The 1,144,532-nt window shown below is 50.0% G+C and overlaps 11 protein-coding genes and 1 long non-coding RNA gene across 43 annotated transcripts; 7 read left to right on the top strand and 5 right to left on the bottom strand.

The window, feature by feature from the left end:
- The first annotated feature begins 98,645 nt into the window (after positions 1–98,645).
- On the top strand, positions 98,646–123,979 carry B3GAT1 (beta-1,3-glucuronyltransferase 1). 8 transcript variants are annotated; one of them, XM_061368618.1, is made up of 7 exons: positions 98,646–98,804; positions 113,631–113,749; positions 113,903–114,049; positions 116,093–116,565; positions 118,404–118,700; positions 120,718–120,833; positions 123,037–123,979. In XM_061368618.1, exons 2-6 carry the CDS (start codon positions 113,746–113,748, stop codon positions 120,802–120,804), a joined length of 1,008 nt encoding a protein of 335 aa, XP_061224602.1. In that variant the 5' UTR covers positions 98,646–98,804; positions 113,631–113,745; the 3' UTR covers positions 120,805–120,833; positions 123,037–123,979. The 8 variants fall into 8 exon arrangements, with proteins under 8 accessions (XP_061224602.1, XP_061224600.1, XP_061224603.1 ...); XM_061368616.1 differs by having other exon boundaries at positions 116,057–116,565; XM_061368619.1 differs by having other exon boundaries at positions 113,631–113,766; positions 116,057–116,565.
- A 2,168-nt stretch (positions 123,980–126,147) lies between these two features.
- LOC133220453 (beta-galactosidase-1-like protein 2) lies at positions 126,148–144,684 on the bottom strand. Its single transcript, XM_061368585.1, has 19 exons — positions 144,560–144,684; positions 141,404–141,601; positions 141,193–141,261; positions 140,894–140,989; positions 139,875–139,983; positions 139,563–139,655; positions 137,066–137,147; positions 135,079–135,143; positions 134,057–134,141; positions 133,311–133,448; positions 132,910–132,990; positions 132,621–132,727; positions 132,134–132,280; positions 131,747–131,818; positions 130,858–130,936; positions 130,017–130,104; positions 127,900–128,014; positions 127,138–127,254; positions 126,148–126,731 (listed from the first exon to the last, which is right to left on the bottom strand). The coding sequence occupies exons 1-19, from the start codon at positions 144,640–144,642 to the stop codon at positions 126,645–126,647; spliced, it is 1,911 nt and encodes a 636-aa protein (XP_061224569.1). The 5' UTR covers positions 144,643–144,684; the 3' UTR covers positions 126,148–126,644.
- A 669-nt stretch (positions 144,685–145,353) lies between these two features.
- Positions 145,354–150,065, bottom strand: ACAD8 (acyl-CoA dehydrogenase family member 8). Its single transcript, XM_061368582.1, has 11 exons — positions 149,959–150,065; positions 149,386–149,486; positions 148,826–148,995; positions 148,538–148,647; positions 148,266–148,342; positions 147,925–148,062; positions 147,443–147,578; positions 147,245–147,342; positions 147,006–147,158; positions 146,190–146,292; positions 145,354–145,768 (listed from the first exon to the last, which is right to left on the bottom strand). Exons 1-11 carry the CDS (start codon positions 150,050–150,052, stop codon positions 145,716–145,718), a joined length of 1,233 nt encoding a protein of 410 aa, XP_061224566.1. The 5' UTR covers positions 150,053–150,065; the 3' UTR covers positions 145,354–145,715.
- Positions 150,066–150,700: 635 nt separating this feature from the next.
- On the top strand, positions 150,701–154,027 carry THYN1 (thymocyte nuclear protein 1). Its single transcript, XM_061368583.1, has 7 exons — positions 150,701–150,787; positions 151,254–151,483; positions 151,637–151,705; positions 152,166–152,258; positions 152,846–152,941; positions 153,534–153,684; positions 153,799–154,027. Exons 1-7 carry the CDS (start codon positions 150,745–150,747, stop codon positions 153,843–153,845), a joined length of 729 nt encoding a protein of 242 aa, XP_061224567.1. The 5' UTR covers positions 150,701–150,744; the 3' UTR covers positions 153,846–154,027.
- Positions 154,028–154,463: 436 nt separating this feature from the next.
- On the bottom strand, positions 154,464–163,649 carry VPS26B (VPS26 retromer complex component B). Its single transcript, XM_061368581.1, has 6 exons — positions 163,385–163,649; positions 159,992–160,148; positions 159,309–159,473; positions 158,593–158,768; positions 157,856–157,998; positions 154,464–157,355 (listed from the first exon to the last, which is right to left on the bottom strand). The coding sequence occupies exons 1-6, from the start codon at positions 163,605–163,607 to the stop codon at positions 157,209–157,211; spliced, it is 1,011 nt and encodes a 336-aa protein (XP_061224565.1). The 5' UTR covers positions 163,608–163,649; the 3' UTR covers positions 154,464–157,208.
- A 2,246-nt stretch (positions 163,650–165,895) lies between these two features.
- NCAPD3 (non-SMC condensin II complex subunit D3) lies at positions 165,896–190,161 on the top strand. 3 transcript variants are annotated; one of them, XM_061368579.1, is made up of 33 exons: positions 165,896–166,058; positions 166,617–166,801; positions 167,340–167,525; positions 168,080–168,141; positions 168,381–168,468; positions 169,613–169,746; positions 170,335–170,407; positions 170,997–171,122; positions 171,283–171,535; positions 172,048–172,095; positions 172,270–172,353; positions 174,551–174,624; positions 175,385–175,519; positions 176,202–176,422; positions 177,501–177,692; positions 178,014–178,111; positions 178,236–178,351; positions 179,352–179,459; positions 179,852–179,966; positions 180,062–180,169; positions 181,139–181,377; positions 181,984–182,063; positions 183,254–183,391; positions 183,784–183,917; positions 184,048–184,247; positions 184,468–184,578; positions 184,986–185,141; positions 185,876–186,036; positions 186,351–186,490; positions 186,611–186,688; positions 189,119–189,193; positions 189,293–189,353; positions 189,442–190,161. In XM_061368579.1, exons 2-33 carry the CDS (start codon positions 166,649–166,651, stop codon positions 189,551–189,553), a joined length of 4,059 nt encoding a protein of 1,352 aa, XP_061224563.1. In that variant the 5' UTR covers positions 165,896–166,058; positions 166,617–166,648; the 3' UTR covers positions 189,554–190,161. The 3 variants fall into 3 exon arrangements, 1 of the variants encoding a protein (XP_061224563.1); XR_009727729.1 differs by having other exon boundaries at positions 172,048–172,116; positions 189,119–189,353; XR_009727728.1 differs by lacking the exon at positions 165,896–166,058 and having other exon boundaries at positions 166,671–166,808; positions 167,362–167,525; positions 172,048–172,116; positions 189,119–189,353.
- A 948-nt stretch (positions 190,162–191,109) lies between these two features.
- On the bottom strand, positions 191,110–217,153 carry JAM3 (junctional adhesion molecule 3). The gene is made up of 9 exons (XM_061368580.1): positions 217,059–217,153; positions 197,769–197,834; positions 196,860–196,973; positions 196,131–196,283; positions 195,763–195,965; positions 195,382–195,481; positions 194,974–195,103; positions 194,182–194,236; positions 191,110–193,597 (listed from the first exon to the last, which is right to left on the bottom strand). Exons 1-9 carry the CDS (start codon positions 217,090–217,092, stop codon positions 193,562–193,564), a joined length of 891 nt encoding a protein of 296 aa, XP_061224564.1. The 5' UTR covers positions 217,093–217,153; the 3' UTR covers positions 191,110–193,561.
- A 27,756-nt stretch (positions 217,154–244,909) lies between these two features.
- IGSF9B (immunoglobulin superfamily member 9B) lies at positions 244,910–317,722 on the top strand. 10 transcript variants are annotated; one of them, XR_009727732.1, is made up of 22 exons: positions 246,863–247,133; positions 252,406–252,603; positions 253,276–253,422; positions 255,248–255,399; positions 256,426–256,543; positions 257,509–257,650; positions 257,745–257,890; positions 260,187–260,329; positions 261,057–261,197; positions 262,996–263,112; positions 264,539–264,631; positions 264,726–264,876; positions 265,291–265,414; positions 267,924–268,099; positions 268,639–268,865; positions 269,015–269,099; positions 270,518–270,679; positions 271,406–271,451; positions 272,847–274,478; positions 274,873–275,197; positions 275,998–276,043; positions 282,524–282,614. XR_009727732.1 is itself a non-coding variant. In XM_061368597.1 (21 exons), the coding sequence occupies exons 1-21, from the start codon at positions 245,043–245,045 to the stop codon at positions 283,388–283,390; spliced, it is 4,410 nt and encodes a 1,469-aa protein (XP_061224581.1). In that variant the 5' UTR covers positions 244,910–245,042; the 3' UTR covers positions 283,391–284,204. The 10 variants fall into 10 exon arrangements, 7 of the variants coding, with proteins under 7 accessions (XP_061224581.1, XP_061224585.1, XP_061224584.1 ...); XR_009727731.1 differs by lacking the exon at positions 274,873–275,197 and adding an exon at positions 283,167–283,181 and having other exon boundaries at positions 246,864–247,133; positions 282,524–282,645; XR_009727730.1 differs by lacking the exons at positions 274,873–275,197; positions 275,998–276,043 and adding exons at positions 283,167–284,015; positions 317,708–317,722 and having other exon boundaries at positions 246,935–247,133; positions 282,524–282,645.
- LOC133220461 (opioid-binding protein/cell adhesion molecule homolog) lies at positions 299,162–631,901 on the top strand. Of its 6 annotated transcripts, XM_061368627.1 has the most exons (9): positions 299,162–299,226; positions 350,723–350,914; positions 535,369–535,453; positions 613,040–613,272; positions 625,631–625,756; positions 626,375–626,509; positions 626,587–626,707; positions 627,001–627,152; positions 630,572–631,901. In XM_061368627.1, the coding sequence occupies exons 2-9, from the start codon at positions 350,854–350,856 to the stop codon at positions 630,670–630,672; spliced, it is 1,014 nt and encodes a 337-aa protein (XP_061224611.1). In that variant the 5' UTR covers positions 299,162–299,226; positions 350,723–350,853; the 3' UTR covers positions 630,673–631,901. The 6 variants fall into 6 exon arrangements, with proteins under 6 accessions (XP_061224611.1, XP_061224610.1, XP_061224614.1 ...); XM_061368626.1 differs by lacking the exon at positions 299,162–299,226 and having other exon boundaries at positions 350,605–350,914; XM_061368630.1 differs by lacking the exons at positions 299,162–299,226; positions 350,723–350,914 and adding an exon at positions 368,754–368,895.
- A 4,577-nt stretch (positions 631,902–636,478) lies between these two features.
- On the bottom strand, positions 636,479–970,346 carry LOC133220459 (protein CEPU-1). Of its 6 annotated transcripts, none has more exons than XM_061368613.1 (9): positions 970,292–970,346; positions 769,719–769,803; positions 686,858–687,090; positions 665,881–666,006; positions 644,741–644,875; positions 644,008–644,128; positions 642,380–642,531; positions 639,844–639,876; positions 636,479–638,001 (listed from the first exon to the last, which is right to left on the bottom strand). In XM_061368613.1, exons 1-9 carry the CDS (start codon positions 970,329–970,331, stop codon positions 637,901–637,903), a joined length of 1,026 nt encoding a protein of 341 aa, XP_061224597.1. In that variant the 5' UTR covers positions 970,332–970,346; the 3' UTR covers positions 636,479–637,900. The 6 variants fall into 6 exon arrangements, with proteins under 6 accessions (XP_061224597.1, XP_061224594.1, XP_061224598.1 ...); XM_061368610.1 differs by lacking the exon at positions 970,292–970,346 and adding an exon at positions 961,985–962,211; XM_061368614.1 differs by lacking the exon at positions 970,292–970,346 and adding an exon at positions 770,864–771,135.
- Positions 970,347–1,052,267: 81,921 nt separating this feature from the next.
- SNX19 (sorting nexin 19) lies at positions 1,052,268–1,070,818 on the top strand. 2 transcript variants are annotated; one of them, XM_061368577.1, is made up of 11 exons: positions 1,052,269–1,053,843; positions 1,054,221–1,054,362; positions 1,054,916–1,055,016; positions 1,055,174–1,055,293; positions 1,055,545–1,055,675; positions 1,056,713–1,056,809; positions 1,057,054–1,057,240; positions 1,059,065–1,059,194; positions 1,068,295–1,068,479; positions 1,069,173–1,069,260; positions 1,069,825–1,070,818. In XM_061368577.1, the coding sequence occupies exons 1-11, from the start codon at positions 1,052,332–1,052,334 to the stop codon at positions 1,069,946–1,069,948; spliced, it is 2,817 nt and encodes a 938-aa protein (XP_061224561.1). In that variant the 5' UTR covers positions 1,052,269–1,052,331; the 3' UTR covers positions 1,069,949–1,070,818. The 2 variants fall into 2 exon arrangements, 1 of the variants encoding a protein (XP_061224561.1); XR_009727727.1 differs by lacking the exons at positions 1,069,173–1,069,260; positions 1,069,825–1,070,818 and adding an exon at positions 1,064,603–1,064,656 and having other exon boundaries at positions 1,052,268–1,053,843; positions 1,068,295–1,068,430.
- Positions 1,070,819–1,085,855: 15,037 nt separating this feature from the next.
- Positions 1,085,856–1,139,017, top strand: LOC133220462 (uncharacterized). Of its 3 annotated transcripts, none has more exons than XR_009727737.1 (5): positions 1,085,856–1,085,933; positions 1,114,752–1,115,002; positions 1,116,335–1,116,521; positions 1,136,352–1,136,494; positions 1,138,795–1,139,017. It is a non-coding gene; the product is annotated as an uncharacterized LOC133220462 (long non-coding RNA). The 3 variants fall into 3 exon arrangements; XR_009727736.1 differs by lacking the exon at positions 1,085,856–1,085,933 and adding an exon at positions 1,110,735–1,110,747; XR_009727735.1 differs by lacking the exon at positions 1,085,856–1,085,933 and adding an exon at positions 1,114,459–1,114,562.
- Positions 1,139,018–1,144,532: the final 5,515 nt, after the last annotated feature.

The following is a 1,144,532-nucleotide window of genomic DNA, read 5'->3' as shown; positions in this document are numbered from 1 at the left end:
CACTGTATGACACAAGTTTGGGTGTCTTCAATTTGTATTTGTGGGATGTTTGCTCTCTGTCTTCTTGGGGTCCTAACTGGCTTCTCCACTGAGATGGAACTCTTGTCTTTAGACCAAATCTCAGCCAGTGGCAAGAGTATGGGTGAACAGCAAAGCAAAGAAACATTCACAGTGTGAAATGGCTAAATGAGGATGAGGAAGGGAAACACTTTTACTGCCTATAAGAAAAATAACGGGTGCCTTTGTACTCAGGGCAATGAGTATCTACATCTTTATGCCTATCCTTATAAATAAAATGTCTCTTGAGATAATGGCAGTGGAATCTGTCAATTGTCATATTTTGAATCACTTCTGTGTCTGATGCTGTATCTGTTTACTGTTCTGATGACAGTATCTAACAAATAGAAATATACTAGAGAATAAACTATTATTTCACTTTCCTCTCCTCCTATTACACTGCCCTACCAAAATCCTGGTGTGATCAAGATGAAACATTTCCCTGCTATGCTCATTTCAACCAAATGATTGCTTACTCTGGGAAGTCAACCTGGCAAAACACAGATTTATTTCTAAGCTGTCCTCTTTCTAGCTCTGGTATCAAGTAACGTCTGTCTGCAGTCTGGTTTCTCTCCCCCAGCAGAGGTGGCTGTGTTAGTCTTTCCTGCCTTCTCTTCTTACAACTATATAGTTTTAAGTGATTAAATCCATGCAGTGTTGTGAGCGAGTGCCTAACCAGCATGGAATCACCCATTTTTACACATTCCACCCATAAAAGCAGCTCAAACAGTGCAGCAAAACTGTTCAGGATCCATTAGCTTCACGTTAAAAACTGTAATTCCTAAATTATGGATGTTTTCCTCTGGTTCCCCTTACTCTGTGCTGTGCCAGTTCAGCTTTCTGTGGAACTAGCCGTGTCCCATAGTGTTGCATGGCACTTCTATGTGACTTTCAGTACTTCACTATGAAAACCAGCACAGGATTTGTAGTGGAACAGCACTTTGAAGGGAACTAATGAAGTGGGACTTGTAGGGAAATGATGTGGTGTCACTAGCTACCCTACTTAGGAGAAATACCTCATCGCCCCGAGTAAGAAGTACCGAGACGTGCTGCTGGCAATGGTTTAAGTCATGTTTACTGCGGAGTCTGTCTGCCAGAAACAGGGCACTTGTCTTGCTTGTTTAATTACATTCTGAGTTTAAAGTGTGTTTTCTTCATTCTAGCAATGGCAGTTCGTCTGCACGACACAGATTTCAAAAGGAATCCATAGACAGATCTGTATGGGGGTCCCTCTTTTCTGAGAGAGTTTTCCCCTGCTCTTTCTCTGCAAGGTACTTAATCTAATGATGCTATAGATTGAACATTCCACTCTGGAGTAACTTGAGGTAAGTGTTTTCTCTGCATTCAAAATATACTGTCCCTTATTACTTGAGCTTCAAGGGATGGCATCGCTGTGGTTTCTAAAACCTGAATAAATGACTGATAGAACAGGGCCTGAAATCCACGTGTTTCTCATCTCTCAGTAAGGTGACATTTTGCCTTCCCTATCTCCCCCCTTCCATCTCTCACTTTGCCTGTGACTGACTAACCTGGCTAAATGTGAACTTCTTTCTCCAATTAATAAATGGCCTAGGAAATAAGAGGAGACCTAAACAGTATTTACTTTGGTGCTATAAACTAATAACTGTAAAGTGCAGTATTGGCTGAGAGTCATGGTGAGCAACTGACTTCCTACATGCTCTCAGTGATATCAAAAGACTGTGCCTTGAACTGGCTTAAAATCAATAAATCCTGCAACTTACGTCCAACCTGCTCTGAAAGGTGAAGCTGATCTTCTTTTCGGGGAGGCACATTGGTGGTCACAATAACAAGGAGATGTAACAGTCTTTAGCCCCAGGAGGATGCAAAGTTCCTGCTCCAGATGTAGATAATAACGAATCCACACGATGAAGCTTCCTGACAGGCTGGGGGAATGGGAAAAAAAAACACATCAAACCTTAAACTCTTTCTTATCTCTATGGTCCTCAGAAAGCTGGGCCAGAGCAGCAAATGAGCTCTTCCCCAGGGTTAGGGTGTGGGTGCTAATGAATTTCTTACCACCTTGCAGGTGTGATGGGCTCTATCAGCTAGTAACAAGGATTTAAATTGTCTTGCTTTTAAGGAAAGGCTCTATTGGTGCCAGCATCCCAAAGGCTCGAGGTCTCTTAGAGAAGGCTGCTGCTACACAGCTTGATCATGGGGAATGAAAACAGCCACAAGAAGTATTGCTGTGGAACGCCTGGGCCAGCAGCTGAGCAAAGCCATCCAGCCCTGCACCTCCCTGTGGCACAGACCACCCCAGGGGCTGTGCTGAGGTGCACTGCGAGCTGTCCTGTGAAGGAGAGATCCCAAAGCACTGCTGCAGGGATGCAGGACAAGGATGTGGGAAGAGGAAGTGAAATAGCCTCATGTTCTCAGCCTGCTGCACGGGTCATGGAAAGAACCACTGAGCTGCAAGACCTTGGTGAGGGCCAAGCTTGTGCAGAGAAGGCAGAGGAGGCTGCAAACAAGCCGGCTACAATGGTAACTGCAGACAGGCAAACTTGTGCTCCAGCTCAGGAAAGACCTGCAACAGCTCAGCAAGCCGGAGGAGACAGAGGAGTGATGACAACTGACTTGTCCCTGCAAGCTGCTATAGAGGAAGGAGCTAGAGATGGAGATGTGGTGACTGACCAGGCAAGGATGGAAAGGAGCTCCATGGTAAGCAAGAGGCTGTGCAAGCCAAGCCCTCTCTGCAGGTGGCTGAAGAAGCTCAAGTCCCCAGCAGGAAAAGCTCAAGTGAAGCCCAATGCTACCAACAGCCAAGAGTGAGGCTTCCTGTGGACTGCACAAGTGGCAGTAAGGTACCCTCCAAAAGAGACTGATAAGTGTGACTGCTCTGTCCTATTTGAACTGCTGGGTAGTTGTGCCTGTCTGTACATATAGGGTAGTATATAGAGTGCATCCTGTGATAGAAAGGGGAAATGAAATGTCTCTGTGCCCTTAGCAAGCAGCGTGTGAGGTTTGTTTGGCTTGTCTTTCTCTGCTGCTCACTGGGGGATTGTCTATAATAGCCTCCTATTGGAAACTCTGCAAGGACACAGGTTCCTGCATCTTCCTTATGCTTCCTACCATCGTTTGATTTCCTTTCCCCTGCTTTTAATAACTCGCTCTGCCTCACAGACCAAGATAAGTGCATTAGTATTAGCAAACTAAATAAATACATGGAAAACCCACGAGCTGCCTCTAAATGCATAATGGTAATAGCGAGGGTTGTGTGGGAGGGTTGGTAAACAAGGGGCTCTTGTTTTGCTGTTCAAAGTGATTGCTCTGTGTATGTTTCTGTAAGTCAATAAAAGCTAGTTTCATTGCCTCAAATGAAGCATTGAATACAGCTGAAAGGGGGATAAGGGAGAGAAGAAGCTGATGCTACCTACCCATAGATGAAGGGAATGCTACTGAGAACTTGGAGTTCTCTACAATTAGGAAGGCTACTGAGTGCTGCAGGACAGGAAAAGCCAATGTTGGCTCCAGGACAGGGAAGTCCAGCCTAAGAAGATGTGTAGAATGGTCTTTGGTTTGATGACTGTAGCTGTGGCCATCCTCCTGGCCCCTATACACGCCTTAGAACTGACCCCATGAGGTGTGTGTGGTGTCCCTGCCTGTGGCAGGGGTTAGGAACTGGATGACCTTAAGGTCCTTTCCAACTCAACGCATTCCAGTGTTCTGTGCCAGGCAGCTCAGAACGCTGAGCCTTGCTCTGCTGCAGAAACCAGCTCACAGCCACAGCTCTGGGAGTAAAAAGAACAACATGGGGAGCTGACTTGTAGGCAAAGGTGAGGAGTGGGGTGCAGAGGCTGTGCCAGAAGCATCCCAACCCATGTGAGGCCAGCCTGCCCTTGAGAAGCAGGGGGCTGAGCTGGTCTGCCAGGAAAGCTAAGCCAAGGGCCTGAGCTGCTCAAGCTAGCCATGGGCTTCTCCAGAATGCCTGGGGAAGCTGTGCTGCTCCCCTTGCTGCTAACAGAAAACACACTGCTTTAAGGCATTGAGGGGAAGCTTCATCCTACTCCCAGCTGGGCCACAGTGAATGGAAAGAAGAAATGTGCCAGTCTCAGTTTTGTCTTTCAGCTCTTTCCTTCACAGAAGCCACAGTTTAGAGTTCTTGCCTTGATGTTTTACAAGTCAATAAGCTCATCCCCAGCTCACATACAGGGTGAGCAGGGACAGCAACATGCTTTAGCATTGTTCTTGCTAAGCCCATGTTTAATGAGCTCAAGGTGCACCTTAGAGCTCCTCTTGGGACAGAATTAAACCTAAAAAATAGCTGCAGCATCTCTTTCCATTCCTCCACCTTAATCAAAAGCAGGTAGCTATGTAAGCAAAGATAGAAGTAGGAAAGCAGCTGGTTCTGGCTGTGTGCTCAGAAGCACCATCTGGTGCACTGCTTCTCCTCATGCAAAAATAGCTCCTTGGTTGCTAATGACCTATAAGGATAATGTTTGCTTTGTGTCATCTTCAGGTCACCCCAGAAAGTTACAGGAAGTTTTTAGAATAAAGACTGCCCTATTTATGGTTATAGGTATGGAACCTACCCCCTAGCACCATGACTGCAATAACCACTTGGGAAGGTGAGCTACACCAGCCACTCTTGGCAATTGGGATGAGATCTTGTGTGGCTGGATTTATGTCCACACACACTTGTTAAGGCATGGAGTTGTCTTTTAGTTTGCTTGTACAGAGCGGTCCAATTTCCTGTGGATCAGGTCTCTCCCATACAGTAGAACAGTCTGTGCCAGGATTACTGCCCTGCTCAATTAGGCTGTGATGTGTACTCCCTGCACTGGAGTACTTTTGGAACCATGTCTTTTACCTGAAGGTCTTCCCAATCAATCTCACTGCACAGTTCAGTGCTGTAGCACTGTGGGGATGTTTGAATAGTGTGTAGAGAAAACATCATGAGGTGGACCTCACTGTGAGGTGGCAAAGATGCTAAAGGTGGCTACTAAGCTCTATTCACAAACAGCATGAAGCTGCACAGGATTTTATGCACAATTGATGAGCGTTGAACAGTTTTCCCTGTCTGCTGGTGACAAAATGCTTTTGCTTTTCCTCCTTCTTCTTCCTCCTCCTCCTCCTTTATTGAGAAGGGCATCTCCTGCAGTCACTTGTTTCTTTGTTGGTTCTTCAAATGCAGGTTGATTGTTTATTTTGAAGGGGGTGCATTGGCAGCTATGTGCTGCAGTGCTTAGTGCTCCCTGGAGAGATCCATTTGGAAAACCAGGTTTGGAAAGAGGGGCACTCTGGTTTGGATTTGTTGGAAATCCTTTTGTTTATATGCTCTCTGTAAGAAGCAGCCACACAGGTTATATTACAGCTAGACTATATTACAGCTAGAGCTCCATAGCAGTAGGGAAAAGCTTTGATTCAAGAGCATCAGTGAAAAATAAAGCTTGAGCCTTTGGTAAACTGATATAAAATGTGTTATCTGCTCCATGTTGCAGCTAATCCAAAGATAATGTTATTGCTTCTTTCTTGGGCATATCACAGCAACTTGGCTTTGATCCATTCACTACCAAATGTAAAGCCTGCCCTGCATTAGGTGCACTGGCAATAGGTGTGAGGCAAATGTTTTAGCTTCTCAGTGCAAGGCAAATAACCCAGCATAGATTTGTTCTGGGTCCTGCCTTCTCAACTGGCCTGAAGCTAACGATGTGAGCACTCCCTCAGCTGTGTTTGAGCCTCTTGCCTTTACCTATGCTTTCATAAAACCCCCAGTTGTGCTCAAGAACACTTTGCTACCGTTTGGATCAGAATGCACCCAAACTTACCTGATTTGAAGACAATGTCAGTTTATTTTCAGCATCAGCATACTAAAAGCAAAGCCACTGTGTATCTGACACATTAATCACAAGCTGCTGGAGGCTGAGGAGCTGTTTGGTAGGATTCATTCCTGTGAAAAGGCACCACCCCTTAAACTGATGAGTAATACAGAAAGTGCATTTGCAGTGCAAGAGCCATCTCCCCAGCACTGCTCCTGCCCACCTGCTGCAGCAAGAAGCTAAACTCCTTACCATTTACCTAACTGGATGAAAATACCCTGACAGAAAGACACAGCATGAGCCCTTGCTTGTGTGGGAGCTCGTAGCACACGCCAGCCACCTTGCTGCTTTGTGAGCAGCATCTCTGAGAATAAGCCCCATTCCTGGCAGTGCCTGCTTAAACCAGAACTGTTTAAGATCAGATGATGATGGCTGCAGAAAGCTAATGGTTCTGAACACCACATACGTATTTACCTGAGCTCTGCTGTACTGCAACTGCAAAGTACCTGATGACTTTAGGTTTAGATTCAATTAGGCAGCATATGCACCAGGGTTTCCTGCTCTTCTGCATCCCCTTCTGAAAGCACCAGAAAGTCTCAGCCACAAGAAAGGAATCTGTTGCTGAGAAACCTGAAGCAGCCATCACTGAGCAGAAAGACCCTGCTGAGTAAATAGGGAGCCAGTTGCAGAGGGCACAGAACCAAGAATGTGAGAAATGGGGGGACAAGAAGCAAGAGGAAAAAGCCCAGGCAATTTTGGCCTGTGGAAATCTGAGTACAGATAGCAACTGCCAGAAAGACTGGGCACAGGACACTGCTCCCATCCGGAATTTCAGGGCAAACTAACATAATAAGTCTCCTAAAAGCTAACTGGTAGGCAAAAGATGGTTTTTATACCACCAAAAACCAGTGAAGCTTACCCCCGAGTATGGCTAATGTGGAGTTTCTAAAGCATTAAGCAAAACACATGCTTCCATTCTCTTATTTTCCTAGTTAGACAGGCCAACTACCCACAGTAACTTGCTCTATAGGTCTGTGAATTGGCAAAGAGAAAACCTGCATGGAAACACAAAAGGCCATTTATTTCACCTAGCTTTTCACGGTTAAGAGTCTGTTCCTGCCTCTGCTCAAGGTCCTGGTCCATCAGAGCCCTTTGGCACAGCCAGCCAGGCAGAACACAGGCTTTATAAATAGGTCTGTGAGAGTGCAAGAGTAATACCAGGGTTCATACAATACGATACAAGCTAAGAATGAAGTACAGCAACTGGAACTCAGGTGCTCTGCACTACAAGCCCAGTGAGTAAACTCCCTGGCATTCACACCCATCAATAAGCAACTCCTTATGGCTCCCAAACCATGCATTTTATTCCATTCTCTTTGCCTTTATGACAAATCCTGCTTTCTGACCATGGCCCTGTCTCAGTGTTACTGGGCAAGGCACTTGCTTTGCTGTTTAGGTTTAACATTAACAAGTCACCCTAGAGGAAGCTCGGTAAGTGGCCACATCTGCAGTCAGGTAAGTGCTTGTCTGGGGCAATGGCCTGGACACTGAATACTCACAGATAACCGTCCGTGTACATGAGCCCTTGATATTAAGCATGCAGGTGGAAAAGAGAGGTCACTATGCTCCTGCCTGTGCTTTTAGCAAGCCGTGGTTTCTGCTGTGCTTCTGAATCAGTGGAATAACCACCGAGTTCTCCCAGAAGCACTTGTGACTGCAAACCAGCTTCTTGTGCCTGGAGGTGCAGATCCTTGTGCAATACAGGAGACAAGAATGAGGGCAGGAACCAATCAAGTGTCTCATCTAAAAGAAGCCTTGCTCTGGATGTCTGTTGACTCCAGCCTACATGATACTGCACCACCTCCTGGTGCACAACTGAAGTCAAGGTATAATCACAGAATGTGTGTAAAGGGATGTGGTATCATCTCTAACTCAACAAACTCATAACACACGAACAAGTGGCAGCAGAAATGCTCCTTTAGACAATGAGGGAGTTGTCAATTATAAGTTGTGCACAGTTAACAGAAGTGTAACACACTGACAGGCTTATCTTCTTCTGCCAAAGCTCCCAGTGAAACCAGGCCCTGTGAAGGAGATGCATTGGTATCACTTGCTTACATTAGCTCTTAGCTGCCTTGGAGAAGTGGCACCAGTGGTGGTGTCACAATAGACGGGATGATCTTAAGACAGTTCCAGCTGGCAAAGAAGGGATTTGTCTCCAGCCCTTCCTGAATCTGTGGGGAGCTGGCCTGCTGAGTACCTGCTGCTGTGGCAGTAATACCTGCAGCTTAACCCAGATCCTTCTACTGAGCCTCAGCCACCTCCCCCTCTCCCTTATATTTAGTGTTACACAGGCTACAGAGCCCCTGCTGCAGTCATCTCCTTCAGCAGAAGCAACTCGAGTTGTTACAATCCTCCTTGACTCGTGAGAACAGCCAATGAATCAGGATTGCGTCTTCAGAAGAGGATGATAAAGAGGGCTCTTCTGTAGCTGGAGTTTCCAAGTAAAGACAAAATTATCAGTTATACCTTTTAGAGTGAAAAGGACATTGAAAAGCTGAGGCAAATAATGTCTAGCACCTAGACAGAAAAAAATCTTTTGACACTTACTCATACCCATCAACTCAGTTATTCATTCCAGTCTTCCTGGCTTAATCATGCTGTTGGCTGAACGTGTGACTTATAACTCCCTTCTTCCCTTCCCACAGCCTAATTCTGGAACCTGAGCTAGCTTCAAAAGGAAAAAGCTGCTCATCACTCTAAATGGAAGGCTCCCTCTACTTATCTCCTTGGAACAGAAAATGTCTGTTGAGAAGTTTCAGAATTGAAAAGGTACAAATCTTGACTTCCCGCACTCCTTCAGCTTCCCTGGTAGAAGAATGTTCCTACTCACTCTCTGAAACCTAAGCACCTGCCAAATATGCCCTGAGATGTCAGAAGAGTGCCAGGGGAACTGCAGGCTATGTATGAAACAGCAGATGAAGTATCTCTGCCCAGAATAAGCATCTCTCCGTGGGGGCACACAAACAGTATCATCCCTACGTCAGTCTGCAGCCTCCTCCTTATCCTACTGGCCAGTGAGTCCTCTTCAGTGAGAGAAGGACCCGTCATGAACAGCCATGCAGACTGGGCTGTGGTGGTCAGGCATTCAGCATTCCTTGTCAAACCAGTTGAAATGTAAGTTCTATCTGTGCAAAGACACATGGCTCAGATTGCTGCTGCCTCTGTTCTTCTTTCCCTGCGTGATCACTTCTCTGATGGCATTTAACGCTTCCAGTCATCACTCAGCTGCAGCTCGTGCTGAGCATCTCCCCAGGCTGGCTTCCCCCAACTAAACTGAAACCTGTGACCCCATCAGTGAAGGGGAACAGAGATATAAACAAAGGTCATAAACTGAATTTATTTCACTTCTGATAAAACTTCCTGTGACAGGTTTGTTGGGGGCTTTTTTTAGCTGGCAATTTGTGTTCCGGCGCTGAGGCTGCTTCAGGCTTGTTGCCTGTGGTGCACATCTATTAGAAATACATCACTTTCTGGCATCAAACCAGAGGTGTGAGCAGTAATTAATGGCATGTTCTATAAATTTCACTCTTTTCTCCTTTTTCTTTCTGCTACTAAATATGCAAGAGACGACTGGAGAGGCGTCTGAAAACGCTATGAGAAAAGAGTGTGTCCATTACTTACCTCCATAGAGAGGAACCTGCAAATGAAACAACTGTTTTCCGTCACCTTATTGGTTTAGTTTTTTCTTCTCCTCATATTAATCAAGCTTATGAGTTTAATTTGATCTTTCTGTTACCCTCTAAGTGCTGAACCCCTCCCAGACCCTTTCTTTGTTCTGGCTTTGCTTTCCAAATTAACTTTCCTGTTTTCTTGGAACTGAGAAAGCCATTACAGAAAAGACCAAACCAATTTTTCTTTCTAGTAGATGTGATTGTTTTCTGCTTCCCTAAAAGGTTAATGTTTAACATGAATAATGGGCACTGGGGAAGAGGAGAAAAGAAAGCTTTTCCTTCTTGCCTTTCTCTCAGCTCACACAGCATGGAGGTATGGCTGTTTCCTCGCACCACGGGCGCTTTTGCAGCCCACAGAGCTGTTTGCCCTTGGGTGGTGGCCTCCAAACCAGATCCAGGCTAATGACAGAGATGCTTACAGAGGGAATTATTTTGCCCTCCTCTTTTCCCCTCTTAATCAACGGCCTCTTGTTGCTGCTGCTGCATCCAAGGGTTGCAGTTTCCTGCCAGCAGATAGTTATCAAGTTCCCCGTACAGACTAGCACTGTGAATCCACAGCAGTGTTGCCACCCAGTGATCTGTGCAAAGAATTCTCCTGTTGCCACTTTACCACTGGGCTTAATGGAATGAAGTAAAGAGAACTGAGAGTGTGCTAAAAGAAGAGCTGAAAGAGTCACCGAAACTGTGAAGTTAAGAAGAGCAGCATGAAATATATCCATCAGCAGCGCTGGTCACCTACTGCTTGTGCTCCTAACTTCAGGGTGGCAGCGGGAAGAGAACTGGGTTCTTCTTGCTTCCAAAGGGTGACTCTGAGCTGGAAAATGATCTGAGATCTATAGGACAAAACAGTAGGATTCCAGCCAACAGGAGGGCATCAGTGGAAGGCAGGGAAGCCCTGCTGTATCAGGGCCATATGGAAATAGTGTGGTTCCATTTTGAAGAGCCACTGGATTATCCTGGAATAAATTCACATTGGAAAACACTATTACTCCCTATTAAATCAAAACCTGCTTGCTTGGAGAAAAAAATCAGTAGTGCTGTAGGGTTGTTCAGTTCAGCTCAGCAGTCCAAGGCTCCTGGACGCTCCAAAGCTGAGGCTTGCCTTTCCACATACCCACCTAATTCTTCCCCTTACATTTCATCCTCCTGGAGTTTCATAGGTAAAACCACACAACTCCTGACTGGTTCCAGACTAAAGGGTGTGCAACCCCCCAGATTTCAGTTATGCTGCAAACCCAGGTTTTCCTGAGCCCGTGTCTGAATCCTAGGATAATTTTCCACTCTCCAGCCACGGACTCTCAAAACTGCACATTCTGCATCTCAGGCTTTTTCTCTGTGTGTCCTCATGGTACAGAAACAGAGATGAATGGATGTATTCCTGAAATGTGAAGGCTGTGGCTTTGAGGATTAATCTGCCACACCACCTTCTAATTGTAAGGCAAACATTAAATCATGGGCCTCAGATTCCTGCAAAGGCCTTTCCTTTAGATTTTCTGACATATGAATAGGAAGCAACAGCATTTTATTGAGTCCAGCCTTGTATTTCTCTCACTAGGATGACTTTCTATTTTGCTGTTCATCTCATACACTCTACATGCAATCAGTGCAGATTCATTCACTTTCATAATAGGAAATACTGGACAAAGTGTGATCTCGTGGTCACAGAAGCCCCCATAATAAAACATCCAGGCTTGCTTTTATTCCTCTGTTGTTGTGTAGAATAACTTCATCTTTGCATTCCTTAGTTCAGTCTGTTTAACTCACCACCTCCTGCAGGCAAACACTACACTGTGTGTGTATGCAATTATGAGGAGAGAAGAAACCTGCACCTTTGTGAAGGCCTGTGGGCACTGATGGAATACTGAGGATAAACCCAGAGAGGCTGCCTGGCTCCATATGGCTGTAAAAAACCCCATGGAGGAGGACTGCATGTCGTGGTGGAAACAGCAACAAGAGTTCAAAGAATTACCTGTGTGGATGGCAGAGCTGAGTTGCACTTCATTATATTGCACTGGTGTCACAGAGTGTGATAAACTGTGGAGGCACAAGAATGAAACTGGTGTCACAGGCAGCATAAGGAAGTACATTGCTATGGGTGCATTAAACTTTGATGGCTCCCTTTATACATTATACATGTGCAAGTCAGCAAAGCTGTACTGGTGGTAATTTTCCAGAGGATTCAGCTAATAATGTTATGGCACGTGTTGGAACAAATCATTGCACAGGTTGTTGCTGCTTTTTTTCTGGGTTTCTTTTGCTTACTAGCACACAAAATATGTAATGCTTCACACTGTTCTGTGCCCCAGGGGACTTGTCCAGAGAGCAGAGCAAAGGGGAGTTGTAAGAAAGATTGCTAGAGAGACACTTTCTGTCTATAAATAGCATACTGATGAGCAGGAGAGGAGACTAATGTTGGAAGCCCCTTACATGTGAGTCACCCACACCTCTGAACCTTAAGAAAAAGCCCACTGCACAAATTATGCCACCAATACCACAAGAAGCAGGAGCAATTTTAGGAGAGGCTGGACTCCTTCCAAGCCTCAGGTGTTCAGAAACCATGCTGACAAAGAGCAGCAACAAGCCTGACAGCAAAGAAACCAGCTGATCCTCCCCTAGTTTTCTCCTTCAAAGCATAACCCCAGCTGATGACATGGCTGGAACATGAAGAAAGCCAAAAGGATGGTGTGAGTTTTGTCCACACCGTACCATTAAGGCTGAGACCAGTCAGGGAAAGGCAGCAGGCCTGGCAAGGCAGCACAGGGTAAGAGCAAATCTCAGAGGTTTTCTCTTAGCCTCCCCTCAATAGAAGAGTCTGACATCAAAGTGTCAACTAGTCCTGGCCTGACGTGCTCCAATGATTCCTATGAGACAGACCAGCAGGAGAGGAGTGGGTAACTTCAGTTCCACAACAGCAGGTGAAAAGGCATCATCTGTCTCTATCCCTTGCTGAAGAACCCCAAAACCTCGTAACGTTTTCTAGGCTCTGAAGAAAGTGTAAGACTCACCCTGTGACAAATGAATTAATATCCTCCCTACCCAACATATGCTGACCTCAGAGATGAGGCTGATGCATTCTGAGGCTCAGGAGCAATACACTAACCTGAAAACAGGTAGTTCTGAGCCTTGAAAGAGTCACCTGAAGTGATAAAATGGTCCCACAACAGCAGGATCATGCTCTCTTCATCCAGTGTGAACTGACAGGAACACCCAGTAACTCGTGCAAGTCTCTATTCCATGCCAGTAACTTACTTTCAGGACCCACCTACTGAGAACCTGCACCCCGAATTTAGGTGCTTCTGCATAATCTGCCTATTTCCAAATGTCAAAAGCAGCTTTGTACTTGTTGTGGGATGAACCTCTACTGACTGCTGCCACTACAGACAAAGGGATACAGAAGAGGATGCTTCTCTCTTTGGAAGCCCCCAGGTGCTATCTCAGTAGCACATAACTATCACAAGTACTGCTTGCATTTGCCAGATAGAGAATTGAAATTCCATCAACAATGTCAGCAGCATAAAGAACAAGCCCTGGAATTGCTTGTTCTTCACAGACATTTCCTAACAGGAGCTTATCTCCACCGGTACAACGTTGTTATTCCGGTAAACACTGTGGGGGGGGTTTATTATGGTTAATGAAATGCAGTCCTAACAACTCCTGAGATACAGGAGGACTGGGAGAGCTCCTTGCAGGGACTGCATAATTCAGTGTGCTGTGCTTAATAAGAAGCAAAATGTAGGAAAAAGATGATTAGTGCAAGCAAAGCAAATGAGAGGAATGTGATTGACCACGGGAACTTTTGATGACATTCAGGTCTCAATTATCAGAGACACAACTGGGCTCACCAACAGCATTTCTCCCTGGCGGAGGTTAGGATGCTTTATTGCAGACCTTGGAATGAGGGAATGTTCTGATAATGAAGCTAAAGCAAAAGCAGTACTTCCCAATTCGGGAGTAGCCTTTTCTTGCTTGTGATGCTAGCACTGTGCTAGGTCAAAGTAAATCAATAGTGCAGCCCCCGGGAAGCTCTAGTTATGAGAAATCCTGTAAACCGATGCTTATGTGCTACTGCCAAAGAATAATGTTTTCTTTAAGGGGCCCAGATCTCTGGAGATAAAGAGCGTTTGCATGAAAGGCAAGTTCTGTTGATACACCTCCTGTATAAACACACACTCATTAAAAGACAGAAGATCCCCTTCAATGCTGGTGAAAGGAAAGCATGTGTGTGTGCACACCAGCAAAGGGGTTTTTGTTCTAATTCAAGGGCTAAAGGAAGCTTTCAAACCCCCAGGTTTAGGCTGGTTACCACTCAGCTCTCACCATGTGCAGTACAAACTGTATGCAATTGCCCTTGTGTCACTGAAGATCATCTTCCTCCAGTATTTCCTCCCTGTGACAAGTAGGTGTCTCTGAAGGTGATGTGACCCTTCCATTAATAGCATGTGCTGCTTCCTAACTCATGCACATATTCTCTTCCCAGGCATTTTGCATTGGCTTCTAACAGTCACTTGCCTTTTCCAAAGTGATTACAAAAAAGAAAAAGCCCTTTATTTTATAGGTATTGCCTTACATTTATCATTCCTTAGCTTCAGCAGTTCCCTGAGGTGACCACATTAGCATCTTAAATACTCCAGGCTCCTTCCATAACCAAAGTAGAGACTTCAAATAGAATGAGTTGTGCTCTGCACTTCTCTCTTTCCTTCCACTGAGTTCAGAGAAAGCTCAAGGCATCAAATTCCTACTCTACGTGCTTCACTTTACTACAGTGTGGGACAAAGTTAGACAGTCGCAGTTTTGATTACATCTTCTCAAGCCATAGTGCAAATCTCTTCTTGTCAATATCATCTTCTCAAACCATACTGCATGGTCAAACCTTTGCAAGTGAAACTGGCCAGACACAAGTAAGTCCATTATTAGCCTAAGAAACCACTTCATCATTTTACTAACCATTCCTACCCTCTGTGTAAGACTCAGGAATAAGCTTAACATGAACTACATGTTTTCCCATTAAATGCTTAAATATGTGTATTATTAAACCTTTAGATTATAAACTCACATGGGTTCCTGGGTTTGTGCCACACCATGTTCATAACAGAGCAGCACCAGAATGTTGGAAAGTTGCTCCCACAACTGCTTTCAACCATCTGATTTATTCCTCAGTGTAGCTCCCTCTGAGGAAAAATATCATTATCTCGATTTTACCAACAAAGCATAAACTCAAGTAACTGTGTTACTCATAGGTCACACAGGGAATAAGGGGTAAACTTGCAAATGGAACCCAGGAGCCTTTCCCTACTAGCTCCCTGCTCTAATTTACATTAAGCATAGGAGAAAAAGCCTGTCCATCTGCACATGCACACGATGGGGAGCTTGTATTGTACAAGTCTCTCTCATTGCTGCTGCAGCAGGTCTGGAATTACAGATTGAGTGGAAAGTTTCTTGCCTTGGCTGAAATTAGCTTCCAAGCATCTGCTTTTCTCTTACTACAAATCTGTAGGAACAGAAATTCAGGACCGAACTGTGTCAGTAGAGAGAACTTTCTCATTTGTAGCACGGATGCTTTAGCTGTTCACTGCAAGAGGCCACCCCATTGCTGCAGGAGTGCCCCCGGGAAGGGACTTGGCCTTTTCCTTTTGTATTCTAGCTTGTGCAGGGCTCACACACTGCTAATCCTTTGCCCTGCACTGACTACAGGCATTTTCCTTCTTACTACTCATAATGTAGACAGGAATCGACACTGTGGTTTGGAGGATGGGTTTTGTTAAAAGGATCAGCTGGGTGGGCACACAGCTTGTACCTAAACCCAGGACAGGGGCAGCTGTCTAATGGCAATGCTCTGGCTCAAGAATCAGCACACTTACTTAGGCTTGTTTCCTTGCTCTGCCCCTAGTGTGCTCAAATGCTCTCCCTGTTTTCCCTTCATTACAGATTAAAGTACAAGCGTGCTTGTGTCCAAGTACAGCAGCATGAAGATGCACCACACTGTGGCACACGGAGGCAATCAATCAATCAATATACTGATCTACAAAACAGTCCCTTGGCAGTGCTGCTTTAAGAAGCCCAGACCTTTCCCCCCGGCCCACTGCTTCCCTGTCAGCATGGACTGGGGAAAGCCTTTACTGAGCCCTATTCAATGGTCAGTACAGAGCAGGTCAAGCACCAGTGGCAGTGAGTTGCTGTAGTGTGACCTCCTTGTTGCTCAAGACATTGCTCAAGTAAAACAATCTCTCCAAAGTCAGCCCTATCCTCCAAAAGCCAGATCAAAGAGCAAAGCCAAGAGGTAAGGAAGGGTCAGTGGCTCTGAGAAGTGGCTATCTGGTATGGTGATCATGCCATTGCAGGTAGAGGGACCTGGAAATCATCCCTCCTGTCCCCGGGTTATCATCACTGATAACACGATCCATTAGCCTGTGTCCAGGAACACTGGGAGTAAGTAATTACTAAAGCTTTGAGGGCAATGGTTGTGCTGGAGTCACTCCAGGCAGAGCCAGGGATAAAGGAACTGTGGCTCAATCAATACACAACAGGATTATTTTGTTATCCTGCCCATTCCCAAGTGCACCTTATGTTTGGAAACCAAGAGAATCAGGCCCCAGATCAGTTTAGCCACAGAAAATGTGTGAGGGAAAAGAAAAACAAGGAAACAAGTCAATGTGGCTCCAACTTCCCCTGATGACACCCGGGACAGCTGGAAGGAGTGTTCCTGGTAGTCACGCTTTTGTGGTGTTCAAACAGTTTAGAAACAAGTGTTCAGAAGCTGGCAGGAGAAAACGCTGAGCTGCTGTGGAAGCCAGGAAGGCTCCAGCTTGAGAGCTGTAGGAAGGGAAGAAGTCTGTAAGTTAGAGCAGCCCACGGCCTCTGCTACTGCAATACAGCAGCCAGGGCTCCTGGGACCCACAAAGCAAGTTGCCTGCTCCCCCTGTGTTGGCAAGCAGAAGCCATGTCTCAGTGCTTGCCTGTCAGAGGACAGTGACAGAAGGGTCTGAAGAAACCTGCAGAAGCAGTGTAGAAGCCTTTTCAAAGTGTCATAAATCACAACCCCATGTGAAAGCATCTGAGGGATCAGAAATTCAGGCTGTGTTTCTGTGCACGCTATCAGAAGTTAACACCCTGCACTATCAGCTTGCAGTGTCAGGTCTCTCCTATTAGCTCAGATACAACAACCTTTTGCTTTTCATGCCTGAGTGCTTCCAAAATACTATTTTTCCCCATAGTATTCTGTATGTGCAGAATGAGGACATCAAACCTTGGACTGACAGCCCTCTCACAGCCTGACTGAGGCTAAATCTGAAAGGCTTAGCCCTTCCAATGCTGCATGTGCCCTGTCTGATCTGCTGGGCTTCAACACCAGCACAAACACAACCCCCACCATGGGCAGTCTTTGGGAACCAAGGGAAGCCTGTCCATGTAGTTAAGGCACACAAGGAGCTCCCTCCATGTTCCCATCAGTTCCAGTCTGTAGGATGCACAGACATCATTCTCCAGCAGGTTCCCAAAAGGGAACACAACCCTGTTTATCCTCAGGAAGGCATCACGAAGGTTTCAGAGGGCATGATCACCGTGATCTCACAGGTGCTGCAGTCAATAAGCCATGATGATGAGTCCATAGGAAGCCATGATTGAACACTTGCAGTGTTCAAAGGCCCTCTGCCTCCAAGGTGTAAGGCACCGTTATCACAAAGTTTAGTCAGGAGTCTTGTGGAGCAGTGAGAAAAACAAAAGGGCAAAATGAAAGTTACACTGGACCCTATTTCATAACCATATAATCACTCTGTAATCACCCAGCAATTACAGTCCAACTGCAGTTGTGTGAGCCTTTTGGAAAGCCCCACTAATTCCTGTAACTGGAAATGCACCAATCAAGTCACAATAATTACAACATAAATATGATGTACTTAAATATCTGGAGTTTAATAGCACATCATTAAGAATAATATCCAAGGCTATCATGTTGTCACAAAGTTAACCTTCTAGTCACAAGAAGGAACATTATTTGCATACTTGAAAACAAAACTGGAATGGAATTCCACTGTCAGTACACGCAGGAAGCCATACAAGCATGTTAGCCGCTATTACAGAAAGCTGCTTTACACCCTTGAGTCATTCACACACTCAAACATGTGGAAGCTTCAACGTGCTGCAAAGCTGAAGAGAGAAGAATGTCTATGAGATGGTGTTCCTCTTGCTGCCACAGAACTCTGCCATTTTTCAGTTATTTCCCCTGATATTTTCCCCTTAAGGCTTAAACTGAGACCTCAACCATTCCAGCTTCCTGGAACCACAATGTGAAGCTGAGGCTCCTTTGCAGGATCCCAGCAGGATTCTACTGCCATCTCCCAGCCGTCGCCCTGTACCCAGCCCACCAGTACACAACCAGAAAGAAGCTAGTTGTCCCAGGGCTGGCATGAAGTTCAGACTACTATGAACTCATCCAGTGCTACAGCAGTTTCCTTCAGCCCATGCTCCCATGAGGTCCCTCCTCCCCCTTGTCTGCTCTGGTTTGGGCAAAGCCATCCAGAAGCTTAGCACAGAAGGCAGAGCATGGCAGGCAGCTAACGGGGCACTTGCACCTGATGGTACTGGACAGAAACAGCCTGGGCCAGTTGAGCTCAGAGGAGAGAAACAGCGGCAGGACCTCATCATCACAACCCCGCTCCTGGACTCAATACAAGGGTTGTAATTCAATTGCAGAGTTCTGCTTCAGTGCATCTCTTATGATGTTAGCAGAGAATCTCTCATCCCCGCTCAAGACTGGTATCAATCAGCAGACAGACACAATCTGATAGGGAGACAAAGCAAGAGAAAGGCAGTTTGCATGTGTGCGCCTGCATCAGGTTCCGATGTAATCACTTCTAATTTCAAGGTAGTGGGATGTGAAACTCTAATTGAAAACTTTGGGTGCTTACGTCTCAAAGGCTGAGGAGAATCTGTGTGCCCATCTGCTTAATTGGAAAAGGATTTTACTTTCTAGATCATTGATTTATCATCATTAAGCCCCCAAATAGAGAGTTCTGTAAGTCAACTTCAGGAATATGTTTTTTCCATTACATTTACACTCTGTCTAAAATTGCCTCTGGTGCTGTGAATGTTAAAATTGACTGAATTCAATTTAGTGAGATGGCCTCCTTGCTCTGGCAGGGGTTATTCATCTCATTTAGCTCGTGGAATGGAAGGGGTTTGCTTGGGTTTGTTTTAAAAATAAAGATCCACCTAATTATTCTTTTTTATTACTAAAACACAAGCCCAAACCTGGATTGATTTCAAATGGGAACAATGTCTTGATGGCACCTTTAGTATAAATACACTCACTCTTGCCAAACCCAATCCCAGTCATCAGAAGAGAGGCGGTTGTTTTATTACAGGTTACACAAGAACAAATCCCCTTTAGCAACCTGGAATTCCTTCCCCATCCAGTGCAGAGGTCCACGGGGCACTCCAGAACATGACATGAATTAAGAGCCAAAGCTATCACATCTTACATCAACTCTGTTTACCACCCAGGCTCGTCACAGTTTGTAGGAGAGTGGCTGCTTCTAAAAGAAAACAGAGAAAGCCCTGGAGGAGCCCTCCTACCTCCAGGAAACCTAGAAACAGCAGCAGTAGTAACTTGGGAAGTTCCTTCCTTGCTCTTTCTTTGTGCAGATGCAAGAAGCGGTTAGGAAGAAGATCCAAGGTCTCCAAACAGGTTATTCCTACATCTTATTACTCCTTCCAAAGACCTTGCTGAAGCCACACTCTTGCTCAGCTGAGCCTCCCCAACAGCTTTCAAACCAATGTAGCAACACTACATGAGGTGGCTGAAAACCTCTGGTTACAGTTTTGAGCCATCATGGGAATACCCAGAACACTGCAGAACACCAGATTTCTGTTCAGCTTCCAGTTCCACAGGTGCCAGCTGAGGATGCTGCTTTTCACATTGACAGGATGCATACATGACCAAACAAGGAACACCAGTCTCTGGGGAGGGAAGGTGGCCAGCATCATTTACAGCTTTCTGAAGACATGAATAATGCAACAGTAACATTAATATTAATATAAAACTACATAAAGACCGTGTGGTAGTTCAGCATCTGCCCCACTCTCAGGCAGATGGGTAAAAATGGTGTAAAAAGAGGCATTGTGTTTAATTTTCCTGAGCCTATGTCAAACATCTGCTGCACTTTCTGTATGGTGCTTATTACAACACATGAGTTATTAAGAACTATTACATCTATGTAATCCTAGTGTTAGCAAGACACACGCAAGTATGAATGCTGCCTACCCAGCAAGAGCAGAGTGAGATGCCTCGTGCTCAGTCACCCTGCAGGCAAGCAGCTTTGCATCAAGCCAAACTGCTCCCTCTGGTATCAGTAACAGCAACAGAACCTAGATAGAACTACCACAGCCTTTACTAGTGTGAGGAAACAGTCTTAATCCTCCTAATGATTTATTTATTCAGCAACTCCTACAGGAGCAGCAATCCATTCACCCTCCTGCCCTCCCCCAGCACTAAAGCACTTCATTTTTTCCCCTTGCTTTCCTTTTCCTGTGTTTTTCCCCCTTTCACTCAATGCCTTTTGCCCAATAAGAGGCTTTTAATTAGATTTCTTCAAGGTTACAATTTCAGAACAAAAAAGCACAAGGATTTGCAGCCAAAGCCTTCATTTTCACAAAGACATACTGTCAAAGGGCCATTTGCTGTAAAGTACAACTCTTATCTGCTATAAGCATATGTCTTTTTCCTGGTACAACATACCTATTTATTCCCCTTCCTTTTATACAGGAGGATTTGGAGGAATTTTTCTGTGGGGCCAGTGGGCATCTCCCCCCTGGAAAATTTCCTCTTAGGTAAAGAGTCTCAGTGTAAAGTACCTGATATCCTGTGATAGGAATGCTTCCCTCCAGTTTGGTTTGAACACTTCCATTGAACTAGTACTCAAAAAACAGCTTACAGCATTTGCTAAGAGATCTGTAATGGAATACATGCCTCTGGCCATGTTCAGCTCCTGGTATAAGAAAAATCCCTGTACCTGCTATGGAGCATCAAAGGATTTTGTTCTCTTTAACAGCTTACTGGGCACCTACACAGGGCTGGGAGTGTGTGCTTCATCCACAACAGGGGTAATGGACATACATCCTGCTTTTCCAGAGAACACTCCAAAAGCAACCTGGCTGCCATTGCTGAGATAAGACTTGGCTGCCTACCATCCTTCAGCACATCCTCTGGCAGCTCACCCCAATGAATGAGCATGGAGAAAGGAACACAAGGCATACAACAGAGGACACCAGCTGTCAGTCCAAGCGTGCCCAGAGAGGGCCTATGTGGAGCAGGGCTGCCAAAATCAACACTGAAAGAGGCCTTCCCTTCCCTGGGCAGTGGACAAGAAGCCCACTCTACACCAAAGAGAGTTTAGTGCAGCTGAGCAGACCACAGCCTTTCCCATGAGCGCAGTGAGGATGACAGCAACTTGTTCCTCCTCCTGCTGAGCCCTTCTCCCAGCTCTTTTCTTTCTCTCACCTCCCACCAGCACACCCAGTTACGTCCTTACCTGCCCTTTTGCTCCTGTAAGCTTTGCATGAATTTGCTATCTGATTTCCTTCAGCAGGAGCCCTGTGAAAGCTCAGATTGGCTCCCTGTCGAGGAGAGAATACTAGTCTATAAACACCAGGCTGGTGGGAATCAAATTTGCTGTTATGGTTCTTGAAAGAGAACTGTTTTTTTCTGTAGCATTAGCTCCAGTACAGGTCTATCTTCCCAGCTGGGCTACAGCACTGAGGATACTGATTGCTGAACACTCCCAATGAGCACACATTGGAATTCAGACATTTACAGTCATCCAAACCAATCTGTGGAAATCCAGTGACAAGATGCTCTTGCATTTACAGCCCAGCTATTAAACTTCCTTCCTCGCCGCCTGCAGCTCTCCATCCCCAGGCACACATTCATGCACTGACAGGGTTACAAAGGAGAACAGGAGCTCAAAAGTGATACTAAAATGTACTTATTTATTTTTACTCCTCAGCTATACCCATGATTTCATGGGGGCCTTCTGGTTATTCTCATATACATTTGTAACTGCCTGAAATAACCATGCTTCCAAGCCACTCTAGAAACCTCTATAATGGAAAACTCAAGTACCAAAACACAACCAGATGAACCTTGGATAGGACCCTTCCCCACCCCTCCAAAAAAAATCACATGCAAAAGTGAACCTTCAGATCTGAGCTGGTGTTTAAAGCCCTGAGCTTACACTTGCAAGATCTCAGTTGTGGTCCTACAGACCTTAGGCCCTAATTCTCTATCTGAAATGAAGGAATAACAGCTGCTTTTAACAGAAGGAATTATAAGGGAGGGGAAAGAGAGAAGCTGAATCAGTTGGTACTTAGGCTGGGCTTAAACATGGTCTTGGGAATTACAGTGGCACACTGACAACTAGCTCCATACCCACATGCCCGAGGGGAAAATGCCCCACATTTCCCACATTTAATGCAGGAAAGCCTCACTCTGAGCACCTGGAATAGCAAAAAGTTCCTGTTTTCAGGGAACCACTCCTTCAATTTTAAGTTTTTTGTATAGACCATGAACAGATAATGCAGGAAGGGGGGGGAATGGGAGAAGGACAAATTCTCTCAAATTGTCCATGTTTCCCTATAAAAAAGGGATCCCTCATAAGCATCATCCCAAGAGCTACAGTTTCTGCAGCCTGAAGCTTATTGTTGAGAAGCAGAATAAGCTGCACATGTCCAGTGACCATGCACAGGTGCATGGGTGTGCGTGTGTGAGTGCATATGTGACAGGCATACACATTCCCTGCCTATTCCAATGGGGGTATGTGTGCTGACACACGTGTCATGGCAGGTGGGTCATTTGACAAGTGATGCTACAGGGCTACTGCTGTAAGCTGTCTCGTGTTTTGAGGTAATAAAGCAGTCAGCCTTCATACTAGGAAGTCACGAGTCTTAGAGTGATTGCACCTCTATCTAACAAATTCCCCCTGATACCTCCTTTTCTTCTACTACCAAATTAGCATGGGCTCTAAACTTCATCTGTAATGTGCTCACATCTCAATATGGTAACAGGAAGCCAGGGAAAGGCAGGGAGGGTGAAGATCTATATGCACCGAAGCTTTATTATGAAGCTTCTCATTAATGAGCAAGGCTTGTTTAAAACAAATCAATCCTCACCCACCTGCCCCTTGGGAGCTGTTTGCCTGATGGGTACAGATGGTTCTGTGCTCCGTTTGGTAACACCGATACCTCTTACTATCAAATACCACAAACGTGGGTTTAACTTAAAGCCTGATATTAAACGTCAGATGCAAAATCCACACACTAAGTATAGCGTGAAGCCTGTACAGGACACGATACAGTAGGTTGGAACAATATATTCCCAATTCACAGTGACAAACAGACTGATGCAATGCTTCACTTCCAAAGTATAACGCGTGTTCGTTATCCATATGAGTGGGCAAGACATTCTGTATTCCTTCTCAGCACTGTAGCAGTGCAATTTGCATCCAGATCTGGAAGAGCAGTTGGGTTTCCAGAGATGTTTTTAAGAGGTGCCTGAGAAAAACTGACTCCTACCAGGAACCAGGTAACGGATGGATGATACATACACGCATTTGCTAAATGCCACTTGAAAAATCACAGGCAGCATAATTGACTTTTACAGCTTGGATAATGTAGGTCAGTGCGTTAGTGCAACGAGAAAATGAATGTGTGTTGGAGTGCAAGACAGAAGGGAAGTAATTACAAACTATAGATTAAATAACCATCAGATAACAGGCATAATAAGAACAACCAGGGTGAAGATAGAGGAGAAACAATTTGTTAAACGGATTGTAGCAGGGTTCTAAAGCTTCTGGGCTTGGATGCTAAGCTTGGCTTTTTTCTCCTTCACTACAAACTCAACAGAATAAATTATTCCTTCCCTTTCTGGGGCTGATATCCTACTTCTTGTGGTATCAGCTTACAGCTAGCTCAGCCTCGAGGGCTATTAAGTTAGAACCTGATTCTATTAACACACACTTCTTAACTCCTGCAGAAACAGGAAGCCATATAATCTCCAACAAGTAAGGGCTCACAGCCCAATCCTGCAAAGCTCTGAATTGTGGCACAGGCTTACTCAAAGCTTTGCATTCTCAGTGCTTCTGTGTTTGGCTCAAAGATGTTAAAAAAACTCCAAACCCATAACCAAAAAACATCTGCTCTTCCCCTAAACAAATGAACCACCCTGAGAAATCCCCCAAAATGACAAATATGGCAGGGAGACTATGCAAAAATGCACATATGATTGTTTTTTCCCCTCCACATTGAACAACTGCAGCCCAGCCTGGCCCCATAGTGCTCTAAACTCACTAGGAACAGAGAGCTGTTTAGTGAGCTCTGAAAGGAACATTTGGAGGCTGCCTGGCTGCAGTTAGGTTTTCACATCCCATCAAATCACCATCACAACTACCACCCCTTTGGGAAGGGCACATGGCAGCAGATAAACACACAGAGCTGAACTTCTATCTGCTAGAAAAGGGTCTGTGCAAGCATACTGTGAGCAACACCCGAGGTGACCAAGGGTGAAAAGGACAAGGCAGAAGGGATACAACTTGAGATCAGTTGCACAACAGCCACGTATGAACCTCTTAAAGTGGGAATCCAGAATGAGCCTTATGTTCTGTACACGTATGCTCCCTGGAAAGGCCCAGAACATCATTATGCATAACACAGGAGGCTACCACAGTGAGGAAATGGGAAAGAAGTTCATCTCCTAAGACCCAGTTCTTGCCTTTTCCCACCTCATTGGGTGATTTGCAATGAAGAGCCTAATACACCTTTCCCTGAAGCATTACTGCTGCTATGTGCAGCTCGTAGCCTGTGGCTGCATTGGCTCATCCCTGTCCTCTGTTGCTGTGTTCATTAATCAGCAGCTCCCCTGAATACAAATGAGTTCTATAAGGAGGCAGGTGAAAAGAACAGCAATTTGCTCACAGCTTGATAATTACACATTCTTCCAAATAAATTAAAGCCCCAGCTAACAGCAGCACACTGTTTCCACAGGTCCTGTTCACACAGGAAAATTAACTGGGAAGTACAGTGATTGGAGGGGCTGCTGAATTCCAGCATGGGATGTGTTTCACCACTGTCACCAAAAAGAACCTCTCACTTCTGCTCAAACCAAGAGGGAGCATAAAAGGAAGCACTTGAGAAGCCTCACTTCCTTGCAGGATGAAGTGGTGTTAGGGAGAGAAAGGAGGCACAGCCTTCAGCGAATCTTTGCTTTTTGATTACCCAAGACAGCAAAGCCTCAAGATCAGTTAAAACAAGGGCCATGGCCATCAGTAATTTTATGATTGAAGCACTTCAAACTAGCTCTTTCATGCCAAGACACACAGATCAGAGGTTTGCTTGACCAAGCAGCAGATGAACACCACATGGACAATTCAGGTTATTGAGATCTTCATGAAGAAACCCCACAAACAAGCAAAACAGAAACTCATCTACCTCTCCAGAACTCCAGGCTCTTGGTTACTCGCTGTGAAGAGTTACCTAAACTCTAGTGCAAATCCTCTGGCAACTTGCCACTCTATTTGAGGTATGGCAAAGAGAGAACTGCAGAGAGCTCTGGATTACAGAGCACACCATAAGAACCCCCATTTTGAAGATAATCCATTCTCTTGAGTGTGCTAAGCATACTGACAGCAAGGCCAGGGCAGCTCAATGGCTCCAGTAGGTGCCAGAAGGTGGTTGCTTTCTTGCAGCACAAACCTTGGGTGGTTCCTCTGTTCTGTTCATTCTTTGCTTGCCTCAGCAACTCGCACGTGTTTGAAGGGGCAGCTCTGCATCACCAATTGAGTTTGTGTAATCGAGTGGTTTAGATGATGAGATTAGTTTTAATTTTGTTGTTCTCACTATTCCTCCCCCACTCTTCATAAAGCTGCACCCAGTGCAGCAGGAATTCACCTTAACCAGGGCCTTGTGGGTCTAATCAGGCAATTATTGCAAATAAGTAAAAGACAGAATCCACAAGAGAATTACACCTACTTGGATCCACTTCATAACATTCAATTCAATACCAGAAACATTAAGTGGCAAGGAGGCAATTGCTTCTTTCTTCCTACGAGCAGGGCACTGGAATGCTCAGGAAACAGCAAGAAAATGCTCCCGTTCCAGCTGTAGATAAATGACACACCTTCAGCAACATCTCTTGTTGCCAACAGCGAGAGCTCAGGATTAGACATGCAACATCTGACACAAAAGGCTAAAATCTGATCCCATTCTTAGAGTCGCCCAAATGTGCTTATCTGAGACTCTTAATCTGCCCCGTTAGGAAATGAAGGCTGCAGGCGCAATTTCCACGGAGGCTGCATGTGACTACACTTGTGGGTTTGATTCACACCTTTCCTCTCTATCTTTTGGGTTTGATTCATACCCTTTCTCTCTATCTTTTTCATTTGATTCATACCCTTTCTCTCCATCTTTTGGGTTTAATTCATACCCTTTCTCTCCATCTTTTGGGTTTGATTCATACCCTTTCCCTCTATCTTTGGGCTTCATCTTGCCACACATCACTGCAGTGTCTGAGTATTTGCACAAAACAAATAAAGATCAGAGTAACAGCAGGTACCTTTCCCTCTATTCAATGCCAGGGTGAAATGGATTCTCTTCTGCTCCAGCTGAAATTGCCTCTCTTGGCTAAGCTAGGAGACATTCGCATGAATTATTCCCAAGATCCTTGTGATCCATGTTCAGGGAAGAGGGGTATGAAATGGAAAGAGAGGAACAGCTGCAGCCCACTTCTCATTGCCTAAGCAAGACATTTTCACACTAAAAAATGAAATATAACAAAGCCAGCATTGGCCAAAAGCAGAATCCACATTCTTAAGTATCACCTGTATTACCCTTTCCTAGGTATCTCTCTTATGAATAAGCAACGTGTTGGTTTTACATAGAAGGCAGAGAGGCATGGGGGCAGTTGGCTGGGATACAGACTGCAGTGGCACCAGGCCAGGGTGGTTTTCTGCTCAGCCATACACCTTTCCTCTGGTACAAGTAATAGTGCTGTGTGCTGCAGGGAAAAGAGCTAAAGAGCAATATGGCAGGGGTAATAAAAGGCGCGTTTCAGAGAGCTTTTATAGCCCCCTAAGTGACACCTACAGTGCAGCTGAAGCATGGTTTTAACCACACTCCTCACCTACGTAAGTTATTCATATCTAGGCTATGCACACTTCAGGAGTGAAATACTACTGAACTCAGTGACAGTTTGATGATTAATGCCATGGGAAGCGTCTCCAACTCTGAACTTGCTCACTGCTGCACATACAGTCCCCTGAAATACTGACAACACAGTCTCATGTACAGCAGAACATATAAATTACCTGTAGACCCCTATGCCCTCCGTCAGTAGTCCCTTGACACAACACCATTAATTCCTTATCAATTCACCAGTTCAACACCATCCATCAATTCTTTATGTTAATAATAAAGCTTCTCAGAGTCTCAGTGCCCAGCAATATGACAGATCTCATGGATCAGGGATACCTGAGCCATCACTTGCACATTTCAAACTACTTGCAAGTGGAAAACCACAACCAATCAAACAACCAGGATGCCCAAAGAAATAGTGAGGGGGGGAAACCCCAAAGCATAGTGCAGGTTGCATATGAATGGGTGATAACACAAACTTTAAGCTGCTTGAAGTCTGCTGAACCTCACAGGCTGTATTTTTAAAGCAAGCTACAAAGGTTTTTTTTCATGATTCTTTTTACATTTTCATCGCTTCCTCAGCTGAGGACATGTGGAAAAACATCTCTGTCTTCTCCAGCACCAGACTAACTCTACCAGTTGGTATGCAGGGTATGAGCCAGCCTGTAGGAGTACCTACTCACTCCCCACTTCACTTGCTTCAGTTGTGCAAATGGGGATTTTGCTGCCAAAGCCATGTAGAAAGCTGTGGTGAAGGACTGTGTTTCAGGAAGGAAAGGCATAGACTTCACATGTGCCAAAATTACAAAGAAACACCTAAGAAGTGTTTGCCTGCAACTTCCAGACACGCTGACTTCTTATTTACGGTTCTGAAGCCCAAGTCACACATCCAAAATATACCTCCACTATTGAAGCAGCTGAATCCTTTCCAGGGCAATTTGTAAGATTTACACTTGCTATATTTAACAGGGCTATTAAACACATGGACAAAGTGGATTCGGTGATTGACAGTAACAGACTTTTTCCATTCCTCAACTCTTTGCGATTCCCCTGAGCAGGCTGAACTTATTTACAGCAGCCTCTCATTTGCACTGACCTGGAACACTGATGCTTTTGCAGTTCCACACACATGCAACCACACGGTGGAGTAGCACCGAGGGACAGATCCAGCTCTCCCTCCATGCAAGCGGGTAAAAACCAAGACAAACCAACGCAACAAACCCCCAGCACTAAAAGAGCAGCCCTTCTGCCTCACTGCTCCTCTGGAAAAACCTTATGGCTTTATTTCCTATAGCTGCCTGCCTTCCAGTGGGCATTGCTACCACCAGCCCTACAACTAACTAGGATTACTGTGGAAAGTCTCCCTGGTCCAGTGGTCTAGACAATCTCCAGGAAATCCTAGGTTCTCCTCCCAGAAGAGATGCCTGAGGTGGTTTTTATCCCCAGTTACTGTGCATAATAACAACTTAGCATTTGTTCAGTAAATACTTGTGCCCTAACAGATACCACCACTGGTGTTAGCCAAATACTCCAGCCATGAAAGCGAGTGGAGAGGCACCCTCTGCCTTTGGCAAGTGCTGCACTACAATCCTAAGTACATCAGCCCTTCAGAACAAGCGATGATGGGAATGGATACAGCTACAGAGCTCAGCAAAAGGGTCAGCATGTGAGGGCTGTGACCCTGCAAACCCCATGGAAACACCAGTTCAGGGTTGTCCTCTGGTACCTGGGAGCCCTGCCCAGTGCTGTGACAGGGGAGCACCCTGAGGGTTCCCAAGTCTTGCTTCATTAACTCCTCCGGGGTGCTGCAGTGCAGAGACAGGCAGAGCATCAATGGCTCCTTCATGAACATTTCAAACAACAGAGCTGGGAAGGACTGGGGAGGCAGCAGCAAATTAAAGAACCATCAAACTTCTCCTCCAAACCTCCCTCAATGAACGCTCCCCCTCCTGCCTCCAGCCAACATGGTAATTGTGCCTAATTTCTCAATTTTCATGCAGTTGCTGCATTTGCCTCCCTTTAATGAGCTGGAAATGTGTTGCCAGTTTGTGGATTTGTTTAATTGCAGGGTAGCTACACTGTGATTGGCCACAAGGTTCATTTTTACATTTATTTATTTAGCACACATGCAAGGCATTTGCAAGAGTCTTTTCTCCAGCTCAAAGAGAAAGGGGAACACATTCCATTCGCCACTTATGTTCAGGGTGCTGTCACAGAGGAACCAGCTGGTTTTCCATGTGTTTGCTAGTGAGCTTTTAATCATAGAATCCCAGACTGGTTTGGGTGGGAAAGGACCTTAAGATCATGCAGTTCCAACCCCTGCAATGGAAAGGGACACCCTGCACTAGGCCATGTCACCCAAGGCTCTGTCCAAGACTTCTACCATGTTCCAAGTGTCTGAAGTAAACTCCTGTTTACCTTGGGTTCCCAAACTGGACTTTGATGCTCAGGGATCTTTGGTTATCAGTGGGCACAAGAAACACACTAAAAGCATTTTAAGTGGCTTTGCTATGCAACAATACTCACTCATTGGGCTTTTCCTCACCCGCCTCCCATAAAGGCATTTAAAAGATAGAAGGAAAGACTTAGGTCCTAAACTGGATTAAGGAGTTATCATTACCTAGCCTCTCTTCAAGTAAGATCCACTAAAGCTTGAAGGAAATACTAACTGATTTTGGTACCTTTAACTTACTGCCACTTCAGAGTTTGTTCAAGATTAGGGGAGCAGGAAGAAATCTCCCAAATCTCCACAAAACTTTTCAAGTGCAGATAAACCCCCAATTCACCTTGCAAGAACTTTTACCACCAAGGATGATGATATAGAAAAGGCCTGGTTTGATCTGCAGGTTTCAAAACACCTGGAAGTGAGAAAATCACCTTCTGGGATTAAGAATGGGAACAGAACCACAGGGCCACTTCTGCAGGGGCAGCTTTCAAACAGACCCCCAACAGTTCTGGTTTTGCTGCTCTGTGATCCAGAGTTCTCCCATTCTGCTGCTACCTAACAACAATTAGTATGCTGGTAAAGTGTAGCTCTTCCAATAGCAAGACCACTGTGTAGATAATATGCTCATTTTCAGGATTTCTTTAACATTCTGCTTTCAATCAGTTTTACAGCACCTAATACTGCTTTTACCACTCACCTTTATGTCATGACTCACCCATGCAAGTCATTGAGATTTGCACCCATAGATTTCCCTTCAACCTCCCAGTAAAATTCTGAAGCAGCAGTATTTACCCCAGCACATTGTAATTCAGCACCTAGCACAACAGATTCCAGTTACCACCATCTATAAGCCCCAACATCCAGTCTTCAAGAAGTTAAGGGTCCCTTTCCCATTCTGATGTCCGACAGGAATATTGCTACAGGATGAATCTTGTCCCCAAAATACTCCTCCTACAGGAGCAGTAGACCTATGCAGAGCCATATTTAGACCTATAGGTTTCTTTTTGGTCTAGAAGAAACCAGAAAAAACCACACTCAGGAAAGGTTTGTCTCCTGGTAAATCTGTCTAGGAGAAACCCCAAGTATCCGAATGCTAGTGAAGGACACCACCACATAAGAGGTGAATATCCCACTGTTCAAGTAACTTCTGTGTATCCTAGAGAGAAGAATGGAAGTTGATTTCAGCTCCATCTGCCTGTTATTCTCCCATAAACAGATAGCCACAAAGGTAATCAGGATGTCCCAGGGCCAAGGGCATCACTTCTCTCCACGACTGTCAGTAACAGCCAGTAACACAAGCCAGCAAAGTAAAGGGAAGTGACAGCAGGGAAATAATTTAGCCTTTAACTGACACGTTATCCAGTTAAAAGCCATTTACCTTCTGCTGCTCGGTGTGTCATTGCTCATTTTAGTTTTGAAGTGACATCTCCCCAAATGCCATTAACATGCCAGCAGTGAAAGGGAATTTATAGAGTATGCACCCTGGAGAATTATAGCCTGGGTGGTTTGGTGAAGCAAAGTACTTTGTGCACTCTGTTTATCCTTACAGCTCCTAGCCTGTTCAATTCAGAGCATCCAGGAGGCAAAGTATCAGGCAGCTCCACTGTTGTCTCCCTGCAGCACAGGATGACCTGATACTGCATTTCAGCAGCAGTTATTGTCTGGGAGGATCACCTGGCATTCAACAAAGCACAGCACTCAAATTCCCTTTTCTGGGGGAAGAAAGGAAGAAGGGATCCATTCTTCACCACCAGCAGGTCACTACTGCTGAGAGGGGCACACAACAACTAGTCAGTAAAGGTTATAGTCCCGGATAAATCATAAGGAATGACAGTGTACATCTGTGTGATAGCATGACTAGATACCTGCCATTACAAAGCTGCTACCTGCAACTGGATATCCACCTAGCACGTGAAGAGTATTCAGCTCATAGCTACTTCTTTGCCTGCATTCAGAACTACTACAGGCCCTTCTAATTACCCATGCTAGCAGAGAACATGTGGGCCCTAAAACAATCAAGTCAAGGTAAGGATAAAAGATGCCATTTATCATAAGCCAAGGAGCCTCAACAGGAGCCCAAGTTATCTCAGAATCCAGACTTACCAGTGTCTCGATACCTACAAGATAAAATGTGATGCAACAAACAGCTAAAGGCTGCTTCCACTGGGATTCACCCCACACCAAAGGGAAGCTGTGCCCCTAATAGGAGAGGGGCAAACAGTCACTAGTTTAATTCGCAGTTGCCCTTTACCCGGCCACATTCACCTAACAGATGAATTTCCACGAGTTTAATGTGAATCACCGTGGATAATGGCAAACAACACTTATGTTAATGAGAGAGCGGAGCAAAAGCTTTGCAAATGAGGTGCCATTGGCTTCTGCTGATAAGAAACAGCCCCGTGACTGACAGCTCCATCCCTCCCTGCCTCCAGCACACCGCCTTCACCGCGCACCCCGCAGCACCCTGACACCCATGGTGCTCCCTGGAGGTGCAAACCAGGACGCATTTGGGAGCAGACCAAGGTGTGAGCTGGCCCAAAGGAGGAGGAAACCCAGCGCTGGCTTCATACCGTGAAGGCACACGGGCTCCTGCCGCCGTCGGTGGGCCGCGCCGGGGCTCCCTCCTGGACCCTGCAGCCGGCCGCCATCTTGTGCCCTTACCACAGCGGGGACCCGTGGTGGAGGGAAGGGCGGGCAGGCTGTGAGGGGCTGCCCCTGCTCCTGCATCCCACGGGAAGCCGTTCCGCTTGGGAAGGGCGAGGTGCTGCCGGTGGAGAAAAGAATCCAGACGTGGAAAAGCCCCCCTGGAGCTCGGGGGTGTTTCATCTGCGGGGCTCCCCTCGGGGCCTGTCTGCTGCTGGAAGCTGCTGTCCCTGAGGAGGGGAGGGAGGGTGCTTGGTCCCCCGGTGCTGGCAGCATGGTGGTGCTGCTGAGGAGGCTGCTGAGGGCTTGGGGGTGCTGGAGGGCAGTGATCCCACCCCAGGAGCCTTCCCCGATCCGGTTTGGTGCTAGAGGAGACACGGCGGTGGGGTTCTGGAGATAGTGATGGGCGGAGAGACTCCACAGCTCGTTAAAGCTGTAAAGCAGGGATGCTTTATTCAGCTGAGGGACATGGGGGATCGCTCCTCCGAAGGCATGCCCAGTAGATGCTTACACCGGCTCAACTGGTTTGTTAACGCCGCAGACATAACAATCCTCCTGTCCTCCTACTTACCAGTTAAACTGCAGCCCATCCTGGACACCTGCCGTCCCAGATACTCCTTATCCTTGCATCCTGTTCTTCTGGAGTGTTTGTCTTAAAACTACATCTTGTGCAAGAATACTCAGTATGTTCTCTAGCTGTACTCTATTTTTTTTTTTCTATGTATGATAGAATCATAGAACAGTTAGGGTTGGAAAGGACCTTAAGACCAGTTCCAACCCCCCTGCCATGGGCAGGGACACCTCACTCTAAACCATCTCACCCAAGGCCTCGTCCAACCTGGCCTTGAACACTGCCAGGGATGGAGCATTCACAACCTCCTTGGGCAACCCATTCCGGTGCCTCACCACCCTAACAGGAAAGAATTTCCTCCTTATATCCAATCTAAACTTCCCCTGTTTCAGTTTTAACCCATTACCCCTTGTCCTGTCACTACAGTCCCTAATGAAGAGTCCCTCCCCAGCATCCCTATAGGCCCCCTTCAGATACAGGAAGGCTGCTGTGAGGTCTCCACGCAGCCTTCTCTTCTCCAGGCTGAACAGCCCCAACTTTCTCATCCTGTCTTCATACAGGAGGTGCTCCAGTCCCTGATCATTCTCGTGGCCTCCTCTGGACTTGTTCCAACAGCTCCATGTCCTTTTTATGTTGAGGACACCAGAACTGCACACAATACTCCAGGTGAGGTCTCACGAGAGCAGAATAAAGGGGCAGGATCACCTCCTTCAACCTGCTGGTCACGCTCCTTTCGATGCAGCCCAGGCACCTCAGTAATTTTTCATTGCTATTGTCACAAAGCCATCAAACTCAACCTTACTTAGAACTGATTCTAAAGGTTTATATATTCCATTTTGTAATGTTATGCCCCCCTCCCCCCGTCTCAATAGCACCATTTGTTCCTTTGGGTGCTGTCTAATGGCATCAGCTGATGTATGCAAGCCAGTGACCAGAAGCATTTCAAGGCACGAATTCACTGCTTGCCCCCCAGGAGTGCTTGCAGCAATGGGACAGGGCGAGCTTTGTTGGTTGGCACCCAAGGGCCCAGTCCTGGAGGAGCCGCTTTCATGGGTGACTTGCCTCGTGCCATGGAACGGGTGCATGGAGGAGGCTGCCTGCCATCTGTGTGAGGGGAGCTCCTGCACACAGGAAACCTGGCCAACGCTGCTGGGCATCCACTGGGTATTTTGTGCTAGGAGAGGCTGGGAAACACGAGGGAGAGGAAGGAGGCATGGAGGGCTGAGGGGAATGCTGCACAAGAAGCTGCGCCAGTAGACCTGGATGGGAGCCCGGACATCCGGACTCTTATCAGCCACACACCTTGGAAGAAGTGAATGGGACAAGTCAGGAAGAACCAGAGAAAGAGCATCAGGATAATGTCTGAGGCTGTAAATTTGGAAACGGGGATGCTTAAGACAAGGTAAAGAATGTGTAGTCAAGGGGAAGTGACGATGTAACGAGTAGTGATAGCAAAGAACTATGTTTGGAAAGAATTACTCAAGCAAAGGTGAGTGGACAGCAATGTGACTGGCTGAAAGACTGCGTGATCAATAAGATTGTTTTGTGATGGAAAAGTACCAAAGGAACTAACCCCTACTAACCGCTAGGCAGAATGCTATAAAAGCTCACCCAATAAGGGATTTCGTTTGTAGCCAGGAACGGAGTCCGTGCCTTCCATCCTCACAGAGGGTGACTCCATTAGCGAGGAGAGAGGCGGTATGCACATCGCAAGGCACATAGAACACTGGGGTGAAGGTGCAGGTTACCTGCAGGCTTAATGTATAGCATGTGGGGCAAAGCTTTGTGGAATACCCATTCTGTGGCAGGGTATGAGTCACAGGCACTGTCACAGCCGTATAGGCATTTATAGCCTTTCATACTAAACAGCTATAAGGGTGTTGAGTTGCATGGTAGGGGTTTACTCTGCCTGTGTGAGCTTGGGAAATGCATTAATTCCTTAATTCTGCCCCCCTCTAAGGAAGATCTAAACTAGTTCTGCTCTTAGGAAGGGAATAAGGAAGCGGGGGTACAATGGCATTGCTTTGCTTACTGTATCCAGCACTGTACTTCCATCATTTCTTGCAAAGTTATTGGCCTTTAATATGTTATTATACAAATACTCATCAAATACAATAGCACCCCGACCCAGAACAATGGAAATCAGCATCTCCTGGAGGAGGACTGAGGTAGGGTGCTGCATTATCTTGGGATTTCCGTGACTATTTCCATTCAATTCCTGCAATCTCTGAATAGCTCCAGACACAGGGCAGTCCAGGAGCAGAATCTGTTCTTCTGCTCATCGTTATTCCAGCAGGGCAAAGATCTGCATTGAATAAATGAGTGCTTAAGGAATGTCTGAACTAGGGAGGCTTGTCCTGCTGAGGGATGCTGACCCAACTCTTTTTAAGTCATGTTTCCAAGGGCAGAGGGGATAACTGCTCAGCAGGGAGACTGAGGATGCTGGGAAGGCTTGTCCTGGTTTGCCCCTTTTTTTCTAACTCTCCCCTCATCCTGTGATCCATCACACAGGTTTAGGACAACTCGTGATCCTCAAAGCAAGCAAATGGAACAGCTTTTCTGGCTTCAGCTCTCTGTGACTTCTTGTCCTGCAGTAATAGAGTCTGGCTGGTGTTGTGGCCTTGTGTGGGGCGCTTGAGAAGCTTTCTGATGTTGATGGTTTGTGGATCAATTGCTCTTGTAGCACTGTTTTGGCAGAGGCAGCAGTTCCGGAGGAATGCAGTGGGGTTTGCATAACTTGCTCACTGGTGTTCACACCAAGTGGAGCTCTGTTGGCATTCCCAGCCTGACACCAAAGTTCCTGCTGCTGCTTGGAGCCCATGAGCAGTGGTGAGGATATGCTGCGTTCATGAGCTCTGTTGCATTTGGTTCATCTCGCATCTACTACAAACATCTGCACCAGAATCCAGATCACAAATGCTAAACTTCAGTTCAGGGACGATGGAATGAACCGCAGCCTCAACCGTCACAAGAACTCCTACTGTTTAACTTGCTGAATCTGAATTCCCAACAGCATTTTCTCCATTGTCTTGCTCCCATGTTCTTCCATAGCATATCCCCTTAGAGCTGGACAGAGCTATTCCCCTGAACCCCTTTCCTTTTCCAAGGAGAAGTTATACTAGAATGGAGTTTGCCATCCACTCTCTATGTTCCCTAGGACTCTCCTGGGACCTTCCTCTCTGTTGAACCCATCATTCATCCATCAAAAAGCATTACTTCTCCCTTTTGCATTGCTCTCTGCCTGATTTTCTTTTTTTCATTATCTTTTCAAGCACTGAGGAGCCCCATCCTCTTCTGCTCAAGCCACAAGATGATAAAGTTGTTTTTCCCTCTGGCTCTTTTCAATGCATCATTTAGCAGACCTCCTCTAACATGTTCTGAAAAGCCTCTCTTATCCCAGGTGGAGGGCGGGAAGGAGGAACTGTAGGCTGGTGGGACTCTGGAGCTGAAATCCATCTAGGTTTAAATAGCTCAAGGTCAACTCAGGATGGAAACACAACAGCACATTTCTGGAGACTTCATTCAATGAATTGTTGATTGGAAAAGCTCTTTCAGATCCCTGTGGAGCAGAATCTGGAAGAAATGTGTTTTCCAAAAGGAGGACAGCAGGTTAGTTGTTAATGATTTCAATAAAGCAAGAGAAGGCACATTAGGAGGTTGGCCATAAGGGTAAAAAAAGGAGGCTGGTGTATTGCTCATTAGTGGTTTGCTAAAATTAACTCCATTACCATGTTTGCTTTCAGTGCAAACCTTCCATTTAATTGCAATTACCAGTGAACTGCAGAGAGGGGACCCTGCTTTGTGCTACAGGTTTCCAGGAGCAGGAGAGAACACAGAGCTGAGGTATGGGAGCTGTCTCTGGGGTATGGCTGGGCCTGTTCAGCCTGGGTTTGCTATGGGAGGAAAGTGGGGATTTACCCTTGTTCCTTTCCAAAGGTGTCACCTGTATGAGCAGGAAGCTTGAATAAAACCGGAGGACCTGGTCCAAAGGCTGCTGAAATCACTGCCAGCTGTGCCATAGCTTGCTTTCAGCCTTGGGTTAAGCCCAGACCCCTGAAAATGTACTTTCTGTGGGGAAAAAAAGTGGTTTGAGGTTTTTTTATACCTTTTTCCTCTCTGTATTCTGGCATTTCCTTTGATGTTCCTCTTCTCTTCCGCAAACTATTGATGCCCGTCTTGTCTTTTATTTACTGCCAGTTATCTCATTATGTCAGGAATCCTATATTGAAATGCTGTTGTGTTTTCTGCACGCACCAGTCTGGTTTCTGCATTTCCAACCTTTAAATAAAGAAAAGGCTTTGCTGTTCTCTGTGAAGGTGGCTGCCAGTTGGCTAGTGAGTATTTGAGTTTATAATGCAGAATGGAAAGACAGAATGCCTGGAATGCTTTCCCAGCACTGGGAGGTGCTTTGCTTTCATCATACAGATATGATGTCTGTTCAGAAAATGAGGACAGGGACAGTTTTGGCTAAAGACACCAGGATATATTGGGCAGCTTCTTTCTTTCCAGTGAGATCCATAAGGATTTCAGGCATCTATTCGCAGCGTGAGGACAGGGAGGAGGTTAGCCCTGTGTTCTTCAGGGCTTCTCTGAAACCCCTGAGGAGCTCTGCTGCTCCTTTGAGCAAGTTCAGAAGAGAGAAGGGCATAGATTGAAACCTTTGGCTTAATGGTGTGAGGTTACTGCTGTTCCTTCAGCCTTCAGGTAAGTCGGTCACGGGTAAGTGTAGGTCCATGTGGTGGACAGAAGCCACATTGGGAAGGGAAGGCTGCAAGTGGCAAAGGGAATGGAAGGAAACAAAAAGAAAAGGAGATGACAGTTCTCTGATGGAAGTAGGTCATTGTTTAATGCTGTGGCCGGTCTCTTTGGGCTACTTAGGAACAGTTTTAACATCATGGAGATGGCACTGCAGACTGAATGGAGATGTTCTCTGAAGGCAGTTATCGACCAGCAATAGAATTCTAAGTGTCTGGGAAATGCAGCAGTTCAGTCCTGTGATTTTTATTCCTGTACTTTGCTCACTGACCCTGCAATAGCACTGAGAAATAGGAGTGGATGCTATTGAGGAAGAAAATGGAAGATGGCTGTCAAACAAATAAATCAAATAAAGTTGCTAAGCCCATTTTAATTACATCTCAGGGTGAAGCAGTTATCTCGTTCTTGTGGATGGTTCCAAAGCTTTGCTTCTCACTTTATGTCCATGTTTTGCGTCTGTGGGTCTGGTGCAGATAATATGATACAAACATGAGGCTACTTCTGGTAACATACTCTAATCAGCAGAACTGCCTGCCAGGAATTATGCTGTTTCTCCTCCCGATTAGTGCTAACACGTGGGGTAGTCATAAATATAACATGAATTGAGGGATTTTGATTACCTGATTGTAGAGGAATGTGCTCAGGTAGAGTGGAGCTAGGAGAGCATTAGAAATGCCTTGACAGATCTCTGCCATAGGTTCAGAGGGGCATTGATCAGTTGGAATAGCTCACTAGGTAGAAAAACTAAGGAATGGGTCAAAAGGGAATGACTGTGAGTCTTCTTTGCTTAGCCAGAGGTGGAAATATCAGTGTAAAGACATTGTGGTTTTAGCTCTAACCTTGTCAGACCACAGATACCCATTTTCAGCTATGAAAGCTCAGCTTGTCCGCTTGTGCCCTGAGAACACTGAGCATGTTACCCCATGCTCGCAGGGCTCTGCAAGTGAGCCACGAGTGGGCTTCAAAACTAGGGTGTTGTGGCAAGTGGGTAAGAGGGAGAGGTAAAGGCAGGGAACAGAAAGCTGCCATTAGAGAGGGGTGAAGGAGCTTGCTGAGCAGCTCTTTCTTAACTGTGCAACAGGTTCGCATTGCTGCCCATTGCTTTCCCTAGTGAAAAAAGGTAATAAATGGAGCTGTATAAGTAATGAGTGTTTCTATTCAGCAATGTGCTGAAAAGCAAAAAGCATACTTTGAGGGAAAAAAGCATTTGTTACTTTCCCGGGGGTGGAGGGAAAATGAAGAAGGAAATATGTGTTTCAGGTTGAATGAATCATCGATTTGCTCTGGAGAAAGGGGGTGAGGTTATCCATTCTATTAAAGTTTGGCATATTTGTAAGAGAAAAGATCTTGGTGATGGAAAAGGGTTAGTTTAAAAAAGAAAAATGCTGAAAATATGGTTCAGATTTTCTTATTTGTTTTCTTTAGTTGAAAGAATGTATAAATCTGCATCACGTGTGTCGGTCCCTCTGCATGTGCCTGTTATGAAAGTCTTTACTAAAATCACCTCCCCTTGTCTATTAAGCAGGTTTTCTCCGAGGAGCAGTGGTTATTTAGTGCCAGCAGAGGTTATTCAGTTAATTCCTGTGTGTGTGCAAAGTGAAGAGGCTCTGAGGTTTTGAGAGCACTGCCACAGACTCAGCCAGAATCAAAAGGTACAAACAATATCCGTCCCTGCTGCGCTTATCCCTGTGAGACCTGATAGGTGCTGGAGCTGACAATAGCTGTATGGTTATTAATGCTGAAGGGGACTCTGTTATGTTGATATGCAGGTCCAGATACCACTTATTTTCTGTGCTTTCTGGATGCTGCTCTTGAAGGACAAGTAGCTTTTGAAGCAGATCAAGGTTAGATCCCCATCCTCCGCCCCCTCTTCCTCCTTTTATTTGCCTCGGTTCTGTGTTGGAGACACGTTGTGGGTTGAGCAAATCTCTGGGTAATTCTTCCTCAGCTGGGGAAGAATAAGCAAGGGCTCCACATGTGTCAGGAGCATGAGATTGGCTGGGAGATACCATAGATTAGCTAAGACACTTGGAATTGTTTTCAGCAGCACTCAGACATCCAAGGAGAGAACAGGTTTAAGTATTGACCCCATGCGGGTGATAAAACACAGGGTCCTGTATCAGAAGCAGGTAAGTGAGCTGTAAGTCCTGCAGTTAATAGGAAGGGGAGAAGATGAAATCAGCTGTGTGAAGTTCAGTTGCATCCCTCTGCGTTTGCCTGTTCATATGGAGGAGATGGAGAAGGGGATGGGGAGGGCAGCAGACTTCAGGCAGGATGGATACAAATACAGGAATATGGTGGAACAGTGTATGTGTGTGTGTGTGTGTGTGTGTGTGTGTGTGTTCATGATTAGGTCTGGAAGTGCTCTGCATGAAGCCCAGCAGAGAGACAAGACATAGAAGGTCCAATTAGAGTCAAAACCAGCGGAGAAAGAGTAAGGAGCTGTCAGCTGTTGAGGTCAGTGATGGGTAATGTTGACTGTTCACTGGTTAGCATCTTGAGCTGGAGGAGTCTGTAGCACTGACAGGGTATGCTAACATTTTATGGCCTCTTAAACATGTGAGGAGCTGAGACTGTCTTGTGATTCTCTGTGCAGAGGAAGGAAAACGAGCCAGTTAGGAGACTGTAAGTAAGTTTGTCATTTGGAGCTGTCTGTAAATTTGCTACTACCTCATTTAATGGGAGGAGAGAGGATGAAGTAAGCAGATGGTTTCAAATTAAAACAACAGAAGAAAGGAGTCACCTTTAATAAACACAGGTGAAAAGAGTGACAAAAAGTGACTGGCAGGTTCTTAGCTTTGCCTAAGCTACAGCCAGGTCCTCTCCAGCTCAGCTCAACCACCAGACAGCTGCTGATTCCCTGGGAGCTTTAGCTCTCTGAGTGTTACTGCAAATAAATGTCTGTAGTCCAGAGCCAATTTTAAGAAAAACATGCAGTGACAAAGGTAAAATAATAGAAAGGAAGAATGGGTCCTGGCAGAGAGAATTAATGGTCCTCCAGCCTGGTCTCCAGTGAGCTCTGAGCCCTGCTTTGTGAGAGAGCAAGTGGAGCCTGTGCAGAGCAGGAAGGGACTTGGGGAAGGATGGATATGTGTTGTGTGGGGGTGACAGGACAGAGGGATGAACATAAGGAGTTAAACGCAGCTGGGGGAGTTGAACAGGGTCAGCATTCAGAGAATGAAAATGAACATTCAGGGAGGAGTGAACTGTGGAGATTTCACATATGGGAAGTGAACATACAACTGTGGTCTGTAGGAATGGGTTGGGGGATATTGTACCAAGGCTGAGCCTGTGTTCTTTCACTTCCCGATGGCAGCCAAGCCCGGCAGGCTGTCAAAGTTGGTGCCATCCCATGCCCCAGACTGAAGTAAGTCAGGAGGTGGTGCTCACGTCCCCCAGATTAGTTCTGCTGGGTGGTGTGCGTTTTAGCCTTAGGGTTAAATAAGCCTGATGCAGTCTATGTCACTATGGAGATTAGTGCTGAAGGACAACATTGGGTCAGAAAGGCACTGGAAGGCAGAGAGCTGCTGTGTCAGGTCCTGGCTGAAAGAGGTTCTAAGACTCAAGTCTGGCATTCCCCACCTTTGTGGCTGGTTTAAACAAATATCTCTTGTGGGGGTGACCAGTCAGTCAGCCAGCAGGAGAATGGGCAGGAGAGAGTGGTGTGCTGTGCTGAAGGCAACAGCAGAGGAGCTAATCCAGCCCCTCTGGTACCCACTGGCTTTGATGTGGCTCTGAAATCAGCTCTCACTGGGTCTCTGAAGCACGACATTGCTTCAGCAGTGCAAACTGCTGCTCCCTGCAGAAAATTAATAAGGAGACGTTTAATTTCGCCCTGCATCTGACCTAAGCAGCTAAATAGGTTACACTCAGGTTTAAGAATTGCCCCAGTTTTCCTTTTAATAGGCGATTTTTCTGCTTAATTTGCAGAACAAGCAAAAAAAGCTATTATGTAAAATTTATCAGCGACAATTGACTCTCATTAGAGATGGGAGCAGGAGGCTTTGTTGTGAGGGGGAAGGAGCCTCCACAGTTTCACTTACCAGTGTTCGTGCTGACCCATGCCCTGAACAACCTCAGCCACTGAACCATCAACATTTCTATTCTCACAAGTGCTGTTCTCACCTTCCTTCAGTCTGGTTTTAGAAGTCCTTAAGCAGTCAGCAAGCAGTTCTGTTTGGAGCGCATGATCCAGCTGAATGAAGTGCCTGCAAATTGCATTGCTATTATTGCAGGGTGTGAGGAGGGAATTTTGCCATGTTGAGCAAGCTCAACCCGAATAGAATACTCTGTTTCAAGAGTGTCAGAGTGCAGTTGTATGCAGAGCAACTTGCTGGGCTGACAAGTTGGACCATAGGTGTCCAGTTGTGCCTCATGGCCACATGGACTTGGGTCTGGAAACTCATTCCTTAGTCTAACACAAGAGCTCTGGCTGCTGAGACCCACAAGCCTGCCTTTTCTCCTCCTAGGTCCTGTGTTGGATATAGAAGACATAGAAGGAGCTGCTGTCCATGTTTCTGGAGACCAGAACACAGCGTGGTCTGAAATTGCTCATGTTTTCTTCATGCTGCAGCAACATTTCTTGGCTCCAGCTGAAGGCAGCTGTGACTTGTGTCGTGCAGGGGGACAGGTAAACTGTAATATACTTTCCTATGAGAGACATAAAGGAAGAGGAAATTATTACTGACATTGAAACATTCAGATGGGGATTTTTCCTTTCCCTTTCCCCATACAGTAAATGTTAATTATACATGAAGGTTCACTACAGCAGAAGGGATTATAATTAATTTATATTTGAACTATAATAGATTTCACTACGAGCTGCATTTCATTGCAACAAAGTGGATTATGACTGTTGTTTGCTGCCAGCAATTTACATAAACCAACCACAAAGCATTGCATCCATTAATCCTGCATTAAGGACAGCAGCAGGCAGAGGAAACTGTGGAAAAAAAGAATGGAAGTCTGTTTAACTTGTGAACAGAGCCCTTGTACTTGTGGCAGACCCTCTGTAATCTAACCTGGGAAATGCAAGCAGGGTTTTCCATTCTTGACCCGATGAAAAATCATTTACTTTCCACCTCTCTTCCCTTTTCTGACATTACCTGCCTAGCTTTATGGCATGGGAGTTTCTCTAGGGCAGGGGTTAGCTTACAAAGGTAGTCTGGAGCAACTCCCAGAGTCCCTGTCATAGTGTAAGTATTAAACCAAACATACCAGATGTTACATTAAAAGCATAGGATGGCACACTGATAACTTTGAATTGGTGCTTCCTAATTTATTACTGCTAACACACTAACCTCACAGCTCTCTCTCCTCCTCCCCCTTTTGTGATGTCTCAGTGATGGCAAGTCTTGGGCCTTGGTTTCTTTGCTATCAAGCATACCCTGACACCTTACAGCCCTTCACTAGGGGTTGTATGAGACTCTGCTGATGCTTTCTGTTGCACTGCATGCTGTCTCTGGCCATAGCATTATGAGCTGTAGTCCGCAGACAGGAGCTTCATCCCTGATGACCCAATATTAGACTGTAGAAAAGGGCAGGATGGCTTGTCAGGGACTTCAACAAACAGCTCGACAGGAAAGGTCAGAGTCAGCCCTCCTCTGGCACTGATAAATATTTCCTCTCCTGCACTGCCAAGGTTTGGCCAAGCAAAGGGAACTGCAGCAGGAAGCACCAGGGGAGGGAGAGCTGGGAACAAGCAGCTCAAAAATTGCCAGTTTCCCAGCAAAGAGGATTTGGAGATGGGAACTGTGGCCAGACTCAGCCACAGGCTGAGGCTGTCTCTCAAAACAGTGAAAACTCTTTCTAATGGCCAGGTGACTGATTTGCCTTTGTCGTTTACCTTCACAAAGTGCCTTGGGATACGTGTAGTTAGAACCAGTACTCTGTAGGATTCCCACTTCTTTTCCTGCTTCTTTTGGAGTGTTACAGGACACTTTGCTTGGGGAACACAGGGCATGAATGGCTTCTGCCATCTTGGTAACTTGGGTGCCATCTCTTTAAGCCAGGCACTCTGTCCTTGTTGGGCACCCAGTGCATGCCCGGGAGCAAGGAGTTTCATGCCTGCCATTGCTGTGCTAATGTAGAAGCACATGGATATATGGTTGATCTCATGTGGCATGGCTGGGAGCAGCACTTCAGGTAGCCTGAGACATGAACCTGTGTCAGGCTCTGGAGGTGCAAGTCACCTTCACCCAGAGGACTCAGATGATCGAGGGAGTTCCATGTCAGCACTTCTCTCTTCCACAGAGGGCTATTAAAAGCCATGCTGATATTGCAGCTGGGGTCTGTGGATGAGGCACATCTGGATGTACTCGAGCTATCTTTATGCTGGAGAGCTTGGGCACCAACAAATCAGAACTGCAGCAGCAGAGCCCTCAGTAGAGTCAGCACAAGCCTGCCTGAGACCCTGGAAAATGAGCTGCTGGCTGAAGTGGTGTTGTCCTTAGCTCCTGAGCACTCCAATCTACCTAGATTAAGCAAGCCTGGGTGGCTGTTGTCTTGTGGCAGTGCTGAAGCACTATCTCCACTGGGCATTCTTTGCCCAATTTGCACTTGCTTTGCTTTCTGGCTATTTCATGGCTGTGCTGCAGGCACTCATGGCCACTTCAGTGATATCTGGTTGGCTTCCAAGAGCTTTCCTATGAAATTTATGTATATACTCTAGCTGTAAAATTAACACTCTTTTATTACACAGGCTTTGCTATTCAGGGGGACCCATCTAAAAGCTTAGAGGGGTTTTAATCCCAGCAGAGTGACCTTGGCACTAAAACAGTTTTGATATATTGAGATATTGTTGGAGGTGTTTGCTGAGAAAAGGTGAGAAGTCCCGCCAGGCTCCTTGGGCTCCACAGGAAGATGCAGGATGGGGTGTCCGAGTTTTGGAGCAGCACAGAGCAACGGTGGTGCTAGTCCCTTCCCAGGTGATGCTGTGGGAAACAGGAACGGGGCTCTGGTGACAGCCTTGAGTGCCTACCTCAGGGAGTGGCATGACACTGCAGGTATTACAGACCTGGCACCATCTCCTTCCCACACACCCCACGTTGGGACTTTGGTGTAGTGAGAAATCCCCAGAGAAACCACTTTTCCTGTGCTCCCTGAGCATGTACCTTGTCCTACAATGACAACTGCTGCAGTCTGAGGTGGGGAGGCCCAGAAATGCCTCCTGTCCCACAATAGCAGGGGAAGTGGGGTGAGTCCTCTGCCCCCTTTTCTTGCCTCTGACTCAGCCTCTCAGATAAGACCATCTCCAGAAAGCTCTCGGGGTGAAACTGTTCCACTTTGCTGCTGTTTGCAGTTGCCAGTCTCACAAATCCCTGCTCTGATGTCACCAGCAGTGGCCCCATTAATGTTATTTATAGTGTTTGTGCCGTGGGCTTTGCTTGTGCTCAAGGCTCTGTTGCTGGTCTGCAGGAAGGGAGGAGCAGCTCTGGTGCTTTCAGTGACAAATCTTCCAGCCTGGAGAGTATTCCAGATCCTTCGTGTCCCACCCGGGCTGCTGGATCTATCCCACACTCCTGGATTAGCTCCAACAACCTGAGCCATCCTGGGGCTTATTTTAGTTCTAGAGAACTTAGTTCTAAACATGCAGTAAGTCATGAGACCAAGCAAAGCCGATAAAGATGCTCCAGGGGAAGGCAGTCTGCAAAAACAGATGCAAATGCAGCCAACCAGAAACCAGAAATATATTAGTGCTGAGAGAACAGGCAATCTCTCTCCTATCAGAGTTGCAGGCAGTGTGTGACTTCAGGACAGTCAGGAGAAGAAAAGGAGAAGAGCCATGGTTGCTTCAAAGCCCATGTCTGTCCCTGCGCTTCACCCATGAACTGCAGTTGATGGATGCACTGAAGGCATGTGCCAGTCTATGTGAGAAGGACCTTTGCTAACCTCAGGTGTTGCAAAAGCATGAGTCAGGCTTTTTATCTGATCCCACTAATCCTAAACATTAACAAGGGAAGATGAAGAAGCAGCAGGGCTTCTGTATTTACCTTCATTTACCTTCAGTATTTACCTGCAGAGGTTTAAATCTCTGGAGTTTGTGTCTAAGTGTGCACTGGTGTCAAGTGCAGAGGAGCGAGACTTGGGCAGATAACACGTGTCTACAGAAGAGGGTGTTGTGTCTTTAAAAGCATCCCATAAACCACTTGGCCTGGGATCAGTCCCTGCGTGACAAATTTATTTACAGTGAACCTGTGCCCTGTTCTTCCTGCATTTCACTTTTTCCTGCAATATTTCAGCTTGTGAGCAGCCACTCAATGTGTTAATGATCAAGAAATAATCATGTTCTCAACCCACGGCCAAGTAGCCTCCGTCTCCTGCCATCTGTAATAACAGCCTGTTGTATGAGTGTCCCTCAGGAGCCCCTGGAGGCACAGAGCTCCACCCAAGGCACAGTTGCTCATGTGCTGCTGGAGAATCGAAGGCTCTTTCCCGTGTTTCAGTGCCAGTTTGGTGACTTTCCCAGTGACATCAGTCTCAGTTACCTGCAGCAGGCTCCTGTCTGACCTGGGTGCAGAGCTCTCCATCAGCACAAGGATCTTCTGCGTGTGCTGTGAGCATCCTGTGGTAGAGATTGATGGCAGGCAGCAAGAACCACATGGCTGCAGAGTCTCGCAGCAGTTGCCATGCATGATGGAGGAGGCTGTCAATCAGCAGGCAGCAGCATCAGTGCTCTGTTAAATCAAATCTACCAGAGTGGCTGCCTAGGCTTGTGAATTGCCACTGGGTATCAATTACAGTTTGCCAGATCACTCTCTAGCAGCCCTGCTCCACACAGCTGTTATTACATTCTCCATGCTGTGTGCCTTCTGTGGGTTTAAAGGCAATGTATGGTATTGCCTCTCAACCCAAGAGAAATCCCGTTTTGAGGGATGCTATTCAGAGTGATTGGTCACAACCATTAGACCTAACACATGGCTTGTTCTGCCACCTAATTCATCTTTAGCTCTTCGAGAGACTGGCGCTAAGGAAAGCACAATTACTGGGCTTGATCTGGCCGCTGCAGACTTAGAGCTGATGGCCTTTGTTAAGTGGTATGAACATAATGGCCTCCACTGGGCATTAATAGCTGGAAGACTTTGAACACAAGACCTTGGGCAATTTTTTGCAACCCTGTCAACTGTGAGCTATGTGTCTTTGGGCAAGTCTTGCCTTCTCCCTGTGGCCCAGCTGAACAAAGCATGTAATAACACTGCAGTGCCTCTGAAGACTGGGTCATTGCTGACTGAATTCTTACTGCGCTTTGGTTTTGAGAGAGGTTTGGATGCCAACTGCGATTTTAGTGTGAAGTAGTATTGATTATCATCATGGATCTATAGTACAGTAAATTGTTATTCATTTCCTTATTGCTTCTCTTCTCTGACATGATCCTTATGAGGTACCTCAGGGGGCAGGTTAATAAAACTCTGTCTATTAACATTAAATTCTAAGGGAAGCGTTAACTTTAGTCCAATCCTGCTCACTGCCCCAGCACAGTCCATCCGTTTGGCACAAGGCTCCAAGGCACCGTTCCAGCATGTTTCCCAGTGTCAGGATGACATTGTGCAGTGATCTGTGTTTCCTTGCATGTTCCCCTGCTGCATTTTGTGACTGCTCGTCTGACCTGGCTTTGCTGCCTGCCATAGGAAGAGGCTGCTTTTCCATGAGTAATCTCACAGGGCTTATTTTTATAGGTATATTGAAGATAATGATCCTCCTTCTGAGTGGGAGATAAGAGGGAGACAAAGACAGAGCTGCTGGCTTTAACTCGCCTGAAAAGCTTCAGATATGTCTGGAGTGAGGACCATAGATGAAGACAGAGCAGTGTAGCAACCTTCTCAGCATTATGCATATTGCAATATATTGCAGCAATAAGGCATAAGACCCCAGACTCCCAAAGGTGACAAAGTGATGCTGAATCCAGCAGCGTTTGAGCACCTAAATACTTTTGTAGGTATGGCCATAAATGCCTTAGTTAATCTGAATGAACATGACTGGAAAAGCGAAGCGTTAGCAAGTGGAACATGCTCTGTCTGCGGTTCTGTCTCCCCTCTCCACTGTAACTGCCATTTTGTATTATGGGCTGCACATGTTGCCAGCCTTGCCCCAGGCAAGGTTAATGAGTTGTGTTCCCTGGCTTTGGGAGAGTCACACCATAGCTGGTGGAAGGATCAGCACTGGGGAGCTAACACAAGGCAAGCTGGAGCCAGTGGCTGTGATTGATTCTCAGTGGTTGGCCAAATGCCACAATCAACAGCTCTGCAGCACGGTGATCCCTCTTCCTTCTAGTTTCCAATGTTGCCTGGTTCCCATCTCCTACAAAAACCATGTTGGGAGAGCTGGGAAACCTCTTCTCTCCTCCCCACACCACTGGTCAGGTTGTGTCTGAAATCTCGAGCTAAGGAGCAATTCCACCAGCATTTCACCTGCCTTATGCCAACCGCGGTGTGCAAAGGACTTATTCTATGTCTCTGCTATCCTTACCCATACAGAGAGGGAGAAGCATCCTCATTCAATATTAATCTCCCCTCCATGGATTCAGGCTGCTTCTGACAGTGTATCAATTATTTAAACCTGTTTAAAAAAGTTTCCAGGATTAAAGAGATTAGTTTCTTGTTGATTTTGGTAATTCCTCCTGCTTTTGCATCTCTGAGGCTGAATGCAGAGCCACTACTGAGCTGTGCTTCAAGTTCCCCTATCCAGGGGCAAAACGGGTATTTTGTTTCCATTTGTAATTGCCAAGTGGTAAAAGCAGCTCCTGCAAAGTGGGTATGAGTAAAGCAATTGCAGATTTCCCTTGTGATGATTTGTATTTGAAGGTGACATTTGAAAGTGATTTGAGAGCTGTAGCCCCTTCCAGCTGTCCAGGTGACTCCAAGCATCAGACCAAAGAACCTCATGTGCTACTGTCCCAAGCTTAATGTCTAAACATCATCTCTTGTCCCCTGCAGAATGGGTCTGTGTGAGCTGTGAAGGAGCAGCTCACCTGCAAGTTGAAATGGGGGCTGCAGCTGGCACTTAGGAAAATCGAGATAAAAGGATTAAAAAAGAATAATCAAAGAGGTTTAAACATCAAAAAGAAAACAGGTCCATGAAATATACATGAAAACACACTAAAACCTCAAGCCCAGCATTATCTGTCTCCCATCCGATCATTAATTCATGGGGTTGTGCTGCCAGGGAAAGTGAACTCCTTAAATGGGTTCTGACTGGGTCTTCCCTTTGCTAAGCAAGACTGAACAGTCCAGCTCAGCACTCCAGCAGAAGGGAACGTTTGTGGCTTCCTGTGATATCCCATAGACGTACCTGGTCAGACAATCTTCACTTAACAGAGGGAAGACCCAATTTGCTATAATTACAGATAAATCAGGAAACCCCCTCAGTAAGCTTTTCCCACTAAATAGTCACTATTAGAAAGAATCAGATGGCCCAATCTTTTCCTCCCCATTCGTTTCGTGCTGCATGATAGACTTATCCATCAGGCCCAGAAACCATTCTTGTCCCAGGCTCCAGCACAGTCATCATCAATCACACGTGTGAGCCATGGCACTAGAGCCTCATCTCAACCTTTCCTCTGCTCACAGGCACTGCAGCTCGGAGGCAGAGAGGGAGATGCACATTGCAAATATCCGTCATTGTCTCCTGCAGGGAAAGGATGTTGGGAGGGGAGAAGAGAGAGATCCTGTGTCTTAAACTGTTTTCTTTTTGTTGTCAATATCTCTAGCTGGCAAGTGATCAGCTGCAGGAGCTGAGAGCATAGAGAATGTGGCATGAATGGTGTGTGGGAGGAAGGTCAGGAAAGGAGGAACACAAAATGTATTCTTGCTGCTACCATTATTTGTATTATAGTGGTACTACAAAGCTTTTAGCTTGCAGCATCTGTCCACCTACTGCAAACACCTTTATGAAGGTCAAGGGCATCATCTTCTTTTTCTAAATGAAGAAACTGAGGAAGGTTTTGCTTGCACAAGGCAGAGGTGTGGAACTGTATGGCTGTAAATCATGCCTGTAATGACAGAGAACAGGGTGTTTCTTATGCCCTGTAACACTGCTGATTCTGATTCCACTGAGAATTTAATCTCTGAGTGCTCCTAGTTGCCTGCATTAACTACTCCAAGAACTCAGGCTAAGGCTGATATCCACAGCCACTTGGAATGTGGCTCCTTGTCAGCTTTAAGGAGGCTGAGCATTGTGGAGCACACATTCACCATCGGCAGCATGACCAGGCTGATGCGACCTGATTGCATGGAGCTATACTGGATGCTGCACTAGGATCTGAGTTCTGCTTCAGGAACTTTCTGGAGAATGAGTGCAGCTGCCTGGATTTGCTGTCAGAAATGACAGACAGCTCGGAGCAGGAGTAGAGGCTTTGAATGATGATTTAGAGCTCTAGGCTTCTGCCTTTGTCCCTCTGAATTACAGATGCTACATTAGCTCAAAAGAAACAGTTTGTATGAGTACCTCTGTGGTTTAAAGTTACATGTATCACACATCTTGAGCTGGAGATCCATCACAAAAGGATTTATCAGTCTTGTCCACACTTGTGCTTTGAGCAGTCCCATGTGCAATATAAAAGCAAGATATTTCATAAGGCTTTTCTTTTTTGCATTGGTCAAATATTTGACACTTCTTATCCAACTGTTTGTCTCCCATCTGTATTAGTCTGGTTTGCTGCTGATCTCAGTTCCGCAGAACCACACCAAACCCCATCACTTCTCTTGTTATGCTTCTTAAATACAAAGAATGTGTATTTATTTTGTCCAAGATCAGTTGTGGAATTAGTAGACAATCTTCACAGACCTCCCAGTTCCTGCTTCTCCCAGGTACCTGAGTGCAATGCTTTCTGAATCGCATCCTCTTCCTTCAGCATCTAAGCAGAAGCAGCTTTCTGTGGGACCAGTGAAAAGCAACATCAAGTATCCAGGCAAGGGATGGATGGATGGATGGATGGATGGATGGATGGATGGATGGATGGATGGATGGAAACACAATGGTAATGAAGCTGGCAAAGAAAGTTGTATGGAATCAAAACACCTCATGCTTCCATGCCTTTCTGTCCTTAAAAACTACTCTGGATGCTGGTTACCCTGACTGGCTCAAGCCAGAGAGAGATCAACTCCTTCTTCACTGCTTTTGTGTCCCTGCTTCCCATCCTGGCCTAGTGTAGTCTTCTGTGAAATTGTTTTCTCTGCAGAGACGGAGCTGCCTTGTCTCTTGTAATTCCACTAGGATAATCCTTGGCTGTATGCTAGGGAAGCACGGAGCGTGGTCACTGAACCCAGGGGAACGCTGGGGAAACACAGGCATCCGCACACATCCACCTCAGTGCTAGGGGAGTTCAGGCAAGGAGTTGCAAATAGCTCTTTCTTTCCTTTAGTGCTTGCTCTATGGTAAAGTAGAAAAGGCTCAGGGAGCAGCCAGGTGGGAGGCTGTGTCAGTGAGCAGGAATAGTGGGGCACTGGAGGCAAATGCAGGGGGAACAAATGCTTTGTACAGGACCTCCCCACATCAGGAGCAGAGCGATTTACAGGCAGTGCACGTAGAGACCTGGGGCTGCTCAGCATTGGAGCTGAACACAGGGCCAGGCCCTCAGCATGGTAACTCCGCTGACCTTCCTGCCATTAGTACAAGAGGTTTTGTCCCCAGGTGCTTGTGATCTCAAGTGATGAAAATGAAGACCTGGAACCTACCTGTCAGTGTAACTGTGATGTAGGAGGGAAAGACCTAGGCCTAATTACTTAGTTAAGTAGAGCATCCTCCTGTGGCCAAGACAAGTGCTGCCCTCATTGTTATATAGAGCTATGCACATTTGCTTTAATATATCTGACAATTCCCAACTCAGCGTCTGGAGCCCAAACCACGAGGTGCCAAACCCAAAGGAGGCATAACTATTCCATGTGTGTGATCTCCAGCCAGAAGGGAACACTGTGGTAAGCCTCCCTCACACACAGCAGTTCTTTTCCTTTGCTAGATAAATGATGACAGTAATACTGGCCTGAACAATCCCCAGTTCCACCAGAGAGCATCTCTTCCTGAGAGGTAGCCAATAGCCATGTTCAGATGCTATCGACAGAGCCTGCAGTTGAGCTGCATCACACCGGAGCCCTGGCACAGGGCTCATTGCTCCCTGTGGAGACAACAGGGCTTCTTTGAGAGCTTATTGTCACCGTATCAGTGCTGCAGCTCAGGTTATCAGCCAGCATCCCAATGGCAGTGCTGAGGAAGATGCTTATCTGATGGGCTGATTAGTCAGTAATTTCCTTTCCTTTTTCTCTTGTATTTGCTCTGAATCCTGGCTGTTGCCAATAAGGAGATTTGTGCTAGTTAGGCATGTTCCAGTTAGTCCAGAATCGCCTGGTTGTGACCCGTGATGCTCTGAGCTCCAGTGAGGTCTGACAGGCAGCTGACAATATTCTGTAGTTCCATCAGGCAGAGCAGATTTAAACCTGAAGTCAATCTGTAGACATGTCATTGACATGCGTCAAGCCAGGCCCAGGAACAGGGAGACAGCAATTGGCGTGGAGCTTTGGGGTCTGTCACTTAACGTTTACATGTGATGGGTGTCCTGGAAGATGAGGGGTTGTCATTCCCATTCTGGATATGCTAATTTGTCAGGCTGACAGACAACAGCATCCCAGCTCCCACAGGCATTGTGAGTAATTAAACAGGCAAACCGACCAACAGAGATGGCAGATGAGCAAGTTTCACGGGAAGAATGAGATGTATAGAGTGACCTTGCGAGGGGATTTGGTGTGGTTTTGTTTAATACCACAGTATTACATTTCTAGCACATAAAGTGTGACGAGGCAGTGATGACAATGCTGACAGGGTTCCACAGCATTCATCTGGAGGGATCTCAAAGCATTTCCTCAGCTGGCTAGATTCACCTCATGTAGCATGAGGATTTACTTCTTAGCTTTGCAGCTTTAAATGTGGCGAACTGGGCAATCCATTTCCTGTCTTTCTCATTCATAAAGCCATCTGGGTACATCAGCTGTGATGGATCATTTCAATATCATGCCTTCTGTCCTGGAAATGGAGCTTTCCCTCCCCTTCTAGATAAAAGCTGCTAATATGTGAGCCCTTATTCTAGTCAGCCAGGCCATCAGGCTTCCTAACAGCATATATGTGTCATGAGTATGTGACACTGCTCCTTGCTTCACTAGCCCAGACAATAAATATTGTGGAGCCAGAGCAAGAAATGAGAAGGGGGATTTACAGTGCACAAGCATCATATGGCTTATAGGCTGGGTTCATCCCTGGGTTAGAGCTGCTCAATTCAGGGGAATTATCCCAAGCAGTGAATCTTCTCCAGTGGCAGACATGCAAGACTGGGATTTCAGCTCTGTTATTTTAACTCACTCTTGTCCAAAACACCTCACAGAAGGCTTAGCACAGGGTCTGGGATTAACACTGAGCTTGCTTAATCCATTGCAGAGGCTGGGGAGAACTCTGAGGCTGGGATTTAATTTAAGCTGAGTTTCTAAAGCTAGCCAACTTCCAGAAGGATCCAGGGCGCTGCTAGGATGAGAACATTGCCAAAGGTAAAGGCTGAGGGAAGGCCGTCAGCAGCATTTGGTGAGTGGGCAGATTGATTTCTTTGTTGAGAGATTCAAGGTACATCCCTTCAAAAGAAGTCCCGGTTCTATATGCAAACCTCTCTCAAATGAAAGTCAATTTGTTATTAGGGGGCTCAACAGAAAGCTCTCTGAGCATTTGGAGCAGTCAGCCAGCCAACAACCCTATGAGGCCTGAGGGCTAGCAAGAGAAAACAGTGCTGGCAGTACCATAAGTCATTACACCCCTCAGCAAAGCATCTCTTTTGGTTCAGGAAGTATTGCAGCTGGAAGGGGTTAAATGTTCATGCCTTCTAATCAGCCAGGGGTTGAGAACAAAGAGTTTGATGTGAGCTCTGCTCTCCTTTTGTAGTCAAGTTCTGCTTTCTTTGCAGGCATTCTTCCAATCCTCTGTGTACATAAAAGCAACGAAAGCATTTAAGGTCTGTGTGTGTGTTTTATATGGGATGAGAGGTGTTCATGCATACAGGAACTGTGCAGTGAGCTCCCAGGGGAATCCCAGGCTACATGGAATTTACCCATTAGGTTGCATTCTGAAGAACATCTGTTCACATGGAAATCACTGAATTTTTCAGCTTGTCAGTTTGCTTGTTTAGGAGAAAATGAACCCTTAGGATGTTTGTGATTTGGATGCGCAATCTTATAGTAACACACATCCCCCTGTAACATAAAAACATGTGGACTTAAAATTGGGGTTTCCTGGCATCCAAATTCAAAGGCTGAATGAAGTGTATGGAATGGGGCATGAATAGAGAATGACAGCTATCATATCTGGGAATACCTCTGTGGCCTCTGTTACCATAGCATCTGAGCTCTTCTGAATCACCAACCAATTCTGCCTGCACACCCTCCTGTCCAGGAGCAGTTCCACTACCTTAAATTCATCCTTCCTGTGGAGAGTTAAATGGAGAGGAGAGGAGGGGAGGGAGCGAGGTCTGGAGAGACCAAATAAATCAGCACCATTTACAAAAGGGTGGAAAATTAAAAGAGAAGGAGGGGGAAGAGGCAAGTACTGACAGTAAAAGGAAAGATGAAGAAGTGCCACGATAAAGATGATACAGTGCCCAGCCTTGAAACCCCCACCAGTAAAACACTGCTCAGTGAAGATGGATTGTTTCAGTTAACCTTGTTCACAGCAGCGTCTCTGCAGGTCAGAAAATGAGTCCTTTCCCACGTTCCATCTCTCAAGTGTGTTCCTGAATATCTCTGCATATGGATAGGTAGATTGCATAGGCTTAGGCTGAATGAATTGGAAGCCAGATTCCCTAAATCTGGGAATATTGTGCACTATCGTTCTTTTCCAATGAGGAAAAAAGCCTCCTGAAACAAAGGGCCCACAATATGTTGCCATCGGGCTTGTTTGTAGCCACTGACCAGGCTGAAATAGCTGCACTGCAGCAAAAGTGCCTGGAAAAATGATGAGGACTTCAGAACTGCAGGAGCAAGTTGCTTGTGAGAGCCTCTCCATTCCCAAAGGATTCAGGCACCTTCCTTTGTAGCTTACCCCTGAATGTGCTTTTGGCTCTGTGATGCAGCTGTGCAGTGTGGAAACTCTCCTCTTCCCCTTCTCCACTTTTACTGAGCAGTTGAAGCGTTTTGCTGAGGTTCTCATCTAGGAAAGGTCCTTTAGGATCCTAGACAGAATTCAGAGCTCTAGGCATTTTCATGCCACTGGTGTCACCAAACAGTGTGGCTGTGGTACAGCCATGACTTACTTAGGGATGTCCCCCCATCACTAAGCAAACACAATCAAGGGAAGTGCTCCACACTCCCCATTTTCCCTCCAAGCCACCTAGTTTCTTCTTCTCATAACATCCTGCCACTTCTCCCATCCCCAGGCACAGAAGGTATGGGGATAATGGTGTGTCATGTTTGTCTAATGCTCTTACTGCTACTGACCCATGCAGTTTCATCAGCAAAAGCAGGCACAAGTTGATAAAGAGACAGTGAACAGAGCTGCTTAGTGCTTGCCCACTGAATACTTCTGGTTCTGAGGCAAACATGAGAGCCAGAACGTCCTTAGGCAATTGCTTTGGGCAGATCCACAGCAGCATACTGGGAAATAAGGAATTACAGCTGTTCTAAACACTGAGCACTCGTTTCAGATAATAAGAGCAACTGGGCAGACCCTGCAGGTCATAGATCCTTAGATTTCACTATACTGGGTTTAAAATGGGAGCAGTTGTTCAAGTCTCAGGAAGTTAGATGGTCCCTTGACATAGGAAACACGAACAAGCAAAGAACCTTGTGTGCCACCAGTGCCCAAGGTGAAACCTGACAAGAAAATCCTGTCTGAAGGCAGCAAGAAGCACGAGAAATTCTCCCTGATCCTTTAGGATCAGGTTCTTCTGCAGAAGAATACAGTGATGGATTGTAGAGCCGTATCAGATCACTGGGATAAAAGCTCGATAGAGAAGCAGCAATGTATGGCAATGGGAAAACCTGCCTTCAGACATGGGAAACAGATCTGGTTTGGTCTGGTTAGACCTGGCCCAGCACCTGAAGGAGCGGAGTGTTGCTTCCACTTACAAGAAGACCAGGTCTGGCCTTCTGATAGCAGTCTACGTAAATGTTCCATTATCTCTTACAACTATCTTTCCGATACGTTACCTGACCTGAGGTTTATTCATTCACAGATTTGGTCATCTTTTATAGCAGAAGCTGGGCTTTTCCTTTTATCCAGGAGTTTCAAAGTGCTCCACACGTAGCAGTGATTTCAGCTTGTTAAACAGGACCGAAACGGGAGCTGAGGCATGGAGAAAATGGAATAAATGAATCCAAACTCATGCTGTGAGTTAGAAACAGCCAGGAATAGTCTGGCTATGAGCAGATGAGAAATGATGAAAGGTCAGGACAAAACCCAGTCTTGCTAGTTAGATGAAGCTGCCTCTTTACAAGGTGAGACACTCACTAGAGCTAAGATTCACTGTGTGCATGAGGAAAAGCTGATAATACATGTGTTCTTATACTGTTCTTGCCTATTCTTTTCTCTGATTTCCTAGACTATGAGTTTGTGTCTTGCCCCTCACCAGAAGGTGTCTAGCACTCTGTAGTAAGTACAGCTTTGGAACAGTGTTGATTTTAACCTTCCAAGACCTGTCATTCAAGTGAAGAAATGGGATGCCTCAGATGGTCCTTTCACTTTATTTTCCTTGCAGAGGGTTGTATCCTGGTTAAGCACATTACATAAAAGAGTCACTGCTTGATGCAATTTGTGATGGTTCATTAAGCACAAGATATGATTAACATGAACACTTCTTTAATCAGCCAAAGATGCTGTTACAGACACTTAAAAGCTCTGTGCACTTGTAGTTGTTCTTGTCTCCACGTTGCTGCTCTGCCCAGGTTGGTAGGAGAGCAGTTCACAGTCTCTACACGCCAGCATAGGGCAATTTCGAGCCATGGTAACTGTTTCAGTACTGGATCAAGTGCAAAAGACTCCCCTGCAAATAATTCCCCAGGTTTTTGCACTTAACCCATGTGTGTAAAGAATATGGACAGACACGGTTCTCTCCTGCACCTCACCCTGTGTCAGCTTGTCTGTATTTCAGTTCTCTTTGTGACCAGGCTGGTTATTTAAATAAGGAATGGTTATTTCCTCACCCTTTCATTCTTCCTTTCCTAGGCTTAGGCTAGCTGAGGCCAACTTTGCCCTGGCTGCAGTGACTTTGTGTCCTTGCCTTGGAGTCACTTCGTGTCTCTTGCCCATCTGGTATTAGCAGACCCCAGACAAGCTAAACAGAAACAGACACTGCTTACAATTCACTTTGGCTACTCACTGCAGTCTGATGCTTCTCCATTACATCTCTCCTCATTATGAATACAGATAACAGACTATCATGAGCTGAGTAGCCTTATCCTTAAGAGATAAAACTAATCTGGGTGCTTAGATCAGCAGCCTTGTTCTTGCCTAATCTCACCTTGGAAAGCACAGTAATTGCAGAAACATAGAAAATAAGTAGAGTAAGGGGGTGAGAGAGCCAGTGAATGCATCCCTCTGACTACCTTCTGAGCCTGTGGGCTTGCCCTGGTTCCCAGCCACATCTTTCCTCAGTATTGTGCATTTACACCATGCATCATAAGGAAACAGTCTGTTACAAGAACTCTTTTGTTCACATGAAAACAGAACTAAACCTTATGCGTGGCCTCAAGAATAATGCTGGGCAAAAGAACCCCTTGTACTCAAAGCTGAACTGGTACAACGGACACAATGTGCAGCACACTTTCCTTTTATACTGCATTTCCTCTCTTGTCCTTGTTTTGGCTTTCTTTTGTTTTTCTCTCAGAACAAAAGCACCATCAGTATGCTCCAATGGCCCCAGTGTCAGATGGCTTCTTTTGACCCTGCCCTAACACGAACAATGGAAGCAATAAAAACAAGGTAGTTCAAGTTGGAGTTCAAGCTCTACACCAACAAGGTTCAAGCAGGGGCACAGTCCTGCTAATGCTACTTGGAGCTTGTAATACTAATGCTCAATAGCCTGTCTGCCCCAAAGGTCTGCTTCAGCTACAGCAGACACGTTTCCTAGATAGGTTTCCATTCTTCCAGTGGCCCAGGCCAAGCCTTTTAATCTTACTTTGTGCTTGGGTTTGGAGATAAATCCAGTATGACTTACAATCCACATCCAGATATCCTAAAATGCCAGTGATGTGGCTATTCCCAAACCCAATGCCAAGAACCATCTTCTTGTCCTTGGTGAAACCTTATACCAAAGCTTTTGAGGCACAGTTTCTCCATTCAGTTCCTGCCATTTCAGCCTCTGAATGTGAGCAGGGTTAGAAAGCAAAAACAAACCCACAAAGGCATCATCCAGTTTGCAAAATCTATGACTTCATATTGATTTTGGGCATCCCAGGAATTGAAACAAGCCTTCAGCGCAGAACTCCTCCGAAGATGTCATGTTCACCTCTCCTCTGACACAACATTTCATTGATGCCCGTCTTTGTGCCACATGAATGACGAATCATCGTGTATCAAACCTCAGTGTTCACTTAGTGCCTGTGAATAAAACATTGCTCACAGATTAACTGGGCAGTTTGAAGTGGTTTCAATTTTCATGGGTACTTCTCTGGAGAAGGAGGACACTGTTAGTAATTGAGGGGAATGAGACCTTGCTGATCCCTTTGGATTTAATAAAGTCCTGTTGCACCCCATTCATTTCTCTTTCAAATATCAGCATTTATACCAGTTCATTACACTTACCTCCCTCTCTCTGAAATGAATGATCCTGACATTACTGAAAGGAAGGGATTCTTTATGTACCAGGAAACTGGATTTTCATTGTGTCCAGATCTCTCTAAATGTGGCTTGTGGTGGACTTGAATGGATGAGAGGAGGGAAAAACAGTTCCCAGTGGAAGCAGAGGTGCAGAGAGCAAAGTTAGGAAGAGAGGAAAGTATAGAGAGGAAGAATCAGGGGCTAGAGGAGTAAGAATAGGGATGGAGTTTGGTCATATAAAACCAAGGTGAAGTGTGTATATGTATCAATATGTGCACACGGATGAATGAATACATCTCTAGTATGTTTGTTCTGTTGTTCTGTCCTTTCATCCCTCTGCCTATGGTGTTATTTCAGTGATCTCTGCAACTCTTTCCCAGTCCTTGCCTGCTTCAGACTCCAATTCAGATCTCTGCTCGTGCCCAGAGCTTCTCAGAGCTTGACTTTACACGGTCCCATTTCTCATTTGTCAAATGCAATTACTGCTTTACACACAGCCCCAGGATTAAGTTTCAAAGGAGAAAACTCAATATGTACATGATTTCCTTTATTATTATCAAGACAGTGTCAACCTGCAGAATGCTGGTCTCACACACATTTCATTCCAGCAAGTTTCATTAGATTTGGTGATCAGATACAGTGTGTTTGGTACAGGGATCTGATAAAGAGAGTCCTGAACACTCCCAAAGGTGCTGTACATCAGTCATCCATGGTCAGAGCAGCGAGTGAGTGGAGAGGCTTTGGCAGCAGGAGTGAAATAAACCCAACTAAATGCATCAGGTGCCCTCCTCAAAGGCTGTTTGTGCACACAGAGGGAAGGATCAGTTCCCTAACTCTACATTAGTACACATTGTTACTGACTCAAACCACTTCTGAGCTATTCACATTCAGTTCTATGCCTAGTGATTGGATTTTGACTTGAAGGGGCTATGATGAGAGGGTGGTAACCAAACACTCAGCCAGCAACAGAGGTCTCCTGCAAGAATCTCTTTGAAACGTTGCCTGTAAATTGCTTGTTGATATTTGACCGTGAGTCACCTCTGCATAGATCTTTGCCTGTTGTTGCATCCATTGAAAAGGTGCTGGAGTGCTGCGTTGTGTTAGTGGGAGAACAGGAATGGGACTGGGCAGCACAGCTTGCCTTTAGATACACATCCTTCTGCATGAGTGACTGCAGGCAATGAGTGTGAAAGCCTGTTGTGGGAAGGAGCTCAAAGCAGCTCTGCAGAGGAGAACACCTTCTTTTGTCGTGCTTTGAACCAAGTTTCTTACTGGTGAGCTCATGGAGGGGGCTGGCAAACAGATTCTTAATGGAGCTGCTGTTATGGAGCCAAGCAGGTGGAGTTTGGTTAGTACTGGGGGTGGGACTTGTCCAAGCAAACACTTCTGTGATGCAGAAAGGGTATTGTTCAACAAGAGCATCAGTGTGGTACTTGAATTGGGTCCTTGGCAAAGGTGTCTGGTCACAGAGGGTGGTATCAGTCACTGCCACTTAGTTGGATATAAAATGGAATGTCTGAGCAGCAGTGATCTGGGATGCCTTCCCATTTGCAGACTAATATCCTTCCTATCTGTATTCCCTTTGGATGTGCACAAGTTACAGTTCCTTTCACTTCCTATCTCAGGCTGTATAGCATCATCCTTAACCAGCTGTCATATTCCACCCAAGGTGGGATTTGCTCTGTTTCAGTGGTAGATAAAGCAATTTCAGTTTTCCTGTAGGATAGAGATCACATGGAGACCGGGCTGAGCTCTGGGCCATGCCCAGATCTACACCACTTCTGAGGCACAAAGCAGTTGGAAATGTGGTTATCCATTTGCAGGCAGGTACCCAGAAGCACATGCAGCTGACACAGCTCACTCCATCACCCCATCCATGCCCTGCAGGTTCACAGCCTTGAGATTCCTTCTCAAAGAGTTCCTGGCTGCTGGAGTGCTTCTGGGTCCTTCTCATTTGTGCCACGGGCTGCAAACCAGTGGCACCAGTCAGAAAGCAAAGGCTGGGCCTTCAGTTGGAGTTTTATCCTGATCCTGTGTATTAACTGCACAGCACTGGGGTGTAAGCTTCCCTGAACAGCCAGGGAAGAAGGATACAAGAGCTATGAACTGATGGAATAGTTCACACATGCTCCAGTTCTGCTGTATGGTAAAGGACAGCCAGGCAGCACTGAATGCTTGAGGAAATGCCACCTCATTTGCATGTGTTATTCTTGCTCTGTCTCCAGTTATGGTTTTGGCTCATGCATTTGCAGACAGTGAGGAAGGAGGGTCTATCTTAGGACAGAAAATAGCTGGCTTGTCCTCTTCTCACAAGTGAAACAGGGGCCAGTTTTCATCTTCCCATTATGCATTTGTGTAGAGCACTGCCTTTCTGCCAGGTCAGCAGTTCATCCCTATGTACCTGCTGGCACTGAGAGCCTGGAACTGTCTCTTTCCTGCAGGCCAGGCCCAGTTGACTGTGACTGATGGCTTTGCTTCGACCTTGGGAACTTGAGGCCATTGGCACAGCTCAGTGGAAATAAGGATTTAGCCCTTTTAGAAAACAAATGGCTTGTCTGGAGTTCAGTGTGTCTCTGGGGTACAACACAATCAGTGCTCACGCGCCTGCTGCACACACTGCCTGGGACCACAGGCAGGGCAGGAATGCAAGCCAGGGCTCAGCTGCAGACTCACTGCTTCTGTGACATGGGCTTATTTGAGCTGCAAGTGATGTCAATGCTCTGACCTTCTGATGGTCCTGTTCTTGCAACTGGCTTGTCCCAGAGTGACCTCCTGTAGCTGCTGCTCAGCAAATGGAGTCACACACTGAGTGCAACCACACAATCCCAAATCCATGTGAGCCAGCTCGTCCCATCTCGTTGCACCCTGGGTCTCAGCTTCCCACTACCAGTCTCACAAGCCCTCAGGCATTGTCAGCCTTGCAGACAATCAGTAGATTTGTGTGAACACCGGTGCATAATATGCACAGTGTGTGGCAGGTAGAGTTATTTATCCAGGCCATGCTCTGCATCACACATCCCCTGTCAGTGCAGAGATCACATGGGGTTTACTTTGACTTCACTTAGGATGGACAACATTAATGAACTTCACTCCAGGCCCAGGGAAAGAGCTGTGGGAATGTGCTGAAATCCTGCTCCACTGAAGGGTTGTTACTGTTTAATATCCACAAACCTCCAGGTGTGTTTCCAAATAGGATCTATGGGTGAGTACTGAGCGAGCTGTAACCCTGACAACAGTGACCCAGATGGCAATCAGCACAATGGACTAATTGAATAATGTTGAGGTAGAGCCAGTGCTTGCAGAAAACTCTTAGACCCTGCAGTATCTCAGTATCATTTGAAGATGTGGAATGAATTTCACCTTCTTCATTGCTTTCCCATACCTGGAGATGCTGGAAGGGACTTGTGTATGGACAGCTCAGACAGGGTAAGGGAAACAGCCAGTGCAGCAGTGTGCGGGTGGGGAGAGCTTTCTGGAATTCAAAGAGCTGGATTTATTTATCCACATAGAGCTCTTTGAGGCCCTTGAATAACCTTGAGACACAACTATTCATTACCAGGCCAGCACAGCCAGGAACAGATCTACTGTATCCCTTAGTAGAGCTGGAATACCACGGTGGGGTTCCTGCGGAGCTGAGCACATTTGTATTGTATTTGTACTACCATTACCTTTGGTAGGACACAAGCAAGAGAAGAGGGATTAAATGAGAAATATGACAGATATCTGGAGGGAAATAGGAGTTGGTAGAAACAGGGATGAGGAGTTCATTCAGTCCTTCCCACTGCTGAGGGGATGGGGAGCACCCAGGACTGGGAGGCTGGGCCCAGCCTGGGGAGCAGAGAGTGCTGGCTGGGAAGCCTGGGCTTACAGTGGTGAGTGTGGGAGGCTGTGATTCAGCCCCCCCTCAGGGCCTCTGAATCAGCCTGGCTGCAGCAACAGAGAGGGGTGTTTGGAAGCACAAAACAAACCAGCTGTGAACCGGAAAGGGCAAGGACTTTCTGTCATTAACCTCTGAGACTCTCGTTGGCAGCCCTGGCAAAGAGAAGAATAATGAGCAATGGCCAGTGTTGTTGCTGTGCAGAGACCACTGCAGCCAACTGATTTATAGGGCAATGAAATCATTCAGCCCACCCCTGCAATGCTGTATTAGTTCTTGTTCTGTCACCAGGGCCTGGGGCATATGGGCTTAGAGTGATTGCTTGACAAGCTCCTCTTCCTCGCCAGACCCAGGACACCAGGGCTGAGCTGAGACAGCAGGGTGCAAAAGAAGGGAGCAACTGGAGCAGCAGCAGAAAGAGGAGGCTGGTGGGGAGTGTTGGGAATAGTTCTTGGGTGAAGGGGAGCCCAGAGCAATGTAAGATAATTACCAAGAACAAGAGCAGGTCAGTCCAAGCCCAGAGCATCCATCAGTTCAGCCATGGTAATTCCAGCAGACATGCACAACTTTGTCCCTGCTTGAGATTGGAGACCAAGGGAACCTCTTGGCTGCAAAGGTCTGAAGAGCTTTGGCCTGTGCACAGTCACTCTATGGTGATTGTCTGTGTGCTGCTAACTCTGTTACCTGCCAAAACTCCAGGAATGCTGCAGCTGTAAGGATGTGTTACCCCTAATAGTGAGTCCATTCGTGAGAACTGCAGTCCCCAGCATGGAAAATGGATTGGGACTGCATTCAAAGGTCTGCCAGTGGAGATGGGCTTGGAGTGAAGAGTCAGGAGAGGCATGCAGGCACCCAGCTATAAGGGGTGGGTGAATGATGTGCTTTTGCCAACATAGTGCTGGTGGCATCTGACATTTCGGGAAGCTGGAAAATTCCAGAGAGTATACAAGACTCATAAATTCCAGCAAAGGGCAATGGGAGCTGCTTCTGCTCTTTGCTTTAGCTTCCCCCTTAGTGTCTGAGGGCTTCATTATCACAAACAGATTCACAAATTGCATAACAAATAGAGCTTTAAAATATTTAAAGAACAGTTGAATAGTAGATAACTCGTATCCCATGGAATGAGCCTTTTCTCTCCTTCCTTCTTTCCACTGCCATAGATCCCTCCTTTTCTCTTTTTCCCACTTCACCTTGTGCCTCTGTTCCCTTGGTATCATCCTAGATCTCTGCTTCTGCCCCTCTTTCTGTATCTCTCCTCCTCTCTCAGCTTCTCACTGTGCCAGACAGCACATGTGTTCCCAGTGCCTCTGGTGTTACTTTCCTAGCTGCTGGGAAGGAAGGGATTTGGGGTGGAAAATTTAATGAGCTGATCCATAAGGCAGTTGTTTCCCATTTGTGTTTGTGTCTTGCTGCAACGAGATCATTTGTACATCCACAAACTGAGGGACAGGCTTCTGCTCCTGTAGGGTTTGGGGGGTGCAGAGCTGTAGCCTGGGGTCACAGCTAAACTCAGGCTGAGCTGCACCCCCGGCTATGCCCAGCATAAAGCTCCACGAGCAATGCGAGCAGCTGCCATGGAAGAGCACACAGCAGTGACAAGGCATGGGTTGCAGAGGTGGCACATCATTTCTGCAGGCTCAGGCACAGGGGAGTGACAACACATTCCCTCACAATAACCTGGAGCTGAGGAGCACCTGGGTATGGGTGGCAATTCATCCGTATGGCTCTCCCTCTCTTCCCTTAGAGGAACTCATCACACTAGAAGATTGCTGTATTGTTAGATATGAAGCATCATATCCAGGTATGAATTTATGTTCAAAAGCAAAGCTCTGCAGTCTGTTCCTGTTTGTGGAAAGGTCCCTTTTTGAACAGCCTGAAGCAAGAAAGATGCAGACTTACCTGTGGCTACTAGAGACAAGTCTCCCACTTGGGAGACCTTGGTGGCTTTCTTGCTGCTCAAGGCTGTGAAATTCTCCCTGTGAAAGTGCACATGGATTGCTTTATTATTTAACAAGCCTACCCAGAGTTATCATCAAAGTGAAGAGCAACTTGGGAGTCTGTGTTTAACATCACGCTCCAGGATTGTGTCACGCTGTGTCTTAAGGCTACGATGTGATGCTGGGGATGTGGTTACTCCGTATGCACTGAGGTAGGAGTTCAGACTCAGGATGATCAAAGAGGCAAATGACAGTGTTACCTCGTGGCTATTGGCCTCCTGCATGAAGGAAAGGAGGTGCAGCAGGCTGGCTGTTCTCATGTTAAACTAAACCAGAGCAGGGATGTGGAATGAGAGCCCTGACTCCTTCCCAGAACTTCAGGAACACTCTTCTCTGTGGCCTGCTTGCCTGGGCTCTCTGTTCCTGCTCTTTTCATGTCAGCCTTTGGCACTGAGGCTGTGCAGCATAAAGAAACTCCTTCTTAGGTCCAAGAAGCAGCCCAAAAGCAATCTCGTCTCTCCTGTGGCTCCCCTGCTGCTGCTGCTGCTTCATAAGTTGCCTGTTCCAGGAGCCTGGAATTCATTCTGTGCCCCCATGATGTGTGGTTAATAGCACTGCTAACTTGAGTGGCACTGGGCTCTTTGCTCCAGTGGGAGAATCACCATGGAGACCCTGCTGTGCCTGTGCACCCAGCACACCTCTTGGCCCTGGCATTAATCCTTTTGCAGTGTACCACAAAGTCAGTGTTAGCTTGGAGGAGTGATCAAATCAATAGGAAAACTGCTCCCAGAGGAGGTAAATATTCGCCAGACAAGCAGAAAGGAAAGCAATAATATACCATGTAAGCTACTGCCTTTTATTAGCTCAGCTCCCTTTCCTCCCCTTGTAAAGGATTGCTGCGCTGTTGTATTCATCCTTACTCTGAAGCAAATTAAAGCGGGGACAGTTGTCAGAGTATTATGAGGAACATCTGTTTAATTAGGGCTGCCTTTGCATCCATTGGAGACAGGAATGTAACACCCCTGTTCATCCACTCCCGCTGCCTCACTCCCCCTTCCTGCCCTTCCCCAGCCTTGCTGCATGCCAAGGGAAGAACGTGGAATGAATACAGGAGCACCTGAGGCCTTTATTACCTTCCAGTGCTTGGAAGGAATGTCAGTGCTTCCCATTAATGCTGGAGAAAGAGGTGGGGCAGGCAGGGTGGGGGGGTAGAGGTGCTGGGGTGGGGGGTTAGTGAGTTCTGTCTTGGGAGCCTCTCTCCCTACGTTCTTCCGCTCAGAAAATCACTTGGAATTCGGGAACAACTCTTAATTACCATTAGCAGTTTGCCATTCCAGGCCAGCCTTTCAGCTGGGAACCTCAGAGCCGTTTTACACATGCTAATTAATTGAGACTACTCCATGAGGTAGGCGGCTAAACTCGTTTTACAGGGGTGTATCAAGGCTAAGAGATAGGAGGCAACTCGCTGCTGCTGCCAATAGAACCCATGCTTCCCAGCTACAAACTGCCTGTTGCAACCATCCCACAAGTGAGGTTCTCAAGCTCTCCCACTTTCCCTACAATGGCCCAGCTGGATGATGGCATTCCCGCTGACACTTCCACAAAGCAACACCACGAGGTGATAAAAATGGTCACTAAAGCGCTGATCTGGTCCATTTCTTCATCTTCATGAGATGCTTTACGAAACACAGGTTCACTATTAATAAAATACAATGATTTAAACTAAAACAGGGGTAGTTCAGGTTGGAGATAAGGCAGCAGCTCTTCCCTGTGAGGGTGCTGAGGCGCTGGCACAGGGTGCCCAGAGAAGCTGTGGCTGCCCCATCCCTGGCAGTGCTGAAGGCCAGGTTGGACACAGGGGCTTGGAGCAAGCTGCTCCAGTGGAAGGGGTCGTTGCCCATGGCAGGGGGTTGGAGCTGGATGAGCTTTAAGGTCCCTTCAACCCAAACCACTCTATGATTCTATGGTCTAACTGCAGTCAGAATCTGAAGGGAGTTACAGTCCCTGCTGGTCTTTCTCAGGGCTGTGATCTAGCAAGGACTTTTGCTGTGACCCATTCCAAACAGTTCTCACAGTTTTATGCCCATCAGTCTCACCTTCTCCACGGATTCTGCATGTCTGCATCTGTTCACATTGCAGCATCTCATTGCCCAGGCAGCAGTTCTTCTGCATTTGGGTATCCATTTACCTAGGCAGCCAGCAGTGAATTAATCATTATGTCTACAGTCTCAGCTGGGAGATGTATTGACTCACAGATTCAAGTCCAGGAGACCAAGAGCTTGTTTGTTACCTGCTGAGATGAAACTTCCATCTGGGGCTGCTCAAGGTGTCACGGGTGCTTTAATGAGCTAACTTCATGAAGCGGGAAGGCTGGAGCTCAGCTCTGCACCACTGCCCAGGAAACACAGTTTGTGCATCTGATTGCTCCCAGTCTGTGTGCAGCTTGGCATGCTGCACATCACAGCACTGCAGGGAAGGGCTTGCAGCAAAGAGCAGTCTCCAGTTCACAGCGGTTGAGAGAGACAGAACTAACTTCTCCCCTGCAGCCCTTTGTCTTCTTCATGCCCTATCCATCCCATGGTATGGTTTGGAAATGAGGAATTCCAAATGAGGCAAGCCTTTTCCTCCATTTAGCACATCCCATTATCCTCTTAGAGTGCTTTCCCTGAGGGTTTTTCCCTATTCACTCCTATACATGACCCACAGACTGAGGTTGTCTGGTGAGTTCATCAGGTTCAGAGCTATGTCAGGGTACTCGAAGTTCAAAGCAATCCAGCCCTGTGTGTGAATCCAAACCCCAGTGAGCAGCCTGAGATGCTGCAGCAAGAGCTGCATGTAGAAATAGTCAACATCCCATAAATCCCAGCTCAGTTTACATGTTCTTGGAAGTATGTAGGATTCTGGGATGGTCTAATGAATCTGGACTCTGAATGTCTGAGGCTTTCCCATCATTAGAAGTATTACCCATCTAATTGGGTATTATGTGAGAATTATCCATAAATACTCATCACAGCATGATATTTGCTAAGCAGTAATTAGGCTGTGGAAGGAACTCAAATAATACTTTTGTCTAGAAAATGAAAGGTCCTGTGTTGATTTCTACAGCACCATGCTGAGGGGTAATAGGGTTTTGAAACTGCAGTGAATCACAGTTAGACCAGATCTCAGCACCCTTGAGTGGGAAGAAGCCTAAGAGCAGGATAGAATGAGGCCTCCAAAGGGATTCTGGAGAAAGCTATGTGTATTACAGTTCTTTACAGCAAGTTTGGAACCCAGGCACTGAAAGATGTGAACATGATGCTGTGCTTTCCACATGGCTCTTGTTGACGCATCTCTGATACCAGCTTTGGCGTGGTTGTCCTGCTGTACCCAGCTCCTGGGCACTGCATAGTCTTAATTCTAGCCTCCCTCTGGCCAATGAGCTTCAGGAGATACACGTCCTGCCCTGGTCATTTAGTAAGAGAGAGGCTGTGATGTTTCTATACCATTAGGGTCTAACAGAGCTGAGGGAAGAAGCCAAGTCTGTGTTTGAGGGCATCAGCGGTACTTACATGCGTGCAGGAAGTGCAGTGGCTGTGCAGGAGGCTATGCCATTGACATCTCCAGCAGGTTTGGAAATGGGTTTATTCAAGTTTCCCTTTCAGCCTTTTTATTGTAGGTTTTAAAGTCTAATGTGCAGAGAGGACAAAGTAGTCTTAAACCTGCCTCTGCCTGCTGAACTCTGGTGGTTTATAGCAGGAGTCTCTGCACAGGAGCCTTTGAAAAGGAGATGGGTTTGTGTGCTCTGATCCAGGAAGGGTCTGTGCTGTGTTTGTTCACTTCCAGAGGTAAAAACCTGCCTGTGGAGGACAAGAAAATTAAGGACAATGCCACGCTGTTAACATTAACAATGGCTTAAAACTCCTGTGTGCTGAGATGCTTACAAAGCCCAGTCCTCATTCAGTGTCCACAGCTGCCTCCTGCCTGAGTTCTGGATGGGAGTTAAAACATACATACAGTAGCACCCTTCAGTTGTTAGGTGCTCCTAAGTGTCTGATGTGAAGGGCCTCATGCTGGGAAGCCTGTGGGCATGGTTATTTAGCGGAACTCTCTAGGTTTGAATGCTGCAGCACGGCTATCTGCAACGCCTGACTCCTCTCAACTGCACCAAAAGAGAAGACAAAGCAGTTCTCATCCTTTTCATGCTCTTTCTATCTCCTTCTTTGTTTTATCTTCAATGTGTGCGTGGCTTCATTTCTGTTCTGATAAAAGCAAATGCCATTTGACGTGTTACAGCATCATTTACTGTCATTTGGGTTTTAATTAATGAAAAATAACTGAAAAGAAAGAGCTTTCTCCCTGCCTGGCATTCTCCATAGCTATGAGTCTGTAGGTATTTCAGACCCAAGCAGGGAAGGGACAGGGCATTTGCTGCTGCTGCTTCTGTGCCTGATTGTTTCTTGCTGGCGGAAGGAAGATGTGGAAAGAAGCATCACCTGATGGCCATGGCAGACATCAGAATGAAGTGTCAAGGAGTATAGCCGGTGTTCACTCTACTTCTGTGCTCCACTGCACGCTTCCTCTGTCGCTTTCTGGCATGACCACTCTGATCATCGCTCCATCCAAAAGGTCTAGTTGATCTTGGCACGTACAAAGATATCCTCACCTGCCCACTGGGGGCTGCACTTCTCCATTTCCACTCGCTGACACATCCCCAAGGCTGCAGAGTGCCAGGGCAGAGAAGACAAGAGCATTCACTGAGCTGGGCTGGCTGACAAGGGGCATGGATTCTGGTAGCAAGTTTCTGTGCTTTAAACATCTTGAAGTAAACTGCTGCCAACAGCATCTTCTCCTTCCCTCGCCCTGTGGGGTCTCTGAGCACAGCCCGGGTGAAGGAGAGCAGGAGCAGATGTCTGCATCTCACTCTGCACCTCTCCTCCCTGCCCATCTGCCAGCCTGGAGGAAGATTTTGCACCACTAAGTGCAATGGGGATTCGCAATGAACACCCTCTGCTAAGCCAGGAAAGTGTCCTGCAAGCGTCCAGGGCAGCTGATGGATGTGTGTTAGTGGTAAGGGCAGGATGCTGGAGAGCCCCACGGATTTCTTGCTTGGACAGGATGATTCTGAGTGCCTCCAGCCTTGTCTTTAGCAGAGGGGGCACAGCAAGGACCACTGGAGCAGAGCTTTGCCTGTTCCATGAATGTTAACATGATGGCCTGTCTGTGGTGGGAAGCACAGGCCTGGTGCCTCATTGTCTGCAGTCTCCCAGTATCAGAGGCCAAGAGAAAGAAGCTTTTGGTTTCCTTTCTGAAATGCCCATGTCCTTGTGTATCAGGAGTGGAAATCCCAGTCCTGCTGTCCCGACATGGCATTTACATACAGTGCAGGGAAGGAAGGAAGTGAAATCCTCACCTATAGAAGCAGGCTTCTAAAGTGCAGTTGGAGCAATGCAACACAATATCCTTGCAATAAATAAGCACCCCCCGTGCTTTGCATAGGTGAGGAATGGGGTGACAAACGAGCCACTGAGATAGCCTGAGATCCCCAGGGGAAATGCAGCTCCTAAAATGGGGTCTGAAAATGGAGGGCAGTTTTCCAGCTAGCACGTAGCACGGTGATGCCATGGGCATCTGTCAGTCTGGGCTTGTGTTCCCTATGGAAGGATTCTCCCCCTTTGGAAACATTCTGATTGTGATTCCTCTCCACAGTTCCTCTCTGACCTTTGAGTCTGGAAAGTCCTGAAGTACCAGGAGGAGGGGAAGCAAGCTATTTGTAGTGATAACTGGCAAGTCGGCATTAGTCCTGTTGTGTGCCACTGTCGGGCTCTGATGGATTGACCCTGGTTGTTTCCAGTAGCTGTGACTCCTGAAGCAGGAACGTGTGCAACACCTCACAGAGTTTACCAGGTTCCTTCCCTCGGTTTGGCTCAGTCCCGCATCCCCAGACAGATGTGGTGTGTTCCTGTGTCTCTGGCAGTGGCTGCTGGAGCTCTGCTGCCCGTGCTGGCTGTGCCTCAGTGACAGATGACATTTACCTGCTGTCTGCAGGGTTTATTACCAGCTTTGATTCATGACTTCTCCTTCAGCTCTTAGGGGGAGAGACTGGCAACGGGTTCAGGGGTCTTCGATGCCACGCTGTTGATGGACCAAGATGGACCAAAAGCAGAGCACATCAGGAGTCACAGGACAGGAAATAGCCCCTTTCCTTGCACCTTTGGCTCTCTCTCAGCCAGCACATGGCCCAAAGATTCCCCTTCACTGTCTTTCACTGATACTCTGCTATTTGTGTACAGCTCCTTTGCCTCCTTGCTACTCTCGCCGCCATGCAAACCACCGCCAGGAAGAGCCAGCTGCTTGTCTTCCTCTGGGAGTCCCTTGCTTGTGCAGCAAGGTTTTGGGCTGACTGATGAAACAGTCACAGTTTGATTCCCTGATTCCATATATCTGCACATGGATGGGAAGGGAGGTGTGGCACAGGAACATATGCAGCGCTTGGGTTGTGAAGGAGTGTGGATGTGGATATACATTACGTTTTATGCATGCAGGCACATATCTTCAGATGCCTCAGCCTGTGCCAGGTGCAGGATAAGGCACTACAATGACTTTTTACATATTTGATGCATTTCTGTGCAGTGTCAGTGTGGTTTAGTCCTGGTTTCAACAACCTTCCTTTCCTTCAAGCAACTCCCTGCTTTAAGCTCTGCCTCTCTGTGAACTCTGGAGAGGTAAAGAGGGAGCCAGAGAATGGAGAGAGGCAGCTGGGAGATTATTAATACTGAAAGTACCAGCGAGCATCAGCCCTTTGATCACAGGCGTGTCTGCAGAGGGACCTTTCCACTGCATGAAGACTAGTTGGCATTCAGTACATGCCACAGCATCTGGTTCTGTCTCTTGTTCTGTGCCCATCCAGAGAGAGGTTGTGAAGTAAGTCGACAGGTAGATAAATAAAGGGAGAAAACTGGGCTGTCCTCAGAGACCAACGCAGGTTTATGGAGATGCAACTGGACGGGAGGTGGTGAGGGATAGGTCATGTTTGCAGCCTGAGTGTGGAGGTGCTGCAATTGCACTGGAGCCTGTGGGCCAAAGGGAGCTGGCTGGGAAAGGAGGGGAAGGAGGTGGGATGAGCACAGTGGGGTACCTGGATCTGGGGTCCACTTCCAGCCTTTGCCACAGTTCATGATCTGATCATGTTGATGCTGATTGTGGCCTCTGGGCTCTTCCAAGACAGAAATAGTACACAGCACCAGTCTGCTCTGTGCTGCACCTCACCTGGGTACTGACCTGAACCAGCTTCTTGGCAGATGGTTTGAATTGCTGCAAATCAAGAGCAGAGCTGTATGATCACCTACTCCTCTCAGCCCCAGTTTAATAGTCATGAAATCCGACATTAATCCAGTTCCTGCTGGTTGGGTTTGTGGTTTTGCCACAGGAAACTAGTGGATGGCTCTCACGGCTTTTTTCCTTTCTTCTTTTTAAAGCAGGAATCAGCAATATCCACCAGGACAGTGCATCCACTTCAGCATCTCCTTACCCCAGCTATGTTGTGACTGGTCGAAAACAACCTGTAGCAGGAGATGGCCCAGTGGAACCTCCATTCCCTGGCTAAGACTGCTGGATACCAATGACAATGTAAATACTAGTACTGAATAGTAATGGCTGAGAAGCTCTCTGAGACTCTGCCTTGCTCAGTGCCATCCCCAATGACAGGCAGTGCCAGGAGATGGCTCAGTATTTCCTAAACAGCATTTGCAGGCTTTTGTCCAGGCTTTGCAAAAGAAGACCCTTAGTCCCTTGCCAGAGTGTTCCTCAGTGTGTCTGCTGTGCAGGGCTCTATACTGCAAGCTCCTGAATTCCCTGCTCATTAAACCAGGTTTGGAAATCAGTGAATTTCTATGCCACCAGGGTAAAACCATCTCAGATTTACCCTAAAATGATGGAAGCAGAAAGTAAGGAGGAGGAGCAATTCACCTGTCTCAGGGGCTGCTCATTCCCAGCTCTCTCCTATGGCACACAGAAGGTTCTGTGGTTTTACTTCTGAATCTATCCCCCTCTTATTCACACACAGTATTTCCTATAGCCTTAAACCTGCCTTCCCTTGTCTGCTCCTCACACACACCCCCTTTATAGGTTTAAGTTCTGTATCTTTCTCACCATGCAAATACCCATATACAGGAATGCACACACAAGCTGTTTTAGTAGCTGTAGCTCTGCGTGTATCTGCCTTAGCATGGAGAAGGTTCCTGCAGCTTTAGTTTGCACGTCTATAAATAGTCTCTCACAGACACACATACATGAAAGCATGTTTCTGGAGCTTTAGTCACACAGAAGCAGGTTTTGCTCCTTTTGAAAGGTAAGAAATGGGAGGGGGGGGGGGGTTTGCCTGTTTATGTTACTGGAACTCACATTACAAGATCTGCTCTACCAAACCACCGTTGACCCCTAGAATATGGAAATGCTTTACTGTAGCTGAAATGACTGGGTTCCATAGAGGTAAACATGTCATGGGGAATGTAACTTCCCATCCCTGGCAGTGTTCAAGGCCAGGTTGGACGAGGCCTTGGGTGATATGGTTTAGAGCAAGGAGTCCCTGCCCATGGCAGGGGGGGTTGGAACTTGATGATCTTAAGGTCCTTTCCAACCCTAACTATGATTCTATGATTCTGTGATATACAAGAGACCATCCTCAATAACCAACTGGCTCCTGCTTCCCTTCCTAGAAAGCTTGTGTTGCCAAAGCAATAGAGGAATGTATGGTTATAGGATTTGTTCCTCTGCTTTCCAGAAGCAGACAATGGAGCTGGAAGCCAAATGGTATCAAAAGCAAAGAAAGGCTCATTTTGAATAGCAGATAACTTAGCTATTTGCAGAATTTGCAGACACTTTGCTCTCCTCAGGGCTTTCAGTTATCATTAGCCCCAAAGAAACAAAGCAGTGAGCAAACAAGTGCAGGACGTATTCCAAGGAAATGTGCATCCACAAACAGTGTGAGTGCCTTCTCCACAGAGCATTGCACCCTTATGCCAGCACAGGAAAAGGAGCCTTTCATGGGAGATGCATTGAAGGGCAGATAGCTGCTGGTGTGTGGAGGGACAGGAATTAGCTACAATCTCCATTACTCCAGCAGCAGCTTTAGCATCTTTGCCTGGGAGAGAAAAGGGAGCTGAAGAAGCGGTGATATCCTGACATCATCTGAAATGTTCCTGGGGCTATCTCTGGTCACACTGTTTATACAGTTCAAGGTCTGAAATGTAACAGTTCCTGTTAGCCCAAGATAAGACACAATGAAATGGTGTCTGTAGCTGGGGAGGGTTATTTCTGTGTATCAAATTATTTCATGCTAGTGGGTTTTCAAATGGACTCTAATTAAATTAAACAGCTCTTTTTTTCCCCCTTTATCACCACAGGCACATCGAGATTGTGTTGCAATTATGGGGGAAGATCTGTATTTATAGCGTGGAAAGGATTTGTACAGGAGCCACAGTCCTCTCTCTGCCTGGCATGACATTTCCATTCTGCACTAATGTTGTGGAACCTTCTGGTAAGTAAAACAGGCACAAAGTATTTACCAGTGTTGTCAAGACAAAAGCTGTCTTCTTTCGTGCTTCAAATATGATAGCAGATGCTCAAATCCTGTTTCTAATATGTTGGTGGCTAGAAGTTGAAAGCCTAATTCACACTTACTGACATGAATGCAGGAGCTGGGGCTTCAAGAGAAATAGCAGCTATCCTTGATTGCACCAGAAGAAATGCAGTACTGGTAATATTTGCTGTGGAATTCCAATCACACTTTAGCTTTCGTTTGCTCTCCTATATGTTGTATCTGAGCATCTTTCCTGTATCTGTCCTCAGAACATCCCAATGGAAAGCTGCTGACCTATTTTCCCAGGAGTGACTATTAATAGAGATTGGCAAAAGAAGTTCATAACTTTTCCAATATCAACCCCTCATCAATTCACTGCTGACAAAGGTTACACTGGGAAATCGGTTTCCCCCAGCAGGGATACAATGTGATTGGAGGCATTCAGTATTATCAGAGACGCCCTTTTTGTAACAGGCCTTGACGAGGGAGCTGTAAAACCCGAGTTCAGTTTGTAAAACCTGTTGTAAAATGTGAGTTCGGTCTGGGCTCTGCCACACACATCCTTAGCGTGTTCTTGGACAAAGCAGGTCCTCCTCTGCTTCAGCTTTTCCATGTGTGAAGTGCAGAGCTCTATCTGATTAAGCACCCTGATTAGTGGTTCAGATGTACTGGGATATTCAGGGGTGAAAATGGCATCAGTTCCATCAGTTGTGTGAATTCCAGCAGTGCTTTGCACCCAGCATTCAGGCATGCAGATGCTGGCCTGGGAAGCTTGCCTCTCACAGCGCTTGTCACTCGGCTTTCTCATTACCATAATCAATGTGATTTACACCCAAAATGATCAATGAATAAGCATCAGGAGCACTGAGAGCTGTGTAGCTACTCTTCTGCTCCAGTTCTGCTCACTCCCTTCTCTACACTGTTATGAGTGTCTGGAAGTTGAGCATAATAATATGAAAGCACAGATTCTGTTTCTGAGTTGAAGGTGCAGCTCCCTTTAAAGTTCCCAGGATAGCTGAGCTTGTACAGGCTCTTGGTGTCAGCTTCTGTGGCCCGTGCTGTTCTTGCAAACATATTTTGTAATACATTTCTTTAATCCATCCAAAAAGAAGACAAGTACAAACGCAGAACCCAGGTTCTCTGGTGATAACCATGCAGGTTAAGGAGAAATGAGAATTAGCCACTGAATCTGCAGCAGCAAACAAATGGCAGTATTCAAAGGGGCTCTTTTTTGCTGTCAGTGTTCTTGTAACACTCTGTGGGGGGGTTCAGCCTTCTGCCAGTGCTCCACAGCTTCCCAGCCACTGCTCAGGGGTCACCTCTCAGCTCATCCTTGGACAGCAGGAGAGCAGCATCCACCGGAGCTCTGCAGAGTGCATGGGCCATGCTGTGTGCACGCAGAGGTCTGATGCATCCCCCCAGTGCCACGTCTGTGTGTGCACGAATCAACTCAACTGGCCACATGCAGTGGAAAAGCTTCCTCCTGCTGCCTGCTTGGATTCAAGGAGCACTGTGCAGAACAAGGCTTGTTCATCTGAACACACACACGCACTGCTTGTGCAGTAGGAAGGGGAGGTTGTGGCTCTCCATGACAGCTCATTTACTCTGCCACCAGAGGGACCATTGCAAAGAGGGACAACAGAAGCAGGCTTTGCCCAGAACCCTGTCTCTCTGTGATCCATGGCCTGCACTCACAAGTGAGGCAGCTCTGCCTCGGGGAAGGGATACCTTTGAAGAAGAAAAGGACTGTAGTTTAAAACCACTTTAGGCTTGGCCCACAAAAACACATAGGGATCACTCATGTGATCTTCATGCAATGATCAGATCTTTGGGAGCCCTTGTTCTTCTAAGTGTCTTGCCTGAAGCCTCATAACAACTGAAATCAGTGCTGGAAGTAGGAGCTGTAACTCTGAACAGTTTGATAAAACCAGAGATGCTCAGCACTGTGCTCCTGAGGCAGCTTCTCCCTGTGTTTTCTATCTGGATCTGTGGGCAGAGTCGTAAGAGACTGGCTGGGTAAGAAGGTGAAGCACAGGCTCTCCTTTGAACATCTGGAGATGAGGATACTTCCAGATGGCTCAATGAGCTTTCAAATAGAAGATTCCCAGTCATATTTGACTGATTATTTGCATCTTTCAAATGCTGCCTACATAAGCAGTAAGTAAAAAACCAGTCAAGATAGAGGAGAGAGGGAAATGATGCCAGATGTGGAAAGTTCTGTTTAAACTTTACACTGTCACACTGGATGTGATTGCCAGCTGCAGGAACAGTGTGCTTGTGCTCAGGGGCCTCAAGGTAGCAGCACTGTTGCATGTCTGAAGCAAGCGGACACCTGAGCACTTGCAGGCAAAGGACTTCTTGAGGAACATCTCTCCTGTCTTGTATATTCATCACAGAGCCAGTTCTGCCCTCCCTTTTAGCATCACTTGCTGTGCAGCACAGTTATTTCCTAATCTAGCCAAGTCACTGGTGTCAAACCCAGCCTCATCACTATTAGTGTTTTTCAGTGTGATATTCTTTATCGAAGTTGTGCTTTGAAGCCACTCTCAAATTCCTGCTTTTGTTCTGCATATCCAGAAGATAACAGCACCTTTCCAAAGAACAAACACCCTGAGCCATCCAGATGCAGCAGTTTGCACCCTGTTGTACTGTGGTCCATGTAAGTGATTTCTCATGTCAAGTCCTGGCCCCATTGCAGTCAGCAGAAACTCAGCCACAGGCATCAACTGGACAAGGATTTCCTCTCTAATGTAGTGAACTTGGTCCAGGGTAGTTAGACACTTGGGCTTTGCTAAGGAAGGGGTGGTCCCTGATTCCTGACTCCCTGTTGTAATGAAGCCATTTACAAACATGCTGCAGAACTGTTCACTGAAGAGTTTTCCAAGCTTTGGGAAGGAAATCTGCTGAAGATGTCCAAGAGCTGGGGCTGGTGATGTGCCTCACGTGGTCTGGTTTCAGTAATGGATTGTCATTCCAAACACGACACTCCTTATTCCACTCTGTGGAGTCTAATTAACTGTCAGGAATGCACTGTTGAAGGGATGATGGATTATACCATGGGAAACATTAATGAAGCTCATTCCAGGCAGCCCACATGAAGACCACAGCTGATGCCACTGCCTGCGTGGAGAGCCCATTCCTTTTGGTTTCCAAAGCCTCAAGCAGGGAGAACCTTACCCACCTGTCAATCCCACCCAATTAAGAGCCCATTAGATGCACCTTTTCCTTTCACTGTCATGATCAAGGTGATTCTTGGCTTTGCAAGTAGCTCTGGCTTTACCACAGAGACAGAGACTGTGGAGAGTAAGCAATGATTATCTACGACTCAATGTATGACTTCATTATGCCTGACCTGACAGTGCTGCCTACTAATAAGGTAGCCAAGGTGAGAGAATAAACTGCTTGGCAATGCACACTTCCTAAAAGGTGAGGACCTGCCTCCTGCTATGGAGTTGGGACAGAGGAACACCCAGAGCATGCACGTCCTCAGGTGGGTGCTGTGCCACACCATCACATCCAGCTCTGAAACTGCCATTCTGATCTGAGTGGTCCTTTCCAGACCATGGCTGGAAGACACCTACCTCCAGTCTGGGAGCTGATGCTGGTGTCTCCTCCCTACCTCTGTGCACAAGTCTTGCAGGATCAGCTTTTCTCTGCCTCTCTTCCTACTGCATCATCAGTAGCAGAATGAGTACAGAGCTGGTAGTGCCCTGCTGTGCTTCCTCACACACACTGGGAAGCTGTTTGTTTCGAGATCATACTGGAAAGCAGTCTTCCCAGTGCTGAGAGCTCCACAGCCCCAGACAGCCTGCAATGCCTGATCCTCTCAGAAGGGAAGTGCTGGAAGCAGGGCAGAGAGCATCCCTTCAACACTCACCACAACTTATCTCTCCTGCTGGCCAGGGCTGTGCCATCTGCTGAAGGGAGAAGAGCATTGCTCTCCAGCCACGCTCCAGCCTTTGGGTGCCAGTTCAGAGGCACCAGCAGTAAGTGTGACAGCATGCAATTAAGTGGGGGTGGAATGGGTACCAGTGTGTGCCCAGCAGGCAGGGGTGAACATAAGATGCTGGCAGAGTTCTTCTCACCTCATCCTGAGCAGATGGCACCAGATTAGTCCTCTCTTTTTGTAACCTTTTAAGTAACGAAGCAGCAACCTGGCTAAAATAGCCCCATCTGGATCATATAATCCTAATCCTCCTCAGTGGTATGTGCACCATGGGCTGATGGTCACTGGCACAGAAATTGCGCTGCTGGAAGATGACTCCGTTAAGTGCCTTCATTTCCACCCATGGTAAATCCAGAATTAGAAACCCTCCCTTCTGGCTGAAGGTCTCTAACCAGAAACCTGAACTAGTGGATACCCCACTGCTGCCTTTTTCTACCATTAACAGTTTTCAGTCATGCAATCTACAAGGGGTTGTTGGGATAACAACAGGGAGCCTTACTCTAAATGTAGCTGAAATCCTATTTGCCAGACCTCAGAGCTGGCCTGGGGCTTGTAAGAGGCTGGGACAGTGAGTAAGTTGTTGACTGTTCTCTGTTTCTACTCAATGGCTTGTCCAGCTACTGAATTTGGTGTAGTGGGATGCCCTGGGGATTGAGAGTAGGGCTTGAGCCTTCCAGTTCCTCCATCCAGTCTCTGCAGGAGCAGCCTGGGAAAGGCTGTGAGTACCAAGATAGGAAGGTTTAAGGGTGATGCAGCTCAGTCAGAATAAAACTAGTGGGATTAAATGAAGCACAGAGAGGTTTACACACACAGGAATTATATCCTATTAGACTAAAGGATAATCCCAAGAGAGGTGGCAGAATGTGGCAGACAGTTTAAACCATATTGCCTGTACCAGCTTGTGAATACTGCAAGATAACAGGCAGGCAATACATGAATGAAAAATCCATAGTTCAGACATGATACGCCTCTTACTGTCCCTGGAATGCATGAGGAGAGAGAACAGTACAGGGGGAATACACAAGGGCCAGGCTCCTGATTATGTCAGTTAATTTAAGCCAGAGACACTGCAACACAGAAACCAGTGCAGCAAACAGAGGTCTTACCTGAACAAGTCATTTGCCATGTTCTTTATGACTGTATTTATCAGAGCATCTCTAAAACAAAGTTCACCTCTTTAGATCTCATCATGAAGACTCGGTGTCTGCTGCACTGAGCACAATTAACTGAGGTCCTTTACAGAGAGTTACTTTCCCTCATGCATCATCCAGTTAATTATTTAATGGCATATAAATCCTCATGGCTCACAAGGTCTGGGCTGTGCTGCAACCACACTGCAAAGCTCTTTCATCTGCCTCTCCTCGCACAAGAGCAACTTCCACTTCATTGGGAAGAAGGAGCTCTCTCTTTGAAATCTTGTTGTGGCAGCCATCAAAAGGTGTGATAGGAAATGTTTATTCACACTCGGATACCAGCTATTAAATGGAATGAAACATATGTGCTTCCCTGGTTGTTTGCTATTCCCCTGTTACACCCTAAAGACATTTTCCTGTCACTCTCTGGGTTGGGATTAGCTGTGGGATAGCACGTGTCTGTTTGATGGTGGGTGTTCGCTTCATTAGATGATAGTTCTCATTAAGGAAACATGACAAATTAATGAATTTGTAAACAGACATCCTTTGTTAATGGTGCTTTGGGTTTAGTTGGTACCTTTTCAGGAGGAATCTTGGAATCAACTGCATTAGTGAATGATGCAGGTGTGTTTCCCACCTTGCACCTTTGGGAGGACAGCTTTTTGTCTGTGCTTTGAGCAGCGAATTTGGAGCTACCCCTGGGGACCTTCATCACTGAGTGCCACAGGAACTCACTGACTCTTCCGTGGCCTTGGCTTTCATCCCAGTGTAAGTGCACTGACCCTTGTCTTGCAGGATCTTTCAAAGCATGGAAGAGCACCCACAGCCACTCTGAGTGTCTCTGAGATGGTTTCCTTCCAGCTGACACTGGCTTCTTCTCACCTGTAGCCATTCTGTGAATGGGAATGAGTGCCTGTCTTCCACAGAAGAGAAATTGCTGTTTCTCAAACCCTTACTCCAAAGGCTGGAAACAATCATTCCTCATTGCAGCCCAACCTTTCTAATGGATACATTATCATGTGCCCATGGCAATCAGTTTAAAATCTAGATGGATTTAACCACTGTGGCTAGGGAAATCCAAATGCAGTTGCAAACATCCTTTGTCTGCCACAGAAACAATGGGCAAACATCCACAGGTTTGTGTGAGGAGAATAAATACCCTCTGCATTCACCTCCCATAGAAAGACAGGCTGAGAAAGTTGGGGCTGTTCAGCCTGGAGGAGAGAAGGCTGCGTGGAGACCTCAGAGCAGCTTCCAGTATCTGAAGGGGGCCTATAGGGATGCTGGGGAGGGACTCTTCATTAGGGACTGTAGTGACAGGACAAGGGGTAATGGGTTAAAACTGAAACAGGGGAAGTTTAGATTGGATCTAAGGAGGAAATTCTTTCCTGTGAGGGTGGTGAGGCACTGGAATAGGCTGCCCAGGGAGGTTGTGAATGCTTCATCCCTGGCAGTGTTCAAGGCCAGGTTGGACAAGGCCTTGGGTGAGATGGTTTAGTGTGAGGTGTCCCTGCCCATGGCAGGGGGGTTGGAACTGGATGATCTTAAGGTCCTTTCCAACCCAAACTATTCTATGATTCTATGAAACGGTGCCTGAAAACCTTTAGCTGCTACTCTAGGCCTTCACCAAAGAGTTAAATATGTTGTGGAGATCTGTTGAGGCCACATTGTTCAGCCTTACCTCATCTTTGTGGCTCCTCTGCTTTGAAGTTGCAGAGGTGCTTTAACACACAGGTGTTTTGGCAATGGCAACTGAAGATGAGCTGGGAAATCAGCCAAAAAGCACAAATGCCCACCAGAGCAAGAACAAGTGCCAGTGAGGGTGGAATAATGAGAGCAATGGGGCTTGGAAGGGGCTGGCTCTCATTCTCCCCTGCCTTGTGCACAGCAGTATTGCCCTGGGAAGGGTAGGTCCAGCCACACTGCCCCGTGTCAGTGTGTCTCCAAGTGCAGGGCTCAGCTCAGCACCATTTCTGCAGTGCCTTTTGCTACCAGAGCTGTCACAGCCTAAGGGGGAGCTCTGAAAAGCTGCTATTTAGGGACCGCTCTGCATGCACGTCAGCTGGCATTTCTGTTCCCTTTGCTAACCCTGCTGCAGGGCCTCCAATGAGAACAGGAGCTGTGTTTCTCCAGTGTTCATAACCCTGCAACATCTATTCCCTTCTCCCTTCCCTCCCCACCTAAAATGAGGGCTCTCTGCAGCAGTGGAAATCAGAAGGTGCTGGAGAAGGGTCTCACTTGTCTGAAGTGTGTCACTCAGGGCCAGACTTGGAAGAGGCAGTGAGAATCCAGGAAGGAAATCCGGATTTTTCTAGGTCATTTGACAAAACACACAGGTATGCCTGCACAAAATGATGGGGAAAAGCATCCTTCATGGCCTGTTGGATGACAAAGATGCTACCTGTGCATCACAGCATCTCTGGAAGCTGTGAGGTTGTGCTGGGTGGGAGTGATGTGCCCTCTGCTCACACTCCTTCCTGTTTGGCTCTACCCGCTCTGACAGAAAGCATCTTTGTCAGGGTGGATATGCAGGGGGGTTTGGTAAGGCTCTGCAGACAAATGGAACCCTTCTCCTTGCACTGAGCATGCTAAGCAAATCTCTTGTGCTCTTCAGCCTTTGCTTTAACCCTTGCTCAGGAAGCTGCGAGGCAGTGGTTGCCAAACCAGCACTGGTTTCAGAACAGAACATTTTCCAGGGCATGCTTTTAATACAAACCCATTGCCAAGGGCCCCTGCGACAAAAGAGATCAAAGAAACAGCTTGGCTGATACAAAGGCAGTTGAAGACGTCCATAGCAAAATGAATATGAACAGAAATTAGCAAGGAGAAGGAGAACTACACTGAAAGTAAGTCATATCCCTCATGTAGCTGTGCACGTTTAGCCATTATTCCTAAAAGGAAATACCCTTTCTCACCTGCTGCTTCCTGTTTCAGCCCCAGCTAGCAGGTTCTCTTTGGTTTCCTCTCCTCAAGGGCTGGAACTGAAAGAAAGAGGAGAATGAATTAACCAGCCCCATTTGGAGATGAACTGTAGTGTTGCAGGTTGCCACACTCACACCGGCTGCCTAGGAGATAAAGCTTATGCCTCTGTAAGGGAGAAGGAACTGGGTGGCCAGGCCAGCAGAGCCCCTTCCAATGCATTCCCATGCTTCCTAAATGAAGTGTCTGAAAGCTTCCATTTAGATCCCGTCAGGCAGTTTCTGGGTGTTAATTATGGAAAACATATTTATGGGGATACCAGACCTGCGGTTGCCTCCAGGAGTGTTTTGTAACACATCCTACTTAGAAATACTTCTTTTGCATTGATTTTTCTGGACTCTATTTTTCACTTCCTCTAAGAATATTATCATGAAAAGAAAGCTGTTTCTCTCCTAAAAGTTTTCCTGCCATAACTTCTTCATTTTCTCTGCTTCTTAGTGGAGGAGAGGAGACACAGGCAGTAAGTCATAAACTCTAGTTAGAAATATTGAGACTGTGGACATGTAGCAAAAAGGAGACATCTGAACCTTTCCTTCTCTTCTGGTTTCGGGGGCTAGACCCACATTTTGCTATGAAGCCATGTTATCCTTGTGAACTAATACTGATTTCTGTCTAAATAATACTGTGTAATGTACCATCAAAGGACCCCTAGATTTGACTCATCCATAGGAAGTCCAACAGAGCACAAAACTTAGCTTGATGTGATTAAAACTGAGGTTAGGAAAACACTCCAAAAGAAAAGGGATGGCAAATGGATGTGAGCAAGGCTCAAATAGATCCAGTACAACTCTTCTAGGCTGGCTTTTGCCTAGGAAGGCTGGATGAACAACATGACTCTCCTGAATGCCTTGAAGGACATCAGAAACATGGTTCAGTATTACCTCAGAGGAAGCACCACCTCTTCCATAAGCACAGGTTCCTTCAGCATCACGTTGCACTGCAGATGGCATGGATCTGGGTCCACATGAGCAACGCAACCAGCTGAATCACAGAGACAACTTGATATATCATCATTTGGCTTTTATTTAATACACAATAACATTGCACAGTGGTACATATGAGTCACTTCAGTCTAATTGTTATTCCCTTCATCTCTGCAATCACAGTGGGTGAGCAGTGGTACTCCATTTCCCAAGTGATGTGGCTTACGTGGACAGCATGTTTTCTTTCTACCTTGTGCTATGTTTCTCATAGCAATCCTGTGTAAATCACAGCAGAGGATTCTGAAGCACTGTAACACATCACAATATTCAGGATTGCCCCTTCAGCTCTTTGGTGACTGATTATCACCAACCTGCTTGGCTAGGTGACATCTTCAGCCAGGAGCTGAGGAGCCAGTGTCCAGCTTACACTCTCTGCTCTTCTTTTAGTAGATGTATGCTTATAAATGCATTGTGCCATCAGATTTACAGCTTCTCCAGACATTGTCCTGGCACTTTTCCACTTTGGTAAATATGTCACATCTATTCTGTAGACATCCTAGGGTCAGTTCTAGGAGATGCTGGAGCCAGGAGCTCTGTTTCCTCATCACTGAATGGGACAGTGTCTTTCCAGCAGCAAAGCTCTAGAGATGCATTGCATGCAGATCTAGGAGAGGAGAGTTCACTGATAAACTGAGTTTCTGCACTCCCTCTTCAAGCTACAACCACTTTAATTCCAGGCCTGGACCATTTCTCAGTAGTTCTCACTTCTCAGCACACAGTCTGGCTAATAGAAGCTGTATTGATGGAGCCATCTACCCGAGCAAAGAAAAAACCAAAGCTCATGGATTGAAAATGAATGGAGTGTTTACCTGTACATCATTTTAATGGATGGGGAAATTCATTCTCATGATAGAGCCATAAATGTCACTTTCTGTCTGCCACAGCAAAATACTCGTGTAACAGATAGCATGCTGCATTCATACCCAACAAGAGGACGTTCAGAGCAGCTTGACTTGCATCACACACACGAAGAAAGGTTCAACCTGGGTTTTTTATTCATTCCATTGGCTCAGGGAGCAGCAGAAACACATGAGTGGAGGTACAGCAACAGGGAAGATGAATGATAGGAGGACAAATCAACCAGTCTGGCTTCCCAGAAACGATTCTCTTTGTTGAGCTTGGGTTTATTCCAGATGCTACGGTAGGAAACAAGTCCTTTTCTCTTTACCTAGAGCTCCCTCTTCCATTATACACAACCCACTGGCAGGTTGCTCAACTCCAAGAAAACTCTGGGGCTGAGCAGTGGAAAGAGAGATTCACAGCTCTGGAATCCCAGTGCCCAGGAAGGGGATGAAATCATAGCCCTCAACCTGACATAGGTGTGCACAGAAGAAGGAACACAGCACTTTGTTTCTTCCCATATCTGTAAATCATCCTCTAGACTGCCCCATCCACTGCCAATGGTCTGTTATACCTTTGGGTTGGTCTTTCCTCTTACTTTCCTGGATCTACACTTTGAAAGTGAAGACTCCCTGCTATTAAAGCTCCCTTTCCAAGACCAGCTCAGCTCTGCCATGTGGTTAAACTGGGCCTGGCTGGGCTGTTTGCTAATGACAATTTTCTGTGTTAGAGAAATGTTTGTTCACTTGCATCTTCCAATATAAATATCTCCTGGGTACCAGAGCTTAAGGCTCCAAACCCTTTCACAAGGAATGCAGCACGGTTTTCCTCTGCTTGCCAATTGCCCTGCTCCATGGCCAGCTGGCCCTGCACCATCCGAAGGGCAGGGCTGGTTTGGATGGAGTCGTATCTTCAAGTCTCAATCAGAAAGCCAAGAGCATCCTTTACACTCTTGAGCACTGTCATTGCATCAGGCCATGTGGCAATCGCCAGGCCCTCAGTGGAGATGAGATCTGAAGGGTTCAGCTGCTGCTGCTATTTCCTCTTGCTGAGCTGGGCTGTGAATGTGTTTAAGGCATCCACTCTGATGGCCTCTCCAGCTTTTTATTTGGGGAGAGCGGTAATTCCATAGTGCTATCTCAAGAAAGCTGGTTCTTGGCATTCAAGTGCTTTGAATCGTGAAGAGAAAGGGAAAATATAATCTTCTTACATTATCATGAAAGGCATCAACTAATCCTGCTGCAAAAGGTGTGATTTGCTGATGGGAAGGAACAAATTTCTGCTGCATGGGAATACATATCACCAGCTAATGAACACTTCTTCCCTGGTTCCTTGAGTGCTTATCTGTGTCTGATAAATTCCATATCCCTACTTAGTTAATGCAGAATCCCACATAGCATATGCTACATCCCTTGCTCTAAATATTTGCTTTCTCTCACTGCTCTATCAGTTCAGCCTGTGTAAGCCCAACAAAGTGGTGGTGCTGGCTTAGAGATGTGCTGCACATCAGGCAAGAGGGGCCATGGCCTGGTTGGCTCAGCATCACTCCATCAGGGGTCACCCATGCCTTAGGCAAATCACTGCACCTCTTTCAGCTTGGTGTTATACCCACAGGGAAACGAAATGCCACTGTATCCAGCTTTGCCCTACTCCTGTTAAAACAGAGAAGATCTGGGAAGAAGCATCTAAGCATGTGTGTTGGTAGGATTTACCCTGCTGCTGGGTCTTTACAACAGCTCCATCCACAGACGTGCAGCAAACTGACTCTCCCTTTCCTCATGTTCCAGAGCTTTGTACAGAGATCAGTCATTCCCTGCCCCTTGAGTTCTGCAGTGGCCTCAAAAAGTGTTCCATGGTATGGATGGGCTTTGCATAAGGAAAAAAACTGAGCTAAAATGTTGGGGAATGGCTAAAATGGGATTAATAGCAGTGGAGTTTGATGCAGGTTGTGCCTGTGGAGTGTGTGGGCTGGGGACAAGAACAGGATTCAGTGCCAGGGAAAGGAGGCTTCACAAATAGAAAGGACTTGCTTAGAAGGCTGGAGGAGTTGAAGCATCTAACACATGAATGAGAACTATAACATTAAGAGGCTCACAGGGAACAGCAGCTCTGCAATAGCTTGGACCTGTGGGTTGACCATCACCAAGTGCTAAGGTACTGCCAGCTCCTGACATTGCTGTCAGCACGCTTGAGTCTGGCTGGCAGCAGAGGGGGAGTCTCTTCTTGCAACATTGCTTCTCTGCCAGTGCATTGACGGATTGCAGCACTGTTCAAAAAGGAACAAAATCCTCTGGGATTTCCCCTTTCTTATCTTTGCTTTTTGGTTGTTGTTTCCTTAATGACCTGCTTTTCGTTAATGAAACATCCTGTTTCTTGGGAAAGAAAAGAATAGACCCTGATTTGCAGCCAAATGTCTATGTGTCTGCCAGCGCCTGTCAGCATCATACCCTTGTTCAAGTTTGTGTGTGCATCTGAGGCAGGAAGGTGGGTGCAGAACCAGGATCTGAGACTCTTCACTTGTCCTGCCTTTCTCCTGTGTGATCTGGACTTTGAATCTGGGTGAACACGCCAGGAACTGAAGCAGGAACACACAGAAAGGAAATCCAGCATTCTGTGGCTTGGGCTCCGTACCTTCTGTGGGTTGGATACAGATGACTTGTATAATCCTGGCTGCAAAGTGGGCATCAGTTGTGATTTCAAAAGCAAACATCCTTTGTGGGGGGTTTAAAAGCTTTTTTATCCCCTAAGTGGGATAAAAAGGGAAGGATGCCTTTGAATAGCAACTCTGCCTTGGAAACATGTTTAAGATCCCTTTAAGTATAAGCTACAGCGTATTTCTAGGCAGTGTGAGCTGCTGTTATATTAAACATCTAGCAGTGGTGGTTTATGAAGGGGAAATATTTTTAATGCCAAAGTAGTGCTATTTTAAAACAAGTTGCTTTTATGGAACGAATGAGGTGGTTCTATTAAAAAGGACCATTTGGGAGGGACGACTGTGGCTGTATTTCTGTCCCACAGTAGGAGGTAAATCTGCCTGGTTTCCCCCATCCCTGTTTTGGGAAGCAGCGGCTGGCTGTGATCATTTGGGTTTGTGTGGGGGCAGCTGAGGCTCTGTCTGCACACAGATGCTCTGCAGTGGTACCCGAAGGGGAGAGTCAGGTTGGATATAAAGCAGTTCTTCCCTGCGAGGGAAGCCAGAGGTGTGCTTTTGCTCCGGGGAAGCAGCATCCGTGCGGCTCCACGACAGGCTTGGCACATCAACGCTGTAATTCGGTTAAGTGGGAAGAGAAGGCAAGCTCATCATAATAGCTCCAAATGAGAACCCCAACCCCAACAACCACCCGAGAACAACAAATAACAGCTGCTTGCTGCAGCAGCACCAGCGGCCCATTTTCCTGCTCATAAAAGGCAGCAGTGATGTGTGGCTGGGAGCGTGCTGCAGCTGCAGCATCCCTCCAGCTCCAACCCGCTCTCCACAACAATGTGAGAGATTGTATCTGCATAAGCAGAAGAATACAGGAACCAAACCAAGCCACACTGCTAAGGGGCATTAAAGCCAGAGCACTGGCTTGCAGTCCTGTCTCAGGTACTTCACCCTGCCCCGGTGCCTTATTGTCTCATCAAACACTGCAAGGGTCACACAGAATCTCCTTTCCCTCCACACATCTCCAGTCTCCAGCACTGCACAGGGTGTGAAGAACTCAGCTCTCCGTTCAAATTAAGAGCATGGTTATGGAGAGCAACTGGTTGCAGATGGAGCATGCTTCAGGTTAAGTTGCTATAATTGCTGGAGTTGAAAGGCAAAGGCAAACCCCAGCTCCTAGTGTTTGTTTTGTCTTTAATCATGCCTTTACAAAGTCACTCTTGTGACTCCCTGGGGTTTAGCTGCCTGGTTTTGCATATCTAAGAGAGGCGGTGCTGCTTTCTCCCTTCCCTCTCCATTACTTGCCTGTTCCTTTGTACCAGGTTCAGCTTCAGTCGGGAGCATTCTCTGGGCTGTGCTGATAATTACATTTAGTCCTCTGAGATGCTTTCCACTGGGTTTGCAAACAGGAGATCCTGCTGTCCCTGGCCCTCGGATGGCTCTGGAACAAGAAGACTGTGTCAGTCTCAAGGAGAGCTCAAAGAGGATGTTACTTGTGTTACCCAGAAGGACTGGCAGAGCCCTGTATGTCTATAGGCTTTGGAAAAGTGGACAGAGAAAAGACTCTTCATCCCACTGCACTGTAAGGTCACCCTAATAGGAAACCAGGATCTGGGTGGGAGATGTTGCAACTGTCCCAAGAACAGGAATAAAGCTGCTTGTGAGCGTGCATCTCACTGACCAGCAGTGCCTAAACCTCAATCCATTGCCATAGGAGAGACAGAGTTCTCCAGTTCCACTGCTCACCAGGTGACCTGGGTACTACAGGCTTGCACATGTAGCTTTCCTTTCACTGTTTAACAACACAACAGACATCTACCACACCACTTGTCCTCCCCAACCCTGAGGAAGGGTTAGGGTTAGGGTTAGGGTTAGGGTTAGGGTTAGGGTTAGGGAAGGAGCATCTGAGGACTGGAAGTAGTATAAATTGTGCTGTACTTCAGATAAACACACCTTGTGTCTGGCATTCAGTGCTTAACACCCTGATCCCTTCCCTTCCTGCAGACAGAGATGCTCCTTGGACGCATGATTCAAGTTAATGATTGAACATCTTTCCCATCTAAAGGAGCTGGTACAGCATTCCCTCCGGGATTCGCACAGATGACCTCATGTCTGGAAGAGCACAGTGCTTCCAGCAGGAACAAAGGCACTTTCTGGATGTTCTGAGACTTGCTTTTCAGTGGTGCAGTACTGAGCATCTTCAGACCAAGCCGTCCAGATTCCAAGGGATCTGGAGAGCCTCGGTTTTCTGGTCTGGGTATAGAACAATTAAACTGACATACTGTGTTCCTTTCAGATGTGCATCTAAAGCAGGGAAATACCTCCATGGAATGCTCATTTAATCTCCTTCCCCACATTACAGTAAAATCCAAGAGCAGACAAAAGGTCTCTTGCAGTGTGAGCTAGGAAGGGACCGGCACCCTTCCGCTCACAACACAAGGACAGTCATTGCTCTTCTCTGTCAGAAGCTCCTATTCCTACTTCAGGAGGTAATTCCAGTGCCAATTAGTGCTCCTTGCAGATGGAATTAGAGTCTGTGTGATCATTTGGAAAATACAGTCAGTATACTCCAATCTGTACATGTCCCATCTCTCCAGTAATGAAGAATTCCTCCTCCTGCATGAATACAAATAATGAGCCGTTAGCCATGAGATGAGGGAGCCTGTCAGGAACAGCACCCCAAGATGGGATGTGCTACATGTGAACACCAGCAAGTGTTCACCTCCAGGGCTAGGAGGATAAATAGGTGATGTACAACCTCATTCTTGTCGTGTTGTACCAAACTGCTCACTGCTTCCTGCATCCCTTGCTGTTTGTTTCCAGAAGGGCCACTTGGCACACAGGTTCTTCTTTGGGTCATATGAGAAGATAAAGGTGGATTTAAGGTCTCCATGGTACTTTTAATGCACTCAACCTTCCTCCTATTTAGAGACAGGGCTGAGGAATCTTGGCTGTGCCAGGGAAAGGCCATTCCCAGTTAAAGGTTCCCTTTAATCCCTATGATGCCTACTGGAAAAGGTAGCTGCTTTATCAGGGGCTTCTGGAGTCAGGATGCAGAGCTCACCCCTGTGCTGAATCCAGGTAGGAGATTCCTATGGCATGCAGATGTTTAAGCATATGTATCCTATCACTGGGGCCAGCTTTAATGCTGTGGGAAATGTAGGAGATGGTAAAACCTGCATTATCTGGGATTTAGGATGTTTGCTTTGCAGAACAAGGGATTAGAGAACAGAAAGCTGAAATGACCATCTGTCTGCAGGAAAAGGATCCTGTGAATTACTGTTTCCATGGTCATCTTCCCTAATCTCCTTGACTTTATTCGATACCTTCTATGAGAGCTGATGTCCTTGTGCCCTGAACAGGAACACAGTTCACTTTCCACACATGGAGTAGTTTTCTTCTTCCGTCTTCCTACAGGGAATTGCAAGGTACCCATAGGAAGCATTTACTTACCTGTTCCTCTTGGAGTTTCCCATTGTTTGCAGCCATGTGCAGTCACCATCCTTCCAGCATCTTCTAGCTCAAAGAACGACCGCTCTTGAGTGTGCATGTGTATTGCTCCTACACTTAGTGGTACAAGGCAATTGCTCCTGGGTGGAACAACTCATGCTGCTGACCTGTATCACTGTTCAGGAAGTCAGCAGTAATACTGTGAGCTTATGTACTCACCTTGTCAATTTTTGTGGTGTGACTGTGGATCTAATGCTATTTGATGTTTCTCTGTAGAGCTTCTGGTCCTGAAACACAGGAAGCTGAAGCTTTTGCTTTGAAATAAGCTCCTAGAGCTGGTGGCTATAGGAAGCAATGCAGCAGTGTGTAACGAGTGCAGGCTGCGGAGCCCCAGTCCAGAGAGCTGAAAGCCCCAAGCTTATTAATTTTAAATCTCATTATTTTTAAGAGCAAATTCTATTTCCTTTAAAATAGCAGAGGTGTAATACCTGCAAAGAGCCCGCAGAGCCTTGCTGCTTCAGATAGAGATGCTGACACACACAAGCTTAGAGTCAGTATGAATAAAGTTCTTTCTTTGGTTTTAAACCGTTCCTTGCTCTCATCCCTTGTGGATGGCATTCTGATGATGACAGAGATCCTGCCTGTGCAAGCTTAACTCTGGGTATCTTCAGCAAGGAAAAGAGCTTGCTGAGCCCTGCTCAGTGCTGGTGAGATGGGTTGGGGTTGTGCTGCTGGTAGCAGGAGGGTAACACACAAAATAGATAGATGGGGGTCCTCACTTTTGGAGCATGGCAGTGGGAGGGTTCTTTGTTGCACTGGGTGACTTGCTTTGATGTAAGCACCGTGCAGCCCTGCCACTTGGCATTGCCTTGTTCCCAGCCAGGCGAGAGCTGGGATGTGTTCAGGAGCTGCTTTCTGCTTCTTCCCCACCTCAGAACACCATCAGCAGGCAGAGCATGTGAGGAACAGAATGTGCTGGGGGGCTCTTCACCCAGCTGTGCCCAAGCAAACGCTGCCTGCCAGTGCCTGCCAGTGATGACAGCCCTGCCACCAGCTAGAGCCAAGGGCTGACTGACTGGGCAGCACGGGAGAGGAGAAAAGAGCCACAGGAGCACAGAGGGTGCTGCAGGACACTGTCCTGGGACAAAGAGTGGCAGGTAGGAGCGTGCAGTGTAGAGCTGGGTCCTTCCTCTTTCCATATAAGCTGATGTGTTGCACACACAGACTTCCCCTTCTCAGGACCAGCAGCTCCTGAGCTGTCACCATAGTAGAAAGGAAGAACAGAGGGAAAAACTTCTCTGTTGGCTGCTGCTGCTTGAGCTGCAGCCTGATCCAGCGTGATGTTGTTTGAAGCAGGGGAGAGCTGAAAGATGCAGGGCAACAGAGTTGTTTCTCATGGACATTTAGAGAGCAATCATCTACAAATCTCAGTTAATATTTTACTTCAGTTGCATGAGACATTTCAGTGCCCTTGGAATCACTGTGCTGAGTTGGGATGCGGGATTCAATCAGGGAAGTGTGAAGCAGAGGGATTTTAGGCTGCTTTAAGTGCAAATGTCTGTGCGAACCTGAACATGGAGCTGCTACAGACTATTCCATTATTCATATAGTGGATGTCTTGCTCCAAGCATGGAGAGGAGAGGCAGGAGAAAAGAGGAGAGGAGAGGACAGGAGATGCCTCTATGTTCAATGCCTTATGCTGGCACTGAACAGCTACAGATATGAGAGGAGAAAGCAGGTCAGCATCAAGCACAGCGTTAAGCTGGGCACTGGCATACCCAGGTTTAAGCAGTTCTAGGCACACTTTGGGCCAGTTTGAAAGCATCCTCTGTGCAAATGGAGCCCCCGTGCAGGATGCAGATCCCGTTCCTGTCTCTGCCTGTGCGAGAGAGCACTGCAGCAGCTGTGCCAAAGGCTTTGAGATTCAGCAACAAAGGGGTTATTTAGCAGGGAGATGGTTGTTGTTTTCCTCCTGGTGCGTTCCTTCGCTCAGCCCCTTGGCAGAGAGTGCTGCTGGGGGTCAGTGCCATGCACAGCCCACACGTCCACAGGCAGAGGTGCTCCATGTGCTGGACACAGCCCAGCTTGCACGGCTCAGGTCTGTGTTCCTGCAGGAGGAGAGCACGGCTGCGCTCTGTGCTCATGTCCCAGTGCCTTTTCCTGCCTGTGTCATCAGTGTGTGCTGTGGGTAAGATTGCTTTAGAGGGTGATGCTGTCAGAACAAGCTTTGGTTTGCTTTGTGCTCCCAGCTTCTTCCTCCTGCCCAAGTGCCTGAGCTGCAAGCGTCGCTCTGAGGAGCATGAGATGGTCAAAAGCCAGGCCCTGTCCTCACCTCCCAGCTCATCCTGACTGGTGCTGCATGTGTTTGGCTGCGTGCGATGGCTGGAGCAGCAATGAGGGCTGCAGAGGTGCTGCTGCTTGAAGCTCCATAGAGAATCAAAGCCTGATTCCTGTCTTGAGCTGGGAATTAGTCTGGCGAGTGACTCACTGCTGTCAGAATAGCTGATGCTGCCTGCAGGATTATCCCAGCCACTGCAGCCTGGCCTCACACTGGTGTTGCCCCTCAAGTGACACTGGAGTTGCTTCTTTGCTGCTTACCTGGAGTTGCTTCTTTGCTGCTTACCAAGCTGGTGAGTTGGTCAACAAGAGAGGGAGGATCCACTGGGGAGCATCAGAGATCTTTCATGGCATTGCCACAATGCCAGAGCTCAACCTGGCCCTGCTTGTGGCATCAACTCTTCCCAGGAGAGATCAAACACCATGAGCTCTGCATCTGCTGTCTGTGGGAGATGAAGGTTGCTGTTCCAATGGAGCCTATGGCTCAGAAACAATGACCTGGTGAGAGGCACACCAAAACAGAGCGTGGAAAGGTCATGGGAACAGTTACAGGAGAGTAATAAAAGTGCTTAAGTATTCACAGCAGCTTATTCCTTGGTGAGGGTGGAGATATCCCATTCTGGAGAGGAGCAGAGGTCACACTATAGAAGGATGATGAGCACATTTGATGTGGCAGGTGATGGATTCCCTGACTCGAGCAGGGTGAGTGTCCTTTCTGTCTGTGTGCAGGGCAGTGCAGGAGCAGGCATCAGCACAGATGATGGAGAAGCCTTTCAGCTCCCTTAGTGTGAAGATGCACATCCTCTGTGGCTTCAGCATCTAATTCTGCTGCTGGGATGCCTCTGATGCCTGAAGCTAGTAGGTGCCAGCCCCTCAGCACCCTCACAGGGAAGAACTTCCTTATCTCCAACCTGAACTTGCCCTGTTTCAGTTTGAACCCATCACCCCTTATCCTATCAGTACAGCCCCTGATGAAGAGTCCCTCTCCAGCATCCTTGCAGCCCCCTTCATACACTGGAAGCTGCTCTGAGGTCTCCACACAGCTTCTCTTCTCCAGGCTGAGCAGCCCCAATGTTCTCAGCCTGACTCCATATAGGAGCTGCTCCAGCCCCTGAGCATCCTCATGGCCTCCAACTTGCTCCAGCACCTCCATATCCTTCATCCAGGATGCTGTGGGGATGCTGCCCTCGCTGAGCTGGAGGGACTGGCGTAACCTGCCGTTAACCCCAGCCTGCTTTGCTTAGTTCTCCGGCTCTATCAGCCCAGGTTTGCTGTCAGTGGTGCTGGGGTTGTGTTCAGCAGCAGCTTTGCCTTTGTTGCCAAAGCTGCGAGGAGGGCTGGAAGAGCTGGAGTGTAATCACAGCGTGCTCAGACAAAGGTGTTTGGTGAGGAGCTGCAGTGTTGCTGAATCCACAAGGGGCACAATTAACTGATAAGAGTAAACTAATTGTTATTCAGATTAAATTAGGGCACAGGTGATTTGGAAAATCTATAGACACTCCCATATGCTTTTCCATTTTGCATTGCAGATTATGGTTTTATAAGGCCCTTCTGGGATTCAGATTATAGAGGCAGAGCGTGGAGCTGTGGCTAAACTGAACATACTCCTTCCTGATTAACTACATGATAAAACCAGAAATATGCACAGCAGAGGATTTATCGCTCTGGTTGCATCCTCATTTTGCCTTCCCAGGCATGAGCACAACAGCTCTTTACAGATCCAATTGATGCTGGTTGGGAAACCCAGGCGAGGTGACGTGATTCCCACATCCTAGTTTACAGGTGGAGGTTAATAGCAGGGAATGGGCATTTGGCAGGGGCACGACTGAGATTTGCTGCTGCTTCTTTTGTGCTGGGTTATCATGACCTGTGAACACCTACAGGCAAGAGGCAGCAGGACCATGCCGACCTGTGGGGTGAGGTGGGGCTGCCATCAGGTGTGGTTTGCTTTGCTTTTGGGGCTCTGCTGGTTTGAAACATTGGAAATGAACAGGACAGGACAAGAGTCTCGATTGCTTGTGTGATCCTGGCTCTCTCTGTAAGGTCCAAAGCTGCCTGGTGAAGCAGTGGTAGGAAATGTGGGGACAGCAGAGTTGGAAATGGGGCAGAGCATGTGTCAACGGCGCAGCTGAAGGATTAAGGCAGAGAGAAATGCAGGTCTTTGCCTTGGACACACTGGGGAGTCTCCTGAGCCCTGAAACCCAAAAAGGCCTGTGCTTCTGTAGTGGGGTTGTCTCAACACCCTGAGAGACCCAGCAACAACCCCAGCATGGTTTTGCTTCCTCTCCTCTCTTCTGGCCTCAAGTGATGGCATCCAGAGCCAAGACAAGAGTTTCTGACCTGTGTTGATGGAGGGTTTGGAACCAGAGCTTGATTACAAAGCCATGCAGGGAGAGCTGGATCGCTGCTGCTGTTTGTTTGCTAAGAGGGTGCTTCCCAATGAATTGCAATCCCTCCGGGAGCACTTGGGATGTGTGTGATTTAGCACTGTGCCGGTCTCTGATCACTCTCCACCTTGGATTCCGGCCAGGGCATCGATCGGAGCAGGGCTGTAGCTGGACAAGGAGGTGAGGGGTTATTGAATCACTGCTGCCAGCTCCCAGCAGTGTGCTAAAGCATCCCCTGGGTGAGGTTACCTGCGATGGGGCTTTCGCCTGCCAAGATGTTCAGAAGCATCACTGCACTGCTGCCAGAGAAGAGAGGATCTCCCTGCCCTGGCTGCAAGGGAAAGATGGGCTCTGCTCAGGGAGTGCTTTTCCTCCAAAGGTCCTTTTGGACATCATTGCATCAAGTGGAGCTGCACAAGTGGAGCTGTGATGAGGAAGCATCTCTGATGGCTCATGCAGGTGAAGCCCATGGGATGGACTCATTGAGCGGATCATAAAGAGAATTCAGATGGGATCTTTGTGACCAGTACGTACACATAGGAGCAAGGATCCATGCCAGAGGGTGGGATGGACCATGGTGCTTAAAGGGAGCACCAGGGCTGAGAGGTTTTGTTGCATGGAGAGCTATCACAGGTGTAGTTTAAGTTGTGGTTACACGCTCAGCCTCCTGTGGGAAGAACGGGAATTGTCTTAGTTTGGCAAAGGGGACAAACTTGGAGGGTTTTTCCTCCCTGGCCTCTCCCATTGCATGGGGACTATCTGGGAAATGGGATATCAGGTGAGGCTCTCCCTTCCTAGCACTCAGCTTGGCTCTGACATTGCACAAACTGTGCCCTTGTGGCCAAGAAGGCCAATGGCATCCTGGGGTGTATTAGAAGGGGGGTGGTTCGTAGGTCGAGAGAGGTCCTCCTTCCCCTCTACTCTGCCCTGGTGAGACCTCATCTGGAATACTGTGTCCAGTTCTGGGCCCCTCAGTTTAAGAAGGACAGGGACCTGCTGGAGAGAGTCCAGCGCAGGGCAACTAAGATGATGAAGGGAGTGGAGCATCTACCTTATGAGGAAAGACTGAGGGAGCTGGGTCTCTATAGTTTGGAGAAGAGGAGATTGAGGGGTGACCTTATTAGTGTATATAAATATATAAAGGGGGAGTGTCACGAGGATGGAGCCAGGCTCTTCTCAGTGGCAAACAATGATAGGACAAGGGGCAGTGGGTACAAACTGGAACACAAGAGGTTCCACTTAAACCTGAGAAGAAACTTCTTCTCAGTGAGGGTGACGGAACACTGGAACAGGCTGCCCAGGGAGGTTGTGGAGTCTCCTTCTCTGGAGACATTCAAAACCCGCCTGGACACGTTCCTGTGTAACCTTATCTAGGTGTTCCTGCTCCGGCAGGGGGATTGGACTGGATGAGCTTTTGAGGTCCCTTCCAATCTCTAACCTACTGTGATACTGTGATACTGTGAAACTGGCCCATCTCTTCCCTCATCCTGTTCCTGTGGATAGCTGTGCCCCCTGCAGCCCCATGCTCATGTGTGCACATGGAAGCACACCTTCTCCACGGCGAGCCCTCGTGCTCTGCCCTTGCTGTGCTGCCTCAGCTGCTGCCTGGCTGCAGCGTGATTCCAGGCAGGGATCCTCCTGGCAGTGCCACATGGTGGGAAAGGAGCTGCAGCTCTGCCTCCTCCTGGTGACACGGCCGGGAGGCTCTGCTGCTGCGGGGCTTGGGATGGGGAGTCTGGGATGGGGATGGAGCGTGGGCAAGGAGCAGGCTTGGGGCGGGCTAGGTCAGGTTCTCCCATGTCCCCACACGTGTGGCAGCATCCCTGAGAGGGGCACAGCACTCGTGGTTGGAGATGGCATTCCAGGTACTGAACGTGCGCTGCGCTCTCCAGAAGAGCATCTAGGGGTGAGTGTGCCTGCACCTGGGGCTTTGGTTTCCATGCATAGGGGGTGTTGTGGTTGTGTGTTTTACTCGGGGGTGGTTCGTGCTGCAGTAAGGAGGGGGAGGGAGCAGGGAAATGCTGCTCTGTTTACACACACTGCTGACAACAGTGAGGCTGCTGCTTTGGGGCCTGTAGGGATGCTGGGGATGGACTCTTCATTAGGGACTGTAGTGATAGGACAAGGGGTAACAGGTTAAAACTGAAACAGGGGAAGTTTAGATTGGATATAAGGAGGAAATTCTTTCCTGTTAGGGCGGTGAGGCACTGGAATGGGTGCCCAGGGAGGCTGTGAATGCTCCATCCCTGGTGGTGTCCAGTACCAGGTTGGACGAGGCCTTGGGTGGTATGGTTTAGTGTGAGGTGTCCCTGCCCATGGCAGGGGGTTGGAACTGGATGATCTCAAGGTCCTTTCCCACCCTAACTATTCTATGATTCCCAGGTGCATCCTCTGGGAAGCAGACCGGATCCGGGGCAAACAACACCCTTCCCTTCCCTCCTTGGTCCCACATCCTTTGGGTGCATTGCCTGAGCCTCTCCTCCATCCCTCTCTGCTGGAACGTGGCCCTGGGGCATGTGGCACACTCCATCTCCAGCATTGCTAACACGAAGTGTCAGAGCAGGGCTCTGCAGCAGTGTTCTGGGGCAGGCGGGCTGTGGTGTGCAGCCGGGGAGGGACACAGCACTGCCTCACTCTGTGTCCCTCCAGAGCCTCTGATGCTTTCCCCAATGCCTTCCACCTTTGTGAGCCTCCAGAGGCACCGAGGAGGGGCTGAGCCTCGAGTGTTCCCCATCTCAGGTGTAGCAGATCCCCCTTCCCTCCTCCCTGGGTTTGGATGGGCTCAGGTTCTGTGGCAAGAGCATCCTCATGTCTCTTCTCCCTTGTTTTCTCAGCCAGCCCTGAAATAGACAAAGAAGAGGCCCTTTCTTTCCTGCTCATAGAGGCCTCAAGGGACAGTTCCTTCCTATCCGTCTCCTCAGTAACAGCAGGTAGCCTGGGACATACTGGAGAAGCGCTTGGTCTGAACCCCCCCCTTCTGATGTAAGTGGGCATTGTGCATTTTTAACAGGCAGGGGGTTCAGTGAAACCTTTAATACACGACATTCCCAGGCTTTGGAGCTGAGCTCTCCCTCTGTGCCTTGCAGGCAATGAGACCAAGGACAAAAAGGCCACATTCCCTTTGACTGCAAGAACTGCCTTGCTCTGCAGCAGGAACTGGCCTGGCTGTGCAGGAAGGATTCTGGCTTGGGCAGCCGATGCTCGTCCATCCACAGGCTTGTAAAGCACCTCCTTCAAGCATCACCCTCTGTGGATGGAGGCATCACCTCCCTGGTTTGTGCAGTGCAGACCTGAAGCAGTGGCTTGGGGCCACACGTGGGGTCCCCCAGCTTCCTTCACTGGAAGAGCATGGGAGCTGCTGGCCCTGGCAACGATGGGAATCACTGCGGAATATCCCTGGGAAGGCTCCCCAACAGGGACCTCAGCTCCCCGCGTGCTGAAGCTTGTCACAGTAACTGGAAGGTTGTGGTTTTCCTTTGCTGCTCCTTTTTTGGGTAAAGCATAAGTAAACGTGTGTATACCTGCAGGTTACCATGGCACTGTCACCTTACCCGCTCTGGAGGAGAGGGAGGAACGGCTGTGGATCCGTGCATGTCCTCTGTGGAACACGCAGCCAGGAGGAGATGGTGGGATACGGAGGGGCCGATGGGGTTGGAAGGCAGCAGGAGCAGGACAGGTGAAAGGTAACTCACCCCCAACCCCAGCACTGGCTTCTGGCTCATGTTAGACTGTCCAGATGGGAGTGTGGCCTTCAGGGACACAGGGACGGTGGTGCTGGGGCAGCCTGGAGAGCTGTGCTGATGATGAGCAGGAGGCAGTGCCAGGAGGTGAGCTCTTCCCTGCATCCTCCAAGAGGGGGTACACGGGGTCCTGCTGCACTGTTAGAGCTCCAGGGGTCCTGTCTGCAGTGGTCCCCGGTTGAGGGACAGCCCTTGGCACATCCAGAATCATGTTCCTGCTGTCCTTTCCTAGTGCCAGGGCCCTCAGTCAGCTGCCGGGGCTCACTGTTGGGGTTGGGATGGCTGAGGGGGGCCATGGAAAGGCACGATGCTAGACAAGGGGGTCTCACCAAGCCCAGGTGGGGAATGGAGGCGCACACCAAGAGCGGTGTGTGTGCAGAAGGTGGAGCAGCGGGGCTGGAGCAGAGCCTGGCTCTCCACCCCTCATCCAGGCACCGCTTTCCCTCTGCAGCCCCTTCCCCTCTGCCTGCTGACGGAGGGTGATGGTTGGGGTGCGGAGGGCAGGAAGCAGCTCCCGAAGGGGCCCGCTCGGAGCCATCCCTGCCTTCCCCTTCTCCCGCCGCCCCTGCCGGAGCGGAATCAATTGGTACAGACCATCAGCGGCACAGGTCCTCCTCTGGCAGGGGGGAGGGCACTGCTCTGGATACAAAGCAGCCACGCTCCGGCTCCTTCCTCCTCCTCCTCCTCCTCCTCCTCCCTGTTTGCACGTCCCCCCCCTCTCCCCTTCTCTTCCGTACGCTGCAGACCTGGGGAGCGGAGGTGCCCGGAGGAGGAGGAAGGAGCTCTCCAGCGCTGCTGCTGCTGCTCTGCGAGCGGAACGGGAGGCAGAGGCAGCGGAGGGAAGGACTTGGTGCTGCCTGGATTGAGAGGAGCGCGTACCCGGGAGAACAAGGCAGGAAGGAGAGGAGGAGGAGGAGGAGGCTGCGGGGAGCCCGCTCCGGTGGGCGAAGAGCGGCTTTGAATCGTGCCTCTGTTCCCAGGGATTAAAGCATGAATGGGAGCAGCTTCCCAGCCACGATGGAGCGAGGAGGAGGAGGAGGCTCAGGCTGTGGGAATAAGGTAACTCCTTGCCTCTTGCAGGCATCGCATGGCTGCGCTGGGCAGGACAGAGCTCCTTTATGCACAGGGTGTGTGTGGCTGTGTGCATGCAGCGGGCAGGGGCTGGGAGGAAGCAGGGAACACTCATTCCTCTCCCCCTCCCCGTGTGTTGAAAGGATGCACAACGGGTTCCGGGGGCTGATGGAAATCACTTTGCCCCCCCCCCTTTTTCAGGCTGGGGTATGGATAATGCACACTGTGCTCCCAGACCTGCACTCGCTCCCTGGGCTTCCTCCCATGGGGGGGGATACAATGGCCCCGCGCCCTTCCAGCTCTCCAGTGCCTCCGTGCAGGAGGATGAGAGGTGAGGAGCCACAGGGAGAGTTGCTTCTCCCTCCCCTTGGTCATCCTCTGCCTTTTCTCCTCAGCAGAAAGGGATGGGTTTGGGAGGAGGGAGAACTGAAATCCCTTTCATTCGTGCCAGTGGTGGCGAGAGCCAACTTTGAGGCTGCTTAAAGGGAAAAGCTTTCCGAGTGCTGTCTTGGGGAGGAATAGGAGATGGCTGGGCAATGCCGTGCCAGCTGAGGGGTCATCTCTGTGTCGCCTTGTGCTGTGGGAGTGAAAAACAGGGATTGTGGGCGAGGAAGCCCATGGTGACCAATGAAGCCCTCACCAAATGTTGCTTCCCTTTTCCCGGCTGGGCCTGTGTCGGGCTCAGTTCTAGGCTCTGTGCCCCCGAGAGCCCTGATTCCTCTCCCAGAGCAGAAACGGGTCCAGCTCCTCCCGGGAGGGGGTTTGGATGTGCCCAGATGTTTGGGAAAGCACTGAAGGACAGCCTGATGCTGACAGCTGTGGAGCCCAGACCCGCTCAATCCCAGCCAGTGGGGGTCCTGGCTGGGTGTCCCTCTGTCACTGCTGCAATAGCCGTTTGTTCTGCGCTGTCCATCCTCCCCTTGCCTTCAGGGGCTTCTTCACAGCTCTTGGCATGAGCTTAGGAAGCATTTGCTTTGGGGTTTAGTGACGCATCACACAAGCACCCACTTGGGTGCACCCAGTGCGGGAAGTCAGGAGCCATCCCTTGGCGTCTCTGCACACTGATGGTCCAGTGCTGGGACTGGAGGAGCCTTTGCAATGTGTTGGATGGCTCTGCCCGTGCTTGTCTGAACTGCAGGCAACTTGTGTAAATGAGGGAGGGTGGGGGTGTGCCCATGGAGGTGGAAGAAGGGCTGTGGAGCTCCAAGGCATTCCTTTGTTTCCTTGCTCATAGCAGGGAATCCTGCTCACCCAGGCTCTTGCTTGCCCTGGCCATGTGCTTCTCTGGACACAGCTCGCCAATGCCAATCGCAGCCTTATGGTGGTTGGGATTTGGGGCTCACCTGGCAGCACTGGGATCAGAAAGGTGTGGGGAAATGGAGGCACTTGGGGAAAAGAGAGTGAAAGGTGTTGCTGTATGGAGCACCAGCTCAGTGTCAGCTTCAGAGCACTGGGGATAGAGGAGGTGTTCTGGGCAAGGAATTAGAAGGAGATTTTACCCTGGCAGGGAACAAGGCTCTGGGAATGGCCAGAGCCAGCAGGACAGTGGATGCTATCTGCATGGGAAGGAAGCGGAGCAGTAGTGTCATTCTCCTGCTTCAATATGAAAGACAGAGGAAGAGAAGTGCCTGGATCCATCCAGCAGCCAGGCCTGGATTTGCTCTTCCCTTCCCCGACCTGCATCTTCCCGGTCTTCACTCTGCAGCTGGGCACATCCCAAGGCAAGAAGAGCAGCTTGGCTTTGCCTGCAGCCAGGAGAACCATGCTGAGCTGCCCAAGGAAGCTCCCAGTGTGAGCACACGCTGCCCTGAGCTGATGCTTCCCAGGAGGAAAGCTGTGTGTGCCCTGCTCATCTCCTCCAGCACCCTCGTGCTGCACCAGCAGAAGCCTTGGGAAACGAGCACCAGGGCAAGCGTTGCACTTGATGCTTTGGTGTTCCTTGGACACTTGCCTTTTGCTCTCTCTCGCCCTTGTTGTGTTTCTGTCAGCTCAAACCCAGCAGGTCTGGGGTCTTCGAAGCAAACCCAGTGGGCAGATGTGAGCCCATGGGCAGGCAGGAGATGGTCCTTTCTCGCTTCCCTCTGCGTTTTGCCTTGCAGGGATGAGCAGCGCCTGCTTTCCAGGGGCTCACCAGCAACACCTCTGAGTCCTGGGAACACACCAGGCCTTGGGCAGCATCTTTCCCTGTGCCTGATGCCCTCTGTGGCTTTCTCACCCTCCATTGCATGCAGCAGCCTGGGAAAGGGAAGGGGGCTGTAGCTCCAGGTCTCATTTGAGGACATGGCTGGAGGTGCACTTAGTGTGGCTCCCACCACCCCAAAGGCAAAGCAGCTCTGGAAGCAGTGACACCTGCAGTGTCTTTTTCACAAGTCCATGTTCTCTGTATCGTGTTGTCTGCTAAGCTTTGCTCATGGAGATCCTGAACCGGTTACCGGCCTTCTCTGGTGGCAGGGGAGTGATCTGTGCCAAGCACAAGGGCTGAAGAGCGAGGACAGAGTCTCCTTTCCCTCCTGTGAGCCCCAACTGGTTGCGTGTGGGTTGCCTGGATTCACCTCCAGGAGGTAAGAAGGGCTTTGCTGAGTGGAGACCTCAGGGTGAATGAAGCTTCATACCCTCACCTAGACACGGGGACACCCCCAAGAGCCCCAAGTGATACAGCACTGTTGACTATATCCTCCCACATCCTTTAATGGGGACTGCACAGCTCCAGGGAGCTGAGGCACTGGGATCCTGAAGGACTCACTGGAACGCTTCCCTGTGCTCTGTAGCAGTGCTGCTGGCTTTGTCCCACTTTAGTCCTTCCCTCCTGCTCTCTCAGCCTGTACCAGGTCCCATTCCCAAGGCAGGCTGTGCACAGGCGCACCTCCGTTACCCATGTGTGTGTCCTTCCCCGGTACAGCTGTGTGCAGATGTGCACACATCCCCTGGGCTGCCCTCTGTCCTGCCCAAGCAGCGCATGCCTTCAAGCGCTTTGCCAGCTCACAGACCCCTCTACAGCTATCCCATCCAGCTGACCACGGGCTGATGTGCCTGCCAGCGACAGCGGAATAAAGAGAGGAAGGCTCCAAATCCCCTTCCTGCCTGGATCTGAGCTGTTCTCCTCAAGAGCTCATCCTCTGTGCGAGGCTGGTCTTTAAGAGCAGGTGATGTATTCGCTCTCCAAGGGTGTGCTAATGCATTGGTCACTGCTGGCCCAGCTCCAGCCTCTACACTGCCCTGGAATGCTCTTTATTGTTAGATCCGGAGATGTGGTTTGATGCTGCAGAGTCCTTGGTGCTGGGAACGCTGGAGGGAAGCTAAAGTGGGACTGACCTCAGAGAGGAGTTTAAACCCTGCCTTTGAAACCTCCAGGGAGGGGATTTCCATCTTCACGTCACGATTGAGAACTCCCTTGTTCAGCTTGCGAAGCACGGAAGGGAGATGTCCTCCGAGCCCCACATTCCTTCCACTGTGCCTGCTGGAGCCTGGATGTCCTCCCTCAAACAACAGCAGCTTGTGCCTCATGATGCACCGTGGAGAGCCTCTGCCTCCCTTCCTGCCTGGTGCACGCCATGGTGCATTGCTGGAGGTACTGAAGATGTGGCTCTCCGTTCGGTAAAGAGAAATGGGCATCTCCAGGGTGCAGCTCAGTTCACGTGAAGGCATTCTCCCAATGGGAATTGGAATTGTCCCTGTTGGTTGCAGGCAGAACCCATCAGCGAGCTCTGCTGTGGGGATGCCCAGCCATGGCACTGCAGGAGGCAGGGGTGGGTGTCTCCTACCCTGATCCCTGCAGATGGGCACTGGGAGGCCAGTGCAGCTCCCATCCCACCTTTGGGGAGTGGGAATTGACCTGGTGTGCACGGCTGCTCCAGCCTGGTGAATGACAAGAGGAGGCTAATCCAGAAGAACCACCTTGACCCCCCAGCTGGGAAGAGCCAAGGAGCAAAAGGATGGATGCTGAGGCTCTGCTCTGGACTCCATGACTGCAGAGATGCGAGTGGGGCTTGGAGGGGATTTGGAAGCCTGCTCCAGGATTTGTCTGGCATGCAAAGCATTTATAATACCTCCAGCATTATCATACCATAATGCCAGTGTGACTCGGGGCCCACTCCAGCCCTCAGTAAAGCAAAAGCCTCACTCCTCTCCCCATCACTTGGATAAGGCGCAGTTTTGCACATCCCATACTCTTGTCCTGGAGGCCCGCAGTGAGGGTGAAGGTGATCCTGTGCTCCGTTGGGAATGAGTGGCTCTGGGTGCATATGTGTGTGGGTGCTGAGCGCGCTGCAGTGTGACAGTGGAGTGGGTGCTGGGGTACCTCCCCCTGGGCTCCTCTATAAATACCACCATGGTGCTGAAGCGTTCTGGCTCGGCGCCTTAGAGCCCATCCTTTGTTTGTCCATCTGTTTAGCAGCTTCTAAAGCTAAAGAAGAAATGTGTCTCCATGGATTTCTCCCGGAGGCCTGGGAGGGCCAGGCCTGTGCTTCCCAGCTTCCCAGTGTGCAAAATCCATCTGAATCCCATAGCCCGGGGCATGGAGAGGAAACCTGGAGCTGCGCTGAGACACCGACACCCTGCAGTGCATCCAAGCGGGCTGTCTCCAGCTCCTGTCTTCCAGCCTCGGGCTGGTGCAGTTCCAATGGCAGGAATTAGTTCTGTGGGAAGTGCCTTTCTCGTGCTCTGCTCGTTGTTAGAAGCCATCATTCCCAGTGCTTCCTTGCTGGAGGAGCCATCACCCATCCACTGCCACGGCCAGGCGGAAGGGAGCAAACCTGGCTGCTGGGTGTGAGCCCTGCACACTCGATGCCACCCTGCAATGGCAATAACTCTGCAGGGCCCTAGGAGAACGTGTCCCTATGGGCACCGTGTCCCTCCCTGTGCCCTCCTTGTCCTGCCACCCTCCAGCCTGTGGGCTGCTGTCAGTGCGAGCCCCAGGCGAGGCTGGGGTTGATGGAGCACCCAGGAGGTGAGCAGTGCTGGCTGCAGGTCCATGGAGCAGAGCCTGAACTCCTGTCCCTCCCAGTAACACTTCTGGAGCAGCCTCCGCAGGGATCACAGGATGGGAGCAGCTCTGCTCTCTTCCCACTGAGGCCAGGCTGAGAGGGGAGCTGTGATTAACCCCTAGCACAGCGACCCATGCCATGTGTGTGCCAGGGCAGTGGGCAGCACCCTGCGGGCTGGGGATGCTTTAAGGTGCTGCTTCACGCAATGATGCTGAGGAGCAGAATTCTGCTTTCACCTGACTTTGTAGCAGCACGTTTTGCTTCTGATCTGGGAGAGAGCAGTGGAATGTGGCACGGGCCTGCCACCCCTGCAGCAGGAATACTGTGTCCTTCCCAGCCTCCTGCAGGGATGCAGTGCTCCAGGCGGGGCTGGCTTTGCCTGGGCGCTGTGGGGTTGTGTGGGCATGCAAAGGTGGGTTCATCCATTGGGATGAATGGGAGCATGGAGGTGTAAAGAGTCTGTCTCATAACACATCCACAAGGCATGACTCTAGCACGCTCCTTTCCAGTGAGATTGCTGGGATGACCTTCTGCAAGGGTTTGGGAGGAGCTGTTGCTGGGTTTCGGTTAGATGAGCATCATTCCTGGCATGCTTCTTATCAGGAAGTGCTAAAACTGAAGAGTCTGGGTGGAATGTGAGGGGTAAGGGTGAGGCCAGGACAACGGTACCTGTGTGGGAAGCTGGTGGTGTGCCCATGGAAGGATGCTGATGGGTTTCTATGTGCTAGCCTGGCCGGAGCGGCAGGATTCAGGCATGGCAGGAGATGGTTAAAAGAGGATGTGGTGTGGTGAGAGTTCAGCTGTGGCTCAGGCTTGTACCTTATGGTTATTCTATCAGTTACTTTAGCCTGAAATTCTCCAAGTGCAAGCAGCCAAGAGTATGGAGAAGGGGCCTGGCAGGCATAACTGTGAATAACAGCACTCCAAGATGAATCCATTGGCAGCAAGGTGGAGCTGTCTGGATGCTGGAGGTGTAGATCCTGTCTCTGCCTCCGGCCTGGCACAGCAGCCTCAGGAAGCAACACAAACGGCAATAAAAGGTGCCTTTCCATAGATAAAGCCCAAAGGATGGTAGGAGGGGAGCTGCCAATCCCTGCCTTTTGTGGAGGAGTAATTGTCCATGGCACTGTGAGGATGCTGGGATTATTGTCACTGTTACCAGGTGAAGAAGTGATGGGCTCAGGCCAGCGCTGCAAGGCCAGGTTGGACACAGGGGCTTGGAGCATCCTGCTCTAGTGGAAGGGGTCCCTGCCAATGGCAGAGGCTGGAACTGGATGGGAAGCAACACATCCAGAGGGACTGAAAGAGGAAATTCTCTTGGATGCCGATGGGACCCAGGGAAGGTGTGCCAGGGTGTCCTCCCAGATGTGCTGCACAGCCTGCAGTCTGCATTGGGCAGCAAGCCCCAGTCCCCTGCTCTGCTTTAGGGCCCCCTGCAGCACTGAGCCCCTCTGGAACCAGGCAGCACTGATTCTCCCCCCCATCCCAGCCTCATCATCAGCTGACTCCAAGAGCTCAGTAACTCTTGTTTCTAAAGCTCACTCCTCTGCAGGAATGCCATTGGAAACACTGACAGCTCCAATCAAACACCCAGGGCTGCTCTGGTGCTTGCAGGTATTTGTTCCATCGCATAAAGGTAAAACCAACCTGACTGATGCAGTGTTGTACCTTGAGATGCAGCAGCAAAGCACAGATGTGCTCCTGCTCACTCGAGGAAGCCACTCCCATGGCCTGGAGTGTGATGGGGCTGTGCGGAGAGTCTCCTAGCCCTGTCCCCTCCTTGCGCAAGGGGGTGGCCTGCCTCTGTGTCCCTGCCACACAAGGTAGGTGACAGGCATAATAAGGCTGCAATTTATGTGGCTGATTTGAGATGCACTGTAATTACTGCATGATTACAGTATTCTTAGAGCAGCCATTACAAACCCCTCCAGGTTCTCCCCAAGGGCTCGTCTCGCTGCTCCCCTTGCAAGTAAAGCACTGCACGGGAGTCTGTGTGTCCATCAGCTGGGCACGCTCCGTGTGCCTCTTGCAGGTTGGAGTTCCCTGTGTCCATGTATCCCAGCACTTTGGTGGTGAAGGTGCTCTTGGAAAGGGCAGGAGCTGGTCCTGGGGAGCTGGGCTCCACCGGTGAGGGTGGCTTCTTCACTGCTCCATCCTGCCTGCAGGAGAGCCGGCCCTTGGCTGCGCCTGAACTGAGGAGCAGTGACCTTGGGGCAGTGGGAGCTGTGCTCTGCAGCACCCCCAGCACTGGTGCTTGGGCCATTTCTGTATTTAGCCTGCTGGAGCCCTGTGATCCCTGCCCAATGGCAGCAGCTATTTTCATCTCCCCCTAGAGCAAGCGGAGGTGCAGGTGAGCCAAAGGCACCGAGCCACAGGGGAGGATGGAGCTGGGTCCAGGCTTCCATTGGAAGCTGCTGACACGGGTGGAATTAGCCTGTCCCACCCAGAGACAGACCCAGAGCCACATCCCACCTCCCTGCAGGGCTGGAATAGCCCTGGATTGGTTGCATTGGCACAGGGGGGCATGGCAAAGGAAAGGCACTCGTTTCCTTCCAAATGCCTCTCAGGTGGGAGATGGGTCCATGTTATCCTGACCTGTCAAAGGGTCCCGTGTGCCCTGTGGAGACAGGAGGTGAGGCAAGAAGGATGAGTGCATCCTGGGGACCCTGCCCAAACCCACCAGGAGATCCCTTCCAAGTGACCTTCCTGCTCCCATGGGGCAGGGCTCTGGCTGTGACAGGGACACCGTGCACTGAGCAGCGTTTGGATTTGAGGCTCATCTCTTTAAAGAAGCCATCTAGCAGGGAACAGGAGCTGGGGTTTTCCATGGTGCTCTTGGCTGTGGTGTTTTGGCTGACCAAGGAGCTGAGTGAGCTCCAAGGGCTGCATCTTTGCTGGCTCTATCCAAGGAGAGGAGAGGAAACCGCAGGAGAGAGCTGCTTCGAGTCAGCCCTGTCCCTGCAAGCACAGGCACAGGACTCCATCCTGCAGCACTGAGGGATGCTGAGGTGCTGGTGCTGAGGGGTTGCTGCTCAGGCAGCAGCTAACACAGACTCTGCTGAGTGTGGAGGGGATGCATTGACAACACATTGCATCCCCAAGCACGAGCACCAGGGCAGTGGATGCTCCTCTCAGCCTGGACATGCGCACCCCATCAGGCAACTCAGCGACAGCAGTTCTCCTTCAGGGCCTGATGCTTGCAGTGTTTGCAGCACTCGGGGGGAAGCTGGATGCCAGCAGGTTGGCTTTGCCTCCAGCCTTCAAAACCCAACCTTGAAGAGCCTGGATTCTGCTCTAGAAAAGAAAGGAATTGATGCTTTCCCAAACTAAAGCCCTTTTTAAGGTGTCAAGGTGCCCGGTGGTGGCTTGCTGCGCTGGAGAGGGCCAGCTTGCTCACTCAGTGCCAGCCTTCTTCTTGCATGCATTGGAATCAGGTTATTAATAACTCTTTTTAAATAGAGCAGGGTTTAATTCCTTTCAGGGCTAGGGAAGAGCTCAGTGATTCAAAGGGAGTGCAGGAGGCTGCGGAGGCGCTGAGCTCTGTGCCACTGTGTGCCCTGACCCACAGCCAGGCAGTGGGTCCTGCCCCAGCCCCATCTCCACAGCGGGTCAGGAGGCAGCAGTGTGTGGGGTGAGCAGCCTCAGCTCCAGCTCTGGAACTGGGAACACGGTGCGGAGCCAGCAGGGAGTCAATGAGGGCTTGTGGCTTGCTGGGCACAGCTCCTCATGGGTGATGGTCGCAGGGGCCAGTGCCATAGGCAGCCCCCAGGGTACCCCACCACCTGGACTGAGCCACAGGATCCTACAGCCCTCATTCAGGCAGTGCCAAAGCCTGGGGCTTCTCTCCACCACTAACAAGAGAAGGGAACAATGACAACAGATTGGGGCATTGCAGCTTCTGAGACAGTGGCCTTCTGCCTGCAGGTTGGCGAGGTGAGGCTTGGTCCTTAGGTCCCGCTGCCACCCTTACATGGGGGGTATCATGGAACTGTTGGAACAAGTCCAGAGGAGGGCCATGAGGATGATCAGGGGCTGGAGCACCTCTGGTATGGAGATAGGCTGAGAAAGTTGGGGCTGTTCAGCCTGGAGAAGAGAAGCTGCGTGGAGACCTCAGAGCAGCTTCCAGTATCTGAAGGGGCCTATAAGGATGCTGGGGAAGGACTCTTCATTAGGGACTGTAGTGATAGGAGAAGGGGTAATGGGTTAAAACTGAAACAGGGGAAGTTTAGATTGGATCTAAGGAGGAAATTCTTTCCTGTTAGGGTGGTGAGGCACTGGAATGGGTTGTCCAGGGAGGTTGTGAATGCTCCATCCCTGGTGGTGTTCAAGACCCAGTTGGACGAGGCCTTGGGTGAGATGGTTTAGTGTGAGGTGTCCCTGCCCATGGCAGGGGGTTGGAACTGGATGATCTTAAGGCCCTTTCCAACCCTAACTATTCTATGATTCTGTGATTCTAAGTCTTCCAACCCTTTGGACAAAGCATATGCAAAGCCTATTATGGAGCTATGGAATCTAGTCCAATCCTGTTGAAATTGGGTCATCCTTTGTTAATGTCACTTTTTAACATCTATGGAAGGTAGCAGTGAGCAAAATACTCGGTGCAATGCAAACCATAGGGGTGGAAAGAGAGGCTCTGAGTGGTTCTGACAGCATGGATGTGGTCTGAGCTGAGCAAAGGTATGACTCAAGGTATCGTGGTGTCACCAGCTTGAGGAGGCCTGATGGAGAAGCCCTTGAAGGAGCTACTTGCTGGAGCACTCACTGAGCATCCAACCTTAAAGTCAAACAGCTTCTCATGGGTGTCATCAGCATTTCCCTGGAGAAAACAACTCCCATTTGTCTTTCCCTTTGGAAGTGGGCTGTAAATCCAACAGCTTTCCATCGTGATGGAGATGCTTTCTAAAACCCCTGTGTGAAGTGCAGCCGTTGATGAAGAAGCATGGAGTGCTCGGAATGCTTTCTCAGCCAAGACCTATCACCCACAGCTCGCCTGGCTGGGGAGGGAGCCTGGAGCAAGCATTGCCATTGTGGATTGACAACCAGAGCATCCCCTGAGAGCATCACATCTCCTGTCCTGTCCCTAGCTTGGGCATGGGGGGAAGGATGAATCCGCACAAGAGGAAGCTCCTGATGCTTGTTAAAACGTGGCTGAAGCCCCGAAGCTCCAGGGTTTCTGTTTCCCGGACTGGTGGGTGGCTCATTCTCATTCTGGATATGCATTTTATTCACATACACAGCTAATCCTGTTTGGAATCCTGTTAAGTTCTTGTTCTTCTTCCTATCCTGTGGCAATAAGTTCCAGGAGCTAATTGTGCTGGTGTTGAGCTCCCTTGATCCACTTTGCTCACGCTTGCTGTACATTGTAAGCGTTGTTCTGAGAAGATGGGCTCATGTTATTCCTTTTTGTGAGCTAATCTGTGGGTTTGATCCCATTTGTTCTTGACTTGCAATTCCAGCTTTGGGATGTGCAAATCGGCCCCAGTGCAAGGCTGGTTTGGGATGTGCAACCTTCGGGGGGGGGGCTCAGAGAATCCCAGCCTGGGTTGGGTTGGAAAGGACCTTAAAGCTCATCCAGTTGAGCACTGCCAGGGATGGGGCAGCCACAGCTTCTCTGGGCACCCTGTGCCAGTGCCTCAGCACCCTCACAGGGAAGAAACCTTGGAAGAACAAGCAATTCCGTGTGCTCATTACTCAGCTCCATGTTCTGCTTAATAACTGAACAGCAATTAGCTCCGCAGCTTTGCTACTACACTGATAACAGCCCCCATTAAAGTTATGGGGTTGTTGGCATTAATGGCTTATGGAGTAACTAGTGAGCAAGAGTTATCACCACCTTGCTTCTTAGCCTGAGCTTACAGACCTTTGCTGCCAAACACCAGCATCTCTGACAGAGGCTTTGTGACAGTGCCCTTGTCCCCTGTGTCCGCTGGGCTGGAGATGCTCTTTATCCTGGTCGGGGGCCATTGTCCAGCAGGGATCAGAGCTGTTCCCATCCCCAGGGTGAGAGGAGCCCTGTGTTCATGTTCAGGGACACTTTGCTCAGGGGGAAAGCTATCGGTGAGAATAGGCTTTGCATCCTGATGTGTTTGTTTGCTTTGTAAAGCTTTTGTTGTAGGATCTGGCTCTGTGTGTGCTATTTCCTGGCTGGTTGTAATGCAAGGAAGTGTTTGACTGTGTTTGTTTGGGGGGTTTGTCTGTGTTTTTCTTACATCTAGGCATCTAGTCAACTCCAGTGACATCTCTCTATCATCTTTCTATCTATCTATCTATCTATCTATCCATCTATCTATCATCTATCTATCTATCATCTATCTATCATCTATCTCTCTATCTATATCTATCTATCTATCTATCATCTATCTATCTATCTCTATCATCATCATCTATCTATCTATCTCTATCATCATCTATCTATCTATCATCTATCTATCATCTATCTATCTATCATCTGTCTATCTATCATCATCTATCTATCTATCATCTATCATCTATCATCTATCTATATCTATCATCTATCTATCATCTGTATCTATCTACCTATCTATCATCTATCGACCTAACATCTGTCTATATCTACCTATCATCTATCATCTGTCCATATCTATCTATCGTCTATCGACCTATCATCTGTCTATATCTACCTATCATCTATCATCATTATCTATCATCTATCAATCATCTATCTAATCTATCATCTATCTTATCTATCTATCTAATCTATCTATCTATCCACACAAACTCGCCAAGCAAGTCTTTAGGTGAACATGTCCTGGTCAATGGGTGGAAACCCAAGGAGTAATGACACTCACCAGCCCCGCAGGGAGAAAGAAGGGAAAACTGCAACCGGCTTGCAGGTGGAAGCCGTGTTTCCTAAAGCAAGTGCCAGCACATTCACTCCATTTCGAAGACGAACCTTCAGTGTTTAACAATCCAGCCGGTTCCCAACACGCGGCTCCGGGGTTCGTTACAGCTGCGTTATCAGATGAACGCTCTTTCCCTATTGTCATGCCTTGACACCATTGCCCTCTGCCGGAGAATGGGGAATCTCTGCCACCGTGTGGCACAGCCCTTCTGCTTCCAGCACGTTGGAAGAGAGCCCTGCTCCAACCGTGTTTTAACCCCCAAATCACCCCAAAACTGAGGATTTGTGTCTTTTGCCTAAAAAAAGGGAAGTATTCTTTCCGTTACTTCCTGTTGTCCCTCCTTTTCCCTGCAGAAGCCTCACATGGACAACCTGAACAAAGGCAGGTTTGGGTTTAAAGCTGTGCACTGGGAACAGGAGAGGTGTATGTGATGGAGCAGGGATGGAGTGAATACCTGGAGGAGGAACATCGCTTTTCCCATTCCAGTTCTTGGCAAGCCTCCCTTGTGCCGTAAAGAGCAGCAAAAAGCATCATCTAGTTGGGCACCATGGGCTTTGGGGGCCGCAGGGCAAGGCCTCTTTGTCAGACCATGAAGCTGTGAGTGCTGTCACCAGCAGTGCACCACCATGGGATCCTGGCTGATGCTGCTCACAGCAGCAAATGCATCTCACCCTTCACTATGTGCTGGTGAGGCGGGAGCGTGGCTTCGGAACACTGGGAACTGGCCTCACGCTCGGAATACTTTGGATCCAGGTTTGCTGCTGCTCAGGGCAGCCCCAAGGGGCTCTCCCCATGTCCTTCAGTCGGGCTTCTCAGGGTCATCCAGGCTCTCAGATCCCTTCAGGGGTTAACAGTGAGCAGATGGCTTTGGTGCAGAGCAGCAGATCCCACACGGAGAAGGCACTGGCTGCATCCTCACGTTCTCCCCCAGCCATGGAATGATAGGATCAACCAGGGTGTAAACCATTCCCTTGTTCCTTGGGAGCAGATCCTAGCCCCCTCCTGGCTCCATCCTCCTGTCAGGCAGCTGTAGGGAGCAACAAGGTCCCCTCAATGTCTCTCTCACAGAGAGGGGCCCAGACAATCACCATCTGCTGTTGGCATCCCTACTGTGTCCCTTTGGGCATGTGGCGTGTGCTGTGTGCAGGGAAGGAACATCAGGAGCAGCCACTGTGTGTGGGTACCTCATTCACCCCTGCAGCCCATGGTTTGCTGGTGCAAAGGGAGCTCAGGCAGCCCCAGAAGGACATGGAGAGCTCCATCCTAGGCTCAGCCTGTCCTGTGGGAGGATGCTGGCTTGGCAGGAGGCAGGGAAAAGGCATCTTTAAGGTACAAGCACTGTGCTGGGAGGAAGCTGCCCTTGACAAAGGGCCATTTGCTGCATGCCAGCCACTGTGGCGGCTTGCCAGAGCTCTGCATTGGCTCTGAGCAGCTCTTTTTGCTTGTCCTTTCCTCCCAGCCCCTCTAAGTGCCTGAGGCCTTCCCTGGATGCATTTGCAGCTAGCTAAGGGGGGCAGGCTTGTCAAAGCTGCCCCTTCCAGCTCTGCCCTACAAGGGATGCCCAAGGGATGCATGAGAGGATTCCCAGTGTCCTCTGTTGGGGCACTGACAGCAACTGCAGGGACAGCAAGGATGAGGCCAGATGCTCTTTCCTGAGGGCTCTGTGTGCTTTGGCAGCTTGGGGCCAGCGGGATGTCTCTGGCTCGCAGGGATGCAGCAGCAGGCTGGGATGCGCTGGAATAACTCCTCCTCTTCCTCCCTGGCTGCTTTCTCCAGTCCTGACCATAAACAGGGACAAATCCGCATTGCTGGGAGATGCTTCCCTGGAAGTGGCTGCACCGAGCAGCTCCTTGAGCTGTGAAAGCTGTTCCCTGTTCTTCCCTGCAGGAATCCTGCCTCTCTGTAGAACTGGGTGTGTTTGGGGGCTTGTTGCTGCTGGAGACCCTCCCAGGGTAGGTGCATGGGAGGTGGATGGGTCCCCAGCTCCCTGGCACAGGTTTCTCTATGGGAGGCAGCAGGTTCCCCTTGTTTTCCCTGCTAAGTTAACCCCTCTGTGGCTGAAGTGCTGACCTGGTTGTGTCCAGTGACTTGAATCCCGCTCCAAAAGGACGAGCCATGGCTTCCTGGAGCCGTTTCACTTCAGGTCTTCCACTGGGTTCAGTGTCAGAGGCTCTCTGTAGTCAAGGCACAGCCAAGGAAACCCACATCTACCCAAATCAGGGATTTGAGCCTGCATCTCTCCAGCGCTCGTTTAGCATCTCTCTGCAGCCCTGTTAGCAGCAGGTTAATGCCTTGCCCTGCATGGGAGCAGCGGTACTAAAGTGGTACCCGTGTTTGCAGAGTGTCCATCGTGTGTATCCCTAAGTGATGTACTTTGCTTGCTGAGACACTTGGGTAAAACACAGTCTGCTTAAATGTTATATGGGCTTATACTGAATCAGCCTGACCCATCAACATGCTCCAGTTGCAACATCCCTGGGATGGAAGAAATGAGCCATTGGAAGCCTGAGCTGCCTCAGAGACGCCACTGGGATGCTCTGAGCTGAGGGGAAGATGGTGATGGGCAAAACACAGGGTCACCGGTTCACTGGAGCTGTATTCCCAAGGGAGCAGGCACAGGCAGCCCAAGTGCTCTGCCTGGCCTAGGGAAGGGGTCTGATGGGCCACAGGATCATTATGGTCTCTGCTTCCTCCCAGGGCACGGGCCTGGCACGTGGCGGTGTGAGGATGGCTGGCTGGGGGGTGAAGGGTCCTCTTCTGCTGGGCATGGTCAAGCAGTGATGCAGCACTGAGCAGCCTGTGCTTGAGGAGGTGGATGTGAAGGGAAGCAAGGCTCTGAGCAGGGGTGGGACACGCTGCTGCTGCTCAGTGCCCAGCTTTGATTTGCTCTTCCTGAGGAGGACCGTGAGCCCTGTGCAGGGGCTCCATAGTGCTCTTCTCTGCCTCCTCACCTCTGTGCTGTGTTGCAGGTTCCCTTCCACGTGAGTCCCTGAGGCTCCTGCTGCCAGCTCCAGCCCTGTGCTGCAGAAGTGCCCTCCTGCTCCGGGTGTCAGCAGCCGAGGCCCCTCCAAACCTGCTTCTGCAATGGGTGGGTTGTAAGCACTGGTAAGACCCACGAGCCATGTCGCCGCTGCTGCTCTCTCCTCCTCGCGTTCGCTCTCTGTGTCCTTGTTCCTTCCTGCCCATTTATTTCTCTTCTCCATGTGCTCTGCTGTTCTGTCTCTGGGGTTCTCACTGTCAGGTAATGAGGAGCTGTGGGTCCAGTCAGTCTTGGAGATGCCGAAGAGACGAGACATCCTGGCTATCGTGCTGATAGTTCTGCCCTGGACACTGCTAATCACCGTCTGGCACCAGAGCACCATTGCTCCACTGCTTGCAGTGCACAAGGGTGAGAGAACTCAAACCAGCCCATGCCCGCTCCGTGCATCCCTCCCTCGTCCTCATCTCCTCCCTCATTTCATCTCTCCATGGCAGCCATGCTCATCCCAGCTCCCAGTCCATGCTCATACAGAAGCCCAGTGCTCACAGGGGCTCTTCACACACATCAAACTCCAAGCCATGGGGTGTGCTTACTGCACTTGGAGAGCGATCTGTGGCCTAAAGCCAGAGCTCTGAAGGAAGATGCTTTGCTTTGTTCCTGGTGGATGATGATCCCCAGCAGAGGAGCCCCTTCTGCTGGCCCTGCACACCAGTCAGTTGAGCAGGAAAGCTGCAGAAGCAAGAGAGCAGAGGAAACAAAGCTGCCACTTGAGACAGCTCTGGGAGACGGGAGGCAAAGAGCATCCCTAAGTGTCCTCAGCAAAGCAGCCAACTGGTGCTCCTGCACTTGACGAAGGCAAGAGCCAGCCTCTCACCTGAGTGCCTGTGCAGTTCCAATGCTATGAGAGCATCAGCTCCTGCACTGCCTGTCCCACAGAGCCCTGGCCCAAAGCAGATTGATGCAGGATGTTCTGAGGGATCCCCTCTGGCCAGAAGGTCCTAGTTTTTACCCTGTTCTTGGCACAGCAGCAGTACCTATAGGCTGAGAGCTCTTGCAGGCTTCATTCTTGACTCTGCCCTTCTGCTGCAGGTCATTATGGGGAGGCTTGTGTGAGGGGAAGAAAGCCACTCCTTTTCCCCTCTCTGGTCCTTTTCTATGGAGGATTCTTTCCCCTTTTCAATGTCATGTTTGCACCCATCCTCCGAAGATGCTTCTTCCTTGGCTGAACACTTGGAATTGTGCAGGCACCTCATCCCTGTCCATCCCCACCAGACAGACCCATCTCCCTCCATCAGCACCATGGAGTAGGAGACCTTCATTCAGTTCAAGGCTGCCATCAAAGCCAGTGATGCTGGAAGAGTAACGTGCTATGACCCTGCTGGGTCACATCTGGTGTCTGGCCTCTTCCTTCTCATGTGGTGGTCGCTCGGTTTGCAAACCCTATGGCTCCAAGTAGGATGTGCCCACTAGAGAGCAGCTCCCTCAGACACTGAATGGAGGTGTCCCTTCACCTCTGCAGCTCCTGAGTGTAGACTGTGGTGTTCCTGCTGCTCTGCAGAGGTACTGAAGTGTGAAAGTCACACCCTGGGAAAGCAACAGGGGCAGGACCTTTCCTTCCCTTTAGCTGAATAGGAAGGATTCTGTTTGCAAGGAATGCTTTGGATCATTGTATCCTACGTGCATGCTGTTTATTGTTCCCTCTGCTCTGCTGAGTGTGATGCTCAGAGACTGGGAGGGCCTTCCTGAGGCTCTCTGCAGGACAATGCCTACACTTACAGGCTTTGATTCCCCTCTCCATCTCTGGATCTGAAGTGTGTCTTTCCCTGCATCCGCATGGCCCATCCCAGGCCTGTCAGTGCTGCAGAGTCTCCCAAGGTGATGCTGCTGGGAGATCTTCACTGCCTTGATATGACCACCAGTTAGCTCCCTGCCTCCCAGTCCAGGTGTTCCAGTGTCCTGTCCCACTGAACGTGGTGCCCAGAGCACTGGATCTCTTTGGGAATGACACCTCATCCATCCCCGTTGCTGTTTTCTTTACCTAGATCTGACTGCTGTACAACAAAAGCCTGTCTCCTCTGTAGCTTTGCCTGGAAAGGTTGGACCAGATGGTCCTCGAGGTCACCTCCAGCCTGGTGCTCTCTGATTCTGGCTGCTTGTGGAAGTTGCTCTGAGCACTCAGGCCTTGCTTGGTGCTGCTTTTCTAACAGCAGAACCCTCTTTCCTCCTGTGTGTTTGTCCCCGATGCCTTTACTTATTTGTGTATTGATGGAAGCCTCCATCCGAGCTCGTTTCCCATCCTCTGCACCCAAGAGGGTGACCTGCTATTAGCAACCAGCCTGCGGGCTCAGCTGGAAGGGGGGGTGCTGGAGGACTGAGTCCATGCAGCTCTCTCTTCTCTCTCGTACCCTTGCTCAGATGATGGTGGTGACTCCCAGCGTGATCTCGCTGCAGGCTTGGACTCCAAGGAATACTGCCTGTCGGAGCGGGACATAGTGGAGGTGGTGAGGACAGAGTATGTTTACACCCGCCCGCCCCCGTGGTCCGACACCCTTCCCACCATCCACGTCGTCACCCCCACCTACAGCCGGCCCGTGCAGAAGGCAGAGCTGACCCGCCTGGCCAACACCCTCCTGCACGTCCCCAACCTGCACTGGATCCTGGTGGAGGACTCGCAGCGCCGCACGCCCCTCATCACCCGCCTGCTGCGGGACACGGGGCTCAACTACACCCACCTCAACGTGGAGACCCCGCGCAACTACAAGCTGCGGGGGGACATGCGGGACCCCCGCATCCCCCGCGGGACCATGCAGAGGAACCTCGCCCTGCGGTGGCTCAGGGAGACCTTCCACAAGAACAGCAGCCAGCCCGGCATCGTGTACTTCGCCGACGACGACAACACCTACAGCCTGGAGCTCTTTGAGGAGGTAAGACCCAGCTTGGGACGTGGCGGGTGAAGGATGCTGCGTCCTGAGGCGAGGGGATGCTGGGTGCATCCTCTCCTGAGCTCTTGGACCACGGGCGTCCTATGTGAAGTGATGGGAACCCCAGTGCCATGAAATCAGGTAGGTTTTACTCTAAAGCTAAGGAGCTGCCTTCCCCTGCTGGGAGTATTGGAGGAGTGGAGCATCACAACATACCCGTCCCACTCTCTTTCCATGCACCAGATTCCCAGCTGCTTCCTGAGCGCTTTTCCCTTCCACCATCCCTCTGTATGGCACTTGGCTGCCTGTGAGTTGGTGTTTGTTCTTGTCTGAGCACTTCCTGGGGTTTCTCCTCCCTGCTTCCTCTTTGCTCTCATCCCACAGTGCCCACTGAAGCCTGGAGCCGCCAGGAGCATGGTGCCTGCTCTGCACCGAAAGGCACCAGTGCCTCTAAAAGCAGAGCTACCTGCATGGCATCACGCAGGACATCTTCCCCCATGGCTCTGCCTTGCTGCACACACGAGGAGCATGGGTTTGTGCTTGCTCCTTCTCCTGGAGAGGTGGAGCCCTCCACGCTGCCTTGGAAAGGGCTGCTCTTGCAGCAAGGGATGGGAATGGGGGACTGCTCCCTTCCCCACCAGCCGCCAGGTTCCATAGCAGGGATCTCCTGTTTGTTTGCTCCACACCTGCCTCCTTCCCCTCCCCTGGTGGCTTTCACTTTAGCTTCCATAGCCACAGCTTCTAAAGCTGGAAGCAAACCCACATGAATGCCTTCTTGCACAGTCCCCTTTGAGCCTGGCTCCGGCAGCATCTCGAGACAGACACCACACATGAATAAAGCAGACAGGGCTCCTCCAGTCACCTGTGGGCTCTGCCTGCAGAGGTTCCTCTCCCCTGTGAGCTCCAGTTTAAGGCCACACGGAGCTGCTGGAACGTGCTGTGAAATGCAGCAGACACGCACCAGTGTTCCCCGTGGGCAGGGGCTGCTCTTAGCCTGTGTATAATGCAGGAGGGCAAGCGCCAGGGCTCCTCTGGCCTTGTTTGCTGCAATTAGCAGTGATGAGATTAGCTCCGGGAGATCCCCGAGCGGAGAGACTGGGCTGAGAGCAGGCTGGAGGCTGAGCCTGCCAGCAGGGTGAGTGGGCAGCCTGGCATTCAGAGCATCTGCCTTGGCACGGGCAGGCATCTCGAGTGGCCCCTCGTGGCTCCTGTCTGTGCCTGTTGACTCTGCAGGGCGTGGAGGCATCCAGCACCACTCCACTGCGGGTAGGAGCAGGTACAGAGCCCTATCCTGCAGGCTGGGAGCTTCAGGAGAGCCTCAGCTGGCCCTGAGGTGTGGGATGCAGCTGCAGTGCCTCGCTCTAGGGATGCTGCAGCTCAGACTCCTTAGCTTTCACCCTGCTTCCTAGATAGGCCATTCTGCTGCCCTCCTATGTGTCCTGTGCTGATGCCCCACAGCTCAAAAGCCTTTGGGCAGAACCCCACTCTTCAGTCTGTTATGGTTGTTATTGGCAGCTCAGGGGTTAGTGCTCAGCTCACGCCAGCTTCATGGCCAGGTTGGACACAGGGGCTTGGAGCAAGCTGCTCTGGTGGAAGCTATCCCTCCCCGTGGATGAGCTGGATGAGCTTTAACCAACCCACCCCATTCCATGGCTCTATGCTTGTTTCAGTGGCTGCCCATTCCTACGGTGCCACTTGGCTTCCGCAGCTCCCGATGCTCCCCCTCGCAGCGGTGCGCGTCGAGCCCATGCTCCCGGCTCCCGAGGATGCGGCGGAGCAGGAGGCGGGCTCCCTGCGGGGTGCAGGCAGCCCCTGCAGCCCGTCCCTCTGTGCCCCTGCAGATGCGCAGCACCAGGAAGGTGTCGGTGTGGCCGGTGGCCTTTGTCGGAGGGCTGCGCTACGAGTCGCCCCGCGTCAATGCCGCCGGCAAGGTCTATGGCTGGAAGACGGTGTTCGACCCGCACCGCCCCTTCGCTATAGACATGGCCGGCTTCGCCGTGAACCTCAGGCTCATCCTCCACAGACCTCAGGCGTACTTCAAGCTGCGGGGAGTCAAGGGGGGCTACCAGGAGAGCAGCCTGCTGCGGGAGCTCGTCACCCTCAACGACCTGGAGCCCAAAGCCGCCAACTGCACCAAGGTACGGTCCACACTGGAGATGTTCAAAGCCATCCTGGACAAGTTCCTGTGTGATGTACCCTAGGTTACCCTGCTCTTGCAGGGGGTTGGACCTGATGATCTCTTGAGGTCCCTTCCAACCCTTGGGATTCTGGGATCCTTCCATCACTTGCCCCCCCGGTTCGTGTAGGTTGGTGACCAGTGCGCACAGCAGCGCTCGAGCTGTTGGTGTGAGTGACAGACGTGGAGGGTTCTCTTGGCCTTGCCTTGATGTGGTGGGGACCAGCACTGCTCTGCAATGCCATCCCCTTGTAAAGCTGCCATTTACCCCTGAGGAGCTCTCTGCTGCAGCTGCAAGAGCTCCAATCAGGCTGCTGTAACCTGTTCTTCCCTCGTGGTGCGGTGTGCTCTGTCTCTAACACCCATCACAAGGCACAAAGCACAGCTGAAGATGAGCTTGAGCTCATTTAATAGCAGTGGCCTCGATTCTCTTGACACAGAAGAAAAGCAAAGGGTTATAGAAGTGAGGTGTGTTTGTTACACCAGCGGGTGTGCTCTGGGAGCAGAGGATCTCCACAAGGCTGAAGAGAGCCTTAGAGATGCAGCAGTTTGGGTTAGCACAAGCTGGGAGGAAGCTAAGCTGTCGTTGCAGCTCGGTGTCTCTTTGCCTTCCTGCTGTATGGTCCCCATCTCAAACAGGAGGCACTGCAACCCCTCCTGTGTGCTCGGCACCCTGTAGGTCAGCTTGCCTTGTTGGCTTCTAATTCCCTGTTAGGAGGCAATGCCTGCCATGGAGGAGCAGGCTCTGAAGGGCTTGTGGGGAGCAATAAAACAGGGCTTTGGACCAGCTCCAGACAGCAGCCGGCCTCTATTGCCCCAGTTGGTGAGATTGGAGCCCTGCACTGGTCCGAGAGGTTCTTGGGGTGCTCCTGTTTAACCAAAGGGTTTGCAAAGGGCTTTGCTCATCCTTTAGAAGCAGAACATGCCCTTGTTTCCTCCCGAAGAGCAGGGCCTGGCTCTGGAACTGCACATCCCTGGATTAACTGTGCAGAGCATTGTCATAGCAACGAGAGGAAACCCCCGCCAGGCAGCAAACAGCAGCGAGAGCAGGTGAAGGGAAGCAGGATGCTGTAGCTGAAGGGATGGAGCTGCTCCCAGCAATCCAGGCTCTGGGGGCAAGGCAGTGAGTGTGATCGAGTGTTTTAAACAGCTTCCATGCAGCAGAAGGGCACAGCTGCCTGACACTGCTTACCTGTACCCCCTCCAGGAGCACCAGACCTCTTCAGTTTATATGGATCCCAGCTCTCATCCACAGAGGGTCATCCCTAAACAGTCTTCCAGTGCCTAAAGGGGCTACAGGAAACCTGGGGAGGGGCTTCAATCCGAACCATCTCATGGCTCTATATTGCATTTTGCTGCTAAGACCTTAGGGAAGCTTTAGCAGGAGCTTCAGTTCTGGTTTAAGCTGGAGAGGGGCTTTAAGCAATGCATTGTACATGGTACAGAGAGCAGCAGTGTGGGGCCAGCACACCAAAGGAGATGTGTATGGGGTTTTGGGGTGATGTGGCACACAGATGCTTGCTGGGTTCTGACAGGACCGTGTGCATGCGGAAGGTGGGGAGTGTTCTGCACCTACCTCCTGCATCCAGAGCATCCCTGCAGTGACGGGTGCTCAAGATGCACTGAGAAACCAGCGTCACTGCTTCCACACTGGCCAAGGATGCAGGAACAGGGTAGGCAGCAAGGTGAGGGAGGAGTAGGGAGCACATTTGGGGCTCTGCTGGTGAGGGAGCTGCCTTGCATCACTGCGAGGGTTGGTGAGCCTCTTGGGCAGGGTGGTTGCTGACTCCCTGGAAGCAGCAGGTTGATGTCCCAAGGCAGCACGCTGTGAAAGGGGATGTGCTGGTGCACTCTGCAGAGCAGCAGGGCTGCCCGAAGGGAGCTTTATGCAAACCTGACTGTGCCATTAGACCCCAGGGTGAAACGGCACCACTGATGGACGTTGTTAGTGCAGGCAGTGACTCCTGTTGCTTCCCCAGATCCTGGTCTGGCACACGAGGACAGAGAAGCCGGTGCTGGTGAATGAGGGGAAGAAAGGATTCACAGATCCCAACGTGGAAATCTGACTGCGGGGCTGGACGGAGACCAACAGGAGGTGAGAGCTCTCGGTTTGGACACTGAAGGGAGGAGAACACCAGGCAGTGACTCTGAAACGTGCTTTCTCAGTGCCATTTCCACGTTCTGACCTTCCCCTTCTGCAGAACGTCCTGAGACAAGCAGAGAATCTCTATGTGATCGTAAAGACAAGCTGCTGAAGGGGGAGAAAACCAGGGGAGGAGAGTTTAGGCACAGGTTACTTGGTTAAATAACCAAACCTCTGCCCAAACAAAGTTGCCTTATGAACTGTACTAACAGAGCCAAAGCACACGGGTGCAGGATGTGCACTGTCTGCTGCTGGGTTGCTGAAGTGAAGGATGGACTGCTCACTCCTATCTACATCCAAACCGTGGTGCTGCATGTCGTGATTATAGGGAAAAATAAATGCACAGCTCCCTTTAACTGAGTGTACCACCAGGGCTGAGGGGAGAGGGAGCTGCTGCTTGTTCTCTTGCTCTCTGGAATACAGGGAAGGAAGCACAGCAAAGGGAAGGGTCCCTGTGCCCAGCAGCAAAGGGAAGGGTCCCTGTGCCCAGCAGCAAAGGGAAGGGTCCCTGTGCCCAGCAGCAAAGGGAAGGGTCCCTGTGCCCAGCAGCAAAGGGAAGGGTCCCTGTGCCCAGCAGCAAAGGGAAGGGTCCCTGTGCCCAGCAGCAAAGGGAAGGGTCCCTGTGCCCAGCAGCAAAGGGAAGGGTCCCTGTGCCCAGCAGCAAAGGGAAGGGTCCCTGTGCCCAGCAGCAAAGGGAAGGGTCCCTGTGCCCAGCAGCAAAGGGAAGGGTCCCTGTGCCCAGCAGCAAAGGGAAGGGTCCCTGTGCCCAGCAGCAAAGGGAAGGGTCCCTGTGCCCAGCAGCAAAGGGAAGGGTCCATGTGCCCAGCAGCAAAGGGAAGGGTCCATGTGCCCAGCAGCAAAGGGAAGGGTCCCTGTGCCCAGCAGCAAAGGGAAGGGTCCCTGTGCCCAGCAGCAAAGGGAAGGGTCCCTGTGCTCAGCAGCAAAGGGAAGGGTCCCTGTGCCCAGCAGCAAAGGGAAGGGTCCCTGTGCCCAGCAGCAAAGGGAAGGGTCCCTGTGCTCAGCAGCAAAGGGAAGGGTCCCTGTGCCCAGCAGCAAAGGGAAGGGTCCATGTGCCCAGCAGCAAAGGGAAGGGTCCCTGTGCCCAGCAGCAAAGGGAAGGGTCCCTGTGCCCAGCAGCAAAGGGAAGGGTCCCTGTGCCCAGCAGCAAAGGGAAGGGTCCCTGTGCCCAGCAGCAAAGGGAAGGGTCCTGTGCCCAGCAGCAAAGGGAAGGGTCCCTGTGCTCAGCAGCAAAGGGAAGGGTCCCTGTGCCCAGCAGCAAAGGGAAGGGTCCCTGTGCCCAGCAGCAAAGGGAAGGGTCCCTGTGCCCAGCAGCAAAGGGAAGGGTCCATGTGCCCAGCAGCAAAGGGAAGGGTCCCTGTGCCCAGCAGCAAAGGGAAGGGTCCCTGTGCCCAGCAGCAAAGGGAAGGGTCCCTGTGCCCAGCAGCAAAGGGAAGGGTCCCTGTGCCCAGCAGCAAAGGGAAGGGTCCCTGTGCCCAGCAGCAAAGGGAAGGGTCCCTGTGCTCAGCAGCAAAGGGAAGGGTCCCTGTGCCCAGCAGCAAAGGGAAGGGTCCATGTGCCCAGCAGCAAAGGGAAGGGTCCCTGTGCCCAGCAGCAAAGGGAAGGGTCCCTGTGCACAGCAGCAAAGGGAAGGGTCCCTGTGCCCAGCAGCAAAGGGAATGGTCCCTGTGCCCAGCAGCAAAGGGAAGGGTCCCTGTGCCAAGCATCAAAGGGAAGGGTCCCTGTGCTCAGCATCAAAGGGAAGGGTCCCTGTGCTCAGCATCAAAGGGAAGGGTCCCTGTGCCCAGCAGCAAAGGGAAGGGTCCCAGTGTGTTTCCAGCAGCAGTGAGCTCTAGGACAGCCCATGCCCCCAGGCTGAGCGGCTGGAGCCCTGCCTGCTGCACTGGCCCTCTTTGGCCGCCCACACTGGCAGGCCAGCAGAGGAGAGCCCGCACTGCCCATCAGCTGCACTATATATAGCAGCTTTGCAGAGAGGCCACAGCTCTCCGGTGTTGTCACAACTGCGTGTCACCAGCACCCAGTTGCCTAGCAGCAGTACTCCGGATCCGAGATGGGTTTTGGGCTAGCTCCAAGGGGTGGCAGCTGACTGCAGCGAGGCAGGAGGGTGATACACATGCTACTTGTGTCTCTGTTGCAGATCTCTTCATGCACAGCCTGCAAAGTTCCCCTCTACAGCATCCAAGCAGCCAGACGTGCGGTAGCCAGGACCTCTGCTGACTTCCAGGAGTTCTTAGTGTACTGCAAGCAAGCACCACTGCATCCATAAACTGCCCGGGTTCCCTTGCCCTTCCTCCTGGACTCTGAGCACAACCAGACACTGGAGGTGGAGAAAAAGCACAGAAAGCACAGGCCTGCCATCACTTTTGGTCCCAGAGCAGCTGCCTTGCGAGAGGAGATGCTCGGTTCGGGAGCAGTGGATGCAGGGCAGGATGCACTGAGGCCGTGGCACCGTTGGGATGGTGGCTTAGACTGGAGGGGCTGTTCCATAGGACCTGAAGGTGAAGGGTGAGGATGGCCACAGGAGCGTGCTGGCCCCTGGTGACTTGTTCCTGAGACACGTGTACCTTGTGGCTGTGTGTGCCTAAGAGCTCTCTGATCATGGAGGGGACAGCCGCCTTCCCAGATGGCACCTGAGCCCTTCATTTGAAACCTACTTCAATCAGTGTTCATGACGCTGCACAAGACAAGGAAGGGTTTGGGGGAGAGTGAAAAGCAAGGCAGGTTAGAACAGGCCCAGCATTATCTCTGCTCTCTTCGTATTCCCTCTCCTTTCCCTTCATTAGTTCCATGGTCTGGGGGGCACTGACATACCTCTGTGTTCATAGAATGGGTTGGGTTGAAGGGACCTGAGAGCTCACCCAGTTCCAACCCCTGCCATGGGCAGGGACCCCTTCCACTGGAGCAGCTTGCTCCAAGCCCCTGTGTCCAACCTGGCCTTGAGCACTGCCAGGGATGGGGCAGCCACAGCCTCTCTGGGCACCCTGTGCCAGCGCCTCAGCACCCTCATTGTTAAAGAAATTCTCCCTTTTATCTAGCCTGAATCTCCCCTCTTTTATTTCACCATTCCCCCTTGTCCTGTTCCTGCAGGACATTATCCCAAGCCCCTCTCCAGGTTTCCTGCAGCCCCTTTAGGCACTGGAGCTGCTCTAAGGTCTCCCCTTCAGGAGCCTTCTCTTCTCCAGGCTGCCCCAGCCCAGCTCTCTCAGCCTGGCTCCAGAGCAGAGCTGCTCCAGCCCTTGCAGCATCTCCATGGCCTCCTCTGGCCTCGCTCCAACAGCTCCAGGTCCCTCTTGTGCTGCTGCCCCAGAGCTGGATCAGGGCTGCAGGGGGGGTCTCACAGAGCACAGCAGAGGGGCAGGATCCCCTCCCTGAGCTGCTGCTCACGCTCCAGGGCTGTCCCTGGATGGATTTATGGTTACAGTGCGTGGTTCGCTATTCATCCATGCTAAAGCAGTTGGGAGTGGGTTTTAGCCTGAGTGCTGTGGCCATACACCATAATCCTGGTTCACGTGAGCACTGGGTGTGGGATTCCCTGAAGGATGCTCTTCCCTAAAGCCTGATTCCCACCCTTAAAAAATGTTAACTGCTTAAAATGAGGGATTTCATGATAAAAGCTCATTTTAGTGCATGCTGGGATGTATGCTGCAGCCCCAGCCCCTTGCTCAGAGCCAGGCCACACTACTGCAGAGCTGCAGCAGCTCCAGAGGTAACTTGGGATCGAGCAGCACCCTTGTAAAGGGATCCTTTCAGCACCCGGCTCGAGGTAGGTTCATACATGGGTCACCTCTAGTGTGTCCTGAACATCAGAGGACCCATCAGAGGTGGCACTGATGGAAGCGTGCTCTCTGATGAAACCGTTCTGCTCCTCAGTGAGACACAGGGGTGAGCACTGCAAGAGGCACCTGGGTGCTGCTACCTTGGTTAGCTCTGTTTGAGATAGACTGAGGAACACATTGAGGTCCAACACCTCCCTCCTCCCCATTAACAACCCCCAGAACTTACCTCCCCCTTCATGCTGTATTTAAACCTTTGATCAACCCTTCCCACCGTTGTCCCAGTTCCTTCTAAAAGGTCTGAAGCACAATTTTCCCTTTGAACTGAGGGGAAAAGTAACCCTGCAGACGTGGTGTACCTCCTCAGATCTCAAACTATCTATTTTTGGTGAGTTATTTTCTCCCACTGTGCATCCATCCCTTGGGAAGAGTGGCATTCCCAGCTCCCAGTCCCGAAGCCTTACAGAAACGCTCCTTTAGGTGCACTGGCTGAAGAGCTACTTGGCTAGAGAGCTGCTGGCTGCTCTATGGGAATGGGGGGGTGTTCTATTAAAGCAGTAGCAGATTGACTCCAAGTTCACTTCAGTCTGCAAAGAGACCCTTGGAAAAGGACTGCAGCAAGTGTCTGTGCCATTGGAATCGTTTCCAAGTGCTGTGTCCTCTCCCAGCTGCATGTTTGGTTTCACTCATCCTAACCCCAGCCCCTGCCGAGCTGCAACCTTCACTCCTTGGAAGGGAATCGCTTCCAGAGGAAGGGAAAGGCTCAAGTCCTGAACACAACCCTACGTGCCCCACTGTCCTCCAAGCTGGTGCCCTCCCAATGTGCGGAGCGGGTGGGAGCAGGGTGTTTGAGGCAAACTCTACTGACATTTGTTAATAAAACGATGGTTTCTAAGAGCCAGCAGACCCTGAACCTCCATCACCAGAGGCCACGTCTGGTGCTTCCCTCATAGCCCGGCCCCTCTGCTTACTGGGATGGGAAACAGGGGCTGAGCGGCTCCTCAGAGATTCCCAGCTGGAATTTGATCTGAGGAGATGGCAGCTGCTCAGTGACTGCTGGGCAGGGGAGTTAAACCCAACCGGTCCCAATCCCCTACGTCCTGGGTTTCTCTTTGAGGGACAAAAAGGACACAGGGCCCAAGATGCCAAGCTTTCATAGTGGGTTCAACTGGGAAGAGCAGCTATGCCTGCAATCCCTTCTATCCCAACCCACATCTGATCATCCCTGCTCCTTTCACAAGGGGGGGTTTCACCTTCAGGTGCTTCCCAGCGCGAGCAGGGTGGAGGGATGACTGAGGATGAACCGGTCCTTTCTCCTCCTTGCAAGGTCTCATTCCTGCCTGAAACACGCCGATGTGCTCGACAGGGGACAACACACAGGTCACTTCTTCAAACCCCTTTTAATCCTTTCTGAGAGAGACACAAACCTCCAGAGTAAAACTGAGTGGGAAAACAGCTTGAATTAAAGCCTGGCTTCCAACGAGGGAACAAGGAAACGGCCTCTTTGCAGAGGGATGCTGAGTTCTGCCTGGTTTTCCACACCTCGTTCCTCCCATGCTCACCAACTATTTTCTCACTATCTAATGATAGAAACGAGGAGGCCAATAACAACACATCTTGAAAGTCACTGGGGAGCTGGGCTCAGCTTTCAGTTCAGATGGGTTCAGTTCTTTCTCTCCCCTTCTCCTGCCTCTAGCACTTTGACTCTCCCACATTCAGGCTGTCCATAGCATCACGCGCAGCCATCCAAGCTGTGGGTCCTCAGTAGTCCAGGGAGATGAGCTTCCACATCCATCTATGAAACAACAGACCCACCTTCAGGGCCCGTTCTCTCTTCTGAACTTACTGCCAAAGAGTAAATCCTTTACCTGGGTCTAGTGGGGTTTAACATGCCCAAGTGCCTGGACCATCACGTCCCAGCCATGCAACCAGGAATGTTCAAGGTGAACCAACCATGGGGAGGAAGCTCTCATCAGTCCACATACTGGGTCCTTCCTAAATAAGGAATGTCCACAGACTGAATGATCCTTCCTGCAGTGCGCTCCTCAAAAATGACAACCTGCAGGAGAAAGGCACACGTGAACACTGCTCATATGAAGTTACTGGCAGCGGTTTGAGGAGGAAAAGGCACACGAGGCCAGGAGGGAAAAGCAGCAGCACTCAGAGAGCTCTGAACACTGACTGGGATTCTTCAGCACCACACGATGCTGAAAATGACCCAAATCCGGTTTGCTTTGGTTTGGAACGTGATGGCTTTGAGGTCGAGCTGGATCCCCATCATGTCTCAGTGGCTGTCAGAGCCAGCATCCCTCACCTCCCAGACCTCAGGAGAGAACAGCCTCCTTCCTCTGTGCCGCACTGCTCTGCAGCTGGACACAGGCAGTCAGTACATGATCTGTGCCAGCTCCCTGGGACCTGGCTCGGGGCAGGATCCTGCATCAAGCAAGCAAAGGGAAAGCTCTCACCTCATTGCTCCCTTTCCGCAGCCAGGGGCCAGGGAGGTAGAGCGTCTCCTGAGGGCCGATCTTCCAGTAGCGGCCCAGGTTCTGCCCGTTGACAAACACAACCCCTTTCTCCCAGCCCTAGAACCAGGAGAGCACACGGTTACGGAGGCAGCCGCACTGCCTGCCCGGTATTCCCACTGGGAATTCACCCTGCTTCACACTCCGTTCTTCCAGGCCACGTCCCGCAGGGTTTCTGCTTGCTCTCCCTGAAGCAGGGAACGTTCAAGCCCCATTGAACAGGAGTTATCCTGAAAGCACTCATGGAAAGGATAAAGCTTCCAAAGCCCGGGCAGGGAAACCTCATCCTTTTGACAGACACATCTTGATTTCCCACCAGGTGACAGAAATCCTGCATTGGCAGCAGAGCACAACTGGAAAAGGGAGCACTACAATAGTGATGGCATCAACCCCGGCTCGAAGGGAATGAAGTCAGAGAAGGAAGCTGAATGACAGCTGGAGTTCTCTGCAAGAGCAGCAACAAGCCACAGAAGGAAGATGTGAATGCTGACTCTCATGTCTACAAAGCAGCGCCTCTTCCCATGCCCCATTGAGGAGGCAGGGAGAAAACCAGTGCCTCCTTCCTTCGGTGTGCTCTGCAGCTAGAGAGCAGCAAGCAGAAAAGACTGCCAACAGAGGAGCAGCTCTGCAGGCTCAGCATCGCCCATGCTCTCCCAGCAGGACCCCTGCAGAACCTCTCCATCCAGGAAACACAAAGGGACTTGCCTGTAGCTTCAGGAACGTGTCCTGGGGCTGATGCTCGATCCACAGCCTGCCACGGAAGAAAGCTGGACCCACAAAGTAATCCGGGACGGCGCTCCAGCCCGTCACACACTGCAAGCTGGCAGGGAGGGAGCAAACACAGCACGGGGCTGTTACTGCAGGGTCAAGCAGTCGCTTTCTAGAGGGGGGGCATCCTGCTGCAAAGGGATGAAGCGGTCAGCTGCAAGCAGCCAAGGCAAGCACTACGCTGAGCTCTCCCCTCCACCGCACTGGGGTCTTTGTCATCCTGTGCTTGCCACGCCACCAGCAGCCCAAAGGAAAAGGCTCTGTGGGGCTATCACCATCTCTAACACTGCTGAAGTGCCCGTCCTCCTTCAGGTACCATGGTGCAACCCGAAATGCAGGTGCTCAAGGAAAACTGACAGGATTCAAGCCACACATTCCTGCCTGTGTTCCAGGTGAGGAGCACGGACACATCCATGGGCATCTGCGGTAACTGCGGGGCACCTGGCACCATTCACAGTATCACAGTATGTTAGAGATTGGAAGGGACCTGAAAAGCTCATCCAGTCCAATCCCCCTGCCGGAGCAGGAACACCTAGATAAGCTTACACAGGAAGGTGTCCAGGCGGGTTTTGAATGTCTCCAGAGAAGGAGACTCCACAACCTCCCTGGGCAGCCTGTTCCAGTGTTCCGTCACCCTCACTGAGAAGAAGTTTCTTCTCAAGTTTAAGTGGAACCTCTTGTGTTCCAGTTTGTACCCACTGCCCCTTGTCCTATCATTGTTTGCCACTGAGAAGAGCCTGGCTCCATCCTCGTGACACTCCCCCTTTATATATTTATATACACTAATAAGGTCACCCCTCAATCTCCTCTTCTCCAAACTATAGAGACCCAGCTCCCTCAGTCTTTCCTCATAAGGGAGATGCTCCACTCCCTTAATCATCTTAGTTGCCCTGCGCTGGACTCTCTCCAGCAGGTCCCTGTCCTTCTTAAACTGAGGGGCCCAGAACTGGACACAATATTCCAGATGAGGTCTCACCAGGGCAGAGTAGAGGGGAAGGAGGACCTCTCTCGACCTACTAACCACCCCCCTTCTAATACACCCCAGGATGCCATTGGCCTTCTTGGCCACAAGGGTACAGTGTCGGCTCATGGTCACCCTGTCATCCACTAGGACCCCCAGGTCCCTCTCCCCTACACTGCTCTCTAACAGGGGGCAAATAGAAGAGGAATGGAGGAGTGTGGGGGTCCCACGTGTTCCTTCTGACCCTTAGGAAGCGCAGCTCTTGGAATGAGGGAAGCCACTGATGCAGTGCAGGGGAATAACCATGGAACAGGCAAGCTAAAAGCCTTTCACATCCTCCCACCCATGGAAGTGGTCCTCAGCTGACTGTGTTTTACTGCTCCAGGGCAATTGCCAGTGCTGCCCAACCAGTTCACTTGCAGCCCAAGCTTATGGGAGTCACCCCATCAATACCCTTCCAGTAGCCCCCCAGCACCTCTTAAGATCAGCCTTAGAAATGCCCAGATCCCTGTGAAAAGCCATTTCAAGGCCTCTCTTCTCCCTCCTACACACACCACAGGAGCTGTGAGATCCCGGGGGATGCACACTGTGTTCCCTTCTGGAATGAACAAGCTGCAAACAGCCTCTCTGGATGGTGGCCAGGGTCCATAGGGCATCTGTTTGCCTTAAACAGTTGCTAAGGTCCCTCTATAACAGAGGCTCCTTAACCTCCCCCTGCTTGTTAATGTACTATCAGCAGTAGAGTTAATCCATCCTTGTGAGCCTGAATCACTAAACCATCTCCAACAGGGAATCATGGAAACAACCAGGTTGGAAAAGACCTTTCAGACCATCAGCTCCAGCCCTGGGTGTGCTGGGACCCATCCCTTTGGGTGAGCCATGCTTTTACCTGCCTGATCCAACCCTGCTGTGAAGGATGCCTTTAAATCCCCCCCACTGGGGGTACACTTCACCCCTAAATCACAGCATCGACAAAGCAGCACCTACTTTACCTTGTGCTGCCTGCCCTATGGAACTGCTATGGAGCAGATTTTGCCCTGTTGGTAACAGTTGGTTTCCAAAGAGGAAGAGAAGAGTTTTTGATGCCACAAACCTCTTCATGAAGGCAGGTTTCATCTCCAAGCTGTAAATCTTGAAGTTCCTCAAGGGGGTGTTATTCAAGAAGACATCACCGATCAAGCCTGCAAGAGCAATGGGGGTGATGGAGAGCCAAGAACAGCTGAAGCTGAGAGGTTTTCCTATTGGAACGTGAGCAACAGCAGGAGATGGAAAGCAGCCACGTTCTGCAATGGAATTACGAGTCCACGTGGTCCCACTGCTCATCCAGAATGAGTAGGGAACATCACTGGGCTTTGGCCTCTCCACTCCCTCCTTTGCTTCCACCCACCAAGGCAGTAAGCACTGCTGGCACTGGGGCATTGCTGGGTTTAGCTGCCAATGGGCTGCTTCTCTAACGGGCACAGCACAAGGTGCCATGGGCTCGAACATCCACTGCTGCTCACCCACGGATCTCAGGGCACCTTAAGAAGCCATTCACCTTTAGCACTCTCCTGTTACATAAAGTGATCCTCTACGTAGCAGGACAAGCTGGGTGCTAATCCATCCTCCTACTTACAGGAGTGCTGGTGAGACTGTCACAGAGGCTTTGTGCACCTCTTCTGCAGTACAGCTCAGTACAGCCACGTGCCCAAGCCCACTGCTCTGTTTCGTGCAGTTTCTGCACCTAATTCCCCACTAAAATGGGATCCTGGGGCCTTGACCTCCTGCAGCTCCACAACTGGGTCAGACCTGAACGTTTCAGTACGTTCAGTTTGCTCCTCCTGGTATTGGGTGAGCTTTTAACTGCTGTGATGCTCCAGCATCAAACCCAGTTCTGCAGGGCTTATGCTCAGAGAAGTATGTAGGACAGTGGGAGAACAAAGAACTTCACTTACCTTTTCTCTGCTCGTTCAGTGCCAGGCCATAATTGACACGACCACGGTTCTCTACCAAGAGTCTCAACTGCCTGAATCCCTGTAACAAAGATAAGAGCATCAGCTGGACCAGTGCTGTTATCAGCCCTAGTGCCTGCCTAATAGAGGCCAGTGGAGGTGTTGAACAGAGGGGAAGGAGGCACCAATACCTTTGGCAGTTGCAATTTGCCTGTGGAAATCTCTGGATCATGGGGCAGGATAGCACCTTCTACCTACTACAAGCAGTGATGCCCCTGAGCAACTCTCAGCCTTTTCATAAGAGCTGGGGGTTTTTTTGCTGTTCAAATCTGAAGCATCATTTTGGTATCACCCATAGAGCCAGAAATGGAGTCTGACACAGTACAGCACATGTCATACACCTCTCCATCAAGTCACAAGAACAACTCCTGTATCCGACCCACTCACCTAGGAGCACACACGGCTCTGTTGACATGCCTCAATCAAGGCACTGGGCTTATTGCCAACTCCTGCCAGGGTAAGAGACATTCCCCCTCATTTTATTTAAGTCCTAAAATGTGCAAAAGCCCCCAAACCCCCTTAAAAGCTGCTTTGTGCTAAGGAAGGTGAAGCCTACACGGTACTTCATGTCTACAGTTGCAGTTGTAGAACACAACAGGGACTTGAATCTCCTCGATGGAGATGTATTCAAACCCCACTTCTCAAGCACAAACCATCACTTGGCAGTGAAATCACCCTGTATGCCACTGGTGAAACAGCGTCTCCTTGGGGTATAGCAACCATTCCCTCTGTCAGGCTACTGTTAAAGGGATTCGGTGGGAGGTGCTATTCCCCTTTAGCAGTCTTGGTCCTGTTATCCACATCCTACTGTGAGCAATCTCCAAGCAGTTACCTGTCCTTCAGGAAGGGAGAGCTCCACTGTGTTGTAGTCCAGCTCACCAACATACATGGTGTTAACAAACACCTGCAGAGCAGAGCACAAGAGAGGAGAGCAACTTCCCATCAGTTATACTGCCATAGCTGCACGAAGCTGCATCTGGGGAGGAAACTGCCTCTACTAGAACTCAGTGCCACTGACTGCGTGGAAGTGAGGGAGGGAAATCACAGCATCCCTCAGAATAGCCACATTCCAGCAGACGGGAACCTCAACCTGATTCACACATAGTAAGGGTTGGGGTTTAGCTGAGAACTTCCCATTTCCCTTCGTGGCTGCCCCATTTCCTGCCTGCCAAGCCCAAAGCGTTCACCCCTGACTGAGGCTGGTCCCTCTGCTCCTCACCTGTGCTCGGTCGCGGACATGGTTCCTTGAGTGGAGATGGCCACCACCGAAGATGACAGTCTCATAGAGCACGTACCCATAGGCCTGCCCGCTGCTCTCATTCAGGTGCAGATTCTCCATGTTAATGGGAAACTCTGACTTAATGGGCTGCAAAGGGAAAGGATGGAAGGGCAGCAACGGGCTCTCAGCACTGACAGCCCACCCAGAGGCAGCTCATTCCAGATAGGTGTTCCACTGCCACAGGCTACATCTGCCTCCTGTTCGACCTGGTACCTGTGAAAGCCACAGCCAGGAAGGTGCCAGAAAGGGAGCCAAGGACTTGCAAAACCAGAATTCCAAGATGTGGGAAGTGGCAGTAAAAGGTGAGATAAAAGATTTGCCTCCTTGCTAAAACACTCCCCGACTTTACCCTCCTGGGCTAACAAGCACTAATTGCCCTTCCCACCTAAGGAGTGATGCCTTTCAGCATGCAAACTGGTAGCACTACCTGTAGAAGAGAGGGTATCACATCCCAGAGAGAGATGTACTGATGCAACAGGATTGCACCGTATGATGCCTTGCTTTCAATCACAGGAGGGAGAGGAAGGGGCTGGCCTGAGATGCAAAAAGGAAGAGAAAGATGGATCAAGTCTTTGAGATACCGGATTTAAAGCCTCCTTTGGTCCTCCCACCCACCTTTAGGACAAGAACCAATGAGAGCCACTGGGCTCCAGCTGAACAAGCTGAAACCTGAACAGTGGAGGCAGGACAGTGACTGGGGCTGGGTCTCTCCTTACCAATGATCATGCTGAAGAGCTGCCGGAGCTTGAAGAACTTGGATGTATAATCTCCAGCCTCCGTCAGCACAGCATCGTAATCTGGAAGAGCAGCACAGAGGTGGTTTGGAGCACACAGCAGCTCCGGGACAGCACTGTCAACAGGGGGCAAAGGAGACTTCTATTCCCAGTTCAGGATGAGGGGGTTCTCCACACCCTGGAATGGGTCTGGAAATAGGAAACACTACTGCAACCCCCCTTGTATACAGGTACTTGCTTCTGAGCTCTCTTCCAACTCATCTCTCCACGACAAAGCGGATGTAGTCATCACTTCTCAATGCTTCTATCAAGTGTAACCAGCCCACACGGGAGCACAAACTGCACCCTATAGGTACATGGGGAGGCAATGGAAGAAAACTCACCATAACTGGTGACATCTGACTTGTATTCATCAGCCTCCAACGCACCGTTCATGAAGCCAAAGTTGGTGCCTCCGTGAAACATGTAGAGATTGATGGATGCTCCCAGTTTGAGGATGCTGGCCACAGTATTCACCATCTCTGCAAAGGAAGGGCAGCGCCAGGTAGGCCAGAGCAAGAAGCTAGGCTAAAACTCAAACACTCTGGTCCTTGTCAGTCAGTGTCACTGCAGGGATTTGGACTGGGATATGGATTTTGCCCTCAGGAAGAGCAGCACATCTATTGACGTACCAGGACACATTAACACATTCAAATACAGCTCTCCTGTAGGTGAAAAAGGGCAAAGCTCATGTCCTTGGACAGGAATTCTGCTTTTAAGCAGAGGGGTTGGCAGCACTGCTCATCCTCCTCTCCTCAACCACCAATGGCCCAGCTACAGCTGCAGGAGGGTGAGACAGTCATGACAGCAGTGTTACACAGCTCTGCTCTCCTGGGTCAGATGCCCAGGGGTTCTGGAGCCTTGGCTTTTAAACCCCCCATAGAGCAGCACGAGGCCTGTGGACACGCTGACACTGAGAGCATAGAACCCCAGAGGAAAAACAGCACCACAAGAGCTGCCGTTTACTGATGCTACCCAAGGAAAGCCTTGGCCCAGCAACGTGAGCCACTCACTGCAGGGCTCTTCATCTCCAAAGCCTCCCACAAAGCAAAGTGCTGTGTGCCCTACAGGAGCAGGACACGGTGCTCACCGTCCGCATCAAAGACATAGTGAGGGCCCCCCCAGTTATCGAACCATCCGGTCCAGTACTCCATCACCATCTTGGGCTGATCTCTCTGCAGCGAAACAAAACCAAGGAGTTAAACTGGCTCCTCTAGAGAAGCATTGGTCAAAGGCAGCTTGGCAACGTGCTCTAAGAGCATCTGAGTGCTGTGAACAAGACGCTGTGTGCCCAAGCAAAGCACAGAAGAGCTCTTCTAGGCACAAAGCAAACCCACAGCACTCACCCAGGTGCCACCAAACACTTGTGGATCCTGTTGTGTGGCAGAGCCAGAGCAAAAGCACAAACCACTCATCACTGCTCTGCTCCTGGAAATACCCATTTAGGAATGACAGCTTCCCAGTGCCAGCCCCGAGCGTGCAGGTGCACTGCACTGAACGCCTGCCAAGGTACAACAGCAGCTTAATGCCTTTTTAATGCTGCACATGGTGCTGGCAGCAAGGAATTAGCCTTTGCAGGAATTAGGGCTTCATTAAAAGGCTCTGCAATTGCAGACACAGAGCAATTGCTTCCTATGTGTCACAGCCAGCCCCATCCCACTTGCCAGGAGCTCAGCCTGGCTGGCGCTCCCTCCTCAGGGCACTTATTCCTAGCCAAGGGAATTCTGCCCTTTGCTTGACAGGGGTTTTATCTGGTGCCACGTTAAGTGGCATTAAAGAAACTCGTGTTTCGTTAGGAGGAAACAACTGCAGGTGCCTTAGGGATGTAAGTGTTCCAGGCTCAGGTGCCTTAGGGATGTAAGTGTTCCAGGCTCAGGTGCCTTAGGGATGTAAGTGTTCCAGGCTCAGGTGCCTTAGGGATGTAAGTGTTCCAGGCTCAGAGCAGCTCTTGGGAAGGTCTCATCAACCCTTCCCTAACAAACTCATCCAAGGAGCAGTTTTATCACCCTCTGGAACAAAAGACCTTAAAAAGGAAAAGATAACAACGACAAGAGCTCCATTTCCAGAGCTGCCCTTCCACATGGAGCTCAGCACAGCTCTCCTGCACCTCACCTGCACCGAGTCCAGATGTTTCAGCAGCCCAGGTTCCAGCTTCTGGAAGTTAACAGTGGCCAGAGCTATTGGGGAGAAGAGAAAGGGTTTATTCCCTTAACCACCTGCAGAGTGCCTCAGGGACCATTGGGAATCCAGCACGAGCTCAGGGGCAAGCGGAGCATCATCTGAACCATCATTGCAGCCTCCTCAGAAGCTGCCCATCAAAGCCTCCACTGGGTACGCAGAATCCAACTGGAGAGCAGCACACAGTGGGATGCTTGCAGCCATCTCTGTGGCTCTCATGTTCACAGGTACCAGAAAGAGAGCATCAGAGTAGCTCACGGGGTGTCACAAGCTTTAGTTGGAGGCTGTAAAGCGCTTGGAGGCCCTCAGAAAGCACCACATAAAGGCAAACTGATCAGTCTGGATGCACACTGAGCTTCCAGGAGTCAGGAATCAACCCCTGCTACCTTAGAGCTTGTCCTGCCTGTGGGGTGGGTGAGAGAAAGCACAGCACCAGTGAAGCAGATAGAAACGGGAAGCTGCCCTGTGCAGCACGAGGGGACCTTGGTGTGTGCCAATGTCACTGCAGGAGCTTCAAGCACTGGGGCAGGACAACCTCTCTCCAGGAGCCCATGCATCAGAAGGCACTGATCTGGTATTAACGGCCCAGCCCCTGGTCCATGGTTGGATTTAGCATCACTTGGCAACCCCGCAGGTGAGCGTGCTCTGTTCTGCTTTCCACGCAGCACACCATTGGGAATGGTGCAGGGAACCAGTCCCCAAAGCCTTCCCCATGCTTCCCACAGCTGGCAGCTCTCACATACACACAGCTTTCCTCTGCAGAGCACCAGCCTGCTCCTGGCATGAAGGGGAGCCTGCAGATGCCTCTCAGGCAGAACTCAGTACACCAGTGATGAACAGAATCATCAAATCCACATCCAGCTCAGAGCCTTCTCTATTTCCTTACCCATTCCTACAGTGGTTTTGCTCTCTCCCCTGTAGTGCTTCCATAATCTCCTTGCTGCTCCACTGCTCTGAGCCCTAGTTATTCCACACATCTGATTACTTGACATGTTGACTCTAATGAGCAGACTGTTATGACATCCAAGAGGCAAATTGGTATCAAAGAGCGCTCAGCATGCAACACGCTGCAAAAGGCACCTCCAAACACGAGCTCCGAGGCAGTCAACGTTCCCACAGGAGATGGGGAGGGATAAACAGGGACTGCCATGGCAGAGCTGCACTGCAGCACACTGCCAAGGGGCACAGGGATTCTGTGTGGGCATGGCTGAACGCTGCTGCCCACCACCAGAATACACGTGAGGAGATGCAGTGCTGGGGTAGGGCCAGGGGATGCATTTGTCCCTCTCTTATGGGTATAGAACCATGGGATTATTTGGCTTGGAAAGAACCTTAAAGCTCATCCAGTTCCAACCCCTGCCAAGGGCAGGGACACCTTTCTCTAGAGCAGGATGCTCCAAGCCCCTCTGTCCAACCTGGACATATAAACCCTGTCATAAGAACAAGAGGAGGAAAAATAGGAGGCAAATGCCTTTAATCATCCCCCTGCATGAGATTAGCAACTGATGCCCTCCTTCACCTACGTACCTACCAGAGGCTGTAATCCCAGAGCAAGCTGGCTGAGCACAGAGGGGTACCCCAACCCGCTAACCTTACAGAATGCTGTATCTCTGCAGCAAGGTTTTGATGGGCTTTTCCCTTCTCTTTTTTATTGCAAAGTGGGTATCTTCTTCTTAAGTTATTACTATTAATAATGGCTGAGGTACTTGTTTAGTATCTACTGAAATGAAGCAATAAGAAGAAGTATTTCCAGCCTTCTAATCTGATTAACACAGCTAATGGGTGCAGCTTAGTGAATGGAGCATACTGCTCTCACCCAAAGGCTATGTTTCATCAGCTGCCCTGCAAAGAACAGCCTTACCCTGCTCTCCTCCTCCAAGCACATACCTGCTCCAAGCACATACCTGCTCCAAGCACATACCTCCTTCCACTAAGCCATAGGACAGCCCGTTCTTGTTGTCCGAGGTCATTAACATCTCCACAATCCCTCTGTTTAACAGGGCCTAAATGAGAAAGAGGAGAAGCAAATGTGTTAACAGCCTGAGTTCAGTGCTGGTCAGGGGATTAAAGCATTCAAGCACATCATCAGCACCTCTGGGGATAGCTTGAGACTGGGAGGGTCTTGGTAAGAAACGCTATTCCCATGACATCTCCCATTGCTCCTAAAGCTGCCAAACCTTGTTGTGCCTTAGCAAGCTGGATTGGAAAGGTGATGCATCAGTCTCCAGGGTTTCCTCTCCTTCTTCTGAGCTCAGCTAAACAAAGAGCATCACTGCTTTCCATCGAGAGAGGGCTTCAGGTGGAAGCAGCTCACCCTCCCTGAATGGGAGCTGATGTGCCAGTGACAGCATCACGGACTGCTCAGGTACTGGTGCTCTTCACCAGTCAAGGCAATGCATTTACAAGTTCTTCTCTGTATGAAACAGGACCCTAAGGCTTTAAAATGCCCGTGCACACAGAAGGCTCTTCCCACCAGGCCTGCTCTCTTCTGGGTGTTCTCTTTACAGAGCAGTGCCTCGTAAAGCAGGAGAGATGGGGAACCCCCAATTCACCCCTCTTTTCACTGGACCCGCAGGGGAGTCCCTCCCTCAGCCTCGAGGAGCTTGGGGAACAAACCTGCAGCACCCTCGCTCCGAATTCCTACCTCTGAAGTGGTGATAAAGGCATTTATCACAGATAAAGCAGCCTGCACCCCATGCAGCCACCGGCTCGTGCGTGCTGCGTGATGAGAGGGACCGCTGCAAACGGCACCAGCACAAGGAGCAGACTGGAGCATCCCACACAGCCTGCCTTAGGGGGTTACAGCACAGAGCTTAAAGACAAGCTGGGACAACCGGGCCCGTTTATCAACCTGGAATTACCTATTGATACCCCACTGGGCGCTGGGATCTGATGGGATCAGCTACCGAGGGACTGGAGTTTCTAACACAGCTTCTTGTGCATCCACATGCTGTCTATTGACTACAAGTGTGAAATGGAGAGCCAGCAGAGAGCTGCACACATGGGAATGGCGTAGGGCATTCCAGGGCACAGCAGAGGAGCCAGGAATAGAAACAGACCCGGGTGTGTGCTCAGCTAATCCCAGCTCCTGCTCCGTGCAGGGAGGGAGCTGCCAGTACACTCCAGGTGCTCCATGAGCTGGGGGGCATATTCCTTCCAGGAGGATTGCATCGGATGTTCTCGCTGCAGATGTGAATTAGTGGAGCTTAAAGCCCAAACCAGGACACAGAACAGGAGCTCTGCCTCACGTTACATCCCACTCCAATTGAAAAGGATGCCCTGCAGATCCTGCTTCCCCACATTTCCATCTTCAAGCACCCCAATGCACTTCCTCGGCTGCACGCTGCACACAGCACCAGAGGATGATGAAACAGCAGTGCAAAAACACACCCACAGCAGGCCCAGCGAGGGGATCTGTTCTGACAGGTCTGGGAAGCATCTTCATGACAGAGATGGAAAAGCACCGAGGCAACATGCTGCTCAGGCACAACGGAGCCCCTGCACCCCATCCATGCAGGTTTCTGCAAGCCAGGTGCTTATATACTTGTCACTGGTGTGACACAGAGGGGAAGCTGATCTGTTGTCAGTGCAGACTGGCCATTAACTCCTTCACGTTACTATGGATTCCCTATGGAACCTTCCAAGCGATGCTAAATCACCCCATGGGATGGAGATAGTGCAGGCGCTGCTCTAAGCAGGGTAGGACTCCTGCCACACCATTGATTCACTGCAAGAGCCTCTCTATACCTTAAGCAAGAGGGCAACCAGAGCCAGAGGGAACCTGAAGGTGAAGCTGGGGCACCCAGAGGGTGTCAGATGCACGGGGAACATCCAGTTCCCAGCCATGCACGCTCCTGTAGCAGCACTTCCAAGCAGTGAAGGGTCTGCCCTGCAGCTGTACCGGGGGCAAACAAACAGCTCAGGCTGATGTTGGGTGATCTCTAAGGTTCCTTCCAACCCTAGCCCTGCCCCTGTGCGTTAGATCCAGCAGGATAACCTGGCCCCCGTGGGCACTGGCCAGCTCTCCATCACTCAGGGGCCAGGGCATGGGTTAGTCTCTGTTTGCCAGTGGCTTGCTCACAGCCACACAAAGAGAAACCTTTCCCTAATGCCAAGTGAAGCCAAACAGGACCAGAAGGAGAGAGCTTCTTCAAGGCCAGCTATCTACTCCAAACACCCCCCCACTTCCCCATCAGCCTCTTCTCTGGGGGACACGAGAACACAGGCTCATCAGTCCCAAAAGGGTCATAGCCATCTGTTCCACTCCAGGATGAAGGGGAAAGCAGCAGGATTATGTGCTGATGCTTCCAAGGGTTTGTGAAGCCCAGCTCAGGATTATCCAGAAGAAAGAAAATACCATCCAGAAGGTGGTTAGGAGAGAGATTCACCCCAGAAACAAGTGCCCGTGCCAACGTTACCGTTTTAACATAGGCCATGTAGTTTGGGTCTTTGGCATAGGAGCCATACTCGTTCTCCACTTGCACTGCAATGATGGGACCTCCTTTCTTGTACTGTTGGGAACAAAAGGGACAAGTTGGTCACCAGGGACGGAAGCCTCAGTGGCACAGGGAAGATGCAGGAGTCTTGGATAGACTCAGCTCCAGCATCCCAGCATCTGTGTACAACCAAACCTCTGGATCTGGAGAGCTGACAGAGCCAGCCCTGGTCCTGCTTCAGCCAGCACACACAGTCCCCACTTGCAGCCAGAGAGGGTAATGGGCTGGACTTGCCTGAAGAGGGACCACAAGAGGCATCAGACGGTCGAAATAAGCATCCACGGCTTCCGTGAAGCCCTTGTACGTTGTCCTCAGCTGCATCTCTGGGTCCTGCAGGAGCCAGCTAGGAGAAAAGCAGCAAACAGAATCCATCAGTCTCCTGGACACTCAAGGGATGTGCCACTTGGCTAAGGCCACAGCGCAGGTATGGACACCTGAGTCAGGCCCCATCGCCCCTTCCACTGATTCCAGGCTGCAATTGCCAACCCCTTCCCTTCTTTTTGTCCTGCAGCTTGGGCCTAAGCTCATTTCATGCCTTTCCCAAGAGGACTTCAAGGGCTAAACTTACCCTGGAGCATCCTGCATCCCCCAGGGCACAAACCCCAACCATCACCCAAACAAAGCCTCCAGGTGCTGTTCCCATGGTTTCTAATGCTCATTTCCAACACTTAGTTCCCTGGTTGGGTCTAACACAGGAAGGAGCAGTTTGCTTCAGAGCAGACCAGTGCCGTGCTGCACCTTCCTTGTCTCTGCATAAGGAGGCATTAACCAATGGTGCTTCCAGAGGTCTGGAATACTCAGCTCCCACACTCTGCGTGCAGCTCACTGGGCTTACAAAATCACTGCTCTTTATCTGTGAGATGAGAACAGCGCTGCTGCTCTTTATCAGTCTTTTATCTGAGTGATAGAGATGCACAGGGCAATACAGGCACTTATGTCCCATAGAGCCTCTGGGCACACAAGCCATCCCCACACACCTTCCAGTTCCCCCCCTGAGCCCTCTGATGCTAAAGGGAGAAACAGAGACTCCAAGCAGCAATCCCCAGTGCAGTGTCTCCAGTAAGGTTCATGCTCCTGATGGTGAGGAAAACAAGTGGCTCCACTGGGATCTAGCATCCAGGCGAGCCTCAACGCTGATGTCTTCAACTCAGCTCTCACCCAGCAGGAGGATGGCACGGTCTGGGGTCAGCCAACCCTTCCCCATCCCTGAATGGGGCTCAGCTGCGTGCCCGAGGGAAGCAGCACACACTTACCTGGGCAGACCCCCCAGGTCCCACTCGGAGCAGATGTAAGGGCCAGGACGCAGAAGCACCCACAAGCCGTTCTTAGCTGCCAGCGAAAGGAAGGCCCTGGGGATGCAGAGAGCTTCATCAGTGCAGTCACTGCACAGCACTGCCTGCTGAGGCTCCAAGGGGGACTGCAGCTCCAGGGAGCTCCAGAAGGAATGAGAGCCTCCATTGCCTGACCAAGGCACGGGCTGGAAACGACCTCCTCACCCAGCACCAGCAGAGCCAAGCGGGTCTGGAGCGGAGCTGGCACAGGCACCACGTACCCGAGATCCAGGTTCCCGCTGAAGTCGAACTTCCCTCGCTCTCGTTCATGGAGGTTCCATGGCACGTACCTGGGCAGTGCAGGGGTGGAAAGGGCTCTGCGTTGGTGAAGCACACCAAGACCCCCGCGCACCCCTGGGCAAACAACGGGGATGGAGGAACAAATCCCACCGACCGCTATGGCAGCCATAGGGAGGGAGGGAGGACACTTACGTCGTGAGGGTGTTCAAGCCACAGGCTTTCATTTTAAGCATTCGATCTTCCCAGTATTCCCTGGGGACTCGGAAGTAGTGCATGGAGCCCCCGAAGATGCGGAACGGCATGCCCTCCAGCAGGAACTGCGAGTGCTCTGCCTGCAGGCCCAGCGTCCTGCCCCATAGCCGCAGAGGGACCAGCTCGCTCCAGTTAAACCTGGCAGAGAAAGGCACGGATGGGAGCAGGGATCAGATCTGGCCCCTCAGAAGCTGCTCGTGCTCCCTTACCCGGCAGGGTCCGCGCTGACTGCTCCTCAAGCCACGCTCTTTGCCATAGAGAGCCATAGGCAGAGGGCAGCCTGCCCATGGTGTGCATTCACCCCTCCTTTCAGTAGCAGCTCCCATGCCACGGCACTGCTCCGGCCCGGAGCATGGAACCGCCTCACTGGTAACACTGGAGGGCAGCTCCTCACCCCCGATCCCAGCTCTTCCCAAAGTCATTCCCTTTCCGATGTCCCTGTGCTGCAGCAGGATGGCTGATCCCCAGGGCCTTGTTCCAGCAGCAGCTGCAGCTCGGTAGTGGTACCCTGCGCACCCTGTGGCCTCTGACACCTTCCAACTCCGTGCATGGAAGGCAAAGTGCCCTCGGTGGGAACAGAGAGCTTCTTCCTCCATGTCCTGGATTACATCCATCCCAGGAAAGGCAGAGCCAGCCGCCAGCACTGCTTCCATCACCATGTTGTTTGCCAATAGGCCGGGAGCAAAGGAGATGCCAGGTTCCACGGCACTTCACCACCTTGAGTCCTCATGCTACCACAGCTCCATTCGGGATGGTTCCTGCGTGCTCTGTCTATTCCCTACCCCCTTGCCGTTGGGTTGGGCTGAACCAAGAAACCACTTCATCAACAAGCATCAAACTGCCTCCATCATCCCCGTTGCACTGCTCTGAATACCCGGAGGAGCTGGACAACAGCAGCTTGCTCCTCCGCACAGCCTGATGTGAGGGATGGATTCCCATCCCAAGCAAGCAAGGAGTGGGAGGGAGATGCCTCAAGCTCCAGCTGCTTTCTCTACTCTAGGTGCAGAGCAGGTGTTAGCAGAGGGGTTGCTAACCAGCAGCTAGTACCTGTCCTTCAACACAACGCAAGGAGACCAAAGGAACTAAGCCTACTGCAGGGGCTGGCTGGCAAGCCCAGGGTACCTGTACAGCACAGCGCTCCCACAGGGCTCTGAAACAGCCGGCAGCAGGCACGGGTAATACCTGCAAAAGGAAGTCTCGATTAGCGATGGAGAGCCTTCACCCACCACCCTGCAACCACTGCCTGTGAGCAAGGAGCTGGGAACACATCCCATAATGGTGCTGCAGGAATAACTGAGCTCACAGGGAGACAGGGCGGCTCAAAGGAGGAGAAACGGGCGCAGAGGATGATGGGGTGATGCTTGGGAACGGCAGCGCTGCTCCCAATGAGTTCCTATGGGCTTCACCAGCAGTGGAGGGGGCTCTCAATGCATCCACAGGGTATCCAACATCCCTGTGTGTTAGAGCCAATGAGCTCCCCAAAGAGCAGCTCCCTCTGCTCTTGCTTGGTGCAAGCCAGAGCTGGGAAGCTCACAGGGGTCTGGAGACTCCGATCCTTCCTGGGTAAGCTGGAAAATCCCTTGTTTCCCATCACTTCCCAAGCCCTAACTCACCCCTGCCCACAGGAAACACCCAGCCAGGTAAAGATAACCCCATCACTTCATCCGCTTAACGCTGGCCAGAACCCAGCTGGTGCGTTCCCTGCCTCAACACCAAGCTGCACCCACCTCTGCGCTTCCAATGGAGCGCAATTTATAGCTCCCAGGTTCGGGTTTCTCACCTCCATAAGGAAAAAACCCCAAACCCGGCTCAAGTCCTCTCTGATGAGCAGGGATCGAGCCTTGGTATCGCTCCCCCACGTACCCACAGCGGCCAAAGGAGAAGGAAAACGAAGCCAAAACAAGGTGAGAAGCACCCATGGTTTGCTTTGCCCACACTAAGGGACAAGAGACTCCATTTAACCCCTAAGCTCTTTATTCCAGGCTTCCTGTGGCCAGGGAAAGGGACAGCTTTGCTTTGCCTCCCCTCAGGACTTGCTGTCCGGTGGCAACCCCGGTCCTGTGCCAGGCAGCCGAGCCCTGGATGCTTGTTCAATGTGGTGGGGACAAGGATCCTGGTGCAGGTTATTCCCAGGGGGAGCAAACGGGCCGGTTCCGATGGACACCCTGCTTTACAGGCACTCCTTGGAGCGGGCTTCCACCCCTTCACCAGGTATTGGCTTGCAAGAGCCCTCTGTGAGGAACGGACGTGGCACAAACCCAAGACCGGCCCTAAAAGAACTCTGCTTCTAATTACACACGGACTTAACCAGAGCTTGTCTATAGCCCCGAGGATCAGGTAGTTTCCTGCTAGGAATTCCAGAACCCATTATGAACATCCAATAAATCCCAGGGGTAATAAATCCTAGGTTGTTATGGTGTGGGATGGAAGGAGCTCCCCTAGTTCCATAGGCAGGGACTCCTTCCACTGGAGCAGGTTGTGCAGATCCCTACATCTGCTCTATCCACATCTTCCCTTGGCTCATCCCCAGTGCCGGGCACTGACGAGCTCCCCGCTCGGCATGGACAAGCGCAACACGCACCCGTCCAGCCACAGCGTGAGACAGGCGCATCCATGGAGGAGCATCACTCCCGAACGGATGCGATCCAGGCTACAACGCCCTGGAGCAGCGGGAGGCGGGCACCGCGCCGCTCCCTGGGTACCACACGGGCACGGGATGGGAAGAGCCGGACCCGGGACAGGCTGGGGCGAGGTGCACAGAACGGGAGCAGCCCCAGCGGCGGGACCGACTTCCCAACGGGAATCCCGCTCCCGTGCTGCGCTGATGGAGCCTCGGGGGAGCCAGCATCCCTCGGGACAGCATCAGCGCAACGCAGGGCTGGCAGCCGGCCGCTCCGCACCCGTTCCCGTTTCTGACGGGCAGCCGCTGCGTTCATCACCCGTGCGAACCGTCCCCACGCTGACGGACGGGAGCAGGGCGCGCTCCCCCCCACCCAAGGAAGGATTTGGGTTCATCCCCATGGATTCACCCCCCGCCCGGCACTGCCTGAATTCACCCGTTCCACCCCAAACCCACGCTCCGGGCCCTGCTCTCACCTCCGCACCAGCACCCACAGCACCACCGCGACCAGCGCCACCCCGCCGACACGGCGCTGCCGCCGCCCGCCGCACGGCCACATGGCGGCCGCGCTCCGGGACCGGGCCCGGCGCCACAGCCCCCCCTCCTCACTCCACCGCCTTGGTCCGCTCCGCCCGCTGATCGCCCGCTATTGGCCAGCCGCGGGCTCGGCCTGCCTCTTAGCAGCCTCTGATTGGTGGCTAGGAGCCCGCAGGGCGGGGCGAAGGGAGGCGGTATGGCGAGCCGGGTCCCTGTGCCCCTCCGCCGGCCGCTACCCAGGGAGGCAGCGCCGAGCCCGGTCACCCAAGGCAGGCGCTAAGGGTCCGTCATTCATGGGTGAAGCAGAGGAGCTGGGTTTAATCCCTGCCATAGCACAGAAGGAAGGGCTATGTCAGTCAAATCACCATCACTGCTTTATTGATTCACAATCGGAGGGGGGAAATACCTGAGCTCACTGATGCACTCCCCCTACGCTGCGCAGGGCAGGGAGTACCCATTAGGAACAACAGGTAACTGTTCCCATACAGTACCTTAGTGTTTGTACCGCTTAGATTAAGCACCAGTACCTGGTAGGAATAGGGAGAATAAGCAGTCGTTCCATTGGGAAAGGTGTGCTGGGATAAAAAGGAATGCTTCCAGGTAGCCCAGAAGCATCCTGCTTCATAGTTAAAAATCCATTGCAAGTGGACAGAGCTGCAAGTATGTGGGTACCTTGTTCCCTATGTCCCGAGAGGCAAATAGCTCCCTTGAACTAGAGGAAAAATCCCATGGGATTAAGGCTGCACCTCTGCCCGGCGTTCCCGTTTCAGTCCCGACTCCGCAGAGCCTGGGGTTTCTCTGGTGTGGCAAGCAGCCCGTGATGGAGATGTGGACACAGAGGCTGGTATTCACTGCTGTGATTGGCATCCTCAGGCTGCACAATAGGAGCCACGGCACAGCAGCTCTGCCAGGCACAGAGTGGCAGCATGTGAGGGGCATCCAGCTGTGTGCTTCCAGGCAGGGTGAGGCAGAAAGGCTGTTTCCACAGGGATATTCCCCACTGCGCTCCCAGGGAGGGAGCTGGTGCACAGGGGAGGGCAACAGAGTGAGTGTCACAGACGATGGCATTTTAAGGCTGGAGAAGAGCTCCTGGCTTCAGGCCTGCAGCAGGCTCCTGGCCACGATCATCCGCATCACCTCATTGGTACCTGCAGCGGGACAGGGGTGCAGAAGAGAGGCAGCCAAGGGATATCCCCCCCACATAGAGGGTTCTCCCTGGATCAGCAGTTTCCAGCACAGAAAAGCTCCTCCCAGTGATGGAGGTGGCATTTAGGAGGTGCTGGGGCAAAACACATTGCTCAGGGTTCAGAGTGGCAGATCCCGGTGCTTGTATCGATTTGGGCTTTGAGAGGATGCAGCACCAGGAGTGGATATCAACCAGCATCCAGGTTTTCACTATTAACACACACAGATGGAGTGTGTGGACCCACCTGGTACTGGGAAGAGGATGTCCTGGGTGTGGGTGAAGGGATTTCAAAGGAGGGCCCACAGAATGGCCCAAATGAGATCAGAGAGGGGCAGACCCTGCCAGAGACACGATGTTTCCCTGGCAGTAACGGTGCCCTTTACCTTCCAGGATCTGGTGGACTCTGACGTCTCGCACAAACTGCTGCACGGCGTAGTCCTTCAGGTAGCCATAGCCCCCGTGCATCTGCAGAGCCTGGTTACAGATCTGAGGAGAGAACGCTCACCAGTGAAGGGACACGGAGGACACGGCAGGGACAGGAGCTTGGTAAGAACCCAGCAACCTGCCTGGTTTCTTTGCTCTGGTCACTTAATGCCGTCTCTTCAAGTGCGGTGCGGCAGCAAGGCACTCCCAGTGCCCACCGGTGCTGCTCTCAGTGCTAGCACATCACCCAAGTGCTGTTTCATATTAACGATGCATTTATAGCACGGAAATACCAAGGAAAACGCTTTTAAGGGGTATTCTGCTGCATGTCTGTGGTGCTACCGATGCAAAACGCCAACACCACCATCTACTGGTCACAGAGGGAGAAATTGCTCCTTTCCCCCCCTTCTTGCTTCTCCTTTTCAGGGACATTTTGGGGTAATGTCTTTTCTCAGTGGCCTACCAAAGAGCACTTGCTACCTGGGAATCGTGGAATGGGTTGGGAAGGACCTTAGGATTACCCAGTTCCAACCCCCTGCCATGGGCAGGGACACCTCCCAGCCTGCAGCATGGGTATTATCCTGTTGTGTCCCTCTCCTTGGTCCTCTAGAAGGCAGTGCAGGAAGCACCTGAGCTGTGGAGCCTCCATGGGCTGCAGAACTCGGTCCCTGCTCCTGAAATGAGGCTTCTGGCTCAATGAACGTGCTTGGGGCTGGGTCCTGACAGTGCCCAGCTGCTTCCCGACACCCTCCCAAGTGATGCTTCGAGCCACCCACCTCAAAGCACGCATCCGTAGCAAAGAGCTTGGCCATGGAGCACAGCACCGGAGCATCCTCCCGCTCCTCCTGCAGCGCCCGCGCCGCGTTGCGCACCATCAGCCGCGCTGCCACCAGGCGTGTGGCCATCTCTGCCAGCCCAAACTGCAGGTACTGCACAGGGGAAGGCAGGTCAGCATCCCCAGGGCAAGGGGGGGGGAGTCTGGGCTGCGTCCCCTCCCAGCCCTGATGGAGGGTACCTGGTTGTTGGCCAGGGGCTCCCCAAACTGCTTGCGCACGGAGAGATGCTCCCGAGCCAGGAGCACAGAGGCGTGAGCAGCTCCTAACGAACAAGAAGCTGGTGGGAGAAGGCAGGGACACAGAGTGAATGGGAAGCAGTCGCAGACAGGGAGCAGGATGATCCTGCCCTCCTCCTCCTCCTCCCTTGGCTTTCTCACCGATGTTTATCCTGCCTCCATTGAGGCCCTTCATGGCGATGCTGAAGCCCTGCCCTTCGGCTCCCAGGCGGTTGCTGACAGGAACCACGCAGTCCTCAAGGATCACAGCCCGAGTTGGCTGGGAATTCCAGCCCACCTGGGGAAGAGCAGAGTGCCCTCAGCCTGCCCTCCAGCTCCCAGCACAGGACTGCTCTCAGCCCCTCGGTCTCCTTGCCAAGCTGCTGCAGAGCACCCCCAGCCTGCTTGCTCTGGCCTCAGTGTGGAAACAGGAATGATCTATTTGAGAAGAGGCACAGATCCAACGGTCCGTGGTGCTTCCGACATTAAAACCCTTCCCTTCACAAAGGGCCAACTTCACCTAAGCTGGGCTTGGCTTGGGAAGAACGGTCCAGGTGGGATTCTGGTCCCATTCCAGAAGAGATCCCTCATCGTTATCCAGCACTTCCCTCCAGCACCCAGGAAGCAAGCCCCAAGCCTCTTACCTTCCTCTCTTTCTTCCCAAAGCTGAGCCCTGGTGTTCCCTTCTCCAGCACCATGCAGGAGATGCCCTTGGGGCCTGGGCCTCCGGTGCGACACATCACCAGGTAGACATCCGTGTCCCCCCCTCCGCTGATGAAGGCCTGCAGAAAGGCACAACAAAGGGGTCCCTGTTGTGTGCTAGCCCAGAGCCTGCAGCTATGAAGACCCCAGAAGGGGTTCAGGGACCAGCTCTGGCGAATGCTCTGCAGAGAATACACAGAGATGAGGGGACAGCAGGAAATGGAAACGATGAAACCCTGTGCGTGCACTGCATCCAGCAGCTTTAGGAGGAGCAAGGGGGTACCTTGGAGCCATTCAGGACGTAGGAGTCCCCTTTCCTCTGCGCTGAGGTCAGCAGGGAAGCTGCATCACTCCCGCTTCCTGCTCAAGAGGTAAGGGTTAGGGTTAGGGTTAGTGAAGCAAGTCCAGAGCCTGAACCCCCCCCTCACCTGCCCCTTCCCAACATCCCAGTGACTGCCCAGGTAAACACGAGAAGAAACCTCCCTGCTGCTTGGAAGGGTCAAATCCAGCTTGGCTGCACTGGGAGCCCGGGAAGGGGGGGATGAGGATGCTCACCTGGCTCGGTCAGGCAGTAAGAAGCAAACTGTTCCATGCTGCAGAGGGACGGGCAGAACCGGCGCCTCTGCTCCTCGCTGCCAAAGGTGTCGATCATCCAAACACACATGCTGGAGCAGCAGGGAAGGAGCAGCATTACAGGAGGCCTGCACAGCCAGGATCACCTCCTGGTGGCATCTCCTTTTGGACCCTGTTTGTTCATAACCACTGGGAAGTCCTCCCAGGATCCCAACTTGAACTAAAGCAGCAGCACCAAGGGAGCTGCATCCAGCCCACGGAACAACTCACTTGTGGATGCTCATATAAGCAGTGGTGCTGGTACACCCCGTTGAGAGCGCTTCAAAGATTATGGAGGTATCCAGTCGTGACAATCCAGAGCCACCGACGTCTGGGTTCACGTAGATCCCACCAAACCCCAGCTGGGCTGCCTTCCGCATTGTGTCCACGGGGAAGATCTCCTGTCGGGACAGGCAGAGGGAGTGCAGTAACCAGGGTGAATTCAGCCTCAGCATTCAAACTCTTGTGGTACAGCAAGGCCAGACCCAAACTCCTCCAGAGCTGGTGTTAACTGGGTGGGTTGCAGAATGGTTTGTCTCTATGTAGGCAGAGAGAGAGCCTCTTCAGGAGTAAACCCAGGTCTCAGGTGATGGAACAGCATGGCCAGGGAAGCCTCAAGGTCTTCCTGATGGCTTCCCACCCCAGCTGCAGCAGCAGCTTCAAAGCCAAGCCCTACAGATGTGACAGCACCAAGGGGCTACCGCAGGGCCACCCCTCTAGGGAGCCCCAAGACCCATCATGGCCTAAGGGACACAAAGCAGAGCGGTACAACCCTGCTGCGGCCGCGGTACCTTCTCATCCCACTCAGCCATGTGAGGAGCCATCTCCTTGGCAGCAAAATCTAGGGCAACGCTCTGGAATTCCTTCTGCTCCTCAGTGAGCCCAGCGGATGCTAGGGAAGAGGGAAGAGAGCTCAGAAACCGTGTCTGCTGCAAGAAAACCGAGTGTCAACCAGGACCCGAGTGTCCCAAGGCCTGGGACTGCAAGGAAGCCGAGAAGCGAGCTAAGAATAAAGCAGCCCTCTATAGCTTTGGCTAGAGCCTGCATCCTGCTTCACCCAGCACTGATTTGTTGGTTCCTCTCCCAGGGATGCCGCAGCTCCAGTCCCACACGCTGTGACACCCGGCAGCAATGCATCTGGGCAGCGCTCAGGAATCCCGTAGGAGGAGACCAGCTCGGCCCCAGTAACCAGAGCCCCCGCTCAGCACCAGGGGTACGAGCCGCCCCTCCAGCGTTAACACCGGGCCCTCCCGAGCCACGCTGACCCCGCAGGACACAACCCAGGTACCGGGGAAGGGCACGGAGCGCTTGGGCTCCCCGGGGGATCCCCATCCCCTCCCATCCGCTCCCCTCCCGCTGCTCACGGTCAATGCAGGAGGCGATGCGGCGCCGTCCCGCCGCGCACCGCAGCGATAGCGGCAGCAGCCGCGCTGCCCGAGGGGCCCCGCACCAGGCCATGGCGCGGCCGCACCGCGGGGCTGCTCTCGGGTGCAGGCTGGGAGCTGTAGTCCGGCCCCCGGCGCCTCCCGCCTGCGCGCTGGTTCCGGGAAGGGGGCGAGCCCGCGGGCTCTGCCGCCTCCGCTCGCGTAACGGTGCCCGCTGAGCAACGGCAGGACCAGAGGGGCCGGTGAGGGGCACCCGGGGGGGGCGGTGGGGAGGGATGGAGCGGGGCAAGGAGGGAAGGGAGCGCTTGGCACGGGAGGTGGAAAAGTTGATGCCGCCGGAGCAGGGCGAGTGCCAAGGGGATGGAGGCGCAGCCCTTGCCCAAGGGGGATTGAGGGCGTTAAGCCGCGAGTAACAAGTCGAGGCAGAGCCCCGGGGTGGGAGGCTCCGGAGCGGCTCTTGCAGGGCAGAGGGGGCCGCGCTCGGGACAAGCACCCCGGGGCCTCTCCTCCATCAGTGCGGAGCGGAGCTGCCCTGCTGCTGGTGTCCATCAGCGCGGGTCCTGCCGCCGGCACCGCGGGTGTGGTCCTCGGCCAGTGCCAGCGTTAGCACTGATAGAGGAAACGGCTGGGCCCGGGGAAGGAAACCATTCACAGTGCGCTCACTGCCCTGCTGCTGCTCTCCGCAGCGGAGCTGAGCGCTGCTCCCTCTGCCCGCCTCCAGCAGGAGCTTCCCAGCGGAGAGGAGATCGTTCCGAGAGAGCGGAGATGCCTTGGCCGAGCAGGAAGAGAGACAAAGCAGCAGTAGCAGGTCGGTGCTGGCACCCTCACCAACTCCCGCTTGAGGTCCCAAGCTGTAGTGAGACTGCAGTCATCTTAACCCGCGTGGGTTCCAGACAGCGTTTCCTGTGTGCAAACGGGCTGAGCAGCCAGGGGTGACCGAGACCAGGGTGTAGATGAGGACAGTGATGCGTTCACAACACCAGGTGGTTAAGAAACACAATTCACACTCATTTACAGAGAGCTTTCACCTGCGTGTGCCTAGTGGAGCAGCAAAACACTGGTGTCTGCACAGACAAAACCCCAAAGAGCAGGAACCGGGCACCTGAGGCACTCTTCTGTGGTGTTTAAAGCAGAAGGTGAACAAAGTGCCCAGTTGGCTCATCCGTGGCACTCCTCTTAATAAACTCCAGCAAATAAGCATCATCTTAGCCTTTCATCGCTCCTGTTGGGGACAAAACGGGGTTTATCTGAATGTTTTGTTGTCTCTTTTAAAGATAAAAAAGAGCCTGATGCTAAAATTGCCAAAACCGAGGAGGAGGCTCCGGATAAGGAGGAAGAGGAGAAGTCCACCAAAGCTCCAGCTGGGAGTTCCAAGTCGGGGTGGAAGAACTGGAAGAAGACAAAGGAGTCTGACTCCGGTGGGGAGGAGAGCAAGATCACGTACTGCCACTGGCTGCTGAAATCAGAACCAGAGAGCAGGCTGGAGAAGGGAGTGGATGTGAAAGTAAGCACCTGCACCCCGCTTCCTCAGCAGGGTACAGCAGCAGTGTCACTGCCACCATCCCCAGAGTGCTGAGGCAATCCGGATGAACCCTGTTGTGTCTTTACTTCTCAAACCCCATTTGTCTCACCCCTGTGTTTTCATTGCATTTGGCAGTTCAGCATTGAGGACTTGAAAGCTCAGCCCAACCAGACCACCTTTTGGGATGGAGTAAGGAACTACCAGGTAAGGAGCACACAACAGAGGAAGGCACTGCAATAGCACCGGGAAAATGGGTAACCTGTTCTTTGGCCTGGAGAAAGGATTTGCTTTTGAGGCTGTACTGCTCAAAGGTTGGGCAATGCTCTGTTACATCATCCGGTTTTCCTTTTGCTTTGAGCAGCCCTTATTCCCCATGGCAACCTCTTGCAAGTCTGGCCTTAAACACTGTCAGTGGGCATCAGCTTTCTGTTCCAGGCCTCTCTGCAGAGGAAATCCATGTGTGCTTCCACTACTGTACATGCTTCCCCCCATACATGATCAGCTCTGCTGAACTGCTGGGTTCCCACATACTCTCTAACCATCAGGAGCCTGTCTTTAGCCTGGATTTTATTTCACATGCACTCTCTGGTTAGCTCTTGCTCCTGCTGCTTGTAATGAAACCCTTGATGCAAAGAGCTCAAAGTCTCTTCTTTACACCTGACAGGCAAGGAACTTCCTGAGGGCCATGAAGCTCGGGCAGCAGGCCTTCTTCTACCACAGTAACTGCAAAGAGCCTGGCATTGTCGGCATTGTCAAGGTGAGTGCCTCTTCCTTGTCCAGTGTTTTGGGGCAGGGAATGGGTTATCCAACACCTCCTTAGCCCTGCTTCTGTCTCTGCACCAAAGGAGGGCAAAAGCTGTCCAGTGGGAGCAGGTGAGCCTGGGGCATCAAGGCTCAAGGGTAGATGTCACAGCAGGGCTGACACAAGCCTGGAGAAGTGGGACCAAACTGTTCTCCTGCTGGCACGTCAGGGCGCTTCCAGCCAGGGCTTGCTCCACACTGATCAAAATGTGACTCAGTTCTAGTCAGTAATAAAACCTCGGGCACAGAGGCTCCCATCCTCTCCCCAGTTTTCCTCTGTTGGGTGTGCTCCTCTGCATCGCGCTCCAAAGAGGTGATGGGGCTTCGCTGACAACCGTCCTGCTCTGCAGTGCTTCCACCCAAGAGATGGAAAGGAAGGAAATGGATCTCCCTGTGAGAATGGAGCGCAGGGAAAGCCAGGCTTGGCTTGTGCATCAGGATTAGTCCTTCTCTCTAGTCACAGCTTGCTCAAGGGCATGACATAGCCTTTGCTGACAACAGCTTTGAACTGATGTCTCACGTTCTTCTCCCTTTCTGCTTCAGATCGTAAAGGAGGCTTACCCTGATCACACACAGTTTGATCAGAAGAATCCTCATTATGATTCCTCCAGCAGAAAAGAGAACCCCAAATGGTCCATGGTAATGTAGTAAATACAGCTGCTTCAAGCTCTGTGTGCAAGCTGAGTGGAGGCAGAAGCCTCTTTGCATCATACTGTGTGTCTCCTTAAGCTTCTGTCCTGGCCTAGCTACCCTGTTCTCTCTCTCGAGGTCAATCCTGATAGTTTCTCTGCCTTTTCCCCTATTTCTTCCAGAAGGCTGCCAAATCTATCTCCCTAAGTCTTTAAATGTTGGATGCAGGCTGACATCCACACACAGCAGGATTCTGGGTTAGCAAAGAGGCCATCTTTAAGTACCACTCTCAGCAAGCTGTAGTTCTGAGGCACCCTCAATGACAGGGAAGTGACTGTTCACAGGCTGGCTACATCCCACAGCTTCCTTCTGTATTGCCTGTGCCAGCATGGATGTGTGCTGCTAGTGCCCAGTGCTCCCACTGCTGTAAGCACATCACCTGCCAGGAGCAGCCCAAAGTTCTTTTAGCCTCAAGCAAGGAAAAGCTTCCACACCATTAGAAGGTGGCATTTGCTTCAGTTTAAGGTCTTTATCCTTCTCCACCAATATCTTATGTGATGCCTGGAGGCTTTACCTTCCTCTGCTGCCCCTCGCTTCCCAGGTGGATGTGCAGTTTGTGCGGATGACCAAGCGGTTCATCCCGCTCTCCGAGATCAAGGCTCACCACCTGGCACACAAAGCAGATGGAGGCCCCCTCAAGGACATGATGCTCTTCACAAGGCAACGGCTTTCCATCCAGCCACTGACACAAGGTAGGAACCTTCTTCTCTGCACCCCCGGTGCTGTTCCCTGCAGGTGCAGCCCTCACTCCCGAGTGCCTGCAAGTCCCAGTTAACAGCTTTTCTTCCCTTACCTTTCCAACACAGAGGAGTTTGATTTCATCTTGAGCCTGGAAGAGGAGAAGCCACATTAAGAACCCACCAGCAGCACAGTTTGTACCTTGCCACTGATGCCTCCTCCTAAACCAGCCTAATTCCCAAGTTCCCTTGCTCAACCCCAGCAACAAAACGTGCCCACCCATGATCCACAGCTCCACGTCCCTTCTCCTCACACACTGTTACTTGCTTCTTTTTAAATAAAGCTTTTGAGAATCAATTGCAGCTTCTCTTTTGTAATAGCTGGGAAACCTGCAGTTTAGCTCCTGAGGGACCAAACATCCTCCTTGGGGATGTGCTACAGGATCCAGTGCGGTTCCATGTGCTGCAGAGGGACCTTTCTCTGCAGGAAGGTGTCACTTCAACAAGAACATATAAATACACATCCAGCTTGCTTGCTGCAAAGCACATCAGTTAACTTCCTTTAGGTACCAGACTCCTCAGGGTTATTTAAGCTCTGGTATCAGGGAAGGTAACAGAGCTACCTTGCTCATTTTAAGCTATAAGGGTTCTCCATCAGCAAAGCTTCTAAAGGAAGACCAAGGACTGACAAAGCTACCAAAGGACAGCCTGCTCCTGGAGGGCTGCAGTGCACAGCACTAAGGGAAAACAGCTTCATGCCATAAAGAACCCATGAACCACAGCAGACCAGGTCGTGCACAGCATTGACAGCCAGGGCTGGCTCTTTTTAATTGGAGAGACCCAAAAAAAACAACCCAAGTTGGAAAATACAGCCATTGAAAAGACGACGAATTAAGAAACATGTAAACACAGCAGAGGCTTAATTACAGGTTGCACTGCTTGGCTGGAGTACTTGCACCCTGCCCCTGCTCCAGCCTGCCTGGGCGAGAGGGAATGAGCCAAGGGCTGGACAGAACCTCAGGGGCCACGATGGCTCCGGTGCTGTCTGCCCCTTACACCCTAAGGAAATGCTCTTCTCTCATACCTGCAGTGACCTCATGCTTCCACTTCTCTCTGAAGAGGCTCAGCACATCTCCTCCACCCCAGACAAACACAGGGCCTGGTGGGCAACAGGGTGAATGGTCCATTAGATGAAGGAAAAAACGGGAATCGTTTCTACATCCTGGTTCCACCAGTAGGGATGCGGGAGAGGGGCACGGAGGAGGGCAAAATCAACCCAAACGACTCATGCACCTTTTCCAAGTTGACCCTCCCTAAGTGGTGAGCAGATGTTGAACAGAACTCTCCCAACTGTGCCTTGCTATCCCACATCCAGTACTGCTGCTGTTCAGCCAGTAAACAAAACACTCCTGGAATGCAGAGACACCTTCATCCACGGGGTTTTGCTAATACCACGTGGCCTACAAGCAAGAGGAATGGGCAAGGATGGGAATTCCAGGTGGGATGGGAGCCGAGGGAAAGCTAGAGGGGGGTTAGGGTACTGCTGTGCTCAGCTAAGCCGTGGAAGGATAATCTGCTATCCCCAGAGGCTCCCATCGGGAGCTTCACTCGTCCCTACAAGATTGTACTGCCACAGCACAGGTTCCCCCTACAGAGAGGGAGAGGAAGGAGTAAATCCAGATTCCTTTGCCAACGAGGCCTGCAGCAGATCCCCAACCCCTGCCCTGCCACAGGGCATGGTCTGACGCCAGGAAGCCCCAGCTCCAGCCCATGGCACAGACCTCTCATGGGCAGAAAGCAAGCCACATCTTCGGATGAGAGCAGCACACGGTGAGACACAGCATCGGGCAGGGACGAGCTCAGTAGTGTCCTCTACAACAGCGTGATCTGTCCAGCTCCACTGACAACCACAGCCTTACACGTGGTGAGTAAAAGATAACTTACTTTGGCAAGCAGAAACACACATTTATCACTGGAATACAGTAGCTGTCTTAGTACATAAAATGCTCCCCTTCCCACCCAGGCCCCACTCCCTCCACCAGCACTGCTCCACTAAACAAAGCACAAGATACCCTAGTGAGCCACCAACTCACTCCCACTCAATACAGCTCATATCCCAGCATTTCCTGCAGGCTTCTCTCTCTCCATCTGGGAAGAGGTCTAGCCCCCTGCGTCCTCAAAGGGCAGCTAAACAGGGTGGATGTTCTCTGGACTCCATCAAGTCTACAAAGCCACATCTAATTGTTAATGGAGGAATGACTCCCTTCTGGGAATGTTCTCATGATTTCACTTAGCTGAAGACTAGGAAAAGCTTAATTCAGGGAAGGAAAAGCCCACATTCAGGTTCTGAGTTCACAGCATGACCCTCAGACCTTCAAGCTCAGACCTTAGGAATGTGCCTCTGGAAACACAGAGCTCTACTCTACCATCCTTCCAGTTGCTGCTTGGCTTCATCCAGCAGCACACACAGGCCATAAGCTTCTTAAAACCGTTTCATCCACTTTCTGTCCTTCCTAATCCTCATCCCACAGCCTCGAGGAAGCAAACACAACCATACACATGTGTTTCTATACTGCCCTGTCTGTCCCTACTACAGACTGCTCTGACACAAGAACACAGGAACGAGCAGGACAGCATGTGCAGCGTAAGCTGCCAAGAGAGCCCCCATTGATGTCTCACCCCCCCAAAGCATCCTCTAGAGCTCTCCAGGCTGCTCTGCAGCAGCAGCCAGAGGGGGGCACGCAGGCAGGTGCTGGGACAACACTAGGAAGGCACTGCTCTTGGCCAGGAGCCTTCTGCCCCCTCCTATTGCCCACTCAACAGCACTGGGACCTTCACAGCTCTGCCCAACCTCATGCCTCGCTCCCTCCTGCCAGGCACAGCTCCTCCTTGCCACGACACACAGGAGCTCCACAGCAAGGCCACTGCAGCGTGCTCAGTGTGGCTGAGTCAGTGACACGATACAGCTGTTTGTGACAAGGAATCCAGCATGGAAAGGAAGGGGAGGCAGCGAGGGGATGACACTCAGCACTTCAACAAGGCCACACCTCAGTCCGAGTCCCTCCTCTACCTTCCAGCTAATCCCTGTGTCCCTTTCCCTCGTGCAGGTCTCAGGAAGGCAAGACAACATCCATCCTGCAGAGCCCCAGAGCAACCTCCACCCCGCTGGGAAGCAGCAGCAGCAGATGTGGCCTTCACTTGCTCTCTCCCTCCCCGCTGCCACACCAAAAGGGTCTCGGGGCAGAGAGGAGATCAGGCAGCTCCGCAGCCTTGGGACACCCGCCTCAAAGCAGCTGATCCCAGAGGAATGTCATTGACTGGGAAGCACTGAGGCACCTCCAGCTCCGCAGCACCAGTGCTGCAGCTCGCTTTGCCCTCCCATCCCTTCCCACCCTGCGAGTCCTTTGAAGAAAGGAATTAAGTCAAAAACGGGTATTTGTGTTCACAAAGTCTCTCAAGTGTTTTGTCCTCCTCCTCCTCCTGCTGCTGCTGCTGCTGCTGTCCCTCTGGCTCCACAGCAGCATCCTCTGCGTGGCCCCTCACTGCCGGCCGTTGTTCTCTGCAGGCTGGTTGGGGGTCTTGGCCTCGGGGTGCGAGGAGGTCCCCTCAAACCGCTGGGAAGCGATGGCTGCTTGGTGGGACATGCTCTTCCTCACGATGTCTCCTTTCCGCCAGAGCACCACCTCCTGCAGTAACACAGCCAGCAGGCCTGGTCAGGGCTTGTGGGGCCTCCTCAGCCTCCCAAAGGCTGAGCCAGGCGAGCAGTGAGAGCTCTGCCCATGCTGGCATCTTCCATTGCATGTGTGCATGAGGCCATTTGCAGCCTTGGTACGTCTGGGGAGAGCGCTCTTCCCCAGGGTGTGACCACACAGGGGCAACCCACTGGACATCTAGGGCAACCATGGGCTACCACATTGGAATGGGTAAGGTGAGAAGCTCCACCATGGGGCAACAGCGGAAAAAAAAATCCCAGTTAGGCACCTGCTACATGCACATTTGACCCACGTGGACCACTCTTTGCACACTCATTGGTATATGGATAGGGGTATATGGAATACCCTTATGGCTATTCAGTCAACAACATGATTCTCCCCATGGGAATCCCAAATTCCCAGAAGGTGCTTCTAACACAGGGTCCCAAGTGACAGTCCCCAGGTCCAAGAAGAAAACCAGCCCTGCTCCTCACCTGCTGTTTGAAGTAGCGCCTCTCTTCCTCATCGATCAGCACCAGGTTGAGGTAATAACGCACCGAGAACTTCTTGTTGATGTCCCTCATGGTTGGAGTCAGCTCGTAGCCAGCCAGGAAGAGCCTGATGGGAATGGACTCCCCTGCAAAGCGCACAGAACCATCAGCGCAGGCAGAATGCACAGCTGTAAACTAGGAGAGCACCAGCAAAACCCCTCACTAGGCCACAAACATCCACAAACGGGGTAAGATGAGCAAGAAGATCTCAGCCCCCTTCAGAAACCCACAGCCAGATCCTGCCCTTGCTGACAGCTACTCCACCTCCACTTCTAAGAGCATGGGACTCGCTGTGACCTTCATCAAGACAGCACTGCAGGAAGAAAGGAGTAAGGTGCCATTTTCTCTGGCAGAGGAGAATGTGGCACAGGAGACTGGCACGGAGCTAGAACATCATCTTTCTGCTCCAGGCTGCAGCAGTGCCAGCTGGTGGCCCATGCCAGCAGCGAATTTACATCTATTCCACTGCTTCAGCACAAGGTTGAAGTCATTGCAACTCATTATGCCTCAGTTCCTCCTCACCAGATCAGAGAAGGAAGGGGATCGTATTTAACCCCCTCTGGAAACTGCGGTGAGCCCACCAGTGAAGCAGGAGCACACAGATCCAGCTGGAGATACTGCAGGACTCCTGTTCCCATCCCAAAAGACTCCCAAGAAGAGGAATTCCGAAGGGTTCTCACCTCTCACAGGTGCCCCATCCATGATCTCGTATTTGGCTATTGTGTCATTCTCATGATAGACGTTGGGGCCGGTCCCTGTTGTTTCTCTCTTGATGATATCTATCTCCATGTGCTTGATCTTGATTCGCACCAGCAGGAAGTAGATCTTGCCAACAATCACATCTTTTAAATGATACCTAGCATGTCAAGGGAGAAAGCACCACAATCAGTATCCACACCACGACACCAAAGCCTCCAAATCCCATCTTTTAGGTCAATTAAAACTAACCCCAATATTACACCAGAGGGAGGTTTGTCAGCATCAGCTGGGAAAGGTGCATCAAAAAGAGCTGTTCCCACCTTCTCTGCCTGAATTAATGTCCCACTTCAGCTGCACTGACTGGTAAAGAGCAGACTCGATACTTGGAAGACACTTGGAAACACTGATCTTGCCAAGGATAATATAGGGAACACGAAGTTACTGCAGCAGCCTCACGTTGTGCTCCAAGCTTAGGGAAGCCACAGCCTCCCACGCCCTGATCATAGAGATGTGATCCCCCCACATCTATGGGGCAGGGCGAAGAACCCACAGATCCTCAGCAGGATCCAACCTGCCTTGCTGGAGCACATGAACACAGATTCCCTTTGAGGATCACACACGTGCCTCAGGCTGCCAAACCAAGCTGTCCCCTGTAGCAGATGGCTCCTCACAGCCACTGCCTGCTCTCAACACTTACTTGGACTTGTTGTACTCAAACTCAATGTGTAGGCAATCCTCAATGCCCACCTCCATCTTGATGGAGGAGTTGAGCTCCGGGTAGGTGCTCAGGGTGTGCACAACTATGTCCATCTCCTTCACCACGTCGTTCAGTCTGCGGCTGACGGTCGCACGGAGGAAATACCTGCAAGGCCAGTCCCCTCCTGTTAGTGGGGGCACAGGAAGCAACGGGGACAAGCAGGGAGGGATGTGGGGCCGAATGGGTTGCACTGGACTAGCCAAGCAGTCTCACAGGCATCCTGGCTTCTGGAGCAGCCAATACCCTGGGCTGGAAAAGCCAGAAGGGAGTTTTCTACTGGAAAAGGCTTCTCTAAGTTTCCATGCATTTGTGAGCCTGAGCTGCCCGAGTACCATGGTGGGGATCCAAGTAACAGCCTGCACATGGTAAAACCACTTTTGCAAGAGATGAGATCACGCTGGTCTCCACAGACACACCTCTTCTTGCAGATCCCAACTTTCCAGTCAGCCGGAGCTCCTCGATGTGAAATACATGCTGATAAAAGCAGAGCCCTCCAAGTCAACTCAGCCCCCCCCCCCCCAGATCCATTGGGAATGATGTCCTAAGCTTGTAAGGATGTGGGGGGAGGGATGCAGTGAATACCAGCACCTGCACACTGCACAGAGCATGGGGAGGGGACTCACCGTAGCTTCACATTCTGCCCCGTGTAGGACTCGTAAGGCTTTTCCACGTGGGTGAACTCGAAGTCAAAGGTCTGTGACTGAGTGAATTCACCAGGACGGGCCAGGTCCTTCACCAGGGACACGAACTCGTGGTGGTTCCCTCGGTCATAGTAGAGCTCTGGGGAGACAGAAGGGCAGGGTAAGCTGTGCTGCTCCATCCCGCACAGGAAAGAAAGGCAGGAGATGTCAGAGGCCCTGCAGCAGGAAGAGGTCTGTAACAGCCTCACCAACTCCAAATCAGGAGCTCACCTTGCCTCAGGGACGTGGGTCACCTCCTGTCAGTATTAATTAGACTGGTTGAGAAGAGGAGCCAGTGGCTCATGCAATATTCCAGGGAAAAGGCACCACCACCACTGCTTCTCTGGAACAGCAAACAGTGACTGAGCAAAATCAAGGACTAGGAGGCTTCCTGCTGTTCCTGCTTATCCTTTCAGGACAAAGAGTTTGAGTGGTCTTGATTTCCACCAGGGAATAACAGTGGAGATTGTCACTGCTCCTGCAGTAAGGCAGCACTCAGTGCATGACTGCCAAGTGTGTGGGGAGGAGGTTGAGTCAGGTGCTCCACCAGTGCCTGGATAACACATGAACACTGATGAGGGAAGAGCACTGCTCAAACCAGCTCAGGTAACCAACACCAGTCCATTGCTCCAGTTTCCCCCACAACCTTCTTGGGCCTGCAAGAAACAACTGCAGGGCTCCTCACTTAATGCACTTCCACAAGTGTTCTCCTTTAGGACAAAGCCACAGAAACTTGAGCGCTGCAATTTGCATTAACAGCTTGGTATTACAGCTAAGCATGAAGGAAACCTGCCCTTCCCAAGGCTGTGTGAGCACTCTGCCTACCAGACACCCACACAGGCCTTCCAAAAGCTAAAGCCTTTGCCAGTCTGATATGGTGAGATGAGGAAACCAACCCCCAAGTCATCAGACAGTCACTAAACTGTGCAGAGAAGGCTTCTAAGAGGGATTAGCAGTGGGCAGGAACTGATGTGAGACTCACTTCTCCACTCCTTGAGATGCACAGCGAGACTCCAGCTTGTGATTTCTGTTTCGTACACCCCTCTGCTCACCCTATCTCCATAATGGAAGTATTGGCACCAGGACACCCCTCACTTAAACTAAACAGCGAGTGCCATCAAGGCTGGGCAGGCAGGTGACATAAATAAAGCAGCTCTCTGCATTGAATACACGTCCACAGGGAGGGAAGTGCTTGCTAACGTGACAGGAGAGGCCTCGTGCCACATAAAAGGAGGAACAGATCATCTTGCCACACAATGCAGAAAGCAATTTAAAGCAAGGGGAGGCAAATGTCAGTGCTACCTTGGAAGGGCCCGGGCTGGCACTCCTGCAGCCTTAAGTGGAGGAAGGATTGGTGTTTCCCCCACTTCAGAAGACATCAGGATGGCAAGCAGGTATAAGTTGTAATTGCAGGTTTTCAGGGCTATAAAGTTTCCAGGTTAAACAAAACCATGCTCAGGACACTGCAAAATGAACCGTGCTCAGCAGTGGCTACACAGGACACAGTGTTCACAGCCTGGAACACCCATTCTCCCCACTACACCTCTGTCTCCCTACCTCTATGTATGGTGTGGACACTGACCTTGTGACAGTGGGGAGTTGGAATATAAGGCAGGCTGGTTTGAGATGGAAAGGATTAAGGTGGTACACAGTTCAGCTCTTGAATAAAGCTGCCTGATGGGCAAAAAGAAAGGGCTTGTGTGTGGCCACAGCAGCTCCTACCACACCTGCTGGGGTGATAATGTGACTTCAGAGCCCTTATTCAAACCAGGTGAGGCTCAAAAGTCTTCCAAAATAGGCAATGAGAAGCAGGTGAGGCAGCACAAAGCAGAGAATAGAGCAGGAAGTGAAGTTCATGCTTAATTTCCACTGACAATCATCAACAAATGGGCTCCCTCCTGAGGAACAGGCTTAGCTACACCCTGTTGTTTGCAGGCTCTCCTACCTGGCCTCCCCTTCCCTTCCAAAAAGCAGCATTAAGCACAAGTGAGGCCAACAAAATCATCAGGCCAACACCAGCATCAGGGCTGGGTGGAGAAACCTCCAGCTCACTTGCCTACAGCACATGATTTGCAATGCCAAGGCTGCAGGCCCACTGCTCACACAGTGGTTCTGGGGGTCAAAGTGCCACAGACACCAAATGCAGCTGCATCACTGGGAACACCAGCACAAGAGGGACCTGGAGCTGTTGGATGAGTCCAGAGGAGGCCATGGAGATGCTGCGAGGCCTGGAGCAGCTCTGCTCTGGAGCAAGGCTGAGAGAGCTGGGCTGGGGCAGCCTGGAGAAGAGAAGGCTCCTGAAGGGGAGACCTCAGAGCAGCTCCAGTGCCTAAATGGCGAGATGATGATTCCAAGATCCTGAACATTTTGGGGTGCAGGGATGAAAAACAGACATCTCCACTGGGATCCAGGGTGGGTGCTGCAGCCACCCTTCCTCTGGGAGAGCAGGAAACGTTCAATCTGCATTGGTTACACACTCGGATAACCAGAGTTTTGAACAACCTGAAGCCACCCAACGAACTATGCAGGGGCACACAGACATGCACTCGAGAAATAGAGTCCAAATGGAATGAGCCAAGCTGAAGAGAAGGCCTCAAGAACCCCAGCCTGGGCTGGGTTGGAAGAGACCTGAAAGCTCACCCAGTTCCAAGGGCAGGGACAGATTCCATTGGGCCAGGGTGCTCCAAGCCCCTGTGTCCAACCTGGCCTTGAGCACTGCCAGGGATGGGGCAGCCACAGCTTCTCTGGGCACCCTGTGCCAGCGCCTCAGCACCCTCACAGGGAAGAGCTTCTGCCTAAGAGCTCAGCTCAGTCTCCCACCATAAGAAAGCTCTTTCACTTGGGTCAAACAGTGAGGAGCAGGGGCTGTGGAAGCCCCTAGGATGGATGGGCAAAACCCACCCAATTGACCCCCCTTATCAGAGCCTTTGCTTCCCAAAGCGGGTGGACAGACACCTAAGTCACACCATTCTGGAGAATCACACTGCTGGGACGGCCAGGCTCAGCCCTGCACCTGCAGGAGGTAAAGCAAGCACCACCTCCCTCCAACACACATGCATCTGCGAGCTGAAATCAGTGCCCGAGCAGAGGCTGGAAAATAGGCCGAGGAAATGGGGAACAATGACCTGGAAAAAGGCTGGAGCTCCCTCCCTTCACCAGGTCACCCACCTCCATCCAGCAGAGGATGGACGGACTGCGTGTGGCCATAGGGATGCCCCGGTGGGCAGGCGCACACCCCGCTTCACACCATGCCCACCTCCACACCCTAAGGCCCAGCAGCATGGCCAGGACCCGTGCTATGGAGCCGAGGTGAGGGGAACGGGAGCGCGGCCTCACCGATCTGCCCGATGAACTCCACTTTGATGCCCTGGTGCTCCAGCCGCTTGTTGGGGTGCTTCAGGGTGAGCACCACCCGCCCGGACACGGTCTCCCCGTCATAGAAGAGGAAATACTTCTCCTTCTTCCCTTCCTCCGTCTTGTGCTCCACCCGCCGCCGGCTCTCGCCGTCGCTCAGCACCAGCTCCAGCTCCACGCTCTGCCCGAACCCGAAGAAGCTCATTGCACCGGCGGATGGGGGGGGGGGGAGCGGCCCGGCCTGGCCCCCGAGGGTGAGAGGAACGGAGGGGTCTCAACGGCGGAAGGGGCCCGCAATGCGGCACGGACACGGGCGGCGGGACCCGGGCGCCGCTGGAGGGAGCCCGGGGCGGGCGCGGCCCCGCGGCCCCTCAGCCCTCACCGGGAGCGCGGCCCCCGCCTCACCGCCGGCCCAGGCGCCGCGCACCGCGCATGCGCCGCCCGCACCACGGCGCCCCTCAGCGGGAGCCGGGCGCAGGCGCGCTGAGCGCGGCGCTGATTGGCTGCGGGGAGCGGCTTGCGGCACGCCATTGGCTGGTTCGTAAGCCGGGCGGTGGCGGCGGCGGGACAGTGATGGCGGTCGCGGAGTTGCTGTCGGTGCTGGCTCGGTGCAGGTTGCAGGAGGTCGGATCAGGTGTGCGACCGGGACGGCTTTGAGGGGGCCGTGAGGCCCTCTGAGGCTACCGTGAGGCCCTCTGAGGCTACCGTGAGGCCCTCTGAGGCTACCGTGAGGGCCTTTGAGGGGGCTCCGGAGGCCCTTGAAGGGGCCGTGAGTGCCTCTGAGGGGGCTCCGAGGGCCTTTGAGGGGACTGTGAGGGCCTTTGAGGGGGCTCCGGAGGAACTTGAAGGGGCCGTGGGGGCCTCTGAGGGGGCTCCGAGGGCCTTTGAGGGGGCTCCGGAGGCCCTTGAAGGGGCCGTGAGGGCCTCTGAGGGGGCTCCGAGGGCCTTTGAAGGGACCGTGAGGGCCTTTGAGGGGGCTCCGGAATCCCTTGAAGGGGCCGTGGGGGCCTTTGAGGGGGTTCCGAGGGCCCTTGAGGGGGCCGTGAGGGCCTCTGAGGGGGCTCCGAGCGGTCTCCGAGGGCCTTGGAGGTGTCTGAGTGGCATCTAAGGTTCATGACAGGAGCCAAGGGCTCCTGTGGGGAACTGGAGCTGCTATGCGTGTACGGTGCTTATAAACCCCCCCCTTTTATTTCCCCTTAGTCTGGGTGGATGCAGTCTGGGATCTGGATTTCACTGATACCGAGCCCCTGGATGCCAGCATTGTAGAAGAGATCACCAGCGATGGACTTGATGTCTTCACCTGTCTTCGCCAGGCCCTGCTGTGGTTTGCTGATGAGAACCAGCAGAGGGAGGTGAGGATGACACTGGCACCATGGAGGTGGGCCCTGGTGCTGTGCAGGTATTCAGGGCTGTCCCACCTGGGAACGTGTAAAATGCTCTAAGGCAGCACTAAGCAATCCTTGTCATGTTCTGGAATGCTTCAGAGGGAAGGTATTCCCATGGGTAAGAAATACTAGGTCATCTGTAGCATCATGTAGACTCTATATGGTATTATACACCTTAGCATAATTGTGAAAGCATTTTCACACTTGAAATTCAACTGTAAATTCCTGCCCGTGGTTCAGGACAATCCCCAGCACAAACATAGGCTGGGGGAGGTGGGATGGAGCAGCCCTGAGGAGAAGGAGAAGCTCCCCATGACCTAGCTCGAGTGTGCACTTCAGCCCAGAACCGCCCCTATGTGCTGGGCTGCACCCCCAGAGCGTGAGCAGCAGCTCAGGGAGGGGATCCTGCCCCTCTGCTGTGCTCTGGGGAGACCCCCCCTGAGTCCTGCATCCAGCTCTGGGGCAGCAGCACAAGAGGGATGTGGAGCTCTTGGAGGAAGTCCAGAGGAGGCCATGGAGATGCTGCGAGGGCTGGAGCAGCTCTGCTCTGGAGCCAGGCTGAGAGAGCTGGGCTGGGGCAGCCTGGAGAAGAGAAGGCTCCTAAAGGGGAGACCTTAGAGCAGCTCCAGTGCCTAAAGGGGCTGCAGGAAAGCTGGAGAGGGGCTTGGGACAAGGGATGTAGGGACAGGACAAGGGGAATGGCTTGAACCTGCCAGAGGGGAGACTGAGCTGAGCTCTTAGGCAGAAGCTCTTCCCTGTGAGGGTGCTGAGGCGCTGGCACAGGGTGCCCAGAGAAGCTGTGGCTGCCCCATCCCTGGCAGTGTTCAAGGCCAGGTTGGACACAGGGGCTTGGAGCAAGCTGCTCTAGTGGAAGGTGTCCCTGCCCATGGCAGGGGTTGGAACTGGATGAGCTTTAAGGTCCCTTCCAACACAAACCATTCCGTAGTTCTATGATTGTTATATGTTTATAGCATAATTGTTAAAACGTGCCTTTAAATATATATAGGGGGTTGTTTGGAGTGGGATCTGTTAAAAATTGAACAGTAACACTTGTGCAGAGTTATGCTATGGTGGTATTTCTCATTCTTACCTGTGTATTTCACCTCAGACCATCTGGACCATATTTGCTGAAGAGAACTTGTCTCCTACTGCTCTAGTGGCTGTATTACATCACTTTGTCCAAGCAGGCCAGCACAGGCAAGCTAACGCACAGAAGAGGGTTTTTGCTCTCCATGCAGCTGGGTTGTACTTCTTACTGCTGGAAATCCCAGGTGAGTAATGGGTTGTACTCTTGATTGTAGGATAAAGCATCATTCAGGCTAAATCAGCTTTCGTTTAGAAGGATTCCAGGTGGAGCAAGTGATGGTTTTAGAGCTGTCTGCTTGATCTCCCTGAAATTCTTGGGGATCAAACCCAGGCATGGTTCAAGTGTTCAGCCTGACAGCAGCTTGGTCACTGGTCATAAAGTAATGTGAAGGTGTCAGCTCGGGTCTGTGCTGCTGTGCATCTTAGTAGCTCTGTGACAAGTTGGACTCAGGAGTTTGGATGCTACACAGAGCTGAAATCACGTATCCCTGTGCTTAGACAGTAACACACAGTGAAGTCAGAAGCTTATTCCTGTTCCTGCTCTGTAACTAGAGAAGATTTCACTGTGTGGAGCTTTTGGACAAATTCATTTGTGAAACAATAGTTTTTGTGTAAAATAACCAGCAGTTGGAGTGTTCTAGCAGTCGGTTTTCTGGCTGTCAAAGCAAGCAGGGAGCTGGCCAAATGATTTGATGCTGTCTGTATTCTGTGTGGAAGATGCTGATGTTGTCTCTCCTGGGCAGGCAGTATAGTTAACCAGCTGTTGCACCAAGTGATGTTTGATAAGTGCCTTCACGCCCTGACAAAATGCTGGCCTCAGGAACCAGATCTGGCCAGGAAGAGAAAGAAGGTGCACACTCAAAGCTCTCAGACCACTGCAGGGAGAAACAGAAAGAAAGGCAAACCACGCAGGAATGGCCCCTCCCATGTAAGATGTTTGCATAATCTCTTCAGATATAAATCACTATTAGAAAGCAGTTAATAAGTTGGCAGACTGTTTCACTTCGAGGGCAGTGTGATGCTCTTCCGCTTTTCCACCCCTTTTCCCATCCCTACCCTTTCATTCAGCACTTCAGCTGTGCTCTTGGTCCTCTACCTAGTAGGAATTTCAGAAATCTAATGATGTGTGTGTGGCATATTGTCAGGAAGCTCAGCAGCAGAGGGAGAAACTACTTTGTATCAGCTTCCTCAAGAGGGTTCAAGTTAGTATTGGATGGACTTTGTCCTTCAAAACAAGAATAGGCTATGTTGGCACTTTCTGGTTTTGTACCCAGCTTTCATCTTCCTGTCTGGTTTTTGGGGTTTTTTGTCCCCTTCTGTTAAGTGTACTGGTTCATCTGAAAGAAAAGATTCCACATTTGGGGTGGGAAATCATGTAGGATGTAGCCTGAAAACTGAAATGTGCAAAAGAGACCCACCTGTGCTGTGGGGCAGGATGGTGTTGTTTCTCTTCTCTACCAATATAGATGGAAGAGATCCAAGAGGAAGAGGAGGAGGAAAAGGAGGAAGAGGATGATGAAAATGTTTACTTTTCAACAGATGACCTCCTTCAAGTTCGCAATGCCATCTTCTTTCTGCTCAAAAACATCTTGAGGCTGCTATCTAAGTTCCCCCTCAAAGAAAAACCTCAGTGTGTGCAAACCTGCCTGCGGGTAATGGGATTCAACTACAAGAAACCTGGAGAGGGGCTTTGAACAAGGGCCTGTAGGGAATGGCTTTAACCTGGCAGAGGGGAGACTGAGATGAGCTCTTAGGCAGAAGCTCTTCCCTGTGAGGGTGCTGAGGCGCTGGCACAGGGTGCCCAGAGAAGCTGTGGCTGCCCCATCCCTGGCAGTGCTCAAGGCCAGGTTGGACACAGGGGCTTGGAGCAAGCTGCTCCAGGGGAAGGTGTCCCTGCCCATGGCAGGGGTTGGAACTGGATGAGCTTTAAGGTCCTTTCCAACCCAAAACAGTCTGGGATTCTATCTGAGCGGGGTACCTGTTCCATGTTTGTTATGCTCAGCAGATTGTGTTTGGTTCCAAGCTGCTCAACCCTCACCATACACATGGTACTGAGCTGCTGGGCTTTGGGTCTGCTCATGTCCTGCTTCAAGGGAAGTGCTGTGGTTTGAAATACACACTTGAGTTCTGCCAGGTCTGACCCCCAGCAGACTTGCACACCTTCCCCGCTTGTGAATGAGCTAAGCTTGGCTTTCTTCCCTTGCAGGTCTTTATTGAAGTGACAAACTTTGAGCCAGTGGTACAGGAGTTCAAGTTCTCATCAGAAATGTGAGTAAAGAATTCTGGATGCTTGGGGGATTCTGTTGGTGTTAACCTATTGATGTGACAATGAAATCAGGGTTGTCTTGCACTAAAGATAATTAAAACATGTTCCCCCTAGCTAACAGGAAACAACACCTAGTGAATGTTGAATGTGTTCCAGTCAGTGAGCAGGTTTAGTTGTAGTAATTGTAGTAAATGCTTCTCTGATGAGAGATGATGACATCTCTTTGCCTCCTTTCGCTTAGGGATGTTGACAACGCCAAGTACATCTCCGAGCTGGCCTATCACGGGGTGCGGTTACTGTGCTCCCCTCTACATGGTACAGAAGATAAGGTAAAAGTTAGGCAAAATCTTTAAAATCCTCCCTGCAGTGGTTTTGTTTCCTTCTCTGCATGTCATTTGTGCGTGCATGTGTTTTACTTCTCCAGTTAGTTTTACTCTTTGTGCATGTGTTTGCTGGGTAAGAGGCGAGATGCTGTTTTCCATCCCAGCCCTTATTCCTTTGACTTGTATAGTGATGTGTTTTGTGAGCTTTTTCTGTGCTCTTGTGATTCTTGTGGCAGGTGAATCAAGAGCAGAGGATAGAGATCTCTGTTAAAGAGAATTCCAGGTTCCTGCGTTTGCTAGAATGCTTTTGTTTCCTGCTAGGTGGAGCTCCAGCACTGCTTGTACCGTGCTGCGGTGCTGGGCTGTGCAGCAGCGAAGCATGATGTCAGTGTTATGTGCAGACGCTGGTGAGCAGGGCTGATTCTGATGCAGAGAACACTGTCATCTGGTACATCTCATTCCATCAGGAATGTGTCTGCAGATCTTATTTTGTTAAGGTGTCAAGCACACTGTGTCATCTCGCTTAACCTGTGCTGCTCCTGTGGATGGGGCTTTTGAGCTTTGGGTGTGACTGTGCTGCTGTGTTTGTGGGTCTGTGTAAACCTATCTGAATTAGCTCTAAGCTAGCAAGCCAGGAGTTAGTGTCTAAGGACATCCCTGCCTCTCCTGTTTGACTGCTCAGAGTGTGCCAGGATAACAAGGCATGCTGTGATCCCAAAAGTATGGCAGGGAGGAAGCTCCAAAACACTTCTGTGTGCACACTAGCGAATTTCCTCAAATCCCAAACGTTTCTGACACATTCAAGTCCACTACTTTGCAGAGGGGGATACCTGTTGATGTTTTCAGGAAGCTCTTAGACATGAGCAGAACCCAAACCCTAGCAGCTCGATACCATGTGCGTGGTGAAGGCTGAGCACCTGGGAACCATGCCTTGCTGAATTGCAGTGAGAACATCCCAGCTGGGAAAGATGTGGTGTATTAATGAAGGGATCCTCTTTGAATTACTCTTCTGGGAGTCATGTTTTGTAGGTTCTGCCATTTGCATGTAAGCTTGTTTGGCTTGGAATTCTTCCATAAACCTGGCCAGAATGCTTATCCATGGGCTCTGGTTGCTGCTGAGCTGAACCTGAGAACAACCTTTTCTTTCCAGGTTCTCCGCTGTGTCTTCCAGCAGCTCCTCAGTGTCATCCTGATGCTGGAAGGTGGTGCAAGCTCCAGATTTGCAGTCCTTGCCATCACATCAGCTGTGATCAGTGCCAGGAATCAGGCTCTTAAATTTATCAGGTGAAGTACAGAGCTCTGGCACTACCCTGCCTGGGTAGGTCTGCTCTTTCTTCTGGCGTGCCCTTGCTTTACTGTTTGCTTGATAAAGGGATGACAAGAACTGGCACTGGCTTTGAAGTTGGTTGTGCAAATGAGGCTTAATTAACATGTCTGTAATGGGAATTTACTGAACTTGCTGGCAGAGGTGCTGTTTGACAGAGACGTGGCACTGGGTAGAAGGCATCCCCTTCCCTGTTTTGCTTTGTGTCAGCTTTTCAGCTCTTGTGGTTTACTACAAAGTATTTGGAACGGAAGATGACGATGGAGCTCATGTCTCCTTAGCTCTTTGCATTCTGCTTAAAGAGGGGTTTTGCCTGTGTTTATTGGGGATCTATGTGGTTGCAAAGTGTAGTTTGTAGAGACAACATCTAGTGAGTAGACTGAAAACAAAGAAGCTTTTCCTGTTTTCTACCTGCAAGCCAAGTAGGTCTGCCATGCCTATGTCTTGTTGCACTCCTTGACTTCTGAAATGCATTCCAAAAGGAATTTACTTCATTTTTGCTGTCTTCTAAACCCGGCCTTATTAACATCTGCTTTTCCTTTGTGCAGCTCTGTAGTGGATGAACTGAAAGAAGCTGCTTTTCCAGTTCTTCGGACATTACTGCAACATATCTGCACCAAGGTACGCTGAGCTTTGTTACCTCTGGAGCTGAAGAACTGATGGGTGGCAGTATCCAAGAATTAGGAAGTGGGTCTTAAAACAGCTTATGGGAATGCTGAGGGTGAGCGCTATCCCACTCATTTCCAGGTGGTTGTACCCCACTGTGACCTTTCCAAAATGTGCTGTTTCTTTACTCATCTTTTGGGAGGGGAAAATGAAGCTTGATTCTAACACAAGACTATCATCTGAGCTAGCTGGTGAAGGGCAACTCTTAACTCATCCTGTTCAAGTATGTGATTTACATTGACTAATTTAGTTATGTCAGAGAGCAAAAGTGAGCCTGGATGCTCACTGGTGCCCACGTGTTTAGAAAGGTTCTTGGGGGTTGGGGTTTGTTGGGATTCAGTCCCTGTTAATACAGGGGGGTTGGAATTATATGGTCTTTAAGGTCCCTGCCAACCCAAACCATTCTATGCTGAGAGCTCTTGGCCTAGATACCCATCTGAAGACAGTCAGGTAGAAATACTCCCTCTGGATTTAATCCAAGCTCCACCTTTCCCTGGGGGAGAGTGTGGAAATGCCACAGCATGCCGTTGCCCTTGTGTTTCAGGTCCCAGACAAGGCTGATTATCGCACATACGCTGCGCAGGCCCTGGTGACTCTGCTGAGCAAATTCCCTAATGTAGAGTTTGCTGACTTCATCGCCTGGCTTTACAAATACTCCCACAACACTAAAGTAAGTACATCTCCTTGATGCTGCAGGCTTCAGATGCAGCAGTAGGTTGAAGTTGAAGGGTTCTGAACATTGTTGCTGTTACTACTGGTACCTAAAGGCACCTAGTAGACCACTCCTGTGGCTTTGCTTACATTAACAATGTGCTTTTTCTTCCCAACAGGTTGCCTACAGGGTGTTTGCTCTCGATGTAGCCTTAGCTTTGTTGGATGTGCCAGAGAGGAACGTGGACACCTCCCTGTCCCTGGACCAGCAGAAGTTTCTAAAGCATAAGTTTTTAGTACAGGTGATGGTGTTCGGGCGCTGCTCAGACAAAGCACCTGTGGTCCGTAGCAAAGCTTTAAGCAGCTTTGCCCAGTGTCTTGAAATGAAAGCTGCTACTACCTTGGAGAGCATCCAGGACTTATTACAAAGCTGTAAGTATTAATGGATCAGATAGGGGGAGTATTTCTTGAACTTTGGGGAATAATTACTGGGAGATAAGAGAACTGGTGGTCAGGAACTTAAATCTGCTCATCCTTGCATATTGTGTCATGATGAGAAGTAAGAAATGTGTCTTGTTACTCATGAAGCCTTATATTTGGAAGGGATTCATTCTCACGAGCCAGTTCTAAATAGATGCTTCCATATGAGATACCTTTGAAAGATATTTGCAGATGACTGAAATTGCTCACTGAAAAAATATGTTTGTTCTTGCCTGAGAGTTGCTTGATTCTTGAGTTGCCTTTTGCTCTTGTGAAGTTGTGTGCTCCTCACTCGCATTCTGAACTCCCTCAGGTGTGGTAAAGGCCAGATGGCCCAATTCAGAGAGATGCATGTGGCATCCTACAGTTAGATGAGTTGCCTGAAAACAATTTGGAAAGACAGAACATCTGGAATTAAAAGACTTCATTTATTTCTCTTCTTTGCTCTCTTTTCGGCCTCCCAGTCTTGGAAGCAAACACAGACGCTGCGAGTTTGACGGTCAGTGCAGAAGGTACAGAGCTATTCTCTTCTAGTACGTTTTTGGCTTTTTTTGGCATGCCATGTTCTGTGCATATGCATCCCTGTAAAGCCTAGGTCACGTATGAGGCTCTTTGTGTAACAGTGAAGTATCTGGCTGGGCGAACATCTGCCTTCTGAGCTCTTAAAACTTGCATTTTCCTTCCAGCTGTGTCCAGCCATCCACTGAAGACCTTGCCCATGTTCAAAACCATTGAGCTGACAGGCAACAGCAACGCTGCTGGCCTTGATGGTATGTCAAAATCACACTTGCTTTTTCACGTGAATTTTTTCAAAGCCTTCACTGAAATGAGGCCTTCTGAAGTGTATTCACTGTCCATTTCTCAAAGAGAGCAGAGGGTTTTCTGTAGAGCTGTTAAAAACCACTTCTGGGTGATGAAGGGGGTGGAAGTGGCAGCTATAAAGAAATCCTGTTTCTACTCAAGTGTGACAAATACATGTAATCTTGAAATCCTGATGTTGGTTTGTACGAATGTAGTGGTAACTCTTGTGGAAAAGCAGGTAACATATCCTTTCCAAGAAGGATGGGGTATGTTACTTGGAACTCCATAAATATAAGGGTAATTGCATCTTTTGCTTCAGTGCCAAAAGAACTGATATATTTTTGCCATGTAAACCACAGCACCTTTGAGTAGGACTTGTGGGGAAGAATTCACTTCTCTGCAGCATCAGGAACTGGCTGGAGTTGAAAGCCAAGGGTGAGGTGGACTAACGCAGAGCGGCAAGCAGCTGGTTCTAATGTGTTGGCAGCATGAAATCAACTTTTGTGGCTCTTTGAATCTCTTCCTTCTTTCCCTCTTCGGCTGAAAGCGTTTCTTCCAAACCTTTAGGCCTGTGCAAGTATCTCTGCTCTGAGTTCTTGCTGCTCACCTCCCTTGAACAATTCAGCAGGCGGCTTGGTTCACATCCTGCATTTGTGGCTTTGTTACGTGCCTCATGCTGTGCTTCACATGGGATCTCTCTCCCTATCTCCATGAGTCAGGCTCCAGTCTTTTCCATTGAAAGCTTTCCTTTAAAGCGTTGCCCTGATAAATGTCATTAATCTGCTCTCTCAGATAGAAAAGTCCTCCAGGCCACTTAAGGTATTGTGTATTCCCTGTGTTAGTTGCAGGCTCCTTGCAGCAGAGGATGCCTGGCTTTGTATCCAATACCCAGCTGAGCATATATTTGGCACGTGGCAGAACAACTTCGGGAAAGGATTGGATTAAAAAGGGCTGTCTTGGGCTCAAGAGGATAGCTGGAATACAGGGCCTCCGAGTCAGTCAAGATGCATTAGCAAAGCTGTCTGGCACTCACTTGTGTTTGGCTTATGCCTGGGCTAATCTTGCCCTTCTGTGGAGACCAAAGAGCTTGTATTGGAGAAGTGGAATAAATCTTGCTTGAGGACAGTCAGAATGTGCTGATTGCACAAGGGCAGAGATCAGAAGAGGAGGGGAATCTGCAGGGTGCTGAGGAGTTACAGCATGCAAACCTTGGTGCTCCCTTGGTAATCCTCAGCCATTCTGTTTGTTTGCTGGGTTGTTCTGGGGTTGGTTTTCCTCTTATGGAACTGGGAGTCAAGTCAGTGTCAGGTGGCAAAATGTGGTTGTTTTCACACATTTGGTCACCTTCACAAGACCCAGTGTGTTTTAATGGCAAAATCTGGTGCTGAAAAGGGTTTTTTTCTGTCAAGCTGTTCTCAGGAGGAAGATGTGATTGCAGTTAACTGCCCGTTAAGATTGAAGTCCCTTTTCCAGCTACTTTTGATTAATCCTATTTCTTAATGGCAACAGAGTGGACCTCCATGTGGATCTCTTGCCACAGGCACCCAAATTTACCATATCTTGGGCAAATCTTCCTTGATGCTGTAAGAAATCTAACAAACAGCATTAAATAGAAACCTTAAAAGCAATAGTAAAATGCATCAGTCAGGGTTGCCAGCTTGTCGCTAGCTCATTTGAATGATTTAAAGGTGCTAAACAATTGTTTGTGGCTCTGTGTGTTCATTTTTGTGGCATTTAATAAACTCCATTATGTATTTTTCCTGAAAGCATGCAGAAATAAGTATGACTGTGGCTATGGAAAGTGAAATCTGAGGCCTAATTTGATGTTCAGAGTGGGAAGATGTGTTCTGGTTCCCTTCTCTTGGGTTCTTTGCAGCTGCCTTCTGCAGCCTCGAGGAGTTCATTTGGCTCATAAATGGAGTCATTTCCACTCTAGGAAACACAGCAGTTCATACATTAATGCTTTATCCTGTGTGGAGCTCTGAGGCATAACTCACAAAAGGTTGTAGGCATTCAGAGCTCTCTGCTTACAAGTCTATTAACCTGCCTTGGTTTCAGACCTGGAAGTCTCGGGCAACAAATTGCTTAGTTGAGTTGGGAGCTGTACTCCTTGTACAGCGTGGCAATGCTGCTAAATGGCTCACTTCTTGTCATGGTTTTGGATAGGAAAAGAAGTCATGGCCGTGCTGAGACGGAGAGCTGGAGATGAGAAAACCAACGTGAGGAAATCTGCTCTGCAGGTGGGATGGCTTCTGCTTGATTACCCACAACACTCATACAAATGATGAGGCCATAGTACTATAGGGAACTCTGCAACTTTACCCTGTAGCTTCCTGCACAGTGCCTCCAGGCCTTGGAAAGATCTTGTTTCCTAGCTCCTGATCAATAAATAATGCAAGCATGATGATGGGAGATTGTTCTAGGACTCTTGCTGGCTTCTCTTAGCCCGTCATTTAGAAGAGAGGCTCTTTGCAAATGTCAACAGGCATTTCAATTAAGTGACTTCCTTGGAAACTGAAGCAGATTAGCTGCTTAGTTTGTTTTGACCTTGTTACGAAAGAGATTGGGTTATAGCCAGGCTCTTTTTGAGGGATGCTTTGCTTGTTGCTCCCTTTATTTAATGAAATCGTTAGCTTTTAAAGAGATGTGCTTCAGCAAAGATCTCATCCCTTTAAAAACCACCTTCCTCTGTTGGTCCTCTGCACCCCAACTCTTCCCCCTGATTCGAGCTTCCCAGGTAACAAACATGGTTCATACAAAGATCTGTTATTTTCAAGGGGAAATAGTGACATTTGCTGCATCCAAATGCTGTTTCAAGAGCAGAATGACTGAAAAGATGCATTTTGTTTCACTCTACATCTCTGCACCCACTACGCATAAATTGTGAATGTGATATCTGGCTCTGACTGAGGGAAATTCATCTCTGGTTCAAGTTACTAGGAGTGGATTGTATTTTTGATTGGCTACTTGATGCACATGGCCAGTATTCCCGAATTCCAGGTTTTCATGAACATCCTGAAGCACCAAGTGATCCCTTGCACTGCAGAGGATTTGTGCATCCTTCAGGACCGCTGCCGGGACCCGGCTGTCTCTGTGCGTAAGCAGGCCTTGCAGTCTATAACAGAGCTCCTCCTGGTGAGTGATCTTACACAGATGAGCAAAATGTGAGTTAAAAGGACAACAGATCTGCTCCATATCAGTTGTTCATTCAGTGAATTCCATCCTATGACTGTGTCTTAGTATTTTTTGTTACCTTTTGACTCGGAAGCCGTGATTCATTCTTACACATACTTGTGATTGCTGCAGGGTGCTTCCAACTGTTGGAAACATCTCTGTTCCCTGGGTGTTGATCTCTGTGTCATGGAGAAAATGTTTATGTGGCTGGCCTTCTCCAGTTTGAAAGAAAATGTGAATCACTCCACTGAAATGCAATGTGGAGATGATAGCACTGCAATATTTTGCTTTTCTATTTATTCACAATGGGTTAGTAACATGGAGCCCAGGGTTTATATTAAGCAAAGCTGTTTTTTTAGTGTTAGATCATCTGCTGTGCAGCTTTATTGTGATACTGTGAGAACTATTTATAGGGTTTCAAACCAAAGTGTTACAGTACTTCAGCAGAAGCACCAGCTATGATCAAATGCCTTGTGGTGTCAAGGAGGTACAAGTTCCCTTATCCTATTGCTAGTTGAGCAGTATGCTGGCATTTATAAAGATTCACTTACCAGTCTGAACCTGGAGGTTCCTAGGCCTTTGCTGATCTTAGATCCTGTAATGATTTAAAGATGTTTCTAACACAACATTGCGTTTCTGTCAGTCTCAGCACAATAATGCTCTAGTGCAGAAGGCCTGGTTAAATGGAGTGGTGCCTGTTGTGATGGACTCGGAGAGTTCTGTCCAAGAAAAGGCCTTGGATTGCCTTGATCAGCTCTTGTTGCAGCATATAAAACGTTATGATAAATTCAGGAGTGATGATGAGAATCAGGTGCTGGCATGGGATCTCCTCACCCTCCTGGCTTCAGACAACCAGGAGCTCAAGTAAGTGCGTTTTTCCCCTCACCGTGAGCTCTGTTGGCTTTTCCCTTTGTTCGATGCCTCGGGTGCTCCTATTGCCTTTACAATGTCAGCATTCAGGTCCAAAACCCAGTACTGTTACTTGGAATCCCATTAGGATATGCAGCTTTCCCAGCACAGAGAAGCTGGTGAGAAAAGTGCAGTCTTCCTTTGTGAAGTGTTTCCCCTTGCTGCTCTTGTTACCTGTGCTCTGTCCTTGCACCCCAGTGTTCACACAGGAGTGGTGCGTGCTGTTCTTGACGTGTTGCTAGCAGCATGACTATTTAAGTCAGGTGGAGGTGTTGTGACGACAGAAGAGGGGATATATAAAGAAAAGAGAACATCGCCCTGTATTAATTCTGATGTACAATATGTTACTTGTCTTATGACAAATAGAATTATTCTGCCTTTTGTAGAATGCTGTGGGAAGAAACAGCAGAACTGGCATGACACACAGTATGACAAGGACACAACATTGGTTAAAGGCAGCTGTGTGTTTATTAGTCAACAGGGCATAACTGCTCAGAAATAGAAAAGGAGATGCTGGTGGGGCTGCCTTGCCCATCTGTGACACTGGCAATGTTCTCATTTGGGCTATTTTCTAACATGCTTTGCACAGTCATGGTGCCTTGGAATACCTTGCAGCTTGGTAGAGCTCAGAACTCTTTCCATGTGAAGTAGATAACTGGTGTTAAAGAGGAAAATGAACAAGTTTTGATGCCTTAACATGAGTGTAACCTGTCCCATCCATGGCTATTCAACAACAGCTACTAGAAAGTGTTAGATTGCTGGAATGATGTTTTCTTGATGAGTCATGATATCAGTTGGACCTTGCATCTTACTGACACGGAGCACTACCTCCATGCTTGTGTGCCAGGGCATCAGGACAATGAGCTGAAACAAAATACTGCTAGTGAATAGGTGGTAGATATCCCTGTGTATTGCAAGTCAAGGGAATGCCAAGCAGTAGCAGCTTTGTTGCTTTGCCCAGTGTATCCTGGATAGGGATGCTGGATTTTACTGTTTGTTCCCACCTTTAACTTGTCTTCTTTCTCCCCTACAGCCGTTACTTGAGCAAAGCTTTTCATGTGTGGTCCAGACAGAATAAGTTCACCTCCACCTTCATTAATAACATCATGTCTCATGTGGAAACAGAGCATGCTGTACCAGCCTGGATGCTGCTTGCTAAGGTGGCACGTTCTTCCCCCAAGATGGATTACTCCAAGATCATTGAATCCTGGAACAATGTCAGCAGGTATATGTGTGCTTTGAGCTCCATTCTGCACTGAAAGAGATGGGGGTGAAGAGGAGAAACAAAGCAAGTGAGCACGTTCTGTCCTTCCCCAGGCAGTTTGCTGCTTAGATATCACTTCTTGATTCAGGCAATCTGTTCTGCAATGGGAGGCAAGCAATGGCCCACAGTTTGTGCAGTAACCAGCTCTTACCTAAAGCTTTTTGAGTTTTCATTTGGTTTGACAGGGCTGCCTTAATAATGCATATCCCAGATGAAAGGATCTTTCTGCTGTGGTTTGGTGGTGTTTCTTAATGTGAGCCTGTCTGCTCTGCTCTTTTTCAGGCAGCCGAACATAAGCGCTGATACTACAGGACATATGCTGTGTGTTGTGGGTCATGTCGCAAAGCACCTCCCTAAAAGCACTTGTGAGAGGCTGATTGGTGAGTGGCCCTGAGAAACTGCAGTGGGGAAGGCAGGGTTCATGCCTCCCATCTTCAGTTAGTTCTTCTCCATCACTTGGGAAGCTTAGAAGATGCTCATTTTCTGGGTTTCTGTTGTTTTCAGATCATCTCAAGTGGTGGCTCAGGGATTCTCAGTGTCCCTTGGAGGTGGTCAGCCCAGCTGTGGAGACTCTGCAGAAGCTCTGCCATGCCTATGCAGATGTGGTGGAGGAGGCACAGGTGTGACTGAAAAGACAGCTTCTAAAATAGCTTGTTTCACACGTTGGAGAGCTCTCTGTGTCTCCAGTCTAGGCTCTCTTAGCAAAGGGGAACTGACTCCAGCAGCTCAAGTCTGTTCTGCTCAGCTCTTACCTGCTTTGCTGCAGTTGTGCTGGAGAGCATCCTATAAGGATGGGCTTGTGAGAAATCATCTTTCTTGAGAAGGATTTCTCACCACCACCACCTGAAATACCTTGCATTTGCCTTCTATCAGAGCTGACAGATATAGGAGCCCTATGGCTGTGCCTTTTGAAATCAGCTATTTCTCAGGCTTACTCCAGTTTGGAGCTGCAGGCTTATACTATAAGCTCTGAGTATTCTATACCAGAGCTGCTGTACATACACACATTTTTTAGACCTCTTTCATGGGACCAAACAGGGAGTTGATAACACATCACTTGCTCATTTATAGTGCCCCTGTTTCATACCATAGCTTGTTTCACTCCTGTAGTGAGAAGGTAAAATAGACATCTCAGCCTGAGCACAGTCTCAAAGAAGCTAAAACTAGTGCAGGTCTCTCTTGCTACTGTTTTCTCTTTGTGTTCTCTATCTCTTTCAATATTGATGGCAGCTGTTTGCATTGTGTTTTCATTTGAATAGAGCTGCGTTTTCCAAGCAGCCTGTGAAAATTCACACAGGTAACCCCAAATGTGTTGGATGTACATGAAACAGTCATTTAAATCCTTTTCAAGTCTCTGTGATTTCTATAATGAAGTAAACTTAGGCCTGTGGATCATTAAAAGCCAGATTCTCCAAGATGTTTGGACACTTGCACACATCTTTTGATGTGTAGGAGGAATTTGAAAGCTCTAAGGCCCTGTCTGATTGATTTCAATAGCACCTAGATTATTAAAAGCGTGTAAGTGCTTTCAGATGAGGTTTTCATGTATGGACAGATATTCCAGCTCCATTTTGCTTAATTAATCAAGTGCCCAATTAATTTTGTTTAATTATGGAACAGGAGCTGCTCAACCAGGTGTGTGGAGATTTAGTATCCAACTGTGAAAGCTACATCTCGAATATAGTCCTCAAAGAGGATGGAGCAAAGCAGCTGCAGGAAGATCTCTTGGTATGTTTGGTTCCCCTTCACAGACTGCTCAAAGGCTGGAGGTGTAGTTGAGACTCCAATAACTGTTCCATAGGAAAATCCTGGTGTGTACTTGTGGGTACACACTGGAATCTGGTATTTGTGAGCATCCAACAGTTTTATACAGCACCACTTGCTTTAAGGGTATGATATCCCATGTATTTGTAATAAAATGACATGGGTTTTCTTTGCTCTTCCACTCGTACTTCTTAGATGAGCTGTTTGGGAGATAAGTGTGAAACACAGGGGTTGCTTTTGAGGTGGATTTCAATGTTATTGGAAGTTGGTTTTGGAGAGGTAGCAGCAGAGTCCTGCTGGCTTCATTTGCAGCTCAGGCAGTGCCTTTGGACTGCAGTGGTGCTTTATCTCTGTAGGTGAGACACCTCTACCTCCTGGGGGAGGCTGCACAGCTCTGTCCAGCCAAAGTGGAGAAACGTGTCTTCCTGTTGGTTCAGTTCATTCTGGCTGCTCCTGTCAGCGAGGACAAACGTGAGGCTCTCTCCTTACTGCCTGTAGCATTGGGCTTACAGACAACAGTGTTTACCAGAAGAGCATGTTCTCATTCCTGACCTGTTCTTCCCTAGTGATCAGTCCTCCAGATGGTGAGGAAATCCCAGCTTCACAGCCGCTGTCCCAGTTCAGAGGATCAGCCATGCCATCAGTGGTCAGAGCTCATGCCTTCATTACTCTAGGTGAGTGCCATCCTGCAGTAGAAGCTGGCCCTTATACCCAATTCCCAGCCTTCCTGCTTCAAGTTCTGCTCAAAAACCTGTGTCAGTTATAGCCACAATGCTCTGTGTTGTCATCTCCTCAGCTCATGGCTTTTTAGCAATGCAAATATCCATGGTAACAAGTGGCACAACCATAAAAACACATCCTTGTGGCTGTTTCTCATGGTGGTTAATGTGTTAGTGGTGACCACCAATTAGCAGTGTCCTTCAGAATCGTACTTGGTTGATTGCTGTCTGGCTGAAGGATTCTCCTACGTGTAGTAAAAGGATGAAGAAAACTTGGTGCTTCTGATGCACTGTAGAGCAGAATGAATGCACACAGCTCCTTGTTCTCCTCAGCATGAGGGAAGAACTTCTTTGAGAGAAGCCTCAGTCTGCATCTCCAGTATTATGGAGAGTACTAAGTGCAAGTTCTGCTTTCATAGTACCTCTGTGGTACTCTGTGCTCTCGCAGATAGACAGTATTATTCTTTCCTTAACTGCTTTGGGAAGCTTAATTCTTTTGTACAGAGCTTAGAAACAGGGAGAAGTAATGTTAGAATGCAGGCTGGTTTATTTTAGGTTGGTTTAGTGATGCTCTCAGAGGTGGGTGTCTCCCTGCTATGCCTATGACAGCTGGGGCTGTTCTTTTTAGCTGCTTTGAATAATACCCTGTACACAGAAATAGTTTGCTGTGAAGGAGGGAATTTGGCATAGAGACCCACGCTAAGGGTCTAAGTGGAGTTTGGAAGAACTCCTCAAAGTATCATTTCTTGGAGAGATGGCGCAGATTGCTCATCAAGTTCCCATGTGTGTTTCTCCTTTATTCCTGCTAACTTCCCGATTCCTTTCTTGGCTCCTATTGGACTCAAATGAGGCAGAAAGCTGGGCTGCGATGGTTAAGAAGAAGACTGTCTTTACAGCTCTGACAATCTCATCCCTGTTTCCCAGGTAAATTGTGTTTGCAGCATGAGGATCTGGCCAAGAAATGCATTGCAGCTCTCGCTCGAGAGCTGGAGGTGTCACAGGATGTGGCTGTTCGCAATAACGTTGTCATCATCATGTGTGATCTGTGTGTCCGTTACACATCCATGGTGGACAGATACATTCCCAACATTTCCTTGTGCCTGAAGGACCCCCATCCCTTCATCCGTAAGCAGACACTGATCCTGCTCACCAACCTCCTGCAGGTAAATAGGGGGCCTGTGTCTCACAGCCTGTCCAGCCAGTGCATTGCTTACACCTTGATTCATCTGCACTTCAGCAGGAAGACTTTGTGTCTTGTTCCTGCTTTGTTTTGCTAGCTGGGCAGGGATCCTACTGAGGACACTTTATGCAGTTGGATAATGAGGTTATTTTTAGTCAGTGGGTACCTCTTTTCTCACCTTCTGTTTCTCTGAATTCCCTTCACTCCTGTATAAATGAATATAACGAGCATTGCAGCACCTTCTCTCACTGAGAAGGCTCAAGATGTTTACCCTCCTCATATCCGTATGAAGCCAGGCAAGGCAGATTTGGAGTGCATTTGGCTCCCAGAAGAGCTGGTGAAGAGCATATGTGCCTTGGGATGCTTCAGCTTTCTCACTGGGACCTGTGGCAAACATGGATCCTTGCCACTGTGGCATCTGTATGTCCACTCCAAAAGGAGCGGTTTGGGGTTGATTTTGTGTCCCTCCAGCTGAAGGTACCTTGCTCATCTGCCTGATGTATCTTGTGCTGGCCTCCCTCAGATACTGTCCTGACAACAGCCACAAGGCTTTTCCTGATCCGGGTGATCTGTTTGCTGTTTCTTACAGGAGGAGTTTGTGAGATGGAAGAACTGTCTCTTCTTCCGTTTCATCACTGTCTTGGTGGATCCGTGTCCAGACATTGCCAGGTAAAATACTCACCTGTGAGTTCAAAATGTGGGCTCAAAGCCAGTCCTAGCCTTGTACCTTCAGCAAGCAAAGCAAAGATCCAGTGAGAGAGATCCCATTAACCTCTTCACTTCTATGGTGGTTCATGCCTTAGGGTCTGCCATGGTAGCAAAGGGGTGGGGAACTTCTTTCCAAGTCATCCAAAGGACCCACAGTAGCAAGCTGTGTGTGCTTGCCATGCAGCTCTGCTCTGGTTTTAACTCTCAAGTTATCCAGAGAACAGGAGTTTCTGAAGCAAGCCTTGGTGAAATTCTCCTTGTGGTTTTCCAATAGGCTCTGTCTTGAGGGGTGGTTTTGGTTTAGGGGTAGGATTAAATATTCTCCTTTTAAGCCTTTCACCAGTTTGTAATACTCTGACACCTAAGAGGACTTGTGCTCACTGGCTTTAAGTGCTTGTTTGTGATGTTTCTGTGGGTTTCCAAGCCTCAAGTTGCTCTGTTATGTGAGAAATGGGAATGGGGCAGGTTCCCCTAAGGGTGGTGCTGCGCAGGAGACTTGGACACTGCTGCTTTCTCCCTGGAACAGTCAATCTGAAGGTTGGCATCTCTGGCACCATCAACCTGTCATTGCTTCCTAGTGCATATTCACACTTTGTTTTCTCTTCAGTGAGTTTAAGATGCAAAAATGTCTTTCCAGTAGATGGTGACATTGCAGCATCCCGTTCCCAGAGCTTCAGCTAAGGAACATGGTGTTATTTCTCTGGGAACCTTTCTCTTTGCATCTGCATTCAGTGACTGCATCCAGACAAAACCATGTTCTTCATGTCTGGGTTTGACTTGCAGCTGTTGTGGGGATTTTGGTGATTCATTCTGTGCTAAGTGCTGTGTCTCAGTCACAATGGAACTTAAGTTATTTAAACAGTCTTCTGCCTGGATTCAAGTTCAGTCTCTCTTTATTGGCACAAAAATTGTAGTATTGTGGATGCTGAGAATGTCTGTCTCTTTCTGCATGAAAAAAGGCTTAATGTCAATGAGCTGATAACCTTGCTCAAGCCCAGCTGAAGCCAGGCAAGGATTAAATGTGGTGTTGAGGGAGAATTGCAAGAGGAAAACCACCCTACTGCTTTGTAGCTTCTGAACCCTATGCTGTGTTTCAAGGGGTGGCTTTAAAAGCTATTTGATGCTAAGTTCTTTGTTTTCCTCCTTTTCAGGTTTGGAGAGTTCTGCCTGGTGCATCTCTTGCTGAAGAGGAATCCTGTAATGTTCTCCCAGCACTTCATTGAGTGCATCTTCCATTTCAATAGCTACGAGAAGCATGAGAAGTACAACAGGTTCCCCCAGAGTGCACGGTCAGTTGAGCACATACCTATCTCCTCTTTGCTAAATGATGGGCTGTCTGGCCCATCATTACCAGCCCCGGGGCAAAGGTTGGGCTTGACGATCTTAAATGTCTTTTCCAACCTAGTTGATGCTATGACAGCACTTGTGGCACTGTGTAATTATGTATGCAATAGGGTGAAAGCAGCCAAGGGAAACAGTGTTAAATGCAGAGTGCTCTCCCTTCCCTGTGACACTTCTGGGAGGGGAGGCCTCCTGCGTGTGATTTGTGGCAGTGTGTGGTATGCTAACAGGTTTATGGGTCTGGAAATTGACATTCAACTATTCCTTGATGATTGAAAGTTATTTCGGTGACTTCATATAATGTGACTTGGCCCTGGTAATATGTCTTGCTCATCCCCAGGGCGAAGAGTCTCTTTTCTCTGAAGGGGAAAGAAAACAGAGAGAAAAGGATGCTTATCTACAAGTTCCTGCTGGACCACTTTACAGATGAGCAGAGGTTCAGCATCACAACAAAGATCAGCCACAGCGTCCTAGGTAAGGGCCTGTCCTTTAAAGTCTGCCTAACTGATGTCTTTATAAGACCTCAATCCAGCCATGGTATCTTCCTGTCTTTGCTGGCACTGCTGCTTTCAGTATACTACTTATTTCTTCCCCTGTGTTCCAGCATGCTTTGTGGATAACATCCTCCCATTGGACCTGGAAGCCAGTGAGCTGCTCTCAGATACGTTTGCAGTCCTTAGCTGCAAAGAAATCAAGCTGTCAACTATGAGGTCAAAACCAGACGAAGATATTCAGCCTGAGGAAGATGAAATGGCAATGGCCAATGCTGTCATGCAGGTGGCACAGAAAAAGCTCATCTCGCAGGTGGGTGGCACTTGATCTGGAGTGGGGAAAGGACTGGCTTCTTAAGAGGCTCTGCTTAGGTTAAAAGCCTATGTACGTATGTATGGTGTTAAGAGCAGGCTTAACTGTGGTAATTCCCTTGCTATGGAGTGATAACTCCTCACTGAGACTGTTCATCTAACCACAGAGTGGCTTGTCCCTTATTGCCTTGTGTAACTGTTGATGCCTTGTTCAAACAAAGGTTCAAAAGAAGAACTTCATAGAAAACACCGTGCCAATAATCACATCCCTCAAGTCTCTGATGGAGCAGAAGAAGCTCCCAGCTCTCCGGGACCTTATGAGCTACCTCCAGGTAAGGGGAAGTGTTTTCTTGTTGGGTTTCTTTTTCCTCTCTTGCCTTAATGTGTTAGATGTGCAACTGGGAACAGAACAGCCTTCTCAGAGGGAAATTTAGAAGGCATATGATGTTGTGACACTGCCACTGTGTTAACTAACATAGGAGGCGAAGGGATTTTAGATCAGGATCAGTGTGATATGTGTGAGCCTCCTCAGTGGAACGTGGGCAGAAAGCCTGAACGCTGGAAAGCTTTTCCATGTTCTCAAGTACAAACTGGAATCGAAACTCTTAGTCTGTTAAAAACACCTCTGCTCCACCAACTGGTATTTCCTTTTGCACTTAAGCAGCTGTGATCTGAATGGGGATGTGAATCAGTAGTCAAGAGATTTCTGAAAGACTTGAAACATTCCTTATTGCTCCAGGAAATGATGCAGGATTACAGAAATGAAATCAAGGACTTCTTTGCTGTGGACAAGCAGCTGGCAGCCGAGCTGGAGTATGATATGAAGAAGTATGAAGAGCAGCTGGCCAGGGAGAAGGAGGCAGACCAAGAGCAAGTCTCCACAGCACAGGCAGAGGTTGGTGGTGCCATTAACTGTACATGTGCTGTCTCCTCTGCTAAAGTTGGTGTATGGCTCACCCCCAGGCTCTGTATGTGTGTGGACCTCGTTACAGCACTTGTAACAGCATGGCTGTGTAATGTTCTCATCCCTCTTCTCATCTGCTGGCAGAAGCTTTGGTTTCAGTCTCATTTAATGTGCTTAGAACCACTACAAGCAACACGTGTTAGCCAGAGGAGCAGCAAACAACTGATGTGAGGAGAATTCAATTTAAAGGGAAGGCTAAGTCTAACTTGCCACTGGCTGTGCTTACACGTGTTGCTCTCTGCTCTCAGCATGATAGAGATGATAAAAGGGTTCATTTTGTCTGACTTTAGGTGTATACAGAGTGCAAACTTAAAGTGTCCTCTTTTAAAGTCATTGTAAAATATGTGCTGGGGTCAGTTGTCCTGAACTATTTTACATAATGCTTGAAGTTGAGGTGACTTCTACCCTGGAAGCACCTTTCTCTGCTGATTTGGAAGAGCACCTCTATATACACCCCTAAACTAGGACATGTGTGCCCCATCTCGATTTCCTATTTGCTTCTTGTTAAAATTTTGGCCAATAAATTCTGTCTCCCTTTCACCCCTTGACATCCATCACCCAAAGGGTAGTTCTTAATCATGCAGCATGTAGGTCTAAGTGTCTTGTATCGGGTATCTACACCTCTATCCACTGTTAGACATGATCTTTCCTCCTGTTTTCTATAGCAACCTCCATCTTTGGAGAGAACTGGACCTTCTGGAGGCTGCAGCAGTAATGCTCAGTCTCCTACAAGTGGGAGACAGTCCTCCTCACCTCAGTCGAGTGCTTCCTCAGTGCCTGCTGTGTTTGCTACACCGAGGGCTGATGCTCTGAAACACAGTCACAGGTATGGGTCCTGGTTAGGATGACCAGTTTGATGATACACTGCAGGGCTACTGCTTTGCTTAGCCACTCCTTGCCTAGAGGTATGGAAGCCACCAGTGTTGAATTATGGTCTTCTCCAAAACATCTGGTATCTAAGATCAGAATGGATTGGAGGGCACAGATCTCCGTTCCTCCCAGGCCAGGTTGGACAGGGGCTTGGGCAACAAGGTCTGGTGTCTTAAGGTCCTTTCCAACCCAAACCATTCTGTGATTACATCATCTCCTTTGGGCTTGCAGAAGGCAATGACTGGTTCTGTCATGGCTTTTTCCCTATAGGCCAGCATCCTTGAGCACAGTTGCCATCCTGAACTCTGCCAGGAAAGCGATGGAAGCCAGGAGCAAGCAACGCAGCAAGAGTGTTGGAGGAAGGTTAGCAACTGCATCGCTTCCACCGAGCACAGCCGGCAGCAAGCAAGGTAGGAATCCTGCTGCAAACTGGCACTGGATCAGATCTAGTTGACACAGCCTGATTGTGAGACCCTGGAGGTCTCTGAGTGAGCACATTTCTAGTTGAATGATTTCCCTGTTGTTCCCAGCATCCTTCCAAAGCCTGAATGAACACTCTACGAGAGAGAATGCTTCTGTGGTGGGCCGTGCAATCAGCACACCAGAACGTAAGTACAACCCAAAGGAACCCTTTCCAATGGGGCTGAGCACTCATTCTCTGAAAGAAGTAGCAGTGCATGCTCTGTGTGCTCCCTAAAGAGCAAAGGAATCATTGCTAGCTGTAGGGTATTTATCTAAGTGCTTGTAGTAAATAAGAACTGTTCTGAAATGGAAGGCCTTGCATGAATGATGTAAGGGAAATACTCAGGGTCTGGTCCTCTTCTGCTCTAAGATAGGAAGCTCCTGTTGTCCAAACAAAAGCTCTTGGGTGAGCTACGACCTGCTTCTAGCGCAGGCAGTGAGCTGTGACAATTGCAAGAGAACAGGGAGATCTGCTCAAGTGGGATTAATAACCTGCAGGGTCATTTCTGAGTGTGTGTGTGTGTTCTTCCCTAAGGAAGAACTGAGCACTGGAGAAGGATTTAGGTTTTTTTCACCCTGCTGTGGAAACTAATGTACAAATACACAGGGAAGAACCTCGTACACAGCCTGGGAGTTTGCTGTGCTTGTGTCCATGGCAGCTTCAGCTCCTCCCTCAAAACCTGACCTTCAAAGTCAGTCTTGACTGGAATGCTTTCTGCCAGCCTACAGCATTCTGCAGTGTCACTTTCTGCAAGCTGAGAGGCAGTTACACAAATGGAGCTGATTCCAGCAGTGGATTCCTTCCTTTATGTCAATTCACTGCTGACCTCCTTGAGGGCATATCCGTTGTGGTGTGGACTGTGACGCTGGGGGTATGGGTGAGTATCTGACAAGTTGTCTCTCATTAGGCAGCTGTGGTGGTGTGGGCATGGGTTGATGTTCCAGAGGCACTGCTGTCTGCCTGCACTCTTTGCCTCTATCTGTGCAAGCACCTGACCTGCACTCACACAGGAGAGCAAACCTCATCTAGCCAACAAAGCAGGGAACGAATGGCAAATACCTGCCATGTGTGAGCAGGCAGCAGTGATGTGCATCCACTGGGAAATCTGACCCTTCTCTTCCCTGCATGCTCCACTCTGTGGCTGGATTTGTCTGCCTCGATGTTTCTCTTTGCTGCCTGAGCAGCAAGCAATGATCTTCGTGCAACAAAAATACCTGGGGGCATGTTTTTAGAGAGCAGAAATGGTGAGGAGCCAGCTCTCTGTCTGGAAGCTTGCACGGCTGTTTCTCTTGAGTGCCATATGGTGAAAAAGGAGGCAGAACATTAATCTGCAGTGGTACTAGGGCTGAATTCCTCCTTTGCTTCAAGGCAGCGCATGTCCTTCTCCTTCAGCAGGGAGACAAACTGTACAGAGCAGTGTCATCACTTGAGTTAGTGTGCTGAGCCATCTGCATGGTGGGCCTTGTAGGCTGATAGTCAAAATAAAGCATTCTTGTTTCTCTAGTATATCATTCTAGAACTGTTGGAGTTTTGTAAGCCAGTTTGTACTTGAAGTTCAGAACAACTGTCTAGTCTCTTTATTTGTCTGTTCTGGCTGTCTTTGGGTCTCCTTCTCAACTCCTGCCTGTTACTTTGAGGATGCCTACATGGCTTTGGGCAAGTGTGGATTGCTTCATGGTGGTACAGCAACACAGGTTGTGAAGACAGCACCTTTGATTACATGGGAAACCCTCCTTGATGGCAGTTCTTTACCGTTTCCTTCCCCTGACATAAACTTCTCATTAACCAAGGTAACTTAAGGCACACACTGCACAAAGGATACTTGCAGGTCAGTCTCCAGAGATGCAGTGGCCAGCTAAGGCAGACAGATCAAGCTGGATTCCCACTACAAGCTTCAGTGGCTCCCTTCCGGGACAGGGAAATAGTTAAAGGGCAAACCCAGTTAGTCTGGAGAGGCCTTACAGCAGAGCTTCCAGCTCCTGTCCTATAAAGCACTTTCTACCTTAATTCCTTGTGAAAGGTTCTGGGAAACATGAGCGTAAACCAGAGTGTTGAGTAAAGTAAAATCTGAATATTGTGACATCTCTCCCGAGATAAATGACAGCAAAGAGACAGCTGACAACTCTGGCCTATTCAGGCAAGCTAAATTCTACCTAGCTTCCCTGTCAAGTGATTCCTCTTGTCTGGCTGCAGGCAGCTCCTCAAGGAATGGCTGTTCAGGTCCTTTGTCAGTCTTTAGGGGCCCATATTGTGCCTCGACAAGACAAAGCAACCGCTCTGAATCTAACGTGTTGCTGAGACAGGTGGCAAAGCTTCAGTGGAAGGGGTGGCTCTCCCACTTAGGGAGGGCAGGGAGGTCTTGTGGTTGAATTAGCTTCCTCCCCATACAAAGCAGGCTCTGAGTTTGGAGTGTGAAGCTGATGCACACAGATAGCCCAACATTCAGCACACAGTTTTGAGGCACTGGGGTCTGCTGTGGATGTGCTTGCAGTTACCTGGATACACTCGCTCTGTGCCACATGCCTTGCCCCCAGGCTGTGTCTAAGCTCGCTCTAATCTGTGCTTCTCCTTTCAGAGACCATTAATGACTTGACTTTTGGTGCTGGGGTCAGTTACATCAGCTTGATGCACACACCCGCTTCAGGTCCAGGCAAGTTCTCTTTGGGATTCTAACCTGAAGGGGGGGAACACCCCGATGATCATATCTATGGCATTTCTTACCATATGAAAGTATGTGTGTTACTTGCAGAGAAGGAGAATGCTGAGGAGGAGCCAAAAGATATCATCTGTTTGAACTCACCAGATGAAGTGTAAGTTATTGCAGGGCTGAAGCAGCAATGGCAGTGAGGCCCACTAATGATGTGCTTTACAATCAGTGCTCCTTCTTCCTCCTTCCAGCCCCTCCCAGCCCCAGAAGTGGAAAATAGAATCCCCAGCAAGGAAAAAGAGCAGCCAATGTGTCCCCCTGAGACGTTCCCAGCGGAGAACCCCACTGAAACCAGACAACTGATCCCTTCACTGAGCTGTTGTACAGAATCCAGGTTGCCTGAAATTTGCCCCTCTCCTCTGTATTTATAAGTCCCCGTGGACACACGTCCATCCTCCTTTCCTTCCTTATCTATTCTGATGTGGGTTTTACATGAAACTGTCTAGAAAGTGGGCACACAAAGCTTGCATTGCCACATGTACATATTATAAAGTGCTGCTGTTGACAGAGCTCAGTGGAGTGCTGAAAGCTGCAGTATAAAGGGAGGCTTGCTCCTTACTCACAGGATGTATAATTTGTCCATTTGGAAAAGTAAGAGCATAATGTTGCCACCAGCTTAGCAATAAAGGCATTTATCACAGCTTGCAGGGAAGTGAGTGGCTCTGCTTAGTCCCTCATTGTCCCGCCTGGCTCTATGCTAGGCTTGCTTTAATTTGCACAAAGGTAAACCAGCTTGTCACTGCCATCCCCCTAAATCTGGTAATTGCAAGCTCCAGCACCTCTTATTTGTTGTGCTAACTCCTGTGTGTGTGAGCAGCCTTCGTGTTCTTTTCTATGGAATATTTCCAGTCTTGAACTATGTGATTTCCATTTTATGAAAATAAATGGTTACAGAATTAATTCCACCCACAGCTTCTGCTCTTGAGCTGACAGAGGAATTCTTTTTTCCTATGGATTTCCACAGCCTCTAACTCTCTTCCACTCCATTGCTGGTATCTTTAGACAGTCACTTCAATTAATGTTGGACCCAGCAGCTTTTAAATATAGACTCTCATTTGACTGCAAGCAGGATGTGAGTAACTCAAATCAAAGCTGGTAAGTCCTGGGCATGGCTTTGTGCTCTATAACCTGTTTATCATAAACACGCTGTGGGAATGCTGGGATCTGACCATTCCTGAGGCTCTCTGGTGCCATACGAACCTCACTGAAGCTATTACAGAGCTTTTGCCCTAGATTTCATTGCAACTTGAAAATGGAATCTCTTTTATTCATGCTGGGCTGTCTCAATCGGCCATGACCAGCAGCAAGGGAATGGGTTTTTCTGCATAAGAGGAAACAAAGAGATGCTCAGTGTGGTTTTGCCACAGCCCTTCCAGGGGCACTCACCTCCTGCATTGGAATTCCATCATTTGCCCTCAGTTTCCCTACTCTATTCTGAAGATCAGAGAAACCTTTAAGCAAGGTTCAACTTTACTCTCCAAATCAAAGGCAAAACCTGGGATCAGGGGATGTACAGACTGGCGTTGGCTTAATTATGGTCAATTATGGCCCCATCCGTTTATTTTGTACCTTCTCTCCTACCGTGAAGTGTGATTTAACCACTTCAATTGGAACAGGTTGTTTCCTAGCTTGTGCTTTTCTAGTTTTGTTCTGTTCTTGATCAGTGTTTGAGATGAGCCCCATGAGCCTAAAAAGAAACACGGATAGACAAATGCCCAAGTAACCTTCAGCCCAATACAAGTAAAGGAATGCTCAGCCAGAAGAGACTTTCACCGACCTTCACTGCATTGAAAACAGAAGCCTCCACTAACCTGTCTGTTTAAAAACCAAACCCACCCCAAACAACCCCACAAGACTGCTTTTATAGCTTGGTATTTATGGAAAACCTTGGCAAAGTTAAACAGAATACATTAGTACAAACCTGCATATTATTCACAAAGATACAATGAACTCCATCAGAGCTGGATGAGGGGGATCATCTCCCCTTCTCTCGTTAGAGATGCCACTGTCACATTTAAAACTGAAACAGAAGCTTGCTGGCTTTTCGCATGAAGGCTGCCTTTGGTTCATGGTGAGACTCTATGTAGATTGTGCTCCTACAGTGCCCAGAGCTCCCCTCATTCAACCCTTTCCTTCCTCTCCCTTATTACAGGTATCTTGTAATAAAGATACCTGTAAAAGCAGCACAGAAAAGGAGTAGTGGATGGACAGAAAGTGCAAAGGAATGTTATGCTCACTACTGGCATACAGGTTAGAGGCAGCCAGTGACCAGCATGTGGCTCGCTTGAAGAGCATGTCTTAAGAAGGTAATCATGATGTAGTTCAATACAGCAGTGGTAATGTCTGAATTACACAGAGAACACCAGGTTATTGCTGCCTCATTCTTATTTTCCCTTTCCTTAGCAAAAGGAGAAGTGATGCCACTTAGCTTAGGCAAAACAAATGCAGCAATGGCATATCCAGCGAGGCCCCAAGGAACCAAAGCAGGTTAATGCAGAACACTAGAAAATAACACTGACAGTCCAAATCGTCAAGTATCCAAAATACTGTATCCAGGAAAAGTTAAGACAACTCAATTCATATTGGAAATACAAGAACACTACATTATGCTACATTAAAAAAAACTCCTAAACCACAGCATAGTTCTAGTGTTGCATCCGCATCTTGCAGCCTTATATTACCCAATGCTGTTCAATACTATCAGCATGTTTCCAATGAGTCTCTCTAAGCCAAGAGAATCACATGTGTCTTCTTTCTCTTACCACCTACAGAGAAGTTGCAACTGCCACTACAAAAGTGCTTTTGTATTGAGCTTTTGCTTTCCCAGCTCCAGGAACAGTCGCCCTGGCTCTGCAGCTTGAACCTGGAAAGCTGCTGTAGCTGTCACACCGGGTTAGTGCTTTAGGGAGCTTGCAGAGGGGTAGCAAACGTTGAAGTCACTCTTGTCACCTTGGTGGGACTGAATCCAAAAGCCATCCCTGGCTGTTTCTTGCAACACCAAACGCAAAGTGTTGGTCACTGGCAAGAAAACTATGGTTTATGTATAAAAAAGTTGACAGCTCCTGCCATAAATGTACAAAAACTATCCCTGAGTGACTCTGTTCTGTGCCTGTAAGACCTCTTGTGACAAGGAAATTGCTGAAGCTAGCTGAAGAGGAAGGAGATGCTGTTCCACCTGCAGCTCTTTAGCACACTCTGCAGTAATACTGACATGCTCTGACAGTACCAGACTGGAGCAAGGTTTGAGCTCCTCTCTGTAGCTTGAACAGTAAAAAAATAGTCCCATTCCTGACCCACTGCTGGCATCACCTATTTACACTGGCAATAGAAACATTACCTTTTCTGAAGTAACCAAAATAGATCTTTCTTTGCCCAAAATTGAGGCTGTGGGATTTTTACAAAAGGAAGGGAGAAGGTAAAAAAAGCTTGAAAATATCTCAGTGCCTTTCCTGGCCTCCTTCCCCCATGGAAGTATTTGGCTTTAATTTTCCTGAAAGGGATGTCTCAGCACACTCTGCCTCCACTCTTAAGCCTCTTTCCAGCACCAGGAGACGCAAGAGGCAAGCCTGCTTTGTGCAGATTAGACTGAGGGGTTACCTGCGTCCAGTGAGCTCTCTATAAAGCAGCGAACAGAAGCAATCCTCCTGGCCTGATGCTGCCTGCTCTCTCCTGTTAGACAGAGGAACAAGAAGGTAAGTTTACAAGAGGGCTGAGAGCGTTAGTTGTGTATCGGTACCTGTTGCTGCAGGCTGGTCACATCCCCTGTTCTGCACCAAAGTCGGAGCCAAAAGCACAAGACAATCACACACGTGTAAAAGTCACCAGGCAGGCCTGGGCAACCAGCTGCTGAGAGGAAGATTCCCCCCTGAAGTCCATCTATTGCTGTATCAGCACCTTTTTTTGTCTACTAGTAACGCCTACTAGTAACGTCTACTACACGTTTACCTAACGCTGTTCCTCTGGTGGGTTTGCACATTGTGGCTGTGTCCCTGCAGCACAAAGAGAAGGCAATTCCACAAACTTCCACAGCCCGCAGTCTCTTGGGAAGCATTAGAAGGCTTCCTTAGTCCAAGGACAGGTATAGGTGATCCTGCTGGTATCTCCGGAGGCAGGGGAGACGCAAGTTGGGCAGTGAGGAGTTACTTTAAACTTTGGCAAAGAAAAAACAAGATACAGATAGGTAGCTATTGAGTTCTGGTGTGTTCCAAACTCTTCCAAGCGCACTTAATTCATCCTTTGCTCTTGCTTCGGGTTCCTGGAGGAGGTATTTGCACGCTTGCTTTTGCTGGTTTGTGAGACTCTTGTGGCATCTTAGATGACGAATGAAGACTTGTGCCTGAAGTCACCCTGCAACAAAACAGTGCTGGATGGAGGGAGGATCTAGCACCTGCAATGTGCCCATGAAAGGTAGCTCCAATCTGTGTCACTACCAGGATCCTGTCCCCCTTCAGGCAGGTAAGAAGGAGACACCAGTCACTGGCCAAGGGCTCCTTTTCCTGCTGTCCAACTCACAAGGGACTTTCTCATTCCCTCCTCAGCATCTCTGCTACGAGGGAGAGGCTTTTTCTGCTCTTAATCTTAGTGATCTATCCAAATCCCAGAATGGAAATTCTCTTGTAACAGCATCGTGGCCTGCCCACTTAATCCAATGAAACTCATCCTAAGGGGGTCAAGCCATGAGATAACGGAGGGAGAGCAGAGCTGCATTTGATAGCTGTTGGCATCAAGCCACTCAAGGCAACTTAAACTGTTCATCAGTTCTAAGGAAATGACTCAGCCTTCACCCTTCTGTCTCCTCTCTGTTCTGCATCCTTGGTTCTGAGTGGTGCTCATGTCTAAGAAAGCCTCTAGGTCCTAAAAAAGCCAGTAGTTCTCTGCCCACCCCCTTCCTCTCCTAAACAGAGAGATGTTAAATGCAAATCATTTGTTACCTCATCATCTGTCCGGATATAGTTAACGCCATCAGGCTTTGCTGGAGTCTTGTAGCTGAAATAAAGGGAAAGATCTCATTTCTGGGACAAGAACACTGCAGGATTTTGGAGGGGAGGACAAAAATCAGGACAGGACTCGTGCTGCAAAGCAGCATTTAACATGAAATGGTGAGAAGCTTGGGTTTCCATATATTATCTCTTCTACGGGTTCAGTAAGGACATCAAGGCTTGTTTCTGATGCTAATGCTGTTGGTTTTAACATTTTAATGTGCATTCTAAGAGTTAGTTTTAATCCCAAATTGAGCTTCTCACCATGAGTGAGATTTCCTGTTGAGAGCCTACTCTTCTGCATACATTTCCTATGCATGTCTTGATGCTTTTAACTAATGGTGCAGTGAGCTCTGTTCATACCATTGTAGCCCTCATTATGCCAACAGCACGTAACCCCTTGGCCAAACCCCTGCAGGCTTTTAATTGTGCTGGTCCCCCCTTCCTGAGCAAAGGCTGAGGATCTCAGAGCACAACATCCACTCCTCTGCCTGCTCTTAGCAGCAAGCCCAGGAGGAGCCAAACCAAATGCTCCCTTAGGCAAATAAACCTTCAGCATGGTGCAGGGCTGACAGTGGGGGATTGGATGCTTTAAGAACTGCTTGGCCTCTACTCTTTGGGAGGAAGCGAGGAAGAAATATGTCTGAGTCAGGCATCAAAACACCCTTTAACCACCACTTTCTGGCACCTTCAGACTCCTTCATGCAGGCTGTGAGACAGGGACTTGTCTAAGGACACTCTTACCTTTCCCCGCTCTCTTTGCTGTTTGCAAAGTAACCCCTTCTGTAGGCACAGCAGATACCAAGGGTGATGAGCACCAGAACCGCGAGGACCACCAGGACCCCACCGATGATCCCTCCAATGTTGAGGTCATCTGGCAAAGAGAAGCCATCGATTCACATTTAGATTTACATACACTAAAATGACATCTCTCAAGTATTGTAAGTAATGCATAGGGAACTGATTCCAAGACTAAGTGTCACGGATCTGAACAGTGTTTTGATGTTTCCTTGGATTTTTACTTAGCTTTTCCTGTGTTTGGAGCTATGAGAAAGCAGGAAAGACACTTGAGGATATCCCCCTTCTTTCCCTATGGTGATGGCAACTTATTTATGGGGATCTATTAAGCAGCATTGATGTAGAGCCACTCACAGACTTCCATCTCCTGCTCCTCACACTTGGCAAAGCCGGCATCGTTGGTTGCTATGCAGGAGTAACGGCCTGTGTCCCCTTTGTGCACAGCATGGAAAACCTGGCGAGGAGGGAGGAGGATGTGAGAAACAGAAGGCACTGCGAGGGCATAAGCATGGGTAAGCTACGCTCCCAGGCGTCTCAGTGAGCTGTGAGACATCTCCTTCTAAAAAGGCAGGAGTTTAAAACCAAACACCAGGATCTTCCAGCTTCCCAACTCACCCACCTCCTACACAACCTTCTTCATGTTAGACCTCCCTTGACAGCCATGCAATGGCCTCGTACTCCCCCAAGCAACCCATCCAGCAACCGAAGCCTTGCTGCTGCGTGCCAGGGCATTACCAGAGTGCCTGTGCTGGGGTTGAGGGTGTAGGAGGAGTTGTGGAATTTGGCATTGGATCTGGAGTCTGGTGATAGAGGTTCACTGTTGCGGTACCAGCTGTACGTGGACTTGGGGTAACCTTCGCTCTCGTGGCAGTGAAGAGAGGCTGTCTTGCCAACAGGGACAGCTTTAGGCACAGTGCATCGAGGAGTCATAGGCTTCACTGTGGGAAAGACACAAACCATGGGAATGCTGCTTGCTAAGGTGCTACAAAGCCATTAAAGCTGCCCTTATTCCCAGCTGCTTTTAACCCAAACGCAGAGGGTTTGGACTCCGGAGAGACCCAGAGCCTTTTCTGTTGGGCAAGTGTCTGGATTTATAGTGGTACCTTGGACTGTGAGCTGGATGTTGATCTCATCGATGGTTTTGGTATCAGCAGGCGCTGCCACTTCGCAGCGGTACGTGGCAGTGTCCATCCGGGTGGTGTTCTTGATCACCAGCGATGTCCTGCTCAGGATCTCTGCACGAGTCACAAAGTCCCCTGAGGCACAGGAAAGGGACAGAGATGTTTCAGGGCAGTCACACAGACCGGTTTCAGGGTCTGAATTAACTGGCTCAACTTGGAGCCTGGAGAACCACCTAAAAGGAACCTAATGCTTGGAGTTAAGAGCTTTCACCAGTGAGCACAAAGGGAACCAACGCTACTAAGTGAGAGGATGAACTCTAGAAGGCACCACTTCAATCTCCAATCACAGCAAAACTGAACTTCCAAGAGCCTTAAGGTCTCGTCTCCTTTGGAAGATTCATTTGGATGTGGCTGTGGTCCCATCTAAAGCACTGGAGTGTTTCCAGATGGAGTTAAGCCCTTATGGCAGTGCTGGGTTTGAGTTTCACCATCAAGCCAAAGAGTGCTTCGAAGTAGATGCCATATGGAAAGGTGATAAAAGACAAGCGTGTCATATGGGAAGATAGAAAGGGTCAGTGTCTGGTCCTGAAAGCTCAGACACCCAGTGACCACCAGCCATTTATGGCCAGAGCTCCTACCTTTACAGCTTTGTGCTCAGCTGTATTGTTTCTGAGGCTGCTTGGGAGGCTTCAGGACAACAAATCTCCTTACCCTGCATTTTATTGTCGAAGAACACATAAGAGGTTTCCCCATCCCGGATCTTCTTCCACTCGATTCTGGGATCTGGTGTTATGGTGGATTTGATGATGCAGGAGAGCTCAACACCTACCAGGAGAACGAAAGGACACAGAGATTAATAGGAACCAGATGTATTTTTGCTCTGCTTTAAGCAGCCTCGCAGAGTGTTTTATTAGGAGATGCTGCCCACGAAGCAATGCCTTTCATCTGCCTCACAAACAGAAACACTGCTGGCTTCCAGGAGCTATCGGGGAAGATGGATCTTGGCCAGCAAAAATAACAGTTGAACTATGGAGAGAAATGAACACACTGTTCTCTGCGGGCTCTAACTTATGGCAAACAAGCCCTTCTGACAGGGTGAGGCCAGAGCACTGTCCTGCTGCTAATCAGAGCCCACCACATGAGGCGGGGATGCAGAATCTCCCTGGGTGGTGTCTGGGGATGCACTAAGGACCACAGTGCCTGGGGATAACTGCAGCAAACCCAGTCCCTTTGAAGCAGGCATTGTCACCTCCATCTCCCCTACAGGAGAGGGCACTGCAGCAGGCTGAGGGGTGCTTCACCCACTATCCCATTGCACATCTATAGGAGAGCCAAGCTATCACATGATTCCCGACCTGCTTTCCAGTGTATTAACTGCAAGGCAACTGCCATTCCTCCTTTTGGGATCCAGTTCAAAAAAGCACTTAGGGAAACGCTTTGCCAGTGGCTTGACTTCAATAAACCATTTCCATCAACGGCTTGGCTAAACAGGGAGCTCCAGACATCTTCTTCAGCACTTTTGTGACTCTCAGGCTGCCTAAGCCCCCAGGAAACCAAGATACCACAAGCCAGAAGCAAGCTCTTTCCCCCCCACTTCTTTGCACTGAAGCCAGGACTCACTCTGGAATTCCTGCACCACGGGCTTGGTGTTGCTGGATGTCAGCTCCACAGCCAAGAGCCTGTAGCCTGGAAAAGCAAACAGAAGGTAAGGAGCAATAGCACAGCTCATAAGTGACCCAGCTGGAAACTTGCTGGTGTAAATAGAGGGAAAGGGAACTGGAGTTAAAGGGAATACATCGTCAGGTGTTTCAGGTGTTGAGTGAACCAGGGAAGGACTGGGATTCAGGAGGAAACTGGGTGTTGTGGTGGTTGCAAAGCCCATTAGCCCATGGTATTCTCAAAAAAGGCTGATCAAAGGAGGACAATACAGGAGGAGGATGCACGCTACAACAGGGGAATGCCAGGGCCCCACATGCAACTCTGCTGTCCAGACCTCATCAGAAGCTGCCTCTTGAAGAAGGGAACTGTGCCACAGAGCACTGACACATCCCCTCTGTTGAGCCTCTGATCCTCTCGGGTACTCTCTCTGGGGTTGGGATCCTCGCTTGCTCCCTTGTGAGCACACACGGATCCCACTGATCCCAGCAAACCACCCTGGGCTCATCACTAGAGGACGCAGAACAGCCTTGGGTCATGTTCTCAACACCACCATAGGGCACATCACACAGACAAGGTATTTGGTTGTTTCTGCTGTGAGATTCCTGCTTCTGGGACCAAGAGAGCTCAGTGTGGAGATCCTGGCTGGCACAGGTGACCCTGCTAATGCATTTAGCTCAGTCTTCCCAAAAGGGGGAAGCTGGAGGTCCTCCTTGGCCATGGAGCTGCACCACAAAGACCTCTCCAAGACCTGAAGCAGGAGATGACTATGGAGCTGCACGGCGCCTGAAGAGCCACGGAAGGTGGCGTGCACAGCATCCGCCTGGTCTCTGCTATCCTGTATGTGTTCCTTTTGGAAAAGCCAGAGAAAGATGGGAGGGAAAAGGTTCCTTAAAGGAAACCCGTGTTGGGTTTTTGTTACATGTTTTTGCTACACATTTTTGCTCACACAAGATCTGTTTCGAGCAGAACCGTGTCCCTTCATGCAGGTGAGAGTCCTACTCATCTACTAGAGCTACAATATAAGTGTGGTTGAAGGTGGGGACAGCAATAGCCCAGTGTTGTTGCTCTGAAGGAGTTACAAGTAGAAGTATTCACTCCAAGACAGTGAGACTCCATCAGGCTCCAGCCATTCATTCCTCAGGAATTGCTCATAGCCGGCGTTTTCCCACCCAGTAAACCCAAGAGATTTAGGCCTATCCCTGAGGGATGACAACAGATTTCAGACAGAAGCCGAGCCCTTGGGGTTCTGACACTATTACATGTATTGACTGCAGGCAGAGATCAATGTGGCTCCTCAATTCACTGCTGAGACAGTTATTCTTGTGTGCGTGGCAGAGGAGCACACAGGAGCAAGGAGCATGCCCTAAGTCACAGGAGAGGAGCTGAGCACCTTCCTGCCTCTTGTTATCATTCCTTTTGGGGTTCCTTGTCCCCCAGTCTCCCTAGGGCTGATGGAACCTGCACCAAGGCAGTGCTTCCCAGCTGCTCAAGGAGCCAGAGCATCTCTGCTCTTCCCATTTCCCTGCTGTTGGCACACTTAGGGTTTGCTTGGTTTAAATCCTCATTAGTGGCCAATGGCACCTTGTAAACTGAGTATTCCAAAGACGTTCCTTTAGGCCTCTTTGAGCCCAGTGCAAATAAGCAGCACAGGGTTTGTGTTATGGCAATCTCACTTCAAAGGCCTCGGCAGCCAGGATGTGGGGAACAGCCGGGCACAGGCACACATTCCTTTCGGGAGCAGCAGGCATGCCCCAACAGACGCACCTCCAGCTCTGTATGTGCTGCAGCTCCGAATCCTCACCAGCTCTGTATGTGCTCCAGGCTCGGGCACACATATGGTTGAATCCTAAATGCCATCAGCTCTCCAAAATGGAATCCAGGACAAGGCAGTGAAGTCTATAGCATATTCTTACGGCACTTCTTTCAGCCTCTGCTTGTTGCTGTGACTCATGGCATCTGAATCACTTCAAAATGCTACTCTGAAACTACAGCATCAGGAGAAAGCTTTACAGACAACTGCACTGCTAAACCTCCCTCTGCACTGGGTTTAAAGCCTGACCTTCCGTCTCTTCCATCCCAACCTCCTCTCTGTTTCAAGCAGAGCGCTACCCAGCGATGTACTGGAGGTGTTAGCCATGCGTTAGCACACTTACGCCTGCCAGCCTGGAGATGCCCCCCTGCCGCAGCCACCCTCGATGCTGGGAGCTGCAGGGGAAGCGGTGGTGACAAGGACAGTGCAGAAGGGACGATGAGAGCAGCAGGCAGCAGACAAGCCTTGCTGCTCAGGGCAGCCCAGCACTGCCCCTGCCTTGCAAGTGATGTGTGCGTGCGGTGGGGAGGAAGCAAAGTGTTCCATGTGGGAAGCCTCCAGAGGGAAAGCAGACGAAGCCAAGGCAAGGAAGGGGGGTGCAGGCTTCTGCCATTGGTTTGGTTGGAGGAAATCACCGTAAACCATCAGGTTTAGAAGCATCTGGCCTCAAAATACCCCTCCTTTCGTGTCAGTGCTTCAGGCTCTTTACCCTCCCTCCTCTTTCCCCCCAGCACATCTCTGTGATTCCATGCTTGTGCCCGTGTGGACAAGGTGATGTAGGCAACACAGCAAACAGGACTGAGGTACCAAAATGTGCCCTCTGGTACATTTTGGGATAACCAAACCCCCTTGGGTTTTTTTCTGTCCAACTTTCCCTTAGCTGGAGCTTTGGGAATAGCTTAAGGGGCTTAAACCCCAAGGAGCTGCCTTTATGCTTGCTCTGGCATCATAAAGTTGATGATGACATCACCAATTTCGGGCTATTAACCCAAAGTTTCAGGTTAAAAACCCCTTCCAGGGAGCAGGCAGTTGGATCCTGCTGGTCAATGACTGGACCGAGCTGCCTGCCTCTCTCTTATCCCAGTTTCCCATGCAAGCCAAGCCTGACTCAGGGGTGGGCTGCCCTTCTGGAGAACAATGTAGATGTGCAGGGAGAGATTAGCACACAAAAGCTGAGGAGTGTCTCCATTCAAATCAAGTAACAGATGGACCTGGTCTGTGTGGGAGCTGATAACGGGTATAAAAAGGCCATCACCAGGCTGTGGCCGGGCAAAAGCCCCACTCAGGCATAAATCCCCAGTGCTCTCAGAGCTGCCTATGTAAAGCTTTATTTTTACCAGCCAGCAGGACTGATTTTAGATGCACGGCTTGTACCTCGCAGTGAAAAGGGTGCCAGCTCTCTGACAGACACCTACAAACAGAGATGTGCCCGCCTGGGCAGGGAGCATGAAGCATAATTAACCTAGAGGAGGCAAATGCAGCCTTAGAGAGCAGGGTTTGGCGTTCCAAGTGGTTCTGCCTTTTGCTTTTCTCCTCTTTTAGGTGGCTGATGGCACTCAATCCTTCCTTATGCTGATAATAAAGGAGTCTGGTGGTGTTGGCAGGACCAGGAACCCCCAGGACAAAGTTGCATGGGAGCCCATGGAGTGTTTGCAGCCATCTGAAGATGTGAGGATGTCACATTTCACCCTTGATTCACTCTCTTCCTGCACTAGAGAAGGCAAAGGAGATGCCTGTCTGCAAGCAGGGTACATGCAGTTCTGGACTGCAATCTTAGCCTGTTTAAATCTCCAGATTTAAATCTCCTGATTTAAACTAGCACCTTACAGACCTGCCTGTGCTTGCTGCAGATAAGGTCCTGTATTAGCATACGAGCCATGCACAGGCTTTTTCCCCTCCTTTTCCTTTCCCCCTCCCTCTTTGGACAGGAGGATTTACTGTTCTACTCACAGCTTACACAGCCACACTCGAGAGTTGCTATCAAGGAGATATAGAGCTCTCTCAAGACAAAAGCCTCCCTGCAAAGCAGCCTCCTTCTGCAGACAAACATCCCTCCTCTCTCCCATGCAGGAGATTCCATCACAGAATCATGAAGTGGTTTGGGTTGGAAGGGACATTAAAGATGATGCAGTTCCAATGGGGCAGTGACACCTTCCACAAGGGCTTCTGGAGGTAAGGATTGCACAATCCTTGGTTGCCATTGCTCATGGCACTGCAGGCTGTTTAGAGATAAGGTCCCACGTATCTGCACCCTCACAGAGACGAGACAGCTTGTTCCCAAGATGAGATTCACACACCACCCACTTGGCAAATCCTCAGCCCCATGCAAGGAGGAGGCACCATGAGCCGCGCTGCAGAGCGGTCTCAATAAGAGGAGTTCAACTTATTCATGGTCTTAGCATGAGTCTGAGCTCTTGGCTGGACACGTTGAGCTTGGACCTTGTCCACCAGCAGGTTCTCGTGCTCTGTTCCCCCTAAAGGAGCACTGATGCTGTAGGAGGGAGCCTGGGATCATGGCTGGCATCCTGGGAAGAAGGTTGAAGGGCACAGCACACCCAGTCCCTTACTGGAACAGCTCTTACCTCCCAGAACAGACATGGATCAGGAGGCCAAGAGCCAGCTCCACAGAGGTATCTGAACGCTGTTGACATCAAGGGAGAGATGGGCAGTTAATACATGCAACTGTGCATGCCTTGCCCAGCATCTCAACCTGTGCATGGACTGGTCTCAGCTCTCCTCTTTTCCCAAGCTCCTTCCCTGAGTTTTGGCTCTTCTCCTGGGAAGGACTGAGCGTACGTGCAGCAGGGGAAGGAAGCAACACTTGGGTGGATGAGTAATACCTAATCTTGAAAGAGATTAAGATGGAAGCAGCACGGGCTAGAGAGTTCCCAGCATGTCAGACTGCCTCTCTTCCTGCAGGGTATTTTAGACCATCTTCGGCTCAAAGGAAAGATGGAAAGAGAATTCGCCCCTCAAAATCTGGGAGAAGGAACAGAAAGGGAATGGGGCAGAAAGCTACTGCGGTGCATTAGATACCACTAACCAGGGGATGAAGCCTTGCCAGCTTATTCTGCCTCTGAGGTCCAGCCCCTCACACAGATGCTTTGCAGTGTTAGGCTGATCTCAAAGCTGTGTGGCTCTGAGGGGAGGCCACAAGAGAGCCTCTCATTGCCTCTGCACTAAGGCTTTTTGGCAAAAGCCATTAGAGAAATAAGGCAAGAAGGAAGCACTGAGCTCACTTGGCTGGGAATGCAGCAGCACAGTTGTGTTGTACCAAGTGCTGCTCCTGCCATTCTCATTAACAAATGGACAGCACAATTACAGCTTCAAACTGGGCTGGTTCCCAGCCAGTCCACACCATGAGCACGAATTCATTCACACAAAATGGGATGTGAGGGGAGCTCAGCTCATCCATTCCCCTGCTTTAGGGCATGGAACACAACCGGCTGGGTCCCTCAGGTTCCCACCTGCAGTGTTGGCTTTTGGTGACTTTCATCTCTGTATGTACCTCAGTCCCTTCAGGTCCAGTGTCCCCTGCAACTCAGTAAGGATGTACAGTTCCAGCTCACTGGAGGGAGCACTGAGGACCAGGAAGTCAAAGGAAGAGTAAGGAACACAGCATCTCAACCCACAGTGCCCATACCCTTCTGTGATCTGCTGGCTGGATCAGAGCACCTTGCAATAGCAAAGGCTGGGAGCAAAACTGGTGAGCACAAGAGTGGAAATATCTGCACAGGGCAGACTTGAAACCAACCCTTCCTCCCTATTCCCACTTGCCTTCTTGCATTGTTTCCCTAGCCAGCCCCAAGAGTTGCCACGCAGGCACATCCTACGTTATTTCTCACTTCAGCAAGTCCTTTTCCTCCCCAAAGTGGCAGATGCTGGTACCAAATTAGTGCCAAGTGGGAGGGAACCAGCAGATAACTGTGATAAGGAGCCAGGGGCAATGGTCTTCTTCCTGTCCTCTCCCTTCCTCCCAGCAGGGCTCTGGTTGCAGCAGGCACGATAATGGAAGTCTCCTTCAATTCAGCGCCATGGCAGGGATCTGCGGCCTGGATAAGGGGGACAGAGTGAACTCTGAAGGGAAAAGTAAGGGGAAAGGGGGCAAGTCCCTTTATTTTAGTCTTGTGTGGGAATGTGACTCAGGGATTGCTGAGGAGCTCATAAGCCCAAGTGACATTTTCCAGGCTGAGCGCCAGGCCGGATCTCAGCAGGTATTTGACTTCAGGAGGAGCTGGGGATGCTCCAGACCTGCCTGACCCTGGCTCTGGAGCAGGACACATCTATCAAAAGCTGCCTGAAATGCAAAGACAGGAAATAAGAGGATATGCTATCAGCACCAGGCTCTGCCATGCACTTTGGTGTCTGGCTCTGTCCCAGCCATCAATACAGAGACTCGCAGGGTTTTAGCCTATAATCCTCTATTTCTCTGTCTGTGACTCTAATCTCTTGATCCTCTGTCCTGCCCCAGCTTGACCAACAAAACGCAGACCTGAAGTTCTGCTTATCAGAGAGCAAGCGTGTCATCTTCCTGTGGAAAAGGGGAGTTGGGAAGACAGCGGGAGCCATCAGAGCCAAGAGAAGGGAACAGGAGAGCGCGTGAGCAAGCACACAGAGGACTCCTTTATGACAAGGCTGAAAACAGCTCTCGGGTTGAGGACGTGATTTCCAGCTTTACAGTGTCTTTTTTGTGTGTCTAATTCCAGTCTCGGGTGGAAAGCAGTTGTCTGTCTCCTGTGTAGCACAAAGCGTGTACAAATGAGCACGGCAAGAGCCTGATGGCAGGCACCAAGGGAACATTCACATCTGCCTATGAGCGTGCGACCAAGAGCCTGTGAAGCCGCTGCCGTCATTCCAGGCGGGAGAGGTGGGGCTGTCTTCCATAAGGCAGCCTGGAAGCGCTGGAACAAAGGATGCAGATCCAAAGGGGAAGAGGCATTCTGCCTGCAGACATGTGAGCTGGGGCAATGCTATTCTAGGGGCAGCCCTGACTCACACGGCCAGATTTGAAAGGACTTCCCTTGTTAGCATCAGCCTGAGCACAGGCTGCGAACCTGCCTGGGGAGATGTGCTGCACGCTTCAGGAGGGATCGTATCCTTGGGAAGAGCAGCAGGGAATTAAAGGGAGCCCAAATGAGCTCCCAGACAGACGAAGATGGGAAGCTTGACAAAGGGCACAATTAGGAAGATGATGGAATAAAGGGAAGAGGGAGGAAAGTAATGCCCTATCAGAGCAAAGAGCGAGGGGCAAAGCCATTCTGGCTACTGCCACCCTGGGCTCCTGGCCAAGGCAAGCAGAGCAGAGCAGAAGTGGAGGGGTTAAAAGATGGCTTGTGCTGGGGAAGCTGAGTTCCCCACGTCTCTGGGAACTAACTTCTCCCAACCCCTGACTTGTTTTTCTCCTTCAGCATCATCTGCTGCTATTTTTAGCAGAGAATTCTCTCAGCTGAATGCTCCCAGTTGAGTCCCGGGCAGAGGCCCTCTTCCCATAGACACAGCCCTGCAGCACGCACTGGTCCCCAGCTCAGCTTAGCTCTGGTTTGTGTCCTGCTGCCTTTGGGGTTTAGGTGTCCCTCCAAAGCCAAAGGGGGACAACCCCACCTCCCCCCCCCCCCTCCCAGCACGCTGCAGGCATAAGAAATGCACTCCCAGCCCCTAAAAGCCAGGCTGCAATCTCAGAAGCAGCTAAAGAAGAGGGAGGGGAGGAGTGGACTTGGTTTAAGTGCTTGCAGGAGTATGAATGGCCAAGAAGGTGGGAAGGAGATAGAAAGAAGTGATTGGGCTGACTTTAATAACAGGATCTGCTTCTCAGCACTCAAATCTCTTTGGATTCCTTCCAGTTCCTCCAAGGGAAACCGTGGAAGCCTTTTATTGTTCATAAAAGTTGCAACTAAAATCAGACTGGATAAAGCTGAAGGAAATACCTCTCAGAGGACAACCCTGCCTTGGCTGCTGGAAACAAATGAGGTAACTCCCTTCCTCTTCACTGGCTTTCTTGGGGGCTTTACTCCTCCTTAGCCCAAATGGCTCATCAGTCCATCACTCCCTTCCCTTAGCTCCAGAGCAAGCTATGTGCAAGCAATGTCAGTGAGCATCACAGGGTAGCGATGCTCAGAACCTCCTTTATCTCCACCTTGATTTCACACCTGCCTGCCACACATGGGGTGTAAATCAAAAGGCCAGACCAGGGCACAGGGATGGACAAACAGGAACGAAGCCCTGGCTTCCCTGTGCAGTTAAAGCTGGGTGACCTGCGAGGATCAAGCACTCTGGAGCCTGTGAATGAAGCAGCATCAGTTGGTTGCAGCAGAGCCACAGTCAAGATGGTCCCTCTAACAATGGCCCCTTCTTGGTCAGAGGATCTGTGGCCTGTGTGTCTTGGAGCCGTGTCAGTGCAGCAAACAGCTTTGGAACATATTTGTACTCCCCGCAGCAGTGCAGAAGCCAGCCCAGACACACAAGAGCAAGCTGGGCTCCTTTCTGCTCCTCGCCTCGGTGCCAAGTTTCCAGCTCTGCTTGAAACCTGTGGCCGAGGGAGAGGACGAGGCAGGGTAAAGAAACCCTCTGCTTCCAGTCTGTGTTTGCAGGGATCTGCAGCTGGGTGCGGGAGAGGGGAGCCAGACTGCATCAACACTGCAGCTCAGAGGGCCCCATGAGGGCTAAACCTGCCTTTGCCCTTCTCCCCAGCTATGCTTTAATGGGGCTACGAGCAGCGCTCACCTGGACACAGCACAGATGCTGCACAAGGGCTTGTCCCGACGCCAAGAGGATCCCAGGAGCCCAGGGTTTCTCTCCCGACCTTCCCATCCGCATCCCAACACATGGGCACTTAACCTCCGACGCTCCTTTGGAAACGCTGTTTCACGGATGAGCATGTTTCCCCCTCACATCTGCCCCCTGCTCACATCAGATGCTGCCAGAGCATCTCTCTCCTGGCTCTGCTCCCAGCTGAAGGACACAATAGGCGTTTGGATGCAGTCTCCACTTCCCCTCCCTGACAGCCTGGGGGCCATGGCACTGTGCTCTGAGCACAGCTTGCCAGCCAGCGACACATCCCTCCCGATCATGGCCTGCCTTTTCCTCCCCTCCCAATGGAGCTGAACCACTGCTACAGTTGTTCCTGGCCATGCAGGGCAAGTCCCAGCAGCATCCAGCCAAGAGCCAGCCTGATCCCTCTCCCGACGCTGCTAGAACTGATGACATCCTGGATTCCCAACCCTGCTGCCCAGGGCGCTGGGTAATGGACCCCTCCTGTACCTCTCTGCCATGGAAACACACTCCTGGCCTTCCCCTTGGTCACTCCTAATAGCATCTATGTGCAGTTGACTGCTGCAGGCACAGAGAGGAGCAGTTCCACCGTGCAGGAGGTTCGACAAGGGTTCAGCAAGAGCTGGCTGGGATTCTGCTGGAGAACCATTGTTCTGTGTCTCTGGAAATAGCTCTGCTGCATCCTGGAGCCGTGCAGCCTGTCTGGCACCGCTTGTGTGCTTCAGAGGCAGCAACAGAGGGGGAGAAAAACCTGTCTGTGCACCCTTTACCTTCCATGGGCTCCCATTGCCACATCAAAGCACTGCCTCAACCAAAGTGGGCAAGCAGCAATCCCCAGCTCCAGCCAGAGGCAGACACATCCCATCGTGCTTCATCTTTAACCCAGCCCCTCCTGACAACAGGAGGAGAGGCAGGATGCAAAATCTCATTGCAGGCACATCAGGAGATGTTTCCTGGCCTCCCATCACTCACACGGGAGCTGTGTTCTTGCTGCTCAGCATCCAGGTACAAGCAAAGCCTCCTCCCAGCACTGTGCAAACCTCCAGCTCCTTTCACAAGCAGCCCTCAGACCACCCTGAGACCTTCCTATGGCACCCAAGGGACCGGAGCTCACCCAGAGCAGCTTGCCCAGTGTGAAGCAGTGGGTCCCTATCAGAGCAGGACAAAGTCACAGGAGCTCAAGGGTGCAGCAGCATCAAGCATGGACCACTCTGCAGCCACCATGAGAGCAACATCGAGCTTATTGTTTTAATAAGGACCCTTTGAAACAGCTTCTGTGTGAGAGGCAGCTGAGAAAATCCAGCCTGGCTTTGTTCTGTCTGGGGCAGAACCAGCCTTTAGTTAGCAAACCGCTGTTAACAGCCCTGTCTCATTAGTCAGTGTTTAGGGACCCAGGCTGCCATTGTTCGGAAGCCTGGCATTGCAGGCAGAGCCTTGGTAATGAGGCCTCCAGGAGATGATTCCTCCTGACAGCCCCACAATGACCTAGAAATCCTACTTAATTCCCTGTCAGGGAGGTGCTGGGGCTGATTGGAGAGGGATGCTGCAGCCTCTGCTCTCACTGCGGGCTCTGATGGGTAGCAAAGCTGCCCCCGTAAAGCAGAGGGGAGGCCCCCAGGCTCCTCGCTATGGTTTGTAGCCTCATCTGCAATCTGTGTTTAGCACAAAGGTACAGGCAAGAGCAGGCACCTGGAAACAGCCTGGGCTCCTTTGAAGCCCCCTCAAAGCAGCACCTGGATGTGGTCTTCTCAGTGCAATAGGCATCATCTCCTCTGGATCATGCCCGTGGCAGGGGGCTGGAATCAGATGATATTCCAACCCAAACCATTGTATGCTTGCCTGCAGACTGTGCCAAAGCCAAGCTCCCTGCCTCAAACAGCTCAACCTTTACTGGTGTTCCCAGGCCTGGAGCAGCTCACCAACAGCATCCAGCAGACTGCAGAAGCCGACTGGAGTGGCGCAGGTATGGATGTGGGATGAGCAGCAGCTCTCTGCCCTATTCCCTGGGGGCTGGCACAGGCTTGGGCTGCACACACAACTGCTTTCAAGTGGTTTGCTTCCAACAAGCAGCATGTGTGCGTGGTTGGGAACCTCTAGGCTGCATGGCCAGAAGATGAGGTAGGCTGGAATGTGGGCTGGATACAGCTGACCTTGAAGACCATCCCCTATAAAGACCCTTCCAGGCATGTGCTTGGCAGCTGCTTGAGGCAGGAATGCAGGAGCTGAATGCAGTGTCTGTTCAAGAGGGGTCTGAGGGCTGCCCCCCATGTGGGGCTGGCGCTGATGTGCAGAGGAATGCATCGTGTGCACGGCTGCTCATCCCCAAGTGCAAATGTGGGGAGGGCCCGGCTCAGCCCCACACAGGCTCTGCTGTCGGGAAGGAAACCACCAGCCAAAACAGCGTCTAGAGACAAGGCCCTCCAATGTCAGCACCAGAAGGAGGGCTCTGAAGGAGAAGCCAGCTCACTCTGCACCAGCTCTGCTGGCACAGGCAGAGGATGTGCCTCGGAGACATGAGGAAAAGCCATATGCTGAGAAAGCAAGGACCAGCTTTATTGTACCCGCCTGTGTTCCCAGCAGAGATGTGCTTTAAAGCCTGCCTTGCGAAGCAGGAGTCGAATCCAAAGGTGCCTCTTCCTCGCTGTCATCCCCTCACCAGTTATCTCCAGCCTGCTCTGTGAGCCAGGAGATGAAAGGATCATAACACCACTTCTCTTCCCCCTTCAGAACACGCTTACAGCTTGCTGTTGAAGAGGAGGACACTGGAGCCTGGGGAAGCAGCTGTAACTACTGCTTCTTAGCGAGGGCCCCAGGAAAAGGAAAGCAGGGAGGGAGGAAAAGAGGGAAGCCTTTGTAGCAAAGATGTCCAGAAGATGACAGATGTAAGATGTATGGCATGCGTGTGAGGATGCGCCAGGAATTGAAAAGCTCTTGGGAAACATTTAAGCAGCCAAATGATGGGATGTTTGTCACCAGAGCACAAGAAGCTCCACAGACACGCTCCCCTCAAGCGTGCAGTGTTACAGCCAACAGCAGGGATCCCCTTACGTGCTGCACGCAACCCAGCTCCAACAGTTGAGGTCAGGTCACCACACACCCTCTCCCATAGAGCCTCCTGCTTCATCTCTGATCTTGACACCCATCTCCCCCCTCTGCAGAGCTACTTGTGACCAGGGTGAACCCGGGTCCAGCTTCCCTTTGTCATTCCATAGCTGAGTCAAACCATCAGAGCAGCCAAACAGGATCTGGTCCAAATACTTGCAGGAGGAGGAGGCTCCAGGAGCCTGCAGCACAGCACCAGCAGAACAATCGCTGTTGTTGCTGAGGTGGGCAAGGAGCATGGCTCATCACAAAGCAAGCCCCCAGTCCTCCCATGCGGGAACACACTGGGCTCTGGAGCCCCCTCTGTCCCCTGGCAAAGCCCCAGTGCTCCAGCCCTGGATGGAAGCTCAGCTGTTGGCTTGGAGAACTGAGGCGCACTTGGCAACTGGATGCACTGGGGCACCTCAGAAGCTGCTGCCAGCCCAAATGCACACTTCAAAGGGCTTATCTCGCCCTGCTGTGTGGGAGGGATGTGGGTGAGGACAGCTGGGTGCTGGCCAGGCCCACCGGAGCATTCCCAGTGGGAGAAGAGAGAACCTGGTACCTGGTTGAGCCTCCCCTGCAGCACGCACAAGGCAGCGCTCCAGGTGGAGCTCCCTGCTCCGATGGGATGTGGAAAACTGGCTCAAATGAAGGGGAAGCGCCAGCTGTATAAGGATGCTTCCCAACTCCAATAGTTCTGCTTGAGGGAGAATCAGGAGGTGATCACAAAGTGCTCTGCCTTTAATCTCCACATCACCAGTTCAAAGGCAGCTCCATCAGCATTGACCAAGCTGAAGCCAAGTAATAGCTGTTTGTTTGTGCAAAAGGAATGAGATAAGCCATTGCTCCTTGAGAAACCAGCCCAGCCCCATTGACGTGCTCCATATGCAACCTCAGCAGAGTAGCTAAGACCAGAAAGGGAACAAACCAGCTCCTCTACTGGAGGAGCTACTGGATCAACAGGGAGATCCATGGTTGAAGCCAACAAGTTGGCTTCAAGACCAAGACCAACAAGATCCATGGTTGATCCATAAGTTGAAGCCAAGTTGTTTCATGCTGCATGTGTGTTCTGTTATCAAAGCACAGACCACTCAGGCCAACAGGGAGATGTGTATTTATGACTGCCTCCACCTCTATTGGTGGTATCTGAACCCCTCACCACCAACAACCCACCCTTCCAAGGACGGGAGGCACCGGTGGCCATAGCATCAGGGATGATCCAGAGGTACAAGTCACTGCTGGGGCTTCCCTTGCTAAGGTGTTACTGATGCACAGGACCTTGCTTGCAACAGAGAAGGTGTTTGCCAGGCTCTAACACAACAACGTGGAGTGTAAAAAGCAGTATTCCTCTTTGGGCTTCTGCAGAGATCAATGCAGAGGGAAAGGAAGATGAAAGCACAGATTTAAGTGTGTATTTAAGATCCTTTGCGGGGCTAACAGCAGTGAGTGATGAATTGGTCCTTTGGGTGCCTGTCACTGAAGGAGGATGCTAATTGTTACAGTGAGATTTCACTTCTTTCCCTTTCTTTTGACAGCCTCAAGCAATGACAGACACCAAGCCATGAAACAGAAGCTCCTGTCATGCAGGTAAGAGCAGTAACATCTCTCAAGGCCTTTGCTTTCCAACCATCACATCCTAGATTTTATCCATGGCTCATCTTGGTCCAAAAGATCAAGCAGAGCCTTGTTGCTGTGCAGACACAATCACTGTGCCCATAGCTGTGTAACAAGCTCCACTCGAGTGGCTCTGGGAGAGGTGGGATGTGGCAGGAACCTTTCCCTTAGGAATACAAAGCAGGAGTGCTGCGCAGAGCACTGCTGGCTGTGGTAAAAGGTGAGATTGGCTCCCATATTCAGACTTACTTTGGATATGTGGACTATTATGGGCCCCTTCAGCACCCATTGAAGGACTTCCACCTGTGCTTCCCCTCACCATCCCCCCTTTCACCCTCCAAAACAGAGTCTAAACCTAAGTGCCCCTGGTTCACATCTTCCTGTCAAGTGCTGGCCAATTACAGAAGTCATTTCCCCAAAGTTTATTAAGAGCCATGGGTGTTAGAAGCAGCTTAGTAATGGGACCAAATCCCCTTCGACCTCAGTGGATTTCTTTGGCTCAGCACAAAATCTTTCTTAGGCCACCAAAATATACTTTTAATGGTGTGGTTAAACCCCTGGAAATACTGCTGAGCATCCTCAACTGCCACCTCTTAGCCCTGTGCCAAAGATACAGCAAGTCCCTGGCACAAAGCTCAGCATCTTCACATGAGCCAGCTGTGCCCAAATGAATCCTGAAGCGCCTTCAAAAGGTGCTGATCTCAGGTTTGTGCTGTAATCAGGTACACTGATGGGGGGGGGGGTAGAGTGCCCTGGCTTTAACTCCCAAATCCCTCGGATTTATGACTTAAAAAAGAAAAGAAAACCTTGAGCATGAGCTGAACATGATTTAATTTCATCTACTGCTGAGCTGGAACCTTCATTTCCCCTTGTAACCACCTCTGTGCTAAGCCCTTTGCTCCAGCCCATGAGGGGCAGGCACTACACAACCCAATATGTTGTATTATTTATACTGACAAGTGATTTGGGCATGACAGAACAATTCCCATCATGTTTCTGAGCTCACCTCAAGTACCTGTGGGCTGTCGGGTTGCAACTTGTATGCAGCTGGGTTTTAGGTAGGTGATGCCAGCCCAGTGCGGACTGGACTCCCATTAGAGGGCACCCAGCAACCCATGGGAATCCTGTTCTCGGGAGCAGGGGGAATTGCAGAGATGGGTTTTATCCTTTGCCAACTCCCATTTATGATTTTCCCTTCTGCTTTTGCAGTTCTTTTCTCTACCTGATTCGGACCATGCACCAAAGCAAATCCCTTCCATACTCAACACAGCAGAAACCCTTCAGGCCCGGTGAGGAACACCCTCCGTAGACCTTATTTCTTGCCTTCCTAAGGCCTGGCTTAGGATGCTGCTCTAATAGGAGCCAGAAAGTCAGTGGAAGAGGGGATAACAGAACCTCAGCTGGCTGTTCTTGTGCAGGACACAGCTCCAGTATCCACCTCCCCCAGTGCTTGTCCCCAGAGGAAGCCTGCTTGACCTCCACTTATCTCAAAGGAGGAGCAGAAGCTTGTTAGCCTCATCCTAATGAAGTCCATGGAGTACTTTGCTGTCCTGTTCCCCGCAGATGAACTCTTCTGCTTGTAAGCCTCTACAACAAGAATGAAACGCTCCAAACAGCACCTCTGACCCCAGGTTAATGCTGTGGGTGTTGTTAGCACTCGGAGGAGTCATAAGCAAACATTGCCCTGAGCTTTCCAGCCAAAAGGAGAGTCCAGTTTTCATGTTCTTGTTTGTTTTACTGAAACTGAAACCTCTGGTTTCCAGCAGGAGCCCAGCAGGTATTTCCTCTGCCTCAAGCACAGCTATTGACAGAACTGCACCCAAACAGCAATCCAGCCCCTTTGGGTGAATGTGGAACTGCGTCCAGAACATTCACTAGCGCAATTAAAGCCATTAACTGGTTCTTAGGCCATGTCTCAGCAAAGGGATGGGTTTCGTTGCAGGGTACACACCCCCTTACTTCTCCACTACTCAGAACTGATGCTTTGTGGTTGAATTTGGGGTTGCTCCCGTGTCTCCTAAGAACAGGATACCCCCTGGGGGTGCAGAGGGAAGCAAACAGCCCTTACCAATGGGGAGAAGATGGTGCACTTCAGCTTCCAGTCGATGGAGAAGCCAGATTGAGAATGCAATTATCCTAATGAATTTGCTATCACGGATACATCTCTTCTTCAGCAGATGAACAGTTTCAAAGCAGGCCACCAGCTTGTAGGCAGAGAGCAGAGGAGTCAGGATCCTGTTGGATCCTAACTCCCTCCCACCACTCCAGGTGTGCTCTGTAAGGAGTTCAAGGCTTGATGGAATTAACTGTGAAGCATTAGCTCTAAATATACAACAGGGAGGCCAGTTCTGCTCCAACACAGCAGGAGCAAGTGCTTTACCCTTTGGAGATGGATAAAGTTAGGGGCACGCTGGCAGGAGACCCAGAAACCACCTTTTGCCCTGAGTTGTGAAGCAATGCAGGAGCTCCTTCCACTGTATTGACTTGTTGAAGGTGAGGTTTTGGCACCACACCGTGTGTTCCTGGTGCTCATCCTCAGTGTGTGGCCAGATCGCTGCAACCCAGCTGCAGCAGACCCGGAGTTCAACTCGGAGAAGGAAAACAAACAGGACAGTGAAAGAAGCCAAGTTCAGCAGCAGAGCAGCAGCTCCTTCTCCTCGCTAAAGAAAACACATCTCACTCTTTAATCTACTTGTGCTCCAGTACCCAAGTCATTCCCCAAAGTATTCCAGGCAAGAGGGAATGCACTGGTGTCACGTTCTCTGTCAACAGCTGTAAAAGGGATGCGCATCCAACCACCCTTTGGTGGTGATGCCAGATATTTCTTACCCAAATAGGAACACCAAGCCCTTCCTAAGAATTTTTGGAAGAGGTTCTTAAGCCTTTTGGCTCTCCAAGCTGTTTGTGCTGGTTCTATGCTGCCTGTTGGAAAGAAAGGAACAGTGCAAATACTCCTTCCCATCAGAAAATACCAACAGCGCGACTGACAACGCTGCCACCGAGTGCTTTTTGGCACTGACAGCTGACTCGGAACAGTTGCTGGTGGCTGGGACAGATGGACTTCAGAGAGGGGAAGAAAAGGGAGAAGGAAATGGGAATTGCTCTGGAGAGTTTGAAAAGCACGTTACCAAAACCTCACCACTGAATCAAAGGCAGATTTGAATGTATTGAGCTTGGAATGAGCCAGGGACTTGCTGAATCTCCCCACTGAGGAGTACATCGACCTGGTTTGGTTTCAACTTGAGAGGATGGGGAAGGGCTCAACATCCAAACCTTTGTTTCCACGGGGAAGCTTGCATTGGAGGTAGGGCACGACACTGATGTCAGCTGGAAGCCCCACTCTCCATCACTGACGCCAGTCTAATTATGACTGTGGCATTTCCCTGATGAGCAGAGTCTTTACATGCTTTCAGTGCCTGGAGCTGGGTAAGCACTGAATGCTCCATTGGCTCCATGGCAAGGCTTTAAGTCTGTGAGCAAGAGTAAGGGCTGTTCTGGGCAATACCACCCTAGGAGGAGGCAATCCCTGCTCTGCACCTCCTATGGGCTCACCAGCACCTTCTAGCCTAAACCATCCAGGTTCATTTTGCGCCTCAGCATCCCAGCATCCCATTAACTTCCTTTAGTGCCTGGTTTGTTCCCAGGAAGTCTGCTGGCACCAAGCACACCCTCACAGTCATGCTCCTATCCCACTGTTCAACACCAACCCTGCAGGCCTCAGTCCATGTTTCATTTCATGTGCTGCTCACAGCACAACCTTCGCTTAGTCCATCAGAGTGGGACAAACTTCTTTATTCTCAGCCCCACTCTCCTGCACTTAGGAACCCAAATTTGAAGTCGCTGGAAGTCACTTCCAGGATGAGGCACTTGGATTTGGCCACAACCCTTTGGATTTAAATGCAGAGCAAACTCCGGTATCGCTTGGTTTACTGGCCAGAGAAATGCTGTCAGGCAGAGGTGTGAAACGAGTGGGGTTTGTCTGGCTAAAGCAATGCAGGAGTGTCTGTAGCTCACTCCAGCTTTGCTGTCTTTCAGGCCAGATTCAACGGGACACTCAGCACTGAGTGCACTACCTTGCAGACTAACTGTATGGAAAAGGTGCTTTAAGTCTGTGCTTTTTCTCCTTCAAAGGGAGCACCCGGATCCAGAGTCAGCACTTGGAACACACCGTGATGCTCCGGGATCAGGCATCCCGATTCCTCCTGCCGCAACCATTTCTGCCCCAAACCACAGTTAAACCAAGTGAACAACAGACCGTGGAGTGCGTGGCAACCATCTCCTCGCTGCAGATGAGATGTGAAAGAAGATGTTAGAGTCATCTCCTCACCGCTCCACTCACTCCTTTTGGGTAAAGAGTGCCCACATCTCCCTTTCTTTCAGGCTCTCTCAGTTACATGGCGAATTGCTTGATAAGCTGTTTGAGATACTCCAATACCCCTGAGTCTGAACTGACCCAAAGCAGCGATTTGTGTGTTGGCACTGCCCTGTGTGCTTCAGTGATCACTTGCTGCTTGTCACCCTAACCCCACTCCATCCATCCCCTTTCCTCCTCCTGCTGTCTGGGCAGAGAAAGGGGGAGGACAATCCAAGCCCACCGGCTGCTGTCCCCCTCCTCACCCCCCCCGCTATTAATAGCCAGACACCAAATGAGCCCAAATTCATTCCTGAGAGGAATTAGCAAATGTTTTTGCAATTAAAACTGCAAACATCCATGCGGGGCCCCCGGAACAATAGGCGCCTGTGCCTGGTCCTGAATAGGCACCAGTGTCCTCCCTGCCTGCCTGCCGAGCCTGCACATTCCTGGCACCCTCATCCCTGCTCCGGCTCCTTGCTGAGGGGGCTTTGGGGGATGTTTTTACCCCCCGCTCTCCCTCCCTCCCTCCCCGCCGCACCGCGCTCCCGGCGCCCGGTCCTTGTCCCGTCCCGTCCCGTCCTGCCCCTGCGTCCCGACGGGGTTGGAGCAGCGCATCCCTGCCGGGACAAGGCTCGGGGCAGCGCATCCCTCCTGTCCTCCCTCCCAGGATAAGGCTCGGCAAACGGCATCCTTCCCTCCTTCCCTTCCCCGCTCCCGGGACAAGGCTTGGGACAGAGCATCCCTTCTTTCCTCCCTTCCTCCCTCCAGAGACACGGCTTGGGACAGCGCGTTCCTTCTTTCCTCCCTTCTTCCCTCCCGAGGCAAGGCTTGGGGCAGCGCATCCCTTCCCTTTCCCTTCTTCCCTCCCGAGGCAAGGCTTGGGGCAGCGCATCCCTTCCTCCCTCCCCGGACAAGGCTTGGGGCAGCGCATCCCTCCCCTTTCCCTTCTTCCCTCCCGGGACAAGGCTCGGGCATCACATCCCTCCCCTTTCCCTTCTTCCCTCCCGGGACAAGGCTCGGGCATCACATCCCTCCCCTTTCCCTTCTTCCCTCCCGGGACAAGGCTCGGGCATCACATCCCTCCCCTTTCCCTCTTCCCTCCCGGGACAAGGCTCGGGCATCACATCCCTCCCCTTTCCCTTCTTCCCTCCCGGGACAAGGCTCGGGCATCACATCCCTCCCCTTTCCCTTCTTCCCTCCCGGGACAAGGCTCGGGCATCACATCCCTCCCCTTTCCCTTCTTCCCTCCCGGGACAAGGCTCGGGCATCACATCCCTCCCCTTTCCCTTCTTTCCTCCCGGGACAAGGCTCGGGCATCACATCCCTCCCCTTTCCCTTCTTCCCTCCCGGGACAAGGCTCGGGCATCACATCCCTCCCCTTTCCCTTCTTTCCTCCCGGGACAAGGCTCGGGTTTTTTTTTTTCCTCCCGGGACAAGGCTCGGGCATCACATCCCTCCCCTTTCCCTTCTTCCCTCCCGGGACAAGGCTCGGGCATCACATCCCTCCTCTTTCCCCTCTTCCCTCCCGGGACAAGGCTCGGGCATCACATCCCTCCCCTTTCCCTCCCCATCCGTTCCCCGCGGTGCCGGTACCGGGGCAGCTCCGGTGCCCGGGACTCACCGAGCAGAGGCAGGAGCAGGATCCGGAGCGCCATGATGGGAGGGAAGGAGTGCGGAGCCGCGCAGAGCCTGCGCACTGCCCCGCCGGCGGCCGCGCTCCCGTTACCGCAGAAACCGGGCGGGGAAGGGGCGGCCCCGGGAGGGCAGGGCCGGGATGGGGACCAGTGATGGGGGGGAGCCACCGGTCCTGGTCCTCCTGCTGCACCCCCCCCCCCCCCATCCCGGCCCCGGGACAGCCGCTTCCCATGGGAAGGGAGGAGGATGCTCCGTGCGTGGGACCGGGCGGGAGGAAGGGGCTGGGCAGGTTTTACGTGGTGGAGAGCAGGGAGAAGCTGGACATGGGCTGGAAAGCAGAGGTTTGGGGTCAGGTTTTGCTCTAAAGGGAGCGTTTTCCCTCTTTACACTTAATAAGAGCCTCTAAAAAGGGTTTGAGCACCCGGGTCTAGTGGGAAGCGTCTAGGGATGGATCTAGATGAGCTCTAAGTTCCTTCCAACCCCAACCATTCCATCAGTCTGTAAGAAAGGGGCATTTCCCTGCGAGAATCACTCCCCAATCTGTGCATTTCACTTGCAAACTTTGGACCAACCCCAAAAGACCTCCCAGAGCCTTTTTCAGTGATGGCAAGAAGCAAAAGCCACCAGCACCGGACACTGGAATCCTGTGCCTCTGCCTGGGCTAATGCCGGCTCCCACGTCACTGCCTGTCAGCAGCCTGTCATGATGGGATGTAATTAAGATGCTGTTGAAGATCAAGCAGCTGGAATGAAAGCTGAGCTCTCCTCTGTGCTGTGAACCAGCTCGGGAAGAAATGAAGGGATGTAAAGCTGTATTTAAGTTGATAATGTGGCAGATCTAACTCGAGATGCTAATGAGTAGATTTAAAGGGCTGATCTGAGCCTGGTGAAATGAATACAGAGAGGCTCATCAGCTCTAATGGCCAGATGGGACGTTGCATTGAGGATGAAGGGGAAGAAACCACCTAATAAGATGACACAGCTTAAATCCTGACTCCAGCCGTCTCTGGGCTGGGCCCCTGTTGAGCAAAGAGTCATCTGAACACAGTCTGCTTGGGCTGGGATGACAAGAGACATAAAACACACTGACAGAGAATGTAATCAGTGGTAAAGTGTCAGCACCGAGCTGTCAGGGCCCTCTTTAACATCCAGCAGCAGCTTCATCAGTGGGGCTGAGAGAGAGGAAACAAGGAAGGATGGGAGGGTTTCCAGCTCCTGGCCTTCTTCATTGTATTTACACAGCCAGGAGGAGCGTGGACCTGTGAGTGGCACCATGGCCCTTTCCATCCCTTTGGAATGCAGGACTCCAAAGGAGTCACAGCAAAGAGCACGCAGGGACTGCAGAGCCCATCAGAGCGGGATGGTGATGTCAACCATGGGTTTTCACACACCAGTGGAGCTCCCCTTTCCTTGTTTAACGTTGAAACAAGGCACCGGAATGAAATACGTGCTCGGAGCAGCCCTGGGTAGCACGGGGTTTATTCAGGCATGAGGAGGAGCAGCACGAACCTGCCTCTTCCTATGATCCCTTTGTTCCTTGAAGAGCTTCCCATCTGCGCTTGGAGCAAGGATGGGAGTGGGGGAGCACGTGTCCTGCTGAGAGCCCCCCTGAACCCCAGCCAAGGCCTGTGGTGGGCAGTGATGGAGAAGAGAAGCCCAAGCAGAGAGAGTCAGCACTTGTGAGAGCAGAGGGAAGGGGATTGAGGGTTAAACAGAAGGCAAAACCCCTTTGGGGGGGATCTGGAAGCGGCAGTGCTGTACACTGAGAGTTGGGGATCTGCTAGGAGCGGAAGGCAATCGGGGAACATGGAGATCCTTTTGACACTTGTAGTGCCAGAGTGAGATTCCAGCCCTGCTGGGAAGAAGCTGCTCCGAGCTGTGAGGACAGCCTGCGCCTGTCGCCGTGGGTTTCCAATGGCAACACACATGGCAGATGGGAACCTTATTATCCAGGGCACCGGGGCTCTGAGGATGGGCTGTGCCAATGCCTGGCGTGTGGAGCAGCCTGGCTCGGGCCTCAGGGCTCTCCACCTGGACCTTTCCCAGCCATCGGGGTCGCTCCAGACCTGGAGCTATGGGAAGGAGGTAAAGAGGGGCGGCAGACACCAGCGCACAGGGTTGCGTTAGGTGCAGGGTGACGAGAGCCATCGCTGTGTATGGCAGAGGGTGATGGAGGTGGTGGGTGATGGAATCATAGAATCATAGAACAGTTAGGGCTGGAAAGGAGCTTAAGATCATCAAATTCCAACCCTCTGCCATGGGCAGGGACACCTCACACTAAACCATCTCACCCAAGGCCTCGTCCAATCTGGCCTTGAACACTGCCAGGGATAGAGCATTCACAGCCTCTCTGGGCACCCATTCCAGTGCCTCACCGCCCTAACAGGAAAGAATTCCTCCTTATATCCAATCTAAACTTGCCCTGTTTCAGTTTTAACCCATTACCCCTTGTCCTGTCACTACAGCCCCTAATGAAGAGTCCCTCCCCAGCATCCCTATAGGCCCCCTTCAGATACTGGAAGCTGCTCTGAGGTCTCCACGCAGCTTCTCTTCTCCAGGCTGAACAGCCCCAACTTTCTCATCCTGTCTTCATATGGGGGGTGCTCCAGCCCCTGATCATTCTTGTCGCCTCCTCTGGACTTGTTCCAACAGTTCCATGTCCTTTTTATGTTGAGGACACCAGAACTGCCCATGGGGATTCATCCTTTTTACACTGGACATACCCTTCTCCAGTTTATGCTATTTTTATGAATAAACAGAACCCTTTACCTTCTTCTGACCTCTTGATGCTGTGAACAGATACACAGCTTCATATTACAGGTGACTCACATTCAGAATGCTGATTATGCACTGAAAAGCAGCACAGTACTTGTCTGAATAAGCCATTGGAGAGGGAAAGGCTCTTTCAGAGCTGCTCTCTGGTGAGCAGGATGCTGCTGCATCCAAGCGGAGCTGCATGAGGCTTTTTCCCCTTGGAAACACTGGCTTGGGAAGCAAAGTCCTGCCTTGTGTTGAGAGGGCCTTCAGGCTCCCCAGGTAGCACCACACTCATTTCTACACCTCCCTTTGAACACAAGGACCCCAAAGCTCTTCCCAGCTTCACCCAGCAGCTCTGGCAATAGAAGCAGGGCCCTGGCATCCCTCTCCATGCGGATGCTGGGGCAGCTTTCCACGAGCCTCTGTTTTTGGCCCAGACAAGCTGTTGCTCCCATGGTGGCTCAGCCCATGACCCCACTCCTACGCCAGCCCCATCCTTCTCCCCTCGCTCATCACTTCGGCATATGCTCATCTATTTTGAATCCCGCCTATGTGTGAGGCTGGGCTGCTCCTAATCTCGTCTCCCTGCCGGGCGTCAGTCTCTTGGCATGTGCCTTTTCCCTGTCTGCCTCCCTCTCTTTATGGCCTGGGGATATTTTTACCTCCACCCTCTAATTAGAGGTGGTTTTCTATGGGTGCTTTGCTCACAAGAGGCTCCCAGAGTGGTCAGCGGGAGCTGGGAATGCCCGTGCTTAGAATAAACCCACTGCCTCCCAGCAGGATGCTTTGAGGCTGCATTCCTTGGGGTCTGTCTGCAGCAGCATGGTGGGGTGACAGCTATAGAGAGGAGCCACATAGCTCTCATCCCCAGGGATCCCCAAGCCAGCTGTACTGGTCCAGGGATGGAGCAGAAGTGGTCCTCACTACGGGTTCAGCACCAAACCCGGTCTCCCTGGCCTCCCAGCACCACGATGCTCAAGCACTGGGATCTGCCCGGCTCTCAGCATCCTCCCCATGCTCCATGCAGGAAGCTGTGATCCCAAAGGCTGGGGTGTGCAGCCCTTTTCTCTCCTCGATGGGCAGGGAGCATCTGCAACCCCTGGGGCTGCTGGAGCTCTGTTCACAGCCAAATCCTCTCCCTCCTGCCCCTCAGTCCCCCCAGCAAAGCGGAGCTGTGGATCACAGGACCAGGGTCACCATCCCGTTACACTGCTCGCTTCCAGGCCAAGGCAAGCTGGGACATGGCATCAGCTCCAGTCTGAGTCCTGCCAGCATCCCCAGGCTGACACTGGGAGGAGGAGAGTGGGACTGCTCCCGTTTCCTCTGCCTGGGGTCAGTGGGAAGGGGATCATGGAATCCCAGCCTGCTTTGTGTTGGAAGGGACCTTAAGGCTCATCCTTAAAGCCACGAGCAGGGACCCCTTCCACTGGAGCAGCTTGCTCCAAGCCCCTGTGTCCAACCTGGCCTTGAGCACTGCCAGGGATGGGGCAGCCACAGCTTCTCCATTCAAGTCATCCCAGTGTCCCATCACCCTCACAGGGAAGAGCTTCTGCCTAAGAGCTCATCTCCATCTCCCCTCAAGCCATTCCCCTTGGCCTGTCCCTGCATCCCTTGTCCCAAGCCCCTCTCCAGGTTTCCCCTTTAGGCCCTGGAGCTGCTCTAAGGTCTCCCCTTCAGGATCTTTCTCTTCTCCAGCTGGAAAAGCCCAGCTCTCTCAGCCTGTAGATGCTTCCTCTCTCCTGATCCCACTCAACACAAACAGGTTAACAACTGTTGGAGCTACCGCTCCGTTGCATTTATCCCTGTTCTTGAGAGAAGACAAGGGATATAGAGGGAAAAGCTTGAGGTGAGTGAGGATGTCCTGCTCCCACAGTCCTCCCCTTGTGCTGGTTCCTCTGTTGCACTGATTTACTGCTTAATAAGTGCTTTATCTCCAGCAGACAGTGCTTGATTCCCCACCTTACGCTGGTTTTAATGGCTCCTGATGACTCCCATGGAAATCAGTACTGTGGCATGTTCTGGCTTGGAAACTGTGCTCAAATACACTAGATTGCTTAGCAAAGAGGGAAGAACTTCCTATCCCCATGGAACGGGTTGGGTTGGAAGGGACCTTAAGGCTCAACCAGCTCCAACCCCCTGTGTGCACCCAGTGCCATCATTTACCCCCTTCTGCCCTAGAGCATGCAGGTGAAGGCACTGTCCTCCTGCCTGGCTGGGCTTGGAGGAGGAGCAAGGGCTTAATCTCTGCCCGCTGTGCTTGCAAAGGCGATTAGACATATGCCACCTAATTCCGAGCAAACAGGATGGAGGGACCATTTGCCACTTAGGACCGATGAGCGAGCCCATCGCTCCCCTCAGGCCTGGGTAATACATGCCGACATAAGCCTGGGTTAGGGTTTATCATTGCTAATCCTGGCCCATGCCCCTGCTCTCCATCCCTCTGGCATCTCTTTCCCTTTCCCTCCTTTGCTCCTGGTACTGGCATCCTGGGGGCAGCAGACAAGTTGCTCAGCACCATCCATCCTTCTCCCATACATGAGGAATGGTTTTCCTTCTCCTGGATGTGTCCCTGTGCACATTCAACCCACAGGGAGAGTCTCTCATCCCATGGTTTTAGATAGACAGCTTCCCAACCGGCCCTCATTGCCTCTATTCCCAAGTCTATCCCCTTTGGTCCTCCGTGGCACTCATTGCCCAGTGTCAGAGGGGCTATAAACCTGAATGGGGACCAACATCTCTGCCCCATTGAAGGGCCCTGGGCTCCCTCCTGAGTGCTGGATATCCCGCTGGGATGCAAACCGGAGCCAGGCCAGCTGCATCACTCCTGGAAATCCTGTTGGCTTTCCCTTATGGGATGCTGTGAATGGCCGTGACTGAGCGGCTGCCTCTTGTCCCATCGGATGCCTGCCGTGCCCTCTCACTCAGGTAAGCCTGAGCTGTGTGACCTCACCCCTCGGATCAGATCAGCTGGGAAATGAGGTCAGAGACTGGAATCCCATGGGCAGGTACCCATATCCCCGCCGTGGGGTGAACGGAGGAGCTTGCAGGTAGCTTAGAGCAATAGAAGGGGTCCAAAGCCCCTTGCTGGCGAGGGGAGCATCCCTCCTGGCCCCGGCCCCTCTCTGGATGCAGGGGCTGGGAAGCGGCTCCAGGACGGGATTCTCCAGCCCAGGGGTTCCCTCTTGTGGCAAGATGCTCCTGGATGCTCCACAGCCAGGCTCAGAGCCCCAGGGATGGAGGAGGGGGGGCTTCATCACCTTCATCACCCCGTGTGTGGGGCAGCACTGGAGACCCACTGCGTGACCCCAACGCGATGTGGGGCTGATGGGCAGCCACCACCCGGCACATGCAGCCCCATCGATGAGCGAGGGCAGCCCCGAGGTCCCCTTTGGGCTCTCACAGCCCAAAGCAGGGGCTCGCACTGACGGGGCTTGCAGCAGCCGCGGCTCTGGGGCTGGAGGGGGGGACTGGAGCGGGAGAGGATGCTGCTGGCGGGGGGGGGATCCATCGGGGAGGGGGGGGCCTCGGGGCTCCGGGGGGCCGCCAGGGGGAGCCCGCGCCGAGCATCAGCATCACCCTTCAGCATCATCCCATCCCAGCATCATTCCCGTCGAGCATCATCCCCTCTGAGCAGCAGCATCACCTCCCAGCATCATCCTGACCCAGCATCATTCCCATCGAGCATCATTCCCTCTGAGCAGCAGCATCACCTCCCAGCATCATCCTGACCCAGCATCATTTCCATCGAGCATCATCCCCTCTGAGCAGCAGCATCACCTCCCAGCATCATCCTGACCCAGCATCATTCCCGTCAAGCATCATCCCCTCTGAGCAACAGCATCACCTCCCAGCATCAATCCCTCTGACCATTGGTATCACCTCTGAGCATCAGCATCCACTTCGAGCATCATTCCCATCGAGCATCATCCCCTCTGAGCAGCAGCATCACCATCCCAGCATCATCCTGACCCAGCATCATTCCCGTCGAGCATCATCCCCTATGAGCAGCAGCATCACCATCCCAGCATAATCCTGACCCAGCATCATTCCCGTCGAGCATCATCCCCTATGAGCAGCAGTATCACCTCCCAGCATCATCCCCTCTGACCATCGGTATCACCTTTGAGCATCGGCATCCACTCTAAGCATCATTCTCCCTGATCATCACACCCTCTGAGCATCCTCATCCCCTCCAAGCATCAGCATTATCTCTAAACATCATCCCCTCCAAGCATTAGCACCCCCTCCAGGCATCCTTATCCCCTCCAACCATTGTCATCCCCTTTGAGCATCATCCCCTTTGAGCATCATCATCTCCTCTGAGCATCATCCCCTTTGAGCATCATCATCCCCTCTGAGCACCTCCTGCACCCCCTTGGCTGGGACATGGGACATGCTCCTGGGGCTCTGGCTCTTGCTCTGGCTGAGCCCTCAGTGTCCTCATATGAGGACATGTGGGGGTCTTGCTCTGCCCCAGAGCCCCCTGAAGTGCCCAGAACCCCCCATCAGCCCAGAAACAGCTCCTGGAGGGGTGCAGTGGGAGCCAAGATGGGTGGGAAACCTTCAGCCAAGGAGAATCCCAAGGGGAGCTGCTCTTTGCTCTTGGAAAACCACCAAGCCCAGCTGGCATCTCCCCATTGCCTGGGTAGTGGCTGCACCCCACATGCTGGCAGAGAGGTGTCCCCTCACTCTTCATGCATGGAACCATCCCTCCAGTGCCACAGCCAGATTCCAGGCGTTTGGAGCTTGTCCCTCCAGCGTGCAGGCCCTGACACGCTCCTTCCTCATTGCATCCATGAGCCATCTCCCACCAGCTTGTTCCAATGGCAGAGGGAGAGGCCGGGATGGGAGCAGCGAGCATCACCTCTTCCATGAGCTGCTGAGGCCGACGGAGAGGCCAGGAGCACACGGAATCCGTCGGCAGGAGCAGCAGCCCTGATAAAGCAGCACAGATCCAACTCCCTGGCAGCGTGGGCTGCATCCTGCTGCTGGATCCTCCGCCGTGGAGTGTCCGTGGAGGTGGTGCTGCAGGGGCTGTGCTGCACCCAGCAGCAGGATATTTTGGGTGCCCTGCTCCTCATCCTCCCTTCGCTTTCTGTTCTGGATGCTCGGTAGCATCATCTCTAAGCTAAGGTGGATGGGGACCGCTGTGGTCCCAAAGAACATGCAAAGTGGGGGGGGCAAAACACTGCTCTGAGACCCCGGATTTGTGCCCCTCTCCTGCCTTTTCCTGCCCATTGGGACAGCCCCGGTGGGTTCCCCGTCTCCATATGGCTGTGGATGCGTTTGAAACCCTCGGATGGGGAATAAATAGAAGCAGGCCCGCTGCCTTTTGTTGTGATTGATTCCATTTGTTCTGCATAAGCAGTTCCCTTCCCTTGCCAAGGCTCAGCTCCTGGGGAAGGAAGATGCTGCGAGCAAAAGATGCTCATGAGCTCCAATGTGGGGAAACTGAGGCAACCGGTGGCACCGGGTCTGACTGGTTCTAATGGAGGTGAAGCCACCCATGGATGAGTGACACTGCCCTGCACACGGTGGACAATGACTTTATACAGGAGCTTGGGATGCAAATGGAGCCGGGAGCCGGGACTCCGGTTGTGAACAACAGCCTCGGGCAAGTCTGGTGCCTCCCTGCCTCAGTTTCCCCAGGCGAGGCTGTTTATCCATCGGGAGCTGGGGAACCGGCTCCTTTGGATCCCTGTGGATGAAAGGCACCACTGGATGCTGGACCAGGGGCTCCCTGCGGGGCAGCACTGGGGGGGCTGGATGGACCCCATGCGCATCCCTGGTGGGAAGAGGGATGGATGCACATGGCTTGTGGAGAGGGGGGTACAACGGCGGTGCCGTGCCCTGTGGGTGAGTCAGAGCAGCCCAAAGCTGCCTCCTCACCGCCACCACGTCCCCGCTCTGCTCCTCTCCTCCTCCTGATGTGGCTCATTATCCCCTGAGTCATCGCTCCCACCTCCGCTGCAGCCACAGCCGGGTGCGGGGACTGGGGGTGCTGGGGGGGGGGGTCCTCGGGAGCATCCCTGACAGTGGGGAGCGCTGCGGAGCATCCTCCCTGTGCGCGCTGCTGCTGGCAGGGACCCCTCGGGATCGCGCTGCTCCCGCAGGGATGCTCCTAGGCTGGAATCAGGCTCCAGTGCGCAAGCGGGCTCCCGAGCGCTGCCCAGGGCAAACCCCACGGGCAGAGCTGTGATGCTCCGTGTGATGCTCGGGATGTGCGTGCTGGAATCACCGAGCACACGGTGCTGGGGGGCAGAGCATGGGCTTGGCGGGTGCTGGATGCAGAGGTCCGGGGTACGGCTGCTTATCCCGCGGGATGATGCAGGAATTCCCCTCTGGAGGTGCTGGGATGAAGCAGAGTCAGGGCTGCTCCCGTTGTGGTGCTGGGCTGGGAGATGCAGCTCTGAGCAGAGAATGCGCCCCCATCTCCCCGTGCCCTTTGGCAGCCTCTTCCCAGGCTGAGTTCCCCTTTGCCACTAACAATTTGTGCCTTATTAACCCTAATTTGAGCTCTCCTTGTTTCCTCTCCCAGCCATTGCTCCTTGCTCTGCCTTTCCCAGCAGATGGATGCTCCCGGGATGCTGCAGCTCCTCATCTCCACTCAAGCAGTTTCAGTGCTCAGGAGGAGATGTTTGCTCCCGGCTCATGGAATACCACCACAGCTTCCCACTGACCAACATCGGGATGAGCTGTGGCCGCTCGGAGCCTCTGCATGGACCAGTCTGGGGTTCTGGGGTACCAAGGACACTGCAAGGGGGAGGATGCTGCAAAGAAAGAACCAGGATCTGCATGGGGGGATGCTGAGTGGAGGAAACAAGTGGCTATGTGACAAGGGCCAGCCACATAGAATCATGGATTCATGGAATGGTTTGGGTTGGAAGGGACCCTAAAGCTCATCCTTAAAGCCAGGGGCAGGAACGCCTTCCATAGAGCAGCTTGCTCCAAGCTCCTGTGTCCAACCTGGCCTTGAGCGCTGCCAGGGATGGAGCAATCTCACAACCTCTCCAAGGCCTCCTGCTTGCAATTCCCACCGGATGCCTCCATTTCCCCTCTATGGGGTCAGCCCTGCCCTTGACCGCCGCAGCTCAGGGTCCCGCCGCAGCCTCCGGTCGTGCTGGCATCCCACTGGGAAGCGCGGGTGCCCTGAACAAGCTTCCCCTTGTGCAGGCAGCCCTGGCCAGCGGCAGGGAGCAGGGAACAAGGGGGTCTGTGTGCTCCCAGTGCTTGCTGGCCCCATTCCCAGCGGCTTTCCGGGGATGCAGGCGGCTGCGGGGGCTCGTTGAGCGCTCTCCTTCTTCTCCTCCATTATCAGCATCCTCAGGGGTGTTAATGTGGGTCATGACATTGGGGCTCATTAGAACCCGGCATCCAAAGGGATGCTCTCGGCAGCACCGTGCCTCTGAGACCCCCATCCCACTGCTGGAGGAGCAGGGGCAATGCGGGGTGACTGGGGTCCCCCTTGCTGGAGCAGGCAGTGATGCTGTGCAGGCACTGGGGTACCCGGTACCCATCATAGGGCTCAAGGGCTTTTGAGGGTCTTTGGCTTGATTTTATGTCATGGGAGCTGATGCTGTTCTGCTCATAGAACCATTGAGTCATGGGATGGTTGGGTTGGAAGGGGTCTTAAAGCTCATCCAGTTCCATGGCAGGGACATCATCTACTAAAGCACAGTATTCCAACCTGCTTCCCAACCATCCCTCCCTGGCCAAAGCCACCCCAAGCAGCCATAGGGAGCAGGTCCATGATTCCCATGCCAGGAGCCGTGTGGATCCACCTCATGGATGATGCTCCAACGGGTTTGGCTTTTGGACCATGACCTGCACCTGAGCTGCTCATCCTGGCTGCTCTCCTGCCTGCCTGCTGCAAGCCCTGGCCTCAAACCCCATCACCCTGAGCCCTGCTCCCACTTCCAGCATCCCTCTATGGCTCTGGCCCCTCCATAGGGATAGGGACTGGGAATGGTGGGGAAGATCCCTGCTCCTGGCTGGCTGCAGCACAGCATATGTGCTGGGATCTGCTCCCTGCCTGCTGTTTATCCGCTTCCTTCGAGTTAACTTATGTTTCCATCGCTGCCCATCTGTCTCCTTCTCCTCCTCTCTTCCCGCTCATCCCTGCCTGCTGCAGGCACCGGGCGGGTCCCCATCGGCTCCCAGTGACCCATGGTGGGAATCTCACCTCTTCCTGGGATGATCCCGGGTTGGATGCGTTGAGCTGTGTCCGTTCCCTCCATCCCCCATTAACTCCAGTAGCAGATTTTGGCCGGAGGCTCCCCCCTTTCCCATTAAACTGGGGCTGCATTGGTGCTGGCAGCCCCTTTGGAGCCTTTGATTCCCTCCCACCCTCCTCTTCCTCAGCTCCTTCTGCTCTTCAGACACCAGTGGTTTCCAGAGGGAATCCTGGCCCCGCTCCCACCCGGATCCCAGTTATTAGGGATACCCGGGAAGCACAAAGGCATCAAGAGCCGCCATGCACCTGCTTTTCTCGCTGCTCCAGAGCCCCTGTGGCTGCTGCCTCCCACTTCTCCAGCCTTTATTTATAGCCTGTCTTGCTCTCGCCGCATCCCATATTCCCGTTCCTCTTCCCAGCACAGCTGAGCTGCTGAACCCAGCACTCCATGCAGAGGCTTCTCCCTCGGCTCAGCCACGGCAAAGGGAAGCCACATCCCTATGGGATCTCCATCACCCCCAGTGCATGGATGACCCACACTGGGGAGCTCGCATTGGCACAACAGGGGCGAACTGGTGCTGTCCGTGGTCCTCAGTGCCTGGAAGTGATGGGGAAGGTGTTTGCCCACTGCAGGATATCCCTGTGCCAGAGAGGAACATGGCACCAGTGTCCATGCCATGGGAAGCTTGGGAATTAACTGGGTCCTGGTGCACTTGTGTTGTTCCATGCGGGATAACTGTGACATCCCACAAGGAAGCCACCATCAACATAGGATTCATGGCATAGAATCCTAGGATTCCAGGGCTGCCCTCTCCTATGGAAGGAGGTGGTGAGGGGACATGGGAGAGGGGAAGGGAGGCGAGGGGGGGATGCACTGAAATAACAGCCAAAAATAAGGGGGAAAACATGAAATCACAAGGAGAGAGGCTTCACCATCTGCAGCGTGGGAGCCCGAGCAGGAGCCGCCCGCCAGCCCTGTGAGTCAGCACCGGGAACGGAGGGATGCTCTGGGATCCAGGACATGCCCTGGGTGGGAAAACCAATGGAGAAACCCTTGGTTGTCCCACCCAGGCAGGAGCCCGTCGTGGCTGGGCTTCCCTTCACACCTCCTTGGGAGGGAGGATGAACCAGGTGGAAGCGGATGGAGATGCCTTTTCAGCACAGCGTTTCCATGGCACCCAGTGGGGATGTGCTTCTGCATGGCTGCGATGCTGGAGAGGGGCTCTGCATCTGGGCCTGTAGGGACAGGGCAAGGGGTGATGGATTCAGACTGGAACAGGGGGAGTTCAGGTTGGAGATAATGTTCTTCCCTGTGAGGGTGCTGAGGCGCTGGCACAGGGTGCCCAGAGAAGCTGTGGCTGCCCCATCCCTGGCAGTGCTCAAGGCCAGGTTGGACACAGGGCTTGGAACAACCTGGTCCAATGGAAGATGTCCCTACCGTTGGAAATGGGTGAGCTTTAAGGTCTTTTCCAACCCAAACAAATATGGGATTCCTTGATTCCATGGTGCTGTGTGGGGTCCAGCAGTGTGGCAAAGGATGCCCATGGACCACCAGCCCAGGGTACCACCATGAGAGGGAGCCTCTCAGAGGATGCTGCCCATAGTTGATGTCCTCACATGAACATGGTTTGCCATGATGTGAAACCACCCCCCGGGGTGCCACCCTGGGTCCCATCCTGCTGGATAAGGTGGCCATGGGGTGCTGTATCCCTGGCTTTGCTCCATGCTGGAGATGGAGACAAAAGCAGGATTACTCACTGCCGGGGAGGAGCAGCTCAGAGCATTACTCAGCCCCGCCAGCAAATGGGTCTATTCTGTGTGCAGCAACCTGGGGGCCCAGGAAGGAGGAGGAGGAGGAGGAGGAAGGCAGGGGGATGAGGGGACTCATTCTTCCCCTTTCCTCCCCACTGCATCACTGCCCCTCTGGGAGGATGCTGTTGCCTCTGCTTCTCCCTGTGCTGCTTCACTGGGGCTCATTGGAGGGGGTTAACCCATGGGGGAGATGCTGCAGTGTGAAGGCTCATGTGGGTCATGGACCAGTGCTTAGGGCTCAACTGGAGCTATGGGTTTTGCTGGTGGATATGGGTGCAGGTGCTGGTGTGGGGTTTTCCACTGGGTCAGGGGCATATACATCCCCCATTCCCAAGGCTTATTCCTTGCTTAGATGTCTTTTAAGGAGCTCTTGGTGAGGCTGATGCTAGGATGGATGGAGGCATTAAGGGAAGGGAGCTGGAGAGGGATGAAGGATGAGCCATGGATGCTGCTTCTTAATGGAGATTATGGGTTTAAGTGGGGAAGGGGAACATCACTACCCCAGTTTGGGACCCAGGGATGAAGGGAGACAGTGTTCCCAAGGGAGGGAATTGGGATGCAGTGACAACAGCCCTGATGGGGAGCACCGGAGCCTCCCAAATCCATAGGGATGCAGCTACGGAGCATGAAGCTTTAAACAGGGGAGTGGGACCCATCCTGGTGCTTTGGATGCTCTGTCTTGGTGACCCTCAGCATCTCCTGGCCAGGTACCCGTGGATGGGATGGGATGGTATTCACTGTGTTTATGGGGTGCTGGCTTTGGAAGTGCTTTGGGAAGGGAGGGTTGGAAGAGCAGCTCCTTCCCCAGCAGCATCCAGCTTCCTGTGGTGTCTGAGGCGGGATTTGGGATGGGGAATCTACATTGAGGTCCAGGGGCTGTGGCTCTGGGGGCTTTGGGCATGGAGTGGGTGCTTGGGTCTGTGAGGGGAGTCCCGTTTGCTCATGGCTTTGGTTCTAGAGCATGGAGTCATGGAATGGTTTGGGTTGGAAGGGACCGTAAAGCTCATCCAGATCCTACCCATCTCCTATGGACACACGTCCCTGTTTGGGGAATGCTTCACAGGAGCAGCACCAAGATGGGATCGGAGCAGTGGGACCCATGGATGCCAGTGGATATGTGTGACATTTACCAGCCCATTCCCTGGCCATTTCAAGCCAGGTTGGAAGGGGCTTGGAGCAACCTGCTCTAATGGAAGATGTCCTTCCCCATGACATAGAATCCTGATGCTTGCAAACTGCCCCAGCCATCGCAGGGTGTGATGCTGGTTGAGGTGCCCATCGCCCTGGCCATTGAAGGCAGGATGAGGCGCTGGTTGCCTTGATTTGGGGGCATGTCCTCTCCTATCTGAGCCCCAGCTCTCAGTTCAGCATCCTCCATGCGAGCTTGTTGCCCCAGGGATGGCTCCTGGGTGCCTGGTTGAGCTATCCCAAGGGATCCCATTCCTCTTTGAGTCATAAGGCCTTCTCTTATGGTTTTACATATCGAAATAGATGGGTTTGGCTCTCAGCATCCCCCCTGAAGGGAAGCCCCGTGTGATGTGCTGTGCAAGACACCCGCTCAGCTTTGAGCTCTGTCCTCATCCAAGGTTTTGCAGGGGATGCCTGGAAAAAAAAAAGGCATGAATCAGCCATTCCCTGAGCACAAAGCGGAGCGAGCTCTTGGTGCGTTCCCCTCGGGGGCTGGCTGGGATGTGGGATATTCCCCACACACACACAGCTTGGAGGGACTCGTTTCTTTGGATCCCCTCAGGCAGCCAGCGGGAGTCTCCGTGTCCTCCTGTTGCGGTGCTTGGGCAAGGAGCAGCATCTCCTGCCTTGTCCTGCTGCTCGGATGGTGAAACACAGGTAATGGGTGTGGATTTTGGGGGTGGGAACACATGGAGGGCAGGGAGGGGTTGCTCCGCATCCCTGTTCCCAAAGGGTGCTCTGCTCTGGACCGAGGATATGGGGATCATTTCCCTTGCTGTGGCTTGTGGGACTGGCTCTGAGGAGCAGAAAGGTGCTGGTGTCTCCCATGGGTGTTTTCCTACCTCGGCTCTAGGTTGCATGGCCATGCCTGGTGCTGCATCCCTGGCTCTGCAGCACCGATGGGGAGATGTTTGTCTATCCTAATGCCTTCGCATCCCTGCTGGGCTTCGAGGAGCAGTGCAATGGTTTCCATTACAAACCATCTGCTGTGATGCTTTCCTCCCTTCCTCGCTGGGGAGGAGTGGGGCCCGGGTGGCGAGTGGTGACCAGGGGAGCTGCAGCACAGCAGAGGAACAGCATTTATTTGCTGCGACAGCTTTGCAACAGATTCCTCGGCGGCGCCGACTGCAAACTGCAATCCCAAACTGTCGGCCGGCTCCTTCTTCCCAGCCTGGGAGTGTGAGGAAACCGATTTGTTTGGGTTAGAAAACCGTATTAAAAAGCAACACATTTTGTTTTGCAATACACACAGCTCCTCCTGCCAACTCCCATTCTCGTTTCTTTAAATGAGTGCAGCTCGAATCCCTTCCAAAGGGAGCTCCATCACTTTTTTTTGTGTGGAGGTAATTGGAAGGGAGCCGTTTCAAAGCGCTCCGTAGGGAGCTGTCGGTCCCAGCATCCAGCTACAGGGCAAAGAAGGATGAAAAGCTTTTGGGTGTCTCCAAACCAGGTGCCTGGAGTGGGGATGCCCAACCCTGGTAGTCTGGGATGTCTGGAGCAGCAAAGAAAAGTGGCTTTTTCCTCATTGCATAGGGATGCTTTGATGTCTGGAGCTCTCCAGTGTTTTACTGGCTGCTGCTTCTCCCCCACATCCTTGGCTCCGAGTGTCGGGCTTTGAGGAGCATCCTCTTGGTACCACCAGCTTCCTTTACTCATGGATAGAGGGATTGCAGCCTCCTGCTTTGGTCCCAGATGACAACCAGGACCTCCAGTGATGGGTTTGGAACAACATACGAGGGACCCCTGGGGGCTGCAGGTGGGGTTTGACCCCAAGCCTCAGGTCTCCATTCCCTCCTACGAGCATGCACCCACCAAGAGGTGCTGCTGGTGGAAGGAAGCAGCTTTCCACCCAGGACTTTGGGAATGACCGTATTCCATGCTCCACAACACAGGCAGTGAGGGAAATCCATCCCACCATAAGACATCCATCTATTTCCCAAGCAATGCATCTTGCGTTCCTCAGTGCTGGCGGTGAAGAGGGGAGGCTGGCACCTCTTCAGCTCTTCATGTTCTTTATGGCGCTGTCTCTTTGCTCTCCATGCCAACGTGTGCCTCTGTCTCCAAATCTCTGTCTCCCAACCTGCTTTGGTGCCAAACTGGTTTTTCCAAGTCAGTGTCTGTGGTTCCTTAAATGCCCTCAGGTTATTTGGATTGTAAATGGCATTAACCGTTGCTGTGTAATTAAGGCACCCCATTTCATTAGGGGAGGACCACAGAACCTTTAGAATCAGGACTATTTCTATGTATTCACTCCCCTTGTGCTCTTCTCGGTGACTGCATTTCCACCTCAACCAGTCTCACTATGAAACTGTTGGCTCTGAAATGACACCAGGGGCTAAGGCCACCTCCCTGTCCCCACACCTCTCCCTTGGAGCATCCTCTCTGCGTTGGTTTTCTCCCCATGAACTTCTCAAGGCACTTGATAGAGCTGGTGCTTGGCTCCATGGCTCAGCTCCATCATCAAGCTTGTGCTTATTCCGGGCTCTAATGTGTCTGGAGCAGCTCAGTTGTGATCAAGGGATGGGTTTACAATGGGGCTGGACTGGTTTTCTCCCACTATAATCTGAGGACCTTTTGGAGGTGGTTTCTCCCCAGAAAGCCCATCCTGATGTGCCTCCAGCTCTAAGACAATGCTACAACAGGACCAAGGGAAATGCTTTGCTTTCTCTCAAAGCACTTCTGGGTGATAGGTGCATTTCAATATAGGAACAATAGCCATCCTGCCACGCTAAACATGAGCTGTTCCCAAAGCTGTTGGCATTCTGCTGGGGTAAATGACCACTAACTCTGAGCTGCAGCAAAGAGGTGCCTTGGTCTTGAGCTAGAAGGGAGCTTGGGGCTGGAGCAAATCCTGCTTGGAGCATCCAGGTTGCATCATCATATCATAATCGTATCAGCATCCTATCATCATCATCATCATCATCATACCATCATCGTATCAGCATCGTATCAGCATTGTATCAACATTGTATCATCATCATCATCATCATCATCATTGTATCATCATTGTATCATCATCGTATCAGCATTGTATCAGCATCGTATCATCCTCATCCTCATCCTCATCATCGTATCATCATCGTATCAACATCATCATCATCAGTCGCTTCTGCGTTTGCCCTTGGAGCCATGGAGACTTTGTGCATGGGGAAATGGAGGTTTCCAAGCACAATGTGATGAGCACCCTGGTTTGCCCCAGCAAGGCCAAGTCCTGCCCTGTGGCAGCTTTGCCTGGAGCCGTGGTGCTGAGCAGCGTTTAATAGGGAGGTAATTCCCCAGAGGTGCCTGAAGCTGCTGCCATGGGAGCTGTCAGGATGATGTCCAATTGAGCCGGGCTCTCCTGTGCTGGGTTTGGAGGAGCTGTTTTGATGGGGTGCTGATGGCTCCTTCCTCATTGGGAATCACGGGCTTGCTCCATGTCCTCGTCAAGTGGAAGCTGCTGCTTTCTGTCATCATTAAGCAAAAGGGTGATAATGGCTTTAAAGGAGAGCAGCCACGTGTTGGTCCCATTGGGTATGGCAGGGCCTGAGCATCCCCAGTGATGCTCGCAGCCTGCATAGGTGGCATCTCCTCCATGGGTCGAGCAGTGTTTTGGGTCACTGTTGCGCAGGGCTGGGGCTTCCTCAGCTCATCTTCATAAAAGAAGAAGTTAAAAATACACATCAATAAACACCAGATTATCGAGGTGGGATTAATATCAATTTTAAACACCCCCTGTGCATGAATAACGACCCGGCATAGCCCAGCTAATGAGATTGGGGCCTCAGCAATCAAGGCAGAGGATTAGAAATGATGAGGATAAATCCCAAATGATAAGAGACGTTGCCCAAGTCTATCCTTGGAAGACCCCACAGCATGGGGCTGGCTGTGGGGGGATGCTTCAGGCTCGTTCTGACCTGGCTGGGGGCTTAGACATCAGCTGCTGAAGTGTTGGAGCCCCAAACCTTGTGACACCTCAGTGGAGCACATCCCGCTTGTCCTGCAGCATCCCGTGTGCTCCCATTTCCATCCGTACTCTCACCTCCATCCCTGCTCCAAGGCTGGTTCATGCCACCCTTAGATCTGTTGCTCTGTCTCCCCACAGGCCTTGGGTATCCCCATCAGTCTTCTCCCGCATCCACCCATAGTCTCCAGCTGTGCTCTCCCTTCCCAGCTCCCAGTTTAATCCCCAGGAGTGTTTTTAATGCCTCTGCATGTCTCTAAGCTCTTCTGTACCCAGAAGCCAAATGCTCCTTGTAGGATTCAGATGTCTCCCCTGTGGATTAGATGGGATGGCTGCAAATTCCTTGTAATTTCCTCGTGCAGGGTCCATTATCCACTGGTGGGAGGTGCAGGAGGAGGAGGCTCAGGGGCAGCCCCCCCATTTCCCATCTGCATAAGACTGAGTGATCCCTTATTGGGGCACTGATGGAATTATTCCCCCCTCTGGCTGCTGAGGTTTGGTTCTGTGCATGGTGCAATGGAGAAGGACACCTCATCCCTGTGCTGGGGCAGGAGAGGACCACATCCTCCCCATCCCATGCAGCCTGGGGGGAGCTGTCCCCATTCCCAAGTTAGCTTGATTTCTGCTGCCAGTTGCATCCAACCAAGCTGCTTTTAGGTCCCTGGAAGCATTTGCCTTATCCATATGGCTTTAGGGATGGAGAGCATCAAGTGAAGGCAGCCCTGTGCATCCCACATCCCCCCAGGGCTGATGCCGCCTTCCCAGGGCAGGAAGCCTGGATTTGTCTTTCTGATGCCTCAATGGCATCGATTGGGCTGGAGAGAAGAATCGATGGTCGTTTGTTGGGAGGGCCCAGTGCAGGGTGCAAGAGGGAGCTATGGGATCAGCAGAGCCCATTGCCTGGGGAGGGATGGACAGACAGACAGCAGGGAGGGCGAGGGGCTCGCTCCTGCTTCCCAGGCAGCTGGGATGCCCTTAGGCATCCAAACATCTCCAGGCTGATAGGAGCAAGGGGGGGTTACTCTGTTAAGGGGTTGACCCCGAAGTGAGGCGTTTTCCCAGCATGTTTTCCTCTCCCTCTTGCTGCTGGAACAGCATCCCCATCCCTGGGAAGTGATGTTCCCCATTCAGGTTAAAGGCTGGATGCTGGGAGCTGCAAGGGACCCATTGCACTCCCCAACAAGCAATGATGGGGGATGCTGGCAGAAATCGGGTCTTGGTAGGGGAAAATGGGACAAATTTCCCTTTCAATCCAAGGAAATAGCTCCAAAAAGCCTGGATTTGGGCTGTAGCACTTGTATGCGAAAGCTTCCCAGCTTCCTCTTCTCCTTCCATCCACAGGGAGCAAACCTGCTGCTTCCCCCAGCTCTGCCTTCTCACTGCAATGGCCTTTCTGCTCCTCTCCAGCAGGAATTACGAGTCCATCTGGATTCCAAAGAGGTTTCTTGGGAAGCCGTTCCTTGCAGAAGGAAGAAGGGGGCTCATGCTTTGTCCATGGGGATGCTGGAGAAGCGCATCCCGCATCCCGGCTGGGCCGTGGGGGATGGCTGCACACATCCAGGCTTGAGGGCTGGATTTCAGCGCTGGGTGGGAGGAAGGGAAGGGAAATGAGGATGTAAACTTGGGGAAAAGGTCAGGCGTGCTATAAATAAGTGGCATCGGGGAAGGAAATGTCAGTGTGTGGCAGGAGCAACACAGCAGTGCCCGAGATGGGGAGGGAATGGTTATCCAGGGGATCAAATCCATGGGAATCGGGGCCAGGGCAACAGTGTGTGTGTAAGGGGTTCTCCCTGCATTCAGTGTGTCACAGGTTGTTATTTGGGATGCTACTGCAGCAAGCAAGGTTGGGAATGTATCAGCCACAAACCACCCGGGATGGGGGGAAAAATGAGGAGCTGAGGGTCTGCACTGCCAGGACCACCCTCAGCAGCACAGGATGGGCAAATGGGATGCAGGAGTGGGTGAGCATCCCTTGGGTGAGGGTTTGCTTTTGGGGATGGAGTCAGCGCCCATCCCCAGGGCATCCCTTGCCCTTCCCAAGGGAGCAAGTCCTGCTCCTCGGGGGGCTGATTGCGCATTGTGCCCAGAGCGGTCTGACTGCTGCTTCATCATCCCCCCGCAGCCCTCTGAATGCAGGGCTGATTGCTGCTGGCAGGGAGGGAGCAGGGGGAAGCTGTCTGGGAGCCAAGCCCAGCTGCAGGGAAGCGATGCCGGAGCCGCTGGGCTGAGTTTGGATGGAGCTGAGGATGAGCCAGCTCCCGTCTCCAGTTTGTGCCAGGCTCCACTGAAGGGATGCTGGGTGACCTGTGGGGCAGGACCCCACCCCCCGGTGTCCACAGCACAGCCCTGGGGTGCTGTCACCGCTCCATGCAATGCCTTGTGTGTGTGTAAAGGGGTGAGTGTGTGTGGGGGGGTCCCCCTGGACCTTCAGGCTGGCAGCACTGCATTCCTGATACCTGGCTTGGGATTCCCTCCCTATGGCTGCAGTGTCATCGGGACATCACCGCTTCACCCCCTGTGAACTGACCCAGTTTGGGGCTGTTGTTGTGATGCTCTGAGCTCAGGATGGGGCACGGGGTGCTGAGCCTCCTGTCCTGGGCTGTGTGTTGTGGGGGGGCAGCACATCCTTTGTCTCCTTGAGCCCTTCATTGTGGCCTCTGGGCTGCGGCCGGAGGGCACTCATGGAAGGGCCATTGGGCTGTTCCCACTGTTCCTGGGCTCAGGGAGGTGAGGATTTGCCCACCCAGTGTGGGGCAGGGAGCAGCATCGGGGGGCTGGGCTTTTACTCCCTTCCACGCATCCCCCTCTATTTGCTCCCTGCAGCTTGGCTTCCAAAGGCTTTCTGGGAAAGCGATCCCGCAGGGAATGGTCCGCTCGTCCCCTGCTGAGCCCCAGGCAGGGATGCGGGGCTGGAGGGAGGAGAAGCGCAGAGGCTGGTGCAGCTTGAGCAGGGAGGTGCGAGACTTCATCTGCTGCCCTCTGAACAAAGGCAGCTCTGAGCCTCCGCTGCCTCTTGGCACGCTACAAGAGAGCCCTTCTCTCCGCAGCAAACGCTCTTCCCAACCCCTTCCATGAGCCTGTCCCCAGCTGGGGGGTTATTTGGGATGCTATTGCCGCACAGCAGGGCACGTCCTTGGGGCGGATGGGGTGGGGGGGTGATGCCACCCCATTGGGGCTCCCGGGGGAGCCGGGCTTGTGCATGGGGTACCCCAGTGGCAGCCCTGCCTCAGGGCACGGAGCCGGCTGCAAGCGTTCCTGCGGCCGGGAATGGGGAGCCAGGTGGAGGGCAGGGACGTCAGCAGAGTGTGTCAGCGCCGGGGACACGGTGCTTGCTGCATGTGCAGGGGCTGCGAGAGGATGCCGGGGCGAGAGGTTGGAGCATCACAGGGAACAGGCAGCACCGCATCCTCAGCCCCGCAGTGAGTCACAGCCCCAGCGCAGCCGAGCGGTCCAGCCTGTTCTTCCCTTCCCTTCCCCTCCCCTTCGGGAGCTCCGTGCCTCAGTTTCCCCCCGTGGATGCTGCACGCTGCGGGCTGTTTGGGGCCCGGTTTTTAGGGTGATCTAAGACCAAAGTGTGGTTACTCACAGCGATGACAAAGTCCCGCAGCCCCCAGGAGCACGTGCTGTGCCTATTCCCAACGCAGGGAGGTGTGTTCCCGGTGCCAGAGAGCCCCAGTGAGTAATGGGGTGGGTGGCAGTGCTGGGGGATGCAGTTGGTGGTGCTGAGCAGAACACGCTCCAGCATCGTTTTAGGGTTGGAAGTGGGGGGGACGACACACGACACTGCACTGTGGGGCAGTGAGATGGGGGGTACAGCACCCGGACTCATGTTGGAGGATGGAGAGGGACCCTTAGCAGGGTAGTGATAGGACAAGGGGTGATGGGTTCAGACTGAAGCAGGGGAAGTTCAGGTTGGAGATAAGGAAGTTCTTCCCTGTGAGGGTGCTGAGGTGCTGGTGCAGGGTGCCCAGAGGAGCTGTGGCTGCCCCATCCCTGGCAGTGCTCAAGGCAAAGTTGGATGGGGCTTGGAGCAACCTGGTCCAATGGAAGATGTCCCTGCCCATGGCAGGGGCTGGGACTGGATGAGCTTTAAGTTCCCTTCATCCCAACCCAGCCTCGGATTCTGCATTAAGGGCAATGGGTCCCTGCTATTGTCTTGCTGCTCCTTGCTTGGGGGAGCAAACCCCATCCCACAGTGCCTGATGTGGGTCCAGGGTCTCCCATGGTCCCAGGGAGCAGTGAGGCTGAGCCTGACAGCACTGGCTTCCCAGGGATGGTGCTGGGATGAGGATGCCCTGCACCATGGAGAGCCGTGTTTTGGCTGGAGAAGGAGGTGATAAGGAAGGGGTATCTCTTTACTCTGCTTTGAGGTTGATAAGACAAGACAGACATCGCTGCTGCTTGATCCGGGGAGTGCGATGAGTGAGTCTATTAGTGGGCTTGATGAGTAATGAGCTGTGCTGGAGACCTGCTAACGGGAGGGAGAAGCTGTGAACGTGACTCAGCTGACCCCTCGGTGCTGGGGTTTGCTGTGTGTCTGCTCAAATACCACAGGTGGATCATTCCACGACTTGGAATGTGGAGCCGGGAAAGGCCTGGCAGGATGTTCCTCCTCGCTTGCCAGCCCCTGGTGATGAGCCACCGGTGATGGGAGAGGGAATGAGCCTAACCCCTGCTCGGCGTGAGCTGAGCACCGAGCCCATCTGCCTGCTCCAAAGGGCTCTCTTGGTGTCTCCCATGGCAGCCTGGCTGTGTGCAGTGATGCTGCAGGCTGCCTCAGCAGTTCCCTGCTCTGCTCCTGCCTTTCCTTTCCTTTCCTTTCCCTGCCCTGGCCGGGCATTCCGGCTCCCTTCCCGCATGGAGCAAGGAGGAGGTGGCAGCTGGGTGATGTGGGATGCTGTGAGACACCGAGTCCCACTTTTGGGCTGTGGGCCGTTGCCTCCCCACTGCAGGAGGAGATCAGGTGTTGTGAGACTCGTGACTCCACCATGCAAATGCTGTGAATAATCATGTACTTGTGCAGGGAGACTCAGCCCCGTGTGGGCTGGAGCATCCCATGGCCCGGGGGGGATGCAGCTGGGTCCGGATCTCCTGCTCTCCGCACTGGATCACCGGCAGAGAGGGGCTGGGAAGAGAGCACCGGTGACCCACAGCCCAGGAACCCCCTGCTTTCAGCCCTTCTCCAATGGGAAGTGTTTCTGCTGCCCCATGTGAAGGTTGAACCAGAGCCTTGTTATGGAAATCTCTGCATTCCCAGCCTACGTTTCTATCTCATCTCCAGTTTTCTTATGTCTCAAACCTCTGTCCAAGTCCCAGGGCTTGAACACAGATGTCCATGTGTTGCAATGGGAAGAGCTGCATCCCCATTGTCCCTTGCTCTTGTGTTCATCCCAAGATTCCAGATTCCTGCCTCATCTGTCAGAGTTTTAGGAGAAACAAACCCCAAAAGCAATTGCTCCACCTTGGAAAGAGAAGGTGCCAGCTCCATGGCCACCTGCATCCCATGGGAGCCGCATTCACTGTGCCCCATGGGGATGGATCTGGGGTGTATGTGGGTCTGAGGTGTCCACGGCTTATTCAGCTCCTTCTTTCCTCAGCAGCTTCCACCTCGGCTTCCTGCCTGCTTCCCACATGGACATGGCTGAGGACCGGGATGCTCCTGGCCTTGCCTTGCCTCGCTGCCTTCACCCTCTTGCAGCTCTGCCATCGCAGGCTGACGTGTAAGTACATGGAGTGCCCTGCTCATGTAAATAAACCCAGCTATAAATAGAGGGAGAGAGGTGTGAAAGCAGTGGGGAATGGATTTCAGAAACCAGCAAATTAGGCAGGAGAAACAAGAGCCTCAACCCGAGCCCATAACTCCGGGTTCTGGAGGATGCTGCTGCATCCCCCGCGCTGTGGTCAGCCCTGGGAGCGACACACCAGGAGCAGGGCTGTGTTCTTCCCATCGACCACGGGCTCTTGATGCCTCCCAGGTTGGGCTGAAGGTACCGGTGTTGTTTGGTACCTACTGTTCTTTAGATGCTGGAGAGGGGCTCGTCATCGGGGACTGCAGCGGTAGGACAAGGGGTGATGGGTTCAGACTGAAACAGGGAAGTTCAGGTTGGAGATAAGGAAGTTCTTCCTTCTGAGGGTGCTGAGCAGGCTGCCCAGAGAAGTGGTGAATGCTCCATCCAGTGTTGAAGGCCAGGTTGGACAGAGCCTTGGTCTAGTGTGATGCTTCCCTACCCATGACAGGGGGTTGGAAATGGATGGTCTCAGGGTTCTTTCCAACCCAAACCATTCTGGGATCCTATGAGTCTATGAAAATGGGGCAAAACCCAGCTAAAGGCATGAAGATGGTCTAGATGGGAACATGGACTCCAGCTGGACCAGAATCTATCGACTCTATGTGGTTGGGAAGGGGGTGAATGGAGGCCTCATGGCTTTGGGCTTGCTCCTTCATGGGCTGTGGGTGATGGCTGGGAGGCTTTGGGTGCTTTGGAGCCGGTAGGACTGGAGCAGGGAGGGTGTGAGGTCTGGAGAGCAAACCCAGCCCAGCACGAGGGTCATCCTTGGCTCTGCCAGCCCACCTTGTGGATGTGCAAGCTTTCACTTCAGACCTCAGCACTAGGAGCTGAGTCAGGCTTTTCCGAGGCCTTGGATTTTGCTAGGGAAGCAAACTGCTTGGGAGCCTGCAGGAGCTTGGCCTGGGGGATGCTCCTGTGCCAGGGCTGCATCCAGGGCTGACCCTCAACAAGCCCAGTTGTGGGCAGAGGGGGTGGGATGCTCCTCAGACGCCTGCATCCTCTCCAAGGGTTGGTTTTGGTGCCTCTTCCCAGGACACGCACGGAAAGAGGTGGGGAGAGCAGCAGCTGCTCAGACCTCTCCCCACATCCCTTCCCAACGCTGTGGGCACAGGGAAGTGATGCTGTGCCAATGCAGGGGCCACATCTGGAGGCAGGGAGGTGATACTGAGCTGGTGCAGGGGCCACATCTGGAGGCAGGGAGGTGATGCTGAGCTGGTGCAGGGGGGCACATCTGGAGGCAGGGAGGTGATGCTGAGCTGGTGCAGGGGGGCACATCTGGAGGCAGGGAGGTGATACTGAGCTGGTGCAGGGGGGCACATCTGGAGGCAGGGAGGTGATACTGAGCTGGTGCAGGGGCCACATCTGGAGGCAGGGAGGTGATGCTGAGCTGGTGCAGGGGGGCACATCTGGAGGCAGGTAGGTGATGCTGAGCTGGTGTTGGGGGCAACCTGTGTGCCTGTCACTTAGGGGATATTCAGTGGCCCATTTCTCCTGCTGGCACGCTCCTTGGGGAGCAAGCCAGGCTGTTTGCCCATCTGGCATCACCAGAGGTCTTTACGGGGATGAGAGGTGGGATGAGATGGGGGAGCACAGGGGGGCTGCCCATTTGCTACCCCCTTTAATTGAATTGGCCCCCAATTCTCTCTTTTCAGGTGGAGGGGTGGGCTCAGTGGGGTGACACAGCGGTGTCATAGGGTGCAAGGGGCTAGGGATGGAGGCAAGCAGATGTGACACAGGGTGAATGGCCCTGATCAGGGGCACAGGCCCATTCCCCTGTGCTGATGTGGGTACAAGGTTGCAGTGGTACCAAGTCGGTGGCAGGGATGTGACCGTGGGGGTGCAGGGTGGCAGGGAGAGCTGGCAGAGCTCGTGGTGGTCGGGGTGATGCGGAGCTGGGGCTGGTGGGGAGGTGACCCCAAGTGGGAGCAAAGCGGCACTGTTGTGATGGAGAGGTGGTGTGTGGCAACAGGGGCAGGAGGCAGAGGTGGGGACAGGGAGGTGATGCTGAGCCAGGGCAGGGGCACATCTGGTGGCACGGAGGTGATGCTGAGCCAGGGCAGGGGGCACATCTGGGGACAAGGAGGTGATGCTGCACTGATGCAGGGGACCACCTGAGAACAGGAAGGTGACTGTGCAGGTGCAGGGGACACATCTGGAGACAGATAGGTGACACAGCTGGGGACAGGGGCACATCTGGTGACAGGATGGTGATGCTTTGCCAGTGTGGGGACCACATTTAGGGACAGGGAGATGACCTCTGGTGCAGGGGCCATGTCTGGAGACAGACAGGTGATGCTGCACTGATGCAGGGGACACATCTGGGGACAGGATGGTGACTGCACTGATGTGGGCAATACATCTGGGAGCAGGCAGGCAATGCTTTGCCAGTGCTGGGGACACATCTGGAGACAGGTGATGCTGAGCCGGTGCAGGGCCACATCTGGGACACGGAGGTGATGCTGAGCTATTGCACGATACACACGGGAACAGGAAGGTGACTGTGCACTGCTGTAAGGGCCACATCTGGGGACATGGAGGTGATGCTGAGCTGGTGCAGGGCCACATCTGGGGGCAGGTAGATGATGCTGAGCTATTGCATGATACACATGGGAACAGGAACGTGACTATGCACCACTGTAAGTGCCACATCTGGGTACACAGAGGTGATGCTAAGGCGGTGTAGGGGCCACATCTGGGTACGTGGAGGTGATGCTGAGCTGGCACAGAGGCCACATCTGGGGGCAGGTAGGTGATGCTGAGCTGCATGATACACATGCAAACAGGAAGGTGACTGTGCCCCGCTGTAAGGGCCACATCTGGGTACATGGAGGTGATGCTGAGCCAGTGCAGGGGTCACATCTGGAGACATGGAGGTGATGCTGAGCTGGTGTAGGGGCCACATCTGGGGGCAGGTGATACTGAGGTATTGCATGATACACATGGGAAGAGGAAGGTGGCTGTGCACTGCTGTAGGGGCCACATCTGGGGACAGGTAGGTGATGCTGAGCTATTGCATGATACACATGCAAACAGGAATGTGACTATGCACCGCTGTAAGGGCCACATCTGGGTACACAGAGGTAATGCTGGCCGGTGCAGGTGCCACATCTGGGTACACGGAGGTGATGCTGAGCCGGGGCAGGGACCACATGTGGGTACACAGGAGGTGATGCTGAGCCGGGGCAGGGACCACATCTGGGTACATAGGGGTGATGCTGAGCCGGTGTAGGGGCCACATCTGGGTACATAGGGGTGATGCTGAGCCGGTGTAGGGGCCACATCTGGGTACAGGAGGTGATGCTGAGCCGGTGTAGGGGCCACATCTGGGTACACGGAGGTGATGCTGAGCCGGTGTAGGGGCCACATCTGGGTACACAGGAGGTGATGCTGAGCCGGTGTAGGGGCCACATCTGGGTACACAGGAGGTGATGCTGAGCCGGTGTAGGGGCCACATCTGGGTAGACGGAGGTGATGCTGAGCCGGTGCAGGGACCACATGTGGGTACACAGGAGGTGATGCTGAGCCGGTGCATGGTGCACATGGGAACAGGAAGGTGACTGTGCACCGCTGTAAGGGCCACATCTGGGCACACGGCGGTGATGCTGAGCTGGTGCAGGGACCACATCTGGGTACACGGAGGTGATGCTGAGCCGGGGAAGGGACCACATCTGGGGACAGGTAGGTGATGCTGAGCCGGTGCATGGTGCACATGGGAACAGGAAGGTGACTGTGCACCGCTGTAAGGGCCACATGTGGGCACACGGCGGTGATGCTGAGCCGGCCGCTGTGTGCACAGGCAGGTGACTGCACCTTGCGGGGCCCGGCCGGCTCGGAGGTGACCGCTCGTCGGAGGTGACCCCGCTCCGCTCGGCTCCGCTCCGCTCCGCCCGCCGCTCCCGGCAGTGCGCATGATACTGCGGCGCAAGGGGGGCCCCCCGTGCGCGCCAACCCACCTTGAATCGGGCCCGGGCCGCGCCGCTAACCAATCACCGCCCACTCCATGGGCTCTCTGACCAATAGGAGGCGGGCGGGGGCGGCACCGAGCCGCTAAAGGGAGCAGGCTAGGCTGCGCCCCGCAGCGTGCGGCGGAGGGCAGGTGCGGCGGAGGCATGGGCATAGGGATAGGGGTAGGCACGGGCATGGATGCGGGCATGGGCGCAGCGGCCGGCGGCCGGTCCTGAGCCGCTCCTCCGGCCCCGCGGAGGCCCGGGGAGCCGAGCTCCTCACCCCGGCCCGGCCAAGCCCTGCCCCGCCCCGGCCGGGCCGCCCGGCGGGCGGAAGATGCTGCGCACCGGGGACCGGTAGTACTATGATTTGGTATGTGGCCGCTTTGGTAGCAAGTGTGCTCGGTGCCCGCGGGCTGCCCGTGCAAGGTGAGTGAGGATAACGGGGGGTCCGATGCGGTGGGGGGGTCCGCCGGGCTCTATGGGGCTGCGTATGCATGTGTATCCTTCCTCTTCCCCCCCCCCCCCCGCCCGGTTTGCCGGCTGCGGCTGCGATGCATGCACCGGGGTGGGATGCATGCACCGGGGTGGGTTGCACGCACCGGGGTGGGATGCATGCACCAGGGTGGGATGCACGCACCGGGCATCTTGCGCAGGGAGCGCGTCGCGCTGCGGGGTTCGCATCCTCCCCGGTGCCCATGGAGCGGGGCCGGGCGCTGCCCGTGTCCCCGCTGCAGCGGGGAGGGAGGGAGGGAACGGAGGGGGGAATGTCGGGTCCGTTATCCCTTGCACCCAGCGCATCTCCTTCTGCCGGTGGGTCGTGCGGTGACCTCCCGGAGGGCAGCGGCTGCAGCAAGGGAAGTTCGGGAGGCAGGAGGTGGTGGTGCGTGAGCCCGGTTCTCCGCTCGAAATTCCCGGTGGCACAAGGCAACCGGGTGCGAGTCCTTGCTGGGGGCACCCCTGGATGGGGCCGGAGCGCAGGAAGGGAATGAGGAGCAGTGCTGGCTCCCCTGTTCCTTCTCCCAGCTGGGGGAAGCAGCCCACAGCGTTTGCCCTTCCCTGCAAGGGGAAACGGGAAAGGGATTCGGTGCCTTTTCCTGCAGCGCCTGGGTTTGGGGGTGACTTTGCTCCCCGCTGCCCAGGGGGAGGTGGCCAATGCCCCCCCCTCACCACTGCAGGATGGGCTGCTGCGCCGGGTAAACTGAGGCACAGGGTTGTCCAAGGTCAGCAGGGAGACAGCAGCAGGGAATAACCCTGATTTTCCTGCTCCGGCTTCTTTTTCCTTGAGCTGCCTCCTCCCTCCCTCGCAGCCATCCCTGCAGGTGAAGGGAAGCTGCTTGCTGCTGGTGCAGCACCGTCTCCATCTCTGCCTTGCCGGGCACGGGGCGATCCCTGCATCCCAGTGGTCCCAAACCGGGATAAGACCCGGGATCTGCACCCTGGGTGTCCCCGAGCCCCTTCCCATGGGGATGCAGCAACTGCTGGCTCCCCTCTCCGCAAGGAAACGCTGCTGGGTGGGCTGGGATGGGGCACATCAGCATGTACCGGGGGCACTGCAGCATCCCCCCTGCATCACGGTGCTCCTTGAGCATGTGGGGTCAAATCTGCATCTCGCCGCGGTCCCTTGGCATTCCTGCCTGGCAGCGTGCTCCTTAGAGGCGGGGGCAATGTCAGGAACGGGGAAGGGGGGATTTCAGGATGGGGCTGCCCTTCTGGTGCCGAGCCGCCTGTAATGCGTGCTGCAGCGTGGCGAGGCGGTGGTTTGCAGCAGAGGGATCCTCTGCTTGGGTGGGAGAGGAGAGGAGCGCTCGGGAACTTGGAAATACCTTGGATGGGGGCTCCGGAACCGGTGCCAGGGTGGGTGGGTGCCGGGAAGCCCGGGTGCGGGGGTGCCGCGCGTACGGAGCGGCGCATACGTGATGAATGAGTGTGCCATGAGTGATGCCCAGGTGGGTGCTGCGTGGGGATGAGGACTTGCTGCTGCAGCCCCATGGCCACAGTGATGCTCCCATCCTGCATCACTCAGGGACAAGGCTTCGGAGCAGGGCTGGGGCTCGCCCTCAGTGGGGTTTTCCCCCCTTTCCATGGCCTTCCTCCCGCACTGCATCCTCCTCTCCTCAGCCCTCCTGCCTGGCCTGGCTCTCCGAGGGCTTCCCAGGCGTTAATCGGCTCAAGGGAGGGATGGAGGGCGCGTTATCCCTTCTTACGGCATGGGGGAGGAGAGCCGGGATGTGACCGCGCCGGGAGTGGGTGTTGGAGGAGGGATCCGGCCTCCTGGCATTCCCAACCGTGCCGTGGTGCCGAGGGGCTTTTCCTCCCTCTCCCACGGGAGCGACGCGGTGCCGCGCCGTCAGGGCGAGCGGGGATGCTCATGGATCCATCGGGAAGGAGGATTCGGCTTCACCAGCGCCTGGTGAAGGCTCCCATGGAAGAGATCCCTCTGGATATCATGGCAGGTGATGGTGACCTTGATGGTCAGAGCGGCTCGCTGCGGGGGTGCCGGAGCTGCATCCCTGACTCGCTCCTGGTGCAGAGCCGTGGCACATGAGGGTTGGTGCCTCTTTGGCCATGGAGGGGTTTGGACCAGCAGCCACCAGCTTTGGCTTCATCCTCCTCTGGCAAGGGGATGCTTTGGCACTGGGAGCGGCCAAGGGGTTGGCTCAGCTCCCAGTTCCATCCCTCCCTGGAGGGTTTTTGCTCTCCTGGACCTGTTGGATGGGAGGGATGTGTCTCAGTCGCTGACTTGGCTTGCCACAGGGGGTTTGTGGTGATGCTGTCCCTGCTTGGTCGCCTTTTGGCTGTGCTGGTGATGAGTGAACCCTGCGGGTTCCCTTCTGGATCTGCAGCAGGATGGGTCAGTTCCCATTCTCCTCCAGTTCTCTGTCTTTGAGGTCATGGCTGGAAGAGAAGCCCCACGGATGGGTTGGGTGAGCAGTGGGTCCAACCTTGTGCCGGAGCCCTGCAGTAGGCATCTCCCAAACTGGGACCAGCTGGCCTTTGGAAAAACAACTCCCATCCTCCCGCTTCCCGATGGAGAAGCTGGCGTTGGTGGGAGGGCTGCCTGAGAGCCAGGAACAGCGTGATTCAGGAGCTGCTGGCGGGCAGCTCAGAGCGCTGCCTGCATCCCAGTTGCGAAGGCATCATCGGGGTGGCACACGCTGCACTATGGGGAAAGCGATGCGCTATGGGTCTGGTTGTGGGGCACAGTGCTCGCTGGGTGCAGGTTTCCCTTGGGAGCAGTTTTGGCTCCTCTATGGCATGCGGAGGGGGCTTGTGGGGAGCTGCTGGGATGGTGTTGTGGTCCCGCAGAGCATCCCTTGTTCCTGGGGATGGGGTTCAGAGCCGCTGTGGATGGGACATCGAGCCACCCGTCCCAGCTGATCCCACTCCTCCGTGGCCCCGGGTAACCTTGAGGCACTCACTTGACCTGCGCTCCGCCCTCCATCCAGCTGGAAAATCGGGTTTAAAACGCAGGAATTGCGCTCAAAGCCCAGATGCTGCTTTTCCAGCTGGGGGGGGGGGAGGGGAGGGAGGGCACCCAGGGATGGGTGCTCTGGGGGGTGGGGGGGAGGATGTGGGGAATGGGGTTGCAGTGTGGGGTTGCTTGCTCTGCTTCCCTGCTGGCCTCCATATGCCATGCTGGTGGCCTTGTCCTCGGAGATCCCTGTTGTATCCCGCCTCCACTGATGTGTCAGAGCAGATCTTGTCTCTGCTCAGCAAGGAGGAGAGGTCCTCACTCCTGCTCCATCGGATGTCCCCATGGGGGGGATAGGGATGGGGATGAGGGCCTTGGGGTCGTTGCAAGCAGATGGTGGTGATGGGACAGGGAAGGATCCCCTCTCTGACCATGGCACAGGCAGGGCAGCATTCCCACCTGGAAACGTGGCCACATCCTCAGGAAGGGTCCCGCTCCCCATCTCAGCTTCCCCGAGCCCTGTATCACCTTCAACCTCTGCTCTTGGGGATGGGAGGAACCGGATGCCCGGCCCCGGGTGAGGGTCTCCCCATCCTCAGCATCCTCCCGGGGAGCCCCTCGGCGGCAGCGTTCCCTCCTCTCCCATTGGGATGCTGTTCAACTCCACCTCCGCAGCTTGTATCCTCGCCTCCTGGCACGCAGCGTGCTTTTATTTCTCCTGGATGTGCTCGGATGACGGAGCCTGTTGATTTACTTGTTTTCCTTTACGAGGCATCCCCCGGCTCCACGTGAGCTCCTGCCCCGGGGTGGGATCTGCGCCTCGCATCCCCTCTGTTATCCCTCTTCCCAAGCTGCACGTTGAGCCTTGAAACCCCTTGGCTGGGGAAAACCAAGTGGGTTTAAAAATACCCCGTCTGTTTGCGCTCTGTTTCTGCTGGCGTCTGCAGGTTGTTTCCAAGCATTTCCCCATCAACGTGGGGGTGAGAAACGCTGCTTCGAGTGGAGCTGCAGCCTCCAGGGCTCGCGTGCCTTCAGCGGATCGGCTTGGGGAAGGGAAACCCGGTCAGGGTTGGGAGCGCTGGGTTGGCAGCTTGGGAAGCGAGGCCGTCAAAGGTCTGTGAGGCATCTCCCTGATGCTTTCCTGCTGTGGGGATAGGAGAGCATGGGGCTGGTGGTGGGGCTGGTGGCAGCTGGGCAGAGCCGGCAGCTGGTTCCCTGCTGTGGTGCATGGGGAGGTGATGCTCAGCCGTGCGTGCCATTCCCCACCGGCACCGCGGTCAGACACCGGCGCTGCCAGCTCTAGGGAATGACCTATTTTTCCCTGCACCCTGGCATGGATCCACCCTCCTCCCCTGGGACATCACCCATAGGTTCAATGGAGGGGGGGCCATGTGGGATTGTCACTCCCTGGTGCCCATCCCTGAGGCATCAGGGCGGCCTTGTGCTTCAATAGCTGGGCAAGCATCAGCATCCCAGCTTCTGCTTGGCTTGATGTAAGATCCCACCTTGGTACCCCAGGAGCTGAGGGGCTCCATCCTTGGGAAGCAGGAAGGTGCTGGGGACCTGTGTGTGTCCTTGGATGCTCTTGAGCAGCACGTGATGGCAGCTTGTCCCCTGTGAGCACAGGAACACGGTGGGCAGGGAATGGGGGGGGGGGGGTCCCAGCCCTGCACTGCAGCCCCCTAAATGGGTGCATTGGGCTGGGGCTGGGTCCTCACAGCTCCTTGCTGGGGTGGCAGGGGAGGGCTGACACCGTCCCTGCTGACAGGGTGTGAATGCCTGAGCTCATCAGTGATACAGCAATGAGGAGGGATGGGGAGAGAGGTGCAAAGAGCGGTGTCAGGGTGGGCAGGAGCAGGCTGCGTGTGTGCATGCCTATTGCACGTGTGTGCATGCCTATTGCATGCATGTGTATGCCTATTGCACATGTGTTCATGCCTATTGCACGTGTGTGCATGCATAACACACGTGTGTGTAGCAATCCCCTCCACCTAGATGGGGTCCAGGCTGTGCAGGACCCCTGTAGTGGGTGTGCAATGCAGCATCTGCTCCTTGCAGATGGCTCAGAGCATCACCTTCTCCATTGCCACCAGCCAGCCCTCCTGCTTGAACAGCCACTATAGCAAGTCCTTGTACCTAGCTAGCCGGTGATGCAGGGACTGAGGATGCCTGGATGCAGGGAATGATGCCTGGATGCAGGGATTGATGCCGGGATGCCTGGCTTTCCATCGGGCTGTGCATCCCTGCCGTGCTGCACCTTGCACCACGGAAGGGGTTTTGGCTGTGGGGAGCTTCAGGCTCCTCTTTGCCGTGGTGGGACTGGGCTGGAGAGCCCATGGGGTGGCACAGTGTGCGCCTCTCGCCGGTGTGAGCTTGTGCCAGAGCCAAAAATAGCCGGTGATGCTCGGCTCCCGCGGCGGGGATGCGGTGATGTCACTCGCCGCCAATCACCGGCGGCCCCGAGGAGCAGCGCGGAGGAGTGGGAACGTGCTTCCCTGAGCATCCCCCATCCCGAGCACCCCCCTTCCTCTGCATCCCCCTTCCTCTGCATCCCCCTTCCTGAGCATCACCCATCCCGAGCATCCCCCTTCCTCTGCACCCCCCTTCCTCTGCATCCCCCTTCCTGAGCATCACCCATCCCGAGCATCCCCCTTCCCCGCACCCCCCTTCCTCTGCATCCCCCTTCCTCTGCATCCCCCTTCCTCTGCATCCCCCTTCCTGAGCATCACCCATCCCGAGCACCCCCCTTCCCCTGCACCCCCCTTCCTCTGCATCCCCCTTCCTGAGCATCCCCCATTCCGAGCACCCCCCTTCCCCTACCCCCCTTCCTCTGCATCCCCCTTCCTGAGCATCCCCCATTCCGAGCACCCCCCTTCCTCTGCATCCCCCTTCCTCTGCATCCCCCTTCCTAGCATCCCCCATCCCGAGCAACCCCCTTCCTCTGCACCCCCCTTCCTCTGCATCCCCCTTCCCCTGCATCCCCCTTCCCCTGCATCCCCCTTCCTCTGCATCCCCCTTCCTGAGCATCACCCATCCCAAGCATCCCCCTTCTTGAGCATACTGCTTCTCCTGCATCCCCCTTCTCCAATGTCCCCCTTCCCCTGCATCCCCTGCCTGAGCATCCCCCTTCCCCTGCATCCCCCTTCTCCAGCATCCCCCTTCCTCTGCATCCCCTTTGCTGAGCATCCCCCTTCCCCTGCATCCCCCTTCCCCAGCATCCCCCTTCCCCAGCATCCCCCTTCCCCTGCATCCCCCTTCTCCAGCATCCCCCTTCCCAGCATCCCCCTTCCCCTGCATCCCCTTTCTCAGCATCCCCCTTCCCCAGCATCCCCCTCCCCATCCCCCTTCCCCAGCATCCCCCTTCCCCTGCATCCCCCTTCCCCAGCATCCCCCTTCCCCTGCATCCCCCTTCCCCTGCATCCCCCTTCCCCTGCATCCCCCTTCCCCTGCATCCCCCTTCCCCAGCATCCCCCTTCTCCAGCATCCCCCTTCTCCAGCATCCCCCTTCTCCAGCATCCCCTTTCTCCAGCATCCCGCTTCTCCAACATCCCCCTTCCCAAGCATCCCCCTTCCCGAGCATCCCCCTGCCTGACCAACTCCCATCCCCAGCATCCCCCTTCCCCATTGTCCCCCCACTCCATGCTGCATGTGCCAGGGAAAGGAAAGGGGGGTCCTTTCCATCAAGGAGACCCCTGTGCCTGCAGTTCTGGGCCTTGGCTCCAGCCCTGGGTTTCCCTCTCTAAAAGGCCATGCTGAGGATGCAGCTTTGCTGGCTGGGTGATTCCAGGCTGCAGCTGAGCAGGGAGGCACGGCTGGGGTGGAGCGGTCCCTGCCTTTGATGGGGACACCAAAGCCCTCTTTAATTACCCCAGCAGGGTGCCAGGCTTGATCACCAGGTTTCAGGCCTTGGGGCTCTTGGGGATGCCCCAGGATGGATGAGCTTGGCTGGAATGTCAATGCTCTGAGCCTGCTCCCGTGGGAAAGCCACATCTCCGGGCTGGCAAAGATCTGTGGGTCAGTGGTCCTAGAGGATGTAAGGGCACAAACAGGACAGCAGAAGCAGCCTTTAACCTGCCATGGGGATGTGGGGCAGCCCTGATGGTGCTGCTAAGTGGGGAGCAGCACTGAGTGTGCTCCATGCACCCCTTCTGTTGAGAACAGGAGGTCCCCGCCATGTGGGGTCACTGGGCATCACCTTGCCCTGGTGCAGAAGCTATCACTGCAGCTCACCTCGGGGTCCCATCCTCCATCTATCACTGGTGCTGGGGTCCAGTGGTGGGATCAGCCCCAGTTTCATCCTTTGCCCCTTGCAGGTGCCCTCGGCTCAAGGGAAGAGCCCGAGTTTGTGACCGCTCGCGCTGGCGAGAGCGTGATCCTGGGATGCGATGTGATCCACCCGCTCACGGGGCAGCCCCCTCCCTATGTCGTGGAGTGGTTCAAGTTCGGCGTCCCCATCCCCATCTTCATCAAGTTTGGGTTTTACCCTCCCCATGTCGACCCGGAATATGCTGGTGAGTGTCGGGGTGGCGAGGGGGATCCGCTCCATCCGCTCCTCCGCCGGGAACCGCGCGGGCTCTGCCTCTCCTTGCTTGCTTTCCACCCAGTTGGTTTTAATTAAGCAGCGGCACTAGGAAGCCAGCTGGGCTGCGTGGGACAGGAGCAAGCGAGGCAGAGAAACCCAGGGTGACACGTGGTGGCGGCGGCTGCTGCTGCTGCTGAGCATCTGTGAGCCGGGATGCAGGGATGCTGTGGGGATGGAGCCGGCCCCACGTGCTAGGTGGAAGCAGCAGGTTGGAGCTGCAGAGCCCATGTGGCCACTTGCCAACGTGCCACCAGCCCCACGTGGCCAATGGGGATAAGCCCTGACGTGGTTGATGTGGGGAGACTCATTTTGGTGTCTCAGTCCCATTGGGTCCTTACCCTGTGGGGCTTCCCCTGCCCACATTGCTCCCCTGAGGGAGGATGCGCCTTAGCTTGGGCTGAGCTCTGCCACGCTCAGCTCATGAATGAGCCCAGTGGCCTCTGCACTCCCCAGATGGGAGCTATGAGGCTCAAACCCATGGATTTTGGGTGCTTTTGGCCCCAGAGGAGATGCTTGGGGTGTCCCCAGTGGTGATGCTCTGGTGCGGGTGGGCACCGCGCTGATGCTGATGCTGATGCTGACGGCTGTGCTGTCCCCACAGGCCGGGCCAGCCTGCACGACAAAGCCTCTCTGCGCATTGAGCAGGTCCGCTCCGAGGACCAGGGCTGGTACGAGTGCAAAGTGCTCATGTTGGACCAGCAGTACGACACCTTCCACAACGGCAGCTGGGTCCACCTCACGGTCAATGGTGAGCCGGGTGTGATGGGTGCATGGTTCCCCATGGATGCTGAGCCTTGATGGTAGCTTGGAATCCCAGACTGGTTTGGGTTGGAGGGACCTCGAAGCTCATCCAGTTCCAAGGGCAGGGACACATTCCAATGGACCAGGTTGCTCCAAGCCCCTGTGTCCAACCTGGCCTTGAGCACTGCCAGGGATGGGGCAGCCACAGCTTCTCTGAGCACCCTGTGCCAGCGCCTCAGCACCCTCACAGGGAAGAGCTTCTGCCTTATCTCCATCCTGGGCTTCCCCTGTTTCAGTTTGAACCCATCACCCCTTGTCCTATCACTGCAGTCCCTGATGCACAGTCCATCCCCAGCATCCTTGTAGCCCCCTTCAGACACTGGAAGCTGCTCTGAGGTCTCCACACAGCTTCTCTTCTCCAGGCTGAGCAGCCCCAATGTTCTCAGCCTGGCTCCATACAGGAGGTGCTCCAGCCCCTGAGCATCCTCATGGCCTCCTCTGGCCTTGCTCCAACATCTCCATGTCCTTAAGCTGAGGACACCAGACCTGCACACAGTGCTCCCAATGGGGTCTCAGAGAGCACACACCTTGCAGACAGGGCTGGAGCCGTTGAGGGTGGCTGCTCCAGCCAGGGTGTGCCTTAACAAAGGGACACGCTTTTATGAGGGATTCAGCAGTTTAATTATGAGGTGCTTGTTGAAAGGGCAGACATCAAGGAGCGGCGCTGGGGACGGATCTGTGGTGGCTCAGAGCATCCCATCTTTGTTCTCTTGAAACCCAGATTTACTCAAATGACTTCTCCATTTTATTAAGGCTGCGTCTTAAACCCATCACAAACTGTTCCCTGCATGAGGAGAGGGCCTGATGTGGAGCCCAGCAGCAGGGCTCTGCCTCTCCTGCTGCATTGGAGATGTGGGCTCCTCAGTCTTGCCTGACCTTGAGTGACTAATTCAACCTTTCAGGGGGGTGCTGGGCTGCAGCATCGACCAGAGCCACCTAATTGAGCCCAATTAGTGAGCAGGAGCTTTGCAAGCCATGCACTGCCCCAGCCTGGCCCTGCCCTGCTGCTGCCTCCTTTCCCCTGCTAATGAGCTCACCGGGTAGAGGGAAGCAAGAGGAGCAGGATGGTCCCTGCTTCACCTCCACTGCATGCAGGGATGCTGCAAACCAGCATCCCAATGGGCTGGAAGTGGTTGTCAGCCCCTCTGACTCCCCATGGGCTCGACCCCCTTTGGAAAACGGGGTGTTTTGGGGAGGGGGGAGTATGAAGTAAGGGGCATACAGCGGTTTAGTAACAACCATAATCCTCCTGGCTTGAGGAGCTGCTTGCAGTGGCTTCGCTCTCAGTGCATTACAATGCTTCCTTTTCGTAAGGGGGAAAACAGGAATCATCTGGGGAGAAACAAAGTGTAATCCTTCTCCTTTTCATCCCCAAGCAGCTTAAATTGCCAACCTGTCTTCCTCCAAAGTGAGCCTTAACAAGTGCTGGTAATTGGGGGCGGGCTGTAATCCTGCCAGCCTCTGGAATCAGGAAGGAGCCTTTCGATCTGCACTGCGGTGTTTTCCCATGTTTTGACAATAGGAAGTTAATGTGCAGCCAGGGGGGAGGCTGTGCTGCAAGCCTGGAGCTGCTGGGGAGGAGAGGGGACAGGGCTGGGGCGCGTGTGGCAGGGAAAGGGATACCCTCGGTGGGTGTTATCCCCATCCCTCCTCTCTTTTGGGGTGGTCCAGCCCCCTCCATAGGGATGTGCAGCGTGTTCCCTCTGTCCCTGTGCTTTCCGCTGACCCACAGCGGCTATGGGGGGGTCACAGCGGTGTTCTCTGCCCTCCAGCTCCCCCCACCTTCACGGAGACACCGCCGCAGTACGTAGAGGCGAAGGAAGGCAGCAGCGTCACCTTGACCTGCATGGCGTTCGGGAACCCCAAGCCCATCGTCACCTGGCTGAGAGAAGGAGACCTTTTGGGTGCTAATGGCAAGTACCAGGTAGGTAGGTGGGTGGTGGGAGCTGTCATGGGGGCATCCCCCTGCTGGGGACGGTGTCAATGGGACCACGGTGTTCTTTCTCAGCATCTCCTTGCCGTGATGCCCGTTTCCCCACATTGTCTCTTTCCACCCCATCCTCTCATGCTGCATCCCTTTGGTACAAGCTAAAGACCCCCCCCAAGGCTTTATCCCACATCCAAACTGCTCCCTGGGGACTCCAGTAGGGGCTGTAGCCGGGGAATGCTGTGTCTTCAGGCAGGGATGGATGCAGGGGGAGGTTTGGGCAGGGAGGATATCCTTGCCTCCCTCCAGGACCCTGTTTGCATCCCGGAGGTTTCCAAGCAGAGATTCCCCCCCTGAGCTGTAATTGGTAAATCAGGCATTGGAATCAGCGCAGGCACTAATGAGAGTAATTAGGAATCATTTGTTACTAATTGAAATAGAAGGAGGAGGCAGGATGGGGCGGGGGGAAGCCTGGCTGGGAGCATGGCTTCCTATGCTTGGGGGTGCTGCTGCCCTGAGGGTGACAATCCCTCACCCATCCTTCCTCTGCTGTGTCCACAGGGAGGAATTTGGCTTCTCCTTGCAGCTGCAGGGTATCCCTATGGGAAGGATGGTGGCTGAGCCGGGTTCTCCCCCTTGTATCCCACCCCAGGGGTGGATCACTTGGGAGTAGGGAATGGACTCATGTGAAGGGCTGATGGTGCCGGGGGCACCTGGCAGGAGCGGTTTGGAGCCTGCCTGCTGCCAGTCCCTTCTGCAGGAGATGAATGCGTTGTGATGGTTTATTTATTCATTCATTTATTTATTTATTTCCCTTCCCCTTGGCATCCTGCAGGAATCTGTGTTGGTTTATTAATATCCAAAGCCTTGCCGAGCCGGGGAAACCCGTTTCTCATCCAGCCCTTAAAGCGCTGGTAGCGCAGTGCTGCAGGGAGGGAGGATGCTGAGCTGCAGCTCTAGGATGCATCCCTCTCTCCCAGGGCTCCTTCCCTGTGCTCCAGGGTTTTCCCTTGTCATTCCCAGGTGAGCGACGGGAGCCTTACGGTGCTCTCTGTGAGCCGGGAGGACCGGGGTGCCTATACCTGCCGGGCATACAGCATCCAGGGGGAAGCTGTGCACACAACGCGCCTGCTTGTTCAAGGTGAGATCATCCAGCACGGACCCTCTTCATCCGCTGGTTTATTCCATAGGGAAAACTCCATGGACCGCAGGACTGCGGCGCTGTCCTGAACTGACCCCCAAGCCTCATGGGCTCAGCATCCTGCAAGCTGTAGGATGGAGGAATCTGCTTCAGCATCCTGCCAGCCCCGCATCCCGTTTGTGGGATGGAGGAATCTGCTTAACTGGGGCACGCAGTGGCCGTGCCGGGCCCCTTTTGTTTGGGAAGCAGGGAAAAGCTTGAGGCTGTCACAAAGCACCTCGTCAGACAGCGGTGATGCATGGCAGGGCCTCCTGCTCCCTCTTTGGTTAAATAAATCTTTAATTAGGTCAACAGCTACCAGCAGAGAGAGGAGCACGGGGTGTCCTCTGCTCTGCTTTAGCCGTGGTGCTGAGCTCTGCATCCCTCTGGTTATTCCCGTGGGTGATGTGGAAGTGCTCAGGATAAAGGGAAGCATGAGCTCATCTGGCCTGGGAGGAGCAGAGCCGTGGTTGGAGGGCCCCCTCCCTAAAGCTGTAGAGAGTATAGCATCCCAGACTGGTTTGGGTTGGAAAGGACCTTAGGATCGTCTCGTTCCAACCCCTGCCATGGGCAGGGACACGTTCCAATGGACCAGGTTGCTCCAAGCCCCTGTGTCCAACCTGGCCTTGAGCACTGCCAGGGATGGGGCAGCCACAGCTTCTCTCAGCACCCTCACAGGGAAGAACTTCTGCCTTATATCCAACTTGAACTTCCCTTCACTGCATTGTCCTGATGAAGAGTCCCTCTCAAGCATTAGAGGGAAAACAATGGGAATAACGGGGCCAGCGCGCTCCTGGAGATGACCCCTGGTGCTCCATGATCCCAGAGCAGCTCCAAACCAATGATGCTGGGATGGAGCTGAGCCCGCGCAGCCCCTGCAGGGCCATGTGCTGATGGGGATAACACCTTCTCCTCCTTGCCTCCAGGACCTCCATTTATTGTTTCCCCTCCGGAGAACATCACGGTCAACATCTCCCAGGATGCGCTCTTCACCTGCCAAGCCGAGGCGTATCCCGGGAACCTCACCTACCTGTGGTACTGGGAGGAGGAGAATGTCTACTTCAAGAAGTGAGTTGGAGCTGGCTGCGTGTCCTCATCCTCCTTTTCCTGCTCCCGGGTCATGGTGTCCCCATGATCCTCCTCCTCCTCTCTTCTGTCGCAGTGACCTGAAGCTGAGGGTGCGGATCCTGATCGATGGGACGCTGATCATTTTCCGTGTCAAGCCAGAGGATGCTGGAAAATACACCTGTATCCCCAGTAACAGCCTGGGCCGCTCGCCGTCGGCCTCTGCCTACCTGACGGTGCAGTGTGAGTGTGGGTATCCTAAGGGATGGTGCTGGGATTGGTAGTACCGGGCTCTGAGGCAGCCCAAGGGGCTCTGTTATCCCTGAATCCTATTACAGACTGCTTTGTGTTGGAAGGGACCTTAAAGCTCATCCAGCTCCAACCCCTGCCATGGGCAGGGACACCTTCCACTGGAGCAGCTTGCTCCAAGCCCGTGTCCAAACTGGCCTTGAACACTGCCAGGGATGGGGCAGCCACAGCTTCTGGGAATCCTAGATTGCATCCCATATGTGTTTGTAGGGTGCGGGCAACAGGAAAGCAAAGAGCCTGAGCATCCTTGGTAGCTTCCACCTTTGATACAGGTGGGTTTTGATTAGGAGGGCATCTCCCCACCATGCTGTCCTCATCTGCATCCTGTTGGGCAGGGAAACACCAGCTCAGGGCTCTCAGACTCAGCTGCCTGCTTGCGTTCCCCAGTGTTTATTATGGGGGCATGTTCCTATGGAGGAGTTTTCTGCTTTGCATGTTGTATTCTTCAGGCTGTAACCGATCTAAACAAGCAGAGGAGAAGGGGCTGGAGCAGGAGAGTTGCTTCCCACGCCTGTTCTCTGGGCTCCCCAGGCAGTAATGGGTAGTGTGCTACCGATGTCCTGTGGCATTTGACAGTAATGGCCTCAATTGCTGCTGCTCTCAATGGCAATATTACTCTGCTGTAAGAGGTTTATTTTATAATGATAGATAGGCTTGAGCAAAGTGGGCTCCTGATTTGAAGTGTTTTAACTCAATAATGCTGGTTAGTGGGGAGCCCCACACTGGTGGGGAGCTGCTATGAGAAGGGCCGGTAGGTCCAATGGTCTCCCTGTAGGGATGGATGAAGGGGTGGCCAGGCAGAGGTGCTTGGATACGCCTGGCTGGGAGAGCCTGTGGCCTCAGGCCATTAAATCTGCCCTGCTGCTAATCCAGGACCACTCATCAGGGCTGAAGGCTGTTAAAAATAGCTCTGATGTCAGGAAAAAGAGCCTTTGGACAACCTGCCCTCCGGACAGCCCTGCAAGGGGGGTGCTTGTGCTGCAAACCCCTTTCCCCCACAGCAAACCTCATCTAGACCCGGGCTGACCCCTCGGGAGGGAGAATTCCCACCCTCTGAAGCAGCCTTTGGATGGGGACACGGCTCTGGGGCATTACTGAGCTGGGCTGGCCCCTCGCCAGTGACCTAGTAGTGAAAGGCTCGATCCCATTACCCTCTCCCATGCTGCCAGAGCCCTTGATTACATTTCCTAAGAGGTGGAGTGAAGCAGAGGGGGGGTAAAGCCCATTCCATATGCAGCGCTTGGCAAATCTGGGTTACGGTGCCATTGCCCGTGGGCACCAGCTTGGGGTTCCGTGTTTTGGCAGGCCGGGAGGGAGCAGCACTCCCAAACTGGGTGGTTTTTACCCCAAGGAAGCGCATCTTCCATCCCTTCCTCCCAACCACCTCACCCTTAGCTCCAGCTTTGTGTTTCTGTATCCGCAGCACAGGGATGCTGCAGCCCAAAAACGCATTCATCCATCCCTTATGGCAGTGTAAGCACTGTCAGGAGTTCCCCCCTAACCTCACGCTGCCGGTGTCTAGACAAGGTTGTGGAAATACTCTTCTTATTAAAAGTAACTTCTTTTTTCCTCCTTTTTTTATCAAGCTGCTTATTAAAGAAAGCCTCGATTCGCTCCAACCCACTCACACTTAATTAAAAAGCTCTTAGAAGCACTGGTAATGACACATCCTAGACTGGAGCATCGCGAGACTGTGTGGGTGATGCAGCGTGGGGCGGTTAAGGTGCATATTTTAAGCTTCTTGCATCCTGTTGGGAAGGCAGGAGGTGGCTGATGCTCAACGTGACCCAGGCTCGATGAGCCGCGAGTACAAACAGACAGGAGGTAAAGGACTCGCTGTAGCCCAGTCATGGATCCCTTCTCCCATCCCTGTTGCTGCAGCTGGGAGCTGGGATAGTTTTCAGTGCTGCTAGGCTGGGTGTGATGGAGCATGCTGAGCAGGGCATGACTCAACGTGGATGTGCCAGCAGATGGGTTTAATGCTGCTTCTTAAATGCATCGTTTAATGAGGCCCAGGTAGGAACACCCTCGGCATGAGTAAAGCCCCCCAGAAATACCAGGTATTACAGTGGATTTGTGTGTAGGAAGCCTGGAGATAACAGCCTCCGGGAGCCAAGGTGGTGTCTGGCCTTGGAATTCATTATCAAAGCGATGGAGATCGCCTGAAGCCGGGTGGTGAAGGAGAGATGGGCTCTTTCCCCACCCTGACACCGTGCTTCTGCTCTCCCAGATCCTGCCCGTGTGGTGAACATGCCCCCCGTCATCTACGTCCCCATTGGGATACACGGATACATCCGATGCCCGGTGGAGGCAGAGCCCCCGGTCACGCTGGTCAAGTGGAACAAAGACGGACGTCCCCTGCGGATCGAGAAGGTAAGGGAGGGACACAGAGGGATTTGGACCCCGTGTCCTCTGCATAGCCAGAGAGCATCACCCTGTGTGTCCATCAGGAGAGAAGAAACCCCATAGGATCAGCAGGGCTGGAGAAGACCTTTTAAGATCAAGTCCAACCTTTATCCAGCCAAGTGCACTAATCCATCCCATGGGTGGGATGATGCTGCTGTTCCTTATCAGCTGTGGGCAGAGTGAATTCGGGTTCTTGTGTAGACATGATGTCTGCATCTCCCAGACCTCGTGCCTGCTGCCCTCCCAAGTCACATCTTGATGGCCCTGTTTTGGTTTCTCCAATGGGAATGGATGGTTAAAAGACCCTTTTAATAGGTCTCTGCCATCCTATAATCACAGTTTGATCGGCTGAGCAAGGATATGAGCCATTAAATATTTAAAGGAAACGCTCAGGATCTTAAATTTCCTTAAATATTAATGATCCAAAGTTTTAATTGCATTGAAACCTGTGGGTTCCTGCTCCTTGGTGCCCTCAGCCCCTCGGGTGAAGTTGTCTCCTTGGTGCCACCAAGATGAGTTTCACTTTAGGGGGTGATAGAGTGGGATGTCAAGTCTTTTGGGCTACTTGTGTGTTGGGAATGGGATCGGGCATCTCCTGTGACATAGCTGGGGTGGGGGGGGTGTTGGCTGAAGGGAGAATAAGCAGCACTGGTGGGTGTGGGATAAACCAGCTCCCTCTTTCTCGCTGCTGCAGTATTCCGGCTGGAACCTGCTGGAAGACGGGTCGATCCGGATCGAGGAGGCAACTGAGGATGCTCTCGGCACTTACACCTGTGTGCCTTATAACGCCCTGGGTACGATGGGCCAGTCTCCCCCTGCCCGACTGGTACTGAAGGTAAATTTCCCTGCTCAAACCCTTGCTCTGCAGCCATGGATCGTGTCTTCTGCCAAGTGATGCTCTAGGGGTTATGCTGCAGTGAATCTGTGTGTGCTTTGTGGAGATATCTCCTGCGGTAGCCAGGCTTTCTTAATGTGGAATTGCAATGTGCATGTGACTCATTCTGCCTTCCTGTTCAGCACAGCACTGCAGGGATGGATGAGGTGGGGTTTCTAATCCATGGTGCTTATTTGGTTGTTAATTCAGTGCAGGGATTGAGGATTTACTTTGCTTCTCTGAGTGCTTCTCTGTGAAGAGAGCTCAAGAAGGGCTTTGTGCCCCCAAAACTGGTCCATTACTCACTGTAGCAAAAACCTTTGCTTTGAGCCTTATATCTCTTACCTGTGCTGAGAAAGGTGGATGTGGAGCCTCATGAGCATCCTGGAACACCAGGCAGGTATAGCTGGATAGTATCCCACTGGAGAAGTGGCACAGGTTGGGGCACAGCCAGTGTATGATGAGTGTGAGGCTTTGGTAGTGCTGGACCAGAAAATGTATCCCTGGGATGGCCTTTTTGCAACAGAACACTTGGGCCCTGCTGTCCTGGGCTTGGGTTCACTTTATTAAAGGGGTGATTTGAGCTCTAGAGATGCTCCATGTGGTCTTGCTGCATGCAGAGCCTGAGGTGGGCTGGGCTCGCAGTGCAGTTCCCACTGTGGCTGGGGTGGGATTTGCTGCCTCTTCCTTCCCTGATGACCAAGTCCATGCTTGTGAACAGCAGTGATTTATGGTGTCTTGTTGAGATTCATTTGATAATGCTTTGTGTATCGCAAACACACGTCCACTAAAATGGCTGTTGATGGAGTCTGATGTGATGTGGGTGGCTTTTTTCCCCCCCTGTTGACCTCCAAACCTAAACAAGATGCCATAGTGTGGTGGCTCTTCAGAGGAAACACTCTCTGCTGTGACTTCCCTTGCAATGCCTCAACCTTACCCAAACCAAATTGATTTGTGTTGGAAAAGGGTTTGTTTTGGTGGTGGGAAGGTGCTTGCACATGGTGGAGTTGGCAATGGGTTGATGCTCCTTGGTGGGAGTCATCAGTGGGTTGATGCTCCTTGGTGGGAGTTGTCAATGGGTTGATGCTCCTTGGTGGGAGTCATCAGTGGGTTGATGCTCTTTGGTGGGAGCTGTCAATGGGTTGATGCTCCTTGGTGGGAGTTGTCAATGGGTTGATGCTCCTTGGTGGGAGCTGTCAATGGGTTGATGCTCCTTGGTGGGAGTCGTCAATGGGTTGATGCTCCTTGGTGGGAGTCATCAATGGGTTGATGCTCCTTGGTGGGAGCCGTCAATGGGTTGATGCTCCTTGGTGGGAGCTGTCAATGGGTTGATGCTCCTTGGTGGGAGCCGTCAATGGGTTGATGCTCCTTGGTGGGAGCCGTCAATGGGTTGATGCTCCTTGGTGGGAGTCGTCAATGGGTTGATGCTCCTTGGTGGGAGCCGTCAATGGGTTGATGCTCCTTGGTGGGAGTTGTCAATGGGTTGATGCTCCTTGGTGGGAGCCGTCAATGGGTTGATGCTCCTTGGTGGGAGCCGTCAATGGGTTGATGCTCCTTGGTGGGAGCCGTCAATGGGTTGATGCTCCTTGGTGGGAGCCGTCAATGGGTTGATGCTCCTTGGTGGGAGTTGTCAATGGGTTGATGCTCCTTGGTGGGAGTTGTCAATGGGTTGATGCTCCTTGGTGGGAGTTGTCAATGGGTTGATGCTCTTTGGTGGGAGCTGGCACAGGTTGATGGATGCCGTTTCCCTTGGCTGCAGGACCCCCCCTATTTCACGGTGCTACCAGGCTGGGAGTACAGACAGGAGGCAGGGAGGGAGCTGTTGATTCCTTGTGCTGCTGCCGGAGACCCCTTTCCCATCATCGCCTGGAGAAAGGTACCCGGCCTGCCAGACAAATCTGCAGTGCCTTTGGCTTTTGGTGACTATTGCAGACAGAGAAGCCACACTCTGTCCCGGTAAGAACAAACTGCAGGTACAGCTGCTTCGCTTTGGGCTGAGCCACTGCCGTCCTGTCCCGCAGGTGGGTGGGGGAAGCCCAGTTTGTGGCCACCAAGTCCTTGAATCCCATGAAACCAGCACGGGAAAAGCATCCTCCAAGCTGAGCCCTGCCCCTGTCTCCCTCCTCTTCCTCCTATGAGGTGCTCACTGGCAGGACGTGGCCACCATTCCCATGTGGATCTCCCACGGTGGGACATCTCCCATCTCTTGTGCTACCAGAGGACCCTTGGCTGTGTTTTGCTAAGGGGCTGGACCTGTCAGCAGCCCTGTGGCTTTGAAGACCTTGAGAAGAAGCTGTTTTGATGATGCTGAACTCAACATAATGATTCCAGGGTGTCCCTTTCTGTGCCACGCAGGCGGTGGTGGCCCAGCCAGAGAGCTGTGTCCTCCTGAGCCTTCCCTTTACTTCCCAACCTTGCTGCTCCCATGAAAGCCACCACGCAGGGACCCCGTGTGCTCTTTGTCCCCCTGTCAGAATCTTCTTGCCAAGCTTCATGTCCCCTTCTCAGAGCTCCTGAGACTGATGGGGTCCCTTGTGTCGTCCAGTGGGCAGCAGCATCTCCAGTCCTTATGGTGTGAGATGCTGGATCTCTTTGAGTTCCTTTGACCTGCACGAGGAGGACCATGGCCTGCACATGGACCTATCTAAACCTTGCTGGCCCTTTAGTGTTTTTCTCCATCTTATTTTTCTCTTCCCTGCCCCTCACCATTCTTATTCAGGTTTCTTTTCAACCCTTCTTCTGCCTTCTGGCCGTCCTCTTACCGTCATGACTCTGGCCTTATCCCCTCCAACTGCAGCTGGGGCTGGCTTGGGCTCAGTTTCCCAGTGCCAGAAGCAAGCTCCCCATCAGCCCACCATCGCTGACCAGTCTCTTGAAGAACTCCTGAAGACTTGGGCTTGGCACTACTAATCCCATGTGCTTTGTGCTCATCCTGTGTGTCCCGGTGTGGATCAGCAGAGCCCTCTGCGTGAAGAACAGCTGAAGAAGACTCGGGACAATGTGGGATTTGCATCATTTGGGTTTACGAGCCTAGGAAGGAGCTGCTACAAGATCCATCTTCCAGGCACCTCCCTCCATCCTCCTGTGTCCCCATGGGGCCCTCTCTGCCCGCACATCAGACACGAAGGGTCCTGCTGCTGGTGCAGGGGCAGGTTGGGCACCTGGGGACAGCCCGGAACGGTGTTTGCTGCTTTGCCCCTTCCTCGGCAGCGGTGCCCGTGTGGGTACCACGGGGCTCTCCACTCGTGCCGAGTGCCGAGCACCAACCTCCCTCACACCTTCCTCTCGCGTTGCCCCGCCAGGTCCTCTCGCAAGCGGGGGAACCGGGTGCCCTGCCACGACCGGAGAGACCAGCTCCCTTGCCGGTGGCCGGCGGTGTCCCCTGGGCCACGCAGGTAGCTTAGTGTGACCCCGCTGCCGCCTCGCCCTGCCCCGCAACCCGCCGCTGAGTCCTCTCTCTTTCTCTCTTTGCCCGGCTCCTTGCCCAAGGTAGGGAAGCCCAGCAGGAGCAAGCACAACACACTGCCCGGTGGCACCCTGCAGATCCGCTCCCTCGGCAAGGATGACCACGGCGAGTGGGAATGCGTCGCCACCAACATCGTCGCAAGCATTACTGCCAGCACCCACCTCACTGTTGTAGGTACGTGACTGGTGGCACCTCGAGTGAAGAAGGGGGGGATGCTCACCATGCTGTTCACTGGTGGAGCTGCCTTTTTCTGTCCTGCTGCTGTTTGGAGCAGGAGTTCTGGGTGGCCTTTGGCTGGGGCAAGAGGAGTCCTTGTGGAATCATGGCTGGGAGCTGAAACGATTCATGGGAATCATTCCTTGTGGAATCATGGGGGCTTCCAGCCCTCTTGCCTTTGCCAAAGAATCATGGAATGATTTGGTTTGGAAGGGACCCTGAAGCTCATTGAGTTCCATAGGCAGGGACGCCTTCCACTAGCCCAGGTTGCTCCGAGCCCCATCCAACCTGGCTTTGAGCACTTCCAGGGCTAGGGCGGCCACAGCGTCTCTGGTTTTGCTCCCATTGACCCCATCCCTTTGTCCCTTGCAGGCACAAGCCCTCATGCCCCAACCAGCGTGCACGTGGTGGTGGCCATGACCTCAGCCAACGTCTCCTGGGAGCCCGGCTACGACGGTGGATATGAGCAGACATTCTCAGTTTGGTACGGCCCTCTGTGAGTCATCCTGGCATGCTTTGCTCTCTGCTTCTTTTCCTTTCCAGCTGACCAGAGCTTCCAGCAGCCGGGAGGAGGGGGGGTGGATACTGGGGGAGGAGGGTGGTGAAGGTGGCTCTGCACCCATGGGTGTCATTAGGGCTGGGTTCCCATTCGGAGAGGTTGGGTGGTGGAGGGATCCGTGCGGCCCAGCAGGTTTCGTTCTGCTGATGATGGTACAAGGGAGATGCTTTGCATTCACGTAACTTTGCCCCTGGCATCTCATTTCAAGATAAACTGTTTATGGAGCTTAACAGGCAGGGAGAGGATGGGAAATGCAGCCTTTAGAGAGCGCGTCCTGGAAGAGCTGTGACTAAGCAGAAATGATCTCTCCTTGCTCTCTGGCTCCCTGGAGGTGATTAAATCCCAGCTCGCTTCACAACCAGCCACTGCGAGATGAGGGTTGGGTCTAAGCCTCGTGGGGCTGTGTTCCCATCACTCCTGTGCTACCTGGTACCCAAAGCCAGTGGGTGCATCCCTTGGGACAGGGGAGGGAACAATGTAGCTGCAGTGAGGTTGGTGCTCTGCACTTGCATGTCCTTGGAAACGGGGGGGATGATGCCTTCCCTTCCCAGGCTTGGGCTGGTGTTCTTCAGCCTTTCTTCTTGCTCTTCCTTTCCTTCTTTCCCTTAATTTGCCCTGATGGAGACTGCTGAGAGTGGAGATAGGGCAGATGTCACCTGCAGCGATTCCTGCTCTGCTCCCCCAGTCTGCTGGGAGGTGGGGAGAGGAAGGAATGGAGCAAGCAGAGCAGTGCAGACCTTGCTGTGATGAAAATGCCCTTGGGAAGGAGCAGTTAAACCTCTCTGCTCTGGAGAGATGTGACAGCTGCTGCTATTCCTGCTCTGCAACCTGCTGCTGGTTTCCTGCCTCATCCAGGCACTTCCAGACCCCTGGGGAGAGCAGCCAGCAGCAGGAAGGGTGCTTACACCAAGCTTTCCATAGGGAATTTACAGGGTGCTGTGGGGATGGGGAGCCAGAGACCTGTCTTGCCCTGATTGCAAGGGTGTGAGCCTTGGGTGCTGTGCTGCTCCTTGGAACCAGGGATCTGGGATGGTGCTGGGTCATCTAGTGCCATGTGGAGAGCTTGGCCATCCCTGTGCTTTCCTCCCTGCTGTGGCTATGGGATGCCCAAGCAAAACACAGCTTCATCCTCGGTGGAGCTGATGCTTCCTCCCTCTTCCATGGTTATCGATGCTGGAAATGCAAACGCTGCTCCCCAGAGGTACCCAGGGCCACCGCAGCATCCCTCCTGCATACACACCATCCCTCAGCAAGGATGGTCTCACATCCCCGGGGGAGGGATTGGTGCTGTGTTTTCCTTCCTCTTGCCCCAACTCAGCTCCATGCTCTTGTGTGTCCCCATGCAGAAGGGATGTGGGAGGTGATGGAGTTAAATGCCACATGGAAACCCTGTCCAGGCACTGGCTGCTCCACTGCGGTGGCAGTGGGGGTCTTGGGAGGTGTATTTCCAGCTGGAGCAGTGGTGGGACAGAGGCTTTCCCACTGGATTTGGTGGAGCATCCTGCAGGTGCATGGCTCTCCACCGACTTCCTTGTTTCCATAGCTTGCTGCTGCTTCTCCTGCCTCACCTTCTGCTCCCTTTACAGCAGCATCACTTGTTCTTACTCCATCTTTTACTTCCCACTCGGGGGATTTACCTGGCTGTCAACTGGTGGTTACAGACCTATTCAGAATAGACCATCTGCAGCAATTCTTCCCAAATCCTCTATTGGACACCACCATAATCCGCAGCCAAGGGCTGGGACTCACTACAGCATCCCTCTACATAAGCACCAGTACTAGCAGCGCATTGATGCTCCTCTGGGACATGGTGCTTCCCAGCAGGGTGATGGCTTGTGGCTGCACGCTGGGTTGCACTGGGATGGCTCTGGGAGCTCTTTTCACCCTGGGTTTGTGGGTTAGACCCCAGCAGAAGGGCTGTGTCCTGTGTGCCCACAAGTGCTGTGCTGCTAAAGCCCAAGTGATGCTCTGGGCCGTGCTGGCAGCCCCCGACTTGTGTAGATGTGGCAATGGTGGTGATTTAGTTGAATGTCTCTTGTGGGGTTGCATGGACAGGGATAGAGCTGAGGGAAAACTCAGGTATAAATGGGAACATCTCCATCCCCTTTGCAGCACTCACCTTAGGAATTATGTTCCAGCTTCTACTTTTGCCCATGGGAATCTGATGGAGATGACCTCAGAGCAGGGCTGTTGGTGCTGACCCTGCTCTGTTTGGGGGGAGGCTGGTGGCAGTGTCCATATGAGCTGGTGTGGCACAGTGGGATGCTGACCCTGGTTATCACCAAGCCAGCTCTTGGGTGGCTGCCCCACGTCCATACACATCACTGCTCTCAAAGCAAACCATCGCTCAGGAAAGCTCCATATTCACTCAAGAAGTTAATGCTGCCTTTTGGTCCTCCCTGTCAAAGACCCCTTTCCCTGAGGATGCTCCCTTCTCTCTTGGCAGGATGAAGAGAGCCCAGTTTGGCCCCCACGACTGGCTCTCTCTCCCTGTGCCAGCTGGTTCCAGCTGGCTACTGGTGGATACCTTGGAACCGGAGACTGCGTACCAGTTCAGTGTCTTGGCTCAAAACAAGCTGGGTACCAGCTCCTTCAGTGAGGTGGTCACTGTGAACACTCTAGGTAGGTCCTCCATGGGCACGAGGGGGGGGATTCAGGAGGGCTATGGGGATGTCCTGTCTGATGGTGATCAGCAGCAGTGGTTTGAGGGTTCATGGAGGGTCCTAAATGATGCTTTTGGACTTTGTGGGATGCATGGGGCTCCTTAAAGCTTGTCCTAAGAGGCAGTGCTGGAGAGCTGTGCTGCACCAGTCACCTTTCAGACCTCTCTTAAGTTCAGCTGGGGTCAGGAGGGATTAATGGAGCCCCAAATCACTTGTGTGCAGCTCAGTTGGAGCTCTCCTGTGCTGGTACCTGCTTTGGAGCTGTCTCAGGCGGAGGTGGGAGGAAGCAGGATGTTTTCTAAGGCCTTTTTCTTGGATCCACTGCATTGATAGTCCTGCTTTTTGGAAAGACACTGAGATGAGTTGCCTCAGATACGCCTGAAACTCCAGCAGGCTGGGAACTGCTGCTACCACCGTGCTCACTCTGACCTAATGGGAGAGCATCCTTCATCTCGCCCCATCTCAACGGTGTCCCTGTCCCATCTGCTCTGTCCACAGCATTCCCTGTAACAACTCCAGAGCCTCTGGTGTTGGTTACCCCACCGAGGTGCCTAACAGCCAACCGCACACAGCAAGGCGTCCTCTTGTCATGGCTTCCTCCTGCTAACCACAGCTTCCCCATCGACCGCTACATCATGGAATTCCGCGTCGCGGAGAGGTGGGAGATCTTGGATGATGGTATCCTGGGGACCGAGAACGAGTTCTTTGCCAAGGACTTGTCCCAGGTAAGCAGGGGCTTCCCACCCCGTATGTATGGTGTTGTGCTGTGTGCTGCAGCTCTGGGGATGCTTTAGGGGTGGCTCAGGGTCTTCAAGGAGCTGAGCCAGGTTGGAGGCTGCGGTGAGGGACCTGATGGATGTTCTTGGTGTTATAGGATACGTGGTATGAGTTCCGTGTCCTGGCGGTCATGCAGGATCTCATCAGCGAACCCAGCAATGTTGCTGGTGTCTCCAGTACAGGTAAGGGGTGGTTTGTTCTCCTACCACAAGCATCTCCGCTCCTACAGGTAGCACTCAGGTCACGCAGCAGAACTTGCTCATGACACTGAAGGGTGGCTGTGTGCTTTTGCTGTGGGCTGGCTGCATGGTTATGGTCCTTGTCCTGGGAATGTTGCTGGCCCCATCCGTGTTTGGATGCAAATGGAGCAGCACTGGAGTGGGTTAGTCCTTCCCAAAGAGCATTGTGTTGCAGTGTGACAGCTCTGCAGGGTGCTTGGAGGACAAAGACCAGGCACAGCGCAGCCTGGAAATGGGAATGGAAAGTGCAGAGAGGGAAACGTAGCACTGCAGTGCGGAGATCCAAGGGATAAAAAAGCTTTGGAGCTGGAGACTGCAGCATGCTGCAGCTTGTGCATGGACCTGCATCCCAGTCCAGCTCAGATGATGCTTCTGGAGCAAGGGGCAGGGGGGGTGATGGCGATGGGAAAGGCAAGGGGGAGATGGGGATGGGGAAAACCCTGGGATTATGGCTCTGATGGAAAAGCCGAGGAGCAGCACAGCTCTGCTGCGGTCTTCCTCTGCCCCCAAGTGGTGCTGGCACGGTGAGAGCCTGCCTGCTGCAGCCTGCCTGCTTCCCCGCTCCGGCTCCTCTCCCAGCTTTCCCAGGGGGTTTGGCAGTGCCTGCAGAACGTGTGTGTGCTCTTCCCAGCTGGAAGCGGGTGCTCCAGGCAGGAGCACACTGCAGGAGCACCGGGGTTTGTGGCCTCTTCCCTGGGTGTCTATTAGCTAAGGCAAAAAGGCTTTTGGCTTCTCTGGGCATCCTGTGCCAGCGCCTCAGCACCCTCACAGGGAAGAGCTTCTGCCTAAGAGCTCATCTCAGTCTCCCTTCTGCCAGGTTAAATCCATTCCCCTTGGCCTGTCCCTAAATCCCTTGTCCCAAGCCCCTCTCCAGGTTTCCTGCAGCCCCTTTAGGCACTGGAGCTGCTCTAAGCTCTCCCCTTCAGGAGCCTTCTCTTCTCCAGGCTGCCCCAGCCCAGCTCTCTCAGCCTGGCTCCAGAGCAGAGCTGCTCCAGCCCTCACAGCCTCCTCATGCATTTATGTGGTGCAAGGTCACCAAATCCCTTGGCAGTGTCCTGCAGCAGCACTGGATGCTCTCCCTAGGTAGGCTGAATGGTCAAGGAGGTGATCCTGCCCCTCTGCTCTACTCTGGTGACAACGCACAGGTTGGATAGAGCTTGGAGCAACCTGTTTTAGTGGAACGTGTCCCTGCTCATGGCAGGGGCTTGGAACTGGATGAGCTTTAAGGTCCCTTCCACCCCAAACCAGTCTGGGATTATCATTCCTAGTACCAGTCGCCTTCACAGTTGCTGTGACGGGTCCCTGGAGAAGACAGCAGTGATTGTGCATGATGACACCCAATTGTCGTGGTTTCCCCCCAGACGTATTCCCTCAGCCTGACCTGACAGATGAAGGTCTAGCCCGCCCGGTGCTGGCTGGCATCGTTGCCACCATCTGCTTCCTGGCTGCTGCCATCCTCTTCAGCACACTCGCCGCCTGCTTCGTCAACAAGCAACGCAAACGCAAGCTCAAGCGCAAGAAAGGTGAGCCCATCCCCTCTCGTGTGCTTCCTCCCTCCTCCTCCTCGCTCCTCCTCCTCCTGTGTTGTGTTGTGGTGGTAACCGTCTTCCCTGTCTGTCTCTTCTTCCGTGCGTGCGCGTCCTCAGGTGAAGCCCTGACTTCATCCCTCGTCTGTGCCTGAAAGAGCCCGTGGTCGGGAGCGGGAGAGGCAGGGTGGGTGAAGAGGAGACACAGGAACTAGCCTGGTGATGACTCCTAGAGATGAGGTTTAGGGTTGGGGTGTTGAGCCCCTCTCCTCCTCGAGGTCCCATGGAGCTGGGCTCTCTAGCTCCTTTCTGCCCAGCCCTAGTGCCCCACAGCCACATTACACTAGAGAAGACCCCCGCAATGGAGACCCTGCTGCTTTGCTTCCCAAAAGGGGCTGCAGCCACCATGCAGGAGTGGCTCGTAGGGAAAATGGTGGCTGGAGAGCCAGGAAGGGCAGCAGCTCCTCCGTCCTGGAAGACTAGATGACCTTGGAAGGTCCCTTCCAACCCATATGATTCTATGAGCTAAGATGCGGCAGCAGGATGGGGCAGGACCCTGTGACGGGAGCTGTGTGTTGTCAGCAACCATTAAAGCGCTGGAGCAATGAAACCTTGGCCTCTTGTTGAGTGTCTTTTGTTGTCTTGATGTTGAGTTTGTGTTGTCTCTGCTGTGCTGCGCCTCCTCAGCGTTCTCTCTTCTTTCCCCTTTTTATTCTCTTCCAGACCCTCCTCTCTCGATAACCCACTGCAGGAAGAGTTTGGAGTCCCCGTAAGTATCTGTCTTAGATGCGGCACCAGGCTGTGGGTCTTCAAGGTGCCTCCTTCCTTACAAGTTGCTGCAAAGCTCAAATGGAAATGTCTCACCTTGTTTGCTTGCTCCTGACGAGTGGTTTTGGGTATTCCCTGAACTTGTGGGAAGAGCAAGAGACAAATGGGCTTTGGAGCAGAAAAGAGGGACAAATGCAGCTAAGTGATGACCCCGTTGGATCTGTGAACATTGACCAAAGCTGGAGTTGACTGATGGAACTCAATTTCACATCCAGCTTAAAGGGGCTCCTTAGGAGAAGGGTTATCCTGCTGCATACGAGTTCTTCGTGCAAGCCCGGTGTAGGTTTTGGGTGACTGTTGATTATGGTTTTACTTGGGAAATTCAGGGAATCTTCCACCTGCATCCTTTCTTTTCCCATCAGGAGTGCCCCGCTGAAGCCTCTTCCCACACGTGCCCCAAGGTGGTGGATTGTGGTGCTTGAAGCAGCCACAGCTCCTTGCAGAGCCATCAAAAGCATGTATAGCTGCTAATCAGCAGGAGCATCTTCATGGGAGTCAGATGTGGACACCTCATGCTTTGACTCCTGGATCGCTGTAAAATGTCCCAGTGCTGGTGGATCTTAATCTTGCTTTATTTTGGTTCATCCACTGCACTGGAATAACCATGCCTGGGCTGGCTTTGTTGGATCTGCTGCCTTTTGCCTTTGAACCCTGTTTGTCCGAGGATTTCTGGATAGGGATGAGTGAACTATTCTGATGCTCTCTGCCTTTGAGGCTCTCAGCCTTAAGTTGGAGTGTTGAGAATGGGGTAGAAGGTTGGTCTGAAACGATCCATCAACATCTGCAAGTGAGACACTGAGTTCTGCAGGAGGGGAACATTTGCCTGATGTCCCTCTCAGGGGTTTTCTCTTGTGTTGATAGCTCAGGTGGACATAGGAAACTTTTGGAGGAGTTGGAAGTGAGCTCTGGATCTGTCTTTTGTCCTTCTGGGGCTATGGAGCTGGTTGCAAGGCGTTGGTGGAGCTGGTTGCAAGGCGTTGGTGGAGCTGATTGCAGGGTGTTGGTGAAGCTGGTTGCAGGGTGTTGGTGGAGGTGGTTGCAGGGTGTTGGTGGAGCTGGTTGCAGGGTGTTGGTGGAGCTGGTTGCAGGGTGTTGGTGGAGCTGGTTGCCTTGGCGAGGGTGCTGAGCTCTCTTCCAGTGGAGCAGGATGATGGGCATTTCTGCTGGTCCTCTGGCCGGGCAAGACTTTGCCATCCTGGTTTCTCCCAGTGGTTCCTCTTTGGAGAGCAGGTAGCACTCTGTTCTCTGGACCCAGCTGGTGGTTCTTCTGCACAAGAAGACCTCCTTTCCCCTCCGGGTGACAGTCCCCTCTTGGTTTTTCTCCCTTGTGGTCCAGGTTGTCTTCCGGCAAGGTGAGTCCCGAGAGCATCCGCACGCTCCGTCCCCCTTCAGAGTCCTCTGATGACCAGGGCCCGCAGGCCAAGCGGATGCTGAGCCCCACCAAGGAGAAGGAGCTTTCCCTTTACAAGAAGACCAAGCGAGCCATCAGCAGCAAGAAGTACAGCGTCTCCAAGGCGGAGGCCGAAGCCGAGGCCACCACCCCCATCGAGCTCATCAGCCGCGGGCCAGACGGCCGCTTCGTCATGGACCCATCGGAGATGGAGCCCTCCTTGAAGACGCGGCGCATCGAAGGCTTCCCCTTCGTGGAGGAGACGGACATGTACCCCGAGTTCAGGCAGTCGGACGAGGAGAACGACGACCCCGTCGTCCCCACCTCCGTCAGCGCCCTGAAAACCCAGCTCACCCCTCTGTCCTCCAGCCAAGAGTCCTACCTTCAGCCACCAGCATACAGCCCCCGGTTCCACCGGGCGCTGGAGGGGTCTGGCGCCTTGCAGCCCACCGGTCAGGCTCGCCCACCAGCCCCACGGGCTTTCCACCACCAGTTTTACGGTTACCTCAGCAGCAGCAGCCCAGGGGAGGTGGACCCACCGCCCTTCTACATGCCAGAAGTCAGCCCTTTAAGCTCGGTCATGTCCTCCCCACCGCTGCCCCCCGAGGGGCCCTTTGGACACCCCACCATCCCCGAGGAGAACGGCGAGAACGCCTCCAACAGCACGCTGCCCCTGGCCCAGACACCTACGGGGGGCCGGTCCCCCGAGTCGTGGGGCAGGGCTGAGTTCCCCTTCGGCAGCCTGGAGCTGGCCCCTGCGCCGTTCCCCCACCAGCTCCAGCCCTGCGAGGGGGGCGAGGGCACCCAGCCCACCGGTTGCCTTCCTCGGGGGCCACCCCCTTCCTCCCTTCAGGTGGTCCCCGCATCCTACCCGGGCATCTTGCCCTTGGAGGCACCAAAGAGCTGGACCGGCAAGTCACCCGGCAGGGGACAGCCTTCTGTGCCCACCACCACCAAGTGGCAGGACAAACCTATGCAACCCATGGGATGTCAAGGGCAGCTAAGACATACCAGCCAAGGTATGGGCATACCCGTGTTGCCTTACCACGAACCGTCCGAGCCCGGCGTTCCCAGCGGCACAAGCACATTCAGCCTGGATACCAGGTGGTACGAGCCCCAACCCCGACCTCGGCCAAGCCCTCGGCAGGTCAGGAGGGCCGAGCCCAGTTTACATCAGGTGGTGCTACAACCTTCGAGGCTTTCTCCTCTGACCCAAAGCCCCCTCAGCTCCCGGAACAGCTCCCCGGAGCTGACCGCCCGTGCCCGGCCGCGGCCGGGTCTCATCCAGCAGGCTGAGGTGTCAGAGATCACCCTGCAGCCCCCCACGGCCGTGAGCTTCTCCCGCAAGTCCACACCATCGTCAACAGGATCCCCGGCGCCCAGCAGCCGGGGCGACAGCCCCAGCTTCCGACCTACCACCGCCTTCACCTCCCTGTCCACCGCCGGCTACTCTGCTTCCCAAGGCTCCTCCTTGCCCGTGGATACCATGGATGTTTTCGGAGACATCCCTTCTCCAAGGAGGGCCAGCGAGGAGATCCTCCAACCGGAGCCGACATCCACCACGGTAGCTGCCACGGGGTAAGTGTGTGAGCCCCGTGGTGCCTCCCCCCAGCCCCTTCCCTGCTTCCCTGACCCTGCCTCACCCATTCCCTCCGATTCCCTCCCCACCATCACCATCCCAACTCGTAGGGACTCTCTTGGGCGTGCTGCAGCATCCCTTTTGGAGATGGCATCTCGCGGGCTTTGCTAGGAAGAAGCTTGGTGGCACCAAGGGGTTGCATGGCCACTGCCCAAGAGAGCTGGGGTTTAGGCGACCTTCCCAGTCGGAACGCTTGCCTCCTCCCTGGCTGCTCCCTTGGGAATGTGGGAGCGCCGTGAGGACTATGGGCTGTCTACCAGGCGTGCAATGACCTGGCTCCTGGCTGGCATAGGTAAGTGTCCTGGTGTCACTGGCAGTTGTTTCCTCTTCTAGCTGCTGGCTCTTGGCTTTCTTCGAACGTTAGGGCCGCCGCCGCCGCGCCTCTGTCTTCCTTCCTCTTCCTCTTCCTCCCCGCGGAGTCTAGAGAGCTTTAATGCATGACACGGTCACCGCCCCACCTGCAAAAGGGATGCTGCAGCCCCAGGACGCGGGCAGGGAGAGCTCGAGGACTTTTAGCCACAAGCAGCAGCATGTCAGGAGAGGAGGACATAGAAACAGTAAAGTAACCCCAGCGGAGATCGGGAGGCTGCCGGCACGCTCAGATCCTGCCCTAAGAGAGGGATGTGGCTGCACTAGACAGTAGCGGCTGGTTTTCCAGGTACCAGGGTTGCTCCAGGCAAAAAGCGTCTCTCTCTTTCTCCTTTTCTCTCTGTATTCCTCCTCTTTCCCTCCGTCTTTCCCAGCTCCTCAGACCCCGTAGCCGTGCTTTCGTCCCATCCTTTCGTCTCGCTTCATTTTGGCTTGTTGTCTGGTGGGGTTTGAACCCCCTTCCTCTTGTGGCAGAGAGGACTTGGGGGGCCGGGGCACCCAGCCCCACGGAGCCGGCGCGGTCGGAGGCGTACGGAGAAGAGGAATGTGTTTTGGGGAGGGGGGAGGCAGCGTTTCACCACTTCCCACATTTCACTCCCTCCCTCTGGTACCTGGAAGCGTTATGGCCTTAGAAAACCCCTCTGGCACTGTGCAGGGGGGAAGGATGGAGGGCTCGAGGGAGAGGATGGGGAGGGAGAGGAGCTGAACGAGCCTGAAATGACTTCTGTGTGCCTTTTGGGAAGCACAGCTCCGGAGTGATGCAGTTAAGCATCTATAGGTCCACGTCTCCAAGCCAGGGCCGCCCTAAGGAGAGCCATCTCCAGGACAGATCCGTGTTAGAGCCAGCACTGTTGTCCGTGCTTTTACGCAGTGTATCCATTCGCTTCGTTGAGTATTGTTTTGGTTTCTTCTTTGTTTCCTTTCTTCTTCTGTTTCTTTCCCCCTTTATTCTCCAGCCTCGTTTCGTTTGTGGTTTCCGTTTGGTTTCTTTCCCTCCTTTTTTCCTTTGGAGTTGTTGACGTGCTGATGTGTTGCGGAGCTCGGCTCCTTGCGGGTGTTGATAACTGCTTTGTTTTTGATTAATCTCAGCTATCTGGGCAGTGTTGTCGAGACAAGCTTCTCCTCAGCTCAATAGGTAAGGGTGATCCATGTCCGAAAGGATGGTGTGGGCGCTGTGGAGGGTGGCTGGGAGCGGGGCATGAGAAGGGGGACACGGAAGGGGCTTTTCCAATACCATCTCTTCCTTTAAAGGGGAATAAGGAATCCGAAAACACTAGGAAACACCTCTGGACACAGTCTCTGTGGCTTTTGGGTTTCCCCTCCCAGCAGCACGCTGCTGCTCCCCTGCCTTTGGGCTGGAGAACCCGGTGGTGGCAGCAATGTCTTACACAGTGGGCTTTGGGATGAGCCAAGCTCTTGTCTTCCCATGGCCACCATTCCTTTCCTGGAGGGTGGCACCCTTGACCCCAGTGTTGGTTGTGTAGTGTTAGGGAGGTGTGTGCTGTGTCCGGATGATCCAAACCAAGAGGAGCTCAGGGCCACCTTCTGAAGCCAGGTAGAAGGCACAACTGGAGCAGACAGTGCCCTCGGAATAGGGTTCCACAACGCAGTCTCCAGTTGCAGTCCAGGACATGGGGAATTTTGTTCCCATCAATACCTGGACCTGTTTTGTTTTTCCCACATCCCCTCAGTCATGGAGAAGGGGAGAAGCCAAGATGGGCTCTGTGGTTGGCATCAGTGTGACTGCAGCTTCAGGCTGCTGGGGAGGTGGTTCCTCATTCCCATTGGGAAACCTGGAAGACTTCTTCTGATCCAGCTGTAATTAAACAGCCATAAGCAGATCTTGGAAGACTCTCCTAAGAGAGAGGCTGCCTTCATGGGCCCTGTTTCCTGGATGACTGTGGGCACCCCTGGGTCTGGGATGGAGTAATTGGGAGATGGTTTTCAGACCTTAGAAGCAGAGAATGTCACTAAGGCTGCTAAAGGCAGATGGGGTAACATTTCTGACTACAAGGATTGGGAATGCTGGCCACTTTGGCTGTCACCCAGCCTGGTTGTGAAAGGAGAGGTTGGATTGCACATGGTGGGTCAGTTTCTAGGGGTTGGCTGTGCCCAGGCTTCTTTAGCACAGGTCTTACAGAGCTTTTCTGCCTTGGATGGACAGAGTCAAGGTCTTGGCTGTTGCTCTTCTAACAGCCTGAGGAACCTTGTTGGGCTGGAAAAGAGCCTCATGAGAGAGAGATGGGATTGGGTACGTGTTTCTAGGAGAGGAGAATTCCTCCAGCTTACCTGGAGGGTTGTTCTGGGGTGGGCAGAACAGGAGAGATGAGGAAGGAGCAGGTACAGGATGTGTGCTCCATGGAGGAACCATTCTCTAGTTTGAGCCTTGCAGCTTCCAAACCTTGGGAGTGCTTGGCCACCTTCTATTTTCCCCTGCTGATCCCAGAGCAGGGCATCCCATGAGGAACAAAGCTGGGACCAAGCCTTGCTGAGATCTGGGCTGTGCCAGGCTTCTGGAGTAATAAAGAAGCCCTCAGTGAGGACATGGCTGTTTTCACTCTTCCTTCCCTGTGGAGCTTCCCTGCTCCGGGAGCATTAGTGACACAGGTAACATGGCTTTAATAGAGCAGAGGTGGATCCAGGCTGGTTTGGTGTGGCTCTTGCACAGATCCTGGTGGGCTCCTGTCTCCAGATGCTGTGGGCTGATGGGTTTTTAGGAGCAGGGTCACATTGCCCAGCAAGATGCTTCCTGAGGAGCAGCCATGCATCTTATTCCAAGATGCTGCAGGGGACTGGAGCTGCAGAAGCGACTCCAGAGTCATTATTCCCCCAAAAGGGGAAGCCAGAAGGATAAATCTCTCTTTAATAAGCAAGGAGTCCTGTAAAGAGCCCAGCCAAGTAATTTCTTGATGATTTGGGGTCATAAACTTGTCAGTGTGCGCAGAGCACAGGGATTTCTCACCAGACCAGCCGGATTGCTGTACTGCAGTCATAAAAGCTGAGGGGAGGAAAGGGAGAGCCCATTCCTTGGGGATGCCCCATCCCTGGCAGTGTTCAAGGCCAGGCTGGACACAGGGGCTTGGAGCAACCTGCTGTAGTGGAAGGTGTCCCTGCCCGTGGCAGAGGGTTGGGACTGAATGATCTTAAGGTCCTTTCCAAACCAGTCTGTGATTCTATGGTGTGTGGGCTTGGTGGTGGTTGCAGGCTTTTCCCTGGGTGAAGGGCAGGGATAAATAATGCCATTCCTATCTTCTTCTCTCCGGATGCATCTCCTAATGGGCTAAAGCGGGGCTGTCGCCTCCGTGCAGAGGGAAACCCAAAAACCACAGACAAAGCACCAAGCACCCATGCCCCTCAGCACCACAGCCTGCCCTGGCTGATCCCTTCAGGCCCCCCCTTTTCCAGGGCAGTGCTGCTGATGCCAGGGTTTGGGAGGCTCGGCCATGGCGTAGCGTTGAGTGACAAAGGGACGTGGGTGCCAGGCGTGCGGGAGGAGGTTCCCCCTCACTCCCCGCTTGAAAGAAACCAGGTTCCCCTTTAAAGACTGTCCATGTGCTGCTCCTCTGCATGTGTTCCATGCCTCCTCCCGCTTGGAGAAGTTGTGAGTCCGCTTGTCTGAGTGCGTTTTTTTTTCTCTTTTCTTTCTGGATTATTACTATGATTTCCTTCTTTTCAGTCTCTTTTCAGTTCCTTCTATATTTTCTCACTCCCGTTTTTCATTTCTCTTCCTCTCTTCCCTTGCCCCGTGACTTTATTCCCCCCTCTTCCTCTCCAGTCCAGCCCCTTTTCCCTCGCCCTCTCTCCTCTCCCGTCAGCATGGTGAAGTCCGTTGTGTAGATGAGTTGTGGTGTCTGCAGACCTGGAGAAGGGGACACCCTTCTCTGGTGTGTTCCCAGCCTCTTCCTCCCTCATTGTGGTGCCTTGGCAAGGGGCCGTCACCGCTGTGTTTCTCTAGCGCCTCTTGTGCCGAAGGATCTCAAGTGTTGCTTGATGGCATTCCAGGATGGAGGCAGCAGCCTCAGCACAGAGGGGGCATTCCAACTTGCAGGACATCTTATTGGATCATGCTGGACTCCGGGTGTGAGATGGAGCCTTGAATTGAACTCATCATCTGAGAAGGGTGAAGGGTGTAAGAATGTGGTGGGCTCTGGTCCAAGTGGATGCTCTGTCTGGTCCAAGTGGATGCTCCATCTGGTCCAAGTGGATGCTCTAACATGTCCAAACTATTTCTGAATGTCAACATCTTGACTCAAGGAGAGAAGGAGACAGGGAATGTGTATTGAGACCTCCCTGAGGTGAAATACATGTATTGTGCCTTGAATCTGCTGGACTCTTCCTTTATATGGGTTCCCCCTTTTGGGTGGAAAGAGGTTAATGATGCTTTCACAGGCCTTTTCCCTTGTGTCTTTGCCCCATATGTGGAAGGAGGTTTGAGGAAGAGCAGCTGAGATGAGTGTTGGGTTGGATAGCTCTTTTCCCTCAGCTACCTCCTTGTGGCCTGGGGGTCTCTGAGGTCCCTCAGTACCTTTCTGGTCTCTCCAGTACTTCCCTGTCTATGCAGTTCAGACCCTTGCTCATTCAGAAGGGTTGTCCTTTGAAGACTTGAGAAACTTCTGCTCTGGGTGTTTGTGGTGCCTTGACCTGGAATTCACGTGGCCTTCTTGAAGCTCTTTTCCTTGGCTCTGCAGTGGAGAATTTCACCCACCTTCCTGAACCTCATCATCATGTGTTCAAGAGACTTCTGGTGCATGGGCAGCTGCCCAAGATATGAACTCTGTGGGCAGGAACAGACTTTTGGCTGAGCTTAAAATGCAAATGAATGTGAAAGAATTGGAGTCCTTGGAAGAAATAAAGGGTGGGTAGAGCAGATACAATTTGGCTGGTGAGTAACATCGTCTCGTCCTCCTCTGTATCTCTTCGTTGCCAGAGGTCAGACTATTTATGGTGACACATGGGTTCAGCTATTTATGTTTGTGTGTATAAATACAAGCCCAATTATGGAGAACAAGTGGAAATGAGCTTCAGGCAATTTCCTCCTAATCCCTCGCGTAAATCTGTCTCATTTTGTCAACGTGCCACAGGAGCATCTTCTTAGAAGGAAAAAAGCATGGAAAGAGCAAGAGCCTGTTATAAGTTGGGCATCACTAATAGCAGCAAAGTTATCTGGATGGTGGGAACAGGCAGTAGAAGGTAGAGATGCTGATGGGCAGGATGGTGGCACACATGGGAGATGGAGTGGGGCTGGAGCAGTTGAGGTCGCCATTAGCCGAGTACCTGCATGAATGTATTGTGCAAACCAGAGAATGGTTGATATAAGTGGGAAAAGCTTCTTGCTGACTATTCAGGCAGGAATTACTGCAGGAAGTCCCATGTTGTTGGCCTTCTGGGTCAATGTGGTGTTACTCTGAACCATCCTGTGTGTGTGGTGTAGAGCCCAGTGGCTCTTTGTGTTGATGCAGCTCAGTGGGCAATGCCCTAGCGGAGCTTGGAGCTGCCACTTGAAGCATCTGGTTGCCCTTGGGAAGATGATGTTGAAGAACTGCAACTCTCTGGGCTCGTAAATGTCATCTTTCCTATGAGGGAAAGCTCTCACTTGGATCCAGCCAGCAGCACTACCAGCTTGTCTGACGAGTTGCTTCATCTTCTGGTGACGTGCTGCTCTGCTGGGAGCTGGAACAGAGGCTCTCCAGGAGCATTCCATGCCTTGATGTTGATGGGAAACATGAAAAGCAGCTCTTCATACCCAGTGTTTGGGTTTCTGTTGCATCTGCTGTGTCCCAGCTGCTGCATCAATTCGCACTGCGCTTTTCTCACTGCTCTCCAACGCGGCTGGAAGATCTGAGAGGCTTTGCAATCACACGTGCCTTCAGAAACCAGCTTCAAAACCAACCCCTCCTGCTCCTCAAGGGGAAAAATCCCTTGGGAGCTCTCTGCCTGTGCCGCTCCAGCTGAAGCATCAGTCACTTGGGAACTCAGACATGAAGCGTTGCTGGCACATTGGGCTCCACAGTAGTGGAGGACTTGCAGAGGAAACGCTGCGGGGTGTTTTCAGGGCCTGTAAGGCTCCTCCTGGAATCTAATGGAGATGAGAAGCTTCAAACACATCACAGGGGGATGTGGTCTTGCACCTTGTGCTGGGGCTCTGTGCTTACCCAATCCCTGCCGCTGGCACACATGGTTTTGGCGATGCTGGATGGGTCCCATCTTACTGACCCACCAGGAAGATTTCATCCACAGCTTCTTGGGGACACCGAGGCAGCTCCTCCACATGCTGCTGGGTGCAGGGCATGTGCCTTGTGGGGTCTGCTCATCCCAACCCCATCACAGACACCTGAAGTTGCAGGAGTTGCCATGCTCTGCGTGGCTGTTTGGAAAGGGTTTGGTCACTGACCTCCAGTTGTGAGAGCAGCAGAGTGTTGGGTAGGACAGGCTCATTTGATGCACGCTGGTTTAATTCTCCTCTCTGGAGCATGGCTTTGAGCACTGGCTCTATTGCGATGAAGGGTGCTTTGTGGGTGCTTTCCCTGTCATCTCTGGACACCTTGCATGCAGGTTGCTCCGTGACGACTCGAGTTGATCCCAGGTTGTTACCTGTGGCCTCAGGCTTCTCCTTCTGCAGGTATTGGTGCAACATCGAGGGTCCTGAAAGTAAAATAGAAGAGGGAAGGAGATGGGAAAGCAGCAAGAGGCGGGGGGGATGCTGGGATGTGTTATAGGCAAGAGCTGGGCTGACTGTTGTCCAAAGGGAAAGGTTTTCCTCGCTACCCTGCTGACAGCGGTCAGCTTTCCAGCCCTTGGGTGGGAAAACAGGTACAGTGAAGAAAATAGAGCAGAAGATCCCTTTGCAAAGGGGAGACCACTTAACCTTGAGCTGATTCCTGTAGAAGAGTTACTCAGGGGCTGGAGCTGGAAAACTATCACAGCTTCTTGCTGTCCCGCAGGAAACACCTATTTGCAAATCCCCTCCTTGTCCCTCACGGTAAAACCTCACCATCCCAACATCCTGTCCCACAGGGCAGGAAAACCCAGTTTTGGGTGAAAAAGGAGTAGATGCTCCTTGTGCTGTTGCGTTTCTGTTGTTGCTTATAGCAGGGACCTGGGAATGAGGTTCCTGGCTGTCAGCGTGTGCCCTTCATGTCCCTGTCTGTTGTGTGGCACTCGGTTATCCCAGCCATGGGAGCAGGGCCGGGCAGGATCCTGCCTCCCTGCTGCTCGTGGCACTGGTGTTGTCCACTATGGGTGGTCGTGGTGCCCGTCTCGATGCTGCCGTGCTGCTTCTGCCTGTCTTCTTCCTCTCTTTCCATCCCAAGGGGTTTCCCCACCGCTTCCCAGCAATACCTTATCGGACATAGGATCTGCCCCATCCTTTTTGGTTTAGCTGTGCTGGCATGGCAGGCAGGTGAGCTGGGGGTGCTGGCAACGCTCTTGCTGGACGTTGCTTTTGGGACCGGCAACGTGGAGGAGATGTCGGGGGCCGGCGAGGCCCTGGGTTTCTCACCTTTTCCTTTTCCATGGCACAGCTGGCTGGGGTCAACCGATCCCCCACCGGGGACATCCAGAGGCCAGAGTGTGGCCAAGAGCCGCTGACTGTGCCTGTCTGCTTTTTGCTCCCTAGAAACTGTCCATCTCCGCCTGGGGACGCTGCTGCACCTGAGAGGCTTGAAGCTCTGAAATACCAGCGGATAAAGAAGCCCAAAAAGTCATCCAAGGGCTCCTCGAAATCCAGAAAACAATCCAGTGAGTGCGAGGGCACCGTGGTCCCCATCGGCATCCCCTCTGTGCTCCCATGGGCAAAGCCCAGGCAGGACCCTGCTGCCTCCAAACCCATCCCTGGATGATGCCCTCACCCCTTATCCCTAAAGGGATGGCTCCCTTGCTCACCCTGTCTCTCCGCTGCTCCTCCCCACCTCCAAATCGAGCTCCCCTTCCATGCATCTCCAGTCTGGTTTGGATTCTGAGTGTTAACTTTCCATTAGATTCAGGGCCAGGCTTGTTGTAACCTCTCTTTTACAGCATGCAAAGCACTCTGCTTGCTGCTGGTGTTGCCTCTGGTCCCATCTATCTTGGGTCTCAGGCACTGGAACAGGCTTCCAGGGAAGTGGTGGAATCACCATCCCTGGAAGCGTTCACAAATCGTGTAGACAAGGCCCTCGGTGACATGGGTTAGTGATGGGGAACGGTTGGACTTGATCTTAAGGGTCTTTTCCAACGCAGTTGATTCCATGCGCCTATGATTCCATGCTTCTCTTCCCCCGCAGACGGCTCTGCCTCCCAGGTTCAGCACCTTCCCAACTCTCAGGTACTGTGGCCTGACGAAGCTGTCTGCCTCCGCAAGAAGAAGAGACACCCTCGTCAGGATCCCTTCGCCCGCCTCTCGGCGCTGAAGGACGACCTCTGCCACCGGCAGCTCCCTGAAGACCAGACAGCCATCCTCAACAGCGTGGACCACGACGACACCAGCGGCCACGCCACCTTGCTTTAAGCCTAGCGCCGGCCCCACGTGCTTAAACAGGACGGGGTGGAGGGAGCCAACATCGCGCTGCCGGGGGATGGAGGTGATGGGGGACATGGTGGGGGACGCCCCTATGCTGGTGGCTTGTGGTGGGGATGAGCTGAGGGCATCTTGGAGCAGGTTAGGGGGTGGAAAGGATGCCTGGGGTCTGCTTCTCCCCCACTGCTCTGGATAGCTTTGGTGGGGTGGGAAGGGGGAGGCGTTGCACCTCGGTTTCAGGAAAGATCTTTAGGCTTAAAAGGCATCGATGGAGCTTTTGATGTCGCTTCCATAGTGTGAGGTTAGGGAGGAAGTGTGGGGTTGAGCAGCTCGATCACTGGAAGAAATTAAATGGCACAGGGTGTAATTAGTTGACAAGAAGCCAAGAACCTGGCCGGGAACTGGTAATCCCATGAATCTGATTATGTTAAAACCATGACCAAATAATCCCAGGAAAGCTGGAATTGTGAAAATCGCCCTGCTTCCCCCTTCCCAGCCTCCTTTTGTGTGAAGATAACAGCAGCAAAACTATCCGTGACATCTTTACCTGTCTCTGAAAGGGAAAACCAGAAAGACCCTGAGCCTTTGAACTGGTCTGAGATAGAATCCCAGACTGGTTTGGGTTGGAAAGAAAGCTCATCCAGTTCCAACCCCCTGCCACGGGTAGGGACACGTTCCACTAGAGCAGCTTGCTCCAAGCCTTATCCAGCCTGGCCTTGGATACTTCCAGGAATGGGGCAGCCACAGCTTCCTTTGGCAGCCTGTTCCAGATGTGAGGAATCACCATTTCTCTGTGTGTTTGAACGTTGTTAACGCGTGTGAGCACGCAGGTATGGGACTGCTGTCAACCAAGGGTCTTTGCCCCCCAGGTCTGGTGTCCCTCAGCTTTGATGAGGGTGGTTTTGATTTATTCTTCCTGACACTTTGTGTTATCAGTGGTGCACTCAGTGCTATGGAGTAATGTGATTTCTTTCTGCGGTAACGTCTGTAATCCTGACTCACAACTGCCAAACTGGGGGGACGCAGGCGTGCAGACAAAGGGGGTTTGGCCACGGGGTCCCAAAAGCCTCCATCAGCAGATGCTGAACCCAGTGCAAGCAGCTGGAAAAGCCCCAGCTCTGCAGATGGAGGTGGATGATGGCTCCTTGGAGCATCTGTGCAAAGTGAAGCCCGGCCTCTCGTGTTGGCTTCAAACACATTGCTGCTGGTTTCACTCTTTTTCCCCACTTCTTTCTCCTGCTCCAGCCTGGCCGTGGAGGCTGTGAGCCCCACCAGGGTTGTGTCCCTCCCTTTGCTCCATCCGAGGAGACCTGCTGTTCCCTTCTTGGTAATGCTGTTGTATCTCTTCACCAGAACGTATTTCACCACACGTAGGGTAGGTTTGGCGGCTGGTGGTTTTCTGGGTTGCACAGGCCTTTTGTTTTCCCTTTAGCAGAAAAGGTGTAGCCTGGCTCCGAGAGCAACCGGGCTCCCTTTCCTGCTCTGCCTCCACTCTCTGACTGCGTGGCCTTGGGCAAGTCACTCAACCTTTCTGTGCCTCAGTTCTCCCATCTGTAAAATGGGGATAAGTCATATTTGAGCACTTTTGAACAAGCGCTTCGGTCACCTACAGACCCCAAGTGCTGCCAAGATGCTGAGTGCTGGTACCAAGTGATCCCTCCCTTTAAGACATTTAGAGGGTTTTGAAGTGGTAAAATCAACCACTGCATCCAGATTTGCACACTTCTTCCTCTGAGTGCTGAACCCTCCAGCCTGCCTGGGAATAAACCACCGAGTGTTTCATGTGGATATTCTTGCTTCCAGCGGATTCGGGCTGTCTAGAAGAAGCATCAGGAGAATCCAAGAGCCTTTAGGCATGGTTTTTGCCCCAGGCTCTCCATTTGCATCCGAAACTTTTGTTTATTCCCAGGTAGAATTGCCAAGAGATTCTCCACAATCTCGCCTTTAATTCTGCTTTGCCTTGGTTATTGCTCTTGCTGCTGGTTGAACCTCCAAGGGCTTAGATGTTTGGACAAAGACGTGAGCTCTCAGCTGGGCTACAGCACTCCAACCACGCCACACTCCCAGGGAGCTTTCAGGTTGGGGTGTATTGGTCCTCCTGCCTAGAAATACCTGGGTTTGGAGGTTGTGCTTCCTCTTCCAGCAGGACACTGGGCTCCCTGTGACCCCAAAAGGCAGAGCGCTGTGTCTTTTCCAGTCTCAAAGCCCTCGCTTAGGTTTGAACCACTTGACAATGAATCCTCTAACTCGATAACGTGATATCTCGGAGCTTTAACATCGTGTAGGTGGTCTTCAAACCGTGAGCAGGTTTGTCTTGGGAAGGAGGGAGGGTGTTGTAGGAATGCCCCTCTCCTTCCAGCCTCCACCAGGGCTTTCTATTGAGTACGTGATGTTAAGAACCTCAACTATCAGAGTGAGAATTCAACCTCGCTAACGGTATGACTGCCAATTTCTTTGCTTTGAGTGTGTTTTTAGGGGGTTTTCCCTAGAACCCGCTCGGATCTGAATTGATTTAATGCCATTCCCCCGCTCGGCAGCGGGAACACTCTGCCTGGGTAACTTCAGCTCGCCGGCAACGTCAGTGGGCTGCTCCTGATGGACAGGTGACAATGGGGGCCGGGGGGAGGCTTCGTGCTGACTTGCTCTTCCTTTTGCTCTTGTTGCCTCAACCTCTCTAACAGAAGGCTGGGTTTTTTTTATCCTTTGAGTGCTTTCCAAGCTGTTTATGACGCCCGTTCCTATGGGCAAGGTGATGTCTTCGGGCTCTCGAGGTCGCTACCTCGGGACCGTGCCCCTGTCCCGTCTTAAGGAGCTCTAGAGGCTTTGGAAGGTTGATGGAGCGCGCCGGCTTGCTGGGTCAGTCTTTTTGAGAGTTGTTTTCCTTTTGCAGGTGTTTTGAGCCACTGGGCCCCCTGCTTTTCATGGTCTTCGACCTTTAGAGGCTGGAGCTGCAGCCCTCTCTCTTTCAGCCATGCTGCTGGAGTGGGAAATCCCGCCCGGGCGCCTCATGGAAGCGGCTCTTCCCTAAAAACCATCCTTAACTCCTTTCCCTGCTAGACCGAGCTACCTTCCGATAGACTCGGGCTGTGCTTTGGCAGACGGGCTCACCTCTTGCTTTGGCAACCTCCTGGCTTCTCCCAGCCCTCTGGTTTCCCCTCTCTCCTCCCACGGACCTGGGACATCGAAGCTGTGTCAGACGATGCCAAACGCTTCCCCCATTTCATCCCTGTTTGAACTCCGTTTCGCTTTGGTGGTTTGCAAACACAGCTGCTGCTGCTGCTGCTGCTTCATCTCCTCCCTTTCATTTTTCTCCTTCATGCTGCAAAATATATCATGTTTTTTATCTCCCTGGGCCCAACTCTCTTATTTGCTAAGCTTGTCTGAGGTAGACGGCTCTTCCTTTAGCAGTAAGCACACGATTCCTCCTTGCACGTTCTGAACTTGATGCATTTCATTAGGTCCTTTGGCAAATCCTGGGCCAAAAGTGAAGAGATGCCTCTGAATCACAGGATTATTTGGCCCTGGGCTCCACCAAGGCGTCACTGCAGTGGGCACCAACCTGGCTTTAGGTGGTTCCTGCTACGAGGTGGCCATGGTAGGGATGCTCCGGTGCTGTTCTCCATCACCATCGGGGTGCAGGATTCGGCTGCTGGGTCACACCGAGAGGTAGGTACGGGAATGTCACTGAGATCCCTTAGGAAGAGGGGGTAGTTATGGGATGCTGTTCCTCACACCCTCTCCATCAGTCCCGTGCTGTCCCATTGCTTTTCCAGCAGGAGCTGCTGAGCAATCAGCCATGGATTTTTAAGTTGACTTTGCCATGCAAACCCACTGGTGGTCTTGGTTTTGCAGCATCGTTGTGAAGGGAAATGCACGTTGGTGTAAATGGGAGAGAGGGGACGTTTATGGCCTGCTTATGGGGCCCTGTTTCTGTGCCTGCCATTAACTGCCTCCACAGGAGTGATGGGGTTGTAGGGTGGAAGGTCTCAGGGTCTCTTCCCAGCCCTGCCATGGGCCTGGGATGGAGACCATGGCAGGAAGCATGGTTTGTGGCCTCACTGGGCCCATGTGTAGGTGCTGCCTGAGCAGAGTGGTCCCCATGAGCTCAGGTGATGGTTTTCCCAGGGTAGGTTGGTCACTGCTGCTGCTGTGTATTGGTGTGATTTGGAGGCTGGGTTTGGTCGCTGATGGGCTCCAGGTTGCTGATCTGGTAGTGTCTCATCAGTGCCACCCTTCGGAGTTTCAGCCCTTCCTTTGGAGGTGATGGTGTTTGGGTATATGGATGTATAGGGAATATAAAGGAAATACCAACTTTGTTGGACCTACTTCCAGGGGTGGAGGTGTGCTCTTACAGCAGGCATAGTCCTGCAGGGCTTAGTGATGGCATGTGAGCATGACACATGCATTTGAGATGTGTTTGTCCCTTGCAGCCTGTCTTTGGCAGTGATGCAGATTTGGGAGTTCTCTGGAATTCTGGGTTGGTTTCAGCTGTGGTTCTTGGTTCGGGGTGTTCTTCAGCGAGGCTGGACCAGCTGCTGGCTGCCTTCAGGCGTTTCCACGTGTCCCATGTGGCAGAGTCGATGCTGTTTGTGGCAGGAAATCTTTCCAAGGAACTGGAGTCAAACACACTGTATATATGAGCTATAAATACATAGAGAAGCGTAGGACAAAGGTAGATGTATGCAGAAGTCCAGTAGATTTGCATGTTGGGGGTATGTTTGTCTTTAGGGGAGAGTGTTTAGAGCCGTGCTGGATGGGGGGGCGGGATTGGGATGGGCAAAGCTGGGTGGAGGGGTTGGGAGCAACGGGATTTGGGAATGGACCAGGCACTGCAGCGCAGCTGCACACAACCAAATCCTGCTTTTGATACTCATTACCCCCCTCCCTGTTTGTTTTTGGTGCTTCATTCATTGTATGAGGCTCACCCCAGGCCGTGACATTGAGAATCAGGAGTGCCAGGTCCTCCCCTCTGTGTGTGCATGGCATGGGAAAGGGCCATCACATTGGTGCAGTGCTGAAAGCAGAGGCAGCACCACGCAGGATCCCTTCCCTTACGTCCCTCTAGATGCTGCTCTCCGGTTACTGATGCGGAAGCATCTGTTCTTCCCAGGAAAAGCATGAGTCAGAAGGGATGAGAAGGGATATGGCTAAATTTGTCCCTTGGGATGAGGAACGTGGTGCCAGGCGGGCCCAGCACTGGCTCCTCGCTGGCACAAGATGTTCTTATCGATGGCTTTCCTTTCCTTTTTGCTTTTTTAAACCTCATTAGCAGGACTGTTAATATCTGTTCTGTAATGAGAGCAGAGCCTGTACTGGCACCATGGGGCTGGCTGAATTCAGGCTGGATGCTCTGCGGGAGCCCATCCCCGTGCTGTCTGGGCTGTTAAAAGACAATGAGATGCTTGCTCCCATTACCCCTCTTCACCTTGGTTGTCTTTTTGGCTGGGTATCTTTACTCTTCCCTGCCTGTGTTGGCTGGGAAGTGCAGTTTGCTCCTCTTGGAGGTGAGGGCTGGAATCTGCCTGAGCTGGAAGCTGCAGGAGCAGGGATGTCACCTCCAATCTGGCAGCAGCAGAGGAAACTTGATGTCAAACTCCATTCCCATCAGTGATGTGGAGCTGCTGCTTCCTGGGAAAGGGCTGGAGGTGGGAGCCTGTTCCCCTTCCCAAGCAACTGGGATGAGTGGTGGTCTCCCAGTGCCGTGTTTCCCTGTGTTTCCCTATTTATATGTGCTTTGACTGGGCAGGTTTCTATTAAGCTGGCAGTTCCTCATCACTTGTGTTGGCAGTGGGCACCTTGCTGGGTGACCTCGGGCCCTGTGCCAACGAGCATCCCCAATCCCAGGGCTGCATCCCCAATCCCAAGGCTCTGGCTGCCTTTTGATACGTGCATGGATGGATAAAGGACCATAATGGGGAAGGGATGGGCAGGAGAAACGGGGGGCAGGCAGGCTGGTCCAGGCTGTAAGGGGGTTTGGACATGGAAAGCAGGTGCTGTAGTGGTAGTTAAGGATTTATCCTGGTTGGAATGGGGTGGGACACGTGCTATGGAGGAGACTTTGCCCAGATTTTTGTTTTGCCATCAAAAATACCAATTTCTCTCCTAGAGGAGGCTTTTATTCTTGTTCTCCTGAGGTTCCAGGGGACCAAGGGGGCTGCAAAAGGGGTGCCCATCATGCCAGGATAAGGCATTCCTGCGGTCTGGAAGCTCCTCTGATTCCCACCCCTTCCCCTCAGCACTTCTATTATAAAACAAAAGAACTACTTTCCAGTTGAGCCCCAGTATCTCTTATCTAAAGAAATGATATTGGTGTCTGGAACCTGCATTTGTATATACAAACCTGAAACAAATAGATAGTTACTTTCTATTTTAGAAGGGGAGGGGGGGGAAGAGGAAATATTTAAGTGAATTCCTTAGATGTAGGTGTCAGAAACCTCTGTGCAGTGGGAGAGAGGCTGGCAGAGGTGGGGAGAGTGGGAACAGCGGGAGCAGAGCGAGTAGTTTGCCATCCTCTTGCGCTTTGGCTTCTCTGCTTCTCCATCCACCTATAAATAGACAAAAAGATATATATACAAATCTATCTATATATATATATATAAATTCTATATATCTAAGTCACATAGCTGTTTTATTTTTGTATCCATGCCTAGTGCTGTTTGAGCAATACGGTGGCCAAGGAGAGGAGGGTTGGGTAAGGCTGGGGGGCTCAGAGGGCTCCGTTGGCTCTGGCTGCCGTTCCAGCATCGCTGCTGTTTGCTGTTTCGATAGGGAAAAACATGGAAAAGGGAAGGAAAAGGGAAAAATCCCCGGGACGGGGGGAGCCTGGGCACCCCGTTTGCTGCCAGCTTGCCGGTAAGGAAGTGGTTTTCCCACTGAGGGCTGTTTCTTGCTTGGATTTTATTGCTTCTCCGGATGAATTTCAGCTCCAGGGGTGCTATTTTCAACGGGAAGGATGAGGCCCATGGGGTGGCACAGGACAGGGGGACAGGCTGTGGGGACAGGCTCCCCATGCCGCTACCTCGCTGGGTGCCATTGGGCACCCATCCTCGCCGCCTTGGTGTTAATCCTTATGGATCCCATGGTTTATGGAGCTGCCTGGGTGAGGTCCCCATAGGTCCCCATGCCTGGCTGGAGCAGGGCACCTTCTCTGTAGGCACGTCAATACCTCTATAACAAACAAAAGATCTCCAAGCATCAGGGTTTTACTGGTGCCGTGCAGGCTGCTGGTACCCGGGGCGGGATGCGAAGCTCCATTCCCAGCGTGTGGAATGGCATGGAGCCCTGGCTTGGTGGGCAGCAGGCACCATGGAGAAGGTGCTGGGGTTCTCAGGGCCTTTCCTGCAAAGCAGTGTGGACCCGCCATCCCCTTTCCCTGTGTGGTGAGGGGAAGGAGAGCCAGTTTTGGGACTGAGTGATGCCAAGGAGTGGCAAACCATCCCCTCTGCCTCCTTTAGGGCAGGATTTGGGGATTGCCTTTGGGCAGCGGTGCTTCTGCTCCCGTCCAGCTTGGTCCCATGGTCCTTACCACTATGGGGGGGGACCCAGATGCTGTTTTGGGGGCTCAGATGTCTCTGCATGGAGACAGGGGATGGTGGGGCAGACCCTGGGTACTTCATGCCTCTGGGACCAGGCAGAGGATGCTGACTGTTGTCATGGGCTGAGGCACGAATGCAATGCCCAGGAGCTGGTCCCCTCATGTCCTCCGTAGGTGTCACCTGTATTTTCCATGATATTTCTGTCTTCTTTGTCGGGATGGGGAGGGTTGGGAGGGGGGGGGGTTGGGATGTTTCTAATATCAAGCCAAGAGTTGTTGAGCACCAATTCTTGATATCGAAGCAAAAGCATGTTTGATGGGACTAACTTGCATTTATTAGAGGTAAATACATAAGTGAGTATTTTCTATGTTAAAACAAGGCAAAGGATGGGAGGAGGAAGAGGAGGAATGAGATTTCTCACTGGTTCGAGGGGCTGCGTCGCCTCCAAGCAGTGGGGCTTTGGGGTAGCGCTGGGGTGGGTTGGGGTAGGGGGGCGTGTGGGCAGCTTTCTCCTTTCCCTATTTCCCCTGGAATCACTTACAGAAAAAAAACAGGAAAAAGAAGAAGGAAACACAAAACTCAGATGTTTACAAAGCACATTTTGCCACCGTTAACCCTCTGGATGCCAAACAGACACGTCAAGAGCTGCTCCTCCCCGCGTGCCGTGGGATGGAGGGGTGGCCGCGCCAACGCCATCGTCCTGCTTCCCTTGGGATCATTTACTCTGGTCGTATCTTTTCCTTTGGTACACACAACCCTGCTTCCTCCATCCACCTGCTGGCAGGAGCTTGCTTTTTTGGGGGGGGGGGTGTTTGCTTCCTGCCCCCTTTCCAGGCTCTTCCTGCTCGGCTTTGGGAGCGGTGGGAAAGCGCCTGTCTCCACTCGGGGAGGTTTTGGCTTGGTGGGAGGTGCTGGAGCTGCTTCCTGCCCTCCCAGATGCACTTTAAGGCCAAACTCCTCCTTTTTCTTATCTATGGGGCTGGTAGAGAGCAGGCAGAGGATGCTCCTGTGGTCCTGGGGGGCTGCAGGACCTTCCCTAGGCTGTGCGGGCTCTGGTTCCTTTGCCTTTCCTGCTTGGAAAAGCCCCATAGAAATAGAAATCCTTCTGGACACATCTAGGTTGCCCTAAGTTACTCGAACCATCCTTTTGGGCTTTGAGAGATTGCACACGTGCAATCCCTGGATCCTGGGGGAGCATCTCCAGCTCTCCTGGGGGAGCATCCCTGGATCTCCAGGGAAGCATCTTCACCTCTCCCAGGGGAGCATCCTTGGCTCCCCTGGGAAGCATCTCCAGCTCTCCAAGGAGAGCATCCTTGGATCTCCTGGGGAGCATCCTTGGAGCATCTCCAGCTCTCCAAGGGGAGCATCCCTGGATCCCATGGGGAGCATCTCCACCTCTCCCAGGGCTGCATCCCTGTCTCTCTTGGAGAGCCCAGACTTTTTACTCCCCTTTCCTAGGTTTGTAGAGTCTCTGAACCCTCATAGACCTCCCATAGGTAGCTCTTGATTTCGTTCCCTCCTAACTCCATAGTGTTTTCCCTAAGGCTGGATTTTCTTCTGGACCCACCAGGTCTCTGGTTGCTTGCAACATCTTTTCCCTCTTCTTTAGGAAGAACTTCTTGCCTGTGGATAGAAAGACTAAGACCATCCAACCTCATTTCCATTTCTTGAATGTTCAGTATTCCGATCTATAACACACATTAGGGTGCTCTTTGGTGCTGTTTCAATGGGAACCAGTGGAACTGCCTTTTTTCCCCCGCCCCCCATAACAATAAAGGAATCTTTAGGACCGCTGGTTCCATCCTGTTTCTCGTCGTGACTTTTCTTTCCTCTTTCTTAGTTCTTTTTGGGGGGGTTCTTTTGGGTTTTTACTAAACAATGAGTAGCTCTCAGCTGCTGGAGCTTTGTGGTGTTGATTCTACTGCCTTGTGCACTGCGACCTGCTGCCTGCATGGGCAGGATGGATGCTGCGAGCCGGGTGGGCTCTATCACCCCTTGGGATACAAGAGGATCCCAAGGAGACTCCTTGGAGGAGTTGGGGTCGAGTCGCTTCGGTTTGCAGTTGCACACAGCAAAAAGAGCATTGGAGGGGAGCCCGGATGGCAACTAGGGGGTTAATTGTTGAACTTTCAGGTATGTTCCTCAAGAGAAAAATAATAATAATAATAATTAATAATAATAAAAAGAATAATAATAAAATAGAGAAACAAACCACTATTTTTTCAGTCAGCTTTTTTTTTCTGTAAAGGATTTACAAAGAAATCTGACATGATGGTGCTGTACCAAAGCCTTATATGAAACTTATTCCGTGCTCTATATAATCTCTCTGTATCTGTAATTGTTGCTCTCGGCCTCTGTGCTCATGAAGGCCACTAAAATGCTATCAGGAGGGACCGATGGCAGCGGCATGCTCGGCATTCCCGGGAATACCCAGCTTCCTACCCGGAGCTGGGCTGGGACCGCAGGGAGGGGAAGCCAAATTGCAGCATCACTCCCCAGGTATGTGATGAGGGGCACAAGTGGGGGTCCCTCACCCCAAACTCTCTTTCCCACTGGGTGCTAAGCCTGCCCTGGGCAGGTAACTGAGACCTCGCTGGGAGCACTGATGGCTCCTCCTGGGCAACCTCCGAGCTCACCTCCAAGGGGATAACAACCCATCGAGACCCTTTGCCATGGGGGTTTTACATCTTCCAGCTCAGCCCAACCTAAGCAGGGCTTGGCCAAGGCAGATCTCTCCTTGCTCTTGCCCTGCGAGCCCTATCCCTGCCCTTCCCCATCTTCCCTTGGGGATGGATGGGGAGCTGGGGCTGCTTTGATAGCTCTAAGCAATAATCCCACTCTGCCAAGAAAGTTGGGTCCCTTTGGCTCTTGGACTGTTGTCAGTTAATGAGTAAAGGCTCAAAGCCAACACCAATTGGACAACATGAGTTTGAAGCCCTGCCTTACTGGGAATACTGGTCCCTCGGTCTCTGCCTGTTGGGATTTTAAGGCCTCCTGAGCACTTGATTTTCTCGCCGGTCCCATTGCATGTTCCTAGACTGACTTTTTATGTTGGTTTTCTTTCAATGTCCCCACGATGAGAGAAGTTCTGGCAGTGTTGCAATGTTACGTACAAGTAGCCATGCTGTAGGAGAATGATGGGTTTTGGAATCGATTAACTTGCTCCTCATGTAACATTACCCTGCTTCAGAAATGTTTTGTATTTTGATATAAATAAACATTTGCTAAAAAAAAAAAAGGCTTTTTTTGCCATCATTGGTTTGGATTTGCCTGTGGAGATGCTTGTGGAGAGGATGCTGCTTCTTGGGATGTAGGAAGGATGCCAGGCTTCTGTTCGCCCTGAGCATCCCATGGAGAGTAATAAGGGTCGTGTGTGATGGTGTCACTCTAAGGTTACAGTGGGGCTGGGGGGTGTTTAGGGATGAAGTTGTTGGGATATTCTGGTGCTTGTGTAGCTGCAGGAGCTCATTAAGGGTGTGGGGGTCCTGGGATGAGGGATGCTCCTGAGTAGCCTTGGTACCCTTGGTGGTGATGGCAGAGGGATGGGGATGTAGCAGGCACCCTGCCTTCTCCAGGTAGGTCTAGCTGGAGGCAGTTACTGCCTAACATTGAATTCCTTACTGGAATTAACGCTGTGGCTCTGACACCACCATTCCTGGGTGTTTCATGTTGAAACCATCACTCCAGTCACTCCAAAAGACGTGGCCTTTCATTTAACATGCACTCGGGGGGTCGCTCTGAGCCAGGCTGTGTTTGGGAGGGAGTAGCTCTAAGCCAAGCACCCAGGCAGGCTCTGAGGGGTCCCTGTCCTTCTTTCCCCCAACTCTGTCCACTCCATCCTGCAGCTGATGGAGCAAGCAGTGGACTTCTCCAGTGCTGTGTACCCAGCGTACCCTGCTTTGCTCTCTCACACAGCCCCTGGCTGTTGCTATCCCTGTTCACCATACCCTGCACATCCAAATCACCTGCACGTCCCTATCCCCTGCACAGCCCCATTCCCAGCACATCCCCATCCCCTGCTCACCCCCATCCCCTGCTCATTCCCATCCCCTGCTCACCCTCATCCTCTGCTCATCCCCTGCTCATCCCCATGCCCTGTGCATCCCCATCCCCTGCTCATCCCATTCCCTTTGCACCTTCGCCTCCTGCACATCCCCATCCCCTGTGCATCCCTTTGCTTCTAGCCCCAGCTTGATGGCAGATCATGACCTGGCTCTGTGTTATGCAAGTTTGGGTGTGCAGCAATGAGGGTAGCAGCCCATTAGGCAAAAACCCACCTCATTCCAAGCTATGGAGCTCTTGAAGCCACCCCATGCCTGGGAAGCAGGACACAAGGCTGTGTGCAGCCTGCTGTCAAGGTGATCCCCCTTGCTTTGTTATCAGGTTTACCATCCAATATTCCCCTTCTGCTTTGTCTTTGCTTTACGTTCATCAATATTACCAGCTGATCCTCCAGTCCCCCTCAGTGGGTTTATTAATATTGCCCTCTGATGTGCAGGAAGCAGCCATGCTTTATATTCCAGCTCCATCCCAAGCTCCTTCAAGCCCCAACACCACATTTAATTACATTTTCCTCCTTGGCTTAAGCAAACACAAATTGAGCTCCTGTAGTCCCTCCCCTGCACTGGAGCTGGTGCCTGGTTGAGGTGGACAGCATCCTCCATCGCTTTAATAGATGGGGCTGGTGCACATCTTTGGGGCTTGCTCATGGGAGGTTGTTGTTGGTCATTCCCTGTGGGTGGCATCAAACCTGGCAGGGAAAAAGGTTTGCCCATGGGGTTCGATGTGGAGAGCTGCTGATTAGCAAGCAATACAGGGGCCTTGGACCACAGATCAGAAGCTTTACTCAGGGCAGATGCTGCTCCTGCCACGTCTCACCCTCTGTGTGGTGGATACAGGATGGAGTTAACTCAAGGGATGGATGCTCTCATGGATGCTCATGAACAGAAACCCCTCCTGGGGCTGGAGCTGCCCTTCTTGGCCAAAGTATGATTCTATGAGGCAAGAAGAGGCGAAGACCTTTCCTAACCCCCCCAGGGTGGCAGCTTGGAGCCCTTCTCACTCTCACTGGGTGCAGGATGTGGTCTCTGGGCCTTTACTGCTTTTCCTCACCAGCCACTGCCTGAGGACTGTGTTTGCCAGTCAATAGACTAGAAATTAAGCTATTTATGTGGGGAGAGCAGCAACTCCTATGGTGTTATCCTAGGGAACACGGATGTTGGGATGAAGGAGGGACAAGGAAAGGCTGTTGGCAGCCCCTGGGATGAGGAGAAGCTCAGCTGGGGCTGAGCGAGGAGGGTACCAACCGCAGCATCCTCAATGGGACCACTGCCAGCCAGCTCCTTGGCTTCCACACACTGCCTGAAACAAGTCCTTGATGGTTCTGCAATGCCTTATAAAGTATTTTTCCAGCTGAGAAGCTGGTGGTTTATATTCACATCCATCCATTACAATGGATGGGATTTACTCCTGGGTGAGCAGAACATGGCTCCATGCAGAGGACCCAATCCCCTTTTCTCTCCACTAAACTCTCCTCTCCAGGCAGTCCGGTCTTGCTGTTTGCAAAGCAAAGCAAGCTGCACATTAACTTTACATTGACTTTCTCTTAGCAGAGCCCTGGGAGGTTGGTTCAAGGTGTGCAGTCTGTTCTTTGGGGTATTTATAAGCTTTTAGTAGCTTAAAACACAACCAAGTTGGCCCTAATCTCTCATAAAAGCAGGTTTTAGCCCAGTGCTTTCCTTTGCAGTTGTGTTTGTCTGATAGATGGGAAGAAAATGGGCCTGAAATCTCCCTTTGTAAAATCCCAGCTCAAACCCATCCATGGTGTTTGCAGGGAGAAAAAACACTGGGAGCATCTATTTCTCCAGGCTTTGCTCCTTTGGTTTGTAAGAGGTTATCCAAGCCTGGCTGGGGTTTCTTCCCAGAGACATCCATGGAAATGGCTTGTGTGGGGTGGAGATGAAGTGGGTGATGGAGGAGCAGGAGAGGAACGATGCCGTGAATGCTTTGCACCCCAAAAGGCGGATTCTGCATCCTGAGTGGGAATAAGCATCCATCTGGATGTCAGCGGGGAGCATTGCCTCCTGCAACACCCCCAAAACAATCCATAGGAGATGCCATTGAGGCCAATGTGGCAGGACCAGCACCATTTGCATGTTACTGGTGAGTTTATGCATGACCAGAGGCTGCGACATGCGAACGCTGAAAAGTTTGTCTTCGTGCCTTACTGATTTATTTCCTCTCTCCTGCATTTCAAGCTCCAGCAGCTGCAGCAAGGAAGGGAAAAGAGCTCAACAGGCTGCTGCAGTCGGATCGTGTCCCCATTGGAGCCAAGGGGCCCTTTGCAGAATGAAACCACCAAGCTGAGTGCTGAGAGCATCTTTGGAGTACTCTGAGGCTTGGTTTGGTGGAGCACAAGCCCGGGAATGGTTCAAAGAGAGGGATTTATCATGGTTGGTGACAGCAAAGATGCTCATGAAGGGTGATTTGGATGGAGGGGGTGTGAGCAGAGTGGTGACTGGTGGTTCGTTGTGTATATATGAGCTATGCAGCCCTGGGATGCAGGAGAATCATTGCAGCCTGGTTGGGGAGCTGGAGCTGTCCCTGTTTCCAGCCTCATTGCACCATGCTTGGACCAAGGGGAGATGCTGGGCATGGCTGTGCTGATGCAGGGGGACCAAACCCTGCTCCCACTCAACAGGAGGGGTCCCATTCCCCATTTTCCCAGTATTTTGCTCTGAGAACGATGGGTGGCATCATCATGGCTGGGAGGACACAGGAGCGTGTTTATCCTCATCCGGGTAGAAGCACAACCATCTGTTATGGTGTTTTCTCCCTTGTCTTTGTGTCCATCCATCTACCCTTTCCACTCATTAACTCCACCATCTGCTCCTTCATTCATCTGCTATCCCCATCAATAAATCACCCCTGGCTTCCCCCTCCATCCATGCATGGAAGTACCATTGGGTTTCTTCCTCATCCCGGACCCTCAGGACCATGTTTTGAGCTTGGAATTCAGGAGGAAAGCTTCCACATCCCTGCAAGCTTTATTTTACCTCTTGTGATGGCTCTGGAATGCTCAGGGACATGGGAACGCACTGGGAGCTGCTCCATCTGCAGGTGGATGGGTTGTGGGTACCACTCGCATCCCCACTCCACCTGCTTCCTCCTGCATCCATGGAACTGTCCCTGTTCCTCCCGGCTCTGCCCTTTTCCACAAGGCAGGAAAGGTTAAGCCGAGATCACCCAGCCCAGATTCCTGCTCCCTGGGGCTAATTATGGAACAACATTAGATAAGAGTCAACATATGTTCTAAAAGGCACTATGTATCACTGCCTGACAGCTCCTAACAATGTGCTCATGTAACAGCTGTCAGCCTGCAATGCTTCGAGATGAGTAATATGGTGATTTATGGATATCAGACCTGCCCTTAACACTCACCAGCAACAACACACGAAGCCCTAAAGCTGTGGCACGAGATGGGCTTGGCTCAGCCTCCTGCTTTCTCCAGTGATGCTTCGCTTCCAGATGTGTCTGCATGGATGCTCCCTGTGAAGAGCTATCACTTCTGCCTCCTGCTACCAGCAGCAGGAAGAGCCAGCTCCTCTCCATAGGCTCAGATAGGTCTCAACTTCATTGCTATGCTAACTATAAGATGATGTTTGAAATACAACCAAGAAATACACACCAGAGCCCTGTTTTCCCCTATTCCCTCCCTGTTCAGGGCTCTGGATGCTCAGGCCTTTCATTAAACCAAGCTCCATGTCATTTTGGAGCCCTGGAGTCAGGAGGGAGATTTTGTCCACTTATGAAACCCTTGAACCCAAAGCCACATCCCTTTATTCCCTGTTGTCCCAAAGGCTCTGTATTTTGGGGTAAAGTAGAACAGGAATTGTGGTGAACCAATGGAAGGGTGCAAATCTCCTTGCATCCTGCACCCGCTGCTCCCCTCCAGCTCTTGGGGTGATGCTTTGCTTCACTATCCTAAACCAGGACTTGGGAGATCCCAAATCACCATTGGAGCAATAGGCAGAGACCCAACCCAGGGTCTGTCAGGGGCCCATTGGTTATTCAGGGGGTGCAAACTCACCAGCTGCATTTGGGAATGGGGAAGCTCCTCTTCTTCTTTCTTAGGCACACTTGGAGGGATGCCCTTAGGCATGGTTATGTGCAGGGGCTCTTGCTCCCTGCTGCTGCAATGCTTTGGCTTGGATCTTTGGTGTTTTTGGCTCTGTTTGGGCAAGAAAACCAACTTTTGGGAGGTGTTTCTTTGCTGGGCAGAGCTTGGCTCAGGTAGGATTGCTGGGGGAGGCAGGGGGGATGCTGTGAGCTGTGCTGGAGAGGCTGCTGGTGTGAGAAAACAGCCCCAGACTCATGTTATTTAAAATGTGTGCATGTGTTTGCCTTTCCTCGTTGGTTTTAGCAAGCCTTAAGGCTCGCTTGAGTTGGGCGCTGATGGTATTTACTGGTGGGAATGGGTGTTTTTGGTGAGAGCTGAGATTTGCTTCCATGTGGGAAGGGCTGCACCAGGCAACGTGACTGGCGGGGATACAGGCTTTAGGCAGCCCTGCATGTGTGGAAGGCAGTGAATCCAGCATGAATTAGAGGTGGGGATGAGTTTTCAGCTCTTAATGTCATCATTTTTTCCCTTTGCCTTTCCAGCTGGTGATTTCCAGCGGGATTTGCATCACCCTTTTTGGTTTATTCCAACTCCCATGTGTTCTTGCATGTGCATACTCTTCTTCAACCTTATAGTGTGGCTGTTTTCACGGTTTCTGGGAGTAAATATGTCTTTTGGACAAAAGACATGAGCTAAACCTGCTCTGGCACTTGGTGCTGGGCTCTCATAACCTATAACTGCACCAAGTTCCCTATGCTGCAAGAGGAATGTGGGAATCCCACTAAAACTGCTCATTTCATCGAGGTTTCAGGCTATAATGCAACTGAATGCAGCTTTATGCAAAGTAATAAAGAAAATAAGGGTTGATGACCTTATCCCTGTGTTTTAGTCTGGAAAACAACCATGGAAAAGGCCATTTATGGAGCTTCTGAGTGGGTTGGATTGAGCCTTCACAAAACCTCACCTAAACTAAGGCTCCACTGCGATGTATTTACCAGCCTAGCAACTCCTTTACTTTGGAAGTGAAACTGTATTTTATGTTTTCTAATACATATTCATTATTTACCAACTTGTTTCCACTTGAATTTTTGCCTTTTTGTGTGATTTCTCATGGGGATTCTTTTAATATGCAGATTTCCTCTAAAATATTTCAAAGGTGGGTATTTTGGCTGTGTAATTATCCCTTTCTATTGTGTTTAAGGCCAAATATAACTTTTAAATTCCCCAGACTATGGCTCTATTTTGGGTTTTCCCTACTGGGGTGGTTGTACTAATCACAGCTGTGCGTGAGACCTGCATGCAGGCGCTGCTGTGCTTCCAGCCCTCGGCAAGCTGTAGTTGAGAGATGATGGCTCCTCATAGGTGATGCTGATGGTTCTTTATAGGTGATGCTGAGAGGGCTTGTAGCTAGCTGGCATTATGTTCCGATATGAATTGAGATGAATAATGGGGTTAGGACCAGGGAAGAAGTCGATGGGGGTGACCCTGTGTTAGCTGCTTTGTTGCCTAAATAGAGACTTAGCTCCTAATCACTACAGCTACTTCCAACCTGTGAGAACACTTGGAACAATGACCAAAGCCAGTTGAAGATGGGCCCATTTCCATTCCCAGGATAAGAAAACATCTCCAGGCTGCTTCATTTTGCCTCAAGGGCTAAATAACCCCCCATGAGTGTCTGCCTTGCCCCTTTTCATTGCTGCTCTGATGGGGAAGGTGAGCTGGTGACCACTGGAGGAACGAAAAGCTTTCAGCAGTGAGGCATTCATAAACCAAGTGTGTGTTAATGGGCTTCGTCAGGGCTGGACCAAAAGCCCTATGGCATTTGTAATGCAAATCACCCAGCCATGCCTTAATCATGACCACCGGGAGACAATTAGGGTTAAAATAGAGATTTCTCCACAACAAGGGCAAGCAATAGGGAAATAATAAGAAGAAAGACTTGGTTTGGTTCATTTCCAGCAGCCTGTAGCTTTGGTAGCTCTTAGGGCTTGAGCTGGGCTGCTTCTGCTGGGCAAGCATCCTCAACCCAGTGTTTCTGCCCCAATATAGGGGTTAGTTTGAGGAGGAAAGTGGGGTTTTGGGTGAGCTCCCCCAATTCGAAGGTCAGGGTTGGCTCATCCTGTAGAGAGCCCAGCAGTGAAATGGGTTAGAAACAAGGGAAACGAATTGGCTCTTGTGGAATGTGATGGCAAATGCGACCTAAAGGAAGAAGGAGGTGAAGCGGAAATAGGTTTTCTTTGCATTTTGACCGTATTGTCGATTTTACCATCAAAGTAAACTGAATGTGGGACAAGAGTCTTATTCAGTGCTGCCCTGAGGCTATGCAAGGAGAAAGGGGCTGGGAGAGCACTGTGGGGCATGGGGAGGTGCTGCTGGGACCCACTGGAGCCAGGCGGTGATGCCCCTTTTCCCCCCCAAGCTACAGCTGGGGAATGATGCAGCCGGGATTTATCCCCATGGACCACACAACTATTTTCCCTGCCTTTTGCCTTCCTTTTGCTCCCTGCTTTCCTAAAACAAGCTCTAAAAGCAAGGAATAGGAGCTTGTTCCCATTCTCTATACTTGCGATGCCCTTCCTAAACCCAAACTTGGTGTCTGAAATCACCACTAGGACTTTGTAGAACGCTTAACAAGGTTGCATTTAAGACTGTCCCTGTTTTAAAGACAGGGAAAAGGGGGAGAAGACACCACCAACAGTGCTCTAATCTTTACTTAGAGTTTATTAAACCTTTGTACCTCTGTACTGCGTTGTGATGGGTGCTTGGACATGGGATGAAGCTGTTTTGGGAGTGTAATAAAAGACAAAGCTCTTTCTTTTTCTTGATACCTTTAATATATATATTTGCTACTTTTGAGCTCCAAACAGGAGAATCTTGCACCAGTTTGCCTCATTTACATGGGGGAAGTGTTGCACAAACCCAGTTTGGGATGTCCCAGGGCTCTTCCATTAGTGCTGGGGGGATCCTGAAGGGATAGCGGTGATGCTCCACTTGGGTTTGGAGGTGCAAGGAAGGGAATGCTCCTTGCAAAGGGAAATGAAATAGGAAAGCTGCACTGATTTGCAGCAGGATATGTTTTGGAGCACATACACTGCCCTGCTTGGAGCTTATGCTGCTCGTACTGCATCACTCCTTCCACAAAGTGCATTAATCTCGGTTTAAGAGACATGGTGATAACAGCAATGGGCTGCATCCGTGTTCATCACCTCCGAGCACCCATCCCACCCCTGGCTGGGCTGTACCACACTGTGCCATCACTCCTTACATAGAACGGGGGGGTCTGGGCATCACCAGCTATGATTTGGCCAGAGGAGGGTGCTCTCGGCTTAGATTTACCCCAACCTCTGCCTTCGACTGCAAACACCTCGCAGCATCCTACAAGGTCCCGGTGCAGAGGGGTCCTGCTGCTTTCCCTCCAGTCTGGGTGCTTGGGGCAAGGGGGATGTCAATCTCCTTGTACCCACCCCAGCATCCTCATCCCAATGTGCGATTTAGGATGAGCATAGGATGAAGGTAAAGCAAAAGAAGGGAACATCCCTATCGCAGTATGGGGTTCTATGTGGGATGAGCAGGGGGAGAGGATACAGCAATAGAAGAGAACAACCCTATCCCACTGTGGGGCTCTGCTTGTGATAAGCAGGGAGAGAAGATAGAGCAAAGGAAGGGGTATCCCCATCCTAGTATGGGACTTGGGATGAGCACAGGGAGAAGACAGAGCAAATAAAAGGGGCATCCCCATCCCAGTATGGGACTTGGGATGAGCAGGGGGAGAAGATGGAGCAAACAAAGGGGGCTCAGCTACCAGGGAGGGAGTGTGAGTATAGTCATCATTAAGGAAGGCAAAAACAAGAGGGAAACCAGCAACCCAGCATCACCAAGTTGACTGAAGCAAGTGCTTCCAGCCCTGCAGGAGGGAGCCGGGCTGACTGGAATGCTAAAATCCCCTCGATTTGCATCTTTTCCAACAGGAGCCGATAAAAGCAAATACTCCACTGCCAATAATTATAATATTTTAATTGCCTTTCTTCAGGCTTTTTGTTTTTCCTGAGCCACACAAAGGCTGCATCCCAAACCGGCAACACAGCATCCCTCCTGGTGAGGCTTTGGGTTCCCCACAGCACTCTGCAGGGTCAGCTCTGGGTGACCACCACAGCACCCACTGTGTGCAGTGGGGTGGATTTTGCCCCTCTTCCTCCCAATTCCATGTGTTCCTCTTGTGATTTAGCAGCATTTTGGCTATAGGTCACCCTCTGGTTTTGGGATCGCACCCCAAGCATCCCATATTTGGGCTCACACTGGAGTCCTTTAATCGCCATAAATCCAGGGATCAGGAATGACCTGTTTGATTTAGGTTTTCATTGAAGGGAAGGAAATGAGGTTTGATTGGTGACTCCTTTTAGGGTTTGTCTTTTGGAAGTATTTCAGCTTGGTGCAAACCAGCACTTTCATGTCTGGACCCTAAACCAGTGATGGTTGGTGGGGTGGAAGCTGGGATGGAGCAGGAGGGGATTTTTCCTTCCCTGATGTCAGCATCCCTTCCTTTCCCAGGCATGGGAACAGCCTCTGCCTTCCGTCAGGTGTGCTGAACCTCTTCCCATCCCTTCCCCATCCTATTTCCAACTTCACCAACCTTGATGTGAACTGGTACCTTTGGGCCTGGAGCAATGGGTCATTGTGTTGGGATGGGATATCAGGAAGGTCTCTTCTTTAAAGGTTGAAGGTGGGGTTGAGATGAATTTGGCTGCAATTTAGGGGCTCGAGGGCTCGTCTTGCACCATGGCACGTCCTCCGTGCATCCATGTGCAAGAAGGTATTTGCAGGGTGAGGGACTCATCATTTAAACTGTTGAGCAAAACAAATAGATGTAAAGCAAAGCCAAAGGCAGGGAGCCGCAGGAGCAGGCAATGCTGTTTGCTTTTCAAATAGACACACCAAAAATACAAACAGTAGCAGGAGGGATGGGGAGATTAAAGTGGAAACAGCAGAAATCCCACCAGGAAGTGGTGTTTTCCATTTTGGATGTGCAGGAGATTAGCAACACTTTGTTGCCTGCTACAAATGTCCCTGTCCCCCTGGGAAACTTGGTTAGAAAAGCTCTTTTTGGGAGGGGGAAATAATTCATATTGAAATCCCTTGCAGGCAATACTGACTTTTGAAATGGGAACTGCCCCTGCTTGCCTTTTCCATGCAAAAATGGGATATTTGGAAGGAAATGTGATGCTTTTCCCTTCAAATCTTGATATTGTTATAAAGCTGATATCCATAAACCTGGTATCAATGACCCCCAGCTCCGTCCTGCACCATCTTCCATGCACAGAGCTATCCCTGCAATAAGATATGTGCAGGACCACACAATTCCAGGTGGATTTCTGCTCCCATTCCGACTGGCAACAGCCCTGAGTTGGGGCTGCAATAGCCAGGGGATGTGCCATGGGTTTTAGCCTATAAAAGGCAGGGAATTGCCTCTTTGGATGCAGGGAAGGGAGAGCTTTGCTTTAATGCATAGGAGCCAGGAACTGCATTCCATAGCAGCTCCTTACCTTTGCTCCTGCTCGGGATTTGAACCCAAAATGCTGTGGAATCTTGTTTTCCCAATGAATATTCCAGGGATGTGCAAACAGCATTGCAAGGGCCAGCAGGGATGTATTGGCCTGTCCATAAGGCAACAGGCTCACAGTTGGGCTGTAAACTGTGGTCCTTGGGGCTTTTCAGTGCCAGGTCCCCGGGTAGCTGGTGCCTGAGCATCACTGGCAGGAGCTGTATCTGCTGCAGTCCTTGTGAGTGCTTTGCTTGTAAGAGGGATGTTTTCATTCTGGTGTGTTTTCAGGATCTCTGGATGTTAAACTTTGGAAACTTCTGAAGTGTTTTATTGCACTTTAGATTCAGAAATGACGTCTGTTTTGAAAGCAGAAAGTTACTGTGTGCTAAGCAAAACTAGGAGTTCTGCTTCTTTTGCATTGGAAGCTCTGCCGAAATGGATGGTTTCACTAAGGAAAACCTCGTCTTGATTTGCTTTTCAGTGTTGCTTTTGCTATTTGGTCTGGTAACACCTTTTCCTGGTGCTTTGAGACACTACTGAGCCCCTGGCGCTCCTCTCTGGTGCTGTCATGTATCCAAAGTGAACTTGGAAACAGGCAGAGCTGTGCTGGGAGCTTGTCTGGATGCAGGATGATGCCCACTGCATCCCCAGCCTGCAGCCCCCATCCCTCCTCCCTTTGGGAGTCCACGTTTTCCTTAGGGCCTGCCTGGATCCAAACCACGTGCTGGGTGGGAACAGTGTTAGGAACAGCAGCGGGGTGGCTTTGACAAGCGGATCCCACCAGCATCCTCACCTTCCCCACAAGCATTTGGTGGCGGCGGAGGCTGCGGGGGGCCGGCAGCGCTTGTGCCCACCCCGCTGCAGAAGGCTGGAGCCAGCATTTGAATAATGAATTCTGTTTAAGACTGAAAGCTCGGAGATCCATCTGTAACAAGACTCGGAATAATTACAGCTGATGATTGCCTGGTACCTCAGCCAGAAAAAACAGAACAGATTTTGGCCGCCAGCAATTACAAGCAGGCACCCGCTCAAGCACACGGAGAACTTTGGGAATGAATTCATGGATGCAGCGGGGTGGGTTTGAGCCATGGGGATGGTGGTTCAGGGGGCAGGGCTGTGGGAATGGGGTGTCTGCATCACATGGCTCACAGGTTCCTGCTCTGAGGGGAAGGGGTGTCCCCTTAGGGGATGCGTGTTGGACCCTGCCCATCTACAGCATCATTTGGTGCTGGGAGGTGCAGGGCATCAATAACTGGACCAGTGTCTGTGTGGGGCTGTGAGAACTGGTGGTCCTTGCCCATGGCAGGGGGGTGGGAAGTAGATGATCTTCAGTCCTTTCCGACCCAAACCAACCTGGGATCCTATGAAATAGGAGGATAAAGGACAAAAGTGGCGTTGAGATGAAGCCGTTCCCAGGAGCAATGGGGTACCTGGAGGTGGCAGGAGCAGTGACAAGTTTTGGGCCAGCCATTCGCCCCATGTTCCTTTGGCTTTGTCTTGTGGCTTCACAGGCAAGGGATGAGCAGGGAAAGAGGGTTCCAATCCCCAGGACAGCAGCAAAGCCCTTTAGTGGCTGCCAAACCCATGCGTGCTGTCCCCAGCATCTCGGATTTGCCTTGCCTATAATGGGGATAATTTATCAGCTAGTGAATAATACGCTTTCCTCCTTTCATGTCTCCTCCACCTATCATTTCAACCCAGTGAAAATTGTCAAATTAGACTATTTTCCTTGACTGTTCCATTTAGGAGCGGGGAGGGGGAGATGAAGGCTTTGATAACCGCGCTCTGCCGATGCCTTGTAAACCAAGCAGCAAGTAAAAATGTTCCTGCTTGAGATTTGAGGGATTCCCTCATTGGTAAAGCCCCAGCATTCCCTGCTGAGGTTACATGCTCCTAATTTGTAAAAGGCTGTTTTCTTTGCCCCTTAGAGCGTGGCTGGCTGAGGCCTGGGGGAACCTTGGCTTCGCAAGTCACTTGGGGACTGTAAGTACATGGCGCTATCGCTTCTTGCCATCCGCCAAAAGTGCGTGTGCTTTGAATTGTCCTGGTGTAATGCATCTATATTCATCACTGCTCCCTTATCTTGTTCGGCTCCAATCTACAAGGATCTGCTTAGTTCTCCTCTGTACCTTTAATTCTCCTTTATCTCAACTGGTGTCACCGCCGAGCCTGAAGACGGCAGGAGCATCTTCACTCCTGCAGCTCGGAAATCCCTGCTCTGTCCCCAGATGTGCATGGGACATGCAGGGGACATGGGACTGCTGCTCATCCTGGAAGGACTAACGTTGGCATTGAGGATGTGATGGTCTGTGCTGTCCTGATGGGAGGGATGATGCCAGTGATGAGTCTACCTGGGAGGAGGGAGGTTGAAGAGCTCTACCTGAGCAAGGAGACCTGTGGCATCCCTGTGGGGGCAGGAAGCACGTGGCCAGGTCCTGTGATGCTTTTCCATAGGGAATCCCAGACTGGTTTGAGTTGAAGGGGCCTTAAAGCTCATACAATTCCACAGGCAGCAACACCTTCCACTAGAGTAGGTTGCTCCAAGCCCCATCCAACCTGGCCCTGAACACTGTCAGGGATGAAGCATCCTCATCTTGCACTTGTGTCTTACATCCAAGCTAAGGTGAATGCTAAAAAAGGTTGTCCTGGTCCTTCTTTGTGTTTTGAGCTGATCTTAGGTTGCCAATGGGTTTTTACAGGTTCTTTATTTCTCTTGGTTTGAAGACAGGAGGTTTTAAGATGTTGGTGTTAAGATGGAAGGATTCAGTGATCCAGGTTATTTCCTCCACTGGAGCTGGTTAAAACCAAGACCTACAAAATGACTTGATGTCCAGTTTGAATTATGCCTCACATACCCGGTTCTGTCTCTCTGCACCATCCTGTTTTGGGCTGAAACACAAGGCTCTGAGTCTGCCATCCTGATCCCATGCTCTTCCCTCAGCCTCTCCTAGAAATCTCCATTGAAACCCTCCACCTTCCCAGGATATAGGAGCTGTGTGGGCAATACGGACTGTGCAGCATCACTTAACAGGGACCCAGATACATGGAACAGCTGGTTAATCAGTTCAAGTGGCCAGGCCACCAGTTTATGGTGTATTAAGTATTCTTTGATTCCGTTTAATTGGGACATTGCAGAGACCCTGATGTCCAGTAATAAAGACAGTGGGAAGCTGATCAGACAGCTCATAAACACTCCATTAATGTCACTCGGTACAGCCCAGCAGTGACTTAAAACACGTCCAAGTGTGGCTGAGGTGCAATGGAATTGGGAAGGCAATTTCCAGCGCTCCCAGTGTGTGCGTGTGTGATTGGAGTGGGTTTAGGAGTTGAAGTGCAGTATTTCAGGGGGGATGCAGCCGCTTTACACAGCACAGAGCGAGTTCATTTTTAATTCATAAGGGCAATTAAAGCGCACTAAGAATAAAATTCATAAGTCTTGAGCTAAAAACTGACCGTGGTGCTTGTGAAAACTCTTTCTGCTCCTCCTGGTGTGGGTGTTTGGTGTGCCTGGAATAATAACCACAGCCAGTTAGTCCCCTTTTCCCTCGTCCTTGTCAATCCAATGCAGGCTTTATTAATCTTACCTAGTTGTGCCCTTGCGATGCTCTGCACCCGCGGTCTTATAGAGCCTCAGCAGTAGGTTTAAGTTTGGGTTTTGGCTGCGAGGCCTGAGAGATGGGGGTGAATCGGGTGAACTCCTGCCTGTGGTGTTTGCTCAGATGCAGAACCATCGCCATCCACTTGAGATACAAAGGGACAAAGGCACGACTTGGGAATAGGAGTGGTGGCTGTGGCTGTACTGGGAGCCCTGGAAAGGAATTGTATGGAGCAGTGCTAAGGAGCAGCACCTGTGTGCTCCTGCAGCTCTTGGAAGAGGCATCTTGGTCTGCAATAGCTCCCTGTGGCATTGGTGGAGGAAGGTCTCAGCTTTCCCCTCTCCCAATTGCTTCCCAGTCCTTTTCCCCTTAGTCCATGTGGTAACGTGGCTGGAAGGGTGACAGCCAGCTCCTCATTTCCATAATGAGCTCTGGGTCTGCTAATGAACCTATTGCTCCTGCACAAAGCAAGTCTAACAGAGAACCTCTGCTCCCGGGGGGCTCAGCTTTGATCAGGGGATGTATCTGGTCCCCTGTGTGGTTGGAGGGGGACGATTCCCTGTTGGCTGCTTTGTAACTCCAACCATTCATCGCTGTCAATAATGGATTCATTTAAGGGTCTAATTCTCACCCCCCCTGCCTTTTTCCTTTTCTTTTTTTACATCTGCACACTCACTCATGCAAAAAATTACATGATTTCAGAGATTCAGCTGACTCTGGCCTTGGATTGTGAGGGCTCCTTAGTACCACCAGCACCATTCAATTAGCCCTGGTGCACAAAAGAGACGTGCTGGAATGATACAGCCTTTAGCTGAAAAGGGGCTTTGTCCCATGGGGAGCTCCAGCACTTCCCAGCCGCATGGCGCACGCTGGTCCTTGATGCTCATCCTTTGCCTGCATCCATTGGGATAGCGATGAGGACCAAGTAGGGGAGGTTGGGACAAGTTTGGGCATGCCAATAGATGTAACAGGCAGAGATTTAGGTGTTTAGTGCCGCTGGCTCTCAAACAGGGGCTTTGAGGGTGCTTGGTTGTGTCTTCTGCAGGATGCGAGTCCAGCCCTTTGGAGCATCTTCATCCTCCCGACTGCAATATCAGTCCCCGGTGTGTCCAGGCTGGAGAATCCCTGGCATTCCCTTCTGCATCCACAGCTCTTTGGATGTGCCCTGGAGCACACAAGGTGTGGAGAAGGCTCAATCTGTTGCCTTGAAAGGAGGATAGAAGGAAAGTTATTTCTTCCCTTCATCTCTGTGCTTGATTAGGAGCTGATAAAAAGCCAAAGGCAGGTCTGTGCTCTAGCAGGACATCAGATTCCACTCCAGCTTTGCCTGGGAACCATGTGGATGAAATATTCAGCAGCTTGGGCACAACAGGCATAATGAGAAGAGTAGTTAAAGGTCTGGCATCCTTTGGGGCCACGTGTGATTGATCAGCCCTTGCAAACATAAATAACAGCCCTTTAGATCTATGTGGCAAGTTTAAATGTTTAATACAGCTGGATGTATGGGGAAGAAGTTGTCACCCTCTGCTCCGTGCCTGTGATGCTCCGGGTGAATCCATCATGTTCTCCCTCCTGGAAACTTCACATCCCGCTGGCAGGCACTTTGAAATTCGCATCCCACCTTTAGCTTGCTGCAGGGCTGGGGATGCTCCGACTCTGATCATGGAGAGGGGACAGCCCCAGACTGGGTTTGCAGAGGGAGGAGGGATAAGCCCTGCCATGAGGCTGGTACCTCACCTCTAACCATACAGAGGGCCTGTTACCCTTTGTGGCTTTCCTAGCCAAGGGAATTGCTATTGATATTTAGTTCTCATGGTGTGTTTATAACAGCATCAGTGCTTTTAAAAGTAGAGCTGGCAACAAATCCCTGCGGTGGCTCTGGAGCAGGAGATCCGTTGTTCTCAGAGGCTTATTTCACCTATGGAGGAGGATCCATAGGGAGGTACCAGTGATGCTGGAAGGGAGACACCTCAGCATTGCAGAAGGTCCATCCCTGTGCCATGGCAGGACAGTGCGTGGCTGAGATACCCAACAGAAACCCAGGGAGCAGCCCTGGGGACAGCAGGCATCATGCACAGGATGGTGGCAGGCAGAGGGAGCCCCAGGCTAGAAAGCAAAGGGAGTGAGCAGGGAAAGGTGTCCAAGCCATCCAGATGTGCACGGATGCAGTGGTGGAAGCTGATGCTGATGCCTCCGGTGGTCCCAGCCTGGCAGAGCTGTGACATCCATCCCTCTTCAAGCACTGCTCCCATCTCTATAGGAGACCTCATTAAAAGCAAACATCTCCTGCTTCTGCAGCAATGGAGAGCGATCACTGGAGCTGCAGGGTGCTCTTTAAAGTCTGATGGGTAAGGAGAGAAAGCAAAAGCCCAGGGATGAAGGCCAGCAGCAAGGATTAAACAGCACTCAGTAGCAAGCAGGTTTGCCTTGGGCATCCTGGCAGGCATGCAGCCTTCTAGGTAGGATGATGCTGATACGCAGGTGTCATCTACTTTGATTTCCTGATGGCATCTTTAACCTTTTGGAGGCTGGGAAAGCCATCCTGCCCTGCTGTTAGTGCTGGTGAGGATGGCTGCATGTGCTTTGGGTGCGTTAGGTTGTGCATGGTTGGGTTTTTCCCCCTGTACCTGAGGTAAGCTCTGTGACGCCCCACAGCACCACCTGAGGAGATGGGGGGCTCATGGGGTGAATGTGGCCCTGTTTGAATTGCAAACCTTCCCTCCTGTGCTCTGTGTGTTGTCTCTGTTCCTCTGATCACCAGCAAAGATGATGCTGGAGACATCCTGTCTCATGCAGACAATGTTCCTCCTGCTTTGGGCTTGAGCAGATGAGGTGTTTTGGTGTGAATGGGTACATTTTCTTTGTGGTCCAAGGTGTGGGGGGGCCAAAATGCTGCTTCTGAGAGCAAAAAGGGCCTCAGAGGGTAGTGTGAGGAGCTGGAGCAAAGCTGCTCCAGAAGATGATGGCTGTATGTAAAAGCAATGGGAGGAAGGCAGAAGGTAAGGTCATAACATCACCCAGCTCCATGCAGGAGGCAAGTGATTCCCAGGCATCCCCAGTGTGTTCCTCTCCCAGCTTTTTTGGGTGGCACAGTGCTTTTGGCCATGTTTTTGCTCTGCTACAAGCCCTGGATTCTGCTTCCTGACTCGTATCAACTGTGTAGGGCTGAAATCATGGTGCAAGTGGCATCTGATGCTCGCTCTCTGCTCCTCTTTGCATCCTTCCTCTGGTGATTGTAGTAAAAGCTGCTTTAATCTCCTGCCTCCTTTAGCATCCTCCCTCCCATTCTTTTTTATTTCCTTTTTTTTCTTATAAAAAGAAAGATTTTTGGAAACAAAAGGAGAGAGAGACGAAAAATAAAAGCCCAGATGCGAGGGTTTTTTTGGCTCATGAAAGGGAAAGCAGGGAATACAACAAATTAAATAGCCACCCGGTGAGAAAAAAAGGGCTAACAGTGGAAAATGAGGAGAGGAAGGGCTAGAAACCAGCTGAAAAAGGCAGACTGGTGCTGGAAGATGCCAGCCAGGGCTGGTAATGGAGGCGTAGAGTGTGGTCCTTGCGCTGAAGTCCATCACTTGTTCTCTGTCTCGCTACCCCAAGCCTGCCATCCTCTGTTAGCTCCTGCAATGTTTTACCTGCCAGCTCTGTTTGACCAGCGATGGAGAAGGACCAGATTAATTAGGAGAGATCTCTTTTATAGAGCCAGCCTGGCTCTGCAGGGGGAACTATTTAAAGGGATGAAGATGCACTGCAGCAGCTGCCATATCACTGGCTAGGAGCGTGCTCACTCACCTAGCTCCAAATCCATTTCCTTTTGCCCTCTACCAGTACCTCCCAGCATATAAAAGTGAGGCAAGCGCTGAGCTGGGCTGGTGAAAAGCAGGAATAGATGAGGAAATGGGAGCAGGATTATGTCTGGATGAATGCTGGGAGCTTGGAAAACTCGTTTATTATAGCGTTGCCACTGGGAATGGGGCTGTGGGGTTTCCCATATCCAGCACACACCCAGCTACCAGAGGTGGTGATGGGAGCATCATTTCCCTGTTGCTAGGCTCATTAAGGCCCAGCCTTGCCTTCAAGTGACACAGGTAATGAATCCTCTGCAGGGTGCCTGCTGGCTTTAATAAGCTGGAATGAACTGAGGAAGGGAATTAACCTGGCAGCACTGGTTCGTGCTGCAGCAGGATGCTGGGGATGTCTCCTCCCAGGCCGTGCTGGGAATCTTAACACTTCTCCAGCTTCCCTTTGTAAAGCACCCGCAGCTTCCAGCCCCTTTGAGGCAGTGGGGAGCAGGCAGGGAGGCAGCACCCTTGTTTCCATGCTGCAGGGCACCCTCCTGCCTGTTTTTTCCCCTGGATGAATGATGTCAGCAAGCTGAGATTGGAGCATCCAGATGTGCAGCATCTCACTTGAACCAGCTTCCCTCCTGCTGCCTCTTGTCACCAGCCTCGCTCCTGCAGAGGGACAGGGAGGGTTTAAAGAGCCATGTGTGTGTGTTTGGAAGGTGTTTCAGACCGTGCATAGGGCCGCTTTGGGTTCAGGCTCCTGAAGGCTGCTTTACCACAGCACACGGAGAGCATCGTGCCTGCAAACCCTGCTCTTAAAGTGCTTTTGGTTGGGTCTTTTAGCTTTTGTTTTAAATGGGTTTGTAACGCAGCCCTGCTGTGGGGCACACTCAGTGGGGCAGGAAATGTACTTCATCCAATGGGATGGCTGCATGGGAAAGGTACAGATCCCAATACTTGGCTGCCAGGGGTCTGGGAAAGGAGGCCCCATATTTTCAATTGCATTAACACTGATTGCACGGTGCTTTTTGGGAGCACGTGTGATGAGGAGCTTTCCTGCTGTCCTTTTCCTGCTGGTTTTGGTTGGGATAGAGTTACTTTTCTTCCTAGTAGCTGGCACAGTGCATTTAGGAAGAGATTTGTTATGATACATCCCTCCTGTTCCATATCATCCTCCCTTCATCTGGCAGGTCCCTAGGAAAAGATCACTGTGGCAGCTGGGTGAGCCATTGCGGATACCAGGTTGTGTGGGTTATCCTTTGGGATATTGGGATCTGTGGATAAGAGCCCACAGCCTGTTCCCTATGGGAATGGCTGGCTGAATTGCATACCTGGCTCTGTGGGTGAAGGGATGAGGGAAGGGTGGTGAGGGATGCTCCCTGCTACAAGCAGTGAGCCCTGGTTTGCCCGTGCTCTCTCTATGCATACAAATGTGCTCTTCCTGCAGTAGAGGAGCCTTTCCCCAACAGATCCCTGAAGAACAGCCATAGGTTTTGAGAAACCCTTGATGGCCTTGCTTGTAATGATAATGTAATTGGTGTAATTGAGAGCCCAGGGGCTGATTTGCATGTTCTTCATGTTATTGAGGCTGATGGGGTTATCTCTTGCCTTCCCCTGCATTTAGTGGGGTTTAGTGATGCTGGGGTTGGGTCCTTCCTCCTGCCCATCAGTGGGGAGCAGGAGATGAAGGGGATGAGGTTTGAAGGCATGGAGCAAAGAGTTCCTTGAGGCACCATAGCCTGGGTTTGAGGGACACCAGAGCCATCCATAATTGATAACACCCAGGCTGTAATGAGCTCCCAGTCCAGGCTAGGAAATCATTTGCAAGCTGATCTGGATTTCCATGGAAAGGGCTTGTTCTCCGAAGGGTTTTCAAGGCTTTTGTCTAATACTCATTCAGAGCATGAAGGGGGTGATGTTTAGACCTCTGGGTGGATGAGTTTTAGGAATTGAAGAGTGGATGTCATGTCCTAGGGCTGTCTCATCCACAAGATGCTGAGCTGGGGACTGAGCTCCTGTCCCTTGACATGGGCATGATGCTGGTGGCTCAAGCGTGAAGCTGGAGGCAGATAGAGCCTGGATAACCCCATAGGGTTTTGATGGGGATAATTTATGGTGAGTGGAGAGGGTTTTCCACCACTCCAAGTGCTGGTGTTGAGTTTTCCCTAGGAAAAATCCAGGTGAAGCACACTTTTTGGTTGGGTGATACAGAAACAAGAGGGTCCAACCTGAAGTGCACATGAGGCTGGGTAGGGTGGTTGTGCCTGGCCCCCTGTAGCCTTAAAACTCATAGGGGCACAGCCTTTGCTGGGTAACATGATGTTCTTAAAGGTCTTTTCCAGCCTGGTTGATGCTATGAAAGATGCAGGATTTCATGGAGTCTTGGGGGGGGCTCCTGCTTGTTTCTTCCAGCCTAGTTTGCAGAGGAAGAAAAACAATCAGAGGAAAGCAGGGAGGGAGATGCTCTTAAATCCACCGGGGCTTTGAGAGGATATTGTTTGTGCTTCTTGAATAATGGCTTTTGATATGAAATAATAAATTGTGCCCGTTTTGATGGCCAATATTACATTTATTTTAAATGATATAATCAGCCCTCGGCGTCTCAGTTGATTTAGTCAATTAAGTTTTTAACCTGATGTCTTCAGTCTCATCTGCGAGTAATTTAAATGTGGTGGGTTTAATGAAAGTACATCTACCTGTTCATTTAGCCAGGCATATCATTGCCCTTTGGATCTCTGGTGGTGGGAAATGTCTCTTCTGCATGGCAATGTTTACCAGGGATGAGGAGACAATAAATGGCATTTCCAGAGCAATCCAACTATACCAGACACAACGATTTCAAAGCTGTATTGAAAAGGCTTTTAGGCAGAACAACAGGCTTGTCTCTTAATTCTGGGGTTGTGCTTGACCCCAAGGGATGATGGCAGCAATGAACCATCCCAAGCTGATAGATGCACAGCAGCTTGGAGGGACCAGCCTGAAACCCCCTTTGCCTGGTTTAGAAAGCTGCTCCAGCCCCTCTCATCACCCTCACTTTTACCTCGTGCTACATTCAATACCAGAAAGTGAAGCTGATGGTTTTTAGCCTTGCCCATTGTTGCTATGAGAAATCAAGATAAATGACCCAGGGCTCCACAGTTACTGGTTTTGCTGCTTTCTCCTCCCCATGGTTGGGCAATGAGCATGGGATGGGTGGTGGGTGTCCCTTGGTTTGCTCACAGGGGAGTGTCTGTGATGAATTGACTTGAAACCACACTTAGAAGCGTTGGTGTTGACTTTTTGTTCTCGTATCATAGACTGATATTCCTGAAATAACATTTTCCTCCTGGTTTTTGAAGCAGAAATACTCCCAAGGAGCATTCTCTGTGGTTTTCTCACAGAAGGCAACCTGCCTCCCCCTGAAAAGAGTTGTTTTAGAGTTTTCAGTGCAAAATGCGACCTGGTTTTGATAAAGCATTTCTATTCATGAGCAGTAGCTCATAGCGACTCGCAAGAAACAAATAGCTTTTGGCAGCATAAACATCTGTGTCAAACAAGGGGATGGGGAAGGTTTGAGACTTGATTTGGTGCGGTTTGCTCATGGAATTTCAGCAATATGAGTGTCAGGGGATGTTTTCCCATCCAATCCAAGGCCAAATCTGATGCTGGTGAGAGCGACCACACTGTTGTGTTAATGATCTTGGCTGTTGCAGTGCCTTGATCCTTGGAGATCTGCTTCACAGTCTCATTGCTGATGGTGCATCCCTTCTTGACCTGGGATATAAAGGTCCTTGGTGCAGGGCAGGTTCTTACTCTCCTCTAGGACACTACTTGGTGTAAATGGTCAATAACAACAAGAAGAGGGTAAATGAGTGATTAATGTGTGATTAATTCACCAGGGTCCTTCCTGCATACCCCACACTTGCACTGAGTCCTCTGTTGCAGTGGAGTACATCTCATCTTGCAGATACCCAGTGTGAACCCAAAGCTGTTGCTTGGGTGCTCTGTGACCAGGTTTTCAGGCTGGTGCTGCCTGTCTCCTGCCCTGACTCTCCCAACTGAAGTTTTGGGTCTCATTTCCTTGCTAGTTTGAGGCTCTTCCTCTCCCTGCTGCCATAGATGTGCCAGAGATGATGTGGTTTTGGGGTATGACCTGAGCTGGCGAGCTGGTCCATCCTGCGTCTGCACTACCTCCCCTCTATTCCTGCTTATAAGGAGGCTCAATAGTGCTTGAAGGCTGCATAAAAAGGGTGTTTCTATCTCTGGTAAGGAAAGAGTATGAGCCAGGGATGCTCAGAGCTGCCTTGGTACCTCCACCTCTTCCCCCATATCCTCTTGGATGCAGCTTCACTCCCCTGCACCTAAGGGAGATGGCCCACACTGGTTTCCTTTAAGCAGAGATTCAGCTGTGGCTCTGAAAGCGGAATTAGAGGTAGGACTTAATCACACAAGCTCTGGAAATGTGGGAGATAAAATCATTTTAAGGAGAGTGGTTAAACACTTTCTTTGCTGTGCAGGAATCTTCCGGGGATTGGAGAGTGGAGAACTGGATTTAAAGCTTAGAAATTCCTTTTCTTTTTAAAGAGGGTTTTTTTTGTTTGTTTGTATTGTTTTTTTCCCAGTTGGACAGGAAAGACTTTAAAAGGATGGTTAAAAAGAGAGAGAGATAGGGAAGGATGCGTTGAATGGAGACATGTGTTGAAAATAGACGTGAAGCATGGATTGAGCTGTCTGGCCACATTAAAGATCTTTAAGTTCCCTTCCAACTTGAAACCATTCTATGATTTGGTCTTTGAAGTGCTCTGGGAAGTCATTATTGTTGGTGAGGAGACATTTCAGGTGCTCTGTGTTGTTTCTTGCCACCTTTGAGGACAGATTTACTCCATGTAGAAACAGATCTTTGCTAGCTCCATCCTCTCCCCTGCCTGCTGCAGCCTCCAATACAGCAGCTGAAGACAGTAGAGGATGCTGGGTGCTGTGGACCCCCCAAGCTGTGGGCCCAGGGGTTGATGTTGAAGTTGATATTGGTGCTGTGTCTGTAATTGGGGTTTTATTTCTCAGCTAGGCATTGCCTGCCAGCTCCTGGTCCTGTTTGGTTGCCTCTTAGCTTGCTCAGGGACGTTTGCTTGTGTTTCTCTAGCATTTTTCTTTATTTCACAGAGCTGAAGAGATCGATGGGAAGGTAGGGCTGGGATTTGAGGCTGCCTATAGCATGGATCTGTGACTGATGACCCCAGCTCTGCTGCTGCTCTCGAGCATGGGAGCTTGCAGGGCTTGGTGCAGGCGGGATACTGTGTCCATCCCATCTGTGCTCTTCTCCAGAGATACCCACATGGGTTGTGATGCTGTGACCACCCCAGAAGAGAGTGGAAGGTTGGGTTTAAAGCCTCTCAATGGCTGAACTGTGCCCTGGGAGTCCTGCGTGGAGCTGCAGAGCAGGAAGAGCCGGTGGGACCACGGTCCCCCATGTCAGCAGAGCAGTGCTGGAGTCATGGTGCCAGCTGTATCGGAGATGCTTGTTGCTATAGAAACACCCTGTGGCAATGTGCTTATTGGGAGGGAGGTGGCATTTTTATGATGGGAGGAGCTCAGTGTGGACACATAGGTGTTGCTTCACTTTTCCAAACTGGGGCAAGTGCTTTTGGTCACTAGGTGGGAAGGGAGGTTTCTCTTGGGTGACTGTGCTGGTAGGGCTGCTACAGCTGAACCCTGAAGATAAAGATGATGGGGAGAACCATAGAATCATCATAGAAAGGTCTGGGTTGGAAGGGACCTTAAAGCTCATCCAGTCCCAACCCCTGCTGTGAGCAAAGACACCTTCCACTGGACCAGATTGCTCTAAGCCCCTGTGTCCAACCTGGCCTTGAACACTGCCAGGGATGGGGCAGCCACAGCTTCTCTGGGCACCCTGTGCCAGCACCTCAGCACCCTCACAAGGAAGAGCTTCTGGCTATGAGTTCATCTCAGTCTCCCCTCTGGCAGGTTCAAGCCATTCCCCTTGGCCTGTCCCTGTATGCCCTTGTCCCTTTAGGTGTTGCTCTGCTGTCATCCTTGGTGCAGACAGTTTGTTCCTGGTCTTTCTGAGCCAATCACTGCTTCACACTCTAAAAACACACTCTGTGCAGTCCCAGATGTCCCCAGGGAGCCCTTTCCATCCCTTGAGCATCCTCCACCACCCCTCCCATCCTGATGCCTGCCACCCTTACTTTTAATAGCCCACTTCCACTGAGCAAATGAGGCAGAGCCTCGGATCCGTCCCCTCGGTCTGCCAGTGAATTAACACTCCATTAACTTAATGAGGGCTCTCCCGGCTGCCCTGGCCGTGGACATAGTGTGCAGTGCTGCCAGCCAAGGGGAAAGCAGGAGCCAAGCTTGGCTGGGCACAGGGGCTGCAGCAGAACACTTGGAGCTGAGCAGGGAGAGCTTTGTCCAGGGGTCTTGGGGCTGCTGAGGCTTTGTGGTGCCTCTGGGGTTTCCATGGTGGGGATGGCTATGAAGGGGAAGGCTGATGGGAATGGGTGGGTGTAGGTTGTGATGTGTAGTCCAGGATGCTGCACAGCTGTAGTGCTTCAGCATCCTTCACACCCCTTCACACCAGGAGGAGTGTGGCCACAAGGTCGAGGGAGGGGATTGCTCCCCCTCTATTTGACCCACATCTGGCGTCCTGTGTCCAGATGTGTCCTCAGTACAAGAGACAAGGAGCTCTCTTACGAGATGGGGTTCATGTTCATTCAACTTGTGCATGGGGTCTACATGGCTGGAGCCTGTTTGGAAGGAGGTCTCCCTCTCCTATCCTGTTATTGCGGCACATAATTTCCGTCCAATGTATTTAATCACCCAATTTGTGTTAAGGACCATCAGATTTTGGTTTCCAGCTGTGCCAGCACAGAAGATTCTACCTTGTTAATGAACCCTGGACTTGAAATGCCTTCTGTGTGGGTAGGGAGACATAAAAGCCCAAGGAGGGGAGAAGATTTGAGGGTGCCTCAGGAAACTGGGGCAAGGGCAGGACCATGTGAAGAGCTGGGACCACCCGTGGATCACGCTGCATTGTACTCCATCCAGTATCCAAGTTTTATCCTTTTAAGTGAATTAGCAGGTGTCTGTTTGAATTACCCTGACATGAAGAGTCAGTCAGAAAATGTATATTCATTGGAAAGGTCAAGTCCATCTGATTCCTGCACTTGGTATGCAGGGGCTTCTCCTTTCAACTCTCCCTTCCTTAATGAGATTCTTGTTTCCAAGCGTCGTGCTGCGGGCACGGGATTTGACAAAGTCAAGTGTGGTGGAGGCATCGTTTCTGTTAACATGTTTACCCTTTCATCTGCGTGTCCTTTGAAAGCTCCACAGTAGACAATAAGGATGCAGCGGGATGTGGTTGTCAGCAAAACGAGCCTTTTTTTTGGGGGGGTGGGGGGGAGAGATGGAGATGTGCTAGCGGGGTTCTGCATCACCACCAATTTGATTTGTACACGGGGAGGAATGCAATTGGAGGGAGGGCTTTTGGAGGCTTTGAGAAGACCCCGTGGTCACCACGGGTGGCTGGGGCAGGCAGCGGGGTGTTAGCAGCTCCTGCCGTGGATAGAAAGCTGAAGTTGGCCTGGCATGGCAGAATGGTGTTTCTTGATTAAATTAATGCCTATTGATAGTTCTCCTGTTGTTTTGATTTCGCAGGCTGTTTAAATTCAGGCTTGTCACAACAAAATACAAAGGAGGTTGCGTGGAGATTGATCTGCTTTTTTTTTTTTGCATCATTCCCCCCCTTTAATCCTGTCTCTGAAGAAGAGTGTTTTAAATTTGTGTGTATTTTTCTCCCTCCACTTCCAGATTGACAGCAGGGACGTTCAAACAGTGGCACAAATAATTATGGTAAATTCCAAGCATACATTAGCAGGGAAGGTGCTCCTTGATTGTAAAGCGCAGCTCAGTTTCCTGCGTCATGGAACCACTGACACGGGGGTTGGCTTTGGTGATTTATTCCCTTGGATTTAGTGGCTGCCAACCTGCTTCACTCAGAGAGGGTTTTAGGTTTGATGGGTGAAGCTTTGGTGTCCCTTTTTGTTGTCAACGCTGTCTTCTCCCTGCTTTGTGACGGTCCCCTCCACTTCTTCAGCATAGAGCCATTTATGCAAGCTGAGTCCCAGAGCACTCTGCCAAGTTAAATAATGTAGTCACAAAACCAAATATTGAATAATGACTGAGGAAAGGATTAAGGGAGACAGTCAAGGAACAAAAAGAGAGATTCTCGAGCGGTTTGAACGCCAAATTGAGAAGACAGAGATGTTTTCCTCGTGGAAAGTTCCCAGGGAGGCTTTTCTGTTCGCTTCCAGGCTCACTTTCTTTTGTTCCTTTGGAAAGCTGCGTCACCAACCCCAGTTCTTGACTTGATGCTGGTTTTGCAGGGAGATTTAAATAAAAGATGCCTTGGGGGGGAATCAGATGTGTAATCTCACATGCGCTTCATGAGGCTTTTCTAGCCCACCTCGGCGTTGTTGAGCTGCGGTAACCATGGGGTGGGTAGTTGTTGGGTACTCATATGGTGAGAGAGAAATAGGCTGAAGGAATGAGCTCCTCCTGATGTTGCACAGAAACTTATGTAAATGCCTTTTGTATAGCTCGAAGAAAATCTAGAGCTCCTCTAAATCAGAGAGTGGGAAATTCTACTGGGAAGCCATAAATTCGGTAGATGTCTTCAATAACTTCCAGGTATTGGCCAGGAAAGAAGTATCCATGTGACAAAAGGGGTTATTGGACCTCCTGCTGGTTTCTTTATCTTTTCAGATCAGTCCAGAAAATGCAGCTTAGGATCCATTGCAAGGTGTTGATTTACATGGCAGGTGACATAAGAAAGTGCATTATGCTGGGAGGAAGAATGAGGTGGGATGTATTTACTGCCTGTCTGGGTGAATTATCCGCTCTCACATGTCTGCCATGTGCTTGTGTAGAGAATGAGTGTGTCCAAAATAGCTGATAAAGTGAGTGCAGAGAATAACAGTTCATAAATGCAACCCCCCCATGGCTATTGCTGCATCCCTTGTGCTGAACTCTCTTTAACTCCCTTTGGAGAAGCTGATGCTGGAGGTGATGTGAAGAAGCTGGTTTTGATAGAGCATGCACACAGACAAATCTCATTGCTGCTGCAGAGGTGAGGTGAGCGTGGCTTTAGCTGGGAAAAGGAGAAGGATCTGTATTTGTGGGGACATCAGTGCTTGTGGCCTCATGCACTGGGATATTGGAGCTGCAGAGTCCATCTCCTCATCTCGCTTCTCTTACTTAGCAGGGTTAGAATGTCCCATCCCACTGGGGAAACTTCTCATTTGAGATCAAGCAAATTATCCTGTGCTGGCTGCTGCTATTTCTCAGTCTTGGCAGGCTGGCTGTGATTTACTCCTAATATTTATCCCTCTTCACTTACTATTTCTTGCTGAATGAGTAAAAACCCCGCGAAAGAATGAAGTGGAGGGGATGAACTCTAAGCTCATGCAGTACAAGGGGACTGCAGCTCGCAGGCAGCGATGCTTTGGGAATTGAAATGCAGGTTTGAAGACTTGACATCCACCGTGTTAGTCGTTTGTGACCCTTCACGTAGAGGCTGCTTTAGGCCACATCTGTTATGGATGGATGGCTTGTGTTTCCAGAAGGCTTCTTTTTCCTTCCCCCCAGGCGGGTTGCAGGATGATTGCTTTTCATTTGTGTGTGTGTGTGTGCCCCCACGGAGAGCTCAGGATCTCATCTGGCTTTTAAGTATATACTTCTGTTATCTAGCAGGTGTTGTAGGTGGATGTGTAAATTAGTATACTTCTGTTTACACAGAAATGAATGTATAGTATAAAAACAATTTGCTTGCAAAAGACTCATTCTGCCTCCAGAATATGTTTGAATCTTAACACAAGACAAAGTAATTTAATCCCTCCGAACCCATACGTTGTTTGCCTCTCATTTCTTCCAGCATGTTTTACCTTCATCAAAAGATAAATCAATTTGTAGCAGCTATTGGCAGCTTTTTAAGCCAGCGAACTGAACAGCTTAATTAGGGAAAATATATTAAAGGATCTGAGAGATGCTAACCCATTCAGTGCCTCCTCATGGCTGCATCCTCCTCCACCCTAAAGCAACATCTGGGGCTCTGTGGATCATATCCAATGTGCTGGTTTGCTGCTGCCTTTATCTGATAGTGCCTGGTGAAGATGGCAGGACTCATCTACTCTGTAAAACCTGGTGATGCCTTTCTTGGCCTGGCCGGTTTTGGGGCTTGAAACTTCATTATCTTCCAGTTTGATTTGGTGTCATTGAGGGCTTTTCCTATTTCCTTTATCTGTTGTGTGTGTGCGTCCCCATCCTGACCCCCTGGCAGCGGCTGCCTTGAGCACAAGATGTAATCACTGTCTCATAGTTTACCCCATGCCCAAATAAACAGCATAGAAATGGGGAGCATTCCTCAAACATCCCTTCCTATTCAGCTCCATTCATACATGTTATTTGTACTTTAAAGTAGAAGGAGCAGGGGGGAAGGTACCCCATAAGTGCAAACCACACTGAGCTCTCTCTAGGGCTCGTCTCTTGGGGTGGATGTAGAAATAGGATGCCTAGAGATGAGCAGGCTACAGGCTTCCACACAGAAGATCTTTTTCTTGCAAAGGCTGAGAATTCACTGAGCTGAAGTCCTCGAGGCTTTTAGTGTGTAGGATGGTGATGGGTTACAACAAACAGCCTCAATGTTTGGTTAATTTCAGTTCCAACTTAAGGTGCTCAGATGAAATGGAGTTGATATCAGGACAGTCTTGCTTAAGGAAGAGTATTGTCAACGCAGACCAAAGCATTCTCCATCTGTTGCTGTAGCTGTTAAGAGCCAATATTAGATATATCCACTGCAGGCTGGAAATCCTGGAGTAAGTGCTCATGGAAAAGCTTCACTTGGGAACTTTCTTCCCTGCTTTACCTTGCTGGAGGTTAATTCTTGCCCAAACTAGCAAAAATAAGTGTTCCTCCCCATGTCTAGTACTCACTGAATGTCCCTCACTTCCCTCTGAAAGGACATGGCTGATAGGGGAAGGTGAAACTTCCAGCTGCAGAGTCTCCTTGTCCTTAGCTTGAAAATCTCCTAATGACCCAAGAAGTGCTTTCCTTGCTCTTGGAGCTTGTAACAAATGGCAGACCTTGATGTTCTTCTTCTCTTACCTCTTCTTTATGTTCCATAGCAACAGAGGGGAAGGGTTTTTACTGCTGAAGAGAAAGATGAGACTTAGCAAATGAGGTCCAGTGAAAAACGAACACCTCAGGTTGCTTCCAACCTGATATTCCAACACATCTACCCGGTTTTATTCCTTCATTGCAGATGGCATCTTCCACTGTAACATCCATGCCCATGCACCACGTGCATGTGTGTGTACACGCACAGTTATTCTTGCCTCAACACAATGACTTCCTAACGATCTCTTACCCATCCAAGACAGATTGCTTTTCATGGTTCAGTGCTCACAGCTCAGGCATCCATTTTAATCAATAAAACAGTCAAAAGAGAGAATAGATTTACTTGTTTCTGGTTTTTTACATTTAATTGAAAATTTTCGAGTGATTACAAACATAGATATTGTATAGATTGAGGAGTTTAGAAGACAATAAGTGCCAAAAGAAAAATCTCCCTGTAGCCTCTCCTCTTCTCCTGTTGTGCTACATAATAGATGGTAGTGGTTTATGCCTGGCAGTGGCCCTTCTCTTCCTTTCTCCTGCCTTGTAAAAACTGAGACGGATTTAATGGGGTTTTACCCAGACATTGCAGAGAGCATCTGTGATGAGCACTGTTAAATCCTTTTTTACCTGTGATGAGGGAGAATCTCCATTCACACAGAATGGTTTGGGTTGGAAAGGACCTTCAGGATCATCTAGTTCTAACCCGCTGCAATGGGAAAACGTTACACATTATGCACCAAGTGGAACCTGGAGATGTCATAATTTCATGAGCCAGGTGGTCATCAAAAGTGTGAGAACAGGCCCTCAAACCTCTCCAGATCCAACAGAAAGGGTTTAATTTTAATGAGAGCTGATTGAAAAGTGTTTTTTGGAGAAAAAGAGCTTTTGGTCATTAAGAGGGGACAGAAAATCAATATTTTCTGTTGTGTTTTCAGCATTCTTTCCTCTGAGATGTCAAACCCAAGCGCCTTCTTCAGACAAGCGCCAGAATGGGTGAATAAGAGGATGTTGGCATGCAAGTGCCAAAGATACCTTCTAGCGCCCAAAGATGGATGCTGCTGTGGTGTTTATCCCTTAGTACCAAGTAGCTTAACCCATCCCTACTGGAATATTGCATTTGCTAATAAATCTGTTCACTGCTGTCAGTTCCCCATGGAGAGATGTGCATCTGAAGATGTGTGTGTTTGTGGGCATATCATACACATAATAAATCTATTAGAATAAACATGTGCATGGAGCACTATCCGTTTGGTTTGTGTGCACTTGGGGAATGGGTCTTCTGGACCCCCATGTTTTCCTATCCTGTGGTCCAAGTGATGCCCAAGAAACTTTGCCTTTCTTCTGGGGGTTCTTTGGGAAAAAGAACAAGCCAGCTTTTCCCTCTGGTTGTAAATGTAATAAACCTGGAAGCAGCACAGCAGCTGAACATAGAAAAGCCACAGTCAACTCAAATGCAAGAGAACTTTAAGAACAGGCATTGAGACCCCTGCAAAATGAGATCTGATTTCTCTTTCAGTTGCTTTTAATACTGGAATTACCCAAGATTGGTGTTTACCAGCTAGTAGGTACCTGCTTGGTGCCCATGGTGATATCATTTACACTGGTATTCATACGATAACCTCTCGAGCACACAGGTCTCCTCACAAATTAAAGTTGAACCTTGTGTGCCGGGTGCGCTCTGTCTCCCAGACGGACAATTTCCTCGATGCTTTTATTGTCATCTCTGATTTACTCAGCTTCGTTGCCTGCTGGAAGCATATTTGTTCCAGCGTGGGCCTAGATGTGACTCTGGAGGAGCTGCTGTCATCCTCGATCTAGTCAAGGGCAGCCGTGCCCCGGTGTCGCTGTCAGCTTGCAATAAGCGTGGCTTCATCCCTATCAATCCAAATCAAGGTTGCAGATTGCAGGGAAGAAGACACCAAATAGACCCCACGCACACCCAGAAGCTGGTGGTAGGAAGGTTTGAAGAGCCCTTTGGAGAAGAGGAATGGGGCTTGGGATGGTTTTATTCATACAGTAATCCATTTTGGTCTTGCTTATCCCCAGTATGACGGTGTGAGCTGGAGACCCCCAGTGTGATGAGGGAGGGACATGCAAACACATCCTGAGCAGCTTGCAATGAAACCAATTTCTTACGACCAAAGCAGTGTATAGATTCATGGCACTTCCTCTCTTGGCAGTGTTTTGCCTCTTCATCCCCATTTTGGGTGAGTTTAATCCCCTCCATATCCCTCACCAGAAGGAAATGAACGTTGGGAGGATGAACAGATGCTTTTTGCATTTTTCTTTTCAAACACAACATCCCATTTTCCTTGAGGAAAAAGCTTCAAATGGCAAACTCTGACCAGCCCAAATTAGGGGGACTTAATTTACTATGGTAAAACACTTTGAGAGCTGCAGATGAAAACTGCAATTTAAGTGCCTAATATTATAATTAGATACTGATGTGTTTTATTAATGGGATTGAATGCTCACAGCTTTGTAGTAATGAGCTTTTTTGAAGATCCATATAATAGAGTTTTCTGATGGTAAAGGACCCTGGTGTGCTGTTCCCTCTCCAAAGCACCTTGAAACTCATGGAGTAGCCAGGGATAGGGTTAATTTGTTGACTTGAGGAGTAATTAGGGGCCTGTCTCCTGGAGGAGCCCTTCTGGGAAGGGGGGGAAAGAAACCAAACCTCCTCCTTCAGGCGCTGTAGGGATGATCTGAAATCTTATTGTGGTGGGACAAGTGACTCTTGAGCAAATGAAGTGTTATGGGAACCTTAGAGATGAAAGGTGTCATGTTGACAAATTAGCACTTAGTCAATTGCTGGTATTAAAGATCCATGGGGTTGAACAGTGTGTGCATTCAGGCCTTTCTAACACAGGGGAAAGAAATGATTTCCTCGTGCTATAACACCGCTTTAAATGTACTTCTGATAATGCATGGGAACCACAAAATCAGAGCCTTGAGTGTTTCCCTAGGCCAGGGCACCTCCTCCCACCAAAGTTGGGCTGGGTCAGTTCAAACTGTGCATGCTGTGTCAGATTCCATGTGAAAAACTCCTGACTGATGCTAACCTGAGATTTAAAATGAAGAAAGACTTGCAGAGAGGCATCAATTTTAAAGGAAATGTTGAAATGGGAAATTTTCTTGATTTAGTTTTTGTTCTTGTAGTCAATTCATCGCAGTTGGCTTTCCGGTGAATGAATTTAACTTGGATAAATCAACACACAGTATCCATTATGTTAATAGACACATTAATTTTACAACTGTTAGCACATAAGACTTCCTAAGGCTGAAGAGGGAGGACATTGAAAGGAAAGGAGCAAATTGTAGAGCTTGTTATAATGTGGACTGGGTATTTCTTATGTGCTATCTTTTGACAGGGAGAAAGTGATTTTTTCAGAAGACACTACAATATTGTTTCTAAATCCTGCTTTTTCTTAAAATGCTTCTCTTTTATGTGAGACTGTGATTTGCTTTTGATAACTTTTGTATGGGCAGCTCTCGTTGTGCACTTTCTTTGGGAGCTGCAGCAGCTCTTCTACAGTAGCTTTTGAGGCAGTTTTGTTTCTTCCCTCAGCATCTTCACGTTTGGCCTCCCCTGGTGTCCTTGATGCATTCCTTTAGGAAATGGGAAGCCAGGTTAGCGTTCACCCTTCTCCCTTTTTAATTAACACAATACTACAGCCATATTGTATTTGGCAGCTTGACTTGAGAGCCCAGCTGCTGGGAGATGAGCCATGAGAGGAGAACCCGAAGCTTTGTGTTGAGTTAATACATGGATTTTGGTAGCTTGTTGATGTTCCCTGGAGCATCTGCTCCTTGGAACTTCCCTATCCAGCTCAACCTGGCTCTTTCCAGGAGTGATGGAACAAGGTTTAAGGAAGACAAAGTGGGAAAATGAGGATGGAGATGGGTAAACTGGGTTGCAAAGCAGGTCGACTTTCGCCATGCTACTGAGTTAGGGCTGGGAGCTTATGCCTGCATCAAAGAGCAAATTCTCAGACCTGGTTTGGGACAAAACCTAATTCTCTCCTTCTGAGGCCAAGAAAGCACATCTGGCTTTTAACATCATCCTCAGTGACCTGTGGCAAGCTGGGTTTTGGGTGGGTGAGATGGCAGGAGACAGGAAGATCCCTGTCCCGTGTGTTCATCATCTTTGCCTAATCCCTTCTGCTCTACTCATTCACAGTCACTGTCAGTAATGAGACGGGAAGACTGGGCAAGGAGACAGCTCCAGTGCCACCCTGTCCACCCCGCCATTATCCTGACTTATTACGTTATAATAAATGGAACCATTCCACTTCATTATTTCATATTTGAGGAGATTTATAGATTGTCCTGGTGGCTGAAGAGGCAGTGATTAAAGAAGCAGTGTGCTAATGAATGAGCCTCAGCACAAAGCCTTTTTAATTACTGCACAGCCCAAGGGCTGTAAACGGCTTGCTGATAACAAGCCTGGCCCATTCAGGACGTGAACTGACAACTTTGCACACGTGGAGACATGGGGTTGGTATTGAAATGCAATTAAAGCTAATAAAATGATTCATCTGCTTAGCCATCGCTGCGGTGCTGGCCCTCCTTTGGAATGCCTGGCCCTTCCTCTGCACTGGAAGTAATGGCAGGTGGAGATTCCATTTGGCTCTTCCAACCTTTCTTCAGTGATTTAATTGACAAGCTGGCTGCTGCACCTGTTCCTTCACAGAGCCCTTTCAGTCATGTTAGAGGTGGATTTTCACTCCAGGCTTTCCTGAACTTGTATGGAATTTCCCTGAGTCACTTTCTCTGCTGTTTTCCACTGGGTTTTCCCCTATTTTGTTAAGCTTTTCTAAGGAAGGGTCTTTCTAGGAAAGAAGGCAGTGAACTTGTCAGCAGTTGTCCGTCCATCCATCCATCCATCCATCCATCCTTGACTGAGGCCTTGTCAGAGCACTAGGATAAGCAGAAGGTGGGCTTACACAGCTCTGGAATTGGAAGGAACTGGCCAGGATGTGAAATAGCCTGAAGAGGATGTCCTCAAACCTGCCCATGCTTTTAAATGGGTTTTGTGTCACCTGTCTTCATGTACCGGGATAAAAGACTTGGGAAAAGTGCCTTAAGGGAGAAGTCAATGCTTGAATTGACTTGTGATGAACTGGAAGTACCCATGCAGCAGAGTGTTGTCCTTGGGATGTTATGGGTCAGATGAACAGCACGGGTAGGTCATTGCTGCTCTGACTGAATTCTGAGGGATTACTGTGCCGAATCCTGCATGGTGGTGCTTTGGTGGGTTTAAATGCTGTGTCCTGTGTCAATCTTGCAGCAAAACCTCAATGCGTTCCAGTAGCACACAGCTCTCATGAGCTGAACCAAACCAGGCATCTCTGCAATAATTGGGAACACTGTTCCTCTGAGTGTCCCCAATGGATTGAGAGATGGGGAACTTGAAAATTTGGGTTTAAACAGGGGAAGTTCAGGTTAGATATAAGGAAGAAGTTCTTCCCTTTGAAGATGCTGAGGCGCTGGCACAGGGTGCCCAGAGAAGCTGTGGCTGCCCCATCCCTGGCAGTGTTCAAGGCCAGGTTGGACACAGGGGCTTGGAGCAACCTGCTCTAGTGGCAGGGGGCTGGAACTGGATGAGCTGGATTGTTGATCCCTTCCAACCCAAACCAGGCTGTAATTGTATGAGCCCAAAGCCCAGCATTGTTCCGTCTCATCAGGGTTCAATGACTCTATTTCACCAAGTCCCTGAGAGGTGTAAGCACTGTTTTTCAGTAATATGGGTAGAGGAGGTGGTAAACTTTGAAAACTAAGTGTAAAAAAGAAAAAAGGCCAAAAAATATAAATGATGGTGCTGCCTATGGCCTGTGGATTTAATGATATTTACCCATGTGATTGATGAAGATGATGAACAAAGCTTCGTGGCCTGTTGAGGGTGAAAAGTCTAAGTACCAGGACAAAGAGTAAATCAATCACTTCTCCAGCTCCCCTGCCAGATGGGTTCATCAGTTAACTGCAGCTCCCAACAGGGTTGTATATTACCCCTGGCTGAGGGACTGCATGTCAGCTATGGCTGCTGACTCTTCTCCAGAGAGATCGATAACCCATGGTAAGTGGAAGCAACACAGCCTAAATGAAACCACTAAAACTCTTCTCTAACTGTATTTTTTGAGTCAGATTATGTTTGCTAATACATACGTTCCCGTAAAATGTCTAGCAAGGGTTGGACTAGACGGTTGGGCCATGAGTTGGTGTGTTCTACAGGGCCAGGTAAGAGATTTTAACTGGAGAATGTGGTGGAAAGTGCTGGTGGTCTGTTGAAGAAGCTCCTCTGAGCGTGTGCAGTAACCATGGTTTTGTTATGGTCTTTATTTAGTCTTTTAAAGTTCAGGCTGGAGGAGACAAGGCTCTGGGGAGACCTTAAAGCAGCTTTCAGTGCTTAAAGGGGCCAACAAGAAACCTGGAGACGGGGCTTTGAATAAGGGATGCAGGGACAGGCCAAGGGGAATGGCTTGAACATGCCCGAGGGGAGACTGAGCTGAGCTCTTAGGCAGAAGCTCTTCCCTGTGAGGGTGCTGAGGCGCTGGCACAGGGTGCCCAGAGAAGCTGTGGCTGCCCCATCCCTGGCAGTGCTCAAGGCCAGGTTGGACACAGGGGCTTGGAGCAAGCTGCTCCAGTGGAAGGGGTCCCTGCCCATGGAACTGGATGAACTTTAAGGTCCCTTCCAACCCAAATCAGGCTGGGATTCTATGGTTTAAGCCGCTGCTCATCATTCCCATAGGTGGTTGTGAGGAGCGGTTCTGTCCTTCTTTAGGCCAGACACATGGCCACATCCTTATTATTTAGACTAATATTTACCTTGTACTGAGCAGAAGTCAGTGACTTACTTGAGGATGTGTTGGTAAACAGGGGTTGAAACACAGTTGTGCAGAGCTGTGTAACAAGCTCCGGCCTTGGGATGTTTGTCACCAGTTTGGGGCTTTTCTATTTCCTGAGGTCCACCAAGCCTGTTAACAAAGCCAGTGTGATTTATGGCTTTGGGTTCTGTTCCTGGGAAACTTGCAGGATTTTGCTATAAAATTCTCTTGGCTTTAACTATCAGGTTTCACCTGAGTCCTGCTTGGAGCCTGTTATTATTTATGTTGTCATTTCTGAAGAGTCTCTTATAGTGGGAGCTTGGCATTATATAGCACTTAATAATGGGCAGGTTATACTCCAGAATAAAGAACATTCTGCTATGTTCAAACCTTTTATGGTGATCATTGCAACTGCTGATGGCCAGGACAGATGTGCAGCGTGTTTTGCAACATATTTGTGTAGGGAAAAGCCATTCTGCTTCATGGCTTGTGATTTAGAGCTTAAAGGTGTTAGAGGATTTTCATGCCACTGAGTTCAGTTATTTAACCCAGTCCCAAGTTGTGCTGGGAGAAGTCTCTCTTGACTTGGTCTATTACCCTTCCTGGTCTATAATCAGGACCCACTGGCCTTAATATTATGGGCTTAACGTCTTGGTCAGACGGAGATGCTGTCACATGCAAAGGTCCTTGCCAGACATAAGAACATGGTGGGAATTAAATGCAGGAGGATGTTGCAGTGATGCAGGGATGTAGGAGCTGTGGTCCTTGCAACATGTCCAGACCCTGAGTTTTAAGAACTGGGATGTTGTAGGCCAGGTTTGGTCACCATCACAGTGCATGCAGGAGCTGTACACTACGTTTTCAGCCCAAAAAGGTGTGAAAATAAGAGGGAAGGTGGCTTTCAGCAGGGCTGATGGATGGGGATGTCTCAGCACTCTTTCTTTCCACGGCTGTGCTGCAGACTCCTTCTGTGACCTTGGGGATGTTCTCAGATCTTCCTTTTCCTCTTCTATCTGTGCGCTCTGCTGTGGCTGTGCTTTCTAGGGCAGGGATTGTCTCTTCTAACGTGAACTTAATCAAGGTTTGCCTCTCATTTGAAGTTTCTGCTTTTCATATCAATAACAATCATGATAACGAGAGGCCAGAGACAAAGGAATGATTCCCAGGAAAAATAGAGCAGTGCTGCTCTTCTGTATTGGTAATTCAGGGGGAAGGAATATAGATGAGTTTTAACAAGAAACAGTAAGTACTGGAGAGTTTCAGGCTGCAGTCCTAGTGTGGATGGATAGCTGGTATACGATGAAACAAGCTTTCCCGACTTCCCTGTGCTCTTTTCTTGGATAGAAGAGGAGGAAGAGGGATGCAAACGTTTCCTAGGAGGAAACAGGCAAAGTGCCTAAAAAGCAGCTCTGCCTAGGTGAGGGTTGTGGGACAGGTTCTGAATCACACACAGGGGGAGACGAACTGGGGAGAGCCCATTTATCCCAGTTATTTATCCCATTTATCCATGCTGCGCCTGATGTGAACTAGAGCTTTGCCAGGTTGGAATTGCTAGCTAAACTCCACAACTTCTCTTCAGCCCAATGTAGTCATTAGAGAGGGGCTTAAACTCATTATCCCCTTTTCATTAGCATTAACCATTAACTCTGGGTAGCTGTGTTATTGATATAAATGTCTCTGAAATCTTCTGAGCTCTTGGCTTCGATGGGTTTCATAGGCTGGTTGGGGAAAAGTGTTTCTTTTCATCAGTTTGGAATTTGTCACTATTTCCATGGAATCAAAGGGGACTTAGTGTGCTGCAAGGCAGGGAGTGTAGAAATACCAGATGTACTTTGTCTCTCTCATTCATTAATTCATATACATTTATCATTACACTTCCTATTTGTCTCCTTTTTAAGATAAATAATCACAGCCCTTCCAATCCCTGTCATATGGAGACAAGAATGATTTAAGGAGCTGGAAAAGTTCCATATGAGAATAGATACAGGGACTGGTATATTTAGTCTCTATCCTGAAGGATAGAGCAGAAGATGGAGATGATCAACCTGAGTATGCCATTTCCTCTACAGATGTCCTACTGGCCAACACAGGGACAAGAGCATGGATACACATTCCTCCACCCCATTATTTTTGGGCTGCTAACACACTTCTGGCCCGTGTTTGGCATTTTTGTATGGAATAAGATGAATTTGATAGGAGCTGCCTGTATGGGTCCTGAACCCAGAAGTGGATGCTGAACATGTTTGGGTCATTTACTCCATAGGCATGATTTATAACCTGAGAGGGGTTATAGCTGTAGCGTTCTCCTAAGATCTGATGTAGATTTGTAATTGCCAGGATTTGGAAGAGCTTAAACTGCTTATTCCTTTCCTCTTATCTTGAAGGTTATGCACCCATGTTTCCCCCAGAACACAATACTCTTTCTTGGGGTACTCAAGAGGATCAGGGGAGGGCTCACAGCCTTCACTCTGCGTAGCAGCAGCTGTGTTTTAGGGTACTAATCCTATTGTAAATCCCTGCGCTTGGCTACCTCTAATCATCATTCCTGGCACTTGAATGGTGGTTTACACGCACCCGTAAAGCAATAGAGTAAATACTGAGTTAATCCTCCCGGTGCCCTGGGAGCAGAAATGTGAGTGACTACTTAATGCTTGTGCAGTTGGAGTTCCAAATGTACATTTGGACTAGCAAGGGGTGGTGGTGGGGCTGCTATTGCTTCCAGGAGCATGGCAAGGACCCTGGGACTACGCTGATGCCAGGAAGGGTGTCCATTTAGGAGGCATGGCTCACCCAAGGGATGTTTTTGGCAGGACCCTCATGTTCCTCGCTGCTTACAAGCTCGCTGTGAGCTCAGAGGGAACAAACTGGTTGAGAAATGTCTCCCTGCAGCCCAGCCTCATTTGTCCTGTCAATCTGGTGCTCGCCTTCCCGCGATCGTACTTAGCACCATTGATTTATTGAATTGCAGGAATATTAAGAACCTCCAACTATTAGTCCTGATTACAACTTCTTGGCAGCTTCATCACTCCATGTGTCTTGCTGGGCTCCGAGGAGGACTAGCTCCTTGGCAGCTATCAAGCAGCAGTTCACTACTCTCCTCTTCCCTGCTCTTGCCTTCCTGAACGTGCCTTTCTTGCAGCCACAGGTATTTTGGAGCAGAGAGGTGTAGTGAAATGAAACAGCTTTCACAAGCTGAGATGAACTCGTCTATAGCAGAACCAGGAAAATGAGGTTGATCGTGTCCTTGCCCTGATGCTCTCAATGCACTGGAGCTCTCCTCCTTTCTCCTCTGCTGCTTCCCATCCCTTTGCTCCCTTTGGCCATCACCAGTCCTCCAGTTAGCACTGGCTTTTCTCTCCTACCTTCGATGTGCTCTTTGAAAATCACATCTTTTGCCTTAGAGTGGCCTGCACAGTGTTTTCCCTTCTCATTCTTCTTCTGGCTCCTGGATGCTTCCAAAAAGAAACATGGTTATCCCAAGTACAGATGGGATGCATTTAGCTCCTTCGGTGGGATGGGGATCCTGCCCTGCAAGCGATGGGGTGTTTATTGGTGCTTATTGCTTGTTGCTCGCTGACACTGTCTGGTGGGGTCTAGCAGGACCTGCTACCACCACACAGCAGGAATGCTTTATAGCTGCTGACAAGACTTCATGGGTGGGGGGAAGTAGCCTAAGAAGAGTTCAGCAGTGGGGACAAAAAGAAAGAGTAAAAGCTTGTAGCTGGATGTGAAAGCATCAAGGAGGCTCTTACCTCTGTAGTGTGCGTGAAACCAGGCACCACATAGGTCCACCAAGAGCTGGGTGGTTGGGATCCAGCTCCTTGCTATGGGTTGCCAGCTCTGTGATGCTTTGGAGGGGATGTCATGTCCCATGCTGGCTGTCACAGTTGGGAGAGAAAGGCAGTAGGCTCCCCCCTACCCCATCCTTCCTCCTCTGTGTCAGGGAGAGGGTTGCATCCCACTTCTGGATGGAGAAGCGGGTGCTGGTCCCTATGTGATATTCCCACTCCTGAGCCTCCTTTCCTGCCTTCCAGAGGCTTCCTGGGGAGGTGAGAGATTCAGCTTCAGCCCTGTCCATCCTTCATCACTCAAGGCTTTAGAAATATTCTGGAGAAAGGGTTTCCAGGCTGCTGCCTTGAGGGTCACCAGCTCATCTGGTGAGTAATGGCTGGTGTGTGCTCCACAAGGACCTGGCCGTTTCCTCGTGAAAGGCTTTCCATCATGCTTCCCCAGCCCTGTGGCCACACAGTGCTTTAGCCTAATTACAGCAGCTCTGCTTAATACACTGCAGCCACCAGCAGAAGGGGATGTCTAAGCTCTGATAGTGGCTTTTACCACCCTGTGCAGAGGTTTGACATGCTGTGGTCCTGCTATGTGGATGCTGTTGCTCCATCCTTTCAGCCTTGGGTAGCAGCATCACCTGGAGTTTTGGGTCCAGCAAAGGGGGAGGAAAATGAGCAGCACATAGGGTGGATTTGGATGGGTAAATGAGCAGTGAACAACCCTCAGTCCACTTCTACCCCTCGTGCTGTCTTTTCCCATTGTTGTCCGTACTCCCTGATCCCACAGCTCTGTGCCGGTGCCTGGGAATGCAGCAGACCTGTTCCCCAAGGAGCAGCAAGCCTGCTTAAGGAGCTAAATTTATTTCATTTTCTAAACTGCAGCTGGGAAAAAATAAGGAGCCATTAGGCTGTCAGTTGTCAGAGTTTTACAGGAGCATCAACATCGTGGTTTGCTTTACTGAGACATTAAATGTGTCAAGACCCATGATGGATGGGCTGGATCAGATGCAGAGGGCACATGGGATGGCGAGCGAGGGCAGGAAGGCTTTGTCTGCTCTATGGTTGTGTGATCCTCAGGAGTTTTGTGCTTCCCAAATTGTAAGGGCAAAGTCCTTCAGCACCAGGGGCTGCTGCCATGTGGATGTTGTCCCCTTAATGCCACTGGTCACTGTGGGGATGATGGCAGGTAATGGTGAGGTGGAGGTGCATGGGTGAAGCAGGATTGTGTGTCCTTAGCACAGTGTTTGGGTGGAGATCTCTCCTTCTTTTCTCCCCATCAGAGGTTAATAACTGCCTGACCACAGCAATGTGCCGGGGTGGAGATCTGACAGGGAGGGCAATGCGGGAACCGTGATTTATGCTAAGGAGAATTCAATGGGAACATAGGTTTTATTATTATCCAAAGCCTAACAGGTCTCTGTGCTTTCAGTTTGCTTTATAATATGTTTGCCATACACCCAGAAACATCTCCAAAGCCTTCACCATCAGTAGGCTATCCCAAATGCTCTATTTGGTCTGCATGTACATGAAATATATGGCAAATATTTTATTTCAGATGCTGGCATATTTGCATTGGTGCTGACTGCATTACATATGAGTGATGAAAGGCCCTGTATAAATACAGTGTTTTCATCAGTATTGATTGCATTATGATTGCAATTACATTTGCAATGGAGCTGGCTGTATTACGTGTGTCATTACACTGGCAGGCAGCATCCGTGCTTGCTTGTGGCCACTTTCTTTTGCCTCAAGTCATGCCAGGAGCAAGAACTGACCTCCTGAGGCAGAGCAGGGCTGGCTTTGGGATGCTGACACCCACCTTTGGCACCCAGAAAAGCTGTCCTGACACCACGAATGCAGGGGAAGCTGGCTGTGGGTACATGCAGGATATGCCTACATGGATTCTGGACCTGAGCAGGTCTGGTCACTGATGCAGGGGACCGGTTGATGCTTTCCTGGCTGTTGTTTCTTAGTGCCTTCATCTTTTTCCTCTAACATTTCAAGATGCGATTGAAAAGTTCCTTCTTTCTGTCTGTGCTGACTTCCTTATTGCAGAAGATTATTTCCTTGGATGATCAGTAACAAACCCATCTTTTCTTCTTTGACTCAACCTCTGTCTTCTTTTGTTTTGTGAGCAGAGGTGCTGTGGGCTCAGAAGCAGTTTTGATATTTTCCAAGTCAATATTCCTTCCTGCTAAGAACAAGATGTAATCTGTGTGTGTGCTCACAGGCTCACGCAGAGCAAGAATCAAGTTCATGGAATAGGAAGAAAGGGATGTGCGCTCCCCAGACGCAGGTAGGGATGGATGGTGTTGCCTTCTAGTGTCCCCTGAAGCTTGTGAGAAGGATGCTCTTTGGTACCCTGCCCTGGAAATGTCATCCTGGATGGGGAGGGAGTTTTGTGCCTGTTCCTCACCCGAGGCTGAGGCAAGCTCAGTGGTAAACTGATTTAAAGCAGATGCTTTGAGCTCAGGAAGGGTTTTCCTTGCCTGGGCAGGTGTTAATGGGAAAGGTTGCAGGTATGGTGGGAAGTGAGGATTGGAGCGAGGAAGGGCAGACAGGTAAGCCAGGGGTTAGGGATGCTGGGAGAGGGGGAGTGCAACAGGGATGTCTATAGAGGCTGTCTAGGAGATGAGGAGCTGGCATGGTGACCTCATCTTGGCCACCCTATGGCTTTTAAAGTGGGGTGTGAATGTGCTCTGAGTTCTGTTCCTAGCCCTCAGGGTGTTTGCCTTCCACTTGCAAGCAAAAGAAGATGAAAAGAAGCCACAAAGGGGTGGAAATGGTGAGGGGGAGGCAGGAAGGAGGAAGGGACACAGAATACGCTCCCTCTCTGACAATCCACATGAGTTTGAAGTCAAAACATTCTGTGCATGTCTGCTTTTTGCTTCCCTCGCCACCTGGTAGCTATTATCAGATGACAATTTATTCCAGGCGTTCTCTTGGGGAGAGATTTCATAAGCATCAAGAGTTTAAATCAAGAAAGGGCCATGATGTGCGTGGTGCCTGCACAGGGCAGAGCACTTGGCCCCTGGTTCCCATCGGAGGCTGTGTAATTCCATGCAAAACCTCAGGCTTTGGTTCTGAAGTTTGAAGTCCAGGAGGCTCCCATGGCTTTTGGATCAGGCCTCCAGCCATGACTGGGAGGGGAAAGGACTCCTGCATCCCGGGATAAGGTGGGAGAGGCTGTGCATGGGATGTGCTCAATGCAGAGTTTCATCTCTTGTAAGCTCTGTTTGCAATGCAGACAGAAGTGGTTGCTGCTAAGGAGCAGGTAGATTGCAGGAGCTCCTGGAAGGAGATGAATCCCACACAGTGATGCTATGCGGGTCGCTCTGATTCAAGTCTTAGCTTTGCCTTTGCCACAGAGGCTTATTAGTCAAATTAACTACTAGAATATTACTTTGCTGCTAATGACTTAGTAAGAGGTTGCACTGGGCAACTCCAAAACTCCCTTTATCTTATTAAAGCATACATCTTTTTCCCTGTCTATTACAGCTTTCCCTGTGGCAGGAAGGCTTTTGTATTTAGGGTATTCCTTGTGCAACCTTTTCCCAGTGGCCAAACCCACCCCAGCTCCTCTTGCACTCATCCTGTGCCCTCCCTGCTCATCAAGAGCTTTACTGGCATTGCACCTGATGGTGAAAATAGACTTGTCATGTCTGGTTTGGTTTGGTTTCCAGCATATGGATTCCCATACAACTTCATTGGATGGCAATGAAGGGGTAAGAAAAGCATCCTGATCATTTCCCTAATGTTATCCAATGGTCTAAAGAGCCAACTTAGCAAAGAAGGGGAAGAAAAGGGATTGTGAGTAGTTGGACCAGAACGTCAGTTCTTGAACATACTACTTGCAGCATGTAATTCAATTGGCTTGAGTTCCTTCAGTGCTTCAGTGCTGGTTCCTGAGCCCTAAGACAGGGATGTGCTGTGCTGTCTGCATTCCCAACACACAGGGGACACATTACAATACGGTAAAACTCACAGAGCCTTTAATATTGCTCCTAAGGCTTGAGTGAGGATGCTTTGGGATGTCTTTTCCAGCCTGGCTGATTCCATGATTCTGTGATCGGATTGGTTTGCTCTTGGGTTGTCCTTTTTGCTCAGTGCCTGCTGCAAGAGGTGAAAACCCTGGGGCTTACAGGGGCTCAACATGATGGGATTTGTGAAATGAAATGAGTGTTGATCTCGATTTGCTCCCCAGTGTCAACTGGAATTTCCCAAGGACCTGCTCAGGTCCTGCTTCCACAAGCTGGAGCCTGGCCAAATCCATCCCTGCATGGACCCATAGGAGAGATGCTGATGGCAGTTAGCGTCTTGTATTGGAAGCAGAAGTGCTGGGTACTTTGAGCAAAGGGGCTGATGTCCAGGGTCTCATTTGCACTGGATTTGAATTGGGTTTTACTTACAAGTGGATTTGTTTTGTTGGATGAGGGAGTTGTGAACAAGAGTGGCCAGGTCACTGTGATGCTGGTTTAGGTACCATGAAGCAAACAGGGGAGAAATACAAGTGATAAGAAAGAATACCATGGGTAAGCTTAATGTGAATTCCCTTCATGTCCTGGCTGTGCATCCAGCAAGCAGCTCTCGTGACATGGGGTTTGGTCAGCAGGACCAGGGCTTGGAGATGGGCAAGGGACACGACCTGGCTTGCTCAAGCACCCCAGGGAGCATGATGCCCTGTCCAAGGGCTCGTATCCGGGTGGCTGGAGGCACAGTGTGAGGCTTTGTCTCTTGTTTAGAGAGCCTTGGCTTTTATAAGTTCAAAACGAGACTGCAAATTGAATTTATTCATGAGCATGGAGGCTCTCTAGGGTTTCCTCTTTAATTCAGTAGACTGGATTTAAGGGACTTTGTATTTTAGCAGAAAAAGGATGGGATTGGTGCTTTTATCTTTCTACCTCCCTTTACTGGTTCCCCCCCTCCCCCCCCGACTTTTTGCTTGTCTCCTGCAGAGTCTGTCCGAGAGCAGAAACGCTCCTTTCTGTGCTTCCCATCATCATCATAGAATGGTTTGGGATGGAAAGGCCCTTAAGACCATTAAGTTCCACAGGCAAGGACACCTTCCACTAGATCAGATTGCTCACATCCCTGAGGATGATGGATTTTAGTATAGTGGCTTGCAAAGCACTTGAGAGGGACCCATTGGAAGGGCCGCAGCAAAGCTCAGCCATGGTTTTGGGGCTGGTGGAGGATGCAGGACCATGGTCCTTTCTCCTTCTTCCCCATCCTTTTTTTCACTACCTATACAGCTGACCAGCAGCTGGCTTTTGCTGCGTGCTGTCAGTGCCATTCAGCAACAGGCTAATGTGTGCCATATGGAGCAAGTGAGGCTGGCTGTGGCTCCCACCTCCCCTGCTCTTCCAGAGAGCCCCAGGGGCTTTCTGAGCAGTGGCAGGAGCAGTCACATGCAGAGGGACCTGTTAGTTCCTCTTTCATGCTCCAGCAGTCTCCTTTTCCACCTGGTGCTCCCTAGGGATTCCCTGTGGGCTGCAAAGGGTGATGTGGGCAGGGGGAGATAGAGGTTTCAGTGGGATGCAGGACATCTTTGACCATGACAAAGGCATGAATTAGACCTGGAACATCTGGCTCTTCCCAAATATTCCCTCCTTGGGTACGGGGAGAAAGCAGCCGCTTTCCAGAGGTGCCCAAATTCTGATCATTTTCCTCCCTTTTTCATTTGTATTGCTGCTGTAAAACGAAGGAGAGTGCGGCTGAAGGAGCTGCTTCAGCATGTGAGTACAGTTTGGGTTTGTTGGTGTCCCAAACTGGGATTCAGGTGAGTTTTGCTATGGTTTAGGTTTTGTCATCCTTCTGGGAGCACCAGGAAGCAGCAGATGGGAAGGTGCAGCACTCACATCCATTGCCTGCTGAGCTTGCTGCTGTGTGTGTACAAGCCTTGCACTTAAAGCAGCTCTCTGGGGTTGTAAACCCCATGGAAAGGAGGTGATAAACCCTCAGGAGACTCCCTGCACCTCCACATCTGCTTGCAGGGCTAATGGAACCTCCTGACGCACTTCTTGCTCTTTGCTGGGAAGGTGATGGTGAAGGAGAAAGTCTGATGATGCTTGGATCTTAATGTTTTACAGCTCCCCTGCCTTCGAACAATACCTAAAAATACAAGTGTATGCAGATTATAAACTAATTTAGATGATGGAACATGGGAATATTGCTCATATTCCCCAAGCATGGCATTTCCAATCATATCTTCGTTTCATTTTTAAGCAAAGAAATCATAATCTTGACATGTTTATCATTCAGTGCCTGCACCAATTATCTCTTTGGGTTCATTCTATAGTTCATAGAACTGATAGATTATGATCATGTTGTTAGGAGAATTGTGCAGTCATTATTCCTGCAGCTGGAGGAGAAGAGGAAAAACAATTATAAAGAATGATTCTCCTTTGGATTGCTTTCTGAGTTCATGGAATCAGCAAGTTCCTATTACCGGGGGGCATGAGCTGCAAGGCTACTGTCACTCTTGGTTGTGAACTCTTGTGATCCAAGCCAGATGGGCTTGTAACACTCATTTTCTTCAGGAAGTTCCTGTTGTAGTTATTATATCTTTATGGGTTGAGATCAGAAAGATGGATACCATTGGCCACACAAGAGCTCAACCTCTGAGTGGTTATTTCCAGTTTAATTACAGAGCAGGGGTGGTGATGAGGCATCTTTTGACAGTGGGGTGCTGCATTAAGACATCAAGACCCAAGGCTTTGCATTCAAACAACACAGCACTAGCATCTGTGTGTCCTTTTGGCTTGAAATGGGATGAAGTGGAGCTCCCTCCAAGTTTTGTTTCCTCTCCAGATCTTTAATAAGACTCAGGGGATTGTGACTCCCCCCCCAAAGAAAGTATTTACATGAGCTGCTGCAAAAGGAGGCCTCTGGGAGTTGGAGCTTTGCTTTGATGCCCGGAAGGAGCTCTCTAATCCCATCTATTAACACATTTGGGAAGCTCGAGGGTGATTTGGCAGCCTTCCTTCTGTGATTGATGGTCCCCTGAGGAATACATGGCCTTTGTGCTCCCCCCTTGCCCTAGTTCTCTGTGCACGGCTGTTGAATTTTCAAGTTACTTGACCAGAAGGGAACAGAAGCAGAAAAACAAATGTCTTGACAAGGCATTGCTCCCGTGCAAGGATTTTGCCTCCTTGTCTCTTTAGGGGCTTTTCTTTCCTTCCTCATCTCCCAGCTGGAGTTTGGGACATGAGGATAAGGCTGCATAGCACATTGGTCACCTTTGTGTGTATCCCGTTTGGGACTAGATGAACCTCCCTGTCCCCCAGGCCTTGATGTTTTGCCTTCTTGAAGTGGTCAATATTGAATGCTTGAGCAGATCTGTTGATTTAATAACGTGCCCTGTCAATATTTATGTAGGTTGTAGCTGGTTATTCCACATCCATGTGGGGAATGACTGACGTGCACAAGTAACTCTCCAGATGTGAAGTGCTGGGTGCCTGGGGAAGGAGGCAGCGGCACTTGAGGGGGGCTAGTGATTCTGTAGTGCCTTGGAGTGGCAGTTTTCCTCTGTGTGCCTGTTGCAGCTTCCCTTCTCTTGCTTTGAACCTCTTCCTTTTCCCTGTCCATCCCCACTCCAGAGGCCTGGCTTGGATTTTCCACTGGAGGACCATAGAAATCAATTAAACTTGCTACGAGACCTGGCTTTGGAGACCTGTTAGTATGGGATCTGCTTCCATCATGTGCCCCATAGCAGAGAGCCCTCAATTAGGTTATTTGGGTGCAAGATGGATGCATCTCCTTAAACTAAGGTCGTGCTTAGTAAGAACATGGTTTTATGTGCTTGAGTTGGATGGTGGCATCCAGAGTCCTTGAAACTTTAGAGGGAAGATGGAGAAGCAAGAGTGCCTGTTTATTACAGTTGAACACCCTGAGCTCCCCGAGTTAACGGGCTCCCTGTAGCTCTCTACTTGTTTGTCTTTGGTAACTGGAGAAACAGACTTCATTTCTTTATAAAGGGGAAAGGGTGTTTACAGGTTTTAAACCAGAATAGAAATGCTGTTTTCCATCAGAAGGGTTTTGTGAACAATAATGTTGAAAAAGCCCTTGAAGTGTCCTTTTCAACTGGAAAACCGAAGTGCTGGGAAGCATACGAAACGCACACAAACCTGAGGAATTAATGCTTATTAATGAGCTAAGAAAAAAATGCAATACAACTGAAAGCAGAGATTTATGCCTGGCACCAAAACCTTTGTGAAGATGGTGTCAGACCTCCAGAGGAGAATGGAGACCGTCTGTTTAAAACCAAACCCAGTCACACCATGTGCTGTGACACCTTTGCCTTTGGGAAAAGAAGCCCCACGGCTTCCAGACATAAGGTTAGGGTTAGGGTTAGGGTTATTAATAGTGGGCAGGGAGAAACTCTGGGTCGGGAGCACTAAGGACTTGGCTGTGAGGATCCTGCGTATTCATCCGTGGTCCTCTGTGCTCCGGTGCTGCCATTGCTTTTCTCCACGTGTATTTGACTGCTCTTTGGATATTAGACCGTAGCAAGAGTATTTTTTGCTGAATTCTCCTTTTACTTGGAATTAGAGTAGCAAGGATATCAAAAAAGGCTTTTAAAGCCCAAATTCCGCATGCTGGAGTCAGAGCAAGGCTTGAAGAGCAGGTCCAACCAAAGAGGACACTGGATATATTTCCACGTACTTCCTGGCCAGACCTAATGCAAACTACAAGTATTTCCAAGTGCCAGAGGAGGGAGCCAACAAAACACAGGAAATCTGAAGCTTTCTGCTGTTTTAATGTCTCTTTTCCTTATGAAATCGGAAGAGATCAAGCGGAGCGACACCAAACTTCATTTGGCACTGGAGAAAGAGCTGCTACAAGTGATAACTTGGGAGCTCTCGCTTTCCCCTGCTTTTGCAGCATGGAGTTATCCATGTGGATAATTCAAGGGGAGAATCCCACCTCCATGATGCTTGTCAAGGCTCATTGCTGCTCACCCCACAAGGCAGAAATGCTTTTTGTTGATGGGCTCTTGAATCGGGCCAAGTTGCACAATATTTGGCTCCACCTCTTGCTCCCTGGGAAAAGCCTGGAATGGAGCATCCCTTGTCAAGGATGTTGGGTTTGCATGGGGAGACATGGCTCATGGGTGTGCTTGGGAATGGGGGAACTGTAGTTCTGCCTGGAAAAGCTGTGGGAAGCAGGGAAAAGGACATCTGTGAGATGCTGGAGGCATCCCTCCACCCTGCAGCATTGCTGGTGGAGGCAGGGATGTAGTGGGAGAGATGCGGAGAGGCGCGTTCCACCCTGGACAATGCAGGCATAGATCCAAAATATCCAAGTTCTTTCCTCAGAACTCCTCTCTGGTGTCTGGGATGGGTGGGAGCTGCTGTTGCCACTCAGTTTTGGGCTTTGCCTTTAGATTTACGTGCGTTCCATCCCTCTGCAAATTCCCATTCCCCGTCAAGTCGCGCCTTGCAAAATGCCTGCGCCGCATATGAAATGGAGGAGATAAAATTACAGTATCTCCAAATTGGCCGGGCTCTGTGCAATATATAACATAACAGATGGTTCCACATGATGCCTCCGAAATAGCTGTGCAAGAGCATTTGAAGAAACTGATATAACTGATCAGGCAGCATATGGAAAATACTCTGTGTGCTGCACGAGGATGCGGTGCCCCGTCTCCAGGCACCTGCTCTCCCTCCTCTAGTTGATGAGCATAGAATCATGGAATGGGTTGGGTTGGAAGGGATCTTAAAGCTCATCCACTTCCATGGGCAGGGACACCTTCCACTAGACCAGGTTGCTTCAAGCCCCTGTGTCCAACCTGGCCTTGACACCTCCATGCCCTTCTGATGTTGAGGACACCAGAACTGTGCTGTTAAGTGGGGCTCCTGGGGCAGGGCTGCCCTTGCAGTTGGGTGATCACCATTGCAGCACAATGCAAAAAGGAAGCAAAGTGATGTCATCCAGGAGCAGAGTGAGAACAAGGCGGTTTGGGGGCTTCTTCACAACCTTCTGGAGGTCCCTTCCCTTGGGAGCATCCCAAGGATGGGCCTATTTGCAGCCAACCTCCCCTCTGCTGCTCCTGATTGAAAACAGGCTCTCAGTCATGTATTTCCCACCTCTCCATGCCTTTAGCAGAGAGCAGTGGGTGCTAGCTGGAGCAGACAGACCAGGAGAGTGGTCACAGAGGTGGCTTCAGGTTGAGGAGAAGGACTACTCATGCTTTCAATCTTGTCTCTTGCCTTGAGCCACATCTAAAGCCTCTGCTGTGTATTTGCTGTACCCTGTATTTGCTGGCCTGCTGCCTGTCTCCCTGGTTGCACCCCCCTGTCTGACAGAGAGGATGCTATTTCCTCTCCACAAAGCTCAGCTCATATTCTTTAAGGTGCTTTGGGGTCATGGGATGAAAGGCTCCTTGCTGTTTTCTGCAATGAGGCAAAGTTGAGCTAAGAATAGATCTATAAACAAGACAGCAGGGAAAGTTTCCTAGCAGAGCCTCTGGGGACACCGAGAGTATGTCATTGCAGGCTCATTTGCAATGGAAACGTGGTCTATGGGGTGACCCCTCACTGGCTTTGCAATAGAGGAGAAATGTCTGTAGGCAAATCCCCTCCTAACAGGTTGGTTTTGGTCCCAAGGAGAAGTGCTGGGGTTGGAAGCATCCCAGCTTAGCAAGGAGAGGCTCGTCATGGTGGGTGATGCTATAGAGAGCAGCTTGCGGTCCCTGGCTGGGCTTGGGAGTGATGAAACCAAGGTCTTCACCCAGAACCATGTCTCTCTGGGTGCTGTGGAAGAGGACCAAGGGCTGAAGTGAGCTGGGTGTTTCGCCAGCACGTGAGATGCTCTGGCAGGAGGCACTACACTTGGATGCTACCCACACTCATGTAGAGAGGTATTTAGAGCTGTCAGTCTAGCGTGCTGTCTGTCTGTCCATCTGCCCACCCACCTAGATGGCTATAAAAATCCAGGGTGTATTAAATGTCTGTGAGAGCCTGGACACCCTGAGGTGATGCTTCCTGTAGCTCCACATCCAGGCTGAGAAAGCTGGGATCAGAGTCCTGAATATGCCGCTTGCTTCCCGTTTCTGGATTAATCCCCAGAAAACCCCAAAGTGGGAATCTTGCAAAAAACAGACTTTCCTGTCCTTTGTCTTTGCTGACTTTGTCCTCTCTGTCATCTTGGCAGCTTTCTGCTTGCTGCCGTGTTTGGCTTTAATCTGGAGCCCTCTGTTCTTACCTGAGCTACAGAGGAAAAGCCACTGAACTCGGTGCAAAATGAAAGGAAGAGAAGCTTAAACCCCCTGTTTTCTTTTGCTCTCATTCTTTAAAGGAGGAAAAAAAGCCAGAGAAAACCCAGGGAGCGGTGCCTGAATTATCCTTGAACCGTCAGCTCCTGCGTCTGGATCAGGATGCATCGTTTCTGCCCTGTTTTCTTTTCATTCCCCCTAACGTTCAGTCATTTTGATCAAAGCCAGCCAAGCAAAACTCTCCTTTCTCAATCCATCAATGGGAGAAGGGAATTCTGCCCTGGCTCTGGCGAGTGCGTGTTGGGAGCTGATGGAATGGGGGGACCGGAGCGGTGGGGTGTGTAGAGACGGGATGTGGTGCAGAAGCATCTCGATGTCTGCGTGGAGATGTTTTGTACACTATGGCAATGCATAATTGCTATGAGCAAAGGTATCTTCTGTTTCTTTGCTCTATGGAGTGGGCCCATTCACCTTATGGCTATAGAGGGGAGGAAACTCCATCACTGGCTCTTCCCATGAGGATTTCTCCAGGAGATGGGGTGCTCTGTGGGGCTGGGAGCAAATGCAAGGGCAACAGGCACATGTTAAGCTACAGGGAATTCTCTTTAAATGGAACAAACAGCTGTCCTTATGCTACTTATGGGATAGGTTGCCCAGGGGTGCTGTGGGGTTCCTGGCCTCACAGTGCTGCCTTCACTGCTGGAGGTACCCCATGTGGCTGATAATGATTCCTGATGGGAATTAGTACCCTGTCCATCTGGGCCTGTTCTGCCATCTAACAAGAGGAGCTAAGTGCACTTAACAACGCACCAGCTCTTGTTCAGGCCCCTTCTTCCCAAGCCAGAATCAATAGCAGGTCTCTCCAGCTTTTAGAGACTTAGATCCCACCTTTTCATCTCTCTCTCTCACTCATTTTTCCCAAGCAGCATGTGCTTGATTTCTGTCTTTTTCACGCTGGGGATATTTTCCCCTTCTCCCTTTCATCTGCACCCACCTGGCGTTTGCCCAGCCAGGGCTGCAGCTTGCACACCAGATAAGAAACCCCACCATGACCGGGTTCCCAATCCCGGTCTCCATCTCCCTCCTGGTTCCGAGCTCTTTTTATCTTCAAAGGGGTTTGCAAACAGTAATTAATCCTTCCAGCACCCTGCTGCTGTAGGTGAGGGGGAGCTGTTTGCCATCACCTTGTCATGCTGGTCCTCTCCTGTGCCCATTGCATGGCTTTATCCCTCGGTGACATCCCTTGTTTGGAGGAGCAGGATGCGCTCCCCCAGGGCAGGGCTAAGCAGGATGCTTGGGGTCTGTATCACAATGGTGGCTGGACACCTGAGTGGAAGGTGGGTTAATACACACCTCAAAACGCAGCAGAGGAGCCTGCATCTCCTCTGCAGCTCCATCCTGCTTCTCCCATTGCTTTTCCTGCTCATTCAGTCTCCTTGCCCAGTTTGCCTTCACCATGGAGCTGGCTGCGTGCTGCTTGCCCAGCCTGGGGTAACTCACCCTGTTTGCCCTCGGTAAGGGATGGAGAAGCACTTGGAGGGAGGAATACTTGGATATCCGGGGGCAGGGATGTAGCTCCTGCAGTCTCCAAGCTGAATTTAGTGCTGTGCAGGGAGTTGGGGGTGGCTAAAAGTGATGGATAAAGCTGGAGCGCGGTGGGGAGGCAGCTCAGGATGCTCTCCCCTGCATCTTCTGTATATCCCTGTAGTAGCTCTGCATTCGGGGTGGGGGGGTGGGGGGGAAATAAAAGAAAAGAGATTTACCCCCCCCCCCTTCTCCTTGCACGAAATGCAAATCAATAGATGTTGTATTCACATTCTAACAAGATGTCAAGGAGAAAAGGGTAGCCTTTCATTCAAGCAGGCGCACTCACACAGAGGAAGGGGGGCCGGAGGGGACAGGAAGGAGGCGGGCAGGAGAGGGGAAAGCCCATAAGGAAGCTGGTTTTGGGATACTTCTTCTTGTCCTCCCTCGTGTGCATCCTTTCCTCCCTGCTCCAGCAGCTGAGAACAGCAGGAGAGCAGAGACCCGGTAATAGGAGCACTTGGCAAAGCAGCAGCCCATTGGAGAGGTGCAGGGGAGTTGGGAACCATTTGGAACTGGATGGGAAGGGGATCCCTGCGTGGATGGGGTTGGGGAGGAGCAGGAAGCGCCAACGCGGTACGCCCCGTGTTTGGGATGCTCTGCAGCCCTCTTTTCCGTAAGGGAATATCGTTATGGAAAACTGAGGTTCTTTACCCCGGAGGCTGGTCCCAGATGTGAGCATGCATTGAGACAGCTTGGGAGGGAAAAAAAAGCCTCTCTGAAAACACAGATAAAAATCATGTTGAGATGTGCCCAGGGACCATAATGTCACCTCCCAGACCGGCGGCTGCCTGTCAAGGTTGCATCTGCATTTTAGATTCTCTGCTTGATACCAAAAATGCCCCCAACAACCTTAAATATTGCAGGAAAGCTCCACCAGCTCAATACATATTTATAGAGCTGGGTTTTTGGCAATCTGAGGGTCAGAATGTGTGTTGGATTTGGGTTATGGCTGTTGCCAGGTGGGAACTGAAAGGTACATGGGGGAATTAAGGACTTAAGGTTTTGGTTTGAGGTTTGCCCAAATAGAGCTTTTCTAACCTCTTTCTCCTGAGCCCATCAAACATCTCAGTTATATAAGAAATGATTCCTTAAGGATAACAATATTCCTTTTTGCCTTGGGTGGATTCAGAGCTTCCTGGGGTGGGTTTAGGGTTAGGGTTAGGGTTAGGGTTAGGTTACAAGCTGTAGTGGATGGTTCAGCTGAGTCTCCTCCGGGGACAGATATCGTCTTGGGTTGCCCATACAGGATGTAGCCCTGGGGTACCCCAAATGCCTTCTTGCAGCTGGTTTCCCAAAGCACTTGTGAAGCAAAGGGTGAATTTGCTTCTTGTTGGTTGTTTGGGTACCAATTACAAGGAAATTCAGGCCAGGAATCTCACCTTCCTCACAGAATCAACCAGGTTGGAAAAGACCATTGAGATCAAGGTGAACCTTTATCCCAAGTCCAGCCGTGCCCTCATCTGGAGCAAAGTGATGCTTTGGCTCTTTCAGAGGTCAGAGTTATTGTGAACAGTGTAAATTCACTCCTATTAAAAGAAAACCCTCCCTGGGCATGTTTCCTTCCTAAAGCTGCAGCACTGGGATGCTTTCAGCAGGATAATGTGGGAATAGGATTGAGGTTAAAAGCTCTGAAAAACTTGTGGCTTATCCATGCAGGGGAGCAAATGAACAAAGATTAATGGCTAAAAGCCAGGGAAGGTTTGTCCTTGTGGCTCCCATCCCTCTCCTGGTAAAAGAACCCCCTTGAGAGCATGATGGATATAGCTTTGTGCATGGAAAATGTCATTCCAGCTCCTTGGTGCTGCCTTTTATGGTGTTATATGAGATAAGAGGTGTGTGGAAAGGGATGTTCTTGCCATCTCTGAGTAGTCTGCACCCAGCTGCAACAAGTGGTGGGGGAAACCTGGTGAAGAACAGCAACAGGGGGGGAGATGCTGGGGTTTTGGGGCTGGGTTTGGATGTGGGGAGTTTGGAGAGGCCGAATCCTGTGCTCAGCTCTGGGATCCTCACTACAAGGCAGACATTGTGGTGCTGGGGCTCTTTTCCACCCTGGTTGATCCCATGATTCCATGTGTGCAAGGGGGTGTTTGCAGTGGCATCCTCCATCCGGGAATGGTGCCTGGATGTGAAGAGTCTCTTTTCCAGGCACTCCCTGAGATGATGAGTTCAATGCAAATGGGAATCTTGAGGGAGGGGAAGGTCCAGGGAGCTGATGTGTCCTGAGGGACTGGGGATAGCGAGAGGATGCCCAGGCTGATGAGCATTAAGGAGAGGAGCAGGATGAAGCCCTGGGATGGGAGATGAGGGATGAAGGAGTTTGTGACTGCAGGAGCCTAAAAGCTTTGGTGTGTTAACAGCTGGGAGTCCAAAGTATTGGCCTAAAAGTATTCTTGGAACACAAAAGAAAGGACTCTTATCCCTGATTTAGTGGGGAAAGAGGGAGTTTGGAGCAAAATGAAGCATTTGAGTTTGTCTTGAAGCATTAAAAAACCGCTTCTGATTTATTTTTAACAAAGCTGCAGTGAATGCAAAATAAGAAATGTCTTTTTTTTATTTAGAAAACATCAAAAATAAGTGCTGTTTCTTTTGGAAACTTCTTCTTTGCAGCCCTTGTTCTTTTGGCACTGCAGCAAACTGAAGCCCTTGCTGGCAAATGCTGTGATTTTGGGGGTGGCTGTGGGAAGGGGAGACGTGGCAGAGAGGTGGGAAGCAGCGTCTGATGCTCTGTGTGGGGATGCTTGGGGTTTGGGAACGTGACAAAGGGGGAAAGCCGGGATTGGAGGGGAACTGTGACAGCCTGGAAGGGGAGGGTTGTATTACAGAGCCTGAGGAAGAACTTCTTGGCCTTGGGAATGGGATGGTATCAGGCAGGGGGTCTGCAGGAGCAAGCGCTCAGCATCCTTTTGGGCTTGGTAATGCTGAAGGGAGTCAAATCCAGCTCTGGTTGGGATGCACGGGGAAGATGCTGCTTGGTTTCAGAGATTTGGTGTGAAAACCACCCACTCTTGCTAAAACCCTTCCATCGCTCCCTGCTTTGCCTCTATTGGCAGTAGGCAAAGCTGCTGGTTGCTTCTGGGGAGGGGAGCACAGCCCACAGAGGGGCAGGGGTGAGCTAAGGAGCTGTAGCTGCCCCATCAGCCAGCTTCAGGCTGGCAACAAAAGATTTCCAAGTCCTTTCATCCCTTGTACCTGCTCCCTCCATCTCTGGTACCTACTGCCTTCATCCCTGGTACCTGCTCCCTCCATCCCTGGTGCCTGCTCCCTCCATCCCTGGTACCTGTTCCCTCCATCGCTGGGTACCTGTTCCCTCCATCCCTGGGTGCCTGTTCCCTCCACCCCTGGTACCTGCTCCCTCCATCCCTGGTACCTGCTGCCTTCATCCCTGGTACCTGCTCCTTTCATCCCTGGTACCTGCTCCCTCCATCCCCGGGTACCTGTTTCCTCCATCCCTGGGTACCTACACCCTCCATCCCCGGGTACCTCCTCCTCCATACCAAACCACCTGTTTCCTCCATCCTAGGTACATGCTCTCTCCATCTCCAGGTACCTGCTCCCTCTATCCCTGGGTACCTGCTCCCTCCATCCCTGGTACCTGCTCCCTCCATCCCTGGGTACCTGCTCCTTCCATCCCTGGTACCTGCTTCCTCCATCCCCGGGTACCTGCTCCCTCCATCCCTGGGTACCTGCTCCCTCCATCCCTGGGTACTTGCTCCCTTCATCTCCAGGTACCTGCTCCCTTCATCCCTGGTACCTGCTCCCTCCATCCTGGGTACCTGCTCCCTCCATCCTGGGTACCTGCTCCCTCCATCCTGGGTACCTGCTCCCTCCATCCTGGGTACCTGCTCCCTCCATCCCTGGGTACCTGCTCCCTCCATCCCTGGTACCTGCTCCCTCCATCCTGCGTACCACTGGGAGGGATGCTCAGGGGGTCGTTGCCTACATTTAACTCCCTGGTTGCAGAGTGAGCCCTGCAGAAGAGCAAGTGAGCGTGTGTCACTCAGCATCTTGAACCAATGGGTGCCTGGTAGGAGGTCTGCTTCCCCCAGTGCACGCACGGAGCCTGGTGCTCCTTCTGCTAGTTGTGTGTGTGTGTGAGTGTGTGTATGTGTGTGTGTGTGCAAGGAAAAATCCAAGCCACTGACTGCCTGCTCCCGTCTGTCTCTCTCCAGCTCACTAACTCTGTCTCCCTCCCTCTGCAAACATTGGATTTAAACCTGCTCAGAATTCAGCGCAGACGAAAGCAGCAGCGGCAGCCGCAAGCAGCAAGCAAATCACCCTCTAGCCTAGCCGCAGCTCCAAGATGTACCATCCTGCCTGCTGGATCGTCTTCACGGCCACAACTGCCCTCCTCTTCATCCCAGGTACTGCAGAAAGCTTTGTCTCCAGGGAATGGGAAGGTTTCGGCTCGCAGGGTGGGAATACAGAGCGCGTGGGGGACCGGGACTTCATGCCCATTGCGCACGAACGCACACATGCAGGCAGGCAGCGAGTTGCTCTGCAGCAGGGGAATTGCCAAGTGCTTTCAGGGAGTGGGGCTCATGCCTCTGCCCCATGGCAGGGCTGTCCCTATAGGCAGGCACCCGAGTGGTGCTGGCATCTGCAGTGGGGGCTGGCTGGGATCTGGCAGCTCCCCGGCTGAGCATCATCCATCCATCCCCTCGGGCAACCTCCTGCTGTAAATGATGGGCTCAGGGAGCTTTTCCCCCTTCAAAGTTGTGCCCCTCCTATGCCTTCCCTCTTGCTGTGCTATTCCCTGCGCTCCCCCTCATCCCTGCTTCCAAACTCGAGTGCCTGCCCCTCGCTCCCTTTGCCAAGTGAAAATGAACCCCCCAATCTGGTACCCGAGGAGGGACCACGTTGGGCTGCGGCGAAGGTGCTGCAACCTCTGTGAGCTGCAGGTTGCTCCTGAAACAGGCTTCAGCCTCATCCCCATGGCATGAGGGGGGGATGCTGAGGTTGGTGGGGCAGCAAGCACAGCCCTGTTCTGCATCCATGGGGAAGGAGCGAGCGATGGGGGTGGACCACGGAGCTGAAAAGTCTCTGGTGTTTTTTGGCTGCTGCTGATGATGTGTGCACTTTTAGCAGCTGAAAAGATTCCGGAGCAAGCAGATGGAGCCTGGGTGTTGAAGCTCAGAGCAGATTTTAACCCAATGTAGGGGATTTTTGTGACTGTCAGCGGGAATTCTGTTGGGCTCGGGAGGGCACGGCTGTAATTCCAGCAGCTTTCCATGGTTTGGTTACAGCGCTCTGCTGGGCAGGGCTGGCATGTGTGGGAAGAGGATGAGGTTGGTGCAGGAGAGGTTAGCTGTGTTAGCTGGCTCTGTCCATAGATGTGATGAGTTTGAGGGGACTCGGGCTGAATCTTGCTTGTGGAGCCTCGTGCCATGGGATCATCCACATCCCATGGCAGCAAAGAGCCCTGGAATGGGGCTGGGTACCACTGATGCCCTGTGGGATATGATGTGAGTTATCCTGTGGTGCGTTGGCTGGTTAAGGACCTCCAACAGCAGTGCCTCCAGCTCTCCAGCAGTGCCTTCAACCGAAATGGTGCATGTCTGGTTGAGCACGTGAGTACCATAAGGATGATGGAGCTGTGTGAGCGCCCTGACGTTACCAGACGCAAGGGGGTTTATTGGGAATGTTATCCTGAGCTTCACCAGCGCTGTGTGAGCAGTGTTGGCTCCGTCACGCTCTCACTGGATGAGGCTCCTCTGGGTTGAGATTGCAAAGAACTGGCTGCAAGGGTGAATGAGAGGACGTGTGATGCTTGATGTGTTGTCATCAGGATGTCCTTAAGCTGCAGGAGCCTACAGCGACGTGCCATGGAGCATTTGTGGGTTACTGGTGCCCAGCTGCAGTTCCCTGGGCTAGCTCTGACATCCGTGTGTGCCAGAGATGGAAAAGGTCCACGTGTTTAAGCCCCCAGTAACTTGGGAGAGGTTTCTTGATCCATGCTTAAGCAGTTGTAGCTTTCCCCTCTTATTTCTATTAAGCAGCAATATCTGCTTTGGCTTTTGAATGTCCCCTGAGCCAAACCAGCCCAGGACTTTGCCCAGCTGGGTTCAGCCTTTAATCCACCAAGCTGAAAGCTGCTGCCTGCATTAGAGGAAGGGAGATATTCCAGTGTGCTGAAGGCTGCTGGGTGCTTTGCCCTCCTGCTCCCACACCAACCCTTTTGTGCCTTAAAGGATGGGATTTGAACACCTCCTGTGCTGTTATTTTGGCTTGCAGAGGCGGGATGTTTCCCCTCCCTGTCACATCTGGCCCCAGCACTGATTTTGCTCGGGTTTTCACTCTTGACTCACGTTGGCAAAGTCTCCCTGTCTGGGAACTGGTGCAGAGGGAATTGGACTGGTCCCTGCCAACCCTCTGATCCTGCACCTCCCCAGAATGTGGGAGCTGTTTGTTGCAGCGTATTCCCATGTGTTTGATGCAGGTGATGCTCCCCTGGGATACGCAGAGGCTGAACTCTTCCCCTCTCCGTTTTCATCGGAATCCTGCGGGATTTTCACAGGGGGTTAGAGTGAGAAGGGAACCTGCTTTTAGGAGGTGTAATTAGAGTGAAGGGAAACATCACAACTTGAAGGCTCCTGCAGAAAATAGCATCGCAAAGTTATTATTAGCTGTAATAGCTTATTTGCCAGGTTTTATCCCTCTTTCTCTTGCTCCCACCTCTGTTCTTCCCCCCTCCCTTTTACTTTTGTTAGGAGAGATGCATTTTTTCCCATCGGGGCTCGTGTCATCTCATTACCAAATTACTCCTGTGGAATCTAAAGACACGAAAGGTTAATGCAATAATGAAACCCTGACCCTTCTGGTCAGAGGCAGTGTCTTACTCTGCAGCTTTTTCTTCCTTTGCAAGACAAGTTTGCATGGAAAAGGATTTTGAAGGCTTTTAATGCTGCTGTCATCTGGTGCCTTGGGGGAGGTGGGTTCCTGGACATCACTTGCTCTCTGAGGTGGGTTTTTCCTGATGGGAAGGATGCTGAGGGGTTTTAATGAGCCCAGCACTGCAGGATGGGGATGTATGATGGGGAATTGAATTGTCAAGCTGTTGGGAAATGCTTTGAACTGCTGGGCATTTGGAGTGCTGTTGCTTTGGGATGTACCAGGGTGGGCTGTGATGCACTTGGAGAATGAATTTTCGGGCGGGAGGGAGTCTCTTAGGCTAATGTGCGGTTGTGGTGTGACATGATGGCTCTACAGGTGGTGAAAATCAATGCACATCAGCTTCCTCAGACATTTAGATTGCTGCCTTGGGGAAATGACTTGTCATGGCAGCAGCTCCTTTCTCTTAGGCTGAGATAGATGGTTCCAGTTTTCACTGCTCCTGGTCATATGGGTCAAGATAGAGCTTTGTAGAGTTGCCCCAGTGCTGTTCCATTGCCTCTTGCACATGGGACTTGTTTCTGCATTCCCCAGAGCCTGGCTTATCCTTGCCTGGGTAGCCTGGCTTTAGTGGTAGCAGCAAATCCAGTCTGAAGGTAAGAAACAGCTATTGCAGGAGTTAAAACCCCTCATCCTGCTGCAGGAGCACAGTTCTCCTGCTGCCACCACTGCCTGTGACATGGCCATCGCCTCTCTCTGGCAGGGAATGTCAGACCAGCAGAGGAGGGATGCTGATCCCTGTGACCAAGCCCAAGAATAAGCACCTGGAGCACATTAGTTCTGCTTTAGTGTCATTTCAATACGAGCAAGAGGGATTTAAAGGGGTTTTCTGTGCTCTTCCAAAGGCTGGGGATGGTAGTAGGTAAGGAAGATGCTGCAGCCATAGATCCTCCATCAGTCAGAGATGCTGGGGAGAGGTCCTAGCAGGATGGTGAGCTGCCTGAGAATCTGCTTGGTCTTCCTCTGCATAAGGCTTGGAGTGTGGTTTCCCTTTTGGAGGCTGATTCCTCCATCCCTGGGGCAGGGAAGAACTGGTGCTGGCTGTTTAGAAGGGGGCTTTATTTCTGCTGGGGAGAAGCAGCACTTGCTCTCATTTCCAGATGATGTAGGGAGGGAATGTGATGGGAGAACAGGCACACACAGCTTTTGCTCCGTGCAAATCCTAAGTTTTCCCTCCCTGGATACCCAGGAGAATCCTTTTGCTGCAGTCAGGTAGGGATAGAGGAAAACTGGCAGGTTCTTTGTAACCCTGTGGTCATGCTGGGCTTTGCAGCCTTATCCTTTTACCCTTCCCAGTTAGGCAAAGCTGGACACTGGTCCCTGTCCCTTCTTGCCTTGTGCTCCGAGCATCCCCTGTGATGCTCCCAGCTGCCGGTACGTGCAGGATGGGGAATGATCTCAGCTGTCACACTTCTTCTTTATTTAAACTTAAAACTAATAACAGCTCTGCTGTGAATCTCCGCGCCTCCCAGTCATCTCTCCCAAATCCCTAATGAAGGCATGGGACTTATAATTACCAGTGCTGCAACAGCACAGAGGTGGCTTTGACACTTGCTGCTCAGTGGGTGGGTTTTTCCAGGGAACTCCTCTTCGTTTCATGCTTAAGAGGAAAGAAACACTTTCTTGCCTGCTGCTTAAAAGCTCTGGGGCTGTATTATCACCCTCAAAGGGTGACCAAGCGAGGTGGCTTGGTAGGGATAAAGAAGTGGGAACGGCATGGGATGCATTGCCCTTGTGAGCTGATGGGGTCCAGCTGAGTAGGACCTCAGAGCTGGTGGCTCTTCCTCTAGTCCTGGCTTAGGCTTTGAGAGCATGGGGTGGTTTGGGGCATTGGTTTGAGCTGTATGGAGGCTGTGGGCTGCTGGCAGAGCCGGAGAAGAGTGTGTTGCAAAGGAGTTCACCTGAAGCAGGGCCATTGCTCCTCATCCTGTCCTTGGGGCACCACTGAAGAGTCTGGCACCATCCTCCTGGCACCCACCTTTGAGATCTTGTGTGCTGGAGCTGTTGCCATGGGCTGGGCTTCCCAGATGGACACAGCCTTGGGTGAGCTGCAGAGACCCGTTGGTGCATCTGTGTTGAGAGCAGGCTCCTGGGGAGGCTCTGGGGAAGTTGGCCCCGTTGCCTGTGCGGCAGAGTCATGTGCAATCCGAACACGTGTGAGATGAGGCAGGGAAGGGGGAAAGGGTTATTTTTGGATTTCCTTTTCTGTGGAAAAAGTGCTGGATTGACAGCTCTGGATGCTGAAGTGGGCTGTGAAGTGCAGGGAAAGGGTAGCCCAGCAACCCTTCCCTTCAGGTGGGCTCCATACTTCGGGATGGGATGCTGCCAATGGGCAGCAAAATCATGGGGGGTGTCCATTGTGTTGACCAGAACTGTGCACTGGTGGGGTTTTATGCATGGGATGCAGGCTTCCCAGAGGGAAAATGCAGTTACCTGTGCTTGATGTGGCTTCATCCTTTATGAATGCAGTGTTCAAGGCCAGGTTGGAAGGGACTTGGAACAACCTGGTCTAGTGTGAGGTGTCCCTGTCCATGGCAGGGCGTTGGAACTGGATGCTCTTCAGGCCCTTTCCAAACCAAACCATTCTATGATTCTGTTATCCTTTATGCCTCACCCCATAATCGTGGCTTCTTGTTGTATGAGGACCAGCTGAAGCTGTAGCAGGAGGGCTTGGTCTTCCTTGTGGTGCAGCAGGACCATTGCTATTTCCACTAACTAAATAGCCCAGGCACATTTTTCCCCATGCTCATTGCAGAACATAGAAGAAGAGGTCCTTTGGAAAGGGGCTTTGATTCCTTAGAGCAGCTCCACACTGGTGAGACCTGGGGGAACCAGGCTTGCTTCACCCCACAATGTGCTCTCCAAGCATCCTTCTGCTGTGTGCCTCCTCTCAAGCAACTGTTTACTCCTGGCTTCTGTTCCCTGGACTTGTTGCTATGCACGAGGCGTGTGGAAGGAGCTCTGGTGAATATAGGCCACACTTTGATTGTTCAGCAAGCTGGAAAATGATGCTGATAATTTTTGACAGAAGGGAAGGAGGGGGATGGAGATCTCTGGGCTTTTAAATCTGCTCTGTCATAAGCAGGATCTTGCAAGGGCCTTCTGATGACTTCTCTGTCCCAAAGGAGATGGCGCTTGCATAGCAAGAAGGGGTTAGAGGGAACGTTTCTCTCTTCGCAAGGACAAAGCAGCACTTCTGTCACCAAGCACCTTGTGCAGCGCTCCTGTCACAGTGCATAAGCAAAACGCACTTGGTGCTGGCCAGTAATTGAATGGGAAGCATCCAAGCAACCTGGATGCTGCTAAAATAGCCCCATCCCTGGTAGAAGCACAACCAGGATGTGTCCTTCACCGTGCAGCTGCTGGCAGGGGTTCTGGCAATGTGTTGCCTGCAGCCCAGGGAACATGGGCATTAAAGCCACCTTGTGCAGAGTGCCCTGAAACTGGCTGGGAATGAATTCCCATAGGCTTATCCCAAACAGATGGCTACGCTTAGGGCCATATACAGTCATAGAATCCCAGCCTGGTTTGGGTTGGAAGGGACCTTAAAGCTCATATACTTCCAACTCCCTGCCATGGAGACCTTGGGGAGCAGGGTCCCACCATGCCAGGTCAGTGATCCAGGTGATCTCTGTTGGCATCAGCTGTAGGGTCCCCACTGGATCTGCCCATTTCTTTGTTATATTTCATGGCATTGGCTAATTTCCACTGTAATTTTTTGGTGTTTATTTTAATGCCATCACTCCTAATGAGCCTAATGACATTTAGTCTCCATGGTGGCGCATCTTAATATGGTCACTGAAATGTCAGCGCGAGGCAGCCCCCTCCTATCTACCCGGGACAAGAGGCATCACACACAAAGGGGCTCTGTCCCTGCTTGTCCCTCGCCCTCCTTATCTCCAGCCTTCCAGGGACAGGCTAGGACATTTGGCACAGACACCCTCCTGCCGTCCCCTCCTCTGCTGGCACCAGAGGAGTGAAACGCAACCAGCCAGTGCGATATAATTAGTCAGATGTCAAAACCTCCCAGCAAAGTTAGCTTTGACTGGCAGGAGCCTGTCAGATGGGTCCTTCTGCTGTCCATAAAATCATGGAATGGTTTGGGTTGGAAAGGACCTTAAAGCTCATCCAGCTCCAACCCCTGCCATGGGCAGGGACCCCTTCCACTGGAGCAGCTTGCTCCAAGCCCCTGTGTCCAACCTGGCCTTGAGCACTGCCAGGGATGGGGCAGCCACAGCTTCTCTGGGCACCCTGTGCCAGCGCCTCAGCACCCTCACAGGGAAGAACTTCCTTATCTCCATCCTGATCTTCCCATGTTTCAGTTTGAATCCATCACCCCTTGTCCTATTGCTACAGTCCCTCATGAAGAGTCCTTCTCCAGCACCCTTGTCTACTTTGCTACCTCTCATTCCCATGCCTGGGGTGGCAACCTCCTATAGCCAGGTGGGATAAGTCTGTGGAGTCTTCCAGCTTGCAAAGCATGGACCAACACCTCCTCACCCTCACTGGAACCAGTGGCCAGGCTGATGCCATGGGGCAAAGCAACGTGGCCTTTCATGAGTCCCTTTGCTGAAATGCCATGAGCATCCCAGGGCTGGAAATGGGGCAATGGGCTGGGCAATGGAATAAGAGGTCCATGAACATAGGCAGAAGTCGAGGTGGTCAAATGCTGCAGTGTGAGATTGGAGAGGGCTCTGGTGTGTAGTTGGGGTGTCAGGAACAGCCTAAAAACCAAGGTAGCAACACTTGGGCTTGGGATGTGATCTCTGGGGAGATGACAATTCCTCTGCATTGTGTTGCATTGAGTCCTCACAAGATGTTGAACCTTAGAAGCCTGAGCCGTTTTGCTTAAGAATGAGTCCTTTTTTCTGCAATCTGGGCCCAAATGCAGTTGAATTTGATCTGTTCTCCTTTGATCTGTTCCTCCCTCTCCATTCTGTGTACCAGGAATGGATGAAGATTAAAGTGTGCAGCTTCTGAGCAAACTAGGTTGCTCATCACTGCGTGATACCCAATTACCTGCTGATACCTCAGGAGTGAGAAGGTATTGATCCTGCTTGGATTTGAACTTGGTGAACCAAAGAGTCTGGTTGTTTCAAATCCATTGCTTAGGACATGCCATTTCCTTCAGGAATCAAAGCAGGCTGCACGTTGTGTTTCAGTGCCTCATGGGCCTCAGAGCTGATGGGAGGTGGGTCTGTTGTCTCCGCCACATAGGAAATGACCACTAAGTGATAAATAATAGCACCTGTACTCTCCACAGTGCAGGAGGGATGTAGATCTAATGTTCTTTGTGATGTACAGGAAGGATAAATCTCCATTTACCTGCAAATGAGTCCCCATAAGCTGATTTTCCCCCTGTGTGGGGGGTTTTCTATGCCCTCCCTGCACACCATCTCTTTGTGAGCACTCAGAAGTGCCTTTGATGGCATCCTCCGTGTGCCTGCCTCCTATCTAGTGCTGCCTGTCATGTTCCCAACCCAAAATAGCCCCTCAGTTCAAAACAAACCCAACACCTCTTCCAAGATTACCTGGTGAGACGAGGCCTGAGGGACTGGATTGAAACATTTATTACTGAAACTTGGTGGTATCAGGTGTTACTCTTGTCTTGTGGCTGTTTCTAGTAGATCTTAACACGGAGAAGAGAAATGTTGTCCCTGTTTTCGCAGACAGGGAAACCAAGGAATGAAGAGGGAAAATGACTTGCCCGAGGTATGTGCAGAGACACGTGTTAAAAGACGTGTCTTTGTTGTAGCTCCGTATCTGAAGTGGAGGATTCTGCACTTGTTATCATGTGAAACACTGAGTTTTGGCTTCCTCCTTTGAGAAACACAGGAGAGAGACTAGGAGATCAATACATGGGCTCCTAAAAGGCTGGATGGGGCTTGGAGCAAGCTGCTCTAGTGGAAGGTGTCCCTGCTCTTGGGTTTGTGCTTATGTGACCATTGGAGCAACTGATGCTCTGGTTAGCGTCATCACCAGGAGAGGCTGTACCATGCTTCAGGCAGCGATGTCTGGAGGTAGGAAGATGGGAAGTCATTATTAGCAAGAGAATTAGTCTGGCTTTGTGAGTCGAGGGGCATCCTCTGCTCATCTTGAAGCTGTCAGGAGGGCAGCGTGTGTTTGATCCCCTTGTCTTTCTCTGCCTGGCTTCACCCAAGGTCTAAGAGATGGCCTCTGAGTGGAAACCAGGAGATGAGCAGAGAGGAAATTCTCAAGCACGCTCTTCACTCAAGCCTTGGGCTCCAAATGGAAATGCTCTTTGTAATCTAATGGAGAGCACATGAGAAACCTGGAGAGGGGCTTTGGAGGAGGGATGCAGGGACAGGACAAGGGGGAATGGCTTTAACCTGCCAGAGGGGAGATCGAGATGAGCTCTTAGGCAGTTGGAACTGGATGAGCTTTAAGGTCCCTTCCAACCCTAACCATTCCATGGTTCTATGCCTCTGCTCTGTGCACCACAGCATCCAAGGGCTGCTCTGAGGTTGCGAGTTGATGCCTTTGCCAGGATTCTTTATCTTTATAAAGTAGCAATGAGTGGACAGTATAATATATTTCACTTTTAATAAGGTATTGCCAGTTGCACACACTCCACAGAGCAATTAGTGTCAGAAGCAGCTAAGCAATAGTGGGGAGCTATAATTTGGCTGTTTACTGGGTTGGACGATTTATGGGCAGGCATTGGGGAAAGCTGCGGTCACATCTTGGCTTGGAGGTACAAGAAGTGCTGTGCACTGGCTATTGAGAGTCCTCATCAGCTGCGTTGTTTTGATGGTCCCCCAGCACTAAGGCTTGGGAAGATGCTTCCAAAGTGGGATGCTGAGCCTGCTCAGGGGGGTGGTTACCCAAAATTCAGGCAGGGAGGACCCTGAATTGCTCTTTTTGGCCTGGAAGGCAGAGCTTTGTGGAAGCTGGGGTCTGAGGTGGTCAAGATGCACTTTAAGCATCAGATACTGCAAGTCACAAGTATAGAAGGGAGAACCAAGTCCAGCAGTCTATGGTGCTCTAAATTCAGTTATTCAGGTTAGCAGCTGAGAAGAGAATTTATCTGGGTTCTCCTCCAAATACACACTTCTGCCCTTTATCAGGCTCCATATTACGTATTTGAGCAACCTGGTCTCCTAGAAGATGTCCCTGCTCATGGCAGGGGATTGGAACTGGATGATCTTTAAGGTCCTTTCCAACCCAAACCATTCTATGAGGTTGTCCTAGTTGGGGAATAGTCACATCCGGATTGAAGGGAGACCCTCGGCTTGGTTGGTACATGGGCATTGTGCTGATGGGGATGGTCAGACAGGATTGGAGGGGGATGTTTTCAAGTCTGGGGAGGCTTTCCTGCATCATTCCAGCCTGTGAAATACCTGGAATATCCAGAGATGATGGGGGAACGTAGTGAGTGTCATTACTACATGTGAGAGTAACGCTGGTTTCTATCGTAGGACTTCTTGCTTTAGTTTTAGGGTTTTTTTAGCATTGGACAAAGAGCTTCAGTGAGCTCAGCCCGGGAGGTGCTTGTCTCTGCTTCCTTCCCATGAACTGAACAATCCCCTGCTTTTGTCTGGGACTCTCTGATCATCACAGGTTGTACTGTGCAGTAGGAAGGCAGCTTTTATAAAGCCCATCTGCGTGTCGATCTCTCTGCCGAGGCAGTCAGCTAAAGTGATCCTGCCAGAGCCCTCCTACCCAGATCTATCCAGGCTCCTGCTGGTGTTCCAGAGGCTTGGCCCACAGTCTTTGGCTGGGAATAGCTTTGTGGGTGGACAAAAAGCAGTCTTAGTTTAAAGCCGTGGTGTGGATGGAGATGCTGCCGTGCCTATGGGTACGGATCGTGACGCAGATGCTGCAGACTGAATCCAACCTGGATCCACAGAGGGGAAGCAAACTCAGTTTGTGCCAGATCTGATTTAGGGGGCTCTGAAATCAGCCCATTGGGGGATGCACGTGGAAGCTCGTTGTTGCTAACAAGCGAGGAGTGATGCCAGGGATGCAGGTGCGTTTTGCATCCCTGGCCCCCTGATATCATCAGCTCTGTGCACCTGAACCTGTCTCTCAGCACCCCAGCCCCTGTGTCAGCGAAAGCACTGTAGTTTCTAGAGGGAGCACAGGCAGTATTCCTGAGCCTGTGGCCCTGCTTGCTCCCCCTTTCCCACCCCCTGTTTCTCAGTTCAATAAAGTCCCAGTTCCTTGGGTTTGTTCTCCGAATTGAAAGCCTTCCACTTTCACACCTCTGTAATTGGTGCTATCTGTTGAGAGAAACTCTGCAACTCCAGCCCACCAAGGTCAGGAGGAGCTGAATTGAATTAAAAGGAGCAGAAATTGGTTCAAGGTGGGCAGAGGACCACAGGGAGAACGATGCAATTTCTCTCCTCAAGGCTTCTGATGAGCAGAGTGAGCGGCAGCTTCTCATCTCAACCCATGGGGGGCTGACATCAGCTCACCCACACCTTAATGCGCACACCGAGGTGGGCACCTCTCGATTGAAAACAAGGAAATGAAAGCCAGCATCTCCTCCTTTTATCTGGACAGCGGGACAGGGCTCTGCTCCTCTGGTGCCTTGTCTTGGATGCTGACAACTGTCACTGGAATGACCTTGCAGTGATTAAATGCAGCAAGGAATGGTGTTTTTAATAAAAACCTAAAGCTGTGATACAAGCTGATGGCCAGGAGATTGCAGATGCTGGGAGTTTAATCCTACCTCTAACCCAAAGCCATGTGGAAAACCCCATGTGCTGTAGGACTGAGAGAAGGGAGAGCATCCTGGTGTTTGGATCACGGCTCCTTAGCTCAATCTCTGCTGGTTTAAGTTGGTGTAAAACCAGAGTAGCTTAAGCCAGGATGGATTTATAGCCCTGTGGCTGAGATATGGTTGGAGGGTGAGCTGGGAAGCAGCGTGGCAATAGATGTGATGCTGATAGCTCTTACAGAGCCACTTGGACATTTTCCATTTCCTTTTTTTGGCCTTGCCATTGAGAAATGTCTATTTCTGTGCTCAGAGAATCCATGAACACTCTTTCTTTAGCTCTGTTTGCTTGTCTTGAGGATGCTGTTTCTAGGAGCAGGAGATCCATCCTAGGAAGGGACTGCTGTGACCTCCAATCCCTGCTCTGCCCTTATCCTTCAGCCCCCACACAGTGTTTCTTGCCATGGCCGGGCTTGGCTTTCTCTTTTGGAGCTCTTCTATGGGATGTATAGTTTAGAAGGGATTTGGCCCCAGGTCTTCCCCAGCCCAGCTTAAATGTCCTTGGCTCTTCAGCAATAGAGCCGTGATGGCTTGGGGAGCACTCAGAGCAGCGTGGCTCCAACAGGATAGCGCAGAAAGGGGGAGATGTTTCAAATGGTGACATTTCAAGCAACAGGGGGACAATTTTCCACCCACTTCTGAGCTGGAGCAAAGCCCTCCCAGTCTCTCTTTCACTCCACAGCTGGGCTGGCACCGGGGATGTGCCATTTATTAGCAGCAGCAAGAAGGCACATGGCCAAGGTAGCCTTGGAGGATGCCCAGCGTGGTACCCCAGCTGTTTGGAGGATGTCCTCAACCCCGTTTTCCTCCCTGGGGAACTCAGTGCTTGTGGCCGTGCTCTCGCCTGCTCCCATCCTTGGGCAGGAAAGGAGCCAATGGCACGGATGCAGCCAGCGGCGTGCCCTGTGACATCCCTGGGCCCCAGCTCTTCCTCTCTTGTAATTTATACAAGCACAAGCTGATGTTCCCTTTTAAATTGACAAAGGCAGGGAATGGAGCCTGGGAAGCCCTCTGACCCCAGAGCCCTGGTCCATGAAAATTACAGCGCGTTTCCTCTTGATGTACTTGCAATGGGGAGATGCTGGTTAATTTGCCAGGACTCAGAGGTGACCTGGGTTTAATAAAGAGGATTAATGGATTTGAGCTAAAGGTCTCGGCTGTTTGGAGCTGATAGCCTTCTTCTTCGAAGACACCAGCCTCTTGCAGGGGGATGTGGAGGCAGCTCGCTTCAAGGGACGTGCTGCTGTGTCTGCAGGTGATTTCCTTATGGCTTGATAAGCAAGACCAGGTACCCTGACCCCATCTCCCTGGGCAGGGGCAGTGCTGCTGTGATGCTGCTGACCTGCGCTGTCTGCTGCCTGTCATTGCTGCCTCTGGACATGCTGGTGCTGCTTGTTCCTTCCATTCCTACCTTTAGGACACGTGTGCCATCCCTTGTCCTCAGCCTTGCATTCTAGCTTTGGGGTTTGATGCTGAATGTGGGCTTAGCCAGCTGCATACTATGGCTGGTTTAGGGTAGGTGATGGCAGCAGTGCCATTAACCAGGGCATTCCTATGGCGGTGCTGATCTTACCAAGGAGGGCTTATGTTTCATCCCATGTCTGGCACTGCTTCCCATAGGGATTTTCACTCATCTCCGACCTCTCAGGGAGGAGAGGCAGGGATTTAGGGATGGGTGCACCAGGAGGCTCCACAGTGGCAGGGAGATGGTATAGCTCAGGGGATGGATGCCTGAGCATTGTCACCACTGGATGCAGGGATTTAGGAAGGACGAAGGGGGAGTTTGTTGCTTGGGGAGGAAGAGGAGGATGCACAATAAGGTGTGAGGGGTGGCTGGAGGGTGGCAGGAGCTGCATGAGGGCAATTTGTCCCAGGAGATCCTCGCGGGGAAGTGCCATGTGCTGTTCTCATAAGGGTTAAAGTCAGCCTTGTGAGGATGATCCCATGCGCTGTCAAACCCCGTAGCAGGATTGATAGGCTGCCAGTGGCCGTGATGGGGAGCAGCCTAAGCTGCTGCAAACCCCTCTCCTCTGCCTTCTCTCTTAATTTTCCTAGTGCTCAGAGAGCAATCAGCTTGCCCTTCAGGCCCTTTTTGGGTTGGATGGGAAAGATGCTCTGACTGAAACCCATTTATTGAGGAGAGAATGTGCAATGAAATTACAAGCTGCAGCTTTTACCAGCTCCTGGCTTCTGCCTTGTCTTTTTCTTATCCAGCAGCATACCTCGTCTTAGGAAGCATTATCCTCTTTAAAATCCCTTTTCTCTCTTTTCAGAGGGACTAGGTAAGCAAACAGCAGTTCATCCTTTGCCAAGCACAGGTAGAAGTGTTCAACAAGAGATCCCAGAGAAGAGCTGGGTCATCTCTAACCTATTATTTCTCTCTGTTGGGCTGGACAGTGCCATCTCTTACCTTTGATGCTCACCAGGGAAAGCCAAATGGAGGATTTCCATGGAGAGCTGAGCATGAGGTCAAAGCTGAAGGCATTTGCACCCTCCTCCTAAGGAATCCCACTGCCCTTTGGGACAGGAAGGGAAAGTACTCAATGTATTGTGGAGAAATTAAGTACAGGAGCCTGAATGAATGATTCAGCAAATGCACTTGAATGTGATGCTGTTGTAATGGATCTTGATGTGCTGCTGGATCACTGCTCCAGGAAGGAGTTTGAAGGGATGCGTGTGGCCACGTAAACCCTGTGCATCATCAGGAATGAAATCAGATTTGGTCCATCCAAACATGTGCTTTGGTTACTTCAGGCTGATGTTGGCTGCTTGATTTTTGCCTGAACACTGTGTCGCTCCTGAGGAATTTCTCCCTTTTTAAACAAGCCAATTTTGGAGGTGCTGATGAAATGAAGGAAATCTAATAAAAAGAAGGGAATTGCGAGTTTGCTGTCATTAAATCTCCTGTGCTGCTTCTCCTAAGCAGCCCCCACAGAGCTCGGTGCAATAGCCTGTCTGGCAAATCATCTTTACTGCTCACAAGTGGCCAGGACGTGGGTTTTGTCTCACGCCTGCTTCCTCCCACAGCCTGGCAGAAAGCAGCATCACCTCCGTCCTCATCCTCAGGAGGAGTGAGGGCTGTGTCCCTGCCTGCTGTGCTGATGCTTTGCTGATGTGACATTAGAGATCTGGCTAATGGCCTTTTGCTGCCTTCCTTTATCCGCAGGGCTGGGGACCAGACTTAGCTGTGCAGCAGCGAGGTGAAGCAGCTATTTTGGTCACCAACAGCATGCAAAGAGGAGTGCTTCATCCTCACAGCTGCTTCCCAAGGCTGCTCCCTGGGAATGCTATGTTTTGGGGTGAAAAAAGCCTCTTTACAGTCAGGTCAGGCTCTTTCTTTGGAGCTGAGCCCTGCGTTGAGCCCTCCTCACCCCACCACGACCTGGGGACCCCCCTTATGTGCAGCGGGGTCTTGCCAATGAATCAGGCTGCAGCAGAGCTGCTGCTTTAATGCATTCAACCCACATTGTCTCCTGCCTGTAATTTATACCTGAGGTTGTCATGTATTATTTAGCTCAGTGCTGGAGATTAGAAATGCAGTTGGTGGGAAGGAGCTAGGCAGAGCATCCCTGGCTCGTATGGGAAGTGAATGGAGCAGCTCCATAGTTTGGCCCTTTATCCATGGCTTTTCCCAGGGGAACTCGGATCCTGGGCATCGAGCCTGGTGGAAAGCTGCTGTTCACCCCTGCAGGAGGAGATCCAGCTTCAATATATTGATGTTATTTTGTCCTTGCGTTTGAATTCTTTGCCTTGTACAAAAACTTTGCTCTCCTAAGAAGTTTGGGGCTGCTTTAGCACTGTGTGACCACAAAGAGGGGAGAAAAGGCCCATTTCCAGGAGAAGAGCAACCTGTGGGCATGGTGAAGAATGTGCAAGTCCCATTCCCAGGGTTTGAGCAGGTTTTGGTGTTGATTTTATATACAGTGGGAAAAGAAATCAGAAGCATTCAAAAAGCACCTTTTTCTAGCAGGAAAAGCAGGTTGGGAGCAGGAGTCGGGGTCGTGGTGAGTGTGGGAAGAAAGGGAGAGATCCCCAAGGAATTTCCTCTGTGAGTTGCCCAGATTTCCAAGTTTTTCTTTCAAGACTCCAGCATCCCATGCACAAAACCAGCCCAATCTCTCCATGGAACTGATGCTTCTTAACTGAAGTTGGTTTTCATCACACACGTCCCACAAAACATCCTTTTTCACCCCAAATTGGGTTTTCCCCACCACTTTTGCTCTGAAATCCAAGGCGAGGCCTCATCCCTCAGGCTGTATCCCTGATGCTGTGACCTTTTCCCATGGCTTTTCCCATCCCTCGCAGCCTCTTTCCCCCCAATGCCAATAAAGGCAAACAAAAATTAAATCTATAATTATCATTACTAATTCCACTTAATTAGTCACAAGCCAGCAGCCAAATTGGCTTTCTCATAATTATCAGATAAGCAGTAAGCACATCTCATAGATTATAATTAACACTGCTTAATTAAAATCTAATATACAGACACCCTTTCCTCCACATATGCCTAATGGGGTTCATGGAGTGTGTGTGAAGTCTCCATCCCCATTGCTCCCCCTAAAGTTGCCTTGGATGCCACTTTGGCGTTGAGTTTGGGATGCTCTTGCTTGCTTTCAGACACTTGGGCTTGGAGAAAGGCATCGTGCTGCTGCATTCACACGAGATACTTCCCCAACGTTACTATTGTAGAGCCTTATTATTGTGATTGCTCCACCTGTGACCTCGCCATAATCCCTGTCTATGCTGGGCTCTGCAATAATAAAGCAGCTTGAATAAATTACACTTTCCAAGGCAAAGGCTGGATTTTGGTGCTGAGCTCTGGGTATTGATGGCTCTCTTATTTCCTCCTCCTTTTCTTGACTGGGGTCTGGAGAGGGTCTGAGGTTGCAGCGAAGCTTTCTGCATGGCGGGGAAGGAACTCACCCCCTTGTTTGCACCCTCCTTGGCCATTTATAGCCTTGTAAAAGGCTCTCACTGGCCCCCTTCCCCTGGGTTTCAAAGCACCCACATGCAAGGAGAACCTTGGTGCCCTCCAGGGCTTGGCTGGGGATTGAGCATCAACCAGTGCACTGGGGGAGCTTTTAGCTCTTCTTTCCCTGTGTTTGATGGATGCAAATACCCATGGATGGAGAAGCAGGGGCTGAGCATCATAAGGGCCACCAAGGCTTTGGTGTCCCTTTGTGGATGGCATGAAGAGGTGAATTGGTTGCAGTGCTGCTGTTGTCTGACCTTGGGGAGATAACTTCATCGTGTTCCCGGTTTGCTGCCTATTTGGCTGACTGGGAAAAGCGGAAATTCCTGATAGTGCTGATTATTAATGAGATCATTTGCCTGCCAGTTTTTTGCTGAGCTAATATCTGACTGGTGAGTTGATTCACTGTGGGAGATTTAGGAAATGTGATTTCCGTCTCAGAGATGCTGAGCTGAGCTCCTTGAAGCCAGGAGGGAGGGAGGGAAGCTCCTTCTCCAGGACTTAGTGCCAGCAAGGGCTCCTGGTTGTGATGCCAGGAATGGAGATCCCTTCTCTATGCAGGGCAAGAGATGGAGCATCACCATTGCAAACACTGGTCCTTGGGGATGGGGGGCATCCAGGTTTGGAGCACCAAGGCTGTGGGTGATGGAAGGGCAACCCAGAGCCTGTGATGTGAGCTCATCTGGAAAGGCTGTAGCAAGTAAGGGCTTGGCACGTGTTGTGGTGTCAGGGGAGGATTTGCGGATTAGAGATGTGTAATTGTATGTAGTGCATGACAAAACAAAATAAGTGGTAAAAGGAACTCGGTTGTATTAAGAATTCAAAGCTTTTTTACAGAAAGGGGAAGAAAAAAAAGGCCTGCAAAATCCCTTTTCCCTTCTGCAGCCTTGGCTCCATGTGCTCCTGCCGTGTGGAGGTGCAGCCTGGCTGCGGGTGATGGAGGATGAGGGATGCTCGTTGTCCATAGGAGACAGAAGAAGGACTGACCACTCCTGAAAGCTCTCCTTCCCCAGGTTCTAGACTTGAATGAATTTGCTGGTGGGCTCCAAAGGCAGCTGCAGGACCCTCTGGTCCATCGCATCCCTGCCATGCAATCGAGCATCTTGCTTGTGAGCTCTGCACTAGACCGTGCGAGGCAGCTGTATGCTTTTTTTCCCATAGGGATTTCTTGCCATCATAAGATCTTCCCAGATTAAGTAAATAATTTCACATTAGCTTAATTAAGTCTAATAGACTCATTAGTTCACTCTTTGCGCATGTTCCCAAGGGGAGATGGCCGGGAACCGTGAAGAGCTGCTGCAGAGAAATCCATCTCGGAGGCAGGAACCAGCAGCAGGCAGCTGGGCTCCTGGTTGAAGGGTGGCTCCAGGAGGTTTAGGAGTTAAAAGCTGACATCCTTGTGCTGTAGCTTGAATCATGGGCATGTTTTTCCTGCCCCACATGGGCTGGCTCATCCGTGTTCCAGACCATCCTGGCATGTCACAATAGCCTCTGTGTGCTTGGGGATACCTTGACCTGTGTTGACCATGGTAACACTATGAGACCAGTTTAGCAATCCCATGAGGGCTGTGTAATGATGCTTTTCCAGCCCTTTAGTTATTTCTCCTTGAAGCTGGCTCCTTGAAACCAAGAAGCTTCTAAGTTCACCATGATCAGAAGCATGAAGTACTGATCTGATGGGTTGAATGATCCTTCTGCCTGCTGCACGGGAGGGCAGGAGCAGCTTCTGGATGGAGTGACTGGTAAGGACAGGTGTTGAGCAGATGTTTGGGGAAAACAGATGGTGATGGGGAAGGAAAAGAGCTGATGGAGGCTAAAATAGACGTGTGTGTGCAGGTGCTTGCCAGGGAAGAGGTGGGAGCACTGGAAGCAGGGGAGGAATTTGGCTTTTCTGTTCCCTGCCTTCCTGGTGGCGCATGGTAGTGAATTCCACTGCAATGCACAGGACATTTTTGTCTGCATTTTAAAGTTACATCAAGGGCATTGAGAGCATATGGATAGATGACCTCTTCTGCCATTTGCATAAATCTAAATAAAACCAAATAAGATTGAGAGAGGAAGGCAGGGACCTGCAAATCTCTTCATTCTAGTGGCGTGTTCCTATCTCCTGCACACAATGCTGAGGAGCAGGAAGCACAGAAGAGGGACGTAGACATCTGGTTTCCCTTTCAGAAGTGTTGCCTGTTCTTTATTTATAAAGAAACGATTGTATTTAAAGCCAATACTCAATCTCTTGTAGCAGCAGAAGAGCAGAGATGGGTGGAGAGATTAGAGGGAAGTGGCTTGTGCATATAAATGGGAGTTAATTTTCTTGACTCTTTGCAGAAGTGAAACTTTGCTGCGAGCTCTGGGGTTCCTGGGGGTATTTTGCCTTCAAAAGCAGTGTGACAAATACTTGTCCTGGCCATAGGGATGCTGTGTTGTGGTGTGCTAGGGACCATCATCTCTCCTGCATGGCAGAGGGGCAGGATGTAGCCCAGGGTCCAACAGAAAGCCATAGGAGGGGGGAAATGCTGTTACACTCATGGTTTTGATGCTTGTTCCTCCAGATCTCACCCCCGGAGCATGTCTCCTTACCCCATAGCACAGCCCCTGGCTGTGCATCACCTCCAGCAGGGATGGGAATGGGAAGAGAATAGATTGAAATGCTAAATACACCCAGCTGGAGCCTGTGGAAACCTAGAGAAGAACAACACAATCTTTCTTTTGTTTTGTCTTATTGCACAAGAAAAAAATCTTCCCAGCCCAAACTGTCACTTTGGAAATAATTTGTGGCTGAGGATTTCAACACCCACTCCAATGATATTTTATTCTGACCCTAAACAAAATCAATAGCTTTTTTTTGCCTCCTCCTTTTTCTTCTTCCTCGAGAAAACAGTATTTTTCAGCTCAGTGGAAGAAGAAAATAGATTCTGCCCAGTGTTGTTAAAAGAGATGGTATAACCACTGTCTCTGGAAGTGTAAAAAGTACATGATCTAATATGTCTGAAGCAATTTTGAAAGGCTGCTTTATTTAAGGTAATGGAGAAGCAGCAGTAAACCTCATAATCTTCCTGGATAAAGAGTGCAGCAGGAGGGTTCAGAGCTGCACAGTTCTGCCCTGCCTGCTGCTGTTCACCTTGCAGAGCTGGCGTTCGGTGCTGGATGGAGCATAGGGAGGTGCTGGTACCCACCACAGCACAGTCACGCTGGAGGGATTGGATGCTTTGGGGTCTTTAAAGCTCTTGTAGAGGGAAGGGGACTCTGGGATGCAGGAACATCTCTGGGGGATTTAAGGGAGCCGGGATGGGTGTCCCTGGCACATCTTTTCCAATTCCCAAGCTCTGGAAGCAGAAGCCTTCAGCACTGTTGTTGCGCTTCTTGGGAATTACAGCAAATCTTGTTTGTCAGAGGAGGCTGATGAATTTCCAGCTAAATTATAAATTATTTTCTCCTAAATTATGGATGCATTTTTCTCTGTTAGGAGTTGAGGCTCTGATCAAAAAGTTTCCAAGTGTGCTCTCTCCCTGCTTCCTCAAACGCAGATCTGTGCGTTTTGGCTCCTGATTTGCTTTGATTTTGATGAATTTTTTACTCCCCCCAGAAACAAATCCTTTGTTTGTTCTTGACTGGCACCAAGGGAGAAAACTTCTGAAACCCAGCTCAAACACTTCACTTGCAATCAGGATGAGCACTGAGAGGGTGCTCTGTGTTGGCACCTGGAGAGGGAGGAAGAGGAGGAAAAGGGAGGAAGGATGGAGCTGGCGCTAAGTGGGCTTGATATATACCACTCCCTATTCTGAGGTTGAAAGCAGTTTCTTGAAGGTCTTCCCAAAGGTCTGAGGTTCAAACACATTGAGGAAACAAGATCCATCAAGTGATGCCACCATTGGGGTGTTTGCATCCTCCTGTCTCTATGCCCAAGCTTCCGGGGTTTACGTCCTGCTCAGGTGTAGGTAAGGACCCAGTTCCTTACAGACACCCAAGACTGGTGCCCAGCAGCACGTTGCTGGACTGGATAAAAGGGACTCTATTAGCCTTCCCTTGCGCGGATGACAGGGGCAATCACTCTTGTAGATGTTTAATTAAAACGTTTAATTAAGCACACTTTGAGCAGGCAGCAAAGTTAACAGTGATCCTGGCTGAGTCCCCAGACCTGGAGTTAGTGATGGGGGGGGGGAAGGAGGAGATGAGCACAGAGGAGATGCATTAAGCTGCTCCTTGGTAATGTTACAGGGCTCCTGCTAAGAGCAGGAAGGGCAGAAGACAACAGTGACGTGTATGTGTGTTGGTTATTGATTCCTCTCTGGTGTATAGAGGCGACTGGAGGCTTCCTTGCATCTCCTGCTGGTTCTTTGCCTTTCTATTGGCAGTGGCTCACGGCTGATATGCACTTGCAGATCCTTGTGGGTTTGGACTCTTTTTACCCATTGCCTTGCAAGCACAAGTCTTCATATGGATGTATGGAGTACATCCATAGCTTTAAAAACAACCTCAGAAACTAGTTCTAAAATAGCCCGTGGGGAAGGAATGAGGGAAGGAAAAGTCAGTGCAATGTACAGCCTTTCTCCAGGGAGCAATTACCAGGCTGAGAGAAAGCTGTCAGTGCTCCACTCTCTTAAGCCACCTTTCCATGTGTGTGCATCCTCAATGCCTCCCTTCCTGCTGCTCCCCCAGCAGCAGGTACAGGAGGAGCCCCTCCAGAAACATCCCCTGAGAGTATGGAACCTAAATGAACACTACAGGGTTCAAATGGGGGAGTTCAGTTTGGGTATAAGGGAAAAGCTCTTTCTTCCCTATGAGGGTGCTGAGGCGCTGGCACAGGGTGCCCAGGGGATGTGTGGCTGCCCCATTCCTGGAAGTGTTCAAGGCCAGGTTGGATGGGGCTTGGGGGAACCTGGCCCAATGGAAGGTGTCTCTGACCATGGCAGGGGGCTGGAACTGGACGAGCTTTAAGGTCCCTTCCAACCCAAGCTGGTCTGTGAGAAGCTGAGATTACGTGGAAATAGGAGGACCAAGAGGACCAGAGCTACCAGCTAGAGAGCGATATGGTCTTGTCATCCAGTTAACACCATGTGGAGCTCTGGCTAGCAAGAGCTCCAGGGTGAATAACTGAGGGTTTGAAGAGCCAGGGCTGAGAATGCCAACCACTGTCCCCAGTTCCCTGGTTAACATCTGTGCCGAGGTCAGCCTTCTCCATCTCCGAGTCGGGCTCCTCTGCTTCCCCTCTCTGCTGACGTGTTTATTTCTCTGATTAATGAACTCTGCAAATTAACCTCCACGCTGCTCTATAATTGCTATTAGAGCTTCAAAAATCACTTAAGCGTTCCCAACGCTGGCGAGCCCATGCTGGTTGGGTGGGGGTGCCAGGGTGCTGCACTGATTGTGGGGAGATAGAGCCCATCTCCTGACCTCCACGTTGACAATTAATTATGGTGTTCAGCACCCAAATTACCCCCGGTGTCCACGTGCTCAGCTTTATCTCTCTGCACACACGAGCTTGGCTTTTAATTAAAGGGACTTCAAATTAAATGAAAACAAATTCAATTATTGCCTCTTCTTGGAACAGCTCACTGCAGACTCCTGACGAGCCTCCGATGGAGAACCTGGGGAGCGCTGGTCTCCCATAATCCAGTCGAGTTAAATTTGTCTGCTCTGCTGTTTTCCTTATCATCAGTTGAGCTGTTCTCTTGCCACAGGGTCAGACGTGGGTTTGATTTGCAGAGGAAGCTGAGTTTTAAAGGTTATTGCCTTCTGCATCTTCATAGTTCGCTTCAAGGAGAAGATGCTCTTGCATGCAGTGGAGGGGTGGGACCGTCATCATTAGTCTTCATTTGGGCTGCAGTGGAAGGTAGGAGATCCCAAAATGAAGGTTGGTGCTGGATACCTGACTGCTAGGCAGCTGGTCCCTCACCCAAGGGGACTGTAGTGTTCAGAGCTGTATGTTCAAGTGTGGACTCCCCCAAGTTCATAAAGGTCTTCTCAAAGGGAAAGTGTCCTATAGAAACAATGGCAAAAATCTTCCAGGAGCATCACTGTGACTTGCATTACTGTAGTTGTGAAAGCATCATGAGTCAGTGTTATTGCTGATGGCCAAAAATAAGTGGCTGAGAAGGTTTCACAGCAGGTGGACACACTGGGAGAGCTTGGCTTGAACAGGAGCTCTTAGCTGGAGGTCAGCTTAGGTTAACCCAAATAGTGCCTTCTAACTCCAAGGTGCCTTTTCAAGTGATGTTCTTGCCTCCCACCTCCATCTGCAGCCATCCAGGCAGGGTTTCTTTGCTAGAAAAACATCTTATCTGTCCCACAAGCTAGTAATCCCCTAAAAAGTCCTTGTTCAACTCCCTTGGGAAGGAGAGAAAGAAAATGTGGCTCTGGCACTGCTCTTCCAAGTCATTTTGGTCCTGGTTATTGTTTTCCTGTCTTTGTGGAGTCTGTGCTATCATCTGTGCTGGCAGGAGCTGGCAGGAGGGACTTGCTGATGCAGAGGGAGAAACCAAAGTCATCAAACCCCAGAATGATAATGAAGGTCTGGGGCAAGACTCTCTGGTCTTGTCCATGAGCAAAAGCTCCACAGCATTTTGCCAAGCAGCATCGGTGGATGATCAGCCTCATTAGCTTCACCTATGGAAAACCATTCCCTGGTTGGCAGGGAAGGACACAGAGGGATGCTCTGCCAACAGGGTTCAAAAAGCGTTCCAGAGCAGCCAAACTCCTCCTAAGCCCTCCTGCTGTGCCGAGCCTCTCTGTCTGCTGCTCTGGATGGTAATAACACGAGATGATATTGCTCTTTAAAAGGCCGCAGTGATCTCTCTTTATTCTGCTTGCAGCCAAGCACCACTGCCTTGCAGTGATTGAAGGTTAGGCTGCCGTGACCGCCTGCTCCCGCCTCCAGGGCAGCTTGCCTGCTCCCAGTACCAGCTTTCCCCTTCATCTGGTCTCCACCAGGAGCTTCCCCTGCCTCTGTTGCTCACGGCCACACTATCTGCTCGCTCATCATCGCAGTGACATCTCTTTCCCCAGGTGTGTGCAGGATGCGGATGGAGGGTGGCAGCCTCTCCTTCCCATCCCAATTGGGCTGCACACTGGGAAGTGGGATGCTTCCTGGAATCCAGCTTCAGCTTGGGGTAGGGAGCATCCTGCAGCACCTCCTTATAGGTCTCCTTCTTAGAGGAAAAGCAAGTTTTGCTTTTCTCACCCAGCTCTCTTGCCTCTGACCAGTGTGAATGAGGTGGCTTTGTACCTGGAGGCAGGCTCTGGCTGGCTTCCCCCCTTCTGGAATGCTGATAGCGAGCTGCAGAAAAGAGGGAAATACCTGTAAATAACCTTGAACTATACACAGGATCTGTGCGGCCATGGCAAGGGGAGGAGAGGGGAGCAGAGCATGTGGAAATGGGAGATCCAAAAGCACGGAGAAAGGAAAGGTTAATAGGGATGGGAGGAACGGTGATGCAGATGGCTGCACTGCAGGGATCAAGCACTGGAGACTGGAGCAAGCTCATCTCACTTGCCCATGGGGTGCCTGGGCTGGGTGAGCTGTCTCTGGTGGCCACTGGACACTGTGTCCCGCGGGTTGGTCACCTCCTTGGGGCAGCAGCAGAGCTGGTGCCTCTGGGTCAAGGAGCAGAGAGGGTTTCAAAGCCAGGCATTGCTTTGTGGTTGCATTTTGTGTTTCCCTATTGCTACCAGCCGGTGTTTGGGCAATTATTAGTTTAGAGCAGTCGAGGAGGATTTTCTGCTTCAGTTCCCGAGTTCCCCCTTTGCTGCACAAACACTCTGGTGGGAATCTGATTTTCCCTGCGATGTTCCTGCAGACGCTGAGATGTCAGCTGGGGTATCACAACGGATGTCTCTTCCCCATCAAAACCATCTGGAGTGCTTTAATAACACGGGGTGAGATCCCAAAGTAACGCTCCCGTTGCAGCCCAGGATTAAGACAGGACGTCAGGGCTTGTGTCCGAGGGAATCGGCATCTTTCCATCAGTGGACCTCAAGGCACGTTAATCCTCTCTGCTTGCCTGTGAGGCATGGCAGGATTAGAATCCCCGGGATGCAGCTTGGGGAAAATAGGAACAAGGGGAAAAATCACTTGTCTGAAGCTGAGTGGTCAGAGAGGAGCCGCCTTCCATCAGCTCCATGCCAGCCCTTTGCTGCTCATTAAATGCATGTAAAGAAAACACTGTGCTGAGCATTGAAGGGCTGTGTGTTGGGAAGCCCACCAGTGTTGGTGCAGCCTGGGATGTGGCAGAGGGGTTTTAATCAGCCTTTTTTCACCTGGAGGTTTGCAGTGCATGGAGGAAGCACCAAAGCCTGAGTCCAGGTTTGACTGCAGAAGGAGTTATTATGCATTTTGGAAAGGGTTTGTTTTGGGCATGTGTTTGCCTTGAGAGGGTCATTACCGAGCGTGAGCCCGTACTTTGCAGTGCGGTGATGGCAAAGTATGGTTTATAGGCCTAATGGAGCAAATTTATCACTGGAGCAAGGAGGTGTGACTCTACTCAAGCCACAGAATCGTCCCCCTGTTTCTGCAGGCTGCTGGTTTTCCTTTCCTTTCCCCCTCTTTCCTTCCCCATCCATCACCATTCAGCGCTTGCCGCAGTGATTTCCCCAAAGTCATCTACCCCGAGGCTGTGCCATTAACGCACAGGCTTCGGCGTGATGGGTTTGTTTGTTCTTGGAAAGCTATAAATACTGCTGAAATAATGGCTTAGAGGGTGAAGCTGGGCCTTTTTTGGGTGTCTGAGTTCCAGGAGGGTGAAAGCTACCGAAAGAATTAAATACATAGCAGAGATGGCTTCATGGTGTGGAAGGAATGAAGGTGTTGGGCAGGGGGTTGCCTTGTTCTCCGTCACACACCTCACTCCTCCAGCTCCAGCTTGTTTTGCTCTGCTGCAGCATCCTAGCTGGTGTCTGCATCCCATCTTGTATCCTGAGCATCCCCTACCCCAGCAAAGCAGGTTAGGGATGGGAGTATCCTAAGGAGGAAGTTCTAGTGGTTGCAATGTGTAATTTGGTTACCATTTGGTATTCTACCAGAAGAGAGTTTCTTGTTGGTTTATTGGGTTTTCATTGAGTTTTTTGTTCTGTGTGTATTTACATCTGTGGAAAGTGTTATTTGGGATGAGAACACAGCTTGTTTGAAGCCAGCTCAGCTTCTGTGATGTAATATACACCTAATTTTGTTAATTGAATCACTACAACATGAACCATTAATCTCTGGGGCAAGAATGCTGCTGGCTGACTGGCATTCATGTGGTGCAATGTGGTTATGTGCAGGGTATCTCAGGAGCTTTCTGACCTTTAGAAGTGGTGGGTCAAAAGATTAAACAAGGGTTGCTATTAAAAATGAAGCATTATTGGTCTGTGGGTGCAAATAAATGCTGTGGATGGGAGATGCTGGAGGGTAGCCTGCCTTTAGTCTGGGTGTCCTTATCCCAGCAGTAACAAGCATCCTCTTGCTATTGAAGATACTCTCTCAGAGATTAGAAGCAAAGATCACTTGGTTTATCTCCTCAACCCTGCACTGCAGGTAGAGCAGATATCTCATGGGAGATGGTTGTGTGGGATGCTTTGGCTGGACTCTGCTGTGAATGCTGATGGTGGATGCTTTGAAAGGGAAAACAAAGATGAGGTTATGACAGGTTTCAAATGGAAAAGAGCCTGAATTCCCTGGGTATTCATGATGGAATATCTGATGGGCTCAGGAAGGGCTGTGCTGCTCACGCCATGGGTTTTCCAAGAGATCTGGAGGATCTGCAGACCCTGAGGTCAGGTAAAGATATGTGTTGGTGTACTTGTGAAGCGCTGCTCTTGGCCTCCCCTTGCCACCTAATGGCTCTTTCTGCTGAGGACAGAACAGCCTGCTAGGGAGTGAGAAATAATTTGTGAACCCAGAGGATGACACACGAGAACGTGGGTGGAAAAAGCTGATTTTTGGCTTCTTTCTGCCAACTATCTCTTTTCCCCATCCAGAAAGCAGAAGCTAATTGTGATTTGCAGCCGTCTGCATCCCTTGCTTTATTAGCCCAAATGGGCACGGGATGGATAGGCCAGTGGTGTGTCTTTGCCTTGGTTGGAGCAGAGACACTGATTATATAAGGAATTCTGCTTTTCCCATCCTCCCAAGAAGCTGGCACCATAGACTGCAGCTGTGTAGTGAAGCAAGGAAGAAAGAGAGATAAGATGAAGCGAGAGTGGCAGCCGGGATTGGGTTAGACCCGTAATAGAGCATCTTCCTTGAAAGAGGCTGTTACTGAAAATCGTTGTCTATTACAATGCACCCAGAGGAGAAATGAGGCAGTGGGTATGGCATAACTTTGCATGGGGAAGCTTCCATGTAGGAAAGCTTTTAGGAGGGGCTTCTAAGCACAGCTAATTTGCCTGGAAAACCAGGAGTGTTTCGCTTGATTTGACATGTTTCACACAGTTCATCTGCCTTGTGAGTCCTGGTGATGCCTTTGAGCGTGAGTTCTTGTGCGAGGGATGCATGTGCACAAGTTTCCATCCCACTAAGTGAAAGAAAAGCCAAGAAAAGCTTGCAGTGAGCCCAAACTCTGTTTGTTCTTCCCAACCTGAATGCTGCCCAAGGCATGGCTGAGGTTAAAGCTTTCATTTTCATCCCTGTCTTCTGTGAAGACTGGACGACTTGGCTAAGTGTGATTGGAGCAGTTTGTTTTTAAGCTCCACATAAGCACTATGCTGGATTTATAGCGTTTTCATTCTTTCTGAATCGACCTACTGGGAGCCATTAAACTTTTATTGCTCTCAGCAGTTGCCTGGCCGGAGCGGGATAGAGCAGCCCTGCTGCTGGAAACTCTCCATCTTCAGCTGCTGGGGCTGTGTTGGAGAACAGGGACTCTGGAAAGAGGCATTCCCACATGTAGGGCCACCCAGGGCTTTGCTTCTCAGTACAAGATGCTCGGTGTGCAATGGTCTTCCAGTCCTCTGCAATGCAGAGGAAGACATGAGAACATCCTCCTTTAGATCTTGCTGTTTCCCACCTCTATAGACTGAGAATATTGCTGCTTGTCTTTAAAAGCTGGGAATGCAGGAGATCTAAGACTATTATTCTTAGAACCATAGAATCTCAGAGTGGTTTGTGTTGAAAGGGAGCTTAAAGCTCATCCAGTTCCATGGTCAGGGATGCCTTCCACTGGAGCAGCTTGGTCCAAGCCCCTGTGTCCAACATGGCCTTGAACACTGCCAGGGATGGGGCAGCCACAGCTTCTCTGGGCACCCTGTGCCAGCGCCTCAGCACCCTCACAGGGAAGAGCTTCTGCCTTATCTCCAACCTAAATCTCCCCTGTTTCAGTCTGAACCCATCACCCCTTGTCCTACCACTCCAGTCTCTGATGAAGAGTCCCTCTCCAGCATCCTTGTAGCCCCCTTCAGACACTGGAAGCTGCTCTGAGGTCTCCATGCAGGTTCTCTTCTCCAGGCTGAACAGCCCCGATGTTCTCAGCCTGTCTCCATACAGGAGCTACTCAAGCCCCTGAGCATCCTCGTGGCCTCCTCTGGACTTGCTCCAACAGCTCTATCTCCCTATGCTGAGGCCACCAGAACTGCACACAGTGCTGCACGTGGCGTGTCACCAGAGCAGAGTAGAGGGGTAAGATCACCTCTTTTTGTTGCATCCTCCGAAGGATGACCAGAATCACTGCTGGGGTGCTTGGGTGGGTGCTGCATCATGCTGTCTGTCTTACCTCTGTCATCCACAAGCCTGGCATTTAAATACTAATGAAAGACACTACTTTTTAGGAGTGGGAAAAGTTTGTCGTATTTATAGTGTGGAGAAGGCAAAACATGATTGGTGTGGCCTGAGCTACCTGCCTTGACACTCTTTGGGCACAAGGATAGAGAAGAGCCTCAGAATGAGGGTATTGTTCTTATCAGATAATATGCTTTCAGGGTAGATGAAACGAATTCCTTGTTCAGGTGCTGGTTGTGCAGAGATGGCTAAAGCTGGGGGAGATGTTTCCCACCCAGGAGAGAGGGACCAGGCATGGGGCAGAGCTAGATCAAACCAAGAACCTCGTTCCCTTGTGTCTTAGCTGTTTTCACTTCAGGAGCAGCTAAGGAAGTTTCTGGTAGGGATTTATCTTGGCTTTGAAGCCTGTGGCTCCTCTCCCACTCTTCCCCACGGCACCCAGACCTTCATCACCATTGGCTTTCTCTCCAGCAAGGCTCTTCCATGAGAGAAAGCACCATTTGTGGGGTTTTCTCTTTGGCTGAACTTCCTACAGCCCTTTCCTGTTGAGAGTTTGAATGCGTTGGGTGAGGGCTCAAACCCTGTGGGGCTCCAGTATTGAACCCGAGCCTGAAGTTGTGCAAACAACAGTTGAAGAGACCCAGTGTGGCCACTTTTCCTGCTGGAGGAAGCTTTCCATTATCCTCTTGTAGCTCCAGGAGGCCAGACTGGGGTACTTCTGTCGGCATGTTTTCTAATTTAATTACTTCTCCTTGTCTCCAATTGTTTATGGTACACTGGGCTATTAAATGTGCCATAAGCAAATGGCTCTTGAAAGAGGAAGAGGATTTATTTGTTTTAGCAAGCACTCCAACAAAAGTCGATTTCCTCAGCTAATTAAGATTCCGTTCGCTAATTTAAATGTTATGCTAATTAAAGCATAATTCTGAAACTGTAAAAAGGAACTTAAAAAAGGGGAGGGGGGGAGGAAGAGGGGAAAAAAGAAGCAGCAAGTAGGAAAGAAATCGGGTCGGCCTTTAGGAATTACATGGAATTTATTGTGGTGGTGTAACAATGGTGAGCAGAGTCATTATTTCATTTGCCTCTCATGTGCTATTCATGCTGGTGCTTTTATTCATTTCCCCCCCCCCCTTCTAACACTTCATCTCATTAACACCCCCCCTCTCCCCTCTAATGGGCATCATCTTGCGATGGTTTAAGATGAATTGTGAGTGGGAGCCTTGCGTTCCTCTGTGAAGGGCCACATGGAGAGTATTGGAGCTTGTTTATCTTCCAAGCCAAGCTGAGATAACGCTCCATGGCCAAACTCACTTCTGGAGTTCCATTGTGCTCGCTTTAATTAAAGTATAAATAACCTAGTTTTGGAAAGGGGGGAAAAAAGAGAGCAGAAAGGAGCAAGGTCTGGTTTGTTTTGTGTTTCCTTTATTATGTCTCACTATCCAGGCAGAAAGCTATTCTCAATTAAGCCACGTAACTTAGCAAATGGCACCACTGAGCACTTAAAAAGGAGTTTTAATTCACTGGAGACTTTGGTAAAATCACTGAGTTGAAGCTTAAATACTTGGGGGAATCGTCATTTGAAAGAGGGAAACTGGACTTGCTGTTGTAGTTGAAGGCTGAGTGCAAGAGCTCCATTGCTCAACTTCAGTCTCGTTGATCCCACTGTGGTTCATCACCCACTGCGGGCTGGGGCTTGAGTTGTGCGTGAAAACCACAGCCTGAGCATCCTCTACTTGCTTTGATTTTTGCCTTGCTGGCGTTGCCTGGTCCAGCGTAGCCACGGGCAAGAGCCTGACGTGTGTTCAAGCCCCTTGAGGCCCTGATGAAAGGGCAAGTGCTGCCTACAAAGTGCAGAGAAACCGAGTTCTTGAGAGCAAGGTTGTGCCTGGAAAGAGGATAATAAAAGGAAAAGGGTGAGATGAAAGAAGAGCGTGAGGAGGTCTCTGTGAGCACCAGCAAAATGGAGGTGGTAGCAGACCTGGTTTTATCCCTTCTTGCAGTCAGGCTTCCCACCTTCCTCCGTGTCCTTCCTTCCCCCTATCCTGCTGGGGTATGGAGCTGGGGGATGTTGCCTGCATCAGTCTGTGCTGCTGTGGATGCTCCCAGCTGGATGCGAGCATCTTTGGGATGTTGCACTATATCTGTGGAAGGATGGCGACTGAGGGATGCAGCAGCTGGATTGACCCCATTCCCAAACACCGGTCCCTCTGTCCACCTCCACGCAGCCATGCTCCAGCTGTGAAGCATCCCTTCATCCCAGCTCAACCCTGTTGTGCTGCTGAGCCAGGTCCCTTGGTCTAGACCCACGAGCAGCACCTGCTGTTCCTGTCCTAATCCACAGATCTATTTAAACTTTGATCTTGATGGGAAGTGACTGGTGATACATTAAAGCCATATGTTTTAGATGGAACGGCGAGGACGTTTAAGCTCAGTGATATTCACATCTAGAGAGAGCTGGGAACTCGTAGTGCCACCCACGCTTGGTATTTCTGCTCGCTCTGACACAGCTGTGGAAGGCAGAGTGGGAGCGAGATCTTCTGCTGAAGGGATTGTATAGAGAGAGATAGATGCGATGGATTTGATGGGAACTGATAGTTTATGAAAATGAATTCACCTGCATCTCAGAAAAAAAGGAGAAGGGAAGAAAAAAGGCAAAAGGGGGAGAGAAAAAACAACCCAAAGTGAATTAAAATGAGATTTTCCTGGGCTGTGCTGGCCCGTTTCCTTTTGAACTGGGATCTCTCCATGTCAGCTTGTCAGCGAGGAGTAAGCAAAGCGACGTGGATGCTCGGGATGTTTTCTGATCTCCTTTGACTGCCTAATCGGCAGCTTAGGAGAATGAAGTGGGACTGTGTCAGGAGAAGTGAGGAGAACCGTATTGGCCATGGGTACTTGGCAGCATGAAGAACAGAATTGCTTCTGTTGGCTGCGTTAATCTCTGAGGCTATCGGAAGTATCCTGCCAGCAGTGGAATGTAGTGCTGCTAATTCAGCACCCAGGCTGCCATCTCCGCTGCCTGTCATGTTTGGCCACTGATAGCTTTATGGGGGAGAAAGATGTTGGATAGGAAGGGAAAAATAACCCTTTTCCAGCTTTGCTGAGTCACCAGGGAGATGGGAAAACAAACCATGGGTGTTTGTGTTGGAGCAGGGTGGTCAGGGAGGATTGCAGGGGGCTTGTGTATGGGAATAGGATTGTCTCCGCTTTGAAGAGCACAAGAAGAATCACAACCTGCTTTTCAAAGGCTTTACATAGGCAAAGGTCCCCCCTGCCTTTGGTGTGGCATCAGACAGGCAAGAAACTGCAGCCAGTGCACTTGGAGGGAGGATTCAAGGCCAGCTTGAATGGGGATTTGAGTAACCTGCCTTAGTGGAAAGTGTCCCTGCCTGTGGCAGGGGGATGGAGCTGGATGAGCTTTAAGGTCCCTTCCAATCCAAACCATTCTATGATTCAGGTGGCTGTTGGACCTTGGTCTGTGTATTTCTAGATGATGGGGGTGTTGGGACAGCCACTCTGGAGCCAGTGGGAGATCAGGTGCTCAAGCAGGGTCTTTCCGTTCTTCCCTGTGATGGAAAACCCCCTGAGCAACCTCTCATCCCAGGTCTCTTGTGTACCTCTGTGATGAATCCCGTTTTCAGGACAACGAGGGCTAGATAGGTGCCTGGAATATCATCAGAGTAGCAAGGTCCAGGAGCTGAACCATGTTCTTTATTGCCATCTATCATTACTGTTATTGCTAAGTAACTATTGCCGTGGATAGGCACAGGCAGCTCCTCAAACTCTGCATGACCTTAGGCAAATCACTTCATCTCTGTGCTTCGGTTCCTACATCTAGACAACAGGAATAATAATCCTTGTCCCTCAGCCTGTGTCACTCTTTCAGTATATACAGGAATCCTTTGGGCAACAAGCACCCCAGGGAACACGTGAGGAACACAGGGTGCTTATAGGTGGTGGTGTGTGTATGAACAGGACCTTTATAGAGGGGCTGTGTGCAGCTCCAGAGAGGGTTTCTCAAAGGAGGATGGGAGGAAAGGCACCACCTTGGTTTGAAACAAAGATGTAGGTAACTTGAAGCGTGTAAGTCTTGCCTTGGAGTGCAAGGGAAGCATCTCTGCCTGCTTAGTTTATCAAAGGGAGGTTAAGAGGTGATTTGGTTGTGGTCTGCATATTTGTCTGTGGGGGAGAAGTGCCTGCAAATAGACAGGTCTTTAATCTAGCAGCAAAGACTCTATCAGGACTCAGTGTTGGAAGGTGAAGCTGGACTCATTTACAATAGAAGTGGCATCCAGTTTTTGAAGAGAGGGTAATTAATCATTGCAACAACTTAGTCTGAACCACCGCGGGGCTGTAAAGACATTACTTTAAGCTTCCTTTAAGCTTTAAGCTTAAGGAAGAAGGTTTCAGAGGGACTTTCAGGAGCTGCAAAGGAAGTTAGGAGCTTGTGCAGGACCCTGGTGGCCATGGGGATGGGGGTGGTGTGGTCCCATGCTGGCCTTTTTTGCCTTCAGAAAGCAGGGGATTGTTCAGGTAAGGGGTTTCACCCCAGTTTGGGTGTCTGCATGGTGCCTGAGTGTCCCCAGCTGCATGAGCAATAGCAGATGCATTAAGCACTAATCACTGTCTGGCCCCCAGGGATGAGGAGAGTCATTGTGCACTTTGGTTCCCCCTTTAGAAAGAGTTTTAAAAATCAATATAAATAAATAAAGAGGCCATAAATCTCAGGATGGCACCCGCAGCTCCCTCCAGAGCCCTCTGCTTTGTGGGGATGGGTAGGAAGGGTGACAGAGCATTGACCTGCCTGAGATAGATGGGATGATGCTGGAGCATCTGTGTGCCCTCTGAGACTGCAGTAAACGGGGCTTAAAGGTGGCAGGGTTGCAGCACTGAAGGGGCTCAGCATGGATGTTTTGCATCTGGTTTAAGATACAGGACTAATCCCCAGGGGGAAACCCTGGCTTTAGGAGTGTTACGCTAATTCAGAGGGATTGCTTGGAAAACAAGACCAAGGCAGATGTGAATAGTAGCCCCTTGTCTTTGCTCCCCCTTAACTCATGTGGTTGGATTTGCTTCCGCAGCACCTGAGCTTGCAGCTCTGGGGGCACACGTTGCTCCAATCTAATTTGTTTGTGCTGAACCACATCGCCTGCCTCCAGCACAGGTGGGTGGAAGCGATGGGCACATTTCTGTAGGGGGACCCATCCAAGCTGTCTGTCATTTCTGCTCGGCAGGAGTGGGGTTTTCCTGGGAATGGGTTTGGATTCATCCTCAGTGTCTTTGGGAACTTGGGGTTAACAGAGAAGTGCCTTGTCCTGCTGTTGAAAGCTAACAAGGAAATCATAGATTAACTGTGAAATTCACTGCAGCAGGTCATTCCCAGTGCTCCTTCCTCCACGGTTGATGGTGCAAGCTAGTTAAAGCTCTTCCCAAGGGGCAATATATCCTTATAAAACAGAAGATGCTGCATGTGCCCTCTCCTGCCCTGGCCAAACAAATACTACCTTGGGCAAATAAAGCATCTGAGCTAGCTGACATATGCAGCTGTACCCTTTACCTGAGCAATGTGCCCCTTGGCATGCAGCAGAGAAGCAGCTCTGCCTTGGCAGGAATACTTATGAGAGGGAGATACCTAAGCAGGGTAGCTCTGAATTGGGTGCTGGGGGTCCGTGGGAGGAGGATTCATCAGGATCTCAGCATGTTGCATGGCTCTTTCTCCTCTCTACTCCCCTCTTTCCCTGCGGGAGGCTGGCTGTGTCTCTGGCACCAAGCATCTTGGTTGTGCTGCCTGCTTCTGCAGCAAGAGCTGCGCTACTTGGTAATCACAGGCTGTTAGCAGCCTGCGGAGGGTTGTCCAGCTCAACACCAACACTGCAAGGAGAGATAATGGTAAATAACCAGCAGCTGTTGGGGAAGGTTGAAGTAAAATAAATGGATCCAATTTTCAGTCTTTTTGATCTTCTTTGCTTTGCCTTGCTCTGTCCTTTCTCCCAGCGTGACAGGAGAGCTCACGCCAGTGCAGCCTCAGCAGGGCTGCAGAGCCCTGCACCCAAACCCAGGGTGCCTTCTTCTTCGACTTGGGTCTCCCCCTGGGTTTCAAGAGCTGAGGTGTTGAGGGGGAGGCAAAAAAAGCAATCTGAGTTCTTGTCAGAGGATAAGCTGCGAGGGAAAACGCCTGATTGCTGCAAAGTGGATGGAGGAGGGGGAGAAAAAGGGGCTCCAAACGTCTCCTGACGTCTTAAATAAATCTTTTCCCTTAGTCTTGCTGCCCACACGTAAACAAAATGCATTTTCAACCTGTTCTTCCTCTATCCTCGACATGGCAGAGGCAGTTTGTGTGTGAAGTCCTCGTGGGCTGCTAGTGGAAACAGTGGTGGGAAGCGAAGGGTCCCTGTGCCCTGCGGGGGCTGCGGGAATCGCTCCGGGCGCTGCTGCTCACTGACGTCTGCTCGAGGCTTTGAAATCAACGTGATGGAAACATAATAGTTCCCCACCTTGCACCATCCTCCTTGTCAAAACGGAGTCGTTTCTTGCAGGACCACCTCCAAGACTTACATATTCCTATGCAGCACTTCGCTTCTTTGCTGCTTTACATCCAGCAGCTCTGCTTTCCTTCCTTCTCAGCATCTTTCTCATTCCTGCCCCGCTAGCCTTGAGGAGATGGGAAGGACACAATCCTGATTGCCCTGATGATGTTTTCTGTCAAGGGTTGAGGGCTGCATGTTCCCAGAAGGGAAGAGGAGGTGCAATAACTGCTTTGTTCTTCGCAAAGTATTTTGGGGCTGTGGAGAGGTGCTGCAAATGATTTGGGTGCAGCCTCTGCCACCTGGATCGCTGGGTCTCCTTCCTTGCTGCGTGGTGCTGCATGTGGCAAGCAGGAATGTGAAGGCACCCCAAGTCCCTCTCCCCATCCATGCTCCATACTCAGCTGTTCAGACAAGAAATCAGACAAGTGTCCATTTTACCCCTCTGCAGGCACTGTAAGCCCTTATTGCAAGCAATATGCTCCCTGCTTTTTCAGCTCTCCTACAAAAGTGTGTCAGATTTCCTTGGAATCACCTGAAACTTCCTGTCCTTGCATGAATCCTCAGTGGTGCTGGGGACATTGGGTGCTGCAGGGCAGGGTCGTTGCCATGTCAGTCATGATGTTGCTGAATCTGTATCTGGGTGTTGCTTGGGAGGGCTTTTGGCAGAGATGCTGCATGTGTGGTGCCTGCTGGAGAGCGGTCTGCGTGAGGGCATCATCCCCATTGCAAGATGTGTCATCATCCCCATTGCAAGAGGAGTTCATCCCCATTGCAAGAGGTGTTGACCCCATTGCAAGAGGCGTCATCCCCATTGCAAGAGGTGTCATCCCTGTTGCAAGAGGTGTTGACCCCATTACAAGAGGTGTTGACCCCACTGCAAGAGGTGCTGACCCCATTGCAAGAGGCATCATCCCCATTGCAAGAGGTGTCATCCCTGTTGCAAGAGGTGTTGACCCCATTGCAAGAGGCATCATCCCCATTGCAAGAGGTGTCATCCCCATTGCAGGAGGCGTTGACCCCATTGCAAAAGGTTTCAACTCCATTGTAAGAGGTTTACCCGGGTGTGGGGCTCCGCCAAAGCTGCAGATAACTGCTTTGCAGCCCTTCAGGAAGACAAGGGGAGCTGGTAAAACAAATGGGATAGGGGAATTTGCTCAAACAGCAAGGTCACCTCCAAACAGAGGCAAGATGAAGAAACTCTTGGCTTCTTTTTACAGCAAAAGTGTTCCTTAGCTTAGGCAAGGCAGCCTTGCCACATGCCCCTCTTAGAGGGGAGAAGCCCAGGGCACAGCTTTCACGGCCCAAACTCTCTTCTCACCCTTTTAATACTTCAAGTTTCCATGCACCTCTGCTGAAGGGCAGCTTCTATAGAACAAGCATAAGGAGGTGAGAAGAAAAGGGTCTCCTCTGTCTTCTGTAAGACCCTTTTCTTGCCTTTTCATGAGTGAAATTCCATAAGGGCTCAGTAGATGAGCACTTGCCCAGAACTCTCATTTCAGGTGTGAATATGGAGACGTTTTTCATTAGGTAACATATGGCGTTAGGGTGGAAAAAAAGAAGAGATGAAGTTTGACAGCCAGGAACAAAGCAATGAAATCAGAACTACAGGTGGGCACAGCCTCCAGCAGAGTTTGCAAACAACAAACCCAAGCCAGGGGCTGTTCAGATCCAAGTGTTATTGTTGCTTACTAGAGTTGCTGGAGAATTTTCACAGAGAAATAAGGTGTTTTTTTTGACAGAAACTTGGGGTTTCATCCAAAAGCGCAATTTCCATGGGAAGCGTTCACCTGTGGGAAATCTGGGCAGGTGGGGGGAGACAAAGGAAGAAAGGAAGGGAAAAGGCAGAACAAGTCAGATAGCGGGTGATGGATTTCTATGGTGAATGGTGGATGAAGTCCCCTCCCTGTCACTAGTGCAGGGTGTGAACAGATGCAGATTGTACAAGTAACCTGTGTGTAACTGGGTGGTTGGTTGCTCAATCTATGCTGAGGAAGAGCTGATCTGAGCTTTAGCCCATGGGATGCAGGTAGCTGGCTCCATCACTGCTGTCAAACATTGGTCTGATCTCCCTGTTAGAACAGCTTCATCTTGAGTTAAAAATGGAGATTCCCCCATCTAGAAGAGGATGCTTCCTTGATGCTTCCTTTGGGACTTTGTGGAATTCTTCTGCATTCTCATCTATCCAGAGAATTCCAAACTGGTCTGGGTTGGGAGGGACCTTCAAGCTCATTCATTTCCAATCCCCTGCCATGGGGCAGGGATACCTTCCACTACACCACCTCCTATTTCTCTTTTTGCTTAGTAAAATGGAGTCGAAGATATTAATATTCTTGGTGAAATACTGGGGCAGATGCTGGTTATAAGAGCAGGATGGGAGGCAGATCCTTGCTGCTGGAGGGTTGTGCTGGCCTCTCATCTCTCCTTGGGGCTCTGGCAGCAAGTTGTGGTCGGGAGCCAAATGTCATTGCTGAGGCTCTTGCTTTCTTCTCCTCACTTTGAATGCTGGGTCCCGAGTGGCATTGCAATTGATGGTGAATATTTTATCCTTCCAAAGGCTGTTCTGTGGAATTCCGCTGTCTCGCCTGCTGTGCTTCCATCACTCTTGCAGGACAGCTGCCTTTGTTATAGGTGTCAAGCTTGACGAGGCGGCGTTTTTCCAAATGGATAATTCTGGTTCCTTCACCCTCGAGGAAATTGTTTCCTTCCTGGAAAGGCTCCTCTGCTGCTTAAACGAGGAGAAAATCTGTCAAATGCCTGCAGGTGACCTTGAGAAAAGGCACGAATGGGTGGGTTGGGGGCTTGGCTTCCTTCTATTCCTTTCACAGTCCCCTTTTGCGGGTTGTTGGGACTGGAAAGAGCTTCAGTACAGATAGGAAGAAGTCACAGAGAGGGTTATCAACCCCCCATGTATATCCCTTCCCATAGGGAAGGTAGCATGGGGAATAAACTGGTGCAGGGGGTGGAAGTTTCTCTCCAAAAGGGAGAAATCTCAAGGACTTTGAAATAGCAAACTTGAAAAGCAGCATGCATTTAAATAGGCAGAGAAGTGGCATGAGAAGCAAGTCACTAGAAAAAGACAAATCAGACTTCATAGAATAGTTTAGGTTGGAATGGACTTTCAAAGGTCCAACTCCAACCATCTAGATGTGGAGTATGCTGCTCATCTTCCAATTCAGAATCACAGCCTGGTTTGGGTTGGAAGGGACCTTAAAGCTCATTCCCTTCCAACCCCTTACCACAGAGGCAGGGACACCTTCCACTAGAGCAGCTTGCTCCAAGCCCCTGTGTCCAACCTGGCCTTGAACACTGCCAGGGATGGGGCAGCCAAAGCTTCTCTGGGAACCCTGTGCCAGCACCTCAGCACCCTCACAGGGAAGAACTTCCTTATCTCCAACCTGAGCTTCCCCTGTTTCAGTTTGAACCCATCATCCCTTGTCCTATCACTACAGTCCCTGATGAAGAGTCCTTCTCCAGCATCCTTGTAGCCACCCTTCATATACTGGATGGCTGAATTTCACCTTCTGCCCTGTAGATAAAACAGGCTCGATGCTGTGGCAGTGGAACCAGTCCTGCCGTGTACCCCTGCAATGCAGGAGGAGGATGGAGCCCAGCCAGCATTCCTTGCTGCTTTAAGGTTGGAGCATCACACTCCTCTGCAGGTGGCTGCATCCCAGTGCCCTCGGCATGCATGCTCCCACCCCATCTGCAAAAGGCTTTAACTTCAGGGACCTGTGGGATGAAAGGTGCCATAGAAACACGAGTTGTATTTATACTGTGGAAGGTTGCCAGTCATAATGAAAGCCGTGAGAAGCTTGGCGGTTCCACTTTATGGAGCTTGCTACAAATCTCTTTGTTGGGTTTGATCCATGCTGCTTTGCAGCCACTTGGTTTCACCTTGTGCTGCTGAGCTGCACGAGGTCTACTCGAAGACCTTGGTGAGCCCTTGCTGAGGTGCAGCAGGGCGAGCCTTAACGTGATTTGAAGGCTGACAAGCCAGCCAAGTTTCCTCTCAGTGGGGCATGCATTGCTTGCGAAGTTAGGAGAAATTGGATGGGAGGGAAGTAACTTGGAGAAGTCAGTCAAGTAGCGCCTTGTGTGGGATTTCACCAGCATATTTCCCTCTGTCTTGGAGAGGAGGAGTGTGGGGAAGGAGCAGACTAAGAAGAGGAGGCAACCTTTGGGAGCTGCGTGGAGATCTCTCTCCTCCTTCACCACTCTTGCAGTAAGCCATCTGCTGCGGCTCAGCAGGCTTTAACCAAGTCAGGCTGGTTTCCCCTCCCCGTGTAAATCACTGCTTGCCAATTGAGGCAGGTCATAGCATCAGTTATAGACACACTGGTTTGGAGGACCTCATTGCACATGTGGTTGGTTTGAGGATCTGGGTTAGCTTCATGATACCTGCTGCTTTTAGGCCCCTAAAAGTCCAGTCAATGTGAAGCCCCCAGTGACAGGGGTTAGTGGTGGAGTTGGCAGTGCTGGGGTAAAGGTTGAACTTGATGATCTTAAAGCTCCTTCTCAACCTAGCTGATTCTATGATTCTATGGTAGGTGTCCAGGTTCCCCCATGCCCATGGTAGTGGGATTGGATTTAAGGTCCCTTCCAACCCAAACCGGTCTTTGACTTCATGATTTGCTCAACTGGGAACCTAACATTTAGAAGGCAAAAGCTGAATGAGGTGGGCTTTTAGGAGGGGATGATCTTCCCATTTGAGCAATACCCAAATGGAGGGAACAATTGAGAGCTGTCTTACCCTTAAACTTTGAAGCTGGCTTTATTCAGCTCCTAAGGACGTGTCCCATCCTTGCTGAAGTGCAGGGAATGGAGATGATGGCTTAACCTCATATGGCAGACCTACTTGGTTCAGCATATAGTAACTATGATATCATCCCAGTGGCAACAGATGGCTCACCCCCAAGATGATGTGCGCCTCCCCTAAATTCCTGAAAGCCCTTCCCTCATCCACACTGTTGAGATCCAGCCATGCTGTTCCTCCCCTCTGTTCTGCAAGTTAAAGATATCCTCGAGCTCTACAACGCTGCTTGGAAGGTGGGTTTCTTGAAAGCGCCTCCTTCTTCCTCAACAGCGGCTTCCCAGCCGCATGCAGCGGGGTTGAAACTGGAGACAGAGATGAAGAGCTCCTTCCATCTGTTGCCCACCTCTCCTTGCGGATCAGATGGGAAGGAGGCACCAAAGGGGGCACAGCTGAAAGCGTGCCCGTGGGAGTCTCGGCGCTGAGGCGGGCTATTTATAACGCTGTGTGCAGCCAGAGCTGGCAGAAAGTGCCGGATTGCCAGCCCAGCCAGGAATTCTGGGCTCGTGAATCGCTGGGGAGGGAGCTGAGGTGTGAATTCAGCGTGCCACGCTTTGTTCCCACAGGAAAATGAGGTCCCCGTGCCGTGCGGGGACCTCCTGCCTGCATGGAGAGAGCTGGAGCATCTCTCCATAGGCGGGCCATGTGGAAGACACCCCATTTGCCTCAGATATGGGTTTTGGGGCAGGCTTCCCCTCTGAAATGACCCACTCTGCAAATACCCTGTCCTCTGTGGCCATGGAGTGTGGTGGGACCTGTGTCCTCAGCCCATCCCTGAGGATGGTTAATGCGATGAAGCAGTGCCAGCCTCTATGGGTTTTGTGTTTCTCCCCTAGAAGAGGCCAGCTGAACGCTGCTTCCTCCTCAGAAACAGGGCTTTAGCTTGTTCCTGACCTAGAAATCAGGCCAGCCACCTCGAGGTGAAAAGCTCTGCCTCCTGTTCCCCATCCCTGGAGCCTTTTAATCTTGTGAGCTGAAGATCTTTTGATGTGAGCAGCTCTGTAGTGCAGCCCAGCCTGGCCGGGTGGTGTTGAATGTTTAAAACCCTCAGCTGCTCTCACTACAGGGGAGCAACACAGGATAAAACTGGGTCTGTGGTTCCTCCTGTGGCTGGGTTCTGTGTTGGGGAAGGGGGGAGGACCATGGCCCTTGCCAAAGACCTTGGGTGCCACTTAGCCGCCTAATACCTAATGGTTGGTCCCATGCAGGTGCTTTGGGCTACAGCAGCATCCCTGGGGCTTGGGGATGCTCTCCAGCAATGGGACAGGAGTCAGGAGCACATCCATCCCTGCAGAGCCTTTAATTCCCTTAGGAAACCCCTGTATGGTTCTTAAGCTGACACTTGAGTAGCTCCAGAATGTGGGGATAAAGGCTTGGGAAAACCACTGAGGATTGGGAACTGAGGTGCTGGATGGGCTGTTTTGCTGAGGCCCCCTTTGGCTGCACCCCCCAGTTGTGCTGCCTGCTCCATAGCTCCCCCAGAGCAGAAAGCTGATGGGGAAAGAGAGTCTGGGAGCTGATGCCATGTCCTTAGAACCAGCACAAGAACCTTTCTTTGCCTTTGAAGCTGCACATCAGAGCTACCTCTTTATCATCAAGGGGCATATTCTGGAGAGCTGTTACCCGTATGGTGAGCTGCTGAGGTGTTTGTTTAGTGCATAAAGCACTTTTATTGCCACAAATAGGTGCTATTTAGCAGCTTGGAGTGGTTTTAGGGGATGCTTATGAAGAGGGAGGTACAGCCTGGCAGGGCACAACCTTGGACTCTGACCTTACAGTGCCTTTGCACGATGCTGGCTGCCTAATGAGGCTTATGGGGAAGATCAGCTATTATTGGAGTTATTGCAGATGATTGCAGTAATGATTTGCTTCTCTCTCAAAATACAATTAGTCCTTTCCACCAGCACAGGGAGGGTGAGGAGGGCCTGAACTATTTGTGGCTTCTTGCTGAGGAAGCTGAAGTCTGAGTCCTCTTCTGGATCTCGACAACTCAGGATGAGCTTTGCCTTCTGGTGGCTTTTATTGCTGATGCTCTAATCATGTTCTGTGTCACACCACTGCATCCTTAAGCACCCTTAGGTTTGCAGTCGTGCCCTGGGTGTTGAGTGAGGTGGTGGAGGCAGATGATGGGTGTTGATGGAGCCAGGCGATGGGTGTTGACGGAGGCAGACTATAGGCATTGATGAAGCCAACTGGGTCCACCAGTGATACAGCAGCAGTAAGGAATGGGAAAAGAGAAACCACTTGCCAGAATCCACCATGGATGGGGCTGTGATTTTGTCATTCCCTCGAGTGGAAAAGGCTGCATGCAGTTGTATTTCTCCCCTCTGGCTGGTGGGGAGGTTTGGGCTCATCCCTGCCCTTTCTGCCATTGCCAGCTCTGCCCCTGGGATCGTTTCTCTCCTCGGTGGGAGCTAAGGAGCATCCTTGTCTGCTGGCAGGCTGCCTCCTCGCTTCACAGAGCTGCTGGCTGCAGCTTTGCTCATTTGTAGGTGAGCTGTGGCTCGGCTGGAGCCTTGTGGAGCGATGCTCTGTGCCAAGAAGTTGCTCGGGTGAGATTCTTCCCGCTTTGGTACCCAATGCCGGCTGGCTTTAAAGGCGCCTTCTTCTCTCTGTGCTACACTTTACCTTTAAACGTGCCTGATTGGTAGTTGCTGGGAGTCTGAAAGTGCCTCAAGTCAATTGGTGTTTCTGAAAACCTTAATTAAATGCTTTTTGCTTCTATTGAGCCCCTGCCCTTAAAAACTAGCCTTGAAATTGCAGTACATTACTGGCATCTTAAGGTTTCTTTATCATCTTAACTTTCTGCTTACAGATCCTTTCTTGCTGTAGCAGTCACTTCTCCCTCTGTAGTTCCCTCCTCCCTGCCTGCCAGCCACTGCTCCCCTTGGAATCTCCCTGGATCTCCCAAGGAAGGCTGCATGCATCCCTGTTGAAACCTTTCCATGCCTGAACCCGGCCAATTTGGCTGTAAAAATACAGGGTCAAGGTGATGTTTTTATCCTACTGAGGTGCATTTAGGTCTGGGGGCTCCTGGGACTTGGGTGTGTGCAGCATCCTTAAGCTGCTTTTGGGATCCAAGTGAGGTTTGCAGGGTTTCTACTTAGCTTCAGCCTCCCTTTCCTTGGCATGGGTATCCCAATGCTGTGATGCACACGCTGTCACCAGCATCCCTGCCCTGGTTTGCTCTGGTTATCTTAACTCTCCCCTCCTCCTCCTCCTCGCTTCTTATTATAGCAATTGTATTGTTTTAAGCTGTAACCACGGTGCATTGTCAATGTTCATAAAGGACGTGTTGTGGAAGGGAACTGTGTTGTGGAAGGGAATTGTATTGTATATCCTGGCTGTGTGCTTCCTTTGAAACGACAACCCTGTCACCAGGCAGCTTTCTACAGGTTGGTTGCTGAGTGGAACAGCTGAGAACCTGTGGGAAGACCCAAATGGCACTTAAATTATATTTGCTCTTTGATTTCGAAGACATTTAGTACCATTTAATAGAATCAGAACGCAATTTAACTCTGCCAAGTGGGGGAGGCTGCCTTGGGAGAAGTGCCAGTGCCAGAACTGGGGAAACAGGGAGCAAACCAGCAGGGTCACGTTTACTATCCACATAATGAGTATTAAATAAAGAGCAGAGTGGGACTATGTCTATGGGCTTCTCCATGCACTTGGAATGGCATTAACCACTTCAGCGCTGTGGGATGCTCTGGGTGAGATGCACTGGGGGGACACCTGTGGATGTGGCATCTTGAAGAGGCTGTTGTGGTGGTGCCTTGATCATCAGAATGAACCCAGGAGCTTTCAACTCAGCCTGATTTTAGTGATTTAGAGTCTTGCTATATCAGCATCTCTTCTAATGCTCCCATTACCCTGGTTGGGCTCACTTCCCAAAGCATGCAGGAGGGCTTTAATGTACTGTTCTCCATCAGTTATTAAAAGAATAACACAGGAAAAGGGATGTGTCTCCAAGCCACAAGCTGTGCTGACCACATTCTCCAGCACAACTAGGAGACAGCACTCTGGTAAGGTCTGTCTTTCCTGCCTCCCTGCTTTCTGGCTTAAAAGATGGTCCCCATGAGGTGCTTGGGGGGATAAGTCTATTAAAGGTTGCTAGGTGCTGAAGATGCTTTATTTACTGACTGGGGGCATCCAAGTAGCTGAGGTATCTAGTTTAGGCAAAGCTTTGCAGTTGAGTGTCTGTTTTTATTACCTGCCAGCTTTGGCTGGCACCTGGAACTCAAATTGAGTCGTTAACATTTGTATTTGCCTCAGATGTGATATGTGTGGTGATGAGATATTGCATTCCTCAAGCATGTTTTGGTAATAGCCCCAAAGCTTCTCACAGAGCAGGGAAACACACCGAGCTGCAGGTGTGGAAACTGAGGCACTGACAGCTGATGTGATGGTATTCACCTACCCATGGGGACATAGAATCATAGACTGGTTTGGATTGGAAAGGACCTTAAAGCTCATCCAGTTCCAGCCCCTGCCATGGGCAGAGACCCTTTCCACTGTACCAGGTTGCTCCAAGCCCCTGTGTCCAACCTGGCCTTGAACACTTCCAGGGATGGGGCAGCCACAGCTTCTCTGGGTGTTCCAGTGCCTCATCACCCTCATAGTGAGTAATTAGTTCCTAAGATCTAATCTAAATCTAAGTCTTGCTGTTAGCCCTTTGCATCCTCCAGACCCAATTGCCCAGGAGAGCAGCAGGTCAATGCACCCCAGGATGCATTGAGTGAATGAGAGCTGGTGGGAAGCCAAATTCCCCCTCAGAATGAATAGTCAGGAGTCATCTTCTGCTTTGTTCAAGCACTCCAAAACTCTCTGCTCAGTGCAGAGAGTGCTGCTGGGTGTCACTATGGACACGTAGGCAAGGGCTACTTGATGCTCTGGAGTCTTTTGTTGCTCCAAGATGAGTTTTCCCTGGAAAACATCAAGCTTGTATGGAGCAGCCATGCCAGACACAGGCATCCCTCCACCAATAATAGGTGTGAGTTTCTGTCTGCATCTCTAAAATAGCTCGATATGGCCAATCCTCCTGGATAAAGATGAGGGATTGAATTATTACAAAAGGACAATATTTCATTTCCTATAAGTGCCTTAATCTCGTGGGTAAATATTACAGCTTTGTGCTCTAATCCGTAAACTGGTATATCTTTTCCTTTCCCAGTTACCTTTTGTGTTGATTTACTTTTAATATGTTGCCATTAAATCTCTTTCTCTCCCCGAGGCCTATTCTAAGTGCAGTATTTATTCTGTTGAGTCTTTTTTAGTCACATTTGTATTGTATTCTAATGTGCTCGCACAAAAGGCTGCCGGGCACATTCCTGAGATATTTGCATCTTTTTCTTCCCTACTTTTGTCTGTGCTGCTGCAAACACACGCTGCTTTGGCCCTGCATCTGAAGGAATGTTCCTCATACTGATGAGATGCCTGCAGGAAAGCCTAGCTGATAACTCCAGGGCTTGCTTGGGCTGCAGGTCCTCCTGATAGATCGGAGCATCCTGCAGCATTGAAACATAACTTCATCACCCTGGAGATCTGCATGTCCTCTTTCATCCTTGGAAGCAGGGTTCGCATGAACCTGGTTGATTCATGAGCTTGGTACAGGAGGGTTTGTCAAAGGTTTGCTGTCACCACCTGGGAGGAGGTTTGATTGACCTCCTGGAGCGTGTGTTCCATAAGGATTTCCCCAGCTGCATGGGATTAACTAAGTGATGGCAAATGGGAGGGATTGGTTTCAGTGATGGCTGCTGGGTATTTAATGGGTGCAGCTCAAGGCAGGGTCCTCAGTAGTGTGGAGGACCTGCAGTAAGGCAGTTCTGGGCTCCTTGCTCCAATGGTAAGTCTGTCTAACTTGCTCCCCAGCTATCTCTGTAGCCAGTTGGCACTTTGTGAAGGGCATGATAAAGACTAATTGTAAGGTTTGACTGAGCTGGGTGGTGGAGGCAGAGGCTGAGCTGGAGGTGATGGAAGGGGATGCTCTGTGTCCTAGGAGATGTGTAATTGGGGTTACCATTGTCTCCTTTTCCTCCTTGGAAGGGGAGAGTGCACATAGCCTCGAAAGCAACATTCTTATGGCCTTGGGGGGCATTTTACCTGCTTACTGAAGCCCCTTTCCCTGCCCTCAGCCTTTGCTTTCCATGGGCACTGCTCCAACTCACTTGTCTCTAGCCTAGCTGCTTTTTGGGTGCTGTACCTCTGATTTCCAGGCTGATTCCCAGTCTTTGGAGGCAGGTTTGAGAGATGAGGGGGTGTGTGTTGCCTGCATTGCTGATTTCCTTGTGTAAATCCCTAGATTTTTGTATGTCCTTGTTCTTTTCCCTTCCGTCCCCTCAATATAATAGCTTTGCTCCTTTCTAAAGTGCTTGGATCTCTACAGATTAAGGGTACTCAGGAAGAGGTGTTATTATTGTGATGTTTTTATTGCATGGAGAGACTGAGGTACTAAAGGACCCCTTCAGTTAGGCTGTTAGAGGTAGAGAAGATTGACAAGAACGGATTTGGGTGGAAGCATCTACCCCAAGAGACGACCTGAAGCAGTGAAAAGCTGAGATCATCTGCCTGGGTTGGAGGAGATACTCATGCTCAGACTGCAGATTGCCACCAGCAGCCTGAATGTCAGCTCTTTGGAGCAGCGCTAAGCTTCCCCCTTTGCAGAGGGTTGTGTTGTAAAGCACGAGGTCCCACAGACTCAGCTCACTGTGGGGGAGCTGGAAAAAAAGCCTGTCCCACATGGCTGGAAATAAACCCCATGCAATATGTTGACTAATGGTCTTAATCACATTAAAAGCGTGCTCTTGGGTTCCCTTGTCACATATAGCCACCATCACATCTGCTAGGATCTTTTGGCAGAGTCAATGCCAATTCGCCTGCTGGGGTCACTCCATCCATTAGCGTGGACTAAGCATCACAGTCAAGCAGGCCTTTCCCTATGAGACTTGAGGCTGGGATTAAGATCCTGCAGGATGTAAAAAGAAAAGGAGCGCATCCCAATATCCAGGGGTAGCTGCAAAATGGCTGGTTCCGAGCTGTGCCAACGAGGCATTGAGCAAAGGAAAGAAAACCCCACTGCTGGCAGTCAAGGGACACACAGAAAGGAGGCTTTTATCTCTTTTAAAATCAACCTCTTCTATTTGCTTTTAAATCTTCCATCCTCACCAGAGCCATTCTGCTACTCAGAGCTGCCGGGGGAGTTGGGGGGGCGAAGGAGAGAAATTAATTGAATCCTTACGTTTGAGTGATGGCTACTCCAAGAGCTTGTCAACCTGATGGTGAAGCTTGGGGGTGTTAATTGCTTTGCAATCCCTTTCTTCTTGTCAGCAGTTCCCCACCTTCCACTCAGACCCCATCTCCCTTGTGCGCTGCCTGTGGCATCAGAGGAAGGCTTGGGGTGAAAGGGAGAGAAACCTTTTCCTCCTTCTGTTTCAAGCGGCTCCTGTTTGCTGAGGAGGTGGATTGATTTCTTGGGCTTTAATTAAGGAAATCCAATTCCCACTTAATGAGAAAGATTTTTGGTGTGACACGTGTAAATGGCAAAGTGACGAGTGCCTGATGAGGACAGAAGGAAAGGAGGTGGGGGTCCCCCACCTTGGGTATCCTCCTCTTCTCCCCACAGCAAGATGCAGCCCACTGCTCCATCTTCTGTGGTACCCACGTACATTAGCATCAACCACCATATTCAGTGGAGCTTTGATGTCCTTCAGTGATTGCACCCTCCCTGTTTGGCAGAAAATTGACCTTTGGATGGGCAATACACTTCGCTGCTGCTTTTATTGAACCATTGTGGTGAGATGGGCAGGGCTGATGTGTGATGGATGGCGTGAGGGTAGCTCTGTATTATGGATGGGGATAACTGTATTGGTTTAAAGCATGGTGGGTTTGGTGGGGGCACCCATCTAGACCAGCGCATCACTATGTTTTTTGTCCCATTAAGGTGAGAGCTGTGTGTTGCCTGAACCAGCATCACCCATCAGAGTGGTTTTTGCCAGTGGGCTCTGGAAGAGGTTCCCATGGGAGTAGTGATGCCCGAAGGCAAGGTGCCAGGTACCAGCATCATCTCAGCCCCACATCCCCTGTACTCCCCATTTAGCACCAAGTTGTCTTTTCCCAGCCCTCAGCTGCCTTGTTTGCACCGAAACTGGCATCAACAGGAGATGGGGGGGGGGGAAGGAGGCTGGCAGACAGAGTCACTTCTCATCAAGTTGATCAATCTTTCTGCTGTTGAAGTCTCTCAATGAGTTGAATGTGATTTTCCCTGCTTTCCGCGCGAGGTGCAAGTCGATCACTTTCAATTTTCAGCATGCAGAACCCTCACTCTATCAAGCTGTTGCCTTGCATAACCATGATTGCTGCTGGCAACGGCTTACAGCACGCCTGGAGCCGTGCTGGAGGGGGGCGGGCTGGATGCAAGCAGCGGTTCCTCTGCTTCAGTTATGGGGGCTCTTGCTTGTTTGCTGCCTGCCAGAGTGACAACCGGCTCCAGTGGCCATGAATAACAGGCTTATGGGATGAAGAGGGAGAGATCTTTGCATGGGGCTGGCCTGTGAGGTGGCATTTGCAGCAGTGGCATCTCTTAGTGTCACCTTTATCACCCTAGGATTGCGAACACAGAGCCCTGTTAAACTTGTACCTAAGCAGGCAATGGGAAAGCGTTGAGTGGCATTAACCTGCCTGGGAATGCACAGATGCTCTTGCCTGCCCTGAAATTTCCTATCTCCTAGAAATGCATCCCAAAGGATGCTGCACAAGTGCCAGCAGGGCCATTGGGATGGCATGTTGTTGTCAGCAGCCCAAGGGGGTGCGAGCGGTTGGGGAGCCTCCTGCCTGCCGCACACAGGCCAGAGGCTGCAGATAAGAGAAAATGATTTCTGGTTTTAATTAACTGAGCTTTCATTTAAGAATAAACAAAGGCCATGTTTGTGTGCTGACAGCTGGCTGTCCTTCTGGGTCAGATAAGAAGGCAAGTTATTGCCTCCAAGCTGTGAGAGGGACCAGGAGAGAGTCCAAGAAGCAGGGAAATGTGAACAAATGCCGAGTGAACCTACATGCCGGCAGCCGGGATGCTTTATTGTGCGTGTTAAATAGCGAGCCTTGTGCCTATTCATCTGCCTGCCCCTGGGTAGGAGCTGCCATCCTGCCATTGTCCAGGCAAATCCCTAAACCGGTGGCAAGTGTGTTGGGGTGGGCAGCCTGCAAAGCCAGGCTGATGCTAGGGGATTTGGGAAGGTGTTTGCCCATCCCTGTATAAGCATCGCTCTTTCTGAGGCTTGCTGGTACCCTGAGGGTGCAGATATCCCCATGTTCTGCAGTAAAAGGCAGGGCACTGATTTGCTTTGGCTTGCTTCAGAGCAAAGGCTCCTTCAGGAGGAGCTGGTAGTACCAAATGCCAGCCTTGTTTCTGTATTGCCTCCAAGAGGAATTAAGTATTTGGAGACCTGAGCCGTTGCAGCATTCCCAGCTTTGTCACCTAAACAATTGCATTCAGTGCGGGCAGAGTGAGTGTTCCTGGGTCAGCAGCAGCCATGTTCTGGTAGGTAGTGGTTAAACTGATGAAGGAATGAAAACGCCTCTTGGCAGCTGATGATTCAGAAGCTCAGTCAACCTACGTGGCAGCTTTCACCAGTACTGCTCTCAGCCTTTGCCACCACCCGTGGTGGTGTTCCAGCTCAGTAGAGCCTGAGGAGAGCTGGATTTTGGCCAGAGCGAAGGACATCGCTCGCTATAGGTCCCATAGTCACCATACAGGCTTCTAAGTGCACTTCAGGTGGGTCAGAGCACCAGGAGAGTCACCTCCAGGTGACTTGGCATGCTCAGCAGATGTGCTGCTCTGCACATCTGGAGGCGATGGGGAGCAAAGACCCCACTACAGCATCTGGGAGCCCTGCAGTTGAGTTCAGCTCCCTTCAGATGCTGAAAGGAGGATGCTTATTCCCTAAACTAGAAAAGGTCTTTACATTCTGTTTTCCCACTGCCAGAAAGTCTTCTTGTGTCCACAGTAAAGTTACTTGCTTGAAGTTTTTTGGTAGGTCAAGGTTTTCACTTGTCTTTGTGAGAAAGGAGAAGGCGACTCCTTTTGTTCCTCATGCTGTGGCTTATGCTCACTGTCCCTTTGAAACTGAATTAAACCAGGGATCTGTTCATTCCTTAGATAATTTTCACTGGATTCTGTTGCTTGTTCTTTTTCATTGAGTAGAAGCAAAAAAACTTCAATGATTTTATGGGAGATGGAGGAAAAAAAGTTGGGTTTTCCTCTAATCTTCAGCAAAACAAGTTGGCACTTTTGGTCCAGTTCTAGTCTTGGCACATTTCCTCCTTGTGCCTAATTTAAGGTGACCGCTGTAAGATCTGCTCTAGTTTCACATTCCTCAGCCTCGTGTTTTTACACTTCCAAGCCTGTGTGATGGATCTTAAGGAGCCTGCATTATGCAGCCCTGTATCCATCTGTTGTCCTTACAAGTTAAACAGTGTGGAGAAAAAAAAGGGGATTAGAGCCTCAGCTCCTCTAATGAAGCAGCAATTTGTCTCCAGATCCTGATCCAGGTGTAGGAAAACTAACGAGCCGGCTGGCCCTGAGCCTCAGGGAATGTTAAATACGTGCTTTTGGTGGAGAAAAAGCTGGAGGGAGAAAGAGAACGTGTTGGGAAGAGGAGCAAAGGCAGGAGAAACTGGGAAGAGGGATGGGGTCATCTGTGCTGAGCATCAGCCATGGAGCAAAGGGATATACGCAGACCATGTCAGGATTCCACTCCAAGATGTCTTTGAAGGCAGTTCCAAGCAGCTGTTATCTATCCAGTGGTGGTACTTGTTACAGGGAGCGTGGAGGGGAGGAGACAGTCCCACTAACACCCTCTGGTTGCTGCAAGGGGATACCAAGGCTTCTGTGAGCTGAGTCTCTTAGTGACTCTCACAGGATACAAGTTAATGGAATAGGTCCCCCCACATCCATTCCTGCTGTTTTCCAGGAGAGAAAGCAGGTGGATTTAAGGCAGGGAAAACTAGTGGTGAGAATATAAGGAGGAGAGAAGGTCTAATTCCATTATGTGAGAGAAAATGCCTCCTAATTAAAAAGAATGAGCTGAAAGTGGTATCTGTGGGGACTGAGGAGGGGATTGTGCAGGGAACTGTTGGAGTGATATACCTGCAGCAGAGTAGCAAGGTGTGAGGATGAGGAGGATGGTTGGTAGGGCGATTCTGTACGTGAGGAAGAAGGTGTGGTGATGAAAGCGAGGAGAGGTTGATGGAGATCACGTTCCATTCAATGTGGAGAAAAGGAGCGTGAGAGAAAAGATGAGCCTGAAATGAGGCTTATTCTTAATGAAGAAAAATTCTCCTCTAAGTAGGGAGAGTTGAAAGGGAGGGGAGAGGAGGGTTTGGAAATGATAGGAGCCTGACATGCTATTGTGGTGGAGAGATTTCCTTTTCTTTCTTCTCCCTTTGGTTGGGAAGAAAAAGCAAGATAATAAAGACAGTAGAAGGTGGGGGAGCAAAGAGAGACGTAATAAATGAGTTGCAGCACCTGAGAGGAGGTGGCTTCGTGGGAAACTCTGGGGTCCTGTTTAGGACTCTGTGTGTGGGATGCAGATAGCTCTTCTTGCCTATTTCTTAATGTGATGTGGAGCTCAGCCCAAGGCCTGTCATTGATTCTCACTTAGAACTGACTTTCTTAATGGGTACCAGGAAGCTTGAAGTGCCTCAGGGGCCCCCTGATGGATGGGGCCATGAAGAATGATGAGCATGAGGGCCTTGGTGCTGCCTGGGGCATTATAGCCATGCTGGGGTGGGATCTGGGGACAGCAACATGCTGCACAGTGGGAAGGATGGATCTGGTGCTAACCCATTAAATGAAGTGGTTCCCTTACAGGATGAATTTCTGGCCCCTTGAGAGTTGACTGCACTTAATCTCCATGCTTCTGTTCCTTCCCAGCTCATGATTTCCATTAGAACAAGTTAAAAAAACATGAATGATTCCCTTAGCTTTATGTTCTTTGTCCTTTGAGAATGGTAATTGCACACAACTGTGGCAAAGTCACTATGGAGGAGAGCTCCAAGCACGATCTGGTTGCAAAGTGATGTTCCTTGGGGGCAGTTGTCAGTGCCAAACCTATGGAACCCCTTTTGCAGTGGTATTTATTACTCTGGGTGCTGATGGAAACACACCAGGATCCTTTACTACCTTCAGATATGCTTGAGATGTTGCTGGGAACCTGTTGCTGGTGTCGTTCTGGCTGCCCTTGGTTTTATGGGAATTACTGGGTATTCCATAGATTTAGTTTCCATCTGTTTCAGAGATTTCTGCTCCTTCCTCATATCTGCTGCTTGGCTTCTAGCTGGTGGGTACCCAGACTGAGAGCACAGAGGGAACCACAGTTAAAAGCCCATCTCATCTGCACTGCAGAACTTGGTTGGTTTAAGGCTGATTAAAAGAACAGCAGCGCATCCTCTAGGAACAAAGAAATCCGTCTTGCTTCCAAATGCGTTTGTGTTTATGGATACAAATTCAACTGCTTGGCAATAGCTAGCCCAGGTGAAGCTCACAGTTCACTAATGTATTCCTTGCTCTGGTGATTCTGAGTTCATGCAGCTTCTTGTTCTTGATGAATAACGTTTAGTAGGTGTTGAAGTAGTATTTGTGTCAAGCCAGCTGAAGGAAAAGGAGACAAAATGCACCCATTTGCTGGTTCCTAATCAATAAGCAAACAAGGAAATTCTGGGCAACAGGGAATTGCTCCCTCCCCTTTCCAAGCTCTTCCTCTTCACCAAAGTGTTGGAGGATGCCTCAAAGGAAGTGAAATGGTGTTTTTGCTTCCTGTGCTCCATCATTTTTCCCCTCGCCAGGAGTTAGCTGTGTGGTGAATGCCAGCCTGTTCCTGGAGCAGTTTCTTAAGGGATATGTTGAGGTTGGGAGGCTCTGGCAATCTCTGGGTTTGTTCTGCCAGGTAAAATGCTTGTTTCCCTCTGATGGGAGTCTGTGAATTTGTTAGGAGAGTGTCCAACCTGTGAATTGTGGGAGGTGGCTTTGAAATGGAGTATGTAATCTCAGACTTTGGACCTTTTTTCTCTCTAATCCAAGGCTTAGATCCTTGATTTGGTGTGGATGATTCCCTCTCCTTTCCCAAATCCTTTCCCTTTGAAATAACACCTGCTCACATCCTCGTGTCTGTCATGGGGCGGCAGAAAGATCTTCTCTCATCATGAGGAAGCACAGTCCTCTTCATCCCCCCTACCGCCACACATCCTCTTCCAGAATACTGCATAATGTCAGCCTAAATCCTTATCAGAAATTTTAATGAGCAAAATAAAACCTGAAATCTGCGTGATTAAAATCAAATCTTCCCTCTTCTGCTCTGCTGGAGCTGGCTGCCAAAACAGAGGCACAATGCTGACAGTGGGAGGCCCCTTGGATTTAATTACCTCCAGCTTCATGCGTGCTTTAGATAGATGTCCTCTCTGGTCCCTGCTGGGGCTATGGACAGCCTCCTGGAACATACAAAGGGTAGTTAAAGTGGTCTCCACCTAGGACAATGTTTGTTGGTCTGTTTTGGTGGAGATGGCCCATTTCTGGCACCAAGTAGAGCCCAGTATCTCCAGGCATCTCTGGAGTTGGCCAGCCTTGACCCCAGATGTTGCTTCTCCTCCGATTGTCTTTTCCTACCTCAGAGAGATCCCTTTTTCCCTGCATTGGCTACCTGCAGGCTCTTGAAGACATGTCATAGACCTTTGCAGTTGCCATGATACGAGTGGACATAGCGCTACCAGCTGCCACCATCCAAGGTGGAGGCTCACCAAAGGGAGAAGTAGGGGTAAGTTCTGGTGCTCTTGCTGTTGTCCACCATGTCAGGGTCCTGTTCCAGTTCCCCATCCCCACTGTGTGCATGGCAAATTCACTTTTTAGCCTTTTTACTTGAAAATAGGGTGTCCCCCTGCTCCATAGTGGCTTCAAGCTTGCCCTGGGCACTCCTCGCAGCAGACTTCCAGTTCCAGGCCCGTGCTTCAGTGAATTAATGGACTTCCTTCCCTGTTACTTCTGTTCCTGGATGAATTCCTTGGTTACCTTCAGAATCACCAGCTGACTTTCCCAAAGTCTCTTGAATTATGTCTTCATCCGTATCCTCCATCGTTTGTCTCCTTCCAAGAGGTTGTTTCATTTCATTTGTCCTTTGAAGGGAGCGGGAGCATATTTCATGAGCCGTGGAATTGAATCAAATAGAAGAGAGCAGGGAGCACTCACCTGAGCTCAGACCTTTCCCCATTAGGAAGAGATAATGAAGAGATATGCAGAAGGTGCAGCCAACCCGTGTTTCTGGCAAGCATCCTGACTAGGGATCTCTATCTGCTTTGGCCAGGATGCTTAAATTATCATCATTTAATGGTGATAATATAAGGATCTCGATAGAAATAAGCTAGGGCTTGGGTAGCAATGACCTTGCTGTGTCTTAAAACCTGATAAGGCATGGTGACTTGAGCTGGTGAGACAGTAATGAGGTGAATATATGCAGATGGCAGTGTCCTCCTCAGTTCCTTGTGACATTGTTCACAAGCAGTTGGACAGGACTACTGTCGTGCCTTGTCTTGTAGGCAGCTGGCTCTGAAATGGTGGCATGATGGTGGGATACTGACTCCTTATGGCTCTTCCCCTCTCTCTTTCTATTAATTTTGGGTGTGAATTGAGAGGTAGGAGTGCCAAGCCTAGTGCTAATCATCCCTTGCAAATGGGGGAGTCATTTCTGAAGCAGCAATCGTAGACTGGATTGACTGACAGTCCAAATTTGAGAGGAGCCACCCAACTGTTGTCCTTCAAGCATAAGTCTCCTTGACCTCGTCAGTCTGATGCTGCTCATGTGTGGGCAACAGTGGGTCAGAAATCTGTAAATCAGCAGAGAAATCTTGCCTTGATTCATGGCCAAACAGTCTCCCTTTGTCCATAACTAATCATTCAACTTGCTCAGTGTGCTGGGAGAGAAATGCTTGGCTTATGAGACAGCTTCTTGTGCGCTTCACTTGATGTTCTCCAAGCCACGACCAGGAAGGCTGGGCTGGAATAAAGCACATCTTGAAAAGCTTCGTAAAACTAGATAGCAGAAGAGGCTGCAATGTTTAGTAGATAGTGCAATGTTTGCAGTCCCTTGGCTCTGTGGGGTTTTTGCAGCAGACCTTTATATTGTAAAGGAGCAGAGACATCTCTTGTGGAAACTTGTTGCCTATTTGTCCTCTCCCGTAAGTAAAAGCCCCGTGGGGCTGGAAATGTAGATGCTCCCTGGAGGAGCAGAAATCCCTTCCTCCTATTCCTCTTAATTTCATTTCATTGGACAATAATAAAATAGAAACCCACAATTAAATCCCTATTAATAGCTACAGTTGCACACAGTCACGGGTGCTGTTGAATTAAGGTCCAATGCTGCTCAGTTCTGAGTGTCTTTCCTTACTGCTTGACAGCAGTGGGGACTTGAGAGCTCAAGGCTCTCATGTGGGGTACTCAGGATCTTGCAGGGTTGGGGCTTTTAATTTTGCAGCTCAGCAAAGGCAAACTAATTCTTCCATTATCAACGCTTGAGCTTGCTGCTGAGTAAATGAGTATTACCATGTATCAATTAGTAGTACTGGATGCCCTGAGATGGGAACAGAAGAGCCTTCTATTGGGATGTGCCTGGCATCTGTGCTTCCAGTCTTCAAACTTGGGCAGCAGGTGCTCAGATGTGTCAAAAAGTGGTTGTGGGATTTGGTTGAGTGCTTGAGAGTTTGACTTCATAGTATCATAGAAGGCGTTGGGTTGGAAAGGACTTTAAGATCATCCAGTTCCAACCCACAGGCAGGGACACCTTCCACTAGAGCAGCTTGCTCTAAGCCCTGTCCAACCTGTCCTTTAACTCTGGAAGGAAATGTTTTGGGATAACCAACCTTTTAGAGTAAGAAGCTTGATGGTTTAGGTTTCTTTTCTCCCTAGTTAATCAAATGGGTCTTTCAGACTTTCACGACATGGGGATGGAAGGATGCTGACATCTTAGGCTGACATTGCTGTTGCAGGGAGCTGTGCAATGTAATCAAGGTTAATGGGATTATCAGTGATGATGAAGATGTTAATTCAGCAGCTGATATCAACACCTCGGATGCATTTTGCAAACAATTCCCCCTTGAATTCCTCTTTTAGCATCCTCCTTTTTTGCCATGAGGAAACTGAGTCAGTTTGTTTGCGATAAGGTGTCGCATCCATGCTTTGGCTTGCATCCAGCTGTTTGCAGGGGAAGGGATACACTGAAGCATTTATGGTGACTTGCGCTGGGGTGGCAGGAGCTGATCTTTCCTCATCTGTGTCCAAAGGAATGCGGCAGCATCTCTGCCTTTCCCAGCCTTGCTGCCTTAAATGTTCCTGGCATGTTACACATTTAAGGAGTGTTCATATAGCAGCTCCAGCAGTGCACCTGAAGGATTAGAGCTGATCTTTGTAGCAAGCGTTTAGTGCTTGATACACATTTATTATATATTCCAGCTAAATTGGAGTAAATAAACTCTCTGCATAAATATATATGAACAAAACACATCCCCTCCCCAAATAGGCTATTTCCTGTGCAGGAGCTCTAAAGAGTTGCAGGGATGTCTGATTCTTACTTCTGTTGTAATTGGCATTAAAATATAATACGCTCCCTTGAAAGAGAGGATCCCATACTGTGAAAATGCCTTTTCTGGCCAGGCAGGGGCCAAATAATAGCAAATTATAAGCATGGAAAATACTTAGAACAAAAAAGAGGACTCTCAATTATCAGAGCTGATCCATAGCTTGCAGTCTCGTCCAATTTGTCTTTTGAGTGCACCATGTGAACCAGCTATGACTAAAATCAGTCAATTTAACCCCAAATCAATGTTCTTTTGTAGAAGTGCTTGAAATCTGAGTGGAAGGGAAAGCTTTGAAGCTGCCTATCCCTTGGTAAACGCAGCACTTGAACTCCATGTTTGATTTGAGAACAAACTCCCTTGGTCTCTCAGTGCCCAACACAGCACCTTCATTAGAAAAAATGTGTGGAAAAAGACTAAATTGATGTATCTTTAATAAAGGAAAACAGTGTTTTCCCTTTCCATGTGCTCTGCTGCAATGAGCTTGTGTACTGGCTCCCTTGGGGTCTTGTGCCAAGACAAGGAATTGCTTGGGACACACATCCCCTGGCAAGGGCCATGCATGTCTTGTAGGATGCGCGGAGCTGCCTTTATCTGCCTTGTGCCTCCAGGGAAAGCCCATTGCTTCTCCACCTTGGGAACGCCGCCAAGGCTGGGAGCGCTGGCAGCCGCTTGCTTCTCAGCAGGTTGGCAAGCCTGCATCTTCCTAAGGGATACAGGCAGGCCAGGTTGGCTCTTGCTGCTGGATTAGAGTCTGTGGTGTGATAAAGACATGCAAAGTGGTTCCCTTGTCTCCCTTTGGGAAGGAAGCTTGTGGTCTCGCAGGCACTGGGGTAACTACACTGGTGGAGGTGGTGTTTGGGCTGGTGTAGCTCTCCTGGCTTTAAGCTGTTGCCCCCTTGGCTTCTCTTGTTGGCTAATGGCAGTTTTATCCAAGCCAGCTTTACATCTTGGACAACATACTGGTCCCTGTGCAGTGCAGATGGTTGAAACCCCATTGAATGAGATGTTTAGAAATGGATGGGCTGTTTCAGCCAAGGAATTGAGGCTGACAGGTCACTGTGGAGGTGCCCAGTGACCCCAAACTCTCTTTTAAGTCCAAGTCAGGAGCTGCTGTGATTCAGCAGCTGTGATCTGGCAGGGCTGAGAGGATTAAAGGTTGCTTGGGTCATGCTGGAAGTTCTGCTGTCATATCTTGGCACCTCATACTGGCAACTGTGCTTTCTCTAAAGCATTCCTGAAGGAGATCCTAACCCTGCTGTGAGATGAGACCAAGGAGGCTGTGTGATGTTCTCAGGGTCTCACTGGGAGGCTGTAGCAGAGAGGAGAGTAACGCCTTTTAACTTGAGTCCCTGACCCCATTTCCATCAATAACACCTCTGATCTTCCAGCTTCACCCATTAACCTGTTATAGTGAGTTGAGCAAGGGTTTTCCTGAGAGAATTACAGAGTTATGGTCCATAAGTTGGTTTTACTCCTTCTGTGGTGAGAGGTTGCTTTAATGGGTCAAAGTCTTGGAGATCAACTGAACAATCTGCAGTCTTGAGAGGAAGGAGGAGGAGGTGGTTGGTGGTCCTGGCCTTGGGAGTCCTTAGATATCAATTACTGAAGTGAAAGGTTTTGTTCTCCCTCTTTGTTGCAATCAATTGTTGATGAATAGCTCAGTGCTTGTGATGGATGTTGCGATCAGAAGTTTGAACTTAGCCTGTGCCTGTCACATTTGATGTATATCAGATGTCTGCACTAATTTATACAAATGCTTTGCAGTGCTGGAAGAAAACGAAACCTTAGGGTTGGACCAAAAAGGACCACCTTATCTTTCTTGTCCCCAAAGACCTTGTGTTGGTTCAGTGGTGGACAGTGTGAGGATCATGGTGTTGAACCTCTTATGCTGGTAGGTGTTATGTTAATGATGAGAAACCCCAGTCAAAGTCAGAGTCCTGCAGTGTAGCTGTTGCATCCATGCATAGGAAGACACAAATATCTTCTAGAAAGCTGATTTCAAATTAAACACAACCCTTATAGGGGAAAAGAAGGGAAGGAACAGCGGGGCATGACTTGCAGGAGGGCGTGCAGGTGGTTGGTAGCATGGCTGTGAATATAACCTGGTCTCCTGCAGCTTTGTCTTTGCTAGATCTGCCTCTTTCATTTCCCAAGCTGGCCTTTCAAGCAGGTTAAGCACAGAAATCAAAAAGCAACTCGAACTCAATTCTCTAAATAAACACATTTTGTGGCTTAGCCTATTTATAGCCAGATGAGTACAGGCAGCACTCAGTCCGAGAGACGTTGGGAGGTTAATATGTATACAGCTGGTTTGGCCAAGCGATTCCTCTGACCGTTAAATTCCCCTTCTAAAAGCCTTGCATGCCCATTTCAGTTGATGCATCTTGGATGGCAGCACTCGAAGCTTTGCTTTGTCTCCTTTTGAGGCAATAAGATGGTGCTGGTGAAAGGTGCTGGAGCTAAACACGGCGGGGTTTGTTTTGTTGTTTCTTGTTGGGTTTGTGTTTTAATTGGCTGGCAACTCTCAGCATCCCTCCCTCCCTTAAACCCTGATTTAGTTGCGTGTGTAATTCCATACACAATACGCGCACGCTGAGGTGTGGTTTCAAGGTCTTAGCGTGTTTAGCAAATATTTCAGCCGAAACGATCTGTTCAGCTGTTACATTGATTGCCAAGATTACAGCACGACAACAAACAGTATTTGGGGGATCGGAGACGAAATTACAGCCCACTCTCGCCGGCGTCTGCAGCGAGGAGCAGATGCACCGTTAATTTTGTGCTGCAATGGCCATTACTCGGCGCGGCGGTACGGCCAGGCATTAGCATTGCAGCCAGCCGTGCCTGATGGCTCCTCGCTGGAAGGAGCCAGGCAATTCCAGGGTGGTTGCTGGCTACCAAGGGCTGTGGTGGCCAAGGCCAGAGCAAGGGAAGCAGAACAGGTGGTAGAGGTTGGCAAAGTCCTGGTGAATGGCTGGGATGCAAAAAGGGGCTCTTGAAATGGGGACAGAGCCACGGTGCTGCTGTGGAGTGAGGGATGCTGAGCAGAGTGGCACTCTGGCCATGGTGCAGGTTGTTTTTTGCCATAAGCGTAGCTGATGCTGGACCACAGAATCATAGAATAGCAGACTGGTTTGGCTTGGAAGGGACCTTAAAGCTCATCCAGTTCCAGCCCCTTGCCATGGGCATGGATGCCTTCCACTGGAGCAGCTTGCTCCAAGCCCCTGTGTCCAACCTGGCCTTGAGCACTGCCAGGGATGGGGCAGCCACAGCTTCTCTGGGCACCCTGTGCCAGGGCCTCAGCACCCTCACAGGGAAGAGCTTCTGCCTTAGATCTAACCTGAACTTCCCCTGTTTCAGTTTGAACCCATCACCCCTTGTCCTATCTCTACAGTCCCTGATGAAGAATCCCTCTCCAGCATCCTTGTAGCCCCTTTGGATACTGGAGGCTGCTCTGAGGTCTCCATGCAGCTTCTCTTCTCCAGGTTGAACAGTCCTCATTTTCTCAGCCTGTCCGATTGAACCAGTTGTACAACTGTGTGATGATAAACCTATTTGCTTTGGAAGGAGTAGTGATGGGCAAATTGGGTGTCCTGTCCTAGTGACATGGAATAGTGCTGGGGACATGACACTGGGGCACAGTTGTGTTAGCTTAGGACTCGAGCTTCTGCTTGAATCCAAATCCATTGGCTCACAGACTGTGTGTGATGTGGTGGAGCTGCAGAGGGTGGAGGTGTTGGGCTTTGGCTCCATCCCTGCAGGATGTGTGAATGCTGCTGACGCACACGATCTGACCTTGAGAGCTGAGCTGGAAACAAAGCGCAGTGACCAAAACTCAGCAGAAACCCGGCCAATGTGAGCCAGCCTGCCTCAGTTTCCCCATCCATACAGCAGGCAGTGCCCTTCTGCAAGCATGGAAGGGAGCCACGTGTGGTGCTAGCACATTGTGACCTGTGATGCTTGCACATCATGATGCATGACGTTAAGGCATAGTGATGTGCCTTGGCACGGGGCTGGACTAGACTGTCTCTGAAGGTCCCTTGCAACCCAAATGATTCCGTGATTCCATGTGCTGACATCCAGGGTGCCAGAGAAGAACCATTTGCAAGGGAGAGAGGGAAGCAGGGTTCTTGTTTCCTCCTCCCTCTGCAGGGGAGCAGGCTTTGGAGAAGGAAGATTCCATCCTCCCCAATGGAATTCACTGTTGTGCCTCTCCTAAATACAGGCTTTTCACCTCTCATCTTGAAAGAATAAAGTATCTCCTACATCACATGAAGCTGGTGCATGCAGAATGAGGTCACTGCGCTCAATCTCTTTATGAACTGTCTTTTTTTAATGGTTAGAAGTTGAATATCATCTGTGTAGTTAAAGAGGAGATAAAAGGAATACGGAGCCTGATGCACATTAGTGCCTTGAAGTTTGGGGTAGGAACTTTGCAGTCCCAAGGATGAGGCTGGATTCTCTGACCTTAAGCGTGCTGCTCTTATCCTGCCTGATGCTCTCCTGAGGTTTCTGGCAGGGAGAAGCAGCCCAGTTTGAAGAGTTCATTGGATGAGAGATTTCTGCTTCTGATGCTAGCAACGGGGTCACCCTGCTTATTAAAGTTACATTTATTGATAGCTCTTCAGGAGGCTGTATAGAGTTAATAAGTGGTTAGCAGATGTTAGAAACATATTGCAGATATTAGGAGTAGATTGGTATAAATCCATCAATAGATGCTACTGGTGGCTACACACTATGGATATAAGCTGAGCACTGACTCATTGGCTGAGTATTTGGCAGCCCATTAACTGTTTGCCTCTGTTATGCCTGGTTTAACTCCCTGTTAACCAGCTGAAAGCCCCTCTCTGGGAAGTTTGGCTTGAAATAGCCCCAGATCTCTCAGCACGTCTGCCAAAAGCTTGAGGTGCAAGTAATTTGTAAATCTGATTCACGCCTTTACCTTGGATGCTGCTTGGAGCTTCTTCCTCAGCCCGGATCTCCTATTTATGAAGCATCTTTGTCCTAAGAGTGATAGAGGCACAAAAAAGAGGTGATCAAAGGGAAGGAGGAGGCTGGAAAGAGATCAAATATGCAATTTCTGACTGTTTTCCGCTAAGTGACAGCCAGGGAGCAGGAATGAATTGAGTGTCCAATATTGCTGCTTTCAACAGCTTTCTCTTCCAAATGTCACCGCGCAAAAACACAAGCGAAGGGAAAAGGGAGAAGCCAAACAGCGAGAGGGACACATCACGGCCCTGTTTCTTGCTAAATGACACTAGGGTGGTTTCAGTACCTTTTATAGGAGCTGCTCCCATCTCGGCAAAGTTAATGAGTATCCAGTTTTCACTGCCTGCTGGGTAATGTCAAGGCTAAAATACAGCAAAGCCTGTCTGAGGCAGCCACTCAAGGGAGCAACAACTACAGGTTGCTGGCAGAGATGGCTCGCAATTGCTCTCCGTGGCCCCAGTCTTCTGCTGTGCCCAAGGAGCTCGTCTGCTGGTGGCAAATGAGGAAAGCTGACAAAAGCAGCATGGAGCTGCAGCTTTCTGCCTCTCTCTGCTTGTCTCTTCCTCTTTGGTGGCTCTTTTCCTCCACCCAAGCTGGAGGTCGGTGTAGCAGTGTCCTTCACTGCTTTCCTTCTGTGCTGTGGAAGGTCTTTAGGCATTCAAACACTGCAGTTTAGACTTGCCTTGGTGATTGCAACAGGGTAGGAAGCCAGGGAAAAAACCCTACATAATTATTGTTATTGCTATTATTATTACCTATAAAACTATTAATTGGATGGCTCACAAATGAATAGACCTTGTCCTGGCATCTCTCTTCTCTACCTCCTACCAACCCTGCATGGCTGTCACTCTAGAGTCTTGCACCTTGAGCACATCACAGGATCATTAGGGTTAGAAGGGACCTTTGAAGTTCATCCAGTCCAGGATATGCTCTTTTGCACCTCCATGCAGGGCTTTTGGGTCCTAGCAGAGGAGGAGACCTGGAGGACAGCTCAGACATGGTGTTCAGTGATGTGTTCTGATGGGATGGCATGGGCTGGGGAATTATCACCAGGGAGAAAGTCAGGAAGTAACTACTGACACACCAACACTCATAAGAGGGAGTTGGGAGGAGAGCTGAGGTTTGCCAAGGGCTGTTAGAATCCCAGACCAGTTTGTGTTGGAAGGGACCTTAAAGCTCACCCATTTCCAGCCCCCTGCCACAGGCAGGGACACCTTCCACTGAAGCAGCTTGCTCCAAGCCCCTGTGTCCAACCTGGCCTTGAGCACTGCCAGGGATGGGGCAGCCAAAGCTTCTCTGAGCACCCTGTGCCAGTGCCTCACTGCCCTCACAATAAAGAGCTTCTTCCTTATATCTAATTTGAACTTCCCCTGTTTGAGTTTGAACCCATCACCCCTTGTCCTATCACTACAGTGCCTAATGAAGGTCCCTCTCTAGCATCCTTGTAGCCCCCTTCAGGCACTGGAGGCTGCTCTGAGGTCTCCACACAACTTCTCTTCTCTAGGCTGAACAGCCCCAATGTTCTCATCCTGGCTCCATATGGGAGGTGCTCCAACCCCTGCTCATCCTTGTGGTCTCCTATGGGCTTGCTCCAACAGCTCCATGCCCTTCTTATGTTGACGACACCAGAACTGCACACAGTGCTGCAAGTGGGGTCTCATGAGAGCAGAAGTGTCATGTCACGAGAGACGTTGCCCATTGTTCATCTGGTGTTTGAGAGGAGGTTTGCTCTGAGATCTGTCTGCGTTTCTGCTGAATAACGGAGGCATGGGGGAGTGTGGGTGGGTGTAATGTCTCCTGTTTCCATGGCATCTAAGTGCTTCTGCACCGCTCGTGTCTCCATGAAATGGGTCGGTGTTATTATTCCCATTAGACAGATGGGAAACTGAGGTGTGGAGAACTCGGGAGCCAACTTGGGCTTAGTGATATTGTCACTATATTAGAGTGGTAGCCGAGTTGGGACATGCTCTTCCCACCTTAAATAGCACCCTTCAAACAGGAACTATTGCTCTCCTTGGGAAGAATCACTGTGGCCTTCTCATGTTGTGCCTCTTGCCTTTACTTGGAGTTGTTTATTCCGTTACTTTGGTAAGTCCCCCCTTCACAGAAGGGATCTGCACCTAAGGAATTAGTGGCCTGTCAAGGCAATTTCTCACCCTCTTCATCTGGGGCATCTGGTTAGTTGACATTAGGGAATTGTTTGGAACCCATAATTCGTGTACTCTTTACTTCAAACCACTCATGCCTGACTTTGCCTCTTTGGAGTTTTCCTGAATCTGAGGCAGTTGACATTTGCTGCAATTATTTTATCCCTAATTACCTCCATTTTTGATGCAACAGAATTAAGGCGTAATCAACATCCCCAAAGTATCTGAAGGCAGACAATTGCAGCCTGAGTTCATTCCCAGCAATGCTATATATCACTGGGACAGCTTCTTCTTCTTTTAATCTTCTTGTCTCTTCATTGCTTATTTATACAAAGCTCATCGTATCTATTTCTGTAGCATTTTGTAGCTCTTGCCTCTGTTTTTCAACCACTGGTGTCTGGGGTGAGTGGGGATGTTTATATTGAATTTCATGCTCACTTATACCCAAGCTTGGTTTTTGCTTTGCTGACTGACATCACTTTAAAGAACCATGGATGGCTGCTTATGGTGTTTCCCATTTCAATCGGGTTTTGTTCCTTCTATGGAGCCGTTTTCAGGCACTGTAGCGTGCCACCAGTTTATTGCATAGGCACTTAAAATGCCCCTGTCTTGTTAAAAATAATAAAGGTTTAAAGTGTTATTCTTGGAGTATCTTTAGCTGGTAATGACCTTTCTACACGTGCCGAGCACTCAGGTGAAGGAAAGACGCGGTTGTTCTTTATTACTGGAGGAGCTTAACTAAGCTGCTTTTGCCAATGTCAAATTGCTCGTGGGCTGGTTGACCTCCTATTTGCTTCTAATTCCTGCAAGCTGTTAGTAAGAGCTACACTAAATCAACCTGTCATTTGGTTTTGCCTTCTGCGACCGTCGCTGAAAGATTTTTATACTCATGAGCATCAGAGAGGAACTGCATAAAACTCCTTAAGAGCATATTAGGGTTTACAAAGTGTGTAGGAAGTTGTTCGGGGCTATATATGGTACAAATTACAGTGGGAGAGGAGAAAAGCTGGTGTCTAGCCTGTGCTCCTCTCGCAGGGGAAATGTAGGGAGCAGCAAGGGGAAACACAGACTTTGAAGGAAGATTTCACCTGGTGGGATTCCACCTTTATTCTTCCTCCATGGTTTCAACACCGATTATGGGTTTATAAGATTTATTCTTTTCCCTAACTGCTGGAGCTGCAAAATCAAGCTGCATTCACCCTGCTTCTTAGCTCATCACTACTAATAAAGATCCTTCAATGGGAGTCGAGTTGACAGTTGTGCTGAGGACAGTCATCGTGGGAGACGGCACCAAGAGCAAGAGCACGTTATTGTTCGGTGTGAACCATTGTACCCACATCACACAGCTCGTTCAAAGGCTCTTAAAATGCTGCTCAGTTGTTAAGCTTCTCAATATTTCTGTTAGGGAGCTGGTGCTGGAGATTGCCTGTGGTGAGGGAAACAGAGGCAAAGGGAGATGCAAACCTAAACATCGATCCTCCTATATCTGCATCTGAGTGGGGCATAGGAGGCGTGGTCCACAGGAGTTGTGTGTTATGGAGTATGGGTGCTGTGATGGAAGCAGGGAGGAGATGGTGCTTTTCGTGCTGGCCTAGCTTGCTCTGTTGTACTTCATCTGCTGGAAAGCAGCCTTTGACCAGCAACCAACTTTTTCAGAGTGTTTTTTAAAGCCTGATGTTATAGTGATGTATCTGTGCTTGCAAAATTGTGGGTAAAAGGTGTTGTAAAGAAAACTCACTCTATTAAAGTATTTACTGATATATGTATACATAAAACCAGAAGACAAAGCCATAACAGGGCCCTTTCCTAGGTATTTATGGTCAGGTTTTGCTGCGTCATTGTTCCCACTCCTCTTTTCCTCCTTGTAGGAACAACCTGGGGAGCAGAATTTTTCATCTTATCATAGAATCCCAGCCTGGTTTGTGTTGGAGGGGACCTTAAAGCGCATCCAGTTCCAACCCCTGCCGCAGACAGGGACCCCTTCCACTGGAGCAGCTTGCTCCAAGCCCCTGTGCCCAACCTGGCCTTGAGCACTGCCAGGGATGAGGCAGCCACAGCTTCTCTGGGCACCCTGTGCCAGCGCCTCAGCACCCTCACAGGGAAGTGCTTCTGCCTAAGAGCTCATCTCAGTCTCCCCTCTGGCAGGTTCAAGCTATTCCTCCTGTCCTGTCCCTATGTGGCCTTGTAAAAATCATGGCCACTGATGCCACTTAGCTGGGCATCAAGTGCAGGCTTCTCATGATGGTTTTGCCTGAGACCAGGGCTTGCCTGCTTACCTAGGAGAAAAAGAAATGCTTTTGGAGGCCTGGAGACCTCTGTGGGCCACTTGTTTTGCAGTGTCAAGAGAAGGGGACCAGTAAAAGACAGAGTTGCAAGCCAAGATAAGGCTGGGAAGGAAAAATCCTGACCTATTCCATTGTGGAGATAAGTGAGGTATAAAATTGGGTCCATATTGAAGTCCAGGGGAGAATTGCATTCCATGGATAAGGGCATGCTCTGGCCAGCACCTAGTGAAGTGCTGCTCAGTCTCCTAATTGGGCTGTTACAGCATTAGGGAACAAAAATGTGGTAATAACCTTCCTTGAAACAAAGCTTGAGAGGAGAGAAAAGATGTGGAAGTGTCTTAGCAATCTGTGCCCGAGTGCTTAGCACCAGGTGCTTGGATATGGGGAAGATGAAGGTGATATCTGTCTCCAAAGAGATAGCGGCGTTGTGAAAACACAGCAAAGTAAATCACTGCTCGCGAAGCAGAGCCAGCCCCTATAAATCAACAATAATATCTCAGTCCTTGCTGAGTGCACGTCTGAGGCACTGTACACAGCTCTAGTCACCGTGTTACCAAGAAGGAAATTACAGCATAAGAGAAGGTGAGAATTAGGGCACCAGGACCAGAGCTCTGTGAATATCAGGGAGGAGGGGTTTGTTTTTTTTTCATAGCACTTCTGAACAATTGGGGTCAGGTTGGTTTTGATTTCTCCTATAGAATCAACATAACACCCAAAATGAAATATCAGACAGTGGGAAAAAAACCCCCCAGAATGTATTGAGAAACCTCACATCCTTCTCCGGGCATGGATTTTATTACTCTGGAAGCCAAAAAGCATCATTCACTGGGACTGGCATAAATGTAGCTGGAGTTTCAGGGGAGCCAGGTGTGCAATCCTGGTGGTGCCAGTTCTCCAGACTCCAAAATCCATTGGGAAAAGGGTGATGGATGGAGGATCAAAGCAACCTAAACCTTATCTAATGACCAAAGAGAGTGGAGTTGCTGGATGCTGGACAGAGGAGAGCAGGGCTGGCTGCAGTGTTGGTGGGAGCAAGGGAAAAGCTGGTTTGTGCCCTAAGGGGCTCAGATAAGGCAAGGGGAAGGAGAATATTAGAAGCTGGTTTGATGTGCATAGCTGGTCAAGGCTTTTAAGTAAGATTAGTGTTTCTTAGGAACACTGGCTGGCCCCTGGGGTTTTGCACTGAGCCAGCCTAGCCCTATTTAGCCTTTCTGGCTGCAGCAGCAAAACCCAAACCCTGTAGGTCTGGGATGCAAGAGACTACCACTTTGATCATCTCTCAACAGCAAAGGTGTGAAATGCAGTATTGCTGAATGATATGTTCATAATAGGACTCCTTTATAAATGCTCTGCAATGACCTTACTGGGGCACAGTTCACTTCTTTGTCATCTGTTGGTGGGATTCAGTGTGGGGCCTGTGAGTTCCTCTATATCTTGGTTGCCATCAATATTGCATGTTGGCATCACGTAGTCATGATGGGCTTGTTCCCAAGGGCCTGGAATATGTCTAAAACCCTCTTCGTGACTTGCTATTTTTAGAGTTGCATTTATAAAACAGAAAAAAACCCCAGTCACAGCAGACCAACAGTGTCTTTCCTATCAACAGCAGATATATCAGAGAGAAAGTCTCCTTCTCTTTCCATTTGCTGGTGCTACGCGAGGGAAGAAATCCTGTTGATTCATGGGCTGGGGGAGGCTCGTGTCTCCAAAGCCTACTAATCACTGGTATTAATGAAGCCAACTGGAGAAGTGGGTCAGGGCTTGGCCTGAGTTAGCAGGAGTGGGTGTCACTGGAAAGAAAAATAGGTGGAAAGCTGAGAGATGATGTTGGCAAACGGATTTCTGCTGGGAGAGAACCGAGAGGAGAAGGGCTCTGATATCTCCGTGAGCAAACATCTTGTGCTGTTGTGAAATTGAGTTGCTTGCTTGTAAATGTTAAAAGATAATGTGTTTCTATCAATAACTAGAGGCTTAAATAATAGTCTTTGGTCTGGCTACCCATCTCGTTTCCCCATTGAGGGAGAAATTCTCTTAGAGCAGCAGGGAATGTCTCCATGCAACAGCTTGTATCTCGCTCTATCACACACTATATCAGTGAGCGTACTACAAGTTCTTGTACTGAGTCATCATCTTTTTCTTTGTCTATTCATTCTCTTCTGTGCTTTTATTTGTGGTTTTCCTAATGCTCCTTACAGGCAGATAACTGATGGCTTAGGTTGAATCTGTCCCTTGGATTCACCTATTGCAGAGGAACTGGAAGCTGACTTACAGAAACCATGTAGACAAGGCCCTCAGTGCCATGGGTTAGTGGTGGCCTTGGCAGTGCTGAGGTAAAGGTTGGACTTGATGATCCTAACAGTCTTTTCCAACACAGTTGATTCTATGCTTCTATGATGCTAAGCAAGGCATGAGTGTTTGTGCATGTGGAGAATGAAGAGGATCCATGCCTGTGTGCATCCTAGCATGGCTATTGCTATAGGAGTTTTGGGGGTCTAGAAAGAGCCAAATTCTCCTCTTTTTAGACATTCCTGTGTCTGAAAGTGTTCAGTAGCATCCCTGTTGTTTTACATGGCTGAATGTTTCATGGCCCGTCATGTTTCATTGGCTTTTCCCCTGCTTTTCTGGGAGACTGAAATCGCAGTGCAAGAAACCCATGTGGTTTCTTGCAAAATGAAATTCCAGTTGGGAATATTTGTATACAGTTCTGGTGTCCTCAGCATCAGAAGGACATGGAGGTGTTGGAGCAAGTCCAGAGGAGGCCACAAGGATGCTCAGGGGCTGGAGCATCTCCTGTATGGAGACAGGCTGAGAACGTTGGGGCTGTTCAGCCTGGAGAAGAGAAGCTGTGTGGAGACCTCAGAGCAGCTTCCAGTGTCTGAAGGGGGCTACAAGGATGCTGGAGAGGGACTGTGCATCAGGGACTGGAGTGATAGGACATGGGATGATGGGTTCAAACTGAAACAGGGGAAGTTCAGGTTGGATAAGGCAGAAGCTCTTCCCTGTGAGGGTGCTGAGGCGCTGTGTCTGCCCCATCCCTGGCAGTGTTCAAGGCCAGGTTGGACACAAGGGCTTGGAGCAAGCTGCTCTAGTGGAAGGTGTCCATGCCTATGGCAACAGGTTGGAACTGGGTGAACTTTAAGGTCCCTTCAACCCCTAACCATTCTATGATTCCTGTTGTCTCTTTTGTGTCCCACTGCTCCCCTATTCAAATAAGCATGACTTGCGAATCAGTGCAGCGCAGTGGAAGGGACGAGGCAAAGCAAGTCCGAGGCTCCAAACAACAACTTCTTCTTGAATCAAGCATCTCATTAATGGCTGCAGTGTCGCTGCTCTGCTCTGCATAATTAAGTTTCATGGGGCGTTACAATTAACAGTTGTGCCGCAACGTAGGTAGGAACAATCTCCCGTTTATTTACCCTGGCTCTATCTGAAAGTGCTGTGTGGTGAATAAGATGCATTTACAAGTAGATTAGGGTGCATTCTGGGTCATAAATTGAGTAAGGCTGTAATTGCTTCCCAACAAAGGAGAGCTGCAAATAAGACAGGCTGCCTCTTTTTTTCCTTGCTTTCCTTTCCCCTCCTGAAACCCCTTTTTTCCTGTTGATGTGTGTCTGAAAATTCTCATCCCCAGCTAAATAACACAGTTACGGCATTGAAAACCTTGTAGAAGCTTTTTCAACTTGACAGCTCCTACTCTGTAATATTTCAAGGCATATTTTCCCCCTTCTTCTTCTTCCTTCTTCTTGAGACTCTGCTGCAGAGACTTGTTTTAAACTCGCATATTAGGGCTTTTTGTATAATATCAGTCAAATATCCGCATGTGCATCCATGATGGGGAGGGGGAGTTGGGTTTCAGGCACTTGGAATTAACTGGGAAAGAAGCCAAAATGTCATTAGAAGCACTCGGATACGGCAGAATGCAAACCACCTCCAGTCTATATCCAGCTACGGAGGCAGGCCCAGGAATTAAACATTTATCAAGGCAGGGGGATTAAAGCCTGACCACAAATACTCTTCTTCATGAAGGGCTTTCCCTGTGAGGAAGGAAGGATCTGGAGAGTTAGCACTACCGCTTGCATGCTGTTGAAGAGCAGGAGAAGCTCTTGCTGCCTGGAAACTCTCTAGGCCAAATGAGCTTTTCTTGCTTCAAATATTTCTTAATCGGAGTTTCTTATAGGATTATGAAGAGGCTGGTGGAGAATGTTAAAAAAAATGGGTTTTTTCCATCCTCATGAGTAGTTCTCGGGTGGTTGGTAAGACTTGGAGCCGGAGTAGCTCGAAAAGGGGGAGATTCAGTTCTCGTCCAATTCTCCTCCTTGTTATACACTTAAAGAAAAGCTGCCATTTCCTGCTAAGGCCCCATTTGTCTTGCAAATTTCTCTAATGAGCAGATTTTGGAATAAATACCATGTAATCTGCAGTGACAGTTCTCTCGTTTCTTTTTTATTAGCTCAATCTTCTCAGCATCTGAAACACGGAGCGGTGGAGTCTCACAAGAGGCTTCGGCAGCTCTGTGGGAGCTGTTTTAACACCTTGGCACACAACTCTGCCACTCGCTTTCCCACTGCATCCCTCCCTTCTCTGCTACCTTCCATTTATTTATTCAATTGTATGTTTTAGCAGCATCTGGCCGTAGCCCCAGGCACCCTTTAAGTAATTTAGAGTACACACAGTCACTCATTAGCAAGACGTGCCCCGTCACGTCATGTTCAATTCCTACAACAGCCCATGGAGCAACAGCCAGATGGGTACAGGCGCTGTCTTGCTCGGTTTTCCACATTCCAACATGCCTAGGGGGGGAAATGGAAGGGCTTCTTATGGATCTCGAAGGGTTGTCTTGAGATTTATCGTATTTAGGAGGTGGATTTTGTGATGGGGGATTTCTCTTTGTCCTAGAGAAGGTCGAACTGGTCTTTCTACCAGCGAAGGATGAGTAGCTTGTTGTGTTTGTCTCATGGTTGTGGTGTTGGCTGGTGGGCTGGAGCATGGGTGTAGGTTATTCCATGTGGAAGGATGAATTGTTGCAGCTTGGGTATGACATCCCCATGTGGAAGGATGAATTGTTGCAGCTTGGGTACGACATCCCCATGTGGAAGGATTAATTGCTGCAGCTTGGTTAGGACATCCCATGTGGAAGGATGAATTGCTGCAGCTTGAGTAGGACATCCCCATCTGGAAGGATGAATTGCTGCAGCTTGGATAGGACATCCCCATTTGGAAGGATGAATTGCTGCAGCTCGAGAGGGAGCGAGTGTCTGTTTTGATTTAAGTTTTGGGGTGAGAAGGGGCAGCTTTTGCCTCTGAAGCTGCATCTTCCTGTTCTGCAAGTCTGGATCAGAGGGGGTGGAAAAAGCAACTAAATGAGACTGTGAGAAATAAATAAGAAAACAAACAGCCTGCAGGATGGCCTCTGTAACCATGTGCCATTCAAGCTGACCTTTACCAAAGTGTATTTAAAACTGGAGTTTTCCCCTTGTGTTTCCGCCAGTCTCCAAGTGAATTACAAATCCCATTGCTTTTAAAATACATAGTGCTGTAATGCTTGGTGAACTTTAATTTTTATTTCTTCTTTCTTTTTCCTCCTAGGTAAGTGGCATTCGCTTAATATTGAAGTACTTGAGAGTCCAAAGTGGGGATAAAAAACATTCCTGCCTGGTTGGAGACTCCATGGTAGGCAAAAACCAACTCCTTTTATTTCTTCTCTTTCCCGTATGTCCCCCCCAAGCTGTTTTCTCTCTTTTCTGATGGTACTGAAGTGCTGATACTGCAGGGGAAGGGTGTGAGGCTGTGTGAGCTTCATTCACAGCTCACTGCTATGAGGAGTTGAGTTGCAATTTGGATTGGCAGCGCTGTCCGTCTTCTGTGTGGGGTTGAACATTGCGGTGCATGAAAGCAGAGGTTCCATATCTCATGGGATGGTGATGCTGAGACACACTGTGTTTGCCCCAGCTGCTTTTAGCCACGCTGCAGTGGTGTGGAGCCTGTTTCCATGTTATAAATGGGGGGGATTTGCCCACATAGTGCAGAGATTTTCACAGGCAATAGCACTCTGAAGCAGTTTTCTCCCTCGAGCCCTTTTAGCCCCAAACCCCACATGAGGAGCTGTTTCCTTTGCTTGAAGTGCACCCCATGGTTGTGTGCAGAGCCCTAAAAAGCCTGGGTGAGATACCCACATCCCAGGGCTGGAAGTGATGTGCTGAGCAAGGTTTCACCCTGTCACATAACTGCGGGTGGCTCATTCCCAGCATGTCACTTGTCTCTCTGGTTGGCGTATTATCTCTCCCTGGCACACGCAGCGAGGTAGAAATACAAAGCTATTTGCAATGCAGTTTATTAAGACTGTGGTTTAGAGGTGGTTTGAGGGAGCACGGGCTGGAAATGTTAATCAGCATCTCTGACAATGTATTGACCTGCCTTCTGCCTTACCTCAGTGCCTTGGGGAGCTGGAGCGGGAAGACAGGTAGGGTATCAGTGGTAGAAGGAGAGGAAAGTTTTTGCCTGTGGAAAAGCAGCTTGTGGGTGGGGAATGCAGAAGGAAAGAAGTTTTTATTTTAGTTATTTTAGATGGTTTTTAAGGGGTTTTCTGGGGACTTGTCTTGGTGGGAGAAGGGAGCAATCTGCCCGTATGGAAACAAATGATCCCGCACGACTACAGTGCTGCCTTCTCCTGCTCCACCTGAAGAGCTGTCATTAGTTTTCCTCTTTTGTTTTAGACTTCTGTGAACCAAAAGGGCTTGAGGATTTTAATGGTCTATCTCAAAGATTGAGAGGCCCTTTATATGTCAAACCACAATCCCATCCTAGGCTGTACTGGCCTCTGTTTGATTTTATGAAGCTTATTTTGGATAGATGGTATTTTTATGGCTCTTGCCTTGCTTCACCGATGGCCATATTGATGTAGTGCTACAGGACAGGGCTAATAAATAGTTTATAAAACTGTAGGTTCATTCTCCCAAGTGATCTACAGCTGCTTCTGAGCTGACTACAAATCATCCCAGTGATGCTGAGCCTCCATACCAGCGCAGCCCTGGGCAGACCCATGGCACACCATGGGGAGAGAGGAATGAAAGCAAAGCAAAGCTTTCTGTTGATGCAACTCATGCTTGTGTCCCTTACAGTGACATTTTGCCCCAGCAGCAGAGCATGGAGCAGCCAAGTTGGTGTCAGGTTAGAGCAGGATGTGTTGGTCACCGTGGGAGCAAGCCTGTGTTGGGATGTCATCGCTTTGGAAAGCTACCTTATGCTACCTAAAGCCTGTCATGATATTAACAAAGCCAAATTGTCCAAGGTTTGGACCTTCCCAAGCTGTAAAGATGGGGTCATAATGAGCTTGTTATTTGAGGACCTGTGACATGACCAGATTTTGGGTGTAAGGACGTGGGAAGTGAAGGACAGATGACAGCTTGGATGTCATGAACTCTAGAGCAGGAGTTAATGGGCACCTATCCCTCTCACCATCGCTCGTGCTTTTCCTGAGCTGCACTGGTGCCTGTGCCATCCACCTACACTTGACTATGCTGTTATAATAGTAGTGATTATTTTTATGGCCTTTATTTTACACCAGGAGATTTTAGGCATGGCTGCCTGATTTTATGCATGGCTGGAAGGAGGTCAGTAGGCTGGAAGGGGAGGTCTGTGGGCTAAACCTGGTTTTCTGGCAGGAAATAAGCATGTCCTTTAGTGCAACCATCCGTTTCCTTTAACCTTGGATAACTCATGCCCTGGGAGATATTACCCACCTTTTAGAGTATTTCTTCCATGCTTTGCATGAGTGGATTACTTCCAACCTCTTCTTTAGGAGAGATGTGGCCAGGGTGTCTGGTCCAGCCTGACCACAAGGATGTGGCTTCCATCCTTCTCTGGAGTCCATCTCTCTGGTGTATGTATCTGTCATTTAGCTCTGAAAGCATCTTAGCTGCTTGGTGCAGGTAGTGTTTGTGTGTAGATTTGGGTTTAGGGGCTGTATGACCTGACAGGATCTGCAGAAGGGCTTCTTGGTGACCTGTCTCTGACCATGGTGTATGAGGTTGTCCCTTTGGGAGCTGGATCAGATCCAAGTAGAGCCCTTTTTGGACATCTGCTTTGCTTCTAAATGCTTGTTCAGAGACTTGCCTTTGAGTCTGTTTTAAGTGCTGAGGTCTGATATCTGCTTGGCTTGTTCTTCGTTCTCCATAGCTGTCTTTTTACTTCTCCCCTTGAGCTCTGTGTGTGTGAAAACCCACAGCTGTCTGCTTGGATCAAAGGCTTTAACATGTTGCTTCCTCTCGGGTAGTAGAAATAGGAGCCTGCTCCATTCTCCCATTTTGCAATCTTAAAACGATTGAGGTTGAAGAGCCAATGAGGCTTTCTCCTCGTGGATGGTGGCATACTCTGTAACATCATCCTGCAAGGGATATGAGGCTAGTAGGGTTTGGTTTAGATCCCAGAGCAGCCTTCCAGTATCTGAAGGGGGCTACAAGGATGCTTCATCAGGGACTGTAGTGATAGGACAAGGAGTGATGGGTTTAAACTGAAGCAGGGCAAGTTCAGGTTAGACAAGGAGGAAGTTCCTTATTGTGAGAGCAGTGAAGCACTGGCCCAGGGTGCCCAGAGAAGCTGTGGCTGCCCCATCCCTGGCAGTGTTCAAGGCCGGGTTGGACACAGGGGCTTGGAGCAAGCTGCTCCAGTGGAAGGTGTCCCTGCCCGTGGCAGGGGGTTTGAACTGGATGAGCTTTAAGGTCCCTTCCAACCCAAACCAGGCTGGGATTTTAGAAACACAGGGCTTGATTAAAGTGCACGTATGAAGAGACAAGGGCAGTGTTGTCAGGGTGAGATGTACCCAGACACATGTATATTTTGACTTTTGCCATGCCAAAAGTGCCATGCATCCCCTTTATGGTCTGTGCTCACTTTGGAGGGTTAGCAAAAAGAGTTCTCCTGGCATGACTAAGGGCTTTATTCCTTTGCAGATAGCTCAGAAGAAGGAATAAAGCAAACACATCCCATTGGCTTCCCTGCACCCACCATCCTCTCCCCACTGGCATTTGGCAAATGATAAAATATTAAAGCCATATTTTTCTTTTACTGCTGTGCTCAGTTAACCACGTTGTCCTTTTCTTTGGAAAGGAAATGCAGTTGGGGAGACATATGGAGGTGCTTGTTCTTCTTGTTGCCATGGGTATGTCTGCAGTGTCCTCAAATGCGCGGCTCTGGGTGCCCAGCTTTGGCTTGGGCTCCTCAGCTCCACCACTGCCAAACACTTACCTGGGGTCTTAGGTCTGTGTTGCTGGTGCATTCCCTCTCTAAAAGGCTTCTTATCCTGTATTAAGGTATGTTTCCCTGTCAGCTGTATAATCCGAAGGTTAATTTGGCTATTACTACACTATTGCTATAGTGTTATTACGAGGGCTTACTACAGTCGCTGCAGTGATTGATATTTTTTTAGGTACATCTTTGTCATAGCCTGGCTCAAGGACAAGTAAGCTCTGTTTTATCTAGGGGGAGCTTGAAGCATCCACAACCTCCAAAAGGCTATGTGGGGTGGGTGGGAATGTTTAATAAGAACCAGAGCAACTCTGATGCATCCAAAACTGGGATGTCTGAAGGACTTCTTGAAGTGAGTCTGGGGCTCTTCGGGAATAACTGGCTATAAGGGATGGGTGGGTGATACTGATAGAGCTGTGTTGCAAGCATCCATTGTGTTGGATGCCAGCTTGCCCAAGGAAAGGTGGGGAAAGACCCATGGGGGGTTGCTGTGTCTTTTACTTTGTTACCTGAACCAGCCTAGGACAAATTGGCCTGCTGGTGTAGGTAGGTTAGGCTGTCCCTGCTTGTTTTGTTCCTTGGTGTAACTACCTTACAGTGACATTTCAGAGACTCTGAGTCTCCAGATAGCTCAGGTGAATGGTTTTCTCTTTAGTGCTGTGCATAAAAGAGAAGTGCAGCCCATCTTCCAGCTCCGCAGTGGAGTTCAGTGGGAGAGATTTGGAGTTGCTGCATTTATTAGTAACATTAGGGCAGAGGAATGTGCACAGATCCATCACCAGCTCCATATTTTAAACTGGCATTTTTCCCCTTGATTTCGATTGCTCTCACTCTTTTCTGTGCTGATACAGGAAAGCCCCAGCATGGGATGATGAGATCAAGTGCACATTGGTGGCAAATGCAATTTGTAAAGCGCTGGTTGGATAAATGACATTGTGTAGAAAAGAAATGTTGCAACACAACGGTACTAATGCAGCCATGTGACACCAATTTAATGCATTTTCCCCATTAAGCTGCTTGTTCAAGACATCTTTCGACCATTTTGAGTACAGCAGTGGTGTGTAAGGCCTCTATTTTCTGAGTATTACTCATTTTGCAGCTAACAGATGTCAGGGTCTATTTGTCCCTTATGGAAAAGTCCCTGTAAAGTTCAATAGGGATTAAATTTGTCAAGCTCTATAGAAACATAACAGGATTCTATGGAAATTACTCTGCAATCCTATAGAATGTAATGGATAATCTCCTCGTCTCGGGAGGAATTTTAACTCTTGCATAATTGTGGACCAGAATAGAAAATCTTCATTAAATTCCAACGCGACGGTTCAAAAAATCCTATAGGAAAATTATTGTTCCATGTTAAAATCAGGAGGACTTTTTCATCACTAGGAGGTTTTATTCATTTGCCAATTCTCCTAAAAAGTGTTTTGTCAGGAGGCTTTGTTCTAGGGAACAGTGATTTGTACATAAATGATGCTTATGTCCAATACTCGTATAATTTATGGCGAGGCACTAAATTCCCTTTTGGAATAACTGGAGCAGGAGGAGGCTTTAAACCCTGCAGGGGGAGTTAAAATTGGGATTTTGGAGAAGGGTTGTGCCTGTGAAAACACCTCGGAGCGCTGTTATGATGTTATAGGGGTCGTCAGCAGCCCAACAGCAGAGCACAGGCAGGGTGTTGTGTGCAGGCACGGATGTGCTGCAGACACAAGCTTTTCTCTGTCATCTCTCTGGCTCCGGCGCTGCTTATCTGAAGTGTTCAGCCTAGGATGCTGCAAATTAATGTTGGATTGAAGCTCTGTTTCTGTTAAACTGCCCGTGGCTGGTTTTGAATGGCTCTGCTGCCTCTTTCTGCCTTTTTTTGATGGGGTGGCCTGGGTGATCTGGGGCATTGGATATGCCGAAATCAGGGCTTTGCTCTTGGAGGTTGTTGTTGGTGGAGCTCAGCCAACACATGGGCTGGAGCAGTTAATTATGGGGAGGAAGCACTGTGTGTGCGTGTGAAAAGCCACCCTTGAAAGGATCATCTTCCTTTTCCTCCAGCCTTGGAAGGTGCTGCTGTGCATTTTGATGAAGGCAAAGCACCCAAGTCATGGCATGATCCGTGTGGCATCGGGGCCCTGCTTGAGCCCTCGTGCTGCACAAAGGGGCAACCTCCTGAGGGAGCTTGCTGAAGAGTGGGGACACGAGCAGTGTGAGCATGGGCACGGTGGGTGGATGATACTGGGGGGAGCAGGTAGAGCTGTGCCCGTAACTGATTCAGAGAGGGGAACGGTTGTCTCTGCGGCAGACTGACACGGCAGCGTGATTGCTCTTTTCATGGTCCATTGTGTAGGAGGATGAGTCATTTTGGAGAAAGGAATTGCTAACTCCTCGGGGGTATTTACTAAGGATGATTTCAGCGAGGAAGGTTACTTTATTTTGGCAGGGAGAAGGACTTTCTTCAAAGGATGGCAAATCAACTTGTCAGCAGAACGCCGGCTGCGCTGGTGCTGTTGCAGGGGAAAGGGGGACAGCATCCTGCACTCTGGTTGTGCTGGCATCTGTCTTTAGCAAAGCCCATATAGCCCTGTGTTAAGAAGTTTCATTCTGATGTGACCCAAATTGTGCCTCAGCAAAGGACTGCACCCAGTATACACACAGGGAAAGTCTGGGGCAGATTCTGTACATGAAACACAGGGCACAGATGGTTTTTGGTTTGTCCGTGGAACACAGGACACTGATGCATTCCCTCCCTGTGGTGGGGAACAGGTCAAGGAGGAAAGTTTGCATAGCAGAGATGGGATCAGCTGATAAAGTTGAGAAGGTCCAAGGCCAGGAGAAATTTAATGCCACAAGATAAAGGTCAGGATGTGCCTCTTGATAGGGTGAGGCATAGAGACCAGGAGCCAGGTCCAATTTTAAGTGCCTGAATTCCTTCACACTTCCCAAAGCGAAGAGTCTAAAAATCAATTGACACAACATATGTAACGGGCTCATTTACTGGCGAATAGAAATGTGTGTAAATCTGGCATTAAACATGAGTTTACACTGCTCCCCTTCTTGGGAGAGCAGTGATTGACGGCGCTGTGTAAATGACATGAAGATGCTGGTAGAAGCTAGGAAACATTTACCCTTCTGAGATACATGTGTACATTGGAGAATTGCCTCACCTCACCGTGAGCTTTAAAGCATCTGGAGGGATGTCTTTTTGCACAGGTCTTTGCTGTTGCTTACCATTAATACCTTTGCGTGTAAGAATGAGTACATAGAGAAGCAATCCTGTCTTGAAGAAGTTATAACGGGTGTTTCCTTTCCTTCCTAGAAGGTGCTGGAGCAAAAGCTCCTACAAAGCCATCAGCTTCCCAAGCTCCAGAAGCTGAGAGACTGCGCAGGTACGGAGGGCTGGCTCTCCTCTTGCTGTGCCTGTCAGGCAGCTAGTCCGTGTGAAAATCCAATAACAGCCATTTGAGATTAAATTCTGAGCACTTGAGTAATCTAAAGCCAGCGAGGAGTCAGTGTCTCAGCAGTCAGTCGAATGGTCGGGGCCATCGTCTTATTATAGAGGGAGAGAGAAACTTTGATTTAACCCAAGACCCTTAATTTTCCATCACATTTCCTGACTCCCACCGCCTGTTGTTGTTTCACAAAATCTTTTGGCTTCTCAAATTTGTGACTGTCTTCAGGGTTTCCACTTCTCAGGCAATTTCCTTTGGCAAGAGGATCCATCCAGATCAGTTAATGGAAGCAATAGGCTGCATGGGTGTTTGAGGAGGGGGGGAAAGTGCTAGAGCGAACACCCTGGGCTTAAAGACAAAGGAGCTGCCATTAGCCATGTTGGTGTATAACAATATAGGAAGGGGAAAAATAAAGCCCAGAACTGCATAGAAAACCCTGCTGAAGTTCCTCCCAGCCCTGGTGACCTGGGTTTCAGAGCTCTCTGTGTTTAACGCCATGTTCTGGGTGCACTTCAGTCCCTGCCTGGTCCTCAAGGCCTACCTTGTGTTAAATCACTGCCATCCAAATGTTAACTGATCACAGCTTCTGAAATGACTGGGAATTAATTGCAAGCTTAAATATTGCCTTGGCCTTTAACTCTGCTCCATACTGAGTGAAGTAAAGGTTTTGTCTCATCAGAAAGACATCTTTCTGAAGAAGAAGATGTTCTTTTTCTCCCTGCTGAAATTCATTTTCCTTTTAATTGCTTTGTGCAATGCCAACCATGGGAATCAGCCCTGGGTCTTTTATTTATTTAACTATACATGATTTCATTGCAAATTCCCATTTTCTGGCTGAAGAGGATTTCTTTCACCCTCAGAGGTGTTCTTTAACAATAAGCCCCATGTCCTCTCCGTGTTTCTTCCCCGTGCTCATGAACCAGGAGGGCAGCCAGCAAAAAGGTGTGAATTAGATTTCAGTGTTGCAGCACAGAAGCTTCAGCTCAATCCTTCCGGAGCCGCTCACTAGAGCATCTCTCCACCTTCACTGCTATTCTTCTTGTGTGCGTTACCTTCATTTCCATAGCACATCCAGCACCCCGGCTGCATTCTCATACACAGCTCTCCCCTGTAATGAGTGACCTAGATAGAGCTTTCTTTTTGGACAAAGCAATAAACAATAGCTTCACTAACAATGTGCTTGGCTGCCACTTCACGCTGAGTAGGGCTTGGACTTAGCATTAGAGAAATAGTCCCTTGGAGCCAGATTATCTAAGGTACTCGGATGCCCCCTATTACCATAGTATGTGAGCGCCTTGCAGCTTTTGAAGATGCTTATTTTTGTGTTAACCCTGTGATGTTAGCCTTCTTCTTTATTTAAAGACTGGGGACTGAAGCATCAGGAGTGCATCTGTGCACAAAGTGGCTTTTTTTTTTGGGAGGAAGAGCATTGCATTTCCTTCCAAATAGGCTGTGATGAAGTATGAAGGTGGCTGTGCTGAACGAGATGCCGTGGGGTATTAATGTCAGGACTATTTTGTGCTGTGCCCCTACCATTCAGACCCTGTCTGAATGATTTTCCCTTCCCTGGGAAAAGCTGATGTCCCCCTTTTCTAGCTGGCATAAATCAATGGAGCCCAGCTCCATTGCCATCAATGCGATCACCCCGTGTCTCTAAAACTATCTTCGATGTTTCAAAAGGCTCCAGGGTCTCTTAACCCACATCCTCCTTCCTGATGTGAAGTTTGTCGTCACTCCCATCCACCTGGAGATGTGCTTCCCTCTCCTATGTCACATTGCAGGGACGATAATTTACTGTACCACACCGCTTCCTTTATCTCCATTTATACTCTCTTAATGTGGTTGGGAATCCACAAATTCCCTTTTACGCTGTTCTGAATGTAACCTCCTAAACCTTAATCATGGTTTGGGGAGTAGTAATTCTTTCTGTTATATGACTCTCTTTTTCTTCTTTTCTTCTATAATTTTTCCTTTAAGAAAAGATCATTAATCCATGTTTCCGAGCCTTCCCATCAATCTATAATTGAATCGTATAAGAAAGGCTTGGTTTTACATCCCTCTAAGAAAGAATCCAATTCTCCCTAATGCCTGCAGATTTATAAGCCTTAAATCTCCTGATTTCCCTTATTGTTTTTAATTTCCCTAATAACCCAGATTGTGTGGAGTTCTCAACATGAATTGTGAACCTGAATATACTGTGATCTGTGGAGATCAGTTATCTTTTTCAGTGGAGGAGATGCCAACAGCTTAACAGGCCCATCTCACAGGGAAAACAAAACCACTTCTAATAGCTCCCTAACCTTGGTGTGTTGGGAAACACCCCTCGCAGGCATCTTCAAAAGATGCTCACTTCATTATCACATATTGCACTGCAGGGCTTTCCCCCTCTTTAAGTCACAGCTCTGCTGTCACCTCCTCCTTTCAGAGTACAAAGGGAGCACATCCTGCCTTGCTAGCTTGGTGGCTTGGGAGGAGAAGCTGCCTTTCCAGCCCCAGCTCTGCCACCAGTCTTGCTTTTAAGCCTAGCTCAGTTATTGCTATTGCCTGGTTCAAGTAATCTTCTCTCTTTAATAGCAGCAGCCCCCTGTGGAGAGCAGAACCCATCCTTTGGCTTGTGTTGGATGGGTTGTACCTGCTGGGGTGGATAGCAAGCACTGCTCTGGGCCCTGATTTTGAATCCTGGAATGGATTGGGTTGGAAGGGACCTTAAAATTCAATCAGTCCCAACACCCAGCCCCAGTGTTCTTAGCTTGTCTTCCTATGGGAGGTGCTCCAGGCCATTTTGGGATGAATACAGCTTCAGCACACCCCATCAGGGGGGTTTGCCATGAGGCTGTGCAATGGGGACAGCAACCAACACTTGCAGTTGAGTCTAGCTGGAGCGGGAGCATCTCCATGTGTAAGACATGCAGGGGGGCAAATGGCTTTGCTAACCCCTTAAAAATAGGGGGTTTGGAGTGATGGAGAACTTCCAGCATTGCCAGGCTTGTGTATCCCATGATTTGCGTGGTCCATGCTTTCAAACGGAACAGCATTGGCTAAAGCAGCCTTTGGTGTCTAAGGGAGATGCTGCTTTGCTTTCTCCTTCCTCCTCCTCCCTGCAGCAGGGAGGAAGAGAACAGCAGGTAATTGTGCTGTCTCCTGAGACATGAATCGCAGCCAGGGTGGCTGTTTTAAGCTGTTTGGAGCCTTGGCAATGGCATGTGAGTGGGAAATTGCTCTGAATTCCTGCTGCAGCTTCATCTATGCAGAACTCCTGGGCAAGGTGTCGAGAAAAGCAATGCATCCTGGAGTGGTTCTAAGCTTTCAGTGCTGGAAGGAGAGTGAAAGGCAAGGTTTTGCTCTAGGTGCATTTACCAGCTTCCATCCTTGTCTTCCCCTGTAGCCTCATGGTCCCAGTTGATAGAGATGTTCTTTTACCCTGTTTTCATGCTGTGTCTGCACTGCAGATTCATCCTCTTTAAATGAGATGCAGGGATCTGTTAGCAGGGTGCCTTCCAAACACATCCTTACCCTTTTCCCCCCTTTCCCTTTTCCCTTCTTCTCCAGTAAGAGAGGGCTGGATTACAAGCAGGTCTGTTGGAGCACTGGGGGTACAACTGTCACTTGGAATGGCTGCAGGCAGTTCTGTGTTCCTTGTGTTTCATTACTTTCCCTCCCTGCCTCCATTTTCCTAGTTGCTTTCTGAGTTTCAGATGGATTCTCCAGATTGCACAGCCCAAACCCTCTCCTGCCTGCCAGGTCCTTCTGTTCCCTTCCAGTTCATTCCTTAAAGCATTCCTTGCAGCCTTCTTTTCTCATGGAGCACGGCTTGCATGGGTGCAGAAACAGCTCTGTGCACCCAGGTAATGTGGGTATCAGGTCACCTTGAGGGCATGCAATTGTCCCACCAAGGTCTCTGCTGGTAGGCAGAGAGATGCCAGGCCTTTTCTGGGGTGGCTTTTTGCCTTGTTTCCTTCCCAGGAGGGGTGCTTTGTGCTTCCCTAAGCACAAGCCTTCTCCATGAGGCATGCTCACCATTCATCCCAAACCAGGAAGGATAATTCCTTGCCTTCTCCAGGTTTACTTTCCCTATGGCCACAATCTCTTTGGAGAGCTTTAAGAAACAAACCAGTGTTTGTAAAGATAGAAAGGGAAGGAATGATGGACCAAAGGGATCTCCAAGCTGCTTTATGTCCCTTTGTCCATCTGGGTGATGAGTTGCCCCTACCCTGGCACATCAAGGTCCTTCAAGCCATTAGTGATTCCTCCTGGATGCTATGTGGGATATTGCAGGCTGGGAGACTGGAAGTGCTGCTGCATTGAGAGGAAAAACGGGGGAAAACCCAATATTTTCATCCCTTTCTCCTTTATTTTAGAGGTAGATTCAGGAATTTGGAATTGTGGCTTTTCCCTTGAGGAGTTCACTCTCCAGGTCATTCCTTTGCTGCAGCAGACGAGGAGATGTTTTCCTCTCAGGGAAAAGAACAGACGTGACCATCTTTCTGTATTGATTGAACACATCAGACATCCTCGAGTGCTCCTGGGCTCCGTGAGGCGGAGGGAGAGAACAAAACCCAGCTCTGACTTGGCTCACCAGCATCATGAGGCTTTGCTCCGTGCTGCCTGCAGCACCGGGAGGGAAGAGCCCCAATGGGGCTCACCATAGAGGGTCTCTGCTGTTAAAACACCCCATAATGAACCTCTTGGCTAGGGTTAGAGGGGGAAAAAGCAGTTTGATCTACTGACAAGGTGGCTGTATTGTGGCTATAAGACACAAAGGGCTTTGCTCTTAACCAACCTCGGTTTCCCCATCAGCAAAGATTGTTGTGTTCCTCATGATGTGTGCAATGCTTTGTACCTGGGGAGGAATCTATGTGTAGGAAAGCACCTGAAGTGCATGCCAGGTACATAGATATGTGTGAGAGAATAACATCTCTGCCTATTAAATGCAGGGGGATGTCCCTGGTGACATTACCACGCAATGAAGCAGATTGGGGGCCCCCAAAACTGCCATTTAGGATGCTGTAGAGGTGTGAACCCAGATGTTAAATGCTTACTTGTGATGACACAGCCCTGCCTTGCTGGTGTTTTCAGTGGATGACGGATGACTGCAGAACAGCTGAGATGCTTTGAAGTGTTCTGCTTGCTGTCAAGCCCTGTCTTTCTGCCTGTCTATCCATCTTCTCAACATAGCTGTGTGCTGCAGTCCCCTTGCACACATGTTCATCTCCATGGGGAGATCCTGGAGTGGGATAACCGAGGCACTGCAAGGATTAAATTATTCAAGGCAGCATTTGTGATGCTCTTCCCTCCTGAGGGTCTCAGAGCAATTTGCTGAGGTCTCTTATACACATGGGGGAAGGAAGGCAGGGCCTGGAATTGTGCACTGAGTCGGGAGCAGTTTGGAAATGGAGCTCAACAGTTCTCCATCCAGGACTGAGAAGAGCAAAGTGTGCTTCAGAGTAGGTAACAGAGCCCTGGAGGGAGGCTGCAAGATGACAAAGTCAGTTGTGTGTAAGCAGTGATGCTGGCTCCATCCTCCTCCTCTTGCTGCATTTCTCTTTGTGCTGCCCCTCTGGGAGTCCAGTTAAGGAGGGAAGAAATTGCCTGGAAAAGCCATCAGCCCACGTCTAATTCCCTTTGGAATTGCTGTTTCAGGCTCTGAGAGTTTGCATTAAGCTGGCAACTTTGGAATAACAACTCTGTTTTTCATCAGGAGTTGGTTCTTCCAGCTCCAAAGGCTCTGGAGGCACTGATCCCCCCAGGTTTGGGTTTGATTTCCCACTCAGGTTACCTGGAGAAGCATAAACCAGATGAGAGAAGCAATGCTCCTCAGCTCTGCTACACAGGAGCTCCTCAAGGCATTGAGATGCCCTGCAATTAGGTATTAAATAAGGTGGAAACGTTAATATTAAATAGCAGGAGGAAAGTACCAACCTTGGCTTCACAGACCAAACATTCTGAATTACAGGCTTAGTGCTTTGCTTTGGTGGGCTTTTGTCTGTATGAACCTGATTTGAGGAACTTTGCATGAGTAAAGCTGTGCAAGAGGGTGTCTGTGTGCTCTGGCTTTTTTACTCCAAGTTGTAAATATGTGGAGCTTGGAGAAATCATTCTTCTCCCTCAGAAAGCCTGTTTTCAAGTGGGTAGGAAGAGCTGGGGTTACAACTAGGGACAGAGCTGGGTATCTGGAGCTTGCTCCATCACTCTCCCCCTTCTTTGCTCTTTTAACTGGAGGGATTGAGCCTCACCTCCCTCGCTCAGGGTGGCATCTGCAGTTTAGAATCATGGAGTCAATCAGGTTGGAAAATCACTTTAAGCTCATCCAGTCCAACCATTCCCCAGCACTGCCAAGGCCACCACTAACCCATGGTAGTGAGGGCCTTGTCTACATGGTGTGTGAACACTTGCAGGGATGGGGAGTCCAGCACTGCACAGGGCAGCCTGTTCCAATGCCTGAGCACCCTTTGGGGAAGGAATCATTCCTCAGCTCCATCTAAACCTGCCCTGGTGCAGCTTGAGGCCGTTTCTTCTTGTCCCATCCCTTGTTCCTTGGGAGCAGACCTGGCTCCATCCTCCTGTCAGGCAGTTGGAGGCAGCAATCAGGTCCCCCTGAGCCTTCTCTTCTCCAGACTGAACCCCCCAGGTCCCTCAGCCGTTCCCCATCACACTTGTGCTCCAGGCCCTGCACCAGCTCCATTGCCCTTCTCTGGTCCTGCTCCAGTACCTCAATGTCTTGTAGTGAAGAACCCAGAGCTGAACACAGGATACTTAAGCACAGTTTAATTAGCAACTGCCACTTCCCTCGCAGGAGAGTCCTGGAGTGTTCCATGGCAATGCTGCTAATGAACGTCTGTGGAAATCACTGCCGCAACATATGGTGATGAATATTTCTGTTGGGTTGGGTGCTGCTGTGACAGGAGCTGCTTCCCCGTTTTGCTTTGAAAGTCAAACGCTTGCACGGGCTCTAATGTGGCTCTAGGATTTTTCCATCGAGATGAAAGGGGTGAGAGAAAAGAAGAAGGATTGTTGATCCCTAATTACGGGCTTGCTTTAATGACAAGAAGCCTTGGTATCAAAGAACAAAGTCGTTACCTCCTGCTCCCCTCCCTACCCCTAAATACATGAATTTGGGCTCCTCTGTTATTTTCCCTCATCCTAGATTATCCAAGGTATGTTTTTGGCCTATTTTTGGCATGGGCCATTCCTATTTCCCTCTTCTCCTCCAAACCCCGTTGCACCAGCACAGTGTGATTTGCTCTGTTGTGCCGCTGTGGCACAGGGAAAGCTGTTTTCATGCAAACAGCCACCACCTCCTGTCGTTGCAATCATGTTTTAGGGGTTTGATAGTCCAGAAGTTAAGCTGCAGAGTTTTGTTGCACCATAATCAGGGTCTGATCTAAACCTTTGGGAAATGGAAGTATTCTTCAAAGGCAGGAAGCAGTGGCAACAGGAAGCTGCCGACCTTTGATGTGGTGCTCCTTCTTTTTCTGTTATCCTGGTTGGAGCCTGTTGAGAGAGGGATGCCCAGGAACCAGGCCATGTCCCATGTTTTGCACTATACCAGGTCCTAATGTAGGTAAAGTGGCATCCCTGGTGATGCCAAAGCTTGGCAGCTTGGGTTGGGATTGCAAAGGGAAGGATTTCCTGTATCTTTTTGGGCAGGGAAGCTTGTTCCAGGTGCTTGAGTTTCTCCTGAGCTGGTGTTGAACACTTGAGCCCCAGGAGCACCAAGTCCGAGTGAGACACTACCCAAGTTGCTGAGTGCTATAATGCAGGTATTTCATTGTTCAACAGCCCCATATGACTTCCTTACAAGTCAAAACCTCCACCTACTTGGGTTAAAGGTCCATCATCCGTTGGCTGATGACCTCTATGTGGATCAGGGGGTATAGTGGGCCTGTTTGGACCTGTAATTGCAGCCAAAAAGGACATCCTTTCTTTCTTTGGATCTCTCTGTTGAAGTGCCCAGCTTCCATAGCAGTGTTTTGCAGAGGAAAAGCTCTTCCCTGTGTGCCAAGCCCACTTCTGAAAGATGTTGTGTAAGCTTCTTGGCGAGCAAGTAACTTTTGTACTTAGGCTGTAATTGGCTTTAAATTCCAAAGGTCCATTGCTAATGATAATTCAGAGCAGTTTAATTAAGGGGGCACTGTCAAGTGCTTCCTTTATAGTTTGTCTTTCGTGTGCTTGTAATACCCTTTTTATTTTGGTACGAGCTTGAAGGTAATAATTAAAGTAATTCTCAGCTGATTTTGTCCTTTTCTTTTTGGCAAACTTTGATCCGTGCTTATTTTTCAATGGAGATGAGATTAATGTGGCCACTTTTGTTCCAACACATTTTGGTTCAATGCGGCACCTTATTGAGCTGGGATCTCGCTGTTCCCGTGCTAGTGGCATCACTTGGAGATGACATTGATGCAGCTTAGGGGAGGGTTGCTAAGGCAGCCACAGGGCTCATACTCTACCTAAAGAGTCTCTGAGCTGCCTTATACAGAAAAAGAACCTGGAGCTTTAGTGAAAGGTGAGGAGGTTTTAATTCCTTAAAGTGGGATGAAGGCAAGGATCTCCTTTCCCTTACTAGGAAAGCCCATCTTTGTAGATGTAATAGTGTTTTCCAAGGAAAAAATGTATTTGAAAGGTGTCAGCTCATAAAAGAAGCAATTGCATGATCTAAGTTATGAAACCATTCTCTTCAATCTGTCCCTTTGGAGTTTTCCACTCCAGATTTAAACTGGGGACAAATAATCCATCTAGGACTTCAAAACTCCATGTTTTCCCTGCTTATTAAAGGGAAATAAACCTGGCTGAAAGATCCTGGCTGATTGTCCTACAGCCAGGGCCTTTTGCAGCAGCTCACCTTGCTCTGTGCAGTTCCCTTCCCACGGGAATTACTGAGGGATGCTTGTCCCATCCATAGCCTTTTCCCTGAAAGCACTGCCTGGAGGAAAGCTGTGCTATGCAATGAACCCACTAAGGGAGTGGGTGGGATGGAGCAGGAATGCTTTTGCCTGGGTTTCAGGTAGTGATGTTCCTCCTTGGGAACCCATGAGGTGGGTCAGGAGGGAAACAGCAACCAGCCAAAACTCCTCTGTGCTCATCAGCCCCTGCTCAAAGCTGCTCTGTCTTCCTTAGAGCAGCCAAGTGTGGAGAGCGCTATTTCGATCCAAGAGAATAAGGCAATAACCATGGCAAGAAAGATACTCACAGTGGGTCAGGTTTGAAACAGTGAGAGTGTTCCCACATGGCAGCCTCTGCCAAGAATTCCTTGTAATTCCTTTACCTTCAGTGCTGCCTTTGCCAACTCTCCTTTACAGGAGATGCTGTTCCCCAGCCACCCCTCTCGCCTTTTTCCCCACCTCATGCTGAGCAGGAGCTTGTTTGCAATGGGGTTTTTTAACTACAGACACTGTAAATGGCTCGATTCCATCCAGGGGGATAAAGGGTTCCTGCTTCCCATCTCCTGCATCAGATTGTTTGGCAGCTGGTTATTGCAGCAGCACTGAAGGCACGCAAGGTTCATGTTGAGGTGGAACTCAGGACTGGAACCAGCAGCTTTTCTTTTCCAGGCAGTGAAGGAAGGTGCTAAGTGATGTGTCTGAGGGGAGGGAAGAGCTTTCTGGGCTAACCTGGCCAGTGGCATGCAGAGGTTGCATCCATAGGGAAGGGTTCTGTGTGTTCCTGACTTGCAGTGGAGCACACACTTCCTAACTGTGGTTCATGAATGGGGAGTATTTATGTGCAGACAAGGAGACCATGACGACCTAAGCTTGGCATCTGGCTGCAAATCCCCACTCCATGCCTGGGGTGCACCATGCTGTCTGAATCCAGCGCTGAGGAATTCTGGGAATGCTTCAGGTTGGAGATGCTGCTGTGCTCCATGGGCCGCAGCTTGGGAAATCACAGCATCCCATGGTGGTTTGGGTTGGAAAGGACCTTAGAGCTCACCCATTCCCAAACCCCAGCCATGGACAGGGACACCTTCCACTAGAGCAGGTTGCTCCAACCTGACCTTGAACCAAGGATAGTCCCAGTGGGTGCAGGCAGCAGGCTTGGTGGCACTCTGGACATGTCCTCTGCTGAGCCACCCAGACCTTTAAGCCACGCTCTCATTTAGCCCATGAAAGTTGGCTTCCCCTTTCCCTGGTGAATCAATTTCACAGTCTTTCAGTGGTACCTTCCTTGTGCTATAATCATACAATAGGACTCCTAATGAATGTCTCAATTATTTAATGTTTGAATCGAGTAATTATTTTCTTGAGGTAGCAAATTGAGGTTTTCAGGAGGAAAAATGCCATCTCCCCTTCCCCCCCTCATTCTTTTGCTGCTACATAATTAAGTAATTGTATAGCCAGTGATTTAATAGCTACAAGATCAGGAGTGACAGATTTTATTCATTTGAAGCAGGAGAGTTTCTCATTTCTCCTCTTTCTCTCTAGGAGAAACCCTGGCCACCCTCTGGGAAGGCAGGCAAAGCACCTGCAAAGCCTTCCCATTGCCTCTGTGGCATTTCTATAAGCAGATAAAGAGGAAGAACAGGGAAGAGCTTCTGCCTAAGAGCTCATCTCAGTCTCCCCTCTGGCAGGTTAGAGCCATTCCCCTTGGCCTGTCCTTTCAGGCCCTTGTCCAAAGCCCCTTTCCAGGTTTCTTGTAGGCTCTTGCATTTTTTGCTGTGTATTTGGAGGGAGGGGAAGAGCCCAGGGACTGACTGGGAGCTGGTTGTGCAGTCAGACACCATCCGGATGAGGAGATGCCTCCCTTTGGAGGAGACACCCACTGCTGGTGCAGAGCATTTGTCACACATCATCCCCATCTCACTGCCGGTGAGACATGCAAAGTGACAGTTGTTCTGGTGAAAACCCCTCCACTCCTATTTAAATAAATAAGGAAGTTAATCATTAGGGAATTACTGTGCTTGGTTGTTGAGACATCCTGGAGATGAAATGAAATGTCTAAGGAACAAGCACATTTAGTGTCGACTGTATGTCTGAATTACCTTTGTTCCCTTGCCTGTTAGCTGCATGTGAGTGAGAACATGAGAGAGCTTGGGTGGTCTTCAGCACAAATAATTCATCTTCCCTTCTTGTTTTCCTTTTGCTCCTGCATAGAATGTGGTTTCTTCAGAGCTGGTTGCTGTAGCTGGGGACTCGATCTGTAGCACTTGGTTCTCTGTCGTTGCCATGTGTGATGGAGCTGCTGTCTCCTGTGACAGGGTTAAACTGCTGTGATGGTGAGTGATTGCTCACCAGATGACAAATGAGTAGAGGTTTTGATGGCATTGCAGCTAGTTCTTCAAGGGCTTGCTCTGCTGATAAAGAAATAGTGACTTGCTTGTAATTCCTTAGTTAAAACTTTGTGTTCTAGTGGAAGGCGTCCCTGCCATGGCAGGGGGTTGGAACTGGATGAGCTTTAAGGTCCCTTCCAACCCAACCTATTCTATGATGACCAGACACAGTGTATTAGATACAGCCCATGTGCACGCAAGAAAGATGTGGACATCTCCAGCCATGGCTTTGATTTTCCCACTGATTTTGAAGCCTCAGAGGGGCATCGTGGTGGCTGTGCCTTTGAAGCCCTGGGGATTCCATAGCCCTTAGGTGTGGTGGCTCCCTGTAACATGAGCAGCGGTGATGTCTTCGCAACCTTTCCCAGGTACTTTCAAACGCTGCTTTCTGTTATCCTTATTTAACGTGCACATTGTAATTAAGAAGAATTTCCTGTACTCCTCTGGGGCTCCAGAGAAATTGGAGAGCTGGAGGGTTTTGTATGTTATGTTAACACACTTGTTAAAAAGAATAGGCCTTGGCAGAGCCCAGATACCAGCTGAGACATGTAAAACGGTGGAGGACCTTTGGGAAGCACAAACATGAGATGGATTTGGGCGTGCAGGAGGGACTGCAGCTATTTGCCTTAAAGCTCTTTCAATTCCAACCCCTGCCCCTGGTCCACTAGAGCAGGTTGCTCCAAGTCCCATCCAACCTGGCCTTGAAAGCTGCCAGGGATGGGGCATCTCGCATGGTGACTTACCTTCACTGCTGGCACTGAGTTGGAGGGGAGCTGGTGGATGCTCAATGTCCTGGCTCTTTATTTCTGCTTATCCTTCCAGCAAACCTTCCCATCTCATCAGATGATCTGAGTCATTCTTCAGCCTGGCCATGACTCTGTGTTCCTCTACCCAAATGAATGTAGCTGTTAGGTTTGGTGCCTGTAATGCCCACTGCTGAGAGCCTTTGGGTTGCACCAGGGATGGGAGTCACTCGGGTTCTCCTGGCAGGACCTCCCTGCATCGGCATCGTGGTGATGAGAAAGCTTGGATTTATGTGTTGTGACTTCCCATGCCCACTTCTGCAGCTGGTAGACAGCCTTGCCTCTAAGCTATGTCTTACCCTGACCTCAACACATCCCTGAGCATCTCTGCTGCCGTCAGCGCCGGGTGAGTTCCTGGGTGTCCCTATGGATAACCGTTACCAGATGTCTACACGCCTTGAGATGTCATCACCAGGGCTCTATTTTTATGCTTCATTTCATAAGGAGCATTTGTATTTTGCAAAGTGAACTTCCCTCCCTAAATCCAGCTGTTCCCTGGGGCCTTGCTGTGCCATATACTTGTGTATTCCAGCAGCTGCTTTCCATGGTGGGGCATTGGGATGTGCAAGGAGCATCCAGCTGTGCAAGGAGCATCCAGCCATCCTGGATCTAGCTCCATGACCCTTTTGGGCACCTGAGTGTTGGTTTAGGACTGAGAATGTCAAAGGGAGGCATATTATGGGGTTGTTTAGTCTGGAGAAGTCAAGGTTCAGGGGGGACCTTATTGCTTTCTATAACCATGTGAAATGAGGATGGGGCCAGGAGGGGCTGGGCTCTGCTCCCATGGAACAAGGGATGGGACAAGAGGAAACGGCTTCAAGCTGCACCAGGGCAGGTTTAGATGGAGCTGAGGAGCAATTCCTTCCCCAGAGGTGCTCAGACATTGGAACAGGCTGCCCAGGGCAGTGCTGGAGTCACCGTCCCTGCAAGTGTTCACACACTGTGTAGTGGTGGCCTTAGCAGAGCTGGGGTAAAGGTTGGATTTGATGATCCTAAAGGTCTTTTCCAACCTGGCTGATTCCATGAGTCCCATCCTTTCCAGTGGCTTTCCCCCTGGATGAGCTCTGTAGGGAAGCTCATCTCAAAGTGACAGCATTGGACATAGAGTGCAGTGTCTGTGTGCAGAGAGGTGGCTTCGGAGGGCAAGGACAGCTTGGAAATCCACTTTGGTGTGCAAGACACTGTGGTTTTGAAACGTCCCCTACATGCAAGGCTTTGCTTGCAGTGATGCCAGCTTAAATCTGAGATAGATCCGAGCTACACAACGTTTTGGAGTTGTCATTGAAGGCCCTGTTCTTGGGTTTGCTTCTGTCTCTTCTTGCAGGTGAAAGCTGCAGGAGGCCCCAGTTATCTTAATTTCACCTTGAGTAGTTTTTGGCTGCAAAAAATTGTGGGGTTTGGTTCTGGAGAGGCAATAAAAATCTAAGATTTCACTTGTGAAGGCTTAACTGGGCTGAAAGTCCCTGTTGGATGGGGTATGTGGGGTCAGATCCCTCATAGAGATCAATGGTTCATGGGGAAAAAAGGGAGACAGAGAAGAACTCTGAGCCTGTGAAGAAAATCTGGTCGGGGGATAAGGGAGGAAGGGGGAGAAGTGAGTTAATGAAAGAGAGCTATCTCCAGCCTGGAAGTGGATGAAGGGAAAGGGAACGTGTCACACCTCGTCCTCCTGGGATTAATTTTGAATATCAAACACTCAATCTCGAGCTGTTCCTCAGGTCGTGTCTCTGTGAAAGCTCTATTTTGCCAAGGCTTTTTCTGCTGCTTTAAAACAGGGGGGAAGCAAAGCAAATGACCTTATCCTGCTTTGCATTATGTCACGCTCGATGATATTCTTTTGCGGTACTCGCAGCTAGCTTGACACATCAAGGCAGACAGCCCCTTATTATTAAATCTGTTTGCAAATGGGCTCGGATCGCCCTTCACATCCACCCCTGGTTGGGAGCGGTGGCAGACCATGGCTGCAAATCACAGGGCCCCACAGCCAAGCATCGAGCTGCATCCCCTTCTCCCCACCTCCAGGCAGAGATTGTCAACGGTGTAGGAATTAATCAAGTGTCCTACTGGAAAGAGAAAGTCCTTTCATCCCCCTGCATGGTATATAAAGGGATGGATGGGTGCGTTCTCCTCATGCCCTCTTCCCATGGATCCTCCTTTGCAGCTGAGATCCAGACTTCAGGAATCTGCCACTGCAGCCATCCTATAAATGGCAGTGAATAGCTCAGTCCCTTTTAAGCTGTGTCACATCTCCCTGCGGGTCAGATCAGGCCACCGGTGCTTTCTTTTCTTGTCCGTCAAAGCTGGATCAATAGTGCCTCATGCTGCTGAGCTTTGCTATTGCTGCTGCTGTGAGGAGCTTCCCTGAGAAAGGCTACGTTCACTCCGGTTTCCATCCTTCGCTGAGTAAATTCACCCTGCAAAGTGCCTCTGTCGTTGTCAGCATCCCTTGATTTGCCTCCAGCAGCTGTCCTTGCAGGGATGTCTCTGATGCCTGGCATCCTGAAGGGGAAAAGTCCCCCCTAAAAGACAGCAAAGGGAATATCCTCTTTCCTATAAACAAGCAGCATCTTCTTCCAGAGGAGCATCTTTCCATAAGACAAGCTGGGCTGGTTCAGTGTGGAGAAGGCTCCTTCAGGGGAGACCTTAGAGCAGCTCCAGTGCCTAAAGGGGCTACAAGAAACCTGGAGAGGGGCTTTGGGCAAGGGCCTGTAGGGACAGGCCAAGGGGAATGGCTTGAACCTGCCCGAGGGGAGACTGAGATGAGCTCTTAGGCAGAAGCTCTTCCCTGTGAGGGTGCTGAGGCGCTGGCACAGGGTGCCCGGAGAAGCTGTGGCTGCCCCATCCCTGGCAGTGTTCAAGGCCAGGTTGGACAAAGGGGCTTGGAGCAACCTGATCCAGTGGAAGGGGTCTGTGCCCGTGGCAGGGGTTGGAGCTGGATGAGCTTTAAGGTCCGTTCCAAACCATTATAGGATTCTGGGGTTCTAACAGGCTTGTAATTGGCTTTGGATCTCTACGAGGAGCTGTTGTTAAATAAATAACCAGCCTGCCCAAAACCACACGTAGGGGAGACTCCCAGGAGTCTTTTTGCTTTGGGCTCCGTTTGGATCCTAGTAGATTTTCATCCTGCAAGCAGGTCTTTGGGCTTCAATATTCATGTTTTTGTCTGACGCTACTGCAGAACCCGATAATCTCCGTGCATCACTGGTAGCTTGTGGCAAAGGCTCCCCAAGTGGTTTGGGCTTTTCTGCTGAGACGTTGTCTACTGCTTCCAAATTTGTTGGCTTTCAGAGCCAGTGAAAATGCACTTTTCATTACAGGATGAATCAAAGGAACTGCTTAACCTTGGTTTTTTTGTTCTGCAATCTTTCTCCTTCCTTCTCCTCCTCTGGAATGATACACCCCGTTTTGTTTGCAGTCCGTGTGGAAATGGTGTAGGATCAGTTTCTGGTTGTTTCTCCCAATCCCTTTTCCATACATCTGGAGCAGGCACTGCAAACGGAGAATGCTGTTTTGTTCCGTGCCAGCACCACAATATTTTCAGTTATTGTTCAATCTCACTTGTCTTGTTTTCTTGGCCACCGATGTCTGTTGATCAGATGTTTCTGTTAAGGTGTCCAGAGTGATGTGTAGTGGATTTTTCCTTCCCCTGAGTGCTTACAATGAAGTTAGAAGCCATCGATGTGTACATGAGTTGTTGGAAATGCTGCTTTTGATAGGCATTCCCTTGTACTTGTCTGTATTAAATTTCAGCTGTCATTGTTTTCTTAATTGCCTGTGTTAGATAATGCTGAATTTCCTACAGCCCTCTCCTCCTGCCTGAAATGAATAGCATTTGTATCACAAATGCTTCAAACTTGACACCTTCCCCCCCCCAAACTTCACCCCAGATTGGCTGATTTAATCTGCTATCAATTTATCTCTTGAAGTCATTGCTTGCTTGCCTTTCTGTCTCTGCCTGTTTGCTGCTCTGCTGTCCTGGCTATCCACCTCAGGGCATCTTTTTGCCATGGGAGGTGTTCCACACACCTTGGATTTATCCAGGATGGGTAAGGAAAGCTTCACTTTGCAGAAAGTGCAGGAGCTCTGGGAGATGGCTTCGGGTTGTTAAACCCTGTTTTCTCAGCTTGAATCCAGCTAATGTGCATGTCATCATCTCTCCTCCTTGGCACGTCAATGTCACACTTGGGATCTGCCTGATCCAGGGGTGGCAGAGCCATGACTCAGGATGGGTAAGGAAAGCTTAGCTTTGCAGAAGGTGCAGGGGTGAAGATGCAGGAGGTCTGGGACGTGGCTTTGGGTTGTTAAGCCATTTTTCCCAGACTGAATCCAGCTAATGTGCGTGTCATCATCTCTCCTTGGCACATCAATGTCGTGCTTGGGATCTGCCTGATCCAGGGGTGGCAGAGCCATGACTCAGGAGATGTGGCTTTTCTTTTTCCCTCTCCCACGTCCCTGCTTTGTACGGCTTTTGACAAGCTGCTGCTCCTCTCCAGCTGCTGTCTGGTTTATGTACTTTACGCTCCAGATGCCTTGTTCAAATGACATCCCTTCACAAGGCATCTGCAGGAAGAGGGTTTTCATCTTCTGAGCCTGCTGCTTCTTCAGGGGAACTGGTTAGTATTAATTAAGACAGTTCTGAAGGTCCAGTAAATTATACCTGCTTCTCTTGAAGGTATCGTTGCCTTCCTCAAAGAACCCAAAGAGATCAGAGAGGTGGGACTCGATTTGCTGTTGCAAGCCGTGCTGTTTGCCATGTCGTGTTCTTCTAGGTAGCTTCTTATAACTTTCAAGCCCCTAATTTAGCAAGTTTACTTCATGCTGAAGGAAGCCTTTGAAGTCTGAAATTATCTGTTCACTACCAAAGCAAGGAGTGATCTTTTCCATGCCAGCAACAATTACGGAGGGAAATTGGGTGGTAATTTTAGTCTTAAGTTAGCTTTCAATCTCTGCAGGTTTCTTGGGGTTTTGAAGTGACATGGAAGGATCTGTTCTGTGGTGCCCAGAAATCCTTTACTGCAGCAAATGAAACCATTTGGCACCGTGGCGTTTTTGAGGAGCTTTTCACCCTTCGTAACACCTATGAACGCCTTTTTGATGAAGAAGTGGATGGTTGGATGGGAGCCCAGCCCTTCAGAAGGGGCTGGAGGACCATAAAGAGGTGGAGAGACCTCTGGCATTGCTCTTGAGGCAGATGAAAGAGTTTATGGAGAGAGTTTATGGACCCATCTGCAGGAGGAAGGTGCAAGCTTGCCAGTTCAGCGAAGCTTGGTTGAATCCTGCCTAGTCAGGGTAGACCCAAAGCTAATTGCTAGGAGGTATGTTGGTATTTTTATCACTGCATTTATATTTTATGGAACCATCTGGTGCCATTAAAGCTTTTAACGTCAGTTTAAGTTGTATTGAGTTGCCCAGGAACTGAGAAGAAGAGGAGCAGGAGTAGGTGAGGTGTGGGAATGAAGCGTGTCTCATTGCAAACCAAGTGCTGATACTCAATAGATCATGGGGTGAGAGGAATGGTACAGATTTAGAGTGCAACATTTAAATCCTAAATAGTGATGGGGCTTTGTCTCCCCTAAAGGTAACTGGTTTTCTAACTGGTGCTGTCACTACACCATCAGCGTCTTCTCCCCTGGGGTTACTCAGACAGAAGACAGCCTTGGTAACTCTTTGTCCCATCGATGGCCCCATCCCCATGCGGTGCAACTGTTTCATTTTCCACCTTTCCTCTCTCATCAGCTTTTCCAAAGCTGACTGAATAGCCAGGAGAGGAGCTGCAGTCCTGGCTCAGGTCCTTGCTCTTGTGCTTGGTGATGCTGGTGGTGCCAGTGGAGCAGCTGCAGAGTTATGGAAACTTGGAGCTTTACCCTTCTCATTTCAGTGTTTGCTTGCTTGGAGGAAGGCTCTTGGAGCCTGATGGTCTCTTCCCCATCCTGCACATTGCCTTTCCAAGGGATATGGCCTGGAAATAGGGGAGCAGAGGGGCGTACATGGACTGAATTGCCTTCTGCTCGACAGCGCTGGTGGCTTTCCCAGAGCTGGCCTGAGCTTTGGTGGTGATCCAAGTGCTCCCACAGGAAGGGTATTGTAGATCCTCCAAAGAACCGGGAGTGAGTGTCTGAGGAGCCCCATGAGGTGCAGATGAAGGTGCCTGCAAGGGAGCCTTGGGTTCCTTGGCAGAGGCAAACCAAGGGCACCTCTTAATATTTCATTGGAATAACTTGGATTGTCTTATCATGGTCCTAATCTCTCCTCTTGCCCCTGAATACCTCAGAGCTGCTGCTGATGCTGTAGCTTTGGGGCAGCTGCTCTGGAGAAGAGATGAGTGAATTATTAATGTAAGCAACTTCCTAATTGAATTCATCAGTCTCAAGCTTGGGCTGTGTCTGCTGGGCAAGTTGCTGTTTCCTTCAGTTTATTATGAGTGGAGCAAGATGCTAATATCCATTGGAAGTTATGTGGTAGGAATTGTGTAATCCAGAAAGCTGGGCTGGTGGCAAGTTTGGGATGACAAATGTGGGCTGGTGTCCTTCTGCTAGGGCTGCCTTGAGTCTGGGGGAAGCATCGTTTGGATTAGATGCATGCTGGCTGTCTGCAGACTTCGTGATTGCAGGAGGTGTTGGAAATGAAGGGGATGATCTTTGTTGATCACTCCTGCTCTCTGTGGAGACCAGGGGCTCTGGGCTTTGGGAGGAAGAGAAGCACAAGCCGTTAATAGCCTTAAAATAGTGTCTGCACAGGGATTTTCATCCACCTCTACTCCTCAAAGGCCAGGGAATTGGAGCTCCTGTTATTACTGAAGTGTCTTTGGAGCTGCTCCTCATCCTGTCATCTCACTGCCTGTCTGTGATTAAGGACCAGCCTCTACGTTCCACTGCTTCCCTCTCTTCACTTAATTCCCGTGTTTTCCCCTCCTTTTCCCCCTTCACACAAACTGCTGATCTAAATGTTCAAAGTAATTTCTGCTGAATAATGGATGGAGATGCATAATTTATAGTGCCAGAGGGTGAGGCAAAGCCATGAGCGCTCTTCCTCTGCTTCATGGCCCCTTGTGCCATCCCATGCCCTTTCTCCAAGCAAATCAAGGAGATGAGGACACCAGGCTTGCTGGTGGCCACTCTTTAGATCCTGTCGTAACTGACAGAAGGGATTTAACACCACAGGGGTGTTGGAAGTGCAAGATACTGGTGTTCATCAAAGAGAACAGGGTTTAACGAGCTGTTCCCATGATGTTCCCCTCCTTTTGTCTCTCCAGCAGGATGGTGCTGCTGGAAGAGGCTTGAAAACCTCTGGGTTGGGTTTGGGGTCTTGCTTTGCATGAGGAAGACTTTTGGGCTCCTGCTCTTAGTTATGTGGCTCCTTTTGGCGAGTTGAGGCAATTTTTGCCTGACTTTTATCTTCTCTTCCCAATCTGGCTTCCGAAGGGTCTCGTCTCTAATTATAACCTATTGAAATGAAGTGCTTCAACCTTATCAAAAGGCACGTTTTGATAATTTTCTGCTGAAAATGTCAACACAATCAATAGGTTCTGGCAAATGTTTTGATTTCCTTCTCTTCAGCAGATTGTTCTGCTGGCGTGTGTTAACCCCTCCTCAATAGCCTTTTTTCCATATCGGGATGAACTTCGATAATAAGGTTGCCTTTAACAAAGCCACATGGTGCTGAAATAGAGATTTTTTTAAAGCACCAGCCCTCTGTGTTCTTTAGTAAAAGGATGAAAGAGTGGCAGAGATGACTGAGACGGGGAAAGAAAAAAGGAGAGATGGAGAGACATCATTTTTCTCTATCCAAGTTTATTATCCCATCCATTTGCCTCTGTCTTTTTCTGATGGCTTGTCCATCAGCCGGTAAAACTTAATTCTGTGAGGAATAACTACAACTTGAGTAAATTAAGTGAAAAGGCTGCGCAGAACCCAATTACTCTCTGTCCCCTGGACACTTGGGAACAGAGTTCATTTCCCTGTAATGAACAATGTGGTGAGTGACAGCCTGGCAAAAGGAGCTGCGGCTCAGAGCTGGTTCCATCAGGGTAAATGGGGAGATACGAAGTGGTTTGGAAGGATTATGTCTGTGTAGATGGAGATGTGGGGATGCAGGAGCATTCCTCCGGGAGACTTCAGCCCCGTCTGGCTTCCCAGGATCATCTTTGTTATGGAAACCACATGTTAATAAAAAGCAAAGCAGCAGTGAAAGGTGCCCAAGTGTTTCCCTTCAGATTACCCTGCTTCTGTTTGCTTGAAGGTCTCAGCATCTAGGCAAGCGCTGTGCAGGCAGAGCCATTCTCTGTGATGAGGGAGATAAAGGAGGACTGCTCCAGGCAAGGAGCTGCCTCACAGCTTGCAGGGAGGAATACAGAAAGATGCAAACCCAAACATATATGGGAGCTAGAAAGTGGTGTGGCAAAGGAATTGACCTGCACTGTCACAGGCCTGACTGGGTGACCTGCAGCAAATGGTTTCAGGCTGTTTCTCTCATTCCCAACAGCGTGTCATTTTGCTCACTGCTCTCCTCTGATTGCAGCAGGTTTGGGAGAAGATGATGTGCTTCGGTGTGTGTATTGAACTTTGCACAGAAGCCTCTCGTTCCAGCTGGTGCTGTAATTCATGGAGCGTGCTTTGTAAGGAAAAGGAGCGCGCTGGAATAAGGCAGGAAGGAACCCACGGTGAAAACCTCTGCTTGTGTTTCGTTCTGTGTGTTTAAAGTGGGAAGCCAAGAGCTTGCTTATGTGGAATGGACATTTAAGAGTTTCCTGGGTTTTGGGAGCAGATGGGGTGCCACATGTAACAAGAGTCAACTTGGTTGCTGTGATGCTGGTGAATGCAGAGTTGACAGTGCATGTTGTTCCCATAAGAGTGAAGGATCTTGCCCATTCCCTTTACCTTTCCGGCATTCATGCAGCTTCCTGTGTGCTCCTCCAGCTCCAGAAGGGATTATTCAGGATGCTGGACTTGATGGGCTATCACCCTATGAGTCCCTGCAGCCCATACCTGGTCCCTTGCTTGAAGTTAGGGATGCCTGCAGCAGGTTTGAGCCAGCACAGCTTGTTTGCAGGAGTTGTTGTGGTGCATTGAGTAATAACTGCACGAGAGAAGGAACTTGCAGAGCTTTATTATGCATAATATCCAGCCCATGAAAGACAGCTGCTGCTGCTCTATGGAGTATTATATACCCCTAATCAATATCAGGAAGGAGGAACTGTTGGGCAACCTGTTTCCTATTATGGGCACTTACGCAATGCTTGGGTTGACAAAGAACCTTGTACCAACTGCAGGCAGCACATGTTCAACATGCTCCTCATATATCATGGAGTGAGGCAGCCAAATACCCAGATGCTCTTTACAACTAACTTTGGAGAGGAGCAAATGACAATGCAGCAGTTTCCACTGGGTGAAACTCCTTTTGCTTTGAATCTTCTGTGATGCCCTTTGCTCAAGTCTTGTGACCCAGGGCAGGGAAATGATGGTCCTACACAATAAAGCCCATAAATACCAACTATGTAGGCGAGCCGAGTGGTGTGATCTGATGTCAGGTGTGAAGGGCCAGGAGCCAGCACTGCTGGGCTGTTTTTCTGCTGCTGCCACTGATTCATTTTGACTTGGAGCAAGTCATTTAATCGCTCAGTAATTAATCCTATTCATACAGCTAAATTGAGTAGTGCCAGGTACACGAGCTCTCGCTGCAGGCGCACTGTGGCCATTCAAACAAATCACAGCAACGCCTAGAATAGAAGGTGTTTGATTTCAGAGCATCCTGCCCTGCCACTTGAATCCTTCCCATCGCATCCCTAAAAAGGGCCTGTGGCAGGTCTCTGAACAGCTCTGCTTCCTTAATGTGGGAAGGAGTGATGCCCACTGGCCAGAGCTAGGGTATCCATCACCTACCTCAACAAAGAAGTGTTAATGAAGTTCTTGGGGAGCCTAGGAGGACTGGCACTAGGGAACAGCAGATCATTTGTGCTGGCTTATACCTGATCATCACCCTGGCCCTTAGGTTTGCCAGCCTGAGGACCTCGGCCCCTCTTGCTTTCCTAATCCTTGCAGTGTTCAACCACAGAGCCACTGAAGTCAATCAGAGCCAAGTGTTTGCAAGCAGGGCCGGCGCCTTCTGCCCAGTGTTTTTATTAGCTCAATACAAACTGCAGCAGAGCACTTATTGATTCCAGTGATCCATTGCCATCAGGAGCATCATTTGTAAACTTTTGGGGAAGCAGGAGTGATAGCAAAGCCTGCTCTATGATCCGAGTCCCTCGGGCATCCAAAGTACCTTTACTGAGTGGAGCATTTACTCGCTAAGACTTGACTCCGAGCTTTGCTGGTGGGTTAGGAAAAGCAAGCAGATACAGAGAGCTGCAAAGCCTATCGTTACCCACAGCCCCAGCTGTGTCAGGCTGGAGGCCATTGCCCATACTGCTTAACCTCCATGTTACATGGGAAGATGCAAGACCTCTTACATTGAATTAATGCAGTCTGGAGATGCTTTCTTGTGCTCACAGTGACTAAAATTCAACATCTGTGGACCTTTAGCTGCAGTACAGGGCTTTGCTTAAATTCCTCTGTCCTTATTTTTGCTCCTGGCAGACCCCTGTAATTGTTCTGTGTTTCTTCCTATAATTATGCAGGTTATTGTATCTCAGTCTGCTACCAAGTGGACCAGTTCGTTGAATAAAGCTGCTATTTGGACATGCATTAAGCAGGTTTTGCTGGCCAGAAGTGGCAGCACTGCTGCTCCATCAGGGAATAGTTTCCCTCCTTTGGCTGTTCTGGATGTACATGAGGGATGTGAGTGTTTAGGGCTCTTCACAGATGGAGCATGCACACAAAAAAGTGGGATGCTGGGATAAGCAGATAAGCATCTTCTTCATTTAGCTTTGGAAAATGACAGATCTCTATCACTTGGAGGAGTTTCTCAGCTAAATAGTGGCAGTAGATCCACTGGGGAAGCAAAAACCTTAATACAAAGTTAGGACGGTTTAAGTGGGATTTACAAACCTACCCCGTGTGGGTGAGGGCTTTGGATGGGAATTAAGTACTCCAGTTCCCCCAGATGGCTTAGAAAGTTCTGTTATTCTCCAAAAAGAAGCCCTGGAAAGCCACCAGTAAATGTGTTTTGCCAGAAGAAGAGGGAATTTGGGCTTCCTGGCTTTTAACTTATTAGTAGCTATGGGAGGTTGTGGCTAAACAGAGGATGCAACTGTGAAATAAAGCTCTTGCTATCCCCTTCAGTGCAACTTCTACCTGCAACTGAGTTGTCAGTTTGTCCAGTGCAATTGAAGAGCACATAAATCCATGTGTATTTTCTATTTTCCTTTCTGTATCTGTACAGGTAGTGGACCAACATTGGAATTTTTGAGACACTAAATTGCATTTAGGAGGAGAAAACGAAAGGGAAAACCACGATGCTGCCAGAGGTACAGCTTGTGGATTAGGTTTGCTGGAGCAAGCAATCTGGGCTTATCCTTATTACATAGACATCATCTTTCCTTCCGTTCCAGGTCCCCGGGACCACAATTCCAGGTCATTTCCATAGTCCTTTCCTCAACTATACTTTCCCCTGCCTCATTCCTTTCCCTTGATTAGAGATGGTGGTGTCTGGTGGAGTAATTGCTCTGAGGATAGCACCGGACTCGAGATGGATTGGGAGCCATCCGACAATATCTTGCCTCTGGTCCTGGCCTCCATGGGGGAATTTTAAGCGTGTTGAAGTGATGGCTATGCATGCATTCCCAGCTGCTGGGATGTGTGTTTGGGCTGGCTGGCTGGCCGGGAATTCATGAGGAACTCTTGTGTTTGCAGCTGTCTCTCGGATTATATCTGTATCGATCCTGCCTGTCCACGGCCAATGGGAAATATGTGGAAATGATGAAGCTCTTCTGAAGGGGAGTTCATAATCTTGCTCAAACAAAGCCAGGCCCCCAGAGGGCAGGATGAATGGTCTGTGTATAGCCTATTTTGAGGAGATATGGCTATCACATCTTGTTCCCCTTGTTTTACTGGGATAACATTCAATTACCCCTGCCAACAACAACTTCCCCTAAGGGTTGTTGAGACGTATAATCACTTGCCCCAGTTACTCCAGATGAGTAATACAAGTAGTCTGCAAGTCGGCCTGAGGCTGAGAGGATCAGATTTAGGACTCTGCAGTGGTATCCTAAAGACCTCGTGTCTGGAAGAGGTCATTGAGCTGGAGGTCAGCTTTGGCCCCAGCTCGGCTGTGGCTTTGCTGCTTGACATGGGCAAATGGGTTCATTTAGAACCATAGAATCACAGAATGGATTGGGGTGGAAAGGACCTTAAAGCTCATCCAGTTCCAACCCCCTGCCACGGGCAGGGACCCCTTCCACTGGAGCAGCTTGCTCCAAGCCCCTGTGTCCAACCTGGCCTTGAGCACTGCCAGGGATGGGGCAGCCACAGCTTCTCTGGGCACCCTGTGCCAGCGTCTCAGCACCCTCACAGGGAAGAGCTTCTGCCTTATCTCCAATATGAACTTCCCCTGTTTGAGTTTGAACCCATCACCCTTTGTCCTATCACTACAGTCCCTGATGCACAGTCCCTCTCCAGCATCCTTGTAGCCCCCTTCAGACACTGGAAGCTGCTCTGAGGTCTCCACGCAGCTTCTCTTCTCCAGGCTCAACAGCCCCAATGTTCTCAGCCTGTCTCCATACAGGAGGTGCTCCAGCTCCTGAGCATCCTTCTGGCCTCATTTTGTGGCAGGGTTTGAGCAAAAGGCTGTGGACGATTGTTTAGGGGGTTAAGTTAAGGCAGAGTTCCTGGTCCTTTGCTGTTCATCAGCTGAGAAGCAGCAGCATCTTCTGCAGGGATGCTTCCCTGTATCCCACACTGTGTGTGCAAGACCTCAGCAGAGCTGTCAGCAGGTAACAGCCTTCACTTGCTATTAAGCTGGGCTGGATTTGTGTGGGCATCCCAGGGTTTTACCTCTCTAACAGCCCTGTATCAGTGCCTGACAGCACCTTCCTATTTGTATACCCAAGCAAGGAGACAACTTGTGAGACACCCGCACTTAGCCCCTGCCAATGCCAAGAGCTTGAGAAGTCCCTAACGTATTTAGAGAAACGCACTGTCTTGCCATGTCTGCTTTGGAGAAACCATGCTAATCCTTCCTGAAAAGCCCAAAGGGGGATCCAAAGCAGCTTTTCATTAGCCAGACAAGCCCTACAAAAGACATACAACAGGAGGAATGCTGCCCTGCGGGCTGAGGGGTGGGGGATGCTGTGTGGAGGGAAGGAGAGAGATGCAGCCCTTGTGCTGGGAGTGGGAAGAGGACTGTGGGTACCAGCATCACTTTGGGAAGGTGCTGGGAGCTTTGCCTTGCATTGATGGGTGGGAAAAAGTGGGATTCCTCCCTCAGATTGCACTATCTTTAGGGGCTGCAACCCCTGGGAATAGGTACGTGCTCTTTTCCCACTGGAGCCTGTCCAGGCTCATTCCTGGACAGCCTGTTGATGGATAGCCCTGGCTGCTGCCTGTAGGCAGGCAGGGCTGCCTGGCATGTTTCTTTATGCATGTGCAAACAAGCTATCCCTGATGCAGCGACTTTATGGCAAAATAACTATATCCAATGGATTGGGCTGTGCTGTTTCTTGCTGAGCCAGTACAGGAACTGAGCATAAACAAGTCCAAACTGCATGGAAAGCACTTATTTAGGCTTCCTGCTGCATTTAGGGAGCGGTTGGGAATTCATTTCTCAATGAGGCTAGCTGAGTTCTTGTTGATAGCGTGTATCCTCAGGACACTGCAAGCTGCAAGGTCATTAACAAGGCTATGCACATGTAAATACTCTGCTGCTTGCTTTTCTTTGGACCTGCTGTGCATCAGACCCCAGCTGCTGTCTCTGCTTCCCCCTCATCTCTCCAGGCTGATAGAGCCTTGAGCTGTAGGAGTTTCCATTGCAGCCAGCTCGGGATCGGGCTAATGGGTGATGCTAACAGGTTGTGGTTGGAAAAGGATGCGTTTTCCTAGGCTGGAGTAGCTAAATCCGGCTGGACGTGACTTGCACACAATCCCCCTCTTGCAGTAGCTGGGAGGGGGGCTCTGGTGCTATCTTGCAAGCACGGCATAAAATCATTTCCAGTGGTGGGAAGTGACTTTGCTGGATGGATAAAATCTCGTGAAATGACTCGGGGGGAAAGAACAATTTGTTTCAGTCTCCTTCTGCTGAGATACTGATGCTGGAAACATCCAGATGTGCCAGACCTGCTCTCTCTGTACCCGTTTAAATGCTGGTTTGGGGCTTTTCTGTTGTTGTTTTGCATGGGTGTGATTGTGGCCTTGGGGACAAGGGTTGCACTAAAGCAGATAAAAGGCTTTTAAATCTCTAAGCTTGCTCTGTGCACCTTCTAAGGTCTTCTGGGACTAAAAAGGGGTAAATCCTACCAAGGCCAGGAGAACTGGGTGAAATTAACCCACTGCTGAAGAGCTGGGTATATATGCCTGCATGCATTAACATATGGCTGGATATCTGCTAATATTTATATATAGGGATAGGTATTTAGGTGTGACACAGTGCAGGGGTGTCAGGGCTCTCCTGCTGATGTGGGAAGATGAAGTCAAGTGAATCTTAATTGAAATGGGGTTTTCTTCCCATTCCAGAGCTGTTGGTGTGTTATAAAACACCCAAGGGATGTTTTATGAGGGAAGAGCATCATCTCACACGAGCGTGAATGGGTCTGGCCTGTGGTTATCCTAATGGAATTGGGGATTCAGCTCTGCCTCTGTGCTGCTCCTCTCCTTCTTTTAAGGTGTTTTTCCCCTGCTCTATAGCTTGACAGATTGGCACCAGAGTGCCTTTGTTATCAGGAGCTGGAAAGGCTGTGTGTAAGGGAGAGCAAAGCAATTTTTCCTAGGATAAGAGAACTGCAACTTTCCTTCCTCCCTTTTCCACCAGCACTGCCTGTCAGTGGTCCATGGTCTGAGCAGCACGAGTGCTGCTGATGCTTTGAGTGCCTTAGATGGGCTGGTAGCCCCAAGCATCAGGGATACTGGTCCAGCTGGATGTACCTGATGGCTCCTTCAGGGAATGGTGCCCAGAAGCTGATATTTGCCTGGGCAGGATTTTTTCCGCACATCTCTGATTGACTTCAGAGCAGAAGGGTTTACATCTTGGATGTGCTTAGATCTCTTCTAATATAAAATGAGCTTTCTGATGGGTCTCTTCCACCTCTGTGGAGCACTGTTTCTGCTCCTCCATCATCCCAGTCTTGTCAGAGGCAAGTGGGATAAAGAGCCACAGACCACTCTTGTTAGAGACATGCTTCTGTGGCTTTTCCTGAGGGCTCAGGGATTGCACTAGGAGCACTCTCAGAGAAGCAAACACACTTTGTACAACATGTTTAACCTCTCTGGGCCTCTGTTTCCCCTTTATAAAGGTGTAATACTCGCAGAGATACTGTGAGGATCAATTACTGCTTCTGTGTTGAGATCCCTGGATAAAAAGGGTAGAGAATTATCCTGCCAGTCTGCCTCAAATCTTGTTTTCATTAAGATTAACACTCTTCAGTAAACAGACCCGTTAAAGCCGTATTAGGTGTTTAATAAGTAATATGCAGTTGATATCCCTCACAGTGTCTTTCTGTCGTGGGGAAAGCACAGTAACAAGCCTGTTGAAGTGAAGCATCCCGCTCTAATTGCTCTTCTCTCTGTATTGGATTAGTGATACTTGGGGTTACACGAGGGTGATTGGGTGGATCTCATCACAGTTCCTCATCTCAAGGGCGTTCGGGTAACAGGAAACACAGGAACAACAGAACTCTGGAGGTTGGTGAGGCCAAGATAGATAAACCTAACTCCGCCTTGGTATTAGCCTCTGAAATCTGGAGGGAGGCAGCTCAGGGCAAAGAAGGTGACTGGGGAATGGGCAGAGTGTTGTGGAATCCTGCTGCATTTGGCATCTGTTCCAAAGATGTGTTTTCCCCTTGCCTGCAGGCAGTATCTGCTCATACTTGCCATCTAGCTACGAAATAAGGCTGCTTTAAATGGGGTGCTCACCACAAATGGGGTGTCAAGTAGAGCTGCATTCACACCCATTGTGGAGCTCTGGGAGGGTGGCAAAGTCCACAAAAGGAAGAATTCCTGGTTTGTTGAATCACCTGCTCTTTCCATTTACCTTCTTCGGTGCTGTTTTATGTGTACCCACACCCTTCCAGGCCAGGACCTCTCAAATCATCCTCCTCCTCACTCATAGGGACTGCCCTATAGCCTTGACCATGCAAACAGCTCTTTGTTTCTCCCTCTGTCTGGGGTTTTCTTGCCCAGACTTGGCTGCCAAAAGCTATGCAGCTGAAGAAAAATAGAGTTTTAAAAGCCAACAGCCAGAACTGGGTCCTCAGCTGGGTCAAGCATAGAGCTGCGCTGATTTACACTTGGCTGAGGTTCTGGCCCATAATCTTTTGTGATCCATCATAAATATTATGTTGATTTAAAATGAAGAGGTCTGTCTCAAACCTGGCTGAGCTCTCAGTATATAGTGCAACCTTTGGGAACCTACTTCCATTTAATTCTTGCTGCCTGTGCAGACACAACTCCAGCTCTTATAGTGAGGGACCCAGAGCTGAAAACAGGATTCAAGGTGCGGGCTCACCAGTGCCCAGTACAAGGGGACAATCACTGCTTTGGCCCTGCTGCCACACTGGTGCTGATCCAGGCCAGGATGCTGCTGGCTTCTTGGCTCCCTGGGCACAAGCTGCTCATGTTCAGCTCCATCAATCAGCACCCCCAGGTCCTTTTCCATGAGCAGCTTCCCAGTTACTCTTCCCCAAGCCTGGAGCATTGCAGGGGGTTGCTGTGGCCAAGTGCAGGACCCAGCAATTTTGGAGAAGTTATCTGAGAGGATGCCCTGACAACGTGTGAGTGCAGACCCATCTCTGTCTTGAATATTGGGTGGCATTCCCAATCTGTATGCCATAGACTGATGAAGACAGCGGAGATGCAGAGAGCATCTCTGCTGCACTTGAAGGCAGGCATGAAACGACTGTAAGTCTTTGGCTGCAGGTTCCCTCCCTGGGGAGGTCTGTACTGAGCTATCACTGCCTCCGAGTACTGCTCTCTGCTAAGTCCCAAGGCAATCCCATTCTGCCCACCCAGAAAGGAGTCTGCAGGATTTCTCCCAGCCTGGAAATAACGGGAGAGTAACGGCAATTAAGAGGACAGGCTCAGCCCGTCTCCCGCTGCTCAGCAGAGAAGATCAAGGCAGGTTTGTCACTGTTTGAAGACTGGCCTTTGAGAAACTCGCCAGTGAGGATGTTCTGAAATCACTCCAAACCTTGTAAGTCATTGCTGCTGTGAATACATATGGGTTGAATGGAGTTTTATCTGGAGAGGAGCCCACAGGGGGTCTTCCCTGCTGCCTGCTGAAGGGAGATAGAGCTAGTGGGAGCCGAGTCCCAGGGTGGTGTGCTGGGAGGAGAGGGGTAAACCAGTGGCATAGATGTGTCTGCGTTTTGTCCCGCTCTGATAGTCTAATATAGAGTCAGTGTTTAGCTGGGCATCATGTAACAAAGGCTGTCTGAGAGAGGAGAAGGAGAGATGTAGGAAAGTGCCTAAAGCGGCTACAAGAAACCTGGAGAGGGGCTTGGGACAAGGGCCTGTAGGGACAGGCCAAGGGGAATGGCTTGAACCTGCCCGAGGGGAGACTGAGCTGAGCTCTTAGGCAGAAGCTCTTCCCTGTGAGGGTGCTGAAGCCCAGAGAAGCTGTGGCTGCCCCATCCTTGGCCAGGTTGGACACAGGGGGTTAGAGCAAGCTGCTCCAGTGGAAGGGGTCCCTGGAGCTGGATGAGCTTTAAGGTCCCTTCCAACCCAAACCAGTCTGGGATTCTATGATTCTATCTCCATCATGTTAGTGCCTCTATAGTAAAGGTCCGTGAGTAGGTTTTGGGCTGACAGCAGTGTCCCAGCCCGATGCTGTGTCCCTAGCTGCACTTCTTTATGGGATGGAGCATGTGTGCGAAACCCCAGGTTTTTACCTAAACCCCAAGACCCAGCAGGCACAGCTGCCCCTGGGCCACCAAGCCATCCATCTTCCCACCTTCTCCATCACACAGGGAGCCAGCACGAAGCTGTGTGGGCAGCGTGTCAGCCTGCAGCCCCTGTTGTTTGCAGCCTTCTGGCACATGGATGGAGCTGCCCAAAGCTCCTCAGGTTCATCAGGCACGTTTTTAACTGCTGCTATGGTGTCAGGGCATCTTGATCTTTCAGTGCCCCAGCAAACTCCTGCCAGCCCCCGGGCAGCAGTAAATCCTCCATTGTGGGACCTAGCACTGCTCTTTGCCAGGTTCTGGCTGCTCTGAACCAAGGCATTGCATCTCGAGGGCAGCTTTATCTGAGCTCCCTTTGATGCTCACCAAGCTGTACCAGGTTAAGCCATCTGAGTGCCTGTGTTAAGCCCTGGCCCCAGGCTTTGGCAGAGGGGAATGCTTGCGGAGAGCGTTCAGTGTCCATCACTTGCTTGTGTATCAGTGCTTGGGCTGTCTGCACCTCTGACCCCATTGAAACCCCCATTAAGGAGTTCTCCCCTCCAGAAGCCAAGCTCAAGAGATGGCTCCAGCAATACACAGGGCTGAATTAAACATGTGTAGTTGCTTCTTTGCAGGCTTTGGCTGGTTTTGGGGCAGGGAAGGTGCAATTTGCTCCCAGCATTCTTTCCAAGCAGTTTTGAGCTGTTGGAGGTTGCTAGGGTCAGTGTGGTTATGACTTTTATCCCCTCTTGTCTTGAGATACCTGTTAATCCATGCAGCCCTTGGTCAGGCTCTCATTACTGGGACATTCAGCTAACATCGGTTTCATTTCTTTTCTTTGCTCCGTGTTCATTTAGTTCAACAGTTTCTTTCCCTCTGGAAACTCAGATGCAGCATCTGGGTTTTCAATGAGGTCCCTCTAGGTTTTATGGCTGCAACAGGCATTTGGTTTTCCAGCTGTGAATAAAACCAACCCCCTCATTTGAAAGGACAGGTTTTCTTTGTACAGTTTTGGTGGGTGCTGTCAGGAAGAGCAATACATGAGAAAAGGCTGGAAAGGTACTAGGAAAAGTTTCCTCTATTAAAGATGCTCATATCCCAAGGAAGTTGGTGGACCAGTGACAGCCTTGGGGATGGCGGATGGATGCAGCCACCGCAGCCATGGTCTGAGGTACCTTCTTGACCATCCTTCCCATGTGGATCGTGTGGCTTGTCTGGTGCAGGGCTGTGGAGGAGGACGGGAGGCAGAGGTGCTGCAGGGAGGGACAGCAGCCGCTGATGGAAGGGAAAATGCTGCCATAAATTAATCAAACGAGGCATCTCACAAGATTGAATTAGCTCCTGATTTATGACTGCAGTGCTGCTGCTTCTGCAGTGCCTCTGCTCCTTGCTTATCCCTCACCCCCTGATTTATGGGGAAGCTCCTGCTGAGAAAGGGGCTCCTATGGGAAGAGTGGATGGCTGATACCAGTCATCACATCGTGTTTTTCCTTAGGACTTCACCTATTTGAGTGCTTGCAAGAGCTTGACTTCTAAGTGTATCGTATAGCTCTACAACAGGAGTTGCCTTTAGTCCTGCCTCTTGCTCATCGTCTGCCTCAGTGCCACCAAGAAAGCCCTTATCCGCATCTTCCTGCAACCAGCTTCCCCTTGGCCTGCTGCAGAAAGGTCTTCCCAACCCCTTCAGATTGGAGATTCCAAGAGATGTTTCTCCTGTGTGGGATCCAAATCCCTTCTGAGAGTTCCTGTATCTTCCTAATTGTGCCTGTATAGAAGAGTGTGATTTGTTTGGACGTGCCCAACACGTTCACACACTGTTCAAGGCAGCAGCAGGTTGTCAGAGCATGAAGAGGGCTGAGCACGGGTGGCTCAGCCCACTTCATGTGGGAAATAGGGATATGTCGTTTGGGATGAGTTAGAAGAAGAGAAATGCAGAGCATCCATGGAGAAGATGGGGATTTGGAGAGAAATGAGGTGCTGCCTACCTGTGGGCTGTCTTGTTCGCATACCCTGTGTAGGATTCATTCAACTGCCTTCATTCCACATAGGAAAAGCGTTTCCCAAAGAGCCAGCCCTTTCCCTGGCAGTCAGTGTCCCTCTGTGGGGTGGGGAGCAGGAGGGCAGTAGCCCACAGCCTTGTTTGCTGCGATGTTCCCTGGGTACCCAGCATCAGAGATGAAGAATAGAAGCAGCTCTTCTGTCTGCCTGCAGTGTATTGATTTTTTGCTCCCTGCTCCGGCCTTTTGCTCGTCCTGGCGCAGTGGAATGAAATATAAGGTTTGAAAAACTAAAAATACAGAAAGTGACAGCTTCATTGCTCCGAGTGATGGGATTTCACCGGGAAGCGTGACCTGAAAAACTGGAGATGATGCCATCCTGGCTTGTCTCCGCTAACCTGGAGACAAAGGGAGCGGTGAAAGGAAGTGGGCTCAGGGATGGGATGTGGAACTGTGGCACTGCCGTGCTTGGGAGCAACACTGCTGCTTCCATAGAGCCAGCTCTGGGTTGCTTTGGAGGTTTGGGATTGGAAGGGATGTCTGTAGCCATAGAATCAGGCTTGTTTGGGTCATGGTAAAGAACTCCTTCCTTATCTCCAACCTGAACTCCTCCTGTTTCAGTCTGAACCCATCACCCCTTGTCCTGTTGCTACAGTCCTTGATGAAGAGCTTGTCCCCAGCATCCTTGTAGCCCCCTTCAGACACTGGAAGCTGCTCTGAGCTCTCCACACAGCTCCTCTTCTCCAGGCTGAACAGCCCCGATGTTCTCAGCCTGTCTTTGTGTAGATTTGAAAACCCAGGATATGGGATGTGCTCTTGTCCTGGCCACACGTTTGCGTGTAATCCATCATACTTGCTATGCCCTTGTGTCCCCATCTTGGAAGTGAAGGTGGGTCTGGGACCTGTAGGTGATGGAGCAGGGATAACCCTGATGAGCTGTTGCTGTATGTCTAGCGCTGCTGTACCTGGTACTGTGATTTTAAAGCTATTTGCATGCTTCTGAGAGGTTAATTAGCAACTGCTGCAGCTCTCTGCAACGCAGCAGCCTGGCTTTGGTCAGAGAGTGCCCAGCAGGGTTGAAATTACTTGTCATTTGCCTTGTTTTCCTTGGCCATTTGAAGGGTTGAGTCTCTCCTAATTGGCATTGTAACCACTGGAGTGATACACTCAGAGGTTCTGGATTGAATCCCTTAATTTTGGAGGGGGGAAGCCAGGCAGATGCTGCAGAAATGAAGCAATGGGGTTTAATTCCTTTGTGTTGTTTGAGCAGCGATGCAGAAACGAGAAATCCTTTGGGTTTTCCGTGTTAGGCTGGACTCGTTGTGGGATTTGGATGGCGCAGGTAGAGGTTAGGTGAAATCTTTATCCTTTTTATCCTCCCTGGTGCTGTGGGAAGGATGGAGCCATGCAGGTTGCAGGTGCCAGCAGAGACGGGCTATTTTGAATGGTGTTTCAGGGTAGGAGATGAGTTGATTCATGTGTTCCTAGCAAGGAATTACACAGAAAGCCTAAAACAAGCATAAAACCTGCATCACAAAGACTGTACGCATGTGATGGGTGTCTACCAACCTCCTAACTCCACTTATTGCTGCCAGGCTCCCAAAACCAAGGGGTTTAGGATCCATATGAGCCCTTAGGAGTTTCCGTACCCTACTGCAGAGCCGAGCTGAGCTTGTTCTGATGCAATCTGATGGCGATGAATGGGACATGACACCTGCGTCTGTGATTTAACTCGAGTCATCCCATGCCACGCTGTAAATCAATAAACAAAACGTAGCCGCTGACAGCATTTACAGTTCCCCCTATTACTGCCAAGCAGCCCATTTTCCGTGCATGAAAGAGGCATTTACACCCCATTTAGCTGTGCTTTGAGGCGGGATCCTGTTCCCGGCAAGAGCGGAGGCTTTGACAGGTGACATTAGGAGAAGGGGAGATCTACAGCGCTCATTTGCAAGAAACCTGAGCTAGGGGTTGGGAAGCATCTTGTCCATCATCCTAATGGCTGATGTGCAGGAAATAGAGGGTGGGAAAGAAGGGATACAGCTACACTGGTATTTCCCTATGGATCACATTCCTAGGAGAGGGGGAAATATGTTTCCCCTTCTATCCTGGCTGGGGAAAGGTTTTGAGCTGAGTGACAGGAAGAGAAAGGACAAGGGAGCAGCAGGGACATGCACCGAGAGACATCTTGGAACACCTCAACTGTCCAACTTGATTTTATTTAATGGGCTTTGCAATCTGGTGATTAATCTGGTAATCAGAGCAAATGGTACAGCAAGGGCTGGCAATGAGCAATAGAACCTCCAGTAGATACAAACCCTCTTTTTCTTCTCCTTGCTGAGAAATTGGCGTGTTGACATCTCTCCCCTTTATGAAAGGCGGCAGGATGGGGAGGGAGATGCATGGCAAAGGAAAAGCAGGTCCCTGTGATAGGAAAACCATCTCAGCAGGGCTCAGAACACTTCCCAGCTCCTCACTGAGGCAGGGAGCAGCTCCTCCGCCCTGAATGAGCATCAATTGGTGCAAGTATTCTTGGGGAGGAGGCATAGACAGGAATCAGATCAGCTGCTCTCAGAACTGAAAATGGAGAGTTTTGTCTTATTGCCTGGAATTCCACCAAATTCCTGGATTATTCCTCCAAGAAAGTCCTCGCTTTCTCTCTGCCTGCCTTTATTGCTTGATTCTGTTGGCGTTTTGCTGTTGCACTTGGTTGAAAAGGGCACTTTGTGATCGAGAGGGAGAGCCATGGTTAGGAAACAGCAAACGGGAGCAGGGAGTTTGCAAAATGTGCTGCTCGAACATCATTTGGCAGGGGAGGGACATAAATCCAGGCATGTTTCTCACATCCCCCATCACATTTTTGCTGCAGACTTCCACCAAAACAAGTCCCCTAAGCCACAAACGCAGCTTGGTGAGAGACAGAGCTGGTGTTGATGCTGGAGGAACAGTATTCCCATATGCTTTGCTTAGTCCAGATCTGCTTCCAGTAAATACCCTCAGCAGCCAGTACTGAAGTTCGACTCTCTGCCAGTCATCCTCAGCTAAGTCTTGCATGTATTTATCCATTGCAACTCCCCTGGTGAATATCTGGGGCTGTTCTTTCCCCACCTCCTTGAGCTTTTAGTGTAACCCTCATGGGACCAGTGAGGAAGCTCCCAGTCCTCTGGTGCCAAGGGATGCAGGGATGGGGATGGTGTTTCCACACTGACTTAATGCCAGACCCGAATCTGCAGGATGGAGCAAGCTGTTAAATGGGAAACAGCACTGAAGAGCATGCTTAAGAAAGAGAATGTTTAAGTGCAATTTCTCTTTCTGAAGGTTAAATATATCAAACTGGGTTGTTTTGTCTTATATGAAAGGTTGGCTTGGATGCTTGCTTTCAGATGAGAAACTAGTTACGGAAGGCTTTGGAGTCATGGAATGGTTTGGATTGGAAGGGACCTTAAAGCTCATCCGGTTCCAACCCCTCTCCAGGTTTCCTGCAGTCCCTTTAGGCACTGGAGCTGCTCTAAGGCCTCCAGCTCAAGCCCTCGCAGCATCTCCATGGCCTTCTCTGGACTCGCTCCACATCCTTATCCTCTTATGTACTTCTCAGTTTCAACCCCCAAAACCTTAATATCAGCAAGACATCATCCACAAACTCATTAAAGCTCCTGGAAGGTGCTTTCCCACCCTCTGACACCCAACACCCTCATTAGCGTTGCCTGATTTCACTTTGCCGCCTTGGCAAAGATGTCCTATGTGCCCTCCTCTGCCCTTCTCCGGGTTGCTGAGCACCGCGCTTTAACTTTGATGGAGATACACCCATCTTTCCGCATCTTTCCCGTCTTTCCTTGGCTGTCTGTCACCTTTTGCTGCCAAATTTCCTGGACTGTGAAATGAAGCTTTTATTATCCTCCAAGGGGGGGGGGGGGGGTTGGGAGACAGAAATTAAATTAGTGAAATTAAAAAGCTGATGATGATGACGATGACTGTAACCCAACTCGCACCCTTTTCATCACGCCTCACGGAGCGAGACAGCAGGCGCTGAGCTGGGGCTTCTGCTTGGATTGCTGTAAAGAACCCAACTTTTGCTTTCAAATTAACCTGTCAAATCCTATATTTCTAAAGGAATTGAAGGCAGGAGAATGAGGGTCCCGGATATTCCCACGCATCAATTAAAAGGGGGAAAATTAATTACAATTTACTGGCATTACCACATTAGAGCTCTCTTGATAAAGAGCAGAGCTCTATGTGCTCTGGAAGAAGTTAAAAGAAGGGGGGTGGAGGGATGGAGGGAAGGCCTGGTGCTGGCAGCCCCCTCCAGAGCACTGCTTGGGGTTGGTGTTTCCTCAGAAGAGCTGTTTTGGGGCGTGAGGGCTATGGATGCTCTTAAAATCATTCTTTAGACCTTGACAGAGCCCATGTCTTGGGGCAGGGAAAAGCTGGTTCTTCTTGCTGGTTGTTTTTTGGGGGGAGGTTTAGCATTCCTGGTATCAACCGTGAGCAAAGATGAAGTTCATAGGCTTGGAAAGCTCACATTTGGAGGTTGTATCTCAGGCAGCGATGTGAAATACTATGGTGCTGAATTCACACTGTGAATGGAGTTATGTGTTGCTGGAGATCACCCCAAGACCCAGAGTTAGCATCCCTGGGAGTTAAGGGCTGTCTTATGTCCATATACAAGACTTCCTTGTGTGACAGTGCCTGTTTCCAGGCAGCTGGGACATGGATGTACAGTATTTGCCCTGAGGAGGTGAGATGAGGTACTTGGAGCAATGACTGGTCCCAGATAGCTCGTTTTTCCCCCTCTTGCAGAACAAGGGCTGCTTTATGGCTGGGGTGTGCCACCTCTTATCAAGGACACTGCAGATGTGGCACAAGGTGCCAGGGATGCTGTGGGATGGGAGGGAGAGCCCAGTGCTGCCTGGGCAGGATCCAGCCTCTGAGCTGCTGCTGTGATTGGAGCTGTGCAGGATGGGGAGGTGAGAGCTGCTGGGGTGGATGCACTGGGAAAGAGGCTGCTTTTCTCAATCCAGCTATGGCATCTTCTGCTTCCCCAGAAAGAGCCTAAATCCTGCTCTTTGAAGGACAGCCCTGCCCTAGAGAGAGCAGAATACCCAGTGAGCCTTCATCCATGGGGTACCACTATAGGAAAGGACTGCTTAAACCCATATACCTTTCCTCCCCTATTTCTAATCCTTAATTTCCCTGTTTCCACATGGGTTACACATGATCTATTCCAGTTCCTGCAAGAGGTTGCCAAATGCTTTGTGTGTTCCATCCCTTGGTGTCCTTGCCCTAATACGAGCTGTAGTCCTATGGGTGCATCTCCTTCCTGTATGTCTCCTCCAGTGTAATGGGTGCCTGGGGTGGAGGATGCTGTGCCCTCTCCTGGGAGCTGCCTTGGCCAAACTGGGTGCTTGGGGCCTGCCCCTCTGTGCACGTCCTCCCATTCCCCTTTAGTGCATCTGAAACCAGCCATGAGGCTGCGTGAGCAGTGAGCAGAGCTCTTCCTTCAACCTGATTTACACCAGTGAAGGATCTGGCCCTTCAGAGGAGCCAAGGGTGGGAGAAGCACTGGGGTTAGAGACCCCAAAAGCACAAACATCCCTCTGACAAGCTGTTTGAAGCCGAGTTGATCAGAGCAGGTGACAGCCCTGCCACATCTGGGAACAGTCTCGCTGTCCTCCTCGCTGACAGGAGGACTTTGATTCCTTTAATACGTGATGTGTTCTGTCTTTTGCAATATTTGTTTTCGCCATCGTGGGGTTTATTTATTTCATTTTTAGTTGTTTTTTTTGTTTCTCTAACCTCTGCTGCTGCTTCTCAGCAGCAATTGCCTATTTGCAATCTGGATGGGAGCTCTCTGGAGATGCCAAGGGATGGGGAAGCAGGAGATTAGCAGAGGTGATGCTTGGCTACCTAAGAACTCTGCTTGACCTATGAGGTTCCTGCTGCTTCTCCCCATCCTCCTCCATCCACCTTTCCTGATGGAATTAGGTGATTGCATCCTTCCCATGTGGAGGAGGAGGGCAAGGAACCACATGTGCCTATGTGAGCCTTGTTTGCCTGTGCCTGTGGGGCTCCCACCCCTGGGAAACACAGGGGCCAAGCAGGCTCCGGTGCTGGGAAATGGTCCACAAGCCCCTTTGGATCTGTCCTCAGCAGTTTAAGGGTGTTTTGCTGTTGTATGAGGAGCTTCAGGCTGGGTGACAGGCTGTAGTGATAGGACAAGGTGTAATGGGCTCAAACTTAAACAGGGGAAGTTTAGATTGGATGTAAGGAAGAAATTCTTTCCTGTTAAGGTGGTGAAGCACTGGAATGGGTTTCCCAAGGAGGTTGTGAATGCTCCATCCCTGGCAGTGTTCAAGGCCAGGTTGGACGAGGCGTTGGGTGATATGGTTTAGAGCGAGGTGTCCCTGCCCGTGGCAGGGGGGTTGGAACTGAATGATCTTAAGGTCCTTTCCAACCCTAACTATTCTATGATTCTATGATGTGACATTGACTGGTGAGGCTGCACCTCAAATCCTGTGCTCGGTTCTGGGACCCTCACTACAAGAGAGACATAGAGCTGCTGGAGTGGGGACAGAGAAGGGCAATGGAGCCCAAGTGTGATGGGGAATGGCTGAGGGACCTGGGGGGTTCAGTCTGGAGAAGAGAAGGCTCAGGGGGGACCTGATCGCTGCCTCCAACTGCCTGACAGGAGGATGGAGCCAGGTCTGCTCCCAAGGAACAAGGGATGGGACAAGAGGAAACAGCCTCAAGCTGCACCAGGGCAGGTTTAGATAGAGATGAGGAACAATTCCTTCCCCAGAGGTGCTCAGGCATTGGAACAGGCTGCCCAGGGCAGGGCTGCAGTCAACCATCCCTGCAAGTGTTCACACATCATGGAGATGAGGCCCTCAGTGCCATGGGTTAGTGGTGGCCTTGGCAGTGCTGGGGAATGGTTGGACTGGATGAGCTTGAAGGGCTTTTCCATCCTGGTTCATTCCAGGATTGTGAAGCCTTCCGTGGCTCCTGGGAATTGGGGATGTTGCCACTTGGAGACTGACACTCGCAAAACCGCTTCTGTGTTGGGATGCTAATAAGGCTTTTCCTCCTCCTCCTGTCTTGGTCCCCTCCTGTGTCACTCAGCTTGAAGGAAGGGAAGTATCCTCTTGGGTAACTCTTGGACCATCAGATTTCAGAGCCCTTCTTCCCAGCCCAGCCCCTGCTCCTGCAGGATAACAAGCTGCCAGCAGCTCCACAGAAGCGTTTCCAGCAGCTGGGTGCCCTTGGGCTCAGCACAGCAGCTGTACCGATGCGGAATTCCCACTTGCTGCACTCCTCACTCAGCCCCTGCCATCCCTATGGCTGCTGTGGATGGGCAAAGCTCCTGCGTGGAGAGCCGCATTTCCTGCAGTTCTTTCTCCTGGCACATCCCTGTGGATGCAAATGTTCATGCAGGTTGGAATGTGGAGCTGGGGCTCTGCGAAAGCAGAAAGCAGGGGATGCATGTGCTGAAGGATGGGAAGATTTTGGGAATCTGTGTGTGGAGCAAGCATCTCGTGGGGTCTGGAGAGCCCCTGTAGGCAGCAGGGTAGGGTGGCCAGGGATGTGCTTTTCCAATGGGCTCCCAGAGCAGGATCAAGGTGGGGAGTGTGTTCCCCTTCAAAGTGTGGTGCCCGTATTCCTGGTGGGAAGGCAGGAGCGAGACCCCAGAGGGGATGAGGGAGCGCTCAGCGCTGGCAGGGTGAGCTCCCTCCCATACAAAGGCTGACATAAATTCAAGTGGGTGCTGCAATTACTGCAGGCTCTGACATCTGAAATGAGCAGAGCCACCCTTGCTGTAACTCATTGCCACTCTGATTACAAAGCAGAGCAGGGAAAAGTCAAATTAGCCAACAAAGCAAGAAGAGAGAGGGGAAAAAGTCGTGCCTTGCTCTGGAGGTCGGGTTGTCTGCTGGGGCAGGACGGGAAGCAGCTCTGATGCCCTTGACGAGCTCAAGTGATGCTGTCCGGGCTCAGGTTTGAAGGTCTTTCACGTTGGGCATGGTGGGATGGAGAGGTTCTTCCCTGGGGGATTTGGAGGTGCTGGTGTGAGACAGGCGGGAGCAGAACAAACCAAGGACAAGCACTTGAGGGCATTTGCTTGAGCAATTCAATTCTAAGGGTGCTGAGGCGCTGGCACAGGGTGCCCAGAGAAGCTGTGGCTGCCCCATCCCTGGCAGTGCTCAAGGCCAGGTTGGATGGGTCTTGGAGCTCTAGTGGAAGGTGTCCCTGCCCGTTGGAACTGGATGAGCTTAAAGGTCCCTTCTAACCCAAACCATTCCATGATTCTAAGCTCTTTCTGGTGAAGTGGGGCTGACAGGGGAGTTGGATGGGATGGAGATTGCTGCCTTCAGGTCAGTGATACAAATCATGCTCTCTGGTTGCTTACTGAAAGCCAGGCATGATGTGCCTGACAGCAAAGCTGTGCTTTGAGCCCTTTAAAGCTCAAGAGCATGAATTTCCTCAATCCCTGCTCCCAAGCGCCTGGCTGAAGGATGCTGGACAACCAAACTGCAGCTTCTCCTCAGTGTCAGTGCTGCTGAAACTCTCTTGCCTGCATTTCCTAAGGGATTTTGCTCCTTCCCCACAGGCAGGGAGGAGGAAGGCACTGCTGCACCACTGGTTCCTTCACACCCACTGCATCTCCTGCATCCCATGCACATGGGCAGGGAGCAGCGGAGAGCCCTGGGTAGCTGTCACTCCTCATATGCTCTTCTCTCCTTTCTCCTTTCCCTCCTCCTTTTCCCTTTCCTTCCCTTCTCCTTTTCCTCCTCCCAAGGTGCATTTCTACATCTGTTGGACTCGGCAATATGCCAGCTTGGTTAATTACAGTCTGCTTACCTGAATTCCCATGGGCAATTCCAGCTGGATAATGGTACCTATCCCTGCCTGCCCTTAAAGAAAGAACAAGCAGCAGGGCCCTGCTGCTTTGGGGTGTAAATGTGGGTTTCTTATTGCTCTGAGCACCCCCCAGGGCAGCAGGAAGGTGGTTGTGGTAGTTTCCCTAAAGGCTTCAGACCTGGTCTGCTGCTTGTTTGTTCATCTTGTGGCTCTTGGATGGATCCAGCATCCATCCGTCCAGGCAAGGAGCCATCAGGATGATGGCAAATGTACTTGGGAGCAGAGCTGGAAGCCACGAGCGTTGTAGGAGGTGAATGAACGCACTTTGTGAGCTCTCTAATGGTTAAGTGGACAAGATAATGCAATACTTATTTTTCCTTATTGGCCCAACAGCTCAGTTATTAATGCAGGCGCTCGCGAGCGGTGCCTCTGATTTGCATGGATACAATAGAACAAGATTGCCGTTATTTGGCTCCATCAAGGGCTGTGGAAGGGAACTCGGGGCTGATGTTGTGCACTATTTAGTGTTCTTCATCACTGAGCGCCTTGTCCTGCCTCAGCTCAGTGCCTCTCCAGCAGATCAGCAGCAGAAGAGGAGCATTTCCCATGTGTCTTGTTGGATGATGAAGTTATCAACACCTGCAGTTGCTTTGCTTAAGTTTTGGGCCCTGGTTCAGGCTTTGTTGAAGGCAACGTGCGTGATTTGTGCTCACCAAAGCACTCGCCTACTGCACACGAGGTGAGATCTCTTATCTCAAGCTCAGGTGTTGGCATGGCAGGTCCTCTCCCCATCATCCCTGCCCCCTTTCAGGCCAGCAGAGGGCTAAAGGCAGTGGAAGGGGGTGTCCTGAACCCCCCATATCTCTCATTCATCCCATGCTTGGTGATCCCCATGGAATCCCATCCTGGTAGTTGCTCATACTTCAAAGCAGCTTTTGTTTGCTCTGACTCTTTTTTTGCACTCAGGAAGCCAATGTGATCTCTTTCCCTATTGACACCATGGATCCTTATTGAGGATACAGTCCAGGGGTGATGCTGGGAGCCAGGCCTTCAGTTTACTGCAGCCCCTTTATTATATCCCATTGTAATTCCTGCCTGCTCACAAGCTGGCTGAGAGCAGTGTCTGCGGCAGGACCACAGCAGGAATCCTCAGTAATGGGCATGGATTGGGAATGGCATTTTCCTTGCTCTGGCAAAACTGGGAGAAGTGAGACTTTGGAGGCGAAGCAGGGCTTTTCCTAGGGAAATGAAACTGTACTTCCAGACAGGGCTTTAATGGGAAGCTGTACTTGCAGGCAGATGGCTTTCTGCTATGCCACCAAGCTTGTCCATGAGATGCTCTGAGCCAAGACTTTAAGCTCATCAAGTCCAACCTTACCCCAGCACTGCCAAGGCCACCATTAAACCCATGGCACTGAGGGCCTCATGTGAACACTTCCAGGGTTGGTGGAGGCTCAGGGTGGCAGAGGGAGGCTCTTGGAGCAGGCCAGCCCTTTGGCATACGGAGTAGTTGTGGTTGGGTGCTTTGTTTTAAGGAGTTATCAAAGAACTCATCCCTCTGGGCCCCCCCACACCACTGCCACTGCAGCAGGATCTCAGCAGATGGTTTGCAAACACAACAGCTTTGGCTGGCAAAGGGAAGGAGACCTGTCCAAAGAGGCTGGAGCTCATTTCCCAGCACCACAGGCATGGAGTCATTGCATCCCTGGGATGACGAGAAGCGGCATGGAGACCTCAGAGCAGCTTCCAGTGTCTGAAGGGAGCTACAAGGATGCTGGAGAGGGGCTCCTTATCAGGGATTGTAGTGATAAGACAAGGGGTGATGGGTTCAAACTCAAACAGGGGAAGGTCAGGTTGGAGATAAGGAAGAAGCTCTTCCCTGTGAGGGTGCCGAGGTGCTGGCACAGGGTGCCCAGAGAAGCTGTGGCTGCCCCATCCCTGGCAGTGCTCAAGGCCAGGTTGGACACAGGGGCTTGGAGCAAGCTGCTCTAGTGGAAAGTGTCCCAGCCCATGAAACTGGATGAGCTTTAAGGTCCTTTCCAACCCAAACCAGTCCATGGTTCTATGTGCTGGTGTGTGTTTGTACCCCTACAGACCTTCTCACAACTTCACTTGGAGGGCTTTAGTGGCAAAGACTGCTTCCTTCTCTGTGCTGCTCCACATGGGCTCATCCCTCCTGGGGCTTGTGAACATGGGATTGCTTTGTGAAGGTTGGTCCTGAGCAGTTTAGGGAAGGGCTGATCTGCTGCTTGCATTCCCTGCAAATCCTTCATGCAGTGGCTGACCCTGAGATGTGACAAGCTCACAGCTCTTGCCAATAAAAGCAGTGACTTGGTTTGAATAATAGCTGACAATTACGTGCTGAGCCCCAGCATTATGCAATATTTATGCATGTGTCTGGACTGCAAAGCAGTGATTAGCTAAAAGGAGTAATTGTTTGCAGGCTTCCACTGAATTTCTTCCCTCCCTTGGCCTCAGAGAGCCACACTGTTAATCAGTGCCACTTGTTAAACTCTTGCACTAAGACCAGAGCCACCATTAGCACCACAGAGCTCTGTGGGGTGTCTTAGAGTCATGGAATCACAGAGCAGTTTGGGTTGGAAGGGACCTTCACAGCTCATCTAGTTCCAACCCCCCTTCAAATGAGCTTCAACTACATCAGGTTGCCCAGAACCACATCCAGCCTGGCCTTGATGCTGTGGCACAGTGCTTTGTGTGGGGATGGATTGGAGCTGGTAGCACAAAGGTTGGTTTTATTGCCTAATGTTGTCTCATTGCTTCTACTTGGGAAGCAGGGGGAAGTAAAGGGGCACCCACCCAGTGCCAGATGAGCTTGGGTGGGAAAACAGGCATTGATGTGATGAAGGGCAAACAGATGTCATCAGGTACCTTGTTCTGGGGCAGTGGCCAAGCTCTCCTTCCTTTCCCCCCTTCCTTTCCTTCCTGGACGTCTTGAAAGCCCAATCATGAAGGCTCTGGAGCACAGATGTGATGAGGAATGGCTGAGGGACCTGGGGGGGTTTAGATCTTAAAGGTCTTTTTGAACCTGGTTGATTCTATGGTGCTGCCATGCCCTTGCAGCGGAGCGGTGATTGAGATCCCTTCCTCACCCTTTCCACCCCAGCAGCTGCTTGTGCCTGCCTTTGATTTCACTTTATTCCTCTCTTCTTTTCTTTTTCCAAGCATTGTTTCCTGTCAGCTTGGGCTAGGAGGGACCCAGAAAGCCAAATGTGGGCTGTCATAGAGGTGGGAAGGAGAAGGCAATGAGAGGAGGTGCTGTGTGGGGCATGGAGCCCCATTGCTCTGGGGCCAAAGGGGTGATGCTCATTTCTGCAGCACAGCAAGAGAGCAGCAAAGTCTCTATTTTGGGGGAGGAAGCAAGCTTTGATATTCATTTGGAGCTCTGCAGAGGTGGCAGTGGGGCAGAGTGGAGCCTGCACTCCATCAGCAGCAGCACAGGAGATGGATCCCAGTGTAATCCTGCTGGGATGCTGGGATTTGGGGAGGAGGAATTGGCACTCGGGTGGTAGCTCTGAGGCAGCAATGTGCCTGGTCAGCAAAAGTGGTGGTGGAGCTGGAGAGGGCAGGATTGCCGTTGCCACAGCTTGTTAACATAAGTTAAGGCTGCTGCCTTGGATGCAGAGAGATAGGGGGGAGAAAAATGGGAAGCGTGTGCAGGAATAAGGGCCTGGATAATGAACCTGGCAATTGAGAATGCAAAGCAAAGCAAAACAGGTTTTTGTTGTGGGCTCTGTCTATTCCAGCTTCTTGCTGGTATTCATTGTGCTGGGATTGCTGCTGGGGTCCCCTCTCTGCCGTCAGAGTTGTGGAAAGAGGGAAATACCCTGTTTAGAGTGGTGAAATGGCTTTGGGTTCCTGCAGCAAAGAGCAAAGCAAGGTCTGTCTCTCTTCCAAAGACATTTGGAGTGAAGGGGGTCCTCGCACATCCTGGCATGGGATGGATGCATGCAGCATGGGATGCAAGAGGGCAAATGATCTCCAGCCTCTCTTGTTTTCAGTATGAAAAGCAAGTTTAGAGCATGAAAGGCAACACCAGTTAGATGAAGTGTTCCTGCTCGCCTGAAGGGTCCTGGCTTCTCACAGGTCCCTCAGCCATGGACAATTCATCTGGTTTTATGGTGATGATGGACGAACCCAATCTGGCCAGTTCAGAGCCACACAAGGCTGGTTGGGGAGGAGAGGAGGGTTTATTGATGATGGGCTGGGATCCTGCAGGTTGTGTGAGAGGAATCTTGTTCATGGGTCCCTTGTGCCACTGCCTCCTGATTCCGTCCTGTGCCCCTATTCACCCGCCTCAGCTCATCTGGCTTCTGGTTTTATCACTCCTGCTCTTTTCTGGTGTTGTGAGGGCTTTGGAAATGCAGAAGGGAATGACCCAGGCACTTTCCCTTTGCAGAGCTGATAGAACCAACCAGGTTGGAAAAGACCTGAAAGATCATCAAGCCCAACCATTCCTCAGCACTGCCCAGGCCACCACTAACCCATGGCACTGAGGGCCTCGTCTCCATGATGTGTGAACACTAGTGGGGTGGTGACTCCAGCCCTGCCCTGGGCAGCCTGTTCCAATGCCTGAGCACCCTCTGGGACAGGAATTGTTCCTCAGCTCCATCTAAACCTCCCCTGGTGCAGCTTGAGGCCATTTCCTCTTGTCCCATCCCTTGTTCCTTGGGAGCAGGGACCAGCCCCTTCCTATCTCCATCCTCCTGTCAGGCGGTTGTAGGGAGTGAGCTGTCCTATCTCTAACGGTGTGTCCTTTGGTGTCGGAGGCCACTGCAAAAGATGTCTCGGGCTTTATGATGCACTCTGTCAGTCCAGAGCAATGGCCTGACCTCCAAGGTGACCAGAGAGCTGTTGGGCTGCACTTCCACACAGCAGAATTAGCCTTGGGGCAAGCATCCCATGGCTTGGTGCTTGGTGGGGTAATGGTGATTGTCAGTGGTGGCTGTGCTCTGCATCCCAAGTTGTGCAGCCTTGTTGTGGCAACCTGGTCTAGTTGAAGATGTCCCTGCTCATTGCAGGGGGTTTGGAACTAGATGAGCTTTGAAAGTCCTTTCCAAGCCCAGCCATTCTTTTGTTTCAATGACTAGTGATTCTCCCTTGAGGCAACCTGATTGGCATCACGAGGTTTTCGGAGCAGGCTCCAGCTTTGCAGTGTGGTTTTGATAATGAATTGCTGGTTGGAAATGTTTGACAAACAAACAGCCACCAGGAATCAAACCCCCTCACGTGGGCATTAACATTTCATGTCGCCTTTCTTGTTTGCTTGCTTTTAAATCACAAAACACTCTGATACATTTTTAATCGACAGCGCTATTGGCTCTTTCCATCACTAGTCCAATAACTTTCTCGATGACAGGGAAGTTCAATACAGCAATGTAATGGGATCCTTTAGGAGGTGGGTGATGGCTTTTTGACAACCATTTTCATTTCTACAAAGACCCTTTTTGTCAGGGAGAAATACATTTTAAAACATGCTTATTTGGAAAAGCAAACCAACGTTCCGTGCTCTCAGGATGCTCTTTGATGGCTCTTGGCATCTCAGTGCGGTGCGTGATGGGATGGCGATGCCTGCGTGTATTTAGTATTTAGCTTGTATTTCGCATTGATCTCTTGGGTCCTCAGCCCCTCGAGGGGCTGTTTCTTTGCAATCACATTCCAAGCCTTCCTTAAGGTGCTCACAGATGAAAATCCTCCCGCCAGGCTAAACCCAGCGACTTGCACATGACTTTCTTATCTTGAAAGCTTAACTCAGGTTGTTTCCCCCCTCCTTTCAAGGCAGGAGATGAAAGGCATGTTTGTGTGTAGCCGTGTGTGTGTGCAAGCACAGTAAATAGTGAGTGGGGAATATTAATACAGGGTAAACCCATCCCTGGCATGATGCACAGGCAAGACATATGTTGCTACAACTTTCCTAAGGGGGTTCTGGCCAAGGTAGATACCAAGTGCTCCCTGGAGGGAAGAAGTGGGGAATGACAGCTCTTTTCTTTCCAAGACTGATGTAATTAAAGAGTTAGAATGTCCTTCCACTTCCCTGCCCTTGGCACTGTTGTGCACTGGTGTATTTATTTATTATGATGTTTTTAGCACTGATGAGTGCCTAATAGGCTTTATGGGGAGAGGCAGGAGGCTCAGAAATACAGTTCAGCATTGCAAAGAGAGAATATTATTGTGTTTCCCTGAAAGTCAGCATCCATCCATCCATCTTCTCTGTGTGGCTGAGCATGAGGTTAAACCCCCCCCCCCGTCCCCGTCCTTCCAGCTGATGGTTAACACTGAACTCCATAAATGAAGCTTAATTTAATGGAAAAATACATTCTACATAATCCTCACCATAAATTTCCCTCCCATCTGAAGGAGAATTGACTTGCGTAATGCGTCCTCCCAACCCAGCCCAGCTACCTGCAGATTTGTGGCTCTGTGGCTTAAATAATAACAATAACAATAGCAGGAGCAATAATATCCTCTGCTGCTGTCCTTGAGTGACAAAGATGATGGAAAATGAAGTTGTAGATAGCTGGAGATGACAATGTGAGTATCCTCTACCCATCTTCCAGGTTATTAGCAGGTGTCAGTCACTGGAAGGAATCGAATCATTCCCAGACGCAGGGATGTCTCCCAGCATCAGCACTGGCGCTGGGGCTGCAGAAAGTAAATGGGGTTTATGGGATGGATTCCCGTTTCTGCTCAGACCTGACACTACAGGGAGTAAGGCGCAGGTGTCTGTAGCCACATCTCATCACAGAGGGGGGTAAACACCCTGATCCTGGGTGCCATGCGTGTAGCACCAATGAGGAGTCGCACCACTGATCCTTTCATGCCTTGCTCTATCCGGCCTTATACACCTCTTCATCCTTCATCCTCAGTGTAGGAGACAAATGGTGATGGTGAGTCTGTTCAGCCTGAAGAAGGAAGCTATGTGGAGACCTCAGAACAGTTTCCAGTGTCTGAAAGGGGTTACAAGGATGCTGGAGAGCAACTCATCATTAGGGTCTGTAGTGATAGGACAAGGGGTGATGGGTTCAAACTGAAACAGGGGAAGTTCAGGTTGGAGATAAGGCAGAAGCTCTTCCCTGTGAGGGTGCTGAGGCACTGGCACAGGGTGCCCAGAGAAGCTGTGGCTGCCCCATCCCTGGCAGTGTTCAAGGCCAGGTTGGACACAGGGTCTTGGAGCAAGCTGCTCTAGTGGAAGGTGTCCATGCCCATGGAACTGGATGAGTTTTAAGGTGCTTTCCAACCCAAACCAGTCTATGATTCTATAAGTTATAGAGGCAAAAATTGCATTGCTCCCTTTGAATTAGCATCCTTGATGGCTCACTGTATAAACACGCAAGAATAAGTGGTTTTGGAAAGGACCCATGGGTGGGAAGGCTTGCTGATGTGGGGAGTCTTGCTCCACATCTCTTTCCCAGAGGGTCCAGCTAGTCTGGATAAGCTGGAAAACCACAGGAGTTCATTGTTTCCCAAGCAGGTGGTGCTTTGCAGGCTGAAAGTGAGCACCAGATGGGCAGAGATGATGAAAGAGGCATTGGCGTGAAAGGCTTCCCTCTAGGGTGTTAAATATTACATCTACCCAGCCCGCTGCACTGTTGAAACCAATAGAACTAATTAGACAGACGATGCTAGGAAGGACCTGCTTTGGCTAAGGGCTGAAAGAGATGCCAGATCATACAAACCCCTCCCTTTGTCTGCCCCAGCATCTCCTATGAGAGTGGCAAAGAGGGCATGCCACTTGCAGCACTGGGTGCAGTTCTGGTGTCCTCAGGTTAAGGACATGGAGCTGTTGGAGCAAGGCCAGAGGAGGCCATGAGGATGCTCAGGGGCTGGAGCAGCTCCTGTATGGAGGCAGGCTGAGAACATTGGGGTTGTTCAGCCTGGAGAAGAGAAGCTGTGGGGAGACCTCAGAGCAGCTTCCAGTGTCTGAAGGGGGCTGCAAGGATGCTGGAGAGAGACTCTTCATTAGGGACTGAAGTGATAGGACAAGGGGTGATGGGTTCAAACTGAAACAGGGGAAGTTCAGGTTAGATATAAGGAGGAAGTTCTTCCCTGTGAGGGTGCTGAGGCACCGGCACAGGGTGTCCAGAGCTGTGGCTGCCCCATCCCTGGCAGTGCTCAAGACCAGCTTGGACACAGGGGATTGGAGCAAGCTGCTCCAGTGAAAGGTGTCCCTGCCTGTGGCACGGGGTTGGAACTGGATGATCTCAAGCTGTTTGCCAGCCCAAACCATTCTGTGCTTCTATGAATTTAATTCATCCTTTATGGCGGAGTTGTGGTGCTGGAAAGGGAACATGTCCCGTTGTCCCCGGGCTCATCTTCCAGTGTGGATGAAGCCTGGGAAGTGAAGAGTGTACTGGCTCCATTGCAGCAAGGATTCCCCCCTCCCCTTCTCATGGGAGTGTTTGTATGCCTTTGGAAAGCTGTGCAATGTCCTGTGCTCATATATTAAGTCTGTGAAGAGTTTCCAGCGGGGTAGAACAGAGCTTGCTGGGGTCACAGGGGCTCTGGAGAGCGTGTTAAAGTCACCATTTCATGGTTGTCACCCTAACGACACCACAATGAGTGGTTGCTCCTCTTTTTGGGTGACAGATCAGGCTTTGTAAGCAGAAAGACCTGCTGAACCCATCAGCAAAGGCTCAGCACAGAGTCTGTGTGGGTTTTGCTGTATTTAAGATGCTATCCCCAAGGTTACCTCTCAGCAGAGCCCTCAGTGGGAGGCAAGTGGGCACCACAACACACCTTAGCCCCTACAGATCAGTGTTCCCCCAGGTTCTGTCTCTGCTGTGGAAGCTCCTGCCATGCTATGAGGAGCAGGAACAAATCCATGCCTGTGCCCTTGCCAAACTGGGGTCTTATTCTCTTAATGGGTTTGTTAAGAGCGTGTGTGCCAAGAGCTGCCCTGAAAGAGGGTCAGAATTAGCTGAGCCAGCCCATACCATCTGTGGCCTCAATTGGAGCTGCTTCATGCCCCGTGCTCTGCCACTCCCTCCCTGGCAGCCCTTACAACAGGAATAATAATACTCCTAATAGTAATAATAAAAGGAATTAAGACAAGTAGGCAAACAGAAAGATGAGTTGCTGCGTGGCGTCAGTGCCGATTACTGATCTCAATGTCAAGGGAGCATCATTCCAGCCTAATGGCATCTTGCCGTGCAAGCCCTTTGTAGCAGTCATAAATAAACATTCCAGCTGAAAGACAGGAGAACAAAAACCTGGAAACTGAGGCACCCGGGATCTTTAGTATTGAGCGGACAAAGCATCTGTGATTAGGAAGAACAGGGGAGAAGGGAGGCTGCAAATAAAAGGCATCCGATTGTGTTGCTGCCTTGTCCGTGTCAAGAGAGGATCTAGCTGTGGTAGGTTGACAGGTTGTCTGGATAAGTACTTTGGGGGCAGAACATAACATTTCGGATGGAACTTTCTCTTTTACAGCCGAGATCAGGAGCTCCAGAGGTACTGTCAAGGACGGGCGATGCTCTATAAATCAGGACAGGCTTTTTTGTCTGTCTGAAAAGTCTTATCTCGGAGTTCGTCCAGGCAATTTTTTGAGGTCTCTCTAGCTTCCTCCCTTTTCCCTTATCAGAGCTCCACAGCTTTAAATGCAGATAGATACCCTCTAATGGAAGCACAAGCCAGAGCCCTCACTCCTTGTAAGTGCCAGCTCGTAATTTAGTTGTGCGCCCTTTGGCACTGGTGCATCCGTCAAGGAAAGCAGAGGCAGCATCACCTCCTTGCGGTTCCACCAGTGGCCATGGCAAAGGGATCCAGCTTTGTGTCCTCTGTGCTCAGTGTGGGATGAGACAGCAGTAAAATGGGCTGATACTGGTGGTTTTGGGTTTTTTTGCCATGTTGAGGGGGTTGGGGAATGCTAAATCCTTGCTGGTACCTGAGGTAGCAGAGTGGGGATGTGCAAAGTGGTTTCCTAAACCTTTTCCCTGCATCTTGTGGACTTTTCTCTTGTTGGGTCTGTTTTTTCCTCCAGTGTTGGTATTTAGATGGAATTACTGGGGAGGAAGGGATGTCTTGGCTAGCTGGAGTTCATAGGGATGACATGAACCCCAGACTGGGGAGGAAGGGATGTCTTGGCTAGCTGCAGTTCATAGGGATGACATGAACCCCAAACTAGGGAGGAAGGGATGTCCTGGCTAGCTGGAGTTCATAAGGATGACATGAACCCCAAACTGGGGAGGAAGGGATGTCTTGGCTAGCTGGAGTTCATAGGGATGACATGAACCCCAAACTGGAGAGGAAGGGATGTCTTGGCTAGCTGGAGTTCATAGAGATGACATGAACCCCAGACTGGGGAGGAAGGGATGTCTTGGCTAGCTGCAGTTCATAGGGATGACATGAACCCCAAACTAGGGAGGAAGGGATGTCCTGGCTAGCTGGAGTTCATAAGGATGACATGAACCCCAAACTGGGGAGGAAGGGATGTCTTGGCTAGCTGGAGTTCATAGGGATGACATGAACCCCAAACTGGAGAGGAAGGGATGTCTTGGCTAGCTGGAGTTCATAGAGATGACATGAACCCCAAACCAGAGCTCACCAGCATGAAAACCATACTGGGTTGGGGTTATCTGAGTGGTTTCATAGGGGAAGGTATCCAGCAAGCCCTTGGCTGCTAGAACCCTCCTTAATCCTCCTCTATCCTTGTAAAAACCATCTTTTCTAATGGCTTATGGCAACATTTCACCATTCCAGACAGCTCCAGATTGTAATTCCCCCTGTTCTCCTTCCTCTTTGAGTAGCGTTTCTCCTTCTGGCTAGCACAGCGTGGTTGCATCAGCCCGTGAGCTCCTCACCTATGGCCATGCGAAGGGGGTTTAATCGGTTTCTTGTCTTTGCCCCACTGGGCTGTGACTGGGAGGGGAGACAAAGCCACATGAACTGTTAATTGCTTTGGCCCTGCAACTCCCAAATGATGGCAAAGATTAAAAGGGAAGGAAAACAGCTATTCTATCTCTTTCTTGCAAAAAAAACTTGCAGGATGAAAGGCTCATTAACATCATTAATGTTTCATTAACCTTTAGCCAGACAAATAAGCTGGAGGTAATTTAACAGCAGAGGGGAAAAAAAGCAAGGAAATTAAGAATTACCCAGGTGGAGGTGACATTCTTCAGCTTCCCTTTGGGGGAGGTTTGGGCTCTGCTGCCTGCCTGCTGCTTGCCTGTGGCTTGGAGGTAATGAAGAGCAGGGAAAGTCATTGATTGTGCCAAAATGGGATTCGTTGGAATACGGCAACATCTGCAAGCTGGCAAAGGAACGCGGCTCCCCACTATGGTGACTTAAAGAGGATTGAAAATAGAGGGAAGTGGGAGGAAATAAACCATCGGCTGCAAAAGGAGTTTCTTTGGTGGAGTAAAACCCATTCTCCCCTTGTTTAAACTGTGGTGGAGGTTAAGTTGCTTTTCCTCTCTCCCTAAGTCTGTGTTTCACCCTCATCCTGCTCATCCCAAGTCCATGTGTGTGTATATACATGTATTTACGTACATGCAAACGTAGGCACCGATTGCTGCTTTGTGCCCCTTGTAACTCATCCCCTCTTCCTCAACTGCCTTCTTTTTAGCAAGACTTTCTGGTATCAAAGGGATGTTGTTAGCACCTCCCTGAAACGTAAAGGTGGATTGAAAATGTCAAGGAATTGCAGCTCCTTTTGTTGTAGTGTGTGCTGGTAGCTTTTGGAATTGCTTAAGAGATCTGGATTGTCCATGAGCAAGTGACAAGAGGTGGCTTCTGCTTCCATGATAGTGGAGAATAAGGAAAAATAGCTAAAGGGAGGTGTTTCTCCCCATCCATCCCATCCTCAGTTGCAGAGGGATGAAGGCGACTTTTCCAGGGTTACCCTGAGGAAATGACATTGAAGCTGGGAATTGAACATGCTCCTCATGGATCCCAATCCCACTTTTTCCCCTTGTTCTCTTGTCCCACAGTCTGGACCCTGCACAACTTCCCTTCTCCCCTGTAAGGTTTGCCTGCTTCTGGGTTATCTTTGCTTTGTGGTTGTAGAACCAGCAGGTTTCCTGCTGTTACCCATAATGATGGGAAGAGGAGAGCTCCACTGCTTCGTTAGCTCTCATCTTGGCTCTTGTATTTGCTTTGTGGCTTTGATTAAGGTGCTTAACTTCCATAGCTCTGTTTTCCCTACCCATGAAACGCAATAATAACTCACAGTGTTATTAGAATTAGGCCTTAGAGAGCTTTAAGTGTGAAATATCATGTTAATGTCCATTTTCATGTCTTTACCCACTCTTAACTGAGACCAGAAATCTCCTCAAAGTAAATGGGTGTTTGCTTGAGCCGAGGTTGCCATCAGGATGTTGTCCAGCATAAGGAAGGGATGGGAGATGTTGAATGACATTGCACCACTAGCTCTATAAACTTGGCTTCTGCTTGTTCCTGTCATGCCTGCGAGGATGGAATGGTAGATAGAGCAGGTAAAATGTCCTGGTGGAAAAGGCTCTCCCACATGGACTGTGAAGGGAAAGCTGCAACCCAAAGTAGGATGGGAGCAGAGGGATGGATGTTTCCGTGCCTTATGTCAGGTACAGCTTGCAAACCAGTGTCCACAATGCAAGGACTGCATCAGCACTTGGATCCTTCCAGACAGTCCTGGGGAATGATGGTTGATGTGATGGAGGATGCAGCCTTCAACCTTGGTTAGATACCCAAGCACAGCATAGCATCTGCAGCTACAGATGTGAACCCTGCTTAGCCAGATGTAGTGGTGAGTCCGATTCTCTCTTTAGGCAGGGCAGGCAAGGTAGGAAAGCTCCGAGGAATGCCTTTAAGCATCTCCAAGTTAACCTGTGTGATACAAAACTCAGCCACATTTCCTGTGTGACTCCATACTGAAGAGTTGAGCTGAGATTCCTGAGAAAGGGGGGTTCATTTGGGGTGCTTGTCCAAGCAGGGACCTGCTTAGGAGCAGTCCTGAAGAGCCTCGTGGCAATCTGGGGCCCTTTTTTGCTGGATGAGCCCTTCAAAAGCGACTGTGTTGAAAATCAGACGGAGAAATCTTGCTCTAATTTTGCCATCGTGAAACAGCATCGCCTGAAACACTATAAAGATCATTTTTATTGCCACCTATCAGTGTTTCTATCTGTGTTTCCATCCCATCCTTTTGACAACAGTGTATGAGCAGCCAGGATTTATCCTTCTGAGCGAAATCTCTTTCAACCCATGCAAGGAGCCCAGGAAATGAGTTGACATAAATATACAGTTCACCAAAATGATTCAACCCTCAAGCGTTCAGGTTTAGGTCAGTGTAAATTTGGAATAAATATTTGTTCTGGTTCTTATCTCAGCCAAGCTGATTTACCCAGCAGCAGCTGATAACTCCTTTTAAATTCATTGCAGAATCGGCTTCCAAAAGCTTACTCCATCTTTTCCCCCATGTTCCTGCCTGGGTTTATTGTTATGGTAGGGTGGCACAAACGGGCATGAGATCCTCAGCTCCCTGATTTTCCTTTTGGAAGAAAAGCAGGAACAGGAAAAGTCCTTTTTAATAGAATCTCAGCCCAAAAAAATTAGGAAAAGCTTTTCCAACTTTGCTTTAGAAGCCCAACTGGGAAGAGATGTCTGATTTACAAATATTAGTGTTTAGCTGCTTTCACTTGTTCAGCTTTAAAGCAGTTGGTTGGCTTCTCCTCTGAACCTCAGTATTTCCTTCTTCAACTCATCTTGAGGTGGAGAGGGCTTTGGAATAATGTTATTTACCATTTCTGTTTGTATGGTAAGACTTTAGAAGAGCTGAAAACCAGGAGCTGCATTTGTACCAGCTCCTGCCAGCTCTTGGGCTGAGCCTTTGCCTTTCCTACATCTGCCCTTTGCTTTATACAGTGCAAGAGGATGAGGGACTGCAAAGGAGGGTGGTCTTGGAGCGTTCCTGCCCTGCATCATCCCTGCCTAGTATCATCCCTACTTGCCTGCATCCCTCCTGTATCCCTGCCAGCATCCCGGCCGTGCCTGGGGAAGCAGCACCATCTCGTGTCTGTTCGCAGCCAGCACATCCTGGGCACATCCCTCCTCCTGGGAAACCTAGGGAAATGCTGGCAGTCAGCAAAACCGATCCTTCCCAATTGCCTCATACTGGCCCCTCAGGACCTGGACCACATTTTCCCCCTTTTTCTCCTCCCCCTTTTTCCCTTATCCTGCTTTTCCAGGGCATGGATTTCTGGAGCCTTCTGCTAAGTGAGATGATGCTGAACGGCTCAGGAATGCATCTTATTCCCCAGAGAGGGTCTGGTTTAGGACATGAAGAGGTCCTTTAGCTGTCCTGCTCTACAGCAGAAGAGAAACCAAAAGGCTAAGTGAAAATCATGGTTCCAATCAAAAGCACAATTAGGGCAAAGAATTCCTTATTTTATACTACCATGAATTGATCTTTGGCTTATTCAACCAAATATGAATTTTAAGGAAGTTCTTTGGATAAATCCAAAGGAGAAAAGGATTGGGGGGGGAATACTAAATTAATTTAAGAATTAGGCATTGAAAGGATATTTCTGGACTTTCTAAGGAGAAAATGCCCTTTAATGAAACACCCCCCCCCAACACCTCATTTACAGTCACTTGCAGACACTGATAGATGAACTTGTGTGCAGATTTATTTGCTGTTGCTCAGACTCCTTTTACACCAGCCTATTTTATACCTGTCTGAAATAATAACTACATATAATAGAATTAGGAGGCCTGTTCCTCTGGAGCTATGGTTTTCAAGGGTATGTAGGACACTAAAGGAGGTATCGCATTCCATGAGGGAGTTTTATCCTCTAGAACGTGATGCCTAATGCTGGGAAATGGTGGGTTAAAAGGGGTTCTGATGAAACCAGGACTGGGTCCAACACAAGGTCCAAAGCAGCTTGTTTCTATCACCTTAAGAGGAGATGCTGAGAGGCGAAGCCTGTGGGTAATAGCAAGGAGCTGAATGCACTGAAGTTGCCAAGAGCAGGACTTGCAGCTGAAGGCCTGGAGATGGCAGGTCTGAGCTTTAGCTGCGTGATGCTTCTCTTTTTAAAGCTGATGGAGGTTGGTACTGTGTTGGAAGCAGCGGAGTTCAAGCTGACACCGAGATGCTGCTGTCTGGAAGAGATCAACTCGGTCCCTGATTGGGAATAGCAATGCTTTGGGGGGAAACTGAGGCACGTTTAAACCAGCTTTGTAAAGCAGCCCTGGGCTGTGGGAGAGTGAGCTTCAAGGGGTTTCTGCTGGGAAACCTTGCCCCCATCTCTGGAAGCCCTGTGGGTCATGCCAAGGGGTTAGGTAGGAGCTTCCTGTGCTCTCCTATGAGGAAGCAAAGGGCTGGAGCAGCTGCACACAGAGCAGTTAACACTCCACGCTAAGAGGCTCCCTGCAGAAATCCTCTTCAGCATCTTCTTTAACCCAGGGGTGCATCTGGGCTGCTCCCAGAAGCTCTTGGAACAAAAGTGTTGGAGCACACAAGGTCAGGGAAGCTGCCTGTGGCACAAGGGAATGGTTTTTCCAGGCTGAAAAGGTGTGGAAAACCCAATCACAGGAAACATGCAGAGAAACAAGATGCTGCAACCTCCTTCCCTCCAGTGTGGGGTTAGTTTGTCTGTTTCGGATTGAGATCTTGGCACTTGAATTGCACCACAAATACATATATATACATATATATTTACAGACAGAGCCCTGGAAGATGAAACTTGTAGTTTCAGCAAAAGAAAGACTGAAATAGCCTCGTTTTTTTGCCTTTAGTTTCCTGTTCTAGTGAAGAGTCTGTTATTGGCACAAGCAAAACACCAGGCTGGAGAGGTGGAAATGGTCCAGTATCATATAGATGGAGAATAAATACCGTTCCCTCTCTCATCACCCTTTTTTCTTCATCTTGGTGGTGTTTGGTGGCAGATAGCCTTCTGCTGTGTCTTTAGATTGTTTTATGTGCATCATGTTGTCTAAAGGTTTAGATGGCAGTGGTGATGCTGAGGAGGCAGATCTAGCATTATGGGGGAAATGAAGAGCAGCTTTGGGTACCACAGTGCTTTGAATGGGCACCTTGGGGGCACTTTGTGGCCAAGTCTGCTAATGCAGCAGGGCAAGAAACTCCTCATGGAATGGAGCAAATCCCCATGCAATGAAGTTTCTTGTTTAAGGCCCTCCCCAGGACCTCTCCTGCAACCCAAAACCTGCTCAAGGGATGATGTAGGACCTCCATGGTCCCCAACGCAAGTGACAACATGAGGGAGATGGCATCACCTGCAGCCAAGTTTTGCTGCCTGAGGGTGAGAAGAGAATGGGGGCTCGCTATTGACATTGAAAGTTGGCTTTTTGAAAGGCATTAGAACCTTTGCTTGCTGCAGAGCTAATTATGATGCAGATTCATGCTAATGAACCCTGCCTTGCATGTTGTTGAGAAGCTGCCTTTCCCGGTTAACATACCAGTAATGAGAGGTAGATTTGTAATTCAGATGCCAGCAGTACTACCCAAAATGACTCTGTGCTGTAATGGACTTTGTTTCTTGCTCCCCCCCAGTCCGAATGTCAATGCAGATCACTTACAACCTCCCATATTCAGTGCAGGTGATACAGGGTTTATTGGTGATACAGGGGGGAGACCCTCAGCTAAACCAGCTCCCCTCACCACTGCTCCCATGCTTGGAGGGCATTGGGATGCTAGCATCCTTCAGCTCTCACATTGCTTTGGGTAATGGAAGTTTGGGACTTGTTTCAAAGGGATTTGGTCTCCTTTGTGCTGGCCAAGTGGAGGGCTGACCCTGACTTAGCTTAGCCAGGTAGGCTGGGCCAGGAGGTGACTGTGCTCCATAGGACAAGGCAGCATCATCTTCCTCTGGAGCAACATCTCCGCTCCATGGTCTATTTTGTTCCCAGGAACAGCTCTGAAGTGAGGAGAGCATCTGGTATATTTTTATTCATTAATTCCTCCAGTGTGTGGTTTTACATCACTGCTTATTCCCTGCGTTGGTTGAGATAACCGAGGAGGAACGGATCATTTCCGACTAAGGTGGGATTTAGGCCTGAAGCTAGTGAGCTGAAGCTTAGATTAGATGGCATCAGCCCTCTGTAATCTGTCTCTGGAAGATTTTGGCCCAACTTTGTCATCTTAATCAATGGAAAATCATGCGAGTCAGCTGTGCTTGACGTTCCAGCTACCACTGGGCTGCTTCTGAGCCAGAAATACCCTTCTGTTATTCAGTGTCCCATGTAGCAACGACCTAAGCACAGGTTTCTTTCTGCAACCATGAGCCTGTGCATAGCAAATCCTGATTTGAGGCCATCTGACAGGGAAGGGAAGCAATCTCATCCCAGACTGAGCTGTAGGTAACCAGGGGTAAGCAACTGGCTCTGGTTGGGTTGAATGGAAAGGTCCTGCTCCTTGCTGGTGTTGGGCTTTGAGCAATGGAGGAGCAGTGCTGAACGAAAAGAACCCATTTGTATTACTTCAGAGTTTTGTGGGATTTGGTTTCCCAGCATCATAGTTTTCCCTAGGAAAACCTTGCTAGAGGAGCAGGGGTTTGTTCAGGGCATTGCTCCACATCCCAAAGCGTTTCCTTCCCTAGGTTTGCTCTACGTTGTGCAGCCCCGTTAAAACAGCCCAAGGTGCTCCGGGTTGAGACCTTGTGGGAGCGGATGCAGAAGCAGAGGAGCCTCCAGGCTTTCCCAAATGAAACACAGAGGGGTTTGAAGCCTTTGAACATTTTTACTGTGCTTCCATTTGCATTCTGGCTCCTGCACTGTGAGAAACCAGCTGAGCTGAGCAGAGAGGGAGAGGCTTTTGAAAGGGACTAAGAAATGCTCCTCTTCCTCCCTATGCTCTCCCAGGCATGCAGAGGGATGAACGCTATGCACCCAGTGCTTGCTCTGAGTCCGTGCTTACACTGTTTGCCAAGGCTCTCTTAAAGTTGTCAGAACCAGCCCTTCCAGCCTCAAAATACCCATGAGCCACTGAGGATCAAAGGGCTGCAGAGCCAGAACATGGGTAGACAGAGTACCCTTAAGTGTGTTATTTCCAGCCCCTAATTTGCTTGTGTGGCCCCTCTGCCATGTGTCAGCTTCATACCTCTACCTTGCAGGCAGCCAGGCATCCTTGGATGCATCCTTGTGCATCTTTGTGCAGCCTCATGCATCCTTGGGCATCCTTGTGCATCCTCATGCATCCCTGTGCATTCTGGCATCTTGTGGTGGGGATACCAAGTGTTGCTCTGCCCTAAGCAGGGACCAAAGGGTATACCGTGGTGAGATGCCTAGAGAGCACGGAACTAGGTGATGGTGAAGGGCTGGGAGCACTGTGCAATGCCGGAGCTCTGCCACACGGTGCTGATAAAACTCCACGGTAGACAGAGAAGCCTTTACATTATCATCGGTTTCCCCTCCGTAGTGCTGCTGTAGTTTCCCCCATCCCATCCAGGGGTGACAGTGCTCCCTGGGGAGGGATTGAACTTGACCCCAAGGATGCAAGAAAGATGAATGTCGGCTGTTTAGGCTGTAGCTCTCAGCTCCCTTGATTACTGCAGTGTCTGGAGACCCTAAATGATGCCCTACTCCTGTTGTACCAGCTCTCCAAGCCATAAGGTCAGGGTGGACAAGGCAAAAGGTGTTTCCTCCCATTTTCAGGTCAGAAGCTGAAGGGCACATCCATGCTCCGAGGCCCAGCCCAAGGACTCCTTATACAAGCTTTTGGGGGGCTTGGAGACAGTGATTTCTTGGCTTCATGGGGTGGCAGAAGGAGGGGTGAAGCCTCCTCTTGTGACTCTGTGCTCAGCAAGTGTCTGCAGCAGGTTCTTATTGGTTCCTTAATGTTGTTACTCCTCTTGTGTTGGCATTGCCCTGGAGGAAGGAATCCCTCTGGTGCAATAGCTCTTGCATGCCCAAATTAACTTGCTTTTATTTAATATTAGAGAAATGGAGGTTTCAGTGAGGGCCCCTCAGCATCTGGGATCATGCGCTTCATTCTGCGGGTGCTCTTCTTGAATGGCTGTTATTCAGCCTTGTAAAAGCTTTTAATGTTCCTTGCTGGTGCCCTCTGTCACCCTGTGCGAGTCAGGCTCTGTGCCTACAAAACGAGGGTATGAATACTTCATCTCTCCTGACATACGTCTGTCTAAGCTGGTTAGAGCTGACACTCTTCAGGGTGGGGGTACAGGCTCCGGTGCATAGCTCTGAGTGGGGTTTAGAGGGCTTTGGAGCCCTGCCTGGGCTTAGGCTGAGCCCCAGGATTGGGTTGACCTGGGGCATCAGGTGGCCAGAGAGCCCTTCTCTGCCACCCATTCCTCATATGGCAAGGGAAAGTCACTTAAGACACCCATCCCTCAGCTTCTTGCTGTTTGGGTTCACAATGGGGTGACATGGGGATGGTAATAGGAGTAGTCCAGCATGGAGAAGGCAGGGAAGTGGGACATCAAAGTAGCCAGAGAACCCTTTTCTGCCACTCATTCCTCATATGGCAGGGGAAAGTCACTTAAGACACCGATCCCTCAGCTTCTTGCTGCTTGGGATGACAATTGGATGACATGGGGATGGTAACAGAAGTAGTCCAGCATGGAGAAGGCAGGGAAGTGGGACATCAAGGTGGCCAGAGAGCCCTTCTCTGCCACCCATTCCTCATATGGCAAGGGAAAGTCACTTAAGACACCCATCCCTCAGCTTCTTGCTGTTTGGGTTCACAATGGGGTGACATGGGGATGGTAATAGGAGTAGTCCAGCATGGAGAAGGCAGGGAAGTGGGACATCAAAGTAGCCAGAGAACCCTTTTCTGCCACTCATTCCTCATATGGCAGGGGAAAGTCACTTAAGACACCGATCCCTCAGCTTCTTGCTGTTTGGGATCACAATTGGATGACATGGGGATGGTAACAGAAGTAGTCCAGCATGGAGAAGGCAGGGAAGTGGGACATCAAGGTGGCCAGAGAGCCCTTCTCTGCCACCCATTCCTCATATGGCAGGGGAAAGTCACTTAAGACACCCATCCCTCAGCTTCTTGCTGTTTGGGATCACAATGGGGTGACATGGGGATGGTAACAGGAGTAGTCCAGCATGGAGAAGGCAGGGAAGTGGGACATCAAAGTGACCAGAGAGCCCTTCTCTGCCACTCATTCCCCATATGGCATGGGAAAGTAACTTAAGACACATCCCTCAGCTTCTTGCTGTTTGGGATGACAATTGGATGACATGGGGATGGTAACAGAAGTAGTCCAGCATGGAGAAGGCAGGGAAGTGGGACATCAAAGTGGCCAGAGAGCCTTTCTCTGCCACTCATTCCCCATATGACATGGGAAAGTCACTTAGGTTGCCAATCCCTCAGTTCAGATTGGTGTTTGGGATCACGATGGGATAACATTGAGATGATAACTGGAGTAGTCCAGCATGGAGAAGGTAGGAAAGGGTCTTAGATGAGTGGGAGCAGGAGGGATATGGGAGGATCTCACTTCTTGCAGACTTTGCTGAATACAACATGCACGTGTGTGTTTTACATAGGGCCCTCAAATAATTTATGGAGAGCTTCTCCCTTTCAGCAGAGGAGGTGGTCAAGATGAGCAAATAAATCTTTAAAAGAATAATGTTTTCAAAATCAGGCTCCTTGTCCTCGAAGCCTTTGATGTATGAGAGCAATAGTAGGTAGGACACGTAGTAAAATATACATGAGATCTCCCTGGAAGAGAATAGCGGAATGGAGAAAATATTAGTGTTTACATCAAAACTCAATTGGAGCACTCGTTTTGAGATGATAGTTTATTAGACCCAATGCAATTTAGTCCCACAAGGATGTTTCTTCTGCAGGTGACAATAGGATTTGCCTCCTCCTCCTCTCCAGACCTGGGCTCTCTGTCTTTGCTGTGTGATTCATGCTCTCCTCCTTGCTGCAGTCTTGGGATGCTTGGGAAGGGAAAGGGAGGAAATCATCAGCTTTTGTTTCTTGGAGGCTTGCAGATGGTGATAGCCCAGGATGTCTTGACCTCAGGTTGGGAGAGGTGTGTTAAGGGGTGAGAGGATGCAGAGGGAACAAATCTCTGTGGAGAGCTGCTTTTCAGGCCACGAGTCATAGGACCATGGAATTATTAGGATTGGAAGGGATCCTAAAGCTCATCTATTCTATGATCCAGCTCCAACCCCCTGCCATGGACAGGGACACCTTCCACTAGAGCAGGTTTCTCCCAGCCCCATCCAACCTAGCCTTGAACACTGCCAGAGTGCTTTTAAATCCAAGCCAGCAGCTGTATGGCCATGGTTAATGGATGGGAGAGCTTTATTCCTGCTCTCAGCTCTGCTGGGAGCTTCACAGCTCTTTGCTAAGCCTGGACATGAATAGATCATCACTGGGCTACACTTGTCAGTCTTCAGGTAGCTTAACATTGCCCTGTGAGAAGGGGGGGGTTGCGGAGAAGGAAGGTTTGTGAGCCTCAGCATCCTCCAGGAGTCCTGATGTATGGGGATGGAGAGAGAGGTGGATTTGGTTATCCAAAGAGATCTGTTGCCTCTGCTGCAGATGTGAAGGTCTGCAGTCTGCTGGGTGCATTTAATACACTTCTATTTGCAGTGGGCTCCTTGATGCACAGTTCCATGTGGCAGGGAGCTTTGGGCAGAGCATCCTAGAGGGCTTGCCTGAATCGCGCACGTACCCATCACAGCTCAGGTGACATGGGGCAGCCTGGTGTCACCCCACAGCTGTATGTGAAGCCCTGAGCAGGGCAGCTTAGCCAAGGTGGAGTATGTTTGAGGGTCTCTGGGGCATGTGGTGCAGCAGAAGTGCATCATTTTGTTTGCTCTCCTTCTTCGCAATGCGTTTACCTCCTGGTTATGAAGAGCCGTGTCAGAACTCCCGCCTGCTTAGTGCATTTATTAGCAGTCTATTAGCTGGTCTGGATGGTGGGGATCTAACTCACTCTTGGCTGTAATCTGTGCACATTTCCTGGGCTTTCAGTTGATGTGATTCCCCAGGGCTGGGGCTGTCAGGGCTGGAGAGTGTGATTTGCTTTCAGGCAGAGGATGACTGCCCTTAGCAGAGTTATTACTTCCATGGATGCTTTGCAGTAGAGGCTGCCCTGGAGATGGCTACCCAATCCTACCTGCGTACCCCCTAATTACATGAGATCTGAGCTCTCCTCTCTCCTCCCCTTCTTTGTTTGCTAATGTGCAATTAGCTCTATGTATGTAAATGACAGGAGTGAGGGAGATGAGCGTGAGATTTAGTTAAAAATACCTCAAAATATTCATTTATTCCAGTGCAAATGTTGTTTTTTGTGACCCTGTTTCCCTCAGCACCCTGGGGTGGGAAGAGGAAGGTGATGATGGAAACACTGAACAACAAATGGGAAGCAAAGATGAGATTTCAAAGTCACCTGGGAGGTTGGGCTGCTCAGTTCCCATTAATTTTAATAAGCAGAGGACATCTGTCTCGTAGCTGACTTTGAAAATACCAGCCCAAACTTTGTCTAACCCTTAGTTCTTTCTCCACCTGATGCTGTCTGCTAACAAAGCTTTGATGGCATTTAGCAATCAAAGCGGCTTTTAAGCACGTGGGTGCTTCCTCACCAGCTGCTGGGGTGGGCTTAGAGGGACCTTGTTAAAGGGAGAATGTAGGTTTTTCGTGGTTGCAGACCTGCTGTAAGGCAGCAGAGAGAACATCGCTTGGTTTTTCCGGTGATCAAGGGATCATCTCACTCATATTGGGGCAGGAATATCTCGAGAGGCTACAAGAAACCTGGAGAGGGGCTTTGGACAGGCCAAGGGGAATGGCTTTAACCTACCAGAGGGGAGATTGAGCTGAGCTCTTAGGCAGAAGCTCTTCCCTGTGAGGGTGCTGAGGCGCTGGCACAGGGTGCCCAGAGGAGCTGTGGCTGCCCCATCCCTGGCAGTGCTCAAGGCCAGGTTGGACACAGGGGCTTGGAGCAAGCTGCTCCAGTGGAAGGTGTCCCTGCCCGTGGCAGGGGTTGGAACTGGATGAGCTTTAAGGTCCCTTCATACCAAACCACTCTATGAATCTATGATCTTTAATTTAGTTCATAATCTCCAAAAGTAGAATAATCCACATTCTCCCAAGGCACCTTATTCCTGCTGGAGATACGGTCCTCCTTGGAACCAGCATCCCATACTAGACCCTCTTTTGCAAGACAAGCCATAGTCAACTTGTATTTGCCTGCTGACTGAGTGTCTATTTGAGCACCCTGCACCGCAGTACCACTGTCTATCCAGCATTTGATTTCTTCATCCTAAGTGTATTACTTTGCAGTTGTCTTTATTGAATTTCATCTCACTGATTCTTTTCCAGCTGTTTGTCTAATTTATCATGAGCAGTTTGAAGTCTCATCCTTGCTTCTGGAGCGTTTGAGGCTCTCTCTGCAAGATCTCAGATGCTTTCTGCTTTATTATCCCCATCACTGCTGAAATAGAAAGCAAACAGACTCAAGCCCATGGGAGACAAGGGGAAGACATTTGAAATGCCCTCCATGGTGATGGGGAAAACCTTGGCAGCTATTCCCTACATTGGTTCAGTCAATGACATTCCCACCCGTGGTGCTGCCCGAGCTTTCTTCCCAACATCACTCATAGGGAATTTCACATGGGACGATGTCAGGCACTATAATGAAGTCAAGGTATATCACATCTGCTGCCTTCCCCCCCTGCCTCCTTTCTGCTCCATGACACCAATTACACCATCAAAAAAGGAAATTAAGTTGGTTTGACATGATTTGCTATTGACAAATCCACAGTGGCTGTTTCTTATCACTCCATTATCTCCTCAGTGCTCCCAAAATTGATTGCTGTGTAATTGGGCCTTGTGGCTCGCAGAGGATAGGGCAAAATGTGCACAACCCCTTGGTGAGCAGGGAAGAAGAGGCAAAAAGGGGAGTTTTCCTCCTTGGCTTTCATCTTTCTGGCTCTGTGTGTGCTCACATGCTGCTGCTGTCATGGAGGGTGATGGATGCACCCAGACAGGGTCCTCTTACCCTCAAACAATGGGTAACTCTGCTAGATGTCTTGGTCATTTCCATTTTGACAGTGTTACAAAAGGGCTGTGTGCTTGGTTCTTTAGGGATCCCAGGGAAGTGCTGATCCCATTTATCCCATTGATTCCCAAGCCCCTGGAGACCATAAGCAGCTATCAAGTCATCAGACCCCCTTGTGGTCTCCTTCCACATTTACTCTTCTTATGAGCACCACGATTTAGGTTTATGACCTAGAGTTCAATTCTCCATCAGGAGCTCTGGAAGAGCTACTGATGTGTTTCAGATAACTGGTACATCAAGGAAAATATCTCTGATCCTATCCTATCACCATCTTATTTCCTTCTGCGCCTCACCAGCCTTTTGAAACATCTCTGGGAGGCAGGAACAGGGATTCCTTGTTTGTTTGGGGCATTAGGAGCAAGGGGATATTGATTCCTTGGGGGTAGGAGGAGCGGTGGCAAAGGAAATTCATACAACAGAGTCACTGGTGAGGCTGTTGGTTGCTTGCAGAGACAGGGAGCGCACGCCATAGGTTTGTGAAGAGCAATTGCACTGAAGTTAGAAATGAAATGAGTGTCAGGGAAAATAACTGGAGGCTGATGTTAATGATTAAGCTTTCTAATGAGAGCATTAGTTTTATTCCTGTTGATTGATTCGGCCGTTCTTGTCCTGGCATTGTTGCACATAAACCAAATTCAGTTTTCCGTCTGCTTTGTTGCTCAGGATGAAACCCAGCGCAGGCAGCGTTTCCTTCTCATGCCTTCTGTGATGGTCAGGCCAAAAGAGAATGGGAACAATTACATTTAATGTGAGGAGTAATGGGTTTAAACTGAAACAGGGGAAGTTCAGGTTGGACCTAAGGAAGAAGTTCTTCCCTGTGAGGGTGGTGGGACACTGACACAGGTCACCCCCAGGTTGGACGGGGCTTTGAGCAACCTGCTCTACTGGAAAGTGTCCCTTGGCAGGGGGTTGGAACTGGATAAGCTTTTATTTACCCTAATAATTCCATGATTCCATGAAGATGGGAACAATTGTATTTAATGTACTCTTGCTCCATGGAAGTTGAGTCCAGCCCCTGCAATCCTCCGTTTTCCTTGACTGTGAAATGGCCTTTAAGGATCCTGGAGCTGGGTTGGTTTTATGGAAAGAAGTCTTTTCCAGAAGCAATCTGGGTTTCACTGAGATTTACATTTGTGATGCTAGGAAAGGACTGGAAGTGGGAGCATTGTGCTGCACTATTTTTTCCTTTCCTGGGGAAAATCCAAACTAAGACATGTTGTTTGAAACTGGCACATCAAACCAGTGCAAACGTGGTGTGGTACAACGCACAGGTTTGATGAAACTAAGCAAAAAGTCCCCATTTCTGAATTTCAGCCTTGTGGAACTGATGATTCCAGAAAAAAAAAACCCTTTCAACTTCTCACCCTATCTCAAGATGAAAATAAATGTTGAACTACTGAGATTTCCCAGAGGAAGGAAATTCTGCTTTCCTAACACCTCCAACACTTTCTTTTTGTTGTAAATCATTTTGAGCTCTACAGATGAAAAGCTCGTGGTAGATGCAAAATATTGCTGCTTTTTATTTTATTTATTATTCATCATGATACTTCGTGCCCAAAGAGGAATTCATAGACTTGCTTTCTTTCTTAGCTGCTGGGATCTATGAAAATCACCCAGCTACAGAGCCCGAATGCTTGCGGTTGGGAAGGAAATGGGAAATTCAGTAAGATTTCATCATTTCTAGCTTCATGTGTTTGCTTTATCTGACCAGCTCTGTTGGGGGTTGTCTTCTGCCTCCCAAAGACACAATGGGATTTGCTTTGCTAGCTCTGACCTCGTTGTACGTGCTTTTGGCATATTATGGGAGGGAGCACAGGAGAAAGGGGGGGGACCCGTGGGAACTGGGGTGCTTGGGCTGGATGGAGGAGAAGGAGGAGGCAGCTGATGAGCTTTGCTAATTGCCAAGGTTTGCAGGCAGCTAAACCCCATGTGGCTGTGGTAGGACCATGTCTTTTCCAGCACCATTCCAATCGGATTTGCCTTGGCATAAGGCAGGAACAGCACCTGGTTCCCATCAGCCCCACAGGCACAGGTAGCTGGGGAAGGGGGAGTATTAAAAAGCAGCCTGGCAAAACACCCCTACGGATGAGGAGGGAGGGAGCCTTCGATGAAGTTTCGCCCCCAAAATGCAATTAATTTTGACTTAATAAGACATTTATTGTGTAATAACAGCAACTGATTCATGCAAAAATATTTATCGAGGATTTACGGCTGAGTAATGAATTTGTAGCTCAGTTTGCCTCCACTAGATTTATTTACATAGCAGTTAAACCCCAATCAATAATATGCTTTTAATAATCACTATATTTGAGTAGTAGTTCAACAATACACTATAATTAGGCTATGAATTCCACTGTAATTCTTTAGATTTAGGAGACTTTGGGGTTCAAAGTCTCTCCTTGATCACGATGCGAGAGCTCCATTAACATTAATTAAGTGCATGTCAATCAAGCAGAGAATAAACCTCACTGTGTGTGATCTGTTGGTGCATAGCAATAGAGAAGTGGGAGAGAAGGAGCTCAGGCTTCCTGGGATAGATAGAAAGTGTTTTGCTTCAGCATCCTTTGCTGGCTCATAGATCTTTGACTCAGACATCACTAGGTAGGAGGAGATTCAGGGCAGAGACCAGCACTGACGGGCACGTTTCTGTCTACCTACACCAAGAAGGCTTTGTGCCTTTGAGATTAGATTGCTGGTTTATACCCATAGGTTACAGCACAGGCCAGGGGAAGAAAGTCCCCAGGAGCTGAGTTTGTTGGATGGATTTGCTTTGTCTCCAGGAAAACAGGTCCTGAGCTGGGTGGTGCATCACAGGGGATGCAGGATGCTCATCCAGTGTGGACTGGACATGTTTGTGTTGAGTACATGGAATGAGTCCTGCTATTTGTAGCTGTTTAAATGCAAGGCATATGGCTACAGGGCGGTCTGGTATTTTGCTTCCCTTTACCCAAGTCAGATTGAGCTGGGCTTTGTAGTCAGGTTTAGTATTCTGCTGGGCACGCTGATAAACGTGAGCGTGGAGTGCGTGCACTTCATAGCACGATTCTGCAAAGTTTAGCTCTATTTGCGAGGCACTTGGAAGTCTTTCTAGATGAATTACGCTTTAAATCCACATTTTTCTCCTGCTCTTGGCCGCTGTGTCTAATCTCTCTTTGTCTCAGCAATTGTACCTCCTGTCTCGGTCTGATACCGCTCCTGAGAAAGATACGGGCGCGTATGTTTAGAAGTTATCTCCTGCCTTCCTCTCTCACAAGGGACACTGGAAATGGCTTTGGGGGAAGAAAAAAAAGCACCAAAAATATAGCCCTTCACTTTCTTCCTTCTGCCTTGTTAGAACACGGCTCTGGGCAGGAGAGATGCTGCAGAACAGTACATGATGGCAGGGCTAGCAGGATGCTCTGATGAATACGTACTGCACCTGGAGAGAAGCTTCAGCACTAGAAAGGACTTTCCTTCTCTTTTTGATGCTGGAAATCATCTCATGCTGCATTTAAAGTGTCACTGCCAGATGGGGCAAAAACCTCAGTGGGGTTAAAAGCTTCATGTAGGAAACACCATGAGTGCTTTCCCTGGACAGGCGCTGCAGAGTTGGGAAATGAAGGCAGGCAGCAGACAGGGAAGAAGGATGTGCTGTGTTATGGTAATCACTCTTCTTAATTGCTTTGACTCCAATGACCAGTCATTTCTTATTCTAACAAAGACATGATGGCCATCCGGTCCGATTGCAAAGCAAAGCCCAATGGGAACTCCAGTTCTTGCTCCATCACAGACCCAAGCTGCCCGGTGTAGCCCCATGTTGTAGTTGTTGTTGGGATACAGCAGTGGCTGGTCTGGGGGTTGTGGTATTGGAACCATGGAATTGGAATCACATCCTTGGAAGTGTTCAAAATACATGTATATGAGGCCCATGGTTTCTTGGTGGCCTTGGCAGTGTTTGAGTAAAGGTTGGACTTGTTCTTAAAGGACTTTTCCTACCTAGTTATTTCTATGATTCTAACGTATAAAGAAGCAAGGCAGGGCCACTTCCACTGGTATGTTGCCGAACCTCTTTGAGCTAAATCAAATTCTGATGCTCAGCTATACAATTTGCACTGATTCCTCAGTAAACTCCTGGTCTAAACCGAACAAGGGCAGGTGGAGAGATGCCTGCTGCTTTTCAGCTGGGCTTGATCCAGCACAGAATAATTGCCTTGACTGTTTCACTCTGTGCCTGACAGGTCAGGCCTTAGAAATCCCCCCCTAAAAAGACCTGCATATAGAAACACGACTCAGAGTCCAAAGCAAAGCTGCAACTGGCAGAAGTGCAGATCTTCAGGCTCAATCAGATGCAGAAAGATGGACAGGCAAAGCTGAGCTGGGAACATGGTGCTTCAGCTATGCTGACGTTTTCCGTATCAGAGAGATGCTGTACAAAAAGGGATGGTCTGGCTTGGGGTTTGCGGGCAGTGAAAACAACAGCGATGATGACGACAGCAACAAAAAGCTGCCCCTGCTTTCCACACTGGTGGGAATTGTCTGTTTATTCCTTCCCAGAGCCAGCTTTCTCCATGTACGAATCCAAAGCATCTGCCCTTGGTGTGTCATAAGCTCTAGCAGCTAGGGCGTCTGTCACCAATGTCACTGGCCAGTGAAGCCGTGCATCCAGCCTGGCTATATCACTGGTGTGAGAGCCAGCCTGGGAATGTGTTTGCACTCAGAGATGCCTGGATTGTGGAAAGCGGCTGGCAGAAGCAGTTGTGGGTATTGATTTATTGATTTGATGCAGAATGGTGATTTGATGCATTTCTCCTCGTTGCCATCAGTGTGCCTCTGGGTGATGAAAGGAGCAGTGGGAAAGTACTGGCCATGCTCTGAATTGTGCTGGAGCTCATCAGGATGAATGTGAGGAGGGGAAGGATGCACACTGCTGCTCTGCAGGAGATTTGAAACCACTCTTAGATATTCAGTCCGAGCCAGAGAGGTCATATTTTACAAGGGGAAAACTTTGCTGCTGCCAGCACCAGTAAAGAACAACTTACCCAGCCTGGCTGAGCAGTTGGGAAGCCAGCAATGGCCACAAGAGGACTTTGGCCTCCCTATTCCCATTAAAATTCCCCCAGCATTTCAGTGGCGATGGACACTCGGACATCAGTTGCATTAAACATCGTGTCAGTCATTTCCTTGCCTTCATCCTTTGTCTGTAATTCTGCATCTAATGGCAGCAATTAGTCACTGTCCAAGAAGGGATGAGCAAGCTCCTGGCTCATCCCTGCTTTCTGATGGATCTGCTCCTCCAGAGGGATGGAAAGGTCATTAGCAGAGGGTTAGTTATTGATCGGCTTGGGGAGGAGAGAGGGTCCGGGGGTGAAGCTCAGCATCTAAGTGATGGGCCAGAGAAATGAGAAGACATATAGGCTGGCAGCAGCCCCTGGAGCCCACAGCCACGGTGCCATAGATGCAAAGGACAAATACCTATTGATTGGAGAGGTGTTTTTGGAGGGAGGTTATTTCTTTTTCCTCCCTAAAGCAGGGAGCAATTATGGCTTTGGGCTGGCAGAGACAAATGCCAGAAGTACCAAGCCTAGATTTCCTAGTGCATCTCCACATGGTAGGGATGCAAACCTGCTGTGTTGAAACAAACACCCGCCTTTTACTGCATGGAACATAGGAATGATGTCCCAAGACATTGTTTCCTGTTACGTTTCCATGATGTCCTGTTCAGCCTGGAGAAGAGAAGCTGTGTGGAGACATCATAGCAGCCTTCCAGTATCTGAAAGGGGGCTACAAGGATGCTGGAGAGGGACTCTGCATCAGGGACTGTAGTGACAGGACAAGGGGTGATGGGTTCAAACTGAAACAAGGGAGATTCAGGTTGGATATAAGGAAGAAATTCTTCCTTGTGAGGATGGTGAAGCTCTGGCACAGGTTGCCCAAGGATGTAGTAAATGCTCCTGGCAGTGTTCAAGGCCATGTTGGATGTACCTTGGAGCAACCTGGTCTAGTGTGAGGGGTACCTGCCCATGGCAGGGAGGTGAAAGTAGGTGATCTTAAGGTCCTTTCGAACCCAGATCAGTCTGGGATTCCACGAGGAGGTGAACGGGGCTGCTTGTTTCATGCACTCCTCTCCTAGTTGTGCAGGAGCTGCTCTGCGCTGTGGTTTGCAAAAAGGCCTGGAAGGAAGCAGGTAAGGAGTAAGTCAGTCTTGTCTAGGAGAAACATGAAGCAAAGGAAACCCTGAGTACTGGGCTGGTGAAGGAGCAGGGTGCTTGGGGCAGACTCTGTGCTGGAGAGAGGAGAGAAGGATCCAGGGCAGATTCAATGATTCAATCACCTCATTTCTGTCACTGGCTTTAATTAAGTTGTGCAGTAGATAAATTGAGGCCATTGCCAGGTTCCTAGGAGGGATGCAGGAAGGAGCTTTATGGTGAATGAGGGCCAGGCTTACACTGGGGTGGGGAGTCTGGGGCTGTCCAGTGGGCTGATGGGCTCTTCTCCCCCTCGACCATCAGTCATGCTTCAGGGCCTGAACACCCTATGACCTCCTCTTCCATCATTCCCATGTCAAAAAGAGGGATGAGGTTACTGACTCTGTCAACAGGGCAGATAAATCACAGCCTCCGAGCCCACTGTCACAGCACACCACAGCTTGGCTTGGGTTGCATCTTCTCTGCCCAGCTCCAATGGTCCCTTCATGGGTATGGAGACAGTGGTCCTAAAGAGACATCAGTAGTGATTCTTCATGCTGCCAAAGCGCTTCCTTAGTGTCTCAGAAGAGTTTCTTCTCATGCCTTACCCATCGTTTCCTCTTGCCTGGACAGTGGTGGCTTTGCTTCCCCAGCTCCCGCAAGGCTCTTTTCTCTTAAAGAGAGGCATGAAACCATTCCTGCTCCTCCAGGTCAAGGACTGCACATAAAGACAGGGCACAGCAGAGATCAGGAGAGCTGACAAGCCCTCCCAACCCTTCCCAATAGCCCTCTGATGCTCAGACCCTTCAGGATGGTTGTCAGGCAAGGTGGAATCAGGGATGGCTTCATCTGTGGGTGGGAAGAAGGAGGGCTATCTGCATCCTTTCCATGACTTGTGTTGTCTCCACGTTGCAAGTGATGGAGTGCAACCCTCTCCTGTGTAGTGATTATCCTGTCCTCAGAGACTTCTTTGACCTTCAGCACCAGATGGATAATGCTGCGGGCAGGCAGGAAGAAGGCTCAGGGAGCGCTGCCTTCAGTACGGCTTCACCCTCCTGATTTATACGGGGAAGAGAGCAGTGCTGATGCACGCTGCTGCTCATAGATTATCTTCATTCCAGCAGCAGGCAGGCAGACAGGAGAGGTAAACGGAGAGCTATCCACCACCCTATCTGTCACCTTCCCTCTGGCAGTGGCTGCTGCGGAGCTGTCTCTTCTAGGGGAAACTTCCCCTCTCCATCAAACAACACAACAAAAAGTCGTATTCTGCAAGCAGGTCCATACACCTCTAAAGAGCTTGTCATGACTGTGTCTCTCCCAAGTCTCCCTGAAGGGCAGTGAAGGGGGGAACAACAGGAAAATGCTGGAAAGGAGTCGATAACCGTGGTCTCAGTGGAGCAGGACTCAGGGTTGAGGTCTGTGTTTAACCCAGAGCAAAGCTGGGACTGCATCTCAAGGTCTGCTTATGGTAGTTGAACCAGAGGAAGGTAAATCAAAGGTGCTGGGGACCCAGTGTGATTTGTTGTGTTGCTATTGAGGCTTTATCCCCTCTCTTCTCACCTCCCAGGCTTTAGTTTCCTGAACTGGGATTAATCTTGCTTACCCTCCTCCTAGGGGAGCAGGGAGGTTTGTTCTGTTCATGTCAGGAAAACACTTTGAAATCCTCCAGTAAAAGGTGTTGACAGAGCACCAAGGGTTTCCAGATAGAGAGATAACAGGATAAGGGGGCTGAGGAAGCTGTGCCACCACACTGCATCCTGCTCTGATAGGGATTTTTGTGCCGGGTTGGTCCCTGTGAGACCTCTGGTACAAAGCACGCCAAGAAAACCATTTTAGAGCAGAAAACACGAAATCGTGCACTGGTGCCAAGCAGGAGCATCTCGAGAGGGAAGGGGGGTGGGAAGCCCGAAGGCAAGTTACACCTTCCTTCTCTCACTGCCTCTGAAAACACATGAATTTTCCAGCCTTTGCCACCCGGAGACTAGGATCAAACCCAGATGTGCAGAGCTTTGTTGTTGAGGTTGGGATGCGCTACAAGCATGGTGTGGGGTGTGCAGGCAGGAAACCCAGCGCTCCCTCTTGGAAAGCACCATGTGCTTTAATTCACCCTTTTCTTCTTTTTTTTCTCATCATTTTTTTAATACTCATGCTTTAGATGGTGGTAGTGTTTTTACTATCATCTGTATGCAAAATGTAGCCCAGTAGCCCCAAATATAATGAGTTCACACAGCACGGAGCCGAAGTGGTGTGTGTGTAGAGAGTGTAAAGCCCAGCTCTGTAAGTGCCATGTGCTTGTTTGGTGTCTCCAAACAAAATCCTTCCACCTAAACTCTGCAGGCTTCAGGGAAGATAGAAAACTCTATATCCCAGCCCTCCTTATCCTCGGGGGGCCCCTGTTTCTAGCTCAAATCTGATCAGCATCCCACGGCCAAGCATGCTGGGCTTGGTGCATTCAGAATTGCCCTGCGGCATAAGATGAGTAGAATTTGAATGCCTGGTGAGCAGCAATCCATAGAGTAGGAGGATCTATTACTCCAAATGGAAATAATTCCTATTCCTGGGGAAGAGAGTGGCTTGTTCTGAGCTATTGCACTGGGCTGCTTGGTAATTTGTGTGGTGCAGATGGAGGGACAGCGAAAGCTCGAGTCAAGTTGTTAAGGAAGAGACATAGAAAGAGGCAGGAAGCAGAAAGATCAAAGTTGAAAACCATTTACATTTCATCAAGAACTTGTGGGAAAAGGACAAGAAGAAATCCCTGTCGGTGGTGCTGGGTTTTCAGCAAGGGGAGGACGACTGAGACGAGGAGGAAAACACGGAGAATTGACGTTTCCCTGTATTTTCCAAGTGCGAATTGACTGCTGAGCAGCAAGTGTGACTTGAAGTGACATTTGTGGGCGCGCTGTGAAAATCCTCAGGCAGCAGAAAGCCTTGTTCAGCACAAGGCAAATGTCACCCTGAAGCTCTTGCGAGCGCTGTGATGGCAGAAATGTACCCCAGGATCCAGGGGCTTGGAGTGGGTGGTGTTGGGGCTATAGAATTGTACAATGGGTTGAGTTGGAAGGGATGTTTAAACTCATCTAGTTCCAAGGGCAGGGACCCCTTCCACTAGAGCAAGTTGCTCCAAGCCCAGTCCAACCTGACTGGGGCAGCCACAGCTTCTCTGGACACCTCATCACCCTTGCAGGGAAGAATAATGTCTCCTCTATATCTCCTCTCTTTCATCTTAAAGCCCCTTTTTTATTCCCTCCCAGCCTTTCCCCTCTGTTTTTTGGGATGGGGAGAGCCCTAGCACCATCCTGAAGCTGGTGTGCAGAGGGAGAAGCGAGCACACCAGCATGATGCAATTTGTCCTCTTGCTCAACTCCTTTGAAGGTTCACGTATCGTTCCTCTATCTGTAGCATTTTAATGCCACTATAAAATGTTTCCTAACGACAGAAAGATAATTTAGCTAATGCAGCGCTGCACAATTAGGTTCCCTAGTTAACATCATGTTCCTGTGTCAGATGCCCTTTCATCTCCCAGGCTATTTTTCATCCCCTCTGTAAATATGGTTAATAATCAATTGGCATATTATTAAAGCACAATAACGATCTTGCTAAATCAAAGCCCAGTCTTTACTTGAGACACTTACACTAAATATTGACTGTTGTGCAGAATTATGGCAGAGCCCTGAGCACTCTGTTCCAATGGGAACTGGATCCATTTTTTAATACTAGTTATTGATTTTCAGCAAGCAAGCTGCCTGGAGGCATCTGTGGTTTTCCTCTTCCTCTGTGAGCTCTTGAGAGGTGATGGACACACACCAAGTAGACAGTTTCCCTCTGCTCCATCAATAGTGCCATTGCTAGAGATGAGCAGAGCCTCATAGGGTTTTTCCATCTCCCTTTGGAGGTTTCTCTAAGGGTAAGGTCGCTGCCATGCCCATGGTGTTAAAAGGGGCCTGGTATTTCCTGATGTGTTCCATGCCATTAACCAGTGTGGTGGAGCTGAATGAAGAGCGTGCTGCCACCCACCGAGGTGACAACTGCTTGCTGGAAGATGCTGCTTGAATCTTATGCCCTTAATTGCTGCTAAGGAACAAAAATAGGCTCCTAAAAATGGTCATTTGATGAAGATTCCTGCCAGCTCCCATTTTCCTGCTGTCCAGTGACCTTCTTTGCATACTAATTCAGATGCACATCCCCATGAGTAAGCCTGTTCTCATGCTCTTATTTGATGGTGGTCCCATCAGCTCCATGTGGTTGCTTTCCCCAAGGAATGGGTTTTAACTTTCCCCCAGTGCTTACAAAAGCCAAGGGAATAGCAGACATCTCCATTTTTCACTCTGATGGGAGAGGAGGGAGATGGAAATTAATCACATCCCATGCAAGATCTGTTAGAAAATGCCTCAGAGGGAGCAGGCAGGGTGGGTTTTCCCTCTTGTTTTGCAAACACTCTGTGTTCTTCCATGGGGAGAGGTTTGAAGGGAAGATTGTCTTTTAGGGCTGTGATTTGCCATGTGAATGGATTATGCACATGGAGTTTTTTGGGGATGGTAGGCCCATGCATCTCTTGAAGCTAGCAAAGGACAAGGAGCATGTGAATGTGTGAATACAGGGTTAGCTGTCCATGCCCTGAATCCACAGGATCTTCCAGTTGTGCACAAGCCCTTATAGATAGCCCCTTGCAAAGATGAGGTCTTATTCCCAGGCTGTGGGCTTGTCCCTATGCCTGCAGGAAGAGCTGTGCCTTGCCCATAACTCATTGAGATGTGAAGCCCATTGGTGTGCCTGATTGTCTATGTATATTTATGTAGGAGACTTTGGGGCCCTGGAAGGTGCTGTTGCTTGTTATTTTGACTGATTGCAGGAGAGTGACTGTACTACAATAGCAGGAGCCACTCATTAGCTTTGGAGTAGCAAGAGAGAAATCGGATACTCGTTCCAGCCATATCCACCCCTGGAGGTGAATATTAAACAGGAATTGATCCTGGATAATGAGAACACAGCCCAGAATACTGTGATTAGCACTGCTTGAATTGTAAATAGTTAATTATTACAACAGGCAAAAGGAGCTTGATGAGGGTGGGTGAATGTGTTGCCTTCAGGGTGGATGTTAAGGGAGGAGAGTTGGTGTGGTTGTAATGAGTTTGGGGGGGATATGGATGGGTTATGGTCAGGGTAGTATATGGCAGGATACACAAGGGGTGCTGCCTGGAGAGCACTGGAAGGGCTTTTACCTGGGTGAGGAGGCAGGTGGGCAGCCTTTGGGCAAGTTGGAGGCATGATCTTGGCACAAACAAGTTTTGGGCAAGGGTTCAAGGAGCTGCTGGAGATAAGGGGGCATATGTGTCCATTTCCAGCCTCTCCGGCCTCAGGTTGGTTCAGACCCAAAGGACTCAGAGCAGGCAACAGGTCTGGGAAGCTGCATGTGGAATATATTGAAGTGAGTTTTAATTGTGCTTCCCATCTCTGCTGGCTTCCTTCCTGTAGAGCACTGCACAGCGACAAAGGGAAGGCTGGAGGGTACCCAGGGGAAGGCATGTGATCTGCCTGGAGACAGGGGAATTAGGCAGCTCAAATAAATAGCTTTCAAAAAGAGAGGAAGAAAGAGAATTTCACCCTTCTCCTCATCCCATGCCTCCCAAAATACCAAATCACCATGATTAAAAATTGACTCCAATGGACATGCAGGCACAGTAATTGATTGTGGCCTTTCATTCTTGCAGCCACACTTCATTAACCTTTAGACTCAAATACCAAGCACTGGTTAGACAGAAAGGTGTAGGCAGGGAAGAAGGCGACAGTGCCTGTTGGGAGGATCTTGGGCTGTCAGAAGTCCTATGGGGTAAAGATGCCTGGATGATACTAGGATGCTCTGCTGAAGAGCAGGCTACCCAGTAACGCAAGGCTTGTGGGGGCTGGAGGTTTGCTTCCCTTTGCAGACAGCAGAAGGCAGAATAACCCTTTTCCAGATTGAATTTCCCCTCCCAGGGTGTTCCAGCTTGGCTCTGTTTCATGTTGCTACTGATATTTATGGCTGTCGTCATGTTTAGGACGATAGGCAGGAGCCAGGTTGCCGTTGAGCTGACAAACTGTGCACCAGTGGGTTTGTCTTGGTGCTAGGAGCATTACCTCGTAATGGTGGGGAAAAAACACCCCAAAGGAGTGTAACAAATGGAGTTTCAGGTAGGAAAAAGCTGTTATTTGAAAGGTGCTCTTTTTGCAGTGGTGTGGCAGACTTGGAGAGGTCAGCGCTGAATTTGATGCTTAAGATGCTGCAGGATTGCTTTGCTTGTGGTGACCACCACTGACCACTGCGGTATCCCAGAGCATCTCCCATTAAATCCAGAATTGAATGAGTGGCAAGCAGAGGTTACTGAGGCATTTCCCTTGGGAGAGGGCTGGGGATGAGAACCTGAAAGCATCAAGACTAAATGTCCTCAAACCTGGCTGTGGGCTTCCCACAGGATTATCACCTTGGCAGGCATTCTAAGGCTGTGTCCCCGAGGAACTGTAGGTGCAAAATGGTTTTTTTTGTCTCTTTGAAGACCTGCCTGCTCCACACATCACCCTTTCAGCCATGGCCCATGTGTTTTATGCTCCTGATCACTAATGCAGAGAGGCTCTGGCCTCCTTACAGCAAGAGTTGTCTCCACTCCGCAGTGAAAATGTGCTTTGACCTGGAAAACCATTGCCAGGAGCAGATGGAGCAGCCCTGCAGGCCAGCTGGTCCGTGCCCTGCCAGGTGCTGTGGTTGCTTTGGGTTTCAATGCTTTTGGTTTAAAGGAGCTTTGCGGCTGGAATTGGGTATGTATCAGAGGAGAATTGGGGTGAGGCATCAAAAGGAGGTTCCTCATTTCAGAGGAGACAGGGATGAATGCTAAGGAGGCTCCGGGTGGATCTACTGAAGGTGATGCCCCTTTGAAACCCTTGTGTAGTGTTGGGTCTGGTTTTCAGAGCAAACCCTGGGTCTGTTTAAACCCAGGATGATTTGAAGAGCGTGGCTGAAACCCAGCAATGTGAATACAAATACCTTGTGTTGCTTGGCATGATAAATAGGAAGGATTCCTCCAGGAGCAGTGGCAGCTCTTGAATATCTGCTGGAAATCGCTTGCTTCCAGATGTCTGAGCATTGAGGAAGCCTGGTCCTGCATTTTTGGACAGGGCTGTGATGAGATGGAGCGATGCCTGGGCTCAGCTCCTACTCCTAATCCTTGCGGTGAGCTGGGTCCTACCTGCAGCTCTTTTTGTATGCATCCCCTTGCTTTGGGACAAATTGCATTTGTGCGTATCAGATGGAGACTTAGGGGGCTTTGGAGCAGGATTTCTCTGCCTTTTGTCTTTTATCATTAGGAGTCAGGGATGAAGGCGACAACAGAGCCATGTCTGAATGCAGGGTAAACAAAGCTGTGTGTGGGTTTGATGACATGTTTCTTTTGTCCATAATCTATTCATCCTCTGAGTGCTCCAGGGTTATGCATTTAATTTGGTGTGCAATTGGCAGCTTGAGGAGTACTTCAGCATCCAGCTCTCCTAAAAATAACTGAAAAGCAAGTGGGCTTCTTTGTTTTTCGTTCAGGCTAAAGGAAAGAGAGGTGGACCAAGGAGGCAAATGTATTCTGCAAGCCAGGAACGCAGCAAATACAAGGAGAGGAAGAGTAGGCTGGTGGTTAGAGCGCCAGCTCAGGATTTAGAAGCTTTGGGGCTGTATCTCTCATTTTGCTTCTGTCTTTCTGCCTCATCCCAGTGGTAATAACACTGCTTCTGCACAGGAGTGTTGCAGGAGTCAATATATTAAAGATTGGGAGGCATTAAGGTAGTGTGGGAAGGCTCCTGCAGAGCAGGACAGTGTGCACTTGCAAATCTCAGTGGCTCAGAGGGGTGATGAAAACAACCTCGACTTGATTATATTTAATATCTCATTATTTCAGAGTCAGTTGGAAGATTCTGAGCTGACCTTGGCAGGGAGAGAGACTTGCCTTGTCAGGTCTATGGCAGACTTCACTCCTGTGCCGTTGGGTCCCGGCTCTGCCTTGCATTAGAAGCAGGACCCATAGGAGTATCACCAGCCCAAGGTGGATCCCATACCCTTGGTGCTGGCAGTGTGGGCTCTCTCTTGCACTGTTGGCTGAATAATCATAGGATCGTGGAATGGTTTGGTTTGGAAGGGACCTTGAAGCTCATCCAGTTCCAACCCCTTGCCATGGGTGGGGACACCTTCCACTAGAACAGCTTGCTTCAAGGAAGGCATTTGGGATGCACAGCTTTCTTCTGCCTAAGATCTCATCTTAGTCTCCCGTGTTTCAGTTTGAACCCATCACCCCTTGTCCCATCACTACAGTCTCTCATGGTAAGTCCCTCCAGCATCCTTGTACCCCCCTCAGAGACTGGAATGTAATGTAGGGCTTTGTGTTCATTTGGATGCTCAGCGCCCCTTGAAACCTGGCTCACATGGCTCACGGTGCTAGTGGTACCCGCCATCATCTCAAAGTGCTATGCAGTGTGTGGCTGCAGAGCTGTGGACCTGGTGCTGCAGCAAATTGTGCCTTGACGTGTGCTCCCAGCTCTGCTCTCTGTCTGTATCTACCAGCAGCACCGTGTAGAAGCAGTTTTTGAAGCCTTTGCAGCCGTGTTTTGGCAGCTGATAATGGGGATGAACTTTTTGTTTCATAGCCTACAGAAGTTTGGAGCTGAAAAACCTTGGGAGCCCAGGGCCTGAACCCCCAGGAAGATGAAAATTCCCTACTCCTACTTTACAAAGTGTGTCTGGCAAGACAGGTTCATTAACAAATTAATAGAATAATCAGCAGGGCTTTGTGTGTGTTTTGCAGATAAAGAACTGGTAACAGCATTCTTTGGCTCTTTAATGGGCTGATAAGAGGCAACTATCTGCTCCATGGCGGGGCTAATCACAGAGATAACAGAGGTTAAATCAACTGCGGGGGTCTGGTGAGGGCAATCGAAGAGGGAGCTGGATGGAGGAGGGAGAGCATGGGTTTAAACATGATGAAAGGGAATAGGCAGGAAAGGGAGGGAAGGGAAAGGGGGAAAAAAGCACCAACTCCATGAGTATTTTTAGGAGCATTGTACAAAGCCCACAAGTTCCAAAGTGTCTGGTTAGGCTCTAGGGAGTTGCATCTGCTCTCAGGTGGTTTGGAAACAGAACAAAGTGGTTATCAGCATCTTCCCTTTCTGGTAAGGACAGCTGGGATGTGTTCCTTACAGGTCTGGAAGGGAAGGAGCGGACTGGGCTGAAGTCCCTCTCCAGCATCCAAAGATGCCCCTCTTTGGCATCTCCAAGGTGCAAGTTCGATCCTTGGCCTTGCCTCAGGAAAGCAGAGGGGGAGAGGAGTCAGGATTCCACTCTTGCTTTGCTTTTGAAGCCTCTTCCATGGAGGTTTTGGGGTGCATCTGGTGATCAGCGACCTCTGCTTGTGCGTCGTGGTTGCGATGGAAGGTTTGTCCTCATGTCACCTCCAGTGGTTTGCTCTTGGAAGAGGAAAGAGGCTGTTGGGGCTGTGATGGGAAGCACTTGCCTCTGTCTTTCCCAGAAGGGCTATTAATTTATACAGTATTTGCTTTGTTAAAGAAAGGACATTGTCAGGCAGCTTTCAAGTGATGTGTGAAAGTGACTCTAATAAGATATTCCAGGGAAGCCTGCAGGCAGCACCGCCTCTCCTCCAAACCTCTCCAGGTCTTCTTTGAAAGGAGCATCAGCAACCTTGATCCTCCTCCTCCACTAACAGAGGCACTCGTTGCACTCACTGCAAACTTCTCCGGAGTGGGGAGCCGGAGGCGGAGGCGCTGGGAAGAGCGGGAGGGCCGGGAAGCCGGGATCAGCGGATAATTGCACACGTCTGGCTGCCAGGGAAGAGAAACGAGGAGGAGATGGCACGGAGGGGTGGGAGTTTGCTTTGGAGGAGCAGCTGCAGCTCAGGGCTGGTGCTTGGCTAATCAGTGCAGTGTGGTGAAGACTGCAGATGAGACCTGGCTCTACTGCTGTCGCAGGCTTATGGGCTCGTGGTAATGGGATATGCCCACAGAAAAGGGTCTCCCCTCTTCCAGCATCCTTTGGGTGGAAAACACCCAGTATGCCATCACTGCCAGCTTGTCCCAGTTCTGGTGCCAGGCTCTGGCTGTTTTTGAGGGGGTTTGGTGCTCCCTGCTGTCCTTGCTGCAAGTTAACTGCTATTACTTGTACACCAGCTTGGTGGGATGGTGTGTAGAGTGGTTGGTTATCCCTTTGCATGTCGTAGAGTCATAGAATGGTTTGGTTTGGAAAGGACCTTAAGATGATCTAGTTCCAGCTTTCCTGCCATGGGCAGGGACACCTCAAACCATGTCACCCAAGATCCCATCCAACCTGGCCTTGAACACTTCCAGGGATGGAGCATTCATAACTTCCTTGGATACCTCACCTTTCATCCCAGAGCCTTCAGTCCCATTACAGATGTTAATGAAGCTTGTAAGCAGAGGGATATGTGTGGCAAAGGGGCAAACTGAGGCATTGGGCCAAGCTCTACTCACTCCACTCTTCTGCTGTCAATCCCAAAGGAGGTCTCCAACTGCCTCAAACTGAGCAGGGTGGTTAATAAAACATCCGAGCCATTAGAATCTATTGGTTTTGGGAGATAAAAAGCCTCTGCTTCCTGGGTCCCTGAAGAGATGCTTGTACCTTGGGGGGTGTTAACTTGCGGAAGGGACTTTTAGGAGGTGAAGGAATCTAAGGAATAAATACCAATAAAAGGCCCAAGGATGTAGGTGAGAAGCCTAATTCTGCGTGGGGAGGTGGTGTGAAGGTGCCATCTGCTAGCCCAGAGCAATTTAATTCAAGGGTAAGGAGCCTTAACTGGCAGCAACAAAAAAAACCTTGGTTTTCCCCTTTTTCTTCCCTTTTCATAAGGGCTCTGGTGCTGTTGGGGGATTTAGCCAATTAGCTAATATGTTTTCCACTGTTATTGTGCCTCCCTCAAAGGCTTCTGACAGCAAATTCTCCTCATCAAGTGGAAGATCTATTAAGTACCACTTATTGAAGTTTGCTAATTGCCAGCTAATAATAATAATGATAATAACAATAATAATAATGCTGATTAAGAACGCTTTTAACCCCACTGTTGATTTCAAAGGGGGGTACATGCACTGCACTCATTTCAGTTGGCATCTCTCCTGCTTTGTGGCTGAATGGGGTAAAAAGCAGGTTGGTGCATTTGATTGTCTTGTTGTGGTACAAAGAGCAGCTTGGTTTAAGGCCTGTCTACAAAAGCCTAAGTTCAGAAGCAAGAGATTTAAGAAGGAATAGAGAAGTGCAGAAGGAGAAGGCAATGTGGGGAGCATTTCATTAATTTCCTGGACAAGTGTAATTTAATTTTAATTATTTATGATTCCTCATAGCCCGCTAGTAAACGTTATGTAGTATATTCTGTAAAACTAATGAAGTCTTAGTAATAGGAGACCTTACTTAAGCCCTGCACAGAGTAGTGGGAAGATGTAGCTTGTCTCTCGCTTTCTGCTTGTTCCATCTCGGTGATGTTGTGGGCAATTATCCTCCATAGATCCCACCCAGGCTGGAATGCTGCTGCTCCAAATGTGCTCATTGTGTGGGAAGTGGATCTCGAAGCTTTTCATGTGGGTTTGCTGTACAGCTTTGTGCTTTTTGAGCTGCAATGGTGGGACAGAAGGACCCTTTGTGGGCAGTTAGAGCATCCCCATGAAGTTATAATGAAGTTGTTTATCCCCCTACATTATTCCATTTGGATTTCTGCTGCTAATTCCCAAGAGGGTAAGAAAACATGGAGCAAAGAAGGAAGGCTGCTTGCTTTGGAATTCCCCTAAAGGGAATAAAAAGCGTGTTCCTCCACCAGCATCATGGCTGGGGTTTGGGATAGGCGTGGGATGCTGGTATTCCCAAGCACTGGAGTTTTGGTGGATGGATCCTCAGGGTGGGCATGCCCAGAAGAGTATTGGGGGGGGTGGGGTTGAATGGCAACCTAAATTTGAATGTTAAAAAGCTTTTGTTCATTATTGGTGGCATATCCTCCCCCTCCCCATTTGTCACTTGGAGCGGAGCTGTCACTCTTTTAATATCAAACAAATAATAAGCTCCCTCTAAAGTGATTTTTCTGACAAGGAGCTCAATATATTAAACTTTATCTATATTTTAATAGCCAATTTCACACCAAACTGCCTTCTTAATAATGTATTTACCACCTGGGGATATTATTCCAACCCATCTGGAAAGAATTGGAAATTAACTGTCCCTAAACTGAGTCTGTGTGTGCTTTAGATGCAGCGGAGATAACAGCGGTGTCATTCCTAGGGGAAGTGGGGGAGGAAGCTCATCATGCACTGAGCAAAATGTCAGCAGCAAAGGCAATAGCTGGCGGGGAAATGAGTGCTCTCCTCTTTGCAACCAAGAGCCCAGCCCACCTCAGGAGTATTCAGCTGCTTGGGAAGCATCCGACAGCACCTCAAGGGCTTCATCTGCGCTTGTAAGAGCAGAGAGTTTGGGTTTCCAAGGATGAGGCATGGATACATGGAGAGGAATGCCAGCATCATCATACAGAATCATGGAATGGTTTGGTAAGGAAGGGACCTTAAAGCTCATCCAGTTCCACGGGCAGGGCCACCTTCCACTAGACCAGGTTGCTCTAAGCCCCATCCAACCTGCCCTCGAACACTGCCACATATGGGGCAGCTGCAGCGTCTCTGGGTATTCAGTGCCTCACCACCTTCACAGGGAAGAACTTCTCCCTAAGAAAGACACCCAAAAGAGGGGGAAAAGTTGTGTGTTGCTAATGGGAATGAATCCACTCAGACAGCACTTTTATCTTGCTCCAGTTTGGAATGCTCCTCACCGGGTCGTTCTGATCCCATCTGAGTTCACGCTGTCTGATTCAGCCCAGGCAGACTGCAGCATCCGCTCTTCATGGGTACATGCAAGTGTGTGTTTGGAAAACATCATTTTGTTTAGTCTAAGTCATATATCTACACGGTTACTGTTGCTATTTGTTTACCTCTTACAGTTTCAAGGGGTCGATCAGCTCCTTGGTGCTCAGTTGTATGTGATGGTGCCAAACCTACACCTCTGTTGTCCCCTCCAGACAGAAAATACATCTTGTGGCTCCTTTGTCCTCTAAATAGGAGAGTGATAAGGTGCTTTGTCCACAGAGCAGTGTCATCCTCGCCACAGCTTTCCAGGCTGGGTTTAAATCACATTTTGACTGTATTTCTTATCACATAGAAGCCTATCAAGGTCTATCTAGGTGACATTACTCATTCCTTACTGTGCAGAGCATCCTTTGCCTCTGTTTCATGGCAGTGAAGGCACAACAGGGATGACACTGCCCGGGACATCAAGTCCCAGCAAAAACCCCTTCCTGAGCCTCCTGGGTGCATTTGACAGGGGAGAACATCCCCATGGCATGGTGGGACAGCACAGACCTCCCTTGTACTGCTCTTCTTGGCAGGAAAATCCCAAAGGATGGGAAGTTTGAGAGTTTTTCTTGAGCACGACACCACTTGGAGGTTTGGTTGTATTATTTCTGCATGTCGAGTTGAAGCCTTGCAGTGTTTCCTTTGGGGTTTCAAATAATTAAGGGCAGCTACTACTTCAAGTCGACTAAAACATCCTAGTTTAGAGATAAAAGTGCCTCGTGTTTGTTGTTGTAATGAGTAGTTTGACATTGAGATGAAAAGCTGCTGCTGTTCGTGTTGTAAAACCCGGGTTTGACGCTGTTCTTGAACAATATCAAACTGTTTCCTTCCATTTGGAACAAGATACACTTTGATCTCAACCCCCCCCCCAAAGATGTTTCAATCAGAATGGAGAAGCAGCAGCCCTAATGATCTGAAAATAGGATCAGATTGTAAAGTGTTTCCATCATGATGTTATGTCACTTAATAACACGCTCGGAGCGGTGCTGGGTGATGCTCGGCATCATGTTTAGCGTGGTGAAATGTGGGAGAAATCATTCCAAAGCATCTAAAATACAAAAGTGAAATTGCAAAGTGAGCCCTTAAAGTCCTTAAAAATCTCATTTCTGGCATTTTGGGGTGTTGCTGAGCTCAAGAGAAGAAAGGATGCGGGTGCTTTTGTGTCTTTTCAGTCTGAAACGGAACTGAAAACAAAGTGTTGAGAAGTTGGAAGCTCCTTGTGGAATGGAACTTAGAATCATAGAAACAATTCTATGAGAGAATTCTCTAAATCCACCTATTTTAACCATGATCCCAACAGGAGGGGAAGGGCTGGGGAGGAGGAGGGGGACCCTCTGGACTGGGTCTGTGGATTTGGGCTAAGTTGTGTTTGCAGAGGGGTGGATTTGCGCATCTTTTCTCCCAAGGAACAAGGGATGAGACAAGAGGAAACGGCCTCAAGCTGCACCAGGGCAGGTTTAGATGGAGCTGAGGAACAATTCCTTCCCCAAAGGGTGCTCAGGCATTGGGACAGTCTGCCCAGGGCAGGGCTGCAGTCACCGTCCCTGCAAGTGTTCATATGCCATGGAGACGAGGCCTCAGTGCCATGGGTTGATGGTGGCCTTTGGCAGTGCTGTGGAACAGTTGGACTGAATGAGCTTAAAGCCCTTTTCCAACCTGATGGATTCTACGATTCCTGTGTTAAACTGGCATTTTGGGTACCTTTGCTTTTGTGTCACTTTGGCATTTTCGCATTGGAGATTACAGGAAGGGAGAGGGATGGAGGCCACAGGGTTTGGGGTTGCATCCTGCAGGCTCCAGAGGGCTTGGCGGTGTGGTCCTTGTGGATTTCTTAGTGTTGCTGCCTATCTGGGAGCAGGGAGGGGGCGATGGTCATCTCTGCCATGCTCAAACCGTCAGCTAAGCACAGAGACTATGTGTGACAGTCAGGTCAAGGAGGAGAAGGTGCAGAAAGGCTGCTTTAATCCTGCAAGGGGAGGATATGAGCGCTGACAGTTACCTGGGGACCCTGAGATACCACATTCCCTAACTTAATCAGACAGATAACGGGAGCAGCTAGAGCTGAGGCAGGAGCAGGAACTGCTGAACAATAGGAGCATTCCCCCCTCGGGCCCCCGTGCTGAGCTGGAGATAATCAACTCTCTCCAAATCTGTCACCGTGCGATAAGTGATGAATTAGAATCAATTATATGTTTAAAATAATAGACCTCCCCATGGTGTTACTCTCGACAGCAGTGACAGCTTCAGCCTGGCCAGTGATGGCAGCCGTGCTGGCATCGGCACCAGCAGGGCTGGGACACCTCGTGTGCCACCAGGGAGCTCAGTGTGGTCCTTTCCAAACCACCCCATTCCATAGCGGCCTTCCAGTATTTGAAGGGGGATGCGAGGATGCTGGAGAGGGGCTCCTCATCAGGGACTGCACCAATAGGACAAAGAGTGATGGGTTTAAAGTGAAACAGGGGACGTTCAGGTTAGATCTAAGGCAGAAGCTCTTCCCTGTGAGGATGGTGGGACACTGGCACAGGGTGCCCAGAGAAGCTGTGGCTGCCCCATCCCTGGCAGTGCTCAAGGCCAGGTTGAACACAAGGGCCTGGAGCAAGCTGCTCTAACAGAAGGTGTCCCTGCCTGTGGTAGGAGGTTTGAACTGGTTGATCTTAAGGTCCTTTCCAACCCAAACCATTCCATGATCTATGATTCTATTTGTAGCTTATAGGGATTTACCATTTTTGTTGCATTATTGGCCGCTTCACACGCTTGGCCTCGCTGCTGCTCTCTGTGTGGAGCAGCTATTTCTGAGCTGCTGAGTGCTGCTCTGCTAAATAACACCATTCTGAGTGTGTTTTTCCTCTCCCTCAAATGCCAGGAGGACACCTGAAGGTGTGAAAATGCAAGATTAACCTCGTGAATCATCCATCAAATGGTGCACAGTTGGTGTGCGAGTGCTGGGCTGGCAGGAGAGGAGAGAAGCATCCAGACTTGAGTGGCCTAGTGCTGGTTGGCAAATGCTCTTGTAGGGTGGTGGGGAGAGTGTGTCTGTCCATCCCAGTACTTAATTTGGGTTGAAAACAGAGATGTGGGGCTTGGATAAAGAGGAATGGCTTTAACCTGTCAGAGGGGAAACTGAGATGAGCTCTTAGGCAGAAGCTTTTCCCTGTGAGGGTGCTGAGGTGCTGACACAGGGTGCCCAGAGAAGCTGTGGCTGCCCCATCCCTGGCAGTGCTCAAGGCCAGGTTGGACACAGGGGCTTGGAGCAAGCTGCTCCAGTGGAAGGTGTCCCTGCTCATGAAACTGGATGGGCTTTAAGGTCCCTTCCAACTCAAATGACAATCTATGGTATTTAGGAAGAAAACTGGGGCCTGGGTGAACATCTCACCTGGAGGCTGTGGCTGTGTTTGAGAGCTGGTCTGGCCATTTTGGGAAGGATCAGACTGATGTGCTCGCTTTTCCTTCAGAAGCTACAGTGCTGTAGCTTGTCATGGTCTTGATGCAAAGGGCTTTGAGACCCCTGGGTTCAGTCTGTGTCCTTCCCAGGCACATTTCCATACCCAGTCGTTTCAAACAACCATGTAACCCTGCTCAGGTGTTCTCAGGTGGTTGTCATAGAATCAGCTTTCCAGGGACAATGACTCCATCACTGCCCTGGCCAGCCTGTTCCAATGCTCATCACCCTTTCCATTAAGGAGTTGTTCCTGATCTCCATCCTAAACCTCCTTTGGTGCAGCTTGAGGCTGTTTCCTCTTGTCCTGTCATTTGTTCCTTGGGAGCAGGGACCAGCCCCCTCCTGCCTCCATTCTCCTGTCAGGCAGGTGTAGGGAGCGATAAGGTCCAATTGAACTGGAGGTTCCCCAGCTCCCTGCACTGCCAGGAGGAGAAAATATTCCTTGTCCATCCCAAGTTGGATTGGAAACCTGCTCCTAGCCTGGCTTGCCTTATTACTGTGTTAAATAGCATAAGTTGCAGCCATAAAGCCCCCGGAATCATGTGCTAAACAGGGGCGCTGGGACCAGTTCTAATGGATTGAAGCGAGCGGCTCACCAGCCACAGGGGTGCCCTGGGAATTCCCTTTTGAATCTTATTTACATTCAGCCCTAACAATAGCTCCCAAGCTTGGCTATAAATAATTTCTAGGCAAGAGTTGTCTAATTAAACGTACAACAGCAAAGAAAGTACTTTTAACCACAAGGCTGGTGCCCTAATGAACGTAATCACTGCATGGGGACAGCTTAGGAAACAGAACTTGACATCTCCCGGCGGAGGCAGAGAGATGGAGGGGAACCATACTTGGGGAGAATTCCCTATCAATATTTAATTGCGTGGCGTGTAACATGCCATCGTGTTTTGAAACATCAAATGGAAGCCCCACAGAAACTGGAGAACCTTAAAAGCAGATTTGAGGAGGGGGAGCCTCTGCTTTTACAGCTGTCTGGGGAGGGACCAACATCGAAGTGCCCCTGTGGGCATGCAAATGGTTCTGTAGTTGCGAAAACAGCCTGAATTTGCAGCCTTCCCCCATCCACCACAGTCTTCTTTCTCTCCTGGTGCCTCAGTTGTGTTGTCTCCAAGGGGGGAATACAAGAATTCCCCCGGCCCTCATAGAGGCCCATCAGGAATGAGTTTTGAGAATCACGTTATCCATAACCAGCCCTGTGCCACGGTGCTGTACAGCTAAAACACAGCCAGGAGCTGGTGGGGTTTGGTGATGGGGAGAAGCTCTGTGCTGCAAATAGGTAGATCCAGCTGGAGCTTGGGATAGCAGAGAGGATATTGGGCAGAGCCTGATGCTGACCTGGGAGGTCTAGAGTCATAGAATCATGGAATACCACACTGGAAGGGACCTCAAGGATTATCTGAGCTTTTCTTGGCAAAGATAGATGTCCCAGTACCTTGTCCAGCCAAATCTTCAAGTGTCCTGTGTTGAGGATGGAGGTTATTGTCCATGTAGTTTAGGGGTGATGGAAAAGCATCTATGGCTGGTTCCCATTGGCTTTATAATGGACTCAATGCCTGTGTCTAGGGGTGAAACATGGCAGTGCCTACGCATGCTGCTGTTCACCCTGCAAAGCATTTGGGGTTCTCAAAGGACTCGGTCACAGAATGATGGGGCCGACAAACACCACCTCCATTTGGATTAGAGGTGCAGATTGATGCCAGTAGGTCCATACTGCCTTCCATCAGGATTTGGGAATAACACAGCCCTGAAATGCATATCCCTTGGTTTGTGGTGGTGGTCCTGGCAAGAGATGCTTGTATCTCTGCCTGTTGCAGCTCCGTCTACCAGCCCTTGGTGAATCCCTTCATCCCTAGGGAATATACGTCAGCTCTGCTGCGATTAATCTAATCGGCCACTGGATGTCAATGTTGCCTCATCCAATTCCAAGTGGGAAAGGCGTCTTCAGAAATGGGAAGAAAACGCTATTGTTAGGTTGGATGTTGTTTTCTTCTGCGAAGTCGGCTATTAAGCACCGTTGTACGATGGTACTGGGGAAGAAACAGTCGTTGCCCTTGTTTTGCTCAGCCAGGGTGGGATTTGAGCCAGTCATTTGAGACAAAAAGCCTCAGCAGAGGGAAAAGCTGGATGCAAAAGCATACCCCATCCTTTGAGGCACAGCTCAATGCGAGTTGTTGGTGGTTGACATCGGGTTTTTACATGGTGTTCAGGAGGATGGTGATGGCGCAAGGGAGGTTTGAGGGTGTCTAGTGGGAAAATCCAGCTCTACAAGGGGAGGTTTCTCAGCAACATGTCGAAGCAGAGCTGGATTTAAGCATTGCAGCTCGACCTCCTCTCCGTTATCCATCTTCTCATCCAGGGAAGCACAGGCAGCAGCTGCATCCCGCCAAGATTCATGAGCAAGAACGCCTCTCCCCCACCTCCTCCCTTCCTTGGAGAAGTAGTTTAAATCCAGGCCCTGGTTGGGATGCAGGTGCAGCAGTTGGCTTCTCCAGGCAATTTGCACACCCAGATGGGACATCTTGAGGGGGAACTTGGGAAGCATTGCATTTTGATGTAGGTCTAAACGTACGGCCCCAATGGGATGAGCAAGAATGGGGTGAGATGCATCTTGGTCCTCTATGTGCTCTAATATAGACCTTCCCACCAGGAATACCTGAGGTTGGAGAAGCTGTTCATGCCATTTGCTTGGGCAGCACACCCCTGGCAGTGAGACCTGAGGGCTGGTGAGGGCTCCTTGCTCTCGCTGGAACCTCTGCAGCAGTTAAAGGCAGGACGTTGCTCCCCTGAGCTGTCAGCTTGTTCCTAAAAAGGGAGGAAAATGGATTTGTGATTTCCATCCCTTTGGAATTGCCTCCCTCCCCCACCCCCCTTCACGTTGGGTTCATTTGAGCGCGTTAATAGCTCAAATTTAATGATAAGTCTAAGGGAATTCATTTATAAGATAAATAAGATGTTATTAGTACATTAGTGGCAAAAAATGCACAAGGACACTGCTAATCTAAGGTGAAAATGCCTTCCTGCGTGAAATTTAATTAGCAGATTGTGTTCTATTAGTGACTTTTATGGGGAGTTCATGAAAATGAATACAAATATGATGCACACAGCCTCTCGAGTGCAGTGAGAGCCTAGCTAATAGAGCCTCCCTCTCCCTGCCACACTGCTGCTAGCATGGAAAACACCAATGTGCATCCTACCCCCTTGCCAGAAGAGGACTTTCTGGAGGCAGAGGGATAGCCTGGGGCCACCTTGAACACTGCCAGGGATGGGGCAGCCACAGCTTCTCTGGGCACCCTGTGCCAGCGCCTCAGCACCCTCACAGGGAAGAGCTTCTGCCTAAGAGCTCAGCTCAGTCTCCCCTTGGGCAGGTTAAAGCCATTCCCCTTGGCCTGTCCCTACAGCCCCTCTCCAGGCTTCTTGTAGGCCCCCATAAGGCATTGGAAGGCTGCTCTAAGGTCTCCCCTGAGCTTTATCTTCTCTATGCTGAAGCCTGTCCCATAAGTTGAGTGAAATGTAACGGGGGAATCAGAAACATCCCATCTTTTCCCTCTGCCTGCACAAGCAGCTTGTTGGAGCAGCATCTCTGTGACAAGAGCAGTGATCTCCTTCATGCTTTGAATTCTCTCCCCAGCCAGATGTCCTGCAGCACTCAGGACTGGTAGCAGAGGATGCCAGGTCCTGCAAAGGGTCCACCACAGAGCTTCAGCCTCACACTGCCATGCGCTGCTGTTCGTGCAGGGCTGTTGGCGTGCGGTAGCTGCGGGGGAATGGATCCCATCCAAGAACATCATACATCTTTTAAAGACTCGTGTTCCCTTAGCAAGCCTGAGGGTGTTGTGCAGCTGCTAGTGCCAGGTTGTGCTGCAATCAGGCTGTAGACGTGTCACTTTTGGTGTCCCTTTTCCTTCTGGCTCACCTTGCAGAGCCGGTGCAGCACGGACTTCCATGATGGATGATGGATTGGACTTCGAGAATCCCAGACTGGTTTGGGTGCAAAGAGACCTTAAACCGCATCCAGTTCCAGCCCCCTGCCATGGGTAGGGACACCTTCCACTAGAGCAGGTTGCTTCAAGCCCCTGTGTCCAACCTGGCCTTGAACCCTGCCAGAGATAGAGCATTCACTTCTTTTGGGCTGCCTGTTCCAGTGTCTCACCATCCTCACAGGGAAGAGCTGAGTCTTCCTTGGTTTTGTGCTTGGGGTGTTCCCAGAGCTGGAAAACATTCCTGTGCTGGATGTTGTTTTGAGACCTTATAGATGACTTAGGAAGGGAAAACATCTTGGCATTAGCAACAAGAAGGGAATGAAATGAAGAGGATTTCTGTTCTCCTTCTTTCCTGGAAAGACTCTTTATACCTTTGGGAATCCATCCAATCCATTTCAGCCCATTCAGACCTGGTCCCAGCCGCTAAGGAAGGTATCCCTTAGTGATGCTGCTAGCCAAAATCCATGTGAGATTCAAACTGGTGGTGCCTCTGGGGTGGGCATCATGCAGCAGGTGATGTGATGCACATGTGATCTTCGAAGGTGATAGTGAGGGTGTTTAGCCACCAGAGGAGCAGAGCACTGGGAAATAGCCTAAAAGCACTCACCTTCCCCATGGAAGACTTGTCCCATCCCTTGTACTGATGCAGAATGAACCTGATGAGGCTTTTGAGGCTGGGGGGAGAGTCCTTGGGTTACTGTTGCTGACGTAGGAGGCATCTGGTGGTGGTTTGAAGGATGCTTTCCTCCCATCTGCGGGTGTAGGATCCAGCTTTTGCTGCTTTCCTTGCCGAGCAGAGTCAGAACAGTGAAGCAAATGCATGGGGAGTCATTACTCATGCAGATGATCCTCACAATTCAATAGAGGTAATTAGGAGAATGATGGAGGAAATTAGCACTTTCAGTGGCTTTATTAATATTAATAAAATGATTCCACGGTTAAAAATAATAACAATAATAATATTAATAAAACAAATAGCAAACTGCACAAGAGCTGTGCCCAGCTATCGAGGATGCTCAGGCAGTGCTCAACCAGTAGCTTGAATTAGGCTTTAGGGACAGGTTGTAGAAGGCAGGATGGGTTGGGGCCTATTTGAGGGTGACTCCTTGTTGATCTTCCACATTAGGGAGAAGAGCTGAAGCTCAGTGCATCCTTAAGGCATTAGGAATTGAGTGGCTTGTCTTTAATGTGCCAGTGGTCTTGACAATAGGGTGTTCTGATGCCTCTAGTCTTCTTGCATCTTCACCTGCTTGTCTCTAGTGGTCCTGGCAGGAGAACTTTCCCATGTCTGCATTTGCCACAGGTTTGGTGTAATGTGGTTCCTACATCTTCCATGAAGACCCATTCCCAGGTCATGCTCCCAGCTGTGATTCCCATTCCCTTTTGTATTGATGGCAGTAGAGGGCTGTGGAGCACTGCCACCAAAGAGCCTTGGGATAGCTCTTGAGCTCCCTGTGCCAGTGGCACACCAGATATGCTGGAGTATTTGGAGGAGGTTATTTGCAGGGGTTGAGGAGCTGATCACATTAAAGGCAGCATTATTAATGAAAAGAGATGACAAATGTATTTAGACATGTAAAGATTTAATTAGGCTTTTTATTATTAAAACATTGCTGAAAGTGCTTATTGAAACCCTCTGCTTTCTTCTGAGATCAAGGATTCTTGCATCCTAAGAGGAGGATTTGGTGTAAGGAAGGGAATAACTGGTACCAAGTGGATTTGCAGAAGGCAATAAGACTTTTGCTTTGGATCTTGGACACAGGATTCAGCCTGGCTGTACCCATGGGGATACCTGCCTACAGTTGACTCTTTTGGGAAGGCATTTTTGCAGTCATTGGAGCGCTTTGCTTGCTATGAAGGACATCTGAAGAGGTTCAGTATTGGGCTGGGGACTGTGCTTTATGTGGAGGATGGCACCAGAAGAGACCGTGGATGGGCTGTTGGACTCGTGACTCCTTCTCCATCCATGCATATGTCTAAAAACCTTCCTGATGGAGCAAAGAGAAGATGCTCAGAGACCCACTGAGGTCTAAGCTGTGTGCCTGGGGCACTGGAGAGCAGCTGTTTGTTGTCACTCCATGGGGAGCTGTGACTATGCCAGGAACAGCTCTCTCCAGCTTGTCCTGATTGCACTGGTGTTCCTGAGATAGAGATGCCTGTCTGGTGGGTGGTGCCAATTCCCAGAGCTTTCTCCATCCATCTTTATTTAAATGGGAAAAGATCAGAGCAGCTGAACCCATTGTTTTAATGATAGATTCCATTATATCAGACTGTAATTGCAAAAAATCAGTTGCTGTGATTAAAACCTCACAGATATGGCGGCTTTCTGCTGGTGCTTTACATGAGATAGAATCACACCATCCCAGACTGATTTGGGTTGGAAAGGACCCTAAAGCTCATCCAGTTGCAACCCCTGCCACGGGCAGGGACCCCTTCCACTGGAGCAGCTTGCTCCAAGCCCCTGTGTCCAACCTGGCCTTGAGCACTGCCAGGGATGGGGCAGCCACAGCTTCTCTGGGCACCCTGTGCCAGCGCCTCAGCAGCCTCACAGGGAAGAGCTTCTGCCTTACAGCCAAACTGAACTCCTTCTGTCTCAGTTTGAATCCATCACCCCTTGTCCTATCACTACAGTCCCTGATGCACAGTCCCTCTGCAGCATCCTTGTAGCCCCCTTCAGACACTGGAAGCTGCTCTGAGGTCTCCACACTTCTTCTCTTCTCCAGCCTGAACAGACTCAGTGTTCTCAGCCTGGCTCCATACAGGAGCTCCTCCAGCCCCTGCTCATCCTCATGGCCTCCTCTGGCCTTGCTCCAACAGCTCCATGTCCTTCTGATATTGGGGACACCAGCACTGCACACAGTGCTGCAAGTGGGGTCTCATGAAAGCAGAGCAGAGGGGTAGGATCACCTCTTTTGACCTGCTGCTCACACTGCTGGGGATGCAGCCCAGCACACAGGGGGTTTCTGCTTGTGAGCACACACTGATGCAGCTCATGCTCAGTTTCATATAGACCAGCACCCCTAAGACCTTCTCCAAGCATCTCCAAAGACCCCCATCCTCTACTCCTTATTGCTCGGGATCCTCATGGAACCCAGTGCTTCATCTCCAGTGAGCTGCCCCTGCATCTCTGGAATTGGGAACCAGACGGGTTTCCCTCTCCATCCATGGAACCATGCCCAGGTCCATATATCCTGCACTGAGGTGACAGAACCAGCGAGGAAGGGGGCAAGTATTTCCATTGCTGAGGAATTTGCAAGGCTGGCAGTTTGGAGGGAGGAGGGGGGGAAGCAACCCTATCTCCCAAATTGTAAATTAAGCAGATCTGGTCAGGAACTGTCACGGCAGCAGAAGAAATATGGAACCTCTGGGGTCGTGTATGCAGAGTAATTTTTCTGACTGTAACTCTACTTAAAAGCAAAGATATGATGAAAACGCTGAGAGCATTTTAAACGGACCCAGTAGAGATTGGATTCAGCTTCAGGGGAGCCTGTATTGGGTGTTGGTTTACTCTAAACTCCCTGACACCAGGGTTTCATGTGTGGCTGAGAGATAAATCACTTAAAATAGTCTATTTTCAGTGTTTTTAGTCGATTGTGGTGGGTTGCAATCCAAGAGGGTGGTAGTGTCGAGGCAACGCATTGCTGCTTGCTCCCCACCTTGATTCAGGGTGCAGATAGGCTTTGGATGGGCCAGGTTTCTGAATGATGGAGACCCCGATGAGGTGAAGCTGACTTGGCAAGGTCTGTGTGTGCATCAGGCTCCCTGGAGAGCACAAAGCAACCATGTGAGAGATGATGGGATAAGGCTCATTTTAAGGAGCTATAAGAGGAAAAGGGATGAGGACTTCATAAAACATAACCCAACGTGAACTTCCCTCGGGAGTACATCAAGCTCCAGTCTTGGTTCTGCTCCTTGGTCTTTGCCTTTGGCTTAGAAGCAGTGAACAAGGTGCCTGGCTTTTCCCCTGTGCTGTGCAAAGCAAGCCTGGTTGAAACTCTGCTTTAAGCCCTTTGAAACAAGCCTGGACCCTGAAGCTGTCAATCTGTGGTGTGTTGTATTCCAGGACATGCTGTGTACAGGGAGTTTAGAGGGAGAGAAGCAGGAAAGATGCATCATCACCTCTCCTTGGCATGCAAGAATAGGGAAGGGGTGTATTGTCCTCCCTAGTCTCTGTCAAGGCAGAGGCAGGATCTTGGGTCCACTGGGGTGATGGACAGAGTGAAGAGTGTGTTACTCCTTGGTGAGGTTTGTGGAGCCATTTTGGACATTACAAGGCCTGAGGAAAGGAGGAAGAAAAGTTTGGAGCTCATGCCCATCTCTGTGTGAGATACTCTGTGGTGGTGCTCCTGCCTCCCTTGGCCATCCTCTCCACAAAAAGCAGGATGTCTGGACCAGGCACATCATGCTGGGCAGCAAATGAGTAGCCAAAGCTGTGTGGAGACCTCATAACAGCTTCCAGTATCTGAAGGGGGCTACAGGGATGCTGGAGAGGGACCTGTATCAAGGACTGGGTGGTCCTTTCCAACCCAGACTAGTCTGGGATTCTATGATTCCATGAAATGTAATTCCCTTGGGTGTATTTGGAGTGACAGCCAAGCCAACCTGTGCTCCTTCATAACGTGGTTCATGGAGAAAGATGGGACAGCCAGCCCCATGGGCCCATCCTTTTGCTCTGGCATCAGGCATCCCATTTCAGGGGAGGTTTCTAATGCAGCCGTAATAGGTAGATCCTCCTTTTAGGAGCATGGGAATGCCCCAAATCGTTGCCCCAGTAGATATTAATAAAGGTGGGTTTGATGGTTGGTAAGTGGTGGGTGCATTCGCGTATGCCCCCAGGAAATGCAGCATCTGGATATTCAGGATAATGATGTGACAGAAGAAATTGGGATGGGGAGAAGAGTGACAACCACCCCAGCTTTGCCCTCTCTTCCCTCCATCTTCCTCCCTGCATCCCCTGGATTTCAGTGGTGCCAGATTTTCATCCCATGTGTTGGAAACAATATCTTGGAGCCATTCATTTCCCGTTTAATTGGCTATTGGGGAGAAAATAACCAAGGGAAGTCATGCAGGGGAACTTCTCCTCGGTGCTTTTTTTGGCAACAGAGTCACAACAGCCTTAAATTTATTTATTTAATTGCATTATTAAAAGCATAAATAAAAATAAATCCAGGAGAGCAGGCGGATCTCTGCTTTGCAGCTCTAAAATAGAACTATAAATGCCATGGAGCACTGGGGGAATGATTTATTAGCCTGTTATTGTGAGTGACTGGGATGCTTTCGATGGAGTCCTTGCTAATTTCTAACAGCTGCATTAAATCACAGCTGCTATCAAGCTGTTATAATATAATCACCCAATGGTCTGCAACCTAGGGTCAGTGCTGGAGCCTTTCGTTTGCTTCCTATCTCAGCCCTCTGAAGGTGTTGGGGGGAAATAAATAGGACTCATTGTAGTGGCCTCATTTTATCATCCAGGAGTTGATAATAAATAAAACCTCTATAAAACTTTTCCTAAAAGGAGGTTGGCTCAGAATTTGCAACGAGGAGAAACCTTGTTTTGTGCTTAGATACGGTCAGGACTCCTGGGTCCTATTTCTAGGGCTGAAAGGGAGCTTGTCTTTGCTGATTTATTGGGAAGATGGAGGAATTTGGCTGCAGATGGGGCTGGAAGGATGGGAGAAGGACCTGGAGCAGGTAGGAACGTCTGTCTTGGCTCCTTTGCCTTCGTTGTTTCAGACGAGTCACTTAAATTTCCCTACAGCTCGCCTGCTTTCCCCTCCTTTGACAAATAACGTGTGTGTTTATGTGGCTGAGCTCCGGAGGGGGTTAATACTTGGCCTGGAAATCTCTTTAGAAGTGCCAATTTGTAGCAACAGAGAAAACAACAATGAATAAGAGAGCCTGGGAGGTCTAGAAGTGAGCAAGCGGCTGCTTATCAGGCCGGTGGCTTGCGGAGCCAGCCGCAATAGCAGGGATGGGTTTAAAGGGTGAAGGAGATAGGAGGGAGGGAGGAAAAAAATAACCCGAGTAAATAAAACCAAAGCAGTTAGGAAGAAAATGCCACCCATCTGCAAGGCTCCTATTTTTCTTGATGGGTTTGCTTAATGTTTGAGCAGCTGCTTAACATGACAATAGAGTCGTGAGGAGATGCAGGATGGGTGAGGAAAGGATGGAGCTTTCCAGCTCATCCTGCTCACTGGGGCTCTGATTTAGGGATGAATAGCCCTGGACAGGGGGATGCTGTGTCTTGAATCCAGCCTGGGAAGCGTTTTGGAACGCTGCTGTTGCAGTGATTTGTCCTTGTTTGAATTGGAGGGGGGGTAAAGGGGGCTTTGCCCTGAATACAGCCAAAGGAACCTCAGGGCTACTTGGTGGTGAAGGAGCCAGCTCCTGGTGGCTGCTCCAAAGCCGTGTGCCCATTGGGAATGGAGCACAGAGCAATGCTTTGGAGGGACCTTTGGCTTCCAGCGTGGCTTGAGGCAGGTCTCTTATTCCTCCAACGGAATTTGGCTTCCTTTGTCTTTTCCTACCTCGTTATTCTCTCTGCAGAACGGGATAACAAGCTCTTGCAGCTTGCAGGCTGTTTCCTTGCTGCGGTATCGGAGGTTGTCGGGTTGTCAGCAACCCGGAGATAGCAGGGATTGCTGACAGCAGGCAGAACTGTGTACAGAAACCTTGCTCAGCCTTTGAAACCGCAGGTAAACCTCCCCCAAGGTTACTATTCCTCATAAAACGTGCTTAGTTTTGTCTGCTGCAAACCTAGATTTTAATCCCAGAATCCATTCTCTTTGAAGAGAATTGGGTTGGAGTCGCAAGTAAATGGCTCAGACCAGGCTGACTTGAAGAGATGAATTAAAGCTGACCTAGGAAGATGGAGATGTTCCCATCCCCACCTCGGCTTTGCCACTTGCATATTTATCTCTTTGTGCCCAATACCCCTGAGAATAAATCAGCAGTGAGATGTGCATGGAGCAGATCCGCTGGTTCAGATAGTGAGGTCCCTGTGCTGGCATTTACCCACAGCTCAAATCAAACTCCCAGTGAACTTATCCAAAGCCTGCAGGAGCCAAGATCCTTCCTTCACCCGATGTTTCCCCCCCTTCCTTTTAGCCCTTAGAAACAAGTATTTCAAAGGAGGAAAAACATCATCTGCAGTGGGCATGGTGAGGAAAGACTGCAAACACTGAGAATTCTGATTTCCCCTGGGATTTGCAGCCTGGGAAGTTCAGACAAGCAACGAGTAAGTGTTTTAGACCTTTACCTGCTTAACACAACAGCCCAAGATACCCGCTGCAGGGGTGAGAGGAGGTAAAGAGACCCTGCTCTGCCGCCATCCCTCCTGCCTCTTCCAGCAGCACAGGCAGGAGATGGATGCTCCTGGAAGCCAGCTTGTCCCATCAGTGAGATGTTCCAAAGGCTCATGTGTGTTGGCCCGTTGCCTCGGGAAGGAGAGCGGGTGAGAAATGAGTGTGTCAAGGCAGAAGCAGGATTCTGGGCTTCCTGGTGATAGACAGGCTGTGCTGCTCCATAGTGAGAACCATGGGGCTGCTGGGGACCATCCTAGGAGGAGAGGACCACGTTGGAGGGGTATATGGTGGGCAGGTTGAGCACTGTGCAGTGCTTCAGCTCTCTACAGCACAAGCTGTTGCTTGCAGGGGAATCCAGGTTTTCAGTCTATGGAATTAGGCATATTTTCCTCTTGCTTTCCCTCTTTAGCTTTACATCTTGTTGTCTTGGCTGCTCTGCTGATACAGAGGCAGAGCTGAGAGTGGGGTTGGTCTGCAAACCCTGTAGCTCTACAGTTAGACATGCCTGCATAGCATGGGGAGAGGTTTGATGCTCAGCCCAGCGCTGGGGAACACTGGTCCTCCTATCGCCCAGCATGGGAGAAGTTGTTATCCCAACCAGCTCTGTGATGAGTGGCTCTTGTGTCACCCAGGGGTGAAAAATAGCAATACCCACTGAGCAAAACAGGTAGATATGGTTTTCCTTCCTGCCACCTTCTGAATAGGTGCTGGGGATACTGCTTCGAAGCCTCCCAGGACAACCAAGACCGTGGTTTCCCTCTTGCAGCATCTCGTGGAGGTGGCACAAGCGTGTTCTGATCGTTTCCACGTCTTTGTATTTTGTAAATAAGCCCAGAGGCTACACGATGTCTTCGTGTTTGGAAATAGCATCAACAGGGCTCTGCGCTATCTATTTATTTGTTCTTTTATTAGTTCAGTTAAGAGCTCGCAAAACGCTTTGCAAGCAGCAATGAAATGAGCCTTGTAATGTTGGCAGGAGAGGGAAGAAACGTTCCTGCTCCGCTTGGCAGTGCCTGTGCTTGCTGTAGGGATGTGGGGGGCTTTTTGAGGTGGCATCTGGGGGAAATGGGGCCATTGTGTTGCCCCATGCTTGGTCACACTGATGGGAGGGTGCAGTGAGCTGGAAACAAGAGCAGCTTGTCTGCCCCTACTACTCATAACCTACATTGCTTATAAATAGGACTTTGGGCCATAAGGGGATGGAACTGAAGGTTCAGAGCAAGAAGGGGCATTTTGTAACCTCAGACCTGCTCTTGTCTTGGGGGGAACATGGATTCTGACACCCTCGAGTTGCAGTGTGCCATGTTCCCATTCCCCTGAGCATCCCCACTATGGAAAACCCATATCCTTTGGGCTGGTATTGAAGCATGAGGCTTTTAATCTCTGTAATCCCCCACCCTTCCCTTTCTTTCTCTTGTCTACTTATAGAACAGTTTGGGTTGGAAAGGGCTTTAAGATCATCCAGTTCCAACCCTTCCAATTCCCTCCTTTTTGCCCCACTCTGGTTTTTCCCTCTGCTTCCCAGTGATGTGGGAAATGCGGGCTTGCTGGAAGCATCTCTTTGGCAGATGCCTGCAAGGACTATCAATGCAGTGGGGTTTTGTTGTGCTGTTTTGGTGGAGCAGCCTGAACTTTGGCGTGTTTTGATATGGAAATGTTTTGGCACCGAAGCAAAATGTCACATGGCTGTGATGGCCCCCCCTGCCTCTTCCCTAGAAGGTTGGGTTTGAAGGGAAAGACCGCATGGGAGTTGAACACATGCCCAAAAGCACGAAATACCAACAGGAATGGCAACAACAACAAAGAAATCTTGGCATCACAAATGAAATCTTCACATTTTGCTTTGCCTTAGAATAAAAAGAAATCCTGGATCGTTGTCAGAAATCCTGCTGGAAAGTGAAATCATGGGATCATGGAATGGTTTGGGTTGGAAGGGATCTTAAAGCTCATCTAGCTCCAAACCCTTGCCATGGATAGGGACACCTTCCATTAGACCAAGTTGCTTCAAGCCCCATCCAACCTGGCCTTGGGGATGCATACACCTCTGCTTCAGCTGGGATTGCATGTTCCTAGAAGGATTTTATGGAAGATGGGAGCTTTTATCCATGCATTTAGGTTGTGAGGACGGTGTTGGAGGGGTGTTCATCGCTAAACCAGCCCCATAGTTGGACGTTAGGGAAGAGAATGGGTCTTGAGTTTGCATTTTCTGCCCAGGAGAGCTCACGACCACGATCAGGTTGAGGAATAAGCTGTGGTGGTTTTTTTTGGTCACAATTACCTCAGTGTGTTTTTCTGTTTGCTAAATTCCTGCGATAAAATGCATTAAATGTAACAGCAGAGAAAATAAAAGTTCCCTTTGTACAGAGAGCCTGATCGAGTGTGAAGATAAACCAAGATAAAACAACTGGGAAAATTAAGTGGGAGAAATAAATCCTGCTGGAGAGAGGCAGGGGGATGGAGGGGGAGAGCTCTGTGTGTGCCATTGCCTGGGCAGTGGTCAGTGCAGCTCTGAATAGCATTCCCCAAGCTTTTATCTGGGGAATGGGGGGATGCTTTGCTGCACCCCAGTTCCAACGTGCTGGAGGATGCTCAGCTTGTGGCTGTTGAGCCTGGAGAAGAGAAGCTGTGTGGAGACCTCAGAGCAGCTTCCAGTGACTGAAGGGGGATACAAGGATGCTGGAGAGGGGGACAGCATCAGGGACTGTACAATAGGACAAGGGGTGATGGGTTCAAACTGAAACAGGGGAAGCCCAGGATGGAGATAAGGAAGTTCTTCCCTGTGAGGGTGCTGAGGCGCTGGCACAGGGTGCCCAGAGAAGCTGTGGCTGCCCCATCCCTTGCAGTGCTCAAGGCCAGGTTGGACACAGGGGCTTGGAGCAAGCTGCTCCAGTGGAAGGGCTCCCTGCCTGTGGCAGGGGTTGGAGCTGGATGAGCTTTAAGGTCTCTTCAACACAAACCATTCCATGGTTCTGTGGTCCCTGCTGTGCCAGGGTGTGCATGCACAGGGTAAAGAAACAGAGACTGTTTGGCAGCAATTGGGAAAAGGAAGAAGCAGGGCTGTGGGGGAAGAGGTGTCTGCAGGCAGTGCCAAATACGCTGGGGAAAAATTAGCAGCTGCAAGTGTGCAAGAGAAAAGGTGGAGAAGAGAAGGGATGGGGACAGATGGAGAGAAAGAGGAGGTGGAAAGGAGGAGGAGGTGGGAGAAAAGGGAGGAGGGGATAGTAGTGCAGAAAGATATTAGTTAAAAATCTCATAGCCCCGAGCCCAGATGCCATCTGCACGTAGCAGGATACCAACGAGATACAGCGCTCTCTATTCACCATGGAGTTGTTATGTGTATCTTGGCCAGATAGTGTAGCCAGGATGTTCAGGAATAGAGATTTCACATGCCCCAGGAGAGAGATGCCTTGAAAGACCCCGGTTTTCGGGAGGCACCGGCAGCTCTCTGCAGACAGGGACTGGGAAGAAGCTTTGAAACGGCTTCTTTGGGCTTTCCAGAGGGAGATCTGGGAACTTCCACCAGTGCTGGAGGGTGGAGGATTAGTTCTTTGATTAAACAAGGCCATGTCCTCCAAGGACTGCTTTCCCCTCCAGCTCTGCTGGGTTTTTGCTTCAGTGGGTTTGGCATTAACCCCTTCAGCTCAAATTTCATTTTAGGGGAAAAAAAGGACAAAAAAAACCCCATTTTCCATTCTATTTTCCTTAAGAATTAGTTCTTTCCCTGCTTAGGACTGCACTTCCCACTTTGACAAGGACATGGTGGTTGGTTGTGCTCACCACGGGAAAAGATGCTGTACTGGTGTGAAGAGTGCATGTGCTTCATAGTGTTCCTCTCCCCAGGCAGGGTGCTTGTGGGAAGGTCCTAAGCTGTGAGTATCTGTTTCTGGTTTAAAAGGAGTTAGAAGACAGCTGGAGAGAGACTTTGGACAAGGGATGCAGGGACAGGACAAGGGGAATGGGTTGAACCTGCCAGAGGGGGGAATCAATGTCCTTTAGGAAGAGGGTGCTGGTGAGTCTCCATCCCTCACTGCATCCACCTTAAGGGAGATGGACTGAGAGCATCCCAGCATGCCCTGAGATGTGTGGAGAAGGGGAAAATAAACCTGGAGCAGTGCTGGGGCTGCAGAATAAAGCCCAGTGTTGCTGTACATTGGTCCCAGCGTGATGCTGCCACCAACCTGCTCCACAGTGGGCTCTGGTCTCTCATTCATTACTTCCAAGCCTGGACTCTTGGCATTTGCAAGCTCCTGATTAGAGCAATGAGGGAGAAACCTCGGAGGGAGATGGAGACCAAACCTCACCACTAATAAATGCGGAGATTGACAATGGGCTGGGAGGTGGAGGGACTCATCCTTGCAATCACAGTCCCTTTCTGAGCCTCTGGGATGATGAGAGAAGGTCAGGGCTTGTTAACGTCACTCTGAGGAGCAGGATCAGCCGCTGCCATATGCCTGATGCCCCCAGGGCCTGTGCCAGCCTCCGAGTCCCTCTCAGCTAGCTGGTATTTTTAGACATGGACCTGATCTGAAGCCACCCCATGCAACCTCTGGTCTGCAAACTGTCTGGCTATAGAAGTGGCTCTGCTTTCATGTCTGCTGCATCCACGTTTTGTACCCTCCTGGATTCTGAGTTCTTTTTCCCTTTGCCCTTTCCTCCCCCATGTCCCAGCTTGCTCCCTTCAGTTGGTGGCAGTGTGCTCCCTCAGAAGGTAGCTTGAACCAGAGCTGTGATGGGGTGGGCCAGAAGACCAAGGCAGGAAAGGGTGCTCTTTGACTGCCAAAGTGGCTTCACTGAGGTATGCCACCTGCATAGAGGTGCCAGGTTGTTGTGTCCTACCCAGTTAGGCAGGTTTCTGTTCCATAAATATGGGCAACATTCCCTTTCCTCTCTTTCCCTTTTTGGATGCCCCATATATGCCAGTTCACCCTGTCTGTCAGTTTATACCTTGCCTTTACATGTGTCTGCATGTCCCCAGCCTCCTCAGAGGCTCTTTTGAGGCAGACAGGCTTTTTCCCCCCTTTAAATCTCCCCTTTCCCAATTTACATCGTCTCTGGGAGGCTTCCTGCTACACGCACTCTATGTCTACAGCTTTCTATCTCAAGGGGTGAACACTATTGAACCCAGCACAGCTTCTGGTCATTGCAGCATCCTCCCCCTTGGAGCTCAGGCTGTCTCACTGTGGAGAGCTGCAATGGGTTTGTGCTCTCCTTGCTGCTCCTTCCCTGCCAGCAGACATGGCTCCTCTGTGCCAAGGTGGGAGCACATCGGGAAGGAGATGGGGTGTTCTTCCTCTCCATCCTTTCCCCCCCAAAAGGATGCTTGGTATTGAAGCAGCTGACTTGAGTATTCAGGGTTAAGGCAATTTTCTATCAGAAGAGCTGGAAAACTCATCCCTGTGCTTTTCCCTGCACTTCCCTTGGCTCCTGGGCTGTCCTATTTATCCAAGCTGCAGTCAGCATCCCCCTCATGCCTGCAGCCATAAGCTGGTGCCAGGAGTCAGCACACATCTCTGCAGTGCTAGCCTGTGGCTAGCGGTGTATTTAGGGTCTCTGCATCCCACTGCCATACAGAGAGGATCTTTGGTGCTGATAATTTGTCTCGAAATCACTGAAAACCCCTTGCAAAAACCTCTTGATCAGTTGTAGAAGCTGTGTTTGGGTCTCTGGAGGAGATTGGGGCCCCAAAACAGCTTAAACTCTTTCACTGGTTGTTATATTCCTCCTGAAAGGGGCATGTTATATTGAATAGGAGTGCACCCAGTTGAGGACCATGCCATTCTTGACTTAGGGATGAGGAACTGTACAGCACAACGCAAGGAGGTAGCAATGTGAGGTTGGTTTCCTTTTGTAGGCACAGAGATGGATGTGTCTGGATGGTCACTGAGATCTTGGTGCCCTCAGTTGCTGCTTGAGGAGGTAAATGATGGTTTCTGCTGTCTCCAAGACCACCTCCTGTGCATAACAGGACTACAGGGGGACCAGGGAAGGGGTTGGTGCACTCTGATGTCAAGCACTACCCTGTTTGAAGTGATGGGGTGGAAAACCATCCTAGTGCAAGGGTGTCTGTGTCAGGAAGCGAGGACAGCAGGGATATGGAGTAGGGAGATCCCCTGGAGCACCCTTCCACAATGATCTGGTGGGGCACATATGTGGCAGCAGGACCTTGTTTCTCACTGCCCTGCCAGCAGACAGGCTCCTAGCCAAAGGGGAGCCATCCCTGATTTCAACCATGCATTAACAAGTGGATGGAAGTGTGATGAGCAACGGCTGAGGGACCTGGGGGGGGAGGGTTTAGTCAGGAGAAGAGAAGGCTCAGGAGGGACCTTATGGTTCTCTACAACTGCTTGACAGGAGGATGGAGCCAAGAGAGGGCTGGTCACTGCTCCTGAGGAACAAGGGATGGGATAAGAGGAAACGGCCTCAAGCGGCACCAGGGCAGGTTTAGATGGAGCTGAGGAACAATTCCTGCCCCAAGGGGTGCTCAGGCATTGGAACAGGCTGCCCAGGGCAGGGCTGGAGTCACCACCCCTGGAAGTGCTCACACACCGTGGAGACGAGGCCCTCAGTGCCATGGGTTAGTGGTGGCCTTGGGGAATGGTTGGACTTGATCTTAAAGGTCTTTTCCAATCTGATTGATTCTATGGATGCAGGGAAAGATGCAGCAAGGGCGCTGGGGTGGCCGAGGGGACCAGCATCCTGGTGCTGAGCTGTGCAAGACATCCGGGCTTGAAGCAGTTAAAGGAGAAGGGGGGGGTGCAGTCCCTTGGGCTGGTGGGAGCCTCTCGGTGCGGCGGGGGTTAAAGGCTGGCGGGTGAAGCGCGCTCCGCCCGCCTCGCTCTGTGTGTGTGTGTGTGTTCGTGCGGGTGTTACCGGGGTGTGCGGGAGCCCGATCGCCGGTCAGGGATGGAGCCGCTGCCATGACAACCGCGGGCAGTCCGCCTGCGCGCCCGGGGATGCTGCCGCCCGCCCGGGCCGGGATGCTGTTGCCGCCGCCGCCGCGGCCCCGACACCCTTCCTCCTCCTCCTCCTCGCTGCTCAACTGAGTGAGGGGGACACCTCCGGAGACCCACTTCTGGGAGCCGAGGAGCATCCCGTGCCCGGCCCGTGGGGGACATCGCCGGCAGCTCCGCGGGGAAGTTTCGATCTTGCGAAAGAACCGGCATTTTGGGGAGCTTTCGGGTGTTTTGGGGGCCTTGTTTTCCTTTTCCCGTTATCATTTCAAAGAGCAGCAGCCGGCAAACAACCAAACTCCCCTGTTTTTGACTGGGTTTATGGCCGCCCTCCCTTTTCGTGCCAGAGCCACGTTTCCTCTTTGGGTTATAAACTTTTGATGCCAGATCTCCGCAGCGCGTACCCGTCTGAATCTTAAAGTAGCGTCTGGAGCAGGCACACATCTGTGACCTTCATCTCTTGCACTGCATCTTCTCTCCTCCTCTTCCTCCTCCTCCCCTCCGGCCCTCCCGTCCTCCTCCCTCACCCAAGGATACTGGGGACTCCCTCCGGATGCCGCTCGGCAGGCTCAGCGCTCGCATCCTGCCTTGCCGGGGGCTCTCCTGATCTCCGTGGAGCTCCTCATCGCTCAGCCCCGGTGGTTTTGCTCCCCTCCTTCCCCACACACACGCACCCCATCCCTCCTCTCTCTCCCCCCCTCCTTCTCTTTTCGCTCCCGGTGGCCTTGTCGGGTGTGTTTTTTGCCTGTTGGAAAAGTCCCTGCTGCCCAGGATGGGGGTCGGTGGGTGCTTAGCCCTGCCCTGGAGGTGCCTAGTCGTCCTCTGTCTCAGGCTGCTCTTCCTTGTGCCCGCAGGAGTGCCCGTGCGCAGCGGAGATGCCACCTTCCCCAAAGCCATGGACAACGTGACAGTGCGGCAAGGGGAGAGCGCCACGCTCAGGTAGGAGCACCTGCATTGATGCCTTGGGGGGCTGGAAGGGAGGGGGGATCTGGGTAAGGCTCATGGGGGATGCTGTGCGCCGTGCGGGGCTCCTGGAGGGTGCTGGGACCTCCTGGAGACTTCGTGTGTGTCCCATTGTGCTGGGGGATGCTCTGCGTTAGTGGTTTTGGGAACAGCGATGCGCTGGTGCTGCGTGGTGATGGGGCACGGGCTGCGGTGTGGGGCTGGCAGGCTCCCGTCGGGGCTGCGGGTGCCAGACGAGGAGCTGACACAGGGGTTTAGGTGGCAGACAGTGAGTTAGTGCCGCCTGCCGCTCCCAAAGTTGTCTCTGTGTGGGAAGGGAGGGAAGGGGGGGTCTGTGCTGCTTGCACCGATGCCAGCCTGCATTGCCAGTGGGTTTGCAGGGCTGCGATGCCTCCGAGGTGTCAGTGTTCTGCCTTGATCACTTTATAGTCTCTGCACGAATCTGTTAATATCAAATCAATCTTTTACTCCAGGGGTGCATCTTATGAATTCTGATGGATGCTTTTACCTTACTCTGTTTGCTGGGGGAGAAAGGCAGGCGGCTTCTATGCAGATGGGCCACTTCTCTGCTGCACAATAGAGCAGAGCATCCTTTTCTTATTCCCTGAATGAGTTACAGGTGTACACGGTGCATTAGCCTGTGTCAGATAGCAGCTCTCAATAGACATCACAGAAGCGTGGTCAGATGAGCAGATAGCAGCCCAGCCTTTTCTCAAAGGGTGATGGGGACTCGGGTCGTGTCTGGGGCTTTGGGTTGTGCTGCGTGTGCTTCAGGAGGACCTGAGCTGGTGAATCCATGTGGAAAAGTGACCCTGTGACTTGGGAACGGAGCACTGAGGGTGTGAGCTCGGAGAGAGAGAGTCTGGAGAAGTTAACCTGCTGCTTTCACTGCATTAGGGAGCAGTGTGTAACCCCGACACAAGCTCAGACGTGGAGACAGGGCTGCAGCAGAGAGCAGCTCTTCCCAAAGCCAGGCACAGGGATGAGGTGCGTGCCGTGCTGTCTGTGAGCAAGGATGAGCCTGGAGCAGAGGATGCTCTGCTCTCCTGGATATGGAGGATGGACAGGGAGGGTTGGGTGATCTTCCCCTTGTTGTGGGGGAAATGGTAGTGCAGAATGTGATGGTGGGAAACGGGCTCTGCGAGTTCCATGTGAGAGAGGTGTTGGTCTCCCAGTACGGTGCCTTCCACACTTTGGGATGTTGCCTGTGCCCTGTTCCTCACTCCCAGACAGGGCCCTGCTTGTCATCACCCCCTGTAACTGGGGCCCGTGGCACTGCAGAGGGCATGTTTCCTCTTCATAACTGACTTCAATGATGGTTAACCTGAGCTGCAATGAGCAAGGCAGGTTAAAGAAGGGAGCACAACCCCCCTGAGAGATGCCTTTGGCTTTGGTGCTCTTTTCCCCACTGTCGGAGCAAGGGGATGCTCACTGGGATTCGATCAGGATGGGTGCTGAGCCCTTTCCCGGGGCAGCTCCTGCAGCTCCAGCTGATCCTATTGCCAGCAGAGGGCTGACTTGGATCTCCTTTATGTATATTTTAAAGCTTTTGGCCTCTTTTCCGTGCTGTTTGCAAGAGGGGATGTTTGTGAAGCAGCCAGCTCCGGAGCACTGAGCTATTTTAACCTCCCCATAAGAAACTCTGCATCTCTTGGTGTGACTTACAGGAAGCTCTGCTCCAAAAGCACTTGTTTTCTACCCATTTCCCTGCTTGGCATCTGATTTTTTCCATGCTCACCCTATTCCTTTTCCTCCTCAAGTTTAGCTTTTGCCTGCTGCACTCAGGTTTCTGGCCTCCAGCTCCCATTTGCCCACAGTCTCTTCTTGCATTGCTGCTTCCCAATGGTCCAGCTCCTCTCTCCCACTCTTATCCCCTGCTCTGGGTATGCAGCAGCCCGAAGGTGGAGTTCTTAAGGATGTGGCTGGTATTTATCATCAGGTTGAAATACCTCACAGAGAGCTGGGAATGGGAAACTGCCCAGGACAGGCTTCCCATGTGGATGATGCTTGTGTAGGTGTCTAGTGTAGGGCCCTCAATAGGGTTTTCAGCCAGCAAATGGTCTGTGAACCTGTAGTCAGAACAGATGTGGTGTCCTCTGCTGTCCTCATTGCAAAATGGCACTTGTGGGGCTGAAAACAGGGAGAAAAGCTCCTGTAATTCCAGTTTGTCGCACTTACGGAGTTAGCCACAATCCTGCAGGGATTGGATTTGCCAGGTCCTCTCCCACCCTCCTGATACCTGGTCATAGGGTGGGCTGAGCTGTGTAAAACCCCTTGGATTCAGCAGGGCTGATGGAAGCTCTGAGCTCTTTAAGCACACACATAGCACTGCAGGAGGATGTGAGGGAGAGCAGAACCGCATGATGGAGGAGGAAACCTGGAGGCTTTTCAGGCTGTTTGTGGGTTTCCTGTATTGGATTTTGGGCACTTCCATTTCCACCTCTCCACCCTTTTTCCGAGGGATGCTCAATGGAATCCTTGTAGAAGCTAAAGCTACGTTTACAGCCGACTTTGAGGTCATCTTAGATCAGCAGCAGATGAGTCCCCTGTTCTAAGCAGAGATCATTGGTAATTCACTGCTTCCTATTGTAAGAACAAACAATTCCCATGATAGCCCTGCACCTTTCCTCTCCCATGAACTTGAGGCAGTTTGCAAATTCTCTGTGCAGTATTAAAGAGGAAATCGAGCTGCCTCCTACCTGCCTCTGAAACACAAACCCTGCTGTGAAGAAGGGCAGATGTTTAGGCGGCAGCAGTAACCCACATTAGCCACCAGTTTGGGACATGGAACAGAGCAAGGAGCACACTCGAGGTTGAAGAAGGTCACTTTTTCATTTCCCAGCTGGGATTTGATGTGGAAACAAGGATTAAGTTTCTGCTTGTGGGAAGAGTGCCACCGAGTCTCAGCTTGCTATGCACGATGCTTCTTGGATGCGTGCCCTGCATCCCTTGGGATGCTGCAGGGGCATCGCTGGCAGGTCCCCAGCATGGTCATTAATTCCCAATGGGTTGATCCTAGCTAGAAACCTTGGATTATGTTTTCTCCCAACTGCTTTGCAGTGCTGGAAGCATCAGCACTGCTGTTGTCAGTGCTAAGGGCGATGCAGGCAACGGCTGAACCACGGGTACCACATCTTGATGCTGAAATGGGGGATGTGGAGTAAATGGGATCGTATTCCTTGTGCCGCCAGCAAGCCGACCTTTTATAACAGGCATCAGTACAGTTCATAAAGACATAAACCAGCAGCTGCTCCAAATTTCAAGGCTTTATAGTTTTATCTGTGTTTAAGAAATATTGGAGCTTTATTTTTAAGGCAAAGAGAGCGATGCAGTGGTTGGAGGGAGTAGCTGGGTTGATGGGATGTGCTGGGCTTGCTCCTTGGCTATCAATGTGGGGACACAAGGACTTGAGAAGGCCTTTCTTGCTCTCTGCCTCAGTTTCCCCTTGTGTAAAACAGAGCCAACAGCACTGGTTTGATTAGAGGAGGGGGATGAGGAGAAATGAGCTTTCATAGGTGATGCTAAGATTGCACAACTAACACATGTACAACTAAGCTTTTATCTAAGATAAATAATACAGAGAGGCTTTTCCCCTGTATTTAAAGGCAGATTTTCAAGTCAAATCACCCTCTACCTTTATGTTCACTTCTGGCCTCCCCATTGCTTGCCCAAGGAGACCAGACAACCAGGGTGGCTTTGCTCATTTGCATCCAAGACTTTGCTCCTGGCTCTGTTTTGTCAATTAGTGACTATGAGAACAATTCCAATTAAAACTAAGAAGCTGGAATAAAGATGCCACTCTTCCATTTATTTTTGCAATTATAGTTTTAATTATTTCTGACAATTCTACCTTTTTTTTGGGGGGGGGGGGCCAGGAGGTGTAATAATCTACCGCACTTTGATTTCCTACCACATGATGAGGCCTGAGTGAAGTAGAACCAGCAGGAGCAGGACCACAGGTTCTAACCATAGGTTTGGGAAGCTGGGAAATGAGATTCCCCCCCCTTTCTTACTCAGTCAAACCACCAGCCCTTGAGTTTTCCTACCTGTTAAATAGGGGTTGTGACACTCACCCATGCAACCAGCATAGAAAAGACGCGGTAATGCAACCCCGTCTCTCCGCTGTTAAATCCTTGCTGGGAAGTGGGAAGAGAGTCGCTGCTTTTTGTGTGCAGATGCTAAAAGCATGGGGATTAGTGAAGAGCAGATTAGTGAGGACTTGCTCCGTCACTGGCCTTTCCTCCTTCTCCTTCCCCCCAAAAGTTCTCTGGAGCAGCTAAATATATACCTGCTGTTTCCAAGGTAGAACTCGCTGCATGGTAGAGCTGTAATTGGCGACTCAGGGAAATTACAGCCATGGATTCTGGCATTTGGATCCTCCTGGCTGGCATAATAATTTCTCCCTAGGTAGCTGGTATTTAACTTGTCTTATCTGCTCCTGATCGTTATAATTACAATGCCCACTAATTTCACTTGTAACGGTGCAGCCGTTGGAAGGCTGGGTGGAGAGAAAAGGTTAAGGGGGTTGTGGAAAGGTTCCCTCCACCCCAACCCGGTGCATGAAGGTGAGTGGTGATGTTGAGACCATGCAGTTGGTGCCCATCCTCCCCAGGTCGTGGTCCCTTCCCACTTCGGTGGGGTTGGAGCAGCTTTGTGCCATGATGTTGGCCTGGATGGCATCAGGAGAGATGCTGGTGGATGCGGATGAAGAGAAGGCTCAGGGGAGAACTTAGAGCAGGTTCCAGGCTGCACAAAACCTGGAGAGGGGCTTTGGGTAAGGGATGTAGGGACAGGCCAAGGGGAATGGGTTTAACCTGCCAGAGGGGAGATGGAGATGAGCTCTTAGGCAGAAGCTCTTCCCTGTGAGGGTGATGGGACACGGGGATGACTTGAACAGAGAAGCTGTGGCTGCCCCATCCCTGGCAGTGCTCAAGGCCAAGTTGGACACAGGGGCTTGGAGCAAGCTGCTCCAGTGGAAGGGGTCCCTGCCCATGGAACTGGATGAGCTTTAAGGTCCTTTTGAACCCAGACCAGTCTGGGATGCTGTGTTTGAACTCCTGGTGTCTTTGCTATGGGATGAATCCGAGTCTCCATCTGGGGCTTGCTGGTTTATGTAGGACTGCATAGGGACAGGTTGCTTGTCCCTGCTCAGGAGCGCAGTCGTTTTGTGCAAGGAGGAAATATGGGGCTGACTTCATGGCATTCACCTTGTGCTGCTGGTCCTTTTGCCCAGCACAAAGCCAACCCCCACACTAAGTTTCTGAGCTCCACTCACCAGAAATAGCTCCGAGTGGTGATGCTCAGCTCCAGGGGATGAGACTGAACTGTGAGTAATCCTTTCTCTATAGGGTACACGAGATCTTTTTGCAGGCATAATAAACTCCCCGGGATTGCAGGCAGTAATAGCTGTCCTTCCCCTGGATCACATGCACTTCTCCAGGAGCTCAGGGTCTTTGTTTCTAGAAAAGGATTAGGTGTTAACAGTGCAAAATGAATCCGCGGCACAGCGGCTGTCTTTCACATTCCTGGTTCCCAAAGAGTTCCTCTGTTCCCTCCACTGCTCTCACAGTTTGCCTCCTCCTTGTGTTTCTCAGCCCTAAACCGTGGATGCTTTTTACATCAGCTGGACATACTGTTTTAAGTGATAATCTTTAGATACTGCAGCCGAGCAGGCAGTTCATGAGGGATATCTCATTCAGTGACTATCATTTTGTGTGTCCTTGCGAGCAGCTTTTAAGGGTGAGGATGTGCTGGGTTGATTTCTTCCTTTTCAATGAGAGAAATAATTCCCCCACCAGCCCTGCCAACAGTTTTTAGCCTGGAATGGGTTGTTTACTACAGGTTTGATTTGCTGCGTAGGTCTTGTCTTCCCTGACAGACAGAAACCCTTCGAGATTGGTTCTTCAGTGCAAAATACTCACTTCTGTTTTCCGATGACTGTATCTATCCCAAGATTTGCTTCAAACGAGTTGTTTCCATGACTATACTCTCTTGATGCACTTGTTCCTCGGGATACAAATGGGTCTCCAAGTCTGCTACTCCGTGGATGGGGGAGGATAATGAGAACAACAACTGTTGTGGTGGAGGATCAGATGAGTAAATTGTGCTGATGCTGTGCTTTGTGCCGTCTCCGGTGCAGCGGAGTTCAGGGTAGGGAAAGCCAAGGAGCCATCTCATGGAGCATCTTGCTGCTGCTTCTTGTGTGTGGTGTCACCTCCTGGCTGGAGCTGGAGAGAAGAGGGATGGGAGGGCAGGAGGGAGAAAGAGAGAGAAGGGAGAGGGGGGAAAGAGAAGAGAATGAGTAAAGAGAAAAAGAGAATGTTGGAAGGATGAACCAAAGCAAACCCCATGACTGGTTAACCCCCATCGTGTGAAATTCAGTGCTGTGGGATGAGTTCCTAAATCAAAGCGCAGCAGTCAGCATGGGGTTGAGATGCAGGGGTGCTGGGCTTCATCCATCTGGTACCCAAGCCCCAGGGCCAGTCCCGCTGGGGCATTGCATCCCCCTGCCTCCTATTTGGGATGTTTTTTCTGTATGTGTGCCTGTTTGTGCGTGTATATATATAAAAATCTAACAAATTCCTAACCCATATAAATCCAATTACCCATGTTTTCCCTGCAGGGAGCGAGGGAGATTAATGTTTGGTATTTTGGCAGGAATGTAAAAAGAAATAGGTGGTAATAACAATGAAGGCTCATAAAAAGGAGCCGATAGCCGTGTCTGTGCCCGGGAACCCGGCTGTAATTCTCATGGGCATTTGCCAGCAGGCTGCCCTGCTCCCATGGAGAGGCAAGAAAAGCCAGGAATGCTTCCTGGGCACCTAAGCAGGGATAACAGTAATGTGATAATAATGAAGGCTGATAAAAAGAAATGCTGTCTGCTCCCAGGGCACCTCCGTGTAACACATCCCACTTGTAAGCGCCATGGGAGCATCCTGCTGCTCGCCCCATTTTACAGAGATAGGAAGGAGGATGAGTGGGATTTGTGGAAGGAGTTTGAGTCTGTGGTTGTGTTGGTTCTTGTAGATCTGTCTCAGACTGACATACCTGGAGTTTTTCAGGCTGTGGGTAGGAGCTGAGAGTACCAGAGTGGAGAAAATAACATCTCCCTCTATCTTTTCCTCCACTCTAAGCCCTTTTCTTTCATGTCTCTTCGTGCTGAGTTTTCCCTAACTCTTTCTTGAACAGGAACCCAGGCACAGGAGATGACTTTTTCCTGCAGCTTTTGGTCAGGGGATGGTAATCTTGGTGCAGGACCTGGAGCCCAAGTGTGATGGGGGACAGCTGAGGGACCTGGGGGGTTCAGTCTGGAGAAGAGAAGGCTCCGGGGGGACCTGATCGCTCCCTACAACTGCCTGACAGGAGGATGGAGCCAGGTCTGCTCCCAAGGAACAAGGGATGGGACAAGAGGAACCGGCCTCAAGCTGCACCAGGGCAGGTTTAGATGGAGCTGAGGAACAATTCCTGCCCCAGAGGGTGCTCAGGCATTGGAACAGGCTGCCCAGGGCAGTGCTGGAGTCACCAGACTTGCAAGTGCTTGCACACAGTGTAGATGAGGCCCTCGTGCCACGGGTTAATGGTGGCTTTGGCAGTGCTTGGAAGCAATTGGTCTTGATGATCTTTTAGGTCTTTTCCAGCCTGGTTGATCCTATGATTCCATGATTCTGCATGGTACCAGGCACCTCTCCTCCCTCAGCTTTGACACTGGAGAACCAACTACTCATCATCCCTCATCAACACCTTCCCCTCTGCTCGGGTGAGGTCCCCTCTGCTCTTCATCTCCCCCCACATCAGTGGTTCAGTGCAGCGAGTGACATCCTTCACTGCTCTCCCCCTGTCACCCATGCTCATGTATTAATCACAGTTCAGCTATTGCATCCCCACAGCAGCTTCTGCCTTCTCTGCTGGCTTTGCATCAGGCTCCTTGCTCTCCGTTATTACCACCACGGGTTTTATAACCCACTTTATCAGATGACTTCTTTCACTCTTTCTTAAAGAGCACAACCCATGAACAACTCATCATTGCAGAAAGAGGATGAGTGCCGGTAGGAGAAGAGAAAGCCTCCATGCTTACACCTTAAATTAAGAGCCTGCTTCACAGTGGCATTGCATTTAATTCAATCAAGGCAGCTAAAGCTGAGATCTCAAGGCCTTTGTGTGATCACAGGAGTTGCTGTGATGCAGCAGCAGGTAGATTGAGCCCATTTCCAAGGAGGCTTGAGGTAACTGGTGGAAGCAGCCAGGCCTGGGGCTTACTGCAGCTACGGTGGAAAGCTCTTAGCATTCACTTCGCATCCCGTCTCTCTCTCTGTGTCACCCTCCCTCCTCTTGCTCCCTATCCCTACATATTCCTTTATGTGGAATTGATTCGTTTGGCTTTCTCCTATTTTTAAACTGGGGGGAGGTCTGGTTTTAATTAATGTTTGTAACTGGAGGATAATTCCACCGCTGGTCCCATCGCTGCCTGAGTCACCCTCTCCTCCCTTCTCCTTGGGAGAAGGCTGCTTGGACTTAATTAAAGTCAAGGATTCGGGCTAGTGGGAACAGTGGGAGTCCTGCAGGGCTCTGGATGAAGTGATTGCTGTGGGGGAAGCAGGTAATTTCTTCTCAGAGCTGTAGACTGTGATGCTGAGACACTGTTAGACCCATCTGGTTTGATCACCTGCATTACACAGGCCGTTGCATCTTGTCTTGCATTTCCCATCCTGAACCCAGAAACTCCTCCAAGTGCTCCAGCCCCTGATCATCCTCGTGGCCTCCTCTGGACTTGCTCCAACATCTCCATGTCCTTCTGATGTTGAGGACACCAGAGCAGCACAAACTGAGTTCCCCATGCCCATTGCCACTGGTCATGGTGGGGGATGCTGGAGGGATAACGGCAAAGCTGTATGTACCCACTGCATGTCTCAGTGCTTGTGCTTGCAGACAGCACTGCCACCAGAGCTCAAATGCAGCCCAAGCAAGAGCTTAACAAGCTCTGAGAGCTGTCCAGAAAGTTATCTTGACACCAAGTGACAGACTCTCAATTGAGATCCTCTGGAGACTTTGAAGTCACTTCCGCGACGTTTCCAAAGCTGGTTTTTCTCATACCTGAAGAATCCTTTATCTGCTGCGACGCCTCCCCTGCCTTGTCTCATTGCTTTTGACGTTTCTCTTTGTTGCCTGCTGCAGCACAGGTAAACTCCACTGCAGAACTCTTGAAGAGGGGGGTTTCTTGCTCTCTGCTCCACTCTCTTGCTGCTGTTCCCATAGAAATCGCCTGGGTCGATGCTTGGATCTGTAGAGAACTGGTTGGAGTGATGTCAGGACTGCTTCAGCTCATCTGAGAGGGCAGGGGATGCTCCAGACCACTGGGGAAGGACAAATATAGTGTCTAGTGTGGAAAAGAGAGGAGAAACTCATGGATTGCTCACCTTCCATCCTGGGAAAGCCCTGGAGCAAGGGACGGACAAGAAGCTGTACCACAGCCAGCAGAGGAATTGGTCACAAATGGGTTGTGTCAGACTACTCCCTGTGTGACAGTGGGACAAACCTCATGGATAAGGAGGAAGCAGAAAGTGCCTCTGTCAGTGACCAAGGCAAGGCTGTAGTGGGCTGATGGGAAACCTCAGGTGGGAGCCACTGTCTGGGAGCAGGCTGGAAGGAAGCGAACTGGTCCTTGTAAGGTGCTTCCCTGCTTTTGAGACCCAACCCAATACAAACTCTGTACCCAGCAGGTAGGAAAAGCTGTCTTTGCAGTAGTTTGAGGCTGCAGCTGGCTGATGATGCCCTTCTGGATGGTACCAAGGGCTAAGTGACATCCTTTATCTCTTGAATCTCCCATAGGATTCCTGGTGCGTGGGTTGATAGCAGCATCGTGCTTCAGGGCTGGTGCTTTGGGATGGCATCGAGGACTTAGAGGGTTTCTGAAGTAGCAATGTGCTTCATGATGTCTCATTATGTGCCCCATCCCTGGCAGTGTTCAAAGCCAGGTTGGACGGGGCTTAGAACAACCTGCTCTAGTGGCATGTGTCCCTGCCCATGACAGGGGGGTGGAACTGGAGGAGGTTTAAGTTCTCTTTAAGGTTTTTCCCTTTAAGGTCCCATAGAATCAACCCATTCTATGATATTCTCTGCTCTGTAAGGTTGGGTTGGGTTGGTTTTCCTTCCCGGCAGCGGCTGGTCGCTGGCCTCATCCTGCTGCCTTCTGCTGCCTTTTGGTATGGTTGTTGGCAGCAGCAGTGCTTTCCTCCCCTTCTGGCAGAGGGTGTCATGGTCCAGCCCCCCAGCAGAGCACACCAACCCCTTCCCTGGTCCCCGGGCAATCCTGGTATGCACAAGAGATGGTGTTAAGAGGCATCTGGGGCCTGCCCAGACTCTGTGACCGAGGCTGCAGACACCCAGAGGTGCACTTGGAGCATTTGCCTTGCTTTTGCTTTTATTGCCTAATAAATCAGTGCTGAGCACAGCCCGTCAGCGGGAATGAGCTCCCTTTGCTAAAGGTGCTGGCTATTCCTATTGTAGCTACACCCGGTGAGGGTGTGTGGTGCCTTCTCACTGTCACCAGCTTTTCAGCAGCCACTTGTGTGACTGGGAACAGGGAATGAGCTGCAGCCACATCCCTCTGGGAAATGCCCTGATGCCAGCTCAGTGATGCTGACTCCCAGCTGAATCCCTTTGCAACCCCTCTCCGAGGCCCCTGCCCCAAGCCAGGAGCACTGAGGGTGGCCAGGACCACATGGTCCTGGCTGTGGGCTCATTCTGGGAAGCATCTGCTTGGCCTCACTCTCTGAAACTCATGCTTTGTGCTGCGATTGCTGAGCTTGCAGCTGGTTTTCAAGTCTCATCTGCACTTAGCAGGGTGCTGCCAAACCCACTGAGTCCAGCAGGTTATTTCCCTTCAGAAGCCATTTATCTTTTCCCTTTCAGATGCAGGTCTTCGGTCTCTCATCTTTCTCTTTCCTCCCACGTGGGAAAGAGCCCGGTCTTCCCAACCTTCCCAAATCGCTGGCTCTGGGCATGGGCTCGGGCCCCATCCATGGAGCATGGGGATGTCCTGGGGGGCAGAGGCAGCTATAGGGAGTGGACACCATGATCAAGATGGGCTGCTTGACACTGTTGATTCCTTTCCAGTTATTTAGAGGGAGCTCACTTCAGACTTCAGTGTCTTGTGTGTGTCTTTTCCAGTCAGGATTTTGGATGAGGCTGCCCTGCCTGGTCTGATGCCAGGAGGTGCCAGGCTTGGGTTTGAAAGCTTCTTTTCTGGCAGGGAATTAGCAATTTGTCTCTGTTTCTGGGTAGTTGCACTATTGAGAGGGAAGTAAAGTGTCAGATGGGAAGTGTAGGAGCGCCTTGGGCTCTGCCACCGCCTCTCGCTATGGCCATGAGCACATCCCTTCATTCGGAGCTTGGGTTGCTTCTATTAAAAAGCAGGAACTCCAAATTTCCTGGCTTTTGGTCCAAATCCCCACACTTTGGCCTCTGATCCTTGGCTAGGGGCTTGCACGTTGGAAAACCCCATCTCAAAGTTACCTTCAGGAGCACCACTTTCATTCAGACTATAGGAGTACACTGTGTGATGGTTACTAAAGTTTAACAACTGTGTCTATCTGTTACCTAGCTGCTAAATCTTTATATGCCTGAAATAATCAATTGCTATTCAATTAGCATACAGTACTGTTAGTGCCTTCCTAAATCTATAATGATAAACCAAGTTACAAGTTCTTGGATGTTAATTACTATCTGATGATTAGGAACAGCAAGACATTTACCAGCCTCATCCCAGCCATAATACAGCGTGTCCGCGCACACTGCAGAGCTAAACCACACTTACTGTCTCTTAATAATCAATGGGTGTTTAACATGCAATATTTGCCTAATTAGCACTAAATGAAATCCTCATTGACAACACTTCAGGGGAAGAGATCTGCCTCGAATATGATGGATTAGACACGGAAGGGCTGTTATTGTAAGCAGGAGATGTGTGTGTCGTTTGCTTTGCCTGTCATGGCTGGCACATGCTTCCCTGTGACTGGCAGCCTGGTCCAGGGGGGATGGAGTGATGTCTTGGTGGTGGATTGACAGGCCCAGAGACCCCAGGTCTCTCTTTACTCAAGCAGCTCTTTCCAGCACCCTTCCCTGCTTCCAATCCCCCTTCACCCATGGACATACTTGTTCCTCTGCCTTGGAGGATGCTCTTTGGGGAGGCTTCCTGTGTCTGGTGCTTTATCTGCAAACAGCTCTGCCCACAGCTATCATAGAATGCTTTGGGTTGGAAAGAACCTTAAGATCAACTAGTTCCATGGTGCCCCATAGGCAGGGGCACCTCACACTAGACCAGGTTGCAACCATTTCTTCTACGTTTTGGGCTATAAGCTGACCTTTGGAGAGTCTCTATTTGAGCAATGAGGGTCATGGAGATGCTTGTGGCCATCTGTTTGACCTCAAATTAGGGATGCTGGGTGGAGGTGGGAGGGATGCAGGGCTCAGAGTAGCCCTGAAGCCTGGTTCTGAGTGGAAAAGCTCCCTTGGGAAGTGCTGTGCTGCAGTTTGTCAGCAAAGGTGGAAGCTGTTGTGTGAGAGCAGCGGGATGGATTGCACAGCCTCCGGCTCTTTGCAAGCATCAGCCTGTCCTTCACACTCAGCGTGGATGTAATTAACTGTGCTGATGGGATGTTGTGCCAACAGCAAAGCAGAGAACACCGCGAAAGGAGGAGGAAGCAATACCAGGGCTGTTTGGCACATGCTGCACAGCTCACCTCCTGCCACAGGAGCATCCTCTGGGATGGAGGGCAGGGTCCATGCTGTGGAGAGGAGTTACACAACCACAGAGTCTGGAATAACAAAAGGATGCTCCATGGGAGATGTTTCTGTCCCTGGGTGCATGATGGATATACAACTTACAGTTCTTTCAGTCCTTTGCAGGCAATCTCTGTCCTTGCTATATCAGGGCAGGTTTCTCACCACCAACTTCAGGGTTTTACCAAAGGCCCCTTGAAGCCTGAGCAGCTCTCTGGTTCTTTAGGGATCTTTCTCTGCCCCCCCAGAAACCCCATCCCTGCAAAGTGCAGAGCTGGGATGGATGCTCCCCGCACTTGGAGCTGGGATGGGAAAGAAGGAAGGGAAAAATAATAATAATAAAGAAAAGACTTTCCATTAGCAATTGAAATGGTTCTTAAAAGAATTTACCTATTCTGCAAGGAATGTTTAGTAACTGATAGCAATTTCTAGCAATTAAATACAAATTAATCCGTGCTACCGAGTAGTGCTTTATTTATGGCTCTGTATTTATGGGCACTCCCTCTCCTTAAAACATCATCGTTGCTTTTGATAAGTAATTAGAGTTTCCTGGATAATCTCCCAATGTAGGTATGAATTTTAAGTAAGTTTTAGTAGCAAGCAAGTGTTCCATTGTGATGCTGAGGGAGGGATTATCATTATTCATACTCTAGTAGGGCCGGGAGGATGGGACAGGCACTAGCAAAGAGATAGTCCCAGCTCAGTGTAGTTTATAGTCATTTTTATGTCTTGTCTCTCCACAGCAGGCTCCTGAACATGCTTTTCCAAGGAATAAAGGTCATTTGTTGTTATTTGCACCAGGGCAAGTTAGGGAAGCTGTGCATCCCAAACACCTTCCTTGGAGTAGCCTGCTCTAGTGGAAGGTGTCCCTGCTTGTGGCAGCGAGTTGGAATTTGATGAACTTTAAGGTCTCTTCCAACCCAAACCATTCTATGATCCACTGGGCTGTGCTGGTGAGTGTGTGATCCCCTCTTATTCAAAGGCTGTGCTTATCCTGCCCGTGGCTGCGCAGCCTGTTCTGGCTCCTTTCTGGCTTCATTATTGAGCTTGATTAAATGGTCCTTGTACAGCCAAGGGTTGGGAAAACACACAAAGGGACTTTTCTAGTCATCTGAGGCACTTGGATACTGTGCAGACAGATGCTGAAGGGACAGAGGCAGTGTTTGACATGTGATGAGATGTAACCCATGAAGGCAGCGTCCTCCTGAGGTCCAGATGCCTCCAAGGAAGGGAAGGGGTTGAGACAGAGCCGTAGGACCTGGAAAAGGCTCCCTCTGAAGAGGAAAAGAGTGAAGTGGAGAGTTGCCCTGTCCTTGAAAGTTGCTGTGGACACATTGCTTTTGCAGAGGATGGCGTTGGGAGCAAATGAAGGTGAGATGCTTTTGGCCTCAGGATCTTCTGTATCTCAAATTATAGTGCCTATGTGTGCAGCCAATGGTGATACTCATTCTGTTCGAGCACACAGAGCTACCTTCAGCCACCACCTCATGGGATGTAACATCATGGGATGTGTCACCCCTTCAGAAAGCGAGGGGCAGTCTCCTAAGCCATCAGGTCAAACTTGTCTTTGAAGGTGGCAAGAAGCTGCTGGGTCTGGGGTGAACCATGGGGTCACCCCAAGTGACAACATGAGACAGTTGTCTTGGCAAAGAGCAGTGTGGGAGTGAGTTTGAAGGGTGAGGAACAGCTTCAAAGCTACTAAACTCTCCTGGTCTGGCAGTTTTCCCTTAGATTTCACAGTGCCATTAGTTCTGTGCCATCTTTCCCATGCTGGAGAAATGGGGACGTTTGCAAACCTCATCTTTTCAAGGTTTTCCTTTTGCCCATCTCTTGCTGCACTGAGGGTCTGGGGGACGGTGATAGCTTTCACATCCTCTCCTTTCTTGTGCTGAATCAGAGCTGGTGGCTTTTGGCCTCTGCACTACAGGTTTATTGGAAGCTGTTGCGAGGCGCTTTGTGGTACATGGAGGAGGGATGCTGAGGACTCTTTTGGGTTAATCAGCTGTCTGACTGTGAGGGATGAGCCCCATTGAGCCTGCTGGTCCCCTCTGAGGGCATCCTAAGAGCCCCCGGCTCTCACCCTGTGATTTAAGCACGGTGACACGGGGCTCATGTCTGGACATGGAGATCTTAGATGGTTCAGACTTTGATGCACAGTCTCTGATGGCCCCCGCTCTCCCTTCCAGCAACACAGATGCTCACTTGTGTGATTAACTTCACATCCCAAAAGTCACTGCCTCTGTAAAGCTTCAGGTCTTGCCTGGTGCTTCTGACTGCTTGAGTGCCCTGCGAGTCTCTAGACAAGGGTCAGCTGCTGTCAGAGGAGCTCAAAGGCTTTGGGTTTGAAAGGCAGGAATGAGTTCTTGGCTCTTTGAGTTCAGACTGAAGTGTCTGCAGACTGCAAGGGGCATAAACAGGGAGTTTGGGCTCTTGTCGGCAGGTTTTGTGCTTGTGTGCAGAGGGATGCTGGTGGCAAGAGGAGCCATCCCAGAGCTGTGTCCTTGGGGAGGTGGGCGAGGGGAAGGAGCTGAGCTATCCAAATCCCTTTTGGAATGCTCACAGCTCCCTCGGGCGTCTCATTGCTCACCCCATGATTCATCCTAGAACTAGGGCTGCTCTCCTTGGCTCTCTGCTGAACACTTGGGGACAGGGGAGGGAGGATTTGTCATCCTTCGGGGAGCCTTTGGTGGCTCTGAAGCGCCACCATGTGGGTAACCCACCAATGCTGGGGGATGAGAAGAGGAAAACTGAAGGGCATAGGGTGGGCTTGCTGCTGGCAACGGTGTCTCATTGACTACGCATGGCCAAGGGATGCTCCTCAGCTGGGTAGCGGTGCATGGACACTGATTTGGAATGCAGAGGTGCCTGCTGCTGGCTGCAATGGGATTTTGCCCTGGCCTTTTGCATTGTGAAGCACATAGAATCATAAAAATGGTAAATGTTCCATCCCTAGCAGTGTTCAAGACCAGGCTGGACAGAACCTTGGGCAACATGGCCTAGTGTGAGTGTCCCTGCCCAGGGCAGGGTGTTGGAAGTGGATGAGCTTAAAGTCCTTTCCAGCCCACACCATTCTATGATTCTGTATTAGAACCAGGTTGGAAAAGACCTTTAAGGTCATCAAATCCCAGGACTGCTAGGACATGGGTTGAACCTCCTCCGTTGCTTGGCTCTAGGGAGATCCTGGTTGGAGCCTCCCTGCCTTCTTTGCTGCCTTCCTTCCACCAGCTCACCATTCCATGCACGGAGCCGGTGCAAAACACCAATTAGCTCTAAAACAATTATTATTTCTTTTGAAATGCCATTTTATATATGCAATAACCCACCACAGTAATCCCGGGTTATTTAACAGAGCATTTACCATGAAAACAGTCATTACTCTTTAAACGCCGCTGCCTGTACAAGCCTCTTAACATGAAATGGCAAGTGAGGCAGAAGTCTCGCTGTCACAAATGCTACGTTTGCCTGAATACATTAGAGACACGGCCACCAGGAATCCTCCTGAGTGGGTTTAGGCATGTTTGGAGAGGGTCCTTTCCCTCTGAATTTCCATTTGGATGCTGGAGAGGGGCTCTTCATCAGGGACTGTACTAATAGGACAAAGAGTGATGGGTTTAAACTGAAACAGGGGGAGTTCAGGTGAGGGTGCTGAGGCGCTGGCACAGGGTGCCCAGAGAAGCTGTGGCTTCCCCATCCCTGGCAGTGTTTAAGGCCAGGTTGGACACAGGGGCTTGGAGCAACCTGCTCTAGTGGAAGGTGTCCCTGCCTGTGGCAGGGATTGGAACTGGATGAGCTTTAAGGTTCTTTGCAACCCAGACCAGACTGGGATTCTATGTGTCTATGTTCAGATGGGTTCAATCCCCATAGCTTCCTTTAGCCCCCTTCCCTCTCTTCTGTACCCCTTCTGATCTCCAAGGGTAGCAGCTGTATCCGTTATCCAACCTAAACCCAGTGGATTTAACTATTTTAATCTTGTTGATAGGACCTCTCATACTGCACAGATAAAGACATTCTTGCTGCTAAGTCAATAATGAATTTAGGAGCAAATTCTGCCTTTCCCCCCCTTTTTTGTACTTCTAGGGAATTGTGCTGGATGACAATTATTTACTTTGTAGACCTCTCAGAGATACCTGTCGAGAACCCAGGGGACCAGACGGAAATACCAGTCTCAGGCTTTGGTTTAAGCAAAATAGTTGTGTTTAAAGATTAATTGAAGATGCTTTAAAAATTGAGCAGCCCATCCATTTTTAATATTGATTGATATCATTATAAAAGATTCAGCTGCAACTCTTCTCCCCAGGACCTCTCTTGGCGCCTCTCTCTCAGTGCCTTTGTCTGCGAGGGACATGGAGTAGCTCTTTTTCATCTTTGATCCTCACTCTTGTGAAATTTATGGGAAGTGTTGGCTCATGTCTGGCACAGCAGAGCATCCCTGGGATGTGCTGGAAGGACGTGACGGTTGGGTGGTTGAAGCCCGTGTCTCTGCTAGAGGAAGGAAAGGGGATGATACATCTGAATGTGGTGATGATATTCAGGTTGGATATAAGGAAGAAGTTCTTCCATGTGAGGGTCGTGAGGTGCTGGAATAGGTTGCCCAAAGAAGTGGTAAATGCCCCATCCCTGACATTGTTCAAGGCCATGCTGGATGGGGCTTGGAACAGCCTACTCTAGTGGAAGGTGAAGGAAAGGGGATGGTACATCTGAATGTGGTGATGATGGGCTGCTGTTGGTTGAAGATCAAGTCTCTGCTGGATTGTACATCTTACCGTAGTAGCATCACAGAGCTGGGAGCAAAGCTTCTTCCATTAAACTGGAAGAAGCTTCAGTGCAAAGAACACTGAGGATGTGAATAGGAAGAGGATAAAAGCATCCCAAACAACAAGAATATTTGGTTGTCCTTCCTTCAAATCCCCCGTATATTATTTTCTGTATTTAACACTTTTGAGCACTTTTGAACATGGAAGTGGAAAAGAAATACCAGCAGAGCACCCAGGCCTGGTGCCTCCTTTGCAGAGGTCTCTTTTAAGAGGGTGGTGTTGGCAAGTGGAAACACCAAGCAGCCACCCCACAGCCCTGGAGGGGCTCAGTTTGCTCCTGAGGACTAAGCCTCCAAATGGCATTTATTTCACAGGCAGGAAAGGTCATGAAGCGAAGGGAAACAAGGATTCAATTAGACAACTCCATCCAAATAAATCTGTCAAGATGGCATTCCTGCTGAGGAATCAATTGACTTGCAAAAGGAAGGCTGGTGGTGGTGGTGTTATTGTTGTTATTATTATTATTAGCTGAAATTACCTCCAGTACCTGACATGAGTACCTGAGTTGAAGTGCCTGAGCAGGTTCACATAATCTATCACTCTTATTAGATATTAATACATTTAGTGGCCTGCTAATGGTCAAGTGGCCCCAGAGTGCTTCCTGGGAGGTTGATAGGAACGATTAGTGATGAGAAGGGATAGTGAGGCTTTTTCCGGGCAGAAGGTTAAGGGGAGGAAAAAGAAGGAAAGAGGGAGAACAAGCAAGTGTGCTTGCGGCCAGTGTGCTTGGTCAGATGGGTTTCTTGGTGGGTCTTAATCAATCTGAGTAATATCTTGATGTGTTCCCTGTTGTTGGTATGAGAAGGTACCCAAGTAATTTACCTTGTGGCTGGCCATTGAGAGGAGCAATTCCTTCCCCAAAGGGTGCTCAGGCATTGGAACAGGCTGCCCAGGGTAGTACTGGGGTCACCGTCCCTGGAAGTGTTCACACACCGTGTAGATGAGGCCCTCAGTGCCATGGGTTAGTGGTGGCCTTGGCAGTGCTGGGGAATGGTTGGACTTGATGATCTTATGGATCATGGATGACCTGGTTGATTCTATCAGTCTATGAAAGGGTTTGATCTCCCCATGTCATTGCTGCTTCTGCCTCCCTGGGTCTCCTGGCTCGGGTTGGCTTGGTGTTTGCCAAAGGGTGCTACAGAAGGATGGGGATAAAGGAATACGGTCTATTAGGTTGGAAGGCGAGGAGAGGTGGAAGTGGGCAAAAGCTGAGATGTTCCGTTAGGGAGTAAATGATTTTGCATGTACTGTTGGAGAGATCTTGAAGCTTACGCAGTCCACTCCATCATCTGAGATATTTAAAACTTGACTTGATAGAGCACGGAAGAATACAGCAAAGGAGCAGGCCTCTCCCAGCTGGATGAGAGCCTGGATAACTCAAACAGATCTGATCCAGCTCTGGCACTTTCCACTTTGCTGCTGTCAGCCCTTGGCGGCTAAGCCAGCACCACCTCCCTGTGCTCCCAGGAATGTCCCCTCTTTGAACAGGCAGTATGGGGACATCAAATGTGAAGGTTTCCCAGGGCAGAATTTGCTAAGAGTGTGATGGGAAAGGTGATGAGAAAAGTTTCCTTCATCTTTTACTAACGGTGGAGTTTTCCTTTGTACTGGGCAGCCTTAAAAGAAACCCACACAGGAAAGAAAGAAAAGCCACCAACCTCCTTTGAAGAAAGACTTTATCATAGCTCTGCTTTCCAAGTGCCTTCAGATTGGTGCATCTCATCAAAGAAGCTCTTCCACACTGTAGGATTTGCCCCGGGGTGGGTGGTCCACCTAATACAGAGCCAGATCCTCCTCTCCTCCTTGTGTCTAGTGTGGTTGGAATTAGGTGGCAAGGAAGGATGTCCCCCCTGGACATCATGTAGGTGCTGGTGCCGTGTCCCAGCTGGTATTTGTGGGTGTGATTCCAACCATCTCCACTAAATACCCCCAAAAGTCCATTATGTAGTTCCTAGACTGCTGCTCCATGTATTGAGATGAGTGTGGCTATGGCCACCTTGAGACTTTGGGGCAGGGGACATGTATTTAGAGCAAGGATGAAGATGCACCCCTCGGGTGCAGTGTGGAAGGCAAGGGACACAGACTGTCATCACCACCTCCTGTTGCTTGTGTTTTATTGACTGGTGCTGACAAACTGGTTTATGGCCAGATCTTTTCTCCCCGCCAGGACTCAGCAGTTATTTTTGAGATGATGCTTTGCCTCGGAATCTTCCTTCCTTCAACCTTCATAAATCTTGAGCGAGGCTGCTGCATTCAGACCAAGCTTAATATTCTTCTTGCAGATCTCTGCACCAAAATGGCTGCATCTGAGAAGGAAGGTGTAAACTCACTCTCCTCCACCCCTTTGCTCTCCTCAGTGGTGTTAGGATCTCTCAGAAGGCTTGGGGTACTTGATGGGACAGGATGGTGCTACCTTGGGGGTGTTTTGTGTGAGGATGCTGTGTGTGGACGCAAGCATCCTCTTCCCATTGTGAATAATGGGTTGGAGTACGGAGGTGGTGTTAATGAGGGAAGACTGAAGGAGAGCAACGAGCAGTGGGAGTAAGAGCAAAGAATAAGGAGGAGGTAGCAAAAGAGACTTGGTTTGTAGCTGTTTGTTGCTGCTGTTGGCTTTTATTCAAGTAAAAGCAGAGCGAGAGTCCAGTCCCTTCACCTCTCCTCCATTAATGCATTCGGTTGCAGAGGACAAATCCCATTCACTTGCCCTTTCTCCTCTCCTCATTAACTCCCACGACCCCGAGGCCGTGCCTGGAGCAAAGCGTTTATCCCAACAAAAGGATTAGCCAAATAACGACCAAGTTTTCAAGGAGGTCACATCCCTCAAGGCCAGGCGGAGGCAAAACCTCTGCGCTCAGCTGAGCTGGGTCCAGCTTTTCCTCCCCGTGTGCTGAATGATCAATCCCACTTGCTCTCACCTCACCCATGAGCATCACCTCTGCTTTCCTGTCCTCATAGGAGAGTGTTTTCCTGGGAGAGTGAAGCAGTGCTCAGCAGCAGCTCTATTCCCTTCAGATGCTGGAATAGTCCCAGGAGCTGTCATCACTGTTCCCCATCCCAGGGCATCCCAAGGATCTCCCAGTGGGATGTGCCCAGCAAAACAAGCCCCCCAACTTATTTTAAGTTATTCTTAAGCCCCATTAGAAGGTCACTGGGGAAGTTCTCGTGTAGACAGGCTCCATGAGATGAAATAGCAGGAGCTCGTGGAATAAAAAGCTGGAGAAGGTGTGTAAGAGAAGGAGCTGTTCAAGCTTTCAATAAATCCTCAGCAGCATCAAGCCAGGGTTGGAAAAATCCACATCTCATTGGTCTTTGATAGAGAGGAGTTAAACGTATGCCATGGGATGGGAAAAAAAGGTGCATGTGTCCTGGGAAGGGTGAGAGAGGGGTTCTACAGTCATACACATGTATGTGTGCAGATGGTTCCCAGCTAAGCCACAATGCTGTAACTCTAGGTCTTAGGAGTCAACAATAATAATCCCTTTGCTTTTCATGTCCTTTGGGATTTCTCACGCTCTGGTTTGGTTCAAGCTAGGCTCAAGAGGGAAGGTTTTGCCCTGAGCACCTTCTTTAGCAGATGGTCTTTTTTATCACATTTCCAACAGCAAACAAACATGTCTCTTAGATGCTCTGACTGCATCCTGAAAAAAACAAGCAATAAAATCCATCTTTGCCTGCCGGGAAAGAATCTGGCTGCTTACAACCTTCCCCTTCAGAGGCTGTCAGCAGAAGCCAGGCATCATGCACCCAAGATTTGAAACCCAAGTGATGAGCTGCTGTGAGTGTTATACCTGTCTGGTGGAAGGACAGAGCTGCTGGAGGCTTTCTCACATTACAGGGTGAGATTCTGGTTGGGAGCTGAGCTCGGCTGCTCCGCAATTCCCTTCTGCTTCTCTTCTCTCTGTGCAGCTGGAGTAGGGGGATAAAAGCACCTGCCTTCGCTGCCACTGCCTGAGTGAAGCGTTATCAGGCCTTATTCTCTCTCCTGTCTCTCTTTTTCCCACCCCTGTACCACAAAGTGTCTCTTCTCATCACACATCCCATGAAAACTCTCCCGGAGCTTTTATCTAGTTGAGAGAAATAGCGTGTGATAGGATGTGATTTGGGAGCTGCGGCCTCACCTCTGTCTTTCGTCCCTTCTCTTTGACGTGATGGAGCATCTCCCAAGTTGGAAGAGCATCTCTTTGTGCTGCTGCACCTGCTCCATGTGAGTGCACGTGGGTGGTGGTGAAACTGGTGAATAATGTACCAAAAGGACCCATAAAGTTTTCAGTTCTTAACATCACTCTCAGCTGGGAGGAGAGATGGTGGAGATGTTTGCTTTGGCTGCAGGCTCCGACTCTGAGTCAGGGTGGTAGGAGCAGGAGAGTGGTTCTGGAAGGGCTCTTGCTGCTGCAGATGGGTTTGTGGTGATGTATGGGCAGGTAGGAGCAGGAGCCAGCAAAATAAATACATAAAAAGATCCAGAGATGCACAAGAACAATCCTGACAGCTTGAATTATTTAAACGGGAGATGCCTTTTCCTGGGAAAGATGGAAAATGATGACCTTGTATTGCATTGCTGGAGAAAAGATTTTCTTTCACCATCACCCTTTATACATTCAGAGGGAGCTGAGCTGGTGATTTCTCTCCTGGAGCCAACACAGGGCAGCCCCTTCCCAACCCAGGGATGGATGCAGGGCCCAGGAGTCTTTACTCACCACCACCACAACCAGGGATGTGTCCCCGTATTCCGTTTGCTCTCCTTCACATGTATCTTTGTGCTGCTGTGGGATTCCCCTTGTATGAGGTAGATGTATTTCCTCCTGGAGATATACCCAGGAGCTACAGCCCCGAGCCTGGACCTGGATGCTCCCCAAACACGGAAAATCCCAGCTGCTTTCTGCAGCAGCTTGTGGAGGAGATGTGGGGCAGTTGGAAGCTGTACCCAAGCTGGTGTACATTCACTATTAGGGTTGGGAGGGACCTCTGGAAATCATCTAGTCCAAATGGCCAAGGCAGAGCCACCCAAAGCAGGTTACACAGGAACACGTCCACGTTGGCTTTGGTATGTCTCCAGAGGGGGAGACTCCACAGCCCTCCTGGGCAGCCTGTTCCAGTGCTCTGCCACCCTCAATGTCAAGAAGGTCTTATTCATCATGTTGAGGTGAAACTTGTTGTGTGTAAGTTTATGGCCATTGCTCCTCATCCTGTTGCTAGGCACCACTGAGAAGAATCTGTCCCCATCCTCCTGGTACCTGCCTTTGAGCTATTGATCTGCACTGATGAGATCCTCTCTAAGCCTGCGCTTCTCTAGGCTAAATAGGCCCAGCTCCTGCAGTCTCTCCTTATCAGAGAGATGCTTCAGACCCCTAAGCATCCTTGTGACCTCCACTGGACCCTCTCCAGTAGCTCCTTGTCTCTCATGTAGGGTCACCACTTGACCTCCCCAAGCGCAGCAAGGCTGCCAAGCCAACTACGAAGCAGAAGCATCCCTCTGGAGGTGGGAAGTGGGGAGCATTTGGTTACTGTCTTGCGCTGGATAACGACAGCATTGCATGAACCTGTGCTGATCACAACATAGTGCTGCATCGAAGGGGCTTAGTGCACTTCTCTCCTGGTTTTCTTTCTTTCCAAGCATGCCAAGAGCTGGGAGTTAATTCTGGAAGCATCACTTGTGTGAGGATGTTCCTGGCAGGCTCAGGGTTGCTAAGTGTAGCTGCGTGCTTTGAGCATCTGTAACCATTCTGCTCCTGGTTTCTTTCTTCCCCTTTCCCAAAGAGAAACTTTCTGAAGGAAAAATCAGTCTTCATGCTGGTGCATGGATGGGTCAGGGTTAGGATGTGCAAGGGTGGCAGCTTCAGAGGGTGGAGGCACCAAAGAGATGTACACTCACCCCTCTCTCTGTTACTCTACATGAATCTGGGATATGGGGTGTGCATTAAATCATAAGACCACAGACTGATTTGGGTTGGAAAGGACCTTAAAGCTCATCCAGCTCCAACCCCTGCCATGGGCAGGGACACCTTCCACTGGAGCAGCTTGCTCCAAGCCCCTGTGTCCAACCTGGCCTTGAACACTGCCAGGGATGGGGCAGCCACAGCTTCTCTGGGCACCCTCACTGGGAAGAGCTTCTGCCTAAGAGCTCATCTCAGTCTCCCCTCTGGCAGGTTCAAGCCATTCCTCTTGTCCTGTCCCTACAGGCCCTTGTCCAAAGCCCCTCTCCAGGTTTCCTGTAGCCCCCTTAGCACTGGAAGGTGATGGAGGGGTGAGCTGAGCCTTGTTCCTCCTCTAGCAGAATGAGGGGCTTGGTACCACTGAAGACTCTGGGTGAAGGAGCTCATTTCAGGCACGATGTGATTTGCTTCTGGTGTTTTCAGGAAGGATTTTCAGAACTGTTTAAATCTGGTAAATTGCTGATTATTTAACAGCGTGTTTCTGAGCAAGGGATAAAGAGAAGGCTTCAAACCTTCGAAGTGGGTTTTAACAAATACATATTTCATTTGCTATTAGCATCTTGGAATTGCTTTGTGAGGTGTTAAACACTGCTCTTTGTAGTTGTTCCAGCTCCTCATTCTATAAGTCTAGGAGCCAGCCCTGTGTAATGCACCTAAACCCCAGAGCTGATTGGGTTTGATGGCTGCTCTTAGTCTCATGGTACCTTCGAGGGGGTGGGTTGGGGCATGAGCTGGGCTCAAAAGCATCAGTCCTGTCCTAACGCTGCATGCATTTCCCAGCTAATTCAGCAATGCAAATCCCCTTTTGCCCCTCTCCTTTTCCACCATCTAATCCCATTTCCAGAGGACCAAAAGGAAGCGAAAGACCTGAAGCCTCCTCTACCTGCCTGCTTCTCAAGCTGCAGAAATTAATAACCAGCTTCAGCTCCTGAGACCTTCCTCCTAGAAGTTTATTTATACCTGTTCTTAGTGTTGATTCAGCTGCAACCATCACTCAAATTCACAAGAGTCCTTATAGAGAGATGAAACCACCCTACCCCTTTCCTGCTCTTATTTCTTCTTGTTTTAACCTGTCCTGCACATTCAAGGCACTAGGTTTTGAGCACTGGGGAAAAAGATGGTGTCCCCGTATGTGATTTCAGAGCCCCCAACCTCTTTCCCTGATTAGGTCTGGCTTCACAAAGCAAAGAGCTGAGATGAACACATCCTTGCCCCTTAGAAAACCTGGCCCTAGTGCTGCCCACATCAAAGAGGAGAGGAGAAAAGACCCAGCAAGTACCTCCTCAGCCTTTCCAAATATCCCACTGTCGGCGCATTTGTGTTAGCTATTGATTTCTGTTTAATAGAATAAGCCAGGAGGAATCACACTCTTTGTTGGCGTTCAAGGGATAAACCATAAAAGCCATTAAGAAGTACTGTAAGCGGCGGGATGATTAATGAGGCTTCAGGTGCATTCTCCTGACTGCTTCCAGATAATGTCTTTGAAAGATCCCGTTGCTTCTGGCTGCAACTCAGAGCTATTTATTTGCAAGGTGAAGCTCTGAGGAGCTTCCAACACCAGCCCTGCCTGATGCTGTTATGGAGAAGGACTGAATGCTCCTCATTCCACATCTCCGGAGGGATCTTCGTGCTTTGCTGTTTGCTTGGCAGCTTTGCCAAGATACTGGAGAGGTCAAGTGGTGAAAGACACTGCGTCTGCCCTCAAATTGCTGCTTTGTGCCTGTGCTGAGCTGCTGCCTTAGGGAGGGCCGTGGGGTTTAAGGCTTGTAGGAAGGAAGCCTTTATCAGGAGATATCGATCCTGTTGTAGTTGTTCTTGGTGCTAGTGCATCTTTCCATAGCTCCATGGCTTTAGCCAAGGGAGCTCTTCTGTAGCTGGGCTTGTGCACCCAGAAATACCCTCTCAGATCCAGCATGGGCACAGCTCACAGCTGTGTGCTGCCTCATCCAGGGCTGAAGCCCAGCCAAAACCCATCTACTGGGTGTCTGTGTGGTTCAGCATCCCACCGCGAGCCTCAAAGCCATGTGCCCATTGGCACAGCATTCCACTTCCCTGGCAGCCTCAGATCTAAGTTCTAATCCATTCTTTCCCCTTTCCCACTTTGCTTTCCCAGCTGCCAAACTTCCAGACCTCAGGGTGGGATGTGTGGAGGGATGGGGTGGCCGGAGGCATGGAGCTGCTCTGCAGAATGGGGATGTATGGCTCCATATCGCGGCTTCCCTCCTGCTTTGCTGGTTTTCTGGTTTTCCTTGGGATGTGGAAGTTATCATCACAGCAAATCCTGCTTGTTTCTAACCCAAGGCAAATAACAACCAGAACCCAAGGAAACAGCTAAGCAGAGATAAAAAGAAGCTGTACTTGAAATGGTGTGTTATTTTTATCCCTTGGGAATAAAAGATCCTTCCCCGTGGTGGGGCAGGATACGGGAGGCAGGGATTTCCTATTGCGGGAGTGGGAGCTGCCAGAGTTTGTCACCTGGAATAATAAATACCACCCAATGATGATTGACAAAGTGTTGTTGAGGGGGTAAGGAGGATATAACCCAGAGGAACAGGGCCGGGGGGCAGCAATATCCTGTCTTTAATGAGCAATAGTGCTGGTGGTAGGAGAAGGACCCAGTTCTGCTATGGCCTTGGTGGCTGCTGCAGAGGCAGCTGGAGAGAGAAACCCACCTTCCTTAAGCAGGGGATTGGTTTGCCCTCTTAAACTCTGCTGCTCAGTTGCTGCCTCTGTTTTAGTTCACAACCGTCTCCTCTCCCCACTGCCACCTCCTCCTGCTTTTCTCCTTCATTTTCCTCTCCCTTTTCTCCCTCTCCGTGCCTTTCCTCCATCTTTGTTTCACTGTCAATCTCTTCCTCTTTTCTGAAGCTTCTTTTCTTTCCTCTGCTCTCCCACCTCCTTTATTCCCTTTAAATCCATTGCTGCTTTTCTCTCCCAAGCCCATCTCCTCTCTCATCATCCTCTCCCTCCTCAACACGAGGCACTGCAGTCTCTGCTTCACCAGCCCTTCCATGGCTGATTTATTGGCTTGTTTAGAGAAAACTGGGCTGGTTTTGGCTCATCCAAGGTGCTGGTGATGGCCAGAGGAGCACTAAAAGGGTGCCAGGTTTGTTTTCAGCATCGGGGATAAGTGGGTAACCTCTCCTGCAGGCTGTGTGTTTGGAGAGGAAGCTTGGATGCTCTTCTGGCTTTGAGCATCCTCTCCCTTTAATACCTGCCCTCCGGCCATGAGCTCTGGAGCGAGGTGCTCCCTGGGCTTTGCTTCTTGCACGTACTCAGCACTTAGTAAGCAATAGTTAGTAAGAAAAACAGCAAGTGGAGGCATGTGTGGGGTAGGGAGCCCGGAGGTGGGGGATTTATCATGTTTATGAGTGGCGGGTTTGCCTCCGCCACTGCCTGCTGCTGGGGATTTAGCAAATCCTTTAATCTCCCTCCTTCCTCAGTTTCTCCAGTCGGTTAAGTGAGGATAATGAGCCATAACTAACTTGCAAGCTGTCAAGGGAATGGTTTAATTAGCAGCTGATCTTACTAGGTGCTGTGGGGCTTCGGTTTGCATCATGGTACAGGAGCATGGATTCAGGCATGAGAAGGCTCCAAGGGGCTGAGGACCTGCAAGATATTTGACTACCTAAATGCTTGGGCTGATCCAAGCCTCAACTCGGCTCCTACAGCCCTCACTGTTGCTTCCTGGGGGAAAGGGGCTGTGGGGAGCTTGGCTGTGCTTGTCTCTGCTGTGTACTTTGCAGGCAGCCCTTTCTCCTTCCCACTCTGTGTGTGTGGGGGTTAATAGCCTCGTGCATCTGCCAGCCGCAGGGCTTCCCAGCCAGCACTGCTCTTCCAGGAATAGAGGCTCTTGGTATTCAGCTCTCAGTCATAAATCCAAAAAAAGAAGGAGGAGAGAGAAAGAAGAGAGGAAATTATTCCTTCTCATCGGCTCTGGCTTATGTGGCTCATTAGACACAGTGGTTTCTTATGGAGTAGGGAGGAGGTGAAGCAAGCAGGGTGGAGGAAGACCGGTCACAGGGTCAGCTGTGAACCTTCACTTGTGTATCTTCCATCTTTCCCTTTCTTGTTATCCAGCAAAGAGCCTTCCTCTTTCCACTGTCGTGATGCTTGAGGTGGGGTTGGTCTCTGCTCCCAAGGAACAAGGGATGGGACAAGAGGAAACAGCCTCAAGCTGCATCAGGGCAGGTTTAGATGGAGCTGAGGAACAATTCCTGCCCCAAAGGGTGCTCAGGCATTGCAACAGGCTGCCCAGGGCAGGGCTGCAGTCACAGTCCCTGCAAGTGTTCACACACCCTCAGTGCCATGGGTTAATGGTGGCTTTGGCAGTGCTGGTGAATGGTTGAACTTAATGAGTTTGAAGGTCTTTTCCAGCCTGGTTGATTCTATTCCTTTGGATGCTCTCTAGAGTTTGGCTGCCTTTCTATCACAGAGTGAAGAGAATACTGCACTTGATTATTGTTATGAGATCTGATCTAGCTTTTATTTGGAGTGTGTTTCTCTTACTATCTCCACTTTAGTTGTAACCGCACACTATGGGTGTATTTACTACCCCTGCTCTCTTTGATGGGGCTACATTGCCTGCATACATCCTCCATTCCAGAGGATTAAGTGACACCAAAGCAAACCCTATCCTCTGCCTTAGTCCCTTAACAAACTCCATTGTATTTGTCTTGTGCCAGCTTTTTGCTTGAGATGAGCCCATGCTGACTTGTGTTTCGAGTCCCATTCTCTTTTCCCCTGCCAAAAACACAGGGGAATGGTATTTCACATCAAAGCCTTTGAGAAGCAAAGAAGCTCTTGAAATCTCACCCTAGAGCGACCTTTTTCCCCCTTCCTTTGAGCAGGCAAAGGGCGTTGCGTGACCCGTCCACTCAATCCTGTAAATCGCTTTTTATGGCCATGTAAAATAGTGGTGAGAAATACTTCATCCCTTTAAAGAGAAAACCAAACAGTTTCTCTCATCATTATACAGTTTGCAGGAAGGAAAGCACAGCTGGTATTGACAAAGCTTAAAAAGGGGGCGGGGGGGTGGTGGAAGAAGAAAGCAAGCCCAAACCCAAGATGCTGAACTTCTCGCAAAACAACCTGCCTTTGATATTTACCCATGTGTCATTTGCTCCTTGTCGGATTTGGTGTGAACTCGTCATCAGCAGGGCTGTGTGGGCACAGGGAGATGAGGTCCCCGCTGTGCATGAGCTCGTGTTTGTCACTACAAAGCCAGTGGGAGGTGTTGAATGTCTTGGTGGTCATTTGGTCTCTGGAGAGGGTGATCCACTGCACCCTAACAAGTTGTCTAAAGCAAGAGGGCTCGTTTAAAAGGTGCTTTAAAGGTCCCTTCCAACCCAAAGTGCTTTCTGATTGCGGTTGGCCATCACTTTCTCAGCTTCGAGCATGAACCTGCCCAGGGGATACCATTTGGGATACCAGAGAAGGGCTCTTCATCTGGGACTGTAGTGATAGGACAAGGGGTGATGGGTTCAGACTGAAACAGGGCAAGTTCAGGTTGGATATAAGGAAATAGTTCTTCCCTGTGAGGGTGCTGAGGCGCTGGCACAGGGTGCCCAGAGAAGCTGTGGCTGCCCCATCCCTGGCAGTGCTCAAGGCCAGGTTGGACACAGGGGCTTGGAGCAAGCTGCTCCAGTGGAAGGTGTCCCTGCCTGTGGCAGGAGGGTGGAACTGTATGATCTTAAGGTTCTTTTCAACCCAAACCATTCTATAAGTCTATGATTTGGAAAGGGCTGGAGTTAGCTGAGCTCTGCATTGCCCTCAGTGTCCAACACACGGTGCTTACCTGGGATTTTTCATGGCTGTGGCTCCATCTGGTAGTGTTTTATCCCCCCAGAATTCACTTTCCATCACCTGGGATTGATTTCAAGATACGAACTCGACTTCTCCTGTGACCTGTAGTTGACTGCGTGCTCCATTATGTTTCTAAGTACTCTGAGAGTGGTAGAAATGTCTTTTTGCCATTGAAGTATTTTCATTCCCTGCTTCCTGGGTTTATTGCCTTTGAATTGTGTCGGTGCTTTTGAAGTAGGGATGGATTTTAGCCATGGAGTTTCATCTCAGGGTGTAGATCCGTGCTCAAAGGAAGGAAGCGTTTGCTATGTTTTCTGTTTCTGCTCAGCCTATTGCAGAGTTGGAGCCAAGCTGTGAGATTCAGATGTAAATTCCCCCTAGACCCAGCCACCACCAGGCATGGTTTGATCACTCAGCTTTTAAGCTGGTGACCACCAATGCCAAGCAAGGAAAAGCTCAGGGATGCCTTGCTTAGAGATAGGGGTGACACTGACTGTGTCACTCTGCATCCAGAAAACAAGTTGGGAGTGGGATTGCTATGAAGCCACAGTCTTCCCATCTCCAGTGTCCCAAAAGGGCTGTTTCTACCTTTAAAGTGAGTTAGTGATGTAAGAAAAGTGCAAGGTTATATTGAAAGTGATGGGAGACAACCGAGTCTCTGGTAGGGTGAAACACCCCATACAATGATCCATCACTGCCCTGAAACCATCTAAAGCATGAGACTTTGCCTCCACTGCATTCCCTGCGCTGTCCTTTGGCTCAGCCCCTATGGACGAGTGGGAATTCCACGTGGCCTCACCAGCAGAGCCGCCCTCAGCCAGTGGCTAATTGGCCGTAGGCACAGCTCCTGGTTCGCTCCATTTATATCCTCGAACAGGGATTACTGGGAGCCGACCGGCTTCAATGCCAGCTGCGGAGGAAAGGAGGAGGAGAGGGGAGAGCAGCAAATGAGCCGTGCACATGTTGGAAAGTGAATTAGCCTTTAAGAGTGTTTTCCGTGACAGAGGCAGTGCAGCAGCTGAGGTAGGAAGGGAGCAGGATGCTGACAGCATCCCTCCAGCAATCCCTCATATTTACCAAGGGATTGAGATGAGTTTGTTCTCTTCCAGCAGATCGAAGGCTACGGGGATTGCAGAGCTTCCTAGGGGTGCATGGCAGGGCTTAATAATAAAGAATGAGTCAGGGCTTCAATATTTTACATGAAGGTATCAGGCTTAAATAATAAATGAAGCAAAATTAATCAAGGTGTAGCTGAAAGGGGCTATGCTGGGAGCTTGGGCTTGGCTGGGCAACCATCAACATACAACAGGAATGAAGTTGCTCCCAAACAACTTCAGTCTCTAGATGTTGGTCCTTTAGTATCATTTGTCCTGAGATTTGTCATTAATGACCCGCTGCTTCCCAGGAAGACATCCGGACCAAGAAAGGGGCTTCTTTCGAAGAAGCTGTAGTGCTTCACAGTTCTGGTCTTCTCTGGTGCGGGAAGAGGTGAGGGAATCATAGACATAAATATGGAACAGAGTCGAGCATCTTGAGTGATGCTGAATAGTGAAAGTTGAAGCTGGGCTCTGGAAAAGGGGAGATGCCTGAGGTACAAAGTGTCCTCTATATGCTGCCCTTTTTCATCCCTTTCCTGCTCTCCAGTACTGCTGTTTCTCCTGCTGATCCCTGCCAGCCTTATACTACCTTCACATCTTGTGTAGCAGTTTAGATATAAGGAAGTTCTTCCCTCTGAGGGTGCTGAGGCGCTGGCACAGGGTGCCCAGAGAAGCTGTGGCTGCCCCATCCCTGGCAGTGTTCAAGGCCAGGTTGGACACAGGGGCTTGGAGCAAGCCGCTCTAGTGGAAGGTGTCCCTGCCCGTGACAGGGATTGGAACCTGATGAGCTTTAAGGTCCTTTCCAACCCAAGCCATTCTGTGTTTCTATGTGTAGGGAAAGAGGGGAGAAGTAGGATGGATCACAGTCACTTTTCCCTCTATGTTTAGTACTCTTTGGAGCAAGCATGAAAGCACCTCACCTTGTTTCCACTTAGATGGTTCAGAACAGCCTTGTGGGCTTAGATGTTCATCGTCCTTTGACTTTCAGCAGGCTTTGGGTGCTGACTCTCAGATTCCTTTGCAGATCTCAGCTTTAAGCCTTCCAGCTTTCCTCTCCAACAAGAGTTCTGTTTAACCTTTCCTCTTGTCTGAAGCAAGCACATCACATTAACCCATGGAAAACTGAAGAGGATCTTTGTCCTTTCCCTTCTAACATAGTGACTCAGGGATCCCCCGTAAGGGTTGGATTTCCCTTACTAAGCACTCAGAGGCAAAAGGCATGCAAGGTAATTGGAAAAGTAGCCAGATTTGAGATTCAGGTTGTTCCATCAGCTGAAGACAGTTGTGGAAAGCTTCCCCTCTGTCTGATTTACATAATGCTCCAAACCATTTCAGGAGGAGTGTTGGGAATCCCATAATGCAAATAACCCCTGAGCCTATATAATCAAATGCTTTCACCTGCTCCACGATGAGCGCAGAAGCAAATTTGCCACATGTTTTACCCAGCTCAGCAATGTCTCCTCTGCAGCCAGAATTGCTAACAATATTCCGACCTGTTGGAGCACAACATTGAAACATATAGAAACAAGACCTGCAGCCACGTTCTGCAATTCAATCTCGTCTTTATTGCAGCGGTGGAGGTGTGCTGCATATTAGCGAGGCTTTTTTTTTCCCCTGACTAACCTTGGGGAGGTTTCATTACCAATTCTTGCCTCTGCTAGGAGGCAGTCTGCATGGGTCCTTGTCTCAGTGATGGGAAGGTGACTGGTTTCCCATCCTGGCTGGGGATGGGATGGAGAAGCAACATCAATCCTATAAACCTGCAAAATATCTCAGCTCCCACTGAAGGTCCCATGGCATCACAGGCGATGGGTGAGGACATGCTCTTACCTTTTGGGGGGGTTGGAACTAGATGATATTAAGGTCCTTTCCAACCCAAACCATTCCATGATGTTCTGGATGACAGCAATGCTGCTCTAAGCTGATGGTGCCGTATTGACTGCAGGGCAGATTCATGTTAGATATAAAGAAGTTCTTCCCTATAAGGGTGCTGAGGAGCTGGCACAGGGTGCCCAGAGAAGCTGTGGCTGCCCCATTCCTGGAAGTGTTCAAGGCCAGGTTGGACACGGGCTTGGAGCAAGCTGCTCTAGTGGAAGGGGGCCCCTGCCTGTGGCAGGGGGTAGATCTAGATAATCTTAAGGTCCTTTCCAACCCAAACTGTTCTAGGATTCAATGCCCCAACACGTATTTCCCCCTGCTGAGGATCTGTGCTCTAATCCTCTACTTACTTTTATTCCCCCCCACTCTTATCTTCCAGAGAAGAACAATATATCTCTTACCCACTTGGTAGTTTCCTCTTCATTCCTCGATTGAATTATACAGAGGGTGCACTCGAGTGATTTTTAAATCTAAATGAAAATGTAAAGCACCCATTGCTGTAGTACCAACTCCTGCAATAAGGCAAATTGTTTAACTTCTTCACACCCCCATCTGGCTCTAATTGATTCTTGTAACCCAACTGTGATTTCGAACATGTTTTAGTCAGAGAAATCTACCGGCACTAATTCAACACGGTGAGTGTTGGTCCGGTGTTTAATGTGATGATGAGATCGATGTCCCTTCCCCAGCCATGGGAAGCATCAGCTCTCGGGCATCACATGGTGGTGGAAGAGGTTTTTGTCCAAAACTTTGTGTCTTAGGATAAAAAGAGAAGCTTTTCTTCATCCTTCTCTTTCCTCACTCATGTACCTGCAGCTCTTTCTTTTCCCATTGAAATCCTACAGGAGGTGGCTGCTCTTTGGGGAGCAAAGATTAAAAGCATTTTAGATGAGCCTGTGCTTGCCATACCCCTGCTTGTGAACCCCAGGATGTTCTGGCATTTGGATTCAGTGTGTGGTTTTGGTGGAGGTTGAATCCTGTTTCTCTGCAGTGGCTTCCCTGAGCCTCAGCCCTGCTGTGCACAGCAGGGATCCAGGGGCTGTCGTCCAAGGATGCTTACACTCAGCATTACACTTGTATCCTCTTGAGCCATGCTATGAATAGAAAGGTGGCTTTTTACTTGCTTCTTATTTAAACTACAGTAAAAATATTGTCTTTCTGGATATCCTTGTCTTCTTAATAAATGGGGTGAGAGTGTAGACCTCTGGGTCTCATCCAGCTTTTGCATTGCGCTGTTGGGTATAGCAGGAGTCCTCAGAATGAATTCAACCAGGTCTTTGGAGCTGTGGAGGAGCTGGCTGTAATTTTTCTACTGCTACAGCTTTCTGGAAGTGGTAACGTTTATCTCCTTGCTCTGGGCTTTGGATGTCAGTGAATTGGAGTCATATTTTAAGCAAGAGGAGTAAGTGCTGTGTTGGTGGGGATACCTACTTTTCCACTTGAGTAAGTAGGCTGGAGTTGTAGGAGAAGCCCTTGTGTAGGGCATCTTCATGGAAGGGAGGTGGATGCCCTACTGCTTCCATACAAGTGTGTAAGAAATGCCTTGTGGCATGGTGATGGGAGACAACACTCCCCCACCTGAAGCTTGGCGTCAGTACAAGAGCATTGCAGTTATCTTGGTCCCTCATTGCTCCATCTTCCCCTTCCCACCTCTTTTCCTCCAGGAGGCATTTCTAGCTGCCAGCACTTGGTGAAAACAATGTGGTATTTTAAGGGCTGCCTATTTTCAGGCTGCATGCATTGTGACTGGCAAGTGACAGCCTGCTTGATGGCAGTGACTGGCAGGAAGGTGGGTTCCCAGTTGCAGATGACAGGTCCAGCCAACACCACGCCGTGTGTGTGGGCTGCTCCTTAGCAGTACTGGGAGGAAGGAACAGCATTGCCACTTTTGGTCAATGCTTTTTAATTGGCAGCAGTTGCTTTCTCTTCCATGTTGCTCCCCTTGGTTCTCAGTATGCCAGAAGACCAATCTTCTTTGGCAAGGTGATGGTTGGAGGCTTCGCTTTGACCACAGTCAACCAGTTGAGTTGACACCAGGTCTTTGGCCTTAGAGAGCAGTTGCCTTGTCCAGGCTCTCACTCTCCCATGGGCTGGGCACACAGGTTTGTTTCTATCTGCTATCTGTGTGATGGTGGGTATGGCATGGTTGGGGGGCAAGATCATCTTCTCCCAAAGCAGATCTTGTAGCATCAGCTCCAGGGTTGTTTGCTGTAGTTTCTGTTACAGTAGGAAAAAACAGATGTGGCAAATTCAGAGATGAGATTTACATATATAGGAGACCCAAAAAGCTTCATTTTTGATTGGGTTTGTTCCTGTTTGTTTGCTTTCTTACTTTTCTGACTGTTTTTCACATTAAAAATTCAAGCTCTGTCTGTCTTCTTTTTTTTCTGGAAGGCTCAGAGGACATCTGGAGAACTTGTTAGGATTATGTTGTTTGAGACATGATTTCTTTAGAGGACGAGGGATAGCTGCCTGTTTGAAGCTGCGCTTTTGGGGGTGGATTTTGTTGTCACCTCCGTTTCTAATGATTTTGGAGGGGGGAGAAAGCCTTGTGAGTGAAATGTTCTTGTTCAACCCAGCCCTGTGAAATAATGGCTTCGAAAACCTCCGCTTTGGGGGGACCTCTAATGAGGCAGAGCTGCAGATTCTGGTTTTGTCTGAGGGAAATGTGGAAAAAAGAGGGAAGTCAACTATGGAAAAGCTTTTTTCAGTTCAAACCCGAAAAGAACAGGCAACCTCAAGCCCCAGCTTTCTGTATGCACCGCTTGTAAGTCAGGGAAAAAAGGCAGCCCCCCACTTTTTTTTCCATTAAGCTGCTTCTATAATGTATTAATGGGGAATTATCTCCTCGCTATAGGGTTATTAAAAAAGAAGAGAGATAAAAATGATAGAAATGAATCCGTGCGCTATTATGTGGATGACAGTAGATACACTTAAGCCTTGCAGCCCTGACCTTGGCACATGTTTCATCTCAACTCTCTGAGAGTCTGAAATTGATACACTGACACTTAGCATTAATATGAAGAACCATCATCTTCCCCCAAGAGCATGAAAGGATAGGAAGTATTTTGCCAGTGCTTCGAGGCGCAGAGCAGACCTCTGCTTGTCTTAGTGCAAATCCTCATGTCCCCCCTTGGTTTTCCTTTAATTAATTCATTTTTAATTATACCTGCCCCCCAGGTTTTTGTGTTGGATTTGTTCCTTTGCTCCCCACTTGACTGTGGAATCACCATCCCTGGAAGTGGTCACAAACCTTGTAGATGAGGCCTTCAGTGACATGGGTTAGTGGTGGCCTTGGGAGTGTTGGGGCAAAGGTTGGACTTGATGATCTCCAAGGTCTTTTCCTACCTGGTTGATTCTATGGGTTGGATTGAAAATGTTAAAACCCATTCAGCTCTCTGTCCCAAAGAGACATCTGGCACGTGGATATGTGGCTGATGGGTGTTAGGTGAAAGGCTGTTTGGGAGTGAATGAGATTAATGCCCCCATATACTGAGCAGTTTGAGTCTCTCCACGTCTGGAGGCAGCTGTTACTTCTTCCCCCTAGTGTTGTGCATCCCTTGTAGCAGCACAGCAGAGGTGGTACTCAGAGACCTCATCCCCTCCTATAGCATCTCTCCCTTGACCACTGGGGTCTCCCCCTGAGCTTGGAGAGGGGAATTTGTTTTCCAGGCTGCCTCTGACCTCTGTATTATAGAAGATGGGCAAGTTGCTGCTTTGGGCTTGTGTCTGTCATTGATGCTGGGCAGCATCCTCCTTGCTAGGGCTGGGTCTGAACCTCTGCCTCCCTGTATCCCAACCCCACACAGCTTCCCCAGCAAAAGGTTTCCGCTCTCCATTCCTTCCCCAAGCCAAGTTTGTTTAGCCCTTAAGCTACAGTGAATATTGAGAGGGAGAAAGAGCTGTGTAATGTAGTGACAGCTCTGCTGTGTTCCCGCTAACGTGGATATCATTTGATCAGTGTGATCCTCTGCAACCTCTTGTGAGGATTAATAATGAAGAAGCTTCTCTGGTGTGAAACCTGAGGAGCAGCAGACTTTGTTAGCAGTGCTTCAGGTGGGAGCTGGCTCCAAGCACTACTTGAGCAATGGTTTGTAACAGCTCCTATCCCACATCACCTCTGAAGTCCAGAAAGCAGGGTTGGCTGCAGTGATTCCCCATCCCTGCGCTTGTGGGTGTCGCCATGGGATGCTGTTGGTTGTGCATGGAGCCAAGACTGGAGCACCCAATCCACAAAGGGATAAATGTAGAATAATCAGGAGGGAATTATCTCAGAAGACCTCAGTGTGGCAGCTTAGCCACCTCTACACACCACGTGGACTTCTTTCTTGCTTTCTTTGTGTCTCATTTTATTTATAAACTTGGTTGGCTTCTTTTAATTATTACTCTGATAACTCCTGCTGAGCTGTGAAGTTGTTGAGGAAAGAAAGGATAAAACACTAGGACAAACGCATCAGACAGCATCAACTGGCTTGTTACAATCAGCTGCTGTTCCTGCATCCGTTGCTGTCTACCCATAGTCCCCATGTACATAGAAATGTTCTCCCTCCTCTCAATTTCAGTGTCAAGAACTTTATTGGCATGACAAGATATACTGTGTTGCTGGAGTTAATACAGTCTCAAGTGTGTATGTCTGAGAGAGGTTTTCACACTAGTAATTGGGTTTTATACAGTGTGTCCAGTTCTATATTTGGTGGCTGAGGCGCAGCTATATCAGGAAGCCATTTCTGCCACCTCTGCTTGAATTATGCAGATATCAGTCCTGTTTTCCTCGCTTTTAAGGGCAAAATCAAGGTCTTTGTGCTGCCAGTTTACTCCTTGCCCATGCCACTGGACCCCTTTGCTTCATGTTTATCCCTCTCCCTTAAGGCTTTCCTTGTCCCCCTCATCCCTCTTTCACCCCCCAAACCCTTTACAAACACAATGGCACGTGTGCTGTTTGCAGAGCTAAGACACAGAACAGGATGGAGGACAAGCAGTCCATGAGACAAGGAACCTTTGCTCCAAGAGGCGATGGAAGGCAGCAGAATTGGAAATGATTTGATTTCAATTAGGTTTTAATTAGCTTCTGTTTCCGTGCCAAATAATTGCAAAGCAACAATATTTGCATGTGGTGCCTCGAAGAATAGCTGGGTCTGATCCAGGGCAAGGGAGGGTTTAGGGAGATAATTCCCAAGGTCAGCTGGTAGTTCAGTGTGGGCAAGTTTCTTGCTATAACCCTCTGTAGCCTCACACTAATTTTGCAGTAAATTAATGCCAAGCTGGCATTTGTATGGGTTTAATTAGAAGGCAACACAGTTTTAGGACCCTTTTGCAGTGACAGTTGAAACCTGATGGCAAAGTTATTAAAGGCAGCCATGTGGCTGCTTCCAGGAGTCTACAGGGACTGAGGTGCATTAAGGCTATGCCGTGTGTTGATGCTGCTGGAGCTCCTCATGGCCAGGGTGGACAAATAAAACCACACTGAACACGGTGAGGGTGGGGTCAGCTGAGCATCTGGTGTGTGCTCCATGACTGGTGCTGGCCATTCATCCTTCTAGGAGGTCATAGAACCAGACTGGGTTGGGTTCGAAGGGACCTTAAAGCTCATCCAGTTCCAACCCCTGTCACGGCCATGGACACCTTCCACTTGCTCCAAGCCCCTGTGTCCAACCTGGCCTTGAGCACTGCCAGGGATGGGGCAGCCACAGCTTCTCTGGGCACCCTGTGCCAGCGCCTCAGCACCCTCACAGGGAAGAGCTTCTGCCTAAGAGCTCAGCTCAGTCTCCCTTTGGGCAGGTTCAAGCCATTCCCCTTGGCCTGTCCCTACATCCCTTGTCCCAAGCCCCTCTCCAGGTTTCCCCTTTAGGCACTGGAGCTGCTCTAAGGTCTCCCCTTCAGGAGCCTTCTGTTCTCCAGGCTGCCCCAGCCCAGCTCTCTCAGCCTGGCTCCAGAGCAGAGCTGCTCCAGCCCTCGCAGCATCTCCATGGCCTCCTCTGGACTCGCTCCAACAGCTCCAGGTCCCTCTTGTGCTGCTGCCCCAGAGCTGGATCAGGGCTGCAGGGGGGGTCTCACAGAGCATAGCAGAGGGGCAGGATCCCCTCCCTGAGCTGCTGCCCACACTCTCAGATACAGCCCAGGGTGTGCTTGGTTTCTGGGCTGAGATCAGAGATGTTTGCTCTCAAATCTGCCCTAAATTCCTCTTGTGCCCATTTCCAGGTGGCTGCAGCATGGTTTTTACAGTAGCTACAAATAGCTGGGAGGTGGCGTAGCCCATAAAAGCCAGCTCTCTCCTCTCAGCACATGCAGGCAGAGCAGTTTATGAGCAGGTCTGTTGTCTGTGGCAGTAATGTGTTGTGTGGTCCCTGAAGAGAGCTGCTGGAAATTATACGATCGGGGGTTTCACAATACATGGATCAGGAGTTTCACAATACAGATCTCTAGCTGGTGGCACAAAGAAGCGGGTTAGTAGCCTCAGTTGGATTACAGCTCGCATAACTCACGGTGGGCACGGTGTCAGTCCAGCTGTGGCTTTAAGAGTGGGAGAAATAGCTCTGCAGCAGGTGGATGAGGCTAGATGGCCACATTAAAAGGATCTATCCACTCTGGAATGATGGGATTCCTTTTTAAATGCCTGTGGAATGAGGCTAGGTCTCATTCTCCCAATAATTGCATTTAAAATATACCTATATCTATGTATGTATGTGTGTATATTGAAGGGGAAATGCAATTCCTGACAGAGCAGATTTAATTGTCTTTGTAAGAAAAGGGAAATAGGAGCTTTTAATGACAATGGAGGGGTTTGTGTGGCAAGTCCAGACCACCTCTGCAATCAGCCAGCGAGATTGTGTCCTCCATCCTCCTCTCCTCACATGTTGGGAGGACAATAGCAAGTCATTAACAAACTATAATGGGAAAAGCCATATCTAAGGCTTCCATTCTCTTAACCACTGGTGTACTTTTTCCTTCCCTTTTCTCTTTGCTAATAGCCTTCTTGCTGGAGCCACTCAAAGGCAGCCCAGATGCGGGGCTGCTCACTGCTGTGCTTGGCTTCGGGTGCTGCGTGATTGAGTGCCCAGCCTTGCTTTGCTGTCTGTTGCGCTGTGTAGATCTGGAGTTGCTCCACGGGCTTGCATTTGTCTGACATAAACGGGAGCAAAGCCTGGCCTGCTTCAGCCCCCTTCCCTGCGAGCTGGAGGAGAGCTCTGATTAATGATTGATTGCTGGTATTAATTTGCTGCTTGTAAGAGGTGGCCAAGGACAAGTTTGAAATGGCTCTTGTGTATCTGAATGCAGTCAGGAAGTGCTGATGGATTCAAGGGGAGCTAAGTGCTGGCAGACACTTACCTGGGGGTGACTGAGGTACAGGAGCCCCTTTGGGGTGATGTGGCTGGTTAGACCTGTGGAGTTATTATCCCCTAGGATCCTCCATGCCTGTACCCATCTTAGGTCCCTGAAGACATAGCCTGGTTTTCAGAGCTGCTGGGCTAGCAGTTTTCCACATGGATAGAAAATATTGAGCATCCAGCATCTTGAATGAGGGGCTGAGATATTCAGGGGGAATAAGACTCTGAAAGTCCAGCTTCCATCCCATGGGTCCAGCACATGGAGGAGCTATTTTTGAGGTCTTGGTCAGAAAAAGCCCAAATTTTAGACACTCTGGTCCCTGAAAAAGTGGCTGCTGTGACCAAGCCCCATCTCATTTCTGCCTTGTTGGTCCCTTCTGCCAATCTGAGCCCAGATCTGGAACAGGGTGAGGTGGGAAAGAGGAGAGAAGAGTGCTAAAATAGTTGGGAATGCAAGAGTAGAAGATCTGAGAGTGATTTGCAGATGGATGTGGGTAGGAAAACCAGTGAGAAGGCTATTTGCATCTTGCAATTAAAATAAATCTGAGCAGGAGAGGAGATGGCAGTGCCGAGTCTGTTGATGTGTGTGATGGAGCCCAGCTGATTCACCTGGAAGTTGACACAGCTGTGTTAATGTACCTGCAAAGAGCAGCTCCTGCCTGGGATTAAGCCATGATGGAAGGGCTGGCCTCTCACCTGTGGACTTCAGGAACCCCATGGGTTCCCACACATGCACTCAGCTCCCGCTGCCAGCCAAAGGGGCAGCACCCATCAGTGTGACACATTGGGTCCAGCTCTGCCAGTGGAGCACAAGGTACCATTAGCAGTGTAAGCATTGCAGTTGCCACCCCTGGCTTTGTTTTGTGAGCAGAGGGGTGGGAGGAATTCTGGATTGGAATTTTTTGGATTGGAATTGCCCCTTTTGCTGTTATGAGCACGAGTAAGCTGCTAAGCAGGGGTTTAATGCTGGTGGCATGGAGCAGCATCACTGTGTTGGAACCCAATGCTGTATTTAGGGAAGGGAGGAGGAAAATGAAAACCCTCCTTCATGGGGGGAAAGGATTCACACGTGCCCCCCCATGCTCTAAAAATACCCTTTGGTGACGAAGCTCCTGCTGCTCACCATCACACTGTTTCCCTTGCTGCTGGTGCTCGTCACTCCCTCAGGGTATAAATAGCAGCACTGCGGTTCTTGTTGTGGCATCCCTGTCACTGTGATGGTACTGAATGGGTGGCACCCAGCCCTAGCACCCAGTCTGCATGTAGACCTACTGGGAGTAGGTGGCACCCATGTATGGGGCGTCCGATAGGAGAACTGCAAGGGTGGAAGGAGATGCATGTGTGTGTGCATACAGGGAGCTTAAAAACTGCTTTATGAAGTATTTACAAAGGCCTGTAGGGACAGGACAATGGGGAATGGCTTGAACCTGCCAGAGGGAAGATGGAGATGAGTTCTTAGGCAGAAGCTCTTCCCTGTGAGGGTGCTGAGGCACTGGCACAGGGTGCCCAGAGAAGCTGCGGCTGCCCCATCCCTGGCAGTGCTCAAGGTCAGGTTGGACACAGGGGCTTGGAGCAAGCTGCTCCAGTGGAAGGGGTCCCTGCCCATGGCAGGGGGTTGGAAATGAGTGAGCTTTAAGGTCCCTTCCAACAGAAACCATTCTGTGATTCCTATTGCCCTAGCTAGAAATGTCCGTGTATTCTGTTGGATGTTAGTTCCCGCATCCTTTCCCACCCTGTATCCTTTCAGCTGAGGGACTTCAGCCCCCCCAATATAACTCAGGAGGCAGCAGATATGCAGATCAGCTCCTCTCCTTGCTGGGTGCTTCAAGCTCCCAGCAACCCTCCAAGTGCTTCTTGAAGTCAAAAGAGGGAGATGTGATCTCGTATGTCACAAGTTGTTAGAGAAAACAGAGCGATCGATCGCTCTCCGTGTCCACCGCGAGACACAACAGGAAGGAATCAGATTAATCTGCTGTGGGGAAGATCAAGGTTAGATATTTGGGAATAGCAATCTCTGCTAGTAAGCATCAGAAAGTGCTATGGCAAATACAGGGTGGGGATGGGAGTCTGGGAGAGGTGGTTTTGTGAGGTCTTTTCCTGAGTGCGGATGTGCCGTGGTATTGCTAGACGGACGAGCAGCAAATGAAGCTGCTGTGATGCAATGCTTAGGAAGCAATTACTAAGGGAAGCAGAGGGGGTGTCTTCAAACTGGCTGCTCGGCAGATTTCCTATGGAAAACTGTCTCGCTTACATCCAAATGTCATCAGTCAGCAGCAGCCGAACAGCCTCTGCGAAGCCTCCGAGTGGGACGTATGCGCTGGTTCATTACAGCTGTCATCCCGCCGGTGCTTGGGTTTATTTGTGGTGGTGGTGTTCACGGAGAGCCTCTACTCTGCTTTTTGGCAACGAATGCTGACTCTAGGGGCTGAAAGAAAGCTTCATCTGCTCTGACGGCAGATGCTGCTTCAGCGCCCACCCTGGTTTCCCAGCCCCACTCTCCATTGCGTTTTCCTTGCTTGCTCTGCCTTATTTGCCTTGGAGATGATGGAGACCTTGGAGATGATGGAGACCTTGAAGATGATGGAGACCTTGAAGAAAGGGATAAGAGGACCAGAGTGGCTTTTCAAAGTGCAGTCCTTATGGCAGCTGTGGCTTGTCTTTCTCCTGTCCCTGGTGGTGGTTTGGAGCCGATGGCATCCCAGTAGTGTCCCATAGGGTAGGTGTCCAGCTTACAGTAGGGATGACAGCTCCTCCACTTATTCAGAAGTGGTTTTGCCTCCAAAAGGGGATTTATTGAGACCTCCTCATGGAAACATGAATTCATCACCCCCCTGCACACGAACATTTGCCTAAACTCTTCCCCCATGGTATAGTGCTGGTTTAAGAGTGTTATTCCCCACTGCAAGGTATAAAATGTGGAGCCAGGCAAGAGGAAACCTAATAGTTAGGTAATTAAAGGATGTGCCGGGGGTAGATGGATGAATAGAGCAGAGGGAGAATTCAGAGGGGCTATAGAAACACATTAATACATGTATGAAGGAGAGATGGATGAGAAGGTGAATTTATGATTGTTACTGTCTATTATTATTCCGAGTCAGAAGCTCAGCTCACATCTGGAAGGTCTCCAAACCTGTTCCCTTGCCGTAAGGTTAATACAAGGCCAGTGGTTCCACTGGGATTCCCTGGGTTTGGAGCTGAATTAGCCAAACACCAGCTGAAACCAAAGGTGGGTGGATAGGGGAGTGAGAGATAAGAGGGTGAGCAGTGGGGTTAAAGGGCTTCGTGGCTGGGATTAGTGAGTGATAATATGGGATGGCACTGGTTTAGGGTCATCCCAGAATAGGAAATCATTCAGGATGGTGCCAGTGGAGAAGCTCGGGCTTGTTTTAGGAGGGAAGAGGCAGTTGGTTGTATTCCCTGCTTCCTAGGTTGGCTATATTTGGCTGCTGCATCTCAAATCCCTCTCTGTCCCAGAGACGCTTCAGCACTTGGTGGCAAATAGGGTTTTTGGAAGCCACTGCTGATGTCGTGCTTTGGCTCTTCTATAACAACAGTCTTGGTTGAGTCTCAGAAGCTGGTGAGCATTGAAGGACCTTGTTGTGTGGGGAACCTGAGTTAAGACCAAAGGGAGAAGTTATTCTGTTGTAGCCTGGGGGAATAAGATGCAGATACAGCCTGCTCCTGGCACCGCTGTCCTGCAGGTTACCTGCCCCCAAATGGCCTTTTCTTGGTGTTGCCATTAAACAATTATGTTGTTCCCTTTCCCCTCACACCTCAGCTGAATGCACTCTTCTCATTCAGCTTCTCAGCCTGGATGTCCTGAGTAGGATTTCCCTTCCAAATAACACGGGGAGGGGGGAGCCCTCCAGCCCAACTGGAGCAAGGTCAGGGTTTGTCTGCTGGAGCCATGACCTAGGCAAGCTCCCCTGGGTCCACAGGCATGGGAATGGGGCAGTATGTTTGGAAGGACAAGGGCAAATTGCTGTTTGTTTATTCCCTGCTTTAATAATCAGCTGCATTTTCATTTGGTTTCAATGGCAATCAGATTGAGAGTTGGAATAGCCACTCACACCTCGTAATTGTCATTAATTCCTTCTCTCTCCTCCATGTGAGGCAGGGCTGGGGTTGGCAGAGGGTGAACCAGATCATGGCACTTAGCATATTGATGAGCCCGAGGTAGTGCCCACACAAGCAGAGGGGGAGGAATTGGTGGGGGGGGGGGGAGAAGGGGGTGAGGAACAGGGGGAAAATCCACCTTAAATCCCAGACAAAGGCAAAGTGGCGGAGTCAGCACAACAGCCCTGCGAGCCTAATTACCATAACGATGTGAAAGAGCCCAATCAGCAATCTGGGGCTAATCTTTCATGTATTCCAGGTCTCTCTTTTCAGAGCGCTCCACAGCTAAATGCATTTTTAATGAAGATATTCCTAGACTCGCAGATAATTTCCCACTCTTTACAAGGAGGGGATCAGAGCTCATTAAGTGGGTCGTTCTTTTTATATATATATTTATATATGTATCTCTGTGTGTGTGTGTGTGTGTGTGTATATATATATATATATATACAAGTTCTTTGGGAGGTTGGTGCTGCTGGCAGTGCAGGGAAGACATTCCCTGTCTCAGGAAGAGAGGGATGCTACTGGCTCTTTCTGGGGCAGTTTGCTGCCTTCATCTCCCATGGGCTTAGATGCTCCTGGTGCAGCAGCATATAATACAATATAATCAAACCATAGCAAGAATGGGGATGCTGGGGGTATCAAGCAGTGTGGGGATGGAGGTCACTCAGAGGAGGATGGGTTGTGGTGAGGCCAAAGCCAGAGGGGGAGCGGTGGGTGCAGTTATTGCATCCTCAGCTATGGCTGTTGAAGGACTGTGATCGCCTTATTGCTCCAATGGTGCTTTCTCATCCTGCTTTCTAAATTGCTGTCAGATGAAATCTGTTTGGGAATGAAGGCGAAAGCTGAGGTTGAGGTATTTGGGAAGGGAGAGGGGCTGTCTCATCCTGCTCCCTTTAACACTCCTCTCGCCAGCATCTTGGAAGCTTTCGTGGGGAGGGAAGCAGGGAAGATTGTCTTTAAAGCATCAGACAGCTGGCTCCTGACAGGAGGAGGATGCCGAGGGTGTGTTTCCAATTATCTCTGTAGATGGGGCTAAATCCCAAGGGGGGATGAGGAACTGCAAGTCAAAATGAGACTGAGGAATTGCTGGAGAGAACCAGAAGCGATGATGGGTCTCGTCCGGCACCGCGTCTCTGAGAGCTGCTGATGTGGGGAACGTCACGGTGCTCAATTATAACCTGCCCAAAGGGAAGAGGCTTTGAACTTGAGGGAAGAAGCACTTGCTGTGTGCCTGCAAGCAGGAGGGTGTCTGAAGTGCGTATCTGATGCCGTCGCAACACAGGGTTTTCTCCTGGGCTGTGCATTGCTGAATCTTTGAGCCTCGGTAGTGCTGGGGGCTCCTTCCCTCTCGGGATTGAGCTTGTAAACCTAAAGATGGAAAGGCCTCTGGAGTGTAGGGCTCTTTGAATGTGCTCTGGAGATGTGGTGTGTTGAGTCTGATAGCTCACTTCTGGGTATGAGCCTTGCAGGAGCTCGTTTTGGCCCATGGCTGGGCCAGATTTGGTGGCCAAATTCCCTGCTCCTCTAGTTTCTGTTCCCAGCTTGCAGGGAAGTTTGGTTTCTGCTCGGGTTCATTTCTGGCCTTGTCCCTCCTTGGTTTTGGGATAGCAACCAGCTTGTGGTCAGGGGTTATAAGGGAAAGAGGCTTCTGTTGAAGGCAGGGCCTTTATGGGTTAAATGTGTCAGTGAGGATGCTGGGAGCTGTCACTTCTATGTCCTGGGGGAATTGCTTCCCTCCTCAGCGCATCCTGAGGAGAACCAACTGGAGACTGTAGCAAGGGGTTAAAGAGGCAGAGGAGTGAGAGGACAGCAGGAGTTTGCAGGGATGATAAACCCCATCGAGGATGATTTTCTCTCTGCAGAGCAGGTCATTGATCTGTGATTAGAGTAGCTGAAGCTTTTACAATCAATCAGGTAGAAAATCACACTCTTGTGGGTTCAGAGGTCAGAAATTGGGGAGAGCAGGAGAGGGAAATGCTGCTGGAGCCTCTTGGAGAGCTTTGGAAAAGCAAGGAGGAGCTGTGTACATGTGCTAAGCTCAGGCACAGTCATCTCTCTTGTGCGTGTCCACTTTAAGGGTCCTCAAGTCCATTCATTCATTGGGGCTGTGTTGTCTGGCCCCAGAAGCACTTGCTCCAAACTATCCTTTACTTGGGAAATGCTCCTTGAGCTGGAGTCCTGCAAGCACTTGAGTTTAACTGGGGCTGGGTTAAAAATACCCCATGGAGCCGGTGCTTGCGATGCTGAGCTTTAATACTGTGAATAGATTATGCATGTGCTTCTGTGACTGCTGTAAATAACTAGCTACTGTAGCCAGGTAGGTGTTATGGATTAATTCAGTAATTGGTCCATCTGGAGCATCTGCTTACAATAGCAATTTATCTGCATACCTTGTACTATCTTGAAAGAGGCTTTAGAATAATGCCCCTAACTAGGTGGGAAGGGAAACCAGGGGAGAGCTTGTTTAGCAAGCAGATGGAGAGGAAGGTCACAAGATGAGCTGGTGGGTTGGTAAAGGGTTACTCTGGAGCAGATCCATCGCGTGTAATCTGGCCTTGCACTGGGGAAAGAGAAGAGATAACAAAGGTAGGGCAGATTAACTAGAAGACAAAGGCAAAGTGTGTGATTCCAGCCTCTCCTGTCCTGCTTCCCCCGGTGACAGCAGCCACACCTCTCATTTTCTGCCTGTTATTCTGTGCCTGGCCTCAGCCCTATGGCTTCTCAGCGGGGTGGTTTTAAGTTATGATATGATTCTGTTGCCGTCTGTGTTTGGAGACCCATAGCAGGCACTGACCTTTCAAGTCTCTTCATGATTAAAGCTCTTATTAATTTCCTGTGGGGCTGCAGACACTGTTAAGTGTTGGGAGTTCATTAACATGTGGGGCTTTAATTAGCCGGTGAGAAATCCCTCTCTGTCCTGATTTGACCAAGGAAAAAAAGAGGAAGGGTGGGTAAAGAGAAGTGAGAAAATGATGTTAAAAGAGTCACAGCAACTGTCTTTTGCAGCAGGAACAGATTTTAATGCTCCCAGTCTATTTATCAGGCACTCTAGACCTGGGTCTGTGTTCCCTTTACAAACCATCAGCGACAGCCCTTTATATAGGGATGCTGACATGCGGGAGAACAGTCCTGCTGGTACCCAGAGCAGTAAATACCAGCATCAGGAAGGAAATTGGTTTGAAAAACAAGGAAAAGAAGCCCATGCAGCAGACTCTGTGCAGGCGGGTGCTAGGGTGCAAGGAGCATCGGTGCGTTGGGCTTGATCCTTCCCCCATGTGCCTTCTTCAGAGGATGGGGCAACCCTGTTAGAGTAGGTTTAGATGGAGTGGGAAGCAGCCCAGGAGGTTTACTAGCCATGGGAACACAGCATCAACATGTGGCCCTGTTATTTATTTAGACCTCGGGTGGGATAATATATGTTTGATTGCCCAGTTGATCTATTTGTGACAAGTGTTCAAACACATGTGCATTGATTTTCTTGGAGGAGCGTATTTCTAAGGGTAATTTAATAGTGGTATATCGAGCATAGCTCTTACTGGCCACGAAAAAGCAGAGGGAGGGGATGGGGGATTAGATGAAGAAGAGAGAGCCGCTAATGGCGTTTTCACAATGCAATTGCTTAGGTCAGTGAAAAGCTGTCACAGTTTAATGCACTCGCTTGTTGGGGATGTTATCATAGACAGGATTAAGCCATTCCAAAACATGAAAACAAGAGCAGCTTGTTAGTGGGGGAAGCTGTTAAAGGGCTGCTGTTGCAATAGTTATGATCACTGTGCAGAGGGAGGTGCGCTGTGCTTCTCAGTTGCTGGGAGTTGTGAGAGACTGCAGGGATGCTCTTGTATTCTGGGACCGGCTAGTCTTCATCTCCCTTCTTCCTGGAGGTCCTTGGCATTTGCATGGGGATTTTGGGTTGGAAAAGGTCATTAGGTGTTAGGTGCAGAAATGCTTTAGCCTTGGCTGGGTAAATCCATGTACATCACTTGGCTTCAGGCTGAGACCTGATGTGCTGACGTGCTGTCCTGTAATGACGTTGGTAGCAGCTGAATCTCGGGTTCTTTAGGCATGTTCCCCATCTGCCAGGGAAACCGAGTCCAATATTCACACACCCAGAGCCTTAGCAGGTTTGCATTTTGGCTCTGGATGAGGCAAATAAGATCTGCTGCCAGCCCAGGCTGGGATCTGAAAGTCAAGCTGGTTTCTTCCAGCTGAAATATGGTCTTCATCCATAGCTTGTCTCCTGTGGGATTGCAGAGCCGGTGCTCCTGATGGTGATACTGTTGTTCGTCCTGCAGCAGTCAGGTGGCTCCAGCTCCTTTCTTCCTGACTGTGTTGACTGGGCTGACAGGATCAGAAAGCATTACAAACTTGTCTGTGTCACCCAAAATCAGCAGATTCAGCTCGGTATATGTACAGGGAGCTGTTTGTGGAGTAGGATGGAAAGGCTGTGTCATCTTCCCATCGGCATTTTGTGCTTTAGTCTATCCCCTTGCTAGCGTGCAAGCTCCTCTCTACCATATGTAATATTTAATCCTCCATCCAATCTAGTTTGAGATGTTAAAAACAATGGAGCATCTCTTCTTTCCTCCCAGGAGATGGTTGCACAGCCCTGTAGAACTTGGCATCAAGAACCTTTTCTACATTTACACTTGACCTAAATTCTCTCTCTTTCTCTCAAATAGCCCCAGTTTTAGCCCTCTGGCACCTATACCTCTTCTTTAGAGTTTTCACACTTGAAATGCTTACAGGCTGCAATAACACAGGTACCTTTATATGTATCTTAACCAGGCTATAAATCCTACTAGCTGACAAGGTTATTGTTATCTGGCTTCTGCCATGACCCACTGTTCAAATACATGACATAAATTACACAGAACATATCATACAAGCCATTTTTCCTCATATGAAGCCTGATAAATATTAATAGCCCATTGCTGTAGCTTTGTACCGTGGTAGTATTGGAGTCAATGAGGTTGATCCGAGGCATGATAATTGCTGGTGGACATGGACCCTGGGCAGCTGGTGAATTAACTCTCCTACTAAGCACAGTGCACTTCTGGAGCTCTGAATTGGGTCTTGAGGGGTGTTATTTATGGCCTCTGCTCTTTGGAACTCTGTATCATAGATGGGAGACCTAGGTTGGATGAGGCAAGAGTCTACCCAAGACTCTTTCAATGTCTTTGCTGCTTATTTGTCATCCTCAGTAAGGCTGTGTGTGGTATTACACGTGGGCATCCCTGCCCACATGGCGCGGCAGCAGCGTGGATGTCCCCTGTGTCCCCAGACCCTCATGCCCTTGGGACTTGTTGTCCTGCACCTCCCTTTATCTCCCTAATCTCAATTTGAGGCGCCTGCATCCTGTAAATGCCACTTTATCCAGTGGAAATGTGAATCTGGTCGGTAGCGCCGGCTCCGTCATGCTTATCACAAATACATTATCAGGAGGGGATTAGACAGAACCTCGCTCTCCTGTTGCCGTCCACACTGAGTGAATAATGAATAATGAACATTCCAGGGACCAGAGACAAATGCACTTGACAGGCAGGGAGGCGCCTGCTTCTTACTCGCATTAATGTGACAAACATGGCTCGTTGGAACTCTTCCCGCTCCATTCCCCATGGTGTGGTTTTTACCTTGCATTTCCCTTCCTTCCTCCTATTCCTGCAGCCCTTGAGCCCCTGTGCCATGGAGAACAAAAGGGTGAGGATGGATTGGGGGAACCACAGCCCCCCCCAGTGCCAATCCACTCTGCTGGAGACCACTCTGTGGTCAGCTCATGTAGGGGCACCAAGCGATTTGGGTCCTTACCTGCTGTGAAATTAAGTTGTATTGTGATTGTTGTCAGCTAATAGAGTGTGGTCAGACATTGGAACAGGCTGCCCAGGGCAGTGCTGGAATCACCGTGCCTGGAAGTGTTCACACACTGTGTAGATGAGGCCCTCAGTGACATGGGTTAGTGGTGACCTTGGCAGTGCTGGGGAATGGTTGGACTTGATTTTAAAGCTCTTTTCCAGCCTACTTGGTTCTATGATTCTATGAGTCTCTGATAAGCTTGTAGGAGAGGACAGAGGTGTCACTCTGCTCACACGGCCCTTGCTTCTGTCAAGGTGAGTTTGATGCAGGTCAGAGGGAAAGATCTGTGTCTCCTAGTGCATTAGTCCTGTGTTCTTCAGTGCTGACCTTCCACATGCCCTTATGATCTCCCTTCCAGACCTGTCTGTGCCTCATCCTGCACAGCTGATATCTTGCTTATCTCAAACCCTGGCCCTTTTCTCAGGGTTGGTGGATGCTCTGTTTCATTCTGTCTTTTACCATCAGCAGCATCTCTCTTGCCTCCCCTTCCTTGGTCCCAAAGAGAGCAAACACTTTGCCTGGCACTGACCATCCAGCTCCTTTTCACGGTCAATTAGAAAGGGTACCAGCAGGTTCTAATGCAGCATTCCTGGGATTAGAGAGAGATTTCCTGCCATCACTGTCCTCCGTCTGCCTCATGTCTTATATTATGTATGATTCACCCATATGGATGGGTGGACATGGGATAAGTAGCAATGTACACCCTGGTGCAAGCGCCTGTGAAGCAAGCTCCAGTCTTCCAAAGCCTCTGGACACGCTGGAGCTGGCCTGCAGAAGAAGCCAGCAAGATGGAGTATGGAGAGAAAGGGGCTCTTCCCAGCCAGGTATGGGATTTTTCCCAGCACACAGGTCTGGCCTGCCTCTTGTCTCCTGTAAATCAGCCGTGGCGATGCCATCTGTAAAGGCTGTCTACAAGCGACGCGACTCCAGCATCGGGGTGTTTTGTCCTGCCAGTTGTCATCGAGAAGCATGCAATAAATTTTATGGACCAGGGTTTATCGAGCACAGAGGATGAGGAATTGAGCTTCCTGGCTTGAATCTGAAGCGGGTGTTCCGGAGGGAACCGGTGCTTTCAGACAAGTGCTTCGATCGCTCACTACCCACTTTGTGGGGGAAGTCAAATGGCCACATCCCATGCTGGCATTTCCCATGGAAAAAGGAGAGCCCTGGTGCCAGCTACCCCCTGCTTCTGCCTTGTCTATCATGGGTGACATTTGCCTCTTTCTCAGCCTGTCTCTTTTAGAATGCATCCAGCCTGCTGCTGGGAGGCCGGCTCTGCTTGGCACCGGTGCTGACAGTCCCTCTTGACGCAGTCTTCCTGGATGCATTACACCAACTCCGTGACTCCAGCTCTTCCTCCCATCCAGGAGGCAGGGAGGGAAGGAGCTGGGAGCCCACAGCACATCTGCTGCACAGTGTGAGCCTTTGCCAGTGAGATTCCTGCTAATTAATGTCAAAGTGATTTTAGCAAATAATGCACATTAGCTCGTCTTGCGGAAGGGGTTGGTGCCAGCGCCAATCCCGGCGGCTCCAGAGGAGACGTGGCTCAGGAATATTGGGGTTTAAGCATGGAGCAAGGCAGGGATTGCTCTATTCGGCTTGCAAATGCTCCTGGGATTCTTGGCTAATTCCTAGTCATCCCTTCATACACGTGAACTCAGTTTGTGGCACTGGCTGGAGCAAGGACAGCCTCTGGAGTTTTGGAGTCCTCTCCGAAGGTGTGCTCCTTTGCTCCTCATCTGTAGCAAGAGGTTTCTTGGCTTTTCTCTGGGAGCATATGGTGCTCCTCCTATAAGGAAGCCTGAGGGAGAGGCAGAGCAATCCCCAGTCCACTCCTCCCTCTCCCAGTGCTGCAATATTCAGTTGTTGATACTTGAGGAGGGATTTTCTAGATGACCATTACCTTGACTATCACAGAGCAGGAACAAGCTGGTGATTTATTGTTAAGGGCAGACAAACAGAACTCAGGCTCAGTAAATGCTAGCAGGGTCGCTTCTGTAAGCTGAGGCAGCTCACCTGCTTGAGCAGAGCTAATATTTCTAAGACTGCCACTGTTAGATGGCTATTATTATCCCCATTTTTCACATGAATCGAGGCCCAGGGAGAAAACAAGCATGGGGAGCCAAAAAATAGCCACATATCCTAGTGCTGAGTCCTGGGCTTCTGCTGTTTTGACTGGGATGCCTCTTTGATGTGATGGCTGAAGGTAGCTCCTTTCTCCTTGCCGTGTGTCTAGGCCCTAATGGTCTGCAGTCCCTGGCACTTAAGGTTTTGTGCCTTCAGTGGAGTCTATGTGTGGTTTGCCCATAGTGTTTTAGCAGATTTACATCCTCTTCTAGGTACAACGCCACATTTTGGTTCTAATTGTGGGCTTCTTCAACCTCATGGGACATTGACTGGTGAAGTTCCTGCAGGTCATTTCCTCCTGTTAATGGCAATCTGCATTCTTGTGCCATTGCTGTAGATGTGCGAGGCTGGGTGACTGCTCGAGGCAGACCGGTGTGCTGGGGTAGCCCTGAGGACACACTCTCTCTTGTGCTCTAGCACAGGAAGAGCTGTGGGAAACCTGAAGAAATCTGGGATTAGAACACAGAGGAATATTTCCTTCCCAGCAGCTTTTCCCCAGCAGAAAAAGGCTGCTTTTGTCAAGAGACCCTGATGTGTGACACATCTGTGCAGTGCTAAAACAAAGGGGGGGAATGCATGGAAGCAAAGCCTCCAGATTTATTCCCTCCTTTTCCCTCTGCCTATTAACCAGCAAAAGGGGAATCTATAGAATATGAGCATATGCGTGAAAAATAATAAAAAGGTGACTAAAATGAAATGATTTTCTGGCTGGGCAGCTGGTTTCTTGGCGTTGGTTTCATTTCTAGATGGTAGAATTGGGATGGGGGGGGAATAACGTAGCGTCTGGACTGGTATAATGGCAGTAAAAGAGGCAAAGATGGACCAATTAGATGGAATTAATTGCAGCCCCATAGGCTGGATGTGGAAATAACACCATGTTCAAGAGAGTACAGAAGAGAGTAGTGGCACTGCCTGATGTGCCATGTCCATGCAACCCCAAATCAACCCCTTTGTGTTAAGTGGGCCTCAACTTACCCCTCACTCACCATACCCCGTGTGTGAACCCCTTACAGTCCCCTTGAACTGGAGCAGCTCTGGTTGTGATGGTGGCAGGGCACGAAGCACCCCGCAGTTAGAGCAATCTCCTAGTATAGCAATGAGCACTAGACATGGAGTACTCTTAGCAGATGCTGTGGCTGAACTTCCTGCTTCACTTGAAGTGAGCAGTGATGTTTCTCTGCCGTCCTAAAGGAGGGGAAGGAGTGGAAGCAAGAGCAGAAGCTGTGATCTTATGTAAGTGATAGCACGTCAGGTGGAAATTAAATGCCTCTTCATCTCCTCTTTGCCTGCTGCTTGAGCAGGGCTGGGGGATCATCTCCTCGTCGCTCTGCTGAGCTTGTTGCTCCCCAGGGTTGATGCCACATCATGTGTATGGGCTGTGTGGTGGTTGGCAGAAGTGAGGGTGAGACGTTGTGTTTCTCTGATACAGGGCTTGACATGAGCCCTTCGCTCTCACTGGTGGTGCTAATGCCCCTCTTTGTCATTGTCCCATTTCCTCCTGACAAAGTGGTCCTTATGTTTCAGTCAGAGGAGAAATCTGTCTTCATAACCTGAGAGGAGAGAGGGAAACAGATCAAAGCTTGCAGAAGATACGTAGGATGGGATAGGCCCCCTGCCCTGAATCTCAGTGGTAGCCATTAGAGATGGCCTTTGCCAACTGGTAGCTGGACCTCCATTATGTCTGGACTGAGTGCTGGTCTTGGAAACCATCTCTTTGGTCATGATGTGTGCCCACAGCTCACGCGGGTCATTCTGCAGGTCTCCTTGGGGGAGCAGAAAGCACCAGGGGTGTTAGTGCAGCAAGGGCAGCAGAACCTTAGTGTCTGTATGAGCCATAGCATTCTGGCCATGCTGCCTTGCGTGTGGTGGCCCAAGGACCATGTGTGCAAGCATAGCTGCTCTACAGTGCCCATGAAGATTTGGCACAGGGCACTGCTCGCACCCCTTACTCTTTAATCCAGGTCTCCAAAACCTTATCCCAGCTTCTCCTCATGCTTTACCATCCCTGCAGGTGGGCTCTCCTTCCCATAACCTCTATGCTCGAAGTCCCATTCCTGGCTCTGCGAGGCATCTTGTTGGGAATCACAGGGTTGGGGTCCTTTGTTTCCCTGCAGGCTGGAAACTTGCCTGTGGCCCCTGTTGTGCTCGCCTTTGGAGTTGCAGCTTTTGCTGCTCATTAGCTCATGAGTAATACAGATCAGCAGCGCTCAGAGCTAATTAATGTTGTGAACTGAACCAGGGTGAATGGGGTAATTGTCCATGGCGCGCGTGTGGGCCTTCAGGTGAGGCCTCCTGCTTTTGCCCTCCTTGTTTACCAGCTCCTCTGCTTATCTGAAGCAGCGTTTTGGTCCCCTCTCCACGTGAGGAAGAGAAGCCACATGATCCAACCCAGAGAGAACGCAGCAGGCGCTGAATATGAAATGAAAACACATCCTCACTTATAGACACAAAAAAACCCCTCCAAGCTGGAAAGGTTAAGAGCTAAAAGAGATGCTCAGAACAGTCCCTGTCTGTTTGGAATGCATTAATCAGACCATTAAACGAATCTTTTAATCTGAAGTATCCCTTTCATTTTGGTACTCTGTAAAACAAAGTGACTGGAGGAGTGAGGGAAGTAGTTTACCAGCACTGGGCTGTACTTGTAATGCAGAGCTGGGTTGGTGCTGGGACTTTTCCTCTCTTCTCTTTTAAAGAGGAAAGTGGGGTTAGATAAAGCACCTGAGTGGGGCAAAGCAGGCATGGAGGACAAAGGAGCTCCCATGGCTCATGAGATGTTATGCACACCATGGGCAGAGAGTGCTTTTTGTCTCAGGGGGAAGAAAAAGCTCAGGAAAAGGCAACATCTCAACTGGAGATGAATAATACTGGGAAAGTAGCATGGGACAGTCTTGGGATGGGAAGTCTTGGGATGGTGAGCCTGCAGCAGGGTGGACAGGAGCTTTCTCTATGTCTTGCAGCCCAGAATGAGCAGGAGAGGGGAGCTTTCCACATCAGGTTGGGGAGATGAAAGGCTGGGAGATGCTTATTTGGGGGCTGTCTTTGAGATCTCAGTGTGCCACAGGCTTTCTTCAGGCAGGAGGCTTAGCATCCTTCCATCTAACTCTTGTGTTTCCAGACTGTTACCTTCCAATGCACAGAGATGGACTGGGGCCTCTTGAATTGTGTTTTTAAAGACATTTGCAAAGCTGGTGGTGCTTTGAGCTTCTCATTTCTATAGGTTTTAGTTGTATCTGCAACCTTAAACCTGGCTTAGTTTTTGGGCACTGAGAGCAGCTCCCAAACTTGGTGGGGATGCGCTTTTCTGCCCTTCCTTTCCCCTTTATATGGATTTTTAAAGCCCTTTCTGGCCTTTTTTTGCCTTCTGAATCCATGCTGGGCTACTGGGAGGACTTAACCTAGCAAAGGTCCCACCACACAGCCCAGTGCTTTGGGCCTCACTTTGCCCGGGGAGGGAGACTTTGCACCCTGGTTGCCTTTCACCACCTCTCCCTGCTATCATTCTCACAAGAGTTGAGCTGACATTCCAACCTGCAGGAGGAGAAAGTGAAGGGAAGAGGCAGAGATAAAGGGGGGAAAACTCAGGGAAAAGCAGGGAATCCTGTTGCAAAATCAACTGTATCTTCTCTCTTTTGTTGTTGTGATTATCTGTTTTCTCCCTTTTTAATGCACTCTTCAAAGCTTGCAGAGATTAAGTGCGCGATTTATCTTCCCCGAGTTGGAATGTTAAAAGGAACAGCCGACTGTGTGATCCTATTATTAATATTTATACCTCGTCAGAGAATGTTGACAGATTAATTATGCAAGATGGTATAAAAATCAGCAGGCAGTGTGGGAGGGCAATGCCAAAGTTCATGTATTAATAACACAGCGGGGTGGCTCACGCGCTCCCTGTGTGGCTCCTTGCTACCAGCACCACATCCGTCGAAAGCACCTTCATCCCATGAGGACTTGGGGGGATGAGGATGCTGCAACACAAACAGGAAAGATCGGGAAGTCCCAGCCCCTTTTTGCACTGCTCCAGGAGCTTTTTTAGGGCTGTGAGGAGCTTTGTGATCATTCTTGGTGTGGATTTGGCCTGAAGAGCACCAAGAGGGGACTGTACAATGGAGAATCTGGGTCGGGAGTAGGGGGTTTGCTCTGAAGCTGTGGTTCTTCTCCTTCTCTCTGTAGTTTGCCCTTCTCTTGGCAAGCTCCTGTCGCCCAAATCACTTCTTCCCCATCTGTCTGTGGTGGAGGATGCAGTGTCCTCTTCTGAGGTCTTGGCTGGCACGAAGCGCTTTGGAGGAAAGCTTAAATCTTCTTTAGTGGACAAATACGAGATGGATGGTTGTAGAGGGAGAGGCTTTTTCTTCCCCTAGAAGGCAGCTCAGGTTGTCAGACAACATCTGATAGATTTATATAGGGCAAGACAGGAAATCATCAGTGTGCGAGCCCTAGGGGTGGGAGCAAAGTCATCTGACAGCACCTTCATCTTGTTGGGTCTGAGCCTGGCTGGGGAATTGAAGAGTTTGTAGATGCTTTGAGGAGCATCTGGGATCTTCTCTGAGCCTGCTGGCTTTCTCTTCGAGATGTGTGGACCTGTCTGTGCCTCTTGGTTTGGTTTGACTCTTCTAATGAATCAGAGTGTCTCAGGGGGGATGTTTCATATGAAACCATTTGCATGATCCTTTGTGGATGATTTGAAGCAGTGTCTGGGGGGATGTACTTAGGCTGAGTAGAGATTTCTTTGTCAGCAAAGCCTGGCTTTTTGTGAGGCAGTGAAGGGATCAGAGGTACTCTTGTTCCACCCTGGCACAAGCTCTTTGCTAAAAGAACCACTTGTGTACAGCCATGTTATTGGGAAGGATTTTAGGGGAGCTCTGCAGAGGCATTTCAAGGCAAGCATCTCGGCTCTGATGAGGTGTTTCACCCACCACCAACAAAGAAAATCATTTATGGTGGGCTTTTGAAAACCTTGGTGAGGATTTGGCTTCTCAGTTTCCATTCAAATGAATTTTCCCCCTTCCTAAACTTCCCAATACCTCTTTTTTTGTTCTTCATTAAAACTTGGAAAAAACAAAGACACAACTGAGCAAAGCACTTGAACAAATGGTTAAATTTACAGGTTTTCCAAGGCTTTTAGTACAGGCTTTGAGGTGCTTTAGGGCTTTGCTCCATGAAATTGGGATCCTAAAGCCAGTGTCACAAATCCCTCTTGCTTTTTGGCCTTCAGAAGCAAGAGCACATTGATGGGAACTGTTTGGATCCACCCAGAGCAGGTTCTTGTCTCAGAAACTTTTCTCAATTTTAATGGTTTTCCTCCTCAAGTGGGATGGAAACAAAGGCAGAAGCCTCAGAGTTGTCTGGGAAGTGAGTTTCCTGTTAATGGCAAAGCTCATCTCCTTTGGGATGCACGGGAAAGATGTTGTCAGAATGTCCATTAAATGCACAGAGAGCCCTTAAATAGATGGAATATGGAAATGCAAAGATTAGCAAATGGAGTTTGGGAGCAAGAGGTGAAGGGAAAGACAAGGAATGTCCAAAATGCCAGTGGATAGAGCCATCCCTGCAGCTTCCACATTGGAGCTGGCTCTTCCTCCAAGCTCCCTTCTGCCTTTCCGGATGAGAAACACTGGATAATTGATTTATTCCTGTCTGCTCCCTGCTTCCCCTGAGTGCCTGCAGGCACTTTTCTGGCCCTGCTCGAGCACTTTCCCACCATGTGAGGACATGGTGGCATGGCAGGGAGCAGATGGACAACCAGTCCTGAAGACTTCAAGCGTGGGAGGCTTAGTGCTGAGCTCTTTGGAGGTTGACGGCTCCCAAGACATGGAATGTTGCAGGGAGCATTGGAGACAGGGCTGGTTGTCGGTGGGAAGGCGGTTTTGCTGGCTGAAGGTCCTTTTCCAAGTAGCCCTCAAGGTTAAAGTTGGATGCTCCTTCCAGATGGTCTCCATCTGATGCATCTCATTACGGGGTTGAGCTGCCTCGCAATCCTGGCCTCCCAGTGCCAAGAATAACAAGGAATGGGAGCCAGCAACAGCGATTGCTGCTGTTAGAAGGGCATAAGAAGATTCAAGGGTCAAGACAAGACCATATGGCCCATCAGGGCACCATCCCAGAGGAATATAAAACAACTTACATTAGCGATCATCCTTGCTGCTTCCTCTCAAGGCTGTTTGCTGTAACCTTTGCAAGATCACTTCCCCAGCTCCTTCTTGCTCTGATTTATGCCCTGAGCTGCTTTCCAGCTCCTTATGGATCCCCTTATGTGGTGTCATGCCTGGAGGGCAGTTAGAAGGAGCAGAGGCATCCCTGGGTTTGTGGCTATGGTCTCAGTCCTCTTGTCACCACATCTGGTGTCATGGTCTAGTGTGAGGTGTCCTTGCCCACGGTGAGGGGTTGGAACTGAATGATCTTAAGGTCCTTTCCAACCCAAACCGATCTAGGATTCTATGATTCCATGATCATATGGGCAGCCACCCCTTGGGGCCATGGCTCCTCACCCCAGTGCCATGCCTGGGTCCTGTTTTGGTGACAGGAGAGCCGCTGTTCTCCACTCCCCACTTGTCCTGAGCTCCATTTGCCCAAGGGAGCACTTAAAGCGTTGACCTTAAAGAGCAATTTCGGGTGAGTATAGAGCAGCTCAATTGTTCATAAAGCTGACATTTATCTCTCGGAGATTCTTCCTCTGCAGGATGCACTGCTCTTTATGATTTTATCAAATCAAATGCCCCTTCACCCCCCAACCACCCTCTTTCTCTTTCCCTGATGTTTTTGTAAGGCAATCAGTGCAACAGAGAGCTTGAAGGCATTTGCTGTGGCCTTAATATTATGGTGCAGAGAGGGGTAGGGAAGTGGTTGTGTATGCATTAGCTACTGTGCTCGGCTCCTCTAATGTTGGTAATTACTGAGCAGGGATTAGGAGCTTGCACTTGGCACACGGAGAGAAATGGAGTATTAAATGTAAACAGATCAAACTACCTGATGGACCTGCAAAGTTTATTCCTGTGATGTTCTCTGCTCCACCGAAATGCTTCCTTGTGCTTTCACGTCGTTTCCCTGCTCTTCCTGGGGATGAAGCTCTGGGTTCATGGTGGGTTTTGGAAGCATGTGAACCAACATACCATTAGTGTCATCCCCAAGTAGCTGTGAGGCAGGGACAGGATAACTACTGGGATGCAGGGAACGCATCTTGCTTCCTGTCGTGTTTCAGTCTCAGAAAGGCATCAGCCAAAGCCAGTGGTACCCATGTGAGAGCAGCCTGTGGAGCAATGCTGCATCCTGTCCTGGCCCCGCGAGGACAGTGGGGATCTGTGACGTGGTGCAGCGCTGCTACCTGTCATCTCCCCTCCCTCTGTGCTCAAACTGTATCGTGTATCCTTCCTGCTTGCCACACAGGGGTGAACAAACCCCACTTACTCTGCGGAGCAGGGCACCTTCTATCCAGGCTGTTTGTATGAGCTCCACATGGAGAGCTGGCTGCCCTGGAAGTGTTAATTAGGTTTCCCCCTCCTCCTTCCCATTATTTTTCCGCCTGGCTCTTTAGAAGATCTCTGAACCAGGAGATCAATGCCTCCTACTAATCTGCTCTTCAGCAGCTTAGACAGGCACCGCAGAATGCTCTGTTTAATTCTCCTCTAACACCTTTGCTAATCATCCTTCCCAACCCCAGAGCCCCAGGCAGGCAGCGAGAGGAAAGGCTGGATGTGGAGCACGGCACACACTCATTTACACCCAGCTTGGAGTTGTGGTGGTACCCACATGCTGTGGTGGAAGAGCAGGATGGAAGGGGACAAAACAGCAGGAGAAGAAGGAGGGGAAGATCCCTCCCATGGTCCTCTGTAACACAACATCATGATGCTGCCTTTCCTCAGGTGTTTGGGTGAGGACTGTGCGCACTGGGAGCTGTGCCCATCACCTTCAAAGCCGCTTGGGTCCCTGCCCTGTGACCATCTTCCTCCCCATGGGAGCAGCACTTCCCCAGGGTCACTCAGCTTTGATTCATGTGTCCAGGGAAGTACAAACCCCAAAGAGGCATAAGTAGCCCAGAGTTACTGCAAGGGTTGGACATAGTCCCCTATGGGTAACAGTAACAGTGCTTTGACTCTTTGACATGGTGTTTTGGCTTGTGCTGAGCAGGTTCCCCAGTGGCTGCATCTCTCTCATTGAGAAGACAGTGGCCTGGATTTAGCACCGAGGACCTCACTAAGCCTTTCCATCTCCAAGTGCTGTGCTCCAGCTAAATGGCTGCAAGCAAAAGCCCACGTGGAAATGAGAATGCATACTAATAAGTTGTGTTGCCAAAACCAGAAGGAACCAACTCTACAGGGAGCTTATACTTTGCTTTTTTTTCTCCCTGCTACCCAAGTTCAATAGCAGTGAATTGCATATTTCTCTGAGGCTTCTCAACAAACAATTTACAGTGTAAATATATTTGTTGGCATGCAAATCACTCTACATTATGAGGCTTGATTAATAGTATAATGTGTTGATGAAAGCCTGTAAGTGCTTCTTGGAAATAAGGTTCCTGACAAAGAGCGGCTGTTTGGGTGCCCAGTGTGTGTGGAACATTACATTAGGGTGGATATTCCCTCTTGGGTTTGGTTTTTGTTCCCCATTCTCTGTTGTTTAATAACTTATTTCCTTCTCCCCTCCCTCTGGTTAAGACGTGCTTCAGACCGTGCACTTAATGAATGCAATTGAGCTCTTACCCGCTCCACTACAACCTCTTTCTCCTCCTCAAGCCCTGTGTGATAGGGATGCTGCTGGGTCCCACCTCGTTGTGGTGTGGTCCTCAACCCCTGCTGCTGGCCTTGGGGCTGGTTGGGGTTGTGTCTGCAGGTGATCAGGGTAGCGACTGTGATGCTGAGGAGGGACACGCTGTGATGCAGAGAGGATACAGAGTTATTAGCAGTTCCTGGCTGTGTAAAGCAAACTGATGGGTGAGCAGCAGAGCTAATGAAGCTTAATTGCCTATGGACATGTCCCCTGGGGCTGTGTTATTTTAGGACTCTTCTCCTTCCCCTTAAAGCAGACTCTCAAGTGCTTTCCAAGACCAAAGCATCTTCCCCTCTGGGGCAGTGCCACAAAGAGGTGCTGGGCTCTGTTTTCCCCCTTCCTGATCTCATGAAGCACCCAGAAAACCCTTCTCTCTTCTTCTACTACATCCTCCTTGCCCAAAGTGGGCTGCTCCAGGTGCTGGGTCACCTCTGGGAAAGAGGATGTGTTTCCAGCCCTTCCCTAGCATTTGCTTGCAGAGATGGGAGATGTCAGTGGTGACAGGCTTTGGGAGCCGTCCTCCCTCCTCTGGCTTTTATGACAGCTCCTTTCATTGCCATTGCCAAAGGTATAAGGACAAATGCCACTCTTTGGTACAGATGTGCTGGGAGATGATGTCCAGGCAGGCAGGAGCAGGGAGAAAAGGCAAGGTGAGGAATGAAAACCGTCTTTAGCAGGCAGCGGGTGAGGGTTTAGTGGCAGCTTCAAGTTGTGATTGTTGTTAACTGCTGTTTTGCTCAGAGGGTGACAGGAAGCACCATGAAATACCTAGTTGTATGCTTGTATCTCTCTGGAGAGCAGTGCAGGTTGTGCATAGCTCCCCTGTCTGTAGGAACAGGTCATCTGGGGGCAGCATCTCCCCTTTCAGCAGCTTATTACGCTCAAGCTCGTTCTTGGGTTTGCTCCCCTCCATCCCTCTGTAGTCATGGATCATCTGCCCATCCAATGGGAATGGGGGGTGACATGGCCATCCCCACCTTGCTTGTTGCCCTCCAAGGAGCCAAGCAGGGCAAACACATAGAGATACCTTAAGAAGAGACCAGGAGAAAGAGGGGGGAAAGAGGGAACGAGCACACACACACCCCTTAAAAGAACATATTGCTAACTCCCCCCCCCCCGGCTCCTTTTCCTTTTCTTTCTTTCTGAAAGCAGCTGTGCCTTTTTCCAGCACTTTTAAATGGTTGCCAGGGAAACAGAGCAAGGGAGAGTGGAAAGGTTAGATGGATATTGGACAAGGCTAATGCACTTGTTTCAACTAAGAATTGACAGGTGCTTAGGACACTGAAGGTCCTGATAACTCCTCATTTGCACGGCTCCTCTGCAGAGCCTCCAGTACCTCCCTCCCACCGTTAATTGGGTTTTAATCATTTGCAAATGAGAATCCATCTCCATCAGGGGATCGCTAATGGTGGGTTTATGGAGCGCGGCCGCATGTTCCTTAGCCCTTCAGGGATACTGGGGATGAAATATTGGGTACCTTGGGCCCTGCCGGGATGACTTGGTCTGGCTTGAAGGGATTTTGATGTCAGCAGAGGTCCCGATGGAAAAGGTGGGAACTGCGTGCCAAAGGGGCTGTTGTGGGAGAGGTGGTGATGTGCACATCCAGTTAGAGCATCCCTCCAGCTCCACATCAGGTCCCTGCGGCTCCCTGCACCCTGGCAGCTCCCATCCATACCCTGGGGTACTGAGACCTGTGTTCACCAAGCACTTGAAGCCCCACTTGGCTTTTTGACCTTCCTGCTGGTTGAAAAGCAAAGAGAAATGTCTCGCTATGGATTTTTGTCACCAAATGGCTCTCACCCCGTTTCTGCTTTAGGTTTTGTTGTTGTTTCCTGTATGTCTTGTCTAAAATAGCAGCTCCATCTATGGAATAACCAAGGGGCTTTAAACTCAGGCTGTTCAGGATGAGCCTCACATCTGGTATGTGCAAAGCAGTGAACGATAAATAGCACCAGTGTTGTAAACCTCAGTCTCTGGAGAGGCAAGGGTGGCTGCTGAGGCTTATATTACTCGTGTTTTGTTAGTGTTTTCCTAGGGAGGGCAGAAGGGTATTGATGGAAAAACCCACCACAAACCCCACTTGTGTTTGTGGGTGTGAAAATGGAGGCGGAGAGCGATGCTGCCCCTTGATACCCTGAGTCCCATCCTGCATCCCTGTGTGCATCCATCGTCTCTGAACACTGATGGGTGATGGGGCTCTGAATATGGGGTTTAAGCCCTATTCAGCTTTCAGCTTTGGGGTTTTTAGGGAAAAGTGTGATTTTAGTTGTGGTGCAAGGAGCCAGCTGACAGCACCGTGCCTGATGTGAGCATGACTCTTCCAGAAGCCATTGACGAGCAACAGCACAGGAGGATGTGCTGTAACCTGAAGAGGGACTCTGGAGGAAAGGCAGCAGAGCAACAAGTGCTGAGCTACCTGCTGGCACTTGGAGTGGGCTGTGGGCTGGAGCAATGCCTGGCTCCAGCTCCTTGGCACCGCTTGGCTCCATGTTTGGAGCTTTAGGTGAGTTCCAAACCTGGTTGCTGGGAGGAAGGGACCTTGTTAGCAGCCCCAGTGCCTCCTTTTTGGTGCTATCCATCTCTCCCAGTCTTGTCCCATTGGCAGCAGGTTGTGCCTTGTGGTGCCAAGGTAACGGGCTTCATGAGCATTATACAGCTTGAAAGAGAGATCAAGAACAGGAAAAGGGGTGGGAGCAAAGGAATGATTTATGAGGCTTCGCTTGGCCAAGCAGGGCATTCTCAGCATATTCCAAAATAATTCAGCATCATCTATTCCGCCTGCAGTGGGAGCTTGGTGCGGAAAAAGAAAGGAAAGGCACAAAAAAAGGCCAAAACCACATAAAAACCACAGAAAGCCCCTGGATGGGACGGTTTGAGCTTGAAGTTTCTTTTGTCCTGAGGGTGAGTCTCTCCTCTCCCAAGTCCTCTCTGTAAATCTATCACTGATGTTGGATCAGTGTCTCTGTCTTTCCTGCAACCGCTTCCCCTAGGCTTCCCCATGCACTGAAGGGATGTAATCACCACCTCCAACAGCTTGAAGGACACAAGCTCCAGAGCCGGGAGGACGATTTGTAGTGAATAATTTAGTGGATGAATTTAAAGCTTTTGTTCTCGTCACAAATTACCTGCGAACTGTATGGGAAGGCTTTGATCATACAAATTCATTTTACAGCATCTCTGGCTGCCAACAGACCCACCTACCTCCTTAGCTGTGTGTTAACCAGTGTATTTTTCCCCTGCACATCAGTGTATTTTGGGGGGTGGGCTGCACCCTGCCTGTGCCTCTAATTAATAATTCATTTAGGCTTTAATTCCCAACATAGGATTGTGCCTTGTCTGGGTTGTGCTGGAGTTTGGAGCATGGTGTTTGGATGTAGGGATTAATCAGTGGTGAAACAGGGATGTTTGGAAATAGGGATGAATTTTTTGGTATCCCCTGAATATCACAGGGTGTTCACCAGCCCTCCATGCATTTTGTGAGTGCTTTTAGCTGGAAGAGGATGGGACTGGCACAGTATTGGGATGCAGACAGCGATGAGTGTTGGTGTGGGGAGTGGCGCACCGCTTGGATGCAGTTGATGTTGCCTTCCCCCTCCTCACCCCATCAGCTCTCCCCTCGCTCCATCAAAAGGCTTTTCCCTGCATCCCCTTTGTGCTCAATGCAGACGGTCAGATCTGAGGCTCTCTTTGAAACGAGTTTATTTAGGGCTGGGGAATTCAGCAGAGTGCATGTGAAGGAGGCTGCAGGCACAGGAAATGAAGTTGTAGCGAGCTCTGAGATCAAATTATGCTGCTCGGTTTTCGGGAGCGGACTCGCCGCAGCCCCGTGCGAGAGCTGCCTCCTCCTCCTCGTCTCTGCTTATACCCCGGTCCCCTGACAGAGCTGCAAATGCTCCCTCATCAGGGCTTGCTCTCCGTGCTAATGGCCCTCTATAAATAAGCCCCAGGAACAGTGATAGGGAACGATCATAAAAGGCAGGCGCATAAATTAAAGCCGATGTTATAATAAACCAGACAAGCCCTTCATCGAGGGGGTTATGTTTCTCCTTGAGTCGGCAGCTTTGCCAGGAGGAGACGATTCCTGCATGCCTTGCGCCTGGCTCCCTGCTCCATAGGAGCAGCAGAAATAGTTGGCATTACCACCCGCTTATTTCAGTGCTCCGGGTGAAAAAAGCCTTGGGAATTTCCCAGAACAGCTCTCAGCTCCCCTTACTCAGGTCCTTAGCGTGTGACAGCACCGCAGATTGACTGTCCAGGAAGGCTTTGGCCACTCTTTGAAGCTATAAATGAAATGGGATGTTGCTGAGTGGCTGAGATTGCCCTGAACCTCCAGGGAGAGTGGAAGTTGTTTCGTTCAGCTCAGTGATTGTGGGCAAACCTCTGATGTTTGACCTCCAACCCTGCAGGGAGATGGTGGAGTATGAAATAGCAGCATATCGGTGTGGATGGAGAAGCGTGTGTGGTACCTCTGAAAGGCCTCTACTTCCCTTTTACCCTGAAGCATCTCAGTAGCTGGAAAAGCATGCTCCAGTGGCTGGCGTACAGGCTTTCTTCCGTGCCTCAGGAATGCTACTGATACTGTGCTGAAACTCCTGCCTCTCCCAGTGAGTTCATAGCTGTCTCTTTGCATCATGTCCTGGATGGCTGGAACTTGGCAGAGCGAGTGGAAGCATCAGTAGGAGTCACCCATTCCCAAAGTGCAACTTGCCTGTGTTGGTGCTGTCTGAGAGATGCAGGGACTCGTGCTATGGGCATGGGGTTGTTCCGGGCTCTGGTTTGTGACCCACTGAGAGCAGGAACTGGTCTGGCAGTGAGGATGCAAACTCCCGCTCCAGGCTCGGAGCTGGTTTTCAGCCCTGTCCACCCATTCTTTCCAGTCCTTGCAGTGAAATGCAGGTGGCACGCTGAGGATGGGGACGCATCGGCAGGTTCCTGGGGAACAGCCGGCTCTTGTGCTCTGAACGTGCTGCATTTTGGCTTCACATAGGCATGGAGGGGAAGGAAGGGAGCGAGGAAGGAAAGGAGGAGACAGATGGAGTCAGAAAGGGAGGGTGAGCAGGTAGGGTCTGCTTTCTGCTCCGTGCTCCTTGCATGCTCTGGCCTGAGCTCCCTCTCGTGTTCAGCTGCACATTACTTCTCCGTTGCTCTCTGACAGTCGTCTCCGGGATGCAGGGATGTTCAGTCTGTCCTACCACATTTGTGCTGCAGAAGCTGGACCCTGCTGGCTGCAGGCTTGCTTTTCTCCATCACCAGAGCATCCCCCCCTTCTCCCTAGTGCAATTACAGTGTTGAAGGCACCTCAGCTTTCCCAATTATTCCCGGATGGTCAGAGGAGCTCTGGTGAAATCCAGACATCTATAGTGTTGATCATGCAAGGAGATGCGGGTGTGGGATGATAGGCTGGGATGCTGTGCCATGCCATGCCCCTGCAGTATCAGTTCCCTTGGAATGCTTCCTGTCCTCCCTCTTTCACCCATTAGCCCCTCACTGGCCTCTCACAGGATTGTTTTCAGTTCCATTTCCTCACCATTCCTTTAGATCCACCCCTGAGCTCTCCTCTTGCTTCTTCATCATCCTGGCTGCGATAGAATCTGACTGCAGGATCCCGGCTCCCCTCTGGGTCTGCTTGCCCACGTCATCCATGCTGGATCAGGAGCTGCCTGCCCTTGGCACAATATGTATTCCTGGCCGCTGGGGTGCTAATTTGCAAGGGCCATTACTCAAAGGAAACATTCAAATGGCTGTCCATAAAGCAGAGCCTTTATCCATGCCTCCCCCTCAGTCTGAATTCCCTGCTCCAGGTATAGGCTTCCTGTCAAGCCCAAGAGCCAAAAGCAAAGATTTATTGATAGGTACCTTGGCTCTGGGATGTATTTAAATGATGTCGCCCTCAGCCTGTGCTGGGAATAAACTCAGGGCTATTATAGAACTATAGAATCATGGAATGGGTTGGGTTGGAAGGGACCTTAAAACCCATCCAGCGCCCTGCTGCAGGCAGGGACACCTTCCACTAGAGCAGGTTGCTCCAAGCCCAGGTTGGACAGAGCCTTGGGTAAACATGGTCTAGTGTGATGTGTCCCTGCCCATAGCACGGGAGTGGAACTGAATGATCCTGAGCTCCTTTCCAGCCCAAACCATTCTATGATTCTATAGTGCATCCCCATCTCTCAGTGCCTTAGTTTCCCTTCATGTGGTTGCTCCGTCTCAGCCTCTCCCAACCCGCTGAGCTTGTGGGAGGGCAAGTTTTGCCCTGTGGTGGCCACCTCAATTCCCTGGGGGTGGGAAGCAGAAAGCCGGGCTCAGCGACGTGCTGGATCCTCAACTGCTATTTGAAGGGCTGGATTTCACGCTGGGAGCAGAGCCGTGGCAGCGGCAGGAATTGAGAAGCCACGCTTGTCACCGGGGAGGAGATGAGATGAACTTGGGGCTTTGCTTGTTTATTTCCCATAGATGTTTGTGTGTATAAATATTCCCTGTGTGTGCCAGACGCCGCTGGTGTGTCGCTTAATGCTGGTGCATGGTTTGACCTGGTGCTTTCCCGGTGGGTGTGATGCATAGTTATTAGCAAGGCAATGGGTAGGAAGGAATTCCTCACTCCTGCAGTGTGGCAAAAGCTCCCTTAGCACCGCTTGGGCTAATAGGAACATATAGCCCAAGCAGTGGGGCTGTGGCCACATCTTCCTGTGCTGATTTAGACAGGAACCAGTTTTTCCTCGGGTGGGATGCAGAGGAGATGCTCTTGGGATGGTTCCAGCAGAATCCTTGCAGGCACCAAAGCTGGTTCCCTGCCTCAGTTTCCCCATTGGTAGCCATGCTGTATAGAAGTGATGTAAATCTCAGCCCTCAGGCCAGGAACGGGAGTGCCAATTCCCTTCATTAATAAGCCCAAAGTGCTTTGATATTTTTAGATGGAAGTGCCACATATTGATATAATATTACTGTACCTCATTTGACTTCTTTCTCGCTTGCGAGCCCCCTCTTGATCCCGTTACCTGCAGGAACAGTTCACTGGCTATATTTTATCATCTGAATATTTCAATTAAATGACTTTAAGGGAAAGGGAAAGGCAAAAAAAGCCTCTGCTGAAGTTGGAAATGATCACTGTAGCACTCCAACTTCCCTCCATTCCCAGAAGGTTAATTGAAAGGCAGCCATCTTGGTGACGTTTAGACAAATGAGGATAATTATGTGTTCTCCAGCTCTTTGAGAGGTTAATTGCTTAGATGTACGAAGACTTGAAGAACAAAGAAGGAATAAATCAGCAGCAGGACTATGATCTGATAATGTAATTTGGGATATTCGTGGACAACTCAAACAAATAAACCCCCTAATTGAAGGGAGTTGGGTAGCTGAGGTTGGGGATCCGGCCCTCAGTGATGCTCAGGAAGGACAGGTCTTCAGCTGGCAGTTGCTATCTCTGTATCAGCACCAGCGTGGCAGCAGGGCCCGGGCAGTGATTGTCCCCCTGTGCTGGGCACTGGTGAGGCTGCACCTTGAATCCTGTGTTCAGTTTTGGGCTTCTCACTGCAAGAGAGATGTTGAGGTCCTGGAGTGGGGACAGAGAAGGGCAATGGAGCCCAGGTGTGATGTGGAACAGCTGAGGGACCTGGGAGGTTCAGTCTAGAGAAGAGAAGACTCAAGGGGGACCTGATTGCTCCCTACAACTGCCTGACAGGAGGATGGAGCCAGGTCTGCTCCCAAGGAACGAGGGATGGGACAAGAGGAAACAGCCTCAAGCTGCACGAGGGCAGGTTTAGATGGAGCTGAGGAGCAATTCCTTCCCCAGAGGGTGCTCAGACATTGGAAATAGTGGAGTCCCCACCCCTGGAGCAGTTCACACACTGTGTAGCCAAGGCCCTCAGTGACTTGGGTTAATGGTGACCTTGGTAGTGCTGGGGAATGGTTGGACTTGTTGAGCTTGACGGTCTTTTCCAACCCAGTTGATTCTGTGATTCCTGGTGATGACTTCTTTATCTGGTGGTGCCATGCAGCTGTTGCCCAGCTCCGTAGTGGAAAGCATCCAGCCTTCATCCTAATAGATGGGAAGGAAAGGGGTCATTCAAGGCTTAGGGGCAGTGAGCAGAGGATTTCCTCTGCTGCCTTATTACACTTTGCCTAATTGCTGGTGAAATCTCTACAAATTGGCTGCTCTAATCTTGGGCTGATGGCTTACCCAGGTCACTTACAGCACTCCTGTTTGGCAGTAGAGCTGCATGGTGTTCGCCATGAAATACGGCTTCACCTTCCATCAGCAGAATTCCCTCTTTTGAGTGGTTATTAGTTCTGCCTGTGAGGATTCCACACCTAAATCTGCAGCACCAGCCTGAAGGCACCTGATTTTTTTCTTCCCTTCTAATTTCCTTTAGTGATTGGGGTGAGGATGCTCATGTCCAGGTCAGTTGTTTGGGATTCAGTTTGTCTGTCTGTTGGCTGCATCCTGCAGGGATGGGGTACATAAGGTGTTGGAAGTGATGCTCAGGTATGAGGGGTATGGATGGAGGGAGCTGATTTTCCTCTCCTCCTTCCCTGCACATCTGCCCACTGGCATTGCAGCATGGGGCTGAGGGCTTGGAAGGTTTGGGCTTTTATAGAAGGCTCAGGGCACTGTGAAACGCCAACTTTTCCAACTGGGATCAAGCACCACTTAATTTTTCAGCTGGAAGGGTCAGGAAAACGGTGCTTTTCTCTCTCCATTGTGCTCGGGGGTGAAACATCTTCATCAGGCATCGCCTTTCCCCCTCTGCTCTTGTCCCTGTAGGAAGGTTGAATTGATTTCAAATGAGAAAATGCCTCCTCACCCCTAATGCATGAGAAGCCCCGAGCCTTGGTGTCTGAAACACCACCGAGTGGTTTTCCCACCTATCTGTCAGGCCTGTCTGCAGTTGCAGTTGAATTTGCTGTATTTGCTCTTGTATTGTGCGTTAAGATGCAGTGAGTTTATCCAGCAGTCCAGCTGTTTTGAAGATAATTACTACAGAACTCAACCTGATGTAAAATAATCCTCCCGGGCAAGCAGCCAAGAGCCTGAGACTTATCCTCCAAAGACTGAAACCTCTCCATTACCCTGAAGAGCTGCAGAGATAGAACTGGGTGTCTCATGACAAATATATTTTAGGTGGAATTACTAGGGGGTCTGGAGAAGAGTTTTCCTTCCTCCTGACTTCAATTGGACACAGTGACCAAGAGCGTGAGGACCACATGTAATGGTGACGTTCCATCCAGAGCCCCAAAGTGCCATCATTTCCCTAAAGGACCCATTGTGGGGTTGTCACCATGATCACTTCTGCCACCCCTCTCATTGAGTTGTCACCCTGGAGTGGCTTAGTTCAATTTTCCTTCTCTACAAGCCAGGGACAGAGGTAAAGTTGCTTTACCCAGGGTGTACGGGAGCTCCTTCTGTCATAGATGCCCTTGGCCTGTGTTTTAATCATCATCCTTTCTTGTTTTGTGACTGTGGGATACTGCTGGAGCTGCATCTGCCTTCTCCTAGGTTCAAAGCAGCCCCCTTGCCCAGCTGAGATGTAGGTGCTCACCAGTCCCATCAGGATGCCTGAATCATAGCGGTTGGAGCCTTGTATTGCCATGTGTTAAGTACCAGTAGTTAACTACATGCCTAAGTGTGACAGAGGAGCGGCTATTTTTGTCTCTTCTTGCTTGGAAAGTCAATGAAAAACTAGGAAAAAGCAATAGCAAGGGGAAAAAACAACCCCAAACCCCACCAGAGGTGTAGAGGGCTCCAGGCTCGGCTTTGCAGGCATGGTCAGGGCTAAACTCCACCGTTCTTCTCCTTTTGATTGAAGAACACTAGAAATCAGCTGGGGCGCAGGTGCTGCATTGTGTGAGATTAGCACTGATTGAATCCATACACGGGCACTGATTGAGGTGTGGGGCTGTGCTGCTGCTGGATGGGGGAAATGTTGCTGGATCGTGGCCCTTAATCAGCATTCTTCAGTGGTGGTGATGGGATTGGTGGGTGTCTCTTGGTCTTTTGGGGGATGTAGTTCAGAACCCCAGTGTAGGGAGAGGGAAATGTGGCAGTGAGAAGAGGGGTCTCTGTGTTGTTTTCTAGGGCAGGTAACAACCCTTTGAATCCTTTAAATGCTTGTAGGCATCAGTAGTCTTTTTGGAGAGGATCTGGAAATGTTCCAGCCTTCTTCAAACCACAGTGGTCATGAGCAAGATGGAAATCAGTGCCCTGCTGTGCAAGAGACTTTGGAGAGAGAGTGGTGTTACTTGGGTACTATTTCAGGCAAGGAAAGATGCCTTGCTGCACCTTTCCCATGTCCACAGTTTTCCTGGACTGGCTGCTCCCGCTCAGTGCCTTCATTTGCATCTCTATTTGGTAGATCAGGTGTTGCCACCAGCATCGACCAATTGATATTAGCATTTAAGTGCCACCTGTGCTATAAACACCTCCATTGATTTGCTCTATCCAAAGTTCTCTATTTCTCTTGCTGCCATCTCCTATTTCCTTATGAAGATTTCTCTCAAGCTAGTAACTGCTGTCAGCCATCAGGGCTTAAGCAAATGCCTTCCAACCTCCCTTGGGGCTGCAGAGGGCTCCTGAGCAGACCCTGAGTTGTCAGGATATGGATGTGTATCCCAAACAAGGGACTTAGAATGGGAAGACCAAGTGGGAGCTGAGAGCAGAGCGTGCCCGAGCATCCCACCCCATCACACCACTCCTCCCATTGCCAGTGATGCTGTCAGGGCTGCATGTGTCCCCACAAGGTGGAAGGAAAAGCAATAAAGAGGGAAAGAAGGGCTTTAGGAAAGAAACAAAAAGCTTAGCTTGTTTTAACAGAGCTGACCGGGTTTTCTGGATTTGCTCCATGGGGAGCATTAATTCAGAGTATCCTACAGATGGCTTTGGGGAGAAGATGTGCTACCTGGGTCTATGATTCCCAAAATGGGGTGCAGGGCCTTTGAGGCCAAACAGGGTGCAGACCCCTCCCCAGATTAATGTGACCTTCAGCTCAGCCACAGCCCAGCATCAGGACACGCTCTGCATCCCTCAGGTCATCACAGAGGCCAGCGAAATCCTATGGATGTTGGGGCTGCACGGAGAGTGTTAAGTCTGGACTTGGGATGCTGAGCGCAGACAGCTCCCGCCCTCCTCATCATCTTGTTATCAGTCTAATGTCTGGGAGCTGCAGTCATGGACCAAAACACCATTAAACTATCTGAAATGGAGCAACTCGACAGCCCCTGCCCTCGCAGGCTTATTATCTTTGCAGATGGATATTTTATATTTAGCAACCTCTAATGTATCAGTTGGGGCTTGGATTTGTCACGGGGAGCAGCTTCTGTTCTAGTGCTTGGGAGCGTCAGGCAAGCTGCTACCAGAGGGGAACCTTAGAGCAGCTTCCAGTGCCTAAAGGGGCCAACAAAGATGCTGGAGAGGGGCTTTTGACAAGGGCCTGTAGTGATAGGAGAAGGAATAATGGGTTCAAACTGAAACAGGGCAGATTTAGGTTAGATGGAAGGAGAAATTCTTTACGGTGAGGGTGCTGAGGCACTGGCACAGGATGCCCAGAGAAGCTGTGATTGCCCCATCCCTGGCAGTGCTCAAGGCCAGGTTGGACACAGGGGCTTGGTGCATCGTGCTCTAGTGGAAGGTGTCCCTGCCCATGGCATGGAGTTGGAACTGGATGAGCTCAAGGTCCTTTCCCACTGTAATCATTCTATGCTTCTATGATTCTATGTTAACAGGGTAGAGAAAAAGAGTTTAGGGTAACCACGCTTCCTGAGCATCCCACACTCTTCTGTTTTCCCCTGGGAGATATGGGTACAGTGGCAGGTTGGGAATCACCAAGCAGTGAGGACTGGATGGGAGGTGGTCATACTGGGTGATGCCAAACGGCACATCCTGGGTCCCCTCTGCCCTCAGGGCACTGGGATGGTGTGGGAATGCTACAAGGCATCCCATATCCGAGCACTGGAATGGATGGGAAAGGCAGGAGAATAGATACTGAGGGTGCCTTAGAGAGGGTGCCAGTGGAAAGGATTGGGAATAAAGACAAAGTGCCTTCCGCCCTCTGCATGGAGAATAAATATCAGGGATGACAGTGAGGGAAAGGCGGGCGGCACAGGCCTGCCCTCGGGGAGCTGTTGTTCAAGACCCGCCGTCACACGCTGCAGATGCCATTGTCCCCGCAGCTGATGTGACGCGTCGCATTGTTGGGAGAGGATTAGCAGAGCTGGCGCATGTTGATGGCCTGCTTCTAATTTGCATCTTTAACGAAGTGGGAGCCCAGCCAGGTTCTGTTCTTTTGTGTTTACTTCCAATGATTACAAATAAATCTTGGCTGCCTTTGCTCCAGCTTCCTGGAATAAAAGGCATTCGGAGCCTGTTAACTCGGGAGCTGGGGCGAGTAGCAGAAGGAAAGGAGAAAACCCATTAGGATCATGCAACTGTAATTAACAGTTTCTTCTCAAAGACAAGGGTGCTGGGGTGTTCCCTCTGCCCCTGTGACAGGTTCTTTTGGGTGGTAACTTCCCAGGATGAAGCAACACCCTGTCACTGCTGAGGGGCTTTGCTCCCGATGCGGGTGAGCTAATTTAGCCACTGAAAAGTGGGTCATCCAGCCAGTTTGGGACTGGTTTTGGCATCTCCATTTGTCATGTTGACAGGAAGTGTTGCCTCCAGGACAGAAAAGCAGTTTGGGGCTGAAGGGCTGTGGAAGTATTTACAAGTAGAACGCTGTTGGTTTGCATAAGGAAGGGGGAGGGTTTGGGGTTGATCCAAACATGAACATCATCCTGAAGGCTCCATGCTTGGGGTGAGAAGCGGTCTCCTGGACTGCTTGGGTTGTGCATAGACATTTTGGGGTCACCAGCATTCCATCCTTTGGGGTATCTTGCAGAGAAGGGTTTGCAAGACTTGCTTTATGCCTCCAACTCTTCACCTGCCATTTATCCTTCCAAACTTGTGCTGATGTTGGACACAGTATTTCCTTCACCATGGGGCAGATTTTGAGGGCAGCCCCAGGCTTTGCCCTCATAACTTGGCTGAAGCAACAGTGATAGAAAGGTCTGTGATGGGGACAGGGAAAAGCAGGGAATGAAGGTGGCACATCCAACACATAGGAGAAGTGCTGTCAATGTCATTGATGGGGCAAGGCAGGACCCTGCTGCGGGAACGACACAGGGGTCTCTCCTAATAGATCCAGGAGGAGGGAGCCCATCGCTTTGTGCCGTGAACACAAAGAGCGAGTCAGCAGAGTTATTTGTATTGTTGACACTAAGTGAAAGAATTCCTTGGTAAACTTCACAATTAGCATTTAAGGATGAGGAATTGGGGCAATTAGAGGGGAAGCGGTGCTGCGCTGGTGGCCCTGGCTCCCTCCCTCGTGCATCTTCTTGTTCTGCTGTGTTCAGGTTCATCGCCCTCATCACTCCAGCAGCTCTTGTCGCCCCTGAGGGAGGGGATAAAGATGGATCTGGGGATGTGGCATCTCTGGGAGGCCACATGTATCACTGTGTGCATTGCCAGCATCTGAGGCACCCCAACAAGCTGCTGTAGCAGAGAGAGGTCAGGGTGGGAGGCAGCCAAAGGGCTGCACATGGTGAAAAGTCTCTGCTCAAGGTCAGAGCATCTTAGGCAGAAGCTCTTCCCTGTGAGAGTGCTGAGGCGCTGGCACAGGGTGCCCAGAGAAGCTGTGGCTGCCCCATCCACGGCTGTGTTCAAGGCCAGGTTGGACACAGGGGCTTGGAGCAAGCTGCTCCAGTGGAAGGTGTCCCTGCCCGTGGCAGGGGGTTGGAGGTGGATGAGCTTTAAGGTCCCTTCCAACACAAACCAGTCTGGGATTCTGTGATCTCAAAGTGGGTACACCGGGGAGGTATTTGGAAGAGAAAGGGCAGAGAGGCTCTGAGTGTGACAGAGATGGAGGAGCAGATGTGTTGGGTGGTATCACATGAAGAAGAACTGTAGAAGAGAACTGGCATAAGGTGGGTGTCGGGGTTTGGGCTGACAATATCAGTCCCAAGATCTTCCCCCTGCCTTGCTGATGGTTTTTCTCCAGGTGAACTGCACATCCAGGATGGGTTTATTTCCCTCCCATCTGACAGGCACTTTATTGTCTTTGGTCCCTTTGGCAGGATTTCTTCTGGAGATGGATGTGGCGTCTTCAGGAGACTGTTAATGGGGGTTTGTCTTTGTTCTTAATTAGATCCCTTCAAGGGAAAACCTCCTGGCCTGCTTTATTCTCCAGCATTGTCAGAGCTTGTCTGCTTTATCTAAACACTTTGCAGAAGTCTCTTTACCTGTTTGCTTACTGGAGACATTATCATAATCCTGGTCAATTGGAAAGAGGTAACAAAGACGGCTCAGCAGGTGAGGGAGCTTAGCAGCTAATGGAGATCATTCTCCAAGCTAGGTAGAGGGTAGAGGGGTTGCTGCTCGCCTCTGGGTGTTGTTGTTTATTTGCCTTTGAAACCTTTCTGTGCCAGCTGATGGATGATGGCTCCGTTCTGATACGTTGCCTAGAGGCACAGGAGGGCTGGTTGAGAAGCAGGGTGGTTTGTCTGGTTCCTCACCACCTGTAGCTGCAGGGCATAACCCAAGCCCTGGTGGAGAGGAGCAGGATGCTCAGCAAGCAGAGCAAGCAGAGGGATTCAGTCCCACGTTAGTTACGGGGTGGCAGCAATTGAAGAGTGAAATTGAGGGATGGGGAGAAGGAGCCTTCACCTCCTTGCTCTTGGCATGAATCTGTAGGAGTCTCTATTTGCTCCTACCCATTTACTCCGAGTGGTTTTGAGGCTGGTACCAGTCTCTGGGAGCTATGGGTAAGGGTGGGTGATGCTGTCTTTGCCCTTCCTTGTGTGTGTCCTCCCATGTTATGGGCATTCCTGTGCATTTGGGATCTGAGCTGAAAATGGGAACTGTGAATGCAAAATGAGTGACTTCAGTCCTCAGGGGTCCCCAAGCACCCACATTTCCCTGGGAAGCTCACCCAAAATGTGTTGACATAGGGACGTGTTTGGTTACAGCACTAGTTCCTCATCCCTCTCACTTTAAACCCTAGTCAATGTGATTCACCCCTAATGAGGGAACCCAAGAGCCCCTCGCAGGGCTGTAGCCTGGCTATTTATGTGAGCACAGACATGCAAGTTGTCTGTTTTACATATTGCTGCCCTGATTTTTCAGTGCGCGCAATGAATAATTTACAGAAGCCGTGTGTAAGTATCTCTTTATTATTCATTATAATGAAGTGAGACAGCAGTAATAGTCCACTAGACTGGAATCCCCCAGGGCCGAACTTAACTTGGCTCTGCTTAGCTCTCCCCAAGTTAATTTGAACAAAGGGAGGGCTCTGCTTCCCGACAAGGATGCTGCTCGCTCCGGCGGAGCAGAGCCAGTGCCGCCGCGGGTACCGGGGCTCGTCTGCCGCCTGGGCAGGCTCCCGGCATTCCAGGCGTGGAAAGCCATCCGTCTTTCCCACCGTCCCTACGTGATGCGGCTGGCGGAGATGTACAGCTCCAGCAAGGGGAGCATTATTCCTTTGCAGGAGGATATATGGCTCGTGGCTCTGAAGCCAGGGCCCGGAGGGACCCTGAAACATGCCAAGTGTCACCCCTTCCCTCCACCCGATTTATACTGTCGATCGAGGTGATGCTTTGCCATCCCAGCAAGGGAGGCATATAACACCCTGAAACCTCTGCAGGCGAGATACTGCGGTGGGGATGGGGACAGGGACAACCCACTAGCCCATCTCTGAATTTACAGGCATGTGGAAAGGGACTTGTGTGAGGTTTTGATTGACTGTAGGTGCCTTCTCTTAGCATCTTGGCTGCACAAAGCTGCAGGCACAAGCTCACATCAAGCTTGATTTTCATGGTTTGCTAGGGGAAAGTTTCCTTTCTGTGGTCCTTGGTTGGGAAAGATGAAGCTCCTGAGAGGTGCTGGGCTCTTCATTTAACCAAATCCTTGGTGGTTTTGCTGCTGTGGCAGCAGCAGAGAGGCCACAAGTAACAAGATGGAGAAAAATCTATCAGACAAAATGAAAAAGCAGTGTTCTGCAGGAACATTTTAATTCCCTTTTTCCCCTTCCCTTCCCTCTGTTCTTTGCCAAGCATAAGTCAGCACCGTGGGCCGGAGCTGCCGCATCTCAGAGCAGGGAGGGTGGGAGACAGGCAGGAAATAAATCACAGCAACAACCGCGTTGTATTTTCAAGGCACTTGTAGGATTTACAGCTGCTTGTCCAAATGTTCTCTTCTCTTCCCTGTGCACTGGCTCCAGCTGTTTCTCTTCTTCCCCTCTCCCTGTGTGTACTGTGGCCCCTGTGCCCCAGCAGCGGGTGTATCTGTCACCCTGGGGATGGCTCAAGGGCCATGCTGACAAGCTGAACTGTCAGCGCATTGACAGCTTCATCTGGAAGTCTTGGTATGGAGCAAGGGTAGATTGAGGAGGAGAGGTGGACATGGCTGAGATGAGATCCTCCCCCTCTACTAAAGCTTATTGAGGCCGTATCTGGAGTGCTGTGTCCAGTCTGGGGCTTCTCAGTATAAGAAAGCTACTGGAGAGGGTCCAGTGAGGCCACAAGCATGCACAGGGGTCTGGAGGGGAGAGTGTAGGAGCTGGGCCTGGTTAGTCTGGAGAAGGGCAGACTTAGAGTGGCAGAACATGGGAACAAGCTGCCCAGGGAAGTTGTGGAATTTCCTAATCTGGAAACATTCAAACCCACCATGGATGTGTTTCTGTGTTACCTGCTCTGGGTGGCCCTGCCTTGGCAGGGGACTGGAATGGATGATCTCCAGAGGCCCCTTCCAACCCTAATGATTTCAGGACTGTATGGGTATGGAAAGTCTGTGTAGCACGTGGAGGTCAAGCAAAAAGGATTTTTGGCTCTGGTTCTCCAGCTCTATATGAAAGAAAAAGATGTTTTCTTGGTGGACCTGCCACTTCTGCGATGATGTGGGACATGGGGACAGGGTAGCATGGTCATGGTGTGTGCCATCTCCGTGTCTGCACATGATAGGGAGCTCCTGTTGTGCTCGTGTCTGCTTTTTGGGAACGGGGGTGCTCATTGTGTGATCTCTTCCAGGTTTGTGACCATCTTGTCTCTTCCTTTGCAGATGTACTGTTGATGACCGGGTCACACGGGTAGCGTGGTTGAACCGCAGCACCATCCTGTACGCCGGCAATGACAAGTGGTCTATAGACAACCGTGTGGTCATCCTCTCCAACACCAAGACCCAGTACAGCATCAAGATACACAATGTGGATGTCTATGATGAAGGTCCCTACACCTGCTCCGTGCAGACAGACAATCACCCCAAGACTTCACGCGTCCATCTCATTGTGCAAGGTAGGTATTTACGTGACTCATGCTGTTGCTGCATTGACTGTTGGATATGGGAAGCTGTATGGACTTGGGAAGGGTTTGGAGTGCCATCATGGTGCTGGAGATGTAGGAATCAGACCAACATCCATTGCTTCAGGGATCAACTGGTGTGGGAATGGGGATGTGGACCAGTGCTGGCCATGCCAGGACTGGCTGATGACTTGTGTCATCTCAGCCTCACTGTGTTGTATGATATCACATGTAGCAGAGCTCACCTAAGGACTGAAATAGGGTCTGGTGTGTCCTGATGGGAATTTGACCTATCTCCGTTGCTTGGGACCATGTTGCTTGGCTTGGCACGTTGGGAAGCAGTCAGCAAGGCTCCTGAGCATGCATTGGAAGATGCTTCAGGAGAGCAGAAAGTGAAGCACAAGACTCTGTGAGTTTGGGAGAGGGGGTAGATTGCATGAGAGGCTCAAAGTCATTCACAGCCATGAAGGGCTTTTGCAAAGGGCTTTGGAGGTCGGTGTAGCAGATCCTGTTGGGTTGCAAAGCAGAATTTCTCTGCTGGGGAGGATCTGGGTACCAGCAGCCCTGTAGTACTGTGGTGGATTCCACTCTGTATCCTTGTGGCTTTACACCAGCTCCCAGCTTTTGTCCGGCCTCTAGATTAATTTTTCAGAGTTAGTGTTAGTTCAGGTTAGATAAAGATAATGAAAGTTTCCTAATCCTCTTAAAGAAGATTTATCTGGCTGAGTAGAAAGCTCTCGGAATACAATAAAGCGTGTATAAAACCAGGACCTAATCTTGCCTTTAATTTCAAACAGCTGATGGGTATTGATTTAGCAATGAGCAAATCTGAAACATTTCTCAGCCTCGACATGTCTCTGAGAAGCTTCCCCCCATCACCGCATATGTATGTATTTATATATCCTTCTCATTTGAAGGAGGCAGGGTTTGATTTAGGCCACCCAGCCAAGGGGTTTTCCTGCTTGGTCTCAGCAGCAATGTGTTGGAGAGCCCTGACAAAGGGAACGTTTGCCTTGGGAAGAAGTCTGCATCAGGGACTGTAGCAATAGGACAAGGGGTGATGGGTTCAAACTGAAACAGGGGAAGTTCAGGTTGGAGATAAGGAAGCTCTTCCCTGTGAGGGTGCTGAGGCGCTGGCACAGGGTGCCCAGAGAAGCTGTGGCTGCCCCATCCCTGGCAGTGTTCAAGGCCAGGTTGGACACAGGGCCATGGAGCAAGCTGCTCTAGTGGAAGGTGTCCCTGCCCATGGCAGGGGCTATAACTGGATGAGCTTTAAGGCCCTTTCCAACCCAAACCAGTCTGGGATTGTATGATAGTAAGAGCAGAGCTCAGCTCTGCTGGGAGCATCACCTTTCATTGGGCCTTTTCCTCCTTTCTGAGCTGCATGTGAGCTGTGTCTGTGAAGTTTAATCTGTTTATCCTGTCTGCTCTCTAAGCATGCTAATCCATCCTGTCAACACAGGGAAGTATCCAAGTGCTTTGCACCTCATGGAATCAGGTGAACTGGCAGTTCCCGCTCCCCTTGTCCCATTTTCAGAGCAGGGCTTGCCATGCAGGCACTTCCCAGGCTTGGATGAGTGAAGGCGAGGGATACTTTGCATCCAGAGCATCTGTCTGGTGCTGAGGCAGTCCTAACTGTTCCTGGAAAGGTTCTTCCCCGCTGTGGGCATGTGGCACATCTTATTGAACAGCTTCTGTGCAGCAGTGACTGTGGTTGTCAGCTGTGTTGCAGAGAGGAGCTGGGGTTTTGTGGTGATGCAAGTATAGGTCAAGTGCTCTATGCTGAGAAGCTTCTCTATTTCTCTTTTGATGCATTAAGATCAAGCCACAGGGTTTACTTAAGTGGGGCTGCTGTGAAAGTCCATCTGTAGGTACCACCTTGCTGTCCTGTAGATGGTGGTGGTGGCCCAAGCAGCAAATCCTTCCCTTCTCTGTCCCTGGTCCAGCTCCAGTGCAGTTCCTTGGTGACTAAAATGTGCCTTCTGACCAGTCAACAACCGTGTTCAGGGCGGTTCATTTCTATTTGTATTGTGCAAAACTCTAAGTTGGCTGGATAGACTATTGGCTCTTTGTGTTCAATTGGGTTTTAATGGTGCTCCTGCCTCTCCCCCCAGCAACCCGGTGATAAATCTGCCACGGAGCTGCAGTCAACAGTAAATGTGTCTCTTAGTGTTGCTATTAATACACCTCTTGGATTGGATCATAGCAACAGCTGTTAACAAGGGTTTATAAGAGTGTAGGTGGCAGGAAGCCAAGGGGTTTGTTTTGTCTCCCTTTACATCCTTTTTCTTGGGGGCCACCTCGTGACGATGGGATGGAAGCTTTTAGGAACACGTGATGTTTGTGGCATGCCAGTGTGTTTTGGGGAATTAGGGATACAGAGAGAACTGGCATTTAATCTTGTACAAGTAGAAGATCATAGAATTATCTCAGAATCCCAGACTGGTTTGGGTTGGAAGAGACCTTAAAGCTCATCTAGTTCCAACATCCATGGTCACCTCCCACTAGAGCAGGTTGCTCTAAGCCCGTGTGTCCAACCTGGCCTTGAGCACTGCCAGGGATGGGGCAGCCACAGCTTCCCTGGGCACCCTGTGCCAGTGCCTCAGCACCCTCACAGGGAAGAACTTCTGCCTAAGAGCTCATCTCAGTCTCCCCTCAGGCAGGTTCAAGCCATTCCCCTTGGCCTGTCCCTACAGGCCCTTGTCCAGAGCCCCTCTCCAGCTTTCCTGGAGCCCCTTTAGGTATTGTAGAGTGAAATGAGTCTCCTCAACTTCCTCTTCTCAGAATTTGCTTGAGCAGAGGATGCTGTTGGGCTGGACCACAGATGAGGCCTCCTGCCTCTGGTATGAACCATGACAGTCTTTCCAGGATCAACCAGGAGACCTCACTGCATTGTGTTGCAAAGTGGTTTCAGTGTGTGGGGCACCGTAGACCACAGGCAGGATACACCCATGCCTCCTTGGTGTGCACTATTTCAGGACATGGGGTGTATTTCAGCCTGAAAAGTTGACTTCAGGGTGGATATTTTGGTTAAAGCTGTGGCTTTTGTAGTCAGTGTCCTCCTTGTAGTAGACACTAGAGAGGAGAGAGTACGTGCTGAAGCAGCATGTCATAGCATAGCATTGCTTTGGTATCCACACAGCTCCCTGAATGATGGAGTTTTCTGTGCTGAACACTGCAACAGTCCACCCCTATCTGACAGTGGTCTTTGGTACTCCTCAGATGTCCTCTGCTGCAGCTTTACGTAGAGAAGCCTCCTTTGTGCAGCCTTAATCCTACTCACGACAGATTCTTCTTTAAAACCTCTCCTGGCTGTCTGCATTGTTACTGGGAGCTGCTGGTTGGTGCAATCCATTTTCCCATCCTAGTGTTTGCTACTTTCCTCATGTTGAGAGCCAGGATGGGTTTCAATGGACCGTGGCCTTCATTTTCAGTAGGGAAGTTGTGGTCATGTGGATGGCTTTCCAAGTGCACCGAAGGATGCACCCTAGAGCTGTCTTATGTCACTTGTTGCATCCCTCACTTCTCAAAGCGTCACTGATCCACATGTAGCTCCTCACCAAGTGTCTCCAAAGCAAACTGAATCTTTCTTTCTGCTTTCTGATAACAACCAGCTCCTCAGGTCTCTGACAGGGCAAATCCCCCACCCCGTCATGGCCTCATTGAGCTCTTCTGTGATGTAGACTGAGCTCCGGGCTCCCCTTGGCACCACAGATTTCAGGATGGCTCCAGTTAAGCTCACTTTTATCCCGCTGCCTTTGATATCCAGGCAGGAGCTGAGACAGTGACACTTATTAAAACCTTACCAGGAGGCTGATGGGTGTGTGGTGAGCTGAGGAAACACAGGGAGAGGCTCAGCTGCCTTAGGTTGTAGGAAAGACCCAGTAATAGGTTGTAAGCATAGAAAGTGTTTATTAGAAAACATATTTTAACTGCTTGGCGTTTAAGACTTGGTGTGAGGAGGGGGGTTGTGGAGTACAGAAATAGCCTGAAGAAAGGAAAAGGGGAGAGAAGGGAATGCTTGCTAGGTAGGGGCCTCCAGAGCGGGCTTAGCTCCCTGCTCATTAGATACTTACCCCTTACCAGCTGGTGTGGGTTTTTTTGATCTACCTAGAGAAGTCTCTGTCACAGAGGACAAGAGATGACAGTCTAAGATGACCATATCTAAGTATGATAGAGAGAACAAGAGAGGATGGGCAGTCAATGTGATGCTGCTGGTAGATTCCGGTTGCTTTATGTCGCGTGCTGGGCTGCCTGGATGTATGGCTCCACATACATCTTAAGTGGAGGGTTTTATAGAATCATGGGTTGGAAAGGACCTTAGAGCTCATTCAGTTCTAAGCCCCTGCCACGGGCAGGGACCCCTTCCACTGGAGCAGCTTGCTCCAAGCCCCTGTGTCCAACCTGGCCTTGAACACTGCCAGGGATGGAGCAGCCACAGCTGCTCTGGGCAACCTGTGCCAACACCTCAGCACCCTCACAGGGAAGCACCTAAAGAACTTAATGGACTTAGGACTTAGTGAACTTGAAGAACCTGCAAAGGTGCTTCTTGAAGCAAGGGAATATCTCGGGCTTGCTGGGTGACACATGGTGTCCAAAGCAAAGGGTTCATCACCTGCCCATCCTGTATGTGCTGCTTGTTACGTTATGGTCCCTGTATCTGTGGTATGGATGGGAGGGCAACTGCCTTCCATCCTGTTGGTTCCAGCGGTATGGTGTCTCAGGAGGAATGCAGCTCCTTGCACAGAGGTTGCCAAAGGCTTAGAGCTCAGGTCCGGTCCTCTGAGCCTGAGCTCCTCTCTTGGCATTTTTGGAACAAGTGCACAGATATTACTGGAAGGTGGTTGAGATCTTCAGCCAGTGTGGCAAAGATGTGGGATTTGTTCCCTCTTGGCAATGGAAGTTGTCCTCAGGTGGGGTGGCAAAATGGCCAGTGATGTTTGGACATGTGCTGTGTTCATTTGCCTGTGGGTCTAACCAAATGATTTGAAGCCACTTAGGCTGGAAAGGCATCTTCCCAGCAGGAGCGAGAGCCCAAAACATGGCATGTCTGTAGTGTTTAAAGTCATGTTTCATGGCCTTCTCTGAGGACATCTGAGTGGGCATCATGCCTTTGGACCATGCAGTGGTGCCATGCAAGGTGTCATCAGACCAGAAGATCATGGGGAAAAGCTTTTCCTCCCGAGATGGAAGCAGAATGGGATGTGGCATCCAGGCTCTTGCATGTGTTTGCAGGACCAGAAGCAGAGCTTGCTTCTACCCTGGAGCTGCTGATATCCTGTGGGAGCAGGAGAAAAGAGTAGTGCTGGAGGCTTACCTGGGGGTCTGGATGCATTTCTTCAGCATCCCACTCTGTTTGGCTATTGTGAGCCTGAAAGGGTAAGTTCAGGATGCTCAGGAGTATGTAAGGGATGTAAGATGTGGTACTGGACCCCAACCAGGGTGGCACAGGTTGAGGTTGTGGCTGTTTGATGAGGAATCCCAGAGATGATGGCCTCAGTGGAAAGGAGCCCCATCATGGCTTCCAAATCCCCCTGAAAATCATGTCAGGGTTTGGAGAGTGATGCTTGTGTTGCCAAGGGGGGTGGCTGATGGCCACAGGTCTCACATAGCACAGATGGAAAGGAATCCTTGTGATAAGCAATGTCCTGTCTTAGGATGGGAAAAGGGTCCAAAGGAGCAACCAGATCCCTATGACACTGTTCTTCCCTCCCTGAAGCAGCAGAGGATGAGCCAGAATTCAAAGGCAGGCAGGCAAGGAAAGAAGATGCAGCAGTGAATTTATAGCTGAAGGAAGACTAGAGAATATCTGTAAGGAATAGCAAAGATTGAAGGAAGAAGGAACTGGAAGGGGGTTAAAGCCAAAGAGGATGAATAGAGAAGCTCAGAGAGTTGTAGAACAAAGGGAAGAGAGAATCAAATGTGCACATGCAGGAAAACACTGAGCATCAAAAAGGGATAAATGAAAGAGTAATGAAGAAGTGAGGGCACAGGGAGCGGGAAGCAGTGGAAAGGAAACAGCACGTCCTGCCTAGGTGGGAACAGCCTTAAAGAGAACATGGACCTGAAATCCAGATGGAGGTATGGAGGAAGGATGGGATGGGGAACACCCAGCGAGTCCTCAGCCTCCTGTTCTCAAGGCTTCTGCAAATCAGGGAAAAGGATCTGGTGGGACATGCCATTGGATTGGGAGCTGCTGGACCAACAGTGGGGTGGTGGCTGGTGAATTACTGCTAAAAGGGAACATGGGGAAGAGGGGGGAGAACTGGAGATATTGTTTCCTCATTCTATTGCACTCTGCTTCCTAATTGTTCATAAAGATCCCAGCAGGTTGTTACACAGCAGGTAGAACATTGGGAATTTGGGTTGATGGATTTCCCTGGCTCCGCGTAAAAACCTGGAGCACAAGGGTGCATGGCAAGGAGCTGGGAGATGACCTAAGATAGGGTGGTCAATGCCCATGTTTCATTCTTGTGATGGCTTGTGAGTGTTTAGTCCCTGACGTGAATGGATTTTGCATCCCCCCTGGCTTTTAGATGCCTTTGTGTTGAATTCCAATGTGGGAGAGATGTGGTTGCTGAGGGAATAGGAGCCAGGCTGGCAAATCTTGTCTGCACAGCAGAGAGGATGTGTCTGAAATCTGTGTGTGATGATCCTGCCCCATCAAAGGAGCACAAAAAGTGGGTTTTGCTGGGGGAAGTCTGTGAAAAGGGAATGGCCTAGAGAAGGGGAAGGGAAGATCTTTTAGTGTGGAGAAGAGAAGGCTCAGGGGGAACTTATTTCTCCCTACAGCTGCCTGACAGGAGGATGGAGCCAGGAGGGGGCTGGGTTCTGCTCCCAAGGAGCAAGGGATCGGACAAGAGGAAATGGCCTCAAGCTGCACATGGGGACATTTAGATGGAGCTGAGGAACAATTCCTGCCCCACAGGGTGCTCATGCATTGGAACAGGCTGCCCAGGAGTCCCTGTCCCTGCAAGTGTTCACACACCGTGTAGCCAAGGCCCTCAGTGCCATGGGTTAGTGGTGGCCTTGGCAGTGATGGAGAATGGTTGGACTTGATGAGCTTAAAGGTCTCTTCCAACCTGGTTGGTTCTGTGTTTCTAAGCTTTTCCCTTGCAAACAAAGCACCCAGACTGTGTGTGAGGCAGTGTGTGGCACATAGCTCGCTTGCCTGGGTCATTTTATATAAGTCATTCTGTTGAATGAGGCACTTAATCCATTTGCTTAGTACACCCAACTTTGGATGAGCCTCTCAGATTGGGCTGTCATAGGAACATGTTTGATGGGAGATGATCATCTTTGTTGCTGAGACACAGCACTTTGTTCAAACTCCTCATATCGCTTCCTTGTCCCCAAGTCACTTCCACCCAGGCTAGATGGGATGTGGGGGCACTTTGCATGCTTACATTTCTTCTTTAAGGGTATCAGCCCCAAACAGGAGCTTGCAGCATCATTGGCACCTTTATGCTGGTTTCTGTAGCTAATGAGCTTCTGACAGCTCCATCCCTCTTACACCAGGGAGGCTCATGAAGATCTGGAGGCCCTGGGCACCATGATGTCTGTGGAGGCTATCCCCTTTCCACTGAGTGCTCAAGATGGGATGTCCCCTTCTGTAGGCAGAGCAAGTCTCTGTGGGGACCTGTTCCTTGAGTAGAGGTGGGTGATTGGTTGTCATCTGGTATTATGTAGAGCTTGTAGGTAGCCACGTGTCATCTCACCCTACTGAAGGTCTAGGAAGAGGTCTCATTTAATGGACTAGGAGCCAAGGATGCGGAGGAGGAGCACAGGTTGCATGTGTCAGCTGCAGTGCTCAGCCAGGCTTTGCACTCTGAGGCGTCCATCAGGAATGATCTGGTAGCTAAATATAGTCCAGGGCCATGGTGAGTGGCTCCAGTCGGGATCGATGTAAGGAGCAGCTGGGAGATGACTCAGCTCGCATGTGGTTGTGTGCATCAGCATCACATGTAATCAGTGGTCACGCAGTGACTCCTGACGTGCTGGCTTTTCCCATGTGGTTTAGCAGGGAAAAGGGATTGCCAGTGACATGGGCTGGAGCTGTGCTCTCTGCTGAGGTGGTGGCTGTCCCTAAGCACACATCGGGGTGTCTGCTAGAAGCACATGAGGTCCAAGCTCCCTGGTTGCTTTTGTCCCCATATGGGGTGGCTGTGGAGCACATGCAGTGCTTGTGCCCAGAGGAAGTGCATGGACTGGCTGGTTTTGGGGATGTCACAGGGATGACTTGGCTATTTGCAGTCTCTGGTTTAGGAGGCGAGGGCAGGGACACTGTGTGCTCCGATGGAGAGCGAACCGCATCAAGCAGTTCAGGTTTGGCGCGGTAAAGGAAGGAGATAAATCACAGGCTTATTGTTATTGAATTTAGTGGCATCGCTTTCACATTCCATTTCTCTCACCGGCTTTCCAAGCAAACAAGAAATTACAGCACAAATGTATTCTTTTTGGCCTAGCAAACATTATGCATTAAGTTAGTTGTGATTAATACCATGCAGGGTCAAGGAAATCCTCTGTGGGCTGCTCCCCTATTCCTTGGGATTTAATCTGTATTCAGTTTGCTTCTAGTCGCAGTCTTTTACAAGGAAGGCAGGAGTATGAATAAGTGGGGGTAGGGATCTTGTTAATGTCTTCTCTGGCTGCTTGTTAGTACGTTCACCTGGTTGTTAGTATGTTTGTTTCTTATCTTATATATGTAGTACGGAGAGTAACAAGTGATGGGACAAGAGGAAACGGCCTCAAGTTGCACCAGGGCAGGTTTAGATGGAGCTGAGGAACAATTCCTTCCCCAGAGGGTGCTCAGGCATTGGAACAGGCTGCCCTGTGCAATGCTTCAGTCGCCATCCCTGCAAGTGTTCACACACCATGTAGACAAGGCCCTCAGCGTCATGGGTTAGTGGTAGCCTTGGCAGTGCTGAGAATGGTTTGACTTAAAGGTCTTTTCCAATCTGGTTGATCCTATGAATCTATGGGTTACTGTCTTAAGTCATGGATATTTGCTCTGTAGGGGATGCAGGGCAAGTAAACATAAAGAAACAAAGTGAATCCAAGGAAAGCATGCTGTCAGTAGGGAAATGATAGGAACAGCATCCATAGTGGTGCTGGTGGGCTGTGAGATATTAGCAGGGCTATGTGTGGCCTTTGGTGACCAGGAGAGCATTAGAACTCGGCACCCAGCCCTGATCCCAACCGGTCCCCGTCTCAAGGCACAGCAGCTCTGGCAGGATGTGCTTGTCAGGGCAGATCTGTGTGTGCTTTGGCTGTACCCACCTCACGGTGTTTACAGGGCACAGCAGGCTGGTTTTAGCTGCACAGTCATGTTTGGTGCTGGATCCATCCCTCCTGCCGGCACTCGTGTCCTTGCATTTGCCTGGCTCCCATCCGCTCATCCCATGGGATTAAACCTGCTTAAAGGCAAAGCCAGTGCGCCCTTGAGATGCCGTTGTCCTCAACAGCTTGGCTGGTAGGATCTATAGAAATGTAATCAAGGTCTTTAGATGTTCTTCTCCAAGTCCTGGTAACCTCATAGGCAACGATCGCTGTCATGGCAGGGTATCAAGCCTCATCTTTCCACTGTGTCAGCATCCTTTGCTAAGGGAAGGGGGTTAGGGCTGATGAGTGTATTGATAGTGGTATTTTCCTGCACAGGAGCAAAAGTATTTCTGTGCCTGGGAGGAGCAGAGGTTCACATCTGTGTCCAGAACACTTGTTTCTGTGTATCACTTTGTATGTGGGGTTTAGGAGTTAGGGGATGGGAAAGGGATGCTGACTGTGAGCTGGAAGAAGGCTGGGAAGCTCCAGATTACCCCCTACCCCACATGTGTCACCCCTTTTTCAGCCTGGGGGAGTAGCCCTGTCCTAGGGGTGTATTGCTGGAGGACAAACGGTGATGGTCCTGGGGGACAGCCTAGAGTGAGACAGTCCTAGCTCTGTTCTGAGTAAACAGCACCTCGAGTGTTTGGAGTTGGTTCTAGCTGTCCTGGGGCACCTGCCTTCCTCTGGCAGGGAGCACCTATATCTAGTAAGGATGTGAGCAGAAGATAATGTCTGTGTTGTGTTTGGGGTTTTATCCTCTGTCATCCATGGCTGGCACAGCCTTTCAGGTAGTGTGGGGTGTAGAGCAAGGGTCACCAAACAGGGGTACCTAGGGGGAGTGCGATGGCTGTGATTTTGCTGGTCCTGCATCACCCTCATCCTGCTTTAGAGCTTCTATAGGTAATAGCAGACATAAGACAGCCAGGCTGACTTGTGGATCAGGGGTAGACATCCTGGGGTCCCACCAGATGCTGTCCTTTAGGTCTAGCACTGCTTGTGAGGAGTACTGGTTTGCAGGATTGTGAGTGAGTGACAAGTGCCCAGTGGTGGGAGGGCTTTTCTGGGATGACGTAGCTGGTTTTAGATGATCCTGGTACCTGCTGAGCTGCTGTTACTGATAGGGCAAGGTGCGGGGAGGCTGGTAATAGGGGATAACGTCATCTCCTAGTCCCAGCAAGGAAGGGCCATCAGAGCTCATCAGAGTCAACTGGCACCGCTCTGAGCGTTAACTACATTTTCCAGCAGTGCACACTTTTCATTTCCAGATTGGTGCTTCCCCCCCATGAAGGACTTAAACAATCTTCCTTGCTATAACAGACCATGTACTTCTGTATTCATGTGTCAAGGTGTTGGGCAATTTACTGCCTTGCAGGACACATCTGGCTGCAGAGACCGGTCTGTGTCCCCACTGTGGCTTGCCCCACTGAGGGAGGTGGTTGGGAAAGCAGGGGTAGGGTGTTCTGGTTAAGGTTGGAATAGAGTTAACTTGCTTCCCAGTAGCTGGTACAGTGCTGTGCTTTGGATTTAGTCTGAGAATGACGTTGGTAACACAGTGAAGTTTTAGTTGTTGCTAAGTAAGTAGTACTTATACTTACCCTGATCCGAGGACTTCTCAGGCTCTTGTGCTCTGCCAGTGAGGAGAGGCACAAGAAGCTGGGAGGAAGCATTATCCCCTTTTAGCTTTATATTCTATCCCCATGTTTACTTCCCTTATCATTATTATTATAGAATACATTATAATTTATTTTATATGCATTGTCTATTTTATATTTTATACTGTTAAGTACTGGGCCCCTCACTGCAAGAGAGGCACTGAGGTGCTGGAGTGGGGACAGAGAAGGGCAGTGGAGCACAAGTGTGATGGGGAACGGCTGAGGGACCTGGGGGGTTTAATCTGGAGAAAGGAAGGCTCAAGGGGGGTCCTTATTGCTCTCTACAACTGCCTGGCAGGAGGATGGAGCCAGGTCTTCTCCCAAGGAACAAGGGATGGGACAAGAGGAAACGGCCTCAAGTTGCACCAGGGCAGGTTTAGATGGAGCTGAGGAACAATTCCTGCCCCAGAGGGTGCTCAGGCATTGGAACATTGCCCTGTGCAATGCTGCAGTCACCATCCCTGCAAGTGTTCACACACCATGTAGGCAAGGCCGTCAATGACTTGGGTTAGTGGCAGTAGACTTGATGATCTTAAGGTCTTTTCCAATTTGGTTGATCCTGTGATTCTATGATGGTACTGTAGTTATAAACACTTATCTCAACTTGTGGGTATTACATTCCTATGATTCTCCCCCCCATCCCACTTGGAAAGGGGAAAAAAGAGGGGTGAGTGAGTTGCTGTGTAGTAAGTAGTCGTTGGCTGGATTAAAACAGCAACAGGGGACCCCTGATGTCCCTTTCCAGGCAGTGTCTGTATTGGCTGTGGTAGATTTCTGACTCTTCCCAGTGCGAGCACCCTTGTTTCAAGGGTCAGGTATGGGATGCTGTGCGACCTGGGGTCTCTTCACCTTGTATGCTTCAGGAATGGGGTTGGCACAGTATTCCTGGTGTTGCAGGAGCAGTGTCAGGTCTCAGTCACTCCCAGGGAGCTGTGTCCGACTGCTCGGAGAGCTGGGAAGCGGCGTCAGGGAATGGGCTTTAATTGCTTTTTGCCAGGGCCAGGGTTATTTATGGATGTGCAGATTGCGAAGTTATTTATTAGATAGAGTATCTGGGGATAGAATCCTATAAATCACCATGGCTGGTATTGAAGGGAGCAGACGCTCAGTAATTTAAACAGCTTTCTTTAATAAACATGCTAAAATATGAGGCTCGTTGCAGGATATAAGAAGAGCTGGATATTGGGATCTTGGATGTGTGTGTCTGGGGAGAAAAGCAGTGTATCTGGTCCCCAGAGGGCACTGGGGACCCCTCCATGTCTGATACACTGGATTGGTGACTGGACAGGGCAATGGGGTGGGTGCAGCCAACTGGTGATGGGGCAGGTCTTGGTGGTGTGTTTGACAGTGGGTTTCCTCCTGCTTGTGTCTTGCAGTTCCCCCCCAGATTGTGAACATCTCATCAGACATCACTGTTAATGAGGGCAGCAGCGTCACCCTCATGTGCCTGGCTTTTGGGAGACCAGAGCCCACCGTCACGTGGAGACACCTCTCCGGGAAAGGTGAGACCATGCTCAGGGATCAGTGGATGAGGGGTCTGAGCAAGGATCTCACGTGGGATGGATGGACCATAGACCTCAGGGCAGCCTTCCAGGATCTGAAGGGGGCTACAAGGATGCTAGATGACTCTTCATCAGGGACTGTAGCAATAGGACAAGGGGTGATGGGTTCAAACTGAAACAGGGGAAGTTCAAGTTAGATCTAAGGAAGAAGCTCTTCCCTGTGAGGGTGGTGAGGCACTGGAACAGGTTGCCAAAAGAACTGCTGAACGCTCCATCCCTGGCAGTGTTCAAGGCCAGGTTGGGCAAAGACTCGGGTGGCATGTTCTAGTGGAATGTCTCCCAGAGGGTTGGAACTGGATGATCTTAAGGTCCTTTCCAGTCCAAACCATTCTGTGATTCTATGGTTTTATGTCCCTGTAGAGGTGGCCAAAGGCAGCGCAGAGATTTCTGTTGCAGAGGGTGGAGATGCCGTGCCTAGGTATGAGTTGAAGATGTCTCAACCTTCCTGAGTGAATGGGAGACCAGAATGGGGGCTGTCAGAGGAGGGCAGGTCTATGGGTGAGATCCAGGCACTGGTGTCTGTGGGTGACAGTGTGATCTGTTTGGCCCATCTCCCAGGGCAGGGCTTTGTCAGTGAGGATGAGTACCTGGAGATCACGGGCATCACTAGGGAGCAGTCCGGGGAGTATGAATGCAGCGCCGTCAATGACGTGGCTGTTCCTGATGTGAGGAAAGTCAAAGTCACCGTCAACTGTGAGTGCAAGGGCCGGGGGAATGGTGGTGGGTGGTGGGATCGTGGCACAGGGTGACATGGCATGGGATCTCCACAGACCCACCGTACATCTCCAATGCCAAGAACACGGGCGCCTCGGTGGGCCAGAAGGGCATCCTGCAGTGCGAGGCCTCGGCTGTCCCCGTGGCAGAGTTTCAGTGGTTCAAGGAGGACACTAGGTGAGAGCTAAGGTGGTCAAGGGCCTTGTATGGAGGCAGAGTGGGTTCAACACATTGTGCTGGGTCTAAGTGGGTTGTTTCTTCCAGAGGCAACGGTGGTGGCTGGTAGGGTTGATGTGGGATGCGTAGGTTATGCAGGGAGATGGGTTAGGGGATGGAGAGTTTTTCAGGGCTTGCCTTCATGGGATGTGGGGAGTCTGGAGGGGGCATGCGTGGGACTTATCTGGTGGGAAGGGCAGGGAGCATGACACGTTGCACTCTAAGCATCATCAATGTGGCTTTGAACCTTGCAGGTTAGCCAATGGACTGGAGGGTGTGCGGATCGAGAGCAAGGGCCGCCTGTCTACGCTGACCTTCTTCAACGTCTCAGAGAAGGACTATGGCAACTACACGTGTGTGGCCACAAACAAGCTGGGCAACACCAATGCCAGCATCATCCTGTATGGTAGGTACCCCGGTTTTGTTTGCAGCAAGGTGTAGTGAGGAAGAGGAGGAGGAGGAAGAAGAAGGAGAAGAGGAGGAGGAAGAAGTAGAGGAGGGGGATGATGAACAGGAGGAGGATGTGTGACCAGTGATGAAAGGGAGTGGGTTTTATGAAACAATGCCATCCCATCGAGATGCTAAATGGAGTGAGCTCTGAGCAGGAGGATACATCAGAGGATGGTGAGGAGACCTGCACTGGCCCAAGCAGGAGGGCACTGCTTAGCAGTGCTTGGTGGTGGTTATGGTGGGTATTGAGGGATGAGCAGCAGATGGTGAAGAGACAGAACATCGTTGGAACGCAGGCCTGAGGAGAAGGCCCCAGCAGGTAAGGACACACTCTGGGGACACAGTGAAGGGTATTTGCAGGTTGTCCCATTGGCAAGGATACAGGCAGTTGTTAAGGTGTGCAGGTAGTGGCAGGTTGGGAAGTGTAGGTGTCGAGTTGGGTATTGTAGTTGGCACTTGAGGTAGCATAGGTATTGTAGCTTGGGTATCGTAGGTGGCAATTTGGCTAGCATAGGTATCAAGTTGGGAAGCATAAGTGGTAGGTTGTATAACATCAGTGTTAGATTGGGGATTTAGGTGTCACTTTGGGTACTGTAAGTGTTAGATTAGATGCTCTAAGTGGCACTTTGGGTAGCACAGGTGGGTAGCATAGGTGGCACTTCAGGAACCGTAAGTGTTAGGCTGGGTATCTAGGCGGCACTTTGGGTACTGTAGGTGTTAGGTTGGGTAGTGTAAGTGGCACTTTTGGAACCATAGGTGTTAGGCTGGGTAGAGTATGTGGCACTTTAGGTAGTGTAGGTGTTAGGCTAGGTAGCATACCTGGCAATTTAGGTGGTGTTAGGTTGGATATCATAGGTGTTAGGTTGGATACTGTAGGTGGCAATTTGGGAGCCACAGTTGTTAGGCTGGGTAGCATAGGTGGCACTTTGGGTAGTATATGTGATAGGTTGTGTAGCAGAGGTGGCACTTTGGGAACCATAGGTCTTTGTGTGGCACTTCTTTAGGTAGTGTAAGCGTCAGGTTGGGTAGCACAGGTGGCAGTTTGGGAACCACAGATGTTAGGTTGAGTAGAGTATGTGACACTTTAAGTAGTGTAGGTGTTAGGCTGGGTAGCATACCTGGCACATTAAGCTGGGTAGTGCTGGTGGCACTTTGGATAGTATAGGTGTTAGGTTGGGTGTTGTAAGTGGCACATACGGTAGTGGAGGTTTGGTAGTATAGGTGTCACTTGAGGTAGCATAGGTGGCACTCTAGGTGGGGTTATGCAGCTGACTCAGGCTTAGCACAGCTTTATTAGACTGGTTACATCAGAGTAGTGGGTTGTAAATAGAGAAAGGGGATATAGATAGGGAAGGGGTGGGATGGGGGTTAGGGAGCAGAGGGACCACCCCCTGCGCTCTGTCAATTGGCACCAGGCACCATAAATAATCCCATCCCAGATGGGACCTCTTATAAAAAGGGAAGAAAGGGTGAGCAGAGGGACCCCCCTGCACTATGTCAATTGGCACCAGGCACCATAATCCCACCCCAGAGGGTACTTATTATAGGAAGGGTAGGTATAAGAAGGGTAGGAAAAACTCCCTCCCCTTCCTTCCACTCTGGAAGGAAGGGGCTAGGGGGAGGGAGGGGTTTCCTATACCTGCCCAGAGTCCATCCCGAATGTTGTGTCCCTTCTGGAATCGCAGCTCTCGTCACCAACCATCCTGGGGTGCCCGACCTGCTACCTGCAAAGAATAGTACCCACCGCCACCATCATCTCTTCATGTGTTTGTTGTTGGCCACCTTTCCTACCCACCACCAGGCCCATCTGCTTTGTCCAGTCCTGATGGATGCATGGTCTCCTCCATCATTACCTCTTCCATCGTTGTCTCCACCACAAAGATGTGGTTCTGTGCTGTGGACTGAGAGCTGCTCGCAAGTGATACCTAAAATGTCCTAAAAGAGAAAGTCCTACCTATCCAGATAGTCCTCCTAACTCCCTATACAACAGCTCAGCAGTGCCTACATCTCAGCCAGAGGATTCATAGTGACTCCTGCTAGGATGTCACCTTTTGTCTCCCTTGGTCTTCACTGGATCTCCTTATACTTCCTGATGTACTGGATCTGGAACCTCCTTCTCTGGCTGTCCATCCATTTCTGTCTACATGGGCCAAGCTGCCTGGGGATTAAGCCCTCTATCTATCTACCAAGCTTCCTCACCACACTCTTCGGCCTGGTGGCATGCCTAGCCTTACATCATGGCCATGCTCCAACCTTATATCTATCCCTCATCATCTTCTCCTGCCTCTCCACAGTATGTGGAGCATGGGCAGACCTGTGCCTGGTCTCTCCTCCAGGCCTTTGCTTCCCTGGCTCTTCTCAGCTGGCACCCACATGCATCTACCTACCCAAACAACTAGCCTTCATCTTATGAGATGCAACAAACCTGCTTTCCACACACAGACCTCAATGGCTGCATCTTCTTTGTCCTCCTCTTCCTCCTTGCCTGCTTCCTAAGAACCCCCTCACACCATGACATCAAAACGTTGCCATGCACATGACAGTCCACATGTCTGACCCATGCCATATCCAGCTCATGCTCAGCACTAAAGGCTGATGCCTTTAGTGCTGAGAATGAGTTGTCCCACTTCCAAGCACCTCTGAAATGGTGTCTGGTTGCTCCTCTTCCTCATTGCTGCCACCACTGTCTGTCTGTCCTGGCTTCTGCTGGGGTTAAACCACAGTGCTGTCCTCGACATGTGCCTGATAGGAAGAAACCCCACATCAACCCCCTGTGATTGCCCTGGCAATGCCAACTGGTTTCCACAAGGCTAACTCCCGTATTGTCCCTTCCCGTTCCGTGTCAAAACTTAACCCGTGGTAAACAGCTTGCAAGTGTTACACCTCACCAACTAACTCTGCTGTCCAGGACCAAAACACCACCAAATACAGCCTGTGAACCCCTTAACACCCCCAGCCACAGGGGGTCCTTCCTACCCACCCAGAGGCTCAAGTCCAGAATGGCCAAGAGCACTCAAACCAAGAGACAGCAGCACACTTCTTTCTTCACCCTTGTGCTCCTGCTAAAGACTTGCCTGCACAGCCACACTCCAAATAATCTATGTCCTCTGCCACCTTCTCATGCCTATGGGGCCTTCCTCCTCCTCCTCCAACAAAGACGTGCCTCAAGCTCTTTGCCTGCCTCCTTAACACCACCACCAGCAACGCTCTCCAAACAATGCATAAACCAACATCCCTAAGAGTGGGGAATGCAACATCCCAGGAGCACCCAGAACAGGGGGTGTGGGATATGAAAGACAATGGGGAGGTGGGTCACTCGTGGTCACCTGCACTGCCCTTAATGCTCTCCTTTGTCTTCTTCTGTCCCCTGCACAGGCCCCGGAGCAGTGCACGACGGCGGCAACGCGGCATCCCGGGCAGGCGCCGGGCTCTGCCTTTGGGCCACTCTCCTCGCTCGTCTCCTCCTCGACTTTTGATAAGGGAGCGGAGGGTCCCGGGAGGCCCCCGCTGCCCCCCACGGCACCCGGGGACTCCTCTCCATGGGGCGGGCGATGCGCCAGAGGATGGGCGCTGAGCAGCCGGGGATGGGCCTGTCTCGGTGCCCTTCTCACCGCCGGTTACGCTGTACAGACCCCACCACGTGCCACCAGACTGTCACCCACCGATGTCACCCCAGGGACGTGGTCCGGCACGGATGGGGCTCCCCACAGGCACGGAGCTGTCGCCAGGGATATCCATCTCGTTGTTTCACTAAGCCACCTATGCCCAAAAAGACCCCAAGGGCTGAAGCCCCATGGCTCTGCCTTCAGCCCTCTCGGTCCTGAATGTCACTTCTCGCTGCCAAAGCTCCTCCCTAAACACCCTCAGTGGCCCTTTCCAAGGGGCTCACCCCACACAAACAGGGTCAAACCCCTCACATTGGTCCTTCTCCTAGTTACCCTCTTCCTTACCCAAAGCACCATCACATTCCTAAGGGCAGGAGCCTGGTCACCCAGGAATGTGAGCCCTGAGGACTGCCACCAGCCCTCTTGGGGACCTCCTGCTCACCAGATCGGGCATCCAGGCTGCCACCCCTCTTTGCTCCAGACCCCTGTCCACTCCTCTGTTGCCCTCCCAGTGTCAGGGCCTGCCCCATGGCTCTCACCCTGATGTGCTGCCAGCACTTGGAATCATGGAATCAACCAGGTTGGAAAAGACCTTTAAGATCATAAAGTCCAACCTTTGTCCCAGCACTGCCAAGGCCACCACTAACCCATGGCATTGAGGGCCTCAGCTGCATGGTTTGGGAACACTTCCAGGGATGGTGACTCCAGCATGGCTCTGAGCAGCCTGTTCCAATGTCTGAGCACCCTTTGGGGAAGGAATTGTTCCTCATCTCCATCTAAACCTCTTGAGGCTGTTTCCTCTTGTCTTATCCCTTGTTCCCTTGGAGAAGAGACAAATCCCCACTTCACTCAAACCTCTTTTCAAGTAGTTGGGGAGGTTCCTCCAGGCTTGTTTTCCCAAGCACTTTCCAACCTGCACATCAAAAGCACAACACCACCACATTGGGCAGAGGCACTAAATGACACAGCAAAACACCAGGTCCTGACACTGGCACCCAGAGGGGATGGGACCACTCCTCACCTCCCTTTTCTCCCATGGTGGCCTCTCCTACCATCTGGCCAAGTATCTCTGCTCTTTGAGGGATGGAACACACGTGGGAGCACACATTCTGCCTTTTCTCACACACACCATGTGCCCCTGCCTGAAGAAAGTCCACCTAATGCACTTGCCCCTATGGAGGAGGCTCTGGCTCCATCACTTGCTGCAGGGACAAGGACAGCTCTTATGCCCTGAGCTTGCTACTTGCCAATCCCTGCTGCTGCTACATGCCTTGGACACCAAAATGGATGCAACCAGACTCTACCCTCTGCTTTCTCCCCTGCTACCCATGATGATGGTCCCATAACCTCCCTCCCTACTGAATCACAGCCCCAACAGCATCCTGCACCACAGTCCTGTATGTGGTGGCAGCCCTGAGCCTTCCCAATGCTCCATGTCCACCTGGGAGTACACCAGGGATAGACCCTCCTGTCCTGCCCCTGCACAGTCACCTGCAATGCCAGACCCTATGCCTGGACACAGAGCTTCAACTCTATAGCAACACAGCGAGCAAGCACACAAAGCATCCAAGTCCTGCTCTATGCCTCCCCATGCCTTGTCCCTTCCTTCTCCTTCTGTAAGTGACATGGCTTAAAAGCAATGACCATGCACATGCTGCCTTTCCCATGCAAACTTTGCTGCTACCACAACCTCCTTGCTCTGCCATCCTGCTGGAGAAAGCTGGGGCTGATGGTCCTCAACGCACAGGGTGATAGAATCAACCAGGTTGGAAAAGACCTTTAAGATCATCAAGTCCAACCATTATCCCAGGACTGCCAAGACCACCACTAAACCATGTCATTGAGGGCTACACCCTCGAGCCAGAAGCCACCATGGGCACCTCTCCATCCTTTATGCAGCCCCACAAGGGCAGAACCTACACAAAAGAAAGCAGCAACTACAACATCTCAATGGATGCTCCTGCCTCCACACCCTGGATGTTCAACATGTACCATGGCTGACTGCTAAAACCAACACGGCCCGATGCGCTGGCTTACCTGATGGATGAGGATCCAGCACAGTGCTGACCTGGAGAGTCCATGTCCTGCAGTCCCTGTGGTCCTACTCCTCTTCTCCAGCAGTGATCTAGGTCCTAGCACATGGCCCTGCGTGGCACCATCTTCAGCCGGCGTGGCGATAAGCACATCCTTCTCATGTGCCAGCTCCAAAAATCCCCTTGGGGCAGGAGATACTTTGCCCCAGCACCTTCACCAGTCAAAACCACCCTGTGACGGCCCCTCACCACCTCTCTGTGCCCCTTCCCAACCAGCCCCATATGTCCCTGTCCCCACAGCAAACGCTGACATAGCCCCAGATGCACAAGGGCAGTGGCATATTGGAGGTGACGACGAGACACCATGATGCACGCTGATGCCAGCGAACCCGGCGCCGGGGCCACCCTGTGCCCCATCCTCCTCCTCCTCCCTAGGTTGGGGCTCCCCCATCCTCTGCCTCGGATGGTGGTTGACATTCCCGTGCCATGTAACGTGCCATTGTGAGGAACGTGTTGGCTGTTGGAGGCCGGCTCTCCCCGTTGGGACGCTGGGGGGGTGGCCGGGCACCCGGGATAGGGGGAATGTGGCTCCCGGGTCTCTCCGGCTTATGGCCGTGATGGCCAGTCTTGAGTTTCCGTCATTGTATTCCAAGGGTGGCTCTACTACCTGAGATTTGTGCATGTTACATTGTAGTTGTAACCTTTTCTAATTCGGCAAGAATAAGAGATGGTTGTGATTGTGCAGTGTATCAATAAAGTTTGACCAACTTTGTACCTTTGGGGCTTTGCTTCATGGACCCCATAAACACCATGATGGATGCTTCGACCTCCCCCATCCCAACCAGGGGTTGTTCAAGTGTCCCTCATCCCATGTGTCTCCCCTGGGGCCCACACGTACCTGTTCATGGAGACCCTGCAGGGTAAAGACCAGCTTTGCTCTTATGGCTCACCTAAGTTCTGCAGAAGCTGCTCAGTTGGGAGCTTCCTTTGAGCAGTTCCTGGCCTCTTCTCCATTGTCTCTTAACAAGACCTGCTCTAACAACTAAACCTACCCACAAAGTCTCTGTGGACCACACACTCCTAAGGGTGATTTGTTCCCATTGGGATCTGACAGTGTGTGACATGGACAAAAAGCCTTCATCAAAGGACTAAGACCACAAGGACCGGGAGCAGAAGAAGCTGGCTCCCTAGCACAGCTATGATCTCACCCTAAAAACATGGGGCTGGGATAGTCCCCAGGGGTTGCTTCATATTTCTACTCCATCTACTGGGAGAAAACATTCAACAAGCTCCCCTAAAGGGGGACAGGGGACTTGGCGACCCCCTTGAATGATCCCAGCAGTAAGGTAAGTGCTTCCTCAGGAAAGGGGTATGGGAAGGAGTGAGCTGCCCTATACTGTGTGTCCTTCCCGGGTGTCCCAAACACTGCTGTCCCTGTGGTGTATGAGCCTGGCAGAAAGTCTCCCTGCCTTGGATGAGCTACATCCTGACTCCGTGCTCCTCTTCCCGAAAGGCTTTCCCCAGTGTTACCATTTCCCAACGTTACCATTGGGAAACCTTCTCTGCTTTGAGCCTCTCCAAAACCAAATTCCTGCCAGGGAGCTAGGACTACAAGAACTGCAAGTGCCATGAGGCAATGCTTGTCTCTTTCACATTAGTCCCTGTGTATCTTACCACTGTCTGGCCTCGCTATTGCTTCCCATCTTACCATGACAAGTTTGTTGGGTGTCTGGCAATCGATCAGCCTCCACGGGAGATAAACACCTATAGACAGCCTGATATCCCATCTGCCATCACACCTCACTGACACCATCAACCAGCACCAGGGATGCAGTGCAGCCCCTTTTCCCGTGCCCCTGGCCTTGGGTTGCCCATTGGCTCCCTTCCTGGTTTGGATGGTTTCCTCCCCAGCCCTCAACAACACCCAACTTGTGCCTAAAGACAAGGACCTGAGCTGCTAGGTCTAGAGGGATGGAGGGTGTTATTTCCATCCCTATCCACCACCAAGAGACACCAGTACGTATGTCAATAAATAAATACAGAAACACATCCACGGAGCAGCCTTGCTCTCAATCTTTAACTTGCTCTTTGTCCCTCAGCCTCTGGCATCAGACACTCCTTGATTTCTCACCTAGAGCACCGAAAAGTTGACAGTTACAGAGAGGTGAAGGAGATGGCCCCATTACCTCCATCCCCATTATGAGTATGAGCACTCCCCATGCCCCCCAAGCACTGCCTGTGCTGACAGGCTGGTTCTGCTCGTCCTGGCAGCCCCAAGAGCCGCACAAAGCCCTCCATCACCTTTCTTCCTGGGAGAGACAGAGGTACATCTGCTGCCAAAGACAAATCTGGCTGCAATGCTTGCTCCTATAACCCACATCCATAGGAAAGGGCTGGTTCCAGTGTTCCCTGGAGCTGGGGTGGCCAGATGCCTCCTCCCAATGCCATCCTGACACTGGAAACTGCCCCAACAGTCCTGTCTCCACATCCTCATTACCCTGTCCCTTACTTGGGACTTTTGCTCAAATCCTAGAATCAAAAAGGTTGGAAAAGACCTTTAAGATCATCAAGTCCACCTTTACTACAGCACTGCCAAGGCAGTGACCCATATCACTGAGGGCCTCAGCTACACAGTGTATGAACACTTCCAGGGCTGGTGACTCCAGCACTGCTCTGGGCAGCCTGTTCCAATGCCTGAGCACCCTTTGGGGAAGGAATTGTTCCTCAGCTCCATCTAAACCTCCCCTGATGCAGTTGGAAGCCATTTCCTCTTGTCCTATCCCTAGTTCCTTGGGAGAAGAGCCAGACCAGTTTTGCTCAGCCACTATATGTCACAAGGTGACTCCTTACCATTCTTTTTGCTCTCTCCCTCTTCTCCATGTGCATCTCTTGGGTGACACAAACTCATCAAAAGGCCAAGAAATCAAAACCCCAACAAAAGAGTCCTGCCATCACTATCAAGCAGCTTCTGATCCTACAAGAACAGCAGCTTGAGGAAAACCAGCATACGCAGCCTACAGACCAAAAGCACCAAGTAACCATCAGCAAAACACCAAGACTGATACAAGAAAGTTGTATCTACAGCCAAACTCCAGCCCAGGACACTTCACCCTGTGCTTGGCATCCAGTTTCCTACACTCACCTCATCACCGTGTCTCTTTCCCATGGGACTCGCTTCAGCCAATCCATGAGGCTCATGGGAAGCTTTTGGGATACCGAGTGGGATCCTGCATGAGGGAAATAGGGCAGAGCCACCCCCACACACACTCCCCATATACTCACCAAAGCCTTACCTGTGACACGTCACTGGTGAGGTCCAGGGTGCCTTCTCTCCCGGTGTCCCTCCCCATGTCCCTCCCTGTCACCCAGGGTGGGAGAGCACGGCAATGAGCACCACAACCAGACGGAGCGGCCACATGGAACAATCGTTTTAATGGATAGGCAGAGAGAGCCCCCCCTCGCCGCCCGCCCGTGCTCCCCGCGTGCCCCCCGCTGTCAGCTGCAGGGAAGGAAAGGAACCCAAAGGAGGAAAAGTGACCGCAGGAGAGACCCACCACTGGAACATTCCCAATCCCATGGTTCGGGGTGGCCGGGTGCCCATCGCTTCGCCGCCTTTTCCTTATCTCTTTGTTGTTTTTTATATATATATATATATACACACACACACGCAAACACACACACACATATACATACATATATATATATATATATAAAAATAGAAAACTGAGCTACATAGATCTCCCCCTATCCCTGCCCCACGGCAAAAGGCGACAGAGATGGGCCCCGGTCCCCCGTGGCCCTTTGTCACCGGTGACCCGAGAGCAGAAAGGTGAAGGGGTGTGGGGACATGTGGACCAAGACGCTGGTCTCGTTGAGGACCAATACACACCTAACTCCATATACAGCATGCAGTAATGGCAGCGGAAGGACCCAGCTGGGAACCGTGGCTAGAAGGCTAACCAAAAAGAAAAATTATATATATATATATATGTATATTTATATATACTGTATATATATATCCCATAAAAAGATTTAGTGTCTCCCTCCGCCTCGACGCGTGGTGAGAGTTGCCCGTGCCCTTGGCAAGAAATGTTCAGACATCAGACTGCTTTTTGGGCCGGTTTTGGGGGGATTTTGCACAGGTTTCTTCCTTCTCCTCCTCCTTCTCTTCCTTCTCCATGCCTCCTTGGCTGCGCGGCGCTTGACAACTTCTCTCTGCTCGCTCCTCCTCTCCTTTCTGCCTTTCTTCTTTATTCCTCCTTTTGTTTTGTTTTGTTTTTTCTTCCCCCTCGTTTTTTGCATCTCTGTTTTTTAGGAACTAAGAGTTCTAGGCTCGTATCAGAAAATACAATTAATAAAATGAACCATGATACAGAATCCCTTCTCATTCACAATGTCCACGGGTGGTATGATGAACGCGTGGCTCGACGCCGGTCTCCTTCCTCCCTTTCTGTCAGTGGTGGTGTGGTAACTGTTGAAGATCTATATATCTATACATATATATATATATATGTATATGTGGATATATATATATATATTCTGGAACACAAATGGCGGCACAGTCCATGAGAAGACGGGGAAATCTCAGCCAAGAAGAGAACCGGCACGTCCGCATGGAGGGTCCCGTGGGAAGGAGCGGGCGGGTGGTGGGAAGCGCCGTGCCCCATGGCCCTGCTTGTCCTCTGTGGGAAGAGAACAGCGAAAAAGGGGAGAAAAAAAGGCCTGGGAGACCAAAAAAAAAAAAAAAAATAGGGAAAAAAAGAAAAGAAGACTCAGTTGCGTTGCATCTTCAGCAGGAAGCCTGGGATTTGTTCTGCTTTTGTTGTCGTTTCTCTCCTTTCCAAATTCTCATTGCGGTTTGTTGCATGGTTTGGTGCTTCTGTCCCCCTCCCCAGGTGGCCTGGCCGGATACTCTCTCAATTCTTATGATTATTTTCGGAAACGGTGAACACATCATCTTCTTCTTCTTGCTCTTCTTCTTCTTCTTGTTCTTCCTCCTCTCCCTTCTGCTTGCACTCGCTGGCCATGGTCATCGCCGCCGCTGCTCCGCGGGCCGGCTTCTCAGGTCAAAAGTGGCGGGCGAGCTGGGCGAGTGGCAGGGCCAGGAGCCACATGCAGCCTCCTCGCCGCCACGCGCCGTTGTTCCCATCGTGGACTGCACCGGGACCTGTGGACGGGAGAGGAACACCCGGTGGTTAGCCACGGAGCCAATAAAACCCACTAAAACACAACTACCTGAAAGGAGGTTGGAGTGAGGGGCTGGTCTCTTCTCCCAAGGAACAAGGGATGGGACAAGAGGAAATGACCTCAAGCTGCACCAGGGGAGGTTTAGATGGAGATGAGGAGTGATTTCTTCCCTAAAGGTGCTCTGACATTGGAACAGGCTGCCCAGGGCAGTGCTGGAGTCACCACACTTGAAGTGTTCAAAAGCCATGTAGATGAGGCCCTCAATGACATGGGTTAGTGGTGACCTTGGCAGTGCTGGGATAAAGGTCTGACTTTATGATCTTAAAGGTCTTTTCCAACCTGGCTGATTCTATGTTTCTATGAAAAGAAAACCAACAAACCCACATCATTTGGGCCCCTGATGTAATGGCTCTGATAGCACAGTGGGTATCTGCATCTGCCCATGCCATTACCAACCCCAACCTCTGGGGCATAACCCCCTCCATAATCTCCCTATGGCCCTGATACCCCATACTGAGATCATCCCCTGCTCATCACCACCAACTAAACCCCCTCAATGCCCTTTGTCCTTCACCCAAAATTGTCTGTCCACATTTCCAGTCACACTTGTAGAGGACAAGATGGGTTTTGCCCAACACTGTCCACACTCTGCCAGCCCCAGTGAGTCAGCACATAGGGCTGACCACCCTGTTATCTCCCTCCTCTTTGTGTTGTGTGGGCATAATAACCCCTTGCCCATCCAGCAGAGACACTGTCACCAACACTGCATCCAGAACTTGGTGTTTTGCAACTCCACAGAGCTTCTGTGGGACTCACCACTCATAAAGTGCTCTGCCCATGGGCCCACACCATCTTGAGAACAAACTGGCATGAGGAGGGTGCTCAGGAAGAGCCAAGTCCATCCATGCCTTTGGGGATCACAGAGGGTGAGGAGCTCATGGCTCAATGTGGGAAAGGACGTGGGGGATTCCTGACCCAATGGCTTCCATGAAGACACCCCAGATAGCTGGCCAAGGGGAACACTAGCTGGAAAAGTTCTAGGGGAAGCAGGTCCTGATGTAGCAGGGCTGCCCACAAGATCTGCTCAACCTGCTTTAGAAACCCCAACACATCCCTTCACTTCAAAGCCTGAGTGGAGCACTAAGAACCATTAACCACTTGATCTCCCACCAGTAGCACTCACAGACACCTCGCAAGGTGTTAGGGTTGGGGCTTCCCACTGAGTCCCAGCTCCTGGCATGGTCAGGAAGTCAAATGCAAGGGCAGATCTGAAGATGTGCCTGTCCCTGTGCTACTTCCACAGCCCTCCCAACATCTTTAAGCCATCCCAAGGCACAAATGAAGCTGCATTGCTATGGAACCCGAAAATCAAGATGACACTGAGCCAGCTGCTCTTATGATAAGCCACAGATAACACCAGGAAGAGGACCATCCACCTTTCCACCCCTACAGCATCTCAGCATAAGCACTAAAAGCATCCCAGAGGAGGCAGGACTTGCCACGAGACTCAATTACACAGCAACACATGGAAAGCAGATCAGAGACAACCCATCTCCACCCCAAGAACAGGGAGAAGAAGGCGGGACATGCAGAAGGCACAGACTTCACTGGACGGGCACAATAGCTAGCAAGGAGGAGGAGGGATGGGAGGACAGCTACACAACAACAAGAAAGCCCTAATTCATTGCTATTCCAGCAGGAGAACTGGGGTTGTGGGGCAGGAACTCTGGCTGGGATGAGTTGGGGTGGGAGCCAGTGGGGCCCAAGGGGAAATGGAGCAAGGGGGAGCGCTTGGCATAGCAGGGGTCCCCAAATTACTGACCTTTCCAGGGTGTCAGGGCAGTAGTTGTCTCTTCTAAAAATTAAAGAACAAGGGAAAGTTAAGGCAAAAGGGCAATGGAAAGTGCAGGCTCGAGACACTGCGCTCGACCTGGGGCCAGGGAGAGCAAGCAGGTGGGGTAGAAAGTGTGATGCTGCTGCCCAAATCACAGCCTGCTCCTCTAGGGGCACAGTCCCCCCATCTGGGGATAGTGGTCCATGAGCTGAGACAAGCTAGGGACTGTGGGAACCCAGTGGGACTGGCAATGTCCATGGTGATAGCCTGACAAAAGGCAAAGCACAGGGGCTGGGATATGGGGAATTCTGGTGGTTCAGCGCTTCCTTATGCTCCTCTTATTCCCCTCTGTCAGGGTTCAGGGCCCATCCCTTCCAATAACCCTGCAACATCCCAAATGGATTTCTCAGTCTCTGGAAGTGGACCATTTGATGGAAGAGAATCAGAGGGATTGTTCTCTTCTCCCTAACTCCACACAAGGCTGTGGAACACTCCATCACCTCCCAGACAGCACCAAATGAGCCGCTGCACAAGGCAGCGAGCCTATAATAACAAGTGCTACATGTTAAATAAAGCACTAGTTGACCTTCCTGAAAAATGAGATTAAAAGAAGGATTAGAAGATGTAACACTACATTAGCCTCTGTCACTCAGCTCCCAAAAAGCTCATGTCATGGGATCCGCATGGATTAAACCTTCATTTGAGGGGAGGGAATGTCCAAAACACTCACTCAGCTGTAGGAAAAATGGGATGCACTGAAAACTGTCCCCCAAAACATCTTGTCCATGGTGGTTTAGGGCAGCTCAAGAGCCGTCACCCCCAGTGGGACACAATTAGTAATACTATTAAACCAATATTGCTCTACGGAAATGATGGGTGATCAAAGGACTCCCAAGTGTGTTCCCTGATGGGATTCACAGACACAGAAACAAAGCTAAGAGGGATCATAAAACAAGCTTAGGCTGTAGTGGGATGCTTCCCTGCATCCTGCCTGACACTGCAGTCACACAGAACATCACCCATGGGTTGGAAACCAACTAACAGCTTGTACAGAGCCAGCAGCAGAAAGTCATCTTCCCTTTTGGGGGTTCACCCAGCCAAACTGAGGTCACACATTAATTAAGATTTTAGCCTCAGAAACCCCACAGGGAGCCTAAACCATCAAAGCTAAGGAAGAACATGTGGCTCAGGATATGGTATGCAGGCAGCAGCATGGATGGAGCCAGGCCCAGGCAGCTCTGCAGTGCCATTGTCCCTAAAGAAAGGGGGTTATTTGGGGCACCAATGACCAGGAAGGCTGGAAGAGAACTGAGTTCCTAGGCAGTGATAATGATGGTTTAATGGGCAGGTAGAGATGCTGATGTTCATCACTTGGATGTTTTGGGAGAACAAATGGGTGTTAGGCTCATGAACATCCAAGGTTAGCTCTGCATCAGGGCTGCAGGCACAGAGCCGAGCATCCCAGATGGAACAAACTCCCCTGCCACAGCTCAGGGAAACCCAATACTGACACTAGACAGGTTGTCCATCTGCCCCTTCATCCCCTGAACCATATCCAGCCCCTCCTCAAGGATGGTGAGAAGTGGATGTTGCTTCCCAACATCTCCATATGCATCCTGTGCTGCTCCAGCACATTAACAACCCAACCTGTGCTTTGGGAATGACACTACCCCAGTGCTCTTTGCATCACTGAGAGTACAGCCTGCTAGCCCTGAGCCACCGCATCGATGGGTCTGGAATGATGAAGCTTGTGCCTGACCATGCAATAACAAGGAGAAGACAAGGCGCGTGGCAAGGAGAGATGGGAGAGGATACTGGGAGAGGGCACAGGTCCTCAAGCCCTGCTTTTCCCATATGGTTCTCACCCCATATCCCTGGCAAGGAAATATCCCTGTGGAAGTGGCCAGAGACAAGGCTTGATGTTCACCTTCAGCTCTTGATGGCCATGAGGGGGATCTGGGGATCACTGCCCCTGCTCCGGCTTTGCTTGATACATGCTGAGCAGTATCAGATGGATGCATTGCTCTCATCCCAATTCTGGTACTCAGAGAAATCAGTCCCTAGATGAGAGTACACAGGTTCTTCTCCTCCCTGCCATCTACACCTTCCCATCTCCTGGCCCTCTGCACCTTTCCATTCCTGCTGGCACCATCAGTAAGAATATATCTGCTTGGTAGGAGGGGAAAACATGACCTTGAAGGTGGTGGAGCCCTGGGGGCCTTCAAACAGAGGTTCTCCTTGGTATTTGTCACAGTGAGAAGATGGAAACTTGCAGTCAAGTCCTAACTTGGCTTTGACAGAAGATCCCAAACCCCTCAACACTGGCAGGCACAGGACCCGTATCAGGAGGTAGGTTTGGAGGTTTTCCACTTTCCCTGAGCTCACCACGACCTCCAACCCATGCTCCAGAGCACAAAAGATCAGCACATCTCCCCCAAAAGACAAGGAGACCCTTCCCATGTCTCTCATGTTGGTGATCTCCCTGTTAAGCTGTTCCCCATCCGTCTCCCTCTGCCCTACTCACCATAGAGGATCATGCTGGCGTTGGTGTTTCCTAGCTGGTTGGAGGCTACGCAGGTGTAGTTGCCATAGTCCTGCTCGGAGACATTGAAGAAAGTCAGCTTGGAGGAGAAGGCTTTGTTCTCCACTTTCAGTCCTTTCTGACCTTCAGCCAGCCTGGGAAGAAAGCAGAATGGGAGAGGGTCACTGTGATGGCATCAGGAGGAGAAGCACCCACTGTTTTGCATGACCTACCATCCCCTGGTCCTCCCTGTGAGTGGGGACATAGAGCCTGCGACAAAGATCAGGGATGAGGAGGGAGAAGGGAAGTTATTGAGAGAGATAGGGAAGATGGATGCTACTCTGCTGGCTCTCATCCCTTAGCTGCCACCCTGCACCATCCCCATCAGAGGCAACCATCAAAGTCACTGCTGAAGGGGTTGGGGCTTCCCAAAAGCCATGCAGAGGGAGGGATGCTCCCATGCCCAGGGAGGGAATATGGGAAATGCTCCTGGATTCCCACTTACATCAGCCTCGAGGGCTTTTCAGTCCTCCCTGCTCTGTGGGGTGCCTTCTTGCTCCCTCCTTCACCCCTCACCCTGCCAGCTCTTGCAGCATGCACAGCACCCATGCCTTTGTGTGGACCATGGAGCAGGGAGGCATTCCTCAGCTGACACAAACCTGAAGCATCACCCAAGTGCTTTGACATCCCTGAGCCGGTGTCCCCCCTCTGCTTAGCTCCTGCAGCTCTTTTACTTGCTATTTCCTCCCAGGAGGTGCTGCATCTCCGTTCTCACCCCTGCTACACTCTGAGCACCCATCTGCTTTGCAGGCCCTTGTGATGTGACCTACTTCTGAGTAAAGCCTTTCATCTCTCACGCAAACATCCACTGCTTTTACACTCCTCTTGCTCCTTTCCTCCCCAAAATAGGCAGCTCCAACCTCTCCTCTAGCTTCTGGAGCATCTTTTTTGGCTAAAACACGCCTTCTTTTAATGACCTGGGTGGCTTGTGCTGTGTTCAGCCACACCGCAGCCCCTTCGGGCTTCCCAGGGAGAAGCAATGGGAAAACAGAATCATAGAATCAGCCAGGTTGGAAAAGACCTTTAAGACCATCAAGTCCAACCTGTACCCCAGCACTGCCAAATCCCACCACTAACCCATGTCAAATGGGTTAAAACCCTTTGCCTGGGGTCATTCACTCCAGAGTGGGATCCTTCCCTGTTCTCCTTGCTCCCAAGCCACATCGCTGTGCAAACCCTGTCTCTCAACACCTCATTTCTTTTGCCTTTCCAAGAGCAAGGAGCTGACTCTGCCTTCTGGCTAAAGTGTTTAAAAAGATGACAGGGATTTCATCCTCTCCTAAGTGCTTGGATTTGTGCTGCCAATATCACTCTCGGATGTTATGCTTCACCTAAGCAGGGATTTACCTTAAAACAGAGGCACGGGTAGCAGTGATCCTGCCTGTGCTGCCTGCACAGGGAGGGAAAACCTGTCTGGCTGAAAGAGGCAGCTGGAAAAACCCCCTCCCAGCATCCCAGCATCCCAACCTGGCTTGTGCTGAGGGTTATTGGGAATTCAACTGGTTATTGTGGCCCCATTGAGGAAGGTCCCACACCAGGTCCCCTCCCAGTTTTGTCCCCCAGGATCTTACCTTTTGTCATCTTTGTACCACTGGAAGTCAGCAGAGGGGACAGCAGAAGCTTCGCACATCAGGATGCCCTTCTGCCCCACTGGCACCCCAGTGCTCTTTGCACCCGAGATGTATGGCGGGTCTGTGGGGAATATGGGAAACCTGGGTCAACACCTGGGGGCATCTGATCCCTTGCCCTTGCACCTTAAACTCCTTTTCATTTCTCTGCACTTAGGAAGGGGCCAAAATTATCTCCAAGCCCGTGTCCAGCCCCTGATGCTCCTGTCCAAGGGGTTTGGGGCTCATGGGAGACCCCAATTTGCAGATGAGTGAGGGTTTCTCTGAGGACTGGAGCCCCCATCCCTTGGGTACCATGTGTGTCCTTGTGCTAAGCAATGAGTGGCCACAAAGGGGTTTAGAAGGGTCTTCAGCTCTATCAGAGCATGAAATATGCTGCTTGCTTCCTCATTCTCTTTCTTTCTCTCTCTCTCTTATTCTTTCTAATAGAAAAAATTCCTGTTTATTGCTCACTTCTCTCGTCTCCCCAGAGGTTATCAGCACAGCATCTCACCATGGGTGGAAAACCCAGGTTGATGGAGACAGCCGAGGAGGAGGTGATGGAAAAAAAGCAGCTTGAAAAGAAGGGGGGGAAAGGGCAAACCACAACCTGTTCAAATAAACTCTTGCTGCTCCTGCTTCCCAAATCCCATCCCCTCATGGGGTGGCATATCCAACCCCATCCCTGTCTACTCACAGTTGACAGTGACTTTGACTCGCTGGACCACGGGCGCTGCCACATCATTGGAGGCGCTGCATTCATACTCCCCAGACTGCTCCCTTGTGATGCCTGTGATCTCCAGGTACTCATCCTCACTGATGAAGCCCACAGCTGCAGGGACAAAGGGAAAGGGCCATGAGTGATGGGAAAGGATGGCAAAACTGTATGTGTATCTGCACAGAGCACCTAAACCTTCTATGTGTTCCACCATCCCAACAAAACCCCTGCCAGAAAGGTGTTCCCAAGCAACAGACCTCTGCGATGGCTTTGGCCCCACCAAGAGCATCACTTGCTGGAGACAATGTCCCAAGGGTGGGCAAATTTGTCCTCGCCAAACCTGCACCAATCTCCACATGTGCCCTGCAACAATGACCTGAAATCATCTCTTATTGGCAGCTGTACACCCCACCTCACCATCTTGCTGGGCTCATACAGAATCATAGTCACCCAGGTTGGAAAAGACCTTTACCCTACCACTGCCAAGGCCACCACTAACCCATGTCACTAAGGGCCTTGCCTATAGAGTAAAGGAACACTTCCAGGGATGGAAGTGTTCAAACCCTTCAAACAGTGTTCAGACATGGACACCTCTCTCTAATTTTTCAGCTTCAATTCATTTACAACCACTTTATTCCCATCAGTTTTGGTGCCAACACCTCCCTTCAGCTGAAACACTTCATCCCATGACTGCTGCAGGCTCATTCCTATGGTGCCCATGGGGCTCTGTGCTTGCTCGCCTTTCCCTCCAGTTTGGCTCAAAGCCACACAGATGCAGCCCCCTCTCTTCCAAGAGCCTGCTTCACTTTGAAGCATCCCTGGAAAACAGCAACGCTCTGGTGCTGGACCACAACAGTCTCCCAGTTGGAGATCGCAGTATTACAACAAGCACAGATTTCAACCAAGAAACCTGGCAGTTAGGACACATCCACATCCCGAGGAAACGCAGCAGGAACAAACAGCACGGACAACTTTTCCCTTCTCCCTTCTTTTTGTTCCCATCTCTCTACCAGATCTCCCACTGATGGCCGAGGTGCTGTAATTACTGTGCAAAGCATCTCCGGGACCGGTGTCACACTTAATATTCCTATAAATTTTAAACGCTAGTCCTTGGTACATATGTGTGGCAATTGGTGTCATATTTTAATTTGGCTTGCCCTACACCATCTGAAATTAATAATAGCTGGAATTACCAGTGTAATTTATAAATTAACATTGCTGCAGCATTAGGAAATAAATTAGCTCTGGACAGCTGTTGCCAGCAGTGAGTGCCAATGGCACAGAGGCCAAGCACAGGTCCCTGTGGGATGCAGCCGGTGGATCCTGGTGATCCCACCCTCACCCTCGCTTTCCACCCGGCTACCTGATGAGCCACAGCTCGCTGCACTTGACCAGTGAACCGTGTGCATCTTGCTCCTGATAAATCCATGCAAATTATCCACGTGGGATGCTTCTGCCAGGGCGCATCCTGCTGCTGAGGCTTTTGTAGCATCCCTTCACATGGTACATCAATAGTGAATGTGGCCACACGCCACCACCCACTGATGTGGCTCTTTGGGAAACACACAAAGCCCCGGTGTGATTTCTGTTACACTCCTGTACAGCTCAACAGGGTGAGCTCCTGCAATAAGCACCCACTGGGATCCTGCTGCTGCAAACCCAGGTTTGGGATTGCTCAGCATCGCAGATGGGATTGTCTGCTTAAGCTACTGCAAAGATGCTCAGTCCTAATAATAGATTCATGGAATGGTTTGGGTTGGAAGGGACCTTAAAGCTCATCCAGTTCCAACCCTTGTCATGGGCAGGGACACCTTCAACTGGAGCAGCTTCCTCCAACCCCCTGTGTCCAACCTGGCCTTGAACACTGCCATGGATGGGGCAGTCACAGCTTCTCTGGGCACCCTGTGCCAGGGCCTCAGCACCCTCACAGGTCTCTGTCACAGACGGATTCTGATGTTCCAGTCACTCATATTAGGAGCAAGCGAAGTCTGTCCATCCGGCTGATAAATGACAAGATTGACAGCTATTCTGCTACAGCATCTTCTAGACATGGGAATTTGCAGTGTGCAGTATGCCATGTTCAATTCCTATTCCATGATCTGCATTATGGTCACTGATGTCAAGATAAAATGTCTTTGTATTCACAAACCACAAGATGCTTGTGGTACTTGCGCTGGCAGTAGAGACCCATTCAACCCATAAAGGTAGGACTTAACATCATCTTTAACTGGAGCCAGGGAATCATGTTTCCAAAATAAATATGCTTTTTCTACTGCTGCATACCCAAGTAACTGTCTCTAAAACACATATAGCAGAGATATGGAATGTCAGGAAATCACAGCTTGGCTCTGCCCTGCACCAAACATCATGGGGACCCTGGGACTTCGCACACCCACTGAACTGAGGTCGTTGTACACACACATATGGATCCCACAGTTCCAGACCGACCCCATGAGCTTCGGGAAGGGGGGGAAGCAGCTTTTCCTGTGCATCCCATATGATGAGTTACGATGTTCACCCTCATCGCCAACCCCACCGAGGGCCTGACGGGCAAAGCTGCTGAGCTCATCATTCAGCACAATTGAAGGGCAGCATATGAAGGTTTTACCCCCAAATTAGTTGCAGACACACAAATTCCAGCGTTAAATCCGTCGGGCTGGCACCACTTCGCTGCAGCAGAAGGAGAGAGGGGAGGGAAAAGTCATCCCTTTTATAGCTGACCCAGAATCAGCTTCTCTGTAGCACAGCGCTGCCTGCTGATAAAATAACGCCACAGCCGGTGGGCTTCAGATGCTCCGATGAGCAAATGTGAGTCAGGTTTGTGCAAAGGCTCAGATAACACTCTGCTTCCAAACTCTCAGATACCACTCAGCTTCCCAACTACCCAAAGGCTCTTGCCTGAGTGTTCCGGAGCCAGCTCACACACAGCAAGAATTAGGTCTCTCTATAGCCAAGCTGTAGTTTGCAGGCCCAGTTTGATCTGGGAGCAAAGCACCTCGAGCGTGTTTCATTCCCGGGCAAAAGACTTCATTAAAGTAACTGCAAGGGTCAGCTTTCCACCTGCAAAAGCTCCAAAAATTGGGAGATGAAGGTTTCCTCCGTGCCTGTACTGAAGTCTGAGATAGGCACATAGTAATCAGCAGTGCAGAGTTCAGGGCTTGGAGTCTGGCTCATTGGGTTTTCAGCTGCAGCACATGGACATTGGTGTGCAGAGCCCACCCAGGACCAAAATGGGATGCTCTGAGCCAGGGCTGACACCTGCACAATCTGGTATTACTCAGCTAACAACGACGACAGCATTAGACCTTCCTGCATGAGATGCTGGCCACATCCTGCTTCCTTAGTGCCGGCTTCAGCATCTCAAGGAATAAGGTGAAATCAGTGATTCCTGCCCTGAGGACACCAGGTGAAGAAGCCACTTGCTGTGTTCCTCCATCCCCTTCCGCATAAGGGATTTGCAGGAAAACTGGGTCCATAAAGTCACTTCACTGCCTTATTGCTTCAGCAGCCAAGGGACAAAGGTATGACCAGAGAGTAATTGCCCAACAATATGACTCCCTGGCCTCTGCTTTCTTGCCTGTTTATAATGGGAAGTCTTCCTGACAGCTGGACAAATCTCATTCATTAGTGACTGCCAGAAATAGAAACCCAAATAGATGGGACCCAGGGAGCAGGGCCGGGGCTCAGCAAATACAGCCTGGGATAAACACAGGGCTCATAAACACGGGCTCTGCTTTGGGTGAAGCTCAGTTCCCTGGCTTTAGGAGCAAGGCAAGCCTTAGGTGGGGTTTGGATGGGTATTATTTCTCCAACACCTCACATGTATCCCTTTGGGATTGCACTGCAGTCATCCCGCCACCCATCTGAAACTAGAGCTAAAGCAATGCAGTGGGAACCCAGCTCCCTCCATCCCCACCTCCAAAAGCACCCAGAGCTCAGGGATGTTCAGGGATGCTCTGGCCCAGGGCCCTGCAGCTCCAGGAGCTCCCCCAGAGCTGGAATCGATGGTGGGAACTGTTCAAGGCTGCCTCTGCTTGAGCACAATTAGGAGCTGAAATATTGCAGGAATTAATGGGAGAGTGCTCTCATCTCCTCAGGAACTAGAAAACCAGCACAGCCAGCACCCCTCATTATTATTATTAATACTAATAATATAATACAGGCCAGAAATGGACTAGGCACAAGCGTAATCCTTGCTCAGCAGCTGAGGATGATGAACTAACCCAGTGCAAGCCGGAGAGATGGAAAACCAGAACCTGAATCCACCTGGATGGAGAGCGGGATCCTGGCATAAACCATCACACACTATTTAGGACTTGGGGTCCCACACAGTGTGGATGGATGAGGACAGCAGACCCCTCCTACATCCGTGTTCCTCCCTTCTTGCCTTTACCCTTTGCTTCTCCAGGTTTTCCCAGCCTGACTCGTCTCCCTTCTGCCTCCTCCTACCCATTTGCTTCCATTGAGCCTCTGACAAGATAATAACTCACCAGAAAGTGAGCACATGCTCCCAAATTAATGATGTGCCACTGTCCCCCAGCTTGCTGGTGCAGCATGTTCAGAGCTCTAGGACACAGCACTTATGGCATTCCCTGGCGGAATGCTGCCCATAATGTCATTAATAAACAAGGCAGAGAGGTCTTACTCTCTGTCACAGTGTCTGAGCAGCACATCACTGTTTCCGTACACCGTGGTATCTTCTGAGGACCAAAACTCTAATGGAGCAGTGCTGCTCCTGCTCTGAGTCTTGTGATATACCAGCAACCAGCAGGACAGCATACCTTCCATGCTGCCATGTGCCCACAGCAATTCATAGAATCCCAACCTGGTTTGAGTTTGAAGGGACCTTAAAGCTCATCCAGTTCCAACCCCTGTCATGGGCAGGGACACCTTCCACTGGAGCAGCTTGCTCCAAGCCCCTGCATCCAACCTGGCCTTGAGCACTGCCAGGGATGGGGCAGCCACAGCTTCTCTGGGCACCCTGTGCCAGCTCCTCAGCACCCTCACAGGGAAGAGCTTCTGCCTAAGAGCTCATCTCCATCTCCCCTCTGGCAGGTTCAAGCCATTCCCCTTGGCCTGTCCCTACAGGCCCATGTCTAAAGCCCTTCTCCAGGTTTATTGTAGCCCCTTTAGGCACTGGAGCTGCTCTAAGGTCTCCCCTTCAGGAGCCTTCTCTTCTCCAGGCTGAACTCATTGCATGTTGGATCAAGGCAAGATCCCCACCAAGGCTGTGCTATTTCCACCTCTGAAGCTTCAAACCCTCAGCAAAGCATCCTGCAATAAGTTTGATGCCCAGAGTCCTAAGGCTTACCCTTAGGCACCACCATACCTCCTACACTGATCTGCTGCATCCTCCAAGCACCGATCCTCTTGCCCAGGATGGGCTGGATAAGGAGAATATTTTATGGAGATAATTTTATTAAAATGTTTACAACAATGCAGATATTGACATCTGGCTTCAATCAATAGCACAATTTATTGTCCTTCAAGGTGAACATTAAGCCAAGCTGCCCATTAGTCAATATTTACCTCTAAGGTCTATAAATCTTTATATGGGCTGCAGTGGATGTTGACAGCGGGCTGATTCCAGATAAGTAAAAGGAAGAGCGTGAAACATTGTTCCTTTTGGAGGTGAAATAGTAACTAGTTAATTACAGTCCCTACAGCCATTCTCAACTATCAATTTATGGCCACTTCTGGCAATAAAAATTAACATTGTGCAGACTCCCGGCTCCGAGTGACGTGCTAAACCCAATGGCTGTATATTTCCTATGTCACTCCCATAGTGATGGCCATTGTAGGACAGTTTAGAGTAGCTAAATAAACCACACAAAGGTACTAAGAGGGAATTGTTGGTGCCCAAGACCTGCTTCACCTCTCCTCTGTGGCCCAGCAGATGGGATGATGTAGGGTGAGTGATTTAGTAGCATCACACAGCGCTCTGTGTGCAACGAAGGAGGTAGGGAAAGGAATGGAATCACCCCAAACCTGAGTGCTCAAAGCAGGGGCAACACAACCCCCAGTATGTGGGCAGGTAGAATCAACCAGGTTAGGAAGACCTTTAAGATCAGCAAGTCCAACCTTTATCCCACTTTAACCACTAACCCATGTACTGAGGGCCTCGGCTACACAGTTTGGAAGCACTTCCAGGGATGGTGACTCCAGCCCTGCCCTGGGCAGTCTGTTCCAGTGCCTGAGCACCCTTTGGAGAAGGAATTGTTCCTCAGCTCCATCTAAACCTCCCCTGGTGCAGCTTGAATTCATTTCCTCTTGTCCTATCCCTTGGGAGCAGTGACGAGCCCCCTCCTGGCTCCATCCTCCTGTCAGGCAGTTGTAGGGAGCGATCAGGTCCCCCCGAGCCTTCTCTTCTCCAGACTGAACCCCCCAGGTCCCTCAGCCATTCCCCATCACACTTGTGCTCCAGGCCCTGCACCAGCTCTGTTGCCCTTCTCTAGCCCTGCTCCAGCACCTCAACGTCTCTCTTGCAGTGAGGACCCCAGAACTGAACACAGGATTTGAGGTGCAGCCTCATCAGTGCCCACCACAGGAGCACAATCACTTCCCTGCATTTCCTGCTCCCAACAGCTCAATTGAAAACTAAGGAACAAAGTTCAGGCGTTTCTAGAACTCCCTTCCCAAATCTGTGTTTGCTGAAGCAAATGAGAGCAGCCAGGGCAGCATCCCCTCCGTGCATCCCCTCTTTCAACTCCCCAGTGCCAGCCTGCTCCAGCTGAAAAAGGCTGGGGAGAATTAACCTGCTGGAAACCATCCAGAGCAATCATTAAAGAAATGATTTTTTGAAGATTACCCTATCGACCCATGCAGGCACGGATGCTCCTCTCCTCCTCTTGGGAATATTCCATCCCTCTACCACCGGCTCCAGTCTGCAACCCCCCTTACAATCACAGAATCATAGAATAGTTTGGGTAGGATGAGACCTTCAAGGTCATCTAGTCCAACCTGCAATGAGCAGGGACATCTTCAATTAGATTAGGTTGCCCAAAACCACATCCAGCCTGGGCTTGAATGTCTCCATCTACCACCTCTCAGGGCAGCCTGTGCCAGTGTTTTACCACCCTCATTGTAAAGAATTTCTTCCTTACACCCAGCATCGATCTCCTTCTTTTAGTTAAACCCATCACTCTTGATCCTATCACAACAGGGCCTGCTAAAAAGTCTTTCCCATCTTTCTTCTAGGCCCCTTTTAAAGGAGAGATGCCTTTAGAATTACACCACAACCAACATACAGCAGATACAGAGTATGAACCTCCACTTCTTCATTATTCACAAGCCTTCAGAAGGACTGCAACCCCACAAACAAGCATATCAGAGACTGCATTGTGCTTACACAGGGCCAAGTCTCTCTCTTTTTGAGGTTTCCTGATTACAAGGGAAGAAATCTCTCCTCTTACATGTTTTTCCATGTTAATGAGCATGTTTCCATGGTTGTGTAAAGACCCAGGGGATTACGCTCTTGCTGCTTGGCTTTCGCACAGCGCTCAGAGCTTATCAGTACCTTCCTCTGCTGCTCCCTCCTCATCCTCACACCCCAGGGGTGGTCACCATCCCTAATTGTGCCCAGTGCCACCAAAGAGAGAGGAAATATCACATTCTCCTTACTCATATCCTTCATTACAGTGGTTTGGCAGAGCTCTCCCAGCCAATGCTGCTCTGTGCCTTTGTATGCACAGACTACGAGGGAGAGGGATGCCTGGTGCTGACCACTGCACTAAAGGTTCCTGATGCACCTCAAGCAGATGAAGGCTGAGGGATAAAGTTATAAAGTCCTTCTCCTGCACTGGTATCAGTGCCCCCACCTGCCCTGGCTGTGCTCTCCTCATGCATGGCCATGAAGGGCTGTGGCTTCTCCTTCCAGCTCCTTTGAGTATAACAGGAAGCTGATGGTTTCACCTTGAGAGGCACAATTTGGGGTTGACATGAGCAGAGATGACTATAGCTGAAAACCCCATCTCTGGCTGCCCGTGATTTCAACAGACACCTTCTGCATACAAAGCACCAACCAGGAACCATTACAGGAACCATCACTGCTGCCAACCCTCTGCTCTTTGCACATTTCTTCAACTTCTTGCACTATTCAGAGCTAAATCTGAGCAGGACCCACTGCTGAGACCACACTTGGGGCTCACATCTCCTACAACAGCTCCAACGTTCAACTATTCGGTGGGCACATCTGAGCAGTCATTGGGGCACACAACTGGTGTAAAACCTTCAGACACCACCACATCTCCTATATTCACAGCTTATAACCTAGAATCACCTACAGCCAACCAAACTGAAGCACAGGGAGCTGAAACACCTTAGGCTCCCCAGCACGACCACCCTGCTTTATGCCCAGGGCCAGACCTCCAATGCAAATCTGTGCCAGGGCTGCCTGCCCCGTTGGCTCTCCTCTCCTCTAATGTTGCAGCAGATCGAGCTGCCCATTATAGCACCATTGTAAAGAGTTTTGAGCTTAAAAGTCCTTGAAAGTTTCCCACTGTGACTCGTCAAACAAGATCTTTTTCACTTTGCCTCTATTCTCCCCCTAACAATATTTATACTCATTTCTTTTATTGAAATCTACCAGCCGCCTGTTCTATTATAACCACCTGAGTGGCAGCTCCTATTCTCCAGGAGCCTGCAGCCCATCTATTCTCCAGACAATGAGGTACAAGCAGTCTATCTTCTATTGTGCTTCCCAGCCTTTGGCTCTCAAATCTTCCATCTCAAAAAGGCAGCTCAGAGATGCCTCCATGCAAAACATAGGAATCCTGGGTTGCGCAGAGGCTTCCCAAGTTTGCTGCCCTCCAGTCTCCAGGGAGATGCTACTGTGGTACCCATGATCCCTTAGGAATGCTTCCCCTTACATCCCCTGTGAACTGCAAGTTGGCCTTAAAGATACTTGGGTTGCTGCCGCGATGTTGTATGCCTCAGACAACTCATTTGTTAGTGGGAATAAAAGAGGAGCATTAAACCCTTTGTTTGCAAGAAGTAGTTCCTTGGGAAATAAAAGGATTATGGAAATTAATATTTAAAGAAACAAAACAAAACAACTTGGAGACCAACCACCCTTGAACGAGGCTCTAATTCAGGAGGAAATGAGTCGAATCAAAAATGAGCCCTTTTATTTCAGTGCAAGGCAGAGTCAGGCTCAGGGCTCACTGGAAGCAGCCTTACTCAGCCTCTCCCAGTCCCTGCCTCCTCCTGGGGTGCTGGTAAGGATGCTGAGCAATAGGAAAAGATCCAGATGGCACATCCCACTGTGTTAGAGCACATCAGCAATGCCTGCAGCTCTCAAAGCACCTATGTGGTGCTCAGTTGGGTGCACAGATGGGTGTAGGGCTCACAGAGGGCTGCTTTTCTTAATGCTATCTACCTATTACCACAAGCATGGAGCAGGGCACCTCCTACTTGGACTTTAGGATCCCCGCACTCAGAGGTGGTGACCCTCATGGTGGCACGAGGATGGATGCTCTGATCCGCTTCATAGAATCAACCAGGTTAGAAAAGACCTTTAACATCATGAAGTCCAATCACTCCTCATCACTGCCAAGGCCACCACTAACCCATGGCACTGAGGGCCTCGTCTCCACAGTGTGTGAACACTCGCAGGGACGGTGACTGCAGCCCTGCCCTGGGCAGCCTGTTCCAATGCCTGAGCACCCTTTGGGGCAGGAATTGTTCCTCAGCTCCATCTAAACCTTCCCTGGTGCAGCTTGAGGCCATTTCCTCTTGTCCCATCCCTTGTTCCTTAGGAGCAGACCTGGCTCCATCCTCCTGTCAGGCAGTTGTAGGGAGCGATAAGGTCTCCCCTGAGCCTTCTCTTCTCCATACTAAACAGACTAATTCTATACAGCATCTCTGCCTCCTTGCAGGAGCCCATGCCAAGGGTACATAAAACCCAAGTATCAAGCCAAGCTCTTACCAGTGACTTCCTGATGAGACAGCACCTCCCGGCAGTTCTGTGCTCCCACTGGAGCATCAAAGGTGCTCTCAGGACACCTAAGCCTAAAGCCAGACCCTAACAAGCCACCCAACAAGGATTCTTTTTTCCTTTCTTCCCTTCCTTTTTAATTCCTCCTTGTGCTTTCTTGCCCGTTGCCACTTGCAAGGTGAGAAAGGACAGCGTCGCCAGAATGAAAGATTCTCCTGCGTGCCCTCTCCCAGCAGCGGCCCTAATTCATTTTTCATGGCCCCTTGCAGTGACAAAAGCCGCTGCTTCTCTCTTGTAAGCGTGAGCTATGCAATAAGTCAAAGCTGATGTGCATTTTCCCCCTGGGTGCCAAAGCTGTGCTTTTGATTTAATTTCTCCTGTTGTTTGGCGCTCAGCCTTTGCCGGTGAGTTCCTTTGGAGAGGAGGCAAGGTAGGGCCCCATCTGTGTGGAGGGGCTGCCTGACAGATGGGGTACAGTGGGTAGTGTTTAAATAATTTGCTGCAATGATACCAAGATGCTGGAGAGTGACAGATGCTGCCGGAGAAAATCGCTCAGACAAACAGGAGCATCCTGTTTGCAGGAGCGCTGCTCCTCGATTAAATCCTGTTGCAACTTGGTTTTCCTGGAGCCCATCCCATTGCTGGCAGCTTCCACGCTGTCTCTCGGCGAAGCTGTGCTGCACAAGGCTTGGCAAGGAGAAAAGTGGCTCAGGAGAACATTAAGAAAGCAGAGAATTCCAGACTGGTTTGGGATGGAAGGGACCTTAAAGCTCATCCATTTCCAAGCCCCCACCACAGAAAGGGACACCTTCTACTAGAGCAGCTTGCTCCAAGCCCCTGTGTCCAACCTGGCCTTGAACACTGCCAGGGATGGGGCAGCCACAGCTCCTCTGGGCACCCTGTGCCAGTGCCTCAGCACCCTCACAGAGAAGAACTTCTTCCTTATCTCCAACCTGAACTTGCCCTGTTCCAGTTTGAGCCCATCACCCCTTGTCCTATCCCTACAGTCCCTGATGAAGAGTCCCTCTCCAGCATCCTTGTAGCCCCCTTCAGACACTGGAAGCTGCTCTGATGGCTCCACACAGCTTCTCTTCTCCAGGCTGAACAGACTCAATGCCCTCAGCCTGTCTACATACAGGAGCTGCTCCAGCCCCTGCTCATCCTCATGGCTTCCTCTGGCCTTGCTCCAACAGCTCCATGTCCTTCTGATGTTGGGGACACCAGAACTGCACCCAGTGCTGCAACTGGGATCTCATCAGAGAAGAGCAGAGGGGCAGGATCACCTCTTTTGACCTGCTACTTACACTGCAGCCTCTTTTGATACTATTTCCTTCTGTGTGCAGGAGGCTACAAAGCACCTTAAACAATGTCCTGGGTCTCCCCAGCTATGAGCTCCACACATGCCCTATCAACCACGCACCCCTACATGCAAGACAGAACATTCCACCCCCTGCCAAACTCCAGGAATCTCGTTTTCCTCTGGATTTAGCAGAAAACCAACTGCTGGTGGCCAGGACCGTAGAGTCCCTCCGGCTGCAAATTTAAACCCAAAGGCTTTCTCTGTAGGACAAGCTCTTAAGAAGCAATTGCAATCCCAAGCGTTACATGGCTGTAACCTCAGTTAAGCTGCATTTCAGCCGCATTAAGAAAATATCCCGCGGATGGGAAGCAAGTGGCATAATGGCATTAGAGTGAAAAAAAGAGGCATCAAGTACCAGCTAAATCCATCCCCAGTGCTGCCAAGAAGCCATGGGGAGATAGGAAACTTTCCCTTCTCCCTGCGTATCCCTACAGGTGGCTGCCACTGCCATCTTTCTGCAAATAGGGAATCTTTTCCCCCCCTCCTCTTCCCCATGGGACCCCCTGGTCCCTCTTCACCCGCTTCTCCCTCTGACTCACAGCAGGGTGAGACTCGCTCTTGCCTCTCCATCATCTTTAGCCCCTCTATTTCTGCAGCCACGCTATTTTCCAGCCCAATGGCCTTGCTCTGTCCCTCGTGGTTTATGGCACTGATGTCTCCATTTCTGAGGAGCATCAGTGAGAGGCATTGCTTTGCAAGGAAAAATCCATATTAAGTAACAGCAGTGTTTCACAGGAAGGGGAAAAAACCCCGGGCTATGGCATTGCTCTGGCTTTAAATTATACTGTAGGAGAATAAAACTACAAGAGAGGAAGACAGAGAGAGCAGGAGGAAAAAGAATTGCCATTGTTTTACCAAGCAGATGGGAAAGTTCAGGGGATCACAAAAAGACTATTATTATCTTGACTTGACCGAGAGAAAATGGGAAAGGAAGAGACATTTTTTCCCCCTTGCAGTGAGGAATGCTGTGGCTGAAGTCATTTCAGCTATGAATTGGAAGGAAACGGTGCCCTTGGCTCTGGGCAGCACCCAAGCTATCCCCAAGGCCTAGGTAATCCATTGGGATTTTTGTCCCGTTTTCCCTAGTGATGCTGTCCCATGTACTGCTATGGTAAAGATGGGTGCATGAAGTGGTACCCAGGGCGCACATCCCTGCCTGCCTCCAGCTGCTCCTCCAGATGTGCCCCTGCCAGTGGTGCTGCAGCTGCGGGTACCCCTCCATGCCCATGGCTACTCAGAATCCTGCTTCCCTGCCCCAGAGAGACCACTGAATTTGCTACAGACCATGAAAGAATACTTAAAATACACAACAAATCTTCCTTCTTTTCCTACTTCCATATAATCATGGTTCTCCCCCTCAGACTCATGTGTCAAGCCCTTCTTCTGCATGTGCAACGGTGCCTGCAACTCCAGAGAGATTCACTGCTGTTCTTTAGCTCTGCACAGGGCAGGGAGCAGCTCCAGATCGTGAGCACGTTTCAGCTCCTTGCCCTTACAAGCACAGCAGCGTTCCTCAGCCTCACCAGGGACAAGGAAACTCTCTTTCTACCCATGTTGAGGCTCGGGGAAGGGCACAACCCCAAAGCCCACAGCACTGACCGAGCACAGACACCAACAACTGATTTATCAAGCGGAGCAGATGCTGCTGTAACATCTTCCCTGCCAAGTAGCAAGGACATGGGACAGGGAAAAGAGGAGGTGGAGTACAGGTCTGCTACATCAGAGCATCCTTCACCCACTGCATCCCTTCTTGCAATCACTCTTCAGTTTTCCTTCTCTCTATGGTTTCTTTCTCTCCTCCTTCTTTCCCTCTCTTCCCTCCACCTTCCCTCAGTCCCTACACTTCACCTTGTCACCATTCCTTCTCTGCACCCACCTCTCTCCCAGGCCCAAGGGACACAGAAAGGGTCTGCCAAACTGCCCTGCTTAATCCTGCCTCCTCGCACACTTAATATTCACGACAGAGAGCAACATTTCATGGCGAATTGGACGCACATTCAACTGGAAATGGACATTTTATGACTTCTCACTCTGCGCCACAGATTACACCAGCTGAGAAAACATGGAAGCAAATGAACAACCTGTGAACTGTAAAGTATATTAATAATGAAATCACAGCCCGGGAAATGAAGGCTTTATTCTGTTTATATTCTGCTCCATTAATAGAGAGTGCTCTCTCTAGCTCCACCCCATTAGCTGGCAATCTGTGCAGAGGAAGAATGCAAGGACAGCAGAAGAAGGGTGGCAGGGAGCAGAAGCCTCCTGCCCACATGGACAACCTTTGCAAGGACAGGTCTTTGGCTCAAAGCATCCCCTTGTGCTGTATGCACCAATGGGAGAAGGCAGGGGATGCCTCTGGCCTTGGTGTCCTGCCCCTTGCAATCTCAGCGAGCAGAGAAGACTTTACAAAGGAGAGAAGGGAGTAAATGATGATGCCAGGAAAAAGAAAGGCACAGATTTGGAGGGGGATCAGCTCCAACAACACCAGAAGCCCCCAGCAAGGCACTGGCATTGAGAAAACCATCCACATGCAGAGCTCCTCACTGCTCTGCTCACTCCCTTTACCTGCCTGCTGGTTTGAGCATCTCCACCACCTCTCCGAGCATCCTTCCCACTCCTCATCACAACATCCATCTGTCTGGGGATGGAGGTACCACTGTTGTGCACCCACAGCCCCAAGACCACACTGATGGCCATGACGGAGTGGGAGAAGACTGAGTCAGGATCTTTCCTCCCCAAGCCCAATTGCAGCAGCTTATGCAAAGCACATCACAGGGAGCTAAAAGGAGCCGGAGCAGAGTTTTCTATAGCAGAAGCGACCCGGTGTTGACAGAATGGGGACGCGTTTTCACAGCTCAGGTTTTTATAATAATACCTCAGGGGAGTCGCTGGGGAAGTTTGGTCCAAATATAATTAGTTTGCAGAGCTATTAGGAGCTGATAAAAGGTTTTAATTTGTGTGGAGATCTCTGGAATCTCAGACAGTCCCGTGCTCTTCCTCACGCCAGCCGAATGAAAGGCAAGTCCCAAGCAGGGAGTGAGACACCAGCACAAAGCTACACGTTTAGCAGGGAAAAAGGGAGCTGTTCTAAGTGCTGATAGAAGAGAGAAAATCCAGAGGCTTGTTGGGTTTTGTTCACCTCATCCCACCACACCAAAGGAATAGCTAACATACCCCTTTCTTCCAAGGCAAGGTGCTGCTGGGGATGGAGAAGGGATGCTGGCTTGGGAGTTGCTGCTAGTGGTGTGAAAAACACTGTCTCTGCATAGAACTAGAGCATGGGATATGAGGATTGAGGGTAGCAAGGGTGTTATTGCGGGAAATGGGAATGAATAGAAACTTCCCTGCTTCCTTAGCCTGGTCCCACCACTGTTACGTGCACAAGGGCTGATGAGATTGTTGTGCAAATGGGTGGATTTAGGTGCAAGAAAATCAATCATAATCTAGTTTGGAGTGTAATAAACCTAGAATTTATCTAAATACAACCCCTGTCATGAGCAGGGACACCTTCCAGCAGACCACATTGCTCCAAGCCCCACCCAACCTGGCTTTAAACACTTGCATGGTTTTATACGGGTACCAGCTCCCTTGCACTCGGCACGGCAGTGGCACAAGGGCCCTTTGCAATACCACAGTGGGTCTCACCTTCCCAGAACATGCAGCCAGTGACCGATGGGATAAGCCAAAGGATAAAACCTGAGGGTGCAGGCAGCTGCCTGCTTTTACCCTCTTCCCCCCCCCCCACAGTTGTACAGCGACCCTAACTCCAATCCTAACCCTGTTGTACAGTGACCGGCTGCTCCACAAAAGCAAGCATCCCATCCGCATCCCAAGGCTGTGATAAAGAGTGGAGCACGCTCTGCCTCAGGCAAGGAGGGAATGTGTGACATTGCAAAGCTATGTTTAGGGAATATGCTGAAGCCAAGAGAGGTTTTTTTTTTTCCCCTTTTCTTAAGGGAAAGACATTGCCTCATTTGTAGCTGGTAGGGGGCTTGTTATTTTTGTACCGAGATGCATATTTTAGAGGCAGCAATGCCAAATCTGCAAACAAATCAGCTCAGAGAGTTGATTTCCACCATGCAGGGAATCAAAACTATTACTTTTATGTATATATATACACACGTACAAGTACATAATCTCCCAGTGCTTCGAAAAAGCAGGAGGAACCAGGGCGCATCAGTGGAAGGAAAATGCTAACAGGAGCATCCCACAGCCAAGCGCTTAGCACCCAGCACACAAAACATGTTCCAGTCATTCCTTGGGGAAAGCCAAGCCCATGGTGCAATTCCACCCACTGCTGCAGGGCATCATCCTGCTCCCATGGGAGCTGATGGGGATGCTACTGGCACTCAAGGGTCTAATATTCACCCTGCTCTCAGCAGGATCCTGCTTTAGCACGTGTCCACATGCTTTGCAAGCAACCCCTGGTAATACCAGCTGCCAGCTTCTCCATCACTACACACAAAACTAGTGTCCACCTCAAAGCCCTGTTTCTCCAAGAGCACTGCAACCTGTTTGTGATGCAAACACAGCCAGGCCATTGGTGACCCTATTCCTGGCCGATCCATTGGGCATGTGCTGATGGAAGCGTGTATCAAACCCAGTGGCAGATTTCCAGGTTAACAATGATTTAGTGGAGTGCACCGCAGCCAAATTAATGCTGGCTATAATGTAGTTTACCTCATTAAACAATGCACACCAAGATCCTGTCTGTTGTAAAACAATTGGTCTCTGAAGCCTAGTGTTCATCTTCCAGGGTTGCTGGGAGATAATAAATGGGTAATATTCCGGCGATAATGGTAATGGAGTCACGGCTCAGAGCTAATATTATGGCAAAGCAGTAATTATTTCAACAGTAAACAAGGGGATGGTTGAGCTACCGACAGGATTGGAGCTGGTTGAAATGCTTCAGTTAATATAGCTTGAGTCCAGGCCTGCAACTGCCTCTTGGAAGGAGGACAAGGTTCTCTGCCACCAAAGGAGTTGTCTGAGCCTCAGTGAGATACTTGGTTACTCTGAGATGCGTGAAATATAGACAGCAGGGACATCACATCCACCGTGGTGGCCAAGCCAACCTAAGCCAACACTGCAGCTCGGTGACCCATTGTATAGCTTCTGTAGGAGGACTCCCATCCCTTCTTTGAGACACAACTTGTGTTGGCTCACACATTGTCTCAAAAGAAGATATTAGAGAGTGCAGAAACACAAGCCCCAGGATGAACCAGAAACAGCCTTACACAAACCATGTGCTCTCTCCAAGAACTATTTCCCTGTTAAAAGGACAAGCAGAGAACACGGATTTCTGGCCTTAAGCTAATAAAGTGACTTGAGGCAGGGTTTCCCCTCCAAAGTGCATCCCCTTTCTCTCTGTGCCTCCCAGCTGGGCTCCAGATCTAACGTCCAACCTACAAATATCCTTTGCCTCCTGTCCAGAGACGATCCTGGAAAGATGAAGACAGCAAGCAATGTGCTTCATGGCCCAGCCTCTGGGGTGGGAAGACATGTCCCCTTCCCATGGACAAGCAACAGTTCAAGCTGGATTCTTTTCTGCTGTTGCTTGTCCTCGTGTTTTAAGCCAGAGAGAATCAATATATCCAAATATACCAGCTTTCTCCCAGAGTCCCTTTGCTGCTTTGCTGCTCATGTATAGACAGATGATCTCATGAGACCTCTGCCACATCAGGCCACCGGGCCTCATCTATCTTAAGTGCATATACGAGCTGTGATTACTGCTGTGTCTGAGAGCTTCATGTCTTGAATCTATTTATCCTCCCATCGGGCTTGCAAAACAAGGGACTGCTATTGTACCTCTTGCCGGGAGGACACGGAGGGCCACAGGGGTTAAATGGAATGATCAGGGAGGATATCCGGGATGTGGCAACATCAGGATCCTCCAAGCACCTCCCTTGTCTTGTCCTTCTGCCTTGCAGAGGCAGTGCCTATTCAGCAAATCACAGCTCAGACTCCACATGGGATGTAGCTTTCAGCACCCAGCCTAATCCTGACGTTAATGAGGGATTCTTGCTCTAAAAACCTCTCCATCAGACCTTTTATGAGTAAATACACCATGCAGCCAAACCATAATGTTTTTCTACCCTGGCAGCTGCTGTCTTCAGCCTTACACCAGAATCCATCATCCTACAGCAATAATCAAAAAGCAATTAGACAAAAACCATGGCAGAAAAGTCCATCAAGGGTTGTTAAGGATGATGACTTGGATGCAGGCTCTGGCTTGGGATGTCTGCATGTGGCAGACTGATGCTGGCCAGACAGATGAGCCACGCACACACCTGTTTTTACATCCTTTCCTCATGCCCCTGCCTCCATCATGGCAGGATAGCCACACTTAAGCCCTTGTTATTATGAGAGATGAAAACCAGGCTGATAACACAGCAATTGCCATGACAACATCAGAATTACCCCCAAAATAAATACAAAGCCCAGTAGCTATGGAAACACCTGAGTGACCAAAACCAGACTATTGTCTAGAAGACCTCTCTGCAGTTTACAGATGACATTGGCATCATGAGACTGCAGCCCCTAAGACAGCCTTGGAAGTGAAGAGATGCTTGGCACCTGTGAGTGCAAAGCCAAATGTGTGTGGGCACACACAACACTGCCTTTCAGACCCCAGCTTCCAAGTCCTCAGCACAACCTACACCTCCTCTGGAAAGATGCTGCTGCCTTCTTGCTGGATGTTATATATATCTACATCCTTCCTCCCTCTTTGTCCTCCTCCCTCCCTTCACCCTGCTGAGGATACCTCTCTTGGTTGCCATCCCAATGGTCCTGTCACTGCAGGGCTGCCAAGGAGGGACGGATCTGCTCCATGGCATGACAGAACTTGTCTTTCTATCATGGTTTTGGTGACTGTTTTGAAGTCCCAGTGCCTGGTAGCTCTGGTGGTAGTCACATTGCCAGCTGGAGCATATGAACCCAGGGCAGTTAAACCTCTTTCACTGATGTAGAAGCAGCTGTGACTACATCAGATCCTCATCTTTATCCACTTCAACCCATTCAGCTGCATTACTGGGAGAAGAAAAAAGCAAGGACAGAGAGGACTGATGCAAAGGGATGGAAGATGTCATGCATCTTGGTTGGACTGGCCACAAGGCCAGAAACCCCTTCTCTAGAGCCAGCTCCCTGCTTTTGCTCATGGAAGGAGGATGAGGATGGGCACAGGTTCTGAGCAGGGATAGAGGCACCAACAGGGCCAGCACCGATGTGATTCACTTGCAGAAAACTCTTGTTCAGGTTCACTCAGCTTGAGTTATCCAACAAAAACTCTCTCCTCCTCCTGGCTGTGGGGAATCTTCCAACCAAACAGACTCAAACCCAGATTTAACAGCTCCAATCACATGCCAACTACTGCAGACGCAAAAGTTACCAAACTCATATTACACCAGACCCAAGCAATGCACAGGAGAGAAAACAACCAAGCGGTCAAGGTGAGTGACTGCAAAAGGGTCTTGAGTGAGCTCAGTCACCAGGGAACTGGGTTGCTCTTGGTGTAAATCCCCTGAAGGACCCAACCACACATTCCATGGTGAGCAGACACCTCTTACATTGCCTCCATTTCCCACCAAGGGCTACACGCAGCTGGTAAGGAAATAATAAAGCCCAAGAAGAGCCTTGCACAGAGGAGCACTCACCAGCTTAAGCACAGGGACTGGCTCCTTCAGCTCCTGCTCTGTTCGTGCTTGGCACAGACAGTGCTATCAGAGCCTCTCCCCAGTGAAACCGGTGAGAGCTGTTACTCATCAGCTATGTAAACCCTTCAGTTATGCACCAGCATTCCCTCAACCAATCCTCCTCATCCCTTTTCTCCACCACTCCAAGCAGGATGGAGAAAGGCAGCGAGAAGGAACAGGAGGCGACTCACTCGAGGCTTCCCCTGGGGTGAGCAGACCTGAAATCCAGAAATGAGCTTTGGGTCCCTGTTTGTTCCCATCTCTCCAAATTAGACTATATCCCACTCAGGAAAGGGTTATCATCTCAGCATCTGCTACAGCACCTCTGTGCACCTGCCCTGGCTCTCATTTCGGTCCCCAAACTTCCAATCCTCATCCCTGCTATGTGAGCTGAATGCGAAAAGGAGAAGTAAAGGTCCCTGTTGGCAGCTTGGCAGAGCCAGAGAGAAACAGGAGCTGCCTATGGAGGTCTGCAGCCACCAGAGTTGTCTCGGGCCACCTCTGGGCTCAGCACCCTCCATCAGCATGAGGCCAGACTCCAGTAAATCTCTGTGATCATTTGTTCCCTTTGAGTTTTGAAAGCGGAATGCCTAATCATGGCCAAAATCAGGTAAGAGCTGCTGCTGCAAATTACACAGCACCACAGGTAATTTCTGATTAGCTCACTCTTCCTCTCCTGGTGCATCCTCAGTTTCCATAGCAGCTAAGTCCTAAGTAAAATGGAAACATCTGGTTCAAGCGCAGGTAAAGAATCCCTGGGGGAAGAAACCTGCTGGATGGCAGCAAACATGGAAAATAGCCCTCACAAAAGACAGAGGCATTGGAAGCCGGAGCCTGTTTAGGAGAGGATGGATAGTGTGTGGGAAATGGCAACAAACAGCATGGGAATGAGAGAGGAGGGTCCTTGGGGAGCAGGAGGGGATGCGGGAAGGAGAGCAGGGATGTGAAGGAAACAAGATGCATGTGAAAAACAAGCAATGAGGAGGTTGAGTGAGACAAAAATGCATTGACAGCACAGACAAGGGGAAGAGGACAGAGAAGAAAAGGTTTCAAGGTAGGAACGCAAGAACTGCTGCAACCGTAAATGCCACCTGATGGTGACAGCTACACTGACAGCAACTTCACAGACACCCAGGGATGGAGACGAGCACATGGATCTGCGCCCTGCTTTTCATCATTCATCCACGCACAGACCCTGACCGAAGGCCACCATCTCGGGGACACAACCACCTAAAGCAGATAAACCAACACATGCACCGGGGGGAATATGGCTTTTACAGAGGCTGCTGTCAAGGGAATGGGCTGAGCTGCCACCGCCTCAGCTCGCTCCTTGCCTGAGCTATGGAGAGTGATGGATCTGGCCCAGCCGTTTGCTTCAGAGCAGACAAATAGCAAAAAATCAATGGAGCTGCACCAAGGCGCCGCAGCCATCGTCAGGCAGATGAACAGAGAGCGCAGACACGGACCCATCCATCACTGCCACCGCTGCGCCGGCTCCTCCGGCTGCCGACAGCCCAGCCGGGGCGTCCCCGAGGAGAGCTTGAGGCAGACACTGGTAAAACCTCAGGGGAAAAGCACCTGGGATGGGATCGGAGCAGCAGAAACCAGGCATCACCCCCTTGGTTTCTGTTGCTCCCGGCAAGAACAGGGCAGCAAAACACAAAGCAAACACCAAAAAGCATCTGGGAACCCGTTTGGCAATAACATGGGCACACATGGGAATTGGCTTCCCCGCTGGCACACCCACGCAGCTCTGCTCAGGCTTTGCATACCAATTCACAAGGCCACCAATTAATGCTTCCTGGCTTTTCCTGCTCATTTGCACTAGTTGCAGCCTTCCTTTAAAGCAACAGGGAGAATATCCCCCAAACATAGGGCCAGGCGAGCATGTTCAATCCCTAAGCAAAACAACATCAACCTGGTACCTTCAGCCAGCGCTCCACATGAACAAAACTATCAGCTCCACCACCAAGATGGATGTTTCTCCACCAGAGTCATCAACTGCTGCATTAAATCCCATCTCTTTGGCACACATCATCCTTTCTTTGCTACATGAACCAACGACACCTCCCCAGCTGCTTGCAACCAACTTTGTGCCTTCTACAGAGTATTTAGGGTAAGGTTTGGCTCTTACCTTTGGGCGAGATGTGTCTCCAGGTGATTGTTGGATCTGGCCTGCCCGTGGCTATGCAAGTGAGGCTGACGTTGCCGCCCTCATTGATGGAGATGTCAGAAGAGATCTCGATGATCTTCGGAGACACTGCAATGACAGAAAGAGGGAAATGAAAATGCAACCGGTTCTGCTCCAACTCCAATCCCAAAATGTGGCTAAAGGAGGCTGAGTTTCCTTCCTCCACCTTGACAAGCTCTGCAGTAGCTCATCAGTGTCATTTGGCTTGATGGGATCCTGCAGGGGAAAGGGGGACAGAGAAGACAAAGGCTGAAGTGGGAAGAAGTTATAGCCAGAAGGGATTCAATCACTGTAGGGATGCTCAAGACAGCTCCTCCTTAGCACCTCTTTGTGTATGAGATGGTACTTCTCCCACACCCTGCTTCCAGGACTCATCCTGTCCTATCAGCCCTCTCTGGCAGAGCTGCATCCTACTGAGGAAACACCATCCACCCCTTCCAAACTCCATCAAGAGCACTCAAAACATGCCTGTGGCTTGCAGCTCTTTCTGCAGTCTCTCTTGCAACCAGGAAAGCACCAAGAGTTGCTGGCTATGAATACAAGTCTACCAAGGAGCCTCTAATGTCCAGCACTATACAAAGGAAGGGAAATTCAACTGGGATGAAAGCCATCCCGAACCATCAAGAACATGCAGGAGCGGGTTAGATGCAAGGGATCCAGACCTAAATTGAGGATGCATACATAGGATGGGGGGCGATGAGAAGGGGAAGGGATGAGGAGTGAGCAAGGATGCAACTGCCAAGGGAGGGCTGGGGTTTCTACAGCTGCTGTTAGCAGCCTGCACCTGCACAACGTAATAAAGAACATCACTTTCCTTGGATTATTATTTTCCAGGCCGTTCTCCAGAGCTGAGCAGCATCAGCATCCCTCTGAGGTGCTGTGCAGGAGACTCACAAATCACTTCCAAAGCATCCTGCTCCTTCCACCCTCCCTGGACGAGCCCAACCATTGACCGGCTTGAAGCTGCAGCCCAGACCATTGCAACACCCTTATTCCTGACTTGGATCCTGAGCATGCTTTTCCCTGTGTATCTCTGTTTGCCATATCCTTCCCGGGGCTGTGCCAAGCTGGAATGACTGCAATGGCCTTGCATGCATTGCCTCTGCTGTGCAGGTAAGTAATTTATTGATCCGTAAAGCACTCGAAGACACTCTGGAAGGGATTATGTCATGCCAGTGCTGTGCAATAAAATAAAAAATGATGGATTTTTTGTGAACATGAGGGTGATTTAGGGTTTGTAGTTGGAAGTGTAGTTAAAGTACATTTTAAGTGGAAATCAAGGTGGGTAATGAATTATTCTCTGTTTTGAAGGGCTTCTGGGAGTTCATTTTTTTGCTGCTGTGGGCACAATGGTTAATCTACTAATCATGCACTACGGATCAGATGCTCCCAGAACAGCAGGAGCTCTGGGGCAGGACAGTGGAGGGCACAAAGATGACACCAAAAGACATATTAATATGCATCAGTGTCATTAAGCCCAGTGGAAGGGGACAGCACATGTCTCCTGGGACTACTACGCACCCGTGTAGAGCTGGGAGATGTTCTGTCAAGAGCCAGGTAGTCCATCGAGGACATGCAATTAATTACAATGGTGTAATGATTGCCCTGCAAGGCTGGGATTGCTGGTCAGGAAAGCCATGTGCACTTGAAAAAGCCCAATTTTAGTCTGGACAACAAAAGTAGGCCTAGAAGGTTTTACTGATGCCATTTCAGAGGTGGAAAGAGACAAGTGGAAGCACAGTGAATTGTCTGCCATCGCCTGGGAAGAAGAAATAGCTTCCAGCAGAACGTACCAACAGAACTAGAGCAATATCCATCATCATCAATGTGATGCTCGCTAAATCACAGAGGAACCTTTCTGATGTTTTTAACTACTGAAGCCACATCATCCCATTTCAGCTTGTTTTGCAGAGCTCACTGAGACTTCAAAAAGGAAATCAAGTCAGCCTTTGCACTGTGGCTCTGGTGCTGCACCCACAAGGCAGGAGACAAACATCTGCAATCAAATCAGGTGATCAGATTCTAAATCATAATCAAAGCAGATTAAACTTAGATTTCCCTTAATAGGAACATTATAACCTCATCAATACAGAAAGATTTAAATGTTGCTCTGATGATGGAGAGGAGGAGAGGTGATTGTGGTGCTGCTCTGCTGGGCAATGGGAGACTTTGCAACTCCAAGTGAGAAAGCAGCTCAATCCACATATACACCAAGGAAAAAGCCCATTACACTTGGGACATGCTTGGGAAAAGCCAATTTGCTGCAGCCCACCTGAGATGAGATGAAGAAGGAACGGTTGGGAAGTAAAACCAGAGTGACCACATCAGCAAAGCTTAAGTGCAATGTGCAGTGGTAGGATTTACCATGTCAGTTATTGCATGCTAATTAAACGTTTGAATAATTAACCCCAGGGCTATGTAAAATGCCTTTCTGGAGACTCATCAGGTAGGGGGAAGGCTCTTCCCACACTAGGGAGGGAAGCCTTAATAAATAGGGTTCACAAGTACCTATTTAATCTTATTTAATGGTCATTGGTCCTCCCGTTCCCTCTGCATTCAACACTTCCACCATCACTTGGCATTTCTGCAGCAATGGGGCAGAGGAGGAATTTCTTCTGCTGAATGCAGGACGCAGATGGATCTGTGCTCCTTTGGGAATGAATAAATAAATAAAGCTAAATAAATGCAGGCTTCCCAGGCGGGAACCCTCTCCTTGCGGGCAGGCCTTTTATGCTCAGCATCTCTTTTGCTTACAAGTGATTAAACATGGCAGTGTTGGCCAAGCTGCTCCAGTGACACAGCACAGATTTCCCCAGGGGCAGGCTGGTGTTTGATCGATCTGGCTCCTCTTTTCCTCCCCTATCCTTGCCATGAGGATGGGAAAGGGCTCTGGGCTCCTCTCAGCCCCTCCAGGACATGCTCCCAGTTTGCCCAGCTGTGGTTCCTGCTCACACACATGGAGTCCCCAGGCCAGAAAGCAGCTTACTTAAATATTTAACCAAACCATATGGCATGTTGCATGTTGGAGGGTGTTCAGTCAGGTGATAGATGTCTTTACGGAGCCAAGCATATGTGCTTGCCTACACAGATATATTCCCTGGCGCACAGACACCTTCCTGCCACTGACACAGACTATACCTCCGCTGTGCTTTCACCTCCAAACCCTCATCCCAGAGCCAGCACTGGTGCAAAATCTCACGCATCCCATGATGATGCAGTGGTGAGCACAGATCTTCATGTCTTAGGGATGCAGCAGGGCACCTACACCACCTCCTCTGCCATGGTACCCACTGTGGGGCCAGTGCCTTCCACAATTACTCCTCCAACTCATTAGTGTTAGAAGGGATCTCTGGAGATCTTCCAGTCCAACACCCTGGCAAGGCGGACCCACCTAAAGCAGGTTACACAGGACCATGTCCATGGTGGGTTTTAATGTCTCCAGATTAGGAGACTCCACAGCCCCCTTTGGTTTGGGTTGGCAAGGACCTTAAGTCCCAAACCCATGCCATGGGCAGGGACACCTTCCATTAGAGCAGGTTGCTCCAAGCCCCTGCCTGGGGCAGCCTGTCCCAGTGCTCTGCCACCTCAATGTCAAGCAGCTCTTCCTCATGTTGAGGTGAAACTTGTTGTGTCTCTCCACCAGAGACGGGGAAAGAGCCCTCAGATGAGCGTCACCAAGTTGAGGGCCCTCAAGGAATAATGGCATTTTTTTGCCTTAACCACATCCTTTCTACCCATTTTTTGAGCCAAACTGATTAGTTTGGCAGTGCAGAAATACACGTGTGACCTTTACAGACCAGAAAGTCCCTTCTCATGCGGGAGCTGAGCGGAGCAGTGCAAAGGACTCAGCCCCAGCAACAGCCTGCAAGCGAGCCCAGCAGCTCCTCGCTTCCCCCTCATACATAACACATGCAAACCTCCATCCTCCAGCACGAGCAACATCTGCTCCAGATCAAAGGAAACAACAAAGAACAGCTATAAATGTGTCTCGGAGAAAGAAAAAGAGGGAGAGTCAGACTTGCGTTCTGCAGGCAATCTGTGATGTGCACTGCCAGCCTCCTCAACATCAGGCTGCTGCTGCTCCTGCTTTAGTAACAGCTTCTTACTGCTGTCACCTCCAGAATTCCCTGTGTTTTACAGCGTGCTGCTGCCACAGGTCCTGCCCCTGGGGTTTGATGATGCTACAGGTTGATGCAAGGAGTTGGACCCTCACTGCACTCCCCCATCCACCTCCTCCAGGTTGTACCTAGAGCAGCTTGTCTCTCCTGTAGTAGGTCAGGAGAAGGTCCAGCACCCGGCTGCTGCAGTGCCAGGCATTGCGCCTTCTCCTTCCTTTGTGTTCCAAACCTTTCTGTCCTTTTTAAGGGAGGCAGAAAGCAAGTTGAGAGAGCTGAGCCTTCAATTATCCTTCTGTCACATCAACACTGCTCAGGAGATGGGCAGGGGGGCAAGGAAGGGCAAACACAGCTTTAAAGCCTGCCTCCACCTACACTGCTCGCTTGTGTAGGCTTGTACACAACCCCTTTACACTATGAGTGCTGATCCTGCCCCTCGGAGCTGCCTCTACCTTGGGTCTCCACAATGATTCTCTTCCCCACAGGCATTCCTGGTTCCTCTTGGTTTTGCCAAGAGACTGAGCCCCCTCTGTGCAAGCCTGGCAGTGAAGAAATCAGGCCTGGAAATGAAGAGGATATCCATAACCACCTTACTAAGCAATTAATAACTAACTAATGGCAATTGCTTGTTTGAAAGGAAGGTGTAATGAGATGTGTCATATGGCACCGGGATGTGCCTAAATGATTTCCCACACAGGAAACAGCTCCTGTTGCAGAAAGCTCTCCCAAGCTTGGAGGACACCAAATTCTTTATGCCCGTGTCTGCAGTAGGTTATACAGCACAGCAGCATGATCATTCAGAGAAAGAGACGGGAAACAAGACGTTTCCAATCATTCATTAGGAAAGGATTTGGGAACATGGCTATAATTCACCACAGAAGCAGCAGGGTTGCTGCAGACAAACTTTATAGCTAAGTGCCAAAAAGAAGCCCAATCTGATTCCACTTACGACAGCATAAATCAGCAAGACTCCTACTGCAGTCAACAAGAGATATGCCAGAAAAGACATGGCACGGAAGGAGAGTCAGGTCTCCATCAGAAGGACTTTTCCTGACTTTTGGATGGGTCCAGGTCACCAACCTGGATCTTGTGTGTACCCGAAGGATCCAGGGTAATTTGGTCCCTGCTTTCAAGGCTCTGAAGGGATCCACAACCTTTCTCCTACCACAAAAAGGAAGAAACACCTGAGAGCAAGCCCCACACCTTTGGGGAATCAAACAAGCCTTAGCTTAGCATTGCTGTTAACAGCAGCCTCACAGAGCAGGCAGAATTCCTCATGCAGGGAGACCTCAATTCTGCTTTCACATTATGATTCCCAAAGGAAGTTGTGGGACTCTTCTCCCTTCTTTAAAATGAGTCTAATGATGATGGATGAAAACAAAGGAAAAAGAAAGCTGTAAAAGGAAGGTTTGTGCGTTGCTACCAATGAAGATAAGCAGCCAAACACAGCCAGTTTGGTGGTGCAGCTCCCTATCTAGACAGATCTTATTTTCAGCTCCACATACATGGAGCAAGGTTCTTGTTTCCATCTTTTGCACCCCAAGCCGCTTGGGATTCCCCTGGGAAGCCAAGCAACACCTCCTGAAAGCCAGAAAATTGAAGGATTTCAAAGCCTTAAGAGATCTGCATCATCTTCCCAGCATTATTGACACCTCTCCTCAAGGCATGACAGCCTCTCACACAGTGACCATCAAACCGACAGCAACCATCTCACCCTACTCAGGGACACTGTGCCCCCAGCTGCATCCCTCTCATCCCACCAGACATTGAATGGAGGCTCCCAGACCCGCTGGGAAAAGTGGGGATAAGGCAGAGCGTGTCAAGGCCACCCGAGGAAGTTGGAAGGCGCCTTGTGGTTAATACAGAGCTTGTCAAAGCCATCACCTAGAAATGCTGAATGTCTTTATTAGATTCCTTTATCTCCCCCCGAGATCGGAGGGACACGATGAGATGATTCTCAGTGGAGATGTCATCATCCAGAAACTAATTAAAGGCTGAGCGGGAAGCTGGGCCCCTCGCGCTCGGGAGAACAAAACGCATTAGCAACCCGAGTCGAGAGGAATATTACAAGTGAACTTCAGAGCAGAAAGGGCGAGCTAAGGATGTGACAATAGCTCTCCTTTCCCTCCTGCTCATCCTCACACTGCCTCATCCTTGATAGCAGAAGCAAGCTGCCTGGGGTCAAGGCCAGGTTGGACAGAACCTTGGGCAACATGGGATAGTGTGAGGCATCCGGTGGAAGTGAATGAGCTTAAGGTCCTTTCCAACCCAAACCATTCTATGATTCTATGCCTGCACTGCTCCCTGCCTCACCAGAGTAGTCCTGGGCAAAACACTTGGTCTCTTTAGGTCCCATTTCTCTATCAATGCTATAACAAGTATTTCTCTTCCTTGCAGGCTTATTAAAGACAACAGCATATAAGATCCTGATCAGGTTGAGGTCAGATAATGCTTGATCATTTACAAAACAGAAGTGCTCAAGGCCACGTTGGACAGGACTTGGAAGCAACCTGCTGTAGTGGAAGGTGTCCCTGCCCATGGCAGAGGGTTGGAACTGGATGAGCTTTAAGGTTCCTTCCAAGCTAAACCATTTTATGGTTCTACGATATGGGGTGTGTGTGTGTGTTTGTGTGTGTGGTGTGTGTCTCCTCCTGCCCCCCTTTCCCCATATCCCTCTGTCCACAAGGACTGGGCAGCACACTGAAGGCTGAGCCACTTTGCTCATCCAAAGGAATCAGGCAGGAACAAAAGAAGCTCAAACTTCCTTTCCAAAGATAAATCAGATGCTCTAATGCAGCCTGCATCTCCAATGAATATAGGGCAGGTGCCTCTGAAGTGAAGTATTAGTTAAAATGATGCTCTTTAAATTACGTTTCGGCTATTTCAGGCAGACAGGTTGTGTGTGGGTTGGGATGGGGTGTTTTTTTTAAGATCTATCTAGAGGCTTAAAAAGACACAGAGAGAAATAAATCTCCCTTCCATTAAAAACACACTCTGCTCTTGCATATTTGTTCTTATCGCCACGCTCTCTCCCCCGACTAGAGCACAAAGTGTTTATGATTACACTTTACACACTGACACTCATCTAATTTGAGGAGCCCGCGCCCAGGCAAGGAGGATGAGGTTTTTACTTCAAAACCCATCAAGCTCCATGGCATTAACGTGGAACCAAACGAAAGCCCCAGGTTTTGATTAAATCGAAGCCTATTCCTCTCTTCTGGGCCTACCTGTGTCCTTTTTGCCTCTCTTTATCCCTCTTCCATTCCCAAGCTTCCCTATGACAACTTTGACACCCTCAGACCCCACTGGACTTGGGCGTTGCACCAATAGGACAGGGGTGATGGATTTAAACTCAAACAGGGGAAGTTCAGGATAGAGATAAGGAAGAAGCCCTTCCCTGTGAGGATGCTGAGGCACTGGCACAGGGTGCCCAGAGAAGCTGTGGCTGCCCCATCCCTGGCAGTGTTCAAGGTCAGGTTGGACACAGGGGCTTGGAGCAAGCTGCTCTAGTGGAAGGTGTCCCTACCTCTGGTGGAGGCTTGGAACTGGATGAGCTTAAGGTCCTTTCCAATGCAAACCATTCCATGATTCTAAAAGCAGAGCCTTTGCCTTATGAACACAGGAAGGAGTAGATGAATATAGGCTGCATCCTCAGCCTGGAAATCATTGTTTGCAAACTACCTTTAGGCATACAGTTTAGGGATAGGACAAAATGGGGAGGAAGAGGTGGATGTGGAAAGAGATGTGCAGGAGGCAGGAGTGGATGCAAACAATCTCTAACCCCTACAGCCCCTTTCAGCCTGGCCTTCCTGAGCCCTTAGCATGGAGCTTAACCCTGGCCTGTGTTTCCTTGTGCTCCAACCAGAGCCTTTACTTCTGCTTGGGCTTCTTCCCCTGCTTGCCTTTGACTCCAGTGAAAAATGAATGGATCAGACAGGGAGCACGGCCCTGTTATTCTCCGATTAGGTGATCCGGAGGCTGCTACTTATGACCAGACCCTTTGTTCCTCTGCTTATAAAGTGGGAGGTCAGCAAGTCTCAGCAGTTCAGAATGAATTGCAGGTGAGGTGATTTATGCTGCTCTTCCTGTCCCCATGGGAACGTATCTCTTCAGACAAGACTTATGAACCCATCCATTGCTGCAGCAGAGGCAGCTCTGCCTTCCCAAAGATGACCTGGCCCAATCCTTCCTTCCCTCAGTCTCTTTACACAACCCTGCCCTTGCAGGCTCACCTCCTTGGGCTCCAAGAGCCTCCCATGAAATACTCCTCATCCTTCACCCTACCCAAGGCACCTTGTAGCATCCACCCTGTACCAACACCCCAACTGCTTCAAAGCCAGGGGATCAACCCAAGGCTTGAACAAAGCTGCCAGAAAGAAGCAGGAGAACAAATACCAACAATCCAGAGGCTGTGCAGACATAGAATCATAGAATCAACTGAGTTGGAAAGGACTTTTAAGATCATCAAGTCCAACTTCTACCCCAGTGTTATGCAGTGTGGGCATTAATAACCCCATCATCAAATCACCCTGGTGAAATAAAGGAGCATCATTATCCCCCCTTCATGGCTGGAGACCTGAGACCTGAAGATTAAATGGCCCAAAAACACCCATTTGCTTTTCAGCACTTGCTTTCCAGGCTCTGTGGAGCTCAGGAAGCCATGGAAAAGGCACCAGGAGAGCTGCCAGGACAGGTATATCCAGTGGTCCACATGGGACCATTGCAGTTACAAGTTATCGGGCTGTGGAGAGCAGAGCAGGATATCCAGGTACACAGAGGCAATTTCCATTTCAGTACCCAATTTCAACCCAAATAGGCAGAGTTAAAAGCAAAGAAACAGAATAATGGACATGGACATGCCAGGAGAACGGGGACTGTTCTCCTTCTCTGTTAGGATTACTCCTTCACTTCCCATTTCTCCTAAATAAAGCTATCTTCTTGGCCACCCTCTTGCTTTTGGGAACACCAGAAAAGCTCCAGGGACTTATCCCCCTCCAGAGCACCCTTTAGCATCTCTGTTTGTCTTCCTAACACGCAGCCTCGTCACCAGCACTGTTTATTCCCCATGTGCTCCTGCTTTCCATGGCAAGCCTGTTTTTAACCCTTCCTTCTGTGCTTCCTTCTCTTGGCATTTCATCATTTTTGGAGGCTCTTTATGCCCAGTTTCCTTTCTTTCCTCCTTCTCTTTCATTTTTCAACCCTGTGGTTCCTCGGCTTCCAAATCCTGACTGTTTTTAACTCGGCTCGAGCCTCTTAATTAAGTTACTTTCCATTATTTTTTATCTAGTCCATTTGTCTCCATCCCCCGCACCCTCCCTTATTCTCCCTTTCCTCCCCAAGGCAGGCAGGGGCTGAAATCTTCCATTTCCATTTGGCTAACAATCACTTTGAATTTTTAACTGCTATTAAATTGGATCACACCGGTCACTGGACTGGAGTTGTCGAGCTGTGATATTTACTGGTGCCCGTCAAAGGGAAATGAAATTGTGGCTGCACAAAGGGGGAGGAGATGGGGGAGCACAGATTTGTTCTGCCCGCGGTACTTGCAAGCAGGCACAATCCCTTTGGATTTCTGAGTGAGTTCAAAGGAAAACCCTTAACGCTCAACCATGAATGTATTGTAATGTCTTTAATAAATCAATTATTTGTTGGCAGGAAAGTGTCACTGCATCTCCAAGCCTTGTAATCACCTTCCTTGCTGTGTTTTAAGTGCTGAAAACCCAACAACGAAGACGGAGAGGCAGAAGAAGCAGCATCACAGTGCAAACACTCCTGCTTCGTCTTGCCACAGAGATGCAAAACCACAGCAGTCCAGTGACCCCCAGCATCAGAATGAGGAAATGATAGTGCCAGCACTAAAGGAGTTGAGCCTCGCTCTTGCAGGTCATTTGCAAAGCATCATTTTCCTACGGCCCCCAAAACAACCCATAGGTCTGAGCTTCGTGCTCCTGCCTTTGGGAGGATGCCGGTATTTTGGTTCTGCTAAAAGAGGCTTTTTCCCACTCGAAAATGTGCTAAAAAGAAAGAGGATTTCATTACAAAGCAGCCCTGGCCAAATCCAGCCCCTCCTCCTCCTCCTCTCTCTCTGCTGACAATATCCTCCCTTCCACAACAACAATCATCTGAGCACAAACAGACAACGAAGCTTTTCAGAAAGTAATGAACTCCGGTCGGAGCCAAGGCAGGAAGGGTTTAATGTTCAGCTCAGAAAGCTTGGCGAGGCCATCAATTATATAGCCCTGCTGCTGAAGGAGCAAGGGAAAATAAAATAGCATCTCAGGCAGGCTCTGCCAAAAAAAGGGAAGATAGGGAAGGAAAACACTGCGTGAAAGATTGAATTCCATGAGCGAAGTGTTTGCGAAAGAGGAGGAGGATCAAAGGCTGCAGCTGAGAGGAGGAGGGATTACAAGAAGGTCAAACCATAAAGAAGACAGCTCTGTTGACCCCTTGTCTCAAGGCTGGTCCAGGCAAGGACAGCCCTGGGTAGGGTTTGGTGATGGGGAGGGTTTGGCAGTGAAGGAAGTGCAATGAGATCTGTCGTGTAGGACAGCAAAACCAGCACAAGGGCTGCAACCTCCACTACCTCAACACAGTCTTACACCAGATGCTGCTAAGGGAAAGGAGAACTGAAATGTTCTGGGCATCTCTATGTGATGGGACCAGTAACCCAGACAGGCAAAACGAGTGTATGGGTCCACCTAGAGCAGCAATACCTCCTTATCCTCCCGTCTGCACCCAGTGGGGCTCTTCCCGGGTTCCAACCTTTGTCTAAGGAATAAAGCCACCTTATTGCTGAGGAGCATGGCAGAGGGGACTCATTGCTATCTCACACCACCCGTTTCTCAGACCCCAACCCAGCCAGACCCCCAAAATCCAAACCAGGAATACGTCAAGACCACATCCCACATCTTTTCCAAAGATCCTTGACTTTTTGTTCTCCACTTCCAACTTCTCTTCCCATTTCTCCTTTTCTACATCTCTTTCTTTCCCATCGCAGCACCAGAACAGAAAGGAAAAGGAGCCCACAACTCTCTCGATGTTTCAGCACAACTCCTCTGTTCCAAACTTCAACCTTTTCTTAAAAATCCAAGCAAAAAGAGTGTGGAAAACACCATGTTTACCTCCTGATTCCCCCCTTCATTCTCCCCTGGGGCTCAGTGACCCCTTTCAGCCTGTCCTTAAGCTCATGGATATCTGTTGGAGGTTTCCTAGCACGTGGAACCCGCTATGGGAGATGGCAGGGTCGGGCTGGCTCTTCAGCAGCTGTTCCCTTGGCCTCTCCTTTATCTCCAGCATTGTGTTCACATCTGCTTCCCCCTCTGCCTCTTTCCCTGCCGCTGGGAGCCTGGTTTTAAATCACTGCTCAGCACCAGGCACGGGTTTCGTGTCCTGTTTGGATGGGGAGCCAAAAGCCATTTGCAAGCCTCCCTCTGCCTTCCCCCCCACCTCTTTTTCCTTACTTTTTGTTATCCTCCTCACTCTGCCAGGGCTGCCACACTGCTTCCCCCTCCTCCCTTTTGGCTGTGGAGTTATCTTGGCTCTGGAAACATGTTCAGACACCTGGTTGCTGGCAGGAAGGGCTTTGGCAGCGGCTGGATGCGTGCAGCTCACTGATAGGGAAGGGGAGGCGAGTGGGGTGCAGCCGGTGCGGGTCACTGCGACCCACCTTGGCTCTCAGGGGCATGCTGGTGGCCACTTCCACTGCTCCTGCCTTGCTGGTGGTTTTCCTCAAGCCTGGAATCCCTCTGGTTTTGCTTGGAGCTTTGGCAGAGGCCAACATCTGCTTTCACTGGGGCTTTGTAGGGTGGAAAAGCACAGCTTTGTACAGCAGCGCCCAGGAGCTGTGTTTTGAGGGATGCATTTAGGACAAGGCACTGCCATCTGTGGCTTCCTTCCCTTGGCAGAGAGCACAGCTCCTCAGCATGGCAATTTTGGCAATGCAAAGCAGCAAAGAGCCTCGGGAGCAAACCGAGTGGGGCATGTGGAAGGATGCCTCACTGCCACTCTGCCCATGCAGTGGCTCCAGCCTAAATTCCCCTTTCAGATTGCAATCTGTCCATGTTATCACCAACCAGAGAGGCCTACAGTCCTGAAATGTCCCTGAAAAGCTTAAACTCTTCTCACCCATGGTCTATACAGGATTTCAAGCCTCAATCCCCATGTATGCCACCAAACAGACCAAACTCCCTTAGGAAGAGCCCTCTGCTCCTGCTCTTTGACTCCCCAAGTCTTTGCAACAGGCTTCTGGGCTTGCCTGCAGTGGGACTGGCAAGAAAATTCAGCTCTAAAGGCCAAAAAGAGGAGCCAGATTAAAGTATCAAATCTGAATTTATGCTCACAACTTAAGGTTTAATAATGCAACAGAAAATCAATATTTAATAAAGCAAATGATGGGGAAAAACACTGAATGGGAGATGAGCCGCTGCTCATGTTTTCAAACAAGTAACTCTCGGAGGAGCTGGTTTGGCAGGATGGATGCAGGGCCAGATTGCCTTGAAGAGCTGGAATGAAGGATGCCCCAGGTCCCACCAATTCCAACTCCAGTATCAAGGGAGCTCATGGGTCTTTTATTAAAGGACAAACAAGGAATTACTGTGGTGGTCAGAGTCCAAATACCCATGGAGAGAGATCAAATGCTGATGCACAAGGGAAGCCAAGCAGCTGCCTCACTGAACAGGTCCAGATTTGAGCTAGGGCTGGAGCCTGGGCTTGTGAAACACAAAGAACTCACCCAAATTTGGGTTTCAAATGCATCAAGAAAAGCTGTCAAGGGGTGGATATCCCCTGAGAAGTTGGAAGGGAGCACAGGAGCTCAAAGAGAGGATAAACCCCTGCCTGCCAAACAGGGTGTTGCTAATTCAGGGGTGCAAATGGCACGGTGAGTGCGCATCCCTGGGATGCTGGGCCTGGGCAGGATGAGGGATGCGCCTGGGATGCTGGACGCAGATTTGTGGCAGCTCCGACTCCCTCCCCTGGAGGATGGAGAAAACTGCAGCGAGCCCGTGCACGGCGCAGAGATGTCGGGAGTGAATCGTACCTTGAAGCTCATCCAGTTCCAGTCCCCTGCTGTGGGCAGGGGCCCCTTTCACTAGAGCAGCTTGCTCCAAGCCCCTGTGTCCAACCTGGCCTTGAGCACTGCCAGGGATGGGGCAACCACAGCTTCTCTGAGCACCCTGTGCCAGCACCTCAGCACCCTCACAGGGAAGAACTTCCTCATACCCAACCTGAACTTCCCCTGTTTCAGTTTGAACCCATCACCCCTTGTCCTGTCGCTACAGTCCCTGATGAAGAGCCCCTCCCCAGCACGCAGATGCTGTTTGATCCACATCCCACCTTACCACTTAACAAGCCTGGGGCTGCTTGAAAGCCGATGCTGAGATGCAGAGTGTCCCTGCAGCCAGCACTGCAGTAATAAATGCCTTTTGCAGCAGTAATCCTCACTGTTTGCCTACCCCACAGCCTCCACTATGATTTTCCAGCCCTAAACACAAGCTGGGAAGTGGGGACTTTTCCTCATGCCCACCCAAGCGAGAGTGGGATGCACAAAGCTCGGGATGCACCAAGACCCCTCTCACAAAGTTTGGGATGCTCTGGATAAATCCTGTCCTCCAAGGGGACCCTCACTTGCACTGGTATTGGTGCTCAGCTCACTTCAGGGCAGCAAAATGAGCTCTGGTGCCCTTGGATGAAATCCTTCCTTTAGCATGCTGGGTTCCCAGCCTGGCCCTGCAGCACCGCAATAATTTGTAGCTTGTGCTGGGATCCTTCATGATGAAAGATGACATATAAATATAAAACGTTATCACTCCATAACAGCCACATGCTATAAAACGCCGGGCAGAAGGATCTGGAACTAGATGGAGGCAGTGCTTTCAATCCTTCCCTGCAGAGTACTGCTGCTAAAGCAACAGACCCGCTCCAAAAAGCTCTGGAAATGGAAGAAGAAGACATAACCCCCTAAAAACATCACAATGGTGGAATTAGATGGATAAAGTGACCTGCCACCAGCATGACCTTCCTGTACTGACAGCCCTGAGTTAGGTGCAGCACTAACACACCAGTGCCACCTCCTCCCATGCCCTAAAGGGGCTTTGGGATGCTCAGTGTTACTGTAGTAACAACGCACCAGTACTAATGTTACACTACAACAAGTTGACTCTGCTCCCGTGACAGTGATAACAACGCTGTTACTGTAGTAACATTCCATTGGTGAGGTCTCACCGTTCTCCCCTTAATTTTATTGTCATCAGATTAAATTGCAATAATGTTATTGAGCCGCCATTAGGGTTGCCATGGTGACAATACCATTAAGGTACTGCTATCGCATCACAGTGGTCCAACCGTTCCACCACAAATGTTTTAATGTAGTAAAACAAAAGAGATGACTGCAGTAACATTAAACTGCAGTGACCTCGATACTCCCCCCTCCTGCATCCAACATGCTTAACAACTCTGGAAACCAGATGTGGTGATGGAGAGATCATATAATCACAGTCTGCTTTGGGTTGGAAGGGACCTTACGAGAGAGAGCTCATCTCCATCTCCCCTCTGGCACGTTAAAGCCATTCCGCTTGTCCTACCCCTACATCCCTTGTAAAAATTCCCAGCGTGCATCCCAGAGGCACAGTGCAAAGTTCCACCACGCAGCGGATGAACACAAGACCCACAGACAACTTGAGTCTGGCCAACAACTGGCCTCCCACTTTCCCACTGCAGAAAGGAGATTAGTGCAGCCACCATTGAGTGGCTCCAGGTGATGCAGTGACCTCTCTGTGAAAGCCTTTAGAGAGGATGGGTCAACAGGGCTAAAGGGAGCTCCTGCTTTCAGAACGGCTCTTGTTCTCTACAAGAGGAGTGATCAGAAGGTGACCTCCATGGCTCTGAGCACCTCTGGGGGACTAGCAAAGAGAGTTACCTGCCCTGCCACAATAGCACAAGCAGCTGGAGCTGAGGAGGATGGAAATAAAGGAGCCATAGGGGTACCCGAGGCGGAAATGACCCCAGTGGGCACCATTATGCTGCCCCAGTACAAAGACCTCACAATACACTGGATGACAGTGTTAGCACTTCACTAGGGGAGAGAAACAGAAATTGGCCACAGCCTTGGTGTACACAAGAAAGGAAACCACAAAGGAAATGAAGCGGTCTGTGCGTCCTATGAATCACCGGTTCTTCTTTCCCCTTCCTCCATTCTCCTGCCAATTATTTCTCCTTGGGAACGGGCTACATCCTCCCCTGGGTCTGGGGTGCCAGGCAAGCATGAGGGATGCATTCCCTTCCCAACCAACCTAACCTAATCATGGAATGGTTTGGGTTGTAAAGGACCTTAAGCTCATCCAGTTCCAAACCCCTGCCATGGGCAGGGACACCTTCCACTAGAGAAGGTTGCTCTGAGCCCTGTCCAACCTGGTGCTGAACACTGCCAGGGATGGGGCATTTACCACTTCTTCGGACAGTCTGTGCAGTGTCTCACCACCCTACTGCTTCTCTTTCTAATGAGGACAGTGTCAACACACTCGAGCCCTGTTCACCTCCCCATTCCTCCCCTTGCACCACTGGGGCTCCCTTCTATGCTTCAGGAAGGAGGACACTGCAGCGCAAGTGGGCCACATTCCCAGCGGGATGCAGTGTGCTGGCTTCCTCCACCAGCAGCATGGAACTGGGGCAGCCCAAAGTGCTTCAGTCCAGGCTCTGGAGTCCCTGGTTTCCCCCCCTTCCCACCCCACCATATAATTGCTAATTAATAATAACGTTTAGCTCTCAGATAGCACATTCCATCTTCAAAGACCTCTGTCGACATTAATGAATTAATCCTCATCAACCCCCCTGTGAAGGAGGTGACAATTATTATCTCTGCCTCACAGATGTTAAATTGATTTGCAAAGAGGTCAAGTGGCTTGGGGGGAAGGGGGGGGAGCCTCCAGAAGGCCACATGGAGAAGAACATCAGTGGGTTAAACCCACAAACTGGGCTGATGGAGAAGACAGAGCTGGTAATCTTAGCGGGGAGATGGAGAGATATGGGGGCAGCAACGGATGTGGGACCTGCAGAGATGCTTCCTATGAGAACAGCAACGCACGGATACAAAGCCAACAACTAGGACAGTGCGGGAGAGAGCGTGGGAGACCTTCAGTCCTCCACAACAGCTCTGCTACAAAAGGAAAAGATGCTTTGATGGACGGATAGCGATTAGCAACAAAGGGAGACGGGAAGGAACGCATCAGTCACCGGAGCTGAAAGCGCGGGCGAAGCGAGGGAGGATTTCCATTTCGTACCGCTGGTTTCCTCCCCTCCACCCATTTGGGGAGGCTCTCCCAGGTCTCCACACGCCTTTCAGAAGGTATTATCTAAACCTGCTCTTGCTTCTAGAAAGAAAAGCTGTTCTCATGGAAAAAAAAGGTGTGGATGCACCTGAAAAACCCATGCCAGAAGCTGTGGTTTCTGCTGGGATTCATCCTATGAAGCATGCGACCAACTTCTAAACTGAGTCACCAAAGAGCCCTGTGCGAATCCCTCTGCACCTTCTCACCCCATTGTGGCTTTGGCAGTGCAGGGGACAGACTTGGCCCTATGGGCCCCCCCCCAGCTCTGTTAGTGATGTCCAAGTTTTTTGGTAGAGGGTGGTTGGGAAGGTTCTAAGCATCCCCAGGAAAAACCAGGCACAAGCAATGCATTCCCACCAAGCTTGCTTTCCCTACAAGCCACCTTGAGGCCTTTGGACAAGAGTGATGGTGACTGCAGGGATTGATCCTTCCTCCCAGCCTCCTTCCACTCTGCAAGGCAGGCAATTCCCATGCACCCCAATGCAAGGCAGGATAGAACCATCAAAAAGTTCTCCTCATTCTCTCCTGAGTAAAAGGGCTTTATGCATCAAAGGAAAATTAATTGGGCAGCATTTGGGGTTTGAAACAAAGCCCCACCGGTGGCTTTATCTCACCAGCACACACCTTGGCAGTGATGCTCCCAGGGTGGCTTTGTCATGGGGTGAGGTGCCACCAGCATTGGAGTGTCACCCCACACCTTCACTCACAGCCCCCTTACTTCAGCAGCAGGTAATTAACTCCCTAATAAAGGCAGGGATTTCCAGCTTAACCCCAGGTCTGAGAAAGAATGGGAAACCTCATTTACCCCCAACAAAAGGGGAGGGGTGATTAGTAGCTCCAGTGACAACAGCAAGAGCCAGATAGGGCGAGGGGAACTGATAAAGCAGCAGAAAGCGCTAATACCCCTCAATCGCCAGCCTTTTCTTTCCCCTCCTTCTTTCTTTCTTTGGAAGCACTAAAATTCCACCATTTTCTATCATGCAAATTTGTGTGCCTAAGTGAGATTAAACTCTGGCAGTACTGTGCCTCCTTCCCCAAGTCCATTTCCCGTGCGGAGATAAGGCCAACTTCCCTTAATGCATCTTACAAGGCAGTGGGAGTTTTGAAGGCGCGCACTGGAGACGGCTTATTATCAATACAAATAAGGGCTTTCCAGATACTGTCCTTCTCCTCCTCCCTCCCCTCTCTCTTTTAAACCCAGGAACCCAGAGAACAGCTTCAATAGCAGAAGTGTCATGCAAGGAGCAAGAAGGGGGAGGCTGTGCCTGAGATGCTGCTGCAGAGGCAAGAAGCAGAACGAGGATGGGATACAGGAGAGGAGAGGAAGGGAAAGCATCACTTCTCAGAGGTCAATGGGGCCTGAGTGTTCTTTCTCACTGTGGGTTTCTGCCTCCCTCCCAAAGCTTGCCTGCAGTGAATGGGGCTTCCCTTGATTTTGTCCCTTTGGGATTTTTCACCCCCAAACCTCTCACTCTTCCCAGGGTCCAAGGCAAACACAGGCAGTGCTGCTTCCCTGAGCTTTGTCCGGCCTTATGGCAACTCCTCTTAAGAAGAAATGAGTGCTGAGCAAGCAGGACAGGCAGAGACCAGCTTCTAGACACACGGACATCCATTGAGCTGTTCATTGTAGTCTGAGAGCTCCATGTGCTAAGAACCTCCTTGGACCTTTCGCAGCTCTGTTGTTGGCTTGCATCAACTTGGCTTTACCAACACTGAGCCTGACCCCATTTAAAGCAGTCCTCAAAATAGCAAGCCTGAACTTTGATGCATTCAATGCCAAGAGACTGTTGTCTTGTTCCTGGGGCTCATTTGTCCCATCCTGGCACAGGAGCAGCAGGAAGGAGAGAAGCACCAACATGCTATTCCTGGAAGCAGTCACCTTTTGCCTTCTGTAGAGGATTTTAAGACTGACGAGTGTTTCTGAAAGCCTGACCGACGAGGAAAGGTGGGAGAAATGCGGCTTGGATCCTTTCAGGGAGAAGGTGGCAACACGATAACAACCTTCCCAAAAGCTAAAGGTTGTTACAAAGAGGACACTGATCAATTGTTCTCCGCGTGCTCTGGGGATAGGCTGAGACAAACTCCACTTGCAACAAAGAAGGTTGAAGTTGGATATTAGCTATACATTTTCTAATTATAAAGGTAGTGAAGCAATAGAATAGATCGTCAAGGGAGGCTGAAGAACCTGCTTTGTTAAAGAGTTTCAAGAATAGCTTTCACATGTGTTTGCCAGCGATGGCTCAGCCTTGTTGCAGAGGGATGGGCTAAATTAGCTCTTGAGGTGCCTTCTACCCACCTATTTTGGGCTCTCAGCCATCAATACAGTCAACCTAGAAATGAATGTGCGGCACTCCCCTTGCTGCAGCGTGGACATTCTGATTTCCTGGTGGTTTCTAGCTTATTCCCTCCCTCTGCCTTGGAGCACCATCCCCAACCCTCATACTCTAAAGGAAGCTCCTTCTCTCACCTCTATCCCTCTTCTAGTTTTTGCTCTTTCCCCCTAAAGCACCCCTTCCTCCAGCAGCCCTTGGTGGACATGAACCCCACCTTCTAAATCCCTCCATCTATGGCTGTTTTGAAGTGATATTCCTTAAACCTGGGGAGAAGGAGGGATGCACAGCATGGGATGAGGGCTCCTGGACCCTGGCTGATACGCACCCATCAGGCCTGCCTGGGGGAGCATCAGGCTGCTGAAACCCTGGCTGGAAGGGGAAGAGCACCTTGTTTGGAGAGCACAGCCTGCCCCAGGGCATGATTTAATTGCATCCTGAGAGGCTGTAGTGCTCCTGTGTGCCCCCAGGCCCTTTCCTGGTGCAGCAAGGGGAAAGTGAGGGCAGGGTTATACCACATTGCTTATTCATTGGGTCCATTTTCCAAAGGAGGAGAGTTAATCCTGGTACCCTAGCCAAATACTTATTAAGGTCATTAAGGCTTCCCTTTACTTAGACACAATATTCCCCTTCATGTCCTGCTCTGCCACTTTCCACGCAAGAAAGGGTTTGTTGAGCCAAGCTTTTGGAATTAGTATTTCTGTAAGGATGTACAGTATGGACAGTACTGAGCCCATCACTGCATCCTACTGAAGTGCACTGCAGCAAGGAGTTAAGAAACAACCTTTTCCTCTAGTACCCAAACGTCTTTTCCTAACGATACAGCAAGACAGAGGAGCGATGGGCCTGGATGTCTGGTGATACGGGGAAATTTAGGAAACAGGAATCAGAACAGAACAGATAGAAATTGTCCTGCATCGCCCCAGCATCTGATAGTGACTTCAGAACTTGCGGGTGATCGACTCTGGCTTAAGAAACTCAGGCAGGTAATAACAGATTGCAAGATAAAGAGCAAGGAACTGGGCTGGCGATGAATCCACTTCCCTCCATGGTTAATGGAGATGGAGAAAGTCTGGCTCTGTTTAGTTTGCTTGATTGCTCCAAGAGGAAAGAGAAAACAGAAAGGGGGAGGCGTGGGGGGGGGGAATAAAGGCCCTGGTTTTGGGTTTTCCCCCCCGCTTCTATTCATTAGGCTGCCAATAATGCTTGGGCCTGGCGTATTGATGGTGGTTGAGCTCAACCTGACTCTGCATACAAGACCAATGGCTTTTTAACCCAGCTTGTTTCCAAATCAATACAGCCATCAGCATTCGAAAATTAGCCCCAGACGAGATTCCAATACTCAAGCTGGTGTCTCATGCTAAGAGTGCTCCTGCTCAGGGCACAGAGGAAATAGGAAGGAAAAAGAGCTTGCTAGCAAGGGATTAGAAACTTGCCATTAATCTTCCTCAAGGCAGCACATTGCAGCCCGTATGTCCCACCACGTGGGCTCCTCCTTTCCCAGTGTCCTGCAGCACAGGCACGGGATGGATGTGGCATGAACACTCATTTACTTGATCATCATGTGTGCCCACACATGTAGGTCCCCTCTTAAGAGGCCATGTACCTTGTATGCTTGCCAAAGAAAGCATATACATACATTGTGCACCCTCATCGATGCGCACTCAGGGACCAGCACCAGCAGGATGCTGCAGGAGCTCTGCCACCCCATGCCAACCTTACTCCTCCTCCTCCTCCTCCTCAGAAGTACAATTTCAACACACAAACACATATTGTTGCTAGGCTTAAACACACCCCCACAGAGTACACAAATCTGCCAGCTCGCTCTATTCCCTCAACACAAGTTTTACTTCAAGCGTTGCCTCCAGCATGGAAAACAAACACAACCCAACATCAAATCACAACAACCAGCATCATGGGTTTGCCAGTGACTACTTCAGGAGGCAAAGCTGTATCAGCCCTTCGTGACTACTCGAGGAAAACTGGCTAAATGCATCACCCAGCTTCACTGGGGCTCTCCAAGCCTCTGCATTTGCACCAGGTTGTCTTAAAAGCTAAAAGTAGGAGCAATGGGAGAAGAATACACCAGGGCAAAAAGGAAGAACAGGAATCAAAGCAAGCCCAACCCTTTTATGAACTCCTTTCCTCTTACCTTGCACGATGAGATGGACGCGCGATGTCTTGGGGTGATTGTCTGTCTGCACAGAGCAGGTGTATGGGCCTTCATCATAGACATCCACATCTTGGATCTGGATGCTGTACTGGGTTTTGGTGTTGGCCAAGAGCACCACCCGAGGGTCCAAGCACCACTTGTCATTGCCGGCATAGAGGATGCTGCTGCGGTTCAGCCAGGCCACTCGGGTGACTCGGTTGTCCACGGAGCACCTGGGGAGAACAAAGAGGTGACTTGTCAGTGAGCTGCTCTTGGATGCTCTGTCCTCCCTTCCCCAGCCCGTTCCTGGTCCTTTGGGCACTATATTTAGCTTTGCTGCCAGCATCAGTTTCAGAGACCAAGTGCTTTCAGTGTCCAAAGAGGACAATGTTGGCACTTTACCTGCTCAGAGCACCAACATCCATCTAAACTGGTGGCTCCAGAGATTTGCCCAAGAGCTTCACAATGATTTCAGACAGAAAGAGGTCAGAGCCACGCAGTACCCGCCACCAACAGACTCCTCTGTTCCCATTTGCTCCTTTGCAAACTCAGAGACAAGCTAAAACCTCCATCCTGAGCCCAAACCATGCTTCTGGGGGGACGCAGCTTGGTTCCTCCTGCCCAAACCCATCACTTGTCATTCTCTTAGGCCCTCATATCCCTGTGGCAGGCAAAGAAATGTGAAGTGAAGCCAGGAAAGCAGCTCAGGCTGCTTCACAAAGGAGCAAGGAAAATTTATTTGAGGAGGAAGCCAGCTCTATCACATCTCCAAACAGGAAGCTTTTGCTTCCTACCACTTCTCCCTCTGTCAGCTCTTCCTTCCCTACCCGTCATCTGCATCACTGCATCTCCCTCACTTACTGCACCTTACCCCAGCTAAACATTTCCCCTGTCAAGTGATGCTTTGGAGGTGGAAATCTATCCAGCTTTATTAAACAACTGAGTCTACACCACAGTGCAAACCAAGATGATTCTTTGCTCCTGAAGGAGATTATTAATGCCCACATTAGCAGCGGCCACTCTTGTTCCTCCTGAAGGTCTCCACTAGCTTGTAACCCTCCATCCTCACGTCCCCAAGCAAGGTTTGAATCCTCTATGTCCACAAATCATCTCCAGATGAGTGAGCAGCAGAAGCCCTGCAGCCTTTCTGCTGGCCCAGCACGGAAGCTGCAGCCCCCCCCCAAACCAGTCAAATCCCTGCTTCTCATGGAGCAGGTTTTGGATTATGGAGCCATTAGGATTTAGCAGCTCTTTACTGGATGCAACAACGGAGGATAATGTCCCTGCATAAAACCACTCAGCCTAAGATCCACTGTTTATATTCTCCCCAATCTACTTCATTACTTGTGCAGTAGCTTGGATGCAAATTAACTTCAGAGACACCAAAAAAGAGCACAGCAGCTTCTGTGAGGTCTCATACGGGGTAACCTCAATGAATACAAGAGGCTTAATGGGCTCTTCCTGCCAGGCTGTGGTAGGTCAAGCTGTCTCATCTCACCCAGCTTCTTTATGGAGCCTCTTTGGCCCCAGAATGACAGAAGAAGCTTAAATAACCCACCCAGTCTCCACACACAACAGAGAAAGAATCAACTTGGCTGGAAAAGACCTTCAAGATCATCAAGTCGAACCATCCTCCAGCACTGCCAAGGCCTCCACCAACCCATATCACTAAGGGCCTCATCTACACGGTTTGGGAACACTTCCAGGAATGGTGATTCCACTACTTCCTTAGGAAGCCTGTTCCTTTTGGAGGTTAGGGATAATGGGTCCCCGTGCGGTGATGTCTGCAAGGTGAGAAGGGTGGTCTGAAGCCCAGGACTCGCCTGCTGATCTGTTAGGCAAGTACCCAAGTTACTGCACCGTCCTCCTCCCTCTCCGGTGTGAAAAACATCTGAGATATTAAACAATTTTACTGCTGTTCCATAATGATATTACGATAATAATAAATTACATGTGAGCAGATTTTTATTATCTACATAAAAAGAGGCAATAGATTCAGCCTGGGCTGAACACCAAGAACTTGGCTCTGGTTTTCAGCTCTGCTACAATTGGAACAAAATCTTGAGAGTTCGCTTGCTCAAGTTGAGCAAAACTTGAGGTTTCATCCCAAAGGGTGGTTACTGCATCTTGTACTCTGAACCTCAACTCTGCTGGGAACTCAAACCTGCTGGGCTCAGCTTAATGCAGTGGATATTTGGTGCTGGGCTCATTGCAAGGCCATGAAATAAGCTCCTGTGGTGACAGCAAGCAACATTTTCTGTGAAATGCATCAGTTTGGAGATCCCTGGATAATAATGGAGCCAGACAGTGTGCAATCCAAGCATTCCCTCTATCATATGAGCATTTTAAGTGCTTTTGAAAAGCAACAGGGCTGAGGTAACGCATGAGGCAACAGTGAAATAAGTGCTTTTGCCCTTCACAGCACCCGGTCACAATCTCTTCTTATCACCCAGACACGCTTGTCTGTCCCTGGGATGGGCAAACTTGACGTTGTTATTGTATTTTCTTCCCTCTTTTCAAGCTCCTGAGCTAAAATATATATAATAAAGCACAGAAAGAGCTCCTGGGGAAGACACACTTTGACCTCTGGGTTTGATGTGCTGTTTAGAAGGTGGTGGGTTGTGCTTCTGCCCAGGCTCCTTCCAACCATTGCGCTAAACCCTCCTCCTCCTCGCCTACGTGCCGGATGGGATCCCCGAGGCTGAGGCTTGCCGCAGCGACCTGATGCTCTTCCAGCCCTTCCATCTGCTCCCCATTCCCTCCTCCAGCAGCTCCCCTCTCCAGAAGCCGGGATGGGAAGCTCTCCTCTCCTGTACACAGGCAGCCGAGCGGAAAACCTTTGGCTTTGGATGGGAAGCTGGGCTCCAAGCACAGGTGGAGAGCAAAGCCACTACCAAGCCTGCAGCCTCCCCCCTGCCCACCCTGTTCCTGGCAAGGATCAAAGCCCTGAGATGCTTCCTCCACCTCACTGGAGGCTCTCTCCCCATAATGTGCCAAGGAGGGAGGGGAGCGAGAGGTCCTTGGGGTGCCAGAAAGCAGCTCCTGCTTCCAAAAAGATGATGTAAAAACAATTAAGCACAGATGAGGTAATTTTCTCCCTCAAGATCCTTAATCCTTGTTATGTTCCTGCTCAGACGGCAAGGCCTTCTCCTCCAGGAGGGTGAAAAACTGCTTCCTGTCAGCACAAGGAGGAGATGATGCTGTTCTCCCTCTCTCTGCTGTTTCTCTCCTGCTAAACCAAACCCTTCTGGAGATGCTGCTAACACGCAACTCCTGCATCAGGTAGTAATGGTTTCCAGAGAGATGTAGCTCCTAATGCTACATCAGACCATCTGCTCCCTGCTGCCACTCAAACAACCACAAAGGACAGAGTTTGAGCATTTTAAGACAGTTTCATGCAGCGAGCAAAGGTGAGACTTGTGAGCATGCATCTTCCCTACCTGTCCCAACATCTCCAGTAGCCAAAGCTTCTTGGGTTTGCTACCTGCCCTCAACAAGCAAGCCAGTCCTTTAGGGACTGGCTGCTCTTCCCCACAGCCAAAGTTCTCATGCCTGTACCCTCCTCATCCCATGCAAAGGGCCCATGGGTGCAGTCAACATCCAGCCTCGCTGCAGGGACACCAGTCAAAGACAGAAACGGGATTAGGGAAAACACCACCATCAGGTTTCTGCCCAACTTAGGTAACGCAAGCACAAAGACGAACAGGGCTATAAATGCCAACAGAGCCCTCAGTGGGGATAAAGTAAGGAGGAGCAGGATGCTTTAAAGACACAGATCTGCTCCCAAGGAGCCCACCACCAAACTGCAGCCACCACTATTGAGTATCAGGAATGAACTAGGAACAGGGTGCCACAACTGGGCTCCCTGATGGCTTCCCACAGGGACCTCCCTGTGTTTCTTGGCATGGACACACATGGCACACAGCAACGACAATGAAATCCTAAATCCCTCTCATTGCTTTCCTGAGTTTGCACACAGAAAATGACAGGAGAGGACGTGGCCCAGCAGTGGGAGGAAGGAGGTTTTTAATTACTCAAGTGTACTAATTGGCACGCAGCACTTTTTGGTTGCCTCTCAATGCAGATCGCTGGTGTTCCAGAGGGCTAGGCTGGAGAGCACAGATTGTCTCAACCCAGCAGGACACACAAGCCATGAATCATGTTAATTAGAACTGAAAAGAGCTCAGTGAAATCACCAACCTGATGGCTGCTTGCTTTGCACTTAGCAGGGTACAAGCTCCATCGTGGGAAGGCAGAGATGGGGCTAAGCCTGGCTTACCACATTCAACTTGGTGGCCCATCCAGGAGTTGTGACCAAGCTCGCTTCTCCTTCCACCACCACCTCACTCATTATGCCCCTCCCTCACCCCAAGAAACCAGCTTCCCAAATCCAAACTGATGGAATTTCACACGTGTTGCGCCACAGCATTGACCCATTATAAAACATCCTTAGATGTCTTTTCGTTTTCTTCCCAGACATTGGATTTTGAAGCAATCCCTTCTCCACCAGCAGCTTTTTGTCCCTGTTATAGGTTGGACCAAGCTGGAAATCCTCTTGAAATAACTCATTTGGGGTGCAAAAGCTCCCCAGATCTCTTTGCCTGTGGTTGGGCAAGGAGACAAGCTGCTCTGGCCTCAGCATCTCATGTCTCAGACATCACCTTCCAGCCTCTGCACCATCAGCTACGCTATAAATGATCAGCTAAACTAGACCGCTGCCAGAGGCAGGAGCTTCACAGCGCAGATTTATTTCTGTGATTATCACATTTTATTGTTATTTATTAGGATTAATTAAAGGCTGGGCTGTGAACAACTCAATCCCATTCAGGCACAGTCCCACTGCTCTCCTACTCTTTCCTATGATGTTTGTGCACTGGTGGCAATAGATGTTTGGCCATCAATTCCTAAGCAAAAGGAGAGTTAGGGTCAGATCGTCCCATGCTCCCTGGCACACATGCTGCCCACGATCCTGTATGGATGCATGGACAGCCCAAGGTGTGGCTATCATAGAGAAGCTTTGTTACTAGTAAATATTAAGCCAAACCTCTCATTAACACAACTCAATCTGGTTTCCCTCTCAATGCTTTTTGCTCTATTGAGTTAAGTCATGCACGAGCAATTTCTACCAGTCTAGGATTTACAGCATCTGCTCCTACAGACCGTGTGTGCTTGCAGCACCGTCTGCCACACACCCCCCAACATGCAATGCACATACTGAGGGCACACATGCTCAGCCACATGCATGGCAAATAGCATGTGCACCTCCAGCAATAACCCTGCTGACCCCTCCTGCAAGCAGGACATAGAATCATGGAATCAACCAGGTTGGAAGAGACCTTTCAGATCAGCAAGTCCAACCATTACCCAGCACTGCCAAGGTCACCACTAACCCATGTCACCCAGGTGGTTCTAATGGGGGCTTAAGGCTCATCCCTTCTGATGTCTGTGTGGTTGACAGAGTGGTAGGGATTTCGGCATGCCCATGGGGTTGGACTTAGATGATCTCCAAAGATCCCTCCCAACCCTATTCTGTGATCAGGACCACTACCACCCCAGCCATCCTCACCCTCAACTCTAAGATCAGCCGAAGGGCATCCCTGCAGCTCCCACTGATGTGACAGCACCAAAGATGCAGCCTGAGGACTTCTCCATCACTCACAGGACTGAAAACTGCTTCCCAGCACAGGGAGGATGCTGTCTGCCAGGCAGGATTTGACCAACAGATTAACACAGCAGTGGGATCTGATAGGAAACAGGGGACCCTGCTGGGGCTGGCACCTGCCTCCAGTCCCCTCCACAGCAGCAAGAGCATCGCCAAAGGCTGGAGTGAGGAGGTGCCCTCAGATCTGCTGCCACCCCAAAGCCCCTTCACAATCACACTGAGCTGGTCAAAAACAGTGCTCAGAAGTGGAAAATAAAACCCCTTTGTGCTTCCCTGCCCAGACAAGAGTTTCATTGCTGTTGTCGCAGAGGGAGTTTGTGCTCTGGCCTGGGAAGTCCTGTTTTTCCCACCAGTTCATGTCCCTGCCCTTTGCTTCTGCCCTCTGCCAGGCTTTAAAGGTATTTGGCACCTCCTTGGCAAGGGGGGTGAGTTAATGTGTGTTTGTAAAGTACCTGATCTCCTAGATTGGAAGTTTATTCACGCAAACGATTCCCGCTAATGACATTAATAATAATATACTGGGCTCCAAAAGATCTGCCTTGGTTTGGTGCCTGGGATCTGCAGAGCTGCAAACAACTCCCAGTGTGCAGCCTTAGAGGAGCTATTGGCAAACACCAAGGAAACAGGAGGAAACCAGGCTGGGGAGGGAGGAAGAGCTGCAAAAAGAGCCAAAGCGCCCACTTTAGACCCTGAGCATAAGGGTACGAAACAGCCACGGGTCCCATGAGCTCCTCTGGGTGCACCCAGCACCCCACCAGTCCTGGCAGAGGTAGTGGCAAGGACTGGTGCAAAGCAGGCAGGTCGTGCTGCAGCAGGCAGGGATGGCTTGTCTGGAAAAGTCTTTATCTCTCTGCAATGCAGCAGTGCACAAGCACCTTTCCAAGTCCCATGCTCGCCTCATCCAGCCTTTCTATTTATCCTCCTATTGTCTCTGCTAACAACAGGGCTCTGCACATCTACAGCATCTTCCATCTCGGCACGTGAGACAAAGCATCAATGAGGGCAGCAACTCTGAGACCACACATAGAGAAAGAGTGTCCCAAACCTGGAGCTGACCCCGGAGCGTGCTCCTGGCCCATCTGCTTGGGTGCCCTCCAAAAGTGCTAATGGCACTGGGAATGGGGGTGATGCCAGCACCGAAATGCCTGTAGGCAGCTGTGCAGGGACACGCTTGGTTTACTAATGATATCCACCAGTCAGGGAGCTCCTGCAGTGCTGGGATCCTGCTCAGAGCTCAAGGAACATGTTGTTCCTCCTTGTTTTCTCCTTGGTCACATTCCCAAACCCCAAATGGCTGTTCAGGGGGCTCCTGGATGCCAGCAGGAAAAGAACCCCAGGTGAAAGCCACCCCTTTCCCAGTTGTGTTCCAGTGTTGCCTATGGAAGGGTCCTCTTCCGCATGGAGGACACCACCCTAAACCAGGACCAGGCTTTGGCAGCTGCCTGCACACTGGCTTAGAGGCTTCAAAAGGAGGTGTGGGAAATGCCATGAGAAGAAAATAACTCCATCATGATCTCATCCTCTCCCCTCCAAGTGTTACAGAGCAGCTTAAACCCTGTAAAATCAGGTCTCTTCATTGGGGGAGGTGTGGAGAAGAAGCCTCCTCTCTCTGCCTCCAAAAACCTGGAGATCTCCCTCCTCGCTATACACTTTTCTTGGGAAGAAATGCTCCTTTTCCACCTAAAATCCCTGGATTGAGCGACTTGAGACACCCCCAAGTCCGCATCCTGCTCAGCCCCGCCAGCATCTCCTCCTCCAGGCTGCGCTCCCAGCAGTTAGTGCTGAACTCTCCCAATTACGAGCTGTGCCCCTGAATAATTCCTGGTTCTGCTTTGCTCAGTTGACACTAATAGCCCAGGAATAAAACGATGCCATCCACCCCACCGGCCTGCAAAGGAGCACATTTAACTAAGTACCAGGCAAGGGACTGCTGAGCTTAACTGCACTGCAAATGTATTCCAAAGGAAGCGATGCACTTAACTTCTCACAAGTGGGAAATTATCACTGAAGTGCCTTTTCCTTAGAAGTTGAGGCACAAAACAGGAACGGTGAGGGGTGAGAGCTCTCTGTAAGACCTGTGGAGAGGGAATGAGGAGGGAGCTGGAGCTAGCTGCTAAAGGATGCTCCAGGAGGCACCGGGACAGGAGGAGCAGGCACAAGAGGGAGTGAGAAATGCTGCAAACAGAGGGCTGTATGGAGATAATGTGGGGAAATCAATCCAGGGAAGAGCATAAAATGAGGTACCAGGTTTTCAAAGCACTGGCAGAGCTCTCCAGTAGCACGTAATACAGTACCACAGGGTTGCAATGGGAAGATGAGGGGAGCTTACGCTGGTACTGCTGGAAGCTGACCACCCTGGAGCACATACATGCTACTACACATATGTGCATATATATATATACATATATTATAATCTAATACATGCATATTTATAGCATAATCATGGGTTACCACATCAGTTTCCTGCACTAGTTCTCCCTCATGCTCCTAACTGCAATCTCACCACAGCACCCAAGCTTCTATTGCTTCTACAAGGAGATGGGGAGAGATGGACAGAAAGAGGACAATGAACAATCTCTTAAGATGGAAATAGAGAAGTAGTTCAAGTACCATAAGACCCCATGGGAGGAACAGGACATCCCAAGCCTTTGGTGATAAATTCCCATGCTGTGCACCACCGCTCCAGGTCCCAGAATGATGGGTCTGAGGATCTTCCCCTTTGGCAAAAAAAGAGGCTTCCCAATCCAAGGTCCCAAATGACCAAGACAAGAAGGTAACCTGTGCCTCTTCCTCTGACATTTATCTCCTCAGAGTGGGCAGCTTCCTAGCAAGAACCTACACAGCTTTTTACACTCGAAACCCATCATCCATGCAGATCTTTCCCCAATAAGCTTGCTTGCCACATGAACAATGTTTAAGCACCCTGTCTCATGACCTCCCATCACAGTGGGATGGGGACTTGTCCCTGAGAGAAGCTACCAAATGGTTCAGCAAAGGAAGTGGAGAACCAGAGCAGGGGAAGTGGAGGGACAGGAGGGATGTCAAGGAAGGAAACAAGATGGAGCCAAGAGCTCATAGACAAATCCCAACCATGCCACTCACACCAATACCCACTCCCCGTTTATAAACCAGCACAAATGAGACTGAAAACAAAAGTGGGATGGAGGCAAAGGCCCCTTCCCAGCACAGACCCCCCTTTTCCTTCCCTCTCCCCTTGAGGACATCATCCTTAAAATATATTTCATTTCACAGCTGCATTATGGTACCACAAAATCCTGCGAATCCAATTTAAGAACAGATTACCTCCTCACTTACTTCATTTGAAGCAATTACATGTTAATTTTCATTGAGACCAGCCTAATGCATACCAATCTGATGCTGCAATCTCATTTGAATACTTGAGGGAACACTAGTTGGGCTCCGGGCTCTGGAGGCTCATATTTAAAGGGCCACTTCACATTTCCTTTCCCTTTTCCCCCTGTTATTTACACCTCCATCACACTTGTGGTGCTCCCTCCCTCCCTTCCCAGCATTCCCAACAGCTGGTACCACTTGTAAGACCAGCTCCAAAGGCTGAATAAGCATTGTGGCAAAGCCTGCAGAATGATGCTGTGCTGCTTCCCCAGGCCAGAAAAAAGTAGCCCAACATCTTTCTGCATCAAGAAATCACCTTCCAGCATCACCCATCACTAAAACGCATTGCTACCAAGCATCTCTCTGCAAAACAACTCCTCCTCCTCCTCCCAGACCAAGAACAGTGTCTGCTAGGTTTGTAGCTGATGGTTATCTTCTTCTCCCCCACGCTCACTTATCTAGCCAGGCCCATGGTATCGATTGGTGTCTCGGACACCAAGGTTTGAGTAATTAAGAATGCCGGGAGAGTGGGGATTCAGCTCCTGGATGTCGCTCTGTCTCGCTGTACACATCCCGGTGATGAGCATTCATGTTGGAGGCTGCACCTTAATTAGATTTTGCAGATTGCAAAAGGCCCTGAGACACTTGTGCAGACACCATATAAATGTATATTGCATTGTACTGTAATTAATCCAAGGTGACGCAGAGGCAGATGGAGCAGGAGCAAGGGACCGATTCACGGCGACAAAACCAGCCCTAAGACTTCAGCACACTGAGAAAGCTCCTTCTGCCACCAGCAATGTGCTGATGACCACATGTTGGACAATAGGTATTTGGACATCATGTATGGACATGTTGGACATCAGATGTGAGGGTGTCAGAAGCAAAAGTCTTCCTGGGGCCTCCTCACCGAGTAAAAGCTCCCACTATTAATGCTGCCCAAAGACATGGTGAATGCTGCATCCCTGGCAGTGTTCAAGGCCAGGATGGATAGGGTTTGGAGCCGTCTGCTCTAGTGGAAGGTGTCCCTGCCTGGAATTATATGAGCTTAAGGTCCTTTCCAACCCAAACCACTCTATGATTAAGCAGACACCTTTTCCTCTGCACAAGCAGTTGAGCAGCCAGAAAGACAATAAGGAATAAAGACAAGCATAGATTAATTGCAGCTCCTCCTCCCCCAAAGAAACCATTGATTTTTCTTGTTATCTATTGTCTATGCCACTGCTGAAAGCACCCGGGTGTCAAAGCCCTGGGGTGCATCAGGGGGGCCCCATCCCTCATGACCCATAGCACACAGCTAGGATGCTCCACGAGCACTGATGGAAGTGACTGCATCCATGCAAGTCACCTGCATAGAACTGAGGAAAGGTTTTGCATGTAAGGAACTGTGGGATTTAGCCCTAGGCCTCTTTTTCCTGACTGTTTTGAGCTCTCCTGGAAAACAGAGATGCAGAATCCAGATTTGGCTGTCACAGAGCTGCTGTCTGTGCCCATGGGTGCTTTGCCTGCAGTGAAGAAGCTCTGCTGACCTTGAACACACACACATAGACCTCAAGATGAGCTCCCTTTGTACACAACTGCCTCACCGTGACACTGCTCCCTTTGTACTGGGCCAGCCAAGAGCTTTCCCATGCATTTGGGAGCTCCCTTTAGTATAATTGATGCCATACAACTCCTGCTGCTCGAGCCCAACAACCTTTGCCTCCAGGAAGCCACTTGAAACACTAAGGAGGTGTCAACCTGAAGCTCTACCACCATCACATTGGACCCTTTATGCACTGTGGGACATGAAACCCCTGGGGAACATCATGGCTGCTGTCTGTCCCTACACCCTGAATGATGGTCATGGCCATCACCGAGACACAGAAGGAACTGAAATACGATGGCTTTGCTGTCCTTCCCTGGGGAACATCTCTTCCTGCTCCATCTCCCATCCCACTCACTTCCTAAAAGCCCCTCTTCAGCAAGCAAGGAAGGAGATGCCTCTATTGGCAGACAGGGATGCTGATGCTGAGGTGATACAAGGACACAGTGGATGCTGGCAATGCCAGCACCCGACCTCTTACAGTTTCACCCTTGGCAAGGTGGGTACCACAGCATCCTCCACACCTGGCTGCAGAATGTGTTTGGCAGGAGGAGAATCAGCCATGCTTCAGGTGCAACACAGGGTTGTGGTGCCTCAGGGACACCCTTTCACAGCACCAGGAGAGAGCCCCTGTATGAACCTTTGAAAACGGGTCCTTTATAGTTTTCCATTTTGATGTCACATCTGTAAGAATATATGGTGGGGTTTCCTTTTCTTCTCCTTGCCCTCTCCTTTTCCAGAGGAGATGTCACACTTTGAACTCTAATCTTTATTTATTTCCCTAGAAAAGGTTTAGCTCCCCACTGAGCACAGAAGGACGAAGAGAAAAGGGAGGTGGGGAGGAAGCCATCCAAAAGTGCTCAGATTTAATTTTGTATCAGAGGGACAGAAAGAGAAATTTGTGCTTGATCAAACAGATTGAAATACCTTACACCAAAAGGACTGTCAGTAAATGGAAACTAGTTAAGGAATTACATGAAAGGAATGGGAGATGCTCGAGAAGCAGAAAAGATGCTGTAACCAAGTGGAAAACCAACCCCATCAGTCCCTAACCACTGGAGCAGCACGAATCGGTAGGTGAAGTATTTCTCTATGAAAGCAGCAGGCAATGGAATGTGAATGGGGGTTTGATGAAGTCCTGAGCCAGCTCAGCACATACTGTGCCCCCACAGGAGCAGCACAGGTGGAGTTTTTAGCTCCTCGCATCCCTGCATAGTTAAAACGAGTGCAGGCAGTCAAAGAAAGGGCTGCAGTGCTTTGAAAAACAGTGCCCTGGGGGCTTTGTGTTTTCCTTCTCATCCTTAGCACCTTCCAGTTTGAGTGTGCTCAGTTTATAAAGCCAAAGAGGGTGGGACTGGGTTAGCTGTTTATTTCTCTCTCTCTTCTGCTTTGGTTTTAATCCACTAACAGCGCTTTGCAACTAGGGCTGGGATCTGAAAAGCCAGTGGAGCCCTCCCAAGACAGTGGAATACAGTGATTTAGGGAGGGGAAGAGCAGGAAGAGGATGAAGAGCACAGCAGCATCTAAACAGCCTGTGGCAGAGTCAGAGGTGGACATGAGGGTGACCAATTCATCCTCAACCTCTATCCCACCCATTCCAACCCCTCCTTGCCAAAGCCTTGGAGAGTCCAGATCCTATTGCTGCCTAAAGTGTGAGCTGCCTGACTTAACATGGAAATCTTAAATAGGAAAACAGCCACCATTTGCTTTCATGCAAAGCAAAGCCCAAGGGTTGCATTAGATTAGCAGCCTGGCTCTTCCCAAGGCATGGAAACTTTGATCATTTAATATGTATGCACCATGTCAGAGCAAGCAGGTCTCCAAACCCCTGTAAATGTTTTATTAGGGCAGCTCTGGCTTTCCTGGCCAAGCCTTGCCCCTTTTGGACTCTGGGGATCTTCTTGTGATGGGAGGGACACTGCTCATAATCTCCCTCTTTCCCAAGAAGAGCCATGCAGCTCCTGCCTTGCTTTTCCCTCTCATCGTGCTTTAAATGCTTTACAGTAGCCTGAACACTCCAAAACTGCCCCTACCTTCCTCAAAACACCTCATCTTGCTTCTTGAATGGGTGTGAATATAGATCATAACTAAAGCAAGGCTCTGCTCTTCCTCCTCCAACACCACCAAAGCCCTTGGGGACATATTAGAATCACAGCACCATAGAATGGTTTAGGTTCAAGGGACCTTAAAGCTCATCCAGTCCCAACCCCCTGCCATAGGCAGGGACACCTTCCACTACAGCAGCTTGCTCCAAGCCCCTGTGTCCAACCTGGCCTTGAACACTGCCAGGGATGGGGCAGCCACAGCTTCTCTGGGCACCCTGTGCCAGCGCCTCAGCACCCTCACAGGGAAGAATTTATCCCTAATATCTAATTGAAATCTCCCTTTTGTCAGCTTAAATCCATTCCCCCTTGTCCAGTCACTACCTGTGCTTGCCAAAAGCCCCTCTCCAACCTTCTTGTTAGCCCCTTTAGGTATTAGAAGGCTGCTCAAAGGTAATTTGTGGTTGAGAATGTCACCTTTGCCATAAATTCAGAGGAAAAAGAAAAGGAAAAGCTTAAGATCCTCCTTCTACTGCCCCTCTCAATTCAACATGAATATAACATCGCTCAGCACTGTATTTCCAGCTCCCAGAGCTGGGTTTTAGATTAGGAAACAGTGCATGAAGAAAGAACAGGGCTAGATACGATCTCAGCATACAAGGACTCTTATTCAGAGGACACTGGACCAGGATTGTAAATACAAGTGCACATCCCCACATACATCTGTGTCTTGAGAAGCCCTATAAGAGCGAGCCATTCTGGGGGAGAAATGACACCGTTTGTGTTCTATTAAAGCAGCTCCCATTTATATTTTCCTGATTCTAAACCATATTTACATCCCAAAATGACAAGAGAAACCTGGTGCCAAGAAAATAGGGGATTTTTATAGCTCTTGTTGCTGCAAGAAATTACCAAGACAACAAGTCACTAAGTTCTGAGAAAGGATTTGACATTTTCCTGAGTAAAAATAGCACCTGAAGTGGCATCACTTGGGATAACACCTTATGGGCAAGCGCTACCAAAGCCACCAGAGAATGAAACCCTTCCCACAGCATGGCGAAACTCACCTATGGGATGCCACCAGGGGTGGTTCACTGCCTCCTTTTTCTATAGGATTTGACACTGATTTGCACACAACATTATTGGTCTTGTCCCTATTAAGTTTGATTGGATTTGGGGTGTGGGGGGGGAATTGCCATAAAGGGAATTACAAAGGTTAGTGATTGTCTTGCTGCAAGGCATCACCAGCTCAGAGCAGAATGACAATGACCCACATGGTGTCCCACTGTATAGAGAGGTGTGTTAAGGGGGTTTTGGTTTAAGCACAAGGGCAAGCTTATTTCTCATTCTTTCTTTATTTCCCCCCATTATCTCTGGATTAAATCCCGGGTGAGATCTGCCACTAAAATCACACTCCAATGATCCAGCCCACCGGTGGATGCAGGAGCAAGAGGGATGGATTTGGGTAGGATAGGACCACCTGGTCCAGGTAAAGGATGCATTTCCCAGAGATGCAGCTCTGGCAGTTTTATCATTCAGTCTTTTAAAACCAAAATAACCACCAAGACCTAGCACACCATGAAAAAAGGAGACCAAAGACCAAGCCAAAATGCAAGGGAAAGCTTCGTGAGGATGCTGGGATTTTGTACAAGCGTTATGGCCATGACAGCTTTAGAATCCTAGAATGGTTTAGGTTGGAAGGGACCTTAAAGCTGATGAAGAGTCCCTCTCCAGCATCCACTTCCTGCATTTTCAACGTGCAGCAAACGGATGTGTGTAGAGAAAGGTGGATCAGGAGGTGTTTCCAGCCACAACTACTATGCAGACCTACAGCATGCAGGTAGGATCCAGGAACATGCATCCATCTCCTGGACCTGAAAGCAGGATGCAGCCCAGCTGCATCTCTCCTCTCTGGGAGAACTCACATCTCCACAAACCACAGTCATCTCTTCCCCATGACTGCTAATTAATACCCAACCTGTTCAGTGACTAACGAGCCCCTGCCTGTGCACACATGCCAAGTCCCAGGCATTGACCCAAGGCCAACACTGCTTCCCACGCCTCGGATGCAGCCGCGCCAAGCGGACAGGGAGGCAGATGGATGGGAAGGAGAGGGAGAAGCATCAGCAACACAGACCCTACAGGGAAAGCCAAGGAAGGAGAGGGGTGTGCCTTCTCCTAGGTGCTTTTACACACCAACCTGCTGCTCTCCAAGCTCCTTTGGTGAGGCCAAGCTGCCCTACCACACTGCTCTGCCTCACTGATGCCAATGTGGAGATTGACCCTATTTATCCAGATGGCCCAAATCTCTCAAGTGCTGAGGCTCCTGCTGTTTTCAGGGAAATGCCCAGTGGTCTCATTACATCCAATCCCTTCTCTTTCAACTAGCCCAGCAAATCCACTCCTTCTTCCCTGCACATCCCCAAAGTCGGAGGAACAGAGGGGGAAGTAGAGACCGGCAAGGAGAGGTGGGGATTTCATCTATCAAGGGGTTTGCTTTCTTCCTCTGTTTTTAAAACTAGCATATGAATGTGTTTATTTATAAATCAAAATTCAAACTAATTATTAGATGGAGGCTTTCAAGTAAATAATGTAGGTCATGCAATATTCTGTGGAATAATAGCAATGGTTTCAGCTTCAGGAAATGCATAAGTAATGGACACTCATAGACACATCCACCCTGCAGGTCAGGAGCTTCAAGATCAGGTCTTAACACAAAACTGGGTACCATTTCAACCTCTATCCCCTGCCTTCAACCCAGCCATCCTCTTTGCCTGCACATGAGGAGTGCAGGACCAGAGCCACGTGGTCCTCATCTCAGCAGCCAGTCAGGCTTCTTATGAAGGGCTCAGTGCAGAGCAAACCCAAACTCACCCTAAAGGACAAGCTGGACCTAACAGTCCTAATACTTAAAGATGATCATTGATAAAATCAGTTTTCAAACAGGCAAGAATCATGGAGACTCCAAAGACAGGAGCCCGGGATGCACGTTTGAAGCTATTCTTTGAAACAGAGGAGAAAGCACGGTGGTACCTCCCTCTTCCTGCCTCTCAGCCATCAGAACCGACTTCATTCATTGCACTAAAGAACCTCTCTTTGCCTTCTCTAAGAGGAGCCTTTCTAATGTTGGGATGTGAAAAGCTGCAGCTTTTCCCCCATGCTTGTGGGCAGCAGATATCAAAGCCAGGGAAAGCAAAACGTGGAGTTTACACCTAAGGAAATAATTGGCAGCAAGAAGATCTTTGTACCTGCACCCGTTTGGAAGGAGCAAGCAGAGGAGGTGACTTCCCAGAGCCAGCCCAAGTGCCCGAGACAGAGCTCATTGCAAATGTAACCTACTTGCAGGGAGTGATCAAGGCTGAACAGGTTGCCAATTAAAACTCATGATTTCAAACAACAAAGAAACCTGTGGACATTGTTTGATCGTCCCCATTCTGCATGAGCTAAAAATAGGATGGATGCCGGGAGCCAGATCCTCAGCCCAGCTTCTGGGTGTTACAAGCTTTACCTATGCATTGGTGTTAAGTTCTGCTCTCTATTGAAACTTGCAAAAGCTTTTCTTTTCCTGCATAAATACAACAATCTTCCTTCTTTTCCCCCAGCCCTCTCCATCTTGGAGCTCATCTCTCCTAAAGCAGCTCACATGATGATGATCAAAACTAAGCCCTCCAAGCCTAAGCTCACTAACATTCATTTCTCTCCTGCTAATACTGGACTTCTTACTGTTAATCCTTAACTATATCCTTAAATAAGAATGACAGTACCTGAAGCGCCTAACAACCCCGCGTCAGAAACAGACACAGCCTCTGCATTCCTAATTTAGCTTGCCACAGGAGAGCTGACACTAATCCCAGCTCCTGAATCCCGGATATCGCCAATGTAAATGCCATCACCTTGCTCACCTTGACATTACAGAGCAGCCTGAACTTCCCTTGTCCTGATCAACTTTCCTAACTGCTTGTTGGTTTGCTCCCCTGGGGACATCAACCTTGGCTGATGCTGAGGGTATGAGACAGCAACCTGCTTACAAAACAGCCCGTCTTGTGTCCATCTGCATGGCTGATGGGGGCAGAAACAGAGTGGTGGGTAAAAGGAAGGGGAAATCAAGATGATGACACTGGCTCATGTTGGGCAATGCACCAAAAATTGCTGGTTTTGGCCATCTGCAAGTTGCAGGGAAACCCTTTCCAGTTTTCAGAGGGCTCCAGAGCAGCACAGAGCAAACAGAAAGAGCCTCTCACTCAGCCTAACTACAAGTAAATAGATTTGTTCCCAGAATACCAGGAACCTGGGTAAGTGGCTGCACTTAGGATGCGGGGAAAGACCGCTTGACATTTTGCAAGGACTCCAGAAAGCAAGGGAAGCGCAGCTTCACAAAGAGGAGCTCGCTCATCGGTCCTCGGTGGATGGTAGTGGTTAGCAAATCCAAAAAGGCAATCTGAAAACAAAAGGCTACGAGCAACTGCAGCTGGCTCCTGCAAAGCACCAAACCCAGGGACTAAAAGCAGTCTTTCACAGGAAAAGCAGAGGGGAGGGAAGGATTTTATCCTCTAAGCAAACTGCAGCACAGATTGAGCTCTACAACTTCTGGGGCTTGCAGAAGAATTTTCCCCATTAAGATGAGGGTTAGTACAAAGCAACCATGAGCCAGAGACAAGAAATACCAATGGAGCAGTGAGAAGTGCCAACAATAAGCCAGGCACAAGCCTTAAACTTCATTGCAAGCCCCCAAGGACCCTGCAGGCACCTTCCAAGATGGTAAAGGGAAGATGCCAAAGCCCGTCATCCTGTCAGCAGCATCCCCCTGCAAAGCATCTGCTGCTGAGGTGCTGTGGTAAGAATAAAGAGTCAGAGCAAGGGCTTTGCTCTGGTCTTCTGCATATTTGCATTGCATGAGCTATGGGTACCCCAGAGCTGAGCAGAGCATCGGATCTTTGCAGTCCAAATTGGCTCTGCTGGGCTTTACTGCATCATCCTCTGCTATGGTGTGGGCATCTGTAAATGCTGGAGGAACTGGGTGCCTGCTGCAAGGGTGTTTGGAAACCCCTGACCCACCATGTGCTCACTGCTGGGTGGCACAAGTCATGCCCATGGGTGCAAATGAGCTCTCCTCACGTGGATTTTCCTCCTATGGTAAACCAGGAAGGTTAATGCGTGCCTAGCTCCCAGAGGTTGTTAGTTCTACAGTGCTAGCTGCAAAGCATTAGCTCTTCCAGCACAGCAATGCTCATAGATTTAGAGACAGATAAATGTCCCCAAGGTTCACACCTCTGCAGGACGTGGCAATTGTGCTCCAAAGGTCAGGAGCTGCTACACAGGAGGGATGCAGGTTCCCAGGTTTGATTCCTATCACAGCTGAGATAAGAAGCAACCGCAGTGTGGGAGCGGGTTCAGCTTTCAGGCTTCTGTTCAGAGCTGGGATTTTGCTTTGGGCCCATCCCTAGCCAACAGTGAAGTGGAACAAAATCACTAGAAGGAAGCATGTGGTGCCTCCGTTTTCCTGGACAAGGTCTGGTTCTCTCCCGCTCACACTCCGGTGGCTTAGGAAAACAAGATCCTGCTCCTGCTGTGTATCACATCCCGCACACAAATGGGAACTGGCAAACGTCTCCAGCACTCACCAGCAATTACTGCTGGAGGAAGGAGCCTCAGATCTAAGCATGCCTGTGCTATACACAATTTACATCCTACTTAGTGACTCAGAAGAGGAAAGAAGGGGATTGCGCTGTGTTTGCCTTCTCCTGGACCTGCTTTCATCCTCCTATGGAGCACATGAAGCTTTGTTCTCCGTGATAACACCCAGGGATCTTTCTAGACACTGCCAAACCTTACAGCATGACCAAGTATTTCATAACCTCTCTCAGTTTCCTTTTAAGCCCCGGCTCTCAGTCATAGGTGGTTACACAAGAACCTCAGCTTTCATTACAGAAAAAGAAGCTGTTCGCACTCCTCCCTCTCCCCTTTCCAAAACACCCCTCAACCCACCAAAAAAACCCCGAATCAAACACAAAAGACCCAACAAAACAACAATACAACACTTCAGAAACCACCTCCTCTCTTCAGACGCTTGGTTTTAAAAGCCAGGCTCCAGGTTTTGAATCTTTGCTTACTCCAGAGTGCACAGGAGCCCCTAAGAACAACTCTCAGGCTCCTTTCCTGTCTTTAATCTGTCTCAGCAGGCACAATAAACAACTACAAATGGAATAACAATATCAAAAACGAGGGTTGGGAGGAGGGGAGAGAAGATGCTGTGCTGCAGAGAAGGGCTGAGATGCTGGCGAAGGCTTTTAAGAGCCGTATATGTTAATAATGGTGTTAAGAATCTGCCAGTCGAAGGGGCTGGATATTAAATGGAATTGGCTTGAGATGACAGGGCTGAACTGGGCTTCAAAAAATTATTTATTAAAATGCTCTGGATACAAATTAATGTTCTTAGCTCAAAATGTATTATTGTCTCTCTGGCTTTGATGTGCAGAGTGCTTTGAGCGATGAATGGGGAAGGTTGTCAAATTCCCCTCTGCACGCACTCTAAGCGACTCCGTGATGCTGCTTAGCAATTTCCTTCAGCAATTCCTCTCCTTCCAGCCCTGGGAAGATCTGCCTGCAACAGCCGTGCCCTACAGCACTGGGAAGGAGAAGGATTTGCTTCCCACTCCTTGTGCCCCATGGCACCAGGAAGGATTTGCTTCCTATCCCCTGCTCGAGCAATGCTGCTGTGTTCATTGCATGGGCATTACCCGCTTCTCCCAAGCAGTTCACCCTGGAATTGGCCAGGCTTTGAGCCAAGATCCTCTCCTACATGTCCTACCTGTCGCAGGCTCTACAGCAAGGTGCAAGGCCAATTCCATGTGAACTGTTTGGAAGAAAGAGCAGGAACCTAATACAACCAACTGCCCCAATGTTTGGAAAAGCTTGCTGAAGTCAAGGGTAAGGGGGTCTGACCCAGCTTTTTTTGGACCTAAGAGGCAGGATTTAGGTTTGCCCAGTGAAAAGCATGTTTGTGAAGGCCTCTGCTTTCCCCTCCTGCTGAATGCAAGCAGATGCTTGGTCTATGCACATCAGTCAGATAATAGTGGGAAATAATGGGTCTGTTCTAGGAAACCTGAGGCTGAAAGGTGTTATCTCCAAATCATATAATCCCAGACTGGTTTGGGTTGGAAGGGACCTTGCAGCTTATCCAGTTCCATCAGGCAGCGACACATTATTTCCACCATGCCAATTCACCCACTGCCTCCAGCAACCACCGTCAGCCACGTGCTTTGGCTCTCTCTAGAGCTCACTCCACTTGGTTCCCAGGTCACCTCCTTCCTTCCTGTTTTAGCTCTGTTGCTTTTTCATGTTTTCATTCCTCGTCTCACGCCACAGTGTCTGCACAATTTCACTCTCGATAACAGGCGAGTTAATGAAGCCGTGATCTCTTGGAGACAGGTTGCTACAAGGAGATAAGAGGCAGCTTCTGTTCCCCATAAACAGATGAGTTCCTCACCACCTTCTGGGGATTTGCTGCCTTTGTACAAGGAGACAAAACAATCATTGCCAATGAAACCTCTTTTCCCCACCATCAGTGAAGCTCTTGACATCGCCTTCCCCATGATCCATCCAGAGGAGTTGAGGCTGTAATAGTGGGACGTGTGGCTTAGGGGACATTAATACCTGGAGTTGTAGTACTCCAGATAATGGTGTTAATACAAGCTGTGCTGCTTAAAAGACAGAAGCTGTTGAGTTTCCAATGGAGTCGTGTCAATAATGTGGGTTTGGGGGATGAATAAATGGAAGGAAAGAAAATCCCAAGGATAAGAGGTATCTCATGAACTATCAGAGATGACTCGCGGTTTAGAAGGGCTTGGTGACAAGGAGCCAGAGGGTTTGCAAGGGCTTTGGAGGGATAGGACTGGAACTTAAAAGGTCTCAAAAGAATGGAGAAAGAGTCTGATGTGAAAAGGAGGAGATTTAACAGGAAAAAAAGTGAAGCCAGATGCTGAAGATGGGAAAAATCAAAGCAAATTAAAGCAAGACCAAGGAGCTTTGCTATGCTCAGCACAGGATGCATTTGCTGAGCTTCCTGTGCACAGCACAACCACTGATTTTTACCTTTTCTCCCCCATTTTCACCAATAGGATGACACTAAAACACCAGTATGGACCCAGAACCACTCAGAACATGCAGACAACAACCCTGACTTCACTCTGCACCCAAGGCTGTGGGACAAACAGACCCAGCAGTAAGGAGGGACCTGGAGATGCACAGAGCCCATCCTCGTTGCACCCATTGTCATTGCAGGGCTGGGTGCTGGACCACCAGAAATGACCAAAATGGCAGGATTTGAGGTTTTCACACTCATGGATGCTCAGCAACCTCCTTTTAGGCTGCTCTGGTTCCAATCAATACCTGAATAGCACAGAATGGTTTAGGTTGGAAAAGATGGAGTTGAACCATTAAGCCAGCACTATGACGTCCATCAGTAAACCATGTCCCTAAACACCACATCTACACATCTTTTAAATCACTCTAGGGATAGTGACTCCCCCACTGGCCTGGGCAGCCTGTTCCAGTGCTTGACAACCTTTTGGGGAAGGAATTGTTCCTAATATCCAGTCAATCCTCCCCAATTTTACCTGTGACACCAAGCTCAGAGCCAAGTATCGATTTGCTGTTTCTTCCCTCCTCATTCCATGCAACTGGAAGGACAGAAAAGAACAGTATTTGCGCTCCTGACCCCTTAACCAGTCATCCCAAGGCCCTGAAATCTGTCTTGGTTGCCCTCAGACTTCTTGTTGCTGCTTTACCAGTGCCTATCATCAGAGATACCCTAGGACCTGCTCATTAAACACAGTCATTTTGGCTTGGGGGGTGGAGAGAAGAGAAAGGAAAGGTGGGGGTTCCTTTTTTATTCCCCTTGAATGTGGCTTTAATGATTTTAAATCCCTTCAACCCAATTACAGTTCTGTCTCCTGATTAGGGATTCGGAGCTATTGTGCACCGGAGCCATTATCTGGTGGCCCATAGAAAAATTAGTACCTGGAGAGGCTGTGCTGGGAAATAAATCTTTCCCTGACATTTTGGGACCAATTCCTGGCCAATTAGAGCACACTTTAGCAAGGGAGGTAATGTGTATCCAAACTGCTCTCCCTGCTGAAAAGGCCAAGCAGAGAACAAGTGTAATCCATGCAAAAGAGAAGGACAAATTACCCGCTGCAGACTTGTAACTCCCAGCCAAGTTGTGCTCCCTGCTGCAAAGAGCTGCCTCCCACAGCAGCGACCAGCTCCTCTGACCCCAAAGCCATGCGGCATGGAGCAAAAGAAGCTGCTGGTCTTTGTGCTACCAGTTCCATCCTGCTCCTCTCCTGATGACTGGACTCAGAGCCTTGGGATTGTCTGAGATACTGCTTTTGCCTGCAAACCCTGAGCCGCAGATGGCTCTGGATGCGAGCATGAAAGATGGATACAGGCTGAAGAAGGGGACTTGGGGTGTGACAGATGTGGCCCAGCATGGCCCTAAGGCTTTTGACACTCCAATGATGTCAAATCCATCCAGGCAGTGAGGACCTGGCCAACAGAGCTGAGCTAGGCTTTGCAGTGAGTGGTGATAGCTCTGAGACACCCCAGAGGGGACAGGAAAGTACCTGGGTAGATCTGAGGTTTATGTCCAGCCTGGGGTGGGATGGACCAGAAACCTGCTCCATCATCCCCAGTGAAAAACGGGTACCTGAAACAAGCCCCTGCTGCACACAGCAATGGGATGTGCAACGGGGACATCAGATGTGGCCAGAGAGGAATAAAAGGCAGCAGTTCCCACTGGTTCAATAACAGAAACACATGAGATGCTCCAAGGTCACTCGGCTCCCCTTCCTCCCATCCCTCTGCTCTGCAGTGTTTCCAGAGCAACAGGGAAAACACGGATTAAACCAGAACTGAACCCAACAAGGAGAAGATGATCCCAAATCCACCATCTCCTGGCCAAGCAGAAAGGATCTGCTCAGCCCAAAGACCTACCACAGGAGCTCAGACAGATGCTAGAGGGAAAGTGAGCACCAGGCACAGCATTGCATGATGGTTTGAGCATGAATCAGCCCTGGTGGGGTCAGAAATGGCTTTGAGGAGGTCTCATGCTATCTGTTCCTAGACAGCCATGGGGTGGATGCATCCTCTGGGACAGCCCCTTGATGTCTTTGCAAGGTGGGAAAAGCCCAACTCCACCTTCTAGGTGGGTTTTGAGACAACCAGAATGCCTGTGCTCCAAAGCACAGTGGTCCTTGAGCACAGTGGTCCAACTGTGCAGGTACTAATTGCACCAGTTGCAACTGAAACTGGTGCCTTGTGTTGCCTTTTAACACCTTCCTCACTCCCTGACCCTGGGAAGCAGCAGGAGAAGGGATGGAGGGTCTGTGGGCTCATCCCACGGTCACAGCATCATGGGGAAGGCTCAAGAGGGAAAGCACCCACTTGGGTTGGATCCCAGTGTATGGGGTTGGGTTAATGTTGCATAAGCATATTGATGTGATTTTTGGTCTATGATACTAATAGGGTTCAATTCATCCCTGGTGAGAGGTGAATTATCATAGTTAATAGAATTGATGCAAGGTTTTAATTTGCCTCTTGCTGCTTGGTCCTAGCAACTCCCCACCTTCCATAAGCATCAAAAAGATGGCATTTGATCTTTGTTCCCTTGATACTCATGTGCTTCTCATAGAATTCACCATCTGGAGATAAGAAAACCCATCAGACCTCTGGGCTCTGCTGCAGCACTGAGAATCAGACAATCTGGTGCTGTAGCCACCATGCAAACCCCACATCTTCCAGCTCCTCCTCACCTCCAGGCCTACAGAAGCAGAGGCTGAATCTGTGCACCTCAACAAGTGGTCCAACACCTTCTGGCAAAGGGCTGAAGGCAGGAGAGGTTGGCAGCACAGGGTTTATATGGCCACAGCAGTTGCTGGTGTCTTTTGGAGCATAAGCACCCAGAGAAGCCACCAGACCTTACATAAATAAGGAAGAAAACCATGGACACAGTCCAAATTTGGGGATGCAAGCCTCAAAGTGGAAGGGTTTGGGGGCTGCTGGAAGCAGTGTGGGTGGTTGGGATGGCTGCAACGCTGAGGAGCACACCCATGGCTAAAAAAGCATGGAAAAGCTGTCAAAGCAGCCAGGAAAAGTGTGCTTTAAATCGCTTGGGAGAGCAGAGATGAGGGGGGAAAGGGAAAGAGTATTAAAACAAGCAGAGGTGTGCTGCTGCAATGAGATTAGACCAGCACCAGGTTCACTCCCGTGCCAGCTAAATCCCCATTAAATCAGATTAATGCAGATGGTCTTTATGTAACTGACCAAGAAGATCAATAGTGCTGTTGGGGAATGAAAAATCTTGTCCTATTCAACAGAAACACATCGATTACCAACAGCCACCTCCTTGCTCGGGACTACCACCATCAGGCTAGATAGATCAAACACATCAGAAATGCCTCCTTTCCATAAATTATTGCCACTCTGGGGGGGTAAATGAGGTTTTTTGTTTCTTGGAGGGAGGAATTTTAGGGGTTCTTCCCTTGCAAACAGCAGGGAAGTCCCCCAGCAGCCACACTTCTCATCCATCCACTTTCCCTGTGCCAGCAGCAATAGTGAAAAGCAGCATCCCATTCCTAAATGAAAGCCACAAGGACATTTGCTATTATTCCTCACTCCTATTAATCCCTCTCCCACTTTCTGCTGTGGACAGAATTACCTCTCCCTGCAGGACAGGTAGCAGACATGACTAGAGCATCCCAGTCCCAACGCCTCCCAGCTCTGCAGGACCCAAGAGTTTGGAGAATAAAAAGTGGAAAAGAAGGCAGAGGAGGAAAGCAGGGAGGGAAGAGAGCCTGGGATTCATTTATCCTGAAGCCATTGTGCTATAGCACAATTAGCACCTGGAGATACAAATCTTCCTGTGACATTTCAGGCCTGATTCCCTGCCAATTAGAGCATCCTTGCTCACCATGACAAAGGTCAACCCCAGAGGATGGGAAAATCCACCCGGAGGGAAGAGAAAGTGATGCTGTTGCTTTGGAAGAGGGCAATGAAGGGATGCAGGCGGCTAGAACCAAGCATCTCCCCTGCCAGCCTGGTCCTCCCCATGCTCACACATCACACCGGGCAATGGGAATTGTGTCCACTGAGAGCTCAAACGCTCATCCAAAAGCCCTGGCCCAAGTCTAAGCTTTTCCCAGAGTTTGGAGAAGCACCCAGGAGCTCTGGCTCCTTCTCTCCCCATCTCATCATCAGGGATGGATGAGATGCTCTGCAGACAGCACTGTTTTTGTTATTCAATCCTAGGTTTGGAAGCATCTCCACAAACATCCCTTTCTGGTCTGGTTCTTAATTCAAAACTCCGATGTTTCAAACAGGCTTTTGCTGCAACCTTTCCTTTCCATTTGCTTTATATCAGCCCTAAATCTAAAAGCTCAAAAGCAAACAGAAGACTACTTTGATTTTGTCGAAGCAAAAGAGTGAAATCCAGTCAGAATATTTTCCTGGACTTTAAATCCAGTGACATTTTGGAATGTTTTATTTGTGAGCTGAACCCAAATGATTTGGGTTTTGGACACTGCCATCACCGCAAGCACCAATTCCAACCTCAATTCCTGCTTTTTCCTAAACAATTTGCTCTAACTCCTTGCAGGGAGATCCTCATGGATCACAAGTGCTCAGCATGAGGAGAGTGAGCCATAATGGTCCCTACCTTTATAAAACCAACCCCGTTTTCCCACATTTGACATCCTCCCACCAAACCTGCAGAGCTGGGGATGGGGTGGGTTGCAAAAGGGCTTAGCCCTGCCCATGGAATCCCTCTAATTACTCATAAAGCTAAAACTGATCCCAAAATGCTTCCCCAGGTAGGGTTTGCTTGTCCCTTGGGGAAATCAATCACAGCATCAAAAGGAAGACACCTCGAATGGCAGATGCAGAAATGCACATGCTTTAGGCATAGGCAGCAGCCCCCCTCCCCACCTGTTTTTTAATGTATTTTGTTGCTGTTTCTTTATTTTCTGTGTTATTTTAAATTCCTTTTTTGGGGGGGGAACGAATGGAAGAAATCTCAAATTTCATTTGATCATATTTGCACCTCCTCCCTGCCTGGAAAAGGCTTTCCTTCAACCCCTACAGTTTCATCCTTTGCTGGTTTCCTTTGGCTAGCGCTGCCTACTTCCCGCTGGCTTTCTAAGGGACATGCAAGACTCTGGTTACATCCTTTATTTGTGCTCTAACAGCAGCGAACACAGACTAAAAGCTGCTGGGGGAATACATTCAGATGGCAAAGGGATGCAGCAGGGCCAGCAAGGAGGAGGAGAACAGCACACAGCGTTGTTTTTTCCTTCCCTCCATCCTAGGGAGATGCTGATTCAATTCATTTTTTAATTGTATTTATTCCTCAGCAATGGGTGGCGGACATGAAAGTGACAGTGACACTAGATAAGGCAGCTAGTAAGTACCAGCATTAAGCCCCCCCTGTGTGTGGATGCAGAGGGCTGTAAATCAGTGTCTGTGCAGGACAAGAGCCTCATCTGCCAACGTCCCATAGCACAGCTCTCCTCATACAGTGCTCATGGAGCATCAAAGGCATTTAAAATGCAAAGATCACCTCCTGCTTTTACAAGCTCCTGCGTGTTGAGGGCAGAGGTAAAGCTCCTGGATCAGCAGCTGGAATTGCAAATCCACTCCAACACAGCGGGCGATGAGCATGAAAGGAGTAACCCACCTGCTCAAGGTGCCCCTTTCCCCCCTAAAAAGCAGCCATGCATCCCCCCCCTTCCTGCAAACAGCAAAAGCAGCCTCAAAAACATCCCTTCTGCAAGCCAGGGGTTTGTTACTCTAAATATACTCTAATTGCAGATTGCCAGAGAGAGTGAGGAGACCCTGCACCGCCGAATGAATGCGCCTTGATTGGCATCGCCGGCTCCGCTGCGCTGTGTTGTAACAAGCGTGTAGCGTGTTTGCTGATGGGAAGATGGGTTGGCTTTGGGGGGGCTTGGGATTAAGGCTCCCTGTGAAATCAGTGAGGGCCTTGCCTGCAATCAGGGACACCAAGGTTACTTTCCTGATTAGCTTGGAGAAGAATACCTCAGGGGTGCAGGAATAACCTGCCTGTTGTGCAGTGAAGTGATGGAAAGATTGAGTTTTGAGGCAATATTTGATTTCTCGCAGGGAAAGGGACCTCTGAAATCCTCCTTGGTTTTGAACAGGTTTGGGGAGCTCTGTGCTGGGCTGGTGAGGAGGATTTGCAGGTGTCTGATGGAAACCCTGTGGTTCTCTGGGGGAAAAATGGAGTTTTACAATTGTCTGCTTTCAGAGAGATTTTCTTAAGAGAAAAAGCAATCCCACTTGACCGTGTCCTTGGCTCCAGCAGGCTGCTATTTAACCCCTTTGCCACCCATGATGTTTTACTCTGGGGTTACTATAGTCACTTTAAGCATAGTCACATATTGTGGCAATTGGTTATCTGCTGGTAACCATGATGCTGGGAATGGATTCACAGTGGATGGGTTTGGAACAAGCTGCTTTAGTGGAAGGTGTCCCTGTCCATGGCAGGGGGTTGGAACTGTATGAGCTTTAAGGTCCCTTCCAACCCAAACCATTCTCTGAGGAGCAGGACAGCACTCAGATAGCGAACTAAACCCCAACAAGCTCAGCATGGCACGATGGGGGAAAGGGAAAGCAACTGGAAGACAGAGCTCAGGACTCACAGACAAGACCAGCAGGATCAAAAGGAGACACAACTATGTCTCTCCTTCACCTTCCTTGAGAAGCTTGGAAACATGGTACCCTCACTTGCCTCCTCTCTCTGCTCTCCAACCCATGCAACACCCCATCGAGCCTTCGCATGGCGATGTCGATGCCTGTTGTCTGAGCACATGCACACACTCAGTGTTGCCCCTTATAAATATAAACTACTACCTAGCAATTACTGAGAGGAGAGAGTAGGACTGGAGTTGTATTGACTTACAAAGCCCACGCAGTTGGAATGCAGCCCAAACAAATCAATGGCATATTTAACCAAATCAACTGCTCCAGCAAGCTGATGGCTCCAAGGCCCCCTTGCACTCGCTGCTCTGAAGGCAGAGTTTACTGGAATGCCCTGTGGTTTGCTGGTAGAGCAGTTTTAAAAGCATGAAGCAAACCATCACTATGGACCTGAATTCCACATCACAGGATGCTCAATCAGCTGACATCCAAGAAGTCTCATCCAACTTGAGTTATTACATGATTCAGACCACTTACAGTTATGAGAGCATGGCCCAGATGTTGGCAACCACCCTTCCCCAGTAACATCTGATAGCAAGAAAGGATTGGTGACACTGGTCTGGGGCTCATGGTTCTTGCCAAGAAGCCAATGGTAAACCAATGTTACTGAGGAAGAGGAGATCTAGGATTGAATTGGGCAGTGGAAACACAAGCACATAGCTCAGCTCTTCCAGAAAACCTAGCTCCCAGGTTGCAAGAGTCCCTGTGCAAGCACCAAACAGGTCCATGAGCAGACTGGATCTGCTTTTCCTATAGCTTTGAGTTCAGGGATCAAAGCAATGTTCCCCCTAGAAGCAACAAGTTGAATAACTTAAGCACTTGAGGTCAGCTTCTCCAAACCCTTTAAGAAAGTACATTATTAAACAGGCAAATGTCAACAGAAAAACGTAATTTGGAAAGAAAGCCCTAAAATGTTTGTTTTGCAAAGTGATTTTCAAACTGGACGTTTTCCAGGCTTTTTCATTTTTCCTTTTCTTTCTTTCTTTCTTGGCTCGATCTCTCCGCCACATTTGGCAGGGCTTCACAGATGGCGCTGCCCGACCCACAACTGAATTCGCTGAGAATAAGCAATTTGTCCAAAAGAAGAAAACATGCCCAGATTTACCAGGCTCCAACCCTCTCCCACGCTGCTCTCCCTGCTGCTGCAGCCATCAGCTCACCCACCCCACAGCAGAGGCTCCAGTGAGGAGGAAAACTGCTTTAGAGCAGGTAAGAAGCTACTTCTTCATCATCAGATGGACAAAGAGCATCTCTTGCAAAGAGCATCTTTTTCAACAAGCATCTTTTGCAACGAGCATCATCTCTTGCAAAGAGCATCACTTGCAACAAGCATCTTCTGCCAGCAGCAGGAAGACGCAACAGCACCCAACCTCTCTGTGCTTTGCTTCTCCCTATGCTTATTGAGCACCCAACAAAGCTCTTTCCTTGCTAAGAGAGTTCCCTTGGTCTCTGCTGCCCACAGATGGGATGCAAAGCTTGGCCTGGGCATAGAGGAACACTCGTGATTTGCAAGTAAACAAGTGTGCTGGGTAAGATTTGCTCTATCGCTGCGCAAATCCGCTTTGATTCTGAGCCTCCGGAAGCGGAGCCAGTCAAGGAGACTAATCCCAAGAGCCCCTATTCAAACTCAGCATTGAAGCTGTCTGCAGGGGTTGGTGCTCAGGGAGATGTGGGCTCTCAGCACCCATCAGGATGGAGCCCTCAAGCTTACCCTGATTTCCAGAAGAGCTGGGAGATGCTCTTTAATGGCACTTAGTAACCTCCTTAAGCCTCACAACTGGTAAGGAGAGGAAAAAGTACTGCTACCAGCAGGCAGGAAGGGACCAACACCATGTGCAGAAGCCACACAGGGATGCCAGCAGCAGCCCTTTTCCACTGCAATGCCATGATCCCAAAGGCTCCCTCCTCACACTGCACTGCACTCACATCCACTCACATCACCCATCCTGATCTCCTTACTGAGCTAACGTTCAGCCTTTCATCCCCAACTAGGGAAACAAGAGCATTTATCCATGCCCGGGAAATCTGGATCCTATAAACGTGTGCTGAAATCCCCACAGGATGGTTGGGGCAAGTATTGCAGGTCCTGGAAAAGCAGACAGGCTTTTCCCAGAGGAATTTCCTAAAGAAGGTGGGAGAGACTAGGGGAAGTATTTACCAATCTGACCCTTAACTCCATCAGTATCCTATGATACAGCACTGGTTCGACCCACAACAGCACTCTCAGGAGCATCATGTTAATAGCTGATGCATATAAAGACAAGCAGAGATTTGCTATAGCTCAGTGGAAGCCACCACATGGCTCTGTCGTTTGCAGCTTGCTGTTGGTGTTTGCTCACAAACAATATGTTCACCAGGATTCGGCCTCGTCTCTCAACTGCAAGATTCCCTTATGGAAGTTTCTCTGCAGGGAGCAGTGCCATAGAACATGCATGGCAGGATCAGTCTGGCATCCAAAGCTCCCAAAGAAAAAGCATGGCCAGTGCTCAAGCCACCTCCTCTCCACCAGATCCATCTTTCATAAACTAAATATGGCTTCAAACCATTGAAAACCCTTTCCCTCGTTCCTGAAGTGCCCTGATGCTGTTATTACCCTGCTGGTGAGGGCCCCACAGAAGAACTTTAATGGCTTTTTATTACACTTGCACTTAAAAACCAAAGAAAATCAACTCCAAATCTATCTCTGGCTATTTGTGGGTTTGCTTCCTGACAGGTTCACACCTTTGCTGTCCCTTCAGAGGATGCAGCAAACACTTGTGATGTACCAAGTGACCTGGAAGCGGCCGCAGCTTGGGCTGCGAGACGATACCCAGTGCATGAGGAGCAGGAGCAGCCTCCTCTTCCCAGGAAGCTGCAGTCACCTGGAGGGAAGGTGATTTTATGACTAACACGATGATTTTCATGCTCTTGAGATATACCACATGGCAGCTAGCAAGCAAAATCTATTTCTCTTCCTTAAGCCTAGAGGACAGATACAACTTGGCTCTGCAGAGTGAGCACAGCCAGGGAACTCAGCATCCCCATCCCGCCAGCCCCCAACCCTACCTGCAAAGTCAATTTACTGCTTGGGTTTAGTTGGCAGGGAGAAAATTCCCCATCCGTGGAGGCATAGAGGGAGTAGGATGGTAAATCTGATGGTTCCTGCTCCCATCACCTCCCTGGAGCTGGCTATAGCCAGAGGGGACCATGCTGCTAAGGGAGAGTTTGCACAGCTTGGGCTGAAATTAGCTCTTCCAATTCATTTCTATGACTGCCAGCTCTTCATTTTAACCCCCTGCCTGAGCTCCTTGGAAAACCTTCGCCCATAAAAGCAGTGGAGCTGTTCTTGTAATGCCCAAGGATCCCAAATGTGGTTACTTTCAGCACTGTCAATAAAGAAAGGCAAAAAGCTGCTTCCTTTGGCACTGCAAACCTGCCCCCTTGGACCCACAGGGATGCCCACAAAGGCACCAAATCCTAAATGAATCTGAAGTTCTGCAAAGCACCCAAACCTTCATCAGCCTTGGACCCAGTTCAACTTCCAGTTTATAGGAACACAGATCGGTTTGGGTTGGAAGGGACCTTAAAGGTCATCCAGTACCAATCCCCTGCCATAGGCAGGGACACCTTCCACTAGAGCAGCTTGCTCCAAGCCCGTGTCCAACCTGGCCTTGAACACTGCCAGGGATGGGGCAGCCACAGCTTCCCTGGGCACCCTGTGCCAGTGCCCCAGCACCCTCACAGGGAAGAACTTCTCCCTTATCTCCAACCTGAGCTTCCCCTGTTTCAGTTTGAACCCATCGCCCCTTTCCTATCAATACAGATGAAGAGTTTATAAGGAGAATGGTGCTACCCCTCAAGCAACAACCTTTATTGTGCTTTGAATGACAAGTTCAAAGCCTCCACACAATAGGCTGCATTCCCAGCTGTGCTAGGAAGCCAAGGGGCGATGGGGCGTGCTGTTTCCCCCCTCTGTTGTGCGGCATCCTATAATGTCATGTCCATTTGCAGATTGCACATTATTGGTTTTTATTTGGCAGCTTCGCTTGACTCTGCCCTTTAATTTATCCATTAGACATCCTGATTAATTGGCCGATAAAGCTCTGTCCAGTGTTTTAAACCAAATTCCCAGTCCATTTGCTTTTAGTGGAACTGCGAACAAGCAGTTTAACTCATTACATTATAGAGCTCGTGCTGGAGGTTCACTGGGGAAGGAGATATTTCAGGATCATACATATGGAAAACAGCTCTGATCTGCATTAATAATCCCTCAGAGGGCTGGGACACGGGGCTGATTAGGGAGAAATCCCACAGCTCTTCCAGTGAGCTGTGTAGGAATCATGGAATGGTTTGGGTTGAAGGGACCTTAAAGCTCATCCACTTCCAACCCCCTGCCATGGGCAGGGCCACCTTCCACTAGAGCAGCTTGCTCCAAGCCCCTGTGTCCAACCTGGCTCAAATCCCAACCATCCAACAGGAACAGACCCTTCCTCCTCGTGTTCCTTTCCCCCACAGACTGTACACTGTTCTGTCCATGCCTTGATGCTAAAGGAATGATTAATTCCCCTAAAACCAACTTTTGGACCTCTATCTTTCTAGTCTTCACCACCCTATTGCCCTCTTTTGTAATGAGCCATCTCCAGGCTCCCTTTACTCTTTTATCCCTTCTTTTAGGGTTGGGAAAACATCTCCTTAACCTGCTAAAGCCTCTTCCCAGCCATGTCTCCTCCAGTAGCTCCATCTTTCTTGCTGCCAGAATCAAACACAATCCTTTATATACGAAGATATCTCTGAGCCCAAACAGCCCAGGATGTGGAGGAGGATTCACACTGCCCATGGCAGATGCCTCTTTGCGCATCCCTCCCTCCCATGCTGCTACTTGCTTTGTGTGCAAAAAAAGCCCTCTTTTTTATCTCAGCACCCAAATGTCAATGTGCCAGCCCTTATTCTGGGGGCAAATGAGGAGTGACACATGCAGAGAGGAGAGGAGAGAATAAAAAGCATGAAAAGAAGGAAGAAAACCAACCCGAAAGCAAGCGCCTTTCCCCCTGCATATGAAACTAGGAGTCAATAGCTATGGACTTCCACAGGGTGCCTTAATTCCCACCCGTCAGCCTCGCTGCCTTTTCTCCCCTCAAAATGTTATTATCTATCACTCTCCTGGCGTGAACAGCACTGGGTGCATCTCTCTGTCTCACTAGCTCAGCTGATAAGCTTGACAGACCTGGGCACTGGTGACAGCATTCACATTTCCAGTGGATAAAGTGCCATTTAGATGAGGCAAGCGCCTGGTGATTTTCCATCAGCTGGGACAGAATGAGGATGGGAACAGCTTGTAAACTTCCCCTCTGGAGCAGGGATTGGGCTTTTTTTCCGCTTTCCTCTTTTTCTTGATTTTTTTGGGGGTTGTTTTTGTATTTAAAGGATAAAATCGGGACCTTTTCCTCCCCTCGGATTTCTAAACAGCACCAGGAACAAGGCCCTGGCCCTGATTAACATTCCCAACATGCCAGAGGTTGCAAAAATCTCCTGCCCTGAGGAAAACAAGCTCAGGGGAAAGTCTGGCAACCCATTGGAGCTGGCTGTTGTCGAGGGGATTAGAGGGGAATTTGGCATGCTCCCTTTTTCCTTCCTTCCTTCAGACTCCTGCCTTATAGTTTTCAAGGATCCTTCTTTAGACCACACTGCTTTCTTCTGGAGGAGCTGGTTGGGTTTTAATGTTCCCTTTTGTCTCCCTGACACTGCTGCTTTCTTTGCCTTTCACTTTGCAAATCCTTGTGTCCTTTAGGCAGGAACAGCCAGTGGCCAGTTCCCACAAGGAAAACCAGGGGGGCTGGGAAAACACATTCTTTCTCTATCAGCTTCCTTATGCCCTCACATTCTCCATCTTTCTATCCCAGACAAGCTGCATTCATCAATATTTAAAGGAGAGGGTGCTCCACACCCCTTTTGAACCTCATTTTGTCCCATTCCACTATGGTTTAAGTGGGTCTACAAGGCACGGAGCCATCCCCAGGGTTGCACAGGGCTGTGGGATGCAGCGAGGATGCTGCCCCAGCACCAAGCTGTATAAAATAGCTGTAAACCCCATTACCTGGCTCCCAAACTCCCCAGAGATCCCAGACAAGTCACGTCGGGAGCAGCCACGCCACCAACACAAGTGAAACTTCATTTCTGCCAAGCGTGATGGAGGCAATAAAGATCTCCGACAGCGCTGATAACCGCCAAGGTCATCAGCTTACAGCACGCTCTGCTCTGACAACCAAGGCTTTATTGACTTAAAGTATAAAAATCTCTATTTTCCCCTTTTTTAGTTTATCCCCAACTTATTTGCAGTCCTTGTTTCCAACCAGAAGGTGAGTCCCCATCCAACTGCTTCTTTAGCTCATTGCTACCACATACAGAAGACCCTGTGGCTCCATGGAGGAGATGACAACTGTCTCAACAGCAGCAGCCTTAGAGGTTCATGCATGCCAAGATGGGCAATGCAAGGAACACAAACCTTCTTTCAGTCTGGAACCAAGCAGACACCCACTGGTTGGCAAATAAACAGCACGACTGATTCAAAGAGGAAAATCTCTTCCTATCTTTTCTTTATCTTGCAGCACGACTCTACATTTAGGAGGGTTTTTAGCTGAATATTAAGCGTACCTATTGCTCTACAGCTCCATCTTCCTTTCTAATTGGGAAAGTATCAAGATGAGCGGAAAACCCCACATTTTTACCATCAATACCATCCCTCTTCACTCGCGACAAGCACAAACGAAGCACTGACATCAAGGACCACAGGACACAGCCATAGACGGAGCACAGAAATGCAGTGCAAGCTCAGGAACAGGAGAGGGAGTACCAGCGGTGGAAGAGGGAAAATGAGAGGTTTCCATTTGCTTTTGCCCCGTTTTATCTTGGTACCAGCCCATCACTGCTGTAAAATTGTCTGCTTGAGTACCTTCAAGGCACTGAGGATATCAGGGGTGCTCCAAGCCATTTCCCATGGTATTCATCCCCCAAAACATCATCCACAAGGATCACTTCACGCTTCAATCCCTGCTGGGAAGTGCAACATCTACCTCACACAGGGTTTCGGCCCTGCAGTATGCTGCTTCCAAGGCTATTATCCAAGGATGTCCAGTATCTGAGGAAAAGCGGCTCTCCCCGGGGCCGAGCACAGCATGGGTGGGAGGATGCTGACCACAGGAGCTGAGCAGCAGCTGTGGCGTTTCTCTGCCTCAGTCATTAATCATGAAGACACAGGGAAGGTTTACAGTTACTCCATGCAGGCAGTGAGCCAGCCATAGAGGAGGAGGATGGAGGTCCCCTTTTCACCTTGTCTCCTTCAGGGCTACTTCTGGAAATACCAGAAGCCAGGAGAAGACTTTGGCTCCATCCCTTCCCTCGAGCAACAATTCCAAAGCTCAGGAGGTGCAGCAAAGCAAATGAAATGGGAGAAATGCTCCTTTTCTGCAAAGCTCAGCCTGGCAGGAGCTTGTGTGGGGAGGAGCTGCTCACAGAGAAGCCCGTCTCGCCCCCTTGCCTTTGCTTCCTCCTCTGCTAAAACCTGCCTGGACCAGCCCCTCAACATCTGCCATGCTGCTCCTCTTTTGCCCCTTACCTGCTGTTCAGACAAAACTTCCCACCCATCTCTGGGCTGGTTTTTTCCAGCCGCATCCTCCTCCTTCAAACAACCCTGCAGAGCATCCTCATTCCCACATCCTCCCGCTGCCGGACACAGCAAGAAGTGGAGGGGCTGCAATCTCAACCTGCTTATTCATCTGCAAAACCAGGATTTGGGAGACACAATGCTCCAGGTCCTGTTTTATTCATCCAGATATCTGCCTGGCAGAGGTGGGGGTGAGCTAATAGCACAAAGCCTGGGAGGAAAAGCTCATTTTCCACTCTTTATATGAATTCATGCCATCCGCACCCCAAATCCTAACCCGTGGGAAGGCGATCACAGGAATTCACAGACCTTTCCGGATACAAACAGCGCATTGACCACGGCAGCCTCACAAAATGCACAAGATAGGTAAGAACATTGGCTCTCAGCCTTGCAGAGAAGGCTCCAGAGCCTAAATGTGCTTGGAAGCTCCACCTTGCTTTGGTTTGTACTGCAAAACGTAACCCAGACTCCCAGCTATGTCCCCATCTATGTCTCCAGCCATTCCCTCACAAAGTCTTACTTGTCCTGGTGCTAAGGAGGGTTATTATTCCTTCCTCCCAGCATGCGACAGAAATGTTTGTGCAGAGAAAAAACTCTCCCCCAAGTCAGTACATTAATGTCCTGCAATGAAAAATAGGTCTGCCTAAACATGCTCAGGGTAATTCAGAATACATTTGAGGTGATTTCAGGCTCTAAAGTCTGCCTGGAACAGCAGTTCAGGCTGTGTTTATCAGTGCTTTCCCCCTGCACTTGCATTTTCTTTCTCCCTGCTTATTTTTATAACATTTGCACAACAACAGAACAAAATGATCACGGGCTGAGGGTAGAAATCAACCTCCCAGCAGCAATGGAGATTTTACCTTCCCATTTACCGAAGCCAAAACAGGCTGGGGTTCAGCTCAGGTCAAGGCCTAATCCTTGTCCTACAGCAGCAGATCTGCAATGAGCTCTCTGAACCCAACCAAATCAAAGCCAAATTTCAACCTGGATGATGCTGACACCAAAAGTCAGACGTGGCCTTTGTGGCTCTGGCATGAGAGGTCCCATTTAGCAGCTAAACCTGAGGATGCTCCTCAGGTTTCAAGAGGAGATCTTCCTCTGCTTTCTATCACACCAAAGACAGACCCACATCTGCTTCAACATAAACCTTCCCAAGCCAAAGTGCGTGCTTATCCCTCATATTTGCTGCTGGGAAATACCTGCATTCCTGCTTGGAGAGCTTGGAAAAGCTCCTCCAGGTGCCCCAGCCATGATCTCAACCCTCCCCACTGATTCACTGCAAGGAGACAGGAGCTTGAGGGATGACCTGGAGCAGTGAGCGATACATCCTGGAAATGACCCATCACACTGCCTGTTTCCAGTAACAGGTCACACCGGCCAAGTTGCACAAAAGCCCCTCACACACAGACACAGCTTTGGGGATCAGCCCATTGTCCCTCCTGAGCTGCATCATCGCATCCTACTTGCAGTGAAGAGCAGAGATTTGCAGCAGGGGGAAGGAAATCAAAGCAGAAACAGGCACGTAGGCAGCTGCAGGGCTATTTCCCCCACATGATAAAGAGGAATTCAGCGACTCAGAGCCAGTTCTGATGTACTACCTGTGGCAAAAGAACCCAGCACAGATCATGCACTGAGAAGCCACTGCGGCAGAGGAGAGCGTCTGTGTGTGTCGCGCTCTGCTCACACGCTGCTCTGAAGTACCAGTTTGGAAAAGAAACAAAGCGAGATGGCTTTGGGCTCAAGGGGACCCATCTGTTTTTGAGGAGTATTCATTTATTTATCAATTAATGTATCTATTTTACCTTGTGCTTTTGCACCAGCTTGAAAACAGGGAGGCGTAATATCCCTCAAGCAATTCTGCCCCTTATCCATCTGGTAAACAGCCATTCCGCTTTATTTTCTTGGGATTTTAGGGCTTTTTTCTAAGCTCTCTGGTTTCTAACAGAGCTGAAATCCACCCATTTCACAAGAAGGACATCACCATGAATGAGGAGAGCAGGAATAATGCCTCCGCTGGCAGATTTCAATCCATTTTCCAGTCACCTGCAAGCACCCATCTGAGGGAGCCAAACACGAGGCTCATTCAGAAACTTCCAGTGAGAAGCTGAGCTTTTCCTCCAGTCCCAAGACAAGCCTTTAACTGGTTATAAATAGGAACTAGGGTTGCCAGCCCCTTTTCTCCTGGTAAATACAGGCTATCACGCGTGTGTGAGCTCAGTGACATTTTCCCAAGCACTTCTGCAATTAAACCCTTTCTCTGGCTTTATACTGGCTTGGTTTAATTACCAAGAGCTTTTCAGGAGCTGGAGACTGGGGTTTGCCAGCAGAGGGAACCTTCCCATTGCAGGTTGGGATGAGGGAGCCTGCAGATGAAACGGCAGCATCGCTTCTACCAGCTTCAGGGCTGTGACAAGCACAAGGGTGGCTTGGGACCCGCTTGGGCACCCTGGTGTATTCTGAGGCAGTGCAAAGTGCCTGCCTGCTGTGAATACTCTGCTTGCTGGGGTGGGATACATCGGTCTGGAGAAGAGAAGGATCCAGGGAGACATTAATGCAGCATCCAATGCTCAAAGGGGCCAACAAGAAACTTGGAGAGGGGCTTTGGACAAGGGATGCAGGGACAGGACAAGGGAATAGCTTGAACCTGCCCGAGGGGAGACTGAGATGAGCTCGTAGGTAGACGCTGTGTGCCCAGAGAAGCTGTGGCTGCCCCATCCCTGGCAGTGTTCAAGGCCAGGTTGGACACAGGGGCTTGGAGCAAGCTGCTCTAGTGGAAGGAGTCCCTCCCTATGGCAGGGGTTGGGACTGGATGAGCTTTAAGGTCCCCTTCATCACAAACCATGCCATGATTCTATGTGCATTGGTGATGAACCCAGCCCCAATCCCAACCACTGACAGTGAAAAAAGCCATTTGCATCCCTGGAACACATCCCTGCAAAGCTCCTGCTCCCCCAGCAACCCCCACAATGAAAACCCTACATCGGGGTGAGTGTTCAGCTCATAGCTTCGTGCCATGGGGCAGAGCCATTCACTGGGGGGGGGAAGGAGCTGCTGTCTCATCCCCAGATCTATGTGTCTCAGCACTGTATGCTCACATCCATTATTCATGCTGCTCTCCCTAAGGCTATAAACTGTTCCTTTTTAAAAGTTTTTAAGTAAAACCAAGTCTCTAAACGACTGACACAGGGTTAAACTATCTCTATTTCCCAGCAAAAGCCATTAAATTATAACATATATATATATATGTATTCCCTCTGAATGATGGAGCTGGTGCTGCAGCTGGAGGCAGGGCTAGGGATGGAGAGACACATGGGATTTATAGCCTCAAAGCCTCCACCAGTTGTTCCCAGCATTAGCTCCCTGCGCATTAGAAACCGGTCCCCATTTCCATCGCGGGCACCGATTGTACTTTGCAGTTATGAAGTTGTTTCCCCCTTTCCTCCTCCTTCCCCTCCTCCTTCCCTACTATAATATTTAGTCTGCAGCTCTGCTTATTTACATACTTAATTTCAGTTCTGTTTGCAAACACAAATTAGTTTTGTGCAATTACTTTGTGCACGGACATGGAGTTTATCCGCTTCAGCGGTTTAACAGCACTGAAAGTGACTGCACAGGACCATATGGCTCTCTATATATAACCGCAATATTACCTGCGCGTATTAGTTACATCAGAAGTACGTTGTAATGAATGTGGTTCAAAGAGGTTCAAAGAGAAAAAGGCAGGAGAAGAGAAAAGGGAAAGAGGGAAAGGGGAGGATGGGCAAAAAGAGGAAGGAAAAAAGGAAAAGGAAAGAAAAACCTGGGAAAAGGGTGGGAAAATGAAAGGAAAAAGGGTGGGAAAGGGACGAAAGGAAGGAAAAAAGGTGGGAAAGCAACAAAAACCATCAACAGAAAAAGAAGCAATACAAAAGGCAAAAAGGGAAGAAAAGGGAAAAATCCCACCAAGAAAAGCCAGGCAAAAAGTATTCCTGGCGCGTGGGAGAACAGAGCTATGCAGGGCATTGATTTCCTGACACAAGTGAAAAATCAGGTGAAAAACAGCTCGGGTCAACTGAAATGTTTTGCTCAAGCAGAAAAGAAAGGGTTTGTCTCCTTGTCAGGGTCTCACTTGGTTGTTTAACCTCAATAGCAACAGTTTGATACGTTTTTATAAGCAAAACTCATGTAATAACAACAAAATACCCCAACATAAAGGTGGAAAATGAAACATGTGTTTCTAGATTGTGTTTTCCTTTCCCCAGCCTAAAACTAGTGACCTGAGCCTAGTGCAGTGATGCTTCCAGTCCCCCCTTCGCCAGGGAATGGAATATTATCCTGGAAACCTCTTATGGGATCTATTGGATGGAAGCTTTTAGTAGTTCCTTCACAGGGGGTATTGGGGTGGGGTTTGAAACAATTTCCCAAATTTTTCCAGGCTTTTTTTGTGGGATTCTTTTAAAGTCAGACTCTGAATATCCCCTTTCTATTGGCTGGAAAGTGTTTTAAGCACAGCTACATCCTTAATGCCCTCCAAAAGCCATGTGATGCCATTGAGGCTGGACTTTCACATCCATTCCCATCCCTGGTGCCACCAGGACGATTGGACCCAAGAAGCACTGATATTTCCCATCAGCAGGGTTCACATCCCTGGCTTCCCAAAGGAATGCCTGAGGGATGCTCTCCTGCCTTGCTCCTCCTTGTACCCCCTTTCTCCCTATGGATTTGCAGAGCAGGTTTCAGCCCCTCTGCAGCACAAAGGGGTGAGGGGATGTGGATAAGGGACCAGTTAACCCTGTGAGCATCCCAGTGCTGGTACCTCCTTGCACCACCTTTACCACAGCTCCCCCTCCACGGCCCATTTAATCACTGGTCTTTCTGTACAAGCAGCAAAAACCCCCACGAGTGCATCATATTTTATGGTCTGCTAGGAAGCAGTGTAAGAACACAAATTCATTTCACGTGCAGTGAACAGCCTCCAGATTGAGAAACCTGCCAGCTTGGAGCCATGGGAGCCTCTGACCTACACACACAGCATCCTGGTCACCTTTTCCCAAGGCCTCTTTGGGTGCTGGAGTCCTTAAATCACATCGAAGCATCAGCTATTCCCAGGAAGAGCACAGAAACCTCTTCCCCTGCTGCTTGCGATACGGTCTTTATTTATATCATACATTTCCCATCATTGAGAGCTCTACACAAGCATTAATTATCAAGCCCTAGGTGGTAAATTATAAATACCCATTCTCTCAGGAGTAAAACCCCCCCAACATTTAATAATAATAATGCTACTAATAATAAGATTGCACTGTGGCATGGAAAGTGCTACAGGAAGGAGGATTCCTTTGCTCCCGAGCTGCAAGAAAACACACTAGACCTCAGAATAAAACATACTAGACCCCAGAATAAAGCACATGAGACCCTAGAATGGAACACAGTAAACCCTAGAATAAAACACACTAGACCCCAGAATGTAACACACTAGACCCAAGAATAAAGCACAGTAGACCCTATAATAAAACACACTACACCCTAGAATAAAGCATACTAGACCCCAGAATGAAACACACTAGATCCAAGAATAAAGCACACAAGACCCTATAATAAAGCACACTATACCCTAGAATAAAGCACACTAGACCCCAAAACACTTAAAATAGAGAACAACTAAGGGTTAGGCCACCGAGTTGGGTGGTGGACACACAGCTCCATAGGAAGAGCCTATTTACAGCCTTACAAACCCAGAGCTTTGATGCATTGCAAATGATGGAGGGGGGGAATAAATCCTTGCAAGCATCTGGCTTTGCAGCCCCTAAGCATCTCTCCTCTGCCTGGCCTTTAGCTAGCAGCTGGAAACGGGTACCTGGCGATAGCTCTGCTGATACCATCTCGTAGGCAAAGCAGGGCATCATCCCCTCGGCTTGTCTAACACTGATTATCCCCAGCAGGATTTCTGTGCTACACGAAGTGTCAGAGTCCCGACAATGTGATGATGGACTTGCTGGCTACAAGGCCAGGTGGAATAAGGAAGCAGCTGCTTTTCAATTCTGCTCGGGGATCTCTTGTCCTTGCAAAGCGCATTTCTGGGGGATACTTGACACTTGTTCCCCAACTAAAAACAGCTGCAGTTGACAGTGAGGAGTACATACAGTGGACATAAGGCCCTGCAGCAATAAGAGACCCAAGGCTGGTGCTGCCTGAGGCAGTCCCCAGGGATGCTGCTGCTTCTGACGGGTCCAAACACATCCAGTTAGAAACTGAACTCCAAATCCTTCTGGTTGCCCTGTCACAAAGGTGCAGGACCCTGAATATGGGATGGCTGAAGCCCACCCATAAATAGATAAATAATATTATAGTACGTACATAAATATCTATCTAAAGGATGCACCTCCACCAAGATAAGGAAGAAGAAGCAAAACTCCCTCCCCTCAGTCTTTCTATCTCCAATGCACATCAGGCCACACTGTCTCCATCAACCCCAAACACCTCAGCTCTCCCTCCTATGTCCTTTCCAACACTCTCTGGGTTCTCCCAGTGTTACAGCAACCCCACCAGCCACTGTTCACCTCCAAAACCCCACAACAGGAGCAGCTGGCTGCAATTCTTGCTCTTTGCAGCCCTTCCCAAGCCCACTGAGCTTCAGGTCGAGTATTCAAGTACATCACTTCCAAGCTGCGGATGGTACAAATGGGGCAGATCATTTAGAACTCGGTCTTTCAACATTATCATTATTGTTGTTATTATTATTGTTATTATATTATTATTATTACTGGTCTTAATTCAGATTTTCCTCATTGCTGCCTGCTGGCCTCCCCTTTCTTGTGTAGCTCAGAGCAATCACGGAAGAGGACAAAACCCCAGCTTCCCAAAGCGGAAGAAGCAGGCAATCAGAGTGAGTGGAACTGCCATGCTGGGAAGTCAATGAAGATTGGAAAGAACATTTACAAACCTGGGACTCAGCAGGCCCAGGGTACTTTGCCTGCCTGTTGGAACAGTGTGTGCTCCTCTTTCCCTTTGAGCGCAGCAAACAGCTGGTCTCTAAGGAGGGTACCTGAGGATAATGATGCTGGGATGAGCACTGCAGCAGCATCCATGTGCTTTGACTGTGATTTCAGCCTGTGCAGTTCACTTTGTACATGAGAGGTGCTTAACAGTTTGCCTCTGTCCACTAGTTACCTTCATGCCAAAGCCCAGCACTGCTTCATGTCCCTTGGGCAGTTCTCCATCCCCATATAGGGCTAAACTGCTCTGCAAGGAGGCTGGACACAGCAGCCTCTTCACCTTCTCCTCCTGCTGCCCTCATTTGTGCATGAAATACGAAGCAGAACTAGACAGTGGCTCAGTTTGCCACCTCATTTCAAAGGCTGGTGCCTCCAGCTGCCTCCTCAAACCACCCTTGTAGAGGAAGGAGGCTGAGTTTGGCATTTGGTTAGCAAGAAAATGCATGGATCCTACAAAAAAAAACCACCATGGGCAGGATTGTAAGAACTATTTACTGCTCAATGCCCACCTGGATTGCTACTGCAGCGCTATCAAGCATCCTCCCCAGTAGACACATCCCATCCCCAAGGAATAGCCACAGTGAAGAACAACACATCTTCAGAGGCATGAAAAGGAGAGACAAAAAGAGGGGGACAGGGGGAAAAACATCTCAAACTACAAAACTATTTGATACAAAAGGAAATCTCTCCTATATTCACATGAGGAACAAAAGTAACCACTCCCTTTCAGACAGATTGGGGGTTTGGCAATGAATCCACACACACACTTTGTCCCCCTTATGATGCTTTATGTCAGGAAAGCTTTTGCCTTCCTCATCCATAGCCCAGGCACTGCTTAGTCCATAACTCCCAAGAAGAAGGCTAAATAGGACATCCTATAGACTATGATACATCAAGACTTATGAAGAGCATTAAAAGCACCTACACCCATAAGGGCTCTGCCCAGCCCTGATTCCCCCCATCACCCAGTGCTAACCCCTCGATTCTCCTCCTCCAGCCCCAGCTGTGGTCGATGGGCCCAATTTCACAGCTGCTCGCTTCCAAATTGGACTTGCACTTCCCAGCTGGACTCGGACTCCTGCATTTGTTTGCCATCAGCTTTAATTAGGAGAGCTTTCATTGCCTGACACATCCAAGCCTCTGCTCCAGCTCCTCCAAGGCCACCTTCCTCACCCGCTCCATCCTGAGTGGCCTGAAAGCTTGCAGCCGCTGCCTTGGAGCCATCTTCTGCCCTGCCAGCTAGGAAATGGCATGGTGGGAAGGCATAGACACCCCTGCCCTCCTGATGGCCACCTCTGCCAGGTCTGTGTGCTGAGCCCTGAAGCAGAACTGAGCTGGAGAAATCAAAGCTGATTCCAATCTTATTATCCAACACGGCCCTATCAGCTGAGACAGCGACATTTATCACATTAATAGGAATGATAGAAGAAAACTGGGATCCTGTCCAACAAGAGCACTTTATCACATGTTGCACTGTCTTACAAATCCAATTATCACCAGCTGAAGGTCTTAACGGCCCTCCAAGAGTGGCTCTGGAAATCTTAAAAGACTATAAAAGCACTTGGCCAGAGCCTGCAGTAGCGCCTTTGCCAGGGCATGGGAGGAAGCATCACGTGCTTTTCAGGAGCCTGGAGCAGCTTTATCCCTTTGAAAGAGAAGTCCAGAAAAGGGGGATAGTTTCCACTGGGAAATCTCCATCATGGCAGGGGCAAGGAGAAAGAAGGATGAAAGAAGGAGACTAAAATAAGGAGGATTCAAGGAAGGAGAAAGTTAGATGCAGCTATGCGGCATGAGGAAGGGAAGGAAGCCCACCAAGCAAGTGATGCTCTCCCTGCAAGCTACATCCCACATGTATGCTCTGCCTCTGGGTGCTGCCCCAAACCCATAGGATTTGCCTGTGCAAAGCACGAGGTGCCACCCAAAGGAGAGGCAACAGGAGTTTGTTCTTCTCCTTGGTGTATTAGACCAAGAAGAGTGGCAGAACAGGCACGATCTCAAAGGACTTTGCTGCTCTCTTGGCCTTTCCCTATGAAAACACTCAAGCAAAGCATTTCTCAGTTCTCACTGAATGAGGAGCAGTCAATTCAGCATCAATTCCTGTCTTTCCTTCAGCTGTTTGTTATTAAGTATTCATTCCAGCTTGATCCAAAATGATCCCTCCATTTTCAATATTGCAACAGAAGCAAAAGGCAACAGAATTTGCTTTCCCCCCCTTTGCTCTAATGATTGTACCTTAAATAATTTATCCACTCCTCTGACACTTTCCCACCCTTCCCTCACCATTACCCAAGTAGGCTTCAGCAGTTCTCCTTCTGCCCCACTGCTCCTGGTCGGAGGACCAGGGGATGCAGCACAGCAGGACAGGCTTTTCATCTCCTTCTACTCCACTGAGCATCTACAAACAACAGCTTCTTATTTTGACCATCTCCATCCTTGTGTTATTCTCCTGAGGCACGAGACACCTCCAAGAGCCACCACGAGTGATGCATCGGGGCACCATTCGTGTCTTTGAAAGCCTCCTTTGAACTTCCTCACTGGGATGCAGGGACCAGACAAGCGTGATGACAGGAGTGAGAAAGACAAGGTGCAGGGCAGTGGAAAATCCAGGCCACAGGAGTGGGAAGCTGCTTCCCAGCAGCTGGGAAGAGCAAGTTCTCCTCTTTGTGCTTCCCTAATGCAGGGAACACTTGCATAATGTCACATGGGCTTTAGGATGGGTGCAGGGAGCTTGGAGAGCATTAGGAGCACCTCATGGGAATGGCAGCCTCAGCACCCTAGGGGAGAAGAAACAGGATGTGTGTCCCCTTTGGGTGCTCTAACTTTTGAGGGGTCCTAAAAGCTCTGCTGATAGCACCTTGGAAGTGTTCAAGGCCAGGCTGGACAGGGCTTGGAGCAAGCTGCTCTAATGGAAGGGGTCCCTGCCCATGGCAGGGGTTTGGAACTGGATGAGCTTTAAGGTCCCTTCCAGTCCAAACCATTCTATGATTCCATGTCCTTCATCCTGTTGCCATCAATATGGGTGGATTTGTGGGATTAAACCAGAAAGCATGGCCTGATTTTGTTGAAGCAGAGGCTGGGGTCATACAGACTACATCAAGCAGGGCTAAAGCATCACTTGGATCCTGCCATAGAGGGATGGTCCATCACCAGATCAGGAGATAGGGACGTATTCTAGTGAGATATAACACAGCCCCTAATCAAATACAAAACTCATGGGCACAAGCACCAGGTCCCTATAACCTGGATTATTTCTGCCCATAGGAAACCCACTTTCCAGGCATAAAGCTGCCATAAACTGAGCTTTACCCAGCTGAAGCCTGCAAAGAAAAAGCATCTTCTGCCTCACATCATCTTGGCAGCGCAACGATGAACCAACGTACCCATACACCTGAGGTGGGAATCTCATCCCAATTTAAACCCCCATTTCCAGACATTACTACTAAATAAAACAACAACCAGACACATTGGGCATCTGCAGCGTTCTCCCCTTTGTGTGGCTGTTGGCACAAGAGGAATATGCTTCTCCACACCTGGATGGCATTTCCCCTGCCGGGAAGCGAGGGGTCTCCATCGCACTGCTCGTAGCTATTTAAAGTGATTTAATGCTTGTCATTCATTATTAACCACGGTTATTAGAAGGATGGCTATGAACACACAGAGAACAGGATCTTGTGAGGCTAGACATTGCACAAACACTGAGCAGAATGTAAAGGTCCCTTCTAAGAAAAGCCCTGCTCTGATAAAACAAGCACTTGCGGGAAGTATTTGGTAAGGAGAGACACACACACATGCATTTTGCAATAGCTTGTCTGGCTTCTAATCCTTGCATATTTGATATTCTTAGCAGGACTTGTCCCCTTCTGCTTACTCTGGATACTCCTCTAAGGGACATGAGCTCCATTGTATGGGCAAAGGGAAACCAGATGCTCCCTGCCTCCACGCATCCCCCACTAAAAGACTCCTGGCAGGTATAAATTTAAGTGAATTCGCAAGGCATAGGGGAGGAAAAAGCAAATCACAGAGAACTGGGGATGTGCAAAGCAATAAAGAGAGGTCTTAATAAGCATCGTAATGGAAATTTATATCAGGGTCAGCAAAATATTACAGATGGCAGCTTATGAGGCACTTGTATTCAAAACAAAGGAAATGATCTTAAAACACTAGCTGAAATGATTAAGCATACAAAGAAATGAAGAGATCCAGCGGCAGATGCACAAGCCAGCTCAGCATCCTTGCCCCAGCATCCCACCGCTGGATGTTCCCCCTTACATCACACTTAAAGGCAAAAGGTGGACTTGAGGTATGTGCAACAGAAAGGACCCTCTCCGTGTGTGTACTGCAAAGGGATGGATGACACCGAGGAGATGGAGGGGAGGGAAAGGGGGGAAAAGAAACCAGCAGAAATACTGGGATTTGGCAAAGCTGAGATGCGCGCCAGGTATCCCAGAGGAACAGCCTGTTTTGTCCTGGCATCCATGCCCATGTCAAGAGCTTCCCATCAATCCAGCTCATTTCTCTGTCCTGAGAAGGCTGAAGGACTTGGGGATGGATTGAGAAATGAGATCAAGTAGACGCTATTGAGCTTCCCCACTTATCCCCACTTCCCTAGGAGGCTGCCTCCTTTTCCCTTGGTGAAATCCCATTTGTCACAACTGTGGGGGGAAAAGAGAAGGTGGAAAAAGAGAAGAAAAAGCCCAAAGCTCATTCACTGCACGTTTTTCAGCCTCGCCAGGTTTTTCTTGGCTTTGGAGATGGCAGAAGGTTGTTTGACACTGTTTTCAGCCCATCAAAGCACTTACAAGGTGGATTTTCTTCCATTTCCACAGAGCCCTGCATGGCGATGCTGAAAGCTCTGCTAAGAGGAGCTGTCAGGGCACATTATCCAGTGGGGCTGCTGCCTATGGAGAAAGGAAGGTTGAAACTAGGAGTGAGAATGAGGAGAGACGACCACTGAATGGGATGTGCATTAAAATAGGGAAAGACACCATCAAGAACTTGAAAATCCATTGGGAAACCTCTTGGTTGGGTTTGGATGGATTGACAATACACCAACCTGCTGCAGGTTGAGCATAGCTTTTTACCTATGCTGCAACCACCATCCAGTGGCATTGCCTCCTGAAAGGTGGGATTTGTCTTTCCAACCAATATGTCTAATAGCATGTTGCTTGTATCAGTGGTCATGGTCTAAGGTTCTCCCCATAGCATGAATGCAGGGTGGGATGATGCTCTCTGCTGATCCCTGATGGGGCTCAGAGGATCTCCTCACCCACCACCAACCCACTTGGATCACTTTGGTCAAATGAGTTTTGTCCTGAGCACACAGTTGTTCTGCTGGCAACGGAACAATCCTTTCCAAAAGGCACATTGCCTCCTTTGTGGTCTCCAACAGCAGCAAGAAACAGAGCTGGTGCTTCATCTTTTGTGCTCTTATCCCTTGTACAACAACGACCCCCCCAACTACTGACCCTGAGACCAAAATCCAACACAGCAAACAAGAAGAGGCACAGATCTGGCCACCCCCTGAAGCAAAGCAGTTATCACAGCATGTCCCTGCCTCTGCCCATGGACAACCACCAGGACACAGCAAGGAGTCCCAAGTTCTACGGTGTGATTACAATCACTATTCTATTACAATCAGAATTCGATGATTACAAAAATAACCAACTTTGAGGGAAGTTTGATCCAAACCCCCATTGCTGAAAATCCAGTTTGTGGCTTGAAAAAGATTTCACAGCCCTTTTGCATTTAAGCAGTGTATAAGCCTGATATACTCATGGGTAGTCTCATTCCCTGTATTCAGTACCTAACTCCCCCCAAAACCAAGTCATGGAGACAGAATTGATCAGAAGAGAGTACAGCAGCTTGCCAGGCAAAAAAAGCAGCAGCACATCACCGGGACAGGAGAAGGAGGAAGAGGACAGGAGGTGTATCTAGGACTCAGCTCAATCCTACAAGTCACTGTGTCTTCCCTCTGAGGCCCCTGTTATACCTAGGCTCATTTTAGATAGGTGTGAGGATCAGCAGGAATTGGAAGTCTGGAGTCTTTAATGCCTGCAGCCTTAGCTTTCTGCTGTCAGCACTCAGAGGAGCTCTGAAAACCCTGCTCCAAATCACTGAAGATCTCTCTAATTGGCACAGTGCTGCATGAGAAGAGAGAGGCCCAGGGTAGGCATAAGACAGCCAGGTTGGGTACCAGAAGTTAAGAGCATGGCAACACTAAGCCCTATCCCTGCAATCAATAAGGTGTGTTAGTTTGTTAAGGATACCCTAACTAATTGGGATGAGAGGTTTTCCACAGTTACATCACCCTGTGGATATAAATGAAGCCCAGTGCTGGGCAGCACCTCTCATATATAAAATCATAGAATCACAGAATGGTTTGGGTTGGAAAGGACTTGAAGATCACCCAGTTCCAGATCCCAGATCTGAGCAGTCCGGAGCTGTGTTGTGCTCTCAGTGCAAGGGGAAGGCTTAAAGAAGGCAAGCAGGGCACAGGTCAAAGGCCGTTTGGTGAACAAACACGACCATGCCTGGTGAATACTGCCCAAAAGAGTCATTGACCCACTGCTTCTCCATCCATCCATGCTGCAAAGCTTCCTAAGAGGTAGCAGGAACTGGAAAATCTCTTTTGACAAGGAGAAAGGTGATATTATTGGCATTATCGAGTGATTGGAATGCCCGGGCTGTCTAAGTCGTTGCTATAATCCATATGGTTCCCTACTTTTAGAGCTGTTGAACTCTTAGATTCAGATGTATTGCGATGTATTGCTGCTGAGCCCAAGCAGGCACAACCCACAAAGGGAAACTACAGCCCAGGATGAATTTCTCCACAAGCACCATGCTGGAAACAAGGGGAAAGATGAACAGCTCAGTCCTGAGGAGCTTCATTTGGGGAGATAATAAATTAGAGCTCAGAGCAGGCAGGAGTGAAACATCAGGGCCTAAAGACCATCAGTGCTGATTGTCTAAACAAAGGAGCATTCATCTCCTCCATGCACGCTCACTGTACTCAGCTGAGCATCCTTCATAGTAAAATACCACAGACCTGAGGACTGGGGACAGCATTACACTGACAATGTAAACACATTAAGAAAGCAAAGAGTTACAAGCTCAGATGCTGAGTGTCAGAATCACGTCCAACCTATTTAGCAAATAACGTGGAAAGAAGACATGATGGATAAAGAGGGAATTAATGACTGAACCAGTGCTCAGTGATTATCAAGAAACCAGTGATGAGGACCTGATTACATTCACAACGGATAATAAAGGCTTGCCCCAATCAGTAATATATATACTCAGTGCTTCAAAAGGACTCATTGCCAACGCCAGGGAAAATTATGGGAGAAATTGGCTGGAAGGAAAAATGTCAACAGAGAAATGTGGGCTCATAACACAAAACTTATTAGAGAGCCAAAAAGTCAGGCCACCACAATGCAAAAAAGACAATTTTGGCTAAAAGCCCTATTCTTATTGCTAAAGCAGCAATCAAGCATAACACAAAACTAAAAGGAGAAGGAGACAGCAATCACTGTTCATTAGAAGTTATGAAGTGCACTGATAAGGAAAGCTGCAAACACCACGGGGGAGGCAATTGCTGGCTGGTGTTGAAATCACCATGGAGGTGATTTGAACAGCACTACCCAAGGGAAGCTGATGTCTCACCTCAAGGTTTCCCTTGGTTAAAGGCATCACCAGAGATAAATCAGCTTTGAGACCACTCTAGACCCTCTGCGACCCCTTCCATGCCACGTCACCCCTCTGCAGCAATGGGTACAATGAAAGCTCCCATCCCTGTGCTTGTTGTGCCCTTCAAGCAACGACTTACCACCACCAATGGAGCTGCACGCTCCGACAAGTCCAGCATCCTCATCAGCAAGGCTAAAGCCAAATCACATCGCAACACATTCCCAACCATCGCCAACAGTTGGAGCCCAAATCCCCTGATTTTGACTCAGATTTTGACCCCAAACTCATGTTTTTGGGTCTCATGTCTCTGGAGTCATGCCCAGAACCCTTCTTTCAGATGTTGGTTCAAGCCGTTTCCTATGACAGGACTGAATTTATTACTAACTGCAACTCATTATGACTGACGCAAATACTACAGGGCTAATACTGGGAAAGAAGGGGCTGCCCAGCTCATTTCGCCTTCAGAACTCCAAATCCCAGCTTAGTTTTAGCTGAGGTAATTACAGTCCTTCTCCCCAGATGCTCAAGCAGAGGAAGATCCTTTCCTCCCACCATCCCTGAGCAGCTGAGCTGGAAAACTTCTTTGACAAACAGATGTGCCAGGCACTGGTAGCATTGTAAAGTCTTTGGAGCAATTTGGATCCCCAGAACAGTGGTAAAGAGATATTGTATGGCAAATAAATTAAAGCATTTGACCATAAAGTCCATAACAGACAGAGAGAAAGAAGCACAGCCATTGGAGGAGCTAGAGGGGTGTAAATGAGGTTAAAGATAGATGGAAAGCCAAGGAAGGGGGAAAGGATTCCTAAAATACAATATATATTAAAGCAGCAGCACAAATGTTCTTTCTGAGGTTTGTAGCTACAGCTTGAACCAAAGGGAAACCCATTTGGCCAGCACACAGAGATAAGAGGTTAAACCCTTTCCAACACCTCAAGTGGAAAATAGAAGAGAAGAGGGAGAAGAGATGCTCAGCTCCCTGCCCTGCTTACACATCCCTGTTCAACCGGAGCAGGAGGCCCAGGTAGATCCATCACTCACACAACTGGGACTATTTGCTCCCAAGCAAATAGGGGTGGGATGGCTTAAACCGTGTTTATATTAAGGCAGATGGAGAAAGAGAGAAGGGGAAGGAAAGGGAGGGGGGAAAGAGGGAGATCCATCCATGTGCCAGGTGCCAACAAGGGGGAAGGAAGAGAAAAAGAGAAATCAAGCGTGGAAAATAAAAGAAAATGTAGTCGGAGATATAAAGGCTGTCAAATTGGCTGCAAACAGTAACAAAAGCAAAGGAGAGATAGTTTTCTCTTTAACAAATGCTTTGATCAGCTGTAGTTGATATAATTACTATATAAAGCTACAGCAAGACAGAAATAAGATACATTTATCTTGGCAGAGCAAAGAGAACCTTTCTGATCGCTTCCTTTCTTTCCAAGCTGTAACAAACACATGCCAGGCTGAAAGGTCCAACAGCTGAGGTTTGCTGGTCCTTCTCTATGTGGATGTGGGACCTGAGCCTGGCTCCTTGGGCTTGGCCCCTGGGAGCCACCATTGCTCCTGCAGACCATCACTGAAGCAGATGCCCATGGAAATGAGATGGGGAAAGGCTTAAGGTGAGTGGTGCTGTGTACACCCAGCAACCAAGACCTGACCTTGCCATCACCTTGCATGGTGCAAAGAGGACAAAAGAAGCTCCCATTGCAAACCCAGACCTTCTTTTTATGCCATGACCTCTCCGCAGCTCGAACCACATGTGCTTCACCTCCGTCCTCCTGCTACATCGACCCTCACTGCATCCCTCTCGCTTGTAACTGCTTCATCACACAGCAGGGCTGATGACAGTGCCAGCACCAAGAAACAGTTCCCTACCCCAAGTAGTGAGGGAAGGCAGATTCCACACCAGGCATCCTCATTTTCAGATCACACCACACCAAAAGGTCTGATTCTGTAGTTTCAAACATCACATTCAACCACTCTTCTTTATATGAGTGTCACTGGGTAACGTTAAGGGGCGGAAAAAAAAGCCACAACAAGCAATTTCTATGAAGTCGTTCCCTTTTGACACACTGACATTGCTCAGTGGAAACACAACTCAGCCAAAACCAACCCTGCCGAACCTCAGCATCTCTCATTGCAACCGTTACCATGTGCTGGGCTCTGTCTCTGCATTGCTGACAAGTAGTCTAGCATCTGTGCAGAGAAAGAAGGGACTATAATGCCACTGGGGCTTCAGTGTGGGGCATAGGGGACAGGAGTGATATTGTATCATGGAATAGCTTGGGTTGGAAGTGACCCCAAAGGGACTGAGTGTTTGGTGGGTGCAGGGATGGTGCGAGCGTGAGTCCTCATAAAGCAAACTGAGTGATGCCATGCCCAGGGGAAGCAAGCACGCAGCAGCAGTACCTACAGCCCAGCAGGAAGCTCTGCAAGAAGTCTTGGAGCAGGAGAACTAAGACATGCCCATAAGGATGACAGAGCACAGAGACCACTAGGAATTGAGGAGGACCCAGGGCTAAATGCACTGGGAGCACACACGTGTCCCTGCATGCACACAGCCCGGCTTGCAAAGGGGCGCGGGGCTCCTCTCTCATCCTCCATGCAAAGCCCTGATTTATTTAGACTGGAACAATTTGTTGGTGGCTGTAATTTTAACTACCTCCGTGCTGAGGAGCCAATCAGGGGCTCTGCTCATCGAGGCTTTTATGAGTTCTCATAAAAGCAGCAAAATGAAAACTCAGGGGCCCTTAAAATATACTCCACGGGTTTGTGCAGTGCAATTGGAGGCTTTTATGACTCCTGTCAGGGCTTTTATGACCCTGTAAAACTGTGCAGCAGCCCAGCCTGCGATGAAAAGTGACCTCAGGTGTCTTAAAAGCCTAAATGGTCCTGTACATTTACAAGACCTGTTGGTACAATGCAAGGAAGCCCTTAGGGGATGTCACCCCAGCTCTGCATTGCCACCACCGGTGCTGCTGAGGAGGACAGGGATGCAGGGATGCACCGTAGACCCTTGTCACCTCCCTGAAATGACAAATAATGCAGTTCTGCTGCAATAGCAGGAAAAATCCTCAGCTGCCCTCCTGTCAAAGGCAGGGCAGAGACCAGGGGAGATGTGCTGCTAAGCAATGAGCTCCCTGCCTCTGCAAAACATGATTTGCAAGCAGGCAGGATGCAAACCTAGCCTGTCTCCAGAATAAGTGAGTTTGATGGCATCACTCTCTCATTTCCCAACACAAACAGCACTTGATTTAGCAGAAGCAGCAGGGTTTTGTTTCCCCCCTCCCTTAAATGAAGCCAAGGCTGTAAGATTAGGGATGCTGCAGGAAAGCAAAGAGAAAACCCATCAGGCTGGATGTGACAAAGAAGCATTAATAAACAGCACGAGGTACAATATGCCATGCAGGAATAGGGGAAAGGAATGAAGAGCAGAAAGGATAATACAGATTTGGTGCTGCGAGCCAGGGCACAAGCACATTGGGTCACTAAGGCACAGAATTAGAGCAAATGGTGCAAATAAAGCCAGTAGCACATTGCAGAGGGCATTAACTAAACACACACTTGATGCCATAAAACACCAAGCCATCTTCCTATGCTCTCTTGAGCAAGAAAATACACCACAGCCTCTTAATATAAGAAGAGTTGCTTCATGCATGAGGAAAATGCTAGTATATCACAAAGAGAGCTTCCCGTCTCCTACATGCCACCACTAAATAGCTGCTTTATCGCCCTGAGATGATAGCCCAGCCCCAGTGGGGTCAGCCCTTCAGCTTTGTCATCCAGCAGGAATGTGGGATACACACTGATACACATCAGTATCTGTATCAGCTTCTCCCCTGGATGATGGGGGGACCCACGGCCTGACTGCAGAGATAACATCTCTCCCCCCTTTGAATATAAAGGTTTGAATTCAAGCTCAGAAATCAGTTCCTAATAAACATCAGCCATCAAAAACCCCACAACCTTTGGGTCCATTTCAGAACATGCTCTTACTGCCTTCCTCCATTGCTTCAGCAGTTTTGGCATGGTGCAGAAAGACTCACAGAGGTCTTAATTCTACTAAACATGGATCCACATGGAAATGCCAATGGATCAATAACATGCCAGACTTATCAAAACACAGCAATATGCCTCTAAGTGTTCCTAAGCAACTTCGCACACCTAGCAAAAAGCAAACCCATGGGAAAGCTGATATTTAGTGCCTAAGGTGGTGGCTGGTAACATTCAGGGCCAACACGTGGAAAACCAGGGTAAAGTGAAAAAGGAGGGATTGTCTTTATTTTCCTTTCCTTCTCCCCCCTCCTTTTATTTCAGGAAGGGAGCATGGATGTGGAAAATAGCCTATTGAGCCCACTTCCCCGCCTCAGAGGAGCTGCAAATGTGATCCTTTGCTAGCTCAGACAAAATCTGCCATGCTACATTAGGCTTGATAGCAAATTTGCTACTTGCAAGCTTTTATCAAAACTGTATATCTAAAAATCCTCATAATCCAGAGCTTTTGGTTGGCCTTTCGGGTGCTTCTTCCCACCCCTCCGCATCCCTCTTCCCGCCGGGCGCACGGGGCTCTGCTCGGAACCAATTCCCAATTTGGAGCTCAGCGTTTTTAGCCAAGCAAGAAAACAGAGCGTGGCAGAAGGGGAGGGAGGAAATCCGCCACGTCTTGATGGTTGGGATGCATTTTGGTGTATAAAAGACCGAACAAGGACCAAATGCGTCTTCCATCCCGCGCGCGACCTATTTCCGAGCCTTACAAGTTCATTTCTGACTGAACAAGCCATCTACAGTCAGTGGAACAAATAGAACATGGGCTCTACAGCCACGTTCCCCAGAGGATGTTAAGGTGCAAGGGCTGGTCAAAGATATTTGCTTCCCCTGAAATTGCTTATACAGAAAAGTCTTTCTGCTCAGCCAGTGCATGACGTTCAACAAAGCCTCTGCATATACCAGAGCCCCTGTCTCATGGGGCTGCTGTAACAGCCAGTCCCTTCTACGGAAGCTCTTATTTGAATGAAATATACAGAGATTTAATATCTTTGAGACCTCTTCCCTTCTGTCAAATTGGGTAGAAATTGGCCAGAAACTGGCCAAAGGGCTCAGAAACTACAGAGAAGAAGGAGCTGGAAGGGCAGACAGACAGGGACCGCGTGATTGCAGCAGCTCCTCTCTGGAAGCATCCAAACTAAAAATCAATATCTTTTGCTTTTGTCTCTATGGTTTTATCTTTCTTTTTTTGGTTTTATGAAGGTATTTTTGACAGAGAAAGATTTGCCCTTCAAGAAAGGAAATACGCTCCAATGGAAAACTTCCTATGCCATGTGCCTGATGGGAAGCTGTCAGGCAGCATCGCTTAGAGCTGCAGAACAAGCTTTGGAAAGGGGAATGTTGTCAGTCACTGCTTTCCCTCCCCAGTGCACAACACCTTGGGTTTTCCTGAGTCCCACAAGGCCAGTAACTACAAGACTAAAGCAGAGAAGGTTTTGCTCCTAAAGCAAAGTGTGGAGAGCCATGTTGGTGTAGGACACCACAATCAGTTAGAGGAACAACTCCATGTCTTGGGTCTGGCTGAGGTGGAGTTAATCTTCCTCATAGCTGCTTTTCGGGAGCTTTGGGTTTTGACTACTAGTGAGTAGTGCTCCACAGCATCAAGGCTGATTCCAACACCCCCCTCATCCATATACCAGGAGTGGGCAAGGCCTTGGGGTGAAATGCAGCAGGACACCTGACCCAATCTGACCAAAGGAATATTCCATACCATAGAACATCTGCTCAGTTATAAAGAGAAAACAGGATGAGAGACAGAATTCTTTATGAATGATGCTTGTATTCTGGAGCAACCACTACACATCAAGCCCTACTTCCTGGGAATTGTCTGGACAACACATGCTGATAGAAGTAGAGAATCAAATCTTATGTTTTCATTTATTTAACACATGACTTTTGCTTTATTAAATTACCTTTTGCTTGACCCATGAGGGTTTTCTCCATATTATATTATCCCCCCTCCCTACTGTGCTGAGGAAAGGAGTGATAGAACGGCTAGGTAAGCATCCAGAGTCCAGGCAAGGTCAACCCATCCCAGTGCTTTTTGGCACCCTATGTAAGGCAGAAGAAATCTGAGATAAGGAGAGATGAAGGGCAAAACACAGACTGAATTATGTTAGGGAATGGAATGATCATGGGCAATTCCTGTCGCAATTGAGGTGAAAGAGGGGAGATGGAGATGGGATCTTAGGCACAAGCTCTTCTTGTGAGGGTGCTGAGGCGTTGGCACAGGGTGCCCAGAGAAGCTGTGGCTGCCCCATCCCTGACAGTGCTCAAGGGCAGGTTGGACACAGGGGCTTGGAGCAAGCTGCTGTAGTGGAAGGTGTCCCTGCCCGTGGCTTTAAGGGTGAGCTTTAAAGTCCCTTCCAACCCAAACCATGAAGGGACGAGGAGTGGATTGTGCAAGCTGTCCACTTTTATTTGGTATTGTGATGATGCTACTTTGATTTTACACAGGGAATTCTTTATTTTCGTGGGTGACAGTAAAGATTGTGTAATGAATGTGCATTTGAATGATAAGGTTTATAGATGTGATTTAGAGAAGCAGGGGGTGGAGTGTATTGGGTTTGTGTGGTAAGGGTTTGGTATCATGTGTGCTGGAGCAGCATCCTGGCAGGGATTGTGGCCCCATGGAAGGAGAAGCCCACACTGAAGAAGGTTTTCTGGCAGGACTTTTGACCCCATGGGAGACCCACACTGGAGCCCTCTGTTCCTGAAGGATGCACCCCATGGAAGGGACCCAAGCTGGAGCAGGGGAGGAGTGCGAGGCGTCTATCCCATTAAGAGCAGAGACAATGTGTGACCAGAATCCCCATTCCCTATCCCCATGTGCTGTTGTGGGAGAGGAGGTAGAGAACTTGGGAGTGAAGTTGAGCCTGGGAAGAAGGGAGGAATGGGACAGTGATTCTGAGATTTGGTTTTATTTCTCATTATCTTGTTCTGATTTGATTGTCAATAAATTAAACTAATTGCTTCATATCAGGTCTGTTTTGTCCATGATGGTAAGTGGTGAGTGATCTCACCCCATCCTTATCTCAACCCATGAGCCTTTCATTCTATTTTCTTCCCCCTCTCCAGATGAAGAAGGCAGTGATGGAGTGGCTTTGGTGTGTGATCAGCCAGGATCAACTCACTACCCTCCATGAACTGCAACAAGACACTTCACCTCCCCAAACCACTCTATAGAACACTCAGTGCAAAAGCTCAGTCAGCCTCAAAACCCAAGAGAAACAGGAGAAAAACCTTTGTGGAGCCATTGAAACTGCTGCTCTGGGTTCATTCCCAACTGCACCATGAGCCACACTGACCAGCTTTATGTTTCTGGAGGGAATCCTAGCACCCAGCAACTGCCAGAGCCAGTTAGGAGCTGAAGGGTTTCCTTGAATTCTGTTATGGGGATCATCTCCACACCCTGGCTCAGGAAGCAAGGGGAGGTCTTAACTCCATTACCAAAGTGGATAGAGCAGATGGATATAAAGCTGCCCAGGACAATGGATGCTCTGCAGAAGTCCATGAGCTAAGCAGGGCAAACACAGAGGAAACCATCTGAGATTGCTGCATGGGTCTGCTGAAATGCAAAGGACTGTGCTTAATTCCTAATGGAAGTTTGTTCAAGCTTTAGCAAAGGACAAAGCCTTCCCCTCTGCAAGGAGCTTGATGCTCTTGCCAAGTACAACAATCTCTGGATTTTCTAGCTTGCCCAGTTCCAGCAGGCCAAATCCTCAAATAATACTTAAAAGATATTCTCCAGGGCTGCTCGGCTCGGAACACGGGAAGCTGCTGTCAGAACTTGCTATAAGGATGCTTGCGCAGGCTTCCTATCTGAGGGGCAAGCAGCTCTTTGGCAGGCTGGCCTCAAATGAAGCTTTCAAAGGGTGGCTAATGAGATTCCTTCCTCTCCTTTCAGCCCCTTCACAAATGCCTGATTGAGGGTGAGACTTTGTGGACTCGAGGGTTTCTTTGGGTTCCCCTTACAATATACAGAGGGAGAGATCCTGAGGAGCTCTTTATTCTGCTACAAGGTTGGATTCAGGGATCCCAATGCCTCCATCCTCCCGCCCTGATGCTCTCCTCAGCACAGAAATGCTAAAGCTGCCAGTATCAACTTCCCAAATCAATAACGAAGCACAGAGCTGTCGAGTTTATCCCAGACAAGTCACCGAGGTGAGGATTTTTGCCACATTAACCATTTTATTCCTCCACTGACGGATTAGTTACTATGCAGGAATGTGTGTACCTCCATTAGGAAAGGAAAGCGATGATGGAAGCATGAGTTTCTGGGTTAATCTTGCATGTTGACATTGTCATTTATAAACCCAACAAAGTTGGGTTATTGTTATTTATAAACCCAACAAGTCTGCAAACATGCCGCATCCTGCTGGGAAAGGCAAAGGATCGCAATTCCCAGACTCTATAGGGAAAGAGGCTTGCCCCAAAACACATTTTGTAGAATCCCAGACTGATTTGGGTTGGAAAGGACCTTAATATCATCCTGTTCCAACCCCCTGCCATGGGTAGGGACACCTTCCACTAGACTGGGTTCCCTTGTACCATCCCTCTTGGCTGCTCAGCAATGCCTCTCAGGTTGCCACCTCATGCTCTGCCTCCATCCCTCAGCCATGCTGCATCCCCAGCAAGGCTTTGGTCACAACCACGTTCCTCCTCCAGCACCGCTGATTCCCTTCAAGTACAGCAACCAGATAAGACCTTTATCAGCTATTTCTATTCTGCAACAGGGAGAACACAGGGGGAAATTCAAAGAGGTTGCAGTCGGACTTCATAAAAAGGGCTGATTACCCGCTTCACGAACCGGAGCAAACCACAGCAGCTCCCTCAGCCTCTCTGTTTTCCCCACGTTGGCTTAGAGGAGGGATGCTCAAACAGGGAGAGAGCTACCCTGGTTCCTTCTCCCCCCTCCCCAGCCAAGTGACATCTCTATTAGTCCTTCAGAGGCTCCCCAAACCTGTGGCTCCCTGCCTGGTTGTCCTCCTTAAAACGTGTGGAGCATCTCTGCATTTCAGCCACTGAGCTAAAATTCCTTCAGGGAAATCCTTAGGGATCAGAAGGCTTGAGAACCCCTCTGCTGCATAGCAAGCATCTCCCAAGGGAGCTATTTCCTCACCCTGCTGCCCTACTTTGCACATGTTGAAGGGAGCAGGGGACGTGGTGTGGCTCAGACCCGAGTGTCACGTCCAAGTCTGGCTTAAAAATGAATGGTTTCTTCAATTTCCCTGAGGAGAAAGGAGCTCACACCTGCACAGACACACACACACACAATCAATAAGTCATTGGGGCTCAGGGAACAGCTCTTTTAATTACAACTCTCCTCCTAGCTGGATGCAGGGTAGGGTCTGCAGGCTGGCAAGATGATGCTGCAGTGGCACATAGGGAAGAACAGTCCCAAGGGATATATAAGCACCAGGAGGACCAGAAGGGATGCTGGAGGTAGAGGGGGAAAAAATCACCCAATTCCCCACATAAGGACTACCTAGATCAGATCCTGCACCCAGCAAGTGCAGCTGATGCCTCTCCTTACCCTGGTGTGAACCTCAAGCTAGACAGCACCACGCTTGCTATTTATCATAAAGGGACTTAATCCAAAGAACCTTTTGCTGCTGGCTTGATCCATCGCATTTGTCTGCTGATCTCTCTCCATCTCATCTCGCATTCAACGCAGCCTCCCCTGAGCTGCAGCTGGTTTGTGAGCAGCAGGCATAAATCCTGATTTAATACCTGGGAACGGGGGGCAGCGCCCTTTTCTAGGGAGCAACAGCTGGAGAGATTCCTTTGCAAGGATGCTGCCAGTCCCATTGGGATGCAGATCCCCCCAAAAGCATTGCTAGAATAAAGGCTATGTCTTCACTCTAAGTCTACCCTGGATTCAGCCAGCTTCCCCATCCCTCCTCCCTCTTCACCTGCTCCTTCTTTAACTCTGTTTCCAAGTGCTGAGTTACTATCAAGGAAGGTTTAATAGGATCCGGGATTTTAAAGCCACTGGCAACACAGTCTGGGCCTTTTATGGTTAGTAATGAATAAAAGAACCCAAATCACCTTCCCCCCCACCTTCTCTCTTAACAGTCTCTGCCTACAAATTAAAGTCATTGTGCTCCTCTCTCTGTCGCACTCCTTTTGTCTTCCTCTAACACCATCCAGCCCCATGCAGCACGAGTCCAAGATGTGCTGTACCCTGCTTCCCTTACCCCCTTGTCTTTCATTTGGCAATACTGACTCCTTTTTCCCCTCTCTGTTTGCTCTGATTTTTATACCACCTTTTCTCCTTCCCCCTTTTTTTCCCTTTCTTACCCCCAAATTATCCTGCGAGAAATGACATTTCGGAGCCATGCTGCAGAATGAAGCCCTTGACTCCTTCCCGTAGGGCTGGCAAGCAGCCCTTCACGCTACAAAAAGCCAAAATTGCTACTATCTTGTCACCCATGCTGGTTATTTTTAGCACCCTTTCCCTTAAAGCACCAGCTCCCTGAATCATGTGATGGCACCAGGAATCTTCTCTCCCATCTCCAAAAGTTTCATGCCCTCACAGCTGCCGAGAAGTGCTGGGAAATATGAGTCAGGCTTTCAAAAGCACGCAGCCAGCCTGAGCTTAAGTGCATCTTGTTGAAACCATAACTCAGAGGGGCACCTAACCTCACTTATTAGACACTCCTAATTCAATGCTGGGGAGAATCAGCCGTCCCAATGCTGTCAGGTGGCTTCTCTCCCTTGATTAAGACAGCACAGAAGATCTTCATGTCCTTTGGGTGAAGCATTGGCTCCGTTGGACGTTTTTTCATTAGCTTCCCCCTAAATAAGATTTCAGGACTTGGCATTTACCACCGGAGTAGAATGAAGAAATCAACGGGAAGACAAACCCTTTTGGTAACCACAAGTGGATTTCAAGGCAAAACACACTCCCTTATCTTCACATTTATCTTTAGCCCATTGATAAAGCGCTATCGATGTCCGGCAGCTATCTGATAGCACGCTAACAGCTCTATTTGTAGCTTGCAATGAGATAGCCCTGCTCTCTCCCTGCCTCACCGGCAGATTTTGTATAACAGGAACATTACACGACCTTTTCTTCTACTTTTTCACCCACCCTGGACTTGTTCTGCATGCAGAAATGCTCAACCTCAGCGAGCCCTAAATAGCACCTGGATCCTGGTTAACTGGGAAATACAGCCTTATAATACATAAGCCAAGAAGAAAAAGGACAAGAAGAGGAAAAAGTTGAACCTCCTGATCTCCATCTCATCTCTCTACAAGTTCCTCCCTCATATTTACCCTTCTCACATGTGCTTTGAATTTTTCCTCTGTGAAGTGTAAGGAGATGGACTGAACGACACAAGATATAGAAGTACACAGTTTACTACTGTTATTTATTATTAATAACAATAATGCTAACTCTGCCCTTGTGAGCACCTCGAGGAGGGAAATAGTGTTTGTAAATGTCAATAAACAGTTTCCCAAAAAGGCCCAGGCATACAAAGCAGCTCCTTCCTTGTGTTGTTAAGTGGAGGCACATCCCTGTTTGCATCCCCTTTGGTCGCCATGTCCTTTCTCTGCATGTGCGATATAGCTGGGTAGGTGCTTCCTTCACCCCCTGGAAAATCTCTTGAAACTAGCCCCAAAATACTATTTCCCCACACTTGAACCTCCTTCTCTTAACATTCCTACCAAAATAACTCTGAGTTAAGCAGTTGGATTTCCAGTGCACTGTGTGTTTGTCCCCCCTTTTGCCAAATGGCCCACTCCAGCATAAAAAGGCATTTCTGTCTTTTATTTCCATGCTTTCCCTTTCCCCCAGATAACTCGAGAGCCCTGGGATGAATGGGGAAATGATATCAGGGGTCCTAAAAGAGGCGTTATTACTTGTGCAGTAAAAATGTGGGTGGAATTTGTTCCGGCTGCCTCAAGAAGACAGATCCCATGTCCAACTGACTGCATAGACTGGTCTATATAGGACATAAACACTTCAGGGATATCAGAGCAGCACAAGGGCTTTGTCCAAGCTCCATCTCCCTCATGGTGCCATCACCACAACCACCAAGGCCATCATGGCAGCTCTTGGTGCAGGGAACATTGGGGTACTTCTTTTTCGGGACCAAAACCTTTTCATGCAAAGTCCTTGGGATTTTAGGTACATTATTTGGGATCCACAAAGATTCACCTTCCAGCATAAGGACTTGTTGGAATGCTGCTGCCTGCCAGAATATGGCTGCACTAAAGGACAGATGATACCTGACATTTATCTTCATGACTGAAGACTGTAGACCACAGAACATGAGAGGCAGAGTTAGTTATCTTCTCCTTACCAATGATTGACAGTACACGCCAGGAAAGATTAGTTATTCTGCATCATATACATGCCACGCATGTTTTCAATTCTCCTGCTGCTCCAGTACTATTTCAGGCACAGTTGTAATAAATCAAATGTACTTGCTTTGCCTGAAGAAGAGACTGTAATCATGAGAAGACCTGCTGGTCACCCACTGTACCTGCTTCACATGTCCTCAGCCCAGCCAGGGACTTCCCTGCTCTCTATCTGTGACTACAGTACCTTCATTTCAGCTAAAAAGGTGATTCAATTCATGTGCTGTTTGGGCTGCACCTCCCATCAAGATGGATCCAACAAGACAAGTTAATAAGTGATTCTATGAAATCTGGAAGATGCTGTAAGTACCACTTTTGCCAGCTATATATAACATAACTCTGGAATAATTAAAGCTGCTATCTCTTTCTAAACTCTTTCTCACAGAGCATCACATCCCTAAAGGCACTGGACTTCCTGTTCTTGGGAATCAAATGTTATCTCTAGTCAAGGAGCAATGATACCACATCTTGACCCTTCTGCCTGTTTGCTCTTTTGGTATCACCCTGCCTTTCTTTGCTATTCGCTTTTTGGGGTCCATGCCAAACAGCAACCAAGCCAACTGATTCCAATCCAAAGTGTTGGGACCTCTTGAAAACCACCTTCAGGTCAAGGCGGTTATCATCTGTGCTTTGTTTCATCCCACATCCCTGTGTCACGCTGGTGTTTGCAGCTAGTCCCGCAAGCTGTCAAGGGGAAGCATGGAGGAGCCTGCAACATCTCCAGAGGGGCACCACGTCCCTTCCTAATGGCTTTCATGTCTTCCTGTCTCTTTAAATAATTGAAATCTCTTTGTTGCTAAGTACAGCCAAGCAAAGAGGGCACTAAAAGTTTCAAACCTCTCTGGGGACACCAGGACCAGGAAATCTACACAACTCACAAGATGTCCTGCCACCAAAGTACCTTGTCTCCTGCAACGAGACCAACTACTCCGCTCCTCCGAGCTTGCTCGCCTTAATGGCTGCTCTCTCAGGATGCTTGTTGCTACTACAGGAAAGGCGTCCTCCTTTACCCAGAACAGCATTTCCAAACCCAGTTTAAATAATCATTTCAGAGTAGAGCATGATGTCTACACAGTGCTCCTCCAGGGAGAAGGGGCAGTAGGGTAACTTGAGGTTCCTGTCAATCAGGAAGCACAGCACGTAGCTGCACGTGGCTGGTCCTTACAAGATGCATTACCCTGCCTAAAGCAGCTATAGCCACATAGAGGCAGTTTGCATCTTTCTACCCCATGAATTCCCGAAGAGGAAAGAAGACCCAAATGATTGCCCAAAGCAGTGGTAAATGCTCCATCCCTGGCAGTGTTCAAGGCCAGGCTGGACAGAGCCTTGGGCAACACGGTCTAGTGTGAGGTGTCCCTGCCCATGGCAGGGGGTTGGAACTGGATCATCTTAAGCCCCTTTCCAACCCAAACCATTCTATGGCTCTATGACGCAAAGCGCATGTTTTCCTCCCTTGTATCAGAAGGCAATCCCTCTACAAGAGGTCAGGACATTGCAACCAGGAGAAAGCCAATGGTCAGATCTGCAGCATGGGTGGACTGTGGGTGTTGCTTGCTCAGGAGGCATCACTCAAGTTGGAATCAGGCCTAAATCTTGCCCTGAATGTCCATATATCTTCAGGTATATGCCTTATTAAATCATCTCTTATTAGAGACCCTAACAGCTTGCTAATGACCCCAAAATGGTGCCTACATATTCCCTGTCTTACAGAGGAAGAAGGTGAACACCAAAGAGGTGGCTGAGGCACACAAGGGCCTGGGAGAAATGACGCCAAACAAATGTCCTTTGCCTCAAACACCAGTTCAGCTTTCCGCTAACTAAATCCCTGTGCATCACTCCTGCTGTAAATAACTATCCATTTATAACTCGTTGTAATTACCTGCTATCTCTGTGGCCCGCCTTCATGAGGTAGTCTCTCTGCAATTATAGTTAAGTGCCTTGATTGCTACTGCATATTTCAAGAAACTTCAGCAAAAAAAAAGACACGAGACAGGATAGTCTCACAAGGAGCCATATGGGGACCAACACGGGAAGAGTTAATATTGAAACATGTGATTTATGCTTCATTCCTGCCACCAGAGTAAGTTCTTTGCCTGTGAAAGCCCTACCAGAAGCACAGACCCAAATCTTGACCACTTCTGTAGCAGGCCATGAAGCTTTCTTTGAACAGAAAAACCATGAGAAGCAGCTGAAATGGTCCCCTGCAGGTGTTCCTGGTAGTAACAGCAGGTTTACATCCTATTACCTGCGCTTTAACCCATAAACCATTCATCCTTGGCCAGGCCTGAAATTAGCCAGGGTGGGACATTGGAGTATTGATTTAGTAAAAGTAAGCAAGCCCCAAGGGCTGCCCCCCAAACCTGAGCAGTCATTAGTGATACCACTCCCCTCCCTGCCGTGGCACTTCAATACAGGCCCATATGGCAAGCCCAGCTCTGAATGCCACCACAAGCCATCAGTGTCCTCGGTTGCCCTCTGTTCATCCTGTTATTCCCTCCTTGCGTATGTCTCCTGGCTCCCAGTGGTATTACAATCCCTAGCTGCTCCTCAATGGGAAGGTCAAGCAAAGCAAAGCCTCAACCACAAACCCTCAGCTCACCTCCTTTCAGAAGGCCATAAATCACTCGGGGCTGTCAGGATGATAAGGCAGCCCAGCCTCCATAATAAGGAGGATATTCAAGCTAATAACTTCCCATTAAGCTCCTTGGAGCTGGATGTTTTCCATGCTTTTCTGCAGGCCTGCTGCCAGGGCTTGTTTGTTCCCCTTACCCAGCTAACTCTTGAAGGGCTGTGGCTTGAGGCACTGTTGTAAAAGAAGCCCTGCCTGGAAATCCTTGGCAAAGCTGGGCAGAGAAACCACAAGCTCCGGGTTTTTGCTCTGGTGCCAGGTTAGCCTTCCTCCTCCAAAGGAGGATGACAGCATTCAATGCTCATTTAAGCAGAATAACATGGAAATGAAAGAACCATCTCCATCGCTGCTGACCAAGATATTGACTGCAAGCTTGTTGCCAGTGTGCTCAAGGCAGAGTCAGGGAAGGCCAGCCAGGATGCTACTATGATCTTACATTCCACTCTTTCTCCCCCTGAAGGAGCTCACTCACCTTCAAACGCCCTTCATCACAAACTGAGAGGTGAACCATGAGCATTCTCAAGTTCAGGGTTAGTTTATGACACTGAGCTGAGTACCTACACTTGCATCCCTCTGCTTCTGCAACCCATCCTGCGCCTCCTGCCCACCTTTCCCAGCAGCTTCTCCCAAAGCACTCTGTGCCAATTGTTTCTCAAGAGTGTGAAACTGGGCTGGAGTTCTTCGGGGTTACCTTCACCTCATAAAATGTGCTTGAGACAAAAACTCTCTGAGCCATTAATGCTTCATAAAAATTTTACAAAGTTTCTGCTAAAGGAAGGCAAACAAACAGAGATGGTGTCGGCATCCAGGCACTCTTTAAATCAAACATTCGTTCTCTAATGCATTAGTTTTTATAGTACCCATCAGGAAAGCAATCAAGCATGAAGCCCACAACTCCCAGTGCCTCCACTTCCAGCATCTCAATGTTTCCCAGCTCAGGACATCCATTCCCAGTGCTCCCATCAACCCCATGCTGGCTACAACAGTGTGTCCCACACTGCAAACCACCACCCAGAGAACCAAGGGCACAGCATCCTGACAAGGATCCTCAGCTCCAGGAGATTTGCTTGGATCAAGTTAATTGACTTCACAACACCAGCATCCAGAACCAGAGTGGGATTGATGCATGGAGTGCATGGGGACTCAGAGCATGCTTCAAGCACGTGGGGATGGGTGAGGGAGTCGGGAAGCTCCCATCCCTCTCTAATAAAGCAGAAGCCACCACAGCATTAACAACTCCTTCATTAAAAAGCAGAGCCTGAACTGCTTTTCCAGCAGGGAATGGTGCAGCATGGCTGGGCTAGCAACAAGAGATTTGCCATTAAATCAGCAGCTGAGGTCTAGTCCGGGCAGAAACATTTGGAAACTGGGTACCTGAGTCAGCTCGAGACCTGTCTAATAAGTCTGGGAAAATGTCAAAGGTATTTCTGCACTATTCACTATCCAAAAAAAAGCCCCAATAATCCTTTTTTTTCATCCCTTGTTTGTGTGTTCTGTTATTTTTTCCGAGAGCTTCCCATTTGCTGCAGACACGTTGTGCTGCAAAAGTACATCCTTCCCCAAATCAGGCTTCTTCATAAGCAGTATATTAAAAACCAAGCCCCCATAGAAAACTCTGCAACTGAATCCAAAGCAGAGTTATTGAAGAGCTGCACAGTGACAGCTAGCGATGAGAAACAAGAACATGAAAGGGGGGCATTAAATATCTAGCATCAAATGTGTATCTATAAAATATACATACTCTTCATAAATCAACATTATATCTAGATATACAACCTTAAATATATATTATTCAACTTCAAACTTCAATTTGAAAAGCCAGTTTTCACATATAAATGGGGTTTTGGCTCTCTCTTCTACCTGACGTGGGTCCTGAAAGAGGGAAAAGTTGGTTTTCCTAAAGAACTATGTAGAGATTTGGGATAATTCCTAAGGGATGGGCTGCGGTGTGGAAGACTGAAGGAAGCAAGCAAAGCTGGTGATGGATCCACCAGCATCTTGGGTACCAGCAGCGAGATCCATGCCTATTCCTGCCCCTGTTTCCCAGAGAGGAAAGAAACCCTTTTGACTGGAGCTGCTTTTAGTGGAAGAGCACCCTGTGTCCCAGCACTATTAACCCCCTCAAAAGCTCACTCCACACCCCACTATTCACAGTCTGGCCATGCTCCATCCCTAAGGAAGAGCTTCACAGACTTCAGTGAAAGCATCAGAGCTACCAAAAAAGCCAGAAGAGATGGCTTCTCCCATCCATCTTCCCCATGGCTATTCCACAGAGCTCTCTGTGGACATCCAAGCTGGTTAAATAAATAAGGGCCTCCTAGAATTCACACTGGGGATAAGTCACATTAGAGGAGCTTCATTTCCACCTCATTTTTCTTCTGCTCCACACTCAAACCCCTCTCCATCTCCCAGGCTCCAGCCAGAGCTTTAGCAAAGAGAAACAGGAGAGAAACACAAGGCAAAGGGAAAAAATCATCAGCAATAAAGCCTTTGCTGCCTCCATCCCTACTCTGGAGAGGCTGGGAGGCTGGTTAATGCATGTCAGTTCTGTTTCCATTGAAGAAAATGAAAATCAATGAAAGCCTCTTAGGCAGGCAGGGCACAGCCACGCGCCTCTTTAACACACACCACCCCAGCCTGAAAAGGAGCTTGCACCCACATTACCCAAGACAAGAAGCAGAGCCAAGAAGGTTCCTATAGGGAAGCAGAGCATCCCTAAAACCCAACCCTCAACGCTGCTTCTTCACTTCCAGATGCTTATTCCTATGGATTTCTGCAGCAGACTTTGCACTGGGGTGGGAAGATCCTCTTCTCCAAGTGCCACATTGCTGCAGATGCAATTAGAAAGGATGCGATTAGAAAGATCAAATTCTCTTCTGAACGCTTTTGGGTTTGGTTTGGGGGTTTTTATGCTCCTGTGGTTTTGCCACACTGACACAAATGATGCTTTGCTGGCAGAAGGGGCCAGCTCCGGGTGGTCTCCGCAGCACTGGAATCTGATTTTTCCCTTAGTGCTAATGCATTTTAGCCTCTCATGCAGAAAAGATGCAGCTCAGACATTTTGTTAGCACTCAAAAGAATACTAATGAACTTGCAGGTTGCTGGGTGAGGTACCTAATGACAAGCCACGTGCAGAGTTGCTTAGCTGGAAGTTCGAGGGATGAGAAACAAATGGACTACAAGATAAAATCACCAAGAAAACCCATTTCTTCCCCTTTTTCTGCTTACTGAAGTATCAGGTGCATTCCTGCTGCTTAACACCCTTCCCTAGCTCCATCACCATGTCCTGATCAATGCTAGGTGTTCCCTATTTTGATCCTATGGCTTCCTCTATGGCTTGAACTGGGATTTATCACCTCAATATGCAAGCTAGCCGTTCAGACCCTTTTTTGTAGCAAATGGAGAGAAAAAGGCACTGCTAGGACACAATCTGTCTGACCTATTTCAGACATCTGCCTTAGACTGGGATGAATTGCACCCTAAAAAGGTCCATTGCTTCTCCAGCAACTACAAAAGGGGAATAGACAAACACACTCAGATGCAGACATCCATCATCTCAGACACCTGCAGTCACAGGAGCAAGAAGCCCAGATTGCTTCTGCTTTTCTGGAGCCATTTCTGGGCTCCTACAGGAATGTTAATGGATCAAGAGCCACCCAGCCTTTGAGGTGGGTTTTCATAGTTCCTTTGCTTTTGCTCTCTTGACAGATGCATTTCATCTTGCCTTAGCCCACACTGGTCATTGACATACCCCAGTTCTAAAAGACGGGATACTGGGAGATGGAAAGGTCTCTCTATCCACGACTTCCTAGATCAGTCATCCAGTTTCTGGACAAGCTAGTACTGATCACACTGGGAAGATCCTGAAGGAGACGTTCTTATGTCTCTTACACCTTTTCACCACACACAACCCTTCATTCAAGGCCAGGTTGGACAGGGCTTGGAGCAACCTGGTCCAGTGGAAAGTGTCCCTGCCCATGGCAGAGGGTTGGAACTGGGTGATCTTCAGGTCCTTTCTAACCCAACACTTTCTATGACTGTATGAAAGAAAACATAAGGCAGCACATCCTACCCAAAGCAAAGTCCATCTCCGCAAAGGAGCTTTCTACAGTACCAAAACCCAGACCCAAGTCCAATCTGTCCCATACTGGGGAAAGGTTGGATGTGGATCCCATCGCCTCAAGCTGCCTTGTCTCCAAATCACATACCCTGATGTATTTTTAGCCTTGGGTCCTGCTGGCATGAGCTCATGCAGCCATGCTCTTCGCCTGTGTGCCTCCGTCTAGCAATCTTCCCAATAATTTGTGAAGCCCTTGGCCAATTCTGACTGAATTTGACAGAGGAACAGATGGCTCAAAGACATTAAATACCTGCAAGTCTAGTACAGAGAGGCAGCCAGGTACAGGAGAGGGACTCTGCGAGTGCCCCACGGAGGAAAAGGCCACATAAAAATGAGATTCAGCCTCATCTGAACCTCAGAGAACCCACACAGCACAAAGCCTTTCCAAATGTCCCCACTGCAGGAGGCAAGTCATTTACTCCTATCTTGGACCAAAATGAAGCAAACTTGTAAGAAATCTGCCTTTAATCTGCTTCCATGCCAGGCAGAGGATGGGGTTTGCATATGAAAGCAGAGCCTGCGTGACAACCTAGACAAAGGATGAAAATCAATGAGGAAGGAAAGTCAAGTTGCTGTTGGTGCCAAGGAACTGCTGGAAACCTTGCACCAGACCTTCTCCCATCTATCCCATGGCCTTGGACCATTCATCTGGGGTAAGGGGATGGGGTTTGCACCTGATTTGGGGTGGCTTCATTTGGATATATTGCTTTCATAGAGGACGAGCATGCAGCACATCATCTCAGCAGCACTAGGGTGACGTGGCATGCTACCCACCAGTAATAGAGCTGCTCATCTCTTTCCCATCACTGTAGCTTTTTAATGAAGGAAAATGGCTTTTTAATAAATAAAACCTTGCACCAGAAATAGCAGCACGGTCATCTATAATCCCCTGAAAACTTCTCAAGGCTCAAAGTTGAGATGCAAAGAACAGGGCAACAGTTAGCAAGGGGGGGCATAAAATAAGGCAGCTAAAAACATATACACGCATGGAAGTGCTTCCCCATCACCAAAATAATGTCAAAAACATTTTGCCAGTGAATACTCGTAACTTCCAAAGGCTTAAGCAAGTACTAATCCTATTTCAACACCAAAAGAGGCAGAAAGCATCAAAATGGCTTCATCCGAAAGGGCAAGCAGTGGTACAACCAGGATGCAGGATGGAGCAGCTCCCCATGCCCTTCCCAAGCCAAAACCAGGGAGGGATGAGGCACGGAGCCAGGGAACCACATCCCCTTTCATGTTTATCAACACCATCACCCCTTCCCTTCCCAAGTAAAGCGGATTTGTCCACTGAATCAGCTCTGGGTGGCACAGCCTCTCCCAGCAGGTACAGATGGACTCGCTGACCAAGATGGATCATTTGGCACATTCAAATGACCTGGATGCAACCACAGAACAGGCAACACCACTACGGTTAGGGCATGAGGGGACATAACAAAGAGGACCCTCTAAAATACAAAGGACCCCAACATCTGGACCCCTTTGCCACTGAGGTCTGGCTTGTTTGCTTCAGCAAAGGCCCCTTCCCCGCTCTCAGACAAGGTTAATAGGGTAGAGAGAGAGCATCTGTTTATGAGAAGGTTGTCAAGTGAAAGGCACTAACGCAGCCTCCAAACCAGCTTTGCAAAGCCTCTTCCTTATTATTTAATTTGGCTCCAGGACGTGAAATTAGGCTAATGGCTGTTAAGTGGTTAAGGCATGAACATTGTCCATCTGCCGAGAGGGCTCTGGGCCCTTGTTCTCTTGCAAAGACTAAGGAGGAAATATAATAGAAGAGCTGCTTGCTGTTAGTTTGAGAGCTCAGAAATGCATTTTCTCCCTCTTGCCCCTGCTTTTTGATTCCTTTTCTCTCCAGCACTTTGCCTCTTGCAGCATTAGGAACTTCTGGAAAGCAAGGTTTGTGGCTTGCCTGTATTTTTGGGTGTCATTGTGCTGCTTTTTCTTATGTTGCCTTTAGTTTTCGGATGGGTGAGCCACTTGGTTTGAGCAATGCCACAGCAACCAGATGTTGCTGTCTCCTCATTCAAGCAAGCCAAGTGCAGCATTCCCTATTTGATATCAGCTGCATTAAGCATGAGCTTTTGTCTCTTCTCCTTGTCACCAGGACTGGCAGCCTGCCTCCATCACCACCACATCATCACTGCAGTTTGCCTTGCACTCAAGCCTTCCCCATCCAGACTCCTTGCTGTATTTAATGAATAACTCTACACATACCACGGAGGACACGTGGTTTCCTACACATTTCAGTCTTCAAGGATGCAAAGGCTGGAGCCTCCTCTTCCCTTGAGTCTTGCATAGAGTGCCCACGCAGAGTCTCGGGTGTCTCGTACAAGAGTTGAGCTCATTCTGTCTGGTGACTGATGACATCTCTCAACCTCTATGTGCCTATTTTGTACCTTGCTTCTACAAAGATCTGAATGACTTCTAGGCAAGCAAGCTAGAGATAGGGTGGCCAAACTGCATGCAAAACCTGGCCAACCCTATCCATAGATAACACAACCACCTCTACATTGACATCTTTTGGTTCCCAAATGCAGTTTGCAAGCTCTGCCTCACCCACAGCAGGACAGCGCTTCACTGCTAGGTAAAGCTATTGCATGGCCAGACCTGGGTTTATTAAAAGAGGGTGGACACAGAAGGATCACACAGTAATCTGGGTATTTTAAGCACTTTCTGGCTATCTCTCAGGAGCAGGCACTTGGCATTGCTGCTATCCAGCCCCTAAAGGCTCATACTTTGGTCATCATTGGGATTTGACTTAAAGCTGGGATGAACACCAAAGTAGCAGCTTGGGACAGTGGTAAAGCAGGCTCATATCCAAGAGCTGAGGCTGTTGGAGGAGCAGCCCTGGGCACAAGCAGGCTCTGACAAGGTGAACTACAGGCAGGAAAGGGATGTGACAAAAGGATAACAGCTCAAAACCCATCTCTCTCCTGTAAGTAAGAGCCGAGCCGTTTTCGAGCGAGAAGGGTTATTTATGGGGACGTGAGGAAGGAGAAGGTGACTGAAAAGCATTTCTCATTTCCCTCCATTACTGCAAGAGCCCCACTTGAAATCCAACTTTATTTCTGCCTTCTCAAGCCAGGGGAAAAAAAAATCAGACTGCTACAAACAATGTCAGCATTCCCTCCTTGTTATCCCGATTTTGCCAGAGGTGAGTGAGGCTGTTTCAGAATCACAGCAGGAGAAACAAGCAGCAGTTGGCACCTCCGGGAGAAAAGATATGGGCATTTACTAATGGGCTTATCCCTCTAAAGCATCCACCTGGAATTCCCAACCATCCCTTCATTTTGCTACTTGTTTCCTGGAATTGATCCCAAACTGCACCGCCCAAACTCCGCTTTCTGGGAGAAAAAGATGAGGGAAAAGGAAATGAAGCTATGGAGGAGCATTGATCACGCTGCCTGATGTGAGAATAAAGCTGCTCTGCACTGGAATAACCACCAAAGTGAGATGCTCAGACTATGTCCTGCAGCTCTGCACCTGCTTGCACTAAGAAATAAGTGCCCTGCTTGCAAAGCTGATGGGAGTTATGGAGAGGAGAGTGGGCTTCATGGAATTTTGCCCGGATTTGGCTGACTGGTGTGGAGAACTTCCACTGATGCAGCAATCCCCATTGGGAAGGGGGGAAATGAGCTTCTGCTCTGTTTTTTATGCTGGCGAAACCCTGCTTTGACACATTTCTGTCTGTTCTGTCACCAGTCCTGCTTATTCCCCTTGCACGCTGGTAGGAGCCATTAAGTTATAACAGAAATGTGACACCAGGAGAGTTTTGTGTGAATAGCATATCCCGGCCAATCTGCAGGATAGAGCACATCTAAAAAGCAGGTTAAGGGATAAATCTTGACAAGCCCTGACTGAAGAATAAAAGAGTCTTCATTCAAACACCATAATTGCTATGGTTTCCCCCCAAAACAATACTGAACCTTGTTGATAGCATTTGAGCCACATGAAAGACCATAAGAAGGATGCAATTCCTAAGCCAAAGTACTCAGGAGAACCTTGCCAGGGTTTTCCAGACCCTTCAGCCCAGAGCATGGGGAGCTTCCATCTGTATCTGGGGGAGAGCTGGCAGGGCAGGACTCACAGGAAGCCTCTTTTGAGGAGTCCTTAGCACCAACATGCTGCCAGGGAGCATATGCAAGGAAGGGAGGCATTATAGCACTTTGCTGCTGCTCACCAGTGTTTTGAAGGCTTTTCTTGGCCTTGGTCACCAGCAAGCTTGGCAAGAGGTTTGTCAAGCCCTGAGCTGGCAGTTATAGGAAAGAAGGTGGCTTTATCCAAGACATAGGAATCCAGGGAGATGGCTTTGAACTGAAGATGATGGGGGAGAAACACAAAAGGAAATGTCCTCATGAGCACAGCAGCTACTTGGGAAGCAGGAGGGGAAATCTGTGAGGTGAGGATGAGCTTAGAGAAGAGGAGACCTGAGGAGAACAAAATCCATCCTTTTAATCTGATTGCTTTAAGGAAAGGAAGATCTGACCTCCTCCTCTCCTCTCAAGGGAGTGGTGAAGCAGCACAGGATGCTCCTAACCTTGCTGTTGGGATGGGAAATCACTGGGATCCACAGCCCGAGCCACTAAAGGGAGTGATGGATGCAAGGGAGGGAGAGGAGGAGGAAGCTGTGTCTTAAGGCTCTGCAGCAGCAAATGGGCTCAGTGATTAAAACTGAGTGGGCAGCTGTGTATCACTCTGGATTTTCTGCCTGTTTCATCACTAGCAGTGACTCAGGAATATTCTTCATCGCCCTCAAGCGAGGATATGATCATTTTCTGCCACTTGAGATGAAGCTAATTTTACAGCAGCTTAGAAAGAGAGATGTCATGTGCTGATTCCTATACTGCCTGCATCACGCGTCAGCACAGCAAGGCTATAGGTGCTGACTGCTGGAAGTTATACCTGATACTGGGAGAGAAACGCCATGGGCCAGGAGAGGCTTGTTTGGAGCTGCAAAGATGAGAGAAGAAAAGCAGCAGAGGATCAAGACTTCCCATCAAGAAGAAAGACTACAGCATCCCCTCTCCACTGAGGCTTCTTAGAGGGAGAAGCATCCAGACTGCCTAAAGGTTTTGAATGTGCTTCTAATAGGATAAGCGAGCTGAGCAAGACTGATGGGCTCAAAGGACAGCTCTCTCTGCTCAAATCCAACCCAGTCCCAGTGAGATGAATTTATCCAAACCAAAGCTTGGTGTCTGAGGAGCCCACCCTCCAAGGTGAAAAGCGTTCATGGTCCCAGTGCCAAATTGCTCCCTTGGTGCATCAAAACCCAGGTCTGGTTGGGATCCCCATCTCACCCTACCTGGGCTCCCCACAGGACTGGGATAAGATGGGAAAGGAACTGGCATTGCAGTTGGGGATCCTGGCTTGTAACCTCCCAGCCCTCCAGCCACATTCAGATGGGTTTTCTTCCTCACAGATCAGGCTATTTATTTAGTTTGGAGATGCAAAAGCTGCCTCACACCAGGCCCTGGCAATGCCTTGCTGGGCTCACTGCATGAAGCCATGGTCTCCTAGCCACCGGCCGGCATGCCATTCCTTGACAGCCCTGGCTTCAGGAGCTAACTGGCAGTGGTAGCTGTGTTTGCAGGGCAAACGGAGCAGTCCTGCCAGCTCTTAGTGACAAAAGGAGTGTTTTGAACCGGCATGGTGACAGCTGTCCCAATGCCACATTTATTGACAAAACCTCAGTTAAATTACTGACAGTTGGCACCGCAAAGGGATGCCAAGAGAAGAGCTGACATCTCCCCATCACACCAATTCAGAGCCCCATGGCACCGCTCTGAAGGCTCCCGTCCCACCATGGCTGCAAACCCGAGGTGTCCAGGACATCACTGGACTCCATCCCTTCTTGCTTCAACTCCCACCAACCTAGAGGGTCAGTCCTGGCAGGTTGGGTGAAGCTTCTCCTAGGCAATGCATCACCATCAAGTCTTTGGTCTTTTCTAGAAGGACCAAGAGGATATTTATCACCTTGTGATCATAGAATGGTTGGACCTTAAAGCTCACCAGTTCCAACTGCTCCCACGGGCAAGGACCCCTTCCACTGGAGCAGCTTGCTCCAAGCCCCTGTGTCCAATCTGGCCTTGAACACTGCCAGGGATGGGGCAGCAACAGCTTCTCTGGGCAACCTATGGCAGTGCCTCAGCATCCTCACAGGAAAGAGGTTCTCTATATCCACCTTAAATCTCCACTGTTTGTCTGAACCCATTATCCCTTTGTCCTATCACTGCAGACTGATAAATAGCCCCTCTCCAGCCTTTCAGGCCTTGGCTGTTTGTTGAGGCTGCTTAGGGCAGTGCCACTTGAGTGGATGGAGGTCACCAAGCAGACCTCTGAATGGCCAAAAATACCTGGCGTGCTGGTTTTAGATTCATGGAGGTGACTGAGGTTAAGGGCCCCATGTCTCACTGAACAATGCCAATGGCCTGTGTGCTGCTGGCTTGAAACCAGCAAGGAAATTGCAGCTGCCACCCTCCCCGAGCCAAGGACAAGCAGAGATATTTAGGAGACCCAACTGACGCGCACCAGTGAAGGCATCTCAACCAACCATCTCCATGACAAAGCAATAAGAACCCAAGGCAAGATGTTGACCTTATGACCATGTCTCACCGACACAAGCATTGAGAGAGGAGAGAGGCTTTCGTGAATACACAGGTCAAGGCTAGCAGATACCTTCTGCTCCTCCTGTTTGTAGAGGACTTGATCACATCACACACGCATAACCCAAGAAAAGCACCTTTAAAGGCTTGGAAAACACCCGAGTTTTCACCTTGATCACTCTTCCTTTGAACTCCTCAAGAGCTTTGTAAAGGCCAAGATAAAGATTAGCCTGGAATAAAGCCCTACCACCTATAATTTACTGGATTTGGAGGACTTAAGGATAAGAACCCAAATATTAGAATCTGTGGGTCCACACCATCTTGAGATTTGGAAGTGGCTCTGAACCTGGAGCTGCCCTTCTCGCATCTATGAGAATGTGCTTTCTCAACAGCCTTCTATCTCTAGAAGAGATGCATAAGCCTGAAAACCAAACCAGAGGATGCGTAGCTGGGAAAATGATGATCCCAGCATGGAAAAAAACCGCAGGAGAAATCAACAATCAGACTCCAAACCCCAAAGTAATGAAGGTTTGGATCGTGTCCGGGGCTCTGCATGTGTCTGATAAAACAGACGCAGGTGTCAGAGCCATTTCTGGTTGCAAGCACAGAGCTGGTCAAAACCTCCCATCTCAGGGAAAAAAACACCCTGTGATATTTCACCAGCTGCTCCTGTTGGAAGGTGCTCTCATTCCTTATTTGCTCTGGCCTCATTGAGATGCAGAGCTGGACTCGCTCGTCTCCCATTTGACCCTTGGTGTCCTCTCCTATTCAGCACCCTCCCCAAAGGGGTCCCCACCTTCAGACCAGGCTCAGCTCTCCAGCCCTTGTCTCCTTCTCACTAGCACTGGCTTTTCCAGAGGAGAATCCAGCTGCAAAGTCCAGTTTGCCTCCAGCCTTTCCACAGGAATCCATTGGCTTTCTGCCTCCTCACTTGGTGTAAGAACCAAGGACCGCTTCCCAGCACCACCACCACTCACCACCAGCTGAAGGATCCTTATTTAAAGCAAGACTTTCAATATCCTAACGCTTAAGTTGCGTTTGGTGTCTCAGCAGGTGCTGCAGCATCCACACATCTAAGCCCAAATCTCAGACTTGGCTCTTTCAAAGCCTTGCACCTCAGAAAACGAAGCCTAAGGAGAGCAGAAGGTGTTTCCCATTCGCTTTGCTAAGGTGCTACATGCAACAAGGAGCAAACTTTCTGTTCAGAGAGGGCTTTCTGCATTGCTATGCCACACGCAACCCAGTAACAGTTTGCATACTGTAGCAAGACTAAAACACCATCTTCCAACCTGATCCACAGTCCATTACACTTAGGAAAAAGACTTGTGGTGACGTTAATGAGCACTGGATCAACCCCTTTGTTGGCATAAATCTCCTTCTAGCACTGGGGGGATTGCATTTTCCCATTTGCTTGTTTGTTAGGCTCTGTATTCTCATTACAATTTCTATTAGGTCCTTCTGTTACTGATGTGGTCATAGATTAGGGCTTAGTCGTATTCCCCTTTTCCTCCTGGAGGAAAATAAGGATGGCTGAGCTCAAACTGGCAGGTTTAGGTGGGTCTGAGAGGAGGAAAGAACAACTCTGCTAGACCAAGCTGAGATTTTACCAACACCACAAGCTGGAGTAACTCCAGTGAAGCTACCAGAAGAGACAATGATTCAGGCAAGATGAAGATGACCCAACCCACCTCTTGTTATGATCTCCATAGAGCTGCCAGTTCATAATGTACAATGCCAAGCAATGGTATGCTCCTTGCTCAAAGCCCTCTTCTAAGGCAAAGCAGGGCGCTACAGGGAGCATCAGGATAGCCAAGACCTAAGGATGAGGCTGGTTGCCAGCCCATGGACTCTCACCCACAAGTCTGAGGCTTAGGTTAGCTGATGGCCATGATGAGAGCAGCTTCTCAGCTGAGTCTGGGGGTGTGAGTAGTCCCATAGTTGGGAGTGACACTGCTTTTGCTGGTCCCAATCCTTAATTTTCCTTTGGTTCTTACCTAATGAGCATTACCCACCAAGCAGCTCTGCAGTACCACAGCCATAACCCATATAGCCCTGCAACGACACCTCCAACTAAGAAATGCTCACACTAGCCTCTCCAAACCCTAGGCTGGAGCAAGACACAGGTGGATATCTGTGGTGCCCTCCAAGAGGATGCTCTTCGCATTTTCCTTACGGAATGATGCATCCTGCCACAAAAGGACAGCAACGCAAGCAGATGACTCACAGAGGCAGAGAAAGGAAGCGTTGCAACTGCTGCACATGAATAGACACGAATAGTTCAGAGGACTCAGGAGGCTGCCTAACGTCACATGAGGAGTCACAACAGGGCTAAGAACCCAACCTCCGTTTCATAACCGTGGCTTAATGAGTAGAAATGCCACCCCAGCAACACTCCGCTGGCCAGATGTCACCTCTAAAGGATGCTCTGCCCTCCCTTCTTCTCCCCCAAGCTCTTCCCATCCCAAAGGAGCAGGGTACAAGTGTGTATGACTTCAGTCTTTCCAGAGCTGGTAGACTGGAGATGATTAACCCTATAATGGAGATGACACTCCCCTAGGAGACGCCAGCCCAGACAGCTCCAGTGAACTAGAGGCAGCAGCTCCACCAGGAGAGCTATAAAGGGAAACCCTCCTCTGGCGCAGCAATCAGGAGCTTGTCTCATCTCAGATGGAAATTGCACTAGGGGAAAAAAAAAAGAAGAAATAAAACATAATCCATGCATATGACAATTTTTTCCCCCACTTTAAGCTGATTCCATCTCCGAGATGGGAGAGAGGTGGCGGAGATTTGCTGACATGTCACTTGAGCAATAAACTCCTCTTTCTAAAACATGCCATCGCAAGCAAAGTGACAAACAGACCCCAGCAGCACACACGGGCACTGCTCGGGGCTTCTGATCAGCTCCAGGGATGTGCAAAGAAAAGCCTGGCCAGAAAGGAGGACCCAGTAATGATGGGAGGAAGAGAGAGGCAGGGGTGAAGTCCTAACCCTCAGTCCTGCACTGATTTATAGCATCCCAGTCTGGTTTGGGTTGGAAGGGACCTTAAGGCTCATCCAGTTCCACAGGCAGGGACACCTTCCACTAGAGCAGGTTGCTCCAAGCCCCATCCAACCCGGCCTTGAATGTTTTTCCTGAGTAATGGCATAGATGCAGAACACACTCTGCCCCTTCTTCACCTTTATATAGGAAGGGTCACCACAGCCCTGAATTTATTCCCTAACCCTCAAGAACAAAAGGAGAAGGCAAGCATGCTGGATACTGAAGGAGTAAGGAGAACAAACTTAGGTTGTTAATATGAGTGCAGCTTAGCTCCATCCTCACCCCATGCCCGCAGGGTTGTTGAGGGCTGCTCCCCATCAAGCCCAAGAGCTCAAAAGTCCTTCACTGCTCAGTAATGGAGAAAAAACAAAGTAATCGCACCTTGGCCTCCACAGCCAAGCTATATTCCTTTAGACTAGGCTTGGGAAGAGAGCAGGGAAGCAACCAGGAGCTTCATCTCTGCCAGTCAGCCCCCCACATCATTCAGCCCTGAGGCTACAAGGATGACAAACACCACTTCCTCAGGGGTAGAAAGCCTGGAGCAGGTCCTTGTGCCTTCTGTTTGCTCTCACCAACTGCAAATGCAGCTGCCCAAAACCTCAGTGGAGACTCAGCATGGCCCAAGGCCCGGCAGGAGCAGTACTGGGCATGGAGGGGGACACGCAGCCTCCGCCAGGTCCCAAGCAAAAGGAGCATCACCCTGTTATCCATCAGAAACCAACCCCGTTCTTCAGATTACACAGTAAGAACATGAAAAGGCAAATTCCCATGGATAAAGGTGCAGGGAAAAGTCACAGAAAACAGACCTATTGCTGAGAAATGCTTCGCAAACAAGAGCATTTTGCTTGCATCCATCAAACACACACGCTTGATTTTTGGTTTGTTTCATGGCCAACTTCTCCTAAATCACACCAAGAGCACAGCAGGGGCAAAACCAGTTGGCAAAAGAAGTTGAGGTAAAGCATGGCAGGTCTCAGTGGCAAAATGCCTTTTAAAAGCCCGAGTGGAAACCATGGGCAACATCAGAGTTAAAACCAGCTTGGACTCATGTCAAACTCAGATTTGACTCGTAGAGCTAGAATCAAAGGGGGCATAAATAAAGGCATCACATCACTCTATCAAGACAAGCAGAGGGGATGAACAGAGGAGCTTGAGAAAGAAACAGCTCTCACCCTACAGCCAGATCCACTCTCCATCTGCCTGGGGCACCACTGGATTTGGGGGATATCACACATCATGCTGATGGGATCATCAGAGCATCACCGTGGGAAGCGCTGAGTGATGCCAATTAAAGTGGCATCATAATCAAGCTGCTTGTTTTGGTGCTGAGAGAACTGCCCCAGAGGTCTCAGCAGCGCCTGGACTCAGCTCAAGCACTGGATGAATGCTCAGGATAGGATTTCTCCGTCGTGAACTGCTTGCTACTGGTAAGGGCAGATGCTGAACACGGTAGGAGGGGACACAAACGGCCTCATCCTTATGATGTGTCCTTATGAGATCCAGGAAGACAATCACCTCTGACCAAGACAGCCAGCTCTGACCAAGACAACCACCTTTGCACACACAAGCTCTTGATGTAACCCCACATAGAGCAGCCCCAGCTCAAGGACCTTCGCATCCATCAGTAAAAACACCCAAGCTCTTGGACCCACAAACCCTCTTCCTATTCCTGCAGGTTTTGCTGCATCCAGGAATAAATCCTGCCCCTCCTATCCCAGCAGGTAGCTCTATCCCAGGGTCTAAACCTAGATTTAACACACCCATCTAAAGTGCTGGTGCTGGAGCAAGACATATAACATCCCCTCTAACAGACATGGCAAGATGGAAGGAAATACCTGAGCATGTCTGATGACTCTGGCCCTAAACTGACTCCTAATGGTGGATTTAAGGTAACTGGGTTTGCATAGAGCAAATCCTGCACCCTATAATGGGAAAGTCTCCTCACAGCCTTCAATCCAACCTCTCTTTCACGTGCTGAATTAGCTCTGCTTGGAGAGGTGGTGATGATGGAGCTGAAAGGAACCCCTTTAGCATGGCAAGCTCAGGGTCCTCCATGCCGCACCACCCCATATATAATAACCTATCTCCTATAGCCAAAACCCCTCCATTGATGGGGAAAGGGCTCCTGAGCACTTCAGAGAAGCAACAACTTCTGCTGCTGAGTTTTCAGCTTGTTTTCCCTTTTGTTGGCTCTGAAAACCTAAAAAGGGACCTCTAGAAACATCTCTTCCCTTCTAAATCCTTGGCTGCGACTCCCCATCCTCCCACCTCACATGGAAATGAGTGGGAAAAGAGGAAATCCTACTTTTAAACCCCCTCCCATGCACTCTTCTCTGTCTGTCATCCTTACAGGGCTGAGGAGAGGACCAAAAGCAGTGGTGGAGCCACTGAATCCTTTGTGAGCAGCATTGCTATTCCAAACAAGTTAACTCCGCACCACAGATCGATGGATGCGCTGGGCTGGGAGGGGAGATTCACGCTTCCTTAATTTCCTCCTCTGGAAATGTGTGGTTTTCCTGTGCTTTTGGCTCCTGCCACAACGCAGCATGGCTGCAGGGATCAGGACCAACGAGGGGATGCAGCAATGGACCATTACCTGCCACACTAACCCCTCCCATCTCAAACCAGAAGGAAACCACCTTAAAACACAGTCTCCCATCTACTAAACCAGTGCTCCAAGTTGGCATCAGCATCAAGACACTGATTGCCTGCTCTAGGGGCAGGACAGCAGGAATATCATGTGCACAGAGGGAATATCGTCCGCACAGACTGCGCACCCCAAAGCCCACGTGCCCACATCCTGAGGCACGCTTGGAATGACGAGGTGCCTGCATAGGGACACAGACATTCCTTGCCACCATCCCAGCCGCACTGGGATGCGCATAGGATGCGCTTTAGGGTGATGACAAGCTGCTGCCTTCTCTTCCTAGAGCAGGATTTGTCCCTCTTCCCACCAGGCCTCTCCAACAGAAGGAGAACATCCCTCCTGCTGACTCACCCCAGCTTGTCTTTGTTCTCCACCAGCACCAGGTGAGCACCCAGAGCCTACACTGGGCGAGCACCAGTATGATGTGTGCTGGAAGCCCTTTGCCGAATCCCACTACCAGAGCAATTCGCTTCCTTCCAGTAAGTTTGCACAGCACCCGTGTTCATACCACCCTGCTGCTGCCATCTTCCTATGTGTTTTGCTGCCCAGACCCTAAATATCCCCAAAATCCTCCCTTTTTGGTACACCCATGGCTTTTTGGTGCTTGGGAGAGCTTTACACTTCAAGCAAGGGAAGGAGCTGCTTAGTACTTAAGCCAAGCTCAGTGATGCACATTAGTGAGACACTCCATCCTCCAACCTTTGCCACCCATTTTCCAGCCTTTTCACCCAGACACAACACCAGACCATAACACAGCTTATTACTTCCCGGGAACACGCTAAGGGCTTGGGAAGGGATAAGAGATTCAGCAGCCAAGAGCCGAGTTTAAGGCTTCCCACTATTCCAAAACAGACCTGTCTGGAATCCTTCCACTCGCTGGCATCAAGCCGGAGTGCGGCTTTCACTGCTCACACCCAGCTGGCCCCGCAGATGTTGGTGTCACCAATGCAACGCACGGAGCAAAGTCACTCGCTCCCCAGCACGCTGGAGCCGCAAGCGCCGCTTTCCCAGCGCTGCAATTACAACCTGCCTTTGCCTTTTTAATATCCCTATCAAGCATCCTCTGGGATGACTGCGCCCATCTGCTGCGAGGACAGGGATGGGGATCCGGGTAGAAGATACCGCAGAAGTTAAGCTGATTGAAATCACAGTTTCCTTGGCACCCCTCAGATCGCTGCTGCAGGCAACAGGACCACGGTGCAATGCTCAGCCCCACATTTCCCTTTATCACAAAGAGTTAATCCTGACAGGGAGCAGCAAACCGTGGAATAAGGAGGGTTTAAAGAAGCGTAGCACCCTCATCACACCAGGTCTGGATATGATCCCACTGCGGGGAGGGGGGGGGGTCAACAACAACTGCTTTCCATTGACTGGGTTGCTTTGACACATGCGAAGGAGCAGAGGGGTGCTTACCCCCACCGAACGCAGCCCAAGTGCCCAAGCCATGCCTACGGACAGCAGGGGACCAAGGAGGAATCATACTCCCTTGTTTTCATCCCCAGTAACTTTCCAGAGACAACTCAGAGCAGGGGGGCTAAGCCAAACCCCATCCCTTGGCATCCAAAGCTCCTTCTCGCTTGCCGCAGCACCAACAACGCATCCCCCATGGGGAAACTGAGTCACATTCCCGAAGGCACTGGTTGCCTTCCCGGTTCACGAGTCCCCCCCTCCAGCCCCCCAAGGCATCAATGCAGGTGCTCCTACCTGAGCGTGGCGCTCTCCCCTTGCCGCACTGTCACGTTGTCCATGGCTTTGGGGAAGGTGGCATCTCCGCTGCGCACGGGCACTCCTGCGGGCACAAGGAAGAGCAGCCTGAGACAGAGGACGACTAGGCACCTCCAGGGCAGGGCTAAGCACCCACCGACCCCCATCCTGGGCAGCAGGGACTTTTCCAACAGGCAAAAAACACACCCGACAAGGCCACCGGGAGCGAAAAGAGAAGGAGGGGGGGAGAGAGAGGAGGGATGGGGTGCGTGTGTGTGGGGAAGGAGGGGAGCAAAACCACCGGGGCTGAGCGATGAGGAGCTCCACGGAGATCAGGAGAGCCCCCGGCAAGGCAGGATGCGAGCGCTGAGCCTGCCGAGCGGCATCCGGAGGGAGTCCCCAGTATCCTTGGGTGAGGGAGGAGGACGGGAGGGCCGGAGGGGAGGAGGAGGAAGAGGAGGAGAGAAGATGCAGTGCAAGAGATGAAGGTCACAGATGTGTGCCTGCTCCAGACGCTACTTTAAGATTCAGACGGGTACGCGCTGCGGAGATCTGGCATCAAAAGTTTATAACCCAAAGAGGAAACGTGGCTCTGGCACGAAAAGGGAGGGCGGCCATAAACCCAGTCAAAAACAGGGGAGTTTGGTTGTTTGCCGGCTGCTGCTCTTTGAAATGATAACGGGAAAAGGAAAACAAGGCCCCCAAAACACCCGAAAGCTCCCCAAAATGCCGGTTCTTTCGCAAGATCGAAACTTCCCCGCGGAGCTGCCGGCGATGTCCCCCACGGGCCGGGCACGGGATGCTCCTCGGCTCCCAGAAGTGGGTCTCCGGAGGTGTCCCCCTCACTCAGTTGAGCAGCGAGGAGGAGGAGGAGGAAGGGTGTCGGGGCCGCGGCGGCGGCGGCAACAGCATCCCGGCCCGGGCGGGCGGCAGCATCCCCGGGCGCGCAGGCGGACTGCCCGCGGTTGTCATGGCAGCGGCTCCATCCCTGACCGGCGATCGGGCTCCCGCACACCCCGGTAACACCCGCACGAACACACACACACACAGAGCGAGGCGGGCGGAGCGCGCTTCACCCGCCAGCCTTTAACCCCCGCCGCACCGCGCTACACAGGGACCCCTTTCCCCGTTCCCTTCACTCTTACCTGCACCCAGCACCTCTAACATCGCCCTCCTCTACCTCTGCACCATCCCCGCCCTATGCAGGAGGGGAAACTGAGGCACGGGTCCATTCCCCCCCACCCCCCTTAAAATCAGGCTTGAGTTGCCCTCCTGGTTCTCTGCACCTCTCAAACACACAGCATGAGCTTAAGTGGCAAATTCCTCCCCAAGCACAAGCACGGTCCCCGCGTACTTTTTATCGGCTCATAATTTAACAAACAGCACATTTGCTTATGCCTGGTAGTTCCTCCTTCCCTCCGCTAGTGGCTAAAAACACATTAATATTGCCAGGCACAGTTTCCTGCTGGAAAAAGGTGCCCCAGACACTAAGTCCCAAAGCAAACACAGAGCCACGAGCTAAGTGGTGGCTTTCGGGGTGCTGCACTCGTAGAATCCCCCACCCCGAGCCCCACATTAAGGGAAACCAGAAGTCCTCCTCCTTCATCCATTGTTCCCAATGACTTCCCTGCAACACGGGACCTTATCCAAAGTCCTCCCTCCATTCCCCACCGTGCACTCGGCAGCTATTACACTGCACCAATTATTCCTCGTTTTACAACTCGCTGCCAACCTGAGCGGGGTTCCAAGTGGTGACCTAGATGTGAAAGGATCCATAGCCCGTTACTAATCCCTGGAGCCTCCGAATTCCCTGTAAACTACTGCTTAATTCACTAACTGTGCTATTTAATCTCTACAACATTATGAGCTGCGCCGGGCCGAGGAAACACTCAGTCAAATAAAGCTTTATTACTATTGTGCGTGCTGATAGGTCATAAGAGAAGGGGATTGCTTTGCAAGTCTCTGCTTCTTCCTTGTCTGAAGGCTTTCTGCTCCTTGAATTTAGTGCTGCTTTCCCCAGAGGGCACAGCAGCTTTCCCAGCTCATGGCAGGAGGAGTTCAATCTCTGCAGCTCACTTTGGCTGGGCTGACAGGGGAAGGATAAGCCCCTGCCTTGAGCAGCTCCTTTGGGCTCACAAATTACATGGGAGGGCTTTCTGAAACCTCAATGCAAAAAGCAAGCTCAGTGGTGGGGTGGAATGGCTTGTGTAGGATTGTGGCATTGCATAGACACTGCTTTTGGTGATGTTGCAGCATCCAAGCACCCCTGGCAGGATGGGGACCCTGTTATCCTACCTCCTCACTGCTGGACCAAGAAGCCATCACCACTCAAGAGGCTGTTCTCTTTGTGAGGCTGCAACTCAGGATGGGCAGGGACCATCTCCTGTGTCAGCAAAACCCATGGGATTCCAACAGCCAGAGCCAGTTAACCTTTCATTCTGGGCCACCATTGCAAGGAACACCTTAAACCATGCAAGAAAGCACCTGCCTGCATTGAAAACATGCGAGGTTGGGGCACAATGTGACCTGATGAGTGGCTTCAGTCCTTGGAAAGGCTGATTTTAGCCCACTGTTAGGAGCTTGTGAGGTTGTGTGATAAACCCCAAGGAATTTAAACCCAGGATCGTTGGCTCCTGCATACTAAAGCCCAGCAGAATCCTTGGTCTGTCTCCCCCATCTCTCGCATACATACAATGTACATATAAATCAGGCTGTCACAGCTCGTCTCTTTCCTGACAGCTGTAATTGCTCCAGACTATAAAAATATCTATAGACAATAAACACAAGGCACGAAAACAGCAAAGAGAAAAGCAAATCAAGGTTCCTTTAAATAATTCAGTTGCTCCAGCAGCAGAGGAGCCAGCAACTGAGTCCAGCTGTGAAGGTTCGGCAGCAAGAGAAAGAGAGCTTTGTAGCCTCCTCTGGGGATGAGGGAGTCTTTATTCCTTCGCTGGGTTTTGACCGCAGCAGCCGAAGTGCCGAGCTCAGCCACTTGCAAAGCAGCACCAACCCGAGCACGAAATGCAGCTTCTTGCTTTCAGCTCCTTCCCTTTCTTCCCACTTTAGATAAAAGTATTTATTCTTTTTGCTCTTTCGCAGTGCGAGCAACAGGCAGGAGATGAGAAGCAGCAAAGCACAGGCACGCTTTAGCTGTAAGCTCATCTCCGTATCCGTCTCCTTCATTCCAGCGAGGCTAAAGGCCCCCCTCTCCTGGCAGAGACCACAAACAGGGCAGCAGAAGCAGAGCGAGCCAGGGATGGAGATGCTCGGTGGGAAGAGCAGCAGCAGGACGCGCGGAGGAAGGGAAAGGAGTTTCCCTGGGGAGACGGCAACTGGAAGGATGCTGACACCACAGAGAGGGATGGGGTTAGGAGAAACAACAGCCTGTGCATATAGAGCGTCTCTATCAGAGAAGGGATAGATGGGAGGGGAGTCTTGATGCATTAAATCAGTCCCCAAAACTCCCTCTTACTGAAGAACCATGGCATTTGGCTTCCCACAGATGCTAAGGGACACCAAAAGGACTGCACAGCCTGGGAGCCTTTGGGCAAACACTGCCCCAACCTCAGGCTTTTGGAGCAAAACCAAGCCTAAGCTTCTAATCTAGAGATGTGAGTGGTCCCAAAGGGTGATAACCAGATGCAAAACTGCCGTTCAGGTCCCTTATCAAGTAAAACACCACTTTCTGCTGCTTTCTCAGCATCTCTTGTGCTTGTAGCTGCTTGCAGGGCTCCCATACACCCTGTGCATATACACCTGCAAACATCGACACAGCCAGTACTAACCAGCCCACACCAAAAGATTTCATTACTAAAGAAACTCCTTTGGAGCAGGTCATAGCAAGGCAATTTGTACAACCAGATTTTCCCTTTTAATTCCCTTTTTTCCTTTCCAGGAAGCTGAGAGATGACAATCTCTAACCTGCAAAGCCGAAATTGAATCTGAAATGGCCAAATATGAGCAGAAACATATTTTAGGCTAATTCCTTCAGAATGAAAAGTTCCTGCTGTCACATACCCTACTATTCCTTATTGTCCAAGAAGCTCAGAGTGCTGAAAGTGCTTAGTTTTCTTTGGTTTCAGTCAGGTGAATGAGCCTGAGGGAGCTTTTCCTGACTAACTACTGAGCCCTCAATGTCTACACCCGTTCAATGCAGACACAAAGGGCACTGACTCATTTATCCCTTCATTAATGGTGGCCCCAGTTAAGAAACAATGGTTGAGAGCCTTTACTTGGCTGGAGCCATTTGGAGCCCCTCAGGCCCCAAAGGCATTCCGGTGCTGAGCTGGAGAAACTGCCTGGGCAGGGCTGGTTTTAGGCCAGTTTTCTGAATGCAAGAAGCATCCTCATGGGCACTCAGCCCTCAGTCCTTGCCCTGGAGGAAGTGGGAGCTACCAGCACCCTCTTCACAGTGTTTAAAGGGCAGTCCTATTAATCCCTGCTAAAGATGTTGTTAATGTTTAACTGGCATTTCTATAAACTTACAGTAACTGTCCTATTAAACGCGAATAGAGTGGGCTTTTGGGAGCCTTCTCTAAAGCCATGCTGGGATCTGCTGCACCAGGCAAAAAGGAACACTTTGCCCTTTTAAAACAAGCACGGGGATTGGCATCTTCCAGTCCAAGTTAACTCCTGCCCTGAGCTGAGCTGGAGGACCAGCCACCTTGCAAGAGGCTGCAAAAGCCTGTCCCAAGCTGGTGCTTTCAAAGCTAAAGCCAGAATAGGATTTACCTCCCTATAACATCTCAAGAGGTAACCTGAGGAAGAGGGAAACCCCAACACCAGCTGCCAAAATCCCACATATAGCACTGCCATCCTTACTACACACAGGGATACAGGGCAGCATCCCTGAGGATGCGCTGATGCTACAAATGGGTCAGGCAGCAGTGAAGCTTGGACATGAGCTCACAGAGGGATGAACAGCCCAAGGCCTGGCTTTTCCTTTAGGAGTACTCCTTTCTATCACATGTCTCAGTCTTTAAACCTTTTACAACAGCCCAGCCAGCAGATGTGTATTTATGAAGGGAAAACCTTTGTACATCCAGTCTTAATATTAAACATCCATACAGGGAGAGAAAGAAAATTAATGAGGAGATATTGAGCCACGTTGGCATGGGGAAAGTTATGAACTGGGATCGATCCTTGCTACAAATCAATATTGCTCTTCCACAAATCTGTTTCTTGTTGTGCTGCTGTGATGCACGTTGTTGTATTAACACCCTGAAAGACATCCTATACAGCAGCATTTGATCGGCATCAATCAGATGCCAGAGCCAGCTGATGACAAGGGATAAAATCCTGCCATTAGCCATCTAATAGCGTTTTATAAGCACATGACATTAACCCTGTGCTCCACAACTCAATCCACTTTATGTTTTAATAGGAGGATTTGCACATTGGAAGAGTGAAAATGCTGAATAGGCTGAAAAAGCAAAGCCAACCATGTCCCGATTCCCACCATAGCCAGCACAGCAACCTTAAACATGAAAACATGAGCTTCTCCCCTCAATTTGGGGTTATTTGTGAGTCCTGCTATGGAAAAGCAGCTCCAAGAGTTGCTGTGCTATCTCCTTGGATAGCCCTAAACAAGACAAACCAAGCCAAGCCTTTCCCAGCCCATCTGGATATCAACACACACATCCTAAACTCCAAGGGGAAGCCAGAAGGTCGATGTCCCTGATTGATGCTGGCCCACCACCACAGTCACCCCTTTTCCACCTCATTTTGCCTAGCAAACCCTTTCTTACCAGAAAGCCATCAGATCCAGGCAAAACAGGCATCAGGAGAGGAACAGATACCTTGATTTAGACTATGATGATCCATAAAAAGCAGATAGGGAAAACAGAGCCCCTGACATCCCCCTTTTATACCACTGAGCAAACCCAGTGAAGCCCCAACACACTGCCTAGTGTTTGCCATCTTGGAAAATGAAACTCTCCTGCAGACACTGATTAACCTTTAGCTGCAGCTGCCTTTGGGCCTGTATCAGTCACTTGAACACTGCCAGGGATGGGACAGACACAGCTTCTCTGTGCCAGCGCCTCAGCACCCTCACAGGGAAGAACTTCTGCCTTACATCTAACCTGAACTTCCCGTTTCAGTCTGAACCCATCACCCCTTGCCCTATCACTCCAGTCCCTGATGAAGAGCCCCTCTCCAGCATCCTTGTAGCCCTCTTCAGACAGTGGAAGCTGCTATGAGGTCTCCACGCATCTTCCCTTCTCCAGGCTGAACAGCCCCAATGTTCTCAGCCTGTCTCCATACAGGAGGTGCTCCAGCCCCTGAGCATCCTTGTGGCCTCCTCTGGATTTGCTCCAATAGCTCCATGCCCTCCTTATGTTGGGGAAGCCAGAACTGCACACAGTGCTGCAAGTGGGGTCTCACAACCATCACTCGAGTGCTCCTCATGCTGCCTGATCACTTGTAGCTTTGCTGCTGGGCCTCTGCCCCTCACGGCACTCTGCATCCAAGAATAATATTAATAATAGCCCTGCCATTAAGCAGGATGCTTGGTTGGAATCAGGAGATTCTGAGCAATGAGCTCATAAATTTAATTCCCGGGGTACCATCTTTGAGCGGTACCAGGCACGGTCGCCTCTGAATGCTGGGAAATGAGCATAATTACATGGAGATCGACAAGGCACAAATGCCAAGAATTCTGTTAACCTTTAATACTGCAAAAAAACTCTCCCCTTGTAATTATCTCTTTCCTTTGTCTTAAATGTTACTGATGAATATTTAGTGGGATAAGCAAATAAAAGGAGGCTGAGGGGCGCGAGGATGCGCAGAGTCAGTCTGCAAACCTCAGGGCATCACTGTGGGGCGGATTGGGACCCAAGGTCACAAAACCTCCCACATGAGGCAATGACATCCCCATGGTGACACGCAGTTACCAAAGTCCAACTGAATCACCAAAGTTACCCCCAAATCCACTTTAACCTACAAATACACCTTCACCCAGGTCCGTGGTACAGCGTGGAGTGATGCCATGGTCCTCAACAGGATGCTGTGAGGTGTCCTTTCCCCATACTGAACTTAGGCTTGGAATAAAACTTCCTGGCTGCAGAACACGTCACCTTTCAAACATATCCTCCCTAGGGCTGCAAATGGCACTGCCCTCTTGCTGCACATCGAGTCTGATGAGAAGAAGATTTTCTCCCGGCATGAACTGCATTAATATCTGTCAGCACTGTGGCATTTCTGCCTATAATGATGAAAAATACGTGCAGAGGATGCGGGGTGCTCTCAGCATCCCCTCCCTCCCCATGAACTGAAATTAGAAACAGCTGCTCCTGCTCCCGTCCTTCCTACAACCCCATGGAATTCTCCCTGGAAGCTTATTATTTGGGAGATAGCATGGAGCTAACGGAGCCTCATGACCTATCCACATTCAAGATGTGCCTGGCTGCAGATGGGGCTTGGCTCTCCCCTCCCTTGAGCTGGAGACCAGTGTAAAGGTCACTCTCCTCTTTTAATGTCGCGTCAGATCGACCGCTGCGTGAACAAGGGAAGGGAAAAGGCACTTCTCCTCCTGCCGCATGGAGAAAAGCCAGATCCACCTCAGGAGGAGCGTGTCAGCCCAAGGAGGTCGGGCTACAACAAGCTGCAACACCAAATGCTTTCAGACCACCATCCAGGAGCCATAGGAGAGGTTGAAGGAACATCCTCCTGGTTTTGAAGATGCTGCATGTAACTGCATCCCAACCAGCACAGCACCGCTGCTTGGGATGAGGGAGGAGGCAGAGAATGGGGATGGAGGAGGCAGAGAATGGGGAGGGAGGAGGGTGATGCAGGATACCTGCCCCAGAAATGCTGGAGGCATTCGTGTGCCTTCAACTGGTGTGTGCTTTCTAGGCCCCTAGCTGCTTTTATGCCTCTTTCAAAGGTTATAAAAGCTGTCTTTATATCCCAATAAAAACATATAAAACCAACCTTTTTTGCAGTTCAATAAATGTGGGTAAGTCTTCTCATTAAGACTTTTTGCCTCAGGGCTATAGGCATGTGTGGGCTGCTGCAGGGTATGAAAGAGGAGGCGGCTTTAGTCAATGAATCCCAAAGCAGGACACAGCAGAGCATCCCAAGGGAGAGGGACCAAGAGGCCAAGCAGAGATGGGCATCGTGACCTGAGATTCACAGTCCAAGCCATGGGCTAACAAAGGGTGAGCAGTTTCCTAGCAGGGTTTTGCCTCTCCCAGTAAAGCCCCTTTGAATGCACTTGATGATAAAGTGCATCCTGGTCAGCATCCTTCCATGAACTAGCTCGCAAGCCATCTAGGACAATGAGTGTCAAGGGACACTCTGGCAACCTCCTGCTCCTTGCAACATCCATTTATACCTTAGGGACTATGGATCAGGAAGTGTCCCTCTAAAAGCAGCAGTGCCACATGGAGCATGACAGGACCCACAGCCTCCAGACACAGCTCTACTTATTATTTATGCCATGGCTTGCAATCAGTCTTCCTCAAAAGCCCCTCTTTCCTTGGAAGAGGATCTAAACCCATCCAACAGCCTCTCTGGGCACTAAACCAAGGAGGTCCATTCTTTTTGGTGACAGCCTGTTCTACAAGGTGAACAAAACTCATATGAATCAGCCCAGCTTGAATTTCATCCATCATCCCCCAGCATCACCAACATGAAGGGCAGGATACAGAGCAAAGGAGCATGTTATCACTGGTGATCTATTAGTGACCAGGAGGCTGCAGGGCAGTAAGCTTGTGACTGATGCCAGAGGAAGAGGAACAGGAGAGATGTGAGGCCATAAAGTGTTCCTGGTGTGAGCAGCTATGGAGAGTCTCCAGACTGAAGCCCTGCACCAAGGCAGTGGGAGCCTTTCCAGTCTGTTCCATCACCTAATTCATCCCCTCCATATCCCTCCACAGGTGCCATGGGATGGGAACCAGCGCAGTCTTTTTACCAAGAGGCTCCTTGTCCACACACCCTCATTCCATACCCTAGCATTGAAGCTGAGCCTTCCCTACCATTGCTAACTAATTAATCCTAGCTAATTGCCATTACCAGGCTCCTGTTTGAGAGGAGAAAGATGAGGGCAAAGGAAAGGTGAGCATTCTTCCCTAGGGAATCTAGAAGTGTTTACAGTCTCTGGGCTGAGAAAATCCATACTCATCTTGACTCCAGGAGACAGGGCTGCCCCCCCCACGCTCTTATTAGCAATTCCCAATCATCTTTTATTAGGCCTGCATTGATTTGCTGCTCATTTCAGGGGGAATAAAGGCCTAAGAGCATCAAGTCTGGAATCCAGGCATGGAGCCAGTGGTGCCGGGTGGGGAGACAAGGGCTGGGATGCTGACATGGGTCCAGAAGCGAAGCAAAAGCTTTGCCATTTCCAAACAGCCTTGAACATCCCACTGGGTCTTTTCCATACGGAAGAGGAACCAAGGGCCTGAGAGCTCCTCTGGATCTTTATTTAGGGAGCTCATTCTGCTCTCAAAGGAGAATTTTGTCCTAGCAAGGATTTATGGAGCCTTGTCCCTGCTGGAAGAAGTCACACTAATCCCACACTCCAAATCCCAGCCCTGCAACTCAGTTGTTATCCCCTGGGAGAAACAGGCTCCTAACACTACGCTTCTGTTTCCAAGCCAACATTTCCAAGTAGCTTCTGAAACACAAACTCTGTTAGGAATCATCTGAATATTGTGTTAGGATAATGCCATAACACCAGCGCACACATTAGCACACACACCACCCAGCAAAGTGTTGGAACAGCAAAACAAAGTGAATTTGCAGGGTCTCGGAGGGGTTTTTCCCTCCCCCTCCTGGCAAAGGCACGAAATTATCAGTTTCCAACTGTTTGCTTTTCCACACATGTCCCTGCTGTCACCAAACCTGTCACACTCCCTGTCCTCACATACCCCAAGATGCGCATGGGTACCAAAGGACCTCACAGCCTCAGGGGAGGAGATCCCAGGGCCAGCAGAGAAGCAGCAAGGAGGATGGAAGCAGTATGAGCCCTGTAGAGGAGATGGTGGGAGATACAAACCTTTGGGTGGCTGAGCTTCAGGTATATCCCCCTCTGCACCCACCAGCACCCAAGGGGATTTCAGTGACAACCTCATCCCATCACAGCACATAGGTCATCATATCACAGCACCCACCTCACCCCATTACAGAATCTATGCCATCACATCACAGCTCATCACACCCCCCACCAGTACCTATGTTATCCCATCACAGCACCCGTCTCATTCCATCACAGAACCTATGCCATCACATCCCCAACCAGTACCTATGTTAGCCCATCACAGCACCCATCTCATTCCATCAAGACGCCTATGTTATGCCAGCCTCATTACCTATATGATGCCAACCACAGTACCTATGTCATCCTATCACAACACCTATGTCATCCCATCACAGCACCTATCTCACTCCATCCCTGCAGCAACCTCATCCCATCACAGCACCCACCTCCTCGCATCACACACTGATCTTCTCAGCAGACCAAGGAGGGGAAGATGCACTAAAATCCACCACTTCACTGCATTTAGACTAAATTACACATATATTTTTCAGTGCCCCTGCTTTTAGAGCAAGAGCCTCTCCCTAAAGCGCCCCAGGTGATACTCAAATGGCAAAGCCAGCTCAGAAGAGAGTGGCTCCTGACTGCCTGTGGTGAGGCGGATGAAAGCCCAGGGCTGCAAGCCCTGGATGTGCCTCACTTCAGGAAGAAAACACTCTTAAAGCTTTGCCCCAGATCTGCCAGCACAGAAAGTTCCACTCTGCTTTGAACCAGGCAACTGAAGCATCTCCCCAGGAAGCAGCTGCCTCCGGGCAGTGATTGGGAAGTGATGGGAAGCACTTGCTGGTGCGGATAACAGGGAGGACCAGTACTGGATTGGTGGGTGGTGGCCAAAGGGATGCTGTGAGTGATGGCCTTGAACACTGCCAGGGATGGGGCAGCCACAGCTTCTCTGGGCACCCTGTGCCAGCGCCTCAGCACCCTCACAGGGAAGAGCTTCTGCCTAAGAGCTCAGCTCTGTCTCCCCTCTGGCAGGTTCAAGCCATTCCCCCTTGGGAGATGAAATATGGAATACCAACCTGAAGTCCTATAATGAGCATGTTGCTTGATTCCCTCTTCTCTCCCCGTTAGTGGACACTCCTGCCCCACACCAAAGCATCAGAAGCTTCTGTCCCGCAATGAAATTGGGCTGTCGAAGCCCTTGCTGGCACCCACTGTGCCTTCTGACTGGCATCATCACACAGCTACAGGCCAAATTCCTCCCTGGTGCAGCTTAATTAAATGCAGTGATGTTACACCAGGGATGAACCTGGCCCACTGTCCTGAGCTGGAGTCCACAGCAAGTCCAGCTGGCAGCTCAGTGGCATCAAGAAGGATCCCTGGCACTGGGAGCAGCACTGGGAACTGTATCCTGCATTTACGAGTGGGAGACAGGCTCAATAAACCCAGCGCTAAGTAAACCGGATCCGTAATAAATAACAACAACCAGCAGTTCACCTCTTCCAAATGCTACGCAACTGGACCAAATTGTCCTCCCAAGTCCCATGAGCGGTGGGGACGTTTCATCAGCCCGATTATACTGACAGGGAAAGAGGCGCTGGGAGCTTAATAATAATAAAACCCCATTATGTTACAGTGCTTGTGCATCCCAACAAGCTCCAAAAGGCAAGGAAATGGCTCTGTTCGTTTTAATGGAGTGGAGGGGATGGAGATGTCCAAGCAATAAACTTCAGGTTGCTCATAAAACCAGGCTGAGTGGTGCCACTAAGTCATGTCCATTGTGGGCTGATGAGCTTGAAGCCCCAAGTGGGATGGAGCACACAAGATGCTGTTTCACAGGCTTTAAGCAGAGGAGGTTTTCACCTCACTGGAGCGATGTGCAACAGCTCAGCTCCCTCTGCCCAACCAAACCAGTGCCAAGAGAGCCGGGGGAGCTCCCACCAAAACTTGAGAGTGGTTTGTATGCTCACAGCATAAGGGGTGCAATTACCCTGCAGTCGTGGTGTGATTACACAGTAGCTGAGCATCCCACACCTGTAATTTCCACTCCTCTCATAGAACTCCAGGGCTAGGAAATTAATTAGAGTTTAAGTGCAAAATCAGTGGTACCACTGAATGCTAAAACCAGGCAGCCCCGGTGCCCAGGAAGCCAAAGGCACAATTGTGGAGATGGAGGTAACCTTAGAGTTGCAATATAAAGAAATTCCACTTATAGGGACTAGTGGGTGGTGATGAGGTTATTCTAAAGCCTTACCATGGTGTAATTACACTATATTTGTAAGGTAATTACAGCCCTGCTATTATATATGCTACAACCCTCTATTTCACGCCTAATCTCATAAGGTAGATGCAGAGGGATAAAAGGCAACAGCAAAAGACACTTGACTTGCAAAGAATGGACACACGTTGACAAGGGCACCAAGAGAAGAGGTAAGAATGGAAATGCTCTAGGAATCTGCAGACATGCCTAACCCCACAGGGATGCTAATCCTCTGTGGTCCAGGGATTCAGGCAAGGGGCAAGAGCTGCAGTCAGTTGCCTGGGATCTATGAAGGAGATATAAGCATCTATCAGAAGCCAATCTACTTTTGAGAAGCTGAATGAGGTGGGGAAGGAGAAACCACCCAGCCCTGGATGCAGGGATGAGTTCACCCCTTTCCCAGTCACACTGTGGTCCTTCGGGCATCTATTCCAGTGCTGTGCTGCTCAACTCTGATGGAGGGATGAGCTATCGGCTAGCTACGAGGCCACCATAAACAGGGGATGGGTTTGAGCACCCCACTCAAAAGGAGCAGCCCCCAGGTTCCCAACCCAGAGCCAGCTTTCCAGGAACTTCCAGAGTTTTCCAGGTGTTGCCATGGCTTTCTGCTGTGTAGACAAGGCCTTTAGTGACATGGGTTAGTGGTGGGCTTGGCAATGATGGGGTAAAGGTTGGACTGGGTGATCTCTAAGGTCTTTTCGACTGAGCTGATTCTGATTTGAGTCAATGTGGTTTTGGGTCATTGAGCTCAACCGATACCTTTCCAGGGCTTCCCAATACCCAGACCATGAAGCCAGGTAGATATCAAGCTGGTAACTTCCACCCAGCTCCATCAGATCCCATTTGGACCCTCCAGTGCTGCATGAACAGGTTACTCAACACAGCCACTCAGACAGACCTCATGTAACTTTTGTGTCTCCTACTGCTCTAGGTCTCCACCTGATCCTATTCCCCTGGTGCTATCTACATTTACTACAAGGTGGTAGATGGGAAGATGCAGGCATAGGAGGGGACACGAGGGATTGTATCCACAGTGGAATTCAGCCAAGCCTCCCAATAACCCAACCCCTTTCTGGTGCACATCACATCGCTGCAATGAGAGACTATTCCCTCCAGCATTCCAAAGATTTATGCAGAGCAGATGTGTGGGCATGAAAATACAATCACAAACTGTGATTTTGCTGCTTTTTTGGTTAGTTTTGGGTGGTTTTTCCCCCCTCTTTTTCTTTGTTTTAGGTCTATCCAGGCTAAATTCTCTATCAGCTGCCTCTGCATAAGCCATGCAGAGCACAATTACAGAGGAAAGCAATTCCCTGTGGGATGAGACCACATCCCCAGGGAGCAGCTCATGGAATTGCATCCACGTGGAGTGGCTCTAGTCCCTCTGGGTGCAGTTTCACCCAGGGAAAGCCATCCTTTGCAAGGAGCAAGCACACCTTCCATGAGAAATAAGGGCTGAGCTATTGCAGGAATGACTTCCCCATCTCCGTTAAGGGCTCAGCTAAGCCATGAGGACTGGAAGTTGACTATATCTTTCATTAGGAATGATGTTTTTAAAGTGGGAAATGAGCTCACAGCTAAGAGGAAACACTCATTTTCTTTAGTGAGGCCACAGAATAGGGTCCCTATGGAATAAACGCAGTTGTGAGAATCAAAATTAAATTGATATTGGAAAATTTCCTGAGGGGAATAAAGAAGTCATAAGCTGCCTGCAGAAACAGCATCACATTGAGAGCAAATGGAAATCCACTGAAACTTAAATATATATATATATAAATGAAAAACAAAGGATAAAAATCTCCCCTAACTTCCCCATCTCAGCAAAAATCCCTCCCCAAAGTAATATTTCCATGGAATGCACCTTTTCCCTCCCTTTGGAAGTAGTCTTTTAGCTACCACAAGGACTTCCAGCTCCTGGAATAGTCATCTGGCTTTCACAAACTCCCTTTACAGCATGGCACGTTGCCTCCTAAGTGGGTTTGGGAGGACCAGGGATTCACCATTGCTCCCAACAGGCCGGCAAGGACAACTCCTGCCTTAGCTGTTAGACAACCAAACCACTGAGCTCCTTCCAGGCAACCATCCATTCCCTAGATTTTGGTTTTCCCAGTGGAAAACCAATTTCTCTGAGGGAAAAAAAAATGGAAATTGTCCCAGGAAATTGTATGGTTTTGTCATAAAGGTTCCTTCTAAGGGGAAAAGTGCTTCAGTGGAAGATCCCGAGTTTCAAAGGTGGCTTTCTGCATCCTTATGGATGCCCTCATGCATTTGGGAATAGGCAAATAGGGGCAAAGAGAAAAGATGGGGATGTGAACACCATGACAACCTTTCGTGCATCATCCTCCCTCATCTGCCTCCAACCTGACACAGCACCAGGAGCTGATGAGATGCAATTTGCATCCACAGGGATGCATTCACAAGGGGACCCTTCATGTCACATTAACAGAGCCACCTATGGTGACAATTCCTGCTGTTGCCTGCTGACTGTTTACTGGGACAGCCACTGGAAAAGGGACATGTGTTCCTTTGGCTTTCATGCACTGCTCAATCCAACGGAAGTGGTCAATCCCTGGGGAATGCAGCCTCAAGGCAAGCTGGAAGGATGCTGCCTTCTCATCCCAAACCTTGGGCATCGCTCCTGGACACGCTGCTCATCCCAAACCACCTGTGTGGGGACACAGCCTCAAATACCATCTCTCCCTTGCCTATCACCTATTTGCTTACATAAAAGCATTCAACATGGTTGTGTGCCCTCCAGGGGTCATGGAATCATAGAACCCCAGACTAGTTTGGGTTGGAAAGGACCTTAATATCATGCAGTTCCTACCCCCTGGGACACCTCCCACTAAAGCAGATTGATCCAAGCCCTGTCCAACCTGGCTTTGAACACTGCCAGGGATGGGGCATTCACCACTTCTTTGGGCAAAGTTCCCCATCCTTCACATCCCCCAAGCCCTGCAACACAGCACCATCCCTCCATCATTACACCTCCCCTGAACACATCCGTATCTCTCCTGCTCCACCTTAGACCCGTCCCAACCTTCATTTTGACATCTAGAATCAAAGCAGCTATAAGGAAGATGGGCTAGTTTTATTAGCCTGCAGGTTCCCCTCGTATTCCTGTGCTTTTCTGCAACCCCAGCATCTCAAAGCTGGTGCTAAACCAAAGCCCAGATTCCTGCAGTTACCTATGCCAGTAATATTAAGGAAACATCAACCCTGATGACACCTATGAGACCTGCAGTAAAAACAGGAGGGCTGGTAGCACAGCACACATCTGCTGCTAGCATCATTCCCTGCACCTTCAGCAGCAGATTCCTGCTCTCTGGGTTGGTATCAAAAGGGGTCACGGCACCATCGGGCAGCCCCATGCCACCCCATTTGATCTCTGCTTTCATAGCACTGTTGCCAAATCAGCCCTTGGAGAATGCAAGCTCCAAAGACAAGCTCCTAAAGGCAGCTTGTGCAGATCTGCAAGGCAGCAGAGGTCAGAAAGGGAAAAATCCATGGCAAAGAGGAGCCAGGACCTCAAGAGCCCAGGCTCTGAGAAGGGAGCTAATAAAAAGGCATCATCCCTTGGCAGACAGTGAATTGTTGCTTAAACCCAAGGATCACAGACAGCCCTCTCGTCTTAAGGGGAGCAGTGAAGTGAAGAGATTTCCTAGCCATTAAGCCAAGCTATAAAGTGCCTGCAGTAAAGTAGGGTAAGTGGAATTTATCATGGCACTGTATAGACTGTAGGGCCAGGAGAGAGCCAGTGTGGGTCAACAGGCTGACCTCTTGCATTGTCTAAAGATCCTTCCCTTCATCATCCCATTAACATCCCGTCTCCCGTGCTGCTGCCTGGCGCCTGAGTTCCCTCCTTGGGGAATCTCCTCTTTCTCGACTGCAGGGCACTTTCTTAATGGCCAGGCTGGAAATCTTCCTCTTCCTTAGCTCCAGGCCACTGCTCCTTGTCCTGCTGCCTTTGGAGACAAGGGCTAATTCCCTTTCTTCATTTCTAACATCACCTGGAAGGTATTTATAGGCTGTGATCACTTCACACCTCCTCAGGAGGCTTCTTCTTTGCTAGGCTATAATTTAGCACTAGAGCCAGGCAGCCCAGCACTGTGATGCGCATGCCCAGGGAAACCACCTCCCCAGCTTCAATAGTAACTATCATCCTGCTCCTCCCAGGGACAGACACAGCTTTAAGGTCCTTTTTGTTCATGGTCTTATATCCATTATATCCACTATATATCCATTATATACATTAAAAGAACCCCATGTGCAGCCAGGAAGGGGGATTTGGGGCAATGTTTTTGCATCGGGGATGGCAAAACCCCCTCCAAACCCGTGGAATCTGAGACCTGGGCCATTCAAGGTCTGGTTTTTGTTTGGGATCAATGATTTTGCTCAGACCAGAACCAACCAAGCCCACAAGCACAGCTCATGTTTAGTATTGAGGATGTTTTCTCAGTGGCAGCTGGCTGGAGTTATTCTCATTTCTGCCTTTTTCTGTTTCCTAGCAGAGACAAGGCAGGAGCCGAGAGAGCAGAATAACCAACGAGAACACAATTCCCAGGATGATTCCTGCCTCGTATCCGAGGAGCCAAAACACGCAGGTGAAAACTCTGCCAGTGTTTTGCAAGGGAACAGGAGCCCTTTTGAAGGTGGCTGATTTCCCAGCACAAGCATTTCGTCTACTGCTGTGCAAAACAGTCGGAGCCCCACAAATCAACCCTCAACAAGCCCCCAAACTGTCAAAACATTGTGAAGGAGGCTGAAGTTTTGTTTTCATCGCAAGAAGAACCATCAGCACCCAAGCCCAGCAGACTGGCAGCTGCATAAATGTACATATAAATAGGGGAGTTGGTGCTTTCGTCTTCTCCATGCAAGAGCCAAGGGATTGTAGAGCTCCTTGCTCAAGGGTCACCTACTCCATGCAGGGAACAACGTCCCCATCAGTAGCATCACTCTGCACTTAATAGATGCTCACTGCCTGACCAAATCCATCACTGTTGCACCAGTGGGTATAATTCAATCTGGTCCAGCCAGCATCACCTGGTTGTTATTCAGCTTCTCCCCAGCCATTAATTCTTTGGAGACTTGGAAAAAACCGTCCTCACCCGAAGCTGGCTTGTCTTAATACAAGGAAAGAGGACAGCATTCAAGGCAACAACCCCCGTGCTCACCCACAGCCCCATTGTGCAGTACCCAAAAAACACCTGATGCTGTTTTGCTGTTGCCCCCCCCTCAAAAGCTGATCCCTGCAGCAGCCACATATCATGAGCTTGCTGCTATGCTGCTTGCTCTTCCTCCTCTCCACATGGCTGCTCTGCCCGCCCAGCTCCTGCCAAGAGCATTGATGCGAAGGGAGCGCCGGATGGATGGGCAGCAACTGTCAGCAGAGCCAGCCTTGCACAGACGTGATGAACACGTTCCGAGGGGTGCCTGCCAGCTCTGGACCCGCTGTGCTCACAGCATCCCTCCTTCCCCATCCTCTCACCCTGGTTTCATGCTCTGGCTGAGGGACCAGCCTTCTTGAGGAGCAAGACAATCAAACCACCGGACCATGCTCAGCAGGAGGCATACGGATGTTTCCTTCCACTCCCGGCTTGCTTTACCAGGCTCAACCAGGCTAAAATCAGGTCGATGTGGCCCCAGACCTGCAGTCCCTTCTATCTTAGATTGAAAGCAACACAACCTGTCTCTGTGCTGGCACTGAACAGGATGCAGGTACCCAGAGCAGCATCCAACTGACTCTCAAGTGACATCCACCCTGATTTGCCACCCATCTCCCCTCCATCCCCCTTTCCCCTCTCTATATCCAGCAGCACAGGGCTGAGAAGCAGCCGCTTATAAAAGCCAGCTGGAAAGGAGGGAGGGAGGGATGGATGGAGGGAGGGAGCTACTGCTTTTCAACAAAGCCAGAACACAGCTACAGTGCTTATGAGCTTCTCCCCATGTGAGCATTGAGAAGAGGATTGGTACCCTAGGTGCAGCAGGCTGGGGGCTGATAGGATGCATCAGCTAATTTGCACTAATGGTCCCAGAAAGGCAGGGAGTGCTCTCCAGAGGAGAATGCACTTGAGCAGTAACCTAAATAGATCCGCGTTTCCAAGCAGAAAGTCCTTGAGGAGGGAAGAGAGGCCCCTACAGTTGAATTTCTCTCCCTGTCTGCGCTAAAACTTGGCTGGGGATGTTGGAAAAGAGCTGCCTGGGCAGGGAAAAACATTGGATCTGCAATGTGGGGAGCAGCACTCGGAAGAAGCTGGACCATGGGTGGACATCCAGCCCCACGCTTGGACAGAGTGATGGCAGCTCTGGGAAGAGCCAAGCCCAGAGCACGTTTGGCTCCATCATCAGCCCAAGGCAAAAAGTCCTCCCATCTGTGCTGCGACAGGTTGATATAGAGGGCGAAATGCCTAAGTAAAATTCCACAACAGGGCATTAAAAAGATGTAATAAAATATACACGAGTTATTAAATATTGTCATCAAGACGAGCCATAAATCAGAGGTTTTATGGTTTCTGATTATAAATTCCATTTATTCTGTAAGCGTTTAAAGAAAGAAAAATGGAGACTGGGTAAAGATTTAAGCCCAGCCTTGATGCTGCTGCTATTTCACTGTTGCTTGTGGATGGCACATCTATGGGAGCCAAAGTTGGGTGCACAGAGTTGCCTGGAAAGATGCTCTTCGCCAGCCTGTGGGCCATAAAACACCCCAATGGCCTTAAGGACACCACTAAAGATGCTCTTGTCCATGCAAATACTATGGTGGGCTCCCCATCCTGCCTTCTCCACGTGCACTATGCATCTGTACCCTCTGCTTCTCCTCCCCACCTCCTGTTCATGGGTTGTAAGGCAGCGTTGACTCTTTCAGACAGAGGAATCAACATCATTTCAGGGAAGGGAAGGACAGAAGCAGTGAACACATGAAGGAAACACTTTCCCCCCTTTCAAATGCCAAGAGAAATATCATAGAAATTGCTTTCTTGGAAAGTCCGAGGGTTCACATAAATCGGCGAGTGACAGGGATGCTTCTCTCATAGCTCGTTATTTCCCCTTCTTGCTCAGCCCTTGGGGCAGAAGGGATACAGAGGGACTGAGCTGCCCATCCTGCAACCATGAAGAAATAGCAGAAGTAAACCTCAGGAAGTTTTCCATGGGAAAACTATCCCCATATCCTTGGGGAACACCAGGCAGCCTCAAGGCAGCCTGAAGCTTCCAAAGCTCGCCTTTGTTCTAATATTCTACAGGCAGCAGTAGGAGCCTCCAATAACCCTGTCTCATCCTAGAGATGCTCCTCCTAAACGAATATTTCCCATATTGAACGCCCAATCCCATTTTACAGCATCACAAACCAGCATCAGACAATCCTTCTGCAGCCCTCAATTTGGCTGACTCGATCCCCAAAGTGCATTTTGCTGCTAAGACCCTTGCGGAAACACACAGTGTGATGTCCAGCTTAGCACAGGCTGTTTCCGTTCACCTTAATCTATCCACCATCCTATTGCACTCTATTTCCAGGGGGACCAAAGCCCACGCATGCAGAACCATAACCCCAGCAGTTAAATCCCATCCTTGAGATAGGCTGGGTGGAAGGTAGACCACAGGGCAGATCCTGTTTAATTAGGGCTCGTAAAACCAGCACAGTACTGCACCAGAGAGTGGGGCTGATTTGCAGCTGCCTTTAAAACCAAGCAGGGTTACTGCTTCAGCAGTTTTCCCAGCCAGTTTTATGGATGCAACAATAAAGCAAAAGAAGTTTGGAGTGCTGAGAGTTTTAGTGCTGCAGCACATCTGATAACGTCACGCCAGCTTATCGCGGCATCGAGGGAAGGAGAGCGCCGGGATAGGGAGCAAAGACACAGACAAGCTGTGTGAGGGAAGCAAACCCAGCCTTGCTAAGCCACAGAAGCTTCTCAATGGAGAGATAAGACATGCTTAAAATGAGCTTTGCCATATTTCCAAATAGCCTGTGCAAAGGTTTATATCCTTCCAGATGAAGCAGTGATGGGCTGCCAGGCCCGGGAGCTGCCGGCTTGGATTTATCTGCCCATCAGGGAGCAGCTATTCATGGTTGGGGTTTATGGGGTGCATCATGAAAGGAACCCTACAAAGCACTGCAGGAAAACATCAGGATAGATCAGCAGCAGCTAATAAATAAGGATTTCTTAATTCTTTACTTAAATTACTGGATAGAGATGCTGCCTCCTCCTCCCAAACTCCTCCTGAGCATCCACTGGGGACCAGATGATCTCCAGAGGTCCCTTCCAACCCTAATGATTCTGTGATCTCAGGCTGCATCTGCCCACAGTGCACATCGCCAGGCCAGCTCTTAACCTTACAGAGTGTCTGCAGAGGGCACCCGCTGGGCTGGGGATAGGAACAGGGATGAGTTTATTCCCGATGCTGAGCCCTTGCACAAGGGGCACTGGTTTGTCCAGCAAGACAATCCAGGTGGGTATTTGGAAATGTACTGGCAGATCAAGGAAACAAGGGGGGGAAAGCAGCACACAAGGTTTCTGGGATAGGAAAACCACCAGAGGATGAAAGCCTCCCTCTATGGCTGCACTCAACCAGGGCAAATCAGTGCTTCCCTCCCTGCTTTGCCAGCTGCGACTGTGGGTATAAATGTGATGAAGCAGGCTTTGTGCATGAGAGAGGCCGATGTAAAACCCACACAAACCAGGGCAAGCGTAAGGAAGAAGAACAGAGTGAGACTGATGGGGTCAGGGCACTGCTAAGGATGTCAATACCCATCACTCACTAATAACCTTTCTGTAACTCCCGACCTGCAGCGGCTGTCGCGAAACAGCAGCAAAATTAAAGCAGAAACGAAGCAGCATTAGGTCCTGGTGAGAGGAGGCAGCTCTGACAGGCAAAGGAAGGGCCTGCCATGGACATAAGAGGGGGCATGGTGCTGGACCTGCCAACCTGGATCCCCCTGTGGTCCCGGGAAAAGTGCAAGGGATGCAGGATGCAGCAGGAAGGGGAAGCAGGTTGGATGTGTGGTACCCAGCCCAGCATGGAGCAGGAGGTGAAGGAGGCAGAGGAGGAGGAGGGGATGTGTGGTCCAGCTGACAGCAGCATGCTGATGGAGGTGAGCATCCTCCCCAGGGAGAGGAGAGAGGAAGGACAAGGCTGACACAGACCCAACAGCAGCAGCTCGTGACAGAGTTACAATGCAATCAGCTTGTGTTGTGGGGGATTTCTGCTAACGAAAGGCTGTTTTCCCAGGTTCCAGGTGGGTCTGGAGGGCTGCGTTCCATCCATCCATAGAAATAGCAAAAAAAAGCAGCAAAGCTCCCTCTGCAGCAAAGCTCAGCACAACCCTCCCTTCTCTTCCTGCCCCCTGCTCTCTGTGCAAATTTAAAGCATGTTCCAGATATGGGCTGACCTTTACAGTACACATGAAAAGGCAAAAGGAGACTTGGAAATGCACAGAAGGGAAAATATGCCTTGGAATGGAAAGCAGAGCGTGCATAGCCCAGCTAGCAGAGGAGGGCAGACAGGGCAGAAAGGGATTCTGGCCTGGGATCGGTCCAAATCAACCCCAAATCTTCATCCTGGTGCTCTTTTAACCCCAGAGTGAAAGTCCCAAGGGCAGGACCTAAGTGGCTTTAACCCAAAAGCACACAAGGACCAGCTTCTCTGCCAAGCAGACCTCCTATCACCCTCACTGCACTCCCCCAGAGCTTTGAAATGAGCCTACCAAGAGCATCAAACCCCTTCAGTGGGGTTGTTCTTGCTGGAAAGCATGCCTAAGGCTCATTTGCAAGGATCTCTCAGCTATTTAATCAGACACAGGTAGAGATATTGAGGGAGGTGAATTCCCCAGGCTGGCTTATGGAGCAGTAGACCATGGCCAAGTCTCGCCAGCATTAGTTCACCCATCTCCCACAGCCAGCAGAGCATCCTCCTCCCTCCCCATCACATGAATACCTGCCTTTCTGCTTTACCACCCCTCCAGCAGCCTGCTGTTGTGAGAAAAGGAGGACAAGAGCATCCCCCCTCCCTGTGCCAGTGGTTCTTCTCCACACCAAGCACAGCTCTCACAGAGCAAAAGCGCATAGAGGGAAAGCAATCAGGAGAACCATGGGAGATGCTCTCACACACACAAACAGCATCGACCCCACTGGGTACCCGTGGACACATGTATGGCAAGAACACACGGGTTCCTGGGGTCAAGTTAAAGCTCTTTCAGCTTTAACTTGGTCCATGGTGAGGGCTCCCCCATTTGTGGGCATGACCCTGCCTTCATCTCCCAGCCCAGCAGCGATGTGAGGATCAGCTCAGGCTCCTCTCTGCAAGACATCCAGAAGCTGACACAGAGCTGATCCATCTTCCCTGCTGAAAGAGTGTAAACAACTCAGCTGCAGGCTTGGAGTGCAAGAGAGGACACGCAGTTGGGAACTTTAAGGGCCAATTTACTCAGTAATTTACTAAACACACTAATAATTGACATTGCAAGCACCATACCGCTGCCCCCCCACTCCCACCTAATACCCGTAGCAAGAGGGAGAGAACAGCATTCCCTGTCCTAGCTGCTCTGCAAAGCCTCCTCTGCCAGACACAAACCTGGTTGCCATCTGGGCAGCCTCGCTCCGCTCATTCCCAAGCAACCCAACAGCATTCCTGGCAAACCCCACGCTCCTGCTTAGCATCCGTCTTTCCCAGCGCTGATTCCACCTGAGGATCCACATGGGAAAGGTGTGTGTTGTAATTACCATCCCTTCCCTCGCTGTAATTAAATACAAACTGAAGGGAGTTCTGCCCAGTCTCCGAGTTTCCCTGAAGCTTTTCCCAGTGCCAAAAAAGCAGCTCTGCAGGAAAACTCCCAGCAGCTCCTTGGAAGAAAAGCCGCGGCTCAGACTGGAGTTACAACCTGTTCCAGTTACAGGACTTAGACTGAGCTTCCCTCATCCAGCCAAGGGGAGAGGGATGATCCCCAGGTATCCCACATCCTTTAGCCACTTGCTTTAGGAGGGGATGGTCAGAATGGTGTTGAAATTTAAACTTCCCTTGGGAATGTGCTCATTTGGACAAAATCATCCTTATGTTTTTATTCCCTCTGATTCCCTTCATTTCATTTCCAGTTACCTTTGCTGGTTTTTAGTGGTTTATATCCTTACCTAAGAAACCTTTCCTAGTGCACTATGGGCACTATGAACAGCGGGTTGCACAAAGGACTAGTGAACATCTTTCCCTTTGTTTCTGCCCTCCACCTGGCTACATCCATACATTACAAAAGAGGATGAAGACCTGATGAGCAGTGACTCCAACAGCTCAAAGGTGTTAGGGTTTAAAGACCCTGTCAGCCGCAGCTTCTCTGGGCACCCTGTTCCAGCACCTCAGCACCCTCACAGGGAACTTCTTCCTTGTATCCAACCTGAACTTCCCGTTCCAGTTAGAACCCATCACCCCTTGTCCTATCACCACAGTCCTCAATGAAGAGCCCTTCTCCAGCATCCTTGCCCCCTTCAGACATTGGAAGCTGCTCTGAGGTCTCCCTGCAGCCATTTGAGCATCTTCAGCCTGAAAATGCCTCCAAACTTGCCACTTCCAACAACTCAGGTCACAGCTTGCAATTAATCAGTCACTTGATTGAATGCCTCCTTTTCTGCTGCTGGGTGGCCTATGAGTCCCTATGGGCAACAGCACCCTGCCAGGGTTGTTATTCCAACTCATCCCAATGGACCAGCAAAACGTGCCTATGAAGTTGATGGGGTTTTCTTTTTGGTGGTGTTTTTCTTTCCTTTTCTTTCATTAGGAGATATGTTCATTAGGAAACTATCAGAAACCTCTGGGGCAGCTTGTGCTGCTTCTAATTCATTTTCCACATGGATAATGAGCCAGGAGTGAATTTTTTTAGGGTGAATTTAATTGACCTTTGCAGTGGCATTAGGCAGATTGGCTTCGAGTCTATTAGAGCATAATGTAACCTGGTGAGATTTTGGGATGCTTCTTGGATAGAATGTTTGAGTTGGACTGCTTTGCTCCTTTCTTCCCCTTAGCTTCATGGAGAAAAAGAAGGATGGCTTGGGAATACAGAGGGATGAACAGACGGGGAGAGAATTAAAAGGGAGAATGAGGAATAGAATAGGGAGAGAAGAGCTCGGATGCTTGGGGACAGGCAGCAGCAGCCACCAACCAAGCAGCTGGCCCATTAGCTCAGTGACACGGTGCCAGCTTACACCAGCTGAGGATCAGGCCCTGGGGTGATGGACGACATCCCAGCTTTGCAGGGATGGCTCGGGAGCTGCTGGTTCCTGCTGTCTCATAGGGAAAAAGGGATCTGTAAAGGCTGGCAGGTGTCAGGCTTGGTGCTCTGGATGCCACAGCCAGGGATGGGAGCCTCTCTGCTTAAAGCCACCCTTCTGGGGCAGATTAAGCTGACCCTATGGAGGCTGAAGGAGGCAGGGAGTGACACATCCCAACTCACATCCAAAAGGATACGTCAGATCTCCAGTGTTGCTAATAGGGGTTCTCATGAGGCAGCAGAAGGCGAAACCCACTGAATTCCACTCCAGTGCAGAGGAACAGCACCACAGGTAGGCACCATGCTACAGAGCCATGTCCTGCACACCCCTGCCCCTCTGCTCTTGTGTTCTCAGAGCACACTTGGAACCCAAATGTACTATAGTGCGACCCTATACAGCACCCCAACAGCCCCAGGTGGTGTTCAGAGAAAGCCCAAGCCTTGTAGCAGCAGTGACTTTCCATCCTCTGGGTTCAAATCCTGCATCTAACCCCTGCAGAGAAGAGGTTCTCCCCTCTCAGCATCAGCATCACCAGCTTAAAACCTGCATGCCAGGCTCTGGGACAGCAGGGATGGGGAAGAGTGCATCTGCTGTGCATCCTCACCCCTTTGCAAGCCCTCTTATGATAAAACAGCATCAATCAAATGCTCTGGGAAAAGCAGGATGCCAGGAAGCCAGCATGGCACAGACCTTTCCCCATTCACAACACCAGCATGCCCTGGAGCTTTATCTGTGCTAAACTCCATCTGATGGGGCTCTCACAGGGATCACAGGATGGGGACCCAATGCCCCAACAGAGGCTCCCGACAGCATCCTCTAGAAGCCAACATGAGCAGCTCAGTTATCACAGCCCAGCACAGGGGAGACCACCAGAAACACCCAGCCCTAACGTGACAGCACTAAAGAGCTATTATCCCTTGAGTGGGAAAATCTGCTTGGGGGTGTTTTGAAGCATCACTTGGTTTACACTGGTTTTAATCCCTACCCAGCATGGATAATCGTATGGATAACCTCAACCCCTGTCCACACAGGGCTGGGATACCAATCTCCAGGCTCTCCCAGCCCACAGCATTCCCATTTAGTGTGCAAGCATCCCTCTCTGAACTCATTCCCCAACCACTGATGAGGCAACAGGATGAGAAACATGCAGCAAAACCTGGGCTCAGACTGGAGCCGTGGTGTTGAAACCATCCCCATCCTCCCTCCCTGCCATACAAAGAGCTCCTGAGGGATTCTCTGCTCTGTGCCATGGCACTTGCTTTCCCCCTGCTGTGACATAAATGAGATTTCAGGCATCCTGATTTCCAGTTACAAACCCTCCACCGGGCGCTGACCGGTGCCTGTTGTGCCACCAGATCTTTGCTCACGCACCAGCCAAGCTGCAGGATGCTTCTTACTCCTCCCCATGCGCCAAAGTGGCCACAAAAGGGTTAATGACCTGCTCTGCTTTCCAAACTTTGCTGGGTTCTGCTCCTCCCCTGAGAGGCTGCAGAGGGAGAGGAGGGTTTCAAAAGAGAGCCGGAAAATGAGAGCAAAAAGGGGAATATTTCAGCTGGATGCAGTGGAATGGAAGGCTTTGTGGTTTAGAAAATTAAGGGTGCAAGGGGTCTCTTTGTGCTAAATGCTCTGGATGGGATGAAAGTAAATAGAGCTCAGCTGGGCAGGGGAGTCAGGGCGACATTGAGAACATTTTCTAGCCCTGTTAGGTATTAATTTCCCATACATCATCTGCCTGTCCTCTGCCTGTTTGAAGTGCTCAAGGTTTCAGGCTTCAAAGCACGGCTGTGCACAAAGCTCATGGATCCGTGGGGAGCCACCTCAGCAGGTTCCAGCCCTGTGTCTCAGCAGGACCCCCCTCCCAACAAGGCCATCCCCTTCCACCCGCAGCCAGCATCAGCCTATGGCATGTGTCACCATGTGGTGAGTTCCTCGGGTCTCTGCTGCAGGAGGGGGGGGTAAAACCCAAGCAGATGAAAGCACTGACCCACTTTGTAGCCCAAAGCACTCATTAAAACCCAACCACATGTACACAGACGCCGGGAGGAGCCGGTGGGGTCACAAACCCCATCCCTCGCATCCCTGTCACTGAGGAAGCACCTACCAGAATCAATGGGGCTTTGTTAGCTTGCGTCAGCTAATGAGGGTAAGGCCATTTATTGTTTCAGCATCACAAAGCAGGCCCTTTGCCTGACTCGGAGCAAGCAGCCTGCAAAGATCTGGGGGTTTTATAGGGTGATTTGTCTTTGACAAGAGAGTTCTGTCCCTTAGCAGCGTTCCCTGCCTCACAGTTGTGTCAGAGTCCCCCCTTCATCTGGATTCTTCCAATCCCCACTGGATTCTTCCAATCCAATCCCCTAAATTGCTCTGCAGTGACTTCATAGCAACATCAGTGAGTTTGCCTCATGGCATTCCCAATTTGCTTGTGGGTGAACAGCAGCACGACTGACCAGAGGGCAGCCGGCAGAGCCGAATCTGACCCAAAGCCAGGCTAGGCAAAGCCCTACCATCTGCCTAGCGCAAAGCCAAGTGAGCTGAGGTTACTTGATTGAAAGAGCAAGTGGATAAATAGCCAAGAAAATAAACAGCAGTCATAATTAATGATAAAAAATCATCATCATTATAAAAGCCTTTCCTTTTTGCTCCTGCATTTTGTGGCCACGGTGCTCAGGGCACATCACACACCGGAGTAACAACTAATTATAAGCACCAATTACAATGATAATGAAATAATCTCCCTTCCAAAGCTGATTCCCATTCATTTTCCCTGCTGTAAATAAGGGTGAGTGCTGAGAGGGGTGGGTTCTACCTGCCCTGCATTCCAAACCATCAGTGGGAGACAGCAGCATCCCCAGGACCATCACACAGCAGTGAGTTCTGCAGGCGGGCACAAAAACCATGCAGGGAGTTTGGGGTGGAAAAGCCCCAAAGCAACACTGCAAAGACTTGACTTTTCTCCTCATTCAAATGACTGACACCAAAGTGAAGCTTTTCTTTCACAACACTGTTGGAGGTGAAAAACAAGGGGATGAAGGAGGATGTTTTGGATGGCGATGCTGAGGAGCAGCGTTTTTCCCCTCCTAGACTGTGACTCAGGAAAGCACGTGGGCACAGGCTGATGTGTAAGCCAGCAGCTAAGCAATAGCCTGACTGATGAAGTACTCAGGGTTTGCACTTTATCGCTCTCCTGAGTCAGAGCCAGCATCTTGCTCCTGCTACCGACTCATCTCACATACGGCTGTGGATGTGACTTGGCTGACCCACACCTCCATTAACCCCAGGGAGAACAAAGATAACGATGCTAACTCATAGCTCTTCCTTGGTGCCACCAAGAAGCCATAAATACACTCTGCTTTTTTGGCTTCAGACCTTGATTTCTATTGCAGAGGACTCAAGTAACTGCATTGCATCAGCTAGGATGATGACCAGGCCCTGAAAAGCTCTCCTACAGCTTTGCAGACAGGCACCAAAGTGCGGTAAAGTCATAAGTGCAAAATGCGTGGGTTGCAAAGAGGGAAAAGCAAAAACTCTGCATGCCACAGGGAGGGCACAAGACAATCGTATCCTTGAGGATTTTCCCAGTCCAGGATTTTCCTGACTCTGCTCTGGAGCCAGGCTGAGAGAGCTGGGCTGGGCCAGCCTGGAGAAGAGAAGGCTCCTGAAGGGGAGACCTTAGAGCAGCTCCAGTGCCTAAAGGGGCTGCAGGAAACCTGGAGAGGGCTTGGGACAAGGGATGTAGGGACAGGCCAAGGGGAATGGCTTGAACCTGCCAGAGGGGAGACTGAGATGAGCTCTTAGGCAGAAGCTCTTCCCTGTGAGGGTGATGGGACACTGGGATGACTTGAACAGAGAAGCTGTGGCTGCCCCATCCCTGGCAGTGTTCAAGGCCAGGTTGGACACAGGGGCTTGGAGCAAGCTGCTCTAGTAGAAGGTGTCCCTGCCTGTGGCAGGCGGTTGGAATTGGATGAGCTTTAAGGTCCCTTCTAACCCAAACCATTCCATGATCCAAATGCTACTGAGTTATAAGATGTGCTGAAAACCACAGGGCTGGGGCTGCACCGAGGAGCGAGCACGGGCTGTAGGATTTATTCTCCTCTTTGTTTTCCACTGTGTTTGCTAGAAAATGTCATTCCCAGGCACCGAAACCGTGTGTGGATTCAAGTCAGGTTTTGCAAAGAGTTTTTTTTTTTGCAGAAAATAAATAGAACGGGGAGAGGAGGCAGCTGAAGAGAAGTCAAAACATCTCACGGTGATGTTTCTCGCGTGTTACAATTCAATCTCTCCCTTGAAATGTCATTGTCATTCCCCAAAATTGACATTTATAGAAAGGTTAAACCAAGGCTAGGGCAGGGTTTATTTTCAGGTTTGCATAAATGGTTTCATTCCGCTTGACAGAAACGCTGCCTTTACTCCAGGAAAACCAAAACCCAACCACAATTCCCTACTTCTTTTTTTTCTCCCAGTTCACCCCAAGCCAATGTTATTTCTTGGCTCTGGCCACCAACCGAGCTGTGAAAAATCACTTGAAAAGCCATTACTCCCCCAGCATTACTTGGGGTTGGTGAGCTTAAAGTGGCTGCAATTCCCAACAGAGGGAATCTTTTGGAGCACTGTAGGTGTGCAGACACCCCTGCAAGTCATCCTGGGTTTCAGCAGCTCTCGTGGAGCAAAAAGGAGTCTTTATTGCTCTAAGGGAGGATGCTAAACCCTACAAAGGTGGAAGAGAAGGGGTCAAACCATGATACAAGCAGCGCATGCAGGGAGTATCAATTGTCCCATACATCCTGACTTTGTCCCTGGGAAGCCTATGGAAGTATAACCACCAGCTCCCACCAATTTAATCCTGTGATAATTATAATGATAATAGAACTGGATGATCTTAAGGTCCTTTCCAACCCAAATCATTCTCTGACTCTATAATACCATGCTTCCAGGCTGCCTTTTTATTCCCAGACCCTAGAATACCGAACAACCACCACCCTGCACCCGAGGCAGAAAAGGCCCTTTCATCCAGCCTCTGAAAGAACAGGTCCAAGTCCTGATTCTCTGAACTGTTCCACAGTCTGATGTGATGCAAGGAAAAATTGCAGGTCCAGAGGGGGGGGAATGATTGGAAAATAGGGGGAAAATTTCTCTGTGGAATGGTGAGTCAATGGGTCTTTTGTGATATAGCAATCTGAAGCTTCCAACAGGAAGGGCACTACAGGGGAAACATTCAGCCAAACTACAGAAAGATGTTTGCTTTCTGCTGTCCTTCTCAGGACTGGAAATGGAATTCCCAGCCTTGGGTGGTGGGCAGGAGAAACAAGCTGGAAGCACTGAAATGCCCAACTCCTCCTTGCATAGTTGGATCTCCAAGTCCTATTAGAGCACCAGCACACTGAGCATCCCGTTCTTCACTTCATCACCTCCTACTCAAGTACCTGAGAGGAAAACACTTATTTCTTAGCAACTTCAGCAGGTTCTGCTGATAAATTAACTGCTTTAACAGCTCTGGCTCTTCCTAACAGCAGCAAACATTGAAATCAGAACAAAAGGCAGGTGAGTTTAGCAGCAAAAGTGCTGGCAACATTTCTGATCCGAGTGTCAACCCTTGTAGCTTGTGTCAACTCTTCGCTTTTTAATTCTCTAGTTGGTTGTATTTGTTAATATGTATTTATTCCTTTTAAACCAAGCTTCAAGAGGCTTACAACAAGGATCGCTAGGGTTTCCTGTTCTGTACTTGGCTGATTCTCAGCCCCCTGACAGAGGTGATACCAACATACAAACGGATAATTAATCACCATAATTGTGGCTTGGATGGCTTTAATTCACTTCCACTCTCCTCTGTGGTGTTTCTTCCAGAGAAAAGAGGGGGAAGAAAAGGAAAGAAGGGAGAGAAAAGCAATCTAGTAGAGAAGAAAGCCCCTAAGCCTAAATGAGCTGCAGGGATTTATGAAGAATTAGTTTAGTCTTAGGGACCTTGTGACATGAGAGTCCAACCAAACTCCATTCTTGGCTTTATGATGTTTTCAAGCCCCCTCAATGCAATTATTTCCTTGTCTCCCTACAGCCCATCCATTATTCTCTCTAATAATATGTTTTCTGAAACTCCTTTCCATAAACAACTAGAGCAGGCAGCGAGAAACCTCATTGTTATTGATATCATGTCACATCACCAGTAAAACAGCTTATGGAAAATGGGCTGTGAATGGAAGATGGGTTCAATTTAAAACATCCCGACCTTTTCCATCACTTCCAAGATAAATCAAGCTTCATGTGCAGTGATGTCACGTGTGGAAATTCAAACCCAATGGTACCAGCGATGAGGGGGTCACTTTGGGGACAAGGTTGAGAAAATCTTGCCCTGCATCCCATATTGTTGGTAAGAAATGGGTCTCCAGAGGGGTTTTCCTTGCTCCTTCCACTGAATCTGTCACTCACCTCCTGGCAAGCAAAAGCTTTTTGCTCAAGTGGCAGCCATCAAACTGAAAAGCAAAAGGCCACAAGCTGCTTTGTCCTTGAACACCACGAGGAAGTAGCACAGCTCCCAGATAGCCAGCAATGCAATAAAATGGGGTTCTTCACCATACATACCGAACATGACATTCAGTAGCACACATGCAGCTCACTTACAGACATCAACAATCCTCCCCTCTGCCAAAACATCATTCTGCAGAGGTTCAAGCCCACAATTCTCATGATAATAGGTAAAATCACAGCAGTTGCATGGTCTAATTGGTAGTTTTGACGGCAGTATTACAAACAAAGTGTATGGGATGTGCTTAAATGTGTAATAGCAATGCTTGTAGCAATGCTTACTCAGTATAGGACTGGATGGTGGACTCCTGGAGGCTGGGCAGATATACTTGGGCTGTATTTTTAGCCACAATGATGTCATCTTTACATGGATTAAGCTCACACAATCAATACAGGCCAGTTACAGTGCTGACAGCAACAAATAGAGAGTAATAAACTGTCTATGCTTCCTAGTTAGACCTAGGAGTCTATGTGGCCATCCTACTACTCCAGAGACCATTGATGGTCTTGAAATATTTCAGGTATAGAATGACCCAACATCTTGAAAAGAAATCTGTACAAGGGCGATGGAATCAGCCTATTCATAAATTCAAGAGCAAAGATTTCATATTATAAGACTAAGAGAGAAAATTACTTGTTTGCCACTATAGAGAATAAACTGAAAAAGACCCAAGACACATAGAAGCAGCCCCAGGGGCTGAGGTAACTGATGCTGGAGGCCGTGCCTCCTTCCTCATCCTCCTGTTTAGTTTGACATCCCTTCAACAGCAGCAGCCAAGGCAATGTACTTACTGAGAGACCAGATTTTTATCTTCCTAATCATGGTCCGGGACCAATACACGGAAGCATTTACTGGTCCAGAAAGCATTTGTACAGTTCCAGTAACTAAGCACTTTTGAAATGCTCTTTTCCACTTGATTGTAGGAGCTGATAGCTCGTGAGCCGCTAGCCAGAGATTGATGCTTCATATGTTTGAAAGCTAAAACTCCAAGAGGAGGATAGAGCACTGGGTTTCTAGCTCTAGTGGTTTTCATAACACCCGGCAGCAATATCATGTCAGAACAGCAGCTGCAAAATCTGCTCTTCAATTATTGCCAATTCCAAGTTCAAGGAGAGCTAAATCCAGGGGTTTGGTGCAACTGGGTGTAAAGCGCAGCTCCTAACAGGGCTCCCTTGGTTTCTCCCCCCACCCTCCCCATACATATTTCAGGAGCAACCAGGTGTCTACATTGAATTAGATCACACCAAGTTCAAAGGAGTGCATTGCTACAGGCATCCCCTGCCATCTATGGCTGAACTAGATGGGATAAATGGCACAAGCAAACAAAACCTTATTGCTTTCAACCTCAAAGGGGACCTTCAACCCTTCCCCTTTTACAGCCTGTAGAGGGGTGAAATAAGCTGCAGAAAATGGTAGGTTGAGACTTGCTCTCTTGCCTCTGCTCATTTAGCCCTGGAGAAATGCAAAGGAGATTTATGCCACCTTAAGGGAGGACAACCTGCATCACATCAGCTTCCACCTACAACACCATTAGTGACTGGGAGTGGCTCTGATGGGGGGATCGGTGTGTGCTAACCCAGCTGGCCCCATCACATTAAAATCTGATTCTGAGCTTTCCCACCATTCCCAGTGAGCAGACTTTGCCTCTTAAAACCAACCAGCTTAGCCACGTCTCCACAGCACAGATTGTTTAGACTGCAAAGAGCTATTCAGACAGCAATGACACGTGCAGACTTGTCCTGAGCTGTTCTGGGGATTTGATACCACCATAAATGGGTTTTGAGCAAAACCCCACAGCAAAAAGCTCCATTTAAAGTCACCTGAGTGACCTGTGCAGAGTATTAAAGCAGGGGATCAGGATATGCTAATTCTATCACTTTTGCAAACAAAATGAACGCTTTTCAAGCCCTGGAGCCACCAAATTCTCCTGCAGGGCCTCATGGAGGGTGAGCGCAGAGTTTCCTAAAGGCATGTGGGAATTTAATGCAAAAGCTTAGGGTTTAGCACATAGGGAAGCTACGTAAGGACACAAGACAAAGGCCAAGATGAGTTTCCATCAATCCCAACGTCAAAGGCCAGAAGAGACAATCAAATCTGACAGCCTGAAGACGTCAAGCCACACAATTTCACCCCGTAAGCCCTGCAGCAAACAGGAGGATTATTCCCTTGCGCTCAGGCAAACACTATCAAACCTGATAACTTCTTGCTGATGCAACAGGCAGGTTGTAGAGGGACAATCAGTCTTGCTTAAAAGACTTCAAGTGATGATGAATTTACCATTTCCCTCACATAATCAAGGGATAGCTTGGTTTGCATCTGGCTTCCATTTTAGCTGAGTTTAAAAGATGTATTACACAAACCAGCCTGGATTTAGGTCATGTATCACTGACATCTCCATCAAAACAGTACGGCTTTGCCAGCATCTACAACCAAGGATTGGAACTGGGTGATTTTAAGGTCCTTTCCAACCCAAACCATTCTATGATTCTAAAACTCCTCTTCCTCAAAACCAACCTCTGGGTGTCCTGGACAGAATCATGGAATCATAGAATCCCAGATTGGTTTTGGGTGGAAAGGACCTAAAGATTACCCAGTTCCAAACCCCTGCCACAGGTAGGGACACCTTTCACTAGAGCAGTTCACTCCAAGCCCCTGCATCCAACCTGGACTTGAACACTGCCAGGGATGGGGCAGCCACAGCTTCTCCTGGCACCCTGTGCCAGTGCCTCAGCACCCTCACGGGGAAGAATTGCTTCCTTATATCCGCCTTGAACTTCCCCTGTTTCAGTTTAAACCCTTTCCACCTTGTCCTATTGCTACAGCCGCTGATGAAGAGTCCTAGAAGCCATCTTGACTTGGGGATGCTGAAGAGGACACATCCCCATCTTGCCTTGACACCAGTCTCCAGCCTGGGAAGCTACAGTGAACCTCCACATGCTTCCTGAGACCTCCATGCCACAAAAAGACGGGGCAAGAGACCCCAAAACTTGCTGCAATGGTCACCTTGGACCCAAAGCATCCTCTGAGACCCATCTGGGAGTGCAGGGATGGGAGAAACATGGGCAAAATAAATAAAGCAAGCCAATCTCCATTTGGAGGCACTAAATCCCCACTCATTTCCAGATGGCTGGGAGATTTCTCCCAGGTGGTAAATATATTATTAAGAACTCATTTCACCGTGAAATTGACTATTCAAAACACAGACAGAAGTTAATATATTAGGACAACCTGTCTGAAAAACTCCTCTTAGAGGCAGTTTAGTTTTGTTTAATAGAAACCATGGTACTACACACATGGCTTTCTGCAAGCTGCACCCCAATGTGCCTTTATATGTTGGAGCTACAATAAGACAAAGAGCCTTGGATAAAGTCAGCATCATCTCTGGGGCTGCCCAGGCAGCAAGGACATCGTCACTGGAAGGTGGTACCTGTGCCTTGGCTGAGATGCTTCTCCTTGTGAAGAACGTCTTTCACAAGGGCATCATTTAGGTCAGAAGATCCCTCTGGAGATCGCCTCATCTAGTCCCTCACTCAAAGAAGGGGTAGGCTTCAACCTGAAGTCAAGCCTAAACTTGCTGACATTTAGATCAAGCCTACATTTTGTTCTATTTAAGTACCAAATGCAAAAGCTTAGGAAGGCTGGAATGTAAGCAGGGGTAGACTGCGACCTGATGTGGAGCCTAAACTTGTTCAAATTCAGACTAAGCCTGCACCTTGAGGCTATTTCCATTTACATACCAAATCTAAAGCCTTATGAAGGCTGGAACCTTCCGTTACTACCGTTACTAACTGCACGATTAATGTATTATTGCTTATTAATCATAGCCTAATAAGAAGATGCCTAAACTAATGTGTTTGCTAAAGGGTTTTCTAGTTGAGTCAATTGCTTTGATTTGGGTAATTATGTATAAATATCCCAGGTATTGGGAGGGGAGGGCAAAGGGGGGTGGGCAGTGTAATTTTGCAAATCAATAATGAATAAGCCTCAAAGGAATGAGGACTACTTTGTCTTGGTTAATTTGCTTCACAGCCTTCCTGTCAAGGAGCTTCACAGCTTTCCTTTAGTAGAAGGTCTGCCTGGGGGAAGGTCAAAGAGGGCAAACTTCGCCTTCTCACTTAATAGTGAAGGACTAGATTCTGACTGCTGGATTCATATAGACTTCACTGTGTGGCTCCATGATAAGCTACACAACATCTCCAAAGTCCCAGACCTGGAAAGGCAGAGGTGGAAGAAACCTCTCCAAGCCATGGATCTGTTAGACTAGAACATCTCCTTTTGCTTGAATTCAGCTGCTAATGAACTCACTTTAAGCTAAATGCCTGTATCTAGGGTAAAGTGAATTCTTTGCAGACCTTTGGTCCAGGACACACATGGTTTGACATACGCCTCAACAAAGCTTTTTTGGCAGCTGAGCAAGGGGGAAAGGTCTTCAGAGAGATGCCCCAGGATGCCTGCAACCACCACAGGTTGGGAGATTGAGTTTATGGGACAGATATTGAATCATAGAAAGGTTTGGGTTGGAAGGGACCTTTAAGATCATCCAATGCCAACATCCCTGCCATGGGCAGGGATGCCTCACACTAGATCATGTTGCTCAAGGCCCTATCCAGCCTGGCTTTGAACACTGCCACAGATGGAGCATTCACCACTTTGGGCAGCCTGTGCCAGTGCCTCACCGCCCTCATTGTACAGGTTGATAAGGGAAATTGGTAGAAGATACATGAGGAGCAAGGGAGCATATAGGTCCTATAGATAGGGAAAGGAAAGAGTTATACCACCCTGGGAAAAAAGTGGTCATTTTAAAGAATCACCACTTTTTCTAGCCCTTGGAAAACACCCATAGAAAGAAATACAAACACCCCCCCAGCCACCACCACTCCAAACCAGCCCAGTTTGTCAGGAGGAATCTCTAAAATCAAGTCTAGAAAACCCATATGAACCCTAAACCCCACCATTTATCTGCAGTATTAAAACCCTACAGCCTCTCTTGGCAAGTAAATCTCTTAGCTCTCAGGCTACAGACTTGGCCTCTGGCTTTTTCACTCAGTCTCTTCTCTGAACCATTTTGCTGCAGATAAATGATTTAAAGCACATTGGAACAGGGACCTGAACACGCATCTCCTCCATCCAGGCTGAGTGCCTGAGCTGATGGGGTATAAAATCTCTGCTGGCCCAACAAATATGCATTCATGCAAAATGGAACAGCTTCAACAGAGATAGAGCCATGCTCTATCCTTTTGCTCCTCAGAGAATTCACCCAGGAGCAAATATGGAGAACGTGGACATGTGGTTTTGTTGGCCAAACACAAAATGGGTTCATGTCTTGGCTTAACTCATCATCCTTCCACATTTAGCCGTAGTAAATCCAACTGTAATCATCACAGGAGCAAGTTTCCATTAATAAAGTAAAAATGGTTTCCATGAGGAAAATATTCCCCCTTGGGTGCTCTAACTCAGCTGGTTGGACTATTGAATATGAAGGGACATGGTGGCTTTCCACAATGATAGGGCCACCCAACGGTTGGCAAACTCCACCAACAATAAGAACAGTCTTGAAGATGCTACAAACTACCTCATCCTTTAGGAAGCCCTCTTATTAAAGCTTTCCTTCCTTGATTTCAATTCCTACATAGAACTTCTCTCTCTCAGCCCTTAGTTTTGATTCTCTTCCATCTCCCGTCTTGGGTGGAATCAGCAATTATTAATCTCATCAAAAGAAATGAGACTTTTGCTCACATATAGGAACACACCTGAAGTTCCTGCAGCAAGGAACACATTACCTTGGTACCCTGGCACTGTTAAAAATAATGCTGGGGAACGGGTCTTGCTTTTCTTCTTGCTATCAGTTATCCAAGGCACCAAAACCAGCTGTGAGTGACCGGTACTGGATTTACAAAGGGAAAAGGGAAATAAAATAAGGACATCTTCTTCTGTTCATACATTCTTTCTACAAATCCGAGTACAAATAGTGTTTGACATGTTGGTAATTTGGGGGGTTTCATCATAATTCGTTTAGTGTGCTTCTACTTTAAGGTGATGCACAGAAAATGTTGTCGCATTTCTTCCTCCTTAAACAATTTCATTCCTTCTAGAAATCACTTATTGATGCTAGCCACATCCCAGGATACTAAGGGAGGAGGGAAAAAGCAGAAATCAAATAGAAAATAAGCAGAGGGAGAAGAGAAAATAAATGAAAAGAAGGGAAAAGACAACAGGAGGAGAAAACAAGAAGTTATGCAAATAGAAGAGCCAAGAACCAGAAGAGCAGAGAGGGGAGCCAGTTTCCTGTGTATTGAGGAAGCACATCCGATGTCTGCCTGGAGGGTGGAGCAAAAGGTAATCTAGCAGCTTAAGAATCATTTGGATTTATTTGCCATGGAGTTATCATAGAATCATGGAATGATTTGGGTTGGAAACGGCCTTAAGATCATCCAGTTCCAACCCCCTGCCACAGGCAGGGACACCTTCCACTAGAACAGGTTGCTCCAAGCCCCGTTCAACCTGGCCTCCAACACTGCCAGGGATGGAGCCGAGCTGCTCTTGAGCTGAATGGATTTTTCTCCATGCTTAGGCTGTTTGTGTGACATTGGGGTATTCTCCAGTCTGAAGAAAGCTGGCCCTTTCCAGTGAAGGGAAGGAGAGGGGGGAGAAGCCCTAAAGGTTCCAACCCTGACTATTCTATGATTCTATGACTCATAAACCACAGTTCTCATATCACTTAAACTCAAGTAACAGTTGGGCCAGACTCAACAGGATCTTTCCATTTCAACTATATACCTTATGAACTAAAGGAAAAATTCATCTACACCTCGATTATTCACTTTAATCCAGAAAATCTCTTTTTGCCCCTTAATATCTCCCCCCCAACCCCTTAATTCTATTTTAAAACCTTACAAAATGCTTTCATTTTCCCTGTATTTCCTAGTTCTCCTCAAGCACTCCTTTGAAACTGGACTATTGTCCTGGAAAGGCTGGTATCCCTAAATCAGCATGTCCCAGCTTAAGAGGAAGCAGCCACCTTCCATCATCACCTCCTGACCAGCCATGTCAGAAAGGAAATTCACACCAGCACCATGAATGTCAATGCATCCTCAGGCTCCCCATGGGTGGAACAGGAAAGGATTCAAACCCTTAGCTCCCATCATCATGGGACAGTAGCAATAGGACAAGGGCTGATGGGTTCAAACCTAAACAGGTGAGATTTAGGTTGGATGCAAGGAATAAATTCTTCCCTGTGAGGGTGCTGAGGCACTGGCACAGGGTGCCCAGAGAAGCTGTGGCTGCCCCATCCCTGCAAGTGTTCAAGGCCAGGTTGAACAGAGAGGCTTGGAGCAAGCTGCTCTAGTGGAAGGTGTCCCTGCCCGTGGCCATGGAACTGGATGAGCTTTAAGGTCCCTTCCAACACAAATTAGACTGGGATTCTATGATAGATGGATAGACACATATCAGCCAGAGTCAACTTAGGTGGATGACCAGCAATGGAGCCCTGAATAATCCACCCAACCTCTTGGTGTTGGGGAGGAGCCACTTTGCTCACAAGCCATTGCTGATGTTATTACATCCCTCTAAGGGCTTCAAGCTGCCTCCAATCCCCTGTTATTTAATCAAGAAAGCGAGATTCAACAACTGTTTTTGCTCAGGCTGCCTTGTAAAGGCTTCATTGCTCAGCAATGAAACAAAGAGGGACTAATAACACCCCGCGCCGCAAAAGCAAGTGGCAAGGAAGAACCAGGAATCAATTATCTGGGTGAAATTCAAAGGGAGAGGAAGTGGCAAACACGGCCACATCAGCAAACAGCACGCATAATCCCATTAACAGAGACGGTGTCTCCCTTGCGGGAGCCTAGAGCCAGGGAGAAAGATGATAATGAAAATAAACAAGCAAGAAGTAACCTCAGCTTCATGAAGAAGGGATGACGGGTGCTTGGATGCCACTGGGATGTTGTAGAGTGAAAAGGGGGGAGTTGAGATGAAGCTGGGGGGATTGGGACCATGGAAGGATATTTCTTAAGGGAGAGGCTGCATCTGATGGTCCTTGAGGTCTTCTTCAACCTGGTGGTTGCTGCCCATGGCAGGGGGTTGGAACCATATGAGCTTTAAGGTCCCTTCCAACCCAAACCATTCTATGGTTCTATGAATGCTGAAGCAAAGCCCAAGGAGGGATAAGCATGCTGCTGGGATGTGCTGCTGCTCCCGCAGCAGGGACCATCCCCATGACACCCCTCCATAGGAAGAAAACTCCATTTTTCAGCACTGATGCTATATGAGGCACTTCCAGTGATTTTGCCAATGCTCCTGCTCCTGGAGACAGATTCAACACAGCACACAGGGGAATTGCAAGAAAATAACAATCCATCATCAACCCTTCTCTATTCCTTTGTCATTTCTTAACACTTGGAGCTACACAGGGACAGAGATGACCCTTCCGGTCCTCCCACAGGCATTTCAAATACTGGTGAGTGTCTATTTTATCTCAGGAGCCCATCTGGGCAAGGATGGGTTTGGCATAATTGTTTGCACAGTCCCCATCACAGCTTCCCAGATAAAATATATTACTCCAGCATCACTCTCTATTACTTTTTTCCTGAGCATCTGCTGCTGGCAGCTTTTAGAGATAGGACACTGCACTGATCTGGTATTGCAATCCCTAGTTCTGCTCAGAAAAGACCTCTCTTCTCTGTTAGAGTTAATGGAAAATGGGATTCACACCACACATCACCTTCCAAGGATTTGGGATAAGCACCTAAATGAGCTCAGCAAGTCAAAGAAAGTCTAAATCCTTTCCTCTTCACCCCCAAAACTGTTCTTCCTAACAGAGCACCCTTTGCTTCCAACTCTGGCTCAGATATATGGCTGTTCTGTGAGTTATACATTGTCCAAAGACAACACAGCTCATGAATGAAACAAAACAGTCCTTTGCATGGGGTGGGTTTAACATGAAGCTTTTGATTTAAGGAAAGAGCATTTCCAGTTAATTCCTGGAAATACTGGGGTGCCTGCTCCGATTGGTCCCTCTATCCCAGGAGCATCAGCAGGCAGGGATGGGGAGAGAGGCCAAACCTGCAGCCCCAGGCAACGTGTTGGGACCCACGACACATCCCCATGAAGAAGGCAAGATTAAAAGAGAGTCACTTAATCTCCTGCAAAGCCTCTTAAGTGTTTCTATTAGGGACAGTGCAGTTGGTGCTTTGTGAACCTGCCTCTGAAAAACATCCCAATTGAGGCCCTTCCGCTGCCTGTCAACTAGCTTGAAATGAGGGATGGGATCAAAGGTGACAGGGAACAAGTGGATGAAGGTAAATCCCATGTAAGTAACCCTCATTAGGCCTTTTATAACCTCTTTCATACCCATCCTCTCCTGGGATGCTCTTGCATCCTTCCCAAGCCAGCCTGAGCAGAGGGAGATGCTCTCTTCCCTCACTTCTCAGCCCTCAGTGTTTCAGCATGATGACCTATCCTAGGGATAAGCCCATCAGCTTCGATGGAGTCACTTGCACCAGAGACTGGTACCCTGCCTGGAGAACAGCAGATAGGCTTTAAGCTGGAGAGGTTCAAAGGAGAGTTAAATCCTGATAAAACCACCCAAAATGCGGGCCTACAACCTCTTCGAGTGCTGTATCCCTCTCCAAAGCAAAAGGCTTTCTCTTCCTCATGACTTTCTCAAGCAGCTCACCAAATACGAGACATTATCCTAAAGAAGTAAGTTGAGGATGGCATTACAGAGCTCAAGCAGGAATATTAAGGGCTTGCAGCAGGCATAATGAAAACAAAACATCCTCTGACAGTTTATTTAGGCTAGGCTCTGCTCTGCCACATTCACTTTGAATCACCTCAGCAGCCCAAATTTTCCTCTTGCTTCCCTTTTCCACCCTCTCCTCGAGTCAGCTAAAATTAGAAGGGAGATTTTGAGCTACAAAATGCAACTCCTACACCAGTCCTGCTCCTGACACATAGCAGTGACAACGGGAGAATGCTCAAGTTTGGGTTAATGGTGTTTTGGAGCTGGAAATCCAGCTTGTGCTGTGGGACATGCTGAGCCCCAGGCTACCACCTGCATTTGCCCGGAGCAAGATCTTCTGAGCCTGCTTGCCAGTATGAACCTGGCTGCTTGTGCTCTGCAAAAGCATCCCAAAAGCATCAGGACCAAGGTTTCTCCAAAGCTAAGCAATATCTGGATTCACTTAGAGCTCAGCTCAAGGATGTAGCAGCAGCATAAACTATTTTTGCCAGGGCATAGAGTTGATGATACTACATGGAGCTGTCTGGAATCCTGGGCACGTAGTTATAACCGTAAGCACAAGTGTATATATACGCTCAAATACACACAGACATGCATTCAGCTTGCAAAGTCCAGATGATCCTACAGCTGTACTTTAATATTTCAATACCAGGGTCAGAGTGAATCTCACTGCCTCGCTCTTATCTTCCTTCCACATACCAGCGCTGTCAATGCCATTGGCAATTTTACATGTAAATGAGCCCATCCATCACTCCCTCCTCTGCAGCGCTTCACTTCCAAGACTACCATGGAGTTACACCATTAAATCTCCTGGCTTTACAATATACATCATGACATATTTGACATCAATCAGCTGTGTCAGTCCGCTCACTGTAAACCATAAACTTGCTCTGCATTCCAGCTCCGTGCGCAGTGATTAAAACCTTCGAGCCTGGCTTCCTGATTATGGTGACAAATGATGATGCTTTCCCATCTGACTCAACGCTTGCCCATCCTCTCCTGATCACCCTCAGCTAGACCAGAGCTCTTCCTGAACTATCCATGGGCAGCACTAACCCCCTTGTCTGGTTCTTGGGTCTTTCTGGACCATTTCATCCATCCATTTATCTCTCTGCATTTCTCCCCCACATCCTTCAAAGCAGCTGCTGGCGCAGCTTTCACCATCTCTGGAGTTTAAGTAAAGCATCAGAAGAGGCATTCTTGGGAACGATTGTGACCTTGATGGATGTAGGTCAGTCAACATGGTTACCCAAAGTCATCCTTCACATCACAGCCAACATCTGACAGGCTTAGGCAGTCATCTTTATGTACACTCAATACATCAAGCGATTTGGTCCGACATACCATAATCCTGCTTCATGCAACATTGTGTTTTGAGGCACCTATAAAACCCCCTCTCAACTGTCAGAATGACTGATCCTTCCCTAATCCCATTTGCTTCCCGAAGAACAAGTGACACTGCATGATTGCTGAGGACGTTCAGTATGAGGGCTATCAAGCCAAGGACCAGGCTTCACCACCGTAAATGCAACTTAGGTTGGCTTCAGGCTATTAAATTTTCACCTTCTACTTCAGTTTCATCTTTCTGCAGTGGGAAACTCAGGATGAGGAGTTTGGTTGGGCAAGTCTAGACTTTAATATCTGTTCTGGGGACCTATTTTTTGCCCATGTGCCTGAAATTGCAGAAAAACACTGTTTTCACATCGCATTTCATATTTCACATGCACACTTGTTCTTCTGGACACAGTTCTCAAAACAACCCATGGCCTAAGACTGAAACCACATTGGAAGGTGGGATTGCATCACTAAAAACCCCAAACTTGGGTAAAATCCTACCACCAGCAACAAGTTTCAGACGGGGCCTTTCTAAGTTAGGAAATTGAGCTTCTGGGGGGAAAAACCCCAAACCCATAAGTGAATAATGAAGTCACAAACAAGGAGATCATTACAGCTTCCAGCCAGCTTATCTTGCTAGAGTTTCTTCCAGTAACTAATCATTGCTGTTTCTCACACCAGAAAAGCCCCACAACCTATTGCCATTACTCTCTCCCTTTGCACATCCCCGTGAGGGTCAGGACAGAAGCCATGTTAGGACTTAGAGTATCTATAATAGATTCCTATGGCTTGGGACCTTTCTGTCACCGCATCACCTTCTGGGCACCTACAGATAGAAGGTGTATGAGGGCTAACCCAAAGATGATATTGTTCCTGTCTGGTGCTGAGATGAAGCATGGAGGAAATCAGACAGGTAGAAGAGGGAAAAAGTTAGCAGCTCGCTTTCATTGTTGGGACATCCACAGAGAAATGATCCCTCCTTCACTGAAAGATGAATGGGCAGCTCTCCGGGTTATGAGGGAGGTTTTATTGCAGATCAATAAATCTGTGTCACAGACCCCATCTGGAGGGAGTTTTAATTTAAAGAAAAGACTGATGAATGCTGAAAGACAATAAATCAAAAGTTGTGAAACCCCATTGGCGTTAACCTTCTACCAACGCAAACACAGGCCGCGGGGCATGTGTGGGGACAAGAGGTTACGGCCCCGTGGACATGGGTATGAGGGGCATGAAAGACAGGAGCATCAACAGGGATCAAAGAGGCACCAGATGCCAGGATTTATTACTGTGGTGCTATCAGGGATCAGTGGGTGTCAGCAAGAGATAGTTCCCTCAGATCCAAATCGGAGAAGAAAGCTAGGAAAAATAAACCAGAGAGAGTTCACAGCAATAAAGTTGAGACAGGACTGACAGCAAAAGGGGAAGATCAGAGATAATCTCGTATCTCTCTGCTCAAAACACAAGTAAAAAACGCTTCCTTCCAGAGCTTTCCTCTTCAGCATTTGGCTTTCTGCAGCTGCCAAATAGAAGTCAGCTGCGGCTCCCATTACAAGGACCACAGAGCAGCTCTAGCTCAGACCTAAGGAAACACCCATAGAACCATAGAATGGTTTGGGTTGGAAGGGACCTTAAAGATCATCTAGTTTCAACCCCAATTCCATCACCCAAACCAACTCAAATGTGGTCCAAGATGATGGCAAGGAAATCTGTGTTAATGCTAGAAACCTTCAGAAGGGGGCACTGGGGGAAGCCCCATGTCCACACATAGGGATTCCCCGCTCCTCTGCATCAGCACACCTTTGTTGGAGGTCAAACCTGGCCAGCTTGGCTTTGCCCATCAGAAAGGCTTAAATGCCCCTCTTACACTAATTTAAGATGAAATTAAGTGTCTGCAGCCCATTTTCAATGATGGATGTCCCATTCTGGCACTGCTCAAGGCCAGGTTGGACAGGGCTTGGACCAACCTGGCCTAGCAGAAAGTGTCCATGGAACTAGATGAGCTTTAAGGTCTCTTCCACCCCAAACCATTCTCTGATCCCACACATCTGTCCCCACCATTCCTCTTGCCTGACTTGGGGTGCTCTTAGTGCAATAAGAGAGATGTGATTTTGCCCAGAGTGGATGCTGGGAGAGCACCAGACAGAACCCTCTTCAATGGGGAGGTTTCCAAACCTCTTCAACACCAGTTGCTTTGCTAGTTTGGAAATGAGCTTTTTTTTTCCCTACCTTCCCGAGCTGTTCCATTAATCTTATCTTCCATTAGGGAAACAAGAGCTTTTTTAAAATCCAATTTACTTTTCACCGTACACACACTTCAGGTTAACTTTATTTCTCACGTTCCTCCGCTTGAACTCCGCAATAATCATTTCCAGATTAATGGTGATAATTTCAAACACTTTTTCAGAGCCAAGCATCTTAATATCCTCTCTGACCAGCGGAGAATTTCCTGTTCTACAACAGGATTACATTTAGGAAGATGAAAGGCGTTTCTCTTTTGCTAGAGGTGGTGGTGATAGGGACTTTGCTAAAGACTCTCAGCAGCACTTTCCATCCAAAACAAGCTCAGAAATGCAAAACCAACAGTCCTGCGTGATGCTGGCCTCAAATGCCACTTTTCATCCCTAATTCCATTCCTTTAACCCCCCAAAATGGGGGAAATAAAAGGCTGAAGCAAGGGAAAGACTCACCAGGTTTAGATCTCAGATAGGCTTTAAAGAGCTGGCTAAGTGCCACCAGCTCCATCCTGCAAAGGGGAAACTGAGGCCAAGCTCTTGTTTAATTGGCGCTTAAACTGAAAACACAAATTACATCTCAGGGAATCTAGTGAAGGCAACTGAAAGGGGCTTGTCCCAGGGGCTGAGGGTGGTGAGATTAGAAAATTCCCACTCCTGTATTCAGTTATGCTCCTAATGAATTCAGTTTCCTTTAAAAAGACAAATAGTATAATATGAGAGGATATTTCCACATCGGCTCTCAAGGGCTTTTATGGGCTTTGAGCCACCAAAACAAGAGCGAAGGCACAGCAGGCACTTGAGCAGCAAAAGGCAAGCTGACGAGTTGATGGAAAACACGGACCTGTTCGGATGCACAGGCGATGCTCCCACAATTGAGGAGCTGATGGGAGAAGGAAACTGCAGGGCTAAATGGAAAAGCAGCAAATATGTGCTCAGAAAGAGAGGGAAGAGCTCCCTGCATAAAATTAGGCTGAGTTATTCCTGATTTTCCCCCTCACCTCAGCTCAGACCTGCCTCTGAGAACTTAACTGCAGCCATGACCAAAACCCTGCCTCTTCCCTGCTCTCATCTTCAACTGAAGGGGTCAAACCGCAGCACACACGGTCCTGCGCTCAAACACAATAGCCTTTCAGGCACAGAGAAGGAAAACCCGTCAGGAATTTACAAACCCTCCCTAATGACTGGTACATCACCTGTAATTCACTGAGCTGATAATGCTTCCTGGCCCTGGAGGTTCTGAGCCTGGTTTTAAAGGTAGCTATGCTTCCCTGAGCAGTAGCTCAAAATGCCTGGGGCCATTTCAAGCAGGGCTGCTTAAAAATAAAGAAATTAATGCAGCAAACACACCAAATCCCTCCATCAGAGTAAATGGGCACTGCGAAGGCAGGAGGAGAATGCGATCAGCATCCATGTCTGCAGCAAATGTTAATTAGAGGCTGCCTTTACAAAGAACTTGTACTGGTTTTGCCTTTTTAAGTGGGATAGGAGAGGAACTCCTAATGGCAAGGCAGGGTTTGGAGGCCAGGAATGCCCCAGCAGCGCTGCCTGGATGGCTGGAGAAGCCCATGGAATGCTCAGGGGCTCAGGGCATTCAGCTCAGGGCATTCAGCTCAGGGTTACCCCTTTGAGGCTGAAGTGTGCAGGGAGATGTGCAAAGGTGCTGCCAAAATATCCACTGCAATTCACAGAGACTTTTCCCCCCACCCTTTTGCTCCATCACTCTTTCTATTGATTCTTACTTTATGAATCTATGATTCATCTTTCCCCAAAGGCCATTTGCTCCCATCACAATCCCCATGGTCAGCAGCATCACTACTTAATTGAGGCTCCTTTGATCCCTACCACAGCCCAGCTCCTCCCAAGATGGGTGAGAAAGAAGTCTTTTCCTGCTCATACCCAAAGCCTTTGACAGAGAGGAGAAGCCAGAGTGAATATTAGCACAGCAGCTTTTTGGGTCACCATTAAAAAGGATCATGTGAAAGGAGGTCAGATAAATATTTAACATGGTTATTAATATCTGCTCCTAATTTCATTCCTCCTCCTCACCCTCCCCTGGATCCTCCCTTTCCTCTTCATCTCTTCATTTGACGCGGTTGATCCCTTTTAAGAAGGTCAGTTGGGATCATAGGATGTTGCTGGATGGCAAAGAGGGGCAGAAAGAGATAGCTGCAACTTTCCTCTTGGGGAGCACGGCCTGAATTAACGCTGAGGCATCAATGACACCCTTGGGTTTCTCCTCCCAAGTGCACAGCAGCCTTCAGCCCCAGTGTGGAGTGCTGGTCAGTGGTGCCGAACTGGTGACAACACACACACAAGGGTGAAGAAGCTGTGGAGAACTGCAGACAGAACCCCCAGAGCAAAGAGGGGGCATCTCTTTGTTCAGCCTGGAGAAGAGAAGGCTCCTGAAGGGGAGACCTTAGGGCAGCTCCAGTGCCTAAAGGGGAAACCTGGAGAGGGGCTTGGGACAAGGGCCCAAGGGGAATGGCTTGAACCTGCCAGAGGGGAGACTGAGATGAGCTCTTAGGCAGAAGCTCTTCCCTGTGAGGGTGATGGGATACTGGGATGACGTGAACGGAGAAGCTGTGGCTGCCCCATCCCTGGCAGTGTTCAAGGCCAGGTTGGACACAGGGGCTTGGAGCAAGCTGTGGCAGGGTGGTCAAACTATAGGAGCTTTAATGTCCCAAATGAAACCAGTCTATGATGCTATGATTATTCCAGCAAAATGGGTATCTGCAAGCCTCAGAAGGGCTCACCAGTACTTACACGCCAACAGAAAAGCACGTGCACCCAAGCCCCATAAACCATCTCTTCCCTCACAGATGCCAACCCTGTCCATGCACTGCCCATTGCAAGCCCACAGTGGTGGGGTTTACCCTGTTTTTCCAAGGGGAAAATAGGATTAGGAACAAGTTTTCTCCTTCCTGAGCCCCTTGTGAGTGTCTGAGTTGCTGCTGCTGCTGGAACCTGCTCATGCTGGCACTGATGCACGCACCTCCATAGCACATATGGGAACCTTGCAGGTGCATAGCATGCTTTTCTCTTTCTTTTAAGCCTTATTTACACATTTCACAACACACCTGTAGTCTCTACTCCTTCACATCCTACTCGCTGTCCTATACTGCCATCCTGCCATCGTTTCTTAAAACAATATTCCTTAAGGGAGAAAAAGAGCAGTTCATCCAATGTTCAAACAAACAGCTTTCCAGGGTCTTTGAGTCACCTTCCCTCTCCAGTAGAGATGCCAAGAGCTCATCCTTTTGCTTTGTGTTCCAGAGACATGCTGAGTGACCAGCACAAAGTACTTGAACATTAAAACAGGCTTTAACTACAGCTCTTGGTGCATGCCCATCCCTAAGCAGGCTCCAGCACAGGTCCTCATTGCTCAGGTGGCTCCAGGATTTATTTAACACTGTTCAAACCCCTTCCAAGGACAAAATCACTCACTACCTCCTCAGCCTTCTTGTAGTGCTGCTCGTGACAGTGTTAGATGCTTTACAAACATCCTCACATCCATTTTCATCACCCTCCCTCAGTTTCAAGATACTCCCAGTTTTACAGCCAGGCTCCTGATGGTTCAGTCTCCCCAAATAACTTTTTCCAGCAGGAAAGAAGGGGATAAAAAACAAGAGCACCAAGCCCAACTGAGCATCCAGGGGGATGAGGATGACCTTCAGGCATGGATATGAGCAGTTCTGACCCGCAGCATCTGAAGCGTGGGGTGCGATATTTACATACTTGGATTCAGGCATCTAAATTAAGAAGCTGGTCACCCTCAGCAAAGATGCTTGTGAAAGAGGAGCTCACCCAAGGAGATGCCTCCCTGAGTAGCTCTGCCAGGAGAAGCCACCCCATTGCTTTGCAGGATAGCTCCAATGGACCAGGGAGAAGGGATGCTTTGCAAGAGATGCTTTGCAAGGGATGGCACTCCAAGAACCCCAGTGCTCCTCTAAGGTCCACCCCATCAATCCCACATCTTCTGGGCCACCCCTTGGCTATCTTAGCTTGATCATACCAGAGAAGCCCTCGTTTTGCAGCAACAGTCCCATTTCTGAAATCAGTCCTTAAGATCTTATTTGCAGCCTTTTCTTCTACCGAACCATCCTTTTCTTCCTCCAAACCACCCTTTTCTTCCTCCAAACCACCCTTTTCTTCCTCAAAACCATCCTTTTCTTACTCAAAACCATCCTTTTCCTTCTTTTTCCTAACCATCCTTTTCTTCTTCCTAACCATGCCTTTTTCTCCTCCTTACCACCCTTCCTCCTAACCATCCTTTTCCTTACCTCTAACCACCCTTTTCTTCCTCCTAACTATTCTCTTCTTTCTTCTAACCACCCTTTTCCTTCCTCCTAACCATCCTTTTCTCCCTCCAAACCATCCTTTTCCCTATCTCTAACCACCCTTTTCTTCCTCCTAACCATTCTCTTCTTTCTTCTAACCACCCTTTTCCTTCTTCCTAACCATCCTTTTCTCCCTCCAAACCATCCTTTTCCCTCCCAACCACCTTTATCTTCCTCCTAACCACTCTTTTCTTCCTCCAGACCTTCCTTTTCTCTCCTTTTTCCAGTATACAAAAGGTCTGCTGCTAAGCAGGGGTTGCCATGATAACAAGACAACCCCTTGGCTGCTTTGGGTAGGGAGAAGCACCCACGTCCAATGCCAACCTCTCCCCAGATAAATAAATAAGGTGGGGAAAAAAAAGAGGAATGATGCTTCATATCACTTGAGAGGAGTGCAGAGCAGAAATTATGGCAATTTCCTGTCACTGGAATCAAATGCCCAACTTGCCGGCTCGCAGCAGGCAGTGCCATTAATTCAAACACTCGTGTGAGAGCTGGGTTTCCATTAAAGGGGCCAATTTTGAGTCCATTTCCCTGATAAACAGACAGCAGCGAGACTCCTAAATTGGGCCTTGATAGATTTGATTAAGGCAGAGTTTGCACAGGTTGTGATTTGGGCGAGGGAAAACTGCCATGTGATGTGCTTGAAATCCTCTGGTGCTTGGCGAGGGGGCAGGAGATGCACCGAATCCCGGCCCTATCCCAATTATCCCCAGTGGAGATCACTGAGCAACAACACATTAGGGGAACTGGAGAGATTAGCTGCTGTAAAAACAAAACTGTTATTTAAACAAGGCATAACAAAGTCCAGCTATCTCTTGCGGCTGCAGCAGGGATTGGCAGGGCTTTTTCCTAGGGATAACTAGGCTGCAAGGAGTGATGCTATCCAGGATCAGGTTCCTGCCGTTTTCTCCCTAGTATTTCCAGCTGGAGAATCAGTCCCTGCACAGCATGGATGTTTGTGGATGATGTGAAGGTGCAAAGCACCCAGGATGCTCATAGAGGGATTGCAGACCGATGGATGAGAAAGAAGCAAGCACATGGGGAAAGCAGCATCACTCTTTCTGCCCTCTCCCAACCTAAGTCAGCACCTCACCACCTCTGACAGAAAAGCATTGAGCATCCTGGTCTAGTGGAAGGTATCCCTTCCCATAGAAAGGTTTGGAGCAAGATGATCTATTAAGATCCATTCCGATCCAACCAGTCAATGATTCTATGATTACACCCCTGGGATATGGATGTTTGGGGACAGATGGCTTCTTCTCTGCTCCCCATCTTGAAGCCACCCCTCCAAGAGCGGGTTAATCCCCCCCAAGATGAGGAGGCGGCTCAGAATTGCCACCGCAAAGGATGAATATTCATTTTGGCATTAAGTCCTCTATCAGGCCTTCCAGGCAGGTGGTATTAAGGCTGGATCTCCAGAGAGTTTTGTTTTATTCTCGGGAAGCAGAGCCCTGACTCGGAGACACAATAACTCACTTAAGGAAAGCTAATTCTCTCTGCCGGTGAATTTAAAGCGTGGCAGAAAGGCGACGCTAAAGCGACAGCCTGGCAACACCTCTCACGTCTCATCTCGTCTGGGCTCGGATGCTCGCAGGGAATGGCTGCAAATCCCTGTCTCCCCAAGCTTGCTCAGCTGCTGCAACAACCGCCTTCAGTGCCGGGCCTGGAGCAAAAGAGCCGGGCACCAAATCCATACAATCCCAGACTGGTTTGTGTTGGGAAGGAGCTCATCCAGCTCCAACCCCTGCCACAGACAGGGACACCTTCCACTGGAGCAGCTTGCTCCAAGCCCCTGTGTCCAACACTGCCAGGGATGGGGCAGCCACAGCTTCTCTGGGCACCCTGTGCCAGCGCCTCAGCACCCTCACAGTAAATAGTTTCTTCTCTATATCTAATATAAATCTCCCCTCTGTAATAATAATCCAATAATACAATAATAAATCCACATTGCATCACAGCTGAGTGCTGTGGTGGCATTTACCAAGGCACTTTGTAACTCCTCATCATCCTACAGGGCTGTTGAGCCTCTCTGGAGGTTCCCTAGGGAAAAGCAGCTGGCTTTACAACACAGGGAATAAAGGGGGACAAAGCATTTCCCGTTACTGCACCCAAGCAGGAAACAAACCCCACTTCACAGGCATGTGCCAGGCTCCCAATTTCGAGTTCCTAATGGAAACATTTGCAATTACAATGATAATATTAGGATTTGAAAAGGAATTAGATTGCACTGACCTAAATGTTAACTCTGCAGCAAGTTGAGGCTATGGAGGCTTCTTAAACTAAGATTGCATGGTTCCTTTCTAGGTGTGTAGAGTCGGAGATGTAACCCTCACCCCCAGCTCTGCGTGTGCAATATGGTGCCTCAGTTCCCCCACCTTTACAAAAGGGATTCAAAAGGCTGAACTGGAAGATGAGCGCTGAGAGCAGGGGATGGTTTTCCTCTGAAAACACCAGAAATCAGCACAGAAAGGTGTTTCTCTCTTCTGAAATTGCACAGTATTAAACTCCTGAGCAGTTGTGACAGGCGCGCTAACAGCGGCATTCATTATCCTTTTTGTTCTGTTTAACACTCCTCACTCACGTGCTCCTCCCCAGAGCCCGGTTTACTCCTCCTCAGACATCACATGGAGCTTGATGCCTCTTAACCCAGTAATCAGGATCACGGCATTCCCAAAGGTGCAACATGTGATGTCCTGCACTGGTCAGCATTTCACTCCATCTTCCCTTCTAAACGTTCCTTCTCCCTCCATGATCCATCTTCCTCCAGCAGTCTGGGGCACCTCAACCCATTTTTTAGCACCAGCACCCCTTTGCACCCATCTACCTCAATGTAGGTGACTGAATTGCCATCAATCAGATCTATATGCCAACCCTCTGTCTAAAAAGCCTTGCTTGCCTCCCAGTCACGCATCATCCACAACCTACCCAATGGAATATCATCCACGCAGCTGCATTAATAGATATTTTGGGTGGGAAAAAGTGCTTTGTCCACCTTTATCCTTGAGGTTGTAATAAAATAACAGCTAAAGCTCATTGGGACTGCTTGGAAATGTCAGGAAGTTAAGTGATTTCCCATCTATCTCTCACTGAGCTCCTCGCCAGCGGGCCGGCGTTCCCCATTTGCATGGATGAAGGCAGCATAAAACACTACCTACTTCAGCCTGTGCCCAGATATAAATGAGCACAAGGTCTGCTGGTGCTCTCTGCATTCAAGTACCTGGTTGCTGAAGATCACGGCCCCTATTTATCAACAGATATGAAGCTTTTCCTGCTCAAGACACTGGCTTCCCATGCCGGGCAGCTTGTGGGTGATTGGAAAGCAGCTCAGTCTCCATTGGGGAGGAGGTTAATTATAGCTACATCATCATAGCGCAGACACGCTGCAGCCAGGGTCTGATGAGAAACCTCTTCCCTTCCCTTTGGACTCTAAAAGATGAACATATTTAATCCTCCTGCACTATTCGCAGAGCCCCGCGAGCCCCAGAAGATTCATGGTTGGTTTCCTGCAGTGCTGCTCTTCCTGCTAACGATGCCCTTCCCGCTAATACATGCCGGATGGGATTTCTATTAGTCAGATAGGGGCACCATAAAACAGCATACGGAAGAGCAGAGGAGCCTGAAGGCAATAAAACACTTAGGAGAGGCACTGCCATCTAAGTCACCCTCCATCCAAGCCACCCTATGTCCAGCAGAACCTCTTTTGGTATACCAGGAGTTTTCTATCCCCTGCTCAGTGCTCCAAGTTAAGGGGGTGTAGTATGATGATACAAGCATCACTCACAGGGGTTTTCCTCTCCCTCTCTGCCCAACCACCCTGAGCAACAGCAGATGGTGCAATAAATGCATCATTTTCCTGCTTGTAGGATCCCAAGCTAAGAAAGGGGGGGGAAAGCCAACAGCAGTACACAAAGGGTTGCAGTGAGCATGGCGAGGATGCTGAGGGAGCAGGTTGTGACATTCCCCAGCACTGCAGGAAATAGCATGGAGAGCTGATACCAAGAATTCCCCTTTCTTTGCTTAGGTGGTAACAGCAAGAAATGCAACCCAAAAAGAACAAGAGAAATCAGGAGCAACCTCTTACAAGGTGTGTCGCTTCTTTCTTGACATTTAAGTGGCATCATATCAACACAGCCCATAAAAATGAATCTGAGTGTGTTTTGTACATTATAGAGGAGGCAGAAGCAATCCCTCACCAAAAAGGTTGGTGCCAAATTGTGATTTCAGCAGCTTTCCAGCTGAGCATGCTGGGCAGGAGGTCACAGCAGCCGGAGCTGTATGTTCTCTCTGCTATTATGATGATGATGCAGAAATAACACCGGTGCACTACACAAGGCCAGAGCGTGGGGAAAGAGAAGATGGGTGGGTGGTGATGGAAAGGAGCAAGGATGGGGTTAAAATTGTCTTTATTCCTTTTATCTTGCCCTGACTAACTGAAGGTACATGTCAGACAGGGATAGGTGGGAAAGAAATCACTCTTCTTCCTCCCCTCTTGAGTCAACCTCTGAGTAATTGGAGATATTCTGGTAAAATCAAGGTGTTAGGACCAAGTGGGAGTCAAACTATTGCTCTAAACTCACAGTCTTCGGTATGAAAGTGAGCAGAAGTCTGTATCTGGGGGTGCTGGCAAGCCTGGGGATGGGGTGACGCATGCTGCACCGGACTGGAGCATCACCTACGTGACCTGTGCTGCATTTAGGGGTTTATTTTGCTGCTCCCTGCAGGTATCAGAGCAGAGCAGATTGAAGAGGTGAATATTAAAGACACCTCATGCCAAAAATAGGGTCTGAAAAAAAGTTGTATTTGGGGTTTCTGCTAATTTCCAGGCACCTTTTATTTCTTCTGCTTTGACAATTCGTTTTGAACACCAGTAGCAAGATTGGCCCATTATCATAATTGGGTCACCCCTGAAGATTGTGATAGACACCCAGGGCAACCTACCAGAGAGAATCTGACTTATGGCTCATTATTAGCTTGAGCTTGACAGGTTATTTCAGTAACAAGCCGAAAAGCCATCAGAGCAAAAGCACTGGGGAAAACCTGCAAGGCTCAGCCGCTGCAAAACCCAATGTCACCTATGGGCAGTGTTTTTGGCCTCGGGCTGGGGTTGGGAGGATGCAATTGGTCATGTAGGGGTACACTGACAAGCAGTTGAGCTGTGAATATAGGCCAAGCCCTGCTATGGATCTGACGATGCACACTGGTTTAGCTTGGAGAAGCAGCAAGCCGATGATCACACCAAGATCTCCAATGCCGTAGCACTCCAGTTCATCCAAATTGGTGTTTTGTCTTGTTCTGGGGAGCTCTTTTAACACCAGAAGGTTGGGTGCTGGGTTTTGAAACGACTTAGGGAATCTGCCTACTAAAGCCTGGCCTTTGCCCGAGTCTGGCTTAACACTCAAATCACAAAGGTCAAGAATCAAGTGTTATCTCCAGCCTCCGTGGTGCATGGTGAAAGCACATTCTCATAACCAACAGCTTATAGAAGGAAACAAGTAAAAAGCTAATTTCTTACTGAACTCCCACAGAATCCTTCCAAAAAGCCCAGTCCCAAATCCCAGTAGCCCTTTCCTGTGCTGCAGCATCTTTCACCCCACCAGCATCAAGCCTGGACCACTGAGATGCATTTTCTCCTTCACATCTCTTCCAAGGAGGGATCCTGCTGCATCCCTCCATCCCCACTATTAACACTCAGCAAATGCATCTCTATCCAAGCCCCACACAGCCAGCCAGCTCCCCGAGCCTCTAAAGGAATCAGGATGGAACAGATGTTTGAAGGACTTCATAAAATAGGGACAAAGGTAAAGAAAACCCACCCAGCACTTTCTAACCAAACCCTGTGCTGATGGACTGGAGCATCCGAAAGAAATAGAGCCACCCACAGAAACCTGCTGATAAATGTCTGCATCATGTGTATATATATAATACATACATATATGAGTGTGTGTATATATATATGAGTTATATATAAGATAAATATATATAAGTATGCTCATGTTTTCTAAAATATGAAATTGCCAGATTTAGACCCTTACGGCTAAAAAATTCATCTTCCTTCCTCTCTCTGGGCATCCTTTGCTCCCATTAATCTGACCAGCTCCCCCTCTGTCCCTTCCCTCCTGTAGCAGTTGTGACTCCCAAACTCCCCCCTCGCTATCATCTCCCCCAGTAACTCCTCACCAAATTCCAATGAGGTTTTCTAATGAGACTAATTCATTTTCTGCCCAAGTTAATAAGAGTGTCTAGAGCTCAGAAATAATTGGCCTTCCCAAACAGCACTATCGCCTCCCTTTCCCACTCTCCCTCTGCAGCAAGTGGCAAGAGGGCTCCTTAATAACTCAAACCAAGCCTCTGTTTTGTCAGACGATGGGTTTGTGTTTCAGGAGTTATTTAGTTTGGTCATTAATGCTCTGACACCAGCCAGCCCCTGCCCAAGGGGACACTGGGAGAGGGATTACACGCCGAGGGATGCTCCAAAGTGTGTGGGATCCTTTCCAAGAGGCAATAAATCCCTTTGGGATCAGCGCACACCGCTCCTCCCATGTTATCAACGACCAGGTTGATTTTCCCTACACCAGGCTTTGCTTTTGTGGAGCATTCTGGAGTCAAGATTGATTTGGGTGCCTGGTGCTGTAAAAAGACATTCTGCTATAAGGACACTCTCTGTTACAGCCCTTGGATAAGATTCTGCTAGAGATCACAGCATGGTTTGGGTTGGATGTGGCCTTAAAGCTCATCCAGTTCCAACCCCTGCCATGAGGACACCTCAACTAGAGCAGGTTGCTCCAAGCCCCTGCATCCAGCCTGGCCTTGAACACTGCCAGGGATGGGGGTAAGACATTGCAACACATTCAATTACCACCTGAGGCTGCCTTTCAGCACCCTGCAATAGACTTACAAAGGGCAGAAGTCCCTTCTGCTGCCCTTGGGGACAACATGGTGATGCCCCAATGCACAAAGCAGCCCTAAGGTTCACCAATGCCTAAGTCAGACTGAATCTCATCTGAGCTCTATGTGTCATGATGCTAAACCTGGATAGATCCATTTTCCTTGTGGGAAAGGATCCAAGAGCATCACAAGGGACAGCCCACACAGCTCTCCCTGTCTAAGCCAAATACTGGAGCTCCACAGTGGGGCTGGACCACAGCTTTGGGGGCAGCATCCTACAACCTTGAGCTTGAGCAGACAAACACTGGGTGAAGTTCAGAAGTGAGACAGGACAAATGCTTCAGATGGAGCAGCTGAAAAGAAATATTAAAGCAGGTTCATGGGGGGGAAAACAAGCAGAATTCTGACACCAAAGGAGAAAATCTCCCAGTTTGAAAAGCATTAATGGAGGGGGCAATCCCACAACCTTCACCTGGAAGCATGAAAACACTCTGACTTCATAAAGGAAAATGGTTTAGTGACAACAAAGTTCAATGTTGCAGTGAAAAGGGCCTGTCAGGTTTGCAAGATAGTGAATGGGGCCATCAGAAATGGTATATTCACATCAACCCTCACTTAGCACTAAGAACAAAAGCTTTCCATATATTTTAGGGATATGAGCACAGAATGAGAGAACCGGCTCAGTGGGTTTGGAGGAGGGGATTTCATGTGCTGACATTCACAGAGCATCTCCTCCAGGTGAAATTTGGGCTGGTGCTACCCAGAAGGTCAGGGTAAATGAGAGCAATGAGCTCTCGTGGCCTTAATCCCCTGAACCAGGCGTTCCTGCTAATCAAATCAAAGCAAGAAGATAAAATGCCCACCACAAAGCAGAGATTTGCAGCTGGGGGATCTAATTCCAGGAGGCTGCAGGCCATAAAAAGAAGGGATCCATTAGCATCCACTTACCTGCCTTGATGAAGTGACCACGATAAAGTGCACAGGATTAAATGAATTGAAGTGAATCCCCTGACGGCGTTTTTAGGGGATTGAAAGAGGTTTTATCCACTCGCAACCTCTATCCTCGGAGGGAACGGATTCAATAAAACCCAAGCCCACTTCATCTAGCAGGAAGGGGAAGGAAATATAAACACACACCAACTGCACAACGTTTACAGAGTCACTAAAGCAGGCAGGAGAGGTATTAAATATAGGGCAAATCCCTGGCTGGGAGATGTGTGCAGAAGTCTGCTGCTCTAGCTGAGCCCCATCACTTGAACTTCACACTTGTAATGCTCCTTCATTCCCTGCGGAGTCAGCCCCCGCTGCCAGGCACCTCGCAGCTCCCAAAGTATTTGGAGCAAGGGGAAAAATAAGTAGCTCCTCCTTTTTGCTCCATCTCCTGACACCCTTCCCTCCATCCTTCCAGCTCAGCACCTAAATTGCCCTTGATACCCAACACAAAGCAGCCTGGGTATCCATAGTGCTCTCCAACCTCCTCTCCCACCAAGCCAGCCCAGAAATCGTCTCACCCCCATCTGCTGACGAGGATGGGAATTAGTTCCTTCCCTGCTCCAGTATTTTGTGCTGAGCTTTGCAAAGGAGGCACCGCCGCTGCTGCCTGCAGATAAGATGCTGATGCTCCCTGAGGAGAGTGATGCCATTTCCCATCCAATAGTCCCCATCTGCTGCCACCACCAGTGTGCATCCCAAACGCTGAGCATCCCAAACAACGAGCATCCCAAATGTTGGACACCCCAAATGCTGAGCATCCTAAATTGTGAGCATCCCAAATGCTGAGCATGCCAAACGCTGAACATCCCGATTGCTGAGCATCCTGATTGCTGAGCATCCCAAATGCTGAACAAGCCAAACAGCAAGAATCCCAAACAGCAAGCATCCCAAATGCTGAGCATCCTAAATGCTGAACATCCCAAATGCTGAGCATCCCAAATGCTGAGCATCCCGAATGCTGAACATCCTGAATGCTGAGCATCCCAGATGCTGAGCATCCCGAATGCTGAACATCCTGAATGCTGAGCATCTCAGATGCTGAGCATCCCAAATGCTGAGCATCCCAAATAGCACGCAACCCAGACAATGGGCATCTCAAATACTGAGCATCCCAAACAATGATTATCTCAAATACTGAGCATCCCAAACAATGAGCATCTCAAATTCTAAGCATCCCAAACAACAAACATCCCAAACAAGCATCCCAAATGCTGAGCATCCCGTTCACCTACCCCAAATACAAGCCACCATCACTAAGCTGCATCTTTTAGAGCCTTCTCTACAGTCCCTAAATTATCCAACGGGGCAAAGCTATAAATCCCATTGCACCCCATTTATCCACCTCTGGATCTACCTCTAGATGGAATTCCTCCTGGAAAAACTTTTAGAGGGGTTTGGCTCCTCTTAACCACAGACCTATCCCTCATCTCCAAATACAAGCTGCACCTTTTGGACCCTTCTCTCCAGTCCTAAATTATCCAAAGAGGACAGAGCCATAGGGGCTGTGGAAGGAAAACCTCTGGTCTTTAGGAGGTCCAGCAACAGATTCCAAAAGGCCATGATGAAGGAAAAAGCAATGGCAATGCTGAGAGTGCTGAGAGCCTGGCCCCAAAGAGCAAATGTTATCGATTCCTATCAGAGGAAGAAGAATAAAGATTAGAAGCTCCTCGGAACAAAGCCACTTTCCTCTGGTGGAGGGGGGGAAAGCCATTTTAATTACTGATTCATAATAAATGTCTTGCCATTTGCTGGGCCTTTCTTTTTAAATATATATTATTATTGTTGAAATTACTTTGTAGAACGACTTAAACTTATTAATATATTTATAAGGCAAGAAAACACCCATAAACGCTCAAATCATGGAGCCAAGGAATTCATTAACATCAAATTACTGGTGCTTACTGCTGCTTGACGCTAAGCATTGCTCCCCTATTATGTGGAGGATGGACAAAAGCCTCTTGCAGCTGTTAATTATGTCAATTATTAATTTTACTTAATAATTCATAACCCTCTCCCCAGCCCCCTGGAGTCTCCTACAGGATCCCGGTTTCTTCCTCTCCATCTCTCCCTAACTCTGATTGCAGCGGGATAATCCATCACTGTGCAAAGGTGATGGATTTAGGAGGGGAGGGTGTTTGGGATTCTTTGCTTTGATTTTTGACCATTGACAGTCATTTCCTCAGAGAAATTCCCCCAGTAAAACCCCGCTGTAAAGCAAGGATCATCATTCCTTAAAGGTGAACTTTTCCCCTCTCGTGCTCCCTTTAAAAGCACAATATGTCTTCAAATGCAAGCCCCCACCTCTGAGGGATCTTTAGTAGTACATACATGGGAGTGAATCTGAATAAATCCACTTTCAAGTCAAGCAGAAAGGATGGGTTTTAAGCACCTTTTCAGTCTGGATTTAGGTTTTACCCATCCTCTGTATACCCCTAGCATCACCCATGGCTGCGCTTGGTCCCTGGCACCAATAGCAGCAGGAAAAGGGGAAACCGAGGCACAGCCTGTTGTTAAAGACACCTATTCATGAACTCAAGTCCCCACTATGTCTCAGCACAGGTCCAAAATGCTGCCTTGCCCTGCCCCCAGGCATTAGATGAAAACAGCCCTTAAAATACAAAGGGATTAAAAATGATGCACCAACAGCCCTTTTTCCTATTTTTCCCCCTCTTTTCTCCTGGTTTTTAAGCCTTCAGCATCTGCCTTTTTGTGCTTTTGTGCTTAACCCCCCTGAATAGAGACTTACTTCAAAGTGAAATGGCAAGTTGGGATTACAGGCAGCTTCCCTATCAGCTGATGCAGCAGGGAAACGGTCTTGGCTTTGGAAGTGGGCTCCGTGCACTGGAAATGCTTGTGGGTGAAAACCCTGTCACCCCCAATAGAAAAAGCTTGCAAAGAATGAAGGGGGGGGGATAAAAATAATACAACCTATTACAAATACATACAGTTATACACATATTCATGTAGCTATTATTCCATAGAACAGCTTAATCCTACTAATGCCTGTTGCATTTGGCGCTTATGTGGTTGAGAGATACAGAAATTGCTTTATAAGGTATAAATTTAGCTGATGCCTCCAAACTGGATGCGCACCCGTGCACCTTTCCATGTGTCCAAATTCCTTTGGAAATTCATTTTCAGGTTAAAAGGAGACTATTTAATGACAGAAAATAAAGGGGGGGTGGGGTGAAGAAAAGGATGAATCCCACCCCATGGTCCTAAAGCATCTTTTGCTGCTGAAGGGATTCACATTTCTGATGGGTTTTGGAAGGGAAAGAGGAGGAATTTGGTGTTCAGCTCCAGGGCAGAGTATCCCAGATTTGATTCCAGGCAGCAAGCATTTAAGGAGAAGGGAGAGCACGCACGTACCCACACAATAAAAGCCCTCATCTATTAATCTTCGTCATTGAGCCACAGGGTAGAGCTAAAATGACGTTTGATGCTCTTTGCTGGTCTCTGGAGGGCAAATCAAATCACAAATAAGGGGAAAAGCAGTCGGAGAGATACAGCACAGTTTATAGTGCATAAAAATAGACACACGGAGAAAGGAACATGAGGATTGTTGAGTTGGGGTTGTTTAAGGGAGGGAGGGAGGGGAGAAGTAGCGTCCAAAACATGATTTTCCTTCTTAATTCATCTATGAAACATGGTGAATAACAAGATTTGAGTATTTGATGGGCAGCCTGATTGGGTTTTGCATGTTCTCAAATGGGGTAACAGCCGTATAGAGCTTAAATGTGATAGACGAAGTGGCTGGTACTCTGCTATTGTGTCCCAAAAGTCCCCTGCTTTTCCATGGCATCACTTCCTAAGGATGCCCAAGCACTTGGCTTTGCTCCCACCTCCCTTAGGCAGCAGGTAAAAATCAGTCCCATTTTGAAGAGCTGGGGAAACTGGGGCAACAAAGATGGGAAACAATTTGCCCACGCTGGCTCAATAATGTAGTTATAAAAGGAATCCAAGAGCACTTTTCCCATCTAAGCACTAAACCTCCCTCCCTCCCCAAGCGGCTCTGAATAACTGTGTCACTTTGCCTGCAATTTGCAGAGGCCACACGCTGTTCCTCTCTTCCCTTGGCTCCCGCTGATTGGCATTTCCAGCTCTGCAATGTGGTGCTTTTCCATTCACCAAGGGAAATGTGGGGCTTTAGGAGCTCCTGGCTTGTTCTTCAACAGCAAAAAAGCAGAGGACAAAAGCCCAGCGGCCACAAAGGGAGTAGGAAACATGCATAGTCCCTGCTTGGACCCAAACCTACGTGAAATCTGCGTTTTCCTCCTCTTTTTTCCCCATTTTCTTCTGGTTTGATGTTTTTGCAAAGCCCAGAGCATCACTCACCAGGGGGATAGTTTGTTATCCCATTCCTGCAGTGCTCCTCCCATGATTCGCTCTACCAACTTGTCACAAACCAACTCCCTAGGTTAAACCCCATGGTTTTGCAGTCTCCTGGCTGTCACAAGTGCACTGGGTACAACCCTAACCCAACAGTCACCAACAGTTTTCTGCCTCTCCAACATCCCAGTCCCAATCCTACTCCCTAACTACACGTCTGATGCGCCAAGGTCATCATCCCAAAGCAGCTATGTCAGCACAGGCAACAAACAAACAGATCCCACATGGGTCCTCCAGAACCACTTTCCTTTAAGATGAGGACTGGGTTTTGTGGCTGTTTTGGCTTTCTCCCCCCTCTTTTTCCTCTTAGGCCTGAATGGTTTCATGAGCGTCCTTTTAACCTAGGAAACTTAGTTTTAATTTTCATCGCTTTACCCAGAGAACAATGTGTCCTGGGGGCATCTTTGAGCACAATGTACACTTTCATCATCAAAACAAATGCTAGAAATACCCATCTGCCATGTTATCAGAGCGTGTTGGCTCACTGAGCCGGACACCGCTTAGGGGACAAGGGAGGTTTTTACTCTTCTCAAAGTCATGAGTAGTTCCCTCTAAGCTCTTTAGCATTAGAGACTCCTGTGGAGATGGGTATTAGAAGCTCCATTTCTTTTTTCCCCAGTCAGGAATGATGGGAGATGGATCTTGCTTTGGTGATTCCTGCTCTATGGGGGAGAAAAGAAAAGCAGATCATCCTTTAGTCATCCCCATGGGTGACTTGTAAGGCCTCGGAGCACGATGCTGCCTGTGTGATGCTGCTCAGTGGGAGGGATGCAGAAGCAAGTTGGTCCCAAAGTCAAGGTCTCTGAGATGAAGGTGACCCAGCATCCAGCAAGGCTCCCCTTCAGCTTTCTGTCCCCCAAAGGGGAGTTATGACTCTCCCTGATATATTTTGCTTGTGAAGCATTCACTCCCATTGCACCTTTGTTCTGCATCCAGAGCAGAGGGGTCTGGACTTCCACACCAGCCCCAGCTGTATACACAATCCACCTCCATTCAACTCCCTCTATGACCCACATGTTCCCAGTTCCCCCATCAGCATCCAGACAACCTTCCATGCTGGCTTTTGGAAGATTTGCCTCCTTTAAGTCCCTTCCCCAAGCCCACTCCTCCGAAGAGGTTTGCAAGCTACAGCTTCCTTTCTCTTCCAGCCTGGAATAATTTGGAATAAGTTATAATAATAGTAAACATAGTAAAAAAAACCAACAACAAATCAAACATGCTTTGTTATTCCCCAGGCACACGCGTTTGTCTTCCCAGTGCCAAAGTAATCACATTTTGGGTTTTAATTTATTATGTGCATTCCAGTCGGTGCCTGGCGGCGTTATCACAAGTCACAGCCCCAGTACGCAACGGGAGGAATCAAGGCTCTTAAATCCTCCCCTCCTTTAGCTCCTCCACCTGCCAGCAACTCCAAAGACAACATCTTCCCTCCTGTTGGAGCTGATTGCAGCCGGACCCAGGGATCACACGCCCAGCTCCATGGTGAGAGCTGAGCCATGGGATCGCAGGCTCCATGGAGACGGGGATCACAAACCCCACACTGAAACCCTGCCTGGGTTTAATTTCCTAAGGAACTCGCATGGAGAAGCATATTTTTGCCTATTAGGTTTTATGTTCTGCCTTCAAACAGCCTCAAAAGATAATGTCCATCATTAGGGTTTATGGGACACCATCGTGCATACGGAAAGCCTCGGAAACCTGGAACAACACAGAGGGTCAATGCCAAGCAGGCACATAATTGAGGACCAGCTGCAGAGAGGGATGAGCACCAGGATCTTGAGGGAGCTTAGGGGACATCTCAGCATCTTCACAGCTGCTAGAGAATTTGGCAGGATGGAATGGGAAGGTGCAAGTCTCCTAGCATGGCACAGCCCAGCCTCTCCCTCCACCCTTGAGCAGGCATCAAGGCTTCAAGGAGAGATCTCCATGCTCAGGGTGCTTTCACAGAAGAAGAAAATGGGTTTCCCCCTGTTCTGACCACAAACTCGTGTATGTTCCTGTTATTTGTACACAGTGGTTGCAGTCTGTGCTTAATTCAGGGAATAAGGAGAACGGAGCCCTTCACAACCGCATCCCACACCAGACATACAGCCTGTTAGCACAGGACCAGCACCAGCATCCCAATGCACACACACACATCAGCTTAGCAAGCACCCAGAGCTGTGTCACCTCTACATCAGGCCAGAATAAGCAACAAGCCTTCACTGCGCTGGGGAAGGGGAAGGAAATGGGATGGGAGCTGCGACTGCCTCCCCCAAGATAAGGCAAAGAGAAATCTCCACTGTGAACCAGACTAATCACATTTCTTGCCAAGGAGCATGAGCCTTTTGGCAGGTAGGGGATGGATCTCGGGAGCTGACATGTCTCTCTGCCGTCTACAGCTGATGAAGTGTCAAATGAGATGGAACAGAAACTGAGACCCATCTGAGGAAGCAGGCTCCGCCGGGCTGATTGATACCAGGAGGAGGAGGGTGAAGTGGCTCAAGCACCACAGTCGCTCCCGTGCTCAGCAAGGCGATGCTGAGGGGTGATTTTAGGCTGGCCAAGCATCATGGTCACTCCTCCTCCTCCTTCTCATCATCCTCCTCCTCGCCTCCCACTGGCCTTTGTCATTGCCAGTGCAGTCAGCAGTGACATTGCTTATAGTCCTCAACACAACTAACAATGATCATTTATTACTGTCCTTATTCATTAGCATGAGAGGGGGTCCCTGGACAGGCCTCTCTGGAGCTGACAGGTAGCTAAAGGGTCCAGGGCTTTGCTGGAGGGCTGCTTTTAAACATGCACATGAGCAGTTGGGTTTTTCAGTGCTGGAAGAACAGGGGGAGGAGGGAATTCTGGGACTCATCCTACTGACTCCCCAAATCACTGTGCAAAGGGCTGCAATGAACACAAGGGAGGGATAGAGATGTGCTGGGAGGAGCAGTAACACACCTGGGGGGGCACAGGGAGGGTGTAATGAAAGCTGCATCCAGCAGTGAGTTGGTAAAGGGAGAGGATGCATTCCCTAGCCTTGCCCGCAGCATCTGCATCCCATACAGGGATTAACAGGAACAAGAAATAAGGAGTTGTCACAGATGCCCCCATCAAAAGAGACCATTGGCAGAGGGTGGCTTTCACAATGTGGGGATGAGCTTTCTCAAAGGACATTATGGGAATTCAGTGCTGGATTAATGGAAATCTGCTTCTAGCCCCATGGCAGACCCGATGTCTGGGGGCTGATTTAGGGATTGTTGCAAGGCAAAAGAGCCACCAAAATGAAGCACAACTGGAAAAGCCCCTGCTTACAGAAAGCCAAATACATATATAGCCATGAGGTGCTGTGTGGCACGATACCCCCTAATAGGATCAGCAAAACAGGGGTCAGCATATGAAATAGAGCTGCTTTGGAGATCACACAAAGCACTTTAATCTGAGGTGGATTTGCACCTCTCGGGGGCTGGGAACTGGTATATTCTATATGCTTATTTAGCTGAGCCTGTTAAAAAGGTACCAGAATAAAGCAAAAGAGGGGGGGGAGAGGAAAAAAATCCTTCCCTGTATGAACTGAGCCAGAGAAAACTTTCCCTCTAGCAAGACTCTGGCAACAATCCCAGTCCCACTCCACTGGTGCTTTGAAATACAAACAAGAGGATCCGCTGCTCCTAAAGCACGTTTCCACTGCCCCAGGGCTGCCCATGGGGGGGTTCTGGAGATGCTGCTTCAAGCTGGGTCTTTGAGCAGGGGTGGGCATCACACCTCCTGCAAGGAGAAGCTGGGAGATAGGGATGCGAGAGAGCAGGAGCAAGGGAGAAGCATTGATGGCGGGTGATGTGCGAGGAATAAAGAGGGATGGAGTTTGTGTCCGTGCTCCCCTTTTCCCCTCAACCCTGCTGCTGCAGCTCTAACATAGAGCCTGAGGGCAGAGGCAAGGACTTTGTCACATAGCAGCATCAGGGAGTGACAGGGAGAGCTGGGAAGCAGAGCGGGGGGAGTGCTGGTCATGGTCAGAGGCGCCGCCATGCAGGAGAAGGATGCTCGGCACAAGCAGCTGCCTGATAGAGACATCACACGGCAACTATGCATGAGACAGAAGGGCAAGAGCTGTCCTCACACTGCTAAATCCAAGAGGAAAAGCCACAAACAAAGGAGAGATACAAAAGCAGATCTTGGCTGCTTTAGCAGCAAGTTTCAGGGGTGTAAGGGGGAGGAATGAGGCAATAGAAATAACAGTGATAGGCAAAGCCCAAATGGTACAGACAGCGTTCCCTAATTTTATGTGAAGTGATGGGATCCACAAAGTGTAAAAGGGTAAGAGTCCATCCTTGAATAATAACTCATTGCTATGGGATAATTCCTGAAGGATGAACGCACCTTATCCCCTTGGATTCCTTGGAAAACCCCTGACCAGGGCATCGAGCCCTGCACATCACCCTGGCAAAAGCCTGTTTGTTGCCCATGAGTCCCACCACAATGGAGGGGATGGAGTCCAGGAGCTTCACCCTATGCCCATATGGTACAAGTCGTGCTGCTCACCAGAAGTACTTCAGCTGATCACAACTCATGGGGTACTTTGGGGAAGTAAAGGGGTCTACCTTGAAACCATCAGCACACCAGCAAACAACCTTTAGCTTGTTCTAGCCCTTAATATCATCATATATCCCTTAAGGAGAAGGTTAATAGCAACATAGAATGGTTTGGAAGGGACCTTAAAGCTTATCTACTTCCAAGCCCCTGCCATAGGCAGAGACACCTTCCACCGGAGCAGGTTGCTCCAAGCCCCGTCTAACCTGGCCCTGAACACATCTATCATACATATGTAAAATACTATTAATAATAGCATTATTTTGTGATAAATGAGGTTTTGGGGCAGCAGCTTGCCCAGCATCATCCCAAATGCCTGAAACACAGCCAGGAGTTGGAACTGCCTCTTAAAACTGCCTCTTACATTTAACTGGAACTGGCTCTTAACATCAGCCACACTATTCATCCCAGGAGACACGTCCAGCCTGGACCAAGGATCAACAAGGACCCATCCTGCTGGGTCCTGTTCCCATCCCTGCTCTCACTAAGGGCACTCAGGACCAGTTCAACCCTGGTTTCAGCACATCAGAAGGGAACTGAAAGGACTGTGGCTCTCACGCTCCCATCACACGGGAGCTGGGGACGGCAACGCTCGGTGCCTCCAGCCCTGACCTTTATTTTCCATTAATGGACCTGGGTGAGTGTCAGCTGTGTTTGAAGCTGCATAAAATGAACTGAAAATAAGAGGGATAAACAGCAGCAGTTAAGGGCCCTTTTTTTTTCCCCTTCCCTTTTTTTCCTGTCGTAGAGGAATGCTGAACCAATTGCAGCAGCGTTATTGACACAGCGAGCTGCTTCCAGGCACTGGTGACTTGTTGGGATCCAGTTCCTAGCCCAGTAAGCAGCAAAGGCAAAACCCAAAGGAAAGCTGCTTCATACAGGGAGGTTTGAAGTCCCCAGATGCCAGAAAGCATCTGGTTCAAGTGCAGAGCCATCTCATCCCCTACAGTGAGCATCTCTAAGGCTGGAAAGCAAAGATGTGCTATGGCAAGGTGATGCTGAGAGTTGCATGAACTTCGTACCAACATCCCTCAGGGCTTCTCATCCACCCCACAGATGCAGTTTGCTGACCTAACTGGGGTATTTTGCCCTATTGCTGCTGTAGGTGGATGGGCATCACCTACATGGCGAAGCCTACTGAGAAAGAAGGGCTCTTGCGTGTGATGCCCATGAACCAAAGAAGGGAGAAGACCCAGGGGGTTCCAATGTGAAACAGCATCACCATAGCAGCTCCCATTTAGGCTTTCACATGCCCGAATTGCTGGCAGAGGGAAAGAATCCAGCCTAAAACTCTTAAAAACATCAACCTCTGATGGTATTTACAGAGCAAACATGGAGCTCAGTCAAATTAAATGGCAGTTCCCTCCGCTATTCCCTTGGCAGCCAAGACAGAGGCATTGAGATACCCCTGGGGAGCCACGAGGCCACGGGGGTGGGCATCCCAGTCCTGCCTGCCGGCCAGGAAAGGTGTGGGAAGAGGTGCAGTGATGGGACCGGGTTAGGATAAGCAGTTTAAGGATTCCAGTGCATGCTGGAATGTTCTTAAAGAGCGCTAACTCTTTAATACTTGAAATCCAAGCTCATCTCTCAGCTAGGCATTTAATTCCTATTTAGCTGGATAGCAGCTCCATGTTTAATAAATAACTATTGATTATTTAAAGAGCACCTGGGTTGAGGTTTACCACCTAAGGCTGGCTACACGTGTAAATATACACAGCACCTATTACTGCCTTATTAAACCTTAGTCCTAAGCATGTGCTTAATAGCCACTCGCTATTTAATCACACAGTGATTTCAGGGCTTATTGGGGGAAACAAACACATAAAACCCACCAGGAGTGTGGTTTGCAGCAGGTGACACACGTGTCCCCCCCTTCCCCATGTCCATATTTCACACCAAAGGCCAGATATTTAAAGGAAAGCTTCCATCAGGATCCATGAGGATTTATCTACGCGGGCTCCCATTAGCCGTAATAAGATGAAGGCGATCAGCCTCATACATTTCACTTTGGCTATTCTAAATGCCTTCACATTCATTAGACAGATGTCAGCTGGAGTCAGGGGCAGGAAAAAGCAGGGAGAAGAAAGAAAGGAAGAAGGAAAAAGAAAGGGAAGAAGAGGCAGAAATAACACCTTGCCTATTCCTAGCTTTGGCTTTGCTGGGTTGGGCTTAGCGAGCATTCAGCAACCAGCAGCTTGGGAAGGTCCAAAGCAGCCTCTTAGACCCATTTCTCCCTCACACTCATTTCTGGGTCGATTTGGGGTTATTTTGGCTGTTCCTTTGCAGGATTTTGAGTGTCTCGTTTGCTCTGTCCCAGTGGAAGTTGCCATCTGGCAGTGAATCACCCCGACAGGCCATTTTGTCAGTGCCACGCTCGGTGTCACTGTGAAGGTGACACTTTGCAGGGGGCTGTGGTTATGGGTTTTGTCTGCATGAAATTGAACCTCAGAGCAACTGAGAAATCAAACTCCAAACACGCCGAGGAGAGAGACTTGGTAAAACGAATCATGACAAAGCTCTGTGCTTGCAGATAGCGTCATTGTTCCAGTGAGCCCCCGAGATAACAGCTGAAATCAGGGCCCTGCTGTGCACTTCACTAACATGCCAAAAGAGTCCCTCCCATCAGAAAAGGCCTGTGCTTGCTCTGTATTAAGCACATACAGCAGAGATTCGGTGCCAGGCGGTGCAGACGTGTCAGATGTCTTCTCATGCATCCACACCAACACACGTTAACTCTGAAGCGTACTGATGGCCAGCTAAAAGTCATCTTGGTGTTTTGGTTGACTTGCTCGGCTGTTCTTTGCCTGCGTGCACAGCCTTTCTCTGCCTTCTGCTGCCTCTCCAAGTAAAGGTCCCTTAGCACCCATAAACCAATCCAAAAGGTGGTCAGAGAGCACTAAACCCCAGGCAGCATCCACGCAGCATTCTATTAGCATGGCCCAACATACAGCCACCAAACATCTTGCTATTATCTCCTGCTCTTCCTCCACTCACTGGGTGGACACAGGGTCCTGATAACCCTTGCGAAGCTGCAGAGCTATTGAGCCAAGTCACTGCTTTCCTGACATGGCATTTGTTATCCCTAATTACCAGCTTGGCTTCATTTTCAAGTCATTTGCACTGATTACTCCTACTGCTGCCTTGGGTTAGTCAATGACTTAGATTAACTAAGCACAGCACGCAGGAAAATGGTTTCAATATATGTATATTCACCTCGATTCCTTTCGTGGCCTGCTTTGAGGCGTCTTGGCTTAAACTGATGCCCACTTGTTCCTCTAAGCTGACACGAGCTCAAAGAGCCTCATGGCATCAATCCGCTCAATTCCCTTCAGAAACATGTAAGCCCTCCATGAAGCCCCTTCTTAAGCTCCTTTTTGCTAGTGATTACAGAGCCAGTGTCTCTAACTCAGCCTGGATAAGAGTCCCCATGTCCCCATCGGGTTGCCTTTTTGCTTGGCTCCTTGGTGTTGCTCCTGCAGCATCACAAAATAGGTTCCCTGGGTAAGTGCCTGCTTCAAAGAGAGGATGTATTCACTCTGCAGCATCGCAGCACCTCTCCCATCTTCCATATACAGCAGGACCCCTCACTGCACCCACTTTTCTCATTTCTCCCCCCATAACCCATGTTATGGCATACAGCAAAGCTGCTGGATGAGAACTCATCCCAGCTCAGATGGAAAGAAAGCAAACAAATGGGTGACCAGCAGGAGTCCACTCTTTCCACAGCATGTGGGATTAGGAAAGGCTTTGCCAACTGCTTCCTGAAACCTGAAGAGACATCCCAGAGGCCAGGAATTGCCCATCTGGGCTCGGGAGCCCTAAATCCCTGCAACACAAGCACTGGCAGAGAGAAGGAAGGAGGAGAGATGCTTCTGCCTTGTTGTCTGTACAAGGATGCTCAGTGTGTCTGTGGAAGGGCGAGGGCAACATGGCGCTGGCAGAAGTGCCATATCCATAGGGGAAAACCATGGTGGAGATGCCGTGGGATGGGTAGGAGGGGATGGTGCCAGGAAGGAGGCAGTGATTTTCCACACAGGAGCCTAGAAGCCCATTTCCTCCTATTTCCCCCTCAAACTCCATGTTTCTCACAGAGTTTGAACTGGAGAAGATCCCCCTTCACCTTCTCCATCCAGCCCCTCTCTGCTCCTACTTCCCACCCCCCTTAGCCCTTCCCATCGCAGCAATGAGTTCTGTCTGGCCTCAGAGCTCTGCATCCATCTGCTGCAGCCTGTGCGAGAGAGGACAACGGGGCTTTGCTGCGAGCCACCGGTCTGGTGGTAGCATAGAGCAAAGGAGGGAGGAGAAGAGCTGAACCTGCACAAGCATCACATCCCGGGCTGAGGATGCTCAAGGTCAAGGGAAGAGTTTCAGCCACGCTCAGAGCAATCGCGGTCCCCAAACTTATCTCTCTCTTATTTTATCCCAAGCCTTCAGCAGTGATGATGGGACGAGATCTGCGAGGATGCGAGGCGAGGACCACGGCGCTGTTTCACAGCTCGTTTTCGCCATCTAGTGCTTGAATCTCCACCAAGAAGCGATCCAACAGCTTCTCCCACCGAGAAACAGGGAAAAATACACATTATTTCCCATGTACGGAATAGAAACCGGCTTGTAAAGTCAGCTCAGATCTGGACCCCGTGCTCCTGAAGCCTTACAGCAGGAGATGGTCATCAATGCTCACGTTTGAACTGGTTTTAAGGAGCGTTTTTCACATGTGGATATGAAGAACACAGCTGAGCAGTCAGTCCCAGGTGAGTGCAGGAAAGGCACGAGGAGGACACACAGGTTTTAATACACAAACCTCACTTTGTGCTCCCTTTCCCCATGCCCACAACAGTGGCTTTGAGAAACCACTGCAAGTGCCTCAGTTTCCCCAATAGGAAAAGGGGAGGACGGAGGGAAACGTCTCTCTTTAACAGCATAGAGAAGGTTATGTATGGTCATACCTCATCAGTATGCCGGGAAGGGAGGAAAGTTTGCTTTCTTGATGGATAAATGCCTGAATGTATGATGCTTTCCAGAAGACACCAAATATATACCCATCCCCAAGAGACTGTGCAAAGGAAAAGCACATTTTGATACCTACCAGAGTGCCCCACATGAGCCTGGATATTTGTTAACTCATACGTGATGAAGCATTTGTGTTGATATGGAAAACACAGCGACTTGCTTTAGGGAGGAGCACAGCAGATGCTCCAAAATGAGCAAGAGAGGGTCAGAACTGGATGATCTTAAGGTCCTTTCCAACCCAAACCAGTCTATGACTATCCCCAGAGCGTGGTCTCCAGCAGACCTTGTGCTCCCCCAAAGTACCACCAAGCAGCCTGCTTTGCCGTGCTGCAGGAGGGCATTGCCATCTGCTGACAAGCTGCAGCCCTGCATGCTCCTGCAACAAGCCCTGCCTGCTCCCCTGCCTGCTTCCCACTGCACTGCCTTTGCCAGGGATGGAGCATGGCTTTGCCGTCCTCTCCAGCCCAATGGGATGGTTTCCGGCATCCTGAGTGGGATGATGCCCCCGGTGCGGGATGCTGCTCTGTATCAGCACAGCAGGGGGAAAGCAGCATCCTCCTCCAGCAGCGGCTGCTCCTCGCTAGTGAATAATCAGCTTATTACAGATTCCGATAGAAAATCATAATATTTGCTAATCACAATATTAATTTCTTGCTAATTGGCTGCCTGATGGCACAGGCAGAGCAAAGGGGGACCAGCTGGTGCCGGAGCAGTGCCTTGCCTGGCTGCTGCACAGCACCCGAGGCTTTGGCTTCCTCCAGCAAAGGCGGGTGCCCAAATTGACATCCCCATTCCCCAGGATGGGAACAACGTGCAGCCTTTCACTGCCATGCCAGAACCCTCATGCTCTGCTTCTATGAAGGCAGGAAGAGGGCAAGGGGCTCAGTAGGAGAGCAGGAAAGCCAAGGCCTGAACCAACCATCCCATATGAACCCTGAGAATAGCAAAACCCAGGAGCTCCAAGCAGCATTTGAACCCTTGCACCCTGGTTTTGCACACCACAAAGGCAACCCCACGGCTCCCCATCCACCCCAGGGCTGTCCCCATGTCCTCCATGGGGATAAGGGTCTGTGGAGGAGGGCAGCAGCTCACAGGTAACCCCTCTGTGTGGAGCCTGTGTGACATGATGCAGGTTGGATGCCAGGCAAGGCTGATCACAGTCATTGCTGCTGCTGCTAATGAGGCCCTTAGGCTAATTAAAAAGACGAGTAGAACACAAACCCATAATGAGGAGCCAGTTTATCAGTCAATCAGAGGACATGAATACGCCAATAAAAGTTTGAACTACCTCCTTGCTGCCAGCATCCCAGCCCCTGCCTGGAGGGGGACCAGGCACTCACCATGATGGCTTTTGGTGCTTCCCAGCTCCTGGCTGAGGACAAAAGGCAGGGATCAGAGAATGGGAAGAAGCGTGCCTCCCCTCTGCCTACTGTGTTCACTGAGCAGCACCTGATGAGAGGGGCTTGGGTAGCTCTTTATTGATGGGGAGAATCAGTAGGTCCATATGGACACTGAAAGACCCCTGTGGCCTCTTGCAGGCTTTTAGGCTCTTCCCCAGCATCACCATCATCTCAGCCATCTGAGACACCCATCTGTGGGCACAAAGCTGCTTGGCTCCCTTTGGATTTGTGAGGGCAGAGGATGGTGGTGGGATGCTGCTTCCAGCCAGACCCCTCAAAGCTGCAGTTCCCTCCTCTGGGAGTCATGTTAGCCTCTAATCAGCTAGAATGAGAGGGCAGGAGAGGCTCCAATCCTGCTGCAAACCTGGAGAAGAGAAGGCTCCTGAAGGGAAGACCTTAGAGCTCCCAGTGCCTAAAGGGGCTCCAGGAAACCTGGAGCGGGGCTTGGGACAAGGGATGTAGGGATGGGAGGAGGAGTCATGGCTCCCAGCTGGAAGAGGGAGGGGTTATATGTGATCTTAGGAAGAAGTGATTTCCAGTGAGGGTGGTGGGACACTGAAATAGGTTGAATGGAGAAGCTGTGGCTGCCCCATCCCTGGCAGTGCTCAAGGCCAGGTTGGACACAGGGGCTTGGAGCATCCTGCTCTAGTGGAAGGGGTCCCTGCCTGTGGAACTGGATGAGCTTTAAGGTCTCTTCCAACCCAAACCAGTCTGGGATTCTGTGATGCTGGGGATGAAGAGAGGCTGGCAGTGCCTGGTCCCACTATGATAGCACCAAAAGTGTGTAGAGAGGGCATAGATCCTGCCCGGGGGTGTCCCAGCATCTCCCACAGCCCCAATTCCCTGCACCTCCAAGCTAAGGACAGGGCCGGTTGCTGGTTCTGGAGGTGTTTTTGCTGACAAATGCTTTTCCGTGGATGAGCTGGGAATCCTCTGGGGTGTCTTTGTGCTGAACAAATGTAAGCACTTATACCTAAACAGCAGCAGCTGGAGCTGGTGTTCCTGGGGCCCCAGGGCACCCATACACCGACACGGAGGAGGAGGAAGGATGCTCTGCAGGTGGAAAGGGTTTGAGAAGGGACAAAACACAAGAGCAAAGGATGGGGGAATGGGAGGGGATGCCCAACTGAAGAGGGGGAACTGTCCCTTCTTAAACCTGTCAGCACTCGGACACTGCCTGCATTTCCCAAGGCAGCCCCCTGATTACTGCTGTGCCACACGTTCCCTTGCAGGAGCGAGATCCCAGCTCTGTCACCAGAGATGCTCTTCCTGGGCTGCAATTCATTACAGCCAGGCAGAAGCTTTGCAAGAGGAGGTGATACTGCTTCATTCTCCAATCCCAGGCATGGGGGCTGGCCGGTGCCCCCGAGCTACTCCCAACCCTGAGATAACGGATTGGCACAGCACAGGCTGTGTCTGCCTGCAGAGGATGCTCCCTGCAGTGCCCTATTCAACCGAGATGCAAAGATTTCCTGTTATTTAGCTTATTTTCCACACTCTCCGTTAGCACAGTTCCAGAAACATACAGTTCATCCCACTCAATGCAATAAACCCCAGCGGCTCACAGTCGCATCCCTTGGATGGTCCAGACCTACCAGCTCCCCATTTTGGGGAGCTCCCCATCATCTTCCTCACTCTTCCCTCCTATCTCACAGGCCAGCTCTGAAGTGGAGATGCTAATTCAATTACAGCAACCCAAAGAGCTTTCTCAAGTAAATAAATAAATAAAAATTAGAAGGTCATGGAAGTTGTGTTTGGAGACCGTTGCATTAGCATACATCTGCATAGCAATGAAGGGGAAAAAAAAGGGGCCATTTAAAGAGAGCTGGTAATTTACCCAGCCAAGTAAACTTCATTACCTTTAAGTAGCACTGCAGGACAAGCACTAATTCACACTTTTAACGACCCTGGTGCAGATGGCAGAGAGGGAGCAGGGGAACGAAGGGGCAGCATCAATACCCCCAGCACCCTCAACACACACCAGGGACATAGGATTTGGGTACTGCAGGGGGTTAATGCCAAAACTTCACCTTCTGGGGGGTGCAACTGCAGCTGGACATTGGTTTATGGGTGGGTTTGCTTCAGGCTCTGCATCCCACTTGGGGCTGAGCATCCTCCAACGCCCCAAAGCCACTTCCACCTCTGCACCGATGCCACAGCATCACATCAGAGCTCTGAGCAGCTCCTGGGAAGGAAAACGGGGGAAAATAGGGGAAAAGGGCTATTTCCCCTTCTGCTTTCTGATAATCCAGCATCCTAACACATCCTTCCGAGCATTTCTGTTCCGTAGCAGTGCCTTGTAGTACCCAACGGAGCCGTGCGAGGCCACCACAGCCCCGCACTCGTGTCCCTGCCTCTCCATTAAGTGCAGCATCTGATTTCTCCAGGCTGTTATGTGTATATTTATTTCCAATGAGGTCAGGAGTATCAAGGTTGTAAAATAACATATTTTCACTTGTTTCCATCCCAGATCTCATACGAAGGAGCTTCCGAAGTCAATTATCTCCCGGAGGCTCTGCACCCGCTCGGCTCTGCCTTGCGGCACATCAGCCATCTGATATCACTGCACTGGAGAAGGGAGGGGATAGAAACAGGGATGGGGAGGGTGAAGGAGAGATGGGAAGGGGGGGAAACACAATTCCCTGATGGGGCTGTCAAGCCTCCAAAATGACAATTGCTTGCAAAAGACACTCGGTAGCACACGAGCACTTCAAGAGCCAGTGTTGGCATGGAAAGCCGAACCAGGAAGGCTGTAGATCCCTTACAGGTTTTGCCACCACGCTGCATCCCAGCTGGATCCAGGGATTAAGCTGTCACCCTTGGGTAGGCACAAGCTTTCCAGTGTTGTGGTTCTACTCTTCATTAAGAAAGGATGGGATTGTTGGGTGGGAACAATGCCCTTTCCACCTGTGGCATCCCCCTTTTAGGGTACAGACCTTAGGATAAGGGCTCCCCTTCTAAGGCCTTCATCCTCCAGCCTCTGAAACAAAAGCTGCTTTATTATACTCAAAGGGTTTTGGAAAAGGTCTCCAAGAGGCAGAAATTCATGGCAGGAACGTTACAGGCTTCAAGCCCTCTCTCAAACCCAAGCAACACCCCAGCCACCTCTAATGGGAGGGAGAATGCGTCACCATTCCCATCCCAGTGACACCCAAGGAGCCACAGGGCCACAGATCCAGGACAACATCCCTGTTTTCTGTTTCCCTTCCCCTCTCAACTGCTTTGCTGCGTTTTCTAAAGGCTTCTTTTGGCAAGGTCTCATTTCATTCCTCATCAGATGCGTTCACAGAGCATAATCCCGGCTTGTCAGGCAGCCCTTGCAGAAAAGACTAAATCCTGTTTGATCCATTCCTGCTGCACTTTGAAAACGCAGAAGAGCACCTGAGGCAGAAACACAATAACCCTGTGCGTAAGGGGCTTGCTGGGCTCCTTAATTATCCAGACACCAAAGTCCTTTAGCTCTGGGTAGAAGTGGTTTAACTCGGCTACTTCGAAGTGTATTTCCAGCTTATTTCTCTCTTCTTTTAACTCAAGTACCAGCAGAACCGACTAACAATTGATGGGAAACAATAACAACAGGTTTAAAAGACAAGGTGAGGTTGTTCCTTTTCTCTCTCCCCTTCTTGAGACAGTAGGGATGATGAGGGTGGTGACGACTGGGAACAATTTAACACTGTGATTGAGGGCTCTGTACCAAACAGGATCACTCATTGATCCTTCTTTGCCCCTTCCCTTGGGGCCAAGGAGGTGCCAGGGCAGGGCAGAAACACTGACTGGTAGAATCACAGGCTTAAGCAGGGTGGAACAGACCTTTAAGATCATCGATGCAAATCTTTACACCAGGACTGGCAAGTCCACCACTGAGCTATGTCAAAACCAGAAAGTGGCATCAGCATGCACAACATCTCTCCCAACTACCAGGGGAACAAATATCCTTCCCCATATAGATATCAAGCAAGTCCCAGGGCAGCCCTGGGGCCGGTGTCACAGCATCCACATCCCTCCTGTCCCTCATCACTTCGATGTCCTTATGGGGAAAGACCCCACCAAAGAAGCCTTTTCAAGGCATTTATAGGCAGCTACAACCCATTGCCATCAGCCTTGCGCTACAACACCTTGAATAGATGAGACTGGGGTTCAGAAGAGATTTAAGGGCACGGATATGAAGACAGAGTTACAATAACCAGAGAGTGTTTTGCCTCTCCTTCTCCATCATGTGCCTAGGGTTAAATAGGTTGGACAAGGACCCCACTGATGGGTACCAGCAAAAAGACATTTCAGACTGGTGTGACTGACTCTCACCCAAGCCCAAAAGCATCCTCTCAGCTACACAAAGTGCATTAGATTTGTATTGCATCAACTAGACCCATCTCAGAGCAATGCAGCTGAATGTGTTTGGAGATAGACACCGAGAAGCAGCACGGATCCTATGCTGAAGGGTTTGCATTGCCACACTACAGAGCTGGCCCCATTACAGCACTTTCTGAGCACCTTGTCACTCCAGACACCCATATCCTCGCAACCCTCTGCAATTACAGGGTACCACTATTACCTCCCATTAACAGACTGTGATCTCTGATCCAGGGAGGTGAAGAGAAGGGATTGCAAAATAACACTTAGAGAATCCTGGGAATGGGCAGCAGGATTTGCAAAGCATCTGTGTGAGCACCTGACTGTTCTGCTACAGGGATAAAACCTGCCCCAGGGCATCAAAACTAAACCTGGTCAGGAGTGGCACAGACCTTATGTCCTCCAGAAGAACATCAGAGGGAAACAGTGTCCCAGAAGAACATCACATCCATTAGATCCGTCCCACCCATCCCTGCGTTTGTATGAGGATGGTGCCAAGGTGTCAGTGCATACATGAACTGCATGCAGTTCTGGTGTCCTCAATGACAGAAAGACATGGAGCTGTTGGAGCAAGTCCAGAGAAGGCCACGAGGGTGCTCAGGGGCTGCAGCACCTCCTGTATGGAGACAGGCTGAGAACATTGGGTCTATTCAGCCTGGAGAAGAGAAGCTGTGTGGAGACCTCATAGCAGCCTTCCAGTATTTGAAGGGGGATACAAGGGTGCTGGAGAAGGACTTTTCAGCAGGGACTGGAGTGATAGGACAAGTGGTGATGGGTTCAAACTGAAACAGGGCAAGTTCAGGTTGGAGATAAGGAAGAGGTTCTTCCCTGTGAGTGTGCTGAGGCGCTGGCACAGGGTGCCCAGAGAAGCTGTGGCTGCCCCATCCCTGGCAGTGCTCAAGGCCAGGTTGGACACAGGGGCTTGGAGCAAGCTGCTCCAGTGGAAGGTGTCCATGCCTATGGCAACGGGTTGGAACTGGATGAGCTTTAAGGTCCCTTCCATCCCAAACCATTCTATGATTCTACAATTGCAGGGCTGTTGAATCAAACTGGGATGGAGATACTAACGGCACAGACACCTCCTTCCACCCTTCCACCATGTCCCGCTCTTTTGCCTTCTCCCAAGCCCTTATCTAGACCCCACCAAGCGTTTCCCCAGCTGCTGGGGCTGAAAGTCTTTGCTCAAGATAAAGTTGTGTTGCAAAGTAATTGCAGCTGGCAGGCAGAGCCGCTGCTGCCACCAAGCACCGGGTGCTGCTGCTTTGAATACGTCGGGAATAAGAACAACAAAGAGGAAAATTGGGACAAGCCGCACTAATACAGCGGAGGTGGGAGCAGAAAGCAGAGAGGGGGTGGAATGATTTCCCTTATTCCCTCATGAGACAGAGAGACATACACGTACCTATATAATTATTTTCTTTAAGGTTTTGGGGTTTAACATCTTCATGTTTCTTTCTTCCCCTTTAAAATCCAGCAGGAGCTGAGGCATGATCCTGGCTCTCAAGGATGCACCTACCCTGGTTTAAACCACCTTTTCCAGGAACAGTAATAGAGTCATAGAATGGTTTGGGTTGGAAAGGACCCTAACATCATCCAGTTCCAACCCCCTGCCATGGACAGGAACACCTCACACTAAACCATGTCACCCAAGGCCAAGCTATGGACAAAGCAACAAACCCCTTGCAGCCAAACCCCTGCACCTGCATTTAAGAGCGCTGTAGATGAATCATCCAAATCCTCCTTCCCAACTTTCTTTTAATTCCTATTATTTTTCAACACCCCCTTAGGATGCATTTCTTTGACTTGGCATTTCTTTATGCCCTTGGGTTTGCTTCCTGCCTTCTGTGGAGCTCTGGGATTGCAGGATCTCACAGGGATCAATGCTCAAGGCGAGGTTGGAGGAGGCTTGGAGCAACCTGCTCTAGTGGAAGGTGCCCCTGCCCATGGTACTGGATGAGATTTAAGGCCCCTTCCAACTCTGTGAATATGAACACAAGGAAGGACACACGTGGAAATCACTCTCCTGCTCAACTTATGCATCACATTGCAAAGGTGATGCGCTTGGAGACCAACACCTCTTATTCTAATCCCTTTTTTCCCCTTCCCTAGAGGACCTCACTCCAGCAATAACTTGCTGAGATTTCTTGGGATGCCAAGGAACAAAATGCATTTCCGCAGTGGCTTCATAATTAATGTTTGCATCGTTTATCTTTCATGGAAAGATTATTCTGACTAACGAGGTTCTGGGCCACTAATTCATTACAGTGCCTTGTCACTTCCTGCTCCTTCTTATTACCCAGAAATAGACTCATTAGTCAGAGTGCAATGACAGGGAGAAATTGTGTTCGTTAATTTAATTCCTCTTCTCTCCCTTTCTGGAGCTGTGTTTGTCCGAAATCAGGGATTAAAAGGAGAGGGAGGAAACACGACCTGTTGCGGTGCTCGGTGCTTCCCCCACGTTTTCCATCTCGCTTCACAGAGTAAAAGCACTGTGCATCACTGAGCCCATCACTTCTCTGCAGTGACAGACACACACAGGGAGGGCTCATCTGCAGGGGATTTTGGGCTTAAAGCTTATTCATGGCCTGGGTTGTGAACACAAGGCTGCCTGCAGTTGGATTTTCTGCATTGGCCACACACAAGGGAGGCAGGGAATCGGCTACCCCTGTCTCAGCTGGAGATGGAGCAAAGCAAACCTCCACCAGGTCCTGCCAAAGCATTTCCCTTTCCACCAGTAAGCTATAGCATGCTTCCCTATTGGGATTTACCCTCTTGGTGTGATGGAACTACGGGTCTATATTTCATGATTATCCATTCCTAGGTTTCTGCTATCATCACTCCTTGTCTTACGGTGCCATTTTCAGGTGGGCAGCCCCAAAAAGCCACAGGGAGCTAGCCCTAAGCAGCAAACACAAAAAGACATGGCTAAAGAGAGAGGAAATGGATCCCAAATGGGACAGGATAACAGTTCTCAGGCAGGGCTGATGGGATCCAATGGCATTGATAGGACCCCAGTCCCACCATTGCTGAGCTGAAGCCATCAACCAGCAGCCCCTCAGCTGCTCTGGTGCATGGGCAGCTATTAGAAGCAGCAGGTCCATTTATTTTCTCCTTGGCTCTTGATCAAGGTCCTTTTCTTACCAAGTGCAGCCTCCACAGCACGATGTGGGCTGTTTTCTTACATTTATACAGCCCCTGGCTGAAAAGGAACCACTTTCAGCAATCACTTTGTGGATATAAAGTGGAGGTGCAGGGACAGGCAGAGGGAATTAGAGGAGGAGGAGCAAAAGCTATTTTATACCCCCACACATGTGCTGAAACCTGAGCAATGAGTTTAACACCTGCAGTATCTGACACGTTTCATACAGCAAAGATGCTCAGAGGCATCTGCTGTCAGGACTGCTCCGCATGGAAAAGGTTAAAAGCTCTTTGATTTCCACAGGTTTGGCAGCGTGTTCCCGGGTTTCCTACAGGTAATTACAATAATTGGGGGATGTAAACACTTGACAAGGGAGATCAAAACCAGGGGTGTGAAAGGGAGAGGTACAAGGAAGATCAAAGGGAGAGCTATTAAAACCTATAGTGTTGCTTCCCAGTTCCTGGGAAATGGAATAACAGGGCTGGAGAATGGCCTCAGTGCTGCATTAATCTTCCAGCCCATACATTCCCATGACCCCATGAAGCTCACTTATCAAACTATATAAGAAAACTGCTCAGTACTGACCCAAACCCTTCCCTCACATTCCATGCCCCAGCACCACAAGACACAGGTTATATTCCCAACACCAAACCACAGTGAGGGGATGAACCAATTCTTCCTTTTGGGAAGAAACTACTCCATTTGTTGCTTTTCCAAGTGGGATCCAAGCAGAAACTCCAATCACTTTGACTTTGTGGTCCTCCCCATCAATGATGCTCTCTTGCTCTAATCGGTACACAGCAAGAGGATCTGTGTTTCCCTGCGGGATCGGCTATTAGCAGATGATGCTTCGTTTAAATAAAGCCTTGAGATTGTCCAAATATTTGCCTCAAACACACTTTGTGTTTTGCTTCTCAGCTCAGCTCCCCTCAGAGGGGGGTTTGCTCCAACTTTCCCATCTATCTCAGGTCCCTGGGTACCACTGCCACAGTGATGCTTGGGATGCGCTTGGCAGTGCAGGAGTGAGACCTTAAGTGTCACCCAATAAAGCAAACCTTGACCCTACACCTCATCTCCCTCCCTGAAACAAGCCATCAAAGCACAGGGAAACTTATATTCTTGGAGCAAAGAGAGTTTTAAGTCATTTGCTTTTTATTTGCCCTTTTTACTCTTCAAACCCAGGTGTGGGATAAAAAGGAACACCAAAACGGTATCAAAATGGTGATCAAAACCACATCAAAATGGTAACCAAAACACTGACTTTTCCCAAACCTTTCTTTTCCTCCCGGCCCCTGACTCCCCCATCAAAAAAGGTTCAATTTGAACCTTTAATACAAACAATCTTTTTGCAGGACCATGATTCAGCCCTACACACACACACACTGAGGTCTCCCCAGCTCCATCCCTGCTCGTCCTCCTAACACCCCCCCCACTGGAACAGCAAAATGTGCTTGAAGAAGCTGACACTTCCTTTTGGGAAAGGAAAGCAGCTGAAAAGCAAGGATAGAGCTTCCAAATGTATTCCTAATGAATTATTCCCCCAAATGCTAATGAAGAACAGCTATCCCGGAGAATCCCAGGGAGATGCGCATCCATGCAGACCTGGGATAGGATAATACGGACAACAAATACATAGACCCAAAGGCTCCCCAGTCCTTACGCATTCTCCACCAGCCTCTTTTCCCTGTCCTGCCTTCAATTTCAAGTCCAAAAAAGGCAGATTTCCCCATGTTTTCCCTGCCAGCAGCTCAGCTGGATGCAGACTCTGGAATAACCCAAGCTGCCTGGAGCATCAGCACAAGCAGGGAGGGATTGCGACGCAGTGGTCAACTTGGTGGATGAGGAGCACAAAGGGAAGTGAGAAATAAAGCAAGAGCTGACAACAAGGGTTACAACATGCTGCTCCACACTCGCCTGAGCTCCATAGGGATGCCAGGAGAGGAAGGACATGCTGCTGTTTGCTTAGGTAGGGGTTTTGCTGTTGTTTACAGCTACTTTTTCCCCTTGCCACACTTCCAGCTAAGCCCTGCAGCCGCATTCCTGCTTGGCAATCCCCTGTCCTGCTCACATCCACGTGGCTATAAAGACATCTTGCTGCAGAGCAAAGCAGGGCAGGAAACAGTAATTCTTTCCCATCCATTCCTGGATGGTTCCCAGGGCGTTTGCTGCTGGAGTTTAGGCTTGCCTTGCTTAGGTTTACAGGAGAAGTCAGCACGTTCACAGATGATCCATCTGGAAATAGCCCCCATGAAATTACCTCATTCCTACTGCAAAACATCAGCAAAACCAACCCAGATATTCACCAACATGGGCATCACGTCATGCTGCAGCCCAGAAACGCAAGAACAAGGTTTGATCCATTAGCCCTTCTATGGTAGGAGTCTTTAGCGATGGGAGGGATGCTCAGGAGAGCATCTAGTGTCATTGCAATATGTATTCCAGGAACTAGGATAGGATTTCCATATGCTTAGTAGTTTAATTCCTACATTTAGCATATTCTTGCCCCTACACCAAAGCACCAAAAGCACTGCTACACACTGCATTATTAATACAAGGGATGAACAAGCAGCAGGCAGCAAACCGCCACATCCATCCACTTGACCATGAGCACACCCATCCACTTGACCATGAGCACATCCATCCACCAAACCCATGGCAACACCCAGAAAAGGGGAGCCAGACCCATTCCCCCACTCCCATCCCCACACACGTGCTTCTCCTGCCCACCAGCATCTCCCTCAGCTTCCCCAAAGGCCTCTTCCCACTGATGTCCACAAAACTGGGTGCAAGGGAGGATACTGGTGATGGCCACGGGTCCCCCAAGGGCTGCAGCTCTTCCCTGGTCCCCAGTCAGAGCCACCTACCTCTGCAGCTTTCTGATTCTCTCTCTGGAGGCACCGGCCGCTGTGCCCGTGTGGCTCCTTCACTGCATGTCTTATCCCCCCACCTATTCCTGCTTTCAAAAGCAAGAATAATCCAACTTTGCCTTAAGGATGAGCGGCATGAAATGTCACTTACCTATTAGGGGGAAAAAATAAAGAGAAGAAAGAAGGAGAGTATTACACACTCATCCTTTGAAATCAGGTCAGCTTCAAGCTTTGAAATGGCAAAAATTGAAAGATATTTTCCACCCACTTCCCTTCCTCTTTTTTCCCCTCACTCTTCTAAAGGACTCTGGATGTTCAAAGTGTTGCCCTGTGTCCGGTTTTCCCACTGTTTCGGCTTTGTGTGCTCCATGCTGAGGCAATAGACACCTCCTCCTATCACAAGCATGCACACGCGTGTGCCCATGGCTGCTGCCACGCAAAGAAAAGAGCCAGGCAACACAAAATAGCCCCTAAAGGAGGGGAAATGTGGTGGGGAGATGGCACAGAGGAGTTTATCTCAATGCACTGAAGCCAAACGTTCCAGTGGCCTCACTTTTGCTTCAGCACTTCCCAATCGACCTTCCCACACTGGCCCCATTGAAGGGATGGGAAATCCAAGTGCAAGGGGAGCCCAGGAAGCACTCCCGCTCCTCCTGCAGCCCAGGACTGGCTCACAAAGGGCTTTTTCCAGCTCATTCCTGAGTGATTTAAGCTAAAGGCTCCTACCCCATCTTCCACAATGCTATTTACTGCCTAACAGACCTTAATGCTCCGGAAAGCTCAGTACCGAAAGAGGTAGTTATTATTAAAGAGGAGTTTTATCATTTCCATCTCCCCACCTGCCCACCCTTACAAGCTACATATTGGAAGCCTCAGATGGGTGGAAATGCCATGTAAAATCTCACTAGTTCCATGTAGGAAAGGAAGGAAAATTGGTCTCATCCCTCCTCATCCATTTACAAAGCATCTGCAGCCACACATGCTGCCTCAACGGGCATATTTAAGACCTGCTGAAGACATAGGGGTTATTTCCCCAGGCTGAGCATCATGCTACCAACCCCCACAGAGAGCTGAAGGGGGGAACCAGCTGCAGGACCGCCTGTGCCCATCCATATGCCTCTCCAAGCCTGCTGCCCCGCTGGCAGTGGTGACAGTGACAGCAGCGTGCCAGATGGAGCATACAGGATGCTCTGGAGGGAGGAGAGCACGTCCTGCTGCAGCTTGTTTGCACGTGCACCATGCCCACTACCTGCTATGGGGCTGCTCTAGAGAAGAGAAGGCTCCAGGGAGACCTTAGAGCAGCTCCAGTGCCTAAAGGGGCTGCAGGAAACCTGGAGAGGGGCTTGGACAAGGGCCTGTAGGGACAGGACAATGGGGAATGGCTTGAACCTGCCAGAGGGGAGACTGAGATGAGTTCTTAGGCAGAAGCCCTTCCCTGTGAGGGTGCTTGAGGTGCTGGCACAGGGTGCTCAGAGAAGCTGTGGCTGCCCCATCCCTGACAGTGCTCAAGGCCAGGTTGGACACAGGGGCTTGGAGCAAGCTGCTCTAGTGGAAGGTGTCCCTGCCCATGGCATGGGGTTGGAACTGGGTGAGCTTTAAGGTGCCTTCCAACCCAAACCACTCTGTAAGTCTATGATAAACCCCTCTCCCTTTCTTTCCTGCAAAGACCTGAGATGTCTTCCTGCTCAGAGGATGCCCTGATTGCTCTGCAGCCTCAACCTGGAGCGGGCAAGTGAAGCCCACCCTAATGAATTGCCTGTTGCTTTTCCTAACACCATTATGACACCAGGGTTGGTAATACCCTGTCTGTTCCTCATCCCCTTCCACTCCTAGGGGGCTCTCTCCCTTTTAGCTTCAACAGCAGAAGTTATTGTGGTGAGTTTAACACTGCCTTGTGATGGTTCAGCGCAGCCAGACAGGGGTTGAATTCAGCTTCTTCCCATCGAGTTGGAACAATCCAGGCTAAAATATGATCCCCTTCTGCACAAGCGGAGGCTGCAGCAGTGCCAGGCACAGCCCAGCCATCGCTAGATGGGGACAGAGTCCCACCAAAGCTGGGGAAAAGACCCAGCATCCTTAAAGCCCGGCCACAGGGATGCTCCGGGGATGCGGAGCGGGACCACAGCCCCTTTTCATTGACCAACTCCACTCACAGCTGCAAAGCTTGAGTGGGAACATGAGAAAAACCCTTCTGGAAAGCCAGAGGCAGGATCCAAACCTTCCCACCAGGTATATGTCCTCTCACCATGTGCCTGCACTATCCCCACTCTGATTCTATTCTACTTCCCCAGCAAAGAGCTTTGCTTTATGATTGCTTTTCTAAGGCCTCCCTCTCAAACAACTATTCCTTTGAGAGGAGCTCTTGCTTTCCCTCCTCCCCGCTTTGTAGCGAGTTTCTCTGTGTATTGTGAGCTTGGGTTTATTTCGCAGCGAGCATATTTATTGATTTTTCACACTGGGCAAAGCAACACGTTCTGCACCTGTGGGGATCTTCATTTGCAGGACCCACGGGGCTCCCTGCCATCCCTTATGAAGCAGGAGAGAGGATTAGGGGACAGAAAGATGCGTGACGGCTTTAAACTGTTGCTTCTGTCACCCAGCAGGACACAGGGCAAAGCAAGCACACAAAAAACATTATTTTTATTCGCTTCTTATGGGGAAAAAAAAAAAAAAGATGTAGTTTTTCCAACTGACATAATTTTCCTGGTTAAAATCCTGTCCTTGCAGCTTATCCACAAGGAAATCACTGCTAGTAACCCCAGGATGCTCTAGTGGGGATGCTCTGATTGGCCCAGGAGCAGAGCCAGGCTGCCGCTGACCACCCTCCCTATGAACACCTGAGGTTCACACTGGGTATCTATATTTCTCCCAATACTCTGCTTAAAATGCTCCTTTCCAGCCAAAGCAAATGGATCCTCCCAAAGCAGAAACACAAAAGGACATTGCATCATTCCTTAGGGAGAATTATTACTGATCTTCAAGCAGCAACCCATTTTCCCAACATCTAAATAAACACCAGAGGCTAAGATCTCCTTTAAGCCCCACACTGCCCATCAGGAGAGGAGATGCTTTGGTCCTCAGCCCCTTAGGCTTGGCAATCCCCTATAGTGATGGAGGGGAAGGTCCCAATCTCATGGTCCCCTTGCTTCCCATCAAACTTCCCATTTCCTCCAGCAACCCCATCTGCAGGTACAGCAGGATTTGGAAGACACCAGAAGACTATTCACTACCCCACTTTCCCTCTTCCTAGCCCCTACTATCACATGTACCAACCCTTGCCTTTGCTGCCTCTTGTATTTGTCTCCTCCAAGGCTGAAGAAGGAGGGATGTGTGAGAGTGTTGCACCTGGAACCTCAGTTCCCTTTCCCTACAGTTGCCTTAAGGCTACAGGTGGTAAATGAAAGGAAGATAAAAGTTGCTTGGCTTGGAAGCGCTCAAGGCCAGGTTGGACACAGGGGCTTGGAGCAACCTGTTCTAGTGGAAGGTGTCCCTGCCCATGACAGGGTTCTGGAGCTGGATGAGCTTTAAGACCCCTTCCAACACAAACCATTCTATGATTCCACAATATCAAAGCAAGAAGGGCTGAGGCATTGAAGGAATAAGGGCTCCTGCATAAAGGGGACATGAAAGGGCACATGCGAGGGAGGCAGAACAAGCCACAGCCCTGGGGAAATGTCTCATTTCCTCCCCCTCACCGATACTTTTAATAACCAATTAATATTTAGTCAACAAGCAGCTCTGCTAAATCCAAGGAGATGGATTTCACAGGAGGGCTATTTCATGTTAAATGAGCACTGACTCATCAGCAGCATTTACCAAGGATTATGGATTAGCTGCGTGCCCGGTATCCATCACTACAAATCCAGTGGGGAGGCAGCTGCCGGCGGTGCTGTAATGGGAGAGCCCCTGGAGTTGCTTCCTTGTCCCCTCTGAGGGGCATGAGCTCATCCAGGCCCATAACAGGGGCATTTCCCTAAGCAGGTGCCCCAGGTAATGATTTGAGACACTTTAAGTCCTCCTGATGAGATCTAACACAGCACAGAGCCAGGCTGGAGCAAAGCTGATGCACACCAGGAACGATGAAGGGGAGGAAAGCATCCTCAGTCCCAATCCCCTGAAGAACAGGGCACACATCATCACGCCCTGAACAAAACCTTGCAGAGGGAGCCCTTCCTCAAAGTGTGTTTTGCCAAGGCTCAGTTGCTTGCATGAAGTAGCAGAAAACACAAGGGTCCTACAACAGCATGGGGCTGCGGCAGACAGCGATGGAAGCGCTGCTGCTTCTCTGGATGAGATAGGAAAACTCAGCCATCCCATGGAAAACACTTCTTTCCCTTTAAAGCCAAACACCAGCAACCACACACCAGCTTTCCAACCTACTTGTACCCCACCTCTTTGCATCCCTCTCCAAAGCAGAGCGGGTACCATGGGGCAAGACCCAAGGCAAGGCAGGCTGTGCCCCGCGCTGCCGCTTATCGGCATTGCTTCTGCTGGAGGAGGTGATTAACTCCCTGACCTGCCGAGCTTTAACGCGACCTCTGAGAATAGATAGAATCTTGTTATCTTGTAATGAGTTTTATGGCTTATTTCAGTACATTTTGGCCATGTTTCTCCAGTGATTAGGGCAATTATCAGCCTGTGCGTTTCAGGATTATGAATTATGGAGCCTCTGAAAGGCTACAGACATTTAATATCTCCCAGCGTCCCTCTGCCTCACTTCCAGCATTTAACATGCTCCCAGACTATGTTTGGAGCACGGGAATGATAACACAGCAAAGGAATTATGTATCAAAGCTTGCGAGTGGGATCCAGCCATTACTATTAACACCACACAACACTTAACACTGCCTGACCCTGGGGCACAGGGCACAGCTGCATCGCTGGGTACCACCAGCATGGATGCAGGCAGTGACTAACTGGGATGGGGACCAGAGTATGGATGTCCTGACCTTTGGAAGGACTGAGTCCCAGCTCCCAGGCTTGGCCATAAAGTGAGATTTGGGGGAAGTGATCTAATCCCAAAGTGCTTGAAACAACACTTGTGGACATCCAAATCATCTGACCTGTGGCTATTTCGGGGCTCTGACTCACTCAGCTGGGGACACCCAGCTCTATTCACAGCCCTCTCCCTGGGCTGCCCTGTCCCATCCAAAGCTTATTTAGAAACCTAAAGCCGCTGAGCAGCTTAGGGCTGGACTGCGCACATGGGATTGGCAGAAGGGGAAGGGAGAGATTCCCATCGGATACAACTTGGCTTAGGTCTGATCCAAGCTTCTGCCTAAGCAAAAGGCATGGACAAGCTGGAGCCACTCACGTGGACAACAGCACAAGCACCTTGTTTTCCTAAGGTCCTTGATATGTTCCAAAGCACCTCAAGAAAAGGCATCAGCATGACTTCATGGAGGGCTTGGAACTAAATCAGCTTTAAGGTCCCTTCCAATGCAAGCCATTCTAGGATCCTATGAAGGGGAAACTGAGGCACAACTCATCACTGTTGGGGCTGAATCTCCATTCTTAGCCTGGAGCTTCACAATGCACCAAAGGAGCCTGAGCTATGCAGAAGGGGAGGGCAGAGCTATCAGGGGGATTCATGGCAAGGTAAGGATAAGAAGCACGCTTTGCTACTCAGCAGCCTCTGTATCACAGCCCATGCAACATAGGAGCACAAAACCAAAGGGCAACCCCTGCCCCAACAGCAGCCCTGCACACAGAGAGCGCATATACACAAAATCAGCCCTCAGCATCCCCGCACACCTCACTTTGTGCCAAGAGGCACAGAAACCATTTAGCGCCCCAAAATCATGGCTAAACCTAACAACAGCTTGGTTTTGATGGGCACAGCAGAGGCCAGAAAGGGCCAAATCCTGCTGCCTTCATCCCTCCTTAGCGCAGGGTCCAGATGGAGCCTTTTAATGATCTTGATCCATGCCTGGGTTTATTTTTGTGTTTTCCTCCCTGCAAGTGATCACTACAACTTGATGGCTGCTTGGGAAAACACAGACGGCAGCAGAAACGCTGCGGTGCGAGGAGCGGCGCTGACTCAGCTTCCTCCTCTTCTCCCCTCCCCTGCTCCTATTCCGTGGATCTGAGCAGAAACCCCCTAAAATATTCATTTTGTGTAAGAAATAAAACTAAGCCCTCGGAAATGAGCTCCAAGAAATAAAGCCATCGCTTGAGTTAATTAAGAAGTGATTCTATCAAAAGGCAGCAATAAAAGCGGGGCACACCGAGCTGCTGCCACAGCGCAGGATGGGGAAGGAGCTGGGTATCAGCCAGGGTGAGCGATGGCGGGGTGAGCATCCCCTTTGCTCTGCTCCATCCCTCAACCTGCAGCACTCTGGGCTGGGTGAAGTCGTTTCACAGTGCAAAATATATGCAGAGCCAGGCTTCCCCCAAGGGGTGTGAGTGCCTCTGCCCTCCACGAGATGACAGATAAAATCCCCTGTTACTGGAGGAAGGTAATTTGACATAACAGCTGTTCTGACATTCTCTCCCTATGGATATTGCCAGCAATAAGAATGCAAATCAGCGCTCTTTGCACTTCTCCTGGAGAGTAACTTTCACCTGAAGAGTCGAGAGCACTTCCAAAACGTGAACTCATTAAAGCATCTCTTCCTCCTGGCAAGGCCGAGTCTGCGGTGCCCCTTTGCCTCTGCAGTGTCCACCCTGGGACTGAAACCCGCACTATGGTGAGTGAAGCAGGGGGGGAAATGAAGAAACTCATCTTTATCTTGCCAGTAAAAATGTTTTCCAGATCTTTGCCTCAGTTTCCATGCTCTAAAAACCAGGATCAAGCTGCTGCTTCGGTGAAAGACCCGGAGATCCAATGGAAAGAAAGGCTGCAGGCAGCGAGAGCTTGGGGTGCCTACAGTCAGATGCTTTCACTCACCAAGCACCATTTCTCCAATTCAAAATGAAGCCATCCATGTATGCAAAATTCCTCCCATCCTCTAAATTCCCCCCATAGGGAGAAGTCCTTATACTGGACCCTCCAAGGAACAGCTCCATCCTTGCTCCCCATCGCTTGGGCAGAAGATGCTCCAAAACTGAACCCGCTGCTACTCATTATCCTGGGTTATATATACAGGTGGGTATTTCATTTAACAGCAGCCTTGGGTCATTTCCCACTCATCTCTCAACCATTCCTGGTTTTAACTCAGGCACCAGCTGCCCTCCATGGCATTAGCACTGTCCTACACCCACCCCCACTGCAGGCTGGATACCCCAAATTCTCACTGCAGCTTATCATGGGGATGAAGTGAAAAGATCCCCATGGCCAAGATGCTCTGCCCCACATGAGAACCATTCAGCTTCCCTCATCCTTAGGGACCCAAAGCCATGTCCATGCTTGCCAGTATATCACCAGCCACCCACTCATATAGTATTCAGGGGGGGTTGCTCCCTCCTGTTGATGATATTTTACTTTGTATAATTAAACCTTAATGAGAATAGGGACCGGAGCTTCCCTAGTGAGTAACCTAACCTCTGAATGAGGGAGCCACTTGGATTCCTAATTAATAAATACCTATTGGTATACAAAGCAGAGTGCTCCAAGCAGGATAGCAACCCAGCATCTCCCATCCACCAGCGTCCTTCAACATGAGCTGTAGGTCCAAATTCCCCAGGCAAAAAGGAGGATTGATTCCCAAGAGGCTGCTCTACGCCCTCAGCTACTGAATTAAAACACAGTTATCACCACTCCATTTCTCCCATCAATCTAGACCCCCCCCCTTTTTCTTTTCCTCCTGCAGTTGAGCATTTTGATTAATTCAAATCACATCACTTCCAGACAAGTAACACAGCACATTCGCTATCCACTGAAAAACACTTGTTCAGGTGGATCAAGGCTCCTCTGCTTCCAAAACCGGGTCTGAGCAACTCCAGCATGTCGGAAAACAACCTTATCCTTAAGCTCATGACCAAGGCTTAACACTGGTGAGCCTTGAGGATGCTGGTGCATCCCCAGCAGCATCCCTCCATCCCTTCAAACAAGTGTCATACAAAAGGCATGTATGACTGAGGAGCATGCAGCCCTCCCCATCCTGAAGGAGATGCTTCAGTGTGGTCTCAAATACAGCATTTGATGAGGGATGAATTTGATGAGCACTGAAGAAGGATGCTGACAGCGTATAGACCTCATGTTAGAAAACGTCTCTTTTCCATCCTGCAAAGCAACGTATGGCCCTGGCTTAGCCTGAACAGCTGAACTCACACTGTTAGCAGCTACTTTACTATTACTTTTCGTGCAGTTAGTAAACCAGCTCTTCTATTCAGGACAGGCAAACCCTAGGGTGCTCATTTCTCACCCCAAAGGCAACAACACACTGACAAACCAGGAAAATTCCATCATCCCCCATCACACAGAGGAAACTGAGGCCCAGAGGTGGGAATTTCCCAGTATCTGTGGCAGAACAAGAAAGAAAACTCAGGTTTCCCCGAGTCCCTCCTGAGCTCCCAGTTTCTGGCCCATCCTCACTCTCCAAACCAATGAAAACCCTGAAGATGGACACACTTAAACAGGCTTAACCCTCCATTAAATCAGCTCAGTCTCACTTGGTAATTTACTGTCACAAGCAAAATCAATTTAAGCAAAGGTTAAACTAGTTCTGTCTGTATTAGAGTTTGCACCATTTTAAATAAATGGATTTAAAACCAATTGACTTGATTTTGTGCAACTTTTCTAATACAAGCAAAGCCGTCGCGAAGCTCAGGTGGAGTTTCGGTCTGCTGCTTGCTTTATTTCATTGCTGACGCTTTCCCCACAGATGTCAAATGCCAGATGGGGATGATATCATTAAGTAATGATAAAAGACTACATAGTTAACCCAGATTTAAACAGCTATTATCTCTTTTAAAAGTCATGGGGCTCTTCCAAAAGGAGGTGGTATTGGCCAGTTTTCTGGGTACCAAAGGAGAGACCAATCTGCTATTCCCAAGCAACAAAAGGAGAGTCAATACACAGTAAAAAAGCTTTCTTTTCTGTTCCCCATCCTTGAGTACTCCCCTGCCCTCTCTTCTTTGGTGGTCGAGACCATGAGCAGGTCCAGGTTTGGCTTCAAAGCATCTTTAACATGATGAGGACTTAATAATAACCCATCTCTTCAACTTCTGCAAAGCCTTCTCTGAAACGAGGCCATGAAAGCACCCTATTGACTGCCTCATCCCATCATGAGGGTGGAGATAGGAGTATAAATAGCTCAAGCACTGCAAAAGAAGGAAAAGAAAGTCCCTTCTCTTTGTCAAGCAAACCTGACCTCTCATCCCATCAAGAATAACCCCCAGCAGCCTGCCACAGGCTTGCAAAAAGCAGGGTACCATTTGATTTTCACCTCTGTGGTCTGCATAAAATGGTGAGGCAGGACCTTTTCTGAGCATCATCATCATCTCTAACCCCCAAATTCTCAGAGCATGAGAAGCCAAGCCTTGGAGGTGGCTGCAAGGGGAACCAGCAAGCCAAGGGGTTGCGTTACAATCCTAAGGATGTACACAGGACAGATAAGGGTGGAGGAGTTAACCTATTGGGTTAGTAGAGGTCTAGACAATGTAGACAGACCTCACTAAAAGGCTATATAGTGCCATGAGACCTGAGTAACCCATTGGTATCCCATGAGTATTGCAGGAACCACATTGTCAAAGGTTCCTCCTCTACACCATACCATGCCATATGATGTTACCCTTTGGAGTAGGCAGTTCTTCCTGAGGTCTGCTAAACTCAGCCTCCCTAACAACGTGGGGCAGAAGATCTCACTGGGTGACTGTATCCCTACTAAAACTGTATTATGGCTATAAAATCCCTGTGTATGAGGCTTAATTTTGTTAATTTTCAATCCCACACATCCCTGGGATCCTGAATTAGATGACAGCCAGTAGGAGTTGCAGCTGCCCTCTGCTCCATCATCAACCAGCCCATGAACACTGCAAAACACTAAGGAGAACTCAAATATTTGGCAAACACCACCGTGATCTCTCCATCACCTCCACGTGTAAATTCATTTACACATTGAGCAGACACCTCAGCGATGCCCAAGCACCTCTTTGTTTAGTTATAGACCGAGTAAAACCATTCTAGGCCATGCCCCAAAACTGCAGGAGGGGTGATGCTCCTTTTGTGACATGGGTTAATGGTGGTCTTGGCAGAAATGGTTGGACTTGATGACCCTAAAGGTCTTTTCCAACCTGGTTTATTCAATGGTTCTATGATTTTATTCTTGCACCTTACCCCACTGGGCAATCACACAAGCAAACACCTCCCCTAGCTCCTTCTCCAAGCTCCCAGCCCGGGGTGTTATGACAAGAACTATTTGCAAGTTAGATAGTTTGCAGCTGATGATGCAGGGAGTGACATGCAGAGATTGGATTTGTATTTCCCAGCTCTACAGGCTGGAAAAGAAAAGGCTCAGAAAGGGGGATGTGGGGGAGGATTTGTGCTTTTCGAGAAGGGGGGCTGAGGAGAGGACAAGGTTGGAAATTTCCTCTTGGCAGCCTTTTCTAGGAAGAGTTATTAGAATTTATTTGTAATTATACACAAGAATAAGCCGTCTGCACCATAGTTAACTTCCAATTCCCACCAATTTTCGACGCATTCAATCACAGATGCCTCAGTGATTAAGAATCTATGTTGCAAAACAATTCCCACTTTGCAACAATGCAATCAAACAGATCTACAACTCATAACCCATTATCCAAGAGTTTCTCAGCTCATTGGTGAAGTGAAATAGGATTTACCAAGCATGCCCTTCTTTACCCAAGCTTGTTTGCAAATAGATCTGTGATTCAAAACAACCTGGGGTGGTTTGTGGTGCTTTTCCTCCCTCTCTCCCCCCCAAAAATGCAGAAGTACAAGGATGGGATGCAGTGGCTTTGCTTTGGGGGGTGCCTAAGCAGCAGAGATGCATCACTGGGGGGAGCAGAGGGGAATTTTCCATCATCCATCAGGGTGAAGGTCAAGGGTGGGATGCAGTGGCTTTGCTTTGGGGGTGCATAAGAAGCAGAGATGCATCACTGGGGGACCAGAGGGGGATTTTCCATCATACACCAGGGTGAAGGTACGGGGAGGGGTTCAGGAAAGCTGCTTCACTCAAAGCTGGCTGCTTTGCCCCCACCTTTATGTGTCTTAGCAAGCACATCGATGCTCTGACCAATGACACACAAAAGGTTATGACAGCCAAGAAAAACACTGTCCCCATCCCAGGTTCTGTGATGGACTCTGCTTCCTCCATCCTGCTGCAGCTCCCAGGGAGGAGAAGAACCCACCCCAGGCTTTACAGGGCTGGAGGATGCTGATGGCTAAAGGATGCCTCCTACATCCGCAGCACCAAGAGTGAGCACGGCACAAGAGCAATGACTTTGGAACCAAGATGCTTCCTCTCCTGAGACCATTTTAAGTAGATAAATACAACTTGGAGCAGCACAGACCCCGTTATAATACTCACCAAGCAGAGCAGCCAGTTATTCCTGCTCCTACAGATCCTAAAGTGCTTATCTCCTATTCAGCACACAGAGCATGACTGTCCAGCCCTGCTCCTAGGGACCATTCTGAAAGGCCACCAGGTCCTCCTAGGAAGGGAAAGGTCACAGTTCACAGCAAAGACATTAGGAAAGAAGAGATGATGGGAAGTGAGGAGTTTAAAGCTCTCTGAGCCTGGAGGATAGGCAATAAAGCACCAAGCAGCCTGCTGATGGAAATGGCTTTCCTGGGCAAAGTGGCATTTTGTCAAGACTAAACTTCTCCCTGGGAATGAGCTGATTTTGTGTAAAAGCCCTCAGAAATAAAGGAAGCCATAAAGGACCAGGCGTTTGAACGCCACAGCTTGGAATGGCAAAGTGGAAACACCACAAACCACCTGCACAGAGCTCAGACTGGCTCCCTATGCTCCAACAATTACACTCAAGACCCTGAATCCCACATATGGCCTTGATTTAGGACAGTGGACATGGATGGGGTCCATGGAAGCAGATGGATATACCCATTGAGGTGGAGACCTTCCTATATCTGAAGGGGGCTACAAGGATGCTGGAGAGGGGCTCTTCATCAGGGACTGGAGTGATAGGACAAGGGGTGATGGGTTCTAACTGAAACAGGGGAAGTTCAGGTTGGGTATAAGAAGAAGTTCTTTACTGTGATGGTGCTGAGGCGTTGGCACAGGGTGCCCAGAGAAGCTGTGGCTGCCCCATCCCTGGCAGTGCTCAAGGCCAGGTTGGACACAGGGGCTTGGAGCAAGCTGCTTTAGTGCAAGGTGTCCCTGCCCATGACATGGGTTGGAACTGGATGAGCTTCAGGTCCTTTCCAACCCAAACCATTCTATGATTAAGGAACAAGCCTGCCAGAAGAGAGGCTCCCCATCACCAGGGATCACACGTGCACCCCCTGCATTGGCTTTTCTCTGTCTTTGATGCTGACAAATAATACTTCCGAGCTGGGGTAGACACCTGGGAGAGCAGCGGCACTTGTGCTACAAGATAATTAGAGATTATTCTAATCGAGATTTCATTGCCACATCAAACTGTGTCTTTTAGCATTAATTAATCTCCTCTCCCAGCCTCTGAGCACTGGCGGCTCCCGCGCTGTAGGACAGCAGCTTGTCAAACACACCAAAGACTTGCATCTCATTACCTTATCAGAGGGGGCGAGTGGGGACCTGGGGAGCAGCAGAGATGCTCCCCGACGCAGCCAGGGACGTGAGGACGCCGGCAAAGCCGCTCTTGGTTTGCAAACTTGTCGAACAAGGCACACGAGGGATCTTCCTCCCCTCTTTCCCTTCCTCTCCCCCTCTCCCTGATAGAAGCAGGCGTGGAAGAGATGCTGCTCCACTCTACGACCTTGACTGAATCATCTGAATTACAACTGGTGACATCCGTGCAGGGAGGGAAGTGCTCACGTCTTGCTTGCCCAAGTGATTTAGGCGCTAAAGAGTGGATGTAACAATGCTGCTATCTCAGTTATGGTGTAAAAATTCACCTCTCTGGAGAAGGGAGATGAAGATGCTGTGAGGGCTGGAGCAGCTCTGCTCTGGAGCCAGGCTGAGAGAGCTGGGCTGGGGCAGCCTGGAGAAGAGAAGGCTCCTGAAGGGGAGATCTTAGAGCAGCTCCAGTGCCTAAAGGGGCTGCAGGAAACCTGGAGAGGGGCTTGGGACAAGGGATGCAGGGACAGGCCAAGGGAAATGGCTTTAACCTGCCAGAGGGGACACTGAGATGAGCTTTAAGGTCCTTTTCAACCCAAACCTGTCTGGGATTCTACGATTTAACATCTCACTTCCAGCCTGACACCTGACACGATCCTTTGGAGGTCTGGCACTAAACCCTGTGGTCTACATAAGGTTCACAGCATCTCCTGGATGAGATGGCAAGCCTGGCCTTGGAGACCCAGCTAAGGGGTGGAAAACTAGACCCAGCTTAAGGAGACCTATTTCAAAAGCTTAAAGTAGCCAAACCAAACTAAAGACCTGCAAAGGGAGAAACCTCAGCACAGGGGCCTGGTGCCATGAGCCAGGCACACGCTGCATCACTTTAAACAGTGGCTGAAGGTCTGAGGGCACCCTCAGCACTTGGCAAGGGCTGTGTATATATTAGCGATGCGCATGAGGTGCTTTATGCTCTAAGCCATTGATTCTCCACTGCTTTCATACCTCATCTGAAAATAAATATCCTCTCCCTTGTCTCCACCTCCCCACTCCCCCTGGCCCCATTATTGGCTTTGTGATGGAAGGTGTGAATTTATTCCTCCTGCCACATCTTTGGGCTGTTCTTTTCTGGCGATTTACACCATCTATTACCCACCGTCTTGTGTCATTGAACTCCAGAAAGTGCCCTGAGATACAGTTTGCTTGAAGGATGCTGGAGCCATTCATCCTGGTTCCTGCAGGATGCCCCTGGCATCACGTCTCCTTAGCTCCTGCTCTTCTGCATCCATCCCTATGCCAATACCCACTACCTGGACCTCTTTTAACATCTAACAGATACAAGCACGAATGGTATCCTTCCCTCTCTTAATAAGTATAAATGCTCCATCCCTGGCAGTGTTCAAGGCCAGGTTGGATGGGGCTTGGAGCAACCTGGTCTAGTGTGAGGTGTCCATGCCCATGGCAGGGGGTTGGAACTGGATGGTCTTAAGATCCTTTCCAACCCAACCCATTCTATGACTCTTATCAAGCAGGCAAAACCTCATGGATACAAATGGTACCGGCTCCAGGAGAACACAGTGGGCAGGATGATCACAGCACACAGAAACCAGTCAGGAGAGGAGAATTCCAGTCCCTTTCATCCTGGAATGTGGGACAATGAGAAGACGAGCAACGCATCAACTACAGCAGCTCCTTTCCTCTGAGCTGCTAAGTGCCACGCTGCCTGGAAATTGCTCACCAGAGGGAGAGCTTTGATGGCAAATAGAAAGAAGAGAAGGAGGGGGGGAGGAAAGGAGGAAATATCTTATGAAATGAAAAAAATGGCATTTATTTATTTATCAGACTATTTCTATGTGGGGAGAGGAGGACGGGTGTGATTATTCATTGCTTTCTCCATAGCAGGCTCTGCAGGGAGACGCTGCCACCGCACTCGCATCCCCGCGCTGCCTGACACATCGTTAGGGTCTATTTAATTGTGCTCGTGCTTGAGAGATGAGAGAGCCCCTGTCTGAAAGAGCTGCGAGCTCAACCCGCTTCAGCAGAGCCTGTGCACTCAATGAGTTCAGTTGTAAGGAGCCGCTCAAGTGAACAGCTACACTTGCAAAAGGCAAACCAGATCCCGTACCAAACCCACGCCACCACTAATTCCCAGTGTTTGAAACCCACGCCTGTTTTCATCCTCACTGCCACCACAGCAATCTGCAACCATCCTGTAGCATTCTCCATATGCATCGCATCAGGGAGGAGATTTCCTTGCTCCTCTTTGCTGATGTGGAAACTGAGGCACGGGGAAACTGGCCAAGTCTGGAGCAAGCTGCTCTATTGGAAGGTATCCCTGACAGTGGCAGAGGTTGGAACTGGATGAGCTTTAAGGCCCCTTCTAACCCAAACCACTCTGGAATTCTGTGATATCCTCATCCAAGCAGCATCACTTCAGCTCCTTCCTCCCAGGGCATCACCTCCTCTCCCAGCCTGCCCCAGAGATGCTGCACCTCACTAAACCCTCATCCCTGCTTGTGATTTTCACAGCATTCCCAGCACAGCACTGATGAAGCAGCAAGACTAGGGGGGAGAGGTGAGATCTTTTATTAGAGCAGCTGAAAAAAGCAGCTTTTATGCAGAAAACCTGGATCTGATTGAGCTCTTCACGAAGGGATGCTGCATTCGTCCGCCTTCTCCAGCTCTCTAATAAAAGCTCCCTCCTTCAGCACACATCCCTGCTAACTAACTGCTTAAAGCAGGGGGAGCAGCAAACAGCAGCCAGTCCTGACCTCCTGCATTCAACACATCAGCAGCCCTTGCAAATCCCTTGGGATGTGCAAGTTTTCCTCTGATTTCCCAGCAGCCCACCAAAACCACGCAAGCAAGAAACTATTCCAAGCCCATGAATGAGGAGCGACCTGAAATTACCACTTGGATTCAAATAAAATGCTCTCGAGTCACTTTTTGGGGATTGGTTTTCTCCTGTCCCAGGGGAAAAGGAGAAGTCTCTGGAGGAACAGGAGCTCTATTTCCATTACTGAAGGCAAACAATGGCCTGGATGCTGCCCAGCATCCCTGGGAATGAGGAGGGCAAAGGGAAGGTGGCTGAAAAGGGTTGGTTTTGTGGTTGGCTTGTGGGTTTTGCCTGGAAATGCTGTAAAGGCCAAAGCACTGACGAGTGCACAAGGGCAAGAGGCAACAAATGACTGGGTGAGAGACCCAGAATTACTGTGTTAATGGATGAGCATCGACTCCCTGGGGAGCCCTGTTTGATTTCCTTTGCTGGGGAGCACAAGGATTTGGCACAAGCAATTAATGCTGAGTTCATTAAAGATGGTGAGAGGGGAGTGCTTTTCTTTTCTTCTGGATTCAGCACAGGGGAACGGGAAGTGGGGAGAAAATCAATGGGAAGGAGGTGGTGGCCCTGAGGATGCAGAGGACAGAAGCAGCTCAGCACATCAGCGTCCAATGCAGCAGCATCAGTCCCTTTAAGACAGTGACATCAGGAGGGTGCCCATTTTGGGATCCAAGCTTCAAATCACTGCCCCCAGCATCCTCACACTCCAAGCAAGGAGTTTATGCCCTCCACTATTACGACAGAGAGAGAGAAAGAAGGAGCAAGCAGGAATGAAACCCCCTTCCTAGGGATGCTCGGAGGTACCTGAACCAGCAGCTCACTGCAGATAAAGCCCTTGCTCAGCAGGATCGGTTTGTTTGGGGTTTTTTGTTGAGGAAGCACAAGCAGAGGTGGAAGGTTAAGTCCACTCAACTGCTCTTTGCAGGCTCTCCAGTCTGTTTGGCAGATGAGCTCCTGCACAAGAGGCAGCTCTGAGAAATGACTGCAACTGCAGCCAGCAGCATCCCGGGGACCCTGTTCCTCTTCCCAAGCTAAACATGAGGCTGCTCATCTGCAGGAACACAGCTTCCCCTTCCCATCCACACCACAGCCAATTCTCCTCACAGCGTGCCCTTGCCCAGCCCAGCACCCAGCACTGATGCTCCCACAGTTTACCCATGAGATGCAGCTCCGTTTGCTACCCAGCACAGCTCTACTGCAGGGTGGGGGGAGAGAAGGGATTGTGCCTAAAAAAGGGTTGGTTTAGGGTTTTCTTCTCAAAATCAAACCCTGCTTCTCTTTTCCTTTGGCTTCTTCCCCCTTCATCTCCTCTCCTCAGGCCTCTCTGCTAAGCACAACTCCCCAGGCAGGGGGCTGCATTCTTATATCCCATCACCTGGGGCTAAGAGCTGTAAAGATGCTTCTCAGTAACAGCTGTACCCTGCTACATCAGCTCAAGCCATCAGACCATTACTATACTATTACCAGCTTCTCAGGTACCAGACACTGATAGATCCCACCAGGTCCTCAGAGGCAGCTCAAAGATGCCATCAGCCAGGTTTAATGCTAAATACACTCCTCTCTTTGCCCTGAACACAAACCAGCTCCCCAGGGAAAGCAGGCAGAGGAGGAAGGGTCTGGCAAAGCATCCACAACCCCATGGCAAATAGGAAAAGCCAGCAAGGAAAGGGACAAGTGGCATTAACAGAGCCAAACACACTGCAGATGCAGCTCAGGAGCCTCGGCACAAGCCTCAGCTCTGCTGGGAGAATAAGAACCAGTGCCTGAGCTGGGAACTGCATTGGGCAAAGATGCACCAACATTCATTTCACGCACGAAACCCATGAACAAAGTCCTTGCACAAGCTCTCCTCCACACAAAGCTCCCCAGGAGCTCAGGTTGGGCTAAACTGGTATCCCCAGGCAAGCTCCAAGTCATAGATTGAGTTGCATGCAGGAAAGCCCTGCTGACACCAATTAGCTGCTCCGTGAGGTTAAGACAATGCAAAGCCCATCCCTGCCAGACACAAGGTGCCAAGGGAACGTGTGCTGAAAGGTTTGGCCTCCTTAGCATCTCTCCGAAGTCATTCCACTTGTAACTCATAAAGCTTCCCCAGCCGACTGCGCGGTGCTTGCCAGCTCCGGGATGAGACAGACATTTGTATGAGATATACAAAGCCATTTAGCTGTTCAAAAGCTATCAGCACTTACATGCAAGGTTGAAGCAGGACAGATTCTGCCTGTTTTCAGGGCATCAAAAGGGATTATCCGGGAAATGATAACAGATTTTAATTTAGATCCTCCAAGATGGGCACTGGGAATGGGCAGGGAGAGAGGGAGGAAGAGGCAAGCTCAGCTCCGCGTTGTAAAACAGGGAGGGGGGAGAAAAGGGAAATAAATAAGGAAAGAGAGATAGCTGACAGCAAAAGTTGTGGCCAGCAATTTGCCATGCTGACCACGGAGCCTCGCGTGCACTGCTGCCACGCTCTCATCCCTCTGCGTTCCCGCACTCCTCATCCCCCCATCCTTCACAATTCCAGGGTGAATTACAGCCCCCTCATCACTGGGTACTGCCCTTTTCCCCAGGCAAAGCCTCTTTTCCTGCTCAGAGATACATTCTTTGTAGGCAGAAGAGGACGAGGCTGCCCATCCGGCTGTGACTCCAGGGTATCAGGCAGTCTATCAACGGCTTCTGGGTACATTAAGCTCTGCTTTGCAGTGAGATCTCTCTATTCCTGTCCTCCCAACCTGATTTGCCATGCAGATTTAAAGAGCTCTACACAATGAACACTGCTACTTTGCAGACATGCCGCTGCTCAGGTTTAGGTGCTTTCAGGTACCTAATTTGAGAGGCAGGGTCTGAGGTTTTCCATGTAATGGAAGGAATTCAAGGAGGTACCCCCAAGAGATGACTGACAGCAGCGTTTCATGAGCTGCTTTTTGGCCCTGCTCAATTTTGGATGCTCCCTTAAAATCATTAAAACCCACCAAAAAAAGGGGCTTTTAAACGGTTTTAATTGAAGATGCGTGGCAAATCCAGCTTGGGGAATAGTTGAAGTCAATCCCAACCCTTGTTTTCTCTTTCGAAGCAGCTCTTTGCCTCATGTCCTCTCCTGCCACATGGCTTCTTTACAGGTTCTGCCTTTCTATTTCCGACAGTCCCAGATGGAATCTATGAATAAAACTGAAGAGGAGCTGGAGATTGGCTCCGAGTCATTAACGCAGCAAATATAGACTCAGCTCAAGATATAAGGCATGATGGGGGGAAGCAAAGCTTCCACCTGTCTTCTGATGGATCCAGGCTAACGTGGAATAACACAGCCCTGCTGACATTAACAGAGGAGGGGTCTGGGTCTACTTCTTCCATTTTAATCCCCAGATAAATTCAGTGTGCACAGGCAGTATATAAAATGCATTCCCTGGGGATTAAGGGTCTCCTGGCTATGTGTAACACAACTTCCCTGCCCAAACTGCCCACCACAGGACCTCCTCATGGACGAAAACTTCCCAAACCCATATGTTGGATGACCCATATCTTTCACCTATGGAAAAGTGTTTTTGTTTCCATGGAGTTCTATCGGAACTGGATCCCATGGATGCAAACCATTCACCCACAAGTTTGACCCATCACAGTCACCCATCCCCAAAACACCCATCCTCAACACACAGCAGGGATGCAGAATGAGGCCAAGGTGATAAATCAGGCTATTTTCAATCCTGATCCCTTAGGCATTTAGACCAAAATCCTGGCATTTGGTCAAGAAAACTTCTCTCAAGAATCTTGGGATCAAGCGCAAGAAATGCACCCAGCATCCTGAAAGCCCCCTCAAATCCTCCAGCTTCCCAAGCCAGCCCTCAGGACATGGACTCCCTGTTTAAAATGCTATTGCAAAGCATCCAAAACCCAAGAGGGATGAACCTACAGTGACAATCTGAATGCCACCAGTTCCATCGACAGAAGTCCCATCTGCTTCCAAGCCTTTGAGGTTGACCTGATGTCCAGCACCATGAAACCCCTCAAAACCCAATGTCCATCACCCATGAAACCCCTCAAAACCCAATGTCCATCACCCATGAAACCCCTCAAAAGCCAATGTCCATCACCCATGAAACCCCTCAAAACCCAATGTCCATCACCCATGAAACCCCTCAAAACCCAATGTCCATCACCCATGATACCCCTCAAAACCCAATGTCCATCACCCATGAAACCCCTCAAAACCCAATGTCCATCACCCATGAAACCGCTCAAAACCCAGTGTCCATCACCCATGAAACCCCTCAAAACCCAATGTCCATCACCCATGAAACCGCTCAAAACCCAATGTCCATCACCCATGAAACCCCTCAAAACCCAACGTCCATCACCCATGAAACCCCTCAAAACCCAATGTCCATCACCCATGAGGTCCACAGAGAAAACCCTGTTATCCCCCTATGCAGCTCAAACCCACCACCCATCCTCAGCTCCCTTTCTTGACAATTAAAGCCGTAAATAAAGGTGAAGGAATCTCATTTCAGTTTGAACGTAAAAGGCACGAAAACAGAGCCCGAACGGCACTGCTGAGAGCCAGGGGGCCATAATTAAACCTTCTCCCTTTGTATTTTATTGCTGCTTTTCTGAAGACCTGCCGAAAATGCCTGTAAAAAACCTTTCCTGTACAAAGGCAGGAGAAAGACCCCCCCCTTCCCCTCCCACCGCTGCCACTAAATGGAATGAAATGGATTTTTCAAATGTCATGCTAGTAGCCACTTAATAATACATTTTCCTATAGACAGGACAATAATATATATTTTAATCACTTTTCTACAGGCAAATAAACGCCAATGGAAGCCTGGCCTTCACCGGCGCTTGGAAATTATGAATTTTTCAATAACCTTTTCTATTATTCATCCCGTGTTATTCCGTAACATTTCTATGTGAGGAATGTGCTTGCCAGACACTTTATGAAGCTCTTCTTTTATTTATTAAACAGCAAGGTGTCTCCCTGAATGCCTCCTCCCTCCCCTGGAAAGATGTTGCTGGAGCCTGAGCAAGGTTTAAGACACATAATTACACCTTGGCTTATTAATAATTTCCCCCTATATAACAGCAGCCACGTGAGGAGCTCCCAGGATGCTGCTGGCTCTGCTTTAGGTGGTTTTGGGGGCGGTTACAGAGAGCAAAGCCCAAAGCGCAAGGGAGATGTCCCATAAAAGCATCATTCCCAGATGGGCCGTAAATATAGGGAGGGAGCAAGGAAGTTGTGGCTGCCCCATCTCTGGCAGTATTCAAGGCCAGGTTGGATGGGGCTTGGAGCAGCCCACTCTAGCTTTAAGGTCCTTTCCAACACAAACCATTCTACAAGTCTATGACCCAGCAGCAGTGAAAGCCAGCACCCTTGGCCATTGCAGGGCTGAGCCAAACTGGAGCCAAAAGCTGGATCCATGGTCTCATGCTTGGTAGAAGTGGTTCCTGTGGGCACCCTCCATGAGGGTCTACCACTGGTGGTGACCCAAAATGCCTGTTGCACACCAAAACGTCAGTGCCCTGATCTCCCCCATAGTTTTCACTGTGACCTGTGGCAGGAAAGATCCCATAGAGGAAAATAAAGCCCTTGGTAACACCAAAGCCTCCACGTCTGACCCTCCTTCATCGTGTGTTTGATGCTGTGTACAGCACAGGGGGGGATCAAAAAGGGAGGCGGTGCTTCCCAGCACCTAATACCAGCTTAATTATGTGATGATATCTGTGACTTACGCCCCTCCACAATGCACAAACCTCAGCAGCTGAAAGCAAAGAGCTCCTCTGATGCAACCCAATTAGGAATCAAGATCCGACAGTCAAGAGAGCTGACGGGTTTGTGTGTACCTTAAAAATGAAAAGCAAAGGAGATGACAAGGAAGAAGACCTGGAATTAATCTAAATGCTGGGCTCATGTGTACCCACAAGGTGATGGTTAAAGAGATTTGTGATTTAGAGGGAATGACCTCTTGGGGGAAGAGTGGTGGTAGCAGCAAGTGGGACCTTATTATTTTGCAAATGACATCTCCATCGCAAGGCAGAGCCTCTCATGCTAAAATGCGATGAATAAATGATACGTGGAGGAGCTGCTTTATGCAGATTCCTAGCGGAGATACGCAGGGGTGGGTGAGGGAACAGAGAAAGAAAATGAAGACATAGATTTCCCAGGATGTTCCCATTCCCCTGCCCAAGTTCAGTCCGTTTGGGAATTAAAAGCTAAATAAGTAAAAGAAAACGATAGAAAAACACTGCCTGAAGCTCAAGAAAGAGGGAAAGGAGCTTCAAAATGGGATGATGGCTCTAAAAGGAGTTTAAGGCAGTGAGGCCATCCCTAAGTCTGGTGCTGGTTCAGCATCTAGGGCCATTATCCCCACCAAACCCCGATTCCTTCATCTGCACTCGGTATTTTCAATTAGATGTTCTCTGCTGCCCATCACAAGGACACGATGAAGGACATCACCCCAGCCCATGCCCAGGAGCCTATTTCATACCTGTTCAAACAGTGATAAACTCTAAGTCCTGCTGCTTCAGGTAACATTTGACAAAGTGTTTCTCTGATAACTGCTTGCAATCAGCATGGAAAAGAGCCCCACTGAAGCCGGCACAAGAAAATCATATAAATAATAAAGGCAACCATGAGAAAAGGACAGGGACAGGGACCGTAATGGATTTTCAGGGGCGGGAAATGCTTTTGCACAACTTTTTGTTGTCACAACAGGGGGCTGGAATTGGAGGAATTGATTGCAAGGCAAGGAAGCGGCTCGATGCGCTGAGGAGAGCACGTCCCTGCTCTCATCATTCTCCTGCTCTTGTTACTGCTATCGTGGTAACAGGGAGAATCCACGAGGCAGAACCAGGGTCCTACCACACACAAAAAAAGCCCAGATAAAAGAAGCAATATCTCCAAGAAACTCATTTCTTTCTATATCTTGCAGTGGAGGAGGAGGTTCACAAAGAAATAGCAGGTAGGTGCCATCACCAGATTGCCTATTGGAATGAAGTGACTGTGGGCACAGAATAGCACTGATTCCCCCATGCCCTCATAAGGCAAAATTCATATTTCCTACCCAGGGATGGTTATTTTTCAGCTTACAAATCTAACCTGAGCACAAAGGGGGCATAGGGAGCCAAGAACAGGAGAAGGGAGCATGAGGAGGGCTGGGGCAGGACAGGAGCGCTGTAAACAGGGGAAGAGCAATCCCTGATGTCAAAGAGCTGCTCCAGGATAGCCAGGAACCTTGGATCCTCCCAGCATCCATGCTCAGCAGGGCTGGGAGGAGGGAGTGATTGCTTAGGGGGAAAATTCCTGGTAGATAAAAGAATGGATAGCTCAGAGAAAGGAGCAGGAAGGCTCCTCAGATAGCGGGGTCACCATCCTTGCACGCTCCACTATGGGAGCATCCCCATGGAAGACTAAGCTGAATTTCCAATCCCATAGACATTTCTGGACAACAAGCCACAAGATGCTCCCAAGAGTACACGCTCAACTACAACCATGTCTGCAGCTCTGCTGAAAGCACAGCATTGAGGGCCACCCAAAACCGAGGTCTCCCAGCCCATTGCTTCCATCTTTGTCCTCACCACACGCTGAACCTTCTCAACCTCAGCTAATGGGAAATGAAGGTGTGTTGGTGGACCTCAGGACAACTGGGGGTCCCCAACAAAGTGAAATGAAGGTACCGGGGCTGTGATGGCCAACATCTTCAGAAGGACTTGGTGATCTACCTCCATGTGTCTAACAAAAGGAACAGCTAGATATTACAATGTGCTCAAGAATTTGGCTGTTGAGTTCCTTGGAGATGCAGGAATTTGTCCAATTCCTTTGCTTTTGAACATACAGACTAAACTAAGCACTTGGGAAAGAGTTTCCAAGTATCTCAGAAGCTTTACCCCTAAATAAGAGTCACCAGCAGCTCCAACTTTTTAATGGTACCCAAAGTATTTGCAGCCTGGTTTCCTGAGGAAATGAGGCTTACACAGCAGCAGCGCCTGCCTGGCTGCTTCCTTCCCCCATCCCTAGTGATTTCTAAACCTTATAACCCATTTCAATAAAATCTGATAGAAAGACACATTTATCTCCGAGATACAAGTTTGGGGAAAAATAGGAAGCTACTCAGATGAAAGATGCTATTAATGCTCCTACCGAGGGAAAGGCAGGAGGATGAATTCAGCCGTTCTCAGACATCCAAAAATCCAGCCTCACTTTACACTCGAGACACAGGCGCACAGGGCTGCAGGGATAATTATTTCTGCTGCTCACAGAAGTAGCTGTGTGGGGTTTTTAGCTATATCCATATGTGAAATCAACACCAGAATATTTGCCTGGATAAACTAATCGAAATTGCTTGTTGGATGAGTTCACCGGCTATAAAACCCTGCAGTTACAAGGTATAATTACAGGAGCTTTTATTTCCCTCAACAAAAAAAAAAAAAAAAAGTCTTCATTAAAACAGAGTTAAGGTTGTAAACAGATCATTAATTTATACCAACATTATCAGATGGGTTACAGTTATTCAAAGAGCACACATTGAAAGAGGCAGGAAAGCGAGGAGTGAAGGTTAAAACAAGATGGAATTGGGGAAGCTTGGTTTTATCAGGATCACAACCACAGCCCGAGCAGCAGCAGGGCTAATGCAGGAAGGACACCCGGGGAGAGCTGCTTTACTGATGGGCTGGTAGGAGGCACAACGCAGCACGGAGATGCTTCAGTGATGGGCACGAGAGATCCACCCCACTGAATAGCACAAGCAGGGCAGGGGGCTGGTGCTCCCCCTGGATGACACTTCCTTAGCCCTTTTTGGGCTGCAACTCCTCTCACACCAAGGCACTGATTATATCCCAAGACATTCAACCCACTGGGGTCTGCCCAGCTAACCCAGCCACACCTGAAACCCTCTGGGTGACCACACATGGAATCATGGAATGGTTTGGGTTGGAAAGCACTTTAAGACCATCCAGTTCCAAACCCTGCCACAGGCAGGGACCCCTTCCACTAGAGCAGCTTGCTTCAAGCCCCTGTGTCCAACCTGGCCTTGAACACTGCCAGGGATGGGGCAGCCACAGCTTCTCTGGGCACCCTGTGCCAGCGCCTCAGCACCCTCACAAGGTAGAACCTCTTGCTTATATCCAATCTGAATTTCCCCTGTTTCATGATCCATTCCCCCTTGCCCTAGGGCTACAGTCCCTGATGAAGAACCTCAAGACTCATCATGCCCAAGAGCAGTGACCGCCACGGGGACTACACCAGGTGATGCACAGCAAAGCCACTGCTCTCTCTTGAAGGAAATCTCATTTTCATTGCCTACAGGGAGCAAAGATCAACACCACCACTGAATTACAGCACGTAAGGACCTCAGTGAGTTTTCAGGCCATGAATTAAGGACCCTTTGCTGCTCCATTCAAGCAAAGGTTTCTCCTCGATGTGCAGAAGACAAGAGTGAGCAGAAAATGAGAGCGAGCACACACAGAGAGGTGGAAAATCACAGGAATTCAGAGCAAATGAGGTTTTTTTAGCTGTATGCTTTCCCTCCAAACCTTTTATCCTTTGTATTCCTTTTATCCCTTAATTTTGCCATAAGGACCAAGCTATCTCCCTGTAGGTCCTGGAGGAGTCACCTTAAGAGCATCCCACAGGTCCCCAACCCCAACGCAACTGGGATTTGGTGTCACGCCATAAAGCAAGGCACAGGGACAACCAATTCCCACAGCCCGGGGCCTCCCACTTCCCTTGGAGCTTGCTTCAGGTCTGCTCTCAGTGTATGGAGTGGAAAGAATGAGAGAGAAATCCAACCCTGGAAAACACTGGAGAGCCTGCACAGTTCTCCCTTGACAGTGCATTGTTAAAAGGGATGTTATTCCAAAGGGACACTGTGAATCTATCCAGTCAATGCTGCAGAACTTTAGTGGCAAAACAACTCAATAGTCTCAATTGACTGCATGAAATGCTATCATCTTTACCACTACAAAGAAAGAAGGCAGGAGTAAAAGAAATAAATAAGAGGCTACATTGCATTTGTCTTTCGTTAGCTCCCTGTACAAGAGCATTTCAATCCTTGTCCTTAGCACAATGTGAGCTAACTCCTAAGTGGCTAAAAAAAGACCCCCCCAAAAAAGCCAAACACATCCAAAATACATTCCTCACACTCCAGAGCTATTCTCATGCCTACCCCAAAAAGAACAGCATATAAAAAGAGCATCATCCCCAGCCAGCTGCCTTGATTACCACCTTCCCTCTGATGAAGATGATGCGGGCTATGATTGAAGATGCTCTGAAAAGACACACAAGGAACAGATGAGAACTTTTTGTCTCCTTTTCCCAGCTAGGTCACTAGGTATTCCTCCTTGGCAGCTGATTTCTTATTCCAAATCTGTCTGGACCCTGCTCTTCTTCATCAGCAGAAGAGCTCCGAGACCGCCAGCGCCTCGATTGTTCCTCTCCTGTTGATTGGGCTTTGTGGCTCTCGGGGAGCTTCTGCTTGATGGCAGGAGTCTGGCTGCACCCTCCATCAACTGCCGCTTAAGGGGGCTCAAAGGGATGGTGGAGAGTTCAGAGCATCACAATGTATTATCTTCTTAAAGCCAAACCCCTGCCTAACTTAATTTCCCTGTTGTACCTAAGGGAATTCAGCTGGTTTGGCCACAGCAGCTAGGAAACACACCAAACCCCACGACCTGTCCTCAATACATCCCCATGAAGGAGGGAAAAGATGCTTTTCCTTCAAATAGCACAAGAGAGCAGCCGGGTGCTGCAGTGTGACGTTGGGCAAGTCACTGCACTGCTCCGATTCCCCTTTCATTTCCCCTTTCCTTTTGCCCTTCTCTGCCATCTGACACACGGGCTGTTTCTTTGTCCCTCATCCAACCTCCAGCTCCCTGCTAATGAGCGATGCCATTGAAACCTGGACACGCAGGGCTGAACATCTGTGCTTCCACTAAAACATCTGGATCGAGAGAGCTGCAGGCAAGGGAACAGCACAAGCAGGGGGGTTTTGCCTCAGTCCTCCAGCATTCCCTGCCCTTCCAAGCCCTCTTCCCACCCTGACAGCATCTCCCCAACCCCAAAGTCCACCTCCATCCCATGGGAAGCCCATGTTGCACCAAATCAGAGCGTGGGACCGAGCAGCAGCTTGACTCCTGCCTGCACAAGCGATGCCAGGAGCGACTGCATCAACTTGTTCAGCCTCCTCCATTCAAGGCAGCACCTGCCAGGATTTCTCATCGCAGGCAATTGAGATTCTATGGAGCATCTTCGGCAAATAATCTGCAAACAAGATGCTGCAGGCTATAAAATCACTCCCTCTCCTTTGCTTTAGATCGCAGCTTAATAAAAGCCTAACACGAGCTAGCCGAGGAAAGTGCCGCACTTTGCCCAACCACATCATATCCCTTTGTGTATTATTAATCGGTTTCAAGTTGTACCATGGTTTCCTGGGGCAGGAAGGAGAAGGGGGTCTCTGGTTGTGGAGGAGACTTGACTTTTCCTTATAGGATTCAGCAAGAAAAGTCCCACTTAAAGCAGCAGAGAGCAGTATTTGCACCTCTGGTTCCCTGCATTGCTCATAGTGAGGATCGATAAGGGGGACAACAAGAAAGCTGGAGAGGGGCTTTGGACAAGGGATGTAGGGACAGGACAAGGGGAATGGGTTTAACCTGCCAGAGGGGAGATGGAGGTGGGCTCTTAGGCAGAAGCTCTTCCCTGTGAGGGTGACGGGACACTGGGATGACTTGAATGGAGAAGCTGCGGCTGCCCCATCCCTGACAATGTTCAAGGCCATATTGGACACAAGGGGCTTGGAGCAAGCTGCTCCAGTGGAAGGTGTCCCTGCCCGTGGCAGGGGTTGGAACTGGATGAGCTTTAAGGTCCCTTCCAACCCAAATCACTCTGTGATTCTATGATATGATATGAAACATTTAGGGTTTATCTCTGCCAAACGACACAAAAATGGAGACAGGTTCTTCCAGCCCCAAGCTGGAGAAGAGATTTTGGCCACTGCAGGTGGAAATAGCATTATTGCCTGGTGGGAAGACAAGAGCAGCTCTGGGATGCTGAGTGCTCCCATCTGTAGGGTTTCTGCATCACCCAACCTCAGCACAAAGAAGGGGTTTAGCTGTGGAGGGGCAGAGAGGCACATGAAGGTAGAGAACAGCCCCGAGAGGAGCCCAAGAAGCTGCTGCAGAGCCTTCCAATCACTTCTCCACTCCCACTAAGAAAAGTACAATATATTGTCTATTTGGGAGCAGTTTAAGTTGCTTCATTTCACACAGTAAATTAACCTGATTTCTTTAATAGGGGATTTTTATTTGGTGTCAAGCCCCAACTGTTACACCAAATACTGTGCCCTGGGACTCCAGCTATTAAACCTGCTCTGTGTGCTCGGTGCATCCCAAGCAGCAAGTGCTGCCAGACGTGCTGCTGGGGCAGCAGGCTTGGTGACACTTGGAAATAATGGCTCAATCATTCCTAAACGCCCCAGCTATTTACTGCTGCCACCTGACCCAGGAGATTTCTCCAAGCAAAACCACTTTGTAGAGCTCCCACATGGAAAACAAAGCATCGGGAGCCTCCCTGAGCGCAGACCCTTCCCATGGGGATGCTGAGGGCAGCGCAGTGCTGCTCTCTGGCATGTAAATTCACTCTAGGATGAGATAAAACACTAAAAGCCTCTAAATATCCCAGCTGGGAAGGATATCAAGGCTTTTCTCTTGTGGCAGGGCTTGGTCTTGACTTTCCATTGAAGAGCTATTGCAGTCCAGATGGGAGCTCAGCTCCTTTGCTGGAAATTGGTGCTCTCTGTGCCAGGGATAAAATGAAGCCCTTGCACAGGCTGTGGTCAGGCCACTTCCAGGTGGGCAAATAACAGCATGGTTCTGGCATTGCACTCACCCCCTCTGCTCTCTGCCATGATTCATGCGGCTCTACATCACTTTAATGGGGCCAGAACCAGTGGCCAAGCCAGGTCTGTGAGCAGAGGCACACCATCCTTAGCAATTAAAATGGGGGAAAAGAGATTCAGAGCCATTCCAAAGAGGTGAAAAGCAGCTCCTGGGGAGCAGGGATAGGGTAATTTTTCTTCCCTCTGTGAAAAACCCCATACTCAAAGCTGTGCCCCAGAGCACCAAGCCCCACAATGCTGCTTGCTATAGTAAACCCCAACACCAAAATCCCCCTGCTCCAAGGATCAGGCTCCCCTTCTGCTTCTCTTCCCGCTCCATCCCGCTCCAGCAGCCATCACCTTGGCATCCAGCCACTCTCCTCCGCTGCACGCCTGGTTTAACAGCTGACAAATGCCCCAGTTCATTTTCCTCCTCTCCCCCTCTCTGGGGTGTTGCTGACATTCTGCTGTTTCCCCATGAGATTATCCTTCACGTAATGAATTTTCTCCCCAGCCCCTCCTCTTCCTCTGCGCCTTTTGGCTCTGCTGCTTCACGCTCTTCTCAACTCTGCCGGCTCCGGGAGCATTCCCGACACAAGATGAATCGCCCAGAGACTCCCGGTGCATCCTTCTTTACACTTCACATCTCCCCACCACCGATGAGAAATAGCTTTTCTCCTCATCCATCATAAGTCAGCGTGACAAGGCTGTCGTCCTCCAGCACCGCATCACTGTATCATGCGCCGCTCCGACCCGCTTGGCTGAGCAACCCGCTCCCCTCCGAGCAGCTGGGACCTTTCCAAAGTGCTTTTGGTTGTATTGGGGTTTTGGGCACTGAGAAAAGTTCTTTCCAACCCCTTCCTTCCTCCAATTTGCATCCTGAATGGCTCAGGCGGTGTTAAGGCTAAGGAGAAGTCATGTTCAAAGGGGAAACTGAGGCACGGAGCAACTTTCTGATTCCCATAAAGCCTAACTCCATTCGTGGTTGAGCTGGGAATAAATATCCTGCCTTTTAATTTCACTGCTTCCACCATCTCCCAGCTAGGCCAGAAAGCAACCATGACCCCACAGCTCACTGGAAACCTTGCCTTAGCCACCCTGGAGACCCCTGTTATTGTCCCCAAACCATAAATCACAGCCCCAAACTCAACACGTGCACGGAATACACTCATGCTATTCCACAGCATCCTGAGTGATGGCATAGGAACTAAATAAGCTAAATTGTCAATTCTCATCTCTTGAGGAAGTTCCAAGTGTTTCCTTTCAATTTTCCTCCTTCCTTCCAAGTCTAAACAGCATTCCTGCTTCAGTTTGGAGAGCTGGGAAGCAGCGAAGGCGAATCCATGGGTCTCACAGAGGAAGCAGGGAGGAGCTCCCAGCTCTAAGGCCTCTTGTCATTCCCAAACCAGCTCAGCCAGGATAAGAAGATTGAACTGTGTTTGCTTCCAAACCCCAAAATGAGTCCCCTTCTATCTGCCAGGAGTGATCGATCTCCTGAGTCACCTGTAAATCACCTGCAAATCACCTGCAAATCCCCTTGAAGCAATTATGCCAGAGAGGAATGAGGCAGGGAATTGTGCTCTTCTTTCAGGGTTCACCTCCTGCAAGGACATTGTGTGCGAACAGCAACTCTCCAGCACACTTCTTGGTTATCACAATTGCAGCCTGATGGTTCGCTTCCTAGTTTCATCTGCCTGCAGGTAAAGAACTTTCCACCCCAAAATGAAAACCACCACTCCCCAAAAGCCTGGAGATCTCCTTATTCAACTTCTTAAACAACGCTGACAACATCACTGGGAGGCAGAAACCCCTGCCCCATCACCAAGCTCACAGGTACCCTTAGGACAACCTTTTCACCTACTTCAAGTCGCTGGGCAGTAGGTGGAGAAGAGCTTTAAGCAATGAAGCTCTAAGCGGTAAGATGGAGTAAAACTGGAGTAAATAGTGGCCATCAAACATCATGCCAAAGAGTGTGTGTTTGCAGACCATCCGAACCCCGAAGAGATCCAACTGCCAACACTTCAAAGTGACAAAGGCAACATATACAGGTATCTATATCTATTTTTAAACTCGGGGGCTCATTAGGCAAGTTCAAGCTGTGTTGCTCTACCCGAAAGGCTCTGATGATGCCATTTTTATTCCCTACTGGTTCTTTAGTTTCTTCTTGAACTGTTGCAAGTTGAAGTTTTCAAAGGGACACGCTCAAACCTCACTGTCTCTAAATCCATAGTAACAGCAGCTAATTCCGTGCAAAGCAAGTGGAAGGTGCTCAGAGGATTGTTGATCCCAAAGCTTCAGTGGGAGCCTAGTCCTCAAAACTCAGATTTGACTATTGTGTCTTTTCCCTTTGCTAGCACCTTTGTAACCTTTCAATAAATGCTTTAGGTCTTCTATGCTTTTGGGTTGTTTCTTACCCTGGCATTACCAAAATCCTGCAGATGATTGCAAATTACTATACAGGCTGGATGAGTAAAGACACTGAGAGAGGTACCCAAGCATCCGAATTCTGCTGTGGCAATCCATGCTGCATGTAAACTGCAACATAATTGGGGATTTGAAATAGCAGGACAAAAGAAACACTCTTTTCTGTGGAGAACCACCCAAACAAATCACTCCTGAGCATATGCTCAGAGAAATGAAAAGGGAAACAAGAGAGATGCGCAAACAGGCCATCCTTATTCCATGTAATGCAAGAGAAAGGAACTCCTTGAGTGAATAGATGCTACTCAGCCCTGCCAAGCCCACTGAGAAGGTGGGAATTACAGTGCACGTCTATCTTGCCTTCTGTTCTTCATCCACCCATCGCAAGCAGGTAGCAGGAGAGGTTGTGGAAGCACAGGCCATTCTTATCACTCCTAGCATGCTCACACGTTTTGGCAATGCTATTGGGCCATGCATAAAACATAGCCAGCTCTGCTTCAAGCCCAGCAGGAGATATTAGCTGCATTAGCACTGCAATCTGAATCTTCCCTCCCCCAGGACAAATGCAATTGCTAGTGCTGCAGGAGGCCCACAGGACCCAGATTCACAGCTCTCCAGCTGGGACATTTAGAGTGAGAGGTGAGATGTCCATCTCACCCACTGAAATGCCCTCCCTACCCCGAGAGGTGACAGACACACTTGGGATGGGGATAGCACATGCAACGGCAGGATGGGAAACAGGCATCCTGATCCTTCCACTCACAGTAAAACCCCCCAGATCTCAACATGAAACATCCCTATGGACCTTGCAGCCATCTCAAATCCTGCTTTTGAACAAGACAAGCAACATTGACTATCCCAGCTGAAGACAATTCCTGCCCACTGTCTACAGCCACATCCCCATCTTCACCCTGGGTGCAGGAGACAATGCCCCCATTACACCAGTGTCCCCACCTCATGAGAGGGTGAGATTAACAATCAGAACCATCCGGTTTATTCCACTTTTCTTATGGTTCTTTTTTGCTACTGATGTTTAAGCACAGCAGCAAAACTAGGATCGATAGGTGGAAAACATAGATAACAACTGCCCTTTAACAAGGTATCTGGGATCTAGTTGTCCTACTCAGCCTGATGGGCATCATTCTGGTGCACAGTCCCCTTGACTCCTGCTGAGCAGCTCCATCACTGGAGAGGCCAATATCTAGCATTGCTTCAAGGACTGAGCTCATCCCTTGGTTTCCCTGTCAGGAAGGGATTCAGGATCTTGGCTTTATGGGAATGGGGAATGGTTGGCAGCAAAACCTCAGAACATGCAAGGCTTCTGATCCATCCATCCCTTCTGTGTACATGGCCAAGCTCTGCAACTCCATACCCAGTATTAGCACCTACTATTCTATTTGTGTTGCTAATCTCTATTAGCAAGACAAATATGATGAAGATTTGCAGAGGAATCAAAACCCCACATTAGGGTTTTGAAGCCACCTTCAGCTGCAGATCAGGGATGGAAGGAGAGACGAGTCTGACGGGTCAGACCTGTGAGCAGCAGCATCTCTAACCAGAGCTGATGTACCAAACCCCAAAGCTCTTTATAGGGAATCCATGCCCAAATTGCTTGCAAAACCACCTGTGCCAGCCTAAGACACTGCTGTTACCACCCTATGCAAGCTCCTCAGCCTTATCCTGAGTACCTCCAGCTTCCCAGATCTGTGTCTATGCAGGCTGGAAAGCAGCACAGCCCCTCCAAGATAAGCAGCCACCCCATCTGCAGCCTGGGCACCCACTTGAAGAGAAAGGAACTGCAAAGGTGGACTCGTGCATCCCACAGAGCCTTAGCTGGGTATCCAAGCATCACGGTGCTGCTCAGGGCTGTGTTCCATGCTCCTCCTTGAAGCTCTGGTTATTATGCCAGTCAGGCAGCTTTTGTGACAATTAGACATCTCCTAGAGGCAGTGCAGGTGGCTGCCTGCACCTGGGAATGCCACCCCAGGAAACTGGGAATGGTTTGGGGGAGCTGCTCCCCTTGCCTCACTTTTTCTCCCCTCATCTCAGAGGGTGCCATCAGGCCCATAAATCCCTTCAAGATCCTGCATGACAATGCAAGTCTTCTCCAGGAACCTCAAGCAGGGTGTTCCTCTAAGGAAGCCACCCAAGACAGGACAAGTAGAGAGGATTTGAAGTGGTAAATGATCCATCCTTGGCAGCATTCAAGGCCAGGTTGGACACAGGGGCTTGGAGCAACCTGCTCTAGTGGAAGGTCTCCTTGCCCATGGATGAGCTTAAAGGTCCCTTCCAACCTAACTCATTCAATGACTCAAACCAGCTCCCCACCGCCGAAGGCATCCCAAATCCCAGCTCACGACCTCTCCCATTACATCAAGGCATTAATCAGCTTTGAGAGGTGATTTCACACAACTTGTGGAGTCAGGTGGGCTCCCTGGTAGCAACGTGGACGTGGGCTCCCCCGGACCTCTTTCTCTCTTCATCAGAGTTACTGTTTTGGGTAATGATGAAGCAGGGGAATTGATTTGAAGCCTAATGAATAATCAGCCACCATCAATAATTGTAATCACTAATCTGGTGCAATTAGAGGCAATTATAGTAAATGCAATTTCCTCCCGAGCTGCTAACGAACTGCAATAATATGAATTGACTTCAACTGCCTGCCTGTGATTTATGCAGTGGCAAGATCAAGGTTCCCATTATACCAACAAAGGCTTTAAAAGATGCAGGGAAGATGGGTGGTCCCCTTTATCCAACCCACCTTTCCAAGCCACCAGACTTTATATGGAGTCCTAAAGTAACGTCATAAGAGGTCAAAATCCCTATTTTCCTCTTCTTTTCCCTCCATGTGAGACCCATCACATGAATGTACATACAGTTCCCATATCTCCTACAAACAAAGGATTACATGTGCAAGGAGAGGTGCTTCACCCCATGTCCATGGAGACATTGCCACCTATAGGCACATCCATGCAGGTGATGGAGGAGGTAGCATCACCTACAGATCCAGATTGGCAGATGAAGCAGCAGTTCCTTGTCATTTTGGAGGTGAAACGGCTGATTTCAAGTTGCCTATTACCCTTATGATGCCATTAAGGGCACTATTCCAAAAGCACCTTTTAATTCCAAGTGCCTGGGAAACTGGATTTTGCCAACAAAAGCTTCTATCCCTCCAAAAGTGGTTCTAATACACATTAGATTTCCAGCTCAAAACACATTTGATGATGCACCAGGAGCAAATAGCTGTCACTGCTGGCAAATACACACACCAAGGCGATGTATTTCTAGAGCGCATCAATCCCAAGGCTGGAGATGCATTCAACCAGCCTGATGGGGCATGCAAATGAACACACATGATCAGCAACCCCCTTACTCAATCCCAGCTATTATTCTCCTCCGAGTCAATAGTTTCCACTCTCAAGTCAGTAAATCTTGATATTCACCTCCACGGCAATCAATAGCTGCCTATTATTGGGTCTGTAATTGTTACAGAAATGTAATCAAGAGTCAATAAAGGAAAGGAGCAACAGCATAAGAATTGCAAAGGTAAAGTGTGTCACTGACCAATTACCCAGTGCTCTTGACTTTTATTAGTATTATTTATGATATGAGCAACTGCAATGCCCAGAAGAGTCAATCTCAGCTTTGCATGCAGATCTTGTATAGACAAGAAACCCTCGTCCAACCTGCTTGCAAGGCACACAGCCAACTATATTGTGTAAAACCAGGCACGAACTGCTATGGAAATCATCACTGCGATAAGGCCAGGTCCAAAACTAACCTCTAAGTGAGCTCTGAGACATCAAAAGGCAAACGCGATACTCATCCCCATACAAAAGTGAAGGCAGTGATAATTGGCACAAGGTGGGAATATCTCTTTTGAGTGCGTTTTGGAAATGCAGACTGGGTTTCTGTGCAAAATGACCACTTCTATGGAGATTATTTGGATTAAATTCTCCTTAAAATAAAGGGGGAAAAGGTTTAGAAGAGAAATGGATTTTAAAATCCTCTGTTATTTCTACCCAAAGCAGTCCCAGGGTTGTTTGCTCTCCATTCATCTGTATATGTCTTCCAATGACAAAAGAGGAGCAGGGAAGTTAAAGCAAGTCTTAACATCTTTAGAACCACAAAACACTTTGGCATTTTGGACCTGTGTTTGCCCTCACCTTCTGTTTCTGAAGAGGCTGTGAAACTTGCCCATAGCTGCCACATCCCACATGGCCACTTGATGATAATCCATCAGATTTCCAGTTTTCCCCTAGGATTGGAGAGTTCTGGCCTAGGGATCTCTCCTGCCTCATTCTCCCCTTGCTTCCTGGGCTTTACAACTAAAAATCATCAAGCATCCCATAAATCCAGCAGGATTATTTCATGCAAAGGTCCCCATCAACATCAGAACACAGGTAGCAGGGGCAGGGAGTGTGCCACAGACCCAGCTCAGAGGCCTTAAAGCATTTAGTCATATTTATGAGAACCCATGGGAATTTGCTAAGTCACTCAAGGGTCACTTTCACTTCTCTTCATGTCCAAAATACCTCTTCTATTGCTGTCTGCTTACCTCCCACCCTTCAAACTGCATGGAACCTAAACCATTCCAAACCCTTCTATTCCCACAGAACAAAGCAGAGGATGTTTGTGCTTCAGGGCTGTATGCCCAAGCAAGGATCTAAATAAAGCAATCACATAAAATCACAGAAAACAGGGAACCACCAGAAAAATCAACCCCCAAAACCACCACCTTAAGAGATTCTAGTTAATTACCCAACAACACATGGTGCCACCACCCTAAAGATGCAGGAGCAGCGGAAGCACCTCAAACCCTCTCATCCTACATGGAGATTTCCAACTGCAAAACATTCTTTCCCCCCTTCAGTCCAAAATAAGTAATAAATATGGAAATCCATAAAGCCAGAGAAAACAGGCACTCCACTGTCTCTTCCCAATAACATGGCTTCGGAAGGGAATGAGCAGGCTTATTCATGTGCTTTTGTGTTATTGCTGGTCCAACACCAGCAAGGATACGGGGAGGAGAGGGATGAAGGTGGGGGACAGTGAAGCCTCCTCCCCTCTCCAAAACCACCCTGGTAGAAGTCTGTAGGTTTAAAGCTTCATTCAGCTGTTGCCAGTGATATTTTCCACCATGGGCCAGCTAAACAAGGGTTATCATCAGATTTCCTTCCATCACTCATGCATTTCCAACTTTGTAGGAGCTCCATCACTCCCTCCTGTCAGGGTGGAGATGGACAAACCCCCCCGGGGAGCTTTTTCAGGGCTGGTTCTCCATGTATATACCATAGAATCCCAGACTGGTTTGTGCTGAAAGGGACCTTAAAGCTCATCCAGTTCCAATCCCCTGCCACAGACAGTGACACCTTCCACTAGAGCAGGTTATATATACAACCATAAAGCCTTCCCGCATCTTAAACCAGGATAAATCCCTTTATTTGCTGCAAGTTTGGAAACATTTGGCTGGATTTCAAATCAAAGCTGAAGCTGTTTGAAGTTTTCTCCCAGTGTTTTGCTGCTGGGCAACTGGAGCATTTCATTTGCAGGGAAACAATTTCTGTTTGCTTCGGGTTTTTTGCTGCCTTCAAATTCTATATTGCGAGATGCAATCAGAGCAGGGAAAATAAAGCAATTAAAGAACTCGCCTGGGATTCACACGAGGCCATTGATACCAATCAGTTTCAAGAGGGTCTTGGCACCCAACCTGCACAATATTTGAGTATCTAGAGTGGGCTTGGGGTTGATTTTTTTAATGAGTGGAGTTGGAGCTCAGATCTGGCCACATTTGCATACGAAGAATGACAAGGATGCTCTAGAGAAGACCAGAAGTGGCGAGCACTCGTACTGCTGAGCTCCACACTGTGATGCTTTTCTGATTCAAGCAACACGGATTTATTCCCTCAAGCTCAAGGATCAGATTTGGTCCTTACTCAGCCTTCTGCCCTTTCCTTGCTCATTACCATCCTGATATCCTCCTCACAGGTAAATGCAGCCCAAACCACAATCCCCTCCCTCTGCACATAAGCAGCCACCCTGGTATAATCACAAAGCAGCTTCTTTTTAATTGTGCTGAAGCTAAATTGTTATTTAAGCTTCAGATCTCACCTTTCTCCCCCAAAACCCTTTTAATTCCTCCCAGGTTATAATTATACTGAACCACAAAGCTGCAACAATCTCAGGCTGGCTGAAGAAAAAGCCCCTCTGGTCAGATCCTGATGGGGCTTTGGGCATGGGAACCATCTATGGTACCTTGAAGACAGTGCTTCCCAGAAGACCTAGTTGATTTTAGAGGTGTAATTCCCATTTTTCCATATCATTCCAAGTCAAACCTTCTCTGACTTTTAAAGAAACCTTGAAGTGGGCTAAATCTCTTTGGAAATCTGGCATGGATCCTCCAACCCATCAGTTGTCTACACCTTTGCCCTTACACTTGTTCCCCATATGCATTTTTCATTGCAGATATAAGGACACTGGAGCAGTGAAGATTTATCTGGGCAGATGTGGCAGCATTTACATATTTATTTGGAGCTGCAGGATATAAATTGAGTTGTGGGCTCCTTCCATCAGGACATATTAGCAGCTCACACAAGGATAATGTTTTTCTATTATACCTGGACATGGAAAAGCAGGACTTGCGCCTCGCTCCATCATTTCAGATGTGGTTTAGAGTTCCTGCTATTGAATTGCTTTGTTGTTGATTTAAATACCCGTCACGGTAGGTTGTGGCATTTTGGTGGCTGACTTGATAACCCTTAGGATATGAAAGGGAATGCGATAAGCAGAGAGAAAACACTGCTACTTCCTTCTCCCCATCACGGTTCAGCAGCAGATACAACCCATAACAAATGGATTTGTCAGAAGGAGAGAGACAGCACACAGTATCAAGAAATTATGAATTATTAGGGAGCTTTAAAAGTGGAAAGATTGGTACCTATAAACCATGGGGGAAAACCCATCTCTATGACAAGACATCAAATCCTTTGGGATTTGCATTGCCTTTGCACAGTGTGACAACACAGGCCCTGCAACACTGCATCCTGAGCGAAACCAGAGCCAGTCTCTGTTTTTAAGCCCTATATCCACACCAAAGCATCCACAGGGATGCTCCAGGAATGGGTGGCCAGGGATGTGCATCCCCATTGGACTTTGCATCCATAGGGTGTTTGGGATGATCCAAACCTCACATTTGGAAGCGGTCATCTCTTGCTCTGAGTGGTACAGAGAAGGTCGCATCCCTGGGCAAATGGGTTTCTTTATTCCTCTATATCCTGCTGGTAGAAAGCAGGGTGTTTAGAAGGAAACAGTGATAAAAAGAAGACTGTTGGCTGCCAGAGAGCAGGATGGAGCCCTGGTGAGCAGGATGGAGCCCAGGGGAGCAGGGGCACTGCAGACATACCAGCCTGACCTCCTCCACTAAGAGCCTAAGCAAGGTGCTAACAACTGCAGGCACCACTAAGATGCTCCCATGGCTGCCTCCTGCATCTCCCTCCTCTCTCTCAGTCCCAATCCCCAAATCCCCTAGTCCCGGATGCTCTTTAGCCACAGTAGCATAGGGGAGCCCGCTGGGGAGGTCAGTCCATCCCTACCCCACCATGCAAGGACAACAGCAGCCCCTCCTGGTCCCCTTTCTGGTGCCCAGCACTGCCTTTCTCCTAGCTCTAACTGGAGAGCTGAGGTTTTAACCCTCTTTATTCACACAACATTACCCCCACCTCCGCAATCCCTGCGAGGAACAGGAGTTTAGCCTAATATGTATTTAAAGACTGAACGTATGTATCAGTATTTCCAAATATCCGCCGCCCAGACACGCAGCTAATCCGCTTCCAGACATTTCCCCAATTATCCCAGGGTCTTCTGCACAGCCCATTACCCCGTAGATGTTACTAAGTGCTGCATAAACAACCCTCTCTGCTGTGTGGCTGACACTTAAGCGGACAAGTATAAGCGTATTGCAGCAGGACAGCAAATGGAGCCATAACAGTCACAGCAGCCGGCGAGCCCCACCGCGAAAGCCATTATATCCAGCACATGTGTGCTCATCCACCCAGAAAGCAGCTGGAAAAGCCCCATCAGCACAAAATTCCCACCCTCCTGCATTCCTCATATCCTGCCTGACAGGGTCAAGCAGTGTTTGGGGATTACAAGAGGCCAGGGACTCTCTGGAGCTCACCTCTATGATGCAGGGGATCCAGGACGAGAGAAGACAAGGGGTAAAGCTCTATTTCCCATGTGGAAAGAACATTCCTATATCCCTACTCCATCATTAAACATATGTACATGCTGTCTGGAGGCAAACAGGGCTACAGCAAGGTCAGGAGGAGGGCCATACAAATGGATGGCACCCAAGGGGTCAGTTTTGCCCCATCTCGACCGAAAGTTGGGTTCTGCTCATCAAAGCAACTCTAGGACATGGTTCTTGTGCATCAAAGCTTACTTTTCATGGAGGATGCAGAGGGCAGCAGGTACCATGATCCCCTCTCGTCTGGGTTTGCCCTGGTGCAGTGGGGGCGGGATGTGCTTACCACCCCCATCGTGTCATAGAAACACTAACTTATTGAATGAACTGGACCTTAAGGATCATCTAGTTCCAACCCTCTGTTGCAGGTCCCACACCCCAAACCAGCACTCCCAATCCCTCTGGACCAGCCAGGCTGATAACCCTAATCCATACAGTCTGCTTAATACGACAACCCTATGGGAATCCCTGGAGCCTCCATCTCTCTGCTCAGACACAACAAAGGGCAATTCCCTTCTTCAACTGGGACCAGTCCGACCTAACCAGGCAGCACCTCGCGCTCCCATGTCACCAGCTCCAAATGTCACCATGGGTGCTCTTCCCCTTCTCCCTATTGTTTTGATCAGGCAGGCAGGCTGTTAATTAAAAAAGCAGGAATCAATTGCCCTCATCTCCCCATCAGAAGCTCCTCTGCATGCATGGATTAAAGGCTGCTTCTACTTTAAGTCAATTAGAGATAAGGGGAAGCTGACATTTCTCCAACCCGCCTTATCAAACCGCTTGGAAAGTGCTCAGATTAAAATGTACAAAGATTATTTCTTCAGCTCTCTCTCGTCTTCCTTTCTTTTAATGATTCATCTGAACCCCCACAATCAATTGCTGATAGCCGGAGATAGGCTTTGCCCTGGGTTTTAGCATGAATTGGCACTTCCATCGGGATAGGCACTGGAACGAGCATCCTGCTGCTGCGATCCCCTAGCACCCCCAAAATGAAAGGGCAACAGGGAAAAAGACCTCATGACTGCAAAACCATGGGCTTCCCAGCTGAGATCCCATGGGAAAGGGCGGGGGGTAGGGAAAGGGATGGGGGAAAGGGATGGGAATCAGCAGCTGCCAAGGGGGTGGCATCCAGAAGGAACTGCAACAGGAAAGTGGGGGGAAAGGGGTGGAGGAAAGGGAAGGGAAAGGGGAGGCAAGGGGGAAAAAGGAGGAGAAAGGTGGGGAAAGGAGAGGGAAAAATAGGGGTGAAAAAAGGGGCAAAAGGGGGCAAAAGGTGGGAAGGGAGGAGTGAGGAAGAGAGGGGAAAAGGAAGGGCAAAGAAGGGGGAATGGTGGGGCAAAAAGGGGGAAAAAGAGGGAGAATGGGGGAAAAGAGGGGAATGGAGAAAAAGGAGGGGGAATGGGGGGGGTAAAGCGAAAGGACAAGGACTGGAGGCTGCCAAGGGGGTAGCATCCAGCAGGAACTGCAACAGGAAGGAGCAGGGCAAAGGAGTAGAGGAAAGGGAAGGGAAAGGGGAGGGAAAGGGTAAGAAGGAGGGAAGGGAGGAGGAAGGGAGAGGAAGAGGGGGAAAAGGAGAGGGGAAAAGAGGTGGGGAAAAAGGGGGGAAAAGGTGGGAATGGGGGAGGGAGGAAGAGGGGGGGGAAAGGAGGGCAAAGAAGGGGGAATGGAGGGCAAAAAGGGGGAAAAGGAAGGAGAATAGAGGAGCAAAAGGAAGGAGAATGTGGGGCAAAAAGGGGGAATGGGGGAAAACAAGGGGAAATGGGGGTTAGAGAAAAGGGAAACGACAGGGACTGGGGACTGGCAATGGGGTGGCATCCAGCAGGAACTGCAACAGGAAGGATCCAGGGGGGCGGAAGCAGGGAGGAGACCCCTGAAAGCTCCTGCATAGGAAATAGCACAAAGCCCTCAACTCTAGCTCATGAAATCTGCTCTCCACAAGCTGCTCACCTGGGATTGTGTCCCAGGAGGGAGTTTCCCACCCGGACTGCTCTATTCCTCCAACCTGGATCCAGTACCGCTTAACGGCTCATGAATTCCACCTTGCATTAAGGAGATATTAAACATGTACTTATAAAGGCTTAAACTGATCATTTCCAGTTCTCCTTTGGGCAAGAAACCACCTTCCAGTCTGAGAACATCGTGTGTGCGGAGGAGTCTCCCCATGAAATCCAACAGGAACTGGATAAGGACCAACCCCCCATTCCACAAGGAATAACTGTCCCTAGGTATCAGTTCCCCCAGAGGGAAGCAGAAGGATGGAGGACTCGTGAGCAATGAGAACTGGTGGCTTTGTGCTTCAGGGTGAAATAGAAACTTCTCCAAATGGGATGTAACTGCATAGAAACACTCTGGAAAGCTTCTTGGCCCATTCCCAGACTCCCATATTTCAGGAAGAGGACAGGGGATGAGCTGACCCATTGATTTTGAGCCCCACACTAGTCCAATCGATGTGACAAACCCCTCATGTTTCCGTGACAGGGTCACAAGAAGCATGGCACGGCCTTGTCCCTTTTAATGAGTGTTAATGTTCTCCTTTCATTGCGGCGCCTATGGGATGCCATCCCATTTATCTGCTTTATGAGGCTCAGTTCCATTTCAAGAGGCATTTCTTTGGCCGTGGAACACTGTAATTTGTACAAGCTCCCCATAGCGAAGGGCTCAAGTTTGAAAAATCACTGAGTGAGTGATCAAACACGATATAAAAATAGGCAGGCAAATGCCCCACTATCTTCTCCTCAAGAGCCATTTATAGGGGCCAATCCAAAAGCCATTCAAGTCAATGGAAAGACTCCTGCAGAATTCAATGGGGTTTTGATCGAGTCCTTATTGTGCTATCCATAAGAAATAGGTCAGATATTTATATATGGGCTTGGAATGTTGCGTGCCACCACGCTGGCAGCTTGCCTTTTTTGAGGCACTTTTTGCTGTACCAGCTGCAAACCTGAGGCTTTTGCAAGTCCAGTTCCCATCATTTCCCACTCTGGCACCTTTGCTTTCCCCTCACCTTCTCCTTTCTGCTGCAGGAAATTCCTCCTCCGACCTGGTAATGAGTTTGCATTTGCTTCGCACAAAGGTAACCCAAACTCATGGCAGAGAATTGCTCCCAGTGCCCATCCAGAGGGAATAATAGGGGCTACGTAGCTAAGAAGGAGGCCACATCTTTATTAAACACACACACAGGGACAAACACTCTTGTGAGCACTTATTTCAGTTCCAGAAGAGCTTGTTCCAGCCTAATCTTTAATGTGTTCCAAATGAAGCTGAGCCAAAGAGGATCCTTACGTCTTTTCCAGCTTCAATACATCAGTTTAAAGTCATATTAAGAATGAATTCTTAATAGGAAGACATGGAGACAAGACTTGTGCTGTCGGCCAGACCTTCGTTACACACACCTTGAGAGCACAACTGCAAATTAACCTTCTCTTGCATTCAGTACATTGCATTTCGTGATGATTTAGGAGGGGACTTAGAGTAGGTTTGGTGACCATCATTTCTATTGAAGACACAGGATTCCAGGGAAATAATTGCTGCTTGCCAAGTGAGCTCCTTCCGTTCTAGTTTAGATGAGGCTCCAGTGGCAGTAGTTTCTGGGGTAACAAATCTCACCTTTATTCAGATGATGCACAAACCAGGTTTTGAGCACTGGGAACTAAATAAAAGCAAGCCTCGACTCTTTGAACCATTATTCAGAAGCTTAAATTCATACAAGTGAACACAGGGCTGCTTCTCCCATACTCCAAGTGAAATACATGCCTGTTTACCAATTACTAGGACTGCAATAGGTTTATTCGGCGTAGTTCCACGTTAATTATTTATAGGGCTTTGTGGTACTCCAGTAAATGTAGAGTAGCATCTCCTCTGAAAGTAATGAGCCCTTCGTCCTGTGGAAAGTCCCTGCAGCATCTGTTATTAAACCTTCATTGAACTGAGAGAAGAAACGGATGGGTTTTGCATCTGCACCACAAACAGCAACACTTCCACCGAGCCAAATGGAGCTTTTGTGTGTTTTGGTCCTTTCAGTAAAAAATCAATGGTGAGAAATAGCAACACATACCTTCTTGGTTTTTTTTGCTAGACCCTTTTAGAAGACACTTTGGGAACGTGTGTCACTTTAATGACTTGCCATCTTAAGCAACCAAGGAGCAGGGAGATGGGTGAGCAGCTCTGAGGAACACTAATGGAGTTTAAGGTAGGTGTTCTTGTAGGATCAATTTGACTGCAGGTAAGTCTTGCTTCTTGGCATGGATTTGATGAATGCTGGCTATGGCTTAAAGATGAGATAATCTGCTCAATTTATTCTTATTATTTATTTGCTAGCCTTGTGACAAAATGAGTTACGATTCTGCACAGAGCCAGGAGCAGGGATAACGTTACCATTGGGGAAGAATATGTCACTGTAATAGTAGCTTCTTTTTTTCTCCCACACTGAATGAAATCAGTACAGTGAAAAAAAGTGCTTCACATATAACCTGGAGGAATCATTTCCAGACAGCAGAGGGGTGAGCTGAGCCTTTTTGCTTCACTGTACAAACACAATTACTACAACAGCAGCTTAATACAATTGCTTATACAGATGCCCACTGTTTTCAACAGTCAGAAAAAGCTATGTATTTCTAGGAAGCAATGCAGGGCTCTGTAATGCTGAGCTAAATATGTGCTTGGGAAGCAGAAGGATGAATACTGGATGACATGGGGGGTTCCTGATGATCCCAGCTTGCTCCAGCCTGATGTGAACCCTTCCTTCAGCCAAGGTCTGCAGCAAGCTTGGGAAGGGCCTCCAGTGATGCTGGGGACAGAAACAAGCACTGAGCAAAGAGCCAACGGTTCAGCTCCTAATGGACCAGCAGAGAAGTCCTGGGTTTCTTTAATTCACATGAAATATCAATCCAGGTGTTTCAGCACCTTGCTGAGGAGATCGTCAGCTACTGTAACACCAAGGCTTCATCTGTGATGGAGCAACCTGTACGGATGCACATCTCCATTGTCAGCAGATGATGTACATAGAATCATGGAATGGTTTGGATTGAAAGGATCTTAAAGCTCATCCAATTCCAATCCCCTCCCACAGGCAAGGACCCCTTCCACTAGAACAGCTTGCTCCATGCCTCTGTGTCCAACCTGGCCTCGAACACTGCCAGGGATGGGGCAGCCACAGCTTCTCCATTCAAGTCATCCCAGTGTCCCATCACCCTCACAGGGAAGAGCTTCTGCCTAGGAGCTCATCTCAGTCTCCCCTCTGGCAGGTTCAAGCCATTCCCCTTGCCCTGTCCCTACAGGCCCTTGTCCCAAGCCCCTCTCCAGGTTTCCTGCAGCCCCTTTAGGCACTGGAGCTGCTCTAAGGTCTCCCCTTCAGGAGTCTTCTCTTCTCCAGGCTGCCCCAGCCCACCTCTCTCAGCCTGGCTCCAGAGCAGAGCTGCTCCAGCCCTTGCAGTATCTCCATGGCCTCCTCTGGACTTGCTCCAAGAGCTCCACATCCCTCTTGTGTTGTTGCCCCAGGGCTGGATCAGGACTGTGGTGGGGGGAGTCTCACCAGAGCAGAGAGGATGCATGAAGCAAGACCTAGTTGGTATTTAACCAGCAGCCAGGAATACTTTTAGACTCATATTTAGCTCCCTCCTTGCAATAATTTGGTGCTTGGCTTTGGGTCAGTTGTCTCCATTCCCCAACCTCATCAGTGTATGAATATTTCCCTGCTATCCAGCTTGCTAGTGTATAAACCCAGAAGCAGCAACACTCTGCTGTTCTACATACCACAGCCCATTAATTTACTATCAAAGGGGTGTTACAAGGATAACTGCATTAATGATCAAGTCTTTGAGTGTCTGATTGTTGGGTAGCTGAGGATGTGTCAAGGAACATGACAGGCAGGTACTTCAATTTGCTACCTACACACAGCGCCGGGTATTAACCCTTCATCAATACTTGATGTTTGTTTTCCCCTCACATAAAGAAAGGGCAGGAGCCTTTTGAAGAGCTGAGCTGCAAGAAGAACACACAAGGTTAAAGCCCTCAAAAGTCCTGATCAAGGAGGCGACTGGATTACAGCCAAAGCTGCAGTGAATTTCTCTCTCTCTCTCTTCCCAGACAGGGATCTAAACACAAAGCAATAAGGTTTGGGAGGAATTCTGCTTAATTCCATCAAATCCTTTTTGTCATTTCTTCCCCATCCTTTAAACATCTGACAAGGCCAATCGCCCGCGCCGGGCACAGAGGGAATCACGGAGCTGGGGCTATAACTCTAAGTTCATTAAGCGTGAATTATTAGTTGAGCCAGCCTCAATTTCCAGCAGCAGAATTAGACATTCCTAAAATAATGTCCCTGACACAGGCAGAAAATGGGCTTTACGGCTCTCACCTTGAACTCCACCAGAACTCCCACCTCATCTGTTCCCCTTCCACGGGCAGGAGACGGAGCGCAGCGCCGCAGCTTCACCTTTAATTATGCCAGGTATTTAAGGGCTAATGTTCATAGAAGAGGAGTATACGAGGCAATAAATGGCTTCTGTGGGTGATTAAATGCCCAAGCAGAACAGAGGCACTTGATAAGCTCAAAGGCCATTAGCTCGATTATGCTCCCGACACCGTCAACTTTATTCTCACTTTATTCTCCAGAAGGAGAATATTCAACAAGCTGTAGACAGGGAAAGAAAAACATCGATGTCCTGGATTCCATTTATTATGGGGTTTTTCCTTCACCATGCATTGAAGTCAGATCTGGCCAAGTGCAACACCTTCACGAGTTTAAATGACAAGTGAAACGACACCAATCACTCGGATCGAGGAGGACACCGGACCAAAGCCTTATTGCAGGGAACATAAATCACATTGCATGGAGCAAGTACCTAAAGCAGCACCAAAGTCAGCGACAGAGGCAGTTTGCAAGGTGCAGTGATTCTGTGACTTCTCTGAGGGCCAGCAAACAGCATTGTGATGTGCCACGGGTTCATGCCAGCCTTGGGAACCATAGATGGCATCTGAACCATACCAACACAGGGACCGCAGATGGGACCCGAATCAGGTTTGGACAAGCCTTGGATGGGGTGAACTGGCTGAGCATCCGCTGGCTTCATGAAATGGTTGGGGGAAGAACAGAAATCATCTCTAAGTCAAAGAATTTCTTCTTAAGCCCCTAAATTAAATTTGGGGCTCTTTTTTTACCATGTTGAACTGCAGAAGTCTTTATTTTCATCATTTTTAATGCCTTGGAAATGGTAAGGAGCCTTCAGAAACATCTTTGTATCAGCATTTCCTTCCAGTCCTAGCTGCAGAAGCTATTCTAAACACCAGCCTAGCCTACATCCAGCAGCACAAGGAATCTATAACTATTTTGCAGCAGGTCACTCCCACCAGCGTGACTAAGGACATCAGCACCATTCCTTAGCTAAATATCCACTATTTCCTGCCAGTGCACAATGGAGGGCTTTCCCTGACCATAAAATCACAGCAGACCCCATCTCCTCAGCCTTTTCATTTCCTCATAAGTCCCAATCTTGCCCCTTGCAAACCTCAGGGATGCGCAGCTCTCCCTGAAATCCCACTGCTCCACTTCCATGGGGATGGAGCACCTCCCATCCTGGTATTTCATTCCCTAAATTCTCCATATACAGCAAACTGACCCTGTTTTATTTCCATCCCTTTAGTCAATAATGCTATTTACCTCTCCAGAAGGACGCAGCCATTTCCACACACACCAGCCCACAATCTACTTTATCCAGTTCCTTTTCACCATTCCCAATGCTCCATTATTAGGGCAACTTTATATTTCTCCGTATCAAAGGCCACAGCCAAGGTCAGCGTGTGTTTCACACCATTAAGAAGTTAAACAACATTAGACCCCAGAGGAAATTTGAGGCCTTCTACTCTTAAGCTTTTGCTGCAATGAAAATGGATCTATTTGTCTTATTCCCTATTTCCCATCAAGTAGATGGTTTTCAGTTCCTAACAAGGCTTGGCCATGAAGGGTTTTCATACTATATCCTCAGCATAGGGTACAAAGCTTCAGGCTCTTCCCAGCTCAACCCTCCAGCATGTAAGGATGCAAAATCCCTTATTAAATATTAGTTAATATATAACTATTTCACGAAAACTCAAGGTTCAAAGAGAGCATGGACAGGTCGATGTTTTCCTTGTTTCTCTTAATCCCATATGAACCCTTCTACAAATAAACCCCAAAGATCATCATTACAACTTAGTTTTGAAGTCTAGAAATCATCCTAGACAGGAAAGGAGCATCCTGGACAGGAAAAGAGCATCTTAGACAGGAAAGGAGCATCCTAGACAGGAAAGGAGCATCCTCCTTCGGCATGGACAGCAAAGAGTCTTCTCCAAGCAGAACATTGCCTGTGTATTCTGACTTCCTCATCCCCACTGCTGAGCTGATGCTTGTTGTTTGTGTTCTAGCTGCAGAAACTGATGTCTCTGTTGAAATCCCATTGCTTTGGGATATGTTGCCAGCAGTTTCCAGTGCCAGACACTTCAGGAGATGGAGCCCCCCCCCTCCCAGAACCCAGTTCCATGTGCATTCCTGCACTGAGAGATGTGTTTCTTCCTTGCCAAAGCCCATGTCCTCCATCTCCCAATTCCTTGGATTTAATGAACAGAACAGCTTCTGTGATACTGATATTACCATTTAACTTCTAGAGTGGCACAAACGGCATCTCTCTCCCCAGGCAGGATCCCAACATTCTGGGTGTTGTTTGGAAACACGAGCAGACAGCTTGCAGGAAAAGGATGCTGGATGTGGAAAAGAAGTGAAATACCCTCATATTGGGATATCTGCTTTACTAAGTCGAAAGTAAAGCACACAGAGATGGAGTGACTTGTGCCCATCTCATTGTCCCAAGGCACTGAGTGGGATGAAAAAAAGCACACAAAGTAGGACCTACCAAAACATAGAAACACAGAACACTTTGGCTTAGAAGGGCTGGATGATTTCCTAGAAAGCCTCACTCTGAAGACTACAAATAAAAGGGTGACAGGAGAGGATGAATTTGTCCAAGGGACATTTCTCCACTTGAAGAAGGGAGCAGGGGAAGATGCAGCCCAGGAAGCGGATTTGAAGAGCCCCTTAGAATAACAGAATCAACCAGGTCAGAAGACTTTTAAGATCATCAAATCCAACCTTGGTCCAGGAGAGGGCATCCCACCCATCCCTATTAAATCCTGACAGTCTTCACATCAATTCAAGCCCAACTCCAGCACTTTGGAAGCATGGAGATTGGTGGTCAAGCCTGTGAATGGAGAGAAGGCTGGGATCTGGGAGAACTGGGAGAAGCCTGGGCTAAAACACCACATGGGAAGCACAAGTGGTGGTGTCTCCAGCAGCCCCCTCAGCACCCCAGACAGCACCAAACAGCATGGGAAGCAAATGCTGAAGTGCAGCAGATGGAACCAGTTCTACTCTCTGCTGGAACCAGTGGCTCAGGAGCCATTCCCACGGTGTTCCCATGTCCTTGCTATGGAGGTGCCTGTGCTATCCCCACCAGAGACACCACCTCCTCTTGCAGCTGCAGCTCTGTGCAACTCTGGCTTGCTGTTATTATATTGTTCCCCAAATATACCCATTAAACTCAGAGAGATATTTTCTCTTGTCACAAATTCTGCCTCAATAAAATGTGACATTTTCCTGCCTCCACCTATTTATTGCACAGCACTTGCTCATTCCCTGGTGCCGATTGAGATGCAGAACTTCCCTGTTCGATTTTATTATTTCCCTGGTTTTAATTGGGGAAGAAAATCTGCTCCTTCAGTTGTATTCCTTATGCAGTGATTGAAAAACCTGGAGTGAGCTGCTACAGAGACACAAAGTTCTCTTTAGCTCTCATGAGCTCGTTTGGCAAACCTCAGATTTCCTTTATAACCTTGGATAAATCCTGGGGGATCATGCTGTGAGCTTTTCCCCTTGGCTCAGCTGTCTGGAAAACGGGAATAATGGGAACTTCTTTATTATCTATGGGGCAGGTCTGCCTCTTGCAACCTGCTTGTAACAGCACCAAGCACGCGGATGCCTCACGTCAGGTCAGGACTTTTGGGCAGCTGGAGGAATGTGACGACAAATGGGGTTTGCAAGAGAGAGATATGAGATCCTGATAGCTATCAGGCAGTGGTGATAATAGATAAGATAAAGCCTACATGCCTATAGTGCTGTTAAACAAGAAGGGTCGGGCCAGTCTCCTGTACCAATTTGCAGCCAAGTACAACAAAACCCCAGTGGACACCCCAGAGAAATAGGTGCTACTCACTGAAAGCACAGGGAGTTGCTTATTTACTCCTGGCAAGAAGTGTGGAAGCAGCTGCGAGGACCCATCAACCTGTGATTGTCCTGGGAAAATAATCCCATCTTCCTGGCTTTCTGCAATCAGGGCTGGAGAAAAATCAATCCCGAGCTGACATTGGGTCTAGATAGACAATATTTATGGCTCTGGCACTCAACTCAGGTGCTGCCTACTGAGGAAGGGATCAAGTGTAGCTGTTTCCATGTCCCCTGGGTGCCCAAGTGATGCTCAAATAGACTTGGATTCATCTGCAGACATGGGTGCTGCCCACTCTGCCCCCCTTGTACTAGCCAAGGATTTATATCAAGGCCATAAATGCATCACCCCCCTATGCAACAGGTCCTATAACTTCAACAACAACTCCATATTCATGGAAGCAAGAGAAGGAACAGGGCCTCAAAGGCAAGCCTTGCTAGACCCTTAGTTTCGTAGCTATTCCCAGTGGGTTTCCCCGCCCAGGGCAGGTTCTCTGTGCATGGCCACATTGCATAAGGAACAAATAGATCCTGCCAGATGCTCCCCAGGTTTATTAATGCTTATTAACTCCTTAAGGTCCACATGAAGGCCAGGAGGCATTCATTGCTTTGCCTGTTGAGAGCAGTCACAGTGATGCTCAGTCTGAGGGAATGGAGGGAGCAAGGAACTGACTGATACCAATCCTATAAGACACAACCAAAACCCTGCCTGCCCCATCAGCCCAACCACAAGCACCTATTGCCAAGCAATCCTCCCCAGCAGGCCACGGTGGTGCCCCAAGAGCATGGAAAGCAGCACTGGGGGGTCCAGCAGACCCCAACACAAGCATCACCAGGAGGATTTATGGGGCTGTCCTGGTGACACACCGTGCCTGTAACTGCAGAATGGCAGTTGTAAAAAATCCCATTTGCCAGCGTATTAGAATCCCATTAACGTTCCCGGTGGAGAAATAACGCTGGCCCTCCTGGCGGGATTAAAGGGACTAGGACTCAGCTTCTGCGGTTTTATGGTCCTCTCCCCCATTTGCTGATCAAACTGACAGATATAAAGCTGCAGGCAAGAAGTGTCCTTGGCCCATAAGCCCCATAACGACAAGAAAAGCCTTTGAAGCAACACAAGTGCTATTCAGCAGGAGCCAGCACTGCCAAGGGAGGGAAAGGGGCAATTTCGGCTTCCTTGCAGCATCCTCTCCCCTTCAGCCCCAGTATTGCAGGGGAAGATGCAGCACTACAGAGACATATCCAGAAGGACAATGGAACAAGCACTGGTGCTGCTTCCCATCCGTGTCCACATAGAACAAACCATAGAATAACAGATTAGTTGGGTCTTTAAAGACCTGTTTTCACAAACCCATAGGCAGCTGCATCGTTATTGTCATGATCGCTCCTAAATACCTATTGATTGCCTGAGGATGCTGCAGGGAACAAAAGGAAGCAGATGGAGCAGCACTAATGGGCAATCCCACCCAAAAGACTCAGAGCAAAGGGTGGACATCAAGCTCCAATGACTTGCCATGGTCCCCAAGACAGAAGAGACAGCTTGTGGCAGGACATGGGCAGCCTTCCCCATTCCCTGGGCTCACAAGCAGGGCCAGGCTAGGGACAATAAATACATAAGTATGGGCTGCTTGCTCAGCATGGCTGTAAATAGTTCATGAACTCCAGGAGATTTATTCCCCTCTTCCAACCTTTATGAGCCCAGAGCAGCCATGAAAAGATGGGAAGGTTCATGGTTTACAGCCATCAAACAGAGGGTTTGGGGGGAACAGGGAGCCTGGTGATACATGACAGAAGCAAGTGGGACTCATGGGAACAGCAGGCACAGAGCCACCAACATCGGCTCATCCAGCTGGTGCCCATTCCCCAGAATAGGAATGCTGTGGAAATGCTTTTCCTAACCCTCACGAGGTCCCTGAGGATGATCCCATTTGCTGCCTGCCTTCATCTTGGAATGGCTGTACCCAGCAGCTCTTCTCCAGAGGTTTACAGTGGGATATGCACAAAGCCAGGAGAACCAGTTCCTCCTGGGAAAATGGGCCATCCACAAGAGATTTCCAACACGAAGAGGATGCAGGAGGTATGAGGAGATAATAAAGAGGTATCAGCATCACAGCCACCCCAGGGACAAACCCGTACAGCTGAGGACTGCACAACTAACTATTCATCCAAGCTTTCATTTTGAGCTCCCTGCTTTATTTCCAAAGCAAATTTGAGCAGATCAGGTTGTTCCAGGAGGATTTCTCCCATTCCAACCTTTCCCTTGGTGCCACCTCACAAAAGGGCCGGCAAAGCGTGTTGTGGGAGCTCCACACCACGCACCCACCCCTCCTTCCCAACAGAACCAGCACTGTAAAGGCTTTATCAATCCCTGGAGCCATCCAGCCTCCCCTGCTAGGTCTCTTTATTATGTGCCTTGACATTTCCAAGGGTTATATTTCCGCCTGTGAGAACCATCAGTCCAGCAGCACACAGTAATATATGGAGTAATAGAGTCTCAGCACAGCAGGTTTAATCTCATATTGCTGAAGCCCCTGGTGTCCTAGCTGAAGTAAGTTAGTCATTAGGAATTCCTTTCTCCCGACTGCAAGCTTGTTTTGTTTTGGGGTTATTATTTTTCCCCTAAAGAGAAGAAAAACACTCGAGATTGATCTATGACTTTCCCATTCCCTCCTCTGCAATGGAAAGTGGCTGGAGGGGAGAGATGGAGAGAGCCCAGCGCCTGCTTTCCCTGCCAGCCAGCACAGGGACACCCTGCCACTGCCACCACCAGATGGGTGACACCTTGGGGACCCTCAGAGCCCTTTGCAGAGATGACTGCAGCTTCACCCCAGCAGATGTACCGGGAGTGCTCAGGAGCCATAGAAGATAAACGATGGTGCAGCCAGTAAGTCAATGAGAGGGCTGGCCCCAAAGGGGGAAGGGAATAGAATAGTGATGTTTTCCATGGTGCCAACTTGGATTTGGATGGATGAGGTAGCAAACAGGGAAGTAGAGAGTGGAAAAGCAGATTTCTTCTTAGCAAAGGGGTTGAGCCCCTCAAAGGTAAAAGCTTTAGGAGCAGATCAAAGATGTGCTGAAGACACCAAGCTGGACTGACCACAAGAAGAACTTGGTGTTCCCATGGCCATGGGTCGTGTTCCTTCAGACTAAGAGCATCAGATCTACCTCCCAGTCTAACCACAGCACTGGGAAGAAGATGTGAGCATGAAACCATTTTGTTTTCTCTGGGAATCCCAACCATCTGGGAAAGATGAGCTTCAGAGGGGAGTCTGATCAAGCACTACATGCAAGGAGTGGCACACTGCACTGCTTGCTATTGCAAGATAGGATCTTGCCTTTCCTTCTCCATCCCAGCCATCCCAATGCTCTGCTGCATGTATACTGCATGCAGCAGCTCCCAACCCAACACAAGCTGAAGCCCAGCATCCAACCTGATGCTCACTTGGTGTTTCATGTGTCACTCTGACATCTGGCAGTGCAGCAGCTCCTTCAGGAGCATCCCAGATCTGTACATAGACAGCTCTCCCAGCCAACCCAGCCTATGTGTCCTCACTCAAAGCCCTGGAGCCCATCAGTTTCTGCAGCTGATGGCGGAGGAGCAAGTGATGCAGCAAGTACTCTGCTGCTGCTTGAGCATCCCAGCCACCCTCATGGCTGTGACAGCCATGGAAGTACTGCAGCGTGAGCCCAGAGCAAGGCTTGAACACACATCTCTCGATCCCTCATGTCGTGTTCCCATAACCATGAGGATTATCAGGCTGTAACACAAAAGCCAGGATTAAACCAAGGACAATAATGGGGCTGGCAACCTTCTGGAGCCATCTTAGGGCAAGAGGGCCCAGAGGACAGACTTTGTGCACAGCTCTGAAGAGGGAGAATGAGGCGACACAGATGCGCACAGCAAGGCCAGATGCCAGCTTCAAAGCCCCATGTAGAGAGCCTGCAGCACCACATCCACCTCTACCTGGAATGAACAAACTCCACTGAGCCTCCAGCTCCTCAGAGCCCTTCCCAGACTCCCAGGAGAGATGAGTAACAGTGAAAGGCTTTATCTCGCCCCCCTCAAAGCAGGAAAACCAAAGGAAGAGCCAAGGACACAGTCCCCAAACAGCACAATGGAAGGACTTGAGGCACCTCTCCACACTTGGGGCCTTGGCAATAGGTTTTGCTCCATGGTAGGGGCTTTACTCATCTCATTGCTTCTTTCCCCTCGAGCACTTTTATTCCTGGGATCATAGCTTCATGGAGGAATGAGATAACAAGGTGCCAGGAATGACGCCAGAGCGCCTGGGTTTAATCCATGCGGAGCTAGCTGACATCTCCCAGTTGAAATCTCTGGCTCCATCAGAGCAGAGGATGCTCTGGCAAGTGCCAGATAGCAAATGGGAGGACATGGACACAGCACTGAGATGCTTCACTCAGATGTATTGTCCATGGCAAGCAGGGAGCTCAGCTGCCTCTCCATTTGGACAACAGCAGAGGCTTCAGGGTGATATGTGGGGTCCTATCTGAGCAAGCAGAAGCCACGTGGGCTTCCAGGTGTCCTTTGGGGCACCAGATGCTTCTGGAGAATCCCAAGGAGTTTCAGAGCACACCTATTGCATCTCTGCACTGGCTTTTGAAGCCCCAGTAACCACCATGGTAAAGACACCTCTGCCGAAGCAATGGATATGGGGGCAAAGAGGTCACTGGGTGCATAAGGACCCAAGATTTCAATGCACTGTACCTTCTAAACCATGAGGATCAGCCCCAGCATGTTGTTCCAGCTTGGGAATCCCAAAAGAGTTTGGCTGAACTCCCCAGGTGAAGCCATAGACTCCTATGCTTCCCAGGTATCAGGGCAACCCATCTCTCCAGCTGCACATAGGGATCCCCTCCTGCCAGCAAACCAATCCCTGCTGTACTGATTACATTGCCATCAGCAAGAATCCCATCCCAGTGAGACTGGAGTGGCAGTGACAGTGCTATTGAGCCTACCTAAGAGGGAAAAATGCATTTCAATCCAGAGGTGCCCCATGCCATAGCCAGCATCCCTGGAAAAACCTGTTTAAAGACATGTAGAGGAGCCCCTCTGCTACAAATCCCAGCCACGCTGACAGCTCCTGTGCATATCCTTATTTTCCCAGCTCCTTGCTGCCTTCCCATCAGGTGCTTTTGTACTAGGCAGGGCAGCAATCAGTCCTTCCCATGGGATCTGGGATCCAGGGCTCAATCTCCCAGCCTCAACTAAAGGAAAGGGGTTTCCTACTGTAGAAGTGATTCCTGTCTTCCCTTACCATGTTGAGGGCAGCTCTATACCAAACCTGGCTATTTAAACCTTTTAAGAGGCTCCAGCTCCATTAATAAGCCTTTCCATAGGGATACAATTCCAGGATGGGCAACTCGCCAGGCAGCACATCCTGACACAGCCCAAGGATGCTGGAGCACCACAGCAAAGCATTTCCCTGTGCAGAGCAGCAGGTACAGAGCTGGGGAGCCCAAGCTGCATGCTTTGGTGTAGAAAAGAAGCTGAAATTTCTCCCTCTCTTTTGTCAGGTCAAATTTACTGCAAGAGGAGAACGTTCCAAGAGGGATTTGTCATTGTTTGTGGCAGTTTGGAAAGCTCCTAAATACACTCCATGCAATCCTGGATGTAAATTGAATAGAAGGAAAAGCAATTTGCGAGGCATTAAAATCCCTCTGCAGGTTCCTTTCAAGTGATCGATGTCTTAAACCACGATGTTATCTACGCGTAACCGAGTTGGGCAACACAATCCAATCCCCCAAGTCATTGCCTTCCCAGGTAACTCATCAGCCCATGGACCAGATTCCCTCTGACCTTAGCACAGGCAGTGCTGTGCCTGCAAAGCTCTCAACTCCCTGTCTCACAGTGACTTTAGCACTGAGCAAGGGAAGCTGCACACAGCTGGATTTCGGGATGCATCACTGCGCTCCCACCAAGCAGCATCACAGCCCCAAGTGCCTGCAAGAGGGAACCAGGACCACCTTTATTTGTGCAGGATGCATAAACCCCAGATGACATTGCTTGGTTTGAAGCTGTTAACCCCCTTCAGAAGCACAGTGATCAGCCCCATGCAGCGTGTCCTCATAGCTCCCCCACCGAAGCACAGGCAATCTGCAGCAGAACGGGAGCAATCACTGCATCCCTGTTCCCTAGGGAAGTGCTTCTTCGGGAGGAGATACAGCGTGCTGCCATGCAAGTCCCATGGCAGTGGGTGGAATCTAGATCTGAGATCACACAGAGGAACAAACAAGTGGCAATCGTGGCCATCAAACTCCCAGGCCATGCCCCCAGCCTATTCATCCATTGTGAGAAGGTCCATGTCCACTGCACCAAAGACTGATAAAGGGGGAGATGCAGGTTCGATATAAGGAAGAAGCTCTTCCCTGTGAGGGTTCTGAGGCACTGGCACAGGGTGCCCAGAGAAGCTGTGGCTGCCCCATCCCTGGCAGTGTTCAAGACCAGGTTGGACACAAGGGCTTGGAGCATCCTGCTCTAGTTGAAGGTGTCCCTGCCCACGGCAGGGGTTGGAACTGAATGAGCTTTAAGGTCCCTTCCAACTGAAACCATTCCATGGTTCTATATGATGCTTGTTGGTTTCTTCTCTATCTGCATTTGACCCTGAGGATAACCTCTGAAAACCCTGCGCATAGAACTAGATGATCTTTAAGGTCCCTTCCAACCCAAATCATCTTCTATGATTACAGAGGCTTAAAAGCCTTTACAATATTTGATAAGATGGGACTTAGCAAGAAGCCTGGAGTTGGTCAGAGTCACTGCCAAAATGACTGCTCTCCATGATGCTCTTCACATCCGTAACCCCTATTCCTGGCTCCAGCCCTTGGGAACACGAAGTCACACTGGCACATACATGCATCACACAAAGCACGTACATCGCTTGCAAGGCATCTTCCCAGGGTGCCCGTCAATCTGCCCTCAAGGAGCAGGTGAGAGCAAGGGGCACATATGGGCTCGGTGGTGTTTAATGCACCACAGGAAAGTGCTGTGATGCTGAGCTGATGAGGAGGGTACAAGAACTGGGATGGAATAGACAATAATGCTCTGAGCGGAGGCATCCGCCTCCCATGGTGACCACTGCTCCCTGTCTCCCGGGGCACCCATCTGCAGCAGGCAGATAGGCAATGATTTCTCTGCAAGGAAAGTTTCTTCCTAATCCCATTAGCCAGAGCTGGGCCCGTGCCCTGCAGCAGACAGGTTTCTATCTATTTCAAAGCCTTCACTTATTAAAATAAATTCACTATTAGAGCTGCGGAGTGTCTTGTGCATATATAAGCAGCAGGTCTTTGGGGAGCAGGTTTCGAGTCACAGAGCAAGGGTAGGATGAGAAGAAGGAATGAGCCAGCAAGAAGGATTGAAGCGAGGTGAGAGAAAGGGTTAAGGCTCCCTCCATCCCTCCCCGGCCCAGGCAGAGCCTCTCTCAATCAGTGTGTGATTGCAATCAGCGGGAAGGTGCCGTTTGCATTAAACAGAGCAGACAGGGGAAAGAGGAAAAAAGCAGGCTGTGCAATCTGCAAAATTTATGGAAAAATCGCCACCAACAAGAAAAAACAGCTACTTCTCTTTTCCCCTTCGCTTCCCCTTATTATTACATCCCCCAAGGGCAGAGGATTGGGATGGAGCAGGGAGCCTGCGCTTCCCGTTCCCCTGGCCAGGCTGCAGTACCTCAACCCTCCCTACATCAAGCTTTGTAATCAGTCTCCTTTCCTACTAATTTCCCCTCATGTTTTTTAATTAAATCCACTGTTTCCTTCTAACCCCAGCCAATGAACCATCCCCATTCCCTCCAAATACCCTTGAAAACATGGAATCAGGCAACGCGGTGCGATGATACCCAACAAAACATCACCGAAGAAGCATAGTCCAGGGGCACAGCAAGAGACGAGGAGAAGATCTGGGGTAAACCACCCCCAGCTTGGCCACAATGGCTTTTCAGCAGGCTCACATCAGCAGCCAACTGCAATAACAGCACCCAACCTGCTTGTTCTTAGGAAACAAGGTAGCAGCAATCCTGAAGATGGCACTCATGGGCTACCCTTCCCAAGCCAAGTTCCCTTCCTGACCCTTCCTAATGAGAAGGTGGCCCTCCGAACTCTTCAAGGTTGTCCAGGTTGGACTGAAACGTGTCCTTCCTGAACAGCCTCCCACTGCTCTGCTTTTGGTTTCAAAGGTAGCTCCTGACAAGGGATTTGAGGCCAAAGACCAAGCAAAAAAAAGGCTGAGAAACTCCAGTACGTTTTGTAAGAAGACACACAAAAAAAGGGGAAAGAAAGATTTTCTTTCATCAGTTTGACATTCGCTGCTCTTTGTTTTGCTCAGCAGCATCTCCTGTCTATAGACCGCAAGACAGGGGACCGGTGCCTCCATTTATTCACCTGGATCCCTGGTGCCAGCCTGGGACTGATATACAGCTCTGCATTGAAACTCAATGGGAACTGCATGAAATGTGACAGTTTTGCTCAGCGTTTCGCTTTGAGGGCTCAGGCTTGTTTGAACGAGCAGCTCAAAGGGAAGGGAAAGGGCCTTTGAAGCCCCCTGCGGCTTGGGACTGCATGAAAAAGCCCCTGTGAGCCCTCAAGGAACTCACTAACACCCTCATTCCCTTTATGCAAGGACTCACCCTGCTGCGGAGCATCACTGAGAGCTCAGGACTGAGCCCACACAAGTCCCTGTTGCTCTGCAGTGTTGCTGGAGCCAGTTACAACCCCAAGCAGGCAGATGCTCTGTGTGGACTGAACTGCACAAGGTGGCTGCTGAGCTTTGGCTCAGCACCTTGGGCTTTCACCCTCCCACCAATGAGCCTTTCTAAGTTGTCTTCAACATCACAGTGGTCCAGGCCACCAGCAGTTGGACCTTAAAATAGGGGATGCTTCTAGGAGCATCTGGAAGCAATTTAGTCACCGATAAGGGAATAAGAGTGAATCCTAAGATGCATTTCTGCACATCACAACCCTTGTAGGTGAAGACCCATGTCCTGCCACATCTGAACCGCCTCTGTATTCGTTGCTGGCTCATATTTGGCATTCCAGGTCGGCACAGCCACACACAGAGGGGCATATTCTCTATTTAAATGGACAAGCAGCTTATCCCAAAGACAGAGGGAGATGGTGGGAAGGCAGCACCTCAAGCCTTGGGAAGACAGGCAGAAGGATAAGCAGGCACATTCCGCTCCCCATCATCACATCACCTTGAGCACAGTGACATTCAGAAGCCTTACACCCAGCATACTACACCCAGCAGGGCTGCACTGATAAAATCAGGCAGTGCAAGTGATATCTAAAGCTTTATTAGGCTCATCTATCTATTTATTTTGGGGAGCAGGAGGTGTTAACCTAAGGTGTCGAAGAAGTGCCGGTATTGGGAACAGCAGACAGGGTAATACGTTATTGAGAATTCTTCTATTTGTGAGCAGAGGCTGCTCTTGTGCTCTATACATTATTTATAGCCCTGCCTTGTGCCTCGTCCCCTTTATCTGCCTTCCAAGGGGCTCGCTAGGAAGATGAATCTTTGACTCAGCAATTTTTAGCCCAGCCAAAGGAAAGAGAAATTCACACATAGAAATATATATATATATATGTACATATATAAATGTAAACCAAATCCATCCTGAAGAGGTGACAGGGCACTAATCCAGACCCCTGAGAGGCTGCAGGTACCGGCCTTCAGTGCCTCAGAGGGAAGAGCTTCATCCTGTGCATAAATCCCAGGGCTCTTCCCCTTCTGCTGACCTCTACCACTGCATCTCCCCATCCTTTAGGCTGCACAGCCCTGAAGCAAACCCAAAGCCCAGCCTACCACAGCCTAGGTGGTGCCATCAATTAAACACATCTGCACAAGCCATCAAACAGATAAAGAAGTGGAGATAACTGAAGAGCTCCGCTTCTTTTTCCTATGTGCACACAAGCACACATGTATTCAGAGGCAATTTTTCAAGCAATAAAACACTGCTGAAGTTTTTCTGCATGAAAAATTCATTCTGTCTCAGCCACCTCCAAAGCAAATAAGCAAACAAGCAACCAAAGAAACCCTTCTCAGTGGAAAACATCACCCAAACCACTGCTGATGAATCCCCTTCGCTGTGCAGACAACTTCCAACCAGACCTTACTGCTCCCTGTCAGGAGCAAAGGATGGATACAATGATGGGAATAAAACAGTGATTGATAAAACAGCATTCAGCAGCAGGGCCTTCTGGATGGAGGCAAAGGAAAAGGGAGTTATTCCCTTCTCCATCCTGGCTGTGTTTGTCATGGGGAGATCTGGAGCTGCCTGTTTCATAGGTCCCCATCCCTAGCCCTGGCTTGCAGCACAGCCACCAGCTAATTCTCACCTCTTCCTTCCCTGCATCCAGGCTCTTTATAAATAGTTCTTTTAATCAGGGCTGCTTTCCCCGCTGGGAACCAAGGTGCAATCCCAGCCCTGGTTGCAAATGGGTGCCCCAGATCTATTTTGGGCTGTGCCAAGAAGCAGAGCTCCTTCCCTTGGGAATGGAACTGCGATGCCGCTGGATGCTGCAGGCAAGGAGCTGAGGGCACTCAGAGGTAAACCCAGAGAGCCACTGAGATGTGATGCTGAAGGCATTTGTAACACATACAATGGGGATGAGTTGTATCAGACCCTGTTAATGGGGAAATGACTCTTCCTTTTCTGCCTGGGAAATCCTCTCCATGATAATGGGTGGGAGAAGGGGTTCCCTTCATCACAACTTTCCCAGCCCCAATGGGAACAAAAGACAACCAAAATGGGATTTCCAAGCCCCAGTGTGAACATGGCCATAGTGTAGCCAGGGACTATGGTAGCCTTGCTCAAGCAAACCCATGGACAACCAAGGACATGTTGTGCCGATCACCAGCAATGTATCACTATGGCATTATGGGGTACTTGGTGTTCCCTCCGTTTCTCATTCCTGAACACTATCCTCAGCTTGCACCAGTGCTCCAGGTGACAGAAGCACCCAGGCATGGGGAAAGCATAGAAATACCTGTGCTTTTAAAGGGCAGGCATTAGGATGCTGCAGCAGGACATGTGCCCCTTGGATGACTCCTTCGGAGCATCCTGCACCCACCATCACCCTGCAGGAACCCCCATCATGGGAGCATAAACTATGGAATACCCTCCTTAAGAACAACAAAACCAAGCCAAAACTCCACTTTAAGATGCTTTTTGGAGGGCAGACGGTGGTTCAGATGCTAACAGGTAGCATCCTTCATCCTGCTGCCACCATCCACAGCTCCCATACAGCCATGCCTTTGGCTCTGGGACAGCTCTGCTCTGCCAGCTGGTGGGGACAAAGGTCGATCAAGTGACAGCCAACACGGGTGCTCACAGCCTGAAATCCATTGCAAGACAGGTGGAGGAGGCTGAGGATTTCATTCAGGACATAAGAAGTCTTCCCTAGCATAGAAAGCACATCCTGTGCCATGGGCCTGATGCAGAGGTGGGCTCGGAATTCCCATTAAAGACTGAAAAAGCATTGAAATAATTGGAAAGGTAAATAACAGAGAGGCAGTGAAGGCAAATGGGGTTGGCAGCACCGTCTGTTCACTAGGAAAGGGGGGCACTTAGTACACAGCCAGCAAATTAGCCTTTCATCATCACTTGGGTTTTATCTGCGTGCATGTTTCAGCCTCAGCACCTCCCTTTTGGAAGCCCTGGGGACTTCCAGCTTGCCTCCTGTTTACTACTTCCCAGCTGCTTTGCTGTCTCGGATGAGCAGGATAAGGGAGCCGTGTCGGCAGGAGATGCTCGTGTGCAGGCAGCGAGGAGTTCACACGCAAAATTGATATTTGCTGCAAATTATTTTGGATGATTTACTGGAATGAATTAACTCGCAGCGACGCGGAGAAAATTCCAGCGGCGCTGCTGCTGCCTCCATCCCAGCATCCACAGCGTGCCTGGGATTTAGCCTTCACCTGCTCTTGGGAGGATGAGGATGGCAGCAGCTTGGGGAAGGCTCTTAGGATTTAGTCTCGGTGCCTGTGGTTCCAAGAGGTCTGACATGGATGGATCTGCACCCTATGGATGATACCACTTGCGAACCTCAAGTTGCATGTGTTGGCACACTGGGAAGTTTGGAGAGGGATGGAGGGGCAAGTTTGGAGAGGAATGGGGAGGAAGGGTTGGAGAGGGATGGGGAGGAAGAGTTGGAGAGGGATGGGGAGAAAGGGTTGGAGAGGGATGGGGAGAAAGGGTTGGAGAGGGATGGGGAGGAAGGGTTGGAGAGGGATAGGGAGGGATGGAGAGGATGGTTTTGGAGAGGGATGGAGAGGATGGGTTTGGAGAGGGATAGAGAGGGATGGAGAGGATGGTTTTGGAGAGGGATGGGGAGGAAGGGTTGGAGAGGGCTCGAGAAGGAAGAAGGGTTGTAAAGGGCTCGAGAGGGAGCAAGTTTGCAGAGGGATGGGGAGGAAGGTTTGGAAAGGGATGGGAGCACCATCCCAACCAAAGGCTGTTGGTTAGCCAAAACAGAGGTAATGCCACTGACCGACCTCTTTCTTCTCTTTGGGAATATCAGGATAAAAGACTCGGGGTTTAACACAGGGAACAGGGATCACGTCCCACTGGGATGCTCTTCCCTTGGGCCATATTCCTTCATGATGATGACTTCCGAGGTGCTCCCTCCCCTCCAAACCAGGGCATCAAAGTGGTCCAGGGTGCCCCCTGCTTGCTCCGAGGGATCTATGTGTCCCTGATCCCCATGCAGGGGCCTGTGTGCCCACCAGCCAGCTCAGCAGAGGGTTACACTAAGTCAAGAGCATTTAGGGATTGCTCCCAGGCCATGAATACACCAGGTCTTGCCATGACTCCACTGACTTTGACAGGCTTACAGGAGAGATGAACTCAATCCCTCAATCCTGGATTTCCCTCCCATCACCTCCCTAGTCCTAAATACAATCAGCATGGTTTGTTGGGAAGAGGGATTCCTCCTGCAACAGGGGCTTCCACCCTCACACAAATAGCAAAACCAAGATGAAAAGGTCTCTCTGCTCCTTTTCCTGGCTGGAAAAGAGGAGGAAGAGGTTGGCTGCAAGCTGCCTTGACATCTTCCGTGTCCTGGGATTGCTCATAACCCTGCCTAATCCCTTGAGTAGCTTAAAGCATCCTCAGGGATCCAGTGCTTTACACGCTGAGCCCTGCAAAGCCAAGAACAACGAAGGACACTCGCTGGGACCACATCCCATGAACAAGGATGCCCAGAGGCATCACTGCTCCCCACAAACCCCATTTGGAGGGGGGAACCTGGGCTCACATCCCTGCTCCAGCACAGGATCTTGTGCTAAAAGCAATCTGATTTTCCTCCTCCAAACAGCTCATTGTACAGATATCCATCAGGAAGGGGTTATTGCACATCTATTCCCACTCCATGGGGCACCCAGCCCTGCCAAGCTCCGCTTTCCCATGGTCAGCTCAGGTAACAGCCTGCACATAACCACCTAAATGCTGCAAAGTCTTTGAAATAAGCAGGGAAATTGGTTTCCAAGCTCCAGCAGTTTCTAAATAATGGATGTTTAAGATAATAGTGAAAAAAAAAAAAAAACACACCAAAAAACAAAAAAACCCACGTGACAAAGTGGTTTCTAGAAAGGCAAAAAAGGAAACAGTGGAGCATGTTCTCAATGTGAACCTCCAAGAGAGGCTGAAACTGCATCGAGGAAGCAAACAGGGACCAAGAAGCTCATCTCCCAGTGCTCCCCCCACTTCCCAGCTCCTCTTCACTTTCTCTTCCACCTCAATTCCCATATATGCTGTCAGTGCAAGATTTGGGCTGAAAACTGTGCTGGCCTTCAGGAGACACTGGGATTGGATTGGAAGAGCCAGAGGAAGAGGGCACATTGTGTCGGGTTCAAGAGATGGAAAGGAACTGAAAAAGCTGGAAGGCTTCAACTTTCAGGCTTTTTCCATTAGCCAAAAGGCATCCTTGGCTACTACTCAAAGCAAAGGAGGACCCATTCCTGTATGGCAACATCCTCACTACAACTCCATTTCAGCTACAAAATTAACTTAATATTCACCTAAATCCATAAAACTGAACTAACACTGAGCTTGCAGTTCAGTGCATGTGATGGAGGAATTCACACATGGTCTCTGTGGTCATAAAGATGAGGACTTTGGAGGCCGAGGAATATGGGAAGGAGTCTGCAGTACCACTGCAAGGAAAAGCCTCAAGAGGATGGAGTACCAGCTGATCCCACATTGCTCTGTGCAATGCCAAAGCTCAACAGGTATCAAAAGCATGGTCACCAGTGACTGCTCTTCAGGGGAGGCTTTAGAGAGCTGAGTGATGCAGCAGGGCATCCCCACAGCCAACCCACCCCAGCAGCTCCCCTGAGGGCAGTGACAAGGACCGGGAGGGCTGTTTGCTTTAATCACACCGAGCGCGTTACCTTTACCCATCGCCCAAATTACACACACGAGCACGTTGTAATTCACTCAAAGGGACTTTTTGGCCCGAGTCAGCAAAATGAAAAGATTCAATTACAGCCTTTGACTGGCTCTGCTTATTGTTATTTATAATACAATACAGCCTGCCTGCTCGGGAGAGAGATGTACACGTGCTGAAACGCTGCCTGTCTTGCCAGCTAATTGAAACGCCGGCACCGTGCTAAGATTGCTTCTCGCTGCCTCCCCAACGCCGGGTGGTGGCATCTACCTGCTGCCCCATAATAGAGAGGCACTGTCACCAAAGGCCACCCGTGGCAAGATCAGACCTTTTAATAGCAGCCAACCCCTGCGCTTCAAACCCAATAGCTGCCGAGGTACAATGGGGGGTTTCAAACGAAGCCGGGCAGAGTGCTTGGAGGAGAATGGCTCTATTTTTGAAGAATGGCACGGGGGGGAATCCACAGCCATTTCCTCTGAATGGCTTCAGGCCCAGCTGCACTTTAGAAGCAAAGACATGAAGATTTTCTTCCCCCCATCTAGCTGCCCAGGCTGGCTCCATCGGCGATGAAGTCACACTACCTGAGTTCCTTCTGTGTCCCTGCCTCACTATTAGCAAAAGGATGCTGAGGTCAAAACTGAGCTCATTAGCCACTGCCAGGGCACAGAGCAGGAGGACAAGTGGCTTTGCCACTCGGAGCAGGGCAGGCTTTGCCCAGCTCATGGATTGATGCCAAGGACTTCACAACCTGCTCGGATCAAGGCACAGAGGGAATCATTTCCCAGGCATGCAGCAACCAACGTGGGCAACAAAAACCCTTTCACCAACAGCAGCTACATAAGAAAGCGCAAACCCAAACAAGTATTTGCCCAGCCCCTGTCTACTCATCTCTCCTTGGGGCAGCGCATCCAGTCCTGGCTCCAAGTACACCAGTTCAGGAGTAAATCATACAGGGAGCTTCTCTGGTGAGACCCCCACCTGCAGTCCTGCATCCAGCTCTGGGGCAACAGCACCAGAGGGACGTGGAGCTGTTGGAGTGAGGCCAGAGGAGGCCATGGAGATGCTGTGAGGGCTGGAGCAGCTCTGCTCTGGAGCCAGGCTGAGAGAGCTGGGCTGGGGCAGCCTGGAGAAGAGAAGGCTCCTGAAGGGGAGACCTTAGAGCAGCTCCAGTGCCTAAAGGGGCTGCAGGAAACCTGGAAAGGGGCTTGGGACAAGGGCCTGTGGGGACAGGGCAAGGAGAATGGCTTGAACCTGCCAGAGGGGAGACTGAGATGAGCTCTTAGGCAGAAGCTCTTCCCTGTGAGGGTGATGGGACACTGGGATGACTTGAACAGAGAAGCTGTGGCTGTCCCATCCCTGGCAGTGTGAACACAGGGGCTTGGAGCAAGCTGCTCTAGTGGAAGGTGTCCCTGCCTGTGGCAGGGGTTGGAGCTGGGTGAGCTTTAATGTCCCTTCCAACACAAACCATTCCATGATATGATGCTTTTTGGCTTTTTCTTTCTCCATCCACATCTGGTCCTGAGGATAACCTTTGAAAACCAGTGTAGACCCACTTGTAATGGATCCAGCTTCCTGCTTCCTGGAGTGGCAATAAATGCATGCAATAACCAGGAGCATGTAAGGATCTCAAGCAGACTGACAGTCCCCAGCACTCCTCCTGGCTAGCAGAGGAGATACCCTCCCATGTAGGCAGTGAGACAGGGGGAGATGCAAGCTCCGTGCAAATCCCTCTCCCCTTCCTTGGCAACTTCATCTCTTGATCGTTTCTGACAGCCCAAGTTTTATCAGCCAGACACATTTAAGAAGGAAAAGAGAAAACCGGAGCAAGTCAAAGACGCACTGGGGGGAAGGGGAGAGGGAATAAGAAGTAGGAGGCAAGGAAAAATCCCCGGAGATAGCAGTGAATATGTAAACTTTCTCGATTTCCTCTGCCTACTCATACCTCTGTGTGTTAACAACGAGACAGACATCTTGTATGTATTTGATAAATAAGCCTCTCCATTTATTCAGGGGAGTGAATTTGTAGCTATTATGATTCAAATGGCATGACAGGTTCTGGATTGTTGGGATGGTGGTGGTTTTTTTTTTTTTTTGCTATTGAGTTTACCAAAAAAAAATATAGAAACCCAACCTGAAAATTGCAAAATTCAAAGCAATTTTCCCTGGCTATGGATCTTCACAATTCACGGGTAGATGGATCTAGTTATATATACATATATAGAATGAATACAAAAGCCAGTCCAAGCGCTTCTTCCCTGAAGACAGGAGGGTGAGGGGCTCAACAAATGATTTAGGAATTGCTCCCATCACTTGATGCAGAGTGATGGATCTGGCATGTGTTCCAACAAGGCACATGCTGTATTCATTACCCATTGAGCTCCCTTTTAATTTCTCCCTCATTAACCTTATCTGTGACTGGGGTTGTGCATCAAGTCAAATCCTTGGCATGTCAATCAATTCATTAGATGGTTGTTTGCTTTGTCATATGTGCTGTTATCGCTTATTAGACCGCCACGCCGATCAATCCATCACAAGGCAGGCAGGAGCTGGCTTGGAAAGGGATGGAATGCAATGGGCAGGAAGCCGGCAGCATTCCATGGAGGAGCTGCCTGGAGCCGAGACTGCGGCTCCATGAGGAGCGTTAATGTTTCATGAAGCTCAAAGAAATGCAAAGAGATCCCATGAAGCTGAGATGAAAACCTCTGTTTGGTTTCGGATCACTGGAGCAAGCTATAGGCATATAAAGATAATAATCAGGTTAGTTAAGGCTTTACCACTAAGGGCTGGAATCTTAATACAAGGGATATCATACCACCAGCATGGAAACTCTCCTCTCTCGAGCAATCCTGCCTCTGTTCCCACAGGATATTTGCCTCCCATGGGATTCCTCAAGCAGCCCCCTGATGCATCCAGTCAATAGAGCATCAACAAAAGGCTCCAGAATGGCTGGATCTACATTCCCACCCAGTCCCACCTTCTATTTGAGCATCATTTCCACCCATGGATTAAGGCAGAGGCCTCACCTGCCCCCACTGGGAGAGGGGTAGGTGCAGGACAGCACCCCAAAGCACAACCCATGCAAGATGGGGGTCCCAGGACCCCCATGAACTTCCACTGGAGCCAACCTCACTCCCTCACACCCGTTTAATTCCACTGATGGCACAATTTGGGGGAAGCACAAGAGCATTTCCATGAAGGAATGGCAAATTTCCATCCATTTCCTTGGCTACCAGCAAGTCCTCATGCAGAAACCTCTGCCAGCCCCAAAACCCTATTGTGGAGCACTCAGAACCATACAACAGCCTAGCAAAGGGCCATGGGTGATGCTACACCCCAGCTCCCCATCAGTAACACTGACTTATCTCTCTTTCCTCTCGTCAGTGTGTGCCTCCACCAAAATCAAATGCAGGACTGGCTGAGGGTTGCAAAGCCTAAATAGAACAGGCAACAGTGTCCTAGCTGTTGGTTAAGGGGGTTTGAGCAGGGTATTCACCAGAAAGGTGAATTGGTTCACTTGAGCAGAGGTACTCTGCCAGCTCCTAAACTGGGAAGCCAACCACTCTGCTCCAAGGAGAAACGATGCTGTGCTGTTTTATACCACATCCCAGGCTGAAAACAGTGGAAAGACAGAGCCTGCATCCAGCACTGGGGGCCACCAGCCAGAAAACATCGACTCCAGCAAAGCATCAAGGCACCTAACAGCTCCATGCTCAGCATCATCACCGGGAGTCACAGCCGCTCTGCTGAGCATCACCTCAAAGCACCCCTTGGACCAGCTCTTGGGTGAAACTAAGATCAGGGAGAGCCTGAACAACTCCTGAGAGGGGGAAGCCAACCAGGTCTAGGTTTGATTTTCCATCAAACCCTTTAAAAGCAGTGCCCAGCTTCCCTAGGAATCACTTTACTGCAGCAGGGTAGCCCAGGAACAGTCTCCCATTCCCTAGGAATACCTTTAATGCAGGAGGGTAGTCCAGGTAGACAGTCTCCCAACAGTCTCACCCAATGGAGTGACAGCTAAAACAGCATCCCACAGCTCCCAAAGAGGTCAAGCCTCCAGGGGGGGGATGCTTAGAAAACATCCCTAATCTTCCATAGCATGCATGGGATGAAGAGGGTCACTCCAGATGCCACCACAAAACACGTTTGTGCTGGAGCTTGCTATGGAAAGCTTTCCTTTCTCACCAGCAGCAATGTTTGCAGATGACTGAAAGCCTCCAGAAGGCTGAGGGAAACATCCACGTTTTTAAGGGGCTTGTCTGAACCCATTAGCACATCTCAATTGCTCTCAGCACAGACTTGTACACGTCTGCCGTCTGTCAGGGATAGGGAAAAAAAGCACCAGCTCCCAGCCCCAGCTCCTGCAGGCTGGAAGTTCGGGCTCCTCTGTGCACAATCTGTCCCCAGGGCTCCTCAGCTGTTTGCAGGAGGAGGAAGGGAGAGGGAAAAGAGCCAATCTCCCAGCCTTCCTCTTGGTGAACGTCGGGAATCACAGCAGGGCTTGCCAACACCCTCCGGAGCCAAGCCCGGAGAGACACCCACATTCCCTAAGAGCCAGCACTGGAGACGTCACCCCCAGGGATGCCTGGTGGGTCCATGACACCATGGGGATGCACTGAGGTTGCTTGGGGGACAAAAAGGCTTCCCCAAAGCAGGGAGGGAAGCGGCATCTCCCCACCGGAGCTGCTGGGACCAGCTTGGAGCTGCTGCAGAGCACCGGTTCATTTGTCCGCATGGAAACGACCAGGCCGGGTCTGGTGGGAGCAATTCCTGTGCTTCCCCCCAGCCTCATTTCTATTAAGGGGATTTCATTTGAAAAAGCTGCCTTGATAAGGAATTTACCAGGGCAAAATGAGATTACAGCGGAGTTCAACGCAGCTAAAAGCAGCAGTTTGCTGGGGACTCGGGCTGCTGCTTATACTATCTCTCTATCATCACATATATCCTTCTATCTAATCTATCTAGCACCGTATATACCCTTTAGCTCACCAGCTCTCACAATCCATGCCCTCTATCCATCATCCACCTATTCATCAACACACATCCAGCTCTATCTACCTAGCCATCACTATAAATATCCCATCCATCCATCTCCCCCAATTTATCTCTCATCAGAGAGACCTTTTCCCTACCTACCTTCATATATATACACATATATATCTATACACACACCCCCTTGTCTGTCCATCTGTCATCAGCAGAGTGCTCACCTCCTCTCCCCTTCCACTCCCCAATCCCTCCGTGCACGTATCCTTCTATCTGCTGGTCCATCCATCACAGCCACTCACTCATAGGGGCTGGGGGGCTTCTCTGCTTAATTTACTACCACATCTTTTGCTGTGGATCACTCAATCCACACCCTACCAAGTGCTGGGGTCACATCCTGGCAGCTCCAGAGAGGGGAACGGAGTGGGTTAGTGCTGGGAAACGCACTCCAAACCCAGCCACAGGGACTTGTCACTGGGGAGGATGGGGAGCACCCATGGGGAAGCTGGAGTTGTGCTGGGAAAGAGCATCAGTGCCCTGGATCTTGCCGAGCCCCTTTGCAGTGTTCTACCAAGTACAAAGGCAGGAGGGGAGCACGCACACAACCATGGGAGAGCCCAGGGCTCCAAAACCCCTATTCCCTCTCCTCTATCTCAGTGCTGCCCATATCATGCAATAACCTGCCCCTTGCCAAATGCCTCCACACTGGAGCCAAAAGGAAGCTTAGGGACAGGATGGAGAGGGGGGAATGCAGCCGAGCATCACGGAGACACAGAATTTGCCAGAGAGAAGAAAACACACAAGCTGTGCTTAAAACCTGAAAGCTGTTACTTTAATTACGGGCTTTCTGCTTTATCACCAATAGCATTTCTCACACATTCATGGGCAAACCTGGTAATAAATCAATCCTGGGTAGCCAGGAGCTGCAGTCTGGCTCCTTCCCTTTCTCTCCCCTGCTCCCTGCGAGCTCTCCCACCATTAGTATGCAGTCCAGCACTGCCAGTCTGTGCAGTTCTCATCGGCTTTGGACTCGAGCTGGTATCAAGCGGATGCCCCCAGCACACATTTCACACAGCCAGCTTTGGCTGCAGGGAAAGCAGGAGCTGGTAGGGGAGACAGCAGACGTGCCTCTATCCTTTGGGATGCATGCATGAATTTATCCGCATGCTGTAAGGGTATTTCTGCACCCAGGGGGTGTTTTGGGGGGGATACAGGGATGGGGCTGGGTGCAGGCACATGCCGCTGTGTTCTCCTGTGCCTTTGTCATGCCCTTGCACTTGAGGTGGCCACGGAAAGCAGCTCTGCCTGTCCCCTACCCCAAAAAGCCATATTTGCAAGCCAGATGGGATGGTGCAACATGGAGCTGTGCTGCATGGGGGCGGCCAGGCTTATCCCTGCATCCATGAGCTCCAGGAGAGGAGACTGCATCCCCTGAGTGCTGTCACAACTCCCAGACCAGGCAAAGTGCTCCTGTCTGGATTGCCAGCGGGGCTGGAGCAGCTCTGCTCTGGAGCCAGGAGATGAGAAAGCTCCTGAAGGGGAGACCTTAGAGCAGCTCCAGTGCCTAAAGGGGCTGCAGGAAACCTGGAGAGGGGCTTGGGACAAGGGCCTGTAGGGACAGGCCAAGGGGAATGGCTTGAACCTGCCCGAGGGGAGACTGAGCTGAGCTCTTAGGCAGAAGCTCTTCCCTGTGAGGGTGCTGAGGCGCTGGCACAGGGTGCCCAGAGAAGCTGTGGCTGCCCCATCCCTGGCAGTGCTCAAGGCCAGGTTGGACACGGGGGCTTGGAGCAAGCTGCTCTATGGAAGGGGTCCCTGCCCATGGCAAGGCTTGGGACTGGGTGACCTTTAAGGTCCCTTCCAATCCAAACCAGTCTGGGATGCTATGAAGATTCAGCACCGGGAGCTGAGGACAAGGAGGATGATCCCAGCTGAGAACCTTGTGCCCGGGCTTTTTGTTCACTCCTCCATCTGCTGCTGTCCTCTGCAGCAAAGCCATCACCAGCTCTAACAGCTAAAAGTCAATTAAACCATTCCAAACCCTTAATTTCTCCACTCCTTTTTCATTTCACCGTCACCTCTGGGAGCTCCCCAAATGCTCTGCCTTTTCTCTTCTCCCATTGGAGTGCCTCTGAGCTTCACTCTCCATTAGCAAACCCTGCATGCCTGGTGGCAGAGGTCCTCCCCTTGCCCCTCGCAGCACTCTGTTACCTGCTGCTTCCCATCAACCATGCGAGCACTGCACAGATGTGCACAGCGGCAGCCCAGATGTGCGCACTGCACTGCCAGGGCAGTGATGGAGAGGGAGATGCTATCTCCCTTCCTGCTCCAGCTCCCTCCAATCCCTGCTGGAATGAGTGGCAAATCAAATCGACCTTGAGAACTAATTGACCCTCTAATTAATACCCTCATCATAGATGTGAAGGACCAGGAGGAGACTCTTCTCCGAGGCCACGGCAGAGCCTTGGCCAGGGGAAGAGGAGCAGCATCCCTCCACGCTGTGTTTCTGTATGGCTGAAAAGGCACATCTGCCTGTTTAACTATGAAAATCCCCTCCCTGAGACTAAACCTTGGGAATGGGAGCTGGCATGAAGCTGGGATCACAATAACAGGGAGAGCATCCTAAGGCTGCCCTGCAGCACACACCTTCCCATCCCTGCCCAGTCCCACACCAGATCACAAGCATCTTCCTGGGATGCCCCCCATAGGGGAGGTTGGCTCCAGCCCTCCCTGCCCAGGGTTTGCATCTCTGTCACGCACTGACTGTCTCATTCCATCTTTCATCCTCCCACGCCAGCGTGCACATTTCCCTCTTCTTATCCCCTCCTTTAGCCTGGAATTAGGAGCTCTGGGCTTGACATTTTCATCTGCCATTATTTACAGGAGGGCACATCCGAGGAACTGGTCACAGGTGATTTCCCCTCTCTGCCAGCTCCGCACTGAGCCGCAGGGGCTGGATGCCTCACTGCAGATACCATCAATTCTCCAAACCCCCACATCCCACCCTCATCCCAGAGATCCTGGAGGCACGATAGCATCTGCAGCCCTGCAGAACCTCCCACTGCCTCTGGATGGAGCTGCCCCCCCCGAGTGAGCCCCATGGGCTGGATCCTGCTGGTCCACAGCCTGAGCAAGGAGAGAGGAAGACCATCCACAGCTTTGCTTCATAGCAGTGAGTGATCAAGGCAAAGAAGAGCTGGGGTCACCCCTGCATTGGGTCTGGTAATGGAAAAACCCAAATCCAGGGCTGGTCCCACTCCTGTGTGGGGTGAAGACCAAAGAGCATCACTAGCAAACATAAAGCCAGGCCTTTACATGCTTCCTTCTGATAAATAACCAACACCAAGTGACTGCAACCACCAGAAACCAAAGGACATTATTCCACTGCAATTAATGATAGCAGCTGATGGTGAACTGGAAACTCGGGGTGCAGCTCCTCTTTGGAGCTGCTCCTGCACAAGGGATGCTTTGGCTTCCTGCTCAGATGAGCTCCTCTGGCTGCCACCATCCTCCATCGCTCATGTGGATGGTCAGTGAAGAGATGAAGTCGTGCTTGCAGCAACCAAGCTGCTGCCCTGTCCTGGCTGGCATCGCCAGCCTTCAATCCTGATGCCATGGATAAACCCCCATCCATCAGGGATCATGTCCCGGAATAATCCTCACCATGAGCCAGCAGCTGGGCTGGGTTGCGTTGAGCATCACCTCCTACCCCAGTGATGCTCAGAGTCCAGACCAGCACACAACCAGCCCAGCCCCAAGTAAAACCCAGTGCTCCTGCCTCATGGGATTGGGAATGGAGCGTGCCATCCCAGTGAGATTCCAGCTCCCTTCCTCATGGCAAACAGAGCTGGCAGCACACCCGGGGAGCTGGGCTGTGCACTCACCAGCTGCTGCTTTCTGCACTGAGTTGTCTCCCTGACCATAACTGCTCTTTAATTTTCATGTCTGTTAAAAACCTGGAGACTTTGCATTGGAAGGGAGACAAACTGCACGGTATCAAACGGGGCTTGCTCCATCTCCAACTCCTTGCATTTCATCCTGGGATGAAAGGAGCTCTATTAGGCAAAGCATCGGCATTATTAGATTTCCTTAGAGCCCTAACAAACGGATATTAGATTATTACTGCAGATGCATTTCTAAGGCACTCATCACCAGAGTATCTGGGCATCAATTATATAGATTTAGAGATAAAAAATGCTTCCCCCAGGAGAACAGGGGACAAAACCCCTTCTCTTTATGCCTCCCTTCCCCATTTCTTCCAAATCCATTCACCTCCCTCCCACTGCCTTCCGCAGAGCCAGAGCTGCTTACAAGGAAAGCTCACTGGTTGACGGGCAACCCTTCCATCTTTGAAACATCTGAAGCAGCAAAAGCTCTTTGTAGAGACTGGCAGGAGTCAGCTGAAGAGATTTCAATGTGCAAATGGACATAAAAAGATGCAAGAGGGGGGAATGAAACGCCAGATTTATTGTTCTAAGGACAAAGGATTTGCTATTAGATGAGGTGACCCGATGGCTTGGCTCCAACACCTACAGGTCACACCACACAGAAAGCTGAGCCCTGCTTTAGGGGTGAATAGGAAAGCTGAAAAGTTTGGGTTTGACTGTGCTGATAACAGCCTCTGATAATTCCTTGCATTACTATTGCCATTATGCTAACCCCTAGCAACACCACGGGAGCTGGGCTGGATATCCAACATACAAATCCACGGCTGGAAGTGCTTAAAGGCTGAAGAGAAAAGATCAAAGTTTGAAAGGGAAAACAAGGAGAAGGGGCTTGGCCAGGATCACACCATCGGGCTGCAGCAAGGACCAAGATGCTCCTCATCCCCCAGGTCCTCGCACATAGGCTGGCATGGGACCAGACCACATTACCCTTGCTTAACTCAGCCTTTTTTACCCTTCCAGCTCATTTTGCTTCCAAAGAGACTAGATAGAGTGATGTATACGTGTTCTTTCACTTCAATAGCCACTTCCAGAGATGGCAGTTTGGCCCAGTTTCAGAGCAAAGCATCAAACCACATTCCCTGGCAGTGTCAACCCATGCCCATTCCACTCAGGAGATGCTTCCAGCTCCTCTCGCCCTCCCTTGCTTGCACAGCCAGCTGCCAGAAGGGGCAAAACCCAACCTAAATCCCTTAATTCCATTCCCAGTGGCCACAGACCAGGCTCCCTTCCCTGGTGTGGCTTTGTCCTGCCTCTGCAAGCCAAGCCCAGCTGCTTGGCTCATCACAAAGCACCTTCTGCATCGCTGATGGAGACAAAGCCGGCTGATCCAGCAAGCCCAGCTTTGTGCACCAGCCAGAGCAGCCCCCATGCAGCAGGAAAAGCAGCTCTATTTCAATACAAAGCTCTCAAAAGCACATTCCACCCCCCTTCTATCCATGTATCCATGGGCAGGACTCCAAGTTGGAGGAGGACCAGGGTCTCCCACTGCAATGTAGCTTTGCCCCACCAAGGCCAGGAGCTCTACATGCACCAACCTGCCTTGACATCTCTGTGATGGGCTTGACATCCCATCATATGAGAGCTGCCAGCCCTGGGAGCGGTGCCACAGGGGTTAAACACTTTGCAGGATGACTGGGATCAGCATGAGCAATCCTGACTGACTTGGAGGAACATGATCCCATAATCCTGCCCCATAGGGAAAACCTTGAGGGTCCTAGGCCAGCCTCCCAGCAAAGATGAAGGGGAGCTAGGACTCAGCTCCATGTCACCCTGAAGGGACAGGGCTTGGAATAGGAAGAGCCCTATGTAGAGGGATCTGGGCATGTTAAAGAAAGGCATGCCTAGCAGAAAAACCACAGATCCAAGAAATGGAGCATCACTGCTGCCCCATTGCTGCATGATGCTAACAGCAGCGTCTAGCCAAGGGACTAATGCGAGGGACAGCTTGTTCATGTGATAGGACCCAATGCTGAGTGTGGATGGCAGGCACAGCCAATGCTTAAACCTTAAAGAAGAAAAGACATGAGCTTTTGGGATGATTTTACAATGTGCTTGGTCCTCTCAGGCAGAGATGGAGCTTGACCTTGTGCTGCTGCCCTAAGTAAGGCGGAGAAGGCACTTCCCAAACCCAGCATCATTATTCTGCCTGTCTCCCACATCCCTGCCATGCTCCATCACTGCACAGAGTTCTAATGAAGAGAAGGAAGGTACCTTAAAGGCTCAAAGGCCCAGTTCCTCCTCTCCTCCATTGCAAGCAGCTCTCAGTGCATCACGAGCAACCCCAGCAATCGATGCTCACTGAATCCCACTTAGTTCCTTTGCTTTATTTATTATTTGCCCAGCTTGAACTCAAACCTCCTCCGGCATGGGGAGAGCAGGGGAAAAACCACCCAGCGCTTCAACAAGCACAAGCACTGCGGGAGGGATGAGACAACAGGCAGGAGACCTGCCCTTATTGTGCCAAGCTCCGGGTCCCACCAGGCACGGCCCAGTGTGAGTCAGACAGCGGGTGATGGATGCAAAAGCTAGGAGAAACAGAGGTTTTCTAAGTGTTTCCTATGTTTTCCTCAATGCACTTGCCCTGCTACAATCTTCCTATGATGATTTTTCCTTCGGTTAAAGGGAAAAAGCAGGCAGTTATCAAGGCAGAAAGGACAGAGAGGCACCAGGGCATATGTCCTGCTCCGATTTCTTCACTAGTGATGTCTCTCCATCAACCTTTCCATGCATTAGCGGCCACCTTTGCTCCAGCCAAGCATCCACTGCATTGGGTCACGGACCATGTCTTTGAAACAAGGTGGCAGGACTGGCAAGTTCCATCTTGGCTCTGTCACATCAGGCAAGTCACAATGGGTAGAATCTCTTACAGCTCAGCACTGAAGGGGCTTAGACACACCAGGGCTTCTCCAAACCCCTCTCCTGCAGAGCAAAGCCCTCCTGCACCACCACAACTCCCTTCTTCATGGCGGGGGGCTCACCCCTGCAAAGTGAATTGCAAAGACAGAAGGCAAGTGGTGGAAAAGCCAGTTCCCATAGGGAAGAGCTGATGGGATTTCCATGCGGAAGGAGGCTGGGGTGAGGGAGCCGAGCGTGTCCCAGACAATCGCTCCCGTGTGGATAAATAGCCGGTGCCAACATCTGCTGAGAAATCCCTTCCTGCTCCACTCTGAGAACTGCAATCTAATAATATCCCATCTGCTCCCCCCTCTTTCTCCATCCAACCATCCACCCATCCACCCCTCCCTCCCCCACCCAATTACCGAGCCTGACATTATCCGTCATCTTCCCTTTGTGTCGGCGAGATTCCAAACGCAAGCGCCGGGAAATTAATAGTAATTGTTGTGTCAAAAAGCGGGATGTAATCAGGATGCGGCGTGGAAGCTAATACAAACACAAACAAATGGTATTCAGCCTCCCCAAAGATGCTTCCCCTCCCTTCCCTAAGGGCCCCTGATGATAATACTCATGGAAGAGATGAAGCAGTGCTAATATAGGGATTAGGAATAGATCCCAAACCCCAGCCTGGGCTGCAATCAAAAGGAGCGCTCTTAATTGAAATTAGAGCTGGGATTTCTGCGCCTCTGCAGGGATGGGTTAAGCCCATCGGGGCTAAACAGAAGGGAAAATAAAAATAGCATCTTTATTCGAGAACAAGAAGGTGGGCAATGAGAAGAAAAGCTCCTCTCTGCCTCGGCACACCTGGTTTTCCCTCGCTTTTGAGGCTGGGTTTTGTGTCCCAGTGCCGATTCCCATCGGCAGGCCAGAGACGAGGCGCTCCCGCTTCTCACACAGGCATCGCTCTGCCTTTTCAGCTCGAGTGTGGGTTCAGAAAGGATATTTCAAGATCAAACCGTACCTCCCGTGCTCCAATAAACCCAGAGCACAGCTCAGGGTCCTGTTCCCTTCCCTGCAACTTTTTACCACTCTGCAAGTGGAACGTGCTCTTTCCCTTGCAGAGACAAGGGCCCTCGCTTCTACCTCCTATATTTGGCAGCCAAGGTGTGCAGGAACAAAAGGTGAGGGAGAAACCACCAGAAAAGAGGCTCAATTCCTGCTTTTATTGCTTCAACACACACGTCCCTCTGCACCCGAGGGCTATCTGGACCAATATATCCCAAGCAGCAGAAAGGCAACATCATCTCCTGCTGGCTCACTGCAACAATCTAAGCACATTCGAACATCTACCACTTATTTAGAGAGGATGAATTCCCCCTAAGTCCCAGTCCCAGGCAAAAGGGATGCTTAGGAGCCAGGTATTCAATCACATTTGCTCTCTTTTAAAGGTCTTGGTGATGACTGACTCCTCTTAACCTTCTCCCTCCCAGCCCTAGGCATTACCCCAAGCGATCCCTCTCCATGATGTCCCTTAAAGGAGACTAACGCACATGAGAAGCAGAAAATAGGATCCAGCCACAACTGATTCCCACGAGCATCTTAGCAATTTCTGTGCTTTAATTCCAAATTAGACTTTACTTCTAAAAACAGGTTTCTCAATGCCTTGCTTGGGAACGGAGCCACAGTCTGTGCTTTCCGTGAGCAATTACAGACCCAGACTGCAAACAGACCCCAAAATAAAGCAGCCAAGCACCAAAATGAGCCCAGCAAAGGTTGGGATTTGGCTCCAACCTTCACCAGTATCACTCCGCCTTCCCCACCTCCAGTCTCCCCTGCCCACAAGCCCATTTGTGGCTCTGGAAATCCCATTTCCAAAGCTGAGAGGCGAAGCAAACCCTCTGCAAAGCTGCCTGTGAGCTGTGCAGACTTAATTCAACCGCTCAGCAGCAGCAGGTCCCCCAGGACAACCCAAGGGGTTGCAGGTCAAGAGAGGCTCAGTCGAGTATGGCCAGTTAGAGATGACTTAGGTGCATTTCTATTCCCCATCTAAACTTTATCTCTGCAGTGTCCTCTCCAGGAAAAGCTGGCACGAGAGCAAACACGAGCGCATTCAAACACACACAGCAGAGTGCTGATATTGCTGCTTACCCCAGCATCACTGCGCGATGATGCTGTGGCTTTTACAAGCATCCCTGCATCCCAGCCAGACTTTGATTTATGCCTTCAAGCTGCAGACAACTTTGCAGACATGGAGCTGATCAGATGGTTGGAAGGAGCAAGATTCCAGGCAGTGATCTAGTTACACACATCCCGGAGTTTGGAATTCCACTATTAAAACTCCTCGGTAGCTTTTCTTTGTACATTCAATTACGAGTGCACCAGCAATGCAGTGAGGACAGCTTTGGATTAGCCTCAAGACTAGACTTTGAGAGCAGCTCTGAAGAGCCTGGCTCATCACATATTGAGCCACTGAATCCAGTACAGGTCTTGAGGCCAGTCCAGAGCTAAATTGATTTTAAACAGAGGCACCATCTAGAAATTCAGTGCTTTCATAGCCAGCTGCATTTGGAGTAGGTTTGCAGCTGGGCAGAGGAGAACATTAGGAGTTCAGGCATGTAGAGCTAAATGAGCTCCCCAAGGTTGCTCAGTGGGATGGGGATTCATCTCCTCCAGCTTCTGCAACCAAAAACTTGGCTATATAGTCCAACTGCCTCCTCTAGCAGGAGCGGAGATTGATGCCTCTAAATAGCCCCTATCTAAGGATGAGATGAACAGAGCTTTGGCACTGCTAAACATCCAATGCATGGGCTGGACCACAGCATCCATGTCCTAGGGCTACTACAGCAAATTCCAATACTCCACCTAGAGACTTAGCATCAAAGCAAAGACCTGAGAAGTTCTCCTTCCTCCTAAACACCTGATTCCCAGGCGGATTTGCCTATCTAGGAAGCACATATCTGCACTGTCAGCATCCCAAGGCTGGACAACCTCCAGGTCTGCAGCATTCCCTTCACCGAGCCGGTGCTGTGCTTACTTGATCCTGCTCAAACCCCAGGTCACAGCAGCTAAAGAGGGGCAGGGTGAGGAGCAGGATGAGCCATGAGGCTCACAGCGAACGGCTGGATCCTGGCTTGCTGCAAGCATGAAAATTCATTCATATGAATTTGGAATATAATACCTGACACAAGATGTATCACTGCTGCCACGCTGCAATCCCAGATAAGGACACAGCAGTAACAGATGGAGGAACAAGGCACTTATCTTGTTAGCTGATGGATTTATCTCTCCTTCCCCCCACCTTTCCCTACATATTCCACAGTGTGCAGAGAGCCACGTTCCTCAGCAGAGCAGCATATGGAGCACGAATTGATTTCTTCCTAACACCCCCTCCACACTTTAATTCAATAAGAGCTGGAGTGGCGGATAAACAGCTTGTTGTGCTAGGAAAATTTCAAAACAGTCAAGAAAATGTCAAACTGTCTTTTTTATGAGTGTCTTTCCTCCCCTTTTCCTTCCCTTCCCTTCCCTTTCCCCCTCCTGCTCTGATGGCAGCGAGGAGCTTGGTGCCTGGAGCCAGTGGTCCTTCCCCAGCTGCAGGGAAGCAGGCAGGCAACGGAGCATCCCCTGTCAGGCCAGTTCAGGGCAGAAAGTGGCTTTGGTCCCATCCTTGGATGGAAACTGGGAACAGAGAGGCTCTGGGTAAAAGATTAGGCAGATGGTTTCATCTGGCAGCTCCCTTCATCTCATTACTGGAGCTGGTGGAAGTTTTTAATGTGATCTCTCTTGCCTTCGCTACCCTCACCCCATGCTTAATGCCTCTCCCCCCCCCCCCAAACCCAGATACATTTCCTTGGTGGTTTCTTAGTTAGGCACGAATAAAAGCTTCCACTAAAAAGCCCCAACATTCAATTTCTGGTGTTCTTTCCATCTCTTTCAGTGCTTTATTTTAGCTCTGAAAAGGAGAAATTATGAGAAAGGAGGAAAAAGCACAATCAGGTGCTTTCTGCAGTGATAGGACAAGGGGGAATGGCTTTAAGATGAAAGAGGGACATTTAGATTAGATATTAGGTAAAAATTCATCACAATGAGGGTGGTGAGAGACTGGAACTGTCTTGGCCATTAACCTAAGCACAGCAACGGCTGTGCTGCGGGAGCCTACATGGGGATGTAGCAATCCAACCCTGGGTGGATGCTGGCACATCCCACTGCTCCAGGGTCCCTGGAGGCCTCCAGGCCTTTTCCAAGCATGTATCCCTGATTATTCCTCATATCATTGCTCCTTTGTTTCCACCCTGTAAATCAGCCAGGAACCTGAATCTCCCCCTGAATGCATCACGCCATGACTGCCCTGCTTCCCAGCTCTCACTGTGCTTGCTCTCCTAAAGGTTTCTTGCAGGATAAAACCCTTCAGATATGCTTTTCCATGCATCCTTCCCATACCCATTTCCCTCCAACTTCCATGCAGAGATCACTTCATAGAATCATTGAATGGTTTGGGTTGGAAAGGCCTTTGGGATCATGTAGTTCCAACCACCCTGCATGGCCCAAGCCATCCCTGGCTCACACTGAGCAGCTCCCAGTGCTGGTAAAACCCATCTCCAAGGTGGTTTGAAGGTATCAGAGGAATGAAGCCCAATCCAAGAGCCTGCTTTTGTATTCTGAGTAAGATCTACACAAGCACAAGAGGAACTTGCCCCCCAAAATGACACCAAACCCAACAGATTCCCAATGAGCTCAGCAGGAGACTTAACTGCATGAATACAAACGTGCCCCTAAGAAGTGTAATTGCTGCTTCGTTCCTTTCAAAGCTTCTCCTACAAAGTCTCTTCACTAATACAGGGTAACTGCAACTCAGACACAGCAAGGGGACCCCTACATGATGCTATCGGTGGCCTCAGCACCCTGATCAGGACGCAACACCCGCATCCCACAGAGCTTGCAACCACTGCTCTGGGTGAGGCAAAGAACTGGCATCACAAACCCCAACCCAAGGGGAGAATCAAGCCCCAACCCAAGGGCAGCATCACCCGCTGGTGAGCACACATGAAGACAGGTACAACCCCCAGCAATGCGATGCTCAGGGCTGCACATCCCTGCAGGGCCAGCAGCTGCTCTTAACACTGTGTAGCAGCACATGGGGATGCAGCAGCTCAGGTCTCAAGCCTGCTGAGCATGAGCTGGGATGGTTTTGTGAGAGAACAGCCCCATAGGAAAGCATCCAAAGGGAGGAGGGCTCCATCCTGTTGCTTCCCACCTCCCCATCATCCCCCTGCTGCTGTGCTAGAAGGCAAAAGCCGCCTCCCCCTCCACCATTCTGCAGCAGAGCAGTGCAGAAGGCTGCAGGATCCTGCAGGGAGACAGCACGTTTAGCATGCAGGAGGGAGTGCAGAGCAAAGCCCTGGCTCTTGCCATGGTGCACAGGGCCTGCCAAGCAGCTGGCCAGGAGCAGCAGAATGCTGCAGAGAGGATTGGGGTGGTGGGAGGCTTTGGAGCCCCTCTCTGCTCCCTTTATTCTCCCATTTAGGTGATGGGTGCAAGGTAAAGCTTGGGTTTGGTGCCTGACCTCAGTTTCCCCTCTGCAAAGCAGCCATGGGGTGATGCTGGGACCCCACTACTTCTCTTGCTACAGCCCCAAGTTGTCAAGCAGGAGCACTCATCTCTGCTCCAGTATTAACATCTCCTCCATCCTTTCATCCTCCATTGCTGCATCCGCTAGGGACCTACAACCGCTAATGACAATGGCAGCACCCATGGGTGATGCATCCTGATAAGCACCCACCCCATAGCCCCTAACACTGAGCTCTTCCATGCTGCAGACTGAGCCCTTTGAGCCTTACCTTCTGCCAGTGTCCCCACCTTGTCCCTTCCCTGTCTGCCTCTGCAGCCACACAAAGGAGGGGACCAAAGGAAGTGGCTGCAAATCACCATCAAGAGGCCAGTCCCCTTTTGATGCTGATGCCTCCAATGGGCTCTGACCCCCTGCATCTATATCCCCATCAAAGAGCATAATGAGCCCCTTCTCCCCACCCCAGGGCCCTTTCAAACCTGCCCCTTTGAGCCAGACTCTCCCCAAGCACCCAATTAGGGCTCTACAGCCAAGGATGAAAAGCTGCTCTTGCAGCATCCTGTTTGCTTTCTCTTCTCCCCCCTCCTCCTTTTCAAGGCTCCTTTTCCCTCCCTTCTCATGAGGTTAAAGAGCTAAAGACCAACTCAGAGACAGATAATAGAGTGACAGTGCCTCATAAAGAAGCAGCCCAAGCTTTGGAGAAACCTGCCATACGCTGCATTAGGGATTTCTGTCGCCGCAGCTGGGAGTAACAGTGACCCCTCTGAACTCAATTTGCTCCATGGCTTTAAAACCAAGGAAAGCTTTCGGACTGCCAGACTCCTCCTCTGGCTTCCAAGGGGGGCTGCAGACTCCAACACGAGCTTTTGAGGGCCCAGCGCACCCCTCACCTCTTGGTTCGCAGCATCCCAAACGCTGCAGGGATGAGGTTGAACGGGATGCAGCGCAATGCACCCACAAGGACCGATGCTGAGCCCTGTGATGCATGGATCTATCCATTCCCAAGTGGTAACAACCCCTCAGGGTGCTGCTTTCACACAGCAGCCCCTTTCCTTCCCCCTGCCCCAAGCCAGCAGGATGGACTGGGAGGGGGATGCATGCTGCATACCAACAGCTCGGTGCCTCTGCTCAGATCCTTCCCCTTCCCCTCTGCTGCTGCCTCCTGTTTTGCCTTTAAATGAGTAGAAATTCTCCCCACTACGCATTAGCGCTCAGCGTAATGGTGCAAAGCATTCTTCATTTATCATCATAACGCCAGTCAAACGAACCCCCTAATAACATAAATGCAAGAAGAAAGCTATTAGACTTCATTTGTGCAGTGCCTTTGAACTCGGCCCCACTGCCCCAACCATGCAACTGGGGGGGATGGATGGAGCTTGCATCTCTTCAGGTCCTTTCATGGGAAGATATTCCATGGGGCTTGCCTTCCAGACCATTGTAACCCTGCACACGCTGCTGCATTTACTGAGTTATCCATAGAAACACCTAAAGAGCTGAAGTGATCCCATGTTTGTGCCATCCCATAGGTATGATGGGCTCCAAGTCAAGGGACTGGGGAAAAACACACTGGGCTCAGCTCCATCTACAGATATCCCAATCTTTGCCTGCTATTCCTTCCGTGCATCCCTGAAAAGAGGCATTTACCTTCTGCACCACACCAGTGAACTCCCTTCCACAAGGAAACTTGCCTCTAAATGCTTTGAAACTCCAAGTAATCCCACTATACAGCTCTCCTTTGCTGCAGCCATTCCCATCCCAGGGCTCCTTTCCTTCCTGCCTTGCAGGTCCACCCTCATCACTCCAGGCCCAGCCCTCAGCATCCTTTAACCCCAACATCTTCCAGCTTCTCTTGTCCCAAGAGCCCTCATCCCATGGCATCTCCGTCCTGCGGAGCCACCACAAGGCATTCCATTATACATACAATAATTTCCTCATTAAGCCCAAATTAAATGCATATTTCAAAGCCTACGAGCAAGAGCAAACTGCTCATACGCTTTATTACACAAAAACATCTTTGTGTGGAAAGAGCCTCGGTGCCAAATCCCAGCCCCACCGAGCTATTCCCAACCCTACAGTAATGGCCGTGTCAAGATGCGCAGGGCTGGCAGAGAGGACCCGCACTGCAGAGGGAAACACAACACGTTTCCTTAGGACAAATCAGGTTCCTCATGAACTTAAGGAGCCCTGTTTTGCTTAACTGCACCAAATCGGAATCAGGAATCCTCCAGGGATGTGCCCACTGCGGTCGCAAGCCCATAGGAATCATGGCTATTGCCACAAGTGCCGTAAACTTTGTTCCCTTCACCATGCTGTGCGTTGGAGCGGGGAAAATTCACTGTGTATATGATGGGATAGGAAGAAATCCAGGCTCATCCAGGGCCTGGATATCAGGAAATAGGAGATGCTGGGTGTTTGCTGCAGAGCACACAGGTTGGAGCATGAAAGGGTCTGATAGGGAGTGCAGAGGGCACTGATGTTCAGCACATACTGGTTTGGAAACACATGGTAGTGAATTTGGCATCATGTTTTACTGTGCTGTGATTTTCACACCGAATTTGGGTAGTAATGGGCACTACCCATTAGTTTCAATCCATGAAACTATATAGGGAAAGAGAAGCGTGTCCTTGGCTGGAGAATGACAGCAGCGTTCTAATAGCTGAAGGGGATGCTGGAGAAGGACTCTTCATCAGGGACTGTAGTGATAGGACAAGAGGTGATGAGTTCAGACTGAAAGAGGGGTAGTTCAGGTTGGAGATAAGGAAGAAGCTCTTCCTTGTGAACTGGGACTGGCACAGGGTGCCCAGAGAAGCTTTGGCTGCCCCATCCCTGGCAGTGTTCAAGGCCAGGTTGGACACAGGGGCTTGGAGCAACCTGGTCCAGTGGACGGTGTCCCTGCTCATGGCAGGGGTTGGAACTGGATGAGCTTTAAGGTCCCTTCATCCCAAACCAGTCTGGGAGTCTGTGGTGGAGAGCTGCAGGTTTAGCAACCGAGCAGCAGCACCAAGGAGGGACCAGTCCCTGTGGTACAGGGGACAAAAAGCCATCCATGAAGCACAGCTGGTGGTTACAAAGAGCATTCCTATGCCAAAACCAGCAGGCAATGCCAGCAATGAGGTGCTGAGGGGTGCTCATCAGTGTGTTGCCTATCACCTACTTATAGGCAGAGCCAAGGAGCTATCAACTATCTCCCCTTCTGCACTTGCAGCCTTGGGTGCAAAGAGGATGACATGAATTGAAAGCAAGACTCACAGCAGAGGAGGGCCCGCAAGAAGGGAAGGCAATACAAGCCAGGGAGGAAGACAGAGATTAATGAGTGCTTCCCAAATATGATCATTTCTGGGCATCAACACATTACATTTCATATCCTCATGGGCTACTGAGGAGGACAATATCTCTCTGACCCTATACACAGGTCCTGGCTGGCTCTGCAGCCCCATGAGCCAACCCCATAGCACATCTGCCTGAGCCTGTGTGTGCACAGGGGATGGATTTACCACTGCAGCACAGCTCCAACCCTCTGCATTTGTGCCTCCTCTGCAGCAGCACATCAGCTGTCAGCAGCCAGGCGCTGGTGACACGTCCCTTAGGACCGGCAGAGCACACACAACAGCCTGTTTTGGGAAGGCGTCTGTCATATGCAGGTGTGGGTTTCCAGGCAATGCCAAAGAGGCAAATCCTGCCCCTATCCTCACGCTGAACTTGAAGAATAGGATTGTTGTCCCAAGGTATCTCCCACTGGGTCTCCTGACACCATCCAGCCACTCTGCATCATCTCCACACGTGCATCCAAGCCGGGCATGAACCACGCTTCAGCTGCCACAGCCTGGCATTGCCTGCTTTAAGCAAGCTACCACAAAGCCCATGGGAAAGGGGTCTCCTTCCCGCTATGCCCACAGAAACCACTGAAACAGATGGATCTGCTCTAGCAGCCATCAACAACCCCTTGGCTTGCAACCACAGCTAATTCCCAGGTCTTGCCCCTGCCAGAGGCTGCTCTGACACAGACCTGTTGCTCTGGGGCCAGTATTCCCATCACTGCATTCACTGTATCCCACCCACCCCAGGGTATGTGGGCTGTGCAGAGTTGCTTTGTTGACATTTAAAGGTCTTTGCCAACCTGGACCAACACATCTTTGTTAAGGAGGGTGGGATTCACTTCACCCAAGTCTGCTGCCTTAAAGTTCAGAATCAACTGAAAGCTGTTTGTGCCTCCTCAGCTGCTATGACAATCACTGGCTTGGTGACAAGACATGCCTGGGGCCCCATCACAACCCCAAGGGCCACCAAAGCCTTATAGCCACCACACGTAGGGCATTAACACAAGAAGTCATCAATGAAGAAGGAAACTGGTTCTTCCTACAAGGAGCTGGACATATGCAGCCATGGGTTTGGGCAAGCAGCTGAGGTGACCAGGATAAGAACCAACTGCTTCGTGTCCTCATCTAGAGCAGGACACAACCAAGGAGAGTCCCCAACCCAGAATGTACAACCATGAGATAGGGAGAGGCCAAGAGGCAAAGAGCATCTCCATCCCTGGAAAGCCCTTACCGAACCAAGAAGATCACATAATACTTAAAGCAGAAATCCATCACAGAATCCCAGGTTGGAAAGCACCCCAAGGATCATCTGGTCCAATTTTTCCAGGCAAAACGTGACCCAGACTAGATGTTCCATCACCCCTCCAGACAAATCTTGGAGCGTCCAACGTTGAGGAATCCAACACATCCCTGGGGAGATTATTCCTCATGTGGCAGGACTCAGTCCACCAAGCACCTATGATGTGTTCTAGGGAGCTCAGCCCTTGGGAATTGCAGGGAGAAGCCAGAGACTGGGGTCTGCCTGGTAAAGATGGACTGCAGGCTTTGTGGGGGAAGGTAATTTGGGTGAGAGTGGTGCTGAAATGCTAAGAGTTCACAACCTGATGGAGATAAAGCCCCAGAATCAGGCTAACAGCCTTCAAAAGCCAGATTTCAACAAGTATATGGGGTCTCCTGGGAAAATAGGTACAAAGAAGGGGAGAGCTGGCAGTTACTGAAAGAGACTGTATTACCTGCACAATAGCAGGCTATGCCTATGCAAAGGGAAGATAGGAAGCATAGGAAGAGGCTGCTACAAATCAGGAGCCATTCGATGACCTCGAAATAAAGAAGGAACCATAGGAAAATGGAGTAAAATAAAATACAGAGACAAGGGCTTGTAATTAGGGATGGGTATAACAGAACCACAACAGCACTGGGATGAAGTCGGAAGCACTAACATGCAAAGCAATGCGTTCAAAGGAAGAGGAAAAGGAAGGTGAGGCCCATGACCAAGCAGGATCTTCACTGCTGTGTTTGATTGTAGCAGGATAAAGGCAGGTTTATGGTGAACAGAAAGCTCCAAAATCCATGTTTAACAGGGAAATGGGCATTCACACCGGAGTATGGGGGGAAGAAGGTTAAGAGTCGAGCTCTTATGAGAGTACTACCCAAAGCATCACGCAGAATAGTCCCTGAGCCACCAGTGCTGCTCTATGGGAGGCTGAAGAGGCCAGCAGAAAGGGCAAGAAACCTTTGTACCTGTAAGAGCTGGGAGCTGTAGGCAATGAGATCAGCTTCAATCACTGGGAAGATACCAAACCCAACGATGAAACTATCACAGCTTGTAAGGCCTGGGAATTTAATAAAGGGAGGGAAAACCACACAACCAGCACCACCGACACGAGTCTGTCAAGTACACATCATGTCAAACCAACCTAATTTCTGCCTTGACAGGATAACTAGACTTGGTGGGTAAGAGGAAAGCTGTAGACAAGATAGACTTTGACTTTAATAAGGCTTCTGATGCCGGTCTCACACAGCACCCTCAGAGGGAAGCTGAGGAAACACAGTGTGGATGTAATCACTGAGGCTGGGGACAAAGGGGAGGAGGGATAACAGCCTGTTGACAAAGCTCTCTCAAAGAGCCCTTATCTATTATTAACACCAAGCTAGGAGGGCAACCTGGAGTGGGATTCCTCTGGGACCTGTCCCAGGTCCTGCTCTATCCAACATTTGCATTTAAAACCTTGCATTATGGATCCAGAAGCACTGTTATTAACGGTTGTAGATGATGCCAAGCTGGGAGGAGAGGGGTTGGAAGGGCTCTGAGGGTAGAACCAGAATCTCCAATCACCTCTGGAAGCGAGCAATAGGAAATCCAACACAGACAAGCAGGATGAGATACAGAGGGAGGAAAAATATCAAACACGTATAAAAAGGAGGAAAACCAACTAAGGAACCACGTGCAGAAGAGGGGGTGTTGCAGCACACTACAAACTATGAAGGCATCAACCAGGCTATAAAAGATGGCAAATCTTGAGCATGAGTATTATAAGAAGGAAAAAGCAGTTTTGTTTTGCTCCACTTAGTTTAATGCAAGGGCTCAGCTGCAGTACTTCATCTCGATCTGGGTACCATACTTTGAGAAAGCTAAAGGTGAAATCACTGCAGCTTAATGCGTTCACATCTACCTGCACTAACCATGCTGTCCTCCTCCACAGCACATCTGGCCCCATGGAACCGGCAGCTGGGGGTTCCCTTTCCTTGCTGATCAATCTAAACTGCATTTGGCACAGCACGAGGCACAGAGCTCTAACTGACTGCACATCTGAGCCATGGACGAGCAGGAACGAGGCCACGGAATAGCAATGAAGTTGGTGAGGCAGGCAGACAACTCCAGAGAAAGATGAAAGATGCTGGGGTTTGCTTTGTCACTAAGAGAAGAGATTGAGGAAGGCATGTCAGCACTCTTCCCATACATTAATATCAGATGAAGGAAGAGGTGAATAATTATTTGCCACATCCCTTCAAAGAGGCAGAAGAAAGCAGCCTAATTCACTGCAGAGGTGGGTGCTTGGAATAACTTTCACTCAGGCTCATGAAACCCTTGCAGAAGGTCCTCAGGAAGCTACAGCACAACCATCACCAAAGAGCAGCTCAGTGGCCCATGAAGGACATCCTGTGTGTGCCCAACCCCAGGGTGACATCAGCTGGGCTCCAACCTAAGCCCTGTGGTGTTGTAATACTACAGAGGTTATTCAGCATCAGACTAAGGCACAGCAAGCTTCCAGGTTTCACAAATGCATTGTAGCAGAGCAACAAGGGTCTGGACAATGAACTATTTCCTCCTGCTGGCAAGAAACCTCCATACAAGCCATCTCTGCAACATCAATGAGATCCATCTGCTCACCAGTGGGAGCAAGGGCTCCGCCATGCCAGACAGCGTGACCCCACAAATCACAGCAAGCCACACTCAGCACTTTTATTCTTTATTGCTACAGTTCAGACAGCTCCATTATTTATCCAGATTACTTATTCATGTCCTATTTCCAGGGACAACTTGCTTTGCTGGATAGAGTTATCATATTCCCCTTTCAAAAGGTATTCGGACACGATGCTACCACTGTTCATATAGCATCCCATCCGTCCCAGCCCTTCGCAGGTGACCATCCCATTATGGGAAGGGTTCTGACAAGGGGAGGATTGAAAAAGCTCAGTCAAAAATGACAGTTAAGTCTCAGACACTGACAAAAGCATTGAATGTTTCCCAAGGCAACTCAATCAGAACAGGTTTTCTGTCCATCTTCAGAAACTGCAGCTGCTAAACCAACTCAGACAACTCCGACTCCTACCCAGAGAGACAGCGAGGGCTGGTCATTAGGAGTAAGGTGGCTGCTGGCTTGAATTTAATAGAGATCTCCAACACATTTCTATACGCCCCAGCACCAGAGTGGTTTCAGCACTCTCATTTCAAGGCTGCTCCTTGGATTTTTATCCATTTTATAAAGATGTGAAGACTGAAAGGTTTTAAGCACCTGTCTCCAAGCTGATCTGATCTCACCATTGGCCCCTAAGCCAGACCTCTGGGCACAGCCTGACCTCCCCAGCACTCAAGCTCAATGTGACCCACGGCATCTGAAGCCAGCCAGCTCTGTTTAACACATCCTCCTTCCCTTGGGGGACTCAGTTTCTTTATCTTAAGTGCTGCCATATTCAAGTTTCACCCTTCTTAAGAAAGCATTTTGAGAAGGAAAAGTATTTCTAAGAGCAAAACACGTCATGAGCAGAACTTGTGATCGCTTCTCCTCTGCCAAGCCCCCTGCAGATCCTGCACCTCCAGGTACCAGCAGCAGCAGCTCAAGCCCACATCTGCGGCATCCATCCTCTCCATCACACCTCCTCCCTGTGGCACATCCCATTTCCCCAAGACCATGGAAGGAGGGAATATAAAGAAATGACTACAAAATCTAAACAACCCCATGAATTCCCTGAGCAAAATGCTTAAGTCAATGCTTAACTCTTGTTAAACAAAGGGAGGTTTCTCCGAGGAGCGATTACAATCAGAGCAGCAGCCTAACTAGGCTTCAGACAGCACTCCAGGCACACATTTCTGACTGGCAGACAGCACTGAGCAAGGTCGGCACCCTATTGCAACGGGTGCTGAGCACCTCTGAGCATTCACAGCGCATTTGAGGCTGCTCCTGGCTTCAGCATGGAGCAAAATACTAAATACTGAGCCAAAACTCTCAACTTTGAGTATCAGGTACAACAATTTAGAGGGACTTGTTCAGTATTCCGCCATTCTTGCTAAGGAAACAACCATAGCAAAAGCAAGATCCCCAATAGATTCATGTGTCCTCACCATAGATACCCTCACAGCCATGACCCACGCACATCACAGACCTCCTCCCAAGCCCATCACCATCACCACCACCAAGGCATTTCCCAACCTACAAGCAGACACCTATTTCCAGGTCACTTGAAGAGAGCTCCAACAAGCTTGAAGTCCCAAGAAATCACATGCTGAGCACATAAATACTCCAGCTCCAACTTCCAGCCTCTTCTCTGAGCCATCCTTTGAGGTGCAGAACAGCCGCAGCGGCTGAGAGATGCTCTAATCAGTGCATCTAATTTCAAACAGTGTAAGGACCATGTTATGCCTTGGGATAAACGTGAAAGGCTGCCATTGAAGTAAAAGAGAGGTATGCACTTCACAGGCTGGAATCTGGCCTCAAAAGTCACTAAACCTAAAATATTAAAGTGCATTTAAAAGCATAATAAGGCAGATTAGCAATCAAACAAAGTGGCTTGCTGGGGGACTGATGAGGGAGGAGGGTTCCAGGGACAGATACCACTACTGAAAGCAAGCCAAAAAGGCCTTGTTTAGAGTAGAAACCACTTTTGATCGAAAATACAGCACGGAAATTCATTTCTCCTCATGCATTTTCCATGAGAGAACAAGCTCAATCAGCCTTGTTTTAAGCAGCAATGCTGAAGCTCCCACCTGGAGTGTTTTGCACTGGGATGGGGAATTAGTAGCATGATGCAAGCTACAGCCTCATCCCTGCTGTAGATATTCGAAGCACTTTTGCCTCATTCAGAATATGATTTGACCCAGCTTGGTCCCAGCTTCCTGCACCAGGCAGTACAAGAGCTGCAGAAATCTTGCTCCCTCACCAGTCTTGTTGTAGTCTGGTCTTGATTTTATTTGCTCATTAAAACATCCATGCAGGAGACGCCTTTTATCGCTAAGAAAGGAGAGGAGTCATCGGGATGAGTTAGCTTTGGGGCTAATGGAGGGATGGGGTATGGAAAGGCTGCATCTTCTTCTAAGATTCAGCCTCTTACTCAGCGATTCTTGAGACACAACTAACTAGACACAATGTGTTGAGCTGCAAAAGCTGGAGCACCCGTTGCTATAGCCCCAAACCTTCTACTGTCTTCAAACTGAGGAATCAATACTGGTTTTGATACCCATTGAGCTTCTCCTCGCCTACAGGCTAGCAAGCAGCCAGCCAGGGCCACCTCTACCAAGGCCTCTTTCATGTAGTGATCCCCTCACCTCCTGGCTTTGCAGAAATCCTCCTGCTCAGCACTTTCAGTTCCCTGCAACTGGTCTGCTGAGCCCATTCCCAATCACATTCAATGGCTCAGCTTTCTCTGGTTTAGATCAGGAAGTAGACGGCATCTCTTCTAATGCCAAACTTTGGAAGACTGTACAATAACCAACTTAGAAGGGGCAGATGGCTCACGTTCAACCCCAGAAAGTGGCTCAGATCTATTCAATCTCTGAAGTCATACTTTGTACAACTCATGGACAAGTCCCTCAGCTGCACTAAACCCCTTTAGGTGTCCAAACCAGCATCAGAAGGCGCTCACAGTGACAAAGGTCCCCATGGGACCCATCCACAAAGGGAAAAAGGGTGACCTCCATTCTCTAACTACAATCAGGATCCCTGTTACATCGTCCTAGCCCAAGGGACCAACAGGAAATCCTCCCTCCCCAGCTTCCATGGTCACACAGTGTTTGGCTTCCTTCAAAAGCAGGGATGTTGGAGCCTTGTTATTCCAGCTGGGGTCAGGGCAACTGCAAACACAAGTGTATAATCCCATCACAAGTTAATTAAAGCACCCATCCATCCTTCAGTCAAACCATTAGCCATGGCTGTTTATCATTAATTATTTGGAACCAAATCAAACGAACCAAACAGAAGACCCAAAAAGAAAAGAGGAAGCAATGCAGAGACAAGGCACTCCTGGGGATGGGCATTAGCATGCCTCCCAAAGCAAAGCATGAACCTGGTTATAGCCAGCACAAGGATGTGATGGAGGTGGTTCAATCTCCAGCTGCTTCTGTGACCTTGGAAAAGGCTCTTTGTCTCTCCTTGCCCTTCACACTGTATGTGCTCTACCCCACACACGTCCTCTTTGCTCCTGGTTTTAAGTGCAAATCAACTACACATAAATCATTCATACAGCTTGAGAGCTCTTTGGTGAGGTCTTGCTAGGCTGGGGCGCATGGGTTGACAGGAGCCAGTGCTCCCAGCACACAAGAGGTCACAAAAGCATCTGCAAGGCCTCAGAAGAGGTAAGAACAGAGCAGAGGAGCCTTTCCACCCACATGGATAGCCTGGGAAAGGCTCCTGAATATTGCAAGGAGGGCAAGCAGCAATTCTCCCTGCTTGGGTGGAGGCTGGTCCCTAGCTGATGCTCTTTGGCTTAGTTTATCTCTTCTTTTCCATCATCTCCCTCCTTTCTGAATGCTTCATTTCAGTGCAGGTATGCGAGGAGAGAAGGGGAGGTGGGGAGCAGGGAACCATCCTTCTTCTTCTCTGCTGCATCCCCTTCCCTCCCATTCACCAGCACACTTTGTCCCTTACCCAGAGCCTCCCTCTCCTCCATGCCCTCCCTCTAGTCCCCATGAAGACAAGGTTTAATGCCTTTCCATCTCTTCCCGGGTACATTGCGGTGAGGCTGCCGCCCGCTCGGGTGGAACACACTGTTTTATATGCGCCATAAAAGCAGAGAACTCTGTAAACAATATTAGTTTTAATAAAATCCCAGGCTTTGGCAGGCCAGCTGCTTTTGTGTCTGTCTTAATTTAATCAGCCCATCAGCTCTCTCAAGCAGCAAGAGGGAATGAAAAGCATTAGCAAGGAATCAAGGAACTGGGGAGGAAGAGACATGATTTCCATTAAGTGCTTTCTGGCCCCGGTGTGTTGTTATGTGAGCAGGACCAAGTTGGGGGAAATACATTCCCAGCCTGGCTTATCCAAAAGCAACTTTAAGGATGTGAGAGCATCTCAGCATGTAAACCTCATCCTATAGTGCTTGAAAACGAGCTGTACATCTGGAACATGTAATGAACAAAACCAGGCTTGGTGATGTTTTCAGTTAGAGGGGATCACTGTGGCTGCCCCTAGGAAGGGGCACATCTCTAATGTACCCCAATGCTCCACAAGACGGGAATCCTGCCTGGTTTGGTGTGTCCACTGAGCTGGTACCCAGGTACAACCACCCAAACAAGCATCCATCAGAGCCTTGTCCACAGCCAAGCCCCACACCACACTGCACATCCCGTTTGGCAATTCCAAACCAATACAATGAGAGCATTAAGGATGTAATACTCAATTCTGCACATACATCCACAAAGGTCCAGCCAAAGCTATGGAATGCATTAGCAGGGGAAAAGCCTTCTTCAAAGAGCAGTAGGGGGAGAGATGATGTTGGCAGCTGGAACAAGGGGAAAAGAAGGGCAGCCCTGAGGCAGCCCTTAACTCTCAGCATCACAAACAGCAGCTGAGTTTCAAAGGTGTCACTTCCAGACAGCAAAAACCTGGCAGAAGCAGCTGATTTCATGACACTTCTGTTCTTCAAGACCAAGCAACAGCCAGTGAGCATCTGCCATGCACAAACTCCCTCTTGCTTCAAGCACTCACAGGAGGCTTCACTGCCAGCAGGCTCAAACCTGGCCGTGATGTCCTCAGAGCCGGAACCACTGTGGATGTGATCCCTGCCTTCTCCTAGCTCTTTGTCTCTTGCAGCTGGAGTAGCCTGGAGCAGAAGCCAGGAGTCTCCCACCTTGGGAGCAATCAAGGGTTCCTTTGCCTCCACTCAAAGCCACCAATACAGCAGAACAGAGATCCTCAAAAAGATGGAATAATAATCACTAATTATAGACACAAAATAAACAGATTAATTGATATTTACTTGCTTACAAAAAAACACCAACTCACTTAGCATGTATTTTTAAGACATTAAACTGTGTTAAGGCGCAGCCAGAAATATCACCAGCAAAGCAAATATGGTGCTCGGCACTGCAAAGGAATTAAAATGACTATTTAATTACAAGAAATCGCTCCAAGTTCTTTTGCTGCCATTAATCACTTTCAATTATGACTGTAATTAAAAGTCAGCTTTTCTCTTTGGGTGGTCGCTGCTGGGACCTGGATCGGTGACCCTCTGCTCCACAGCTCCGCACCCCACTTTGCTCGCCAACTGACAGCTCCTCACTAACAGGATCCATCATTGATGCCTTTAAGAAGTTCCTCAGTGCCAAGGGCATGCAAACAAGGAGAGGGTGAGGAGGAAAACTGAGTTACTTCATCCCATTTGCTTGCGCTGACTTTTATAACATCCAGTATGAGACCAAAAGCAGGTTCAGAGCTACTAAAATTGAGTGACACAAAACCACACAGTCCTCAAATCATTAAATGATAAGATGATAATGATCTCTTATATTATATATTATGATGAGATATAAATATATAAACATTATCTCTTGTTACAAGGCAAATCAAAGCCTAGAGAGTTCCTTGTTTGCAACACAAAGCTTTACAGTGGGGACATGTGGCAGCTTGACTCCATGTAAGCAGGAGGACATCATGGTAGAGGGCACAGCCAAAACTTGCCCCCTTCCACTTTAGCATGTCTAGGGCAGGAAGTTACAAGTAGAATTGGCTCTACCTTGGTTGCACTATGGTCAGCATCACCTCTTGGTGGTACAAGATAGAGCATCCTCCCTATTTTCAGCTATGGCTCAGTTTTTAAGGGTATCTACATTGGGAGTCTGTGAAACCTGGGTAAGAAAAGCAAACCTATTGGCAGCAAGCTCTAATGTTTTTAAGGACATGACATTTTCCTTCTTTATTCTTACAACTAAAGATAAATAAAGCTGTAAAACTACCACTTTGCTTGGTGTAAATTCTCCATCATCAGTTCAGACATCACTCAAGGAGACTGGGACAACCAAGCTCAAGCCCTGACCACAGGCGGTCAGTGAAATAAATCCATGCATCAAGTTGGACAAAGGATGCTGCTGGCAGAGCATCTCCAGCCTGGGACACCAGTGCTCTGATAACCGTAACGCTTCCCCACACACTGCTGCCTTGACTCCCCCTCCAAGTCCTTTTAGGTTCACAGCCTGCTTTTGGCACTGCACGGTACCAGAGGCGACCAAAACACAGAAGGCAATGCGGAACATCAAATGGAAATGTTCCCTTTGGGTTCCCTTGGTACTTCTGCCCAGGGAATGTGATTAGACTGTCCTTATCTTGGTGGGAACAGTTGTTAGTAATAATGAAATCATCCAGTGCTTTTCTTTCTGAAATCCAGCCACATCCTTTTGGCTCCTGGAAACAGGGGCAGCGACATGTGCTGCTTTCATAAAAAGCCACAAGACAACATATTTCATCACAATGAATTCCCTTCCCTCAAGAGAAGGAGAGAGGTTTCAAGGACAAGGAAAGTTGGAGCCAAAAGAAAAGGCTGAGTTGAACTCTTGCCCATCTGCTGCTTCTTCTTGTCATCCACTTCTTCACCAACTGAAGGAGGTTGGATGACAACACCACTTCTTGCTCTCTACATCCTTGCTCCTTCTCTCTCAGCTCCTGTGATGATAACATGAATCACCCATTGCATTCCCACACACAACACAACTACTTTATGCTGGGAAAGCCCAGCCTCTGGAAGATAACCACTGCTCTCTACATTGGCCAAGAGTCCAAGGAGGACTCAAGCCAAACCCTCATGGCTACTCTCCCAACTTGGAGCTAGGAATATGCTTGCTAGGGTGTAAAACCAGCCAACTTCGTGCTTCATCCTTGCCTCATCTTCCCTGGGTGCTGCCACCACATGGCTCTGGGTCTAGCCCCCTGTTCCCTGCTAGGTGTTCTTCTTTGCTGAAGGACCACACAGCATCCCTGAGGTTGACTTCGGCACCGCAGAGAGCACATTGCCACCCGTGCAGACACCACACATCGTGTCTTAGTCACTTTGCACCTGAATTAACCAGGCACCGTCCCCCTCTGCCCTGCTGTGCCGGCTCCTCATTAGCAGCTTGCATTTCCCCATCCTCCTGGTAGCTGGCTGAGACTCCCCCTTCCTTCTGCTCCTGGCTTCTTCTGTTCACTGAACTAATTGCTGAGCGCCTGCACCCTGGGTGTCTGCTGCTGGTGGAGAAGATTAGGATTTATACAGAGGGGGAGAAAAGAAAAGATTAATAAAAAAGATTGTGTTTTTTAAAGCAGATGAAAGGAGAGCCCAAGGAGATGTGCATTTGACTCTCAAACACGCTCCTTCAAGTCTCCCTCAGCAGTACTTAAAGGCGTTTCCAAAGCAAGACTTTATGAATGCTAAATGAACCCGGCGCCTTGTTCCTCTGCCACAAGAAAGGGGGAAAACTTATCTTTTATATACAATATTTCCTTTATGGCTGACACTGTGCATCATGCGTCGCTGCTACCAGCCCCTCTTTCACACACCAAGGCTGACCTTCACAATGTCACAGGGAGACGACGGGCGCCTCGCCGGCATGGAGCAGCACACATTGGGGTCAGGGATCTGGCTGGATCCAAGCAGCCACATAGGAATTCATCTGCTGCTTCCCAGAAAGGGCAAAGTGGGACCACCAGAAATAGGGGAAAACGGGAAGTCTGGCTTGCAATCGCTGCAGCGGATGCCCCAGCCAAACCTGGGATGTTGGTTGGGAAGTGCCACCTTCCAGAAAGCTTTCTCAGGATGCAACTCGGTCAAGAAGGATGCAGGCTGGGCCAGGGAATGATGAACAAGGGGGAAAACAACAACAGGGCAGAAGGAAAAGGGAGAAAATGCACCACTGAGCACCCAGCCCTATAAACCACCATACTGCCACCTCTGCTTCACCAAGGGATGCTGGTGGGGTCTTTAGGGTGCCCAGCACCCAAACTCTCCCAGGCTCCATGAAGGATAAGCAATGAGCACACTGATACATTTATGCAGCATTTAAGCACCTTTGGCCACCTGGATCATCAAGCCAAGGCCACACAACACTTGCAATGGAGCCTACATCCAACACAGTGCCAAGATTGCTCACCACAACCTTGCTCCCAAGTGCAGGCTCACCCTTAGCAAGGAATTCCAGCAGGATCACTGCCTTTCCCTACATGTGAGACAGCGGAGAAGTGCATTCAGCCTCACACAAAACACTATGGGCAGGAACTGGTCCAAGCTCTCTGGAAAACACCCACCCAAAGGAAGTCCTGGGAGATGCGCTTAGCTCCCGTCTGTGCTGTTTGAGCTTGTGAGGTGCTGCATAATTGCTCAATATTACTATTATCTCTGCAGGTAGAGCAGTTTGTTAGGATAATGATAGTGACTGACATTTCCCTGGCATCTTGCATCCCAAGCAGATCCCGTATTCCTCTATTATAGAACACTCCTCTGCCTCGACTCTCCATATGCTTCCAAACTGTCAACAGGATCATAACTGGCTCCATGTTGCCAAAAGAGATGAAGGCATAAAGTGGCTCATGCGAGTTCATGGGGTGTATGAGAAGTATGAAGCATGTGTGCTCAAGAACACAAGTTGTGCAGGTCTGTGTGTGGTATAGACACAGATACACAGGCTCTACTTCAGCATTGAGCGGCAAGAAGTCCCTATAAGCCACCACAGCACCCAAACCCTCCCTAGTCCTCATCCATCCCCATGTCCCAGCAAGCAGCAATGGGTACCACAACCCAACCATCCCTTGGAAAACCTATATTCCAGGGACAGTGAAGCAAAGGGGCCAGCAAGTGATGAATTGGAGACTCTCAGTTGGGGATAGGTCTCTAAATTCTCATTAAGTCAGGTGCTGAGGCATCACACATTAATCCCGAACATTTCCCCTTCGGCCCAAACAAATAACTAACTCTTGTATAATTCAGGGAGAAAAAGGGTGGAGCCATCTCTCCCCCTTTCCTCTGCCTCTTTCTAACTAACCAGTGAATAAAACATCGCCCACAAATCTATTAGGCTAATTTTAAATCCTGACAATTTAGCAGCACTCCAGCAAGATAAGAGCCATTTATTAAAAGCCACAGTTCATTAAGCCAAATGCTGCTGGCGTATTTACTCAGAGAAACGGGGCTGGGTTTGGCTTTCACCAAGACCACAAGTCCCCAGAGGAGCAGGAGTGATCCTTCTTCACCCTTCAGAGAGAACCTACCCCCATCCCAATCCCACACGGGTCAGCGAGTGCTTCCCATCTTGCTCAGCAATGCACCATCACCATCAAGAGTCAGAGGATGCTTTGCAGGTTATAAGTCTCCAGGAGCTCTGTTTGGATAAGTATTGAGCCTTGCAGCTAAACCACGCTCCACCACACCAGGGTCCTGCTTCCACCCAACAGGGATCAAAACCAGATTCCAGATGAGGCACGCGCCACTTTGGATCCGTTCCCACTAATAGCAAGCGCAGATTGACTTTGAAGAGAGGACGACTGCTTCCAACAGCAAGCCAGGAGAGGGCTGTTTAAGAGGAGCTGTTGCTTGCCAAAAGCTACCAGACTGCACCCGGAGCTTTCCTTCCCCCAAGCTGCTGCTTGACATCTCTGCTAAACCCCCTCTGCTGTGCTGCCTGGGGCTGTGACGGTGACAGCAGGTGCCTTGGGACGTGGGGATTGGAGTTTCCCCTCTTCCAGAGTGGTGGAAAGAAAGAGGAGATGGATTCACTGCTGTGAACTGGGATTTCTGCTAATCTTCACGAGGGATGAGTTTGATGCTCCACCTCAACGAAGATGTGGAAGGGATGCGATAACCACAACCTGATAGAACCAAGCGATGCACAATCCCACCTTATCCCAAAGCAAGTTTTCCTGGTAAAGACATATGAGAGCACACATGGCCCTGTCAAGCTCTGCTCCAGCATCCTGAGCTTATTCCCCGCTGGAAACTGTGTGATGCCCAGCATAGTGTGGGTCTTTGCAGGTAGAGAGTGATGGAGAGGGTCTCAGTGGTACCCAAGAGCTGGATGGAGCTGTGCCAGCATCGCTGCGAGGAGCCGGCAGCAGAGGGCAGTGAAGAAAACCCATCTCACCGAGTTTGTGAGTGTAATTCATTCCAGCGGGAGTCATCCAAGAGACTTTATCAAGTGCAATTGTCCCACTGCGCCTTTCACCTGCACAACACTTGCAAGACAGTCTGCAGTCACTACAGAGTCTCCCTTTACAGTCAGCGCTGAAAGGAGCATTATAAAGGTGAATTAACATTTAAAAAGAATGTAAAAACCCCAGAACTGTTCTAATGATGATTAATGGGAAGCTATAAGGGAGGCCGTGACCTCCTGGTGTCATTAAATGGATTGGCAGGTTTCTGAGCATTAATTATAAATAGCCACAGGAGTTTGAGTGCTTAGTGGAATGATGATAAATCCATGACACAAGGCGCAGGGACAAGGAGCACAGGGGAACACGTGTCCGTGTGTGCACACACAGCTCAGTGTGCAAAGAGACAGGGGTTTGCATGTGTGTTACAAGCAGGAGAGAGCAAAGATGCAGCCATGAGGCCATCGGAGCGTGTTTGGGTGTATGGGAAGATGGAGGGAGAAATGGGTAAGTGATAAATTAGGCTTTGCCAGTCAATCACATTTTCTAAATGTTTTATATCCCAAAAGCTATAAAAGCAATATTCCTTTCTGGCCTTATTGGAGCCATTCTGTAAGGCAATCACATCTGTTTCCCCTGGGATTTGAGCTGAACTGTGCCTTGGCTTGCCTTTCCCCCCCCCTCCTTCTTTTTCCCTCCCCTTTATATTTACTCTCTAGCCTGCTACCAAAGAAGGGTCAGAGCATGCATACAAATAGGGAGGAGAAGTGGAAAACAAACAACCCCGATCCAGCGGTGATGAACAGACAAAAAGTAGCTGCAAACTTCTCCAAATTCCCCAGCCCATTAGCAAAGGAATAGCTGCAATACTCAGGGGCCTGCCTGTGTTTTGAAACACTCAGCTCTTGGAGTTAATGCTTCTTTTCCTTTAATAGGCATTATTCCACAACTGCATTGATATGATGGGAGACGTGAATTACCTGGGATGTGCTGCGCCACCCAACCTGCCTGGATTGCTGTACCAACAGCATCACTGTGCTCTTTGCAAGAGCCCTTGGAGAGATGCTCATTGCTAAAAGCCCCAAACCCTCTCTCAATACCACAGGGACTCGGAGTCACAGCCACATTTGCTCCACAAATGAGGAGGTATGAAAACAGGAGCTCACTGCAAAGAGAGTATCAGCAAACTGTCAGAGCCCTGGGATCACGGCTCTGAATAAATACAGGAGATGAATGGAGCGAGGACCTCAGCCTCCTTAATGAGCTCTCCCATGGACCGCATCGACTGCAGAGGGTGAAGGCTCCTCTTGCTGCCAATAGGCAGCACAAAAGGCTCTGGATGAGAAGCCAGAGGGGCAGCCCCGTGGTTTGGGCACCCAGAAAGCCCCCCCTTCACTCTCAGGAAGGATGGTGGAGGCTTCCAGGTCTCATATAGCTCTCTGCATTGGCAGCTGCATCCCAGTATCCAGCCTTTCCCTATTTCCACTGGCACTTGTGCTAGCTGCTAGTTTGGCTTTTTTCCCCATTCTATGGGAAAGCAAAAGCCCAAGCAAAAACTCCTCCCCAAAAACTGAAACTCTCCCTGTTTCTATTCACATTTAAGTATCATTACTTTGCTGGGCTCTTCCAGGGGGAAGCATAATTTCAACTGATTGGAAAATGGTGGCGAAGGAACAGTTTCTCCATACAATTTTCTTCATATCCTATTAGTTGCAATACAATTACAGTGAATACATCAATTCTTTGTCCCAGCAGCTCCTGGAAAGAGCCACCTATTAAAAGCTGGCTTATTAATGGAATTGTACATCCAGGATTAATCGGGCTGCATTGGCCATTTCCATTTCTCACTCCACAAGTGCTTTTGTTTGCTTAATAGGCTGAAGTAACTGGAAAATGACACAACTTAGAGCTTCCCCCATTTGCTGTGCACATCACTAGCAGATTTAATATCACTTTCCTTCCTGGCATTGCTCTGGGATAAAACCTGGCACGTGCAGTCAAGGAAATCCAAGCAGCAGCGAAGAGAAGGGGCTTTCTGTCTTCAGCAGAGCCAGCAAGTGGGGATCTCCAATTGATGCAAGGCTTTAAAACCCATTTATTTGCAACATCACAAAACCCCCGATTGTCAAAGCAAGCAAGAGCCAGGCTACCCCTGCAAAATCCCATGGATGCACCATCCATGGAAGTATTCAAGGCTAGGTTGGACACAGGGGCTTGGAGCAACCTGCTCTAGTGGAAGGTGTCCCTGCCCATGGCAGGGGTTGGGACTGGATGAGCTTTAAGGTGCCTTCAACCCAAACCATTCCATCTTCCAAGCACTTCAAAAGCCTCCAGGCACCCCAAAGAGCGTTACTCCCTGCCCGAGATGCCCCTCCATCCCTATGGAATCACACCAGTAGCACACCAGCCCCATTGACACGTAGCATCCCTGGAAGCGAGGACCACTGCTTCCCAGTGCAGCTATTCCTGTGGCAGCAGACTCGCTGCATGTTGAAGCATGGTAATATAGTATGACTTTTCCCTTTAATGGAATTTTTCTAGCCCACTAGGAAAAAAAAAAAGGACTCCATTAGCCATACTACAAAGGCTCCTACTTATTAGTATTTGAGAACAGCGGCAAAAAAACATTTCTTGAATCTAATTATTGCTGACAAATATGAAAATTGAAATCAAAGTGAAATTTTCAGCTACAGCTGCCTCGTACGGCAGCAGCTCGCCAGCTCCCAACTATTGCATCAACACATTCATTCTGAGAAGGCTGCAGAGATTGGGCCCCCCCCTTTCCAACCTCTCCATCTTCAGAGGCATTAACTCTGACATATTCATCTCAACAGCCGGGGCCGTGGAACTAACTTCATGTTTACCAGTCACACGCAGCCAACAGATTGGAGCGAGGCTGGCAATGGCTGAAGAAGGCAGAAATAGGGCTTTATTTTAGGTGTTGTACTCTTTAATCTATGTTTATTCATTCCCAATTTTGCTCTTTTCCATCCCATTCCAACCCAACCCCACGAAGGAGTCGCTGGGTGCTTCTGAATTCCTCAAGATTGAGGCTCTAACATGAGAAGGGAGAGTGGAGAGAGGGGGGGGAAAAAAGCCTTGTCAACATATTCCCTTTCTCCTACCTCCCCCCAACACACTGTAAAAATCAATCCCCTTTGTCATTTTGCTCTGCTTGTGTGAATGTTTAATGGCTGTCGAGGGAGATAATGATTGCTGCTAGGAAATTCATTTCAGATTTGCTATTTATAAAGTACTTGGTGCTCAGGTGGGAAATTAACATAAGGAAAGGGGAAAAGGACCGAACTGGGGGTAGGGGGGGAAAGCAGCAGGAGAGGAGGGATGAGATGCAGTGGGGCTGGCTGGAAGGGGCCAGTGCCGCAAGGAGGATCCACGTCTGGTCCCATCTCGAATGCAGGGAAAAGGCTCCACATCTGGTCCCATCTCTCTCAGCACTGTGAGAAAAGGCTTGCATAGAGGAAGAATAGGCACACTGGGGACATATGGGTGCTCGCAGCCCCTTCCCAGCATGTTGCCAATGCATGCAAGGGATACAGAGCCGGAGTCATGCAAGGAGCATCACTTGGAGCACCCAGCGATGCTCCTCGTACCCACCACCATTGATGGTTTGTATCACAGCTCCCTCCTTCCAGCTCTCACCATCCCTCTGGATCAAACAAAAACCTCCTTCGAGTCCTCCCTCCCTGCAAAGCCCAACAACCTGTTGCCACGAGTTTCCCTGTTGAATCCCGAGGGAATTCCCATCTGCGATAGAGCCGCATCCCACCCGCGGTACATGCGTTGCCATTGAGTTGCTAATTCCTTGTCTCAGAAGTTGCTTTTCACTTTCTGATTTTTCAATAATAGGCTTGGTATGAATCCCTTAAGCTTCTGAAATAAGCTGAAAACCGCTTTTCCAGCCATTTACATAAACACAAGTGGATCAGAAGGAATAATCGTAGTTTATGCATTATTTGGGGGCTTTGGAGCTGGCTGCTAATGTGATGTCAGGTTTTGAAGCCCAAAACATACAATGAGAAGCGTTGACGGGCAGAAAAGCAGCACAAAAAAATACAAACAATAAATAATACAACTATCTTAAATGTTGTCTTCAATGACAACATGGCTTTTGGCTTCACCACTGTCCTGGCTTCTGATGGATCCCATTCCTTGCCAGCCTTGTTCCAGAAAGGGCTTCATTAAAAGAGATGTCACTCATGCTAAATCCAAGTTCACCTCTTGCCAGGCAGCCCTACTGCTCTCCTGTGCCTTGGCCAGCTCTCAAAAACCCCGGTGCTGGCTTTGGGGATTGACTTTGCAGACAAATAAGGTCCAACACAGACACCCTGTGATCTATAAATACCATCTGTCCTGCAGAAAGAGAATAAAAGCTCACACAACAACCAAACCAACCCAGAAACTCAGTGTTATTCACCAGATAACTCCTACAAGAGAGAAAAACCTACTTAAACATGGAGCTAATATTACAGTATTAATGAACCTTGCTTCGCTTCAAGTGCTTGTCACGCTTCCAATGAGGCGGGTCACATTTGGCTTTCAAACTGGTTCTTTACATTGAGAATGCAGTTTGTGGCTAAAGCAAAACATTAGCAGAGGGGCTGTTTTGAAGAAATAACAGGGAAAAAAATGGAGCAAGGCTCGAGATTCCAGGCTCTTTTGATATTGCTGGAATGCAGCCTTCCGATCGCCTCTTTCTGCTGTTTGAAATCACTTCACAACTTGGTACGTAAAGCTCTGAATCAGAGCAAAAAAGACTTCAAATATCAACCCCTGCTTTCCCCAGAATTCCCTCGCACTGGCAATGTGGAATCAGTCTGGTTTATTCCATTTTGGAATAAAGAAATCAAACCCTGCTCTGCTTCATTTCAATTTCCCACAGTATTTCCTTCCCACACGGGCCAAGCGTTTGGGATTCACAAACCTCTTTGCAACCTAAATCAGGTTTCCCCATGCTTAACAGTGTACATTCACATAGCTGGGAAGAGGAAAACCCTGGTTTCAAGGCAAATCCAGGGTAGTTACACCAGACAGAGGGGAAAGATTGCTGGTGTCCTTACAGAATGCATGAAGAAGTGAGGAAGAAGGACCACTCAACAAGGCCAAATCACTGCAGAACAAGCAAAGGATGTGAATTCAGAACCCCCATTCCAACAATGCCAAATCACTGTAGAACAAGCAAAGGATGTGAATTCAGAACCCCCATTCCAACAATGCCAAATCACTGTAGAACAAGCAAAGGATGTGAACTCAGGACTCCCATGCCAGGAACTCCAGCCCATAGCATCTCTTTCCACTCCTCCTAACCAAATCCCTGCTGAGCATTTGCTTGTATCCTGCTTGGAAGCCAAATGCACCACAGCTCCAAATACAAGGATGAGGGATAAGCTGTATCTCACTGGGTGCACGCAGATGCCCTCACACAGGGTGCTCAGCACCCTTTCTCCCCGCTGATGCTGGGATTATCCCATCTCCAGAAGGTTCTCCGTGCTGCATCATGACTTTGTAACCTGGCAGCAGCTACATCTCTCTGTCCCCATCCCCATGGGAATGAGGAGGATGCTGAGCCAGCTTCCATAAACCCAGTTCTTTAAAGGGAATACTCCCATCACCAGCAACCTATACACATCGGGTCCCTTGGACCCTGGTTTTCCTGTGTGGCTGCTCCAAAGCATTCCTGGGCTGCTCAGAGGGAATGTTTCAGCTCCCCCTGATTAGTAAGCCAAGCATGCAGGAGGTGGATAAGTCAAAGGAAGGAAAAGAGCGGGGGGAGGATGCCAAGAACCAAACACTGTCTTTAGTGGGAACAGTCAACAGGACAAGGGGGTCAAGGGGTCAATTAATTTACAACAGCTTTCAGCATTGGACATATTAACTGTAAGAGCATCAAAAATCCATGTGAGTCTTCCTGGCGGGAGCTAACAGCACAGTAAAGGCAGCACCTCTGATTTATTATTAACCAAGAGCAAGGTGTATGCTTGGGGAAGGAGGAGGGATGTGCAGAGCTCCTCCAGGCTAGCAGCACAGCTCCAAGCTGGGGAGCACTGGGTGCATGATGCCAGGAGGGTCCAGCAGCACCCCAAAAGGGTTGGAGGTCCCTGGGTGTCCCAGGGGATGCAGTGACAGGCTGCAATCTGGGGCAGGGTTTGCCTATCAAAGCATGGACAGACCCACGTGCAGGGGTGGCAGACAGCAGCGTGGCTTGGATTTCCATTACAGAAGCCCAAAATCTGGCTCCTTGCTTGTTTGAGCCCTTGTTTGAAACCAAGAGCTCAACTCCAAGTCCAAGTTACAGCTCCAAGGCAACTGCAATGCCTTTGCCATGAATATCCGAGACAGATCGTGTTTGGTTCCCACTGAGTCTAGTGGGAGATTTGCAACCCTGCATCAAAGGAGCACTACCAGGAACACTGAAAAGAAGCAGATTTACACTTTAAACCTTTTCTCTAGTACAGCATCCCTTCAACTGGGGAGCAAGCAAAGAGAATTTCAGCCTTTCCTTCCACTGTTGAAGTTTGGGAAGGAAAGAGAGGTTTTCTGGGATGCTCATGATGATGCTCCCCATTTTGGAGCCCACCTTTGCTGGCTGAGTTGCTTGGGAAGCAGGCTTTTGAGCTCTTCCCTCCACCCTTGGTTTAACACAGCAAACAGCAAGTCCTGCTTGCTAACTTGACCTCCATCTGTCAACTCATCAATTCTTAACCCATAGGGAATCAATAAAATCAGGGGAGGGGGAATCACAATATGGATGGTTTTAAGCAAAAGCTGCAAGAGAGATACACGAAGAGGACACCTGCACTATTGAATGGGCTCATCTCATGCTTAAATCAGGGCAGAAATGAGGAAAACAGGGGAAGCACAAGCCAGAGTTAGAATGATGGTCAAAATACCTACATGGATAAAGGAAAAGTAGCTTTTGCTAAGCACTAGGACATCCCAAAATGGGCTGCAGCTTCCAGAGCATCCAGCACCACCAACTCTTGTAAACTGGGATGGTCCCTATGATGCTTCAGTAGTTTTAGCAGGAGTTTCTTTCCAAGCTCACAGCTCATCTTATCTGCTTGTCAAACTCATATTCACCTCATCTTGACTGGTCCTTGAGTCCCATCCCAACTGTGGGAATGGTTGATCAGTCCCAAACCTCATTGGCCACACATCCCAGGTCTGCTTCACTGCCTCCTCCTCACGGATCCCACTGTAGATAACCACCACCACCATCTTCATGTTGGCATTCCAAGAACAGTAAGCAACCACATCCCAAAATGCATAGCACATGGGACCTCACACATCCCTATTCCACAGCTGGGGCTCCTAAAGCTATTGGAGATAGAACATGACTCCGGTACATGGTTCCCCCATCACACCATGCTATAAGGTACCTCATTACAAGTGACAACTCTCTGGAGATCTCTCCAATACACAGAACAGCTCCTCACTATGTTCTGCCATTCCATTACTGCATGAGCAGATCAGCAGAGGGATAATCCCAGGGAAGGAGGTATGCTCCTGGGAAAGGAAGCAAGGATGCTCTTGGGGAAGGAAGGAAGGAGAGGGATGCTCCTGCAGAAGGAAGCAAAATGATGCTCCCAGGAAAGGAGAAAGAAAAAGGAGGGATGCTCCCAGGAAAGGAGAGGGGGAAAGGAGGGAATGAAGGAGGAAGGAGGGGAATGAGGGTTGTTCCCTCAGAAGGAGCAACACTGCACCAAGCACCCACCACAAAGCCATCAAGCAAAGATCCCAAGCGTCAATCCAGCGTCTTGGGCTCCATCCCACTCCCTAAAGCACCTTTCCCATGGGAAAGGTCTGCTTGGGTACCTCTTTACCCCTCTGAGTCTTAAAGATGTGATTCCCAGAGGTCCTGGCTACCTGCATAGAGCTCCATTTAACATCAACCACCATGACAGATGTGAGTAAGGAGAACGCATTCCCCTCCTTTTATGTACTACATATAACTGGGTTATCTAATCATGTAGCTATTGATTATTACTGTTATTCCCTATTAAACAGCTATTTGCTGCTGTTGGGGTGAATATCACATTTTATTGACCTGCACAGTAACTATTAACCACCACGAAGCCCCAGCTACTATTTTTCTCAGGGAACAATAAATCTGGGTATTCACAGGAAGATGTCGATACACATAATTTCTCTTAGCCACATCCATTAGCACAATCACCTCCTTGCACAAACTGCCACAGGGCTTCCCCTCCCAAACCCAACCCAAACTAAGTCCTCCAGGGATGCAAAGCCTGGATGCAGGCGGTGTTCCTCCATCCTGCCCTTCCCAAAGGGAATCAACCAGGCATGGATGTGTCTCCGAGGCCACATCCAGCCTTTTCATCACACGCAGCCCATGTTTCGGTGTGGGAGTTATCTGCAACGCAGCCACAGTGATGGAGCAAATCATTCTTTGGGATGAGGAAGGCTCTGCGGAAGCTGTTGACATATGCTACTATTTTACATACCTATTTCAGCTTGTATGCTTATTAGAATAAGGTCTTTATGCTAATTTGTAAATCAAATTCCCATCATTCTTGGCTTACTGATGCTAAAGGCCCAGCTAAATCTTCTATGACCTTTTAGCCTGGTTAATCCTTTTACGCATGGTTGAGTGAAGAGTTTGCTTCTCTCTTCCACTCCCCAAGTGCTGGGGTGGGATTTTTGCCCAAGCCTTCCTCTTCCTCAAGAAATCCAAGTCAGGGACACTGGGACCACACCAGAGCATCTCCCTGCTTTGAAAGATGGGAAGAGGGGTGAGAAAATGCTGGAGCTGGGTCTTTTAAAAAGACTGTAGATATTCATCACCGCTATTTAGAACTCACACAGCAAACACAATGAGAGCTGTGTTGCCCAACAGCCACTCAATTCCCGATGCCTTGAGGCTATCCCAGCCCTCTGCAGCCTTTCCCAGCTCCTTTCCTCATGCAGGACTTTCAGCTGGCTCTGCCTTGCCTATGAAGTAATGAGCGCCCGCATCTCATTCCCATGGAGATGCAGCATGCTCGGCCTTGACCTCCAACACCTACACCCAAAACCCAACAGCTCCCTTGGGAACAGGAGCATCACCAAGCACAAAACCACTCTGGACCCTGCAGGGCTTGGAGGCCTCCTTCCTCATGGCCATGACACCCAGTAACTCCTGTTTCAGAGAGACAAATAGGCACCTTTCCATAAAGCCAACAGCGAAACTGCAAACCTTGGAGGACCTCTGGCTGTTTGCACAAATGCAGATGGTCGAGCACTTAGGAATTATCCCACTTCAGGCTCCGCTTTCCTCTCAAGCACCCTCACAAACCACTTTGCTCACTGTTTGCTTGGCTGTAAACAGGTAAATGCCCTAGAGCATTGACAAAGCGCTGCAGAGGGCAGCACACATCGCTCAAGCTCTTTGGAGGAGATCTGTGCAAACCACTTTTCCTTGCAAGACAAGAACGTTCCCTGGTCAGAGCCACACAAGGCAGCTCCGCTTGGGTGTGCCAAGAGGCATGGATAGAGTTTGGAATTCCAAGAATCACCGGGAATAGCACAGGAGCTCAGGAAGCAGCAGCGAAATGATGCTGGTATTTGGCATACCTACATTACACCTTCGGGGCTGAAGGCCCGCCAAGAGCTCAAAACTCCTCTTGAAAGCTTTTGCTGCATGGTTTTGTCTTTCTAAATGACTTTTAGATGCAATCATGCCATTAAACCTCCCAGGGGGTCTCCTTGCATCTGACAGCACAGCATTCCCAGCTCCCAACCCAGAAAGGTCCCAACTTTTCGCTTCCCTGTGTAATCCTTGGCCCAGCATCCCATGGTTCTGCCCTGGGTCCCCTCCAGACCTCAGTGAAATGCTGCTCCCTGTTTTTCACCATCCCAGCAGTGACTTAGGGACTTCTGGCACCCACAGGATGCTGCAATGCAAGGGGCTCAGGGGGGTTACTGCTTGGGGAGGCAGCACATTGCTCTCCTTTGCTACCTAGGAGAATAGCAAAGGAGATACCCACTACTTCCTGATCTGTAAGCTTCTGATGGGAAAAGGGAAAGGAAAAGCAGGAAAGATGACCAGAAGCAAGGCATAAGACTGCAAGGGAGCCAAATGAGGAGCCAAAAGCAAGCATTAAAGGAAAATAATCAAATAAATGAAGCAGAAATCCTGGCCAGGAGAAATGAGGAGGAGAAGGGCAGCTTCACCCCACTCTTAGGAGCCCATCCTGGGCTCCCATCCCTGGGCACCCCCTTGAGATGTAGGGATGCCAGCATCCCGAGTGGGAAGCATCAAGCCTGGGAGAAGGAGCCTGAGGAGGGGGAGAAGGAGGAAGGCAAAGAGGAGCGATGCCGTGGCGTGTGCTGTGCATGCTAAGCAGCCCGCGCCGGTCGATACGGCACCGGTGGCTCTCTGCAAGAGCGGGCCCAGTGTGCCCGGGAGGAGAAGTTTGAGCCCCCCGCTCCACCAGTGCTCCCCAGTCCCCAGCCAGGGGCTCTGCACCCCACCAGGGGTCCTGCAGGGTCAGAATGCATTTAACCAGGGCTCTATCGGGTATGTGGGTACCCAGATCCCATCCCTCGGTGGGCACCGGGGCAGCCGGCGCCGGCTGCTTTCCTTTTCCCAGCGGGATGGAGGTACCCTCCATGTATCTGCATCCCCCCCCGGGGTACCTCCATCCCCGCTCCCCATCCGGAACGCCCCGCAGAGGGGGATGCTGCATCCCCGGCTCCGCGCAGCGCATCCCCCGGCTCCGCAGGATGCAGCCCAAGGCAGGATGAGACCCGGGGGCAGGATGCGGCCCCCCCTTCGCCTCCCCCGGAGGTAACCCCGCTCCCACAGCCCCTCCAGATGGCTGCGAGGAGACTAACGCAAGCTGACAGGCTCGGCGCTCCCGGCCAGATGGGGCTGGCTCCTGCCTCCTCCTTCTCCCCCACTCTTCTCCCCTTGCTTCTTGCTCTTTTTCCTTGCACCCCCCCTCTAAAGCACCGTTCCGGGGGGGACGCAGCCCTGCCCGTCCGGGATAGGCGCTTCCCAACTCCCCAACCCAACAGAAGCCGAGGCTGCACCGAGTTTTTGGGACGACCTTGCAGGCGGGTCTGGAAAAGCAAAGCCGGGGGTGGGGGGGACATAACACAGAGGGACCCCGACCCCCAACTTCCCCCAGCCTGTTGGATGCATTCCTGCACCAACTAAGTCGCGATAAAGTCGGCCGGTACAAACCCTCCCCCAAAACACATCAGGACGGGGAATGCTGCGACATGGAAGAAGTTCCCCCCCCTCCCCGCAACCCATCGCACCGGGAGGATGGAGCAGGGATCGGGAGATGCCGCCGTGTGGAGCCCGCATTGTACCCCCCCCAGCTTAGCATCGGTGGGGACTCCATCACCATCACCCCCAGCACCCCCCGGAGGGTGCACCCGCATCCCCGCAGCATCATTCCCTACCTTGGGAAAGGAGGAGTGCAGCCATCCCGGCCAGGAGCACCCAGGAGACCGGGTGGTGCATTTTCGCCTGGGCCATGTTTCGCTGCGGGTTTCTTTTCCTCTTCCCCCCTCCCCTCCCGCTCACTGCCTGGCGGGGAGAGGTTTAAAATCCAGCGTTTTCCCGGAGCAAAGCGCAGGAAAAAGGGGGAAAAAGGGAGGGGAGGCAAGGGATAGGGGAAAAAAAAAAAAAAAAAAAGAGAGGAAAAGAAAAAAAAAAAGGCACCGCAGGGTGGGGGAGGGAAAGAAAAAGAAAATAAAAAGGGGAGGGGGGGGAAAGGGGGTCGGAAGGGGTTGCAAGGTGCGAGGGACAGGCGCTGCCGTGCCCGCCGCTCCGGCCCGCACACGCCGCCCGGCTGCACCACGCCGCCGGCCGCGCAGGCAGCCCTCCCCTGCGCAGCACTCATTGGCTGCGGGCCCCCCCCGCCCCGGCATCCGCACCCCCTCACACCCCCCCCTCCATCCTGCACATCCCTATTGGTATCCCCTTCAGGGCATCCGCAACCCGCCCTCGGCATCATACACATCCCCGTTGGTACCCCCCCCTCCCTGCATCCAGTACATCCCCGTTGGTACCCCCCTCGGGGTATCCGCACCCCCGGGCTGACACCATACACATCCCTGCGGGTACCCCCCCTTCGGTATCCTGCACATCCCTATTGGTACCCTCTTCTGGCGTCCACACTCCCCTTCAGCATCCCACACATGGACACTGGCATCTGCACATCCTTCACAAGACCCCCCCCCAGCATCCTCACTGAGGGGCACAACCCTCCAGCATCCACACACATAACCCCCCCTCAGCATCCTCTCCTTCCCCACAGCATCTTTACCACCCCCTATAATGGCACTGTCCTTCCCCACCAGGGAAATGGGGTTGACTGCATCAAGTCTGTGACTCAGTTTCCCCACCTGCAGGATCCTGGGAAGGAGGACCCCCTCCACACCACCACTTCCTCTTCTTTGCACCACCTGCCTTTCCTCAAAGGCTGAAGAGCACCCTCCGCTTTTGGGGGATGCCTGAACAAGCCTCCTTCCTCCTACAGGGCTAATCCCATATGGAAATTGCTCTAAAAGCAAATTTAATAGGGAATAACTCTTCAGTTTGCCACAGAAATCAATCCCAGCCTGGTTTGGGTTGGCAGGAACCTTAAAGCTCATCCAGTTCCAATCCTTGCCATGGGCAGGGATATGTCCCACTAGAGCAGGTTGCTCCAAGCCCCTACTTTCATTCCAGACCAAGGCTTTTTCTCTGTGTTATAACCACTCTTCCCCAATACCTCCCTCCAAGACCAGTTCCAGGGACACTTGCACCCTCCTTCATTTTGAGCATCCTCCTGTTAACCCAGCTCCCATTGCCACAAGCCAGATTCCAGTCCCTATTTAACAAACATGGAAGCAGGATGGACCTTTCTCCACCTCAGTATACCTAAACCCACATCACCTAAACCTGATGTCATCGACATAGCTACACAGAAAGGGTCCTCAGGTTCTCAACCTTCAGTTTTCAGCCTTTGTCCCACATGGGGAATACTGAAGGCACTGAACCCCAAGCCTCCTTTTTGACACCACCTACATCAATAGTAGCTTGTTAAATATTCATTATTTTCATTAGTGGTAAAAATGTCTCATTTTGTTGCTCCAGGTGAGTCACAGCCCCTTAGAACAACATTATAGGCAGCAAAAAGTGACAAGGGATAAAAGAAGGAACTTGCCTTGGTTTTGTAAGCATTTCTCCTCAGAGGCTTCCAAAATCTGAGCTGTTCACTTTGCAATTCAGAAAGAGACTTGGCTGCAAACCCATGGCAATCCAGCTGTGTTCTTCCCTCCCCTCTATCGCTGCCACCCAGAGACAATGACTCAGATCCAGGCCAGCCATTCTGCCCAAGAAAGGTGACAACCTACAAGCCCCAGCCCCTCTGTTCAAACCCCATCCACAGGACTGACAATCACCATCCTCTTGTCCAAAGCCAGCAGCCAGGGAGGAACCCATGGCTCAATCAATACCTTTTGGATGGAGAAATCCTTGCTAAGGGGTAAGGATTCCTCCCTCCATCGCATCATCTCCTCCCCTCCACTGCTTCCACCAACACAACTCACCCATGCTAACACAAGATGCCATGTAGCAGCTTTGCCCACCTTCTGCAACACTTCCCAGCGTGATGAGCCAGCTCCTGTACTTACAGCAGCTGGAAACGGTCCATTAGGTTAGTTTGGTTTATGACCTACCCATTATGCTTTAAAAAACACAACTTCCCTGTCTATTTGCCTAAGCAGGGAGCAGCTTGTAAGCAGGCCCTATGCAGAGGCTGCTTCTCCTCCAGATTTACTCTATGCATTATTAATTCACACGCTGCTTGTTCCGAGCACGTCTATTTACCCGCTGCACCAGAACGGCTCTAAAGGAGCCTTCGGCTTGTGGCTTTGTGGAACATCAACTTTTCATGTTGAACAGCAGGTGATGTTCAACAGAACGCCTTGCAATAGATGCCTAATATATCCATTACGCTCATCCATACCTATGTGATATGGAGATAGAGATAACAGTGCTGCACTCCTGAGATAGGGACATGGGATGGGGGGGAAGAAGTTATTCATTGGAAATCACAAGTAGAGTTGGTGTTAAACAGGGACATCGTGCCTCCATGTGCATCAAGCCGCACAAGGCGCCTTTTGGCATCGATTCCTGGGGGGAATTTCAGATGATATTCCAACCCCCATCCCTCTGGATCTGACTGGAAAACCAAAATCCAACACCTCAGCTAAAAGGCTGCAGGGGAAATGGAAAGAGGTGACGTGCTGCTCTGAATCAAACCCTCTAACTGGCTCGCAAAGGAGCGTTGTGACCTTGCTCAACAGCACTGTGTAATTTTTAATAGACATTCCTTGCTACAGCTGACATTCCCAGGCATGGTTTTATTCCACAGCCGTTTTTCCACTGGGAAATGCCACGTTTCATTGGCGGTTTTCATACCATCCCTACGTATACATCTCTATAATTACCATATGCGTTACAATAGCATTCACGTGGCTGACGGGAAGATCCCGGTTCCATTCTGTTCCACTCTGTACATACACCCGGTAGAAAACAGTCCCTCCCTTGAGCTCTTGGAGTCAAAATACAGCAAGCAGAGAAAGGTGTTGAGACAAGAGCAAATTACTTCTCATTCTACAGTGAGGAAAAGGCGGCTTGGAAAGGCTAAATCACTGCATGAGGTCAGGGAGGCAACTTCCAGCCGTGTCCAAGACTCCACAACAATCTCCCCCATCCTAAGGAAGGGTTGTAGGACTTGCCTCCTTCTTCCTGCAGCCTTTTCCCTCCCTGCTCTCAGTTGCACAGGCATAAAGGGAGAGTGAAGGGAATGCTTCCACCCGCTACACAGAAATATCCAAGCCCAATGTGCTAAAACTCCTTTTCCTTCTTAAGGGATAGCAAGGGAAGGGGGGGAGGCATTTATAAAGCTGAACTCAGCACATACTCCAGCCCACATTCATACCAAGGCATTCCTGCACCCCCGTGCCCTTGCACGCACAGGACGCATGGAGCCAGACAGACGAGTGCCCACAGGCAGCGGGTGCCCGGCTTTGCTCCTTTAATTACACCTCCTCCGGGTGAGAAAGATAAGCCCAAATGGAGTGACTGCATCAAGGGAGGAAGCCTATAAGTTATTCATAAGTTCAGGCTCAAGCTCCTCTCTTGCTTTCACTCCATGACACCTTCAAAACATATTATTCATCTCTTCTTTTTTTCACCTCCTCTGGGAGCAGAGATGGTAATTGTAGTAAATATATTGCTGCCAAGTCATCCTCACACAGTGCTAGGGGTAGGGACCTGAGGCAGAGGCTGCTGTCAAGATGCTTTGGGGTGCCCAGGCTCCGTGAAGGACATCCCCACGCTGCTATGGGGACCACACTGGGGGAGAACCGCCATGCAGCCCATCACTGTGACATCTACTACACCCTCGACACAGCCAAAATCAAATCCTTCCACTCCACCCCATTCCAGATGAGAGCCCACAATCCCCATTGAGCATTTACCAACAGCACCACGGCAAGTTGAGCAGAAGACTTTACTACATCCTCATTGAGCCCACATTGGGACCATTGTTTCCCTTGGGTTGCCGCACCCCATTTTCATCCATTTGGGTAAATTTCGGCTCATAGGAAATCACAGCAAGCCACGACAGCAGGCAGCGCTGCCTGCAAAGAGCCTTTAGAAACAAGAGCCACAGCACAGAGGTTTTGTTTGCCCTCTCAAGGCTGTTCCAGACAGAATAATGCTACTGCCAACTGAAGCAGCTCTCCTTGAGCTCGAGAGGTTAGTTTTTCTGAATGCAGCGACACGAATCCTCCTCTTGGCCCCATAGCACAGAGGATTTGTTGTACTCCAGTGCAAAAATAACCCTGAAAGCATCGGCTATGGTCACACCGGGCTGAGGCATCGGTGTACGGCGCCTGGGAAGAGGGAGATGGGGGCATGGGTTTTATTTGTCCTCGATTCCCAGGGAAGTCGTTCACTGCAGTGCCCCTGGCATTTCCCCAGCCCTTTCTAACACATTTGATTCTTAGGAGTTTCCTTCATCTCATTTCCTTCATTGGTTATTGCTCCTTCAGTGCTGAACTCAGCAAGATCGCTTCTGTTTAGAGTGAGATTAGGACCGAGTACATTAAATGCATGGACTAAAGGGCATTGGGTCGCCACCCCAGCTCCCAAACACCCCTTTACACCTTCCCAAGTGCTTTTTGCTGGGTTTCCTTTTAGCTCACATCTGCAACACCAAAAGCCTCAGCAGCAGGCTCTCCCATGTCCTAAGGACACAAAGACCCAGGAACCAGACCTGATGCTGAGCATCCTTTCTTTCCCATTAAAATTGATCTGCAATCAATGATCCTCATGGGTCCCTTCCAACTCAAGACATTCAATGACTTTAGTCCACTATGGCAAATTATGTTCTGAGGGACAACATGATGCTCACAGCAGAGCAAAGGGTGATGGGACAACATGATGCTCATAGCAGACGAAAGGATGGATGGAGAAGGGGCTGGTTCAGCCCAACAACATGCCCCCCATGAAATAGCACCCTGCAGCTCTGAGATACACCTTCCCCTAATGGTTTAAGCCCCAAAGCTGTGATCTCAGAGGGAGGAATGACTCACATCCCCTGCAGGAAGGGGATTGATGCAACTCTGTGCTTGCAAACCACATCCTTCCCTCATGCACAAGGACCTAGAGAATTCACTTCCCCATTTCAAGCACATTGCAATGTGGGTTTGAACTGGCAGGTTGGTACAAGGTGCTTAAAAGGCCATGGTCTGTTTGGTTCCAATATTCCCTTTATTCCTCTACCCAAACGAACCAGATTCCTCCTTATTCCAAAGGTTTTGCAGCGACATTTTCCAGCCTGTGCTGCTGTTATTCCCTATCCCAGCCGGACTGTTATCACAGCTCAGCACCTCCATCCCTGCTTTCCAGTTGATTAGCTGTCTATTTACCTACAGATTACAAGGAGGCAACAAGTCCACCCAGGGAAGAGGCACGGTTGCATGGGCAAAGACTCTGCAAACAGATGGCTTGAGGAGATACAGGATGTTTGCTGCTTTGTGTGTGCTTCTGGGCTCGAGGGTGACATAGCCCTGGCACATCCCTATGTTTCTTGGCATGTTTTGCTCCTCTTCAAGCTCTCTACCACCCTCTCCGGGACTTGGAGAGTGAAGACAAAGACTCAGCCAACAGCCTGGGTCTGCCCTGGAAGACGGTGCAAGGCATTGGGTTTAAAATACCTGCCCTCAGAGCAATGTGATTGTCTCATTTCCAACCACCCTAAACATGGCAATGGGATATTTGCTTTTGGGGGTGAAAACACTCGCACAGCTCTTATCCAGCCCCTCTGAAGCTAGTGGTGACAGTGGCAAAGCCAGGGCTTGGCAGTGACCAACACACCAGTTTGGCTTGTAGGCAATAAAGAAGCCCACAGGCACATTACCCCAGGTCATCTCTCTTGAGCAAACTCACCAGGAACACACAGAAAGCCACCAAGATGCTATTTCTTAGTCAATATTCCCAGTTCTGGAAGGGCCATCCTCAGTGGTTGAGCATCAGTGCTCAAACCCACCCAGTGGCTATTCTGCTTTCCAGAGCTGGTGTGATGCCTCTGAATCCAACTGAGAGCCTTTGGACAGAGGGGAAAACAAACTTGCATGTTACAAAACACTTTCTGGCATGAAATTTGCCATTTGGGACTGCCTAATGGATATTTCCCCCCCTCATCTAACTCACATCTCCCAGTGCCGAGAAAGAAACACGGGGAAGCCATCCCTAAGAGGAACAAGCTTCATTTCACCCAAATAACCCCCATTTGCAACTTGAGCTTCTCTTCCTCGCCCCAAACTGATCACATTCCCTGCATGCTCCTTTTCCTTCCTCCCCGCCCCAAGCTTTAAAGGTTTGTGGTGTTATAGAGTCGGCTCAAAGCACTCTCGCTCAAGATTAGTTCTGTGACCTGCTCGGGTGAGGCAGACAATTGAATGTGGTAGCAATGAAAAGGAAGGAAAATAAAGAACATCATCAAGGAAAAGAAAGAGGCAGCTCTTGTCGAGAGTGTGTTGGTACAAGGAAGTGATTCTTCTTTCCCCATTGCAGTTGGAGGTTGCTGTTTATGGCCATGCTACACGCCGCATCCTTTCTTCTCCATCGTGCAGCTGTAGCATGGGCGCATTGGAGAGGGGAGGCATGCAGAGGGGGAACGCAATAGCAACAGAAATTGGATCCTATTGAGTTTTCAATAGGACACCCAAATATATACATATTTCAGCTTGCTTGTGTACAGATAGACCAGTCAATGGAGGAAGCTGGGAATAGTCGGTTCCGAGTAATTACAGTGGGGGGAAATCATTGGAATAATGAGCAGTTGCTATCAGAGCAGGCAGGGAAATGAAATGCTGGCTGCTGTTTATTAAACAGTGTTTTATTTTCAGTTTAGGGTGTTTGGGATGAAATTAGGTGACAAATACACAGCGTCACTGAATGATGGGGAAAGCTTGAGATCATTGGAGTCACTCAAGCTGCCATGCTCGTTCCCTCCATTCCTTTCCCCTCTTTCTGCCTTTCCTTGCTGTTTTATCCCTCTTTCCCTCCCCTTTCGACTGCAGCAGCCTCAGGAAGGGGCTCTCAAGCAGCTCTGACACCACAGGAGGAAGAAAGATGGTCTCTGCCCTCAGATCTCAGCGCTGCACCATGGGCATTGCAGCAGTGCTGCGGGATGCCAGCGCTGGACCAGAGCCACCCGCAGGGACCATAGACAGTGGGATGGGACTTGGAGACACAGCAACAAGAGCATCACCCTTGATCAGCCACAACCTTCAAAGCCTTTGAAGATTTGGTGTTATTTTCCACCAATATCCTTGGAAGGATGATGCACATCCCACATACACCCAGCACTGCCTAGCATATGCTTAACTTTCTTCTTTCAACACCACCAAATAGCTAAGGAGCACAGGAGAGAGCCAAAGCACAATCAACACGTTTGAGCCTTGCAACAGCCAAGCATCTGCTAGTAAAAGTAATAGGAAAAGCACATGAAAACCAGATTATATTTAGGAAGAAACAGTGATTTCTCAGCCTAACTGACCTTTTCTGATGTGGTTCTTGGCCTTGCAAAAGGCCAAACATATAAGTCTTGGAAACACGCAGCCCCCAGCCTGCTGGTTATAATTCCCACAGCCCCCACATCCAGTATGAGATCTACATGGGGACGTTGCATTTGGAGCCCTGTGGAGCACAGGAAAGCAGGAAGAGGAGCAGGATAACACAGGGAAAGGGAGATGGGGAATGGAAGCTCATGCTCTTCACTAGCTCCTACCCACTGTGCCCCAGCTGCTGGAGCATAATATAACCAGACATGGCTCAAGACTGAGGAGGCAGAGATGAAGTCTGAAGGAGAGGGAAGCTCCTGTGTGTATATGCACAAGATTTAGATATCTCAAAAGATTTCACACTGTATTTTGCCTAATTCACATCTCTAAGCTCCTTCCTTAGCAATGCAAGAACTGAGCATCAATGAGATGGGTCAAAAGCTTCCTGAGCATGAAACATCACCAGGTTTTCAAATATCCCTTTCAAAAGCTTCCAGTTCTGGATTAAGGAGTTCCCAAACACCAGGCAGACAAATCCATGCTCCCAAAACTACTCTGCAAGGACAACTTGACACCTCCCAGACACAGGATAAACCAGCCTGCTTTGACAACAGGTTAACACACACCATGGCACAGTACCTTGGAGATGTCTTCTCCTTGGGGTGATGCAGCAATCCATGGTAGAAGAGTCAAAGTGGCCCTGCCTGCAATGACAAGAGGATGCTCATTCACGCAAGGTGCAGAGAATTCAACCTTTCATTGCAAGCTTAGTTACCAGAGAAGCAAATGAACATTTTATAACCATTTTTTATGAGCATAAAGTGACCTAAGGAGACACAGAGAAGCCTTCCCCGTTGCATAGCCCAATCCTGAGCTGGAAAACACAAGAAACTCCTGTTTTGGGGTGGGTAAAACTGTCCTTAAGCAGTGAGCATCCTCAGGGTCTATACACAAGGATGCAGAAGTGGTTTGCTACGCAGAGAAGCGAATCCACGTTGTGTCTCATAACTATGAGCAAAACCACAGGATCACTGTTAAACCTGGAGCTGAAGTAAACTCACAGCTCCACCACATCCCTCAGTGCTGCCTTTCCCATATCTCTTCTCACCCTGCAATCCAGTGACCTCTATTTGCACCAGCTCTGCTCTGCGCTAAGCTTCCAGCATTGAGGAGAAAGAACAAACTAAAACCACCAGGAAACAAGCATCCATCACCATACAAATAACTTAACCCCCCTGGAGATAAATTGGAGCTCCTTTTCGCCGTGTTTTCCAAGGTGCTGCTTAAGCACTGACAGGGGAAGGTGCACAAATCCATCAGCAGAGCTCTCCGGCCTGCAGAGGAGCACAAAGACGGAGCGGAGCTGCGATAATTATACCCCTGTCTCCATAGAGCCAGTTCGGCTGCAGCCCACATGCTCCACAACAGCTCACCCAGCCCCATGCAAGGGCATTTTAGCCCATTCTGGCCCGGGAGGGATGTAAAATCACTGGGCAAGATGCTAATTCCCTTCTCTAATCACCTGCTGGCTCCCAAAGGGGGTCTAAATTGAACTCCAATGTGTCTGTTTCCTCACACTGGCCGCTGTAAAAACACATCTTCCCCCCCAGCATCCCCCGAGAGCCACACAAATAAGCAAGAAACAGCCAATATCTCTGCTTCAGACTGGTCTTTGCCTTCTTTTGCTGCCCAAGGTGTGAGGAGCACAGAGCAAAGGGTAGCAAGAGCACATTGCGGCTCCTTCCCTGCTATCTTAAGGCATGCAGTGGCAATTGGGGCCAGGAAAGGCTTGTTGCACACCGCGCAGGTAACACACGCACCCCAGGAGGGATGTTTCCTCCCCCAAGCACTGGTTTTAGTGGGTTTTCAGCTACAAAACACACAGCAGGGGGTCTGTGCTTGCAGGGGCAACCAAAGGCAAAACACAGCCTCAAATACGCTCCGAAATTAGCAGGGGATGGGGAGCAAAAAGCAGTTGTTTCTCATTGCATCTTGCACATCCATGTTCCCAATCCTTTCTCCCTTCATCCTAGAACCCCCTCAAAGCCACATCCCAAAGAGCTCAAGCCAGAAACCCTGTTGCCTCCTGGGCGTGGTGAAAAGCATCTCTTGAGCCATGGCTTGCCCTGAAGATGTAGAGCAGCTGGATAACAACCACTGCAGAGCACCACGGTGCACCCTGCCCATAGCATCAGGCCTGCCCAAAGCTCTGAAAGCAACCTGCCATGAGGAAGGGGATTAACACCCAAAATCCCTCTCCCATCCTGCAAGAACCAGGGCTCTAAACAGCAAAAGGGACAAGGTCAACTCACCCCTTGGCAAAGATCCTGAGTACCCTCCATGATAGCAAAGAAGAGAGTCATTCCTCCTCCTAGATAGCTCTCACTCATCTCATAGAGCTGTGTGACTGCTCAAAGCACCCTCCTCCCTGCCTGTTATCCAAGGAGGATAACACCCACCACCTGGAAGGCAATTTATCCATCTCAGGTAGGGCAAACTCCAATTCCTCTGAGCAGCATTGGAACTCCAAGCACAAGGAGCTCACCACGCTCAGGGGGTTTGTGGTTATGGATGAGCTGTTTCAGTAAAGAGGTAGCAGCAGCTCCAAGAGCTGAGCAGCCAAGTCCCAAGCTGTCTCCAAGCTGCAGATACAGGTTCCTTCAGCTGTGGTCCATAGTGACTGAACAACTTAAGGTGTTAAAACAGGTGTAGTTTCATGCCAATTGCTCCTTGAGTTACCCAAGTTAAGTCAAACACAGAAGAGCCCTTGGTGTCTCCAGGTGGCAGCTCAAGGCACATTATCCCTACCTGGGGAATCAGCCTACCCAAAATATGCAGAGTTTGGGGCAAAAAGGTTCCTGTCCACCTTCGAGATCCCAAGATTCCCCCTCCTGGGATGGAAAAACCCTCTGGGGACATCACTGGGAGATGCACACTTGGAAATTCATGCCACATATGCCAGTGGCACTAATGGAACATGGTGGTGGTGGTGGGGGAGGTAACCCACTGCTGCCCCAGTGCTGTCCATCATCACAGCCTCCCTCCTCTGCTGATTCCATCTAATGTGCTAACGCTCATCGTAATGAATACTGTTCAAAGGGAAAGGCTCTCTGGAGACTTCAAATCTCAGGCTCAGGTGCTCAGGCTGGGATAATTGGGTGACTCATTCATTAAGAGAAAGGCAATTTCCAATCTATTACATTCTTTTAGAACACAAAGCTTTCTCCCCCCTCTCTCCTTTGCCCTGTTTCTGGCCCAAGCCCAGCTTGAGCTCCCTTTGTGTTCAACAGGGTTATTTCTGCAGTGGAGGAGCATGACACAGACCTGCTCCCATTCCCAAGTCCTGTTTTTAAAGGCTTTATAGAGCCCTTTTCATGTTGTTTTCTGGTATCCATATTAAAGAGTAAGTAAGAAAGGGAGAGACCTGGAAATGAGATACAAGGATTGGGTGATAAAACCAGCTCCGCTGAAGGCCATGGAGAACCTCTTTAGGCTTTAGGGAGGTACAGTTTGATGACAGTAGCAAATGCCAGGTGATTTCCCTCAGCAGGAAAGGACACCTCAATCCCAACCAACCCCAAGTTAAAGACGAATTAAACCCAGCACTAATGTTTAGCAGTGAGGGTGATTAACCTTTAAAAGCCACTACCTGGATTCAGCATCTCCTGAGGTCCTTAAATCAACCCTCGACACCTTCTGGAAAGATTTATGGTCGACAAACACAAAATCCTAAGCACAGGAAAAGAGGCATCTAATGACTTTCTGAGGTTATGGGATCTAAAAGTCCCTTCTGGCCCTAATTCATTGTGAAATCAACCCCCGAAGTGTATTTGAAGATGCTCTCTATGTTGCTGTATCCCAATGGCCTGCCTCCAATTCAAGCTAAACCAGACAAGACAATGAGGGAAAGATTCAATCCAACCTTCTCTCTCTTTGCCTTCTTTTCCTGCCTGTTTGCAGTTGATTTTGGGGGAGGAAAAAGGCACAAAACTGTAGCTGGAGAGATTATTCCTGAGCTGTTCCTTCCAGCTCCAGTTTTGCAAACACTGACAAGAAACAAATCGACCCAAGAGCTGCCCTGGGTTTACCAGGCACCCAGATACTGTTTGCTCCCCAAATATGAGTGGCTCTGTGCTCTACAGTGTTGGCTGGGTTACTGGGACAGGTTGTCCTGCTCCTCGGGCAGAACAAGCAGTGACAGAAAACCACTTTAGAGAGGTGTAATTGCAACCGCGGCGCAAGTTGAGTGTACACAGACCTACTGGCAGAGGGAGGAGTGATGCTTCCAGCCAGCAATATCAGAGCAGCAAACATTTCAAGTGCCAACGGCTCCTGTGGCTCCTTCTCTCTGCTTTTCCTCTCCAAAAACCATGTCCTTCATTCGCTCTTGCCCTGAGCTCTCGTGCTCACTGAATACCACAAGTCACTGGAGCTTTATGTAGCTTCACTTTGTGGTTACTACACCATGCATCATCCAAAACCAAACTGGACAGCTTAAAGACGTGGCTATGGGGTGGAAGATGGTGCCCAGGACACATGGGACGGTCACAGCATTGGGTGAGGTGAGTTTCCAACACTCCAATTGAGAACAAAGGCACTGGAATGGTGCGTGGCTCTTACCAGCACATTAATCACAGCTCAGCATCCCCCTCCTATTAAGATTTCCCTTTGCTGCTGATTTTTATCAGGCACCACTTCTTGCACAGACATGGTTGCAACCCGTCTCTTCTCCCTTTCAGCCTCAAGATGTTGCCCTTCATTTGTTCTGGGTTCATTTGTTCTTCCAGCAAAGGATTTTCCTGCACTGATGATATTTAGCAGCAAAAGTGCACAGTTCAACCCCAGGAAATTCCCATCTATCCCAGCCTCTACCCCCCCAGTGAGTGGAAACAGAGACTTAGCCTTTGCCTGCATCACCTGTGCAGCAAACATGCAATAATCTGGAATTCAATGCCTCCTTCACCATGGAATGGGGCTGAAATCTCAATGGCAGTGTCTTCCCTCTCCATCAGTCCCATTAACCCCAATTGATGAACACCTTTCCCTGCCTTGAGTGCCCTTCTGTTTGCATTGCCCTTGCCAGAAGCTCTTCTCATCCTCCTCCAATGCATTTAATAAATCCAACCACCCTGATTTCCAAGAGGTGAACGCTCTCTTGACTTATTACTGGCAGCACTAGAGAAAGGCAGCAGTGATACCTATGAGTATGATACCCAAGCTATGAGAGGGATGCGTTTACCCATGGATGAACTGGATGACGACCTGAAGTCAGCAGCATCCCTCTGATCCAAGCAAGATCAGAGACAATGCTTTTGGAGGGCTACCAACAGATCTATCGTGCCTTGTCCCGAGCTGAACATTCTTTACCTACAGCTTGACTTCCAACTAAGTCGCAACCTGTCACCACAATACTTTTATCTCTCTGATAGGACTCTGTTTCACACCCAGAGAGCCTCTGAAACCCAGCCAAGCCTGCATCCCCTTTGGCTGCCCATTCATCCTTTGCCTGGTGATGCAGCCTTGCTTCCCTGTGGACAGCAACTCTGATGGAGAAATCTGCAAGCCAAGGCAATCTGGAAGCAACACCTGATTCCTGCCTGGATTGAGCAGCTTCCATGGAGTTTCTGGCTCAGAAAACAACAGGCAAAGACTTGGCTTTCATGGCACTGACAGAGGGAGGAGGGAAGAAACCAACATGTTTCCCTGTCCTCTTTTACCCTTCCCAGCCCTAAGACAGAGGCGCAGCAAAGAGACAAAACCCCAGCACGGAAAATCCTCCAGGAATCTTGGATAGGAAGCAGGGAGCCAAGAGCTGGAGCCAATCAACAGCTGCCTCCTGAAGCTACCAAAGGGATAAATGAAACGCATTCATCTCCCCACGACTCACAACGGCACCGTTTTGATCCCACACCCAACTTTGTGACAATCAACTTCATTTACTTCAATAACAACTGAAAAAGGCAAGTTTTCCATTCTAACAGCAATCAGAGACGAGTGCCACGGCGCTTTACTGTGCGCATCTTCTTTGTTTCTAAAGCCAACTCCATTCAAGTCATTCTCTTTAAAGAAAACTATTCCTTTCTCTATTATTCATCTGAAATACAGAAGGAGGACACAAGGGGCTGTGGAAGCACATAGCTTGTTTCTGACATCTCTGGAATAGTTTTTAGGAAGACAAAACGCACTGAGCAAAGGGGGTTGGTAATTCCTCCCATTCCCTCTGGTTCATGGATTTATAATGCTACCCATCACCCCAGTGACTGCATGCAAACCTTTTTGCTTACTGCTGTTCATGAAGACCAGTAGTTTCAGTGCCTTTACTTGGGACCTGCAGCTATGCAGCAAATATGCTTGCAAGGCATCTGTCTAGGTTTTATACCAAGTCATCAAGTATGTGTGACTAATGCCAAAAGAAACTCCACCTTTGGGCAGGAGATTCAATGGGAAAATACCCTTTGGGATGCCAAAGACACAGGAGGGGGCAGCTCCTAAAAGGCTGGTTATCCCCTTGCTTTAGGTATAGCCTTGCACCAGCTACTGAGAGCATCCCTGCATCCTGAGTCCCGGTTTCCTTTCAGTTCCAACAGGCAGGATTCACCTTCATCCCTCCCATATATTTCTAGTATACATCTAGAAGACATACCCAGAGCTCTTGTCAGTGAAGAGAGACCAGCACCTCTAGAGGGCAATTCATCCAACTGGGAAAAGATAAATGGCCTCTGGAGATGCTTATTTCTCTCCACCGACTAGGAAAGAGCCTGAGGCAACCAACCCCCATGCTGACATGTAGCTTTTAGACATGCAAGCGAGAGCAGATTAATCCACCCCATTAATGGGGCCTTTAGGTTTTCCTGGCTGGATTTACTCATGCTTGCTCAGCATTTTGAGCCCCATTGCCACACCACAGTGGACCCAAAGAGTCCTTTCTCCTCTTCCCACCTTGGGTACCACCATCTTTACTCCAACCACACACCTCTTAATACATCCCACCAGCACCTCCCTTCCTTCTATATCCCATTTCCCACCTAGGACATCGCTCCTCCCTCTGTCCTTTCCCTGCTCCAGTGCTCCTGACTCCATCCTCTGTCTCACCTCGCTGGTCTCCCACTAATCTGTGCATGGGAGCTCCAGCCTGGCTATTGATCACTGTTTGTGGGCTCTCTGTAAACTTTGGCTGTAAAGGTTTCATTAGGCTGCCTCATAGTCATTACATCAAGTAATGGAAAACATCCATCTCCTTCTGCTCCTCTGCAGCAGCCAATGGAAATCGGTCTGAGGAGCGTTAATCAAGCCATGAAAACCATCAGCAGCTCAGGCTTTGATGAAGAGAAACCCTGTACACTGAGCTTGCATGTCAAGGGCTTGGTAGCACAAGGGCTACTACAGGGATGGCTTCTGGGAGAAGCTGCTGGAAGCTTCCCCCATATCTGATGGAACCAATAGTGAGAATATGTGAAAGCAGCCGCCAAGGGCAGTGAAAAGGCACCATAGTGCAGCCCATGGTAAGGGAGGCTGTCCACCTGCACACCATGTTGGTCCACAGTGGCGCAGAGATCCAGCCTGCAAGTGAGCATCTCCACAGCCTCCAGGCTATTGTTTCTCCATGGGTCATTCAGCTTTCCTTATTTACACAAGCCTCAAACTGGACCTTGGCAAATGTAAGCCTCGATCCCAACCCTTCCCTTGCACCGGGCAGCTAGATACCAAAGGAAAAGGGATTCGTTTGGGACTAGGAAGCTTCTGAAGCCAATACTCAGTGCTTCATTAAGGCTGAACACTCACTGTTACCCTTCAATCAAACCTTACAGATGAGTGGCACTCTCCATACAGTCATACTTTGGTACCTTTGCTTTAGTCTTGCTGTAACCAAGCAGCAGGAGCCATCCCTTTCCTGCAGAGCTCCCAATAGAGGATATCAGTGCCCTCTTTCCCCTAAAGCCCAATATTGCTGCAGCAATTCACACACAAGGTCCTGCTGCTTGCAACAGCCTCTGAGCACAGCAAACCAACCCCAAACCAGGAAGCCACGAAGGTGACTTAAAGAATTAAAGATAATCAATGTTCCCACATCAAGAAAAAGCCCAGCAGTGCGAAACTGCCTCACTATGGATCTCAGACCTGCACCGCACCATCCCTCCCAGCAACTCCAAGCTCGAGGCTCCATTTCCCAATGGTTTCAACCACACTGAAGCCAGTTTGGATGCGAGAAGCCACCAGCCCAACCCAAGCTCACCAAAGCATGAAGAACTCCAGGCCCATTGTGCCTCATAGCAGGTTGCAATTGGTAAAGGAAGCTCAGATTTGAGAGTCAACAGCAGCCTCTAGTTTCAAAGGCCAGTACTGATCTTGCCCCTGGGCCCTCCTCAGCACCAGAGGATGTTTGCAGACCCTCAAAGTTGCTGTAGTTCTCTTGGAAGCAGCCTTTTGTAGCAGTCTTTCCATGTTATTTTAGCAGCTGCTGTCTTACAGGCTGCTGGAATAAGAGATTAATGCTTTAATTATACCATGTGAAAGCTGGGAGGCTGAGCTTTCGGATGGTATACAGCACTGACTTCTGGTACTTGTGCATCTTGAGGGAGTACACACTAAAATCAAGCTGGAATCCAAGTGAGGAATAGAAGTGGAAAAGAACTAAGACAGTACTCAGAATAATGTGCTTTTAATGCCCAATATCTCACAACCAGCTGGGGCTGGAAATTAAAGCTTCGTGCTTGTCGCAAGTGGGGGATCCTGTCTTGCGAAGACTTTATCTCTCCCATCTCCAGCCTTGGTGTTGCAGGAGGTATCAGATGATAAAGTTACCTGCATTTGCTCCATGCAAGCATCTCATCAGCCTCCTTCCCCACCCAGACAGTTCAGGGCTATGTCTGACTGCTCCTGCATCCCCTGCCCTTCCTCAGTCACTGTCAGCAGCGTGACAGAGGGCTGCCGCATCCTTAGGATGGGCATGGAGACCTAGCTGAGGACAACCAAGCTGGAGTCCCTCATTTTGCACCAGTATTGCCTTCATCACATGTGGCAGCTCTGGTGCTGGCTGGTGGCACAACTGGAGCATCACCACGGCTGGTCCTGCATCCCAGCTGCCTTTTGCATCCCTGCATCCCAGCCGCCTCCTGCATCCCTGCCACCTCCTGCATCCCTGCCACCTCCTGCATCCCTGCCCTTTTCCTCTCCATTTCCACGCATTTCTCCCCCCATCTTCATTCTCTCACCACCTCCAAACCAATTTTTCTCTTCCCCCCTCTCCCACCATCCCTCTCTCTTCTCCCCCTCCCTTTTACTTAGGAGCAGATCAATGTACTGAGAATGCTGACTAGGGAATTAAATCCAGCCAGCCTGTCTCTTTGAGAGACCTCTCACTAATCAGCTTGGATGGTTTCCTATTCCCCCCTCCACTCAACAGAGAACCTGCGATGAATTCGGCCATCCCTGCTCCTTGTCAGCCTGCACACAAGGAGGCAAATGTCTCTCTCATCTGCTCTGCACTCGGCTTTTCTTCTCCATCTCTGTATCGAGCAGGTTGGAGGCAGTACCAGGACTACCTTGTCTGCTTCTATTTTCTCCCCGAGCTGTGATCTCGACTGGAACACTGTCTGCCAACGAGTCAATCCTTCCCCTCAGCTGTGGGGTCCGTCTGTAGCACGTGGGGCTTCTGTATTTTGCCACATCTCTTCTCAAAGCACAGCTGAGAAGGAGAATGGTGCAAATCAGGCTTTTCAGAGCCCCATTTATCTTCCTCTGCATCTTTCAACCGAGGAGCTTTACAGGAATTAGGTTTATGGACGCGCCGCTGTGACTTCCATGCTTGGGGCTGGCCTGAAAGGATGCTCAAGTGAAGGCTCCTCCAAACCCGAGGGCAGAGGCAGGGCTGAGCATGGAAACCAGGCAGCTCAGCTCACACAACGCTCAAAGCTCTCCAAACACAGCCCCAACCTGCAGCCAGTTCTTAATAGCTAAAGAGAGCCCAGATTCCTGGCCCACAGGGACTTAGGCTGCTCCGAAACCTGCTTCCTTGCCCTCAAATCAATGCCTTTGCCTTCTCCATCCGACTGTTTTCATTGAGTTCTGAAAAGTTCTGGTTGGGAAATGTCAAAATGTTCCTTTTTGACATTTCTACTACCTGGTGCTCTTCAACTGCAGTGTTTAACTTGGGCTTTGGGGGCTGAATGAAAACATCAGCTCAGCACAGGTCAGGAGTCAGTTCCTGCAATGCAGCATTAGGAGAAACACGGATACACGCTGGGAGATTGGGAGCCAAAGCTGGAGGAGCCCAAATACAATCCCTTGGGCATAGCAGATGGATGCACACAAAGGAAACGTTTGGCTTGCTTTGCCAACACAACACGTGCCCCTTTTGCCCACCCGGAGCCCGCTGTGAGGCAAAATAACACGAAGGGAACACACACCAAGTGCTCATAAGAATAATTACAACCCAAAGTCAATTCTGTCGCATGTACGTGTTCCTTGAGCAGACGGTCCCAGGAGCAGCACAGCTAATGAAGCCTGGCTGCCTATGGATCCGTGTCTCACGGCTCAATTCTCTGCTGTCTAATGAGGTGCAAGCTCTGATCAAAGTTGCTCCCCACCATGGGGGAATTCATAACAATGCGCTCATGTGGGGATGCTCTGAAGCCCGAGGAAGGGATGAACTCACGCTGCCGCCTCTCCACTGGCAGCACTGGGAGCTGCCGCCACCAAACCCAGCGCCTTTGGGCACAGTGTGGCTGAAGCCAGTCTGAAGTGGTGCAGACTCACTCCTGCAGAGCCCCAGGGAGCTGCTTTCCCAGAGATCCAGCTGCAAAGAGGGCTTCCCAACCTATGCTGCCCTATGGGAGATGGGGACTGGAGCTGTTCGCGTGAGGCTGCAGGCAGGACAGAACCCTTCTAATAGCAAACTAACATCACAAATACAGTGTTTGCATCACCCCCCTGCTCTCCCAAGAGCCACAGGCAGCAGGAAAGCTGTGGAGTAGGACCCTGAAGCCGGTTTGAGATGTGTAGGTGGAGAAAAGCTAAGTTACACTGGAGGAAAGATGTTGTTTGGTCTGAGGGGAGGCAGATGAGGAGCGGTAGGAGCTCACCAGCTGCTGGTCTTTTATTGTAATAGAGGAACACAAGTGATGCAGAAGTAATTTCCTTGCATGGCTGCCTACACGGGATGCAAGTGAAGTGAACCCAACTGTACACCAACGTGTGTAGTAGGCCTGTGCGCTTAAACATGCATGCAAACAAGCTCTGCTTCCCCAAAATCTCCCACAGGCTCATCCTTGCATCCAAATGAAGCAAAAAGCAGTGTTTACCAGCACATCTAGAGCTCGCTGACAGCCAAAATAGAAGATTTCAGCTTCCGAGGCCCTCCTAGGATTAGCGTGTTTCTAGGAGTGGGGTTTTAAGCGATCTTTTCGGTCCCTAGCAAAGATGCTACACAGGGCAGGATGCACCATGCCTCGGTGTGCGCTGCTGAGACTAAAGGAGGTGGGTTCAAGCAGCCCAGATGAGTCTTTGCAAACCCTAACACCAAAGGAACCATCTCAGCTGACCAAGGGAGGAGGTAAAAGGAGAGCAAATGGAGCTTTTCCTCACCTCTGAGTCTGTTATATGAGATCTCCCTTTCTCAATCTCAGCCCACAACAGCATGAAGATGCTATTCCCTCCTTCACCATTCCCTCTGAAGTCAGCTCTGCTCTGGCATCCTTTGGCTGTTGGGCACTTGCCATGGAATACCCTGGCACATGGATTATCACAAACGCCAAACTGCAGCTGGGCAACGCCACCTTTAAAGCAAATAGCACCTTCTTCATGCGCAGAGTGGGCAATATAGATACAACAGCTCATGTTTAGGATCTCTGCACAGAGATGCGGGTACCCAAACTGGAGCAGGTTGCATTCGCCCCTCACTTGGGCAAAGCAACATCCACTTATAGCAGCACCGTGAGCTGCCTTGAGCTGTCTCTGGTGATGCAGGAGCTCAGGACCTCACTGCTGCCGGGTGATGGGATGCCTTTTGCTAATACAGAACAAACAGATGAACCCCACTGTGTTGGGGCAGGCTGGCAGGTCAAAGGGAAGCTGTCACCGCCAAGGCACTGCTATGCCATGAAGGGATGCAGCAGCTTTTCCCTGCTCCGGCTGGAGCTGGGATGCTGATGGCTGTCACAACCACAAGGGCAGTTTGCTCTGCTCTGATAAGAGCTCCCACTCTTGAAGCTGGCAGCATCTGCTTGTTTCCATCACCACACAGCCTGGCTCTGTGCTGAGATGATGTGGCAGCAGCCCACAGCTAACATGAGGTGCCCGACACATGCATGCCCTTATGGGACCTCTTCTCACAGCTGGTGCCCCCTCTGCATGCCAAGGAGTGGTAAAGGAGGCATCAGAGCTGTCATCTCATCTGCCAGGCTTGGGAGACCTTGGAAACGGGCACTGCACTTGACCCTCATCCTCCTCTTAATTAACAGCGTGGGTATTTAATTGCAGCCTTTTATTCATGGCCAGGTGTGTGTCTTTGTCAGAGGTCCCTGCTTAAATCATCCGCCTCGTCTCCAATAACAGCGTTAAGGATGCTCAGCGCCAGCTCTGGGCTGTAAAACATATTTCCCTGATGTTTGTTCAATAATTCCCTGAGAATTAAAAACATCTATTACCGGCTGCAGGATGCTAAGAGGCCCCTGGAGCAGAGACCAGGCTGTAACTCACTGCAGGGGCCCAGCTGATGCCGCAGATGCTGTTACTGGGTAGCAGGCTCTGGCACATGGTGGCATTTGATGCTGTACCAATCACAGCACAGGACTGAGGTTATCAGCCATGCCCACCCCCCTGATGTGCTCCAGGAGTGCCCCTGTCCTAATACCATCATTGCCATGGCACTGGGATGTTATCCCAGTGACACCGGAGCCATAGCAAAGCTCCATTAAAGACAGTATAGACTCATGGACCGGTTTGGGTTGGAAAGGACCTTAAAGCTCATCCAGTTCCAACCCCCTGCCATGGACAGGGACACCTTCCACTAGAGCAGCTTGCTCCAAGCCCCTGTGTCCAACCTGGCCTTAAATCCTTCCATTTCCCTTGCTCTGCATCAAACACAATGGAAAAGGAGGGATCAAAGCCGCTGAGTACAGGCAAACGTGGAAGGAGGGAGGATGAACCACACTGTGGCACTTGGTGGCAGCATAGGGACGGAGCCCAGGTGTCCCCAGCCATTCCCAGCAGCGTTCCCAGCTAGAAATACCTGTTCACCACCCGTATCTTTGGCTGCGGAGTGTGATAGAGGCGCTGCCTTGCCACAGAATCCCTGTCATCGCTTCTGGCAGCTCGGAAATGTTGTTTCTGGAGAAATATTTATCCTGTTAATGAAGCAGAGGCAGCAGCAGAGGCCCCAGAAGGTCAGAGCCGCGCTCGGTGCAATCAGCTCCCTTCACAGCTCCCGCTGAATGGGGCTCTGATTGCAGATGCCAATCAGAGCACTCAATTTTGCCTGCCTATTTAGGAATTAAAACATAAAGGCACTTTCCCAGACACTGCATTTAGGGGTGGTTTATAGAACATAATCTTGTGGGCAGAAAGCCAGATGGGTTCCGAGGGTGGGATGCCGGAGTCGAGTGACTCAATGGAGAGGGAAAATAAGTTGCACACGTCTTAAAACACACATTCCAGAGGGGGTTAGAGGATATCAGGGGGCTGCTACCCATTGAACCCCACCTCCCATCACCCAGAGCATCACTGGGGTTTCACACTGGTCTCTGTGCCTCAGGACTGAGCTGTTCTCAATGGCCGCTGACCAAGCTGCAGGTTTGGTTCCAGTTCCTGTTCTTTCTAATTATTATTGGTATTCCTAAGCATCTCCGCATCTCACCCAAACACTGAGACAGTTGGATGATCAGCACATAGGAGGAGAAACAAAACCAAACCAAGCCAGTCCCTGCAACAGCTCCAATCCGAAAAGGAACAGCGCTGAACTGCACGGAGCACCTGGTCTCGTCCCCATTTAAATCATCCCAATTACAGAGCAGCTCGAGTTAGAGCATCTGCCTCAAGGTTTGCACGCCCTCCCTATGCCCCCAGGGCACAGCTGTTTGGATCAGAAGCAGAGGAACTCGCTGCGGGATCACAGCCAAAAAGGGATGGAAATGAGAGTTAAGCTGGAAGCTCTCTCCTTGCACGGTCCCAAGAGCATAGGGATGTGATGTCACCAAGGGGAAGCTTAATGACAGCACGCGGAGGACCCGAGTTTCACCATTTCAAGAGGGACACAATGAGGAACTGAGCAGAAAAGCACCTGCAGAGTTGCTACCCACATGGATGCGATACAGAAGATGCTCCAGAGCTGACAAGCCAGTTTCAATAGGGAAAATACACGCATTCCTTCTGCATCCCTTAGCCCAATGTCTGTCACCGGTTTCCTAAGGCTGTCACTTGTTCCTTGCGCTCTCAGAGGACATGGCAGTAAGCAGGCACTGAGCAAATCCCTTGAGATCTTTTCCCTCTGGCCCAGGTATAGGGATTTTGTGCATTTTACTACTATATCAGTAAATACTTCCAGCCTTCGCTATCCTGGGGAAGCAAGGAGCAAACCTCTTGTGTTGCAGGCGAAGACAGCCAGGAGCCAAACACAGCTCTGTCCATCCTTTGGGACTGGGGGCAGAGTGACACGGCCCTGGGAAGCCTCTGATGTGGGATACGGGATGCTCCAGCTGAGAGCCAGCACTGGGACAAGAGCTACCTTGTTGGGATAGGAACAATAGTGAATGGTCCAGGCTCACAGAAGGAGCTGTCTCTGCAAGCCCCACAGCCTGCCTGGTACAAAGGGGGTGTGACAGCCTCCTGCCATCCTCTGGATGCATAGGATGCATCCCCATGGACATTCAACATGTCAAAGGATGCATCCCTATGGACATACAGGTGAAGGATACATCCTTACGGACACACAGGTGAAGGATGCATCCTTATGTGCATGCAACCCTCGGGACATGTCCAACCTGACCATCATGTCCATTAGCTGGTCCAAAACCACAGAGAAGGCAAAGAGAACGTACTAAGGGAAAACCCAGGTTAAATAATCCTGTTTCCTCTGGCTCAGCACCTCTTCCCCATAGGGCCTCCCTGCCCCGTGCAGGAGCTAATGTTAGCACACCAGTTATGCAAGCACCTTATAGAGAGCTCCTATTTAAAGCTCTCCTTCGGTGACAGCACATGACAGAGACATTTCAATCCTCCACATGAACCACCCTGATGTGTTTCTGCTCACTCATTCCCTTCACTTGCAACCTGCCAGGGCACACATCTGCTCCCACATCTTCCCACCACATGGAAACACCATTCTCAAGTGCCTCCCCATGGCTGTAGTCAAGGCTATACTGCAAACCCAGCTTTGATTACAGGATAAGAGAGCCCATCAGATGTCTTCATTCAGCCTGTGCTCTATTAGTTGAACACACAAGGTATTTAAAGTAGAAAAGTGATGGTGGGCAACCCAAAAAGCCCCCAGTGATGCTTTGGGAAGGGAATTGCGTCCTCTGCTCCTCATTCTCTATCCCATAGCTCCAGCATCATTCACCAGACTCAGATGTGCTGTCACCAATAGGGAGCAGCATGGAAGCTGTTTAACACACTTGGGATAGCAGTGGAGAATTGCCCCATCCTAGCACATCCCAAGGCCAGTGTCCCCGGAGAAGCTGCAGCTTGCCATGGGAAGGATGCTCAACCCATGAAGCCTCATCCCCAAGCTCAGCACCTTCCTCAGGGGCAGGTGATGTGGTTGCATAAGGCTGGCTCTGAAAGGCACAGTGGGAGATGGCTGCATGTGCAGACACAAGCCCCAGGCTGGAAGGAGCTTTAATGGGGTATCTCAGGCAGTATTTGTGTGGGGGTACAGGAGCGTTTCTATCTATCCTAGGTACTCATCCAGCGAGCAAATATCCTCAGCCTGAAGCAGTCTCTGTGTGTGCAGATACCAACCAGACCTACCAGGAGAAGGGAAAAAAGAGCTCCAAACCCAAAGCTTTCCTCTGGCATTCATCATTTTAATTAGCAAAGCTGTGCCTGGAATCTCAATGGGGGATTATTCCATGAAGAGAGCCGGGCGGAATGACACAAGTGGCTCCTCTCGCTTCAGAAACGAACAGAACTCTCTGTGAAATTATTAGGAATATTAGATGGCCTGTTTCAAGCACAACACGTGCATTCTGGGGGCTCACCCTATGGCAGCGGGATGGCTGGGATGGTTTCAAGCTTATGGACCAGCATCCCGCCAATCCATCGGTCCTTCATCCCTTTCTCCCACATCACCCACCCAGACATCCCCTGGTTGTTGCTCACAGTAATATCAATGCTGGGAGGCAAAGGAGGCTTCGAGTGCATCAGTCCCATGGCACTGGGTATCACATATCACATACATGCTCCTTATGCACCACCCATACAGATACGCCAAGGAAATACATCGATGATAAGTCTTCATCCTCGAGTAACCATAAAAATCATGCCAGTACATGAACCCCCAGGCCTTTATCTGTGTTTTTTAACAACAGCCTCTTGTTCTCTCTTAGAAGGGTTAAAACCTTCCTCTGGGAAGATTAAATCCACAGTTTCACATCCAAACAGTCCAGGGTCTGCACAGCCCTGACTATATTTGTGCGCCTCCTCCAAGCACGGGCAATCCCAAGGGACCACTTCTGCTCACCACAAGGGAGAGATAAGGGGGTGGCAGCATCCAGCATTCCCTATAAATTGTTAATGACCCAGCCAATTGCCTGAATAAATAGGTAGCAAGCAGCAAGCTCCAGAATCACCCCCATTTGTCTCCCCTAAAAGCATCCTTACTGTAATCTCTTCATTAAAGGCGCCTTGGCTTGCAGCAGGCTGTACTGCAGCACTGCTCTGCCACCGTGACTGGGTTTTGAGCTCTTCCCCCTATCATTGAGTGGAAGTTAGTGGAGTAAAAAGCATTTCAGGCTCGTGGTGTTATCGCTTTGTGCTGAATTGGAGGCTACAAAAACTGCTCCGCAGATCCTCAGCGCTCAGATAATCAAATCAAACTAAGGGAGCGCCAACTGGAAACGTAGCCTGGCACCCAACCAAACCCCCTTCCCGAGGATAACAATGGGAAAGGCAGCATTTGAAGGAGTTAAAGCTGCCTGTGTGGGTTTTTCATGTCCTTATGTGGGTTTTCAGGAGCTTGGCTGGCACCTCCCCAAGCGCCAATGTGCCTCCAGGCAGCCTGATGCTGCCACAGCATCATGGACAGCGGGCTCCTCTGCCTGCATCTCCCATTCCCTCTTTACAAGGTGATGGGTGAAGGCACCTCCTCCTTCCAAAAGCTCCAAACTTACAGATGGAGATGCTAATAAGAGCTGGTTGTGCTTAATAAAGCAATTCCCCAGCAGCTGATGCAAAGAGGACATTCCCGGAAAGCCGGCTCCGGAGATGACTGGTGCAATTTGTAGATCGTTATTGCTCAGATAAAATCAGATAACTTGAAAACAATTGGAAATGTTGAGTTTAGACCATATCCCCTTGGGATAGAATATATGCTTTAATGATGCTGCATTGTAAGTAACGCTAGAATTGCCAGCAGTGCTACATTCCCAGTGCGGAGAACAGAGCCAGGATCTATGACTGTCAAAATGAAGCATCCCAAACCAAAGGAAAGGCATTGGGAACTAACGGTGCTTTCATGCTCTCCATGGGAGGGAAAGAGGCACCTCTGGCCCCTCCAGTCACACCTAACTGGCATTTGGAGACTTTAAAAGACTTACAGGTGGAACAAGAGCCAAAAGGGAGGTGTAAAAGCCTAAGAGACCTCCCACGGGGTGGTGAGGGCTCAGATCAGAGGGATAGTTTGTCCCTAAATTGAGAGCATATTATCATGGAATCACACTGGTTTGGGTTGGAAGCGATCTTAAAGCTCATCCAGTTCCATGGGCAGGGACCCCTTCCACTGGAGCAGCTTGCTCCAAGCCCGTGTCCAACCTGGCCTTGAACACTGCCAGGGATGGGGCAGCCACAGCTTCTCTGGGCACCCTGTGCCAGTGCCTCAGCACCCTCACAGGGAAGAGCTTCTGCCTAAGAGCTCAGCTCAGTCTCCCCTCTGCCAGGTTAAACCCATTCCCCTTGGCCTGTCTCTACATCCCTTGTCCAAAGCCCCTATCTGGGTTTCCCCTTTAGGCACTGGAGCTGCTCTAAGGTCTCCCCTTCAGGAGCCTTCTCTTCTCCAGGCTGCCCCAGCCCAGCTCTCTCAGCCTGGCTCCAGAGCAGAGGCCTCCATCCTCTGTACATTAACAAAAATCATATCCCCTGGACCCCAGCCAGGCTGGAGCAGTTAAAAGGGCTTTAAAAACACAACCCTCTGACTCCACACACAGTCCCTTGCCCTCAGTAAATCCGTAATGCCCAATATTCAGCCATTAAAAACACGATTAGTAAGGGCAGGTCAAGCCTTGGCGAGTCCAGAGCTATGTAGGAATGATAAAGAGGATGCTGCCTACCTGCCTTCCAACACACAGAGCCATGAGACCATAGGGAGAAAGGATACTCACACCCTCGTGGACGATGGCAGTGGTTGTTCCTGCATCATCTCATGCATATTTAACAGTAAGCACTTTGTAAAGAAGAATGTTATTAAGGCTGGTGTAGTCTGGGGCTCCAAATGTGGCCATACATCAGATGCTGCAAACCCCTCTTGGAGCAGCCGGTGGCAAATCAGCTTCTTCAAGATGGAAAAGAGGGGGGAAAGAGTGAAATGCTGAGTGGCAGAGCCCTGGGGAGACATGCGAGATGTTTGAGGGATGTCCTACCAGTACATCAGAGCATCACCATCACCTGCAGCAATACGGATATCTGTGAGAGGAGGGAAGAAGGGGAGGGAGAAGAGGCAAGCCCCAGTAAAACAGAATGCTCTGGAGGGAAAGCAATTCTTGGCAGCAATTTTTAGCACAAACACATCATCGGGTTGGGTTTTTTTTCCTTTCCTGCAATAGCAAATTAATCTTTTTATTGCTGCTGAAGATGCTTCAATAATATTTATTCCAAGGCTTTTCCGCTTTGGGATGCTTCTTCTGAATTCTTTTGGGCTCTGTCTGGACTATTGATTCTATTTGCTTCATCATCACCCTGACAGCCCCCAAGGGAGAGCGGGAAGAACACTTGCTCCAGCAAAAGCAAACCATTTGTGCCCATTCAAAGCCAGGCTGGGCTCCTGCTCACCTTTGGGAGCCCCCGGGAGCCACAGAACAAACCAAGCTCCTGCCTTTCAGCATGTTTTAGCAGCTCATTGAAGCCAAAATGGTTTTCCAATGTCAAGGATCAAGCCCAAAAGCCCAAAGCATTGTCCTGGCCCAAAATGTGAATTAAAGAGCTCGTCTTTGGAGCTCATAAGCTTCCCCCCCATTCAATTACATTACCAACAGGGGTAGAAGGAAGAAAAACAAGGAATACAAAGAAGTGACCCATCAATTCCACTCCTAAATGACACACACAGCGCAGAGGGTCCCAATTTCCTTTGTTTTTCCACCAGCATCCTGATGCTCAGCTATCACCACATCCCTCTTCACTCCACAGTCCTTGCCAGGTGTTTCTTTCTCTTCCAAAACACTGCTAATATCTTTCATTAGGCTTCCACACACCCACCGCTTGCTCTCAGTGCATAACCAGGAATGGTTATAGTGCCTGGTGCCCATTGACCATCTGAGCAATGGCACATGAAGTGTATTTCAATAGGAAATAGGCCCATTAAGACTCTTGGCAATATGGCAGCAACAAAAGCAGCCCACGAGTTCATCATTTGGTTTCAAAATATTGAAAGTTAGTTTAATTTCTGCATTATCATAATGGAAACCTGGGGAGAGGATGTGTGTGTGGAAGGGAGGGAAGGCTGAGAGGTGAAAATAGGCAGGAAAGGGGATTTCTAAGGCCGAATGCCTCCAAGCAAGTGTTTGTACAGCCTAAAGGCCAGGAGAATGGATCCTGCACCTTCCTACCCCAAATACTGGTTCAGAAAGCTGGTAGGACACAAGCCGGAGCTTGGCATCCACAGCAGGCAGCTGGTGGGTCCCTGCTCCACATGGAAACCTTGATAGCATCCGACAAACATCCCTAAACGATGAGGATGAGGTGAATCCAGGGTTGGACCACACACCCCATCCCATCCATGCACCATCCTCACCTTGTGTCCCAAACCACCACACTCATAGCCGAGCCCAAGCCAGGCTGAGGCAGGACCAGAGCAGTCCTGCTTTGTCAGTACCGAGTTCATTTAATCTGTGCATGTGTTTAATTCCCCGCTCTGGCATTTCTCTCCTCTATCACTTTTCACAGCCTGTCAGTCCCGAAATCCTTTACAGAGCAACCACATGCCATACCTACTTAGGAATTACGCCAGCTCCAGCAGTCATTAGGCACTTCCATGTCCTACATGCAGCTGTGAACATTCATGCTACTGAGACTTGATCAGACAGTGGATGTGCCGCAAGCGGAGCGCGGAGGTAAGCAGGGATGTCACCAGCCACGCTCGTGCCTTCAAAGCTTTCAGGTTGTTATTAATGGAGGGGTTTTTTTTTGCCTTAAAATATACAGAGCTCCATTTGCTTTTTGTTCTGCTTGAGGGGTTTCAGCATCACTGACTCCTCGTTGCCCATTCACCCCCTGCTCATGGCAATTCACCCCTTAACCTTCACCTTGTCTACCTGCTCCAGTGCTAACTCTCCGTCTACCTTTCCCTGGATATTCCAAGGGTATTCTGCAACTATGGACAGAGCCCTGGATTCAAGACTTACGGCTCTGATCCACTCTGGGATAGACCTACAATGGCATTTAGGTACCTAAAGACGTGTATGTTGCCTGGTGGGATTCTCCCATATACCAGGCAGAGGTGCCTGCGCCCCATTGAAAGCTGCAGGAGGTAAAGAGCTGCAGAGATTTCTGCAGGTCTCTGCTCCACTGCTCCAGCTGGAAAAGCCCTGGGAAGAGCTAAGGTAACAGTAGGGACAGCTCACATTGCAACCCTGCCCTTGACAGCACATAAACCTTGCAAGCAATGAGTGAAATGAGTGCCATCATGAGAAGAAATCATCTTCCTTTTGCCCAGCACAAGTTGTAGGTAAATCTCCAAGTGGTTTTATTCTGTTGTTTTAAAAGCAGGGTGGTTTAAGACAGGGAAACTGAGGCACACAAAGAGGACAGGACGTGCTCACCCATCACCTCACAAAGAGCCACATCCCAGCTGGGTATGCAGTCACTGCAACCCAATGGAGAAAGCGGTGGGAAGAGTGCCCTGTGCTGCAGCATGGCTCAGACCCACATCTCTTCACAACCCCAATGGCCATTTCCACCCCGACATGCCCTATTTCCCCCCAGAATCACTAGGAAAAGCCACAGAGGTGGTGGGAGAAGCCAGTTCTTGTTCTTTGCAAGGTCAAAGAAAAATCCCTCCAAATTTCATAGGGTTTTGAGAGTCCTAAATGAAGAAATAGCTTAATCTACCTGGGGGATTGCAGCTATTCTATCCACTGCCGTAAACAAGCTTCAGATACAGCTCTTAAGCATTGCACCGACAGAGAGGAGCCGAAGCTAAATTGACAAGTTGTCTCTGCTGCCCTTGAAACTCAATTTGCCATCACTCACCTCATTTCAAATTAGCACAGAAAGCAGCATCACCGGCCGAGGATGCTCTTTTGGGGCTTGGATATGCAGCATCCCTGCTACCCACTCTGCACGCCATTGGGTTAGGGTTCTGTCTTGTTGTAACAGGCACGGAGGGGGGGGAAAGACTAAATGCAGGCCCTAAAACATGATGAAGCTGGCTAAATTGGGGAGAAATTCAGCCTTTCGCCAACCAAACCACTCAGGAGCATTCAGGGGAGGATGGAAGGGCTGTACATGTGTTCAATAGGCGATCGCTGCATAGAGGCAAGGTTTGTACCTGCTCCAAGCCTGCGCTTGTTTGGGACTGAACCAAGTAGTCACAGTGGGTCAGAAACCTCAATCCTCCAGATTTGGATGTGATACATTTATAAGGGCCCTGAATAAAGAGTGCTTGAAGCTCATTTGCAGCAAACGTGTTCAGCATCCAGGGAACTTGATCCTTATCATCTACAGAGGGGTTTTCAAGTCCCAGGTGAAAGTTTACTATCAGTGCTGGATGGATGGGCTCTGAAATATCAAAGATATAAGGCCAAACCAGTGTCATTTTCAGACCTCAACCTGGATCTTCACTTGTGTAGCATGAAGCTGTCCTAGCACAGCAAGCGATTGCCCTCTCCTGTTGCCACTCATGGCATTTGCCCATCAGCACCAAGGAGAGGTTAAAACTTGCCTGTGGTCTCCTCGCCTTCACTCTCAGAAGGAAAGTCACCACGTTTTCCAGCCTCTAGGATGCTCCTGGAGCTGGTCCAACCCAGCTTTGGGCCCCTAGACAGGGACGACAACATCCACGGATGCTCCTGAGCCTTCCCCAAGGCAGCTCCCTGGGATTGAAGAGGGCAAAAGGGGGATAAATGCACTATTGGGAGAGATGGACAATGAGGATGCTGCTCAGGGGATTCCAGCCTTATGCATCCGATGATTCTTGCTTTTCCTGGCTCTGTTCAGCACCGTACACAACCAGTGCTGCAGGCACTCGCTGCAGCCACATCCCTCCAGACCCTCCACTGCAGCAGGGGCTGATGTGACAAAGCCACCTCGTATTTGGTCCCCCACAGCACGCAGAGGGACACCGTGCTCCCCCTCGCAGCCATCTGCCTCTGCTCCCTGCACAAAGGGCCCGTTGACAGCCTGGTTCATGGCAGCTTTTGGCCTGAGCCTGCAGCAACAAGAGGGCTTATGTCTGCAGGGCAGGAGGGGGATAAAAGAGCCAGTCTTTGCTGCTGCCGGCACTACCAGATGACCCAAGACCACAATCAAGAGCCCACCATACCCCACACAGGGATCTTTGACTCCCCTGACCTCTCCAGCTTATACAATAATAAGGGGGGGTCCAAGAAGGAGCCAAACTTTGGTTTCCCCCCACCTCCAGACATCGAGTTTGATAGGGATGCAGTAGGATGGGGAGGAGCTTCACCAGCACCCGTGGTTAGCGTGAAGAGTGATGGAGCATCTTAAATAGCACATAGAGGCATGGCCAATGCTTGTCCTGACCTTGACACCTGCAATTAGGTTGAAATTCTAAGAGCATCATGTGTTAAAGCTCAAAAACTGCTGGTTTGTTTAGGTTTCACAGCACTAAATAAGCATTTTCATTCCCCCCCCAAAAAACCCCTAAAAAGAGCCTGGAAATAAGGGAAAGCAAAAAGGTAACTAAGAGCTCCCAATAAATCCCAAACTATTAGGAGGCAGGTACCACTGACAGGTCACTGGCAGCACCCACATCAGTTCAAGCCAGTTGGCATGGTTTGGGTTGGAAGGGACTTTAAAGCTCACCCACTTCCACCCCCTTCCCACACCTTCCACTAGAGCAGCTTGCTCCAAGCCCCTGTGTCTTGAGCACTGCCTGGAATGGGGCAGCCACAGCTTCTATGGACAACCTGAGTCTCTTTTAACCTGAGCCTCTTGTTCTGCTCCCCCTGTCTGGTGTTACAGCAGCACAGGCTCACACCAGCTGCTCTTGTTCCAGCTCCCAGCTCTCAAACACATCACATCCACCGCATCCCTTTGACTCCTACTGTGGCTGTCAGCACAGCTCTTTGGCACAGAAACCTTTCCCCCTCCTCCTGCCCTATCTAACTCATCCCCTGTGCCCGGCTGAGGCACCCAGCACCTGGCACACTGACCTTCCTCCATCCCCATGCAGCTCATGGTGTGACAGTGGCAGTGGCCTTTGCTCCCAGCATGGGGGTGTTACCTACAGGACAAGGCACTGTGCCCACTTTCAGAGCAGGTGGCCGTGCTCACTGTGCCCACTAACTAAATTCAAGGCCAAGTGCATGAGCAGATGGAGAAGCCAACATGAAATTGCCCCCCTCACACTGCTTCCATCAGCCCCATGTGATGCCCGTGCCCTGCTTGGCACAGGACATGCTGAGCTTGTGGGGCAATGGGAACAGGGAATGGGAATTAGGTCCTGGAGTAGTGGGCACTAAGCTATCCATCACAGCACATCAAGCCCATTAGCAGAAGCATTTGGCAGAGCAAATTACCTTGAGCAGTTATCTCAAAGCTCATTGCTCATGGAGCAAGGAAAGAGCTGCAGGTGTTGGCATGAGCTTGGCTAAGTGGGCAGGGAGGAAGAAAACCAAGCAGCATCCTTCCATGGCCCTCTGATCCTCCCCAGGCTTCTGGTCCTGGTCCTACAGCAAGATGCACTGAAATCACATCTGGTTTGGGAGCACTGTGCCCCTGTGGCTGACTTCCCCTTACAGCAGCACATACAGGACCAGATCCATAAGGAGCATCCCAAACCCCACTGAACCTCCTGCTGATGGATGTCACTGAGGATCCTCCTTCAACCCATCCCAAATCAGTCCTCGGAGAAGCCCTGCACCTCCCCATTGCCCCCACCAGCAAAAAGAGCTCCCGATCATGGTGTGTGATGTGGCATTTGACTTGAAGCCTCTCTCACAAAGCCTTGGCTATGTTTTAAGCTGGTTTATCCCATTTCCCTCGCTCACGAGGAGTGCACCTTGGTGTCAACGGGACTCTTTTGTCTTTGTAAGCTATTTTGAGGTAAAATATCTGTAAATTACTTCCCCCAAACCTCCGCACAAGCAGATCATGCAGAGAAAATAGGCTTTGCAGGAATGCAGTAAATTGTTTCTGTCACACAAGGAAATATAACCAATGGAAATCGTTATGGATGAGTCATTATGAAAGGGACCAGAAAAAATTAACCTTCATCCATTCCCTTCATCCCTGCATGTGTGTGCGCACAGGAGGAGGAAGGTGGGAAGCGCCTGTTGAGCTGGGAGAAAGGTGGGATGTGCAGGAAGGTGGAAAGGGGGAAAACCCGATGTGGGGCTGAGTATCAGGGAGAGGATGCAGGGACAGAGGTGCATAGGGCTGCTGGAAAAGGAGAGATGCATCAGACCCCCCAGTCCTGAGAAAGGATGCTCCAGGGTGGCAAAGAGCTCCATTCAATCCCATTAAACAGGAGGGGGATTCTCCTTTCCCTGCTATTACACATTGCTTTCTTCTCTCCATGTCCTCAAATCCCTTCTCAGCTCTTGCAAACATCAGGAGGCGAATGTGTGTGCGTGTTTAAAGAGGGAGGTGAAGCCAAAGCTCCACAAGTACTGGTTCTCCCCCACCAAAGCACATCCCAGCACTGTTTCCTTGCTCACCAGTGTGAGCGCTCAGGGTTGTCCATTTGTCAGGGGTGGTTTTTTATGTTAAATACAGAGAAAAAGGTAAAAGAACTGCAGAAGTGTTGGCCAATGAGCACAGGGACATCTGCTGCCTATGCGGGAGAGGTGCCTCTGAGACAGAAACATCAGTACGTGTGAACACAGCGGAGGAAAACATTCATTCCTACTCATTGGGTAAGCGCTATCAGTAGTAACACCAGTTTATGCACCAACCCTTCAGCCCCTCCCCATGAACCAAGCGTTTTCCCACGTGGATTTTGCTCCATACACGTGTGCATTTGTTACAGGCATAGGAGATATATAACAGAGAAAGGAAAGACTCCATTTCCAGTGTGGCAGGCAGTGATTTCTCCAGCCAAGGCGTGCAAACAACGCGGCGGAAAAGGCTCAAGTGTTAAACGTTCCCTAATGTGCAGTAATTGATTTCCATGTGTGCAGTAATGGATTTGGTCACATCATGCAACAATGGATTTGACATGGGCTAGCGCTGATATTATAAACACAGGCAAGTTGTTAGCCTCGTGCCCGGGAATTAGGCCTTTAATAGCGCTGACCCCGGCGCCCCGCACCAGCTGGCCCATGCTGCATAGGCAGCAGCAGCATCTTCAGGCTGCTTCATAGTCAAGGACACAGCAGTGATTTAACAGCAAAAAGCCACTCGGAGATGCACAGAATGTTTTACTACAGCCATTTGCTTCCACACAAACAGTTCCCATCCAGCCTTTCACATTGCACGGTGGTTGAGTGCCACAAAGAGTTGGCATCACACCATAGGGATGCTCAGGGGGTAGCAGCATGGTTTGGGTTAGATAGGACCTTAAAGCTCATTCTTAAAGGCACAAGGCAGGGACACCTTCCACTAGAGCAGCTTGCTCCAAGCCCCTGTGTCCAACCTGGCCTTGAACACTGCCAGGGATGGGGCAGCCACAGCTTCTCTGTTCAAGTCATCCCAGTGTCCCATCACCCTCACAGGGAAGAGCTTCTGCCTAAGAGCTCAGCTCAGTCTCCCCTCTGGCAGGTTCAAGCCATTCCCCTTGTACTGTCCCTACAGGCCCTTGTCCCAAGCCCCTCTCCAGGTCTCCTGCAGCCCCTTTAGGCACTGGGGCTGCTCTAAGGTCTCCCCTTCAGGAGCCTTCTCTTCTCCAGGCTGCCCCAGCCCAGCTCTCTCAGCCTGGCTCCAGAGCAGAGCTGCTCCAGCCCTTGCAGCATCACCATGGCCTCATCTGGCCTCTCTCCAGCATCTCCACATCCCTCTTGTGTTGAGCTCAGTGCTCCAGGTTGGAGCCCCACTACTCCTCCACCCCATCCCACAGCTCAGCCATGGGAGAAGCCAACCACCACCACATTTCCCTTTGTAGGAAACACCAGCTCGAGCCCAACAACATCTCCTGTCAGCAGCAGCTTTCTCAGCAACAGAGGTGCTCGGGGCAGGGGGGAGAACTGGTTCTCGTTGGGTATTTACAAGCCTTGCAGCGGTGTTAAGAATCTATTACTTTCCCTCGGGTGCCGCAGCAGCGCTCGCCTCGTGTCGAGGAGTGATTGGGCTCCTGTCCATCAGGGACACTGAGTGATTGCACCGAGAAAATTGCATTCAGCAAGGGGGGATTTAAGAGGGTGCTTGTCCTCAACCAGGGCTCCAATTAATTAACTGGGAGGAAGGGGCTGCTTGGGCTTTTCTGTGTTTTCCTTGGTGCGTTGAATTTATCGGCGGGTGCCTTGTTTTGTTTCCTTCTTGCTTTTCTGTTTGTCTTTAAGGCTCTTTGCAGGATGATAAAGCACAGGGAATGTATTTACTTGGCAGGGGATTAATTGGCAAGCAGGCAGGAGAAATGGCTGGGCCAAGCCCTAAATCCCAACCCTCACGCTGTACCTGCCAGCGCCGGGAAATTGAAAAGCCTCCCGGTTGGATAGCCTGGTGGTGTGGAGATCCATTGGAAACAGCACCAGGAATATACCTCCGGGATGGGGCTTTCATTCCAGATACACAAAAAGGGGGGAAACGCCAGCAATACAAGCAAATAGCAACAGGGATGTGCCCAAACTGGGTTTGCCAACATTGGGAGCTTGGCAGCAAGGCTGAGCTCTGAAGAGACTGGGAAAGTCTCTTACCATGGTGGCTTCCATTCAAGTCAGCTCAGTACTTGTGGCATACATATAGGGTTGCAATGTTTTCTACTCTTCCCTCCATGCTTTGGTCACTTACTAGTCAAGAACCTCCTCAGAACATGCACAATTCCTTTAATTCTCCAACAACTAGCATAGGATGGTTTGACCCCAGATGGAGTCCTGTCATGTAAAGCATATCCTGAAGGATAACACTCTCTATTTAAAGAGAATGAGTGATTGCTGTTACATATGGAGGGGCTTTGGTGCACAAACACATTTATAGGCTTCAGTCAAAGCACAGCAGGGACTTGGACAAGCACCACAGGGATGTATGTGACTTCATTGAGAAGAACAGGTCCCCAGGTACGAGGACAGGGTTTGGGGGGATGTTGTTCCCAAATTTCCAATGGAAACACATTCCCCAACAATAAACAGAGACCTGGATGCTGGAGATGCACGTATGGCTTATGGTGACCCACCATGCATCACAAGCTCTGCTAGTCAGAGACGCACTGCCCCACGGCTCCAGGCGAGCCCTCCCCAAACACCCACATCCACAACCACCCAGCCCCTGCTGTTTCCTTCAGCCCTGCAGACATTTCACATCGCTGCTGCCATTTCCAGGGGTGAGAAAGGTCCTAATCCTGCCCTCAGCTTTCAAAGGCATTAATCTTCAAAGCAATCTCATCCCAGCTACACTGCGGACTCAGCTTTGATTTATGAGTTGTGGCAACAGCCAAGTTCTTCTGACAGGGAAAAGGGGGACGAGTTGGGTGGATGGGGCCAGTGCTAGGAGAAACCTCACCACAAACAGGCACCCAAGGCCTCAGCTGAAGCAAACACCGTGGGTTTGTCCTGGGGAAATTCCAGCTCAGGTTTGTTTCCTTCATTAACCAGAAGCGAGTTCCCACCTCCCAAAAGGACAAAGGTGAGCTCAGCAATGTCACCGCCCCATCCAAGGCTTTGTTTTCCTCTCCTCATACCATTCCCTACCACAAATTACAACACATCCGCTATGCAAAATGCTCAGCTGAACCAAGGGGGTTTGCTTTCATGGAAATCAACAGTTCTGGTGACATTTGAAATGAGAACACTGTGATGGCCCCAAAAAATGATTGGATTTTGGGGAATCTGTTTTCATTTGGAAAACTGATTCATTAGGGAATCTTCTCAACCAGCTCTAATCAAAGCCCTTTAAGGCACTGCTGAAAATCTCCATCTCGAGCTTCAAAACAATTTCATTTGTGTTATAAAGCAGGGAAGTTTATGACGCACAGATAGAGCGAATGGAAGCGCTTTCTGACTTTGCAAACACTTCAACTTGGAGAGATTCAATTAATCCTAATGCGGGAGAGTCATTTCAGAAGTTTCTTTCCTCCAGTACAGAAAGTACATTCCAACCCATCTCAAGGCAGGCTTTATAAATATAATATAAGGTTGTCATCTTGGCACTTCGAGATTGCTTTGCACCAACACCAACTCCATTTAAAACTTCCTAGGCTTGCAAGCAAACGAAATAAAGGGAAGGCAAACTTAAGGGATGGGATCATTGCACAGAGCATCTCTGAAGCGAAAGGCGATGCGCACAAAGAAAGGAGAGAGGAAAAAGAAGAGCAAAAATGGAAAGGGAATGAGAACATCACTGGAAATGCTCATTCCAACAAGAGCCCCATTCACCCTCGCTTGTCTTTCCCTCCAGGGTTGTTTCTTGTTTCATTACAGATTAACACAGCATCTCTTCTCTCCACTCTCACTCGCTGCAGATCGCTCCATCCATTTAAATAGATTTCAAAAGCCGGGATTGATCTATGCCAAGTTGTAATTTTGGACGCTGGCATGATGGGTAATGCACTCCTCCAGCCTTTGCTGAGAGCAAAGGAGGTGTGTGAATTGCTTCCTTGATATGATAAATTCATTAGATAAAGGAACCCGAGATAACAGGCGTGGTACTTAGAAAGCATCTGGTGACACGAAGCACAGATGCGCAAGGAAGGGGGTTGCAGCAGGCTTGATGGCTCAACAGATTTACATTAAAGAGCTGAACAGAACAGAGTAGGACAGGGGACTGGAAAGGGTCCTTGGGTCAAGAAGTGCTGGGTTTTGCCCTTAAGAGATCACCATGTAATACTGTGGTGGCTACTTGAACCCATGAACTCCGTAGCATGGAAATGAAGCATCTCAAAACACCGACCAGGCAGAAATCTCATTCTCTGAGTCAGGGGAGACCACAGGCCTTGTCTGAAACACTCCTACACAAGGCAGCTAGTGGAGATGTACCAAACCGATGCCAGAAACCTGCTCTGCTGTCCAGGCTGGATGCAGGCAGCAGGCAGTGACACAGCTATGGACTATGTAATCCCTGCTAATGCGCCACTTCCATCTTCAAGCACTGGCAACCCGTAGCTCGCTGAACCAGCCCTCTCCAGCCTTCTTTACATTCAACTCCAATGCCACAGGGAAATGAGAGCTGCAAGATCCGAGTACCTGCTCCAGTGCTTCTTCTCACAGGACAGAGAAACAGGAGGATGCTTTGGCAGCCATGTAAGGGAGGCTAATGAACACTGCAGGTCGGAGGTGCGGTGACTGTCAGGCTGAAAGAGGGGAGGGAGGGATGCTTTTATGGAGAACAAGGGGAAGGGGCTAGGAAAGCCAGCAAGAGATTAGGGATGCTACAAGCTACAGGGTTCAGAGGGTCTTAAAAGGTGTTGCAGGGAGCCCAAAGAACTGCCAAGCCACAAAGCATGGTCCTGCAGCCGACCAGAGCCAAGTGACCAGAGAGGAGCAAGTCAGGCTCAAGCACTTCCAAGCCCCCCTGCCACAACCCCAGCCAGGAGCACTGCATCCACCCACCCTTTGCCATGCACAAAGCTGCTTGAACAAGCCTAGCACTGACATTACTTAATCAATACAGCGAGACACAGGGAGGTGGAATCCGGCACGCAGGCATCACCGCAGCGCTGGCAAAAGCCTCCCCATGCCAGTGAGTGACTGCCAGACTGATTTAGATGGCATTAACCTCTTTGGGGGCCAGCCAGCAGTGCTGCCATGGGCCAAGTGACACCTTCCTCTGAACCCTCTGCAAAGGGGAAGTGTTGTAAGTGGAGATGTTCTCCCACCCGGAGCACTCGAGTGATGGAAATGTGGGTGCTGTATCCAGGCTGTTTATCCCATTCTGCATCTCACTGTTTGGATTTCATATAAGGGAATGAGGATAATGCATGTGTCCACCCAGGGAAAAGCCTTTCCTGCACTTGTATATATTAAGTATCCCCTTTAGTGCACAGTGCAAGGGGACAGTGCTGCCCAGTGGATAATGTAGCTGGCTGGGACATGAGGTCTTCGCTTTGCTGCTGGCCCAGTAGGATAGCAAGTTAAATCCTCTCTGTTTGCTGATGAATAAGAGATAATGAACAGATTTGAGGTCCCCCCCAAGTGGAAAGCACTCTGTAATTGTTATTTTAGGGACTGGAGAACATATAGAGGGATCTCCAGAAAAGCCTGAATGAGACCCCATAAAGGAGGAGACAAGAAATCTGTTGCCTACAGACATCAATGCATCAGCTTGTAGCTCCTTGTAGGAACATGCTTATGGCCATCACAACCAGATCAAGCTAAAAGTAAAGCTGGGCCCACCAAGCAGCCTTTGCACAGGAAGACCACTTTCAGCTGCCACTAGCAAAAGCACACCACGTTGCTTTCCATCACCACAATTCCTCCTGCTCCCTCCACCCCTCCGCTGCGCTCATCGACCACCCAATGCAGCAAACTGGCCTCTGGTGAGCAAGGGTTCAGCTTCAAAGCAATTCAAATGCACAGATGTGAGGGGCTGCTCTCAGCTCAGTTCACTGCAGTTTGGTCTATGGCAATTAAGGACAAATTTAAGCTAATGAGAAATAAGTGTCTAGGCCGAGCTTGACATCGATTTGGTTAAACCGATGTAAGAGAGCAAGCGCATGTGTGGCTGCATGTGTGCGGATGGCTCTATTGCACAGTGGCATTTCACACACCCCCCCCAGAAACCTTCCTTGGTTGATTCCGAAGGTTTTCCAATGAAACCACCAGATCTGCAGTGTTCTGTCTGGAAGCAGCATCGCTTCCCCCTCTACTTCCAACCCCGCTGAGGAGCACTCACTGTTTTCTTTTGTATGGCGAAGTTGGGAGATAAATTGCAGATGATTCAGTAAATAACTCAGCCTATGACCTTGATGCTTATTGATTCCTCAAGCTGTTTATCTTGCTGGTGTGCTCCCCAGCAAAAACAATTATCACTTAATTATAAAGCAGCTTGGCTGGAGGGAAGCACCAATTGGCTGCTGAGCAATGCAGAGGGCTGAGTTTCCCCCGTGCGCACCGCACAGCCCCGACCAAAGAGACTGCTTAGGATTCAAAGCCACAAACTTCATTATTTTCTTCCTAGCTCCTGTTTTCTCCCCTTGTTTGAAAATCACTTAAGGATGTTCAGGCAATCCGGGTGTTTGACTGCCCCAGTGCTTGCAGCGGATGGGATTGAAACAGCAGGTGCCAGCGTTGGAAAAGGGAATCAAAACGAGAGCTCCAATGATAAAAAGCACAGGGAAAGGCCTGGGAATGAAACACCTGGACTGTTCTATCCTTCACTGACCTTGGGTAAGGCATTTTCTCCACTTCCATTGCTTCCCCCCTTTTCTATATGCAGAGCTGCTTCGAGTCCACATGTGAAACCCAGCACAAAGCCTTGGTCTTGCTCTTGACCCAAGCTCTGCAGCACCACTGGGACATGAATAAGGGCAGTGCTTGGTGGTTCTGCAGCCAGGCACGCTCTGCAAAGCACTCAGTGGCATCCCCTAGCACACTAGAAAGGGAAGGACCATCTCCCCCCCCAAGGTAAGAGGAGGGAAATGTTCCTCCCCTTTAGCTAGAAATGAAGGATTTGCCATTTTTATGGACTTTTAATGTGCATCCATCCCCCTATGTCCCTTGCAGGGACTCATTGAGGTGAGCTCGGGGTCTAAAGAGCCCGTTTCCCAAAGCCATTTGGTGGTGTTTGTACCTGCATGACCGCGGATGGAGCTACTCCTGTCTCCTTACAGCAGAGCAGGCAGCACGACCTGCATCTTGAAGGGCTCTCTGGATGCCTCTGCAGCAATGTTACCCTGTGAGCCAGGGTACAGACCTGGTGCCTCGGTTACCCAACAGCACAAGCTATTGTTATGTCAGAGCTAGGGTGGGGTCTGGAACTCTACCAGCCTCCAAATACCCCACAGCAGCTCCAATTGGAGCATCACATAGGAAATGGCCTTACATTGGGCTAAAGGGAGGTTTAGGTTGGGCATTAGGGAAAATATCTCCCCAGAAAAGGTTGTGAAGCACTGGAACAGGTTGCCCAGGAGAACAGAGGGATTTAAGACATTTAGATGTGGTGTTTAGGGCCATGGTGTAGTGTGGATGTCGGTTGGACTTAAAGATCTTAAAGGTCTTTTCCAACCTAAACCATTCTATGATTCATAGTCTGGAGACTCCCTAAGCATGGCTCTGCCCTTCAAACCCCCACAAGCTGGATCAGAGCCACTTCCCTTCCCAGCACCAGCTGCAGGTTTGCTGCTGGTTTCCCCAACCAAACCTTCCCTCCTCCTCTGTGCAACCTAAACCCAGCAAACACAATTAGGGGGCTCCGGGACACTGATGCGATCAGAGGCTGCAGATTGAGGGATCCAATGCAATCAAGAGGAGCAGCAGCCCAAACTGCTAAACAGACAGAACATCGTTACACACTGTAAAGGAATTAGAGATGAGGAATACCTCCCCTGGCTAGCTCTGCCAGCTTCTATCCCTGCCTTGCAAGCAGGGACCGGGAGCAAAGCCACACGATGGCACTGCATCTTCTACGCTCCTATTTCAATGGGATCTGCAGCAGTGCAAGGCACAATGCAGCATTGGCCTGTGCAACAGCAAGGGGAATGTGGCTGCTTTGCTTCTCAAAAGCGGCTGAAAGGGATTGCTGCATCGTTTCAACTGCATCTCCATCACACCAAGGGCAGGAGGGGGCTCTGCAGCAAGATGCTGAATGCTTGGCGCAGTTGCAGCAGCCTGATCATCACTTCCTGATGTTTAAAGGTAAGTAAAAGGAGGCTTTGGTGTCCTCTGTGAGTGACATTAAGGAGTAAAACAACTTGTCTGTGTTTCCCAGGCTGTTTTAACTCCGGCCTTACAAACAGAGTAGCAAGGACTGCAAACAGACCAGACCACAAAGGTTGTTATCGCTATTTATAATGAGTGGAGCTGCCCACAATTACCTCTATTCCTTTCATTCAGGTACCAGAAAAACCATACCTACCCATTTTGTTGGCTTTTAAGGCAGTTTAAGGTGTGAAAATAGGCACTACTTTCCTTCAAACCCCTCTTTCCTGCCCATCACGCTCATGCACAGCAAGTGAACCTTCTACCCATCACACCCCGGATATAACCGTGCATCTTTCCAAAGGTACAGGGCTCCTCTGCATCTCCTCATCAGCTGTTAATGAAATTCCACATCCTCATGCTTCCACACACAGGGAGGATGATGAGCCCTGGACATCCCAAGGTTTTATGGCCCTGTATTTCGCAGGGAGCAGGCAGGAGCAATCCAGTATATACGGTACCCTTGCAGGAGAGGCTTGTCACATTAAAAACATCTAAATGCTGAAAAGGGTTTTTGTTTAGGCTCTCCTGCTGTCAAGTGTCTTCAAGGGCCCCAGATTTATTATTTCAGCAGAAGATCAGAGAGGGGAAGTTTGTCGGAGATCAAACAAACAGGAATACATTGGAAGAGACAGGAGGAGAGGCTGGAGAAACCATCGCATTCAATGGAATGGAAGTGGGATGCTCAGCTCCCACCCTGTGCACCCCAAACCCTGTTTACGTAGAGAGCAGCAGGGTGCTGGGATGGGGAATAAAGCCCTTGGTGTCAGCAGGACCAACCTCCATCTCTGGATCCACTGCTCCTCCCATCCCTTTCCCAACACATTAGGTCTAACAGCTCCAGGATTCAGGGCAGAAGAGAAGCAGCTCTGCCATGACACTGCCAACACCAAGTCCTGAAGCATGCAATAGTATCTATGGATGCAGTGAGAACACCATCAGAAGACAGGAAAGCATCTTCCTCTTGGCATACACTCCACGGTACAGGGAAACTGTGAGAGATGAGGCCGTGGATCTTATACATTTCACTATGGATCCACCATAGGTATCAAAGATGGGTAAAACCAAGCAACACCACAACATTCCAGGACATTGCTGGTACCCTGTTATGCTACCAGCTAACAGGGGTGTATTTTACAACAGCAGAGTGTGTATATCCCTAGCAAATTGCACTGCAGATCAGAGATCTGGAGAGGATGCAAGAGGAAAAGATGGAGCTTCCAATGAGATGAGCCTGAGTTCACTTCCTGGCTCTGCTGCAGGCTCCATGGGGTACTCCTTCCTCCGTGCCTCAGTTTCCCCATGACAAAAGCAAGCCTCACAATGCTATTTCCTCACACTTAACGGAATGGAGATGGAGCTCTTTAACCCCATCTGTGCCAAACCCCATCACAAACCCCTTAAACATCAACTGGTGCTTTTAGAACCGGGGCTTGCTGCAGCAAACAGCAACGATTCTCATGCCACGCTGCAGCATCCACTCCGGCCTGTGCTGCTGGGCTCTGCTATTCCATGCTGCTCCTCCTTCCACATTGGTGAGTTGAGACACGTCAGATTCCCGTTTCCTTAACCCCCTTCCCAAGCCCGTAGCAGCTGAACAGGCTTCAGAGCCTTCTGTTCCCATCCCACCCCCAGCACCTCTCGGCTCCTCTGCATCTGTCAGCTCGCACGGCTCCAGCAGGAGAACATGAATATACCCTATATATATATAGCACCATGCCCAGCAGGACCTTGCTTCTGCTCACATGTCTGAGGGGAGCAGGTCGGGACGTGAGATGCCAGCACGTTTCCTCTCTTCAATCCTCATTCACAAGCAGGAACGTCGCACCTCCGAGGTCAAGGCACCCGGGTTTAATTCATTCAGCTAACTTCTGTGCTGGCTGAGGCTGCAGTCTGCAGGGAAACTGCTGGTTTAAAGGGATAGAAACGGGAGAGCTTTGCTTGCTGCTACCCAAATCGCCAGCATTTGGGTTGCCTTCAGCATCTCCTCGCCTAACCTACGCTTGGGAGCTTCATTTAAGGGTTAATGCAGTGTCAGTATAGTCACAGGACCAGCTTCCTGTCCTCACACTGCTGAGAATCACCCCCAGACCAAGCCAGGATGGCCTCATCCCCAGTGATCCAGGAGGATGTAAATGCCCCATCCATGGCAGTGTTCAAGGATGGGGCTTGGAGCAAGCTGTCCCTACCCTGGAACTGGATGAGCTTTAAGGTCCCTTCAATCCAAACAAGTCCAGGATTCCATGATGGACAAGACCCTGTAAACCTGCAGCATCCAGAGCAGGTCTGGGAGACACAGGAGGAGGCAGGAGCACCTCACTGGATGCTCCACGGAGTGATGGAGAGCCGCTATATCACTGATGCAGCAAACAGTGCCTCCAATGGATCCCGAGCCCTGGACTCGGGGCTGCCAAGTGGAAAAAGGCATGGAAGGAGGAGGAAAAACGATGTTTTCAGCCCTGGCAGCTGGGCAGAGACAGCGCCTGCATCTGCCTGCTCCAGACTCAGCAAAACACAGCTTTCATCACCTGATAGTGTACACTGCTAGCCCACGCAGACACCCGGGGATCGATGCGCATCGATTCCCCAAGCCAGGAATTCATAAACTCCTTTAAAGGTCAAGGATTGATTTTTCACTTGCTGTAAAAAGAAGAGACTCCTGCCATCAGCCTCCCAACCCCTATCCACTGCCTCATCCCGTGCTTTCCTCCCCTGCAGCACCGCATCCCAGTGGATGCTCGCCAAGCACGTATGCTACGTGCTGTCATGTACCGGCATAGAACCACAGACATTTGGAAGGGGTCTTGGAGCTCATCTAGTTCCAAACCCCTCCCACAGGTAGGGATACCTTCCACCAGACCCCCATAAGTGGCTATTGTACCTCTGTAGACCCACAGGGAACGAAAATCACATCACTCAGCATCCTACAGCACCAACCTCCTCATCTCCAAAGGATGCATGCATTGAGCATCACAGCACAAGGGCCTAATGAACATCCCAAGCAGCCCAAACCTGCACCCCCCATATCCTAAAGCCCCTTCTCCCTACTCCAGCCTTCACAGCACCATCTCTATACATCAACACTTTGCACATAGGTCCCAAGCAGCTCATTGCAGAACTACACTGTAGAAGCTTCTTCTATCACCCCTGGCCCCACAGAAGCCCGGTCCATCACTGCACCAGGTCGATCTGCAGCTCCTGCTCCACCAAGATACAGGCTGCAATGCTTCAGAATGCACAAAGCTTTCCCTAGCTGTGCCCTGACTTACTGCACTTGGGATGCACAAGGAAGCAGATTGGAATAGTACTGGATTTCATGGATATTGCCGTATTTCCTCAATGGAAGTTCAGGGAGGAAGGTCAGAAGTGTGATGGGTGCAGAGGAGCAGCCGTGTTGGGCTGATCCAAAGGCAAGGCTACCTTTATTTCTTTAAGGAAGTCCTGCAACCGGATGAGCTTTAAGGTCCCTTCCAACTCAAACCATTCCATGATGCAGTGATGGCAAAAGCCTCCCCAAGCTCTATGGCGCCCCAAGTTTGCCAACCCCTATTCCCACCTCATTTCTCCCATAACCTTGGGCAAAGCATTTAATCTTTCTCTGCCTCATTTTCTTGGTGCTCACCTCGGAGGACTCTGGGTTAAGACTTTGCTTTACAAGGGCTTTGGCTCCACTTGAATGCTTGCTTTCAATCCAGTAATTGCCAATTAAATCAACACGCTTAGCATGCTTTCATGGGCTCTGCTTCTTGCCCCAGCTAAACATGTTCACCTTAATTAAAGGAGTCTGCAAGTCATTGCAAAGCCATCATTGTCCTGCCAGTTCGGGCTCAGCATTGCAGCGTTTGTATGCCCACAAACCCAGTTTTGGGTGACTGGCACTAAGGGATGAACCTCCTGTTCATTAAGGGCTTCAAAGTGCCATTAGGCAAGAATATTAAATCCCATTCAGATGGGAGGGGAAGGATGTCTCAAAGAAACAAGTGTTTGCAGGGAACAGAAAGGGAATACACAGCATTTAAAGAAGATATATGGGGCCTATTTTGAGGCAAAAGTGTAAGATCTGGGCAAAGTTGGCCACAAAGGGTATAGGATGTCCCTGCGTGTGGCAATGGGGTGGAACTACATGAGCTTTAAGGTCCCTTCCAACCCAATCCGCTCTCTCCAACCTGCCCTAACAGTGCTTTGCACAAGCACAAAGTGGCACAGTGACAAGCTACAGCCATGGGGCTGTGCCCCACAGCACCCATGGGGAGCTGCCCCAAAGCCCTTGGTTATCCAAGCTGGCATCACCCAGCCCCCTTTGCATTAGGGCTGCTGGAGTCTTTTAAGGTAAACCCACCAAAACTTAGCAAAAAAAAAAAAAAAAAGGACCTGACTTCTTTTTTTTAATCTTTTTTTAAGAGGATTTGTTTCAGAAAAGCTGTCAAAAATGTTTAATTGATGAAAAGCTGGATTTTTAAGGAAAGACACGTTTCAGAAGTGACACTGATAGCCGTGTGAGTAGAGTCTGGGGTTGAGTGTGAGGAGTGGGTGGGAGTGCATGGGAAGAATACATTAGAGTTGCAAATGCAAGATGAAACAAACCCCTCCATCACTTGCAAATCTTCACTGAGAGGGAGTTCTACTTTTTGACCCCATCAGGAGTTCACACGGTGCCGTTTGGTCTCAAAGCCGAAATGTTCCGAGTGGTTGAGTGCAGCGATATTCACCCTTCAGCACCAGTTTTATGGCCCCAGGGAGGGATGACCTGACATTTCCCTACCACCACAGCAGGGCTCAGGGCTGGCAAAGTCATTCTGTGTCCCAGTGCTTGCAGAGACCTGGATTTCAGCTGCTCCTAGCACCGACAAAGCCCTTGCCACTCATTGCCAAGTGGCTTGAAGATGGATTTCTTGCTCCTGTGTTAGATAATACAACACATTGCATACATTAATAGTATTTTGCCATCTATTTTGAACAGGGGGGCTCTAGAAGGACATGGGACAGTGCCTATGTGATGTATTATTGCTGTAGAGCAGCCACATCTAGCAGCCAGATGAAGGAGGACACTGAATCCTGCAAACTGGTACCGCAAGAGCTCGACTCCAGTGCTTTGATGTCGTAAACCTGAAGTTAAAATGAACAAGACAAAGCACCAAGGAAACTAAAGGATCTAAATATGCCCTAGTATTTTCAGAGGAAAAAGCGCCCTTTTTCACCCCTGTGGCTTATAAATCATACAGCAAAGCTACAGAGCTGTGTTAGACTGATGCTGCCGTGCTTCCCTTGGAGAGGAGCAGTTTGACCTCAGGATGTCAGCATTAAATAAGACAAACCCATCATCAACGCTCTCTTTTTAGACCCATAACTGTTGTGGCAGCCTCTCACCCCATTCAAAGCAAGCCCCTCATTCCTGCAGCAAGGAGAACTTGTCCTATGGGACAGGCATACATTTTGGGGAGCGGATGCTAAGGTGCATCCCCCAAGACTCAGAATCCCATAGATGAATGCATTGAGTGGCCTTCGAAGCCAGAGTTTCAGGATGGAGAGTGGCACGTATCTGAGCAGCCCTTCCCAAAGGAAACATCACATCTGCTTAGTAAGACGTAGCAAAAAGACTTCCAGAGCTGTCTATAAATAATGAGGCTCTGTGCTATAAACATGCCCAGACACCACAGTCCCCACGCTCTGCATTGCCAGGTCCTTTCTTATTAAGGAGTTGCCAGTTCCCAACCTCCCAAGCAGCCTAAGGGATGCGTGATACGAGCCCTAAGGGCTTGGAAGGGACAGAAGGAGATGTCCTTCAGCTTTGCTTGGCAAAGCAGCCATCCCAAGCTGGCTATTGGAGAAGCCAAGCATTCAATATCACCACTGAGGTCACCTTGAGAGAGTTAAGGCTGGTTCTTGCCCATAAACCAGCTGCAAAACAGCTGGAGAAGGGATGGACCTCAATCTCTTGGGTTAAAGGAAAGGGTGAAGCCATTCCTTAATAGCCAGTGGGTCTTCACATTGAAATAAAGCTTCCAAATGACTCCTAAGGACCCTGCATCATCCACATCTGAATTTAAACTTGGTCTAAAAAGCTGCTACAATAGCATAGTTCCCAATTAAATGCTTTTCCCTGAATTTTCCCATAGAGGGAACACATCCAGGACATTTGGTCTTCTGATAAAACCCAAAAGAACAAACCACCAACCTAACAGGTCAATTCAATACATGCACCTGTGTTTCAAACATGACCAAACGGTCAAACCAGCTTAAATACACAGCTTCCAAATGGATTTCTTCTTTCAGCATCCCTTAATACCACCCTGTAGAGGTGGCTTGATAGGAACCATGCGCCATTTGGAAACGATTTGCCTCCTTGTGTGTTTAATTCCCCTTTTCCTGCCTCAACACGTGCTTGGGTCAGCACAAACCCATGTTTAGGGGTGAATAAACTACTTGCTGCAAGCAACTTGCCCACAGCTGCTGCAGGCCAAAACAGGGGTTGAATTCCCAAACACCACAAACTGGCCTGAAATGACCACATGGACACAAAGACCGGTTGATCTCAGTTAAACACTCAATATTATTTACCCAGGATGATACAAGAGGATGGGTCTGTAGCCCAGGCAACCCGGTTGATGCTGAAGCACAGGCTCTGCAAGGTGAGCATTGAAGAGAGGGCAAATTCCTGTCAGGGGTTGGAATTGAGTGAGCTTTAACGTCCCTTCCAACCCAAACCAGGCTGATTCTATATTTTCCATGTGCAAAGGAAAAGGGAGTGATCACAAGAGCATCCACAACTACTTGTGCAGGTTATTGAGCTATTTCCCCCCCCGTCTGTGCTTATTATTGCAGGGGGGAGAACAACACTACAGAAAACAGTTTGCTCAACACCAAGCTGCCAATGGAGTAAGTTCATATTGAGCAAACTGCAGCCCAAAGTGATGGGCAGTTTTCAACCAGCCTCTTCGTTATCCCAAAAGGACCCCTCTTCAGACAGGACTGGGTGCATCCCTCTGGAAAACTGGCTCTGTTTATGGATGCTTTAAGGAACAGGAAGGTAAAGAGTCAGCGAAGCACTTCTGAACTTGGGAGATTAACTGCAACTCATTATCCCCAAGCTCAGCCTGGTCATCCGCAGCATCCGGGATCAATGCTGCTTCAGATGGCCAGCGAGACAAATAGCCACATACATGTCTCCCAATGGAGAGATAAGCCAAGCAATGGGGCAGGGAAGGGGGAAAACTGACCGACACCAAGCCTGCTGCTGGGTTTGGTTCTGAGCTCGAGGCGCAGCTCAATGCTGCCCTCGCCATCAAGGCAGATTGGAAAGGAGGGAGTGAAACCCCGACCAAATGAATTCCCTGCCAGACACGGCTTGCCACTAGATCTGCTTGTGACACCTCCAGCAATGCAAATTGCCTCGAGCACAGTCCCACCTCCGAGGAGCACCGAGAGGCAAGCGAGCAGGATGGCACCGAGCATCCACGCAGAATTCCAATGAGGCTCTGCAGGCAGCACTGCTGCAGTGCTTGCACAGCGTCGGGATGGGTCGGGAAAACCTTTACCCCCCATCATAAGCCCTTGTCTTGTGCTGTGTTTGTGATGGGGTAAAGGCTTCGTATGGATGCTGTGGTTAATGCATCTGAAATGCAGCAGTGAAAGAAGGACAGAGGCACCCCAAAGCGTGGGGACCACAGCACCTCCTTACGCTGGCAGAGAAAACCCCAGTGATGGAGCACAGCAATTAAGGAGCAAGGAGAGAACGCCACATATCCCTTCGCATCTCCAAGGCTGAGCTGCCCCATAGAGCAAGGCAATGCTCACACTGGGTCTTTGCTATTTACTCCTAGAGCCCGAGACAGACACATGCTCCTCCAGCTTCCTAAGGACACAACTCAAGGTACCTGCCCCACAAGTGCCCCCCACCGTGTGTTCTTCCTCCTCCAGAACACCCAGACCAATAGCTCTTAGTCTCCCGCCATCCTTCACTATGCAATGGGAGCACCGGGCAGCATTCCACACACAAAAACCCCACAATCTCCCTAAACCTCATCACTGATGCATTCCCACACCATTGCGTGCCCACGGTGGAGTAGAAAAGCCTGAGTAGCACAGACCAAGGTGAGAATCCAACCGCAGACCCTCCATCGCTCCCGCACCGGCCCCAAGGAGACCAAAGGCTGACTGAATGACTCTGACAATTAACTTCCATAGTCTCTAACCCAGTTCCTTTTAAGGCAAATTTGCTCTCGTTAATGGAAAAAGGGTGTTTTGGTTTTCCATCACCTGCCAAGTCATTTAAAAAGTTGTTTTCCCCCTTCTCCCCTCTGCATTCACGACTTAATTGCAACAGCTCTTTGACAGCAGATAGGTTCCAGTGGGCTGCCACTCCAGATGTCAGGAACGTGTTAGCAGGAAGGGGCTCTGTAGGATATTTATGGCTTTAATTCCTCGGTAGAGGGTTTTGTTCTCTCATGCGGTGACACACGAATTGCTACTCATTTGATCCCGCGTTTCCACATCAGTGACATTTTATGAAGGGCTCCTGGCTTCTCGTTCCTGTCGCCAAAGTTATCCGTCCCTCCTGTGCCAGCGCTGCCCTGGAAAAGGGAGGGATAGATGGGAATGCCAAAAGGGCTGCTCAGCAGCATGGTTCCCTCCTGCACAGCACTGGCAGGGGATGAAGGAGCCGAGGGTTTGCATAAAAGACCCCAAAAGGTACCCATAAAGCAGTAGCACAGGTCATTTATCTCCTCTTCTCCATCCTTGCATCCTCTAAGCAGAGCTACTTGCAGTGACCCCTTTGTTCATGTGGTTGCAAGGCTTTCCCAGAGCAGATCCCACATTCCACCCTGCAACAGCAGCCATAAGCCTCAGATCTGGGCTCCACAACCCTGAATGAGCCAAAGATGCCCTACAGAGTTACATGCAGAGCTCCAGTAACGCATCACGAGTGATGCACAGCCCCAAACTGACTGCAGATAAACGCAGGATGCTCCAAACTGCTTGAGTATTGGCAGCTTGATCCCAGATTTGGGATCAGCAAGCATGTTAAGCAATTACTTTTCATGGAGCACCACACTCCATCACACTTGCACACAAGCATGTGATGAGCCACCCTATGAAAGAAGGGAAGCTGAAGGGAAGGGATTCCCACGCTGCACTTGAAACAGGCTGAAGGAGCAGATTTACCAAATATAAAGGAAAACCACCCAGAAAGTGACACTTCGGTGCACAATGAAGCAGGTTCATGCTCTTTAATCAAAGCCCACCCCTTAAAATGAACAGCATCAGGGATGCTCACAACAGATGGCTTGAGGCGTCCCTGTGTCAGTGGCATGGAAGGAGTAAACCCCATCCCACCATCCCCTTGCTCATCCATGCGCACAGTGGGGAACGAAACCTCTTTGCTATCATTCCCCAGCTCCAAATGGCTTGAGAAGAGCAACACCACGCACAAAAAATCACCTAGGTTCCTATTTGCTCCCGTTTATACACAACAAGAACAAGTGCATGCAAATCCTTGCGTTATTTTGTCAATACAATTAGCTCGGGATGCACCAGCCTGAACTGCCGCATCCTCACCCCGCTGCTTCCCAGTCCGAGGGGAAATAGGCTTTTCTAAACACAGCAGTTTGGTTTCCCCTTCTCCAACATGCACTTTGCAGGCAGATTGTGCTTCTCCCCCCTTTTCCCCCCTCCAACAAAAGCCAGATCTCTCCATCTGATGGAGCTACCCCCCTTGAGAAGCGCACTGGAGGTCTCTCCATCAGCCACTCGCTTCCACCAGGCACCTTGCCAGCTAGCCACGAGCGACCGGTTTGCAGAGGAAAACGGGATGGGAAGCGAGGAAGAAAGGACCCCGGGTTTGACAGCACAAGTCAGCCTAGCTCTAGGGCTTCTTGTCGCACATCAGAAACCCCGCGGTTACACAATGCATAGCGACGGCGAGGTATAAAGTCACCCTGCCACCTCCGATTTGTTCCGTGGGGTTTGACAGGTTGACTTGGTAGCAGCCTGGTTTACACTGGATCAAACACTGCCTGCGTGTGCTGTTGGAACGGCGAGGGAGAGCTCACCCAAATCCCCAGAGGCAGCGGCATCGCGGAGCTCCGCTTCAGCAGGGAAGGCACCCTGCTGGCACCCGGCCTGCTTGGTGGCTGCATGGTATTGGGCAAATAAGGGTAATGTAACTGAAGAGCACAGCATCACCCTCTGGGGGGGAGAAGGGGTGATGGCAAAGACACATGGATCATGTAACAAGTGTTTTGCAAAGGGCCCTGAGATGCTGGATCAGCTGCAAGGAGCTTTTAGGCTGTATGCGATGGGGTTGCGATGCTGCTTGGTCCATGGGAAGGGGCATCAGGAGCAGATAACCCACAGGGACAGCATTCAGTACCTAAAAGGGGCTACAGGAAACCTGGAGAGGGGCTTTGAACAAGGGTCTATAGGGACAGGACAAGGGGGAATGGCTTTAACCTGCCAGAGGGGTTCTTTAAGGTCCCTTCCAACCCAAACCCAGTCTGATTCTATGACAGCACAGCAGTCCCATCACTCACTCTGCATCACAAACTGGACTCTACACATCCCCTTTGCTGCTCAACACCTCCAGCACCCATCTGTCCTGCAGGCACGGAGCCCTTTTGCAGTGAATCGTCTCCTTTTTCCTAGCCTTACCCTGTCTGCATGCATGATCATGCACAGCCAGTCCTCTTGCACTGGACATAGAAGAGCCATTCAGGCTTGGGCTATTAATTAAAACCCAGGAATGCTCATTTTACTGCCAAGTTGGAAGATCCTTACTGCATTTTATTAGGTAATTGCCACTTGTGAGGGGTTTAAATTGATGTCTTTGTTACCCGACGTGGTACAGGACAGTTAGAATAATGGTTGAAATCATATCCTATACGCGTTCAGCCAGACGCTGCTCCAGCCTGTACCTCTGAGCAGAATGGGGAATTGCTTCCCATCACAGCCCCTGATCCCAGAGGTGTCCCAAGCTTCCAACTCTTAGTCCTGGCTTACCTCTAAGCAAGGAAGAAAGGGAAAACCTATTCAGCTGGAATAGCCTCTGATCACCCCAAAACATGGCATTGCCCCTTGCGTTGTGCCGTCTCCTTTTACCGGTTCTCCAGGCTGGGAAAAGGCAGCCCCTGCACTGCTGAGTCATTGCAAACCCAAACTGCAAAGCCAGAGGTTTTGCCTGCTTTGAAGCTGTTTTCTCATCCAAGGGGCTGATTTGTGTCGATCTGGAAACGGCATCGTGCAGACAACTTGTTTCCCCAGCACATCTTGTACTGCTTCCCTCTAATCGAGTCCCCTGTAACGCGCTTATTGCTCAAACACCCCAGCACCTTCCAGCCACGGCGCAGATGTTACATGACAGTCGCAGCGTTCCCATCCCTTCCCAAGGGAGAGGATGCTCGTGCTTGAGCAGACTTTGCTGTTGCTTCAACACCAGGGTCTGAGGAAGGGGGGGAGCAGAGGGACCATCCCAAGGGCTGCTGGCACTGCAGGAGAAGCACAAAGCACCCGATTCCTGCAGGATCCCGGTTTCCTCTCAATGCCTTCTTTTCCCCTCCCCAACCTTTCACTGTCCCAAGGAGCAAGAGACAAATAGCTCCAGCTTAAGCCAGGTTCTTAGAGAATTACAGCCTCCAGACAGCTTTATAACAGGGCTGAGTCACCGGCAGCTCCGAGGCAGTGATGCCCTGTTTGGATCCTGTTGGAGCTGGGATGGAGCCAGCGGGAACATGGAGCAAGGGCTGCCTGGGGACAAGGAAGGGGGGATGATGTCCTCATTGCTGTGCTACAGCGTGGAAAGGATTTGTGCATGCAGACAGGGAACTAGGTGAGGAAGTGGCACTTATTTGGGTGGCTCTGAGCTCCCTAAAGGAAGGGTCCCAGGGGTTCATGCTTGGTGCTCTGCACCAAGAAGGAAGGGACCTTAAAGCCCATCCAGTTCCAACCCCCCATGGCAGGGACACCATTAAAGGAGGTTGCTCCAAGCCCCATCCAACCTGGCCTTGGGCACTGCCAGGGATAGGGTGGCCAGCACCAGACCTCAGCTCCCAGCCCCAGCATGGAGCAAGGATGCTGGAGAGGAGGAGAGAGGCCCATGGCCACCGGTTTGAAAAGCAAATTCAATACAGGAGAGCTAGAGCCTGGGGACATCGGAGGTTCCCTGCACCAAGGAGGACTCAGGGTCTCTCCTTCTCCATTTACAGCTTGCAGCAAAGTCAGCCCCGGTTGACAAATGCACAGTGATGGAGAAAATCAACACAGGAACTAAGAGGATTCACCTCCTTCACTGTTTAAAGCCTATTACCCAAACAGGGGCGCAGGGATGCTATTAGCAATGTCATTCCCAACACCTTCCCCTTCCTGCCTCCCCCACTTTTCGCACCAAAGTGGCCAACCTATTAGGGAACAAAAGGAAGCTGCCTTTTAAATCTCATTCACTCCTTGCCTGATAGATGGCTTCCCCTCTGAAGCTCTGTTTCACATAAAAGCATCTCAGCACGGTGCTGTAAATCTGGTCTGCACCAGCTTTTATGGGAGGCTGGGATGGGTCCATGACTAAATTACCATTTATTTACTTGCTTGCTTCAGCTATTGCTCAAAACCACCCACTACCACTCAGCATTGGAGGGCTGGCAGCACTCAGATGTGCTTCACAAAGGGGGCTGGATGGAGTAGAATTACTACAGGTCGCAGCTATGCTAGGAGGATGCTGAGGTGGCAGCAGGATCCTCCTCCAGGGATGAGGACCAAGGGATGAAGCAGAGCCAGGAGCTTCATGCCTGCATCTCCTCAGTGCTTCGCATGCTTTATGCTCCTACTACACTGAGTAATTGCACATTAAGCCATTACTACCACACTGCAAGTAAATCTATATTAAATAACTACATCCAAGGCAGGGAAACTGAGGCACAGATGAGCATTATTCCCAGTAAATAACTAGATCAATAGGTTTACAAGCAAAGCAAAGGATGCTCTTATCTCTACCCTACCCATTTGAGACAGCACATTCACATCCACAAGCACCAGACATCTATTGTAAGAAAATGGGGAAAAGGAGGGAATCAGGTTTGGGATTTAACCAAGTGTTTTGCTCCCCTTTCAAGCTGTTTTTGCTCTGTGGGTTTCTAATAAATATAAAGGATATTTCAAGCAAATGCAAGACTGCTTCTGTTACTAAGTGACCCTTTTGTCCGTGTTTTCCCTCTCCAAAGCATTGATACTGTGGGGATAACCATGCAAAATGGACCAACATTGGGGTTTTCCTTTGATCAATCTCAGCTGGTTCCTCTCAGCCAGCTCCATCCCAAGGTTCATGCTGCCACATCCCACTGTGGAGATGGATATATCCCAAATGCACTCTGAGCCTCTGGGGTCACACACAGCCACTTACCCCTCCATCCTGCACAGATTCCCACATCAACACAGTAAAGAGGCAAATAGTATCCCTGAGGAAAAGCCCTGTATCCTTCACAATACTCATCACTTGGGAGCTGCTACCCACAACCACCTCCCCTCTACAGCCAGCTTTAACTGCTCCTGCTCCTTCTTGTATTGATTTTCCCCCTGGGGCTGTTATCCCAGTTTGGAGGTTTCTTTCCTTGCTTTGCATCACATGGAGAGGGGTGGTTTGCATCGAAAGCCCTTATTTTACACCTCCTTAGGGATAATTATCCTAAATCACACTTTTTATACTCTATTGGGGAATATTCATCAGCTTTTACATGGAGGCATTTGGGTTGCGATAGGGACAGGCACACAGGGACATGGGTGCTCGAGAGCCACTTGCAGCCAACCCTGGGGCTCCTCTTCTGCTTATTCCCACCATCTACAGCATTTGCAGCTTCCAAAAGCAAAGCATCACCATCAGCCCTGGCCCAGCACCAGGCACCCAGCATCACTTGACCCCCGTACCCAATTAGCACGACAGACCATGTGTAACATGCACTTGACATTGATATGATTGAACATTAACAACCACGTTTCAAATATTTATTACAATGGCTGTTTTTAATAAATATTTCATGAATACCAATTTTATTCTTGGGTTGTTTTTTGTGGGGTTTTTTTTTCTCCTTCTCCCTTCCCGTTGCCAGCTTCGTGCTTTAATTTGCCTTAATGAGAATAAAAATCACTCTGATCAATTGCTGCTTTGCAAACGTGCACGATGCAAGAGCAGCACTTGCCTCAAGTATTTGTCGTGTGGAACTGAGCATCTGATGAGGTGTTTGCAAACAGAGCCTGAGAGCAAGGAGCACACAGGGATATCCCCCTCCTCAGGGGATGTGCTGGGATAACACCGGGCATCCCAGGATGAAAGAAGGTCCCAGGTATAAATCACACCAAAAGAAGAGCTTCAGCTATAAGATAATAACAGAATGGTCTCAGTCTCCCCTCTGACAGGTTAAAGCCATTCCCATTGTCCTGTCCCTTATCCAAAGCCACTCTCCAGCTTTCTTATTGGCCTGTTTAGGTATTAAAACACTGCTAAGATATCTCCTACTTTTGTCTTTTATTAAGGGAAGCATCCAATGTTTTCTTTGCAGTAAGAGCTTAGTGTATGTTTATGCCCCGATTATAAGGAAGTCTCGAGTTAATACACTGAGGCTTAGCATTAGAGATGTTGAACTAAAAGCTTTAATGAGTGCAGGCAGCTAAGCTGAAGCTTTACCCAAAACTAACCCAAACACAGGTCCTCTCCCTGCAGGCAGCAGCATCACTACCAGAGCTCACTGGTCCATCCCCAGGCAGGACGGACCCACACACCTCGCTTGTACCCATCTCTTCCTTCCCAAATGCAACTGGGGGTTATTGTAGGAACGTGGCTGGCTCAGCCGGCTCAGCAAGGAGTATCAAGGCTTCTCCCTCCTCCAGTATTTATGGTGTGAGCAGACATGGGAGACAATTAGAGGCTGTATAATCAGCAGCGCCAGAGGCAGGGCTTTCATGTGCGCTCACTCAGGGGCTCTGGAGAGGGGTTATTACCATACGAAGCATCTTTGGCTCAGCTTTGCTCAGCCACAGCTCTGTGCCCCCCTCCTTCCAGCCCCCAAACCGAGAGGAAATCCAAGGGGGATGTGCAGAGACAGCCACAAAAGGCGCTTGAGAAGCAGAACTTCACTTTGTCTTTCGCTGCCATTGCGTTTGATGGTTCATTTTCCTTCTCCCCCCCCCGGTTTTATTGATTCTTCTCTTTCTTTTAAGGCACTTTTTGGTGCATATTCCAACACTCCAGCCTTCTCCCCATGCATATTCCCCTCTTTAGGTTGCTGCAGGAAACATCCCTGTTGCAGAAAATGGGGAAGACAAATCCCGTCCCATGGCTAAGACATTCTAGATGGGGTGATGAGGAGCAAGCATGAGGGAAAGACCAAGTCCAAATGTGCTGCGTATCCTCTACCAGAAGAGATTTTGAAGCAAACACACTCAAAATGACTACTTGGAGGAACCAGAGATGTCTCCAATACGGTTTTTCCTCCCTTAAATCCTTTCCAGGATCTATGGGGATCCCCATTTCCTCCATCCTAATGTCAGGGAATGAGAAAAACCCCAAAATGAACCACAGCAATTCAACTCCCTCTCAGCTGCAACAGCTCTTTCTGGCAGGAGCAGCAACGTTATTACCCTGCTTAACTCCACATTGAATTGTGTGCAATCAAGAACGATTTATCACGTTTTCCCTCAGAAATTCCCCCAGAGGGAAATGGTTTTTATCCCAATAACAACAACAAAAAAAAGGGGGTGGGGGAATATGAAACCACTGCAAAGCAGAAGAGATTCCCCCATCCGGGAAGCTCATTTCAATCATTAGGAAGATTTGAGTGGCAAAGAAGAGGAAAATCTTAATATTCCATAAAAGCCTTCCAATGGCTCCAACATGCAAAACCCAATGGGACCTTTGCCACACTTAGTAAAATAAATATCAGGTTGATGGGCCCTTTGGGCCATGATTATGAATAGTGATGGAGAGATGAAGCAGAAACCCAACAGCTTGGTTTTAATGAGAGTTGTCTAGAGAATGGCTTTTTGGATCTGTTCAGCAATCCAGTCCCTTTAATGCCTCACGTTCCCCCATCCACCCCAATCTCTCTTCCACGAGGTGTGCACAAAGTGCCCAGAAACATCAATTGGGAGATGTCAGAATGAAATACCTCAGCATTTCACTTCAAACCCCAGCGTTCGGCTTGGAAATGTCGCTGGTTTATAATTCAATAAGCCGATTTGAAGCACCTTATCTGGCAGCTTTGTGTCAAAAACGGGCAAAAATCGACTTTTTCAAACAGTTTGGGTAAAACCCTCTGTTTTCTTAGGGACATTTTGAGTCACATTCAATCACCTTTTGTTCTAAGGTTGTCTCTGCTGAGGCTCCTTAGAGGAAATCATTGCCTGCTTAGGGAACAGGACCTTGTCTCCAGTTAGACCCTACAATACCCTCCCCAAAACCATTCATAAGCTTGAAAAGACCCAAAACAACTCCCAGTGTAAGAGTACCACTTATTCCTTAGCCAGGTAATGCCACACAGAACGTATTAGCCACATACGTAAGTTCATGACCAGCTCCGTGCCTATGGGAAGCAGCATCCCAGGCCTCCTCCTTCCCTATATTAATGGCATGTCACCTTAAAGTAAGAGCAAAGCTGGGGATATTTTTGCAGCTGCAGCCCATAACTCACTATATTTTGCAGCAGAAGCAGCATCATTATCTTCCCAGGGTCTCTCTGTACACATACACGTGCAGATGCATGAGGGGAAGATGTGCTCTGCTTGATAAGCTCATCGAGATTCTAATCTCACAACAAATAAGGCATGGCGTCGAGATGGACGGCCCGACCAGAAAATCCATATTGATTATTAGGAGCAAATATGCAGGATATAGCTGACAGCTCTAAATCCTTTTAAGATCCTGGGAGAAAAATGACAGTTGGATACTACCAATATGGCAGCGCTCATTCAAACAGCTTCATCACCCACTGGATCAATAGGGAGCTTGGGCAAAGTTTGGGGAGCTGCAGGAAGCTCAGCCTGGGAGCAGACAGGGGAATGCTGTGTGGGTTTATAGGACTGCACTAGGGATAACTCCAGAAGGGATTATGAGGGTTTTAGGCTGCCTGAATACATGCTGTATGGAGACCAGTGCCAAGTGTGTAGGTGCTACAAGTTGAAGGGACCACTGATGGGAGATGCTTCAGCCTGCTTGGATTGCTGAACAGTTCAGAATGCCATTCCCTATATAACTCTCATTAAAACCCAGCTGTTAGGTTTCTGCTTCAGCTCTCCAAGTATTCATAGAATCATGGAATAGTCAGGACTGGAAAGGACCTCAAGATCATCTAGTTCCAAACCCCTAAATAATCAAGAATAAAGCTTCACCAATGGGAAAAGCATCAGGCAGGAGTCACTGGCTACTTGCACGCAGCCCCTGTGTGTATCCACATTAAATGCACATTTGTGCAGTGGAACGCAGGGATTTGCTCCCCCTTGCCTGGTTTAAATTTGACCCTGGTGGTGGGAAAAAGGAGCATTCCTGCTCAACACCTATTGCACAGGGAGCAGACAGGGGTTTTCTCCCTTTCCAAGTGCCTGTTTTCCTCATGGGGCACAGAAACACAAGGTGTCCTCCAGGATCACAGGCAGCATTTCCCATCCTCAAGCACTGAGCCTCAGGAATCCATTTCATCACCTTCCTTCTTTGCTCCCCACTAGCCTGGTAGCACACTCATGCACACCCCAGTGTTATCTCTCCCCCTGCATCCTGCTTATCATATTAGTATTATTGTTAATTCATGTTGGCAAAGGCTCTATCCATGCAGCTGCAACGTGAGCAGTGCCAAGGGGAAAGCCTTCCACCCGGGAATGACACTCATTACACGTGTACCCATGGCCTTCCACCTCCCCATCACCGCACGAGCATCGGGAGGCACAAAGCTCTGCGGAGCTGCGGAATGGGGTTTGTCAGCGTTCAGCACGTTAGAAGAGGAAGCATAATGCGTCCTGGCAGTCAATCGAATATGACATGATAATGAATGTTAACATCATGTGCCCCCCTTTGCCACCAGAGGGGAAAGTCATGTTAGATTACAGCTAAACACCGTGCCAGTGGGAATGCCGTTTGCTTCCTTTCCTCCTCTCCAGGCTTGCTCCTCACTCACACAGCAAAGGATGGGCACTAGCAAGGCCAAACCATGAGGCTCTCCTCTAAAGGATGCATTTCAGAGCCAAACAGGGAGGTGAACCCCTTTGCTCAACCCACATTTAAGCACAGAGCCGGCTCAGGGCCCTAAAATAACCACAGAAAGGCTTCTCTCTGCTGTTCAATCCTCCCTTTGCATGGTGTTACTCAGCACTGATGCTGCACAGGATGCCCTGATACCCCTGATGCAAGAAGAGGATCCCCACAACAGCCAACACCACACTGCAGGAATGGAGAAGTCAAGTGCATTTGGCCATAGAGCATCTCCAAGTGGGAACCACCTCATGTCCTGGAAAGCCCTGAAGGCTGCCACATTCTCCAGCTCCCTATCAAAGATGCTCTTTCATCAAGCAGTAGAAGGAAGAAATAGGAATTTGGGGCTTTCCCACCTTCCAGACTCCAACAGCAGGGACAGGGACCCTCATACCATGCGTAGCTCACTTGGTCCAACCTCATCCATCTCCACCTTGCTCCCAGCTCCCAACAGTCCCACTTAAGGCAAAGGAGAAGTGGTTGAGCTTTTTAGCTGTATATTTAAAAGCAGAACCCCCAAACTTTTCCTTGCAGACACCCAAGCCTGTTGTAACAACTGGATATATGGGGATTGCTGGATGCAGCACAGCTCCCTAAAGCTGCAGCAACACACACTGGAGCCATGGTCCCCCCGCTGAGTGCCTGGAATAACCTGGAAGCCTGGCTGCAGACACAGCATGATGCAGACACATTAAGAGACACACTGCTCACATTGCAGATGCATCGATCACGCCGATCCCTTTGCAGGGACACACTGATATCATCCCACATCTCAGGAGATGAGCTACAGACATCAGAGCTAGCCCTCGGAGGACACTTTGCCCTCTTAGCTTTAAGCAAAGACCAAAAGCTGCTTCCTGCCTTATTGGAGATAAGAACTGAGCTACAGCCACAGAGCAGGGATCCCCGCTTGAGAGGATGCCTCAAGGCAGCCCGAGCCAGGCTTAATGCTCCTGCCTTTGGATATCCTCAGCTCCCTCACCATGGTCCTAGCTACCCTTGCCTCCACATCCCTGGCATCCCACACCAGTGCATTAGCTCCATACATAATGTCCTCAGTAACCATAGAATGGTTTGAGTTGGAAAGGACCTTAAGGTCATCCAGTTTCAAATCGCTGCCATGGGCAGGGAGGCTTCACACTAGACCCTGTCACCCAAGGCTCTGTCCAAGCTGGCCTTGAACACTGGATGGAGCATTTATCACTTCTCTGGGCACCCTGTGTCAGCATCTCACCACCCTCACTGTAAAGAGCTTATCTTCAACCTGAACTTCCCCTGTTTCAGTTTGAACCCATCACCCCTTATCCTATCACTACAGTCCCTGATGCACAGTCCCTCTCCAGCATCCTTGTAGCCCCTTTCAGACACTGGAAGCTGCTCTGAGGTCTCCATGCAGCTTCTCTTCTCCAGCCTGAACAGCCCCAATGTTCTCAGCCTGGCTCCATACAGGAGGTGCTCCAGTCCCTGAGCATCCTTGTGGCCTCGCTCCAACAGCTCCATGTCCTTCTGATGCTGAGGACACCAGAACTGCACACAGTGCTGCAAGTGAGGTCTCACGAGAGCAGAGCAGAGCATCACCTCCAAGGAAAGCCTTACCCAAACCATCCCCTCCCCTGCATCCCTCATCCCTGAGCATCCTCCATCGCCTCCACCTTGGTTCTCACACCCATCCCTTCAGCTAAGAGCCAGGAAGATGAAGTTGGAGCAAACTTGCTCCCGGTGCCACCGGCACAATTCACCTGCGGTTGCCGGCTCAGTGGGCGTGAAGGGGCCGTGAAGAATACAAATGGACTCTTTCACTTAGCAGGAGGCAGGTAATTTCTTTTGTCCCCGCTGATGCATTATTGATTGTGATGAATGTCAGAGCAGGAGCCTGTTCCAAAAGCCATTAAACAATAATTTCATCTCCGGAGGGTAATTGATTGTCAGAGGGAGCAGCTTTGCCACTTGCAAAGTGGCACTGATGGGAGATGTTTGTGTTTGGGTGGGGACGGAGGGAGTCTTGGGCAAACTGCATGATTTATTCATCAGACACGGAAAGAAAGAGTTGGGAGCGCACTGAAAGCAAGAGGCTGACCTCTTCCAAGCTGCTGGGCAAAGCCAGGAGCCATCCTGACCCCAGCACGGCTCCTTCATGCTTTGCAGGACACCCTTAATGGCACTACGCTGGGGGCTGCTTGGCTCCAGTGACACCCCCAACCCTGCCTCACCACCACCCTTGTTATTCTGGGCTGTGGCCCACATTAAATTGCTTTCCTGATGCACCTTATGTCCTGCCCTGCTTCTCTGCTAATGCACTGCCAGCACAGCCCATGCAGCACCCAAGCCACCCCACTCCAGTGACCCCAATTGATCTCACCAGTCTGTGCGTTTCACTGATTTCAGGCTATACATAAGACTACATCACATCTGCATGAATAGAGCAATGCAAGAAGCAGCAGGGTCCGGGTTTGGGAGCCGGGATTTGTATTTAATGGCATCCAGCTGGATGGTGGCTTCAGCAACAGGAGAGGTGGAAGGCCTCTCATCATCCCCAAGGGGGGAACCAGGGCCCAATGGGCTCACAATTCATCATCAATGGTTGGATACGAAGCCTCAACAGCCATGTAGCAGCACAGAAGGGAGACACAGCCTGGCAAAGGGACATGGCACTGCTGCCCCATCCCTGGCAGTGCTCAAGGCCAGGTTGGATGGGGCTTGGAGCATCCTGCTCTAGTGGCAGGAGGTTGGAACTGGATGAGCTTTAAGGTCCCTTCAACCCAAACCGATCTGATTCTGCCCCTAACCATGCACAAGGCCTGTGATGGGAACAGCACCCTCACCCCATCTCCTGCAGTGAACAAGGAGAGACAAATCCCACTGTCAGGAGGAAAAAGGGAGTTTTTATCCATCTCCTCCACAGCTGTGAGAGGTGGATTTATCATGGATTTCCCTTTCCCCAGTGTTTTATTCAGTTCATTATCTTGTCAACTGGAACCATCCAGCTCCCCCAGCACACTCCATCACTCCCAAACCCTTACAGGAGCCATGCATGAAACCCAGGTCAAGCAGCCACACGGAGCCCTTATCTGATGCAGGAAGCAACAGGTCCCTGTGGATGAGGACCAGGTTGGAATGGAATTTGGGATCATTTGCTCCTCACTGACTCTGCTGTCCCCATCTCTGCACCAAGCTGGGAAAAAGCATCCCTAATTCCAGCTGATGCTTTCAATTGGAGACTGCTTTTGTTTCTTTGGTTGCTTTTCCACCTAGAAATGCTGCTATGAACTAGAAAGGAAATCCTGTCCTTTGGGTGCAAAGAGAGAGTATTGCTGCAGCAACTCACCTTTAAACACCTTCCCCATGACAGGCGAGTTCAAACCACATCAAAACAAACTACCAAGCCCACAAAGGGTTGAAAATGGTACCTTGCAACTGCTTCAGACAGTGCCTTTTGCCTTCGCATCAACACAAGGCCCGCAAGGATTTCTAACAGGATATATTCCTAGCAAAACCCAAATCTCTCCCCACCACTCAACTCTCAAAGGAGCAAGAAACATCACTGAAGTGTCTGTTCTAAGGAGGAAACACTTCTGAAGCTGTAGCTCTGCTCTGTGTTGAGGTCAGCATCTTTAAGCAGTACGAGATGGGTGTGATGCTTCTGATCCTCCGAGCTCCCAATGACATCCCTGGCACCAAATGCAAATGCAGGGCTGTTAATGCCAGCTTTCAAGTCAATAAATGATAGGAGACGGACAAGAACACAACCTGAACCTTTCAAAGCTATTCCAAGCTAAAAGCCTGGCCAAACTAAGCCAAGAAGCCTGGCAAGGAGATGCAGCAGCCCATCTCCTCTCCCATGGGCTGCACTGCTGTGATGCCCCATTTGCTAGGGGTGCATTTGCCAGGATATCTTCATAATTGGGGTAAATAACTTATGGTTGTGATGAGTATTGACAAGCAAGTTCCTGCCCCACTCAATTGCTTACTTATACCCCTCCTGGTGCCATAAGCATCTCATAGCTACACACTGATAGAGGAGTAGTGGCTGCATCACCAGTCGCTGCTCCTACACCAGACACAGTTCCTTGACTTTCAGGAGCAGACCTTGAAAGCTGAGTGTGAATCTTCTGGGTTTATTTGTTTTCATTTATTTTCTCCATTACTTTCCCCACGATCAATACCATTATTTGAATAAAAATGCACTATGCACCCGAGCAAATGCCATCCAGAGAATACCAATTGCACGCTCTGCCTTGAAGTGAAACCATCCAGGGGGAACGTAATCCTCCTGGGGAGCAAGAGGCCATCAAGCCTTGATACCAGCACACCACTGAGCCACACTCCTTGCTGTGCACTGAAGGGAACAAAGAAGAACAGCAAAGAACCACATCCCAACTTCAAAAGGCTCCCTGTTTCAAAGCCTTGCTTGAGCATTAACTGCCTTGTCTTCCCAACAGCCCTTTGTGGTAGGTGCTGTCTGCTGTGTTGCAGAAGCAGCTCGGTTCAAGCCCCAGCCCTAAGCTTTGCAGTCTCTGTGGTTTGAAGCTGGTGCATCCAACGATGCTTCCTTCAGGGTCCAGGTCCCCTGGGTACCAATCTGGCCTTCCCTGGAAGCTGATGGGCTCAGCCAGGGTAGAGAAGGGGTAGCATAGAATCATGGAATGCTTAGGGTTGGAAATGACCTTAAGATCATCTAGATAAGTGCTTGCTTCATCAGCCCCAACCCTCAGATCTATTACTCTAATGCAGATCTAGCCAAAGGAACAACACCATCCTTGTGCTAAGCCCATGCTTAAATGCAAGACAACAAGTACAAGGGAGGTCTCACATGAGGACACAAGGATCCAGCTAAGACATCAGAGCAGCTCCCAGTGTCTGAGCGGGTCTACAAGGATGCTGGAGAGGGACCCAATGAGCCTTTCCCAAGGGAGGGAAGCTGAAGGAAAACACCATCTCCATGTCTAGAAGATGAGGCGACATATTCCAGCCAATACTCAGCACTATCAGCATTTTATGACCTTTGGAATCCAGTTACTTAAGCCAACATTTTACTTAGCTCCAGTTTAGATTTTAAAACCTGACCTTCTCCAAGCACACCCCTGCACTGCATTTCACTCGGCCTACTTCCACTGAGCTTCCAAGCACCAGTTTATTCACACCCCTGCTTTTATTATTGCTCTGTTATTTGTTCATCTGGACCATTCAGAAATCAACAAGAAGATGGGGGTCCCTAAGCGGACACTTAAGGCACCCACATGGCTCTCAAACACAGTTATCCCATACAGCAAAAGGCAAACGACCAGGAGCAACTCTCCTCCTGGCCAGGAAGGGTGTAAAACAGGCCACAGAGCAGCCTTGATCCTTCTCCTGTTGTTGAGATAGACTCACGGAACACTTTGGGTTGGAAGGATAGGAAATTGCTTCTACCTTAGCATAGGGCAGCAATCTGGATGCCCAGATGCAGATCAGAGCCCTTCCATATGTGAAAGCATTTTACAGAGGAGAAATCACTGTTTGATGATGGGAAAAGCCCATCGTTGGGCCTGGCTGGCCAATCCCAGCTCTAACAGCAGCAACACACACAAGCCACAGGGCATACACATGTACGTATACACACATGCAGCGTGCATCCCAAAGCTGGAAGTTCCCTTATCACATCCCTACACACATCCATCACATGGAGGCAGCCAGTCACCGTCCCCCTCCTCACACCACCTGCCTGAAGTAGTAATAGATGAAACAATTGCATCTGAATAAAGAAAATTGGTTTAGTTGGGTTTCTTCATTAAGGAATGGGAGCACACGCCGATCGGGAATGATTTATGCCCGCAATTTGGGAGATGATTTCTCCATTGATCAGCCCAGGTTTGTTTTCTTGTGGGTTCTGTCAGTCAGAGGGACTAGCACTCAGGTGGGCAAATTAAACAAGCTTTGAGTAGAATCCCCCTATGGAGAGAGGCCTCGCATGACCTGGTGCTGATGCAAAGCCTCACTGAGCTGAACTTTACCCTTATGCAAAGCCTTCAGCATCAGCTCAGCCCCACTGAAGCTGAGGTTCTCAAGCTCCCCCCGTTTCCAATCATGAGCATTGATTTGAGAGATGCAAGGCTTTATTCCAGAGGATTTTGCATCCAGTCCTTGTTTCACCTCAAGTGGTTTCTCCATCCTGTGCCCTGCTCCTGTGTTTCTAGGTATGCATCATTCATATGATGGGGACGGCCAGCTGTCATCAGAAGGCAGTAAGCTATATGGAAAGCATAGAATCATCGAATAGTTAGGGTTGGAAAGGACCTTAAGATCATCTAGGTCCAACCCTCCTGCCATGGGCAGGGACACCTCACACTAAACCAAAGCATCATGCAGAGCACACACATATGGAGCAGCATTGCTGTGCACGACCAGGACAGAGATGAGCCAACACAGGAGCAGCCCATCACCATCTCCCACATGGTTATCCCTGCACTGCAGAGCATCCCAAGCCCCCTGGTCAAGGGGATGGATGGGGCTGTGCACTCTCCTTATCAGCTCCAAGTCAAGCAGCAATGTCAGCCCAGAGGGGCTCGAGCAAGCCCACGCTGAGGCAGGCAGGGTGTAATCACACGGGCTCATCTCCTCTCCCAAAGCCAGCTTTTAAGGACCATTTAAGGCACTTTCCTTAATCTCAGCGTTTGCAGCAGAACCCAATAAATCACAGAGCAGCTCCCCCACTGAACACTCGATTTTCCCTCCAAGCATCTCTTCCAGCATGCTGGACCTGCCATGGAGCCCACGAGCAAGGCACGGAGTCCCTGCCATGCACAGCATGGATGCAGAGCTGACCCTATGGATGCAGCAAGCAATAAGGCTCATCTCCGCAAACATCAGGACCTATTCAGTCTTGAATGAGATATGTACATGGCAGCGTGATATTAAATTACAAGTCAAACAGTACAAAGGCTTTTAATTACACACCAAACACAAGCTGCTGTCAGGGAAGAGACACTGGGCTCAATGGCCCATCAGGCTGTTCCGCTCTGGCAATTCCTATCTACCCGGTAAAAGTCCAGGAAATTGGATCCGTAATGGGAACGGGGGCCTTTCACCTCCAGCCCAGCCATTCAAATCCAGCCCTGGAGGGAGAAGGAAAGTCATTACCAATGTGATATGGGGCAGCAGCTGCTGTGAAATGAGTTGGTGGGGCTGTAAGCCCCGAGGTGACACAGGTTTGGTGTCACAAAGGCATCAGGAAGGGGGACAGAGCATCCTCCCGTCTCCCTGCAATCAAACCGCATCACTTGCTGCCAGGAGGGATGCTGCAGACCCTGCTCCCAGCACATGGGGTCTGGATGAGTCCTGCATGTGTTCAGCAGCATCCCACCCCCTTCCATGTACTCAGATCATTGCCCCTGCTCATGTTCCCCACAGCACAGGCAGCTGGGTTTAGCAGAGACGGAGTACACATGGGTGCTGGCTGGTTTTAACAGCCTCTCGCTGCAAAGTCCTCTTCAATGGGTGCATTCATACCCTCGCAGCTCCTCCGGGAGGTGGAAGAGCATCGCACTCATCATTAAGGACAAGGCACCACAGCACACAGAGACAAGGGGCTTGATGGCAACTGCAGGACTTGGCGGCAGTGCCAGGTAGCAAAGGGAGAGCATCCTCATTAACAACTCTCTTTGCTCTATCTCCCCACAGCAACAGGGCTTGCAAAAGGGAAGGAGAGGCAAAAGGAGGGCTGAGGGCTTCACAAGCATCCTTCAGTCAACATACATGGGAAAACCAAGGGGAAAGGAGGGGAAAAGGCAGCTGGATGCCACTGTTCCTGGGCATGCTACAGCAATCTGCATGCTGTCTGCTTTGATACCCAGGATGCAGCATCTGCAAAGCTCTGCCTCCAATCTGTAAGGCTAATTTGTTCAACAGCTTTCTCATCCCATGGGAACAGGGTCATTGGTCACAGAAGATTGATTCAGCTTTTGGTGAATCAACATTAATGAAAATCAACACTAATGAGTGTTTTTTATGGCAGCCCCATAAAAGAGAAAAAGGCATTAGGACAGGTACACAAAGTAACAGCCAAGCAAATCAACAAGGTCCTGTCCTCCCTTAGCCCCTCATCCTGCCTGCTTCCCTTTGGAACACCAGCTGGCAGACGGGGACCTTCACACGCATCCCTGCGGATGGGATGCTCACACTGCCTTCAGTCTCTCACGTCTCTGCAGCCTCGTCTTCAGCACGAGCTGTGTAAGATTAGACTGCATCGTGGTAGTGACAAGCTGAATTTAGCTCTAGATAGCGGGAATTCCTGGCCTGGAATGGGATTCTTTGATCCTTACTTATCCCCTCCTTGCACCAGGGGGAAATTCAGCTATAAATGGGACCAGGTTTTTCTTTCTGACCTCTCACTGCTTGCAAAACAAGCTGAAAACAGGAATAAAAGGCAACCCTAAAATGAGTATTTGATTTCCACAGGCTTCATTTAATGCCTGCTTTAGGGCAAGGAGCATCAAGACATCAGACCTCGAGTCTCCATTTGCCTCCTTGCAAAATGCTGCTTGACAGGGTAAATCACAGCCAATCGAATCCATGCCCCTTCAGCTGTGGCATCAGGGCTGCAATGTCCCAGCTTTGGGACCAGCGCTGCCGTAGCATGGCAATGCCTGGCACAGGTTTCTGCCTCTTCCCAAGGTGCTTCAGCACATCAGATTTCTCCAAGCCATCCTTTAGAGGCTCCAGATCTAAACAGGATCATTGCAGGAGGCTTTTTGTTATCAGATATCATTAAACATAATGTATGTGCTTCAATTGCAGGCAGCAAGGCAATGCCAGGGATGAGAGAGGGGGAAAGGCAAGGGCTCTGATCTTGGACAGAGAACAAGCTATTAAAAGGGAATTGAGCTTCTCATATAGAGCCATCAAACCCTGGTCTCTGCCCCCAGGTTCTTGCGCCTTTCAAGGAGAGGAGAAGCCCAGGTTTAAGCCCTTCAACCATATTGGAGTATTTCATTCCTATTAGATCAGCTCTTGTACCAACCCATCTGGACCAGGAGAGTCAAGGCACTGACTCAAGGCTCTGGGTCACCCCCTCGAATCACCAGTGGGACAGAAATAATCCCTTTCATTGAACATACGCACACCAGAAAACCCCTGTTGTAAGGCAAGGCACAAAGCCTTGCTCGGCTTTGACAGGGGAGAGATGTGCAAGACACCCAGCTGGGAATTCCCTCCTTGTCACCAGGATGACAGCGAGGAAGCAGCTTGGGGATTTCTCTCTTCGCATCCCTCCCTCGCAGCACCATCAGCGGTACCCAGCACGAGCAACACCAGTGCCTTTGCGTTGGATAGGCTCCTGCAGGCATCCCTGTGAGCCCCACATCCTTCCAACACAAACCAGTCTGATTCTGTGCGTTCCATAGGTGCCAACCCTGGTACAACACTGACCTATGCCACAAGTATAGAGATCCTTCTCTATTTTAGCTCTTATTCACACTCTCCCTTGCTCCTGCACAAGCTGAGGAAAGCCGGGAAAGATTAATTCCAAGGAAACATGATAAAATAAGCAGGATGGCTGCTTTGTAAGGACTCCTATCCATTGAAAGAGCTGCCTTCCCCCAGCCTCCTGTGTCACTGCTGATTGAGTTCCTCCTCTGCTCAGCTCTGGGCTCTGTTCGAGTATCTTGTCTCCTTAGTATTACTGCCGCACTTCCTTTTCATATGCCTGAAACATATACTATTGTGTTCTGACTTTTAGGTTTTTGTGCAGGGATCCCTTTCATGTCTCATATTCTGTAAGGCCCTTTCTTCTTGGCAGTCAAGTGCGTGAATGTTTGCTGCCAGGAGATTTTGCTCCTATTGTATTCCAGGCATATTATAATTTATCCCCCTTTTTCTTTGCTCTGTACTGTCTGTGAGGCGTCCCATTGGTATTTTTTCCATGCTAGCGTGACTTCTTCCACGTGGATGCTGCTTGCCTTGCTCCTGCCCTTGTGTGCATAAGAAAAGCCTCAAGCAGTGGCATGGGAAGAAGGCCGAGAGCTGGGGCAGCGCTGCTTGGGGTCGTGATGGAACTAAGCTTCTTTCCCCACATTCCATGGGGTTTTATTGCCAGCATCCCCTTTGCAGAACTAGGACACCCAATAGCAGAACGGCCCAGGCCAGGCCACAATGCAAATCACACCGAAACCAAGCAAAGCAACCAGGGTTTTGTGTCCCAGGGCTTGTCAAAGGACTTCTCTTCTATTCCTGACCTAAATTGCCACCTAAATTGGCCTAAATCACAACTTTCTGCTGCTTAATAGCAATCTCATGGTTGCTTCTTGTAATCATTTCCAGTCTTAGCAGCAACAAAAGGCCCCAGCGAGCCAAACCAACAAGGAGAAGCTTATTTTAGGGAAGCCAAGGGCACAAGCCTGAAGGATGAGCCCTGTGTAAAGAGGAGGGATGCACGCAATGGGCAGAGGATGCGCTATGCTTCCTCCCCTACCCACACATACTTCATTCCAACCATTCCAGTATAGATGTAGCCAGAGATACCATGGATGAAGTTCTCCTGTTTGTGCTGCAGTGAGTTTTGGCTGCTTTGCAATGCAGGAATGGGCCTTGTAGTTGCTCAGCAGCATCAAACCTTCACTTTCCATCCATCTGCCAAGCTAAAGGAGTCCTTTCCATAGCTCATCCTGGTTTCCTCAAGCTCTGCTCTTCCTCACATCCAACACCCCACCTCTCTATGTCATTTATCAGCCCTTTATCAGCCTTCCCTGCTCCACCAGCACAACCCCATCCTGCCTCACAAGCACCAGCCTCAACGCATGAGGTGTTTCTAAATCCTCTAGAATGGAAAACACGAGCAAATCCAGAGTTTACCCAGCTCCAAACAGCTCTACGGGGGGCCTAAACACTGAGCAGCTTCTGGAGAGATTAGTTCTCCCTTAACACGCTTTGTGATCTCTATCAGCATCCCTCAAAGAGCAGCTCTGTTTCCTATTTGTTCTTTGGACCCCTCTCCTCAACTCCTGGACTACTTCTGGTTTGGGGTTGTTATGGCAACTCTGGGTCTCTGTGGGCATCCAACGCTCCTGCTTTGGCTGTAAACTGCAACACCAGCGGAATACAAATGGGGTTTGAAATCCTCCTTGCTTCCCAGCCTTGCTAAATCCCCCTGCAAAGAGAGCAGCCCCGTTGGCTTGCTCTGATTCTTGTTACTCAAGGAGAGGCAGAGCAGAGTCCTCAGCACCCTGTGGTAGGGAGGATGCTACGTGCTTTAAGTCAAGCCAGCACACCGGAGCTGGAGCAGGACTTCATCACCAAGCAGACATAAATACATCGTGTCACCCACTTCATCTCGCACTCACTGTGTTGCTCAGGACTAAGTGAAGCCAGACTCAGCACAGGAGTCAAGCTAAGGACAACTCAGCCCGTTCCACATGAGGATGCTCAAGCAGGGCTTGGGACCGCTTAAAGAAGCCAAAAGCACACCTAGAAGCCAAAGCCAAGGCCTTTCCTCCCCCTTTGCCCATTTGGCCTCATCACCTCCAGTGCAAGCACTCAGATAATGGGTATTAAGAGCTCAGGGACATAAAAGCTGCTTCCACCAAGTCATCCTGCACCACCAAGGCATGGCAGCAGCACAGATGGTCCTCAAGCATCTCACCCCAAGGAGACAAGGATGCTCATGGGCACTTCCACTATATATTTCATTAGACTCAATGAAAACAATGCTCTGAACTCCATTCAGCATGGGTTTTGTGGCTATGATGTCTCATCAATGCTAAGCAACAAGCTCCACTGGAGCTTGGACACTCTCTGAAGCCTTCATTCATTTGGCACAATGTCTCTTACATAGGGACAGAGCAGGGGGGGGGCTTAGCAAATTCATACACCCCATGTGCTGTGCTTTGCACAGCAAAGACATTCCATACAAGAACATTGCATTCCCAGCCAGAAACACCCCCCCAAACCACAGGTCTCATATGCATATGACCCATTCGGTGTGTCTGGTCATGTCTACACTGCTCCTAAAGCACTCCAGGAAGGATATCCAAGTGCTCCATCCTCAAGGAGCTGCCATGCACAAAGGGCTTGGCCATTCCTGGGTTATTTTGGGCTCAGATATGAAAGCATTAAGCGTGTTCTACACCAAACCACAGAAAATGCCTGGAGGCTGGCAAAGGGGTGACCCCATTGCCCCCTATTCCCCAAAACAAGGTTCTCCTTTTCCTTCCTATATTGCCACAGCCTCAGGAGGAGGATGAGGACCAAGCTGCTGTGTGACATTCACAAAGTGCCTGCTGATGGAGGGCTCTTTACCAAGCCGGCTGGGGACGGACCTGCCATCAGCTCCCGGCCTGTGGGAGATCAATACTGTAATTGGGCCTGTTCATAGCACATGAACTATTACAGCAATAGGAGCAGTGGAAGCAGGGGAGGACGAGGATAGGCTTAGCAGAGCTTGCTGCCCTCTGCAGTGCTCTGATACCATGGGCACAGTGGCCTCCTTGGCTAGTTTGGGGTGGAGAGGGTGGGCATGGGGTTGTACCATTGCCTGCATCCCCTCTGCAGCAGGTACCAATTGGAGTCCTTCAACAGCTCTTTTTCAACTGCAATACAGATTTCAGCATAGGAAATGACAAATAAACCTTACAAGTGTTTTTAGTGCATCAGTTCCTTGGATTTGGAAGAAATGGAGAAAATCGAGTGTTGCAAGTGACAACGATCAATAAAGCACCAGGAGCCTGATACTGAGACCTCTGCTCAGCCTGAGAGTGCAATGAGGCAGCTAATGATGGGAACCCCCCCCAGCATCACAGGCACCGCATCCATAGGGAACAGAACCCCCCTCTCTTGGTCATCACCTTAAAGACTCCTTGATTGCAGTCATCCATCAGCCAGTCCACAAGAGGGAATGGGCATTAGCTCCATCATACAGAAAATAAGGAGATGGGGGGTCCTTGATCTCTGACCTCCAAGCAGCAATCCTATTGCTTCTTCCCCATCTACAGGGGACCAAAGCACTGAGCTCCTTCAGCTTCTGCCTCCTTTTGGGATGCAGCAGCATCTCCCGACTCCATGCACGCTAAAAGCATCAAGTTTGGGGCAAGTCAAGCAGCTTAGACCATGATGAGGTTTCAATCCCCCCCAACACAGCTCCCAACCACCGGGTGCCCAAGCTGCATGGGCACCGTCTGCCACCTCGTGGGCAGCAGGAGGAGAGCATCTCCCCCAGAGCATCTTCATCACAAAGCCTGGATCCCAAGCCCATGCGCTCTCGGCTACCCCAGCGCATACAGGATCGCTACAGAGGTCACCAAGCCGGCTGTACATTGGGGTGAATTATTCATAGGCCGGTATCAAATATTAACAGCAGCGTTATATTGACGTATTCTTTGTATATTCAAGAGCAGTAAATGGCTCTTTCCCTTTGGCCTCCTTTGGACTGCTTCCCGAGCAGCCCGAGGACCTGCTGATGTGTCATGCTGTTTAATTGCACCTTTACACTCCTCTACGCGCTCTCTCTCTGGATGGAGATGAGTTGGGAGCACAGAAATCACCAGGGCTGTGCATTTCTGGTCCTTTCCGGCAAGGGAAAGCTGCATTCCAGCCTCTCCCAGCTCAGTATCTCAGGAGCAAATCCTGCTGCTTGTATGTAAGAGCAATGCGAGCTCTTTGTATTGCATCAAGACGATGGGGTCTTCTGCTCTCCCCTGTAGATACGCTATGGGAGAAGAGGAAGGCACCTATCCCATCATCTATTCCAATTACCTGAACAGCCACTGAACAGGGAAGCCTTGCTCCTGCAAGGTCTCAGCTCCGATTCCCAAATCCCATCGTCATCCCAAGGAAGCACCACAATCCTTGCTCTTTAGTCACTTCCATGGAGTCTGAGCCTGCCTTTCCTCCTCCCCTGACACCCACAGAAGCCTCCAGAGAAGGAAGGAAGAAAAAGGGAATACATGAATATAGCAGGCATCATTTCCATGGGAATCCGCAATGCAGATGGGCATGGGGAAGCCGGTTGAGCCAGAGCACCCACCCCAGCTCCAAAGGATGGATCCAGACAGGGCCGCCTGCTCCCAGCGGGATGGGAAGAGCCTGGGAAGGAAGCACCATTGGCACTGGGGGGGGGGGGGGTTCAGCAGCTTTGATCCAACTGGGATGAGGTGCTAAGGATGCCTCCTCTTACCCTGTCCACGTGTGCCCTGGAGATGCTCCATCGCTGGTGTCACGCAGCACCAGCCACTTAATCGATGCATTAAAGTTCTCCTTAAGCCGAGTTAATTCCTCAAACGCCCTTTCAAAGGGGGAGATAAATGCAATCTGGGAGCATCTCCATTCCCTCGGCTCCTGTATCTTTAGCCAGGCAGGGAGATAACATTTCATACCGATTGAGACAGTTTAAGCAAAGGTTGCTGGCTAACCTTTCCAGCGCTCCCATTTGCCTCCCAAGCTGAGAGACCTGCTGTAAACCCTGTGTGAGTGCTCCCACCAAGCCATAGTGGGATGCTGCCTCCCTGCACACTCCTATTTCCAAGCATTACAAGTTGCCACCTGCAGGTTTCAGTGCTGTGACACTGATGCTTCCAGGATGGAGTGCCTAAATACTTCATTACACCCTGTCCATGCACAGGTCAACCTAACTCAACCTACAAGCTTGTCTTTACTAGATCCTTTATGGCTAATGGGACTAGATGCTCTTTAAGGTCCCTTCTAACCCAACCCATTCTATGAGACCAGCGTACTTTGCCAAGCACTGCAACCCCAACACAGACTCATGGAGCCCTGCATCTCAGCACAGCCCAAACCCAGCTCTCAAGCCCTGGAATGCCAAGAAGCATTTGGATTCAGGGTTCTCCAAGGGTCCAAGACAGACACCCAGGCCCATCTCAGCCTCCTCCACTTGGCTGGGATGGACTCAAAGTGCAGCAGAAGTTGTTTCTTTTACTGCCCATCTCACGTCCTGCACCATAGGAGCCCTGAGACAAACAGGCAGAGCCACAGAGAGCTGGGGAGCATCTCAAAAGCCATAGCTGGCAAGGGAGGGAAGGAGGAATACTGGCAAATGACAGAGCCCTTATCTTAATTACAGGCTTATTTGCATTTAAATGAAGGTTATTCTATAATTACCACCAAATGTTTTGTGTTGCAGCTGAAATACCTCTCCATGGGCTGTCAAGCTCCTTCCCATTTTCATTTTCTCTTGCCATTCTTCTGCTTCCTAATCAGCTGGCACACGCAGGGAGGCAATGCATGCCATCCCGCTCCAGCAGCCGCTCCAGCCCGCAGCTTCCCTTCAGGAATGGGGCCTTGGGTACCACCGCATCCCTCCCAAGGCAAAGGATGCAGCTCACCAGCTTTCTCCACCAGCGCTATGGGGGATAGGATCCACCCATAGAATCAACCAGGTTGGCAAAGACCTTCAAGATCATCAGGTCCAAGCTGCTCTCAAGCTCAGAGGGATGAAGCAGCTCTGACGTTCAGACATTGGGGTTTGATGGTGCAAAAGCAGTGTTTTCTGTGTGCACACAGAGTGTAGCTCAAACTTCTTGTAACAGGGCAATGTGAAAGGCAGAAGCATGGGCAAGGTCAGTAAGAGATCCAGTTCAGGGAGAAAAGGTGTTTAGAACAAGAGCAGCATCTCAAACATTGAACTCCCAAAGTCCTTAACCCACAGCTTGTTGGGGACCAGCACTTTACCAGCCTCTCCTCTGTCTTCCCATTGCCAGTGCTTATTCCTGCAGGCAGGACAGAGACAAATCAGAATGAAGGGAGGGATGTTTGCACTTCATTGCCATAGATGAAGCGCTCCCATCGAGAAAATAACACGCAATTACATCATTCAAAACAATCACAGCCAACAAACGCATGCAAATGGGCAAATGAGGGCTGAATGAGCAACCTTCTGCTATTCCCGAAATGGTTATACCTTTAATCAGGCTCCTTTAACAATCTCTCACCAGCGTTTGCTCCAGCTAGCCAGAAGAACCACATTAACCAAGCAGCCCATACAGGGAGGGACAAGACAGCAGCGATTAGAGCCACAGCAGAGCGTCCTGTTTACGAGGCAGTAGTAATGAAAACAGACAGTTATCTCTCACTAGACCCATCACTCCTCTCCCTGCTCCTTCCCATTTCTCCAAGCTCAGCTTTCATCCTCCAACTCCAAGTCTCTGCCTCCATCTCATGGAGAGACTGGATCGCTTCAGCTCTGTTCCACTTTTGAAGCAGCAGGCACAAACCCATCCCCTCTTTGCCCAATTTCCTATAGCCTGAGGCACACTCAGAGCATGGAAATTTTTAGCCTGAACAATTATCACTTGGCAGAGAGTTAACTCGATGCAAACAGCATCTTATAATGGGCAGGCTTGGCTATAAGCAACACTGCTGGCTCCGTTTAAAGCAAGTTCCATGCCTCAGGATGGATATCCCCTTCGGTCATTTTCCCAGCTATTTATGTTTAATAAGAGGCAGCACCAGCAGCATGGGAAATCAGCAGCACATCCACAGTGTGGGCTGGGTGCTGGTGCACACACCAAACCCTCCATCACACAGGAGAGATACAAAGGCGAAACCCTGCAACAACGCAGGCCTGGCCATATAAACCATCCCCTCTCTGCTCTCAGCAACAGTCACAGCTCCTAAATCTCTGTTACCACTATTAGGACTTCACCTCTCTGGTTCCAACTCCCAAGGGCAATTGTGGCAGGGGGTTGGAACTGGATGAGCTTTAAGGTCCCTTCCAACCCAAACCATTTTGATTTTAGGGAAATCTCAGCCATTCGGTATCCAATAACGCTCATAAAACCTGCAAGGTTCTTCCTTCCCCCTCCCAAAAGAAGAGTTTCTTTAGTCCACACCGACTCCCATCTCTAATTGCATCAAGAGGAGACAACCTGCAGCCCCAGCTTTCTATTAACACCACCTAATGCCCTGTCCTAAGGGATATCACAGGCTGGTGACAAAGCTTCAGCTCATAGCTGTCTGGGATGGAGTCAGGGTCTGGTAACTCAGTGACAGCAATTGCATGGTGCAGAGCTAGAGCTGTGGGGGGTATTCTGTAGAACAACATGCATCAGGGGATGCTGCAGACACTGGAAGGTAGATACAGCCACAGCAAGGAACACTGCATCCCACTTGGTGCCGGGTGCAGGATGCTATAGGCTGGCAAGGATGCGCTAAGGGAACAGGAGAGCCTCATCTCCCCACCTTCAGGGCATGAGTGCTGGTTGAGCTTGCGCCCTGCCAGCAGCCAACATCTGGCGATGTCAGGCTTTGTTTCAGCCCCATCTTTAAGGCATCAGTCCACACAGAAAGCAGCTTCCCAGCACGCTGGAAGCCCTCAAGGCCTGGCAGAGCCAGAAACTGCCAGACAGCTTCCATTGGAGAGTTGGTGCTATGCTTCCACTGCACCATCAAGGGATTCGGTACACAACGAAACCCTTCCAAGCTTCTCATCTAGGGAAAAACCTCTTCCAAGCCTTCCCTCCTCTGGAAAAGGAGGCAAGAAACATCACATCTCTCTTCCTTCTCCACCTCCCTCCCCTCTGCCTTCAAGTGCTCCTTGGAGTGTCTCTGCGGAATCATGTTTATATGCAGTGAGTGCTGTTGTTAGTTAATAACATCGCGATCGCTGAACCTCCCTAATGAAAGAGAGAGACAACATCAACTGTCATCTCAAACAAACATGCAATCAGGGGCCCAGCAGCTCCGCGAAGATTATCTTCCCAATTTCACGGGCTTCATGCAGGAAATAGGCTGCTTTCATGGAGATTGTGGTGCAGCGCCACTCGCACGCGGGATGCGGCAGCGGTGGGGACGCATTAGAGCCATGAAATTGGCTGGGCTATGAAGGAGGAATTGTTTTAACAGCTGGAGCCGGGAAGGACAAATAACAGCAGTGATTACATCTTCATTGCTCATCGTAACCAATGCACCAGGCAAGTTGTAATTAGGCTGCAAAGAACTGAAGGTTTGAGTGTGAAGGCTTTGAGCTCGCTGTTAGACACAGCACGTCTGTGCCTGCCCCATGGTCACCCTGAAGAGTGGGGAGCAGAGCCCATGGCAAGCACTTCAGACCTACGTAAGAGCAGTGCCTGGTACACCACTGCTCTTCCTCCCCTTGCAACCCACATGTCTGCATCCTCAGCTTTAAAACCCCACCATTCTCAGGCTTTGAGATGCTCTCCAGCTGATAGAAAGCTTTAGGCCTACAAAGCAATGCTGATTTAGAGCAGCTCCATGGCTTGAAGACCTCTATCTGGTCAACTGTTCAACATATCTACGTTGATGGTAATGGTCCTTTGTATGCAGAGGAAGCTTCCCTAGGCTCATACACCCACTAATGAGGGTTTGGAAAGTCACTGAGGCTTAAAGACCTTGGGAAAGCATGGTTTAGGGTGGATCACCTTCCCAGCCATCCCACCTTGCTCAGGGCTGGTGGAAGCAGAAGGAAATCAGCCTGGGTTCACCCAGAGCCGCCTTACACATCCCTCCCCATGGGAGCCAAATCCAGAACGGATTCACCTTGCAGCCCCCATGGTCTGGCACTGCCTTTTGGGTCTGATGGGGCGAGCTCTTCACTTCTCGTATCAATGAGGATTACACAGTCTGCTCCTGACAGCCTCCTCGTCCTCCTGATGCCATCACCAAGCTGAATGGAGAGCCATGCCTCAGCCTGAAGGTGAACGCTCTTCCCCAGCACTGCTTTAGCCTGATGGAGCATAATGAGAAAAAGGCAAAGAAAAAGGATTTTCCCTTCCACAACATTTACTTTGGCAACCAAGCACCTTAGGAAAAGCCAAGCTGCACTTAGCACTGGTCCCACATGGGATGGAAGATGGGGTAAATCCCACCCTCACCATCTCCACAATCCCATCTGCAGCCAACAGCTTAAAGAGATACCATTAAGGGAGCTAAACCACAGCACAACCTCTCCCTGTAGGGAAACCAGAGGCTAATTTGCCCCCACCTCAGTGTTTTAATAGACACCAGCACTCCTGCGCCTGGCATCCAGCCCTTGTGAGAGCCACAGGGGAGGCGGCAGCGCTGAAGCTTGGCAGCCTCATCGCAATCAAGTTCTAAAAACTCTTCTGACATTTAAGAACGAATCAACAAGCATCTAAAGCGAGGAGGGGACCAGGCGTGGAGCTTGCCTGAATGTCACATTCAAAGCTCGAAAGATAGCAGCTGCTTTATCTCCTAAAGCAGGTGCTTGGGCTGGTAAACAAGGCACAGAGGGCCAGATCCTGCCCTCGCACCTGCAGCCTTTCCCTTGGCCACGATGGATTTGCACCAACGTGACAACCAGCGCTGGAGAGTCTATTAAACTTGAATACTTCTGAGCATCACCGGCGAGGATGCCACCAGCCCCCTGCCTCGCCTCGCAATATCTACACAGGTCACAGCCCCACTGGTAAAAATTGATTGATTTAAATTGGCAGTGCCCTTTTGGAATCAGTTCTCACTCTGAGCGATGCACAGATATGAGCAAAAGGACATTTGAAGCATTTTAATGCACTTTTTACTGCATTATCTCTCCCCATGATCTTGGCTGCTTCATGGAAATAACTCACATCGCAAGTAGAAGAACCCAATGTAATTAACGACCTGGCAACTCTATAATGATCCTTTCTACATAAAAAGGTCTTCCCTCTGCTATGAATAGACTTGAAGTAATTTATTTCAATCCATATGAAGATGAGACTGCTTTGACCTTGGGGATTTTAAGTTGGGTTTTTTTTTCACCCACCATAATTGCAAAGAAGATTTTTAAGTGATAGCTGTTTAAAGGAGAATCCTCGATGCAATGTGAGAAGTGAAGAATCATCACCAGCAGCCTTCAGAGAGAATATTAACAAGCATCCTCTGCATCACTTAGGCAGGAGATTGAGACTAAACAACAGATTTCCTCCGCTTCTTACGGGCATTACTCTAATCTTCCACGCGCTAAAGCACGGATGTAGTTTTGCTCCCATGAGTAGCTTCAATGAAACTAGGAATATAGAGGAAAGCAAAGAAGAAGCAGTTTCACTGCCTTCTCCAGGCTGTCCCATGAAGCTAATGGTCTGACATTGCCCCAGTGTTTCACTTATTTAGCCCATACACCCTCCTCTAACAGCACATGGACCTCCTTGCTCATGCAAACACCCTTTCTCCCCCTCCCAAGCTGCCCATCAGCACTCTTTATATTGAGATAGAGCTCAACCATGATTTATTGCCGCAGGGCTGTGGGTAAATTGTTAGCTTTATGTCCAGTGTGATAGCTTGTATTGGCTTTTAGTGTTAGCAGTAAAGCCTTTACTCCTTCCAGCTCACTAACACCTTGCCTGCCTGTGCGTGTTGCTTGCTTTCCCCTTGTTTCTCATTTCATCCATCGCACGCCTTTCATATTCCCCGGTCCCCTGCATCTTCACAGGCAAAGTATCATAGGCAGGTGATTTAAGCCCAAGTTGAGTTCAGTCTATCAGGGCTCTTTTCAAGGTCTTTGAGAGAGGCAGGGACACCTGGAAAGGGGTCACATCACACGCTGGATTAGTTGTCACAGGACATCTAACAACGCACTAGAGTGACTTCCACCCTTTGAAGTACCCGGAGCTGTTTTGATTCCTTGCCCAGAGCTTCGGGGCTGTCTCGATGACAAGGAAACATGTTGAGCGAAGGAATAAATCTGGTCCAGCAAAGGGTAAGTCACAGGTCTGAGAGGAAAAAGCTGGGATGGAGCCGCTTCCCGGCTGAGAAATGAGATTTGCTGCTTTGCAGAGTCAGGCCTTTTCTGTGTGAAATGAAATTTCTGCAGAAAGAAGGGGGAAGAAATCACATCCGACTGCTTTGAATCATCCTGCTTTGATTCACCTCCATATCCCGTATCTGCATTCTTTGTTTCACAGCAACTTTAACCTCAGACTTGTTTCCCCTCAGTTGTTTCCATTGTGCTCTGTCAAGTCAAACACAAATAAGCTAATGCAAAACCAAGAGATGCTCCTGGCTGTGATGTTTGGAAAGAGCCTGGAAATGCAGTGTTTCCCTCCCAGCCGTCACCAGAACTCACAGCTAAAGACACGAATTTGCCAGTGGAAGGGCATAAAAATACCAGTGTATGGATCAGGATAGAGGAGTCAGCATTCCCACTAAGTGGAAAGGCTTGAATAGTCAAGAAGCATCAAGAGGATGACAGGGAAACACAGTTTGTTTCCCCACTTTGTGGCTCATATTAAATCTTAATTATTATGATTTAAGCCTTAAAGGTGAAAATCGTATTTAAGAGAGAAAGAACCAAGTCAACATGCACTATTTGATTCCACGTCACTTAATGCTGGTAGGAGCCACCAGACCCAGCATGAGCTAAAAAGCATCTTCTTAAAGAAACTTATTCCACCTCAAAACTAAACCAAAATCAAGACTAAAACCTGCCACCCTGTTTCCCATTGCCTGTCAGCTCCCATCGCTCTCAATCACCACCATCTCTCACATTAACAAATGAAGTCCATAACTGCAGAGAAACATCTACCCATTTCTTTTATAGCTTCTTGACACAACAAGCTATACATCTCCATTACCACGGTACTATACCCAACACACAATAGATCTGGGCTTGCATCATAAATAACGTTCCCATGTAACAAAGTTACACTTAGGAGTACAGATATAAATTAACAGTCCACCATGGAGCTCTAAATAGTGGTTTAGGCCTTGTCAGAAACCAATTATGCAAAAGATCCTCCTTGCAAAGATGTGCTTGTGCTACTCGAAAGCATTACCTCATATCCACCACAGCAGACAAGGCACGAGGTTGTGAATCAGGGGATGAGGGCCTAGCTGGGGGATGATGGGATGATTAAACCCTCTGAAGTCATCTCATCGTTGGCATCATCACTTGAAAGCATCTGTACACCCTCCAAAAGATATTCCAAGTCATCCTTTCCATGCCAGTAACCAAGACGCCTCCATCCAGATCCAAACCCATTATCCCAAGTCAGCAAATGTCCCCAAATCTGAACCAACAGGAGGACAACAAGGGGTCTGCAAGGTTTAATAAATGATATTGCCAATAAAGCTTGTGCTGCCTGCATCTTTGCACCATTTTGGCTGCAACACAGCCTTATTTCAGCCAGGAACCAAGGCACATGAAGATGAAACTCCATTCTCAAGGTCACACACAGCCCAGTGGGAGAGGTGAGGGTGAAATAAGCAGCATCCATCATCTTTCCATCCCAGGTTGGATACCCCAAACTGGACCTGTCAGAAATCACTAGCTGGCTGGAAAAATCTCGGCTGCCTATTCAAGTGAGGAATGGGTATGAAACTCCCTATGGATGTTAAGTCAAGTTGTGGGAAATTGCTTATCAACATGCATTTGATGTCCCAAAAACCCCTATCCATAAAAAAAGCATCAATTGGGGTTTTTTTTCCTCTATTATGATGCTCCTACATCTTCTGACTTGAAGATTTCCATGATCTTCCCCCAAACCTGGCCTGCATAAGCACAGCTCCCACTGATGCTCAGGCACTTCTTTTGGCCAGCTGAAGCCATCTCCTCCCAGCCACATCAGCTGCTCACTCCTCCCTCGGCTCGCAAGAGCTTGCTGCAAAGCTGATAGCAGATGTGATTTCCAGCTGGGTCTATAGACCAACCACAGCAGGTTCATTAATAACAATTATTAAGTGCTTTATGTTACAAATTAGGCCTGTAGGAATACAAAAAAAATACCCAGCTGCTTGGTTTACGGCCTCTTGTTGGGAAGAACTGTAAATTCCCACTGTCACAACACCAGCACCATGGCAAAATGGGGAGAGAACTCATCGTAAATAATGCTTCCAAATAGCTAAATCATCACTGGATGCAAGAACATAAATTAGGAGCCATATGCAACACCACGGAAGGCCTCCGCTAACAGCTTCCATCCATCAGCAAGCAAAGGCACTGATTTGGAGAAGCTGCATGGAGAGCATCTTCCTTTTGCTGCTTCCTAACACTCAGCAGCACCAGAAAGCACAAAACCACATTGGTGTGGGCATCTTGCTTCATATATAAAGCAGCTTCACACCAGTAAGAAGCTCCTTCAGACCCATCATCTTACTAAGAAGCTTCAGTTCCCCACTGCACGGCACCTATGAAAAGGATAACGGACTCCAAGCCAGAAGAATCCTATCCCTCTGCCCACAAAGGATGGGAAAAAGCATTTCCCCTCTCCTCACCCCTACTTTAATCCATCCCAATGATTCTTCCCAAGGATCCTCACTCCTCTCAAAGATGCAATAGATGCAGATAAACCGGAGCTGGAAGCACAAGAAGAGATTCCAGTGGGGATACCTCTGGGATTTATTGTCACTTGTTTCCACCAGGGGCTGGATGGGAGGCAGCAGAGATGAGGGAGTTGATTCATCCCATTACTGGGCCTTTGAGGCACCCAGTTCCCCCCTCCATGAAAACGTTAATAAAACCAGTGCATCGACTTTCAATTAGGCGGCCATAAAACGCTTCATTTTCATCTGTTTGTGCACAGGAACACAGATCCTCGGGAGGAAACTGTTCCTTTCCCAGCCCGTCTGCAACGCAGAGAGCATTAATTGAATATTCTGTTGAAACCACACTCAATTAGAGGCTCTGAGCTGCGCACGACATCCATCACTGCTACTCGCCCCATCCTGCACGCGGCACGTTTGGGGTTTCGTGATGCTCGTGTCGCATTAACTCCCAGCATTAGCCCCAAAATGACAATGTTATTTGCTAATGAGATCTTCACTGCTATAGGGTAAAGCTGTTGCTGCTGCGGGAGGCAACAGCTTCCTGGTCTGGATGGCATAAAGCAGAATGGGCTCCCCAACCCTCGGTAATAAATCCCTTCTGTTTTACCCAAATCTTGCCGTTGCTCTTCCAGTTTCTCTGCATGGGGAAGTCAAAACCAACCCTCATCTGTGATGTTATAATATAGAAATAGAATGGTTTGGGTTGGAAAGGACCTTAAAGCTTATCCAGTTCCAACCCCTGCCACGGGCAGGGACCCCTTCCACTGGAGCAGCTTGCTCCAAGCCCCTGTGTCCAACCTGGCCTTGAACACTGCCAGGGATGGGGCAGCCACAGATTCTCTGGGCACCCTGTGCCAGCGCCTCAGCACCCTCACAGGGAAGAGCTTCCTTATCTCCAACCTGAACTTCCCCTGTTTCAGTTTGAACCCATCACCCCTTGTCCTATCTCTACAGTCCCTGATGAAGATCCCCTCTCCAGCATCCTTGTAGCCCCCTTCAGACACTGGCAGGCTGCTATATTACATAGATGCAGCATCCTATATTATAGTTTCCCTAAGAGTCTGGAAACATCAAAATTGTGTTCGCATCCCAGATGGGATTCAAGCTATAAACATTTATCCTACGGATGCTGAGGCACCATCGAGCTGTAGCAGGCTGAGAGAGCTGGGCTGGGGCAGCCTGGAGAAGAGAAGGCTCCTGAAGGGGAGACCTTAGAGCAGCTCCAGTGCCTAAAGGGGCTGCAGGAAACCTGGAGAGGGGCTTGGGACAAGGGATGTAGGGACAGGCCAAGGGGAATGGCTTGAACCTGCCCGAGGGGAGACTGAGCTGAGCTCTTAGGCAGAAGCTCTTCCCTGTGAGGGTGCTGAGGCGCTGGCACAGGGTGCCCAGAGAAGCTGTGGCTGCCCCATCCCTGGCAGTGCTCAAGGGCAGGTTGGACACAGGGGCTTGGAGCAAGCTGCTCCAGTGGAAGGGGTCCCTGCCCGTGGCAGGGGTTGGAGCTGGATGAGCTTTAAGGTCCCTTCCAACCCAAAGCATCCTGACATTCCATGATTTTCTGTCCTTACTTTATCAAGGTTCAAGCCAATTGCTGGCCAGGAAACAGATGGAAGGACAACATCCTCACTCCTGTTACTTTCCCTGCTGGCTGCAAGCCTCACCCGCACTGACACATCCATCCCAGCTCTTACTTCTCCCACCAACCAAAGGAGTTTTGCTGCAATGCTGCTCCTGACTCCTTCAGTTCACAGAGCCGAGTCCCCACTGTGATACCCAGAGCTCTGCAGAGCTCACAGGCAATCACTCAGCATGGAGCAGAGATGCTGGAAGATACTCGGATGGCAAGATGCTTTCATCTTCTGCCTTAAAAACCATTTCACATTTGGTATGCATCGCTGCTGACTGGGGGCATCTTTTTCTGCTGAGTCCTGATATGCAGCGACCTCCTTTCCACTCATTTCAGCAGCTGCCAGTCTCCAAACATCAATGCAAAGGGCAGAAAGGAGCCTAAGTGCTCATAAAGCACCAGGAGCTTGTGACCAAATAGCCCACAGAAGCACAAGAAATTCCAGGAGCAAGGAGATGCAGGGGACACATGGATGCGGGTTTGGACTCATTGCACAGGGTGACCAGAGAAGCTGTGGCTGCCCCATCCCTGGCAGTGTTCAAGGCCAGGTTGGACACAGGGGCTTGGAGCACCCTGGCCCAATGGAAGGCGTCCCTGCTTGTGGCAAAGATTGGAACTGGATGAGCTTTAAGGTCCCTTCAACCCAAGCCATTCCATGATCCTATCTCACACTCCACACACAGCATTCCATGACATTTACCCTGGGTTAAGCACAGCAAGCTGATGACTTTAATTGCAGGGGAATGGGTTTTGCCCCTATTGCAGCCTTTAGTAGCTTCAACAGCAAGGCTGGAGGCAAGGAAAGGGGTCAAAAGAAGTCCCCAGGGACACTGATAGCATCCATACTAGTGGTCCTACCCACCAGCAGCACGCACATGGGTGAGCTGACCACTTAGATGAGCAATTCCCAAGGCTCAGCCATGCGTGCACTGATGGAGGTCCCCTCCCAGCACCAAATCACTGCTCAAGCCTCAGGCTGAGCGGCTGCAGTTCCAAGCTGCTGTGATGTTTAAAGCTCAGTACGGGGCAAATTTCCCTTCTGGTCCATAAACCTTTCCTTATTGTCTGTGCTTCCACCAGGGCTTGGAGCTGGGCTCTTGGCTTCCACCAAAGCCAGTTTGCTCCAAGGGAGCAACACAATTGCTATGGAGAAACCCCCCCCTCACACCAGCCAATTTTGGGCAATTATTTCTTAACTTTCTCTAATATAATCAGGTCCTGTGCATAGGGGATTATCAGGCTTATATCCCATGGATCCAATCAGGGAAGTCTATCAGCAAAACATACTTATGTTGATACAGCTATTATAATCTGCATAATTCTTCTGAGTTCACGTACTTAATGGATAGCAAACAGACTCATTACTGCCGCAGCTTACATCCATAGGATCTCTACGAGCCATTCACTGCAGTGGTTTTTATTATTCATAGCTTTAGTTATTGATTTTCAGGAGAAGATACATGCTTTTAAGCCCCATAAAAGCAAGAGAGGAAAACAAATAGCGCCATTCCAAGATGAATACGCTGCTCCAAAGAAAAGTATGGCTGTCACGCTGCCCTGTGTAGAGCTGATGGAGCCTTGACAAATTCCATGCAAAATAGCTGAGTTGCTTAAGAAGCTTGTTAAATAATTGAAAGGCAAGTTTTACTGGAGGCAGGAAAGTTCTTCCCAAATCCACTTCCTTAGATTTATGAGCTTGGAGTATGTTAATCAAGACAAGGGCAAGATGCAGCTGGGATGGCGGGTGGGAGGTTTAAGGGATATAGGGTATGATAAAGTGTGGTCCATCTCCACAAGGTCTCCAAGACAACAAGCTTGGATGCAGTGGTGATCCATGTTTGTCAAGCCATATACCTTAGGATAGCATTAGGACTGTTGATCCTGCCCCTTCCCAGCTCTCCAGCACAGGATTCATCCAAACCTAGACAATACAAGTCAGCACTGCCTGCAAAGAAGCCCTTTCCCTCTTGCCCCAGTGGGTTTCCATAGCAAACTCATAGGATCACGGTATCATTTAGGTTGGAAAAGACCTTTAACATCAAGTCCACCACTAAACCCTGTCCCCAAGCACCACATCCACCATCTGTTAAACGTTTCCAGGGATGCTGCCTCTCCACCACTTCCCTGGCAGCCTGTTCCAGTGCCTGTCCAGCCCAGCCTTAGCATCTCAGCATGACAGCAGCTCTTTCATCACCTCCTGTTCCTTGGCAGGCAGAGCTCTGCACTGCTAAATCAGCCAGGTAGATCAGAGCCATCATCCCTAGCAGGAAGACTCCCAGCTTCAGGATATTGATGCTAGGAATTGCTTCCAGCACCCAAGAGCCCCTTCAAAACAGACATCACAGGACAGCAAGCACGAAGCCAAGCTCGGAGCTGGCAGAGCATCATGGCAAAGCAGCAATGCACTCATTTGTTCACTTCAAGGCTCACGCAGAAGGCAGAGAACCATCCAAATGACAATATTTCTATAGCAACTGGGGTCCCACTGTGGTCTTCTGGTTCCAGACACTGCACAGGCTGTCTCCATGTTAATAACCCTGCTTCCCAAGGAAAAACACCCATAAGATTCAATGTAAGGTGCATCTCATACAAAGACAACGAGGGATGCAGCAAGAACACCTGCACTCAGCATAGACACCTTATAACCAGCCTCTTAAGTCTGTGCTGGAGAGGCTTTGGGCCTTAAGACATACAAACCACTTCAACTCCCTTCTTTCAAGCCCACAGTGGATGAGTCAAGTGTTTCAGGCTTCCACACTTGACCTCCACGTTCCTCATGTAGCCACCAAGCCCATTCATTTGCAGCTATTCTGGCTGCTGATGCTCTGCTGCACTCGAGATCCTCATCCTCCAAACATAACAACACCACTATGGGCAATTCACATGGGATTTATGTGTCCCCCACTTTTCCCAACCATTTAATCAAGCCATTCCTGCTTTACTGGGGGGGACGAAGAGGATGGATAGCAACCCTAGGATGAAGATACCTGCTCTGGCAGTGCCTTGCCACACCATCGCCTTTTATATCTGCATTCCAAGAGGACGAATTGCCCCTGAAGTGATTTCCCTTGTTAAAACAGGGAATTGCAGGTACTTTACCCCCTGGAAACAACTCTAGCACACATGAGCCAGGCCATTGTTTCCTGCATCATTTACATCCCCCCCCCTTTAAAGCATCCACACAGCCATAACTTTAACTTCGAGCATCTTCACAGAGGTATGGCCCTTCCCAGGAGCAATCCAGTTAAGCAAAGCACTATGCAAATGGGTGTAATTGCACTGCGTAATAGGGGTGTAAGCATTAAAGGACCTTAGAAACTCTCCCCTTGCTTCAAGTAGGGAAATCCATGATCCAAATGGAACCAGGCACTTGAGAACAGCAGCTCAGGCAGGTGATTTAAACCTCCACATCAGCCATTTGGAAGGACCATCATGGCCAAGGACAAGCAGAGCAGGTTTGCAGCATCCCACCTCCCGTGATCGTTCTTGCTGTGTTCTGCATCTCCCCATTAACACTGAACTGTCAGACTCCTGGTTGGTACCCATTGTAAATGAATCTCTTTTAATTGGCCACACTTCCCAGCAGAACTCCGAAACAACAGCTCCCAATGGGTCCTTTTATGCCACATCTATAGCACCGATGCTGGCCTGAAGCATCTATTCACACCATAGCAGAGATGGCAACAAGGGGAAGACCAGAGCCCTGGATGTGCAGTGATGCCAGGGATACACCAATCCACTACAGAGAGCAGCATTGCACCTCTGCTTCCCATGGGATTTGACTGCAAAGAGCCCCTTTATGAGTCTACCCCAATAGGATGCTTTGTTAAGCAAAAGCTTTGATTAATGTAAGTTTTCCTGGTGCTCTGCTCTCCTGAAGCACTCAAATCCCACCCAACAGCAGCTCCCACAGGCTTGAACATCCTTTAATGCCCACTTGGTGGGTTTCTTACTTCATTTACTCTCCATGGGAGCCCAAGAAGGTTACCTACACACAAAGGAAAACCAGAAAGCCCTAAAACGCTCTGGCAACAGAAACACTTCTCACCCCATCAAGCATTTAACATCATGGACAAAGAACCATTCCAGGAACAACTTCCCAGGACACCTCAAACCCCAGAAAATGAGGGCAGCCCAAAAGAATCCGTCTTTCCTGCCTTATTCTTAGTAGCTCCATAGGGATCTCCTTGCAGGATAAAAGATAAGGATCTTCAAGGCACTCACCCATCAGCAATCACAGCAGAAGGGAAACCATGTGGACCGTCCGCATCCCCATCCCTGGAATACCAAGAAGAACCCAGTCCTTCCCCAGGCTGTTTTATACCCAAACCCCACCCGCTCTGCCTCTGATTAACCCCTGGCCACCACCTGAGCCTCATTTGAGCCTAAAACTCCTTTTTTGGGCTGTTTTTGATTGCTGTGATTGGGAACCTTTAGTGATGCTAATGTGCCCCAGGGGAGGCGCTCGGCAGCGCAGCTGCTGGTTGATGGCCGCATTATATAAGCCGATATAGGATATATATAAGCCTATATAATAATATTATATATAAGTTTTTATATCGTGTTAAAGAGCAAAAAGATACAAAAACTGTCCTTTTTTAGGGATAAAATGGATGAAAAATGGATTTTTTTAAATGCGTGTAAAAATAGGGATAAAAATAAAGAAAAAAAAGGGGTATTTTCCAGTTCGCACCCAAAATAAAGAGAGGGGGAAGGGGTTTTCCTGCCTTTTCTCCAAACTTTAGAGGCTTTTCTTTCCGTATCCCGAAGGAAAATGCGAGTCCTCCCGCCCGCCAGGGGGCGCTGTGTAGAAGGGAGGGGGGGGTGGTCAGGCGAGGTGGGCGGTACCGGAAGTGGGGCTGGTAATGGCGGCCGGTTCCGGGTGGTGGCTATAAGTGCCTCGGGGTGGCGATTAGGGCTCGGTATGGCTTGTTGTGGCTCTTATGGTGGTCTCCGGTGCTTATAGAGCTCCTCTGATAAGGTATTTGGGTGGTTGTGTCCTGGTGCTCGGGGCAGGAGCTTGGTCTGTTGGCCTGCGGTAAAGAGCTGTGTTCGATTGTGCTTTAGTGAGACCCGGTGCGTGAGCGCGGTTGTTTGGGCCCTTTAAGGGGCCTGTTCTATGGGGATGCTTAATCTTTAGCGAAGGAGCCGGCTCTATGGGGCTCTGTTGGGTCTCCTGAAGGAGCCTCTTCTGTTGGGTTCTGTTGAGCCTCAGTGCCCGGTGAGGGGTTGGCTCTGTTGGGTTCCATTGAGCCCCAGTGCCCGATTAGGGGTCGGGTCTGTTGGGTTCTATTGAGCCCCAGTGCCTGGTGAGGGGTCGGGTCTGTTGGGCTCCATTGAGCCCCAGTGCCTGGTGAGGGGTCGGCTCTGTTGGGTCATTGAGCCCCAGTGCGGTGAGGGTGGTCTGGTCATTGAGCCCCAGGGTAGGGGTGTCTTAGCCCCAGGCTGTGAGGGTGGTCTTGAGCCCCAGGCCTGGTGAGGGTCTCTGTTGGGTTCTTTGAGCCCAGGCCGGTGAGGGTGGTCTGTTGGGTTCTTGAGCCCAGTGCCCGTAGGGGGGTCTGTTGGGTTCTATTGAGCCCCAGTGCCCGGTGAGGGCTTGGGTCTGTTGGGTTCTATTGAGCCCCAGTGCCTGGTGAGGGGTCGGCTCTGTTGGGTTCTATTGAGCCCCAGTGCCTGGTGAGGGGTCGGCTCTGTTGGGTTCTATTGAGCCCCAGTGCCTGGTGAGGGGTCGGCTCTGTTGGGTTCTATTGAGCCCCAGTGCCTGGTGAGGGGTTGGGTCTGTTGGGCTCCATTGAGCCCCAGTGCCTGGTGAGGGGTCGGCTCTGTTGGGCTCCATTGAGCCCCAATGCCTGGTGAGGGTTTGGGTCTGTTGGGTTCTATTGAGCCCCAGTGTGGTGGGCTCCTGTGAGCCCTGCTGCCCAGTTGATGAGCCCAGTTGTTTGGGCCCTGTACTCGGTAAAGGAGGTGGTTGTGTTGTGCTCTAGTGTGCATGGTCAGTGGGCCCATAAAGGACAGTTGAGGAGCCTGTAAAGTTGAACTTTGACACCTTGAAGGAGCCCTTGGGTGAGTCTCAGTGTGGTCCCCTTGTCCAGCCATGCCAGCCCAGGGGCCATCAGGCCTCCGTCGCCTGCTGCTGACCCTGGGGGCTGCCCTATGCTGGCTGCTGGCCCTGGGGCTGCTGCTGGACCTGCGTGCCCTGGGGCTGCTCTGCGGGCTCCTGGCAGCATTGGGGGGGTGGCTGGGCCCGCAGGCTCTCACCCCGTCGGGCCGGCGCCTGCGCCTGGAGCGCTTTGTGAGCTCCCTGCAGCCCCAGCCCCGGAGCCCATCGGCCGTGGGGAGGCTGGAGGGGGAGATCGCCAGCACCGTGCGCAAGGTGCTGCGGGACTTTGTCACCTCCTGGTACCGCACGGTCAGCCCCGAGCCGGCCTTTGAGGCCGAGGTGGAGAAGGCCATGCTGGGGCTCACTGCCGAGCTGAGGAGGCGCATGGCGCGGGTGGACCGCCAAGCTGTGACCCGGCGCCTCCTCCTCCTCTGTGGCCATCACTTGCAGAGCTACCTGCAGGCTCGTGAGGCTTTGAGGGGTGAGCCCAAGGGTGGCCAGGCTCTGTGGCAGGAGTACAGCCGCCTTGCGGGGCCCCATCCTGCCCTCCAGAGCCCTGCAGCTGAAGTGGGCTATGCCAGAGCTGCTGTAGAGACCTTGCTGCAGGCGCTGGTGCCCAAGCCCCACTTGGAGACCCGGACGGGGCGCTTTGTGGTGGTGGAGCTGGTGGCCTGCAATGTGCTGCTGCCGGCCATCAGGAAGATGGCTGATCCCGACTGGATCAACCTGCTGCTCATCGGGGCCTTCTCTAAGAAGCCACGGAGTGAGCAGGCACCTCCTGCACCCCCAGTGCCTGAGGTTTTGCCTGTGGTGGAGCACACAGACCCCAACCCCGTTGGGATGCCACCTTCCCCAAGGGCTGCAGAGGTGCCCAAGCGAGAGGCAGGGGCTGCGGGTAATGAGGGAGAGGATGCGGTGAGCAGGTTGTGCCACACAGAGGAGCCCTTCCTCCGCCCACGAGTGCTGGGCTCCCTCTTTCCCTATGAGGGTTTGGAGCTGGAGTCTCCTGCTCCTGAGGCAGGCCAGGACGTGGACTTGCTGGTGCCATCCCCTGCAGGGGAATTCCTTGAGGAACCCCTCCAAGTTGCCTCCGCTGTTCTGGAAGGACTGGATGTTGCGGGGGATGGCATCGGGGAACTGGAGGAGAGCATTGCCTCCACCTCTGCTGCTGTGCTGAGCTCCTGCCCAGACATCCAGATCGACCCCGCAGTTGAGAAGGAAGAAGAAGCATCGGTTGTCCCTAAGAAGTCCTCCTCACAGAGGCCCTCCAGCTTGGGGAAAGACCTGGGGGCAGCAGAAGGCCCATCACAAAGCTCTCCAGACCCTGGGCAGACTCTGTCCCTGCTCTCCTCTTCCCCAGTGGCCTCCATCAGCACCTTCAGCTTTGAGCCCCTCAGCAGCCCTGATGGACCAGTGGTCATCCAGAACCTGCGGATAACTGGGACCATCACTGCCAGAGAGCACAGTGGGACTGGTTTCCACCCCTACACCCTATACACTGTTAAGGTAAAAGCTCTCCCAGAACTCACCCCTTATGCAAGATCCCTATCCTGGCAGGGAAGCATGGGATGATTGATGTCTGGGAAAGAGGATGTGCTTTGTGTGTGGTTCTACAACAGATTCTGGCAGTGGGGGATATTGGCCTCAATGATTTGTGGTTGTCTGGGTGTGGGATGGGGTCCTGCTCTTGGCCAAGGGTTGTGTGAGGCCGGTTGGGTCCTTGATGCCCATCAGGAGGGGTTCACGTGCTCTGAAGCTGCTGCTCTTCACAGAGGGCTTAATCTGAAGCATTGCTGAGGACCTCTGCGGGGTCTGGGCCTTACAGGGACCACAGGAGGGTTGTGTAGGGCTCTGCCAGGATCATTCTGTTGCTTTCTCCTCAGTATGAGACAGCCCTGGAGAGCGAGAGCAGCGCAGGCAACCTGCAGCAAGTGGCTTATCACACCGTGAACCGCCGCTACCGAGAGTTCCTCAACCTCCAGACCAGGCTGGAGGAGAAGCCAGAGCTCCGCAAGCTCCTCAAAAGTCAGTGTCTGCATCAGCTCCTCCATCCCTCCCTCCCACCCCAGCCCCTGCTTCTCGGCTCTGAGGGTATCCCATCCTGCCTGTGCAGCTCTGGATGCTGGGCTCTGTGGTACCCATTGGTGTGGGAGCACTGGGAGCTTCTTTGTGTACAAGAAAATAGAGTAATACGAGCTTTTTAACAAAGAAAAGTGTGTTTTCTCATGCTCCTTGTGTATAAAGCTTCACTGAGCTTAGCAGGTTCCTTCCCTAACCCTCTGCTTCTGATAGATCTGAGGGTTCAGTGTGCAATTGCTTTGCAGAGGAATCCTTGGGCTCTGAGTGCTGTAGAGTCCTTGTGCTAACCTGGTGTTCTTGCTGCCTTCAACTTGAAAGGTGAATGATGATCCAGCAGAACACAAGCTCTCTAAGGTCTCATTTGGCTACCCTGGTTTGAGGGGCATGTAGCTCATTGTGGGCTTTACACCCATGCCAGGCAGTGTGTAGTGGTAACCTCAGCCATGAGAGCATTAAGGTTTTAATACACCTCTTGCTGTTGGGTTTGTTCCCTTTGTAGATATCAAAGGCCCAAAGAAGTTGTTCCCTGATCTCCCATTTGGAAACATGGACAGTGATAAAGTGGAAGCCCGGAAAAGCCTGCTGGAATCTTTCTTGAAGGTGAGATATTTGTTGTGTGCCCTTGTGAACTAGAAAGCCAGAGCTTGGGACAGCTCTAGAATGAGTGGAGCACATCAGATCCCTTCCCATCTTGCTCCTGTATAGCGTAGGTGGAATTTGACTCCAAAAAGAACTAAAGCTCCATCTTTCCTTGCAGCAATTGTGTGCAGTGCCTGAGATTGCCAACAGTGAGGAGGTGCAGGAGTTCCTGGCCCTGAACACTGATGCAAGGATTGCCTTTGTGAAGAAGCCTTTTGTTGTCTCCAGGATAGACAAGGTAGACAAGTGGGAACTGGACCACTTAAAACTGCACTGAGATGTCTTTTAGCCTGCAGTTTCTATATGTGGATGCTGCAGGAGTAGCCAAAAAGGCTTGAATGCTCTGTGTAGTTGGGCTTAGCTTGCCTGGAAAGCCATAAAGCTACAAAGAAACTGGGGGTTTTAATAGAAAATAGAGCTTAAGCCTGAAAACTCCTATTTCTTAATAAGAACACAGACAATAACTGATAGCACTTGTGGCTCTTGCAGATTGTTGTCAATGCCATTGTGGACACCTTGAAGACAGCATTCCCCAGGTCAGAGCCCCAGAGCCCCACAGAGGATCTCAGCGAGTCTGAAGTGGATGGAAAACCTCAGGCAGATGGGAAGAAGGGCAATAAGTAAGAGCTCCTTCAGCTTCTCTGTGCTTTGTGCAGAGCAGGGACTTCCTACATACACTGACTCCATTGTGACTTGGTGCTCCACATGTGGGCAGGACATTGCTGTTGTACTCCAGCTGAATTCATGTCCTGGGTAAGGGTGGCTGAGTTCTTCCTTTGACTAAAGGAGTTTCTGGGGCACTGAGGCTTTCAGAAGGTGGGTTTCTGCTTGAGGGACCTCTGAGGTGATGACAAGGAGAATGGCTTTTTAACCTTAAGCCTGTAGAATGTGGTGAGGCACTGCACAAGGTACTGAAGGTTCACTCCTGCCTTGCCCATGTGCTTCACACAGTGCCATGCTGCTTTGCTCAGCACACTGGAGTATGTCTTCAGGAGGAGAGTTGAAGGTTAAGCATCTCTGTTGCTCACTAAGTGTGTATTTGGTGGTGCTGGCAGGGACAAGCTCCCTTGTGCTCATCAGTGATTGTTCCCTTGCACAAGGAGGGAAGGTTGCTCCATAAGCATGGCATTGTTCTGGTAAATAGATGTTTTACTAGAAAAAGCTGCTTTGGGCAAAAAGACGCACCAAAAAAGTACAAGTTTTGAAGCATCTTGGCTGACAAAGGCATTCCTGAATGATAAACAAGCTGTTTTCCAATTATTCCAAATGCCCTTTCATATCCTTCATGTGTGTGTTTATCACTGGGTTGCACAATGCTGCTGAGGATGTTTCATCTCAGAGGCTTTTGTGAGCACCGTCCTGTGGATGCTGCATGCTCACACCTTACTGAAGAGAAATACTACATGAAAACTTACATGTAACACAGGGTGGATGTTCTAAAGCCTTGCCAGGCCCATGTGTAAAGGGTTTTAATGCTTTTGTTTCATGGTTTTATTGCCAGCTCTTAGTTATCCTGGGGGAAAACACTGTTTTGGGTCTAATGGGACGTGTTAGCCTGGATGTGACATGGGACAAAGCGAATTGATCCCAGGTCCTGGTGGGGAACTCATCACTTGCAGCTTGTGGAGACAAACTGTGCTGTGTTTCTCCTCTTCAGGTCCAGGCTGAGGTTCTCATCCAGTAAAATTACTCCAGTGCTGAATGCAAGTGAAGCACAGGACAGGATCGTGTACTCCATCAGGGAGGGCAGCTCTGTAAGTCCAGATCCCCCCCCTTAAGGTCCTTCTATGATCATAATCATTGCCCTGGCTGGGTGCTGCCTTGGGATAACCCACGTGCATGAGGGTTGTGGCTGTTGCAGAAAAGCACTAAGCAGCCATGGCTGTGCTGCTGGCTACAACAAGGTGTAAACCAGGTGGTGGGAGGCTGTTTGAGGAGTGGAGACCAGGTATATCTGTTCAGCTCTGGCTGTGGCACTCATACACTGATGTTTTTCAGGTCCCTGGCACCCTGTCTATGACTGCTATGGAGTCCTTCATCCAGAAGCAGGAGAAGCTGCTGGAGGCACTCCCCAGCAAAGGCCCTGAAGGCGAGGGAGGCAGAAAAGCGAAGGAGAGCTCCATGCACGATGATAAGGATGGGATGGGCACATTGGAACAGGGGCAACAGCCTGACACAGACTCTGGTGAGCTCTATCTGTTAATACTTTACATATCCCCTGTGATGATTGCTCTGGTCTTTGTTATTCCTAGTGGAATAGCAATTGGGGCCTTGGCTCTGTTGTGTCACTGTAGAGCTTCACTGTAGGAGTACTCAGTACAGGCAGTGCAGAGCTAAGTTACTTAAGGACACGCTGTTTAAAGTGCCAATGTTAAATCAAGCTCTTGGAAACTGCAAAATGGCCAAATTAGGGTTTCTTAGTCCCAAGTTAATATGTCCAGGCAGTATAAAAGGGCCTTTTGAGATGCTGTTGTGTGGCTAGATTTGGTACATAATCCCAGTACAAGGCATGAGGCTCCCTTTGTGTTTATACTTCTTTCCCCTGAAGCACAACGGTGTTATGGCCCCTCAGAGCAGTTGTAAGATCATCCTGACCATGAGCAAAACAATGTTCTCTAATCTCTTTCTTGGAATAGCTGAGCTGTATCAGCTGGAACTTCCCAAAAACTTCAAGCTTGGCAAGCTCTTGCGTGCAGACATGTGCTTGTGACAGGATGGGTCTGGTATTCAAAGACCAGCTTGTCTCTGAACACAACCCCTTGGTTGTTGTGGGGCTCCTGGGGAGCAGGAGTGGAATGGGAGGCCAGTGCCACAGTGATGCAGGGAGGCCAAGTTAGCTGAGCTGTGAAGGTCTGAGATGCTTGAGCTGAGCCAGAGTAGGCTGCTCTGGCAGGGAGAAGGGGAATGGATGTCTGCAGAGCAGCTGCCTACAACCAGTGTGAGGAGCTGCTCCCTGGGGCACTTCTGGGAAGAGGCTGGCCAGCAGCGATCTGAGGAGGGGACTTGGATGCTGTGGGAATAAACTGATCCTCCTGGAGGTTCTGGTGGAGCTCAACAGCCTGCTTCAGGTCTTGCACAGCCTCAAAGGGTGAAGCAAGCGAGGAGTAAGGTGGGCATGGCCCAAAGAGGTGCTAAATGTACTCACACCTTTTCCAAGTGGAATGGCCTGCAGTTAGTCCAGTAGGGAGAGGAAGAGGAGGGAAGCAGAGGTGCTGGGGTCTAGACTCCTTCTTCCCTTTAGCAGCAGTAGATAACAGTCTCATTGATGCTTTATAGGCAGAGTGGAGGGTTAGAGCTATGCTACACAGGAGCTGGCAGAGCCAAAGCAGTAGCCTCAGGTTGAGATCCTTGTCTCACGCAGGTTTATGGTACATAGGCTCGTTGAGGTTAACACCTGTGATGTTTTGGGGCCAAGCAGCATCAAAGTCATTCTCCAGGGTGTCAAATGTGCTTACACGGTGCGCTCTGACACCCTCCTGAATGGAGGGTTCACAAAGAGCTTTTGCTATCCCAGGTCTCTCACCGGGGCTATGTGTGGGTTTGGTTTTACCCGGTGCATCTGGTTTATCCGGATGGGGTTCATCCGTCTTCCTGCTGCGACTTGGATCAGCCACACGATGGCAGCGTGAGGACACCAACAGCAGCCTTGAGCCTGGAAAAGAGCATGTTCAAACAGGGAAAAGGGTGGGGGGGAAAGAGGGCCCTCCCAGCAAACAGCCTTTCTCCTGGCCTTGCTTCTCACCTGCTTTGGGCCTGTTGCCATCCCTGTGTGTGGACTGGGGCTTGACAATCCCTTGTCTTAACTGAGAAGGAATTTGGAGCAGCCAAATGCTGCTCTGGTGCACCCCTTGGTAGGGAGGTTGGGGCAGTTTGAATGACATAGAAACGAAAGAGTGACCGGGGCAGGTCACCTGTGTGGCACAGGGTGCAAGGCTGGGGGGAAGAATGAGTTTTGGATGAGGTTTTGCCCCAGGTTTGCTTCATCTGCCCTTCCTCTTCCTCCTGGCAGACTCAGAGACAGCTTTGGCTGACCTGGCCCTGGATGTGCTTCGCCTGCTGCTGATGGATCACTGGAGCTGGCTGTGCACAGAGAACATCCAGAAGGTCTTTCACCTGCTCTTTGGGACCCTCATTCAAAGGTAAGGCCTCAACAACCAACCTCACAGCTCTGGGAGGTAGCATTTGGGGCTGCAGTCTTCAATGGCAGTCGTGTGCACATAAATGCTTTTTGCCACTTCAAACAAGGTTCTGTTAAGGAGATGCCAATGTATGCAGAGTAAATGTCTTGGAGCTATGCACCAGGAGCTCTTTCCCCTATGAGCAGCAATGTAACTCTAGCAGGTAGCCTCCTGTCCTGACCAGTGGAAAGGAAGGATCCAGCCCTGGGAATGGGAAGCTCCAGGGAGAAGCTGGCCTCTTGGTCTTACAGTGCTCAGGGGCTGAGCTTGTTCCTTGGACAAAAAGAGCATAAACAGGCACAGGGAACAGTAACATGTCAAGTAACACCTCAGAGCATGGCCTCCCAGGGCCTTTGTCACTGATACAGCCTGCTCTGATCCATGGTGGGCCAGTTGTGCTGTGCCTTGGGCAATGACCCACAGATGTAGTAAGGAAAGACTTCCTTTCCAACTGGGCTGGACTTGCCAAGCTGTTCTGGGGCCAGTGCCTCTGTGTGGTAAGGCACAAGGCCAAGACACACAAACAGAGCATTTCTGTGTTCTTGTGTAGGTTGGGGACTATCACTAGCTGAGGGAATGGTCCTTTAGAGCACAAGGACAGCCTTCCTGGCAGGATTGGGGCTGGGGGAGTCTCAGAACAGTGCTTTCCCACCCCTGTGCCCCCTTTATTCCTTCACAGGCATTCCAAGCAGGGTCAGAATGTGCAGGGCAGCACATTAGAACTGAGCTGGTAACTTAAGCTCTTCTCAGCAGAGGTTGCCAAAGTGCTTTGAGGCTGCTTGGCCATCACTCCTGAGTCTGTTTCTTGGGTGGGTATTGCTCCCATTGCTCCCAAATGGGCTCTGGTCTCTTGAGGAATGAGCTGGAATCCAATCCCTGTGTGTAAGCATGGAGAGCTTGAATAGGCACATCATCACCTCCTAATATGCTCGGTCCCTGTCACACAGGGAGTCTGCAGCACTGACACGTGGCATTGGTATTTTCCACTAGAGAACTGTCACACACAGCACATGGAAAGTGGAGGAACAGGGAATGTGTTTGTAGCTGCCCCACTTCAATGGCTCTGGGTGAAGCCACGTGTGCTATAGGCAAACCCTTGGCTGGAGGCAATGTTAGTGACTTCTTAGTGCTGTGAGCAGGGTACAGATGTGACCTTTAGAGCTAACCCCATGTCCCTGGGACTGGATGTGTCACCCTGAAATCTGGCCTCCGTGCTGCTTTGCTATTGCACCCTGGCCCTGAGCTGTGCAGAGGGTGGCTGAGACACCCTCAGTTTGGGTGTTAGGAAGGAGTTTGCTGCTGGATATACTATGGACCAGCTTGTATGAGTACTGTGCTGCTCCTGTAACATTGCTACCCCTCTACACCAAGTGTGCCTTGAGCCAGAGCAGGAGAACCAACACAAAAGCATCAAGAGAAAGGTCCAGCTGCTCTGGAGAGTGAATCCTCCTCCCCTTTTGGGACTTGCAATGCCCACTGCTGTGACATCAAGTGAGTGCAGTTACCACAGTGATGATGGGACCTCCCTACCCTGTTCTATCCACTGTTCCCTGCATGGAGCATCCTACCACATCCTCTTTTCCCCCCTCTTCTCTGTAGCCAAAGTCACTGGAGCTGGAAGCCATCAGTCTCCTCTGGCTGTTGCAGAGGCAGATGGTTGTATGACTGAAACTGGGATTGTTCAGTAAAAGGGAGGGCCCTGTGTGTGAGCCTGCATCCATGTGGAGCTCACCCCATTATGTAACTGGGAATGATCCTTTTCTGGAGCCAGGAGGAGCTCCAGCTCTCTTCCCCTCCCACAGACTGGAAATACAAGGCTCTTTGAGCAGGAGGCTGCAACAGGAACCTGTTGGCCCAGGGGAGGAGCTGGGGCTATTCTGGGCTCTGGGGGTGTTTGGTGGAGCAGCTATAAAGCATTTGGAGTATCTGTGAGCTGTTTAGAGCCTTGTGAGTCAAAGAGGACTGAAATACATGCATGTGACCCATGGCTCTGACCCTGTGCCCTGCCCTTGCTCTGTCCCCAGCAGCACAATGCTCACCAGGTCAGTGTCGTGCCAAGCTGGTGATGGCCACCACTGGGCCCTTCAGCTGCTGCTGGGCTTTTCCCAGCAGAGTCTGTGTTGGGAGCACATGGATCTGCATTGAGAGTGACTGCAGATGACTGTCAGCTTCTGTGAAGTGGTTTCTTTCAGGCTCTTCTAGTTCTGGTTCCCTTTGTGAGTCTGGCTGGCTTTGGCTTGTTTTCCTTGCAGGGCTTCCTCTCTTGACCTGTTGTTCCTAAGGTTTGGAATATAGACAGGAAAACTGGGCTGAGTGGGTCCTCTGAAGGCTGTAGCAGCAAGGGGTTGTCTTTGGTTTCAGGTGCTGGATCTGGCTGGGATGAAGAGCTGGGTAAGGACACAAAGAGATGATCATCTGCAGCCTGTTAGTAGGTCTGGAGCATCTGAGTTGTTGCAGTGTGTTTGGGGGGGGGATTCTGTTGGGGTTTGGATCAGCAGGTTAAGTCCTGGTCTAAAGAGCAAACACCTTGACACAGACAAGGGAACTGTGTAGGCAATGGATAACTAAAGCATATGGAAGCAGCCAGTGCCATGCTTTGGGGTAAGTACAGGCAGGATGCAGTTGATGTGAATGCTGCTGGAGCCTGCAGGGCTCTGGGTTATCCAGATTTGGCTCTTTCCTGCACATTCAGTGCACCTTCAATGGGAAGTGCAAGGCTGGGGGAGCCCCCTCACTCTGGGGGCTCACTTGGCTTCTAGCCCCACCAGAAGAGAAGCTCTTGGACTGATACCCATGGCCTGTGATGGACAAAGGTCTTGGGTCGTCAATTTAAGAGGGTAGCAAAGGGTCCTTACAGCTAAGACAGGGGTTCCTTTGGTAGTTCAGCTCCAAAGGATGCTGCAGCTTGTTCTCATGGCACACATCCCATCCCTCCATGAGGGATGCAGCACAGATGGGTTCTGATGGGCTGGTGCTGGGGCTTAGCCCTGGGCACAACCCCAGGCTGCCTTTGCCTTCAACCTCTTGCTGTCACTTTGGCTTCAGGGCCAAGGGTAATGGCACTTGTGCAACTGCTGGTGTGAGTGCATGAGCTCAGACCTTTTGGGAAGCTGCTTTCCAGGTGGTGGGGTTGTTCTTTCCCTTCTTCCTTGATCTCTGTGCCAACAGCACTGGCCAGAACCAAGATCCTTGGCAGCCTCCTTGGTGCTCTTGACATGAAAGTGCCACCAGCATGGAGTGTTGCCTGAGCCTCTTCAATGTCCTTGAGTAAACCTGCTCCTCGAGCAGCCAAGCACCTGCAGCTCCAGGCGTGCTGGGAATGGGCAATGGATTCAGGCCAGCACTGGTCATCTGGAGCCCTGCAGGGGCAATCCAGCAGCCAAATGCTGATCCACACCTCACCTCAGTGTGACTGCTCCCACTTCTGCTTCAGAGCTTACACATAGCTTACTACTCCATGGAGCAGGGGGTTGTAATTGGATGATCTTAAGGCCCTTTCCAACCCAAACCATTCTATGTATGATACTCAGAGCTTGGGCAGCACCTGGCAGAGCCAACCTGCAGGTGGAGTGAGGAAATCCATCCACTTCTGGCTTGCTACCTGGAGGAGGTGGTTAGGGCCCATGGAGTAAGGCCCTTTACAACCATGTGTTGAGGGGCTGGCACCAAGGTCTCCCTCCTGCAGCAGTGCAAGTGGGAACCCCAGCCCAAAAGCCAGCAATAGGGCTGGTATGAAGGGGAGCCAGCCTTCTGGCATCTTCCTCTTCACCTCTGGCTTTAGCTGGTTGTATTGTAGCTGCAAGGAGCAGGAGGAATGGCAAAAGCAAGCTGTGGGGACTGTGTGTGGATGTCAAGTAAATAAAACCCAGCTTGGAAATGGGCCTCAATTCACTTGTCTCCAAGCACCTGGAAATTTTGGATCTGGCTTGGAATCTCTATCCCAAACAGTGTGTTTTTCCTCTTCCACTAGAATGAAGAATCCAACTCTGCTTTGATAACAGTTGCAACACTTTTAAGTGCATCTCTCTTTTGATTCCATTTCAGCTGTTAGATCCATGCCAGCTTTCTCCCTAGGTTTAAAGTAACCCACCAAACCCCAAAACTTCCTGTTTCAAAAGAGAACAAAGAAAAGGATTGAGAGGAGCTCGTGTCTCCTTTTGGGTTGAGTTTTGTGAGCTTTGTGGAGGGTTAATGGTGGGTTTATGCAGGCTGCTGGGTTCTCCAGGCTGCCCCAGCCCAGCTCTCTCAGCCTGGCTCCAGAGCAGAGCTGCTCCAGCCCTTGCAGCATCCCCATGGCCTCTTCTTGCGTCGTTGGACCAGGACTGCAGGGGGGGATCTCACAGGGCACAGCAGAGGGGGAGAATCCCTTTATTCCACCTTCATTTCTCACTTCCTTCAAGCAGAGCTGTGCTTGGGAGGCTGGTGGGATGCTGTGTGTGAAGGCCAAGCACTGGGTCATAGGGCTGCTGCCTCACTGGTCAAACACTCCATTAGTGTGCTCAGGCAGGGGTACAGGACGTGTTGTTCACAGCATATACAACTAGAGATGTTTTATAGAGCACCATTTCCAGTAAGGAGAGGAGGAGAGTTTACTCTTTGCCTCCTTTTTGGCCAGGAGTTGAAAGGGACTCTGGGGGGGTGCTTTGTATTGCTTTGATTTATGGAGAGCTTTTTGTCTTTGCTGTTTCCTTCCTCAGTGAAGGGTTTACTATGGCCTGGACAAGTGTGGCTTTGCTTTTGAAGGTGGTGGAGCCGAGTGAAGGCAGATGTGGGCTCATGCAGGTGCTAAAAGCTGTTTCCATTCTTCTCCCTGTGCTTTCTGCAGCTCTTGCTTTGGTTTCCCAAGCTTTAGCTCCAATCTTTTACAGTCTAAGCACTGCAGTGTTGATGAGCCCTTGAGTGAAGGATGTTCTTGTGGTTTGAGGCACAATCTGGGGAGGAATTTGGGGGACAAGCACTGTAAAGGGAAGGATGGTGATTTAAGTACCAGCCCTTCTCCGTTTCCTAAGAGGCAGAGGCTTGAATGGCTTTTTGCATTTCCAGATGCTGCCTTTTCCTTAAATCCTTTTAGGTCTCAGGGGCCTTTGAGCTCCTGCTTAGCCCTGAGGGAAATTGAGGCCTTCAGGGGTGGCAAGGAGTAGATATTGAGCTGGAATCGCTACTGTTTTGCACAGCTTGTGTATGTTTATTTACACACCTAAAGCAGATGAGGAGAGGTTTTCTTGTCTCTGTCTTATTGTGGTCTCCAGTTAGTCTGAATCATTGTAATTCCCAGTTATGGGGGATTCACAACTGCTGGTCCATTGTTCTTTTCCAGCCTTAAGCAAATCCAGCCTTTGCTTGCTGAGTTGAGCTTGCTCTATCTGCAGGTGAACCCTCTGGGGATTCCACTTGAGAAAGTGCACCCAGCTCACAGGAGGCAGGTAAAAGCACATCCATGCATTGTATTTTGCCTCTTCCTTGCTCTTAAGTCTGCCTTTACCACTGTCTGCTCCATCTTAGCAGCCTTTGTTGCTGCTGGATGCCAGAAGTCATCCAAGATGCATCTCACCCAGGCCTTTTCTTCCCTCATTGCTGGGGCATTTCTGCCTTTTCTATCTTAATGAGCCACTTCATCTGACTTTGGAGTTCAAGCCTAAGCCATGGCATTAAATCAGCTCTTTTTTAGGAGTCATTTCATTCCTCCAGCAGCAGCTATTCCAAAGAGGACCCTTACAGCATGGGCAAGTTATGCACCTCCAGGACTTTGTAGCCTTTGCAGTCTGTCTCTTTGCATTGGGCATTATCAAAGCATTTGCATGTCTGAGCCCAGGAGGTCACTTGGTCTATTTGTGGTCTCAAGTGAAGTGTAAGGAGATGGTTTGGTGATGGGTTTATTTTGCTTGCTTTCTTATTAAGGCTGCTTCTTCATGAAATAGCAGAATGGAAATAGTAACTCCTCAGCCATCCAAATGACTCTATTTGTGTTTCTTGATGGATTTATTTCTACCTGGAAGCACGGGGGGGGTGCTTTTATGTGGCACATGGATCTCAAATGCTTAGTCCTTTAATAGTACTAAAAATCATCTGTAATCTGCTGGCAAAGGTCAGCTGTGGACCAGCACATAGCTGGAGTTCCTGGGTGAGAAGTGTGAGCTGTGACTCCTGGTCCTGGGTCTCCCAGATGGAAAGTCATAGGACAGAGAGGAAGACTCTTGGTGGCAGGTTACTGTTTCCTTTTGAAGGATCTGAGAGCATCAGCTGCTCTCCTATGGATGCTGAGCCAGATGGATCAGTCCTGACAGTTCTGCTTTTCCCAGTGCATTTGGAATGGGTCCATGCCCTGGTAGACAGGAAAGAGGGAACTTAGAGCTCAGTTACTCCTTCCATTTGCACCCACTTTTGATTTCCTTACCTTTTTGCTTGTCCCCTTCCCTGTCTGGTTTCTTCTTTGTATGTTTTTGATGGTGGTTTCCGCTCTTCCTAGCAGCAAGCATCCTGCTGCCTGAGCACCATGTGATGGACCACATCAGCCCCTTCTCAGGAGCATCCATGCAGCACGCAATGATGCACCATGGGATAAAACCAACAGAGCCCTTCTCATCTCCTGCTATGTGCTTCCCAAAGCAGAAGGCAGAGAGCTGCCAGAGTAAAGAATCCATCAGGGGTGTTTTGGTGGCTTTTGTGGAGATGAAATGATAGGTGGTTTATGCAGGGCCTTCCAGCAGTTGTCAGCTCAGCCCACTGAAGCTAACAACTTCAGATGTGTCTGAGGACGTGCTGTCTTCTCCAAGTTCAATTTCAGCCCACTATTTGCTTGATTTCTTGCTGGTTTAGGAGCATTGCTAACACAAAGCAGGATGATTCCCTTTCTGCCCTCTTGTAGAGCATGGTAAGTGACTTGCTGACATGAACTGTGAGTCAGTGTTCAGTCTGATGTCCCTTGAGGCCTGGTTGCGCCGCTTGCAGCGCTGTCCCCAAGTGTCTGAACGCGTGTTGCTTGTCAGATGGTTTCTCCATTAGGAAGAGCAGGTTGTATGAGAAACCACGTTAATGAAAAAGCCTGATAATGAAAGCTCGTGCCCCTGGAGGAGTCTCACTTTAACATTTGAGTTTGGTTGAGGATTTAACGTGATCCAGGGTGTTAAACTCCAGTGCCGGCTGGAGATAAAAACCCTCCCTGCAACTAGATTTTAAACAGGCAACACTGAATGGGACATTTTGTCCTCTAAAATGGGTTGAAAGTATGCTTTGGGTCTCTGACACTGCTGGCTACATCAACACTCCTCATGAGGCTGAGCATTAATGTATCTCCCCATTTCCAGTGCTGTTACTGGGATGACTGGGAGCACTGCCCTTGCACCAGTAATGCTTTGAGACATAACAGCTCTAACTGCTGCATCAAGGCTCATTGTCAGGTTCTTTGGTGCTCTTTGATTCTGCAACCCCATTGCCTCGGTCTGCATCCTTCAAGACTTGCAGTTAGGCACCTTATGCTGAAGAAGGGAGCATCTTCTTGCAGCCTCGGTCCCAACGATCGCTACCTGCTCTTCCTTTGCCCCTTTAGGTGTTGCTATTCCAGCTCCTCCACTCGTGGTGTCCCAGTTGTGTGGGGAAGGAAGCCCTTGGCCTGGCTGCCTCGCCTCAGAAGAATGCAGACAGTCTGGCAGAGGGCAGGTTAAATAAAGTTTGCCTTGGCAGGGCCCGTGCTCTTGGATGTACTATGAGCTGCCGGGGCGGAGTGGTGAGGGAATTGCAAGCATGAACACAGGCTGCCAAGAGGAACGGGGCTCCTGGCCCTGCTTCCCGACTGCTCTCCCATGGGACTCTTGAAGTACTGGCCACATCACAAGCCTTATCCATATGCCTATCCCAACCCCTTGCTGATGTTCCCTCTTTGCTCTGGAGCCTCCTGCTCATGAGGATGTTGCCAGCGGTGCTGCACCACTGAGTCCTGGTCTTGGTAAATGGATGGGGACCCTCGTGGTGGGCTCTGTGGCATCAGGGATTCATCTCCTTATTCAAGGGGGAAGGATTTTAGGTAGTGGCAAGTGGTGACTGATGGCTGTGGCTTTTGCTGTGACATGGGGAAGTGATTTCATGTCTGGGCAAGGGGGTCTGCACTGCTGATTTAGTCACAGACTGGTTTGGGTTGGAAGAGACCTTAAAGCCCATTTAATCCCACCCCCCTGCCACACGCAGGGACACCTTCCACTGGAGCAGGTTGCTCCAAGCCCCTGGCCTTGAACACTGCCAGGGATGGGGCAGCCACAGCTTCTCCATTCAAGTCATCCCAGTGTCCCGTCACCTTCACAGGGAAGAGCTTCTTAGATCTAACCTGAACTTGCCCTGTTTAAGCTTAAAACAAGGGTTTAGAATCAATCCCTTGCCAGCACTTGGGGTTGGTGGTGCGGACACATCTCTGTGCAAGCTGCAGATGCCTCCAAGCCCTTATCCTACAACCTCAGGATGTGCAGGTTGTTCCTGTTTAAAGGGCCCAGTCTTGATGCAGCACTGAGCTTCCCTATTAATAGGTGTGCAACACGAGGACTGGGATGGGAATAGGGATGAATCCATTGCCTGCCACTGGTGGATGGAGCAAGGCTGGATGTGAGAAGCAGGATAAGAGCAGGAGGGGACTGGTGACAGAATGAGTGCTTGTCAGAACATGTTCCCATCCTTCCAGGCAGTTATAGGGCTTGTTTCAGAGTTAAAACACTACTGCCTGCAGCTCTCTGAATGGATATAACTTAGGAGGTTAAGGCCACTCATATCCTCTAGCCATGCTCCCTTTAGGGACCACTTATTTGGTTGCCTGTGGACAGAAGGGTGATGGTGCTCCCCGTGGCCTTTGCTTTTCCCCTGTGACTTTACAGATGTGTTTGTCTGTAAAATAAGGGCCATGTGCCTACTTCTGATGCATGGGGAGACTTGGTACTTGTGACACTGGTGTATAGGCTTGCAAGCTGCATGTGAACTTCCCCAGTGAGCTGCTCTACCCCTCTTGATGGGCAGAAAGCTCCCACATTGGTACCAAGCCCGGCTTTTCCTCACCTTTCCTTCTCTTTCCCTCTGCCCACAGGTGGCTGGAGGTGCAGGTAGTGAACCTGACCTGCACCCAGCGCTGGGTCCAGTACCTCCAGTTGCTACAGGAATCCATCTGGCCTGGAGGGCTCTTACCAGCAGTGCCCAAACCAGCCAGGACAGAGGAACAGAAGAAAGCAGCAGCAGAGCAGGCCCTGCAGAGCCTCATGGGCATCTTGCCTAGTAAGTGTGTCCCAGGGATGTCATCTGCCCTTGAGAAAGGAGCTGTGCACCAGGCTGGGGAACCCTCCAGTGCATTGGAAAGGTGGTTAAACACTGGGAAATGCTCACGGCCTTAGAGTTACAACGGTTTCCTGCAGGTAAAAGCCACTTTTCCAGTTGCATTTAGGGAGCAGTACAGCATAGAGAGACCCAACGTGTGTCCTGGTGGTTCCCAGCTGAGGGTGGGCTCAGCAAACCCAGTGCTGCATTGTGCTCCCATCTGCTGCCAAAGGGTTCCATTGCTGAGAGGAATCATAAGGAAAAGCCTTTGGCTTCACTCTAAAGAGTGGCTTTTCCCATTGGGTTGCAATCGTGCTGCAGTCAAGCTTGACACAGGGACCTTTGGCATTAAAGCAGCTGCTGCGTAATCCATGTGAGTGTGCTCTGAACTTTGAGCTCTTCTCTGCAGCATAAGAGGCCTTTACTATCCTTTGGGGATGAAAAAGCACTACCAGTAGATGCCCTTCCAGCCTGGAATGCTTCCCTGGCATTCAGTGCTGTCCCTGGCTGGTTTTTGTCATGGTGATGCTGGATGAGAGATGCCTCAGGCTTGAAGCACCATCATAAGCTTTGATTTAGTATGCACCAGCTTCAGACTGACCCAGTTTTACTATGGAAATGTGCCATTCCTAAAACTTTCTCTGTCATTGACAGATGTGGTCCAGGAAATCCTTGGAACCAGTAAATGTCGGATGAGCTGGAATGTGGTCCTGGAGTCCCTGAGCCAGCCTGTCATCAATAGGTATGTGGATTATGGTCTCTTTACCCTGATGGTCTTTGTGATATGGGCTGTAAGCTCCACTGAGGGCTTCACTGTGACATGAATGCTGCTTGGTGCAGAACACATCTGGCTCATGAGGATGGATTTGGACTGTCAGAGGGCATCTGGCTGGCTTAGCGTGAAGATGCATGTTTAGGACCTTGGACTGGCTGGAGAACATGGAGCCAGTGTTGTTCATGAGCTTGTGGATATCAAGGGACCGTCAGACAACTCCTGGTTTAGTTGGGTTTCAGCTGAGCTTAGGGAGCTGCATTTGTGTTTGCTGTATACCCAACACTGTGGAAAGCAGTGTGATGAAATCTGTGCCACCTCACTCCAGGAGGTGCCTTTGTGTTTAAACAGCCACTGCTTTGTGGGGTGGACAAAACCTGACCCATCCCTTCAAACCCTGCTTCTAGGGTACCACATGTTTGGCACTCAGGGTACTTCTTCCTTGCTTGAGCTTTGGCTTCTGTGTGTGTGGAGCTGCTCTCCGAGCTCTGCTCTGCCCTCACCAGCCTCAGCTTTGTCTTCTCTCCCTTTCAGGCACCTGGTTTTCTGCCTCTTGGACATCCTGCTGGAGTTCTTGGTTCTGAAGGGCTCCAGCGAGGAGCTTGGGACCTCATCTGTGTCACCATCAGCCCCCAGTGGCCTGGACAAAGCCCATTGAGCAGAGCTGCTGTAGTGAAGGACAGAAGCAGCCACTGGCACGGGATGGTTTCATTTTCAGTGTTCACTGAACGTGTCTGGGAGCTGCTTGGAAAGAAACGGCCCAGGCAGTGCTAAATGAGGCTGCTTCCAGGCTTCTTGTGGCTGGGTAAGGGATTCAACCCAGTGCCAGGGCCTGTGTAGCATCTGTCCCATTGTTGGAGAGCCTGCAGTGAAGATGCCTGACCTGTGCTGAGCTGGACACTGAGGGGGATGCTCAGGCTGCCCTCAAAGCCTGTTGTCTCACTCCGTGTTTCTAACACCTAAAGGCAGATGGCAGGTAGGGTTTGTTTCCAGCATGCCATCAAGACTTGATGGGATGGGATGTGGATGATGGATGTTTCTCCAGGAGGACCAAATGCTCTCTAAGCAGCCTGCCCTGTGCCTCTGCCACATCATCTACCAGAAGGAAGTGTGTGGAGCTTGGGAATGTGGTGACAGCCCTGAGGTGAATGCTAGGGACCTATCCCCACTGCCCAGAGAACTGGGAGGTGGGAAGCAGTGCAGACATCCAAGCTGCTCTTCTGCTTTAGGGACCAAGATAAGCTCCTTCCCACTGCCACTGCTCCCTCATGGTTGTGTTCTGCTGTCTCCTCCTGCCTCAATAGTAGGGTACAAGTAGGCTTGTGGTCCTGATAGAGCTGTCCCCAGGCTCAAGAGGCGTGTTAACATAGCTGCACTGCAGGATCACCTTGTGTTTTGCCTGCTGGGTCATGTTTTAAGTCCCAGAAGCTGTTACTTGGAATGCACAGGAGAAAAGGAGCTGCCCCATGTGTGAGACTTTGCAAGTAAAGCAGCTCCTGCACACAAGGGCTTGTCACAGCAAGCTCTGGAAGAGAGCAGGAGGAATAGCAGAGGTATGGCATAGAGCACAGTGATGGCTTGAGAGCACCACCTCAGCTCTCTTGGTCATTGCTGTGTTACCATGCCTTGCTACAGCTGCAGTGTGCAGAGGAAGGCGCTCAGGTCATGATGTCCAGTGCCACCCAGCACAGAATGAATGGCATGTCAGCTTGCTAGCTGCTTTCCCAGCTCATCCAAGGCCTGAGTGGCTCTGCAAGCTTATGCTGCCTGCCTGGCAGGTTTGGGACAGGGCACATGGACATAATATGCACCAACAGAGCAGTTTGGGGACTTGCTCCTGGAAGAAGGATGAACCGAGCAGTGATGTAGCTTCCTGATGGATAGGACACTGCTCTTGGTGTTCTCTACACATCAGAAGAGAGTTCAAGAGGGAAGCATGCAGGATCCCAGCTAGTTCCTGTGTTCTAATGCCAAACAGTGCATTCCATCAGCACAGTTCCTCAGACCTGGATACTCAGTGGGAACAACATGGAACTCCAGTGTGCTTACTACTGGCATCACTACAATACTTACTACGTTCTCCTTCCCAGAGACAGCTGCTGAATAATGGACACACATAGTGTGTGCTGCTTCATGCTTCTGGTGTGTGAAAGTACAAGGAAAGATGAGCTTGCTGCCAGCATGTATGTTTTTAGGGAGCTCTATGGCCATCCCAAGACTAGGCAGGATCCAAGGTAATGAAGCAAAGCAGTTTGGCATCATTCACCAGTGACACTTGTGAGATGATGACTTGCTACCTGCTTGGAAAAGGAGGGAGTATGGGTTAAGTAACTTAAGAGTAGGTTAGGCAAAGCATTGGAGATGGTCCCAAATGGCCAAGCAGCAGGATGGGAAGCAGGACTCCCATGTATCTTTAAGCACAATATATGTCTTTCACTGCCAGGCTTATTTCCCTTCTTGTTCTACTTCCATTTACTCCATCAGCTCTTGAGGAGTGGGAGAAGGAGCCCCTCTGTGGCCCTGTTGAGCTTGGTGGCTTCCTAGATGCTTGCCTGTTGTTTCCTTATGGATTTAATGTGTTTGGAGCTCCATGACTGCAGTCATAGATTCAGGGGTATCATCAGGAGGCTAAAAACCATCATTCAGAGATGGGCTTCACACCATGGATGTCGGTTTGGAAGGATGAGCTTACACTTCTCTTCCACTCAGCATCCTTGCTGTGCACCCTTATCTCTGATGTAATGCACGTAATCCAATGTTCAACCCTCTTGGTGGACATAAAGGATGGTTTCTGCTGAAGTGCAGCTCCAGAGCCAATGCTTCCCTGGGATGCTGTGACAGTGGGCAAGGTTTGATCCCAAGGAAAGGCTGCAGGCTGCTGTTACGTTAGCTATAGAGCAGTAAACACTTCAGTTGGATGCTCATCTCCACGACACTCATTGCAATGTATAGAGCTTCAGGACCCCACTGTACGTTACATAGGAGTTGTGTTGAGCCAGAGCTTGGTGTTTTGGGGGTAAAGAGCCACCATGCACGGACTCCCTGTTGTATTTCCTGTGTTCAAACCCTTGCAGCAGGTATTTGTGGTGCAATGCTTCCAGTCTGTGCAAGTGCCCTGTCTTGAAAGCCTGTTTTGTTCTGAAATGGGGAGCAAAGTGATGCTCCCAGGTACTTGTAACTTATGTCTCTGTGTACAATAATACTGCCTTTCAAACTCGTTTCTGTGTTGGGGTTTTAAATGGTCTTTAGCTACTAAACTGCTTGTAAAGCCCTTGGGAAGAGAAGAGTAAGGAGGGGGGAGAGTGGGTGGCATTGGGGCTGGGATGCTCCTGGAATGCAGTGGTATATCCATGGCAAAGACCCAGTTCCTTAGAAGCTTGGTGAGGAATGGGAGCAGTTTTTGCCCTCTCTGGTAGCATCAGCATTGCTCTTTTTCCTCCCTGACAAGCAAACTTGTGGATTTAAGGTCTCCAGTGGGTGTGAGAGCAGAGATGCTTGGCCTTTCTCCTGCAGGGAAATGGAAGCCACCCGGGGTGGTGCAGCCCCATCTCCGCATCCCTTGGGCTGTGCTGCGTAGGAAGCCCCCCTTGCTATTGAGCCTGGAGGAGGAAAACTGGGAAGCTAAAAGGAAATGAAGAATGCCTGAAAATGAGCAATTCCACGTGAAAAGTGAAATATTACATCTAAGGAAAAGAAATAAGAGGGGAGGAAGCAAAACCTGATACAATGAGTACTTGGGGCATGTATTATTGTGGATTAGTTCTGCCAATGGAAAGATCCCATCCACCCTATGAAATCCATTACCTCCAAGGCAGGGAGCGTTTGTACAGCACATGATGTGGGGAGCGTGGTTGAAGCCAAGTTCCCCTTTATAACATCCACCCCAGGGGAGACTGGGCCATTTCCAGTGTCAACAGCCAGAGGATGAAGCATTTATCTCTGCAGAGCAGTGGCTAATGAATACCAGATCCATTTAGGAGCTATGCTCAGGAGAAGGAACCTGCTCCTGCCTATACTTGGGACTGAGTGGGGTTTTATTGCTCAGTGATGGGGAGTGGGATGCTCTGTTCTCTGCGCTGCAAGATTGCAGCCTTGAGATCCAGGGATGCGATGGGAGGGCTTCCCAAAGGAAACTGGGGGTGAGCTCTGGCTTTGTGGCCACGGGGATAGCTGTTAGGGGTGAAAACCTATCAGGAGAGCTTTCCTTCCAGCCCAAAGGTGGAAGAATGGAATCAGGATGCTGCTATTTGCCATCTTTCTGGGTTTAAATGGAAAATGCAGGTTTTGGCCAATCTGGTTTCTTGCACTCGTACTGTTCTGCTGGCCACAGGCCAGTTCAGGTAATTATATTCTTCCTACCTTAATGCCACTCCAGCCCCCCTGTCTCCACTGGATATTCTATACCCTAATTCCTGTCTGGAACTTGCTTATTATGTTACAAAGTCTTTATTTTCTCCCTCCTCTGGGTACAAGTTGTGCACAGAGCAGGAGCCAGCCCCAGCACTGCTGAGCTGCTAAAATACTTGAGAGAACCTGGATCAGGCATTTCACTGGGCCTGGGGTTGGGGAGCATCTCTCCTGAGCTGGGAAGGGGGATAATGCACAGGACTGGAGAATCATGGAATGGTTTGGATTGGAAGGACCCTAAAGCTCATCCAGTTCCAACCCCTGCCATGGGCAGGGACCCCTTCCACTGGAGCAGCTTGCTCCAAGCCTCTGTGTCCAACCTGGCCTTGAACACTGCCAGGGATGGGGCAGCCACAGCTTCTCTGGGCACCCTGTGCCAGCGCCTCAGCACCCTCACAGGGAAGAGCTTCTGCCTAAGAGCTCAGCTCAGTCTCCCCTCGGGCAGGTTCAAGCCATTCCCCTTGCCCTGTCCCTACAGGCCCTTGTCCCAAGCCCCTCTCCAGGTTTCCTGCAGCCCCTTCAGGCACTGGAGCTGCTCTAAGGTCTCCCCTTCAGGAGCCTTCTCTTCTCCAGGCTGCCCCAGCCCAGCTCTCTCAGCCTGGCTCCAGAGCAGAGCTGCTCCAGCCCTGGCAGCATCTCCATGGCCTCCTCTGGATGCCAGAGCTCAATGCAGGACTCGAGAGCAAGTGTCGGCCTCCCATTGAACACAGTGGACTGCTAGAGACCCACTTCTTTAGGCTGGTGAGTGCGTTAATAGGAGGAAACTCAGGACTCCTGGGTTGCCATTGCTTCATGCTCAGTTATGTCCTTACTTCCAGGTGGGGGAAGAGTCCTCATGTCTTTGAGAACACTGTGCCCAGACCTCTCTGCTGATGTAGCAGCTCAATCCTGCCTTGATTTGAGGTTAGCATCCAGCCTAAAGAAACCCCATTTCCTGTCATGCATAAGCGATGCTCAAACCTGAATACCTGATTTCCCTTTTGGAGCACAGCTTGTCTGCATTGGTGGCTCATTGGCCTTTCTCTCCCACTGTTTTTCCCTTTGGACAAGTATTTCAAGTCTCCTTTCCTTTTCAATTCAACCCTCTTCAGGTCCCAGCCTCGCTGAGCACTTGAAAAGGTTCCTCAAGCGGTACTTGAGGAGAGCATCCTGTAATTCCATGTACTTCCTTCCTGTTCCCAGGCCCCTTCCCTTTTCCATGGCCCTTGAGGACAAGGAGGGTTTGAAGGATGTGCTGGAGGGGGGGCGGTGAGGATCAAAGACCACAAACCACTGCTTAAACCATAGAGTTACATTGGCTAAGCCTCATTAACCCTCTGCTTCCCCTTCTTCCTCTGCACATCAACCAAGGCAAACATAAGCTGCCCCGATGGCTGAAGGCTCGAGTGTGGGTGTGCTCAGTGTGGCAAAGCAAAAGCAAAGCCCCTTTTCCATGCAGGCCTCTTCACATTTATTCCCCCTGGAAGATGAAGCTCTTGAAATCCCGATGCTCTTTAACTTTGTCCCTTCCTCCCTTTGCAGGCTTCATTGTCCCCTTCCGCTCCAATCCTTGCTCTTTTGTGCTGGGAGAAGGAGGCTTTTAATCCCCTTGTACTGCAGATTAAAGCCATTAGAGCCCCCCCAAGATGACAGGTTCTCAGAGGGACTCACAGCCAGGTCTTTATGAGTGTTCTCTCTCTGTCTGCTGCTGCCTTTCTCAGCACACAAAACCTCCCTCCCTGACCTTCCCCTCCATGGGCAGGGGCTGTAATGCACAGTCCCATGTAGGCAGTGCCTGGGAGCAGCAGGGCTTGGGCTGCAGGAGATGAAGAGCATGGAAATGAGCAATGAGAGGAAGGAAAGATGATGGGAATGAAGAGAGAGAAGCAAAGCGAGAGCCGTGTTTGGAAGCCAAATGCCAGGCTTGGGGCTATGTATTGGGAATGCTCCTGTCTTTATAAGGGGCCAAACAATAAACCTGAACCCCCAAATCCAGTCCCACTCTGCATTTGGGCCAGGAATAATGGATCCATGCACCTACACGTGCCCTGGTAGGTGTTGAGTTTGTGAGCTTTTGAGTTCAGGGATAACTTTTAGTACTATGGGGCCCTGACAGCATGTTTGTTACTATGGGTCATCAAACGATTGTACATCACCCCCTGAGACTGCAGAAGGGATGAACACGCTGCTCCCTTGTACACATCATAAAAGCACAAAGGAGGAGGGTAGCTGGCTGAAAGTAAGTGTGCTGATGGCAGAAACATCTTTATTACAGGGTCTTCTGGCTCTTAGCATCACTCCTGCCCCTGCAGAATGTGCTGCACGTGTCCCACAGTTGGCAAAGCACCAAAGAAGGTGGAAAACTGACCCTAAGGTGCGTTCCCTAGGGAAATGGTGTAGAATTGCCTCCAACAGGTCCCTTTTCAGGTTGGTGTGCACCATACAAGGATGCGTTAGGGAACAGGAGAGGTGTGTGATGCCAACATGCTTTCTGAGCAGGGAGGAGGCAGTTTGGGTTCCTCTTCTCCAGGTCCTCCTGCCTGATTTTGGCCATGGTATCAGGTTGATACCCTGCTCCAGAGCTGTGCAAGCATCCCACTGCTGCAAAGCTTTGGATGCTGTGCTGACCCCTTCAGCTTGAGCTGAAGAATATTATGCAGTACCTATGGCAAGGGGTTGTGCATCAGTCTTCACTCATATCTATTTATCTGTGGGTTATGTTTGTACCTCCCTTGTGAAAGGACAGACAGAGAACGTGCTTGTCTTTACAAGCACCTTGAGAACACAGCCTGGCTTGAAGGGTTCGCTCAGCATCTCCAAATACAGCTAAAATAGGTGCTGACCACATAGAATTCCCATCCTGAGTGGCTGTAATAGTGAGCCAGCTTACAGCCCTTGTCCTCCCCATCTGCGGGCAGCACTGAAACGCTTTCCAAGCAAGCAATAAAAGTGCAACTGTCCCCTTCTGGGAACTCATTTTGGGGCACAAGTTCCCCTGCCAGCCCAGCTGGCTGGGAATGCAATGGAGCTGGGAGCTCCCCTCCGGAGGGGCCGTACGTGTGAAACGTTGCCATGTCGAATCCATCCGAATCCTCCACCAGGGAAGCCCCCAGCTCTGTAATTACTGGGTTTCAAGCAGGCAGCCTTTTCTTTCTCTTTGTGTGGGCCTGCTTGCCCCCTGTGTGTGCCTTATAAGAGGATATCTGTAATGAAACTCACTGGGCAGGAGCAGGGAACAAAAGCCAGGCGCAGCGCGCTTGCCGGCGGGGATATGAGAGGCACTGGGCTCCCAGTTGTGCCCAGTCTCTCTCTGCTGGGGCAGCACGGTGGGCTGGGGAGCCTCTTATTAACCTTAATCTGCAGAAAGGGGCTGGAGCCCTGCTGGGGCTTGGTTTCATAGCTACAGCAGCTCGCTCCCAAGCGTGCAGCCTTATGAAGGACCAGTCTCCCCAGCAACTCTTAATGCGGTTTTGTGCCGCGGTGTCTAATCTGAGGGAGAAATGTCACTGTTGGCAGCTCCCAGCCATGGCCGGGCTGGTAAGCACATATCCAGCTTCAGCCTTCTGGTTGCTGGGGTGAAAGGGCCCCTTTATCTCCACGGGGAGAAGCAGATGAATCCCAGGCTCAAACAAGGAACCTGCTTTCGCTCCCCCTCTGCTTCAAGGTCTCTTTATTGCGTCTTTGAATTCTCAGCTGAGTGGGAAGGAGCAATAAGGCTGGAGAAATGGTGGGGGGCAATAAGCCCCTCGCAGTGGGGAAAGGCCCCAGCCAGCGGTGTGTGAAAAGGGAAGGCAGCGGAGGGATTAAAGCTGTCAGCATCATGGGAAGTACTTGCTGTTTAATAGCTTCACTTGATTGCGGTGATGTGCACGATGCCGTAAGAGCAGCTCTGAGCCATGCCCCTCAGAGAAGTCGTCATGGAATGAATCAAAAGGGACCTCATCCAGCTCTAACCCCTTGCCACAGGCAGGGACACCTTCCACTAGAGCAGCTTGCTCCAAGCCCCTGTGTCCAACCTGGCCTTGAACACTGAGGCAGCCACAGCTTCTCTGTGCACCCTGTACCAGTGTTTTATAGCAAAGACTTGTAGTGATTCCATTTCTGAGTGCCTTCAGAGCTATCTTGATACAGGATGATGAGAAAGAGCAGTCAAAACAACTATCACTTGAGATCAGGTTGTCAGGTTGCTTGTTCATCCTTTTGGGTCTGGTTGATGCAGGATGCTCTGCTCCTTCTGCCGCTAACCAAGCCGACAGCCCATGCCTTCCATCTGATGGCTGGTAGCAATTAGGGCTTGTTCGTTGCACAAACCCCACTGCTGGATGGGCTCTCTGCATCATGTTCTGTAGTTTGCTCATCTCTGAGGCCTTCTGGAGCATTAGCACTCAGTGATCTCTATGTGCTCTGATGCTGTCAGTTGTGGCTACTGGAGGAGCTTGTGCAATGGGAACACGTTCTTATGCTGGTAAGGATCTTAACATCATTGTGTGAGTAGGCCAGTATAAACCCTTGGATTCCCCCCTTGTCTGCACCATGCACATGCTGCAAGCATCAGTATGCTTAATTCCTCACCCACCTTGCCTCCTGTGCCTCTGTGGATGCGGCCTTGGGAGAGGAAGATGCTCCCCTAGGGAAATGACTGTTGTTACAATTGAGAGGATGGAGATTGCCAAAGCAGTGGAGATGAGGTGATGACTGACTGGTAAAGAGCCTTCACAACGCTCTACATCGCTATCTGAAGAGGCAGTGTGCTGTTACTGAACAGCTCGGGGCTCCCTACACTCCATCAAGCTCTATTAAGCTCTTGCTTTTGTTCATGTAGGTGAGTTGTAATAAACTGGTTCATGGGCTCCTTTTCAACACTGCATCACAAACACATCCTGGCGTGGTTCAAGAGCTTTATTTATCTCAGATTCATTCATGTTTCTCCCAGATTTATGTGCCTCTCCAAAGCAGCCCCTATGGATCACCTGAAACCCCACCTGTCCTTTGAGGCAATGCTCCTGTCATCACTGGCATAGAAGAGCAGGATGCAGGGCCTGTCCATCGCTTTGCTCTCCTGTCCTGAGGAATAAATAGGGGTATAAATAAGGCATGATGGGCTGTGATGCTTTTAAAGGGCTGTTCTTCACCCAATACACTCCACCACCAAAAATAACCTGTTCCATCCCTTTCAGCAGGGTTCACCTGAAGCCCTAAAGCTGCGTTGGAACAGCTTCTGTTCAAGTACCTCACACCCCGAGGGCTTGGAAATCAACACCAGTGATGGCTCTTCTTGGTCGCATTCCTTTCCACACCAGGCTGCCCATTTCCAAGCCAAGAACGACACTAACCTCTCCTGTTTCTCCTGGGATGCACATTGAAGAGACATTATCTCATCCATGGTGAACAACAAGTGTTTGCAGGAGGCAGAGGATGCAGAAGGGGTGAAGATGGGTGCGCAGTGGTTAGGAATGAAGAAGTGGGATCGCACAGAGGGATGGAGGGGAATAGGACTGAAAACTGCACTTTCATGTGGCTTGAGAGGAAAATGATGTGGGTGAGGTGAGGGATGAACCTCAGGTACCATGAAACATCTGGAGAGGAGATTAACACGAGAAACTGGCATTACTTCTCTTGTGTTGCAAAGATGGAGCTAAAGCTCTATCTAAAGCTACCAATTCCCTTTGAAAACCTCTTGGTCCTGTAGCTCATATTGTCCTTAAGCAAAGGTTCATGGTTTCAGCTTGGCAGCAGCTCTGTTTGACCTGGAGTGCTGCCCCAGCACTGGCAGATAAGGCAGCACTGAGGAGCTGTGCAGTCTGGGAGCCCTCTGCATCGTTCCGGCCCCAATTTCCCCACGATGTGGAAGTCAGAAGTGGTTGAAATAGGGGAAGAAATCACTTGGGAAAGAACAGGGACAGCTTCATGTAAGCAAATCCCCCCCAGCTCTGTGCTGAATGTGGGGCCAGCTTTGAAACTGCAGGTGGTGAAAGCCTTGGGGCCACCATCAGCATGTTTGCAGTGAGCAACCCTCAACTGCCCAACAAGGTGGTATTTAACTTCTCCTGCCTCTAAGTTTTGCAACAGGTCACGGATGGAGACCCTTCCTTTGGCTTTGAACAGCTCTTGAAGGACCCTCGAGATGGCTTTTTGGAAGTGGATTTAGTGAATCAAAGAATCCCAGGTTGGTTTGGGTTGGGAAGAGCCATCCTGTCCATCCTGGTAGACCTGAAATACCGCTCCATGCTCCGCAGCAACAGGTCTGAGCCATCAAATCCACTTGTCCATCAACAGCATGAATCTCTGTCTGCACATGAGGACCCAGGTTGTTGGGGATGGATTTGGCATGAAGGTGCCATGTCCTGCTGCTCCGCAACGCTTCGCTTTGAGGAGCTGCAAGCTCAGGTTTGCCTTCCCTTAACCCCGCACATGAAGGGATGTGCAGAGCAATCTCACCCTGGTCGGTGCGAGCTCCGAGCTGCAGAAGCCACGAGAGGGAGCCTTAGGGTTGTCTCTTCCCCTTTTCCCCAGGCCAAGCTAAGGCACAAGGTGGTGCTGTTGTCTCAGCCATCCCTGCTGATGGGACACTTGGGAATCCCACCGGGCCACCACAACCTATAAGCTAAGTGTGGGACAGGTCCCAGGTCCCAGGTGGGAGCTTCTCCCACATTGAAGCCCTTTTCCAGCTCTGTTTCAGGATTACACAGCAAGGCTCAGGAAGAAATGAGTGCTGAGGCACTGGAACACCCGGAGAAGCTGTGGCTGCCCCATCCCTGGCAGTGCTCAAGGTGAGATTGGACACAGAGGCTTGGACCAACCTGCTCTAGTGGAAGGTGCCCCTTCCCTTGGTGATGGGGATGTTGGATGTGGAGCAGGAGGTTCCAGTCTGGGTTTGAAGAACCTTTTCCCATGCAGTGGGTACGTTCCCACCAAGGGATTTGGTTTCAGGGTATCGGCATTTTCCGATGGGAAACTGTCTCCTTGGAACATTCCCAAGCAGCAAAGAGAAACTCCCCAGTGGAGAAGAGAAGGGATCCTGTGGCACGCAGCGGGAATTCAATACCAATGGAGGCTTGTGTGTGGAGGCCCTGGAGAAAGAAAGACAAAACGCAGCCAACACCACTCATGGCAGGAGGAGAAGCTGTGAAGTGCAGCTCTGCTGCTCCTTTTCCCACTTTCCTCTTAGTATTTCCCTTCCATTGGGATGCTGCTGCTTTCTGCGCAGGCAGAGGGTGCAGCATGCAAGTGTTACAGACCAGTGGGGCTCTTTCTGCTGCACTGTGGGACATTGCTGGTGCTCTCTTAGGGGTTCTTCTATTGAGCAGCCTGGTCTAGTGGAAGGTGTCCCGGTGACCACCACTTGATGATCTTTGAAGTCCCCTCCAGCTTAAACCATTGTATGATTCTCTTCCTTCTTAAGTATCTTCATTGACTGCAAAGGAGGCATCAGTCTCAGATGTCCTCACATGGATGTGAGTACCTGCTCCATTGGAGGTTCCCTGTTCCCCAGGTGACCTGTACTGCCTGCAGGAGGATTTCAGTCCTGCCCATGCAGTTCTATGGACCTCCCACACCGTGTATCCTCAGGGATAGAAGTGACACAGGGAAGAGAATTGAAACCACAATCATGTTCTTTAATCCCCTCTCTCTGCCTAGGATCAACTCTTCCTGCACCAAGCAATGTTCTTCCATCAGCCATCAAGCTGCACAAGGATGGAGGAGAACAGACCAGTCTTCTCCAGGGCTTTGTCCAGGCTGCTTTCAAGTGACCTTAGCCCCCATGGGATAACATACCCCATCCTGCTGGATCTGAGCTGGGAAGCATGGCAGGTACTGCATCTGGGCTCCAAGTCTTCCTTCCCTCTGCATTCCTTCCTGCTGTGTCTCCAGTGGAGGTTAACACATCCCTTTGTGAGGCCTGCACTTCTCACATGTTATGTCTGGAAGTTTGCTCTGGTTTCTTGCCTTGGGGGCCCTACAAAGGCTTTTCTGGGAACCCAAGTCCCCTTTTGACACCACTTCCTTGTGCTGTAGTTGCAGGTTGAGTTGCAGACGGGAACACTTTGGGGTCGGATATCTTTCATTGTCAAAGGGGATTAGGGCAGTGATTATTTACACGCACCTCTGTTACACTGGGTCTGTTTCTCTTCTGGGTTTTGCCTTTTCCCATGTAATTCTACATCATCTAGAAGCTAAAGCAGGGGAGAGGGAGGCAATGAAGCTCCTACAAAGTGAAACGGGTACATGGAGATCTCTGATGCTTGGGGGAGCATCTTCTTCCACCATACACAGACATGGTAGCCAGGTTCATCCCAGGGCATCCCCTTTTTTCCCTGCCCCGGAGCTGGATACAGCAGGAGGCTGAATGCTTGGCATGATGTGGCCACTGGTTTGATCTAGGGCGGCTCCTCTGGAGCTTTGGCTCTTCCCCAAGAAAAGGGGATATTTTCCTTTAGAACCCAACATGCATGGCTTGATAGAAGTCCCATTTAGTCCTTTATTTGGCTTGGGAGGCTGCGGTGGAACAGATTTCTTTACATATCCTTGAGTGTTATTTGATGAAGGTTATGACTGCTCATAAACACTTCTGAGGCTATTCTCCTTCCCCACCACTGGTGCCTGCATGGGACTACCCCTTTGTGTACCGCTGCAAGGGATCAGAGAGCTGATTCTGCTCCCCTTTACTCCATCTTTCTAATGGAAGGAAAACTAGACATGGGAGGGATGCCAGGAGGGATCCTGGCACGAGAACCACTTCACTTCCTTTTCCTCTGCCATTCCCAATCACAAGTTCTCCTAGAAAAGAGAAGAGCAGCCTTTGCCCAAGAGGAGGAAAACTCCTATTGCTATGTGAGAAAATCTGTTTAATGTTTCAGGAAGCAAAAGAAGGGAAGCAATAGAGACACCTCAGCTACCCAGCATCAGCCCAAGTGCAGCAGGGGGTCTTGGCTAGTGCTTGGAGAAGGCTGGTAAGTGATTCATAGCCTTACTGTGGAGTAAGGAAAGATGCTCAGGCTCATCTAGGGGAACACAGACTGTGTGGAGAGAAAGAAGCAGAGGCTCAAGATGCTGCCTGCAGCCTGGGGAGTAATCAGGGATGCTGCAAAGGGGTTTAAAGTGATGGATGTGCCATTAGAATGAAATGAAACTGAGCATGGATGTACCCAGAAGGCAAACTCCATGTAAATGAAACTTCACTCTGCACTCAGAACACACACTGATGGCCAGCTATGAATCCATAGGGGCACAGAGGTTGGAACCAGATGATCTTTAAGGTCCTCTCCAACCCAAGCCATTCAATGGGTCAATGATTCTGTTTGCACCAAGCCTTCGTGCTCACCTTTTCCCTGAAGGTCTGGGGCCTTGATGCCCTTTTCCTGGCCATGAAGCACAGTGTCTCCACACCATTGTGCTGCACAGTGCTCTAATGGAAAGCTGTGTGGGCCAGTCCCTAATCCCAACCAGCAGTTAAGCTGTCAGAGGGAGCCCTCAGCCTCAGTTGTTTCATTCTTAGCCTTAGGGCCTTGATGAGCTGCAGTCAGGCACGAAAGGGCAAGCAGAGCAGAGCATGGAGCCCTCCACTCCCTTGAAGCTCAAGGGGTTTTAGTTCTAGGCCTGGTTTCTCAGGTCTGGGGTTTACCCATGGCAAGGAGGGAGCAGAAAGAGCTCCACAGGGCATGGATCCCTTTGGGCACAAACAGCCCTTTTTCCACATACCCACATTCTCAGGGCCTTCATGGTTTTGAAGGCAAGAAGCCATCCCCTTCACCTTATGGAAGCTGAAGCACTTGCAGCTCTCTGGGTTTAAGTAGGGATGAGTCCAGCTCCCGGTGTCTTTCAGCCACATCTGCATTTTCAAGTGCTCCAAAGGATGGTGTTCTCTGCTCTATGGTCCCTTTAAATTTGACACTAGAAACCAGAGCTGCAGCTGGTGGGGTTTAATGACAAGAGCACGGGTTTATTTGAGCTGGGGTCTTGATGGGGAGCGGTGTTTGTTTTCTCAGACCACACATTATTAACTGAGCCCTCGACTTTGTTTTTCCAGTCGCGTTGTGTGCAACTTCCCACTCCTCACCCCTTCCCTCTGTCAGAACGGCTTCGGCTCTGCGCTCATGGGACAGCATCATCCTAAACTGCTGCTGCCTGGGATGGATTTCCAGGCAGGAGTCCTGCCTCAGCTCCCACTTTCTGACTGGGGAGGTCAAACTGGGAATGTCCTTGTGCTCTTTGGAAAGCATCAGCTGTGGTCATTGTGTATTCTGGTCTGTCTTGGTATGAAGGGGTAATAATATTTCATAGCATCCTAGAATGGTTTGGGTTGAAGGGACCTTAAAGCTCATCCAGTTCCATGGACAGGGACCCCTTCCACTGGAGCAGCTTGCTCCAAGCCCCTGTGTCCAACCTGGCCTTGAGCACTGCCAGGGATGGGGCAGCCACAGACTTCTCTGGGCCTCAGCACCCTCACAGTGAAGAGCTTCTGCCTAAGAGCTCAGCTCAGTCTCCCCTCTGGCAGGTTCAAGCCATTCCCCTTGCCCTGTCCCTACATCCCTTGTCCCAAGCCCCTCTCCAGGTTTCCCCTTCAGGCACTGGAGCTGCTCTAAGGTCTCCCCTTCAGGAGCCTTCTCTTCTCCAGGCTGCCCCAGCCCAGCTCTCTCAGCCTGGCTCCAGAGCAGAGCTGCTCCAGCCCTCGCAGCATCTCCATGGCCTCCTCTGGCCTCACTCCAACAGCTCCAGGTCCCTCTTGTGCTGCTGCCCCAGAGCTGGACCAGGTCTGCAGGGGGGGTCTCACAGAGCACAGCAGAGGGGTAGAATCCCCCCCTGGACCTGCTGCTCACGCTCTAGGGCTGCAGTTACACTTCCCTTCTGTATGTGCCAACACATCCACCACATCCCACACTGATTTCAACCCAAAGCCCTTCCAGCCCCAGCAGTGGGCTATGAACAGAGCCTGCATGTACACCCACCCGCACACGTACGTGCACACACACACACAGAGCACACACGTGCACACCCTTGTGTGCAAACTGCGGTCTCCCCTTTGTGTTTGCCTTGGCTGCACAGCCTGCTCTCCCCAGGCTCGGCCAGGAGATATCCAGCCTAAGATAAACAGCACACAGCTGCTGGGAGCCAGAGAGATCCTGTGATTAACAGCTGTGTGGGGCTCCACAACAGCCCCCCGACCTCCAGCAGCCCTCCAGAGCAGGCTGCTTCATGGCAGAGCTCTGTGTGGACCAGAGCCATCGCAGGGGATGGGCTGCAATAGGCACAGGTGGGAAACCTGGTAAGGAGAAGCTTTGCCCCCATCCCTTTTCCTATGCCAGGCTCTTCAGTGCCTATTGCTTATCACAAGGTTTCCCAGATCCATGAAGGAGCAGTAACAATCCTAAGAGTGAAGCTTGTTCCCAAGGCATTTATGGTTTAGCATCACTTCAGAGGAAGGGCTTGCAAGTGGTTCACTTTGGGCTCTTTGCAAATGGGCTCTTCCCTTGTAGTGCAGGCACGCAGCAAGTGTCCTGGAAGAGGAGAAGCTGGAAAAGGACATAGAGCTGGGCTTTGGGATGAAACCAGGGCTGGTACATGGGGAAGGCAATAGCAAAGAGAAACATGGAGCTGCTGGGATAACTCCAGAGGAGGCCATGGAGATGTTACATATAGTCCCATGGCAGGGTTGGAACTGGGTGAGCTTTAAGGTCCCTTCCAACCCAAACCAGGCTGGGATGCTAACGTGTTGCATGGTGGTTTAGGTGCGACTCACATAGGATCTCTTGCACAGGGATCCTATGGGCTTTTCAGATACATTGGAAAACCCCAGCACTTCCCAAGCCCCGGTACCAGTCAGCCATAGAGGGTTTAAAGTGGATCCAGAGGCAGTTCCTCTGCCTGGTTGGGCAGCAAGGAAGAAGAGAGCTGACAAAGCAAACTGCCCCACCTGCAGAGGGGAAGGAGGAACCCGGTGGCTCCCATGAAGCTGTCCTGCAGGGGGTGAGGAGTTTATAAACCAGGCTCAGTGGAGACTGAGCTCTTTAGGGAAGGGATGGGAGAAGCAGCTCTCTTGGCATGTTTGAGATCCCCTTTGTGGTGGAAGCTTGCAGTGACCTTAGAGCTGAAAGACTTGAGGAGCAGCAAGGAGGCTGGGATTTCTCTGAAGACTCAAGCCTTTCCTTTCCCTCTGTTTCCAGGCCTTTCCTACACCGCTACATCCTCAGCTCCCATGTGGCAGCTTGATGCAGCAGAGAAAGCCCTGCTTGGATCTGCGTTGCTGCTTGTGTGCTAAGGTAGGATCTGGGTGAACTTTGGGGATGGTTGGAACCAACGGGAGTTCTCTTTTAATGCCTTATCAATTGTTAGTGTCTAAGGAAGCATGAGGTTGTGTTGCTGAATCTTATGAAGCTCCAGGCTAAAGCCTTTGCTGCTTTCACGTCCCTTTGAGCAGTTGGGTTCGTGTTTAATGTTGTTTTGGGGTGAAGGCTCCAGGTTCTCGTTGCTGTGGCTCTCCCCTTGCTGTGTTGGTGGGAGCTCTGAGGGATGCAGTCGTGCTGTGGCTGCCATGGGGTGTGTGTGTGTCGGTTGGGGGAAGCTGGAGCCTGTGCTGAGCTGTGTTTTGGGCTCTGTAGCACTGAGGGGGTGTGCTTCCTTTAGCCCTCCTTTCCCTCCGAGTACAGCGAGTGCCTTGAGTGGAGATTGTGCAACAAAGGCCAGGGCTTCTTCCCAAGCAGCTTGGCTGTGAATGCCCAGCCTTCCTTCAGGTCCAGCTCTGGTATTTATCAATCCAGGCACTCCAGAGCCTGGGAACAGCCCCAGCTGGCCTTCCCTGCAGCATAGAGCACCCACTTCCTCCTGCCTTACCTCATCCTGCACTTACATCCCCCAGGGCAGCAGCCTGGACATCTGTCCTGTGGACATCTGTCCTCTGCATGCAGCAAAGCCTCCGAGGATAAAGGAATGGAGGAGGAAGGAGCCAGTTGCCCAGGAGTGGTGTTGAGGCAGATACAGGCTTGTGTTGTCCACCTGGAGACAGCAGGGGTTTGGGAAGCAGAGCTGGGGCTGAAGGGAAGGTAGGGAGCTGTCAGGATGCTTCTGCTGGGGAAAAGGAGTCACAGAGCTTGTAGTGGCTCCTGTTCTCAGCAGCACTGATGAAGCCAGAGCCTTTGCTGTAGGTGAGAGACTTCTCCAAAGGGAGAGACCAGCTTTCTGGAAGGCAGAGGACAGGAAGGGAGGAGTTCATCTGGACCAGGCTCTGGTAAGTGACTAGTCAGCTGTTTCTGAACGTGCTGAGAGGATGTGGGAGATGATGCATGTGCAACGATAGCTCCTCCTGAGAAGCCAAGAGCCTCTTCTACACCAGAGGTGCAATCCCCTTCCTCTCCCAGTGCTTAACTGAAAGCCAGGCAGGGCAGGGTGTTGGGGATGGCCACACACCAGGGTGAAGATGCTGCCCTAAAGAGTGGAGATGGGGAGGGTTCAGCACTGGAGAAACACTCTGCATAGCATCACTGCTGTGCACTGGGGAGATGATGGTGGGAATGGCTGAGGAGGCATTTGATGGCAGGCAGAGCTTGGGACTCTGCTATGGGGCTTTGAGTCTTGCAACCTGATTGCCAGGGAGCATAACCTCTGGCCTTGCTTCTGCAAAGCTGCATGGAGCTGAGAGGATGGGGCTCTGCTTTTCTACAGAGCAGGAAGGAGGTGGGGAGATGTTTCTTAAGCATCCTGATGCTCAGGATCTACCCTGATCTATGCATCCTATCTATGCATCCTGATGCTCAGGACCTACCCTGATCTATGCATCCGATCTATGCATCCTGATGCTCAGGACCTACCCTGATCTATGCATCCGATCTATGCATCCTGATGCTCAGGATCTATCCTGATCTATGCATCCTGATGCTCAGGATCTATCCTGATCTATGCATCCTATCTATGCATCCTGATGCTCAGGATCTATCCTGATCTATGCATCCTATCTATGCATCCTGATGCTCAGGATCTATCCTGATCTATGCATCCTATCTATGCATCCTGATACTCAGGATCTACCCTGATCTATGCATCCTGATGCTCAGGATCTATCCTGATCTATGCATCCTATCTATGCATCCTGGTGCTCAGGATCTATCCTGATCTATGCATCCTATCTATGCATCCTGATGCTCAGGATCTATCCTGATCTATGCATCCTATCTATGCATCCTGATGCTCAGGATCTACCCTGATCTATGCATCCTATCTATGCATCCTGATGCTCAGGATCTACCCTGATCTATGCATCCTATCTATGCATCCTGATGCTCAGGATCTATCCTGATCTATGCATCCTGTCTATGCATCCTGATACTCAGGATCTACCCTGATCTATGCATCCTATCTCTGCATCCTGATGCTCAGGATCTATCCTGATCTATGCATCCTAACTATGCATCCCGATGCTCAGGATCTACCCTGATCTATGCATCCTATCTATGCATCCTGATGCTCAGGATCTAGCCTGATCTATGCATCCTATCTATGCATCCTGATACTCAGGATCTATCCTGATCTATGCATCCTATCTATGCATCCTGATGCTCAGGATCTACCCTGATCTATGCATCCTATCTATGCATCCTGATACTCAGGATCTATCCTGATCTATGCATCCTATCTATGCATCCTGATGCTCAGGATCTACCCTGACCTATGCATCCTATCTATGCATCCTGATACTCAGGATCTATTCTGATCTATGCATCCTATCTATGCATCCTGATGCTCAGGATCTAACCCTGTCCATCAGGTTGGGACGGGGCTTGGATGCCACAAATGCCGGTGATGGGCCCAGATAGACCCTGAGCATCAGGATGCATCTCTGCCTCCCCATCTTGGTGAGGGATATTTGTGTTGTTCCTGGGCCCTGTTCCTCTCCATCCTCTCCCTGTCCTTCTGCTGCTGGTTAGTGTCAGCTGAGGACGTTTGGTAGCTCACTGTGGGGTGACAGCATGCTTCCCATAAACACAGGGGCATGGTTGCCTGCTTCAATGTGCTCTAATTTAACCAACATGGGCATTTTGCAGGTCTTAGGAGCAGAGCCTGTATAGAAACACACATGAAACCTCTTGTAGCAGCAGGCCGTGAGAGCTTCAGCCTGGTGGAGAGGGGGATTTCACACTGGAGTCCACTGGCACAGGCCCAAGGCCACTTGTATTGACCTGAGCTGCACTGAAAGCAAGCACTTAGGTGTGAAATAAATCCCCTGCTGCTCCCTGGGCTCTTTAGTCCCACCCAGTATATTTTTGCAGCGCTTCTAATGAGCTGTCATTGAGCCAGGGCTCGCTTTGGAGCATGAAGGATGCTGGTAACAATGAGACCACGATGTGCAAGCAGAGGAGAAGGAGCAGAGGGCTTTGTGCTGGTTGGTTTTCTCTCTCCCTGCTCGGTCTGTGGCTGCTGGAGCCCTGCAGTGATGTCTAACATCTGGCCCAGCATCAACCCCATCCTATTGCTCTGTGCTGCGGGGAGCTGGGGGGACTTGGCAGCCCAGCAGCTGTGCTGGAGCCATGGATGAGCTCAGAGGGGGAAGGATTGAGGCTTGGATGGGAGAAACTCCATTTGTGGTGGCTTTTGACTTCCAAGGGAGAGGCTGAGAGTGCTGAGAGGATCCAGGCACGGCCTCAGCAGGTGTTGTGTGTGCTGCACCCTCCACATCTCCCCTCTGCAGCACTTGGGGGGCTGCAGCAAGCACCTCACATCAGCCTCTGTGTGTGCCCCATGGCTCATACCTGCCCTGGGGCTCACATGCACCTCTGCCTATGCACTCCAGGGCTGATATGCAACAGGTTTTGGCTCTTCCCACTCTCCTGCCCCACACAGGGTTGTTTGTGAGCTGTATTTCAGACCTGCTGACAGCTTGCTTTATGTTTTATGCTGCAGGACCTAAAGGAGAGCTGCATTTCTTGTCACCAACATCCCCAGTGCCTCTTGCAGCATCCTTCCTGCCCAGCGCAGCGCTGTCCCGTCATACCAGCACAGATCTAATATCTCAAGCTGGTGTGACGTGATGAGGCTGTTTAGGTACCACGCACAAGGCAGGGGTGAGTTTTCAGCCTGTATGCATGTCCTCATAGATAGATCTGATAGATCTTGTGCTAGATGCTACATCAAGCTTAAGTGGCGTGCAGGGTGTGTGTTTAAACAGCTTCATTAAGCTGTATAGACCCAGGTAAGTTCTAGCACAGTGTAAGGTGTGATTCCTGTCTTGAAGAGCATAAAGAGCTCACCAAACATAGTGATACCCCTTGGTAAAGCTGAGGGTAGGGGAGGTTCCACGTTCACCACAGTCACCTTGGGATTCTTTGGGCATGTTGCTCATGTGTGGCAAGGATGCTCTCCAGGACACTGCATGCTTATGGTAGGGAAGGCTGAAACCCAGGCTCCTGGGATACTCTGCATGCTGTGAGCATTCATCCTGGGGAAGGTGAGGGGTTACACTGCTTCCCTCTGGATGTGGCAGTGTGTCTTCACTAGAGCTCTGCTCTTCCCTTTCCTTAGCAAGCCTTGACTTCCAGTGTGCTGCAGAGGTGCAAGGCTGGGTGCTCTACCTTCATCTTAGCCACTGGCATCTGGAAAGCAGATGTGACTCCTGACCTGCCTCTTGATGCTCGTCCCATGGTGATGCTGCTCTCCTTTGCTTCATCCCCCAAAATGATGCAAAGGGATGAAGTTCTCTTGCACCTTTGGGTGCTGATTCGTGCTGTTTGCTGCTGTGGGTGCTCAACCCCTTCTCCACTCCTGTGCTAAGGCATATCTGCCCTCATGTGCCCTCAGGAGAGGTGTTTGTGCTGCACTGCTTTGCTTTTGGAAGGGATAGACTGAAGAAGCCAAGCCTAACGCTTCCTTAAGTGGTGGTAAAGTGGTGGTTGGGTTTGGGCTTCTCAGGGCTTGTTTTCCTGAGGGACCACAAGAGGATGAAAGCAAACCACAGAGTGGGGCCGTGGCAGCATTCAGGGAGCGTGCAGCTTGGGACAACCAACCTTTTGTAAGGGTTTGTTTAACCTTGGTGGTTATTGCAGATCCCAGCTCCACATTTGTGGCTTTCCAGGCATCTGCCTGCAAGGAACAGGCCAGGACGCAGCTCCAGTGGTGGAAAACCAATATGTGGGAATAACACATCTGGGTTTATTCAGATGCAAGTGCCCTGATGCTCTTTGGACCAGGCAGTTAGAGCAAGAAGCCTTTTGCTATGTACCTGGAACAGCTTGGTTTAGGGGTGGGAGAGGGATGTGGACTGGGGGAAGGTGGTCCTGGCTCTTCAGCATCCTGTGGCCTTGCAGTAGTGAGCTCCAGGCTTCCATGAAGACAGCTGAGTGCCAAAGGGGCTGTTGGATGAGCTCACTGTCTACTACAAGAGGGCCAACCTGTGTCCTCCTGGTTGTGCCTGCACACACCATAGATGCCTTCAGCTGCCTGGCACGCAGCTCTTTGTGCCGAGGGTAAGTTGAAATTGGAGTTCTAACAGTGTGCCATTGAACTTTGAATGAGGCTTTGGCTCTCTCACAACTTTCCCCTGTAATTGAAGAGGGAGCTGAGGCCTCTGGTTCTTTTTCTACCGACAAACCCTGCTTTGAGGTGTCCAAAGAGCACTAAAAGCTCAACTGCTTGCAGGTTGTTTCCTTTGAGCTCTTGATTGCATGCATCCCCTGTAGGGGCCAGGATGGATGATGGTCCATCCTGTTGGAGCCCTCTCACATCTGTGAGCTATTTCTTTGGGGTCTAATCAGTTAATGTTTTGGTGAAGTGCTTTGAAGACGTACAGCATCCTCAAATGATGAGTGTTGTTTCGTTCTTATTCCTATTTAACATCCCTCCATAGCTGAACTACTGTCAGACATCCTCACTTAAGAACGTATTTGGTGTCTGGATCTCTTCTGCAAAGGCAGGTTTTTGGCAAGGGGGATGGTGGGGTGATATAATGGAGGCTGCAGTTATATAGTACCTGTCAGCTGAGGCTCTCAACATTGCTTTACAGGCACTAGTTAATTCTCACCACTTGGTAGGGCAAACTGGTTATCCATCATCTGGGATTCTGTGATCTCTGTGCAGATGGGGGAAGATGTGAGACCTTCTTGGGGTCAGACAGGAGGGGATTAGACCCAGATCCTCCAGATCCTGCTCTCCCCGTTGCAGTGCCCTTGGTGAGTATGCCATTGCCTTCATCAGAACCCATCCTGCTCCTTAGGGACCTGGCAAATGCCATCTTGGGTGCACTTAGAGGTGCTATTAGGAGCTGGAGCAGGCAGTCCATCATGGTTTAGACATGAGCATCAAGCCTAGAAGACTTGGGAAGCAATTTCTTCCCCTCAACCCACCCCAGGGACAACGCAGAGCATGAAAACCCTCAAACTCACATGAACTGGTGCTGCTTTCCTGACAGCTAAAGAACAGCTCTTCCTACAGGACCTCTGGGTGTTCCTTGCTGCCAAGAACCATGTGAACAGGGGCCATTAGTGCCTTATCTCCCTGCAAACACAAGTGAGAGCTGACATCTCGCCGTGAGACCCCATCACTCACTGTGCTGTGGTGGAGAACATCTGGCTGGAGCTCCAGCTGTTCGCACCCTACGTGCGGGAACCTCCCTCCCATAGCCGCATGCTGGGACATGGGATTTACAGCTCTCTCCTAAGGGCTGATGGACAGCCTAAGCAATGGGAGCAGGGGAAATGCCTCCTGCTTACTCAGAGCTCTTTGCAGGAGCTTTATCAAAGCACTGCCTGATAAGCAGGCATCGCAAACAGCATCCGTGGGGCTGGGAGTTGGGCTGCACATCCTGAGGGCTGTGTTAACCACTGGCAGTGGATTTATCTTCCTAACATGAAGAGAACAGTGTTATCTGCATCTTAAAGGTAGGGAATAAAGAGAGTGTTAGCTGCCCTGAAGCCTCCTTCAGCCCTCTGTCTCCTCTTGGTGCTTTATTGGTGTCTGGCTTGCTGTTTAACATCCATTGCTCCCCATCTCACTACGTGCAGGGATTTGGAAGGGATTTAAGCTGGCTAAATATGGTCCTTAAGGACTGCCCTAAAGTGCAGCCCTGGGAAGGGACGCAAACCAAAGGCTTCAGACCTCAGCCCCTATCGAACTGCATTCCAAAGCCTCACAGGGTCCAATGGCCAGGTTTGGCAGCTGAGGGTTTTGAGGTTCAGATGTCTTCTGAAGGCAGCGCTGTGCAGCAGCATCTCTTATGGGCAGCTTCGTAAGCGAAAGCATCCTAGAGTCAGCGTGGAACTTAAAGGCTGGGTCCTGCCTGCTTAGCTTGAAGCCAGTCAAGCCCATCTCGAAGCCTCTCTACATTCTGAACTGTTCTTTCCTTGCTTGTTCAGCTCCTGGGAGGAAAGCCAGCTCTGGGAATGAAGTAACGTTTGCAAATGGCTCTTCTCCCCACAAAATTCCCATTGTCATTCCAAGTGGTTTAAAAACCACTCAGGAATCGACTGTTACGAACTTGGCCTCTGGATCTGTCCCTCCCAGCTGTCCTCAAGTGAAAAAAGAGGGGGAGAAAAAGAGACACTGGCACTGCAAGGCTCTTTTATGACCCAGGTTTTATTGTGTGGGATTCAGCACATTGACAGGCTATAAAAGCTGATTGAAAGCAGACCCAGGTTGTCAATGGGCTGCCCAATGCCCCTGGCTGGGCTGCATCCTGGAGGAAGGAGCTGGGAGTTTGGGTTTTCCCTGCTTTTTTGGACTGAGTCATCCCCAAGGAGTGTTTCCTGGAGGGGGGGATGCCCACTGTGAGCCACCAGCATTTGGGCCTAAGCCCCTGCCTGAAGATACACATGCGAGTTGGTCTTTCTCGCTTCAACTACTACTGCTGTTAATGCAAGAGAAGCCTCAGTAGCTCCTCAGCATCCCATATGAAGTGTACAAGGAGCATCCAGATCTCCAAACCCACCAGCTGAAAACCAAGGTCTCGAATCACTTGTGTGCAGACAACACCTTCCCTTTGGCATTCTTCTGACCATGGAAAGGAGCTTTTCCTAGGAAGATGACTCTGTTTCAAGGGAAGGGTGATCTCAATCTTGGATCATCGTATGGTTTGGGTTGGAAAGGACCTTAAGGTGATCCAGTTCCAACTCCTTGCCATGGGCAGGGCCACCTCACACTAGACCATGCCACCCAAACTAGACCATATCACCCAATTCCTCCTTGCTTCACTGTAGCATTGAGTTCAACTCTGGATGAGCGGAAGGCTTAGGAGATGCCACCAAAGATGGTGTTAACTCATCCTTCTGGGCCTTCACACTTCATTCCAGCACCATACTGATGTTCCTTATGAGGACCAGCAAGGCCAAACTCCTTCCTCATGAGGAAGGCAGCTCCATGGGGAATTACTGCAGCAAAGCTTGTGAGGAATGGAGTGCAGGTCCACCAAGTGAGGAGCTGGGTGCCAGATCATTCCCAGGTCGGTGAACTGGAATAACCATATCCCTTGGAGCCAGGTCAGATCCTCCCATTAGCAAAGGGCTGCAGCCCCCTCACCTTGTTGGCCTGTGTGAGTGTGGATGTGCTGTTGGGAATGGTCAGAGCCCTGCCTTTGTATCCACAACAGCGCGGGATCAAGGCTGCCGCGTGTCATTCCATCCCTCTGGCACGGGAGAAGCTGAGGCCTTGGAGCGAGGAACCTGGGTTTTAATAAAGGGAAAAGCTTTGCACTTCTCTGTTGCATCTGTCAGCACTTGGCTGAGCCCTGGAGCAGCTCAGCAAATGAGTACAGATGGTTTTGTGAGAGCTCGAGGGCTCGGTGATTTAATCCTGCCTGATATTGGATAGGGGACGCCCAGGGAATACGTGCTGGAAACCAGGAAGTAATCTGACATGAAATCCAAATAGAAACATGTTCCGAAAGGGTTAGGTAATTCCTTGCAATTTCCCCTCGTAGAGTTGGAAATGAGGTCTCTGCTTCTCCTCTGCTTCCTGCACTTGTTACAGGAGCAAAGGGGTGTTCCTCTGGAGCTGCATTCAGAAAGCCATGGGGTAAAACGGGGGGTTTTCCATGGGTTTGGGGTGGGTTTTGTGGGGTTGAGCTCAGCTGAGGAGCACACATTGAAAACACAAGAAGCAAACTAGGAGGTGAAGGAGGAAAGGAGCTTGAACCACCTTCAGGAAGCATTTTGGCATTGGGGCACACCATTTCTTATGCCCTTCTTCGTTATTCCAACCCATAGGATCAGTGGGGTAAATACATGGAGCTGGAGTTCTAACCAAGGGGATGAACTGGATAAAACCTGAGCCCAAAAGCAGCTTTGATTCATGGCTCAGGTATGTGTTGTAATGCTCTGACATAGCTTAGCAGAGCCACATCAGAGGAAGAGATGCATCTTCAGGAGGAGCAGCACAGTGGAGGGACATCACTTCCCATAGGATCAAACTGGGTTGAGTTGAAGGGACCTTAAAGCTCATCCAGTTCCAACCAGGAGCAGGGACACCTTCCACTAGAGCAGGTTGCTCCAATCCCCCCTCCAACCTGGTCTTGTCTGTTGAAATGCTGGTTTCCTGCAGGATTTGGCAGGTTCCTTGGTTCCTGGTGGCCTGAAGGGCACAGTTCTGTTGGCATTTTGCATCCTTGCATGAAACCAAAGGTAGAAAGGCAGATGAAGTCACTGTGCACAAGTATTGAGGCAACTTCTCCAAGTAGACGTATCATGACCATAAGCACCATCTGCAGGTCCGGGTGGCTCTAACTTGACATTTAGGACCTCCTGATGTGTCACAACGGTGTGAGTCTTTGCCCCATCTCCTGCATTGCTCAACGGCTTCACCGCTGCTGGGTTGGGTTTACCGATACCTCAGCAACTCACAGCAAGAGAATCCATTCCCACCCTCCAGAAACCACAAGATATGGAAAAGGAACGTTACTCTTGACTCCCAAAAAACAACAGGAACTGAGATGAAATCATGTGGGCTCAGCAACGGCCATCAAGGGGATTCAGGGATTGCTTAGAGCCCCTCCGGAGATGCCCAACGTGTTTGGTAGGAAGGGGATGGTACCCCATGTGCTGTGTGCATTTAGGGTGCAACATGGCTTTTCACCCCAACCTGCCCCTGCTCCACCTGGAGCTGGCAGGGATTCCACACAGCAATGCATCAAGAGGGAGATGACAGGGTTGTGGCTGTGTTTGGCTCCTGGGGTGGAAAAGTGGCTCTTTGCTAAAGGTCACACCATAGCTCACCTCCCAGGCTGGGCGAGGGAGGAGGGCAGAGATGTTGCTGGAGATGGAGCTCATCCTTTGTGTAACATCAGACCCAAAAGCATGAGGCAGTTTGGCTCTTCATCCCCCCATTGCTTCATAGCAGAGCATGACACAAACAGCAGCTTTTTCCCCCCACATTTCTTGGGCAAGGACTCAAAACCTGCCTGATGTGGAATGAATTTACTAGTCCCTTACCAGCAGGACGCTGCTCTGTGCTGGCTCTCACTGCCATGTCTGAGCATCAGAGGCACATCCTCTGCTGCGTACCTGGAAGCATCGCTGCTCTTGACACTTGGCCTTCAGTTTTATGGGGTTGGGTTCAACTAAATGAAGCTGTTACCAATGTCCTGTTGCTGCTGCACTGAAGACAAAAGGGATTAGAAGCCAATGGGCTTCTCCAAGGTGGAGGTGTTGAGCCAAGGAAATCCAGGGCTGGCAGTGATGATGTTGTGCGCTTCGCACTGGGGAAATTCCTCTGATGGCTGCTGCTTTCCCAATGCAATTGTGCCTTTGCACAGCCATCTGAGGAGCTCCCATCCTTCTCCAGGGTTTCCTGGCTCACGCAGGGATGCTGTAACTGTTTGGGTAGCCCTTGTACAGGGAGTGGAAGGCTGAGGTTTTGTAAGGCCTCAGCTGGCTTCAACTTGTGTAAACTCTGTTCTCCTTTTACATGCAGCCTCAGGAACACATTCAGCTCCCCCCGAATTCCCCAACTTAGTGACCAATCTGCTTCCTATAAACCCGAGCTGCTGGCATTTGCTGTTACCCTCCTTTAATGCTTTCTTAATGAAGTTCTTTTACAGCTGTTGCATTATTCCACCTGGGATAGAGTCAGGGTCACAGGTGGAGAATGATGTGGGTCATCCTGTTTCTATCCTCTTCAAACTCTGGCACAACGTGAGCTTTCTTGCCGTGTTCCAAAGCCCTATTGCAAGCCCACATTAATGATTCAGAGCACTCTTTGGCCAGGTCCCTTTTAAATCTCACATACAAGTTCTCTGGGCTTTGCTGCTTTCAAAAGACCTCATTTACTGGCTGTGGCTTAACATCCTCCTTAGTTCCTGTTGGATTAGGAGCTATTTCATCATGGCATGATACAAATAAAGCCCACGGCTTCCTCTCAAACATAGAGTTGTTGTTTGCAGGGTTACAATGCCTGGGTGCTGTGGATATATCCCTTTATTTGCTTGGTTAATTGTGGTACTTATGGCATCGAGCCAGTCCTGTTGTTAAGGGGAGGGTGTTCCTTTACTGTTACTTGAGGGGTCTGTCCCAAAGAGATGTAATGAGATCCAAGGAGATGGAATGATGTGGAAATTACAATCCCAGACTGGTTTGGGTTAGAAGGGACCCTAAAGCTCATCCAGTTCCAACCCCTGCCACTGGAGCAGCTTGCTCCTAGCCCCTGTGTCCAACCTGACCTTAAACACTGCTAGGGATGGGGCAGTGAAGAGTATGGCTTAGTGGGAGGATGGAGAATGCCTTCATCTCCAGGCTCAGACAACCTCTTTATGCTGGTAGAGTTTAACCCAGAGTGAGTCCCATGGATGCTGCCCTTGGAGAGAAGCTGCTAGCACAGGAAGCAGACAAAGGAGCAGTGATTTAGGGGGAAGCAGCAGCAAAACAGAGGCAGAATGGAAATCACCCTTTAATTACTGCCACATGGCTGTGCAGAGCTTGGCTCGCCAGTGGAGGGACTGGCATTGTGCATCCCAGTGAGCTTGTGTTCTGGGAAAACTCATGGAAGTGGGATGCGGAAAATCATGGGCCACAGACAGGGAGTGGGAGCAAGTGGGCAAAGTGGTGCAGTGTGGGTGTTGAGGTCTCTAGTCATGGAAAACTCAGTGAGTCCTGCATGAAATAGGAAGGAGGATGTTAACTGGTGTCTGGCTTGGCCAGACTGGTGAGCAAGGGGGGGAGTGCTCTGTACGTGGTGGTTTAGAGACGAGCATCGTGTTGGCACAGTGTCATAGGGAAACATCTGCTGCATCGCTTCTGCTGCTGCTTGTGCTTTATCACAGGAGGTGTCTGAACCTTGTAAAAGAGAGAGCACTGCACTGGATGTGGGAGAGCTGCTTCTGGCACTCCATAGGTGAAAAGCAACTGCTTGCAGAACGGGAGCTCAGTGTCAATAGGAAGCAGCTTCCAGCTTCCTATAAGGATGCTTTTCTCTCTGTTTGAGACAGCTTAACAGTAGCCTGGGTGTAAATGGTGTGTTCTGGACACCTATGTGGAGATGAAAAGCTTTGTAGTGCAGCAGATAAGCTGTTTGGGAATAAAAGCTTCCCTGCATGCTTCTGATGGCTTTTCCGGTTAATGGTTTCAGATGGGATCATCTCCTAATGGAGTATGTGCTGTCCCAGGGTTTAACCTGTTATAATAGATCCAGAGATAGAAATCTGGGGCAAGTTCACCATAAATAGAGCCCCGTTCACACCAACCTGCTCCCTGAGCATCTTGCCCATAACCATGTGTTGCTTGTGATGACTCCAAAAGGGGGTTGATGGATGTTTGAATTATGTGGGGGTTTGCTTGGTATTTACCCAAGTACTTGCTGTGCTATAGGAGAGAATAAGGAAATCCAAGGAGTAATGGCTCTTACTGGGGATTTACTCTGAACCAGGTAACTCAGTTGCCTTTCCTGCTGGGTAACCAGATCTAAGGACAGGGAAGAGCAAACTTGCAGGTCTTCAACTTGAAGGTGGTCGGTGCTGCATCGTGGGCCTTTCTCCAGCTTGGGAATCACAGCCTGGGTGATTGTAGATGGAAGCAGGGGAAAGCAGACACAAAGCTGACAGTGTAGGCTGGGATGTAGGGGGTTATCTTGCTACATACACATCCACACTTAGGTGTTCAATCAGCCATATGTGCATCTTAAGCTCTACATAAGACTTAAGCACGCCCAGGGAGTGATGGAGAATGAGCCCGGTGGCACCTTCCCTCTGGAAACCTGCCTTCTGCTAAGCCTTACAGGAGAAAATGGTTCTGCTTCACAGCAGAGGTGGGAATTGGGCCTCTCCTGCCTCACTCTGCCAGCTTGGAGCCTGTGGCTGACCTCAAGCGAGGATGTGAGTTCCATCTGTGCCACCTCCTCACTATAACTCATGTGGGAAACTTGGCAATAGGGCCACGATGGGAATCCAAGCCCCAAACACTGGAATAGGTCAGTGTGTTGCAAAGGATTTGTTCATTCTGCTTAAGGAAAACACCTTTAAGATTTCCTGGAAGGTGCTGGGTTGTTTCAGTGTTGCTGGAATCACTTGAGTGTTCCCATAGGATTTGAATGATGTGTTACAGAACAATGTGCAGTGTCCAGTGTGCAGAAAGGAAGATGTTTGAGCTGGGAGTTGTTATAAACCAGGGCTCGATGTCAAATACTAATGAAACTGGAGGATTTGATGATAACATGAGTAGCAACAGGGCCCTTCCCTCTATGAGATGCCTTCAGTCTCCAAACCTGCATGGCCCTGCTAGTGGGGAAGGTGTAGGGAGAAGATGTGCTGAATCCCAGCACGTGGGAGTCAATGGGAACTGGGATGCTCAGCTCCTTCCCAGCACTGTGTGTGACTCCTGAGTCCCAGCAGCCAGTGCTAGTGCTGATCCTTTGCTCTGGGCTGTCTCTTCAGGCTCTGGGAGGGAACATCCTCTTTCTATTCTCATTATTACCCTCATAATGATGCTGTGGAGGGGGCCCAGTCCCAAACTTTGCCACATCTTCACATCTGTTGCTGCGCTGTAATGAAATGGCCCCATCTTCTAAGCAGAATCAATGGGAGCTGGCTGGGAATGACACCAGTGCCTCTGTCTCCCCAAAGGCTTCTGGCTGCAAACCCTATCTTTCCCTCCATCTTTTAGCCCAAAATGAGGTGTTCCCAAATGTCTGGGGGGAATATGAGTGCCTGGTGGTGTTGGGAAGCAGGATGTGAGTCGGAATGTTGCCCTGAAGATCAGGATCACTTAACATCACAGCATGGAAAGGAGACACAGCAATGCAAAGGTCAGCAAGGAGAGGTTGTGCTCTGCAGGTTACCAGCATCTCTGCTTTGGTATCAAAACTGTGAGCAAACAGCAAGCTAAACCACATCGTGCTGGTTTCCCAGGCCTGTGTTTGTGCAGGGGATTAAGCCTGGCTTAAGCTGTCAGGGTAAACCAGCATAGAGAGGGAATTGCTGATGTAATATTGGGTGTCAGCAGCAGGCTGGAAGCGGAGGAAAAACTGTGTTCTCTTCTATTCTGTGTTACTAAAAGCTATGCAGGTGGTGGAAGATGAAGCACCTCATGGTTTAGCATCACTTGGCACTGTTAAGGATTCCCTATGACACAGGGATCAGGATGAGACCAGTGTCAAGGAGGTCAAATAGAAGATGTGAATGGTAAGGGTGGGCTTGACAGTGTCAAAACATGGAATCCCAGCCTGGTTTGGGTTGGGAAGGACCTTAAGCTCATCCAGTTCCAACCCCCTGCCATGGGCAGGGACACCTCACATTAGATCATGTTGCCCATGGAACTTCAAACCCTTGGTTTTAACTGAATCCAGGCATAAAGATAAAGGGGTTTATTATTCATGGAAGAGTTAAATCTATTTGCCTTAAATGCACTTGTTGGGAACCAAACCAAAGCAATCTCAAGGAAAACTGCCTCTCAAAACCAGCCCTTCGACCTGGGAAATGCTTCTTGGAGGCTGGTATTGAAGCAGATGCCAAGTTTCTCTCAGTGTTGTCTGTCCAAGTGCCTTGTTTAGTTTCACAGCCCTTCCTGAACACTGGAGAGAAGAGGAGGAGGGAGATACTGCATCAACTTTGTCCCCAGCATCCAAATGCTGTAGTCCATAAAGTAGCTGATGTGCTACCTCTTATCCCAGGTAACTCTTCATATCCTGGTACTGAGACTCCTAATCATCACCAGCGTGCTGAATGGAGTTAGCAAAGCAGTTGCAAATGGTTCTTCTCGTTGCATTTTTGTGCTGAAAACCAATCTGTTAGTTGAAAGTGCTGAGAAAAGGGGGGAAATCAGTGTTTCTGGGGTGGGATGCACAGGTAGGACCCTGCTGGTGATGTCTCCTGCAGCCCTGTGTTAGCTGGAGGCAGGTCTTGGTTTGTACCATCAACTCAAGCCTGTGGATCCTTTGACTGTGGCCAAACCTAAGGGGAGAAGCTGTTGAGCACACAGGGCATCCCATGTGAAGGTGGTAAAACATGGTATTGAGTTGTGTATGACAGCTTTGTGTGCTCAAATCTGCTTTGCTTTACCATCAGAGACTTGTCTTGCCCTCTCCTATTTGCCAGCTGTTTCCCACCAAACCAGCCTCACTGGTGCAGCAAAAGGGATGCTGGTGCCTCTTGAAGAGCTGGGCCAAGGCTGTTCCATCACCAACCACCTGTATTCCACCAGTGAGGCTTTGCTGATGGCTGTTTGCTGCTTCTCCCTCCCCACCTCCTCCTCCCGACCATTGGCTGCAGTTTGCAGTTCCCCTTTTATTGCCTTTGGCTCCGTTGCAATGGGCGGTGCAGGATTTGTGTTCTTCACTTCATAATCTTCTTGGCGGCTGGTGGACATCATTTCTCATTGTATTGGTGGAGGATTAGCTGAGATGATGGGAGATATTTCCTGCCTTAGCCGGTGGGATGGGCTTTGCAGGGCTTGGGCCTTCCTTTCACATAGTGTAATGCTTTGTTTGGGAACGTGCACAGGCAGCGCGTCTATGGGAAGAAAGCACAGCCCCTGAAGCACCATCGCTTTGAGTTGTGGCAAGGAGCCATGGAGCAGGCGAAATTCCTGGTATTCCCAGGCTGGATACGCCACAGGGCTGGGAGCTGAGTCCCTGGGGTTTGCGCATCCCCTCTGCACTGCAACAAGGAGGCAAGAGGGACGTGGAGCTGGTGGAGCGAGGCCAGAGGAGGCCATGGAGATGCTGCGAGGGCTGGAGCAGCTCTGCTCTGGAGCCAGGCTGAGAGAGCTGGGCTGGGGCAGCCTGGAGAAGAGAAGGCTCCTGAAGGGGAGACCTCAGAGCAGCTCCAGTGCCTAAAGGGGCTGCAGGAAACCTGGAGAGGGGCTTGGGACAAGGGATGTAGGGACAGGGCAAGGGGAATGGCTTGAACCTGCCCGAGGGGAGACTGAGCTGAGCTCTTAGGCAGAAGCTCTTCCCTGTGAGGGTGCCCAGAGAAGCTGTGGCTGCCCCATCCCTGGCAGTGCTCAAGGCCAGGTTGGACGCAGGGGCTTGGAGCAAGCTGCTCTAGTGGAAGGTGTCCCTGCCCGTGGAACTGGATGAGCTTTAAGGTCCCTTCATCCCAAACCATTATGTGAAATAAGTTCCCTCTCTTTACCCCAAGCTTGTATTTAGTCATTGTGCCTCCCTTGGCAAGCATTACTCAACGCCGGTGCTGCTGGTGCATCTGCTTGATACCTGAGGTGGTTACAGGAGTGAGGGGATGCTGCAGGGCTGCTTTGAGAGTGTCTGCAGATGGTGACTGATGAAGGAGCAGAGAGGATCCAGTCGCGGGGACCAAAGTGTATCACAACAGGCACTCTATAGGGTGATGGGGAGCAAACTTTGCTGCAGAACATAAAGCAGTGCTTGGGAAAAGGGTAGAAGTCATTGGAGGAGGGTGGGTTTAGCTCTTGGTGACACTCTAAGGCTGCTTCAGTAACCTCAGCCCCTCTCAGCTTACTGTAGGTTGGCCCAGATGGTATCTCCAAGGGAAGAGATGTGTTCCCTCCTCAGCTCTAACCACAGAGCCTTGTGTTTGCTCTCATCCAGCTGTAAGGCTTCACTGAATTGAAACTCCCTGAGGCTCTTCCTTGTGCTGTGTGTTATCAGAACACAAGGTAGTCTCCCTGTCCCATGGAGTCTGGATTCCTGGATCCTGTATTCCTGTCTGCTGGCCCTTCCGTGGCTCTGGAAGGCGCTGGTGAGATCAGATGCCCAGTGGGGCTGATGTTACTGGAGAGAAGGGTTTAATGTTACTGGGGCTTGTAAGTGGAGACAATCTTAAGATGAAAAAAGACCTTTCCTGCTTCCAAAGTGATGTATTTTCTTGTAACAATAAGTGATAGATGCTGGGGGACGGATTAGCCATGACACGATCCTTCTGCAATGCTTTGGGAAGGCAAGAGCTACAGGCTTCTTTTATCTCCCTGCCAATTCCGAGCATGGGATATGGTACCAAGTGATGCAAACCCAGACAGTTCAAGAGGAGGAGAAGGAAGTTCCTGGAGGAAGCTGGGCTAAAAGTGCCCAGTGTTCCTTATTGCATGGAGCTGATCTAGTCCCTAGGTATACACTGTCTGTGATCCACAGCTCTAGCAAGCGGAGTGCTATGGGATTGGCATTCCAAGTAGTGCAGGATGGCAAGGATTTGACTTCAGCAACCCCTGCATTTCTCTTTGTGGCCAGGTTTGCTTCCTTCCACGTGGGTTTTTGCTTGCTTTTCCCAGTGAGGAAATGGAGAGGAACTTCCAAACAAGTTACTCAGGGAGACGTGATGAGTACTCAGTGGTGGGACTTGGATGGGGATCTCTTGTCAAACCCAGCTCCGTGCTGCTCGTTTGCAGTGATCAGAGGATGAAGAAGTGATTTCTTGGCCCAGGTTTGATAGACCACACTTGAAGTGGACATGAGCAGCAGAAACACACCTACAGGAGCTTTCTCATCTCTCTGAGAACGAGGAATAATTCATCTGTGAGAAATATGGCAAAGGGAATAGCTTGGAGAAGGGAACAGGAGCTCAACTGGGCTCTAAAAGCTCCTGCTGACGTTTCTAAGCTGTGCTGCTGTATCTCCCATTGACAGATGGCTTCAAAGCGCTGCTCACTGCTCACGCTGCTCCTAAACCCACCTCTATTAGGAGAGAAAGACACTCTTCCAAAGAAGCTTATTCTATTCCCAGCCTAACACTGCAAACTGAAGAGCTTTACAATAGAGCTGGCTGCAACTCCAGCATTTCCCCTGGAAGTGAGTTATGGGAAAATTCCCTTCTTTGACAGCTTTCCACCAAAACAAAAAGGGAATCCATTCGAATTTTCCCACAGGAAACTTGCACGTTGTGGCTGAGTGGGGTTTTTTTCCTCACTTTCTTGCTCTTTCTAACTTTTTCCAGCTCAAGCTTCATGTTTCGGAGCATTCCTTTTGTTCTGAGCTGGCAGAAGTTGGCCAAGGGCTTTTCCTCTCTGTTGGAACTCCCTGGACGTAGGCAGGAGCCCACCATTTGGAAGTGCATTTTGAAATGCACTGAAGTCTCTGTCTCATATTCTTCTTCTGAGATAACTGGTCCCTCAAAGGGGAAAGTGCCCTTGGTGGCTGTGTTGTGGGACCTGCAGGAGCATAAAGGCTCACTTGGATCTTTGTATTGCTCTTCATGCAGTGAATGTATTCAGGGGTTAGAGGGGATGAGCTGATATGTGGTCCTCATCTACAACGGGATCATGAGGTGCTCTACCAGTGATGTAAAAGTAACAGGACTACTATTAGTAGTAGTCATAGTGTTTGGCTTTTGCCATGTGGAGAAGTCATCTTAGCTTGAAACAACCATCTCCATGGTGGCATTGGGCTCTGTTACAGCAGAAACAAGGCACTGGAGAAGAGAAGGTCCTGCTGGGCAGATGGACCCCTCGGTGCTGATGCTGCCTGATGTGGGTGAGGAGGTTTAAAAGCAAACCAAGCTGCTTTTCTCCCACACTAGGCTCCAGCTTCAGACGTGCAGCGAGAGGAGTGATAAAGAACAAAGGTCCCACCAGAGAGACCATCTCCTCACTCCGTCTGGCAGACGGAGCCATGCAGCATCCCTCACATAGGGAATGTTAACAGGGGTGTAATTTATGTGGGGCTCGGACTATTATTATTGGAGCTGCCAAGAGCTCCTTGCCAGCTTTCTCTCTGCTGGTTATTCTTAATCCTTGCTTATTTGTGTGCTCTCTCCCAGCCTCCTCAAGCTTTTCTGACCATGCACTGCAAACACATGCCTCATAACTTCACTCACGTGAGTTGGCTTTGATGCTGACACCAAGTTAAGTATGTGCTTTAGTGTTTATAAGACGGGGTCCTGAGTTTCTTAACCCTTAGCAAAGAAGCTGAGTTCCTGCAATAAATCCCTGTCTGCTCCATCCTGGAGAGCAGCTTCGTGTTTCCCCCCACCTCTATTGAGAGACACGACAGATGTGTGATACTTGGCACCGTGGCCTTTTCCTTTTCTGCCCTTTGGTTTTGCTTAGGACTCGGTCTCTGGGTCTCCAGTATCATGTTTTCCCTCCTCTATGGCTCTGAATAATCAATTTGGAAAGCCAGGAAATAAATCAAAGCCTCAGATAGTAATGGAGAAAGAATGAAGGGGAAAGCAGACATATGGATTTCATCACCAATGCAGAATAACATGTCTAATCATAACAACAGAGTGTAAATGAGTCTATGTACTCACAGGAGGCTTGGCCAAAAGGATTGGGTTTGTACATGATTGGGGAAGTGAGTCTGTGGTGTCGGAGCTCCTTGGAACAACAGCATCCTGGCACTGCCTGACCTCCTTCCCAGCCCTGTTCTATGCAGCATGGTTCTGGTTGGGTGATGCTAAAGCTTTGCTGCGCCCTGGGCTGGGTCCAGCACTTGAAGGCACTTGTCTGAAGAAGACTTCCCAGCAGTGCTTGTGTGTGCTCAGCAGTGCTTTGTGGGGACATCAGTGGGGCTTGGAATTCACTGCCACTCCCCGAAACACAATCCATCGAGTGCAGGTTCTTCCCTGGCCAAGATAAATGCTGGAGAGGACACTGTCCAGTGGGGGAAAGCAACCCCAGCTTTGTGTGTTTGCTTTGAAACCATAGATCCCTGTGCTTGTTTCCACAAACACAGTGGGTGTTGGAGAAGGGGCTGCAGAGCCCCTGCCATGGGGATGCTTCCTTGACTTGCACGATGGGTGTTGGAAACAGCGGTTTTGGTTGCTTTCCCCTGGAACAGGGTTCTTGCTTATATATTCTTTTGCCTGTGTAATGGAAAGGCAAAGATAATGCTGGTGGACACCATGATGAAGCTGCTATTGCAGACTCTTAGGCTGAAGTCATAGAATCACAGATGGTTTGGGTTGGAAGGGACCTCAAAGCTCATCCAGTTCCATGGACAGGGAATCCTTCCACTGGAGCAGCTTGCTCCAAGCCCCTGTGTCCAACCTGGCCTTGAGCACTGCCAGGGATGGGGCAGCCACAGCTTCTCTGGGCACCCTGTGCCAGCGCCTCAGCACCCTCACAGGGAAGAGCTTCTGCCTAAGAGCTCAGCTCAGTCTCCCCTCGGGCAGGTTCAAGCCATTCCCCTTTTCCTGCCCCTACAGGCCCTTGTCCAAAGCCCCTCTCCAGGTTTCTTGTAGTGAAATCAGTGATGCTGTAGCTTTTGGATGGGTTTAGAGGTTGCCTTTACCCCACCCTTTCTCGGACATCATCTTCTCAACCTCTATCAATGGAGAAGTTGGCTTACTTTTTCCTCTTTCTCCAATAAAATGTATGAGCTGATGCCCTTTTACTGGCTGGGTGGTGGGTGTTGAAACCCAGATGGCTTGTTTTTACAGCTTAGGGGATAATACCACAAACCATGACACCATCGAGAGGTGGGGAGATAATAGAAGCCAAGGGTGAGTTGTTCTTCATGGTGTGCTCATCTGCAGCTGGAAAATGAAGGTCGTACACTGTGCTGGTTACTAGGGTCTTCAAGGGGGGGGGTTTGGTGATGTGTTTCTCAGTCCCTGCAAATCCCTGGGGGAAACTTGAGGGTTTTCTATGGAAAAATCTGAAGGGAGGAGTATTGAAGTCAGATATTCTGATTTCTGGTAACTTTATCAAAGCTCGTGTCAAATCCTTGTTAGAAAACATCATCCTGAGGTTTTGCTGCTGTGATGTGGATCTTGCCCCACTTCATCCCATAGGGTCATGACTTCTCCCCAGCTCCTTTCCCAACCCTTCGAGTGCACATCCAGCCCCTTTCACCAGCAATAAACCCCACACATTGCTCTGCTTTTGCAACCCCCCCCTAAAGAAACTCTTCCTGTCATTGCACTTCATTGTGAAACAGCTTTTCCTCAGCAGAACTCATGCCCTCTGTGCCAGTTCCGGCTGGGATAAGCTGGATGTGGATGCCAAAGCCTGAGCTTGGATGGGCTCTGGATACTGTCAACGCTTGGAGGTTGTGTGACCACCATCCATGGCCAGTGGAGGTGGGGAATGAAGGTAGGTAGGGTCAAAATGACCCTGTGATGGGGTGTATGTCAAGAGCTCCAAACTCTCTTGTGTCAGGTTCTGCAGGTCCAGAGGGTTTGTTGAAGCCAAACTTAGTTCTCAAGGCTTTCTCTGGGATGTAGCTCCTGGCACTGGAAGATGAAACCATTGCAGTGGAGCAAGCACTTTGGATGCATTTAATAGGTGATCTTTCACCCAGTGAAATTCACTCTCATCTGCTTTGAGTGCAACCCTGCAGCATGGACACTGTCAGCAAGCACTGAGACATCCGTGCAAGGTTGGCCCATACTCTTAATACTGCAACTGCTGCGCTCCAGCCCTTGGGTTTGTGTTATGCAGCGCTTCAGAAAGACCTGAATTAGCCAGGATTTGAGTGTCCATTTCCCTTGCAGATCCCTCAGCTCCATCAAAGGCAACGTGTCCCAGCACGTCTGCTCTCCACAGTGTGGATTCAGCTTGGAGTAAGGGTTTCAGTTGAGAAATCTGTGCTATGTCTTACTAGAGAGCCCTTTATTGAGGGGCTGGAGGCACAGATGGGGAATTCACTTGGGTTTCTGATACCATTAATCATTAATTCCTCAATGTGGGGAAGTCATAGAGCTTGCTCAATAGCATCACAGTGCAGGAAAACATGGATTTGTCAGGGCAGTTTGGATTGGGTTGACACCACTCAATACTTCTGGGTATTGAGCTCTGAACTCAAATTACAGTGGGCATCTCTCATTGTGGGCTTGTGCCTCAGTTTCCCCACTCAATAAATAGCAATAGGAGCTGCTTCCAAAGGTCTCATCTCAGTCTCCCCTATGGCAAGTTAAAGCCATTCCCCTTGTCCTGTCCTTCTCCAGCTTTCTTCCATGCTCCTGATCCTTTTGGAGCACCCCAGGGTCTCTGCTTCCCTCCCTGCAACCTGAAATCAGAGCCTTTGCTGGAGCAGGGGCTGGATGCTTCGTTACCATCACACTGCAGAGCCGTGATGACAACACAGGGACCCTCCTGGGCTGTTCCTGCCTTGCACTGGCACCGGGTTGGGCTGGAGGAGTAGAAACACGTGTGTGTGTGTGTGTGTGTTCCTGCTGAGCCAATATGACTCACCCCGAACACGCAGGGCAGATGGTTGTGCTGATGAGGTGTCACTTTTACAGTTGCTTGCTGAATACAGCCACATTGGAAGGCTGCTTTCCATGCCTGAGGAGCACTTGTGCTGGAATCAGGGAAAGACACTGAGGCCGGAGTGGTCCAGAGCAAAGCTTTTGCATCCCCGATGAATTGGGTGTCCATGGTTCATCCCAGTGTGGCTTTAAGGCTTTGGGCTGGGAGTCACTGGGATATAGATGATAGATCCTCAGGTATGTTGAAGATGATACCTCTGGTCCACTGTGATCTGTTTATATAGGCAGAATACTTAGAAGTTCTTTAACCTCCCAGAGCTTATGCACACACCTCACAGTGATGCAGATGGATTGGAGAGGTCAAACTACCCCAAACCCAACCCAAACCTTCAAATCAAATCAAGTAGAAACTCTTAAAGGAGTTCACAGCTCCAGTCCCCAGGGTGCTTTTGACCATCTTGCCAATGCAATATATGGTTTATGGTCCTTTTACAACGCGGGGAGTGTAATTGAGGTCTGTACATGTTTGCATTAGGAGCAGGGCTGCTGAATTAACCCTTCCAAGCTCTCTGCTACCTTTCCTCTTGGGCTCAATGGCATGTTTCCTATGGCTTTTCCATGTTTCCAAGGGTGATAACTCCTTCTCCATGGCCCATACTGGACCTTCTCAAAACCCCTGTGCCATGGTATGAGCATGGCTTTAAGGAGATGGTTTCGGAGCATGGTCCCAACTCCTTCCCCTCATGTTGACAGCTCCTGGTTTCTGCGTTGTCCGGGTTTAAGTCTTGTTTGCAAGGGAATAGGAGGGAGGTGATGCTCTAGAGCATCATAAGGGAGTTGATTCCAAAGTCTTTCTGCCTCCAGTGTAGCTTGGTATCTTCCACTCTATTGATCTACTTGGCAAACTCAAGCATTAATGGAGATGGGGTGAACTCTGCTCCATGGTGCATCTGAATATCCCCTCCAGCATGAAGACTGCACAGAAGTGGAGCTTTTCTCCTACCTAGCACAAGAATAATGCTGAAATGATGCTTTTTCACCCAAGCTTTGGTGATTACAGCCCCGTAGTTGCCTTTCCCAAGCCATTTCAGAGCTGGTTTGTGGGGATAATGATCACCACAACCCAACCTGTCACCTCCTTGTATATTCATCGAGGACTGTAGCGATGGGACAAGGGGTGATGGGTTCAAACTGAAACAGGGGAAGTTCAGGTTGGAGATAAGGAAGAAGCTCTCCCTTGTGAACTGGGACTGGCACAGGGTGCCCAGAGAAGCTGGGGATGCCCCATCCCTGGCAGTGCTCAAGGCCAGGTTGGACACAGGGGCTTGGAGCATCCTGCTCTAGTGGAAGGTGCCCCTGTCCCTTCCAACCCAAACCATTTAAGGAGTCTATGATTTAGCATCCAAACACCGAGGCCTCCAAACGTGCAGTCTCCCTTCTCAAACTATGGGCTGGAAAAACCCCCTCTCTGTGCCTTGGCTCCTCCTATGGAGGACTCCTACCTCCCTCATAGAAGAGTTGTGGTCGATAATGTTCACCAAGTGCTTTTTAATCCCCTGCTGACAGGTTCTGTGCAAGTGTGAGTTATAATTATGACGTCAACGTGGCTCAGATTTTCCTGCACGAGCCCTCAGCTTGCCACAGAGATGTTTCCCCAGCCTTTATGTGGATGCCATTGGGTTTGCAGCTTCCTGGCCTGTTGCAGGCAGCTCTAGGAAGGCCCGAAAGAAAGAATTCGATCCTTCTCATCAGCTGTGAAAGCCAAACCAAACCCCAAACCATTCGCAGTAAGGCTTTCCAAGAGGAAAATTGATTGGACATCAACAGGCAAGAGATGCAGCTTCGTTAAGGATGGGTGAATGGGTTTAGCTCCTACATCCAAGTGCCCATCAGGTTTAGCCCGTAGGTCACTTGAGTCTCCATGGGCAGCTGAGAAAACACGTTCTCCATCACATCAGCTCATCCAGCTAAAGTAAACCATGAGGTCATGCCACCAGCATAATGAGCACCTCTGCTTGGGTCCTCTGCACCCCCCAGGCCCAGCTTGCATACAGGTGTGTTGTTATTAAGCAGCTGGTATAACAACCCCATGCCAGTGCCAAGTATGAAACAGCTCCGGACCTGTCCAAAACTAACACAGCCAGGGCTGGGAATGGGGTCCAGGGGGTGCAGTTCTCCCTGCTGGAGAGGAAAACAAATCATCCAGGTTCCAAAGCAGGAATTGGGGCAGGAGGCTTGGAGGAATCTCTGTGCCTCTCCCCCCAGGAGAAAAGGAGTTAATAGGTAGCCAAGGCAAAGGTTTAAAAATAGAGCTCTTTGCATAGCTGTTTGGTGAGGTCTCTGTCACGTTGGCTGCGTTTGCTGCTCCGCTCTGGTCCCAGCAGGTTTGTCCTGGTGGGTGTTTGCAGGGATGGGGAATGGGGGGAAAAAGGCCTTTGGAAAAAGTGATTTTGGAGCGCAGGTGATGGGGCTGAGTCTGGTCCTTGGTCCCCTTGGCTGGAATGAACCAGGTGGATTTGAAACTGGAAGGCAGTTCATTGAGCATTGAGCCCGAGGTATGTTTCAAGGGGGGTGTGTTCCAAGAGGTCCTCCCTTCCCTTCTTGCATGAGGTTATTCCTCTTATCCTGTGGTCTTGAGACTTGCCTCCCCCACTGGAAGATGCAGCTGATGCTCTTATCAGTGGGGATGCGCTGATCGATAGGAGTCACTGCTGGGAGCTGAGGTCCCCAGAAGACCCCATTGCTCTCCAATAGGGGTTGACACTGAAATGAGCTGCTCCTGCAAGTCCATTACTGAGCTGACAGCAATTCCTGTGTGATTGCCACTGAATGGGAAAGGCGATGCTGAATGTGGATTTGTGCACATGGGCTAAAGGATTGCTGTGATTCCCCCCCTCCATCCCCTTTTTCCCATTTACTTCACGCACATCTCTGAGAGCCTGTTTAAAGATGCACTGGGGAGATGGGGGATTAGATAGGAAACCGGATTAGCCCCTTAGGAGTTCAACAATGTGCTTTTGGTTTAATATAGAAGACACCATTTAATACGCTTGCAGAAAAATGCACTGTTGCATAGCTGAGATGGCATTTTCCCATCCTGCTTTCTCTGCCGTGGCTTTTTCCCATTGGAGTGATCTATAAATACAGAGCAGGTGCTCACAGAACGTGGTCTGATCCGAAGGGAAGAGCTGGTGTCTGGTTTTATACCGGGACTTCTTGATTCCCTGCCTTCACTGCAGTTTGGTCCTGCTCCCATCAGGGAGGAGAGGGAGCCAGCACAAGGTCTCATGCTCTGTTAACACTGTCCTTGTGCATCCTTCTGTCTCTGACACTGGGGAAAGGATGCAAAGAGCTTGGCGTGCCCATGCCAGAGCTTCCAGAAGGGTTTTACTGAGTTAACTGAAGGTGTTAACCCAAAGAGAGAGTCAGGCACACTGAGAGATGACTGCATAGGCCTCCAAAGCGAATGGAGACTTGAACCACCGCACAAGGAGCTTGATTCCTTTAAGCTAATACAATCCAGAAAGACTCAGCTGACTATTCCTTAGTGTCCTGTGTCAACAAGGCCTTATTAGATGTTGGATCCTAGAAGCACTTGGGACAAACATCTTCCATGTGAAGTAAGAGGCATCCCATTGCCTCCTCTAACATTGCTGAGCCACTGCTGCAGCTCCCTCTGGTCCCCACCACCCTTGATAGCAGGGATTGCTGCTATGTGGTGTAGTTGCCAGTTAATTCTATCCATATGATGTGTTTCTTTGCTGTCACACCGAGACCAGCAGGGAAGAGTATTCCCTAATCCCTGACCATGATGTCACCTGACATTCCAAGACCACTGAGTGTCCCAAAGAGGCAGGAAGGGACCAGCAGCTTTGTCAGCCCATTCCTCCCACCACAGTGAAGGCCTGGCTGCCAAAAGGCTGTCACAGCCAATGAGGAGAGGATGATGCTTACATAGGGATTCTATGGAATAGCATGGGGAATGGGAAACGTCCCACAGATTGGCTTTTGTTACACCCCTTTGGCAGGGGTTTGAGTGTGTACCTAGGATTAGAAGACCTGAAGTCCCTTAAACCCCAATTTGGGATTGGGAGGGTTAGGACTGACACTAAGGATTTCCTCAGTTTTAGGCTGATTTATAGAATTTAGGTCAAAATTCCCGACTACGAGTGAATTTCTCCATTGCAGAATGAAGCCAGGGTGGGCTTTAACCACAGATTTGGGAATCACCTTGTTGTAGGTGAATAGGATGGGATGACCAAGCCATGCAGGCCAGAACTGAGGGATCATTAAAGACAAATGGTGATGAAAACCTTTCTCTTGGTGGAAGTTAGGAAGACTTAGGCAACCAGAGCATGAAGGGAAGGGCAGGGAGGTTAAATCCCATTATCCAAACCTCACAGCATCTCCATAGCCTCCTCTAGCCTCATTCCAACAGGTCCAAGTTGTGCAAGAGCAGAGAGAACAGGAGACTCGTCTTGAGTGCCAAGAGCCAGCTTTGACCCCCTTGCTTCCCCATTACCCACCCAGCAGCACCACTGATAGCATTCCTGCAAGGACCAGCACCATTTCCCATCCATTGCCTCACCTTGGAGGAATGCATTTGCTTCCCAAGCCTGCCGTTGAGGTGGAGCTTGTGTTGCAAACACCACTCTCTTGCTTTGGGATGCGTTTGGCATGGCCCCTGCTTTCCCGCTGGGATAGTCCTTGCTTTTCCCATTCGGGATGTGCCGTGCCAAGGCTGGATTTAGTATTGGTGACTGGCCTCTGCTGTTGCCTCGCTGATTCCTGCTCTGATCTCAGAGGATAACTCTCTCCTAGGCTGGTCCCGGAGCATTCCTTCCTTATCTCCCACCACCATGAGTTATGCTCACAAAAACCAGCCCTTCTTTCTTAGCACAGCCCAGCCAAAAGCCGTCTCCAGGGTTTCCAGTTGCGTGTGCAAAAATCCCACCTCCCTTTGCTTGCTCCTATTAGGAATAACCTCCCCTTTCAGGGACTAGGATGCTCCTTCAAGGGTGTTGGGCTTCCCAGAGGCTTGGTGATGGTGTCCCAAAGGGGTTAGGGCATTCAGCTCATGTTTTCCCTTAATGGAGAGCAGTGAAATAAGCAGCAGGTCCCTTATTTCTCCTTTAAGCTGTAAACTGGGCAGGAAAGCTCAAATCCTGGATGCTCTGCGTGTTCCCTGCTCCGGATTCAATCCAACCTGGAGAAACTGATAACCTGCTTCTACTCCTGGTGCTCCCTAAGTTAAAGGAGAGGAGCGTGGAGCCTGCCTGCAGCCCCATAGCGAAGCATCCTCCTCATCCCTCAGTGCTGGGGTGAGATGTGAACCAGAACTAATGGCAAATCCAACCGGATGAGGGGAGTTTGGCTTCAGTTCAAAGCCAGAGGAAGCCTCTGGTGCACAGAGGTGAGGAATTACAAAGGCAATGGAAGAGGCTGCAATCAGCAGGGAAAGAATACGAAAGAGCTGAGGGGAAATCAGATAGATCAGGATATCAAGCAGCCTGAGAGTGTCAGCAGCTCCCAGAGACCAAGCAACCACTAGATATAGAAACACCAACGCGTGGAGGTGGTTACAGTGCCTTAAATACAACCTGAGGAAGCCCTGGTTGTAGCTACAAGCTGTTGGAACTCTGCTATGGTGGAGCTGAAGCTGTTGGGAGCACAAAATGGATCCTGGAGCAGGGATGCAGCAGGACATCAATTCCCCTCCTCATTTGGTCCTTCACCAGCGTCACCCCATTGGTATGGGTGAAGTTATTCTTGTGTATTGCTGATAATTCCTGCTTATGGTACTTACTTCCCCCCCTCCCACCCCAAAATACCTCCAAGTGCATTGGCTTGGGTGGGTTTCCATGGCCAAACTCCTGCTGCAGGTAATGGAGAGTTATCCTGGATGCAGGGAATGTGGGGAGGAGATAACCGAGGGCAGAGATGGTGACTGCTTTAAGAAAGTGAGCAATTGTGAAGGGAAAGGAGTTAAAAAGAACCCAGTTATTTAAAGAACCCATATTATTTGGCCTGTGCTTCCCAGACTAGACATTTTTGATTCCAGTGCAAAGGAATACAGGCAGGACATCAAGTTACAAGCCAGAAATATCATGTAACCGGTAATGGCCCTTTATTGACATAGGAAGTGGGATGGTTTTGATCAAATAAGAGCCCACACAAATGATTTTCTGTGCTTAGGATTCACAAGGAAACCCTTTGAGGAGGTTTCTGAAGGAATGTGCTTGCTTATTTTGTTCCTGTGTTCTTTCAGCTTGTTCAGTTATTAAACAGAGGGCTCGATTGCAGGAGGAGCTTCAGCATCCCCTGTACTCAGCGTGGCTCTATCCCTGAGGCTTGCCCTCAAATCCATAAGGTAGGAGCCTGGCTGAGGTGTAAACAGTGGGAATTGCTTCTCCCTAGTGGAAAACACTTGGAATAGGGCTGAATGTCCCTTGTGCCAGGCTTCATCCTCTGCCTGCAGTGGTTGTCAGGGCAAACACAAGTGCCCTGTTTCACTGCTGGAGGGGTTTTGGGATGCTATTGGTGATGTCTGTGTTTGTAGGGGCAGCAGAACTAACCAGCCACTGAAGCCAGCAGTCCCGGTGTTGTGGTCCATCTCCCTGCCAGCTTTCCTCACCCGTTTGGAGATCCAATGATTCGTGAAGACCTCAATTAATTTGGGAAAGGGAATAAAACAGCGTTAAACGTGACGAATCTCCCGCTGCTGCCAACCCCACAGTCATTTCCGGACTCTTCCAGCTGGATTTGTGGATGGAATCCTTGAACTTCTCTGCTGACTGGCATCATTACAAGGTCGGTTGTGTTCCACTTCCTTCATTTCCTTTGGTGGCGGTGGTTTGGGAGGATGTGAAGTCATGAATATAGGGAGAAGGGGAACAGGTCCCACCTGATCCGTGCTCCCTGCTTAGTTGGCTGTTGGTAGGAAGAAGTAAACTCCAAGTGCCTCCATCTCACAAACACAAATAAGCCCTGCACAGCAACTTAGGCCATGCTGAAAGGCTCAAATATACACAAGGAGAGTGTTTATTTGAGCGGGCTCTCGGTTTCTCTGTCATTGTAGGAGAGCCAGAAAGCTAATTCCTGAGAAGTGGAGCTCTGGAAGCAGCAGGGAAGGGCCTGAAGTTATTCATGGATCTGGGTTTTGGTGTCTTTAGTCAGTTCTTGGACAAAAGGTTGTTTTGGCTTCAGCCAAACCAGCCTTTTCCTGAGCTCTTCATTTAGATGCTCTGATGTGATGCTCTGTATCCCAAGCCAGGCTCAGGCTTTTCTGCTTGCCAGGGCTGTTTTCCTCTCCACAGAAGGGTCTGCACTGCAGGGTCCAAGCCATGGATGGGTTTCCCTGGGATTCTATTGGGTTTGGAATGGTGTGTGGAGCAGTCTGGGATCTGCTGGAGACACTTTCTCCTTGCTTAAACCTCTGCTGCGTGTAAATGCACAGGCCTTACGCATTAGGCTGAGCTTTCACAGATGGACTGGGAAGAGCCAGTGCTGAAGCTGAAGCCAGCACAAGTGGAGTCTGGGAATAGCTGGCTCAGCAGGGAAGAGGGGTATAAACTGCAGGAAAGGAGGCAGATGAGATGGGGCAGTGCATCGAATCAAGGGAATGGGAATTATCTGTTATTAGGATGCACTGGAAAGCATCTGGGTCTGAATGGCTTCATACGGGGAGTTTGTCACATAGAATCACAGAACCCCAGCCTGGTTTGTGTTGGAAGAGACCTTAAAGCTCATCCAGTTCCAACCCCTGCCATGGACAAGGACACCTTCCACTGCATCAGGTTGCTCCAACCTGGCCTTGAGCACTGCCAGGGATGGGGCAGCCACAGCTTCTCTGGGCACCCTGCACAGATTCCCTATGGATGATGTGTGTAATAGTTCCCACTCCGCTTGCTCTCAGCTATGTCCAGCCTCTTGTACCTGTTTTAAAGGGCATCCCACAGCTGTAGGCTGCCCATGGCCAGGAAGTGACCAGAGCATTCCATTCCCTGCTACCTTCCTGACAAGCCCTGAGGCTTTTACTGCTTTCCTTAGCTTGGTTCTTGCCCCCTCAAAGCTTTCCATGTCACAGAAAGCGTCAGGATTTAATGCCAGCTTCAAGAGGCACCTCTGCTTTTCTTCCTTCAGCCCCATGTTGTCCTAAGTGGGGAGAGAAGGGGACCAAGAAGACATTGAGAGACCTCTGGAGCAAAGCGATGCGGGCTGTAGATCTATAGATTAAAGCGAGGGTGAAGGCCAAGTGCCAAGTGGTTGTGTCACTTGCAAGAGCCAGGGCCAGGAGCTGGGCTTAGCAGCACAAGTCTTTCCATTGCTGGTGAGTCACTTGCTGACACTTTTTGGCTGCCCTCCTGAGCTGGAAGGGGCTGAGGGAGAGCCATAGATGTGGGTTGGAAGGGACCATAAAGCTCATCCTTAAAGCCACAGGCAGGGATACCTCCCACTAGAGCAGGTTGCTCCAAGCTGGTTCTTCTAGCCATGGATAGCATCCCATCTGAAAAGGTTAAATGCAGCTTGTGGGTGCAAAGTGGTGGTGGGATGCTTGAGATGGAACCTTCCATCTGCGGGTGCATCCTCCTTTCACACCTGCAGGGTTATTTGCTGTCAGGCTTCTAAAATAAGCTTTAAATCTGCACTTCAGTTCAGGCTTTCCAGATTTGGGAGCTGTGAGAGTCAGAACTCCACCTCTCGGGTGCAAACACCAACCCTCAGCTTTCAACAACAGGTTTGGGTTTGCTGCAGGGAAGGCATTTCCCCTTTTGGAAACCTCTTTTCCACGTAGTGGAAACAAGGAGAAAAGCAGGAGGAAAAAACCAATGTGGTGCAATTCCCTTTCTATTCCCGAAGGGAGGAACACCACAGGCTTGTGACCAAAGGGACAATTCCCCTTTGGTGTGACCCCGGTGTCCAAGAGAGCAGCAGCTCCTTGTCTCTCATCTCTGATCATTCCTTGTGCTCCACATGAAGGCAACAGAAGCCTTGCCATTAATTCCCAAGGCTTTCAGATTGCTGTACTCATGGAAACTAACGTGAGCATTCCATATCCTGTTGAGTCTGCTTGGCTCTTCCCAGCAAACATGTCATTTAACGAAGCCCTTTCGTTTCAGATGCTGTTTAGATGATGCATAGAGAGCACAGGCATCCAGCTGGCAGGGAGCTTAGAGGAGAGGTAAAATGTATGAGGAAGAACAAGACCCTCCTTAGGTTTGGGCTCTGCAGTGGGGTGGAAGGGGCCGTGCATTGCTTGGGGGTTAAAACCAGCTCCAGGCATCATGGAGCTGTTGGGGATGGCAGAAACCTTGGACCTCTTCTGTCTTGGATTGTCATTGAATCCCAGTGTGGTTTAGGTTGGAAGGACCCTTTAAACTCATCTACTTCCATGCCTTTCACTAGAGCAGGATGCTCCAAGCCCCTGGCCTTGGGCACTGCAAGGGATAGGGCATAACTTTGGCTCTTTGCACCATGTGTAGGTTGGATCTATGGGATGTTAGTGGGTTTAATCTCCCAGTGCAGGACAACCTGGGAAAGGATGATTCACACTGCTTTGGCATCTCATGCCTGAATCCTATTGAAAAGAGCTTTCTTGGGACATAGAATGTGGCTTAGCTCAGCTTGCACCAAGGATGAGATACAAAGTGCTCTTCACCATGCCCTACTGCCTGTTGGATGACTTCTGGCTCCTTCCTACCTCAGTCCCCTCCACTGCATCCATGTGCAGAGCACAGAGCCGTGCAGAGTGCCTTTGGGAAGGGGCCAGCTCCATGTGTATAAGATTTCCATTAACTCAGGGAGGGAAAAGCTTGGGCTCAGGGCCCAGGCCATGCTGGAGAAGGCAGCGTGGCTGCAGTCATGATGCTTGTGTAGCAGTGAGACCCCAGCATGGGTTCTCACACCTACTTTGATGGGTGATGCCTTCACATGATGTGACAGCATCACCCATCGCTGAGCTCCTCCTGAGCTCCTGGGGGATGCGGGTTGTGCTAAGGATGCTCTGGGTGCTGCCAGCTTCCCAACACAGCCCTGCCAACCTTCTGCCATCCCTCCTGGGGCTGGTAGGGCAGGGAAGAGACAGCACTTAGCCAAAGGAGCTGGAATCCCTTCTCCCAGGCATGTGCAGAGCACATCTGGTCAGCAGGGATGTGTGGATTTGGGACCCTTTTCCCTGCACTGTGAGGCTGTCCCAGCTGGAGCCAGAACTCCTTTCCCCTGGGGACGTGCTGTGCTGACACATCCGCTCTGGCCACAACACAGCAAATCCTGCTTTCGTCTCCTTTTTAATCCTGCTCCAAGCCAGACAGCGCTCAGTGGTTCCCTTTTCCAGAGGGTTTGGCCACGTCAGGTCCTGTGGGGATGGTGCTGTCTTCTAAAGGGGCTGCAAGAAACCAGGAGAGGGGCTTTGGACAAGGGCCTGTAGGGAATGGCTTGAACCTGGCAGAGGGGAGACTGAGCTGAGCTCTTAGGCAGAAGCTCTTCCCTGTGAGGGTGCTGAGGCGCTGGCACAGGGTGCCCAGAGAAGCTGTGGCTGCCCCATCCCTGGCAGTGCTCATGGACACAGGGGCTTGGAGCAAGCTGCTCCAGTGGGAGGTGTCACCAGGTGAGCTTTGAGGTCCCTTCCAATCCCAGCCAGTCTGTGATCTATGATTCCCTCCTTCCCATACACACCAGAAGCCTCAGAGAGGGCTGTGAGTGGGATGGGTCCCATCTCCAGCTGAGATGCCACCCATTTAACCAACGAAGCACCCCTGCTTCCATGGAAAAGCAATACTTCCCCCATGGGACTCCACCTCAGGATCAGCAGTGCCCACCAAGACCTGCTCCTGGTGCAGACCTTGCCCCTTGTGCTGTGGCTTTATTTGGTCCCCCCTAGTGCTCAGACTACAGTAACTCCATCCCAGATCCCAACAGAATCCCTTTGCTGTCACTTCCACTTACAGTGACATTGCTACAGTGCAGAACAGGGCTTTGGCCACAGTGGCATTGGGGAACCTGTATCTGGAAGAGGGACCTCTCTCTGTCCAGCAGAACCCTCTGCACCCCTCCAGGAAGGGCTGGACGAGGCAGTAGTGATGCTCCCCGCTGCGTCTTTGCAGCCTGGCTGGGCTTAGTTTTGCTCCTGCAGCACAAAAGGACATTCTTGTCCCAAAGCATTTTTCCCTGCATACTTGCAGCGTGAGCAAAGCAGGAGGGGAGGGGGAGATTGAAAGGTTGGGGGGAATGAAATCTCACACAGGGCTTAGTTTACAAGGGACAGCTGAGTGTATAAACCCCGTCTCCAAAGAGGGCTGTTAGGAGCTTTGCTGGCAGCGGTTCCCCTCCTACCCCCAGCTTCTGGCTTAAGCTGCTTGGAGGGAGAAGAGAAAGGGGAAGGAAGGGGGGAGCAGTTCTGACTGCTCCAAAACTCAGGAATCAGAATGAAACCCCACTGACACACAGAGCACAGCACATGGGGCTGAGCACATAAACAGGGGGCAAGTGGGTTGGGAGGCTCTGGGGATGTGGGCAGAGTGGGGAAGGTGAGGGTTGTGCCTTGTGCAGCTGAGACATCGTTATGTGATGGGGTGAATGGGTCCAAAGAGGGGCAAAGACCTCCTCATAGAATCCCAGAGTGGTTTTGGGGTGGAAGGGACCTTAAAGCTCATCCTTAAAGCCATGGGCAGGGAAACCTTCCACTAGAGCAGCTTGCTCCAAGCCCCATCCATCCTGGCCTTGAGCACTGCCAGGGATGGGGCATCCACAACTAACCCTGGGCTATTGGGAAGCAAGAGGCCCGTTGTTTGTAAAGGGCTTTGTCCTTCATATTGATGCTATCTCTGGATCTATCTAAGTCGTCTCTTGGGATAAAACTCATTTTGAAGCCCCATGTGTAATTAGGGAGCAATGTTGGGCAGCAGGGGGGATGCAGCAGGGTTTGGACCCTTCCCTGTCCATCTCCCATACCAACCATCCTTAAAACTGTTATTAATGCAGTGAAAAATCTCCCTTTTCCAAGGTAATGTGTTTCCATCCCATCCCAAACAGCCACTAATGCTGCTCCTAAATGTGCATTTCATTTCCATCTCACAGGTCTGTGTGCACTGCCTCAGCTGGGGCACAAGTGCTTATTAAAACCATACTTGCTGTGCATTAACAACCCCATACACATGTATCTCTCATTAAACGCTATGGGCTGGAGGGAGGATTGGTGCCCCAGGCTCTCTCTGTGAGATCTCTCAGCGCCACATGCAATAAATATGGTTTTAATAAGCAGTCATTAATAACTGGACAATAACAGCTTTATTAAGCTTGGGAACCTTAATCCGGGACTATATTGTGTAATGGAATATACTGGAATTCAGCTTCATTTTCTTATAGGCTTCTTGCTATTGGTGGGGGGGGGAAGATGCATTCCCTGAAGGTCTGATCCTGCCCTGGGATCTGCATGGAGCTCTTTACAGGACTGGAGCACTCGAGCATCCTTCGGAGGAGGGATGCAGTGGGAACACAGCCATTGTTTCACTGGGGGGGGATACTTTATACTGGGTAAGGAAGGAAACTGCTGTTGATCACTACTTGCAATAGTGATTTGGGAGGAGGAGGAGGAGGCTGCTTTGGCCCTGCTGGCTCTTCCTCTCCCCTTCTCTAGCAACTGCAGCATGTTGCAACGCGACGTTAGGTCCCGACCTCGCTGCATCTCCATGGGTGGGCATTGCAGAGCCGGCCTTTTCGTTCCTTGTGGGGGCTGCAGCTCCTTGAGCAAGCAGATAAAGGCCACAGCACTCAGGTTCTGCTGTCTGTGCTTAACCCCTGCCTACCAAACCGCAGGGCTTTGCAGCATCAGGCTGAGCCTGGGCTCTGCTGCCTCTCGGTTGGCTTTACCTTTAGGAAGCAGGGAGTATGGAACGCAAGCACAAGCAAGCAGGCAGGAGCAAAGGATGCCAAAAAGGAATCCCACTCTTTATTAGATGATGATAAAACCATGGTAAAATAACAATAAGAGCCTGACACAACTATCCAAAGTACATGAAGTGCATGGGTTTGGCTGGAAAAATCTCAGGACAACCTACAGCGCAATCCTAAGCTGTTGGAAAGCTATTGTAGCCTATCCCACCACTGGTTTACCACCCCTGCATCCTCCCTGACTGCTGAGCTCTGCGTTTGCCTTTCTTCAATGGGTTAGTTTCCATTTTACACTGTCTTCCCGGCACAGCAAACTGGTTTTCAAGCCATCAGCTCCAGTCCTTTCTAGGATCTCAATCCTCAAGCCATTCCCCTTTGTCCTGTCCCTACAGGCCCTTGCATGCAGCAGGTTGCACTTCCCTGGCTGTGTTCCAGTTGCAACCCTGTATTTGAAGCTGATGTGGGAGATGGGTTGATCCAGGTAAGCTCAGACCTGGACCAGTTTGTACCCAGTGTTCTTGCTCCAGGGGTAAAAGGCACAGCAGGGTTGCCGGTTGCTCTGCTTTCAAAGACCTTCAGCTGACCTGCAAAGCTGACTCTGCATTGGTATGAATCAGACCTTCCTGCAAACCCAAAGCATGAGACTTGCATCAATGCTGTTCCCTTAAATCCACTTACATGTCCCTGTGACCTGGACCCCTTGAACTCCCTCTGCTCCTCTCCTGCTGCCTTATAATCCTCCAAGCCCCAGCTGCATCCCTGGCCAGCCCTCCTCCAGCATCTCCTGCCATCTGGTTGCTTCATTGACTCTCCAGCTCTTTATTTGTGACAATTCCCATCACTCCCAGTTCTTCCTGCGTCCCCACTAAGTGGATTACTGTGTCTCCAGTGTTCTAGGAATTCTATTGCAAAGTACAAGCTGTATTGGAGAAGCGTTGGGCTCATTCAGCCCCACATGTGTTGTGCACAAGCGCGTGTGAGCAGAGCTCTGATTCCTCTGCTAGCTCAGAGCACACTGAAATCAGTGCAGGGAGGGTGTGAGATGAGAGCTGGACTCTGCACTGCCTGTTCCTCTGACGTCTCTGCCTTCTAACTGGACAGAATGAACCCGATTCCTCCCTGAATCCATCGGCTCCTTGCCAGGGATGAACAGGATCCAGCAGCGGGGAATTGGCTCCCTGAATATTCCACTTTAGAGTAAAATGGGTCGTGTGTGTTGTAGCATCGAGCGTTGCTCTGAATTGGCTGGAAACTGAGGGGTTTATGTAGAATAATTCAGTGTTTAATGGGAAACCCCCCCAGTTGTGATGGGGGGGCTGAAAACAACAATAAAGCAAACATTGTTGGCTGCAGCTCTTCCTGTTGTTCTTTTGGGGTGGCTTTTGAGGCTATTGGTAGTGTTCAAGTGAGGTGGAGTTCATTTGCAGAAGGCTCTGTGCTTGGAACTGGGCTGTTTTGCTGCTGTGGTCTAAGATGCGTTGGGTTCAGCGCCAGCTACAACGTGGATGTGTTTAGATCCTGTGTAACCACCAGCACCACTTTCCCCTTGTGGCAACAGAAGGATACAAAGCAGGCAAAAGGCTCTTTTGCTTCAAAGCTTATTCAGCAAGAAAAAACAAACTTCCCACCTCTGCTTTTTACAGGCTGCTTATTCCAGACACGCCAAGTATTTGGCTCCAGCAGAAAAGCCTCTGTAGGGAATGGCATCCCAAAAGAGCAAGCTGAAGTGTTGCTAAGTAAGACTGTGAGCTGGCTCCGGAGCCATCCACAAAGGAGAGAAGAAACCCAGATTTCATAGATAAAACCATAATGAAGGGTGGTGTTTTCCCATCAATGAGAGTTTAATGATGCTCTAAAGTATCAAGCTGGAGGCTTCAGATTGCTCCAAGCACCCTGTGAAGGGTGATGTGCAGATACAATACACACCTTCTCCCTGCACTCAGTGGGAGAAGGGGAGAGAAAGGGGTTTCCAGCCACTGTCCTGTTCCACCCCGAGCCTGGAAATCCCATGTTAGTGTTAGGAGGTGACTTGTCACATCCCTGGCAGTGTTGGAACTGGATGAGCTTTAATGTCCCTTCCAATCCAAACCAGAATGGGGTTAATACCCAGCCTGGAAAGAGCAAGCTCCGTTCAGGGGTGGTAGAGTGGGGTTAACTTGAGTGAGGCTGAGCTTTGTTAAGTCCTTCACACAATCCTGAAGTAAGGGATTTTGCTCAAGTGATGTAAGTGGTTTTGCTTAGCATGAGTCACTCCATGTCCTCCAGCTCAAGAAGTGTCATGTGGGGCATGGGACAGCAGGATCAGGACCTGTTTCAATATGAAATAGCAGCCTCTTCCCATGTAAACACATCAAGGTGCTCTGTAGAATCAGGACATGGAGTGCAAAGACATCTGAGCAGAGGATGGAGATCAGGGACCTCAAAGAAGTACAGAACAAGAGACAATTTGGGGCCAGGCTGCACTTTACTAGTCCATTCCCTCTTAGGAACCATCTCCCCATTGCAGAGCTGGAATTTCAAGCTCCCATCAGAAGGGAACCTCCTAAAGCCAAACAACATCATCAATCCTGGTGGGACTCCAGCCTTTGGCTCCAGTGTGTCTGGGGACAGAAAAGCTGGTGATTAGATAACTGGAATCCATCCTCCTGTTCCAGCTCCTGCTGGCTTTGATCAGGATGGGGATGAAGAGCACCAGGCTCCAGGCCTGTGATGAAATGAAGCCTCAGTTTATTGGAGCTCGAGTGCTTCACCTTGCCACTGGGTTGGGGCATTTTCTGCTGGTGAAACATTGAGGCTGTTTCTGTTCGTGATGCCTTGAAAAAGCCTTGGGTGGAAGTGTTGGTCTCATCCCACAAATGCGTCTGCTGCAGCAGAGAGGTCAATGGGGAAGATGGGACAAGCAGCAGGAAGGAGGAGGTAAAAAAGGATGGACAATGGGATTGAAGGAATCTAATGAAGTTTATCAGGGTGGGAATGGGATCCAACACACAGCCCAAGCCCCATCTGAGCCTCTTTCATCTCTCCTGGTGCCCATGTCCTTATCTCCAGGGAAAGGGTTTGTTTCCTAAGTACTCAGCAAGCCCATCTGTGCCTGGAGTGGTCTCCAGCTTGTGCTGCTGTGTTTTGCCTGGTTGCTAAGCTGGTCTCATGCGTGGTTAATGCCTGATGAGATCATGGTGCCATTGAGCACTTCATGGATAATGCGGGATTATTCATTAACAGCATCGGGAACAAGCAGGTGCCTTCATGGAAAGAAGGAAAACAACTTTAGGGAATGGCATTGAATTATTCAGGGGAAGCTGAAGTGGTGTTTGAGGCAAGGGAGCTTCAGGGAATGGGGAGATGGGACTGAGTCTGTGGCCATCTCTGTATGTGCAGAGGTCTCATCCCTATAATGTCCCTATAATGTGCTCTGATGGTCTTGGAAGCATCGCCATGCTCAAGCATTGCTTTCAGATCCTTATCCAGTCAGTTGGAAACCAGAGTCCTGAGATGCCTGAATGCGGAGTTAAGGCCCATGTGCTGTTTGCCCAGGAAATATGTTCATTTGTGATGTGTCCAGGACAAAAGAACAAGGAAAACGTTGATTTTTGTTGGAAAAGCAATAAGGTGCCAATGGCCAAAGCTGTGCTCGAAGTGGAATTTCTCAGTTTACAGGTTTGGGGCTTTTCCACTAACTCAAGTCAAACGCTTTCAAGGAAATCAGATGTTTTCAGTGAGCTTTTCCCACTGAAATGAAAGCACGAGCTTCCCTTGGGAAAATGACCTCATGGACATCTTTGAAGCAATCCTAGCAGGGATTTTTGTTGTTGAGCCTGAAGGGAGGAAGCTCCATAGAAGAACCATGGAGCAAAGCAGAGCTTGGGGACTCTGTTATCAGAACCTGTAATCCCACCTCTTGCATTTAAACCTTCACTGAGTGTTCAGTTGTCCCGGTGGTGTTTCTCCTGGATTTTCACACTGCTGCATGTAAATCCCAGGGGCAAATCCTAACCTGGAGAACTGGAGGCTTTGCCACAGGCATCCTGAGTGACTTTGGCCTGATGCAAAGAGCTGGGCTATTCCTGGGCTGTTGATGCTACTGAGCCTCCCTAGAAATGCTCCTCTGTTGGATGAGGGAATGGGAATGGACCACAAATGGTTTTGGGGTAGTAAAAGGGGGTTTGGTGTAGTAGAAGGGGTTTTGGGGTAGTAAAAGGGGTTTGGTGTAGTAAAAGGGGGTTTGGTGTAATAGAAGGGGTTTTGGGGTAGTAAAAGGGGTTTGGTGTAATAGAAGGGGTTTTGGGGTAGTAAAAGGGGGTTTGGTGTAGTAGAAGGGGTTTTGGGGTAGTAAAAGGGGGTTTGGTGTAGTAGAAGGGGTTTTGGGGTAGTAAAAGGGGGTTTGGTGTAGTAGAAGGGGTTTTGGGGTAGTAAAAGGGGGTTTGGTGTAGTAGAAGGGGTTTTGGGGTAGTAAAAGGGGGTTTGGTGTAGTAAAAGGGGGTTTGGTGTAATAGAAGGGGGTTTGGGGTAGTAAAAGTGGTTTGGTGTAGTAGAAGGGGTTTTGGGGTAGTAAAAGGGGGTTTGGTGTAGTAGAAGGGGTTTTGGGGTAGTAAAAGGGGGTTTGGTGTAGTAGAAGGGGTTTTGGGGTAGTAAAAGGGGGTTTGGTGTAGTAGAAGGGGTTTTGGGGTAGTAAAAGGGGATTTGAGGTAGTAGAAGGGGTTTTGGGGTAATAAAAGGGGGTTTGGTGTAGTAGAAGGGGTTTGGGGGTTGTAGAACGGCATTTTGGGGTAGTAAAAGGGCATCTGAGGTAGTCGAAGGGGGAAACTAATATGTGTTGAAGTCTGTTAATGCTTGGACTGGCTTCTTTGGAGGAGAGATGCCAGCACCACCAGTGGCTTTTCCTGCTGAGCGACCCCATTTGCCATGCCCTGCTTTGCCATGGGACCCATATGTGCTGGAATAAGGACAGGGAGTGAGGTGCGAGGGGGTAAGTGCCTGGGTTTCATCTCTATTTTACACCCAGTTCATGCAGGGATGGTTGCTGAAACAGAAGTGGAGCGCATAGAAGGGCTTTGAAACCCCTTTTCTTCCCCAGCAAGCCTGTTGCCGTGCCCCTGAGGTATATGTGCTCTCATTAGAGTGAGGTTAACCTTTCTTTTGCCTTGACAAACAGTAAATTCACTCGAGTACATGCTGGAGCAATGAGTCACAAATACCAGGCTCATTTGGCAAGGCCTTTCTGGCCAGAAAAAAAAGGTCTCTTTTTATGATGATTGTTATTATTTTGGATGGGGAGCTGTTTTCCTTCGACATTTCTCTAAATACACCCTTTTGACCCTGCTTTCTGGATGTGAAAACGTTCGCCTCCACTACAAGCATCGACCCAATTAAAAGAATGAATCAAAGGGAAACGCAGCACTGGGTTAAAGCAGAGAAAATATTACATTGACCCAAAGCAGTTGTGTTTAGATTTGCGTTTTAGTTCCTGAAAGCTCTCCAAAGACTCACTCCCTTTTGACCCAAACTGCTTTGTTGTCTTTTTTTCCTTCCCTTGCCTCTATTTTAACCACTGAGGCCACAAACCTCTTGTGTGGAGCAGGAAAACTCCCCTCAAATCACAGCCGTGAGTTCTGTTTGCTCTTTCATTTCTTCACTTTGTTCCCATTTACATGGTTTCGCTGCTTTTCTGGTCAGGGAAACCCACTTTGAGGGCAGGAATGGTTAAAAAGGGAGTAAATCCATTAAAAGCTCCCTCCCGGCTACAGGCGCTATGGGGAGTTCATGGAATACCGGCTGTTTCCCACATATCTGTGGGGAAAGCTGGAGGTGTGTGGCTGAAATAAGGAGCCCCATGCTTTATTTCCACCCTGGCTCACTGCTCTAAGGGTGTTTTGGAGGCCTCAGACCCCCTTGGGTGTCATTACGGGCAGGCTTCCTCTAGGCTGCAGCCCACCGCATCCAGCACCCAGGCCCACCCAGCCCCACGCCTGCTTTAAATCATCCCCAAGCCACGTAAGTGGGGCTGAGGTCAGCCCTGCCGTGGCTGCCCATCACCTTTGCAGCTCGGGGTCCACCCAAACTTCCCCTCTCGACGTCCTCTGCTGCCAATTCCCACACCCCGGGCTTGGATGCGATGGGAGAGCATCCTGCATCCAAAGCACGTGTCGCAGGGATGACCGAACCTCGGTCCCCGGCACATCTGTTCTTCCCACACTTAGGAACTGTCCATGGAAACAGCTTAAAAACTGCCTTAAACTTGAGCTAATGCTCTCATCTCATTAAACATGGAGCTCCTTTATGAATGAATAGCTAAAGGGGCTACGAGAAAGCTGGAGAGGGGCTTGGGACAAGGGATGTAGGAGCAGGACAAGGGGAATGGCTTTAACCTGCCAGAGGGGAGATTGAGATGGGGTATGAGGAGGGCAGTGAGGCCCAGAGAAGCTGTGGCTGCCCCATCCCTGGCAATGCTAAAGGCCAGGTTGGACACAGGGGCTTGGAGCAAGCTGCTCCAGTGGAAGGTGTGGGTTTAAGGATGAGCTTTAAGGCCCCTTCCAACCCAAACCATTCTATGAATTCCAGCCCAAACCTCCTTATGGCACCTGCAGCTCTTCAGGCTGAGCTTAAATGGGCTGGAAGGACCCATATGAAAAGCTTGGCTTAACCTTCAGCAAGCATTAAGCTCTGCCTTGTGCAAGGTGTCCCAGGGCAGGTACACGGAGCCTGACCTGGGTGAATGATGGTTCCGGAGGGGTTAAAAGCTTCATCATTAAGAAAGTGTTTGTGGCCCAGGCCAAATCGTGCTGTTGGCTTTTCTCAGCTAGGAAAAGGGGAAAACCTGAAGGGTTTCCTATCAAGTCAAGGCTTCAGCCTGTTGGGAATGCCTTGTCCTGTTTCCATTCCCATTCTTGCTACTGAATTTAGGAGGTGACAATTTAGAAGTGCCGTTCTGCTTCACGTAGCAAATTACAGGGCAGAGAGAATCCAAACCTGGGCTGAGGTTACCTGAAGGAATCCTAAGGGACTATTTTTGCTCCCTCAAAATTGTTTCCTTTTTGGAATGCTTTCCAAAACCAGCGTGGACTTGTGGTTCCTTGTGCTGTTTGAGGACAAAACTGGCATACACGTGGATCCAAAAGGATAAATCCAGCCTTTTCCCCTCCATCTCTCCATTCCAGTCTCCACATACCAGTGTTTTCCCTGCAGGATGGCCAGTGTGTGCAGCAAACCCCCCTATGCAGGTGAAGAGTGGCTGGGAGCGGTGTAACCCCTCTTTTTGGGGTGGTTTTCCTGGCTTTTCCTGTTTTCCTGGCTCGGCTGGCAGGAGAAGAGCATCCTCCTGTGCCTGGGGAGTTTTCCAAGGGAAACTTTTACCTGAGGCATCCAAAACCCCTCATTTGTGTAGTGATTTGGGATGTGTTCAGTTACAGGCATCTCAATGGTGCCATTCAGCTGGGAGCCCAAAGCCCTTTGCAGGGCACAGATCCTCGGTTCCTGGTGGGGAAGCAGAGGTGACGTGGCTGGGGAGCAGCCCATCACCATGTCTTCTGGTCTCACCCCCTGCTGGGGGTGATGGTGGTCTCATCTCTGCTGCATGCTGGTAAATGATGCTCCAAGGATTGGAGCAGCTCTGCTCTGGAGCCAGGCTGAGAGAGGGCTCCTGAAGGGGAGACCTTAGAGCAGCTCCAGTGCCTAAAGGGGATGCAGGAAACCTGGAGAGGGGCTTGGGACAAGGGATGTAGGGACAGGACAATAGGGAATGGCTTGAACCTGCCAGAGGGGAGACTGAGCTGAGCTCTTAAGCAGAAGCTCTTCCCTGTGAGGGTGATGGGACACTGGCTAATGCCTTGGAAGAGCTGTTCTGCATCCCTTATCCTGAGTGTATTTACCAGAAAGAACAACAGTGCTTGTATTAGGGAGGGTTTTGTCCGTGATGCTGTGACTTGGAAATAACCAGAGCAGAGGCTGAAAGCCCAAACTGTGGCTTTATTTTCACACAAATGCACCTGAAGATGGAACTTTGGGAGAGTTTATGCCCGATGCTGAGAGCAACAACAATGCAAAGCTTGGCGTTTAACCCAAAGCATTGCAGGATCCTAGGATGGAGAACCAGGGAATGCCGCAAGCATCTCTTTGCATTGCAGCGCCTCATCTGTACCTTTGCTCGGTGCCACTTGTACATTGAGCTGTGTCCAGTAGGGATTAGGCAGAATTCCCTTTGCAAATCATGGAGCAGAATTCCCTTTGCAAATCCAGAGTGCCCATTTTCTATCTGCTTGGTATTTCTTCCCTCTTCACAACGCTGAGGTTAGAAAAGCAAGAAGAAGGGGGAGAAAAGCCACTGTCAGGAATCTGTGTGAAGTGTTCCTATATTTTCCCTCACCTTGTGCCTGATGTTTTTACCAAGTGCTTCCAGGGGAACTAGGCTTACTGAGTGCTTTTTCCACAAGTATGGAATCTCTTTGCTTTATGTATAGAGAGATATATATCTGTGTATGCACATAGAGGGTTTTATAGCACTGAGTGCGGCGCAGGACATCAAACCTCCTGTCATTCCCCCCACCACCACCAATGACACATCTCTGGCATCCCGATTCCTTGAGCTATTCCAAAAATGTGGCTCGGGATGGATGGAAAACTCCTCCTGTCAATGGCCTTTCCAGCTCCTCGGTAGCAGCTGTAACATTACAGTAGCCGTTAGCAGCTCATATCAAAGAGGGGGGCCCTGTAGCGCTGGGATCATCTAAGCAAAGGCCAAATCCATGCTACCTGCAAGCATCCATGTGGAAGAGTTCTTTCAGGAGAGAAGGAGATGGTGGTGGTCCTTAAATCCAGCCCCGTTCACACACAAATCCATGCAGTGGGGTGTGAGAATCGTTCCTGGGACGTGATTCCAAGTTGTTGAAGAAATTAAGCCCTAAATCCCATTAGGATTAAAGGCTTTGGGGCACTTGGGAAAATGTTACTCTTTGGGAGCCAAAGAGCCGTGATTTTAGGCTGCAACTCCAAGCTTTAGCAAAGGATTCCCTTCAGAATCATCCCAGATAAACCCCTCCACTCCGGGCTGCAGAGGGTTCGCAGTGCTCTGTCTGCCCATTGGATTTATCTCTATCTCAGGCTGCATCTCCCCAGCAATGTGATCCTTTTGGTGGGAATTCGGCTCCTAAGAGGAGTTCCAGTGCCAGAAACCAAAATGCTTTTGGCTTTGCTGTGTTCCTTTTTAAAACAAAGGTCTGCAAAACCTGAAGGAAGCGGGGGGAAGAGAAACGTAAATCACCTTGCTATGGGAAGAAGCCATCATTCCCAAGCGGGTTGGGGATGTCGGATGCATCCAGACCTGAGGTTTGTCTCTCCCAGTTTCCCAAGGTGTTCAGGACCAGGATGGAGTCAGGTCACTGACTATGGGATGCTGGTTTGGTGCAAATTCAGGTTACTGCAGCTACCTCTGGGCATCACCTCCCAATGTCACCTCTTTGGAAGCACCAGGAGATGCTCCTAATCCAGAAACCTTCCTGGAATACACCAAGACGTGACCAGCAGCCTGAAATCCTCTTTTCCCAGCCCCACCAAGCTGTGATGGGAACAAGGAGGCTGCTTTTATCTCCGTGGGTATTAGCACTGCTATAAAGCTGATAACACTGGAGTTCCCATAAAGGCTCCAGAGGTGGGACTCCCATGGAAATCTGCTTCCCAGTCTTGGTGCTGCAGACGGAAACAGGGCAGAGGCTTAGTTGTAGCAGCCACAACTGCAATTTAAAGAAAGAGAGGTATTCCAACTATTTTGTCTTTAAAAGGAAATACTGAATAACTTATGGATAAGACATTAACCCAGGCCTGGACCACTGTGGTTGTTAAAGAGCCCTCGGCACTATTTGCAAGAGGGGGGGTGTTAGTCTTGGCCTCCTGCCTAAATTCCAGTTTAAGGCAATGCAGCCCAACTACCTGATGTTCCACCTGCATTTTAACTCGGGATTGGGTCTGTATTCCCAACCAGTGCTCCCAAACCAGGCTAGGGTTCTATGGTTCGATGTGGGTAATTCAGCTGGGAATCTGGCGTTCGTCCCCTCTAAGAGGAGCAAACCCCTTGCTTTCACAGTAAGGTTGATGGTTTGAATCTTAAACCTTTAAAGGGAAAAGGCTTGTTCAGAGGTGGAACAGGTCTTGTGGTGGAAACCTGGAATACCCAGTTATCAACCATACAGAGGGGAAAAGGACTGGAAGGGTTTGGGGGGGACCCAGCATCCCCATTCCGTGTCCTGCGCTGGTTTCCATCACGGATGATGCTCTGTCCCTGTATCAGCCTCACCTTATCTTTACCAGTTAGAGACTGGCCTCACAGCCAGCGTTTCAAGCCAGTGTTTGATGACCATTGCAGAGAGGTTGTCATTAATAAACAGCATTAATAAGATGCTGAGCAATGCCATTTCATCACTTTAATGGGATAAATCCATCCCTCCTGTGTGGTGGGGCTGCTTGGCATTCCAGCCCAAAGGTGACCCCATCCATTCCTTGCAAAACCAGTTAAAAACAACCCCTCTGGATGAAAGGTGGTGGTACTTGAAGACAGTTATTTTATCTTGGCTTGGGCTCTATAGATAACACACTACCAGCATCGTGTTTCTTCTCTGGGGGTTATTTATGACCTTACCCCTGCTCCACCCCACACATTACATGTTTGTGAGGCTTTTCAGTGGGGCTGTTATTGCTTTCAGAGCACATTAAATCACATTTTCCCACCCTTTTGCCTTGTTTTCACTTCATCTTCTCCCTATCCCAGCACTGGCACATTTTAATGGCAGGAACCAGCTTTACCTTTACAGCCTTTTCCTGGCTCAGATTCCTTGCTGCACCTTTAAGAGATGCTTTGGATTTGGCTATAAATGATAAAATGAAGCAGATTCCACCTTGTCCTTATGGATAATGATGTGCTGACCTCTGCTACCCCGGTTTTCCCATTCACAGTCACCCCTGAAGGAAGTTTTGGGGATGTCTCACCCCTGTTTTGCATCTCTCCATTTGAGATGAGGTGTGATGCAGTGATGGAGCAGCCGGAGAGCTGGTTATGCTCTGAACCAGCCCTTCCTTTGTTTGATGGGGTAAATACCAGAAGAGGAACTTTAGTGGCAAAGATGGTGATGGGACTGGGAGCAAAAAAGTGATTCCTTGGTCCCATGAGACCTGTGGCAATACATAACCAGTTGGTGTGGCAAGAGAGAAGACACCTTCAGGCAACGTGTGTGTCCTGAGCATCCTCCTCTGGGATGCGGGATGTGGGATGCCTGGGGATGGATGCCCACAAGAGGAGCAGGAGGTGGCACGTTTAGGAGCAGGTTGGGCTGTGAGTGTGCCTGGTAGGAGCTGACGTTGCTGTAAGAGTAGGGAAGGTTGAGTTTTTCCACCTTGCAGGCAATCGGGGAGGAAAGAGATTGTCTCACTCCTCGGTGTACGTATATCTCGTCTCCGAGTTGCCCAGGCAACGCTGTATATGTTTGCAGGCTGGAAGGATGTGGGGATGGAAAATGAAGCCAGGGAGTGGACTGAGGAGAGAAGTCCAGCAGGAATTTTCCCCTTGGTCTTTTGTGGCCCATTGCTGAGCGCTAATACGAGCTGCTCTCCCCGGGGTTCGTCATCAAATCCGAGATTTCCAGCTTTATGACTTTAAATCAAGCCCTGTTGCTCTTGGGAGGCCGGTTTTCGTGCTCATAATTAACCTCACAGAGGTTTAGCTTTAGGGGGGGGGCTGCAGGAGGGGAGCCAGCAGGCAGGGTAATACCATAGAAACACAAACAAGGTACAACATCTCACTCCATGGGCTGGTGGAGGGCTGAGCCCCTGGGGAGTAGCAGCTCCACAGCACTGCAGCTGCTCCTCCAACGTATCCCAGTGCCTCCTTCCTTGACAGGATCCTTGGAATGCCTCCATGGGCATGACTGTGGCTTGTGTATTGCTCTAGCACTTGGGGTTTTAGGATGCCCCAGGAGAAGCTGCTGCAAGGATGCTCCTGGATGGACTATAGCTTCTCCATCCTAAGGAAGCTCCTGGTTGCTGTCAGTCGCCTGGGTTTAATTCCTAATATCTAATGTAAATCTACCCTCTTTCAGCTCAAAGCCGTTCTGGTGAAGGTTTAGCCAAGGTTCTTATTACCCCAGGTCATCACTTCCACATGGGATCTTGCTGCCTGTGTGCCATGGCCTTGACTTTGCTCTTACTGGTGTGGGATAGATGGATGCTGCCCCAGAGCTGCAGCATCCCTTGGGCCAGAGAAGGGAGGGAGCTCTGAAAGTAGGTTTGTGGATGACTTAAAGAGCTGAAGAAGGGCTTCAATGAGAGTAATGAGTATAAGCTGAGGCACTCAGCACTGCCATAACCACACAGGCACCTCCTATCCATCCTTCCCACCACTGTTTCCCCAAACCCATCTGGCACCTCACTCCATCATGGGCCTTCTGCATGATGAAAAAGCCCCTTCATCTCTCCAAAGCATTTTGGGCCTTTCCCCAGGCAGAAACGACCCTTTACCCACCTCTTCCCCCTGCACCCCTGCCTGTAAAAGCCAACTTGTGCTCCAACTTCAAACCCTTTGGCATAAGGTTGGTGTTTCTGCCAGGCAGCTTCCCCCAGCTCTTCTGATCTCGAGCAAATAAATAAGGCAGGAACTTCACAAGGAAAAGGCAAGTGATGCTGTTCCTGTTGGAAAGCTGGCATTCCCCACCAGATGAGGATCAGAGGAGCCATCTGGTACACGCAGTTCTAATCTCATCGTGTTATTTCATTGCATTGGGTTACATTGATTTAGCCCCTCCACTTCCCAAAGCCAATGCAGGCTCATAGTGCTCTAAGCTCTTCCCTTTCCAGCCTAAAGGAGGTTTTTAATGTGGGAGACCAGGTTGTATATCTAAATATATGTCCTTAAAATCAAGCTTCCAAGAACAATGGTGGAAGCAGCCCAAAAATGTGCTAAGAAGGATGAATGCGTTAGGATTGGAGTCCAAGCAAAATATCAGAAGGGTGAATCAGAAAGAAGGAAAGGAAGGAGGGAAAAGAAATGGAAACGTATGGAGTTCTTACAAAGCTGGCTTTGCTTTTAATGGCAATGGCAGCTTTTCAGGTTGAGCTTTGAGTGCTGGAGAAATGCGTCAACTGCTCCTGCCCCAGCCATAGACTGGGGGGATGCAAAAGCGCTGTTGCAGTGATATGTTCATGCTGGTTTCAATCCAGCCCCTTTTAGAATCAGCTTGAGAGTGGTTTGGGTTGCAAGAACCCTTAAAGCTCACCCAGTCCCTGTGATGAGCAGGCCATGGAGCCTGGCAATACTGCAGGTGGAGCTGGGCTGCTTCACACATCTTCCTTGGGCAGGATAATGGGAGATGCACCAGTGGGTGCTGCATGGTGAAGGTGTTGGTTGAGCAGGGCAGGAGCCCAGCAGGAAGAGTATGGGGGTGATGCTAAACGTGCTAAGGAGCATTTTCCGGAGCAGGGATAGCCCTGTGTCCTCTGGAAGTGCCATCTGAGCATCACACTGCTGTTAGCCTGGTACCTTGTAACTGGTTATAGTATATATCTGTAGTTATCTATATATAGCATATATAACTGGTTATAGCATATATCTATGGTTATATATGTATAGTATATCTAACTAGTTATAGCATATATCTATGGTTATCTATCTATAGCATATATAACTGGTTACAGCATATATCTACGGTTATATATATATAGTATATATAACTGGTTATAGCATATATCTATGGTTATATATATATAGTATATCTAACTAGTTATAGCATATATCTATGGTTATATATATAGCATATATAGCTGGTTATAGCATATATCTATGGTTATATATATAGTATATCTAACTAGTTATAGCATATATCTATGGTTATATATATTTAGTATATCTAACTAGTTATAGCATATATCTATGGTTATATATATAGCATATATAACTGGTTATAGCATATATCTGTGGTTATCTATATATAGTATATATAACTAGTTATAACATATCTATGGTTATCTATATATAGTATATATAACTAGTTATGGCATATATCTATGGTTATCTATATAGTATATATAACTAGTTATAACATATATCTATGGTTATCTATATATAGCATATATAACTGGTTATATGTTGTCTGCACTCTTGGGCATCACCGTATGCTTTCTGGCAAGTCCCCTAATGCAGTTGAGCACTTTGGGCAGGCTAAACCTAAGTTGTCTTCTCCTTATCATTCCTTCTCCTTCCTTTTTGTGTCCCTTGACCTGTCCCATCACTTCTCTTGCAGCTTCCCCATGTTACCGGAGGCAAGAGAGCTGGTTGCTCTCAATCTAGTCATGAATCCTTGTGTTTCAGTGCATGACAAGGGGAGAGAACCATGTTCTCCAGGCTGGTGTGATGGCTGCAGGCAGAGAGGGGGGAGAAAGGGAGAGATGAAGCCCAAATCTGGCCTTCTTCCTGGTGTCCACAACACCAGTGAGGGCGAAAGACAAGGCTGTGTCTCATTAATCTTCTATAAGCAGAGGGAGATGCAGTGGAACAGAGCAGTGGCACTGGATGAATGGCCTGCACCTTGGAAAATAAACACTTCAGGCTCTCCCTCGGTGTTTGTTAACGCTGAATTCCTTTGCTATGCCCAATTGGGGTTGTGCTGCCCAAATCCAACCCGGGAGCTTGGGATGCAGGTGGGAAACACCAATGTGTTGCCGTGCTTCAGCTCCCAGCTGAAGGGTTTCTCCTGCTCTGAAGGGGCTCTCTCCCCATCACAGCAATGGGATTCTAATTAGGTGGTCTTCAAGAGGCATTCCAACCCAAAGCATTCATGGTTCTTGGCAGGAGATGGGGAATGCAGCAGCGTGGTTGGGCTTGCAGATGGGGATGCTTCTCCTCACCTTGGTCCCAGTGAGTCAGGGAGGCGGCACTTGCTCTGTCTCCATCCATCTTCATGCACCACAGGATTCCCACAAGCAGCACTTCAAATCTCTTCTGCCTGGTGGGGTTTTCATTCCCTTCCTTTGCAGAACCCCTCCAGGTGCTGTCTGGAATCCACACGCACCCAAACACACCTCTAATCCTGATTCAGTATGATGGGTATTGTAGAGATGCTTAGAAACGCACTGTGCAAGAGTGAACAGCCTCCCAGCAGGCATGTGGCCATTCCAGAGCTGTTAATCCTTTATAAATGTGGCTTTAATCATGCCAGGGTTTCACATAGGATGCCTGTCCTATGCAATACAATGTCTAGCTATATAAAGAATTGCAAGTTTGGGGCGTTTTGTCCTACAGGTTCATTCACTTCTGCTGCTCAGGAGGGCAAAACCACAAGAGGATGGTTGAAGTCAGGCATCCAACATCCCACTTCCCACCAGGATCCCAGTTGGTGCTTGCTGGACAAGGACCTGCACCAGGAGAAGGGTTTGCTGAGAGAGGTGAGTGGCTTCTGCTCCAGCCATGGACCTGCTGCCTGCCTGGTTTTAGCATTGCTCAGTGCATCTTGTTCCACCTTTGCCGTGCTCAGGGTGTAAGAGCAGCGAGACAATGTGTATAGAGCAATGTCAGCGCTTACACCTGCAGTAGCAGAGCAACAACCCATCCCTTTATCATCTGGAGAGAGGCTTTGGGCAAGGGATGCAGGGACAGGATAAGGGGGAATGGCTTTAACCTGACAGGGGAGATTGGGATGAGCTCTTAGTTCTTCCCTGTGAGGGTGGTGAGGTGCTGGGATTCCATGATCTCCATGTGCAGCATTCCCATCTGCAGAGCAGGAGCTCAGCAGACAGAGCACACATCCATAGGCAGAGCAGTGTGTGTGCCCCCCTCCTGCCTATCTGCCATCAGGAATAGCAAATTCCATAAGCAGTGACGTTTGGGGCTTTACGTTCCTGGTGGTGAGAAGAACACAAGCACCCCTCAGCTATGCTGGGTTGGAAAATACATGACATAACCTGCCCTGGCTCTTCATGTGCTTCCTGCCATGCCAGCTTGGTTCCCATCCAGCTGAGCAGCCATTCCTGAGGATGGGAGAGGACAGGTTGAGAAGCAGGGGGGGAATTTCCACTAAACTCGATTATTTTAGCTGGAAAAATAAACTCTTGCTGCAGCTCGAAGCAGATTCCTGCCTGGTGCCTCCCCTGCTTCATGTGAGATGCTGCCATGCAGCCAGAGGACGCGCTCCCATCCACACTGCTCTGCTTGTGTCATGCAATCCCTTGGTCCTCAATAACCAAAGCTTCATGGGGAAAGGGGAGCAGCCCTTTGCCTTTTGGAATGCCAGCATCCTGGCGGGAAGCCATCACTGCTGGGTGCAGCAGCCCTGTCTGACCCCCTTTTGCATCTCTTTTGTCTGTGGGTCTCCAAACTAATGCTTTTTGTCCCCGAAACCACACTGCCCCACTACTCCCTGTCCCTTTGGCTGATGAGGAGCTGTCAGGGCAGGACAAGGGGCTATTCTTTGTGGAGAACAGTGTGGGATGTCATAAGGGGGTGCCTGGCCCTCAGCCATCACCCACCACTGCCCTCCACACCTAGGTCACGTCTGGGCGCTGGCATTTATCAGGACTGGGGCTGGTTTGGGTACCAGGAGTGGATTGTGCACAGAGGGAGGATGGAGAGATGGGGTCAGCGCTTGGGGGTGGCCCCTGGGTGTGCAGAAGGGTCCTGAGCTCAGCATTTGAGCACAACTGATGCCATAGGCAGAGTTTTTAGCTTGTTTTCCTAATACATGTGCAGGTTTCTGGGGGGAGATGATGGCTTCTTGCTATGAGTGCAGATGAAGCATCCCCACTGGACCGAAGGGCAGCACTGCAAGCCCAGAGGCAGGCAAGGCAGCAAGAGTTAAGGGCTATAGTTCCTTTGCCATGTCCCACTCACACTCCAAGGGGGCTGGGAGCCCCACAGCCCCATGTGCTGGTGCTTGGAGCAGTGCTGTTTGCTTTGGAAGGAGGGAGGCTTTGTCTGTGGAGCCGCCGGCCAGTTTTCCACAGCCCACCTTAGGAACTCTCCCCAGCACAGGCAAATATCCTCCTTTCCAGGTGCTAATTCCATGCCTGACCTCCCAGCAGAGGCAGATGTCGGTGTGTGTGTGGGATATTTGCAGGGATGGAGAGGCCCGGCACCCTCATCCCTCCTCATGATCCCATCCAACGTGGCTCGCTTGTCTCGTCCTTGCTTCATGTATCTTCTGCAAGGTGATGAGTCCAAGAAATGGTGGAATCATGGAATGGGAAGGGACCTTAAAGCTCATCCAGTTCCAACCCCTGCCATGGGCAGGAACACCTTCCACTAGAGCAGCTTGCTCCAAAGCTCTGCAGTGCTCATGGCACAAGGTGTGATGGGTACCAGGAGCCTGGGGAGGATGCAGGAAGAGAGTGAGGATGCCCAAGAACTTCAGTGGACAATGCAGAAAGGGGATAAAACTCAGAGTTTTGACTAAGGCCAGTCAAGGTTGGTAGTTCCATCCACACAGAACTTTTCCTACATGGAATGCTGTCTTTACTGTGTATTTTGAGTGGCTAAAATCCCAGAAGGAGCAAGGTGTGGGGGAAAGGGGGCTGAGGGAATCAGGGCTGTACTGTAGCTCCAGGATGAGGGGGTTAATGGCTTAGGGCTATAAAGGACTGCCTTTGGGCTACTGCTGTGTCCCTGTCTGTGGGTCAGGGCTGGGGGCAGTGTGCAGGGGATGGGCATCTTTAGCAAACCTCAGGTTTAGGTTTTCCTTCTTTCCCATTAGGAAAAGCGCATCCGGGATGGTTTTCACACCCCAGGAAAGCCAAGCAGAAAGCTCCTCGAGGGTGGCCGACTTTCCATAGCTGCTTTCCAGGGGGATTTCTTCCCCATTCCTCTGAGCAGCTCTATTCACAGTATTCCCATAGCCAGGAGCAACAGCCTACATCCCTGCAGCCGTCTGGAGGGGAGCTGTAAGGAATCACAGCCCTGATGTACCAAAGGTGAGTTCGCCCCATCCCAACACGTAGCCTCATCCATGCTTTGTCCTCAATTGGTCCCCACTTCTCCATCTCTGGGTATCCCGAAATCATGTTCCTTCTGCTGTCTGATTCCCTCTTGGATGTCTCTGAGGTTCTCAGTGAGTCTCAGAGCTGGAAACGTTTCCTTCTTCAGCACTGAAGGCGCTAAGGACATTATTGAGTCCCAGCATGAATTGAACAGCACTGCAATAAGGATGTCTCTATGTGGGGTTGGCAGACAGCAGCAAGAAGTTGGTGTTACCCCAAACCCGTTTATTGGGGACTGTTAGGTCTGTTTCCTCTACTGTGGGGCTCTGGAGGCAGTCAGAGTGGGTGCAGAGCTTTAGGAGCAATCTGTCTATGCCTTTGGGTTGGGAAGGGTATGGGGGTGTCTGTTAAAGCACAGCCCTGAGATGATGCCCATTGCAGTCTGGAATGCTCCTGGGAAGCACGTAAAGGGATGGAGACAGTCACATGCAAGGAAGCAGCTCCCAGGACATGGGGATGCTCATCTGGGACCTCTGCTTCAGTGCCTGTGTGCTGTGCTATTCCTGTTCATCCTGGTACCCAGGGTCAGGAGAAGCCGTGTCCCTTTCCAGTGCTGCCAGACGCCTTGCTGAGGATACAGAGGCATTTCGGAACATCACCAGGCTCACTGGAAGCTCCACGTTCACTTTCTCACGGGAAGAGCAGACTTGGCCCCTCCAATAGACCCAGGCTTCCAAATTCCCCCCCTGCCTGTGTCTGTTTGTGCATGTGCAGCTCCCTGACATCCCGAGCCCCTGCCGTCCATCCCCGTGGCCTCGGGTGACTGTCTGAGCACTCCTAAGGTGGGTTATGAGGAAGGGGCTGGTTCCACCAGCAGCCCAGTGAACCCAACAGGCCCCCAGAGCCATCTGACAGCTCAAGTGGAAATAGATACAGTCCCCATGCAGCCCTTGTGTTGTTGTTGGCAGAGGGAGCCAGAGGCCTCCAGGTTGAGAGCATAAGCGGAGGAAAATTGTTCTCATCTGAATAAACATGATGAGCTCTTTGCCAGCAGCTCCAGTGCCCCAGCAGAGGAGCCCCAGCTGGGCCATTCCCCTCCCTTTGGTGTAACTGGTTGGACAGGCAGCCTTGTTTCTCCTTGGGGATGGTGTGTTGCTTGTCCTCGCTCCAGCCCCCATCTTCAGTGATGGAGCTGATGCAGGCGCCCATGAGCATCATCCTGCTCTGATACAGGGCAGGTTTCTGCAGTCATGGTTCCCCAAAAGATGGGAAAGCGAGGGCTCGAAGCAGGATGAGGTGGTCCATTCTATGGTATCTTCATAGATAAACAGTGTCTAGTTTGTTGGATGGTGGCTGTTTCAGTGAGGAACCTTCCCTAGAAAGCCCCACTTGGCTACGACTCCAACCAGCCCTAAACCCTGCTTAAGAGTCTCGTATAGCTTCAGTCTGTTCCTAATTGCCATAAAGCCAACCCCTGCTTGCTGTATGCTTCCTACCACCCACCAGGCCTTTCTCCCACTGAACTTCATAGCTTTAACCTCATTCTTGTGTCTTGCAGGAGATGGTAGCGATCTGACAGCATCCAACAAAGCCCCATTCCAAACCTTCCCTGAAGTGGGAGCCTTGAGCACCCAGGGTGTGAAGGACGCATTTCATGTTCTGACATCTTCTCCTGCACCATTCTGGGTCCCTTCTGGCACCACAAGGAGCAGGAAAAGCCACGAAGCTCCTTAAATTGTGAGTAGTTTTCCCTCTTTTAAACCATGGAAATGGCATCTGCGTTCCCCTTTTACTGCTCGCTATTTGGGGATGAAGGAAACAGGGGAGCTGGGGGCACTCATTCCTGACCTTGGGAAAAGCAGGGGGCTTATAAAAGCTCTTAAGTGCTGCAGGAATTATGAGGCAATTAAAGACATCAGGCCAGAGCTGGGGCTGTGTCAATAAAACTGAGAGGAACTGATGTCAGCTCCACGCAGGATGCAGGGATTGATGCTTCTGCCTTCTCCTCATAGCACTGAGCCCATGGGCTTGGTGATGCTGAGGCCTCGTGCTTCCCACTGCCACATACTTGGAGTGTTTTTAGGGCTTGGGGGGGGGGGCTCTTTTTGGTTGTGCCTTTGGGGTTCCATTTCTCATTGCAGTGCCCATTGTCTCTCAGATGTGGGTCATTCCCAGAGCGCGGCCTCGTGTCCTCGGATGGGGTTGTGGCTCGGGATTGTCACGCTGGGCTTTGAATGCTCCTCTTAGGTGTAAGTGATTTCTCGTGCCCTCCACTCGAGCTGAAGTGCTGGTGACATGGAATGAACCCTCTCCTCTGCTTCCTCTTCACCGAATCCCATGGAACTGTTGCTGGGCTCTTAGGAATGGGGAGAGCATTTGCCAACGTCCTCTGCCCAGGTTTAAAACAAGGGGAAAAGGGGGGGAAAGAAAGCGTGGGGTTTAGTCTGTGTTTGCTAAGCAGGTTTACTTAAGCTTTAGTCATTTATTTGCTTCCCTACAAGTGCTGGCTGGATCAGAGCGATGCAGATGGGTTTCTTTAGGGTAGATGAGGGCTTAGAATAAACCCCTGATGTCGCAAGAGGTGCAAGCATGAGCTCCTTTGGGTTTGGGCTCGGATTGGCAGCTCCCTCCTTGTGTTTCTCCCTTCCTTCAGGGAGAAGGAAGTGCAGTGAAGGGATACAGATTGAGGAGGGTGATGGGGATGACTTGGGAATGAAAGGGGTGGGTGGGCTGGCAGCAAGCTGGGAGTCACCTCACACTGTTACTCTTAGGGGCTGCCTCATCGTCACCTACCAATGTGATAAAACCCATGCTGAGATGCTGGTGGGATGGAGGGTGGGCAGAGTGCAGACCCCCAGCCCCAATGCACCCATCCAACCCCAAATGGCACCATACAGACTCTTCCCTTAGGTGTAGAACTGCTCTTTGTGTGGGGTCTGGCATCTCTTAAGCTCTGGTAGCCCCGGTTAGCAGCCCCTGGTGCTGCAGGGACCAAGCAGGCACTGGTCCCTTGCCCCAGGCCATCCTTGCCTTTTGCAGCTTGGTTTTTATGGGCACTGAGAGCAGTTCATTAGCTCCCCTGCTTGCTCAGGTTATATTTGCTGGCTTTCCCTCCCTATAAACCAGGAATGCACAAACAGAGGCTCGTGCTAAGGGGGCAGGTTATGGGGCTGGAGGGGAATGACCCCAGCAGCGAGGCTGTGCAGCCTCTGAGCTCAGCACAGGGTCCCCAGGGGCTTCCTATGGGGTCCCAGCAAGCAGAGGGTCAAGCTGGGGAGCTGAGGGCTCATCCATGTGTCCCTTGATACAAACCTCAGGAGCCCTTTAGCTCCAAGCCTTTTTCAGAGATGGGGAAATCGAGGCACAGGCAGAGCCAGGATGGCCTCAGGCATAGGGAAGAGAGAGGAGTTGGTCCTATGCCCTTCATGTCATAGAATCCCAGACTGGTTTGGGATCTGCTCTAAGGTCTCCCCTTAAGGAGCCTTCTCTTTCGAGGCTGAACCAGCCCAGCTCTCTCAGCCTGTCCCTGAGCCTTTCCCACATGTCCATGCTCTGTGTGTAGGTGACAGCCCCAGAGCACAGCACTCGGCTCTTATCTCCTCTCCCTGTCTGGTTCCCCCAGTGCCAGCTCCAGATCAAACACAAGGAAGCCCCAAGGGCCTGGGCTATCACTGCTGGGAAGCAGACAGCAAACTGCATCTGCCAAAGTTCACAGCTTGAAAGGCAGCAGCTCCGGCAGCGAGGGAGGATGCTGCTTCCTCTCCCCCTCTTCCATATAGGTGGGTGCCCCCATCCCTGTTGACTTCAGGTTTGGGATGTTTCCAATAGGCTGAGCAGATCTTTCACAGCTTTGGGAAGAAGCAGCAAAGAGCTGCTGCAGGGTGGGTATCAAATGCCCAGTAAGGGCACACATGGTGGGTATTGGATGCCCAGTAAGGACACACACAGTGGGTATTGGATGCCCAGTAAGGACACACGTGGTGGGTATTGGATACCCACTAAGAACACACATGGTGGGTATTGGATGCCCAGTAAGGACACACATGGTGGGTATTGGATGCCCAGTAAGGACACACATGGTGGGTATTGGATGCCCAGTAAGAACACACATGGTGGGTATTGAATGACCAGTGAGGACACACATGGTGGGTATTGGATGCCCAGTAAGGACACACATGGTGGGTATTGGATGCCCAGTAAGAACACACATGGTGGGTATTGGATGCTGAGGAAGGACACACAGTTGTGGGTATTGGATGCCCAGTAAGGACACACATGGTGGGTATTGGATGCCCAGTAAGGACACACACGGTGGGTACTGAATGCCCAGTAAGGACACACATGGTGGGTATGGAATGCCCAGTAAGGACACACATGGTGGGTATTGAATGCCCAGTAAGGACACACATGGTGGGTATTGGATGCCCAGTAAGGACACACATGGTGGGTATTGGATGCCCAGTAAGGACACACATGGTGGGTATTGGATGCCCAGTAAGGACACATATGGTGGGTATTGGATGCTGAGGAAGGACACACATGGTGGGTATTGGATGCCCAGTAAGGACACCCATGGTGGGTATTGGATGCCCACTAAGGACACACATGGTGGGTATTGGATGCCCAGTAAGGACACACACAGTGAGTAATGGATGCCCAGTAAGGACACACATGGTGTGTATTGGATGCCCAGTAAGGACACACATGGTGTGTATTGAATGCACAGTAAGGACACACATGGTGGGTATTGGATGCCCAGTAAGGACGCACATGGTGGGTATTGAATGCCAGCAGCTCTTCTCCTAGGCTTTGGCCCTGGTGGGAATGAAACCCCTGCCTCTAACAGCCCCTTCAGCCCATTGCCATCCCCACATAAGTGTTCATGTATCCGTGTAACCTGCTTTACAGCACAGCAGCTTTTGGGCAGTCAGCAGGGAAAGGAAGCTCCTAGGTCATAGAAGCCCAGCCTGGTTTGGGTCTCACCCAGTTCCAACCCCTGTCATGGGCAGGGACACCTTCCACTAGCCCCATCCAACCCAGCCTTGATGCTTTTGTCCTCAGTTTTTAGTGATCATTAATAACACCTTTAGTGTTTTCGGTGTGAAAGATGTGGGATGTAACAGCTTCCTGGTGGAAAAAAAAGAGAGTTTATTCCAAATCTAAAGGCTTTGCATCAGCAACACCTTGGTTTTGATACCTTTTCACTTGGTTTCCAGCACTTTGTCTTGCTCTTGTAAAAAACCTGCCAGTGTGAAGTACCTTTTTAGCTCATTTGCCTTGGTTTAGGTGAGATTTTGATGTATTTAGAATAGAGCTGCCTGCTTTTAACAAATGATTGGATACTAGAAGGAAGTATTTCTGCCTGGGTAAGAGGGGATGCTGCCCAAAAGAAGCACTGCAGCTACCTGTAGCAAAACAGAGGATGCTGAAGCATCCTAGAGACATGCCACATCCCCCTTGCCACCCCAGTCCTGTGCATGGCAGGAGATGGGGGTACCCAGCGAGGATGCAGGAG

Source organism: Neopsephotus bourkii, unplaced genomic scaffold (assembly GCF_033783945.1).
Source record: "Neopsephotus bourkii isolate Nb327-2 ecotype Australia unplaced genomic scaffold, CSIRO-AGI_Nbou_v1 NB_1433, whole genome shotgun sequence".
Taxonomy (NCBI): domain Eukaryota; kingdom Metazoa; phylum Chordata; class Aves; order Psittaciformes; family Psittacidae; genus Neopsephotus; species Neopsephotus bourkii.
The sequence above is the reverse complement of the archived record's forward strand: the minus strand, read 5'-3'. Positions and strand labels throughout refer to the sequence as shown.

Coding starts and splice junctions, on each gene's coding strand:
- B3GAT1 (XM_061368616.1), top strand. Junction 114,050..116,056: donor ACTGCTTGCAGTGCACAAGG/GTGAGAGAACTC, acceptor ACCCTTGCTCAG/ATGATGGTGGTGACTCCCAG. Junction 116,566..118,403: donor GCCTGGAGCTCTTTGAGGAG/GTAAGACCCAGC, acceptor GTGCCCCTGCAG/ATGCGCAGCACCAGGAAGGT.
- LOC133220453 (XM_061368585.1), bottom strand. CDS start 144,642: ATGTGGCCGTGCGGCGGGCGGCGGCAGCGCCGTGTCGGCGGGGTGGCG. Junction 133,449..134,056: donor CTATGTCTTTGATGCGGACG/GTGAGCACCGTG, acceptor CTTCCTTTGCAG/AGATGGTGAATACTGTGGCC. Junction 130,937..131,746: donor TCTCCCTTCCTGAAGGACAG/GTAACTGCTTGG, acceptor TCTTTGTTACAG/GGATTCAGGCAGTTGAGACT.
- ACAD8 (XM_061368582.1), bottom strand. CDS start 150,052: ATGGCCTGGTGCGGGGCCCCTCGGGCAGCGCGGCTGCTGCCGCTATCG. Junction 147,343..147,442: donor TGGAGGCAGGATAAACATCG/GTGAGAAAGCCA, acceptor TTCTCCCACCAG/CTTCTTGTTCGTTAGGAGCT. Junction 146,293..147,005: donor CTACGGATGCGTGCTTTGAG/GTGGGTGGCTCG, acceptor TTCTCTCCTCAG/ATCTGTAACCAGGCTCTGCA.
- THYN1 (XM_061368583.1), top strand. CDS start 150,745: ATGCCTTGGCCGAGCAGGAAGAGAGACAAAGCAGCAGTAGCAG. Junction 150,788..151,253: donor AGACAAAGCAGCAGTAGCAG/GTCGGTGCTGGC, acceptor TCTCTTTTAAAG/ATAAAAAAGAGCCTGATGCT. Junction 151,484..151,636: donor AGAAGGGAGTGGATGTGAAA/GTAAGCACCTGC, acceptor TGCATTTGGCAG/TTCAGCATTGAGGACTTGAA.
- VPS26B (XM_061368581.1), bottom strand. CDS start 163,607: ATGAGCTTCTTCGGGTTCGGGCAGAGCGTGGAGCTGGAGCTGGTGCTG. Junction 158,769..159,308: donor TTTGAGTACAACAAGTCCAA/GTAAGTGTTGAG, acceptor TTGACATGCTAG/GTATCATTTAAAAGATGTGA. Junction 157,356..157,855: donor GGCGCTACTTCAAACAGCAG/GTGAGGAGCAGG, acceptor GTGTTACTGCAG/GAGGTGGTGCTCTGGCGGAA.
- NCAPD3 (XM_061368579.1), top strand. CDS start 166,649: ATGTTTGATAAGTGCCTTCACGCCCTGACAAAATGCTGGCCTCAGGAA. Junction 175,520..176,201: donor CTATAACAGAGCTCCTCCTG/GTGAGTGATCTT, acceptor CGTTTCTGTCAG/TCTCAGCACAATAATGCTCT. Junction 178,352..179,351: donor ATGTGGTGGAGGAGGCACAG/GTGTGACTGAAA, acceptor ATTATGGAACAG/GAGCTGCTCAACCAGGTGTG.
- JAM3 (XM_061368580.1), bottom strand. CDS start 217,092: ATGGCGCTCCGGATCCTGCTCCTGCCTCTGCTCG. Junction 196,284..196,859: donor CTTCGACAATAAAATGCAGG/GTAAGGAGATTT, acceptor CCTGTGCCTCAG/GGGACTTTGTGACTCGTGCA. Junction 193,598..194,181: donor ATATCCGGACAGATGATGAG/GTAACAAATGAT, acceptor GTTTTGTTGCAG/GGTGACTTCAGGCACAAGTC.
- IGSF9B (XM_061368595.1), top strand. CDS start 247,043: ATGCTCATGGATCCATCGGGAAGGAGGATTCGGCTTCACCAGCGCCTG. Junction 256,544..257,508: donor AACGCGCCTGCTTGTTCAAG/GTGAGATCATCC, acceptor CCTTGCCTCCAG/GACCTCCATTTATTGTTTCC. Junction 270,680..271,405: donor CAAGCTCAAGCGCAAGAAAG/GTGAGCCCATCC, acceptor ATTCTCTTCCAG/ACCCTCCTCTCTCGATAACC.
- LOC133220461 (XM_061368625.1), top strand. CDS start 535,287: ATGGGGGTCGGTGGGTGCTTAGCCCTGCCCTGGAGGTGCCTAGTCGTC. Junction 626,708..627,000: donor TGGTTCAAGGAGGACACTAG/GTGAGAGCTAAG, acceptor TGAACCTTGCAG/GTTAGCCAATGGACTGGAGG. Junction 627,153..630,571: donor TGCCAGCATCATCCTGTATG/GTAGGTACCCCG, acceptor TCCCCTGCACAG/GCCCCGGAGCAGTGCACGAC.
- LOC133220459 (XM_061368609.1), bottom strand. CDS start 769,885: ATGGGGGTCGGTGGGTGCTTAGCCCTGCCCTGGAGGTGCCTAGTCGTC. Junction 644,129..644,740: donor AGTCAAAGTCACTGTCAACT/GTGAGTAGACAG, acceptor TATTCCCCACAG/ACCCGCCATACATCTCGGGT. Junction 642,532..644,007: donor TGGTACAAAGATGACAAAAG/GTAAGATCCTGG, acceptor CTTTCTTCCCAG/GCTGGCTGAAGGTCAGAAAG.
- SNX19 (XM_061368577.1), top strand. CDS start 1,052,332: ATGCCAGCCCAGGGGCCATCAGGCCTCCGTCGCCTGCTGCTGACCCTG. Junction 1,054,363..1,054,915: donor GCTCCGCAAGCTCCTCAAAA/GTCAGTGTCTGC, acceptor TTCCCTTTGTAG/ATATCAAAGGCCCAAAGAAG. Junction 1,068,480..1,069,172: donor CCTCATGGGCATCTTGCCTA/GTAAGTGTGTCC, acceptor TGTCATTGACAG/ATGTGGTCCAGGAAATCCTT.